The sequence below is a fragment of the Opisthocomus hoazin genome, chromosome 2, assembly GCF_030867145.1.
Source record: "Opisthocomus hoazin isolate bOpiHoa1 chromosome 2, bOpiHoa1.hap1, whole genome shotgun sequence".
NCBI classification, from domain to species: Eukaryota; Metazoa; Chordata; class Aves; order Opisthocomiformes; family Opisthocomidae; genus Opisthocomus; species Opisthocomus hoazin.
Genome location: NC_134415.1, coordinates 123,326,003 through 124,479,037, shown reverse-complemented (window position 1 = coordinate 124,479,037; position 1,153,035 = coordinate 123,326,003). Strand labels below are relative to the sequence as shown.

The 1,153,035-nt window shown below is 43.4% G+C and overlaps 12 protein-coding genes across 34 annotated transcripts; 7 read left to right on the top strand and 5 right to left on the bottom strand.

The window, feature by feature from the left end:
• Window positions 1–7,018: 7,018 nt before the first annotated feature.
• On the top strand, window positions 7,019–101,321 carry ITSN2 (intersectin 2). Of its 4 annotated transcripts, none has more exons than XM_075414932.1 (40): window positions 7,019–7,119; window positions 23,147–23,210; window positions 44,889–44,981; window positions 47,413–47,476; window positions 49,273–49,436; window positions 50,780–50,977; window positions 51,253–51,349; window positions 53,157–53,299; window positions 54,543–54,606; window positions 56,410–56,547; window positions 56,658–56,743; window positions 57,723–57,985; window positions 58,696–58,845; window positions 59,076–59,216; window positions 60,037–60,124; window positions 60,732–60,871; window positions 61,727–61,807; window positions 64,570–64,706; window positions 66,641–67,086; window positions 68,216–68,337; window positions 70,038–70,213; window positions 70,562–70,646; window positions 71,113–71,318; window positions 72,470–72,534; window positions 73,488–73,654; window positions 73,965–74,010; window positions 74,199–74,320; window positions 75,956–76,052; window positions 77,144–77,335; window positions 90,242–90,363; window positions 92,034–92,140; window positions 93,142–93,325; window positions 94,187–94,285; window positions 94,457–94,624; window positions 96,294–96,506; window positions 97,244–97,365; window positions 97,899–97,981; window positions 98,142–98,225; window positions 98,523–98,696; window positions 99,852–101,321. In XM_075414932.1, exons 2-40 carry the CDS (start codon window positions 23,180–23,182, stop codon window positions 100,007–100,009), a joined length of 5,316 nt encoding a protein of 1,771 aa, XP_075271047.1. In that variant the 5' UTR covers window positions 7,019–7,119; window positions 23,147–23,179; the 3' UTR covers window positions 100,010–101,321. The 4 variants fall into 4 exon arrangements, with proteins under 4 accessions (XP_075271047.1, XP_075271046.1, XP_075271048.1 ...); XM_075414931.1 differs by having other exon boundaries at window positions 70,502–70,646; XM_075414933.1 differs by lacking the exon at window positions 61,727–61,807 and having other exon boundaries at window positions 70,502–70,646.
• FAM228B (family with sequence similarity 228 member B) lies at window positions 101,312–115,009 on the bottom strand. Of its 2 annotated transcripts, none has more exons than XM_075414936.1 (10): window positions 114,934–115,009; window positions 113,559–113,666; window positions 112,154–112,195; window positions 111,356–111,460; window positions 109,825–109,899; window positions 109,026–109,223; window positions 105,146–105,223; window positions 104,210–104,297; window positions 103,965–104,109; window positions 101,312–102,437 (listed from the first exon to the last, which is right to left on the bottom strand). In XM_075414936.1, exons 4-10 carry the CDS (start codon window positions 111,446–111,448, stop codon window positions 102,311–102,313), a joined length of 804 nt encoding a protein of 267 aa, XP_075271051.1. In that variant the 5' UTR covers window positions 111,449–111,460; window positions 112,154–112,195; window positions 113,559–113,666; window positions 114,934–115,009; the 3' UTR covers window positions 101,312–102,310. The 2 variants fall into 2 exon arrangements, with proteins under 2 accessions (XP_075271051.1, XP_075271052.1); XM_075414937.1 differs by having other exon boundaries at window positions 102,311–102,441.
• Window positions 115,010–115,523: 514 nt separating this feature from the next.
• Window positions 115,524–132,970, top strand: TP53I3 (tumor protein p53 inducible protein 3). Its single transcript, XM_009937823.2, is given in 9 exon segments — window positions 115,524–115,564; window positions 116,689–116,812; window positions 118,379–118,516; window positions 119,735–119,840; window positions 125,629–125,771; window positions 127,357–127,624; window positions 128,842–129,054; window positions 130,601–130,797; window positions 132,695–132,970. Coding segments are annotated over 9 exon segments (1,398 nt in total). The 5' UTR covers window positions 115,524–115,544; the 3' UTR covers window positions 132,884–132,970.
• A 543-nt stretch (window positions 132,971–133,513) lies between these two features.
• On the top strand, window positions 133,514–139,398 carry SF3B6 (splicing factor 3b subunit 6). Its single transcript, XM_009937833.2, has 4 exons — window positions 133,514–133,672; window positions 133,971–134,089; window positions 137,252–137,390; window positions 137,865–139,398. The coding sequence occupies exons 1-4, from the start codon at window positions 133,643–133,645 to the stop codon at window positions 137,952–137,954; spliced, it is 378 nt and encodes a 125-aa protein (XP_009936135.2). The 5' UTR covers window positions 133,514–133,642; the 3' UTR covers window positions 137,955–139,398.
• Window positions 139,399–142,803: 3,405 nt separating this feature from the next.
• Window positions 142,804–191,294, bottom strand: FKBP1B (FKBP prolyl isomerase 1B). The gene is made up of 4 exons (XM_075414930.1): window positions 191,146–191,294; window positions 188,483–188,530; window positions 147,381–147,493; window positions 142,804–143,535 (listed from the first exon to the last, which is right to left on the bottom strand). Exons 1-4 carry the CDS (start codon window positions 191,252–191,254, stop codon window positions 143,407–143,409), a joined length of 399 nt encoding a protein of 132 aa, XP_075271045.1. The 5' UTR covers window positions 191,255–191,294; the 3' UTR covers window positions 142,804–143,406.
• Window positions 191,295–205,381: 14,087 nt separating this feature from the next.
• Window positions 205,382–220,576, top strand: LOC104332410 (WD repeat and coiled-coil-containing protein). Its single transcript, XM_009937820.2, has 3 exons — window positions 205,382–207,371; window positions 216,162–216,282; window positions 220,077–220,576. The coding sequence occupies exons 1-3, from the start codon at window positions 205,452–205,454 to the stop codon at window positions 220,241–220,243; spliced, it is 2,208 nt and encodes a 735-aa protein (XP_009936122.2). The 5' UTR covers window positions 205,382–205,451; the 3' UTR covers window positions 220,244–220,576.
• Window positions 220,577–232,909: 12,333 nt separating this feature from the next.
• Window positions 232,910–244,857, top strand: LOC104332409 (WD repeat and coiled-coil-containing protein). Of its 9 annotated transcripts, none has more exons than XM_075414920.1 (5): window positions 232,910–232,998; window positions 234,117–234,344; window positions 236,103–237,993; window positions 242,026–242,143; window positions 244,242–244,857. In XM_075414920.1, the coding sequence occupies exons 3-5, from the start codon at window positions 236,131–236,133 to the stop codon at window positions 244,511–244,513; spliced, it is 2,253 nt and encodes a 750-aa protein (XP_075271035.1). In that variant the 5' UTR covers window positions 232,910–232,998; window positions 234,117–234,344; window positions 236,103–236,130; the 3' UTR covers window positions 244,514–244,857. The 9 variants fall into 9 exon arrangements, with proteins under 9 accessions (XP_075271035.1, XP_075271038.1, XP_075271044.1 ...); XM_075414923.1 differs by having other exon boundaries at window positions 232,911–232,998; window positions 234,185–234,344; XM_075414926.1 differs by having other exon boundaries at window positions 232,924–232,998; window positions 234,182–234,344.
• A 7,179-nt stretch (window positions 244,858–252,036) lies between these two features.
• MFSD2B (MFSD2 lysolipid transporter B, sphingolipid) lies at window positions 252,037–292,688 on the bottom strand. Of its 2 annotated transcripts, XM_075414913.1 has the most exons (14): window positions 290,551–292,688; window positions 284,885–285,001; window positions 280,044–280,168; window positions 276,127–276,250; window positions 274,023–274,101; window positions 269,852–270,021; window positions 267,059–267,149; window positions 266,843–266,964; window positions 264,075–264,158; window positions 262,317–262,397; window positions 258,087–258,196; window positions 256,778–256,921; window positions 255,038–255,214; window positions 252,037–254,014 (listed from the first exon to the last, which is right to left on the bottom strand). In XM_075414913.1, the coding sequence occupies exons 1-14, from the start codon at window positions 290,596–290,598 to the stop codon at window positions 253,957–253,959; spliced, it is 1,530 nt and encodes a 509-aa protein (XP_075271028.1). In that variant the 5' UTR covers window positions 290,599–292,688; the 3' UTR covers window positions 252,037–253,956. The 2 variants fall into 2 exon arrangements, with proteins under 2 accessions (XP_075271028.1, XP_075271029.1); XM_075414914.1 differs by lacking the exons at window positions 280,044–280,168; window positions 290,551–292,688 and having other exon boundaries at window positions 284,885–284,955.
• A 342-nt stretch (window positions 292,689–293,030) lies between these two features.
• On the bottom strand, window positions 293,031–635,195 carry UBXN2A (UBX domain protein 2A). 5 transcript variants are annotated; one of them, XM_075414918.1, is made up of 8 exons: window positions 310,068–310,450; window positions 309,386–309,513; window positions 308,025–308,078; window positions 306,447–306,582; window positions 304,514–304,623; window positions 302,794–302,934; window positions 297,371–297,535; window positions 293,031–294,601 (listed from the first exon to the last, which is right to left on the bottom strand). In XM_075414918.1, exons 3-8 carry the CDS (start codon window positions 308,063–308,065, stop codon window positions 294,313–294,315), a joined length of 882 nt encoding a protein of 293 aa, XP_075271033.1. In that variant the 5' UTR covers window positions 308,066–308,078; window positions 309,386–309,513; window positions 310,068–310,450; the 3' UTR covers window positions 293,031–294,312. The 5 variants fall into 5 exon arrangements, with proteins under 5 accessions (XP_075271033.1, XP_075271034.1, XP_075271031.1 ...); XM_075414919.1 differs by lacking the exons at window positions 309,386–309,513; window positions 310,068–310,450 and adding an exon at window positions 635,191–635,195; XM_075414916.1 differs by lacking the exons at window positions 309,386–309,513; window positions 310,068–310,450 and adding an exon at window positions 310,969–311,061.
• Window positions 320,839–411,028, top strand: ATAD2B (ATPase family AAA domain containing 2B). 4 transcript variants are annotated; one of them, XR_012763268.1, is made up of 30 exons: window positions 320,839–321,275; window positions 336,232–336,386; window positions 338,755–338,801; window positions 339,845–339,998; window positions 342,319–342,421; window positions 342,927–343,035; window positions 344,362–344,478; window positions 345,842–345,917; window positions 347,813–347,911; window positions 349,092–349,203; window positions 349,970–350,085; window positions 350,830–351,004; window positions 351,805–351,893; window positions 352,908–353,067; window positions 354,030–354,120; window positions 359,736–360,047; window positions 363,807–363,939; window positions 365,865–366,051; window positions 366,703–366,888; window positions 367,524–367,659; window positions 367,969–368,165; window positions 370,704–370,863; window positions 374,503–374,625; window positions 385,427–385,552; window positions 398,225–398,920; window positions 400,560–400,687; window positions 401,778–401,906; window positions 403,263–403,388; window positions 406,926–406,970; window positions 411,011–411,028. XR_012763268.1 is itself a non-coding variant. In XM_075414909.1 (28 exons), the coding sequence occupies exons 1-28, from the start codon at window positions 321,117–321,119 to the stop codon at window positions 403,302–403,304; spliced, it is 4,302 nt and encodes a 1,433-aa protein (XP_075271024.1). In that variant the 5' UTR covers window positions 320,839–321,116; the 3' UTR covers window positions 403,305–406,778. The 4 variants fall into 4 exon arrangements, 2 of the variants coding, with proteins under 2 accessions (XP_075271024.1, XP_075271022.1); XR_012763269.1 differs by lacking the exons at window positions 406,926–406,970; window positions 411,011–411,028 and adding an exon at window positions 404,760–406,777; XM_075414909.1 differs by lacking the exons at window positions 406,926–406,970; window positions 411,011–411,028 and having other exon boundaries at window positions 367,969–368,150; window positions 403,263–406,778.
• On the top strand, window positions 470,043–530,602 carry LOC104332420 (ATPase family AAA domain containing 2B). The gene is made up of 28 exons (XM_075445178.1): window positions 470,043–470,078; window positions 470,450–470,604; window positions 472,988–473,034; window positions 474,078–474,231; window positions 476,552–476,654; window positions 477,160–477,265; window positions 478,592–478,708; window positions 480,072–480,147; window positions 482,047–482,145; window positions 483,324–483,435; window positions 484,202–484,317; window positions 485,062–485,236; window positions 486,036–486,124; window positions 487,138–487,297; window positions 488,262–488,352; window positions 493,980–494,291; window positions 498,051–498,183; window positions 500,117–500,303; window positions 500,955–501,140; window positions 501,777–501,907; window positions 502,217–502,418; window positions 504,957–505,116; window positions 508,752–508,874; window positions 513,032–513,169; window positions 525,834–526,217; window positions 527,857–527,984; window positions 529,075–529,203; window positions 530,561–530,602. Exons 1-28 carry the CDS (start codon window positions 470,043–470,045, stop codon window positions 530,600–530,602), a joined length of 3,891 nt encoding a protein of 1,296 aa, XP_075301293.1.
• Window positions 543,344–958,962, bottom strand: KLHL29 (kelch like family member 29). 3 transcript variants are annotated; one of them, XM_075414912.1, is made up of 15 exons: window positions 958,836–958,962; window positions 893,595–893,701; window positions 800,880–801,185; window positions 694,625–694,738; window positions 688,131–688,272; window positions 686,832–687,374; window positions 619,070–619,208; window positions 603,200–603,399; window positions 596,303–596,562; window positions 581,319–581,517; window positions 578,467–578,649; window positions 575,464–575,644; window positions 566,671–566,864; window positions 557,493–557,637; window positions 543,344–545,690 (listed from the first exon to the last, which is right to left on the bottom strand). In XM_075414912.1, the coding sequence occupies exons 3-15, from the start codon at window positions 801,138–801,140 to the stop codon at window positions 545,507–545,509; spliced, it is 2,745 nt and encodes a 914-aa protein (XP_075271027.1). In that variant the 5' UTR covers window positions 801,141–801,185; window positions 893,595–893,701; window positions 958,836–958,962; the 3' UTR covers window positions 543,344–545,506. The 3 variants fall into 3 exon arrangements, with proteins under 3 accessions (XP_075271027.1, XP_075271025.1, XP_075271026.1); XM_075414910.1 differs by lacking the exons at window positions 893,595–893,701; window positions 958,836–958,962 and adding an exon at window positions 886,661–886,747; XM_075414911.1 differs by lacking the exons at window positions 694,625–694,738; window positions 958,836–958,962 and having other exon boundaries at window positions 893,595–893,653.
• Window positions 958,963–1,153,035: the final 194,073 nt, after the last annotated feature.

The window sequence follows — 1,153,035 nt, the reverse complement described above, 5'->3', positions numbered from 1 at the left end:
ATTGGAGATACAGCACAATGTCGTCATTTGTAGCAGGTGGGGGAAAGAGTTTGTATTTGCTTCTGTTGCCTGCCATGGAAAAGTCCAGCAGAATGTCAGGCAGAGGAGGGCAGTAGCGCCTCAAACTGTCAGCGTTACATCTGGCAAGCAAGAGTCACCGTCAGGAAGAACTTCTGTGTTTCATCAACACAGAACTTTTGCGTAGATTTCCCTAAGCCGGCTTAAAACCAGAGTGATCCATTTGCCCTGTCAACGAATCCCCGATTCTATTAATGATGTTATTAATCATACATTTACTTTACTCTCTTACACTGTTTTGCCAGTCCTTATCCTAGTACTTACTTCCTCTATAGCAAGCCTGCATCTTTCCAGAAATCTGTGAATCTGGAAAACTTCCCTTTCACAGCAACTCACAAAACGTTCTGAAAGATCTGAGAAGATTTATTGCAACGTTTATTCTTCTATCATTCAACCTTGAAAAGCAACATGTAATTCCAGAGAACCTCACAAAATTGAGGTAAGAGGTACACCATGAGGTCCACTAGTTAGGATTAGTACTGGTCCCTAGATTCCAGTCTCCCCAGTTGCTGGCACCGGAACATACAATCCCCAAGGCCCCTCTATTTCCCACATTTGTTCCTCCCCAAATCCCTCCCTTTCTCCACCATTGGTTCCTCCCCTAAACATTCCATAACAAGTCCTGTGCAATCCTCAAACCTTCTTCCCCTGCATCCCACAATGTGCAGCACACTCCCAAGGCAGTGACCCCCCCCTAGTCCTGGGGAGCTGCTCCCCAGCTTCACCCAGAAGAGTTTCACACCTGGACACCAGCGCTGATGGCTCTGCCGGGACAGCCCTGGGAAAGGCCCAGACAAAGTGTTCACTCCTCTGGAGTCTGTAACTTGGGTTTTCTGCTGCAGTTGTGCCCCTGTGTTCCTCGGGGCTTGTGGAGACGGGTCTTTGATGGGCTGATGGCCCCTGTGAGGAGTAACAGGACTGGGTATTATCTGGTGTTCCCCAGCGTTGTCTGCCTATGGGCACGTACATGAGCTTTTATCACATAACTGATCAATATGTACCCAATGACATGTTCCTAGTAGCTAAAACTGAAAGCTTTGGGGAAAAAAAAAAATAATTTACAGCAAATGTAGTAGCGATACCAGCCTATTGGGGTTAGACTGGCTTCTTGGCTTGCATTAAAACATGACTGTAGAGAAACAAATGCATCTGAAATGGACTTGAAGCTCTGGCTTACCAAGGTATCATTTACTAATTACAGCATAAGAATTGCAAATTGCAACAAATAACCTTGCTTAATGCCACTAATATGTTATTGCCAGCACTTATGAAATTCATGTGTACTTGAATGTTTCTGAACGCCTGAATTGCAGCTGGGTTTTGCCAGTAAAAACTCTGTGTCTGCTCAGCAGTTGGCAAAACTTTATTTGCCGTAATTCAGTCTGCATGAGTCAGCGCTGCCTTCTTCACAACACATTCTGGCCTGTCTGGAAATTTGCTTTCTCTATGCTTACATAGATGTTCTATAAATCTCAGAATAATTTCAGGGTGGTTGGCCGAAGGAGCCTTTGCCACTCTTCAAAAAATACAGTCCAGCTCTCCACCTGCTACAAAATAATATCAGCGCTTGGCAGGGAACAAAGTTGGGACATGAATATTTTATTTTATACAGCTATTAAGTAGCAGAAAATCCTGCAAATGAATACAGTAGCATGTACCATTTGCCGTTTTAAGAACTGAGTGGGTTTCTGGTTTAGAATCCAAGCCAGCATCTCTAGAAGTATTGTTTTTGATGTTGTGTGTGCTTTGTGCCTTCTATACCTTTTTGATAAATTATTATTCAGAATCAACAGCAGAAAGGCACCACCCCTGTTGTGTTAGGTGTGGAAAGTAAATACTAACTTGCCCTTTTGTTTATCCCATTGCGTTTTAGGTTAAAATAAAGACCTAGGCTAAAGACAGTATCGAGCATTTGCTTAAAAGGAAGAAAACCATTGAACACTGATGTGAAAATGAAACCCGGCAGTGTCATTAAGCGAGGGCTCATTGCTTCTGTATTAGCTGAGGGGAAAACAAGGAGGCACCAGAAGAAATTTAGCATGAATAATAAGAGTTGAATCTAATAAAGGGGTCAGAGCTGTCACTCATCAGGTAGGTGTGGCTGTGTCTAAGTAGTTCCTTATAGCTGGGACAACAAGCTGGACTCTCCAGATGAGGAAATGCCTCTCATTAGCAAGAAAAATTAAACAGGACACCACACGAGGAACCTATGCAGATCACTATGCTGCAATTACTGCTCTTTGACCACGCAGAAATAGTTGTTGCTCCACATTCCTTGATCCCTCATCAGAAACTGTCCACGAAACATGGCGTATTCTTAGCAGTAACTGATTTCTGGTGTTCATTTGTGTTCTTGCTTAACTTTAAATGTTTTAAGCACACGCTTGCACAAACAGGTCTGTCAACAGGCTTAGACACTGCCTGGTCAGAAGGCTTGGACGGGGAGACTGAAACATTCACTTCTGGTGTGTCTTCCTGTAGCACAGCTGAGCAAATAAGCAGTATCATGGAGTAAACTAAGAGCAGGGAAGAAGTCGTATTACCTACCACCGTTCAGTTCTGGCTGAGGCACTTTGTTTGTGATCTCTTTTGCTATCAGTGGAGATCTTCCCTTATTACTCTAAAGATCACAAAATTGCTTGTAACAGGAAATTGAAGACAGATAATGATTAAAAAGTAAAGAATGTGAAAACTGAGTTGCTTTTAATATTTCTCCATCTTATCTTGTTAGCTTTTGCTGTTGTATGTTGGTTTTGGCTCCGATGTGACAAGGACTTGGATAACACAGTAATACTAGAGAATGAGACACTGCTTATAGTAAATCCTACTTCTTTTCTGCTTCTCCCACACATTTCATCTTAATTGGTCTCTTCTGGGTAGCTGCTGTGCTGCAACCCTGGCCCTATATCTGGAACAAGTCTCTATGCTATCATACCATCGGTTTCTTCTCCTTTCAGCTGTCTTTTCTATTACTCATCAGTTACTGTTAAGTAATTTCCCTTACCTTGATGGCTCTCTGAGACAAACAAATTCATTCCTGCAGTTTTAAGTTGCTTTGCCACTGTTTACTCCTTGCTAGAAGGCTACTAACTGCCACCAGAAAAGACTTTTATTTCACCTGGTACTTGGCATCAGCCCCCAAAACTGCATGTTGAAGCTTGCAAAAAGCACTCTCCCCAAACCCTGAGATGCCCAAAGACAGCATCTGCAACAGTGCCTTTAGAAACTCTGCCCTCATAAAAGTAGAGCGTTTTTCCTTTGAACATACTTTCAGCAGTAGTCAAACTCTGAATGGAAACAAATTTCATTCTAGCAAACCAGAGGACAAAATTCTTCATTTTAAAATAAAATGGTAATGCTAATTAAACCAAAACAATTAGACAAAGTAGATGTTATACCGGTTTGTGCCTCAGATGTCACTAAAAAGCCATCTCTGTTAGAGTCTTCTCAGGCTGGGTAAGCATTAGTTCAGCTTCGCTTCAAGGATGCCTTTTTAATAGCTCACACTAAACTTGGGATGTCTGCATGCTCCAGTTACAAGGAAGAGTGACTGAGGGGCTGCTGCGCTCAAATGTGTCTTCACAGCAGCCCGTGAGTCCTGCTCCTCTTCCTGCTAATTAATTAATCTAAGAGATATTTATTGTTCTGATCCCTCTGATTAGCTCTGGTTGTTTGTGGTAATGCAGATGAAACAGCATTCAGCTTGTCTAGAATAAGAACACATAAAGCTTTGATATGCTAATTACTTACACAAGGTTTTCTCTGAAGAGAGTCAGCTGAATTTTGCATTCTCTCCGACTTCTCCCTTCCCAGGCAAAAAAGCTCACAGTGTTGCAGGATTTCCTGGCCTCAGCTTTGTGTCAGAGGAGGTATTAGGCAACACCTGCAGTTATCTCAAAATCAGCTACATTGCTGCTTTTCTACGGGGATCTCGCGTAATGTTAATAACACTCCTGGCTCCTTCCCCTTCTGTCATATTTACAGAACGAAGAATCCCAACGTCCTTTACACGCTCCCTGCGTTGTGCACCTTGTCACCTCAAAGGCAACGGTTAAGCGCTATGTTTGGTTGTTGTTTTTTTAAAATAAGTTTAATAACTTGCCTTCAGGTGGCAGTATGTTTTCAGGCAAGATTAGAGAAGCAGTTCAGGAGGTTTTTTTTTTTCCTTGAAAAGACACATAGGTCAATGTCCAAGGCAGGATCAACTGTATTCATCACACTCCTCACAGATGTCTAACCTGTTCTTAGAGATTTGTGTTGACAGATTTTTGCCACTGCCCTTCCCAATACTTAACTACTGTAATCGGTAATCTGGTCTTTTTCTTCCTATAGGAAGAAACATGTTTATCTGGTTTATTGTTATCTTAATCCTCTCTACAACAGCCTTTATGAAGCTGTAGACTGCTGTCTGATGCAAGCAGCTCTCTTCAATCCAAAGCAGGCTGTAGGTGTTGCCTACACAACAGTCACGTTTAGAACTATGCCGCGTTGCTCTAATGTGCACTAAACAGATTAAAGGCTGCATTTTAAGAGATATTAGAAAGTAATTCAAATGAAAAATGTCAGATGAGAGACTTTTTAACTGGGCTCCAGAGGAGTCTGTTCTTGACCCAGGGCTGCTCTATTCACTCGGTACTGGAATTAAATGAAGCACGGCTTGTCAGATCTGCAGATGACTTCCAAACAGTTGAAGGCCACCAAGGCTGGTGGCCACCGAATGATTTAAATCACCAAGTCGGCAAGTGCCCCTTGAACAAGATGTGTTTTAGTCCACCTACGTGGCAAATATCTACGCATGAAAGACGATGTTGCTGGCTGTGCATAGGAATGAAAATACAGAGCGTGCTTTTGGGCTGGGAGGAAGGAAGGAAGGACAATACCATATCTTCGACAGCACCAAATCAGATGAGGGCTGAGAAGGTCATGAGGGGTAAACACATGATTGCAAGCTGCCAATGCAACTGTAACAGCAAGCGCAAACATTAGACGTCTCAGCAAAAATACTGAAGAGTAGTATGTGGCTAGGACCATTCCAGGGCACAATAACATGACTATTCTGGAATCACGATGAATGATAAAAGGTGTAACAAACGGGAAAGGCTCACTGAGGCCCAGAAGAATGAGTCAGCGGAAAAATCTGCTCCATATAAAGGTGATATCTAGTTATCTACAGAGCAAAAAACATAGCAGAAAGGCACTGTAAGCTCCCGTACATAGCAAGACCCTCTTGCTGAAGAAGGAAAATATTTAATGTTTAAAATTGATGGCATTTTCCCCAAGTCTCCTTTCTAGCGGATTCTTTGAATTTTTAAAAGATAAATCCCTGAAGCCCTGCGTATTTCAGCAGGCTGAGCAGTGCCTGGCACCAGCCTCCTCCCCGGAGCCGGTGACCTGGTGGGACACGCTTCCCGGCGCGGAGCAAGGCCGGCGCTCCCACAGGCACTGTCGCATCCCTACCGCGGATGCACAGCGTGGAAATATCAGCTGAATCTGGGAGTCCTGCCTGTGTGGAGTGATGAACCGGAGGCCTCAGCTTTTCAGGTTCCATGAGAAACTAACAGTCCAGATAATCATAGAATCATAGAATCATTAAGGTTGGAAAAGACCTCTAAGATCATCAAGTCCAACCATCAACCCAATACCACCAAGCCTACTAAACCATGTTGCGAAGTGCCACATCTACACGTTTTTTGAACACCTCCAGGGACGGTGACTCAACCACCTCCCTGGGCAGCCTGTTCCAATGTCTGACCACTCTTTCAGGAAAGAAATTTTTGCTGATATCCAGTCTGAACCTCCCCTGACGCAAGTTGAGGCCATTGCCTCTCGTCCTATCGCTAGTTACTTGGGAGAAGAGACTAACACCCGCCTCACTACAGAGCTTGGAGGCTGTTCTTGAGAAGACCTGGTGGTGTAGAAGCACTGTAGTACGTCAGAGTTAATAAACTTCTGATAAATTTATATTTCAGCATCATATTTTTTGAGCTGTGTGGCGACTGTCCCCAGCTTATTGCTGTCAGATTGGAGTTTGATCTGAGTATTTGCAGTGAGAGAAAATGTGAGCTTAGTAGGATTTTGTTTGATTAAACTCGATGTAAACTTTAAACTTTGTGTTATTCAACTGAATATTTTAATTGAATACAGTCAGTAGCTTTGATCGTTCTCATAGTCTTCCTAGTCTCATTGAACTGTATGAAGTTTCCTGGTGGGATATTTGGAGATTTGTGTTTGACTAACAAGGGTGTCTGAAAGTTCCCTTTCCCTTTTGACACCTCTGTCAGTTCACAGATGTCCCCTGATTGGTACTGCTAGATGAAAATAAATTACATTGAGAAATAACTCCATTTGAAATTGTGATTCAGATGAGGTGGTAAACTTTCATTACATTGAGACGTCTTCACCAGCCTCTCGGCCGTAAGACTGAGATGATGTTGGCTGCCCTTTTATTCTCAACACAGATACGCAGCTAGAAAACTAAAGGAAAAGTAGTTTGTGGGGCGGAAGGGGAGGCAGTGGTGGCAATCAACAGCGAGAACAACGTTACTGAGGAGGCGGTCGGTTTCCCGGCAGCTCGGGTCTCTGAACGCCGGCTCACGGCGGTGCGGGGACCCCCCTCGGACCGAGCCCACTCCCCGCGCCGGGTCCCCGGGTCGGTGCCGCAGCGGGGGCCGGGCGGTGGCGGCGGGCCCGCCCCTCCCGCCTCCGGACCCCGGCGGCACCGCGGCGGCAGCCTGGGCCGGACCCGGGGGGCTGCAGCCCGGGGCGAGGAGACCCTTCACGGAGCCTCCGGCCTCGCAGCCCAAGCACCGACACCCCCCTCGCTCGAGGCTGCCCGCCCGCCGCTCGGGACGTGGCGAGACCCCGCCAGCCCCGCGGCCGCGGAGCCGCTCGGCCCGCCGGCCCCGGCTCCCTCCCTCTTCCTTCCCGGGCGGCCCCCGCCCCCGCCGCCATGTTGTGGGGCTGACGCGCCGCCGCGGGAGGCGGAGGAGGCGGCCGCAGTAGCGGCCCGAGCGGAGCAGGCGCTGACGGGCAGCGCAACAGGTACAGGCGGCGGGGCGGCCTGCGGCTCCTCGGGCCCGGAGGAGCGGGGGGGCCCGGGCCCGACCCGCGGGGCGGCCGGGGGAGGGGAGGTGCGGGATAGGGGGGGCGGCTGTCAGCCCGGGGCCTCGCTGCGGGGAAGCGCCTGTCAGGCGGCCGGGCCGGGCAGCGGCTCCCCCGCGCTCCCGTCCCCCGCTCCGGCCTCGGTCCCTCCCGGGAGCGGGAGGAAGCACCGAAATGAGAGCCCCGGCGGGATGGGGTGACCCCGGCGGGCGAAGGGACACCGGCTTGCGGTGGCGGGAGTGGTTTTCTTGCTTGTAGCCGCTGTAAAAACCGAGAGTTGGGAGGAACGGAGCTGGCTCCTGCAGGTGAAGCGTGCGAGCTGGTTTCAGAGAATGTCCGGGGTTGGAAGGGACCTCTGTGGGCCATCCAGTCCAGCGTCGGGCGGTTGGCTGGCTCTGCTCCATCCCGGCTGCGTGCCGAGGTCTGGAGCCTGGCAGGAGATAGGACGAGGAGGAGAGACTTGGTTTGGTCCCCTGAGCGAGGAAATGGTGTTCTGAATACCTGTTTTTCATAGCAGTTAACACTTTGGCACCTGTCACGCAGCAGAGCTTGAAAGCAGATGGTGCTTTATATGGTGCCTGTGATCTTTATCGTACGCGCATAGCGGTTCACTTCAACACCAGTTGGAAATTCCCCATTTAAAGCGGTGGAATGAGAAGTGACCAGCTGCTAGCCCTGGTGTTCAGGCTGCCCTGGATGGGGCTGTGAGCACCCTGGTCTAGCGGAGGGTGTCCCTGCCCATGGCGGGGGGGTTGGAACGAGATGACCTTTAAGGCCCCTTCCAACCCAAACCATGGTTCTGTTGTACGCGTTGCTCTTTTCAGAGTGTGATGTTTTTTAAACTTGTTTTTGTTCGCGCTTGCCTGTGGCGGCAGCAGCTCCCACGCCTGTGTGTGCACAGGAAAGCATACAGAGCGTGCGGAGCAACACGGCTTCGCCACGGTGGGGGTAACATCAGAGTACACAAAGCGCAGCTGGCTTTCAAGAATTTTAAATGGTTCATCTGAAACGTGGTTGTAGTTCAAAGACTGTAGCTGTACCAAACATCTGTGGCCACTGATGCGATGGTGATGTTTGGAAGTAACGAGCCTTAGGAGCTAATTGGATGAATAGCTAGCTGGGCTTCATTCTTCTACTGAACTTTGGTCACTTTTGTTCTCTTATTTCCACTTTACCTTCCCTGTTTGGTTTGTCTGTATTCTTTTACTGACTAAGCTGGGAGGGGAATTCACACCACCGTACCTCTGGATGTTTAGAAAAACCTGAGTTCGGATGTTAGGCTCCGTATGATGTTGACAGAATTGCATGCGTCCCTGCAAACAGGGATTTCAGCTGCTCCACGCTTTCTGTTATACAGAAATTGTGGTCAGATGAGCATCTGAACTGATGTACCCAAATTAGATCAAGTGAATATGCTTCTCTTTTTAATTACTATCCTGAAGGAATTGCGTTTACTTTTTTTCTCTTCTGTCTGTACAAGATGTAGGGTATGGGATGTGTCCCTGACGGAGTCGTTAGCTGCCACTGCAGTATAAACAAGGAGTATGCTGCTGCAGCACTAACAGTCACAAAAACGCTGTACCTGTGGTTTCTTTCTGCTAATCGCCGTATGGGCTTGTCTGCCGTAGGTGGTGTTCTGCTGTCAGAGCTTTATGGCTGCTTATTTTTTTCACGATTCTTCTTGTGGGCAGAGTGAGATAGGTGAAGGCAGAAGTGACCCGTGGGTGATTTTGAAATGTGTTGTTGAGAAGGCTGTATTTATTGACATGCAGGTACTACAGTCATTCAGACCACAGCAGCTCTTACAGTAGGGTTTTTTACAAATATTTCTGTTGTGGTCTTTAATACCGAAAAGTGAATTAATTTCATGCCATAGCAAAGTAGCAGCTATGAAAAATGAAGCGAAGTTCTGTAGGTGATGTTAATTCCTCCCTGAGCTGCTCGTCTGGAGCTGGTGGGGAAAGTGGGACAGCATTTGAAAAGGGAAAGGTGATGTACATGCTTCGCTTGGGGCATTATCAGAAAGCTTCACACCCCTGGAGAGCAGGTGACGGTCAGGAAAAGACCTTGTGATTAGTTCCTGGAGAGCAGGGCAGTCCAGGTCACTAGTACCTGTTGCAAATTGAGACAGAGGTCTCTGGTCTGAGAGATAACCTGTTAATTAACAGTTTAAAAGTAAAGTCTCTGCTTTCACCTCAAAAGATGTAGTTTGATCAGCATGTAAAGTTTGTGAAAACAGCTTATCACGAGATTTTTTTCTAAAGTCCGGAGCTGTTCTCTTTGCCTTGTTAAAACTGGTTCAAAAGTTGGACGTATTTCCTTTCAAGTGAAAATAGGCCAGGAACGAACATTAGAAGTAAAGAACTCCAGTATCTCGGTTTTTAAAATAGCTTTTAACTGCTTCTATTTGCTTTTACTTACCTAAAATGTCATCATAGAATTATATCATTTTGAAGGCACTTCTGGCGATCATCTGGTCCAACCCTCACTAAAAGTCCGGCCAGCTCAGATCAGGTTGCTCGGAGCCATGTCTGGTTGTGTTTGGGCTGCCTCCAAGGATGGAGATCCCACAACCTCACTGGGCAGCCCTCTCCACTTTGGTATCCAAACTTGCTCAGAGTGCATCTCATCCCATTGCCCAGATCGTCAGTGAAGACACTGAACGGTTGTGGCCATGGTATCGGCCCCTGAGCAACATTGTTAGTTCCAACCAGGTAGATTTTGGACGACTCATCACTGCCCTTTGAGTCTAGTGGTTGGCTAGTTTTCCACCCAGTTTACAGCCAACCTGTTCAAACTGTAGTTTACCAGTTTTGCTCTAAGGACACTGTGGGAGACCTTGTTGAAAGCCTTTGTAAAGTCAAAACAGGCTGCTCTGCCCTCATGCACAGAGCCAGTCATCTCAATACAGAAAGCTATGAGACGTGTCAGGCATGGTTTGTCCTGGATAGATGCATGCTGGCAGTTTCCCATCGCCTTCTTGTTCTTTGAGCCTCTGTAGGTGGCTCCCAGTAGGATTTGCTCCATAAACTTTCCAGGGACTGAATTCAGACTTAGCAGACTTTTGTATTGTCGAACTGCCCATCTTGCCCTTTCAGAAGATGGGTGTGATGTTTGCCTTTTTCCAGTCATCAGGATCCTTGACCAGTCACCAAGACCTTCCAAGAATTGTAGAGCTTGGTCTTGTAGTGGTATCAGCCAGTGTTCCTGACAGCACTGCTGCTGTGATTTGTTCCACATATATGTATGCAGCTGCTATATTTCCTTGTTTTCAAGTTACTTTATTTTGACTTCTGAAAGCTGCTTTCAGTTCAGTGGAATGTCACATTGCTTGGCAAGGTGTATTAGATGAAAGGCTGGGAGGGTTGGGACTGTTCAGCCGGGAGAAGAGAAGGCTCTGAGGAGACCTTATTGTGGCCTTCCAGTACGTGAAGAGACCTACAAGAAAGCTGGAGACGTACTTCTTATAAGGACATGTCATGATAGGACAAGGTGTAGTGGCTTTAAATTGAAAGAGGGTAGATTTAGATTAGTCGTAAGAAATAAATTCTTTGCTGAGAGGCTGGTGAGGCCCTGGCCCAGGTTGCCCAGAGAAGCTGTGGCTGCCCCCTCCCTGGCAGTGTTCAAGGCCAGGCTGGATGGAGCTCTGAGCAACCTGGTCTGGTGGAAGGTGTCCCTGCTCATGGCAGGGGGTTGGAATGAGGTCATCTGTAAGGTCCCTTCACCCAAACTGTTCTGTGGTTCTATGATGCTATGGATTCTGCCGTGTTTTTAAGTTTTGGGGGGAAGGTTGACATAAACATCATCTTTTTGTGAAAAGAAAGTAAATACTGTGAAAGCAGTAGGTTGTTGACTTTGAATTTGCGGTGTTGCTTTTAGATGGGAGGGCTCATTTCACGTGGCTGAGTGATGTGGGAAAGTCAGTGACTTTTCTTTGCCTTTCTTGTCTTAGGCGATGATTGGTGATTATAAAGATAACAAAGATAACAGAAAGCTAATTAGAGAATTCTTTTTTATGACTGACTGACCTATTTCAAGTACTATCACTTGTCAGTAAAACACTTAAAGTATACTTTGAGGTTTAGAGGTTGACCCTAGGTGTAGGGTGAAATGGGGTAGTTACTGTATTCTTTTGGGTTTTAAAAACATGTTACCACCCTTAAACTCCACCTTTTAAAGCTGTTTTTTCCTTGTGTGCCCTGGTTGGTGACAGACAATGCAGCACAGTATTTTGCGGGGAAGCACTCTCATTAGAGTGCCTGGTTGGATTTTTGAAAGCGCTAGGCAGCTGTTTTAAGTGACCCTGATATTTTCAAATGCTTAGTTGCAAATGCTGCGGGTGCCTGAATCGCCTCTGGAAATCTGTTTTTGAATCCCGATCAGTACAGAACTGGGAGGCTTACCTCTACATGTGAGCTCCAGTTCTTTCCAGTGATGGACCAACGTGAGCTGAAATTGTAAGCCATCTGTGAGCATTGCCACTGGTGAAGCCTTATTTCCTGCGTCATTGGCTGTCTGAATCTAATCAGATGTAAGCTTGTGTTGAAGTTTTTCTCGTGGTCAGTATGTTCAGAAGCTCTTTCAGCCATGTGGATTCTCTGGTGTCTAATATTGGTGAGCAAACATACAGCAGTCTTTCTCAATAAAGGGGGACGCCAAATTTGGTAGTGTCTTCTCTGTCTGGTTGCCTGTTTTCATGAATCTTGTAGACAGTTAAGATCTTTGCAAAGTCCACCCTTCTGTTAAGTTTTGTTCATGTTGGATGATGGGTTTCATCAAAGTTCATGTCAACTACTCATGTCTCATACCCTTAGAAAGCGAAGCTAAGAATTTAAGCATGCTGAGTACTTGGTTACTAGCATGTAACTCCTTTCATTGCTTAACTTGTTTATCAGGATTTTATTTATTTTTTTTATCCTCAGCTTTATTTAAGGATAAGTCTTTCTCTTCACGAGACAGGTGAGTTTATTTCATGTGGAGTCTTTGACTCGTCTTACATCCACGCATACTTTGTGTTATTGCCCATTGTAAGATTATCCAGAGAGTGTAGTAACTTGTTTTTCTGGTACTGTTGTGCCATTAGCACAAAATGTTCAAAAGGTGAGGATTAAGTCACACAAAAATCATAAAGTAAAAGTGGAGCTGATGAGATTTCATTTTTCTTCACATTCAGAGTTTTTAAGCCTTTGTCAGTATAGGAACGCAGCCTGGCCCGATCGGTTACTTGGATTCTACAGTTAAAGTAATGGATTGAACATTAGTATATAGACGAGCACAATGTTGTGTAAGTCTTATTTTCAGAACACCACATGAAATTCAAATGATGTAACATGATGACAGTAGCAGCACAACACATTGGAATTACCTAATAGAGGACAATTACCTGAGAACTATTTTTAAATGTTTTTACAGTTACAGATAGCTGAAAAAACATGGTTGATCCAGATCAGTCACAGCTTCTTTGGAACAGCAATTCTGAGAGCAGCCAGTTTGACTTGAGACGTTTTGCTGCGGGATGTTGTTGCTTCAGCTTCAGGAGTAGCAGATAATAATTCTGAGTGAACAGTTCCAGTGAAAATTTTCAAGGCTGATGCAAGTGGAGCTTGTGAAATGCTGTAGCATGATATCTGCAGTTAGTGATTCAACAAAGTACACATGAAGTAAGGGAAGAACAGGAAATGGGAGTCACTCTGCTTTGTTTCTAAAAATACTACAATTGGAATGCGAAAAAATGACCTATTATGGCCATGCTAATAAATTTATCAAAAATCAGAGAAGATTTAAATAACACTTTTAGTCTTAACTTTCCAAGGTCGATAGTTGTACTAATCAAAACCTAAACCCCTTTTCCACGGCACTCTTAGTGTCGTCATGATGTTATGAGTTTCTTAAGGTAGAACAAGTGTCTTTAGAAAGATGTCCTTTTGCTCGTAGGGACTTTACACGACATTGAGACGTGTGTCTAACTCAGGGGATAACTGATTCCCCAAGTTCGTGAAATTCATTTGTAACGGTCAAAACATTATTACTGCATGCTGTAGAGCTCCGTGTTCAGGGTTAAGAGGCCAGACTTCATCTGGGTGCTTTGAAGGCCTGTTCTGGGCGCGGATGGGACTTGGGGCTGAGAGCAGGGTCCGAAGCAGCAGGCTGCAGCTGGGGTGGTGCAAGGTGTGGTGGCTGCCCTGCCTGGCTGCCTGGGACCCCTTGCACCTCCATCGCATCCGTGCTCTTCTGTCTTGCTTTGGGGAGCGCATTTTTACCTGTCCGTTACCCATCTGAAATAATGCTGTCTAGCTTATTCTTCTTGCTTTGACTGCCTGATGCTGAGCTTTGCTTTCTCTCCCACGGGGCTTCCCTGTTTTTTTGTTTCATCCAAGATAAACTACCTTTCTTTGCTTTGCAGGCCTCCTGTGGCCTGTCTCCTCTCCGCTTGTCATCTCATTCAATTTTGAGAAGTTAAGCCTGCTATGGTTTTGTGCACCTGCCCAGCTTTCACGAATAGTGAAAGGTTGTTCTCTGCCAAGCAGAGAAGACTGCCTGCTTACTCTGTGTCTTTTGTTTTATGCTTAGCTATAGCAGTCCATTAGATGTTCTGTATATTTCGCACCATTATCAGTGACTGAAAGCCAAGCAACCAGTTAAGTAGCAGCTCTTGCATCATAAGGAGAAGATAACATAAGAATTCTGCTGTCCGTTTTTTGCTCTCTTAGGAGGCAGATTTTGCTTGTGCTTCCGATGGCAGGGCACGAGGGGGCTCATCATTTCCTCTAAGGCGGCAAGATTTCAAATGGACAAGTTAATAAGTAACATGTCCTGAATATTTCCAGTCATGGTTGAAGTGAGAAAATAACGAAGAGAAATCTCATCAAAGATTTCTGTTTTGCCCAAGTCCCCATTGACATAAATTAGGAGTCGCAGTGTGGAGGTTGAGAACTGCAGGTTTCAAGGTGTGTGGCCCTCATGGAATAGCATCTTAGGGCTCTTGTACAATGCTTGCGAATAATTAGATGTGAGAACTGATGTGTCTTCAAACAGGATCAAGGAAAAACAGCATATGGAGTGGAGAGTCATGTAAATTAGAAAGTAGGAAGCGAAAAGAGTGTATTTTAAGTTACCGCCCATTCAGGAGCAAGTATATTTGCTCGGCTCTGGAAAGGTTATGAGATGCCGCCCGGAGTTCCTGCTTGAAGACAGAAGCTCAGAGCCTTTAAAAAAAATAAAATCTTATAAATAACCTACGCTCTGCTTTTTCTGCTTTTTTCTTTTTTTTCTTTCCCTTTTTGCTCAAAGCAAGCAGAGATGGTGATGCCTGTTTGTGTCTGGGATCAGGTCAGTAAATGTATTTTCCCAGGGTGGGGCAGAGCTGGGTTCAATTCCCATCTTTTCCTGAGGAAGTTCATGTACACGTCACCTGGGAGAAGGGCCAGGGATTTAAATAGTAAGCTTGCTGAAGTGGGATTCTCATTCCCTCCTTCGGAATTTCTTCTTTGCAAAGAAGAATCCAAGCTGGAGGGGCATAGACAGAGAGGGGCCTGTGGCTCTCTGGCTTCATGGTAGAGAATTTCGTGTAGGAGGTTGAAGTCTTGAGTTGATGTTACTGTTCCAAGTGCTGCACATGGGTTTCCTGAAACAGCTGTACAGTAAAAAGCAGGAAAGCCTTCTCCTAGGAGGAAGGGAAGATTGATTTCAATCTCCAGGGACAGGGGAGAGAGTTCAACTGGGTCTCGATGTTTTGAATTGGTGCTTTCACAGCTGAGCAACTGTGTGAGAAAGGGAGTAAACCCATCAATACTGACCACACAATTATGTTTTTTAAACAGAAACAGAGATTCTTGTGTTTTGCATGGCATCTGTTTTGCATGGTCTGTATATTTAGAAAGCCTGTTAGTCAGGCAAGGTGGGCAGAAGGGTATGTGTCAGAGAAAAAGTATTTTTTGTGCCTGTCTTAATCACTGTTTGGAAGCAGGTTGCTCTGTAACAGTGAGCAAGGAAGGGACTTCGTACCACAGGGTTAAGAAGTAAAATATTTAACACTTTTTTTTTTTTCTTGAAATGTCAAAATATTAACTAAGGCTTGCAGTGCTCTTATCCGCAGTAACAGAGGGGAGCAGGAAGAGCTAGCGATCTGCCAGCTGCATGGGATCGACTTCTCCTTTTTATTACTGCTGTCATGCATTTGTTATCGGAGCGGGTGGACTGTGCGAAGCTGGCCGTGGTACCTTTTGAAGAGGCCGTGTCAGTGTGTGTAACTCCACTGTATAAAGGAGATAAATTCTTGGCCTGCCAAGTTGTTGTGTTGTTTTTCTTTTTTTTAATTGGTAAACTTTTCTGCTGATGTGTCTTGAACAAAGACAAATTCTAGGCTGTGCTGGTTTATAAGGCTTTACGAATCCTTACTGGTTGCTGATTTTCTAGAGGATAATCCTAGAAAAGCACAGAACAACTACATGGGCTATGACACTGTCACTGTTTACTTTGCAAGTACTAATGAGTAGTCTTTGTGTGGTCCAGTTCTACAGGTGCTGCAAGGAGTAAATCGGTCAACTAGTACTGCAACCTGTGTCTTTGCTAATTGGTTCTTAAGCAAAAATCTGCAATGGATCTTCTTCCTGTCCTTGAGAAAGGCAGAAGGGTAGTAGTGTGTCCACACATGCTGCTGCTACGGTGTTTGCTTTCTTCCAGTTAAAATGGGTGGGACAGAGCCTGTTGCACCAGACCTTCATTTCTACTAGAACTATGTGGCTGTGGTTTTTCTGAGAAATATCTTGGGAAAAAAAAAAAATTCAAGTATAAATATTAACAAAGATTGCGATAAGGCTGTTCTTCATAATATGGCAATACGCCTGTGATGGAAAAGACGCTTTTACTTTGCCTTTTCTCCTGCAGTCTGCCCAGCTGTAATGCTTTCCGTGCTCCCAGCATGGTCATAAGGTCGCCCTTCCTCCTTGCAATCTCCTCATTTCTTTTCTCAACTTGTATCAGCTATACCGAACACCGAGAGAGGGAGCAGAAGCTGCAGTTCGGTTTGTGAAAACAAGTAGTGCTTTAAACGTTGGGACTAGTCGGATGGCTTGTTTGCAAGAACTTGCCCATTCTGCTATTTAAACATAATATCCAAGTTTTCCTGTTTTCACGTGGAATGGCAGCAGGGCTTAATGGTGTCTGCAGTGCTCACAGGGTTGTTTGATCCTGTCTTGTCAAAAATGTAGATTTCGCGCTGTGGCTGCCACGGTTTCATGTGACTGATAACCAAGATCACCAAGCACCTCTTCTAGAACATTTTGCAGAAACAAATCTTCTTCTGTGAGATATTCTGGTTGTGATGGCCATTTTTTTTTTTTTTTTTTTTGTCTATATCATCTGTTTGGGATAATGGTTATAATATTTTCTTGTTTGGGTTTTTTTTTCCCTCTTTAGTCAATGTTTTTATGTGACATTGGGTTTCTCTGTAATATTGTGTATAAAAGTCCTTTGGAAATTTACAGCTTTCACTGTGATTAATGATTAAAAGTTATCAGGGTCGTTCTAAAAAAAGTAAGTTTGGCCTGAAGTGAGAATATTTTGCAGAGGTTTCCCTTGGTAAATAAATGATGCACACCTGTGTCTTAAAGGTGCAAGGTGCTTTCACACATGACGACTAGAGTAACTTTATTTGGAATTTGTGAAAATAAACTGCTTTTGATTTTGATATGTGCATAATATCCAAGCCTTTGAGGTGTGCTGTGGAAACATAGAAGATAGAATACTTGTTGAGGGCAAGCTCCATTCTTTGGGAAGGACTGTTTCCACAGACCTTTGAAAAATGTGAGTAGACTTTTCCTCCTACCCTGAAAAATTCAATGAGGGTAAATTAAGTTGCAGTGCTACCTTTATTTTTCCTTATTTTCACCTCTTGGTACGACTTCCGAATCTGTCACCAGAGAAGCGTACGTATTTGGTGTAACGCTGGTGTCTGAGTGAAACGGGTATTTGTGAAAGGATAGAATGGGGTCCCAGTGCTGGCGCAGCCTGAAATCCTGCAGAAAACTGGTTGATGGTTCCTGGTCGCTGCTGTAAGGTCCTGATTTTCAGTATTGTTTGTGGGGGTTAATGTGTGAGGGTTTTGGTGCCCTTCAGGTCTAGTACTGTAAAACATGACAGGATCTGCCGATAGGCGTGGTAGTGAGATGACGGAGCTAAACCATGGTTTAATCGCATCATTGGTGTGACGTACCCTTAGTACAGATCTGTTGGGCAGTTCCCTCTTGGCTTTGGCCCTGTGGTTGGTGCAGCGACATGGCAATGCCTGGTGCGGACTTGTCAGGCTGGGTCAGCCCAGCCTTGGGGAACTCGGGAAATTTTCAGTTGTTGAGTCAGGTCTGGTCATTATTTTTGACAGTGCTGGAAAAGGAGTATCAAGCAGTGTCGTGTTAGAAATATCTGATCTTGGACTTCTTTTTCTGAGAGGACAGATACTACCATGAGCAGGGACACCTTCCACCAGACCAGGCTGCTCCAAGCCCCGTCCAGCCTGGCTTTGAACACTGCCAGAGAGGGGGCAGCCTGGGGTGGTGTCTCACCACCCTCATCACAGAAAATTATGTCCAACCTAAATCTATGTTCTTTCAGTTTAAAGCTGTTTCCCCTTGTCCTGTCACTGCAGGCCCTGGTAAAAAGCCTCTCCTTCTTTTAAGTCCCCTTCAGGTACTGAAGGCTGCAGTAAGGTCTCCCTGGAGCCTTCTCTCCTTCAGGCTGAACAGCCCCAGCTCTCCCAGCCTCTCCTCCCAGCAGAGGGGTACCAGCCCTCGGATCATTGCTGGGGCCTCCTCTGGCCCCGCTCCAAACGCTCCAGGGCTGTCCTGTGCTGAGGGCTCCAGAGCTGGACGCAGGACTCCCGGGGGGGTCTCATCAGAGCGGAGCAGAGGGGCAGAATCCCCTCCCTCACCCTGCTGCCCACACTGCTGGGGATGCAGCCCGGGGTACAGATGAATTGTCTTAAACATCAGTGAAGGTGGTTGCCTGTATACATAGCTATCAGTAACAGCGAGCTGGAGTTACCTCTGCTGATGAAAATGAACCAGGAACAAGTGGGCTCCATAGGTGCAGAGCTTTCATAAATAGGGAAGACCCTCACCAACCTAACGTGAGGGCTTTGACCTCGATACTTTTCAATTGAAATTGACTTTAAAATGTGGTGTACTTGAGGCTCTAGGGACATCAAGATGAGGGAGAGGGGCTTTACGTGTTTTATGTACGTGAAGCTGCCTGGGTTACTTCCCCCACTCGCATGGTCAGCAGTTTAGAGTTCAGAAAGCTCAATTTACATGACCCATTTCGGCAAAACCACAGGTGGCAAAGTCTGGCTTTGTCTATAGCTGTAAGTTGTGTAAAGTATTTTAAAAATACATCTTAAGATTCTGGGCTTGAAGAGTTAATCAGTTTATTATCAGACTTGTATTGTCTGGTAATTATCTGACTACTATTATGAGGCCTCACCTAGAGTACTGCGTGCGGTTTTGGGCCCCACAATGTAAGAAGGGTACGAAAATATCAGAGGGCAACAAAGGCGGTGAAAGGACTATAGGGCAAGGCTTGTGAGGAGCAGCTGAGGGTGCTAGGTTTGTTCGGCTTGGAGAAGGAGAGACCAAGGGTGACCTCATGGCTGTCTACAGCTTCCTCATCACGGGGAGCGGCGAGAGAGGTGCTTGTTTCTTCTCTCAGGTGATAGACCATGAGGAAATGGCTTAAAATTGCGTCAGGGGGGAGTTAAGATTCGATATTAGGAAAAAGCTCTCTGCTGAGAGGATGGTCGTGCACTGGAACAAGCTCCCCAGGGTCACGACCCGAAGCCAGTTGGTGTCCTTGAAGTGTCTGGAGCACACTCTTAGGTATGTGGTTCAGCTTCTGGGTTGTCCTGCGTGGGGTCTGCAGTTAGACTCGATCGTTCTCATGGGTCCCTTCCAACTTGGAATATTCTATGATTCTGTGAATCTATTGTAATTATGCTTTTAAAAAACCCTAAAAGCCACCTGAAAATAAGAGAATAAAATATGTTGGAGGAAAGATCAAACGTGTAGCATTTATTGAATAAGACTGTAAATCTAGAACAAGTCACACATGGGTGGAAATCTCTGTCAACGCAGAGCTCTGCTGAGCTTTGCTATGTTGATTCTGAGGATGTTCTCCAGCATCCCACTTCTGCATCATGGTTTCAGGTTCTCTTTTAGCCCTCCTTGACAGAACAGCTTTTGCAGAGAAACGTGCTGTAGAAATGTTTAACAACATTGGACGCATTTTTCGGGAAGGCTATATATAGATTTCAAGTGTCTCTTGGTAGGTTGCTGGTAAGGCCTAGGAAGGGATGCTGGAAGCAACCTAAAAATGCTCCAATTTGTTTTAGAATTCATGTCTTGGAATAGATCCATACTTCCTTTTTACATCTTTCTGCAGCTGATACCCACTGTCACCCTGAGAGATCATTTGGACTTGCCGATGATTCCATTTACTTTATATATATATATATGTATATGTGTGTGTGTGTGTATACACAAACGTAGGTATATATAATGTATATAGAAAATTATGGAATGTCAGGTGTCTTAACGACACTGGTCTGTAACGTGCTTCCAGCAGCAAAAGGAAGGCTAGGGACAACGTGGGGCCGCTGCTGAATGAGGCGGGTGTCCTGGTGACGGAGGATGCGGAGAAGGCAGAGCTAATGAATGCCTTCTTTGCTTCAGTCTTCAGTGCTAAGACTGGCCCTCAGGAATCCCAGGCCCCGGAGGTAAGAGAAGAAGCCTACAAAGAGGACGACTTTCCCTTGGTCGAGGAGGACTGTGTGAGGGATCGCTTAAGCGATCTGGATGTCCACAAATCCATGGGCCCCGATGGAATGCACCCACGAGTGCTGAGGGAGCTGGCGGATGTCATTGCTGAGCCACTCTCCATCATCTTTGAGAGGTCCTGGAGGACAGGAGAGGTGCCCGAGGACTGGAGAAAGGCCAATGTCACTCCAATCTTCAAAAAGGGCAAGAAGGAGGACCCAGGGAACTACAGGCCGGTCAGCCTCACCTCCATCCCGGGAAAGGTGATGGAGCAGCTTATCCTGGAGGCCATCATGAAGCAAGTGGAAGAAAAGAAGGTTATCAGGAGTAGTCAGCATGGATTCACCAAGGGGAAATCATGCCTGACCAATCTGATAGCTTTCTACGATGACATGACTGGCTGGGTAGATGAGGGGAGAGCTGTGGATGTTATCTACCTTGACTTCAGCAAGGCTTTCGACACAGTCTCCCATGATATCCTCCTAGGGAAGCTGAGGAAGTGTGGGCTGGATGAGTGGTCGGTGAAGTGGATAGAGAACTGGCTGAATGGCAGAACTCAGAGGGTTGTCATCAGCGGCGCTGAGTCTAGTTGGAGGCTGGTGACAAGTGGTGTCCCTCAGGGGTCAGTACTGGGCCCAGTCTTGTTTAACTTCTTCATCAACGACCTGGATGAAGAGTTAGAATGTACCCTCAGCAAGTTTGCTGACGACACCAAACTGGGAGGTGTGGTAGATACACCAGAAGGCTGTGCTGCCATTCAGCGTGACCTGGATAGGCTGGAGAGCTGGGCAGAGAGGAACCTGATGAGGTTCAACAAGGGCAAGTGCAGGGTCCTGCACCTGGGGAGGAACAACCTCATGCACCAGTACAGGCTTGGGGTGGACCTGCTGGAGAGCAGCTCTGCGGAGAGGGACCTGGGTGTCCTGGTGGACGACAGGTTAACTATGAGCCAGCAGTGTGCCCTGGCTGCCAAGAAGGCCAATGGGATCCTGGGGTGCATCAAGAAGAGTGTGGCCAGCAGGACAAGGGAGGTTCTCCTTCCCCTCTACACTGCCATAGTGAGGCCTCATCTGGAGTACTGCATCCAGTTCTGGGCTCCCCAGTTCAAGAAGGATGAAGAGCTACTGGAGAGAGTCCAGTGGAGGGCTACAAGGATGGTGAGGGGACTGGAGCATCTCCACTACGAGGAGAGGTTGAGGGAACTGGGCTTGTTCAGCCTGAAGAAGAGAAGGCTGCGAGGGGACCTTATAAATGCCTACAAATATCTGAAGGGTGGGTGTCAGGAGGATGGGGCCAAGCTCTTTTCAGTGGTGCCCAGTGACAGGACAAGGGGTAATGGGCACAAACTGAGGCACAGGAAGTTCCGTCTGAACATGAGGAGGAACTTCTTCTCTCTGAGGGTGACGGAGCACTGGAACAGGCTGCCCAGGGAGGTTGTGGAGTCTCCTTCTCTGGAGATATTCAAGACCCGCCTGGACAAGGTCCTGTGCAGCCTGCTGTGGGTGACCCTGCTTCGGCGGGGGGGTTGGACTAGATGACCCACAGAGGTCCCTTCCAACCCCTACTATTCTGTGATTCTGTGATTCTGTGATTCTGTGTCGGATTCTAAACAAGCAAACAAAAAGAAGCAAAATTGTTCATTCCTCACTGGGCAGTTATATGAGCAACAGCGAGCAAGACAGCTTCAGATAAAATACTGTTTTTCAGTCACTGGGAGGGGACCTGGTGCGCATGTGGCTATGAGGCTTGCAGATGACCCAGTGAGAATGAATAATTTGTGGCCTATTATAGTACCATGATTTTAGATCTTGTTTGTAGGATATATAAATAATAATGCAAATAATATATAAACATATAATAAATAAACAGATATCATAATAACAATGTAAAATATATAGAGATAGGATTGTTAACAACTGATACCAAACATTTTTATGTTTATTGCAGAAATGTGCAATAGATAGAAAAAACGCTGTCCTGTCCGCACATGAAAACAGAGTGCTTTCCAGTTGTGTGACTTTGGTGATGAGATGTGCAGGAGTTTCCTTGCAGGGGAGGGAGTGTGGGGGATGTACTATTTCTGTATGTAATATTAAAATCTGTGGTTGTTTTGAGAGGTGAAGGGTTTTTTTGGCGGGGGGAGAAGGTTTGGTGTCTGAAAAGGGAGTGACAGAGGGAGATGACATCTGAGATGCCATTTAAAAGAAAAATATAAAAATTTCATTTTTGTAGTTTCATTGTAGAGCACAGGATAATGATGTATAAATATCAGTATTTAACTAAAATCATGTCATCCAAAGCAAAAGCTTTCTGCGCTTAGTTCTATGTTTATAAAGCGGTGCTTATGCTTATCCCTGAGATAAGTATTAGTGAATATTTTGCAGTTCTAAAGAATTAATAACATTAATACAGATACTCTTGGAAGGATACATACTAGAAAAATGAAACAAGTCTTAGTACTCTGATATTTGTTATGAAGGTAAATTACATTGAGAGCCCTTTAAATGCTGCTTTTGAGTCTTTATGCAATAGCTCAACAGAAGGAATAATGTCATTGTGTTGGTTATGGAAAACTGGCTGACTACAAATTTTTATTAGGACAAGTCACTTATTCAGAATGTATCATGTAAGAGCATTTTCTTTGTAAATAGTGTATGGAGTAGTGGAATGGATGAATTTGAATAATAATTGTTCTTGCACTTCGCTCAGCAGAAGCATTCAGTAACAGAGCTGTGCATTGAAATTTTTTTTTATGATATGCATAAATATTTACCAGGGAGAGCTGGAAAAGGTCTCCTGGGACCCTGAGCCTGTCCCCCTGCCATGAGAGGGCTGTTCTCCACGCCATATGTTCCGATGTGTTGTCAACTGTTTGTCTACGTTATGCAGCAGTTGCTAAACAGTTGGTACTGGTTGCCTTTAAGAATGTGCCACTAGGTTCAGGACTGCACTGCATACCCTATAAAAAAAATAGAAAATAAAAAAATTCCCCCACCCCCTCCCAAATGTAAATTCAGCTTGTTCAGCAGCAGCCTGAAGCCTGGCATTGTTTGCTATCGGAAGTGTGAGCTGAAGAGGACAGACGTTCCCCCTGCTCAGCGGGAGCGCAGAGCTACGTTTTGCCCTTGTTGCATTATTAATGGCACAATGTTTTTATGTTGCAGATGGCTAAGAGCTAGCAAGGGATATTCAGGACCATGATGGCTCAGTTTCCCACAGCCATGAATGGTGAGTAGCTCAGTTCGGTTTGCATTTGTCTTTATTTTATTTAATTTTTTTTTTTTTTTTTAGATATGCTGATTTTAGTACCTGCAGCGGCGTTACGGTCAGTTTGCTGCAGATCGCTTCCTGCAGCCTAACTTGTACTGTACGACTGGGACAAATTCAGTGGAAGCATTACTGCAGTGCAATTCAAGTAGAGATAAGCCTGGGGCGTCTCGTAATCTCAGATGATTTAAAGGGCTGAGGAGTGGGTGACTTGTAGTGCGAATACTGTCTCACTTCAAGAGGGGAAAATGCTACGCAATAGTTGATTAAACGTGCATAGCTTTTCTGTTAGGTAATTCAGCACAAAACGTGTTTCATTATAATATATTATGCTATTTACTTTAAACCAAAACATTTGAATGTATTAAACAATTTTCTACATTGACTAAAACAATCAGTCTTTCACAAAAAAACATTAAGAATTTTCCTCTTGATTCTGTGCCCCTTCTACTGTAGAAACTTTTGGATTTCTTTCTTGGTGATTTCCTTTCAAAGACGTTTGAAACTTGAAAATTGTTTGTGCACATATGTGTGTGTTGGAGCTCTTTATTTCTAGAGCAAGCTTATTTGTGAAGACACAATTTGAAAATATCTCCTGAGAAATTTGGTGTGTACGTTGTGTTGTTTACAGAGCTGGACAAAATGAAAAGGCAAGTGTAGGAATAATGCTTCGCACTTCAGATATTCCAGATAGGGAGTATTTTTTCTGATAAAAATAGGAAAATAAATACAAGAAAAAGTATTTCTTATCCCATTTATCTGTGAAGGTTACTGCAGGCCTGGGAGGTCTTTATTTAACTAATTTAGAAAATTGTCACTGCTGAGATAAATTAGGTGAGTAAAGGGAAGTGGTTTTTTGCAGAACAACAACATTCAGATTTCAAATTAAACCTTTGTTTTACAGATCTGTTTCACATGCGCATAAACATTTTGTGGAAAAAATAATTGGTGTGATCAACACCTTTTTTTATGCAGTCAGCTGCAGTTTTATCCAGACTTTGTTTCACAGACTTAACAATGAAAGAGAAGTAAAAAGGAGTCAACATATTGTATATAATAGGAAAAAGCCTGAATACCAAATTTTTTTTTCCACTTCCTTGGACATAATGAAAAAACATTTTTTAATTGCCACATGCTTTTTGCTCCTCAATTTAAAATAAACAAACAGAAACTCTGTTCAGAAAGGATACAGATTTATGTTCTTGGCTGTCTCCATGGTTGTTTTATGCATAAACTATTTGGTGTCTTTTTGGTTTGGCTTTTTACTTCTTGGTTTGGTTGGAAGACTGCAAGTGGATTGACAGCACTGAGCACGTACATGACTTGATCTCACAAGTCTTAGTTTGGGAGAGCGCGCTTTTCTTTGATCTGAAATCGCTTGGGCAGTACTGTCCACTGCTCTCAAGAGGAACCATGCTCCAGGACGCAGCCTTTCCCCTCACAGTGTCGAAAAACAGAACATGAGTAAGAGAGATACCAGGCAATAGTTAATCTGTTGTTCCTCACAGAGTATCTGAATGACTGTGTGTAGTTTTGCAGTCATATTTCGTATCCAAATTTATAAAATTTCAAACAAGACAGGTGTGGGGGGAAAAAGAGTAGTTTTACTGTGATTTCTGGATAAATACCGAGCAACCTTTGCTGTTGAAATTGTTCTTCTCTAATCTGCGTTCCTCTTCCCTGCTACTCTCTATCACTGTTGTTTGCATTCAGAGAAAATCACCTGCGCTTACTACGCATTGCTCAGTGGAAACCTCTAATTACGTTGCTAGACTTTGGTAGTGACTTCAAGCATGAGATAAAGAGTGAGGTTATGCGTGAGGCAGCTAAACCATTAGGCATTGCTGCAGCCTGAGAGCGCTGGCTGCCTGCCACACATTTGTGTTAGCAGAGCGTTGACCCTTTCCTTTTGTATCCTACTAGGGGAGAGTGGTGTTTTTCTTCTGAGGAAAAAGCCTCTTATGCTTGTCAAGGTACAATATGCTTTGCTTTTAGTTCATTAGCAGTGTAAGGCATGAAGTGGTTTCTGTTTCAGGGTTATTTTTGGCATTCAGTGTGACAGAAAAGGGAGTGGATAGCACTGAGTGGACACATGTGCCAGTGTGTGATTGTAGGACACAGGGTGACAATGAGTTTGAGAACTGCAGGGTTCAAATAACGAAGCATGATACTCAGTCTCAAACAAATACAGGTAGGAGATGATACAACACTTTATTTACCAGCCGAAGCAGAGAAAGGGAAGTCTGCGCAGGACCGCAAGAAGGAAGGGTAATGGAGTCATGTGCTTGAGTTCCAGTTGAGAGACTCAACTTCACTGAAGGCACCTTGAGCTGTTACTCAGAATGTACCTCCACCAGATCAGGCTCCCAAGCCTGTCCAGCCTCAGCGTGCGGTTGATGGCCAAACTGGGGGTTATACTGGGAACTGGCATATTCTTTTTTAATTATGTGGCCACATGTAAACTTCAGCCTGTTGAGGCGTGTTGTGCTCTAGGAGCACGTGCTCGTGTCAGACCGCTTACCTTTCTTCTCTAAAGTCATGAAAGGACACAGTGAACAGAAAGGAGTTCCGTTCAGCTCTCCGTTTCTGTCCAAGGTGACCTGTGTGGATGTGTTACCAACAGGCTGGGCATTCAAAGAGGAGAAGCAGGACTCAATGAGTGCATGTTGATTTTTCTGGAACTCAGCACAGACCTGACATTTTCTACAAATTTATCTCCTGTGTAAAATATAAAGGTCGTGATGACATTTTATATGAACAGGCAAGGCTGAATAACATGTTTCTTCTTATGTAGAAAGGCTGCCAGTTACAAAATACACGTGCAGCACTAGGTGGATAACAGACATTTGTCTCTGTGGAGTCCAGTTCTATCAAAGAGCCACTCCAGGCAGATCCACCTCCCCAGTCTGCAAACGAGATCGAGGATTCTCTGCTGAGGAGTTTGTGTTACCCTGTAACTGTCTGAATATTGGTCATTATCTCTGTGAAAATGATAAAGCAAAACCACTTTCTGGTAGTTTATTCTCCTTACATACAGTTCTCTATCTGGACAAAGCTTTCTTGGGAATTCCGCCCAAGTCTTGCAAAAGCTTTTGGAGGTGGCATTTAGTTGCACTAAATAACAAATAACTTCAACGAGTATACTTCTAAAGAGGGAGTTAATACATTGACCACAAATGACAGTTAAAAGGATAAAGGCTTTAACAGGTTAAAATGCACTTCCACTTAATTTGTCTCTGTGATTTATCACAGAGCAGGAAGAAGTAGCCTTCACTGCCACGGGCTGCCTTCTTTACAGCTGGAGAGCAGTGGCAAGATGTTGCTGTTCTACTAACTCCCCTTCTTCTGTAAGCTAGATTGTTTTCTGGGTTTAATGTCCACACTGATGCTGGATCTTGGTTTGGGGCGATTTAATCTTGACGGTCTGGCTGGAACAAGGAAACCACTGTTTGCCGATCGGTATCTTTCACATTTGTTTCCTTAAGTGCTCTTGGAATTTTTGGGATGTGCTTTTTTTTGTTTATGTTTTTATTTGTCCTTCCTCTTCCCTCCTACCACCTGTTTCCTTTTGATACAATTTTTTTGTGATCCAGCAGGAAAATAAGTCAAATAAACCGAGGTGCAGAAAGTAATACTCATAACTCATTTTATATGCTTCTCAACCTTTGTAAGTTAAACTGAATTTTATGCTGCTGTAAATAGAATTGAATTTTGTGTCCCCGTACTTAAGTATGTTGGAGACTAGGACAGACATGAATGGGTTGAGTGAGGTCCTGGTTCCACCTGTGTTGAGTGTAAAACATTCACTGATGCTAAGTTCTGCTGCATCTTCTCCGTTAAAAAAAGTCTGTCTCAAGATCCATGATCTGATTTTTTTTCAATTAGGAGGAACCATAGTCATCACAGTTTAATTAAAAACTACTGGAATGTGACCTGACTCTTCACCTTGTGTGCACTCTAGGTACGGAAACTGTAGACTTGGGTATGAACAAGTGTAGATAAAGATACTAAGGTGAATTAGACCTTGCAAAAGAAAATATCAGAACTTGTTCTCCTATCTAAAAGAAGGAAAAGGAAAGAAACTGTAAGACAAGGACAAATATTTTCTGTATCCTTACTTATAAATTAATCCTTCCTCTCACTTTTCAGGAAGGACAGTGGTGTCAGTTGATACGGAGCAAAATTCATATGCTGAAGTCAGAGGGATGTATATCTTCCACTATCACACCCTCCAAAAAATTAGATTCCCAGTTGTGTGTGCTGTGTTGTCTGTTTTCTTTAATCCTAACAAGTCAGAAATAGCACTGTAGGATTGCAGAATACAAAGTGTCTTACGCATATTTAATTGTGAGGATAATGTGATTCACATGGAAGATGTAAGAGGAAATCTTGGAAGGCAGAAATAATTAGACATGGAGGTAGATGTTAAATGGAGTAAGTGGGATTAGGTTTTAACAAAGGGAGATTGTGCCTTATGCTTTCTTCAGTAAACGAATTTTGTAGAAAAAGTGTAACAGATCCCATGTGTGGACTTCATTAGGGAAATAACTGGCTAGAAGGGAGAGAAAATGCAAATATCAGACTAGGATGTTTTAATAGTGATATTCATCATGGATTTTTATCTCAAGACCAGTCTTACTTGTTATTATTTATGGCAACATCATGAGTAAAAAGCAAATGTATGCTGCTTAAATTGGTTGATGACACAAGCTTAGGAGTCATTTTCCAGCCAGAATTATACAGTATGAAGTGCATATCATTGGTTAAATTTCATCACATTTCTGTTGTGCTGTCTTCAAATAGCTTTTAGTCATACCATCATGGGCTAGAAGAATTTTTGCTGTGTGCTGGGAACCCAGCAGTTGGCTGTGACTAAGGAGGAGGACAACCGGATGTATCAGATGATCACATAATAATTATGTGATTTGAGGGAAAGGAAATGCATCCTAAAACATGATGGGTGAAATAAGGAGTACTTTGTGCTGTTGCGTAAGGTGAGACATCTTATAGGATATAGGGTAGAATTTGGGTTATCTGCTTAGGAGGGAAAAAACCCAAAAAGTGTAGTAGATGTAGAGTGAGGCTGCAGTGTTATCCAGGAGAAAGAAATTAAGTGTTGAGAAAGATTAAGGAGATTGGTGTTGTTATCCTACCAAATGAAGAGCTTACCTTTTTTTTTTATTATTATTATTTAATTGTATTTACAGTAAATAAATTTGCTCTTTTTTTTTCCTTATTAGGAAGATAAGCATTAAAGAGGGAAAAGAACTTTTCTTTATTTAACCTTGTGCGAGCATTGTACTTAGAGGTGAATCAGGTGTTGGTGCAGTTGGTCTGGGAATGGGAATGGTTCTGTCAGCAGTCACATTCTGGACCATGGTCAAGGGAAAAGTCTCATCGTCTCAAGGCAGAGCTCGCATTTTAGGAAGGAATGAATGTATTAAAGTTTCTTGGAGTAGCAACAGTCTGGACATGGTGACCTTGGAAGTCCCTTCCAATCCTATGCTCCTAAAATGTAAAAACTAAACTAAAAAAAAAAAAAAAGAAGATAACAACTTAGTGAAGATTATTGTTAGATCTTCATCCATTAACTTATTTTAAGCCTATAGCTGCTTTGTACTAAGATTTTACTTTGTTAGTAGCGTGTTAGCTTTTATAAGGTAAGATTACATTGGATGGGGAACCCAGGATGGTTTTTAACTGGAACAATAGTACTATAATGCAAGCTGCTTCATTAATTTTTGATGTCAGTGAGACTTCCTGTTGGTTTTTCTTCAAAGCATATAAAAACCTAAACAAAAAACCACAAATACTTCCCAAAAATGGTGCCAGAGGACTGAAGACTTAGCTGAAGGGACTCAGAAACATAAATCTGTCACATTGCTGAGCTTCAAAGGGCTTTGACTGTTAAAATTTTCATTTCCTTGAAGGGTTAACTCCAAAAGTTTAGGAAATGTACTACTCTGATAAACCACTTCATGTGGTTGTTACAATTTAGGGTTGGTGGGCATTTTATGAAGTGGTACCATCTTAACATCTACTAAATTCCACGTCATCTGTGATCATCGTGGCCACTTTGAACAGACCATAGATGATATTAATTGGTATTGGCAGAATGAGTTCAGGTTTAGCCCACTAATTACAATGGCATGAAGAAACATATTTTCAGGCATTGTGGTCTGTCAAACATATTTATATAATGCTGTGTTAATTCAATTAGGAATCTTCTATGTTCAGGCTTTTCAATATACTGCATCAGTTCTTTAGGACATCTGTTACTTTTCCTACAATGGAGCAGTCGCTTTAAATCATAATTGAGATAGCTAGAAGGGGTGAAACCCTGGAAAGCTGAAAGTATATCAGTGTTCATGGGACTAGCATTCTTTTGGGTACCTTCAGAGAAGATATTTTAATAACCTAAAAACATTTGTGGTTTAGTTGGATGTGAAGTTCTCTGTCTGTGAGTCTCAAGAACAAGTAAGATTAACTGAATATCAAGAGCTGTCTTAGTGCTCTTTATTGAAGTAATTTGTTAAGAAGTTGTATTTTTTTTAATAATGCTTGCTATATTTTAAAGCACGTACCAACATTTTCCCCTGCATTTCTTTTCGTGTTGAACTGTGATCTCTGCAGTGCAGTTTTTGTTTCTGTAGCAAACACGTATTTCCTGATAGTCGTGGTTTCGCTGTTAAACGAACTCTGCGCTTGTTACAGTGTGAGATGGTACTTGTGTAAGGGTGGAAAAGAGTACACTTGTATTTTCTTAAGAGCTACAGGTTATATTTGCTGTGCAACAAATGTCAGTACTTTCCTAACACTGTATTTCACAAGAAATCTTCAAGCTTGGGGGAAGAAAAATGCAAGTGCAAGTTAATGTGTAAACTGTTGCTGATATAGATGATGTGGGTTGGAAGGCCAGCAGAATTACTCCTTTTATTTCTCATGTTCTTTGTATTCAGAATGGATTACGAAATACACGGACAGTGCTTTTTAACCTAACCTGAAAAAGGTAACATCTACTCAGCTCACCTTTCTGGAAATTATACACTCTGCTTCTGCCAGGATTTGTTACACTCGACGCTCTGGAAAAACCTAGAATTAGGCATGGAGTAAGGATACCTGTGAAAAAGATGGCCAAAGAGAGAACGTGGCTCTTGTGTTAAGGGAGAGTAAATGGATTAGTGCTGTCTAGTTTAGTTTTGAGAAGAGACAGCTGGTTGAGCTATGACAGAAATCTGTAAAGGCATAACGGTAGAGAAAAAGCTAACAAGGGAAAGAATATTTGCTGTTTTTTCATAACTGAAAAGGAAAGCAATAGCTAGTGAAATTATTGAGCTTAAGGCAAGCAAAAGAAAGTGGGTTTGTTGTTTGGTGATTTGTTTCACATGATGAACAATGCGGTTCTGGGGCTCGCTGTCTCAGGATGCTTTGGAACCAAAAGTTCCGTGTACATGGAATCAAAACTTGGGCGAAAGATCTGTGCCATGGCTGTTAAATGCTCTTTTTTTTTAAATGCTCTTTTTTTTTTTTTTTGGTGTCTTTTTGGCTCAAGAAGTCTGCCAAATCACTGATTTCTGACAGTTGAGAAGATGTAACATCTAGGGAAGAACGCTGTTCCTAATTCTATTCCCCAAGTGGCCCTGCAGAGGCAGGATTAGGGACTGTGGTATAATCCAATACCAAAAGTATTATGTTCATAAATTAGACAATTTTTGACTTACTATATTTCAAATCAAACTCCCTGGTGTGCTAGGAAAATAATATTGTGTATATACTGGATATAGTTAGCAGGTTCTGCTAATTAGTATTTTAACATTATAAGGAGTACTGTTTAAGCAAACCCTCTTATTCTTGCTTTTGTTACCTTTGTGTTTTCTTCCAGTTTTCCCTATGTTTTCTTTCTGTCAGGACTAGAAATTACAAAGAGGAGGGTAAAAAGAATGATCAAAGATACCGAGCAGCTTCTGTATGAGGGATGATTACTTTGACTAGGATCTTTCAGTTTGGAAAAGAAACAGTGGGGATGGTGGGTACAGTAGATGTCACCTTCTCAAGGTCATTCACCACTAGTCTCTGATAACACAAGAATTAACCAGTATCTAATGAAAATACCATTGGCAGATATTAAACAAAGAGAGCGCTTTGCACAGTGTCAAGTAAACAGTGGAACCCGTAGGAAGCTGTGGATGCCAAAAGGTTGCCTGGATTCCTAAAGTGACTAGAGATAGGTGGATTCTCCTTCCATTAATGAGGTACCACCTCTGGTTCAGGAGCTACTCTGGGGGCTGAGCAGACATCCTGGGGAGGTACCACCACGAGCTTGCTTCAGCCTGTCACTCTGTGCCAAGAGCTCGGCTAGGTGACTGTTCGGTCTGAGCTGGCAGGGTCTTTACTGTGTTCTGTTTGATAAATTACCTCATAATTTAATTTTATTCCATGGATCATTCGGGAAATGCCTCTTCATTTTCCTTCTCTCCCACCCTTCCCACGTAATTTTTTTTAATTTGTCGTTTTAATTCGGTAATTCTCTTTTCCTCTTTCCTTTCAAGTCTGTATCCCAATTCTCTGTTGTAAATATAGCCCATCAGCCTCGGTCCCAGTCCCAGACTTCCTCCTCAAGTCTGAGAACCTAGAAATGTCATTTTTAGTCTAATGGCCAGATAATGATGAGAACTACAAAAATTAGTATAAAACATCTAATATTCCTTGAACAGAGTTCTGCTCTGATTTTATGTCAGTGTATGTTTTTGTAAGAGAATCATTTCCTTTACTCCACCTAATTTCAAGGTTAATTTTGCATCCTCTTGCTTCATGTTTTTCCTGCTTCGATTTCTTCTGATGGGGACAAATTCACTAGCTGCTGCAGATGGAAACTCACCTGAATCTTATTAGTGTTGCTGCATTCCACAGAGATTTGCTAGACAATAAATACACAAATTATCCTTTTGTAATGTTTTAATTAAGTTGTTGGGCTTTTTTGTGAATGCTGGTGAGCAGCTTAAGTGTAAAAAAAATCATTTTCAGAATTAGAAAAGTTTAGTCTAAAATCTGATGGGCTCTTCCTCAAACATGGTGACTAAAAACTTTTATTTTACTTGTTGAAGACTTTGCTACACAGGTTGACAGAAGGTTACTCAAAAAAGCTGCTGACTGTCCTAAACCGAAGGGTAAGCATGTGTTCCTTCTTCTGTGTCATGCTGGGAAGGAAAGCTATGGAGTCCGTCAGCTGGAAGTATCCTTACCTTAACAACAAATGGAGGCAGGTCTTGCAGCTGGTAGGGGAGAATTTGACAAAGTGTGCCTGTTTTATGCCTTGATAATATTGCTTACCTGAAATTTTCGTGCCTTCCGTTGGAAAGATTCTTGTTGATGTGACTTTTTTCTTCTCTCTCTTTTCCGTCTCTAAAATACATCCAAAAGTATGAATTGCAGGACTAGGGCAGTGACCGTGCCCCTGTTACTCAGCATTGGTGAGGCTGCACCTCGAACACTGTGTTCAGTTTTGGGCCCCTCACTACAAGAAGGACATTGAGGTGCTGGAGCGTGTCCAGAGAAGGGCAACGAAGCTGGTGAAGGGTCTGGAGAACAAGTCTAATGAGGAGTAGCTGAGGGAACTGGGTTTGTTTAGTCTAGAGAAGAGGAGTCTGAGGGGAGATCTTCTCGCTCTCTACAACTACCTGAAAAAAGAGGTTGTAGTGAGGTGGGTGAGGGTCTCTTTTTTCCCAAGTAACAAGTGATGGGACAAGTGGAAATGGCCTCAAGTTGCAGCAGAGTAGTTTAGATTGGGTATTAGGAGAAATTTCTTCACTGAAAGGGTTGTCAAGCATTGGAACAGGCTGCCCAGGGAAGTGGTGGAGTCGCCATCCTTGGAGGTGTTTAAAAGACATTTACATGCAGCACTGAGGCATGGTTTCGTGGTGGACTTGGCAGTGTTCGGTTTACAGTTGGACTCCATGATCTTAAAGGTCTTTTCCAAGCGAAGTGATGCTATGATTCTGGGCAAAGACATGGCTGTGTCATTGGACAGAAGAATGGGCTTGTTTCATGTGCTGCATGTTAGTATCTCAACAGCAACAGGTGATTTCAATGGCATTGTTTTTCCAGAATTAGGCAGAAAATATTTTTATGTTTATTGCTAATGTTGAATCTAGATATGGAGAAAGCTTAGGTTAAGCCAAGTTTGTGTGCCAACTTTTTTCTGTAAGAAAAGTTAAATTAGCTTTCTAGAATAAAATACGAGTTTACCAATATTATAGGTTCCAGTAATTCCACTTTTTGACAAGAAGTAGAAATCTTGTTTTCTTAAAACTTCAGAAAATACTGTTGAATGAGTTGTCACAAATTCTGCAGAAAACTAGTGGTGGCATGCTAATGTGTGGTTGAGACTACTGTCATATTTATACATATTTCCTAATGTATTTTTTTATATTAGTGGAGCTCTAACAAAACTTTAAAAAATTTTTTTTGTTTACACATCTTCAAGTAAAATTGCCGTAATTTGCTGTCTGTGTTGTGCTTTTTAATGTTTTGTTTGCTTGGTGTGTTCCTTATGTTTCAGTGGAGCTTGGCAATAATTTAATTTAATTAAAAAGAATCTTCTGAAATGATGAAACAATGAGCTACATAATTCTGTGATTTTTATAAAGTATGGAAATACTATCCTGTTATTATAAATTGATAGTTTAAGTGCTTTGGAATCATCAAGTTGCACTTTAAAATTCAGAAAACAAGTGTATCTTTACTGTTAGCATGGACTAGACTATTATGTATCTCTAAATTGTTTTAGGGATTAAACTTATTCTAAAAGCAAGGATTATGTTTCTGCGTTGAGATCATTGCATGGCACAGAAATTTTAATGTTCTTCCTTTACAGATAGATTTTGTGTATTGAAGGGGGGGGATGCCAATAACTGTGTCATCAGATAAAATACTGCATCGTATGGATTTCTGCTCCTGTTTCATAGGGCACGTGGTTAGTTTAAACAAGCCCAGTATTGTATTTTAGTGAACTGCTGAACCTACAGATTCCCAATACACCTAAATGTCTAGAAATCCTGTACCTAATGCAGAGAATGTGAGTTGTACCCTAAAATACGTGTCTGCTGTCGCTTTGTCCACATTTCTGTAAGCATGCTCTTCAATTAAGCAAGCATTTCTTGACCAAATCTGTGTAGCCCTGCACTTGCCTGATGCCATTTAAGAGCCTGTCTGGAGGTAACAGTTATTTTTAGATAGCACATCACAGACACTTGAAAATGTTTAAAAATTCTCACGGCTTCAGTGGGCACAATTCTTGTAATTTTAGTGAAAATACAAAATTGAAGGAGAAACATATTTCCCTCTGTTTAACGTGCTTTAGCTACAGGTGTTTCCTTTTAACTGTGTATACGTTAAAGAAGCTGCTGAAGTTGTTAAGCACAGACATATCCTTTTTCCTCTGGCAGTTGCCGCAGTGTTGCTTAATATGCTGAGAGCCTCCGTGAAGCATTTCTCGTAGACCAGGTGGTCGTGGGATTGTCTGCGTCGTGAAAGGAGGCTGCGTGTGGCTCCTGCCATGGCCCGAGAGCATGGGAGCTGCGAGTAGGAGATGCATTCCTCAAGGAAGAGCCGGTGGTGCTTTGGGGTGGACCCCAAGCCACTGCAGTAGTAGTTCATAACACGTTTCTACACCTAAATAAGAAGTGCTCATTATCAGTCAGCATTTTCTCCTACGTTTGATATAAAGAATCAACAACAAAGAAGAGAAGCAAATATTGAAAATAGCAATAACACTGATAAGGAATCTGGAGATTCAAATTAATGGTATAATGTTCTGTATGTTTTCAGACTCCTGGAGCGTTTACTTGCCACTGAGGAAAAAGTAGAAGTGTGATTCAGCATCTCAGTTTAGGAGCATTAAATCCAATCTGTAATAAATAATTCTATGGTAAACTTATCTACAAACACAGAGAGAGAAAGACTGGAATTACTAGATTTATCCCAATGTGTCTTGCACCAGACAACTCTCCCAAGGCTCCTAATGAGAGACAGTAATGCGCTTGCTGGTTGCATTACGGAAAACCCCTTGTTGTGCAGCTTGAGGCACGCTGCTGCATGTCTGCGTTGAAATTTCCCTGTCTTTAAACATGGGGATAAGCATTTATTTGGCGTCATTATGAAGCTTAACGCTGGTTTTTTGGATGGTTAGAAAGGTGGTGGTATAATCACTCATCCTCGTGATGTATGTGTACAAGGAATGCTCTTTCAGTTTAGGTTTATTATCTCTGTGGAGTTAATTTTAACTTTGTAGGTTGTAGAAGCATAGTTTTTATTAGAGAAAAACAAGCAACGCCTATAGTACTGCTCTTGGCACAACTACCATTTGCTTGCAGGTGGTACTAACTGGTGGCAGAGGTCTTAGCATTTTGAAGTCTATTCACTTTTCTTCTAGGATTGCGCTTTCTCTTCTCCCCTCTTTTTCAACTGCAGCTTACCATTTTAAGGAAAGAACAGCGTTTCCGTTGCTGATGTTGGCAGCCCATCAGAGCAAGTCCTTTGTTTTCTTCAGAAGATAATATGTCTGATGCAAATGCTGTGATCCTGCCATAAAAGACCCTCCTGCTCTCTCATAGAAAGTTGTCTTTTATTTAAAATGAGCTTAAAGGAACAGAAAATGTTGTTTAATCCCCAGCATGGTCTCTTGTTTCCAACACTATAAAATTGTGAGTGCTACCACATTGAATTACATATTGGTACCTGTTACGTGAAGGTGAGGTTGATATGCATTTTGTTATCTTTAGTGAAGTCTTGAAGGTACGTTTAATTAATGATGTGTAGTACCGGGTTCTTTATGGGAGTCCGTGTTGTTCTGTGTGGAGTTTCTGCATGGGTAGAATCCATGTGCGACTTTGAACTCTTCAATGTGCCGTAGAGCTGTGGAGTGGGCAAGTATAGGAGCTTTCTCAGTGGCTTTCTCCCAAGCTTTCTGAGCTGGTACAAGGAATCAGCTGAGACAGTTCTAGACCTCGAGTCCAGGTTTTCCCTGTTGGATCTCGAGAACATTTGCCAGTCCTGACATTTATCCACAGTCTTCTCTGAAAGTACCACCTTTCTCTGGAAAGAAAGATAGTTTTGACATCTGTCTTCCAAAAGTGTTACTAATATAGAAATGTGTTTTTTCATAAACAGAAGCAGCAAGTGAAGGCAATAGTTACTCTATACTAGGGAGAATCTTTGTGAGGAAAATCTCCAAGTTCACTATTTCTGGAGGTTTGATTCCTAAAGATTCAGCCTAGTCAAATATGGTGTTAGCTTCATCTAGGTGGGCCTTGCTTCATGTATAACGCTGTGGTGAGATTGCCAGGTAACCCCTTCTGAAGAACAACGATTTCATGAGATACTTTCTTGTCAGAGAGACTGTATTTTTTTCCACCTCCAGTATGATACAGACTATGGTTGGGGAAAAAACTATTTGTCTGATGAAAATTTCCAGGAAACTTAAGCTAAACCAGAAAAGTAGTAACATACTATTCATTGGCCGCTGCAAAGCCTGTCGTGAGAGCATGTAGTAGCAACTCACAACAATTTCCTCCATCCCATCAGTGGCAGGGAACACCATTGAAAGGGGCAGGAAAACTCACCTGGTTAACAGGTGGCTCAGGGACTGGTGCCATGGGTCAAATTTTGGCTTCTTTGACCATGGGGAGGTGTACACAGCACCGGGCCTGCTGGCAACAGGTGGAACTCAGCTATCTCAAAGGGGAAAAAGGATTTTTGGCCACGAGGTGGCGGGGCTCATTGAGAGGGCTTTAAACTAGGTTCGAAGGGGGAAGGGGATATTGCCCAGCTCACTAGGGATGAGCCCAGGCTTGGTGTGCCAGGGTCAGGGGTGAGATTGACAGCCCAGCTCAAGTGTGTCTATACCATCGCACGTGGCATGGGCAATAAACAGGAGGAGCTGGAAGCCATTATACAGCAGGATGGCTACGACTTGGTCGCCATCACAGAAAAGTGGTGGGACAACTCGCAGGAGTGTCATGCTGTCATGGATGGCTACAGACTCTTTAGGAAAGACAGACCACCAAGGAGAGGTGGGGGAGTTGGTCTGTATGTGAGGGAGAAACTGGAATGCATTGAGCTTGGCCTGGGGGCAAATGAGGAACAAGCTGAAAGCTTGTGGGTTAGAATTAAGGGACAGGCTCACATGGGTGACATTACGGTGGGTGTGTACTACAGGCCACCTGACCAGGAGGAGGAGGTTGATGAGGCCTTCTACAGGCAGCTGCAAGCAGCAGGCCCTGGTTCTCATGGGGGAGTTCAACCACCCTGACATCAGCTGGGAAGACCATACAGCTAGGCAGGCGCAATCCAGGAGGTTCCTACAGAGCATCGATGACAACTTTCTGATGCAAGTGGTGGAGGAACCAACAAGGAAAGGCGCTCTGCTGGACCTTGTATTAATAAACAAGGAGGGACTTGTGGAGGATGTGAAGGTCGGAGGTAGACTCGGCTGCAGTGACCATGAAATGGTTGAGTTCAGGATCCTGCATGGAGGAAGCAGGGCAATAAGCAGGATCAAAACCTTGGACCTCAGGAGGGCTAACTTTGGCCTCTTCAAGGAGCTACTGGGAGGAATCCCGTGGGCCAAGGCTCTCGAGGACAGGGGGGTCCAAGAGTGCTGGTCGCTCTTTAAACATCACTTCCTCCATGCTCAGGAGCGGTGCATTCCCCTGAGAAAGAAATTGAGCAAAGGAGGCAGGAGACCTGCATGGTTAAACAAGGAGCTTCTAGCAGAGATCAGGTGGAAGAGAAAGCTCTATGGAATGTGGAAAGAGGGGCAGGCCACTTGGGAAGAGTACAGGAATGTGGTCAGAGCATGCAGGGATGCCACGAGGAAGGCCAAAGCCCACCTGGAATTGAAGCTGGTAAGGGATGTCAAAAACAACAAGAAGGGCTTCTTCAACTACATCAGCAACAAAAGGAAGGCTAGGGACAATGTGGGGCCGCTGCTGAATGAGGCGGGTGTCCTGGTGACGGAGGATGCAGAGAAGGCACAGCTACTGAATGCCTTCTTTGCTTCAGTCTTCAGTGCTAAGACTGGCCCTCAGGAATCCCAGGCCCTGGAGGTAAGAGAGGAAGCCTACAGAGAGGACAACTTTCCCTTGGTCGAGGAGGACTGTGTGAGGGAACGCTTAAGCAATCTGGATGTCCACAAATCCATGGGCCCTGATGGAATGCACCCACGAGTGCTGAGGGAGCTGGCGGATGTCATTGCTGAGCCACTCTCCATCATCTTTGAGAGGTCCTGGAGGACAGGAGAGGTGCTCGAGGACTGGAGAAAGGCCAATATCACTCCAATCTTCAAAAAGGGCAAGAAGGAGGATCCAGGGAGCTACAGGCTGGTCAGCCTCACCTCCATCCCGGGAAAGGTGATGGAGCAGCTTATCCTGGAGGTCATCAGCAATCAAGTGAAGGAAAAGAAGGTTATCAGGAGTAGTCAGCATGGATTCACCAAGGGGAAATCATGCCTGACCAATCTGATAGCTTTCTACGATGACATGACTGGCTGGGTAGATGAGGGGAGAGCCGTGGATGTTGTCTACCTAGACTTCAGCAAGGCTTTCGACACGGCCTCCCATAACATCCTCCTAGGGAAGCTGAGGAAGTGTGGGCTGGATGAGTGGTCGGTGAGGTGGACTGAGAACTGGCTGAATGGCAGAACTCAGAGGGTTGTCATCAGCGGCGCTGAGTCTAGTTGGAGGCTGGTAACTAGTGGTGTTCCCCAGGGGTCAGTACTGGGCCCAGTCTTGTTTAACTTCTTCATCAACGACCTGGATGAAGAGTTAGAATGTACCCTTAGCAAGTTTGCTGAAGACACCAAACTGGGAGAGGTGGTAGATACACCGGAAGGCTGTGCTGCCATTCAGCATGACCTGGACAGGCTGGAGAGTTGGGCAGAGAGGAACCTGATGAGGTTCAACAAAGGCAAGTGCAGGGTCCTGCACCTGCGAACAACCCCATGCACCAGTACAGGCTTGGGGTGGACCTGCTGGAGAGCAGCTCTGCGGAGAGGGACCTGGGTGTCCTGGTGGACGACAGGTTAACCATGAGCCAGCAGTGTGCCCTGGCTGCCAAGAAGGCCAATGGGATCCTGGGGTGCATTAGGAGGAGTGTGGCCAGCAGGTCGAGGGAGGTTCTCCTTCCCCTCTACACTGCCATAGTGAGGCCTCATCTGGAGTACTGTGTCCAGTTCTGGGCTCCCCAGTTCAAGAAAGATGAGGAGCTACTGGAGAGAGTCCAGTGGAGGGCTACAAGGATGGTGAGGGGACTGGAACATCTCTCCTACAAGGAGAGGCTGAGGGAGCTGGGCTTGTTCAGCCTGAAGAAGAGAAGGCTGCGAGGGGACCTAATAAATGCTTATAAATATCTGAAGGGTGGGTGTCAGGAGGATGGGGCCAAGCTCTTTTCAGTAGTGCCCAGCGACAGGACAAGGGGCAATGGGCACAAACTGAGGCACAGGAAGTTCCGTCTGAACATGAGGAGGAACTTCTTCCCTCTGAGGGTGACAGAGCACTGGCACAGGCTGCCCAGGGAGGTTGTGGAGTCTCCTTCTCTGGAGACATTCAAGACCCGCCTGGACGAGGTCCTGTGCAGCCTACTGTAGGTGACTCTTTTTTGGCAGGGGGGTTGGACTAGATGACCCACAGAGGTCCCTTCCAACCCCTACCATTCTGTGATTCTGTGAACTGTATTTTGATTTCTAATGCTAAACTGATTTTTATATGTGTTGTAGTTGACTGCTGCTTGGTGCCAGCTCAGAATCTCTGGAGAGCCAAAGTTTCGCCATGGCTCCATCGAGGAGATACATGCCTCCTGCCCTGTCCTGTGATCAGAGAGGTGTCTGGGAAGAGGAGATGCCTGCAGTTTGGTTTTCTGATTCATGTGTGACTTACCATGAGTAAGAGCTGCAGCTGTGAGGAAGGAAGAGGAACAGCGATGGCTCTGGGCAGAATGAATTGTTCTCTTTGGCTGGATCTGGCTTGTGGGCAAGACATTTCGCAGCCCTGGGACTGAAGGCGTTTGTGCAGAAAAACCATTGAGCTAAGCCAGATAAATTTAGATGATGCGTCCTGGATGGCAGATGTTTCTGTCTGACTCTTCCTGCAGCCTTGTCCTTCCAAGAAAAGGAGTAGTCTTCCCTTTGTCACAGTTCAGCGTGCCCAAAACTTGGTTGTTTGTAAACCAGGCAGTGATGCCGAGTGGCCAGTATTGCTGCTGGTGGTAGCTTTGGGAAGCAGCCACAATATTTGTGAGGATTATAGGATGTTTTGATGGTGGTTGCACAGGAGAACTGTGTTTGAAACTTATTTTGTCTGTGGTAAGTCTTTATTGTGATGGTCTCAGTTGTACTGTAAGTAAACACGGCAATTACTTTGAAGAGTGGTTTTGTGATGTGCTTTGTGCAATTGCAGAGACCTTGTCATCCCCGTTGATCAAAGTTTAATTTCAGATAGACTGATGTGGTATTTTTGCCCGGTATTTGGAGGAATCTTAATTTAAATGAGGCTTTCTGTACATAGATTTTTCTTTTCTTATTTGTCACCAAATGGTAACACCATAAGAGTCATGAGTGTCTGGTTAAGCTAAAAAAAAGCGCTCGCAATCCTTTCACCTTCTCTCTTGTGCTATGCTCTCAGTTTTGTTTCTGTTGCATATTGGAGTAGGAGGTGGAAACAATAGTGAATCCTTTACATAAGAAGTGTTGGGTGGGGCTTGAATGCCCACACTGTGGATCCCTACCATAAGTATTGGGTGGTTTTAAATTTTTTTTATTTTAAACAAATGCTTTCATTGTCCAACGGTTATTAACCTGTATTCATAGAGCAATGACGTGTTCTACTTCAGGCTGAAAATGGCAGACACTCTCTCTTAAATTAAGTTAAAATTAGTTTTCTGGGACTTTGTTCAGTTATAGACAAGCACGAAAGATCTCACTACCAGATTGGCAGAGCTCTGCTGACTTGTAGGTGTGCTGTTCTCTAGTTCCTAATTCCTGCTAAAAAAAAAAAACCCACCAAACAAAAAACCCACGTTACTTTCTAGACTTAGCTTGTAAGGCATCACAGCTTTGGAAGGGCTTTGTTTGGATTATGCCTTGGTTCCCCTGCCCCTTTCCCCCATCTCATTTCTGGTTGGAATTTAGTACGTGTTTTCATTCAACCTTGTCAATTAAAAGGTGCTCCTTTGAAATATCTTAAATTCCAAGGTATTATTGGAGGTTGATAGGTGTTAAGGGGGATGTTGCTAAATTTGTGTGAACTAAATGTGCTTTCTTTGAATGTATATTTACAAAGTATGTGTATTTTAATATATTTACTTCTAAATAAAACAGTCGAATCATGTGAGAGGAGATCTGCTTTAGATTTAAGACTTACTACGTTACTTCCATGCCTACAAAAAAACCTCAGTGGTGAGAGTATCTTCATAGAATTAATCACCAGAAAAAGAGAGTTTCAGTCTCTGTCCTCAAGGATAGGGAAAATCTGAAATTCTTCTTATCTTTGAAAATAAATTATGAGCAGGTTGGCCTTTTCAGGATGTGTCTTCAGTCTGCCGAAACATTCACCCGATGTACCTTAGATAACACCTGTGTTTGTAGTTATCGCTTTGCTGTGACAGCAGCTGCTTGCACTGACTCGCTAGGACTATGCTAGAAGCACTTGTTGCTATAACAATGTGGGTTGTAGTCAAAGATTTTTTCTTTTAAGTGAAATTTATACTTCTAAGAAACCTGCCATTGAGATGGTTGCTAAAGAAATGCTTTTGCATGTTTAATCTAGGAATGAATAAACTATGCTAACAGCATAATTTTTACAGTAGAGTGTGCATCTAAAGGCCTTTTTTTTACTGCTGCACCAGTTATTTTTTTCTTTTATTTTTGGTAGGGTCAGCAGTGTGAAGTACATGGTGGTAAGAGTCAGCAAAGCTGGAGGTGGGGCGCAGCGAGCTCTGCGAGGATCCCCAGAGGATCGGGGCGATGGCAGCACTCCTGCGCGCGGCACCGCTGCCTGTCAGAGAAAAGCGATCGCAGCCCTCAGAGCAAAAGGGCGCGAAATATTTAGTGTGGAAGAAATAATGAGATTCTTGGGGAGTGTTAATGAAAGCAAAAAAGAGAATGAAGGGTGAATGGTGATCTTGAAAGACTTCTTGAATGAGATGTTAATCATCACACAGCTACAGGTGTGAATCTGGTGATTTGTTGAACAGCAAAATTTTAACACATTCGAGACGACGCCATGTAGAACTTCGAATTTTGTAGTTGGAGAGGATAACTTAACCAGATTGTATTCAGAGAGATCATAGAATCATAGAATGGTAAGGGTTGGAAGGGACCTTTCTGCTGAAATGCATTAGGAGAGTTTCAAGGTTGATTGCCATCTTCTTGCTTACTTTGTGACATGTAAATATGAAATTGTGCATTTCAGTACACGTTTAAACAGTCTGTCCCTTGCAATGTAAATTGGATTCCTGAGAGAGGCTGTGGTGGTGGCAGTAACTCCAGTCAAGGAATTGTTACTGTATTTCTAGCACTTTGCAGCCGCTGACCATGTGAATATGTTGTGGTGGTCTTAATCCTCCTGTTGTTGCCTATAAAAAGCTGAGGAGTGTTGTAGCTACCTCTTCAAAAGGTGATCAAGACATGGTATTTCATATAAGGAAAATGTGATGTTACTAATATTTTATTTTCCATAAATGGAAAAAAAAATGGGTCAGGTTTTCTGAAGTTGCTGCTGACAGTTTTAGGAGCACTTTTTAATCTTGTCCAGATAATTTCTGTAACGACTTTAATTTCTCATAAACGACATTACACACTTTCCATTTGTATCTTACAATTAACGTTTTAAAAACATTTAAGTGCCACTGTGATTTTTGCCACTGAGTGTAAGTTGCCCTCACTCGTGTGTTACAGCAATACTTACACTGCCCATCAACTTCTAGGCATCTGATTTAGATTTATTTAGATTTATTATCGGTATCTAATCTAGGTTTATTTAGACTCATTTAATCAGGAGAGAGAAGAGGGGGCTGAGTTCTCAAAGTGCGGTTTTGCATGCAGCCTGCAAGATGACCTCTTCATTGAGGCCACTCTAGAAAAAATTGGTGGACCCTGAAGAGAGGGAAGCAAAACTCCAAATTCAGGTGCCTAAAGGTTGTATCCTAAAGCCCTCCCACCTTTTTCGTCATTCATATCCCCAATGAGTTTGTTTTGGTTTGTTTTTTTAACTGTTCGTTTCCCGGTTAAGCAGCAGGGGTGAAGAATTCATTTTGTACGTATGTGAGGAGGATGATGGTCTGAAGAGGACCTTCTTAAGAGGAGACTTCAGGTCTTTTTGGAAAATGTGTTGGCAAATATAAATAAACACAGATGAGAGGTGATTAACATCGTTAATGCATCTGTATTGGCATGTATGTCAGCTTGCAGTCTGTTAGCTTTGTTATTACTCTGAAAAAGGGTGAAAAGAGCTGTTGAGATGTTGCAGGTTCAAAGCTTTGGCATTAGGTTTCTGTAGGAAAAGAGGAAGCATTTTATAGTAAGTTTCTTTCAAAGTGCTGTTGTTTTTAAAGGAACATGTTAATATCTTATTAGAAGAATTATTTAGTCCCTTGACTGGCTTCTAGTGAGCAATATAAATACTTGAAGAACAGATTAACAGTTCTTTGGAAGTGATAATGCTCAAAAGAATATGTCTTTAAAGGTGTGTTTTTTTTAAGTAATAACCTTTTAATGCTGTTTTGGGGATTTCCATTCAGAATTTTGGCTAATTCTTGCGTTCATTGATTTGAAAAATTAGGTATTTGTCACGAGCTTCCCAAATAAAACTTCCTCCTACTTAAAAAACAAACCCAGTTATTTCTGGCAAACTGCTTTTCCTGCGAAGGGCACGCACCCTGACCTTCATACCGCAGGCTGGAGTGTTTCTGAAAGTCACTCTGGTTCTGCCTGGTAGATCAGCACAGCTCTGTAAACGTAGTTATTCCCTGCAATTTCTCTTTGTTAGTTTGAGGCTGTAATATTGAGATTGGCGGTAAGCTGAAATAGTGTGCTGTTAAAAAAAAATAAACAACCCAGGATGTTACTCCTTTGTCAGACAAAACCAATGTATTTTTTTTTTAGCAGTCCCAATTTTGATTTTGAAGTATTGGCAAGACAAAGCATCACTTTATGTGACAGCTGTAGGGTGTTCACGCTCTGCATGAGAACCTGTAAGTGACACTGAGTCCCGTTTGTGTACCAGTGAACCGGAGGAATATTTGTTTGACGCAGGGTCTGGTGCGCGACGTGCATCCTGCCCCGGCTGCGAACAGTCGGCAGCGCCAGGGAACTGCTCTGCACCAGCTCTGGAGGACGACAGAGCTTGTTTGCCAGCTGGGCGTAAAGCGATCTAGCTGAGGAGCTGTCTCGGCTAGCGCTTGCACATCTGGGAAGCAGGTCTGTGTTTCATAACGTCCTTGCCAAACTGGTAGGAGCTGGGTGTGTCTAGATCTAATTTTGTCTCTTGAGAAGCTGAGCTTTTATTTTGCAAGTGACGTGCTTTATTTTTACAAGTCTTCAATCTGTTTGGTTGTTCAATGGTTTTTTTCTTTTTTTTTTTTTTTCAGGAGGTCCAAACATATGGGCCATCACCTCTGAAGAGCGGGCCAAGCATGACAAGCAGTTTGATAGCCTTAAACCCACAGGAGGCTTCGTTACGGGTTGGTCTGAAATTCTGCATTACACATTAATTTCTGTGTACACATAAGTATCTTTGTAAAATGGTTTGAAAGCTGCATCTTATTTCTAGCCCTTTGCTGTGTGACTGATAGCCGTGCTCTTCAGGCAGACAGCCATGGGTTATTACAGAATCACAGAATGGTAGGGGTTGGAAGGGACCTCTGTGGGTCATCTAGTCCAACCCCCCTGCCAAAGCAGGGTCACCTACAGCAGGCTGCACAGGACCTTGTCCAGGCGGGTCTTGAATATCTCCAGAGAAGGAGATAAACTGCCTGGGCAGCCTGTTCCAGAGCTCTGTCACCCTCAGAGGGAAGAAGTTCTTCCCCATGTTCAGACAGAACTTCCTCTGCTTCAGTTTGTGCCCATTGCCCCTTGTCCTGTCGCTGGGCACCACTGAAATGAGTCTGGCCCCATCCTCCTGACACTCACCCTTCAGATATTTACAGGCATTTATAAGGTCCCCTCTCAGCCTTCCCTTTTTCAGGCTGAACAAGCCCAGCTCCCTCAGCCTTTCCTCATAGGACAGATGCTCCAGTCCCCTCATCATCCTCGTAGCCCTCCGCTGGACTCTCTCCAGTAGCTCTTCATCTTTCTTGAACTGGGGAGCCCAGAACTGGACACAGTACTCCAGATGGGGCCTCACCTAGGGCAGAGTAGAGAGGGAGGAGAACCTCCCTCGACCTGCTGGCCACACTGTTCTTGATGCACCCCGGGATCCCATTAGCTTTCTTGGCAGCCAGGGCACACTGCTGGCTCATGGTTAACCTGTCGTCCACCAGGACACCCAGGTCCCTCTCCGCAGAGCTGCTCTCCAGCAGGTTCACCCCAGCCTGAACTGATGCATGGGGTTGTTCCTCCCCAGGTGCAGGACCCTGCACTTGCCCTTGTTGAATTTCATCAGGTTCCTCTGCACCCAACTCTCCAGCCTGTGCAGGTCTCACTAAACTTCTACAAGCTTTGGGCTAAAGTCTGGCACAGGAACGCTCTTCTGTTAACCCTGTCACATTTGCAGGCAGCAGTTAATTGCTGTCATTGTGTATAGTTTCAAAAACCAAAGAGTGTCAGGCTGCATGGGAGGCTGCCAAGGAGCACTTAGAGCAGCTATTGTGGCAAGGGACAGAAGTGGCTCTCCTCTGTCTGAACAGTGTTAGAGAATACTGTGCTGTTAGATAGCTTTGTTTGGGGGGAAGGAGGCAGGGAAAGAGATGCTGACAGCTTGTCCTTGTTAATGAGTGCTTGAAATTTATTAACCCTTGGGCCTTGAGCGAGACGTGGATAGGCTAATGGCATTTTGCAATTGCCTGCTGTCAGTTCCAGTTGCATTCAGCTGCTTCTCCTCTGGAACAATTGGGTCACGTTGCTGTGCACCTTAGAATTTGCAGTTTTTAAATTTGAGAGTCTGCTTGTGGCATCAAGAAAAGGCTCGATTTCATAGGCAAAGATGACTTAATTTAAGAATGCCCTGTTCTTTGTGTGTGGGTGGGCACTAAAGACCAGCCCTGATGGCTCCTACCTGCCTAACTTACCTTCTAGCACCCTAGCTGGTGACTCCATCACCCCTGCTTTCCCTCTTTCTGGTCTGAAAAGGGCTGAGGAGACAGTGGCAAGTTCTCTGTTTGGAACGTGCACATCTTCTGGCAAAGTGGTACGTGCCTCCTCCTTTGCCCAAACAACACGAGGAGGTTGGTGTTTGCTTTACCACCAGCTGAAAAGTCTGCAGTCCCAGGGACCACCTTCAGGCCACGTCTGGGCTCCTACCTGCATGTACGTCTGCAGGCTTTGTTATTTATTTGGCAAGTGCTTGAAATGAAAGGTTGTGTATGAATATAAGGGAAGAGAGAGCTGAAAGAATGACTTGAAGTCTTACCTTTAAGCATCTGCAATTCAGTGATAGGTAAGCATGAACACCACTGTTCGCGTTCTGTTACGCATCCGTTTAACAGCACCATCAGTACCAACTGATGTGGAACTTGGTGTGGAATCACACAACAACTCCTGTTCCCTTTCTGAAATGCTGAAAGAGTGGATGTTCGTTCTCTGATGGAACACAATATTATTTAGAACAGGATATTTTTCCAGTTTTTCTAGAGAGGCCATACTGGCTCAGGTCAGGTTGGATGGTGGAGAAGTAAAGAAATAGTACACTTACCTTTCCTGTAAAAGCAATTGGATCAGGACGAGATTTCCAGTCATTTTTACTTCTTTAAGTCTTGCATCTGTTAAACTCTTGGCAGCTGTTGATTTGTGGTCTGGTGAATCTCTTTACAGCTATTTGAAATCACTTCTCAGAGCAAAGATTCAGAATTATAGGATACGTGGGTATCTGACAATTGCTGTCACCGGGGAAGGAGTTAGGTGGTACAAAACTTATCTGTAGAGTAAAAGTCTGTCTGTCTTTCTTGTTTATCATAGGTGATCAAGCACGTACCTTTTTTTTGCAATCGGGTCTGCCAGCTTCAATTCTTGCTGAAATATGGTAAGCTATGCTTTATTATTTTTTTCTTCCCAAGGTGTGAGATGAGTAGTGTTCAAATGCTATCTTTGGTATGTTGTGTTGTCTCAAAGAGGCTTCAGCAGTCAAAGTAGGAGTGTTGTCTGAATCATTGTTTTATTAATTTTATTAAATTTAGAGGAAAGATTGAGTCTGTATGTGTACCAACACTTAATTAAAAAGCAATATATTTTAAAATCTTTCTTGTGATGTTATTTCAAACTGGATCATGTTGAACACAGCCTTTTGAAACTGTAGCAAGTGCTTGAAACAAAGTGATGAGAAATTGCAAGGCTTTTATGGAAGGAAGTGCCGGCTGGACTGCCACAAAGGTCATTGTTAAGCCTTGTCTTAATATTTTAACTAATAATATGGAAAAAGAGGTACAAAAATAATACTTTAAATAATAATATGGAAAAGAGATAAATAATGGGTTAATGAACTCCCAGGGATACCGAGTTGAATGATGTTTGAAATACTAGTAACCACTGAAAAATTGAAATAAGATTAAGCATGGGAAAAATTATATGCTGCTAAACTGGGAGTGGAAAATACACTGAAAGTAGAAAACAGGAAAAAATCTGAAGCCACAGAAAATGTTAGCAGAAGGTCAGTTATAATACTCTGTAAGATACCAACCTATGCTGTAACGCAGACACTGGAAAACGGTGCTGTTCTTTGCAGCATGTACGTGGTGGTTGCAACACTTCAAACAGACATTTTCTTCTTCGTAACTCCAGTCCTCACCAGAATACTGTGTTCGGCTTGGGGTGCTTGGTTGTTATCGAGATGTACACATGCTAAAAGACATGGAGCTGCAGCTCATCATAATTAAGAACAACTCACTTGTGAAAGAGTATTAAAGAAACTAACTGAATGCAAATTTAGTTTCATCTTCAGACATTTAAAGTGCATAGAAAAGGGTGGTAGGGCCGTGGGGGTTTTTGCTGAATAGTAACAGAATGAAGCTATGAAAGGGAAGTATAGGTTAATGTTTATTCTGTTGGGGTTTCTTCTCCTAATTTTATTTACATTCCTGTGCCTGGTCCTCACATGTTTAAATATTAACAAGATTTCAGATTTTCTGTCTCACCAGAAATTCTGTCTGTTTATATATGCACTGTTGCATATATTTCCTGTGGTATTTAAGTTTATTTGGAAAAGTGTCAAAGGAAGGCAGTGTGGATATCAGGCTTAAGAAAACCCATGCTGCTTGTGAATTAATGCAGTTTTCATAGTGGTATATAGTGCCTTTAGCAGGTTTCTGCATACTCCTGTTTCAGATTCTTGTATTAATTCTTTAAAATACCAGACATAAATTTAAAATGATTGGTCTGGCTAGTAGCATAGGAAGAGGCATAGCAGAGGCATATCTATAGCAAGAAGTGTGTCCGCTGAGCAGGAGACTACTGCTTTTCTGAGTGTCTTCCTGCTTTCCCAGGTGTTCGATATTAAATATACAGCAACTTTAAAATTGAACTCTGCAGAGAACGACCAAGTGGATTGTACTTAATGCAGGCAGACAAATGTTACGTTTGGAAGTCCAGGTTGGCTTTCAATACCTGTAGGTTGGCAAACTAGAAAAGTTACAATCTGCAAACTTCTGAGAGTTGGAATGTTGTCAAAAGTAGAAAATCTACAGATAGTTGCAATAAGGTTGTTCTTTTCTAGTAAAAAAGCAGTAAACAGATTTGATAAAAAGCGTCTCATTAAGTGAAAAAGTTTAAATTTGCATTTCTTCCTGGTAAGCGTTCTTAATTTAATTTTATTTTATTTTTAAGGACACTATCAGACCTGAACAAAGATGGAAAAATGGATCAGCAGGAATTCTCTATAGCCATGAAACTGATCAAGCTGAAATTGCAAGGACAGCACTTGCCTACGGTTCTCCCTCCTGTCATGAAACAAACTCCAGTATTTTCCCCACTAATGTCAGCTCGCTTTGGTACTTATGAGTATATAATTACTTAGTGTTCAGAGGTAAAAAAGCCACAGTTAATTGCAGCCAAATACAAGTATTCATCTGACCGTGACAGTTGATCAAATCAGTAAAAAAAACACAAGGGTGTACTGATTTAGGAAATTTGCAAAGTCATTTTCTTGACATTTTTGATAATTTCATTCTTTGAAGGCATGTAATAATAAAGAACCGTCTATTGAATTTTGACATGAGGTGCAAGAAGGCCATTCACCTCTGCCATCTGACTTGCAGGCTGTCATCTTGTGCTGAAGGTCTTTTTTATCTCCCTCCTACTCATTCACCTATTTATACTCGGGGTTTTTAAAGTTAAACTTGGTAAAGGTCGAAGTTTTTTTTAGAACACTTATTTAAATATTTTTTCAGAATTAATCAGGTTACCTGTTTTGGCTATATGATCAACTGAATATAATTATTTCAATTTTTATTTTTCCTTTTCTGACATGGTTTTGGGATTCAGTGCATGTCTGTTAGTTGTTGTTTTGTTGTCTTGTAGAACAAAATATGCATAATAACTTCAGCTGGATTACAAAATTAGTGCATAGTTCTGTGCTGAAATAAAATGTATGCATATATTAAATACATACATGTTTTAAAATATCTGCCTATTGGCAAATCTGGTGTGTTTGCATACAAGTATAGATAACTGTGGTTGGCAAGAAATTAATGCCTCTTAACCTTCCATGATACCATCTGCATACTGTTGTCCTCCACAAGATTCAGCCAGTAATTCAAGTGCCCTCATTAGCTTCAGGCAACTGCCTTGAAGAAGCCGTTTGCTAAGCATATGTCCCTAAGTATGGACTTCTCGCCCATCAAGGCTGACACTTGGAAGAGGCTTATTTCAGAAACTGTGTCAGCTTTTTCCCCGTAGAGGATAGTCACAACTGTGGAGTTGTGTTGTAGTTCTCTCTCGGGGCCAGATGGGGAAAGGCTCACTGAAGAACTAGTTACAGCTGCAATTATAGAAAACTAGATCTTACTCTTTTGTGAAATACTGGCTAAATCTACCTTGAGAATGAATTGCTTATAAGGATTTTTTTTTTTTTTAGAATCGTAGAATCATTAAGCTTGGAAAAGACCTCTAAGATCATCAAGTCCAATTCATGTTCTTCAGTATATTTTCCTCTGTGAGCTGTCTTGTCTAAACTTCAGGAAAAAAAAAGTAATGTTATACACGAGGATCTATTTTAGCTCATTGTATCTCTGGATGCATGTTGCTTTGTGTAGTTGCTGTCTAGCATAATGGAGCCGATTACTTGCTGGAGCCTCTGCAATATTAAATCATGATTTGTTGGATTTTGCTCTAGGAATGGGTAGTATGCCAAATCTGTCCATGCCAACGTCTATGTCTACGATCACACCATTAGCTCCCATGTCTCTGACCTCCATGACTTCCATTCCTCCTTTGGTTATCTCTGCTCCCCTGGTGCCTTCTGTCAGTACCTCCTCGTTGCCAAATGGAACATCCAGCCTTCTGCAGCCTTTGTCCATACCTTTCTCTTCAAGTAAGTACAGTACTGTCCAGTACTCGCTTTCAGAATTGCAAATCTTACTCTATGGCTAATTTCAGACAAGAATGCTAAAAATAAATTTAAAAATTTATTTTTTCCAAAGTTCGCCTTGGTCAAATTGGTTCTGACTAGTTAATCTTAACAAGGCAGCAATGATCAGCTTTTCTTACTTCAGTCAAAGCCTTGAGTGTTTATTGCAAAGTGTTACCGTATACCCAGTTGCTTTACAGTTTTTTATGGGTTTTTTTTTTCTTGTTTGTTTGTTTCAGCACTGCCTCATACTGGTTCTTTAGGTCCCATGGCAGGAGGGTTTGGTGGTAGTAGTATGCAGAAGGCACAGTCGCTAATCGATTTAGGATCTAGCAGGTATGAAAGTTAAGTTTAAAATGGTTGTATCTTAAACTTGAGTGGTATGCCTTCCAAAACTTACTAAGAATTTCTGTTTTCAAAGTATCTTCATGAAAAATTAGTCTCTCTCATATGACCTGCCAAGTCTGAAAATATGTGTGCAATAAATAATATTTTCAGGAAATGTGACTAAACTATCCAAAATAGGTGAGGAGTTCAAATGAGAGAAAGCAGTACCAAAAAGAAGGGACTGTACCTCATGAATAAGTAGAAGTAAAACTTGCCAAGTGGTTATAAAAGCAATGTTTGTGGATTGACGTGCTCATTCATTATAGAGGGCAACATGTAATTAGCAGGCTTGTAAGAGCAGTATTTGTTATAAATATTTATGTGTGGATTTGTTTTATGAATAATAGAAGGTTATGAATATCTGTAATCAGCTGCTCCGTTTCACTATTTCAGAGCTTTGCAATAGACAGAGTGAGGGACTAGGCTTGTCTGTCACAAATCACAGAATCACAGAATGGTAGGGGTTGGAAGGGACCTCTGTGGGTCACCTAGTCCAACCCCCCTGCCAAAGCAGGGTCTCCTACAGCAGGATGCACAGGACCTTGTCCAGGCGGGTCTTGGATGTCTCCAGAGAAGGAGACTCCACAACCTCCCTGGGCAGCCTGTTCCAGTGCTCCTCCAGGGAACGCTCTCCCAGATGCCAGTCCAGAGGGCATTTCAGCCCCAGCTCAGTTCCAGAAGGTCACTCGGAAGTGCTTGCACCTCTTCGCTGCTGACACAAGGCATCTAGGATGAACACCTGTCTGACTTTGGGCTCCTCATACAGACAGACACCTGATGCCAGCAGATGTTCGATAAGATGATTGTAGGCATGATGTGTGCCTGTAAGCATCTTTTTTTTTTTTTTTTTTTTAGTTGGAAAAAATGTCTTTTGCTGGTGTTGTAGTGTTGGAAAGTAGCTCTTCTTCAGTGTTACTGTTGACAGCATTTTCATCATCACGTTATCTAACTCCATGCAGAGGATGTCTATCCAGCATCATGCCCAAAAGGCTTTGTTTAGATCAACATTCTTTACTTTATTGCCTTGAATAACACTGCAAATAGTTTTTTGCTTGACAGAGTAGGGGATTACCTCAGTCAGGGCAGGCTGGATGCACTTGGTTCTGTCTGATCTTCAGAGATGGGACACTGTGAAAATGCTGGGAGTTGCAGGTAGAAGTTTGGTAGGTGTAACTAAAGACTCCATGAAGTGCTATTCTGCAGGAACAGAATGAGTTGGAAAAACTCCATTTGGCCTGTCATTGTCACTGATAAAAAGAATAGGTGGAGGTGGAATACACTGGCTTTAGCAGCTTTAGAAGCTGTTTTTGCTTGTGAGTTTAAGATAAATTTTTATACTCATGGTTATTCATTTGCATAGCTCTTAAAGTTACTTAGACACCTGCCCAACGCTTCACAGCCCTTGTAAATGTTCTTGTGAAAGTTGAGATGTTTTCCTGTGGTTGTAGTATTATTTTGCTGTAGTGAACCGACGAATTATGTGGCATAGTGCCTGTGATACCAAGAGAACAGGATCTCGAATTTAAGAGTTTCCTTTCAGATATGTGTCCCTACTTTTACAGTAAAATTCCGTATTAGTCATGAAAATACTTGTAGCAAGTTAGCAAGGGTACAACTTTGTGGAAGTTGTTTCTCGTTATCAGAAGGTGTTATGTATCTTCTGTTCCAATGCCTGTTTATTAAGCCAAGTAACTTAGAGTTCTTTCTTTATGTCTTTTTCTTTTTTTTCTTTTTTTTTTTTTAAATTGTATTACAGTTCCAATTCTTCCTCTAGTGCTTCACTAGTTGGGAATTCACCAAAGATTGCATCCTCAGACTGGGCAGTTCCTCAGGCCTCCAGATTAAAATACAGACAGAAATTTAACAGTCTTGATAAAAGTATGAGTGGATATTTATCAGGTGAGTATGGCATTTGATATGGAGTGGGAAAACTAGCAGTGTTTTTTTGCCTCTGGAACATCACATGCTGAGGGATGGAATCCCAGCTTGGGATTTGACTTCCATATGAAATAAAAGCTGAAGTTGTTGACATTCAGACCTATGCAGGAGAGAGTGGGTTTCAGCTACTGGTTCCAGTCAGCTGATAAGTGGAAATGGGCATCAGTTTACTGGCTTGGGCTCTGTGTTAGACCTGGAGTGGCCCAAGGAGGCACCAGTCTCCCCAGGTAGAAGGGGGAAACTACAGCAGCAGTCCAGGGGAAGAAGAGAAGAGTGGCAGTGGTGGAATCTACCTAGAAGAGCCTGAGAACCATAAGGCTGGGGGAGTTAGCTCCGTGAAGTCAGCGGTTACTTTGCAAGCATCACTCTTTGGACTGAGACTCTTTCTTACGACTTTGTAAAATGGGGGACATCTCACGATCATTTTTGTGCCATATGCTCTATATATTTGTAATTACTTAAACATTTGGGCTTTCTTTTTAAAGAAAGAAGCTTGGGAAAGACACTGCAGTACTGCAGCCACTGATTGGAATTTTTCAGAAGTAATTTAAGGGAGTCATTCCTTGTTGGCTTTCAGTGGCATTTGTGCTGTGCCATGGCATTGTGGTGGTATTGAAAGACTCCATGCAAAGTTTAATACAAGAGTAGAGTTTTGTGAAAGTTCTCATAAAACTGGATTGCTCGCTGTAATGCAGCAGGTGGAGTGCTGGCCAAGCAGTTAGTAGATAGTAAAGTCAGTATGTGTGTCTGTAGCTTACTGGATTTCTCATTTTGAATAGGCACTTACCAAGCCTCTGCCTCGGTTTCCTGCTGAAGGTTTTATTGACCTGTCTAGAAAGGTGTATGGTTCTTTGCTGTCAAAGGAAAGCTGACAGCTTTCCAGTGTGCTGGCTTGAGCTTTAGGTAGACAGTCAGCTGTGCTTTTGTAACAGCTCTGGGGATTACCATAAATATCCATTTTTCATGTCAGTTTTTCTGTTAGGTGCTCTGAGTGGAAAAATAAGTACACAAGCATATTTGCATCTTTATTGTGTTCAGGTTGTAATGCCTGTTGTTAAGCCTGGAAGTAATGCCAACTGCCAGCCACTCATGAAAATGTTTTAGATTTAATATTAAAATAAACATGCCCCAGTTCATGACCCATTTTTTGCTACATGTGAATCTTTGTTTTATTTTTATTAAAATCTTTTACACTTTCACTAAGGATTTCAAGCAAGGAATGCCCTTCTGCAATCAAACCTTTCACAGACTCAGTTGGCTACTATTTGGTAAGTTTAAGTACTGATTATTAATTCAATGTGTTTATGGTGTCAAGAGAGGCAATGTACTTTATTTAATAAGAAACGATGAAGGGACACCATAGATCTAAAATCATAAACTGAAATGAAGCTACTTCTTAAACTAATCTGTTCAGTATGTCAACATACCTTGACATAATATAATCAATTTTTTCACTCTTTGTTAAACTCTGTATAGTAGTACAGATATTAATTTCAGTTTTTGATTCAGTGATGCACTACTTTAGCTGAGATGAGGGCTTGTTTGTTTTAAAAGTAGGATTCTGAAATCAGACTGGGTTAGTTCTGAAACATGGAGAAAGATTAAAAATGGAGTAACCCTTCAGATTTTAAGAGTGGGGTTCCCATAAAGATATCTGCATGTTACATATTTGACTTGCCTATACTGGGGTGATGGAAATGGTTACAGTTGTCTGAAGGCTTGAATAATCTGCCTTTACCCTGCTAGATATGGTAGTCTGGATTACGCCTACAGGCGTTATACATAAAAATTACTGGCCCAGCAGAATTCACAATAGCTAGGTGCTTGACAGCTTTTTCTGAGTCCCCGTTCTTTATCCCAGGGCAGTCATTTGTTTGTCTCTAGCAGCAGCAACTTGAAATATTCCTCATGTTTGTTCAGCTTGTTTGGTTGCATGCTGTGAAGGTAACAAAGGGAGTGTTGGTTTGTGTTCCTCTGCTCTGGCGTCTGGGGAAATAAAGCAGGCATGTACTGAGTGGTTTTCTCCTGGGTGCCTAGCCTGAAGGTATCAGTAGCCAACGTGAGGAGGTCTGTGTACCCGTGTAGAGGATTAACAGCCCAAGTTTCAGTTTTGCTCAAAGTAAGAGCAAATTGGTAAATTACCAATATTTCTACTGGGGTATTGTATTCATGGTAATTACTGTAATAATGGTACAGTTATGTGTGAGTAATGCTGGTCTGTGAATATAATAAAAATCTCATTTCGTCATCTCCTGCTTTTGTTTTTCACTGTGGTATGTGTGGGGGTGATTGTTTTGTTTTGTTGTTTCCTTTTTGGTTTCAAAGGGTTATTTATCTACTTTTTTTTTCGACGAGCAGTTATTTTATTAAGCATTTCACTTAAGTGCAGTCCAAGGACACATTCCTGCAGTTGTATCTACATAGATATTTTTTTGAGAAAGGTTCCTGCTTTCTTGCCTACATCTCTGGAAACATTTCACTGTTCCCCCCTGCTCCCCCTTGGTTGTGTGGGAAGCATTTTGTAGGGTGATGATATGTTTGTGTGGTTTTCCTTCTCCTTAGAGGGGGTAGGTGATCCTTTTCCTACCCATTGCAAGGTACTCTGGGGCAGCTTACGTCTTCCCTGCACTGTCAAGGAGACACAAGGGGGAAAATGAATTCTATGCAAAGGTTTCTGTTGTAGAATTTGATGTAATTTTATACAGTATTTCCTTTTGCTTAAAAAAAAAAATTGAAGAAGTGATTTCTAGCATTTTGAGCTGGTTAAGAACAGTCGTGGATTCTCTTCCCAGCTTTTCTTTTGGTGATGCAGTAAATCAAGATATGCCTCTTAACCTTTCCTATCCATTTTGCTGTGTTTTATGAAAATATCTGAATAGCGGTGCATTAATAAACAAAATAATACCTCCTTTCATCAGCTATTCGTGTTGTTAATTGTAATGATTTTTACCAGAACATTTCACAGGAATTCTCTATTTTAGAAGTTATTTTTACAGTAAATTGTTTCATCTGTCATTTGTGGGTGGTTGTGTTGTATGCTTCTGATGATTGTTGCTGTTAAAACTGCGCAGGTCTCTAGCTGATATTGATGGAGATGGACAGCTGAAAGCTGATGAGTTTGTGTTAGCCATGCACCTAACTGATATGGCCAAAGCCGGACAACCTCTGCCACTAACTCTGCCCCTTGAACTGGTACCACCTTCTTTCAGGTACATCACTGAGGCAAATGAAACGTAACATATTTTCAATGGAAGTGTTTTAAACAAAGAAAATCACCCTGTTACTTCTCTAACAATGGTGGAGTTTGGTTTTCCTACAGGTGTGGAAAATACACTGAAAATATAAATGGAACTCTGCCATCTTACCAGCCTGTGCAAGAGGAGGAGCCACAGAAAAAACAGCCAGGTGAAATAGGGTTCACATTCTTAATGTATAGGGCTGTCTTTGGAGGACATTGAAACCTTTAGAAAGTGGAAGACATAATCAAATCCCTAGGGAGCTTCATTTCAGGAGCTAGATCCCTTATAACTTGGATGGAAGGAGCGTTGTTAAGTGGATGTAGTCAGCCTATTACATCTAATAGAATTGAGAAGGCAGAGATAGAGGCTATTTTCAGCTGTAGGAAAGGAAAAGTGTGCTGATTAATAATGTATTTAAAAAAGAGAAATCCTTCATAGCCAACGACTGCCATGCTACTGCAAATTTTTTTTCAGTTGAAAGTTTCTGACGTAACTTTGTTCTGGGTATTTTGAAAACAACTGGTTCCAATGTAGTTTAATCCTCTGAAAACTAGGTGCAGTTTGCACATAACATAGATTCTACTGTTGACTCCCTGATGTTACCAGCAAAAGTCTCTTACATGCACACTGCAAGACACAACTTGCCTCTCTTTCTGGAGAGGTGGTTGGTGAGAGCCTAAACCATTCCTTTGCATCTCTTTTTATCCTGTACTACAGTAATTGAGCTTGATCCTGTCTTGTTTTCTGCTGGTTTTACCTCCAAGAGCTCTTACAGGGAACACCCTTAAAAACTAAGCTCTCTGTGTTGATGTTTCTTGCACAGTGGAAAACCTTTTTAACAGAAGATAGTCTTCTCCTAGCTTATAAAAGCTGTTCTTTTATGTTTCCTCTAAAATTCTAGTAATTTTTGTGGTCAGTTTCAAATTACAACATTTTTTTGCAATTGGAATAGACTTAGGAAAATGTAAAGGTATTTTTGAAAAGAAAAATAATACTCTAACAAATGCAAGATGCTTATATCATCCATGACCCAACAACCTGAGCTTGCCAAAATGAAAGTACCTATCTTTAGTGGCATAACCATGGTATTTGTTTGAGAGCAGTGTTTTGCACAGGGCAGAAATAACTGCCTTTCCTTATTTTAGTGACATTTGAGGACAAAAGGAAAGCCAACTATGAGAGGGGAAATATGGAGCTGGAAAAACGCCGTCAGGTCCTGTTGGAACAGCAGCAGAGGGAGGCTGAACGTAAGGCTCAGAAAGAAAGAGAAGAACAAGAGCGAAGAGAGAGGGAACGTCAGGAACAGGAACGGAAAAAACAGCTCGAAATGGAAAGGCAGCTGGAGCGACAACGAGAGCTGGAAAGACAAAGGGAAGAAGAAAGGAGGAAAGAAATAGAAAGGCGGGAGGTTGTTTTCTTGAAATTATTTTTGAATTCTTTAAGGAACGTGTACATGCATACAGCGTCCACTTTACAGAGCATTCAGGATTTGAGCCCTGGCTTTGGTTCTGTCTCCTCACGTGGCCATTGGCAGGTTGTCATGGAGACAGAACATCATTTCTGTCTGAAAATGTTGTGTCTGTTATAAATGAATCAAGTGTTGGTATAGGCTGAAGATTTTCAGATGTTCCATACGTCACATGAGATTTTCTTGGACAGATTTCTTAGAGTTACGCAAAAATCTGTATACCAAACATAATTGTACTGCATTCTTAATTTATAATATTTTGACAATTGAACTTGAGTCAAATTTGCTTCTACTTTGGTGTTTCAGCACACACGTAAGACTTGCATTTTTTTTGTAGTTCTGTGAAATACTCAAAGGAGATCATGAGTAATAGCTGTCAGTGTGCTCATTTATGGGCAGTATTCTAAGCTAAACAGACTTCCTCTGAATTATGTAGCTTTTCTTCAGCCAGAGTTAGGAGCATGGCATGAAGAATCTTATAAGGATCACTTCCTCCATTCTTTGCTGCTGAAGTATATAAGAGCACTTTACAAAAGGCAGTATGTTGTGTTGCTGTTAATGCTATTTGGAAATAGAGCACATTGTATTAAATCGTGATCTCCAAGTTCTGCATCTCCGTTGTAATTTAAGGTAATGTGACTTTCCTGCAGGCAGCAAAGCAAGAACTTGAGCGCCAGCGACGACTGGAATGGGAGAGAATTCGTCGCCAAGAGCTTCTTAATCAACGTAACAGGGAACAAGAAGAAATTGTCAAGCTGACCTCCAAAAAGAAGAGCCTTAATCTTGAATTAGAAGCCCTAGTAAGACAGAAATTTCACTACACATCTTGAAATACAATATTTTTAAAGTGTGCCAATCTTAGAATCTACATTAATGGCCTACCAGGAGTTTGACCCTGCTTTGGATGAGCAATCTAAAGCAGATATTTTGGGTTGTTTTAAAGAATTGATCATGAACTCATTGCCCACAGATTTAGTGGAGAAGTGTTATTTGCTGTGTGTGGTATCATTTGTCTTTGCTTTCCTTCTAGACAGACAAACATCAGCAAATCTCAGGCAGATTGCAAGATATTCGCAGCAAAAAGCAAGTTCGGAAAACTGAGCTGGAGGCATTAGATAAGAAATATGACCAAGGAATTATGGAAGTCAAACAATTACAACAACAGCTGCAGGTATGTGACTTTCTGTTAAGCTTCTAGTTTTCCTCAACTTCTTATTCTGTGTTTCTATAATGCTGTTGATAATTCATACCCATAGGGAGGAATAGTGAGTCGGTTTGATTATAGCGGAGAGAGGAAATCGGCAAGGCCGTCAACACTGCATAAGTTTTTAGTTTTGTTTGTGGTGTTAAAGAAATGATTGCATGTACCACAACAAGCTGATAGTTGAATGAGGACAGTAGTCAAAACCTCAGCTGTTCTTATGTGAACTGATAATAGTGACTTCTCTTTAATTATGAATTCTTTTATGGCTCCAGACTCTGAGGACTGTTTTTCTGTATGCAGAGCAAGTTGGTCTTCAGGCTGAATTGCCCTGCTGCAATTTTTTGTTCTTTTCTGTCTTTGAATAGCAAGACATGAATTATTTCAAATCAGTTGACTACCATAAATCATCCTCTACTATATTTTTGTGTAATGCTCCTGCATGTCAGGGAAACTTTATTTCATGTTCCCAAGTGTCACAGAAATCTACTGTTTTATGTTAGGCTTGCGGCAGTCAACTGAAATGTTCTCACAATAATATTTAAGCTTTTGACATGTCTGTTAATTTTTTTTTTCCAGCTGCCTTAATGTTTTTGGGTCTAAAAACATTTGGTTTTAATAGTATTTGTATTGAGAGTATAGAAGTCATTTTTGTCTCTACCCCATCATGATAACTTGCATCCACGTTTCCTTAACTTGAGTTGAAGTTATGTTTGAAAATTTGCCCATTTTTACTTACTGTTTTATAAACAATATTAAAAATTTGTTATGTTCTCTTTAATGTCTACAGGAGTATCAGAACAAACTAATCTATTTAGTTCCTGAAAAGCAGTCGTTAAGTGAAAGAATTAAAAATGCTCAACTTGAAAACACTCAGAGTAAGTGCCTGCAAATGAATTCTCTTCAGTTTGTGTTGCTGGCTTTTTATCACTTGTATGAAAGGCTGAAGGGTACAGGGGTGTTAATCACACCTTCATTTTTATATCTTTTGAGTTAGTGCCATCTTAGCATTGTTAAATCTGCATTGCATTATTTCCTTCATGTTCTAAATAAGGGGCAAACAAACACATTTTTGCAAGAAAGCACAGATTTTGAAACTTTATTTGCACAGACTATACAGCCCAGACATACTGTTACATCTTGCGGTTTTTTGGTAGCATAAACTCAAGAGAGTTAATTTCTGTAAAATTTACATTGGTCTTTACATGAAATCACACTAGAAGTCCCTATCTAGAGAAGCTTGCAATTAATTGGTCTGATATGAAAACACAAAACTTGCAAATTATTCAGTATATATTACACATAATGCCTGTGTGTCTCAGTTGGGCGTTGGGGCCATTTCTTCTTTTGCTATATACAAGTAAAAAGGTAAATCAAGGAATTTTTGTGAGGAAAGAGGTTGGGAATGTGTGTGTGCTAGGAAAATAATAAAATAATTAGAGAAAACAGAAAACCTTACAAAATTGCTTATCTTCCCTTATGTAGGTACAGGAATCAGTTCAGTGCACAAGAAGTCCCTAGAAAAGGAAGAATTATGCCAAAGACTTAAGGAACAATTAGATGCCCTTGAGAAAGAAACTGCTTCAAAACTTGATGAAATGGATGCATTTAACAGTCAGCTTAAGGTACATGCATTAGCTAAATACTTTGTCTTGCAACAGTAAGGAGTATCTTTATTCCTCCGTGCAGTCAAAAAGATTGGTGACACTTCTACCAGGCTTCCAAAAAGCTTTCCCCGACTTCCAATGTCAGATGAATTACCAAACGTCTTGGAGTAAATAATGTAATAAAATTATACTTGAAACTGTTGCTAACGTACTAAAATACAAATCTTTTGCTAATCATTGCTTTGCATGAATCAACTTTTGCTCACTCTCAACTTTTGCTTTTTAGAATTCATACCGTACTGAGGTTATATTAGCTACAATTTTTTAATTGTGGACTGAACATTGAACTTCTGTTGAAAGAAATACAGGGTTTCATAGTACATTGTACAAGATCTGGTACCAGACTTGGATATTGTCCTAAAAGTAAGCATAGGCCACTCATTTGTGTAGAAGTTAAGAAATATTGTCGACTGGCCCTGAAGGCTTTTTTGTTTCAGAGGCAACTCTTGACTTGCCTAAAAATGCATGCAGCTCTCGGGCAGGGCAGCATGCATCCGCTTCCTTAACTTTATTTACCAGCTTCTTCCTGGCGGCACTGATGTGAACTTTGTTCTTAAGTAATGGATTTATGCTGGGCCAGCGTGATGAGGGCTCTGCACTCTCCAATAAAAAGAACACAAAGGAAAATTTGTAAACATTTAAGGAGTTTTGTTTCTTTTTAAAAATGGCTATATATAGCGTGCATTTCTAGTTACTTATTTCTTGCATGGCTTCTGTGTTCAGTGGCTGCATCTACCATTTAGTCTTCCCTAAAAGATGTTTTTTAAATGCAGTGCAAAGATTAATTGGCTTTTTATCTGCCTTATCTTACAGTGTGAGAATATGGATGATTCTGTTCTTCAGTGCCTTTTGTCTCTGCTAAGCTGTCTCAACAACCTCTTCCTCTTACTTAAGGTTATTTTCTAATCTTTGGCTCTTTTGGTTTTTAATTATTTCGCAGTTTTTCTCTGCTTACCCTTTCTGTTTGGATGTACAACTTGTATTAAATATATTTTCCTAAAAGAAAATCAATAAGCTCTCATTTTTTTTCTGCTAGCTTTTACATCCTCTTAAAGACTTAAAATTTCCTTACCTGCTTAGAAAGCCAAACTGCAAAATACTGATAGCTATTTTATTTCTTAACAGACTCAGTTGTTTTACCCAGATATTATTATTTTTAGGTACAATAACATCAACCAAAAAAAACCCCTGTCCTAAATGGAAACAGTGTCTTCTCCCACCTTTCTCTCTGTTGCTCTCTACCTGTCTCTCTATGCCTCTGTGCATACATCTTCAGCTGTGAGTCAGGTTAATGAATTCTCGTTCAAGTTTGAGAGTCTAGAAATAGCATCGGGCCCAGAATATGACACAGGACACGGCAAACACAATGCTATCAAGCCTCCAGATTAACCCACTACTAAAACCTACTTGCTGATTTTCCTCAACACTGCTTTTGTCTGCTGGGGTCAAAAATCTGACTTTAGGGGGTTTTTCTCCTCATAAATTATTCTCAGAATTACTTAACTGACCTTTGCATTTTGCTTAAGGGTTATTCTGTCCTTAAATAAAAAATAGAAGAGTTTTTGTAATGCGTTTTTGTTTCCATAGTGATCCTCAATTTCTATGCAAAATGAGAAGAAAAATTATTCTCAGCTGAGTATGTTTGGGGAAAAATAGTAGTCAATTGTTTCGTTTAGGTTGTTGCTACAGAGACTTTCACTGACACAGAAATCTTCTTGCCCTTTGCAGATAAATTGCACGGTATCTCTTAGGCAACATGATTAATGGTAGAAGTGCATATTGTAGTGGAACTAGATCATTCTTAATTGCTTTATTTGCATTTATGAGATTAGGTATGAAAAGTCAGGGTTTTGCTGAAAAGTCAGCTGCATTGCTCAGTTTGTATCAATAGGATTCCTAAGAAAAAATAATGTAGCGTCTTACAGGTGTTTTGTAACATGGTGAAGTACGATCTAAAGTAATTCTATTGTTGATTTTTTTTTAATATTAATTATCCCAAAGATTCATGCTAATTTTCTGCTGTGAAAAAGTTTGTTATCAGAGGGAGATGGAATAGGAATTGAAAGATGTGTTCGAAAGAAAAAGTAAAATTGTGAAGTTTACAAATACAGGAAAACTCCAGTCTGAGTTAGCATCTTTAGGCTATGGCTTCCAGCAGTGGTAAGCTTGCTGGATATTTTTATAAAGTTTTTCTGATTTATATATGGGAACGATCATTTGGACAGCACCGCAAAGGCAAACACCCTAGTGAAGGTACGCGTTCTCAGGTTTATGGTATTGTGTTGGCAGTCACAAGTGGTGTTCCCCAGGGCTCAGCTTTGGGTCCGGTCTTGTTTAACATCTTTATCCGTGATCCGGATGAGGGGATTGAGTGCTCCCTCAGTAAGTTTGCAGGTGACACCAAGCTGGGAAGGAGTGTTGATCTGCTTGAGGGTAGGAATGCTCTACAGAGGGATCTGGACAGGCTGGATCAATGGGCCGAGGCCAACTGTATGAGATTCAACAAGGGCAAATGCCCAGTCCTGCACTTGGGTCACAACAACCCCATGCAACGCTACAGGCTTGGGGAGGAATGGCTGGAAAGCTGCCTAGTGGAAAAGGACCTGGGGGTGTTGGTCAGCTGAACATGAGCCAGCAGTGTGCTCAGGTGGCCAAGAAGGCCAACGGCATCCTGCCTTATATCAGGAATGGTGTGGCCAGCAGGAGGAAGGAGGCAATCGTGCCCCTTTACTCGGCACTGGTGAGGCTGCACCTCGAGTACTGTGTTCAGTTTCGGGCCCCTCACTACAAGAAGGACATTGAGGTGCTGGAGCATGTCCAGAGAAGGGCAGCAAGGCTGGTGAGGGGTCTGGAGAACAAGTCTTACAAGGTGCGGCTGTGGGAGCTGAGGCTGTTTAGTCAGGAGAAGAGGAGGCTGAGGGGGGACGTTACTGCTCTCTACAACTACCTGAATGGAGGTTGTAGTGAGGCAGGTGTTGGTCTCTTCTCCCAGGTAATTAGCGATGGGACAAGAGGCAGTGGCCTCAAGTTACATCAAGGGAGGTTTATATTGGATATTAGGAAAAATTTCTTTACTGAAAGAGTGGTCAGACATTGGAACAGGCTGCCCAGGGAGGTGGTTGAGTCACCATTCCTGGGGGTGTTCAAATAACAGGTAGATGTGGCACTTTGGGACATGGTTTAGCAGACATGGTGGTGTTGGGTTGACAGTTGCACTTGACGATCTTAGAAGTCTTTTCCAACCTTTGATTCTATGATTCTTGCTGCTGAAGTCTGCCTCTTCGGCAAATATTTCTTATAGTTATTGAAAATATGCTTCATTGCCTTCTGTGTCCTTAGACAACGTTGTGTTTGAACGCTCCGTTTTGTATCTTCCCTTCTCCTCTGTTGTGGTTGCCATTTCCAGCAGGTGTATGACTGGAAGGGCTCTTTGAAAGCCAAAGTTCTGTCAAGGGCTTTGCAAACCTGCCAGCTACCTTTATGCTTCTATTTATTTGACTTTCTTTACAGTGACCTCCAAGGACTATTAATAACTTACTATTACTTTGTCCATTTTGTATTAAAACTTGATTCACAAAGCATTAAAACGCCTGGATGCTTTTCTTGAAAGATTGGCTTTATTCCTTTTGATGTACTTTGTTGTGTTTCCTCCTTAGGACCTGAGAGAAAGTTACAGCACTCAGCAGTTAGCCTTGGAGCAGCTCCACAGGATCAAACAGGACAAAATAAGAGAGGTAGAAAAAAGAAGAGCTGAACTTGCACACAAAAAGCGACTGGAAGATGAGGCTGCAAGGTACCATGTCTGTATCAGCGTTGCAGTTTTTACAACAAAATAATGCTGTGGTGACTTTTAAGACTGATTGTATTAAACAGAAGGCCTAATCAGTAAAAACACATCCTATTCAGTTGCCTTAGAGAAAACAGTTTGTATGGAGTGCCACTGATACAAGAGGGTTTGATTTTCTTCTTTCCAATCTGCTTTTACCTGCTTTTTAAAAAAAAACCACTTATCATTCAGTTTCCATGGATATATAAACGAAGTATTCACCTTTGCTGTTAAGATTTTTAGCTCCTGTAATAGATAATACTCACACATTGAAAATTACTCATACATGCTGCCTTGTTCTGCTGGCCTTGAAACATCTGACCTATTATCTTAAGAGGAACTCTGTCTGAGTAGTGAGTGCTTTTTTGTCACGTATATCCAGAGAGGTGTGAGACTGAAACTTTAGACAACAGGAAGGGCATTGACTCCTTAATTCCTGTGTTAATCTTAAAAGCTGGATGGGTAAGCAAGCTTTGAGTTTTAAATTTAGTTCCTGTTTTTAGGAGGAAAATGGGAAAACTCAAATATATGTTTGAGAGAATCATGCCTTCGTATATGGTGCTGGTTTTGCTCAGCCCAGCCTTGTATCAAGCACTCAGACTCTGACTGTCCTCAGGTCTTGGATTCTCGTGGTCTTGTTCCCCACTAGTTTTGTTTTCTCTTTTCGCTGATTAAGAAATCGTAGTTTCTAGGGTTTGATTCTGACTGTCTTAAGATGCTGCTCTGTTTTACCTCTCTCCAGACCCGCTGCTATCAACTGCCTATTTAGCAGCCCTGGAGTGAAACAGTGCCAGAGAGGGGGTGGGTGCATGCTCCGGCTGGGGAGTCCCCAGCTCTGGAGTTGCTTTGATGTGTTAGTTTTGACAATTCAGAGAATTGCTGTTTTGTCTTTTTGAGAGAGATTTTCTTTTTCAGTGATTCATATTTGCTTTGACTGTTTTTACGAAAGCAGAACTAGTGACCTTGTAGTGTGTGTGCTTCATGGTCTTAACTCATGGCAATGTTCTTCTGCAAGTGTGGTAGGAATTTCATAATGTATGTGACAGTCCCTTTATGAGAACCGTATGCTGTATGTATAATGATCTCCTGTTAATTTTTCTGTTGAATGTAGCTATCTGATAGAGTAACAGTATTACTGCATAGCTCCTACTAGATCCTGTCATATGCTTTAAAACACAATAAAATGACCAGCAGATCAGTGGACCTCCCACAGTGATTTGATGAAGCAGTCTGCTCCAGGCTTGGTTGCTCCTCAGCAACCTCTTCAGCAAGTGACCCAAAGGGATAGGTCCGCTCTTTTCAGAAGAACAGTCTCAACAGTGAAAATACAATGATTTTTAAGGCTGTTGAATTGGATAATAATTTCTTTGGAGAGATGAGGCACAGGATAAAATCTCAATCACATCAGAGAATACAGAGAATTCTGTCTGCTGAAGAGTGTGGCAGTGGTCAGGATAAGCCTATTGAATAGATTACAGCTGCTGAAGGCAAAAAAATAAAGCAGCAAAGATCAGTAGGCAAAGTCTATTTTTATATATGTAACAGAATGATATTTTGTTATTAATCTATTTGGAAGTCTTAGTTTCCAGTCATGAGATTTGGATACTGCCTTGGTGGACCGCTTAAAACCACCTTTGTTCAATGAACAGTTCATTCTTGTTCGTCAGGCTGTAGGTGAGCAGAAGTGCTCATGGAGTTATTTGTTATTTATAAGTGAAATGTAGTGGCATTGATGTTAAGACAAAGCGTGGTCTCCTGGGGAAGTGCTTATCGCCCTGAGAGGAGAGTGATCCATGTCATAGGCTCAGTTTCACTGACAAGTGCAGTCAGTTACTCTGAACACAATCTCACTCATTTTTGTATCAATGTTCTCCTACCTACCTCTCATTTATTTCTTTCAGGAAAGCAAAATGGGAGAAGGAGAACCAATGGCAGGAAAATATCCGAAGGGAAGAGGAAGAGAAAAAGAAGCGACTTGAGGAAGAACGAATGCAGGGAAAAGTTCAAGAAAAGCTGAAAGCTGAGGAAGCAGCTGCTCTGATGAGAGAGAGGGAAAATAAACAACAACTTCATGCAGCGGAGGAGAAAAATAGACAAGCCACGATCTTGAGGGAGACAGAACAGCAAAGGCAGAGGCAACTGGAGGAAGATAAAAGAAAGCAAGAACAAATTGCAAAAGAAGCGGAGGAGAGGCGTAAGCGGAACGAAGAAATAAAGAAGACAAAAGAATTGACCAACTCTGAAGAGGTAGAAAAACGCGTTTCCAAATTAAACATAAATGAGAAGTTTGCAGATCTGTTGAAACCAACAGAGGGTAAAAGTCTTAAGCCACCCTGGAAAAATGAAGGTAATCTTAGTCTGTTATATTTTTGCTTTAATGTTTCTTATTTTCCTGAGTGTAATTTGTTCTTTAAATGTATTATTGTTAATGTGATGCTATAGCAGGCTTATTATCTAAAATATTATTTTTTTAAAAAAAGCAAAGTTTCGTCTCTTAAGTTACAAATCATCCTATTAGCTTAGGTTACTTGTATCAGTTTTCAGCACCTATGACTCTGATGACAAATCTTCTAGTGATCGTGGCCAGCAAATCACAGATGCTGGAAACAGTAATATTTTAGCTTTTTCCTAAGGCCTGCACTTCCCATCATTAAAGCAGAATGCTGATATGGAGAAGTTTTATTCAGTGATGAGTGGATGGGCAGATAACACTCAGAGAAGTGATTTATTAACATTGAAATCTAATTTACTTCTGCCTTACTCAGTGCCTCTTATTAAAAAACAAATAACTGAATGACTAGACCTAACTCTAGTTGTGGGACTTTGAAAAATACTGGTTTAACAATATTTTTGCTAAAGGCAGTTTTGATTAGTTCCGTCCTTTATTAGTTCTTGTCAGTTTTTATTAGCCACTTCATCACTGCATTCAGCAAGAACCAAATTAGAACGGTGCTGAAAGGTATTTGCACACCTCGGCTCTACCTTGTAAAACATTCACTGTTAGCAACGTTAGTCACAGACTTGGAGAATGGAGATGCAAAGAAAATAGAAATCACGATATTTTGCTATTTTGTGTTGCTAAGTAAAATCTTCACATATTAACACAATTACAATTTTCCAAGCTGAAAAATACCACTGTTGTAACAATTAGTGTTCAGCAAGCCTGTATTAAAGCACTGGCTTAGCCAGAGCAATTTGACAAGGAAGGATGAGAAGATAAAAGTGTCATTTTTTCGCTTCAGAAAACAATGCACTTTATCGCCTGTGTTACATTTACAGTGGTTAGCATGTTCAACTCTTGCATTGTACGCATCCCATTGGCCTGCTGCAGCTGGAGATCTCCTTCAGTGCTTGTGTAGTGTCTGGGGCGAGAACTGTTCTTATGTTTGTACCTGTTGCTTAGAATGATGGGGCTCCAACTAGGTTCATGTCTTTCAGCTGTATCCAAATGGCAACCAGTTTTCTTATCCTTTCAGGCAATGCAGTTAGTGTCTCAGAGTCTAGGAATTCAGTTGCCTTGGTGAATTACAGAGCTTTATATCCATTTGAAGCAAGGAATCACGATGAGATGAGCTTTAATACCGGCGATATAATTCAGGTAAGATTTGCCATTCACTTAACTTGCAAAAATCAAACCCCTTCCCTGGCCTTGACATACACAAGGTCTTAAGCGTCAAAAGCATTATGTTGGTATATTTTAAGTCTTACTCAAAATTTAAATTGGACTGTTTTGGTTGTTTTTTTTTTTTTAAAGCGGTAAGATTAGGATTAGTTCAGCTAAAATCTTTCTTTGGATCTTACACATCCTAGATGTGTTGAGAATCTGTTTAAAATAACAACAGTGAATGCTAAGCATAAACTTTCTAAAATTAGTAGATCAGGAATGATACAGTTGTTGCAGTGCATTGTACATGTACAAGCTAGCCTCTAAGTGTCTGCCTGCAGTATGAGCTTAGTAAATAGAAGCATGAATTATTGATTGATGACATTTGAGTTAAAATAAAACTAGTTATTTAACAAGTAGATGTGAAAGGCTCTTATGAATTTTATTACAGTTTTCTAATGTACTGTTAACGTAGACTTTTGCCTCTTGTTGGCTGGTCCTTTATAAGTGCTCCCTCAGGCAGATAGCTGTAGTAGTTTATTTGGTGTTCATTCTTTGTAGCGCTTTTCTGGATTCAGCTGAATATGCTATCTATAATATTACAGCAGGACCATAAGATTGGAAATGTCTTCTGGTGTCTCAGTTGAAATCTGTGTTATTTCGTATAATTACATAACTTGTCAGCGTATATGTTTTTGAAAGCATGTGCGTTCAGGTGGACTTGTGAAAACAGATTTACAACTGTGGTAATACAATTAATATATATGTATCTAATAATATAAGTACGTATGGTTCCTCCTCATTCAGACTATAAGCGATATAAGTAGGTGATAAGGGAGAATTTACAAAGCCATGTGGTACAAAATATTAAAACACTAAAGTATTAGCCTTCAGTTTGACAGTGTTACATCATTTATTTGCATTTTCATACCAACAAAGCATGGAAGAGGGAACAAGAGAAGTAGGTTTTGTTTTGGCTTCCTTCTCAGATATAATTAACTGTGTCACTTAACTACTGATAACTTATTTTAGATATAGGCTAACAGCTGCCGCCTCCTTCTCCTCCTTTTGTACCCCAAACCTCAACTAAGCTAACTAGCTGATAGTATTTAGTGAGCTGCTAATTTTTAGCTAATTTTGACTAATTTGCAAATTTGTAGCATAATGGAGGCTTCAGTTTTGCTATGAATGATTAAGGATGCTCTATACTGAATCATATAGTAAATAACAGAATTTTTGGCCATGTTTTAGATGCAGTCAAATGACACAGTTAATTGTATCCGTAAGCAGAACTGCAGCAGTTAGTTTTTGTGCGCTGCTGAGCTCACCAGCTGCTACCTCTTGGCTGTGCGTTCAGCAACACACAACACAGTGCTCCGTAATTTTTGGGAAGCCAGAGTGGCTGCAGGTACAGTATGTGGTCCCCAGTGTGCAAGGTTGGGGCCCATTTAAAGGAGTAGTAATGTCTCTGAGGCCTGTCTCTACCTGTTTTTAAAACCAGTGCAATTGCATCATCACCCTGTTTCCTGAACAGGGCAAAATCAGCTCGGTTCTGAAAGGGAAGAGAATGAAAATGCTGGTCCTGGTGTGAGTGCTGCTCTCGCTGTTCAGTGCAGAGTGCTGGCAGGTGCCGACGCGCTGTTTGTTTCATGCTGCTAATTGTGTTGTCTTTGTATTTATCCTCCTGTCCATAGGTTGATGAAAAAACTGTGGGAGAGCCTGGTTGGCTTTATGGGAGTTTTCAAGGATATTTTGGTTGGTTTCCATGCAATTATGTAGAAAAAATACCAGAAGGAGAAAAATCTTTATCTCCGAAGAAGGCCTTACTTCCTCCTACAGTATCTTTATCAACTACCTCAGCTGCTTCAGAGTGAGTTTTTAGTTATGTTTGTGTTAAAATTGCTTTTTCTAAATTTAGGTAACACGCAGTTTGCTGTGTGGTTTCATTTGGTATTTCTTTTTTAAAATCTAAATGCAGAAAACTTATTGAAGAACCTATCTGAAAGTCTTAGGTTGGAAATTTTAAGTGCTTCATAGTCTGCTTCGCATTGTATAGAATATCTGTTTTATACGAGTTAAAAAAAAAAAGTTATTCTGCTTGAGGTACTTTTTAAATCAAAACTGTAATGTGTTAAATATGCTTGTGTTCAATTTGCAGACCACTTTCACCAAGTAAGTCTGCAGAAGAATCTGATTACCAAAACATACCTTTTTCTAGCCTGAATGTTAATACAGCGTGGCAACAGAAATCAGCTTTTACTCGCACTGTGTCCCCTGGATCTGTTTCACCCATTCATGGACAGGTATGTTGTGTGAGAGTGGAGAACTTGCTGTATTTTAGATTCATGTTAATGAAACTGATTTAAAGAAAAATCAAATCACAACGCGTCTTAACACTGGGTGGAGGATAAAGAAGCTAGTCTGAATGCTCCACTAGTGTGCACTGACATAATTCCATATGGTTTCAGGGACCAGTGAGCAAGAAGACTCATGCAGTATGTTCCATAATTCTAAAAACACTTTCACCTGTAACCAGACACACAAAATATTTCTAACAAATAAGAAACAGACTTGACAGATTGTTCCTCAGTCAACAGCTTGTATACATCAATGTAAAAAATATATATATATATTCAGCCATCACTTAGGAATGAAGTTGCTTAAACTTCACGAAAAGCTACATCAATGTTTGTTTGTTTGTTTGTTTTTAACGCTTGCACCAGTTTGGGGTAGTGTGGTCAATCAGCATCTCTACTTCTGTCTTAACAGGGGCAGCCTGTCGAGAACTTAAAAGCACAAGCACTTTGCTCTTGGACTGCAAAAAAAGATAACCACTTGAATTTTTCCAAAAATGATATCATTACTGTCCTGGAGCAGCAGGAAAACTGGTGGTTTGGGGAGGTACACGGAGGAAGGGGTTGGTTTCCAAAATCTTATGTCAAGCTCTTACCTGGGAGTGAAATCAAGAAAGAGGAGTAAGTGCAACTTTTATTTTTGTTTTACTCAACAGTTTACGAGAAGAGGTGGTTTAGAGTGCAAAATTCTTGCAGTGATTTAAAGTGTAGAATATAAATACCATTTACAATTTACACCATGCCATTTTAGGCTTTTATTATTTCATTCTGGCAAGGCAAGTAATCTTGGGCTCACTGCTGTGTAAATAGACAGTCTTCCGAGGCTCAGTGCTGCGAAAAATCAGTGTGTGATTATTCATTAGGTGCCAGGCGTTGTTTTGGTTCATTACGGAGTCAGCTCTCTTGCAGTGTAGTTGTGTTCTGCCTCTGAAGGTGCCAGTTTCTAAGTGACCTACAAAGAATTGTAAAGGTCGTAAGGCACATCTTGCATAAATCGTGCATTTTTCTTAATTTGAAAAGATCATAATGTCTGTTGTAATGCTGCAAGGTAACTGGTCAGGTAATAATTCAAAGTCTGATTACTGTTGGGGTGGCTGCACCATTGTCTGTGAATTGTTCTTTTCATGCATTATGATAAAAGTTCTTAGAAATTCTCTAGAATGAGAGAATTTAGACAAAATTTTTAATTTGTACTTCTTTTGGATAGCATAATTTGCAAATATATCATAGAATCTCAGAAGGGTTTGAGTTGGAAGGCAACTTTCAAAGATCATCTCATTCCAAGCCCCCTGCCATGAGCACGGACACCTTCCACCATTCCACCAGACCAGGTTGCTCGGAGCTCCATCCAGCCCGGCCTTGAACACTGCCAGGGAGGGGGCAGCCACAGCTTCTCTGGGCAACCTGGGCCAGGGCCTCACCACGCTCACAGTACAGAATTTCTTTCTTACATCTAATCTAAATCTGCCCTCTTTCAGTTTACAGCCATTACCCCTTGTCCTATCCCTGCATGCCCTTGTAAAAAGTCCCTCTCCAGTCTCTTCTCGTCTTTCATCACGTTACTTTTTTTTTTTCAGTGGTGTGCTCTTGGATGCCATTCATATCTTAAATTTCAGTCATACCTGTCACTATTTGACAGTCAGGGAAGGCTTTGCAATTAATTCAGAGGCTATACCAACTTTGAGATAACCAAAGTGAGCTTGGTCTCATCCAAATAGATTGTCCTTGATCAGCCTTTTTAGTTACCCAAGCTTTTTTTTTTCTTTCTGCAGACAGGAAGCTATTTATGCAGCTATAAACAAGAAGCCTAATACACAGTCTTACGCAGCAGGAGAGGGTAAGACAGCGAGAAACGTGCTACTTAGTGATACAGTCTGTTTCTGCTTAATGGCACATGAATGAACTTAAACATGTGAAGAGTTCAAACATGTGAAGCCTTTTAGTGCTTGCCCAAAAGATATAGTGCAGATGTTGAGTACTTTTATGAGAATTCCAAAACAAGAACTTAATGTAGAGTTTGCAACTAGTACAGGCTGAGCATAGTCCTGGGATTTGGGTGGGGGTGGTTTAAGATTTTTTCTTGAGCATGAATTTGTTTCTGAAAACATAAATATGTCTCATACCCATAAGCTGAGATATCTTCCTGCTGTTGTCTACTGTATTATGCTACACTGTAGGCATGAGAAGGGATTTTTGGTCTCCTGAGTGTGGATCATTCTCTTTTAGTCAGTAGGGAGTCGAGAAAACAAATATTACTGGAGAAAAATTTGTGGGAAGCACTTTCTAAGCCTTTTAATCTAGTGTATCTCCATGCTTCCCCAATTATATTTTAATTCCACTTGTATTTTTAATTTTTGCTGTGTTAGTCATATAAGAGTAGTTTTAATCGGGGTTAGGTGTGGAGCATCCACGCTCGCTGTGAAACAGAGACAGGGTGGAATACTTAATACAAGAGAGGAGTTTTCAAGCTGTGGTCTACAGGGCTCTGCTGATCTGCAGGATGATCATAGTTGGTTCTGACTCCTACTGTGCCAAATTCAGCTGTTTGTACACAGTGGTGTACTTGTAATTCAGAGTTGGAAGCTCATGCTGTGTGTGGTTACAATCAAGCCAGATGTGATTACGATCAAGCAAGTGGGTAGGTTGGTTCGCAAACTTGTGAAGACGTGACCCATGTTATGATCACACTGATGAGCGCTGATACCAAAGATACCTTTACTTGCATCTGACATGCTTTAATCCTCCTGTCTGAAACTATTGTCTCCTTCTTTGTATGTGCTGTTTGCACAGAGTATGTTGCGCTCTATTCGTATTCAAGCTCTGAGCCTGGTGACTTGACTTTCACGGAAGGTGAGGAGATCCTGGTGACCCAGAAGGAAGGGGAATGGTGGACCGGGAGCATTGATGGCAGAACTGGAATCTTCCCCTCCAATTATGTCAGACCAAAGGATCAAGAAGTGAGTTCTTATTCTGAGAATTAACGCATGATGCTTTCTCTCAATTTTATTGTGTTGCTGGTATTGATACCTAGCTCTTAGGTAGTGATTTTAAGCTGAGGTTAATGTGCTTGACAGAAAAGAAAAGCCTAGGTAGCTTCAGTCCTAAATCAGTGCTCTAGCCACGGTGTCACACCGTCTCTCTCCGTACAGGATGGTATTGTTAAATACAGGCTCAAAATTAACGTGCTTTCCTGTCCGCGTGCTTAAAGTTGATGTAAACTCTGCTGGTTTTGTTGCACATTGAGAGATGATTGTTCTGTCTTTGTAGGCTTCTAGTAATGCTGGCAAAACTGGAACAATAAATAAGAAACCTGGTAAGTGTGCGATAACTTTTTAACTTTTGGGACTGTTTCTTAAGTGACTATGAGCATTTAGGTTCATAGCAGTGTTTCCATGGTGGCTCATGTGCTTAGCTGCAAGATGTGTACTGGGATATTTCTGTGGGTCTACCTCTTACCATAATGAAAAAATAACAATTGCAATCAATATGCTCTCTTTTCAGAAATTGCTCAGGTTACTACTGCGTATGCTGCATCAGGAACCGAACAGCTTAGTCTTGCTCCAGGACAGCTAATACTTATTCTGAAGAAAAATGCTAGTGGATGGTGGCAAGGAGAGTTGCAGGTAATTAATTGAAGGAAAAATAATTGTGACCTTATGAACAGCAATGAGGTGATCTTTGGTTTGATTTGAAAAAACAGCTAAGTATAGTGTTCTGAAAGCTGGGTAGAAAGTTATTTTCGTCTTGTATAAACCATATTTGAGGGGAGGGAAATTAATACTTGGGTTGCTTTATTTCTGGGATTTTTGGGGTTTTTGTCACTGAAAAAAATTTAAAACTCTCAGTGAACATTTGTGTGGGAGGAGGAAGAGGGATGCTGATAGTTAATAAATTGGTTAGGATTTAATTGGTAAAACATAAACTGTAAAATTATTCTAATGAAAGAACAGAATTCTTGGAATTGGAAGCTAGTTTATTGTGAAGGTTGCTGTTCCCACTTTTCTCCTTTCCCCACCTAGTGATGAATTTCCAGTCCCAAGGTTTGAGGGTACTGTTACATTATGTTCTTCTGAAATCATAGTTGATTTTTTGACTTTAGGAGCCCCATGGACCTTGTCCATAATAGCCTCCATCTTTGCAACCAATGCAAAATGTTAAATCATTGATCTTATAATGTCTCTTTGTTGCCCTTTTTTATAGCTGAATTTTAGCTGAATCTGCAGCACTAGCCTGAATTTAAACATGTTACTTCCAATACTGAATGCTATTTCCAATATTGGGAGTGAACAGCACAGTAGACTCTTAATATGACTTAACTGGCCTTTCCTGAGGTATTCACTTTGGAGTGAATGCCCTTGTTAACACCCGCCTTCCTTCTGCAACAGAAGAACCTGGCTGATGCAAGAGAGGAGATCACAGTGAGCACGTTGAGAAATCGCTACACTGAGCTTCCGTGAATTAACAGCAATTCATAGTGTGTGCAAGAGAATAAATAAATACAGAAAGCAATGAATAGCTTGGAAGAAAAGTAGGCCCGGTGCTGGTTCAGGAAGAAGCTTCAAAGAATTAAAAAAAAAAAAAAAACGTGTAGGAAGGGAAACTAAGATACGTAATCATCGGTTCTGGCTAGTTTGAATTTCTTTTTTTGTTGTAATAGAGCTCGCTCTGCAGTTGCTGCTTTCAGGAATCTATGCTCACTTTTACATCATGACTTTTTTGTGCACTCTGAAGTATATTTGTTTCTTCAGTGTGTGCGCAGAGATAGTCTTTACCTGTGGGACTGAAAAAACAAAGACTAAGAAGTGAGGAAATTCGTTTCAAACTCTCACACGCTGTACTAGGTAGGAAGTGATACCAAATACTTAGGTCAGGATTTTCAAAAGCAGCTTATGGTAATTGGTACCTCTGTTCTGGGTATGTCATGAGAGACTCTTTCTAGGATGCGTAAGTGGAATGTTTGTAGAGCAAATTTTCATCCCTGCAATTAAATTGTGCACTGAAGTAATTAGCTGCACTTGAAAATTTTGGGTTAACACATTTGCCAGAACATATTAGGGTGCAGCTTTATATGAACTGGGTTGTTTTATCCTATAGCCAGATTTTTTCCTCTTGAGACCTGTTTAGTATTTAGTTGGTGTTTGGAAGCCTGACTGTTTGTCTTTCATAAGCAAAACTGTGTAATGTATTTGTTGCATGTTCTCCAGTCTATAGACTATTTAGTTCTTTAATTGTGTAATAACCATTTTAAACATTTACAGGCAAGAGGGAAAAAGAGACAGAAAGGATGGTTCCCTGCCAGCCATGTGAAATTACTGGGTCCGAGCAGTGAAAGAACCACATCTGCTGCTCCCTCAGGTGAAAAAAAATGGCTTTATATGTCATTTAGAGTGTTTTATGTAACCGTTTCAATTGTTCAGACACTACTCTGAGTTACATCACTAGCGTAATATTACGTTTAATGGCGTATCTGATTGTGGTGTCACTGTGGCAGGTAAAGTCCTAGTCAGAATCTGCGTCTTGTGACAGACTTGCCACTCAGCTCTTATCTCTGTCCAAGAAAGGTCAAATCGCACTTCTTCATATAGACGGTTCTTTGTAGGGTCCCTCCCTAGCATATACCATGCTCTACGTACCTGATGACAGAAAGTCTCAGTCATACAAAGACATTTATATTCGTAAATCTGTGAGGATCAGCAGTCCATCTTCTACGGCAAGAGCTTTTTAATTTTGCTGAATGCACTGAAGAGCCACACTCTTCTCATTTGGAAACTCCAAATGCTAGCAAAAATAGTACAGAAAACTGCCTATCATTGACAAACACCTTGGAATTACTTGCATTGCTCCTTGTAAGGAGGGGGACAGCAGTGAATTTCCACTAGGTTTTTCCGTTTGAGTGGCCAGGTACAAATGAGATTACTGCATAGAAAAGGAGCTTTTTTCGTTCTGCGTGCTTAAATTGTGCTGTTCTCCACAACTATGATTTGCCTATAGAACAGCTTCCTGGGTATTACTGGACAGAACTTCCCTTTGATGAAACTAGCTGCTCACAGTTAGCTAATGCACGTTTCGTCTGCCTTTGCCATGTTTTTCTCACAAGTATCAGCTATTAGAGAATCAAACTCACTCTCTTTCCCGAGCCAGTAAGAGAGAGAAGCATACTTGAATATCTTTTGAAATGTTTAGAAGGTCAATAGAGGCTATACTAACTTAATCAATTCACTATAGAAGTGCATAGATAAATCATGTGGAAATAAAGATTACTGCCTGGCCCAATTAAAAACAAAAGTAAAAGAGAAGTTCAACACCCAGGTAAGATCATGTAGCATTTTTCTTATGTGACAGTGTATGTGAAATTCTCGTGTCTTTCCTGTGGTTATGTAAAACATTCAAAAACAACTTTAATAGTTGTGTAACGGTGTTCTGCTACACTTGTTTTTTCTTCATAGTGTGTCAAGTGATAGCCATGTATGATTACATGGCAAACAATGAGGATGAGCTCAGTTTCTCCAAAGGGCAGCTGATTAACGTACTGAGCAAAGATGACGCTGACTGGTGGCAAGGAGAAATCAGTGGTGTGACAGGTCTCTTCCCCTCAAACTATGTGAAGATGACCACGGATTCTGATCCAAGTCAGCAGTGTAAGCAACTTTTTGTTTTTTTAATAATTTTGTTCCTTTATTTCGAAGGTGCATTGCTATTCTTCTGCTTTATGTTCAGAATTAGGAGTTCCAGGCATCAGTTGTATCTATTGGTACTTTAAATACCTTTCTTTAAATACTTTATAGTGCTAAGTACTTTAAATACTTTTCTATTTAACCTACAAACAACCAGCACATTACCAACCAGCCAGTGTGTAATAGTAAGAGTGCTAGGGTGAGCTACAAGGCTAGATTTGGTCAGTGTTCCCTTTCCACTGAAGGTGCTGATGTTTGATAACTGCCACTGGCTGAGGGTCAGTGCAGGCGTGGTCCGCTCCATTGGAGAACTTGCTCGAGTTCTATAAAATATGAAAAAATGTCTGCTGTAGTCACCTTTGACTTACATTTAAACTATTTGTTAGTTAAGTAAAAATAACTGTGGAGAGTGTAGGGGAAAGATTCTAACATTAGCAAGTGATCTGTCCTACAGTAAAGACACATGTCCTGGCTCCCAGCGATCCAGCTTGCTCTCATCCAATTCTGAGGAACAGAATCTGTATCAAAACACCCGTTAAGGTGAAAATTATCAGCAGCAGACTGAGAACTGAATGCTAGAATATACACCAATCTGACAATGAACATTTTCTCTGTCTTTTTTTGCACGTAAACACAGTAAAGGTTTCTAGTGTCTCCCCCCACAAGCACACCCTGTTTTTTTGGTACCACTCTCCAGAGAAAATTACCACCATTTGTACTTCCTCAGCTTTTCATCCTGGGGCACTGTGATTAAACCAACTTTTGTATCAACCCATGACATCGGTGGGCTTGGGAACATGTCTGAATGTAAAAGTTGCTCCTTCGACATAACAAGCCTTGTCCCTTCACTTACTGTTTTTTCCCTAGGCGTCATTTGTAGTTTTCTCAGGATAAAAAACATGCATCCAAGAGTCCAGCTGAGGTAGCCTATAGCTAGTGTGGAGGACCAGTTTGCACTTAAGATTTGATTAGCATAGTTGTGTTCTTACAGAAGATTTCACAAACTCCCTCTGACTGTTGTGGCTGTGATGTCAAAAACTTCTGCAACTTCCCATTCTTTGGATTAGGCATCTCTAAATTATTAAAATGATCCTTTGAAAGATTTTTTGTTGTTTAGAGACAAAAATCTCCATTTTGAACAAGTAGCATAGACTATATCCAGATGGGCTATAAAATTAAGATTCTGGCTGGATATTAAAACTTCCAGAATTTTCAAAAATGATAGCAGTATTAGTTTATCACACCAGGTGTGTTTCCGTTTGATGTTACATCGCTGAGTGTGGTAAGTGCAAGATGTTTACATACAGCACTAATTTTCAACAAAAGCAGTGCTAAGACTAGTTGTAATTGGAAGCATTTGATGTGATGTTTAAGTTTTTTACTTTGCTTGCTGATATGTCATTAGGCTGTCTTTTTCTCAGATTTTAATGTTGTGGAGTAAAAATATTTCCATTCACATCAAACTGTGGCTGTGTGAACAGGGTTTTCCTTTGAAAGTACATTGACAAAGGTCAGTCAGTGGCAGTCAGCAAAGAGCAGATGTGCACCAAGTCGTCTGTACTTAGTTGTTAAGATTTTCTCTAAGAAGTAGTCTGTTGTCTGTAAAGCAGATCTACTAGTGCTTAATTAAGAAAATCTGCCTGTTGATGAAATACACTGAATTTTTCTTTTTTTTTTTTTAATTATTTGAGTATTTCAAATAAGGTAGCTTGTACCTCAGTTTTGTGCTGGGATTTGCCAGTCTTTTGTGATATTAAAACATACGCATTTGGAAACTTCAGGAAAAATCCTGCTTAAAGTCCAGAGCCTGCTCAAAACCAGCATGGCTTGTTAGCTCAAGCACAGCATCGTGCAAATACCGTTACACAGATTTCAGCTGGGCTGCTTTCATACAGTGTGAAGTCTGAGCTAGCAGTAAGCTAGTGCTGTACCATTCTTCAGTAACCAGAGAAGTATTTAAATATGTACTGATGGAACTTTCAAACTTGTTTACATTTCCTTAAAATATTTTTTGCTCTTACCTCAATATAGTGCGGAAACTATCACTAGTACTGGTGAGAAATCACTAAGGGATTGTCCCACAGAAATGTTGATGTGGCCCTCTAGGAGCCAGCTTGGAGATATGACAGAATATAATTTTAAAAAATACATTGTATTTTAAAGAATTGTAAATCTGAGTATTGTAATGTTTCTGTTGAAGAATAGCAATTTCTCCAACTGTGTTTTCTAGATGGTCAAATGCAATGGTATTTGAAAGGGAGCAGGCAGATATGGTTTACTCAAATAAGTTTGCGACTTAAGAAAATTCTAGTTTTCCCTCAGATGTAAACGCTGTTATATGGACCACCTTTGTACCCAGAGTCTTTCCTGGGACTAACTGGTTACAGCTGTAATGGCAAACTTCCCTAGCAAAGAATGAACTTAGGTCAGCGAGTTGTTTCTTCTTGTAGGCTGCTGACGTCGCGCTCTGAACAGAGTAGGCTGTGTCGGCAAGATCGCTTTTCCTGTTGGTGCAGCTGCACGTCGTGGCACAGGGTCTCTGCAAGGAAAAAAAACAGTGAAGGGTGTCATAGGTCTGTCAACAGTCTCATAAATACAACTGAGTCCAGGTGATTGCAGAACACAAAATACTTGGGAGTCATGCTCTCAATGACCTTGGTGATGGCTAGACATGAGTAACACATTTTAATGACATTTTAATAGCCTTGTTTGCACAGAAGTCACCATAAAGAATAAATAAGATACACAGGAGGTTTCAAAATATACATAGCTATAGATTTAAAAGGGAATATGCATAATCTTCTGTTCTTTGTTGAGTGCTTGCTCAACTATTTAGGGTCAGATCTTTTGTGTGTCGCCAGTACCCATCTAAGCCACGTCTACCAGGTTTTCTTCTCGATCTTCCCAAGGGCTGCACTTACTGCTTCACAGTTCTTCCCGATGGCCTGGTCTGGAGATGGTTTTGTCATTTCAGCCAGTCTCCGTCTGCCTTAAACAGTTGATCGTAGAAACTTGTTCTCTCCTTATTTGTTGGCTTTTTCAGCAAGAGAGCTTTTTTTCATTTTGTTTTCTTATCGATGGGGTAAGAGCCTTGTGCTTATATTTTCTGTAGTTGAGATTTTCTCCCTTCACGTACCTCAGATGGAGGCAAGACCAGATACTATAGCTGTATCTGCATACTTGGTTGCTGGATGTCTCTTAGAGATCTGTTCATCTCTTGGAGGCATTCTTTCTGAGAGCTGGACAACTCAGGCAGGTGGACATAGCTATGCTCAGTGTGCAGAGGCTTCTAGTTCATCTGAGGTATTTCATCTTCCTTTGTGACACTGGTCTTTCATAGAGCTGAATGTTGTGCTAGTTGTACCAGGCATCTATGTTACTCCTTTGTGTACTTAGACGAGAGCTGCAGGTAGTCCCCATGGCCTGATCAGCACCTCCTTCCCCCATTTAAACCTGCCTGCTCTGCCTTCTGCAGTGGCAAAAGTTGGTTAGGCTGGGAACTGATCCTCTCTTCGCAGACTGTTCTTGACACGCATATGACAATGGTGTGAATTTCCTTAGGTACAGATTTGATGTTTGTAAAAATAAAACTAGATACACCTAATTTTTTTCCTCCCCAAACCTTACTTGTAGATGTGACACGTTAATGAGGCAAGCCCCATCCTTTTCACAACAGGGATCTGTATTTCCAGAAGTTTATCTCCGTGCACAAAAGATCATTAGTAATTCATGTCCACCACTGTCGAATGAATGAAGCTGACCAATTTTCAAGGGTGTTCACAGTGAAAAAACCAACTGCTGAACATGCTCGTGGCGGGTGCATTTCTGTGTCTGTATATGGACAACACATTTTTAAGTTCTCTAGTTATTGCCAAGTAGCTTCTCTTTAGGATTACGGAGTAAGAATTCGTGGTATCGGTGGCTTTGAGGTGTTGCATGTCGCAGGTCCACATTCATTTTTTAACACATGAAGATTAGTATTTTATTCTAAGATTCTACTCAGCAGCTGCGGAATTTTACCCCTTTTACCAAGGATCAAATACAGAATCAATCCCTTAGTGCACAGTGACGTAGTCATTTTGTGTTTCTAAAACTATTTGGTGAACATCAGTCAGGCTCAATAGAGCTTCCAAGGCTGAAACCCTTGGGTCTGGAACAGGCCCTGGCTTGCCCGCAGGCTGTGTGCAGCTGCAGCCCACCTTGTACATCTGCCTTTAACCTGGCTTTGCTGTGCCTCTGCTACACCCTGGAGACCGTGGTTTCTGAGGGGAATGTTGGGTGATGTGGTACTTCCTATTACAGGGACACGTATGTATTACTGGAGACGAGGTTTCATTTCCTTTCAGGCTTCGAACAGAGTTGAACAGGTTAATTTTTGTGTGCCAATGTTAATAACTTCCAGTGAGGCTTTTCTTGACAAGATTTTCTAATGTCTCGTTACAAATTTCCCGGGAGAAATCCTGGCTTTATTGACATCTCGGGGAATTTTGCCATTGCCTTAAAAAAAACTTCAGAGCTTGACCTTGTGTTGTGGAGTCTGCATAGCAGAAGTGTTCCTTAGGAAGAAACTTCTTTCTCCAAGTGAATCAGCTGCAAGTGTTTTTCAGAGTCGGTGGTGGCTGGTCACAAGTGCTTAAGACTGTGTGTGAGTTTATGAATATGAAATTGCAAGAGTAGCAGCTCATGATGTCTGTTTTCAGGAAGTTGAATGTTAGTTGTTCCTTTCTGACCTTTTTGGTGTTGTTCTGTCTTTGTCCGTAGAACTCATATGTTTCACTCTTCAAATTTATGTTCATTTTATCCTTCATTTTTTTTTTTGTTTTTTTTAGGACCCAATGTTGTCTTCCAGTGTGAAAGCACCTCAGAGACCCACTATCCAAGTTTGACTGTAGCGTGGAGGCAGGGTGACCAGCCCTGCTCACATATCTCTGACACAATCCTTTTGCTTCGTTTGAACGATAGATCCAGTCAAGAAATTAGGTTTTTGTGGGTTTTCTTACAATCTACAGTTACAGTTGATTTGTAAAAGCGGAAAGGATAGTGGGTCTTTGTGTGGCTTTCACTGCTGTTCATTCTTGTTTCCTTTAGTATTTTTCTTTGGTATTGATAATCGTAGATCATTGGCATGCATATCAAGTTATCGTTTGCATGGTGGGATTGCAGACACACAAAGACCCACTATTTGCACAGTTTATCTGAGCTGTTTTGAATGGGCAGTCGTGTTCTTTTAATGTTGTGATGTACATACTTTGCAGAATGAAAACGTTCGCTGGTTACTGTTCTAATGGACTTGATTTAATCTCATATATTGAGCTTTTAAAATGGGCGGCCTACAAGGCTCATCCAGAAAACAAACCCTACCTGTCTCTGCTGCTGATAGTCACTGTGATTGCAAACACACCGTGAGATCTAAGATTTAGATCAGGCGCAGTCCATCCAGCCTTTTAATACCCTTTTTAACTGGGGAAAGAACTTTTAACCGCAGAGTGGAGGATATTGTAATTTTTTTCTTCCTTCACAGCAGTACTATAGCAGGAATTCAGGTTGTTTTGGCTCAGTATGTCCTATCCCTAAACAACCTCCTTCCTTTAAATATTTTTTTCCGATAAGTCATATTTGCTTTCAGTTTTATCAAACAGCAATCATATACTAGTTACTGCAGTAAGTACTTACACAGCCTCTGTGCTGCTAGAGTCTTTCCCTGCCCCTTTTCTTCATTAAAGAGCTAGTGGTACTGAATAGTGTTTTTACCTGGCTGCAGTCTGCAGTGACTTGAGGAAAGTACTGTCTGAAAGCTGCTGCTCTGCTTTCTGTTAAATAAATGAGCAGCCTAATACACAGGTAACCTCGATAAGGAGACGTTGCCAGAAAACACTAACAGACACCGGGAGCTGAAGGCAGCGCGCTTGGGTTTAAAAAAGGAACGATGCTCCTCAGCTCAAAAGTGGTCCGTGAAGGTACAGTTCTGGCTCGTCAGCAGTGCGGTGCAGCGACGGCGCCCACGTTTTGTCAGCCTGGGGGGAGGGAGGGAGCAGGACATCGGGACTATAACCCTGATACTCCTTTAAATAAAAGGATTAGCTTAGTAGCAGACTGCTTGTTTGATTTAAGTAGTTCTGTGCTCTGGTAACAACAGGAGAGACCTAGTAGAGACAGCATTTAATTTAGTTGGTTTCCTGAACTTGGTTACGAAACAGCAAAAGTCACTTATGCAATCAGAAATGTTTACAAAACACTGTTTGTTTACTATATACATATATATATATATGAATGTTGTGAAGGTACTATCAGGAAAAGGTTGGTCCAGTTGCAGAGATTTAAAAGTCTTTCTCCAAAATTTCTATAGACAGAGTGAGATGTTATGTATTTAATGTACTTGATCAAATAATGTATATGTGTCCTTTAGTTCAGAGAGATGTCTTCTGTGCAATATGGACTACAGCAGCGTGCCTACATAAAACCACAAATGGATTTTTATTCTGGATGTATTTTGTCTAAACCAATATTTTGTTATAGAATGAAATTGTGTTATTGTAGGCAAATGATGTGCTAGATTATTCCTCGAGTATTCTAGCTGACTTGATTTCCTTATGAAACTACATTTTAAGTATTTCTACTAAAATATGCTAATCACCCTGAATTGCCTTCTCTGAATTTCTGACTTTGAAAGCCTGTTTAATCCAGGCTGAGGTGTGCTGTGCTACACCAGTGGCATCAAGCAGTCACTTACTGCAGTCGAATAATTAGGTGATCTTATAAATTATCCCCTTTCTAAAAGGCACTGTTAACCTGTGGGATTTGAGCCAAACAGAGTTCCCAATGTTCAGTGACAGTTTTCCTTGAGTGCCGAATTGCTACTAATTGTCTTCAAAAAAGTGGAAAACAGCTTCCCATCCTGCCTGGGATGTTCTAGGAAACAGTTACGTGGTGCTTTCCAAAGCCAGCTGGCATTCTACCCATTTTTTAGCTGATACAATTGGAGATTAGGGTAGCACTAGGTAAAGTTTCGCGTAAGTAGTGTGAAATACATGGGTGGCTATGTAGATATGAGCACTGATGATTATTGAAACAGCTGCCCCTCAGTTTGAGCTGAGGAGTATTGAAATGAAGCATTCGGGGCTTTCACGGTTACCTTTCCGGGTTTCAGTATTACCTGAGTACACTCTAAATTTTCTAGCTGTAAGAATGATAATAACACACCTTAATAATGCTGATTGAAAGAGATGTAGTCCCTGCCTTCAGTATTTCTCTCTACTGCAAAAGTCTGCCTAACGCAGCTCCAGCACAATCACCTGAGAGCCCTGCTCTCCGCCGCACACGGTGCGGAAAGAATCGTACACATACTTCAGATCATCCATAGGAAAGACTGTGCTGAGGATGTGTTTAAGGCAAGATTACTTTAAAATAATGTTCTGTATCACTGAAGAGGTGTAGCTAATAGAAGCCGGGGTTAAATCAGACTTTTTCTTTAGAAAATGTTACTTTTTCTCCGGTTGCATGCAATCCCTTGTTGGTAAAGGTGCATAGAGTTGGGTTCAGCTGCCATCCCAGCCAGCCAAGTAGAATTAGCATTGAAGCTTCATCCCTTATTTGGGTGAAAAATGTTGGCTTTGGAACCAAGGACAAGGTGGAAAATCAAATTACTTGTTGAGCTGATGGTCCCCAGTGAAGAGCTGAGAGTCTGCCTGTTGCTCAGAGCCGCACAGGTTATCAGTTAGAGCTGAAGCCAACCAGGAACGTAAAATACGGTGTCGCCTGCAGCGCAGCACTTGCTTCATGTTGTTTCCTGTGGGCCAGCAGAGAACAGGGGCCATGGTGTGGCCGGGGCTGAGAGTGTAAACGATGCTGTAAGTGCACAGGAACAGGTACTGAAACGCTTCTGAATTTGTGACTGTCTGGTTTGCACAATGGACTAACGACCTACGAAAGCGTAGTTTTACAAAAGCGTAGTTTGCAGAGTCGAGTTCCCCATCCAGCAGTCGGATCCGTGCAGGGAAGTCTTGTGCCCGGCTGCGGGGCTGGCGTGTGCGAGCAGGCAGCGGGCGTGAGGGGCTGGGGCGGCCAGCGCCGCGCTGTCGTAACGGCGGTGTCGGAAATGTTACAGTTAGGAGCGCAGAAGGCAGGAAGCTCCGACAGAAATGTTACACACTAATAACCGCAATGTCTCCTGCCATCACTGGATGTTTGCGCCATCGCGATGCTTTGTCAGATCGTACCCCTGTGTGATTTTCTGGAGCGGGGTTGAGAACACCTGTACATAAGTCTGCTCGTCGGAATGCCGACAAACCTTGGCCTGTAGCAGTGTCGGGAGCTGCTGCGGGGTCCTGCTGCTTCGATGTCATGAACCAATAAAACTGCTACGTCATGGTGTGCGCTGCCTTAAAAATCTCGTTTGTTGTTCTTCTCGAGCTAGAGTATTCATGTTTGGGGATGATTGTTGAGACATGCAAACGCAGGCTGTGCTTAGCATGAGGCAATTGCTCATCTTTGTTTTTGAACAAAGTTGTAAGATAACTATGCAAATGTGTTTTATTAAAGGGACGCATAAAAGGATCTAGTTTGTCTGTTGTGGTTTTTCTTGTCCATCTGGGGAGGATTTTTTCCCATCTGAATAGCTTGCTACGGGCATTATGTTACCTGGCTCTGTGACGGGGCGACTTACTTTTGCCTTTTTCCTCTTGAAAATTGAATCATAAATTTCTTCTGGTGTAGCACGGAGAGTATGCTGCATTTACTGATGAGGGGAGATTGGGTAAAAGTTCTTACTATGTTTCCCAGGGCTTGATGGAAACCAACCTTTCTACGGTGGTAAATGTCTTGGATTAGTTCCTTTCACGGGTTTCAGTAGGTGCAGAGGCTACCGGTGGCTGCAGGCAGTGCCAGGAGTGCACGGCAAGCGCGTTAGCCTGACGCGTGCCGGCAGAGGCTGGAAAATGGCTGTGGGCGATGTCTGGTGACACCATCGGGCTGTACCAAAGGGGCTGTTTTAACGCCCGCCCGTGGTACTTAAGGTGAGATGTCATCTTCTTGTGGTAGCCTGGGAAAATAGAGGCAGGCTAATGCAGGCAAAAAAACCCAACCCTTATCTGCCTTTTCCAGCCATATCAACTGGCTTGAGCTAAAAAAAAAAACAAACCCAAAATACTAAACACCCTCCCCAACCAAAAAACTCACCACCCAAAAAACCCCACCCACAACCCTAAACAAACTCAAGCTATTTCCTTACAAATGCGGTTCATATGGGGCAGCTCTACCCCGAAACAGTCTCCGCTGGTGACCCGACGCAGTGACGCCTCTGCTGTAGACAGATCCTGCAGGACCTGAGCTCATGTTGGAGGCTGAAGGTGTCCTTCCCGAGCTGTCGTTTTCACGTGTTCTGTCATTGCTTGTGGAGTTTGTTGGGGAAGGGGACGAAGCCCTCGGTGCCCAGGCAGATCTGGGTGAATTTGAAAGCCTTTTATCCATCTGCTTTTTACATCAGGTCTCTGGAACTGGCTTTTGAGTGAAGAATTTTAATGCACTCCACCTTTTTTAACAAAGAAAAAAATTGAAATTTTTTAAAATGATGCTAGGTCTCTAATCTCTCTTTCATTGGAGGATTTCTTTTCTTCAGAAAGTGTCACTCTTCCCCTTGAACGTACTCAAATCCAGAATATGTCAGTAATTGAAAAGGTTTTCTCCCCCAGCCGCCCATGTTTTTCAGACATTTGGATCTCCTGCAGAGTAGAACATCATCTAACTGTGAAACTCGGTAGTTTTTCGTGCAGAGTTAGTTATGTTAGTAGGAAGAAAGTATTTCTCTTTTGGGTATATTTGGAGAAGGAAGTATAATTTTAACCATAACCTCAGAGACTGGGATTGCCTGTTTATAAACCCTGCAGCTTGTTTTACCCTGCCCCTGCAAGACAGCCGCTTCCTCGCCTTGGAGAGCGGGATTTGTCACCGAAGGTACCACCGCTGCCGCAGGCATCGCTCTCCTGCGCTGCCCCGAGTTCAGCGGTACCGGGCAGCCACCGCTTGCGGTGCTGCTCTCGGGAGGGAGCCGGGCGGGCCATGTCCCGCGCTGTCCCTCCGAAGGCGAGGCAAACCTCGTACCTCGTCCGCAGAGGGAAGCGAGTCCCCGGCGTGGGCAGCTCGGATTCCCCTCTGCAGGCACTCCCAAAAAGCTCGCTGCTCTCGCTTAGCTGCGTGGGGAGCTTGGGATGACGCTTCGCCAGACAGAAGCCAAACCAACAGCATGCTGCTGCCAAAAAAAGGCAGTTTTACTGCTTCCACACACATTCCTGGCTGCTAAACTAGCAGAAAAGTACTGTTTTCTTTTTCCCCCCCCTCGGGATTCGTTTGCTGCCAGGGAGTGAAGCTGGGAGTCAGACGAGTGCCAGAACTGATGGGAGGGAAGGAGGGAACAGGAATGTGGGAGGAGGGCAGGCAGAGCAGCAGGTCCACGCTTTCCGTACCAGTGAGCCCATGGGCTGCTGTGGCCGCTTTGGAAAAACGCTGGCAAATGGGCTAGGTCGGTTGTCCTGTTCTCTGTCTCGTTCGCCTTTCTTCCCTTCAGATCCAAGCGCCTGGGCTCACCCTCTCAAATCAGGTGTGCGGACTGTGTACTGAGCTTCTGTGCCACTATCATCAGACCCATCAAAATCTGGGGTGTTTTCACTAGTCCTTATTTAAATATAAAATAGCACTCCCCCATTCATCCTAAAAGCTGGCAGTCCTAACAAGGTTAGTGCAGGAGCCAGTTAATTTAACTGCATTTTTGTATCTGATAATGAGCTTATAAACCAAATCTATTGTAGGTGCATAGAAGAAGGCCTCTTTTCCTTCCAGCGTTTGCTTCACCTTTAAGCAGGCGGTGTGAGACAGGCACAAATGGGAGCGCGTGGACGTTGTCGCAGCTGTGAGAGCAGCAAGCAGCAGCGGGAGCACCAGTCTGTCCCTGCTTCTGCTGCAGGGGTGCACCTTGTGGTAGAAAAGAACCACGTGGTCAGGGCTGAGACTTCCACATCTGGACAAATGAAATCCGGTTACTGTGCAAGCCCTCGATTATCCTCAAATTATCAAAATCTTAGGAAGCAGGCGGGCTTAAACTCGGTCCTGTGCAGGCTAAAGAATGACACTGGAATCCAGAGGTAGCACACATTGGCCACAGTCCATCTGGATGGACTGAGATACCAAACTTCATAGGAATCGCCTTCATCTGTAACTTTACTCCTTTTTCTCATCTAACTTTGGCCTGACTGTAGCTTTGGGAATAACTAAGGCCAGAAGCAGCATTCTGCATGATCAAAAAGCTGCAGTCCCTGATCTCTTCATAAAAAGGGGCATTTTTTCAAACCCTGGCAGAAAGCTTAAGCTTCCTTAGGGGTACAAAACAGAACTGAAAAGTCCTGATTTTAAATAAGCTATTGCCTTCACTGGTTTACTTATTTGTGTTGTTCGGAGGGTTTCCCTGTGAAAATACTTTGAGTGGTATCATCAGACTTCATTTGACGAGTGTTTGCTGCTGAAGGGTGCTGCTCCTGCAGAGCAGTTTGATGCCTGTCCGGCAGGAACCGCACAAGCCTATGAGGTTCCCATTAGCCCACTGGCACATCAAGCTTAGCCAAATGTTCAGTGTTTCTTGGGTTTTTTTTCCCCACAGATTTATTACTGACTCATTTTCATTTCATTATTTAGAGCGACCTTCACATAAACAGATCTGTACATGGGCACTGAATAAAGTCACTTTCTAGTGTCCTAGAGGTGTGAGGGTGACAAGGGAGACACAGCCCTTCGTGCTGTAGGTCACGCTGCCTGTCACCACCCCTGCCAGCTTTCAGAAGGTGTCGTTCCTCTAGAAACACCAGATCTAAGTGAGTCTCTGCAATGCCCTTTCTGCTGTCCTGAAAAATCCACAGTTCACGTTGTATTGCAACCTGATGCCGCCACATCAAGTGATAGATGTGTGTTCTCAGATGCTCTGTAATCGGCTTTTTTATTTCCCTGCTACTTTGCAGTACTCTGCTAGCAAGTGGCAGCTGACAGAGGGACAGAGTTTGACTTTCTGTGCTCTCCTTTACCCATCTAAACAGATTTACCACTTGGTTTTTCCCGGTTTTGATTCAGTTACTAAATATCGGACATCGTTGTCACGCTTACTAACACGTATACAGTAGCGAAAAAGCAGCGTGAAGCTGTAGGGTCTGCATGTGGTTACAGACAACTTGGGGTCTGTGTCATTGAATGTCTGCGTGGTCCTGTGCATGATTTTGATTATTCATACTTCAGGCATAAAAATGATTCAAGCTATTTCAGGCTCACCTTGCTTCTAAATGAGAAAAAAAGCTGTGCAACTGTAAAGTGACACAACTATAATATTATGCATTGCAAATGTACAAATTTGCACTGGTGGTCTGTATCATTAATTAATCACCAGGGCAGAGTACTTCAGAAATGGGGTAGAGATTAAAGGTGCGATGTCAGAAGTCAGACACGTTCTAGATGACTTCATCTCGCAAAAGACATTGCGTAAGGCGAGAGAAAATGACAGTTTTGAAGCAATACGACAGAAAGGGAGAAGAGATGAGAAAAATCATGAGACAAATGGAGTGGCATAAGTCAGGAGTTCTTTTTTGGCATCACAGCACCAGAACAAGGGATGTTTGAAGAAATAAAAAGATGACAGACTGAAAAAAGACAAAAAGCGGGGAGGGGGTCGCCTACTGCATCACTCCATCTTGAAACCCGTTGCTGCTGTGGACAGGGATTTTAAAGACAACCGACGTGTGTGTGTCTGCACTGCCAGCTGGTGTATGCTGATGCAGTTCTGTTAATTTGTCAGCTCTGATGGCCTGAGTGGGATCTGAGCGACTGGCTTGCTTCTTGTAGGGTGTGCGGACCTCCAAAGCCTTGACACTATGCAGCCGATGGAGAGGAAGAGGCAGGGCTACATTCACGAGCTCATTCAGACGGAGGAAAGGTACATGGATGACCTTCAGCTTGTCTTAGAGGTGAGATGTCTCGGGTGTGACAATGCATTTGGGAGAAAACCGCCTCTGTCCTACTGAATAACAGCAATAAAGGGATTCTTACGCACTGTGAAGTGCTGGAGGAAGAAGGTGAGGTTATGTGAGCACCTCCCTTTCTAGTGGTTGTCCACCAGGCAAAAACATCACATCGCGAAAGCCGTCATCTTACAAGGACCTTCCTGGTTCCCAAATCCTGTTCTTGAGTGTCTGGGCTCAGTGTGAAGCTGATGGGCTGGGCTGGGTTGTCCGGTAAAGCTGCACAGGCTCTCAGCAGAAGCTGTACGAGTACTGTAAAAGTTGATTGCCTGCCTTTGTCTCCGATTTTATTTCTGGAAGCAAGACTGGAGACCTGGGCACAGAGGAGCCTGATGAAGTTCAGCAAGGGCAAGTGCAGGGTCCTGCACCGGGGAGGAACAACCCCATGCACCAGTACAGGCTTGGGGCAGACCTGCTGGAGAGCAGCTCTGCGGAGAGGGACCTGGGTGTGCTGGTGGACGACAGGTTGACCATGAGCCAGCAGTGTGCCCTGGCTGCCAAGAAGGCCAATGGGATCCTGGGGTGCATTAGGAGGAGTGTGGCCAGCAGGTCGAGGGAGGTTCTCCTCCCCCTCTACTCTGCCCTAGTGAGGCCCCATCTGGAGTACTGCATCCAGTTCTGGGCTCCACAGTTCAGGAAAGATGAAGAGCTACTGGAGAGAGTCCAGTGGAGGGCTACGAGGATGGTCAGGGGACTGGAGCATCTCTCCTACGAGGAAAGGCTGAGGGAGCTGGGCTTGTTCAGCCTGGAGAAGAGAAGGCTGAGAGGGGACCTTATAAATGCTTACAAATATCTGCAGGGTGGGTGTCAGGAGGATGGGGCCAGGCTCTTTTCAGTGGTGCCCAGCAACAGGACAAGAGGCAGCGGGCACAAACTGCAGCAGAGAAAGTTCCAGCTGAACATGAGGAAGAACTATTTCACTCTGAGGGTTCTGAGGGTGACGGAGCACTGGAACAGGCTGCCCAGGGAGGTTGTGGAGTCTCCTTCTCTGGAGATATTCAAGACCCGCCTGGACAAGGTCCTGTGCAGCCTGCTGTAGGTGACCCTGCTTTGGCAGGGGGGGTAGGACTAGATGACCCACAGAGGTCCCTTCCAACCCCTGCTATTCTGTGATTCTGTGACCCCCTCACTAGGCAGCGCAGGAACTGGCCAGCATTGGGTGGTCTTGGGCATCTGACAACCTCTTGATGTAAAACCACTGCATGGTGAAGTGTTAAAGATGTTACACAGAGCGAGTTACACAGGCACGCAGCTACCCAGGGTCCCGGAGAGAAGCTGTCGTTCTGCGTGCAGGTTGGCTGCGAGCGCTCTGGGTGTGGGGACAGGGGCGATGCGTAGGTGTAATTTGTGTAGGGGTTGACTCCAAAATCATGGGAATGCTCTGCCTGCAGGTCCCAGCGCTCGGCCCCACTTCGCCAGTGGCGATGCTGGCGTCGGAGTGAGGTCCCACACTTAGGAAAAATAGCGACAGCTGTCACAAGCACTAGTAAGGGATTGCTTTAAACTTCTCCTGAGAAACTGGGCACAAAAATGCAAAGTTGATACTAGGCTAAACAAGAGGCTGAGCTGCTTTTGTCTGTGAAGAATTGCTCACCTTTCTGATCTTGCGTCTGCAGGTTTTCCTGAAGCCGATGGCTGATTCGGGCTACCTCACGGAAGGAGAAATGGGGCTGATCTTCGTTAACTGGAAGGAACTCATCATGTCAAATACAAAGCTACTGAAGTGAGTCCTTACGCACATTGTTACGTTTTCCTCTTCGTCTTCATTCTCTTGTTGCTCTCCCCGGGAAGTTTTCTGGTTTTAGGGTAAATGTTTCTGTCCTTGCTGATTGTTTCCTGTGCACGCGTGCACTCAGAGCGGCGGAGTGCATTCGGACTGCCTCCCAGAGAGGGAGCTGCTATGAGAGAGGGGCACAGACAGCAAGAACAGATGCACATTTGCTGTAATGCCTGAGACACGGAGCCTATGCAAAAGCGTGCGCACGGGAGGCCTTCTTCCCGGTTTTCTGCAAAGCAACCTTCTGTCCTCTAAAAATAAACTTTGGAGACACAAAGTGGCCAAGAACTCACTGAAATGGAATGCGGGCTGAATGTAGAGGTTGATGCCGACTGTCCCAGGAAGCTCGAGGGAGAGCCTGAGCCCCGCAGACCCCATCTGGCAGATCGCCGAGCTCGGTGCGTTGTGCCGGAGACTGCTGGGGGTCCTGCCTGGACCCCGCGCCGCCGGGCAGCGCCTGTGCTGTGGGAGGGAATTCACCTCACAGGCTCGTGTCCTGCCGGGGATGGGTGGTGTCAGGATCTTGATTTCGGCCTCGCAGACTGAGGGTCCTTTGGGACCTTATAAATGCCTATAAATATCTGCAGGGTGGATGTCAGGAGGATGGGGCCAGACTCTTTTCAGTGGTGCCCAGCGACAGGACAAGGGGCAATGGGCACAAACTGAAGCAGAGGAAGTTCCGTCTGAACATGAGGAAGAACTTCTTCCCTCTGAGGGTGACGGAGCACTGGAACAGGCTGCCCAGGGAGGTTGTGGAGTCTCCATCTCTGGAGATATTCAAGACCCACCTGGACAAGGTCCTGTGCAGCCTGCTGTAGGTGACCCTGCTTGGGCAGGGGGGATGGACTAGATGACCCACAGAGGTCCATTCCAACCCCGAACATTCTGCGATTCTGTGATTCTGTGTCTGGGCAGCAAAGTTGGACGGTGGTTTCTTTCCTCTCCAGAGCCTTGCGAGTGCGTAAGAAAACAGGAGGAGAAAAAATGCCAGTGCAGATGATTGGGGACATCTTAGCGGCAGAGCTCTCGCACATGCAGGCCTACATTCGGTTCTGCAGCTGCCAGCTCAACGGAGCTTCGTTGCTGCAGCAGAAAACTGACGAAGATGCCGATTTCAAAGACTACTTAAAGGTATCTTACTCAGTAGCTTTTGTGCCTTCTCCTTTCTTCCCTGGCAGGAGCCTGTCTGACCAGCCTCGACCAGATCCAAATAACCCAAAAGAGTAAAACCTTGCAAAAATAGCAAAGAGCCTTCCAGGATGTATTTATATGACGACCATGGTTAACACCATGTGTGCTTTTTATTTATATACCTGTCTTTAGCTGATTTATTACTCCATGTCCCGTTGCATTGCTCGTTACTTCAGTGTAACGCTAATCCCACAAAGCTACGGTGCCGGCGTCTGCACCTCCCCCAAAATTGATGCTGTCAGAAGGGGTAAGAGTGTGTGGCGTTGAAATAAATAAAGCTGTTGTTCTGAACGCGCTTGTAATGCAGCGGGGCGTGCAGCATCCCTGACTGGGGGGCTGCAGCCGGGGCCAGAGCTGGGCCCTGAGCGTCCCGGGCAGGCACGTGCGTGGCAGGCAGAAGTAGGGAATTGCTGCCGCGCTGCGGCTGTGCGGAAGCTTCAGGGCCGTGAAAGGAGAAATGCCAGAACTGTTGACACCAGGCGTTTGTTTCTTTCATTGCTTTGGGGTTTTTCTTCAACCTGAGTGGAGCCTGTAATGTCAGAGCACAAGCTGGCGTGGTTCTGAGTATGAGGATTCTGCACAGACGATGAGCCTGCGGCTTGTGCTGGCAAAGCGTCTGAGCACAATGGCAGCGCTGGCTTTCCTGTCTGTTCGAGATACAAGTATTGTTTCCTTGCCGAAAAGTCTAAGATTTCTTGGGACGCCTGGAAAAACGAGTCTGATCAGCCAGTTCTCAGTTCTCAGTGCGGTGAGGCAGCTGTTTCTTGATGAGTAATGTGATGTCTCTGGGTTGCGCCACAGAAACTGGCCTTGGACCCTCGCTGCAAAGGAATGCCCCTCTCCAGCTTCCTCCTGAAACCGATGCAAAGGATAACCCGCTACCCTCTGCTCATAAAGAGTGTGAGTACCCTGCGCGAGGTTTTGTAGGTGGATGCTCCTGAGTTTGATCTCGATAGCGAAATGAAAAAGACCCTTGTCCCTTTGTGGGGATTTCTCTGAGAGCACAGAGAAGTAGTACCTGGGCTTACCTCTGTTTTTATGTTGTTTTCTCCCCTTTTTGATCCGTACCAGATTCTCGAGAACACTCCAGAAAATCACCCCGATCACAGCAACCTCAGGCTTGCCTTGGAGCGTGCGGAGGAGCTGTGCTCTCAGGTTAACGAAGGGGTGCGTGAGAAAGAGAACTCGGACCGGCTGGAATGGATACAGTCCCACGTCCAGTGCGAAGGCCTTGCCGAGGTAGCCACACTGACACGCTGCACGGCGGAGACTTTTCCGAGCCATTTCAGAAAGGCCGGGGAGGGGAACTGGGGGTCCTCGCTCACAGCTGTTAGTGGAACACGATCCTCTGCCGAGCTCTTGGCAGAGACACTTTTATTAAACTCTGCTCACAGCCATAATGCGCTGAGCCCTGGTTTCTGAATGATTTTGGCAGTGGAGAAATCACAGTTGATCACCTTAAAACTGATACCATTTAAATGGTTAAATGAACTGAAATAACTTCCATCTCTGAAGTTCTGCTTGTGCTGCCGCTGGGCTAATCATAGAATCACAGGTTGGAGAAGACCTCTCAGATCATCAAGTCCAACCATCCACCCAACACTAAGTCGGGTGTTACTACCTGGAATTTCACTCAGTGTGTGTTTCCCAGGGTTTTCCTTCATGCACAGCACCCCACACTGCCAGATCCTCAAAGATATGTGGGGCTCAGGCTCCTGTACCTTTCAGGACAGCCTTCAAAATGAGGTGTTGTGACAGTTCTCCACTGGCTGTGTAGGGAGCCAGGGCTTGACAGGCCCAGAAGGTCTGTCCTAGTTCTGTCACCTAATCGCACCTGTAAGAGGTGACACAGGCTTTTCTTAAACACAGCTTCTGTGCAGCAGAAAAACAACCATGAGATACATGCCTTCATCCAGTCAGGCCCCTGTGTATGTTGTTGGTAAGGCTTAAAACTGCTTTAAGATGGGAGCAGTGCTGATACCATGGCAGATCACAGAACCATTAAGGTTGGAAAAGACCTCTAAGATAGTCAAGCCCAACCATCAACCCAACACCACCATGCCTGCTAAACCATGTCCCCAAGTGCCACATCTACACATTTTTTGAACCCCTCCAGGGATGGTGACTCCATCACTTCCCTGGGCAGCCTGTTCCAATGCTTTAAAACTCTTTCAATAAAAAAAATTTTCCTAATATCCCATCTAAACCTCCACTGATGCAACCTGAGGCCATTTCCTCTCAACCTATGACTAGTTACTCGGCAGAAGAGACCAACACCTGCCTCACTACAACCTCCTTCCAGGTAGTTGTAGAGAGCGAGAAGGTCTCCCCTCAGCCTCCTCTTCTCCAGACTAAACAGCCCCAGCTCCCACAGCTGCTCCTCATAAGATTTGTTCTCCAGACCCCTCACCAGCCTTGCTGCCCTTCTCTGGACACGCTCCAGCACCTCAATGTCCTTCTTGTAATGAGGGGCCCAAAACTGAACACAGTACTCCAGGTGCAGCCTCACCAGTGCTGAGTACAGGGGCACGATCACCTCCCTGCTCCTGTTGGCCACACTGTTCCTGATCCAAGCCAGGATGCCGTTGGCCTTCTTGGCCACCTGGGCACACTGCTGGCTGGTGGTCAGCCGGCTGTCGACCAACACCCCAAGGTCCTTTCCCGCCAGGCAGCTTTCCAGCCACTCCTCCCCAAGCCTGTAGCGTTGCATGGGGTCGTTGTGACTGAAGTGCAGGACCCGTCATAAAGCAGCATCATAAAACAGTTTCCCTTCTCTCTGTTTGTAACTAGATTCATTAAACAAAACAGAAGAGCATTTTGACCTGCGTGAGCGATGTCCACTGTGAAGAGGAGCAGGAACTGATGCCTGCATTAACGTGCTGCTACTAATGGGTTTTGTCTCTCCTAGCAACCGGTGTTCAACTCCCTCACAAACTGCTTGGGACCACGGAAGCTCCTCCACAGTGGCAAGCTGTACAAGGCCAAGAGCAGCAAGGAGCTGTACGGCTTCCTTTTCAATGACTTTCTTCTGCTCACCTACATGGTTAAACAGTTTGTCTCTTCCGGCTCCGATAAACTGTTCAACCCCAAATCCAACTCCCAGTTCAAAATGTACAAAATGGTGAGTGAATCCGAGCGCCGCGTGGTCACGTTGATGCGGTGGGCCCCGGCTTCTGATGAGGAATGCTTTTCTCCCTGCTGGGATTAGCTGGCTGGCCCCATCTGATCGTTTGCGGCCATACGGGCGCGTACTGGCAGCCAGCATGCGTGAATGCCGCTTGGCGTAGTCAAGGACAGGCTTCTCTGTCGTGGTTTAATAAACACTTTTGTCCACTTCAGGGTGGAAGGGCAGAAATAGCATTGTGCCTCAGCAGGAAAGTGGGATGTTCAGAAGCAGAAGGTTTGACTTCAGTTTGCACAAGCTCCTGCATCACAAGAAAATACTTGTCCTTCTTTAGGAAACAGTAAAAGGTGCAAAACCTGAGTCTGTGTGTCCACACAGGACGCGTTCTCAAGGTTTTGGAGTCAGGGAGAGAAGTTTAAGTATCTGGGCTGCTTTCTGGCAGGGAACCTGGGAGATTTCCAGGCTTCCCAAGCGCCACGCTGCAGCTCTGCTTACGCAGTCCTGCCCCTTCCACAAAGCTCTTCATTTAGGAAGACAGAATGGGGCGTATTGCCAGAGCGGTTTTTCTCTCAGTCCTTTCTCACATCCTTTATAAGGTGATCTGATTGTTTGTCCTGTGCCCTACGACTTTCATTCTCCCTACAGCAAAACAAGTATTTAGACCTCCTTATAGAGTTTCCGCTCATTGTCAGGGTGACGCTGCCATGGTGATGTTTGCTTTGCTTTGCTTTCAGCCTGTTTTCCTTAATGAAGTCTTAGTGAAGCTGCCCACAGACCCTTCAAGTGATGAGCCGGTTTTCCACATATCACACATCGACAGAGTTTACACACTTAAAACTGACAACATTAACGAGCGGTGAGTAGTGAAAATCTGAGCTTAAACTTGGCTGTAGGCTGTTTCCAGCAAGCAGACACGGGGGTCTCCGAGTTCAGGACCAGGGCTTAGCCTCTCGGTCAGGAAACAAACTCGTTTGACTCTCATTTGAATTACAAGTTTTCTCTGCTTTTGTTCTGCCTGCGCGGGAGCTCTTGCGGTGGAATCCAGTTACGTCTGCTGCTCCTCGATGTTCCAGTTGTATAGAAGGACAGTTTAGGGCTGCGAAGTCCGGCATCCCATAGGTTCTTCCCCAGTCCTGGTCAGTCTTCAACGTGACCCAGCAGTCTTTAATAAAACAGCGGCTCCACTTTTATTTACACTGATGTGGAAATGTAGCATAAGATTAAATCAAAAAACTTCCATCACTTGAGTCCTTGAACTAACTTGATTCATGACACCTCTGAAACCCAGCGGGGGTTAAAAAACGGCAAAAGAGATTGGGGCTGAGTCGCTGATCCTGAGGAATTTCCTGCCTCTGGTACGACCCTGACCATGGGGATTGCTCTTTGCAGCACTGCCTGGGTCCAGAAAATCAAAGCAGCATCAGAGCAGTACATCGAAACCGAGAAGAAGAAACGTGAAAAGGCTTATCAAGGTACGTGCTGAGCTCTCCTTCCCCCTCATCCACCTGGACACGTGGGCAGGGCCTTTTCCGGAGGATGCCTCCATGTCTGTGTGGGATCCCCCTCTTCGGGTCTGTTGCCAGTTCTGATGGTTGCGACCAATCTCCCTGTTTGTGACTTGTTTGTCCCCAGCTCGCTCACAGAAGACCTCAGGAATCGGACGCTTGATGGTGCACGTGATTGAAGCGACAGAGCTAAAGGCCTGTAAGCCCAATGGTAAGTGAAGGAAATCATGTCGAATCGCTTTTATTCCTGCAACGTTCGGAAAGGCTTGCTGAGAGGAGTTTGGTGATTTGCGAAACCTTGCGGATTCAGCTCCAGCTGCTGAGCGAATTGGCCATTGCTTAGTTTCAGCGGACCGAGCGAAGAGCCAGCTCTGTCCCGCTCCAGGATACGGGGCTTGCCTGACCCACGTCTTCTGGACGGCAGCGTCGGTGTGTGTCCGAGCAGCCCCCAGACGGGGAGGGAGGTTTGGGCGCCGCAGCGGTGTTTCACTGCTTGTTCCGTGCTTAGGGAAGAGCAACCCGTATTGTGAAATCAGCATGGGCTCTCAGAGCTACACTACGCGGACCCTGCAGGACACCTTGAACCCCAAATGGAACTTCAACTGCCAGTTCTTCATTAAGGATCTCTATCAGGATGTCCTCTGTATCACCATGTTTGACAGAGATCAGTTCTCACCCGACGGTAAGCGTGAACATTTGTTTTAGGAAAAGAAAGCGGTTTTGTGACTTGGGGCACACAGTTCCTCGCCAGCAGTTCCATGAGCCTGTAGGTATGATTGCTTCCTGAGAAACAACCTGTACAAACCGTGCCTCCTTGCTCGAGAGGTTCCGCAGCCCTCCAGTGCCAGCAGCTCGGGGCAGCCAGGTTTGATCCTGCTCTGGCTTTTGTATCAAGCACAGAGTTATTTTGTGAGAGTGGGGAGACGGGGAAGTTGAAAGCAGAAGTTCTGTCTCACTGTAAATGCCCGAAAACAAGGTGCTAGGTTGTATTTGCACAGCAGCAGCTTGAGAAGCTTTCTTTTTTTTTTTGCTTGGGAACTGAACGCGGTTTTGGCAGTCGCTAGCTTCTGGTACTCTTTAAAAGGTGAAGTGCTGTTTCAGGGCTCTGACACACAGCTGAGTGTCGCAGATCTGCGAGGTACGGCCTTGACCCGAGTGGCCCTGGGTGTGACTACAGCTCAGTCTCTTCTCCTGTGAGGTGACATGACTGTGCTACGCTTTTCTCCCCACTGGGCCGCTGAGCCTGTGGGTTTTTCAGTCCCTGGAGAACCTTTTAATGCACACACACAGCGTGTACACACAAAGGCGTTTGTGTAGGAAATGGCCACAAAGCAGGTGTATAATAGGACTGTAACCCTGCAAGTGGCAGTAATTGTTTAAGGTCATTGTTCTTGTGAAAAGAATGGTACATCAGCCTAATTAAAACCTGGCTGAGCCAAAATAGTTGAATTTTTTTTTTAATTGTCTTCATAGCACCGCAGCTGACTTGTAAACAGGTTCCATCATTTCACCCTGACCTTCCAGCTCTAAGACGGGTGAACATTTGAAATCGTGTTTCTGAACGGGAACTGTGTTTTTAAAGCCCTTAGATCAAACTGGGACATAAAGGCATGTTTTCCATCCTAATTCCATAGCATTTTTGTCTTTGGAAAAGACCCTTTTTTGTCACTGCTGGCTGATTTACACAGTGCTGAGGGCTAGTCCGACAGGAGGCTTGGGAGCAGTGCTCTGGACCCGAATATGTGCTACGCAGCATTGCCGCGTAACCTGACGCTTTCAGATTTCCCTAAGCTTAACGTCCTTGCTTAATGAAATTTCGTCGTCATTTGCCCAACAGATTTTTTGGGTCGCACTGAAGTTCCGGTAGCAAAAATCAGAACAGAACAAGAAAGCAAAGGCCCCACGACTAAACACTTACTGCTGCATGAAGTTCCGACAGGCGAAGTCTGGGTCCGTTTTGACCTGCAGCTCTTCGATCAGAAAACACTCCTCTGAGAACACTGTTTTTAATTTATGAAGGACAACTGACAGCCTGAACGTTGTTTTGTCAAAGATTCCTTGACCCCGCGCTGGCTGTTAAGCAAGAGTTCCTGCTGCTTCCTTATCTCCTCGTAGTTCCTGGTTGCGTTTAGTTCCTTCTAGCGTTCAAAGTTGTTGTTGATCTATGCAAACACAAATGTTACTGTATATACAGTACTATAGCTCAGTGCCTTTTTATTGTGTTGGAAGCTGGTGGGTTTGGATGCCAATGTTTCCATTTTCAGGGCCAGAAGAAGTATTAAGTAGAAATGTGGCATCAAGATGTATGTATATTTTACCACTTAGTCTAACGTATAGACTGAGGAATGGTTTAGCTCAGCACTAGAATCATTCCATTTCAAATCTGAAAAGTGATATCCACTGGAATCTTCCCGTCTCAGGATGATAGTTTTAAAGATTAAATGCTGAAGAAGCCTTAGCACTGGAGAAGTCTCCGATATATTGTGTGTTCTTTCAGAATCAAATGTAGTTCTTTACTTGACTTAGTTCTGCACTGAAATCAGTGACTGCTACTTGATTTTTCCTTTCTGCTTCAGTTTGATTCATTATTCTCTGCCAAGACAATGTGGTTGTGAAGAATAACTAGAAAAGAAATATTTTAAATACTGTGACCCACAATAATGTGGAAAAATACTCTTCAGCTTTTGTTTTTTTTCCTAAATGTAAGTTATTTGTGTATATTTCCTTGGTCTTGCAGACCTCCATGTGAATCTTGAAGCTTTGACATTGCCAACATGTATATAGAGAGTAAAATATAAGTTTATTAATGTAATTTGTCTACAGATGTTTATTGATGCATAGTGATTTTTAAAAAGTATATTTTATTGTACAAGGGAATGTGAAATAATGAGAACTTACAGGATTGTATTCAAGAAAAGTTTATTACAAGTTTAAAAGGTTTGCTCCAGGGGGGAACTGTTACCCCGACCCAAATCTGTAACATGAGACTGGCTGAAAGCAAAAACTTTCTCTGAGCGCCAAAATCAGGGACGGTTAAAAAAAAGGGTTTATTTATAAAGGATTTGATACGTTGTAACTATTTTACTGCCTCCTTAGACTGCTTTGTTGAAAAAGCACAGCATGCCATTCGGAGCAGCGCCTGCTCTTGTTTCCCGGGGGTGCAGCAGAACCTCCTGGCGCCTGACAGTTCCGCAGCCCGTTGCCATCTGCGCACGCTCCTGTCGCGGGGCTGAGTCAGCCTCTGCTACTTTTAACAGTTCTCTGTGGTTCAGTATTTCTAATCCGAAATAAAACTAAACCTTGGCAACTCTTGAGAGGTTGTGTCTGTACAGTGGGAGTTTGGAGCTGCTTGAACAAGCACGGAGAAAACGCCGTTTTCAGGCTCTGGCGGCAGAGCTGCTGTGCAGTCGCGCTAGCGGGGAGGCGGGGAGCACGCTGGAACACGAGAGTCACTGCTTTGCGGGGCGCTGACAGCGTTTGTCGCGCAGCACTGACCTTCTGAGAAGCACCAACACGTTTAACACAAGAACACTTCCCAGCTCCTCGTCCCTAGCCCTGTCCTGCCTTCTCAGAGCACGCAGTATGGATGGTCAGGTTTGATTTACTGCTTGGACACCGCCTCCAGGAGAGAGTCCTTGGAAACCTCAGTAGTAGCTTAATGTTACTTTGCAAATGATATTTTGCAAGACATTCTTTATGGGAGTTCTGATAAAGATTTGAACAAACATTACTGCCTTATCAGCACTTTCTAAGCCGCTCCTCTGCCTGCATCTCCTAACCACACACATAGCCAGGAGCACCTCCTCCTCCTTCAAAGAGAGGGTTTGTTCTTACAGCTCAAGGTGACCTCTTTCAGCTTCATGCACAGCTGCAACAGCTGTAACTAAAATTTGGCAAGCTTTGCCGTTCCCTCTGCCCACTGCTAATGCTCACGCTTCTGGCAAGACAAAATACGGCCGCCTCAGAGCTGCGGCTGTGGCCAGAGCTGGCAGTAACAAACAGATCCTGCACTGCACAGAAGAGGGGCCTAGCAGACATCTTTAACTTTTCTCACCAGTTCCATCTCCTTTAATACAAAAATTCTGTCACCCTGTAAACCAGAGAACATCAGCCCTGTCTTTTTAGGGCTGAGCTTAAGTTAAACCTCCTAAAATAGTAGGTTTGGGGTTGTAGAGCAGGAGCTGGAAAGAACAGGAGCAGCATCTCAAACAGTTCCTTGGCTGCTGGGTAACGGTACTTCACAACCACCCGTTTCAGACAAGGAGTTTATTGCAGTTTGCCAGAAGACCTGGCCTGTTACTGGCTGCGCTGGCAGAAGATGTAACACCTGGAGCACACGGTGCCTTCTGCTGGCTGGCTGCAGTCAGCCGGAGGACAGGTGACCCCAGCGGCTCTTGCCATCTTCGTGGTGGCTGATGACTTTCTGCCTTTAAACAGAAGTAAACAGCATCGCCAGTCCATGCAAGACAAAGGCTGCCCAGCCCAGCCCAGCTTCCTGCACGAGCTCCTTCCCACAGTGAGTCACTCCAGGAAATGTTTGTCTTTGTGACCAGGCTTCCTTCTAGACCATGCCATCACCCCCAGCTGCTCTGGACACGCTGGAGTAAAGCCCTGGGCCAGTAAGAGGCATAAAACTGCAGGGCAGGGGCTGGGAGGGGAGAGACTGGGCCTGGTTCAGGAGGCCACTGGGCTCCCAGTTCAGCCTGGATGTTTTTGTCACTGGGGAGCAGGAGAGCCCTTAGATGTTGTATACTGCAATGGCAGAACCAGAGAGCTTTCAAAAGGGGTGACACAGGGCACCGAAACTTTAAAAAAACAACAACATGATTTTAAAACCCCATCACTCTCCACTAATCCCAAGTGCTTCTCTACCAGGGCAGAACACTACAGATTCTGTAGTGTTCTCAGCTTCGGCAGCTGCATCAGTGCTCCAGTTCAGGTCACCATTCCTGAGCTCTACAGCACTTTGAGTCCAACCAGGCTGCATGCCAAAAAAAAAAAAACCAGTTACAAAGCTTAGCTATAGGATGCAACTTTCTGGAGCGGTGTGTAGCTCCCGCAGCGCAGGCTGCTTCTTTACAGACCAGCCTCATGCCTGGAGCCAGGACGCACACCCTAGCACAAGGGTCAAAGGACACGAGCTGAGCAAACCTGAGACAAGGCCAAGAGCTGGGACTGCTCAGCCCGCAGATGAGAAGGCTCAGGGGGGTCTCATCAGTGTGTACAAATACCTGAAGGGGGGTACAAAGAAGACGGAGCCAGACTGTTTTTGGTGGTGTCCCCTGACAGGACCAGAGGCCATGGGCACACAGTGAAACACAGGAGGTTCCCTCTGAACATCAGGAAACACTTTTCTACTGTGAAGGTGGCCGAGCACAGGCACAAGCTGCCCAGAGAGGTTGTGGAGTCTTCCTCCTTGGAGAAACTCAAAAGCCGTCTGGACAGAGTCCTGGGCAGCTGGCTCTAGGTGACCCTGCTTGAGTTGGAGGGTTGGACCAGATGACCTCCAGAGGTCCCTTCCAACCTCAACCAGTCTGTGACACAAGTATGACCTCATTCTGCTCCCAAAATCTAGAAATTAATAGCAAAAAAACCCAAACCAAGGATGAACATTGAATCTTTTCAGCTCTTCCAGTAAAGCACCCGGGAGATACTCCATGGCTCGACCTGTAGGGCTTGCTGCCAGGCTGCCTGCAGAAGATGCAGGAAAGTCCCCACCAAAAGCTGCTTTATTTCAAGGCTCAGCCTGAACATCAGCGCCCTACTTTAATACATCCTGCTGCCCACTCCATACCTGAAGGCTTTCCCTTCACCAACACTGCCTTCTCAGGAGAAATATGCAGCAAAGCAGACTGAAATGTTTTAGCAAACTCTGCTGAGCAGCCACGCAGGAGAGGCCTCACCCACTGTCGCTGCTGAGCTGCCTCTCAGTAAACACACGAGCTCTTACCTCCTCGTTCGGTGGGCCTCACTAGCTATGTAGGCATGCGGTATCTTCAGCCACTCAACCGCATCCATACGTTGCCGGCTCAAAGGAAGCTGTGGCAGTTCTGCTTTACGGAGTTTGTTCAGCTCTCTGGTGGAGAATGGTCTTCCTGGCAAGAAAGTACCAAGTGCTTCGTGTGAGCATCTCCCGTCGCAAGCAAGGATGCCTCCCCCCATATGAAACACCTCCAAGGGATACCAGTCCTTTACCTGTCTCACACTGCTTGATAATGCATGTCTCAGTAAACTTTCTTTGAATGCCTTTTAACAGAGGATCCTGTAAAGTTGGTATTGAAACCTGTGACAGAGACAGTTATTTCATGCTTACACACCAACACAAGCACTTTGTCAGTCATCTCACAGACCAAAGTCAGAGGTGAATGTCAAGGTACAGATCATCGGTTAGCAGGGAAGGAGCATCAACCTTATTCTTTATGAATAAAAACACAAGGCATGGACTTGAGCATCCTGAGAAACGCTGAGGATCGCAGCTCCTAAGGCAGGCCATAACTCATTCAACAACTCTGCCGCAAAATTAGACCACGGGCATGACCTCCTGGAGGCAGCTGATGAACCCCACATGGCACACTGCAAGGAAGTATCAGCTCAGGCCCCGCAGCTGCTGACGGCTCACAGTATCCAGAAGGGATGTAGAGAACTGCACTTCATGGATGTGTGTCTGAGTCCTACCTAACGCTTCTATTAGGTACCCCAGTCTTCGGTGCATTTGAGTGAGCTCCTGTAAAGATCATCTGATCTGTCAGATTATTTCCTTCTCCAGACCACACACTCTGCTTGCCTGGGAACTCGCCTCCCCTCCTTAGACAGGACACTTCCCACGCCACCACAAGGAATTTGAGATGAGGAAAATAAACCTCTCTCCTGCCATTACCTACTGTGCCTCCAAATCTGGGCTTACCATGGATCCAAACCATGCTCCCAGTGGAAACCATTTTCAAACACACTTGGGCTTAAATGCAGTAGGAGCTGGGACCCGTATTTGTTCAGTTAATACAACTAGAACGTGTTGCTTTACACCAGCCCCATAGCAGCATGTTAGGAACATGCTCAGCCTCGTCTCTAACCATTCACTGCCTGCTGGTCACAGGGTGCCTCGTAACCTCACGGCATAAATAGCCACCACACCTTCCAGCAGTCTGTACACATCTTCAGGAAGAACGGGTCGTACTCTGATGGGTCATAAGCTTCCAAAGCCACATAGCCCTGTGGGAGAAGGAAACAGATATTAGGAAAAAAAAGAAAAAAAAAAAAAAAGAAGTGACTGAGTCCCCACCAGCCGTAGCCCTAGGCAAGTTACTGGTCTGCGAGATGCAAGCTCCAAGTCTAGGTCGCGAGCACACTTTTCGATCTATTACCAGTAGTAAAGACCAGAACCATACCTGATGGTCCAGACCACAACTCCATCTCAGCAAGAATTCCGCCTTCAGCAAACCTCATATTCTGCAGTTCAAGTTCCCTGGGACCAGAGTTAGCTGGGAACAGCAAGCACCACCGCTTGGCGTTCACAATGACGTCAAGACCAAAGAACACCCCATCAAACAGGCTGTCAAGAAGCTGAACAGAGACCGAGGTTGACACCCTGATCAAGCCTGAAGCTGAGAAAGGGGAACTACAACCATTTGTCTCCAAATTACAACGCACTGTTTACAGTTGGTAAGCCAGGACTTACCTAAATTGCATCAAATAAAAGGTGTACAGACGACAAAACAAAACATAGAAGTAAAAAAAAAACCAAGACCAAACCAAAACACCAACAGAGGCCACAAGTGACAGTGTAAGAATAGTAAGAACAGGGCAAGCATATAAAATACTTCTCCCTACTACTCTCAGTCATTCTTCCAAAATCTTGCAAATGAAGTTTTTCAGCTTTCTTGTGCAGGTGATTCTCCAGGGATCCCAGGAAGAAAAGGAAGTATTCAGCCCATGGCCCTCTAGGTCTCAGCCCTACACAGTCCTTTTTGGCATCCTGTGGATGTGATTTCAAGTTGAGAGCTGGAAAAAACCATACTTTAATGTGAACAGTTCAAGAGTGCTGCAAGACGAGTCCAAACCCCCAAAAGTGGGATCTGCAGTAGGTTTAAGAGGAGACTGTGCTGAAGGTGCTCACATGGGTGAGCGAGCCAGGCCCCAAGGGCTGTTCCCAGACACTCAGCCAGCACCTGGGCAGCTCCACAGGGCTTCAGCAACATTGCTGCCTCTACAGGGGCCTCTGCTCCCCAGAATCATAGAATCATAGAATCACAGAATGGTTTGGGTTGGAAGGGACCTTAAAGATTATCTGGTTCCAACCCCCCTGCCATGAGCAGGGACATCTCCCACCACAGAATCACAGAATCACAGAATCACAGAATAGTAGGGGTTGGAAGGGACCTCTGTGGGTCATCTAGTCCAACCCCCCCGCCGAAGCAGGGTCACCTACAGCAGGCTGCACAGGACCTTGTCCAGGTGGGTCTTGAATATCTCCAGAGAAGGAGACTCCACAACCTCCCTGGGCAGCCTGTTCCAGTGCTCCGTCACCCTCAGAGGGAAGAAGTTCCTCCTCATGTTCAGACGGAACTTCCTGTGCCTCAGTTTGTGCCCATTACCCCTTGTCCTGTCACTGGGCACCACTGAAAAGAGCAACCAGATCAGGTTGCTCAGAGAGCAAGCAGTGGCCACACTCACCGTCTCCCGTTTCTGTCGCCGGAAAGCTTTGAGCCCTAACACATCTCAATGTGCAGAGTTTTAGTGCCACCCCTTGGTTTATTAATTACATATCACCCCATTACAACGTGTGCTGAGGCCTCAAGCGATTGTGCTTAGGTGCTGTGCAGCATGCCCGTGTCTGATCCCTCCAGGCAGTCGGTGTATTACCCTCACACATCCCTTAGCAGAACGCTAGTAACAGCCTGCTCTTAAAAATGAGTCGGAAGGATCTCTTCCTCTGCAGCATTTTGGCACACGATGCCTACAATATCCTGGACTACCAGAAGCTGAGTTGTGGCTAACACAGCAGCAACCCAGGCCGGGGAAACTTCCCCCTCCTTGCAGGCTGCAGCGTGGCACTTCTGATGGCGCTAGAAGAAAATCAGAGCTGCTGCCATCTTCATGCTATGATCAACCATCTCACCATGCGTCCCCTGGGACTGGGGGTAAGGAGGAGGTGAGAATGGGAGTGAAAAGGAGGGAGATCTAAGGCAAAAAAACCACATATGAGCAGGTCACCGGAACAATGGAAAGTCAAGGAAGGGAGGTAAAGGAGGAAAGCTCAGATGGCATGAAAAAGAAGGCAGAAAAATGAGCTGACAGAAAGATTGAGATGGAGGAACCTGGAAGGACAGTGAGGAGACAATGTTAGAGGCAAGGAGGAGAATGGAGGAAAGGGGGGGAAGGCAGCTTTGGAAAGCAAAGGACAGTAGAGAACTTGGAGGAACCATCAGAAGCAACACGGAGAGAGAGACACAGCACTGGGCAGTCTGACAGAAGAAAGAACAGCAAAACAGTGGGAGACGTGGGGATGGAATAAAAGAGTTGACTGGAAAGAGAGTGAGAGGAGAGCCTGGAGGAAGAATAGATGCGGAAAGGGTGCATGGACTGGTGACAAGAGACACAGGAAGGTGAGGAGATCTGAAGAGCAGGACAAGGAGAAGCATAATAGCAGGGAAGAGAGCAAGAGAAAATGGACAAAAAGAAGGCAGTGGGGAAAAAATGCACAGCCAGAGTCAGTATATTAACCAATCCACAGACTTAAGTTCTGCAAAAATTATCATATGCTGCCAATATTAATACAAATCTATGCAAATTAATTGTCCTGTTACTCTGAAGGGCTTCAGCCTGCTTTGCAGACATGCTGCTGATAACGCCGACACCACAGAGCAAGGAGAAAAGGTGGAGGCTGATCACTGGTGCCGTGCTTGTTCAGGGAGAGGGACACATCCCAGTCCACCAGCCATTGCTTTCGGAGGACACGCAGCAACGCCCTGACCTGACACAGAAGCTTGCAAGACGGACTGATGTCGACCCAGGTAAGTACAGTATGCCCAACGTATCCTAAATCCCAGGGCTTCTGGGATTTCTTTGTCATTACATGCAGTTTAAATGCATGGGTCTTTCACATCAGACCTTTGAAAAAGAGATCATTTGCTCTCATTAGAACAACACAGCTCCCATGACATTTTCATTTCTGGAAGGGAAGCTTGTTTAGTGTCTCACAACTCCACTGTGCAGTGGTTTCCACTGACAACAAAAGCCTGCCTATATACAATGCCATTCTATTTGTGGCAGATGATGTAACTGCTCTTATTGCTCTATACATCCATTCAGAGATGCAGAAAGTTGAGTCACGGGATCTGATACTCAACAGTGGTGTGAAATTCAGAGCAAAAATCAAGAAAATCAACAAGTATTTCCGACGGTGACTGCAATTTTTGAGTGCTGAAACACACGGAACTACAGAATCCACGAGTTAAGTCTGTATGCAGGTGAATAAACCTAAGAAAATTGTTTGTGTCTCCCTGTTCTCACCTTTTTTTCTTTTATAAAGTTTGATCAGTAGCATCCAAGGCCACAAAATCGTTTCATTCATGCTCTGCCAACACACTGCAGCACCGCTCTAGCTGAACTCCCGAGACGTGAGAGTGCGGTCCACTACGTGGTCACAGACTCAGCCTTTGGTTTCGGCTGACAGAGCTCCAGGTTTTCCCTCTAAATAGTCTGGCTCACAGAGGGAAACCCACCACGATATGGTGTCTGACCATATTCAGACCCCAGCACGTGCTTGCTGCACTGAACAGTTCTTTGTATCTGACTAAAAAATTCTTCGTGTCTGACGGCAAACTGTAATGAAAGCAGCTGTAATGGCGCATGTCACCATTACAAGAAGTCTTTGAGAAGAGTAAGTCACAGGTAAGGCATATCTGAACTCCAGGCTACTCAGCTGAACACCAAGTAACAGCTAAACCCCTGAGCTTGACCACAAGCCCTTTCATGAAACCCTCCCCATGACAGAAATTTACTTCTTTGATACCTTCTTTTTACAGTAGTTTAAATAGAGAGAGAGTTGTTCTTCTTTCCTTTTCCGTATTTCTTCGCTGGACTGGCTGTCCATTTTGTCCTCAATTTTCTGCAGCAGTGGCTCTGAAACCTCCTGAAGCCATTTCTTGTACAGCATCTCCTTCCTTCTCAGATTTAAGAAATCATTGTGCCTCAAATACCTGTCCACTTCCTAGGTAAGAAATGGAAAACAGAAACCATACAACCTATTGGCCAACCACTTAAAGAGTGCACAGCTGAAGCTATGCAGCTTGGCTGACCTGATCTGACCCGTGACTGCTGCAAGGGCCATTTTCCAGCTCTGGCATTCGGACTCTAACTTTTTAAGCCGTAGTGCAAGACTGGCAAAAAATCATTCACTTTCTCGCACCAGGTCTGTGAGCTGAAATCACCTCAGAGCTGGGGTCTGATAAACGCCAGACTCTGCAGGACAGGCAGCAGGAGAAGGACCTTCTCCCTGCAGCAGTGGCAATCCACCAGATCAGATCAGCCCTCCTGCCCTCTACGCAGAGGCCCGTCACCATCTAATCACACAGAACAAAAGCTAGGTGCAAACAAGGAGGCAAGGCACCGCAGACAGACGATTCCTAAGCTCCTGTTTGGGGTTACCACTTCAATCCTACACTGAGGAGCCCAGAAACTTGTGCTTCTAAATTCCTTTTTCCAAGAACACAAACAATTGACATTTTATCATGAATCACTGATGGAGAGAGAAAACATTGACGTGCAGGAAAGCACACAGCAAATGAGCGAAGAGACCCACCACTTCTTACCTTCACGAAGTAATTTTCTCTGTCCAAGATGCAATGAGCAGAAGAAATGATGTCTTGACTTTGATCGGGTGCTGCCTAACAAAACGTTGAAAAGCCACATGAAGTAACAGCAGGACTTACAGCAGGAGATAGAATTCCCTTCAAATTCAAAATAATTACTTGTGCTGTGATGAAAGGCGTGCTGTAGCATAACCCAGCTGGCAGAATAGCACAGGCAGGCAAATCCCTGCACGACTTGCCCAGAACAGTTAGGTTAAATGCAGCAACAGACGAGTGCTGGAAGAACTGGAACGTACACGTCCCACCGGACCAGACCGTACACCTCGGCCGCTCCTCACAGCGCCCGCACCACCACCTGCTCCTTGCCGCCGTTGCTCACACGCGCCCGTAAAGGCTGCAAGAGGCATCTCCCTGCACCTTCATTTTCAATACAGATACAGCCACACCTCACACATAGCAATCAAAAAATTAAAACCATGATGAGGCATTATGTCAAGGAATTCATGAAAGTATAAAAGGAAAAACAGAGGAAAACAGGTAAGAGGAAAGGTAATGAGAAACCCGCTCCAAAGCAGGAAACTGCCTCGCTGCTGCCTCTGCTCGTGAATTTGTCTGCATTTTAAATCTCAGCCACTGTTGTGACATCAGCCAATCTCTCCTCTAGCATCATCCTCATCTTACTCTTTCTGAATCACAGAATCACAGAATAGTAGGGGTTGGAAGGGACCTCTGTGGGTCATCTAGTCCAACCCCCCCGCCGAGCCATGATTTTAACGGTCTGGGCACACTTCTTTGAAGAAAGCTAGATATATGTAGATATATATAGATATGTTCTATCCTACCCACTCACAGTTTCAGCACCTCTTGCAATACCAGACCGCAGCTCACTGAGTCAGCAGCCCACTCATACACACATAAGACAGGCTGTGCTGAGTCAGCAGCCCACTCATGCACACGTAAGACAGGCTGTGCTGAGTCAGCAGCCCACTCATGCACACGTAAGACAGGCTGTGCTGAGTCAGCAGCCCACTCATGCACACGTAAGACAGGCTGTGCTGAGTCAGCAGCCCACTCATGCACACGTAAGACAGGCTGTGATGTCATTTCTGGATGTACGAACACTGCCGACCAGCACTAACTTTTGGGATTCCTCTGAAGATTCACACAGTACTTGGATGCTAGGCGGCCCCAGCCTACAACAAGCTGACAGGACGGACAGAGCACACACATCTCCCCGTAATGCCCATTTCTGAGCATGCCTAGGAGGGAGTGACAAAAGCACAGAGATGTTCCTGTGAAGCACGACTCATGAATTCAGGCATTTACTGGGGACAGCAGTCCTGGAGAGCTGGCAGACAGACCAGATCACTGTCCAGAACTTCAGGGGGTATTAGGTGGCCCCTTCCAAGACATGAGCTCAATTACAGCCAAATATCCTGGGATCCCCACTACAGGCAGTGGTTTCGTGTGTCCTGAACTTTGGTTCTTCACAGCAGAATCTACAGCTGAAGGAATGTTGAGAGTCACTCACCTGCCAAGGCCTTTGCGGATCACACTCTCTCACAGGTCTTGGACACGTAAATCTTAGTGGCCAGGGAGTCTCTGAGCTATTCACACTACGCATTGTTGGACTAGTCTGGGAGAAACATTAAAACATTCAAAACCATATACAACTACTGTATGAACAGCAAAAACCTAGTTTTCTTATAATTCCCACCAAACAATGAAACGAATCTCTAAAGGAATTCTAACTGCTGATACCAGCAGCATTTTCCTATCACAGCAAGTTAAACCAAGAGATGAATTATCAGGTTTATAGTCAGATAATCCCTCCCATAGTAACTGTCTGTCCTCATCTCCATGAGCAATGGATAGCACTTTTTGTTTCAAAGAACAAAGTGATTCACAAATTATTCCAGAATGCTTGTGAGCTTTGAAAAGATTTCAGAGTTATCAAATCCCTCCTCCCGTCTTCTACTTCTTTCCTTTGTGCCTTTTCCACTTACATAAAAGTCACTTTCAAATAACTGCTACATTCCACCGTAGGGATGGTTACATTTTAGTGGTTTTTAAAGTTAGCTCTACCAGAGGAAGCTTATGCCGAAGCACTAGCTCTGAGCTCCAGCCACTAAATTCCATCTCCTCTACTGTACGTGCACCGGTATATTTGGATCAATTTCTATGGGAGAGACAGTAAAACCAGAGAGGCAGAATGCCCATCACAGGAAGCCCCAGTTAAATCTCCATTTCTTTCAGATTCACCGGAGACCAGGAAACAATGTAGTCACAAAATTACTCCGGTAAGGAGTGGACCAAAAGAAAAGCTTACTTCTGCAGAGATTCTTCCACATTCTTCAGCTAGATCTTTCAGCTATGAAAACAAACAAAAAAAATCTGTTCTTCAATTATTTTTGGCAACGTCTAGTTAAATGAATCTGCAAAGAATCTTCGAAACGGGTATTCACAGAAGATTACATTTTTTTGCACAAGACAACTTTTAGAAGTTTACTCGGTCCGACGCAGCGCTCCAGTGATACGCCCTGACTCCCAGCTGACCTCTCTAGGCTGCAGATTCAAATCTCTTACCATTGGCTCAAGGTGAAGCCTTTAATCTACATCTTTATTTGTTTCATTTCCTATTCCCTGCTCTTGTGCACTGACAAGACAGATCTGTCTGGATATTCCTGCCTCCTCGCAGAAAAGCTTTCCTGTCCTTTCTGACTGAAAGTCCGAACCCACAGGAAAGCGTATGTTGGAAGGGACATCTGGAGGTCCCTGGTCCCACTGCCTGCTCGAAGAACAGCGAACCTCATAGACAAGCTTGCTCAAGGCCTTGCCCAGTCAAGTTTTGAAAATTTCCTTCCTCAAATTTGTAAGCTCATGTCCTTCTCTCCAACTGCTTCTATAAAAATCCCCACCTCTGCCATGTAATCCATGACAAACCAAAGTAAGGAAAAAAGCCAGTGTAATACACGTGGTATCAAGGACTTTCCTTCCCTCCTGCATAATTTTGCAAGATTTTTAGTCTTTCATCAGACTCAAGGAAAACGAAAAGATTCACAGTGGAATAGGTCACAACATCCCAATCCTCTACTGTATTTTTTTCAGCCCCTGTAAGGCAGCTTCCAAACCCAGAAATAAACACCAGCCTCAGCACTGTGGCAGGCTAGCGAGCATTTCCTCTAACGTGATTTCCTGCCTTCTCTCTACAGAGAGGAGGCAAAAGACACAGAGTAAAATAGGGGCTTACAATTAGGATGCTATGACATGATTTGGAAAGCAGGCACCCTGCCTCTCTCCACCTGGAAATGAACTTTTTTTTTTTGTCTACGTGTGCCCTGTGGCTTCTGCAGAGTGTTGTGCCAGCCATGGAGGCTGGTATTCCCCAAGAGAAGTTCCCTGCTCTGAAAATGATGCTGCCCTTTTCCAGAGAGCCCAAGTCTACTAAGCTCCAGTGAACACTGTAAAGCATACCCAACCTCACGGTCTCCAGGGAGCAGGGGAAGGATCCTCACAGTTTATTTTTCATCCTGCAATGACCGATTAAAGGAGGCTGTGCACTAATATTACCCACATGGATAAATAACAGCAAGCGCACACCAATTAGCACTGAAATAAATTCTGATATAAACAGGCAAACAGTGAGGACTGAAGAAAATCCAGATACTTGAGGTGCTACAAATGTTTATTAGACAAGTCAACACACGCTCCTATAAGCAATATATCCTACCCACCCACAAAGGTGCCACAGGCTCCTGCTTCAGGCCATCTGTTGCAGATCTCCTTCCACTCAAAGCAGTTTTGTTCCTCTGAGACAGGGATGCTGTAAATCACCAGACAAGCTGAAGATGAGGAAAATACATAATTTTATAGTTTCAAAGCTTACAAAACAACAAAAAAACCCCACTATCCTTCTTTCCACCTGTTTTCAGTAAGTAGTATAAAGACCCCATCTTCATCCATCTTAAAAAGAAAGACCGAGCCTTTCTGTGAGCACAAAGCGAAGATGTTTGCTCTCATCTCAGAGGATCGGGACCCCAGGAGAGACAAAACAGAGCAAACACAGAAAATCTATCATCTACTGTAGCAATCTACCTTAAAGAAATCACATGTGGTGAAGTCTCTAGCTGCAGATTTTTTTCCCCAATCTTAATAACTGAAGCTGCCACTGAATCTTAATCCTTTCTTTTTCCGTTTTTTGGACTCCTGCTGTGAGATGCCAACTCTCCACAGCTGGCAGAATCCACTTGTATGAGACACCAGCTGTTTTGCAGGTCTTACAACTAAAAGTTTAATCATGTGTCGGGACAGAAACACAGTAAATGATTTCCAAACACAGAACAGATACTACAGGATTTGAAGTTAATCTAACAGTGCTGTACGCAAATGCTAAACCCTGCGAGCAGACTGGCTGTTCTGTATTGGGACATTTGTTCTCTTACGATCAAACCTGAGAATAACCCTGCCTAAAATGCCTTGCTAGGTACACCTGCACCCTACTTTGCTGTCAGCAGTATCGCTTTCTATCAGTAATTTTTTTAAAGAGAGATTTCTCTTGCTTCATGAGTCCTGTTCAGTAAAGCAGAATGTTCTCCCCCAAACACCCATCTTCTAAAATTTAGAGTCTCTGCCCAAACACGGGTCCTTGCAGCAGCCACACGTGCCTCTGCACGCCTCAGTCCTCTCAAAAGCCGCTTTCTGACAAAAGCCACCCTTGGCCGTGCCCGCAGGCTGACGGGCCACCATCCCCTCAGCACACAGGGCTGTCGCCCTCTGCGAGCAGGGCTGGCTGCCTTTACTGGAGGCCTGGTCCCCTCCCATCCCCTCAGGCGTCGGGGCAGAGCATCAGGAGGGCACCGAGGGCGCTCAGGGCAGCTCTGAACAGGCCCTCCCAGTGTGGGAATGCCGGGGGCCCCTCACCGGCTCCAGCGCAACCCCAGGGGGAACATGGCGGCGACCCCTCGCCGGAGCCGTCGCGGCTTTGTCGCCCTTCCGTGTCCTTCCGCCAGAGAAAATAGTCCCTTCCCCATCACCCCCAGCCTCTGGGGAAAAGCAGCGGCCTCCCGTGGGGACAGCGACCCGCCTCCCCGCCGCAGGTCCAGCACCCACCCGCGGCCGTGCCGGGCAGAGCCGGGGCGAGGCGGGGCGGAGGCACGGCCGGATCTCTCCGCGCCCAGCGTCCATCGCTGCCATGGCAACCCGACCTTGGGCGGCCGGGCTTCCTGGTCTCGGGTAGACCTTCCCACCAATCAGAAAGGGAGCCCCTGGGTGAGTGAACCAATCAGGAGCGAGGACAGTCGGCCTCCAAGGCAGGTGAGCGGCAGCGCCGAGCCGAGCCCCGCGTCTTCCTCCATGCTTAAGGTAGAGGACGGGAGACTACAGCTCCCAGCGTGCCCGCGCAGGTCTCCCGGAGCGAGGCATGCCGGGAGTCGTAGTTCGGGCAGCGCAGCGGGGGACGCGCAGGCGCAGAGGGGCTCCCTGGGGCGCGGGTGGAGGCGGTGCCTCAGTGGGGCCGGCTGTGGCCGCCCGGGGGTTGCTCCTGCGGGCAGCGGGGCTGCTGCGGCTCACGAAGCCCCCGGCTGGGGGCAGGAAGCTGAGGGCAGCCCGGGGAAGGCTGTCGGCAGCGGCCGCGGCGTCCAGCCCCGCCGTGCCGAGCCCCGCGGCCTTCTGCCGGGCTCCGTGCGGGGCTGGGCGGCGGGGCAGCCGCCCCTGAGAGCGGGATGGCGCGCGTTCCCTCACGGTTCGTGGTTTAGCGACCCCCGAGCTGACCGCATTCTGTTCCCAGACCTCATGTAATGCTGACTTGAAAATCGTAGAATCATAGGTTGGAAAAGACCTCGAAGATCACCAAGTCCAGCCGCCACACTGGAGCACACATCTGGTGTGTGGCAGGGCTGTACGCCAGCGAGGAGAAAATCCCGCTCTTCTGCTAAGGAGCGATGAGCTGAGCCCGATGGCACCGGCAGAGCTGCCGGGCTGCCGTTCTTACCGGCACCCAGGAGCTGGCCAGGGCTGACGGGAGCACGATGCCTGCGGGCAGTGCTCTGGCGGTTTAACCGGCGTCTGGCTTCTCCCGTTGCCGCTTCCGCAGACCACACGAGGTACCACCACACGAGAGGAACGCGAGGTTTGCTGCCAGGCAGCACCCCAGGCCTGTCGCACCGACCTGCAGGCCTAACAGCAGCCGGGTTAGTGCTGACCATTTAAAAATAAAATCGTTTTTGTTTTGGGTCAAGCCTGGACCAGAAGCCAGCACCCCGTCCCCCTACCCCCACAACGATTTCTGTTCTGATCTGTTGGTTGTAGCAAGTTTTATCTGATTTCTTTGTGTTTTCACCCTGGATTATTTCCTCAGTGAGAGGAAAATTAAATGGCAGGGAAAAAAAGAACCCACAAATACTTACCCTATAAAAATGTAACGGGACTTTTACAGCCTTACTGATAAAGGTGGCTGCCTTCCTGCTGATCTGTTCTCCTGCTCTCTTGTTTTTAGGGTTTTTATTTTGTTATTTTGCTTATCTGAGACCTAGCGTTACTTCTACTGAAACTCCCTTAGCTGCTATAGAAATAATTATAAACACGGGCCTTTTCTGCGCTCCGTTCCCACCGTCAGCTCAGTGAAACTGTAAACATCAGGTGTTAGCAGCTCTGGGGCGGACGCCGTCTGAAAAATATGCAGGCAACTTCAGAAAAATGCAGTTACTTAGAAGAACTTAGCTGAAAGGAAAATTCACTAAAAGAGGATTGGTTCGGTTTTATCCAAACCCTGGACACTCCTAAACTCCACACGGAGGAAAATCTGGTTTCCAATGTAAAAGGGAAGGGGATCGAACACTTATACATCTATTTCTGTTTACAAAACAGGAGGAAAATGAACCAGCTGCAGGCTTTGCTGGATGACAGTCTCATCAGAACAAAGCACGTGGAAAACATGGCCATCATCGGCATAAAGGACGCAAAAGTCTGAGCATCAACCTTCGCCTTTAATGTAAGAGATCAAAGAGCGTCCTGGGAAGGGACAGCAGAGATAGAAACTCCAGGAATCCAGAGCACAAAGTATCAACCATGGCTGGGAGCAGCGCTCTGCTCCACTCAGTCCACTCGCTGCTTTCAGCCGCGGAGGCCGAGTGACGGGGGTACAGCCTCACTGCTGACCTGGTCGATTGCTGATTTCACATCTGTCATCTTTGGAAGAACGGTGCCGTTTAACTGGCATTTTCAAGGAGTGCTTTTGAACCAGTTTGTGCCCAGTGATTCCACCGGTAAAGCACCGAGACCTGCTGGCGTGGAATGTGCCGTGCCCAGACAATAACCCCAACCCAGAGGGGCCGTACCGGGTTGCCTATGGGGAGCCATCCTGGGCCGTTCTAATTTTGCAAACTGTGCCTGGGAGTTGTTTGGGAAGGTGCTTGCTGGCCCAGGCCACCTGGGCTGTTCTGACAGTACTCAAAACTGCTCCCTGGCACCTTAAATTTTCTGGTATAGATGTAGCTTATCTGTTTTCATTGCCCATCAGCTGATAAACAGCACAATAACAGCACTTCTGCTCACATCATATTATATGACAAAACTGATGTGCCCTCCCTGTAGCAGTCCGCGAGCTCTCTAGGAGCTCAGAAAGGCTCCCCACACCACAGTCACCCTTATGTCACTGGAAGGCACCGCTTCCTCTCCTAGGCCCCATGATACCAGCTCACAAGCACGTCCAGGCAGTTTTTCCAGGGGTACATACTGCCACCCGTGGCACGCTCAGAGCAACGTGTTCAGAAGACGAAGCTCTTGTTAAGATAGCCCTGTCCCTGGAGCGGATTCTCAGCAGAGAGAGTCATCAGTCCACTAGGTAATAGTGGCATTGTCGTTTGTATGCAAATGATCTTTAATTTAAACCACAGCTTTTGGAGATGCCAGTCTGCTGGCTGTTCCACAAGGCAGGTTATGTGCTGAGGTCCAGAGCAAAGTCCTTAGCCAGTGTAAACTGTCACCAGCTCCAGTGACCTGGAAGAATTTCAGGCCAGAGGGATCATTGGATCATCTCGTCTAGCCAGTTGAATATAAATCTGTGTCCCAGCACGCATACACTGAGCCCAAGAGCTCACTGACATGAATGGATTTGTGACTTGTGTGATCATCGCTGTGATGAACTGCTAAAAGTTGCACTTCCCTGTGGAAGATCAAGAATATTTGAAATGGGCATCCTTGGGTGAGCTCTGCGCAAGCCCAGGGAAGGCTGCGTCCTACCCTGTGTTGCCTTTAACAGAAGGGCCCACTCACCGCGGGGTGCATTGTCTACCTAGAGAAGTGTTGCTGAGTAATGGGACTACACAGATAGTTATCACAGAGTAAGCAGATTGTTTCAAACGAGCCTTTGAAAATACAGAGGACTCTACAGAAACCAGGTCTAGTTTCAAAGCCAAGCAGATTTTTTTGGTTGGTTGGTTGGGTTTTTTTACATCATAGTTTCAAGTGAACTATCAGACAGTGGGAGGGTGGAGAGCAGTTCATCACTGCAAAGAGGTGCATTTTTGGCCCATAACGCTGTGTTGTATTTACACAGGTGCCACCAGAGAATGCTGTAAACCTTATCTACGCTTTCTACAAGAACTTACTGCAAGTTAGAAGGGAAGGACTCTGCTTCAAGGGGAAGTACTATAAATGTGTCCGTGCGGATGAGCATTCCATCTATCTTCAAAATGTACGTTCACAAGCGCTGTGGCTGTCCTGAGACATCTGGAGACTTCCTACTTCCTTCCCTTGCTGCCTGGTTACATGAACACCGTAATGCAAGCAGAAAGCCTTCACATGCTCCTTCCTTCCTTCCTTCCTCCCTTTTCCTTCTTTCCTTCCTTCTCTCTCTCTCTTTTTTTCTCTCTTTCTCTTTTTCTTTCCATATCAGCTTCCCAGCAGGTGCAGAATACAAAAAAGTGTCAGCTGTGCAATACAGATTTAACAGATAATGCTATTCGTGTCCCTAACACCAGCTGCAGGGCTTGTTATGTTCTCCTTTGAATCATTTCATCTCCCTAAGCTGGGAAAAAAATTATTAAATTTTTTTTCTGGGTTGTTTTTTTGCCTCATTAATTAATTAACCAGGTAATAGAAGGGTCTGGCAAGCCCATAACCAGAATAAGGTAGCAGGAGCTGGTAACTGGGTTGGGGGAGAGAAGAGACATGGGTGAGCAGGACCTTGTTTGACAGTTTGCTCACCTTGTGGAGCTCCAGCCTCCATAATTTACCTGTGGAATTCAGAAACAGAAACTGCGGACACTGCTGCACGCAGCCATGCTCGAGATGGCACAATTCTGTTACTACTGCCGAGTCACATAATCTGAAGTAAATACATCCAGCTGGGTGTGATCGTGGTCTTCCCCTCCCCAGTAAATCCATCGTGAAATGAGCTAAGCAACTTGCAGAAGAGGCTGAGCAGCTCTCAGGTTCGGATCCTGTTTCAGAGAAATGCCGTGCTTTGCAATGTCTTTTTCCATTTCTTACTACAAATGAGTGAGGCAGAGTCTGCGAGACAGGGTTCTGTAAAACACTGGGCATGCTTCCATGTACGTACTAGTTATTTTATTTGCATTTATCAATGCTTTTGCATGTGACACAGCACTAGGATAACACTTCTTCAAAATGCGGTGCAATAATACATTTATCAATGGAAGTGACAATAGGCAATATAATAAAGCGTTTGACTGACTTGCTTTAATAGTCAGCAGCTTTCAGAACATGCACTGTCACTGTTTCTCTGTGTCCTGGCTTAGCCTTTATGACAGTATTTGCCTTTTTTTCTCCAAGAAAACAGGTATATTGGCAAAGAAAATGCTCGTAATTGGCCCAAATTGTAAGGCAGTCTGTATACCTGTGTATTTTTTTAGAACCTTGTAACCTTATACCAATTTTCCATCTTATCTAGCCAGATGGAGGCCTGATAGTTGTGAAGACAAAGACTTTTATCCTGGTTGCTACTTACAGAGTGGGCATGTATCCCACTGTGTGCGTGGAAGCTGTGGAGAAACTAGGTAAGAGAAATGCCTGCGTGCCAGCGTCTCACGGATTAGCTCTCCCCTTGCAAACAGCTTCAGAAATCAACCTGACAAAGTACCAAATCCTGAAAATCTGGGAAACTGAACACAGACGTGGCTGTGGCTCCACAGCTAAACCCTCTCCAGACATCACAGCCCACTGCGCTCCAGAGCCTCCACGGGTGTGAACAGGTTGCTGAACTCTCTTTCCTTGGCCGTTCTGACACACGTTTCCTGTTAGTTACCCTTCAACCAGACAGGACCTGTCAGTCACATTTTGTTGACCTCATGCACCTAATGCTGAGGTCTTAAGCACACTTCTGCAGAGCATCAGCTTTGATACTCTGCTTCACAGTCCGCTTCTTCAAAGACACGTGAGCTCTCTGAGGGTTTCACACTTTCTCTCTCTGCCTAGTCTCTAGGAGGAAGCTGGAGTCTCTTTTGCTGCATGGGAATCCTGAGACATCATGAAGCTAGTCTCCTTGTCTCACAGTAACAAAGCAGCTCTTCTCTAACAAAAGTGCCCGTTCCTTCCCCTCTCCCGCTCAAGCTGCCTTTGTGTGACTCCTGTTAAGTTCCTCTCTCTTGGGCTCAGGGTTTTAAAGACTTGGTGTTAACATCTAATTCTTTGTTCCCCATTCGTGAGTATTGCAAAACCCAGCCCGTCACAGACCAGCTGCGGAATCCTGATTGCATCTCACGTGTTTTCCCTTTGTGTGGAGGTGCTGGCAAGGATTAACCATGCTTCATTGTCCTTGGTCTGGGAGATAAATAACACGGAGATAAATAGCAGAGTTACACATCTTACATATGGCTGACTCCATATCAAGGATACAATCATTTTATCGTGTCATCCAAACGGATAAAATGCGCAAGAGCCGGTTCCCAGAATAGCCTTAATTTTCACCGTAGGGGTAGTTGTAAGGAATTTCTAAGTCGTTTCAAGGACATTTCAAATGTATATGTCCATCTCATTTCACTGAATAGGAATGAAATTGTAGGCCAACTATGCTCCTAGCTTTCATTCCTCACTTAGTTGCCTAAAAGTAAGTGGAATCAATTTGTGTTTTAGGGCATAAGCTGTTTAGGCTGGAATGAGCTATAAGAGGCTCAGTAAGAAGTTTTTCATCAGACCTTTCTCAAAAGGCTTTTACAATTCAAAAAGCATGATCAAGAACAGGATTTTTGAGGCTATAATGGAGGTTTTAAAACAAACTTGCCCGCTGGCCCCTCAGAAGCCTGGTTCTTGGCTGGTGGGTCTGCACTCGGTGCCAGGCTGGCAGAGACTCGCCTCCACTGCAGCCTCTCCGCTTCTTCACACTTCACAGCCCCTACACGTTGTTTAACCCAAACACATCTGGCTGCAGACAGGCCAGGAGAAGAGGGAAGTGGATTGCCCGTGTTTTTTGGATCTTTCCTATGTTCATTTCAGCCTCAAATATCAGAGCAACCCCAGGCTGCTTTATGTTATGCTCTGCTTTCTATTGTTCTTGTTAGTGTCTCCTAGCAGGTTGAGCACAAAACCATTGTATCAGCACTGCACTGCCTTGCTTTTCTTGTGCTCCAGACACGATGCTGCCTCATCCCTGTTGTATTTAGCATCTGTGATGGTTCTGTTAAAGATCGGGTATTATAGGTCTTTGTCACTGACATGTGTGGCCAGCACATTCATTTCAAATGATACAAATGCTGGGGGACATTTACGTGCTGGGCTATGAACTGAGGAGCAGAGAGATTTCCCATCCTGGTAACATTTGGCATAAGGTGAGGTCGAACAGCTTCCAGCAGTAACCTCAAGGACGTCCACTGGGTTAAGTCTACTGAGAGCATCAACAGGAGTTCTTAATCACTGGGTCAAAACAGGTATGAAATACTACCAAACCAGAACGGTCCTGCCAGGCAAGGAGTGCTTTCACGGGACTGTTTCCACCCAGGGCAGCAATTAGTGAGACTTACTAAATCTAAGAATTGGGACTTACATTTTAAGCTGACTTCAGACTAACTCTGTCGTAGTCTTTTTGTGCAGTAATACAAATGGAGCTGGAGCAGAACCAAAAGGTGCCGTTATGTTATTTATCCCCAAGCCAGTCGAGCTGGCTCAGTAATAAATTTAGGAGCTGTATCACAGCTGATGCCAGCTTCTTTGCTGCCACGGGAGGAAGGCAGAAAGTGTAAAGTTGGGAGATTACAAAAAATGCCAACACTTGCAAAATCCTGTAACAATTTGCACACAAGCTATTTGGTCTTGCAAATAGTCACATTGCCCGTGATCGGCCACTGTTCCTGAGTAAAGTCTGTGTTCCAGGGCCAGATTTGCAGCAGTTTTGACAATGTGCATTCTCTGGAGTTTATTCTAGCTGTGCTGGATTTTCCTTTGCAAAAAGAAAACAAAGTAGCTTTTCTTCGAATGTTACAACAGATTTCTGAAAGTGATATAAATTTAAAGTGCTCGGTGTTAATTTTTTAGAACAGATAATACCTCATGAATATAGGTATTAGTATTTTTAATTTTCAGCTAGAAATACTGCTGTCTTCTTTTCAGTACAGTATAGTCTGAGGTGGATTTGAACTTGGAAAAAAGCATCTCCGTTACAGCAATTCTGTATATGATTTTTATAATTCTTGATTTTTAAAATTTTTAAAATTTATTTCCTTGCATTATTACAGCAGACTACTTTGGAGAGAAAGGTAGCTGAATCAGCAGAAAACTTGAACTTCATCAACCTCAGAAGGACTGCTCAGGAGGAAATGTAGAATTTTGAAGCATTATCCAATTTAAGCAAGAAACGGCTGCTTTACAACATTCCCAGCTGCTGAGTTTCCTTCTGTTTTTTTCAAGAACACTTGAGGGCTCGCTGCTCATAAAAGCGCTACCCTATGCGTCTATCGTCTAAGTTTCTTAACTGAATTAAAAGTCATGTCTTCAAGATTTGGTTTAAGATGGTCTGCTTAATCTTTCTAATGTTCTTTTAGCCTGTTTCAGATAAAAAATATTAATCTCCCTAAGCAAAGTATGTTCTCTAATAGCATTAGAGCTGTGCGTAGCATCACAGACCCAAGGGACGAAGGGAGTTGCTACATTAGCGGATTTTCAGGTCGCCCTGTACGTCTTTGAATATAACAAATAAAACACATTTTTAATGTGTCAATTTGCATTGTTGTTGACTGCTATAGAAAGTTATTTTAAACTGTAGTGGATTGCAAAGTTCTGTGAGGACTGGGGAGGTGGGACAAAGTCACTACCAGGCTTGAATGGGTACTATAAGACATCAAAAAAGAGCAGTCTCAAGAGGACCAGGGTCCATGATCTTTTCATCTTGCATAAAGAAATAAGTGATTAGCAATTTGAGTCACGTGAGAACAAAATAATTTTTAGCTATGTTTGATTCTAAATTAGTTTAGTTTGAAAGAAGAGTTTAAAAGCCTGAATGCAAAAGTCTCAAAATTGATTGGGAAAAAAATCTACAGAAAAATCCCACACATGGACAGGCACACGATTTATCATTTTTAAACACTCTGAAGTCAGTTTTATTCCCTGACAACTCAGACACTCAAGAGCTGGTGACTGGGTCACGGACAGAGGCATGATCTGATCCTTCTCCCTCTGGGGGAAATGGTAAAGCACAACGAAGGGTTGTGATCAGGCGGCTAAAACATCAGGTAGAAACGCGCTGGGCTGATGGATGTGAACCAGTAAACTCTGAACGCTGCTGCCTTACAGGAGCAGAGCACACCAAAGCCTCCTCAGGACGATACGTGGCATAAGGACTCTCACAGCTCACACGCCCTTACTGCGATTTCTGTAAATCAGAGTTCAGAAATCAAACCATCAGTCCAGTGCTCTGCCCGAGAACACGCAAACGCACAGGGCCAGCAAATCGGCACAGCGAGGGCATTCGACCAAACCTCCCTGCGTGTGGGGGGAGCGGCGGATCTCCACCTCAGTGCCGAAGGGGAGAGAAGATTTCTGCCTCAATCCGTGCAACGAACCAGGTCCGTGGGTAGAAATAATGGTGAGATGTACTAATACTTCTGACTCTGCTCATGTCTTTCCCTCAGCAGTACAACACAGCCTCATCCTGTTCCACCCCTCGACTCGCTGGGGAATGACCGGTTGCAAGGGCAGAGCTGGGAGAGGAGGAACTGGGATCAGCCTCTGCTCCCGAGGACAGGCTGGGTTCGTCCCTGGTGCGGGGAACGTCCTCCCTGCTTCACAGCAAAAAGGTGAGTCACAAACTGTGCTGGGGAACTACATAACCTCTTTAAATTGTTGGTTTGGGCCACTGCTGGCAGATCTGACAGTTGAAAGTTGTTGCACTGGGTTGGAAACTTGGTTTTCAGTTCCTGCGGTTTTCTGTGCTTTTGAAAGCAATGTAGGTATTCAGACCCGCACTGCATTTTTTTGTTACATAGACAAGCATTTGTAAAAATGCAGGTTAGTGTTGCAAGAAGGACAAAAGCTTCTTTTGCATCTTATTTTTAATTGACTAAATTTGGACACAAGTAAGAGAGCAGAAGCATCTGTTACGGGGTGGGATCTGGTGGGCTTCCCATTAAAATTTTGTGCTAATAGAGACAAATTTTGTGGGACTGGATGAAATGGTCCAGCTGAAAACAGCATCCAGCCAGCCTCAGAAAGAAAAGCCTTACGTTACATTTTATACAAATAATCGGCAGTGTTTGTTCACCGTAAAATAGCCATAGAGCACCACCCCGTGGGGAGTTACATCCCTGGGGTTTCAGGGTGTTTATCATTCCACATCTGCAGTCCTACAGCAAATAAGCAAGTAGGCGCTTGGCTCTTCCCGTGCAGCTATCATACCGCCAGCGGTTCTTACCCAGGGCATGGTGCTCCGTCAGACAGTGCTGTTGACTTGAAGAGGCTCTGGCTTGCAGCCCACCCTGCGCACATCTTTGGGCAGCAGTGTGTGTTCAGCACAGCACCAGCTCTTGGGACGTAAGACAGTCGTTCCCATGGTGATTCTCTCTTCTTCTCATTTCCTTCCACCCAGCACCCAGCTGGCAGAGGGAAGACTGCTCCGGATTTGCTTTTGCCAGGCGGGAGGAGGCTTGACATCTGAGCCCATCTCGACAACTGCTGGTGCCAAAAGCGAGGAGCCCAGGAAGAGTGACTGAGGAGTTACCTGAAAGACTCCTGTGGCAGCGGGACCCTCAGCCAGAGCGCACCAGGCACACAGGAATCACCTGCTGAGGCAAGGGAGATAAGCAGGGGTTTTCAAACCCATCTGCCAGCTTTCATTCGCACTAAGTCACCATTGTGCCTTTGTCTGTCTTCAAGTTGCCATCTACGGGCTGAATCATAAGGCAGCACTTCACATAATCTTAGATGCGTCCAATAAAGGCTCTTTCTGCTGAGAGTTTTAAAATCCTATTTGTGTCTACTATTGTCCTGCTGAGCACTGAGGCCCTAATCATGAAGGAAGTCGAGAGCAAAGGATTTTATTTCCATTTGCACGCTACCTTTTACAGTTAAGGTGGGTGTGCGGTCAGTGCTGCTGGAGCCACGCGTGGCTGCGTGCAGGGTTAAGGCCTACGTCTCGATGCAAGGTAACCTGTGTGGTTTCTCAAATGGCTTTTGCAACGATATATTGTGTCCCAAAGTTAATCTATTTCATTGCATTATTATGACTCCTCAGCTTTCTCTGGCAGCCCTCCCCTCTCCTACCTTCTCACTGTGCCACAGTTTGCATTGTCTGTCTGCAGAGTGGAATTTGCAGAGCTGTGGTTACTGCATTCATGCTGGGTATTTTTTTTTTTCCCTCAGGGAAAATGTTGGCAGTCTATTTTGATTGCCCGGGAGGCCCAGAAAATCTCTATGTGAAAGAAGTGATGCAACCACACCCAGGAGAAGGAGAAGTTCTTGTGAAGGTCTCTGCCAGCGCTCTGAACAGGGCTGATTTACTCCAGGTATCATAGAATCACAGAACGGTTTGGGTTGGAAGGGACCTTATAGATCATCTCATTCCAACACCCTGCCATGAGCAGGGACCCCTTCCACCAGACCAGGTTGCTCAGAGCTCCATCCAGCCTGGCCTTGAACACTGCCAGGGAGGGGGCAGCCACAGCTTCTCTGGGCAACCTGGGCCAGGGCCTCACCACCCTCACGGTACAGAATTTCTTTCGTATATCTAATCTAAATCTACATCTACCTTCTTTCAGTGTGAAGCCATTACCTCTTGTCCTACCACTCCACATCCTTGTAAAAAGTCCCTCTCCAGCTCTCTTGTAGGCCCCTTCAGGTACTGAAGGCTTCTGTAAGGTCTCCCCGAAGCCTTCTCTTCCCCAGGCTGAACAGCCCCAGCTCTCCCAGCCTTTCCTCACAGCAGAGGGGTTCCAGCCCTCACATCATTGCTGGGGCCTCCTCTGGCCCCGCTCCAACAGCTCCAGGTCTGTCCTGTGCTGAGGGCTCCAGAGCTGGACACAGGACTGCCAGGGGGGTCTCACCAGAGCGGAGCAGAGGGGCAGAATCCCCTCCCTCACCCTGCTGCCCACGCTGCTGGGGATGCAGCCTGGGACGTGGTTGGCTTTCTGGGCTATAAGCGCACATTGGTGGCTCATGTCCAGCTTTACATCCCCCAGTACCCCCAAGTCCTTCTTGGCAGGGCTGCTCTCAATCCCTTTATCCCCCAGCCTGTGTTGATAGAAAGGGTTGCCCTGATGCATGTGTAGGACCCTGCACTTGGCCTTGCTGAACCCCATGAGGTTCACATGGGCCCACCTCTCAAGCTTGTCCAGGTCCCTCTGGATGGCATCCCGTCCCTCAGGCGTGGCGACTGCACCACTCAGCCTGATGTCATTGAAAATTTGCTGCAGGTATTTGCATGTTAAGCAGATTTAAGCACCTGAAAACACCACCAATTTTTCAAGCTCCTGTCTGAACTCTTGACAAGTCGAAAGAGTTAAAAGAGATTGGACCCGGTGAGCATTTGGATGGGAGAGTTCATAGGGCTGAAAGAAGAGATGTCTGTTGATTCAGCAGATTCATGTTTTTATCTGGGTCACTGCAATGCTGGGGTGGCATGGAAAGGCAGCTGCCTTTCCAGAAGATGTAAAACCAAAGCTCTGGTCTTTCTATCTGCTTAGACCATTCTCTGGGCATTTGAGATGAACATGAAATGTTCCACTGGCTCAGTTCCAGTGGGGGAAAATCACATTCAAATTATTAAGTCTGAGCTGCTTTAATTCGAGCTGAAAGCCATGTTCTGCAACTGGCGACCACAAGACCTCCCCAGCATGGATTGGCCTGGACAAAGGGGACATGAAACAAATGGTATTTGCACGGAGAGTTTTAAGAATGAAACATTCTTAGGGAACAAGAAGTGTTGCCAGAGGATAGAAGATCCTCAAATTACTGGAACATCTGCACAGTGCAAAATCAGGATTAAATAAATAGGAATTCAGGTTGGAGGCATGTGAGTAAAATATCGCAGGTCATTAACGCTCATTGATGTGTGGCTTTTCCTTCCCTGCCCTCTCTTTTCTTGTGTTTCAGAGGAGAGGGAAGTACCCTCCCCCCAAAGGAGCAAGTGATATTTTAGGCTTAGAAGCAGCTGGGAGCGTGGCTGGGCTCGGGCCTGGCTGCAAGGGCCCGTGGAAGATTGGCGATGCAGTGATGGCTCTGCTCTCCGGAGGCGGCCAGGCAGAGTACGTTACAGTACCCGAAGGTCACCTGATGCCAGTTCCCAAGGATATGACTTTTACTCAGGCTGCAGCCATTCCCGAAGCCTGGCTAACAGCCTTTCAGCTCCTGCATTTTGTAGGTGAGAGAGGTATATGCAAATCTATCCCACCAAAACTGTTAGTCTTCTTTCTGCTGTTAAATACTCTGTTTGTTGCCTCTGCCTGAATGCTGTTTCCTTTGAAGAACTTTTTCTCTGTGGCTCTGGTCACATCGGTCAGAATCCAGTACGCCAGACCCACATCCTGAAATCTTGACCACATCTCCCCAGTCACAACTTACTCTGCTGATTGCGTATTTACACAGAAGGATATGGAAAGATGGTCAGTTTTTCATTTCATCTGTATTTCTCAGCCTGAATGGCAACTTCCATTAAGCCTAAACCCTGAAGCAACTGACATGTTCTCCGAACAACTGAAAACGCATCCTGCTTCTAAAGATTTGACTTCCCTGCAGGCATGACCATATCATGAGCTTCCTCACTAACTGCCTGTGGATCTACCGTAGACAACATCTTGTACCTAGTTTCAACAGAGACATTAACTGTAGGTAAAATCCCCTCTGAGCTGATTTAAAACAGGCATGAGTTCACTCTTCATTTTGAAAACGTGCTACAGAGGTACTAACAGCAGCATTTGACAGGGTTTTCTCAGTTGACAAATAACCCTTCTACCCTCTTCAGCAGTAGCACCTAAAAGCTCCACTAAAGAACAGGGATTACAAACAAGTAACACCTCACTACAGGAAAGTTACTCGCTTTGATCGCTGCTGCTTCCTGGGGGGCTGTGGTTAGGACCACATCTCCAGGACTGCTTGGTGCCTCACTTCCAGTAGCAATCAGTGGAACACAAACGAATGTGCTAGGACAACTGGTAGACGGTAAAATGATAGGTAGAACTGGTCCCTAACGTTACCCAGCGCTTCTGGCACTTCTCGTTGTTGAGCGCCCAATTGCTCAGTATGAACACCCTCCGAGTGCGTTTTCTGTTCGTGGCAGTGGACGGTCCCGGTGTAAAAAGGCTGATGGCACTCACTGGAGCAGCTTGGTCACGGATGCCCAGAACTGCAGAGGGTCAAGCTAAAGTCATTCCTCTAAAATCAGTAAAATGGAATCCTGTCAGCACACTGCGAGCTATGTTAGTTCTGGATTTCTTTCTCTTATGAAGGATATGAAGATGTAAACAAAGCCCACTCAAGGGCATCTCTTTCAGCTTCCTCTTCAATAATTTTCATCCTGATCATGTTTTAATCCAAAGGTGATGCCAAAAGGGTAATAATTTCCCTTACGTCCTCTTTCAGGTAAAATACAGAAGGGCGAGAGAGTGCTGATCCACGCTGGAGCTAGCGGAGTGGGTATGGCAGCCATTCAGCTGGTGAGGCTGGCAAAAGCCGTTCCCATTGTGACAGCAGGAACTCCAGAGAAACTGAAAGCAGCAGCAAACGCTGGAGCAGCTGTGGGGTTCAACTATAAGAGTGAAGATTTTAGTGAAAAGGTCTTGGCGTTCACCCAAGGTAAGAAGCTCTATGCGAAAGTGATGGGAGTGGCTACGTCAGTGGACAAGTGAAGAGCTAGGGATGTCATCTGTCTGGGCTCCTGTAAGGCCTTTGACACGGTCCCCCATCACATCCTCTCTAAATTGGGGAGATATGGATTTGATGGGTGGGCTGCTCGGTGGCTGAGGAATTGGTTGGAAGGTCACATCCAGAGGGTGATGGTCAATGGCTTGATGTCCAGATGGAGATCGGTGACGAGTGGTGTCCCTCAGGGGTCTGTACTGGGACAAGTGCTGTTTAATATCTTCATCAATGACATACACAGCAGGACTGAGTGCATCCTCAGCAAGTCTGCAGATGACACCAAGCTGAGTGGTGCAGCTGACACACCAGAAGGATGGGATGCCACCCAGAGGGACCTGGGCAAGCTCAAGAAGTGGGGCCGTGTGAACCTCATGAGGTTCAACAAGGCCAAGTGCAGGGTCCTGCACCTGGGTCGGGGCAACCCCCGCTATCAATACAGGCTGGGGGATGAGGGGATTGAGAGCAGCCCTGCCAAGAAGGACTTAGGGGTACTGATGGATAAAAACCTCGAGATGAGCCACCAAAGTGTGCTCCAGGGAGACCTTATTGCAGCCTTTCAGCACTTACAGGGGGCTTATAAGAAAGATGGGCACAAACTTTTAGCAGGGCCTGTTGTGATAGGACAAGGGGCAATGGTTTTCAACTAAAAGAGGGTGGACTCAGACTGGAAAGAAGGAAAAAAACTTTCACAGTAAGGGTGCAGGAACACCGGTACAGGTTGCCCAGCGAAGCTGTGGATGCCCCCTCCCTGGAATCATTCAAGGCCAGATTGGACGGGGGTTTGAGCAACCCGGTCTAGTGGAAGATGTCCCTGCTCACTGCAGGGGGGTTGGGCTAGATGGCCTCTAAAGGTCCCTTCCAACCCAAAGCATTCTATGATTCTATGAAAGACGCTGTTACAGTTGAGGAGGAGTGTGTACCTCCTAATGTATATGGACACACACTCAATTTCAACTGTCACCTTAGCTGGTGAAGGAGCAGACCTAATGACGGTGTTAGCACAACCTCACATCGTGCTCAGCCCAAGAATCCGTCTTTCTGTAGTTTCATTGCTCTCTGTTTTCTGCATGGAGTCTCTTTGGCTTTGTGTTCATTTGGGGCATAAATACCATGCCTGTGTTATTATTGCCTCCAGAAGGAACTGTGAAACCAAATCCTCATACTTCTCTTTGGAAATGTTTGAATACAGGCACAAAACTTTGTTCTCTTGCTGTTAGAAAAAACTAGCTTTTCTCAGCATTTGGGATGGTTTATGACAGAGTCGGCATCTGGATATCTATAATGATTCTCTTTTTCCTACTGATTCTAGAATTCCTTACAAATCATAGTGCCAATTCCTAATTTCAGCAGAAATATTTAAATAAGAATTGCAGGATTGATTCTGTACCTATAAAGAACAAGGCTTTAGTTTTGCCTGAAATTATCTTACCTTTACTGTAGCTTGACTACATTCCTGAAATCTCTTCTGTTTCTACTTGAGGCTCTGGAGTAGATGTCATTTTAGATTGCGTTGGTGGCTCGTACTGGGAGAAGAATCTCAGCTGTCTGAGTACTGATGGCCGGTGGATTATTTACGGACTGCTGAGTGGAGGTGAAGTTCATGGAGATTTGTTTGCAAGGCTGCTTTCCAAAAGAGGGAGCATCCATACAAGTCTATTACGATCACGAGACAAGGAGGCAAGTAATGGCTGTCAACAGTGTACGCAGTTTGGTCTTAAAATCGACAATAGCTCTGAGAGCTTTCTTTTGATACCAGTGTCAAAGCAGGATCTAATGCGTTATTACAAAAAAAAAGCACCACCTGGAACCGTTACTACGTATTTTGGAAAACATTGCAAAATTAAGTTATATTTTCTCTTTTTCTATATTTATCTAACGCCTCTGTTTTAGAACTATTGATTCAGAGGAATGATACCCAGGACTTCTTAACATACTTCATGAGTACCAATAATTTCATTCTTTGGCCTAAGAAAAAACTAAACTGATCAGCCAACCTGATCAAACCAGGACCATGGGGGGAAAGAGAAAAACCTCAATTAGATCATTTTTCAAGGTAGAGACCGAGACCATTTGCATGCCCAGAAATTACCAAGGAAAAATTACTTTGTGTGGAAAATTTGCAGATATTACAGTAAAAGACAGCAGTGCAGAGCCCTAGGATAGATTCTGTCCATGGTCTAATACATAACATATTCAATAATTTTGACACTGTCTCCCATAACATCCTCCTAGGGAAGCGCAGGAAGTATGGGCTGGATGAGTGGTCGGTGAGGTGGATAGAGAACTGGCTGAATGGCAGAACTCAGAGGGTTGTCATCAGCGGCGCTGAGTCTAGTTGGAGGCTGGTAACTAGTGATGTCCCCCAGGGATCAGTACTGGGCCCAGTCTTGTTTAACTTCTTCATCAACGACCTGGATGAAGAGTTAGAATGTACCCTCAGCAAGTTTGCTGATGACACAAAACTGGGAGGTGTGGTGGATACACCAGCAGGCTGTGCTGCCATCCAGCGAGACCTGGACAGGCTGGAGAGTTGGGCAGAGAGGAACATGATGAAGTTCAACAAGGGCAAGTGCAGGGTCCTGCACCTGGGGAGGAACAACCCCATGCACCAGTACAGGCTTGGGGTGGACCTGCTGGAGAGCAGCTCTGCGGAGAGGGACCTGGGTGTCCTGGTGGACGACAGGTTGACCATGAGCCAGCAGTGTGCCCTGGCTGCCAAGAAAGCTAATGGGATCCTGGGATGCATGAGGAGGAGTGTGGCCAACAGGTCGAGGGAGGTTCTCCTTCCCCTCTGCTCTGCCTTGGTGAGGCCCCATCTGCAGCACTGTGTCCAGTTCTGGGCTCCCCAGTTCAAAAAAGATTAGGAGCTACTGGAGAGAGTCCAGCGGAGGGCTGCGAGGATGGTGGGGGGACTGGAGTGTCTCTCCTACAAGGAAGGGCTGAGGGAGCTGGGCTTGTTCAGCCTGAAGAAGAGAAGGCTGCGAGGGGACCTAATAAATGCCTATAAATATCTGAAGGGTGGGTGTCAGGAGGATGGGGCCAGATTCTTTTCAGTGGTGCCCAGCGACAGGACAAGGGGCAATGGGCACAAACTGAAGCCTGGGAAGTTCCACCTGAACATGAGGAAGAACTTCTTCACTCTGAGGGTGATGGAGCACTGGAACAGGCTGCCCAGGGAGGTTGTGGAGTCTCCTTCTCTGGAGATATTCAAGACCCACCTGGACAAGGTCCTGTGCAGCCTGCTGTAGGTGACCCTGCTTTGGCAGGGGGGTTGGACTAGATGACCCACAGAGATCCCTTCCAACACCCATCATTCTGTGATTCTGTGATTTTATCAGTTTGAGTTTAAATGGTTCTCCACTGAGCTTATATCATTGCACTGGAGTATTTAATTACATTAAAATAGAATTCTTCTTGTTTGTAATCTACACTTGTGAGATGTTGACATGTCCATCTCACTACGCGAGTGCCAGCGTTTCTCTGAGAACCGTGCATTTTCTACACTGTGCTTAGAGATAGCTCTGCTAATGAAATGCTCGAAATAATCTTCAAAACACTTTCACTTTTTCTTCAGTATAAAGAACGGCTGGTGAAAGCCTTCACAGAAGATGCGCTGCCGTATTTTTCCGGAGGAACCTCCCCTCATCTCCAACCAGTTGTCGACAGCGTTTACCCTCTGCACGAGATAGCAGCCGCACACAGGATGATGGAAGAAAACAAGAATATTGGCAAAATTGTCATCAAGATGCCTGCTTCATCTTAAGGATTAAGTCCTGCCGCTGTAGCTGCTTCAGGGGCAGAGTCGTCAGGGGTGCCTGACCGGCAGAGAATCTGCCATTGCTGCTCCCAAATCCACGGCATTTATTGTGGATGCCGCAGCGGAGGGCTAAAGCGCAGCCTGACAGGGCGCGCTGAATAAAAACGTTCGCGTTGCAGCTCTGGCACCGCGTCCGGAACGCGCAACCGCGACCCCGGTGGGCGGGAGACAGCTGCCGGGTACCGGCCGCCGGGTACCGGCCGCCGGGTACCGGCCGCCGGGCCCCGCTCCGAGGGCCTCTCCTGCCCGCCCTCCGGAGCGGCACCCCGGCCGCACGCCCTGAGGCCCCTTCACCTCACGGGAACCTCCCTCAGGCGCTGAGGCGGCGGCTGCGGGGCCCGCTCCCCGCCGGAGGCAGGCGGAGGGGCAGCCCCGGGCCGGGGGGACGTCGCCGGGCCGCGCTCCCCGCCGGGGGCAGGCGGAGGAGCAGCCCCGAGCCGAGCGGACACCACCAGGCCGCGCTCCCAGCCCGCGTAGCTGCAGCCCCGGAGGGAGGGCGTAGGCGGCTGAGGGGGCGGGGCGGGGCCGGGGGCGGGGCGGGGCAAAGGACGGGTCACGTGCCTCCCGGCCCGCGGGCGCTGGTGGCGCGGTGCAGGCTGGGATCGCATCCGGGTACCCCGCTGAGGCGAGCGGCGCGCGGCGGCCCGTCCCCGGGCCGCGTTTCTCTGGCAGGCCGCGGCCCCCTCGCTCCCCCCGACCGGCACCATGGCGATGCAAGCGGCCAAGCGAGCCAACGTGAGTGCCCTCCCCTGCCCCCTGCCCTCCCTGGCCCGCCTCAGCTCTGCCGGGGCGGTGAGGAGGGGTCCTCGGCCCGGGGCCTAGAGCAGGCCTTCCCGACCCCTTCCGCGTCCCCTCCCCCCCCAGGCAGGCCTCTGTTCGACGGAATCTGTGGTTGTGGAGGGTGGGGAAAGGAGCAGCGAAGCATCGGGGCTCCCTCAGTGATGTTAGCCCCGAGGTTTAGCACGCAGGCGGCTGCTTTTAAGGTTCGAAGTGAGCGCACTAGGTCTAACGTGCCGTGTTGTTTCTGCACCAGATCCGGCTGCCTCCAGAAGTCAACCGGATCCTGTACATTAGGAACCTGCCGTATAAGATCACAGCGGAGGAAATGTACGATATTTTTGGGAAATACGGACCTATTCGACAAATCAGAGTGTAAGTGTTTTAGTTTGCTTTGAAAAGTTAAGAATTTTATGTGCTTTAGTTGTATGTCAGAATTCATGTTGCAGTCAGTGGCAGCTGGATTTCATAGAATCATGGAATGGTTTGGGTTGGAAGGGACCTTAAAGATCATCTGGTTCCAACCCCCCTGCCATGAGCAGGGACATCTTCCACCAGACCAGGTTGCTCAGAGCTCCATCCAACCTGGCCTTGAACACTGCCAGGGAGGGGGCAGCCACAGCTTCTCTGGGCAGCCTGGGCCAGTGTTTCACCACCCTCATGGTGAAGAATTTCTTCCTAATGTCTAATCTAAATCTCACCTCATTTAGTTTAGAGCTGTTCACCCTTGTTCTATCACCACACACCCTTGTGAAAATTCCCTCTCCAACCTTCCCGTCGGCCCCTTCAGGCACTGGAAGGCTGCTCTAAGGCCACCCCGGAGCCTTCTCTTCTCCAGGCTGAACAGCCCCAACTCCCTCAGCCTGTCCTCGTAGCAGAGGTGCTCCAGCCCTCGGATCACCTTCGTGGCCCTGCTCTGGACCCACTCCAACACATCCATGTCCTTCTTATGTTGGGGGCTCCAGAGCTGGACGCAGGACTCCAGGTGGGGTCTCACGAGAGCAGAGTAAAGGGGCAGAATCCCCTCCCTCGACCTGCTGGCCACCTTCTCTTGATGCAGCCCAGGATACGGTTGGCTTTCTGGGCTGCAAGCGCACATGGCCGGCTCATGTTGAGCTTCTCATCCACCAGTACCCCCAAGTCCTCCTCAGGGCTGCTCTCGAGCACTCTCCGCCCAGCCTGTACTTGTGTTTGGGATTGCCCTGACCCATGTGATTTCACAGCTGAAAAAGTTAAGCGCACTCTAGCAGTACCCCTGCGTGCCAAAGGTGGATGTGATGATAATTTCTCTTATGTGTGAATTCGTTAGAAAATAGCATTGATAGTAGGCAGGGTGAGGAAGCTTAAATTTGATGTGAACTTACCTGAGTTGGAAAAAATGTGAAAGACTTACTCTCTTAAGTACATCTTAAATACAGCTAACCTTTTACCTTAACTAAAGGTAAAAATAACAAAGGCAAAAGTTGAATACAACCGGTTTTCATATTTAATGAGTATTAGATACTTAACTGATGGGAACACAGGGATGTTAACGATAGCTGCTGGGCCTGTCGACCAGAAACAACTACCAGCAGCAGCTCCCTGTGCGTCAGGTGCAGCTTGTCCCCGAGCCACGAAGGCCGGGGTAATGGCAGTCTGACTGTAATTTTGTTTTAAAATGCATCAAGCTTATACACGTCTACGGCAAATCTGAGGTTCTTGTCTTCGGTTATTTCAAATGTTGAAGACCCGAGCTCTGATGCTCGTCGTTATCCCGCGTACTGTCTGTGTGCTGTGGGTTAAACCGTAACATCATCTGGTTAGTGCTACGTTCTGCTCGGTTCCTAGCGGAAGGAGTTGGCTGAAGCTGGAATTCAGGAAGAGCTGCTGAGAGCGCAGTGAGGCAGGTGGAAGAACTGACACTCGTACAAAAGGGGTTTTTTTTCTGCCTTCTGAGAAGTATTTAGGAAGGGAAGGGAGAGGAAACAAAACTTGGTGTTTAATACTTAAAAATAAAATATTGTAAGTTACATTTTAGTAGATGTACAAATAGAAAGGAAATGTAGTTTATGTTTGACATGAGTGGTTTTATACTGGTTTTATCCAGATGTTGGCAAAAAAACCTGCAGCAACTTTGAGTTCTTGACCAGGTTGCTGATGGGGTGAGAGCAGGATGTATCCTTGTCGTTTATATCGCTTTCCATTTCCCCGTGCTCTGAGACTGGGGTGGGTAGTTAATCCGCAATATGTTTGATTGTTTTGCCTATGCAGGATGTAAATACATAAACAGTTAAAGAGACTGAACTTTACTGCCCCAAACAGAAGTGTTCATTCCAGAGCCGTAGTGATTAAAAATGATTGCTCAGTGTAGAGAATAACTATGGAATTGCTGTCAGTAAGCAAGCAAGGATGGGAAGGGTGTGCTGCTGGTGCTGCGTTGGGACATGCAGCTAGTGAGATCCTTCTCGCCCAGGGAAGGGCAGCGAAAGCGCTTGGGGAAGTGGCCAAAGGAATGAGGGAGAGCGCAAACTTACTGCTTGGCTACATAGGGAATTCTTCACTGATATGGATAAAGGAAAGCTAACATTTAAGGTTTCTGAAAGCGTAGGCTGGAGCAGCGTGACAGTGGGACATAAAGAATGAAGACATATTGGGGAGCTTTCCATCAGAGCGACGTGCTGGCGTGTGCGTTGCACAGGGAGCTGCAGGCAGCCTCCCCGCCAGCTGTGCAGAACGGCTGAGTCGCGTTGCTCTCCACAGCAATCCTAACGTGGTCACGAGGCAAGGCGTGACGTGGAACTCCCTGTGTAACGACTTCTGTGCTTTGTGCGGTTTTTACCCCATTGTCTTCTTCACTGTCATACGCATCCTGGTGTGGATACGTGTGATGTCGTTTGTCCTCCTCCTAGAATCAGGCACCTTAGAGAGGGTTCTTCTGATTAGTAAATTCACTAACTATCTCTTAGCTGAGCTCTTTTGGATTTGTAAGCTCTGTCATCTCTCCGGGCGAGTTAACGTTACGTGCCCAGAGGTGTCTCCTGTCCCTCAGGCAGAGGACATGGAACTGATGGTCTGACAGGCGATGGTTCTGTGTCTGAAGTGGTCTTGTGCCAGCGGGGCTGCTCTGGCTCTCTTAAATTGACTTTGTGATATGCCAAGAGCTGTATTCCATCTCGGGGAGCCATCTGATCCAGACAGCCATTAACTGACCTTGTAATATTAAATAAACCAAGCTAATTGCTGTAATAAAAACTTAGCAGCAATATGAGAGCCCCTGACAGCAACAGCTTCTAGCAGCTGTTGTGGAGAGGTGAGTTGCCCTTCAGGAGCATAATGCAGCACATGATGCTCTGTCCCGTTTTCCTGTTGTCTCTGACCGAACTGTGAGTGGAGATTGGTGTGGAAAGCAGGGATGTATTTTAATATCTAGAAAAAAATCACAGTAAATTGTTTTTTAGTGACATTGCATTAGTTAATCTAATCTCGGTCACTGCTGAAGACTAATAGAACTATTCCCTGTTCTTTTTGTTTAACGCTAACGCTGGTCCTGCTCTGCAGTGGCAACACGCCTGAAACTAGAGGAACGGCCTACGTGGTCTACGAAGACATCTTTGACGCCAAAAACGCCTGCGATCACCTGTCGGGATTCAACGTCTGCAACAGATACCTCGTCGTTTTGTACTACAACGCGAACAGGGTGCGTGCGCTTGCGGGTTTGTTAAGTACCTGTGAACGTAGCTAGCACAGAAAGAAATTCAGTTTGAAGAGACAGTTGCTTGGATATTTTTAAGAAATAAATCCAAACCGGTAGAGGGAATGGATTGGATAAATTGTTGGGATTTCATCTTTACTTGGCGATTTGTGTGCAAAAATGTACCTGTGGACCAAGGGTGTGAAAACCTGTGGTTCTGGTGAGCGTCCTTCGGGGAAGGGGCAGCAGGGCCCTTACTGCGGCACAGCTGCAGCGGGGTGTGAGGTCGCGTTTACAGGTAAAAGGTCTCCAGCCTTGGTGCTCCGCCCGTTGCTGGGTGTCGGGGGTGCTGAGTCGAGCGACGCTGGTGCGTGTGATGGTGATGCAGCTCCTCGCGGTGTTGGCTGCAGTGACTGGGAAATGACATGTCATGAGGGTTTTTTGGTTTTGTTCTCACGTCTCTTGTTTTCCTAATTACAGGCATTCCAAAAGATGGACACAAAGAAGAAAGAGGAGCAGCTTAAGCTTCTCAAGGAAAAGTATGGAATTAATACAGACCCACCAAAATAAACGGATCTTTGTGGAAAACTTTTCAAGCCCTGCTCTTGAGCTCAACTGTTTTCAAGCCCTGCCACTGACTTCTTAACCTAAGCATAGGAATTCTCAATGAAGTATAACTTTTTTTTTTTAATAAATTTTGATAAGCTGTAATTTGAATCTTTAGATCTTCACATTAGAATTAAATAAATGTGAGACTTTGGAAGATCTGCTTTAAGGTAATCGCCCTGAGTGGATGTGGCTTCTCCGTGTTGTAAGGGTGACCTGGTGAACGCTGCGTAGCCGCGGCCCTGCAGGCCCTTTCAGGACAGCACCAAGCAGCCCCGGTTTTTCGCACCTTCTCAAGTTCCGCCCGGTCTCCAGGGCAGACTTTAGGCATGGCCACTGGTGAAACCAGAGAGCTCGGGGGGCTCTGTACCAGCTGCCCCCGTGGAGGTGAACATCACGTGCTGCTTTCTGAAAATGGAGGGTTGCAGCCAGGTGCCCTGCCGCAGGGGTTTGGTACCTCGTCCCACCTGTATGTTGTACCCAGAGTATTGCACCTTTCTCCCACCAGGAATGTTTGAAGGAGCCGAATGCCGTTAGCGGTCGTGAGGCTACTTCTCCCTAGCAACAAAGCAAGCCCAGTTCCGCGTTTATAGCAAAGTTTCTTTTAGAAACTGTGGGAAACGAATGGCTTTTTAAAATGATCCAACTGCTTAGGTGACTTCAGTCAGAATGTCTTGTCCCTGGTGATGGAGACGAACCAGGTGAGCTGCAGTCGCATCGTCTTCCTCTAACAGTGTGTTGCTGCAGGGCTGGCTTACTGGTGCACCAGATCTTTGTTCCGTGTTCCAGCTGTGCGCCGAGGTTAGCGGGAGCGACAGGAGTACGCTTTGCGCCTTTTAATGTTTGGAGAGCACTCGAGCAAGATGAGACAGGAGAGGGTGGTGGCAGTTTTAGATGCCTGCGGTGCGACTGTGTTCTCCTCAGTGTCTGAACTGTGAGATGTTTCACCTATATAGATCTTTAGATGTAGCATCTGGTGGAGGAAAAACATGTAAATTTTTCTGGCTCTTTTTTTGAGCACTCACGCCCTATGAGTAAGAATTAGTGCGATACAGAGTGTGCCTAACCAGTACATTTTGGAAGTGGCAACAAATAACTTCACCCTCTGTTCTGAACCAGCTGGAAGTCAGGTGAGTGTCGGCAGTTATCTGTTTTGGGGGGATTTATTTGCTTCCGTGCAGTGTTTAACTCCCTGGCCAGGTAACTTCCAGCCAGTGCAGAAGGTGGGCACATGCAGACACACTTTGCCTGAGAATTTGTAATTTAAGGTCAGATTTTTTCAGTGCATTACGCTGCCATAAAGTGTTTCCATTTTCTTATCCTTTGTATTTTTGTTGAAATCTGTCACTTGAAGAGCCATGCTGTTCCTGTGTTCATTTAGTAAAAAAATAAATCTGTGTCTACACAATTTTGCTTTTTTTTCCCATGGAGGTTTGCTTTACGCCGAGCCCCTTCTGCAGGTGGCCTGTGCTGTTGGAAAGGAAGCCCCTCGGCAGCTGAGTGGAGGAACGTGTGGAGCGTGCGTGATCCCTTGGGCACGTTCAGCCCCTGAGCCAGGGGGAAGGGTGCCCGGCTGCAGGTACCCGTGTCCAGCTCTCGGGCGCAGGAGGCCCCGTGCGGTTGTTCCTCAGCTGGTGGGAGCATGAAGGGCGGCGGTGAGGCTTGGAGCCGGCTGTTTCGCCCCAGAGCAGCGGGGAGGGGGCTGCCGAGATGGTTCTGCTGTGATTTCAGCTTCGGGTGGGTGCTTGAAGCCCCACTCTGTCCCCTGGGGACGAGTCTGTCACAGATGGACGGTTGGGATACGAGCGAGAGCTGCGTTCAGTGTGCACAGTAGAAGCCTTGTCAGCTGGCAGCAGGAGGCTGTGCCGGCACCAAGGAGCCCTCCCCGAGCTCGGAACAGGCGCTGGGAGAGCTGGAGCCCGTTGGGCTGCGGCCGCGTCTCTGAAGGACAGAAACGTACAGCCCTGCCAGCCGGGCGCTCGCCAGCCCTGCGGCGCTTCCCCTGCCAGCTGCGGGGCGCGTACCTTAACTGCGCGGGCCGGCCTGGTCCCCAGGCGAGCGGTTCCGCCTGCACCCCACGTCGCGCCCTACGATCGATATGAACCTCGGTTTCTCAGGCAAAAACCAGCTTGCCTTAGAAATGTTGAAATGAACGAAATCCTGCTGGAGGGCTTGCCATACCCGCGGCTTTTTAAAGGTTACAGCCTGCCCCCCTATATATAGAGAGATATATATATATGCCATGTATATACATGGGCACACACACGTACGTGTGCCAAACACTGGGCTACCTGGGGCCATTTAGAAGGCCCCTTGCTGTAACAGGAATTGGAGGTGCTAGATTTACGCTTCTAGTGAATAATAATAAATACTGATAATAAAAGATCAAAGTGCTAATAATGGTGCCGTGTGCTGCCAGCCTTGTTTAAAATCATCTGCAAATACCGCGTTGCTTCTGTCAATAGCGGAGAGCACGGCGCTTGCACCGCAGTGTCTGCTTTGATGAGGATTTTATGCTGTTTGAAAAACACATTTAAGAAGCAATTCTTTAGGGTAATAAGATTAATAAAAATTCCTTCAATGAATGCTCAAGATCAGCAGCTTTTGATTTCTCTGAGAGCTCAGCTGCTGCTTTTCATTAAATATTCCATTTCATACTTTGTCTTCTAGTGCCTGTTCAGGGCTTTCAATGTCCCTGCACATGTAAAATGAAATAATAATTTGTGCCTGCAAGACAGAGGGGATGGAAATTGAATGCCCGGAGGACTGTTTTGATGAGGTCTGCTCAAGATTTTGTTTGAAATGTAATATCAAAGGACGGGGAAATGAGTTCAGTTATGTGAATGGCAGAGGGGGCAGCAACTGAGGCAGATGTTACCAGCCACATACTCCGCATCCGTGCTGGTTTTCGCGTGTCCTCACTTCCCATTCAGTTTCTCAGGAAGCAGGGCACGAAATTAAGCCTGGAAGGTCATTTTTTTTCCATCGATGCTGTTTAGAAATTAGTAACAAGAGCATATCTGAACACACAGGCAATGATGGTAAATTTTTTCCAGTCTATTATATGGTGGTAATAATTATATGTACTGTGTTGATCGATGATGCAATTAAATAAATTAACACATTTGCAGTCAAATAAAGAGCCGAAGATTATATTTCCTTGAAGACTTAATTTCCCTAAGTATCACAAAGCACAATTAGTTTTCCTTTCAGATTTTTTTTTAATGAAATTGGCACGAAAAATGTAATAATCTCTGCTTCCAGCAAAGATCTCTGCAGAGAAAGGGCGATGAGGGAGAGAGCTTCATCAACCGGCCATAATAAGGATTCTACAGACTTGGTGATGGCGGGGCTGAACTGCTGAGCGCCAAAGGGAGGTGCACGGCAGCTCCGCAGACAGCAACTGCCCAGGGAGGGTGGAGTCTCCTTTTCTGGAGATATTCAAGACCCGCCTGGACAAGGTCCTGTGCAGCCTGCTGTAGGTGACCCTGCTTCGGCAGGGGGGTTGGACTGGATGACCCACAGAGGTCCCTTCCAACCCCGAACATTCCGTGATTCTGTGATTCTAAGTGAGTGGGATCGGCTCTTCGCGCCCGGCTGCAACGCGTCTCTCGCTGATCACAAACCCAGCAGGAGCGGAAAGGCCCTAAATTTCCACCAAAAAATAAGGGCCTCAAAAGGCCTTTCGTTTTTTTACAGAGAGGGGAGCATGAAAAAATTTTACTCCACCAAGGCAAGTATCAGCCTGCAAGAGATGGGGTTTATGGGTTTATTAATGAACAAATTCAGATGCAGCTTTGTGGGTGAAATGAACACGTGGGGAAAGCAGAGCGCGGGCTGCAGCCGCTGGCCAGACTGCCAGTCTGGCTTTGCTGTGCTCCTGTTCGCTCTCCTCTCCCCGAGGTGCCACCGGGAGACACCCACGCTGCTTCGCCGTCGGTCTGCTCGTGCTAGGGGTGTGAGGACACAGATTCACGGGAGAAAACAGCACGACAACTGTCTGGAATGCTTCCATCAAAAGATCCGTTAGTTGAAAACTATGTGAACAGTTTAGTGTCCAGTTAAGTAAGAACACCATCACAACCCAGTGATGCTCTTTTTTTCCTCCAGCAAAGGGGAAAAGCAAGCCAAAAGGTGAGAAATCCAATTTAGGCAAAGCAAAATAACAGCACCGAGGCACCTTCGCTGCTCAGGTCCTGCTCCTAAAACCAGGTGCATGACAGTCTGCGCATCCGGCTGTCCCCAGGGGAGGAACCAGCATTTTCTGAATTCGTAGCACTACCGAACGAGATCAATACCGCCCGGTCTCGAGCGCCAGGAGCCCCACGCACAAAGGAAGTCTGCAGGTTGTGTGAGCACCGTCAGAAGACGCAGCCTAAAAAACCCCCGGGGTGTTCACCATCCCGCATCATCCGACAGTTCAGATTTGCTTCGTAAGGCAGAGGCGTGTAGTTTGGCTCTTCTCCAGCCTGTCTCATCTCCAGTAGGAATTTTTACGCTGGTTTTACGGTAATAAATGCACAGAACTGGAGCAGCGCTGCATGGCTCTGAGCAGCGTCGCTGCCCGTCCCTTCAGCAGCCACATTTTGGCCAGAGCTGAGAGGCCACGGGCAGGGGAGATGGAGAGTCAGGAAACCTCTCTGTCCCACCTCACCTGCATGTTCCTGGTACCTCAGAGATCTTCCACTGTGCCACCTACAACAGAAGCAGCGCAGGGAATTATGTGTATTTCGTATAAGAAGAGAAATAATCAGCAAAAAACGGGTTGATGATTGTTTGAAGAACTTCTTACACACCAGAAAGAATTCCAGCGGCCAGAGGAAAGCAGAAAAACAGGGAACAGAAACTGTAAAGTGTCAAGATTTTATTGTTTTATATATATATTTTTAATTCTTAAATGAGACGGTATTTTTTTAAAACAGCAGCAAGCAGAACGTACAAGTTGAGGAAAGTGGCAGCGCAGGTAACTCTGTTTGGCTAATGCCCGTTCATGTACAAGGCGTACACTGGATTTTTTTGTTTTTTGAGCACCTTTTGGTTTGTTTTCTTCTTGGTTTAAGTGTACAGTAAGGCAGTGGTTTTTCAATAAGGAATATATATATATTTATATCTATATATATTTTCAGTCGTCACTGTGTATTCTTCCTACATGCAAATTAAATAAAATGTACAACTTGAAAATGTTACAACAGTAGACATTTTTCCTAAAGCGAAGCTTCTAATAAAAGGCAAATATGGACACCACAAAGTTAAAAAAGAGAAGGAAGGCGTAAGAACCCGAACGGCAGGCGCTACTGACAGGACAGCTTGAGCAGGGAAGATTGGGATTCCAGTGGAGATTTCTCCCGCTGCCGGCAAGGCGAGGGGGACCAGATGGTTATTAACAGATGTCTCCAGCCAACGCCCTCGAGAAGATTCACTCCAGCCTGAGAAGCTCCACGTCAAAGAGGAGAGTGGCATTGGGAGGGATGACCCCAGGGTGGCCTGTGGCTCCGTAGGCCATCTCAGGTGTGCAGGTCAACTTTGCTCTTTGTCCTAAGCTCATCTGGGTTCAGGGTGTTGGAGAAAGAAAAAGAGAAGACAAAATCCACACTATGAGCAGGAAAACAAAGAAGAAATCACTACGTGGCAGACTTAGAGAATCGAGGAAAGCTGGGACCACCAGATTCATCTCTCAGGTTCAAGCGGAAGCTGCCACAAACCACTCAGACGCAGGTCTCCCAACCCCTCTGGCTTCTCGCAGCAGTTCAGCTTCTTTAGCCTGAAGAACAGAAGGCTGAGAGGGGACCTTATAAATGTTTATAAATATCTTAAGGGTGGGTGTCAGGAGGATGGGGTCCAGACTCTTTTCAGTGGTGCCCAGCAACAGGACAAGGGGCAACGGGCACAAACTGAAGCAGAGGAAGTTCCGTCTGAACATGAGGAAGAACTTCTTCCCTCTGAGGGTGACGGAGCCCTGGAACAGCCTGCCCAGGGAGGTTGTGGAGTCTCCTTCTCTGGAGATATTCAAGACCCACCTGGACAAGGTCCTGTGCAGCCTGCTGTAGGTGACCCTGCTTCGGCAGGAGGGTTGGACTAGATGACCCACAGAGGTCCCTTCCAACCCCTACCACTCTGGGATTCTGTGATTCTGTGATTGTGTCTGCTGAGCGCAGGGTACATGCAGCACCATCAGCGGGCGTTAGGAACAGGCTCTCAGCGTCAGGACCAAAGCATTGTATTTGTGAGCGATCAGCGCCGAAAGGCAGTCAGGTTCAGCTTCTGAGAAGCGGTCAAGCAACATTTTGCCTTCTTCAGCCACCACCAGGGAGGACTTCGAAACCACTGCTCCAGGGCTAATGCTGCAGGCACCCAAGTTCCCGCTGCCGGGCAGGTGCAGAGCGAACCGGACGCAGTCCTGCCTAGAAGAGGTACTCCTTGCCCTAAACTCGGCCCAAGCCCAAGGGCAGACGTCTCACCTCAGGCGCTGCTCATTCCAGCGGAGAGCCCTTGCCCCTGGGGTGGACGGAAATGCTGCCTTCTCCCGGTCCAGACTAGCTCTGGAGGAGACAGCGCTCAGCGAGTTTTCAAGATTCAAAACCCTGCTCTTCCAACAGAGTATTCTGGGGTGGAGCATTCTCAAACTGGTATTCACGCACCACGCGCTGCTGACTGACTATGCACCGGCCAAGGAACAATCCCTGCTTCGAAGCAGTGATTTTTACCTCAGACCTCTCTCCCGAGGGCGCGCACATCACTGGACTACAGATTACGCAGTATCTCCTGTTGAATTTTTTTCAGGTCCTACAAAATACGCCAAAGCTAGAGCTTTGATCGCTTTAGGTAGACAAAAACACGTGACTATGACTTCCCACATCCCAGGAGCGTTCATACGATGGGGCTGAGGGCACAAGCGCCGCTGACCTGCCCCGGTCCCCGCGGGGCTCTGCGTGGGGCAGGCTGGCTGCTGCTCGGACAGCTGGTCAGCCCTGCACGGGCTTTCGGCACGGGGCAGCCTTGCACCGTCAGAAGTCGAGCAGGGAAACGCAGACACTGCTGACATCTGGTGCTGTTCAATATATTTATCAATGACATGGACAGCGACATCAAGTGTACCCTCAGCAAGCTTGCAGATGACACCAAGCTGAGTGGTACAGTTGAGACACCAGAAGGACAGGATGCCATCCAGAGGGACCTGGACAAGCTGGAGAGGTGGGCCTGTGTGAACCTCATGAGGTTCAACATGGCCAAGTGCAAGGTCCTACACCTGGGTCGGGGTAATGCCCGCTATCAATACAGGCTGGGGGATGAAAGGATCGAGAGCAGCCCTGCTGAGAGGGACTTGGGGGTACTGATAGACGAAAGGCTGCACATGAGCCGGCAATGTGCGCTGGCAGCCCAGAGGGCCAACCGTGTCCTGGGCTGCATCAGGAGAAGCGTGGCCAGCAGGTCGAGAGAGGTGATTCTGCCCCTCTACTCTGCTCTGGTGAGACCTCACCTGGAGTCCTGCGTTCAGCTCTGGAGCCCTCAGCACAAGAAGGACATGGAACTGTTGGAGTGGGTCCAAAGGAGGGCTACAAAAATGATCCGAGGGCTGGAGCACCTCTCCTATGAGGACAGGCTGAGAGAGTTGGGCTTGTTCAGCCTGGAGAAGAGAAGGCTGCGGGGAGACCTGATTGCAGCCTTTCAGTACTTAAAGGGAGCCTATAGGAAAGATGGGGACAATCTTTTTAGCAGAGACAACAGTGACAGGACGAGGGGCAATGGTTTTAAACTAAAACGGGGTAGGTTTAGGCTGGATATAAGGAAGAAATTCTTTACAATGAGGGTGGTGAAACACTGGAACGGGTTGCCCAGAGAGGTAGTGGAGGCCCCATCCCTGGAAACATTCAAGACCAGGTTGGACAGGGCTCTGAGCAACCTGATAGTTAGCAGTGTCCCTGCTCGCTGCGGGGGGGTTGGACTAGATGACCTCTAGGAGTCGCTTCCAACCCAAAACTTTCTATGATTCTGTGATTCTATGATCTGACAGTTGCTAAAGCAAGGTCTGAAAAACCTGCTGGCTACACATAGTGAACTGCCTTTTTCCAAGTGCGTTGTGTCGGTCACGCTCCCCAAACCCCTCAAAACCCCGGGGTGGAAGGAGACAGCCTGAAGCTCGGCTCCAGACAGCGATCCACGAGGAGGAGCAAGAGGGCAGTGTGTTCCCATGCTGATGACTGGAACAGCTTTTGTCCACTTAATTAAGGGACAGGAGCCAGGGAGTGAGACCGGTCAAGGCAGGGATAAACTGATTCACCCAGCACTTGTTGCCACAGCTTTATCTGCACTGGCTTCTGGTGTCTACAGTGCACTGAGGTCCTGAGCTCCTCTTAGGCCTTACTGCAAAGCAAACAAGAGAGTCCAATTCAAATGCTTGAGAGGAAGGTGCGTATTTTTTAGAGAGTCTAGGATTCCTCCTTCTCTGGCTGGAGAAAAGGGAATGCTTGCAGTGCTTTCTCCATAGGGCTGGAAACCATTTTCTCTTCCAGCCCTGCCTGGAAAAGCACGGTTGCATCATTACTCAGTGGACCGTTTCTCATTTTGCATTCTCCCCCTCGCTCTGTTTAAGCGTAAGAAGTTGCTCCTGCTGTAGCTGTTCCTGTATTTGAGCAGTTTCCTCCTATGCTGGGCTCTAGGACCCCACAACAGCAAGTCACAAGGCGTTTGCACCCTGAACGCATTCGTGCTTGCACCTGAGCAGCCTGACCGCGCTCCTCTGGTAGCGGGCCCTCACAACACTGCAGCCACAAAGCAGGAGTTGGCAGGGAACTGCGTGGTGTGGCTCTGTCAGGGTTTTTACTGCGTTGGCACTCAAACTGTAATTAATGGGGACAGTTTCCTTTTTCTCAGCGTAGAGCTGGTCAGCGAATGTTAAGTTTAGTAGCTGGGAGCCTGAAGTCATGAAAATTTAACGGTGCCGTTTGGTACCTTATTCAGTAAGGGTCAAAATCTGCAGCGCGGTCACGGATGTCATCGAGAACGGCAGCTTGACTTTTATGGAGCAGCCGACTAGAGGCCTCTCCATAAAATGCTGCCGCCTGGAACATCTGAGAGGCCACTGCCATCTGTCTGTGGAGCTGCCCATGGGAAAGGGACGGGGCTTGTGGGGCACCCTGGCACCCAGGGACGGAACGTCCTCCCCCCTCCCAAACGCATGCTGTGTGGAAAGCCTCGAGAGCAGGGGGTGTCCCTGGACAGAGGGAGGAGAGCGACGGGACATGCCGAGCTCCAACGGACCACGCATTCAGCAAACCACTCTGCATCCCGCACCAAGATTTGCACTTGGTCTTGTCACCACTGCACCGGGCCGTGCTGGGCTTACCCCCCCCTCAGCCGGCCGGGAGCTCAGCCAGAATCTCCCCCTGGTACCTGCGTAACACCTTCTTCAAATCCTTTAATGACTTCTTGCCGGCCAATCTTGAACCTGAAAGGCTTGTTTCTGTCTCTGGAGGAATCAAACTTCTTCCCGTTCTGTAGCATTCCTGCCAAAACAAGACACACAGTTGCAATCTGAGCTACATCTATGTTTTAGTGCTGGGGGGGACGGAAGCAGTGAAAAATTAATGCCTTGGTCACATCAGCTGCTCATTTCCATTTCCCCTTTGAAGCCTCATCCAAAACGGATAAGGCAGGAGAGTCAAACACAGTGCTGCCATATCGTTACCTTGGCCTTCTAGTAATTTCGGCTCAAAAATTGAAATATATTCTTATTACTCTTGAAGCAATAGGTCATAACTCGTATCGTACCAAGTGTTGCACACACAGCAGAGCTGCTGCTCGCGCAGTGGAGCTTCCCAGCGAAGCAGGTAAAAGCAGGCAAGGAACAAGCGGAGAGCAGCGGAAGAGAGAATCCCAACACAGGCACCTGACGCAGGCCTGCTCCTACACACAGAAAAGCTCCCTAAAACAAGCCTACAGACAAAGAAACTAAATTTAAGATAGATTTGACTAGCGTTACGTCTCATTAAATACTTGCCATTTGTTTTAAGGTACCCTTTTAACAGCAGAACTAAGGGGAGCAGTCCTTGCGGAGCTCGTGTCGGGTGACCAGGAGGCTGTGCCACGCGTGGCCCAAGGCTCATTGCAGTCAACAGGCGCTTCCCACCCCCTTCAAAGGGTGGGGAGCTGCACCCAGGTCTGGGGACCCTTGAGCCAAATCTGCTGACAGTTAATCGTCTGCAAGGACAGAGCAGCTCCTTTGGTTCCTGGAAATTTATACCAGAATGACTAGAAGGAGTGTTTGGTACCTTGGGCTGTTTACCTTCCCCACCGGATTGACTCAGGGTTACGAGCATGGCGTGCGTTACACAGCCGTGGCCATGTATGTGGAACTTCTACACAACATCACAACTACACGTGTCTCCTCCCCACACAGAAAGAACAGAAAAGACTCTGCATTTGAAAATATGAACATAGCACGGACACTTGTATGAACGCTCTGCTACCCTCGATCTTTGTATTTTCGTTCAGCCACAAGAGACAGAGACGGGAACACCTTATTCATTCCATTTGATGGGCCCAACGCTGTTCCAACCCATATATTCTGAACACCTACTTAGCTTCTACAGGATAAACCTTCCCAGAGTGCTACATGATAAGGTATTCTCATTCTCTTTTCAAACAGTGAATAATTAGGGTAGCTTTCAACTTAAAAGTACCCAACAACAACTCTTTCAAAATGCTATACTCTGGATAGTGCAAGGTGGGGCTGATATTTGTGTATTAGAAGAAACCCTTCTTTGTAATGCCGTAGTGCCAGTGTTCTGGGCACATGCCATGACCCTCCTGGGCAAGGTGCTGTACAAAGAAAAGTTCATTAATAAGCAAATATCTGAGAAAGTTTCCGGTTGAAAACAACATTATCAAGCGCAGCTTTGACAGAAAATGCTGAGAAATACTGCCTTTAAGATCCAATATCAAAAACACAGTCTTACTAGTTTCTTTTCATTAAAGCAGTTATATTAATAGACCAGCTTGATGCACAAGTTTTATTTCTCAGTGAAAACCATCAGTTACTGTCCAAACAACAATAAAAAAAGGCCTATTTTACTTGCTTAAAAACTCCCTGTTATGAATCAAAGGTAAACGTAAAGAGACGTGCCAGCATGAAAAACAAAGACTAAAAGGGTAGGATTCGTCTTACCAACCTTTGTGCTTCTAAGATGTAGCCAGCTACTTCTGAGCTCATTACTCTGCTTCCCTCTACAATCAAGTCAGAGAAAAATGCACTTTCAGGGAGCAATTCATGGAACCAAATCTAGGGAGCTACATTAGGACATCATGAATTGCATCCGAGCAGTGCCTATTTCTTTGCAAGGAATACAAGGGAAGTCCAAATAACCAGCTCAGACAGAGATGTCTCCAAATTAATTTGTGGTTAAATCGGTGGTGATGGCGTTCCGGACGTGCAGTAATGAGTACACAGTATGTGGTCGTTCCAGTGGGGTTCTGCGTCTAAATATTTTACATCAATATTAAAACCAAGTGCCATACTAAGGCAAATTAGCTGTTGGCCAAGTCCAACATTCGTCAAAGCTGGTACTTCAGGGACGCGTGTGTGTGTGGATAAGGCCTTAGGAGGAACATTACGGAATAACCTGCCCATAAGATACATTTCATAGCCTCCACCGCTAGCGCTTCTCATATTCCTTACGTTTTTCACAGTATAATAGCGAAGTACTTTGTGTATGCTCCGATGCAAGCACATACACATATTGTGCAACTTATCAGCTCAGTGATGTCCCCGAGCCCCCTCTGCGCCGGCTGGGCAGTTGCTCCAACCGCCTGCACCAGGCTTTCTGGTTCCAGACAAACACGGGTTCGCCTGTAATGTAGAAAACCAGCCTGCATACAGCGGAGAGCAGGCAGGGAGAAGCAGCTCGGGGGGAACTCTCAGGCATATCACATAATCCTTTTTGAAGTATTTGATCTTAAATTTAAGTGGCACTCCTTCCTCACAGCAATTTTATTTCTAAATACATCATAAAACCTTACGATTCTGTGCAATGGAAAGAGACTATTACAGAATCTCAATATTTAACAGTTTTAATATTAGAAGTTAGTACTGTAATTACAGACTGCATGTTCAAAGCAGTATGCAAACATTAATTATTCTTTGCAGCAGCCCAAGGAGGTACAAGAAGATATTTGTTATAAAATAGCTTCGGTCAGGAAGTTCAGATTCAGATGCACAGTTCCAGAATACTTTAGTATGCTTTCACTTAATTTTGTAACTAAATTCTATTAAAATACTTAGCTTAAAGGTCTGATGGTTTACTAAATCCCACATATCAAACCGGTGGCAGAACCAGAATTAGCTCTCCAGAGATCCCGATAACAGCTACTGGACAATATTTCCCATTTAAAATAATGTTTCCATCTGCCCACAAGCGTGCTAGTCTAATATGTATCATATAAAAACTGACTCCCATTTCACCATCGAAAGCCTACAGAAGATGTGCCAGGCCTTGTAGAAGAAAACAGGCCACTTCTCCTATGTTTACAGCAAGCTTCTTTTTTCAGCAACGGCTGAAAATTCATCAGGTGATGAACAGAGAAATGTGACCTCCTCTGTCACCACCCCACCTTGCTGCTTTTGGAGGACAAACCAGGACTCAGAGGCAGATGTGCCCGTATCTGCCGAAGCTCTGGCAGGAGGGTGAATTTTTATATGACCGCCCTTTAAATGCACATCTAGTTTAGAAATGAGTCAGAGTCCCCATGTGCCCTGGAGACGTTCCGATCCGGATTTAGATCTGAACTTTAGATCTTTTTTATCTCTCTCTCTGAAAGTTAGAGTGGACTATTCAGGCTCCCGGGAGCTAAAACAGAGTAATGCTTTATCTTCTCTCTTGCTAATGCATCAATTGATTTTCTTTTTGTGAAAAAATTGATTTGGTTAATATTCTTCAACAAGGACGGATGCCGATCTTCGGCCTGCTAGCACCTTTATTTATCCAGCTAACAACAAGGAGGAAAAAAACCCACAATCTGGAGCTGAACGATGACATTGTTTTGCAAAGACAAAGCAATCAATAAGAGTTTGGACTGAGCAAGGACATCTGGATGCCTACAGTCTTACTTGTTACAATAACCTTACATTTGATTCTGAAAGGTAACAATCATTGTATTGAAGAAGTCATTAATTGTACAGTTATCAGAATACTGCACGGCTTTGAAAACACTCTGATCTACAAGGTGTCATAATTAATAACTACGTTTTAAAAATTAGGTGGCTGTAGAAAAGGAGATGTTTCAGATCATAGGTGCTGCTGTATCACTGAAGTTCAGCTCATTGAAGCTGAAGATCAAAGAGTAGACAAATCCCTTTGGTAAGGAACATGACTAGGGATCCATCAAAACGGCCAAAAATACGTCGTCATTTGGGCTAAACCAGCAGTGAAAACAGAACTTCAGTCTAGGTTTAACACAAGCTATTATTTCTTATTAAAACACAGGTGTGTCTGCACTATGCTTTTAATGTGCATTAACTAACTGAGGTCAGTCACCCTCAGCTAAGATCCCATCATTAAAGTCTGTTTCCTAAGGGGAGAGGGCTAACGGCACTGTCTGTACCTGCCTAGTAACTTTTGAATCTTGTAGCCAATTTCAGCCAGGTTTGACAGAGGAGGAGGGTTCAGACTGACACACAGATTCTATGCACTGAATGAAAAGAAGCCTGTGCAGGAGGAAGATCCTGTGAGTGCTTCTACCAGGAGACAGCCTTCATCTTTATTTGTTACCAGAGAACCCCTATTACTGAGGAGAGGCCAGGAACGGAAAGGCATGAATGCTGCAGCTGAACCACAGTCTAAGTTTCTTTTCACCAGAGGGTTGCTTCATCTGAGAACGATTCAGCTGGGAATTGAGCCAAGCACATCACACAAATCCACAGAGCCAGCCCAGCTACTCAGACACCGAACTTGCATCTATGGTCCCAATAAAACCATGTCCCAAACACCTCCCAAACCATTATCTATACAAAAGACAGTTGGAGAGAGAGAACACCGAAGGCCCTCCATAGACAGCCTGTCAAGCTTACATGCCTGAATCCGGAAAATTTAAGTGTAAAATTCCACTGCTAACATCAGCCACCTCAAAGGTAGAAACTGCACCTCAACCTGTCATCTAGGCTACTTCTACAGTTAATGGAGAAAGAGAGACATCTCCAAGAATGATTCATCCCACCTAGATTTAGGTGTTAGGACTGCAGTAACCTCCTTGAATTGTTTATCCTTCTCAGTCAACTAACTTTAAAAAGTTTAACAAGTTAACAACATTCATTTTAAACGCCAGACTGACAGCTTTTCACAGGGCCCTGCTGAAGAGGTGTTAGCTCACCCATCCATACCTAAATGAAGCAGACCAAATTGCAACCCAGGCTCCACTGGCTCCGGTGTTTACTGAATTATTTGTCTTTGCAGTGTCGACACATTCTGGGAATCAGAAGACGGGCTCCTAATCCAGGACAAATCCCTTGATTTCACTAGCTGCTCTCCTTTTATCCTGTACAATGGGATTCACTCACCTCGCAAGTATTAAGGGGATAAATTGAATAGGTGACTTTCAGAAAACAGCAACATTCATCCGTAAAGTATTGCATTACCTTATTTGTTCAAACTGTAGTTATCTACAGAACGTGAAAGCAATACATACACTTGAAGACAGCTATTTTCTGAACATATGTTGGCAGCAGAAAGCAGGACAGATATTCAGAAGGTGTTTCTAGGACACTATCCTCTTTCATCTTATGAAGACCAGAGGTTCTTCAGGACAGGGACTGTATTTTGATGCCCTTTAATGCAATCACCTTTCCAATTATGTCTTGTAATAAATCTGTGCCGTTATAAACTTGTCATTCAGTCTGGTTCCTAGGACTCTCGGTGGCAGCCCTTGCTGCAGTTAGCCTTGCTCTGGGTTAGGAATTTTTGATCTCAAGTGTGGTTTTTTTTCCTTAAAAGATATTGTTTCTAAGTCAAAATACGTCGCTAGTCTGTCAGGAGAATGTCACAAAGGCTGGAAATTCTAATTTTCCCCCCATTTACAACCTGTAACTATTACTAATACACACTTTTAGTCTGGAAAATGTATTACTGGGAAGTCTCTAGAAACTGTACAAACGCCTTTGTGTTAACATTGACACCTTTGCAGCGTACAGAGGAAGACAGCTCAGCAAAGCAGAGGAGTTCAGCACCATCGCACAGGAGTGGTGGAAGAAACACACCCATGCAGTCAGAAATCGCACCCCAGGTTGGTTTACACCAGCAGAATTCCACTGATTTCAGTGGGGTTATTCGCATTTTATGTTAAAGTAGATCACTTCTCTCCAGGACTCCGTTCCTGCAGACTGCGGTAAGGCAGGACAAGCCCTCTGCGTCCAGCAGCGTTCCGCCCGGCTCGTGGCTGAGTCTCATGGTAACGCGCCTGAAAAACTTGTGGTTTCCCATCGGGAACAACACCAGCTCCCGCACGCCGTAGTCTTAAATGGAGAGATCTGGGCAACACTTTTCTAGGCAAATACAGTCGATGCCTCGTGTTTCTGCTTCCCAGGGAAATGCCCAGAGGACCTAACATGCCTCAGGTCTCCAGCTCATTCCATCAGAATCCAGATCTGCGCCAGCCAGGCATCTCACGCCTCTTACATCTCCATTTGCTGTTTCATCAGTACCTCCGAACGCAGTTCACTTTTTTTCACCTTTTCATCCCAGCAGCAGCTCGCAGTAATCTGTAGCCATACCTGGCCATGAGCCTCCTCCCAAAGCACCACGCAGTAGGCAGCATACACCTCTGATTTACTTCATTTGACTTCCAAAGCAAACTCCTCCCCGGACAAATTTTATGTCTCATCAACTTAACTGATGAAAATTGTTTTCACCAGAAATGATGATTGTTTAATAGAAGTAAAGAAATGGAGGATGCTTTTGTTTCCTACACTATGTTTGAACAGTGGGCCATCTTACCGTGTCCTGTACAGTGACTTCGGCAACTGAACTGAGAAGGGAAGCGTGGCTTTTCACGGGAAAGGGTCAACAACAGAGGTTTAGTACCACTGTAAACACAAACTCAGGTCTTCCCTGCTAATATAAACAAAGCCTGATGAGGAAAAAAGGATTTGCTGGCTTAGACTGTATTTTTCTGACAGTTTACAGCCACTTAAGAAAAAATGATTAAACTTTTTAAAGGAATTTTCAGTCTGGAAGGATAACAGTGGAAGAGACTGGGAGGTGCATCTCTGCAGCATATCAGCCCTTTACCACCATTTTTTTGCTGCTTAAAAAGGCAACAGCAATGATTTGAATGTGCCATTTGTTGCCATGACAAACAATCGCTGACTCCAAGCACAGAAATGGGAAATGGATAGCGCTGGTGGTCACTGCTTAGTTCCTGTTACCGCAGCGCACTTCAGTAAAGGTTGATCTGGGCAACACAGGCAGCCTTGCTGCTTCATTTCCTTCATGTATTATAAACTCATATATCTTTAATGTGGAGTAAGAGCAACACAATCAATTATTTATTATGCAGCTGACAGCATGCAATGAAGACACAACAGACAACTATTCAATAATGCATTACCATGCACTATGTATCAGTGTTGCGTACAACTACAAGACAATATGCAAGAGCCTTGCACTTAGTTTGACTTCACAGCCAAGAGAATTACATGCAATTGTCTAGTTCACTCTACTGAAAGGCATTATTCTGTCCTAACGGCTTTATAGATTTGCATATTTTTAAAAGAGAAGAAAAAGTTGATTTACCCTCAAGGCAGATATGAGGCTCAATAAGCATATTCTACTTGAGTTGTAAGGAGACCGAAACAATTCCTCTGGTAACCTGTTGCCTTAAAATAGTCATTTTATTTTAGGGTTTGATTCTGTTACCATTACAAAGTGCACCTGTAAAATACACATGCTCTGTAGCATAAGGCAAATTTCATTTGAATAAGGATGGCAGAATCAGGTCAGTCTGGGTATGCTAAGGAGTAGGACAACAGATGTCTAAAGGAATTTTAGAGAGAATACATTACTACAGAAATACTTTGCATCTCTTGCATCTCTACCCCTAAATCTCTACCCTTCCTGTAGCACAGGTTCTGGAGGGAATGTTCCTGACTGGGCTCCGTCTTTCTGTCCCTGCTCTCTGGTACCAGCCACACAGCACACAGAGCAGTTCAAGAGCACGACTGTAATACAAAAAGACATTCTGCAAGATTTCCCACCCAAACACACGCAGCAGAACTTGGTAAAATAATTCTGGCCATCTAGAGCACCAAGATAACAGGATAATACAATTAATATCTTTTTTTTTTCTTGATTTCGTTCTCCATTTCAACCTATGCCACACTGCACACGTGTTTCCTCCTCTCCCCATTTTTGTTTGATGATTGCCTGTGCAGTGGTGGTATGGATTTGGTATTTTAGCCTGTAGCACATATTTGAGTGTGTAGATGACCTTCCTCTGGGAAGTTATGTGCTTCAGCAGGGGGTTCAACCTCACTGAAACAGGTGAACATGACAGCGAGCTGTCTTTCAGTGTACGGCACAAGAAGGGCCCAAGCTCGGTCACCAAAGCTTCTGAATACAGATCTGGATGCAGAGAGCATGGAAAAACACCACATAAAGCAGAAAAGGATCTTCAGACATTTCTTGGGAAAGCTCTGAGCATGGCTCCAAGATCACACGAGAGAGGGGTTTGGGGAGAAAAGAACCAGCTTGCTTACCAGTTAATTCCTCCTCTGCTGAGGGAAAGGGGATATTGAATGGTCTGCCAGAAGAAACACCTTCCCAGCCCAATATACCAATACCGCATCAGCAGCCCGGTGTGCTTTAATGACGAGCTGTTCCCACATTGGGCATCCTTTGATTTTCAGCTGTCTAGACTTCCAGTATGTGCATCCGTTTCCTTCTCAATAAAACCTGTGCTGAAATATTAATCAGTGCAACACTTCTGAGATCCTTGGCTTAAGCAAGCAACAGCCGAGTGACAAATCTACCCGTCTCTAGTAGGGCACTGGATTAAGAGGCTATGCATAGCCAAGAGACAATAAATTTGAGTATGAAAAAGTATATTCTTAATGTGTTACCACTTAACACCAAGCTGTTAAAACGGTAGGTTGGCCTTCGGGTCATTTGGAACTGAAAAATAACATTTCTCTCCACATCCCTTGTGAATGAATGCTCTTTCTCTCCCACGGCCCCTGTTTACCTGGTTCTTTATCATGTCCAGCTTTCTTAACACATAGCATGGCTACACCTCCTTCACAGAGGGGTGTTTTACTGAAACTCATCTCGACAAACACAGCAATCGTCCAACATCGTGCAAAGGACTTAGCAACTACTCCATTCTTAAATAAGAAGGAGAAAAAGAAAAACATTATTGGAAAAAGATACACACACAAGATGCAACCAGAGAAGAAAGCACAGTTTATAAAGATAGGTGTTGACTGAGCCATGTAAGAAGGCACACTCAATACGCCAAGATTACATCCACCCTAAATAAGTCAAATTCCATCATGATCTCACATGTACATAAAACATACATAATGCAGAAGTCGAATTCTTTTTATCCAGAGTATCTGGCTTTTTGATGCAGGCTGGTCAGACATCCCTGTAATATGTCTTATTTTAGAGCTGTGGTATAACCTTCCTCGTTGGCATTACACAATATCCCCTCCCTTCACAAGCATTTGGAGAATTCCTGGGGAATCGTCTCCTCCCGCCCGCAATTCCATGCCGGAAAATGAGACATGACTTCACTGGCACCCATTTGGGGCCACCACGGGACCTCACGTCAGCGTAACACACCCAGCTTCCAGGGTAAGCAGGTGAAACATGCTGCTGCTTCACTCCAGAAACGAATCCCTTGCTCAAGAGTGGAGAAGGGCGGGTATCTAGATGCCGCACTCTCTCCACTGACACGGAGGACAGACCATAGACTTCTAGGTAGCTAAAGACAGCTGAGATGATTAATTCCACCCAAACCAACTTCTAGGTAGCTAAAGACTATGATTAATTTCACCCACAACAACTTATCACAGTCAAGATTAGTGAAAAAATGCAGTTTAAAAATAAGTTCCTTTTGATTTGCATACCAAACGCCTTCCTGTGGGTTATGTTGCCTAAGGTCCTTTCGACTCGGTGACCACAGATCTACCTAGATCTCCCCAGTCACTCACTGTATAGTAATGCATACAGTAACCACGCTGTAGAAATAACAGAAGATAAAATACAATTCTAGTTCTTGAATGAACTCTGCAAAGGGTTTATTAACAAGTTATGTATCGGGTAACCCCCACTATGTTGTTGGAAGTTCAGCCTACCATTAAGATGGGATAAAGCCAGCATTTTGCTAAGCAGCCTTCATCATTTGCTGCAGTACTCCAGTGGTAGAATGTCATACTATTATACCATTGTTTTTCTAGGCTGTCTTTTTGTATTCTCACCAAAGGAACAAATCTTTCTACAGATGTATAGTTTGTTCTTTCCACCTACTAGGAACGCACCTGTTCTCACAAAAAAAGAGTATTTTTGCAGTATTATTTTTAATGGAAACAGCGTTTTACATGATCCAAGGCAGGCCCTAGCAGTGTCGTAAATATCACTCTGCCTGTAAACTCTGAGAGTATGTTCTAAAGTAATATTAGCTATGAAATTCTTCTTTTGCCACATCTGCTTCCCATTTCTGTTCATCATTTCTGGTGCTGCAGATTCTCATTGGTGTAAACTGATTGATATTAATGAAAGTACAAAAATATATGTAGCACTTTTAAGACCTGCATCACGGTAATTTAAAACTAAGTTGAATGATGCACTGGGGACTATTCTCCAGAGCAGAATCCTGCAAGAATATGGAATAGTGTAGATTTGTGATCAGAGCAAAAAGCTGAATGTCAAAAAGAATAGGTTCTGTCACCAGACAGCTGTGGAAGTATAACTCACCTTCATTTTATTCCCTGAGAAACAGTGACTGTAGTTTCACCAAGGTCAGAAAGAGAGTCACTAGCATATCCAGCAATAATATTATTAATTAATATACTTTGCCTTAGGTAACTTGAAAGGCTTCATTCAGTAAGCCTTTAAAGTGTCTTCAGAGCCACAGTGGAAAGGAGCTATTAACAGCGCAGTTTGCTATTATAAATAGGTCTTTTCCATCTCAAAGTTTTGATCTTGGTGATCTTATAAACAAACTATGGAAAAAGTGGCAGCTGTTATCTTGACAGATGGGTCTCAGGCATTGCTCTGCTGGACATTAGACAGTCGTCTCTCTGGAGAACAATAGGAATTTCCAAGTGCCTGTATCTATTTTCATCTACTTAACAAGACACTCATGTCTTGGACTAGTGAAGGGACAAAGCAAGCAGAATGCAAAATAAATGTTTTAGGGGAAACACCTCAGAGAAAGGGGTGAGAACCAGATGAGAATCGCTTATTAGTGACTTCCCCCTTGAGTTTTACTAAAGGGACAGACAGAAGAAGGGTAAGAAGCTTCTTACAGAGGCAATGGAGACAAACAGGCACTTCCAGAAGGTGAGATACAGAAAGCCTGTGCACTGAGTGAAGGGCATGATAAGTAGAAGGATGCACCTCAATTTTCAGCTCTTCCCAGAATTTAGGATCATCATCCATTTTGAATGTAGAGCTTTGAATCTGATTTTAAGGACATACACAAGCCTGAGAGGCGTTCATCCTTTTTAAAGGGTGCTTGGTAGAGACAGTGCTATTGCCCACCTTTTCTATCATAAACACTTCACCACGAGTTCAACTCTACCTCAAGCCTAAATTTAAGCCCATGTCCTTCCTTTTTCTGATGGTATTCTCACCTTAGAACAACCAAACACTCAATGGCATCACTCTCTGTGCTCCCACTCAAATCTGTACGGTAGCTGGAATGGAGAATGATGAAGTTAGAAGAAAACTAAGCGAGCAGTAATCAGGGAGGTCGGTGGGATGGACAGAGTCCTGGATGCCGATCCTTGCTCCCAGGAAGGATCAGCTGTGCCTGATGTTGTGTAGGGTTTGTCCCTGTGCTGTTTTGACAAAGTTCTCGTTGACTTCAGCAGGAGTCTGAGTATGGGCTGCACAGACCATAACGTTTTTCCAAAAGAAAAAGCACTTTCACACTCAGGACTGCTGCAAACAAAAGACATTGTAAATTAAGCCAGTTTAGATACCACACATAGAAATAATAGTTAGTCCACAGACACAGTGAAGATCAACATTGCCAAAAATACCTCAGTGGCACAACAGAGTGGAAAACAACCCAAGTTGGGAGTGGATCAAACAGTGAAGCATGACTTAAACAAATGTATTACTATACCAGCAACAAAAAGCCAGCAGATCTCAGACTCTACAGCAAAATGTGTAATATTATCATCTGTATGAGCGAAGACAAAGATGGTGAATACACTGCATAACTCACAGGAATTGCTGTAGACCAGACAGCTCTCTGTCACAGCTCACGCTATCTTTAATCATCCCAGTAAGTGTAACTGAAAAAGCAGCATCCTATATGAGCAACTTACTACATGAAGTCAGTAAAAATCTGTTTCTAACAATCAATCAAATGCGTAAAACATACACACCACGACCACGCTAACGCAAGATGTTTCTCTGCAGAAAAACAACGGACTGTTCTGTTCAATTTTATCCAAGATTCTAAAGAAAATACAATTCAGGGTTGAATGGAATGAGAGAGCGAAACATTTTGCTTTACAAAATGAAAAAAATATTGCCTTATGTCCATCTGAAATGTTTCATTCTACTGAGAATACATTGCTTCGCTTTCCAATACTAATATGAACTATTTAAATTCAGCCTTGATGAGGTCTAGGGAGTTCTTGAACACCACCACCTCTCCAATTATTTAACTCCAAGTATTTTTTAGTTACATCCAAGCTAAAAGACATAAAAGGAAAAGAGAACAGTTAAAATTCATAAGGAGTGTGCTGAAGGGGAGGCATATCGGACGAAATGCAAGTATCCAGACAACCAAACCTGACAAAAGAAAGGCAGAACTGACCTAAAATTTGGACCAAGGAAGCTTTATGTCAGAAGGATACAGTTATCTGGTCTAAAATAATCATTCACCAAGACATTCAGAGGTATTCTACATCACTTTTAAAAATAACTGAGTAGATCCTCACTGACCAGGTAACCAGGCTTACCCTGTAATCCATATTATGTCACATTATGGAATACGTACAAGCTCCATTCATTTAGGCTGCTGCTTCCTTTTTCCCATTTTGCACAGCAAAGAAAAAGGTTTGTGGGAGTTCATTCGTCTCCGTTTTCTGCACCATTTTAATGCTTAAACACGTATCCGCAGATTTACTGGCTGCCTGCATAGGGAGTTCCAGTGATCCCGCTCACAGGGGCAGCAATCACCCAGGCTACTGAGTCTTTGGAAATCATTCATTAGAATTGTAAGTATTTTGGCTGTTCATGCTATGGAACAGTTGTCGGGTAAAAAAGGAAATAAAATGGAAAATTACATAAAACCAATGAACATAAGTAATCTGAGTTTCAAATAATTAAATAAACCCTGCTGATTTGACTCAAAACTGCCATGGGTACAAATCTCTCCCCTGGGAAAACAACTTTACTGGTGACTTTCTCAAGACAAAGGATGCGGGGAATTTAAATTTCTCGGTATATCTAATCTGTGTCCTCTAATACAACTGAGTATCTGCCAGCTTCTGCCTGCTCCCGTGACCAAGGATCGCGAAAGACACAGCCAGGCACGCTTAAGCCGTAACTCTCTTTTAACAGGAACAAACCACATCAAAGCATGTTCTGCATCTCATTTCACAACTTGCGCTCTGCCCAGTCTGTGGGCTCAGGCAGGATCCTGGAGACACAGAGCACCAGACCTTGCATTCCTATTTTGTCTACTATAAACATCAACCTAGCACAGTAAGTATCACGGTGTAGTAAGACCACCATTTTCACCAAATCCACCTACCATTTTTGGCATTGTTTTATTGCTTTCAATTTAATGACCTGCCCTGAAGACATGACATTTGGATTCATAAGAAATCCCTTGTCATCAGTACTTGATCTTTACCTGCACATAATTCTAATGAAGACTTCTCCTGCATATCCATGATCTTGGCTAATGCTCCAAATAAACCTGTGCTTTACAGCTTGTGATGCACTCCCAGAGATGGCCTTCAAATTTTTGGAGACTTTCTTTGATACAGGAGTCTTTGCTGAGATCCTTCTTCAGCTGTATTTTCTTGTTGATAAGCTGAAAGGCCTTGCTGAGTGTTGGGTTTGCCTGGTTTCGCAGCAGTGGTTCCTCTCTCCTGTACACATGGTGGCATGATGAAGGTGTCCAGGCAGCACCCTCATCTCTGGCTTTTACTAAGCACCGGCTTCGCAACGATACCATGTCAGCTATCGCTCTGCTGCCTTGCGCAGCTACTTCAGGCTTCCATCACACCCCGTTGGTTGGGGAACACTCCATTTCTGCTACGAGCAAGTTCTTCAATTCTGAAAATGCTCAGTGGAGAACTTGACGTCAAGCAGGTTGTGGCATGTAATCACGACTTCTGTTTCTGTGTTCCTTCTGCCCCACCACACAGGTTTCACGACAGCAAGACCAGTATTCCCGGCAGGCTTGCAATATTAGCCTCTTCTCTGCCTCCAGTGAAGTGCCGTAAGTCACTAATGGACGGATATCTGACCCGATACAGAGAGCACCGGTGCCTGGACCACATCCTGAACACTTGGTGAAGGAGAGAGATCTGACGCTATCATTATTTGCTGGATCAAAAGTCTAAGGTAGCCATAACAATTCTGGTAGTTCAATTGTTGATCTGTGCACATTTCTGTAATTTTTGGGTGCTTTGCCTTTGTAAGTCAAAACATCACCTGCCTCGCTGGTGCACTGCGTGCCCTAGAGCTTACCTTCTAGCAAGAGGATTATACACTGCCTTCGGTCCTTACGGAACTGCACTTTTTTACTTACTGTTCGTGGCCTTCTTAGAGATGCGGTCACATGCCTCCAAGCCCAATCTGGTCGATATTTAGGAGGCAATTCTTCAGGCAAAAAAAACTGCCTATAAATTTTTGCACAGCTTGCAAATGAACCAGTGAGCCCTCCTGTGATCTGCCCTCAGAACTGAGGTGGCTTCCTTAATGTAAACAGCCCGTTCAGCAAAGGTCTGAGCATCTGACCCTGGAGATTAGACACCGGGCTCCTAGACAGCAAATCTCAAATTTATGTTTTGCTGAACAGCCTCAGATAGATGTCTTTCACCAGTGCTTTCCCAAGGGTTTAAAAGAAAGTAGTGCAAATTAAAAAAATAAGTGATTTATAAACCAGCTGCTTTTGGATTGCAACATTGCATTAAGCAGAGAAGTCATTTTTGGAGCAAGTATAACAGCCTGCTGCTGTTTCAGCATTATATTTTTTCTACTTCTGTTATACCAAATTATGTGCATAAAGGAGGCGCAGTGCACCTTGCAAGGAGCCAGGACTCAGACAGCGTTTAGTTGCATCTCTTTGAATGGAACTGCTTTATAGGACCATGAAACCTAAATATTGGTGCATTGCAGATTGTCATTTTTAGCTGCTGCAATACCACGTCTTGTTTTGGTGCCTACTGCCAGATGACATCATCTTGTAGCAACTTCTTCAGCGGAGCAGCCAAAGCTGCTTCTCCCAGGATATTGTTGACTAGAAATCCAGCAATAACATATTTTATTTATTTATTTGTTTTAGTCTTCCTGTTGCAAATAAGACTGGAAGGAAGGGAAGGAAGAGGAAATTATAGAATCATATCAGCAAGGAAGATCACAGATGGTCCTGGGCAAGGCAGTGATGCAGATACTGTTGTAGTACAGCCTAAAGGTGGATCATATCTACACCCAGCAAGCACATCCGCAATATCAATTCTTCAGATCTGGTGCACGCATGGACACGTACAATTCTACTTGCTCACATTAGCTTGAGCTCTGTGTCAGGTTCTCTAGCTAGTAATCGAGTAACGGCTAGAGGTGAAGCCCTACCAGTGAAAAAAATCAACAGAAAGGCCTTGTTTGCCGTGCTGCAAGGATGATTTCTGCTAGCAATGCTTCACAGGCTAAGACCATGACATCAGGCTGTCATGTAACACAGCCTGCAGGTCCAGGCTGCATCTCTGAATATATTTGTCTTGGCCTCCACGTCAAGGCTGAATTTTAGAGACACACTGTGCATGTTAAAATCAAATACCAAACTTCCTCCGGGCGAGCTCCAAGACCTGTGTTGATTCTTGGTATTGCTTAATAAAGAGGGGAGGCCAATTTAAACTACTGATCTTTGCCATTTTTTTCAGATGATCTAATGCTTTGCACAGCCGTAAAAATGATATGGATTTTCACACATGACAAGAAGCTGAGAGTAAGCATTTCTAGCTATGGCACAACATATGTTTTCATTCGGAGGCACACAGGCTTTGTCCCACTGACTGGGAGAACATCTGATCCCTAACTTGTTTAAAAGTCTGTAGAACCTTTCTTCTAGGCTGGTGCCCAGATATGATCTTTAATTCTGTCTTTGTGGCGACAGTGCTACCAGACTAAGTGCACCGGGGCCACGTCCCAGTTTGGTTGCTTATATCCCAGTCATTTAAGCTCTCAGAAGAGAACACAAATCAGCATCACCTGTATTTTTAAGGTTACAAGAACTTCTAAACCTCACTCCGATCTCATTCAAAGCAACTTCAACATCCCGCTTGCTCTGCTAAAGTGTTACAGAATGCAACGCAGGAGCACCACCTTGTTATCTGCTTCAGAAGCCTTCATGGAGATTAGGAAGCATTGCTCTCATCTCTCCCAGTTCTATGCCACCTTGCTATCAGGACACTAAAGGTCAGATTTTAAGCTGGGGTAAATCAGTCGAACCTCAAAAAGGTCAATAGAGCAATGCTAGCTTGTCCCAGCTGAGGAGAAATTCTCACCGAGCCATTCCAGAGATACGAGACTTGGGATACAGGGCTTTGCCCACCACACACTCTCCTATAACCATTTTCTACTCTCCTATGCACAGTTGCCCTAGCTCCCTAAATATTCTGTTCAATTTCTCGGCATCTTTTTTTTCCTCACTTGCTGAATGTAAAGACAAATTGCCTTCCTGGACGCAAGAAAATCAACGTGTTCTAATCCTTGCACCACAAAGGATTTCTAACAGGGAATTACTCTGCTGAACCCAGGGCTACTGAACCTTGGTGGGATCACAAAAGATACAGTGAGAATATTTACCCACAACTTCTTATTCTTTACAGTAATAAGCAGCACACCTGGATCCAAAGTCTTTCTTCATTTCTTGCATCAAGAGCCTTCTGAGAGGGTAGGAAGGAGAAATGACACAGCCTCTCTCAGCGTCCTTGCACAGACACTTTGAAAGGACCAGAATTCAACAGAGGTCTTTGTGGTTTAATTTGTGTGAAGGAAAAGAAAGACCTGTGTATGAGACACAAAAATAGTTACGTTTCGACGCTTTTCACTGCAAAGGCAGAACACCTGATGCTAGATGGTCCTATCAGTCAGGTGCTGCAAGAATAAAGGAGCACTTTGTACAAAATTCCCCACCACAGACATAAGAACTAGAGTGTGGGCTGAATACAGAACAGAATGAATACATTTCATTACCTTAAGATAATTATTGTATTTTTTGTTGGTGGTCTTCACACAAACGCAAAGCAAACTGAGCCAGGCTTACTTTGGCTGGTTTTGCTGCATTGGCGTGACTTTTTGCTAAAAATAGGCAAATCAAACTGGAGCTCCCTACTCAAGTTTGACCCTATATTAATAGAGATGTGCATGACCCCGAGACACTCCTGCATTGAACAGTCTGAGCCAGGGCAGTCTCCCTGACTCATCCAAATCGCTCTTCTCCTTTGGGGTGACTTGGAAGTAACAGTGGGATAGATGTCGCAGGAGGGCCAGCAAGCGATTCCTGTATCAACACCTTCATTTTTGGAAATTCGGTGTGCCTGCTACAGACAGCAAGGAGAAGGCAGGCAAAAAATAAATAAATCAGACTCTGGCTTGTATACAGAGCAAGCCATCCTTCCCCCTGCGTGGGGAAAGTGCCAAGGAACAAATTGGATAGTGTGTCCAAAAGGAAGAAAACCCCTCTCCCCTGCTGTTTACTTGCACCGCCACATGCCATGAAATGTGTACGCCTTGGGGGAGTGCCAGCCTACCCCCAGGGAATTCCGTCCCATCTTGAACGGAGTCATCACTTACTACTGCAAAAGAAGAATTAGCAGGGGCAGTAAGAGGCTAAGACGATCGGGTTTAACGTTCGCTGGCCCAAAGACAAATATGCAGGCAAAGGCTTAAGAGAACTTTCTTCTGATGCCTCCGTGCCAACAATAGATGCGGACAGGACAAATATTTACAGACCTAAAGAGGAGGGAGACTAAATGGGGGGGAGCCAGACTCTGCCCGAAGTGCTTATTATAACGATGAGCCCGTCGCGGCGTTACCGGCCCCGCAGCGACGGCTCCCCACAGCCGCAGACGGGACGGAATGACTCAACGGCGATGCCGCCAGCAAAAGATGGCTTTTCACACGTACTGTACCACGCCGTCCTCCCCTTCCCTGGGGGTGTATTAATAGCAGCGTCGTCACACTGTATGTACTACAGGGTAACCACCTCTCTCTGCAGCGAGCACAGGCAAGGCTGCCAGGAGGCCCAAACACATTCAAACACAGCAAACCCTCTTGGAGACCTGGAGGAGGTGTGGGCTCTTGTGCTCCATGCCCTGAACGCTCTCTTTCTCGCTGAGCATCTCTCTGAGGCCACCCCTCTCCATAAGCGTCTCTCCTCAACACCCAAATGTGTCCTAACATTACAGAGAAATGAGTTATTAAACCGATGATGTGGCTGAGAGATGTCTCGTGCTTTATTTACATTTGAAAACAGAAAATAAACATAATAGTGACACATACATGCGTATGTGACCATCTCCCTTCCTCCTCTGTTCTCTGTTGTTCACCTTCCTCAGCTGCCTGGGAATGAGAGTTTCTCTTAATCTGCTTTTGCAGTTAAACACAATGGAGCTCTTGAATGATGCCACGATACAAACGTAATCAAATTCTCTTTTCTCTGTTCCCGGAAACAATGATGATGCTATAAAAAAAAAAAAATAATGGTGGGAAGATCTATAGTAGGGAGGGAGCATTTGCGAGCAGAACTTTGACCAAAAGCACTTGCACTGCAAGCTACCAAAGGGTTGTTAAAATGGTCGTTTAGTTGGGATAACTAGCTAGCTCATTCCTTACTCTTCCAGAGCTGATCTTTTCACTCCACCCTTAAAACTGCCATAGATAAACTCGATCTGAAAATCTCCCCGGCTTTGCTTTCCTGGATATTTATGTCTGATGCCCAGGAACTGCCACTGGCTGACCACTGCAGGATAGATTGTTAGCAAAAAGGACCTTGAAATGAATAGCCACATCCTGTAGCATCTGATTACAGGGGTTTAATTGCATTATTTTCAACCATTTAAAAAGCAATTATTCCCTTTCATCCTACACACCCATGTTTACTAGAATAACAGAAAACAGAGTCAGAGATGCATGGAAAAATACAGAATTTTTCTGAAAAAACAGTTACGTAATACAGAGTTAAACACATCTGTTCACCATGATGTTAAATAATGAAGTCTCTTTGGTTTCTGAGCCACCTTGAGCTTTAAGACACGAGTCCTGAGGTCCAGCTCATGCCAGGGTTGCAAATGAGTAATTTTCTGTTTACCTTCTCTCCTAAGACAATAAAATCCATAATGCAACCCCACAAACCTCGCAAACTGCAGCAACATGCAGCCTCCAAGAGGCAGAGAAACATTCTTCCTACGCAGCACTAAGGAGACCCATCAAGCAACCACAACCCAGTGTCCTCCCAGATAAAACCCCGTTTGCCTTGTGTGACTCTCACGTTACACGGCAGAGTACCAGGAGGGTGCTCCTTGCGACTGCTCTACAGCGCCCGTTAAATTCTGTCCTCTCCCCCTGGCCTGCACATGTAAGAAACGGGACGGGCACATCCCGAGCATCTGCAGCAGCTCAATCACGCAGTGGACGTTCTTGTCATCAGGCTCTCGGTCTGCCCAAAGTCAGAGTCAGTCAGAGAAGCGATAACCTGCCCAGTGAGGCCAGTAGCAAGTTCTGTGGTCGGCTCCAGAGCCACGCTTCGATTTGCGAGTCGAGCCAACGCTCCGATACGCAGCCTGGATGCTGCCCCACAAGCGTTTTATGCGGCGCCGTCAGGCAGCGGCTCCCGAACGCAGCATGCGTGTGTGGCACCGCTACTGCCGAGCCAAACGTAAGCGTTCTCAGCCTAATCCTAAATCTTTTCATTCTTTTCCTCCTGTTTAGAGCTCTGTTTCTGTTCCCCAGTCAGCAATCTCCAAGCAGGAGCTGACCTGTCTGATCCCAGCCGGGGTCTGAGCCAAGATGGATTATCACCAGGGGAGAGCTACAAACTCACGGCTGGGGCATGGCGAGGTCATGGATGTTTCGTCCGCTGAAATTGCGCTCGCTCTCACTCTCTCTCTCCTTCACAGTCGTGTATCTTTGACCTAACTTTCCAGCTTAGAGAGCCGGCTACGCTCCGAGACCATGGGTATTTCCACCCTGCCTGCCGGGGTCATCCAAAGGCTGCCCGCCCTCCGGAGCGGACCTGCGCTACCTTCAGACAGCGAGACTACGAGCGCAGCCCCAGGCACAGCCCAAGGGACTCTATGTCCAAGACTGTCTGGCAGCTTCGTCTTCTGGCCGGCACCTTTGCACGCCCAGACGGGCAGCCTGCAGCCTGCCTGCGGGGCAAGCCCGTGACTGGGAGCGGTGGCTCACACAACCAGACGGGACGTGGACACGGCCTGCGGTGGTGGTCAAGAACGAGAACGTGCTTGTCTCCAACACAGCAGATCCTCCTGAGCTAGAGGGTGACCGCACCAGGTCTACCAAGCCTGTGAATCACACGCATATACATAATAAAAGGCAGCCAAAATCTTTATTAAATAAACTAAGAAGTACTTAAAATTGCAAGCCAAATGTGACCAATCTTCATTTAATGTGGCCAGAAATGTTTAATAGTCCCTTGTCTCCATGCCTCATAACACTGAAAGCCCAGTAAAAGCCAAGAAACACTTGGTGCCTGCTACAGAGCAGCACACAATCGTCTTTTAATTGCAAATAAATACAAAATGCAGTATGTATTAACCAGATTAAAAATGTCACGCCTACCAGGATAGAAGCATGTAATATCTGGTCTCACACACACTTTCCATCATACAAAAATATTGGCTGAAGATACAAGTTTCTCTCAATACCTCTGTAATACTCACATCATATGTATCAACACATTCATGCCAGAAAACACAACACTAGCCACAAATGGCACAATTTTTGCATGTAAAAACAGCATAAAGGGCAGATATTTGAAGATAAATAGGTGTCTAAGGATGCAGTCGTCATATCATCATGGACACTTCAAATGCATCTGGGCATCTAACTCCTTTGATTTCAACTAAATTATTTTAAAACCTCTTCAACTCTAAATATGTTCTTAAGTTTTCCTCGGACGTAAAGTGTAACTATCACAAACTTACAGTAATTACCATCACTCCAAAACCTAAACATCTCATTTTAAAAAGTTCTACTTCCTAAGCTACAATCCTGTGTGAAAACACGTATGACATTTATCGCTTAAAAACCCTCAGCTCTTAAAAGCAATGAAATGGACAGGCAAGAACATTGCAAAGTTTATCATGTCCACATAGTACAAAACACATATTTTTATTATCCGGTGTGAAGAGCACACACTGCATCACAGCACACAGCCGTAATTCTGGTCTGATGATATTGAAAGTATTGCCCTTCTCAACTTTGGTGCACAGATATGTTAAGAAAAACAGGGCAGTGGAAAATGCCAGTTAATATGTGTATTAATAAGACACATATCATTATTCATGCTTATATTTTGGTAGAGTATTCATAAATACTAATTCTGAGTCAGCTTTGACCTGGCAATTCCCACAGAACAGACTGAGGTCCTACTTGGCTGAACTCGCTCACAAGGCACATCCATCATTTTAATCTTAAATTAATTTCTGCCCTTGTCAACCTGCTATCTCATTATCTCACTATTCACTGACAGAAGAAATGATGAATCATGAACATTGGGGTACAGGGAACCAAACACACTCAATAAAATTAACCTCCTTATGTCAGTTGTGCGTAGCGTGACGAACCCCTCCAGCGGGACCTCTAGGGGTTCCTGGAACACAAAGAATAGCTGCACTGTACTGAAAATAATGATGAATATATACTTCAGGAATAACATTCATATCATGACTGGTGCACACCAAAATCAGGGCTACAGGTGGATTTGCATTTGAGAGTTACTGCTGTGTAACATCAACAGAGCAGAGAACTTTAATGTCTTTTACAAAGGTTTTGTTGTGTATTTGGTTAGATCACTAGGTCTAGAAACTACACAAAGTAGGTATCATTTTCTACCTAAATGGAACTAAACTATTACAAAATCAAGTTAAGAGTCTTACACCCAAACCATCTGCGGGACGAGGCCGTATTTTACCAAAACATGGGCTGTGAAGCTATCGATGCCTCTATTATTTCTTACGTCTACGACTCAGGCCTACGTTGGGGAAGACGTCATACATCGTCATGCACAGACCGCACCCCTTGCCGCCTGCGCTGCCCGAGGACGTGCCGCAGTCCCCGGTGGTGTGGCTCCATCCACCTCTGCCTCCACCTTCCCTTGTAGCCACACCAAGGGTCCTCCGGTGGCCTCGGGATCTGTCCCCAAGCCACCTCTAGTGTAGCAGGACTTCAAAACAAAGGTGAACTTCTGTGCTAGGTACACATCGTATTTTTAGATGGGATCATTTTATTTTACAGTCACTCTCCAGAGAATTTTTCCATGTGCTTTCCAGTGCAGCTATTTTTATTTTTACCATACACAGATCATAGAATCATAGAATGGTTTGGGTTGGAAGGGACCTTAAAGATCATCTGGTTCCAACCCCCTGCCATAAGCAGGGACACCTTCCACCAGACCAGGTTACTCAGAGCTCCATCCAACCTGGCCTTGAACACTGCCAGGGAGGGGGCAGCCACAGCTTCTCTGGGCAACCTGGGCCAGGGCCTCACCACCCTCATGGGGAAGAATTTCTTCCTAATATCTAATCTAAATCTCACCTCGTTTAGTTTAGAGCTGCTCGCCCTTGTCCTATCACTACACATCCTTGTGAAAAGTCCCTCTCCAAGATGTCCTTGAGGTACGCTGCAAGCACAAACTGTTTGCCAATGCAGGGTTTTCCTGTAACACGATACAGTTCTGATGCGCGCGCGACGTACAGAACCGCACAACCGTGCGCCCCGTGAGAGGGAGCACGCAGCAGAGCAACAGTCAAGCAGTGCTGCGGCAAAACAGGGCAGGGCTTCAAATGGCCAACATCAGCTCCTGAAAATGGCTGCTGCAGAAACTTGCTTTGCCTGTGCTAAATTAGTAAGGCAGGGTTTGCCAGAATCACAGAACCATTCAGGTTGGAAAAGACCTCCGAGATCATCAAGTCCAACTGTCACCCCAACACCACCATGCCTGTTAACCATGTCCTGAACTACCACATCTACACATTTTTTAAACACCTCCAGGGATGGGGACTCCACCACTTCCCTGGGCAGCCTGTTCCAATGCTTGACCGCTCTTCCAGTAAAGAAATTTTTCCTAATATCCAATCTAAACCTCCCCTGACGCAACTTGAGGCCATTACTCAGTCAAATAAAGTTTTTAGAGAAAAACAAAGTAGTGGAATGTCAGTTAAAGGAGATGCGATGACTGCAAGCGGATTTATACAAACAGCTTTTGTTACCCTGAACAGCAGGCTTGCTTGTCAATCTTTCTGAGCTGCAAATATTTCTGTGCATTGCAGATCATGATGGGGAGCCTCCCTTCTCATCAATACTGCTGTCTTCTGCTAGGGATTTCCAATACTTACCTATTTTTACAGAATGAGTCACTACAGCTATTTGGTCAGATTCACAGCACAGATCAAAGCTTTCTGCCCAGTAATCCCCGCATCAAAGACCTATCTTCAAGTCATATACCCATCTGTTTTAATGCAACTATTTTGTTTTTCATATACTATTAGCACTATCTAATAAAAATCATATCAACCAAAGCAGTGTAGAAACATAATTAAAGCCTCTGACTACATATGGAAAATGTCGTTGAGTGAAATGTGATACTACATTCCATAACTGATTATTTTGCTAATCATCTTTTAATATGCTCCAATTTCTTTTTAGAGAAGTGACCAATTCTAAGGATGCCCAATGCAAGCCAATAATCAGAACGCAAGGGGATATAAATAATTCCAGAGCTCTGCACCAGCTCATTTTTCACAATATGGAGCATCTCCTACAAACTGCTCTGACGTCGGTGAATTCCACCCATGGCAGAGCGTTTATTTGACCAGCACAAAACCAGAAAGTTGAAAAAGCAGATAACGTTTTGATTGACTCCATTTTGTAGTTTTCATCCATATTTATACAGGAAAACAGATCAAAGATATGGTCACACAAAAAAATAAAATGCAAAAGAAGAAAAATAATTGACATGATTAAACCTAGAGAAGTTCAGGTTCAAACGCTGGTATTTGGGGAGTCAGACCAAATCAGCAGCCCAGCCCTAAAAGCTACGAATCCAGGAAACATCTGCAGCCTCTGGGACTAATCTACATCAGCAAAAGACCACTGGACGAGAATGCAACCAAAGCTTCCAAAATACACGACAAACCTACCAATTAATGCACTTCTACGCCAGAAGTGATCCTTGCAATCTCTTCGTCTGACTTCCTACTTCAACACAGGCTGCAGGATTTTCACTAAATAATTCCTGTTTAAATGAGAGCTGATTTAAAGATATCTCGGGGCGATGAGCTGACTGCAACTATTGATTGGTGTTCACTTACATATCAGTATTTCCAGTTCACATGTATTCCTTATTTTAAGACGAACTTGTAAAATTTCACTTTCCAGCTATGATATCTTAATGTACAACCAGGGGATCAGGCCCAGCCAGCACGGGTTCTTGAAAGGCAGGTCCTGCTTGACCAGCCTGATCTCCTTCCATGACCAGGTGACCCGCCTAGTGGATGAAGGAAAGGCTGTGGACGTCATCCACCTGGACTTTTGTAAGGCCTTTGACACTGTTCCCCACAGTGAACACAGTTGAACTTATTCAAGTAAACTCATGAGCAGGAACAGAAACTGTAAAAATCCACACTAATCCACCCTAAATATATAAATGCCAATCCCATATTTAAGCTTATACAATATTCTGTTGTATGGGATACACACTATAGTTTTAACAATATTTGGTATGCTGATTTCATTTTTTTCCAAGTTGTCTCCCAAGCTCTTTGGCAAACAGCGGGTAGAAGATCATGCATGAGTTGTGGCTTCTCACTGTTAAAAGGTCCTGAGTATCTTCCTCACATGCAGGGGCAGTCATCGAGTCTGTCCTCGCTTGGCTCAGCCAAAAGAAGCATTTCTAAATCAGCAAAAACTGCTTCATAAGAAGCAGTAAAAGAAAGGTTCAGCAAAATAATTTCTCGAGTTTTAAATCCAACAGCCATGAATCTTTTTTTTGGGGTGGGGGGGGTGGTGGTGTGCAAGTAGGCAGATCATTTTGTTCAGCACTGGGACTATTTCAGGGTAAGGTGGGGGGTCTTTAAATACCTCACCCTGATAGGGCTTGTCATGTCCAAGTTGTTACCGTTCCTTGATCACGAACAAATGCAGTTCCAAAGAATCCTGCTCAATGACAGGTTTATGCAAGTCATGTTCAGAAGTTACCTTGTCTAGTGGCATTGATTTATTTTCTGATAAGAAGCTAATTATAAAGGCTTGAAATTTGCAACTGCTCAGTAGAAGGACAACAATACTTCCTTTAAACAAAGCCATGTACACTGCATTAATAAACACATTAATAACAATAATTCTTTCCCCATGTACAGACACCTTGTCTGCTTACTCAAGGTAAAATTCTTTTACTGTGAACCACAATCCCAGTCCAGAAATCGCTGCCTGCCCACCCACCCACTAAACAACTGTGAACCAAAAATATGCTTTAGTCCAGAGAGATCCAAGTAGGAAATTTTTTGTCTTTTTTGGGGGGGGAGGGAGGGGAGGTCAAACAAATTAATTCTGAGTCCCCACCACAGCAGCATTAAATAGACAAAGTAAGCTAAAAAGAGAAATTTGTCCCAGCACATTATTGCAGGAGAGATAGAGAGGGTGCTACGGGAGGGTCCCCAAACACTGCTGAGAAGTTTGACAGGTCAGAAATGAGCGACAGAAGTAAATATTCCCCCTTGTTCCCACAGGCAAGTCTTCTCTACAGCTGTCTCAGTGCCTTGGTTCGCCACGCCACTGCAAAACCCTGGACCTGCAGCAGTGCTGGATGACAAGTGTTGCTGTTGCTCTTCCCACCCCACCCCACATTTCCATCCTGATGGCCTGCTGTCCTTCACAGCCACTTCTTCCCTCCTTCCCCAACTTGTTTTTCATTCATGGTAGATTTTCAGCCCCAGTAACAGTGCAGCCACTGCCACATTTCTGTGTGCAGGAGGGAGCAGTGCAAAGGCAGGAGGGAACAGCTGGGGACATTCCTGCACCTGCTGTTTCAGCCCTACCTATTCACGTCGTAGCACCTTTGGTGCCTGCAAAAAGGAAGTTCTGCCACAGAACAAGCAACTTGTTCAAATGCGGGCTGCGCTCACGTGTTCTTTTGTACGTGTCAAAACTCTTCACTGCTTCATCCTCTGAGGATGCAATCAGAAAAGACATCTCATCCTTTCATGTCCTGCTCAAACGTGCTTAGAAGCTCCATGATGAATAACACTGAAAACTGTAATAAAACTCGCATGTGACTAAACAAACAGACTAGAAAATTTTGCTAAGAGTCTATTACAACTTGTTGAAGTATTGAAGAAAAATTGAAGGAAGAAGCGTGCTCCTACACGTAGTAAAGGGAGTGCGAGCAGGGTGCACTGGAAGGGCACGCTGGGGATCACCATTCACTCATTGACAGCGCTGCCGGACAACGTCCGGTTTCTCTCGGATGGCAGGCTCCGTGACAGCAAATTCAGAGAACACTTCACATTTGCCTGGCTTTTATCAGCTGACACCCTCTTGGCCTGTATTGTACATCAGCTTCTCAAGGGAAAAAGAAGAGCCAAGATAACTCTTGCCCTAGTCCCCCCCACTTTTTCAACACAGCTACTTGTCCACAAAACACACAGAGGTGTCCAACATCTAACGGGAGCTCTCCTTATCTCGCTGCCCTCTATAAACACAATGGCTAACCACATCCCTTACTGCCTAATACAGCTGTCATCATTTAAACGCTTTGTAGTCTGCAAACAGGCCAGTCCTACGGTGACAGACTGAATAACAGAAAGATTACAGGTTGTATAACTCCATTACTGTATGGAGGAATTTTGCAGTCAGTCAATATTTCTTCCCACGTTCGTGCAGGGAAAAATCCCAGCCCAAGATTTCATCGCTCTTCTTCTGCAGGGCAAACCATTAGTCAGCTCTCCATCACCTCGGGTGCCCGCGTTTATAGCTACGAGCTCTCTCAGGTCCAGCCTGCTTTGTCCGATATCATTTTCCCAAAGGTTTTAGAAACTTCTGCATCTGAAGAGGAGTTTTGGATGTGCCATGACAGCAAGTTTCAGGAAAGCACTTCAGGAATGGCTCTGCAGTTTCAGTGAATCAATGTGTTGCGAGCTTTAGTTACCTTATTGAAATAAAGTGCATCTTTACAATTAAATCCCCTGCTATTCTTTACAACAAGGAAGAATTGAGCCCTTCATCTGTTTACAATGCTTATCTAACCAATCAGATCAAGATTGGTTAAAGACTCACAGAAAACCTAATACAAACTACAGCATTTTGTGATTTTCCACCATTCATCTTAATTTAAACAGTTTGTTCTCAAACACTTCGGAGCTCTGGAAAAAAGAAACAGCTCTTCCAGAGAGCTGATACAGCCTAGTGGTAAATATAATAGATAAGGACTTTAAAGGCACGTGAATTTCTATCCCCAGCTTTATCAGAGGCTTGCTGTGTTCCCTGGAGAAATCACTCACCTTCTGAACTTCCCTGTCTTTTAAAGGGGAGTAAACAATGCTTTTCCTTTTCCAAGGGGATTTCTGAATGAAGGGTGCAGCACTTTAATCAGATTCAACTTTTTAAGTTGCCCACAGGGTATTAACGATGGCAGGTCTTCATGACTGTATCAGCCCTGCATTTGCATTGGACTCGTAAGCGTTTAAAACTCCTGCACTCCCAGCCAGGAATCTGAGTAAATGTTGAAGAGGAGATGAGCTGTATGAATGGCTTCACACAGAGCAAGTCTTAATGGCACTTGTAAGGACCATTTTTTAATGAGGCATTTCCATCCTGGTCCAATGCCCTTTCAACACCTCTTCTTATAGTTACAGGCTCTGGAAGTCCACAGTGTTCAGATATAAAAGGTCACAACTTTTGAGTTCCAGCCAGGAAAAGGCAGAATACGACCAAGTGAGCTCAGCCTACATCAGATGATAGCCCTCAGCTGTGCTGTGCAGAAGCGCTGCTGACTGACCGAGCGAAGAGCTCTGAACCTGTCCCTGCTATTAATTCAACTGAAGACAAGGTGCAAGTGACAGCAGGAGAAAATTCAAAACAGAGCATAAAATGGAAGGTATGGATGGGGCTGACTGTGCACTCCAGGCAGGGTGGGACAGACACAGCCGTAGCTTTTCCAGAGCTGTTGCCAGCTGGCCGCTGTGGGACACAGAGGGTGTGGGAGCTGGTCACACAGGCAGCGTGACACACGAGCATCTCCTGCTCTCGTCAGTGGAGAGAGACGCTTCCAGAGAGTGATCTAAAGCCCAAGCCAAGGTCAGGTGTTTCAGCATGGCACTGCAGAAGAGATGGCTCCTCTCCATGAATGACAGATGTCATCAAAGAAGACTTCTCTCCCGTGGCTGAAGTCAGTCTTTGTGATTACTGCTCCACTTTCTTCCAGAAAAAAAGGTGAACAGTATCTGAATGAATGAAGATTACATGTGATTCTGCTTTTACTCTGTAATTTAAGTGTGTGAGGATAGTGGTCAGGTACCAAGGTACTGCAGACTATGGTTGGATGTTCCTAATGTGGCTGCACGTGTTTAGTATGGTGACCGTCACGTAGTATCATTTTCAAGCAAGAAAGACAAGAAAGGGTTACAGCAGGGTCAGACAGAATAACTTCCTAATAAGAAAAAAATAATTTTGCCTTACAATGAAAACGGGCAGAAACCACCTAAGACTAATCCAGATCACAACTGAAGATAAGCCAGAGCTGCAGAATTCAGATTCACAACTTTAAACACTGCCACAAATTTCGGTTAATATACAATACTTTAGCTCAGACCAACATGACTAACCTGATGGCCTTCTACAATGGAAGGACTGCATGGGTGGAAAAAGGAAGAGCAACTGATGTCATCTGTCTTGACTTCTGGAAGGCCTTTGACACGGTCCCTCACAATATCCTGGTCGCTAAATTGGAGAGGTATGGATTCGATGGATGGACTGTTTGGTGGATAAGGAATTGGCTGAATCCAGATGGCCACATTCAAAGAGTTGCAGTCAACGGCTCAATGACCAAACGGAGATCTGTAACAAGTGGTGTCCCTCATGGTGCATATTGGAACCGGTACTGTTGAGTATCATTATTAATGACATAGACAGTGGATTCAGTGCACCCTCAGCAAGTCTGCAGTGTTGCAGTTGATTCTCTTGAGGGAAGGGATGCCATCCAGAGGGACCTTGACAGGCTTGAGGAGTGGACTCATGCGAACTCCATGAAGTTCAACAATGCCAAGTGCAAGGTCCTGCACCTGGGTCAAGGCAATCCCCAATATCAAAAGACTGGGAGACGAATGAATTGAGAGCAGCCCTGCCGAGAAGGACTTGGGGATACTGATGGATCAAAAATTGGACATGAGCTGACAATGTGTGCTTGCAGCCCAAAAAGCCAATTGTACTCTGGGTTGCATAAAAAGAAGCATGGCCAGGAGGTCGAGGGAGGCGATTATTCCCCTCTGCTCTGCTCTCATGAGACCCCCCACCTGGATGGAGTACTGCGTCCAGCTCTGGAGCCCTCAGCACAGGACAGACCTGGAGCTGTTGGAACGGGGCCAGAGGAGGCCACAAAAATGATCCAAGGGCTGGAACCCCTCTGCTGTGAGGAAAGGCTGAGAGAGTTGGGCCTTTTCAGCCTGGAGAAGAGAAGTCTCCAGGGAGACCTTATAGCAGCTTTTCAATACTTAAAGGGGGCTTATAAGAAAGATGGAGAGCAACATTTTAGCAAGGCCTGTAGTGACAGGACAAGAGGCAAGGGTTTTAAACTGTAAGATTAGATTGCACATAAGGAGAAATTCTTTACAATGAGGGTGGTGAGACACTGAAACAGGTTGCCCAGAGAAGCTGTGGATGCCCCATTATCATAACTGTTCCAAGGTCTGGCTGGACAGAGCTTGGAGCAACCTGATCTAGTGGAAGGTGTCCCTGTCCCTGGCAGGGGGGGTGGAAAGAGATTAACTTTAAAGGTCCCTTCCAACCCAAACCATTCTGTGATTCTATGATACAGAGTTGGCAGCTGGCCTATGGATTCAGTCTCAGATCCTCAACCTTCAACGTAAAATTTGTGGGAAAGGCTTTTCCACCAAAATTACCACCTTCACAACAACAAAATTTACTTTAATTCTTCAGGCTGAAAATTGTACATTCCAGTCTGGAAACGGCAGCACTTCATGGCTATGCCTCAGGAACTTGTTCACTGTGTGACTCATCTTCTATTTTATTTTATTTTATGTGCCCTAGAAATGGTTAGCTTTCACCACCCAGAGTACGAGGCCCTCCTCTCTTCCTGGAAATCCCTGCTTATAGCATAAACAGAAATCTATCCACAGAGGAGAACAAAAATACAAGTTCCCATAACTACAATCCCTATATAGTATTATAGTGTAATCTCCAAACAACCACTTGCTTGTTTTGTGGTTTGGCTTTGGGTTTTTTCTAACGCAGGTTAAAGAATTTCAGCAGAAAGCTACTACTTTTAATGCTGCAACAGCAGCAACTTCAATGGGTTTGGAAGTATCAACATAGCATTATCACTCTGGTCATTTAAAACTAGACAGAGTCAATGCGTCAAGGAGTGTACTGTTTGTAGCAATCACAGATTGGAAAATGAACTAATTAAGTGTCAGGTCTTATCCTCTGTCCAGGAGGAAATCACTCTTACGAAACCAAAAGTCTTCAATTTCTCACCAAGAACAAAATAAAGAAGACAATCTTGCTAAATCAAGGTAGTCACATCATTAAATGTCCAAAGAAAGTGATTTAGAGCAGCAAGAGACAGCTAACAACAAATAACTATGCAGGACTAAATGGAAAAGATCTGGAAGGGGAAACCAGACTTGGGGTACCATAAGCAGAGACAGAGGGAGAGCTACAAATCAAACGTGCCTCACAACCACTGCTACAATGCTGAGTTTTGGAAGACCCAGGATGCTGAATGGGAGATAAAGGACTACGCTGCCTGACTGCACGGATCGGCTGCTGTCCCAGCCACAAAGATCATAGAATCATGGAATGGTCTGGGTTGGAAGGGACCTCACAGATCATCCTGTTCCAACCCCGCTGCCATGAGCAGGGACACCTTCCACGAGACCAGGCTGCTCAGAGCTCCATCCAACCTGACCTTGAACACTGCCAGATCCACCGGCTCTGCCTGATGACACCACATCTACAACACCTAAGATCCCTCGCACTGAGTGATATGCAAGGGAGTACAAAATTCTGCAGCCAGCAGTCTTGTGAAAAAAAATTATGATTTACAATGCCCTTGAGTAACTAAAGCTAAATAAACCGTCTCAATTGAGAGACGTTGCTTTTGATATAAAGCCCCCTCGCACGGGTTCAGCAAGACTCAGCAGAACTCACTGTTCAGTCGCTCACCAGCGCCAAAAGACAGGCACTGCACGAGCTCCTTGGCAATGGTCTTCCCCAGCGATCTCCCACGCACATCACTGCAGCACTAGGACCAACCCACCGATCTCCCAAGACCACAAGCCTGCAGAGATCCCTGCCCACACAGCAACTGCTCGAGTGATACACCTGAAATGTGGCTGCGTGTGTCCACCGCAGAGAGACGACACTGCATGGTGTCTAATTAAGATAATATTACCCCTTCCACAAACCCTGCCTAGATGAGCTGCCTGACTTAGGAACCATATTAAGCTCTTCATCTAATCAATACAGAGAGAGGTGTATCCAAAGGATAACTATTTAGGTAGCCTTAGGTAACTAAACTCTCAATTTAGACTTCTTAATTAGGTAAATACAGTCATGTCAGTTCTATTTTGTCAATAAAGGCAGACAAACCTACCACTGGTGCCAGCTGACAGAGTTTCTCATTTAGCTGATGCAGTAACCATTTGTACATTTTACACTAACGAATACTATTTGCCGCACTAGGCAGCCCCAGTTCCAACAGTTGTTTCAGCAATTCTTTGATTTTTGGGGGCATAAATTATTAGAAAATATATACGTAGGAGCTGTAAGTAGGCAGAGTGGCTCACGGGGATCATCAAAAACAAGTGCAAAAAGGACCTAGCAAAAATATTTTGTTTGAAAACAGCAATGTAATTTTCTAAAAGATGGCACTGTTTTGGATCAGTTCTGAGCTTTCAGAAACTTGATGAACTGAGGCTATTAGTTCTCTGGTACTTTACATAATCCGCTTTGTGAACTTTTTTTAATATTTTGAAATCCACTTCTTCAAGGCTTTGGTGAGGTAGGAGTAGGAGGTTTAATTATTTGCTAGCAGTTTCATTTCTATGCGCAATAGGAAGGGAGCACGATGCTCCAATCCGTCCGTGAAAGGAAACCCCGCAGAGGTTAGCAGGAGCTCCAGAGCTGAAGCCAGCAGTCACCAAATCATTCAGTATGTTTCATGCTGACAGAGAAGTCTGTTAGGGGAGAAAGTGCCTGCGTACGTTATATTGAAGAAATCTCTTTATAATATCTTCTTTACTCTGCAAGAAACAAACTCATCTGGTTTCCTAAATGACTATAAGACAGTGTTTACAGGTGATCCTGAAGTCTTTCCTTCCTTTGCACAAAGACTATCAGCAGCTGTCCAAACAACACTCCAGTGCCACACTGGTCACCTTTAAGGGGAAAGACTTCCAATTCTCAGTCAAACCATCGCTTCTCAGCTGAGGTTGCCAATAAGAATGCTGCTGGATAATTTCAAGCTCCTTTTCCATCTCACGTACCCATACTAAAAAGCATCTAATACCACGAGTAATTTCAGTGAAAGCGATGGGCATAGCACACAGCAACGCAGCATTCAGTGCAAAGGAGGAGCAACTGGGAAACTCGAGGCTACAGTTTATTACACTGATCCTTTTCCATCAGACAACAATCTGGTATGTTCAATGTAAAGTAACTCAGCCGCTGAAGCTGCTACCTTTTTTCTTACAAATCGCTGAACCTTTTTCATTCATCAAATCATTTGTTCATGTCAATGGCCTCTTCTTACAGCGAGTCTCAAACATTAATTTCATGACAATTTTGAGAGGCACAGCCCCCTTTTCTGTCAGTTTTAAAAAATGAAAGAGCAAGTAATATACCTGAAATCAGTCACTAAGCTGGTAGCAAAATGCGTAGGAGAAATCCCTTCTCCTCAAACTTTTGCTTCTGGACTCTGATCACTATCAGGCTGAAGTCGCCACTAAAATATCTCCAGAGGTAACTGATCTACATTAAACAAGCAAAGATGACAATTTTACTCCTTTTACTGAGAGAGTTTTAAGACTTGAAAATTGTTTCTCAGCAGCAAAAGTCCATGTTCTTCACTGAGGAGTCAAAACTACTTTTTGCAGTTACGATTCACCAAAGAAAAAGGATGCTTGTAAGTGCTTGGCTGCCACCAAGATCTCTGCAGAGGTAAAAGGCTTTCATCCTTTCAAACCAGGGCAATTTGAAGAGATTACTTCACGTAAAAAAATGTAGAAAGTTGGCAGGCCCCAAAAGATGGGCAGACATCACACTCTCCTGGTATAATATGTCTTGGGAACATGCTCAATAAAACAATTAAGTTCTTTCTAGGTAAGCAAGATTTAGCTGGCTGTAATTCCAGGCTCAATTATAATGTTGGTTACAATACAGTTCTTATTAATGATAACTCTAATTGCGGTGTTCACTATCCTCTTCCAAACCCAGCTAGACAGCTTCGTGGAGACAAAGAATTTTGATTCAACCCTTTGCGTAGTTCAGTTTTCCTCTCAGATACACATGCACAGCTCCCACTGAAGTGGCACCGATATTTCTGAAAGCGGGACCAGAGAAATACCTTACTGCTGTGCGCACCTGGCACAAAGTGCTCTCACACAAAGCTAAGGTACATCCAGTCATGCAGACATTGAGGCTCATAGACAAATACACGACACTCTGCAAAGTTATTCTGAATTTATGTTAGTCTTTTTGAGAGTATGTCAGCACAGACAAATCTCTGGCTATTACAACATACGCTTAAGACTGGGTTGATTTTGAGCCAAGAAAAATAGGCTGATCTGTTCTTTTTGGCAAGAGTTATTTCAAAGGAATTGAATTATATTTGTATTGTATTAAATGTAAAATACTTATTTTAATCATGATAAATCAAGTATATTCTATAAATTATTGCCAATCTGCAGCTATGCAGTATGCTTTTGTTGTAAAAAGAAAAGGTAAACAAAAAACCAAAAGGCTTTCAACTTCACAGACACAACCACAACTCTCAACACTACATGACTGCCAAAGCTAAAGAAACAATATAAAGTAATTTTGGTAATATACGGGAAAAGAAGATGATATAAGTTTGTCCTCAGATCACTAGGAAAAGAACAATTAATCATTTGTTCTGCTTTAAATAAAGGCCTGCCTCCTAAAACGCACTGAATTTGTACAATTCAGCTGAAATAAATGGAGTAGTATTCATTTATTTCAACAGGGAATTTCACTTTAAGCATTAAAAAAAAAATCAGCTTCTCAGTATTGAAATATTGAAGTGGAGAGGGAGGTGGTGAGCTCTTCTCCCTGGGATCCAGTGATGGGATGCGTGGGAATGGCTCAAAGCTGCAGCGGGGGAGGTTCAAACTGGACATCAGGCAGCCTTTCTTTACCGAGAGGGTGGCCAGACACTGGCACAGGCTTCCTGGAGAAGTGGTCGATGCCCCAAGCCTGTCAGCGTTTAAGGGGCATTTGGACAATGCCCTTAATAACACGCTTTAACTTTTGGTCAGCCTGAAGTGGTCAGGCAGTTGGACTAGGTGATCATCACAGGTCCCTTCCAACCCAAATATTCTGTTTATTCTATTCTATTCTATTCAAAATACTAGATACATTCAAAATGTATTTAGTGCAATTGTGTGGCCAGTGCCCTGGCCTAAAAAGTCCATGGAAAATCTTCTCCAACAGAAGTCCAGTTTAGTAAGTAATTAATGACCTACTGTGGCTTTATAGTCTCACTCAAACAAGTCTGTTCCAGCACACTACAAATACTGACCATGATAGTTCCTTAAAAAGGCTGATTGTATTATTATCACAGATTTACAGGTGGTCAAGGAGAAAGATGAAGAGGTTAAGAATTCAGCTCTGCCACAAGCTACACGGGACAACACAAAAGAATGCCAGCCCCAAATGCCCTGGAGAAAAAAGCTGTCCTGGTGCTATTAAGAGCAGATTTGGGACCAGTATACACACAGCGTGTTTGAGGGCACACCATCACCCAGCGGGAGGGCCAGGAATGGGACTCAGCTGCCCGGAGCACAGGTTTTACCCCACAGTCTCCAGACAGAGCACTCCAGCCTCAACAGAAGTTTTGTTTAGGGGCATTTCTAACTGAAAGTCACTTTTTGTATCACCTTCATGAGTCTCTGAAAATTCTGCACTGCTAATTCATGTTGCCAGTCAACAAGTATAAAACACTGGAAACAAAAATGTGGAAAATGCCTCAATTTGGCTGACATGCTCCAGGACTAAGGACACTGTAATTTGTTTACCTGCATTACCATCAGTACTACAATGTAACCTGAAGACCCAATCAAGATTAGAACACCATTACTTTAGGCGTGAGGAAGGAGGCAGTTCATATCCCAAATTGCTTGCAATCTATCTACACAAGGCAGACAAAGTACAACTATCATTTTGCAGATGGAAAACAGAAGGAGTGAGCAGATTGCCAAAGGCTTTCAGAAGCTTGCTCAATGAAATCTCTGACAAAAACATGACACAAACCATTGCTGCTGGAAATACATTTTGGTGCCAATGCACTACCTTATCTATTACCCCATTACTCTAATATTGTGTCAGGTAAATTTTGAGACACAACACAGATGCTGGATGATAAGAAAAAATTATTATGCTTGTTATATTTTTTACCAAAGATACAACATATGGAAATTTGACCAGAGTCTTCCATCATACACTAAGATAGGGACTTGGTTTCTTGTGATAGCTCACAGTCCTCCTATCCAATCTTCTGCAATGATCTGGAGCGTTTATTTGCGCACTTAACTCAGGCTGTGCAAAGCTGAAAAATTAGCAAGTGATTAACACTACCAAAGTTAGGCACTAAGGTGTCTTATGTCATCAGAAAGGGCGATTAGAAAGGGCTGAGTGGTGCGGTCGCCATGCCTGAGGGACAGGATGCCACCCAGAGGGACCTGGACAAGCTCGAGAAGTGGGCCCGTCAGAACCTCATGAGGTTCAACAAGCCCAAGCGCAAGGTCCTGCATCTGGGTCAGGCGAACCCATACCATCACCACAGGCTAGGGGATGAAGGGATTGAAGGCAGCCCTGCCGAGAAAAGCTTGGGGGTACTGGTGGACAAGAAACTCAACATGACCTGGCAATACGTGCTTGCAGCCCAGAAAGCCAACCGCACCCCGGGCTGCATCCCCAGCAGCGTGGGCAGCAGGGTGAGGGAGGGGATTCTGCCCCTCTGCTCTGCCCTGGTGAGACACCCCCGGAGTCACAGAATCACAGAATCACAGAATGGTAGGGGTTGGAAGGGACCTCTGTGGGTCATCTAGTCCAACCCTCCCGCCGAAGCAGGGTCACCTACAGTAGGTTGTAGAGGACCTTGTCCAGGCGGGTCTTGAATATCTCCAGAGAAGGACACTCCACCACCTCCCTGGGCAGCCTGTTCCAGTGCTCCGTCACCCTCAGAGTGAAGAAGTTCTTCCTCATGTTCAGGCGGAACTTCCTGTGCTTCAGTTTGTGCCCATTGCCCCTTGTCCTGTCGCTGGGCACCACTGAAAAGAGCTTGGCCCCATCCTCCCGAGTCCTGTGTCCAGCTCTGGAGCCCTCAGCACAGGACAGACCTGGAGCTGTGGGAGCAGGGCCAGAGGAGGCCCCAGCAATGATCCGAGGGCTGGAACCCCTCTGCTGGGAGGAAAGGCTGGGGGAGCTGGGGCTGTTCAGTCTGGAGAAGAGAAGGCTCCAGGGAGACCTTACTATGGCCTTTCAATATGGAAAGCGGGCTTATGGGAAAGCTGGAGAGGGACTTCTTACAAGGGCATGTAGTGATAGGACAAGGTAATGGCTTTAAACTGAAAGTGGGTAGATTTAGACTGGATATAAGGAAGAAATTCTTTACAATGAAGGTGGTGAAACACTGGGACAGGTTGCCCAGAGAGGTGGTAGATGCCTCATCTCTGGAAACATTCAAGGTCAGGTTGGACGGGGCTCTGAGCAACCCAATCTAGCTGAAGACGTCCCTGCCCATTGCAGGGGGTTGGACTAGATGACCTTTAACGGTTCCTTCCAACTCAAACTCTTCTACGATTCTATGAGTTAGGTGATTCTGAAGCATGATCCAAAAATCCTGCTCTAATTGTAAAGCATCCAAGAACACTCCTTGGGGAAAAAAACAAACAAATAAACAAACAAAAAGCCTCACGATTTGTTTAAACTAGGAGGTTCCTTCTAAGCAGTTCTCTAGTGAGGCTGTACCTTAACTCCTGCTGCCACTGGAATTTAGGTCTGTCCATTAAGGCATCACAATGCATTTGGGAATCAGACCACAAAGTCTGCTCCTGAGATTATGCATCTAGTTGAACAAGGAGAGAAAGAGGCAAAGCTGCCACATGCAACAGCCCAATAGCTGGAGCGCTGACAGCAGAAGTGTAAAACTCCATCACAGTTCTCCTTCATCTTGAGGAGATTCCAGTTCTCACTTCCCACTTCTCTGGAACATGTAGGGTCATCAGATGAGAAACTACCCTGCCGAATTCCTGCCTTGGCTATGCGTGAGTCACCAGATCCTAGAGGATGAGCAGACACGACTGAAGTTCTGCCAGATATCTAGGGTATCAGTCTGTGGTCCTCTCTGGTCTTTTTCTGCATGCACTGCCAGGACAAGCCATGCAGACAGCTTGCTCCTAAAAACCTTTTTTCCCAAAGCTGCTTCAGAAGCAAGTTACAGGCCTTTCACTTCTGTAGTGCCATCACTCCCCATCACACGGTAAATGCACATCTGTGAGACTCCTGGAGAGGGAAGGCAAGATGGCAAAGTAAGACAAAATAGAGCCCATTGCCCACTCCTCGTTTGAATCTCCTGAAAAATTCACTCTGGCAGAAGCGAGCCCCATCTAGTCTCCTCCTCCTCGCTGGAAACTCTTGAGACATAAATAATTAGTGGACAGGCAATGGTTTTTCTATGGATGCACAAAAGCCCTAGCCCTTCAGGCAATCATGGAACCAACCACGTTTGTGCTAAGGAGCTGTATTGCTACATAGTGTGTGCATTGATATGAGAGCAGAAGGGCCACTGCAAGAACTTCCACGGCCTACCAAGCTGTCAAGACTCGGCACCACCATATGGGAAAATTATTGGCTTAAAAAACACAAAAGTACAAAATTCACCCCTGAAGAGAGGGACTGGAATACAAGACTTCAACACTCCTGCATGAGTGCCTAAACCAATTACTCACGCTCTTGCCTGCTCCTTTTCTTGCCCATGGCTCTTGCATTCTTCACTGCTGAATGTCCCAGGCTAAACTGGAGGGAGCAGGCAATTTCAGCTTTCTCCTCCCCAGACACATACTGGTTGCAATTAAGGATGTGGCAAATACACCTGTGACCCCCTCCTGTCGAAGCAGACAACGGAGCACAGGTTTGCCACATCTGAAACAACTGTTTGGTTACTATACATAAAGCAGGCTCCCACAGGCCGTGTTTTTGACTGAAGGCGGCCATCTCTGCTGTGCCTGATGCTGGGCTCAGAGCTGTGCTCAGAGCACTCCAGTGAGGTCAGGCTGTTCTGAGAATCTGAACGATGTTTAGATCGTGGTGGAGTCCAGTCAGCGCACGGTTCCCTTGCTTTCCAGACTACAATGCCTCCCTACGGGCAGCTGTGCCGGGCTCCAGAGGGACACGCGGGCGGAACACAGAGACAGCTTGCGAGCTTTACACACTCCCAATATTAAGCAGCTCTGGAAAGTGGGATTTCTGGATCATTTCCTTGCACCTAGGTGTCTCCCATTATAGGTTAGGTGACCAGAGAAATGTTCTGGATATCGCTGCAGACACCCCTGTAACTTAGCTACCCGCCTCCTAAAACAGGACTCACAGGAGTGTGGTGAGGATAAGCGTTACGTACAGTGAGGCCTAAGAAGATCATATAAATAAGACAGAGATAATTTCAAGATTAATCCTAGACACATCCGGAATCACATCGGTATAAAAAGAAGTTATACTGTATTCAGATAAAACAGTTTTAAACTAAAACTTGACATTTATATGTCGTCTTTCCCAAATGCTTTACAGACCACTGGAAAAACCACTTTATCCACTAACTGTGAGCTCCCTTTAAAAATACTACCACCAAAGACTGCTTAGACATTGCAACAGCACTGGAACTGAGACGATGAGCTTTTTCTGATATCTGTTCTAACCTGGGAGTTAGGGAGGTTGCATAGCACCAATAGCAAGACATAGAGAGGAAGGACCATTTACGCTGAAGATTGATTTAACGAGTTTTCATAAAGTCTTTTATGTCAAAGTCAGCTTCTGATAGCCTCATCTAAGATGGTATCTAATATCAGAGTATGCAGCATCTCGTTATCTTTCCACCTTTACCATTCACACTCTCTCTGAAGTTAGCCAGCAAAACTGTGCTTTGTGGGAGCCACCGGCCTCAATTTTTTTTGCCTATTTCAGTTCTGACATTTAGATTTATCTTGAACTAACGGGAGGTGGGAGGTGACAATTTTATTTCATAAAAACTTCTGAAGTTTGGACCTGAACAGAAACGTATCTTTTAGCATCTTCACAAAAATAGTTTCGAAACATCTATTTTCAGATCTAAGTTACAGCGGAATGTCTCTAAGAGCTGAGATTGGCATGGGAGATCCATGCGTTTAACTTCAAATTCAACCTCGAAATCCTCATCAGATCAAAATACTCTGAATATACAAATGTACGGGAGCTTAAACCCAGACATCCTACATCCCAAGCCAGCACCCTAACTGCTGTATAACGTTCTGAAGAGTGATATGACTGAAACTATACCAAAAAGCTTCTTGAAAATACAAATAGCTTTACTTCATTAGCTATATTTACTGGAAAATGTTCCCACCTTGCTTCAGCTGTAAGCTACAGAAGCAAGGACAAAACTGAAAGCAAGCAACAGTTACCAGCAAGAACTTTCCCGTAACACTGAATGCTGGAGGAAAACATTGCCTCGCAGATCTAGGCCCAGATCAGCAGCCGTCAATCCCCCACATCACCCACGTTTTGCCTTCTTAAGAAAAAGACCACACAAAATGGCAGCTCTTGATGTGAACGTCCCAGCTGGGGACTCGGACTGCAGAGATCTTGGAGTTCTTTTGACAATTTACATAACTATATGCAGAATACGATGTTACAAACTGATTTACAGGACATTTTCCCTCTGCGCAGAGGTGCAGCATAAACAGCTCCATTAACCAACTCATCACTTAAGGTTCCTACAAGTCCATAAAGCAAGTGTTAAATAGACCTCGTATTGATCTCTTCAGTCAGGAACGAATTTTACTGCCAATACTCAGACACACGCTTCTAAGATATATGCAATCATTAATTATCTGTATCGGGATCAGAGGCTGGAAAAATATGAACGCAGCATTTTCACTGTTTCACGCCTGATTTCGCTAGCAGTGTAAGGGCTTACAGAATCAGGTGTGCAGCTTCACCTGTTAACCCCTCACTGCTGAACGCTGCACTTGGCAAATCAAAAATACAACAAACACACTGGAAATGGCAAATCACTGTTGAACGCAAGGTGGTTGGTATTGAGAGAATATTCAGAACGTGCCTTACCTGTGTAGTGCACCACACATGTCTGACCCTTCTTCGGAAACGTCCGTCCTGTTAAAATTATAAAAGGTTATTCTTTTATTTTCTCTGATTAATCTGTGCAGCTAGGCAGGTTTATCTTTTAGGAAGAAAATGCCAGACTGAGATTTGTAATGACTACACTTTATCAAATCACCAACACGCAAGACAGGAATGGGTATGGTTTAAGGTAGAAGGCCCCAGCTTGGCTCCTATTTAGTTGTTAGACCAAATAATCTTTTCTTTACGTAATTTTCCCTACATATGTGGGCATTATATATGCATATACATTCTGCAAGTGCAAAAGAACTGTCAAAACTCCATGATTATAACCTTAAAATTTTCAGAATTTTTTTGTTACAATTTTTCAAATAAAGTCTTAGTTTGACATTGTGAAAAAATCCATTTGTATCCACATTTCTAATGCCTTCCACTCAAGACAGCTCTAGCAACCATGTCTTTAATTAGCCAAGAAGAGATTTAAAAAATTTTCACATACAAAGGCAGTTTAATTTTGTAGCATTGGGCAACAGTAAAGCAGCGATACACTGAGTTCTTGTAATAGCCTCCTACTGAAAGGAAAAGAAGGCTTAAATTATTTTCTTGCCACTGGAAAATGAAATTACCATTTCCATTTTACCTGTTCTAGGTACTGCCAAAGGCACTAAAACCAGAGAAAGATTTTCCAGGCTCATTTGGGTGCCAATGGCATATTAAAACAGCTAATCTCAATTTCTCAAGTAATGTTGGCCAGGGGAGGGCTTCTCAGAAGAGCTTAAAAGTATGAATGAGACCAATTATTAAGGAACATCCTTTCCAGAAAGCTAGAAACTGTGGATTCGGACAGAAACTGAGGCTCGTATCTTAGTTGGCTTTCTAGCCTCTTTAGTCTGATTTAACACGGTAACTTAGGCACTACAGGGTGCATCACAGGGTATAAAACATCAAGTAACACATAAGCTACGTACTTAGGGCTTACAAGCCATAACCACCACGAGAAGTAAATGGCAGGAGGACAGACCAACACGATGAACCGAGATTTATAACATGAAATCGAGAAGATGGTGCTTCCAAGCGGCATCCGAACAGCCCTGTTCAGCAGCTCGTACTGGGCTGCAGTATCTCCAGCTGCGGGCTGCACCGAGCGCGGCACAGCAGGCATCCAGTCAGGGCACCACTGTAACACCAAAGCGGGATTCACCTCGTTTGACTTTAGCCGTCTAAAACACAGGCAATAATCATACGCCAGTCTCCTGGGCTTCCCCTACTGACAGCCGAGAATCAGCAGTGCTCTGAGAGAAATCCAGCCCATCCAGCGAGAGGCAAGATGGACTACTCTCTGGAATTACTCTCTGGAGATGCCGACAGAAAAAACCTACAAGACTGCTTTAGACCAGCCATCCAACCTGAGAAAAGTGACGTGAGATATGATTCATTCTGTGATTCTGAGGTGAATCCTACCCTTGGTAAAACAGGTATTGCTCAAATGATGCACCATTATATAGAGACCTGAGAAAAGGGCTGTCAGACCTTACTGACACTTCTTCTGCTGTGTGAGCAGAACACCAGCAAAGTCCACCAAGCTCCATAAATTCACATCAAAGCTGAACTGAAAGCAGAGGCTCTCCAGACCACTGTCTAATGTGGTTTTAAGACAGTATTTAGACTCAGCTGGTTTTGATGCTGACTCGCAGCCAGGAGAGCTAACCCGTATCACCGTATCTGGAACAGCTCGCTGCTCACACACACAGCCTGGCCATTACTTAATCACCTCGTCACCGTGCTTCGGAGCTCAGTCGCGCCCTGCTCTCCGCCCTCAGCCCAGCGAGGCTGACGGAGCCCTGGCACAGGCTGCCCAGGGAGGCTGTGGAGTCTCCTTCTCTGGAGATATTCAAGACCCGCCTGGACAAGGTCCTGTGCAGCCTGCTGTAGGTGACCCTGCTTCGGCAGGGGGGTTGGACTAGATGACCCACAGAGGTCCCTTCCAACCCCGACCATTCCGTGATTCTGTGATTCTGAGGCTCCGACACCCCGACGGGCGCTGAGCTCCCGCACCGGTGCAGCCCAGGGGAGGACCCGATCCCCGCAGCTCGGGGGGAGCAGCCGGTCTCACAGCACGCACGCAGCACGGACGCCGGGCCGGGAAAGTTAAGCCGAGACCGACTCGAACAAATAATTTCGGGCTGTGTGTCGGCCAGCGGTGAATCCGCCCTGTTACGCGGACAGGTACGGCTGCAGGTCAGGAAAACCCCGCAGCCCGACCTCGGAGGGCGCAGCCCGCGCCCGGCACCTCAGCGCGGCAGGGGGGGGGCCGGCCCGGGGGTGCCGGCACCAGGTCCCGGCGGCCCCGGCCGCGCTGCGCCAGGAACCGGGCAAAGTTTGTGGCAGGGCCGTCCCCCCCCCCCCCCCCGCCCGGGGTTGCGCAGCTGCCGCAGAGCGAGCCCCGGCCCCCTCACCGCCCCCCGCCTGGGACCCCCTCTCCCGCCCGGCGGGGGCGGCCGTGCCTGCCTTCCCTTCCTTCCTCCCCTCCCGCGCCCCGCCGCCTCCCCGCGCTCCCTCCTCCGCCCGGCGGCGGGCACGGCGGCTCCCCACGGGTCGGGGCGCCGCTGGGAGCCGGGCGCCTCGATCCCCCCCCCCCCCCCCCGTACCGTCTCCCGGAGAGATGGTCTCGATCTCCACCCCCATGGCGGCCCCGGCTTGGCTCGGCTCGGCTCGGCTCAGCACCCCGCGGCGCGGCCGGACCCCCAGTGCAGGCATGCCCCGCCGCGGCCGGCTGACAGCGGCCTCCCCGGCTGCCCGTCAGCCGCCCGCAGCCAATGCGCGGCGGGGGCGGGGACGGGAGGGACGGCGCTGCCCGCCCCCGCCCGGAGCGGCTGTGGGGAGCCAGGCGGTGGCGGCGGGGCTGCGCGCCCTCCCGCACCGCGCCCGGGCCCTGGGGGGCCGCCTGCCCTCCCGCGGGCAGGGCTCGGCGCAGCGGCGGGCGCTTCCCCGGGGGCTCGCCGCCGTCCCCCCCCGCACGGCTGCCGCTGGGAACAGTCCTGTTTGCAGTTCGGCGTGTTCCGGATTAAAGAAATGAAAATGGAAGCTCAAAACCATCCCTTTTCCAGCTGAAAGAGCTGTATCCATCTGACCCCAACGCGCACTTCTCCGCCATCGCTTTTCATAGAATCATGGAATGGTTTGGGTCGGAAGGGACCTTAAAGATCATCCGGTTCCAACCCCCTGCCATGGGTGGGGACATCTTCCACCAGACCAGGTTGCTCAGAGCTCCATCCAACCTGGCCTTGAACACTGCCAGGGAGGGGACAGCCACAGCTTCTCTGGGCAACCTGGGCCAGGGCCTCACCACCCTCATGGGGAAGAATTTCTTCCTAATATCTAATCTAAATCTGCCCTCTTTTAGTTTAGAGCCGTTCCCCCTTGTCCTATCACTACCCACCCTTGTGAAAAGTCCCTCTCCATCCTTCCCGTCGGCCCCTTCAGGCTCTGGAAGGCTGCTCTAAGGTCACCCCTGAGCCTTCTCTTCTCCAGGCTGAACAGCCCCAACTCCCTCAGCCTGTCCTCGTAGCAGAGGTGCTCCAGCCCTCGGATCATCTTCGTGGCCCTGCTCTGGACCCACTCCAACATATCCATGTCCTTCTTATGTTGGGGGCTCCAGAGCTGGATGCAGTACTCCAGGTGGGGTCTCACGAGAGCGGAGTAAAGGGGCAGAATCCCCTCCCTCGACCTGCTGGCCACCTTCTCTTGATGCAGCCTGGGGTACGGTTGGCTTTCTGGGCTGCAAACGCAAATGGCCAGCTCATGTTGAGCTTCTCATCCACCAGTACCCCCAAGTCCTTCTCCTCAGGGCTGCTCTCAAGCCACTCTCCGCCCAGCCTGTACTTGTGTTTGGGGTTGCCCCGACCCACATGCAGGACCCTGCACTTGGCCTTGTTGAACTTCATGTGGTTCACGCGGGCCCACCTCTCCAGCCTGTCAAGGTTCCTAGTTCGGGGTTTTTATCTGTTACCCGCGAGCTTTGCTGCACTTATGTTTTATTGTGAGTTGGATACTCTGAAATAAAATACTGGGGCTGGCTGGATGAAGGTCCCCAAAAAGTGGGCAAGTGAGGAAAAAGCACAAGTTCACCCGAGTTCGGAAGCGGTTATGAGGACTGGATGGGGGTTCCTCCAGCCCGGCTCCCACCCCAGTTAGTTCTGTGTCTGCACACAGCATGTGTAGAATCAGCAGGCACTTCAGCTGATCAGAACAGGTCTGTAAAGTGCAAACACTGAAGAGGGATTTTTTTCAGTGCCAATCTCAGAATGTAATTTGATTTCTGATCAGTAGAAGGACACTAAAAATGCATTTGAGAAACAGGAAAATGGCAAGCAGGAGATAAGTGGCAGAGAGGGATTAAGAAAACACAAAACACTGCAAATTCCAGATGTGCCTCAGAGTCATCACAGAGCAGCAAGGACGGCACAGCCAAGGCTCAGCTGCAAGGGGAGTTACACAGTGACATTCTAGGCACACCGTGTGCTAGCAGGGCGCTTGACTTTGCAAGCAAGAGCTGCTTTCATCCAGGCTCCAGGCAGATGTCTGTGTCCTCTCAGGCAATGGGAACATCAGGAGGCGTAATGGATGAACAAAAGCAATTCAGACTTTGCTGGGTTTCCTTTAGCCTTTGTAAGTACATGCTTCCTCTGATCAGGGCTACACATCTCCCCGTGATAGTGGAAGAACAGCTGCTCCCGAGTCACGCCTTGAGACAGGAGGAGATCGGACTCAATCCCATAATAGATAAAGCTCAGAAGGGACCACAGAATATCTTCTCCAAGTGCCATCACAAATAAAAGGCCTTAAACACAGATCCCAGCATCCGCAGGCAGACTTAAAACCATAACAAGAAAGCAAAACCCACCAACAGCAAAATGCAGAAGCCACAAGAAGGGACTAGGAGGGACCAAGCAGTGATCCAGGTCTAAATTTACTCCATTTATAAGCATCCTATCCCATGGCCTCTTGACCTGTGCTGGGTCCCTAAGTGCAGACATTTAGCTTCTCCCAGGCATGAGATCCCCTACACTCGTATTGCCAAGCACATGGAAAGAAAGGTGAGACCAAGTTCCAAGACAGAAGAAAGGATCTGTAGAGGGTATCTCAAAATTGTTGGGTGAATGTTTTTTAAGAACATTGTCACCACAGATATGGAACAACAAATAATGTTGTTATTTTTCACCTTACTGTATTCACCCGAGGCATCGAGGTCCTCAAAGACACTGCTGTTAATACTGCACAGCACATGAAGATCTTGGAGGAGAAGACTGAAACAAGGAATGTCCTGTATCTTCAGGAAAACCTCTGAAATACAAGGGAAAGTGGTTTAGGACTGGCAGAGATTTGGAGCAGAGGCAAAGGGGACAAAGAGGCTAAGAGGGAAATTGCTAAAAGCAAACTATCAAAGCAGACCAGGAGACTGATGTTTTAAAGAATGCTATTTGAAAGCTATTGCACAACATCCACCTCCTCCTGCTCTGGGATCCAGCATGTCTGTATTAAGGATGAAATCCATTAGTCCCAGCTTTCAAGGCTCTGTAGAACTCACCTTCCTGAACAGAGGTTTACCACAAGCCCTTCCCACAGCACATCTTTCCATCCTGGCAACAAAAACAGCGGCCCGGAGAAGCAGGGTGTTCTCTGAACCCTCCTTCCCGAATGTTATGATGGAACCACATGACTCCAATGTCCAAGATTCCTTGGTGGTCACAAAGAGGACAAGTTGATCGCAGTCATTATGAGTTTTTGCAGAAACCCCAAACCTCAAAGTTTAGCAGCTGAACATCTCATTTTCTTTAGTTAAAACCCCTAAAGCCTGCACTGTTTACAAACTATTTATGTATTTCCACTTTTAAGAAGACAAACAATTTTCAGATTTTTAGGGTGTTTTAGTTTCGTTCATACTTTAATTCATAGTTCTTATATGTGAAATCCCATTCTTCACTGTTTTTTAAATCTACAAATCATGTGTAACAGATTCCATATGCACATGAAAAACACCCCTGGAAGGCCAGCGCACTAAATTGCCCATAAGCAGAAAGCACAAATTCTGCAAACGTATAAATTCGTGGAGGCCACCAAAAAACCCAGACAATACACATTTCCCTCATCAGCATCCATGGAGAAGAACTCAGCATTACTTTGAAATCGAGACCCTGTTCTATGAACAAATAGTGAAAGCAGACTAAAAATATTTTACAAATACCGACCTTTCCCTGCACTGAACCAACATGCACCATCAAGTAATTTTAATCCAAAAGTGTACAGGACATGCAAAACCAGCATCACACTGGAAGAAACCCAACCAAAATAAACACCAGCCTGCACAGCTCAGCAGCTCATGTCACTGCGAAGGTTCCTGTGCATCACTAGCCTTGATAAAAAAACCCGAGAGTCAGGCCAGAATCAGCGATTTCCCTCAAAGCACGTGCCCAGGGCAATTCTGAGAGCGCACCCGCACTGACGGCCATTTGATGAATGGATCAAAACACACCAAAAATCTCCACGTGCCTGTCATAGGAGGGCTGTCTTGCTCACCGCTGCTGGTTACCACAGGTCTACAGCACAGTCTCCTCCTCCCAACTGATGCTTGTTCCAAATGCCCCCAAACAGAATAAAGCTTCCCCCTGAAGCAATTATTCTGAATCCTCCTCTTCCTCTTGGAACTCATCATCCACATCTGTACCCGTAGTTTCCTCTTGCAGCTATAGCTATGAGTGCAGAACTGCAGCCAGAATTTTTCAGTAGCACTAAAACTGACTTGAAAGCTGCCACCTCCCTCTGGCACTCTCTTCTGCCTCACCGAGCTCTTCCCAACTCGCATATTCACTTATTTTCTGTCGCAGCGTTTACATGTGAGTCATTACAAAGGTCTTCATCCTGATCTTCAAAGCCTTTTACAGACAAGGTCACCTCAGGTATGCAGAGGGCAGAGCTCCAGCTCATCAGGATATTCACCACCAGCTGCTAGAGCCGTGAAATTGGTAGCTTACACTCAGGAATGGGGGCAAAAATTCCACAAGACCAGGACCTAACTAATGGAGCTCACTTCCCAAAGAGATTAATGCAATTTACCACTTCCAAAAAAAAAGTGGGTTTAGATTAATGTCTTCAGACGGACTCATGCTCTCACAAGCTTCTGTCTCCCCAGGACAAGACACTGACAGACTGGAGCAAGTCCAACCAGTCCAATGTGATTAGTGGCTGGCGAATGTGGAGAGGGTGAGAGAGCTAGGTTAGTTCAGCCTGCAGAAGACAAAGCTAAGGAAGGATCTCAGCTGCTGTCTACAACTACCTAATGGATGGTGCCAGACTCTTCTCAGAGATGCTCAACAAAAGGACAAGAGGCAACGGACGCAAGTCACAGCAAGGCAAACTCTGACTAAATATAGTGAAAAAAGTCTTCACAAGATGAGTTACCAAACAAAGACTTGAGGAACTTGATCAAACTTTAACATCAGCCCTGTTTCAAGCAAGCAGTTGGACCATCTGGCCTGCAAAGATCCCTTCCCCTAAATTGCTTTATGAATCTGTCATGTTTTTCCTGTAGAATGAAGACGAGAAGGAAATAAAGAAGCGGTAGTGAGGCTAACCACAGGTCTGAAATTGACTGCATGACCCTAAATCACTTTGGTTCTGTCTGCAATGATAATGCTCCAAAGTGGCTAATACATCTATGGGGCGCTGCACAACAGTATATGTACAAGCTAGCTAGCATCTTAGATGCAATATAAATATGAATTTGCAGCATCCATCCAGGCTAATTAGCACGCATGCAGATTGCTGCACTGATACTGCTTCACTGCCTACCGTTTTGAAGCCAGCTTGCTGAACTGAAGAGATGCTCTGAATTGCTCGGTGCCTCAGTATTTCACTTCTATAATGAGAATGATCATTCTGCTTTGTCTAGTTAGATTGCGAACAACTCAGGGGCAGAGGTTCTCTTTTATTATAAGTAAAGGTGACACCTCGGGGCCCAGAGCCTAAACTCAGTGTCATGCAGTGTGGTGTCACAAATAAAATTTCCAATAATAACAATACCGTGAGCAGACAGCCCAAGAGATTAAATTTTCTCTTCCATCCAATCTTTCATAGCAAAAAATGGATTGAAAAATGTAGGTAAGTCTGTCTTTCAAACTGAGCAAAACAGAACTGGAGTCACATCTAAACTAATTATTCCAGCTCTGTCATTTCCTTGCCATGGAAGTTACAGAAGGACTTTGAGAAACTTTGTACTTACAGTGCAACACATTTGCTGCTTTCTCCAGTAAAACTCTTTTGCCTATAGTTTTGGTATTTATTCTGCTTGGTGAAGAAATGTCACTGGCAAGGCATATTGGAAGCAGTTCAAAAAACAGGAGAAAACCAAACAAACCGCAAATATTAGCTACAAACTTCTGATTAGACTTTCAATGATATTGGAAAATGTGACTGTGGAAAAGAAATTAACTGGCATTCTCAATCCTCCAGATAAATGAATAAAGGGAGCTGGGTAATAGATTCAGAAAATTAAGGCTGTATTTGTTTTCCTTCATTCTGCATGTGCAATTACAACACTATTTAATGAGTTTCTAGAACCTCCCGACCAAAACGATCTGAAGCTACAACTAAAAGATCAGCAGGCAGAGAGGCGGGTTGTACACATACCAGGACAGCTTCCAGTAGGACAGCCCAGAAAGACTGCAAAATGTTGGGGGGTTTTTTGCATGATACTCCACGGACAGCTTTAACTCTAGATAAGTGTCAACAGATCGACAACAATCCCTAAAAATCTCAGGTTTTTGCATTCACCTCTAGGACATACACAAACACTAATCTTTCCAGTATTCAGCTCCTCAGCGGGGCTGACCCAGCCTTTGCCCTTCAGCTCTCTTTCAGAAAGGCAAGGCTGAGTCAGCCGTTCCAGGTTTTGCACCTACGGACTCAAGGTGGCTGAATCCCAGAGAACAGGTGTTTAGGTTTAAACTGACCCTCAAGTGGAAACATTTCTAATCCTTCCTACTAGTGAAGTAGGACAGTATTTTTATTTTTTCTGCTAAGTGAAGGCCTTATCTGAGACCTAACAGAAGGCCAAAACAGAACCGTTGCAGCCTTTCAGTAAAAATGTAGACATCACAGGGCGTTCCGTACAATTCCACCAAACGCTTAAACTACCTTAAGGGCTGTGGATTAAAATCATCATCCACTACAGCTCAGCCTCGCCAGACAGTTTAAAGGTGATCTATTTAAAAAAGCAGGTGGATAGCACTGCAACATTACTACTGTTTCATTTTCATGATTAGGTTTGTGTTAGAACACATTCACCAGTACATTTGTCTGTATTGTGGGGACAGAGGAAGGGAGATCCTGCTAAATCTCACTAGCCAGATCATTTCTAGGGAAGACCAAGTCAAAGGTGACTTGTTACAAGGGTTTCAAAATACAGCAACAGCAAAAGTAACCATGTAACCTGGGCATCAGAAGTGTTATCATCATACACACCCCGTACATGAAGCAAAATCAGATTCAGAGCGAGATCCCACAAACTTTCTCAATCAATGTTCTCAACCACAGCTTAACTGCTTGAATGGATATGAATCCACAATTCAGAAGCAATGAATTTTGATATATTATATGAAATTTGCTTTCCAGAGCACTTTCCAAAATAGATGTTCCAAAGTGTTTGACTCTGTCTACACTGTCAGCTAACCAGTTTCAATACAGGGCTACCTACAGCTCATACTGTCCTGAGTTACATTACAATAACAAATTATTTTCCCAGTGCAGACAGAGCTTAAGTGACCTTTACAAATTATCAAGCTGGGATAGAAATGTATCTGCTAATGTATATATTTGTTCTTCTTCAAGTCACTTTCAAATGAGTGTTCTATTTACCACTTAGCCATGCAAGAAGTTCCCAAGTGACCTGATTTGCTTGGTGCAAATGATAAAAATATCACTTCAAAAGTATAAATTTACCTCATCATAAGAGGTATCATAAGTAAAAAAGAAGGTACTAATAAGAGATATCTTCAAAAACAAATACATTTAATGCCTATGAAAGAAAAAGAGTGGCACATTTTGGGAGCTGAATGTTGACTTACAGATGGAAAGACCTATTAGATCATTCATTCCCTCTCTTTGCCAAGACAGGAATGTTTCCTAAAGAACATTTCATACTCTTCTGCCTAGTCTAATTTTAATAACATAAGTACTGGAGTTTCTGTCACTTTCCTTAAGATTCTATTCCACGCAGACACAGCTCAAGCTCAGGAAATATTCCTTTTTAAGAACACCATCTAAAACTTCTTGATTGCTTTATAAAGCAAGCAGAAGAGACTGGCATATACAGATGGGAGTATTAAGTCACAAAATAGTGGTCTGAGACAGAGAGGGTGTTCAGCGGTGGGAGGGACGTGGGATGTAGGAATCCTGTAGCTCTAGAAAGGGCTATCAGTGGGCTGATCACTGATAAAAGTGTTAGCTATAACACACGTGTGTGTAACGACTGCACAACCAGTCCTTGGCATTCATCTGTCCATAACCATGTTCTGTCCGAGTACTTCAGCCAGACTCATAAAGCAAGGTTCATTTATCTATTTTAGGTACTTTAGGATGGAATGAATCATGCCCTAAAAGTGTCTATTTCTCACCACTGACTTTTAAGTGAATCCGTAAGCAGGGTCAGACATAGACAACTATAGTGTGTATGTCTAGAGATATGATAGAGCTGAGGCTCAACTCAGTTGCCCCATGGGTACTACTTTCATGTAGGCAGTCAGGTGTATATACCTCAATGTAGAAACATAAATTTGTAAGATGAATCCCACCCCTATAATTAAACGTGAAATAAGCCTCATTCTCTGTGACCATGTTTGCATAACCACTCTTTATGTGCTTTCCTTCCTAATTCCTCATCTATATTTTGCTTTAGCATTGCAAAAGCCAGAAAAAACATTGAGCCCAACACTTTTTGCTGGGAACAAGAATGAAGTGGCCTTCTGGAAAGGTTTTATCCTCTTCTCCCTACGCCAATGAACCACAACATCCTCACTCTAAACCACAAAAGGGAAGGCTTGGGAGATGAACAAATGCTCTGCCAACTCTGCTCCCTCAAACTTGCTGGACTGCTGTGTTCGAATTGCATGATATCTGCCTTTCTGTTACAGAAGAGAGAGAGTTCCAAGAACCACAAACATCAACAGGGCTGTTGTCAACACTTCTGCAAGATTGATGGATGGCATCTGCGCTCAGGTTGGAATGATGTGACGGCAAAAAGCATCTCTGGTGGCTTCCCCGAGCTCCAGGGGATTTCAGGGAATTCAAAGAATGGCAGGTCACACGTCAGAGGACTGGCTGCAGTCAGTCGTGCGCTCACTCCATCTGGAAAGCTGCCATTTAGTAGAACACCACTGAGTGGGGAAGGGAGTATGCAGAGTTTGTGAACTTCTACAAGAAGCTGCACAACTTCTGTCTGTACTCCAGCAGTGTCTCCTCTGTCATATGTGTCCCCATACCAGATGTCTCTAGCAGATGATAGATCAAGCTAGCCTGTTACATTTGGCCCAGGCAGTCACTCCAGATGGGTAAGACCATGGCACTGCAAGTGTAAAAGAAATAGTCTTAGAAAGAAGCCGTGACTTTCCTGCCTGAATGGGCACAAACTGAGGCACAGGACGTTCCGTCTGAACATGAGGAAGAACTTTTTCCCTCTGAGGGTGACGGAGCCCTGGAACAGGCTGCCCAGGGAGGTTGTGGAGTCTCCTTCTCTGGAGATATTCAAGACCCACCTGGACAAGGTCCTGTGCAGCCTGCTGTAGGTGACCCTACTTCGGCAGGAGGGTTGGACTAGATGACCCACAGAGGTCCCTTCCAACCCCTACTATTCTGTGATTCTGTGATTCTGTGATAGCCTGCATGGAAAAGCTCAAGCTGTTATTTACATAATAATTTACACAAGTTTTGGGGTTTTTTTTTTAATTAACCAAAATTCTTAACAGTTTTCTTAAATATATTTCTTCAAAAAATACAATCTTCTGTGAGATCTTTTCCACCTTAGCTGACATACGTACAAAACCATGCTAGCTAGTGGGTTAAATCCCATTCCGAGAGTGGTAACAGCACAGACACATCACTGTCACAAGAATGCTGATTTACATAGTGTGATCAGTAGATCTGCTCTGACAGATTACGTACTTTGTATCTTTATTAACTGTGCATCATTTTTACATTCTGTTCCAGTTAGCTTGTGACAGATAACTATTTTTTAAATCAGATGTCACAGAAAAGAAATGTCAATGTGGAAAAATAAATACATTACTCAAGCTTCTTGAAAGTATTGAACTAAATGACACATCGACTTAAACTGGTAAAATCATGGTGAGTAGCTTTAAATAGGAATATTTTTGAAGTAAAAATATCACAAAGCATTAGACATTTTATAAAGTTGAGTTAAATTAGCATTAGAAAAATTATTACTCTTACGTTTTTATTACATATTGAGCTGGATCTGTCTTCCTCTGAAGTCACCAGGAATATTAACATCAATTTAATTAACTTCAAGCAAGATTTAGCCCGGAAAGAGTTATTCTGCCATGAATAAAGAAGAAAATGAAGTCTGAATCTCAGCTTTTCCAGCAAGGCACTGAACTCAGATCCACAGAGATATTTAGATACCAATCTCCCACTGGACAAGAAATAGCCAGGTAAATATATTTAGGCGCCTGGAACTCATTAGCTTTTATCCATATTGAACAAAAAATGTATTCACCATTTCCCCAGGCAGGTGAATAGTAAGTATGGGAATGTGAGAAAACAGCAACATAAAATCAGTATTATAAAAGAGGGTAACTCAACCCCTGCAACGATGAGGGCAGGATTAATTTTCCGTCATTCACTATGAACTACTGGAACTCACGGCTACTCACTAGAGGCCACGGGCAGCTCGGCGGGTGGCCAGCGGTGGACTTTGTACGCTATTTCTAAAAGCCATCTCCTCCAAAGCAACGCAGATCTGCTGGCTGGAATCACCGGGCAGGATAGAGCCAGCCAAGGTGCCACCAACTGAAACACCTTGTTTAAACCCTGGGTGACATTCCGACCTGAGTTATACCAAAGTTAATCAGAGGCACAGAGATTCTAACAGGATCAGAATCTGGCTCGGTGTCAGTGTGAAGACTGTGGTCACTCACTGGAGCATCTCAGATTACTAACAGATTACACTTCACATTGCTTTCTTGGGTCTCAAAGGAAAACTAGTATTGCCAGGAAAGTTTTCAATTACCAGCCTTTTTTTCGAGTGTGTGTTATATGGATCTGTGCGTGCCAAGGTGACACAGAAATATTATTTAAGATTTTTTTCCCAGAAAAATATGCTAACTGAATGAGGGGAACTTGTTTTTTCCTCTCTGTTTTTATCCCAGTTTAAAAAATATAAGGCTGTGCCAAACGAAAGTTCATCGTCTCTTTCATTCACCTTGTGCCTGCATCTGGAATTTGCTTTGATCCCAAATATAACTTGTTTAAATTCTGTAATCACGGCATAACTTAGGATTTTTTGGTATATGTTACAAGTCTTCCATAGTTTTACATCATTTTTAAAAGATACACTCTGAAAGGTAATCTTATCTCAAATTAGTTTTATTATATGTGGTATTTAAGAAGGTACTAGACGATTCTGTTCTCACAGAAGTTTCTTGCGCGTATTACCACAGAATGAACCATGGGAGGAAATTTTCCTTGAGATCCTCAAATGTTATCCCAAAAGGTGCTTGAGGTTCAAACTCAGTTGCTACAGAATAGACCCTGTGGTGTGCCCAAACCCTGCAGCTTTCAAGGAACATTGAGCCTCAGAGATTTTTAAAAAGGCCACAGCAAACTCGTCAAAGGTTTTGTGTCTCTCCATGAGTCTGGTTTGTCAGTGGGTCTCATCTCACATTCACTGAAGGTTTATCACGAACCTTCCTTGTAGTCAGAGATCTCTAAACCTCCTTTGCTTTAAATGAACTGCACAACTCCTTATCTGCTAAGCACCTTTATTGACTGGCTTCAGACTTGCTGGAAGAATTCTACTACAGGAGATGTAAAGATGTTATGTGACAGACAGCAGGAGGTGAACAAAGATCTTAACACCAGACAAATGAGAAATCAGCTGTGAGTATTTCTTGCCTCACTACCTCACCACCTCACTACCATGCCAGTGGGCCTTTGTGGACGTTGTCGTTTTTATATCTGAGTATCTCAGAGAATTAACTAGAAATAAATGTAAGTACCTCAGATGAAGTCCTATTTCCTCATGCTTTCAGAGACAGATGAAAGCTCACTGTGGCTCTGCTACAAATGTTTCTCCAGACCCCAGTGTTTGTGAGACGCCTTTAATTCCATAATTGAAGATGATTCTATTACTGGCAAATCTCATAGATTCAGCTTTGTATTGCCCTCTGATAATGTCACAGACACTGCTGAAGAGCAGATGTATGCTATAGGAGAGGAAGAAATGAAAAAAAACAGCAAAGAAAGTCCAGTCTTCCACACGAGTAGTCCATGATCTCAAGATGTCTGCACAGCTGGCAGAACACACATCATCCTTAGTGAAGCATCCTCTGAGCGTTTCAGTCACACTGAGGCAGAATTTTCTGCATCCAAAACACATTTTAGGTTGCTAGAATCCAGCTGCAACATAGTTTTGTTACGACATTTAAATCACCATTCAGAATGTAGATAAGATGGCTGAGCTAAAGAATAGCTTTATCAGTTTCAGTAAAATACATCCAGAAGACAACAAAGCAGCGAAGCAGCATTATTCTAAAGCAAAACAAAAATATCTTATACAGGCTCTGCAAATCTGTGGAGCTGCTGGGATTGTATTTTAATGTAATCTATTCATTCTAACTACTATGGGTAAGAAGCTACCACTAATATATGACACAATAATGCTGCTACCGCTTTGAGGAAGTAGAGAACAGTCAGAGCTCCTGCTGAAACAGGTATGGCAGTGTGGCTTCTTAAGCGTGGCCTGGGCATCTCTGTTAGCAATGGGCAAGGTAAAATCATTAAAAAACATGGTTTCACTGCAAGCACAGACAGGGAACAAAAATTTAGGACTTGCCTAAAAAGGGAACTTCTAACCTGCATATATGACTTTTTAACTTTTACCTACTTCAGTCATCACTGCTGGCTTGTCCTTGATGAATACAACAAAGTCTTGATTTTGAATGTAATCTTCATGACATAATCTACAAAAAACAGGTAGCTGTGAATATGATATGATTAGTTGAAAGAAATTTGGGAGTTCTTTTGTGGTACTCACCATCCTCAGTAAATACACCTGGAAAAAGGATACTAAAAAAATTCTTACAGCAGAGGTCCAACTGCCTTCAACAAGAGGTCTGTTTTTCCCAGGCAGCAGTATGAAAATATATAAGGTATAAAGCAGCCAAAGATGCAGAATATGTATAGTTAAGTTTACATCTTTAACCATAGTGATTTTTAACCTTATGATAATTTGTAAACCTCTGCCCAGTGCTAATTTATTCACATTATTATTTTATGTAAACAGCAGGAGACACAAGTTACATCAAAGCAGAAAGAAGATCCTAGCAAAGCAAGAACTACAAAAAGACGCTGGGGCGGGGATCCAGCTACGTGTATGTAAGCTTCTAATGCCATCTTAGACACTCTAGGACTATCTAGGGATCATCTCTTTGTTGCCAGCTGCCGCTCCAGAATGGCACTACTCTTCTGTAGGTCCTACGCCATATCTGTCAGCCTAGTCCGGCTGTCTCAGACATCCCAGGGCATTGAAAATAGTGATGGTTGCTTATATTTAAGTAGTGAAGCCCAGCCTGGCAATTTATGTCCAGCAATATGCAAGCTCTGTCCAAGCTAACCCCAGAAAAGGATGTGGTGAGGAGGGAAGAATGGAGACACCCCAGGCAGTCCATCTGAACCATCTCTGGTCTGGAAACAATACAGCCGAGCCAAACCGGCGTAGCCTCACACAGCCCCACTGCGTTACATGAGTTTATTGGTTGGGTCTTTGTCAACTCAAGGATCTTTCCATGACGTTATGTTACATATTGTAGAAACTGCAGAGTTTAGGGAAACAGGATAATTTTGGCTTCTTCTTTGCATTTTGGCTATACGATGAGAGAACAGTCCTCAGATACACGTGGCTGGGAAGACCAAGATAGAAATCAATATATATTTGTAGCCAGGAAATCTCTCAGAGTAAAATGAACACTAATCAGCTGTCTTTGCCTCCCAACTGTTTTGCTTTTTTTAAAATCTCACCTTCCTTCATTCTCTTGTAGCTACTAACAGAACAGAGCATGATTTCCTTTTTCTACTTTCCTTTCACAGCCATTTAGGATCTTGTATCTTTGAAAGATGCTGTCCATCAGAGATTGCAATCTGCCTTGTACAGTTCTCAGGTATGTTTAAATCTTCTTTTATCCTTCAAAGGCTGGCTGAAAGAAGTGTCAGGTCATTATTTCAGGCTGTAGCTTAATACTTAGGCTTAACAGTGTATGATCTCTCTCCAGCCTTCACCAAAGACCTTCATTCACTGAAGGTCAAGGTATTAGAGTGTTATTTTTAAATATGCTCCCAGCATTGAAGAGTTAAAAATAGACTTCTACAAAAACGTACAGTAATTGGTTAAACCTTGTTAGCCATCACATGAAGATGATAACTCCTCCCAGGAAAAGACATAGCAAAAGCAGCTTTGACATGGATTTATACTTAGAAGAGCAGCTGCAGGCTTACTGGGAAGGAGTTCACAATAGAGGCTCTTGGATTATTAGCAGAAAAAAACAATTTGATTCTGGAAAGGAAGGGAAGGAGATACAAGAAAAAATTTACCTCATTGTGATCTGCAAGCCAATACCATGGATTCTCTGCTTCGGAACAACTACCAGTAGACAGAAAGCTTTAAAAGATGGAGCTGGGAAAGGCAAAGCTGCTGAGAACTGGCCTCAATGCTTTATATCAAGCCATCCACCCCATGCATGGAATTGCCTGGACAGATGGGAAGCAAGTGATACTGACTGCTTTATACTATCACAACGGAGAACTAAAGTTTGGAGACTCAAGTGTTGTTGGTCAATTTGAACATGTTCATGGGCTTTACTGGGGCCCATGTTGCTCTACAAACGCCCCAGCTCTGCTCGCTGTTCAGCATAAAAAGCATGTAAGCGTTTGGCAGCTGGGCTACAGCACTGCAGAGAAGAACAAACCCTTGATTTCGCAGACTTGTGAAGTTGGTGAGCCATTTCCACTGCTTTCTCAGGGCTGTGTCTGGCATCCAAAGAAGGAGATCTTGGCTGTGCTTACAAAAAGAGATGCTTCAATCTTGCATGCTGTTCGTACTGACAATACTAGAGTTAAGGCAGATATCAAAAGCAGTGGGCTTATCCACTGTGCTTGCTGGACCAAGGATGGTAATCGTTTGGTAGTTGCTATAGGCAGTGCGCTGCATTCCTACATATGGGATGATGCTCAGAAAACTCTAAATACCTGCTCCTTTTGCCCAGTCTTTGATGTGGGAGGTTATATCTGTGCTATAGAAGCCACACTGGATTTCCAAATTGCTGTAGCCACTGAGCTTCCTTTAGATAATATCTGTGGTTTGAATGCAGGCATTGCATTTGATATGCCATCTGGTACAGAAACTGGTTCTTTAATTTCACAGTCTGCTCTGGTGCTTGGTGATGAGGAATACTCTATGGACCTCCGAAGAAAATCCACAGATTCAGACAGATCCGGTGTTGATTCAGTTGCTTCTTCTTCGTCAGGTCCTGTGGATTTAACCCACATCCTTGCAAACCGCCGTCGGTCTGATCCCAGTCCTCTTATTACTCTGAAACGCAAAGACTCTGCAGCAACAAATGGTCAAGATTCTTCCCACTTGATCTTGGTGACTTTTGAGAGGAAGGTAACCACCACCAGAAAAGTCACCATCCCAGGTATTCTGGTTCCTGATATAATGGCTTTTGACCTTAGAGCTCAGATTGTGGCCGTAGCCTCTAATACTTCTAACATTGTTTTGGTGTATTCAGTAACGTCTTCCTGCATGCCTCATATTCAACAAATCCAGCTGGAAAAAAATGAAAGACCAAAGGGCCTATGCTTTTTGACAGATAAACTCCTATTGATTCTGATTGGCAAGCAGAAGTTCCCTGAGCCTAATGTCATTCCATCTTCAAGTTCAGACAGGTATGTAATGCGTCTGATGATCAAAGAACTGATGCTGGAAGAAGATTCTTCAGCATTGCCTGAGACTAAACAGAATATGTCTTATAACTTTGAATCCTCTGTGAATATTCCTGGAAAAAGAAAGTTATTTGAAAATCTTGCCACAGAAGACCAACATCAAAGCAGGGAGCTGTTAATACCAAGAAGCACAGTTATTCAATCTCCTAGTGGCAGGAGAAGACTCATCCAAGAAGTAAAGAGCCCTAGTTATGAGCAGAGCTCTTCATCAAGTGTGAGTGACCTGGATGAAAAAAGGCTCCCTGGTGACCCCTCGGTGGCCTTGGAAACATTGGACGCTGAACCTACCAATCGTTCAGCATCCCTTCTTGGTTTTGGAACACCTACCAGGCTTTCCAGCAGACCAACTTCCCCAAAAGTGCAGTTCAGTGTGATCCAGGAAACATCAAGTTCTCCTAAAAACAACAACTTGCCAAGTGAAAGAGGAATGAGTCACATATCTAGAAATTTAGAGAGACTCTGTGGCAGCTTCAATGAGTTACAACTGAGTCTTTCTGAAATAATGGACATCGCTAAAAATGGGAGAAGGATATCTTTAGCCTATCCATGTTCACAGGAACCACCTGTCATTCATATCACTTACCAGGTAACTTTTTTGTCAGCTTAAAAATATTGTGATAGGACATTGAATTTTTAAACAATCTTGTATTTATGTAGCTTTAAATCAAGAGGATGCAGTTTAATTCTTATCAACACATGAGAAATGTAACCTGAGTTTGACATCAAACTTAATTTAAAATGGTATTGTAATTTGTCATTGAAATAGTAACTCAGGATGATGTGGTTAACTTAGAGGATACTTGACATGGGAGATCTGCCTCTGTTCTTTCTTCTTTGATTATGCACAACTGTGTTGGATACTAGCTGATTTTGTGTGCGTCTACCAAAGAGAGAGAACAGAGCCAAACAGTTGTTAACGTAAAAAAGGTTTGTATGTTAGTTTAGTGTACAGATGAGCCTATGAGTAGGGTGGTACAGTAGCCCACCAGAAACATAATAAATTCAAACCCAAGCTCAAATCCAAAGTTTGAAGATAGCTAGACTCCCGTGAAGGCTGAAACAAAGTATTGAATCTCAATTTAGGGAAAATTCAGGGGGGCATGACATGAAGTTGGCTTATTTTTACTTTACTTTCTCACCACTAATCTTCACAGAGCTGGACATACTCAATCTGTAAAAAATATTACCACTTCAAATATTCTGAAAAAAAAAATCTGTCAATATGCAATTATCATTTCATGAAATAAACAGACGGATGTCAAATCATCATGTTCTTATGCCACCCTTGTTTTGGCAAAATTCCTGCTGGCTTCTATAAGAATTTCAATTAACGAATGTAGGTTGGGTAATTATTTCTGCCCATTCTTCCTTTTATTATTAGCAGCAATATTAACATTATACTGATAATATTTTTGGTCATGCTCATGCCAGTGGTATTGCTGCTAAAACTGGTGTCCCTTTCAGGATGTAGATGCCAATTATGAATGCATTCTTACTTACTGCAACATAAGCAGCATTATGTCAAAGTAATTCCTGACATTGTGATGATGCTGAAGCCTGTACTTCTCAAACAAATTCGACTTCCTTTTACTGTAAAGGAATCCACGCAGACATCTAAGTACCCCTCCTTAAACACTCATTAAGGGAATGGTGACTCAATTCAAACATATTCATTAGCTTTTAGCAATCGTTTACTTGGCATTTAAGCAGATTCTAGCATATTAGGTACTCTGGATAAAAGCAAAGCTTTTGATCTGAATTAGTCAATAATTTAACTTGAATACATTATACAAATTCTGATGAAAAAAAGCAATGTCTATTTTAAATAATTTAGGATTTTATTTGCCAAGAAGAAAGCCCTTCTGTTCTTCAGAATGTTCAAATTAATTCTGATTTCTTAACATAAATCAACTTATTTATTTAGCAAGCAGCCCTATCTCCTGGATTCGATCGGATTAACCTTTCCAAAGAGAAGTTTTGCTTGCAACATGTAACATTAATCTAAGATCTCAAGTCACTGTGCACGTTTGCTTGCACAAGCAGTAAGAATTAATTACCTTGTTTTTTTCCTTGGAAGAAAAAAAAAAAAAATAGTGCTTCTAAAATACTGCTAGACTAACTACATTTAGAAAGAAAGACTGTCATTTATCTGAGCAGGTCAGTTTCTCATTGAGCCAGCAGAAAGCACAGCTAGTACCGCATTATAATGACTCAGAAAAAAGTGCCACTTAACGTCTTTCCAGCATACATAGCTTTTCTGGGTAAGTCTCACAACTAATGCCTTGCATAGTTCAGCCCCTCTCCTGAAACCTAACAGGATCACATTATGATGCCAAAAAATAATCAAAAATAGACTGATGGCAAAAAGCTCTCCAGACAGACAGGGAAATATTTGCTTCGTAGGCAGCTAATAATTTTCTCAGCAAATAGTTGTTTTGGTTAATTTGGATTCAAGACATCTGAACCTTGTTCCTCCTTCAGGAGTTGATTAGCGCTCTGTGAGCTCACAGACCAGCTGGGCTGTGGGTTCCAGACAGGCTCTGTGTTCACAGTGCAAAAAGTCAGGAAATAGCTTTATTGCCTTATGATATAAATATCAGCCTGTGGAAAACATTCTAAGCTTTAGGAGCACTGCAGTCCAGTCAATAATATGGCCATTATCTTTCAGCTTTTTCTGCCAAGTGCATGTCTTCTTAAGTGTTTGTATAATCCCCAGCACAGCAGCGGCTCAATCTTGATTGAGAAATCTGTTGTACTATAAAATATAATGATCGGTACTGCATAACCATATTTATGCATTAAAAACATAAAAGGAAGCTTAAAACATAATAGATAAAAATGTAGCAATAATTAACGGGCAGTTATGAACACTGTTGTGCAGAAGCATTATTGACATATTTATATATGTTTCCAGGTCTGCTTAGAAAACCATAATATCAACCAGAATGTGTCTTACTTAATAATTTATAATGTCTGCTCACTAAATAGTCTTCAAAACCTTTATTTATTCCATTAATGCTAGCCTACCTATAACTCCTCTGAAGTCACGTCCATGCAGTACCACCAGAATTTATATTCTTTGTAGCCCATAGCCATAAAAGAAAAACATGATCACTCACACTTTGGAAATGTCACTGCACTATCACTCGTGTAATAGCATTCAGCCACCAGAGGTGACTTGATCATTCAACCCTGAAAAGCAAATATTATTGCTCCTTCATCACATACAGACTTGCGATTCAGGACAGTGTGGGAGGGCGGGCAGACAGACGCAATAAGAAGCTATTATTTAAAAAGAAAAAAAAAAGAGAAGGGATGAGGATCAGTCACAGATTTGTTTCTGTTTCATTTTGCAAAAAGACACTTTTATCATCCTTTTCCCCCAGAAAAGAAACAGCTGCAGAATATTTAAACTAGACTCTTTCAAAAGCTAATTACAGTGGAAATAAAGCCAATCTGGATTTGAAATTAATGGCATTTAGGCAAACATCTCCAGAAGGAGTAAGATTCATCTTAATTTGAAGAATATCTTAAAACTCCTAGATTTTGCTCACAAGCGGTATTATGCCAAAAGTTTATAGCACTGAAAGCATATATCGTATAATTAAACAGGAAAGAAATATCTTTTCAGCAATTAGTCACCATGATTTCCTTTTCTTAGCGCTCACCAATAATTGTATACGAGTCAATTTGTACTTTTATAGCATCTTCAGACAGTTTACTATGGGAAACTTTATTGCCAAGGTCAGCTGTAAAATAAACAATTTTTTTACACAGAGCTGGGAGATGAATAGAAAGGATCCAAACATATGGCAATAAAGTTTTTCTGATAGAAATACATGAAGTAGAGATAAAGAAGGGGGGTATAAGGGTGGCACAGTAAAATGAGCAAAGACCAGGCTACAATGATCAGCTGCAGTAAGGCCATGAACCTTTCTGAAATCCAAAGGGCAATTTTGACTCAGGTTGAGCAACAGAAAGTAAGTCAGTCATGAAAATGATGGAAGAGCGAGGTGATATGACTGCTCCCTGGAGTAAGAAACTAGTCAGCCATCCTGAAGTTTAGAAGGAAGAGATTTAGGACGACTGTAAAAGAAAGACCTGCAGTAGTCAAGAGAAGGTGTGGTTAACGCATGGATAACATTTTGAGCAAAGCTTGAGCAATTTGTTAAGAACAAATTCTGACAACAATGTTCTGCAACTGATCAATAGCAGACAAGCAGGGTTTCCGGAGGAGGCACAGTACCTTTTACTAGAGCAGATGATTTGTTTGTTGGATACATGGACGCAAAAGAAAAGGATTATGTAATGTTAAAAATGAATACAAGCTTTCATATTGTGCAAAGAAAGTAAAGATCTGAGTTTAAAAAACCCCACACTCAGAACATAAAGGTCACGGAAGCACAAGCACGAAGACAAAGGGTGTATCTTAGATCGCAATATGCCTGGAACAGTAGTTGCAGAAGTATTAACAGGGAGCCAAGAGTAGAGAAATCCTAGCATTGTATCATTTGAAATGCTGATGTGCACTATAAATGCAAACTGCACAGGGATTTAAGCATCCCTCAGCACCTTAGATCTCTTCCAGCGTAAACACTTTACAGGCTTATGCTTCTCTGACAGGTTAATTAGGGTTGCAACTGGAACGTCGCACATAAGGGCAAGCAAAGATATTAAGATCTCCACCAAAATAAAATCAGGATCCACCAAAGTCAAACAGGAATCACAGCAACAGTAGAAATCATGACAGGAAAGGGGAGTAGTGCAGGCTAATTAATACTACCTGTGGCAATGCTGCACAAGGCTTAATGAGACACAGTACTTTGAATGCCAAAAATCATAGTTCTCATTCCTCTTCAGTGCTCTTCCTTAGCTATTTAACTCTCTTCTCATTGTCTTCTGGGCCAGAGCCCCGATGACTATTTAATTTACGAGTTTTTTCTCATTCCACAAGATAAATGTGGGGGCAAGTCAAAAGCAAGCTGACTAATGGGTACTAAGGTATCAAAAATGAAATTACCAATGACACAACATAAAGAGCTGAAAACAAGGGTTTAAGAAAATCAAAACAGAGTTCTAGACAACAACAGCATTATTCACCTTACAATGCAGAGATGTGACTGACTAACCTGATACCTTTCATTTATAAAAGAACAGATTATTAACACAAAGGATATGAAGAGTATTTAAACTACCTGTAATTCAGTACAGTACTTGAAATTGTGCCACAGCAGAAATTATTTGTTGAACAGCAGAGAATAGGGATTAATAGAAGAAATATAAGATGATTAAGGAATTAGCTGGAAGGAAGATAGTAAATGGTTATAGTAATATAAGAGAAAATGGAAGAAATTTACTAGTGGATTTTCTCATGATTGATCTTCAGGCTAATCTAGAAGTTTCCTTAATGATCTGATGAGCTATGCTAACAAAATCTGCATATGGCATAAAGTCAGTAGTATTTTCTATAGAGGATCAGGATACCGCACCTGTAATTCAATGACCTTAGCATCTAGAATTAAAAAAATGGATTGAACTAATACGAAGTGCACAGTGATATATTCTAGGATTAACAGAAGGAATTTCTTCTGTTAACTGGACATTCACTAGCTGGAAACAACCAAGGATGACAAAAGCTTGCACATGTTAAGCGCCCACATGATGACCATGAATTAAAAATGTAATAGTTTTCATGAAAGAACAGAGGCAGTCTGTGGGTACATCCGTGAGGTACGTCCAGTGAGTAATGCAATACTGGGCAACACAGCCGTGAGGCATCATGTAGAAAACCTTTTACATTTCTAGACACCCATGTGCAAGAAAGACACATTCAAACTGCAACCGATCACTAACCCAGTGTTAGTAAGACAATTCTGATTGGTAGCATATTCTTAGTTACCTGTTTCATCAGTCATTGAGTTTAAGTTCATGAATTCGCATCCAGGCAAGCGTAGGCAGTGCATTAGGAAACACAAGATAAATAGTGAAAAAGGTCAAGAGGCAGAACTAGCTGGCTGCTCACTGGGGTTCAAAAAAAGTGATAGACGTGTTTATTTGTTGTGCAGACATATGGTGTATAACATCTGATCCAGGAACCCTTTTTGCCTCAACAAATGATTTGCTTCTCGTATATATTTGCATTCCAAAACATGAGTTTTGAAAGCCAGTTTGGCAACGCTGTGATGGGCTGGCTGCTGCCCAGAAGACCCTTTATAGGCTACAAAATCTGGTCAAGGGGCAGGCTGACATGGATGAAGGAAAACAGTTCTTGAATTCATGATTTCTTTCTGTTGTTTCTTTTGTGGAGGGAGAGTTGGACTTGACATACTACAGGAAGTTGGCTAAAGAAACTGAATCTGAAAATATCCACTCACTTATGTGCAAAAATATTTGTTTCTTCTGTGATTAATATGTTCTTTGTTTACTAACAAACTTTGGTTTAGAATGAAACAACTGACTTTAAGGGATTTTAATCTGAGAATTGCAAGTCTTCTGGCTTCTCTTGGAGATAAACAGCAACATAGCAAAACCAGATACATATTTTGGGAAGAGGTGGATTAAATTTAGATTTGACTAAAAAATTGTCTTTCGGTTAAGGCATGAAAATGGGAAGTACTAAGGTGAGATTTTAGTTGTATTTCTAACTCTGTCACAAATTACTTCCATGACCTTGAGTAAATCTCTTAATCTTCCTGTATAATGGTATGATCATCTACAAAAAGGGAATACTAATGGTTACCTACCTCTCAGGAAGGCATGGGTTTAAATCAGTTAATCTGATATGACATGTGTGAGCATATTCCTCAAAGAGAAGGCATGTTATCATCACTTCAACTAAACGTTCAACAAAAAGCTTAAATAATTAGAAGATTAAAACAGAGAAAGATTCTCGACCTGACAGAATTTGCCAGCAGACAAAAATAAATGTAAAGATGATTAAGTTTATCATTATAAACAGAAGTACATGACAAAGACAGAGAGAATAGCTAATGTGAATGCTCACAAGTGATAAAAGACAACTCTGAAACTTAAGCTTTGAGGTGTGCACTTGAAAAAAAGCATGGTTTGGATAGAAAATAGATGCCATGCAGTTTTCTATCTACAAAAATATCTTGCATTTCTAATGGCTGTTTCAATAACTTGCAAGTCTAAGTAGGAAACATACTAGAATGAAGTCATCGTTAGTACATACTTCCATTCAACTGATTTCAAATAAACAGAGGCAGAGCTGGATTGTTCCCTGATTAATCTTAAATTGAAGTGTATCTACCTGAAAAAATGAACCACTTGGGTCAAGGCAATGTGCCTGTCTCGTTTACAGTCCACCTTTTTCTAGAATTCATTAACGGAAGTACAAGTCTGAATAAATTCTGCTATTTTGACCTGAATTCAGGAAAATGAAGTAGTTGTTAGATGTGCTAACCCACAATATGCAGCAATGAAAAGCTTTGCACAGATACCTGTACAGGCAAATAGCATCTATGCAAAGTAAATGCAAAGCACAGGCTCACTGCTGAACATTGAGCCCACTGAGTTTTAAGTGTATTTAGGTTCAATAGAATAGAGTATGATATAATTTGAAGAGACCTAAACATGATAAAGAAGTTCTGTTATGTAGTTATAGCTGTAATAAAAAGTTATGATAGGTTTATTACTAAGAAAATGATACTTCTTTGATGCATTGCTTAGGTATTTCCCTATTAATTACACAGCAACAAATTTCTGGCTGTTTTGACTGAGGAAAGAGATGAGAAGACCTTTGAAAGTTGGAAAGTTTACATTTTTAACAGATATTTTTACAGTTCTTACATCTTCAATCAATCATAATATGTAAATAAATAACAATCAGCCACAGGCTAGCTGCATATCCAACTTACAATAGAGCGGGGAAAAAATACTTCTGCAACAGTTGGACAGCATTCTGATTTACAGAATCCAATGTGGATGCATGACAGTGTACGTGCTACGTACAGAAAAATGAAAGTGGTTGATTTAGAAGGGTTGTTACACAGCAAAGAAAGCACATGTTCACTGAGAGAGTGACTGAGTCAAAAGACAGCACAATTAGAAACGAAGACAAGCATTAAAAGAGACATTTATTTAGTCAAAGGTTAGATTACCATGCACAGAAATAGAAGATGCAGTTGTGAATTCATTCAACTGGAAGTTTCATATTAGCAAGAAAGATTCAAGCATATGAAGTAGACACAGACAAGGCAGGACTAGAACAGGAGTTAGGATAGATGACATCTTTTCAACCCATTCTAAAATGTTAACTTGGATACCTGCTGAATGTACGGAACAGAAGGGTCTAGGAAATGGGATAAACAGGCTGTTTATTCAAATAAGTGAAATCTGCAGGCATTGCAAACATAAGGGATGCCAAAGGAAAAAAAAAAAAAGAACACATGGGAACTACACAGGTGGAAAGCATGGAGAGGAAAGCACAAAATTAAATTCACAGGACAAACTATAGCAAGATTATTTTGAAGAAAATGCCCAACTCACATATATTTTATAATGGTATTGAGTCACTGGAGAATTTTTAATGCTAAGATGACTTTTAAATGATAGCAGATAGGGAAATATAAATGCAAATATATATCCACTCCATAACCATATGAGCTCAACTGTTTTGTGGTCCTTGCACTTTGCAGTAATCAGAATGACAGAACACAGTGGTGTTGATTCGCAAAGCCAGCTAAACTTCATGAGCACAAATAAGCCACCTTTACACCCAAGTGTGGTCTTTTAGTGAACGCCAGACAAATTCCAGGGCTGTGAATCCATACACTCCCCCTCTCTCAAAGAAAGTCACAAGATTCACAAGCTACCTTGTTATGACAGCTTTTCAGAGAGACTGTTGCTATGTCCAGTCTCTCTGCAATTCTCTCTGTGCCAGAACTGAGGTTATTGCACTGGGGTGGAATAGCTGACCAATGACTGTCAAAACCACCCACGCGTACAGCTGAAACTGAGCAGAGTACTCATCTGCTCTGGTTGCATCTTGGACAACTTTATTCCAGGCATGATATATTCCCTTCCACTGAACTGACTCTTCAGGCAGAAAGGCCCAACGGACACATCTATGCATGACCTAATACATTATATATCCAGGGCTGATGCAGTTTTGAGCTGTATAACCACATGAAGCAAAAAGCAAAGAGGCGTACTCCTCTTCACATGGGACTAAGAGACTGCGCTTAGACTTGCACTACATGATGGTGTCATCTATAAATTGTAGCAAAGACAGACAAAGAAAAAGCAAAATGACAAAGAACTGAAAGGAGTAAGAGCGGAGGAATGGTTAAAAGAACTCAGGCACAATGTCTAAGCCTTTAACAAGATCTTTTCTTTCACATGCACGCATTTGAAGAAAAGTTTTTCGAATGGAGCAGTTACTGAAGAAACAAAAGATGTTCTCCTCTGTGATGGCAAGATCCCTTTGAATTTAGTCCAGCAGCTGTTTGATCTGCCCATAATTGAAATGAAACACGGTATGTTCTTTTTATTTCTGGTACCTGGTTTCACCTGAGATTTTTAGTGTAAAAGAGGCATTTGTGGTAGAACAATTACATCATACTGCAGTGAACTGAGATAGCTAACTTTTTTTGATAAGTATGTGTTTTACTTCCTCTGAAATACGGCAGTGTCTCTTGAAATCACTTAAATGCTAAATAACTGCAGAACTACTTATTACTAGAGTAACAGGCTGGATGCCTCTACAGTGGAAGGCTGAGAAAATAATCAGTACGCTGTTTTACCTGGAAATAGAAATGCTTCCTTGAGACCTTTTTGGTATATTTCTTTGCCCATCTTTACAAGCATGTGCCAGACCTCACACTAGAGAGTAAGCATGAAAAAAATTAATTTTCAGGATATGATATATATATGTATCATGTAGCATTTGGGATTATTTTAATGTAAGACAAACAATGAAGCTCAATGTTCTAATTTGCCAGTCTCACATTTCTACCACCCACCACTGATTAATTTGCAAGGACAGAAGCAGCAGACTGGTCTCAGAATTTCCTTGTCCCTGTCTGTTCATGTATGCTAGCTTCTCAGCAACACACAGACTGTTATTTTTTAGCCATTTCTCTATAACGCTTCTGATGGCTTCTCCCATCACAGTCGAAGTATATTATGATCTTACGCTACACCATAGTTGTCTGTAATTATGATGTCCTTGCATGGTTTCCACACTGAGAGATCCATAAATTACTCTCTGTCTTGCCCCTTGTCTTAGCCCCTGACAGGCTGAGACACATTGGCTTCATCAGTATACTCTGTCTTATGAGAAATGAATTCAACTGTTAGTGAAATAAAAAAGAAAAGGAAAGTAACAACATAAGCTACAGTTTTCTAAATAATGATGGTTACATACCAAACTGCTATATAATAGGCTTATTGATGAAAAAGAAACCAGGCCTGGGATGTTACTGGTGCTGGCATGAAGTACAAAAAAGAGATGTAAGACAAGCACCATTCTGCCATTCGTATTCTGCTTATCTCCTTGTTGTTGATGAGACCCAAGAATGAAGAAAAGGGGCTACAGATACACCACAGATCAGGGGACCTGCCTTTTTCCAAGACACGTTGGGCCATTTCAGCTTTCCCCTGGCTTCCAGCAGTTTCTGAGACTTGTTCCAGAAAATAAGGATATGTAGGTTTCATATTTTTTCAACAATCTCTGTCGACGGTACAGTGCAGTGGAGGCATATGTGAAAAAACTCCACCTGCTGCAGAGGCCTGAGCTATTTCCCGGCAGGCTTCTGCCCTTGCATGGCACAGAAGATGCTATTTTTAACCTGTACTTCCAGTCCTTGGTTTTGGAAACAAATGTCTATAACGAAAAAAGCAGTTTAGAATTCAGTATGAAAATAATAAATAATGGGCCTGAGGAAACTTATTTTCAGCTCTATAGAACAGTTGAATATTCAAAATTTAATTAGCAGAATACCCCTCCTCAGTTTCATGCATTAGACTTCAGAGATATCAAAATGACAACGTCTCAGAATCATCCTAACATGTCCCTCTTTCTGTTCAATGTGGTGCTTGGCGTTTCGGAAATTGAGTCTGCTTGTTGACAGCAAAAAGACCAACTGAAACAAGAATCTTTCTAAAACTCACCAAAATCTTGCAAAATTATCAGGTTTGGGGCAGAAGTAGTTATGTAGCTCTTTATTCAGTTCTGACCAGTACAGGTTTATATTCCTAATTATTTCCCTTGCCACAAGGCATGGATATTAAATACAATGTTTAAAAATATCACTCCTGTCCTTTAATACTGTATAATTAAAGGGGACGTAATGAAGAGCATGCTTGTATTGCAATGACAGCCTGGCATTTTTTTTACTATGAATAAACACACTGGAATATACTGGGAAAAAGAATTTCATGACTCTAGGCCAAATCCATAGCCACAGCAAGGCTATTAAGATCATCAGAGTTACTCAGGCAATGAACTTGGCCTCATCGTTTGCACTGTAAGCCCAGGACTGTAATACCATTACCTGCACTAAATATAGCCTGTCGAATAGTGCCCTGGCGTTGGCACACAGAAGTCATCATTGTAAGAACTGTGCATAGCAGAAGGGTACTACATTCTGCACAAGGGTTTTACACCATTTAAATATTTTGTGGGATATGCTTCAAATCCAGTGTTATCAATGACACAGAGAATTTCAAACATTTCAGTGGATGAAAATAAAAAGTCCCATGAGTTTGACAAAAGAGTATGCTTTATCAGTTTGACCAACAATCTAACTATCAATTTGGACAGCAGAATTTCAGCTTTCAGGCCCACAGCTTACAGAATCGGAAGTCTGTCCAGAATTAGAAAGAAAGTATTAAGAGTAGAAGATTAAAGATCCGTGGTTTGGAATGACAATCTTCTTATGATGTAACAGGTGACATGACAACATGTGAGAGTGTAGCAGCCTGGAAAAGTGCTTCGTTAATAGTACAAGGAGGGGAGATTTGCCTTGTCCAGGAACATGCTTTGTTGTGACTGATAAAAATTAAGCACGGTTCTTCTGGATTTTCTACACTTCCTTTTTTCACATTATTTTTCAAAACACAGTTGTACCTGCCAAAATTAAAAATTTAAACAACAGAACGTATCAGAGCTTTTTTCTACACTTCCTTTTTTCACATTATTTTTCAAAACACAGTTGTACCTGCCAAAATTAAAAATTTAAACAACAGAACGTATCAGAGCTTTCTTTACTTCATATCCCCCCAGCTAATGCCCCTGCTCAGTAATGACAGGATCATATGTTCCAAGAAAAACAAGGGCTCCCACAATGCTTTTCAGTTGCTTTTCAGTTTCATTTTCATAAAACGTCAAACTGAAATAAAGACAAATAGAGAATTCACTATTCTCTATAAGAACCACAATATCCAGTCCGAAAGGAAACAGATGAATCACTAGGGAAAAAAAATATGGTACATATAGTTTCATTTTCAAGCTGACTTGCAAAGGAAAGTAGAAGAAAAAAGGGAGGAAGTAAGTTTATTTTCTGCTTCTATGCAATACAGAAAGTGAACCTGAATGGTTTTGATGTCTTCTGTTTTTTAATCTTGCCTCTTTTTTTTTTTCAGAAAAAGAAGGAGTAAAAATGTCATTCAGATTTTGTTGATTCTCTTATCGAGAAGATTCGATAAGTAATTAAAGGCCAAGAAATTGTATCAGCTTTTGTAAATGATCTTTTGTAAATCATGATATCTTTTGTACATCATCTTCATTCCTTCCATTTGCTAGATGAATTTGCAAACATACTGAACAATCTTGGCTTGACAGTAAAGGAGATGGAAACCCCTACTTCCTTCTGGAACAAACAGAGCACAATCATCTTCCTTGACAACTTTTTCAGTTTTTATGATCTCTTCATCATTTGGGTAGAGCAGATGAGCAAAAAGGATAAGAAGAAGTAGATGTCACTGGAACAAAAGTCAGCACGGAAAGGCTGGCTGAGTTTTCAGAAAATGGAGATACTTACAGTTTATCAGAACTAGCAAAGATGCACCTTGTTTTTCAACTTAATTTAAATAAGGGACAAAATGCCTCCAACCTTTCAAGACCTTTCATCTAGCCCCCCTTTGCATTTACACCAAGGTGTGTTTAGCACGGATTGTCAGACCTTAATGTCATTAGCGTAATAAGGCTTTAGTGCACAAAAAGAAAGCCTGCTCTGCTCGTGTGCTGGCTGACTTTTTAAAACGTGCTTGTGCATTTTATGTAACCAGAGCAGGACACTCATTTTCTTTTTTATCTTGATTTTTGTAGGCTCTTCTTGGATTGTGCTTACTGCAGACAAGGACGGCTTTGTGCCATTAATATTCCAAGCAACAGAAGAGATAATCATAAGGGATGGAACTGACAGTTCAGAAGTCTGTGGAGGTCACTCCTACAAAAAAAACATTTCAATGCGACCACCGAGCAGAGTGACATAATTTCTGAACAAAGAACACTAATGACCTTCTTTTCTAATATAATACAGAGACATTCTGCAGAGTCAGAAACTGAGTGACCAGAAAGCTGTCTTCACTACTTTCAATGTATTTTAACTGTAAAATCTGTGGCATGGTTACACTATAGCTAAATCCTAGGGTTGGGTGGACCCTCATGATTTCTTCTGAAGGATCAGACCTAGAGTGAAGTTTACCACAACGGCTGTTACTCAGGGCTGCCAGCAGACTGGAGCAGAGAGACTAAGCTCTACTTTAATTGTGGTCAGGATGTTCTTGGAGGAAAAATATTATGCTAAAAATCATGCAGTAACAACAAATAGCTAATACAGGTGTACAGTCCACACAAAAGCTGAAGAAAATACAACTAAAGAGCGTTACATTCATTAAGGAAAACTGGGAAAGGGGAGAAAACAAAAAGCTTCAGGCTCTTTCGCTGTTCCAGTTGGATTCCATGGAAACCTGTAACGTTTTCAGAAATGCTTAACTTTTATATGAAATTTTTATAGTTCATTTACTAAAAAGGCTGCATCACTGTCTCATGTCAGTGTCTTACACAGCACGTAGATGTATACATGCACACAGAAGAGAAAGAATAAATCTTGCAAGGCAAATTAAGGATCAAAGACATCATTGAACATTAATTATATTTGGCTAAATGCAGGTGTCTACACCAAACTTGTCATTTAGACTCCTGTATGATCAGTCAAAAAAAGAAAAGCAGTTCTCCAGCAAATCACTTATGCCCTATCATAGACTTCTAAAACTGATGGTGCTGAACCATCTTTGTTAAGTAAGTAAGTGCCTATTCCTTTCAACTGACTGCAAAAGCAAGCTGGGGTGACTAGTTCAAATACAAACACTGTATTTGTAAACGATGTTTAGCCAGATGAACCTCACCCTCAGAGACAAGAGGCAACACAGACACATCTGAGGAGCAGGCAGACAGATTCATGGAAGTTAAACTGTTATGATTACAGTGACAGAAATAGGTATAAGGGAACAACTGAATGAACTCCCTAACTTTTCTTCCTGTAAATGCAAAGAGATGGGTAAAGTGTAATGAGGAGCATTTTGTTCTGCTGGATAGGCCCCAGCAGAAGCCATGGAAAGGAATGTCCGCTTCAGCCTGTACATTCAGGGAAACATAAAAGGGATGAGACTTATTTAAGCTACTATTAGGACTTCTTTTCCACACTGTACAATTTGGGTCTTATTAATACTCCTGGTGAGTCTCTTTTTGCTGCCTGGGAACCCTGGCAAGCCTGTTTACAGGGCACAGATATGCTAAAATCCAGTTGCAATACTTCTCCCCACACCAAGGCTGGCTCAGGAAGCTAGATCTATGGTCTGAAGGCACTTAATGAGTTTGGAGGTCTGGCATTAGTACCACTCCAGTGATGCAACCACAAATCTCATGAGGAACAGTTTCAATTCCTGAAAAAAGGAAACAGTTTCAATTCATTGAATTAAATAATGTCCTTCTTATGCAAGTATCCTCCCAGAGACAACTCAAGCATCATTCTAAATCACCTACAACCACAGGTAGGCAATGTAGCTGGGTGTATCTGTACTACCTTGTTCGCAAAGATCTTTAAGCAACCTCAAAGAGCATTATAGCTTGTAAAAAACCCCAAACAATACAAATAAATCTGACCTTTTAACTATTAAACGCATCTATTACTTTACAGCTACTTGGTTAAATGGATTGCCCGCTACTTTGCATTAAAATTGTATTCAAAAAGGTATTTGTATTATTACTTCTTTAAAAATCTGGGTTAAGTTGTGCTTTCCTCCACTGAAATCAGCCCAAATCATTGAAATCAAGTAAATAACACAGAGGTTCACAGACTTCGTATGGTGAGGGAAGACATTCTCAGATTTCTGAACGACACAGCACATTTTGAACCAGCAGATGTTTCTAATCCTGCAAATACACTTGAACAACATCCTAGTGTCTCACAACAGTATCTGGTATTTACAATACTTAGGCTATGGCCAAGTAAAATAAAACTTAAATCATAACTAACTAGAATGATGGGAGAACATATTTTAGAGGACTACTTAGGCTCAAGAAAAGGAAGAACTAAAAGAAAATTTTTCTCACAAATATTTTCTACGTGTGGTAGTTCTCAAACTTTGGTCCATTTGAAATGAGGCTAACGAAACAGAAAAAATGTGTTACCTGGAACAGACCTGCACTCTAAACTTAGGAATTTCAGGAAAAATGGGATTGAGCCCATCAGGTTAATAACACACCAAGACACTTTTGTTTGTACCATATACTTTCTTTGAGTTCATTATATACATTATTCATAAGGACTTCCTTGTTGCTAGAGAAATACTCACGTTCTACCTTTTGTCATCTTCATGCCTTAATGCTGTTGCAACAGCCAAAAGGGGAATTGAGAAGGTGAAAATCCTAACTAGCAGAGATCAGTGAGTATCTAGGCATCAAAGATGCCTCAGAACTTACAATTATCACTAGACATTTTGTTGTCAGCCTGTCACACTACCATTTTAATTTCTCATGTATTAATCTTCTCTAAAACAATCTGAATGTTGAGAAGATCAGGAGTGAAAGGAGCTTCTTTGAACAGCTCTCCAAGTTCAGTTTGGTTTGGTGGAGATAAAAAGAGGCAAATAAACTTTTAGATGATAAAACAATTCGTTTCAGGGAATAACTTGCTGTAAAAATCAAAAACTTTGTTCTGTGATGTTTAATGAACTTTTGGATTTGTTATACTTTGGTGACATTGTTTTCCCCTGCTGTATGATTGAAGGGTTATCGAATCTAAGTAGGAACTAAACTGCCTGAAGGTGCTATCATCACCCAGCACCATTAGTCTGGTAACAAATGAGGACCCCAGTTCATCTTGTTGGACACTTATCATTTTATAGGAAGGCTTAGGAAAACTATACTACATATCAATTGAAGTTGTAGAATGTTAAAGGATAGCACTGCACCTCCCATTTATGAACACACTATTACATACGTATGTTTGAAAATAAGTGTTTAAATCATATACATGCACTTAAAAATGGAAAACAACTGAATGAAGAAATATTTGTTTTCAGGTAATGATTTAGGAGTGCAGTGCAGTGCTGAACTATCTTATATAGTGTCTATCACAGGGCTGTAAAGTTAAAAATGAAAGTAATGAAAGCACTAGAAGAAGTGCTGTAGAGATTTATGCAAAGCAGAGGATAAATTTTCAGCTTTGGTTTGGATGGAGAACAGATGGAGAATCAGTGGAGAGATGTAAGATGACTGTTCTATTAAGCACAAGCTGTACAGCAGATCTTCGCACAAACAGTGATAAAGGCATGTGGAAAGACAGAGTTTGTACGAAACAAGTTGAGCAGACAGTAGGCTGTTAAAAGGAGGAAAGCATAGATTGAGAAGCATTAACTGCCTCCAGAAGTGCTATTTTATAGGGCCAAAACTGATCAGTTTAGAAAAAGGGGACTTGTTCAGATCACCTAAATTTCATAAAAGTGCTAACCCCCCTCTTTTAGGCTCCTTATTTCACCAGCGGAAAGGACAGGCTCCTCTGGAAGAATGATGAGAGTACTGGTGCTAGGTTCCTGTCCAGAGTCACCCTGTAGGAGCCTGTCTGCTGTAATTAAAACAGAGGAAAGCTAGGAAGACTGTGAGCTTAAATTAGCAGTCAAAGCAGGGTGACTACACTCAGTACGCCATACCGGTGGCGCTCAGAAGACTAAATGGTGTACCAGCTCCTCCAAAACATTTCCCCTGTGGGGACTAAACAACATACCAGAAAGTCTAAATTTCCATTTTAATTACTCTGCATCCTTATCCAGCACATTTATACTCATTCTGGTATATTTTTAGGAGTTGGTATATCTTTACTTAAAAGTACAACCTGCTTCAAAGTAAAGTTAAAACTTACATTTTCCATAACTGTGCTGCTAAGCATGCAGCAGTCTGCTTTACTCTTCATGCTTTCTTGTATTGACCCGCTCCTTGCGGAAATGCTACCAACAGAAGTTCTAAATGCCAGAGAGGCTGCTTCTTTTTTGTTTTTGAAAACAATTATGTGAGAACAACAATAAAACAATACAAAAATTAATTGCAACAAAATCCAAGTCAGCTGAAATTCTGCTGGCCAATCTATAATGCTGATTTTGCACAATGAATACTACTTTTATATTCTTTATAACAGCTAAAAAGCAAGGGATCGCTGCAGGAAGGGTATGAAGTAGGTCCTGCATGACCCTCAACTAGTTCTTCCTTTTTTTCCTCTACTAGTCCAGAATAGTACTACCTACACTCATGTGAAAAATCTTAACTAACATTTCTCTTTAATATATTTTCAACCACTGAAACAGTATAAATAGTATCATCAAGCCTAACTTCCTCTCCCTTGATTCTCATTTTTATCTGTGTTTTCTCAGCTTGGACAGTGAACATATTTTTAGCCATTTGTACTTTCAGGTTTTCCTATCTTAATAGAAACCCACAAGCATTGGACCATCTTTTCTGTTCAATATGTGGCTGAAGAGTCCTTCTCTCTAACCCCAGACAGTGCCAATTATTCTTAAGTAACTCCTGACAGACATTTATCTAACTTGTTCTTAAAAACCCCAACATATAGTACCAGATTGCAATTACGAAACAGTTCAGTCCTTTAGAGCTGCGCTCACCTGACCTAACCTTTAAGTATGTGAAGTCAGGTGAGGTAAATCCCAGGGGTTATGCAATCTCACACATGAAAGTATGAATTTATTTTTCCATTGTTCCATACAACAGAAATTAACTTATGCATTAGTGTTTTATATGTTAATAGTAATTTTATATGTCTTTGTGTTAATTAGTGAATATTATGGCTTGATTTTTCTAACAGACTGAGGCAATTTCACAATCTTTATGTTAAATGCAAACTCACTTTGCTGAGATTCAGTACTTCCTGCTGGTGCTATTATCCAACGGACAACTAGAGGACTGTTATTATCTCCCAGCTAATGACATTTGGGTACCTCTCACATGAGTTTCCAAAGTGCTGGGAGCAATCCAGCCTCTGCTTACAGGCAGCCAATACTGTCCTTGAACTTCACGCTTCCCTTTCCTCCGCTATTATTTGGCACATATGTGTGAACAGCCAGGTGTGATCAAAGGTTTGGAGGCATGTGGTGCCAAAGCTCAGTACTGGCACAGACAGACTTCCTGCACAGGAGGTGACATTCGCAGCGTTATACAGACTTGCCAGTTAAAACTGTTAGTACTCGACAACCTCTGTCCTTTGGCAAGGATCCATCCCACTTGTCAGCAGGCACCATGACATCTTAACAGCCAAGGGAATATGGAGCCAGGAGAGCAGGACATCTAAACACCACAGTGTAATACTTACAGACAAAAAACAACCAAAACTGCAAACAAATGCAAACCATTAGTTCACTTCAGAGACAAGTCACTTCCTTCAAATCAAATACACCTAATACATTTCAAAACTATAAAAGGCAGTACAGAAAGACACAGTCCACAAACATTATTTTAAAAATTAGTACAAAATTCACAATAACATACTAATTTCAGCAATCAAAAAAACCACTTTTGCCATGTAAGAAAAGTGCTAGTGTGCTAACTGCAATTCAGCTGTGGGACGCTGAGGTGAAGTTTCCCAAAGCGATGCTGGTGAAAGGCCTTCTCATTCTCTACTTGGACCCCTGTTCATTCATCCTGCAGTCGCTGGATGGAAGTGTAAGGACCCAGAAATTTATATGGCTAAAAAGACCTACCCAAACACTTTCAAAGTGGACCAGTTTCTCAGCTCAATCTCCAGCTTAGCGGCAGAGCTGTGCCAGCATAGTGGAGAAGGCATCACGATTCTTAAGTCACACCAATTAATTACTAACATGCCCATTGTTATCATATCTCATACCTTTATCAGTGAATTCTGTGTCTCTGTAATTATCAATAAATTCCTTCTTAAGATTTCAGTGCATTTTACACTAGGGCTGATTGCATTTCTTTACATTTTACCTACCATAGATAGCATAAACAACAATTAACGGACCAGTTAGAATTTGACTTGTAAGTATCATGCTAATTGTTGCCCATGTTATCCTTCTCTCAGAAACTTAGTTCACCTAAAAATAAGTCAAATGAGTAAAAAAAAAAAGTCAAAATACTGGTTCCATTGCAAATTACTGTCAAAATTTCCCTTGAACTTCAAACAAGTCACGATTTCACATTCAGTTTGTAAATATTCTTATGCTCACGTAACTTGTATGCAGCTGTCATCTCCGTTTCCATGTCTACCTTTCCTTATTAACATTTTATTTAGATATCAATAATATTGTTATCAACACAAAGTGTAGCTACACTGATCTTCATTGATAGACCGTTCTCTCAAAACACCTGTAACTGTTAACAGCATAAAGGAAAACTGTGCATGGTAACAGTGTGCCTGAAATGCAGAATTAGCCTAAGGAGTAGCAAAAATGAAAGTAGTGCTTGTGCGGATTAGTTATATAAAAGGAAAATAAGTAACGCAACAGTAGAAGTTCGAAGTGTCTAGGACTGAATTGTTTACTGCCACAAGAAGGGGTTCTCACAGCAAGATTTATAGAGAAGAAGGAGAAAATGTGGCTATATACGGTGGCACAAATAAAAGAGAACTCCAGGTGCCTACCAGAAAGATAAAGATTTGAACAATCTCTCTCGCGTGATACTGTAAAGTATCTGTAAGGAGGTGATTTGTGTATTATCTTGGCACTGGACTAACCACAGGTACAAGGATATGTAATTTAAATTAAGATATTATTTGTTCTGAAGACGTATTCCTGAAAACCCCCTTGGAAAGATTATTCCAAAGAAACACTGTCATATCAAAAATACTCATTTACAACATAATTGTTTTACCCAAATCAATTTTAAAACTGAAAGACTCTCAAAAGGCTATCTCATTTTTAATATACATGCTGTTACTTTGGTTTTGCATGTTATTTATGGTACACAACAAACTGTGGGACTAGTCAGGAGACTAATTTTTATTTCCTAGCACTTTTACAGCAGTGCAAGTACCTTAGTTTGACATACAGCTTTACGCTAGCAGACTGGAAGGTCCATTTTCCTGCCCCAAAACAGAGATTTTGACTGTTCGCAGTTTATGTCGTTTGTCTTTTGCAGCTCTGTGTTCAGTACTTGAAAACTGCTACGTCCATGAAGTCTCCCTTCCGTCTCCTTTTCTCTAAGCAATACCACTCCTTCAGTTTCTTTCACAGACATGCGCCCCGGACCTCTTGTTACTCTGCCCTATGTTAGCATGCAGCACCCCTCTTACACTGCAGCAGAACTAGTAGAATTTAGTTGAAGGCCGGTTTCAGACATAGAAAAAGTGCTGGTGTAGGTTTTTCACAGCGTGAACAACTGCAGGGGGTGACAAAACATTGCTGTATGAGTTTTCTACATTGCCCATGCCTTCTTCCCAGTGTAGATGACAATCAGCTGTTTGAAAACTAATTTAGACAACAGCCTGCATCTCCTTCGTCTCTACAACAACCAGCAAAGTGTTGGACCTGCTGAAGCCCAACCTGCTAAGGGGAGACGTGGAGTGGTAGCTGCTCCAGGAGATGAGGCGTGGTGGCTACTGCTGCAGAGAAAAGCAGTCATTCCCACTCACTTTGCCACTGCCCCAATCCCCAATATATTCGCTGATCCTCTCCATTCCTCAAAGCCTGGAGCCACAAGGAAGCCCCTTCAAGACCTTGCGCTACAGAGCACAGAATTCAGTTTTGCCTACGTTATGGAAACACTGTGACCCCTTCTGGCTTTACTCAGCCAAGGAGAACAGCCAAGATACTCGGGTGTCTCAGACACCATGGTCCTGGTCACACATCCCATGATGATGTCTGCCTTCTTGTAACAGCATGACATTGATTCCAGTCATATTACCTTTATCTTTATTACATATTTTATTATCTTTATTACTAATCACCTCTTAAGAAGAAACATTTTTAATCTAATAACAAAAAGCACATAAAACATCTGTACCTTTTAGCTACTGATCTTAGGCTTTACCACATCATATTTTAGGGGTCTAAATTATATGGCAGTAAATAATAAATTATATGACAGTACCTCATTAAGTTTTCCCATTAAGAAATATGATGATCAGATCAACTTGCTCATTCAGTAGTGTCCAGAAACTGGATTAAATATATTTTTTTAAAAAATTACACTTACGAAGTTAACAGGAAGTATCTTCAAATTATTCTTTTCCCTTATAACATTACATTCTTTGAATGTGTACATACTCAATAAGAGCGAAGAAAACAATCTAGAGTGCATAAATAATAACCCTACGGCATGCATCCCAAGCACATCCATTGCACCTTCCTTCCCTGACATTCTCTCCCCCTAACAGGTATTCATAACACTTCTTTCTCAGACTGTGCTATATTCTTATTAATGCTGTGTTTCAAACTAATTTGAAAAGCAGATGCCCAAATGATACAACAAATTAAATTACGAGAAGGTAAATCTGTTCGCAGAGCAGGGACTGGGAACAGATTTGTGAGACTGTTCAGTGTTTAAGGATAAGCCCGACTCAACATAAGCACATATTTTTTAAAGACAAAATGTGTGCTTTACATGAGCACAATCATAGGAAATTATTTCTATAATTTAAGCTTTTTAAAATACTTTTCCTTGCATAATTTCATTGTCCTACTTCTTACCTTGTATACATCTCCTAAGGGGCTCTGCGTCATTTATATCCCTGAAGTAACAGATGCCTCACATCTATCAGCAGTAAACAGCTTGAAAAGTCTGGAAAGAAAAACAGGAGATGTTTATTTGCATTACAGCTACTGAGAAACAACCGCTGTGGCTATGCGCGTCATGGCTGTGTGACTAGCCATGGCTAGTGGCCGCTGGCCAGGAAGCCTCCAGCAATTTTCATGTTGTTCTACATCGCAAAATAACCAGCCTGTGGTTATGCAAATAAGATACACACTGTTGGACATGGAAATAAACACCCGGGTGTAATAATAACTACCTACACACCATCCTGGCACTCTGGTAGGCTGAGACAATGCCATTTCAATCAAAATATTATACAACTGACCGTATTTTACAGATTTGCAAGTAACTACAAGTTTTGGTGATATTTTCAGTTCATTTATAGAACTCAGTTAGCATTTATACACAGAAGAGAATTTACATGACGAAAATAAAAGTCTTTAAAATACTTGCTTCTAGAATTATAGGCACAGGAAACAAAAATACACGTTTAATGTGAAAATATCTTCTGAGGCATTCTTAAACTGTGCTCTCTCCATCCGATAAAACAATTTTTAAATGCTTATTTCTGTATATTAATACGGACGGTCAATTTTAAGTTTACATGAAAAGAGAAAAATGTGAAATCATGACTGATAAACAAGATTTTCTGTGAGATTACAGGAATAAAACCATGCTAGGCAAACTGCTACTGTTTGCTAAAGCCCCCTGGTGGCTCCGGTTCACGGGCACAGAGTAAACACTACACGTCTGTCCCCAAAAGTTCTCGTATTTGTCGAAGGCTTGACAGCACTTTCAAACCGCATCACCATCAATCCTAAAAAAATCAGGCGTGTCATGAGTGCCGTGGAGGTGTACTTTTTGGTCACTCTTCTTTGTTACCCATAGGGAGGACAGGATTGCAAGCACAGGGTCCGTCTCACCCTCTGCGACGCGCAGGGCCAAGCTCCCCAGGCAGCCTCCGTGCCGGTGTCTGGTGTAACACAGTGCCGAGGGTGCAAGCAGTCCTGCGGAGAGAAGGGAGTGGAACTGGCAAACTGGAAAACAACCCTTACCAACCCACCTGGTGCCACACAGGCGCAGGCAAGAGAGAGCAGAAATTCCTAGTGCTGTTTTGTTTTTATATCCGTGCTGTGTGTCCTTCCTGGAGCTAAAAAAACAAGAGCAAACAGAATGACTGGCATCGCCACCGCTCAAGCGGGGCTCATCTCTGCGCACTTCACCGAGAGGCATAATGCACCGTGGCCCTAACCCTGAGAGTACACTAACATATGCTGTGAACATAAAAGTAGATTTCTACGGGAAAATTTTCAGATTTCCTTTTCAATTCTGGGCTAGTTTGGATTGTTCTCTCTGCAGTTGCACCCCGTCTGTTATTAATGACAGAGAAAAATGAAAATAGAGAGGAGAAACCAAAACCGCGTTTGTTCATTTTCTGATCAATTCTCAGACACCTGAGAGGGTTTGAGGAGCAACACAGAAAAGCTGGCGTTTGGCTCCACTGCTCATCTTTCTAAACTATAAATGTAACCCTGGAATTCTATTAATTATCTCAAATCTGGGTTTCATTTATTTATTTACTGCAACTCACAGCATCAAGTGCCTGAAGCTGGCAGAAAGACTTTCTCTTTTCAAAAATACAACAGTTCAAACGATTCTTATTCTCCACCTCCAACCATTCCTGCCTCTATCCTATGGCCACTTCTCACCTGAAGAAGCTTCCGAAGGAACCTGGAAACTAACTTCTGTCTATTTGAACGGCAGGAATTTCTCTTCCACAAACCTTTTCCAGTACAACCAAATAAAAGCACAGTTCTTATTGCCTGCAGTCTTCTCAAACACAGCAGCCGGCATCTTGCAGGTGCCCTGTCAGGCATCAACCTGTCAAACCATGTTGAGTTTTTTTGGATCGAGACAGGACATGGAATTTTACCTTATATCCCACAGATACATAGATATCCTCACCTATAGTGCATCACAGGCCACTGAATTTCATCTAAAATCCATGTATTGAGGTCAGAAATTTGTATGCAACTGAGGAAAAATGTGTATTTAAATAGTATGTCCCTGAAAGTCACCAAGTTTTAACTTCAAGATGCATGTAGGGGATCTGCTCTGTTGGTAGTTCATTCCAGTAGTCAATCAAACTCACAGCTCCATCTAACTTCTCTGAATTCATCCATGGCTCCTGTCAAACCTCCCTTCACTACAGAACTCTTCAGCTCTGTTTTTTTTTTCTCTGTAAAGGCACTCATGCCACATAGCCAAGTCACCACCTAGTGTTCTTCTTTTGCTAAGTTTGAGCTACTTGCCTATCTGACCTTCCAACAGAATCACAGAATCACAGAATGGTAGGGGTTGGAAGGAATCTCTGGGGATCATCTAGTCCAACCCACCTGCTGAAGCAGGGTCACCTACAGCAGGCTGCACAGGACCTCATCCAGGTGGGGTTTGAATATCTCCAGAGAAGGAGACTCCACAACCTCCCTGGGCAGCCTGTTCCAGGGCTCCGTCACCCTCAGAGGGAAGACGGAACTTCCTGTGCTTCAGTTTGTGCCCATTGCCCCTTGTCCTGTCACTGGGCACCACTGAAATGAGTCTGGCCCCATCCTCCTGACACCCACCCTGAAGGTATTTATAGGCATTTATAAGGTCGCCTCTCAGCCTTCTCTTCTTCAGGCTGAACAATCCCAGCTACCTCAGCCTCTCCTCATAGGGGAGATGCTCCAGTCCCCTCACCATCCTCGTAGCCCTCTGCTGGACTCTCTCCAGTAGCTCTTCATCTTTCTTGAACTGGGGAGCCCAGAACTGGACACAGTACTCCAGATGGGGCCTCACTAGGGCAGCGTAGAGGGGAAGGAGAACCTCCCTCGACCTGTTGGCCACACTCCTCCTCATGCACCCCAGGATCCCATTGGCTTTCTCGGCATCCAGGGCATGCTGCTGGCTCATGGTCAACCTGTTGTCCACTGGACACCCAGGTCCCTCTCTGCAGAGCTGCTCTCCAGCAGGTCCACCCCAAGCCTGTACTGGTGTACCATTTCAAGCATTTTTTCTCCACTCCTTGGACAGCTCTTTCAGGCACCTTTTCCAGTGTTCCAACATCCTTTCATGAGTATGGGTTTGAAAAACTGCACAACGATCGGGCTGCTCGGCAGCACCAAGCACTGCCACAGCGGCAGTTTTGCGATGTAATCAACTTCAGAAAGGCCTCAGAGAAGTTATGCCCGATGCGACAATTCAGGACCAGAGAAGCCAGGAGTAGTTCTTGATCATATTTATTTGCTTTCTTCACTTAAATGTGACCTCCCAAGGGAAACAAACAAAAGCCACAAAACAAGGCAGGCACGTATCTCATTTCGCATCTTTATCCTGCGCGGAAGGACCCACATAACCCTGCAACTTGCGAGCTTCGCCCTCGGGCCCGTGTCGATCGGCCGGGCCGCAGACGTCACCTCATCGGCCCCGGCAGCGCGGCCCGCCCGGCACCCCGCACGCCGCGGGACACCCCGCACCGGGGGGGGAACCCCGCGTCCTCCCGCCTGAGGCGCCCCCTCTCCCCTTCGCTCCCTTCTCAGGCCTCACCCAGAGCCGCCCGGGCGCCGCTCCCGACATCCACACCCCCGCCACCCCCCAGGCCGCGACCGGTGAGGCGCCCTCAGGAGACCGCCCGCCCGCGCGCCCGGCCCCGCCCCGCCCCGCCCCGCCGCCTCCTGGGAGCCGTAGTTCCCGCGCTCCGCCCCGTGTAGGCGCCGCCCGCCGGGGGACATAGAGCTCAGGCGTGCCCGGCTAGAGCGCCGCTGCTGAGCGTCCAAGCGGAGCGCCCGCTGCCCGCCCCCCGCGGCCGGGCGGTGCGGGGACGGGCCGGGAGGCGGGGCCGGTCACGGTCCCCGGCCGGGAGGTGCCCGCCACAGCCGCGCCGCGCCGCGCCGCACGGCCGTGGGGACCGGTCCGCCGGAGCCGAGCCGGGCGGGTGAGGGTGCTGGCCGTGGCGGGGAGGAGGAGGAGCGGGCGGGCCGCTGGGGGAGGTGTGGGGGATATCGGTGCGGGCGGGCCCGCGCAGGGAGCCGCGAGTCGCCGGTGCGGGCGGACGGGCGGGCGGCGGCGCGGGGGAAGCGGCGCGGGCGGGCGGCTTCGGGGCGCTCTCCCCTCCCTCGCTCCCTGCCGTGGCCACCCGGTGCCCCGCCGCGGCCCGGCTGCCGGGGGACCCGCCGCAGCGTCTCCTCGGCGCCCCGGAGGGGCTGGGGCCGGCCTGCCCGCGGGGCTGTGCCAGGGGCGCGACCCCGGCCCTGGGGCGGCTGGGCCTTCGCCGGGCCGAGGAGGGGGCGAGGCCGTGAGGCGAGGCCCAGGGCGCCGCGGCGGGGAGGAGTGAGGAGGCCCTCGGCGGGGCCTCGCCTGTGGGAGCAGCCGGACGACCCGGGAGGCTTCTGCTGAGGCACTCTGTCGTCTCCCTGCCATCGGTAGGTGTTGCCTGGCTTGGTGAGGCTGAGGTCGGTCACGGCGAAGTTCGGCGGGGAGCCGGGCAGGTGGTGGTGGAGAAGTTGGCCGGGAAGCATAGAATCACAGAATCACGGAATGGTCGGGGTTGGAAGGGACCTCTGTGGGTCATCTCGTCCAACCCCCTGCTGAAGCAGGGTCACCTACAACAGGCTGCACAGGACCTTGTCCAGGGGGGTCTTGGATATCTCCAGAGAAGAAGACTCCACAACCTCCCTGGGCAGCCTGTTCCAGGGCTCCGTCACCCTCAGAGGGAAGAAGCTCTTCCTCATGTTCAGACGGAACCTCCTCTGCTTCAGTTTGTGCCCGTTGCCCCTTGTCCTGTCGCTGGGCTCCACTGAAAAGAGCTTGGCCCCATCCTCCTGACACCCACCCTTGAGATATTTATAAGCATTTATTAGGTCCCCTAATCTCGAGTGCTCCCATGCTGCGAGGCAGGATGCAGGAAATGTACTTAATTGGCCCTTACAGATCACGAAATTCACAGAGTGTCATCCCCTCCTCTCCGAAGTAACCTGCCTCAGTGCTTAGCTATCATTTATAGTTAGAATTTTTCCTTAATAGCTGACCTAAATCTCCTGTGTTGAAACTAAGCTGATTATTACCGTGCACTACGCACGGCAGAGCTGGAGAACAATGGAGCGGTGTTCTCTCGTCAGCAGCCTGGTGGATGTTCGCAAGTTTCTGCTCACAGTCCTCACCGAACCGAGTGAACCCGCTGCTCCGCGAGCTCTGTTAAGCGTTTCCATCATCCTTGGGCTGTTAAACTCGGAACTAAGCGCAGTACTCCAGCGGAGACACCATTAGCTCTGAGGAAGTGGGGTAACTATCTCCTTTCTGTATGGCATCTCTCTTAAAAACATTCCAGAATGATACTGTCTTACTTGGCAGCATTCTCACGTTAATGAAATACTCAATTTTGATCCACTGTAAGCCAGATTTAATTTTTTTTTTTTTGCTATACTGATAGCCAGGCAGTTATTCTTGAAGAGGTATCCATGTTTTGTTTTAGTTTTTCTTTACTAAGTATAACATTTTGCACTTGTTATTAGTTTGAGAAGAAGTTACCTTGATTATCATAACTTTTTCTATTGAATTTTAGTCTTTGAAGTGCCCTCTTCCAGTCCCCTCCTTCCACGATAGGGGTCATCCACAAATTGTTAATTAAAACACTGAGTAGTGCCAGGCATTGCACATTGTGATAAACCCTTCGAGTTTGACAGTTTGACTTTCTCAAACACTTTCTTCTTGTTTTTCATGTTTTGTACTAAAGCCGTGACTCATTTTGTGCCATGGCTTTGCAGCTGAGCCAATTTGTATGGAGAATCTTGAGTGAGGAAACCATCAATTCCTTTGAATTGGCTTCTTTGCGCGGAGTAGAGATTGCTCGCAGCTCAAAAAGTGGAACTGTGTGTGTAATCCTGAACCCTTGCAAAGTGTCGGTGCTTGCATATGGCGTTTGGGTGTCCGAGCCTGCAGAGAGTGATGATCGCTGGTAGTTTCCCATTCTCCCTCTGAAAATACTTCTGCTCTGCAGAGAGAACAGAAAAGGCTTCTCTTGAGACATTAGGCAGATCATATTACCCATTTTTCAAATACAGTGGAATGAAGGTTTTCAGTGGTTTTATTTCCTACCTATAAAACAGTAAGTTCTACTTTGCAGGACACTATGAAAATAAGTACTCCTGAAGCACTATCCAAATGATAAAAATGTCCCCAGAATTACTGCAGATATTTTTAAAAAAGCATTTAAAAATGCACACGTATTTCTGTATGGATATTCAGGTATGTGTAAATACTGTTCTGCAGGCACGGTCAGCTGCCGACTGCTTTCCTCCCTTCTACCCAACAAGCAGTAGTGAGGACAAGGTGGTCTGCGAACTCTGACACTATTTAGGACAAGAAAAAAAAAAAATCACTGTGTTAGAGGATATGGAAGAGTTCATACGCTATCATAGTATGCCTTGTGCCTCAGGTAGATGGGTCTGTCCCTCTCCTGTGTTTGAAGTTCTTTAAAATTCTTTTCTCATGCCTTTCCTCAGAAAATTCTGCTCTAATCCTAACTTTCTTGGAAATTGCATTTGCTTTTTTAGAGAGCTTTCTGGAATAACTGTACAAATGCCTTGTTCTCACCCACTTAATACAGGATCAGATTTAGAGATAATGCATTAATGCTTGCTTATACTTGTAAGGGATTACCTTATCTGATCACAAATGGTCCATGAAGCTGAGAGTGAGAGGCGATATTTTGAAAATTTTTAATACTAAAGTCATTCGAAAATATTCTGAGAAGCAGCAACCTGTCTGTTAGAATGAAGGGACTGGTCTTGTGATGAAAATGCAGCAGACTAAGCCTGTGTAAACGGCAAAGTTTCTTTCTCTTAAAATTGCGATTCACTGTGGAAACACCTTAAACAAAAAAAATTCTAGGGTTGGGGATTAAGCGTGGATGAACATTGTGTGTGTATTGACTTCACTGGAAGGAAGAATCCAGCTTTGGCAGGGTCATAAGCTAAATAATCGTACAGGTATTGTCCTCTATCCTCTACAATAACTTTTTTTTTTTCCTTTTCATTCGAGTTTGTTTAGATGCCTCGCATTAAAAATCATGGAGCTAGGAAAGGCGAAACTTCTGAGAACTGGCCTTAATGCCTTGTACCAAGCAATTCACCCTGTGCATGGTATTGCCTGGACAGATGGGAAACAAGTGATACTGACTGCTTTACACCTGCAGAACGGGGAACCAAAATTTGGTGACTCGAGTGTTGTTGGTCAGTTTGAACACGTCCATGGACTGTACTGGGGCCCGTGTCCCCCTGATGCCCCGGCTCTGCTCGCTGTTCAGCACAAAAAGCATATCACCGTTTGGCAGCTCTGTTTTAATGTTACCGAAAGAAATAAGCTCTTAGTTTCTCAGATATGCGACGTCAGCGAGACGTTTCCAGTGCTCCCCCAAGGCTGCGTGTGGCACCCGAAGAAGGAGATCCTGGCCGTGCTGACGACGCGGGACGCCTCCGTCTTGCACTCGGTTCATCTCAACAACTCCAGGATTAAAGCGGACATTAAAGGCAGCGGGCTCATCCACTGCGCCTGCTGGACGAAGGAAGGCAGTCGCTTAGTAGTGGGAGTAGGCAGTGCCCTGCATTCTTACATTTGGGACGATGCTCAGAAAACACTCAATGCTTGTTCTTTTTGCCCAATTTTTGATGTGGGAGGCTACATCTGTGCTGTGGAAGCTACTCTGAATTTCCAAGTTGCTGTTGCCACTGAGCTTCCTCTCGACAAGATCTGTGGCTTAAACGCTGGTACTGCCTTTGAAGTTCCCGCGAGCATCGAAACAGAGTCCTTCCCCTCGCAGTCCAGCTTGTGCGGCGAGGAAGAGTACTCCATGGACGGCGGGAGAAAATCGCAGGACTCGGAGAAGTCCTTGTCGGTCGTTACGTCTCCTGTGGATCTAACTCACATACTTTCTAGCAAGCAGGGTGCCGATTCCAGTCCTCTTCTTCACCTGAGGCCCAAGGACTACCTGACGGGAAGCGGCCAAGATTCTTCGCATCTTATCTTGGTGACTTTTGAAAGAAAGGTTACCTCTACCAAAAAAGTTAGCATCCCGGGCATTCTGGTTCCTGATATAATGGCTTTTGACCCCAAAACTCAAACTGTATCGATTGCCTCCAATACTTGTAACATTATTTTAGTCTATTCACTGACCTCATCCAATTTACCCAATATTCAACAAATTCAGCTGGAGAAGAACGAGAAACCAAAGGGTTTGTGCTTCTTGACCAATAAATTGTTACTGATACTGGTTGGAAGACAAAAATTCACTGACCCTGCATTTCTTCCCTCCTCAAGATCAGACAAATACATGATCCGACTGATGATTAAGGAACTAATATTTGAAGTGGGTCCTTCAACATCTGCGTCAGTGAATGGGAGCTCCCATTTGAACCTTTCAAACATACCTCATGATCTCTGTACAGATGTTCACCCTCTCAGCCGGGGACTCTTGATACCGGATCATGCTGCCGTTCAGTCCCCTACCAGCAGAAGGAAGCTCATTGAGGAAATTAAGAGTCCTGTTTATGAACAAAGCTTCTTGTTGAACATGAGTGACCTCAAAGATAAAAAGATTTCCATGAATTTTCCTCCAGCTGTTGAGTCTCTCGATGCCGAACCAGTTAATCGGACTGTGGCACTGTCTGCCACGTCGCTGGCGTCTTCTAACAAGCCAACATCTCCAAAAAGGCAGGCAGATGCAGGTTCCAAAATACTAAATTCTTACAAGAATAACCTATTGAGTGAAAAGGAGGCAAGTTACTTTTCCAAAAACGTAGAAAAACTGTCTGGTCACTTCACAGAATTACAGCATCATCTCTGTGAGTTAACGGAGCTGCTACAATCTGGGAAGAGAAATCTTCCAGTGTACCCATCTTCTCAGGAACCCTCTTTTGTTAACATCACCTGCCAGGTAATTTTAACATTGGAAGCCTCAATGATAAAGTGGGTTTGTGGATGTGCGTTCTTTGTAGGGATTTAAAACACAAACTCTCGTCAGATTGTGTGCGGGAAGGATGGCGTCCTATGGATGTTTGGTACCTGCAAATTTGGTACATAGGAATGATCTCGCTGCGTGCAGGGGAATCCGGTAGGAGTCTTATTTAGACTTATTTAGGCTCTCCATAAGCCTGGCTTGGTTTTGGTGTCCTTCTTCCATACTCTTCCTCTGATATCATCTTGGTCCCTTTTTATGGTTCTATTAAAACTACGTATTTGTATTTTTCTCTGGTGGGAGATAGAATGAGGGAAATATTTCAGATAATTTTTTTATAACTAACGTATGTAAAAGTATTGCCTTTTCAGACGGATGCTGCAGTAGCGCTTTCATTCTTGCGCAGTTGTCTGTACCAGTGGTAAAACGAGAGCATTTCTGGAAAAAAAAGACCATTATCATGTAATGGTCAATAGGATTGGATTTCCGTCCTGTTCCTGTAGGTGGGACTAGCATGACAAGCCCCGTTACTCTGCAGGCTTTCCATGTTTTTAAAGTGATGAAGTGCTCGGGAGCGTGCAGCTCCCTGTCCCCAGCTTGCGCAGGGCCGAGCTCCTCGGCTCGGACCTGGCAGGCGTCCCTTCTCCTTCGGCACCAAGGCTGGTGGGACTCCAGAGAGCCCACGCGTGCAGTTCAGCTGCAGAATTAAAGGCTTGTATGGAGTTCTGGGAAGGTAATGTTTTTTGTACGTGACTTCTGAAGCTTTCTGTTGAGAAATTCAGGCAAGTGCAGGTTTCTGTGTGTGGGAATTGGGATCAATCTCCCGTCGTCCTGAAAGGGCAACTAAAATAATGGAGACTGAAACAAAGAAAGAAAAATGCTTTGGCTCTGAAACTGGAATGTAGCTAATTAGTATTGAGAGCACCATCTGAGAAGGAGAGAGACCCTTAGGGATGCAATAAATAATTCCATTAAAATAGCTTAAAAATGGATTTAAAATCAAATTTCATGTGAAAGACACTTTGCTTGGCTGAAAGAAGGCATTTCCAAGTCTAATGCTAGAAAGTGTAAGTTACCTGATTATCAAAACATGGCACAAATCTACTGGGTCTCTTCTAGAATTCAGATTAATAAGCCTTAGTCAGTATTCAAGGTCACTTAAATTGCTGCTTTCCTTTCAATAAGCTCTTATTTTTCAGCTTTATTATTGCAAAAAATTAGTATTGTCAACTTTCGTAGCTTTGAATTCTGAGGTCCTAGATCATATTCCCTCACTCTCTTCACTCTTTTCCGTTGTAAACATTTAATAATTGGTATAACGCTAGATTTTAAATCTTAATTATATGTGGGGCATTACTCTGAAAAGTGAGTTTCCCTCAGCAAGTCTGGTGTCTTGATGATCTAAGGTGTGTGTTTAGAAGCCTATTTTAATCTGGGGTACCACAAATTTTTGTTACGTTTTTATATTCAGCTCGCTTTTTACATACAGTTTGAAACTGAGTTACGTATCCGCTTGTCTTGGTGTTCCGAGAGCTGGGTTAGCTACGCTTGCATGGGGCTGCCTCACGAATTATAGTGCTACAATTTTACCTGCAGATTTTCAGAGAATCACAGAATGTTCGGGGTTGGAAGGGACCTCTGTGAGTCATCTAGTCCAACCGCCCTGCCCAAGCAGGGTCACCCACAGCAGGCTGCACAGGACCTTGTCCAGGCGGGTCTTGAATATCTCCAGAGAAGGAGACTCCACAACCTCCCTGGGCAGCCTGTTCCAGGGCTCCGTCACCCTCAGAGGGAAGAAGTTCTTCCTCATGTTCAGACGGAACTTCCTGTGCCTCAGTTTGTGCCCATTGCCCCTTGTCCTGTCGCTGGGCACCACTGAAAAGAGTCTGGCCCCGTCCTCCTGACACCCACCCTGAAGATATTTGTAGACATTTCTAAGGTCCCCTCTCAGCCTTCTCTTCTTCAGGCTGAACAATCCCAGCTCCCTCAGCCTCTCCTCGTAGGAGAGATGCTCCAGTCCCCTCACCATCCTCGTAGCCCTCCACTGGACTCTCTCCAGTAGCTCTTCATCTTTCTTGAATTGGGATGCCCAGAACTGGACAGAGTACTCCAGATGGGGCCTCACTAGGGCAGAGTAGAGGCCCCTTGACCTGCTGGCCACACTCTTATTAATGCACCCCAGGATGCCATTGGCCTTCTTGGCAGCCAGAGCACACTGCTGGCTCATGGTTAACCTGTCATCCACCAGCACACCCAGGTCCCTCTCCGCAGAGCTGCTCTCCAGCAGGTCCGCCCCAAGCCTGTACTGGTGCATGGGGTTGTTCCTCCCCAGGTGCAGGACCCTGCACTTGCCCTTGTTGAACCTCATCAGGTTCCTCTCTGCCCAACTTTCCAGCCTATCCAGGTCACGCTGAATGGCAGCACAGCCTGCTGGTGTATCCACCACACCTCCCAGTTTTGTGTCATCAGCAAACTTGCTGAGGGTACATTCTAACTCTTCATCCAGGTCGTTGATGAAGAAGTTAAACAAGACTGGGCCCAGTACTGAGCCCTGGGGGACACCACTAGTTACTGGCCTCCAACTAGACTCAGCGCCGCTGATGACAACCCTCTGAGTTCTGCCATTCAGCCAGTTCTCAACCCACCTCACTGACCACTCATCCAGCCCACACTTCCTGAGCTTCCCTAGGAGGATGTTATGGGAGACTGTGTCGAAAGCCTTGCTGAAGTCTAGGTAGACAACATCCACGGCTCTCCCTTCATCTACCCAGCCAGTCACGCCATTGTAGAAAGCTATCACATTGGTCAGACATGATTTCCCCTTGGTGAATCCATGCTGACTACTCCTGATAACCTTCTTTTCCTCCACTTGCTTGATGATGACCTCCAGGATGAGCTGCTCCATCACCTTTCCCAGGATGGAGGTGAGGCTGACCGGCCTATAGTTCCCTGGGTCCTCCTTCTTTCCTGTTTGAAGTCTGGAGTTACGATTGATCACTGATGGTTGTGGCAAGAAACACATGTGGCTTTTGAATGACAGGGGACGTTGGAAAGTTTGGCAGAAAACGCTGCGGTGTAACTTTAGCCAGAGTGCGTTACTGGATTCGGAAATCGTTAACAAGCGAGCAGGGATCCTCCCCTCGTGTGCTGAGCCCTGACCGTTTCTCTGCTGCCCCAGTTATGAGCTGTGTCTTACCAAGTGAGGAGGACACCCGAAATGTCCCAAATGCCCGGTGTCTTCGAGAGGGCAGAGTTTGTGGGTGCAGGGGGTGAAGAGCACGGGAGCATCTCCAGCCTCCCGTATGCCACACGCCCTCCCCAGGGACGGATGGGTCCGGCCGCAGCGTGGAAGAGGAGTTGGGGTTTGCTTGGTCGTGTTCTTGTCGTGACCCGGAGATGTTATCGAGGCTTCCCGGGGAAGAGACATGGTTGTGTGAATTTTATCCTGTGCAAGGGCGGAGTTTGTAGTTCTGATAACCACCAATCTTTCGCAGGTTTTAAAAACGCTTTGCTCTGCCCTGAGGCTGGGGGAAACTCTTTGAAGAGGCTTTTTGGATGTTAAGGCTTGGGGCAGTGGTGGTCAGAGGCGAGCCAGACGAGCCCGTCTGATCTGCTAGTGCGTTCCTCGTCCCAGCCATTCATGGCAGGAGGTCTCACCTCTTCTCAAGCTGTGCGTCAGGGAGGGGCGGGAAACCCGCGGCTTTACGGAGTCCCCAGGAGCGTGTCCCTCATGGGTGTGGATGGAGCTCGTGGCTGCTTCAGCAGCAGCGCGGTTGCCTCTCCCGTTCTGACGCGCGCTGAACTGGAACAGTCGCTTGCTGCCGTTGCTCACGGATCGTCGCTTTGAGAGCGGAGATGTTAAAGCGTAAATCTTGCAGAGGGGTGTGAGTGAGTGGGGCTGTGGCTCCCTGTACACCGTGCGTGTCTGTGGTCCTGCTCTGACAATGCCTGTTTGGCATCTCTGCTTAAACACGCGTCACGGCATCTAATGATTCTTTCTTGAATTTACAGAAGCAGCTTTCCAGAAGTGATTCGGATGAAAGACGCGCTGTTATTCTTTGCGGTGGTAAACTCCGACTGAGTATAGTCCAGCAGCTGTTCGGTCTCTCTCTTGTGGAGATGCAGCATGGTACGTTGTGATTGTCCAATACTGCAGACACTTCAGACACACTCGGCATAGCAGTAGCAATGTACATAATCCCGTCTGGAAGAGAAGCAAGGAATTAATAATGATTATTAATAAAAGTTTGCTCATTTGTTTTATAACATGAAGAGGCTTCTCTGGGCTTTTGCTGAGGAGAATCTTTACATTATAAAAAAACCAAAACAAACTTTTCTGTATTGATACCCCCTTATCAAGCAGCTAATTAGACAGGAAAATTACTGTCACCCAGTATTTTATTTATGTTTTCAGCTATTCTAAATAGAGAAGTCTTGAGTAAAGAGAAGGTTAGAGTTGACTGGTGGTTTTGGAATACGGTTTTCTGTATTTTGATCTGTAGTTCCAGCATCTGGTCTTCTTTAAGAAATCCTGTAGCTTCTTATAAACGCAAAAGCAGCTCTATAAGTGTTAGCAGTGCGTTTCACTTCAGTTTTTGCTTCGAAGAAAACCGCCTTTCTTATTGCCGCAATCCGCTCTGCGGTTCCCCGTTCATCCTGTGCACATCCCGTGTGTCGGTGCCAGTGCCAAGTCCAGGCGTCTTCCTTTCGGCAAAGGTGGAGAACACACCCTTGGGAGAGGATCTCTCGGTGCCGCCGAGGCTCTCTGTGCGGCGCTCCGGCTCCCTGCCCGCCATGTCTGCCGGCGGCCTGCGCACAGGTTACTGCGCAGCTCTCCCAACACCTTAAGGCTGCTGCCCAAGTTTTATTTTTCTCCAGGCAGTGGTTGGAATATGTTTAGTGTTCCAACACAGAGGTAAAACTGCAGCCACGGAATTCACCAGCAACTGAATCTTGAAGAGGTTCTCACCGTTCTCTTACGTTAGTTTTGTAGTTTTCCTGTTGCAGGATCAGGTACCTGCGCTGAAGCACAGCGACTGCCGTAATCATGTTGTGGCACAACCCAGAAAGGTGTGCTGCACCCAGTGGGACCGGTAGGCGGGTTTGTAGATACTGAGCTCTGGATTTTTCTGACTGGAATTTTAGTTTGAGCTGTAAGACCGGAGCAGCTCCTCTTTCTGGCGACAAAAATGTCCCCATTCCCTGCGTTAGTTTCAACTTCTCGTTTTTAGCTTAAAAATGTAAATTTAACAGAATTGGTTGCCTGGGACTGAGTAATCGTCGTGCGTGTGACTGTCCTTACAAGGTAAATTGTAAAAGCAAACAGTGTTACAGTGGGTTTCTGTAGTAATTTTACAAATGTTACTAGACAAGTGGGCAAAGTAGGAGTGGTATCTTCCAATTCCTGAATTGTATTGATTTTAAAGTTTGGTCCAAATGAGAGATTAAGCCAAAAGATTAAAGGGTTGCATGCTTGTAAGCTACGATCGTCTCACGGCCTCTCTTGTGACATGGAGTTCCGTAATGTGAATTTACAAACAGCTGGAGATGTTTCTCTGAGCTCCCTCACCCCCCACGAGCTCTGTTTTATTTCTTCATCCACTTAATGGGTACAAGTATGAAAATTTTGTGGTTTAGATGAATTGGTAGAAGGCAGTGTTTCGGATTCAGAAAACTATTTCAAACTGTAAAAATAACGCTAATGATGATGTGCAGTCAAATAGCAAACGGACCAGAGACGTAGGGTTGGTATGGTCTAGTACAGGGTTTCTTCCTTGCATTTATTGGAGTTCGTTACGTTGAAATGACACAACAAAAGCCGTTTCTAAATGGTTTTCATGTTATCAGTTTGTCATTTGATTTAGTAGATGTCTGCTTTTTACAATATCTGCACAGCTTAAGCACTGCGAAGTGGCTTATGAATACCTAATTAAAACCAAGCCTGGATGCTTGCGAATTCTGTTCAGAATTTCATTCCTCCCCCTTATTTGAAGCTGCATTTGCTGTACGCTCGTCTCCTAGTGGCAAAACTGGTCAGAAAGCTCTTCCACGTAGTTGTTAGCTCTCCTTTAATTTTGAGGTTATACAACCTGTATCTCCCCGTACTATTTTTTTCTAGAAAAACTGCAAATGTACGTAAGCTTTTAATTTTAGAAGAAATATGGTTTATACCTTTAACACTTAATTACAGGAAAACTTGTAAGCAGCCGCTTAACATCTCTTCGCAGGTTCATCTTGGATAGTTCTCACAGCGGACGGCGAGGGCTTTGTTCCGCTGACGTTTGCATCCGCGCAGGAGGTAGTCGTGAGAGACGCCAGCGCGAAGGGCTACAGCGCCCGTTCCTCCAAAACCTTGGACATCATCAGTTCTACAGAAGGGTGCAGGCCCGCTGCTTCTGAAAGTCTGGACATCACGAGTTCTTTGGAAGGCCTCAGAGACCGCTCCTCCAAGCCATTAGACGGCAGCAGTCCTTCAGAGCAGCCCAGCAGTAAAATGTAATTTCTGACAGTGATTTTTTTACTGTCTGTCTTACGATGGGAGGCTTCTGAATTTACGGTTTAGGACTGCAAATTCTAAACAACAGTCTGTCTCAAATCTCTGTTGGATTTCTGTAATTTTCTTGTTGCGTATCACTGTAAATTATTTATTTGATCCTTGGAAACATTAATGTTTTTTTATACTGAGCAGTGTTTTTTAACTATGTCTCTTGCAGTATAGACCAAGTCTTTGTATCAGTGGTTGAAAACACGCGTTCTTACAAGCTTCCAAGCTAAAGTTTCCATCTTGGTCTCTTATATGTTCGTGTTTTTAGATGACAGTAAACTTGCATAAATAAAAAAATCCTTGAAAACGCTGTGTTGTCCCTCATTTCCTCGCTTCTGTCCCAGCCTCAAATATTACCCTGTTGTTACCTAGAAATGGTGCCTGCAGAAGCAGGGGTGAGCTTGCCCTGGTGCCACTAAGGGGGTGAGCACAAGGTCAGGTACAGGGAGTGTGGGACAAAGTACGGTCACGTAGCACGTCCGTCGCGTGCAGAAGCAAGGCCCTTCTCCCCTCCTGCGCCCGCCGAGCCGGGCTGTGCCTCTGCGGGGGTCCGGGGAAGCGGCGGGGGCGTGGTGGTGGGCTGACAGCCGCCTGCTCGCTCCCCAGTGCAGCACTGGGGGAACAAGCAGAAGGGCAAACCCAGGAACAGCGCCGGGCTGGGAGAAAGGCGGTTCAACAGGTGGAACAGACGCTGTGGGTGCGAGGGAAGCGAGATGAGGAGCTGGGTCAGTGTTTCCCGCTGGCTGCTGGGGAAGCGGGGCTTCATCCCGTGAAATGGCTGCGTAGGAAGACGAGCACCATCGCTCTGGCTGTGTCCTCCCTCTGCTCCTTCCTTCTCCCAGTTTTCATTGCTGAGCATTGCATCCGATGGTCAGGAATGTCCCTGGGGGCAGCGGGGGTTGGCTGTCCTGCTGTGACCCTCCCAGCTGCTCCGGTACCCGCAGCCCGCTCGCTGCGGGGACGGAGCAGGGCGGAGGGAAAGCCCTGATGCTGCGCCGGTGCTGCTGGGTGACAGCCAGACCATCACTGGGCCACCAACGCTGTGCGGCCAAAGTGCTGGTGTGCCACCAACGCTGCGTGGCCAAACCACCAGTGTGCCACCAACGCTGTGTGGCAAAAGTGCCCGTGTGCTACCAACGCTGCACAGCCAAAGTGCCGGTGTGCCAGCAATGCTGCGCGGCCAAAGTGCCGGTGTGCCACCAGCGCTGCCATGGCCAAAGTGCCCGTGTGCCACCAGTGCTGCCATGGCCAAAGTGCCGGTGTGCCAGCAATGCTGCGCGGCCAAAGTGCCAGTGTGCCACCAGCGCTGCCATGGCCAAACCGCCGGTGTGCTACCAACGCTGCATGGCCAAAGCGTTGCTGTGCTACCAACGCTGCATGGCTGCAGATCCCTGCTGTGAGGAAAACTAACTCCACCCAGCCAGACCCAGTGCATCGTTACAGGTGTAAAATTGCTTTAGTGACATTTGAATAAACATTTTCTAGTTAATGCTTTCTAAACATCTCTGGTCTCCGTATTGAAGTTTTTCCCCACGGCCTTTGAAACGACACAGTGACTGTGAACAGCATTGCCTTCACTACTTTGCTGTAATTGCCACCAGTGATGGGTGCTGAAGGGAAGTCCAATCACCCGTCATCACCTTGAGAAGATCCAATTTAAAGGCTGACAGAGGTAAATGCTCTATGGGCTTTTGTAGTGAGAGAGAAAGAGAGAATGCAAAGGTGAAATTTAGAAAACAGCACGAGTTTATGTAGCATGGCTTGCAGCGCTGAAAAAAGACAGTAATCCAAGATTGCTGCCCATAAAATTAAAGCATGAAAACGTTAAGCAGTTTATCAGGCTTTCACAGTGGCACTTACTGCGTGAGAAGGAATCAAGTGACAAGATTATAGAATTGGAGCTGCTGTCTCAGAACTAATCTTTTTTTTTTTTTTTATTGTCTGTGTCTGTTTGGAAATTCAGCTACTGCCAAAAAAAATCATCTGTCCACAAAATACAATATTACAGATACAACATTAGCGAAAGCAGCAAAGAGCACTCAGCATTGTATGGTGCAACCGGAAGTTAACAGCTTTGAATGAACAGGGGAGGAGGAAAACGGGAAAAATAATTTGGTGGCTGTGGGCTTCATCGCGTACGTACCAAGCATCTGCTCTCAGCAACTGTCACGGTTCTATCAGGAGGTCATCCAAGATCACAGTTGCTCTACTGGAAAGTCACTGAACTGGGAGCCGCGGCACTGGGCGCACGTTTCAAGTGGGCTGGATGCCGGGGATGGTCCGTGTCTCTCCGAAGCCACCCACCGGTCCTCTTCCAGGCCAGTTCTTGTTTCCGCATCCCGCTAGCCCATGGAGGAGAGGGTTTTGGCCGAGCGCTCTTGGCTCTACAGGAAACTTCTGCTGCCTGCATGGCCCCTGCATTCGCCCTGCGTGGGTGCTTGAACAGCACGTGCGTCGGGTGCTGCTGCTGCACTTCGGTTATGCAGAGTGCAGCCAAGCAGTGTTGAAAATGACCTGCTTATTCCGGAATCAGTATCTATTTGTCTTGTTTCTAGATTGAAGGAAGACAGTTTCTCACTGAGCTAAGGTTAGTATGATTCTTAGGACCCTTCCAGCTGCCCAGGTGAGCATGGGGAGCTACAGCGAACAGGACATCACCGTGTCAGGTAGCTGGAGCTGCCACAGCGAGCGCAAGTCACCCACTAAAAGCTGGTAACAGTTTGGTCAAGGGATGGTGCTAGCTCTTCAAGGTCCGTTATGTGTGCGTGCACAAGTATCGTAGGATCGCAGAATGGTCGGAGTTGGAAGGGACCTCTATGGGTCATCTAGTCCAACCCCCCTGCCCAAGCAGGGTCACCTACAACAGGCTGCACAGGGGGGAGGAAAGGGAAGAAAGCCAAAGCCAGAAAACCCGGTGGCAACCACCACGTAGACCAGTAGATGACAAAACAACTCATCCAAAGATTCTTGGCTCTTCCATTCTGCAGAAGGCAAGAATAGACTGCCGAGTAAATGGCTTCTCACAACCAAGCATCAAAGACATATAAAAATCAAAGCTTTTTGAAGCCACAAACCTTGAAAAGCAAATATAGCTTCTGGTGCCGAAGTCCCACCGTGTGCCATTGCTTTATCCCCAGTGGGAGTGTTACACTTCAGGAGCACAGCAAATCCTTCATCCTCAGCTGCCAGCTGTGAGCTTCCCAAATGAAACGAGCGGAGAGGAAAAGCAGAGAGGCACAGGAGCAAGTTGGAAAGTCAGGGATTTTTTCCCTCCGTCCTATTTCTTCTGACATGGGCAGGTGCTGTGCTTCCTTTACCCCTGGCAGCTCCGTTTTTTTTGGGTGTGTGTAGTGGGATTCCAACCTCAGCTGGTGGTGGGAAGATCATCTTCCAGTGGCATTCTATGCCCAGCACAAAAAGGGTTTGATGGATTAAACCTGTCGCCAGTTTGACCCATGAGATCCAAGTCCATCTTTCCTGTTAGTCTTTATTTCTTCTCCAGGGACTTCTCCAGGGACATTTGGGGACCCTGAGCAACCACCCGAGCAGGGGCCACAGGCATAACAGTGTTCACCAAGTGCCACCACTGACTGCTCCAAAACTATGTCCAGCTTCATTTAACTTCTGAATTAACTCAACCTGCCCTGCAGGATGTCTCAGTCCTGGATTTATTGTACGGTTTCCTTTACTCAGGTCCACCCTGTAGCCAACCAGAGAGAACGCAGTGGGTCTGAAAAGAAAGGTGAAGGAAAGAAAGATTGAACTCTGGTTCCCTTTATCTCAGGTGAGTTCCTCGTGCATTACACCCTGCACTCGCCTACTACTTCTCATTTGGAGCGGGTCTATCAGGCACTTGCTAAGTGGCTTGTCACTGTCCACAGACACCAAGCCAGCAATCAGTAGCCTCAGCGCCAGGACCAAAATGCGTTCCCTTCTGTGCTGCGCCGCAGAGGAGGCGACATCTGAGCATGTTTTATAGCTGTGCCCTGTATCAAGCTCCTCATTATTTCAGTTTCACAGCCAGTATAATGAAGATACATCTGTCTTAGCTTTCATAGCATTGCTTCTGCTGACTGTCCAGTTCCTGGGAATCCTCCAGCACTGAAATTCCACCCTGTTTACTGTGGCCCATCATCATCTCTTGGGTCAAGCTGCTGTTTTTTCCATTGATCGGCTTTTGTATGAACACGGGCTCAGGCAGGGAAGCAGGGACGGACAAGCTGAGCATGAGAATATCTGGTAACCAGAAAGTGTCAACTGATTCTCTGAGTCTGCTCTGCTCTGCGTGTGGCATCTGGGTCTCCACATCCAACATCTTTCCACCTGGTCATTGGTGTCAATCCAAGAGCCCTTAGGAGAGAATCACAGGATGCCTTTAGGGAGCTTTCTGCTCTTATGGCTCTTCTTTCACCCCTACAAGTCACATCAGGAATTCTGGAGCTGCCCCTTCTCTCTGCCAGCACAGCTCAGCATAGCTGAGACTTTGCCAGGAGTCTGGAGGTGGCTCCAGTTTTGTGTCCATCCCACACCAATGTCAGCAGGTACCACTGCACACTGAGACCTGCAATCTGACGTGGCTGGCACTGGCAGAATGGCTGAAGCTGCTGGATGTGGCAAATGTGGAGACTCTTCTCGATGACGTTGAAGGTGACCAAAGGGCGAATTTGTTTTGGAAAAACAAGGGAAATAGTCCCTCATGGGCTGCAGGCAGTTTGGACAGAAACTTCTCAGCCCATGTAAATCCGGTTCCATCACCATGAGGACAAGCTGGTGGCCTGAGCGGGCCCTAGGCAGGTGAAAACATCCTCTGGGTAAAACAGAGATGAAAGTCCATGAGACTGAGAATGCTAAGGTGTGAAGGAAATCCTTTTGATCCTTTGCTGAATGTAGATGATGGCATATGTACATGCAGAGACGAGCTGGCAGGGGATGGGTACTGGGTCCCTGTAGTGTACCTCCATCGGTGGAGCTGAGCAAGTGACCATCAGTTCCACAGGGCCTGAGCGATCCTTCCTCATTCCCACACTTCTAAAGCAAAGATTCACGTTTCCCCACCACCCAACAGCACTGCTGCCCTCCGGTTAGGGTTAGACACTGCTGCTCTGTAAACGTCTCCGAAACGATAACGAGGACCCAACTTTTCTGCAGAGTGCCCTGGCTCTTCCTTCGTTGTTTCTTGAGCTCTGTGTCATGCCAGTTTGTGCCTTCAGAGACTGTAAATTCTCAGGTGCAACACAGCAAAAAGTCTCCTCCTCTGCCTCGGGGAGGGAGGCACATGCTGCTGCTCCGTCTTTCGAAGGAAGCTTCCCAGTGCGTTAGCATCTGCTTTACGCAGCCGATTGGGTGCTTAATGATGTGGAAGCGATCCGATTTCATACTTTAGGCCTGTAACATATACACATTTTTGTAACCATAATGCTCAGCACTCTTGCTAGTGTGTGAACCGTGGTCTTGCAGAGTGTTAAGGTGAAAAAAAGCGTTCCGCATGAGAAACTTCTGATCTCACAAATTGCAGGAAAACCAAACTCCCTCCCTCACCTGCCAGGTGTATGAATCCAGTTGATCTTTCTGTCAATCAGTCTCAATTTTTGTGAAGGGAAAGACTCTGTTGTAACACTTCAAGACTGTTTTTTACATCACTGTGACATGGAATTCATACAAGGTATGAGATTGACCAATATAGGCTAGCCTGCTACTGGCTGTACCCTGCTGCACGAGACTTTGAACTAACTTGCCTTCAAAGAGCTGGACAACAAATACCAGGTCTTAGGGGACCTGAATTTCCCTTAAGGAAAATCCTCCTCTCGAGGAGATCGATTTAATTTTGTGTTTTCTATCTACAGCCCAGAAAGGCAATTAGAAACGGAGATGAACAAGTGATATTTGGAAACAAGCTATGAACCCGGAAAAAGCAGGGTTTGGCTTTAGAACATTGTCCACTTCAACTGTTTTACTGGGAATGCAGAAGGCGAATAGAGACGAGAGGATGCAGCAGGGACTGAATGTAGCAGCAATTCCTATCAGGTGCAGGAGTGACTTAAGGAATTAGTACTCCAATCTACAGAGCCCAGTGACCTGATGCCGAAGGTCCCACCTTCAGGGATGCCCCAGGGACAGATGTCCGAGGTGGCATTCACCTCTTAAAGCCGGGGGCTCAGCACAAGCGAGCTAATCCCCCCACGCTGCGCAGGTCAGCAGGCTCAGGGGCAGATGCTGCGGCGAGGCGGGAGAGCCTGGTCAGCAGGAGACACGGCCAACGCAGTGAGGCGGGAGAGCATGGTCAGCAGGAGACATGGCTGACGGCCACCGCTGCCAGCTGCCCCTCCGTCGGTGCCCGGCGGGAGCGGCAGCTCCGTTCGCTGTGACCTGCGGCGAGGCTGACCGCCAGCGCTCGGGGAGGCCTTGTGACCCTGAAGGGTTTCAACATCATTTTCAGGCAGAAACTGCAAGGGGGGTGAAACTGGAAGAGCAGCCTGGTGACCAGCTCAGCTACTGACCGTACTAGCACAGAAGATTTGGGGTGCCGGCACCGTACATCAGCAGGGGCAAGGGATGGGCATGGTTTGCCTTACGGGGGGCTAACCCAGTCACACATAACTCCCTCCTCCTTTTCTTCCTCTCTTGTGTAATTCTCTGGTGTGTTGGAACTACTTGCATGCAGGGGAGGCACCCAGCTGGTTTAATCCGGTCTCCCGTACCCTCACGACTGTATTTGGGTATTGCTTGGTCAAGAGCCCCCGGGGACTGAACTGTTGCTGCCACTCAGGGCAAGGCAGGAGGTTTACATTAGATTAGCATTTAATCTGAATGGTTGTCGATATAAGAATCTGCTTCTTTCAGTCACGTGTTCTGAACATACATAAGGCATACACATCATCTAAAACTGACAAGGAGACATACAAAGTTCATTCATTTCACAGCACCAAGTGAGCCCTACAAAAAGAAAAATACAAAAAAATCTTACCCTGCACTTATTCTTCTATTAACTTACAAAAATACATTTGTTTTCTTAACAAAAGTACAACTCTGACAATCAAATAAAACAATGTGATTTTCAAAATACAAAAATAGTTTGCTACATATCGTCTATGGAAGCTTTCTATTTATTTTGGCACTTCCCATTATTGGTACCATATGCAAAGTGAGGACTGAGTACACCTCTGTTAGGCAAATATCACATTATCTCTCTGGGGAAGAGGAAAACGGTTTACAATCAGCCAGGTTTACCTTGCAAGAGACTGAATTCAGATTGGGTGTTGTGCAATTTAGAGGCAATTGCACAATAGGTCTAGAAACATCTTAAGCCACATCCAAATTGCTCTAGTCAACCACAGCCAGCAGTTTCGGCAACCCTTTTATCACCGGGCTGGGTATTCGGCTTGTGTGAACTGACACAGATCCACTGCCTTGTAGCTACAGATTTATAGCAGCTGAAAACAGAACCCATTAAAAAAAACATTAACAGCCTTTACTGGGACTTTTGGTTGTTTTTAAAGAAGACTGTTCAGAAATACTCAAATATTACAGAATAAATCAAAACCCCAAAACTGTTTTCTGTGAGGTTTTGGAGATAAGTGATATTGCTACAAAACTTACCCACTTCAAAGTCCAGTAAATCTGCTATTTCAAATTCAATCAGACTCAAAATTGTAAACAGGCTTATGGTTTTTATTGTTGTAAAAACATATGCCCCAGGCACACAAATCTTGATTTGTCCAAGAACCGAAACAAAAAACCCTTCAGCCTTAGACGTCAATTCAACAGAAGTCTTAAACATAGTTAACTCTTACCCACACACACTCAAAAGATATTCTTAAAAGCTCACTCAAGATAAAGCATTTTGCTGAATTAGGACAGTTTTTTAGGCCTCAGACTTCAAACTTGCCTGAAAAAGGTTTCAGTATTAAACTTAATGAGACGTTCTGTGGATGCACTGATTTTACTCCACAGTGTCTTTCAGTAAAAGCTTGCCCAGCTTCCAGTCCCAGCACTGAGGGTCACTTCCCAGATGGCCCTGAGCGAATAACTTGTGGGGACTGCCCCCAGGGACACCTACTGCAAGTGCTTCCAAGCAGCAGCAAGCCAGTCCTCCAAAGGCACTTGTAGTACAAAACGAAGGCACCCTCCCACATACTCATAGAGTGAGCCAGCAGGCGGTAAATTCATGTCTTGTCTTGCATTGCGCTAATTTCTTCAAGGCGAACAAGCCTTCAACTCTTGGGTTCATCACTCTCCCCTCCAGATCTACATGTCTTCAGAGGCCAGACATTTTAGCTTCAGCTGGGAACCAGCCTCTGGAGGTCTCTATCTCCACTGACTACAGAAGAAGCCCGGAAGGACCAGGTCTGAACTTCAGGGCTCCTGAAAGTGCCGGAGGTTAGGTGTGTCTTTCATCTACAAAATGTGCTCAGCAGTATGAATCTATAGTGAGGTTTCAGTTGATGCATCTAAAGCATGATGACATCCCTGACTGAAAAAACAAAATCACCATTTAAAAGTCAGGTGTAGTCTTAGTGTTATAAAACACTGCGTGCAAGCTGAGATTAACGGCCATGCCATGGTGTTTTGTGAGGCAGAGAGCCTACACCACATGAGAAATGGCTGAGTATCATGATGATAAAGGCCAAAACTTACAGAAATTTGAATGGCATAGTCTAATTTTTGGAAGGGTCTACTGATTTTGGGCATCTTGAGTGGAGATGTTGATTCTGAAAATGTTAAGTACTTCTTCTCTGACAAAGATCAGTCTAAAGGTTTCAGAAGCAAGGGACTCCAGAAATGGGAATTTTAAGATTCTGTTTCATATCAAATCTATAAAGTTAAATCACATCAACATTTCTTATAGAAAAACTCTATGTGAGAAAATCCTCAAAACATGTCTGCATCAGTGATTTGCTTCATACCTAAACAAAGTAAATCCTAGCTTTATATAGTATACTTCAGGATTCCCAAGTGCTTTCCAAACACACTAGTGTGCAATTTACTGGTAGACATTATGTTCAAAATCCACCCCAGCCTCCCAGGGTGAAATATATCACACGAGTTAAATTTTGAGTGATGCATCACAGTTACACTTTTTTCTCTTGACCTAGAAGTCCACAGAATCTCCTGCTGCAATGAGATCACAGCTTTCCGTTAATCACTGAAAAACAAACAAAACCCCCAAACCTTCAATAGCTCACATTCCTGAACATTCATAATGTCTTTTTTATCACAGTGCGTGGAGATAGATATCCATTTTGCACGGTGGCGTCCTCTCTTGATTCCATTACTGACTGTGTCAGAACCATCCTTTATCCTTTTCGATAAAATGTGAGCAGAGAAATGACCTGGAAGACTCTCACAGAGTTGTGCGTGGGATGTGAGACTGTATTTGGAAAGTCATTGTATCAGAGGCTTCAGACCAAGGTGCCCTCTTTGTGGTCATCCAGATTCTCTGTGCTTTGATGGCTCTTTCTGTTAAAAGCAGGACAAATGATACGTGAACAGACTTCTGGCTTCTGTTGCTGACTAATCAAGCCACAGCTTGGCAATTCGCAAGAAATGAGAACCAGCAGCAAGGTGTGGTTGTCATGGACAGTGACTAAAATACCTAAACAGAGGGACCAGTCCCATTTTAGATTGTTTAGCCTGTCCCCTCAGGTCTGCAGCGGCCACTCAAGAAAGCAGCTGGTGCACGAGAGGCCTGTGGCGTATCTGCCAACCCCACGCAGGTATCTGACATACCTTAGGGCAGCGAACTGGTCCCAGATACCCACGCTTAGGCCCTGGAATTGATCCCTTAGCATGGAAATCAGCTTCCAATTCCAGTAACTTGAGACAATAAAAGCAAGAGAGAGTAGCAACATATTTTGATATTTAATCCATCAATCTGCTAGGATCAACAGTTCTTACGTAATTCCTCAGCATTCCAAGGCTTTTTTTGACAGAGGTGGATGATTTTGAGCTAGACAAGATTTTCTTTGGAGGTGGAGAAAAGGGGAGGAAGGGAGAGCGTAGGATAAAAAGGGAAAGAACAGCTCAAAGCTGTCCTTTCTTTTTCTCCCACCATCTTTCCTGCCTACGCCTCTAAATAGTTTGGATGTTTCTTATATGTCATGAACACCAAGAATGCAGTCAAGAATCCCATTGTAACTATTCACATTTTCTCCAGAAATTTAACCCACGTAGAATATTCTTTGTCTCAGGCTTGAAACACTGTACCGCAACAGTGCTTTGTGCGCCACCCCAGAAACAAAGTAAAATATAGCAGCTGATATCTCTGATAAATCGTGCTCTAAGCAGGTCCTCCACACTACAAAAATAAGATACTGGAGCATGTAATGGTACCATTCAGTTAATAATTCAACTAACAGAGTGTTGCTTTGTTTTGTTGTAAGGAATATGGAGGCATATGTTGATAGCTAATAATTTTTTGCCCAGTATGACTAAGAACCACTGTGGCAATGTTACTGCTGTTTGCTGCCCGTTCAAACCTACCTTAATACTTCAAGTGCAAGCTTTGTTTCTTTCCGACTTTCTTCAGTGATTGGGTAGAAAAGAAGTATAAATAAACCTAGAAGGATGAGGATAGCAGGGACCGCTCCAATGAGGATTTTCAGGGTGAGGATCACATTGTCAGATTGTCTGCATATCCCTGGTTTGTATCCAGTAAACCTAAACAAATGGAAATAACAGGGACATGTGTACGTCCAAAGCTAAAAGGCAGTTGTTCATCTGAAGGCTCCCTTCCCTCCTCAATGCTGTTCAAGACTTTTTTCCCATTCGTCCTACACCTCTCTTTCTTCCTTCCCCCACTACATGTTTCAAATCTCATTTTTCACTCAGTTTCAGATAGCTGCATTACCTCTGTAATTTCTCACTATTATTATACAACATTTATAGTAGCTCTTCTCTTAGTAGTTAAATGTTGTATAATATTCCTTACAATCCCATGTAAGGAAGTTGATTTGTTAATGTGTTTCCTATTAATATTCAGCAAAGTATGTAGGTTCTGCTTTAAAAGTATGCAAGTAATCTGACCAATTTCAACAGCAATAATTACCTTCAATTTAAACATACACTTAAGCACTCTTCTCCAGATAGACAAATTTACTCAAGTGCTTAGAGTTGGGTACACACTTACAGTTCACTGGTTCAGGGCTTCCATGCAGTCCCACAACAGCTGATATACTCAAATTCCCATTCCTAATTTGTAGAATGAGTTTATTTTCTTCTGAATATGCACCTATGAAAACTACAGCTCATTTGGCACCATTTTGTCTTCTGTGTTCTCCCACAAACATCTGCCTTGGCAAATTGCTGGGAGCTAACTGGAATGCTATTGAAAAGGGGCTATTTGGGGAACAGCGATTTGTTTGCTGGTGTTAGCAGTAGGCATCTAAAATTCCTAAGCCCAAAATATTCAACGAAGCATTGCCTGTTATTTAGCAGTTTCAGCTGAAGGCCCTGAAGGAAAACATTCTGGTTACCAAAACCTAACGTGGAGCCAAGAGTTTGACAATATTTTGGACAAGTTCCCTTCTAAGTGTTTATTGCAGGCTTGTGTGCTGTAGCAGCTACAAGCAAAGGCCCTTTCTGCTAGGTCATGCACAAAAGCAGGGCAGGAGATGGCTGACCACCTTCTCAACCTGTCTAGTCAGAACAGACAAGGCAAAAGTGGAAGGAGAGCACAAAGCATCTTCCAAACTGACATGGTCTAGGTGATGGGCAGAGCTGTGGGAAAGACTCTATTCCTGACTCTGAGCAGTGCCCAGCTCCCTAAAACCACGCAGGAATCGGTGGTTCTTTTACACCGAACAGGCCTCTAGGCAATCCAATCCATGTAAAGACTTACAAGCTGGTATACACAGTCCAACCCAAATGCAACAAAGAGCGCACAAAGCACCTGTATCACTTGTGGAGGACCTTCATTTACTGAACTTTCATGTTTAGTTCTTTATTTATGTAAGCTACTAAAAATTACATGAGTAATTTGGAAAGAGGAAAATCTAAAGGGAAGTCAGGTCTTTCTGAACTGAAAGATGCTAGGGCAGGCAACTTAATGCTCTGTGGTCTGACCTAGCTGATAACAATCCTGCCTTCAGTGGTCAGCCATCTGCAGCTGCTGGCACTTTCAGGCTCAGGGCAAAAAGGCAATTAACTCCACAGGGTAAAGGCAGAGTAATCTCTGAATGCTTTCAGAGTAGATCCACTAAGTGGAAACCCAGTGTTACTTACTCTAGTCCTGCTGCAGAAATTCCTAAGCCAATTCCTGCGGATAACTTGGTAAAGAAAACATAAGAAGAATAGAAAATGGTTTCATGTCCTTTTCCATGAGGATTCTGCAGGCGAAAGTTATCAACAACATCAGGCAGCATTGACCTAGAGATGAGCAAGATAAAAGAAAAACTCAAGCCAAAATCTCTTATCGAAGTCCAAACTTACTGAAAGAGTACACCCCTCCTTTTTTAATATCTGTTTGATGTAGTCATGAACATGAAAGAATCCAGTTCAAAAAGTCCTCCTGCTGGACAGGATGGCAAAAATCCATGTAAGAAAAGCAAGGTCACATACTACAAAGTAGAAAACCACTGAAAAACTATCACACACTTGCTGGGAGGTGACAGAAATCTTTAGACTGACTGTCATTCTAATCAGAAGTTGTGATATTAAAAAAAAAGAACAACAAAAAAACATGTTTCTTAAGATTTCAAGGGACTCAATCTCAATAGTTTCACTCTGAAATAACTCTTTTGACAAGCTAACAAAATTTTCAGAAACCAACGAGGCCTATTCTCTCTAATTCAAAAAGACTGGATTTGGTAATGGGGAATCAGAACGGAAGCTGCTCAAATGTCAACTGTGAATTGACATTTTATTTCCAATGTATGTTGTGATTTACTGTTGGAAAAAAAGGGCTTCTCACCCTCTGTGCAGAAAAGCTTATGTAGTCTGACAGCTTATTTCAACCTATGTTTCCATGATCTCTTGGAGTTTTCAGGGCATTGTACTAATGAGTAAAGCAAAACCTCTCTCGGTCTTGCTTTCTGATCAGTTTGGGCTGAAGAATAATTATTCCCTCTGGAGAGGAAATGTCCTGTCTTGCTCATCCTTGAGTAGCTCCCCCCCCTATTTACAATTCCTTGAGGACTGCTCGAGCAGGGATACGTAGCTTGGCTTATGTTTCTTCTGCTACTTTCTTTAATTGCTCAGCATTAATTGATTTATTTAACTTCATCATTCCTGTAGTTTTGTTAGAAACCAAAACTAAGCAACTGATTTACTGTTATCACAAGTTCTATAGCCACTTAGATTATTGATTCATCTACATAACGTTACATACAAAGAGCAGCCACAGTTACAGCAGACATACTCTGTTAACAAGAGGGCAACCAAAGTCACATCATTGCAATTAGCTTCGGTTATAAAAGCAGAAAAAAATCATTGGAAGAAGTGACTCTTGCCAAATTCTGCCTCTTTCAGAGGCAAATTCCAAGCAGTAGTACATACATGTAATGTAGGCATGTACCCCTTCTCCACCTCCTACCATGGCAACAGAAGAGACGCTGCAATGCTCAGACCAGAGACGAAGGCCATGCAGTAAGCCAGGATCAGGTTTGGAATGGTCACCAGCATGACTGCAAAAGGAATCATCCACTGAGGAAGAAGAAAAATAGTACATCTAACTTACAGTATGCACTGCTCAATGGTATATAGATCGTTCCCTTCAAAATACAAAACTGTGTTACAAAACAGTTCACCTAACACTTCAGTGTTTTGGTGAAATGGCATTTCCAAAGAGCCCGAGGCAAACCTATCCAGAAGAATCAGATAAAAATAGGACAAGCAATGTTAGTGCCTTGTCTATGAGCAGTATTACTGTATATAGTAATAAATATATTACAATATAGTCAGTACTATAACTGCACTAGTAAATTAAAAAGTCCCAAGAGCCTATTTATCAGTCATGAGACCAACTGGCAGACCCTGGCCATGTTCACACTCCTGAACTTTCACAGTCTCCAAAAGAAGTGTGGCCATATAAATACTCTTTGTGAAGAGCCCTTAAGTGAGCTAGTTCCCAAACTGTGCCCAGATACTTCTTGGGAAATTGCTAATCAGCTTGTGCTAAGATTTTTCTTCCAATTTAGTAACAGAGGTGACCAAATACCAGTTTCTATTCTAGGCCAGTGGAACTGTTTGATACACTGTTGGAGACAAAGCCCTGAAATTTCATCACGCTGCATTTCAAGGGGAGAGGCAGGGGTTTAACACTCATTTTAAACTGTAAATATCTCATTTCACAGATCACTTGGAGTCTTGAACGAAGAAGAGTTTGCTTACACCTTCATTTCCAACAGTCACTTCAAAGCAATCTAGGTACTCGGCAGTAACTAAAACCAAGCAGGCAGTGTGCTTTACTCCCACTCAACATGGCCAGATACGCTCATGACATTGCACAAGTCACTAAGGCCACCCTCAAAACCAAACTGATTTGGGATGCTCAGGATTTGTTTTCTGGCAGTACTTAAAGCCACCAGATTTCCTCAACTTCAGCTTGAAGCAATGGGCTTACAGGATTGAAAATCCACTCTTTTAAATGCAGGTTGAATGCCTACAGCCCAGCTGTCCCGTACCCATCACATGCTCCATCTCCCACGCCTGCGAAGCATGGGCACAGCACATGTAGAATCCAGAACCAGGGGCTTATCTACAGGGCTTTTTAATGATGGGGGATTAGTTTAACATTAAGTGTTTCAATCCTCTATCCTCGCAGCTTGGGAGCTGAAGGTATGAGAAGAGCTTTCACAGAGAGTGATTCCCCTAAGCGCTGCTATTTACAGTTCTGTATGATAAGTGATTCTGGAGTCCTGGAGTCTAATCCATTATGTTTATGTTTTAAATGCATTTCCCATCTAAAGCATTTGCTCCTAACCTAAGGAGGTAGAAAATAACCTTTCCTGACTGCAAGTTCCCAGCACAGACAGATAATCCTTGCATTAACCCAACGTTGTGGCAAAATCATTATTTCACCACAAGAGAGCACTCCAGTAATACAAGATTTTATGTTGCCTATAAGCAATTTTATGACTGCCTTATGCTCCACATGGGGCACCCACTCAGAATCCAAAGCACTTAAACAAAATTCTAGATGGATAATAATAATCATTGTAACTGTAATTTTCTACTGAAAGAGCAACATAGTCTGCAGGACTGAGGCTACAATGCCCTAAGTCTTACCCATGCAATGGTAGTGCAGTGTTCCTGCTGCAACAAACTGCTAATGCATCTCCTGCTTTTCTCCTTGTAAAGCAAATATTCCATTATTGGCACTCTGCTCCCTTGTCACAGGGCTGCTGCCCTTCGAGTCAGAAACGATATCCTACCATTATCGCCTGTCTTCCATCCACTCCCCGACAGCACCATGGAAGGCGACCCTGCTGGGATGCTAAAGGTGGTACTCGCCTGTGCAGCAGCACATTACGACGGGCAAATCAGGAAAAGATGCAGCTGGGATGTGAGTGGAAATAAGGATGGGAGAGTGGAACAGGGGCTGCACTGCCAGGACTCGCCCAAGGGCATGCCTCCATGCTGCACAGTGCTGACAGGTGGCAAACAAACAATTGCATACGTGTGGGGAGGTGGAAAGATAGGGGGCATTTTTGGATTTGTTTTGATTTTTCACTTAATACTCCAAAATCCACAATGATAAGCTATTATTGGCTAGGATGGAAGCTAGAGTTGTGAGAGAGAGCAGCCTTCCACTTTTAGACATCTTGCCAAACCCACGAACCAACAAGCTGCCACACTTCTTAAAATTTCTCGTGACAGCTTCGCCTCCAGCCGCCAGCTGAGAGACTTACTGATTGCAAGTTCAGTGTTTGCCCTCTGAGGGCAGAGCAGACAATCTAAATGAACAAAGTGCGTGGAAGCAGAAGCAAATAAGCACAAGAGAGTAATTCCTAGTCTGTCCACCAGCCTGATCATGGGAAGAATGCTGTCAAGTATCCAGCTTGGCTATGACCATGTAGTTCCAGAAAGCCTAGACTTCAACATTCTAAGAAGTTCAGATACTTAGTCAGTACTTAGACTGTTGGTCATCTCTTGTGGAGGAATGAGTAAAAAGGGAGCAATATCAGTGGAAGGAAGCCAAGATTCTTGTTGCTATCTACCTACTTTACCTTCTATACTCTTTCATGGGTCTCTTCAACATAGAATCACTTTAACAGGAAAAATTAGTCTGGAGTAGCGTGATTTTTTTTTTCAGGAAACTGAATTTCAAATTACATCTTCACCTTGAAAGCTGAGTAAGATTTTGGAGAAAAAACCCTTGTTTTCTCCCTTGTCTCCTTCCCTTGCAGAAGAGCATTCCCTGGTGACAAACATAGGAGCCTTAAATGATGTGATTTTATTTCACAGTGACTGAGAACAGATTAGTTGTACAGATCACACAAGGTGGTAGTATAGGAAGCCAGACACAAAATCCATCACTGAGCACATACTGAGTCCCCTGAGAAAAGCATACAAGGTGAAATAGAGAGGTGGCTTTTTTTCAATCCAGCCCCCACTTAGACCATAATACAATCAAGTGACTCAACTGTAAAATTAAGTTAAACCATGTTTACAGAGGTGCTGACAGGCGTTCCAGTCACGTCAAACTAAATTTATAGAGCCAAGTTGGTTGAAGAAAGCATTTTCCACAGCCAAACAGACAGAGGAGGAGATTTCCTAAGGAGGAAATCTGCATTCCCTGGTCCAGTCAAAGGTCCAATACTGCTTCTGGCAATTCCCTTTGCTCAAGTGGAAAAAAAAAAAAATGAGGATGGGACTTGGATTCCAGATGCCTACTTCAAAACACATAACGATTCAGCATATTTGGAACTTGGGTTTTAAAGTTAACTTCTGATTCTTTGGAAGTCATTCCAACACACAGATTTTAATTCCAAAAATTATAACTGTTTAATTATATTCAACAATTGTCACCAGACCTAAACTTTTCAGCTTTGTTCAGATTTTGACATACAGCTTCAGGCCTCATGCTTTGTTGTGCACAAGGCAGACAATTTTTCTTTCCTCTTTCATAAGTAATTGAAGGTAAACAGGGGAAAAATGGGGAGGAACAGGCCTATACAATGACTCACTGAGGATGATGACAGAAAATTGGTGCTGTCTGCACTAAGTGAAGGACTTAAAATAACCTGTCAGAGACGAGGGCAGGCTCGCTGAGCTGGCTTTGCAGAGCTGTGTCAAAGTTAAACTAGTCTTCTTTTCTCAGGTAGGTCACCATTTCTTTACTTCACTAATAACTGTCCATCTCCATTCGGAGGGATGTGAGCATCCCTGCCTTCTTACATTTCTAGAGAAGGGTGCATAACAGACTTCTGTTTCCTCCTCAGTGACTGAATTACAAATGTGGTCAACTCAGCACCATATACAAAGACAAAACAAGCCTTGTACAATCTGTCAACCTGAGGCAACACAGATTTGAATTTATGAAACCTCATTGGGGTTCATTTCTGAGAGCAGTCAAATGCAGAGTTTGTGCAGATTCTTAAATAAACTGGGACCTCCCTTCAGCACCAGTCCATTTCTCAAAAGTTTCTCTTGGAAACTTGGAATCTGTCTGAAATTTGGTATACCAATTTAAAACAAACTCTGAAACTGAGCAAATTTCATGTAGCTTGAGGTTATAAGCAATCGAAAGAGCTCCTGAAGTGTCTCCAGTTGTCAAATGAAGTGAGCAAAAGCAGCTATTTTTCTCAAAGGAATTGCTTACCAAAATCCCACATGCTGCACACTTCTTGCCAAATCGCTGCAGAAACTTCTGCCAGAAGGGAATGCTCACAGCTGCTGACACCTACAATTGACAAAAAACCATATCTGTACTGTGTTTACTGCCACTGTTTTCTTCAGCTGTAGAACTCACAGACATCTTTTTGTCTAGTGCATTATGGTCTGAAAGGAAGGTGAACTTGCAGATTCCTGTTTCTCCTCATCCTTCGAGTGATTTTTTTTGTTTTGCTTTTTTTATTCAGTATTATGTATTACAAACAAAAGGTATCCATGAGAGGGTTTACCACAGTCAAATATCAGAAGGCAGTGTCTTAAAATTTCCTTTTCCTAATGTAAGCCACAGCAGTTAAAGCTACACAACACAGTCATTAAAGTTCAAGCATATTGCAGATAGTCATATTTGGTGCTAATGCCTTTTGCCTCATAATCTGAACCTGACAAATGAGAAGTGAATTACGCTCTACCCCATCATACAGGAAAAAAGCTGAAGCTCAAGATACACTTATCTAAGACATACTTAGAGTACATATCCCATACTACGTTTATTCTTAGGAACAACCTGTAAGAGAAGTAGTCACTTACAGCCAATATTACCATTTCATATACTGTGATACTCATCTGGTAGTAGCAACTACAGGCAACATAGTACCAATGCACTGAGGTATTGCTACTAATGACAGTTTTACAATTGACCTCAATTCAAATGTCATCTCATTGTTACAGTTATATTCCCCTCATTACTGACTTTAACTCTACTGTCTCTTGTCTCTCTTCTTGGTGTCCATTACTTGCAGAGCCTTAAGATACCCAACAGTCATCCCTTGCTGTCCAACATTCTGGTTTTAATCATTGCAAAAGATCTGTCCTATAATACGGGAAAGGAAGAGTCAAAAAGGAGTAGAAAGGGTGGGAGACTGGGACCAATAAGTGGAGATGAAGTTCCCCTAAGATGGTTCCACAAAATCTTTGTGCCAAATGGGTCAGAAATCAGCAACAGCTCCCCTGAAAACGACTGCTGCAGTATTCTACATGGTAGACAAATCCTCTATGAAGTATTTCAAAAGTGCAGTACATGCACATCCCAGTAATTATGCAACATTAAATGTTCTACTTGTGTTAAAAGGACTTTGGTCAGAAGGATGAAAGTGACAGTTTTCAACTAATACTACTTGTAATCATAAAGTAAATCATGCAATACAGGACTGGTGTGTAACTGAGTCAGAAGTATCAGCCAAGCAAGCAGAATTCTACCTCTGCGTGTCAAGGAAAAAAGGTTCTGTAAAAGAATCTTTTTATCACACTGCCAATTGCTCTAGAGAGGAATCTTCATATCTCTGGATATTTTAAATATTTATCCTTGCAAGCTGCCTAGCCCAGAAGGCTCATGTGTATGAATACACAAATCCAAGTTGTTTAATTTTCAGCATATCAGACTGGAGAAAGGGAAAAGGGAGCTAAAATTCCAGACCTCCTTTCTGGCAGCAGCTTTTTCCCTTTATAGGAGCAGAAGGTGACTTATAGGTAAAAGCAAAAAGCAATGAATTAAAAGTGCCAAAGCATTATTTTTTTTCAAGTACAGTAGGGAACACCAGCTTTATTTCAAATAGGCAATACAAAAGATGGTGTAGCTTCTTAATAGTTCTGTCTAGACAGAAAACTCTTCTTGTCTTCTGTTATTTTGTGACAAAACCTAGTGAGAACCAGCTATCAAATAAAAATATGGGAGAGAAGTGCAACTCACCAAGATGGTCACCACCAAATACTGGAAGTGATTGCGAAGATCAGCAGCATGAGTGCAGAATAAGACAAAGTTGCTCTGCTCCAGCTATTGAAGATATTTGGTGACCACCAAAAGAGAAAGGAAAATTAAAAATGTAAAAATGATGTCATGTACATGATTCTGTGAGATTATTACAAGATCTGCAGGCTATAAATGCAGTAACGAGCCCAATGGGGCCGCTACAGCCTGGCGTCCCTAACCCAGCTATGATCCCAGAAGACTGGCCTCTTTCTGTTCTTGATTTAAAGGACTGTTTTTTTAAAATTTTTTTACACTGTGATGATTGTGCTCATTTTGCATTTTCTGTGCTTTCAATTAACAACAGCAAACCCATGCAGCAATACCATTGGGTCGTTCTGCCACAGGGCATGATGAATAGCCCCACGATTTGCCAGGTAGTCGTGGATGCAGTGCTAAAAGAAGTGCGGCAATCTTTCAATCAGATCTGTGATACTACCCAAACATAGTTGGTGATTGATTTGTCAAGTGTATCATTTGGGAGTCTCATTCTTACCTTGTTTGCAACAATTTAAGGAAGTAATAACTCTCCTGCTATCATGAAGCAACATGCCAATAACATTGGGGCAAGCACGGGGCAAACCATGCACCTAATACAGCATAAAAATGACCAAAACAGGAGCTGCCTTATGAGAGGATTCTGTCTAAAGGCTTTATTCTCTACTTTGCAATCGCCTTGTGTTGTTGTCACAGCCACAGCTGCAGAGTACTGCAAGAAATTGCCCTTCCTTTTCCATAACAATGCCATAAATCTTTCACCAGAAGCTCTGACTCCGAAACAAGTTACTCTTCAGCTGCAATTATGCTTATGCCAACTTCCTGTAGTAAAGCAGCTAACTGCTGGTTTTGTATACAAGCTTGGCTATGGAACGTAGCTTTGGGTCAGATATCTCCGTAAGTCTCAGTACTCATTGGATGGGAGGATCTAGCTGCACTGTGGTGTGATGACAGATGAAGCCACTGCCACCATGCTTTTTCAGGACTCAGGGGGGTTCTGAACACCAGAATATGGTTCAGGCCCAGCTCCAGCAATTCTGCAGAAGTGGAATGACAGAGGAGGATTAATACCCATGCCACAGCAGTATGCTCAACTCTTGCTCCTTTGTGCACCTGTAGATTATAAGTAGCCATTCATCTATATACAAATTAGGATAAAAGTTATATCCCTGTTGGGTTGCCACCAAAGCCTTCCCTATCTTGTGTCCCAGTTTATGCCGCCTTCATTTTAGATGTAGAACATCACACTCTGGGATTATGGCCATGGCATTTTTACCTGCCTATTCCATAGCTCACCAGTAATCCACTCACTAAATTCCATGAAGTCAGTATCCCTCCCTTGAACAACAATAGTGAGGGTTGCTTATGCTGGCTGGACTGGAGCAATACAGCTTCCAGCTCCTGCCTCCCCTCACCTTCCCTTGAGCCTGTACAAATAGAAAAATAAAGAGGTATGGACTGACAGAAGATATTTTTCTCTCCAGGTGTTATCAGCAAGTAGTTGGCTGCCAACAACTGGATGTGTACTGTATCCTTACTGACTGAATGGATTCTGGAAGGATCTGGACCATAAGTGACCTCTCATCTTTCATCTTCTCCCTGTCTCTGCTGTTACTCACAGTGCCTGCAGCTCCCAGATGTAAGCAGAAATGCTTCTGCTATTGTTTCTCATCCTTAGGCCTTCCAGCAAGGACTGACAGATACTGTAAAGGACAGCCTACTAACTGTGCCCAAATCTAGGCCAACAGGAAACTTCGGTGCTTCTTTGGCAAACAGACTTTTAAGGAGCCCTTTCAAGGAACTTACTAATTCACCAGGATTGTTGGTGAACACAGCACTGGTCTCTTACATGCCCCGTGCTTGCCCTCTGTCCTGATAGTCACTTGATAAATGGCTTATGTGACCAAGAGCCTGTGGACAAAAATGTGAATATTATTTGCTTTTCAAAATAAAGCCAATTTCAACTGATATGTACAGGTTCACATTAGAATAACCCATGTACTGTGTTGAACATAACTCAAAAATGAAGCTTTCAAAAGACTGCTGGACTATGGGGAATAAGCGTTTCTTACTGAGTCGCTTTTTTTCTACCGCTTCTCTCTATGGGAGGACATATTGCATCTTTTTGCGAGAGCCACATTCAACTGCAGGTCCTCATTGGAAAATTAGCTCTGAGACAGGGAAGACCTCCTGCCTCTGAACATCTTACCCTGACCTAATGCCTTCCATCACAAAAGACTCCATAAGAACCAGTTCAGCCACTACCTGAGAACAGTCACCTACACAAAGGAAAGGGGCAATGGTTTAAAGGGCACATGGTGTAGAGAAGAAGAGAGAGAAGACAAAAAGCATCCTCTAAGCAACTGAAACCACAGGAGACTGTAGATGGATAATATATAATGACCCAATCTGGGTCACTAGGACTAGTTCTTCATCTTTTATAAAGAAAAAAAAAAAAAAGAAAGAAAAAGCATCTTTAAATGGTCAGGACTTGGGTTTTGCTTCTCATTTGAAAGAACCACCTCCAGCCGCTCAGGACCCCAGGCACCGAAAAAGGGCTCTGGCTTACTACTGATTTGTAGGGGAAGGCACCACCCCCCATATCACCACCTCCAGTCACCAGCCAAAGGTTATTTGCATTCTGGCTGCCGCAGACTCTCCCGTGCTGGGACTGGAATGAGGCCAGAGCGCAGACTTAAAGTCTCTGAAGTTACCTGAACTGCTGTCGAGATGAGAAGAAATGAAGCCGTAAGTTTCACATATGGACCATGCTTCATGGTGAGTCCAAGCCCCTTACAAAAAGGAATTGCTCTGTCTGAATTCAAGGCATAAGGATCTAAGAGGAGTAGAATACATAAAATAACAATCTTTTCCATAGATGAATGTGAAATAATGATTATTAAATCTAGGCATATTTAAATATATCTTACCATCTTTTTCCTTTACTCCAAGAAAAAGAATGACAATTCCAAGAAGATACACACCTCCTATGACCCCCGCTGCAATCATATAAACTTTTGCCTTTGTAAAGAAAAAAGACATATTTGAAATAGTGACAGGATGATGACACACCGTTATGAAAATTTCAGTCTCTTTCTGGTGAGTCATCCGCAAATGAAGAAATGCCCGTCTACATACAGCTAACTGTCTGTCTCTTACCTCTGAAAAATGTTCATTTCTGCAGTTCATTTATAAACACCACCTACTTTAGGATAAATCCAGGGCACATAAGTATATATTTCTTGCAAAAAAAAGAAGCTGTGAACAAAAGGGCTACTGTGTTGGCAACCTGAATGTTTTAAAAATTTGCTTATGGCAAGACTAGCTGCAGACATACACAGTCATCTATCAAAAACATGCAGCATCCACAGAGTGATTCTGATTTTTAGTAAATCCAGTTGATCTAGCTACACAGACTGCAATCTGTATCTTCATGCTGGGTAGGAAAGGCCTCAGTACTGATGTAAACATGATTACTATGGTTACTGCATTTACACACATTGATAATAAAAACTTCCTTTAGGCTCTAATGAATTGTAGAAATCACACTTTCATATCAATGTTTTGAGAATATGATGGTGCGCATGCTTGTTTTCCCGGTTACTTAGCAAAATACTCAAGCAAAGGCAGAACTTTTTTCTTCCTATTAGCCAGGGGAACAAAGCATTGAAGGATACCTCAAACACCATTAGATCACATTTATTGTTTCTAGCTCTGATTACACTGACTCTTGAAAAATTATTTAGCTTCAGTATTCTGTAATAAAACAGGACTCCATTATGAATTTTATATTTTGTGTCTGCTTATTTGTTAATTTGCTTGAAGCAATTGAATTAAATGCTTTCTTTCACAGGTCATAATTAAGCGTAACTTGATCTTAAACTATCAAGGATATTCATGGTAGACCAAATAAATTTTCTGACCACACACAAAACTTGTTAGCCCATCTATGAACTATATCAATATCCGTGCTTCATTTCCAGTAGGAAAGATCCACTCCTAAGCTTACAGTAGCAACTTCAGGAGAGCTTAGAAATAACCACTTCTTCCAATTCCTTTCTTAAATAATGAAGAAAATAGTATCAGTCTACCTGATACCTGAACCTGCCCATGGCAGGGGGGGTGGAACTAGATGACCTTTAAAGGTCCCTTCCAGCCCAAACTGTTCTACGATTCTATTAAAAACATGCCTTTAGCTTGTTGATTTTTCTGCTGCTGAAGAGGGGTAATAGGAGCTGTTCGACAGCAATAAGCAGAGCACAAATACGTATGTCCTGATTTGCACCAGGCACCTGAGATTAGACTCAGGTCAAGCAATCATCTTCATGGGGAATTTTACATATCAGTTAGCACATGCACTGACAGAGAAACAGATGAAATTATAAAAAGAAAGACTGAATCTAGCAATTGGTAAAATGGAACCGACAAACTGCTGATTTCACAAACAACAGAAAAAAAAGCTACACAAGGTAATTGATTCAGGGGCTGTTTAAAGACCATTGGAAACAACGGAAGACTATCAAATTGTGTTCACTGAGGTTTGGATCAGGTTTTAGGATTTCCTCCCAGATACAAAACATTCTCTGTTTCTCAAAAAATAGCAAACTGAAGCATGAAGAGATTAAATTACTTGTGCAGGATTACAGGAAAAATCTGCTGTGGAAAATGAAATAAATGAGCACGGATCTCTAGGTTCATTCCACACGCTAACCACTGAGCCCTGCTCCCACTAACTGCCTCTTACAAACCACTTACTTTCGACAGTGCTTTGCACCTTCACAAGAATACAGATTCCAAGTAGGAATTAATGTTTAGAGGAGATCCCTAGTGATAACTACTTTGAAAAGCAGTGCTGCTGAACTGAAAGATTCTGCTATAAACATCATTTTTTCATAGAATCATAGAATTATTTGGGTTGGAAGGGACCTTTAAAGTTCATTGAGTTCCAACCCCTCCGCCACGGGCCAGGACACCTTCCACCAGACCGGGTTGCTCAAAGCTCTGTCCAGCCTGACCTTGAACACTTCCAGCGATGGGGCATCCACAGCTTCTCTGGGAAACCTGTGCCAATGACTCACCACCCTCATCGTAAAAAGTTTCTTCTGTATATCTAACCCTCTTTCAGTTTAAAGCCACTGCCCCCTGTCACAGCAGGCCCTGATAAAAAGTCTTTTTCCATCTTTCTTATAAGCCCCCTTTATATATTGAAAGGCCGCAACAAGGTCTCCCCAGAGCCTTCTCTTCTCCAGGCTGAACAAATCCAACTCTCTCAGCCATTCTTCACAGGAGAGGTGTTCCAACCCTCCGACCATTTTTCTGGCCCTCCTCTGGACCCACTCTAACAGGTGCACGTCGTTTTTGTGCTGGGACCACAGAACTGCATGCAGTATTCCCGGTGGGGTAAAGTAAGCTTTTCTTACTGAGCTTCTATTTCAAGATGTAAATCAGACCCAGAGAAAACCGAGGATGGCCATATACCTCCTAGCTACTTTACAGTTCAGCATCTTCAGCAAAGCTCCTCAGGGTAATTCTGCTGTTGCACTGAGAAGTGGTTGCAAAGACAACAGACGGGAAGCCTTGTTTGCAACAAGGCCATTGTCTCAGCTCTGGCATTACTGGTTTCAAGGAAGTCATGTTCATGCTTATCTGGCTGGATGGTATTACAGACATAGCCTCCTCCACGTCTCCCTCCGAGATTTCCCTGTGCTCCCATGGACACTTACTTGATGAGACAAAGGATCTGAGGGGTCTGGAAAGCTGGGAGTGTCATGCCGAGAGTCACTTGTGTTTACTGGAGGATTTGAAATGCAGTGATGAGAGATATGAGCACTGGCCACAATCTGCCCCTGAAGTGCAGCTCCAATCAAGGTCCCAAGGATTTCCATGGTCATTCCTAAAGAAGGAAGCACAAACAGGCACCGAGGATGAGAACTCGATTCCCCCACTGTCTGCAAGCTTGCTCATTTGTCTCACTGAAGAGAAACCTCATCAAACCATTTTCTTTTACAGGGAATTAGCAGAAAAAGCAATACCAAGAACAGCAGAACCGGAAGGTCAGTAATAGTAATAGTTTCAAGGAAAGCGAGTTTTCTTGTTTATTTTCTGCTCAGCTTTAAGAAGTCTCCATGAAAAAGCCTCTTTTATACAAGCTGCATGATGGATGTGGCTGAGATGAAGAGCCACAAGGGGATAACACTGAAACGTTTCACAAGGGGACAACATAGAAAAGTTTCATCTTGGGGACCAGAGCGGAACTACAGTTTGAATGCTGAATGCCATGTTTCCAAAAGCAGGACTAGGAGCCGTAACATCAGACTTCGCATCTCAAATTTGACAGCAAATTGTGAAACATTTTTCAAGCCACTTATCTGATCAGACCTCTAAGTTCTCCAACTGTAAAATAAAATTATACATACCTCAGGCTGATGTTGGAAATAATACAGCTGCAAAGCTCTTGGGAACAGCAGATGCAGTTCTTAACTGCCTAAGACCACAATCAGGCAGAACTAGCTACGTCAGCCTCAGAGAATGATTCAGATCATGAACACTCCAAGTACCATCAGAACATATCTAAAGCAACAACCAAAGTCTCCATTTGGGAGAGCAAAGATATAACCATGGACATCCAGCTCATGCTTCCTGTACTCTAAATCAGCCAACAAGGTAGCTAGTTGTTACAGCTCCGTCGCAGACAAGTGGTGAGTAATCTGGGTTCTAGATCCTTCTCACCCTGAGGGATTTCAAGCATACCCCTCCTGTTTCCACGCAATATGGCCATACCCAGCAGCCCCATGGAAGAGAGGGAAACTGAATTCCTATCCTAGCTCCAGAGACTATTTATGCATTTTGCATAAAGATCCATAGGGTTGAATAAATGAACAGATTAAGAACAGGGACCAAGACTCTCTGTTTATGCTCTTCTCATTGACATAAACATCAGGCTTTTTTCCTACTTGTTCTCTCTCAGTGTTCCCAGGAGTCCCACATTTCTTTCTCAGAAGCACCATGGGGGATTTTGAAGGGCTGATTCCAGAGCAGGTTGTGTCCTGATGGTTATCATACTCTCCTGGGAAGTGACAGGCATTTTGAAAGCTCCTAGGTTCAGGTTTATTCAAGTTCCTTGCTCTGTAACAGCCTTCTTAGGTGACCTTGGACACATGCCTTTTTGTGTATCCCTATAAAAAAATAAAAGTACTTCTCCACCTAACAGGAGGGCAATGCACACAGACTGCGAGGTGTTCAGACAGTGCAGTAATGAGGGCTGTATGTAGCTATGGAAGATCAAGTAAGGAAAAGGAAAGAGAGGCTCACTAGGAGAGACTTGGAGCTTTTAAACCATTGCTAGTATGTTCCCAAACAAAAAATGCTTCTGAATGGAAAATCTGAGACTTCAAATAACATTAATTTAAACCAATGGGGGGGGGTAAAAAAAAAAAAAAAGAAATCTTCCCCAAACTTCACACCCAATCTTACTAGCAATGTTACAGTTCAGTCCATACAGACAAAAATGCTGGCAGATGGTGGAAATCCTAACCTCAACCTGACCTGAAGTGTTTGGCCACAAACTAGTCTCAGATGGGCCTTGTAGAGCTTCCAAACTGTTGACTACTCGGTGCAAAGGCAATGCACCTCTGTCACACCTTCCATTCAAACCACCACCTACACATTTATAACCTTTATCTAGGTCTCTATATCTGCATTTTACCAAGCACTTGCATAGAATTAAGCTCAGAATAATCATTATAGGCTATACAAATACAACAATTGTGAAACCTAATTTTCTAAGTAGCAGCAAGAGCTGAGAAACAGGCAGATATCAAAGTTCTTGTGTACTCAGACCTTGTAACCTATTACTTTCCAAAGCTGATCTTTCAGAAAGCAGACTGTCTTTGAAGTTATATTTTGCCCAGAATGCAGGTAGGATTTATGTTAAAGCAACTTTGGAATCCAGTATTTCTACCATGCATTTATAGTAAGGAGCAGGACAAAATTTCTAACAAGCAGTTCTGTTTGTCTCCAGTAGAGGGTAATGGATCCTCTGACCCCAGCCTACTTCATATTACACAGCTGGTTTATTTTAAACTGTTGAAGAAATGCCTGAACAACTGACTGCATCCAAGAAAGCCTGTCAACAAGAAGAATTCTCTATGAAACCCAGAGAGGCAAAAGTGTTTAAGTAAAACACTTGTTAAAAAAAGGGGGGGGGGGGGGGGGAGAGAAAGATTCTTGCATAATCATAACCACTACAAGAAAACTTGGCTCCAAACAAATATAATTTCAAAATGTATGAAAATACCAACATTTTAGAAGCCAAAACTATGGTTCATTCCACCACCTTAACTTGGCTTAGGAGAACAGCTGTACACTCAAAAGTTAAACCCTTTCTGAACAATAAAATGACACCATAGCTGTTTAACACCTCTCAGCCATGGAGTTCAACAGCTTTTATAAGCACAAATTTCACATGCCTATGAAGCCTTGCATAGGACTAGCAGATAGGAAAGCACATTTATTTGGATCACAGCCTCGGAAGACATAAAACCAGACAATAGAAAGCACTAGATACATGGATTTATTTAGAATTTAGGCCAGATGACTCAGAATACAGTCGGTGCCAAAGAATATAACACAACTGGAATCTCCTGCTGTTTAGTCTTGTCCTATGACTGCTAGCCCAGAACTTTTCTTGAGATAATTAATGATAATGCAACTTACAACTGTTCCATGTGGCCGGAAAGGGATTGGGCTGCTCCTGGGATATTGTATCTAGAATTTCTGACATGATTTTTTTAGCACATCTCACCATTTCATTGTGCTTCTATGGTCTAGTTTTCAACATATTGAAGCAACTATGTTGAGGGTTAGGAGGACTAATGGAACAGAAAAGGGCTTTTGCCAGGAAGAGAAAACAGAGGCAACAAAAAAATTACAACTTATTCCAAAGCAACACTGAAGGACAAATTACGACATACAAAAGTCTTTCATGTGATATTTGACTCTTTTCTCTTTATGTTGCTTAATGCTGGTGGCCATGAGAGACAGAAGTGGCATACTAAAGCAGGCGTGAGAACAGAGTTGAAGAGAGTAGGAAGGGAAGAAACTGTTCTTGCATTCAATTTATGATCTATACAGGAAATCTTAAAAAATATTTTCATTGCACTTTTTTGGTCTGATTGATTTGTTTCAAAGCAAAAACTTTGTCTGGTTTTGATTGTTGAATACCCAGAGACATGGCCCTTCAAGCCCTCGTTCTTTTAACTAGTACATTCAGATTGCTAGTTATATTACTCAAGATCTGTCCTCAAACTACCTGGTATATGTCAGAATTAAACACAGATTAAATAAAAAGAGAGATTTCAGTTGGTGTGAACATGCACACAAAATTACTCTCCTATTTTGGTGCAGTTAACTGTTTGGTTCTATGAGTTCTAAAATTTTTTTTCAGAGAAAAAAAGTTTGGGATTTGAATGTAAAGCAAATTCAAACTAAAAGAAAAAGAAAAAAAGGAAAAAGAAAATACTCAAAATTACTTTCAGAATTTATTTAATTGAATGTTAAAGATCAGCGCTTTTCTCCTACGAATCATCTTTAAATGAAATCATTCCTCACTCTGGCTTGCATAAGAGTGATTTTCATTATTTTCTCTGGCTAGCAATAAACCAAAAACAGTTTATAACTGATCAGACAATCTGAGACAATAAAACATTAATGTCTCCTATTTAGCTAGAAAAAAGGAAGCATTTACAAGACAAAATATTTTTCATTAGATATTAAAAAAATGCCATAAAAAGTCCAGTTTAGGGACACTAACCATTAGGAACTTCCTACAGATATAGAATGATTTTAAATAAAACTGAGCCCTAATCCACATGAGAAAGCCCAGATCACACTCACGGTACGCAGTTGCAGAATCTCTCTCCTTCTGGTCTGTGCTGAGAAACATGGTGAGGGCAGAATACGGTACTTGGAATAACTATGCAAAGAAAGAACATCACTTAGGAAATGCTAGAGAAAATGTGATATTCCTTTGATATCCAGGAAAATGGTTGAATGTGACCTTGGAATTTACTTATTTAGAACATTGTATTTTTTAGCACAAAGACCTGCTGTTCCTTTCTGATTTGTAAAGCATATGAAAGGAAAAAAGTATCTTCTGTAATACGAATAATAAATTATAAAGAGGTTTTACCTTAATGCTGTGCTCCTTCAGCTTCCTTGGGAAAACGTCCTTCATAGCTAGGCTATAAAGCATCTAGTCTCCTTTGCACTAAGAGACTATCATGTTCCTAACTTCAGCTAACAGGTAGCAAAGCCATAATGAAGACAATACAATTTTTCACTTTATTCAAGCCAAAAGACTGCATAAATCCCCCAAATATTTCAAATATCTGTCTCACTATGTAATTCCAGGAGATAATTGTAAAAACTACTTTGTGTTCTGCACCATTTTGCCACACGCTCCTTAATTTGAGTTAAGAATAGGTAGAAACACACAATTGCTACATCCATGCACTGACAAAAAGGTAGATGAGAAGTGTTGATTGTTTGTTTTTACAGCACTGTATCTAGCAGGCAATTGATACCTTGCTGTAAAATCTTGGTGGAAACAATGCACTGATAATATTTATTGCAATGATGGGTAAATGAGCCCCACTTTTACTGCAGGAGAGGCCTTACCTCCAGCTGTATTTCATTGAAAATAACTGCTGAATGTTAAAGGCTTGACTTTTTGGAGGGTCATGATGTGAGTGGGACCCTGTCCTCATAGTGTAGAACTAAAATAAAAATAACTTCTAAAATCTTGAAACAACATACAGGCCAAACTCTCAGACTATTGTGAAGTGGAAGTGGGACATGAACCTTCTTGAATAATCGAGCTCTGTGGTGTTTGCACCACCACAGAGATCTGTAGCCTGGCAAACTAGGTCTCGTGGTCTGCATCCTACCTACTCTGTTCGTACAAAATGCATTTCTGTTCCCCTCCATCACACATGGCAAGTGTACACATTTTCAAAGCTCTGCCATGGAAAACCTGTGTTTCTCCTTCGAAAGAGAGAGGGAAGAAAATTATTTTAAGCCATTACGGATGCCTTCTAGACCATCTTTCTCCAGAGGAAACAAAGGACCTAAGGAAATATTCCAGCTTAACACATGAATACAGAATTCCCAGGTCCAACAGATCTCTAAACAGGAGAAAAGCCAAAGACCAACAAGAAATATAAACAGTTTAAATGTCTAGGAAACGCTTTTTCAAAACGTGATCCAGTGAAATTCAATCAGCCAGAATACACCCTGCCAAATCGCAATGCAGCTGTCTCACTTCCACTCATAATCTGCTGTGTGATACTGCTTTGCACAGAAGGTACCTTGTTTCACCTTAATACAGGCAACAAGGCAAGATGGGGTGATGTGACCTCTACATGTACACTATGGAATCTATCAGAGAAGTTCTTTGGGAACCACTGAAATGATGGCTTCTGCACAAATATTGCAAGTTCTGAGCTGTATTAAGAAATTCATGTGCTCCAACTCTTCTATCCAGGCATAAATATCATGATGACTGCTATCAGTACTGTTTCAGCTCTGGTACCCTGACTTTTCATTGCCTTCTAGCTTGAAACAAAAGACCCAGAACTAGAGCCATAAACCTACTTGGTCTCCTGATCTGCTCCTGAAAACAGAACTTATGAGAGGTTAGATGTCTAACTGGAATTAGGAATCCAAATGTCTCTGTGGATCTATACGAGTTGAATATCTAAGGCACTGCCAATGAAAGTCACTGGAGGAAACCTGTCTGAATTAGCAGGTCGTCTGCCAGAGAAAGCATTGGTAGAAACCATCAGCAGAGAGTTTGATAAAAGCACATATTAAACTCACTAGAAGTTGAAATCAAATGCAAAGTTTTGTTAAATCTCCGTTTACTAGATCTGAATGCATTAACATAGACAGAAAACAAGCAAGCTACTGCTGAGAACATCGTGACCTGTAATCTACTTACTGTGGTCAGTGCTTGGAAAAGGCAGTAGAAAGTCAGGTACCATGCGACTCTTCCTGATACGAAAGGAGGCAGGTACCACATAAAAAAATAGGACACTACTGTGAAGGGTGTACATGCCAGCATCCTGCAAAGAAGATTTACACATGTCAACAATCTCAGTAGAATGATAGCAAAGCACCTGAAATTTTCCTGCTAATAATCAATATAGTGCAATTTATTTTATGTGCAGTTTTTCTAACTACAATAATGCCATGTTTTCAAGCATTAAACGTTAGCATCCAATAAATGCACAGATTCATATAAAATGTATACAAGTGCTTCCATAAAATGGAAAAAAAACAGCAAATCTGAAGGAAAAGAGCTTTACTTAAGTATATCCAACTCAGAACAAACAAAATCTCCTTGCACATGCACTGTATCGGTATACCTATATTGCCATTCCTTAGTACGTGTCTCAGGGTACAGCTTTATTAGAAAGAGCCACTGAAAACTAAGCCCTGTTGTCACACGTCTTTGCATACTTCAGCAATTTTTACATGAGCCTACTTATTACCAAGGACTCCGTCTTCCAATTTTAATGCCTTCAGTTTTCCTCTCAATTTAGCCTCTTCATTGCTGCTTCAAGAAAGTGCAAATAAGTGAATACACTTAAAAATGCTGAAAGCAGCATGAAAGATAGCAGACAGTCCACTGCAAAAGTTCCTACAGTCTGTATCTACTTGGGTATATGATAATTTGCTCCATTTAACTCCACAGCAAATCTCCTAATCACTTCAAACGCGAAACAATCATCTTGCAGTGAGGAAGGTGGCTTAAAAAAAAAAAGAACCACAGAAACTTAAATTCCAGACATTGCAATTAACCAGCAATTAATTACATTAGTATAAGAATTATTTCATGCAAACAACAGTTGTCAAACTTCATGATATGGAAGAAGTGGTCAGATGCTATTATTTCCTAAAAGTCTGAGCTTCAGCAGCATCAGGGCTCTCCTGTATTCTTGTAAATCAGACATTAAACAATGTAATTAGATGACCAAGTTCCCAACAGAAACTATCCAAACACGTAAAAGAGAAACAGATTAATCCCTTCACAGCAGCACTACTGACATTGGGGGTCAGCTGATTATTTTGCAATCGTGAACTGAAAACCTGGAATACAAAAGAGTAATGTGGGTAAATAGTTTAGTAAAACAATGGCTTTCCCACACTGCGCTCTGGGACTGACAGCGTCACTGGGAGCTGAGCATTTACAAGGAAAGTGCCAGGTTCTGGTATGCTCTGTGCCTCCATTCCCAGGCCACAGTTCATCCACAACTGGTCAGCGATGGAAAACACAAATAAGGGTGAAATCCTACCACATCTCAGGAACCTACCTTCCCCACCAGTCTTCCAGACTGGTGTCCAGACAGAGTCACCACAGTAAAATGTTCTCATAGTCAATTTTTCATTCAACTTTTCAGCCATAATCTTCTTAGTATTCTTCCCTTGTTCCCACCTCTTACCATATTTTCCTTTCCTCATTAATGTCAGGGAGATTTCAAAGCCTTGCTGAAGTTGGTGAATATCTGATGTCTACTGTTCTGTCCTTTGACAAAATATTTGACCAGGTTTGTGTATTTCAAGCCAACGTCTTCTTATGCCTTTTAAATACATTACATGAAAGAGCTCAATAGCATTTGATAACTTCTTATTATACTGAGTACAGTATTAAGTTATAGTTAAACTTTCTCCTTCTTTACCAATGTTCTTGCTTTGCTGGCAAGCTTTTCTGACCCAGCCTTAAGAAGTCGGAATAATTTCAAAATACTAAAGTCAGCTAAATGGAAGGCCCATTTTTTGCTTTGTACAAATATGGTCTGACCTCCAAAGTGTAGGAACAAAATTCCCATGAAAAAAAATTACCATTACCAAAAAAAACCAGACAAAAACCTTCTGGAAAGAAAGCAGCTGTTTGCTGAACACATATGAAAGGCTGGCTTAGATAAGCACTTTTCCTGTAAGAAGTGCAAGTTGTACAGTAGTTGGTTTACAGTGCAAAGGGCTGATAAGTTCATGCTTGTGCTAGGATTGGTGTTATAAATGCTTACAAATATCTGAAGGGTGGGTGTCAGGAGGATGGGGCCAAGCTCTTTTCAGTGGTGCCCAGTGACAGGACAAGGGGCAATGGGCACAAACTGAAGCAGAGGAAGTTCCGTCTGAACATGAGGAGGAACTTCTTCCCTCTGAGGGTGACGGAGCCCTGGCATAGGCTGCCCAGGGAGGTTGTGGAGTCTCCTTCTCTGGAGATATTCAAGACCCGCCTGGACAAGGTCCTGTGCAGCTTGCTGTAGGTGACCCTGCTTCAGCAGGGGGGTTGGACTAGATGACCCACAGAGGTCCCTTCCAACCCCTACTATTCTGTGATTCTGTGATTCTGTGTTATTCTAACATCAGTTTAACACCAAACACATGTATTTGCAGTGTTTTCAGAGAACTGGAAAAAACAAATGGCATCACAATGGCATTTCTATAAAAAGGTCATTAATTTCTTTTTTAATAACTTTGTTACTTGGTTAATTCAGTGCTCATTAAAAAGCACTCCATTTACCTGGCCACAAACCAAATCCTGACAAGAGAAACAGCAGCAAGCTCCTGTCTTCCTACAGGGCTTTGGACAAAAAGCTTAACTTTGACCTGAAGGCCCTGTTCCTGCTGGGGCCAAGAGCAGCTGATCTCAGCCTTCTTCCAACATGTACTTGCCTTCTATTCTGTGTCAGATGTAAGCTGCCCAGGGACAAGTTTCTGTAGCCCTAAAACCACATGACAGCAAGAGAACCACCAGCTAAAAAGCAGCTTATTTTCCATGAAAATTCAACTTCTTTGCTCAGGATACCACATTTTTGTTGTGAATCAGGTTTGAGGGTTCAATTAATCCAAAATATCTTACAATACATCCTTGTAAAGCATGGGATAGGGAGCCTTTCATTGCTGCTCTATTTCACAAACTACTCAGTCTTCTCTTGACTTCCGAAATCTAAAAAAATCCAACAAATAAATGCCCTATGGCATAGACGAACTTGGGTTCCTCTACTGTGGACCACTCCTTTCCAATTTTCTTGCTTCACACCTGTCAATTTCCTTCCTATACGAGTAACATTCATTTGTTTAACCTCTCCTTATAGCACAGGCACAAGCGTACTAGCTAGAGTTCCCTCAAGGGATAAGTATGTCATAGTGAAGTATCTGTCCATTTAGAAATGCTGATCAAAATCTTACAGCATCTCACTCCATTATAAAAGTCATGGTGATTTTTAACTAAGTATTCTGATTACAGGGATGTAGGAGAAGCAGGACCAGAATGTCTGCTTCAAGGAAGAACGCAACAGTGTCAGGGCAGTGCTGGCTGCTGGGCACTTCAATGCCACGGTGTCGCATCTGTCCCACAGGTATGCACACATCCTTTACTGAATGGAAAGGCCTAGAATGGAAGTTAATGGAGCTCCTGGAGGGCCGATGGGAGAAGTGAAGGCACACTAGGACATAAGCAGAAACAAGTTCCAACTTTGTGGAGGAGTGAAGCCGAACTAAAGGAATCTAGACAAAGATCAAAATTCAACAGTATCAAGAAAGATTTAGATCTGAGCTTCCAGTTTTGTTAATAACACTGTCTTGGCTTTCTTTGTTTGCGTCTCCAGTGGTAGAAAAACTCTTCTCTGTTTTCGTGGGTGAGGAAGTTAAAGGGAAATAGACAAGATGACAATTTTTCTTTTTGATTTTATATATGTAAAATGAATACAATCACTGTTGTCTGGGAAACAGTCAAAGAAAAATCAGAGTAATTCCATGAGATAACTGTATGATCACAACACACACACACACAGAGTATTCATATATATATGTATATATACGTAAACATATGTACACTTTTCTGCTTACCAAGGCATGAGCCGGCCAATTTTCGTCCATCTACTTTTGCTAATAAAAAAGCCAGCAACAGGATCAGTAACCGCACCTGAGGCTTTGCCAATGAACAGCACTAAAGAGGCATGAAGTGGAGTAATCTGAAAGTACAGACACAATACTGTAAACAAGAGCCATTGTTTCACAATACAATGAAACAGCATAAAGCAACTTTCCAGAAAGGACCTCAGTGTTTTAAAGAATAATGATCGTTCATTTACAAAACATGTCTGCTACCATCATAGAAATTGCTGTTGGTTAACTGTAGCAAACAAATGAGACATTGAGACAGGCACCATGCAAGAAGGGATTAGAGGGGGAAAGTGCAAGGAAGGAGAGATTATGGATGTGTTTAGAACTAGGAAAATGAGTCAGATAGTCAAATAGTAGGCTAAAGTCATTGTTTTAGTCATAAAACCTGACAGAGTCCCTCTGTAATTATTCCCTTACTTTGTTCCCTGCAAAGCCCCATTTCCCCATATCTTTACCTTGAGCTGATCAAGAAAAAAAGTAGAGGAAGCTGTTTACATACATTCATGATTTTTCGTCTCCTGAGATTACCAATAAGGCTGCCAACTGGTGGCATGTGGCTGCAGAGGAGGTTGTAGCACAGGGGACTTGTCAGAACTGAACTGTGATAACTGAACGGCATAAGGCACATCTGCTCAAAGCAAAGTTGCCAGCACATGTCCAACAAATCTCACTTGAAAAATGTTCACTGATTACACATGAACAAAATGGTCAAGTAGAAAAACCTATGAAGTTAACCCAGGAGGACCATACCTAAGTGCCTATATAGAAATGCAGTTTATCCCAGGCAATCTAGTTATTTTTCACTTATATCTGTGGAGCGCTTAGGATTTCGTATCACACAATGGTTTCAAAATGTTGGGGAAGAAAGAGACTGCTGAAACAGCCTATGGGGCTTAAACAGCGGCAGCAGACAAAACCCCTTCACCTATATTCTTCTTCATGCTATCAGTGCTCCAACGCAGCTGGAAGCCTGGTGAATGCAGCAGATACACCACCAGGCTTGAGCCAGTATGCTCCACTTCTCTGCAGAGCTTATTGCCTCCTTGACAGCATCACACAGCTTCCAGCTGGTGCAGGTCCCCTGCCTGCAGAATTTCCTGTCGGTGTTCCTTCAGAGGTGAAAGAAAGAAATAACCTCTGAGATGTCCTGGATGACCTTTGTAAAAGGCAGATACTATGCACTTTTGTAATCACACCGGTTAAATTTTAGCCGAAATTAGGTGAAATTGCAGGGGCAGCCAACATTCCTGACACCACCAGCTCCAAGACACATATTCCACCCTAGAAAACTTACAAACAGGGAAGGATTGGGAGTGGTAGTCTCCAGCAGGCCATGGCAGGGGCTCTCCAAGCATCCTATTGCTGTGCTGCAACACAAGGCGGGGATGGGCATGGGGCTGTGTCCCACAGCAGTTTGCTGACTTTCACCTCATCTGCCTTTGCTGGCCTGTGCCCTTCCACAGCCAGGGTGGCAAATAACCCACGAGCGCTGAGGAAGACTGGCCGTTGGGGCTGCACTGGAACTGCTCACAATTCACTACTGCTCCTCAAGAGGCAGGTCAGCCAAAACAAGAACAAAACAGCAGTCAGAAACATACAGGGGTTGAAACACCACAGCGATGAGGGACACAGAGCCAGAAAGCTTCAGATCAGGTGGGTTTTGCATTGGTATTTTGTTCAGACAACGTGAATAGACAGAAAGGAAGTTGGTACTGCATAAACAGAAGTGGAAGAAAGCCTTGAAGAAAATTAAAACCTCTCTTAAATTAGGAGCTGAGTCTGCATAGTCACCCTGTCTTCATCATTGGTAGGGGCTTATACATCCCTTGGCTGCATTTTCTTAGCTCCTAAATATAGACAGTGTCTGTGAACACCAATGCCAGACACTTCGCAGTGTTAATAAAACACAAGATAAAATACGCTCAATACATCCATCTCAAAAGGAATAAAGACCAGGATCCTGTTATCAGAGCTTTGGGTGTTTTCTAATAATCTGTGGTGGTTTGGAGTTACATTTATACATCTGTAGTTTATACAGGTAATTTAGGAGGAACATGGAATTCGAAAGTAAAAACTGTAAGCGACAGAAAGTGAATATAAATGTAATTGTCTTAGAAATGAGCCAAATTATGTACAAAAGATTTCACCTAGCAAGTTTCCCAGTCTCTCAAAGAGCTAAAACAGTTCTTCCCTCTAAGTGGGCAAGAATTAGATCCAGGCAGTGACTATAAAATGACATGCTTTCCCCTGAAAATGTGTGGAAAAATCCATGGGATTTCAGAGCTGTTTATCAGGCCTCGAAATAAATCCTGTCCCTGCAGGATTACTTCAGAGAACAAACTAAACCATCAAGAAACAAATAATTAAGCCCCTTAGTGAAGTAGTAAGTGTATCATTAGAAACATTAAGCAAAATTATTGGCTTTCAGTAGGAGCTTTTTAACAAAATAATAATAATTATGTCATTTATTTAGGCAGTGCCCAAAGATCCAAGAACAGGACCTCAGCTTTCTGGACACCATACACAAACAGATGAGGAAATAAACAGTCCCTTGCGTCAAGAATTTTCAATTTCTGCAATAAGCAGAGAGTGGGGAAATTACTGTATTTATAAGCACCCTGGGAAAATCGTATTAGTGTCTTTCTCATTCAGGTCATGCTTCATCATCTCTAACGGCTTGTGTTACCACCCTTGATGTAAGTGTGAAACAGCAGTAGTCAGAGCTGCACCCTCCCTGCTGCATCTCCATCACCTGTTGCATCTCCAGCTCCTCAGACTCCACACCATCCACTTGCCATCTTTGACGCTGATGTCCAAAACTGGCCCCTTTTCTAGATCTTGTGACTTTGATCTCATCAAGACACTCAAGATCTCAGTTTTACATGCCAGACTTATCATGTTGCCAATTTTATCAAGTCAGTCACACCTCAGCTTCTGATATCAGACTTCTGTTGGAAAACCATAAATCCAATCTTTTGGACATCTCCACTCCGCCAGTCATACTATCCTGTCCTTCTACATCTTAAACAGCAAATGGATAACAATATCTGATCCAGAATCTCCACTTGGAATCACAGAATGGTAGGGGTTGGAAGGGACCTCTGTGGGTCATCTAGTCCAACCCCCCTGCCGAAGCAGGGTCACCTACAGCAGGCTGCACAGGACCTTGTCCAGGCGGGTCTTGAATATCTCCAGAGGAGAATCCACAATCTCCCTGGGCAGCCTGTCCCAGTGCTCTGTCACCCTCAGAGGGAAGAAGTTCTTCCTCATGTTTAGATGGAACTTCCTGTACTTCAGTTTGTGCCCGTTGCTCCTTATCCTGTCGCTGGGCACCACTGAAAAGAGTCTGGCTTCATCCTCCTGACACCCATCCTGAAGATATTTGTAGGCATTTATAAGGTCCCCTCTCAGCCTTCTCTTCTTCAGGCTGAACAAGCCCAGCTCCCTCAGCCTTTCCTTGTAGGAGAGACGCTCCAGTCCCCTCATCATCCTCATAGCCCTCTGCTGGACTCTCTGCAGTAGCTCCTCATCTTTCTTGAACTGGGGAGCCCAGAACTGGACAGAGTACTCCAGATGGGGCCTCACTAGGGCAGAGTAGAGGGGGAGGAGAACCTCCCTCGACCTGCTGGCCACACTCTTCTTAATGCACCCCAGGATGCCATTGGCCTTCTTGGCAGCCAGGGCACACTGCTGGCTCATGGTTAACCTGTCGTCCACCAGCACTCCCAGGTCCCTCTCTGCAGAGCTGCTCTCCAGCAGGTCCTCCCCAAGCCTGTACCACTGCATGGGGCTGTTCCTCCCCAGGTGCAGGACCCTGCACTTGCGCTTGTGGAACTTCATCAGGTTCCTCTGCACCCAGCTCTCCAGCCTATCCAGGTCTCGCTGAATGGCAGCACAGCCTGCTGGTGTATCCACCACTCCTCCCAGTTTTGTGTCGTCAGCAGACTTGCTGAGGGTACACTCTTAACTCTTCATCCAGGTCACTGATGAATAAGTTGAATAAGACTCGTATAGTTTCAGCTACAGCTGTTCTCACAGTCCCTGCAATTTGGCCTCATCTCCCTAAAATCCTTTTTTCTATGCTATAATACTATATCTGTCCCACCTAGTTACCGCGCAGACATGCAAGACAATCCAAAACAGTAAAAAATGCTTATGGATTGATTTTCTTTGTTCCTCTGCTGTTCTGAAATGTAGCTGGAGCAGCTGAAAGTCAGATGAATGGGATGACTCCTACTGCTTTGTTTTACCAGGTCTGCTTCTGCACCAGAAAGCCACACACTGGAAGCAAAGAACCTTCAGGAAGGATAAGTCAGCTTTCTTTGCAAATAAATTATCCTAGATAAACCAAATAAAGCTTACGTGAAATTCTGTTGACTACTGGATGCAACTGCAGTGATTTTTAACTAAACCAAATGAAAAAAACTTCACAACCTCAACATGGTGCTATTAATGTTTCAGATGTCTCATATCTTACACTCTCCGACTCTTGACACAGAGAACTGCTTTTTCTTGTGTCTGTGTGTAACATCTACAGTGTCATGTTCTCGTAATGATGCCAAACTAAAAGCAGACAATGGCCACTTGAAGACATAAAGGATACTAGTGAAAAAAAAAAAAAATTCTAGAGAAGTTTATGTGAATTTCAGGATGCTGAACAGCTAGAGGCAACGATAACAAGACAATTTATTAGCTAATTCACCTTTTATCATTCCAGGGACATTGCTGATAACATCAGAGTTGAGGTAAGTCTACAATCTGTAAAGGTTTCTTGTGCTACTTACATGGGCTATATCTAGCAGGTAGATCTGCAGGAAGAAAGCAGCAGCACTCCCTGCCACTTGATTTGGGGCACCTCCTATTGCATAGCATATTTTGCTGCAAATGGAGAGCCTGTATTCCTGTCCAAGACAAAGCAGAACAAATATGAGAAACACAAGGTACACAACTTGAAAGCTACAGAGGTCATAAGGTTAAAGTCTAAAGTTAACACCAAATTCAGGTATTCGCTTCACAGGTATTCTGCTAATAAATCCATCTGCCCTCAACTCCATCATCAACAGGCATTTGGATGCTCATTGCTTTGATTTTTAATGGTTTTGTTCCTTAATTCAGCCCCTAAAAACAGATTACAGTGTTTCTGCAAGGGAATCTAGGCTTACAGATCTGCTTCTCGCAAGCTATTAAAAGGCAACAAGTTTACAAACAAGCAAGAAGCAGCAAAGAAGTGCACATACTGTTACACTATTTTCTGAGCTTAGTTTTGTCTTTGAATGTTTAATTCAGATTTTTTTAAAGGTCAAAAACTTTTTTACTTTTAAAAAAATCTTATATTAATCTTTCAGACCATAAAACTGACATATGCTCTCATACCACAGTAATTAGACAATGTTCATAGAAAGAAAGTTCCAGAGTCAAATGCAGACCAAATAGATCCCAAACATTTGTGCTCCACTCCTTCCTTACTTTGTCACAAAAATGCTGGTGTGACCCTGACAAAGTCACTTGACTTCATAGATCTTCCTTTCGACTTGACTTTTCTGCATCTTTTGTGAAAATTGGCATAATAGGACAAGTGATTTTGAAGCCCAAGTCACACTAAGCATGTTTAAAAACTTTTGCAGAATGGTGCTCTCTCATTTACCTTTTGGTGTTTGAAAATTACTGTAAACATCCAATAATATTCTCTAATAGAATTGCCAAATAAGAGCAAGATAAAAGTTTAAAATAAGGTTTCATAACAGTAATTAAAAGACAAAAAATGCACAGAGTCTAATAGAAATTCTCATGAAGGAGACTGTGTTTTCCAATAGTAGAAGTTCCAGAATACAGGCAAGCTTTTAAAAAATCTTCAGACTTAATTTCATGCCATGAAATGCAAAATACAGGAAGAAAATTATTCTTTGGTTAATCTTGTCTTCCTTTCAAAGGGAGAACATATCCAACCCGAATTCAAACTTTCAGTCTTTCGGTCCCTCTTTAAAGACTGCTGTCAGCAGGAACCAGGAAACACGAAGAGGAGCAGCAAAATTAATCCTGGATCTGCCCTCTCTCTGAACTGACTACACAAGCCATTAATTCTTACATTAGATTAGGACAGAGACATGGCAATGAGATCCATCACAATGATAACATTCTGATACATAACCTAATTTCTGAATATTTTAAAATTTACTTAGTACCATCACCTGTACAACCTAACAAAGTTTTGAAAAGTTTTAGACTTCTAGCCAGAGCCTTTCATCATTTAACCATGTTCCTTTGAACTGTTAGTGTGAACGAGAAAGCACGCGTATCAGGACTCGTTCCTTTTTGAGTTTCCACAGGGAAAGACAGGGTGGCATCCCGTAACTACACCCAAGCACAGTGGATGGTGTCAGGGGACGAGCTGCAAAACGGTATTGCCACAGCAGGCCTCACTTGTACTCCGTACCGGCAATTTTCTTTCCAGGAAAAAAAGAGAGTGGTAAACAGTCACAAGACAGACTGCATCAGAACAACGTACTATTTCATTTGGTAAGGGACTTTAAACACTACCAACAACTGTATACATATTTGCTGTACAAAGTAACTATCTATTTTTCATACATAAGTCCTGTTAAATGTGAGCTTAACTAGACTTGTGGAATCTGTAGAATTTTGTTGTACTCATAACAGTTCTCCTGAGCTTTGCTCCAGGGGCTGTGTACTTCTAAACTTCATCAGACTTTTATTTTTTAATCATTTCCTTTTCCTAGCCTCACATCCATGCTCCCAGAAATTAAATTATTTTAAAAGTTAATTTTCCTTTGATAACTTCCCTCCTGATCTCCAAGCATCGGCAAGATGACTTTCAGCCAAAATCAAGAGCCAAAAACCACTGCTACATAAATCCCATATTCCATTCCACCCCCAAAAGAAGCTGAGAAAAACTTTCAAATCCGTAATGCTGCTTTCCCACTTATTTTCCCTAGTAGCTGTCATAGAACCACAGAATGGTTTGGGCTGGAAGGGACATTTAAAGTTCATTGAGTTCCAACCCCCCTACCATGTGCAGGGACCCCTTCCACCAGACCAGGTTGCTCAGAGCTCCATCCAACCTGGCCTTGAACACTGCCAGGGAGGGGGCAGCCACAGATTCTCTGAGCAACCAGTTCCAGTGTCGCACCACCCTCGTCGTAAAAATATCTTCCTTATGTCCCTCTTTCACTTTAAAACCATTTCTCTTTGTCCTTTCAATAGCTAAGCCCATAATAACACAAAAAAGGTAAATGTCTCCATACAATATACATTATTCCAAAATATTTTTATAACTCAAAGAATGTTAAGTTCTCACAAACTAGTTTAATTAAAGTTGTGGTGGAGGAAACAGTCAACCAAGATCTAAACTTACAGGCTGTAGGCAGTAGTCCTACCTTTACATCAGTTTCATGGTTAGAAAATCTACAATCTTAATACGTTCACATTTTTTTAAAAAAGCCTCCCTGTGATTCCACACACCATCAGGATGCTGCCCAACTACTTTCTGAACCACACTCCCAGGTCACCTCAAAGCAAAGCTAATACTTTAGTTGCAGCAGTAGTTAAGCTTTCACCTGTGATTAAATTTCATTTATGAATGTGATTTTCAGAATAAAACAGCTGTCCGAGGGACACGGCATACAGGTGTCCTGTTCAGTCAGCCTCAAAACTGCAAGCAATCAGCAGTTCATGAACTTCCTGAAATGGAAGTTACATTCTGATGACTGTTTAATACCTGTTTTCCTTTCATTTTGTGTAATTACTTTTGGAACTCATTTGTATGTTAAAGCCATAGTACACCACAGCAGTTCTACATGCGAACGACAGGTACTGTGAAGCAAAATGCCACTGTGTCCATCGTAGACCTGCTGTCTGGTAATTTCATTGCGTGTCCCTGACTTTCTATCTACTGAGAAATAGTTATTCACACTCCACCTCCTGGTGTCTCTTTCCAAAAGCAGCAGCCCATAATCTATCTTGACTCTCTGTATTGATGTTGTATGGTAACCACCACGTTTTCTACCTCAGCATCCTATGAGACAGTGGTAAAATGCAGCTAGGTCTTTGCCCCAGCAAAGCTGAAACATTCCCTTCCTTGCAAATTCCCGGGCTTACAGTTAAGTGTAGAAAAAGATACAGGTGGCAGCTGTCCATTACGGGAACTAGAGGGGTAAGTCCCCCAGCCTTGCTTGGGACTACACGATGTTGCTAATAAATGACACTAGAAACCGTCTTGAGAAGGGCAGCATCGTACTGGTGCAGAGCAGCGTGACCAACGGCAGTGCGTTGACTATGAGCAGCTAGCAGGGGTTTTCTCTTAAGACTGAATTTCCCTGCTGCGTTGCTGCCTCAAGCAACAGAAATTGCTTGATTTCTGTGAAATCCAGTGAAAGCTTTTTCACCTGTGTAAGTTTGTCAGCTTAAAGTACTCAAAAAATTCACTAGAGATCTGAATGTGCAGGCAGCAGACAAATAAGGAACAAAATACAAAGTATTTACAATGAAAATTTTGTTTTGAGACCCCTATGGTGTAGTCGAATGTCAACACCAACATTGCTTCTACAGGCTTTAGAAGAAACAAGAGAGGAGGGGGTGGGAGGTAAGAGAAAGGAAGGTGAAATGAATTCATAATCTTTTTTTGTTCTCAGATTAACTTGACAATTTTGTACTTACACATGCCCCCGTCACATCAAAGTTAATTGTGTTTCAAGGTAAAGCAAGAAAGTGTAATAGCTGAGAGAGTTGGTTTTACTCCTTAAATAGAAGGGTAAGTTTAAACATTGTTACAGAAAAATTAATGCATCTCATACACTGTAGTTCCTTTACTTTTAATTCTCTTGTAAGTTAAAACCATCCTTTTTGTTGCTTGTAAATTTTCCCTTCCCCAATAGAACAGAAATTGGATATAATGCTTACAACAGGTCATCTTATTTCTGAAGAAAGTATTCAAGCACATGGAAAACAACTCTTCGCAACTGTGTGAAGATATCGCATGAACACTATGGGCATAGGGAGTAGCTGCATTTTGTCCTAAGCTATTCTTTATCAGTCGAGTCCAGAACCGAACCGACAAGTAATTTAAAAGCAGTAAGAAGACAGCGCAAAACCTGTGACTCAGAGATAAACGCTGGTCTAGGCTTATCTGAGAAACAATGAAAGTGTGGCTAATGAGGAGCAGCTTTTGAGTCAGCTTTTCCCTCAGCACAGAATTAATACCGGCTGAAGCCTCTGTTCTGTGAGCGACCACCCGACTGCCTCCAGCAGCGCCAGCATGGCAGCCACAGGTGCCGTGCCAGGTCACAGAACCATAGACTGGTTTGGGTCGGAAGGGACCTTAAAGATCATCGGGTTCCAACCCCCCTGCCATGAGCAGGGACATCTTCCACCAGATCAGGTTGCTCAGAGCCCCGTCCAACCTGGCCTTGAACACTGCCAGGGAGGGGGCATCCACAACTTCTCTGGGCAACCTGTGCCAGTGTTTCACCACCCTCATGGTGAAGAATTTCTTCCTAATATCTAATCTAAATCTGCCTTCTTTTAGTTTAAAGCTGTTGGTTCCTCAGACCAAGTCTCCTGAGAACTGTTTTCAGGTTCCTTGGTGACATCAGCGCACCCCCGAGTGGAAGCACCCCCAGGAGCAGGGCTCGGCTGTGGGCACCTGGAACGGGCACGCGAACCAGGCAGGACACGGCGGTGCTTTCCCAGGACCTTCTTCCAGCCGCCGGCAACTTAGAGCCGAGGGGCTCTGCGGGCGGAAGACAGCGCAGCTCTTTAAAATCTTTACATTTCTCCCGTGAATTCGCTCGGATCCTTTCTGAACAGCAAAATCCGAGCCAGAACAGCTGGCGCCCACAGCGTCCGACGAGCTCCGTGACTCGAATGTCCTCTGCCACACACTGCAAGGTTACCTCGGCCCCGTTTCGGAGCTGCCCCCTCAAGAGCCACGGAGCTGGGGGGGAGGGGGTGTCCTCACCCACCTCTCGTCAGCCTCCCCTCTCCTCCCTCTCCCAGCACCGAGCCTGAGAGGCGGCGTTCGGACACCCGCTCCCTCGCAAGGCTCACCCGGAGGCGAGGAGCTGACGGGGCGTCCTGCGGACAGCGAACCCCCCGCCCCCGATGCCTTGATCCGAAGGACGGGAGAGCAGCAAGCGAAGAGTTTGTCCCCGCCGCCGAAGCGCACAGTAAGGAGCGTGTGGGGCACTCGAGGGCAGACACGAGAGCCGCGCCGCGTCCCTCGGTGCGGGGGGAGCGGCGGTGGCGGGGGCTGCAGAGCCGCCTCAGGTGCCTCCCTCAGGCTGCGCCGGCAACGAAAATAAAACCACCAGCGCGGCGGAGCCGGAGCGCTCCGCCCGCCCGGGACCCCCGCCCCGCTCCCTCCCCGGCACCGCGGCTGAGCGAGGGGGCTCCTCCAGCCCCCGACGGCCGCCTCTCCCCCTCCCCAGCCCCTCACCTCCTCCTCCGCCGGGCGCTCCGGTGCCTCCTCCGCAGCCCCCGCCATGGCACAGCAGGCAGCCCACCCCCGTCCGACACCTGCGGGCCCGGGGCGGGGCGGCGGGGGGAAGGAGCGGGAGAGCGGGCGGCGGCCCCCGCCCTCCCGCAGCGCCCTGGCCGCCCCCCGGGCTTGCGAGGGGGGTTATTCCCCGGGAGAGGAGCCCTTCCCGCGGGCGGCAGGACCACCCGCTCACCCCCCGTCCCTCCATGCCACCTCCACCGCGGAGGGGAGCGGAGCGGTCCGTGAGGTAAATGCCCGGCTCCCCGGCGCTGGCAGCCCGCTGACCGGCCATTCGGAGCGGCCCCAGGCTCCGCAGCGCCCGCCCGGTCCACTCAGAGCCCGCCCTGTAGCGCCGAGGGACCGGGTGGGAGGCGGTGAAGGTCGCTGGGGCTGTTTTCACCCGAAATCTAACGACACCCGCTCTGCCCTTTCGCAGAGACGCGTGTGTGGGTTTATCACGGCACTGAGGCTGACTCCGTCCTCGGGGCAGCAGCAGCTCCCCCCAGGAGAATGGGCGTGCAACCGCGCTCCGCATCACAGGGCGGGGGGGGGGGTGGAAATAAGGCATTTTGAAGTATGAATCCTTTCAACAGTGAGAGAAGAGGGTTTAAACAAAGCAACAAGCACAGGAGGGCTCGGCGATCTGCTCGCCTTGGGAAGACGACGACCAATCTGTACACACGGGGCTTCACGGCTCCCAGTGCAGAGCTCTGCTGTTGACAGGGTCCCTCGGTGGGTACTGGATGGGCACTGCAAACCGCACCATCGGGTACTGACACGCAAATCCTGCGCAACCTCCTTTGACAAGAATAATTACAGCAAATCTGTAGATTTCTGAAAGAACAAGGCATTAAAAAATTTCCTTAAAAACTGACCTTCAACACAAAGCTGAAATCGTGGCCTCAACAGGCCTTGTTCAGAAGGCTCTGTAGCTTTTAGGCTCCAAGGGGTTCCTAAAGGCTGAGGCCAGATGGGCTTCAAAACAGACGCAGACTGCTCAGTCCCTTAGCCTCAATACATAATTTGTTCTAAAATACCAAGCTAGATACAAGGTATGCACGTAATAGTCATTCAACATTTAGGTTTGTTGTCTCTTCACACAACATCCTCGTAACACGATCGATCTTTGTTACCTGTATTTGCCTTTTTTTTTTTTTTTTTTACAAAGGAAAAAACTACAGAAAACATTTCCTTTCTTTGTTCTTTCCTAAGGCTATTTCAATTTTGCTGTAAATTATGTTAATGCACAGGCTTTACTCAAAACAGTAAAGGCTTGTGAAGAAACAATGAATAAGATAGTATTTGTGTTTCACAAACTCAAGCACTGATCAAGCTAGTTTTACTGTTGTTTGACCAATGCACAATAGCCATCTGCAGCGCTGAGCAAGAGATTAGGCTGTCCAGACACCACAGGTAGCTAATCAGTCTTTACAAATTGACCAAAACCAATTAGATTTAGGAGAGCCCTGTATTCATTCCAAAGATTTTCTCCAAATTAGGAAATGAGTTATCCAATCACATTTTGTTGCCTTTTTTTAAAGGCACTTCTAGTCTAACATGGGATTAGTGCAGTCAGCATTGCTCTTGACTTCTTAAAGATTTCCTCTCATTTCGTAATTAAGATAATGACACTTTCAAACTGCAAATACACTCCGAAGCACACCAAAGCTGTAGCCAGGAACAGCTGACTTCAGTAAAGCACAATATGTAGCCAGACAGAATCGAGCTATCCAGTCTTAAAATACTGGTAGCAGACATGAATCAGTGCTGAAATACCAGATACTTACTGCTCCTTTCCAAAAACATGACCTTTTGATAATAAGTAAAATAGATTTACCTACCCTAACATGATCCCCCCCTTCAATTTCAATCTTACAATGGTTATTTCTTTGAATTTTTGTGTTGCAAATGCAGCAATAGTATACTGTTACTTTGACATTTCATGCACCTTTTAGATAAGAACAATTAAGCTAACAATCAAGCATGTGTGGTTTTGTCTTAATGTAAGACTAAGTATTAGAAATTCAAAAGGACCAATCAATAAAATTCACTGTTAAGGAAGCTCTGCATCTGTAGGTGACTTGTCTCTTCAATTTTACTAGCGGACTTGCCTGCACGTTTCTTCCTACTCCTGGAGATCTGGCAGGCTTTTCATGTAGTAGAGGAGTCAGTGCAAGAGCAAAAAAGAAATTTAGTTGCATTATTTGCGACATAAACCTAAATGAGAAGTAACCCATCAACTTTTTAGTGCTGAAAACAGTTAACTGAATAGTTTTCAGAGATTTGCTTTCTGGATACATGGAATAGATGTGTGCAGTTGACTTCCATTTCACTCCCCTCAAACATACCAGGAAAGACGCTAAAGCAAAAGTTTTACAGCTCTAGGACTGAAGTAAACACATCCCTAGTTCAAAGTAACACACCATTTAGGTGGAATGTGAGTTACTAAATCATTTTCTATTTATAACAAAACCAGGAAATCACAAACCCATGTTTCATTTAACCACGCAAAAGTAGTACAAACCCAGCAATCATCCATTTGCATAGGCAGCACAAACTAGTCAGCACTCATTGAAGGCCTCAGGATAAGTCTTACCTAGAGATTCTAGTTCCATTCACAAACTCACATGCTCCTTAGCAAACACAGTACAAAATATTTAGTCTTTATGTTGATTTCTCCTTTAGCAAAACATGGAATAGTTGACTGCAAATTTTATGCCTCAAGTACATGAATAGCAAAATAAAAGATTTGTATGGAAACAGGGTGGGGGGGGAAAGAAACCTCCGTTTTCAAACAAGGATTTTCAACATCTTTGAAACTTGGCCACATGCAATTAGTGTCTCAATCAGCTGGCCAATTCAGGACAGAGGCAGATACATAGTACAAAAACAACTGTGTCCCTCTAAGCCACTATTCCTGTATGGTAAACTCCAGAAAAGCTGAAGTTTTCGCATGACAAGGGGCTAAAACTGGATCTCTATCCTAATCAGCTAGGTAGTTTAACATCACCCTATCTGTGAGACACCCATAGCAGCACAAGAGAGGCAGAAACCACTTCAACCACTGGTAATAACAATTCCTTCAGCGCTGCCTTTGAGGCATTTCATATGCAGTATGCACCAGACTACCTCACTTCTGTCTTCTCGCACATGCACCTACCACCATGTGAAGACTTGGTAGAACATTACACGGCAGATCTTGTGATGAAAGTTAAATCCTGAAGATGCCGATACTGAAGATTTTCAAGCTAGTTAAGAGTTCAAATGTGAGCTTCCCTGCAGCATGTGTTGCCTAAATGTTACTGAGACGAATGCAAACCTCACCAGCTTACACCAAAATGTTAGTGAAACCAAGCAGCTCAGTTTCACTCTAGTCCAAAGTGCAAAAATAAATAATATTTCTCTTAAAAGGTGCTATCAGTAGTAATTAAGTCTCAGAGGACTGTTCTGCCTAAATACACTCATTAAAGAACTAAGAAGCTTTCTACCTAAGGAAGTTCTAAGGATGACCTGTTGTACTGTTACCTCTGCTGCATTATACAGCCAGGCTCTGACCACCAAGTTCAGTTGAAATCCTTCTATTATAGCAGATGATAGCACAGCACACATTTTGCTCTCTAAGAGCACAGTACGTGAGGATGAGAGCACATCCAGATACTGCTGGTTACATTTTTGGTTTTGTCTAGTTGCACCTGTACGTAGTTTTTGGCCAGTTAAAGGCTAATTTGATCTTGTACTTTTGATAGCGTTTTTTTGCTCATTCTTCAGCTGTCCATTAGGTGTAGCAGCAGTTTTATAGTCATTGTCAGGTGCTTTTATCACTAAAAGTCTGAAAGGTTCAGTTGTTTTCCGAAGTCTCTGAACAACAACAGCGTTTTGCAACTTTGCTTCCTCTAGCGTGAGTGTCTCATCTCGCAGCTCTCGAAACGGCAGCGAAGTAGTCAGTATGAAGGGAACACTTCCCTCTGATCCTTGATACTTCGTTACGAAGTCTCTGACATCGCTTATTCTGAGAAAAAGAAAAGAAAACTCAGCATTAGAGCACTCCAATCCCAACAAAGACCATATGCAGAACAGACACCACAAGAAAAGAACAAGATGGAATATAGATGGGGTGGTATCCCAAAGTGCCTGATCCACTTGGGAGGCAAGGACAAAGGTTTGCATGCTCTGAGAAAAGTCCCAAGGGAAAAAGGATGAGTACCTTACTCTGGGCACTCCAGTGCTTCACTATGGCTCAGACGGTACTTACACAAGCCTCATGTTCCTTAACCAGCTGGTGGAGCTCTTACCCGAGGTTTCTGTGGCCAAGAGCAAGAATAAAGATGACCCTCCAGTGTGTGGTGCATGTAGCAGAACCGTAACAATACTAAAGAAAAAGGGTTTGCAAAAATTGTCTGGATAGCTTATGAGTTAATTAGGTCTAAATATAGTTTCTTTCCACCAAAGCAGGTGCAGCAGTGAATTTGTTACAGACTCAAGGCAGCAAGTGAGCAAGACAGAGGTTTTGTTGTGGAAGAATCAGGACTGACCAATTTAATTAGACAATTAAGATGACTGTATACATCTGTATCAGTAAAATAAACATAGTGTCAATGCCCATTCTCTGATCCTGAGGCTAACTGGTAGACTCCAGCCACTGACAAATTGTTAAACTCATTCTTCTTCTTCCACATGCACAGGGTAGCCCATGGGGTTTACTGCCTCTCGGGTAAGGTCCGTGACCTGCGCTAACATCTGAATCAAGCCTAGATATTGTTCAAGAAAGTGCTGGATGGCTTGGGGGAAAGCTGTCTTAACAGATTAGCAGCACAGATGACCAAATTTTCATGCCTTAGCCACATTTATTAAGACAGATATAGCCAGCATCTAACTGTTGCGCACACAGGCCTCAATTAAGAGACAGTGCTTAGTCTTAGCAGCCTCCAGCCTGAAAAACCTCAAGCAGCAATAAATTTCTGGTTGGACATTTACAGGTGTCCACATGCATTGTATCACTGTTCATTGGGTCTCAAGAGCAACTCAGGCAATCAGCCACCAGCTATCTGCTTTCGGATGAGCAGGTTCCTTCCCAGGCTCCACACATCATGCTCCAGAGTGACAATAACTTAGCAACTACTCAAGAATGCACACAACTCGCTTCAAGACATCACTGTGTGTGCTATTCCTACAGCACTGCTCTATGAGTTGCTTCACTCTCCTGTCTCCCTGATTCCCCATACTGCAGTATTACAATGCCCCCTGCACTTTTGCTCCAATGTTGTAACTTCAATCTTCCATCAGCAATCAAGGCATGTCTAAAGTAGTAGTTACTGTGGCATGTACACATTCTAACTGCAATAGGGTAAAAGTAACCAATTTACCGAGGCACTGCAATGTATATGATACAGGTTATTTACTTATAGTTTACTCAAGAAATAGTTGACACTTTTCTGCTTCTTCACTGAAAGGCGTGCTATACATGCAATCATAATACTTAAAGATATGTATTTTAAAAGTATTTCCCCTTATTCCTTATTAGCTCATACACACATACTGTATACAGCACAAACATGCTGGTTTTGTGGCAAGAGGATATGTTATGATGTAGTATTTATTGCAAACTACAAAAAAAAGCATCGCAGCAGTAAGGCTGCTGTTCTGCTTAATTCATGTCCCATCCTGCCCGTCCCCCAAGCACTTAGCAGCTGTTCAAACTGCTATTTACCACAAAGACAAAAAGCTTCTAAATATACTTAAATCCGTTAAACTCAGAATAATTATGATATTAAATCTTCCAGTGAAGTATTTATAATTAAAATAGCAATTGACCCTTCAGCAGTACATCACAACAGTATTTCAGTTCATAACTCAGGCCACTAACAATAATAAATTAGTACAAGAAAAAGTTACAGTTGTTAACCTTTAGCTGCGGAGTTTTTCTTCCAACCAGCCACAGATATACATAGTTTATCTTGACAGCAGCCTCAGTTGTATGAAATCTGTGATCACTTTAAGCTGCTTCACAGAGAAGCACAGGCAACATATCCTTTCCGTATTATGTGACTGTATAGTACTGGAGTAATTTCTCAAGTTACAAATTTGAGAAAAGTCTCCAAGGACGGTAGTTCTACAATTTAAACAGTTAACCCTACTTTCTCAAAGCTCCTGAATACACATGCCGTGCTGACACCTTCTGATGTTATCCCCATTTATAAGCCTCATTGGGAACTGGAAATTTTACTAATTAAACACATTGGATGCATTCTATTCTGTCCATGCCGACACGCCGCTGAAGAACCTCCCCTGCCTAGCACACTGACTCTGGCCCTCCCTAAATGTTCAGAAGGCTCCACTCTAAGTCACATCCGCCAGCTCCCAGGCGTGGTGCTGTCTATGTTCAATGACTAGCAGGCTTTTTTACTAAGCAATTTTCACCAGATGTAGTAATTTTGTGAGTGATCTGTCATCTTAAAAGCCGTTTCCTCTAGTAATGAGCAACACGCACCTTAACTTCCACTAACCCGCAAAGAACTCCTACAGCTTCCTCAGATTTTCTTTACACTTGGTTATATGCTGACTGTTAACATCAGTTCACATTCCTCTTTGGCTCCTCTCTTGCCAGCTAAAAGATTTCTCAAAAATTGGAAGGAGATTTTCTAGATAACATAGGACTGCTGTTCAGCTGTAAGTGAACTCAGGAGGTAGATTATTCACAGAACTTGGAGACTTCTGTGTACAGCCATAGGACAAATAGTTCAGACGTAAATACATATTACAGTGCTAAAATAAACCTTACCTGTGAGAAACATTGAATTTCTGAATTATCCTTTCTCCATCAGCTAACCAGATCTGGATGTTAGTGATAGGCTCCAAATCATTTAAGGGTACTAAAGGCAGGTGTCTTTTGTTGTCAGATCCTTGATGATCATCTCTTACTTTAGAGATTATCCTTGGAGTAGCACTGAAAAGAAAAGCCATAAGAGGTTATGCCTTCTGTGTACACATGTAAGCTTGAACATCTGCTTCTGGAGCTTTCTGCCATGTATCAGGGTGCACTGATGCCTTCTTTTTTTAACAAATATAGGAACACCGACATAAATGTCAGCTTTTTTTTTTTTTTTAACTGTATGCCAATACTTTCTCTTGAAGACTTCAACATTCTAAATAATTTCAGTTTGCTCATGTTAAACATTTTTACAAAATGGAAGGGAACATAAATATCAAAGGAATAAACACGAATACACAAGAGACAAAACAGTCTGAAGATTCTTCGTGTATTTTTTGTACTCTAATCACACAGGTGAAACTTTAAGGGGTTTGAGCATTGAATTTGCATACTCAATGTTAATTTTCACCGTAATGCGATTACAGTAATTCAATTTAACTGAATGTTGTTAGCCTTGATTTAGACCCCAGCATCATCCATTTCAGCTTAGAAGCATTACTCATCTATCAGAGAAATTGACTTCATGTGAAAATCCAGCCTGATGCACACAGCACTTGGATTTTATTTTTTTTTCTAAGGCCCTTTCAACAGCTGACCCTACCATAAGGGCAAAGATCCATAAAATAACTTGACAGAATATATGGACCTCAGTCCAAATGTGTGGTCTTAAGAAAAAAAAAAAAGTAGCTGCAAAAATTTTGATTCTGAAGAAATGTCTAGAGCTGAGCACTTCTTTCAGGACCAAGCTTGTTCAGCACGTACTGTTTCAGGCATTGTAAGGCCTGATCCAATGGGCACATCCTCAACTCGCGTGATTATAACCAGATGTTTGCCCACCAAACAATAGCGGCGATTTAAGGAATTACCATTTCTTCTCTGAGCTCAGCTGTGGTCACTGAATGCATGAACTTCATGGTGATTTGCTGAAAAGCTTTCTCTTTGCACAGAAAATTGCTGAGTTATTGTTTCTTGAGAGAGAAGTCAGTAACCAATGCCCATAGTGTAACAGTCATTTTAACCATACTACATCTCCTTCGTTGACAAACCCCATCCTTGCATCCTTATTTCTTGCACCTGTCTTTGTTTTAATAATAGATTGGCTGTGAGTTTTCCGCTTTATAATTAAACTAAGATGGCTAATGACTTTATATGTTCAGGCTAATAAAGTTAGAGTCTTGGCCTCAAGTCCTCAGTCCAAGGTATTACAAAAACTCTCATCATCCACTGCTCAGTTAAGTGCACTAACTTCTAGGCTATCAGCCAGCAGTTGTACTTTTTATTCCTTCCATTGAAACTCTCCAAAAAGAATGAGAATCAAGGAATCTCATTTCCAAGGGAGAGATAAGAGATGTTCACTGCAACTGGAGGCAGATGAGAGGCACAGAACTGACTGGTCTGCATTACACAGAAACCAGCTGGGGCACCAACTTGGCACCAACAAGATCCCAAGAGGCACATCTGTAAAACATTCTGGTACTCCAAGTACAAGTGATTTACTATCACCCACCTGCCTCTACCGATTTACTTATTGCACACCCAGCTTCTGTTGATGCTTGATCTCAATGTAAAATAAACCCTAATTGCCCTCCAGATCTAGGGAGGAAAAAAAAAAAAAAAACCTTGAGCACTAGCAAGATCATGTCAAACAGTCTCGGGAGCAGAGCAAAAAAAAAAAGTTCAAGTCATACTTCAGTGCAGCCATGACCAGCTCTCGCTGTCTGCTTGATCAGTGAGGTTCAGTTCCAAGCTCAGACACTGAAGTACAAGCACTCGTGTGTGAGCCAGCTGTCTCCAGTACAGTGGAAGCTGGAGAAGTCGTCAACCGTGCAGCTGCCAGGCATCTGGTTTAGCCTGGGCTGAACTACATTTTAGCCCATCAGCCACAGTTGTAGTTCAGACAACTGTCTCACATGGATACAGATTTTGATGTCATTCTCAAACTGACTCTTCCCTTACGGTTACATCTCAGGAATTTGTGGTAGGCACTGGAGAGGGCTCTTTCAATAGCAAGTATGTGTGAAACTGAAGCCAACACATTAAGCTAAGCTGCAAGAGAAAGTTAGCAGATCTATATTCACCACGGTTTAGAGCATTTCTACACTCGATAACTTTGCTCTTGTAGAACTGACAGATAAAGCCATCTAGTGGTGGGAGCTCCGACTAAAGCCACAAACCAAGAATCTAAGTCTCTTATGAGCCTGAGATCAAAGCATTATCACCTCTGTTAAATGCTTATTCCTTTTATAAGATTATCAAAAGAAGATGTAAACTAAAGATCAAAGAGACATAAAAGCCTCCTGTCAATTTCCTGAAAAGAAAAAGCCTAAGACTTAGGTATCATGCCTTACCCTGACTAACGTTAAGAAGCTCGACACAATGTTTTACCCTAGGGAGGTTACAGAGCAAGCCCACTTTGCTACAAGGGATTTCAGTCAATAGTTCCATTACCAAGCTCCTGAGGCAGTCTTTAAAATGCATTGATAAGCTTAATAGAAAAGTGTGGTTGAAAATCTTGTTATAGTCCCATACTACTAAATGCAGCTGAACAGTGGTAGATAAAACAGAATATACCCATTAGTTATATAAGTTCATAAGGTATATTGGACAAGTCTGGTAAGTCTCACTTGTTTCTCCTGTACAACAAAAAGGGAGAGGATCAAACTCATGGGAGCTATCTCAAAAAAACATACCATTTCCAGTTCCTCCTTTTTTCCCCTAACAAAGTTTTAATGAACCAGTCAGACCTATTCATAATGGTTCATCCACCACATAATCCACCCATCTGGGAACACTGGCAGAAAAATCTCTAGACTGTTAAAAAAACATTTATTTGATAAGCAAAAGTTTAGCTAGGTCTTAAGTTGAAGTAAACTGTTCATTCATTTGCCCCTCTCATTCAGCACACACATGCAACTGTGGAAAGGGAGTTCTATAACTTCAAACATGTTACAGGTCTCAGACAGCACTATTATTTCCCCATAAAGCTTTTCTGCTGAAGTAGCAGCATATGCATGCAACGGACATTTATTAACATCAGGAAGTGAGCACTAGTTTATGGAGTAAGAACACTTATGGCTTATGTTTCCAACATCAGCAAAAATGTCTACTCATCTTTAAAGAAAAGGCTCCGATAGCATAGCCCTGAACAGACTAGCAAGAGTAGGAGGGAAAAAGCGGCATTTTATGCAGTCTATAAAGAAAAAAAAAATTGCTGAGCAAGTTGTAGGATGTCTCAGTGCACAAGACCAGTCAACCGAAATTCACTAACATGTTTCCAGAACCTAACTCGCCTGTTGGGAAGCGAGATCATTACTCGCTGTAGGCATGACAGAGCACAACAAGCAACTGAACAACCTACGGTTTAGCACTGGTTCAGCAGCAGAAACCCAGCACACGAGATCTTTTTACTTTTGCTATATACAGGTCTATTTCTAGATAAAATAAGGTTAAGTTCTTGACCCTCATTTGCCCAGGATTTCAGTGCTACCAACAGCAAGTCTTGCAGCATATCATCCATCTCTCCAGTGAGAAGTTTCCCTATTGACTGTATCTACTCAAGCATGTTGCAAATGAATGGACTGTGCTACAGAAACAGACGAAACTGATAAAACATACTTGCTTCTGAAGCAGCCTGGAACCACCATTATCATTTACCATTATCAGTCTCCTACTCCACACATCATTGCCTCCTTCCCCTGCCTTATCTGTTGTGACCCAGGCCACGCTTTCCCTCAGCACAAGCACTGGCCTTAGCAGCAAGCCCTTTCCACTTCATCTGAACAAGGGGTTCACCCAAGGTTTCACCACAGTCTGCAGGTCACTACGCACTCCCACCTGTGAAGGCTTCCTGTAGGCCCCTGGTCACTGAATATGTTCTGTTCCCTTGGCTGAAGTCTGCTTTTATAGGCACCTAAGTCTCACACAACAGGGACATGTGAAGCAGATAATTTGGCTGGAGTAAGCAAAAGTCACAGGGATCAAATACATGAACTCCTGGCCCGCCCCTCTACAACAGCCTTCCAAAATACAGTACTGTTTGGTTATAAATCAAGTCCAGTTTTAGCATTGGCATTAGTGGCTGACACACTCCAACCACAGGGTCATGGAGAAAAGGAAAGAGGATCACTGTAACATGCTAAAATGTCTTACTGCAGGAAATGCATGATTAAATACTGAGGATTTTTAAGAGAACGCAAAATAACCTCTTACTTCTTCAGTTCCCCTTATGGGATTGTCATATTCCCCTCTTCTCACACAAAGTATTGCACATACAGCTTTAAAGATATTCTTTTCTCTTAAATCACAGAACAGAAGAGCGACAGCCTTTCAGCTGGAATCAGTTCTGCTAATCTTGAGACCCCGAACAAAGAAAGCCAACAGCATCCCATCTGTATTAACAGGAACACAGCCTTGTGGGAGACAGTTATCCCCCATGCAGCGCCCATTAGACACACCTAAACACTGCACTCAGATTTGGTACCCAAAATAAGACAAAGGTGTTGATAAACTGGGGCAAGTTCCATGGAAGGCTACCAAGACGCCCACAGGTTGGAGCGTTCGGCCTGTGAAGAAAGGGGCTTGTTCAGCCTGGAGAAGAGATGGTGCCGGGAGGGAACACCTAACAACAGCCTGCCAGCGTAGACAGAAGATCACCAGGAGGAGGGAGCCAGGCTCTTCATGGAGGACAAACTGAAACAACATACATTCAGATGATATAAATGAAAAATTTCTGTCCCATGAGGACAGTTCAGCACTGAAGCAGAATCACAGAATAGTAGGGCTTGGAAGGGACCTCTGTGGGTCATCTAGTCCAACCCTCCTGCCGAAGCAGGGTCACCTACAGCAAGCTGCACAGGACCTTGTCCAGGCGGGTCTTGAATATCTCCAGAGAAGGAGACTCCACAACCTCCCTGGGCAGCCTGTTCCAGTGCTCCGTCACCCCCAGAGGGAAGAAGTTCTTCCTCATGTTCAGACGGAACTTCCTGTGCCTCAGTTTGTGCCCGTTGACCCTTGTCCTGTCACTGGGCACCACTGAAAAGAGCTTGGCCCCATCCTCCTGACACCCACTCCACAGCTTCCACTCTTGCAAGACTTCAAGGCCCAGCTGGATAAAGGCCTGAGCAACCTTACCCGTCCCCACAGCTGACCTTGCTTTGAGCAGGAGCTTGGATTAGAGAACTCCATAGGTCACTTCCAACCTGAATTATGAGATCCTTTACCATAGATATAGTTTCCTTGAGCTGCTTTAACACAGATCATGTCAGACTACTCACCTTCCTAATCTGTAACCATGTCCAGAAAAGGGATGAAACATTGGCTTTTTTGATGACAAATACACTTTATCTTTTTTATCTTCCACTTTCACATCTACCTCCTCCTTATCAAAAACTTTTCGTAGCTCAAAAGGCAATTCCCTTAAGAAAAAAAAAACCCACGTCAGAAAAAGAACCAATATACTGTTTTCAGTATACAATATAGATTTATGATTAATACCTGTTCAATGTTTATCCTTTCAAGGATGATGCTTTTAAAAAAAAAACCACTTCACATTATTGATTAAGAGTTACATTACATGCATGACATAGAAACAATTTCAAGTTCCTGAACTGAAAATTAACTAGAAATCAAATAATAAAAAAGACATCATCGTGCAAGTTGTTGAATGATGTTCAAAGTCACCCAGCAGTTACCGCTCCAAAGCACATGATGCGTAGGAGGTTCAGTATTGCCATACGTTGCTGAAAAGGTTAAATTATTTTATCCTCAATGTAAAACCAGAAGAAAAAAAGATAACTGGCTTTTAAAGAGAAAGAACTGAGTTAAGACACAATGTGTTTAATTACAAAGAAACACGAATCTCAGCTTTTAAAAATTAGATCATCACTAATAGCTACACTCTTTAGTGCAGTAACATCACCTCGGTAAGGCTTTGTGTTGGGCAGAACACAGCAATGCCTCTGTCTATGAGCTCTGACGCAGATACTACATTTTCAGCTGGTGGAGCTCAGCTGCCATAGGGGCTGTACTAAGTACTTCTCTGCCATCAACGATTATGCAGGAACCATCTTGTAATTAGCATCTTCACAAGCAAATGATGGAAGAAAGGTGGCAAACTTTCGATGCATGCATGCAAAGGAAGCAAAGGGCTTTAAACAGTGCAGTTAATTGCTACTACAGCTAACACGGGTGACAGCCATAGAGAAGAAATATAGTATAAAACAGTATTTTTGATGGGCTAGCAAAGTATGGAAAAGACAAAAGTTACAATGGCTTAGTAATTTCATGTATTTGAAAAGGAGTTATTAAATTGTATTCTCCATAAAATTATACTCTCCACTTTTATGAGGCGAGGAAACAGACTACAAATTAAAGGCTTAAAATCACATTGCTTTGTATGGTCAACCTGCTCTTTTAAAGCAACACTGCAAGCACTAGTAGAAATCAGGATAGCATATTAATTTTTAACAGGGGGGTAAAAGCAAGATCGCTATATACACATGACTGAAATAGCAAGATTGTACTAGAAAAAATGTCTGAAATTTAAGACTGATCAGAATTTCTCAATGTTACATGGAGCAACTGTGCCCATTTAAGGCTTTTCATCAATAAAAAGAAAACAAAGACCATAAAACCAGAAACGCTCAACCACTTGTCCACTGAGTTCATTAGTCAAAGTACCATTTGATCAGTAGCTCTTACTGGGCACTCTGATTTATTCTTTATTTAATTCTACACCTGCTGTGCCCCCTACTAACACTGTGCTTTTATCTTTTTCATCAGCAACTGTAAGACCACTGCATCTGAAAGCTATATTAAACCTGTTGATGTTAAAGCAGCCATTAGCGCTGCAGGAACAGAGACAGGCAGTGGCCTACGCTCCTACAGGGATACTGCAGTGCAGCAAAGCCAAGTAGCTATGCAAAAAATCTAGAGCGTAAGCTAAGCGCTATTCAAAGCGCATTAACTGAGGCTGATTAAGAACACAAAACTTACCCTTTTTTAATGGAGTCCAAGAATTGCTGGTTTGCATCACCAGTGTAGCTCCTAAGTTCACCATCATTTACTGTAAACCCATTTTTCCAAAGTTTAATGATTACATCAACCTATAAAGTAAGAACATTTCTATTATAACACTGACATAAAACCAGCTTGGTATACCCACAGTACCCTATGACTGTAGATCATCCCCTGCATGGACTAAAAATACTGAGAGAAGGCTCACCATAATCTGCTTCGGCCCTGTGCCAACAGGCAGAGCAACTGCAAGGGGTAAGTGACATTTCTAAGTATCTTGTGTCAATCAGGGTTAGAAATAAACCTTCCCCCAATCATTTTGCTTTCCTAGGTCAAGAACACTCCTTCAATTCAGCAGGCAAAAAAAAAACCAAACCAAAAAAAACCCAGAAAGAACTGGAAGATCCCAGCCAGCTGCAACTCTTCAGGAGCTAATTTGAGAGCACACATGGCTGGTGCTGGAACACCAACTACCAGAATAGTCCAGCTGGGGTTTTATTAGGGTAAAGCCTTGTTCTGGTCATTCAGGAGGATTTTCTGAAAGTAAGGCATTGAGTGAATGCATGCAGAAGCCTTTCATTCAGCACACGCAGCAAGTACCAGAACAATTACTTTCAGACAGCCATACATTTATGTTTCCCTGGAATTCCTGGGTATATTTAAAACTTTGGTGTTAGAGGAATGAAAAAAATAAATTCTCAGTAATTCACTAACTTTGCCAGAGAACATCCACTACTTCAACTCACAGCCTTCACACTGTTCACTGAAATCTCTCTGACTTCAACATGGATCTATCTGGGATTGCATTTTCAAATTTACACATCATGCCATTTAAGGAAGCATCTGATCATCCAGGTGTTATCCCTGAAATAACATTGCCTTGACAGATACTCGGCCACACGTGAGGTATATGAAGCATCTACAAATGCAAAATTCACCTCAGCTGGAAATTAGTTTGAACTAGGCTTGATAGTACTTGGCAATTTTTTTTTTTTGTTTTGTTATTTTTGCAGGCTGACTTGTTAGGAGATGATTGCTACATAAACACACAGCATGTGCAGACTGCTGAATAAAATTCCTTCTCTTTTGCTTGGATAATCTGTCAAAAAAAGTATATAGCACTCAGCCAGATTAGATTTCTTTAAAAAGTCTTGTGTCTCATGGCACCAACGCATCTGGAAGGAGTTCTCATCATGGGAACATTCCTCCACAGTGAACCAGTTTAACACAGACTAATCATTCCACCCCAACTTCCCATTTAGACATTGACACAAGTACTGCCATGGAACATTGTTTCAGAACTGCAATTTAAGAAGGTATTGCTCCTGACACTCCTTTTCTCCCAGGCTCAGTTGGGGATCCATGAATATAATTCCCAGAAATGCCCACTCCAAAGTTCTCCTTGACGTCTTTATTCTACAGGACCTTTTCTCCAACCCCTTACCAGTCTTTGGTAACAGAAAAATATGAAAAGGACAGAATCCCTGAAATTCAAGCCCATGTTAAACATCCCACTACTACTACAAGTATATATATGAGAATAAAGGAAAAAAGCTTGGGCTATGCCACTGCACAAAAAGGGTGAAACTCTAAGCAACTTCTTATGTAATAGTAGTTGTCATTCCTGGCACCTCACAATCAGCTCACTCTCCGTACTAATAAAGCAGAAGTGCATTAGCCAATGCCAACACAAGTCCTAGAACAACACTAAAACCACTATAAAATAACAAGAGCCAGAAGCATAGGCCTGGTTGACTAAGAGATGGGAGACCATTCCTACTGCTGTCTGAATTCTGTGTGCATTTATTTACAGATGTACTGGATAAGACCGCTGGACTTCTTCCATTTGTTTTCCAGAGTACTCCTGGGGTGCTATTATGTTAAACATCAGTATTTCTTCTCCAACGCCTACCTCGTTCTTGACTGTAGTTGGGGGCACACATTTAGCGCCAGCCTTCTGAGCTTCTTCAAAAAGGTTATCTACCAAGTAGTCACAATTTTGTTCTGTACCATTCAAAATCTGATCTTTGGTTCCCGATTTACACACCCTGCAAAAAAGTCACAAGTAAAAATGATGCCTGAGCAAACAGATCAGAAGACAAGCAGTTACCCTAGAAGTTCACTATCAAGCGGTGTAGAAGGCATGCTCCCCTGCACTCAGCTTGCTGGGTTGTTACAAAACATCAGGTCAACTTTGTGTTGTGCCTTTTCTAGAAACTTCTTACAAATCTCTAACTGCTACTATTTGCACTTCAGAAGCTCAAGTTAAAGAACGTCAATAGAAAAGCTGAATTCATCTATACAGAGGCTTCTAAACTTGGTATTGGAGGAACAAATGCAAGTTAGGCGATTCACACTTCTAATTTGGACCATCAAACATTTAAGTGCACACCAGTGAAAGGCCTTCCTTGAAGCACTTCCATGACATCGGCTTGGGTGACTTCCTTCGCCGCAAGTTTTAGAAACGGCACACATGAAAAATGCTCCAGGATTTACTTCCCCAGCGTCGCTTGAACCTCCCCATTCCCAGCACCACCACAGAACCACCACTGCTGCCTCTGAACGTACATTAAAGAAACCCAAGAACAAGTGACCCAACACCATTTGAGTGCACTGAAGATACAACAGAAAACTTCAATACTGTGGAGACCGCCAGAGTATTCAAAAAGATGCATCAACCACATCTTTTTATAGACCATTGTATATATGACAGCTGTTTGGTTTTCACCAATCAAAATGCAGAAATATGCAACCTGAATCAATTACTACCTTTCAGTTTAGGTTCTTTGCATAGTAAGCCGATTATGCAGCTTTTGGTAAACATTGCATGAGTTACTCCTATTGGAGATTCAGAAAAGTCTACTTCAAGCAATTCAGGAAAAAAAAAAAAAATCCCAGCCCTTGAAAACCATCCAGTTTTACATAAAACTCTGCATTGAATACAAGAGCAGCAATGCTTACTTGAATGGTAATTAGACACATTTGCATAAAAAGGAATTGTTTGCTGTGCATCTGTGCAACACTAAGAATCCCTATAGATTAACATCTTTAAACAAAAGAAAAACTCTACAACATTAAAGAAGAAATTTCAAAAGTATGCTGTCCTCATTTTAGTTTTCTAATAGGAAGAAACTTGAAACATTAACCTAGGCATTCGCTATGCTTCACCTCGGAAGCATAACTGGAAAACAAAACACCTCAATATCAAATATAGAGGTGCACAGTGGGTTAGCAATTTGTAAGGCTGCCTTCCTATTTGAAGTAAAAATATTTATCAGCTTCTTCCATCTAGGAAACATTTCATGCATGTGGAAAATCTTTCAGCAAAACAATATACTTTCTAAAAAACTTCAGTATATGTGGAGCAGATGGATACAGAAAAAAGTTAAAATTTAAAAAATTAACATAAAGTTTGAAAAGTCATGACAGCACACACAAACAGCAATAGGAAAGGAAGAAGAAAAAGGGGGAGAGGGGAACTGGCACCTACCATTCTTTCTTCACAGTTTTAATATTGTCCATGTCTTTCATTCTGGTGCCGCTCCTAATTATGAAAAGAAGATGGTTAAAAAAACCCCAACAAACCAATCAGACAAAATGCCCCGCACGCTGTGCCTCCTTTTGAAGCTGAAACGCTCTTTAGTATAAAGTTTTTCCTGTGTTGACTGCACATTTAGCCAGAAATCTCAACCTCCCCCCCACCAAGTCTCCAGATGGTTCTTTGTTTTCCTGCGGTTTCTAATTCAATGACACATGAACCATGCATCGGTTTCAGACACTCAAAAGGAAGATTACTTTTTCATAAATGTACAAAATAAATTCCGTAATAATAAAGTGAATTGAAAATACACGCCCATACTTATGCTAAGCAAGGAAAATGCATCACATTCTTTTTCTGAGCGGCATGATTTAAACTCCCCTGATTCTTCACAACACTGAGACAGTTGCAGAAAAACTGCACTGCCACTGCAGGCGTTCTAATGACCTTCACTTGAACAGTGTGCATCATCCAAAGGTGCAAGATTTGCCAGGCTCCTCCTCCCTCTTCCTGCCATACCTCAACACGTTGGTGCAGCATCCCAGAAACTGCAAATTATCATCTCTGCTCTACCCTTTAGCTGGAAAGAAAATCCTGGATTTGCAGGTACTAAATATACTACAGGATTAGTCTGCTGAGTCAAAAGAAATGAAGAATGCCATACTGATCTCGTTACACTCCCTTCTGAGCTCTCTGAAAAAAGTCACAGGAAGTCATGAAAAGCCAGAGATCCCCCAAAACACCCTCAAAAAACCCAGTAAAATAACTCTAAAACTAGACAAGCCCCCAAAAGAACAGAAATTTTAAGTTGCAAGTGTGTTTGAAGAGTTATTCCTGAAGACTGCTGGGTGCAGGTCACACAGATGATGTTCTGCTCCTGGCAGGTTTGAGACCAAGTCATGATATTGTGCATAGCTTTTAGAGAGTGTCACACTACGCAGTGACTGCCATCGCACTCCTGAAAAAGTAGTATGCACAGCGAGACTAAAATAAACTTTAAATGGTCTTGACATCTAACAAAATGGAGAGGTTAGCAGGCAACACTATTCACTGCAGCACTAACAAAAAAAAAAAACCTCCAAATGTTCGGTTATTCAGCACTAATTCATGTTCCTGAGGAGGCTGGTATTGGTATTCTTTCGCCTGGAAAGTTAAATCCTTGTAAGACACTTTCTGCAGAAACACATACCAGCCTTTAGAAAACCCTCATAACGACTGAAAAGATTCAGTCCGTATGTCCATAACATGCTTTAAACTTTAAAAGTTTAACTGATGCTGTTATGCATTAGGTCCAAACATCATGCTTAGCGTACCTTTGATGTGTCACACGAGACGCGGCACACGCTTTCCCTCCCCCTCATGTTCTCCCAGAGCATTATATATATCAGCCAAGCCTTATGACCTTACACCTCTCCGCTGCACTTGGAACTTTGTACCTGCACTTTGAAAAAATGAACTTTCAGTATCAAATAAGTATAGTGAATTTAAGAGTACTTAAAAAAATACGATTTTTTCAAACTTCTCCTGAATATTTAACACACTTCAGCACAAAGCAATTTTTTGTTTTATGTTAACGTACTTATCTTCTAACCTTTCACTATTCAACACACTGCTCCCCAAAGCAACAAGAGCCACCTCCAGCCATCTGCTTTTGTTGATTCTCTGTGACTTGTCACCAGAGCTGCTAAAAAGACAGACGCGATGAAGCATCTCTTCAAAATAACTCTTTTGCTACATTAGGCTGGCCTCAAATACGTGTGAATAGTATTCAAAACTGGTCAGCTGCAAAAGTCGCTGCTCCTTCTAAAGTACACCAGCAACCACACTTCCAAGAAACGTTTGTGGGAATACAGCAAGGTGGAGAAACCAGCCTATGCAGCATGGTGGTGTTTATTATGACCAAAACGCCGTTAAGAGGTAGCGATCAGGCAAATGCTAGAGCCCTGCACCCCAAGCACTCCAGCTCGGCAAGCCCACCCAACGAACACGACCAACCTCTCCCGCCGGCTCCTGCCAGGCATCCCGAGATGTGACGTCAAAAAAGAGTTTCGGTACGCGTTTTTTGTGCCTGTGATAAGAAATATCACAGAACCGCACTACCACGCCTGGAAACTTAAAACTCAGGAAGAAGCCGAAGCTGCCAGCAGCCCACCACAGCTACGCCCGCTCACTGCGGCGTCTCCCAGCACGGACCAGTCGCTCCAGCCTCACGGGCTCTCCATCCCCGCTACCCGCTCCACCGGCCTCTCACCGCCAGGTCTGCGAAACGAGCAGCTCCCACCCACACCGCCACAGACACGGGAGTTTCGGCAGGTGTTGCTGCGCTCAGCGCTATCGAGCCCACACATCCAGTTACTGTAACCCACGAGAAACAAGACAGGAGCTGTCACCTCCCCTCCCCTCCCGGACACCGTGACCGAGCGCGGCAGCCGGACAAGCCGCGGATTAACGGCGGGACGGGCACCGAACCCAACGGCCCACCCGCGGCACACACGCTCAGGTAAACGTCCCAGCACGAACGCGTCCTCCCCGGCGCGCCGGGAGCGCTGCGCCTGCCGGGGAGAAACCGGAGCCGCCCCGGGCCGCCAGCACCTCAGCCCCCGCACCCAGGCGGGGCTCTGCCTCCCGCCAAAACGCGCCCGGCCCGGGCCGCGCGGTGTCTCCGGAGACGAGGAGACAACGGCGCGGCGGAGCGACGGCCCGCGGCGTCCGAGAAGGGGCCGGGTAGCGACATCCCCCCCCCCCCCCGCTCCGCCGGCGGCCCTCGGTCCCGTCCCGCGTGGCAGGCGGCGGCAGGGCTCAGCCCGGCCTCCCCCTTGGTGCGGCCGCGGGCCAAGCTCAAGCCCCGGTCGGAGCCGAGCGGGGCTGGGCGGAACGCGCTCCCGCGGCCACTCACCCGGCACCGGCCGCCCCGAACTCGTCACTGCCCCGCGCCCCGCCGCGCACGCGCCGCCGCCAACGGCCGGAGCACCCGGAGCCCCCGCCCGGAGCGGGCCAGGCGGGGAGGGGCGGGGCGGGGCGGCCGCAGGAGCTCCGCCCCCACCACCGGAGGGGCGGGGCCTCAGGCCGCCATGTCGCGGTGGGCGGGGCCATGTGCGCCCCGTCGGGAGTGGGGCGCGTGGGGAAGCGCAGGTTCCCCAGAGGCTGCCGTGCCGCGCCGGGCTTCCTCCCTCCGAGGGCAGCGGGAAAACGCCCGGGCAGGGGCCCGGTGCAGCGCCACGGCCCCCCGAGGGGCCGGTGAAGCTTCGTCCGCCCGGCCGGCGCGCCCACCGCGGCCGAGAGTGGGCCCGGGGGCTCGGCCCGGCCCGGCTGCTCCCGGCCCTTTGCCCGGCCCCGCGCTGAGCCCTTTGCAGACGGGGGATTCCTCATTAGGTGGGAAGGACTAATTAAAGGGAGAAGGACATGGGTGTGCTGGAGCGGGTCCAGAGGAGGCCACGAAGATGATCTGAGGGCTGGAGCACCTCTGCTACGAGGACAGGCTGAGGGAGTTGGGGCTGTTCAGCCTGGAGAAGAGAAGGCTCCGGGGTGACCTTAGAGCAGCTGCCAGTGCCTGAGGGGGCCTACAGGAAGGATGGAGAGGGACTTTTCACAAGGATGTGTAGTGATAGGACAAGGGGGAATGGCTCTAAACTAAAAGAGGGCAGATTTAGATTAGAGATTAGGAAGAAATTCTTCCCCATGAGGGTGGTGAGGCCCTGGCCCAGGTTGCCCAGAGAAGCTGTGGCTGCCCCCTCCCTGGCAGTGTTCAAGGCCAGGTTGGATGGAGCTCTGAGCAACCTGGTCTGGTGGAAGATGTCCCTGCTTATGGCAGGGGGGTTGGAACCCGATGATCTTTAACGTCCCTTCCAACCCAACCCATTCCATGATTCTATGATTCTATGATATTTGAAGAGGGGCTCTGCCGCGGCCGTGTGCCGAGGACAAAAGCGTGGCGCAGCGGCTGGAGGGCTGAGACCCCAAAGGGACCTTGGAGAGCGGAGAAGGGACGGACCCGTGGGGAGCCCGCCCACAGCACTTCCTGGAGCCTCCGGGCCCAGTGCCGAGCTGTGACTCTGCGCTGCCCTGGGACCCCCGTTCCTGGTGTTGGGAGCCACCCAAAGCGAACGCCCAGCCCAGCAAGTCTGCAGCTTGCCCCTGGGTGCTTTTCGATAAGGGATTCCCCCTCCCCCCCCCAGTTAGCGATGTGAACATCTAGAATTAACCTAAACTGAACAGCCCCAACTAGCTAATTCACATTAATTAATGGGCAATCCGCTGCAAACTTACAAGTGCGATCAAACGTAAATCTCAAGGCAAAGGTTCGTCGAATGTCGTCTTCGTGTGGGACCGGTTTCTGCAATCCTTTAATCGTAACAATTAAAATCATGGTCTCAAAAACATTAAAATAAGATGCTTAGTCACAGAGTTAGGTGAGTAAAAGAAGAAAAAATCTGACCCTCGACGGTTATAATTTCTTCCTCTTTGTTATGTACATCACAATGCACTAAACCTTTTGATGGCAGTTAAGATTAATTGTTAAGATGTAACTGGATGAGATCTAATTGCAGCTCCTGCCTATAAATCTTCAGGGAAAATAGTAAAGAAATTTACCTTAGTTTTGGTGTAAAATACATGGAGTCTTATGTTTCAAAATATAATTTCTGAGATTCCATTCATAGAATCCTAGAACCACAGAATGGTTTGGGTTGGAAGGGACCTTCAAGATCATCCAGTTCCAACCCCCCTGCCATGGTCAGGGACACCTTCCGCTAGACCAGGTTTCTCCCTAGTTTTCTTTAATGTTTTAAATAACTTTGAAATTTTTGGATAGAAGGCACTTGTTTGTTACAAGTCTTACTTCTTGATTCTATTAAGTGAAGTTTTTTTTTTTTAAAATATATACATAGATGACCTTTCACAAGAATATCACACCACTGTTGAAAAGTTTCAGGAATTTACAAAGCTCTAGGTGAAACTTCAGAAGGTTATTCTGCAGTGCTGGACTGTTTCATATTTTCTTTCAATGTTTTAAGTGCATTGGCTCCATTTCATTAAACACGGAAGTCCAGTAATATGCCTAACCCTTCCTTGGGGGCCCTTTCTGCAAAATTTTATAGACCCAAAGGTAAGCACAGAAGGAGGCAAGGTTGGACTTACCTGGGGTAAAGATGCAGGCTCCCCCACTGCAGTCACATATTGGTTTAGAAGATTAGATCCATTACTGGAAATCAGAGTACAGCTGGAGACACGCTGACCTACTACAACAGGAGTCGGCGTCCTAGTGAATTTAGTGGTTTCTTAAAAGCTCTTCTAAGTACAGCTGTTCTCCCTCGCGACTGAAACTACTGACAAAGCACAGGAGTAAGAAAAATCTTAAGGAAGATATTGCTGTGTCTTCAACTCCAGTATAATGTAAAAAATCAGCTTTTCTTAAAAGCTAGAAGTTTTCAAGTTCCGAGTGTTGTTGCAATCAAGACATTACTAAGCTCCTTTTAGACTCTGCGCATTTCGTACAGCTGATTCTCTGGCAAGAAACATTACACGAGACGAATAGGAGTAAATGGTCCTTTTCTTACTGTGTGGTGAATAGAAGCAAACAGCCCAGATGGAGATCGCTGAAAAAAACTCCCACGGGGTATTCATGAGATGAATGAAACCGTCTCCTGCCCTCTTTGTCAGCAGAGGTCAGATGCGCTGGTGTGGAAGATAGTGACAACCCCTGAACTTGTTCTGTAACGTAGGGCTGATCTCAGTGTTGACAAAGCAAAGCAGTGTTTTAGCTGTCACCACCCATCCCGTCAAGGTCACAGGAGAACCAGCACACAGTGTATCTAAAAACAAGCAGAAAATTAATTTCGAAGGAGTATCTTTAAACCATATATTTAACAAGGTTAACCCGTGCCAGAGGAAACCATCGGCTACCTATGATTAAACATCAACGCATCAGCTGTATTGATTGACTTTAACTCGAGATAGCAGCCGTTGCCTGAAGCCTTTTCTAAGCGCATGCGTACAGAGCTGGGGCAGAATGGGAAGGAAATGGGACTGGAAATAAAGGGAACAGAATCTGGTTATTCTGTACTTGGCAATTCCCTTGACAAAGACAGCACGTTCCTCTGCACGGTGTCCTCTTCCCACATAGTCCTTGCAGGGATGTTAAACCTTGTAGGCTGCTACACAGGGAGAAACAGCTTAAGGAACCGACGTTTCTGGAAAGTTAGCTGTGCAATGGAAAAGTGAGTCATTGTTTTACGGGAGGTGTTGGGTGAACCAGCATTCATGAAGAGGGTGTTAACCCCATGCAATGAGAGCAATATCCACGCATGCTGCTGGACTCCTCGACTGTAAATCCACAAGAAAAGTGAATATAGCTTCAATTTTAAAAGTAGCATGGAATGCATAAAACCATGAAAAATTCAAGACAGCCTGAGCAACTGTTTGTACCAGATAACACACATTTGGGAACAACATATGATGTGAATTCTCGAAACAAAGATACTCAAGTGAAATTAGAATGATGATATGGTAGTGTAGTTAGTGAGATAGTTCTTGGATATGTAACAAGAAAACGTTCTTCTAAACCTGGGGTTGTGTGTGAGGACTATGAGATTTATGAGAAAATAATGTTTCTGATGGAATTCCCATGTGACCTTTAATCCAGCCATTATGCATTCGTATGCTCCTAAATCTTATCTACAAATATGTTAATAAATGCCTATTTTTCTTGTAAGCATTTTAGGACAGAGTCTGATTTCTACTACAAAGCTATACATCACCCAGCATAGTAACAGGCTGGCGGTACTGCTTGCTTGTGATTAATGATCGTAAACACCAGAGTGAGATGATTTGCCACTTTTGTCCAAGATGGAAGCAATTTAGAGCCTGAATGATAGTGAAAAACAGACCCTGCAGATTCCTGGCTTACAATATCATCAGCCTGTGAGTTTCACACAATTATTAGTATTAGGAAAACTATCTACTGCAACCTTAGCTCAACGGGAAAAATGTTAGGGAAGCTCATGGCTAGATGTGATGGGAAGATAATTTTGAAATATTAGGAGGCAAGACTTACCACTCCCATTTAATGTCATCTAAGAAATCTACTCTTTGATCCCGCTTCAACTTGCAGTGATGTTATCTGTTGTAGTGCGGAAAATAATCTTCAGATAGCTGTGCTGATAACAGGACTGAACGTTAACTATTTAATTCTCAAACAAAATTGTTACACATTTTAAAATGATAATGGTAGTCTTTGAATAACGAGCCATCTTTAATGACATAGCAAAATGCTTGCAATGTGGAGTGACTCTATCACCTGGTGTATTCAAGTTCAAGCCAGTACCTACCCTGATTACTGGACACTGCTTGTTTGATGTTTCCAAACTTAATATCCTATTGGCATGTCTCTGTAACGGAAAATCTCAAAGTGGAAACCACACGATCTTCTTTTCCTAAGATCTCCTCAGGAAAGGAGCGGGTGTACCTGAGCAAGATCTCCTGTGAATCTTTTTTGTTTTGAGATTCAACGGAAACCAGGATGAGTTGACAGCATGACAGAGAGGAGCACACAAGAGCTTATACACAGAGTCCTGAAAAGATGATTCGATTTCCATTCTGTGGAATGTTATAGCTATTCAGAGACACTGCAGAGTAATCTCTGGTAAATTGCCTGTGATTGAAGCAAATGGTAACTCACTGAATAGAGCCCTCTGGTCCTTACTAGGCTGAAACTCTCTACAAAAGTTCTGAATAAGGGATGAAGGACTTTTGTTGTAACGCGTCCTAATTTCCTTGTAAAATAGCGACAGGTAGCAGCAAAATCTTCCATCTCCAAATATTTCTTGTGCCATTAAATACTACTCATGGAGCAAACAAGGCATTCTGTCCTGGGTCATTTTTCAGTGTCTTTTTACATCGCTAAGTCCCAATAAGATTTCATTCCACAAGTCTTGTTTAATGGAAGGGGATTCCTTTTCTCAAGTGCTTTTTCATGTTTTTCCAATTTCCCAGTGGCGTAGCTGCCACAGCAGATGCTGTGCCTTCTCCTTATACATATTTCAGATATCTTTATCTTCTTTTCTGAACAACTGGAGATAAAAGGGTGTTGAGCACTGCTGTAAGCTTCGGCATTTGTAATAAATTGGCTCCATTTGAAATACAGTCTTTCCCAACAGCATTTATTTTCGGAAGTATTTAAGATATCTGTCTGTAAGACCAAACTACAGTTCTTGAAGTTGAATCTTACTAAAAATGGGCTCTACAAAATTTTTACGGAACACTTAGTGAAGTTTGGCTCCAGTCATTCTCCCCTTCCTTTCTTCATTGCCTTTTGTCTTTCACTACTCAGAGTTTTTGTATTTTTCACAGTGATTTTCCTGCATGTAGAGCGCTGAAGAGGGGCAAAACAGGTTTTTAATTCTGTTCTTTCTTCATTTGACATTTGAAACAAACAACAGGTAGAAAAAATGGGAGCAAGTAAATTCTTGCATTAGTGTAATTACGCTGCATCCATTTCTCTGGCAGTCAGGTGAAGTCGCTGGTGACTGGAGGAAGGCAAACATTGTGCCCATTTTTAAAAAGGGGAGGAAGGAGGATCCCAGGAACCACCGACCTGTCAGCCTCACCTCTGTGCCTGGGAAGATCATGGAACAGATCCTCCTAGAAGCTCTGATAAGGCACACGGAGGACAGGGAGGTCATTTGAGACAGCCAGCATGGCTTCACCAAGGGCAAGTCCTGCCTGACCAACCTAGTGATCGAGTGATGGAGTGACGGCATCAGTGGACAAGGGAAGAGCTACGGATGTCGTATGTCTGGGCTTCTGTAAGGCCTTTGACACAGTCCCCCACCACATCCTTCTCTCTAAATTGGAGAGATATGGATTTGATGGATGGATTGTTCGGTGGATAAGGAATTTGTTGGATGGTCACATCCAGAGGGTAGTCATCAACAGCTTGATGTCTAGATGGACACCGGTGACAAGTGGTGTCCCTCAGGGGTCCATACTGGGACCAGTGCTGTTTAACATTTTCATCAATTACTTAAGTGAGATTGAGTGCACCCTCAGCAAGTCTGCAGATGACACCAAGCTGAGTGGTGCAGTTGACACACCAGAAGGACAGGATGCCATCCAGAGGGACCTGGACAAGCTCAAGAAGTGGGCCCGCGTGAACCTCGTGAGGTTCAGCAAGGCCAGGTGCAGGGTCCTGCATGCATCTGGGTCAGGGCAACCCCCACTGTCAGCACAGGTTGGGGGATGAGGGGCTTGAGAGCAGCCCTGCCTAGAAGGATTTGGGGGTACTGGGGGATGAAAAGCTTGACATGAGCCGACAATGTGCACTCACAGATCAGAAGGCCAACTCTATCCTGGGCTGCATCCCCAGCAGTGTGGGCAGCAGGGTGAGGGAGGTGATTCTGCCCCTCTACTCTGCTCTGCTGAGACCCCCCTGGGAGCCCTGCGTCCAGCTCTGGAGCCCTCAGCACAGGACAGACCTGGAGAGTCTGGAGCGGGGCCAGAGAAGGCCACAGCAATGATCCGAGGGCTGGAACCCCTCTGCTGGGAGGAGAGGCTGGGAGAGCTCGGGCTGTTCAGTCTGGAGAAGAGAAGGCTGCAGGGAGACCTTACTGCGGCCTTCCAGTACTTAAAGGGGGCTTATAATAAAGATGGGGACAAACTTTTTAGCAGGGCCTGTTGCGATAGGACAAGGGGTAACGGTTTTAAACTAAATTAGGGTAGATTTAGACTGGACACAAGAAAGAAATTCTTTACAATGAAGGTGGTGAAACACTGGCACAGGTTGCCCAGAGAGGTGGTCGATGCCCCATCCCTGGAAACATTCAAGGCCAGGTTGGACGGGGCTCTGAGCAACCTGGTCTAGTGGAAGACGTCCCTCCTCACTGCAGGGGGGTTGGGCTAGATGACCTCTAAAGGTCACTTCCAACCCAGAGCATTCTATGATTCCACAGCAATTCATCTTTCATTGATAAACCAGATTTAAATCTCTAAGTATGTGTGATATAAAATATTAATCCTATGTTAACATGTTCTCTGTATTACAAACAAAAATTCTGAACAAATCTAACAATTGTAATTTATGATTTATTTATTTATATTGTTAGTACTAAAAGTGGTGATGGAGCTCACACAGAAGCTATAAAGCCATAAACTGTTTGAGTCAAAATAACTGGCCACACCGTGTAAGAGGAACAAGACAACTAAGAAACTTGAAAATAAAACCATCTGTGAAAAACAATCTATGGAGTAAACATTGAAAATGAAGCATGCCTTTACATGTTCCCTGCTATGCTAACATAATGAGAATAAAGCACTAAAAATGTTGAAAGCAGTGAGCAGGGATTTTTAACTACATCAATCCCTCCACAAGAGTAGTCCCTCTGGCGCCATGAAGAGTACTTGCTTGAGTACGGCTCACAGGAACAAGATCAGGGCACTAAAAGAAAAAGGAAGAAAAAAGGACACCACTGTGGTAAAAATATTTAGTAAATATAAAGTAAATAGCTTTTAAGCTGTGGGTTTTCTGTTGTTTCAAAGAGGTCTGGATAGGCACCCAGGAAAATCAACCTGCTTGCATGACGACCAAGTGTGTTTTACTTTGTAAAAAGTCATCAGCGCTCACGAGAGGAGGAGTGCTGGTTTGGATCAGGCACGTTGCAAGCAGATGTTATGCAAGCTTCCCCAAGCCATCCTGCCAATGCCTTGCAATCCTGAGTTATGACGTCCGCTGTAACCGCTGCAGGCTGGGCCCTTTTTTGGGCCAGATTGATCCGTTGGTTCTCCCAGAATGGGGATGATGTTTTTGTGATGCATACAAAAACTTGAAGAAGATCAGTGTGTTGTATTTCATTTTCAGACCAACAGAATTTGGACACCATATCTGAGTCACATGGCCTATCAATAGCACAGGACAGAAATGGAAAAGTACATTATTTGTCATCAGATGATTGTGATAGTAGCTCTTAGCAAACATGTCTCCTGGTTCGTTCCCACAATTTGTAAGGGACAGTCTCTTGCAGTTTCCTTCTGTTCTTACTTGGAAGGATAAAAGGATGTGATCTCCAAACACCATTTTCAAAAACGGTTGTAGTTTCTAATTAAAATACTTCTTTAGCCCACAAGCGTATGAAATGGCGACATCCTTTCATAACCGTTAAACAAATTAATGAAGTAGCAAAGGATATGAAACATAACAGAACTAATCTCATGGAGCAGGACAACTCTACTTTTGAAAGACCCTGCAGATTCTTGAACAGGAGATGAAGTACTGTTGGTAACACAGATTAAAAGCTCTAAACAGAGAATGTCAGATGAGAAAAAGACCATAGTTCCCACTCTGAAACACGCTGTATTTTGGAATATCTCATAAAAATAAAAATTTGTCACCGTTCACAGTAAGAAAAGTTTGACTGCAAATCTAAATAGCCCATGTTCTTATTCTGTATCCTAATGTCATTGGTGCATGTTTCATATTTTTAAATACATGCTCTATCATACTTTTTCAGACTTTAATCTTGAAAAAAAAGACATGGGACTACACAGGTAAAGCAGAATAATAGTTTTTAAATTTATTGTTCTTCATTAAAACATTATTGCACTTTCCATCTTTGAACAATAAAAATACTTTGATAAAGCTTGCTTGAGCCCAACAGCCTGAGCCATGTGATCAGTAATTCTAATTATTATTCTAATTATTATTATAATTCTAATTATTATTCTTTTTTATTAAAGAAGCAGAAAGCACTTAACTTGCCCAGTGGTGCCAGACAAGTCAGTATGAAAGTTAAAAGGCTGAGACTTTGTCACCTACAGTTCTGCGCTCGTATTAGCTATATTTCTTTTACAAAGCTATTGGTTTTGGGGCTTACTGTGGTAAGTTCCACAAAGGGCAAGAAGTTATGGCGCGAGAGGAGCGATTCTTGCTGCACATCAGCGAGAAGGGACTGGATTCTGCTTCGTGAATAGTCTGAAAAGCATCTAGGCATTGAAGATACCGCAGTACATACTAGTCTTCTTCGCTGCAAAATTCTGTTATTGGATTTGCGATAGAGGAGGGAGGCGAGAGAAAAATCAGCTTTCCAACGACTGAGCAAGGAACACCAAACCCAAGCTGGGGCTACCGGCGACTGGCAGGGCAGGCGCAGCAAGGGCGGGCTCCCGACAGCCCGGCTGCCCCGCGGACTTCTCACCGGGCTGGGGAACAGGCTTCCACGGAGCACGGCGGGGATCCCACCCTCGGCGGATCGGTTCGCCTCCGCTGCCACGGCACGCACCCACCCGGGCCGGCACCTCGGGTCCCCCGGTCCCGGGGCCGAGCACCCTTTTCGGCTGCGACTGGTGCCACCGCTCACCCCCCGCCACCGCTTCGTCCCGGCCCTCGGCCTCCTGGCTCAGGCCTTCAGCAGGCGGCGCCGGGCCAGGCCCGGCCAGCGGCCCGCCGGCTCCTGGCAGGCTGCGGGAGGTCACGGCCCGGGCCCCGCCGCTCCCCGGGGCCCGACACCGCCGCGCAGCCCTCGCTGTCCCCGGAAACCGCCCCGCCTCGCTGCCCGGCCGGCGGTCGCCGTCCGCCCGCTCCCCGGGCCCGGCGGGGGAGCGCAGCCGCCGCCCCGCTCCCGGGGGACCCTCGGCAGGCAGCGCCGGGCCCATAGAGCGCGCCGACGCCGTGCTAGAACGTACACAGCGGGGGCCGCCTCGGCCTTGCGCGCGGCCACGGCTCTTCGCAGCGCCCCCTGGCGGCGGTCGCCGGCGTCGCGGCGGACCGAGCAGAGAAAGGGAGAAGGGGCAGTAATGGCGGCCAGTTAGTGCGAGACCCAGCCGAGGAGGCGGCGGCAGCGACCGGAGGAGCCGGCGCGGCCCCGTCTGCGGCTCCCGCCCGGCGGACCGGCTTCCCCAGAGGACTTTTTTCTCCTTCCTCCCCCTCCCCCCCCCCTCCCTCCCCTTCCCCTCCCTACCCGAGCCCCCGCCTGCCCGCCCTCCCTCCTCCCTCCGCGCCGGCGGCAGCGGCGGCGGCAGCGGCGGCGGCGGCCCCCCGTGTCCCCCCTCCCCGGGGCCATGGTGAACACCAGGAAGAGCTCCTTGCGCCCCCTGGGCAAAGCGGCGGCCGCTGCGGCCGGAGCCGGCAGCCATTTCATCTCGTCCCGGACCCGCTCTTCCAAAAGGGGCACCAAGGCAGATGCGGCCGGGCTGGAGGAGGCGGCGGCGGCGGCGCGGGTGAGGACCGGGGGGTTCGCGGGGGACGGGGCGAGGGGGGGGCCTTGGCCGGGGAGTCGCTGGGGACAGCGCCGCAGCTGCCGGGGGGGCGGGGGGGATGGCGGAGCCGGCTGTCGGCGTGAGGCACGGCGGAGGCGGCAGGCGGTCCGGGCTGAGGAGGCACCGGGGAGCCCGAGGGGGGGTGTGTGTGTGTGGGATGGGGGGGCGGCTGCGGAGACCCGCCCGCCGCGTCCTGCCTGTGTCCCCCGCTGGGCGGGCGGCGGGCGGTCTGCGGAGTGCCGGCGGTGCGGGGCCGGGGGTGCCGGCGGGGTGCCGGCGGTGCGGGGCCGGGGGTGCCGGCGGGGTGCCGGCGGTACGGGGCTGGGGGTGCCGGCGGTGCGGGGCCGGAGGTGCCGGCGGGGTGCCGGCGGTGGGGGCCGGGGGGGCCGGGGGTGCGGGGCCGGCGGTGCGGGGCCGGGGCGGCAGGGCCGGTGGCGGCGGCGGGGCCCGGCGCGGCGTGGGGCGCCCCCTGCGGCCGCGCGCGGCGCTGCGCCGGCTGCCAGACAAAAGTTGGGAGCTGCGCCCGCAGCAACTTCGCCGCCCGCCGGGTTGGGGTTATTTTCGTTTGTGTGTTTTTTTTTTTTTTTTTTTTTTTTTTCCGCCTTTTTCCCTGAATGACCTCGGTTCGACTTCCGCGGGAGAAAGCTGCCGTCCGAGGGAGGCCCCCCCAGGTGCCGGGACGCCCGGTTCTGGGGTGTGATTCTTGCCGTGAGGTCTGAGCTGGGTGCTCTCCCGCCGTGGCGTTGCTGGTCCGCGCTAACGGTTTGGGAAACTCATATTTGGCGAATTCTAATCGGGAGAAAGAATTCGGGAGCCTCTTTTTTTTTTTTTTTTTTCCCCATGTTGTCTCTAAACAGATTTATTGACTGCGTTTTAAAAATCAGAGGCAGGGCTTTTTTTCCCCCTTAACGACGCTTCTCGTATTGCTTTGAAGATGTAAACCGGTGGTTAGAGCTGCCTGCTCTGCATAATACGCGTTTCAAAAGCAATGTAAATATGGAAGTGAGAATTGGGGGTCACAGCGTTTGACAGCCGTGTGCCAGCCGCCCGTGCCCCAGCCTCTGCGGGGGAGGAAGTCGGTGGGAGAAGCAGAAGCACAGCAGAGGCAGATCAGGAGGAGGACGCCGGGAGTTGTCAGAAAACCTTTCGCACCATCCTTTCAGTTTTAAAGTACTAAAACAAAACCCGAAACCCCGACACAAACCAGCCACTGGCTAGATGTTCTGTACTTTCTGTGCTTCTCTAAGTTCTTTCATGCTTCGCAGTTCTTCCCTTCCCCCCGTCTTACTGTTCCACGTTGTCCCCTATTTCTTGCTTGTTTAACTTCATTAGACTCGTGGGGATGTAGCACCGTAGCTGTAAAAAGCTGTTCTGCTTGTTCTAGTATGCAGTTGCTATTTATTCATATCGTGGGTCTTGTGGTTTGTGAGGCAAAGTTTGGTGTAACCCTTACTGGCTGACTTGGCAGGGAGTTTACTGCTGCTAAAAAAAGTAGGTTGGGCTTTTTTTCCAAATATTTTTCAACTGTGAATAGTAATTTTATACTGCAAATCATTAAAATGTTTAAATTATGTTATTGTCGTGGTGTAAGGAGAGGAGATTCTTCAAAATACTGTCATAAAATCACTGAATACATCCCCAGATATTACCTATGCTTCTAAAAAAGCATTTTTTCTAAAGTTAAGTGTATATTTTATTGTATGGGAAGGGACGTGCTTCACTTCACAGCACATCTCATGCATTTGAGGTAGGATTTTTTTTTTTTAAGATTTGATTGCTAAAGAAGATCAGAAGTTATCCAGGAAGCATTTTGGGTGGTGCTCCCCCCGCCACTCAGTGAATTTTGTAATATATATCTATGTATATATGCCACTGTATTTTAAAGTTGTCTTTGTACAACTGTTTTTATCCTTTAAATGGAAGTATTTGTCAGCAACACAGCGTCTTTCTGAGCTCCTGAATCTTCTTGAAGTGGTGCCAGAGAAGGATTTCAGTGATTAGAACATGAATAAGTACAGCAGGAGGAAAACAAAGCCTTTGCTTTTGGAAGTGACTGACTGGTGGGAGACAGATAGCGAGGCTCTGTTTTGCGCAGAAAGTATACCAGGATCATTTTCATGCAGTTGTATGTATTTTTTTTCGAAGTTGACTGGAACAGTGTGTCCTTTTGAAATCTTTCGGGTGTCGTGTCAGGCAGCTGGCCTTACTACCAGCAGTTAATTGGGTTAATGGGCAGCTAGAGCTTGGAGCTGTGGCAGAGGTGGTATGCGTCTTGTTTGCGCTGCGTGACTTGATTTTCTTCCACGGAGGTTCTGACTTGGTCTCCCAGAGAAACGCTCTTCAGTGGCAATGCTTGTAATTACCTTTTGGAATGTATTTTGAAAGATCATCTATTTGTTCCTTATTAACAACAGCAACTGAGTTGGTAATCTAATGGCATCCTGTAAGACAGTGGTCGGAGCAGATGAGGGGTTGGGAGTTGCCTTCCACCTCTTTTATATCTGTTTCATTTTTGCTTCTTCACCTTTTTTTCTCTTGGCTTTTTTTGGTATACATAGGGGAGTTTTTTTGCGTAAATTTACAGGGCTAGGTTTAATCCCTCTTCTCCCAAGAGCTTGAGTTAAGTTTCTAGTCTTCTGGTTCAATGTTCTGTTGAGTTACATATTAATAGTGTCCATTTTTGTTTGAGCTGAATCTGGAAGCAACACGCGTTCTGTGGAAACACGCTGTAACAACCTGAATGCCTTTATCCTCTTCTCTGTATTCCCTCTGTAGTACTTGCTCATCTTGGAGAAAGCAATTACGTCAGTCTTTGACAAGTAAACTGTTTTGAATTATTGACTGGCGCCCACACGTTCAGTGACTGAGATGAATACATGTGTGTCCACTGACCAGAAGCCAGATTAAAATGAGCAAAATCCCTTACTAAATGGATCAAGGAGCCGAGAAGTTTATTCTCTGAAATGATGTCATAGCAGAGTGCACAGAGAGGGTATGGAGAGAAAGAACCGGGCTATGTTTTCTTCTTGTTTCCAGGATTGCTGTATGCACCATTTGATAGAGAGTGAAGCTATCCTTAAATAAATTTAAAGATAATACCTATCTTTATATAAGGTATAGGTATTTTTTTCTTTCTAGCATTAAAACTTGGGAAGTGTTCTGGCTTTATATTAAAGCATTCTGACAAGAAAAGTGGTATCAAAGCCTTCAGAAACACAGAATTGTAACACAAGGCGTATAAATCCTGTGGACTTCATTCACCCAGCGAAAGTGTTGAGGGCACTGTGGGAATAGCTGGTTAAATTTGTGCTCGAGATTTACTGATATCTGATGTTTTCAGATACTGAGTTGATTGTTGGTAACACTTATTTGCCAAGTGAAATGATTCTTCTCAGTCGTCTCAAAACACCAGTAAAAAATGTTGATCAAAAAACCTGATGAATTTATTGCAAAATAAACACACTGAAGTCATGTCAGCGTATTAGTTAGACATTTTAGAAATGTATACAAGATTAGCTTAATTTAATTAGCCAAGAAAGCATTAGCAGTGCCTTAAGAGCTACTTGAGGGCACTGTGATAATTGTAACACGCGATCCTAGCGGAAGGTAGCCCTGCCAGCATCGTTCAGCGTACGCGGCGGCGACCCAGAGCTCTCCCTTGTGCTTAACTGCCGATAGGAGCGAGCGCGGGCTGGAGCTCTGGCGTCGAGTGCTGTGGTGTGGGAAGGCACGAAGCTAAGCAGCATTTTTGTGCTCTGTAATACCAGTATATTGCAGTGTCTCATACTGTAATTTCTCAGTCTGTAACAATAAATATTTTTCCTGGTTTCTGGCTGGTAATGGCGGCTTTTGTAGCATAAGCTCATTGCTGCACTTTACTCCTTAAAAAGTTGTTAGTGGTCAGCTATTGAAAAGATAGAAAATGAAGTTTGAAAAATTATTATTATTTCTCTTGTAATACTAGATTTAAACATACCCCTTAGAGCTTTCTGAAAATTAAGTTTTCCTTAATGAAGGAGCCTGATTCAGATTAGCATATTTTATTTGTCATCTTTGCACAGTGTCTTACCGTGTTCTGGATGTTCTGTGATTTAGAACAAAATTGTGGAGTTTCCTTCCTATGCTGGGAAAGTTACCCTTGCTGGCCGCCCACATGTAAAGCTCTTCAGGGGAGAAAAGCTCCTCTCAGGTATCTATGTTTTTAAAGAAATGAATCGTCTTACTGTTAGAGTTTACAGTAACAGCAATAAAGGCGCTGAGGCTAACGCTTTTACCATTCTGTGAAATACATCCTGAAATGCAGAGTCTTGTCAAGCTATTCCAAACAATTTCAGTGAAAGGCTGTTGCCCAAGAAAGCTCGTCTTTTCAGTACGTAATAAAACGTCGGGTTCTTTCTGTTTTAGTGGTCTGCTGCTCTTTTGGGACTTAGCAGGAGAAAATCGGCGATCTAGACCGAATCGTGCAGCCTGCTCTTTGGTGGTGTGGTGTTAATACGTCCGTGAGCAGTGGGAAATTGAGCAATTGTTGGAAGCATCCTATGTCCAAGTTCCTGTCAAAGTACCATACGGTCAGCATCTGTAATCCTTCTGTGTTTCCAAAGGGGCGTCCTGAGTTTGAGTTCTTCCCGTGTATCTTGCGGGATCAGTCTGGGCCGGGATCAGCCGGCGGGATGCCTGCGGAGCGTCCGGGGAGGCCGCTGCCCATCGTTGCAGTCGCGCTGTTACGGGGCCTTGGAAAGAAGCAGTCGAAGGACTGATCAACTAAGGGGATGAGACCTCCGAAGGCTGCTCAGGAAAGGGTGTGGATGTTCGCTGTGCTGCATTGCTGCCTCGGAGTATCAGGCTCATCCCACACTCATATTAATAAAAGCTGCTCCTCCAGCTACTCAGTTTGAACTTAAAGCAGAAGGCTTAACCCATTGCTGTGAGAGATCCCGTGACAATTTTGCGAGAGTGGCATACAGCTGGGGGTTATGCAAGATAATTAGCTCAGGTAATTACATGCTGATCACCTCCATCCCCCTGCAGTTTCAGTTGGATGTGGTATGGTTTTGCACGTCCTGCCCTAGATTGTCGAGTGTTTGCTATACGGTGGAAAAGTTTTCATTCCAGTCAAATGACGCTTTAAACAATTTCTGTGAAAAACTTGACAAAACCCTGCTCAAACCAAAGCATCCACCAAGAAGGCATCAGTGAGCTGAGGCTTTCACTTATTTTATAGCTGTGACTGTTTTAAAGATTGCTGATCATTTATTAGATGTTTTAGCTCTAATGTATTACTTCGTGTGCGGGTGACATCACTCATGAACCCATTTACTGCAAAGAGAGCTGGTAATATTTTTTCAGCCTTTTTCATCCTTCTTTTATGTATTCTTCATGCTTTGCTGCTTTTTCTAAACAATTTTTCTGTCTCCGAGTTTACTTTTGAAATACTGTCTTTATTGGCTTTGATGGGACTTTCACAGTTTATTTTAACCATTAATTTTGCTTTAAATTGTTCAAGTGTTGTTTTGCATTTATACTTGCTTGGACTCTTTTCCTGAATAAATTTAATTTCTTCTTACTTGGTAGCTATTAAAACAGGCCCCTTTTCAACCAGTTGTAAGATGAATGTGTTATCTTCTGCAAGCTTCTTCATTTTGCACTGCTGAGTATGCGTGTGCTATAATAGCTTCAACTCCAGTTGAACTAAGTATAAAGGAGGTAGCTTTAGTACTTCTGCCAGAAATACAGAATTTACGAGCTTGTCCAGGTTCTGTAGTTTTTGTAGCCTGTTCTGAATTTGATGGTTTTATCTCTATGCTTCTCGTAGTGCATGTTAATGACCTAACTGATGTAAAGCTTTGGTGGAAAGTTTGTGTCCAGTTGCACTTGGAGAAGATGCTTCAGTTTGGGCGTTTTCATAATTTGGGAAATGGGCTTTTTGCTTTGCTTCATTTTAAATGGACGAGTAGTTGAGCTGAGTGATTTAAATAACCTGAAATGAAGAAGCTGTTCTTTCTGTACATGTGGAGGAGATGACTTGCAATGAAATTTGTTGCCGTGCTTCAGCAATCTCTCATTCCAAATACTTAGTAATTACCTTGTATTATTTTTCTGATTTATCTTTCAGACCTTGAATGTTATTTTTATATGATTTAAATTTCAATACATTAATCTTAAGATTTCATATTACAATTTTACACAATTTAAAGTTGTTTTTTTCTTTTGAAATACTAACTTTAAGTGCATTGCAGCTATAGGTACAGAAGTGTTGTTAATCCTGTGTTTTTTTTCACACAGAAGGCCACCTTTCCTGTAGCGTCCCTCGCTACAGACACTTCCTTGCTTCATTTACCAAGTCCAGTAACCTGGCCGTGTCCAAACCTTGGGGAACCCTCTTGTCCAAGGGTTCTGTCTGTTCTCCTACTTGCTATTCTCATTCAGAACAGTCTGCTTCTTTACTTAGCTTTATAGTGCTGGTTTATAGTACTACTCAAAGGAGGCCGTGTCCTCCAGGCTTGCTTTGAGATGGGGTTGCTTGGCAGAAACAAGATGGATTTTTGAGGACTAAGGGTAGGGAAAAAAGTTGTTACTTGAATGTTTTCATTTTTTCCACTTTTGAATTGTCATCATTCTGAAATGTTTACATAAATACAACTTTTGCTTTAAGAGTCTTTGTTCAGAGAATCTGGAAACTCAGGGAAATGGTTGATGTGGCTCTGACTAAAAATGTCTTGCGTTTAGTTTTCATTCAGTGTTAAATTAGGAAGATCGGTGGTTTTAAAAACTTCCGATGTGTAGGTCTCCTAGATAAACTTCTGAGTGAGGTGTGGACCCCCGTACAGGGAATAGAGACCTCTTCTCAGTAGAGTGGCTCTTCTGAAGGTGTGTGATCTCACGCGTGCTGCGAGCTGTTAATTGTGCAGCTGTGAAAATGAATAGACTTGCCCATACTGATGCTTGCCTGACCATTTGATCAGCTGGATCAGGGTCAGGTTACTGGTCCAGCTGAAGCTCACCCTCCTCCCCACCCTCCTGCTTCCCCTTGCCTCCCCTCCATCCCTCTGGTTTGATGAGCAGCTGAAAACTCACACCGTCACCCTAATTTTAGGGGAGGCATGAAGGGGGGAGGAACACTCGTGGTGCTTGGAGCGATGATGATGCGTGGAGGACAAACCTCAGCTTGCTCTTTGTGGGTTCTGCCATAGGCTGGCAGAGGCTGCTCTGTAGCTCACTTTCTCTTTCCTGAACCTACAAGTAGCCCAAGATTCCAAGAGTGTTTTGCATGTTGGATCAAAAGCCATTGAAAGAAACTCAACCTGTGTACGGACAGGTGCGTCTCTTTCTATCACAGACTGGGGGAATGGTTGCAAGTGTGAAAATACACATTAAACTGTTGTAGGTAGCGGTTTGTATTTTTAACTTGTAAACTTTTCACTTTTCTCGAAAGCTTTCACATTTGTGAAATAACCTGAATTCTAGAATTGAAGAGTTCTAGGAAATAAAATGGAAATCTATTGAAAAAATGAAGCAGATCTTCTCATGCAAAAAATGTGTTATTTTCACCTGAATGAGTTGGGAAAAATTTATTCTTCTGAAGAAGTCTAGATGATGGTATTCTGTATATTCTTAATGGCTATTATTGACGTAAGCATAGTTTAATGAAAAAAAAAAACCAAACAACCCAGCATCTGAATGTTAAAAGAATTTAGGTCACCCTGTAGTTGAGGCATTCTTTACTGTCATTATCACCAATGAAATGTAGCATTAAGAGTTGTGTATTTCTGTGATGATAATTTCTTGTTCATTCTGTAATTCTGTATTCCAAGGTCATCAAGCACTTGAGCATGAGTCTTGTTATTTTTTCTTTAACGTCTGTGGAGGGCCCATGTTTGGTAAATGACTGTGTGCAAACAAGTGGAAATTAGAGAACTGTGACCAGAAGATGAGTTCTTTTAAGCCAACTTTGTCTCTTTTTGAGCTATCCGTAAGGTTAACACCCAAAGTCCTTAGTGAAAATTGAAGTTCTTATTTAGGTCGTTAATGTGCTTTAATCCCCATCCATTTTTTCCCCAGCTTCTTGTCGTTTGAAGGTGGCGCGGGCAGGACGCTTCCCTGGGTTTGTAGGACACAAAGGTGGATGTTTAGTGTGCAGTGGCACCTGGTGTACCGACATAAACGCAGTCTGCTGCATGACACTGTGACCCGGAGCCGTCACGTTGCCGTCCTGCCCCGGACAAGCACGTCGGGTCTTTTCTCTCCCTGCCAAGCAGGCGGTCGGGCTGCCCCGAGGAGAGAGGCTGAGGGTGTTTGCTGGGAAAATGTGGGGTGGGGAGGAGAGGGGAGAGGAGCTCGCGAGGAGGTGTCGGTGCTGCAGAGGGTGGGTGGTGCGGTGTGTCATCCCGGGGTTGGGACATCGTGTAGACGCGTAATGCAAGGCGTGCTCTCTAGTTTCAGCATGCCAACGAGAGTGTTCCAGCGACTGAAAATTTGTACTGAGCAGAAGTTTTAGTCTTTTTTTTTTTTTTTTTAATGAAGATTCTGTAAAGCAAACTGGTGAAGTTAAAAAAAAAAAAAAAAAGAAGAAAAGAAAAAATAAAAGATGATTTGAAGGGATTTGCTAGATTCTGGTCAGATGACATTATTGCAGTTGTGGTAGAAAATGCGTTTGATCTAGTTAGTAGAACTTGGAACCAAATAAGAGCAAAACTAAAAATACCTCAAAGAGGCTGTGAAGTCTTTTGATTTTTTTAATTACTTAGTATGCCTAGCACAAAAAAATGTGTTAGGAAGGATACCTAGCTCTTACCTAACTTTCATCAACAGATCTTAAAGTAGATCTTGAACTTTAAGGCAATAAATATATGGAAGTTAATGTTCTAATGCATATTTTTTACCTTTGCAGAAACTGATACACAAGGGAGCAAGTGGCTTATCCAGAATCACTGGACAGACAGATAGTGTTTTTGGTGTATTTTACTGGTATGTTTGAAATGACGTTATAGTTTAAATGCAGAAAAAGCCAAGTTATTTGTTAACTGAGTAGTTATCTGAGGGCAAAGATGAGTGATCAGCTGTTAACTAATTGGTACACTGGGGACACAATTGCATTTTTTTGTGAAGACAAGTTATATTTTGGAAAGACAACTTTTATCTTTTTGTACCAGTGGGATAAAAACGTTTATTAAATGCATTAAATATCCCTGAGTATGTATTTTATTTCTTTTAACGGACAGCCCATTTCCATAAGAACTTTGCGTGAACTAGTAGGGGAAAAGGTAGATCAGATTTTTTCACAGGCACTTTTAAAGTACTAATTCAGATTATTAATATTCTGGGACATCTGGGAAGATGTGTTGTTATGCACAAGATACATTTTAAATTACATTAGAAGTAACTGGAGGACCTGGATCCAAGTTCTCCAGAGGTAGTAAAAGCAATATTGAGTGATGTCTGAAGTCATTGTTGTCTTTTCAGAGTGTCAGATGGAGAGGAAAAAATTACTTTTAAATATCAGAAGCTAAGAATTAACTACAGTTGGAAGCAGCGGTTTTTGAAAACCTGTAGCTGAAACAGATTTCGTGAAGATGTTTATTTCATGATTATTAAGACAAAAGTAATTTTCTGGGTGTTTTGTGCTTGTTCAGCGGGTCAAAGAAAAATTAAAATAGTTTATGCTTTTAACAAAATGCGGAGGAATAGGATCGATCAGTGGGAGATTGAATGTCAGTGTGTCGTATTTTCATGTCTTAGACATGGGACGAGGTCATAGAAAAGAGAAGAACATAGGTGCTGAAAGGTATAAAACACTAGGTTGAAAACTCTTGTGTCTTGATTTGTGAAGTCGTATGAGCAATCGTGCTCACTTTCTGGGTGTGGCAGAGAGTTAGTCAGAAGCAGGGTGTGACCCACCAAACCTACGGCAAGGAGAGCAAGTCTGACCATGGTGGAAAACTCAAATATTCATGTCTGCATACCTCTGTTTTGGTACAGCTGAACCTGTGGCAAACCAGATGGAATCTTTTTCAGAAATTGCGAGGCGTGGTTGTGGTTTGGACGTTAGGTCACCCCGTACTCAAAAACTCGATGAACTTGCGTTCACGTACTTGGAGATGACAGGGATGGAGATGGTTTGTGCTCATCCGTTATTACCCAGACTGCTGGATTATGGTTATCTTGGGATGTTCAAAGCAGCAGTGTAGTGAGGAGTACCTTGGATATTCTCTTGGTTAGGAAATTCATCTTACTTAAAAAAACAGAAGAAACAAAACCCCCCCTACCCTCTCCACTTCAGTATGCTAGAAATCGTCTTTGTATTGTAACTTGAACATTAATCAACTCTCGTGCTTTAGCTAGCTGGTCCTGGTGATATACCTGACGGCACGTCCTTGTTGGTGAGGACTCCCGTGGTATGTGTCCTTTAGCCATGCTGAAAGACTCTGTCACTTCTTTTCTAAGGGGATAGATTGAGAATGAAGAAGTCAGTTTTACTCATTGATTTCTAGTTTGTGTTCTTTCAAAACTAAAGATTTGTCTCTAAATGTTATAGTTTGGTACTACCAGACTTTTAGTTATTATTCTGAAATTTAGTGATGGGTATGGGAGACATTACAGATAATAATGTACATCAGTGTCTTTGTAGCTTGTTCATGAAAGCGTGTATTATAATAAACATTTTTGCCATCTTTCTCCTTTTCATACAAAGCATAGGGATAAGTATGCAGCTATATTTATTTTATGTTTTATTTACTTACTCATTTTAGATTTGGTTTCTAGATTTATCATGACCATCATTCAAGTGCTTTCAGTGAAGGTGTGTTACCAGAGTTTGCCCCACTGCCTCTGCCAGACTCTCGCTGTTGAGCCTTAGCTCGACAGCTGATTTGCAGCGTTCATTCGGCTGTCACATTCCATTTTGCTCTTGAATCCAAGGATAATGAAGACTATGTTTTGCAGTCTAGACTACGGATGGTGTCCTGCTAACTCCAGTTATTTCCTTCCTCATTATTAGTGATAGTGCTTTCTGGCAGAAGCTGTGCTGGGTTCTGGTTGTTCTGGGTCACAGCTGGGGTTTGTGGGTCTCTCGTTTCTGTTAGATCAATGCAGTTGCGTATTGATCATACGTAAACTCATCTGTTGATTCTTCTGTGCTCTGCTGTTTCTTTGTGACTTTGGTATGCTTTCAGGCAACTTCTGACATGATTAAGATTTTAGTAATTTGTATTCTCTGCGTTCTCTCAGCATGTGAGTGTGTCACATTAGGAGCTTTGAGTTCAGTGTGTTGGTTCCTACTTCTGCAACTGCATTATTCATTTCTTGTTTTTTAAGTTTGCTTGTATCATGCATTTCTCTTTCTACTCCCAGAACATTTTCACGATGGTACTGTTAAGTAATAAGTTTCTGGGTTGAAACTGAAGTACTATTTTTAATCATTAAAGATCTAAATGGTTTGAGACCCAGTTACTTGAGGGAGCAGGTTGAGTGCAGTGCAATAGTTAGACCTCTTTTGCTATAAATGGGAGGAAGCGGTGGATAGACTACTCTCTGTAAAAGCTTCACAAATTGAAATTAATTTCTTTTCTTGTTCTAGCATATCCCAGTTTGGCTAATCTCTTGAGTGTAGTGAAAGCTCCGTCTCCATATTTTAATGTAGGTAGGTGAAAGTTCTAGGTGTGATTTGATTCCCTAGAGCTTGAATTTTTAAGATTGTCTGTTAACTGGAAAATAGAGCTTGGATTCTTATTAATATGTTTAAAATTTCAGTGATTTTTTGTTATAGCAGCTTTGTCACTACTTCACGGTAAAACATTTTACATGTTTTTTGTGTCTTGTGCAGCAGGTGTCCTATCTTAAGTTAGCATTTGCGCTTTAGTATCTTTAAGTTAAGACTTGCTTTGTACTTGCCAAGTTACTGTGGAGACTTAATATGCAGACAAGTGAGGCTCCACTGAAAATAATATCCTAAACAAAGAATAACCAGAAATAATTGCCTTTGTTAAGTAAACTCCTGCATTGCCAGTCTGGTTCCTTAGGCAGCTGCTCTGATGGGATCGCACTGATGGTTAGCCTGCCCTTCCGGTTTTTGAAGCTGTTGGCCAGTATATGTTCGTTTGACAGTACCTGAGATCTCAAAGACACTCAGCTTCTACGAATTTTGTGAATATTAGTAAGTCAGTAGGAGAGGGAGACTTGCAGTAGCAGATTTTCTCTCCAAGGTAATAGCTAACGCATTGCTTTACCTGCCAGCTGACCGCTTGGTGTAAACTTAGCTGAGAAGTAACTGCATCGCTGTGTTGCCTTTGGCAAGTAAATAGCCAGAAGAAATGAGGAATACTAGCTAATTTTGAGACTTGGGACCAGAGGCAGGGAACTGGAGGAGAGGCAGAGAGGTGGTCACAGGAGACCTGGGAGGGGTTGGGGTTTTTGCATGGGAAGGGGTAGAGATGGCGTGTAGGAACCTATGCGTTATTAATTTCTCTGCTGACGAAACAGCTTTAATGTTAGCCCTCATAAAGCTATGTTACATGCTTGTTCCTCTTTCTTAGCTTCATTTTTTCTGTCTCGCCTAGCCGGTTTAAAACTGGTTCTGTGGCTTACCTTGAAACGCCGCTGCTCTCCTGCCCAGGGTAGCTCTTGCAACGTCAGCCAGTAGTGACTAAATGGCCTCAGCAAGGATGTATTTCTGTAAGACCACAAATAAACTTGTGGCTGATGAAAGCCAAAGGTCCATACACAAATGCTTACAGTATTCAGAAGCGAATGCGTACACTATAAAATTTTGTGAGAGGTTGGTATCTGGGAGCTGCAGAGTGTGGTGGAGACCAGCTGGGTGGCTGCCGGTGCGTGGCACAGCGCTGTGCGAGGTGCGGGTGCTGTGTGCCTCGGAACGGGGATAGTCACCTCTGCTGCCGCTGTCGCCCAGGCTCGGGCTTAGACCCCGAATTCTGCTTCATCTAATTTAAACCTTTAAGGATGATCTTCTAGTCTAGATATGATTTGGAGTTGTACTGATGTACTACCTGAAGAACAGAAATAATGAGGGAGAGAAAAGTGTGGGGTTTGTTTTGTTTTACTAGGGTTAAATGATTCCTGAGATTGAATCGTGGTATTGACCGCTTCCTTTCCCTGGATTTACCTTGACAGGCTAACAATTACCAAAGTTAAAACTATTTTTGAAATGAGATGTGAACATTAGCTGGCTAGCATTTCATACTAGTTTTTAGTATTTAGTATTTTTGATATTATCAAGAGTGTTTATAGGTATTTATATTCTAAATGAAAATCACATATTATAATCACATAGAACATATTCTAAATAAAAATCACATATAACATAAATAATCACATAGAACACACTGAGTAAATAAATACTATATCATAATAAATACTGTATTTATTAATTTATTAGTAGTATTATCAGTATTTAGTATTAGTTAATATTTGTTAAAAGATATATTGGGGGGCAAAACGTTAAGATGTGATGCAGGCAGCCTATGTCACTCGCAGCTTTCTGTTCCTGCAGCCAGTGGTCCCGTCCTCACCTTGTGTTTTTTTCTTGCATGATCTTTTGTACCTGTCTGATTGCTCACAGAAATGATTCAGCTCGCTAACCAGGCAGGCAGCTGAGCTAGCAGAAGGAAGGTGAGCTTTTGAAGGTGCAACAAGCTGATTTGGTTCATGGGTGGGTCGGAGGAGCATCAGGAGAAGCTAGAAGGTGGTTGGAGTGGTGCAGGGGAGTGTGTGGGCCAGCCCCCAGGTTGCTTCTGCTGAGCTGGGTGATCGGGCTGCACCCCTATGTTTGGATTTCTTCAGGCTTTGCCACTTTCTAAATACCGTGCTGCGATAGTCTGTCTTCCTCCCTTAGGAAAAAGCCTTTTTTTTTTTTTTTTTTCTTTTTTGTAATTTTCTTGAGTACTTGAGACATCATGATGTTGAATTACCTGGAGTACAAATCAGATTGTTGTTGTTAGTAAGCCTGATGAACAAATGGGACTTCCATGATCATCTCCTGCCTTAGAAGTAAAATTATCTTTTGTTCTTAGTTTAAATGCTTACTGACTATTCCTGGACCTTAATGCTCGGAAATTGGTTACTCTGTTGTTGCAAGAGAGGATATTTAGTTTTTTTCCATGAGCTAAAATTAGTGGTTTAGAGAATCTTGGTGGTGTTGTTTTTTTTGTTTTTTTTCTAGTTCACCTTAACAGAAGCAGATCCTCCAAAGTTTGCTGTCTGTCCACTTCTTATGTGCAGCTCTGAAGTAATCCCTTGCTGCTATCTTTGCGTTTCTGTCTACGCTACCTCTGATGAGCACAACAGAACCCCCCCCCCCCCGCCGCTGGTAGTGTTTAGGTGATTCGTAAAGGCGTCAAGACTAATGTTGGTAGTGTGTATAGTGCTGTTAATGAACACATTAGACAAAAAGTGTTGTACAACTGTAAAATCCACTTTCAGTTACTCCTAGCTGTATGTTTGACAGTCTGAAGAAGAGAACAAGGTATTGCAAAATTCTTAGAAGAAGGAAGAGCGTAATGTGGCTGTTTAAGCATTTTGAAGAAGAAGATAACGTCAGTAGAATAAATTCATGCTGAGTTTATAAGCATCTTTATTTTGCTTTTTTTTGTGTTTATTTGCACCTTAGTCCTTTTGCAAGTAGGTAAGAGTAGCAGTGTTGTGGGTGATAGACAAAATACTGTGGGTTAGAGAACCAGAATGCACGTTCGGAAATAAATGCAAAATATTATACAAAAGTTTAAATTTAAATATTTTCATAGTTTCCAGTAATGTTTTCAGAATAATCATTTTTAATATTTCACACAAGCTGTTTATGAAGAGTTTGGTAGAGACTTCCCTTTTACTAAACTTGTTTCCTTTTTTCTGTAAGGGTATATACAAATAAGCCAATTAAGTAGGATCTGATGCTTTTTTTCCTTTTCAGAAAGATGAAGGCAGTGATGCTAGTTTGAGTGATAGCCACATATCTCCTCCTGCCAAACGTACCTCAAAACATGCTGATCCTGTGTGCAAAGACAAATCGAAATCACGCAGTACTGGGCAGCGAGAGGAATGGAGCATCTCAACTGGACAGTCCAGGTAACTTGGTATCAAGAGAAAAAATGAAGTCTTACCAATTTTTGCTGTATTGTTAACCCACTTACGCAATTTCTGCAGTGGGCTGCGGCTCAGGCTCAAGAGAGTATTTTTGAAGTGTGTTATTTTCATACAGTTTTCTTTTAGTTGAAGACTCTGGGAACATGGGTTACATCAGTCCTCTCATCTCTGTGTTTCCTTTCTATTCAAATCTAAAAAAAATGGAAAGTAATTTTATTTGAGATGCAGTCTGAATTCTAGATTCTTGACACATCCAAATTTAGTGGCTTAATTGGTATTTTTATGTACTCAAGCTTTAAGAAGACATGGCATTTTAATTAGGAAATCAGTGTTATCCGCATCTTTAGGGAATGGATAATGGTCAAGTTTCTTTCCATTGCTGTTTTCAGCCTCACTTCCATGTTTGGTTATAAGGACTCAAGTAAATTACTATATTTTATTAAATATAACTGCAATCCTGCCACATTTTTATAACTCGAAAGAGTTTGAAGTTATTAATTTCATGTTATAACTGTGATTAATATTTTACAAAGCGTACTAGTGTTCATAAGGTGCTTCACGTGATTACACATAATTAGGAGATAGAGTAGACAGTACGTTCCTGGGCCATGAGCTTTTAGTTAATACGGATTCTTTTGTGGATATGTATTTCATATTTATGGACAGATCAAAATCGTTCTTACAACACTTTGTGTGCAAGAGTGGATTGTTGTCTGCTAGGAGGAAGCATATTTTAAAACCATGCAAATCTGAAAATACATCTCCTTTTTGTGTGTTTTTCCCTTTTAAAATAGAAGAAATTAATTATGGCGTATTATGTGCCATGTATTAAAACTCATGTACCTTCCGTTTCTTTCGTTTATAGGTGTAGACTTGTACTGTACCTGTTAGAAATGCCAAGAGATCAAAACAATATTGAATGTGGCTGGGAGAATTTAGATCACTATGTCAAATGAAATTTGGCCAGGATACTGAAACTCATGTTGTTACTTGTGTAGAACCCACGGCAACACCTGAGGGGTTTTTTTTGTGGTTTTCTGCCCAAATCCAAAGCACTGGGCCCAGAGGTGGTCTTGAGTCACTAAGACTTTTCCCAAAAGTCTTGTTGCTAAACCTTTATTATACTCAAATTTCACTTCTGCAGTTGTGGTTTCTAAAATAATTGAAATATCTGACCAGAAAAATGTTACTGGAAAGTTGGATGTGGACATGATTTTTGTGAAAGTGGTTTTCTGTGTTGCTACCCAATGCTTGCAAAAATCCTTCCGTTACCTTTGTTTTGTAGGGATTTGTTCCACATTTTTTATGATGAAAATAACAGCAAATCCCACATCTTCTGTGCCTCTGAGTTGAACTCTTTGTAGTCTGTTGAACTCTTGGTCACGTTCCAGCTCAGAATGCATTTGGTGTTATTAAGATTGCCCCTCCTATTTCTCTCTCCCATCAAATTCATTTTAGTTTTCTAGTTTGAGATCAGGTAGCCCCTCCCCATCCAGTACTGGTGTGCAGTATATACAATTCACTTGTCTGTAAAATACGTAGTGTTTCTGAGAGTGGAAGTGAGCTAAAAAAATACTTTTTTTCCTTTTGCCTGATTTATTTTGCTTTTTTTTTGCATAGAAATGTTGACAAATTACTTTTAACAGTCTGTGAGTGGTTGTAGAGTTTTTGTTCATTTGTACTCTACTCTAAATTATCTTTCAGTAAAATCTGGTCTAAGAATATTGTAAATTTTTTAAAAGATAAGAAGTGAATGAAGGAACAATTGCTTACGCAATAAAATTGCAGAAAACTCTGGAATATGTTTTTGTCTTAGACTATGAAGTAGTAGAGGTTGATTTTCCTGAGAGTTAATTTAAAAAGAAATTCAAGATATCAGATTAATAGAGGACGTAAAAATATTTCTTACTGATTTTAAGTACACCTAGCGTAAATTATTCCCATCCGTTAGAGTTTGTAATTGAAAGAAAATGTTCTTTTTCTGTGAATACAGAACAGCTCATTGTGCTTCTACTGGTTTATCCAAAGCGTTTGAACGATAACTGCCTTTGAAGATCTGTATCAAGATCCTGTTCTTAAAGTTAAGGGGAGAGTTAGTAGTAGGACATGGCATGAGGGAACATTGGAGGGATTAATAAAAGAGGTGTTTAGATAACTGGGGGGCTTCATGGAACTGATGTTTGGTGGTTCTGTCCTCATTCCAGTGTCGGGCAGGAAGCAGACCCTTCGAGGTTCTGAAGTCAGAATGTAGGGTAACATTCTATGTTGGAACTTCTGTTCTCAGTAGGTAACTTTGGCTTGGCTCGGGAGCCTTACCATGACTTGTGTGTCTAATGTGATTGTTTCCTAGGTTAACTTCTCAGCCTGCTGCTACGCTACCAAATGGACGTAGTTTATGTAAGTGTGTTACAGCGGACCCTTTTGTACCTACTTTTACATTTAACAATTTTACGTCACTGATTTTCAGTTGCATGTATTTTTGATAACTTTGCTGATTACTCTGATCATTTTGACCAGTAAAGTTACTGGTTTGGCTCAGTTTTCTGCTGTCAACATCTTGGATGCTCTCTGTGGACATGGGGAACATTCTTAGATGAAATTCCATTTCTCTTCTCAATTCAGACCTCTTGGCCATGATCTTGATGTTTTCCTTAATTCCCGAATTTAGTGTTGTGAACTGATTTTGGCCTTCCACTCCCAGCTGGTCTCTTTAATTTACTTACTCTCATTGCTCACTTAAAATTTGGCCTTCTGTGGTTCTTAACATTACTTAACTCTACTGTTGCTTTAGAGAGACCTGCCTTGTCTGCAGCTCCTGCTACCTTGAACAAATTTCCTATATGCTTCTGCAGTACAAACTTGCCATCTCATTGCATATCTTGGCTAAAACAACTTTGTTTTCATGTCCCTTTTTCGTCAATTCTGTCCCGTTCAGTTCTGTGTTGACTCGGTGTGTTAATCCATTAACCTTCTTTGGTATTTTTATTATTTATTGTGGTGCCTGAGGAACAATGAGGAGTAGGATCCCTTTTTGTCTGGCACTGTACAGAGCAGCTGATACTGATTTCACCAGCAAATCTATGTGTTGTATCTGACCCTTTCATACTCTATTTGAAAGAGACTAAGACTTGAAACAGTGGGTCAACTGTGCACTTTAGTATTGATGTTCACTTAAAAATGTTGAATGGGCATTTGAATGCCAAATTTTCATCATAAAATAAGATTAGCATATAACGAAACAAGCTTGAATCTGAAGAAATAGCTTGTAAAACAACTTTGATAGGCATATAAAAAGTGTATTTCTTCAGTGACTGTAAGGGTGCTTATACTGTGCTCCGTAACTTTTGGTTTATTGTCCTTGATAAGTATTCTCTTATTAATTCTTGTTTGTGAAAATGTTGTTTCCTGCATTTTGAAGTAGTAATACCAATTTCTCTTAGCTCTGAAAAGCCATCCCCTTCGAGGGGAAAAAAAGGGAGATGGGGACCATGCTTGCATAAACGGAGATATAGAAGTCAGAAAAAGTTGTCGGTCCAGGAAAAACAGATTTGAAACATTGAATCAGAGTTTATTGTTTGATCAGCTAGTAAACAGGTATGTGGGGATACTTCAGTTGTATTCACAAAGTGTCTTAATGATTTTTTTAAAAGTTAGAAAACCCTGTCTTCCAGTGCCGTCTGTGTGTTTTACTGTGGGAATGTATAAGCATTGAGGCAAGCTAGATGGTGGTTTGAGTTACAGGTGGGGTCCTGTGCTGTAACTGCCTGTGTTATCTATGCTCTAAATGCAAAGCAGCTTAACAGATTTTTCATCGAGGAGTAAGCTATTTTGTGTTTACACCTGGATAAATCTGTGTATGTTGGCGGTTATCGCAGAGTGGCTGACATGCTGTAAATCCACACCCTAGTTTGTTTCTTAGTAACCTGTTTATGTAGTGATACCCTAAATGTGATGTGAATTGGTGATTAGCAGCAATGCTTGGAAGCTTTCTAGATTTTACTTGTATGATTTTGATCATAAAATATCAGAAGTTTGTAGCGTTCTCTTTTTTTTTGTTTGTTTTTGTTTTTTACCATTTGTTAGTAATTCACATAGGGTGGGTGTCAATTTCTGACATTTACTGTGCAGACAACGTAGGTCAGAGAGGGAGGCACGGTCTGGTCTGAGCACAGGAATGGGAGCCAGAAATACTTTTCTTGAAATACTATTTCTGTGTGGCCTTGGGCAGGTCACTTAATATGTCTCAATTTTCCCACCTGTAAAACAGGTTTTAATAGTCACATCTGTGAGAGACTGCTTGCTCTAGTGCTTGGAAAATGATTTCAACATAAACATTTAATTGCCAAGTATGATCTTTGTTGTTAAATGTATTCTGTTGAATCTTTTATTAATCTAATTTTCTTTTTCAATTTACTCAGTAACTACTTGGTATCAGTTTACAAATTTATATTGAGTTACATTTATTTTTCTAGTTGCAGTTGAATCTCCCTCTCCTCATCAACAATAGGAAAAAGTCTACCATGAAGATTGTAATTTGATAAGATCATGGTACTGAAGTCTATATATGAACTTATACTGCTAACAGTGTGTCCCATAATCATTGGAAGTTTTTAAGAACAGGTTAGACAAATGTGTCAGGAATGATTTAGGTATCGTGTAGTTTGTTCTTGCCTGGCAGAGCAGGGGGACTTTTCTAGGTCCCCTCCAACCCTGTTTTCTTTGATAGTGAATGATAGCGTGGTTTTACTTGAAGTGGTTATGTCACACATCACGGATATTTTCGAAGAATTGTTTACAATTGAGACGGGCACTGATAATGAAATCTTGACTTTACTGACTTTTGTGACCAGAACTTTATGATTGACTTCTTTCTAGGCAGGATTTCACCCTTTAGATTTACTTCTAAACAGCTTGAAAGAATGGAAGCGAAAGTTTCTGCCTTCTTACAATTATTATACAATTATAATAGAATTTCAGTAATTGCCATAGAGAGCAGTAACTAGGTGTTCAGGACAGGTGGCCAAGCAGTTGATTTGGCCTGGTGAATACTCTATTGTTTTCTTCCTTAGCAATAATGTATCTTGACCAAGGTTATTCTTGTTTGGACAGCTGTTTACAAGTACTTCAGATACTGAAAATGTAGACTAATTAAATAGTCGATGAGAGACGGTAGAGTAGTGAGCTCAAATAAAGAATGATGAAATTCTAGGTGTTACTGATTTAACATGAAAAAAAAAATATCCTTTATATGTTAGTGTCTTTCTGAGGCCAGGGTAAGGAGCTGTAAAGTTTACGGGACGGAGGCATCGATTGCTTTCCCGGTATTATAGTTACATAGGTAAAAACCTTTACCTTCTTATTCTGTAAGCTTAATCTTAGATTATCTGAGACCTGATCCACCACAGAATCACAGAACGGTTTGGGTTGGAAGGGACATTAAAGATCACCTCATTCCACCCCCCCTGCCATGGGCAGGGACACCTTCCACTAGACCAGGTTGCTCAACATCTAAACAGTTACAAATTTATATGTTACAATTTACAATTTGAAAAAAAAATTAGGTGTTTTTTAAAACGCTACAGCCTAATTTGAACCTTGTATTTTAATAGCATCAGCATTTCTTCTTTTGTATACACTTTAGTTTATATTCTGTAGGTTCATCTTTCAGATTTCTTTATTATGGTTGTTCTTGTAATTAGTTGATATATTCAAGCAGCTATCCTAAAATTTTCGTATTTTAATTCATTTGTATGTTTAGTTGACTTGTAGACCTTGGAATAGCCATTACAGACCATAGAATTAGATTGTTGTAGAATTAGGTTGTTGGATGCTATGTGAAAAGTTCTGCATGTCTGCTATTGTAAGACTGATTTTTTTTTGTGTGTGTGTGTGTTAACAATTGCATATATTTTAGCACTGCTGAAGCTGTCCTACAGGAAATGGATAATATTAACATCAGGAGAAACAGGCGGTCTGGGGAAGTAGAACGGCTACGGATGTGGACAGACACAGAATTTGTAAGTGCAGAGTGTCTCAGATCTTGAATAAAAGTAGTATCGGGGGAAGCATTTGTCTGTAGCTCTGTCGAAAGGTTTTGGATCCTCTTCAGTGGATAACATGAAAAAAACTTGATAAACTCAATTTTGGAGCAGAACTCATGGATACATACTAAATCGTTTTCTTCATTGATGAATTGACTTCCCTGCTCTCCTGAGGTACTGTGGTGGTTCTCCTTTGCTTTGAAGCACTTTGGTAGTCTGAAAACAGGACCACAGACTGTCATCTGCCTTGTTCCCTAAAACCGCTTGACACTGGTGTTAACTGTGTATTAGATGAGCTAGGTACTGAGGGACTTTACCACCTGCTAAATGAGACTGCTTTTGTAGTCTGCCTGTGGAGGGCTGTGTTGGAAAAAGACTTGGGGGCTAGAAACTGTGTGGAATCTTACCTTCTGAGCTGTGGGCTAACACTGTGAATGACATGGGATGGTACTGATAGGAGCGCATGTGAATTTTATTCCAGGAAAACATGGATATGTATTCTCGAGTGAAAAGGAGGAGGAAACCACTGAGGAGGAATAGCTATGGGATTCAGAACCACCATGAAGTGTCCACAGAAGGGGAAGAAGAAGGTATGGGCTGTAAAGAATTCTAAGGGCTTGTCTGAGATACTTGTAAAACAAAGCTCTCCTCAGCTGTTGCTAGAAGATAACAATATATTGCACTAAAGAGAGTAATTTGGTTTGGGATCTGGATTTGGAGTTATTAAATAGACCAATTAACAAGACGATTGCAAATAAGTACACACCGAAGGATTCCTCGTCTTTAGAAGGAGGAGGAGTTTTAGGGATCCCTGCAAATAGTTTTCTTTAAACACAAGCAAGTTTATCTGAAAGTAGCAGAACAAACCCTAGTTTCTAAATGTTTATATACTACATTCCCTTACTCCTGTTTTCCATAACACCGAGTAATTGGAGCTTTCCTTATATTCCCTGTAACAATACTCTGGTGGAAGCCAGGATGTGGTGCGTGTAGTCTATGACTATACACGTGCTGACTGACTCGCTATTTCTCATATGCTGGATGGCAGTTACCAGAAAGAAGGTGTAATAGTCAGTTCTGCATCCTTCTGTGGGGAAGGTATTAATTAAAGTCTCTGTTTCCTATCCCTCCACTGAATTTTAGAAGGCTCGTAGACACACAAATGTATTTGAAGTTCTGCCTTCCTTTAAAAATTTGGATGAAACTGGCCGGTGGGTTCAAAAAGTATTGAGAAAGAAGGGATTATGGCTAGCTCTGACTCGATCAACAACATGCTTGGCTTCCTTAAGAAATCAGACTCAAAACTTCAGGGATCCATACAGGGTTCAGCATAGTGTGTCTCAATTTTGAGCTGAAACTGCTGTAGGAGGTATGGTCTGTCCCAGTTAATAAGAATGAAGTCTTAATTCTGAGATCCATAGGTGGAAATCCTGTTCATAGATGGACCTAGGTGGTACCTTTAGACATTATGTTTATTTGCTTTGTGTAAAAATTATATTGTGAATCATAAAGTCGTACTTATTTTCATGTTCTATCAAATATTTGATTTTTTTTCTGAGGCTCCTATGGGAAAAGACTGAGAAGAAAGGCATTATTCTTAATTTGAAGGATAATTATTGAAGGAAAAAGATAGTGGGTAGAAGTGGTATTTGAAGTACTTTACAATTAAAATTAATTTGACTACATTTATTTTTCTTTCTGTTGCTTTTCCAGAACCTTCTGTGGGAAACTAGAAGGAAGTTTGACAATGTGCTATAGATGTTTCTTGGTCTTCAAATTTCGAGTGATTTGCCAGTTAGTGTTAATTAATAGGAGGGGAATAATTCTCAGTGACCATTAAAATGTTAATTTTTAGGATGAAGATAGCTCTGGCATCAAGTAGAAGTAATTCTGAAAATATTTTCCTCCCCCAACAGAGTCTCAGGAAGAAGATGGAGACATGGAAGTAGAAGAGGCCGAGGGTGAAGAAAATGACCGGCCGTATAATCTCAGACAGAGAAAAACCGTTGAAAGATACCAGGCCCCTCCAATAGGTATGGAACTAGGCAATGCTGATGCGGTTCTGCTTTGCTGACCTCCAAGAATACCGTGGGTGTGGGAAGGGAAGAGTTGGATGACTGCTTCTCACCCCTGACAGAGTTCCCGTGCAGCATTAGTGACTTTCATCTTGCCTTTATTTTTGTTCACCATGTGAATATGACTGCTGAGGCACAATCTGTCGATTTGTTATTGGCTCAAGGTTGGAGGTGAACGGGGTTTAGATCAAGGAATAGTTGGCAGAAATTGAATTCAGGCAGCAATCTAGTAAGTCAGATAATTACATAGAAAGAATAGTTACTGTTATGCCTGATTCTCGAGTGGCAAGTCTAATTCATAACTGTAGATAAATTTCATAGCAGCAGTTACCATGTTCTGCCAAGATGAGAAATTTAGAATAGAGTAGTTCAGTTGGAAGGAACCTGCAGTGATCGTCTAGTCCAACTGCCTGACCACTTCAGGCTGACCGAAAGTTAAAGCGTGTTATTAAGGGCATTGTTCAAATGCCTCTTAAACACCGACAGGCTCGGGGCATCAACCATGTCTCTGCGAAGCCTGTGCCAGTGTTTGACCACCCTCTTGGTAAAGAAACGCTTCGTAGTGTCCAGTCTGAACCTTCCCTGGCACAACTTTGAACCATTTCGACACATCCTGTCACTGGATCCCAAGGAGAAGAGACCAGCACCTCGCTCTCCACTTCCCCTCCTTGGGAAGCTGTAGAGAGCAATGGGGTTGCCCTGCAGCCTCCTCTCCTCCAAACTAGGCAAGCCCAGAGTTCTCAGCCGCTCCTCACAGGACGTGCCCTCAGTGACCCATACAGGTTTCAGCGTAGTGTCGCTTGATTTTGAGCCTTTTAGTACTTCTGTTTGAAGTAATGTATGCTGTGCATGTTTGGGTTAGATTACAATGGTGTGTGTAGTGTGCTGCATCTTAAGGCCACTTGGAAATTAGGACTGTGCTAGTGGTTTATTTGTTACGAGAAATTTCAAGATGTCCCATATTACCAGCTGTGCAGAGGTTTCTGTATGGAATTTCAGGTCCTGCAAATAAAGTAAGATGCTAGTGCCCTGCATGAATTACATTTTGTTCCATAGTAGCCATAGCTGTGACGATTTGAGGAGGCTGAGGGTGGTATTCCCCCACCTATATCAAGCGAAGTATGGTGATAGTGAAATAAAATGTAAGAAGTTTGATTTCTCTCCACCCCCTCCCCCCAGTTCTTTTCTTTGTTTGATTTTTTGGAGAAACCAGTGATAACGTTATTGGTAAAGCAATAATCTAGCACTTCTGCACTGCATTTATATTAGTTTATTAATCTTTTGTAATTGATGTTGCAAACGTGTAACTTCTCTTACTCAGTGCCAGCTCATCAAAAAAAGAGGGAAAACACACTGTTTGATATTCACAGATCTCCTGCAAGAAGAAGCCATATCAGGTAAATGTCAGCCTTTTGGTATATATTTGTTTGCTTCCCCTCAGTACATTTCTATTAGCTTTTGATTTTCAAAACATTCTTGAGTGAGTCATACAGTTCCTTCACGCAAGTACGTGGGTCTTGAATTGTATCTTAGATTCAGACCCTGATCAGCATGCAAAAATTAACTTCATGGCAGTTCACAAAGCTTCTACTGGTCTTACAACGAACGGAATGGAAACAGGTGTGCTGCGAGTACTGGGAAGAGAGTTCCGCGTTGCACGCTGTTGCTTTCTCTGTAAGGGCATACATTTAGTGTTTAAATCCAGAGCAGCAGTGTAACAATTATCCCTGTTCTATTCTACAAAAATAAACATATCAAGGTAATGTTTTTGGTTTTCTTCCAGTTCAGATTTCGTGGAAGTAATACTAACAATTTAATGAAATATTTACTGAGCATGGTTTCTGACTCTTACCTTTTGTGTCAGAGAAGTCTGGAAGACACCAAGTTGTCTTGGAAACTGTCAGTTGGCTTTATCTAATCCAGTAGATGAGATCAGAGCTTAATACATTTCTAAAAAAATGAACTTGCTCAAAACTTCAAAAAGATAAATCTGTTCATGAACAGAATCCAGGTAAACAAGTGCTAGTCTCAGCTGAAATGCTTGTCGTCTTACTGCTCAATTTGATGACATAGTGAAAATATGAAAAGTAATAGCAGAATCGTATGATTCTACAGATAAGTTTATTTGTAATATAGATAAAAACATTTAGTTTGGGGTATTTTAAATAAAAAATAACATTTAAAAAAATAACAGTTAACTAACATTTTTTAGAAAAAATAATTTTTCTTTTTCCGTAAAGTGCATATGGCAATTTGTTGGGTAATGTCAGGACTTGTACTTGCTAGTGAGATTTAAAGAGTATAAAAGCTATTATCCCTTCAGTTTTAGCATGCTCATTGCTTCACTCTCATTTTATCCCTTCTTGTCAGGACACTGTCATAAAAATTCTTCCTAATTGTATGATACTCTCTTTGATATGTTTCTAAGTGTATCGAATTTTTGGTCATCAAACAGTAGAACTGATTGACCATGTTATCATTCTGTAAAAAACAGCTAGTCAGTGCATTGTGGTGTTCATACAAATGATGCAGCTCACTGTAGTCACTGAAAATACATTAAGTTTTACTAGTAGCCAACTTTTTTATGCCGAAAAAGTGCTGACTTTTTTCAAACTGGTATAAAACTAAACACCTTTTTGTACAGAGGATGTAATGTACATTCTCTAAATGTACATTCTCTGATATTTCTGAAATACTCAGTTTTCTGAAATACCATTATACCAAAATAAGAAATTGTTGATGCAGACTTTGAATAGTAGTTCTACTTAGATTCAGATCAGCAGTTAAATTACAGTACAGGTTTTTTGTGAAACTGTTCTGCTGTTCAAAATTAATGACCTCATAAAAAGAGACCATATGCCTTAGGAAGTATGGAATTTTTTCAGAGAATATGTATAGGGAAGCATGAAACTGAGTAAGGAGATCTGGATTACTCTGTTCTGTTGGAGGTGGCTGAAGGGATTGGAAACTTTCCTAAGTTGAGTTGCTGTCTGATGTACTGCAGTAGCTCAATGGTTGCACACTCGGTCACGCTGGCTGAGGTGGCATGGACAGGACCACATACCTTATGGGGATCTACGGTTTTAGTAATGCTGGTGTTGAAGTCGGATATCGCTGTGACAGTAAGAGATGTTGTTCCCCTCCCAGACTATTTTGATACTTAATAAAACTAAAACTTGCATGCCATCTTAAACCTGAACAGTACTGTACTTGCCATTTCAATTTTGGTTTTATAAAAAAAATGAAAACATGCTGTTCTGCTTTAAAAAGGACTATTTTGCCACTTCAACAGGAGAAAGAAGCATGCCATTCACAGCAGTGATACAGCCTCTTCAGATGAAGAACGTTTTGAAAGAAGAAAATCTAAAAGCGTGGCCAGAGCAAGAAATAGGTATCAAAACATCCTTCATCTTTAGGAGGGCTGGTTTTTTATTATTCAGCAGAAAACAAGCAGAACTATTCTATAATGTTCTGTCAGTTCTGCAAACATTTTTGATTCAACCTGTGATTACCTGCAGACACAGCGTAAGGAGATTGCTGGTTATATATTAACATAGATTTTGAAGTCTTATGAGTAGATAATTAACAATCATGATAAAAAGCTGGAAAGGTAAGAGTATCTATTTGATTCAGTTAGGTTATAAGACAAACAACTTCTGTTGGTTAAAATGCATTTTTATTCTTGGTGTTACTTGGTCCCAGGTAGTACTGGGCGTACAACTGAACTAGCTCTTACTCTGCTCTCTCCCTGTTGTGTAATAACATATACAGTCTACACACCCAACAGGTATTTTTTTGGCTTTAAGTTTTTTCACCAGTTATCTACAAGTGGAAGATCTACAAGGTGTATCAGTAAATAAACTTACTGCCACAGACACATTATTAGGAAAACTGAACAGAAAAAACTGTGTTTCCTCATCTTCATTTATCTGCCTCTTCCTGTCTGCCACACCATTCCTTTTTAAAACCTGAGGAATTCTAGAGATGTACGACTACCAAGTGTGATTCCAAGTGTAACCTGTCTTCCTCCCATTAACTGTGTATTTGACCTGACGTAATATCTGTGTAGGAGCTTACAGCTTCTTTGTATACACTAAGAAGCTGGAACAGGTGGATGTGAATCATGGCTGATCTGCCAGAAATGTTTTTATTACCTTTCTTTGGACTCTGATGAGCTATGGTGTTTAAAACTTGGTTTCCTTGTGCTGTTAATCCTTTTCTTACTGTGCTGAACTTATGCAGTTCACCACTGCCAGTGGAGAGTGTCCTGTTCTTTTGGTCAACATTATTTCTTCTGTATTTGATCAAAGTAGTATCTTCAGCCTAGTTCTTCCGATTGAAAGATGTATATGGAAGCATAAAATTATCTTTATATTTAAGGAACTTCCAGATATACAAGAATAATTACCACAGTAAAAAGGTTAGATTTGATTACCTTACAAATCCAGGAAGGTAATCTCTTTAGGTAGTAAAGGCATTTAATCTCTTGGTTCTTCCTGTTCCAGCAAAATGATCGAAGCAGAACAATATTTGGTGGTGTTTTGTTTTTTTTTTGTCTTGTTGTTGAACAGATGCCTGCCTTTAAACTTTAGAGCAGAAGACTTAGCTAGTGGAATCCTGCGAGAACGTGTGAAAGTTGGGGCAAGTTTGGCTGATGTAGATCCTATGCTTCTTGATAAATCGGTAGGTTTTGTTAAAACTTTGTATTTTCCTTCCCCCAATTATGCATAAGCAGAATTCATCACAGCCTCTCGTTAGATTTGAAGTAAATTCATAATAAACTCGCGGATCTCTTTTGATTCCCCCTCCCCCAGAGCTGTTGTCTATTTATTTCTTTGGGCTACAAAGCACTTGCTTGTGGCCTGTAGGTAATCAACAGGCTCCATACGTATTGTAAATAAGCCAAGATATCAGCTGCCTGATGATATTTCTTTGTTTACAGTCAGTTTGTGATTACTTGTAATAGTAGAAACTGGGGTATGGTGAGCAGTGCAGAAATCAGAGGTACTGACCACTCGGGTTGGTTAACTCGGTGCTAGCTATGGGGGTCTTGTGCCTATTCAAAAACAGCGATGCACATGAGCTTATGGTGCGTGTTGTGCAGAGGCTGCTGAATTATTACTAGGGCTGAACCAGTGTGTAGAAGTGCATGGAGTATATTCATGTTAACGCTGTTCTTGAGCTCGAAAATGCTCTCAGACTTAGGCTGGCTCTCTGTAGATGTCCAGGCATCCCTGGCACAGTTAACTTGCGAACCAGATAAACCTTACGCGGGCAGCCAAGAGTTGACTTTCTCAACCGTTTTTACACTTTCAAAATTCAGGGGACTTAGGATGATCAGTGCAATGTTGTTTGTAATTTGTTTTCAGAAATGTGATTTTATAAGTAAAGGTTCTTTTGTGGAAAACTGTTACAATATATGGTTTGTACGCTTTGTTTTTTTTCTAAGGTGCGTTTTGATAGCATAGGGGGATTGAGCCATCATATCCTTGCACTTAAGGAAATGGTAGTGTTTCCTCTTCTCTATCCAGAAATATTTGAAAAATTCAAAATTCAGCCACCAAGGTAGGTGCATTTACTCTTGTTGTATTTTTATTTTATTAAGCCCTAAAGAGTGCTTCACTTGAAAGCACATAGGGGATTGATTCTTTTGCTGAAGTGTTTACAGTTCAAGTAGACTTACATGTTTGCTACCCCAGTTGTCTATCAGAATGTAATAAGCGGAATGAAGAGTTACAAAAATCTAGTTTATTTTTCTTGTGGTACGAAGGTAAACTTTTTGATTTGGTCAAAGAAAGAATTCTCAAGTGTTCTTGCATTTTTTTTCATTATGTTATCAAAGATATTGCTAAATCAAGCTAAATGCTGATACTTCTTTTACAGAAGTAATCTCAATAACGTTATATTATGGTTTTAATGTTTATTAATTAGGCATCTTGGTGTGTGATTTAAATGGGTACACATACTCTAAGTAAACTGAAACATTTGGGGTATTTAAAGGAAATATGTCTCTCCAAAGAAGTAACAAAAACTGACTCAAGTATTACCTAAGATTTAATATTTGAGGAGGTATTTAGTGTAAAACAATCCTTTGGGAGCTTAATATGCCTTTGATTAATGTTCTTCACAAAGCAAAGTTTTACTGATTTGATAGCATAAAACAAACATAGATTTTGTGAAGTCATGGTGAATAATACTAGAACTTAGACTTTCTTCTCCAGGCTCCCTGTCTTCATTATAAAATTTGACTTGGAGTTTTTCAGGAGATGTAAAATAAGTTTGTGACTGTGTTGATCCATTTATCTTCAGGGGCTGTTTATTCTATGGTCCTCCTGGAACAGGTAAAACCTTGGTAGCTAGAGCTCTAGCTAATGAATGCAGTCAAGGAGAGAAAAAAGTGGCTTTCTTTATGAGGAAAGGAGCAGACTGTCTCAGTAAGTGGGTTGGTGAATCTGAACGTCAACTTCGACTTCTTTTTGATCAGGTTAGAAGAAAATACATATTTTTTGTATAATTTCTGTATGTTGTTTTTTTTGTGTTCTGGGCAGCCAAAAGTATTTGAAGTTGAAACTAAGTATCTCTAAGTTTCCATGGATTGAGCAGGATTTGTCCAAATTACCTACTGAGATGAAGAAATAGAGGAATGCTGAGAACAGCTTCTCTTGCTCTGAAAACAGAGGAAGAAGTCTCTCAACTTGTCCATTAATGAAGCAGACAAAATGGTTTGAGTAAAAACTGATAAAAATATTTAAATCAGCGAGTTTGCTTTTGGCTGGCGTGTTGAAGATACAAACTGTGTGGAGGAGGGTGCAGGATTGCATCTGCTGTGTGTTTATTTTAGTATCCTTATTTGGCTTGGGAAATGATGGACAGAAGAGAGCGTGCCATAAAGCAGTGACATGCAGTTGCTCAAACAAAAGCTCTTTTCAGACACAGATGTCTAAACAAACAGGTTGCGAGCAGAGAAGATACTGTTTTCTGTAACTGAGTGTAAGGTGTCTCCGTTTGTCTTGAATCGCCCCAACATGAGTAAAACTGATACACTGGTGCCATCTTGCTTATTCAAAGGAGAATGCGGTCTCATCTGCTTTATCAGCAACAGTACTGTAGTCGAAAATTCAGTTTTATTTTCAGTCTGTATACTTTGTAACAAAGATGTCTCAATAAATGTGTTAGTTTAGCATGTCAGTGCTTTGTAATAAAACCAAACTGTTTTCTGTGTTGATGGATAAATTACAAATTAACAGTGAGTTCAAATTTTTTTTTTTTTTTTGTGCTTACCAGGCATACTTGATGAGACCCTCTATAATCTTTTTTGATGAAATAGATGGTTTGGCTCCGGTTCGTTCCAGCAGACAAGATCAGATTCACAGGTAATATTTCTCGTATGAGTATCTTGGTGTATGCTACATTATCTTGGTGAACTCTTCAGTGTAATTTTACTCACTTCCCAAGAAAGGTTTTTACTTTTGGTTAAGCCCACTTACACTAGAAAGGACAGATTGTTGAGGTTTTTTGGTGTCAGAAGTCATCTTCTCAGTTGTTTGTACAGAGTGTAATTTGCTGGGAATCGGGTTGTAGTGGAGATTGCCCTTCAGCCACGTTATTAACTTCAGGATTTCCGCAGCCTTCCCTTTGGTTGCTGGTTTTGTACTGTAAACAAGATGGTCTGTCACCAGCCCCATAGAATAAACAGTTGAAAAAATTTTTATTCTAAATGATGAATTGTGGTGTTCTGTGAATGAACTGGACAGCCCTGCCCTTTTGATTCTGGATGATGTGCAAACTTACCTTGAGTTGCTGTTTTGTCATTTTTTAAAACTTTTTTTTGCAACAGTTTAGTGCTGGCTGAAATTTTTCCTGGCTGCCTTCAGTCTTGGTTTTGCTGCACTTTTTATGGCAGTGCACTCGTATCTTTCATTTTAGAGGTGGTGGCGTTTGTGTGTGCATCTCCCTCCGCTCAGCTGAGGAGAACAGGAGGGAGATTTTGGGGCCAGCAGACTCGGAGGTTGTGGGAACATGGGGCTTTGTCTAGGTGCACCTTTCTGCTGCCTGGCGCTGCAGTTGCTTTCAGCAGGACGATGCAGACACTCTTAATGGAAGAGAACTTTTCAGAGCTGCAGTAAATTGCTTCCTGAGCTCAAGTTCCCCCAGACTTTTAAAGGAGGAAGTTTGAGTTTGATGCAATCCTTACTGGAGTCATAATACGAAGTATAATACAAGATTATATTAAAAAGTGCCCTCATGCTTTGAGACTTGAAAGAGTTATGCAGCTGGTTTTTTAGACTTAAGCTTTTTTTTCTTTGAAATTATGAATGCTGCATTTGAAAACGTGAAAATTCTTGCAGTGTTCCCTATACATTCTTTTTTTGAAAATCCTCTTTTAGCTCTATAGTGTCTACTCTTCTTGCCCTCATGGATGGACTGGATAATAGAGGTGAAATAGTTGTAATTGGTGCTACAAACAGACTGGATTCCATAGATCCTGCACTCAGGAGACCTGGTCGCTTTGACAGGGAATTTCTTTTCAACTTGCCTGATCAAAAGGTAAAACTTACAATAGAGATTTATTAATAAGCATTTCCAGTGAATTAAACATTTCAATGCCTGACAACCAAGCTTGTGAAATAAAAATGTGTATTTTTACATGCAAGAATGTTTTAATTTTAGGAAGACATTTTTAGTAAAAACACACTGTGTACATAAAGTTGTGTTGAACTTCAAATCTTCAGAATATAGTTAAAACTAAACCAAGAGGTAAATTGTTCATAGTAAACTGAATTGCTTGACTGGAAACTGTGGTTTTGTATGGATATTTATAATGAGCCCTAACTATTGGGGTTTTGGAAGTTATGGCAAGAGAAAACGGCTTTATTGTCATGTAGACTGCTAAGCACATAAAAATTGTACATGCAAAGCCAGAGGTTGTTATACTGGCAACAGGAACATTTCAGTTTCTTGTTCTAGACTTCTATAAACTCGGCCCCAATATTTCATGAGTTTATACTTAAAATTAATTTTACTTTGCATGTTGATAGGTATATTTAGATTCTATAGAATTGTAAAATGGAATAGTTTTGGAATTCATGCGTGTATACTATGTTGCTCTGCAATAAATTTATTGGTGAGGCATTTGACAGTAGAAGCTGTTAATCGTAGGTGCAGCAATTAAACATTAAATTATAAAATTGTGATAATTCCTAATAGAACATGAGTTGTGATCAGTTCATGTATAATAATGTTGTTGATTAAACAGCGATTAGAATGTGTAACTGGTATACTGAAAAAATTACTGCTTACATATGAAATTAAAAAAGAAGGGAAGAACTTTGATCTTGAGCGACTGGAGTGCTAAGTTCTATTTTATGTGTCTCAGTGACATGTCAGAAACTGTTGAAATACAGGAATAAAAATATTTTTGTCTAAAATATTGTGACATGGATTTGGCTTGCAATTTTTGATCTCTTCTTCTTCTTTTTTTTTTCTTTTTCTTTTTTTTTTTAAATCAGGCACGAAAGCACATTTTACAGATTCATACCAGGGATTGGAACCCCAGGTTGTCAGATCCTTTCTTAGAAGAACTAGCTGAAAAATCTGTTGGTGAGTGTTAAGATGTTAGTACTTTTACTATAGATACTTTCTCTTCTGTGTAAAACTTGGAAGTATGTTAAATGTCTCAGGATACTTTAATTTTTACCTTCCTGAACTTCTGTGCTTTCAACAATGTTCTTTTTCTGTAATAACAAAATATGCTTCTGTCTTACTAAACCACAAACTGAGTAGCTAGTAGTCGTTTGAAAATACAGTCACATTTCCTTTCTGTAACATCACTGTCCTTATAGGATGCATACCCTCGAAGAGAAGCAAAATTAAGTGGGAGCTGGAATCTTTAGGTAGACTTCCCATTAAAAGAGTTTATTACAGAAGAGACAGCGACACTTGGGTTTTTCTCTGTCTACTTATGGAGGGGAGAAAAAAATCAGTACTTGGTTTTTCTGTGTGTGGTTTTTTGTTGGTGGTTTTTTTTTTTGTTTTTGTTTTTTTACTGACTGGCATGCTTTTCTCTGACAGAAATCCAGCAAACTAACAATCTTTTCTAAAGATGAACTTTTTTCCAGATTGCTAGCACAGAACAACCCCGAAGCGTAGCTATAGGCAGGGGGGGAAAAAGCACCACACCATGAGTACATTAAATATACCTTTGGAGCACCCAAAGACCTGCAGTACTGACTGGAGGATGGTTGTTCAAGATAAACCTGCTGCTTAAAAGCTAATCAGAAATAACCCCCAACATTTTGACAGTGAATTTAACAGAGGAATTAACCCTAAAACACGCACCACAATCTCTTCTCAACAATTTGTCATGCAAAGATACATCCTCTGTCAGTCATCTGCTTGGACAAGGGCTGAAGTTCTCAAAAAAAGGACAGTCTCAGTCTCAAGTGTCTGTGCATTGGAATCCATCATCAGAGAAATAAGAACATTAAATTGAGCATCGGTCCATTCAGTCGGCTACAGTACACCCGAATTACCCTCTTCATCCACAGGGACATCTATCCTCGAAGCAGCATCCCACCTCAACATCTTCTGGTGAGGAGAAACCATAACTATCCAGCAAACTCCAGTTTAAGCTTTTCTGGGTGTAAGACAGCATGTGCCAAACCCATTTCATGTCAATTCTGCTTGATTTGTGCAAAGATGTGGTGGTGCTGCTCAGTGGGAGAGAGGGGAATAGATGGGAGAAATCCCAGTTGTTTCTTCACCAGATTTTTGTATAGAGAACACAATTATGTATTTTAAAATTTCAGACTTTCAGACCATTGGGAAAGCCATTTGTAGGCTTGGCTGGAAGACGTTCTTTGTGCTCAGTAAAGCTTGTCAGTTCTGTGGAAAAGTCAGCTAACAAAAAGAAATTCCCTTTTCTGTTTTCTTTGGCTTTCCTACTGTCCAGCTCCTGTGCACTTGATAGTCTCCACTCTGTATCTTGGAGTTTAAATGTTTCCATACATCCAAGATTGAAACCTTTTGACTAGTACAAGGACTTTTTAAAACAGCTGAAGTGAGACTGGTTTATCTTCTTCATCTTGAGATTGCCTCATCATTTCTCTAAGCGAAACCTTCAGCAACTAATTATTTAAACAGACTTCCCACGTTCTTTGTGGCCGTGGCAAATCGGACTCATTGGCACGCGTGTCGCGTTGATCCGGTGTATGCTGGGCTGCTGTTCTCTTTCATGTGCGGGTTTGCTTTAAAAACCAACCTCGCCCCCGCTGAAACAACGCCCCTCTTCCCCAGGGAAGAGCTGCCTGGGCTCAGCAGCGTGGTTTATGCCTCTCTCCAGTTCAGCAAACTTGGCAACGCTTAACTACAGGCGTGTGATGGATCCTAAGGAAGCAAACTGCGGAAAGGCTACCAAAGTAAATGACTTTGGGGAAGCAGGTGTATGCGCAGCTCGGATCTTTTTCAGATCCGGGAGTGTAATTATAAAGAAATGAAAAGGGAAAAGGCCCAGGACTTGCAATAAGTAGGTTATTTCCTGAGGGTTGATTTTTCTCCTGGGTGTTACGGATTCCATACCCGTTAGGAGATTTCTGTATATCTGAGAATTAAAGAACCCACTTCACTGAATGGCCGTTGTGCGTGAGACACGGCGAGGCAGCTTGGGGAGAGCGTGGGATCGCTCAGAAGACCACACGTTGATGCCTTATTAGTACCTTCCGTAAACACAAGTAATTATTACGGTTTTTCCTCCTTACTGGAGATGGGCCCCAGTCAGCCTGAACGTTATAAATCTTTTCTTATCTCTTGTGCTTACTACGTTGTTCTGAATGATAACTTTCTGTAGGTAGAGAGACTGTTACCTATGAACTCAGTCTTGTAGGAAAGAAAACATATTAGCAACCAAAAAAAAGTGTGAATTCCTCCATCTGTCATCTTGCAGATTAATCTTTTTACGGTGTAATAAGGGTTATTTAAGTAATGCTAAATAGAATTGTAAAGAAGCAAACCATCACGCTCAAGATGCTCGTTAAAAACACTCTTATGCTGTCCTTATTGTTGCAGGACCATTTTGTGGCAAAATGGTTTATTGTTAGATTTTTCTTTCCCATCCCAATATAATGACGGTGGGGGAAGTTTTAGCATTAATATTCATGATTTTCACAATTTTTTAAAAAAGCATAGTAATTTTTCATTTCTGTCGTCATGCCGAGCGGTTTGCCAACTCCCCTTCCCTGCAGTCCCTTTTAGGAATTGTAGGGAGTTGCACTACATAAATTGGAAGAAGTGGTCAAGATCCATTCACCTAAACGTTTCGCCCAGTTCAGTAGCGGTTTGTTGTAGGTTTTTGGGCTGGATATTAGGGAGCAGAAATTTTAAAGAGGACAGAATTTCTGCACAGTAGAGGTGGAAGAGTGTGGCTTTACAATTTCAGTGATGAAGGTGCTTTCTTTGGAAACCTGCCTGGGAATCCACATGTGTGCTGTCCTGCCCTTTGGAAATGTTTTGCAGAGTGTGGTGGTGGTGGGTTACTTGACACGAATATGGGTTACTTGACACGAATATTTGTTTTCTGCTAAGGTGAGGTGTGCCAGTACAAACTGCCTGCTGAGTTGAACATCCTTTGTGAGATCCTTCGAAAGTGGAAGTAAATGCACCAAACCTTGGTTTTATATTATAGTGTCAATTAGGGCAAAAAGAAATTCAGGTTATTTACTGTTGGTATGATATATTTTGGTTTGCTTTGACAATACTTATGTTTTTGTTCCTTCAATCAGTGTGCATTTACTTCTTAGAAATAAAAAGCTCTTTAATGTTTCACAAGATACAGGATTTTTGTGATTTTCCTATCTCTGAAATGAATGTACAGTATGCACAAGAGAGTCCCTCAAAAAGAGACACCAATTATTAGTCTTCAAATGTAGTTGCTCCTGAGAAACGAAAAGTAGAAATGGAGACTAATTGTGTATCTGATCACCTGAGAATTTAATTTTAAAAATAGGCTACAGGCTATTATTTTCTAATTTTGCAATTCTTCGGTGATGTACAAGCGGTGATTAAAATGACTGTTAGAAAGTGATATTACAGCATTTATTAATAGAAAAATTGGAAAGTGTATAGCTCCTGAGCTGCTGGATCTTTTGTCACGAAAATACTAAACCAGTTTTTAAGGTGACAGGCATTTGGGGTGCTATATATCTCCAGCACATCTTTGATTTAAGCTTTGGTTTAGTGCCCCCTGAAATTTTTTGTTTAATCCAGTATGCTTGTTGGATGAGAAGTGGACCAATTTAAATGGGAACGTGATATTTGCTATTGAAAGGACAAAGCAGAATTTAGAGGAAAAGCCTTGGTTTTGATTTCTCTGATGCACTTGTAGCTACTGTGTAATGGGTTCACATGGTTGGTGGAGTGTGCCTGCATGGTTTTGATTTCATGAGGGGGGTTAGTTAAAAAAACCAAACCAACCAACTCCAAACCTTAGTGCTGAAAATAATTACTTGCCTATTGATTAAGATAGTGGATGTATTTGAACGTATTTAAAATTTCACACGTATTTATTTTCAAGGTAACTTGTGAATGTGAATAGCTACATATTTTTTAGATAGCAATCACAGTGTGTGCTCATCAAGTTTACACAATTATAGCTACTAACCTTTTTATAAAATTGGAAAGCTTAGTTCAAAAGTTGCAGAAGGAGTCCGATATTTATGGTGATCTTCCATCTGGTTTTGTATTTTTTTGTTTTTTAAAAACTATTTTCAAGTATATATGAGAAACTTGAGTGGAATTTGAACTCTCAGCTGATTTAATTCATCTTTATAGCTGAAAAGTTGTCATCTTTTATTATTATCCTCTGAATTTATGTATCTGAAAGATGGGGATGGATAATTGTCTTATCTTCCGTGTCAATTGCTTCCTTTTTTATTTTTCAACACTGTGTATGGAATCAGCTTTGTTCCTTGTTGGTGTATGGATATTGTAAAAATCCATGTGCCAGCAGCGCTGAAGGACCATCAGAGGGTGAAGAGAGAGCAGCGAGGCAGGCTTCAGCCTGGAGGCTTGGTGCTGCCGAAAGATCGACACAAAAATAGAGTAGAAAAAGTGCAAATGGTGTAAGACCTGGCAAGGAGGAGGAAGTCTGGTTTAAAAAAAAAACTGATTGAGAATATTTTAACTAAAGAATTGTTTAATTAGCTTCTGTAAACACTTTGTTGCAAACCCATGAACTTCTATGGGGCCATACCTCAGTGCAGCACGTTTTCGTGTGGTGACTATAATTCTCTAAAAGAGTTTTCCCCCTGGAATAATGTTTTACATGTTTTGAATGATGGAGCTATGGTGCTACAGAGTACAGTGGCGTATTAATGTATCTTGCTGAGAGATACGGAAAAAATTGAAACCTAATATCTAGCTCTGGGGAAAACCCCAAAACCATTAGTACTCCAAAAGACACAGAGGTATTCAATCTTGATTATCAGATGTGTGATTTTCAGTAATGATGATTAAGCAATTATAGGTAGCCACCTGTAGGTATTTATGAAGCTAGGCTAAATTAAAATTTGAGTGCTTTTTAATAGTTTTTCTACTCTTTTGGTTATATTAGTGAAATAATGAAACTCTAAAAAGGCTGAAACGTTTTTCGTGTAGTAAAAGTTCACATTTTTCTGAGAGTCCACAGTGTGCTTTTTTAACAAGAGATTTAATCTCTTCAGTATTCTACTCAGGTAACATTTTTCTTTATACTGCTCATTTTCTCAGTCTGTAAAGGTTTAAAGTCGGGGATGTTCGTTCAGTATAACAAAATTACTTTGCTATTAAAAAATATATTCACGTAGAGATATTAAAGTACAAAAGGAGGAGAGGGGCTGGCCTGTTAAAATGCACGCATACTTTAGACAATAGTAAGGAAAAAGAGCAATGACAGACCTGTAACCCTGGGCTGAAAATACATTCTGTATCGCACTATATAGTGGAAACATAGGTATTTTAACCTCAGTGTGGAGTTCATTTCTTACTATGTTTCAATATAGCTGTACATAATTTCTTGGTACACAACACTGTCACTGGGTTATGACCTAATACCTTTTGGCAGATGCTTTGTGGACCTTGACAATTAAGTATAACTGATTGTTTTTAGCTTTAGGCATGTTTGAAATCTATGTAGCACAGCAGTGCTATTTCATGGAAGATGTTTTTGTTGTTGTGTGCACTAGGGTACTGTGGAGCTGACATAAAAGCACTTTGCACTGAGGCTGCCTTGATTGCCCTGAGACGACGCTATCCCCAGATTTATATGAGCAGTCAGAAACTACAGCTTGATGTTTCTTCAGTAGTTCTCAGCGCACAGGATTTTTATCATGCAATGCAGAATATTGTGCCTGCTTCCCAACGTGCCGTGACATCGTCAGGACATGCATTATCTCCTGTGATCAGACCACTGTTGGAACGTACCTTCACTAACCTGCTGGAGGTTTTACACAGAGTGTTTCCTCATGCTGAATTTAGCCAGGGTGACAAAAGTGAAGGTATGTGGGTTGGGATTTTTTTGCAGATGCTGTTTGTTTGGAAAAATTTCAGCTGGCTTTCTTGTATTGCCAGCCTTAAACCCATTGTGTATTTGGTTCAGTGTTGTTAGTATATAAATACAATTCGCTTGAATGTTGCATAATTATTTTTGCTGATTCCAGGTTGCTGTGGAATTTAATAAACTGACCTATATAGACCAATATCCCATAGGTGTGAGTGCCACCTGAAGAAAGGAGAACCCTCAAGTAATTTGCAGTTTAAATACAAGAAATAATGGGGCATAATCAGATGGTGAAACAAGAGAAAACAGTGGGATAATGTTGCTCGGTGTGTTAGGACCTGGAATTGGTGCTCCTGTCCTTAGTGTCCATTAGCTGTCCCCAGTCCTTTGCGTGTTGGTGGTGCAGAAGCTGGCTGCAGAAGGGTGCTATGGGGAGCTCGCAGCTCAGCAGGCGAGGCCGTGGTTAGCCAGCGTGCCTGAGCCTGGATAATGGTCATCAGCAGGTTAAGGAGAAAGTCCTGAGGCTTCCCTCCCCTGGAACTGGCTGATGCATTCCTGATCCTCTGAGTTGGTTCTGCTGGCTTAGCAAGCGGAGAACTCTTTGCTGTGTTGTCAAGTTAGCTTTTTGCCAAATTAGGGAGTAAAAGCAACTCACGGAGGGGTCAGGTGTGAGCCAGAACCCTGCTGCAGTGGGAGCAGTGCGAGTGCATTGAGGAAGCAGGGAATAAGAAGGAATGCGACTGACTGTTTTGACTGGCCGTGAATCAAAAGGTTCTGGGTTTCTTTACCCAGCTGTTCTCCAAGACATACTTTAGTAGTTACTCTGGTCATTTCTTGGGAGTTAAATGTTGAACAAGATACCATGGTTTTGATACCTACTTATTCTGACATACTATTTTGTACTGTTTGTATCTGGGATCACCCTCACCCCCCAACTAAGTAAACAGTACTTGTGGTTGTGTGTGATGAACTTGAAAACAGCGCAGTCATAAAGCAAATCTGTGACGGCCGTGATTTTCTTTTTATTTCCCATTCCAGAGCGTGCTTTCAGGGTGCAGCCCAGGCAGCTCAAGCTGATCCTTGTGCTGGCTGCCGCCGTTCTCCAGCCCAGCTGTGCATTTTTGCTCTATCCCTTGCACTTACTTTAGTACATCAGGCCCTTTGTTAAAACATTTTAGCCAGCAAACTCATCCAAAAATGTTGTATTTTTGTCGGGTTAGTTTTCTGCTGACTGTGGGATAGCTGGAGGTTTTAACAAGCATCGGAGCTGGCACGAGATGGGGCCTGGGAGCATGTGATGGTGGGCAGGGGGATGAGAGCTGGCCTGCAGCTGCAATTAGATCCTGTTAGGCTCCCTCGATCGTACTAGGCTCTTGTAACCTAAGTTTAAGATGCTTAAGGCTCTCGGTACGCTGTTAACCTGTTGGTAAAGCCCAATTTGGAGATTGCCATTATTGTTGAAGAATTAAGTGTCCCTATCTTTGTTGTGAAGTTCTGTCTTAGAACATTTTCTATAGTTACATTCTCCACATTCCTATTAATTACTGCTCATTATTGCTAGCAAAGTGAGTATGGAAGCGTTCATTGAGTTAAATAGTAGATGATTCTGCTGTGGTGGCTACTTTTAAATGCTTGTAGATAATCGATTTTGAAGATACAAGAACTAAGATTTTGTTTGAAGTTTCCTCTGTAGCTTAGTTTCTCTTTTTACCCCCTGAAACCTAAGAAAATACTGCGTAATAAGCTTAATCTGTGTAAAAACCAGCAGAATCTGCTTTCACGTACAATGATTTTAAATGTAAATGTGGATTACACACTAGCACCAGTTTTTCTTGAATTCGGAGCCGAAGTATATGGCTGGTGCTTACTGGTGTGCTTAGAGTCTGCAAATCCAGTTTTCTGCATGTCTTTGCAGTTCACTAGTGGTTTCTGTCTCTCATAATTCAGTCAGTTCAGGCAAAAGATGTCACAGTGGCTTGATACTTGGGATTAAAAGATGGGCTGCCTTTTTCAATAATTCTATATTTTAGGAAGAGAAAGCTGTGTCCAGTGCACAAGCACAGGACTTGCCCTATGGTCTACATTTGGTATAGCAGAAATTCTGCCTGTTTAGGGACTGCGGTGAGCCAGGAGTTAGGAGGCCTGTGTCCAGTTGATTTGAAGGCCTCTGTCCTTGCCCAGAGCTAAATGTTCCAGCAGCTTCTGTCCTGCTTTTTCTTCCTGTGGACTAGTTGTTGGCCACTGGTTGGGGTCTGCAAGCCTTCTTCATCTTTGCCCCCTGAGGAACGAACAACTGTCAGGTGCGTGACTGCATTGTGCCTTGCCCCAGGGGATGTGGCACGTCCTCATCCCATACCAGCAGGGAATTATTCCTGCCCAGCCTACTTCGAGTCCAGTTTCTTGTATCACACAGCCATTTAAGGGAACCTTTCTTGTCTCTTAACAATTTTTCCTAGGACTGTATGTCTAGATGCACGGCCCTTGGATGACATCTCCATCCAACACTTAACGCTGCCTTGAAGTTGATTCCTTTGTTCCATGGTGGTGGTTTGATGAGTGCGGCAGGACCTGTGCCATGGCTCCGTGTAAACCAGACAAATCACGCAGTGGGACGTGTATTTGAGAATACCACTTAGATCTCTCTAATTCACGCTCTCATTTTGCAGCAGTGGCCAACCCAAGCTGCTGTCGGGCGGTTGCCCTGAGCAGCGGCATGCCACAGTGATGCGGGGCTGGGCTCGGAAGCGCTGCCTGTCCACTGCCGGCCATCTTGTTCTGCGGGAGACCTGGCCTCCGCGCTGCTCTTGCTGTACAGCTGAGCGGCTGGGACCGTTCTCATCCCATCACTACAGACTGGCTTCTCTTTGGGAGTGAGGAGGAGTGGCTTGCTTGGGTGACAGCAATGAAATTCTTTCCTGGGGCAACTAAAGATCTTGTAGCAGTTTGTTTCCCATTACCAAATCACAGCAGCCCACTCTTGATCTTGTTGCAGCGCTGGTAGCTAATTTAGCTGTGCCTGATTTTCAGTGGTCAATTGGTTGTTTTGGTTTCATGCCATATTGGTATTTTTTGCAGTTTTATCCCTGCAGCCTTTCTTTTAAATGTAATCAGTCTTTTAGCTTTTTGTTTCTGAAGGTCTGTGTAGAAAGTACTTCAGTGCGTTATGCTACTATATTAGCAAAGGAATTAGATTAAGGTATAGTACATGAATGAAGAATAAATTGAACTGATTTTGATAAAAAGTAATTTGATATTCTTTGACAGATTATCTGAGGGTGGACAACAATTCTTCATAAAGACACATTGTCTAGGTAGTTGTGCTGAGAACAATTTTGGAAGAAGTGTACCTGTGAAAATTTGGGCACTTAGAACAAATAAAGAAGTACGAAATTCTGTATAGTCTGCGGAATTACAGATTTTATAACTTTATCATTGAAGAATCTCTAACTGTGAAATAAAACCAGAAGAAGCATTTCATAACAAGTTAAATGTTTGTTGTATTTGTGCAGTTGTTCTGCTTGAAGGTTTAAAAAAAAATTGTAATTATGATTAGACTTCTACAATATTTAATTTGTGTTGGTTTTTTGTAGTAATAAGTACTTCTTATTCTGTGTTCTGAAGTTTAGATAGTTTTAACTCATTTTTTCCACATTTGAAAATGGGTTATAATTTACATGAAGAAAATTGTAATGTCTTTTCCTGTTTGTGTGTGTACTTAGAAGTGATAAGGTTCTAATTAATATATTTCTTGGAACAGATGTACCAAGTCTAATGTTAGATGATAGTGAAGATGAGAATGCTTCATCAATTTTTGAGACGAGCTGTCACTCAGGATCACCAAAGAAAAAGTCATCAGCTGCTATACGTAAACCCTACCTTCATTTTACAATGTGAGTGTTTTTCTAAATACATACGACCAGATAGGTAAAACCATGAAATTTTTACATCAGGAGAGGTATCAAAGGTGATCTTTTGCTTTGTGGTGGTTGTGGGGTTCTGTAACATAGAAGTGTATGGACCAGAGTTTTAGATATGAGAATAGTCTTAGGAGGGGCCACATCCTAGACACAGTAATCGGAAACATTTTGCAACAGACTGGTGTAGCTTAGAAGTAAGGATGTTAACAGCAATTCTTAGTTGTAACAAGCCATTTTGATTTGAAAGATTAAAAACTGCAAGAGAGGTATATAGGAATATTTTGGAGGGATTGTTTGCGTGTTCTTGGTCTGCAGTATTGTTGAGTTTCAGTGTGTGCAGCTGTTGAGGTGCATTATATAATGTACTCAGCATTTCTTACATCTTTTTGTCATTGTTTTTCATGGAAAGTTTTGGGAAAATGGGAATTTAGAAAGTGTGTGTGAAATTTCAGTAAGTCTTTCCTGTATGAATTGAACTGCCTACAGTAATTAGCAATGATAAACATTTCTTTGTTTTGTATTAAGAATAGCTTTAGACTACTTTATGTGGTGGGTTCTGCAAGGAGTTTGCTAAATAAAGAAAATGAGGTTAGGAAAACTGTTCAGTAGTAGTATTGTTTAGTAGAGCCATCTTGTGGAAAACTGCTAAAATTTTTGTGCGAAAGAGTGATGCCAGAACAACATTTATGGAAAATTAAGCTTAAAAATAAGGATTTAAGTTCAAATAGTTGGAGTTACATAGTCAAATATTTTAACACCAAATTTAAGCTTTTGTTGTGAGGGCAGGAGGGGGAACCCAAAACAAAAACAATGATATATATTTGTATGGATGTGTGTCTAAGTAAAATAATCTCAAAGAGTACGTTTATTTTTTAAAAGTATGTAAGCCTCCCTTAACCTGTCCTTCTGAGCATTTTTGATTGCTGTCTGTGCGTGTCAGCTCCAGCACCAGAACTGAAAAGCCAAAGGTCAGCAATGTTCAGAGCTGTTACAAAATATTTAACCCGAAGTAAAACCAGCCAGTCTTGTTTCACTGCCCAAGCTGGTTGATGTGCAGATAGAAATGCCTTAATGAGAGAAAATGCAAAATAATTTAAAAGCTTTCTTGCTTCATAACCAATTTTCTATAAATGGAAAAGACTTCTAATAGAAAAACCTAATGCTTCTCTCTTCATGTCTCACTTGTCCCCAGAACAGGGCAAAACCACCCAAAATGAACAAATAAACCCCCCAAAATCCTTGTGTAGACTCCTTAGGACTTCTTCTCAACAGCAAAAAACCCCAAGTTTACGTTTGCAATTTTTCATTTAAAGTCTTTCTTCTGTCTGGGAAGCTACTGAGTAAAGTGTATGAACATTCTAGAATAGAAGATGAAGAGTGATTTTATTCAATCCTACTTCAGGTCCTATTTCTTAAATAAACGAAGTATTGAAATGTTAGGTGATTCTTGGAAACCTTGGGTAGCACTTTAAGGGATGAAGGGATTGACCTGGAATTCCTGAGGCTACTAAGGAGATTCTTTGGTAGTTAGGAATGAATGAGACATGCTTAAGTAAATACCTTCACTGGAAGTCCATTAAGTCTTTTTATATGATCAAGGAATTGGTTTTAAATAAACTGATTATAATCAAAGTTTTCATGATTTTAATATGTGCACAGGTTTGCACAGGTGAGTCTGAGTTAAGTTATGAAATCAAAGAATAAAGAAAGCTTGAGTTACTGAGACTTGGAGTAGTGTTGAGGTGTACTACAGTTAGTTGAATCTTTCAAGGCTATTGTAGGAAACTATTACCCATTACTGAAGGTCTTTGGGATTCTAAGAAAATCTTGTTACAGATATCCATCCATTAATAACATCAGCATGGTAATTGTATTTTGTAACTGTTGTTTTGCTGCAGATCATCTTACCACCAGCCAGGCTCTCACAGACCAAGATTACTGCTATCTGGAGAGAGAGATTTGGGTCAGACTTCGCACCTTGCTCCAGCACTACTGCACGCTCTGGAAAAATTCTCTGTACACAGGCTAGATCTGCCAGCACTTTATTCAGTCAGTGCCAAAACGCCTGAAGAATCGTGTGCACAGGTGACATTTCAGAATCGCTTGTAATGAGTAAATGATGTAATTTTGGGACAGATCCGTTGCATCAAGATAAAAGCAGCTAACTGAAATGTAACTTAAAAGCCAGGTTTTCATAGGCTCCTTCTATTTTCATGTTTAAAAGGAAGGAATCTCTGGAGGGTGATCGAGAGATCTCTGCTGACTAGGGAGAGCAATTACATTTTTAACTTGCCCCCTCAGTCACACACCTAATGTCAAGTAAGCTTAATCTGGATATTCAGTTCCTGATTTCCATTTTATTAGTTTGTGTGTGAGCTGGTGTGCTGTGGTTCTAGGTTCACTCAGTTTTAATTGTTTTAGGTTTCAAAACAGTTTGTGGTGGATTTTGCATGGATTGCAAACAGGTGAATTTTCATCTTGACTGCTCAGTCTTAGCAAGGATTTAAAACATACATGACAAGTAGTTGTTTTGTAGTCTCCCACATAAAATAATAGAATGATACAGCTAACAGTTGCAAACACTTGTTTAGAAAGCCTTTGTCATTAGATAATTTTATTTTACCAGAACATTTTTATATAAAATACCACAAACGTGAGTCATTTCCTATGCCACAATAATTTTATTACTCCCAAGTGATAACAATTAGCTTAGATACCACTGTTTCTTTTAATTAGATCTTTCGTGAAGCTCGAAGAACAGTACCAAGTATTATTTACGTGCCTAATATTGGTGATTGGTGGGAAGCTGTCAGTGAAACTGTGAGAGCTACTTTTGTAACTTTGCTGCGAGATATACCATCTTTCTCCCGTATATTTCTACTGTCTACCTCTGAGTCCGTCTATAGTGAATTGCCTGAAGAGGTAAGTTGTTGTGGAAGGAGGTGTTGTTAGGGAGGCGTGTGCTCTGTATAATGTTTTGATCATGTAAAAATGTTCTGTTATGCACTGGTTTTCTAACTTAATTTAAAATACGTCAAACTGAAAATGCAATATTAATGAAATGTTTGCAGTTTTCTTTAATGAGGGATGTACATCCATATTACTGATTTTCATAATATCTGTGCTACTTTGGTGAGAAGACAAAATGGTTCATTTTGACAAATAACTCTGGTGTAATTAGATACAGATTTAGTCTAAAGGCCTGACCCTTAGCTCTACATCATCTGAGGTTCAGGAGGGGGGAGGGGAGTTCCTGTGTTTTTACTGAACATTTTCTTTGCTTTTTGTTATTTTTCTTTTCCCTCCTGCCTGTTCTCTTTTCACTGCAGAGATGGCCGTTGTTAGGATCACGGGATACTGCAAGTTTAGTTACTACAGAAAATTCAGTTTGAATTACAGTACTTGTTTTTCCTAGACTGTGTACTCAGCTTTGGGTGGAGTTTACTATCTTTTGTCCTGTGGCTAATTTTGAAAAGTTTGTGACCAGTGTTTTAATGCAGTCATTGATCATGTATTTTTGAGTGGGGGCTCAATTTTCATATGGCTTTTTTTTTTAGGTAAAATGTATTTTCAGAATCCAGTATGAAGAGATTTTTTATATTCAAAGACCAAGTGAAGAAGACAGATTGCGATTTTTCAAAGGGTTAATTCTTGATGAGGCAGCAAAGCCCCCACCAAGAAGGAAACAGGCTGGTAAACTAAGTTACAGTAAAACCAATAATAATGTGTTCTCAATGTTTTCTTTTGTGATATTTTCCTTTTTCAAAAGGTGTGGGTAAATGATAGTTAGTGTAATTAGCATTTGACAGGGCTAATCAGTGCCCAGAATAAATTTTGTGCATTACGGTTATCAATTTTGGAAATGGAGAGCTGTGGGGTTAAGGATGCAGTGATAGATCGATGAGGCAGATGAAATACATAATGAAATTTGGAGTGGCGTAATCCCAAGAGCTGCTGCGTTGTTAATATTTCCATGGTCTGACTTCTTGGTTTTTTCCCTAGCTCTTCGTGCTCTGGAAGTTCTTCCTCTTGCACTGCCGTGTCCTGCCCGTGAGCTGTCAGAAGCAGAAAAGGAGCGAATGGAGGACCAGGAGGAGAACACATTGAGAGAGCTGCGGTTGTTTCTCAGGGATGTTACCAAGAGGCTGGCCACAGACAAACGCTTTAACGTCTTCAGCAAACCGGTGGATATTGAAGAGGTCTTGTTTCAGTAATGTGCAAACGATGAAGTTGAAACTATTAGAAAGAGAATGTAAATTAAAAAAAGGAAACGGATAAGTTAGTAAGAAAAATAGGTGTGATCCATGATCTCTCCAAGCTAAAATGCTGATTTTTAGCTGGTGAGATAGTCACAGCCTCATCTGTGATGCAAGGACTTGGAGCATGTTCTTTGGCTGTACCAGTGACCTACTGAAAAACCTTGTGCATTCCTGTCAGTTTGATGACTGAAATCAGCATTTAAAAATGCCACTATTTCTGTCCCTACCAGTACTTCTGAAATATTTGAAACTAAGTATAATTCTTTAATGAAAGCTTTTACATTATAATCCTATAGGCATGCTAATATTGGGAAAGTGATCTGTGTTCTGTAATGTATTGAGCATTAATGGTATTGTTGAATAATTCCAGCAGTAATGCTTGTGGATGTCATTAATCACAGACAGTGGCACATTATAAGGCATTAACTGGTCGATTATGGAGTGTGCACACCGAACTGATGAGACAGTTCGATCGGCAAATCTATGTTCAGGTGCTGCTATGTGTATAGGATTGTGTTTGGCCTGACTTTGAGATCAGATGCTGGGGCACGGCAAGCTTTGCAAGCTTGCTAATTAAAAAAAAAAAAAGCTTAATTGCTTCTGAAGAGAAGCATCTCTTTTGGAAGACATTAAGAGATGAATATGGTGCATTAAAAGTACAGCACTGTAAAAAGCGGCTTTGCAGTGTAAATTCTGTGCAGGATGGAACAGGCATCTTGTGTGGACCCACGCAGTCCTCTCTTAATTTGAGCTTTCCATAGTGTTCTGTAGCTGACTGCTTTTGAAAGACTGACAAGAGCTCTTTAACGTGGCAACGTAGTGTGGCATGGTCTGAGCAGTAACTTTGAATTTTTTTTTTTTTTTTTTTTTAAATGAAACTGCTTGGGAGCCCCATTATTGTAGGAAATGCTTCATACTTGTAGTAAAGGCAGGTCCTTTCCCTGAAGGACGTGTGGTCTAAACTCACGTGAATAAGGGCGCGTAAAGAAGGAACAAATTACCTTTCTTGTTTTGTAGATGGAGAATTGAAATGTTATTTAAAGACTTGCCAAAACCATGCTAATTAATATATTCCAGCACTAGAAAATTAAATGTAATCTTTTTTGTCCCACCTGGTGCATTTAAGCACAGGACTATCCTTTCCTTTTCCAGAAGAGCCTGTCTGCTTGGCTTTCTGAGAAAATATGTTAAGATTGTTCCACTCCTACTTGTGTTGCAGAGAATGCTGCTACGTGATAAGTCAAGGATTTTCCTGACTTATTCAGCAGCAATATTTAGAGTTTCCAGTGAAGAATCCTTCTGAGGATGTGCTAACAATAAAAGGAAGCCCATGGCTTGGCTTTCCAGTCACCAAACCAATTATAATCACGGTTCCATAAATGGAGGCAAAAAGAGAATTTTTGCCATTTTAATTTTTCATCATAAATTTTGATGTGTATATTTAAGGAATTAGGTGTTAGACTGCTGTCCATTGAAGTAATGCATTAATGTTAGATGTTGTAATATATTTTTGTATGAATGACTACAGATACTTTATTAAAAAAAAAATTCTTACAGAGCGATTATGGCTTGATCTGAATATGTATTTAACTTTTCAGTATTTTGGCAGTCACCATCGTACGTGGGTGATGTCAAAAGAGAAAACGCAATACTGTTTCTGAGGCTGCCAGTATTTTTAATTGATTGTGATCTTAATCACATTGAAAAGTTCAAGCATAGGTTTTTTTTTTCCTTGAAGTAAATAACAAATTGATAGATTTTCTTTTTTTTGGTGAACTTTGTTACAGCAGCTGTCCTGATGGATTTAACTATCAGGATTGAGCCCTTTATGGTACCATTAATTACGTTAAATACTTTTCTGTGTACCCTAGTGGCTGCTGAATCTCCAGTTGTGAGTTAAGCTCATAGTAAGCTGTGAACTCTGACACAAAGCTTTCCCTGTAGACTGCCCTTCTGCACAGTCAGTCTGACGTCTTCAGTCAATAAAACCTGACTTTTTTTGTTGAACAAGTGATTGAAGGAACTATTCAATAGAAGGTATTTAAAAGCTGAGAAGCTGACTGTTCAGTTTAATGAGAGCTTTTACCTACAAGGTGAACAGAATTTAGCTTCCCTAGTTTTTTCTAGGGTTTTAAGCTGATTGTTTTTACCTTTATAATCCCAGATAGTCTTTATAACACTTAAAAAAAATTATAAATAAATCAGTCAAAATTAAACATACATTTAAAATGCATCAAAAATACTGTTAAATTGATTTTGAAAGAGAAATTAGTGAGCTACTGAAGAAAAAGTAGCTTTGGAAGTCTTATGTTTTTAGTGATATGTTTTCAACATAAATTTGTTTAGAATTGAAAATGTTTAGTTAATGTATTAGAGCTAAGCATGTGGAATGAATAAGAGTATAAAGATGCGAAACTGGCAGTGTTCAAAGGGAGTGCATAAGGTCCTGTGTCATTTCTGTATGCTGTTTGTTTGTAGGTTTCAGATTACCTTGAAGTTATCAAAGAGCCAATGGACCTATCAACAGTAATAACCAAAATTGATAAACACAACTACTTAACAGCCAAGGATTTCCTGACAGACATTGACCTGATCTGCAGCAATGCATTGGAGTACAACCCAGACAAAGATCCTGGAGGTGAGGACCTGCTTCGCTTTGGCCTACCTAAACCTGAAAGCTTGGCATTTAATCACATATCTGATTACTGTTCAGGCATTTAAATGAACCCCGTGCTATATGGTAATTAGGATAAGCAAGTCCTAAGGGTCTGTGCTTTTAGTATTTTGAGGCATGTGGTGCACTGGGGGACATTAGAAGAGCAGGAGAACTACAGCATTCAGAGTTATTTTCTAATAAATTAGGTTTTATAGTTCCCTTTCAAATTTGATAGCTCCTTTTCAGTGAATAGACTTTGTATATGCAGCAAAACCCCAACGTAATTTGGAGAGCTCTGTAGAGAATCCTGCAAGCAATCTGGCAGTGGCCTGCTTTTATTTCCATGTTGGCTTAGAACATGAAATTCACACGCAGAAACTAAGAACTGTGTATTTGGGGATAGAAATAAAATGTGATAAATCATCAGGCAAGGAAATCAGTTGCAGCTGATTAGGAGAGATTAGAAGGTATTGTCTTGACAAAGCGTGATGGGATGCTTTCAATTAAAATGGAATTTGTAGGTTGAAATGCATGTGAAAGTTGTTTAGACTCTAAGGAAAGAACATCTTGTGTGCTCTTTGCTAGGGCCGCCTCAGAGTGTACGTTGCCAAAAGAAAGCCTTTCTGTTGGCAGCTTCCAGAGTCATCAATAAAACAACAACAAAGCAGCACCCTTTTAATGGAATTATATTTAATATATGTGATACTTGGAAATCTGGGGCCATCTGCATATATAGTCCTGTGTGTTGAAAGGTTTTTCATTAATTCTTGTGAAATCTTTTCACCAGGTTAAAGCCTGTTTTTCTGTATTTTTCTTGCTTCTCAAATTTCTGATTTTGTGAGGAATTTGCAAATGTCCCATGCGTGGACTAGACACAGTGTAGTCTGGTCAAGTAGTTGCACTTGTTTTTCACATTTGCCTTTTGAACCCAGTGCTGGTTCGTATCTGTAGAAAATAAACTTCGTTTCTTCAATTTATGATGCACTTTATTTTACAACTAAAAAAAGACATTCTTAAAATCCAGCAAAAGGTTTTCTGTGTTCTGGATGACACCCTTTTGAGGACTTCTAATGTGTAATTGATGTGAACTAATCAAAGCCCGTGATGGACACTTGGGATTCCGAGTGTCTCTGAAGAGCCTGCTTAGAAGAGGAGGACTATGAGAGATACCTCCTGCATGTGACAGACGTACGTTTGTGACTGAATGATGGGCTTTGGGAAAAATTTGCTTTAATGTACACCTCTTGTTCTCATTTTTAGGCCATTTGGATCTGTGGGCTTGGTTGTTTAATTCTAGGAAATGTAGTCTGAGGAGGGTTTTTGCAGTTTTGGAGAAGGTGTTATGGGACTACAGACTTGCTAGGTCAGATCTGCTCAGGATCATAAGCAACACCAGTCACAGATTCACTGTTTCAGAAGTACAAAATAGCAAAGACAGCTTTGGGGAATATTTAGTGGCAGAAGTTTTCACTGAGTTTGTCCAAAGAGAAAGAGTTTTAAGAAGTATATTTAGGAAACCGAAATAGGGATATTTTGGTTTTCCTTGCCATCAGGACTGAGCTGGAAGAGACGGATCTGGCTGTTTCTAGGTTAGGTTTTGGACTGGAGTTTCTCATCATTGAGTAGGTAATGAAAGACAGTTCTGTCCTCTGCATTGTCAACAATTGAGGATGTATTGCTTGCTCTGCTGGCACGCAAGTTTTCTTGAGCTGTTGTATGAATACACTGCTGAAACAGCACATCAAGTCTGTTCTGAGCATTACGTACGTTCAGATGCATTGACTGAATATTAACCTATAAATGTTCACGTTCTTTAAAGCCGGGCATATATATGCTTGCCTCTGCTTCATGCTTCAGTTTGCAGAAGAATCATACTGTACCTGCTTCTGTCCTGTTGTTCAGTTGAAAAGCAATTGGAGTACCAGACTAGCTGGTTTTTTATATCCAGTACAGATTGTAAAAACTGGCTGCTTTGGGCATTTTTCCTGGTCCTTTGCTAGAAAATTTCAGATCGGTTATATAGTAAGACAGTGGGGTGGTTTTTTTTTCCTTTCCCTCCATTGTTTGACCAGGAAATGTTCTTAAAGGCATGGAAACATAACCATTGTGTGTTAGACATAATAGTATTTGCCTCTTTGAAGCACTATCTGTGGGAAACTCTTGCTCATCACAGGATTAGAGGAAAGTAGAAGCTCAGTCAAATACGCTTGATTTGGTTTTTCTTTTAATTTTTTTTCCTCTTTCTTTTGCGAGGGCATCTTAAACTTTGTTATCTGACCAACTTTTAAAAGTCTCATATTGCAAAATTACATCTGCAAAGAATGCAGAATCTTTTTTGTGATCATAAAACATAATGCCTCACAAATACATGTGGCTAAAAATGTCTAGGTTCCAGATTTAAGTGGCGGTAGATTTCTGCAGAAAATGTACATAGGGCTCACTTGAGCTACATACTGGATATTCTTTTTCACTCAGCAGTTTTGACAGCTGTAAAATGTGCTGTTTCTAGAATTATAAGCCTTGTTTAATAAATGTTCACTGATATTTGTAATTGTTGTCTTTAGTGATTATTAAAACAGATTAAATCCACTAATTGTATAATATGTTGTAGACATTAATGTTGATATTTGCTGTTGAAGTACCTCCATCAGCTGGAAAAAGTAATTCAGTATGGATGAATTGACAAATTAAACATGTTTGTACTAAAGACAAACAGTGAGTGTTGTAGGTTTCATTGAAAAGCAACATTTAGATGTCAGTTTTCTCCCCATATGGGCTTACTTATCAAGTTACAACTACTTTTTAAGTTTCAACAGTGTTGGAATAATTTATTTTGCGTGTTTCAAAGGTATGGGAATTGGTCTTCTCTGAAAAAATGTTTTTTAATGAGTCGCATTTAGGCTTCCTGTGTGGGCAATATTTTTTGTCCTGTTCTCTAAATAGAGATGAGAAAGTAGCGAACTTGAGGCTTGTTTCTTGACAGTTTTTCTCGATAGATTAAAATGAGAAATAGCTATTCAATATAAGCAATAATCTGTTGTATCTTAATTTTGAATTTTCTAGCAGTTGTTAAACAACAATTATGCAATAACTTAAGGTTAAAAAAAAAAAAAAAATCAAACAGGAGGAATATAAGCAAGCCAGGTCTACCTTACAGATGCAGGAGACATCCAGTGTGATTTTCCAGGCAGTGTAATTGTATGAATGTTCCTTGACCCCAGTGGGTAAATTCATTCCTGGACAAGTCTTCTGTTACCTTTGGGACGCTGCGCCGTAGCCCGTTACGCGGTGTAGATCTGCACTTGCTGAGTCTAGCAAGGGTCTAAGGGTTGCAAGTTCATTTAGGTGTGTTCACCATTCACTCTTTGCATTTGTTTATAAATGCCACTGTTGATTAAAGTAATAATTTGTACTCCTGAAAACTCCTGTATCTCTGTAGCTGGGTTGTGATTTTTGAGCATGCTACGGTGTTGATCCATCTACATTTTCATACATTTGTTATATTTCCCAGTTACTTCTGTCTGGATCAGTGTTGTAATATACAATACAGAACAACATAGAAATGGTACAAAATTGGAATAATTGTGGTAAAATTAACAAACGTGCTGTTCTGTTTTCCAGATAAAATCATTAGACATAGAGCTTGTACTTTGAAGGACACTGCTCATGCTATCATTGCTGCTGAACTGGATCCAGAATTTAATAAGATGTGTGAAGAAATAAAGGAAGCGAGAAGAAAAAGAGGTATGTTTAACTTCATTTGTCGTAACACAACATATATAGGAGAGAAAACAGGATTTCAAAATGTCCATATAAAAATTTAAGGTGAAATATGGAACGCATGTCAGACTCGAGCAGTTCGTGTTGAAAGGTGATTGAGCTTGAATCTTGGCTACTTTCTCCAACTATATGAGCTGTCTGATAAGGCACCATCCTTTTTAAAATTTTTAAAGTTCTGAAAATTGAAAAACTTTGAAAATCACTGAACTATAACATTAGAACAAAATTTGATGCTGACTTAGGGATTGCTGATTTTAATAATTCGAGCTTTACCTTGGCAAGTTGTTTCCTGCTTTGCCTCTTGCTTTGGTGAAAAACTGCGTTATTTGATTTTTAGGTTGAATTTGGCTGCTCTTAACTTATAGCTGCTGGTTCTTGAAATACTTCTGTCAGTAGACTGAATGCTCTTTATTAATAAATTTCTTTGAATAATGCCAGTATCTATAGGCTTTCTCTTCTTCAGGTTGAAATGGATACAGTTCCTTTTATTTTCCTATTCAGTCATGCATTTTTTTGTCTAATTCTCTACGAGCTTCCAACATATGTCTTGAATTGTGGATAAGAGAACCAGTTGTAATTCACTGTTGTTGTAAAATAGAACTAGTATAATGCCTTCATTTCTCCTCTGTACTTTTCTGTTAGAAGCATAAGAATATCCACAATTCTGGTCTCGGTGTCACACTGTGAGCTTGGCTCAGTTAATTATCCGTTATGAGTCCCCCATGATTGTTAAAAGTTATTGCTTCCAAGGTTAAAGTAGCTGTTTGTAAGAGCTCTTTGTTACAGAGAGTGACTGTGTAGCTTGTAGGTCCCTCCTTGTAAGTCTCCCAAGAGCTAACTGGAATGCTGCCCAAGTAACACATATTTCTGAGGGGAAAAGCTTCAGACCTGGCTGAAAGAGGTGGGTTTTCAGAAGCTGTAATGAAGGCTGATGGTATCATGCAGTGAACTTGTTGAATCAGCAAAAGAAGATATTGTTAGTGTCAGATGCTGGTTAGTGGACCTTCAGATACAGGTGGGTGACTAGCAGCACCAGCTGTTGGTGAGCGACAACAGCTCACATACAGCAATGGACAGGTTTCAAAGTGCGTTTTAGGTATTGGTGTGGAGACCGTTACAGTGTCACAGATTACGTGCAAGCCACATTTCAAAGATGCTCATGCTTTTGGACCACATTGTGGTGGTTTCAAGAGCAAACGAGCTCTGCAGTTGGTCCAGCTGCAGAGTGTGCAAGGCTAAGATCACTTACTGGATTGCTAAGGACAGAAGATTTGGAATGCATGGAAGAAGCTTTCTTAGATTAACTAGTTAAGAAAGAAGAAAAACATACCAAGCTCTTGAGGTCCAAGGAAAGCTTATGCTGTAAGGGAAGCACAAGAGATTGTCCTGGCCCTGGATCAGGAGTTGTGGCCTAGAACATCAAGAAGATGGCACTTCAGGCATGTAGTCTTGGCATCAGTTATTGTAATGGATGAAAGGGCTGTGAATGCTGACCAACCCCGCTGTTACTCCCATTTGGCTCTTGTCCTGGGTTTGGCCAGGACAGGGTTAATTTTCACCGGACTCCAGGAAGGGGCACAGCCGGGGGGTGGGGGCTGACCCCACCTGGCCAAACAGAGCCCGGTATTCCATACCATGTGACGTCACGCTGGGTTCCAGTGGGGGTGGCGGCGCGGCGGGGAGGCACTCGCGGCTTGGGGGGGCGCAGCGCTGGTCCTGTTTGGGGAGAGCGGCTGTCTGGGTCGTACGGTTCGTTGTTGTGTTTTCTCCTTATTTGTATCGTTGTTGTTCCTGTTTCCCTCTATTTGCTGTTCTGTTAAACTGCCCTTATCCCGACCCACCAGTTTCTGCCTGTTTCTTTTCATTCTCCTCCGCACGCCGGCGGGGGGGGCGGCCGCGTGGCGCTTTTGTTGCCGGCGGCAGCCGAAACCAGAGCATTAAATTGGCGCCCAGACGTGGGGCACGGATAACGGCAGGGCTGAGCAGCGGGTGTTAAAACTGCCTTCTTACGTTTTGTTAAATTTTGTTATACGTGTTTTTCTGTGTTAAATAGTCGCCGGTAAAAATGTTTCTGTCTTTGATCAGATGGCTGTGGTTTTTGAATCCTTATTTGCAGTATGTATTCAATGCCGTGCTGTTCATCATCGCTGGGAAAAAGATCAGGATGATAATTTTGCTGTACTGTACGATGTCGACTTATGACATGATAGCATCACTGTGTGTGAAATTAGGCTTGTATTTGCATGCGGCACTGCGGTCATTTCCGTACCTCGGATCCTATGTCTTAGAATTTGTGACTAATCAAACCCAGTCTGTGGGGAAAACCGAAGGGGATACCTTCCCCCACTCTTTCGCTCCCCCTCTCTCCTTCAGGCCAGTTCTAACGGCTTTTGATAATTTCGAGTACCCGTGGGATGCTCAGGGCAGCACTCTCCTTTTGTTATGCCTCCTGAATGGGTTTTGGTTTTTGTTTAGGGTTAAGCAAGTCGTTAAGAACATCGTGCAGAGACCTGCCCCGGGGCTGGATAGCTGTGAGTGGCTGGGTGTGTGGGACAGCATGGGCAAGTACCTAGGGCAGTGGGCACCTCCGGTGTTTTTTAAACTCACCCCTGAGGAAGTACAGGATCCGGACAAACTAGTAAAGTATCTGCAAAAAGTGTGCTGCCACCCTGGGAACTCCAGAGAGACACAGATCACCACAACGTGCTGGGGTCTGGCCCACGCCTACCGAGCCATGTTCAACACTGTTCAGTGCCTTAAGGGGGAAAGGGGGGGAAACGAAGCGGCAGGCACTGCAGCTGGCGCTGCCCCCCCAGCCGGCCCTGCAGCCCCTCCAGCCCAGCAGGCAGTCACAGCCCCCCCAGCCAGCACCACGGCTGCTTCAGCCACAGCTGCAGGGTCTGCCTCGGTTTCCCCGGCGGGCACAGCAGCTGCTCCAGCCCCAGCTCCAGCCACAGGCACAGTGACTGAGCCCAATGACCAACCTCTGCAGATAGCAGTCGGCCCCGTAAAACTAAAGAAAGACGCAAAGAGAGCAGATCGCTCCGGGAGGGATGATGATGAGCCAGGGTCATCGCGGGAGATAGAGACAGAGATCATCACCCGGTCCCTGTCCCTGGGCGAGCTGCAAGACATGCAGAAAGATTTCAGCCGCCACCCAGGCGAGCACATTGCCACCTGGCTGCTGCGGTGCTGGGATAATGGGGCCAGCAGCTTGGAGTTAGAGGGCAAGGAAGCCAAGCAGCTGGGATCCCTGGCCAGGGATGGGGGCATTGACAAGGCCATTGGGAAAAAGGAACAAATCCTCAGCCTCTGGAGGAGACTTCTGTCAGGCGTGAGGGAGAGGTACCCCTTCAGTGACGATTTTGTATGCTGTCCTGGCAAGTGGACCAATATGGAAAGGGGTATTCAGTACTTGAGGGAATTAGCTGTGCGGGAGCTGGTTTACTGTGACACAGACGATGAGCAGGTACCCACAGACCCAGATGAACTCCAGTGCTCACAATCCATGTGGAGGAAGTTTGTGCGGAGCGCACCCTCCTCATATGCCAACTCACTGGCAGTTGTAAACTGGAAAGGTAAAGACACACCAACAGTGGATGAGGTGGCAGTCAGACTCCGCCAATACGAGGAAAGTCTCTCTTCCTCCCTTGTCTCAGCTGTGGAGAAACTGGCCCGGGATGTCCGACAAATGAAAGAGAGTAGGTCCTACTCCCCACCTGTACGGGCCAGTGTCTCAGCTATTAGGGGCAGGCGTTTCCCTGCTCGGGAGAGGGAATACAGAGGCTATACACCACGGGGCACCCTGTGGTTCTACCTGCGTGACCACGGAGAGGACATGAGGAAGTGGGATGGAAAACCCACCTCAAGTCTAGAGGCACAAGTATGTGAGTTGCGAGGTAAAACAATCACAAAAGGGGACTCTGTTAGGAAAAGTGCCGCTCCAGTTTCCAGAAGCCAGCTCTCCAGACCAGGTAGACAGTTTGACCTTGATTCCAATCCTCTGGAGGGGACCTCCAAGTCATTTTTACAGCAGGTGAGCAGCAAATTCTCTGACGAGGATTAGAGGGGCCCTGCCTCCAGCCAGGTGGAGGAAAGGGACAACCGTGTCTATTGGACGGTGTGGATTCGGTGGCCTGGCACGTCAGATCCACAAGAGTATAAAGCTCTAGTGGACACTGGTGCACAGTGTACTTTAATGCCATCAGATTTCCAAGGGTCAGAGTCCATTTGCATTTCGGGAGTGACAGGGGGGTCCCAAGAGCTGAGTGTACTGGAGGCTGAAGTGAGCCTCACTGGGCAGGAGTGGCAGAAGCACCCCATTGTAACTGGCCCCGAGGCTCCGTGCATCCTTGGGATAGACTATCTTAGGAGAGGCTATTTCAAGGACCCAAAGGGGTATCGGTGGGCTTTTGGCATAGCTGCTGTGGAGACGGAAGAAATTAAACAGCTGTCCATTTTGCCTGGTCTCTCGGAGGATCCTTCCGTTGTGGGGTTGCTGAGGGTTGAAGAACAACAGGTGCCAATTGCGACCACAAGGGTGCGCCGGCGACAGTATCGTACCAACCGAGACTCCCTTCTCCCCATTCATCAGCTGATCCGCCAGCTGGAGAGTCAAGGAGTGATCACCAAAACTCGCTCACCCTTTAATAGTCCCATATGGCCAGTAAGAAAATCTACTGGAGAGTGGAGACTGACAATAGACTACCGTGGCCTGAATGAAGTCACACCACCGCTGAGTGCTGCCGTGCCAGACATGTTAGAACTTCAATATCAGCTGGAGTCAAAGGCAGCCAAGTGGTATGCTACAATTGACATCGCTAATGCATTCTTCTCCATCCCTTTGGCAGCAGAGTGCAGGCCACAGTTGGCTTTCACCTGGAGGGGCGTCCAGTACACCTGGAATCGACTGCCCCAAGGGTGGAAACACAGTCCCACCATTTGCCATGGACTAATCCAGACTGCACTGGAAAAAGGTGAAGCTCCAGAACATCTGCAGTACATCGACGACATCATTATATGGGGCGACACAGCGGAGGAGGTTTTCGAGAAAGGGGAGAAAATAGTTCAGATCCTTCTGAAAGCTGGTTTCTCCATTAAGCGAAGTAAAGTCAAGGGACCTGCGCAAGAGATCCAGTTTTTGGGAATAAAATGGCAGGATGGGCGCCGTCAAATCCCAATGGATGTCATCAACAAAATAGCAGCTATGTCTCCACCAACCAGCAAAAAGGAAGCACAGGCCTTCCTGGGTGTTGTGGGTTTTTGGAGGATGCACATCCCAAATTACAGCCAGATTGTAAGTCCTCTGTACCACGTGACCTGGAAGAAGAATGATTTTGAATGGGGCCCTGAGCAACGACAGGCATTTGAACAGATTAAACAGGAGATAGTTCATGCCGTAGCCCTTGGTCCAGTCCGGTCAGGGCAAGATGTTAAAAACGTGCTCTACACCGCAGCCGGGGAGAATGGCCCAACCTGGAGTCTCTGGCAGAAAGCACCAGGGGAGACTCGAGGTCGACCCCTGGGGTTTTGGAGCCGGGGATACAAAGGATCCGAGGCCCGCTGTACTCCCACTGAAAAAGAGATTCTGGCAGCATATGAAGGCATTCGAGCTGCTTCAGAAGTGGTTGGCACTGAAGCACAGCTCCTCCTAGCACCACGATTGCCGGTCCTGGGCTGGATGTTCAAAGAAAGTCCCCTCTACGCATCATGCCACCGATGCTACGTGGAGTAAGTGGGTCGCTCTGATCACCCAGTGCGCCCAAATGGGAAACCCCAGTCGCCCAGGAATTCTGGAGGTAATCATGGACTGGCCAGAAGGCAAAGATTTTGGAGCATCGCCAGAGGAGGAGGTGACACGTGCTGAAGAGGCCCCACTGTATAACCAGCTGCCAGAAGATAAGGAACAGTATGCCCTGTTCACGGATGGGTCCTGTCGCATTGTGGGGAAGCAGCGGAGGTGGAAGGCTGCTGTATGGAGCCCTACACGACAAGTCGCGGAAACTGCCGAGGGAGAAGGTGAGTCCAGCCAGTTTGCAGAGGTGAAAGCCATCCAGCTGGCTTTAGACATTGCCAGTCGAGAGAAGTGGCCAGTGCTCTATCTTTACACCGACTCTTGGATGGTGGCCAATGCCTTTTGGGGGTGGCTGCAGCAATGGAAGAAGAACAACTGGCAGCGCAGAGGCAAACCTATCTGGGCTGCCCCATTGTGGCAAGGTATTGCTGCCCGGCTGGGGCAGTTGGTTGTAAAAGTCCGTCACGTGGACGCCCACGTCCCTAAGAGTCGGGCCACTGAAGAACATCAAAACAACCACCAGGTAGATCAGGCTGCTAAGATTGAAGTGGCTCAGGTGGATCTGGACTGGCAACATAAGGGTGAACTGTTTATAGCTCGGTGGGCCCATGACACCTCGGGCCACCAAGGAAGAGACGCGACATACAGATGGGCTCGTGACCGAGGGGTGGACTTGACCATGGACACTATTGCACAGGTTATCCATGAATGTGAGACATGCGCTGCAATCAAGCAAGCCAAGCGGGTAAAGCCTCAGTGGTATGGAGGACGATGGCTAAAATATAAATATGGGGAGGCTTGGCAGATTGACTATATCACACTGCCACAGACCCTCCAAGGCAAGCGCTATGTGCTCACAATGGTGGAGGCCACCACCGGATGGCTGGAAACCTACCCTGTGCCCCATGCCACCGACCGGAATACCATCCTGGGCCTGGAAAAACAAGTCCTGTGGCGACATGGCACTCCCAAAAGAATCGAGTCGGACAACGGGACTCATTTTCGCAACAGCCTCATAGACACCTGGGCCAAAGAACACGGTATCGAGTGGGTGTATCATATCCCCTACCATGCACCAGCCTCGGGAAAGATCGAACGTTACAATGGGCTGCTAAAAACCACTTTGAGGGCAATGGGGGGTGGGACTTTCAAAAATTGGGATGTCCATTTAGCAAAGGCCACCTGGTTGGTTAACACCAGAGGGTCCACCAACCGGGCTGGTCCTGCCCAGTCAAAACCTCAGCGCCCCGTGGAAGGGGATAAAGTCCCCGTAGTGCACATGCGGAACATGTTAGGGAAGACGGTTTGGGTTAGTCCTGCCTCGGGCAAAGGCAAGCCCGTCCGCGGGATTGCTTTTGCTCAAGGACCTGGGTGTACCTGGTGGGTGATGCGGAAGGATGGGGAAGTCCGACGTGTACCTCATGGGGATTTAATTTTGGGCGAGAATAGTCCATAAATAAATTGTATAAAGTTAGTTGTTAAATAACCCTGTCACTGTCTGTTATCACTGTTATAATTGTTATATTTTGTACCAGTAGTAGCATAGTAAGAATTCTCCAGATTAAAGAAGGATGGACTTTTTCGATGAAAACCTAGCAGAGCACAGCAATGATGGAACTGGACCTGGTTTTCAACAACTGGCATCCAGCAACTTCATCAAGATCAACATCTCCTGCAGACTGTGGGCACGGGCCGCACCCGATACATCAGCTGTGAGCTCCGGATGCAGCAAGTGACCGCCCATCACCACACATCACCTCCCCTGCCACGGAAGACCATAATGACAGATGGAGCCCGAAGTCATGGATTAAATGAACTCAACGGACACTTTAGAGTGATGATCCATAGACTAAAGGAATGATATCTGGAGACAGGAGAAGTGGTGGTGATCAACTGGACAATGGGGGACCTGGGCATGACGTAGATGGTATGGAATAAGGGGTAGATAATGTCCTGGGTTTGGCCAGGACAGGGTTAATATTCACCGGACTCCAGGAAGGGGCACAGCCGGGGGGTGGGGGCTGACCCCACCTGGCCAAACAGAGCCCGGTATTCCATACCATGTGACGTCACGCTGGGTTCCGGTGGGGGGGGGCGGCGCAGCGGGAACGCACTCGCGGCTTGGGGGGGCGTGGGTGCCGGTCCTGTTTGGGGAGAGCGGCTGTCTGGGTCGTACGGTTCGTTGTTGTGTTTTCTCCTTATTTGTATCGTTGTTGTTCCTGTTTCCCTCTATTTGCTGTTCTGTTAAACTGCCCTTATCCCGACCCACCAGTTTCTGCCTGTTTCTTTTCATTCTCCTCCGCACGCCGGCGGGGGGAGGGGCGGCTGCGTGGCCCTTTCGTTGCCGGCGGCAGCCGAAACCAAAACAGTTCTACAGAATATGGTCAGCAAGACAGCATATCAGCACAATCACAGTGTACGTGCTGATCTCGACTTTGACATGTACCATGTTTCAGAACATTTTGGACAAGGGACGACAAAGACGTATGCTTGCATTTTCTTCTTTGGCTTGGATGTCCACAAGGTTATTAAGGGATTTCTGGTTGGACTGGTTACCAGAGGGTCAGGTATAGAAAAGATGCCCAGATCCTCCTTCTTCCCCTCTGCTTCATAAGAAGAGTATATTTGGGAATAGTGGAATGTTTCAATGAGGAAATACTTGAGGAAAACTGCATAAGCAGTGTAAACTATGCCTTTTGGTGTCCACAAGCTTTGTGCAACTGGTCACCTAGAAAAGCGAGGCTGGCAGCTTGTGCCAGATTGATTGCCTGGGTGGAGCTACCGGATGAAGTCGTGCTGAATCAGGCAGCTGGCCTTGTTGCCCGACCAGTGTTTGAGACAAAGCGGTGGGGAATTGAACCTTCAAGTACTTCGTTTTAATATCCACATGACATGTCCAAGCAAGGCCTTAAATGACTGTTGAGACTGAAGTCCTTAAATGAATGCTGAGACTGAAGTCGCAGGGAGTGTGCTTCATTGTTTGACGCACAGCAGGCTGCTTTTTTTTTAGCTCAGAGTACACTAAGCTTCTGTTTTCATCATCCCTCAGAAGTGCCAGACTGGCATGTTTATAGTCTGGTGGGGGAAAAACCCCAACATTCAGTGTCCAGTTTTCTCTGCATGTGTGCCTGGACTCGGCTGGATAAAGGATCCTGCCTTCAAGCCTTAGCAGAGTTAAAATTCTTACGCTGCCAACAGCACTCTTGTGAAAGAAGGGCAATAATGCAAAACGGGAGACTTTGGAAGAGACGTCCAGGTTTATTGTGCGAATCTACTGGCTGTTCTTGGCCTGAATATAAAACTTGTGTTGATACCTGCTCAGAAGAGGTCAAGGTAGTGTTGCAGTCACAGATGGAGTCAGAGCGGGTGGCTGTGGCCATCGGAAAGGAAATTTGTCTTCTGACAGAAAGAACATAGCCCATACTCGGTTGGGTCTCGGCCAGCATTGTCTTGGCTACATTTGGAAGGACTTCAACATTCAACATGAGATTGGGGTGGCACTGAGCAAGCTGATGTGCGTGAAGCTTGTAGTAAATTCTCTGGAAATGTTATCAAGTGTTTCTGTCTGGAATCGCAGAGGAGTTCGGAAGGCAAATGACAGGTGCTGTAGGCTTTTTAATCTTTACCCAGTCGAAAAGCCATTGATTTTCTGAATTGCGCCATGTATTAGCTCTTAACTTACTTCCAGGATACTGAAGTGGAGGATTAAGGCTAAAAAGCTCCATATCCGTTTTCTTCACAATTCTCTTGGCAAGTTATTTAGCAATCTTACATAGTTTTTAAAATGGAAGGTATTTTCTGTATCACTTTCTTTTTCCACAACTTTTTTGTTTTTTTGACAGTTCTGCCATTTTTACTCAGTACTGAGAGTGGTGACCAATTTCTAAGTGCTGCAGTGTAACAGAATGATGAACTGTGTAGTATCTAGAAGTTAAACTAGAATTTCTTGTTCTTGTATTACTGAAATGAGGTGGTGTTGTGGGACGACGGTAAATCTAAGGATAGCAAGTTCTAAGTTGATAAATTAAGAACAATATGTACTAGAGTATTGGAATTGGTAGCTTCTTGTTGAAACCAGCAGATAATTAGAAGTGGTGGATGTTTTTAGTAATAAAACATGTTTGATATGCAATTTAAAATATTTGTATTAAAAACTTATACTGTAACTATAAACTATTAGGTGAGAGTTCCTTTGTGAATTTTTAAATTTCTGCAGCTTTAGAGCTTCGTGTCAGCTCTTGATCACTTGGTTCTGGTTACTGCTGGATACATGGCATGACATTTTGAAGACTTTTCTAGTGGATGGATAGGATATTCTAGTTCACAAATATGGAACTTTAGAGATTAATTTATGTCTTTAAAATATGCTTAACCAATATGAAAGTTTGCATTTTTAGAATTTAATTTAAAAACCTATGAAATAGTAGAAGCTGTGAGATGAACTTATATTACAGAAGGCAAACCAGACCGTTTGTTAAAAGCTGAATTGCATTTTCTTAATCTAAGAGCTCATATTGACTCTGAAATGGATCCATTTTACAGAACATAAATCATGGTGACAGTACAAGGTTTTTATTCAGATACTCTTTCTGATATGGCATACAATGCCATTATGAATTACCACTTATTTTTAATCATCTGTTTAAAATCAGGAAAAATTGAAACTGTCAATAAGAATTTGCTTTATAGAGGAAATACGGATAGAAGAGTGCAATCTTTGGGGACCCAAGTGTGAGAGACAGTCATATTTTTCTAATCCATAAGAGCTGGCAGTTTTAAGACCATGCAAGCAGTAGGTTATTTTGTCAGTAGAAAACAAATATTCTTGATTCTAATCTTTATTTTGAATGTCCAGCTAAATATTAATTGATGTGTTCTTATTAGAGCATGGTATTCCACGTTTCTTTTTAAATTCAGTAATTTTATGCAGCGTGGTTTATTTAAATAGGTATGGTTATCTTCTGTATGCAGGCTTGTCAGTAACAGCAGAACAAATAAATCCTCATGGTTCCACTGTACGGAAAACAGAAGCTAGAGTTGAAGAGGCATTGTGGAACAAGCAGAAGCCCACGATGGCGGTGTGGCCCAACTCAGCGAGTAAGTGTGCATGTGACTACCTTGGGTGATAATTGTGCAAAATTAGAAGTACTTCCAATGGCAAAAATTACAAATATGTCTCTACTACTGTTTACTGATTATTTCCAGAAGTAATTTTAGGCGCGAAACACATGGAACTTTAGGAGATACCCTTTTTCTGGCTACATGAAATCTCTGCCCAAGAAGTTGTAAAGAAGCAGGATTTCTGGTTTTGTGATAAAGAACAACTGTTTTTCTAATGTAGTGAGAGTATTACATTTTTCTTGTAAAAGACTATTTTCATTATGAGACGACTCTGATCGAATGAGAGGATCACTTTTATCTGTTTGACCGTTCAGATTTGTTTACTCTGTGTGTTTATTCACAGGTGCATAGCTACACGCTGCTTCATACTCTCTCACATGCACTATAGTCACTCACTTCCCATCGTCAGTACGTACAGTATCATGCTGAAAGTTAGAAGAGATTACAAGTTGAACTGTATTTTCCTTTACGGCACCTGTATTTCAGTACTCACTTCCCATTATTGGAGGACGTTAAGATCCTCTCGCTGCAGCCTACTGGATTAGTCCAATTAAGTGATCAAAATCTCTAGAACTGTGAGGAGTGACTGTGGTGTAGGTAATGGAGGCGCTGATAATTGTTTTCAAGAGGTAAGTTGATTAGAACAGGTGAATACACAACAGGTATTTTTGTTACAAACAACAACTATAAGAGGAAGTGAGTATTTTATTATACACTGATAGTTGTACATGGCTTTCCTGCTGAAGATGTGAAATCCATTGTTAATATATTGTTAATAGCATTATCAATTATTGCTTAATAGGCAAACAGATAGATTGAAGCTGACAAAATTTCACTGGTCTGTGTGCTTTCCTTCGTGGTGCTTTTCCCTGATGCAAAGGAGTTTTCTAGGCATAGTGATAACTGCCCAGAGATGAACATTATTTATATATGAATGATAGTGTTGATGTCAAATAGTTTAATTAATTAGAGGCGTATGGTTTTATTTCCTGAAGGTGTAATTTCTTTCGTTAAAGGAATTAAAGTCAATCGTACAGAATTTTGGCTTGAATAAATTGTATAATAAATTGATGATGTGGATCCAAGCTGTTCTTTATCTGTTTGGCAGCTTGTGCGAAAACAGAGAGAGGAGGGGCAGGATTCTCAATTTCTTTGTAGTTTCCTATGAAATCCAAGATGGAGATTTTCACTCTGGCTGATCTGCAGCGCTCTTTCCTGGCTCTGCGTGCTGTGTGGCAGACGGTAGGGTTTATAGACCTCCAAGCTGGAGGTCTCTTGGGAAGACAGATAGCCATTACTGCTGACTTGTATTAAAAAAAAAAAGCTCTCGTACCTCTGGTCTCTTCTCCACCGAAGGCTGTGGATGCAGTGGCAGTTGTTTGGGAGGCTAGAGCCATTGACTGAAGGAAACCGCCAGTGTTTCTGTGTGTAAACAAGAAAGAAGTTTGTGTAAAGGCACCGTTCCTGTTAGTATTTTGGTGATTTAGGTTGGGAGGCAAGAGAATTTGAAGCTTAGTGGTGTCTGGACTATGATCAAAGGAAAAACTGTCTTCTAAGGTGGAGCCTGGGAAAGGTAACCGGTCAGGAAGGAGGTGATGCATCTGGAAATGAAGAGGGAGAACCGGGAACTGGCGAGCAATCTGACATCTGCAGAAGGGATTCGGGTCGTACGTGGGCATGCTGAAAGGCTGATGTGATAAGTTCAGTAGAGACTAGAAGCTGGGAAGAGAAACGCTCTTGAAAAGGGTGTTTGGAGGAAGGAGCTAGAGTAGGGAGAGAGCAGAACTGAGCAGGTTTTAGGGAGCTCGAGTAGCAGCAAATTACATGGTGGATTGTGATTGTACAAATGGAAGAAACAAGTTTAGAGACGGGATTCCTGAACAGAGATGATTTTAGAGGTAGAGTGGAAATGATTCAAGTATTTTAATTACACGGGATAAATACCGTACTTTCCAATTAACGCTTCTGAAAATATTCCATTTTTTCTGCTATTTGAACTTGAATTAATTTTTTGCCTTAAATTTAAGCAAAAAATCACCAATTACAACATTATTTTCCTGATTAAATTGATTTTTTTAGGAGCTTTGTTTACGGCATTTTAGAAAATAGCTGCGAAAAGGTCAATTCAGATGAAACACTTGAGAACTCCAAAGGAAATTACTGTCAATCATCTTCTCTAAAACTAGAGTGGACTACACTGGAACGAGTTGCCCAGAGAGGTAGTGGAGGCCCCATCCCTGGAAACATTCAAGACCAGGTTGGACAGGGCTCTGAGCAACCTGATCTAGTTAGTGGTGTCCCTGCTCGCTGCAGGGGGGTTGGACTAGATGACCTCTAGGGGTCCCTTCCAACCCAAAACTTTCTATAATTCTACAGACAGTGCAGCAGCCTTCCCCAGTTTAAAGCCCCGTTTACTGGTCAGAGCTAGAACAATAGAAAGTGAGAGTGAGTTTATCATGTGTTGGCTTGTTTTCTGAGGTTATGAATTTTGTATGAAACTTTATTTAGTGTTTTTAGTTACCTAGCATTTTGTGATCCAATTTTTCTAATGTATTTTAGATTTTTTTTTTTTTCTTGATCAGATGAGCATCAGAAATGAGGCACAAAATAGTTGTTCTGTTTGAAGGCATGGTGATACGCGTTCCTGAGTTGGATTTAATCTGAAACCTCCATTTCCCATGCCAGGTATACCTGTGGTGTATTTTGTGTATCACGGTATAGATGAGTTTTAAAAGTATTGCACTACTAGAAGTTGCTGAAAATCCATTTGGGAGAGTTCTGCCACAGATAATTTAAAATATTTCCATATTGACTGTGTATTTTGAGAGAAGTGCAAGTGTTCTGGTGGGAACTTAGAATGGGAATTAGGTCAAAAGCCTGGTGTAAGTAGTTGAATGAGCACAGAATCACAAAATTGCTGGGGTTTGGAAGGAAGCTCTGAAGAGCATCTAGTCTAACTCCCCTGCTCAGAACTGGTTGCTCAAGGCTGTGTCCAGCTGTGTTTTGAGTATCTCCAGGAATGGAGGCTCTGTGATGTGCCTGGAAAAGCTCTGCTACTGCTTGGCTACCCTCACAAGAATTTATTTTTCTTAATTTTGAATTGAATGTCTTGTATTTCAGTCTGTGCCCGTTACTCTTTGTCACTGGGCACCAATGAGAAGGGTCTGGTTTTGCCTTGGTATGTACGTGTGTGGAAGAGGAGACTACCAGCAATGTGCAGTCTGGTGTGTCTGGTAAATTAATCATTGCTAAGTGGTTTAGATACACGCTAGCCTGTAAAACATTAGCATCTCTTTAATTATTGGGATGCTGTGTAGTAAAACTTTGTCCTACTGCTCTTATTTTGCCAGTAGATGGAGTATGTTGCATATTATTTTACTGTCCTGCAGTTGCTTCCTTTAGTGTTCCATATAAATAAACTGTATCGGGAAGATTTGGTTTTACATTCTTATTTTTCAGTATTTAACAGTAATATATTGCAGTGATAGACTGCATATTTTATGTTTTCTTCATAGAGAAGATGTCTTTTATGCCATATGATAAATATGACAGCTGTGCAAATGGCATTTGGAGCAAATAAAAAATAAAATATGTTGTGTTATGTGAAGTATTAAAAATGTAAGTTCTATGTAAAAGTCGTTTTATGAAATATGAAGTAAACACACTGCTAACTGTTCCCCATAATTGGCATAGTGGTCTCTATAGAAAGAGCTGTAAGGAGATCAGGCAAGGATATAAAAGAACTGCTGCAGAAAATCTAGTTCCTAAATAAATAAATGTTCTGTGTGCTTTTTTATGGGTTTTTTTTGGTGTTTTTTTCATTTATACCACCCCAAATAACGAGCCGTGCTATCATATGAAACTGTGTGCTGCTGGTTTATAACGGAAAGGAGGTTTTGTGTTGGCAGGAGTATTTTTAGAAAGATTTTTAGAAAGAAATATTCTTTTGTTTATAATCTTTCTCAGAAACCATTTTATTCTCAGTCTTTGTCTGGTTTTCATCTGTTTAGTCTCTTTTCTTTAACCTTTCTGCTGCAGCGGTGTCAGTGATCACTGTACTTCGGGCATTCATACATCTGCAGTAATGCCTTAGCAAAGGATGTGGCAGACCAGAGGCCATCTGGTTTTTATTATTTTAACTATTTTCTTCCTTTTGGACCAGTGCTGAGTTTGGATTGAGAATTTAGATACTGGCATATTAACAGTCATCCAGATGCTAACAGTGAAATCTTAGTAGCTGATGATGTTTGGTCACAAATCCTACACTTGCTACTGTTTTGTTTTCTCCTCTTGCTCTCCAGAAGAGGGATTTGACTTGGATTAATTCTCGCTTGAGATAGAGGCAAGTACTGTAACTTGACAAACACCATTAAAAATTATTTTCTGTAATTTGAGGACGTCTTTACTGAGAACTGAGACGACTGTCGCTTTTTGTTTTGTTATCATTTTTTCCTAGGTAGTGTAGGAGTTAGCATTCTGGATGAGACTAGTTTGATCTCCTGTATCCGATGCTGGGTTCAACCAGATGCTTTAAAAGGAAGTTGCAAAGATCTGAGAAATAAAAATTATTTTTTTCATGCCTGATTTTGGGGGAAATACCATCTTAGCTGATTCTGATCTCGTTAACAGTTCTTTTAAAAGCCATAGGCTTTGTAATTCTTGTAATGTAAAATGCCATTTAGTGAATAGGCTTTGTAATTATTCTAATTTAAAATGCCATTTAGTGAATTTGTGAGTGTCCTAATAAAACCTGACCACTTGTTGTTTTTTGGGATCCCATCAAACTTTTGGACTCAGTGGTATCTAATGGTAAGGAAATTTGCTTTCATCACTATTAGATATCTGCCTCTTGAATTAATTGAGTGTCTCTTTGACAGAGGGCAAAGGTCCTACAATTTACCTGATCGGTGACTTTTTTTGTATTCTCTTGTTATTCATCTCCTTTCTAACTCAGTAATGCAAGATTGTTCAGCCTCTCTTAAGAAGGAGGTTTTCCTGAAAGCATTGTCACCACCTTTCTTGTAAACATGGCAAAAAGAGAGACTTTTTAGAAAAAGCTTTTTTTAATGAGTTCTTCTAAAATATTTTTGTGGTACACACAAGTGATGTAATAAAAGACAGTTTTCCAGGCCTTTTAAATATATCTTACTCCTTCCTCCTTTTTGAAAACTGCGGCAATGTTTGCTTTAAATTGTTTAAAGAGTTGGTGTAAAGTTTCTGTCTGCACAAGTTGCTGATTTTCTTGTAATTATTACCCATTTCTTAACTTCAGTTTTCTTTTTTTTTTTTTCTAATTTTGCTTCCTTGACAGAGAAGCCAACCAACAGCCACGAGCCCTTCAGATCAGTGATACAAATGAATGCTGTAAACTCTATTGAATGTAATTTTCCTTAGAGTGGGAGCCTCTTCTCTGCCTGCGAAGTTGCAGGAGAACCTTGTGTTTGTTCATGGCTCTCCTGCAGCGGGGAAGGTGTCATTCAGTAATCCTTAAGAGCCAGCTGAATGTACCAAAAATGTAAATAACTGGGATAGTTGCTATTGTACAAGGCCACTTAGCAGAGGGAAAAGGAGCAGATCGGTAGAGGTGGAAAGTCTAAACCTGATCTCCACAGGTGATATTAATCTGATTGTCTCTTCTCTTTCAACTTCATTTTTCTCTTTAATTTTCCTATGTGGCTGTCTTGTCATGTACTTTACTAACATACTTACTCTGGTTTCATGTAAATTACATTTTTAGCTTGGTTTCCTAAGAAAATTATACCGGTGCTCTCCATCCATCTCTTCTCCCCTAATAACTTCTAAATCATTTAGCTGGGTTCAGACAGATTTGACAGGCGTTGAGGGCTGAAAGATTAGATTACTGCAGGTTTTGGGAAAATTGGTAGCTGGATAAGTCTGCGCATCTGCTGAAGGAAAAGGCTACAGATTGAAAATGGTTGTTTTGTGTTCTGCCTGGCCTTGTTAGCTGATCAGTTCAGCGTTGTCTTGGCCACGCATGGCACGCACGCTTCGGGTATCTTGTATCCTGGCCAGCTGGGGATGGGGGGAACAGAAGATAATGGGAGAGTTTTGAGAGAAATACTGGGAAGAGCTTGAGTTGAGAGCATTAGAGGGGATGGTAGGGGGAAGTGGTTGACTAGGGGTAGAAAATGCTGGGGATACTGTAGCCAAGTTTCATTTTGTTTTGTTTTTTGAAAAATGCTTCATCTCCTCTTGTGGAGCTTGACTTCTCCTTGTTGAGTAGAAGTACCCAGGTTCTCCAAGTATTTGTTACAAACTGTTACATATGCTGCTGCTGAGCATATACATGTTAAGTTGTTACGTACTTTTTTTTAAATGTATTGGTCAGGTCTGTGCCTTGAGTGCTTTCCATCTCAGTGAAGAAAATGACATGTCTTTCAGGGGTTGGTTCCACAGTTGCTTCCAGCTGGTCAGATTGCAGGTTACTGCTAAAGGTGCTGTCTTGCCTGTTCCCTGGTTGCATATTCCCACCACCTCCCTGAGCCAGCACCGTCATTCATGCGTTGGAGAGCTCAGCTGAGGAACTGAAGATGTTGAAAACTAACCCGGGAAAAAACCCCGTAACATTTCAGATGGATTCAGTTCCCTTATCTGTTTTACTGCAGGAACAGTAGAGCCGGCACAAATGAGGCAGTGGAAATGCTATAGCTGGCTTTGGAGGGAGAAATGGCTTTGTCTGTTAGTGGAAACTGGCACCTCATTTCGCTTTTCAAGCCATTTTGGAACTGTGCTCTGTTCTTTCTTGCTGCTTATCTCTGACTGCAGTTTGGGACTTTGTGACTAAAAACTCCAGAGACTTTCAAGTGGACTATTCGATGCCCCTTGGTAAGGAGCGTGGAGCTACTGGAAGCAGCTAAATTAATGTGGCAGATACATAGATATACTGGATGCTGCATAGAACAGCGTACATTGCTGGTAATAAGTGCTTTCTCAAGGCTTTGAGTTACTTTACACACAAGACATCAGAAAGAAGTTTAGGGTTTTGATCATGGAAGAAAAACTTGAAACACATGCATTGCGTCAAGTGGTTCTTGATGATGCTGCAGATACAAAATCTAGATCCGTGGTGATCTTGCTTGCGGTGAGAATTTCCTTTGGATTTTAATCCCCAGGAATTCCTCATGAAATAAAGGTAACAACCCAGAATCTACTGTTTGATGGATGTGAGTTTTATCATTTAAGGACAGAGGAGTCACATTCTCTGATGGACTTTTTAGCAGTGCAGCTGCACGTAAGGGTCTTCTTTTCTGCGGCAGAGAGCGAACTGGTTAGCCTCCACTGTACTGCACTCAATATACTGTAGTAGTCAAAGTACAGAAATGTCAAGAGAAACGTATCTGCTTTGACTGCTACATCTTCTCGTTAGAGTTCCTCCACGTTAAGGCAAGCAGACTTGCTTGTTAATGGCTGACAGTCTTTGAATCTTCTGATTATATCTGCTTCCTTTTCCAACTGTTAACTCTTATTTCTATATAGCCTGCAGTTCTGTCACTGTACAGCTGGGTTTGTGGGACAGCAACAGCGTGTACCTCAACTGCCAAGCTTCTGTACTGTTCTCCCGTGTTTTTAAGATCTGTTTTCCTGAGATGGTACTAAACAGAAAGGTGACAGTTACCTCTAGATCTTGCAGAAGTACTTCAGGAAGGTGGGAAGGATTTAGATTTTTTGTTTGTATTGGTCTGGGTTTTTTTGACCGTCACTGTTCTTTAATATCGAAGAACTGTACCCTGCTCTGGACAGGGTTGGTGTGCACCGCTAGATAAGGGTACGTATTTCACCAGGAGATGTTGTTGTCACTCGGTGTATCTGACCTGAGAATCTTAAGGCAGAACCTGCCAGTGGGTGAGAATTTCTGGAAGTCTGCTACAGGTTTCATTTTACCTAACTTGTGCCTAGAGGAATAGTTCTTCTGAAGTAAGTACGGAATTTCTTCTTCAATCATGGGAGGCCACCTCTGGGGGAAATGCTGTCTGCCGTAACTGTAGGGATCTTTAGCCGAATCTTGAAGTGTCTCAACAGAGGAATGGAAGAATTGAGAAACCTCACTTACTGCTTAATAAAATGTAGAATAAATACATATTCAGTGATTAATTACATTGTATTATATCACACTTTTTAAAAATGCTGTCTGCATAGACTGCAGTGTAGGGAGAAAAAAAGAGTGGGGAGGGGTTTTTTTTTTTGATACCACCTTCATGTGAACCCAAGTGAAATGCTGTGTCAGACTCATGGTCAAACAGGTATTTATTTCCATTAAAAATTCTGAATAACAATTTACAAAAGAGTAAACCAGAAGGAAGCTAGAACTGAAGTGAGGATCCCCTTGGCAAATCTGCAGAGGTTATGTGAAGATTATAGGAGAGAGAGTTCAGCAGTGCAGAAGGCAAGTGAACGTATACATGTGTGAATAATTGGTATTATAATAGTTTGAGTTACAGAAAGTCAGTTCTGTAAAGCCGGATTGCTCTGACAATAGCATTTCTACTGCCTCTGGCACAAATGCTGCCAAAAGGCTGGGTATTAGTGGCTAGATTTCAGATGATTAGTTTTAAAATGAATAATTGAAAAGGTGTTAAGGCGTTAACTTGCAATTGTACATATTCTGTTCATTTTTTTAACAAAGTTAACTCGAAGTTTTTCTTTTGTAAATAGCTATCCCATTCTGTTACTTACTGAAAACTTTAATGTGTCATGAATCGTACTGACTATAAAATAAAAAGTGGGGGATTCTGCTCTTGCTAGTTTACAGTCTTATAAAATATCAGCATTAGGGTTAGAGGAGAAGGGACTCCAGGCTTGTTAGCAGCAATCCATTAACCCTTTAGTTCCTGCCTATTAGCCCGTTCGTTTTGCACCAGTTTTACGCTGTGGTATTGAACTGTCTCGCAGGATTCAGAGCCGAAGTTTACTTTACCCTGCCTCATAAGACAGTTTCTCAGGTCTCTGTTCTTCTCGCAATAGTGCTTTTTTCTTTCTAGTAAATATGAAGGGAATCAATCTAGGTGATGAAATCTGGTGTTGACTTTACATTTGGTCACACAGTTCCTTACTCCATGAAACACCCCTCCTACTTGTATCGCACCCTTGCCTTTACTGGGGGAAGCGGGGAGGACAGAAAGACAGACTGGTGGTGGTTTTTGTTTTTAAATGTTGTATTCCTTGCTCAGCTTTTCACTCGTCCTAGAGGCTTGGCTGTAAAAGCAAAATCCGTGTACTGATGTTATGGGTGCTAAGGATCTGGAACCAAAATGTCTTCTCATGTCCCAAAAGACGTTCCTTTGCACAGAGCAATGCAGCCTAGATGAGAACAAAAAGTTGTCGTTTTGAAGGGGCAGTTCAAACGTGGGGACTATAAGTCTACTTTCAATGTGATCAAGAACATAGGAACTGATGAATGGACTCAAAGGTCTATCAGGTGGGGGACTAAGAATCTCACTTAGGTCATGACAGTGATGTGGGCAGTTTTGTGTTAAATTCAGACAAGGGGTTTAGGTGGGTTTATGAAAGTCTGAGGAGACAAGGCTTCAGTGGCTGGGATGGAAGGGGTTGAAAGCAGGAAGGCTTTTATCTGAATGACAGGGGAAAAAAGTTGATTCTTAGAAGTGTACGGACGAAAAGAATCAGGATTTTTGAAGTGTTGGTCACTTGTTGGTTACAGGTCTGGGTGTCTCAGGTGATGATGGTACTGCCTTAAAACAAGAAGTGGTAAGAGTCTGGGAGTGGGAAAACTTCAGCATTAACTGAATTCTATCAACTAAACGTGGGTGAAAGGCAGAAGTAGCTAGATTATTGCTTTTGTCAGTGCAAATACTGTTAAATATTAGCAGGGCACGTTCTGCAGTATCTGGCGATGAAATGCTGGTCTTTCCTAAATCTCAGGGGCTCGCTGGAGGTATCTTTTTTTCCCCCCCCCCCTTAAATATGGTGACTTAACACCAGTTTTATAATAATAGCAATGTTTCAACCAAAGCTCTGTTTTGTGTGCATACTTCAGTGAGGTAGCTGAAAAATTTCCTGCATTTACTGGTTTTGATGCCACGTAAACCTCAGAACTCCTGGGAGGACATCTTCTGCGGCACTTTTTGTGGTTGCTTTGTCCTAATTAAAAACAGGAATCGAAGCTGACATGCGTAACATATGTTTGAATACTACTGCATGAGAGTGAGAGTTCAGCTGGACTGTTGACTGTTGTTTAGGAAGACTTGAAATTTAATGAAATTTGTAGTATCGGATTAATTTCATTTTACTTTAATGTGATTTCTCCCACATGTAAAAATTTCAGGAATGTACCTATTTGTTTAGGCAAATTATGGGTTCTCATCCTAGGTAAGACTCACAAGGTGGACAAAAGGGAAGCACTAGTGAAATGGGCATATTTAAAGCACAATTCATTGACATAATAAATGTCAAGTATGTTTGGCATTATATCTGACTCTTAAAACAAAGTCAGCCAAAACCAGTGTATCTTTAAAAATGTCAGCTTTCTTATTAATTTATATGCTTTAGGACATATTAAATTTCCTTTAAAAGACTTTTGCTCCCCATCTGTGTTTTATTTGCCCCTCTTTGGAATTGACCTGAGGCTAAACCCATTGACTAATAGGGGACTTTTTTGTCTGTAAGTTTACATCTCCCTGTTTAGTTTCAGATTTGCTGCTTCTGTTTTTAAGGAAAGATCTCTTGAACAATCTAGGGAAAGATTACATGAACTCCTGAAAATTTGTGTGAGCAGCTTGTAGTTTGTCATTAATAAAAAAGTGAAACTGACTGTCGAAAGTGCTATCAAATCTACAGAATAGCTGGAGAAAGGGGATTTTCCCCTCAAATCTTACAATTCTCAGTAAGGATTATTTGTAACTAGAAGTACACACTCCAAGTGAGACTATGGTTTTGTTGCAATGTGACTGTATCTTTAGGCAGGTTTGAAAAATAAAAGGTGAAGATTTATTCCTAATGTAGTGGTTAAACCACCTGCTTACATACGCCACTCATGGGGAGGAAATTCTGAAGTACAACTGTGCTGCTCTGAGCTTCTGTGATTTAATTCTCAGCGCTTGTGCCTGCACGGTGCTTGTATCTTTGAAGCAAGCTCTTTGTAACTCAGTGTGAAGTTGGCAGACAGAGATCTAGGACTTAATATCCCATAAAATTAAGCAACCTACAAATAGCAAGAACATTATGGAGGTGCTCAACATAGGAGTTGAAATGGAAGAAAGTCTGTTAATCTCTGGTAACTATTGGCTGTGATTTTCAATTATAATAACTTGGCTGCAACTTCAGCAGTTTTGAAGAAATACGAGCGGTCTGCATCGTTACTTGAATTTGAATGTAGAAGTTTCAGTTTTTCCCTATCGCTTCCTTGGTCTTCTGAGCTGTGTCTTGGTTAGTGCTCTTGAAAAGGACGTTGACAATAGTATTAAGTTTGAATTGTTTTCCTTCTGTATTTATTTGTCACATTGCAGATGTGCCCCAAGCATCTTTTAGATATGTGCCTTAGTTGTATCTCACTGCAAATAGGTTAGTAAAAAAAAAGCCCTTTCTGGAAAAATTATGTGATTTTTTTCAAAGGCACAGAAATTACAAATAAGAAAGAGGAAAAATGAAAAAGTAAGGATGCAGAAGTGATGAAGAAAGGTTCATACGCCCATGTTGCTTCAAGCTGAATTGCATAATGTGGGGGGAAGGCATTGGTGATGAGGCTAGTTTAAGGAGCTGTGGTTCCCCTTCTGCTCACAGACTGATTGCACAAATGCTGATGTTCGTGAGTTCTCACTGTAGATGGGGTTGCTAAAATAGTCTGGGTCTAAACCAAAACTCCTAATTTTTTAAAAACCACATTTTGTCAGTGCAGTGAACTTGAGTACAGAGGCAGGAATGAATGGAAGATTAAGGAGATTTAGCCCATATAAACTGTGAAGATGTCTTTGGATTGACAATGGACATAAAAGGAAAGGAGAGGTGCTGACTGGATATAGGGCAAGAAGCCTTTTCACCGTTACGGCAATGGTGCGTTGGTACGGGATGCCCACGAACGCCGTAGAGTCTGCATCTGCGGAGGTTTTCAGTACATGGCTGGATAAAGCCCTCAACAACCTGGTCTGCCTGATAGCTGACCCTGTTTTGAGTAGGAGGTTGGAATAGAGACTGCCTAATGACCCTTCCAGCCTGAATTATTCTGTGAATCCATGGATTGCGCTTCCGTTTGTTTCATTGTGCAACAGTTTTAAATCACTGAGGTTCTAAAAAGGGAGAATGAAAACAACTGCCTTTAGAGTCTGAATTACCCAAATGAGAATGAGTGTCTGGAGTTCTACATCATTGCTTAGCTCTTTTCCTTCAGTGTTTTACCAACAAATGAGTATATATAAAATATATTAAGTAGGAGAGGCTAGCAAGTTGTTCTTGTTTCCATAGTTTAGAGTATGAATTGTGTACGCGACTGAGTGTTCACTCCTCCTAGAGTCATTTGTAGCTGTCATTTGCTTACATTGACCTCAACGGTCAGCTTGCTTTTTTCTTGAAATGTGAAGACATTTGCCTCGCATACTACAGCATGTTCTGATGTCCTAGTCTGTTTACTGAGGGGTACCTGTGCATCTGAAAGTTTCTTTTTTCATTATAATTCAGTTCGAATGAGGAGAAAATCAAGACGGCGCTCACAGTGGGGCAAAGGCATTATTAAGAAGAGGAAAGTCAATAATTTAAAGAAAGATGACGATGATGCAAAGTTCGCTGATGATGAAAACCACGGAGAGGACAGTAAATTGCTGGAAAACGGAGAGCTAGAGATGAGCACTGACTGCATCGAGGAGAATGGGGAGGAAACAGGAGATCTCTCCATGACAAACGATGAATCCTCTTGTGATATTATGGATATAGATGCAGAGCAGAGGCTTAACAACGGGACATCGGGAAAGGACAACAATTTTGCATCCACAGAAGAAGAGAGTTCAAATGAATCTCTGTTAATAACCGACAGCATTACCCTGAGTGCTGAAAAGGAATTAAGGAAGGACTCTACATTGCGAGGGAACTGTGTGAATGGAGAGACATCTGTACACCGCTCAAAGGGTGTACCTGTTCCAGCATGTCATAACGGTAAAATGGAGTTGGTTGATGCTGTTTCACCCTGTGACAACAGCGATGGGTCTAGTAACAAGCAAAAACCTTCATCTGAAGATCAGCCAACGGAGAAAATGGAAGCTGCCAGTGAAAGTCAAGGGGCTGATCTAGTGAAAGCCGAGTTACCACACTGCAGCAATAATGAAAAAACACTACAGAGCACAGACATTGAAACTAAAGATGCTGAAGCAGATAAAGAAGGTATAGCTTCATTTCAATGTTCTTGTCCTTATCTTAGTGTCCAAGTTAATGTGTATATTTTTAATTGTAATATCTTATGTTACAATTATGATTATATGATAATGTTTTATGGACTGCTGTCTATTTATATGAAACTTTTAGTATACTTACAACGTTTAATTCCACATAGATAAATTAGAAGTTCACCCTTGACTTGCTGTAATGTTATCTTAGGCATGTATCTCCATGCTTACACTAATCTGTTTATTTTTGTAGGCTTTATGGGAAATCTTGTAAATACTGAGACAACATTCAAACAATAATTAAAGATTTAAAAAATACTATTAATGCAGATAAATATTTCATGTATGTTTTGGTCTGTGTATTCTATCTGGTCTATGTTTTGATCAATATGATATGTTTTGACTTGTTTTGTTAGAGATTTATGATAAAAGTATCATTGACACTGGAGGAAAGACCATAGAAATACAGAACGTATTCCTTCAAAAACATTTGCTCATAGCAAATGTTAAAGGAGTTTAACATGTAGCAAATGCCAGATAAACTGTTGTTTATCTGTTGGAGAAGGTATCTGGCTTTGGAGTTACAGTCAACAGAGGAACAGTGCAGCAAAAAGATAAGAGAAGGAGAAGGGAAACCCCGGTGGTGCACAGAAGAAGGGGCCACATCCTTTGAAGACAAGAGACATAGTTTCCTCAGGGAAGAGAAATAAAAGCCTTATGCATGATTGCCTTTTTAATTAGCTTTTCAGAATTATCTAAAAGAGTTGAAATCTTTACTTCAAAAGTTAGCACTGAGATTTACAAAGTAAATGAGCTTTAATGAGAGATCGGAATTATGAGAATATCACTATATACATATTGGCTGTGTTTGTACATACATATTTTCTCTAAGGGTAAGGAGAATAGTAGAAGAAAGGTCCTAAAAAATATCAGAAGAAGAGTACGATGTATGTTAAGAGCCTGTACAAAATTCAACCACTAAATTTAAAAATGTATAGGTTAAGAATGGTTATAATAACAAGAGGTCCTGAGAAAAAAAGGCATTTTAAATAGTTGAGGAGGAGAAAAACAGTGAGTGAGTGTAGGTAGAGAATCTGGAGATGTAAAAATATTTTTTTCTTCACAACAGGATTGGACAGAAGCTTTAATACAGAGGTGGAGGAAAACAGAAATGTGTCACAAAAACATGAAGTTTTGGGAGTAGAGCAGATGTTAGAATTACCATAATGATGAAGCCATTGCATGCTTTGGAGAGAGAAATCAGGATTTGATTCACTTAGGCAGAAAGAATTTTAGTGTTAGCTTAATATCTGAACTTCACTTAGAAGCTGTATGATTTGACGTTGCTAAGTAGAAATGAGACAGTGGAGAAACTCTTTCAGTGACATTCCATTTTCTGTTGGGACTGTGGAGTTCAGTTTTAAAGATGACCAGTTTCATGTGTTTTCTGAACTGTGGTTTGGTGCTCTTATGGATGTTCGGAATTCTGCGAAGCTGATGAATAATGTGCACCGCTACAATCGTGTTTGCTTGGTTCAAAAAAACCCAACAAACAAGCAAAATCAAACTGAAGTGAAGAAACCAGCTGTTCATTTTGAGAGACCCAACAGTGCTGTTAATTGTTTTTCAAATTACAGGTATATACAAAAGCAAGAAAATACGAAAAGTCGTGGGCTTTGACTGTTCCATAACAAGTTTGGAGCAGGGCCCAGAGGAACCATCGGATCCCTTACCCTCTGTAATTGTTGACCATGACAGACTAAAGGTAATGGAACTGCCAAATGAGTTGAACTGTTAATGAAACTGTCCATGAAAAATGCTGCCTTTTTGACTGCAGACAAATACAAAATCAGCAGTAACTTTTGAAAATTATGTGTTGGTCAGTGTGTTTTGGATGAAAAGTTAATAGAACTACTGAATCCTTACTGTCCCATCATTACTACCTTTACAAATCCAGTAATGGCACAGCAGTCCACTATTTTAATTGCAGTTTTTGCAGGTACTCTTATGTGTTAATTGGATGTGCCAGTTCTGAGGAACTGCTGGGTGCCTAGTAATTAGAAGTTAACATCATCTTTTCCTTCCCCTATACGTATACTTGGTGGAAGGAAGTGTTAGTGGATTGGAAAACAAATTGGGATTTGTGCTGATGTTTTGTCGTCATAGACTGAACCCCTGCTAGTTAATTTTCTTTCAGTTTTGTCTCTTTTTAAGCACAGTTACAATAAAATTTGCTGTTTTCTGTTGTAGAAAGCAGCTTCACCTATTATGAAATTTAGATCCCACTTGCTGTGGAGTACAGATGATAATCTCTTTGGAAACAATACAAGTGCTATGAGAGAAAAAAAATTCTTGAAGTTTACTGTCTGCTACTGTGTAAAATACACACTTCACTTTTTGTTTATAAGCAGTTTTACATGTGTTGTCCTCCCTTTCTGTTATTGTACCATTTTTCAATATATATGGAATTCCAAATGTGTTTCCATTTGGTGGTACCTACAATTTCAGGCCGATGCAAGTTCTTCAAAATATCTGCTTTAGCTATCAAGACAGTTTTTATGGTGTGCTTTGTCATACTGATTGACCAAGAATAGGATGAAGCATCATTCAGACAGAACAAACATTGCCCCAGCTATACTGAGTACAAAATATAAGACAAGGAGAAAAAAAAAAAGTGTGGGTATAAGCAGAGAAGTGGAGAGACACTGGGTCCTTTTGGATCTGCATGGAAGCAGGTGGCCTCACTGATAGCCAGGTGTGGTCCATTTCATTTGTGTGTCTCCCTCCAAAGTAGAGCTTGAGGAGATTGCATTTCTATAAAACCCTCTTAACTTTACCTTTCATTGTTCCAACAGAAACTGCTTGATCTGGTGGTTAAGAAAAGTGACAACTTGACTGTTGACCAACTTGAGGGATTGTATTCGCTCCTCAGTCGGTGCATCTACAGACATCGTAGAGACTATGACAAATCACAACTTATAGAGGTGGTTGTACAGTTTCTTTTATCCTTTATCAAGTTTTGTGAGACTAGTTTTTCGAGAACTAAGTCTATTGATTTATTGTTGTACTAGCAGGCAAAAGCTTTAGATAGATGTTGAGGAAGGTATCTATAAACAGAAAAAAGTTTAGTGTAGTAATGACTTAAAAACCAGAGGTTGTTTCTAGTCATACTTTCCTCAGAAAAGGATGAAGAATTTAACCTAAATGAATGGAGGAAAGGAGGAGAGAATTCAGCAGCATGGAGAAGCACATGCTAGCAGAGTAAAAATGGAGTAGAAGCAGTTTCCACTGCTTCCACTGTGGTGTGAATAACAGTGGGTGTAGTGGCCACTTCATAGGCCCATGGAGCCAGCACTGCTGTGGTTGCCATTACTGGCATTTGTGTAACTAGGCCAAAAAACAAATGAGGTACCTCTGCTCCATGCAGTTTGCTGACTGTGACTTTCATATAAGACCTTAAAATTCTGCAAACTTTCTGTAGAAGGGTGAGTATACCCTTGGGAAAGCCCAGTACAGCACGGTCGTCCTTTGCTTCTGAAGGGTTTGCTGTCAAAGGCCTGCTGTCTGCATCGAGAGCAAGTTGGTCGTTTGGCCATCGGCGTAGGCTGATTGTAACTTCGGACGTGCATTCCCTCCAACATTGTTTTTCTAGCTGTAGAGGGGTTTGGATCAGCTTGCTGATTTGACTGATAACCAAACCAGCTGACAAAAGGACAACGATTGCCAGTTTCCAGCTGGATCACTGAAAACACTACATGTTTGTCTCCGTGAACATTTTACAACAAAACCTGGCAAGGCCTTAACATGGGATATTGTAGAATTCCTGCAAAATACTTTCCCAACCATTTTCAGGCTATTCCTCTGCCATCTTCATCTAAAAACATGTTGAAAGTCTGTGCCAAATGTTAGGTAGATTAAGAAGATGTTAGGAGTATGCAGAAACTGGTCTTTACTTTGATTCTCCACACTGTGCAGGTTTGTTTACAGCTGGGTCACCAATAGCGTAAGTGTGCAGTAAGACTTGAAATCATGCAGTGTGCCGTTGCAATGCTTTCTTAATACATACTGAGTACATTAATTATATATGTGACCCTAATACACTTGGATTTTCTCATGGACCGTCATAGTGGAGCACTTTTTTGCATTAATACTTCTTTAATTAATTTCCCTTTTTACCATATTTTGCTAGCAGATAGCAGCTAATAAATGGAAATGTCTGTTTTCCTATTAATTATTTGTTCAAATTAAAAAAAAAAATAGCCCAGTAAATACAATTATGTAATGTAACTTTATTCCTGTGTCTGTATGTTGTTGTATAACTGATGCTCTGTCTCTTGCAGGAGATGGAAAGAACAGTCCATGTGTTTGAAACATTCCTGTGAACTCGTCAAGATGGGTGGGTTTATCCTCTCAAACTGCTCATGGGAGAGCAGTCCTCTGAGCCATTCAGTTTCCATTTGCACCAAGTACGTGCAGAGCCTTGGTCTTAAGTGCTCTCTCTTTTTCTTTCTGTTGAATTTGGTGCTATTGTCTCAGGTACCTGAAACCAACCAGCCTACAAGAACCAAACGGAACTTCATATAGTTGTATCTGATATAAATAAAGAATACAATGCCACAGCTTGGAGATTTTTGGTGCTACAGAAACTGTTCTCATTTCTGCTCTTGTTCACTCTACATGCATTATCTTTGGGGAAACTTCAGGCTAAGTGGAGACCAACACATACGAGAGAACTGGAAAGAGCAGATCTAAGTTGAATATTTTTAAACAGGCAAACTTTTTTTAATTTTTTTTTTCCAATTTTTCTCTTCTCTGGGGTAATGGACAAAAAAATCTGTTCTAAAGCAGGCAATGATGCATTGTGGTAGGAATCTTGAGTAACTGGATGTACAGTAATTTGAAGATGAGGCTCAGTAGAACTGCCTTTAATGTGCCTTTTAGTCAATTGAGAAAGATAAGGCTAATCATTTGGTTTGGATTATAGCAAATGGCAATGTTAGAAAGCTGTCTTCAGAATGAAGATCTCCAAAAGGATGATTTGTATTCTCTTCATTGGATGGCAACCAGTATTGTGGTTCTATAATGCCTGTCTTACTCTACAAAACTAAACTAAGACACACTGCAAAAGCCACACACTTTACCAAAATGGTGAAATTACTTTTTCATTGGTATATCTTTGTTTTAGAAACAAGTTACACAGCGAAACTCTTCTGTGTTGCTAAAAACGAAGCATTTTCCCACCATGTCCTTGTTTTCCATTTTGAATTCTTTAAGAAAACCAAGTTTAATACGGGCAGTTTTCTTTCTGAAGTTCCGTGTTTGTAATATATCTTGGACTGTGCAGTGCAGGTAAGAAGACACTGTAGTCTGTCAAAGTCCTGGAGCCCAAGCTTGCTTGAAAATAAAACTTAAACTAGGCTTCACAACTCGGTCCGTGCAAAACATTGATAATGTGGGGGTTTTGGAGGACAGCCTTTTGGATCGATCTGTTCGGACCGACATTCTCTGGGTCTGAATTGTGTAGTTCGAAACCTTTCCTTTCTGGAAACTGGAGAGGACGGTGTAGGCTGTTTCAAGAAAAACATGTTTTATCGCAAGTTCAGTATTAAAACATTACCTGGGCTGATTTATTTCAAACCTGTGTGGAAGGCGTTTTAGAGGAGTTGGCTGGTGTTACCGTCGTTAACCATTCATCGTGACTGTCCCTACGTAGCCGCGGAAGTGTCTTTCCAGAAATATGCAACACAGTGTGAGGAGTTTTTAATTCGAGAAAACAGTCTTGGACTACTGCAGAGATACTGAGCTACCTCAGCTTTTTGTATTTTATTTACCAACAGTGTTTACGGAGGACTGTAGTCACTCTGCTCCCATTTGCAAACGGAAGCTAAGGTACTTGTCTCCACCTCTGCAGCTAAGAGTAGTGTAGCGCTGCAGAGGAGCAAAACACGGGCCTTGGGCTACTGCAGTAATCCAAAGTGCTTTGTATATTGTGGTTAAACAGAATTCTGTCTTAGATCTTTTTCTCCCCCGAATGCTACTGTTTTTCTTCATAGCTAATGGCAGAAAAAGGTTTTAAGCGTTCATGTACATCTAGTTACACCTTCTAAATGCAACCCATGCAGAAACACTGTATTTTTTAGGTGGGAAAGTGCGATTAAAAACAACAAAAACAAGCAGAAAACACATGTTAAATGAGATTCTTTGATCTCAGATTTGATTATGGGATTTTTTTCCATGTTTCATTTAGTATTTATTAGCATCATACCTGTTTGAGATATTTTTGTGTCTGGTACATTAACAGCATTTTGTATTTTGATGGAAGTTGTTACAAACTTTAAGATTTGATTAAATAAAATGTAGCAGATTTTTTGTAGCAAGTTTCTGATAAAAGGGGTTTTTGCAAGTCTCAGGTTCTTGCTGCAGAATTTTTTAAAAATATTTATTCCAGTTTCACTTACTCAAAGAAGTTTTTGTTCAAGTAACAGCAGCACTTGTGGAAGATAAAACTGCATACATTTTTAAGAAGATGATAAATTTATATGAATTAAAACAGTTGAGAATTTTAGTCACCAGTGAGTGTGAAAAGCAAGTTTAAGCTAATGCCTGGCATTCAAAATGGTTCTAAAAGGTCAGGTTTCTAAAGGAAAATTTTTACTGTCAGTTGTTGGTTGGGAAAAATTGTAAGAGGCAGCTTACAATTGTGAGGAGCTGCCAAGTTGTTGTAGGAAAGAGTAGCTGATACCAGATGTTCCAGTGGACAGCTTACCGAAAATTATATACTTGCCTTCGTAGCCCAAATAACCACACTTCAGTTTTTGTTTTCCTTTACAGATGTCTGGTGGTTATAGAGTTAAAACAGCTGTTAATTTATCCATGTGGTCTAAACTCGTTTACTCTTTGTACGTTTTTAATTTTATTTTTTTTTTTGCCGCATAGCACTGGCAAGAGTTTGTACAAATTGACCTCTCTTCCTTGTTTCTTGTTGTGAAAATTGCAAATAAACTCCTGTGTGAGTCCTTGTGCTGGGGTCAGTGAGATGTGGATGGCCAGAAGGAAGGAGGTTTCTTTCTGGGGATCACAGAATTGCCCTTGGGTGGAGTTGATGGCTATGGAGTTAATTGTATTTGCAAGCTTGAATCTCACCTGTGATTAATTTTGTTGTTTTTGTTTTGTGTCCTCTGTATTTTTACTTGATTTCCTCATATGCCAATGTATTTATAGGATTACTGTTTTTTGTAATATCTTGTCTTCCTTTTTTTTTTTTTAATATTATTATTATTAAGTTGGTGGGTCAGCTCTGGTTTTACCTTCAGTCTCCTGAATGGCAGGTCCTGAAGCTGATAGTCATTTATTTTGTTTTTATTTTATTTTGTAATCGCAACGTAAGCTTGAATTTGGGCTTGTACTTGCATCTTTTGTATCTTGTACATTGGGTTATTTAGACATTGGGGAGTCCTGTTTGGTTTCATTAACGTGTGTCTACTTTGTGGATTAAGTAGACTTCCTTCATCAACTATGGTATATTTTGGATTCTATAGTTTTATTCAGAGCTGTGTTTAAAATGATGTTTTGCATTTTGACTTCATTTTTTGTTAGTTTGAAGTAAGTTATTTAATTTTTTTGAACTTCTGGAAATTTTGAACATTTTACTGTAATTTGTAATATAACTGCTGTGAAATACTTGAATAAAGATGACAAGAAAACACAGCTTTAGCTCCTTCAGAAACATATTTAAAAGAAACCCTGCCTTCTGGCTGATTTCAGCCTTTTCTTACCAGACCTCCTTGATTTCGCAGTTCAGATGTTTTACTCTGGGATCTTGCTGTTTGTTTATTTTGACCAGTTTAATCCCTAACTTTTGCTTTCAGTGTCTGTCCATTAAAGAAAAAAACTTCTATTACTAATTTTGAGTGACGAAGTGAAACTAGCATTGCACATTGGTGAGTGAATAAGGTAATTGTTATGAAGTTACGCTCTGTGCTTAGAAAATGTTGTGTGTTCAGTTGCAGGGTACCGCCCGGGACTGCTTACAGTACGGCAGCATCCAGGTAATGGCAGAGTTTCTCATGAGAGGTTTTTTAAAGAAACACTCTCTTTCCTTCCTATTTATCAAAGTTGTTCTTGCTTTTTTATTTTAAAGATGAACTCTGAATATATCTAGGAATTCCTTTAGTTCACCCCTCAAATAATTCATGCGTAGGAGAGGCGAGAGGCGATGCAAGTGACAAATCAACTCACATCTTGCTCGCTGGCCATTGATCTGGAGCTGACAAACTGTGTGTGATGTACACAGTGTGGAACAGAGTACGAGAAGCTGTTCTGCAGAGTTGTTATGGCCTCTCTTGAGGTGTAGGACGTACAACACACCTGCTCATGTCCCGCTGCTCCTTTCGGTGTGCCTGAAACTGTAGGGCCCCCGGGGGAAAGGCTAGTCGAAGAACGGGGGAGTAGTCACTTAGGTGGTGTCTGGCTCCCACTCCACTTCTGTGTGCTGCTTTGAAAGCACAATTAGATATGAAAGATAATATCTATTATTATATAAATACAATAATGAAGTTGCTCGGTGAGAGCCTAGGCTCATTCTGTGTCGGCATGGTCAGAAGTGTCGCTGTGATCTGAAGGGTCGCGCCGATGCCAGCACCACACTTAACACCGAGGGGTTTGCAGTCTGGGGACCAAGTAGGGTGTGAGGGCGTGTGGAGCTGTTCCGGTCCTGTCACCGAGTGGTGATGGCCGCATTAACAGCGAGAAGAGTTCCAGGCCTGATTCCTGACACTTGCTGTAAAAATAATCAGTCTGAAGGGACAAAACTGTGCTTTGCTTGGCCACTGACAGAAGGATTCTCGCAAAAATACTTGGTGAACTTTGAATGGTGCTTCAAAAGCATGAATTGGTGAGGGTAGCTGGGTCGCATCACGTGTTGTTAATAAAGCCATAGTAGAACCTTGTGTAACACTCAGGTTTGGCAGGTGTTCACTGCTAACACTGCTGCCTTCTGCTATTGGTTTCTGCCTTGAGTGGAGTTCTGAAATGCAGTTTCCCATATTTCCTTAAATTTGCAGTGCTGCACATCCTCTGTTTCCTCCTTTATGCCCCTCAGATTATTTATTTAAATAAATTAAAAATGAGATTCTTTTGGTCTGTATCTTGTGTAGGATTTAGATTTGGACTTGGCAGTGTATGGGGTTTTAAGCTAGCACCGCATGTGAATAAATTCTGCAAGCTAGATCAGTAAACTTATGAATGGATTAACGAAGCCAAACACTTCATGTTTTTCTCTCCTCCTTTCATGCATCACTTGTGATCACATAACTATGATGTAAAAATGAGGGATTATAAACTTTAACGCTAATTAATTCAGCCTCATTCAATTTCTAGATGAGTGATTATTTTACAGTGTGATCCTTTGCATAGGGAGTGTATTTCTGTTGAACCCACTGCCAGTAAATGGCTGTGACTACTACTAAATTCCATTTATTTTAGGAATGTGTTTGAGTTATGCTGTGCTGAGCCTTGCTGTAATAGTCAGGGAAATCCTTTTCCTTTAAAAATATTAGAAGCTGCCAAGATTTAAAGTGGATTCACTGCTTTGAGTGGAATGTTAGCATAAACCTGGCCATCTGCATGATGCAGGGAGGTTGTAGTGAGGCGGGTGTTGGTCTCTTCTCACAAGTAACTAGCAATAGGACGAGGGGCAATGGCCTCAGGTGGCATCAGGGAAGATTTAGACTGGATATTGGGAAAAATTTCTTCACTGAAAGAGTGATCAGGCATTGGAACAGGCTGCCCAGGGAAGTGGTGGATTCACCACCCCTGGAGGTGTTCACAAAACGTGTAGATGTGGCACTTCAGGACATGGTTTAGCAGGCATGGTGGTGTTGAGTGGATGGTTGGGCTTGATGATCTTAGAGGTCTTTTCCAACCTTAGTAATTCTGTGAAGGTTTGCTGATGCCTGGGTGCTGGTTTGGAATGAAGCTGCTCTCTAGTGCCAAATGCCAAAGGTATTGTCGAGTGACATTGTGTTAGAAGGCTCCTCAGGTTCGGTTCCTGGAGTGGGGCAGGTGGAGAGCAGAGGAGGGGGTTGCTGAGGCTCTGCGTTTGGGACAGCCGTGCTGCAGCCCTTGGGGCGCGATGTCTTCCCATCAAGGTTGGTTCGGCTGTGGTGGCCTCCTCTCTGTGGTTTGGTTGGTTTGCTTCTGCCTCACAGCAGTCGGGGATTTGGCAGAGTACGCGTGAGAAATGTGCGGGTCCCTGAGACTGGGTGGCTGCTGGGAGTGCTCACACCATTTGTCCTCCGTTTGTGTGCGGAGATGAATCACGTAGTGGTGAAATCCCCTTTGCGTCAGTGTGAGATTTGAATAGTGCTGTATCTCAGAGATGTTTGATTGTGTCTGTATGGAAGCAGGAGTCTGTAGAGGATGACCTGTCAGCTTTGGGACTGTGGATTGAGGGGAAGGAAAGGCTTGGGGAAATTTCAAAAGGGCTTCCTTTGAAATACTGCTTCAGCAGAGGAAGTAAAGTAGCAACCAAAGTATTCATCCTAGAAAATATGTTAGATTTGGACTAAATTAATTTGCTAAGAAATTGAGTCTTTCTGTTGTAAAGGGAAAGAAAATAATGTTTTAGTTAAAGAACTATTTCTCATCTCCAAAACAGTCGGTCTTGTGTTTTGTTGCTGACTTGGTTACACCTTGTAGAATCCCTTCTGTATGTGGAGGGTACCTGGAAGAGCAGTGGTACCTGATTTTGGTGATGGGCAAGGACAAATTGCCAATCTGTTTTAGGTTTCTAACGAATATAATTCTGAAAATGTCCACACGAAAGGTTCAGTGGGATAAAGGAAATACAATGGGAATAGTCACGTTGTATGTGACTATTAACATCAGTTTAGTAATAAACTACTGGTTTGTGTAGACATTTTAAGTGTCGGAAATCTAAGCATGTAAGACCACATTTTTGTGAGGCACTGGAGATGTAACTGGCCAGCAGGTCGAGGTAAGGGATTCTGCCCCTTTACTCCGCTCTCGTGAGACCCCACCTGGAGCACTGCATCCAGCTCTGGAGCCCCCAACATAAGAAGGACATGGATGTGTTGGATTGGGTCCTGAGCAGGGCCACGAAGGTGATCCGAGGGCTGGAGCACCTCTCCTGTGAGGACAGGCTGAGGGAGTTGGGGCTGTTCAACCTGGAGAAGAGAAGGCTCAGGGGTGACCTTAGAGCAGCCTGCCGGTGCCTGAAGGGGCCTACAGGAAGGATGGAGAGGGACTTTTCACAAGGGTGGGTAGTGATAGCACAATGGGAAATGGCTGTAAACTAAAAGAGGGCAGACTTAGATTAGATATTAGGAAGAAATTCTTCCCCATGAGGGTGGTGAGGCCCTGGCCCAGGCTGCCCAGAGAAGCTGTGGCTGCCCCCTCCCTGGCAGTGTTCAAGGCCAGGTTGGATGGAGCTCTGAGCAACCTGGGCTGGTGGAAGGTGTCCCTGCTCATGGCAGGGGGGTTGGAACCAGATGATCTTTAAGGTCCTTTCCAACCCTTACCATTCTATGGTAACTGGTTTAAAATTGACGTCTAGCCTTTATATCAGGGTTAGAGTGCTTCAGAGTCTTGCTCTAAAATTTAAAGCATGTCCAGAAGGCAGAAAGCCTGTTTTAAAATAGAAAGCTTCCTTTTCACAAGATTCAGAGGACAGCCATGCAGGCAGAAGCTGAGCATAAATTCTACGGTGTTAATCTTTTCAATACACGGGAATAAATTTTGGAAGTGGAAATGAGCTGACAGCTAATGACAGCTAATGATATTTAGCGATTTGCCACAAAAATTTGGGCTTATTCACAGAGAATAATGTCAGCGGAAAGCACTGGTTTGTTGACTGTGATGCTGTGGCACGTATGATGTGATCTCATGCTTGCGCAGGGCCTAACAGCTTCTGTGTGGCGTAACAGTCTTTGCAAGATTGGCATCTAGTCTTGATCTGCAGAGTTTGTACACCTGCCCTGCTCTCTGAGCTTCCCATCAAGTGGTTAAACTCGCTGATAGAAACACGTGCCTTATTCCTCACTTATTTTTGCCTGGCTTCTACTTCCAGGCATGCCTTTTTGTCTTCTCTTATGTTCCAGACTCTTCATACACAGATTTGCCTCCCCCCTCCCCCCCAAGATACTAATGCACTGCGGTAAGTAGCCTCTCAGTCTTCTTTTTGCTGAGCAGAATAAGCTCTTTGTGGCTTTCACTGCATTTTCTCCAGTCTTTAAGTCAATTTTGTGGCTCTTTTCTGTAGTAGGTCAATTTTTCAACATCTTCTAAAACATTTGTTCACAGAGGAAATTGATGTGATATTCCAGCATTGGTCCCACCAGTGCCATATACAGAGCTAAAAATCACCGATTCCTACTCACTGGTCCCCTTTTTACACATCCAAAGATCAATTTAGTCCTTTTATGCCATGAAATTGGGCTGGGAGCTCTTGTTGCTTGACTCTTCTCAGACTTGCAGCTTGTCACGGTGCCGTTCTCTGTCCTGAATGTCAGCCTTCCTCGTGCCCACCTCCCCGAGGTCCCGCTTAGCTGGATGAAAAGAAGTTCTGCAGTAGTGGTCCCAGCCACCCGGAGGAGCCAGCGCAGTTCTGATGCCTTGTTCGGTCCTCGTTACCTTCTGCTCTGCTAGTCTCCCTTTCACAGGTCTCTGACTGGTGATTTATGTCAATATTTTCCTTCAAGAACCTTGGAAGAGGAGGATTCCCCCATTAGAAATACTCTGATAACACCAAATTGATATTAGGTTCCATGAGACACATTCGCTGATTCATGTACCTCACTAGTTCAGAGGGCTCCCAAATGAAACCATTTGGGAGCCCTCTGAACTAGTGAGGTACATGAATTGTTTTTGATCTTAATGACTATAAATACAAACTACTTTCTGATTTGCTTTTGCCTTTTACACTGCTGCCTGGTCCTCCTATCCATCACCACTTTCGTCCCGCTGGATACTCTCCTTACCTTGGCAAGCATCTCCTGAGCTCCGCTTCTTCCCTGTCTTTAACATCAGTGTCCACTGATCGCCCCATCTTGTAAATACATCTATGGAGAATTTCAGAAAAATATATGCAAATCTATTTTTTGGACACTTCGCTTGAGTGCTTTCCCTCCACTCATTGTCTTTTGCTTTGCCACCCCTCCCCCTCCCAGTTATCACTCCATCTGTGTGTAAATCAGGTTCAACACTTGCAGTGCAAGCTTCTCTGCATCACAACAGTGCCGAGCTCAATGTTCAGCTTCATGGCATCATCTGGTGACTGCATGTCATCATGGTCTCTCTCAGCAGGATGCAGGACAAGATTAAGATCAGTAGCCTAGCTCATCTATACCCAACACGGCTTGGGCAGCAGTTACTACTCCTGTACTGACCACAGACCCAAGCACAATCTGCATGTGGTAGACCTCACCTGAGTGACCTCCGTCGAGCTGCATTTCCTTTGACCCCATGGACACCACGGCTGTATCCATAACAGCGAACCACGCAGAGCCAACTTCTGCAATGCAACTGGGAACCGTCTGGGCCATTTCCAGTTGGGTCAAGACAAACTTGTACTGGAGGACCATTTACACAACTGAGCACTACTGGGCGTCAGGGACCCTGACCGTGCCCGTTCACAGGCACTGCTTAACCTCATGGTACACAGGCAGCCCGTACCTGCTAACAGAGTGCCACTGCAATGGGGCTGATACAGTCTCTATGGGCAGTCTTTACTGTGAGATTGTTTCTTCCACCACAGGTACCCAATTGCAGCATCACTGGCATTTTCCAAAACGTTAACTCTCCAAATGTTAGCTGCTGTTACATTCTAAACATGCTCTAAATAATACCCATGTTTGCAGAAGTTCGGCTTCATTTACGGACTCTGAAAAGATGATGTGTGGACTTACAGCTGTCTGAAGCGACAGAAAACAAAACCTCGAAACAAACACATCCGTGGATTCTCGTTAGAGCCCCGACAAGTGAAAAGACTGGAGCGCCGGCACATCCGAGGTCAGGGGAGACACAAAGCAAACACCCGTGAGCACCGGGACCATTCAGACCCCTCAGAACAACCACCATGCCGAAGAAGCTAAAGGAGTTTTATTCTAAGCAGCTAAAGACTTATCGCAGTCAGCTCGACAACGTCTTCCTAAGCTGAAGCGACAGAAGGGCAGACAGTTTATGCAGTGTGCAACTGAAGACTAATTCCATGCCCCAAATTCCTCCCCGTAGCCATTTCAATACTTCAAGGGAGCTATTTTGCCAAAGGTATTATGAGAATATTTTTATTTCAATAAAATGGCTACCTTGCCGGAATTAATTCCGACAGATGTTTTAGCAATTACGAAATCACTTAACTAATTATCTCAAATACCTTTTTGGCCATCTCCACTATGATAAACACCTCAAACTAAATTACACTGAGTAAACTGCAGTGGGATTGTACAAAACCTTGGCTTTGGGAGAGACAGGATGGAAGTTAGTGCTTGGCACTTAATGTCATCAGCATTATAACGATTCAGCTAGAGTATATATAATTTTGTTGCTGACCTTACATTATTATATAATTAAGGTAATTTAAGTAATTACTTGCTAAAAAGACTAATTTTGTTCATCAACATAAAGACTCTCAAAGCACAGCAATATGAGGGAATTAGATTCCAATACAGCAGTTTGGGGAGAATTAGAACCTCCAGTGAATAAAGTGAAACCGGAGTAAGCAGCAAAACATTAGAAAGGACAGTAAAAGTTCACGAAACCTGGTTACTACTCTCTGTTCTGTCACAGGTGTCCCCTGAAACTCCCCAGTACTCTAAACATAGTAAGGATTTTTCTTGTCGTGTGCAAAGTATTCACGGTGAGAGTTCCAGTGATAAAATTTAATAAGTAAAGAAGCTAAAATTCTTTCCCAAGCCAGACAAGCAAAAATCTTTCCTTAGAGACGTCTGTAATCAGAGTGACTGTTCTGAAGGCAATTTTGCCTCTCCCCTTCGCAGTAAGATTATCCTAGTAGATCCTAACAAATTAACTGTCTAATTGGGTACACTGAGTATGCAGCAATCTCAGTTATTTCAAGCCATAAACTGACCTGTAAAAATAGCCCACCTCATTCCCGGCCCGTAACGTCATTTTAAACCGCCGAGTTCTTCCTCTGGAGACATGACTTATTCTAAACGATCGTATTCAACACCGGCGTCTTTTGCAAACATACCAAGAGCTAAAGGGAAGACTCTGATGTCAAAAGAATGTCACGTTTGAGAAACTCCAAGAAAAGTTGTTTGGATTACTCTCATTTCATTAGTTGTTTTAGAGGTGATAACCTGCTTGTTTATCTGTGTTCAGACACCGTTATAACTTTTTCTGTCTTTAAACTTTGTAAAAAAGAACTTCCCATATCAGAAGATAACTTCTCCAGCTTTAAATGAACAGGTTGTTCCTGATGCTATCTTGTATTGGATGATGGCATGTACCTGCTTTTATGACAGGAGGAAGATTCTGCTACAAGTAATGAGCACGTTGTTTGCTTAATAACTAAGGAACTGCTTGAGTATATAACTGAGAAGTTAATTATTTGGCAGGCCTATGAAACATGCTAATTAAAATTTTAAGGTAGTCATAAGGACCTACAGAAGTATTTAATAGAAGAAGCTATACTCGAAGAGACTATTTTAGTACTTCATGCAAGTGTGCCACATTAATAATACAAACTTTCAAAGTACTTTATCTATAAAGCCAGGAGACTTTGATATATACAACCTGTATTTTTAATGCAAGTGAAAGAACTTCCAAGCACTCTTAAGAACGTCAAGCTCAAGAATTTACGGGCCTGCAATGATATCGTGAAGAATACAGGTTTTCGAAACAAAATCTCGAAGGCATTGCAGAACCTGATGTATTAAGGATGGAAAACTACTGCCCAATTCAAAAACCTCCCTGCAAGCAGAGAAGCTCACCACTGACCATACATATAAGAGACAAAGCAAAAGCAGGATCCCCAAATTGCCCCCAAAGAATCCAACAGCATTTTGGAAACAAGCTGCCACCCAGATTCAAACATGAAGAAATGATGGCACCTGCAGAGGTTTACTTGTTACTGATGTTGCTGTTATTTGAACACTGAAATGTTGCTGTAACTTGAGTTTTATTAAAAGCTCATTGCATTAAACCCCCAACAGCTAGACAATGTAAGCCGACTATGGAAAGACTGAGTCTATGAGGGATTTAACTTGAATTTAAGATGCTTAATTTTCATTAAACTTTCTGTCTCAAATTGTTCTTTAAACAAACTGGAGGTTAAATGACATTGAGATCTTAAGTGAATACTTTCAGAGCTGCTTCATCAAGTAATTGAATCAAAGCTGTCCTCCAGTTACAAAGCTTCCTGGGATTTACTGTGTCTTCTTTCAAAACACTTTCAGTTTTGATAGGTCAAAAAAAAGAGTCACCTTTCTAAATAGAGTTGTCATTAGCACTAGCTGGATTATCTATGATAATTATCTATGCTCCACCTCAGGATTTAATACACTTGCCTCCATAATAAAAGTAGGTATGATTTGCATGGATGCTGCAGTATGCATCTTCCCCAGGCAATAACGGAACTAATGTGGAGTTTTGTTGCTTATTTTTTGACACAATTTTTTATATGAAGAAACTAAAATATGGATTTGTGATTAATAACTTCCATTTCCTTTGTTTGCTTACTTTTGTCAGGTTTTCCTCCAGGGTATGGTGAGAATCTTTACAGCATGACACTAACAGGACCGTCACGTCCCTGAAATTGCATCGCATAAACAATTACACGTAATTCAGTTCATGGTTTCCTCAGAGGCTTCCTCAAAGGCTACATTATTTGATTCCTGACTCATATTTTCTCCTTCATTATTTACCAACACCAAAAAGGATAAGAGGAGACTCCATCAAAGCCTAATGCTACACTACAATGGGAAAAACCTCATTCTTTAACATACTGGGCAAAGACTAATGGGAGATGTAGAAGGGTACCCTCAGATGGGAAATAAGGAGAAGGTTTTGACATTAGCTAACTGCTGGAATTTACTGTCAAGGAACAAGGCAGATTGCCCATCATGAATCAAACTAAGGATGAAGGGGATTTTCAAGCCATGTTCTTACTCCATCATAAAGCATGGGATCTGTTGCAGGATCACGGGGTGAACCTCTATGGCCTTTCAAAAGGTAATCACAGGCATCATCTGCAACTCTACGACTATATGGCCCAAAAAAATCTCTTATATGTTGACCAAAGTGGTTATGCAGAAATAAAATGTGTCACTTTTAAAAGAAAGGCTACAGAGATATTAACTGTTAAAAGGAAAGCAACAAACTACCAATAACCAGCATTGACTGACTTCAAGAGGGTTCATCTCCAAGTGCTTTTAACTGGAAAAAATGGTGGATGAGTTTGGCTTCAGGCTAATAAAGTACAGTGGAAAGCTGTGACAGGTCTGAGGAGTAAAAAGCCTGCAAAGCTGTATTTTAGCAATGGAATACTGAGGGATGAACTGCTGCTGTGGAAATGGGACCTTTTCCTATCACACCCAAATAATTATGTGAAATAGAGCTCTTTTTCCATAAGCTAGAGAAGAAAATGTATTTGTTTTTATTGTGTGCTTGCGAAATAGCACTCCTCATGCATTTTCCTGGGTATCAGCGTCCTCAGCTCAGGACCACGCAAACCTCCCAGAACCTGTCCAAAACTTCTAGCCCTTTCACGCACGAATGCAGAACTCCAGTCGTCTGAGAAATACAGCTAGGTCTTATGGCCCTGCGCTTCACGTCAGCCCTCTACAAACAATTTCATACCAGTAAACAATAGACAGTATTAAAGATAACAATGAAAAACTTCTGTAAACCCACAAGCCATCTAGGTTTTCAATGTGAGAGTATTAATGCGCTCATCATTCTTCGGAATTGAGCCACTTCTACAAGAAGTTCAGCAATGAAGTACAGTAAGCAGGATGAAATATTTTCAGTCATGAAATATCTCCATTGCACCTTACAACGTGGGAATCTGCTACATGAAAAATGTCATTTCTAGGGGTAAAGTTAAATAATGTGACAACATGAGAAAATGATTGTTGTAAAATATTTACTCCCATCCCTGAGCAAGGAAGCTCTTGCTGTCCTTGGTGGGGATAAATTTGATAACCACTGTAACAGGTCATGTGAACAAAAGGTGGATCATCATCTCCACCAGGGTGAAGAAGCAATCGTCATGACACACAGCCCGCATGTCTGCTGATGCTGATTTTTTCAGCTAAATCTGTGTTCTCCAATTGACTTGCAGCTTCCTTACTTCTGGAGCTACGAGCATCCTCTCTATGGCTTCAAGGCTGTTTCCTGAATTTGTCCTTTTTATAATATTAGTCTAGTAAGACTGGCATGAAATAAAACCCTGACAAGCAATCAAAGAAGAAGTTATTTTCTAAAGCGGTTTCTCTAGAGAATCGGGTCAAAAGCCCACTTCTAGCCTTGAACATTTGGAAGAAATGAAAGCAAGCTTTGTTTTAGAAGCTTAGATGTCTACACACAAAGTTGATAATTGTTTTCTCTTTTTTTTCTGTTTATCACTTTTGAAGAAATTCAGTCTGAGACCTGGGATGCATCAAAGAAAAATGTGTCTTTGGATGAGCTTTGTTTGATGGCAAGAGCTTTTCCTTATTAAGTCATCAAAACAGCCTGGAGTGAGAAGGCAGCAAAAGCCTTCTGGAAAAAGAGCACCGAGCATCACTGAGGACAATCACAGGGCACAGAAACTCGACAGCTTTTATGTTCTTTCTTTTCATGTGCACAGAGCTAGGGAGTGAGATGTCACATGTGTGAAGAGCCAAGGTGTCTGATCCAAAACTCATCAAGTCAATATAAACATGCCCTTTGACTTCAAATGAGCTTTCGATAAGCCCTCAAAGATTTTAGCACTAATGAGTCAGAGCTTTTCCAACATCACTTGGATAATCTTCCAGGTGGGGGTGGTGGAGGGCGATTTCAAAAGCAGATCTGAGCTCTGTGTATTGGTTGTGATCCATCAGAGAAGATGCTTTCTTTGGTCAGGCAGGGACTGTTTCTCTTGTACTCTCCATTCTGGTGCAAAGTCTTTTGCAGGAGTACCAGCACATATTCACCAACCAACCTTCTTGCTCCTGCAACAATCTAGGACACTGATGATGTGCTTCTGTGTTACCACATGGTTTATGGCTTCTGTTCCATTTCAGAAAAGGCACCTACCGCCTCTCTGGGCAACCTGTTCCAGTGTTTCACCACCCTCATTGTTCCTTATATCTAGTACAAATCCATCCTTGTTTAGTTTAAAACGTTACCCCTCATTCTGTTGCAACAGGTCCTGCTAAAAAGTTTGTCCCCATCTTGCTTATAAGTCCCCTGTAAGTATTGAAAGGCCACCATAAGGTCTCCCCGCAGCCTTCTCTTCCCCAGGCTGAACAGCCCCAGCTCTCCCAGCCTTTCCTCACAGCAGAGGGGTTCCAGCCCTCGGATCATTGCTGGGGCCTCCTCTGGCCCCGCTCCAACAGCTCCAGGTCTGTCCTGTGCTGAGGGCTCCAGAGCTGGACGCAGGACTCCCAGGGGGGTTCTCAGCAGAGCAGGGCAGAGGGGCAGAATCACCTCCCTCGACCTGCTGCCCACGCTGCTGGGGATGCAGCCCAGGGCACGTTTGGCTTTCTGGGCTATGAGCGCATATTGTCGGCTCATGTCCAGCTTTTCATCCACCAGTACTCCCAAGTCCTTCTCGGCAGGGCTGCTCTCAGTCCCTTCGAGCGTTGGACTAGATGACCCACAGAGGTCCCTTCCAACCCCTGCTATTCTGTGATTCTGTGATTCATCCCCCCAGCCTGTGTTGATAGTGAGGGTTGCCCTGACCCAGATGCAGGACCATGCACTTGGCCTTGTTGAACTCCACGATGTTCACATGGGCCCACTTCTTGAGCTTGTTCTGGTCCCTCTGGATGGCATCCCGTCCTTCAGGTGTGTCAGCTGCACCACTCAGCCTTGTGTCATCTGCAAACTTACTGAGGGTGCACTGGATGTCGCTGTCTAGGTCACTGATGAAGATATTAAACAGCACTGGTCCCAAGATGGACCCCTGAGCCACACCATTTGTCACTCATCTCCATCTGGACATTGAGCCGTTGACCACTATGCTCTGGATGCGACCTTCCAACCCAATTCCTCATCCACCGAGCAGCCCACCCATCAAATCCCTATCTCTCCAATTTAGAGAGAAGGATGTTGTGAGGGACTGTGTCGAAGGCTTTACAGAAGTCCATACAGATCACATCCATAGCTCTTCCCTTGTCCGCTGATGCAGTCACACCATCACAGAAAGTCACTAGGTTGGTCAGGCAGACTTGCCCTTGGTGAAGCCATGCTGGCTGTCTCGAATCACCTCCCTGTCCTCCATGTGCCTTAGCAGAGCTTCTAGGAGGATCTTTTCCATGATCTTCCCAGGCACAGAGGTGAGGCTGAAAGGTCGGTAGTTCCTGGGGTCCTCCTTCCTCCCCTCTTTAAAAATGGGCACAATGTTTCCCTCCCTCCAGCCACCAGGGACTGCATCTGACTGCTGTTACTTTTCAAATATCATGGAGAGTGGCTTGGCAACTCCATCAGCCAGTTCCCTCAGGACTCTGGGAGGCATTTCATCAGGTCCCACAGACTTATGTACATTGAGGTTCCTGTGGTGGTCCCGAACCTGATCTTCCCTGACAGTGGGAGGGCCTTTGCTCACCCAGTCCCTGTCTTGAGGTCCACCCACTGGAGAGGTGTGGGAAGAGCGGCTGCCAGTGAAGACTGAGGCAAAAATGTTGTTGAGCACCTCAGCCTTCTCCTTGTCCATTGCTACCAGTTTGCCAGTTGTCTTGTTCATCAGGGCAGGGTGGGGTACGCTTTCTTTGACCTTCCTCTTCTGGCTGACATACCTGTACAAGCCCTTCTTGTTATTCTTAGCATCCCTTGCCAAGTTCAGCTCCAGCTGTGCCTTGGCCTTCCTGACCCCCTCCCTACACAACCGGGCAGCATCCCTATGCTCTTCCCAGGATACCTGTCCCTGCTTCCACTGCCTGTGCAGTTCCTTCTTGCCCTTTAGTTTGACCAGCAGGTCTTGACTCAGCCATGCTGGTCTCTTCCCTCCCTTGCCTGACTTCTCACACCTGGGGACCAAGAGTTCTTGTGCTCTATGGAAAGCATCCTTAAAGATCTGCCAGCTCTGTTCTGCTCCCCCCGAGCCTGAGGACCATTTCCCAGGGGGGCCTACTGACTGACTCCTTGAAGAGCTGGAAGTTGGCTTCCCTAAAACTCAAGGTCTTTACTTTACTCTTCACCTGACCCTTATCCCTCAGGGCTGTGAACTCCACCAGTGTGGTACGTTCAGTTCCTACAGAAATCCAGTGTAGATTCAGATTTCATCCACCAGTATCTAAGAAATCTTTGCCTGATTGACTACTGAAGTTCCCTTTCCCTTGAAAGAGTTTTGGAGCTCGATTCTCAGCTCAGCCTCTGGAGAAAGGCAGAGGCAGGAGATGCAGGCTACCGGTGCGCCCTCCCCATGAAGCCCACATGGGCACAGTGTTACTGAGTTCTGTTCTTCACTCAAAGGTCTTATTTTTATTTTCTGATTTTGTTCTTGCTTTTGAGAGATAATCTCCATTATCACATTCTTTCCTGTTCAATGCTTTTTAATGCATGTATTATTTATCTTCGGAAGGTCCTTTATGCTCTTGTGTGAATTCCAATTGTTATGGCTTATTTTAATTTCCTTCAAAGCCCTTGGCCATTTTTCTGTTGGAGTATAGCTGGTTCCACTTAATAAAAGTTTTGCTATACAGATACATGAAGCTTCTGTGCCCTATCTTTGATTCTCTGAATGAACAAGACTACTCTATCTGATATATTTTATAGTTAAATTCAAAATAGGTGATGAAGCCTAAAGCATGGGCAAAGTCATGCTTAACTCTAGTACGTACAACAAACAAAAGAATTAGGGGTGTGTGTCCACAGAAAATCAAGCAACTTAATTTTCAATTTATTTTACTTTTGGCCAGTTTGGATGCTTATCTGTAACGGTTGTGAGGAACATATATCTATCATATGGCCATATATTTGGTCTAGATAAATCCTGCTACACTTGGAAACCTTCATCAGAGGCACAGTTAGCAATAACAGAATTACACAGCAAAAACGCTTTTCAAACTCATCTGAAGTCAACTCCAGAAGATTTGATCTCAGCTTTGCTTCTGAAGAATATTGTTGTCGCAGTGTTAAGATACTTTTCAAGCAAATGGTACTGTCTGACAATACCAATAGTAATTTCAAGTGTTTTCTCATGAGTAATTTCTTTTTCTGCAGTTTATCATATCAAAACAGTCTGAATAGAGAAAATAGCCATGACTTTTCTATTTAACCAAAACCTTGTTTTCTCTCATTTATTTGTTGCCTCTAATCACGACACAATAAAGCCAAGTATTTGGGAAAAGGCCCTTCCTTTCTTTGTGTGTAACGTCATTAGGGACTGTGTGATTCGGATTTCCATGTCTGAATAGAAATAATTAGAAAATACAATTCAAGTATTTTATGTCTGGAAAAGATGCTGGGATAAATTCTGCCTTTCTCTGTGTGAGGCGAGGAAAATGAAATTGAGTAAAGGGCTCAAACGCAGTTTAAAAAGTTGCATCGAAACTAGCACAAGGGGCAAGAAAATGGAAGCTTCCAGGATACGGCAGAAGACAAACCCAGAGAGGGTCCCCATCCGACGTGCTGTGAGGTCCATCTGCCTCCGCTGCTGTATGCCCGGCAGCAGGTATCTGCAAGCGGCTACCGGCTCTTCACGTGGTACCCATCCGAGCTCTACAAGGGACGAGCCACGTGAAGTACGGTGCCCACCCAGCTAATGCCATTAAGCCTTCCCAGAGGCACAGTTATTTTGGGAAGAACAGGGATTCATTTTGGCTTCCACGTGTGCTGCAAGCCTGAACAGTAGGGAGCTAAGTGAGGGGCTCTTGTTTATAAAAGCACACACAGGCCTGTGGGTTGTGTATTGCCAACGGCGAAGGTATTTCCTGTGGACAGTGGTGCAGTAGAATAAACAGGGTCACATTTGCTCACTTTTTAGGGTAAAAGTTATGATTTGAGACCTGAGCTTTTTACAGCCATATGCCTGCCTGCGCTTGAGGAAGCAGCCAGAAGGCAGATGCGTTGCTGTGGAGCATCTATTCCTTATCTAAATATCCTTAAGTTTGGAGCCTACATTTATGTTCTCCAAATCCACATCTAAAATATTGTACAGGTGCTTCAACCCAGAAAACTGAATACATATCCCTAGTTCGCCAACAGAGGCCAAATTCAATTCAGTGTGTTCTTTATGATCTTTGAACACCACAGTCGTCTTGCACAGGAGCAGAACAAGAAAAAGTATATCATACCTCAAATCCCTGAGATTTCATCAGAAAGAAAAAGATCACAGCACTACTGAGAGCAACTTAAGTGCCAAAGTCAGGTAGGAAAGATCTCTCTTTGGGAGCCTTCAAAGCAGCTGTTTCTCCCCAGTGACTTTGTAAGGAATTTATGCACTTACTTTACCGGGGCATCTTCACCAGGCACCTGAAATTTAGGTGCAAATTAGGCATCTACATTCCTACATACGATGCACTGGTGACTGGCTTGGAATAAAGAGACTTGCCAGGGATTAAATAAAACAGCCTGAAGGATGTATAAAATACATGCATATAAAAATATACAGATAATGAATGTTACGGCTATATAGACAGATTCCCAACACAAAACTGACAGCAGCGCAAATGCTCGCAGCAGCCAGAAATGTGAACGCTCAGAGACGGAATCAGGCTGGACCCTGCACACGGGGCTGGGTAACACCGAAGTCCTTCACAAAGCTCTCTGCTGTTTGTGAAGTCCAGAGAACAGAGCAGGGTTTGAAGCAGGGGACTCTACCCTGCTCTCTCCTGCTCAGCCCCAGCGCTGCTGATGTAGTAACATCTCCAAAGACAGATACTGGAGTAGGAAGGGAGGAACACGCCTCAAGGCTGCCGAAATGTTCCCAGTAATAGGTTAAAAATGTGAAGCATTTAAAGTGTCTGCTGTTCCTTTTGATATTCTCCAGGCAATTTCCTAAATCAGCTTCAAATTTCACTCATTTTCAGCTTTACAACAAGCAGAGCCACAAATGATTAAAAGAAACAACAACAAAAAATAACCACACGCCCAGATGGTAACTATTATCTGAGCCAGAAAATAGAGACAAATACATCCACTTAGGGCAAACTAACATATTGTATTATATCACTATGATGTACTGTAATGAGATATGATTTACATTAAAACTTGTTGTGAATTAGAGATTTAACTTATGGCCTTTCTCCACAAATTACAACAACAAACAAGAGCACGAAAATAAGCTCTAATAACGGCATGCAGCCCATCACCATTCACTGGGGTACTGCCAGACCATAGCCACGGAAAAAATACTCAAAAGGGCAAGTTTGTAACATTATTCTAGAAATACGATTTAAGTGAAAATCCTGAATCCCCGTGGCCAGCAAAGATTTTATGGCAATCTTCCCAAGAATTGGGGTGTTTTAGGTGAGATTTCGACTACAAAACACTCCGGAACAGTTAGGCAGATGGTGTGACCATGGCTTATTACGTTAAATGCAACGGTCTCACTTGTGCTCCCTCCATCTGTTTGCTCTGTCCACCTCTTGTCTTCTACTATAATCTTATAAGATACCTATTTTAGGGACTGTCTTCTACTACATGTGCTGAAGCATCCAGCACAAAAGCAGCCAGCACTTTCGGCTTTCCTTTGCTAATGTAACTGAGCTAAACAGATAAGCAGCTTGTCAGGAATGAGTTTGCCACGTTTATTCTCTGTAGCAAATTGCACTTCTAATTGGATCAGGTTCTCTTCCCTGCTTGCCGTCATCTGGTTTGTAACGTGGAGCACCTTTTAAGCACTGCAGAATCTCTTGCTGAGACAGCTGCATTTTGTGATGGATACTACGCAAACATACACATAAACACAACACATTTCAGTTCCCTAATTTATCTATCTGCTTCCTACAAGGATGCTAGGACCAAAAGCTGCTGAGAGGGAGGATGACATGGTGAGTGGATTCTGAAGATTCGAGGGTTCTTCTCTCTAGGTGACTTGCCACAGCCAGGCTCATCTGTATGCACCAATATTCTCTAAATAATAAAAAAAAAGGACAATGTTTCCTCTCCTGACGAATGTGCAGTCAACTCTGTCCACACGGTGCTTTAGCAGCTCTGCAAGAATGTAAAAAAGCGATCTAATTTTCTGTTTAACTTTGTCCAGAAACAATCACTGCGATCACAGAAGGCAACTTGTCCCTGCTGAATGCGTGCCTGCCAAAAGCTCGAGACTGGGGATGGTGAATACCCACTCCCACAGTTAAAAGAGCCCTACTCCTTACTGCTCTGCTGCAAAGAGAGAAAAAAATAAATCAAAAAAAAGGATGTTTGAGCCAGAATTGGTAAGCAATGACCAGTGCAGCACCTCCAGCAGTACTTGAGGCAAGGCTGATCTAGCTGCCTCGGGTACCAGCACACAGCCTGGATCCTCACCCCGCGGCGAGCCACAGACGACATCCACCCTGCCGCACCTCCGCTGGCTTCGTCACGGGCGACGGAGATCAAGGCTAGGACGGCGTCCTGACCTGTACGCGGTCGCAGCTCTGTTCACAGCACAGACTGACCTTTCCTTACTGACTGCAGAAACATGAATGACACATCTGTAAATGTTAGCCCTTTTTTTTTTTAAAAAAGAGGAATGTTATTATCTAGCCATTAACAACAGGATAGTAGGAGCCGAAAAAAAGTAAGACAAAATTTAGCTGCTCATGTCTCCTCAGCTTTGGGAGAAACTCTCACATCAGTAAGTCACCTTACCAAAGGTGGTCAGAAGAAAGCGATGTGCAGAGAAGGGAGCACAAAATCCCATTCGGGACGGGTGTATCTGATACCCAGGGTGGTGTGAGTGGGAAACAGCTGAGATGATAGCTCCGATTTTTTTTAAACTTCTGGAATTTGTGCTCACTGCCATAGGAAAACAGGGGAAACTACAATGACAGAGAGGTAACAGCATTACAAGAAATACTCCAGCAAGGAAATGTCAGAGAAAACAGTAACGGGAAGCAGAGTACGTCAAGGAGCGACGGCATATGACGTCACCACGGTTTATTCTGCGGCAAAGGAGAGATGGAGTTTTGTGATGCTCAGGGTCAGGCAGTAATGAGGTAGGAAGCGAAGCCACAGCAGTGACTCACAAGCAGGAGGTTACACTCTTCTATGAAAACTGGAACTTCTCATGAATTTCATTGTGCCAAATATGGTTTTAGCAATTACCCTGCAGGCTTATTTCTCCCTCATTTGCAACTGCCTAATATACTTTTAGCAACTGCAGCTATCTCTGAGTTAAAATAGGAAAACAGAGAAGGGAGAGATTTTTCTTGCTACTATTTTTAGCATTTCGTCCTTTTTGGATGAAATGAATCATATTGTTTACTACGGCCTTTCCTTTTAGTCCTCTGGCTTGTACTCCAGCTGGAAGTGGGCAGGATAACCAGCACTCTGCCCAGTTACCTCAGTTGGTCTTGAGAGACTACTTAACACCTGAAACGAGATGGCAAACATACGTAGGAAGCCAGAAAGACATGCCATGGGATTGCTGCTTCGCTGCTATGCTCAGAGGGGCAACCTGCTCCTCCGCAGAGCGCCGCAGACCCACCGGCTCTGCTGGTGTGGCACCTGCTGGCCCCAGTCGGAACGTGGGCACTTGCAACCACCCCACGCCATCAACCTCGTACCTGCTACCGGAATTCAGCACCACAAAAACCTTCTCAAATTAAGCTCTCACATAGCTTCAGCTGTGAGCTCCTACTTTCCCCCCATAACCTATGCAAGATGTTTCGGAAGAGTAGAGAGTGCTGTGCCACGACAAAGCTTAGGTACAGAACTCAACTTCCAGCTACACATGTGCTAGAAGTATCAGTGCCAAAGGGCTAAAGAAAAGCAAGGAGAAAGCAAAAAGATCAAAAAAAGAAACGCTAATGGTAACATGATATAAAAATATGAGATGTAACTGAGAAGAGCAAGCCGGATTTAACGCATGCTAGCCTTGTTGGTGCTGTATAAATGTCTTGTTCTGTTCCACTCTGGTGTTATTCCAGGGTCAAGCATATTCACTGTCCTTTATAATCAAGCTGTCAATATACAGTCTTGACGCTATACATTGATTTTCTGCCACAAAAAAGAGGAAGTTATCCCTTTGTGTTCAGCAGCATCGCTGCGACTTAATATTTCTTAGACCACAATATTTGGTATCACCACAAAAGACTAGGGCATCTTCCTGGCCCCACACATTTTATCTGCAGTTTTTCTACACCTAAGTTCTTTCCAAACATGTCGGCAATCTAATGTAGCAATTTATTTAGCAGCAATAAGAAATCTGTGAAGTTCCAGTTTGTACCAATAAACTAGTTAACAAAAGGGAAAAGGGCAAGAAAAGGCCCCTGAAATCCTCTTAAGAAAGATGCAGAAATGTAGGACTTTTCAATAAAAATCTGTTCACAGAATAAATGACAGCAACAATAACATTTAGCACTTCTACAGTTCTATCTCTCGAAATTACCCCAAAACTTCACAAAAGAACATCAGACTGAGCCTCAGAGTGGCTAAGGAAAGTGCAGAAGAGAGTTAAGTGACTTGCCCAAAACACCATACAACACAGCTAAGAAAATCTGCACTTTCAGTCCCATTTCTTGACGTTAAGCACATCCTTGTCTTGCCAATTTCCCTGTATCTTTTAGCCATGAGCAGGGATGATACAAGGGCTCTTCTACCTGAACTCCCAGCTACTTAAACTGAAAATGAAAGCCCATAACGCTTTTTCTAAGGAAGTTCAAATGTTAGGAAAAGCAGACTTGTCAGAGCAGTTCTACATGCATAAAAATCCCATCCTCATAACTGTCAGGTGTATTTCTCTATTCTCTGTTCTGGTAGCGTTTGTCAAGAAGTATGTCAGGAATTCTGGGGAGATGTATGGGGCAGGAGCGGAGGGCTGAGCTCGCACAATGCCCCTGCCCCTCCATCGCAGGATACCGATCTGGTAAGATGTGAGCCCTGCCTGCGAGGTATTATCCGAAAACGGAGTCAGTCGGAAGCGGGAAGGAGCTCTACCAGTCGCCTGACAGGCGGTGCCCGCAAACCGGCCGTGTCCCTGGCGTCCACGTCTCATCTGTTTTTAAACGTCTCCTAAGAAGACGATTCAAAACTCTGCCAAGTCACCAGAAAGATTGTCCCCCCAGCTGACTGACAAGCGAGGTCCCCTTTTGCATGTGTGCATTTGGGTGTATTTTCCCGTCCTAATTCCACCTGTATTTATAGAACTGCATTACACTGATGAACTGGGCCACCGACCGAAAGCAGCCTTGGTTTTCTGCAACCCCTTCACCTCCTCCCGGTGCATCGCCATCCCCACGCGCCGGCACCGTGCGTGCCCGCAAGGTGAGCAGGGGACAGCCTTGGCCCAGCCCAGCCCACGCAAAGCCCTGCCTTGGGCTGCCCTCTCAGCTCAACCACACTTCCCCCGATTGCTTAAGCAAATGTTATGTGTGAGCACATCAAAAACCTTGTTCAGATCCCAACATGGCACCCTCACCATTTCCTTCTCACCTGTCGGACAGTTTCTGACACCCTGCTACGTGCAAGCAAAATAAATTAGTCTTCTACTTGGACAACAAACACATTAACTTTAAATTACTTTCAGTGAAAGGTTTCTTCTCACGCTAAATATTTGCTTTTTTCAACTTTATTTGCTAGCCTGAAAGCTAACACCACCTCTTTCGGGAGCTGGTTGACTCACAGCCTTCTTCTAACAGGATCCTGCAGGTCTCTGGATACTTGTCATAGGTGGTTCCCACTTCCAAAATAGCCAGGGAAAACGTTTGAACGAGATCCACGGAGGAGTAAGATCCATCTGTTTGAACAAGATCCAGCAGAGCTGCTTCAAATGATTACAAGATATTTCAGAGACATTTAGCGGCCAATTTTATTTGGCTTGCAGCTAAACTTCAAGACCTACTTTTTAAACAGGAGGATTTCAGATCACAGATTCTTAGAATTTTGCTGAATTATGAAAAACACTGGGAAAAATGAAAAGCTGGAACTATATATATGTATATTTCCTTCGTAAAACAGGACCACACATTGGTAGCAAGGGATATGTGACCTCTCGGTCCTGTTCGTCAAATGATTACAAGATCTTTCAGAGACATTTAGTGGCCAATTTTATTTGGCCTGGAGCTAAACTTGAAGATTGGTACAGGAGGATGCTGCTCCCCAGGTGCCAGGGTACCCATGCCATCCTCCCTCGGCACGGCGCTCCTGCAGTTTTTTGGCCTAAGCTGCAGTTTTGATCGCGTTTCCATTAGGCATCACCGAGTGCGAGTACCCACGCATGCTGAGCGGCACATTAAAACTACTTTTTAATGTCTCACTATAAAACATGCTTTCAATATCAAACAAAACATTAAAGATCCATTATTTCTCCATACCAGCTAAAGACTTTTTAATGAGATTAATTACAAGAAAAGAAAAACGCATTTTTCAGAAGATCAGTTGAATAACACAACGCCTAATGTTTAGCAACTTTAAATAGTCTGTTAGATCTGATGTTATGCGAAAAACGCCTGCGAATATTTATAGTACTTCAAGTTGTTGAACTGGACACATTCTAAACCTGCCAGAAAGAAAACTGATGCTTTTTCTTTTATGTGCCTGGCAAAGCTCACTTTCTTTTCATATCTCTACAACTTTCACGTGCCTTTAAGAAATCTACCTGCACCTTGAATGGTAACTTCATTGATTCTGCAGAAATGCATAAATAAAATGCTCACCATGATCTATACATAAAATCAGAGATAAAGCAGAAGTTATCAGCATTAACCTCTCTTGTTCTGCTCACAGGAGACGGTGACAATCTTCCCACATAAAGGGCCAAATAGCACACAGGGGGAATTGAAGAAAGAAATTATTAGATACTGAAATTTAAAAGTGCTACATGCAGGCAGTGAAGAAAGAATACTTATGAATTTGTTTTTTAATCGCGTTTCAGGCAGGGAGAAAAGGGACCAAGCAGAGCAAGCGCTGGGGTGATGATGCTTCACTGGCTCGCTGGATCTCTTTGAGAACGTTACAGCCTTGTTTGACAAGGAAGGAGCAGCAACGATGGGGCCAAGCTCTTTTCAGTGGTGCCCAGTGACAGGACAAGGGGTAATGGCACAAACTGAGGCACAGGAAGTTCCGTCTGAACATGAGGAGGAACTTCTTCCCTCTGAGGGTGACGGAGCACTGGAACAGGCTGCCCAGGGAGGTTGTGGAGTCTCCTTCTCTGGAGATATTCAAGACCCGCCTGGACAAGGTCCTGTGCAGCCTGCTGTAGGTGACCCTGCTTCGGCGGGGGGGTTGGACTAGATGACCCACAGAGGTCCCTTCCAACCCCTACTATTCTGTGATTCTGTGATTCTGTGATTAGCTATCTGGATTTCTAACCCCCCCGACCTTGTTTCTCGCTAAAGGTTAATGTCTAGGAGTGGAAGAAACTTGACGCGCTTCTATAGCAGCCTAAAGGTAAAAGTCATAGGGCAGTCTCAAGTGGGCACTTCTCCAGCTAGAAAAAGCTGTTGCAGACCAGCGAAGGCATCAAGACTCACTTTTGCTGCTATTCTTATTCTTAATATAAACAATCTTCATTTGCATGAAGAGTTCTAATTTTGCCAGAGATGCTAACTGAGAGGCAAAGCAAATTATTAATGCTGAAGGACCGGGAGAAATCAAACATCTGAGCACAGGGAGCTTCATGTGAAGCAGCCGGAGACTCTGCCACAGTTCCTGGGAAAAAAGTTCCATGGAAAGCTGCCCTCACCCCACACCCCCAGCTAACCAGGAGTCATGGCTAACCCGGCCGCTCTCGCCGAGGGACAGTGCTGAAACGCAAGGCCTGCGAGGGGACAGACAATGCTGAAATGTGGAAGAGGACAGAAGGCACCGGCTTGGGTTCATCTCTGTGACCAAACATGTAGCTGCAGTCCAGAAAGCCAACCATACCATGGGCTGCATCAAGAGAAGCGTGGCCAGCAGGTCGAGAGAGGTGATTCTGCCCCTTTACTCTGCTCTCGTGAGACCCTACCTGGAGTCCTGCGTCCAGCTCTGGAGCCCCCAACATAAGAAGGACATGGATGTGTTGGAGTGGGTCCTGAGCAGGGCCACGAAGGTGATCCGAGGGCTGGAGCACCTCTGCTACGAGGACAGGCTGAGGGAGTTGGGGCTGTTCAGCCCGGAGAAGAGAAGGCTCCGGGGTGACCTTAGAGCAGCCTTCCAGTGCCTGAAGGGGCCTACAGGAAGGATGGAGAGGGACTTTTCACAAGGGTGTGTGGTGATAGGACAAGGGGGAATGGCTGTAAACTAAAAGAAGGCAGATTTAGATTAGATATTAGGAAGAATAACCCTTCCCCATGAGGGTGGTGAGGCCCTGGCCCAGGCTGCCCAGAGAAGCTGTGGCTGCCCCCTCCCTGGCAGTGTTCAAGGCCAGGTTGGATGGAGCTCTGAGCAACCTGGGCTGGTGGAAGGTGTCCCTGCCCATGGCAGGGGATTTGGAACCAGATGATCTTTAAGGTCCCTTCCAACCCAAAGCATTCCATGATTCTATGATTCTAAGAGCAGCGCAGCTGCCCAGGGGATGCTGCTTTCAGACCCTGCAACACAGCCCGAGGTGACGGGCCCACTGGGCTCTCCGGTATCAAGCCTGAGCCGTACAAATGCATTCATCAGCATATGCAACTGCTTCTCCTAAGTATTCCAAAAAAAGGATACATTTGGGCCACTTTTAATAGATCTTCAGTATTAGCCAAGAAAAAAAACACCAAAACATTCCCCCGTAACTTCACAATTTCACAGCCGAGATATTCAAGCCAAACGAGAAAAAGTCACAACGGCAACAACCGTCATTCTCTCGTTCCCCTTTCCAAATCACACAGTACCGCAGAACTTGCAATCAACTCACGAGAACTGGCAATCCTGAAGATATTTACAACCTCATGAATTACCTGATGTCTCGGAGATTTAAATCCCTGGGAGATGCACGTATTCCACAGGCTAAGGACATCACGGTGACCTTACCTTCAGAGAAAGGACAGTGCCAAGGTTGACAGGCCCCCAAATTAAAATCTAGTCCAAAAAAGACATTTTTCAAATGCCCTCCTGATTCTGAAAAATATCTATCAGCCTGCCAAAGCAAGAGCTGCAAGATTATTGAAGTGCCAACCACAATTTATGCCCGCGATACCGAGCTGGCCATCTCTCATGTTGCGTCCCGCCAAGGCGCTGGGTCGCCCGTCCTTCGGGGCCCCACATTTTATTCCCATCGAGGTCAGGTCTTCTCACTCCAAGGACTCTGCTGGCAGAGCTCTGTCCCTCACCACGCTTCCCCGCTCCTCGCTGCTTTCTTCTCCAAAAATACAGCGTAAGATCAAGCCAGGCGGGCTACTCCTGCCTGTTTTAATTTTCTTTCTTCATTAATGTCCCACTGCTCTGTTCTGGGGAGCTGCAAGAACATCTGCTACAAGAACAGACTTGTAGTAATTGCTACTTACTGTGTATGGTGGTGTGTGTATGTACAGCACGCTTGAGCTGTCTGGTGTACAGCAGAGCTGACGTGAAACGGGACAGATTAAGAGAAACCAACTTCAATAGATTTTTGAGAGGTGGGAAACGTGCACAATGTGAATGTGAAGGTGTGAGCAACGCTGCGGCAAGGACAGCCCAGGGCTGGCTGCGCGCGGGGCCGGCTCCAGGCTGTCCCAGGCACGAGAGGGATGGCAGCCCCGGCACGGCCAGCCGGGCGCAGGCTCCCACCGCCCAGCAGTCAGGGGGGAAGGGGAGCCACGCCATTCCCCCCCTGTGCAAAGCCTGCCTTTCTCTCCCCCACTTTTCTCCCACAGACTAATGCTTCATCTTGAGCGCATCAGACTCCTTCGTTTGATGCCAAAACCTCGTTCTTCCTTTACCTCTTCGTTTCGCCACCGCGGTGTCAGAAACCAACCCAGCGCTGTTTGGTCATCTATGAGCATTTAAAATGACAACGGGGATGCTTTTTTTCTAACTTACAGGCTAACAGATGGATCAATTATTCACCGAGCCCTAATTTTCAAGCCACCCACCGTACAAACTGCAGGCCAGGGCAGCGAGGGTTGGTTTTGCAGTGAGCTTCCGTGGCAGAGCAGGACTCCTCCCGGTCACGGTGCTCTGGTGGCTCTTCAGCAGAGCAGGGCTGCGACGCGCAGACACGCTCACGAGCACAGGCAAACCCGGAGCCCTCGGGGGGTGGCTGGTCGCCTCACAGCTCAGTTGCTGTTTTAACAGTGCAATGTCCCTCGGAGAGAGGAATTTTTCAGGTATCGAAATAGCCTGCTCTGTCAAGAACAGGGCCGAGAGGCAGAAAAGCAGGCTGGTGGAACAGGCATGCAGGCGTCTCTAGCAACACAGCTCTGCTACCCTAGGCTTACGGCATCCCCCCCTTTCAAACCCCCTCGGAGCCCTCTCTGCTCCCACACGCCCCTCCCCTCCAAATACAGACACCTTTATATTAACATCAGCAGACTCACAGATAGATGGACCAGGAGGCTGCCTGGTTCCACTGCGGCTTATGCTCTTCTCATACCGCGGTGGAGTCGCTCTGCTGATTTCCACAACGCCCCTCATTTCATTGCAGCAGCTACCTCAGCTCCTAAATTTCACTTTCTTTTACCTCCATCGGGCAAAACCCCTAGGATGCCTCGTGCAGCTCCAGCAGAGGCGAAGGCAGCAGCAGGGAGCCCAGCGGGAGGCGAGGAGGAAGCCAAACGTGCGTGGCCGGTGTGCCACCACGCTGCTCCGTGCCCAACCACTGCAAGGAGTCTTGGATGGGGCACAACACCATCTCCACCAGGAGGAATCCCACCCTTCCCAGGAAGATTCCCGACAGGACACCTGTAGCTCATTTTTAGCCCAATTTTGTGCAAGGGGGAGCTCTCACACACTGCAGAACGCAATCGCAAAAGCTTAATGGAAGCACAGCAAAAAAACTTACAATGCAGGGCAGAGAGCGAGGAGAGATGCTCCTCAGCTGCGAAAAGTTTGGGGTTACTTTCCAATTTTACTACAGGATGCAGCAGACGAACCCAGTGCTATTATTTATTGAGAAGTGTCCCATGTGCACGACAGGGCTTTGCACACAAATGAGACAGTGTCTGCTCCAAGCCGAGACACAAACAGTTTGACATCTGAATACACCGGAGACGTGCTCTCCGTGAAGTGGTGTGGATATTTTCAGAGATCGTTGCTGGAAGTCTTAAGGGAAACGGGGCATTTGCAGGCAGAAGGCGTTTCATAGAGAGAGATATCTCTGACTGAATACATAATGCAAAGGAGTTTCAACAGTAAACAGGACACAAAATGGGCAGGCAGGAGACATATTTGGGAAAAATATAAAAAATCAGTGTGAAATTGTTAAGAGAGGAAGTTAGGAAAGAAATTACTAAAAGTAACTATGAACAGACGGCAGAATTGAAGGAGAGACTGGAGAAGTCAGTAGGACAAGACCAAAGTGGTGACCAATGCTGACTATACAGCTCGATTCAGACCTTCTGTCATCCACAAGCCAAGGGCGTGATGGGTGAGCACCACCCCAAGACCTCCAGGACAACAGGCTGGTCGACTTTGCTATTCATGCAGCTGTAACTGCTATGGATGGGGTACTGCACGGGATCCCACCAAGAGCCCCAGTATAGTTTAGGAACCCCCTGGAGACCAGAAATGCGCCAGCACCATCTATATTTAAACGGAGAGTATGTGGAGGATGGCCTGAGAGCCCTCCACCGCCACTGGTCCTGCAGTGGATCTGCCCGCCTTGAGGCAGTTCGCCAGCGACCAGGAGCAGTTAGGGGTTGCAAAACTCTACAGTGCAACAGCCCCTGTCTTTAGCCTGGGTTTGGCTTCTTCAAACTTCAAGTGAGGACAGTGATGACAAAGGCATCTGTGCCTTTACTCTGGACCTTGCTGCCTTTCCACAAACAAGAGCCCTTTGCCAAATGCTGGCCATCCCATGTCCCAGGAGTGACGGAGTCCCACCAGCCCAAGCCTGTCTCTACGCCCAGCCCCTTCGGTGAACTGCATAAAGCAACCACAATTACAAGGACTCCAGGGAAGCTATTTAGGTTCACTCCCTCCTCCGGGGAAACAAGGTGCAAGAGGCCAAACACCAGTTTGTGGGTGTTCTCCACAACCCTGCTGGGCAGAAACAGGGCTGTTCTGGTGCCTTGCGTTGCACCACAGCCAAATGTGGAGCGGTGAGCTGGGCAGGGCAGCAAGCTCCACCTGGAAACGGCACAAGCAGCACCAACGAACCGTGTTACGAGTGACGGAGCCCTGGGTGCTGATGGGTTGGCATCACCCACGTGAGACAGACAGAAGGACAGTGTGCTGCTTCCTGGAGATCTGCATTCCAAAAGCAGAAGTTCGTGGGACAGCCACATCCCAGTACACTTCAAAATGTGTGTGCAACGATACACATTGCCCTGGCCAGAACCCAACTGCTGCAAAACACCCCGTCCCCGAAGAGTAACCCACAAAAACGAGGAGCCCCAGCACAGCCCTCCTGAGCCACGGATCCCCCCCAGCGACCCGCAGGGGACTGCTACAGCAGCACAGCCAGCGGGACCACCAGCCCCGACCCAGCAACACTACAGGGACATCGAGACGTGATTCCTGATGTCCACACTGGGATCAGGCTTGCTTACAGAGAGAGGAAAACCCCTTCCATTTCGGAATTATTGGGAGGGAAGCGTTGTGCGAGGCTAGGCCGTTTGCCCAAGGCCACAGAGGCCAGCAGCACGATGAGCTAGCAACGTGTCAGAAACCGCTTGCCAAGTGCTCGGCCTCAATCATAGAATCATAGGCTGGAAAAGACCTCCAAGACCATCAAGTCCAACCATCCACCCAACACCACCATTGCTACTAAACCATGTCCCGAAGTGCCACATCTACACGTTTTCCAAACATCTCCAGGGATGGGGACTCCACCACCTCCCTGGGCAGCCAGTTCCAGCTCCAGCCTATTCCAATATCTCCAGGTCAGACCATCCACTTCTTCCTGAAAGCAGCTACTTGTGCAACTACTTCTCTCCAGCAAACTCTTTGCCAAGTAACTCCCGGAACCAGGTGGATCCGACCGGCCCCGACGCGGTGCCAATGTGCAGCGAGGTGGGGACAGCCCCTGCCAGCCCCTACCCCCCACGCACGGTCAAAAGTCCGACCTCTCGAACACCATAAAACTGAAACTAAAGCACAGGAAAAGAGCACGGGAAATTCTTCCCTCGGCAATGAACTCCCTTGGAAATGCACGTAGTCTTAGCTCCCATCTGAATTTGGCCGGCGCGTTTATTAGCCATAATGCATACAAATGCACTTTGCTGGAGAAACGCCGCATAAACGATGAGCTCACCGGGCTGTAGGGGAATGGACTAAACTATTATCTCCATTAGCACGGTGCGCTCAGGCTCTCCCAGCTTCACCTCATCATCTCCAGGGCTCTGCAGGCTGCAGCCACGGGTGTGGGGCTTCAAGCTGATCAGCTGCTTCCAAGCTACCCTGAAGCAATACACGAAACCAAGGGTGAAAACCCTCACAAACCCACCTCCAGCTATCAGCCCATCTCAGTGAGTTTTGTACTGCAGGCTGCGCAGGGAACTCTTCCTTAGGGTTAAAAAAAAAAAAAAGTCCTTGTTCTTCCCTGTCTATGTTTCAGCAGCAAAGGCTGCACACCACAGAGGGACCTTTTGCTGCTTTGGCTGGGCTCTTCCTATGGGACAAAATCTTTGACTGATACAGGCAATTCCTAAACGTCGATACACGCTTTCAAACGCACGGCCCCCTTCAGTGTCAGTACAGGGAACTGACAGCACATCCGACACCAGTGAGTACGGATGCGCGAACACGTGTGCACACACAGAGTGATGGTGGAAACCTGATGGCATGAAGCTTTCAATAGATGTGCCACGGAAAAGAATAAATCAGTATTTGACACAGAGAGAAATTATTACAGGTCTTGTACCCTGCTCTATCAGGAAGACCTAAAACACATTGCAACCCAAGAGTGACTTTCCTCCTCCTGCTGGTACAGGCAGGAGGGGTTGTGTGGAGGAAGGCGAAGAGGGGAGGAAGGCTTCTGGGTCACCAAAAGGCAGGGAAGGTTTTTTTACCCTTTGGAGGGTGGGAGCAACCTGGGCATCACTGCTGTGTAAAGAAGCAGAAGGTAGCTCCTAGGCTGAGCGTGTTCTGCTTACACAGACTTTGTGACCAGTACTGAGTAAGAGTAGTGAAGCCAAGAAAAAGGGGAAAATAAGTGTAAAAGCGTATAAATTAAGAGCTCTTGGGCTAAAAATATCCATAGGGAGGAGAAAAAGAACAGAAAGAGTGTACAGGAAGACAAATGGATACAAGCAGGGTTTTATACATCATCTGACAAGCAGATCCAGCCACATCATTCAATACATCCAACAGGAACAGTCATCCAGCAGGAATGTGATTTTCTATGAGCCAGAAACATAACAAGCTTGAACCCTAAAGCATGCACATGTGCTAGCACGAGAATGGCTCGGGCAAGGCATTGCTCTTAAGAGGTCATGCAAAAGTCATCTGCATTTTTAATTCCACAGAAGAAAATGATCAATAACGGGACACGTCATTCTCTGTGCCTGGAACACATTAAACTGCCAAAAATGGCTGAGATGTCTTGGGAAGGGACCCCAGCACAGGTGGGCTCCTGCCATGAGCAGCAGCCTGTATGAAACCCATGCCATCTCCTCCCTTCATCAAAACAGTCCCTGAATACGAAGACTTGCACAGCCAGTACAGCAGTGATAAAACTGAACTTTTCCCACACTGCCACCTTTGTGCTTGCCCAAGAATGTTTATTTTTTAATACGGAATTTTTCAGACTCTCAAAAGATATGGTCCAAAAAATTGGAATCATTATGGCCAGCTGTAATAACCTCAGAGGCACCTCCAGTGTAGCAGCAGTTTGTTTTCCATTGAGCCCTAGTTCTTGGTGTACAACGACTAACGAAGAATATGACTTTCATTAGTTATTTCTACCTGCTTTGGTTGAGGAAAACTGTCGCTGAAGGTTCCAAACCCAGACGGTGAACACCCGAGGTTCAGTTTCAGGGCTTGTTTGTCGTATCACAACAAACAGTATCTTTGTTTTTAACCCTCTGCAGGTGTCAAAAGGATTTCTCATACTTTTTATCAATCTAAAATTTAGCAGACCTGTGCTGGGGGAAGAAGGGCTCCCAGTGCTGGCCGTAACACCAGAGTACCTATGGAAAGCAACGTTTACTCATTTGTGCTAAGAATTAATATATGGTTCACACATGAAATGCATATAGTTTAATGCGTCCTATAATCTGTTTCCCTCCGAGACAGACCATTTCTGCTCTAGTTGCCTATTTGGAATAGGGAGGGAAACAATTTTAAGGTTGGTCACACCTCACATAACTGAGACGAGACTATCACTTTAGAGAACTAATTTAAGGTAGTCTTTTGTCAAACACTTTAAAATTACCTCTGGGGCTAAGCACCCCCAAACCTAGAGTTAAAATGTAGCTTAAATAGACATAATGAAATGCAAAGTAGACTAGTTACGTACCAGAGTCCGGAGCTGCTCACAGGATGAACCAATGCCCACAGGATGCCCACAGCATGAACCAAAACCCACACGTGTGCTCGGCTACTACCAGCTACCACCAGCCCGACTGAAGCCAATGCCAAAGCTCCCTGATTTCACCTGGGTGAGTCCTGCCCTCAGTTTTTATTTAGCAGCAAGATTTCTGTACTTGCCAGAGACAGAAAGAAACAAAATAGGGAAGAGGAGCTCTCCTAAAACACACAGCACGGCTCATTCCTCATTTTATGGCTCTGCACCTGGAAGCACGGAACGTTCTTCTGAAGCCCAGCAAAAATCATCCATTCCCTCTCATTCTGGGGCTTATTTTGGGCTGGGGAAACACGGCCAAGGAGCTTGGCTGAACGAATACTGGTTTGGTTTCGGCTGCCGCCGGCAACAAAAGCGCCACGCGGCCGCCCCTCCCCCCGCCGGCGTGCGGAGGAGAAGGAAAAGAAAGAGGCAGAAACTGGTGGGTCGGGATAAGGGCAGTTTAACAGAACAGCACACAGAGGGAAACAGGAACAACAACGATACAAATAGGAGAAAACACAACAACGAACCGTATGACCCAGACAGCCGCTCTCCCGAAACAGGACCAGCGCCGCGCCCCCCCAAGCCGCGAGTGTGTTCCCGCCGCACCGCCCCCCCCACCGGAACCCAGCGTGACGTCACATGGTATGGAATACCGGGCTCTGTTTGGCCAGGTGGGGTCAGCCCCCACCCCCCGGCTGTGCCCCTTCCTGGAGTCCAGTGAAAATTAACCCTGTCCTGGCCAAACCCAGGACAAATACCTTCAAGCGTTTTCTGATCCTGCCACGGCGCTGCCTTCGCAGACTGCCAAATCCCTTCATGCATCATTTACGCATAATCCTTTCCGTTGCGAAGGGCGGCGAGCACTGCCTCGGCTACGCGCTGACCAGCTCCTGGCCCTCCATGATGACCTGGCCGTTAACTCGGAGCTGCTGCTTGGCTGGAGCCCTCTCCTCCACACTACATTTCACGCGGAGAGCAGAGAGGGCTGAGAGCTTTCACTCGGGTCTGCTCTTTCTTCTCTTTTTGTCATTACTAGCGCACAGGGTGGGAAGAAGGACCCACTTTTTGCTGGAGCGTGTCCAGAGAAGAGCAACAAGGCTGGTGAAGGGTCTGGAGAACAAGTCTTATGAGGAGCGGCTGAGGGAACTGGGGCAGTTTAGCCTGGAGAAGAGGAGGCTGAGGGGAGACCTTATTGCTCTTGACAACTAACTGAAAGGAGGTTGTAGAAAGGCAGGTGTTGGTCTCTTCTCCCAGGTAACTAGCGATAGGACGACAGGCAATGGCCTCAAGTTGCTCTGGAGGAAAGTCTAGATGAGATATTAGAAAAAATTTCTTTACTGAAAGAGTGGTCAGGCATTGGAACAGGCTGCCCAGGGAGGTGGTGGAGTCCCCATCCCTGGAGGTGCTCACAAAACGTGTAGATGTGGCACTTTGGGACATGGTTTAGCAGGCGTGGTGGTGTTGGGTGGACAGTTGGACTTGATGATCTTAGAAGTCTTTTCTGACCTTAATGATTCTACGATTCTATGTAGGACGGTGGGAATTCAGGTTCACAAGCCAGGCCGTCAGCAAGCGCATTCCCGCAACGCCGCAGGAGCATACGCAAGTGAAAATCAGACGGTGAGGGATTTTTACCCAGGGCAGCTCCTCCCAAGTACATCCACGGGCCTCCTGCACGGTTCTGCTTCGGCCTCTTTGAGCGAGCTGTCCGACAGCTGTGCTGGCTGGAGCACACCTGTACTTACAAGGCAAACCTAGCAGGACGGTAAAAGTCAGCATTGGAGGAGACAAAACAGGAGATCTCAGCCTGCTCTTGGGTAATTTCAGTAGTTTCCTCGGGCACCTAGTTGGCACGATGACTTCAAACTGTGCCCACCACTGCTAGCGCAAAGAATTAAGTACATAAACAACATTAGCTATAGTACTGTTCTAACGTACGTAACCTCTTACTAGGGAATTGGAAATTTAAGCTGATGTTTTCTTTCGCAGCAGAGATAGGATGCCAAGGCAACGGTTAGGTGGGGAAAGTTAGACGGGAAAAAGAAAAATTTTTCTCAGACACTTACTGCGGTGCCTACAATACTGTACAATAATAAGCTGAAAATACAGACTTTATTTCCCTTTGGAATTCAAATGCTTGTACATCAACAGGGCACCTCTAAAATCTAAGTAATAAGCATAGCTGCTCCGTAAGGACACTATTGAAACTCAAATTCCCTCAATACAATTTCAGATTGAGAGTGTGAGCTCGGGGAAGGAGAACTTTATTGCATTTCATAAGGCTCTCTTAAGCATTTTCTGAATTTAAAGCTAAACCCACAACCTCCAGTGGGAGAAAGTACCGCACTGTTCTCCTTTAAATCTGCATTCATTTATCTGATACACTGCCACCAGACAAAGTAAAAATGCTTTTATTACTTCTGCAGACCTTGAATGCAGAGTTCACGGAGGCTGAGAACAATGACGGTGCAATATGTATTTGTAACGCAACTTCAGATGTTCTGATTTGTTTGCTTCACTTTGCTACACCACGCACCAGCAAAACATGCACCAGCAAAGCTGATAAAACTTGTACATTTTCCCTTTCTTCTCGAGAGCCGATTACATCCGGCACACCTGGGCAAAAAGCATTTGCTAGGCGGCCGGCAGCGCCCGGGCTCAGGGCGATGCGCTGGCCATCAGGTGACGAGACACGCCAGCCAGCTGCACCAGCGAAACGGGGGCCCGCGCACGAGTAACTGAAGGGTTAATGTTTTTTCGTTGTCACTCGATGGGTGTCCTGTTTCTGTATCTTCTCAAAGTTTAAGCTTAAACAAGCTAGGAGTTCAAAGCAAACAAAGTCCCTAATCAAACAGCAGATGCCCTGCGAGGATTCTCTAACTAAGTATGACTGCATTTCATACCCCTACCTCCATTGCACTGAACCTCTTATTTGTTTATGGTATCCCTGGTTCAAATGGCAGAACCTCCAGATCCAATTTAAAATGCTGAAGAGGTCACTTCGAATTGTTGACTGAACCCGGATCAAACCATAAAAGAGACTTTGTAATGAAATAAATATTTGCTAATCAGATTATCTACCCAGAGCAACAATCTTTGTTGGTAGGCTGCCATTTATTACGCTTTCAATCAACCCCGCGGCTTCTAATAAGCTGCGTTTTCATGTTTTTCTTAATATAGAACTGCCTGTCATTCGGCCGCCGTGCTCTGGGAGAGACGCGATGCCCGGGGCAGGCGGTGGCTGCTGGTGATGCCGCGGGGCCGCTCGGCCGGCTCGGCTCGCCGATTGCTGGGCAGAAGCCGGCAGCAGCGGCGCGGCTCTGTGATGGGGTTCGGCAGCACCTCCAGGCTCGGCGCAGGTCGGGGCTCCGCACGGAAAACCGTCTCCACAAAAATTTGTTAGGCTGTTTTCGAGATGCAAAGAGGGGGGGGAAAACTCGACTGCTGTGGAGAGACTCCTTCTACCTGTGTGACGATGCAAGTGTTCTTATCCACACGTGGCAGGCATGGGCTGCTAATTAGGAAAATGAACAAGAAAAAAGGTTTCATGAGGTGCGCGGGTAACGATCCAGGTGCTGCTAAGTATAAAATATGCTGAGAAAAATGAGCCCTCGCAGAGTCTGAGGAGATGGATTATCAGAAACACACAGTCGCGCTGACAAAACATACACATCTGCTTTGCCAGTATAATTAAAATGCCTGCTCTCATGAAACCGGGAGGGGGATAAATAAGTGCTTGGCTGTGCATCTTTCTGATTATTGCTGTATGAAAATACCTAACGTTTAGTGTCGGTACCACATCCACAGTAAATGCATCCGTCCATTGCACGGCTGCTCGCTTGGGTTGGGAGATGCAAAATAAGCCAGCTGAAAATGTCTAGTCACAGGCCCGCTAGAAAAATATTCCCTACTGAAGTAAAGCCCTCCCTACGCAGATAACTTACTGTTTTATGCATCCATGATTAGCAGTTTCACCGAAACTTCCTGCGTTTGTAAACCTTAAATCTGGATTTTAATGCAAACCAGCCACAGACTCAGGAACGCTGGCTGAAGGCTGTAACTATGTCCTCAACTCACCGCCGCGTGCATAAAAAATCCTACAAGCTCATCAGCACTTAATCCGTCCCATCAAAAGTGCCACAGTACGTTGACAAAATTAGAAATACAAGTTTGTTATTTTAATGAGTCACTGGCATCTGCTGCTTATTCTTAGTTTTCAGCCGTTCTCCCTTGCTCTGACATCACGGCGCATGTGATTTTTATTTGGTTATCGCTCTTAGCACTGGCTCAGACCTTCATACTACTTTGACAGCATTTCTCCTCATTCATTATTTAACAATAACTTTTGCTTACCAAGCACATTTCAACACAACTAACTAAACTAAAAGCATGTCCTAACCCTCAATGAAGTCCAAATGCTTCTCCGGGGAGGCAGGTAAGTATCATCATCATCATTTTCTGGATGGGAGGGCAGATATTAAGCCCTTTGCCAAGGTCATGCAGCCTGATTGTGGTACAGGTTGGGAAAAAAACTGCTCTTGGGAGCTCTGTCTGTCTGTCCCCAGGTCTAAGGAACAACCTCAACCAGCTTAGGCTACTCCAGACCCACAGCAAACGCATGGGGAGAGAAAGCGAAGGCGTCAACAGGCTTGAAGAAGCAGGTCCCGTAGCGGGGTCGTCTTGCCCCCAAAGGCTGTGAGCCTCCACAGTCGGCTGCCGACGACTCCTCTTGTCAGATAACACTGAAACCAGGCAGTCCAGTGCCCTGCTCGGGAGCCCGAGGGTCTGGAGATATTAACAGGGGATTTTTTTTTTTTAAATCCTGCATTTCTCAGTCTCTTTTCAACTCCATGTTTTTAACAATGATGTTATTTAACACATGCCAGTATGAATAAGTTTATTCTTCCTTCTGATCTGCTCCTATAAAAGGAGCTTGTGTTACACAGACTGCCTATAATTCATTAAGTCAAATTCCCTTCCATCTGGAGGCTTATACAGTTGTTGAAAAGCTGTCACTATAACCTATTGTCACTGCAACTTTTTATGAACCAACCTACATTTTTATGTCAAAATTTATCTCAACAATTTTGCAGTACTTACTTTCAATTATTTCTGTATCATCAGCCTTTAGGTAATGCAGCATTCCAGATAATACACTGGGATAAACAACTCTCTCTGGCTCTGCTCACAGTGAAAATAAGTACAGTTCGGTATTTTAACAGGAGCTACAAAGCAGGAGACACAGCTTCACGTGCCCATCCCAGTGGACACACAACCAATGGCATTTATTGATTTCGCCCACCTCCAAACGAAACAATCATAAATAAATGCAATGGTCTACATTTGAAAGAGAGAATGGCTACAGAAAGGGAATTCTTCCCAACGGAAAAAATGAAATTTGGCTGTCCTCATATCGTTTTGCAAGAAACAGGCACATACGCATGCACATTCCACGGGGGAGTAAGGTCCCTTCCAACCCAAACCACTCTATGATTCCGCGTTCCAAAGGGCAGACACACGAAATGATGCGCAGAGGTAACGAGGCCGAAGACCAAGAGCAGGCACTTTGTCTCAAGCCACAATTTACAGAAAGACATGCCTCCCTCCCAGCATCCCACCCTCTGCCAGAACCACCGGCTACGTAAAAGGAGATTAAAAATCCAGCGTGCAAGGAGGCAGAACATCCCAAATTCTGGCCAATTTGGGAGGCAGCCTTACTGACTGAAATTCCAGCAGCCAGGACATGGCCCTAGTCCTAAAACTCTGTAATAAAGTCCTTCAGACCACCTTTTCCTGACCTTCCATAATGGCTTTACAACAGATTGTGGCATTGCCTATACTAGAGGGTTGTACTGGCATAAGTTGGGCCGATACGACCAGGACTAATTCTGCAGCAAAGAGAATGCCAGAATGCTAACACACAAATCAGAAACAACACAGAAATACAACTGATGGGTAGAAAAATGGGTTCTGGCAAGACGTTCTATCATAAAATTTGCCAAGGGTGTACCCATGTTTGCAGTATGGCTTTAAACCAGCATTACTACGTTTTTTAATTAAAAAAAAAATCATAACCTGAACTGGCATGGTTGGATCAGTACGATTTAAGTCTTGACTAAGCCCCTGAATTAAAATACTGTTTCAAAAGCGGGGCAAATATCAACATTTTTCAATAGCTCGGTGTTGTCCAACTGCAGTAGCTTAGAAGGCAGGACTGGAAAAGGAAGTGTCAGTTTTGGAAGCTACAAAGACCAACGCGTCTCCAGCATCGCACATCTGGCAACCTGCCACGCAGTCAAATAGAAGCGTAATGCATAACTGTCGAAGCAGTCTCGGGCCAGAACTCACGATTCTTAACTCATCTCACACTAAAGCCAGACTCTGTCTGAGCGAAATGACGGTGAGAAGCTGGGCTGAGTAGGAACAGTAGGGCTTGGCTCATGCAATGTATACATGTATACGTATGTTCTGTTGGTAGTTTGACTGCAGACCATACAAGTAATTTAAGGTTTTATTTCTTTGGTAGAAGCATGCATGTTTGGGTGGGGAACTGGAACAGATGGAGTAAAAGCAATCGCTGTCAGGTCTTATGTTCATACGACTATCTTTCTGAATATAGACAGACACCCTCCCCGTGTACCACATTTTCTCCTTGTAGCACCTACCAGCCTATGAGCTGTGGATCGAGGACGTGCTGTGTGAAGTCCTCCAGAGCAGAACGGCAGCAGGATGGCCTCGTGCCCCCGTATCTTAACTGAAAGGGAAGACGAGGACTGTGTAATCAAATTCTCTCTACCGACTGCTTGTAAAATGGTGGAATAGTTTGTAAGCAAAAGGCAAAAGCCCAGTGGCTCAAATCTTATTAAATTAGGCTGGACCAGCACTGCAGGGCCTCATTTAATCAGAAATGGGACCAGAAATTCCTTAAATCCATGGACCAGTGATAACAGCTTTGTGCTTACCATGGTATTGGCTGCGTGTTCAAAGGCCCTTCACTCTTTGCTGAGTCACACTTAATTGCCGTGTGTTGGGAAATACTTTACATGCTGAACCCAGAGTAGCGGTTTCAAGGACCCATTCAGCTACAAAACCCCCGAGTGGGACTGTATTTGTAACCACGCGGGCACCGGCAGCGTGCACGCACCCCGCTCTCGGCCTCGCGGCAGCTCCCATGCTGGGCAGACTCTCCCTCTCTCTTCTAACTCTCGGCACCAGACGGGCCACGGGTCTGCTTGGTTTTTGCACTGAAGAGAGCAGGCGCAGGGAAGAGAAAAATATCTCGATGGTCCTGAAAGTGCATCCTCCATGTTTCTGGTTTTAGGACCTGACTGCTCTCAATTACAGTCCGAGGAAGTTAAGCTTCTTCGCCTTTTAGCCACGTGGTAATCCAAAGCAGAGCACACTTGAAGTGGCACAAGCGGATTTTTCTCCCTCTGTCTTCATCCATGGACATCTCCAGCCAGGATATTATGAGCAGTCCTCTTACCTTCTTCTTGACATGCTGTAGCTTTCACGCTGTGGTCTCCTTTAGGGTCCAATTTTCTTAACTCAGACTAACAACAAAACTGAGAGGATGCCGACAGGAGGAAGCAAAACTAACACACTAGATCATCTATTTAATACCCTCCTGATGAGCTCACCAGGTCTGAAACAGCTGTGTTTTGTAACAGGTATAATCTCAATTTAAAAGCTACAAACTGTGCTCTCCATCAGAGCCATTCACGGTTCAGCCTGGCACCACGGACGGTGGAGCGGGTAGGGAGCACACGGACAGGAAGCCAACAGGAGAGAGGACACAGCGTGAGGATGTATAATTGCTCTCTGTTAATACAGGGGGTAGACACAAAACGAGGTGAGTTCAATAACAAATGGCCGGGACCTGTCAGTGAACACAGCAGCAGAAAAACGAAGTTCTGAAAGGGCTTCCTTGGACAGCGATGGGGATCAAAACTCCGGCCGGTCTTTAGGTAGTGCTTCATACATTTACAAATCTATTTCAACTTCTGTGATTCCATGCAATGTCAAGAGTTTAGATTCAAGGAGCAGAAAGATCCTTTCCAGGTCTACATCTTACGGGGGGAAACAATCTTGTCCTTTAAAACACTTTCAGATCAGATGGTGTAGACATATATGCAGGTCGATGACCAAGGAAGCAACCTCCTTTACATGGCTTAACACTCTTCAATGCCGCAGGAACCTCAGCTCGGATATAATACAGCTACAGGCTGGCATTACAGGGATATTTAGCCTTATTCCTCAAGTCTTCTCCTGCTAGCTCATCTCACCACAGAATTTTTGTATAGTTTAAAACAAGAAGAAATTACAAAAATCTTCTTTCAGTTAGGGTAACTGATGTTCTGTGACCGCAAAACCCACAGGTTTCTAAAGAATATGCAGACTTTTTTAGAAGTATAAGGGGAAAAAATACAGCACAGGAGTTACATGTGCTCTCGAGGGAAGGTCCTTTCTGGCAATTTAACTTCAAAAAACCGAAATCAAGACCTTAAAGGAATATGAGGAAACCATCACCCACAGCCTTCTCAATGGAACAACCTTATCTTCAAAAATATACCATTACTCGGCAATATCTGAAGGGGATATTCAAAGGAAATATAACAGAAAGATTTAAAAAAATACTTTCTTTTGCTTTAACGATGGGAAGATCAGAAACGGTGAGGATCTCTGGGATGACCTCTGAAGGGCAGGAGCTGAAGTGGGAACTTCTGTCGCTACCAAGTGAGAATCCTGTTCCTCTGACAGTTCGGACGGCCTGTAGAAAATGAAAGGTTGTTACGAAATGGATGCTCGCCTTTGGCACTACACTGAGTGGCTCCTCTGTGTGTCCTCTACAACTGCCAAGTGGAGCCACGGTCCTCACAGGGATGCTGGATCTTGGGAGGAGAAACAACTGATGAAAAGAAGGAGATGATTTAGCACAGCATTGGTTTCTTGTTGTGCCTGATGGCCAAACACCAGCTTCTGTCTGTTTTAAGATAGTACTAATTCCAGATTTTTTGTCCCTTGTATCCTGTCTTCAGTGGCTGCTGAAGGGTGAAGAAGTCCAGGGTCCTCTGCCAGTGGCTCTGTTAACATCTCTGTTAGACCAAGGTCTCTCGGAAGCCACAGTTCAGCCTCTGCTCCAACAACCAAATGTAATCTTGTCTTGTCTTTTGGCGAAGACTATGGGATAGGCTACGACGCAACTATTTTGGCTTCGCCAGCATCCCCTGTCCTTTGTCGCCCTGAGTTTCAACTTCATTCCGTGCAACCAACTACAATCCCCACTGCAATCAGGCAGCTAAAATCCACTGCCTCCAGCCAAGCAGATCATGAAGCACTAACTGCAGAAGGAGCCCAGAAGGCAAACCTTCTGCTTGAAACTGCTCATGATTAGGCATAACCCCGTCTCATTCGGATGCAAGGGAAAACGCTGTGAGGTTTAACGAGGAGACAGGAACGGAGTGACTTCCGGAGGCTGGCGACAGCTAGCTCTGTGTTGCACGTCGTTCAAAGAGACTGCTCCTTGCAATGCGTCTCCATCGACTGCCTGCTGCAGGAAGGCTGAGCTGGAGGAGCTGGTGTTTCCCTATAGACACCCAAATGGCCTAAAAGGAATAAACTTGTAGGATGGGACAGGATTGCTCCAAGTGGTTGCCAAGCAGAAAAGCTGCCCAGCAGAAACTTGTCTGAAATGGGAGCGTATCTGCGTTTTCAGAGAGGGCCCTTCCTTCTTCCCCTCTCACAAGAAGCTTTCCAGGAGAAATGTGTAATAAACGTGATTAACACTAATTTTTATTACTGCTGAGGAGGTTATAAAAAGAAATGCCTTCCACATGGGCTTATGAGCTAACCACTCTCCTTCTTGGTTGTGACTGAAACAGCTCAGATCTATCCATCTTCAGGGCAGACCATAAACCCCATCAATCTGTCAGGCAGTTTCCTCAGGCATCTCAAGCACGTTGCAACACGGTTAATTATTGCTGCTGAACAACTCTCCTCCCTTCTCCTGCTTGGACAGAATTTGTCATTGTTTTTGCTTTATTGTTGTTTTCTTTGCTACAGATTTTGCTTGGGATGCCTGCTGGGGTGCTTCAAACATTGAAGACATTTTTTAAAATGCTGAAAGGAAACTAATAATCATAAATAAATAATTCTTTAATTTCTCCAAGGATTTGTCCAGCAAAAAGAGAGAAATCGCTGAAGTAGTTCAAATGTACAAAATGAGACAGGAGGAAGAAAAATGCTTTCCCGAATCTCCCTTCAGGCTTTCTTTCAACAACCCATTGCAAGAAAACCAGAGAAAAGAGAAAGGAGAAGACTAATCTGATTTTTCATGTATACTGCGAAGGTGATCTACCCAAGTCAAAATCCACGCTTGCTGTCTGTGATGGAAAGCAAACCGAACCCCAGGATCCCTTTTGGCTTCAGCCTTTACACACTGGGTTTGCAGCCAAGGCACCCAGAGCACAAAGCCACTGTGGATCTGAGGGGGAAATCAAGCAACCAAGATACAGAGATGCTGCTCTCAAAGCCCTCTGACATAACGTGATAGGAAACATACATTATTATTACTGCATTTGACATAGTTATTCAACACAGGTTTCTTGTTTCCTAAATTCCGCATCCAGCACTTCAAACTTACAAAGAAAGAAAAAAAGCATGTTAGAAGTAAAAATAATCTCCTGCCAGGAAACTTCTACTACTGCCCATCACTCAGGTGGACATCTGTCTACTTCCCTGCTTGAGGACGAGCAAGGGTAGGACGTGGGTTAAGCTGAAGAGGCATTAAAGAGTCAGCGACATGAAACGAAAGCAGACTTCTCTTTGACAGCTGTAGGCTGTCATAATTTTTTTTAAAATGTGAATTAAGTTTTTGGTTAATGTCTCTCACATTCCATGTAATGTAGATTTTATGGCACTCAACTTCCAGTAACTAGGATTTTTTTACCCTTATAACAACTTGAGTTATGCTTGATATACATTAACCAGTACTTGTCATTCCAGTTTAATTTTTCCACATCAATCTTCTACCCATCTTTCTTACCCAAGTGACAGCGTAGGTATACAGTAAAACTGAAAGGGGAAGACCTTTGGAGTGACACAAAACACAAGCAAAACACAACCATGAGCAGACCTACAAAGCCCAAACTGAAATGAGAATTTAATTGAAGTTTTTGGAGTCGCATTAAATTCTTCTACACGGGACTAAGGTTATACACAGATGAGCACAAGCAATTGAGTTACTGTAAAATAACAAGTAATAACCAAGCTGCAGTAACGTATCTTGCGTTTTCTCCTAGTGTGCCCCTCTGGAGAAGCCAAAGGAGATTAAGCCACACGGGTACACTTGAGACTTCAGCTAACAGGTTTTTCTTTAGAAGCCAGGCAGGTTGTCAGCAGGCACACGGCCCCTTCCGGCAGCTGAGCTGGTGAAAACCACCTCACCACGCCATGGCAAGGCTGCTGCCCATGAGCGGGGTCCCCAGCTCTGCTCAGACTCCACGCAGCTTTACCTTCCCAGGAGAGCTGAACCAGGCCTGAGGACTGAATTGGGGAGGCTCTGCTGCTACCCAACTCCTTCTCCTAAAAAAGTTCACTTACCTGCAGTCTCTGTATTTCATTTGAACGTGCGTCCACGGCTTGAAAAACAGTGCAGTAGAGCATCCCTAATGAAGGACCTTCTTGTCACTGATGGGACTGGGACTATCACCTTTCTCCTTGGAGAATGATGGGTAACAAAAACCAGCCTGAGGTGAACCAAACAAGAACCCAAATAACTAAAATATGCCTTCCCTAATTCAGGAGCTACTTACTCATTCCGCTCAAGCTCTCCCTGCTCTACACTGCTCCGGTGACTTTTTCCATCTGTTCAGAGCCCAGATCTCACTGCTGAAAGACACCTTCACAGCTTTGGAGAGCACAATTAACTGTGAATGTCTCTCACTGAGATGGCTGTTTATGGTTGGTGTTGAACCATTCTTCATTTTTTTTACCAGGCAACGTACGTGGATGAAATTTCATAACGGTCAGTAGACTAGGGCCATCCCATAACCGAAATGTATCATCCTGCCTAAGAATTCTGCAGCAGTTACTCTAAAAACTCCTGAAAACATCAACTCTCTTGTCCTAAATGTGCACTCTTCATCATCTACGGGGCTCTCTTTTCTTATTGCTATGAACAACAAATTCTATAAAAATCTGAATTAATATTTCAAGCTTCCAGAAGGTTTGTCAAAATACACAGTAAAGTTGTTTACTATAAATCTGCAGTAGTTATCTGCAGTTTACATTATGTTTACACGTTTATAAAATGATATTATTTAAAAATGATTGTATTTAATTACTACATCTTATAAACACTGTCAGCAAATTAACTCCAGTTTTATTCTTCAAGTGCCACCAAGATTTTTTAAGTATTCTAAGTAGGTGCAATAAGACAAAGAATGTTTGAGGACATCGATCAAGCAGTAGGATTATCTAGGTAAGAACAATAACAAACAAGAAAGAGAAGAAGACGGGTGACGCTGACAATAGCAGCCAACTTACAACTTTTTGCATTTCCTGAAAAGTGAATCACCCGAAGCCGATGGTATAAAAAAGAACATTTCTGCCATTGTCTGAGGTAATTTTGCTGCAGCTTACAGAATTCACGTAAAAGAAATCTTTGTAGCTGAAAGTTGGAAAGAAAATGTACCCATTCACAGAATTAAGTGATTTGCTGAATTACTGTTTTTTTCCCAACATAATCTCAGTTTTCATTCACTACAGTGGATGACAGTGTTGTTACTGCAAAAAATCCTCTTCAAGAACCCTTTTAAAGATGACGGAACTTTTCCATAAGTGCACCTCTAATAAGACCACGAACAGCTGTATTTCATACAGTCGAGAAGCAGAGGCATTTTTCCTACCCCGTCACAGACACTCACAGGGGTCTCCGTGCTCACCCAAAGACAGGGGATCAAATCCTGACTTCTACCAAGCCACTTCAGCTGGGCTGGGACTGGACTCCTACAGGTAACGGCTGGGTTGTCTTACTCTGAACCACCACAATGAAAACGAGAATGTAACATACGAAGCCCTGAGAGTTTTCATAGAACCATTGAATGGTAAGGGTTGGAAGGGACCTTAAAGCTCACCTGGTTCCAACCCCCCCTGCCATCAGCAGGGACATCTTCCACCAGACCAGCTTGCTCAGAGCTCCATCCAACCTGGCCTTGAACACTGCCGGGGGGGGGGCATCCACAGCTTCTCTGGGCAACCTGGGCCAGGGCCTCACCACCCTCATGGGGAAGAATTTCTTCCTAATGTCTAATCTAAATCTGCCCTCTTTTAGTTTACAGCCATTCCCCCTTGTCCTATCACCACACACCCTTGTGAAAAACCCCTCTCCATCCTTCTTGCTGGCCCCTTCAGCTACTGGAAGGCTGCTCTTAAGGCCACCCCTGAGCCTTCTCTTCTCCGGGCTGAACAGCCCCAACTCCCTCAGCCTGTCCTTGTAGCAGAGGTGCTCCAGCCCTCGGATCATCTTCGTGGCCCTCCTCTGGACCCATTCCAACACATCCATGTTCTTCTTATGTTGGGGACTCCAGAGCTGGACTCAGGACTCCAGGCAGGGTCTCACGAGAGTGGAGTAAAGGGGCAGAATCCCCTCCCTTGACCTGCTGGCCACACTTCTCTTGATGCAGCCCAGGGTACGGGTGGCTTTCTGGGCTGCAAGCGCACATGGCTGGCTCATGGTGAGCTTCTCATCCACCAGTACCCCCAAGTCCTTCTCCTCAGGGCTGCTCTCGAGCCACTGTCCGTCCAGCCTGTACTTGTGTTTGGGATTGCCCCAACCCACGTGCGGGACCTTGCACTTGGCCTTGTTGAACTTCATGTGGTTCACCCAGGCCCGCCTCTCCAGCCTGTCAAGGTCCCTCTGAATGGCAACCCTTCCCTCCAGCGTGCCAGCCACACCACACAGCGTGGTGTCATCGGCAAACTTGCTGAGGGTGCACTCAGTCCCACTGTCCATGTCGCCGACAAAGATATCAAACAGCACTGGCCCCAGTACTGACCCATCCTAAAAAAATTTCAACCCATCCTAAACGATCCCAAATACTCACCGCCCAGTCTGATGTACTGCACCAGCCTGAGCAGCTCCCAGCAGAGCACTGACCAGTGACCCGTATCGGGCTCAGGCAGGCTGTACACCTCAAGCAAAAGATGCGTGTACACCGGTACATCTTCTATTGTGAGTGCAGGAGATGGTTCGGAGAGTTTATTTGATTTCCTACTTCTTTTTTTTGTTGTGCATGGATTCCTTGTGATTATATTTGTCGCTGTTCACGCTAAAAAATGCAAGCGAAAGAAATGCACTTTGCGCTGCAAGTAGGGTACTGAAGACATCGCCAGGGAGGTATCACCTTCCAGCTGTTGCCAGCAAATTGAGCCTTACTGATGAATTCGAAGAAATATCCTTCAGGGCCACCGCCAGCTTTTAACTCCACGCATGCACAGAGGTCTTGAGGCTCTGAGAAGACTCCCAAATGGGTGAGGACTAGGAATGTGTATTCAAATCTCACTCTTGCAGCACTAAATCCACACACGATGACCTTTAACTTTTCAGTAGCACTGAAGTGAAGGCGTATTATTGCTAAATAAATACGCAAGGCAAAAGTTCTCCGTGCATTTGCAGTAAACACCGTCTGCCCAATACTGCTCTTGCAAACACAGGATATCTTCTTTAGCTTCTTGTTTGTTTTGCATTCTATCAGACGAAGCCAAACACGCGTATACCCTTCCCAGAGGTTCACTAGATGCTATCTTACTTATGCAAGCGCTTTCGCAAAAAGGCCAGGCAAATTCCAGCGGAGCCGTGCTGATCACCGAGATTCTGGCACAAACCTAAAGCTTGAGGGGCATTTCTGTTTCTAACGCTTACGTGCACACTGCATTTTTGCAAAATAAAACGCAGCAGAGGGTGTAAGGACAGAAAGGAGCTTGTTGAAGTGCTGCTGCTTCTGTGAGCAAAAACCTAAATATTCACAGGGAAAGGAAAAAATCCAGAGTGAACTTGCATGAGACTCCTCCATCCCGGAGCTGGTGGGAACGTGTGGTGTACGGGCAGATGTAGCTGTTCATACAATTATTGTTAATTATTCTTATATTGCTAGGAAATGAACACTGCGTTCGCAGCTCCTCATGCATTGCTGGGCTCGCGCAGATTGGCTTCGCCGAGTCATACAACACGTTGAAGTTCTGAGGATCTCCTTCCACCAAACTGAGACAGACCGTAAGTGCCAAAGACGACAGCATCTCCTTAGCCATAAAACCAAGTTTCTTGCATGAGATTAGAGAGGTTCCCTAATGCAATTTTGGAATTAACAGTTAATATTCTGTATCTTTTTATACCTGACCTTAAAATACTCACATGTCTTTCAGTTACCATGGTGCTTTATGTAGATTACTTCACACAAGGCATCCTTAATTACAAATCATACTATGTAGCAGGCTGGGAAGCCAGAAATCATGTTGCCAATAAGCAAATAAACCTACAAGGGTATCTTACCAGAAAAAACCCACACCGCCCTCACGCACAACCAGCTTTGGTGGAGATTACCTACTTTGTAAGACGGCTCTACCGTTGGAAAGTGCCTGGTGGTGAGTGAGAACTTCAATATCTTTACTCAGAGTTTTTACAAGGTGGGGTAATGCACTGGACAGACTACTAGAATTACAAACTGCCTCGTCTTTTTGCCTATTTTCTTTCGGCAAGGAAAAAAAATGCTCCAATTTAATCCTCCACAGAAAAAAAAAAGGACTTAAATATCCACATAGAAGCACTGTTTATTTCTACAAATATTAGGAAAAAACATTTGCAGGTGTAAAACTGTACTCCTCAGTGGATACCAACTACTTCTCCAGTGTTTGTAGTGTTCAGGATTACAGAAGTTCTTCCTCGGATGTATATTTGCAAACATTTTTATTTGAATATGTCCGTGAGCAGTGGGAAATTGAGCAATTGTTGGAAGCATCCTATGTCCAAGTTCCTGTCAAAGTACCATACGGTCAGCATCTGTAATCCTTCTGTGTTTCCAAAGGGGCGTCCTGAGTTTGAGTTCTTCCCGTGTATCTTGCGGGATCAGTCTGGGCCGGGATCAGCCGGCGGGATGCCTGCGGAGCGTCCGGGGAGGCCGCTGCCCATCGTTGCAGTCGCGCTGTTACGGGGCCTTGGAAAGAAGCAGTCGAAGGACTGATCAACTAAGGGGATGAGACCTCCGAAGGCTGCTCAGGAAAGGGTGTGGATGTTCGCTGTGCTGCATTGCTGCCTCGGAGTATCAGGCTCATCCCACACTCATATTAATAAAAGCTGCTCCTCCAGCTACTCAGTTTGAACTTAAAGCAGAAGGCTTAACCCATTGCTGTGAGAGATCCCGTGACAATTTTGCGAGAGTGGCATACAGCTGGGGGTTATGCAAGATAATTAGCTCAGGTAATTACATGCTGATCACCTCCATCCCCCTGCAGTTTCAGTTGGATGTGGTATGGTTTTGCACGTCCTGCCCTAGATTGTCGAGTGTTTGCTATACGGTGGAAAAGTTTTCATTCCAGTCAAATGACGCTTTAAACAATTTCTGTGAAAAACTTGACAAAACCCTGCTCAAACCAAAGCATCCACCAAGAAGGCATCAGTGAGCTGAGGCTTTCACTTATTTTATAGCTGTGACTGTTTTAAAGATTGCTGATCATTTATTAGATGTTTTAGCTCTAATGTATTACTTCGTGTGCGGGTGACATCACTCATGAACCCATTTACTGCAAAGAGAGCTGGTAATATTTTTTCAGCCTTTTTCATCCTTCTTTTATGTATTCTTCATGCTTTGCTGCTTTTTCTAAACAATTTTTCTGTCTCCAAGTTTACTTTTGAAATACTGTCTTTATTGGCTTTGATGGGACTTTCACAGTTTATTTTAACCATTAATTTTGCTTTAAATTGTTCAAGCGTTGTTTTGCATTTATACTTGCTTGGACTCTTTTCCTGAATAAATTTAATTTCTTCTTACTTGGTAGCTATTAAAACAGGCCCATTTTCAACCAGTTGTAAGATGAATGTGTTATCTTCTGCAAGCTTCTTCATTTTGCACTGCTGAGTATGCGTGTGCTATAATAGCTTCAACTCCAGTTGAACTAAGTATAAAGGAGGTAGCTTTAGTACTTCTGCCAGAAATACAGAATTTATGAGCTTGTCCAGGTTCTGTAGTTTTTGTAGCCTGTTCTGAATTTGATGGTTTTATCTCTATGCTTCTTGTAGTGCATGTTAATGACCTAACTGATGTAAAGCTTTGGTGGAAAGTTTGTGTCCAGTTGCACTTGGAGAAGATGCTTCAGTTTGGGCGTTTTCATAATTTGGGAAATGGGCTTTTTGCTTTGCTTCATTTTAAATGGACGAGTAGTTGAGCTGAGTGATTTAAATAACCTGAAATGAAGAAGCTGTTCTTTCTGTACATGTGGAGGAGATGACTTGCAATGAAATTTGTTGCCGTGCTTCAGCAATCTCTCATTCCAAATACTTAGTAATTACCTTGTATTATTTTTCTGATTTATCTTTCAGACCTTGAATGTTATTTTTATATGATTTAAATTTCAATACATTAATCTTAAGATTTCATATTACAATTTTACACAATTTAAAGTTGTTTTTTCTTTTGAAATACTAACTTTAAGTGCATTGCAGCTATAGGTACAGAAGTGTTGTTAATCCTGTGTTTTTTTTCACACAGAAGGCCACCTTTCCTGTAGCGTCCCTCGCTACAGACACTTCCTTGCTTCATTTACCAAGTCCAGTAACCTGGCCGTGTCCAAACCTTGGGGAACCCTCTTGTCCAAGGGTTCTGTCTGTTCTCCTACTTGCTATTCTCATTCAGAACAGTCTGCTTCTTTACTTAGCTTTATAGTGCTGGTTTATAGTACTACTCAAAGGAGGCCGTGTCCTCCAGGCTTGCTTTGAGATGGGGTTGCTTGGCAGAAACAAGATGGATTTTTGAGGACTAAGGGTAGGGAAAAAAGTTGTTACTTGAATGTTTTCATTTTTTCCACTTTTGAATTGTCATCATTCTGAAATGTTTACATAAATACAACTTTTGCTTTAAGAGTCTTTGTTCAGAGAATCTGGAAACTCAGGGAAATGGTTGATGTGGCTCTGACTAAAAATGTCTTGCGTTTAGTTTTCATTCAGTGTTAAATTAGGAAGATCGGTGGTTTTAAAAACTTCCGATGTGTAGGTCTCCTAGATAAACTTCTGAGTGAGGTGTGGACCCCCGTACAGGGAATAGAGACCTCTTCTCAGTAGAGTGGCTCTTCTGAAGGTGTGTGATCTCACGCGTGCTGCGAGCTGTTAATTGTGCAGCTGTGAAAATGAATAGACTTGCCCATACTGATGCTTGCCTGACCATTTGATCAGCTGGATCAGGGTCAGGTTACTGGTCCAGCTGAAGCTCACCCTCCTCCCCACCCTCCTGCTTCCCCTTGCCTCCCCTCCATCCCTCTGGTTTGATGAGCAGCTGAAAACTCACACCGTCACCCTAATTTTAGGGGAGGCATGAAGGGGGGAGGAACACTCGTGGTGCTTGGAGCGATGATGATGCGTGGAGGACAAACCTCAGCTTGCTCTTTGTGGGTTCTGCCATAGGCTGGCAGAGGCTGCTCTGTAGCTCACTTTCTCTTTCCTGAACCTACAAGTAGCCCAAGATTCCAAGAGTGTTTTGCATGTTGGATCAAAAGCCATTGAAAGAAACTCAACCTGTGTACGGACAGGTGCGTCTCTTTCTATCACAGACTGGGGGAATGGTTGCAAGTGTGAAAATACACATTAAACTGTTGTAGGTAGCGGTTTGTATTTTTAACTTGTAAACTTTTCACTTTTCTCGAAAGCTTTCACATTTGTGAAATAACCTGAATTCTAGAATTGAAGAGTTCTAGGAAATAAAATGGAAATCTATTGAAAAAATGAAGCAGATCTTCTCATGCAAAAAATGTGTTATTTTCACCTGAATGAGTTGGGAAAAATTTATTCTTCTGAAGAAGTCTAGATGATGGTATTCTGTATATTCTTAATGGCTATTATTGACGTAAGCATAGTTTAATGAAAAAAAAAAACCAAACAACCCAGCATCTGAATGTTAAAAGAATTTAGGTCACCCTGTAGTTGAGGCATTCTTTACTGTCATTATCACCAATGAAATGTAGCATTAAGAGTTGTGTATTTCTGTGATGATAATTTCTTGTTCATTCTGTAATTCTGTATTCCAAGGTCATCAAGCACTTGAGCATGAGTCTTGTTATTTTTCCTTTAACGTCTGTGGAGGGCCCATGTTTGGTAAATGACTGTGTGCAAACAAGTGGAAATTAGAGAACTGTGACCAGAAGATGAGTTCTTTTAAGCCAACTTTGTCTCTTTTTGAGCTATCCGTAAGGTTAACACCCAAAGTCCTTAGTGAAAATTGAAGTTCTTATTTAGGTCGTTAATGTGCTTTAATCCCCATCCATTTTTTCCCCAGCTTCTTGTCGTTTGAAGGTGGCGCGGGCAGGACGCTTCCCTGGGTTTGTAGGACACAAAGGTGGATGTTTAGTGTGCAGTGGCACCTGGTGTACCGACATAAACGCAGTCTGCTGCATGACACTGTGACCCGGAGCCGTCACGTTGCCGTCCTGCCCCGGACAAGCACGTCGGGTCTTTTCTCTCCCTGCCAAGCAGGCGGTCGGGCTGCCCCGAGGAGAGAGGCTGAGGGTGTTTGCTGGGAAAATGTGGGGTGGGGAGGAGAGGGGAGAGGAGCTCGCGAGGAGGTGTCGGTGCTGCAGAGGGTGGGTGGTGCGGTGTGTCATCCCGGGGTTGGGACATCGTGTAGACGCGTAATGCAAGGCGTGCTCTCTAGTTTCAGCATGCCAACGAGAGTGTTCCAGCGACTGAAAATTTGTACTGAGCAGAAGTTTTAGTCTTTTTTTTTTTTTTTTTAATGAAGATTCTGTAAAGCAAACTGGTGAAGTTAAAAAAAAAAAAAAAAAGAAGAAAAGAAAAAATAAAAGATGATTTGAAGGGATTTGCTAGATTCTGGTCAGATGACATTATTGCAGTTGTGGTAGAAAATGCGTTTGATCTAGTTAGTAGAACTTGGAACCAAATAAGAGCAAAACTAAAAATACCTCAAAGAGGCTGTGAAGTCTTTTGATTTTTTTAATTACTTAGTATGCCTAGCACAAAAAAATGTGTTAGGAAGGATACTGTTTTGGTTTCGGCTGCCGCCGGCAACAAAAGCGCCACGCGGCCGCCCCTCCGAAGCCGCAAGTCAGTTCCCCCCGCGCCGCACCCCCCACCGGAACCCAGCGTGACGTCACATGGTATGGAATACCGGGCTCTGTTTGGCCAGGTGGGGTCAGCCCCCACCCCCCGGCTGTGCCCCTTCCTGGATTCCGGTGAAAATTAACCCTGTTCTGGCCAAACCCAGGACATTATCCACCCCTTATTCCATACCATCTACGTCATGCCCAGGTCCCCCATTGTCCAGTTGATCACCACCACTTCTCCTGTCTCCAGATATCATTCCCTTAGTCTATGGATCATCACTCTAAAGTGTCCGTTGAGTTCATTTAATCCATGACTTTGGGTTCCATCTGTCATTATGGTCTTCCGTGGCAGGGGAGGTGATGTGTGGTGATGGGCGGTCACTTGCTGCATCCGGAGCTCACGGCTGATGTATCTGGTGCGGCCCGTGCCCACAGTCTGCAGGAGATGTTGATCTTGATGAAGTTGCTGGATGCCAGTTGTTGAAAACCAGGTCCAGTTCCATCATTGCTGTGCTCTGCTAGGTTTTCATCGAAAAAGTCCATCCTTCTTTAATCTGGAGAATTCTTACTATGCTACTACTGGTACAAAATATAACAATTATAACAGTGATAACAGACAGTGACAGGGTTATTTAACAACTAACTTTATACAATTTATTTATGGACTATTCTCGCCCAAAATTAAATCCCCATGAGGTACACATCGGACTTCCCCGTCCTTCCGCATCACCCACCAGGTACACCCAGGTCCTTGAGCAAAAGCAATCCCGCGGACGGGCTTGCCTTTGCCCGAGGCAGGACTAACCCAAACCGTCTTCCCTAACATGTTCCGCATGTGCACTACGGGGACTTTATCCCCTTCCACGGGGCGCTGAGGTTTTGACTGGGCAGGACCAGCCCGGTTGGTGGACCCTCTGGTGTTAACCAACCAGGTGGCCTTTGCTAAATGGACATCCCAATTTTTGAAAGTCCCACCCCCCATTGCCCTCAAAGTGGTTTTTAGCAGCCCATTGTAACGTTCGATCTTTCCCGAGGCTGGTGCATGGTAGGGGATATGATACACCCACTCGATACCGTGTTCTTTGGCCCAGGTGTCTATGAGGCTGTTGCGAAAATGAGTCCCGTTGTCCGACTCGATTCTTTTGGGAGTGCCATGTCGCCACAGGACTTGTTTTTCCAGGCCCAGGATGGTATTCCGGGCAGTGGCATGGGGCACAGGGTAGGTTTCCAGCCATCCGGTGGTGGCCTCCACCATTGTGAGCACATAGCGCTTGCCTTGGAGGGTCTGTGGCAGTGTGATATAGTCAATCTGCCAAGCCTCCCCATATTTATATTTTAGCCATCGTCCTCCATACCACTGAGGCTTTACCCGCTTGGCTTGCTTGATTGCAGCGCATGTCTCACATTCATGGATAACCTGTGCGATGGTATCCATGGTCAAGTCCACCCCTCGGTCACGAGCCCATCTGTATGTCGTGTCTCTTCCTTGGTGGCCCGAGGTGTCATGGGCCCACCGAGCTATAAAGAGTTCACCATTATGTTGCCAATCCAGATCCACCTGAGCCACTTCAATCTTAGCAGCCTGATCTACCTGGTGGTTGTTTTGATGTTCTTCAGTGGCCCGACTCTTAGGGATGTGGGTGTCCACGTGACGGACTTTTACAACCAACTGCTCTAGCCAGGCAGCAATATCTTGCCACAATGGGGCAGCCCAGATAGGTTTGCCTCTGCGCTGCCAGTTGTTCTTCTTCCATTGCTGCAGCCACCCCCAAAAGGCATTGGCCACCATCCAAGAGTCGGTGTAAAGATAGAGCACTGGCCACTTCTCTCGACTGGCAATGTCTAAAGCTAGCTGGATGGCTTTCACCTCTGCAAACTGGCTGGACTCACCTTCTCCCTCGGCAGTTTCCGCGACTTGTCGTGTAGGGCTCCATACAGCAGCCTTCCACCTCCGCTGCTTCCCCACAATGCGACAGGACCCATCCGTGAACAGGGCATATTGTTTCTTATCTTCTGGCAGCTGGTTATACAGTGGGGCCTCTTCAGCACGTGTCACCTCCTCCTCTGGCGATGCTCCAAAATCTTTGCCTTCTGGCCAGTCCATGATTACCTCCAGAATTCCTGGGCGACTGGGGTTTCCCATTTGGGCGCACTGGGTGATCAGAGCGACCCACTTACTCCTCGTAGCATCGGTGGCATGATGCGTAGAGGGGACCCTCTCTTTGAACATCCAGCCCAGGACCGGCAATCGTGGTGCTAGGAGGAGCTGTGCTTCAGTGCCGACCACTTCTGAAGCAGCTCGAATGCCTTCATATGCTGCCAGAATCTCTTTTTCAGTGGGAGTACAGCGGGCCTCGGATCCTTTGTATCCCCGGCTCCAAAACCCCAGGGGTCGACCTCGAGTCTCCCCTGGTGCTTTCTGCCAGAGACTCCAGGTTGGGCCATTCTCCCCGGCTGCGGTGTAGAGCACGTTTTTAACATCTTGCCCTGACCGGACTGGACCAAGGGCTACGGCATGAACTATCTCCTGTTTAATCTGTTCAAATGCCTGTCTTTGCTCAGGGCCCCATTCAAAATCATTCTTCTTCCGGGTCACGTGGTACAGAGGACTTACAATCTGGCTGTAATTTGGGATGTGCATCCTCCAAAAACCCACAACACCCAGGAAGGCCTGTGCTTCTTTTTTGCTGGTTGGTGGAGACATAGCTGCTATTTTGTTGATGACATCCATTGGGATTTGACGGCGCCCATCCTGCCATTTTATTCCCAAAAACTGGATCTCTTGCGCAGGTCCCTTGACTTTACTTCGCTTAATGGCGAAACCAGCTTTCAGAAGGATCTGAACTATTTTCTCCCCTTTTTCGAAAACCTCCTCCGCTGTGTCGCCCCATATAATGATGTCGTCGATGTACTGCAGATGTTCTGGGGCTTCACCCTTTTCCAGTGCAGTCTGGATTAGTCCATGGCAAATGGTGGGACTGTGTTTCCACCCTTGGGGCAGTCGATTCCAGGTGTACTGGACGCCCCTCCAGGTGAAAGCCAACTGTGGCCTGCACTCTGCTGCCAAAGGGATGGAGAAGAATGCATTAGCGATGTCAATTGTAGCATACCACTTGGCTGCCTTTGACTCCAGCTGATATTGAAGTTCTAACATGTCTGGCACAGCAGCACTCAGCGGTGGTGTGACTTCATTCAGGCCACGGTAGTCTATTGTCAGTCTCCACTCTCCAGTAGATTTTCTTACTGGCCATATGGGACTATTAAAGGGTGAGCGAGTTTTGGTGATCACTCCTTGACTCTCCAGCTGGCGGATCAGCTGATGAATGGGGAGAAGGGAGTCTCGGTTAGTACGATACTGTCGCCGGTGCACCGTTGTGGTCACAATGGGTACCTGTTGTTCTTCAACCCTCAGCAACCCCACAACGGAAGGATCCTCCGAGAGACCAGGCAAAATGGACAGCTGTTTAATTTCTTCCGTCTCCACAGCAGCTATGCCAAAAGCCCACCGATACCCCTTTGGGTCCTTGAAATAGCCTCTCCTAAGATAGTCTATCCCAAGGATGCACGGAGCCTCGGGGCCAGTTACAATGGGGTGCTTCTGCCACTCCTGCCCAGTGAGGCTCACTTCAGCCTCCAGTACACTCAGCTCTTGGGACCCCCCTGTCACTCGGAAATGCAAATGGACTCTGATCCTTTGAACTCTGATGGCATTAAAGTACACTGTGCACCAGTGTCCACTAGAGCTTTATACTCTTGTGGATCTGACGTGCCAGGCCACCGAATCCACGCCGTCCAATAGACACGGTTGTCCCTTTCCTCCACCTGGCTGGAGGCAGGGCCCCTCTAATCCTCGTCAGAGAATTTGCTGCTCACCTGCTGTAAAAATGACTTGGAGGTCCCCTCCAGAGGATTGGAATCAAGGTCAAACTGTCTACCTGGTCTGGAGAGCTGGCTTCTGGAAACTGGAGCGGCACTTTTCCTAACAGAGTCCCCTTTTGTGATTGTTTTACCTCGCAACTCACGTACTTGTGCCTCTAGACTTGAGGTGGGTTTTCCATCCCACTTCCTCATGTCCTCTCCGTGGTCACGCAGGTAGAACCACAGGGTGCCCCGTGGTGTGTAGCCTCTGTATTCCCTCTCCTGAGCAGGGAAACGCCTGCCCCTAATAGCTGAGACACTGGCCCGTACAGGTGGGGAGTAGGACCTACTTTCTTTCATTTGTCGGACATCCCGGGCCAGTTTCTCCACAGCTGAGACAAGGGAGGAAGAGAGACTTTCCTCGTATTGGCGGAGTCTGACTGCCACCTCATCCACTGTTGGTGTGTCTTTACCTTTCCAGTTTACAACTGCCAGTGAGTTGGCATATGAGGAGGGTGCGCTCCGCACAAACTTCCTCCACATGGATTGTGAGCACTGGAGTTCATCTGGGTCTGTGGGTACCTGCTCATCGTCTGTGTCACAGTAAACCAGCTCCCGCACAGCTAATTCCCTCAAGTACTGAATACCCCTTTCCATATTGGTCCACTTGCCAGGACAGCATACAAAATCGTCACTGAAGGGGTACCTCTCCCTCACGCCTGACAGAAGTCTCCTCCAGAGGCTGAGGATTTGTTCCTTTTTCCCAATGGCCTTGTCAATGCCCCCATCCCTGGCCAGGGATCCCAGCTGCTTGGCTTCCTTGCCCTCTAACTCCAAGCTGCTGGCCCCATTATCCCAGCACCGCAGCAGCCAGGTGGCAATGTGCTCGCCTGGGTGGCGGCTGAAATCTTTCTGCATGTCTTGCAGCTCGCCCAGGGACAGGGACCGGGTGATGATCTCTGTCTCTATCTCCCGCGATGACCCTGGCTCATCATCATCCCTCCCGGAGCGATCTGCTCTCTTTGCGTCTTTCTTTAGTTTTACGGGGGCGACTGCTATCTGCAGAGGTTGGTCATTGGGCTCAGTCACTGTGCCTGTGGCTGGAGCTGGGGCTGGAGCAGCTGCTGTGCCCGCCGGGGAAACCGAGGCAGACCCTGCAGCTGTGGCTGAAGCAGCCGTGGTGCTGGCTGGGGGGGCTGTGACTGCCTGCTGGGCTGGAGGGGCTGCAGGGCCGGCTGGGGGGGCAGCGCCAGCTGCAGTGCCTGCCGCTTCGTTTCCCCCCCTTTCCCCCTTAAGGCACTGAACAGTGTTGAACATGGCTCGGTAGGCGTGGGCCAGACCCCAGCACGTTGTGGTGATCTGTGTCTCTCTGGAGTTCCCAGGGTGGCAGCACACTTTTTGCAGATACTTTACTAGTTTGTCCGGATCCTGTACTTCCTCAGGGGTGAGTTTAAAAAACACCGGAGGTGCCCACTGCCCTAGGTACTTGCCCATGCTGTCCCACACACCCAGCCACTCACAGCTATCCAGCCCCGGGGCAGGTCTCTGCACGATGTTCTTAACGACTTGCTTAACCCTAAACAAAAACCAAAACCCATTCAGGAGGCATAACAAAAGGAGAGTGCTGCCCTGAGCATCCCACGGGTACTCGAAATTATCAAAAGCCGTTAGAACTGGCCTGAAGGAGAGAGGGGGAGCGAAAGAGTGGGGGAAGGTATCCCCTTCGGTTTTCCCCACAGACTGGGTTTGATTAGTCACAAATTCTAAGACATAGGATCCGAGGTACGGAAATGATCGCAGAGCCGCATGCAAATACAAGCCTAATTTCATGCACATTGATGTTATCATGTCATAAGTCGATATTGTACAGTAGAGCAAAATTATCATCCTGATCTTTTTCCCAGCGATAATGAACAGGACGGCATTGAATACATACTGCAAATAAGGATTCAAAAACCACAGCCATCTGATCAAAGACAGAAACATTTTTACCATATTTAACACAGAAAAAATGCGTATAACAAAATTTAACAAAACGTAAGAAAACAGTTTTAACACCCGCTGCTCAGCCCTGCCGTTATCCGTGCCCCACGTCTGGGCGCCAAATTAAATGTTTTGGTTTCGGCTGCCGCCGGCAACAAAAGCGCCACGCGGCCGCCTCTCCGAAGCCGCGAGTCAGTTCCCCCCGCGCCGCACCCCCCACCGGAACCCAGCGTGACGTCACATGGTATGGAATACCGGGCTCTGTTTGGCCAGGTGGGGTCAGCCCCCACCCCCTGTCTGTGCCCCTTCCTGGATTCCGGTGAAAATTAACCCTGTTCTGGCCAAACCCAGGACAGATACCTAGCTCTTACCTAACTTTCATCAACAGATCTTAAAGTAGATCTTGAACTTTAAGGCAATAAATATATGGAAGGTAATGTTCTAATGCACATTTTTTACCTTTGCAGAAACTGATACACAAGGGAGCAAGTGGCTTATTCAGAATCACTGGACAGACAGATAGTGTTTTTGGTGTATTTTACTGGTATGTTTGAAATGACGTTATAGTTTAAATGCAGAAAAAGCCAAGTTATTTGTTAACTGAGTAGTTATCTGAGGGCAAAGATGAGTGATCAGCTGTTAACTAATTGGTACACTGGGGACACAATTGCATTTTTTTGTGAAGACAAGTTATATTTTGGAAAGACAACTTTTATCTTTTTGTACCAGTGGGATAAAAACGTTTATTAAATGCATTAAATATCCCTGAGTATGTATTTTATTTCTTTTAACGGACAGCCCATTTCCATAAGAACTTTGCGTGAACTAGTAGGGGAAAAGGTAGATCAGATTTTTTCACAGGCACTTTTAAAGTACTAATTCAGATTATTAATATTCTGGGACATCTGGAAAGATGTGTTGTTATGCACAAGATACATTTTAAATTACATTAGAAGTAACTGGAGGACCTGGATCCAAGTTCTCCAGAGGTAGTAAAAGCAATATTGAGTGATGTCTGAAGTCATTGTTGTCTTTTCAGAGTGTCAGATGGAGAGGAAAAAATTACTTTTAAATATCAGAAGCTAAGAATTAACTACAGTTGGAAGCAGCGGTTTTTGAAAACCTGTAGCTGAAACAGATTTCGTGAAGATGTTTATTTCATGATTATTAAGACAAAAGTAATTTTCTGGGTGTTTTGTACTTGTTCAGCGGGTCAAAGAAAAATTAAAATAGTTTATGCTTTTAACAAAATGCGGAGGAATAGGATCGATCAGTGGGAGATTGAATGTCAGTGTGTCGTATTTTCATGTCTTAGACATGGGACGAGGTCATAGAAAAGAGAAGAACATAGGTGCTGAAAGGTATAAAACACTAGGTTGAAAACTCTTGTGTCTTGATTTGTGAAGTCGTATGAGCAATCGTGCTCACTTTCTGGGTGTGGCAGAGAGTTAGTCAGAAGCAGGGTGTGACCCACCAAACCTACGGCAAGGAGAGCAAGTTTGACCATGGTGGAAAACTCAAATATTCATGTCTGCATACCTCTGTTTTGGTACAGCTGAACCTGTGGCAAACCAGATGGAATCTTTTTCAGAAATTGCGAGGCGTGGTTGTGGTTTGGACGTTAGGTCACCCCGTACTCAAAAACTCGATGAACTTGCGTTCACGTACTTGGAGATGACAGGGATGGAGATGGTTTGTGCTCATCCGTTATTACCCAGACTGCTGGATTATGGCTATCTTGGGATGTTCAAAGCAGCAGTGTAGTGAGGAGTACCTTGGATATTCTCTTGGTTAGGAAATTCATCTTACTTAAAAAAACAGAAGAAACAAAACCCCCCCTACCCTCTCCACTTCAGTATGCTAGAAATCGTCTTTGTATTGTAACTTGAACATTAATCAACTCTCGTGCTTTAGCTAGCTGGTCCTGGTGATATACCTGACGGCACGTCCTTGTTGGTGAGGACTCCCGTGGTATGTGTCCTTTAGCCATGCTGAAAGACTCTGTCACTTCTTTTCTAAGGGGATAGATTGAGAATGAAGAAGTCAGTTTTACTCATTGATTTCTAGTTTGTGTTCTTTCAAAACTAAAGATTTGTCTCTAAATGTTATAGTTTGGTACTACCAGACTTTTAGTTATTATTCTGAAATTTGGTGATGGGTATGGGAGACATTACAGATAATAATGTACATCAGTGTCTTTGTAGCTTGTTCATGAAAGCGTGTATTATAATAAACATTTTTGCCATCTTTCTCCTTTTCATACAAAGCATAGGGATAAGTATGCAGCTATATTTATTTTATGTTTTATTTACTTACTCATTTTAGATTTGGTTTCTAGATTTATCATGACCATCATTCAAGTGCTTTCAGTGAAGGTGTGTTACCAGAGTTTGCCCCACTGCCTCTGCCAGACTCTCGCTGTTGAGCCTTAGCTCGACAGCTGATTTGCAGCGTTCATTCGGCTGTCACATTCCATTTTGCTCTTGAATCCAAGGATAATGAAGACTATGTTTTGCAGTCTAGACTACGGATGGTGTCCTGCTAACTCCAGTTATTTCCTTCCTCATTATTAGTGATAGTGCTTTCTGGCAGAAGCTGTGCTGGGTTCTGGTTGTTCTGGGTCACAGCTGGGGTTTGTGGGTCTCTCGTTTCTGTTAGATCAATGCAGTTGCGTATTGATCATACGTAAACTCATCTGTTGATTCTTCTGTGCTCTGCTGTTTCTTTGTGACTTTGGTATGCTTTCAGGCAACTTCTGACATGATTAAGATTTTAGTAATTTGTATTCTCTGCGTTCTCTCAGCATGTGAGTGTGTCACATTAGGAGCTTTGAGTTCAGTGTGTTGGTTCCTACTTCTGCAACTGCATTATTCATTTCTTGTTTTTTAAGTTTGCTTGTATCATGCATTTCTCTTTCTACTCCCAGAACATTTTCACGATGGTACTGTTAAGTAATAAGTTTCTGGGTTGAAACTGAAGTACTATTTTTAATCATTAAAGATCTAAATGGTTTGAGACCCAGTTACTTGAGGGAGCAGGTTGAGTGCAGTGCAATAGTTAGACCTCTTTTGCTATAAATGGGAGGAAGCGGTGGATAGACTACTCTCTGTAAAAGCTTCACAAATTGAAATTAATTTCTTTTCTTGTTCTAGCATATCCCAGTTTGGCTAATCTCTTGAGTGTAGTGAAAGCTCCGTCTCCATATTTTAATGTAGGTAGGTGAAAGTTCTAGGTGTGATTTGATTCCCTAGAGCTTGAATTTTTAAGATTGTCTGTTAACTGGAAAATAGAGCTTGGATTCTTATTAATATGTTTAAAATTTCAGTGATTTTTTGTTATAGCAGCTTTGTCACTACTTCACGGTAAAACATTTTACATGTTTTTTGTGTCTTGTGCAGCAGGTGTCCTATCTTAAGTTAGCATTTGCGCTTTAGTATCTTTAAGTTAAGACTTGCTTTGTACTTGCCAAGTTACTGTGGAGACTTAATATGCAGACAAGTGAGGCTCCACTGAAAATAATATCCTAAACAAAGAATAACCAGAAATAATTGCCTTTGTTAAGTAAACTCCTGCATTGCCAGTCTGGTTCCTTAGGCAGCTGCTCTGATGGGATCGCACTGATGGTTAGCCTGCCCTTCCGGTTTTTGAAGCTGTTGGCCAGTATATGTTCGTTTGACAGTACCTGAGATCTCAAAGACACTCAGCTTCTACGAATTTTGTGAATATTAGTAAGTCAGTAGGAGAGGGAGACTTGCAGTAGCAGATTTTCTCTCCAAGGTAATAGCTAACGCATTGCTTTACCTGCCAGCTGACCGCTTGGTGTAAACTTAGCTGAGAAGTAACTGCATCGCTGTGTTGCCTTTGGCAAGTAAATAGCCAGAAGAAATGAGGAATACTAGCTAATTTTGAGACTTGGGACCAGAGGCAGGGAACTGGAGGAGAGGCAGAGAGGTGGTCACAGGAGACCTGGGAGGGGTTGGGGTTTTTGCATGGGAAGGGGTAGAGATGGCGTGTAGGAACCTATGCGTTATTAATTTCTCTGCTGACGAAACAGCTTTAATGTTAGCCCTCATAAAGCTATGTTACATGCTTGTTCCTCTTTCTTAGCTTCATTTTTTCTGTCTCGCCTAGCCGGTTTAAAACTGGTTCTGTGGCTTACCTTGAAACGCAGCTGCTCTCCTGCCCAGGGTAGCTCTTGCAACGTCAGCCAGTAGTGACTAAATGGCCTCAGCAAGGATGTATTTCTGTAAGACCACAAATAAACTTGTGGCTGATGAAAGCCAAAGGTCCATACACAAATGCTTACAGTATTCAGAAGCGAATGCGTACACTATAAAATTTTGTGAGAGGTTAGTATCTGGGAGCTGCAGAGTGTGGTGGAGACCAGCTGGGTGGCTGCCGGTGCGTGGCACAGCGCTGTGCGAGGTGCGGGTGCTGTGTGCCTCGGAACGGGGATAGTCACCTCTGCTGCCGCTGTCGCCCAGGCTCGGGCTTAGACCCCGAATTCTGCTTCATCTAATTTAAACCTTTAAGGATGATCTTCTAGTCTAGATATGATTTGGAGTTGTACTGATGTACTACCTGAAGAACAGAAATAATGAGGGAGACAAAAGTGTGGGGTTTGTTTTGTTTTACTAGGGTTAAATGATTCCTGAGATTGAATCGTGGTATTGACCGCTTCCTTTCCCTGGATTTACCTTGACAGGCTAACAATTACCAAAGTTAAAACTATTTTTGAAATGAGATGTGAACATTAGCTGGCTAGCATTTCATACTAGTTTTTAGTATTTAGTATTTTTGATATTATCAAGAGTGTTTATAGGTATTTATATTCTAAATGAAAATCACATATTATAATCACATAGAACATATTCTAAATAAAAATCACATATAACATTATAAATAATCACATGGAACACACTGAGTAAATAAATACTATATCATAATAAATACTGTATTTATTAATTTATTAGTAGTATTATCAGTATTTAGTATTAGTTAATATTTGTTAAAAGATATATTGGGGGACAAAACGTTAAGATGTGATGCAGGCAGCCTATGTCACTCGCAGCTTTCTGTTCCTGCAGCCAGTGGTCCCGTCCTCACCTTGTGTTTTTTTCTTGCATGATCTTTTGTACCTGTCTGATTGCTCACAGAAATGATTCAGCTCGCTAACCAGGCAGGCAGCTGAGCTAGCAGAAGGAAGGTGAGCTTTTGAAGGTGCAGCAAGCTGATTTGGTTCATGGGTGGGTCGGAGGAGCATCAGGAGAAGCTAGAAGGAGGTTGGAGTGGTGCAGGGGAGTGTGTGGGCCAGCCCCCAGGTTGCTTCTGCTGAGCTGGGTGATCGGGCTGCACCCCTATGTTTGGATTTCTTCAGGCTTTGCCACTTTCTAAATACCGTGCTGCGATAGTCTGTCTTCCTCCCTTAGGAAAAAGCCCTTTTTTTTTTTTTCTTTTTTGTAATTTTCTTGAGTACTTGAGACATCATGATGTTGAATTACCTGGAGTACAAATCAGATTGTTGTTGTTAGTAAGCCTGATGAACAAATGGGACTTCCATGATCATCTCCTGCCTTAGAAGTAAAATTATCTTTTGTTCTTAGTTTAAATGCTTACTGACTATTCCTGGACCTTAATGCTCGGAAATTGGTTACTCTGTTGTTGCAAGAGAGGATATTTAGTTTTTTTCCATGAGCTAAAATTAGTGGTTTAGAGAATCTTGGTGGTGTTGTTTTTTTTGTTTTTTTTCTAGTTCACCTTAACAGAAGCAGATCCTCCAAAGTTTGCTGTCTGTCCACTTCTTATGTGCAGCTCTGAAGTAATCCCTTGCTGCTATCTTTGCGTTTCTGTCTACGCTACCTCTGATGAGCACAACAGAACCCCCCCCCCCCCCCGCTGGTAGTGTTTAGGTGATTCGTAAAGGCGTCAAGACTAATGTTGGTAGTGTGTATAGTGCTGTTAATGAACACATTAGACAAAAAGTGTTGTACAACTGTAAAATCCACTTTCAGTTACTCCTAGCTGTATGTTTGACAGTCTGAAGAAGAGAACAAGGTATTGCAAAATTCTTAGAAGAAGGAAGAGCGTAATGTGGCTGTTTAAGCATTTTGAAGACGAAGATAACGTCAGTAGAATAAATTCATGCTGAGTTTATAAGCATCTTTATTTTGCTTTTTTTTGTGTTTATTTGCACCTTAGTCCTTTTGCAAGTAGGTAAGAGTAGCAGTGTTGTGGGTGATAGACAAAATACTGTGGGTTAGAGAACCAGAATGCACGTTCGGAAATAAATGCAAAATATTATACAAAAGTTTAAATTTAAATATTTTCATAGTTTCCAGTAATGTTTTCAGAATAATCATTTTTAATATTTCACACAAGCTGTTTATGAAGAGTTTGGTAGAGACTTCCCTTTTACTAAACTTGTTTCCTTTTTTCTGTAAGGGTATATACAAATAAGCCAATTAAGTAGGATCTGATGCTTTTTTTCCTTTTCAGAAAGATGAAGGCAGTGATGCTAGTTTGAGTGATAGCCACATATCTCCTCCTGCCAAACGTACCTCAAAACATGCTGATCCTGTGTGCAAAGACAAATCGAAATCACACAGTACTGGGCAGCGAGAGGAATGGAGCATCTCAACTGGACAGTCCAGGTAACTTGGTATCAAGAGAAAAAATGAAGTCTTACCAATTTTTGCTGTATTGTTAACCCACTTACGCAATTTCTGCAGTGGGCTGCGGCTCAGGCTCAAGAGAGTATTTTTGAAGTGTGTTATTTTCATACAGTTTTCTTTTAGTTGAAGACTCTGGGAACATGGGTTACATCAGTCCTCTCATCTCTGTGTTTCCTTTCTATTCAAATCTAAAAAAAATGGAAAGTAATTTTATTTGAGATGCAGTCTGAATTCTAGATTCTTGACACATCCAAATTTAGTGGCTTAATTGGTATTTTTATGTACTCAAGCTTTAAGAAGACATGGCATTTTAATTAGGAAATCAGTGTTATCCGCATCTTTAGGGAATGGATAATGGTCAAGTTTCTTTCCATTGCTGTTTTCAGCCTCACTTCCATGTTTGGTTATAAGGACTCAAGTAAATTACTATATTTTATTAAATATAACTGCAATCCTGCCACATTTTTATAACTCGAAAGAGTTTGAAGTTATTAATTTCATGTTATAACTGTGATTAATATTTTACAAAGCGTACTAGTGTTCATAAGGTGCTTCACGTGATTACACATAATTAGGAGATAGAGTAGACAGTACGTTCCTGGGCCATGAGCTTTTAGTTAATACGGATTCTTTTGTGGATATGTATTTCATATTTATGGACAGATCAAAATCGTTCTTACAACACTTTGTGTGCAAGAGTGGATTGTTGTCTGCTAGGAGGAAGCATATTTTAAAACTATGCAAATCTGAAAATACATCTCCTTTTTGTGTGTTTTTCCCTTTTAAAATAGAAGAAATTAATTATAGCGTATTATGTGCCATGTATTAAAACTCATGTACCTTCCGTTTCTTTCGTTTATAGGTGTAGACTTGTACTGTACCTGTTAGAAATGCCAAGAGATCAAAACAATATTGAATGTGGCTGGGAGAATTTAGATCACTATGTCAAATGAAATTTGGCCAGGATACTGAAACTCATGTTGTTACTTGTGTAGAACCCACGGCAACACCTGAGGGGTTTTTTTTGTGGTTTTCTGCCCAAATCCAAAGCACTGGGCCCAGAGGTGGTCTTGAGTCACTAAGACTTTTCCCAAAAGTCTTGTTGCTAAACCTTTATTATACTCAAATTTCACTTCTGCAGTTGTGGTTTCTAAAATAATTGAAATATCTGACCAGAAAAATGTTACTGGAAAGTTGGATGTGGACATGATTTTTGTGAAAGTGGTTTTCTGTGTTGCTACCCAATGCTTGCAAAAATCCTTCCGTTACCTTTGTTTTGTAGGGATTTGTTCCACATTTTTTATGATGAAAATAACAGCAAATCCCACATCTTCTGTGCCTCTGAGTTGAACTCTTTGTAGTCTGTTGAACTCTTGGTCACGTTCCAGCTCAGAATGCATTTGGTGTTATTAAGATTGCCCCTCCTATTTCTCTCTCCCATCAAATTCATTTTAGTTTTCTAGTTTGAGATCAGGTAGCCCCTCCCCATCCAGTACTGGTGTGCAGTATATACAATTCACTTGTCTGTAAAATACGTAGTGTTTCTGAGAGTGGAAGTGAGCTAAAAAAATACTTTTTTTCCTTTTGCCTGATTTATTTTGCTTTTTTTTTGCATAGAAATGTTGACAAATTACTTTTAACAGTCTGTGAGTGGTTGTAGAGTTTTTGTTCATTTGTACTCTACTCTAAATTATCTTTCAGTAAAATCTGGTCTAAGAATATTGTAAATTTTTTAAAAGATAAGAAGTGAATGAAGGAACAATTGCTTACGCAATAAAATTGCAGAAAACTCTGGAATATGTTTTTGTCTTAGACTATGAAGTAGTAGAGGTTGATTTTCCTGAGAGTTAATTTAAAAAGAAATTCAAAATATCAGATTAATAGAGGACGTAAAAATATTTCTTACTGATTTTAAGTACACCTAGCGTAAATTATTCCCATCCGTTAGAGTTTGTAATTGAAAGAAAATGTTCTTTTTCTGTGAATACAGAACAGCTCATTGTGCTTCTACTGGTTTATCCAAAGCGTTTGAACGATAACTGCCTTTGAAGATCTGTATCAAGATCCTGTTCTTAAAGTTAAGGGGAGAGTTAGTAGTAGGACATGGCATGAGGGAACATTGGAGGGATTAATAAAAGAGGTGTTTAGATAACTGGGGGGCTTCATGGAACTGATGTTTGGTGGTTCTCCTCATTCCAGTGTCGGGCAAGAAGCAGACCCTTCGGAGGTGCCGTGTCACAAAGGTTCTGAAGTCATAATGTAGGGTAACATTCTATGTTGGAACTTCTGTTCTCAGTAGGTAACTTTGGCTTGGCTAGGGAGCCTTACCATGACTTGTGTGTCTAATGTAATTGTTTCCTAGGTTAACTTCTCAGCCTGCTGCTACGCTACCAAATGGACGTAGTTTATGTAAGTGTGTTACAGCGGACCCTTTTGTACCTACTTTTACATTTAACAATTTTACGTCACTGATTTTCAGTTGCATGTATTTTTGGTAACTTTGCTGATTACTCTGATCATTTTGACCAGTAAAGTTACTGGTTTGGCTCAGTTTTCTGCTGTCAACATCTTGGATGCTCTCTGTGGACATGGGGAACATTCTTAGATGAAATTCCATTTCTCTTCTCAATTCAGACCTCTTGGCCATGATCTTGATGTTTTCCTTAATTCCCGAATTTAGTGTTGTGAACTGATTTTGGCCTTCCACTCCCAGCTGGTCTCTTTAATTTACTTACTCTCATTGCTCACTTAAAATTTGGCCTTCTGTGGTTCTTAACATTACTTAACTCTACTGTTGCTTTAGAGAGACCTGCCTTGTCTGCAGCTCCTGCTACCTTGAACAAATTTCCTGTATGCTTCTGCAGTGCAAACTTGCCATCTCATTGCATATCTTGGCTAAAACAACTTTGTTTTCATGTCCCTTTTTCGTCAATTCTGTCCCGTTCAGTTCTGTGTTGACTCGGTGTGTTAATCCATTAACCTTCTTTGGTATTTTTATTATTTATTGTGGTGCCTGAGGAACAATGAGGAGTAGGATCCCTTTTTGTCTGGCACTGTACAGAGCAGCTGATACTGATTTCACCAGCAAATCTATGTGTTGTATCTGACCCTTTCATACTCTATTTGAAAGAGACTAAGACTTGAAACAGTGGGTCAACTGTGCACTTTAGTATTGATGTTCACTTAAAAATGTTGAATGGGCATTTGAATGCCAAATTTTCATCATAAAATAAGATTAGCATATAACGAAACAAGCTTGAATCTGAAGAAATAGCTTGTAAAACAACTTTGATAGGCATATAAAAAGTGTATTTCTTCGGTGACTGTAAGGGTGCTTATACTGTGCTCCGTAACTTTTGGTTTATTGTCCTTGATAAGTATTCTCTTATTAATTCTTGTTTGTGAAAATGTTGTTTCCTGCATTTTGAAGTAGTAATACCAATTTCTCTTAGCTCTGAAAAGCCATCCCCTTCGAGGGGAAAAAAAGGGAGATGGGGACCATGCTTGCATAAATGGAGATATAGAAGTCAGAAAAAGTTGTCGGTCCAGGAAAAACAGATTTGAAACATTGAATCAGAGTTTATTGTTTGATCAGCTAGTAAACGGGTATGTGGGGATACTTCAGTTGTATTCACAAAGTGTCTTAATGATTTTTTTAAAAGTTAGAAAACCCTGTCTTCCAGTGCCGTCTGTGTGTTTTACTGTGGGAATGTATAAGCATTGAGGCAAGCTAGATGGTGGTTTGAGTTACAGGTGGGGTCCTGTGCTGTAACTGCCTGTGTTATCTATGCTCTAAATGCAAAGCAGCTTAACAGATTTTTCATCGAGGAGTAAGCTATTTTGTGTTTACACCTGGATAAATCTGTGTATGTTGGCGGTTATCGCAGAGTGGCTGACATGCTGTAAATCCACACCCTAGTTTGTTTCTTAGTAACCTGTTTATGTAGTGATACCCTAAATGTGATGTGAATTGGTGATTAGCAGCAATGCTTGGAAGCTTTCTAGATTTTACTTGTATGATTTTGATCATAAAATATCAGAAGTTTGTAGCGTTCTCTTTTTTTTTGTTTGTTTTTGTTTTTTACCATTTGTTAGTAATTCACATAGGGTGGGTGTCAATTTCTGACATTTACTGTGCAGACAACGTAGGTCAGAGAGGGAGGCACGGTCTGGTCTGAGCACAGGAATGGGAGCCAGAAATACTTTTCTTGAAATACTATTTCTGTGTGGCCTTGGGCAGGTCACTTAATATGTCTCAATTTTCCCACCTGTAAAACAGGTTTTAATAGTCACATCTGTGAGAGACTGCTTGCTCTAGTGCTTGGAAAATGATTTCAACATAAACATTTAATTGCCAAGTATGATCTTTGTTGTTAAATGTATTCTGTTGAATCTTTTATTAATCTAATTTTCTTTTTCAATTTACTCAGTAACTACTTGGTATCAGTTTACAAATTTATATTGAGTTACATTTATTTTTCCAGTTGCAGTTGAATCTCCCTCTCCTCATCAACAATAGGAAAAAGTCTACCATGAAGATTGTAGTTTGATAAGATCATGGTACTGAAGTCTATATATGAACTTATACTGCTAACAGTGTGTCCCATAATCATTGGAAGTTTTTAAGAACAGGTTAGACAAATGTGTCAGGAATGATTTAGGTATTGTGTAGTTTGTTCTTGCCTGGCAGAGCAGGGGGACTTTTCTAGGTCCCCTCCAACCCTGTTTTCTTTGATAGTGAATGATAGCGTGGTTTTACTTGAAGTGGTTATGTCACACATCACGGATATTTTCGAAGAATTGTTTACAATTGAGACGGGCACTGATAATGAAATCTTGACTTTACTGACTTTTGTGACCAGAACTTTATGATTGACTTCTTTCTAGGCAGGATTTCACCCTTTAGATTTACTTCTAAACAGCTTGAAAGAATGGAAGCGAAAGTTTCTGCCTTCTTACAATTATTATACAATTACAATAGAATTTCAGTAATTGCCATAGAGAGCAGTAACTAGGTGTTCAGGACAGGTGGCCAAGCAGTTGATTTGGCCTGGTGAATACTCTATTGTTTTCTTCCTTAGCAATAATGTATCTTGACCAAGGTTATTCTTGTTTGGACAGCTGTTTACAAGTACTTCAGATACTGAAAATGTAGACTAATTAAATAGTCGATGAGAGACGTTAGAGTAGTGAGCTCAAATAAAGAATGATGAAATTCTAGGTGTTACTGATTTAACATGAAAAAAAAAATATCCTTTATATGTTAGTGTCTTTCTGAGGCCAGGGTAAGGAGCTGTAAAGTTTACGGGACGGAGGCATCGATTGCTTTCCCGGTATTATAGTTACATAGGTAAAAACCTTTACCTTCTTATTCTGTAAGCTTAATCTTAGATTATCTGAGACCTGATCCACCATAGAATCACAGAACGGTTTGGGTTGGAAGGGACATTAAAGATCACCTCATTCCACCCCCCCTGCCATGGGCAGGGACACCTTCCACTAGACCAGGTTGCTCAACATCTAAACAGTTACAAATTTATATGTTACAATTTACAATTTGAAAAAAAAATTAGGTGTTTTTTAAAACGCTACAGCCTAATTTGAACCTTGTATTTTAATAGCATCAGCATTTCTTCTTTTGTATACACTTTAGTTTATATTCTGTAGGTTCATCTTTCAGATTTCTTTATTATGGTTGTTCTTGTAATTAGTTGATATATTCAAGCAGCTATCCTAAAATTTTCGTATTTTAATTCATTTGTATGTTTAGTTGACTTGTAGACCTTGGAATAGCCATTACAGACCATAGAATTAGATTGTTGTAGAATTAGGTTGTTGGATGCTATGTGAAAAGTTCTGCATGTCTGCTATTGTAAGACTGATTTTTTTTTGTGTGTGTGTGTGTTAACAATTGCATATATTTTAGCACTGCTGAAGCTGTCCTACAGGAAATGGATAATATTAACATCAGGAGAAACAGGCGGTCTGGGGAAGTAGAACGGCTACGGATGTGGACAGACACAGAATTTGTAAGTGCAGAGTGTCTCAGATCTTGAATAAAAGTAGTATCGGGGGAAGCATTTGTCTGTAGCTCTGTCGAAAGGTTTTGGATCCTCTTCAGTGGATAACATGAAAAAAACTTGATAAACTCAATTTTGGAGCAGAACTCATGGATACATACTAAATCGTTTTCTTCATTGATGAATTGACTTCCCTGCTCTCCTGAGGTACTGTGGTGGTTCTCCTTTGCTTTGAAGCACTTTGGTAGTCTGAAAACAGGACCACAGACTGTCATCTGCCTTGTTCCCTAAAACCGCTTGACACTGGTGTTAACTGTGTATTAGATGAGCTAGGTACTGAGGGACTTTACCACCTGCTAAATGAGACTGCTTTTGTAGTCTGCCTGTGGAGGGCTGTGTTGGAAAAAGACTTGGGGGCTAGAAACTGTGTGGAATCTTACCTTCTGAGCTGTGGGCTAACACTGTGAATGACATGGGATGGTACTGATAGGAGCGCATGTGAATTTTATTCCAGGAAAACATGGATATGTATTCTCGAGTGAAAAGGAGGAAACCACTGAGGAGAAAGAGCTATGGGATTCAGAACCACCATAAAGTGTCCACAGAAGGGGAAGAAGAAGGTATGGGCTGTAAAGAATTCTAAGGGCTTGTCTGAGATACTTGTAAAACAAAGCTCTCCTCAGCTGTTGCTAGAAGATAACAATATATTGCACTAAAGAGAGTAATTTGGTTTGGGATCTGGATTTGGAGTTATTAAATAGACCAATTAACAAGACGATTGCAAATAAGTACACACCGAAGGATTCCTCGTCTTTAGAAGGAGGAGGAGTTTTAGGGATCCCTGCAAATAGTTTTCTTTAAACACAAGCAAGTTTATCTGAAAGTAGCAGAACAAACCCTAGTTTCTAAATGTTTATATACTACATTCCCTTACTCCTGTTTTCCATAACACCGAGTAATTGGAGCTTTCCTTATATTCCCTGTAACAATACTCTGGTGGAAGCCAGGATGTGGTGCGTGTAGTCTATGACTATACACGTGCTGACTGACTCGCTATTTCTCATATGCTGGATGGCAGTTACCAGAAAGAAGGTGTAATAGTCAGTTCTGCATCCTTCTGTGGGGAAGGTATTAATTAAAGTCTCTGTTTCCTATCCCTCCACTGAATTTTAGAAGGCTCGTAGACACACAAATGTATTTGAAGTTCTGCCTTCCTTTAAAAATTTGGATGAAACTGGCCGGTGGGTTCAAAAAGTATTGAGAAAGAAGGGATTATGGCTAGCTCTGACTCGATCAACAACATGCTTGGCTTCCTTAAGAAATCAGACTCAAAACTTTAGGGATCCATACAGGGTTCAGCATAGTGTGTCTCAATTTTGAGCTGAAACTGCTGTAGGAGGTATGGTCTGTCCCAGTTAATAAGAATGAAGTCTTAATTCTGAGATCCATAGGTGGAAATCCTGTTCATCGATGGACCTAGGTGGTACCTTTAGACATTATGTTTATTTGCTTTGTGTAAAAATTATATTGTGAATCATAAAGTCGTACTTATTTTCATGTTCTATCAAATATTTGATTTTTTTTCTGAGGCTCCTATGGGAAAAGACTGAGAAGAAAGGCATTATTCTTAATTTGAAGGATAATTATTGAAGGAAAAAGATAGTGGGTAGAAGTGGTATTTGAAGTACTTTACAATTAAAATTAATTTGACTACATTTATTTTTCTTTCTGTTGCTTTTCCAGAACCTTCTGTGGGAAACTAGAAGGAAGTTTGACAATGTGCTATAGATGTTTCTTGGTCTTCAAATTTCGAGTGATTTGCCAGTTAGTGTTAATTAATAGGAGGGGAATAATTCTCAGTGACCATTAAAATGTTAATTTTTAGGATGAAGATAGCTCTGGCATCAAGTAGAAGTAATTCTGAAAATATTTTCCTCCCCCAACAGAGTCTCAGGAAGAAGATGGAGACATGGAAGTAGAAGAGGCCGAGGGTGAAGAAAATGACCGGCCGTATAATCTCAGACAGAGAAAAACCGTTGAAAGATACCAGGCCCCTCCAATAGGTATGGAACTAGGCAATGCTGATGCGGTTCTGCTTTGCTGACCTCCAAGAATACCGTGGGTGTGGGAAGGGAAGAGTTGGATGACTGCTTCTCACCCCTGACAGAGTTCCCGTGCAGCATTAGTGACTTTCATCTTGCCTTTATTTTTGTTCACCATGTGAATATGACTGCTGAGGCACAATCTGTCGATTTGTTATTGGCTCAAGGTTGGAGGTGAACGGGGTTTAGATCAAGGAATAGTTGGCAGAAATTGAATTCAGGCAGCAATCTAGTAAGTCAGATAATTACATAGAAAGAATAGTTACTGTTATGCCTGATTCTCGAGTGGCAAGTCTAATTCATAACTGTAGATAAATTTCATAGCAGCAGTTACCATGTTCTGCCAAGATGAGAAATTTAGAATAGAGTAGTTCAGTTGGAAGGAACCTGCAGTGATCGTCTAGTCCAACTGCCTGACCACTTCAGGCTGACCGAAAGTTAAAGCGTGTTATTAAGGGCATTGTTCAAATGCCTCTTAAACACCGACAGGCTCGGGGCATCAACCATGTCTCTGCGAAGCCTGTGCCAGTGTTTGACCACCCTCTTGGTAAAGAAACGCTTCGTAGTGTCCAGTCTGAACCTTCCCTGGCACAACTTTGAACCATTTCGACACATCCTGTCACTGGATCCCAAGGAGAAGAGACCAGCACCTCGCTCTCCACTTCCCCTCCTTGGGAAGCTGTAGAGAGCAATGGGGTTGCCCTGCAGCCTCCTCTCCTCCAAACTAGGCAAGCCCAGAGTTCTCAGCCGCTCCTCACAGGACGTGCCCTCAGTGACCCATACAGGTTTCAGCGTAGTGTCGCTTGATTTTGAGCCTTTTAGTACTTCTGTTTGAAGTAATGTATGCTGTGCATGTTTGGGTTAGATTACAATGGTGTGTGTAGTGTGCTGCATCTTAAGGCCACTTGGAAATTAGGACTGTGCTAGTGGTTTATTTGTTACGAGAAATTTCAAGATGTCCCATATTACCAGCTGTGCAGAGGTTTCTGTATGGAATTTCAGGTCCTGCAAATAAAGTAAGATGCTAGTGCCCTGCATGAATTACATTTTGTTCCATAGTAGCCATAGCTGTGACGATTTGAGGAGGCTGAGGGTGGTATTCCCCCACCTATATCAAGCGAAGTATGGTGATAGTGAAATAAAATGTAAGAAGTTTGATTTCTCTCCACCCCCTCCCCCCAGTTCTTTTCTTTGTTTGATTTTTTGGAGAAACCAGTGATAACGTTATTGGTAAAGCAATAATCTAGCACTTCTGCACTGCATTTATATTAGTTTATTAATCTTTTGTAATTGATGTTGCAAACGTGTAACTTCTCTTACTCAGTGCCAGCTCATCAAAAAAAGAGGGAAAACACACTGTTTGATATTCACAGATCTCCTGCAAGAAGAAGCCATATCAGGTAAATGTCAGCCTTTTGGTATATATTTGTTTGCTTCCCCTCAGTACATTTCTATTAGCTTTTGATTTTCAAAACATTCTTGAGTGAGTCATACAGTTCCTTCACGCAAGTACGTGGGTCTTGAATTGTATCTTAGATTCAGACCCTGATCAGCATGCAAAAATTAACTTCATGGCAGTTCACAAAGCTTCTACTGGTCTTACAACGAACGGAATGGAAACAGGTGTGCTGCGAGTACTGGGAAGAGAGTTCCGCGTTGCACGCTGTTGCTTTCTCTGTAAGGGCATACATTTAGTGTTTAAATCCAGAGCAGCAGTGTAACAATTATCCCTGTTCTATTCTACAAAAATAAACATATCAAGGTAATGTTTTTGGTTTTCTTCCAGTTCAGATTTCGTGGAAGTAATACTAACAATTTAATGAAATATTTACTGAGCATGGTTTCTGACTCTTACCTTTTGTGTCAGAGAAGTCTGGAAGACACCAAGTTGTCTTGGAAACTGTCAGTTGGCTTTATCTAATCCAGTAGATGAGATCAGAGCTTAATACATTTCTAAAAAAATGAACTTGCTCAAAACTTCAAAAAGATAAATCTGTTCATGAACAGAATCCAGGTAAACAAGTGCTAGTCTCAGCTGAAATGCTTGTCGTCTTACTGCTCAATTTGATGACATAGTGAAAATATGAAAAGTAATAGCAGAATCGTATGATTCTACAGATAAGTTTATTTGTAATATAGATAAAAACATTTAGTTTGGGGTATTTTAAATAAAAAATAACATTTAAAAAAATAACAGTTAACTAACATTTTTTAGTAAAAATAATTTTTCTTTTTCCGTAAAGTGCATATGGCAGTTTGTTGGGTAATGTCAGGACTTGTACTTGCTAGTGAGATTTAAAGAGTATAAAAGCTATTATCCCTTCAGTTTTAGAATGCTCATTGCTTCACTCTCATTTTATCCCTTCTTGTCAGGACACTGTCATAAAAATTCTTCCTAATTGTATGATACTCGCTTTGATATGTTTCTAAGTGTATCGAATTTTTGGTCATCAAACAGTAGAACTGATTGACCATGTTATCATTCTGTAAAAAACAGCTAGTCAGTGCATTGTGGTGTTCATACAAATGATGCAGCTCACTATAGTCACTGAAAATACATTAATTTTTACTAGTAGCCAACTTTTTTATGCCGAAAAAGTGCCGACTTTTTTCAAACTGGTATAAAACTAAACACCTTTTTGTACAGAGGATGTAATGTACATTCTCTAAATGTACATTCTCTGATATTTCTGAAATACTCAGTTTTCTGAAATACCATTATACCAAAATAAGAAATTGTTGATGCAGACTTTGAGTAGTAGTTCTACTTAGATTCAGATCAGCAGTTAAATTACAGTACAGGTTTTTTGTGAAACTGTTCTGCTGTTCAAAATTAATGACCTCATAAAAAGAGACCATATGCCTTAGAAAGTATGGAATTTTTTCAGAGAATATGTATAGGGAAGCATGAAACTGAGTAAGGAGATCTGGATTACTCTGTTCTGTTGGAGGTGGCTGAAGGGATTGGAAACTTTCCTAAGTTGAGTTGCTGTCTGATGTACTGCAGTAGCTCAATGGTTGCACACTCGGTCACGCTGGCTGAGGTGGCATGGACAGGACCACATACCTTATGGGGATCTACGGTTTTAGTAATGCTGGTGTTGAAGTCGGATATCGCTGTGACAGTAAGAGATGTTGTTCCCCTCCCAGACTATTTTGATACTTAATAAAACTAAAACTTTCATGCCATCTTAAACCTGAACAGTACTGTACTTGCCATTTCAATTTTGGTTTTATAAAAAAAATGAAAACATGCTGTTCTGCTTCAAAAAGGACTGTTTATTTTGCCACTTCAACAGGAGAAAGAAGCATGCCATTCACAGCAGTGATACAGCCTTTTCAGATGAAGAACGTTTTGAAAGAAGAAAATCTAAAAGCGTGGCCAGAGAAAGAAATAGGTATCAAAACATCCTTCATCTTTAGGAGGGTTGGTTTTTTATTATTCAGCAGAAAACAAGCAGAACTATTCTATAATGTTCTGTCAGTTCTGCAAACATTTTTGATTCAACCTGTGATTACCTGCAGACACAGTGTAAGGAGATTGCTGGTTATATATTAACATAGATTTTGAAGTCTTATGAGTAGATAATTAACAATCATGATAAAAAGCTGGAAAGGTAAGAGTATCTATTTGATTCAGTTAGGTTATAAGACAAACAACTTCTGTTGGTTAAAATGCATTTTTATTCTTGGTGTTACTTGGTCCCAGGTAGTACTGGGCGTACAACTGAACTAGCTCTTACTCTGCTCTCTCCCTGTTGTGTAATAACATATACAGTCTACACACCCAACAGGTATTTTTTTGGCTTTAAGTTTTTTCACCAGTTATCTACAAGTGGAAGATCTACAAGGTGTATCAGTAAATAAACTTACTGCCACAGACACATTATTAGGAAAACTGAACAGAAAAAACTGTGTTTCCTCATCTTCATTTATCTGCCTCTTCCTGTCTGCCACACCATTCCTTTTTAAAACCTGAGGAATTCTAGAGATGTACGACTATCAAGTGTGATTCCAAGTGTAACCTGTCTTCCTCCCATTAACTGTGTATTTGACCTGACGTAATATCTGTGTAGGAGCTTACAGCTTCTTTGTATACACTAAGAAGCTGGAACAGGTGGATGTGAATCATGGCTGATCTGCCAGAAATGTTTTTATTACCTTTCTTTGGACTCTGATGAGCTATAGTGTTTAAAACTTGGTTTCCTTGTGCTGTTAATCCTTTTCTTACTGTGCTGAACTTATGCAGTTCACCACTGCCAGTGGAGAGTGTCCTGTTCTTTTGGTCAACATTATTTCTTCTGTATTTGATCAAAGTAGTATCTTCAGCCTAGTTCTTCCAATTGAAAGATGTATATGGAAGCATAAAATTATCTTTATATTTAAGGAACTTCCAGATATACAAGAATAATTACCACAGTAAAAAGGTTAGATTTGATTACCTTACAAATCCAGGAAGGTAATCTCTTTAGGTAGTAAAGGCATTTAATCTCTTGGTTCTTCCTGTTCCAGCAAAATGATCAAAGCAGAACAATATTTGGTGATGTTTTATTTTTTTTGTCTTGTTGTTGAACAGATGCCTGCCTTTAAACTTTGGAGCAGAAGACTTAGCTAGTGGAATCCTGCAAGAACATGTGAAAGTTGGGGCAAGTTTGGCTGATGTAGATCCTATGCTTCTTGATAAATCGGTAGGTTTTGTTAAAACTTTGTATTTTCCTTCCCCCAATTATGCATAAGCAGAATTCATCACAGCCTCTCGTTAGATTTGAAGTAAATTCATAATAAACTCGCGGATCTCTTTTGATTCCCCCTCCCCCAGAGCTGTTGTCTATTTATTTCTTTGGGCTACAAAGCACTTGCTTGTGGCCTGTAGGTAATCAACAGGCTCCATACGTATTGTAAATAAGCCAAGATATCAGCTGCCTGATGATATTTCTTTGTTTACAGTCAGTTTGTGATTACTTGTAATAGTAGAAACTGGGGTATGGTGAGCAGTGCAGAAATCAGAGGTACTGACCACTCGGGTTGGTTAACTCGGTGCTAGCTATGGGGGTCTTGTGCCTATTCAAAAACAGCGATGCACATGAGCTTATGGTGCGTGTTGTGCAGAGGCTGCTGAATTATTACTAGGGCTGAACCAGTGTGTAGAAGTGCATGGAGTATATTCACGTTAACGCTGTTCTTGAGCTCGAAAATGCTCTCAGACTTAGGCTGGCTCTCTGTAGATGTCCAGGCATCCCTGGCACAGTTAACTTGCGAACCAGATAAACCTTACGCGGGCAGCCAAGAGTTGACTTTCTCAACCGTTTTTACACTTTCAAAATTCAGGGGACTTAGGATGATCAGTGCAATGTTGTTTGTAATTTGTTTTCAGAAATGTGATTTTATAAGTAAAGGTTCTTTTGTGGAAAACTGTTACAATATATGGTTTGTACGCTTTGTTTTTTTTCTAAGGTGCGTTTTGATAGCATAGGGGGATTGAGCCATCATATCCTTGCACTTAAGGAAATGGTAGTGTTTCCTCTTCTCTATCCAGAAATATTTGAAAAATTCAAAATTCAGCCACCAAGGTAGGTGCATTTACTCTTGTTGTATTTTTATTTTATTAAGCCCTAAAGAGTGCTTCACTTGAAAGCACATAGGAGATTGATTCTTTTGCTGAAGTGTTTACAGTTCAAGTAGACTTACATGTTTGCTACCCCAGTTGTCTATCAGAATGTAATAAGCGGAATGAAGAGTTACAAAAATCTAGTTTATTTTTCTTGTGGTACGAAGGTAAACTTTTTGATTTGGTCAAAGAAAGAATTCTCAAGTGTTCTTGCATTTTTTTTCATTATGTTATCAAAGATATTGCTAAATCAAGCTAAATGCTGATACTTCTTTTACAGAAGTAATCTCAATAACGTTATATTATGGTTTTAATGTTTATTAATTAGGCATCTTGGTGTGTGATTTAAATGGGTACACATACTCTAAGTAAACTGAAACATTTGGGGTATTTAAAGGAAATATGTCTCTCCAAAGAAGTAACAAAAACTGACTCAAGTATTACCTAAGATTTAATATTTGAGGAGGTATTTAGTGTAAAACAATCCTTTGGGAGCTTAATATGCCTTTGATTAATGTTCTTCACAAAGCAAAGTTTTACTGATTTGATAGCATAAAACAAACATAGATTTTGTGAAGTCATGGTGAATAATACTAGAACTTAGACTTTCTTCTCCAGGCTCCCTGTCTTCATTATAAAATTTGACTTGGAGTTTTTCAGGAGATGTAAAATAAGTTTGTGACTGTGTTGATCCATTTATCTTCAGGGGCTGTTTATTCTATGGTCCTCCTGGAACAGGTAAAACCTTGGTAGCTAGAGCTCTAGCTAATGAATGCAGTCAAGGAGAGAAAAAAGTGGCTTTCTTTATGAGGAAAGGAGCAGACTGTCTCAGTAAGTGGGTTGGTGAATCTGAACGTCAACTTCGACTTCTTTTTGATCAGGTTAGAAGAAAATACATATTTTTTGTATAATTTCTGTATGTTGTTTTTTTTGTGTTCTGGGCAGCCAAAAGTATTTGAAGTTGAAACTAAGTATCTCTAAGTTTCCATGGATTGAGCAGGATTTGTCCAAATTACCTACTGAGATGAAGAAATAGAGGAATGCTGAGAACAGCTTCTCTTGCTCTGAAAACAGAGGAAGAAGTCTCTCAACTTGTCCATTAATGAAGCAGACAAAATGGTTTGAGTAAAAACTGATAAAAATATTTAAATCAGCGAGTTTGCTTTTGGCTGGCGTGTTGAAGATACAAACTGTGTGGAGGAGGGTGCAGGATTGCATCTGCTGTGTGTTTATTTTAGTATCCTTATTTGGCTTGGGAAATGATGGACAGAAGAGAGCGTGCCATAAAGCAGTGACATGCAGTTGCTCAAACAAAAGCTCTTTTCAGACACAGATGTCTAAACAAACAGGTTGCGAGCAGAGAAGATACTGTTTTCTGTAACTGAGTGTAAGGTGTCTCCGTTTGTCTTGAATCGCCCCAACATGAGTAAAACTGATACACTGGTGCCATCTTGCTTATTCAAAGGAGAATGCGGTCTCATCTGCTTTATCAGCAACAGTACTGTAGTCGAAAATTCAGTTTTATTTTCAGTCTGTATACTTTGTAACAAAGATGTCTCAATAAATGTGTTAGTTTAGCATGTCAGTGCTTTGTAATAAAACCAAACTGTTTTCTGTGTTGATGGATAAATTACAAATTAACAGTGAGTTCAAATTTTTTTTTTTTTTTGTGCTTACCAGGCATACTTGATGAGACCCTCTATAATCTTTTTTGATGAAATAGATGGTTTGGCTCCGGTTCGTTCCAGCAGACAAGATCAGATTCACAGGTAATATTTCTCGTATGAGTATCTTGGTGTATGCTACATTATCTTGGTGAACTCTTCAGTGTAATTTTACTCACTTCCCAAGAAAGGTTTTTACTTTTGGTTAAGCCCACTTACACTAGAAAGGACAGATTGTTGAGGTTTTTTGGTGTCAGAAGTCATCTTCTCAGTTGTTTGTACAGAGTGTAATTTGCTGGGAATCGGGTTGTAGTGGAGATTGCCCTTCAGCCACGTTATTAACTTCAGGATTTCCGCAGCCTTCCCTTTGGTTGCTGGTTTTGTACTGTAAACAAGATGGTCTGTCACCAGCCCCATAGAATAAACAGTTGAAAAAATTTTTATTCTAAATGATGAATTGTGGTGTTCTGTGAATGAACTGGACAGCCCTGCCCTTTTGATTCTGGATGATGTGCAAACTTACCTTGAGTTGCTGTTTTGTCATTTTTTAAAACTTTTTTTTGCAACAGTTTAGTGCTGGCTGAAATTTTTCCTGGCTGCCTTCAGTCTTGGTTTTGCTGCACTTTTTATGGCAGTGCACTCGTATCTTTCATTTTAGAGGTGGTGGCGTTTGTGTGTGCATCTCCCTCCGCTCAGCTGAGGAGAACAGGAGGGAGATTTTGGGGCCAGCAGACTCGGAGGTTGTGGGAACATGGGGCTTTGTCTAGGTGCACCTTTCTGCTGCCTGGCGCTGCAGTTGCTTTCAGCAGGACGATGCAGACACTCTTAATGGAAGAGAACTTTTCAGAGCTGCAGTAAATTGCTTCCTGAGCTCAAGTTCCCCCAGACTTTTAAAGGAGGAAGTTTGAGTTTGATGCAATCCTTACTGGAGTCATAATACGAAGTATAATACAAGATTATATTAAAAAGTGCCCTCATGCTTTGAGACTTGAAAGAGTTATGCAGCTGGTTTTTTAGACTTAGCTTTTTTTTCTTTGAAATTATGAATGCTGCATTTGAAAACGTGAAAATTCTTGCAGTGTTCCCTATACATTCTTTTTTTGAAAATCCTCTTTTAGCTCTATGGTGTCTACTCTTCTTGCCCTCATGGATGGACTGGATAATAGAGGTGAAATAGTTGTAATTGGTGCTACAAACAGACTGGATTCCATAGATCCTGCACTCAGGAGACCTGGTCGCTTTGACAGGGAATTTCTTTTCAACTTGCCTGATCGAAAGGTAAAACTTACAATAGAGATTTATTAATAAGCATTTCCAGTGAATTAAACATTTCAATGCCTGACAACCAAGCTTGTGAAATAAAAATGTGTATTTTTACATGCAAGAATGTTTTAATTTTAGGAAGACATTTTTAGTAAAAACACACTGTGTACATAAAGTTGTGTTGAACTTCAAATCTTCAGAATATAGTTAAAACTAAACCAAGAGGTAAATTGTTCATAGTAAACTGAATTGCTTGACTGGAAACTGTGGTTTTGTATGGATATTTATAATGAGCCCTAACTATTGGGGTTTTGGAAGTTATGGCAAGAGAAAACGGCTTTATTGTCATGTAGACTGCTAAGCACATAAAAATTGTACATGCAAAGCCAGAGGTTGTTATACTGGCAACAGGAACATTTCAGTTTCTTGTTCTAGACTTCTATAAACTCGGCCCCAATGTTTCATGAGTTTATACTTAAAATTAATTTTACTTTGCATGTTGATAGGTATATTTAGATTCTATAGAATTGTAAAATGGAATAGTTTTGGAATTCATGCGTGTATACTATGTTGCTCTGCAATAAATTTATTGGTGAGGCATTTGACAGTAGAAGCTGTTAATCGTAGGTGCAGCAATTAAACATTAAATTATAAAATTGTGATAATTCCTAATAGAACATGAGTTGTGATCAGTTCATGTATAATAATGTTGTTGATTAAACAGCGATTAGAATGTGTAACGGGTATACTGAAAAAATTACTGCTTACATATGAAATTAAAAAAGAAGGGAAGAACTTTGATCTTGAGCGACTGGAGTGCTAAGTTCTATTTTATGTGTCTCAGTGACATGTCAAAAACTGTTGAAATACAGGAATAAAAAATATTTTTGTCTAAAATATTGTGACATGGATTTGGCTTGCAATTTTTGATCTCTTCTTCTTCTTTTTTTTTTCTTTTTCTTTTTTTTTTTTAAATCAGGCACGAAAGCACATTTTACAGATTCATACCAGGGATTGGAACCCCAGGTTGTCAGATCCTTTCTTAGAAGAACTAGCTGAAAAATCTGTTGGTGAGTGTTAAGATGTTAGTACTTTTACTATAGATACTTTCTCTTCTGTGTAAAACTTGGAAGTATGTTAAATGTCTCAGGATACTTTAATTTTTACCTTCCTGAACTTCTGTGCTTTCAACAATGTTCTTTTTCTGTAATAACAAAATATGCTTCTGTCTTACTAAACCACAAACTGAGTAGCTAGTAGTCGTTTGAAAATACAGTCACATTTCCTTTCTGTAACATCACTGTCCTTATAGGATGCATACCCTCGAAGAGAAGCAAAATTAAGTGGGAGCTGGAATCTTTAGGTAGACTTCCCATTAAAAGAGTTTATTACAGAAGAGACAGCGACACTTGGGTTTTTCTCTGTTTACTTATGGAGGGGAGAAAAAAATCAGTACTTGGTTTTTCTGTGTGTGGTTTTTTGTTGGTTTTTTTTTTTTTTTTTTTTTTTTTTTGTTTTTGTTTTTGTTTTTTTACTGACTGGCATGCTTTTCTCTGACAGAAATCCAGCAAACTAACAATCTTTTCTAAAGATGAACTTTTTTCCAGATTGCTAGCACAGAACAACCCCGAAGCGTAGCTATAGGCAGGGGGGGAAAAAGCACCACACCATGAGTACATTAAATATACCTTTGGAGCACCCAAAGACCTGCAGTACTGACTGGAGGATGGTTGTTCAAGATAAACCTGCTGCTTAAAAGCTAATCAGAAATAACCCCCAACATTTTGACAGTGAATTTAACAGAGGAATTAACCCTAAAACACGCACCACAATCTCTTCTCAACAATTTGTCATGCAAAGATACATCCTCTGTCAGTCATCTGCTTGGACAAGGGCTGAAGTTCTCAAAAAAAGGACAGTCTCAGTCTCAAGTGTCTGTGCATTGGAATCCATCATCAGAGAAATAAGAACATTAAATTGAGCATCGGTCCATTCAGTCGGCTACAGTACACCCGAATTACCCTCTTCATCCACAGGGACATCTATCCTCGAAGCAGCATCCCACCTCAACATCTTCTGGTGAGGAGAAACCATAACTATCCAGCAAACTCCAGTTTAAGCTTTTCTGGGTGTAAGACAGCATGTGCCAAACCCATTTCATGTCAATTCTGCTTGATTTGTGCAAAGATGTGGTGGTGCTGCTCAGTGGGAGAGAGGGGAATAGATGGGAGAAATCCCAGTTGTTTCTTCACCAGATTTTTGTATAGAGAACACAATTATGTATTTTAAAATTTCAGACTTTCAGACCATTGGGAAAGCCATTTGTAGGCTTGGCTGGAAGACGTTCTTTGTGCTCAGTAAAGCTTGTCAGTTCTGTGGAAAAGTCAGCTAACAAAAAGAAATTCCCTTTTCTGTTTTCTTTGGCTTTCCTACTGTCCAGCTCCTGTGCACTTGATAGTCTCCACTCTGTATCTTGGAGTTTAAATGTTTCCATACATCCAAGATTGAAACCTTTTGACTAGTACAAGGACTTTTTAAAACAGCTGAAGTGAGACTGGTTTATCTTCTTCATCTTGAGATTGCCTCATCATTTCTCTAAGCGAAACCTTCAGCAACTAATTATTTAAACAGACTTCCCACGTTCTTTGTGGCCGTGGCAAATCGGACTCATTGGCACGCGTGTCGCGTTGATCCGGTGTATGCTGGGCTGCTGTTCTCTTTCATGTGCGGGTTTGCTTTAAAAACCAACCTCGCCCCCGCTGAAACAACGCCCCTCTTCCCCAGGGAAGAGCTGCCTGGGCTCAGCAGCGTGGTTTATGCCTCTCTTCAGTTCAGCAAACTTGGCAACGCTTAACTACAGGCGTGTGATGGATCCTAAGGAAGCAAACTGCGGAAAGGCTACCAAAGTAAATGACTTTGGGGAAGCAGGTGTATGCGCAGCTCGGATCTTTTTCAGATCCGGGAGTGTAATTATAAAGAAATGAAAAGGGAAAAGGCCCAGGACTTGCAATAAGTAGGTTATTTCCTGAGGGTTGATTTTTCTCCTGGGTGTTACGGATTCCATACCCGTTAGGAGATTTCTGTATATCTGAGAATTAAAGAACCCACTTCACTGAATGGCCGTTGTGCGTGAGACACGGCGAGGCAGCTTGGGGAGAGCGTGGGATCGCTCAGAAGACCACACGTTGATGCCTTATTAGTACCTTCCGTAAACACAAGTAATTATTACGGTTTTTCCTCCTTACTGGAGATGGGCCCCAGTCAGCCTGAACTTTATAAATCTTTTCTTATCTCTTGTGCTTACTACGTTGTTCTGAATGATAACTTTCTGTAGGTAGAGAGACTGTTACCTATGAACTCAGTCTTGTAGGAAAGAAAACATACTAGCAACCAAAAAAAAGTGTGAATTCCTCCATCTGTCATCTTGCAGATTAATCTTTTTACGGTGTAATAAGGGTTATTTAAGTAATGCTAAATAGAATTGTAAAGAAGCAAACCATCACGCTCAAGATGCTCGTTAAAAACACTCTTATGCTGTCCTTATTGTTGCAGGACCATTTTGTGGCAAAATGGTTTATTGTTAGATTTTTCTTTCCCATCCCAATATAATGACGGTGGGGGAAGTTTTAGCATTAATATTCATGATTTTCACAATTTTTTAAAAAAGCATAGTAATTTTTCATTTCTGTCGTCATGCCGAGTGGTTTGCCAACTCCCCTTCCCTGCAGTCCCTTTTAGGAATTGTAGGGAGTTGCACTACATAAATTGGAAGAAGTGGTCAAGATCCATTCACCTAAACGTTTCGCCCAGTTCAGTAGCGGTTTGTTGTAGGTTTTTGGGCTGGATATTAGGGAGCAGAAATTTTAAAGAGGACAGAATTTCTGCACAGTAGAGGTGGAAGAGTGTGGCTTTACAATTTCAGTGATGAAGGTGCTTTCTTTGGAAACCTGCCTGGGAATCCACATGTGTGCTGTCCTGCCCTTTGGAAATGTTTTGCAGAGTGTGGTGGTGGTGGGTAGAACAAAATGGGTTACTTGACACGAATATTTGTTTTCTGCTAAGGTGAGGTGTGCCAGTACAAACTGCCTGCTGAGTTGAACATCCTTTGTGAGATCCTTCGAAAGTGGAAGTAAATGCACCAAACCTTGGTTTTATATTATAGTGTCAATTAGGGCAAAAAGAAATTCAGGTTATTTACTGTTGGTATGATATATTTTGGTTTGCTTTGACAATACTTATGTTTTTGTTCCTTCAATCAGTGTGCATTTACTTCTTAGAAATAAAAAGCTCTTTAATGTTTCACAAGATACAGGATTTTTGCGATTTTCCTATCGCTGAAATGAATGTACAGTATGCACAAGAGAGTCCCTCAAAAAGAGACACCAATTATTAGTCTTCAAATGTAGTTGCTCCTGAGAAACGAAAAGTAGAAATGGAGACTAATTGTGTATCTGATCACCTGAGAATTTAATTTTAAAAATAGGCTACAGGCTATTATTTTCTAATTTTGCAATTCTTCGGTGATGTACAAGCGGTGATTAAAATGACTGTTAGAAAGTGATATTACAGCATTTATTAATAGAAAAATTGGAAAGTGTATAGCTCCTGAGCTGCTGGATCTTTTGTCACGAAAATACTAAACCAGTTTTTAAGGTGACAGGCATTTGGGGTGCTATATATCTCCAGCACATCTTTGATTTAAGCTTTGGTTTAGTGCCCCCTGAAATTTTTTGTTTAATCCAGTATGCTTGTTGGATGAGAAGTGGACCAATTTAAATGGGAACGTGATATTTGCTATTGAAAGGACAAAGCAGAATTTAGAGGAAAAGCCTTGGTTTTGATTTCTCTGATGCACTTGTAGCTACTGTGTAATGGGTTCACATGGTTGGTGGAGTGTGCCTGCATGGTTTTGATTTCATGAGGGGGGTTAGTTAAAAAAACCAAACCAACCAACTCCAAACCTTAGTGCTGAAAATAATTACTTGCCTATTGATTAAGATAGTGGATGTATTTGAACGTATTTAAAATTTCACACGTATTTATTTTCAAGGTAACTTGTGAATGTGAATAGCTACATATTTTTTAGATAGCAATCACAGTGTGTGCTCATCAAGTTTACACAATTATAGCTACTAACCTTTTTATAAAATTGGAAAGCTTAGTTCAAAAGTTGCAGAAGGAGTCCGATATTTATGGTGATCTTCATCTGGTTTTTTATTTTTTTGTTTTTTAAAAACTATTTTCAAGTATATATGAGAAACTTGAGTGGAATTTGAACTCTCAGCTGATTTAATTCATCTTTATAGCTGAAAAGTTGTCATCTTTTATTATTATCCTCTGAATTTATGTATCTGAAAGATGGGGATGGATAATTGTCTTATCTTCCGTGTTAATTGCTTCCTTTTTTATTTTTCAACACTGTGTATGGAATCAGCTTTGTTCCTTGTTGGTGTATGGATATTGTAAAAATCCATGTGCCAGCAGCGCTGAAGGACCATCAGAGGGTGAAGAGAGAGCAGCGAGGCAGGCTTCAGCCTGGAGGCTTGGTGCTGCCGAAAGATCGACACAAAAATAGAGTAGAAAAAGTGCAAATGGTGTAAGACCTGGCAAGGAGGAGGAAGTCTGGTTTAAAAAAAAAACTGATTGAGAATATTTTAACTAAAGAATTGTTTAATTAGCTTCTGTAAACACTTTGTTGCAAACCCATGAACTTCTATGGGGCCATACCTCAGTGCAGCACGTTTTCATGTGGTGACTATAATTCTCTAAAAGAGTTTTCCCCCTGGAATAATGTTTTACATGTTTTGAATGATGGAGCTATGGTGCTACAGAGTACAGTGGCGTATTAATGTATCTTGCTGAGAGATATGGAAAAAATTGAAACCTAATATCTAGCTCTGGGGAAAACCCCAAAACCATTAGTACTCCAAAAGACACAGAGGTATTAAATCTTGATTATCAGATGTGTGATTTTCAGTAATGATGATTAAGCAATTATAGGTAGCCACCTGTAGGTATTTATGAAGCTAGGCTAAATTAAAATTTGAGTGCTTTTTAATAGTTTTTCTACTCTTTTGGTTATATTAGTGAAATAATGAAACTCTAAAAAGGCTGAAACGTTTTTCGTGTAGTAAAAGTTCACATTTTTCTGAGAGTCCACAGTGTGCTTTTTTAACAAGAGATTTAATCTCTTCAGTATTCTACTCAGGTAACATTTTTCTTTATACTGCTCATTTTCTCAGTCTGTAAAGGTTTAAAGTCGGGGATGTTCGTTCAGTATAACAAAATTACTTTGCTATTAAAAAATATATTCACGTAGAGATATTAAAGTACAAAAGGAGGAGAGGGGCTGGCCTGTTAAAATGCACGCATACTTTAGACAATAGTAAGGAAAAAGAGCAATGACAGACCTGTAACCCTGGGCTGAAAATACATTCTGTATCGCACTATATAGTGGAAACATAGGTATTTTAACCTCAGTGTGGAGTTCATTTCTTACTATGTTTCAATATAGCTGTACATAATTTCTTGGTACACAACACTGTCACTGGGTTATGACCTAATACCTTTTGGCAGATGCTTTGTGGACCTTGACAATTAAGTATAACTGATTGTTTTTAGCTTTAGGCATGTTTGAAATCTATGTAGCACAGCAGTGCTATTTCATGGAAGATGTTTTTGTTGTTGTGTGCACTAGGGTACTGTGGAGCTGACATAAAAGCAATTTGCACTGAGACTGCCTTGATTGCCCTGAGACGACGCTATCCCCAGATTTATACGAGCAGTCGGAAACTACAGCTTGATGTTTCTTCAGTAGTTCTCAGCGCACAGGATTTTTATCATGCAATGCGGAAGATTGTGCCTGCTTCCCAACGTGTCGTGACATCGTCAGGACATGCATTATCTCCTGTGATCAGACCACTGTTGGAACGTACCTTCACTAACCTGCTGGAGTTTTTACACGAATTGTTTCCTCATGCTGAATTTAGCCAGGGTGACAAAAGTGAAGGTATGTGGGTTGGGATTTTTTTGCAGATGCTGTTTGTTTGGAAAAATTTCAGCTGGCTTTCTTGTATTGCCAGCCTTAAACCCATTGTGTATTTGGTTCAGTGTTGTTAGTATATAAATACAATTCGCTTGAATGTTGCACAATTATTTTTGCTGATTCCAGGTTGCTGTGGAATTTAATAAACTGACCTATATAGACCAATATCCCATAGGTGTGAGTGCCACCTGAAGAAAGGAGAACCCTCAAGTAATTTGCAGTTTAAATACAAGAAAAAATGGGGCATAATCAGATGGTGAAACAAGAGAAAACAGTGGGATAATGTTGCTCGGTGTGTTAGGACCTGGAATTGGTGCTCCTGTCCTGAGTGTCCATTAGCTGTCCCCAGTCCTTTGCGTGTTGGTGGTGCAGAAGCTGGCTGCAGAAGGGTGCTATGGGGAGCTCGCAGCTCAGCAGGCGAGGCCGTGGTTAGCCAGCGTGCCTGAGCCTGGATAATGGTCATCAGCAGGTTAAGGAGAAAGTCCTGAGGCTTCCCTCCCCTGGAACTGGCTGATGCATTCCTGATCCTCTGAGTTGGTTCTGCTGGCTTAGCAAGCGGAGAACTCTTTGCTGTGTTGTCAAGTTAGCTTTTTGCCAAATTAGGGAGTAAAAGCAACTCACGGAGGGGTCAGGTGTGAGCCAGAACCCTGCTGCAGTGGGAGCAGTGCGAGTGCATTGAGGAAGCAGGGAATAAGAAGGAATGCGACTGACTGTTTTGACTGGCCGTGAATCAAAAGGTTCTGGGTTTCTTTACCCAGCTGTTCTCCAAGACATACTTTAGTAGTTACTCTGGTCATTTCTTGGGAGTTAAATGTTGAACAAGATACCATGGTTTTGATACCTACTTATTCTGACATACTATTTTGTACTGTTTGTATCTGGGATCACCCTCACCCCCCAACTAAGTAAACAGTACTTGTGGTTGTGTGTGATGAACTTGAAAACAGCGCAGTCATAAAGCAAATCTGTGACGGCCGTGATTTTCTTTTTATTTCCCATTCCAGAGCGTGCTTTCAGGGTGCAGCCCAGGCAGCTCAAGCTGATCCTTGTGCTGGCTGCCGCCGTTCTCCAGCCCAGCTGTGCATTTTTGCTCTATCCCTTGCACTTACTTTAGTACATCAGGCCCTTTGTTAAAACATTTTAGCCAGCAAACTCATCCAAAAATGTTGTATTTTTGTCGGGTTAGTTTTCTGCTGACTGTGGGATAGCTGGAGGTTTTAACAAGCATCGGAGCTGGCACGAGATGGGGCCTGGGAGCATGTGATGGTGGGCAGGGGGATGAGAGCTGGCCTGCAGCTGCAATTAGATCCTGTTAGGCTCCCTCGATCGTACTAGGCTCTTGTAACCTAAGTTTAAGATGCTTAAGGCTCTCGGTACGCTGTTAACCTGTTGGTAAAGCCCAATTTGGAGATTGCCATTATTGTTGAAGAATTAAGTGTCCCTATCTTTGTTGTGAAGTTCTGTCTTAGAACATTTTCTATAGTTACATTCTCCACATTCCTATTAATTACTGCTCATTATTGCTAGCAAAGTGAGTATGGAAGCGTTCATTGAGTTAAATAGTAGATGATTCTGCTGTGGTGGCTACTTTTAAATGCTTGTAGATAATCGATTTTGAAGATACAAGAACTAAGATTTTGTTTGAAGTTTCCTCTGTAGCTTAGTTTCTCTTTTTACCCCCTGAAACCTAAGAAAATACTGCGTAATAAGCTTAATCTGTGTAAAAACCAGCAGAATCTGCTTTCACGTACAATGATTTTAAATGTAAATGTGGATTACACACTAGCACCAGTTTTTCTTGAATTCGGAGCCGAAGTATATGGCTGGTGCTTACTGGTGTGCTTAGAGTCTGCAAATCCAGTTTTCTGCATGTCTTTGCAGTTCACTAGTGGTTTCTGTCTCTCATAATTCAGTCAGTTCAGGCAAAAGATGTCACAGTGGCTTGATACTTGGGATTAAAAGATGGGCTGCCTTTTTCAATAATTCTATATTTTAGGAAGAGAAAGCTGTGTCCAGTGCACAAGCACAGGACTTGCCCTATGGTCTACATTTGGTATAGCAGAAATTCTGCCTGTTTAGGGACTGCGGTGAGCCAGGAGTTAGGAGGCCTGTGTCCAGTTGATTTGAAGGCCTCTGTCCTTGCCCAGAGCTAAATGTTCCAGCAGCTTCTGTCCTGCTTTTTCTTCCTGTGGACTAGTTGTTGGCCACTGGTTGGGGTCTGCAAGCCTTCTTCATCTTTGCCCCCTGAGGAACGAACAACTGTCAGGTGCGTGACTGCATTGTGCCTTGCCCCAGGGGATGTGGCACGTCCTCATCCCATACCAGCAGGGAATTATTCCTGCCCAGCCTACTTCGAGTCCAGTTTCTTGTATCACACAGCCATTTAAGGGAACCTTTCTTGTCTCTTAACAATTTTTCCTAGGACTGTATGTCTAGATGCACGGCCCTTGGATGACATCTCCATCCAACACTTAACGCTGCCTTGAAGTTGATTCCTTTGTTCCGTGGTGGTGGTTTGATGAGTGCGGCAGGACCTGTGCCATGGCTCCGTGTAAACCAGACAAATCACGCAGTGGGACGTGTATTTGAGAATACCACTTAGATCTCTCTAATTCACGCTCTCATTTTGCAGCAGTGGCCAACCCAAGCTGCTGTCGGGCGGTTGCCCTGAGCAGCGGCATGCCACAGTGATGCGGGGCTGGGCTCGGAAGCGCTGCCTGTCCACTGCCGGCCATCTTGTTCTTCGGGAGACCCGGCCTCCGCGCTGCTCTTGCTGTACAGCTGAGCGGCTGGGACCGTTCTCATCCCATCACTACAGACTGGCTTCTCTTTGGGAGTGAGGAGGAGAGGCTTGCTTGGGTGACAGCAATGAAATTCTTTCCTGGGGCAACTAAAGATCTTGTAGCAGTTTGTTTCCCATTACCAAATCACAGCAGCCCACTCTTGATCTTGTTGCAGCGCTGGTAGCTAATTTAGCTGTGCCTGATTTTCAGTGGTCAATTGGTTGTTTTGGTTTCATGCCATATTGGTATTTTTTGCAGTTTTATCCCTGCAGCCTTTCTTTTAAATGTAATCAGTCTTTTAGCTTTTTGTTTCTGAAGGTCTGTGTAGAAAGTACTTCAGTGCGTTATGCTACTATATTAGCAAAGGAATTAGATTAAGGTATAGTACATGAATGAAGAATAAATTGAACTGATTTTGATAAAAAGTAATTTGATATTCTTTGACAGATTATCTGAGGGTGGACAACAATTCTTCATAAAGACACATTGTCTAGGTAGTTGTGCTGAGAACAATTTTGGAAGAAGTGTACCTGTGAAAATTTGGGCACTTAGAACAAATAAAGAAGTACGAAATTCTGTATAGTCTGCGGAATTACAGATTTTATAACTTTATCATTGAAGAATCTCTAACTGTGAAATAAAACCAGAAGAAGCATTTCATAACAAGTTAAATGTTTGTTGTATTTGTGCAGTTGTTCTGCTTGAAGGTTTAAAAAAAAATTGTAATTATGATTAGACTTCTACAATATTTAATTTGTGTTGGTTTTTTGTAGTAATAAGTACTTCTTATTCTGTGTTCTGAAGTTTAGATAGTTTTAACTCATTTTTTCCACATTTGAAAATGGGTTATAATTTACATGAAGAAAATTGTAATGTCTTTTCCTGTTTGTGTGTGTACTTAGAAGTGATAAGGTTCTAATTAATATATTTCTTGGAACAGATGTACCAAGTCTAATGTTAGATGATAGTGAAGATGAGAATGCTTCATCAATTTTTGAGACGAGTTGTCACTCAGGATCACCAAAGAAAAAGTCATCAGCTGCTATATGTAAACCCTACCTTCATTCTACAATGTGAGTGTTTTTCTAAATACATACGACCAGATAGGTAAAACCATGAAATTTTTACATCAGGAGAGGTATCAAAGGTGATCTTTTGCTTTGTGGTAGCCGTGGGGTTCTGTAATATAAACATAGAGGTGTATGGATCAGAGTTTTAGATGTGAGAATGGTCTTAGGAGGGGCCACATCCTAGACACAGTAATCGGAAACATTTTGCAACAGACTGGTGTAGCTTAGAAGTAAGGATGTTAACAGCAATTCTTAGTTGTAACAAGCCATTTTGATTTGAAAGATTAAAAACTGCAAAAGAGAGGTATATAGGAATATTTTGGAGGGATTGTTTGCGTGTTCTTGGTCTGCAGTATTGTTGAGTTTCAGTGTGTGCAGCTGTTGAGGTGCATTATATAATGTACTCAGCATTTCTTACATCTTTTTGTCATTGTTTTTCATGGAAAGTTTTGGGAAAATGGGAATTTAGAAAGTGTGTGTGAAATTTCAGTAAGTCTTTCCTGTATGAATTGAACTGCCTACAGTAATTAGCAATGATAAACATTTCTTTGTTTTGTATTAAGAATAGCTTTAGACTACTTTATGTGGTGGGTTCTGCAAGGAGTTTGCTAAATAAAGAAAATGAGGTTAGGAAAACTGTTCAGTAGTAGTACTGTTTAGTAGAGCCATCTTGTGGAAAACTGCTAAAATTTTTGTGCGAAAGAGTGATGCCAGAACAACATTTATGGAAAATTAAGCTTAAAAATAAGGATTTAAGTTCAAATAGTTGGAGTTACATAGTCAAATATTTTAACACCAAATTTAAGCTTTTGTTGTGAGGGCAGGAGGGGGAACCCAAAACAAAAACAATGATATATATTTGTATGGATGTGTGTCTAAGTAAAATAATCTCAAAGAGTACGTTTATTTTTTAAAAGTATGTAAGCCTCCCTTAACCTGTCCTTCTGAGCATTTTTGATTGCTGTCTGTGCGTGTCACCTCCAGCACCAGAACTGAAAAGCCAAAGGTCAGCAATGTTCATAGCTGTTACAAAATATTTAACCCGAAGTAAAACCAGCCAGTCTTGTTTCACTGCCCAAGCTGGTTAATGTGCAGATAGAAATGCCTTAATGAGAGAAAATGCAAAATAATTTAAAAGCTTTCTTGCTTCGTAACCAATTTTCTATAAATGGAAAAGACTTCTAATAGAAAAACCTAATGCTTCTCTCTTCATGTCTCACTTGTCCCCAGAACAGGGCAAAACCACCCAAAATGAACAAATAAACCCCCCAAAATCCTTGTGTAGACTCCTTAGGATTTCTTCTCAACAGCAAAAAAACCCAAGTTTACGTTTGCAATTTTTCATTTAAAGTCTTTCTTCTGTCTGGGAAGCTACTGAGTAAAGTGTATGAACATTCTAGAATAGAAGATGAAGAGTGATTTTATTCAATCCTACTTCAGGTCCTATTTCTTAAATAAACGAAGTATTGAAATGTTAGGTGATTCTTGGAAACCTTGGGTAGCACTTTAAGGGATGAAGGGATTGACCTGGAATTCCTGAGGCTACTAAGGAGATTCTTTGGTAGTTAGGAATGAATGAGACATGCTTAAGTAAATACCTTCACTGGAAGTCCATTAAGTCTTTTTATATGATCAAGGAATTGGTTTTAAATAAACTGATTATAATCAAAGTTTTCATGATTTTAATATGTGCACAGGTTTGCACAGGTGAGTCTGAGTTAAGTTATGAAATCAAAGAATAAAGAAAGCTTGAGTTACTGAGACTTGGAGTAGTGTTGAGGTATACTACAGTTAGTTGAATCTTTCAAGGCTATTGTAGGAAACTATTACCCATTACTGAAGGTCTTTGGGATTCTAAGAAAATCTTGTTACAGATATCCATCCATTAATAACATCAGCATGGTAATTGTATTTTGTAACTGTTGTTTTGCTGCAGATCATCTTACCACCAGCCAGGCTCTCACAGACCAAGATTACTGCTATCTGGAGAGAGAGATTTGGGTCAGACTTCGCACCTTGCTCCAGCACTACTGCACGCTCTGGAAAAATTCCCTGTACACAGGCTAGATCTGCCAGCACTTTATTCAGTCAGTGCCAAAACGCCTGAAGAATCGTGTGCACAGGTGACATTTCAGAATCGCTTGTAATGAGTAAATGATGTAATTTTGGGACAGATCCGTTGCATCAAGATAAAAGCAGCTAACTGAAATGTAACTTAAAAGCCAGGTTTTCATAGGCTCCTTCTATTTTCATGTTTAAAAGGAAGGAATCTCTGGAGGGTGATCGAGAGATCTCTGCTGACTAGGGAGAGCAATTACATTTTTAACTTGCCCCCTCAGTCACACACCTAATGTCAAGTAAGCTTAATCTGGATATTCAGTTCCTGATTTCCATTTTATTAGTTTGTGTGTGAGCTGGTGTGCTGTGGTTCTAGGTTCACTCAGTTTTAATTGTTTTAGGTTTCAAAACAGTTTGTGGTGGATTTTGCATGGATTGCAAACAGGTGAATTTTCATCTTGACTGCTCAGTCTTAGCAAGGATTTAAAACATACATGACAAGTAGTTGTTTTGTAGTCTCCCACATAAAATAATAGAATGATACAGCTAACAGTTGCAAACACTTGTTTAGAAAGCCTTTGTCATTAGATAATTTTATTTTACCAGAACATTTTTATATAAAATACCACAAACGTGAGTCATTTCCTATGCCACAATAATTTTATTACTCCCAAGTGATAACAATTAGCTTAGATACCACTGTTTCTTTTAATTAGGTCTTTCATGAAGCTCGAAGAACAGTACCAAGTATTATTTACGTGCCTAATATTGGTGATTGGTGGGAAGCTGTCAGTGAAACTGTGAGAGCTACTTTTGTAACTTTGCTGCGAGATATACCATCTTTCTCCCGTATATTTCTACTGTCTACCTCTGAGTCCGTCTATAGTGAATTGCCTGAAGAGGTAAGTTGTTGTGGAAGGAGGTGTTGTTAGGGAGGCGTGTGCTCTGTATAATGTTTTGATCATGTAAAAATGTTCTGTTATGCACTGGTTTTCTAACTTAATTTAAAATACGTCAAACTGAAAATGCAATATTAATGAAATGTTTGCAGTTTTCTTTAATGAGGGATGTACATCCATATTACTGATTTTCATAATATCTGTGCTACTTTGGTGAGAAGACAAAATGGTTCATTTTGACAAATAACTCTGGTGTAATTAGATACAGATTTAGTCTAAAGGCCTGACCTTTAGCTCTACATCATCTGAGGTTCAGGAGGGGGGAGGGGAGTTCCTGTGTTTTTACTGAACATTTTCTTTGCTTTTTGTTATTTTTCTTTTCCCTCCTGCCTGTTCTCTTTTCACTGCAGAGATGGCCGTTGTTAGGATCACGGGATACTGCAAGTTTAGTTACTACAGAAAATTCAGTTTGAATTACAGTACTTGTTTTTCCTAGACTGTGTACTCAGCTTTGGGTGGAGTTTACTATCTTTTGTCCTGTGGCTAATTTTGAAAAGTTTGTGACTAGTGTTTTAATGCAGTCATTGATCATGTATTTTTGAGTGGGGGCTCAATTTTCATATGGCTTTTTTTTTTTAGGTAAAATGTATTTTCAGAATCCAGTATGAAGAGATTTTTTATATTCAAAGACCAAGTGAAGAAGACAGATTGCGATTTTTCAAAGGGTTAATTCTTCATGAGGCAGCAAAGCCCCCACCAAGAAGGAAACAGGCTGGTAAACTAAGTTACAGTAAAACCAATAATAATGTGTTCTCAATGTTTTCTTTTGTGATATTTTCCTTTTTCAAAAGGTGTGGGTAAATGATAGTTAGTGTAATTAGCATTTGACAGGGCTAATCAGTGCCCAGAATAAATTTTGTGCATTACGGTTATCAATTTTGGAAATGGAGAGCTGGGGGGTTAAGGATGCAGTGATAGATCGATGAGGCAGATGAAATATATAATGAAATTTGGAGTGGCGTAATCCCAAGAGCTGCTGCGTTGTTAATATTTCCATGGTCTGACTTCTTGGTTTTTTCCCTGGCTCTTTGTGCTCTGGAAGTTCTTCCTCTTGCACTGCCATGTCCTGCCCGTGAGCTGTCAGAAGCAGAAAAGGAGCGAATGGAGGACCAGGAGGAGAACACATTGAGAGAGCTGCGGTTGTTTCTCAGGGATGTTACCAAGAGGCTGGCCACAGACAAACGCTTTAACGTCTTCAGCAAACCGGTGGATATTGAAAAGGTCTTGTTTCAGTAATGTGCAAACGATGAAGTTGAAACTATTAGAAAGAGAATGTAAATTAAAAAAAGGAAACGGATAAGTTAGTAAGAAAAATAGGTGTGATCCATGATCTCTCCAAGCTAAAATGCTGATTTTTAGCTGGTGAGATAGTCACAGCCTCATCTGTGATGCAAGGACTTGGAGCATGTTCTTTGGCTGTACCAGTGACCTACTGAAAAACCTTGTGCATTCCTGTCAGTTTGATGACTGAAATCAGCATTTAAAAATGCCACTATTTCTGTCCCTACCAGTACTTCTGAAATATTTGAAACTAAATATAATTCTTTAATGAAAGCTTTTACATTATAATCCTATAGGCATGCTAATATTGGGAAAGTGATCTGTGTTCTGTAATGTATTGAGCATTAATGGTATTGTTGAATAATTCCAGCAGTAATGCTTGTGGATGTCATTAATCACAGACAGTGGCACATTATAAGGCATTAACTGGTCGATTATGGAGTGTGCACACCGAACTGATGAGACAGTTCGATCGGCAAATCTATGTTCAGGTGCTGCTATGTGTATAGGATTGTGTTTGGCCTGACTTTGAGATCAGATGCTGGGGCACGGCAAGCTTTGCAAGCTTGCTAATTAAAAAAAAAAAAAAGCTTAATTGCTTCTGAAGAGAAGCATCTCTTTTGGAAGACATTAAGAGATGAATATGGTGCATTAAAAGTACAGCACTGTAAAAAGCAGCTTTGCAGTGTAAATTCTGTGCAGGATGGAACAGGCATCTTGTGTGGACCCACGCAGTCCTCTCTTAATTTGAGCTTTCCATAATGTTCTGTAGCTGACTGCTTTTGAAAGACTGACAAGAGCTCTTTAACGTGGCAACGTAGTGTGGCATGGTCTGAGCAGTAACTTTGAATTTTTTTTTTTTTTTTTTTTAAATGAAACTGCTTGGGAGCCCCATTATTGTAGGAAATGCTTCATACTTGTAGTAAAGGCAGGTCCTTTCCCTGAAGGACGTGTGGTCTAAACTCACATGAATAAGGGCGCGTAAAGAAGGAACAAATTACCTTTCTTGTTTTGTAGATGGAGAATTGAAATGTTATTTAAAGACTTGCCAAAACCATGCTAATTAATATATTCCAGCACTAGAAAATTAAATGTAATCCTTTTTGTCCCACCTGGTGCATTTAAGCACAGGACTATCCTTTCCTTTTCCAGAAGAGCCTGTCTGCTTGGCTTTCTGAGAAAATATGTTAAGATTGTTCCACTCCTACTTGTGTTGCAGAGAATGCTGCTACGTGATAAGTCAAGGATTTTCCTGACTTATTCAGCAGCAATGTTTAGAGTTTCGAGTGAAGAATCCTTCTGAGGATGTGCTAACAATAAAAGGAAGCCCATGGCTTGGCTTTCCAGTCACCAAACCAATTATAATCACGGTTCCATAAATGGAGGCAAAAAGAGAATTTTTGCCATTTTAATTTTTCATCATAAATTTTGATGTGTATATTTAAGGAATTAGGTGTTAGACTGCTGTCCATTGAAGTAATGCATTAATGTTAGATGTTGTAATATATTTTTGTATGAATGACTACAGATACTTTATTAAAAAAAAAATTCTTACAGAGCGATTATGGCTTGATCTGAATATGTATTTAACTTTTCAGTATTTTGGCAGTCACCATCGTACGTGGGTGATGTCAAAAGAGAAAACGCAATACTGTTTCTGAGGCTGCCAGTATTTTTAATTGATTGTGATCTTAATCACATTGAAAAGTTCAAGCATAGGTTTTTTTTTCCTTGAAGTAAATAACAAATTGATAGATTTTCTTTTTTTTGGTGAACTTTGTTACAGCAGCTGTCCTGATGGATTTAACTATCAGGATTGAGCCCTTTATGGTACCATTAATTACGTTAAATACTTTTCTGTGTACCCTAGTGGCTGCTGAATCTCCAGTTGTGAGTTAAGCTCATAGTAAGCTGTGAACTCTGACACAAAGCTTTCCCTGTAGACTGCCCTTCTGCACAGTCAGTCTGACGTCTTCAGTCAATAAAACCTGACTTTTTTTGTTGAACAAGTGATTGAAGGAACTATTCAATAGAAGGTATTTAAAAGCTGAGAAGCTGACTGTTCAGTTTAATGAGAGCTTTTACCTACAAGATGAACAGAATTTAGCTTCCCTAGTTTTTTCTAGGGTTTTAAGCTGATTGTTTTTACCTTTATAATCCCAGATAGTCTTTATAACACTTAAAAAAAAATTATAAATAAATCAGTCAAAATTAAACATACATTTAAAATGCATCAAAAATACTGTTAAATTGATTTTGAAAGAGAAATTAGTGAGCTACTGAAGAAAAAGTAGCTTTGGAAGTCTTATGTTTTTAGTGATATGTTTTCAACATAAATTTGTTTAGAATTGAAAATGTTTAGTTAATGTATTAGAGCTAAGCATGTGGAATGAATAAGAGTATAAAGATGCGAAACTGGCAGTGTTCAAAGGGAGTGCATAAGGTCCTGTGTCATTTCTGTATGCTGTTTGTTTGTAGGTTTCAGATTACCTTGAAGTTATCAAAGAGCCAATGGACCTATCAACAGTAATAACCAAAATTGATAAACACAACTACTTAACAGCCAAGGATTTCCTGACAGACATTGACCTGATCTGCAGCAATGCATTGGAGTACAACCCAGACAAAGATCCTGGAGGTGAGGACCTGCTTCGCTTTGGCCTACCTAAACCTGAAAGCTTGGCATTTAATCACATATCTGATTACTGTTCAGGCATTTAAATGAACCCCGTGCTATATGGTAATTAGGATAAGCAAGTCCTAAGGGTCTGTGCTTTTAGTATTTTGAGGCATGTGGTGCACTGGGGGACATTAGAAGAGCAGGAGAACTACAGCATTCAGAGTTATTTTCTAATAAATTAGGTTTTATAGTTCCCTTTCAAATTTGATAGCTCCTTTTCAGTGAATAGACTTTGTATATGCAGCAAAACCCCAACGTAATTTGGAGAGCTCTGTAGAGAATCCTGCAAGCAATCTGGCAGTGGCCTGCTTTTATTTCCATGTTGGCTTAGAACATGAAATTCACACGCAGAAACTAAGAACTGTGTATTTGGGGATAGAAATAAAATGTGATAAATCATCAGGCAAGGAAATCAGTTGCAGCTGATTAGGAGAGATTAGAAGGTATTGTCTTGACAAAGCGTGATGGGATGCTTTCAATTAAAATGGAATTTGTAGGTTGAAATGCATGTGAAAGTTGTTTAGACTCTAAGGAAAGAACATCTTGTGTGCTCTTTGCTAGGGCCGCCTCAGAGTGTACGTTGCCAAAAGAAAGCCTTTCTGTTGGCAGCTTCCAGAGTCATCAATAAAACAACAACAAAGCAGCACCCTTTTAATGGAATTATATTTAATATATGTGATACTTGGAAATCTGGGGCCATCTGCATATATAGTCCTGTGTGTTGAAAGGTTTTTCATTAATTCTTGTGAAATCTTTTCACCAGGTTAAAGCCTGTTTTTCTGTATTTTTCTTGCTTCTCAAATTTCTGATTTTGTGAGGAATTTGCAAATGTCCCATGCGTGGACTAGACACAGTGTAGTCTGGTCAAGTAGTTGCACTTGTTTTTCACATTTGCCTTTTGAACCCAGTGCTGGTTCATATCTGTAGAAAATAAACTTCGTTTCTTCAATTTATGATGCACTTTATTTTACAACTAAAAAAAGACATTCTTAAAATCCAGCAAAAGGTTTTCTGTGTTCTGGATGACACCCTTTTGAGGACTTCTAATGTGTAATTGATGTGAACTAATCAAAGCCCGTGATGGACACTTGGGATTCCGAGTGTCTCTGAAGAGCCTGCTTAGAAGAGGAGGACTATGAGAGATACCTCCTGCATGTGACAGACGTACGTTTGTGACTGAATGATGGGCTTTGGGAAAAATTTGCTTTAATGTACACCTCTTGTTCTCATTTTTAGGCCATTTGGATCTGTGGGCTTGGTTGTTTAATTCTAGGAAATGTAGTCTGAGGAGGGTTTTTGCAGTTTTGGAGAAGGTGTTATGGGACTACAGACTTGCTAGGTCAGATCTGCTCAGGATCATAAGCAACACCAGTCACAGATTCACTGTTTCAGAAGTACAAAATAGCAAAGACAGCTTTGGGGAACATTTAGTGGCAGAAGTTTTCACTGAGTTTGTCCAAAGAGAAAGAGTTTTAAGAAGTATATTTAGGAAACCGAAATAGGGATATTTTGGTTTTCCTTGCCATCAGGACTGAGCTGGAAGAGACGGATCTGGCTGTTTCTAGGTTAGGTTTTGGACTGGAGTTTCTCATCATTGAGTAGGTAATGAAAGACAGTTCTGTCCTCTGCATTGTCAACAATTGAGGATGTATTGCTTGCTCTGCTGGCACGCAAGTTTTCTTGAGCTGTTGTATGAATACACTGCTGAAACAGCACATCAAGTCTGTTCTGAGCATTACGTACGTTCAGATGCATTGACTGAATATTAACCTATAAATGTTCACGTTCTTTAAAGCCGGGCATATATATGCTTGCCTCTGCTTCATGCTTCAGTTTGCAGAAGAATCATACTGTACCTGCTTCTGTCCTGTTGTTCAGTTGAAAAGCAATTGGAGTACCAGACTAGCTGGTTTTTTATATCCAGTACAGATTGTAAAAACTGGCTGCTTTGGGCATTTTTCCTGGTCCTTTGCTAGAAAATTTCAGATCGGTTATATAGTAAGACAGTGGGGTGGTTTTTTTTCCTTTCCCTCCATTGTTTGACCAGGAAATGTTCTTAAAGGCATGGAAACATAACCATTGTGTGTTAGACATAATAGTATTTGCCTCTTTGAAGCACTATCTGTGGGAAACTCTTGCTCATCACAGGATTAGAGGAAAGTAGAAGCTCAGTCAAATACGCTTGATTTGGTTTTTCTTTTAATTTTTTTTCCTCTTTCTTTTGCGAGGGCATCTTAAACTTTGTTATCTGACCAACTTTTTAAAGTCTCATATTGCAAAATTACATCTGCAAAGAATGCAGAATATTTTTTGTGATCATAAAACATAATGCCTCACAAATACATGTGGCTAAAAATGTCTAGGTTCCAGATTTAAGTGGCGGTAGATTTCTGCAGAAAATGTACATAGGGCTCACTTGAGCTACATACTGGATATTCTTTTTCACTCAGCAGTTTTGACAGCTGTAAAATGTGCTGTTTCTAGAATTATAAGCCTTGTTTAATAAATGTTCACTGATATTTGTAATTGTTGTCTTTAGTGATTATTAAAACAGATTAAATCCACTAATTGTATAATATGTTGTAGACATTAATGTTGATATTTGCTGTTGAAGTACCTCCATCAGCTGGAAAAAGTAATTCAGTATGGATGAATTGACAAATTAAACATGTTTGTACTAAAGACAAACAGTGAGTGTTGTAGGTTTCATTGAAAAGCAACATTTAGATGTCAGTTTTCTCCCCATATGGGCTTACTTATCAAGTTACAACTACTTTTTAAGTTTCAACAGTGTTGGAATAATTTATTTTGCGTGTTTCAAAGGTATGGGAATTGGTCTTCTCTGAAAAAATGTTTTTTAATGAGTCGCATTTAGGCTTCCTGTGTGGGCAATATTTTTTGTCCTGTTCTCTAAATAGAGATGAGAAAGTAGCAAACTTGAGGCTTGTTTCTTGACAGTTTTTCTCGATAGATTAAAATGAGAAATAGCTATTCAATATAAGCAATAATCTGTTGTATCATAATTTTGAATTTTCTAGCAGTTGTTAAACAACAATTATGCAATAACTTAAGGTTAAAAAAAAAAAAATCAAACAGGAGGAATATAAGCAAGCCAGGTCTACCTTACAGATGCAGGAGACATCCAGTGTGATTTTCCAGGCAGTGTAATTGTATGAATGTTCCTTGACCCCAGTGGGTAAATTCATTCCTGGACAAGTCTCCTGTTACCTTTGGGACGCTGCGCCGTAGCCCGTTACGCAGTGTAGATCTGCACTTGCTGAGTCTAGCAAGGGTCTAAGGGTTGCAAGTTCATTTAGGTGTGTTCACCATTCACTCTTTGCATTTGTTTATAAATGCCACTGTTGATTAAAGTAATAATTTGTACTCCTGAAAACTCCTGTATCTCTGTAGCTGGGTTGTGATTTTTGAGCATGCTACGGTGTTGATCCATCTACATTTTCATACATTTGTTATATTTCCCAGTTACTTCTGTCTGGATCAGTGTTGTAATATACAATACAGAACAACATAGAAATGGTACAAAATTGGAATAATTGTGGTAAAATTAACAAACGTGCTGTTCTGTTTTCCAGATAAAATCATTAGACATAGAGCTTGTACTTTGAAGGACACTGCTCATGCTATCATTGCTGCTGAACTGGATCCAGAATTTAATAAGATGTGTGAAGAAATAAAGGAAGCGAGAAGAAAAAGAGGTATGTTTAACTTCATTTGTCGTAACACAACATATATAGGAGAGAAAACAGGATTTCAAAATGTCCATATAAAAATTTAAGGTGAAATATGGAATGCATGTCAGACTCGAGCAGTGCGTGTTGAAAGGTGATTGAGCTTGAATCTTGGCTACTTTCTCCAACTATATGAGCTGTCTGATAAGGCACCATCCTTTTTAAAATTTTTAAAGTTCTGAAAATTGAAAAACTTTGAAAATCACTGAACTATAACATTAGAACAAAATTTGATGCTGACTTAGGGATTACTGATTTTAATAATTCGAGCTTTACCTTGGCAAGTTGTTTCCTGCTTTGCCTCTTGCTTTGGTGAAAAACTGCGTTATTTGATTTTCAGGTTGAATTTGGCTGCTCTTAACTTATAGCTGCTGGTTCTTGAAATACTTCTGTCAGTAGACTGAATGCTCTTTATTAATAAATTTCTTTGAATAATGCCAGTATCTATAGGCTTTCTCTTCTTCAGGTTGAAATGGATACAGTTCCTTTTATTTTCCTATTCAGTCATGCATTTTTTTGTCTAATTCTCTACGAGCTTCCAACATATGTCTTGAATTGTGGATAAGAGAACCAGTTGTAATTCACTGTTGTTGTAAAATAGAACTAGTATAATGCCTTCATTTCTCCTCTGTACTTTTCTGTTAGAAGCATAAGAATATCCACAATTCTGGTCTCGGTGTCACACTGTGAGCTTGGCTCAGTTAATTATCCGTTATGAGTCCCCCATGATTGTTAAAAGTTATTGCTTCCGAGGTTAAAGTAGCTGTTTGTAAGAGCTCTTTGTTACAGAGAGTGACTGTGTAGCTTGTAGGTCCCTCCTTGTAAGTCTCCCAAGAGCTAACTGGAATGCTGCCCAAGTAACACATATTTCTGAGGGGAAAAGCTTCAGACCTGGCTGAAAGAGGTGGGTTTTCAGAAGCTGTAATGAAGGCTGATGGTATCATGCAGTGAACTTGTTGAATCAGCAAAAGAAGATATTGTTAGTGTCAGATGCTGGTTAGTGGACCTTCAGATACAGGTGGGTGACTAGCAGCACCAGCTGTTGGTGAGCGACAACAGCTCACATACAGCAATGGACAGGTTTCAAAGTGCGTTTTAGGTATTGGTGTGGAGACCGTTACAGTGTCACAGATTACGTGCAAGCCACATTTCAAAGATGCTCATGCTTTTGGACCACATTGTGGTGGTTTCAAGAACAAACGAGCTCTGCAGTTGGTCCAGCTGCAGAGTGTGCAAGGCTAAGATCACTTACTGGATTGCTAAGGACAGAAGATTTGGAATGCATGGAAGAAGCTTTCTTAGATTAACTAGTTAAGAAAGAAGAAAAACATACCAAGCTCTTGAGGTCCAAGGAAAGCTTATGCTGTAAGGGAAGCACAAGAGATTGTCCTGGCCCTGGATCAGGAGTTGTGGCCTAGAACATCAAGAAGATGGCACTTCAGGCATGTAGTCTTGGCATCAGTTATTGTAATGGATGAAAGGACTGTGAATGCTGACCAACCCCGCTGTTACTCCCATTTGGCTCTACAGAATATGGTCAGCAAGACAGCAGATCAGCACAATCACAGTGTACGTGCTGATCTCGACTTTGACATGTACCCTGTTTCAGAATATTTTGGACAAGGGACGACAAAGACGTATGCTTGCATTTTCTTCTTTGGCTTGGATGTCCACAAGGTTATTAAGGGATTTCTGGTTGGACTGGTTACCAGAGGGTCAGGTATAGAAAAGATGCCCAGATCCTCCTTCTTCCCCTCTGCTTCATAAGAAGAGTATATTTGGGAATAGTGGAATGTTTCAATGAGGAAATACTTGAGGAAAACTGCATAAGCAGTGTAAACTATGCCTTTTGGTGTCCACAAGCTTTGTGCAACTGGTCACCTAGAAAAGCGAGGCTGGCAGCTTGTGCCAGATTGATTGCCTGGGTGGAGCTACCGGATGAAGTCGTGCTGAATCAGGCAGCTGGCCTTGTTGCCCGACCAGTGTTTGAGACAAAGCGGTGGGGAATTGAACCTTCAAGTACTTCGTTTTAATATCCACATGACATGTCCAAGCAAGGCCTTAAATGACTGTTGAGACTGAAGTCCTTAAATGAATGCTGAGACTGAAGTCGCAGGGAGTGTGCTTCATTGTTTGACGCACAGCAGGCTGCTTTTTTTTTAGCTCAGAGTACACTAAGCTTCTGTTTTCATCATCCCTCAGAAGTGCCAGACTGGCATGTTTATAGTCTGGTGGGGGAAAAACCCCAACATTCAGTGTCCAGTTTTCTCTGCATGTGTGCCTGGACTCGGCTGGATAAAGGATCCTGCCTTCAAGCCTTAGCAGAGTTAAAATTCTTACGCTGCCAACAGCACTCTTGTGAAAGAAGGGCAATAATGCAAAACGGGAGACTTTGGAAGAGACGTCCAGGTTTATTGTGCGAATCTACTGGCTGTTCTTGACCTGAATATAAAATTTGTGTTGATACCTGCTCAGAAGAGGTCAAGGTAGTGTTGCAGTCACAGATGGAGTCAGAGCGGGTGGCTGTGGCCATCGGAAAGGAAATTTGTCTTCTGACAGAAAGAACATAGCCCATACTCGGTTGGGTCTCGGCCAGCATTGTCTTGGCTACATTTGGAAGGACTTCAACATTCAACATGAGATTGGGGTGGCACTGAGCAAGCTGATGTGCGTGAAGCTTGTAGTAAATTCTCTGGAAATGTTATCAAGTGTTTCTGTCTGGAATCGCAGAGGAGTTCGGAAGGCAAATGACAGGTGCTGTAGGCTTTTTAATCTTTACCCAGTCGAAAAGCCATTGATTTTCTGAATTGCGCCATGTATTAGCTCTTAACTTACTTCCAGGATACTGAAGTGGAGGATTAAGGCTAAAAAGCTCCATATCCGTTTTCTTCACAATTCTCTTGGCAAGTTATTTAGCAATCTTACATAGTTTTTAAAATGGAAGGTATTTTCTGTATCACTTTCTTTTTCCACAACTTTTTTGTTTTTTTGACAGTTCTGCCATTTTTACTCAGTACTGAGAGTGGTGACCAATTTCTAAGTGCTGCAGTGTAACAGAATGATGAACTGTGTAGTATCTAGAAGTTAAACTAGAATTTCTTGTTCTTGTATTACTGAAATGAGGTGGTGTTGTGGGACGACGGTAAATCTAAGGATAGCAAGTTCTAAGTTGATAAATTAAGAACAATATGTACTAGAGTATTGGAATTGGTAGCTTCTTGTTGAAACCAGCAGATAATTAGAAGTGGTGGATGTTTTTAGTAATAAAACATGTTTGATATGCAATTTAAAATATTTGTATTAAAAACTTATACTGTAACTATAAACTATTAGGTGAGAGTTCCTTTGTGAATTTTTAAATTTCTGCAGCTTTAGAGCTTCGTGTCAGCTCTTGATCACTTGGTTCTGGTTACTGCTGGATACATGGCATGACATTTTGAAGACTTTTCTAGTGGATGGATAGGATATTCTAGTTCACAAATATGGAACTTTAGAGATTAATTTATGTCTTTAAAATATGCTTAACCAATATGAAAGTTTGCATTTTTAGAATTTAATTTAAAAACCTATGAAATAGTAGAAGCTGTGAGATGAACTTATATTACAGAAGGCAAACCAGACCGTTTGTTAAAAGCTGAATTGCATTTTCTTAATCTAAGAGCTCATATTGACTCTGAAATGGATCCATTTTACAGAACATAAATCATGGTGACAGTACAAGGTTTTTATTCAGATACTCTTTCTGATATGGCATACAATGCCATTATGAATTACCACTTATTTTTAATCATCTGTTTAAAATCAGGAAAAATTGAAACTGTCAATAAGAATTTGCTTTATAGAGGAAATACGGATAGAAGAGTGCAATCTTTGGGGACCCAAGTGTGAGAGACAGTCATATTTTTCTAATCCATAAGAGCTGGCAGTTTTAAGACCATGCAAGCAGTAGGTTATTTTGTCAGTAGAAAACAAATATTCTTGATTCTAATCTTTATTTTGAATGTCCAGCTAAATATTAATTGATGTGTTCTTATTAGAGCATGGTATTCCACGTTTCTTTTTAAATTCAGTAATTTTATGCAGCGTGGTTTATTTAAATAGGTATGGTTATCTTCTGTATGCAGGCTTGTCAGTAACAGCAGAACAAATAAATCCTCATGGTTCCACTGTACGGAAAACAGAAGCTAGAGTTGAAGAGGCATTGTGGAACAAGCAGAAGCCCACGATGGCGGTGTGGCCCAACTCAGCGAGTAAGTGTGCATGTGACTACCTTGGGTGATAATTGTGCAAAATTAGAAGTACTTCCAATGGCAAAAATTACAAATATGTCTCTACTACTGTTTACTGATTATTTCCAGAAGTAATTTTAGGCGCGAAACACATGGAACTTTAGGAGATACCCTTTTTCTGGCTACATGAAATCTCTGCCCAAGAAGTTGTAAAGAAGCAGGATTTCTGGTTTTGTGATAAAGAACAACTGTTTTTCTAATGTAGTGAGAGTATTACATTTTTCTTGTAAAAGACTATTTTCATTATGAGACGACTCTGATCGAATGAGAGGATCACTTTTATCTGTTTGACCGTTCAGATTTGTTTACTCTGTGTGTTTATTCACAGGTGCATAGCTACACGCTGCTTCATACTCTCTCACATGCACTATAGTCACTCACTTCCCATCGTCAGTACGTACAGTATCATGCTGAAAGTTAGAAGAGATTACAAGTTGAACTGTATTTTCCTTTACGGCACCTGTATTTCAGTACTCACTTCCCATTATTGGAGGACGTTAAGATCCTCTCGCTGCAGCCTACTGGATTAGTCCAATTAAGTGATCAAAATCTCTAGAACTGTGAGGAGTGACTGTGGTGTAGGTAATGGAGGCGCTGATAATTGTTTTCAAGAGGTAAGTTGATTAGAACAGGTGAATACACAACAGGTATTTTTGTTACAAACAACAACTATAAGAGGAAGTGAGTATTTTATTATACACTGATAGTTGTACATGGCTTTCCTGCTGAAGATGTGAAATCCATTGTTAATATATTGTTAATAGCATTATCAATTATTGCTTAATAGGCAAACAGATAGATTGAAGCTGACAAAATTTCACTGGTCTGTGTGCTTTCCTTCGTGGTGCTTTTCCCTGATGCAAAGGAGTTTTCTAGGCATAGTGATAACTGCCCAGAGATGAACATTATTTATATATGAATGATAGTGTTGATGTCAAATAGTTTAATTAATTAGAGGCGTATGGTTTTATTTCCTGAAGGTGTAATTTCTTTCGTTAAAGGAATTAAAGTCAATCGTACAGAATTTTGGCTTGAATAAATTGTATAATAAATTGATGATGTGGATCCAAGCTGTTCTTTATCTGTTTGGCAGCTTGTGCGAAAACAGAGAGAGGAGGGGCAGGATTCTCAATTTCTTTGTAGTTTCCTATGAAATCCAAGATGGAGATTTTCACTCTGGCTGATCTGCAGCGCTCTTTCCTGGCTCTGCGTGCTGTGTGGCAGACGGTAGGGTTTATAGACCTCCAAGCTGGAGGTCTCTTGGGAAGACAGATAGCCATTACTGCTGACTTGTATTAAAAAAAAAAAGCTCTCGTACCTCTGGTCTCTTCTCCACCGAAGGCTGTGGATGCAGTGGCAGTTGTTTGGGAGGCTAGAGCCATTGACTGAAGGAAACCGCCAGTGTTTCTGTGTGTAAACAAGAAAGAAGTTTGTGTAAAGGCACCGTTCCTGTTAGTATTTTGGTGATTTAGGTTGGGAGGCAAGAGAATTTGAAGCTTAGTGGTGTCTGGACTATGATCAAAGGAAAAACTGTCTTCTAAGGTGGAGCCTGGGAAAGGTAACCGGTCAGGAAGGAGGTGATGCATCTGGAAATGAAGAGGGAGAACCGGGAACTGGCGAGCAATCTGACATCTGCAGAAGGGATTCGGGTCGTACGTGGGCATGCTGAAAGGCTGATGTGATAAGTTCAGTAGAGACTAGAAGCTGGGAAGAGAAACGCTCTTGAAAAGGGTGTTTGGAGGAAGGAGCTAGAGTAGGGAGAGAGCAGAACTGAGCAGGTTTTAGGGAGCTCGAGTAGCAGCAAATTACATGGTGGATTGTGATTGTACAAATGGAAGAAACAAGTTTAGAGACGGGATTCCTGAACAGAGATGATTTTAGAGGTAGAGTGGAAATGATTCAAGTATTTTAATTACACGGGATAAATACCGTACTTTCCAATTAACGCTTCTGAAAATATTCCATTTTTTCTGCTATTTGAACTTGAATTAATTTTTTGCCTTAAATTTAAGCAAAAAATCACCAATTACAACATTATTTTCCTGATTAAATTGATTTTTTTAGGAGCTTTGTTTACGGCATTTTAGAAAATAGCTGCGAAAAGGTCAATTCAGATGAAACACTTGAGAACTCCAAAGGAAATTACTGTCAATCATCTTCTCTAAAACTAGAGTGGACTACACTGGAACGAGTTGCCCAGAGAGGTAGTGGAGGCCCCATCCCTGGAAACATTCAAGACCAGGTTGGACAGGGCTCTGAGCAACCTGATCTAGTTAGTGGTGTCCCTGCTCGCTGCAGGGGGGTTGGACTAGATGACCTCTAGGGGTCCCTTCCAACCCAAAACTTTCTATAATTCTACAGACAGTGCAGCAGCCTTCCCCAGTTTAAAGCCCCGTTTACTGGTCAGAGCTAGAACAATAGAAAGTGAGAGTGAGTTTATCATGTGTTGGCTTGTTTTCTGAGGTTATGAATTTTGTATGAAACTTTATTTAGTGTTTTTAGTTACCTAGCATTTTGTGATCCAATTTTTCTAATGTATTTTAGATTTTTTTTTTTTTCTTGATCAGATGAGCATCAGAAATGAGGCACAAAATAGTTGTTCTGTTTGAAGGCATGGTGATACGCGTTCCTGAGTTGGATTTAATCTGAAACCTCCATTTCCCATGCCAGGTATACCTGTGGTGTATTTTGTGTATCACGGTATAGATGAGTTTTAAAAGTATTGCACTACTAGAAGTTGCTGAAAATCCATTTGGGAGAGTTCTGCCACAGATAATTTAAAATATTTCCATATTGACTGTGTATTTTGAGAGAAGTGCAAGTGTTCTGGTGGGAACTTAGAATGGGAATTAGGTCAAAAGCCTGGTGTAAGTAGTTGAATGAGCACAGAATCACAAAATTGCTGGGGTTTGGAAGGAAGCTCTGAAGAGCATCTAGTCTAACTCCCCTGCTCAGAACTGGTTGCTCAAGGCTGTGTCCAGCTGTGTTTTGAGTATCTCCAGGAATGGAGGCTCTGTGATGTGCCTGGAAAAGCTCTGCTACTGCTTGGCTACCCTCACAAGAATTTATTTTTCTTAATTTTGAATTGAATGTCTTGTATTTCAGTCTGTGCCCGTTACTCTTTGTCACTGGGCACCAATGAGAAGGGTCTGGTTTTGCCTTGGTATGTACGTGTGTGGAAGAGGAGACTACCAGCAATGTGCAGTCTGGTGTGTCTGGTAAATTAATCATTGCTAAGTGGTTTAGATACACGCTAGCCTGTAAAACATTAGCATCTCTTTAATTATTGGGATGCTGTGTAGTAAAACTTTGTCCTACTGCTCTTATTTTGCCAGTAGATGGAGTATGTTGCATATTATTTTACTGTCCTGCAGTTGCTTCCTTTAGTGTTCCATATAAATAAACTGTATCGGGAAGATTTGGTTTTACATTCTTATTTTTCAGTATTTAACAGTAATATATTGCAGTGATAGACTGCATATTTTATGTTTTCTTCATAGAGAAGATGTCTTTTATGCCATATGATAAATATGACAGCTGTGCAAATGGCATTTGGAGCAAATAAAAAATAAAATATGTTGTGTTATGTGAAGTATTAAAAATGTAAGTTCTATGTAAAAGTCGTTTTATGAAATATGAAGTAAACACACTGCTAACTGTTCCCCATAATTGGCATAGTGGTCTCTATAGAAAGAGTTGTAAGGAGATCAGGCAAGGATATAAAAGAACTGCTGCAGAAAATCTAGTTCCTAAATAAATAAATGTTCTGTGTGCTTTTTTATGGGTTTTTTTTGGTGTTTTTTTCATTTATACCACCCCAAATAACGAGCCGTGCTATCATATGAAACTGTGTGCTGCTGGTTTATAACGGAAAGGAGGTTTTGTGTTGGCAGGAGTATTTTTAGAAAGATTTTTAGAAAGAAATATTCTTTTGTTTATAATCTTTCTCAGAAACCATTTTATTCTCAGTCTTTGTCTGGTTTTCATCTGTTTAGTCTCTTTTCTTTAACCTTTCTGCTGCAGCGGTGTCAGTGATCACTGTACTTCGGGCATTCATACATCTGCAGTAATGCCTTAGCAAAGGATGTGGCAGACCAGAGGCCATCTGGTTTTTATTATTTTAACTATTTTCTTCCTTTTGGACCAGTGCTGAGTTTGGATTGAGAATTTAGATACTGGCATATTAACAGTCATCCAGATGCTAACAGTGAAATCTTAGTAGCTGATGATGTTTGGTCACAAATCCTACACTTGCTACTGTTTTGTTTTCTCCTCTTGCTCTCCAGAAGAGGGATTTGACTTGGATTAATTCTCGCTTGAGATAGAGGCAAGTACTGTAACTTGACAAACACCATTAAAAATTATTTTCTGTAATTTGAGGACGTCTTTACTGAGAACTGAGACGACTGTCGCTTTTTGTTTTGTTATCATTTTTTCCTAGGTAGTGTAGGAGTTAGCATTCTGGATGAGACTAGTTTGATCTCCTGTATCCGATGCTGGGTTCAACCAGATGCTTTAAAAGGAAGTTGCAAAGATCTGAGAAATAAAAATTATTTTTTTCATGCCTGATTTTGGGGGAAATACCATCTTAGCTGATTCTGATCTCGTTAACAGTTCTTTTAAAAGCCATAGGCTTTGTAATTCTTGTAATGTAAAATGCCATTTAGTGAATAGGCTTTGTAATTATTCTAATTTAAAATGCCATTTAGTGAATTTGTGAGTGTCCTAATAAAACCTGACCACTTGTTGTTTTTTGGGATCCCATCAAACTTTTGGACTCAGTGGTATCTAATGGTAAAGAAATTTGCTTTCATCACTATTAGATATCTGCCTCTTGAATTAATTGAGTGTCTCTTTGACAGAGGGCAAAGGTCCTACAATTTACCTGATCGGTGACTTTTTTTGTATTCTCTTGTTATTCATCTCCTTTCTAACTCAGTAATGCAAGATTGTTCAGCCTCTCTTAAGAAGGAGGTTTTCCTGAAAGCATTGTCACCACCTTTCTTGTAAACATGGCAAAAAGAGAGACTTTTTAGAAAAAGCTTTTTTTAATGAGTTCTTCTAAAATATTTTTGTGGTACACACAAGTGATGTAATAAAAGACAGTTTTCCAGGCCTTTTAAATATATCTTACTCCTTCCTCCTTTTTGAAAACTGCGGCAATGTTTGCTTTAAATTGTTTAAAGAGTTGGTGTAAAGTTTCTGTCTGCACAAGTTGCTGATTTTCTTGTAATTATTACCCATTTCTTAACTTCAGTTTTCTTTTTTTTTTTTTCTAATTTTGCTTCCTTGACAGAGAAGCCAACCAACAGCCACGAGCCCTTCAGATCAGTGATACAAATGAATGCTGTAAACTCTATTGAATGTAATTTTCCTTAGAGTGGGAGCCTCTTCTCTGCCTGCGAAGTTGCAGGAGAACCTTGTGTTTGTTCATGGCTCTCCTGCAGCGGGGAAGGTGTCATTCAGTAATCCTTAAGAGCCAGCTGAATGTACCAAAAATGTAAATAACTGGGATAGTTGCTATTGTACAAGGCCACTTAGCAGAGGGAAAAGGAGCAGATCGGTAGAGGTGGAAAGTCTAAACCTGATCTCCACAGGTGATATTAATCTGATTGTCTCTTCTCTTTCAACTTCATTTTTCTCTTTAATTTTCCTATGTGGCTGTCTTGTCATGTACTTTACTAACATACTTACTCTGGTTTCATGTAAATTACATTTTTAGCTTGGTTTCCTAAGAAAATTATACCGGTGCTCTCCATCCATCTCTTCTCCCCTAATAACTTCTAAATCATTTAGCTGGGTTCAGACAGATTTGACAGGCGTTGAGGGCTGAAAGATTAGATTACTGCAGGTTTTGGGAAAATTGGTAGCTGGATAAGTCTGCGCATCTGCTGAAGGAAAAGGCTACAGATTGAAAATGGTCGTTTTGTGTTCTGCCTGGCCTTGTTAGCTGATCAGTTCAGCGTTGTCTTGGCCACGCATGGCACGCACGCTTCGGGTATCTTGTATCCTGGCCAGCTGGGGACGGGGGGAACAGAAGATAATGGGAGAGTTTTGAGAGAAATACTGGGAAGAGCTTGAGTTGAGAGCATTAGAGGGGATGGTAGGGGGAAGTGGTTGACTAGGGGTAGAAAATGCTGGGGATACTGTAGCCAAGTTTCATTTTGTTTTGTTTTTTGAAAAATGCTTCATCTCCTCTTGTGGAGCTTGACTTCTCCTTGTTGAGTAGAAGTACCCAGGTTCTCCAAGTATTTGTTACAAACTGTTACATATGCTGCTGCTGAGCATATACATGTTAAGTTGTTACGTACTTTTTTTTAAATGTATTGGTCAGGTCTGTGCCTTGAGTGCTTTCCATCTCGGTGAAGAAAATGACATGTCTTTCAGGGGTTGGTTCCACAGTTGCTTCCAGCTGGTCAGATTGCAGGTTACTGCTAAAGGTGCTGTCTTGCCTGTTCCCTGGTTGCATATTCCCACCACCTCCCTGAGCCAGCACCGTCATTCATGCGTTGGAGAGCTCAGCTGAGGAACTGAAGATGTTGAAAACTAACCCGGGAAAAAACCCCGTAACATTTCAGATGGATTCAGTTCCCTTATCTGTTTTACTGCAGGAACAGTAGAGCCGGCACAAATGAGGCAGTGGAAATGCTATAGCTGGCTTTGGAGGGAGAAATGGCTTTGTCTGTTAGTGGAAACTGGCACCTCATTTCGCTTTTCAAGCCATTGTGGAACTGTGCTCTGTTCTTTCTTGCTGCTTATCTCTGACTGCAGTTTGGGACTTTGTGACTAAAAACTCCAGAGACTTTCAAGTGGACTATTCGATGCCCCTTGGTAAGGAGCGTGGAGCTACTGGAAGCAGCTAAATTAATGTGGCAGATACATAGATATACTGGATGCTGCATAGAACAGCGTACATTGCTGGTAATAAGTGCTTTCTCAAGGCTTTGAGTTACTTTACACACAAGACATCAGAAAGAAGTTTAGGGTTTTGATCATGGAAGAAAAACTTGAAACACGTGTGTTGCGTCAAGTGGTTCTTGATGATGCTGCAGATGCAAAATCTAGATCCGTGGTGATCTTGCTTGCGGTGAGAATTTCCTTTGGATTTTAATCCCCAGGAATTCCTCATGAAATAAAGGTAACAACCCAGAATCTACTGTTTGATGGATGTGAGTTTTATCATTTAAGGACAGAGGAGTCACATTCTCTGATGGACTTTTTAGCAGTGCAGCTGCACGTAAGGGTCTTCTTTTCTGCGGCAGAGAGCGAACTGGTTAGCCTCCACTGTACTGCACTCAATATACTGTAGTAGTCAAAGTACAGAAATGTCAAGAGAAACGTATCTGCTTTGACTGCTACATCTTCTCGTTAGAGTTCCTCCACGTTAAGGCAAGCAGACTTGCTTGTTAATGACTGACAGTCTTTGAATCTTCTGATTATATCTGCTTCCTTTTCCAACTGTTAACTCTTATTTCTATATAGCCTGCAGTTCTGTCACTGTACAGCTGAGTTTGTGGGACAGCAACAGCATGTACCTCAACTGCCAAGCTTCTGTACTGTTCTCCCGTGTTTTTAAGATCTGTTTTCCTGAGATGGTACTAAACAGAAAGGTGACAGTTACCTCTAGATCTTGCAGAAGTACTTCAGGAAGGTGGGAAGGATTTAGATTTTTTGTTTGTATTGGTCTGGGTTTTTTTGACCGTCACTGTTCTTTAATATCGAAGAACTGTACCCTGCTCTGGACAGGGTTGGTGTGCACCACTAGATAAGGGTACGTATTTCACCAGGAGATGTTGTTGTCACTCGGTGTATCTGACCTGAGAATCTTAAGGCAGAACCTGCCAGTGGGTGAGAATTTCTGGAAGTCTGCTACAGGTTTCATTTTACCTAACTTGTGCCTAGAGGAATAGTTCTTCTGAAGTAAGTACGGAATTTCTTCTTCAATCATGGGAGGCCACCTCTGGGGGAAATGCTGTCTGCCGTAACTGTAGGGATCTTTAGCCGAATCTTGAAGTGTCTCAACAGAGGAATGGAAGAATTGAGAAACCTCACTTACTGCTTAATAAAATGTAGAATAAATACATATTCAGTGATTAATTACATTGTATTATATCACACTTTTTAAAAATGCTGTCTGCATAGACTGCAGTGTAGGGAGAAAAAAAGAGTGGGGAGGGGTTTTTTTTTTTGATACCACCTTCATGTGAACCCAAGTGAAATGCTGTGTCAGACTCATGGTCAAACAGGTATTTATTTCCATTAAAAATTCTGAATAACAATTTACAAAAGAGTAAACCAGAAGGAAGCTAGAACTGAAGTGAGGATCCCCTTGGCAAATCTGCAGAGGTTATGTGAAGATTATAGGAGAGAGAGTTCAGCAGTGCAGAAGGCAAGTGAACGTATTCATGTGTGAATAATTGGTATTATAATAGTTTGAGTTACAGAAAGTCAGTTCTGTAAAGCCGGATTGCTCTGACAATAGCATTTCTACTGCCTCTGGCACAAATGCTGCCAAAAGGCTGGGTATTAGTGGCTAGATTTCAGATGATTAGTTTTAAAATGAATAATTGAAAAGGTGTTAAGGCGTTAACTTGCAATTGTACATATTCTGTTCATTTTTTTAACAAAGTTAACTCGAAGTTTTTCTTTTGTAAATAGCTATCCCATTCTGTTACTTACTGAAAACTTTAATGTGTCATGAATCGTACTGACTATAAAATAAAAAGTGGGGGATTCTGCTCTTGCTAGTTTACAGTCTTATAAAATATCAGCATTAGGGTTAGAGGAGAAGGGACTCCAGGCTTGTTAGCAGCAATCCATTAACCCTTTAGTTCCTGCCCATTAGCCCGTTCGTTTTGCACCAGTTTTACGCTGTGGTATTGAACTGTCTCGCAGGATTCAGAGCCGAAGTTTACTTTACCCTGCCTCATAAGACAGTTTCTCAGGTCTCTGTTCTTCTCGCAATAGTGCTTTTTTCTTTCTAGTAAATATGAAGGGAATCAATCTAGGTGATGAAATCTGGTGTTGACTTTACATTTGGTCACACAGTTCCTTACTCCATGAAACACCCCTCCTACTTGTATCGCACCCTTGCCTTTACTGGGGGAAGCGGGGAGGACAGAAAGACAGACTGGTGGTGGTTTTTGTTTTTAAATGTTGTATTCCTTGCTCAGCTTTTCACTCGTCCTAGAGGCTTGGCTGTAAAAGCAAAATCCGTGTACTGATGTTATGGGTGCTAAGGATCTGGAACCAAAATGTCTTCTCATGTCCCAAAAGACGTTCCTTTGCACAGAGCAATGCAGCCTAGATGAGAACAAAAAGTTGTCGTTTTGAAGGGGCAGTTCAAACGTGGGGACTATAAGTCTACTTTCAATGTGATCAAGAACATAGGAACTGATGAATGGACTCAAAGGTCTATCAGGTGGGGGACTAAGAATCTCACTTAGGTCATGACAGTGATGTGGGCAGTTTTGTGTTAAATTCAGACAAGGGGTTTAGGTGGGTTTATGAAAGTCTGAGGAGACAAGGCTTCAGTGGCTGGGATGGAAGGGGTTGAAAGCAGGAAGGCTTTTATCTGAATGACAGGGGAAAAAAGTTGATTCTTAGAAGTGTACGGACGAAAAGAATCAGGATTTTTGAAGTGTTGGTCACTTGTTGGTTACAGGTCTGGGTGTCTCAGGTGATGATGGTACTGCCTTAAAACAAGAAGTGGTAAGAGTCTGGGAGTGGGAAAACTTCAGCATTAACTGAATTCTATCAACTAAACGTGGGTGAAAGGCAGAAGTAGCTAGATTATTGCTTTTGTCAGTGCAAATACTGTTAAATATTAGCAGGGCACGTTCTGCAGTATCTGGCGATGAAATGCTGGTCTTTCCTAAATCTCAGGGGCTCGCTGGAGGTATCTTCCCCCCCCCCCCCCTTAAATATGGTGACTTAACACCAGTTTTATAATAATAGCAATGTTTCAACCAAAGCTCTGTTTTGTGTGCATACTTCAGTGAGGTAGCTGAAAAATTTCCTGCATTTACTGGTTTTGATGCCACGTAAACCTCAGAACTCCTGGGAGGACATCTTCTGCGGCACTTTTTGTGGTTGCTTTGTCCTAATTAAAAACAGGAATCGAAGCTGACATGCGTAACATATGTTTGAATACTACTGCATGAGAGTGAGAGTTCAGCTGGACTGTTGACTGTTGTTTAGGAAGACTTGAAATTTAATGAAATTTGTAGTATCGGATTAATTTCATTTTACTTTAATGTGATTTCTCCCACATGTAAAAATTTCAGGAATGTACCTATTTGTTTAGGCAAATTATGGGTTCTCATCCTAGGTAAGACTCACAAGGTGGACAAAAGGGAAGCACTAGTGAAATGGGCATATTTAAAGCACAATTCATTGACATAATAAATGTCAAGTATGTTTGACATTATATCTGACTCTTAAAGCAAAGTCAGCCAAAACCAGTGTATCTTTAAAAATGTCAGCTTTCTTATTAATTTATATGCTTTAGGACATATTAAATTTCCTTTAAAAGACTTTTGCTCCCCATCTGTGTTTTATTTGCCCCTCTTTGGAATTGACCTGAGGCTAAACCCATTGACTAATAGGGGACTTTTTTGTCTGTAAGTTTACATCTCCCTGTTTAGTTTCAGATTTGCTGCTTCTGTTTTTAAGGAAAGATCTCTTGAACAATCTAGGGAAAGATTACATGAACTCCTGAAAATTTGTGTGAGCAGCTTGTAGTTTGTCATTAATAAAAAAGTGAAACTGACTGTCGAAAGTGCTATCAAATCTACAGAATAGCTGGAGAAAGGGGATTTTCCCCTCAAATCTTACAATTCTCAGTAAGGATTATTTGTAACTAGAAGTACACACTCCAAGTGAGACTATGGTTTTGTTGCAATGTGACTGTATCTTTAGGCAGGTTTGAAAAATAAAAGGTGAAGATTTATTCCTAATGTAGTGGTTAAACCACCTGCTTACATACGCCACTCATGGGGAGGAAATTCTGAAGTACAACTGTGCTGCTCTGAGCTTCTGTGATTTAATTCTCAGCGCTTGTGCCTGCACGGTGCTTGTATCTTTGAAGCAAGCTCTTTGTAACTCAGTGTGAAGTTGGCAGACAGAGATCTAGGACTTAATATCCCATAAAATTAAGCAACCTACAAATAGCAAGAACATTATGGAGGTGCTCAACATAGGAGTTCATTTTGAAATGGAAGAAAGTCTGTTAATCTCTGGTAACTATTGGCTGTGATTTTCAATTATAATAACTTGGCTGCAACTTCAGCAGTTTTGAAGAAATACGAGCGGTCTGCATCGTTACTTGAATTTGAATGTAGAAGTTTCAGTTTTTCCCTATCGCTTCCTTGGTCTTCTGAGCTGTGTCTTGGTTAGTGCTCTTGAAAAGGACGTTGACAATAGTATTAAGTTTGAATTGTTTTCCTTCTGTATTTATTTGTCACATTGCAGATGTGCCCCAAGCATCTTTTAGATATGTGCCTTAGTTGTATCTCACTGCAAATAGGTTAGTAAAAAAAAAGCCCTTTCTGGAAAAATTATGTGATTTTTTTCAAAGGCACAGAAATTACAAATAAGAAAGAGGAAAAATGAAAAAGTAAGGATGCAGAAGTGATGAAGAAAGGTTCATACGCCCATGTTGCTTCAAGCTGAATTGCATAATGTCGGGGGAAGGCATTGGTGATGAGGCTAGTTTAAGGAGCTGTGGTTCCCCTTCTGCTCACAGACTGATTGCACAAATGCTGATGTTCGTGAGTTCTCACTGTAGATGGGGTTGCTAAAATAGTCTGGGTCTAAACCAAAACTCCTAATTTTTTAAAAACCACATTTTGTCAGTGCAGTGAACTTGAGTACAGAGGCAGGAATGAATGGAAGATTAAGGAGATTTAGCCCATATAAACTGTGAAGATGTCTTTGGATTGACAATGGACATAAAAGGAAAGGAGAGGTGCTGACTGGATATAGGGCAAGAAGCCTTTTCACCGTTACGGCAATGGTGCGTTGGTACGGGATGCCCACGAACGCCGTAGAGTCTGCATCTGCGGAGGTTTTCAGTACATGGCTGGATAAAGCCCTCAACAACCTGGTCTGCCTGATAGCTGACCCTGTTTTGAGTAGGAGGTTGGAATAGAGACTGCCTAATGACCCTTCCAGCCTGAATTATTCTGTGAATCCATGGATTGCGCTTCCGTTTGTTTCATTGTGCAACAGTTTTAAATCACTGAGGTTCTAAAAAGGGAGAATGAAAACAACTGCCTTTAGAGTCTGAATTACCCAAATGAGAATGAGTGTCTGGAGTTCTACATCATTGCTTAGCTCTTTTCCTTCAGTGTTTTACCAACAAATGAGTATATATAAAATATATTAAGTAGGAGAGGCTAGCAAGTTGTTCTTGTTTCCATAGTTTAGAGTATGAATTGTGTACGCGACTGAGTGTTCACTCCTCCTAAAGTCATTTGTAGCTGTCATTTGCTTACATTGACCTCAACGGTCAGCTTGCTTTTTTCTTGAAATGTGAAGACATTTGCCTCGCATACTACAGCATGTTCTGATGTCCTAGTCTGTTTACTGAGGGGTACCTGTGCATCTGAAAGTTTCTTTTTTCATTATAATTCAGTTCGAATGAAGAGAAAATCAAGACGGCGCTCACAGTGGGGCAAAGGCATTATTAAGAAGAGGAAAGTCAATAATTTAAAGAAAGATGACGATGATGCAAAGTTCGCTAATGATGAAAACCACGGAGAGGACAGTAAATTGCTGGAAAACGGAGAGCTAGAGATGAGCACTGACTGCATCGAGGAGAATGGGGAGGAAACAGGAGATGTCTCCATGACAAACGATGAATCCTCTTGTGATATTATGGATATAGATGCAGAGCAGAGGCTTAACAACGGGACATCGGGAAAGGACAACAATTTTGCATCCACAGAAGAAGAGAGTAATGAAAAAACACTACAGAGCACAGACATTGAAACTAAAGATGCTGAAGCAGATAAAGAAGGTATAGCTTCATTTCAATGTTCCTGTCCTTATCTTAGTGTCCAAGTTAATGTGTATATTTTTAATTGTAATATCTTATGTTACAATTATGATTATATGATAATGTTTTATGGACTGCTGTCTATTTATATGAAACTTTTAGTATACTTACAACGTTTAATTCCACATAGATAAATTAGAAGTTCACCCTTGACTTGCTGTAATGTTATCTTAGGCATGTATCTCCATGCTTACACTAATCTGTTTATTTTTGTAGGCTTTATGGGAAATCTTGTAAATACTGAGACAACATTCAAACAATAATTAAAGATTTAAAAAATACTATTAATGCAGATAAATATTTCATGTATGTTTTGGTCTGTGTATTCTATCTGGTCTATGTTTTGATCAATATGATATGTTTTGACTTGTTTTGTTAGAGATTTATGATAAAAGTATCATTGACACTGGAGGAAAGACCATAGAAATACAGAACGTATTCCTTCAAAAACATTTGCTCATAGCAAATGTTAAAGGAGTTTAACATGTAGCAAATGCCAGATAAACTGTTGTTTATCTGTTGGAGAAGGTATCTGGCTTTGGAGTTACAGTCAACAGAGGAACAGTGCAGCAAAAAGATAAGAGAAGGAGAAGGGAAACCCCGGTGGTGCACAGAAGAAGGGGCCACATCCTTTGAAGACAAGAGACATAGTTTCCTCAGGGAAGAGAAATAAAAGCCTTATGCATGATTGCCTTTTTAATTAGCTTTTCAGAATTATCTAAAAGAGTTGAAATCTTTACTTCAAAAGTTAGCACTGAGATTTACAAAGTAAATGAGCTTTAATGAGAGATCGGAATTATGAGAATATCACTATATACATATTGGCTGTGTTTGTACATACATATTTTCTCTAAGGGTAAGGAGAATAGTAGAAGAAAGGTCCTAAAAAATATCAGAAGAAGAGTACGATGTATGTTAAGAGCCTGTACAAAATTCAACCACTAAATTTAAAAATGTATAGGTTAAGAATGGTTATAATAACAAGAGGTCCTGAGAAAAAAAGGCATTTTAAATAGTTGAGGAGGAGAAAAACAGTGAGTGAGTGTAGGTAGAGAATCTGGAGATGTAAAAATATTTTTTTCTTCACAACAGGATTGGACAGAAGCTTTAATACAGAGGTGGAGGAAAACAGAAATGTGTCACAAAAACATGAAGTTTTGGGAGTAGAGCAGATGTTAGAATTACCATAATGATGAAGCCATTGCATGCTTTGGAGAGAGAAATCAGGATTTGATTCACTTAGGCAGAAAGAATTTTAGTGTTAGCTTAATATCTGAACTTCACTTAGAAGCTGTATGATTTGACGTTGCTAAGTAGAAATGAGACAGTGGAGAAACTCTTTCAGTGACATTCCATTTTCTGTTGGGACTGTGGAGTTCAGTTTTAAAGATGACCAGTTTCATGTGTTTTCTGAACTGTGGTTTGGTGCTCTTATGGATGTTCGGAATTCTGCGAAGCTGATGAATAATGTGCACCGCTACAATCGTGTTTGCTTGGTTCAAAAAAACCCAACAAACAAGCAAAATCAAACTGAAGTGAAGAAACCAGCTGTTCATTTTGAGAGACCCAACAGTGCTGTTAATTGTTTTTCAAATTACAGGTATATACAAAAGCAAGAAAATACGAAAAGTCGTGGGCTTTGACTGTTCCATAACAAGTTTGGAGCAGGGCCCAGAGGAACCATCGGATCCCTTACCCTCTGTAATTGTTGACCATGACAGACTAAAGGTAATGGAACTGCCAAAAGAGTTGAACTGTTAATGAAACTGTCCATGAAAAATGCTGCCTTTTTGACTGCAGACAAATACAAAATCAGCAGTAACTTTTGAAAATTATGTGTTGGTCAGTGTGTTTTGGATGAAAAGTTAATAGAACTACTGAATCCTTACTGTCCCATCATTACTACCTTTACAAATCCAGTAATGGCACAGCAGTCCACTATTTTAATTGCAGTTTTTGCAGGTACTCTTATGTGTTAATTGGATGTGCCAGTTCTGAGGAACTGCTGGGTGCCTAGTAATTAGAAGTTAACATCATCTTTTCCTTCCCCTATACGTATACTTGGTGGAAGGAAGTGTTAGTGGATTGGAAAACAAATTGGGATTTGTGCTGATGTTTTGTCGTCATAGACTGAACCCCTGCTAGTTAATTTTCTTTCAGTTTTGTCTCTTTTTAAGCACAGTTACAATAAAATTTGCTGTTTTCTGTTGTAGAAAGCAGCTTCACCTATTATGAAATTTAGATCCCACTTGCTGTGGAGTACAGATGATAATCTCTTTGGAAACAATACAAGTGCTATGAGAGAAAAAAAATTCTTGAAGTTTACTGTCTGCTACTGTGTAAAATACACACTTCACTTTTTGTTTATAAGCAGTTTTACATGTGTTGTCCTCCCTTTCTGTTATTGTACCATTTTTCAATATATATGGAATTCCAAATGTGTTTCCATTTGGTGGTACCTACAATTTCAGGCCGATGCAAGTTCTTCAAAATATCTGCTTTAGCTATCAAGACAGTTTTTATGGTGTGCTTTGTCATACTGATTGACCAAGAATAGGATGAAGCATCATTCAGACAGAACAAACGTTGCCCCAGCTATACTGAGTACAAAATACAAGACAGGGCGAAAAAAAAAAAGTGTGGGTATAAGCAGAGAAGTGGAGAGACACTGGGTCCTTTTGGATCTGCATGGAAGCAGGTGGCCTCACTGATAGCCAGGTGTGGTCCATTTCATTTGTGTGTCTCCCTCCAAAGTAGAGCTTGAGGAGATTGCATTTCTATAAAACCCTCTTAACTTTACCTTTCATTGTTCCAACAGAAACTGCTTGATCTGGTGGTTAAGAGAAGTGAGAACTTGACTGTTGAACAACTTCAGGCATTGTATTCGCTCCTCAGTCGGCGCATCTACAGACATCGTAGAGACTATGACAAATCACAACTTATAGAGGTGGTTGTACAGTTTCTTTTATTCTTTTTCAAGTTTTGTGAGACTAGTTTTTCGAGAACTAAGTCTATTGATTTGTTGTTGTACTAGCAGGCAAAAGCTTTAGATAGATGTTGAGGAAGGTATCTATAAACAGAAAAAAGTTTAGTGTAGTAATGACTTAAAAACCAGAGGTTGTTTCTAGTCATACTTTCCTCAGAAAAGGATGAAGAATTTAACCTAAATGAATGGAGGAAAGGAGGAGAGAATTCAGCAGCATGGAGAAGCACATGCTAGCAGAGTAAAAATGGAGTAGAAGCAGTTTCCACTGCTTCCACTGTGGTGTGAATAACAGTGGGTGTAGTGGCCACTTCATAGGCCCATGGAGCCAGCACTGCTGTGGTTGCCATTACTGGCATTTGTGTAACTAGGCCAAAAAACAAATGAGGTACCTCTGCTCCATGCAGTTTGCTGACTGTGACTTTCATATAAGACCTTAAAATTCTGCAAACTTTCTGTAGAAGGGTGAGTATACCCTTGGGAAAGCCCAGTACAGCACGGTCGTCCTTTGCTTCTGAAGGGTTTGCTGTCAAAGGCCTGCTGTCTGCATCGAGAGCAAGTTGGTCGTTTGGCCATCGGCGTAGGCTGATTGTAACTCCGGACGTGCATTCCCTCCAACATTGTTTTTCTAGCTGTAGAGGGGTTTGGATCAGCTTGCTGATTTGACTGATAACCAAACCAGCTGACAAAAGGACAACGATTGCCAGTTTCCAGCTGGATCACTGAAAACACTACATGTTTGTCTCCGTGAACATTTTACAACAAAACCTGGCAAGGCCTTAACATGGGATATTGTAGAATTCCTGCAAAATACTTTCCCAACCATTTTCAGGCTATTCCTCTGCCATCTTCATCTAAAAACATGTTGAAAGTCTGTGCCAAATGTTAGGTAGATTAAGAAGATGTTAGGAGTATGCAGAAACTGGTCTTTACTTTGATTCTCCACACTGTGCAGGTTTGTTTACAGCTGGGTCACCAATAGCGTAAGTGTGCAGTAAGACTTGAAATCATGCAGTGTGCCGTTGCAATGCTTTCTTAATACATACTGAGTACATTAATTATATATGTGACCCTAATACACTTGGATTTTCTCATGGACCGTCATAGTGGAGCACTTTTTTGCATTAATACTTCTTTAATTAATTTCCCTTTTTACCATATTTTGCTAGCAGATAGCAGCTAATAAACGGAAATGTCTGTTTTCCTATTAATTATTTGTTCAAATTTAAAAAAAAAAACAGCCCAGTAAATACAATTATGTAATGTAACTTTATTCCTGTGTCTGTATGTTGTTGTATAACTGATGCTCTGTCTCTTGCAGGAGATGGAAAGAACAGTCCATGTGTTTGAAACGTTCCTGTGAACTCGTCAAGATGGGTGGGTTTATCCTCTCAAACTGCTCATGGGAGAGCAGTCCTCTGAGCCATTCAGTTTCCATTTGCACCAAGTACGTGCAGAGCCTTGGTCTTAAGTGCTCTGTCTTTTTCTTTCTGTTGAATTTGGTGCTATTGTCTCAGGTACCTGAAACCAACCAGCCTACAAGAACCAAACGGAACTTCATATAGTTGTATCTGATATAAATAAAGAATACAATGCCACAGCTTGGAGATTTTTGGTGCTGCAGAAACTGTTCTCATTTCTGCTCTTGTTCACTCTACATGCATTATCTTTGGGGAAACTTCAGGCTAAGTGGAGACCAACACATACGAGAGAACTGGAAAGAGCAGATCTAAGTTGAATATTTTTAAACAGGCAAACTTTTTTTAATTTTTTTTTTTCCAATTTTTCTCTTCTCTGGGGTAATGGACAAAAAAATCTGTTCTAAAGCAGGCAATGATGCATTGTGGTAGGAATCTTGAGTAACTGGATGTACAGTAATTTGAAGATGAGGCTCAGTAGAACTGCCTTTAATGTGCCTTTTAGTCAATTGAGAAAGATAAGGCTAATCATTTGGTCTGGATTATAGCAAATGGCAATGTTAGAAAGCTGTCTTCAGAATGAAGATCTCCAAAAGGATGATTTGTATTCTCTTCATTGGATGGCAACCAGTATTGTGGTTCTATAATGCCTGTCTTACTCTACAAAACTAAACTAAGACACACTGCAAAAGCCACACACTTTACCAAAATGGTGAAATTACTTTTTCATTGGTATATCTTTGTTTTAGAAACAAGTTACACAGCGAAACTCTTCTGTGTTGCTAAAAACGAAGCATTTTCCCACCATGTCCTTGTTTTCCATTTTGAATTCTTTAAGAAAACCAAGTTTAATACGGGCAGTTTTCTTTCTGAAGTTCTGTGTTTGTAATATATCTTGGACTGTGCAGTGCAGGTAAGAAGACACTGTAGTCTGTCAAAGTCCTGGAGCCCAAGCTTGCTTGAAAATAAAACTTAAACTAGGCTTCACAACTCGGTCCGTGCAAAACATTGATAATGTGGGGGTTTTGGAGGACAGCCTTTTGGATCGATCTGTTCGGACCGACATTCTCTGGGTCTGAATTGTGTAGTTCGAAACCTTTCCTTTCTGGAAACTGGAGAGGACGGTGTAGGCTGTTTCAAGAAAAACATGTTTTATCGCAAGTTCAGTATTAAAACATTACCTGGGCTGATTTATTTCAAACCTGTGTGGAAGGCGTTTTAGAGGAGTTGGCTGGTGTTACCGTCGTTAACCATTCATCGTGACTGTCCCTACGTAGCCGCGGAAGTGTCTTTCCAGAAATATGCAACACAGTGTGAGGAGTTTTTAATTCGAGAAAACAGTCTTGGACTACTGCAGAGATACTGAGCTACCTCAGCTTTTTGTATTTTATTTACCAACAGTGTTTACGGAGGACTGTAGTCACTCTGCTCCCATTTGCAAACGGAAGCTAAGGTACTTGTCTCCACCTCTACAGCTAAGAGTAGTGTAGCGCTGCAGAGGAGCAAAACACGGGCCTTGGGCTACTGCAGTAATCCAAAGTGCTTTGTATATTGTGGTTAAACAGAATTCTGTCTTAGATCTTTTTCTCCCCCGAATGCTACTGTTTTTCTTCATAGCTAATGGCAGAAAAAGGTTTTAAGCGTTCATGTACATCTAGTTACACCTTCTGCAGGTGTAATGCAACCCATGCAGAAACACTGTATTTTTTAGGTGGGAAAGTGCGATTAAAAACAACAAAAACAAGCAGAAAACACATGTTAAATGAGATTCTTTGATCTCAGATTTGATTATGGGATTTTTTTCCATGTTTCATTTAGTATTTATTAGCATCATACCTGTTTGAGATATTTTTGTGTCTGGTACATTAACAGCATTTTGTATTTTGATGGAAGTTGTTACAAACTTTAAGATTTGATTAAATAAAATGTAGCAGATTTTTTGTAGCAAGTTTCTGATAAAAGGGGTTTTTGCAAGTCTCAGGTTCTTGCTGCAGAATTTTTTAAAAATATTTATTCCAGTTTCACTTACTCAAAGAAGTTTTTGTTCAAGTAACAGCAGCACTTGTGGAAGATAAAACTGCATACATTTTTAAGAAGATGATAAATTTATATGAATTAAAACAGTTGAGAATTTTAGTCACCAGTGAGTGTGAAAAGCAAGTTTAAGCTAATGCCTGGCATTCAAAATGGTTCTAAAAGGTCAGGTTTCTAAAGGAAAATTTTTACTGTCAGTTGTTGGTTGGGAAAAATTGTAAGAGGCAGCTTACAATTGTGAGGAGCTGCCAAGTTGTTGTAGGAAAGAGTAGCTGATACCAGATGTTCCAGTGGACAGCTTACCGAAAATTATATACTTGCCTTCGTAGCCCAAATAACCACACTTCAGTTTTTGTTTTCCTTTACAGATGTCTGGTGGTTATAGAGTTAAAACAGCTGTTAATTTATCCATGTGGTCTAAACTCGTTTACTCTTTGTACGTTTTTAATTTTATTTTTTTTTTGCCGCATAGCACTGGCAAGAGTTTGTACAAATTGACCTCTCTTCCTTGTTTCTTGTTGTGAAAATTGCAAATAAACTCCTGTGTGAGTCCTTGTGCTGGGGTCAGTGAGATGTGGATGGCCAGAAGGAAGGAGGTTTCTTTCTGGGGATCACAGAATTGCCCTTGGGTGGAGTTGATGGCTATGGAGTTAATTGTATTTGCAAGCTTGAATCTCACCTGTGATTAATTTTGTTGTTTTTGTTTTGTGTCCTCTGTATTTTTACTTGATTTCCTCATATGCCAATGTATTTATAGGATTACTGTTTTTTGTAATATCTTGTCTTCCTTTTTTTTTTTTTTAATATTATTATTATTAAGTTGGTGGGTCAGCTCTGGTTTTACCTTCAGTCTCCTGAATGGCAGGTCCTGAAGCTGATAGTCATTTATTTTGTTTTTATTTTATTTTGTAATCGCAACGTAAGCTTGAATTTGGGCTTGTACTTGCATCTTTTGTATCTTGTACATTGGGTTATTTAGACATTGGGGAGTCCTGTTTGGTTTCATTAACGTGTGTCTACTTTGTGGATTAAGTAGACTTCCTTCATCAACTATGGTATATTTTGGATTCTATAGTTTTATTCAGAGCTGTGTTTAAAATGATGTTTTGCATTTTGACTTCATTTTTTGTTAGTTTGAAGTTATTTAATTTTTTTGAACTTCTGGAAATTTTGAACATTTTACTGTAATTTGTAATATAACTGCTGTGAAATACTTGAATAAAGATGACAAGAAAACACAGCTTTAGCTCCTTCAGAAACATATTTAAAAGAAACCCTGCCTTCTGGCTGATTTCAGCCTTTTCTTACCAGACCTCCTTGATTTCGCAGTTCAGATGTTTTACTCTGGGATCTTGCTGTTTGTTTATTTTGACCAGTTTAATCCCTAACTTTTGCTTTCAGTGTCTGTCCATTAAAGAAAAAAACTTCTATTACTAATTTTGAGTGACGAAGTGAAACTAGCATTGCACATTGGTGAGTGAATAAGGTAATTGTTATGAAGTTACGCTCTGTGCTTAGAAAATGTTGTGTGTTCAGTTGCAGGGTACCGCCCGGGACTGCTTACAGTACGGCAGCATCCAGGTAATGGCAGAGTTTCTCATGAGAGGTTTTTTAAAGAAACACTCTCTTTCCTTCCTATTTATCAAAGTTGTTCTTGCTTTTTTATTTTAAAGATGAACTCTGAATATATCTAGGAATTCCTTTAGTTCACCCCTCAAATAATTCATGCGTAGGAGAGGCGAGAGGCGATGCAAGTGACAAATCAACTCACATCTTGCTCGCTGGCCATTGATCTGGAGCTGACAAACTGTGTGTGATGTACACAGTGTGGAACAGAGTACGAGAAGCTGTTCTGCAGAGTTGTTATGGCCTCTCTTGAGGTGTAGGACGTACAACACACCTGCTCATGTCCCGCTGCTCCTTTCGGTGTGCCTGAAACTGTAGGGCCCCCGGGGGAAAGGCTAGTCGAGGAACGGGGGAGTAGTCACTTAGGTGGTGTCTGGCTCCCACTCCACTTCTGTGTGCTGCTTTGAAAGCACAATTAGATATGAAAGATAATATCTATTATTATATAAATACAATAATGAAGTTGCTCGGTGAGAGCCTAGGCTCATTCTGTGTCGGCATGGTCAGAAGTGTCGCTGTGATCTGAAGGGTCGCGCCGATGCCAGCACCACACTTAACACCGAGGGGTTTGCAGTCTGGGGACCAAGCAGGGTGTGAGGGCGTGTGGAGCTGTTCCGGTCCTGTCACCGAGTGGTGATGGCCGCGTTAACAGCGAGAAGAGTTCCAGGCCTGATTCCTGACACTGGCTGTAAAAATAATCAGTCTGAAGGGACAAAACTGTGCTTTGCTTGGCCACTGACAGAAGGATTCTCGCAAAAATACTTGGTGAACTTTGAATGGTGCTTCAAAAGCATGAATTGGTGAGGATAGCTGGGTCGCATCACGTGTTGTTAATAAAGCCATAGTAGAACCTTGTGTAACACTCAGGTTTGGCAGGTGTTCACTGCTAACACTGCTGCCTTCTGCTATTGGTTTCTGCCTTGAGTGGAGTTCTGAAATGCAGTTTCCCATATTTCCTTAAATTTGCAGTGCTGCACATCCTCTGTTTCCTCCTTTATGCCCCTCAGATTATTTATTTAAATAAATTAAAAATGAGATTCTTTTGGTCTGTATCTTGTGTAGGATTTAGATTTGGACTTGGCAGTGTATGGGGTTTTAAGCTAGCACCGCATGTGAATAAATTCTGCAAGCTAGATCAGTAAACTTATGAATGGATTAACGAAGCCAAACACTTCATGGTTTTCTCTCCTCCTTTCATGCATCACTTGTGATCACATAACTATGATGTAAAAATGAGGGATTATAAACTTTAACGCTAATTAATTCAGCCTCATTCAATTTCTAGATGAGTGATTATTTTACAGTGTGATCCTTTGCATAGGGAGTGTATTTCTGTTGAACCCACTGCCAGTAAATGGCTGTGACTACTACTAAATTCCATTTATTTTAGGAATGTGTTTGAGTTATGCTGTGCTGAGCCTTGCTGTAATAGTCAGGGAAATCCTTTTCCTTTAAAAATATTAGAAGCTGCCAAGATTTAAAGTGGATTCACTGCTTTGAGTGGAATGTTAGCATAAACCTGGCCATCTGCATGATGCAGGGAGGTTGTAGTGAGGCGGGTGTTGGTCTCTTCTCACAAGTAACTAGCAATAGGACGAGGGGCAATGGCCTCAGGTGGCATCAGGGAAGATTTAGACTGGATATTGGGAAAAATTTCTTCACTGAAAGAGTGATCAGGCATTGGAACAGGCTGCCCAGGGAAGTGGTGGATTCACCACCCCTGGAGGTGTTCACAAAACGTGTAGATGTGGCACTTCAGGACATGGTTTAGCAGGCATGGTGGTGTTGAGTGGATGGTTGGGCTTGATGATCTTAGAGGTCTTTTCCAACCTTAGTAATTCTGTGAAGGTTTGCTGATGCCTGGGTGCTGGTTTGGAATGAAGCTGCTCTCTAGTGCCAAATGCCAAAGGTATTGTCGAGTGACATTGTGTTAGAAGGCTCCTCAGGTTCGGTTCCTGGAGTGGGGCAGGTGGAGAGCAGAGGAGGGGGTTGCTGAGGCTCTGCGTTTGGGACAGCCGTGCTGCAGCCCTTGGGGCGCGATGTCTTCCCATCAAGGTTGGTTCGGCTGTGGTGGCCTCCTCTCTGTGGTTTGGTTGGTTTGCTTCTGCCTCACAGCAGTCGGGGATTTGGCAGAGTACGCGTGAGAAATGTGCGGGTCCCTGAGACTGGGTGGCTGCTGGGAGTGCTCACACCATTTGTCCTCCGTTTGTGTGCGGAGATGAATCACGTAGTGGTGAAATCCCCTTTGCGTCAGTGTGAGATTTGAATAGTGCTGTATCTCAGAGATGTTTGATTGTGTCTGTATGGAAGCAGGAGTCTGTAGAGGATGACCTGTCAGCTTTGGGACTGTGGATTGAGGGGAAGGAAAGGCTTGGGGAAATTTCAAAAGGGCTTCCTTTGAAATACTGCTTCAGCAGAGGAAGTAAAGTAGCAACCAAAGTATTCATCCTAGAAAATATGTTAGATTTGGACTAAATTAATTTGCTAAGAAATTGAGTCTTTCTGTTGTAAAGGGAAAGAAAATAATGTTTTAGTTAAAGAACTATTTCTCATCTCCAAAACAGTCGGTCTTGTGTTTTGTTGCTGACTTGGTTACACCTTGTAGAATCCCTTCTGTATGTGGAGGGTACCTGGAAGAGCAGTGGTACCTGATTTTGGTGATGGGCAAGGACAAATTGCCAATCTGTTTTAGGTTTCTAACGAATATAATTCTGAAAATGTCCACACGAAAGGTTCAGTGGGATAAAGGAAATACAATGGGAATAGTCACGTTGTATGTGACTATTAACATCAGTTTAGTAATAAACTACTGGTTTGTGTAGACATTTTAAGTGTCGGAAATCTAAGCATGTAAGACCACATTTTTGTGAGGCACTGGAGATGTAACTGGCCAGCAGGTCGAGGTAAGGGATTCTGCCCCTTTACTCCGCTCTCGTGAGACCCCACCTGGAGCACTGCATCCAGCTCTGGAGCCCCCAACATAAGAAGGACATGGATGTGTTGGATTGGGTCCTGAGCAGGGCCACGAAGGTGATCCGAGGGCTGGAGCACCTCTCCTGTGAGGACAGGCTGAGGGAGTTGGGGCTGTTCAGCCTGGAGAAGAGAAGGCTCAGGGGTGACCTTAGAGCAGCCTGCCGGTGCCTGAAGGGGCCTACAGGAAGGATGGAGAGGGACTTTTCACAAGGGTGGGTAGTGATAGCACAATGGGAAATGGCTGTAAACTAAAAGAGGGCAGACTTAGATTAGATACTAGGAAGAAATTCTTCCCCATGAGGGTGGTGAGGCCCTGGCCCAGGCTGCCCAGAGAAGCTGTGGCTGCCCCCTCCCTGGCAGTGTTCAAGGCCAGGTTGGATGGAGCTCTGAGCAACCTGGGCTGGTGGAAGGTGTCCCTGCTCATGGCAGGGGGGTTGGAACCAGATGATCTTTAAGGTCCTTTCCAACCCTTACCATTCTATGGTAACTGGTTTAAAATTGACGTCTAGCCTTTATATCAGGGTTAGAGTGCTTCAGAGTCTTGCTCTAAAATTTAAAGCATGTCCAGAAGGCAGAAAGCCTGTTTTAAAATAGAAAGCTTCCTTTTCACAAGATTCAGAGGACAGCCATGCAGGCAGAAGCTGAGCATAAATTCTACGGTGTTAATCTTTTCAATACACGGGAATAAATTTTGGAAGTGGAAATGAGCTGACAGCTAATGACAGCTAATGATATTTAGCGATTTGCCACAAAAATTTGGGCTTATTCACAGAGAATAACGTCAGCGGAAAGCACTGGTTTGTTGACTGTGATGCTGTGGCACGTATGATGTGATCTCATGCTTGCGCAGGGCCTAACAACTTCTGTGTGGCGTAACAGTCTTTGCAAGATTGGCATCTAGTCTTGATCTGCAGAGTTTGTACACCTGCCCTGCTCTCTGAGCTTCCCATCAAGTGGTTAAACTCGCTGATAGAAACACATGCCTTATTCCTCACTTATTTTTGCCTGGCTTCTACTTCCAGGCATGCCTTTTTGTCTTCTCTTATGTTCCAGACTCTTCATACACAGATTTGCCTCCCCCTCCCCCCCAAGATACTAATGCACTGCGGTAAGTAGCCTCTCAGTCTTCTTTTTGCTGAGCAGAATAAGCTCTTTGTGGCTTTCACTGCATTTTCTCCAGTCTTTAAGTCAATTTTGTGGCTCTTTTCTGCAGTAGGTCAATTTTTCAACATCTTCTAAAACATTTGTTCACAGAGGAAATTGATGTGATATTCCAGCATTGGTCCCACCAGTGCCATATACAGAGCTAAAAATCACCGATTCCTACTCACTGGTCCCCTTTTTACACATCCAAAGATCAATTTAGTCCTTTTATGCCATGAAATTGGGCTGGGAGCTCTTGTTGCTTGACTCTTCTCAGACTTGCAGCTTGTCACGGTGCCGTTCTCTGTCCTGAATGTCAGCCTTCCTCGTGCCCACCTCCCCGAGGTCCCGCTTAGCTGGATGAAAAGAAGTTCTGCAGTAGTGGTCCCAGCCACCCAGAGGAGCCAGCGCAGTTCTGATGCCTTGTTCGGTCCTCGTTACCTTCTGCTCTGCTAGTCTCCCTTTCACAGGTCTCTGACTGGTGATTTATGTCAATATTTTCCTTCAAGAACCTTGGAAGAGGAGGATTCCCCCATTAGAAATACTCTGATAACACCAAATTGAGAATTACTCAAACAGATGAGATATTCCTCAATTAATCTGGCTATTCTTAGCCTGTTTAATATTTGCTGTCTCAATACTGTACAGTGAGAGAGTTGAAGTATTTTGTCACATGCTGTTGAAAATCTATTAGCTTATCAATCAAACATGTAATCCTGTCAGAGAACGAGATCAGGTTTGTGTGATACAGCCGATTTTCTAGAAAATCACCATATTTACTCTTATCTCTTTGATTCATGATCAGTTTAGTTAGATATCATCTTTCCATTTCTGCTGGGGATTGGTGTCAGGTGAATGCCCTGTAATTACCCGGTCATTTCACTCGCCCTTCTGATAACTGTCACAGGATCAGCACTCCTTCCCAAATACCCATGTGATATTAAAAATGAACGTCAGCAGGGCAGAGACTTCTGGTCGTTCTGGAGATGGCAGAGTGTTTGGTTACCTCCGGAGTTTGAAAACCCCCATCCCCTAGGGAAGGTCCTCTCCAGGCCGTATGCAGTCTGGGCGTCCTGATCCCCATAGGGGATAGCTCTTGCCAAACAGAAGACAGAAATGGGAGCCATTCCCAAGCGCTCCCCGCCATGTTTCCACTCCTCATTTTCCCAGGAAAGGCTGCGTGTGGCATTTGTCTGTTCCAGTACATAAACGGGCAGCTGGCAGAAAAGCTGGGCACAGATTGAAGCAGGTAGAATTGAACTCTGTGCCAACAAGGAACGGAGCACTGCATGCACTGGGCAGGAAAGTAAAGAACTTACTGAAAGATGATCTCTTTTAATGGAAACGGAGCGGCTGCAGAAATTCCAGTGGGTTTGGAAATGCAGCTCTGTGAGAGCTGGTAATTTTTACTGGGGTGGAGGGACAGTGTGGGTGGTAGAGTATAATGCTCGTTACGCTCTTGGTGTGCCACCTGCACTGCTTCCTTCACCGCTCCTTGCTCTGGTGCTGCCCACCAGCACGAGGACATCGTACGGCAAATGAGGGACTGATTTGTTTAAGTTCCCAAGAAGTGGAGAGGAATGGGTTCCTTTCTACCTGAGAGCACCATTATTTTCATGAACCTGTATTTTGTAATGAGGTGGGAAGGGAAGAGCAGACACTTACGTAGACGGGTCACCCATGACGTCAGTTAGGTGTCTGCTCTTCAGCTTCAAAAAAGTGGGAAAAGGTCAGCGATGCTGGTTAACGAAGAAAGCGTGTGCATTGCCTGCGGTGCGAGGCAGGACTCTGCACGGTCTTCAGCTTGGCATCGGTTGTCACCACAGTTCCTGGTTCCGTATTAATTTGCTTACAAGCTGCATGCTGAAGTTGCCTGTCAAGCTGTCGAAAAACCTGGGTTACCAGTCGTGTTCTCCAGACAGGTCGTGAAAGAGTTTGATGCCGTGGCCAGTGTGAATCTTGCCGTCTAAGATCTGGGATATGAACTCCGAAAGAAAAGAGAATGCTGGTCAGAAATAACAGATGATGAAATTAAAACCAGCAGGCAGCCTTTCAAACCTTCGCTGTGTAGACCACCGCTAGTGAAAAATTCAGAGGCAGATTTGGCTTGATGACAGCACCGGAGCGAGCTTCTCCCAGGTAGTAACCGAGCCAAAACATTCAATTCTGTGCGTAAAGCTGCTGCCGATTAAAGCAGAATTTGTTTACATGAAGACAATTGGAATTTGTGACTCTTCAAGAAATCCGCTAGCTAAACAGGAATTACTAAAAGTAGTGTGTGTTACCAAAAGAAAAAAACAGAAGTAAAAAAACCCAGCAAAGGGAGAGTTGTTTTTCAAGGTAGTTGCCGCTTTCCGTGTTGTTCCCAGTCTCCAGCAGCTGGAGCGCGTGCCGGTCTGCTTGTCACGCTTGCTCGGCTCAGCGAAGGAGCCCGTGATGGCAGCTCTTGCTCTCATGAATTCTAACCTCAGCAAGTGTTTAATATCCCTCAAACAGATTGGCTTTTCAGAGGTACAACGGTGTTTCTGTTCGGTAACGCTGTCCAGCTCGGTGCAATGAGTGATGGGAACGCTGTTCCCGAGACACGTCCGTCTGCTGCCCTCCAGACCATTTTCTGTCTGGCTTTTCCTGCTGTCTCCAGTTATCAACCCGGAACACCCGCTGACGGTGGGAACTCACCGCTGCCTCTCCAGCGTGAAAGCTGTGCTTCAGCTGAAAGCATGTTTCAGCTCCTGTGCTTGAGCCGACTTGACACAGGAAAGGCGGCGTTAAGGGGTGAGCTTAAGGGTCTCATTCAATAACTACCTGAAAGGAGGGTGTAGTGAGGTGGGTGTTGGTCTCTTCTCCCAGGTAACTAGCGATAGGACGAGAGGCAATGGCCTCAAGTTGCATCAGCGGGGGTTTAGATTGGATATTAGGAAAAATTTCTTCACTGGAAGAGTGATCGGCATTGGAACAGGCTGCCCAGGGCAGTGGTGGAGTCCCCATCCCTGGAGGTGTTCATAAAACGTGTAGATGTGGCACTCTGGGACATGGTTTAGCAGGCATGGTGGTGCTGGGTTGAGGTTTGGGCTTGATGATCTTAGAGGTCTTTTCCAACCTTAATGATTCTATGATTTAAAAAGCTTGTATTAACGTGGCAAGTTATAAAAACGTCAAAGTGGCTGCAGTGTCGGCGTCTTCGTGGGAGCCAGGCGCAGGGTGCAGCCTGCCAGGACTTGCCTGTGTCCGCTGTTTGTGGGCTTGTCCCCTGCTTGGACACGGTCAGCTCCTTCAGTTGGTGATGGGGAGACAGCATGGGTCGGAGACCTTGCCCTTGCACTTGAGAGAAAAGCCCTGGGACGGGTTCCAATGCTCGGAGACATTCCCCCGCGGGGCCGGGCGGGTGGGTGGGTGCAGTGCTCGGGGCGGGCGCTCGTGCAGGCAGGCAGAGGCGCGGGCTCCGGCTCCGCTCCCCGCTGAGCCCCGTGGCTGCAGAAGGTGGGTGCTCGTGCTGGCGTTCCGTTTGTCTGGACTCCACCAAGGGCAAGCTGGAGTGTAACGAACACTGTAATTAGTTTGCTCCAATTGCGCTGTGCTAAGCTCAGCCTTAACACCTAGCTGCGGTTAATTAAAAGAGGAGGTTGCTGGGGTTTGATTAGTGTGGTGTGTTTGTCACTAGATGGAACGTGGATGACTTGTCTAAATTGTCGGGAGTGGGTGGCTACCCGTACGCTGGGAACAGCCCCGTTTGGAGATGGCTCGCCTTCCCAGGTGAGCCAGGGAAGGGTCAAACCAGCGAGCAAAAGAGTTTTTATCGTTCCCAGGCTGCGGAGCCTGCCTGTCCCCTGAATTTCTTAAGGCTTTTAAGAAGAAAAATCTGCAAGCAGATATGTGTGCACGATTCATTTGGCAAAAGCGCTCAGCCAGCTTCCCAGAGGGGGAACTCAAATAATTCCCACATACAAGTCAAGCAAATAGCCCGTGTCTTGTTCACCCTGCCAAGCAGGACTGACTAGTGCTGAGTAAGAGATCTCTGCTGAGCGTCGAGGAAAAGGCTGGCAGCTCACCCTGCTTGGTCCGGATGACTGCGGCGTGGTTGTGTAACACTGAATCGCAAGGCTTGGAGGGGTCTTCACAGGCTGTGCAACCCCAGCCACTCAGCCTGGACTAAAATGTTTAAAAACCGCGGTTCACGCTCTGAAATACTTGCATAGACGTGCTCCGCAAGAACTGGAGACAATTTCAATCTGTGTTGGAGTCTCCTGTTAATGTGCAGAACAGATATTGCCTCCCAAGATCCAGCTGAAATGTTCCACTGCGGGGGTATTTCAGACCAATTGTAGTTGGCTCATCTTTGTTCCACATCCAGTTTTACGGCGACCAGCTGACGCCCTGACGAGGCATCAAAGGCACCAGGACGGTGGCACTGAAGTGCTCTCTGAACGATGTGTCCAGGGAGGCACAGAGCTCCCGCCCTGGGCGTGAAGGAATTTTGGCCACAGGACAAAAGTGGCTTTCACCCTTCAGACATCGCAGCAGCCATGCGGTACAAATCCTGACTTTCTTTTAGAACAAAACAAAAGGACGAAGCTGTTTATCAGTGGGTTTGTTCGAGATACTTTCCTAAACTGTCCTAAGCCCTTTTGTTCTTAATAGTACACGTGGGAAAACAGATGAAGAAGAAACAGTCTTGCTGAAAAAAATCCAAAATGACTTCTAAGAACTTTTCCAGAAAGGAGAACAGAAGTCCTTCGGAAGCTACCGAGCATTTAAATAGTAGCAATAGATTTTTGGCTTGGCAAGAGAAGCTAGCTGGATGGAATGAACGTGCTCTCAGCCATAGCTGGGATGAAACCTGGAGTCACCGTTCACGCAGTGTTGTTCCTTGTTCGGTCGTGACAAAATTAATCCAATCTGGATGCTGAATCTAGGTCTATAAATATATTTATTATAATATAACAAGAACTTAACAGTAAACATAAACTATATACAATACAGTTACAGATAACCCTGTTTTTAATATTATTCACAGAAAGAGCCAGTTTTGTTCCAGTGTGAGAAATAAAGAAATAAGCTAAACTGGAAATGTTGCATGTGTTTCGGTCTTGCTGACAGGTAGCACCTCCTTTGGAGGCAGACACACACCAACACGGAAATTCGTCCTGCCCCAGGCAGTTAGAAACTTGTGCTCCAATCTTTAGGTTCACACTTGCACCCTGTTTGACATAAATACTTTAAATGACATACTAGTATATAATTTTGTTGTGCTTATTATTTCGTTTTCTTTAAAGAATAAATAAAACAACTGCATAACAAAGGCTGGAACCTCACTGTCAAAATGAGATACTTGCGTCACCCTATAGCTTGACTCAGCTGACTTGAGCACTTTTTCTTTAAATACTGCAAGATACAAATTTTTTTTGAATTTTATAAACGATTATTAATAAAATAAGATGATTAGCGAACCATCTGCGTTGATTTCCCCGAAGCTGTAGGCAGACCTCCCTCCGTATAAAAAGGCTAGCGTATTTGGTATGAAATTCAGCTCGGTGTTGACTGTGAGATCTCACCCACGCCCTGTGTAGGACCCTCCTTCTGGGATTACCGGCATGGCATTTGGGATTTGAGTCTGCAAAGGCAAGTATGGCAACAGTTCTCCCTCTACTTGGAAAGAAATCAGACAATCCTTAGCTTGGGGTTGCTTCCTATTGGCAAATTTCAAGGTTCTTTCCCCTGCCCCCTCTACGTTACCCGGCCCATCTCCCATTTCATCCTTTTATGTATAAATTTATAAAGAATTTCCACATCACAATGCTCTCTGGATAGACAATATTTTAATATATATAAAAATATAACCCCTGTGCTGTGCATATACTTACAACTCTACATAGTAATCATTTTAAGTCTCTTATACTGGGCTTATGTCTACGCATTTTTCTACCACGGGATTTAAACTCGTGTGTTTAAAACCTGTAAATAAGAGAAGCATAAGGTTTCCACACCTATAGGGAAACTTGAAAAATAAAATAAAATAAAAAAACTTCTCAGACTTTACATAAAAGATAGTGGCGTATATCCCAACGTAAGGATTTTTGGTTGAGCGCCAAAGCTGAGCGCGTAGCCCCAGCATGCGGCATCTTCTCCGTTTGCTGAAAGCGTGGAAAGCCCCACGTGACGCTGGGCGTTTCGATGTGACCCCAACCAGAAGTGAAGCGCGGGGGTTTACCGGCAGACCGCCTCGGGAATCGAAGCCGTTTTCATTTCGCATCACGGGAATCGAGCACTGCCGAGTTCGCTCATCAGCAGAATCCGTGAGGAAAAGGTTCAGAAGCCCCCCCCGCCCTGTGGGCATGGCCACACGTGCCCACACAAGTACCCCCGCAGCAGAGACTCATCCAGCCCAACAGACCTTGTTTTCTTATTTTTCCTTCATCATTTTACACGGAATTTATTACCAATGGCTATTCTTCTTCTCCCCAGTCCCCACCTCACCCCCCCCTTCTGGGCTCTGCTCGAGAGAACTGGAGGATTCGTTTGATCTGATGGAAGACTGACATCAGCGTAAGCTATCTGTCACACAAGGTTTCTCTCAGTCATTGGTATTGAAAAGCATGTATTTGTTAAAAACAAATGTAGGAATCAAAGTGGTAAGGACACTTTGACCTTTCCAATAGATTGATGCCTAAAGTGTAATAGTAAAACTTATCTGCATGATTATTTTAAGAATCAAGCTTGAGCTCTAAAGTAAAATGCAGATTTTTTTTTTCCTCTCTTCCCCAGCTTAAAAAATATGTGAAATTCTATTGCACCTGGGCTGACCAAAAGCCAACGTCCAGAACAAGTGCCACTATAACATCTAGTGACACCCTTGTATTATTAAGTTACAATATCTTTACATAGCACGGAGCTCTCTGCTCCTTGTTCACCAAAAGGTGAGGATGATTTTTCTACATTCAATGTAGACACTATTCCAGACTTTCGAGCAGTAAGTTCACTGGCTGGCTTTGCTGCTTTTGTTCCTTAAGTAGTAGTATTCTTCTTGCCCGCTTTCAACAGGTACAAACAGTTCCCCGTCCATCTCCCGGGTGCCATCAGCCGCTCTGAATGTACTTCTTGATTACTACGCAGCCGTGTCGAAAAACAGGGCAGGGCATATTTGGTAGAAGTGTCCACGTGTTTGTTTTAGGGTCGTAGGCTTCCATGTTTCCCAGGGCAGGTCCTTCGCTGCTAACGATCCCGCCAGTGGCATAAATTTTTCCATCCAAAACCACAGCGCTGTATTTAAAAAAAAAAAAAAAGTTTTAGTTAGTCTTCTTAGCCAACAACTTTCTGTCCAGGCTTCAAACAGACTCAAGCTTTTGTAACAAGGGTGAACGACAAATACACCTTTTATTCTTATCTGTGCAAAACTGTGTGGGCACTTCTCTTCCCTCTCCCTTTCTCTTCCCCGAATTAATCCTTTTTGGGTTCCTGCCAGGTAGATAAATGTTGTCTCTAATTTAAACAACAGAAATTAGTCCCAGGGAGACGTTTCTCCAGCCCACATGTGGGACCTGCAGCAAACGTAGCAGGACGACGCGTCCCCGTGACACCATGCACGCGCAAAAGCCATCCGAGCAAGTTGGGGTCGCTGCCTCCTTGGGCGGTGGAAGATCAGCCCTGCCTTCAAGTTACTCCTCTAACTGTTGACGGGTGCTGCGAAGGGGGGAATAAAAACCCTCCCAGAAATGGTCTCTTGCCTCAGCCCCTTCCATGGCTGCCGAGCCTGGAGGTCCTGTGGAGTGGTCCTCCTTGTCCCCGCTGCGGGAACCCAGCCTGGGGGACACCCACTGGGTGGCTGGGGATGTGCGGCTGAGGGCTCGGCAGGGGCCCTGTATGCCGGCCTCTACAGAAAGCGAAAAACCTTACTGCTTTTTGAAAGGGAAAGTGTTTGACTTCAGCCATCTCTTGCAAATCAAGGACAACGAGGTCGGGCTAATCCCGTGGTCTGTAGGGTCTTGACAGGAGGGAAGGTGCACAGGTGTGAAAGGTGTTCGAAGGAAAAACTGCCCTTCGGCCTCGTCTCTTCCTCCTCCCTCCTTCTGCTTAACCCCTCGTCCTCTCCAGCAACCCTGCACGGGGCACGACACTCGGTTTGGGCTAACGCAGACGGACAGCGAGGGGCTGCGCCCCGTGTGTGTATTTGGGAAGGGCAGAAGGTTGATGGAGCCAGCAGGCAGCTGGGTGGGAACAGCCTACGCAAGGCTGCCGCGTTCCCATGCTGCCTTCCTGCTGCCCAGGGGAACCCCAAAGTGGGGGCGGCTTGGCTTTTCTCCTGCCGGGGACCCCGAGTTTGCCCCCCAACATCAAAAGGTGGTGGTAAGCTGGATAGGGTTGGCGGTGGCTTTTCTGGCCATCAGGGTCCCTTCTAAGAGGTCTTCTGGTGGTTGGGTCCCTTCCAAGAGCAGCCGGTGGATGGTTGTTTTGGGAAGGAAAATGGAGACTTGGAGAGTGTGACACAACAGAGGATGGCAGGGAGAAAAAGAGGGAGGGGAAGGCGAGAAATTAATTGCAGCCAAGAAGGCGGCCTAGATCTACAAAGCTGGAGAAGGGTAATAACTCTGTAGGCTTGGTAACAGCAAAGTCATTTCTTCTGGCTAATTTTGGAGCAGTGGGAAGAAGCAGGATGAAAAGTGATGAAGGCAGAAGACAGAGAGCGCTGGAAGACCCAGGATGAACTGAGAGTAAAATGGCACCAACAAAGCCATGGGTTTCTGAAGAACAGAGAACTCTGATGTCCTTGCGGAGAAGCAGAGCCTGAGGTTAAAAATAAACCCGCAATGACAACAGTGAGGACTCAAATAAGCCTCGTCCCTGGGTACCGTCAGGAAATAGGAAATAATGAGAATCTTGTCAAAATAACTGTTAATCTGAAAGGAGGAGGAAAGAGAGAGAGACTTGAAACACTTGATTAGAGCCTATCCACAAATCAGCAGGGCTGGATGATACATCGCCCAGGGTCCTAAGGGAGTTTGCTAATGAACTTACTGAACCACTGGTAATTATTTTTGAAACGTCAGGGAGAAATGGGGAAGAACTTGAGCAAAGCAAGCGCCATCCTGAAAGATGATGAGCCCACCTCCGATGGAGCTGGAGCTGGTGACGGGGAGCACTGCCTGGCAGGGACTCCTCCCAGGACCAGGGCCCCTACGGCCAGGACCAGCCAACCCCGCACATCAGACAAATGCGCAAATTAAACCACGGTTTAGGACTTGGGCAGGGTGGGAAGCCCATCTCTGTACTGGAGCAAGTTACTATTTGAAAGCAAGACAGGCTGGGAATTGCAGCTTGGAAAATACGGGATGAGGAGCGGGGGGAGGATGGTCCCACCCCACGCTGAAACAGCCCCGATGTGGTGGAGGGGCTGCTGGAACCAGCAGGACAAGAGTTTAGAAATGAGGCCATGGGGTAGTGGTTGCTGTTTGTGTTTCACTTTGTTTTCTTAATAGTGAAGCTGAAGCAGGTGGAAGCTTAATTTGAACTGGGATAGGGTTTGGGATGTGCTGGGCAGAAGAGGGTCCACTGTCAGAGATGGACTGCGGTACGGAGCAGCTTTGCTGCCTTGGTTCTCTAATGAAAGGCTGATCAGTCATTAAAACAGTACCCCTACACAAAGCTTGACCAAAAAAAAAAAGGAAATGGGTTAATTCAGTAATTTTATTGGGTGAAGTGGGAAAAACCAAACAAACTCCCAAAGAAAAGATTCCCAAGAAAGATCTGGCTGCAGAACTATAAATCATGGGCAATTAAAAGAACGGCCAGTGTGGTGCATGGAGCCCAGGGCCTGTTCCGTCAGTGTGGATAATCAAGGTCCACCGCCTGTTACTGGCCTCAGCTGAGATGTAGTTTACTGGTGTAGACACGCTGGAGTAGACGACAGCACCTCACGCCAGCACAGGAGAGGACCTCAGGGGCTGTCACCACGTACATATGGGGCCTGTCTCCTACTGCTCATTACCCAAGGAGACTGCTCTGCGTGGAGCTTCTGGTCTGGCTGGGCAGAAGTGGATGGCCAGAGGGAGGACTCCGTGCGGAGACCTTCCCATCTCCTCTGTCAGTGACCCCGGGAACAGGAGCCAACCAACCAGCAGCCCTTCCTAGCTGGCTGTGTGCTGCTCAGCTGAAGTCTGGCCCGGTATCCCCTTAGGCATCTCCTGTTAGGTCTGTAAACAGGGACGTGGGTTCTTCACAGATTCCTCTTAGTATCTGAGTCCCCCACATTTCTTCTAGCAAGTTCTCCTCTGGGGCACGTTTAGTGGCAGCTAGTCTAAGCCAGAGCTGCGGCCACTGTGGAGCGGTTCAGCAGCCAAGCACACCTTCCTGGACCGGTGCGTGTCCAGGTTCCTCCTCAGCCCACGCTCTGGGTGCAGGCTTACAGCGGGTGGGAAACACCGCTCTTCTCCAGCACTGGGGCTACGGCACTGAGAGAAATTCCTGCCCAGCGGCCGGGACCAGCAGCTCACCACTGTCACCTCCCGTCACGGTGCCAATGCGCCGGGGGAGAAAAGGATGCTGAGTTCCACCCTCTGAAAGACCGTACGAATTTTAAACAGTGATCAGAGCAGCTTCTGCCCCCTCCGCATGCAATTCCCACAGATGAGACCGGCACAAAGCTCAGCTTGTGAGTCCTGCCCGAGGAGAAGCCGAACAGTGAGCTACCCCTGCTACCCAGCAACAGGCAGCTCTCAGGACGCAGCGGGTACTTAGGCGTGCAGGGGGCTTTGGAGACAGTCAGGCATCTCGGGGGCTGAAGTGGCAGGTAGGCACTTCAGATCAATTAGGAATTTAGTCCTAGATTGCTGCTACTTTGCGATATTAGGACAATCACCGCTAATTTCTGGGACCTCAGGGAATGGGAAACTCAAGTGGGCTCTAAAACCTTGGGGAAAGTGAGAGGAAAGGAGTGTGCTCATTGCTCTCTCTTCATTACTGTGACAATATTTCGTTTCTCTCCTCCCTTCCATCCCACCAGCTGTAAAAACATCGTTACCAAGGCTGACGTACAAAGAAAGAAATAATTACAATAATTAGGATGCGAGTTTATTGCTTGGTGCCATTAATCCTGGGAGATAAAATGATTACAGGCTGTCAGAGCCCGGGAAGCAAGGAGGTTCCGCGCCGCAGAGCCCTGCTGCGGGGTCCGACCCCCCCGGCAGCTTCAGGGACGGTGACCCCCCAGCAAGGGGGCTGCCGGACCACCCCGTCTCTGCCGCAGCACGTGCGGGGTGGGGGAAACCGGCGCCAAAATGGAGGTCGCTTCACCCACTCCTTCCAGGAAAATGCGTTTCAGCATTTCGCAAATTACTGCCCGGCAGGCTAACGACCCTGCTTGCTACTCCCCAGCTAATTACTGCCATTTACTAGCGAGGCTTCACCTACAGCCCTGCGGCCGAGCCACCCGCAGTGCCAGGGCATCCCTGATTGCCCAAACCAGGAGCGGCGTCAGCGGATTACGCCGTGACTGTCCCCCAGCATGGCCACTGCTAGTCCCGTCCGTCTGCCGACCTCCACCAAGCTGTGAATCACGCTCATAAGAGAATCCCAACGCGGTGGAGGTTCTCCAAGGGCTGGTGGGGAACTGGCTGTCCACGGTTGGAGTGCTTGTGTAGCCTGAACACCCCATCAGTCTCTTCTCTGCCTGGCCACCTTGCAGTCCTTCCCCAGCTTGAGCAAACCGGCGGCAGAGGAGATCCCTCTCTGACAGCTGGCCATTAAAGGACTTGATGTGCAAAGCCAACTCCTAGAACAGCCCAGGCTGGGAGGGACCACAGAAGATCATCTGGTCCAACCTTTTGTAGGAAGGGGAGCCTCCATGAGATTACCTAGCACCCTGTCCAGTCCCATGTTGAAAACCTCCAGTGACGGGGTCTCCACCCTATCCCTGGGGAGGTTGTTCCAGTCAATGATTGATCTCACTGTAAACAATTTTGTTCTTATATTGAGATGAAACCTCTCCTGTTGCAACTTGTACCCATTGCCACTTGTCTTCTCCATGTGGCTCCTTGTGAAGAGGTACTCTCTGTCCTCCCGGTAGCCACCCTTTAAGCACTGGAATACTATGCGAGGTCCCGCCCTGAGCCTTCTCTTCTCCAGGGAGAAGAGACCTAACTCCTTCAGTTTTCCTTGCAGGGCAGGTTCTCCAGCCCTCTGGTCATCTTTGTGGCCCTCCTTTGGAACCTCTCCAGGCTGTCCATGTCTTTTTTGCATTCTGGGGACCAAAAATGAACACAGCACTCCAGGTGCAGCCTTGCTCTGTGGCTGAGCAGAGTGGGATGATCTCACTAGTAGATGATCTCTGCTAGTAACGTCCCTGCCGATGCAGCCCAGGATCTGATTTGCCTTTGTTGGCAATCCAATGATGTTGGATTGCTTTTTAATGAACTTTTTTAATCACGTGTGAGCAAACCTACGTGCGCTCCAGCTCAGGCGTGGGGCAGCAGGGCTGAGCACAAATGAGCTGGCGGTGCTTCCAGCTGGGGCCCTGCTCAGGCAGCTCAGCTGCCATGTGCCTGGGGGGCACCTTCCCACCAGGAGTGTCACGGACCCTCCGCTTTTCCCTCAAAAGCATCTTGCAGTGAAGGTCTCCTGACGGGCAGTAATTTGGAGCAACCCAAGGCGGAGGAGGTCAGCGCCTCTCTTCTGTAGTGTTTGAGAGCCAAGTGCCGGGGAGCTCCTGCTCCGGCCCTTCTCTCTCCCAGCTGTGATGGCTAGACATAGCACCAAGCAGTGGGACCACCAGCAAAGTTCGTTAATTTTGATTATTATTCTTCCAAAATTTCCTGCTTGGTCCTAAAGACCACATCAGCCTTATCAGGAAATGTTAAAAAAAGAGAAAAAAATCCCGTGTTGCAGTGTCTAGGGTTGTAAAAGAGATTTGAAACAGCTGAATTAGCATGTGGTTTTGATTCCCTGAAACTTAGTATCTTCTGAGTCCACAAATAAAGCTCCTCTCCCTCCTCACTCCTGCCTATGCATGCACACGTGCTCAATAATTTATTTGGAGCAGTTCCACAGCCGTTATTAAATATTATCAGTTAGATAGACACGGAATCTGCTTAGATGAAGAAAAAGAAAAAATCCCTGCATTTATTAGTGGATGAATTTCCTTCCCGCCCTAAGACTGCTGGAGGGCTTTGCTGGAGGAGGGACTGAGCGATGCTGCTCAGCTGGCTGGAGGCAGCGCCGGGATGAGGGAAGCCTGCGGGGTGCCAGCTTCGGCGGGAAGCGGCTCCGTGAGCTTCTGCTGAAATCAGGGACCTCTCGGCGAAACCTGCGCGGTGGTTTGTGGCGCCGGAGCGAAAGGCGTTGCCGCTGTCTCCCGTGGGTGCTGGTGCTCAGGGTGCCGGCCAGCGGCCACGTTGGCAGCCAGGTTGTCACGTTCGAGAGGGCTCGAGCCCGGGTGGCCGTGCTCTGCTGCTGGAGGTGTCATCTTTCCAACGAGATGGATAAACGAGGGTCCACATTAGTCACGGTCAATTAGGAGGATACCATGCCACTTCTTGGAGCGAGATTATTAGTGTGGGTGTTGTGGCCAAGCTCTAGTTACAGTCTCCTCTACTCTGTGAGCACTTTCCCTTGCTAATGATCCCAAACCATCATGTGCCATCATTACCTGCTGCTGAAAACCAGCAATGTTTTATTCCAAAGTCCGCTGCGCATCAGTGACGGCCCGAGTGCCCCGTCTGTATCAGCTCTGCTTTGATGCACACCAAAATCCTTCATGTCATCAACCGCTGCAGAAATTACTGCTGTTAGTCTGGTGCGGCAGCTCCCCTCTGCTGCCCGCGGAGCACAGGCCCAGCCCCACGGCTCCTTCCAGACACGCTGGAAGAGGTCAGCTTCCCCTTCTGCACCACAGACACGTCCAGCCGCAGGTGCTGCCTGCTGAACAGACCGGCCTTTACGTCTGCGGGCTTGGGAAGCGCCAGGCCATGAAGGAACCGTGCTCCGTAACAGCTTCAGGCGGGACTATCTGTCCAAACAAGCTGTGCTCTAACCCCTTCCAGTGCCTGAGTTACCATCAGCGTTGCGGTGAGCGGGGGGAGTCCGCGGCTGGAGCCGTGCATCAGCAATGCTTAGTAGTTGGGCACAGGAGTCACCATGCTTCGCTGTTCAAGACCAAGGGTTTATTTACAAAGAAGAGGGGAGGAAAAAAAAAAAAAAAGAACAAATCCACAAACCGACCCTGTTTTTGCGCTGTTCAGCCCGAGTCGAAGTTTTATTAAAGATTTCCATTCGGCAGAACCATCTAATAAATCTTACTGGTTAGCAGTCGGAGGAGGAGGAAGAAAATGCATTCCTGGTGTCTGCTGGGAATTGCTGGTACTAAATTAGCTGCTCTGGAATTACTGCTGGCACCACCACGCTGCCGCCGTTGCCCCGGGGAGGCTCTCTGAAGCACAAGCTGCTTGCACGCCGCCCGCATCCTAAGCCAGCGGAGCACCGAGTTTTCAGTCGTGCACAGAAGCCCATTCAGTGTTCTTTCTGCTCGTGGAAAAATTAAACCCTTGAAGAGCACTGCAGGAAGGGAGGGCTCTCTGGTGCTGGAGGGGAGGGATGTCTTTGCCAGTCTTTCTGGAGGGAGGCGTCCAGCTGGGCAGAGCAAGGTGCGATCCTCCTGGCCCCGCGTCCCCGCCGGCTGCTGTCGTCTGCCGCCGCCGCTCCACAGATCCCACAAAAGGACAGGGGCTGCCAGGCTGGGACGGGGTCCGTGCGGCAAACAGCGCACGCCTGCCTGATGCTTGGGAAACGACAAATACTCCCCTCACCCTCGCACAGCGCGTGGAAGATGCTGAAGACCTGCGTGTGAACTCTGGGTGAATTTTCAAATGCTTCAGGCTCTGTGCCCGTTTGGCACCACTCCTCAAAGGGTTAATGCTAGGTCAACACGAATTTCTTATTGACTTCCATCAGGCCAGGCTTAACTGCACATGATGCTCAATTTGCTGTTCTGTTGATTGTGAGCTAGAGACCGGAACCATTTATTTTTTGTTTTTCGTTAAAAGTAATTTAACTTGATATTAAAAGCATTTGGATGGACCTTTAATTTTGCACGCGTGAGGAATGTCACGCTCATCCCTCTTCCCCGTGCTCGAAGCCATCACGCTCCCTAGTCACTAACATGCAGAAACAGTGCAGACAAAAATAAAAGTGACGCGGGCAAGATTTTTCCCAGCGAATCCGGTATTGAGTGACTCCTGGTGAGAGGAGATCAATAGCACGCAGTTAATTTTTAAGTTGTTTATGTTGCTGCTTTTAAACCATGTTTTTTGTGATCCATGCTAATGAGCGGAATGAGGAATTTATAGATTCGTAGACTAAGGTAGGAAGGGATCTCTGTGCTTAGCTGATCTGAGCTTGTGTACACACAGGCCACGGACTTTTCCCCAGGCAGCATCTCTCTTGGAAACGTATCTAATCTCCTCTTAAAAACGCTGAGTGTCGGTGAGTTCGCCCCCTCCCTGGCTGGTTCGCTGTTTAATGATCCTTGCTGTTGGGAAAGAGCCTCACTTCAAGGCTGAGATGTGTAACTTGACTTTCTAGCCCTCGTAACCTGCTACGCCTTTGTCTGCGAGATTGAAAGCTTTTCCACTTGCTCCCAGAGATCAAGTCATCTCTCAGCCTTTCTTTGATAAACTCCTCAAATTTCACGTCAAAGATTTGATTTGCAACCTGGGGTCACTTTTGCAGCTTCCCTTTGAACTGCTGTTGATAATTCCACATGTTGATGCGTGGACCCCAGACCTGCATTCATCTCGCCAACGCCGTACGCAGCAGCGCTTGCTCTTCCCAGCTTCAGCTTGCTTTCTTTTCAGTGTTAGGGCTCATATTATATATCCAATATTGCACTGACCTTATAGGCACCGCTTCGCGATGAGAGCTCGTGTTGTGTAGCTCTGAGTGGCCTCCTTTATGTCCTCTTCTGAGTGCCTGACTTCCTAAGGGGAGCAGGGCTGCTATGATTGTGCTTCCTCCATGTATTACTTTGCATTTAAAATACCACTGCTAGCTTGAGACCATCTGAGACATGCAGATAACTGGCCAGAAGAGCTCCTTCGGTAATATTTCTTACCCACCGAGTGTTACGCCACCTGCAACCTTTACCAGGGGAGATTTTCTGTTACCTGGATTGTTGGTAGATATATTCAATAGCATTAAAGAAGAGTCAATGCTTGCTGCCGGTGGCCCTTGCTCAATGACATCTTCTCATTAACAATTATGTTTTGAGATCTGTCAGTGAAGCAGATTTAATCTCAAATGTGTGCCTTGTTAATTCCGTATAATACCAGCCAAATACCTTGGAGAAATTGCAGTATATTATAGCATCACAGTTGTCTTTAGCAGCCATGTGTGTTTTATTAAAAACCAAAACAAAGCACCCAATTTCCCCCCCAAAAAGCAAAAGACAACAGGTTCATTTAACAAGACCCGTTTTCCAGGAAAGCGCATTGATTGCTGTTCGTGATATTATTAGTATCTCGTTATTTGTTGATGAAATCCCAAATTCACCACTCTGGTATTTTGCAGAGGACTAATACCGGGCTAAGTGGTCTCACTTAGCCTGCTGTTGGTACTTTGCAAAATTAATTGCTGCACTAAAATTGCCCCTTTCACCTTTTCAAAATACAGAAGCACTTTGGCAGTGCCCTGACCCATCCTGAATTGTAAGAGTTATTAAAAATCTACATTAGTGGTTCAATCAGCTTCTCAGCGAAGTCTCTAAAGATGCCTGCGCCTAAGATGGCCGGGTGGCCTGATCTGAGAATTTGATTTCTGAGTTCACATCTTCCCTTGCTGGCAGCCGTGACCCCACAGCAGAGCACAGAACCAAACCTTCTCGCTCCCTTCCAAACACAGGCGACGAGGATCCACCCGATCGCTCTGTGCTGCACTTCCCTACCTCATCAGCCTCATCAGCAACAGTTTTAGAACTGCTTAAAATGGCAAATTAGATCCCAAAAGGTTAAAAGTGCCTTTCTTTTTCCTCCTATTAGCCCTTAGTACTTCACTGGTTCCCTCGGCCTCCAGTAGCAGCAGCCAGCTTTTAACCTCTTTGTTTACTGCTAACCTCCCATTTTCCCTATTTCCATACACACTGGTCCACTTAGTTTTTGTCATAGGTTTTGCAATCCCTTTTGGCTGAAATATTTTCCCCATCAAATTTAAGAAGCTTTGAAATTGTGCCTTTTTTTGGCATCCAGTTGGGATGTACTGAGCTGTTCCTTTTTTTGGCGCCTATCCCACTATAAATGTAGGTTTCCAGTCCACTGTGGCTTTAGGCTTTGGGGGAAAAAAAAATCATTTAGAAGTCTGAAGTTACTTTTCACTGGCGGGTGTCATATTCTACTCAAGCAAAGCCAGTTTACACAGGGTGCCTAAGCAGCAGCTAGTGTTTAGGTCACCGGTTTACCCTCCGTGGTCCATCACAAGGTCTCCCACTGGATTCCCTTCTGCAGGGTGCAGAGCAAAGCATCCCTTCACGTTAGAAACCCTGGGAAGTTCTGAGGCGAGACGCTCAGCCAACAGCCCCTGGTTGAAATCACCCATGCAATTTCTCGTGTAGTGTGTTCCAGATAATCAACAGATTTTTGTTGTGTTGTACAAAACCAGGATGTTCACAGAGCAGTTCACCCCTCTCTATGGGAAGATACAGGAATGTATCAAAAGTCTGAGTCCCTTGCGTTCCATTTTACTGCGTAGGGCTCTAATCCTAAGCTGCACTGTACCCTTCATTTCTGGTTTTCAGGAGAAAAATATCATTAGCAGCTGCCTGAGCACTGCGGGCTCCTCCTCGTCCTGCTTCTCCTGGAAGAGCAGAGGGACGAGGAAGCCTTGACCTGAGCGCAGGACGCGCATGGCCGCAGCCGCCCGGGATGGAGTCGGCTGCTTGACCCCTTCAGTGACAACAAAAGCAGCTTCCACAGCCAAGAGAGGGCACTCCTTCAATTAACAAAACATAGGGGAAAAAAGGAGAAAACCAGAAAAAAACAGCACAAGGAGAGAAACTGAGCATGCTTTCTGAAAAAGGAATTTTCTCGTCTGCACCAAAGTGAAAGGTTAAATGCAACAAGTTAAAACACAGAGGTGTTTTTCCAACCATAGGATGGGTGCTAAGGACACCCCTAGGGCAAGGAGCAGAGCTGCTGGCTGAAGGTTTGGGAGATGCGGGTCCGTTGTGGGCCCCATGGCTGCTGCCCCATGGCTGCTATTCCTCCCACCCTGGCTGGTGTTTCGCTCCAGTGCTCACCCAGCACAACCCCTCTGTCCCGGTTTTGCTCAGTGCCTCCAGACGCTGCTGCATCGGGCACTGGTAACAAACCCTCACCCAGCACACGTGGCCGTGTTCGTGGCCCAGCGATGGCTTTTCTCCGTGAAACCAATAGCTCGGCCAGTCCCCAGCGCAGGGAACGGCTCTGCGAGGGGCTGGCGGTGAATAACGCCCGAAACAAGCCCGTCCTTCTGTAACAGCCATGTAATACGTTTTAAACGGCCTTTAAGTTCTGCCAGTACCCACAGTGGGTGCCAAGTTTTATTTTTGTCAGCCAATTTGGGAAGTTCGTTAAACCTGTGACCGGCACCGGGGAAGAGAGCCCAAAAAGCAATCAAAAGCACGTAATTAATAAATAATAATTAATATCAGTTGTGTGGTGCTTACTCACTGCTTTTTTTTCTTTCAAGGATCTTTTAGCTAGTTAGCAAAACCTGTTCCCCATTATGGTCGTCTCTGCTAGCGTGGATATTTCTCATCCTGGCAAACTGAGGAACCCAGCATTGCTGCAGCCTGCAGGAGGAGCCCACCACACGTCCCTCCCCGCGACCCACCGCACCTGAACGCGGAGACACACGAACCATAGCAGGGTGCTGGGTGTGCGCTTCGGGAAATGCTGTGTCCCTGAACACGTGCAGAAAGCGATGAGGAAACCCCCAGATGCGACACACCTCCTTTCCCCTCTCCCCTTCCCTGTTAGGTAGTATGAACTTACTTAACAGCTGAAAACGTTAAGGCACCGATAATTCAGTTGTCATGGTTTTTCTCACCTGCAGAACTGCCTGGAGTGGTTCATGTTGGGACCTGCTTTAATATTGCCTTTCTCGGGGTCATAGATGGTCGTTGCTCGTGCATAAGCGCCTCCAAGAATAAAGATGAACCCATTGAGAGTGACTGCAGGAGCGTATTTGTTATCTGTCAATGGAAAGCAACACTGAGATCAGTTTTAGGCTCAGGTTTGGAGGCTGGTTTTTTATTTATACATTCCTCTCATTTATAAATAAGTCACGTTTCTCTAAATCTCCAAGGCTAAGGAAAGAAAAATGAGGAAACCTTTCCTGGTTTTGTTCTTCTCTCTCCAAGTTCTCAAGGGCACTTTAGAAGTTCATCAGTCCTTCATCCCCCAGTACGCGCCTCCCTCTAAACTGGTAATGTACAATTATCCTCTGCCGAAGCCAAATGGAGTCACCGTGAAAGCTCCACTCTTACATATGAAATTAAGACGTCAAGTTGTTTCAGAATTTTGAATTGCTGCAAATTCTAACTCAGATGCTTCTCCTGCCTGTGCAGCAGCTCAGTACAGAAGAAACCCACAGCGCCGAGACCCGCTTAATAATATCCAGTAGTTGATTCTCTTTTGTATTCTGCTTTTGCCTATGGGAAGGTCACCCATATAATCCAGATTTTTCTGAGACCCGACTTTTTTTCCCCCTTCATCTGTCTCCTAAATTCACCTGCATTTTTTTTTTCAGATGTGTGAAGTACCTCCAAGCAGTACCGTACTGTAACAACAAACTGTGTGAGGCTGGGGTTTGACATTAAGCAAGTCCCTTCTCCTAAGTCACATTCAATCAGAGCTTCCAAGAATGCTTTAAAACTCTTGTCTTTGCTGCGGCATTATTAGAAATACTGGTAAAACTAACCATCAGTTATCGAATAAAATAATTCTAATTTAATTAGTTGACTTGTCCCGTATGCTGCTAGCACGCCATATGCACATTATTAAATACGAGCCAGTTGGGCTGAAATTTCTCATGATGGTGTCTGTCTTGATGTGATACAGTTTTTTTAATCAGCATTTCAGTGAAACCAATAAGCAGTGTCTGGGAACAAAAGATGGGAAAATACATTGCTTTATTCCTGTTAAAATAAGCTTCACAACCAGTTCTCTAAGAAGCAGGAGCCCTCTGGGGCGTGAAGCAGATGCTTACCTGGGTGGTTACCTGGGTGTCAGGGGATACTTTTATACAAATTATCCATATGTAGCTGTATGTTAAATCATCTCAAAAACCTGCATTTTTATAGGCTCAGAAAAGGGTTTCTCAGTGGAGAATCACCCTGGACACAGTCCTGCCGGTGTCAGCCCCCGCAACCCTCCTCCCGAGCACAGGCAGTCGGGGCAGCGCGCTGGAGAGGAGGTGCGGCATCGCCTTTACTGTGCTCTTACATCTCTGCTAACGGCCTCTACGTAACGCTGCAGGGGTCTGCGAGTTCCTCCCACACCTGTAACTCCAGGACTGTGTCCTTTTACGAACACAGAAAGAGGTGGGCTTAAAGCATCCCTGGCAGCTTTACTTTTGGCATTTGCTTACCTCTCGCATGGCTGGCGTGGTAACCCTGAGGCTCTTGTAAAACCACCTTATTCCATTACATATTTAGCGAGAAACTGAATTTGACAGAAGTTAAGCAAAAGCTGATTAACATCTCCAGAAGAGGGGCGATTTCCTTAACCGGGGTTTGGACTGGTTAAACTAGTAGGAAAACACTTGTTTTGTGGCGTCTGGTCCTGTTCCAGCCTGGCCATGGGGTGGTCTGGCTCAGCTCATCTCACCCCATGTCACTGCGTGCCTGGGGGACGCACAACGACGCAGCACCCGGCATGAAGACAGCCAAAACATGTTATGGGTTAAAGCCGGGCTCCTGTAATGCTGAGTATCTACAGGCGTATGTCAAAAAACCACGGATGTATTAGGAAAATGTCACTGATCCTTGGGAACAGATGGGAAGAAACTAATTCATCCAGAAAATAGAACAAGGAGTATTCAGTTTCTTCTTGGTGCCACTAAGCCACTGTAATTCATCAGAAAGACTTATCTGTCCTAACAACCCGTCTCGCATCCCTTTCCAAATCAGACTTGCATATGTGACATTTTTTCCAGTTAAGACACTCATCAGAAATGTTCCATATTTAATTATCACATCTTCCTGGGTTTTTTTTCTTCGACTAGCACTATTTTGCAGGAGAACGAAACGCTTGCATAAAAAAACCCTCAGCTCCCAAATCTCACGGGGAAATTATCTGGGGCTCCCTAAAGGCAGAAGCAGCAACTTCTCAGGAGACTGCATCACTGACTTCACATTCCTTTTTGTTAGAGAGGGAAACCCCTTGGTTATTTTTACAGTGACTTTTTTTTTTCCCTTCTTCTTTTCAAATAGACAGACAGTCTGATATTCTTTTCCTTTCTTTCAGAAAGAAAGGCAACCGTGTTTGATTCTCATCAATTTTTCAATACATCACCTATCTGTTGTCTTTTTACTGCTTTTGGCTTTAGCTACAATTTCATGAATTGGTATAAAGTAAGCCTGAGACAGAAACAGAGGAATCTCTGCTGTTTCTTTCAGGAAAGGAGAAGTTCACAGCAAACAGCCTCCTGATCCTGATGAAGATATGGCAGGAAGACACGAGGGATGCCCCTCCAGAGACAGGCAGAGAGAAAACAGTGGGGTTTGTTTTTGTTTTGTTACCATGGAGGCAGAAATTGTTGATGGATACAGGGAGCTTGGAAAATTCAAGCCATTATTCCTGCTACCTAGGTGTGGACGACCACCTCCAGCCTTTAACCCTGCTTCATCCCAAGTGATACCCACACTCTTCCCTTGTTGTTGTCCTTTCCAGGGCTTGGTAACCTCCTGCAAACACTCAGGAGACTCCAGCTTCTGTCACTGCTGGAAGTCCTTAACATACTCATAGGCATGCTCATTAGGCTCCGGGAGCCCAATTTTCCAAAAACCATGTTCTGGTTGGGCTTTTTGGTCAATGTTGCTGGGCATGAACATGAGCTCCTGTGGGTCAGAGGCTCACTGTGGGATACAGCGGGGACGCTAGTTATTTCAAAAGCCTGCTGGAGGGAAGGGAAGGGAGAGGAAGCATGGAAGCAGAGAAACAGCCTCCTTTCCCCTCCAAAAGTCAAGTGCTGGGGCTGTATCTGAAGAGCGGGTGTCAGGAGGATGGGGCCAGACTCTTTTCAGTGGTGCCCAGTGACAGGACAAGGGGCAATGGGCACAAACTAAAGCATAGGAAGTTCCGTCTGAACATGAGGAAGAACTTCTTCAGCCTGAGGGTGACGGAGCACTGGAACAGGCTGCCCAGGGAGGTTGTGGAGTCTCCTTCTCTGGAGATATTCAAGACCCGCCTGGACAAGGTCCTGTGCAGCCTGCTGTAGGTGACCCTGCTTCGGCAGGGGGGATGGACTAGATGACCCACAGAGGTCCCTTCCAACCCCTAACATTCTGTGATTCTGTGATTCTGTGATCGTTCTCCTTTTGCTGTTGCTATAGGACAATATGCGAGTATTTCTATTCTAGCGACAGGTCATTGTGGGCAGGGGTATGCACTCAACAGCAGTCCTTGCACCAGAGGTGTACTTCACATGCAGCTGGCAATTCACCCTACTGGTGTTCTCCTCTCCGAGTAATGGCAGTGTGCTGCCTGTGGTGTGTTTCACGGCTCTCGTATCTCTCGGTACGTTATATGGTCAAGCAGCACAGTTCTGCTCTCCCTTCTGTGATTGCCTAAAGATCTTATGTTGCCTTCCAGTAAAGCACTTGGTCAGAGCCATGGCACTAAAATGAATGGCAGCAGTACTTCATATGGAAATGGGCTAGTAAAACCAAGCTAGTCAAGCATTTTTATCAGGAGGAAGAAGTGCGGGCATGCCTCCAGTCCCGACAAAACACCAACCGCAAGGTCTCCTTGCAGGCGCAGCTGGCTGGTGTAGGGGCTTGATGCACATGATGAAGCAGATTGGAGAAAGGAGACTAGTTAATAAAAACTAAATCTATTTTAATAACAAGTGCCTCTTCGCTCCCTGAATACTATGCAGACAAGCTCAAGAATGGCATAGTCATGGATAAGATAACGTCCCTTGGCCGCCAGCAGACTGCGGTCTGATCCTTAACATAGCTTGTGAGGCCCAAAGTGCAGATACTGCAATTAACAGCAGGGTCTCGGATGTCAGCCCTTCTGGCACGGTGCTCTCCTGCTAGCTGACTTCTATAACTACACAACCAGCCCCACGGTTTCCCCAGTGATCTTTGAGCAAACCCTCCTCAGAGACCCCAGAGTTGAGCATCTTCAGTTGTGTGTGTGTGTGGCACGGATCACTCGTGCCATCATCGGGCAGTTTCAGCATCACATTTATGGACAAAATGTTGATGAACCAAAGAGAGATGGGTAAAGCATGGCCACGCAGATTAAGTGGAGGTAGGAAGTGAAGGGGAGGAAATCTGATAAAAGGCAAACACAGAAATATTGACTTTCCTGGGCAGAGGGCAGAGTAAGTATGTGTAGGGGGAAGACATCAAGGAGTGGAAAAAATCATTCTGAATGGAGGATATGGCATATACAGAGGAGAAACAGGTGAGACAAGGGAAGTAAAATTCAAGCTTACTAGTGGGAAAAACACTGAGAACTTCATGGGAAGAAAAATACGTCAAAGGATGAGACGAAACACACATTGCTTTGAGACTTCTAGGTGAGAGCCGGCCAATCCCACACACAGGTACCAAACTATTGGTCTTGGGGAGCGGGACGGGCCAAGACACACATCTGATTTCTCTTGTAAAGTCCAAAAATAAATTCATGGGAATGATTATGCTTTTTAACCCAAATAGGCCATGGGACAGCGCAGTAAAAATGTACAGATGCTGCTAATGCTCTTTTCCAGATATTTCTTGCATTCTTAGCTCTGTGATTGTCCCACTTTGGTCGGACATATCACTGCAGGTGTAAACAGTATGGTGAGGAACTATATACTTGGATTAGAAACCAGAAATGCTCATCGATCTTTGACCTCTGTGTTCCCATAGTTCTCACCAGGTTTTAAAATTTAGTAGTGGTGATGGTTAAACTGCTAAGAAAGCCAATGGGATCCTGGGGTGCATCAAGAAGAGTGTGGTCAGCAGGACGAGGGAGGTTCTCCTTCCCCTCTACACTGCCCTAGTGAGGCCTCATCTAGAGTACTGTGTCCAGTTCTGGGCTCCCCTGTTCAAGAAAGATGAAGAGCTACTGGAGAGAGTCCAGCAGAGGGCTACGAGGATGATGAGGGGACTGGAACATCTCCCCTACGAGGAGAGGTTGAGGGAACTGGGCTTGTTCAGCCTGAAGAAGAGAAGGCTGAGAGGGGACCTTAGAAATGCTTACAAATATCTGAAGGGTGGGTGTCAGGAGGATGGGGCCAAGCTCTTTTCAGTGGTGCCCAGTGACAGGACAAGGGGCAATGGGCACAAACTGAAGCAGAGGAAGTTCCGCCTGAACATGAGGAAGAACTTCTTCAGCCTGAGGGTGACGGAGCACTGGAACAGGCTGCCCAGGGAGGTTGTGGAGTCTCCTTCTCTGGAGGTATTCAAGACCCGCCTGGACAAGGTCCTGTGCAGCTTGCTGTAGGTGACCCTGCTTGGGCAGGAGGGTTGGACTAGATGACCCACAGAGGTCCCTTCCAACCCCTACTATTCTGTGATTCTGTGATTCTGTGAAACTCTGGTTTTCTTACAATCCAGAAACATTAATCAAGAGTTGTAATTCCACCGGTACAGACACTAACTGTTCAGGGTATCAAAAAGGTATATTTTAGTGCCCTGGCATGAAGGCACTGAGTGAACTAAAACGCAGTGACAAGGTAATTAGGCTTACTTGCAATCACTGACTTCAGCACATCGATGGCCATCTTGTTAAATAAGAGAAACCTCAGGAAGCTGGGCATGAAATACATTTTTAGCAGAGCTATATAGGACAGCCTGACAAGAAATGGAAAGGCAGGTGCTGCAAGTATGTAGCCTGGGTTCATTTACTGTTGCAGAACTTCGGCTCAGCAGCAGCAGACTTCTCACAGCTCAAAACACAGGAAGGGGATGTGCAAGGTGGTTTATCAAGAACACGTACTGTGAAAGCCCTGGGAAGCTCCATTACCCCAGCAGCATCAAGCTGTGAGCTGCGCTGCTGCAGGAACATCAGCTGGCTCCAAAGGCTGGGAGGACAGAGGTGAGGCAAAGGATGAGGCACTGAGAAGGACCTTCTTGTCTCCAAACATGGATGTGTGTAATCAACACCTGCCCAAAGGCTACCAAAGCATCCATGTGCAACATGTTAGTGAGCCTAGTGTCATCTCCACTGCACGCAGGTATCCACGTCCCCACACCTCCTGGCAGGTGAACGCTAAAGAATAAATGGTGGGAGTGAATTCACTGCTTATTCTTAGAAGAAATCCACGCAGAAGAAAGCAGGGGCTGAGCTGCATGGACGTGCTATTGGTACCCACTCCCTACCTCCTCTGCCAGACAGGGTGGCAGTATCCAGCCTGCTTCACCTCCCTTCGGAGCAGACACAGAATGACCCTCCTCCTTGCCACGGTTGATGCCAGTGTTGCCTTGGGTTAGCCTGGCACACGATGCCTTGGAAAAGATGGACCTGTTGGGTTCAAATGCGGGCCATGCTGTGTTCAACTCACTATCGTAAAATACCACAGTGACTTGAAACAGGTACTACTGGTCTCAAAATCTCCAGAGGCTTTGGCTCCTTTCAATATCTGCATCTGCTGTTGCATATCTGAGCATGCCTGAGGTGTGTTTAAACAATCCACTGTCCTGTCTGAGGTCAAACAGGTTTTACTGATCTCTGGGGTGACCTTCACCAACTCCACTTGCCGTCAGATGTCTCAGCTGACTTAGCTCAGAGGGACATCTTAAGAATTCACACATCAACACCCAAAAAGGCTCAGAGGCTGTCAATGGTACCCCAGCAGTGATCACATCAGGGTTTATCTCTGTTCCATTTTGTAAAAAGCACCCCAAGACTCTTTCTACTCCCTCTTTGTTTTAGATAAAAGTTGACTGTACTGCACTTGGTGTAGCATCCAGTTCTTGAGGGATACTTTACAAATACAGGTGATGCTACGGCTCTTGTAGAGCTGGAGAAATTAAACTATATTTCCCGTATTCCCAGTGCCTGTTAGTGAAGATCAGGCATCACATCACTTTGGTTTCCCAGATATTCTCCACCGGGGTGCAATTTTTCAGGCTCTGTGTTATTTTACTTTATTTGCAAATAAATTGACGTTATACATTTCACAACAAAGACACACACACATTTCATCATTTATTTTATTCTTCAGCTTAACTAATTAACTTTGCTTGCACCAAAACATAAATATTGTCTTTTAACTTCACCAGTGTCTTTCATGTATTTTTACTGGGGAATGACAGTGCACGTCCATTAGAACGGTGCGTAACAAACCCAGCTCCGGATGGTTTGGGTGATTTTTTCCAAGCTCCTGTGGCACTTGTACTGTTTTGGTAAGGAAAAGGACTCTCTCTCTGCAAAATGCATTCATTTCTGCAGTACGCTGTGAGCACGGGAAAACCTCACGCTGTCAGTGGGTTCAGTGAACAGCAGCTGCGGCAGCCATGTGATGGAAACAGCCAGGCGGGCGGGTTGTTTGCACTGCTGTACGACATAAACATGCCCGCTGCCGGTTAACGCCCTCCCGCTGGGCGCTTCATGCTGCATCATATGCGTGTCGTGTCACGTTAGGCTGGACACAAACAGCAGCGAGGCAGTCGGGAAGCAGCAGCCCTGGCCACACGGAGGGCGCTACAGCCGTGGCCCTGCCAGCTCCTCCTGCCCTGACCTACTAGGGAACCCCAAGCAGAGAGCCATAATACTTGTAACAAGATATAATAAGAAGAATAGCTTATTTTAGCTTTCTGAATATGCTTAAGCCTTACCTGAATACCTTATAACTGTACTTCTGTACTTTATTACTTGCTACTCCTATTGCTCTATGAGGCTCAACACTGAGACTGTGATTTTTGTGAAATGAAGCACATCATGTCACGCAACTAAGAGGTTTAGAATGGTGAGACACTGGAACGTATTGCCCAGAGAGGTAGTGGAGGCCCCATCCCCGGAAACACTCAAGGTCAGGTTGGACGGAGCTCTGAGCAACCTGATCCAGTTGAAGATGTCCCTGCTCATTGCGGGGGTGTTGGACTAGGTGGCCTTTAAAGGTCCCTTCCAACCCAAAGCATTCTATGATTCTATGATTGTATGATTCTAGCATGCAAAGGCAAGCCACCCCAATGCAACTTGTCTGTGATGACTGTATGAGCGCTGTTTCTTTGGCCACCTGAGTACAGCCAGACCGCAGGCTGCCCACAGCCACCCAGCGCAGAGCAGGTGGCCCAGGTCGGCTGTCACCCTGCAGTAACAACCTCACGACGCTGAACTCTAAACCTCATTTCCAAAAGCAGCCTAAACACTCAGGGTGGAAATCGCCATGGAAAGCAAATAAGCTGCAATCTTCCGAGCACTGCCCTAATATTGGAAGGAAGCCTGCACCTCTGATGTTCCCTCACACACTGGCAAGTTCGGCCTCTTGTCTTGCTCTTTATTCTGTACAATGTTGGGTGAGCTTGAGGGCATCATAAACTAATAAACACAGTTTCTGTAATCTACATGTCTCGAGATTTCAGCCCCTGAAGCACATAAGCCTTTGGACCCCACTGACAAATGCCAGTTAAGAATGACCACCACTTCCCGCAGGACAGGCGACATTTTGGCAAACCCATGAGTAATAATCCATTAACTGAGCAGTGTTGTAAAACCGCATGGAGCAACACATGATGCCAGGATAAAGTTTCACTGCACTTCGTGATTTTTTGGATCTGAAATTACTAGTTGTCCATATTTAATAACTGCTTTCCTTTCTCCTCTACTTTGAACTCGTCACTTCTAGCCGATAACTAGCTCTATTAATGAGTGACAATTGCCTTCAGTAAAGATCCAGATAATTGCCTCTCTGGTATAATATACCATGCATTCCTGCCAATCTGTTGTAAACATATCTCCCGTCACCCCTCAACTCATTTGCTTTCCGCAGAGGCATTAAAAGACCCGTTGCACAGAGATTTCTGTTGTCATAAGGGTTTGATCTGACATGACGCATCCCTTACCGATCATCGGAGACTCTATAAAACTCCACGAATTAGTCTGAGGGATGTACGACTGCAAGACCCCCGCAGCTCGCCCGGCTTCGTTCACCCCACCGAAGACGTAGATCTTCCCACCGCAAACGGTCGCAGCGGCCGAATGGACGGCCTTTGGCAGAGGAGCGATGGTCTCCCACTGGTTGGTGATCGTATCGTACCTAGAACGACAGCAACCAGAGTGAGCTGAGATGCCGCAGCGCTGGGCAGGATAGACAGGCAGAGCAAGCAGGCTGGAATATAACGAAAGGCAGTTTGACAAGCAGAAGAAAAGCAGAGGTGGAAATGTATTTTCTAATATCCTACAAATTCAGCCACTTGATAAACAGTGTAATTAATGCCTTTTCTGAGCTTTTAAAACATTGAGCAAAGCCCAGAGAAAGCTGGTTCTATTTTCTGTATATGCCTCTCAAATCTCATTATAGTCCAAGGTAAAGAAACTCGGGACATCTTTGTGGAGATGTCTTCCACTAATTAATTTCTATTAATGAGTATACAATGAGATTATTCTTGCAAATCAGTGCACTGATATCCAATAGCAACCACAGGCAGGCAACTGTTAATATAGTTCAGTTGTTCAGCTTGTGGAACACATCTCACCTGCAACATAATGCAACATGATAGCTCGTTTTACTCTAGTTAAGTGACCAGCGACGCACATTTTGTGCCAGAATAAGTTGCTTCCATTTAATTTTCATTGTGCAAACCAAACTACTGTGCTTCATTGCAAGTTAATGCTGGAATAAGATTTCACCACTGCATCTATATTTGAAATGAAGAAAACAGAAAAGAGTATGCATGAAAGTGCTAAATTAGTTTTAAGGTCATCAATATCTGATTTAATTAAGCCATTGACCATAAGGGATGTGCAGTTAATAATCCACGGATGAAGATTCATTTTAGACAATGTCACAAGTACAGACGACAATTTTTTTTAAAGATAATGTGCCAGGGATCCAAATAGCTGCTCTAAAATGAGTCTTGGAGACAGTGGAAAATAATCTGATTTTTTAGGCTTCCATATTTCCATGTAATGGCACATTCAGTCAAATACGAGTTTCCTACTTAGTGATTATTCGGAATTGTTGACTGCAAGAACAGAAGCCCTCATCACCCATTCAGGGCTTTTGCTCTTAATATTAGTCGTATGCAATATGCAGACATGAAATGAATCCATGGCCATGAATCCATCTGTAAGAAAACATCTAGTGACAGGGGAATTCTTCCTTTGCAGTACGTCCCTCAAACTCTCACTGCCCAGACTCAGGGAAAATAAAAGGGACAAGAGATATAAATGGTGGAAACAGCACAAAATAACGTGCTTAATGAAAATGCATTAATGAGTTTCCAAGTAATATAACTGAAAGTAGTTAACACACTCATAAAAATGAAGAAAAAGCAAGAGGGAGGCAAATTTTAACTAAAAAAAAAGGAAAGTCCCTTATAATGAGCATGGAGAACTGCCTTGTACAATGCTCTAAATTAGTTAGTGAGAAATTAAATTCATCTACGGCAAAGTGATCAAAGGGGAGAAATATAATGAGATTAAGCAACATGGTGCTGGGAGCATTGAAGGGGACACACCTATATTGGGCTGAACCTTACTGTTTGGTACCAAGCCCGCGTGCCGTCGCATGTTGGACTGCACACGCAGGTCCTCCAGGTAAGGCACCGCAGGCTGCATCGCCTGCATCTGCCCACAGCGCTCGGGGCAGCACTCATGCCCATCCTAGCAGACAGGCAAAAATGTTGCGTAGTCTCACATGCTGCTTTTGGGTCATACTTTACTAAATGTAGTAATTTGGGGCTTGGTAATTTAATTGTTAATGTCTTATTGTATAATAAAAGCTGGTTACGAAATTGGTTAGAATTGGTTAGAAACTGGGCAAAGAAATAGAGCTGAGAAGAAATGATCTAATGTGCCTTTCTAGCTCCTCAGCTTCTAAGATAAAAATTATACCTGTTGCCCGACACTTATTGTCTCAGACTGTCCACCATGACCCAGCACCAGGAGGGTTTGTGGCCAGTCGAGGTGGTCTGAGACAGGACAGCGAGCAGCCGTGCTGCCTCCCCGGCGCTGGCAGAAGTACCCGGCTGACCACAGTTCCCAAGACTGATGCGTTCCTGCCAATGACTTTCTGATCGTCCTAATAAGTTTTTGGGAACTTTGGGAGAAGTTACATCCTTCACGTATGCTGCGGGCTGGGTGTGGTTGAGGACCATGTCTATAGGGTACTGGAGAAAGGTTCAAATTGCAAAAGCAATTGTCATCCTTCTGGATGAATTTCACTATTGGGATCTCAGGTCCCCTAGACCCCCTTTATCACCCACTTTCACTGCTCTCCATTTACACTCTCCAACAACAGAACTGATCTTTCTTTCTCCTATCCTCCTTCATCTGCCACCAGGAAACAAAAAATGACCAGTTTCACTTCATCTGCTGAAATCCACAGGCTGCAAATCTACTGGATATAGGTGCAAGTGGGGCAGCTTAAAAAAACCACTCTTGTCTTGAGGGTTATTTGTTTTAAAAAATCAGTGAATCATAAAGCAGGTGGAAGCCAACACATGCCCACCTAACACAGGCATCTAACGTGGGTTTCACACAGGCTGCTCAGTGAAGCAATCCTCTTAGGTGCCTAACTTACCCCTGGGGCCGAAGGGGAGAAATTGGTGCCTTCAAGGCTTCCTGATTATCTGTTCAAGTCCCTCCATCCCCTGCGAATTTATTCCTCCAGTTCATTCCCTCCTTGCAAAACTGTCCACCTGATTTCTAGTCTCCATTTCGCTTCAGCTCCCACTCACCAGAAAGTAAGGGGTGTTTTTTCTGTTGAATTATAAAGCTGTCTGCTGTCAAATCTCTCTCTTTCACATAAGGACTTGCAGAAAATAATAGTCACCTCCCTCTTCACCTTCTATGGGATAAGTAAGTAGTCTAAGCTTCTTAAGTCTCCCACTGCAAGGCAGGTTTCCATCATTTTGGTCTATCTCAAGTCAGCTCTTAATGTGTTCACACAAGGATTTGCACCAAATTAACTAACTTGGTTCAAAAATGAGTAAAGCTGAATCTTTGTCACCTTCCAGGACAGGAGATAACGACACCTGCTTCACCTCTCGTCCCTAGGGCCTCTCTCCATGTGTCGCGTCATCTCCAGCGTTCCCATCACTCCACCACCACTAGTGCTGGTGGGGCTCCTTGGCTGCCTTCAACACTGGCTCTGCTCAGGGGCCAGCAGGGAGGGAACTGATTTAAAGAATAATCACTTTGATCTCTTTCCATTAGTCAAGCTTTGCATTTGATTCCCCTGTCTGAAGCCGGAGATGGAGACTTAATGGGAGCTGGCTTTGAGCCAAGCAAGGGTTTTTCTTCCCTCTCCTCCACCGCTCCTTCCAGTCCCAGTGTGTCCATGACTGTCCTTGGCTATGGGCCTACCAAGCCCATCCAATTGCTGAACTTGAAACTTCAAGGACATCTCCTTTCACATGGTTTTGCAGCCCTTGCCTGCTACGGACCTACGTGTGGTTTTACACGGATGCCCCCGAGCAGTCCCTGCAACCCCGTGCCCACAGCCCTGCTGCGCTCCAGCCATCAGGCTTTCCATGTGAATGCGTCCCTTCACGTTCACCAAGCACCATCGTCTCACCTGACCCTTGTGCAGTCACCGTCCTCTGGTTTACATGCCCATGATACAGCAAATGATCTGAACCCAGCAGAAAATACAGCCCAGGCTTGAAGAGAGCACCGGCAGAAATAACCCGGCTGGTTTTCACCACTCTCCACTCTTTGGATTTCCTCCGTGGGCCTGATCCGCCTCTAGCTTCACTCACTTTGTTCAACGCCTCCTTTCACGTTCTTTCCCTACCACCTCAACACTAACAGCAGAAACCCCTTCATTTCAAGCTGTGCCATTTGCTTCTCTGCCTTCTTGACTTTTGATCTTTTCAGCACCTGAAAACAGTATTTTTTTTCCTCTCAGTCTCTTAATTTATCTTCTTCTAGGTTCAACAGCCTTATGGGTATCTTAATTTAGTCACATTATAAAATCCTTACATCGCAGTCAGTCACTTACAGACATACACCCTCCAGTTTCTTATACATTATTTAATTCTGTTTGCAGGAAAGCTGCTGTTTAAAATAAAGCTGTGTAGTGTCATATTGATCTGCTCTTCAGATGATTCACATGTTGTTTAAAATCACATTAATGGATTACTATTTTTTGCCTTTTTTATTTTCTTCTGACTATTCTGAGGGGCTTAAGCAACTATCCTTGGACAAGGCTATACATTTAATTTTCTTAAGATGCCAATAAAACAGTAGGTTCTGAAGCAGTTTCTAAAGCTTATAAAGCTTATTCTTTACATTGAATTTTTTTAGACTGTCTTCCAAGTACACACTGCCAGCTGAAGTAATCTCCCAATTTTAGACAATCCTATTGTAAAAGTGCTGTTAGGTCAAGGGGATTCATCTTCTTCTGTCCTTCAAACAGATAATAACCACAAAGCACCCACATTTCCACACTTTTAGTCACATACATTGTCTTGTCAGCCTACGCAGTCTTCTTGGCTCTCAAATTACATATATTACAGGGCCCATCCATTATCTAAAAACCGAGTTCGTGGATCCACTTCATTTCGCCGCCTCCCAACTCAACTCATGTCTCAGAAGAAGACAGAAAGTGTAATACCCTCTCGCCTAACACCTAATGACTCGCTCCCTGTCACGCAGAATCTTGCCAGAGGGGCTTGATGGAGAACTGCAGCCGCGCCATTATTTCCCTAAACACTCATTCCAAAAACATAACTCTCCCTGAACCTACACCCATGTACAGCCACAAAAATGGACTTATAACTCAGACCCTCTGGCACATGCATATTGTTTTAAGATGAGTAATGAATGACTCCTACTTGTGTGTTTGTGATAGTCCCATAATATTATCCATCGAGTCGGAATTTTTACTGCCTCCTTATAGACAAATGGCAAATAAAGGGTAAAAAATCTCAGCCCTGTCGAAGTTTATGGGAAAACACCCACTGATTTAAGTGGCACCAGAATTTCTGGTTGAGGCTGCACCCATCAGCATCAATGATACAACCAAAAGTACAGAGGGAGGAGTGCAGGTGCTGATGCCATAAATCAGTAGGAGTCTGATGGTCCCCACTCACTTTAATGCTTTCCAGTGGTGCAGCAGATGTATTAGGTGAAGTCAGGTGGTAACAAGTACAGCTAAGATGGTCTCACATCTGTTTTTTAAAAAGAAATGCAATAAAAACATCTTTGTAAGATTTTATTCATTTAGGATGAAATATTCAAGAAAAACAGGTGGAGAACAAGAAGGAAACTGTGAGAAAACATTATTTTCTCCATCTTCAAAGACCTTCTGTGGTGACACCCTGTAGCCTCCATGCTCTGGGGCTGCTAACTGGTGAGGTCAGGGTAGGTCACTCTGGACCACAGACATGCCCTCCACAAAAATCTGTCGAAACCTGGGCATGGTCACACTTGAGGTAACTGAGCAAGCAGAAACCCAGATGTGGTTTGGAAAGACAAGTGGTATGTGCATGAGGGGAGGTGGCAGATGGCCACGAGGCCATGGCACAAGGGTGTCCAGCACCTTGCCCTTCACACTGGTGGCCCATCCCAGGACTGCATCGTGTGTCAGGCCTGGATGAGCCCCCATACCTCCATTTGGGTTGGTAACAGGGCTATAATCTCTGATGCCTCCTTTGGGGTGAAAACCAAACCAAAATCCAAGAGCGTGTGATGCTGAAATTCAACACTGAGGGAACAGTGTTAACCTCAGAGGAAAACGTAGTTTTTGGCATCACCTGAGTTGGAGCATATGAGCATGCAACTTTATGAATGATTTTGATACAGTGCTTTTGTAAGAACTGCTGCAACGACAGGGCGGTTTCCCCTCTTCCAAAGGGGAAACTTGTAGAGCTTGTAGCTCTTGAGGGGGTTGGAAAGAAAGAGAGGACAAAGTCAAGAAGTGAACAGTAACTGCACATATGATTGCAGACAAGTGAGCAATTAAAGTGCCTTTACTTGGCATTTTAATGTTTTTTTTTCAAGTTGCAACCCAAATTCAGAAAGCCTCATTGCTTGCAAAAGTGGATACAGTGATTTAAAATCCTGAAGACTCACACAAATTGGCTACCTGGTCCAAAAGGGAAATGCTTTTGTCTGAGAAGGCCTGACTTTGCTCTGTACAGCTACGAGGGGCAGCTTTTTCTCACCTGCGTTTCTAACAGCAGACCCTGAAATGTCCTTTCTGAAACGCACAGCTCTGGCCATGCCATGCTTTGCTTCTGGCATCCTCCCTGTCAGTTTAATACAAAGAATAAAAACCCAAATATCCCCAAACCTCTCTCTTTTCTTAGCATAATGCAAAGTTGCCATGTTGCACTTTTTCCATGGCTGCATCTCACAAGTCACTTCATAGACAATAGCAGATTAATTATAACCACGGGTTTAGCAAATCCCCATGGCCAAGACATCCTTATTGTGGTCGAAACAGTGTGCACTGAAATGATAGGGAGGAAATCAGCTCCTTTCCCACATGAAAGTCTCTTGATGGGCTTGCTAGAACTGCAAACCAGCACGGCCGCTCTCGCAGAGCCACGCAGAGCACGCCGACTTTGCAGGCTGTAACGTCATCTGTGGCGAGGGCTTGGGTGACCGAGGTGAGATGGAAGGGGAGGGGGAGACTCTGCTTGATTTGGAGTTCATTCAACCGACTAATGTTTTGGATACTTTGTTAAAGACAGAGCATGAGAATCAGAGCAGAGGAAGAAATGAGACTCTGGGAAAAATTACAAGAGATCATTCCATCAATGACATCTACCAAGACACCCATCCGCAATAGCATTATTTCCATGTTCCTCTTTATCAAGAGATGGAATGAAAGACTGCATCTCTTTCCTGGGCTTGCTCCCTCCCACATTCACAAAAACATCTGTGTTAGTTAAAAATTTACTGACTTAAAATACAGGACAAATAATACCTTTGGAAATCAGAAATAAATATGCATAAAACCGTGAGATTTCCTTCACAGCAAATCCCAGGAGCAGTGCCCACCTTAAACTCAGAGTCAGGAGGGAAGTAACGCTCACGCGTCGCGTTCCCTGCTGTGATTTACCACTCACCTTGCCCTGCCTGCACTTCCCTGACTTGCTGAGAGCATCGTCCCCAACGTCAGCCCTTCAGCCCGCGACCAGGCTGCGGGGGGAGGCTACCTGCAGCCCTCGTCCCACCGCACACGTCCTTTCCTTCTGCCACATCCTTGTCTCCTAGGCAAAATAGTGCCAGATTTGTGAACACAGAGGAACAGAGACCTAGATGTGAATTGCGATCACTCAGCACCAGACAGGATCTCCCCGGCCATGCACACGCTCCCCGAACTGCTCTGTCCGACGCACTGAGCTAGGCAGAAATCCTTCGGGAAAAAGCAGTGATCGCATGATTAAAGATTGCACCAAAAAGTACCTCTGCAGAAGGAAACTTTATTTTTGGCATTTCTGAGTTTCCTGAGTGTTTGACTTTGAAACATTAATAAACTTCTAATACAGGTTTTCATATTCAGTATCTACTTAAATGAAGAAATAAACACCTGCTGCATAAATGGAACATAAATGTTGCAATACCAAAAATCCAGAAATAATAGACTGAAAGCATCTTTAATCCTAACCTTCTGAAAAATGTTCCTTTTTTTTTCCCAATCTTTCTTGACGACCTATCCCTTTTTGGCTTGCCTGACAAGGCAACTTTTAGTGGGAACTGCTTGCTTCAAAACGTTGCTGAAGAAGTATTCAAATTCAGCACTTAAAACTGAAAAAAAAACCCCTCATATTTTTGGTTGCCAGATTCACTAAGGAAAAACATTTCACAAAAAATGTATCATTAATCTATTGTCACAATGCATTTTTCAGTGTTTGGGTAAGGCTAGGGCTGTACTGATCTTTTTGGAATGGAATATTCTTACATACTGTATTTCAAAGCAGTTTCTATTTTTTAATGAAAATGTTCATATGCATATAAAATTTCTGGTTTTGTTGACTGCTATGATTGAGATGAAATTAGTTGGTTTTGGAATTCTACTTTGCAAAATGTTTCTCTTGTGCTTTTGTTCCTTCCAATTTTTTTTAAGTTCCATGTAAGGAAAGGGAAACTTTTGTATCTGGAGTCTTCTTGAAAAGAGAAGTTTCCTTTCTCTCCCATCTCTTTTGGGCCCCTCTCGGCCAGGAACTTCAAACTGTTTCCATTTTTTGGTTTGTCCCAGCCCCAGGCCAAGACCACCAAAGGGAGGACCTTCCTTCCAGGCTCTGCAGGTCAAGGCTGAGGTGCTCTACCAGGAGAGCACATGTGAGAAACTTACTTTGCTGTTGCCTTTTTTTTTTTTAAAAAAAAAGGATTATTGTGGTCTGCAAAGACTTTCATCTGTATTAAATTCAAAGGAAGTTTATTACTTCATTGTATAATCTGTGTAAGGTGTCCAAAGAAGCTTAATTCCTCTCTTCCCTCCCCCGAGCATACCCACAAACAAACTGGCAGCTTTCGCCTTTGGTTTGGAAACAATGCTTTCCACTGAAGCTCTAAAAAGAAATCTAATCCTGCATAGTTTCCTCCGTTCTTAGCTGTTATAAAAGCTTATTTTAACACATGCAGCCCATTCGATGTGTCCTTTAAAAGGGAAATGGTCCTTTAGCACAGCATGAAGAAAAAGCTCCAGCAAACAGCATGGTTTGGGTTGGTTTTTTTACCTTTCCACATGGTCAACATTGCCTGCCACACCGACTCCTCCGATGGTATAAATTTTCCCATCGTACACCAGACTGTTATGTCGACACCTCGGGACTGTCATGCGGGACACGAGGTTCCAGTTATCGAGCAAGGACATGTAACACCAGACATCAGCGAGCGTGACACCCGACTCCATGCCGCCTGGCACCGACGGGCGGGTGGGGGAGAGAAAAGGGGAGAATTACGTGAGATCCTGGAACGGCAGCAGCTTTGCACACAGCAATCAAAGCCAGTTACAAAGTAAAAACTCTTCAAATGACATTTGACTAATTAAAATAAATCACCCTCAATACTGAGCATCTGTTCCGATGATGCATATCTGTGTCATTTACTCATGCGCCCCAAAGGCTGTTTTTTTTTAATAAGATGACATGCAGAAATCAAGATGTCAGACTACGAGGGACATATACATAAGGGGATAGACCCTTTTCAGTTCTCATAAATAACTTCCAGTCTATTAAATTACTGCAAGACTTACAAGAAGGTATCAGGAGGCAGAGCCTATCTTGGCTTGCGAGACACAGGCCAGTCTGGCATCTGAAATGCTTAATATAGTGATGGATGGAAGCAACACGTACACGGTTCAGAATAAAGTCAGTGCTTGCACTGTAGGCTTAATGCCTGATTTTCAGGGACAAATTTCATACTTATTTTCATTTGCTGATAAAGGAAAGAACCAGCTGTACCACTCTTGTGAAATAGTTCAAGATGCTCCAGTGAAATATTGATATTGGTCATTTTTTAACTTCTGGCTGAAGCTTCCAAGGTAGCCACTTAGTGGGTGTCTTACTGTCCCCATTTTGAAGAACAAAGAGGTGAAATGATTTAGCTGAGACCACACTAGGAGTCAGTGGGTGAGCCAGGGAAAGAAACCAGACTCAGTTCTGTGGTTTAATGAGAAAACCAGGCTTCCTCCTTGGTGTTTTGCTCTCCAGACCTATGCTATGCAGTGTGGGGTCCAGCACTCGGAGCTTGCAGGAGTTCATTCCCACGTCTGTTGATTCCCCTTCTCTGTGTCTTGTAAGTTTGAGCAAAGCAAAATCTCCACCGACACTCAGCTAGGTTTCCAGCCACGTAGGACTTCCAGCTGTCCTAGTGTAGCCACTGAATACCATCAGCTCCCCCAGATTCAAGGGTAAGAGCTAAAATAAGTTTTGAAATTAGGATTCAACAGCTTTTGTTAGCAGGGATGGCACAGAATAAAATGGCTCTACGTATTGGGAAGTAGCTCAGCTAAGAATAACTAAAAGTCAACATCTCACAAAAGCCTCCACAGAAGCCCTTCACTCCAGCAGTAAAATGAGCACGGGCAAAAAAACATCAGGAAACAATTTCCAATCAATCCTTAGGGCCTCTATGCAGTATTAATGGAATTTAACACCACAGGCAGCAATTTACTGCAGAAACTGCAGTGAAGGAACTCGGCAAGGGAAAGACAACAGCTGTAATCCCTTACTGGTACTGCTGGTGCACCCGTGCTCCCAGCTGCGCCCTCAGCTCACGCACATCCGCACCTCCCTGCCCAGGCTCCTCTTGTTATCATCAAACCTCCATGCAGTTGCCATCAGAATGTCTGGCATTGCCTGCTGGGAATTGCTTTTCCCCCTCCAGCCAAGCAGAGGTACCACCAGACTGTGGCAACCCCGACGCTGTGATGCTACGGCCCAGTGCCGACAGCTACTTCGGGAGTTAAAGCCTTTTACGGAGCGTGGTCTCAGTTTCATCGAAACTAAGAAGATTACAGGGCTAGTGACTACTGTCAAAAGAGAGGGCTCAACAACAAGTACAAAACGTGAATGCTTCTGTAAGCAAATACTGTAAGTGTAGGTCACATATTCAGCAGTTCAGCCTGTCTGTCTCAAATTCCATAACCCACCATTTAGACTCAACTACAGCCAGTATTTTAAATTGTGTTTCTATGGCAGTGAAACCTCTTTGCATGCTTGATGGTTGTCAGACCTATTTTCTTCACGTCGCAACCACAAAATAATGCTATTGACTGCTTTGAGAGCACGTTAATGCCGCAGAGAAATGGAGAATGATAAAAGCAGGGAAATCCCTCTCTCCCAACCTCCTCCCACTTGCCTTCTTTTCTTTCCCAGGAGCAGCTGGGGAAAACTCTGGCATGTCCTTCTTTGTCTGGGCTGCCTGTGTTGTAAGGAGGAAACTTTTCTCCCAGCCCAGTAAATCTGGGGGATGAATGGATTGAGAGCAGCCCTGTGGAGAAGGACTGGGGGACACTGGTGGATGAAAAATGGGAAATGAGCTGGCAATGTGCGTTCGCAGCCCAGAAGGCCAGCTGTAGGCCTTCTACATGCAACATGCCTTCTGGATGCAACTAGGCTGCACCCCCAGCAGCGTGGGCACAGGGTGAGGGAGGGGATTCTGCCCCTCTGCTCTGCTCTGGTGAGACCCGCCCCGGGAGTCCTGCGTCTAGCTCTGGAGCCCTCAGCACAGGACAGACCTGGAGCTGTGGGAGCGGGGCCAGAGGAGGCCACAGCAATGATCTGAGGGCTGGAACCCCTCTGCTGGAAGGAGAGGCTGGGAGAGCTGGGGCTGTTCAGCCTGGAGATGAGAAGGCTGCAGGGAGACCTTATGGTGGCCTTTCAATATAGAAAGGGGACTTGCTTATAAACGGTACGCAGAGAGATGTTTTACCAAGGCCTGTAGTGGTAGGACAAGGGGCAACGGTTTTAAACTTACAGAAGGGAGATTTAGGCTGGGCATAAGGAATAAACTTTTTACAGTGAAGGTGGTGAGACCCTGGAACCGGTTGCCCAGAGAAGCTGTGGCTGCCCCCTCCCTGGCAGTGTTCAAGGCCAGGTTGGATGGGGCTTGGAGCAGCCTGGTCTGGTGGACGAGGTCCCTGCCCATGGCAGGGGCTTGGACTGGATGATTTTTAAAGGTCCCTTCCAACCCAAACCATTGTGTGATTCTGTGTTTCTATGAAATCTGCTGCTTACCTGAGAGATAGATGTTGTCCCCCGCGCTGACCACGCTGAAAAACTCTCGATCATAGAAGGGCAGGCTGGCCAACGGGTACCACTTGTTGTTTTGAGGATTTAAGCAAGTGACCGCTGTTAAAGCTCGTTGATTCATGCCAATCATCTGACGACCCCCAACTAAGACTATTACCTCAGCTACACCTAGGATTTAAGTAAGAAAAATAGTATTATAAAAAAGTGACATCTCTCAACCAGGCAGAAGCCTATCAAAAAATACTCGGCAGTCAGAGTAACTTTAATGTATCATATAAAAATCTGTTTTAGACTGTACAATCAAACCAGCAAGGGTGAGAAAAAAGGGAGTGCGGGTGGTGGGGGGAGCGGTGGGTGAAGAATGACGCTGTGAACGTGCTTGGGAGAAGCTGGGAGGGAGCACGCCGTCTGGGCAAAATCTTGGGGGGAAAGAAATCAAAAGGCCTTTCCACATAAAGATGCCCATTAACTTCAACAGTCTTTGGATGAGACCTGCATGTACCAAATCCCTGTTCCACTGCAGACAATGGGAATTTTGTCAAGGTTTGTGATAGCTTTGGAACTTGGCCTTCATCCAGGAAAGTATGCTGGGACTTTAACCTGCAAAAAGTGTTCTTGCACTAAAAGCTAATATATGGAGGAGAATTAGGCTATGGATACGGTTCTTCATCCTCCGTATGCTCTATTAACAGACCATTTTCTGGTGGGGTTTATTTGTGCTTTTCCCAGAGAAGACAAGTTTTCCAGATGTAGATAACGCACTCAAGCCATGGATCAGCGTCTTTGTGTACTAGGTGCTAGGAAACACGATGGAGATAGCCCCTGCCCTAATACAGTCGTTCACTGAGATTTGCCTGTGCTTGAACAGCTCCCCTGTGCCCACGACCCGCAGGGTGTACAGCAAGCCAAATTCTCTGCTCGTGGAAACGGACAAAACTTTTGCAACCCACATCTCCGAGTTTCTATTTCCACTTTACAGCCAGAGCTGAGACAAATCTGATCTGAGCGCTACTTCAGACTCCTCCCCGCAGTGACGGGTCGCAGTTTAACTCTGGGATGTTTTCTGGCTCCAACCCCACAAGGCATGTGCTGGGGATAGTTTGGATTTAGCATTTAGCAGAAGCGTTAAAAAACTTTCTGCAGCAATTGTAAGTGCAACTTCTTGCCAGGGGAGGTAGGCTCAGAAGCAGGACCACGAGGCCACGAACTGGAAGGAACTGCCATTTCGGGAGCTGCGCGACCCCTTGCCGTGATGTGTTACGGTGCCCAGCCCAGAGACAAGGGTGCACTGGCGGGGGGGGGGGGGTCAGAAGCGCAGAACTGAGATTGCCAGCAAGAGAGATTAGGAGCTGCAGCGGAGAGAAACGTGTCTTCAGAATAGTGGCTGATCGTCATTCTTCATTAGCGTTCTCAAAAAATACATTTGTGTCATTCAAGCAAGGTTACTCTCTTAAAAGTTATTAAGTTAAAGCGCTGTACAGTTTTAAATAAATATTTCTCAGTAACAAGAGATCATCATTTTTGCACCACACCAGAAAATCTAATCACCTGTGCAAGACACAACTTGATTATAATCAATGACCTCGAGAGGGCATGTGACATGCCGCAGCGAGTCCACAAAGGGTGTTTAGAGATCCTTTGTGCCTACATGAATGCCGTTGATATGCAAAATAACATGATTCTATATAATTAGACTCTGACCTAAAAAACTATAATCACCCTCTCTTACCCCGAGAGAATCACTTTTCCCTCATCAACAAGCTTCTGGAAATGGTTCATATTACACCTACAATTTTATATACATAAAATAAGCACTTTTCAAAAATCCCTTCAAACATCACACCATTAGTCGTTTTCAGTGAAAGACTTTTTAGGGTGGATTGTTATTGAAAGTCCTCTACACTTCATCCTTCTGAAAGGTGCCTTGATGAGGCAGTCTCCAGAAGCGGCAAGTGCCGTGGTTCGATACGTCATCTCCGCGCCACATTAGCATTAGTGGCAGCGACAGAAAGTTTTGCCTGGCTTTGTGACTGTGCTTACGGGAGGCAGAAGTACGGGCAGCATCTTAAAACAATTCACCTGTTTCCTCTGACTCCTTCTCGGCTGCAGCGTCCCTACAGGGTATTTCTACCACTCTCTGTTCAACAAATCTTTAGGATATTTCTCGCACAACCGTGATGCAGCCTCTGCTGGAGAGTTACACGCTTGTGTTTTTTTAATGTATTTTTCCAAAAAGGGAAATGCACGCGTTCCTCAGGTGAGAAACTTCTTGAAGTGGCATGGTTCTCTGTAGCTGCTGGGTTTTTAAAAGGGAATACATCACATGTGATCCATTTGTTAGGGAGGCAGCAAACAGCCTGAACCGGTACCGTAAGACTCGTGGCATGAAAATAATATATTTATATAGGGCTGCCGAAGCGAAGTTGTTTTATGAATGTTAATCACCTGCTCCCTGCAGGAGCCTGAATGGCAAAGAAGAAAATTTTTCACCTATTTTTGCAGCTAGAGAAACTGAGGCACGGAGGGCAAGGGGCTCACTTTCAGGACAACAGGGGCATCTCACAGCCTCTGTCAAAACCAGTAACTGTTCAGAATTTGGCTCCTTAAAATCTAGTTTCAGGAGCATACATCTCCACACCCATGGTTGGCCACTGGGAGAGGCTCCTAAATGCTCGAGCAAAGCAGAAACGGAAAATCGAGCTTGAAACATCACGAGGCTTCAAGCAGGAGCCCAGCGAAGGAGCCGAGGTCTGTGTTGCATCCCAGGGCATGTCCTGGCTGTGCCCAGGAACCGCCAGACCAGGGAACTGGTGTCGTTGAAGGAAGTTTTGCTTTACCTGCAGAGAGCCTGGGCCGGGTCCTCGGCGTCTGCATCTCTTGTCGGGCGTGCGGCAGCATGTGATAACGTTTGGCTTCATTCACTAGATCCCGGCAAGCCTCCGAAGACTTTATCAACTCCTCGTTGTCGACAACGTTTAGGAGATAGCTGGGATGGATGAAGGGGAGGCGCACCACTGCCAGCAGCTCTGCGGCATACTGTGGGGGGAGAGAAAGAATACGAACACGCTGCAGCCTTCGTGTCGGAGTTCAGACGCTCGGCATCTCCACCTCCTCCCCTGCAAACCATCCCCGGTCACCCAGCCTGGACCGATGCTTGCCATGGACGCTGCACACAGGCCCTGCCTAGCGATCAGGTGGGGGACAGAGACAACGCAGCCCTCAGCGCTGCCCATCCCAGGGTGGTTTGGGTTCCAGGGGACTGAAAACCATCTTCAAATGGTGGCAACTCTTGTTACATAGCACTGTATGGAGGGATTTTTGAAATAAAAGCTCATTCTGAACCCGGGCTGCATGTAACACCTTGTGCACCGGAGACATGGTGCAAGCTTTTGAGTTTTCTGAATTAACCTTGAAATGTGAGCGTGGTTGCTGCACTGCAAAAAAACCCGAAACAAGTCTTTCCTGGCACTACAAATGTGAAACAAAAGTTGGTAAACAGGGTGAATTTCAACAACTGCTGTGGCAGAGAGTGAATAGTATCAGCCGATTTGCTAAAAATCTTTTAATTAGTAGGGTTTATTTGTTGGTGAAACAAATCATGTAGCCGCGGATGTTGGGGAAGTCAGACTCCAGAGGGTGCTATACAAATACTGACAGCAAGTTTCATCTTCTAAATAAACACATTAAACCTCGGAGGGCAAAGGACACCCAAGCAAATGAAGCTGTCTGTCACTGAAGACGGCTTAAAGGAGAACAAAACTCCAAGAGAGAAAACTGCAATCGAAAAATGAAGAGTCCGTCCCCAGATTATTCTTTTTATATATAATTGGTTGTATCACAACACGGCACAAGAATACAGTAAAAAGCAGAGTAATAGGAAAACGTGGTTCTTGAGAAGGAAAGCACACAAACAGGATGCAAACTAAGGGTGCACAGCAAGAAAAGATACTCATCTGTTGTCATAAATATTCATATAGCGGCAGCATCCAAAGATCCCAACCGGGACTGAGGCCAGGATGCAAATAACTGCTCCCGAGGTCCGTGCGACCGGTCCCGAGGAACGCCAGGTGCCTGCGGCATCTGCCGGCCTGCAGACGCCTCCGCTCCTTCCAGAAGCTGCTTGGCTCTCGCTGGCTTTTTCAGCAGCGTGCCCGTCCCTGCGGCGCGTGAGAGCCGGGGCACAGCAGGAGCAGTGACGGGGCAGGGGCACAGCCAGATGGGAGGGCAGGGATGTGGGGGTTCATGGGCTGGCCAGGGGGGTGAGGACGCGGCGGCACCCGGGAGTGCTTCCAGGGCTTCCCCTTTCCCCACCCAAATCGAAGAAGCAGGCTTCATTTAGGAGGAAAACGTAGGATTCCTCCTCCCCACAACCTGGTGCAAGCTCAGTCAAAGCGAGGATGCGGCTAGCCGCGGGGAGACCACCACGATCTCAGGCTGGCTCCCAGCCCTCCTCAACACTGGGGTCAGCAATTTGAGTTACAGCCTACAGAGTTTCGGTCTGGTCACCCTGCAGTTGTTTGGGGATGAAAAAGAGAAGTGATGCAAAAGGCACAGAAAACTAACAGCACTCATTTTCTGGGAGAAAATCCCATGTGAGCGGCGAGTCCGCAGCTCCTCGCTATTACCTGCGGCGCAGCACAGGGCTCAGTATGGCTTGAGATCACTTCATCAGCCTCCAAACCAGAAAAGAAGACACTCCTCTCTTTTCCCTTGTGGAATCCATTTCTAAGGTGCTTTCTAGGAGGCAAAACGGCTGCTCCCCTTCCCTAGAGTCACAAATGTCAGGCACTTGGCTGCACGTACCTTAATGTCATTAAACGGTACCTTGCAGGAGAGGGAGCAGTGGACATATGGCAGTGGGTGGCAAAGCTCTGATTTCAGGAAGTGCTTTTTTTAAGAAGGTTGGGGGCGTTTAACCTTAACACGGGAGCCAAGATGAAACGTGGCATCAGGACACGGGAATAATGAGGATGGTGGGTGTACCAGGGACGAGTCAGACAACCCCGGGGAGGGGGGAGGTTAATCCCCACTACAGGCTGTTCAGGAAGCACAAGTCACTAAAGGGCAGTTTAAATAAAGCTGTAAAATACATGGAGTGCATGGCAGAGCCAGCACCTTCCCTTGGGGTGGTGGGACATGCCAGCTCTGCCCCTGACACTCCTGGGGCAGGTATGTGCTGGAAGCATCCCCACCACGAACCGAGGCGAAGCACAGGGGTAAACAGTTGTGCCGCTAAATTAGGATGTGGGGTTTGACGGGCACCAGGATGTCCCGAAGCCGAGTGTGAATCAGCACTGGGAAGCGAGCTCCCCTCCGGCACGGACGGACAATTCCCACAGGCCCGGTGGAGTGACCGCCTCCATCTCCCACCTTTCCCAGAATAACCGGGGCAGTGCCGCTGCCTGAGCACGGCGAGCTCTCCCTCTCGCTCGCCCACCTTGCTTTAATTAGAGAAGTGGGAAAATGTGATTCTGGTTCTCTCCTGGATTCGCCCCTCCTCGCTTTCTCTCCTCTTTTGTCTGAGCTCGTGGCTTATTTTGAAGAGGAATAATAATTAGAACATGCTGCTCCCCTTCGTCAGCTTGAGAGTTAATGTCACATATCAAAATCGATGTCACTCTTCACACCTATTCTCCCCTTTGCTCTAACAGCGAGAAAAAGCTGGCTCTGTGTGTGTGTGTGTGTGTGTGCACAACTGCGCGCAGTCGCGACGCGGGCTCGTCGCTGATGGCGTTAAGGGTACATATAATCGCAGTGTTTTTCACCAAGGGATGTGAAGAGTACGCACCATCGCAGCATCTCGAGAAGACAGGAGAGGCTTTTATAAACCAACGGCTTTTCGCTCCAGCTCTTTTAAGGACTATAGTCAAGGGTGAATTTCATTTAGCCTTGCTGATTTAAGAAAATTCAAGTGATTCAGGCAATCAGCAACCTTTTTCTTTTGGATTCTCCCTTATGAAGGCTTCCTAGCTCTGTTAGCTATGATTGTACTAAATATCCTGTTACTATTATCCTTTTCATTTAAGACTGGAATAAGCACCGTAAAGCATTTCAGCCTCTTACCATCTGTTATTTGCTCTCCATTCTCTCTTGTCTTTCCGTTGTTCCTTATATAGCCATGAAATATTGACTGCACCTACTGATGTCACTGGTTTTTATTAAAACAGCAGAAAACCTGTGCGGGGCACATTGCCAAATTCGGCAGACAACAACCGCAGGTCCCTGGAGCTGCAGTTTACGCCTGTAACTCCGGGGGCATTTCCTTCTCGCTACTCGGCTGTGGGCACTGGCTGGACAAGTAGAAATATTTCTCGGGTCTTTGCTGGGAATCACTTATGACTGCTCTACGACTGCCAGGGTGAAGCAGAGAATATTAATGCCCTTTCTGGCCTAAAACTGGGAGTTGCTCAACTCATAGGCATGGGAGACCATGCCTCAGCTTCTTGAATATGGACATAATTAAGCAAAAATCTAATGAATTTATTGCTTAAAATGCTAGGGAAGTTTTTGAGGACCATCAGGACTGGTTTCTCAGGTGATGTGAACCTCATCAGAGTTCTCGCTGGATGAAGGTAGCTGCTCGGGTTTTGCACTGGCAGAGGATCTAGTCCACAACCTGATGATGCTGCCGGATGCCCCTGTGGTGCTGTGTGCAGCCGGCGTGATCCCGCAGGAGCCAGGGCTCTGCCACCTCCGGAGAAAAGGCTGCTTGGGTAGTTACTACGGACACAGCAGAGCAGAGACTTTTGGGAGATGCTATCTGGCCTGCTTCAAGGCACCTATTTCACTCATACTGATTGCAGTGGCTGAGCTGAAAGCAGGGCCCTCAACCAGCCTGCAATCACAAGTGTGTTTCATAACAAACAGGGAAAGAACGATCTGAGGAGATCTTATCTTTCCTTAATTACCTGAACATTTCAGGGGAGAGATCCAGCTCTAGATTCAGACACCTAAATAGGTACATACAAGCAAGTATTTACTTGTCAGATAGACATGTGTAAACTCACGTTATAATTAACAGAGATTTAGTCAACACACAACAGAGTCCACAGAGCAATCTGAGCTGAGAGGCTGCATCACGCACCAGGGGAAGCAGAGAATATCAATGTCCCCTTCTGGCTTAAAACCACGAGCCATCAGCTCCTGGGACAGGGAGTGCGTTCCTCAGACCATGCCACATGGAGACATCTGCAACCAGATGTCAACCCAAACCGGAGGGTGATTAATTCTCCCCTCTGGTTGCAATTTTTGTGTCCGTTTGCCCTGGGTGCTGTGCTTGGAAGGTCACGATCACACTATAAGGGAGCTTAAATGTTACTGAGTCAGCGTTGATGGAGGAATATATGATCAACATGATCTGCTATACCTTGAAGTTGACCCCTTCAAGTCTTTCCCTGATAATCTGTTCATACACAAATTTTAGCCTGGAGAAGAGAAGACTCTGGGGAGACCTTATTGTGGCCCTTCAGCTTTTGTAAGAAAGATGGGGACAAACTTTTTAATAGGACCTGTAGCTACAGGACAAGGGGTAATGGTTTTCAGCTAAAAGAGGGTGGACTTAGACTGGATACAAGGAAGAAATTTTTCACAATGAGGGTGCGGGAACACCAGTACAGGTTGCCCAGCGAAGCTGTGGATGCCCCATCCCTGGAAACATTCAAGGCCAGGTTGGATGAGGCTTTGAGAAACCTGGTCTGGTGGAAGATGTCCCTGCTCATGGCAGGGGGGTTAGGCTAGATGGCCTTTAAAGGTCCCTTCCCACCCAAACTGTTCCCTGACTCTATGGTAAGTTACTCCCATCTCAGCAGGCAGGCCAGAGCTTCAGCAAACTGGATTACAAAACAGGTGAATGTGGGTTTTGTTCCTGGCTGGTAGTTTCAGTGAGGACGTTTACTTTGCTAAACTTTTTATGGCATTTTTTCTGGGACTAATTATATTGGTATTATAAACACTTGATTGCAAGCGGGCTTTGTTCTGGTACCTTCCAACTCAGTTACAAAACCCTCTTCAGTATCACATTAAAAACAACCTTTTTGTTCTCAAATCTCTAATCCAATAAAATCCTCACAGGTATTCTCTGAAAGGACTCTCAGTGTGCTCCTGCACAGACTTGGACTATGACAGTATACAGTTTATTTTAAAAGGAAATATGTTTACTGCTACAGAGTAAAATTGCCTGCTCCTTAAATGTTTCACTGGAAGCTCTCAAGATTCTTAACATTTTTGAAGTAATACCCAGAGAGGTTAAAATAATGTTTCCCTTATGCCTTATAACTCATCTGTCTCTCTAGTTTACCGTTCATCCTACAAAGGACCCTTTGTGCTATCTGCCCAAAGAAACAGCCTTCAGCTAGAAATACAAACACAGAAGTTAGATTACCCACATTACGAGAGGGTTTTGCTCCAACAAACTGCTGTTTCAGCTCTTTATGCGCAATTCCAAGAGAATTTTTAAAAACATTATGAAGTAGGAGTATATTAGATTCATCTGAGAGCGATGAAGGAGATTTACGCTGTCTCCCATAAACCTTGGGTTCAGACTCACGACGAGTCTTGCACCAGCCCGATCTGAGAGCTCCAGCAAGAACCTCCCTGGAGGGAGGAAGCCATGAGGGACAGATCTGAAGCAGCACCAGTTCCCCACTGCATAAAACTCCTTCAAATGAGAAGAGGGCATTCTAATTATAACCACTACCTGCAACCCCCAAAGCAGCGGCCAGGCAATGAACCTCCCTCCGGGCTGTGCTGACGGTAACGGCTGGGGACGCTGTGTGGTGGAGAGCACCAGTGTGGTGACACGAGTGGTCACAGAATCACAGAATCACAGAATGGCACAGGTTAGAAGGGACCTCTGTGGGTCATCTAGTCCAACCTTTCCTGCCGAAGCAGGGTCACCTACAGCAGGCTGCACAGGACCTCCCCACAACCACCTCCAGCCCAGCCCAGGCTTCCCCAGCAGGTTACCCAATCTGATACTCAAAATGTTGCTGGCTCCAAGTTTCCAAGCACAAGCCCAGCAGGGAACTGGCTGGTCTGAGGAAGCCAAAGCTGTCGGTGCACTGCTTTGCCATACTCAGAAATGTGCCTTTTTTGGCTAGATTTTCACAGCACTGTCCTGCTACGTGGTAACGAAGGTACTTGCTTGGATACATCTAACCCCTGGGTATTACAAAGCTGCACTGTGTTTCCAGTAATCTCCTGCACATTCCTACACCCAAGGTCGCATCCAAGCCCAGCCTAAGCTCTCTGGTGTGCTCGGCATTTATTAATCACCCACACTGACTTCTTGGAATTGCAATGCTGCCTTCAGATTAAACCGAAAGGCTTGGGAGCCTGTCAGCCGACAGCCTCCTGACATCGTGAGATGAACACGTGGCAGAAAATCTGGCACGGGGTTCACCCGGTGGCTTGGTGGCGGGATGCCACGTCTGTAAATCTCACGCCCAGCAAGAAGGAAAGGGCAGCCCCTCTGTCTTCTGAAATAAGGTTTCAACGTGACATCTTTATGGCAGCACAGCTGACTAAACACTGTAACGTCGTCAGTGCCGCGTAAAGCGAACGGCCGTCCTCTCCTCTGAATGGTTTGCAAAGCAGCACACCGGTAGGTACTTCTAGCAGTAATAGCATGAGAGGTTTATTAAATATGCAGGAAGATACATCATCGATCCATCATACTTGGAACTGACCTGATACTAAGGCTTAAGAAACTTCCACTCTTACCACGCAATCTCAGTCTTGCTGACTAAACTCTACCAAATAAACCCCCCAAACTCCCCCAGAGGTTACCTCAGCGGCGGGTGGCGTTGCTTTGGTTTATGGGCAATCACCTCTTCAAAGCCCCGTATGCACAGAGATGCACTGCCAAAGCATGTGCCAACAACCAAACAGCTGAAGCTCACAAGATGCTCCACCAAACCAAGTTAACTCCTGATACATCCATCCCTACAACCCACCAACGCGCGAGTCCGTGTGCAATAATCCTCTGAAATGCTTCTTGCCTATGGTGTGAAATGACTTTGGTTCTGAAGGCCCATCCTGTGTGCTGGGGCCACGTGCGACAGAACGCAACGCACGTGAGCACGTGTGAGGAGCTGCTGGTGGACACGTGTCTTTGTCAGGCCCTTGCTTCAGCAACAGCAGAGAAATATTTTGCAAAAAATAGGAAAAATCTATTGGAAAAGCTACAAATTAAGAGACCGAGAGGACTAGGAGACAAGGGAGCTCCTCAAACCAATTTAAACTCCTGAGAAATAATTTAGCAGGTTTTCAGTCAAGTGTATCCCTTGAAAAAAAAGTAGAAGTTTAGTACGGGGGGAATTTAAGGAACTGCTAATGTCACCTGCATCCTCTTTTTTTTTAAATTTAATGCCTTTTCTTCCTCCAGTATATAGCTAGGGGCATGTTCCTGCACGGAGTCTGTTCCTGCTGCTGCCTTTTCTTCTCCCTCTGTAAGCGCGCACGGGCTCTGAGAGTGTCTGCGAAAGCCTCATTTAAATCGGAGCTCTTTGAGCAGCGCGTCCTTGGGAAATCACAGGGGTTACCGCTCATCCCTGGCGTTTTTCACTTTCAGAGAAATCGGAGCTTCTTGCACTTTCATTATGGCATCTTTTTGAATTTGTCTGCTCGTCTCACAAATGGATTTCAAAGCATCAGGGTAGTCTGGGCTTTTCAAAGAGACCTAATTGAACTGCAATAGAGTGTTCGTGCCTAATTCACTTAGGCTCCCTTGGAAGCTTCTTTTTCATACTTACTGCAGCACTGCTTTCCTGAAGCTTAATGCCCTTAAGTACATTGATTGATCAATTAATTTCCTATTATGATGAACATAAGTAAGTTGTACACGCTGGTATTGGGTATCTGCATCTGAACACGTCATTGCCTCCCTGCTGCCACAGAGAAGAGCGGGGATTGTGCGTCTTCCCTGTCAGATTTTCCATTTTCTGGGAGCAAGCCACTCTTCTTGGGGACCTTATAAATGCTTAAAATATCTGCAGGGTGGGTGTCAGGAGGATGGGGCCAGACTCTTTTCGGTGGTGCCCAGCGACAGGACAAGGGGCAATGGGCACAAACTGAAGCACAGGAAGTTCCATCTGAATGTGAGGAAGAACTTCTTCCCTCTGAGGGTGACGGAACCCTGGCACAGGCTGCTCAGGGAGGTTGTGGAGTCTCCTTCTCTGGAGATATTCAAGACCCGCCTGGACAAGGTTCTGTGCAGCCTGCTGTAGGAGACCCTGCTTTGGCAGGCGGGTTGGACTGGATGACCCACAGAGGTCCCTTCCAATACCTACCATTCTGTGATTCTGCGAAATTTGGAGACTCTTCAAAAAGTGCCTGAGAAATTACACTGCCATCTCCACAGCCACCTCAACAGCCTAACCACAGACCAGGGCTCTTCCATCTGCTCTCTGATGGTTACCAACACCTTCCCCTCTGTAGGATGTTGCCTCTGGACTGCTGTTCTCTGGTACTGCCAGAATAACAGCTCATGGGCATTTGAATTTTTTTTGAGGTAAATCCTTTTCTCCTCCTCTCCATCACCTTTCCTTACCCTCACTGCCAGAGACTGGGCTCTCACATGGGCTTTGTGTCTGCTCAGACTAATTTGCCAAGTCTCAAATTCCTCCCAGTGGTGCTTACTGTTTTTACACCCCTTGCATCCTTCCAGGCAACTCCTCTCCTTGGGGCTTCAAACGCTTGTAGACATTTATCCCTCTTCAGCTGTCATTTGGCTAAGTCATGCATATTCACATCTTTTAATCTTTATTTTTTCCTCACATCAGTTCCTTCAGAGTTTTAATCATTTGTGTTGCTCTCCTCTAAATTACCTCCAATTTGTCTACGCATCTCTGGTTCTCAGGCACCATGAAGATGCTGCTTCGACAAATCTGCCTCTGAGGACACAAGTTCATAGCAGGCTTGTTAACTGCCTTTATGGTTGAGACATTCCATTTTGCTGCTGGACACCATGATTTTAAACAGGGTTTGAAAATAGAGCACACAATTACATCCTCGCAGAGTGCAACAGCTTCTTGTCCCTCCTCAGGGTGGGACGGAAGCTCCATGTAACTGGGATTCTTGTTTTCCCAGGCTTTCTGTCATTAATAAACATGTCTATCTTTTTCATGTCAGAGAAAACAGACGCAACATTGGACTTGGAGCAGAAGGTGGGAAAGTTTCCAATGAGCTTTGGTACATCCGTGCTCTGGGCAGGCAGCAAATTGCTGCACACGCAGCAACTTCACACCTTCCCTATCCCGTGCTGATGCTGGGCACGACTGCAGCTCTGCGCAGCTCCGGCAGTCGCTAGTACCAGCGGAAGACAGGTCTCGTTCTCCACCGGATCCTCCCAGCAGTCCATGTGGGAAGCATCACTTCTCTCCAGCTTGTAGTGCAAGAAATGGGGGCAGAAAGGTGAAACAACCTGCCCAAGGCCATGCACAGAGATGGGAGATGTCAGAGATGAGATCAGGTCAAGCCTGCTTAGGGCCTGGCAGAAATCTTTGCTAGTTCGGACGGCTCAGACCGTGCGGGTTTCCACACAATAAAGCCTCCATTATACAATATATTTTTTGCATGAGTTCAACGGGCTTGTAATAAGCTTATCAAGGGGATAACTGTTAGGATAAACCCTACAATCTTGTCCATCAGTCAGGAAGTGAAATAAATAAAAACCCCAGCAAATTCAGCTTTTCCAAACATGTCAGTCGGCTGCAGGCTTTCCACTCAGTGACAAGCAATCAAGAGGGCTCCCACAACCAGCGCTCCACGTCTGCTGGCACAGGGAATCACTGCCTAGCCCAGACCTCACATCACAGGCTGCTTCTTTTGGTTAGACCTATTTTATGCGACTGCATTACAGGCAGCATTAAAATGGCTGCACAAACATTACCACACGAGCCAGCGCGCTGCTCCGATGCACTGGACACAGTTATTTACCAAATCCTAGCTTAACACGTATGTGATTCTCTGAACTGCCTCTTTGTCTTTTGTAGATGGATTAGTAACCTTTACAGCACTGTTACTCCCTCTTTGTTACAAGGTTCAGGTACCGGTTTTTGTAATGCCACAGGGCACCTTTGTAAGCCCCGTAGGACTCTGTATGGGCACAATCTGCAGAACTGTAAGTCAGCCAGAGCACAGCTTTTCAACTTGCCTTGAAACAAATCCTGGTTCCTCCCCTGTCACTGCCCTCCAGCCTGGTGGAGACAGAATGAAAAAAAGTAGAAACAATCAGATAGCTGAAGAAGAGCTTTTAGAGCGGTGGAGAAGAGCAGGAAGATAGCAAACTCCATGCTCTTCCAGGAGAACTGGAGGCTCCGTTGAATATCTCCTTCCCAGAGCCTCCCAGAAAGGGATCCAGATGGGAGGGGAGGCAGTGATGGGTAAGCTGTCATAAGAGAGTGGCACAAGGAGCTGCAGTGTGGGGAACACACGTGGTGAGATTTGCTGTCCCCAGGCGTAAGCTTGCAGTCCCAAGTGACAGAAAGCCATTGAAACACATGGGGTGTTGGAGGGCTGCAGCTGTCCTTGGTGCAGAGGGTGCCAATGCAGAGAGAAGGCTCCTTCTCCACGCTCCTCTGCGGGGATGTCTCTGCTGAGCCAGCCCCTGCCAGGCTCTGCCAGGGAAGACAGACATGCGGGAGAGCCGAAGAGCACAGACCTCTCCCTGTTTGGGCCAGACATCCCCTTCTGGGAGAATCACCAATTCAGTTCTTGGAGAGAGCTGCCAAAGAGGCAGGCAGAATCACAGAATGGTAGGGGTTGGAAGGGACCTCTGTGGGTCATCTAGTCCAACCCCCCTGCCAAAGCAGGGTCACCTACAGCAGGCTGCACAGCACCGCGTCCAGGCGGGTCTTGAATATCTCCAGAGAAGGAGACTCCACAACCTCCCTGGGAAGCCTGTGCCAGGGCTCCGTCACCCTCAGAGGGAAGAAGTTCTTCCTCATCTTCAGATGGAACTTCCTCTACTTCAGTTTGTGCCCATTGCCCCTTGTCCTGCCGCTGGGCACCACCGAAAAGAGTCTGGCCCCATCCTCCTGACACCCGCTCTTCAGATATTTGTAGGCATTTCTAAGGTCCCCTCTCAGCGTTCTCCAGGCTGAACAAGCCCAGCTCCCTCAGCCTTTCCTAGTAGGAGAGATGCTCCAGTCCCCTCATCATCCTCGTAGCCCTCCGCTGGACTCTGTCCAGTAGCTCCTCATCTTTCTTGAACTGATGGTCTCAGCCAAAGGGTAGTGGTCAATGGCTCAATGTCCGGATGGGGACCAGTGACGAGTGGAGTCCCTCAGGGGTCTGTACTGGGACCGGTGCTGTTCAATATATTTATCAATGACATGGACAGCGACATTGAGTGTACCCTCAGCAAGCTTGCAGATAACACCAAGCCGAGTGGTATGGTCGAGACACCAGAAGGACGGGATGCCATCCAGAGGGACCTGGACAAGCTGGAGAGGTGGGCCTGTGTGAACCTCATGAGGTTCAACAAGGCCAAGTGCAAGGTCCTACACCTGGGTCGGGGTAATGCCCGCTATCAATAGAGGCTGGGGGATGAAAGGATCGAGAGCAGCCCTGCTGAGAGGGACTTGGGGGTACTGATAGACGAAAGGCTGGACATGAGCCGGCAATGTGCGCTGGCAGCCCAGAGGGCCAACCGTGTCCTGGGCTGCATCAGGAGAAGCGTGGCCAGCAGGTCGAGAGAGGTGATTCTTCCCCTCTACTCTGCTCTGGTGACACCTCACCTGGAGTCCTGCGTTCAGCTCTGGAGCCCTCAGCACAAGAAGGACATGGAACTGTTGGAGCGGGTCCAAAGGAAGGCTACAAAAATGATCCGAGGGCTGGAGCACCTCTCCTATGAGGACAGGCTGAGAGAGTTGGGCTTGTTCAGCCTGGAGAAGAGAAGGCTGCGGGGAGACCTGATTGCAGCCTTTCAGTACTTAAAGGGAGCCTATAGGAAAGATGGGGACAATCTTTTTAGTAGAGACAACAGTGACAGGATGAGGGGTGGGTAATGGTTTTAAACTAAAACAGGGTAGGTTTAGGCTGGATATAAGGAAGAAATTCTTTACAATGAGGGTTGTGAAACACTGGAACGGGTTGCCCAGAGAGGTAGTGGAGGCCCCATCCCTGGAAACATTCAAGACCAGGTTGGACAGGGCTCTGAGCAACCTGATCTTGTTAGCGGTGTCCCTGCTCGCTGCGGTGGGGTTGGACTAGATGACCTCTAGGGGTCCCTTCCGACCCAAAACTTTCTATGATTCTATGATTCTATGAACTGGGGAGCCCAGAAAAATGAACTGGGGAACCCAGGCATGTTGATCACCTGCCATTGGAGCTACTGAAAATAAAAATGTGACAATAGAGCCTGGCCTGTCAGGCAAAGGGAGACAGGGAGAGAGGAGATACAAAGAAAGTGCGGGTCCTGGAAATCCAGGCCCCTGAAAGATTTAACTGCCAGGACTGCCTTTAGGAGAGAGAAATAAAACCAGTCCGGTCACCTGAGGAGCGTAGCAGAGTAGGAGTGATGTATTGGAGGTGTTGTAATGCATGGCTAAAACCTCTCCAGCAACCCTGCCGACAGACCCTACCGGCTGGGCGCAGAAGCAACAACCCTGTTGCTGCGCTGGTGTCCTCCACGTGCTGGTTCCCCACCCCAAAGAGTCTAAAGAAAGCTGGGCGAACCCGTCTCACCAAGATGTGAATAAAATCAAGACATCCACGCAGAGCTCGTGCAAGAAGGTCCATCCCGCATTCGGTAGCGCCACGGTCACCCAGCTCTGCAAAGCTCTGAGCAGCCTGTGCATCTCATGGGAGCTTGGGCAGCTCCTGGAACGGTGCGCCCTGCCGCACACCAAGCACAAATTTTCACTCATCATCTTTATCAGAAATAAGATTACTTAGGTCTATCTTCCTTCCTATCCACCGTCAGACCTATTTGTTCCTGGGGTCTGAAAATGCAGAAGTCATTATTGTAAAGATGGTACTTTTCATGGTAAGTATGAGTTCCTACTTTTAGAAAATAAGTACCTATTTAACTAAGAGCTTCATAATAGATCAAGCAGTGCACAGGGTACAAAAAAAGTGAGAGCTACAATCCAAAGAAACTAGTTTCATGGGAGGATTGCGCATGAAAATAGTTATCTGCTTGGTATCTTTAATATTAATTTATTCATGACCCTCATCTCTGGACAAATACAAATTAAAAATTAAAAGCCCTTGTAAAGTAATGCACAGAATCACAGAATCACAGAATCACAGAATAGTAGGGGTTGGAAGGGACCTCTGTGGGTCATCTAGTCCAACCCCCAAAACAAAACCAAAGCACCACAGAGAAATTTGGAGGAGCAAATAAAATGGCCATCGTAAACTACAAAGGCACTGCGGAAAAAGGGCAGAGGGGGAGGCGAGTTGGAAATAAAAAAAACCCAGAAAACCAACCCAACCACAACACAAAAGGAAGAGAGGAGGAGATGGTGGTGGTGGCAGCAGTAGGGGGGGAGGGGGGGCAAGAAAAACCACCACACAAAAAAACTGAATTCATAACATCACCACAGCAGCGCGCAGAAGGAAATATTTAAACCAGCAATTTTGCAAATGTAACCCGGGCCGCTCAGTGCGTGACACCTTGACACGCCAGCAAGAGCAAAAAAGGGGCAAAAAAAGCAAGAGCAAAAAAAGCGCAGGCAGGAAGGCTTGGCCTGGCATGGAGCACCCGACCATCCTTAACAACCCTCACCCAGAAGCCTGGGGAGGCTGGGAATTGCGACTTCTCCCGCTTTCCAGGTGAGGGACAGAGGTGCAGGTGCCCTGGAGCACATCCAGTGATGTGTTTAATACCCCACCGCACATTCAGGTGCTTCAGTTCCCATTTAAATCAACAAAGTGCAGCCTTTCGTCATGTGGGACAGCATCCACAATGTGCAGCCAAGCGATTCCCTGAGTCCCAGCCTGGTCCACAAGCAACTGTCCTCCTTAAACTACCCAGAACTGTGACTGGGTATCAGCAGCAGTTGGCCTTGCCAGGATGGGCGAGCAACTTTGGCCTCCAAAGGAGCGGAAAGGGGAAAAACAACCTTCTCTTCTGGGGCCTGTGGGGAGAACTGGCCTTCACATGGAGAGGTCTGGGGTTCAGACCACCACAAATCACCACACACGTAGGCTGACTTGCAAGAGCTGCACCGAAATATCACCCGGGACACCCTCTGGTCCCAGGGACAAGCGTCAGCCTCCAAACAGTCACTGCTTCTAGCATTCACCTGGAGACAGTGCTGAGCAAAGCAATGCACTCGGTTTCTTGAGTCAGGAGCAGGCTGCGTAGCTCAGATGGTTGAAGAGAGGCTAACTCTAATAAATATATAATACCCAAGGGGTTATCTCAGCAGCCAATAAAGACAGAATAAAGAATCTTTTTTTTTTTATGTACTGAAATTACACTCATTCAGTATGTGGCATCAAAAGAAATACAGATTTTCTGACAGATTCTTATTTCCCACTGTTTCTAAAATGCATCCCCTTCTTAAAGCAGCATCTCACATAATTCTAATCCTTCCTGATTTATCTCCGACCAAGCCTGCAGCTAGCAACTCGAGGCCCTAGCTTTGTACCATGCGTGTCACAAATGAGATTTTGATTCTAAATGATCAGATACGGGGATGAGAGTTTGAAATCACATACATTTTGTGCGTAGCCTCCGCTCCCTTTCTCTTTTTTCTTCTGAACTGCCCATCCCATCTCCTACGCACCCTCATGTTTAAAATTGCACGGGGACGATTTCTATTTTACAAGAGGCACTCACGGGATCGGAGGCTGCTGAGATTATTTTTACCTGAGCTCTGATTGCAGCGTCCTTCTTAATCCACTTTATCACTGTTTCATACACCAGCTCCTCGGCTTTGGTGTTCAGGCTGTCATTGGACATGTAGGAAATGAAGTCATCTTTCGAGATATTAAGGATCTCTTCTTGGTTTGCCACCTCTGGGAAAATCTGCAGGGCGTACGCTTTGGCCATGTTGTACAGTTCAGTGCACTGCATGGCTTCAGCCATGGCTAATATCCCTAAGCAGTTGCTAGCAGTCAGCTGTTTCTCTGAAAGGAGCAAACAAACAAACAAAAAAGCAAGTAAGAATTATTAAAAGCAAGATTCACATTGTTACCAAGATCATGAAAAAAACAAAGTGCCACAGACAAACCTCCAACCCTAATTAACTTCAAGGAGTTAACTGGAAGCAGCACCTTGGGTTACTTTAGGATTGGGGTTTAAAGGACAAAATCAAAGTCCGTCCAACAGCTGAGCTGGGGACGGGGAGAGAAGGGCACTTTCTGCCTTTGCTTTTCAGGCAAGCCTTCCCCGGGCACTGGGGAAACCCACGGCACGGTGCCTGGGGCTTCCCGAGGGACGGGAGCCCAGCCAAGAGCCTGCTGCTCTTCCTGCCGCCTACCATGGTGCTCTGAGAGGCAGCAACGATGTAACCGCCGGTGCAGACGCCAATAAATGCAAACAGCACTCAGGACTTTTCTGAGGATGCTGCAGTCTCTTTATGATAATTTTTGCCCTGTTCAGCTACTAAGCTACTTCAAATAAAAAAAAAAAATCCCCCCCCCCTTTTTTTTTTCAAAGGAACTTTGTTGTTGCTGAATGTGATGACATCCCTTATGCAAAACACAGATTATACCAACGCCTTCTGTTAAATGTTGTGTAGTGGGTTTCAAAGAAAATCATGCACAGAGGAGACAGCATTATCTCCTACCCAGCAAACAGAAGTAACAGCGCAGTGTGTAGCTTTGCATTAAACTGTACCACACCATACATTTGACTGTACTTTTCTTTTTCAGCTATTCTGAAGAAAAACCCACTAATTTCAGACATTTATAAGAGAAACTCTCTTATTCCTCTCAGCTTTTGTTAACCAAGCTACTATTAACAGGCAGAATATATTCTTTTAAGATATAGGACCAAGGAAAAAAAAAATGAAATAAGAGACACCGACTGCACTAGATCACAAAAGCCAGGGTAGCAGTGGCAGGCGCTGCGCTGTCAGAGGAGCAGTACATCACATTTGGGCAGTGTCATATCCGAGCGCACTATTTCAGAGCACTGGACAGGAATGTGCAGTCGCCCCGCATCTCTTCAGACCAAACTCCCGTCAGATTGCTTCTGCTGGAAATGCTCACGGATTTTTCCTCACACCCAGCTTCTGCCTTCATCAGACTTTAAACCTGACCACTATCTATACATGGCTTTTATTAAAATGAGATTATGACCTCTTTTTTTTTTTTCTTTTTTAACCTGGCACGAGATCAGGAGTTGTGTGGTTTTTCTCCCCCCCCCCCCCCCCAACTCTTTTTATTTTCTTTTACAAATCCAGAAATCTTGAAACTAGGTTATCTCTTTTTGCATCAGCTGATTGTACTGACTCCAAGGAACCCATTTCCTCAAGCAGACTGGAGCAGCCGCACTGTTTGCTGTCAGTAGATTTTGTCACTCAAAGGCTGCCCAGAGACAGGCTGCAAACTGATAGCTATGAAGCACAAAGCTCCGAAAATTTCTTCTTTTCTAAAAAAAAAAAAAAAGAACCAAAAACCTTGGTTCTGTCTGCTGGCACAGTTTCACGTATAGACATGGCCAGGGGTAAAATAACCATCTAACAGAGCCCCAAACTCTCATCGTCGCTTGACAAACTCTCAAGTCAAAGACAAATGTGATACTGCTCCACCTTATCCTCGTAAGATTTATAATAAAGGTAATAATTGAGTTTGACTCATTAAGCAGCCGTTAACACACGATGGAAAAGACTTGCAAGATCGAGTCTTTGCCTTCAAGGGACTGGGTCTGTCTCTATCAGGAGAGATTCCCATACCATCCCCAGCTGAGCCTGAGGCATGGGGCAGAAAAAGTACTGGTCACGACTGGTTTCCTCCAAGCTGGACAGGTTTTTCTACCTCTAACAATGCTGAGTGACTGATGCAGCCTGGTACACTGGTGTCCAAGCAGTTCCACTTTGTCCCTTCGAGCTTCGCTCTTTCCTCCTCCCCGCAAAACTGCTCGGTGGCTGACCCAAATGACGTTATCCCCGTCCGATTCGGCAAGTACGATACGGGGTCGTGGGGAGATGCAGACTGCGGTATGCTCAGGAGGCTGCTGATGCTCTTCATCACTTTTGATGTGACGAGCACCACAGCAAGGCGGGCACAGTGATGTCTTTGTAAGATGAGGGCTGGCATGGGAACTAGAGGGATTCATCACAGGTGAGCAAGGTCAGGGTAACAGCTATAGGAGGTACAGAAAATCTCCATCCTGTGAACAGAAAAAACACACCCTCCACGTTTCACCTCTGACTCAAAATTTGGGGATAAGATTGATCTCTCTTGACTCCAGCTGTCTGTGGTGCAACTGAGCAATCACATCCTTGTGCACCCATAAATAAACAATTCCAAGAAGCAATCTGGTAATATTCTGGATTAATCTGGTAACATTTTGGATAATCACTTCAGGATAAGCAGAACCGTGCCTTACCAATGCCTGTTACTCTTCACTGACTATCAAGGGAGCCTACATGACTACTTAGATACAGCCTTCTGCTGCATAACATAGCCCACCCCAGGGACTGTTTGCAGTCTGTGGCCACTTCTGGATGCCGACAGGACAGAGACAACCAAGGACCAGTTCTACTCCATCTGCTCACGAGCCGTTTTCCTTCGGGTGATGACACGTTTACAGTAATTGCTGGTTTTGCCACAGTGACACTGGACTTGTAACAACACATTTTTGTGGAGTTTCACCTTGAGCCCATTCAGAACACGACTGCTGACTGCTAAGTTATTCCCAGCATTCAAGGACAGTTCATAACAGACTTATGAGCAACCTTTAAGGATATCAGATGTAATCTAGTAGGTTCTGACTGGTTCGAGACGGTGCTGGAGAGTGTATTTGTTGCTACGTATGTCACAATATTGCAGATCAGCAGCCAGTATTCTCCACTTGTGTTAGATGTGATTTTGGAATGGGATCATGAGATAATCAGCCAGGCAGACTGCTAAGATCGCACTTCTGGGAGTGGTGCGACTTGAGATAAAGTCAGAGATAGATGATATGTAGGGAGGATTGCTCAGCGAGATGGCGGTAACAGTACGATGGAAGCTCGGCGGTTGATGTAAGCCCCCTCTGTGTGCATTAGGTACTGTATTTTCACTTAGAGATGCCTTCTACATGATGACTTGGATATCACTAAAATTAACATAAAACGTGCATTTCCTCATCATATTCTGTGTACATTCTGATGGAGATCTTATTCCTCGGTATTCCTACTAGTGTCAAAAGCATGTGAAGGTGGGAGATAGGCGGAAGACTTCCGGACACATTCATTGTCCAAAAGACTTCACTTTCCCTGTGAGAGTGTTCCTCATTTCTCTTATCTCCAGATATGGTTGATGCTTCTCCAGTGCTGGGCAGTGTGGCTCTCCATCTGGCTCCAAATTCTCCACCTTGGATGAACAAAAAATTAGCCATAATACTTTCTCTCAAATTCATAAGCACCATCAAGGCCTCTTCTTCCCCCAGGTGCATACGCCTGTCACGCAGGTCTCATCACTGGTCTGTTGTTCAGCTTTTTCCATAGCACCCTCTCATACTCTTTGCAAGCTTTGTTTTTGTGTCCTTTGCCCAGGAGACTAAGACAATTCAGAGCTTGGAGCTCCTGCTCTCTCCTGTTCTTCTCCATGAATCTAACACGTTCCACCAACTTCCTTTGACTTCAAGGAGAATACTTATATTTTATCAGCAGCAGTTTGAAGTAGAAGCTCAGAATTTGTTCCCTCCTGTGATGGGGATCCTACAATCACAGACTCAAACCATGATATTGACGAATCTCCTGAAACCCGATCTGAGCCATGACTGTGATGATAGTATAAAACAAATATGAAGAAAAAAGACGAACAAAAAACCCCCTCAAGTCTTCAGCCATATGGATGGAGGAACTACCTTTGATGTCCTGACCAGTTTGCAAACATTAGCCCAGTTATCATATGGTGCCTGCACGAACTTGTCAGCATCGTTGCATCAGCCGGCACAAAACTGTTGTCATTTCTCATGGTCTAGACAAAAGCAGAGGAGACAGCATGTGGGGGAGCGAGAGAACATGGCTATAATTAGCCCAGTGAAGCTGGTTAAGAAACCTCCCGTTGAAATAATACAATTTTCCAGATCTATTTGCAGCATCTTTCCACCAGAAAGTGTAAGTGGATTTGGGGTGCCTCTGCCCACCGCTGTGGAGAGGCCCAGGAGAGAGACACAAGACCTGCCTGGGCATCACCCAGTCAGGAGCCCGCTGGAGCTTCACGGCTGAAAGAGGATGACCTGAATTTCCACCGAGATGATACTGTGCTGAACAGACCTATTAATTCGGGACTTTTACTTCTTTGGGCCTCTTTGGACTTCCCTCCACTTCTCTCGCTATTTAGACATAGCCACTGAGGGGAAAGAATCACTGTTCATACTGGTGAATCCTCCAGAAACTCTGGAAAAAGACCCTGATTTTTATCATATTTTTGCTTTGTGGGGAGCAGAGGTGGCTGGGGTGAAAAGAAAAAAACACAGTCACGGAGAAGAAAAAAATGCCCTTCCCTAAACTTTTTAGACGGCAAATGCTCGACTATCTGTGTAGAGCAATCCAGCCACAGCTATAAATAAAAATAAGCAATTACACTCCATGAATTCTTCAAATGAGAATACAAAATTCCAGCGACTCTCCATGTATCACTGAATTTATAACCAACTTTACTATTTCATACCATAACATGGTTCACTGAATTCAAATATTAACTACTGGAAAAGAGAAATCTCACACTGATTTAGTGAAACAAATGTATTTTAGTTTTGTGGCTGAATCTTACGAGAGAGCACAACTTAAACATCTGTTCCTGGAAAGGCCGTACGATCTGATCACCTTCCAAGGTGACAAAGGGAAGCTGGGGGAAAGCAGTGCCAGAGCCAGAGCCCTCACTCAAGGTGCACAGCCAGCTCACTGGGATTGCACAGCACAGATTTCATTTCCCCATTACTCACCCATCTGAGAACAGACTTTTAAACAAGTGACATATAAAAAGCCGGAAAGAAGAGAAGAATAAAATAGCACAGTTCTTTACAGATGCCTGCGTTGTACCAGTCTTGTCACATCACTTGTCTTGCCAGCAGGTCAGCTTAGCAGTGAAAATTAACTCAGCAGTAAACTGGACTCATATGAGTTTGTTTGTTTTATTTTTTTGAATGAGTGCAGTATTTTCTAAACTCTCATCCTGCACACTCTGTAATCCTCACTGTCAATTTTCAACGAGAACTGCCCAAGAAGAAGCTATAGTTCATGTGGGTTGAAAATATATTTGGGGTCCAGAGAGAATGAGATCTCCCACACCAGGCTGAGAGAGCCTGAACAGAAATCAGATGTCCAAAAACGATATTTGGCACTTGGACATGGGAAGTAAGTCATATCAGATCAAACTCACACTTATGAGTTAATGTTAACACTTAATGTTTGTGTTAATAATTTCTAAATTATTACTGTCTCATTAGCTGATACTCTAGCTGTGTTACTGAAGGAGTGGCATGTGACACAGGCAGGAACTTGACCTCCAGTTCTGGCTCCTCTTCTGTCATGACAGAAATGGGTCCGGATGGTTCCAGTTCAGACCAGTAAAGCTTAGTTACCTGAGCTGGTCACCTTGGACTGTTTTGAAGTAGTCTATCCCGGAAAGTATACAGAAAATGAAGGAGCAGGATGACAAGGTACTCTGAACAAGAAGAATTTACTTTACTGTGAGGGAGGTGAGGCCCTGGCCCAGGTTGCCCAGAGAAGCTGTGGCTGCCCCCTCCCTGGCAGTGTTCAAGGCCAGGCTGGACAGGGCTTTGAGCAACCTGGTCTGGTGGAAGGGGTCCCTGCTCATGGCAGGGGGGTTAGACTGGATGATCTACAAGGTCCCTTCCAACCCAAACCATTCTGTAATTCTGTGATCTGTGTGGCCATGAGAGGACGGACAGAGGCACTGGTGATGATGCTGATCTGAACATCCCCCTTGGGGCCAACACTCCTCCTGCACACAGGGCATACCAGCTACATAGGATGGCACGGCAATCTTTCATTCCCATCCACCATTTGTGATGACACATATCCATCAGGCCGTAACTCTATATGGAAGGGCAAACCCTGAGAACATTCAACCTGGAGTAGTTCAGCCAGATCTTCTTTATAAGAACTTTGGACATGTGAAAGGTTTTCTCACGGATGCAAGAAAATTGGATCCTGACTCCTCTGTGGGAGTCCACCACCAACTCTTTCAGTGCTTGACCAGTCTGGTCTGGTGTAGAACTCAACATTTGCTGTTGCAGTTATGAGCAACCTGTGTGTTACAGCCTGGTATCTGTGCAGCGATCAACCTCTGGGAAACAAAACGTCATCACGATATCAAGTGTGAACCAAGCTTCAAGAAAAACGTCTATCTAAGATGTGAAAGCAGTTGCCACTCAAACAACAGGCTACACTTCTTCAGATCATTTTCCACTGGCCACCGTGTCAGCATTTCAAATTCAAATCTCAACCCAAATAAATACTGTTTTTTAATTTTATCGTATTGAATCTTGGGTTTCCTAATTATCTTTTAAGTGTTGTTAGAAGGAAGGCTTAGAAACATTAATTTGAGACCTTAAAACCTCACTAGATGGAGTGACTCTTACCTAGAAATGAAACGCAGACTTTGCAGAAAGTATGAAACTGGAACTTGCTGGCGGCTTCCAGTAGGGTTTTTGCATTGGCTGAATCTATGATCAAAGAACCTGTGTAAACAAACTCCAGGAGTAATTCCAGCACATCCGCAGTGAGGTTGGACATGGCCAATTCCAGCTTCTCCCCGCTTCTGCCACTGTCTCGTGGTGACCTGGTAACAGCAGACAATTACATTACGGACATTACACCATCCCCATTTTTCTGGCATTTATTGATTAGTGAGGGCTAGAAAATCACTTTGCACCTCATTATATTTCTCCATTATTTTTGTTTACGGAACTGAAGAATACGAATTTTAAAATAACTGAACTTAAAAACTTTAACTGGATCTGAAAGAGAAGAGTCTTAAAGCAAGTCTTACGAAAAATCAGTTTATTGCTACTGTGCATTTTCATGCAAAAACAGTTGCAAAAGACAAGAAAGGAAAAGAAAGGAAAGAAAAGAAAAGAAAGAAAAGAAACATGAATGAGCCAACATTAATGAAAATGAGGAACAGGATTAGCTTTCAAAGGGAAACAATACATTTTAACATCTTGGTTAACATCTCATCTTCTGTGTATAATGTAACTGTTAAGGAAAAAACACTCTCCAATTTCAGGAGAAAAGGTCATCTGCTTTTTCAGGAATCCAGTACTGGAACAATTTTAAATGTCATGTGCATTTAAGGATACGTTTAAAGACCTTTTCATAAAAAATAACAATAATAAATACTAATTTCTGTTTAGTTTGAACTTCTCAGTATGTTGTATTGAAGTCTAGCTCTGACAGATAAGATATGCATATACAGATGGTCATATAAAATATATATATATATATGCTTATTCTAAAAATCTATTGTTCCCTTTTAGGCACTAAAAAAAGGAAGCCCTTCATGGCAATTGCTTTGAAAACTGAATACAAGACAAGGTAGACAGACAAAATGGTTAGAGCAAAGAAGGGAGAAGGGGGAAAACAACAACCAGCTCTGCCACAGGAAGCCAGCAGCCATCCTCTGGGAGTTTCATGACTGTGGCCTACGGTTTTTCCTGCATGAAGTGCTGAACAATTTGGGGATCAAAGTATCTCCTGCATTTGAAGTGTGGATTAGTGCTTGTGAAATTATTGGACAAAAAGAAAATTATACTGAATTAAAGTAAGGGCCCAGTTCTTAATGCATGGTTGGCTGATGTGTCTGCAACACTAAAGACAGGTTACACCTGAAAGACAAAAGTGATAATAAATTTGGGAACATCAAGGAGGGGAGGGGAAATCTGTTGGAGTAAGAAAATAAACTCTTTTAATGGTTAGGACCATCCAGCACCTTCTCAACGAAACATGAACTTCTGCTAGTCACTGGACAGTCAACGTCTGCTTGCTCCAATTCTGCTGGAGTACTTGCAAAAGCCATTGCACAATTGACACAAAACCGGCATACGATGCTGCGTGACTTACACGGACTGGCCAAAGCATCACTATTGACAGGCAATGCCAGCTTTAAGCACGAGCACGACCACTACCAACCTCTTGGATTCACAAAGCTGCCTAGAAAGGCGATGGTCAGACCTCTACTACCATAATGGAGGAAAAGCAAACAAAATAAGAGGTTCAGTTTTATTCTCTCATAAAACAACACGACACCCCACTCCAGCCATCCCAGTAACCCCTAAAATCATTTAGGGAAATCCTTAAAAATTGTGGTGGATGCTTTGTCACTGGTCTTCCGTTGACTAGCCCTGTTCAAGTCAAGGGCACAGCTTTAATCTACATGAATCTTGGCAGGATCAAAGCTTTAAAGAGATTTCATTTTTCTGCTGAAAATATTTAGATGGTGTCCATTATCACAGTGGAGAAGTAGCTAGCAGTCCTTCATTCCATATGCTTCTCTGAGGTAGTGAACAACGGTTACTCCCATTCACAAAAGGAAACCGAGGCAAAAGGAGACAAATACCCTTGCCTATGAACATACAGAAAGTCAGGGGCAAAGCAAGGAACTAAACCCCATTTTTTAATTCCAAATATTGGACTATCCTTTTGCATTGGAATACAGGTGGGTTAGATCCTATTCCACAAGCAAATGGCTAAGAATACATAGTGATCACGGTACCTGTGGTACCCTTACGCACATAGATGTGTATGCCACCCTGGGTCCTTATCCTTTATCACACCACAATATTCCTTCTAAACTCTTGTATATGGATTCCATTTTGCACTCAAGGCAGAAAACCCCAGGTGTCAAAACAGAAGAGTTGCCATTCCCTAGATCCTCAAGAGGATGTCACAAAATGTTAAAATTTTTTTTCTTCCTCACACTCACATACCAATAACATTCCCCATCTCTGATTTATCGCCAGTGGTGCACACATCCGGTGCTGCACCCTGGGCTATCAAAATGCCTCCTGGTACCGATGTAATTCTTGCTGAATTGTTTCCAGAAGCGGCTTGTACCTGACAGTGAGTTCATATTCACGTAGGCCGATTAATAAGGACATCGCCTAAAATTTAAGTGAGATTTGGAGGTACCCAGCGAGTGACAGAATCACGCTCTTTGCACTGTGGGAAGCCCCGCCGTAAGCAATTATATTTTTAATGCCACTAATTGCACCGTGCTGGCGATGGCTGCAGGAACGGCTGTGCGGGACCCATCGGGAATCGCGTGCTCTCTCCCAGAGGAGAGACGAGGAGGCACAAAGGAAAGGATGACGTGACACCAATGTCAGCATAGACACATACCCACGTTAGCAACAACTGCAAGCTGCTATTTTTCAGAATAAGTACGTAATAATCTCTTTTACTTTGTAATACACCAAGCAATAAACTGCTGCTGCAATTGATTAAACGCCAAAGAAAAGCTAAGGTGTTTAATCAATCACTAGAGCCACTTACGGCAAGTATAATACAAAGCTACAGAGATTATTGATATTACACAATGAGCCAGAAATGGGGAAGAAAATCATTCCCATTCCTTCCTCTGCGACGCCTCGAATGTGTTGTGCTGCTTTGTCTGTGCTTTCTAAGCAATGAGCACTTTGGCTTCACATTCAGCTGGACCAAATACCGAGCGCAGGCTTGGTTCAGCCTGCAAAGGGAAAGCAGAGCTACCCTGGCGTCCTTGCTGGGATCGGGCTTGGTACGGGCTGGAGAATGGACGGGGAATTGGTTGAAGCAGGTCCTAATGGATCAAAAATGAGTTTTTGAAGGAACAGTAGAAAATAATGTGGGGAAACAGACTGATGCGAATGCAGTGGGAAATGCAGAGATTCCATAAATTTCTTCTCTGAAACAATTTTGGTGAATCAGATTGTGGAATCCCCCTCCAAGCCTGCCTAAAGCTCAGGCAGCTTTCTGTGTTCCTTGTTCTCACACGTATTAAAGTATCAATATGCTCTGTGCTGTTGTACTTCATCTATTTGGGACGTAGCCTTCTCTCAGCTACTCTGGAGGAACTGCTGTGAAGTGGCTGAAGCTGTATTACAAGGACAGAATTTAGTCCTGTAAACGCAAATGCAGTGGACTGGGGAAAATCTGTACAAATGTCTACAGCTATGCCCCAAATAGCTGATCCAGTATCGCATCAGGAGCAGTTCTGTCAGTGGCATCGGTAGGTGCAAACGTTCAGAAAAGTCTGCTCCCAGAAAAGCAGTGACTTCATGCCTTGAGAGCTGGGAAAAGATACAGCTCTACCCGGTGTACTCACTCCTGGTCCCCCACTCCCGGCACAAAGACGGGGCATTTTGGGGCTGCACAGCCTGCCTGCTTTGAATTTCAGTCTCACTCGGAGCCAGGCGGTGTACACTTATCGTCTGCGGACATCATTAAATGTGGCACATTCTGCTATTTGCCCTGCGAACTCTAAAGTTTAAACAGAATGATGTCATTTTATTGGCCTTGTAATCATTGCTCATATTATAAAGGTCACACATTTCACATTGTGGCAGAAAATCGATAGTTCTCCCAGCAGCCTCTGGGGGAAAAAGTTTTGCTTCTGAAGAATAATATATAACAAACAATTTTAGTCCTTACTTTATCATGGCTGTAATCTTGGAGAATAGCTACAGTAAAAATCTGGCAAAGGCTGATATATAAACTCATTAAAATTAGGAAGTGATTTAGAACAAGACTTTTAAAAGATTTATCTGGAGCTAAACAGCAAAGAGGTTTGTTTAGGTCTACATTTAAACAAGAGCTCTTTAACAGCTTAATTTGATGGTAGCTGTTGGGGAATTCTTTCAGATTTACAGACCGTGTGGTTCTCCAGCAAGGCGACGGACCTCAGCAACGTGCGGCCAGGGCTGAACCTGCAGATAAGCACGAAGCGCAGATGCACTCTGCACGGGTAAGGGGGAGGCACTGAAAAATATTCTGTATTCTCTGGAATAATGAAGTCTAACAAAATAAAACCAAGGCCTTTGAACATATTCCGGCTACTTATTCTTCAACTTAATTACTTCAACTAGAGAAGACAAAGGCACAGGGAACCTTTTAAACCAAAAGATGGCTTGACTACGCTCTCAAATAACAAATCAAAATCGGTGTCCCTTTCTGTTAACTAACATATAGAAAAGAGCTCAGGCATTTCAATACTGCTAGCAGGAAAAATAACCCTAAAACCTCATCTTCAAGATTAGGAGTGGATCTGAGAAAAGAAAAAAGTGGAGAACTTTACATTTTTTGTATTCATTTGTCCTTGAAAATGATTTTCCTGCTTGTAATACGCACAGACAAGAATCAGCACTAGCGTTTTCATGCTTAATAGCGATGCAACCGAGTTTTCTGCTTCTTGAGTTATAAATATATCTACTCATTTTCCCTGCATTATTCCTATCAACACGTTCACATAACAGAACTTCTGTGTGATTCAGTTCAAAACATTTAATAGAGGGATGCCTTGATTTGCAAAGCCGCATTTTGAGTCTGGCTAAAGTAGCTGTGTAAGTGAAACCCCGCTAGCGCATCAATTTGTCAATTTATGGACAACGCTACCGCCTCTAATTCAGGCTTCTCTCCCGGGTTGGATATGCTGCCTTTACCCAGCTCGCAACATTATTTTGACTGACTAATGGTTTGGCTGCAGCCTCACTCAATTTTAGATCAAACACAAAAAGCTACCTATACCCGGTACAGATGCCAGCCAACTCTCTGTTTACAAGCTATAGTCACAAAGTCAAAACAAATTCTGGATGTTCAAAATGGAGCCATCTGCACGGAATAAACACGAAAAATGTGAAACATTTTATGTAAATGTACATTACTGCCTAGGAACAGTTGGTTCAGCTTCCTCCCAGGCTGCCTGGGTGGGAACAGGAGGACTGACAGAGTTTGTGACACCTATTTACATGTGAAGCCATATGACTCACTGTGCTGGAGACTCAAAGGTATGACGTACATTTAAGCTCTGTGCTCCAAAAGGGCACTGAAACAAACGATTTATCTTTTAAAATAAAGACACATTCAGAATTATCATTTGTGATCTGTCCCTGGACACGTGGGACTTGGTGTGTGTCTTTTTCCTTCTGCCTCTCCAAGGCCCATCGCTTCTGCTTGTGAACAGAGAGCCTACCACCATCACCTGCTTCTCTCAACAGGAGACAACGGCAAAGAGCCAGCTCCACAATACAACCTCAATTTTGCTTATATTAAACTCAGAATTTATTTTTAAGAAATAGGAAAACAAACTGATTCTGGCACTGTAGTAAAAAAAAAAAAAAATTGCTCTCTTTGAATATCTTAAGGGTCGGTGGGTGTCAGGAGGATGGCGCCAGACTCTTTTCAGTGGTGCCCAGCGACAGGACAAGGGGCAATGGGCACAAACTGAACGGGAAGTTCCATCTGAACATGAGGAAGAACTTGTTCCCTCTGAGGGTGATGGAGCACTGGAACAGGCTGCCCAAAGGGGTTGTGGGGTCTCTTTCTCTGGAGATATTCAAAACCCGGTTGGACAAGGTCCTGTGCAACCTGCTGTAGGTGACCCTGCTTCGGCAGGGCCAACCAACCCCTACCACTCTGTGATTCTGTGATCTACTGCTCAGGATCTCATACAGCTCTGGAATCTGAGTATCGTCCACTAAAAGTACGTGTCTGAGCTAAGGGGAGGCTACACGCCTGCCAGCACACCGGCGGGACCTCCAGCCCCCCCGGGGCTGCGGCGTCTGAAACCTGTGTCTGGGGCTGCTCCCTGCCTGCATGGACCAGAGCAGTGGCCTGTCCCACCGGTGGGCCAGCTGCCTGCTGGCCCCTTCACCCCGCGCCCGCCTGGGATCTGCCCCGTCAGCTCGACACTCTGATCCCGCTGGCTTGCTTTCATCATTAGGAACATAAATGTTTACCCTACATTAATTGTGTTCCCATTCCATTAGAACAAAATATTTGCTACCAAGATAGCTAGGGCAAAAAAAAAAGAAAAAAATCAAATTAAATTGCTGTGTTCCCTGGACAGTGTTTTGGTCCCAGAAAACAGGAAATCCAAGATTTTAAAGTAAGATGAAGCACTTAAATGAAGAGAAGCTACTTCTTTTTTATCTGTGTCAAATTATTTTGATTACCAAAGAAAGGACTCCAGACTGGGACAGGCAGCTTCTCATGAGGCTTAAAAGTCTGTTAGCTATGTGCTCATTAAAAAGTCCTGTTCAAGTCTATACAATTTAGACTGAACATCTTGTTTACTGTGGAACATAATCCTTAAAGCGCTGAAACTCCAGGCAAAGAAGAGAGTGCAATGTTGCTGCATCTTAACTGTCCACTATTTGACTTTTCATCATCTTCAGAGCTATTAATGGTTCAAAACCCACATGTCTATTTATCTTTGGAGAAGCAACAAAGAAACTTTGCTATCTTATAGCCAACCTTCAGTTACAAACAGAACAGACATGGCACTCCACACAGAAAGTCGTATTTCACACTGAAGAGCTTGATTTATCATAATTACACGTTCAGATATAAAAGAGATATAAAAGCATACATGCCCAAACGCACCACCACACATTTCCATGACACACGCACCAAGATGCATGTGCATACTGAGGTAACAGGTTATTTACTGAGTTATTCAAGTTTATGCAGCTGCAAGGTAATCAATCATGTAAATGATGACAGGAAGGGACATTTATAGAGCAACGTCATTGCAGTATGTATGTCATAAGGCACTGAATGTTCTATTAAATAGGATTTTAAAAAAAATAAATTACACCCTAGCATTGCTTCTCCTTTGGAATTATTTTATCAGCTCAAAATGCATTAACTTGCAAATCTCTGCCTTCGTTAAACTATCTTGCAGATAAATATTATGTTTGAGCCTCAGCCACTATCCATCTGTCTCAGGAGAGAGGAAAACATATACTGCAATGGGGCTATTGTATGATTACGATAAAGAACTAGTAAAATCACAAGATTAAATAAATTACATTGTTTAAACATAGGCTTGCAAATTTGTCATGAAAATTTACCTGACCAACAAATCCATTTGCTCACTTTTTACCATGATGTTGATACAAATGGCGTTCCTTGTTCCAGGCAAACAAAATTTGGCAAGACTAGTGTAACTTATTAGGGTCAAACGCTGCCAGTTTGCACCTGCTCTATCAGAAGAAAATCAGGAAAATTAATGGCTGTGAGCTCGAGCGTGCACTAGCAGCTCCTCTTAATTCACCATCACAGAAACGATCATTACAGACCAAGATGAGCAACAGGATTAACAGCCAATGCTTTTGTTCACGGACAACATGGCAGAATAAAATAAAACAAACAAAAGAGCCACGTCTCCTATATACCCTTAATGCTATTCACCAACGGAACGCAATCTAATTGCTCGGTCAAGACAGTTTCTAAAGGCGCGGGATCAGCGGCAGCCTGCAACGCTATAGTGTCGGAGACCGCAGTCGGAGGCACAAATCTGCCTCCCTGCTGAGATTTAAGAAAGAAGATGACGAGTTTGAAGCTGCTGGCTTAAACGACTAGCAAGTGAGTGAAGAAGTGAATAGCAAGTGCCCTTGGAAGAACAGCATTCCATGACCTAGACTTATTCTGGGGACTGAGAATAAACCGAATCTCACAAGGTACTAGTGGAGAAGTAAAAAATCTGGGCCAACTTATTAACAGCGTGGGATCTAACTTGCTTGCAAGTATCTCTGGCAGCCTAATTCAGCAAATATGTAGCAAAATCGCCTGGGGTGAGAGCTACTATTTGTTAAAGGTAAATAAAAGATGTGAGCAGGTTTTGGTGGCTTATATGGGAAGGAAGACTAAAAATAAAATTACAGAATAAAAAATTTATTCTCATCAAACTTAAAGCTCACCCCCTTAACCAACTCCTATCTGATTTGTTTTAATGATATTTATTACACCATCAAAAACCAGCTTAGCAGAGAGCTGGCATTATGCAGCTAATAAATTTGTTTCTTAGGAATGTGGTGAAATTTATACAAGTAATTATCTAGGTAAGTCTATCCAAGGCTTTCTCATCATTGCAATGTCTAGAGGGAAAACAATAATAACATAATGATAACCACAATTATTATTTATTACTACCACTATGATTATGGTAGTGCCCAAAGATCCCAATCAGCATTTCAGTAATTGGAATTAATTCTGTCAGGCACTGGTTCTTTCTCCCTCAGCTACAGGGTGTTTCTAGAGCTTTTCTACAGCCAGCCTGTGCTCTGGACATCAATGAAAGGCAATATATCGCCTCACCTATGGCCACAGCGTATGCGGGAAAGGGCAGGTAGCTCTTCCCACCCCATCAATCCCTGCCCGCACCTCCCCGCAGAATGGCTTGCAGTATTTCAGCCACCGAAGCTTAGCGTTACGCAAGCAAAAAAACGATGGGATGGTGATCTGATATGATCATAACCCGGTCATATTAATTCAAATTCATTATCCCAATCCAGCAGCCGCTAATCTTTGATAATTTAAATGAAAGGAAGTGAACTGCTGATCCCTGGAGCTACCTGCGAGCACGCTGGAATCGGAGATTTGATTACGCTCGTTTTAGGGCAAGGCTCGCTTTTGGAAGCGGCCCAGAAATGACAGCTTTCAAGTACATGGCTCAGCTTCTACGCCGTGGAAGTTTTTTTCGTTGTCTTTCACCCATTTATCTTGAACTGCACCTTGTTAGATAGCTGTTCCCTTTCACCCCTAAACTTCAGCAGAGTCAAGCCCAGACAGGGCTGTGAGATGGAAGTAAATACAGGCAGGTCACCCGCGCCGGCGTCTTGCGAGCGGCTGTATGACAGCCGCATGGCTCGCAGACAGGGCTAGCCACAGCAAGAGAGGTGATTAGTCTGTCATTCCATGGGTAAGATTTGTAGTTGTGTCTAGAAATTATGTGAGCGAGAAGCCAAAACTACAGTAAATAGAGACGCTGTCAATGAGGGAGAGGAGCGAGAGGTTAAGTGATTCTGCTCGGTGCCTCTGCAAGCTGCAGCCATTGCGAGGCAGAAGCTTAACTTCTGCACTGCACCTTGAGGTGTGGAAAGGAGCCCTTCTCCCCTCCTCGCCATGGCTTCTCTTCGGAGCAGGGCACATCGATTTGTCCCTCGTTTCAAGGCCAGCATCCAGCCCGAGCCGCTCGCCCTGCTAACCCACGGCCACGCTCCCCAGGCTGGGACCAGCTGGGCTGTGACGCCTGCTACGTGTTTCGTGGCGGTTCCTCGCTCAGCCCGGCAGCCCAGCAACACCGCTGACTATTTGTAAGCTGCAGTTCACTTCTGCAGAAGACCATATATTTTTGCTTGATGAAAACACGTTTTTCAAGGCCTGGCAGCTGCAAGCAGTGAAACCCGGCAGGCAGCTCCGAGGGGTGGGCGGCTGCTCGGCCAGGCGAAGCGCAGGCTCACAGAAAGGGGCCACCGAAAGCAGAAAGTCCTTTCCCGTGCCAGGATTTTCCGCCCCACACACAGCAATTATCAGCCCCTCGTTAAAGAGAAAAATGTCATCCACAGCATAATTTGCACCTGCACTCTGGCAGTAAAGGGTGAAGAATATTTTCTACTCCCATGAATGCCCCATTCTCATGGACTCCTTTAAGTGGTTTGCAGAGCTCACTGGCGCTGTACGTCTAGGCATAACACACCTCCCCTGGCACCTGAAACAAACAGCGTGTTTTTAACACCCTATTTCTCTGTTTTCAAAGAAACGTTACAATTTGTTTCCACATTCATTCTGTTCTACAATGGAGCTGTAGCATGCAGATGTAGAAATGCTGCTTGCTCCACTCCCGGAGTTAAAAGCAAGGTTTTAATAAGCAGGAAAACACAAAGGGGTCACCAAGAGAAGATTTTTCTTTCATCTGCTATTTCTCATTTTGGGCTTTTTACAACGTAAACACAAACCAGACAGTCTGTTTTCCAGACACCTAAATGCTTTTGCAGTTTTGTCAGACTGCTTCAGATGGATAGCGGCAAGTTTCTCTGTCTCGCATCCAAATGCTGTCTTTCCACACGAAGGTGTAAAATGCAGAATGACATCTCTGTCTTCGGTGGAGGTGTAAAGCAAAAGGAATTCGGTGTTCTCACCCTAAATGCTTTACTTCTCTCTGCCCTGCCTTCAAGCCAGAAGAAAGTATATACAACCCTATTTTAGAAAAAAAAAAAAAAGACATAAAAAATCCAAACACTTGCAAAAAGAGGCGAGGTATCATGGAAAAACAATTTGGCCATGAAGTCACTGGCTCTGCTCCTTAGGAAAAGACAGATGAACATAGCGTTGCCAGATCACACTGCATCAGAAATGCCTGCTTCTTGTGACCGAATCTCTTCATGTGTGTGACTTACTGCTCTGTGCTAGCGGAATTAGGCAACCAGGATGACTTCAAGATGAGGAAGCATCATTAAAATCAAACCTTGAAAAGATAAAGCTTGTAGGACAGCATCTGTGTATCTTCAGTAACTGACCACAGAGAAATAAAACTAAAGTCTGCTTATAAAAGTCAGCATTTCAGCCAAGAAGACACTTCTGTGTCAAGTGTTTCCTATTATTAATGTCATATTTGGTAGAGATTCCAGCACTTTGAGTCAGATTAAGAAGAGGAAAGCAACAAATTAAAATGTTCCGGTGAAACTCTCTCTGTTACGGAAACTCCAGACATTCCATTTATCCAGCAGCTGTATTTGTCTATCCCAAACGCAGCTGAAAAAAATGATGCCTCTTCACGGGATTTTCCGTTCCTTCCTTCCAGAACACACACATCTTCCACCATTTCTTCTAGGGCACATACAAAGACACTGAACTCATTTCTCTCCTCCCCCATACCAAGGAGCTGTAGCTGCAAGATTGGCTTAAATAAGAAAATCTGTGCTCTGCAAGAGGGGCGTTTTAGATGACAGGGTTTTGATGGATCCTGATCTGCTTCTTTTTTTCTGTGTACATATATAAGCACATGTGCATGACGTTCAGACCAACGCTAGTTTCCGGAAGGAATCATTCATGTACTTTTAGCCCGCTACAATTCAGGTGTCTAATCAAAGCTAGGTGACTGGCCTTTCTCTGTGGGCAATGAAAAACGAGCACTTTCAGAAGGCAATTCACACTATTTATCATAAGGTGGGATGAATCGCTCCACGGACATTCCCGTCTTCCCTCATGACTGCCGAAGCAGCCTAGATAACCAGCTTAGGCTGGACCCCCGACGGAAGCACTGTAACACCCATCTTAACTTTACAGTCTAAACAGATCACCTCAGCTCTCTTTATTAACAGTAAAGAGGGATGGCCTCCTCCTCCATCTCTTATCTGAGACACCTATTTCATGGTAAGAGGACTTGCCTCCTGGAGAGGTCTGTCAGACTGTAGCAGTAGTCTAGAAGGCAAGGTTGGACTAAGTCTGCCTTAGATATCAACTTTGGCCCTAAGTGTTGGTTGACCGACAGCAAGAGATGTCTCACTGCTCCAGAGGAATCTCCTACCTGCCTGCACATAGGTACCTGAATTAGAAGAAAAGGCTCCTTCGGAAGCCTTCAAGGGGTTTCTCTTCATTGCCTGTACCATCAGTTAGGTGCCTGGTGTGGGAAGGCTGATTTCTTAAGTATCTAAAATATAGGTGCAAACTAGAGGCCAAAATCAGGCAGACTGGAAGCAACTGCGCTTCGCGGTGCACTCAAAATACATAAAACTGTATTTAGAGGACAGCTCCCTATTCCAGCTGCTCTTTTTCATCCATTTTCTCCTGAAGTCCTATACTGCAGTGATCTTGCATGGGTCACAATCTGAAGAAGCTGACTAACCACATGATCTCCCTAAGCGCAGATAAAAGTATCAACTCCTCTACATGCTCTGTGCCTCAAGGAGCAAGCAGCAAGGCCAAGTACTCACCCCATACCCATCACAAAGTAGGCTCGAATATTCACCAGAAAAAACAATATACTTTAAAGGGGATTTTATGAAGAGAAATTAAGGAAACCTTGCACTCTCTAAATATGTTTAATACTGTGTAAAATTGTGAGGTTGTTAGCCATAGCCCTACAGCACTTCTTGCAGTATGTCCTACTGTGGGACCAGCCTTGGGCATGCATCCATCTCCACACATCCCCGCACCTCTCTTTCCTCTCTTCTTGGGTACAGTGAAACGAAACAGACGTCAGGAACATTTCACACCCGCTGTTCCTAACACACCTAATCCTTTTCAGATGATTTTGCACTGAAAAGGAATCGGAGTGGTTTTTAAGACCAGCTGCTGCTGGGAGGGAGATGAACGTGGAGCCCTGGCTTAGGCTCGAGTGCTGCGCAGCTCCTGACTGGCACTGTTTAAGCCCTTTCCATGGCACCGAGCTTCGGCTCAGGACTGGACTAACCCAACCTCAAAAGGGCCGTGCTCACATATTTAGAAGGGAAATCACACAGAAGAAGAACTCTTCTGGATGAGGACCAGAATGCTCAGCACACTGCAGGATTAACCATTTTCTGAGAAACTGAGGGTGTCTCAAAGTGTGCTCTCATTACCAAATTTGCTTCATAAATCATAAATAACTTTAGAATTCTTTTGATCAATCAAACCTGGTTATCATCTTTTCACAACAGTGCACTAAACCAAACATATTTTTTCCCCTGCTATGACTAATTCTTATCAAATAGCCTTGCTCAATATGGGCAGTAACTCTAGTTCTATTATATTTTTTGTCTACATTTTGCTTTTTTTGAGGAGAGTATAATTGATCCTCTTTGCTTTTGAACATTTCACTTCTATTCTTTCGAGACACTACTTGCTATTCTATCATCAGATACCAACTCTAACACACAGTGGAATCAACGGCAGAACACGAGGTTAACAATAACTAGCCTGTGGCGAATAAAGCCGAAGTAAATACTCTGAAATATATTGTTTTTCTGCATGTTTATATAGATGCACATAGCATCTTCATCAATAGATCATCTTCTCATTGACATTTCTGGTGACCTATTGGTGCCTTTGGCTGGAATGGCATTAGAGTTTAACCCTCGCATGCACTGAATGAAATGGCCTTTACATTATACTTAACATAAAGAGAACTCCTTTATTCTTCAAGAAAACTGCCATTACTTGTTTCGATTTCTATAATAATACAAAGACAAAAATCACGTAAAGCTTTAAGAACCGCCTCAAAGTAGATGCTAACAGGAGGGGATTCTAGATGCGATGTATTAGAAACATACTGACTTTGTGAACTACAATGATTTTGTATTATTAAGGGCATGATCCTAAAAAATACTGAGTACCTCCTGCAACATGAGTCCTTGACTTTCATTGACTTCATGGGGTTTCTAAAAGGACTAGGCTTTCCACTGCAAGTATCCTCTAAAAAAGCAAGTCTTTAGAAATTCTGCCCCATAGTCCTGAGTTTATTGTCTCATAAAGACACATTTGTTCAGTCTACAGGTGAATATTTATTTTTCTCACCTGACAGTTTTGCAAACTCAACTAGACATCAAGCTGGCTTTTTCCCTATTCAAGCATCATCATCAGTAATAAAGGTGTTTTTGCCTTGGCTACACCTGTGCAACTCCATTAGCCTTCATCAAGGTTACACGTGTGCAACCGAGGATATATCTGGATGACAACTGGGATGGAGAGACCTGACTGTGGGCACAAATCGACCCCTGGAATATATATTGCTGCTGCTGATGTGAAAGAAGGCAAAAAGTGGTGAGGTTGGCAAATGGGCTAAACCTCACTATTTTCTTGTATTGCACGTGAGCCTGTGTGAGCAGCCAAAAGACAATAAATGCTGAAATCTAGGGTTTTGCTTTCATAGTCTTTTCAGAGCATTTAAAAAGGATTTTTTTTTCTGTTTGTTTAAAACGAGTTCATATCAGAGCAGCGTTCAGTCTAAAGTATATCTCGATATGATAACTAAATAATAAAGCAGGAACATTCCTGAGTGTGCTTCTAAAATAGATGCTGCCTGGTGACTTCTGCACACAAACAGATGTCTTCACAGCAAAATCCAAATGACAGTCTTTGGCCAGTCAGTTACTGGATTTCTGTAAGCTGATTGTAAGATTTTTCTTTCCCTCCAGACTCTACTCCTTATCACCCTAAAAAGCATATACTGTAGCCTTAACAATTAAATGATAATGAGCAGACAGAAGAGAAAGGACAGGAGAGATCTGGCATAGCTACAGCTAGCAATCATTAGATTTACAGAGGGGAAAAGACATGCTTCCTAGGCCAACGTATTTTTTATGAATAATTGATAAGGCAGTCAGCACAGTTATATCATAGAATTGTAATATATATATCCATAATTATAAAACCAGCTTTGTGCAAAAGGACATTATACACTGAAAGGAGATACCAGCCAATATGACATCCTGAAATAAAATACAGTCACTATTGTGTTAGTTGGCAAAATTTAAATACAGGATTTGAAGCAAGCAAAATGTTCTTTAATCCCATTTTTTAGCACAGTCCAGGCTCAGTCTGCTCAGGAAAATACTGCAAGGCAAAATCAGCAGCTGCATTAATTTGCTGATGATTGAGAGAAAAATGAAAGTTATCCTCATGGTTTTTCCCCCCCTACTTGCTACTCTAACTTACTAATAATAAGAGAGTACCAATTTATTCCCATGTGAGTATATGAAGCATACAAATTGAAAAATCAATGTAATGGAAAAAAAAGATTATCATGCACTGTTTAGAGTCAATCAGCTAGAAACAGAGGGGGGAAAATGCAAAAGCGGAGACACGATGTTTAGAAAATGTACATATTGTACCTACCCTAAGCTAGAACGTTTGTAGGAAAAAACTACCCTTAGCCTAACATGCAGACTGAGCTATATTTTGACCAGAAAACCATCTTGTTTCTAATCTTTTCTAGTGAAATTAATCAGTTCTCTTCTCTTCTTTAAAAGTCCCCAAATAATAAAAATATCAATCCCTTTGCCCACAAAAGCCACACAAAAGCACGTCACAAAGATTTTAGGGTGAAGGGATCACGATACTCAAAATGCTTTCTTAGCACGACATCTCAGCATCGTTCACCAGAACGCTGATGGCTTATCGTAGCCTGAAGGACAGACTTCTGTCGTATGTGACAGAGTCCCTTGAAAACACTAACAGCAACAGTTTTTGGTTGCAGTCCGAATCACCATTAGCTGTTGAGTTTAAAAATTAGATCTCTTAGTGGTGGAACACTTTCTTCGGCCAAAACCGGCCTCTACTGATCAGAAATAATTACACTGTACGAGTCAGATGTGTAACAAATGGGTCTGAGGCTCAGTTTGGAAATACATTCAGAGGAGGTGGAAAGAATGGCTACTGGCTCTGTGACAGGAGATTCAATCTTCATAAACCTGCAAGAGAGGGGAGGAAAAAAAAGCGACACAAATGCGCCCTACAAAAGAACAGAGCAGATCACAGCTGGAAGGAAGGCAAACCTTTTAATCAGGTCCTTGAAATACAAGCTGCAGGAAGCTAGAACATTTTGGTGGACTTCAAACTCTTTGCCTTCAACAATAATTTTCAGGTCTGTAAACTCTTTCGCTCTGCGTTGCTGGTTCAACTCCTTCAACATTTCTGCAGAACAGAGAAGACAGACAGTGCCAGGGTTCCCATTAAGAGTTTTTTTTTTTTTTACTTTTTATTTTTCATTTTTTTTTTTGTAAAGAAGTAGAGAAACAGGAAACAACTGATAATTTTGTTGGTAAGACTGACTCAACACAGACAGAAGTTACGAACATAACATATTAAAAAAAGAAAAAGAAAAAAGCAGGAACCAGAAGGTCTAAACAACTGAAATATATATACACAAAAAAAGCAAAAACGATCCTAAATTTGGAAGGATTAAAAATGAAAACAAAATATTTCAGCATCAGCAAATCAGAAACACAGAGAATGCATTATCACAGAAAAGTTAAAATAATTTGTTATAATAAAAATCAAGAGCTAATGAATTTCTATCCAAATGCAAATAAGTTTTGAACATACTAGAATAATATTAGTAAAAATATGGTATTATGATGCAATATGAACTGGATATGGGTCAAAATAATAAAACCACAAAACCTGCAAAAATAACTATCCTCAACATAGTAAAACTGTGTTAAGCCTCTCAGTTAACAGAATAAAATAGTACTTCTAAATAATACATAAATTACAGTGCATAAAAATTAGCCATATTATCAATGCATCTTGCAATATACCTCAGCTACATAGACTACAATTGTGTATTTTTCAGAATTAGCTTAAAAGCATCCTTATGATAAAAAAATAATCTCACGCAGAGAATAAATTACTGCCTTTTACAGCAATTCCCATTTTTTGCACTCCAAGGATTTTTACCATCACAGCATTTTTATTTTTTAGCCTTCAATGGCTTCATTTACAGCAACAATCAACTTTCACACATCACGAAAGAATCGTAATGATTAAAATAACCTATGAAAGTGTTTCCATCCTGCAACAAAGCACCTACCTTGCGTGATGCCTCCTTTTACAAAGCCTATTGGTACTAACAGAGCAAAATAATAGCGTGCCACGTCTTCACGTGCGGATGTGAACTACTAAGCAACCTACGTGTTTGATATGCTTGGCTGGACTCTTGAGGGTCAGACTTCCCTCCAACTTTGCAGACCGAAGTGGCTATCACGAGAAGTAATACACTTTTCACCTGGGCAATAGTCTGGCGGTTCAGAAGCCAGTGATCAAAATGATAAAAGATGATAAAAGGGCCGATTTTAAATACTAAAGGATTTTGTGTTTATTTTATGTTTGCAATAGGTCAAGGTTCTCGTTTTCTCTGTGTAGCACCCTTAACACATTGGTCTTCAGACAGATCTGTAAATCACCCCCAGTTCTTTACGTGGAGTCCCTCCTCACACAAAGTCAAAGGACCTGCAGAGAGCGTAACTATGACTGCATTTAAAGCCTCTGTCAGGCTCGGGCACCGGGCTGCTGTAGCATCGCCACAGAGCCTTATGGTGCAATGAAGACCCAGATAATCTTTGTGCTCTCCTGCTTCCCCAGCAAAACTCAACAGGGATCATTTCAGCGAAGCACCCGTGGTTAAACAACACAGAAGCATGCAAATACACGACTGTGGCACGAAAAGAAACTGAAGTTCTCCCACGCCCCAACATCCGTGGTGCACATTTTTCAGTCCTAAGTAAATAAATGTCACCTTGCACATTTATGTCTATTTAATGGAAACACAGCAGTGTCTGAAAGGCTAATTATTCTGTGCTGAAATGGGTCAGTGCTCTCCAGAGAGTAAGCAGATCATTAGAGAGGGCACAGAAATAACAGCAGGCTTCTGTCAGATCTATAATAGGGGAAAATAAACCACTCTGTCCAGTGGGTGCTATAGCAGGGACTATTTTTAAGGAATTCATCTGAGCTAAAGCACAGGGACACATCTTGAGCAAAACTTGCAACGGGATCCGAATCTTCACCCTTCTGCAGGCAAGTCTCCAGCCCTCGCTGGAGGTGCGCTGCCTAAAGTCGGACTCGACCATGAACGCTTCAGGCCTCAGCTAAAGACCAAGCTTTGGACACATGGGGTGGTTTATCTCATTCAGGGTTAAGGTGACTCCAGTCTGTGGTTTCACAGGAACTGCACCAGGCGCTTTCTCAGTTGCATATTTTTGGAGGCAATTGCGAAGGAAGCATTTTTCCATCCCTTTTCACATATGAACGACTTTTTTTCCCTGTCTTGTCCATTTTCCCATTTTCACTTAAAGCAACTACATTTTCTTCCTGACCAATTTTCTATCATTTCGTGCCTTAAAGACAGTTACTTTTCCCTCTAAACTTTCTGATACTCTCTTATCCCCTACTCAATTTCACTTTTGTTTTCTGTCATTCCGCTTTTCAAATTCACTCAATTACTGTCCTCCACCCACATTTGCACTTTTGCTGCGTTCCTATTCAAGACCCTTTTCTCTGCGGCTTTGCAGTTTTCCTTGCATAAGCCTTTCAAGAGCAGGGCTCTAACCAAGACTAAGTCATACAAGTTTAAGATTACACTTACAGAAGGGGTCAATCTCCATCTCACCTCATTCCACTTCCTCCTTTTAAAGCTCATGATCAATTATTCTTAGCATTCAAAGAGCACAACCACACGAATAGCAACCGCACAGATGGATCCTGCACTCCAGGAGAGGAGAGGAATAGAAACAGAGTTTAGTCACCCTCTGCATGGGCTGGAGGGTTTTGGAGGTGGGCTCAGGCTAAGCAGGATAGCAGACACCATCCGTGAACTCATGATTGCTGAATAGCAAGACACAAAGTTCAGCTGCTGCAGCGCTGGATGCTGTGCTCTCTGTGCCTTCTCCGGCACTGTGAGAGTTGGGCTGAGCATCTAAGTCCCCAGACAGCCCCCCCTCCAGGTAATGAGCTGATTGCTTGGAATTTACTGAGCACCCTTTAATTACATCCAGTCCTGCAGTTCCTGGGCACAGTTTTTATCTATGCTCTTTACACCCTTCGGTGTGCTTTTTACCCCATGCATTCATTACAGGATGCAAACCAGAAAACACAGGTCTGGAGCAGTGGCGCAATTTGGCTCATAAAAAACCAGAAAATCATTCCTAATCAGAAACTGAAGCTCCACTTTTTCCTATAGGCATTCGGAGGCCATAATTCCCTTCTTGTCCCCCTGACTTGTTATAGGGCTCTCCACCAAGAGCTGACTACGAACAGTCCCCACCGAGAGCTGACTATGAACAGTCCTGTATTTTGTAGCTTGGTTTCTGAACTAAAAAGAGAAGAGGCGGGTGGCGAGGAGAAGGAAGTCAGGAGACTGCATTGATTCATCGATCTTCCTCGCTGAGGCTCCTTTGTATTACTAAATAACTAGCAGGCATTAGTATTGGACACAAGGTTATATCAGAACGGGCCCTCGTTCTCAGAGTATCTGTAATGCTCACACTGTGCTTAGCCAGGCATTAATGATTTATGAGGACTCAGGATGAGTTGCAAAACAAATTTTTTCACCAGGTAATAATGCCTGCCGATGAGTTGTAAAAGGAGAGACAACACAGTGCAGTCCTGGCAGTGAAAAATTATCTCCGCTGTCTCCTGCTAGTCCCTCTTCTGGGCTCCTCCTCATTTTCAGCGTTTCCTCCAACAAATGGAATTTCCTGAAACCTTCAGAAACGGATGTGTTGGGAATTTCCTAGTGGTTATTTATTCCTCTGGTTTCTTTGTTCTTGCAGAGCGTTTTTTTTTGTTTGTTATTTTCCTTGTTTTATTGTTTTTTTAAAGAGATCTAGGTAAAAACGAAGCGCAAGGACAGTGCAGGTGCAAGGCTCTGGCAGGGCGGGCGCCGACGTTCCCTCTCTCGAATCGCAGCAAACGCTCTCGCATCCACAGCGCGAGGGATTTTCCATCCTGCCCCAGGTGCGCACACGCGCTGGGACTGCAGAAACCAAGCCAGTCCTTTCTGGCTTCTTCATCACTCCCGATGTTACACCATTCTCAGTCAAAGACTGTTTGAATGTTTTCATCTGAAAGAAGTACAGAACAGACACCCCCCTGTTCTTCCATAATTACAGGAGCCACGTAATGGTTGAACCTAAAGGGGACTTGACCTGAAACCTGCAACTGAACATCTCTACGGAGCTTGTGAAAGGGACCGCTTTCTGTCGTGCCATTATCAGCCTTCGTATCATTGCCTGGGGGCATTTAAACATAATTATATTGAGAGTCCCAGAGACAATATGGGCCAGAAGGTGTAAGTGAATTTCCTCAGGTCAGGAAAAGACCCAGGAAGAACTCAGAAGCTTTGATTCCTGGTCCCCAGCTCCACCCATCAAACTACATTTTATCCCTCTTAATTAATGGACAAATTACAAATTAAAGAGCCCGTAAGCCTTGGATCAAATGTAGGACCAAGAACAACTGTGTAATTGTGCAGCTCAAATAAAGGCAAATTACATAGTGAATCTTTTTTTTTTTTTTTAATTACTTACAATCAGAAATAAAAATGAACTAGGAACTTATTCCCCAAGTTTATTTATTCTGTATTTTAAGCACAGTGGAGACTGGATATCCAGTCAAAGATCCTCTCTAATGCACATCCCTGTGGCAAAATGGAAGCTCTCAGATTATTTTTCACTTATAATAAAAACTCTTTACTTAAATTCTAGTAGATAAGGTTTTAAAACGGGGCAGCAAGAGCTTAAATATAATGAGCTGTGAAATATGGAAGAACACTTTTTGCAAACAATGTGTTGAAAAATTTTCTAGGAAAACCTAACCTATTACAAAACTGCAAAGGGTAACTGATGAAACATCACAAATTATTCTTGTCAAGAACATGCAAGAGACCAGTGCTTGCCCAGAGAGCCCCACGCTTTCATGATTGGGACAGAAAACCTGGGAAAGCCAAGAAAAGTTACCCGAACGAAAATCCAATTACTTTCTTGCCTTAATAAGTAAGCAGATTAATTAATTCCCCAGGTTATGCTCTAGTTATGTAAAACAAACATTTTAACCATTAAGTGCCAGCACTGCACACGCTTTCTCATTTTGATAGACAGCGGTAGAGTGCGTGTAGCTACAACGAGTTAAATTATGAAGCAAAAGACCTAGCAGTCGAACAGGAGCTACAAGTGACGGGAAAGTGTGTACCATGGTGAACCCATCCTACCACAGAAGAATTCCTGATTTTCACTGATTTTGACAAGTCTCTCTTCCTCCTCACTGCTACGCCCACAGACACACAGAGAACCCCAAAGCCCGGAGAATTCCACCAGAAACTGTTCCATCGACCCTCGCGCTGTTGATACACAGCTTGAAGCAGCTGCACAGAGAGACAACAACAAAATGGCGATCTGGCTCATTAGGCCAGCCTGATGAAGTTCTGCAGACACACTTGGCATTGCAGTGCCTGATGCTGTGTTCCACTCCCCTGGGGCATCTTGACACTGCAGACCAGCTACCACTGAACAGCATCCCTTAGGGTTGCCCGTGATCGTCGGGCAGGGGGTCAGTGATTTCCCAGTTGAGAAATGCACCACCAGCTACAGCAGCTTCCCTGCAGCGGGAAGACAAGTACACACTTCTGGAGAACAGCTTCTGACCTGGGACTGAGGAGAAGAAAAAGGTCCCTTCTTCTCTTTTGGCCTGAGATGAAATAGTAATGGAGAAAATGGGGAAAGAGCCAAGGCTTGTGGGAGTTATTAACACATGAGGATGCCTCAGATACTGCCCTGTGATCTTCAGTTTCCTTCCTGGACCCTAAAAACCAAACATTCAGGTCTCTGGACTGCCGCTGCAGTCAAACAGAGACAGAAGCACATCTCACACACAACCCAGCCCGTTCTGTGTGCTCAGCCAGGTAGGATGCACTACCATGGGTGTCTCTCCCCGGGAATTACCAAGGGAGGTTAGATAATTAGTTGAGACCAGACGTTCTTTTTTTTTTTGCACGAAAGGTGAGAATTAATCTGTTGCAGATAAATACTTTCACCATTTTTCCTACTGGATCTCTATTCCAGCTGAACTTCTTTGCTGAGAGCAGAACGAGAAGGGGACATAACAAAGCCGGGACTTGCCCACATGAGCGTCCTTTCCCAGTGAGATCGGGGAGGCAGACAGCTGGTGAAACACTCTGGCTCTGTACTGTGAAGTGCCAAGGCTGCTAATGGCTTGGGACGGAGGTGCAAAATACTGCTGCTGTGTCCAGCTCTCCTCTCCCAATCTGTATTGCTCATGTAGTTTCCACAGGATGCCACCCTGCTCCAAAGGCACCTGAAAATGCTTGACTGCTTGTGTCCATCTCCTGAACATTCTGCTTTCATAAGCCCTTAAGCCAGATAAAATGAACTAAGAAAAGCTCAACAGTGACTGCAGGAGCACTACAGCCCCAAAGCACAGGCTCAGTGACGCTGTGCCCTATGGAGTCTCTGCTACCCAGCTTCCCTCCCTAGCGACGATGGAGCATATGCTGATGGAGAGGTATCACTGCTGGCACAGCTACACCAACCCCTGAACAAAAGGCAACTAGAGTCGTCTTCTGCTGGGTTTTGTCAGCACAGCAATGTGAAATGCAAGGTGTGAAGCTGTCATACTCCAAGCTGACACAGCTATGGCAGTAGGACTTCGTAGTGCAGACCAACCTGGCTAGATCTTAGTCTTGTTAACACTGTTACACACCTGTGCTGCTAAAGAAAACAGTAACAGATGCCGGAGAGGGGGAAAATATTTTTAAATCCCATACTGAATGACACATATGTGGCTGTATACAGTAATTCTACTCACAGGATTGTTTGCAATGAGATGCCCCACTGCGCAAAATAATTTTTCATTGTTCACACAAACCCTTCTCACCTTATTATGATGCGAACGGGTCAACAAAGCCAGCTGCAGTGACTACTCACTTGAGGAAGACAACTACAATGCTATGTGTAAATGGAGCCTTTCTAAATACATTAAAAACTGAGGGAAGTCACAGTATCGTATTTTGAAATCAATTTTCAGGACATTGTCATCACTAGAACTCACATTAGGAGATACCTCAAAGCTGCCTTCACACATTACAGAGTTGATATTTCCCTGTGTTAGGCTGTAGAACTATTTCAGCATACTCTCTGACTACATTCTGAGATTAACCACACCCCTAATTTCTAGAAAATCTACTTTAAATGCAAGTTTGAAAAGATTCTGGCACCACAGCAATGCATAAAAATAATGAGAAGGGAGTTTGGGGACTAGAATGCCTTTGCTGCTTTGATTTATAAGGTAAAGTCTGCTGCAGTATCCATACCTGCTAATTTACAATCATACAGGGTTACAAATGCACAGTGAGCGCATGTGACTGGCTTTGAAAATGAACTGCATTTACATTACATATATGGATGCACAGAAAGAATGAGAAAAAATACGGGGACTGTCTGATCTCTTCATTTTTCCAACACGGGCTGTGATCCATGCAAGGACAAGCAGCAAGACCGAGGGATCCAGCATAAAAATAGCCCCCGACAGGTTGAGATAAAGATGCAGCTTCCTATATCAGGATCTGTTTTTTTATTTTTTTTTTTTCTTTAGGATTTACCCCTGATTAAATATAAAGTTGGCTGCAGCCTGTTCTATATTGGCCAAGGCAAACAAACCCCAGGGGATACCAGCAAATTGCCAGCCTGGCCCCCTGTTCCATATATAACATCCCACTATTTCAGTTACCACTGTAACTTGATTTCCAGGCAGACAATAATTTTCTCTGGAGACAAAATGAGAGAGAGAGACAGGCAGAAAGAGAAGGAAAAGAAAAAAATCTGTGAGCACTAGAAACACAGAATAACCCAGATTCAAAGAGAAATTTAGTTCTGATTGTTTTATTTACCAGCAGGCAGCCCTGAATATCAATACACACTTAAGGGAAGGCTAAAATATTTATTACTATGTGATCTGGGACGGGTTCAGTATTATCCTAATTGCTTGTAGCAGAAGACTAGCAGATAGCTTTTAGACCTTTTTTGATCTCTTTATGTAGTGCAAGGCATTAGCTAAACGTTTCCTAGTTTTGAAAGCTTTGAACAAGAAGCACCCATCTGTGAAACTGATGGTGTAATCAACAGGCTCCCCGACATGTCAGCAACAGTCAAACGCTGACCAGTTTTGGTGGTGCAAGAACAGAAGCTGCGAATTGTGTATTAACAGCAATCAGTCACAGGCGCGCGCGCACGTACAGCTGGCAAACAGAACGCTTGCTTTCCACAACAAGAAAAGACAGGTTTCTGAAAATAAAGCACTGATGCATCCAGGACAAACTTCATGTCTTATAGTAAAAAAAAACCAACAAAACAAACCCTGACTGTAAGGTGTTAACACCTGACTACCAAGGACTTCAAAGCACTTAACGTACAGTAATTAGCAAGGAGGAGGGGGTTCCTCTGCCCATTTTAAGCAAAGGCAGTGCTGCCCAGTTTCAACAGGGGCAGGACTTCATTTTTTTCTTAAAATGTACTTGAGTGTAATCACACAATTCTTTGAAATAAATCCATCTTTACTGACCAGTGGTAATGCATCTATTTTCTAACATGCGTATACTGCAGTGTATGATGCCTAATGAAAGCTAACAAAGCCAGCTGAAATCTTTGGCATTGAAATCCCACCCTTTCAGAAGGCATTATACATTATCTAAAAATAATAAAGTACTACATGTAAGTATTTAGGCCTATACACTCAGTGGATGGCTTAGTACCGGGCATATGTTCCACACAGGGCTAAACGCATGTGACAGCATCTCTTGGTCCAGTGGACATCTCATATGATAGAGAACTGTTCTGTTAGCACAGACCGTGTCTCCGCAATGAGGCCCAGTGGTTCATTACACTATCAGAAAAGACAAGTGTAATCAAATAATGTAAAATAAAAGAACGAAAACACTGGCAGTCAGCTCTAGGACCTCCCTCGGGGTATTCCGCAACCCAACAACTCTTCTTCAGCAACTGGTTCCTTGCTCTGCAGCTTCAGCCCTCGTCGCTGGCTGCACTCACGACCACTCGTGGGTACAGAGAAATACCAATAACAAAGACAAGGCTGTTAACTTCCCTCATAATCATAAATGACCACAGGTTTGGAAAAAATTATAAATAAGCTATTCTTGGGCCCCATGAGCAGGGGCATGATTGCAGAGACATCTGAAGGCAGAAAAACTGGCAGTGGTAGCAGGGGAAGGTGGGAGGAAGGAGCAGGAATGAGTGGCTGGGGAGGCAGCTCCGTCTCGGAGAAACTGCCCTCTCACTTCTGTGTGGTTTTTAGCTTTAGAAACATGGTCTCCTAGGTTAAAAAAGCCATAATTTGTGTCAGATTTTCTTTGAACATCTCCCTCCTTACAACATTTTCAAATCTCTAGATTATACCTGTCCTAAAGATGTGACTTTATATTCTTTTTTCCTTCTTTTATAAGTACTGTAAAGTTTTCACAGTTCAACAGTGTTGTAGCTGTTTAAAAAATGTTTTGTAAAATGTCCTCCTCACTTCTGCCTAACATGTTTCCCCTTAATAGGGTAAACCTTGATTTTTAAATCTTGGTTTTTAAACAGACTTTTTGGAAGGTATTGTTGTTAATATTCTATATTTTTGTATACATCCTAGCAAAGTCACTTGCTAGTATCCATGCTGTGTGAATAGTGAGATTGTACTGTACAGCAAGGCAATACGAGCTGTGACTGCCTGATAATGTCAGAAATCATTTAACTGCAAATGTTGTTTATACTCAGAGAGGAACAAGTTATCAGGAGTGCTTAAGTAGCTGCCTTACCAAACCCAGAATAAAAAGAAAAAAAGAAAACACTTTTAAGCAGTCTGTCGAGATTAAAGGACAAAGATTTATTTAATGAGTAGTAAAATTTATGGGCTCTCTAAGAATTAAGCAAGCTTATAAAGACTATTTGGAGAGCTGAATGGCTTTCACATAATGAAGATGGTTGATAAGACTTGGCTAAAACATTTCAAATACAAACGAAAACAAAAGGACAGCTCAGAAAACACGGTGATTAAGTCAAAATTTCAACTGCGAAGGCAATATACAAATTTCACAATCATTTCCTAATCTGAAAAAGCTACTAAGACCAACCCGCAAAGGTGCTGAACCTATGACAGGATGACAACAGGCAATTCTGAATCTAGACAAGCATGAAAGAAGCATGTTTTTCTCCTTCTGTGTAGTTATGGAAACAGAGAGATATAAAACCCCTCCTAACCGAACAAGGGCTTTTTTCCTCTCTCTGCTCCCATTCGCAACTTTACAGCTGTCACCACAAGTCATCCCGCTCGCTCCGGCGAGCCAGCAGGCATCTGAGGCGAGGAGAGAACAAAAGCGGCTGCAGTACAGCTTCAGCTCAAATGACAGCCTCACCAGGGCTCCCGCCTGCACCGGGAAGGCAAAGTTGTAAAGTTTTACGAAAGAATTGAAGTAAATTTCTTTTCTAGAGGTCTTAGCGGGAAACCAAAGATCTATTTTAATTTCAGATACTAGCAGCTTCTCTCGCTAATGACCGAAATATCTAGACCAATAGCTCCCCAACGGTAGTTTGCAGGATGACAGGGGTCCATAAAGCCACTTGCACTCTTTCTAAAAAGCCATGAACAGAGTGAAACATGAACCGTTTCCAGTTTTGAATCCGAGCTTTAAAGACAGTGAAATGTAAGAAACATCGAGGGCCAACAGGTATCTTTGAAAGCCGTTGTTGCAACCATGCAGTTCTGGAGAGGGGACACGCTACAGGTTGAAGTAAACCAAAAATAGCAGGATCTAGTTTCGATAGCAGATTCTTGATGGGAATTGATGTGTCCGTCTCACAATGAAAATCAGAAACGCGCTGACGCAGATGATGTCAAAACTTTCTTTGGTACACTGCACTTAGGGAAAGTCACATTAATATTCTCATTGATCTCTTTCTTGGGCTCAAACTAGAATATAATCTAGGGTGCCAAATTTAAAATGGAAATAGTTGCCCATCCATGAGATACTTTACTGATCTGCGACACACGAAAACAGGGCTTACTACTAATTTGGAGAAGAGAGCTGCCTTTGAGGTCCTCTCAAAGGGCAGATGCTTTTTTGCAGCCTTAAATTCAGTGATGAGATCTCCAAAAAGGAACAAAGAGATCTGGAAATGAAATAACCACTGTTTATCGTCTGCGGTCTTTTTCAATTTTATCTTGCATTCTTCAGGAACAAAACAGTCGGTGATTATTTACTTTGTCTTCAATGATATTTTGCCCTGTGACACAGAGGAGAACCTGGTGTCTCTAACTAGTGTGAGCAGTGTGTCTGAACTGGTTTCAGGAGAGATAATTATTATAATTTCGTTTATTATTTCTCATTTCTCTAGACCATTAATTTTCATGTATCATATACATATTTATGAAAATTGCAGTACTTTCAATTAACTATATGGTATTAGCCGTTTATACGTACAAATAAACAGCCCTGGGAACAAACTCATTAAAAATCTATGGCTAAACTTCAAAGGCTGTGGGATTTCACCTCTCGTGTGCTCGCCCTCTCCCCGCTCTGGCAGCAGAAGGCTAACATGGATCTAAAAAGAACAAAGCTCTACCTGTGCGAAAGCTGCCCTTTACGTTTCACAGCAAATGTCAATATTTCAAAATTTGGTTTGGTCTTCCCAAATATCTGTGACCCTTTCTATGGACCGAAGATTTCACACATAGGGTTTTAAAAATAAAAACTATTCTTCATTTTGTCTTTCATTTGTATGTACATTTTTACATTGCAGAAGAAAACGTCATTAACAGTGCCAATACAACACAACTGTTATGTCTCACTGCACTGAGATCTTTAGGTTAGTTTGGAAGCATTTTTCTAGGTCATTATTTTTAATTAATACAACGAATTAGTATATTTTTATTCAAAATGATTGTTTTAATCATAACACAAATATGAAACATTGACCTAGAAAATAAGATGTTTCTCTGGTACTAAAGAGCAACAACATAATTAAAAGTACGACATTCAAAAATGAAAATAGAGCATTTGACCATTTTACATCTTAATGAACTATCATATCTACTTGCTATTTAAATTTTATTAAACTGGATAACTAATACAAAACATATTTTGAAATAACATCATCTCTCGTAACAAATTCTGGAAATACGTACCTTGTTAATGGCGGCTAAATGACTTTTCTAATTAGTGTGATTTGGAAAAAACTCTGCTTGAAATGGTGTCTTACAGCAAAAAAGAGTCTCAAGGACAATTTATTTCAGTGAAGACACCGCCAGTACTACACCAGGCAGGAGCTATTTATCTCTAAGCAGAGCTTGCTTCAACTCTGCTATGGCTGAGCAGTACCAAGAGAGTTAAACTGCTCCGAAGCCCTGTGAACTCACACCAGTTTACCAGTTGTAACCAGCACACCGGTTTAACTGGGAACAGAATTTGGTTCCCACTACTGTACTGTAAAATCCATCATTGTACAGACATGTTCTTGCAATACTGTCAAAGGAGCATTGTTTCTTCATTGCCTGACACTTTTTAATGTTAATTTTCTAGTCAGCTTAATTTCTGTCTTTGGTTTTGTTCAGTTCTCCTTTTTTCCTTTCACTGTTACATCTTTATTCTTCAACTCCCTCTTGTACACTGGCGAATTCCTCCTAGCAGTACTTTTTAAAGGTAGCAATATATCATTGAAGAACGTGATTAAGATAATTCAGTGCATTCCTGAGGACATTAAATTGCTAGGCTGAAGTGTAATTTGGGGAGGCTGCAACTTTTTTAAAAAAATACATCATGCTGTAAGTGCAACATAAAACTGAAGATGAAGCAGCAGCTCTGGGGTCCTTATCTGCAAGAACTCTAAGAAATCAAAAAAAAAAAACCAACCCAGAAGATTTGGATTAACTTTTGTAAAATGCCCAAGTAACTTTCAAGCCTGGGACTTAAAAGCTCTTGAAAATTCAACCTATCTGTAATTCATCGTGGTGAAAAACAACGATTTCTCCTGAAATAATAGGGTCAAACTGCTTCTGACTAATCTAAGTAATGTCAAAGGTTAAAAAGATAGAGCTGGCAGGAAAGTACCTAGTCTGTAAAACAGCCATTCATTGGAGATTTAAATCTCTGCTTGTTCTGCTGGGAATGGTCTGTAATGACAACTTCACACAGAAGTAAGACACCACCTTTTGTAGGGGACGATACAATTCGTGTCTTAATCACAGAAATTTTGCATCATTTTAAGACCACTTTAATACTGGTTTAAGTAAAAGAAGTCAGAGTTCAGAAGTGGAAGTGCAAACTGTAGCTACTCTTATTTTTTTTCCCTGTAGTTGATGGACCCAAAAAGCAGCCCAAGCCAGTTCTTTCCTGGTCTTCAGTACTCAACCTACAAATGAGAAAAATGAATATAACTCTTCAAAAACAACTGTGGCGTATCGCATAGGGCGTCTAGAAGGGAAAAACACATTCAATAAATGACTCGGACTATACTTGAAGAACAATCCTTTTCAAGTCCTTTTTGAAAACAAAAAGAGACTATGGTTGCTGTACACTCACACATTTGGTGGTGCACCAAAACAATGCCTTCCCGATGCCAAAAATTAGAAAGCCACAAAGATTTCCAGTATGTTGAACTTAAAAGTCACTTTTGTTTCTCTTGGTAATACGTAACAAGCCAGCTGCTGTAGATTTGTATGGAATCTGCTGACAAACAAGGCTGCTGATTAAGTTTTTGGGTTATTTTCTTTTTTTCTTGGAACAAGAAGGACAAGTAGACTTACAGGCAACATTCAGAGGAGTGAAGCTAGGAGTAAACCTGGTGAAAAGACATATTGCAGCAAGATAACCATACATAAAGTAAGACTGTAAAGCAAGTTAAAAAAAAAATTAAGAAAGGACCTGGAGTTTCCAGAGAATGTGCCAACCCATAGAAAATGGAAGGCTTGTTCTTAAGTGCCAAAGGTAGAGGTCAAGACCGTAACAAAAATCTGGTACTATCAACTGTGCAAAGCAGGGTTGTTTCAGGACTGTGCCAGTTCCAGAAACAGCCTGCAAATGATCAAAGAGGGGGTTTTATACTGTGAAAAACACATACTGCCTCACATGTGCATACTAAAAGCGATCCAGGAACACTAACAGCCGTTATGCTGGAGTTAAATCCTCAAAGACCAGGCTAACTCTAAAACAATCAAAGTATAAAAGATTCTAAAAAGTTACACAACTTCCTAAGTGACAGGTATGAAGAGAGAAACCCTCTGCTACATTGGACCTTCCTCAAAGAGACTTTTTTCCTCCCATGAAAGGAGATTTATAACTATGCAGCTGTGGCAGATGTTAGTATATGAATATTTATATATCCAGAGGATATTTTGGTCTACCTCACCAGGCATTTTAATATTTGAATAGATTAATCAAAGCACTGAGTTCATGAAGCAAACTGCCCCCTCACCTCCGCATAGACGAATGTCATTCGTATTTTGAATTACGTGATGCTCCTCATGTACTCAGCCCCAAAGCTCACGCCTGCATTGCCTCGTTGGGTACCTCCACCCTCCACACCACTGAAGGGAGTGCAGGGGAGCAGTGCTGGGTTTCGAAAGGACCGGGGCACTATGGCAAACCGGCACAACACACCGCAGTGATGTGTGGGCATCGCTAGCTCAGGACCAAACGCAGGCTGGTCTGATGGTGCTGTGCTTGAACTCACATCTTGTCCCTCTAGGAAAGCCTTCCAGCTGTCCCAGTGGCTCACACTCCCAGGTAGCCTGCGCTTGGACCTGTGACAACAAAGTCCTCCCAGCACAGTACAGCACGGTCTGTCTCATCAGCTTATGTCTCCTTTAGTTCAGACCCCTCTAAATAACCTTTCTGGCATCTAACGCAAAGAACCACACACGTTGTGAAGCACTGGCCATGATGGCTTGGTGGAACAGCAATAAACCTTTAATGCACACTTTCATGGAACGATGGAAAATTTATAGAGTTTGTGTGAATCGTAGTAACACAACAAAACTTTTTTCACCAGAACTGAACTAAGTTGTTTTTTCAGAAAAGCGTTATGTAGACATACACACACGAAAGGCGCTGACATTACTGCGGGAGGAATCTAAATGGCATTAAAGCAGACTACACTTCAAACTGCTTTTCATGCCTTCAAAACCAGCAAAGGAGAACAATGTACTGTACGTGCCTATTCATTTCTACTAGACTGGAAAGTAACAGCACTCTTGCCTTGTTTTCAATTTCAAGTTGAAGTATTTATTTTGTATACCTATTTTCAAGTTTATAATTTCACATGCACGACATACACGCACTGGCAATATGTATTGCTAACTCACTCTTATTTCCCAGTATTAATGGTATTGCATGCAGATCAATGTTTTTAATAGGAAGAATCACAGCTGCCCTTGAGTGATGGAAAAATAACTGAGCTATCTTTATTAAAATCTTTGTTGTTTTTTTTTTTTTTAATGAGAAGTGGGACATTCTTGGAAAATCTACAAAATATTTAAGGAAAGCATCTGAGTGGGTTGATTTTTCTCAAGGCTGGGGAATGCTAGGAAGATCTTTGATGTGTCGGCTTTGACAGTTTTTCAGTCCACCTCTGTTAGCACTGCAGCAGACGGCTGAGGCTGCGACTGCTTTCCTTGCGCTCACTGGTCCCTCAGGTAGAGGACAGGAGAGCACTCCTCAAAATACTGCTTATTAAAACTGAAGTGGGAGAGCCACACTTGCATACTTTTACACAGGGCACACATTCTGGACTGAAATTAATCAAATTTACATTTAGCTGCGTAAAAGGCATTTAGCCTTAACTTCACTACCCAGGCTCCTTCTGCAGACAGAGACAGGCACCTCCAGAGGGAGAAAAGAGTCTTCTCGCTTCCTTGGACATCTGTTTCAGCACAGCTGGGTTTCCCCCAGGAATGTCCATCTCTCTCTATTAAGTACAAAGGAAGGCTGGCTGATTAGCTTTGATTAGCCATCCATGTTTTTCAACTCCTTTGATCCAGCCGGGTTGACTCTCATCCACTGAAAGGCAGAGATTGCCGAGGGCTGCCCGCATCGCTCCCGGCGGGTGGGGAGCACCCGGCACCGGAGCCGCTGGCACGAAGGACACCATGCATATGCTGGCAGATGAGTAGGAGAAAAAGAAGTCTCCTGGTCTGGGGAAAATCCGCACATGACTTTTTTTCTCTATTTGGGAAGTCACCAGGAGGAATCAAGAGGCTTCTGAAGCTGTTAAAGCTCTGAAAGAAAAAGCACGTGGACTGAATGCAAAGAGGGAAAGGGGAATTCAGATGGAAAGAGAAGGAAGTTCAGGGTTTACTTCTGACAACCAGGATGTTTGTCTGGACATAACTGAGGTGGAAAACAACCCAAAGGCTGGATGACTGCTTTTGAATAGTAGCTACATAAAAGCAGATCTTAACTGGCGCTGTTTTGTTCCTGGCCTATTCTAGTGGAACTTTCACTGCAAAATCGCCATTCAGAGCCTAGGAATATTTGTCATCCAAAATCATGCTGAAGAAGTAAGGGTAATAATTCGTATATCCAGAGAGACTGAGGAACCACAGAAGCATATCAAAGAGAGGAGAAAGAGAGCCAGATATGCGTAGGAGGCAATTTGTTTATTTCAAAGCATTCAGGAAAGCTTGTCTTTAATCTGAACTACTACCACCAAAAAATAACAATTCGAATGAGCAACGAACGAAGGGCAACTTCAGACTTTGATCTCTTTATGTGTTTACGCCACCCCACTGCTCGATGGCTTCACCACCCCCTGCCACACGCTGCTGGCTGATTTTCTTCGGAGTTGCTACCTGTCCCTGGTGGCATCCTCAGGCGCGGCCGGGCTGAGCTCCTCGCTGCGCTGCTATCCCAGAGCCTCGAGGACAGCCACGGGGCAGCCTCCACCGCCTCGGCGACGCTGAAGCCAACACACGATGTGTTCGCTCGGGCTCTGGAAATCCAAACACGCCCTCCGTGAGTTTGATCGGAGAAGCAGCGCGGCTCCGTTCGCCTCAGGAACCAGGCATCCATCACTCGAAACGCTAAGAGCCAGGCTGGGACGTAGCGCTCCAGCTTTACCCTGCAACCTGCATCTCCCAGCTGACAAGGAAATGCTTCGCTGCTGCGCTGCCAGGACGTGATTTTCTTTCCACCCAGCAACAGGCACGAAGGCATCTGAAATCCCACTGTAACCCTGACAGGCGCTCTGAAGCCTTTCAAGGCCAGCAGAAAGAAAAGACAGAGAGGGAGTGAAAGAAAGACAGCAAGAGTCTGCAAGGATGGGGAAACTACACTGAATTAGAGTTAATTAAACCCAAGCTTTGACATTGTTTAAATAACAGGATGCTACACCTAGCCCTGGAACGCCTGCACGAGCTGTCATTTAATTTAAAAGAGCACAATAGCTAAATGTCAGTCTCCAGGCAGATCTTTTGCATCTTTCTGATACTGTATTAAAAAAGTTATTATAAAGCAAAAGTTCAGGGTTTTATTCAGAGTTTGATAATAGCCTTCTCAAACTTCACATCGCAAACACTCGATATGGCACTTGTTCTTGTGAAACCAGGAGGAGAATTATCCTGGATAGCTCTAGGAAGCCAAAAGCGCAAAATCTCCAAATCTCCTAAGCTAAGTCTCAGTCTGCTCTGAAGATGAGAACAGGAAAGCATTTTCCTAGCAAGACAAATAATCTAATAGCAAAATGCCCCTATAATAAAATCAGTTTATAAAAAAGATTAGACCCCTCCCCCCATCTGTAAAACATTTGATCAACACTTAGCGAATATTGTATTGCAAGTTTTTAAAGAATAGTGCCAGTACTTGGTGGTGCTATGTTCAGCTTTTCATTTCAACGTGCTTTATGCAGGTTCTCATTAATTCTCCCACATCCTATTCAGTGATGGTTGCGGATCTCTTTTCAACTGCAAGTTTTCAAAAATGTTTTCTCAGCTTGAATTTATTTGAATTAGCATTTCTAATCAAAATCAAAACAATCAGAAATTAAGTACCACATTTTAACATAAACGGTGATAAAGAAATCTTTCATATTTTAAGCTACTTTCTTGAAAATAGTGCATCTTCAACGAAATTCAGCTACTATTCCTTCAGCTATTCAACATGTAAAATTTTGCTACATTCATATTTGGTTTTGGTATTTAATCTCACATTACTCACACGACAATCAAAAACAGAAACATGCAAAATGACCAAAATGGTCAAATTAGTGCAGAGGAGTTGTATGGAAGAAAAATACAGCAAGCTAAGATTTAGTCTCTCTGTAGTGATCTTGATGCCTTATAGTATATTAAGAATAGTATTCAGGGTTCCTGATGACCAACTTGACACATCCATTTGAATATATTTTTGACAAAATAATTAAAATAAAGTAAGGTCAAAGAGGTAATCCATGCTAGAAGTAGCAGTTTAGAAGAGTTGCTAATTTAGAAGCTCCTCGCTCTCAAAAAGCAAAAAACAATCTTATTTTTCACTAGTCAGCTGGCAATAGCACACTGGTGGGTGCCCGTCCAGATATGAAATCAGAGGATGGTAGCTGAGCTTCAAGTGATGGCGGTGTAGATAACAGAAATAAGATACTTGGGCTCAGCCAAAATGGAGAAGCAGAAAGGTAATCGCCAAGGACGAGATTAAAGCTCGGGACTTGGGTGGACAGAAGCTTTGGGGTGTGCATCAGCACTGCCTGACAGTGGAGCACCCAAAAACGCACTGGGGATCACCCTCGTGAGGCTGCAGCTCCCTGGACATCAACGCTGCGGCTCTCAGTCCCCAGTCCCGGCCCACATCAAACTCCACGGTGGTCTGGAGTGTGGCATCAACCCTGTTCCGGGTCCAGAGGAGCCGTCTGGAGGACACCTTCCCTAAGGATGGTGAATAATTGATTTCTGGCTGAGTGCTGGAGCCTGAAAGCTACATTCAAACATATGGCAGACTGAAAGTCGGACTTCTGTAGGGGTTGGTTATGAAATTGTTGAAATACTAGCAGACATCAGCCAAATGAGGTGGACCTGTAGACTGCCTGGCTGTAACACAGGGTGAACCTCTCCCTTCCAGAACGCGTTTCTGTGTAGGGATAAGCCTCGCTTCTTCTGGAGGCTGTCAAACACTCCATAAATGATCGGCTGAAATACAGAGTGCTCTTTGTGGGAGAATGTGACATCGAACTCTCTTAGCAGTTCTCCCTCTCCCGCGCACCTGAAAGAATTTCAGTGTCGTACTACAATGTGATGGGGTCGCCGAGACACAACATTACCCACACTGCGAACCGCGGAGCCGAGCAAAAGGTGCCAGGAAATCAAATATTGTGATACAGGACAAATGGCATTTCTAAAGACAACAAATAACTCTTTATTTCAATCTGGTGGAAGCAAAAGCAGAAAGGGACAACACACTGTGAAAAATGCAGGAAATGAGAAAAGCCTGGGCTATTAATAGTTTCAGTACAAATTAAAACAGCATAGAGAGAAATATTCCTTTTTTTTCCCTCTGTTGGGCTCTACTGCCCTACTAAAAATCTTCTCTCCTTCAGCAGTAACCTTCATGGACCCTACCACGGGTCTAGATTTGCGTGCGTGCCTCTCTCTTGCTGAGAAATCTGTCCTTCCTAATTACTTCTAGAGCAGTGACAAAAACCGTGTTGATCCGACCAGACAAATTCTGGTAAGTAAAACATTCAGACCTGTAACTATGAACATGCCGACTGCTGAGAGACGGGGATGATAACAGCACTGTTGATAACAATGAAAGGGACACTGGGAAGGATGAGAACTTAATTTTTGGCCACGTTCCATTTAAAGCAACTACAAAAGACATCTAAAAGAGATGTCAGAGGCAGAGACTCTGACACTCTGACAAGACATTTAAGAGCAGACGTCAAAGAGGCAAGGGGCTGCTTACAGAGCTTGCACTGCCCGGCTGAAGGGATACAATCTTCCTTCTGCGCTGTCTCCCCAGAGACTGCATACAGGTATCACAACAGGTGATGTATTTATTTATTTATTTTAATTGGGAAGGCAAGACAGTCTTCAAGGATCTTGATATACAATATATTTTCACTGCAAAAACTCATGTTAGGAAGTGTGTTGCCATGAGAAGCAAGCGGTCGTTCCCTTAGAATCATAGAATCATAGAATCATAGGTTGGAAAAGACCTCGAAGATCATCAAGTCCAACCATCTGCCCAACAACACCATTCCTACTAAAACATATCCTGAAGTGCCACATCTACACATTTTCTGAACACCTCCAGGGATGGGAACTCCACCACCTCCCCTGGGCAGCCTGTTCCAATGTCTGACCACTCTTTCAGTAAAGAAATTTTTCCTAACACATAATCTAAACCTCCCCTGACGCAACTTGAGGCCATTGCCTCTTGTCCTATCGCTAGTTGCTTGGGAGAAGAGACCAACACCCACCTCACTACAACCTCCTTTCAGGTAGTTGTAGAAAGCAATAATGTTTCCCCTCAGCCTCCTCTTCTCCAGACTAAACAGCCCCAGTTCCTTCAGTCGCTCCTTGTAAGACTTGTTCTCTAGAACCCTCACCAGCCCTTGTCTTGAGAGAAACAGTCTGTGGTTTACAGTGGGCAGTTACGCTAGTGGAAGTGTTTCAGTGCTTTACTATTTATGCTTTAAATAAAAAAGATGAATTTCTATCTCTTTACATCTTTGAACAGCGGGTCACCTGTGCTTGGTCTGTTCTCTGCAGTCCGTTGTAGCATTGTACGATACATGCTCAAATACAGGTGCTTCTGTAATAGCCTTGAAGATTTCCTTCCTTCGTTCTTCTTTCCTCTTCAGAGGCGTCATGGCTGTTGTCACTTGAATATTGACAGCATTTTAGATGACTCCTCATTCTAATTGATCAATATCGTGCCTCTTCTATTTAAAAACAAATGCATGAGTACCACCATCCTGTTTGAGTGGGCTTGCTGCTCTTCCAGGTCACCGTGTGGCTGCTTGGGTTTTAATTAGTCCCCTGTTCTCTATCAGTCTTGACCAGTCTGGGATAATTTTGAAAAGATCTTGGTCTTTATCGATCAGGAGAGTGAGACCAGAGCACAGACATGAGGGAAAAGCATTAGAGAGGCTGTTCGTGAACCTCACTGCACCGCAAGCAGCCCTCCTCGCCAAGAGACTCAGGAAGGGCTTGACTGTAACAGAGACTAAGTCAGAGGACTATCAGCAATTTCTGGTTTTGCTCCTCAGAGTTAAACACTTTGTAGTGACTGGTGACTTTCTGTACATTCAACTAATACTCGTTTAGAAGATTTTGAACATTTCTTTCCTCCAGTTGTTGTGGAGTCAGGTTTGTCTGTTCCTGGAATGAAACTGATGCTTTTAAAAAGTCCAGGTTCAGCACTTTCTGCCCAGGAGATGCTCGTATAACCTCACGTCAGCGTCTGTGTGCAGGCTGGACTGATAAGCACCAGTATCAGAAGCAGGGCCAAAGACAAGGGAAGCAAATATACCTTCTGGAGGATGAGCAGCGAGTGACACAGAGCCGCATCTTCCCCATGGCTCTATTTAGGGGAACTTCCCTTCCAACACAGAGCCTTCGTGTGCCCTTCTTGTACCTAAGGCAGGAACTCCCTACTCTTTCCCCATCTCTAAAAGGGTCTTTCTGTATAATTTCTGTTTCAGCTTGTCCTAGAGAGTTTCTACCACCTTCGTCCTTCACCAAGATCCTTCCAGGCAAACTGTTGATGCCTGCTGGACTCCTCTGCAATGACAGTTTTGCCAGGAAGAACAAGTTTCTTAGAAAAGCCAAGGAAAGGGCTCCTCCTCTCTGTTCTCTGATTGCCAGAGGTCTGCCAGATGTGGAAACCCTATGATTCCCATTCAACTTGCTTTAACAGAGTTCTCCAAGTAGTATGCACGTACTACGTACAGCACACAATTTTTAAATCAGAAAACTGCCTTTATTTTCAAATGCCATCTACGAGTTAAAAATATGCACCCATACAGCAGAGATTCTGTTACTGCCCAGACGTATGGGCAGCGCACTGGGGAGCATCATATCACAAAGAACACTTTTTGTGGTTTTTCTTTTCAGTAATTCTGCAGTTGCAACACAGAAGTCAGTATTTCAGAAAATGCAAATGCTGCTGAATTAGTGATTCTGTGGCACTTAAACCCCCCTTGAGAAGCATAACTGAGAGAACCCCCCTGGATTTTCAGTGACCGTGTTTTATAGTAAATGAGCGATAAAAGATGCACTGCTTGGATTCATGTCTTTGCTAGTAATTTCCAATAGATATGAAGAGAATGAAACGTTTAAACTCAGGGATGGGGGATTAAAGGATATCCATGATGAATGAGCTGTAGAGCTGAAGAGAATTTGTTGTACATCCTGACCAATATAGCAGTGAAAGTAATCAATCCATTACCTCTCTGCTGAGAGAAATGGCAGAGAGATAAGAGGATAATGAATGCCAGGCACAATACTGATAAGGAAGACACTTAAAATGACCAGCCAGAATATATTCCATAGTTAATAGTGCTGACAAAAACAGTGACAAAGTAATAATTTATTCATGGAATAAGAGCCATTCCTGTGAAAATCAAGGTAGCATTTTAAATTAAGGCAACCATTGAAATCAGAGTAGCCTTATTAAACAGTAGCCATTAATGAAGTATTGTAGAAAAGAATACTTTTAAGGGCTCATTTTGCCATTAACATATGGGCTAAATTACAAAATCCTGTTACTTACATACGCAGCTATTTTTTTTTTTTCCTCTGCCAAGCCCTGCTGGCTTTTTCCTTAACCCTTTTCTTTAATGCAATAAAAATTCATCTGAAGCTCTGCATATTCACAGGCAGCCTGAATGGATAATGCTTTTGCCCAGTGCTGCCATGCCCCCTATCCCACAATCTTTAAGGAGGTTGACCTAGATTTTGAGTCCAATAATAACACTGAGTACTGGCAAGACTGAAATTTAAATACATTTGATGATTCAAAATGTAACACTTAGGAAACCACACCTATTTAAACACTGCAGGTAATAAAAACTGTTTGTTTTTCTCTCTCTGTGCCTGAAGATTGTGCTGTATGAGCATACTGTGCAACATGAAGTCTTGGAGACATATAAGGAACAGCAGCAACTGTGCTGAACGAAATAAAATCTGCATTTGCTCCAAATAGCTAAGGTTACAACTAAAAACCAGGCTGCTCGATCCTGATTCTCTTGTCAGATTTCATGATACCTTTTCTTAAATGCTTATACTGTTTCTAAGAATTTTTGTGGTCATTACCGCTTGGAGACTCAACCTGCTGTGGTCAAGCATACTGGTTTTCCTGGTACACAAACAAGCTATCTAACCACCTAACCTTCTGACCCAAAACTCTATCATTAAAACTTTAAAACTTCTATCTGCAACAAAATTATCTTACATTTATTCAAAGAATCTCTTTCTCATATTGCATTCCTGGTGCCAGACAGAGATGGGTTTAGAGGGTTTATCACTTCCCACATACAAGAATTCTCTCCCTGCATATCCATGACAGATACATAGCCATACTGTCAGATTTGTAATCTCATCTTAGACAAAATTAAAACACAATTTTCAAGGACTTAACCATATTTTGAGAATTCTATTTTTATAGAAAAGCAATTTTATGTATCCATTATGGTTAGGAAACTACCTATGCTAATAAATGTGCCCACCCCAAACACTAACCGGGCAATTACATCTTTCCTCCTTCTTTATAATAAGGATGGTGAAAGCTTTTCCTAAGTTTAAAAGCATTAGTTGCTTAGGTCCTCGACTAGAAAGTGTTTGAGGGAGAAAACAGTCACAAAATTAGGTAAATGTCTTTTTGACGGGCAGCACAAAAATGCTTAGGGGACAGGGAAAATAGGTCTTTGCTGTACATATACAGTATCTTCTTTTGCAACCGAGCTCACCGAGCAGGCGGCTGCGAGACAGAGGAAACAGGCTTCAGATCCCCGAGCTGCGTGTATTAACCCACAGTCACCGAGAGCAAAAAGGGGGCTCGCTCGGTACTCTGAGCACAAACCAGACTTTTATTCAATTCCATCTGAGCTCACGCAGAGATAGTGACAGTTTTCTCAAAAGGGAACACAACTCGCCTTCTCAGCTCCTGAGCGCCCGTAACGAGCCGCTCTAATCGCCTTAGAGTGGCTCAAAATAACTGGGCAAAGGAAATACTGCTGAAAAGAATGCTGAAGTAACCCCTGTTTCATGTCGAAACTATGCTGTTTTGTCGTGTTCTGTTTGGGGTTTTCCAGGTGCAATTCTGGCACATTCCTGTGGGTAGATATAGAATTTTGAGAGACCTGATAATTCTCTTAGGCTCCCAATACCCTGACTGATCCCTTGTCCCTATGGCTACAGAGCCTTCAAAAACCTGAGTATTTGGTCCATGTGTACCCTTAATACTAGGGATTCAGAAAGCAGATGATACACCCTTCCAGCCTTCCCCTCCCTCCCTCCCTCCCTCCTTCTTGCCTGCCTTTTCCTCTTTTTTCAGGAATCCTGTACCACTTTTGGAGGTCTTGTCCTTTCTTTCAATGACTGGAGTCGGCAGCGGTGGGTTTTGTGGATTCCCAGGGGGAACACTGTCAGGTTTCCCTGCATTGTGGGAATGCTGCCCATTGGTTCTAAAGAAGCTGCAACCCAACATTGTGATGACCGCCACAAGGAGATTCTGTCAGGAGCCCATGGCGACCACCCTCATAATATAGAGACTTGGACTAAACCATGTATTTGAGGATTATTTTAATTCACGAGAAATGAAATCACTTCTCTAAGTGAACGAGGTCTTTTCTGGTTTACTTTGAACATAAGGTTTGGTACGACTGGGAAGGACAATGATTAAAACACTCAGTGCTCACCAACGCCAATCCAACTAAAAATGGTTTCCAGCTTACAAAGCAAGACGAGGAATATGAGGAATAAATTAAATGAATAAAATTAAAACGTCAGCAGAGAAAGTAACTAATCTCCATCAAGTCTCTTATGTAATCCAGACCCTTTCGCTGCTGTTATTATTCAAAACCCTTAGGGAACTAAGGATCTAGGTCATCTGCAGGATAAAGAGTGTACTATCCAGGAATCAATATTCACAGTAGTAAATTAAATTATAGCCCTCTCCATGCAAAGAGTTTTTTTATTACAAGGAGTGTTGACAATTTAAACTCAACAGGAAAAAAAGAATCTAAGCTATCAGATAATTTTTTCACTATGGCCTCTCCCTATATACCATGCTGTCACTTAAACTGCCAATAATTCTTTAACTTTCCGGGAAATAAGATACTGTGCTTTCCCAGTAAGCATATGGCTACTATAATGACAGGCTTAGATAAGTCACTGCATCTGTTGGAAGGACCATTTCAATTAATACTGACAAAGTTATACTATCATTAACACTAAAGAAACATCAGCACCACCGATAAGGCATTTGAGGAGTCCTACAACATGCCATTGCCATTTGCAATGTGATTTTTAACCACAGCGGTGTGATAACAGAATTTCTAATGCCTCATACATATTAGAGAAGTTGATTTACAGGTACAGTGGCAAACGAGCCTTGCAGCTTTGAGAGCTGCCATTAGCTGTAGTCTTGGTGTAGTCTCCCACTGTTTCTTCCATGTGTTTTTGGTGGTCAAAGTGTATTACCTACAACCAACACCCCAATTTAAGGCACTGCCCAGATACAAAAGTCAATTCTTATGGTAGTTTTCAACCTAATTGCAGCTGATAGCAGATGACTGGGAAGTGAAGGCAATTGTATAGTGTTTATCTCAGCAGTCACATTTCTGTTTTTAAACCTCCACAGAAAAGCTTCTCATTTCATGGTACATTATGAATCTCATTCATTGCATTAACTGATGAGGAAGGCAGACTGGTTTGATTGATTGCTTAAACTGGCAGAGCTCAACTCATCTTGCCTGCAACACTCCGGGGCATCCACGTGCTGCTCCCTGCACGGCGCCGGGTGCCGGCACAACCCCTGCAGCCTCCCTTGGTCCAAGGCAAAGGGAAGTGCCCCAAGGAGCAGGCACACAGCTTCCACTCTCCACCTCTAACAACAAGCTGTTTCCTTGTCTAGCACTGGCCACGACTTTTTTGACTCCATTTCTCTTTGTAATCTGGTGAGAAAAAATGAAACGTGTAGATGAAGGAGGAATGCTGTTAAAGAAATGCAGCACTATTCATGTAGGAGAATCAGCTGAGTCCTTTTTTCAGATGTATACAATCCCACACAAAGGACTCTGTAAAGCCACGTAACAACGCTACCTTGGAAACTTTAGAAACCTGAAATTCAGAAATCTGTGCAAGTTAAACGTTAAGATCAGAATTAAGGAATGAGAGAAAGAATTGCTTCATTTTTAGCTCAACAGTCATGCAAGGTTCAAATAGATCCAAACGCCGAAGACACAGTTTGCTCGTTTGTTACAGAACACCCCAGGCTCAGCTTGCACAGAAAATTAGGAAGGTTTTCCCTAATTGTTTCCCGAGTGTACAGATGACAACACATAACTACAATTAATATATTCTTCTGCTTAACTTGGGAGGTGGAAGGCATTACTGTGAACCAGTGCTTCTCTTGCCAAATGAACCAGCAGATGCAGCAGGCCCAAGAGATGCTGAACCTTCTGATCCCAAAGACAGCCAAGTTGTCACGATGCTTCAGCAGCATCAGACGCCTTTGAGGAACACGAAAGCGCCAGGCACTGCACACCGACACGTGAAACGGGTTTTCACGGGCCGCTCCAGGTGAAGGCGCTTGGGTAAAACCCCACGCACCTGTCCTTCCAAGTGCGCGCGACGTTTCGCTGAGGGGAAGGGACCTCCCGAGATGATCATCTCGCTCCTGTTTCTGCAGCGCTCCTCCGCCACTCACAGCCAGGCGAGTGCCGAAATCACAGGACCCACCACCATGACTGTCAGAACAAAGAGCTTCTGTCAAGTGCCTCTGCTGAGCATAATTAAAGTGGCACCAAAAAAAAAAAAATCATATTCAGGAACGTGGAGAAAGGAGGGAGCAGATGGATGGAAGTAGGAGCTGGTGGTTCACTTCTGGCTGCTTCTCCTCAGCAGTCAGATTGCGGCAATAACAATGGGCTCCCTCTCCTGATCCTGTCCCAGCCTGATGACTAACCACCCCTTTTTGTCACCGCAGCCTCCCGGTGACTGAGATCTGCTCCGGATATAAATGAACTGTTCCTTAATTATAGCGAAAAAAACCACCAAAGCTGCTGCATTCTGTAGCACTCTGCATTCACCCACTTGCTCACAGCAATACGAAAAAACAGCAAAAATAAAAAGCTATCAGACATTAACCCACCTGGCCCAGGAAACACACATTTAAAAGACCATTATAAAGGACTGTTCTTACGTTTGAGCACGCAGCACAATGTATTGCCAGAAGACAACCGATGGACAAAGCTGAAGAGCAGCCAGATCTGACCAGAATCCAAATCCTACTCCCGTTTTATCCTCTCTTTATCAACCCAAATCACACTCCCTCCAGCTCCTCTCCCTCCCCGTCTCTACACACGCTGAGTTCACAAAAAATTTCTTTTAGCTGTTAATGAAAGCTTATAGCCTGCAATATACCGTTGAGCTGCCCTGATTCTATCTAATACACATTTTATTATTTCAGGATTAATAACAAGAACAACCGACAACACTACAATAACTTACACGGCACCTTAATTTGAAGATTGCAAAGGATATTACAAAAGACTGAATAAGTATTAATATGTCTTTGTCCCCAGCTAGCAGAAAACACTGATACACACACAAACAACGTTCATTTGGGATCTGAACAAAGCATCCTCAGCTCTGAGCAGGGAGGGTGTCCGCACGCCTGCTCCTATGCGTAACTTTCGACGCTGACGCGCACGGGCGCCCCGTGACAGGGGTCAGAGTGCCATGCAGCAGCTCAGCGAGCTCCACGCCAGTCCTGAATGGACGTCCCGGCTGTGGCACAGCCCCGGGAGCCACAGCCAGGCTCGCGCTCACCGCCTTCGCTCCCCTTTCCATGTCTTTTGTGTATGTTACGGATTACGGCGTGGAAACCCATGCTGTATTGTGGCTTTACAGTTAAGAGTTAACTCCATGGCATTCACTTATTCTTCTGTGGTTTCGATTTTATCAGAAAGGTCTGATTGCTTATCAGTGCTGATGCCATACGAATTACATCAAGATGAAGAATTTACATGAAAATAAGTCATCAGCACGTCGTGCTGAGTTCCATATGACTTCAGAAAGAATGATAACCTTTCTATAGAATATAAAATTCTTTCTTTAAAATATCTTTACGGCATTCTACAGGAGGGATGAAAACCCTCCCCCTTTCTCCTTCCACTCCCCTACCACAAAAATCCAGAAAAGGATGTTACTATCTATTACATTAGGTACCCAGATTAGTTTACCAAAGGATACACATATACTTTTAAAATAATCTCATAATTCTTATAATCCTATTGGACCACAATAATTTATAATTTTATAGGTCTTCTCTATATGATTTTACATGTAATTTTAAATGCACAGATACTTGCAAGCTACGATTACCATTTTGAGTATACAGATTGCAATATAATAGTATATGCTTAGCTCATAATATGGCTGAACTGCAGTTTCGCTCGCTGTGTATAAAAGAGAAACGTAACTTCTGTTCAGAATTTGAGTGCAATGTTGAAATGATCCAATATCAAATTGTACACATGCATCCAAATAGACAGCTTCATTATTTTCACATTGAATTTCTTCAAGCTCTAACAGCATCTCTATGACGTTTAAGCCCAGGTAATTTCTGAATATTTGGAAACAGTCTCCCAGTATGATGATACTCAAACGTGCTTAATTGTGTGCTTTGCAGCCCACTTTAAGTGAGCATTTAAAGTTATTGCTAATGATGGCTACTCTTTGCTAAAGCTTCCCATCAGCAGATCTCGCTCCAATTTCCAAAGGCAGGCAGCACCATAAAGCACAGACTCCAGGCCCACTGGCTGCTCTACAGGACACATTAAATATGCACATAAATCACTGCAGGATTAAGGTCCAAGTCACTTTGGAGTTCCTGACTAAAAGCTTTCCTTTCTGTAATAAAGTAACACTCAGCTCATCGAAAATGAACCCCAAACCAGACAAACCACATTTGGAAAAAAATTCAGCTGGTGTAAACCAGTTGTACCACAGCATGATAACTCTAAAATGGCCATAGAGAACACAGCCAATTTTAAAATGCACCACTGGAAAGCAAGCAAGCACCCGCTCTTCCAGTCCAAAGCCCTGAAGGGATGTACTTTTTTGGTGAAACAATTATAAATAACTGAAAAAAAAAGGGATTTGGTATGAAAATGCCTCCCACACAGCCATCTCCACAGCGCTGCTAATGTGTGGCAGTAACACTTTCTGTGAGTGATTATGTATTTCAGCTTTCGCATACCCGCTGACTGCAGTCATTTACTTAGATTAATTTAAACGTAGTTACAAATAAACATTTGAAAAACATAGGTAAAAAGTAATTTTATTTTATTTTTCAATTTTATGTTTTAAGAAGCATCTCTTCACTCCTTCCTGCTCCTCCCCTGCAGAGACACATCTCCCTCTCCCCAGTTTTCAAAGACGAGCCTTCTCACTTTATTACTCTTCATCTGAACCTGGGAGATAATAGGGCAAATTTGACAAAACCTGTGCAGGAGATGAACACTCATTCATTTATTAGTGAGTCTCACCGGGCACTATTAAACTTGTAATAAAAAAGTTATCGAAAGGAAGAGAACAAACCTACTGAATTAGAAACCCAGACACTGGCGACGTCTTCAGCTTTTTCAGGAAGTCCCAACAGGTGGTTAATGGGGAGCACTGCTCCCAGCTACAGGGAATCAAGGAGTTAACACTTAAGGCTGACAGGGAGAACAAATTATGATCCCAGTGTACAACATTACTTGCTCAGTATTGCTGCCAAGGGGCAGCAAAGGCTGGGGACCAGTGCACCAATCTTACTGCATAATTATAATCTTACCTTTCAACCCATTCCCGGGAAATCCTGAAGCTCCACACAAAGCGTAGGTGACTACAGCAATCCGGAGATAAGCAACACTGCCTTTGGGAGTCCCATTTCCCTAGCCCAGAGGTGATTACGCAGGATAATTGGAGATGGTTAGTGGAGGTGTATGCATCTCCGGTAAATTCCTGATATGGTACTTTGTAGCCCGCATTTTCAATTTATGGGATAAGTGCGTGAAATACTGAGCCTGGGTACCTGGGGAGATTTTATGAATTTAAATAAACAAAATATACTTCGGAAAGCAAGTTTGAGAATAGTTTTCATATTCAATAATAAATTACTTTTCAAATGTTCGTGCATGTTATGATTAATGCTATTAGTTGTTAATTAGCTAAATAAATATGATTGACTGTGTGAATTTCTCAACTTCCCTATCTGTTGCTTAGATAAAGCGTTACGTAGTGAACGCTTTATTACATACATAAAACTGTCTTATGTTATAATGCATAAGTACATATTGATGTTACATTTCCTTGCTGTGATATATGCATTAAGTCCCAGGCCACTTTGAAAAGAAACTACAGATCTTAATAATTTATGTTCCAAGTTTTAGCCAGGATTATCAATGGTAGCTTTTGAGCTTTTTCTTTTAGTAACATAATATATCATAGTAAAAATGCACAGACAAGCGATGTGTCAGTTTGATTTTTTCCACCTGATTCAGCAACCCAAAATTCAGACACAGCAGTTTAAGCAGAGTTGCACACTGAAGAATTTAAGTCTAAGCATTTAATCTGTTCTTTCCATAAATTTCTGCTGCTTGTGCTATTATAATGATGTTACCAGAGGAAGTTTATTTATATCACAGATTTTCAGCATCAGCACATTCAGAATACAACAGCAATCACTCATTCAATAGCTAACAGCAGTGTAATAATATCATCACTAACACTCTAAATATCAAAAGAACATTTAGAGAAAAGACAATGGAAAATGAAGTAACTTTGAACCATCGGTAACACAGAATTCACTAAACCCAAAATGTATCCTTTAAATAAGCGTACATGCAAGCCAGCGCAGAAATAAATACCAATTATGCACTGCTATTCTGCAGCAACAGGTTGCATATAATTAAACAATAATAAATAAGGGGATCTTTATGGGCCCATTAATAGGAACATGCACTCTAGAGAGCAGCATTTTAAGTTCTTAAGCCTTGTGCATCCCAAAACACCTAAAGAGATTTTGTTCATGAGCAAACTATAGCCAGCAGGACCGTAAAGCAGCAGGGGCAAACCTGACACCGCTCTGTCTAGACGATGCACAACAGGATCACCGTATGCAAACATGGAATGCCAAGACCGATGGTGACAGATATGAACCAGTCCCTTTTTTTTTGAGACGATGCACCATGACTTCTTTTTTAACAGGCTCAGATCTACCATGAAAGCTGTTCTCCCTGCTGTTCCTAATGTATATTGTAAAGAGCTAGCGAGAACAGCACTTTACGGAGTCACTTGTCATTCTCTCTTCCCTCCCCTGCCTGCTTCCCCACTATTTAGATAATAATGGATCTGGTTAAAATCATAAAGTCCAAGAACAAACTGCAGAAGGTTAAGAAGGCTAGACCTATAAAAGCACAGATAAAGACTTCTATTGAAAATGATGTTAACAAAGCGATACTCTCAGAAGGTGAAGAAGAGGTCAATCCTGTGTGTACCTGTGTTTTTTTAAAAAAGTAAACTATTTCTCCTTATTTTTGCAGTGTGGGTGGGTGTGAATGTGTGTGTGTGTGGGAAGTGCAGCTGCAGAAAATGAATAGGTGAGCACTGGGAAGGGGAAAGGCAATGCAAGTCAGAATAAAGTTTGCTCGAGCAACAGGAGACATGAGCACCGAGCTTGGAATAGGCTCCTACGGGGCTTCAATCAAAACGGCAGCGCAGATGAGGACCACTGCATACGGCCAAAATGCTGCCTGGCTCAAGGAGCAAAATCACGATGATGTTACTCTTCCAAGGGGACAGGCAGCTCAAAGGTACTGATGTGTGCATTCACCATGGACACGGAGGTGTCTCAGCGGTGATGCAGCTTGTGTCTACGTACACATCTCCTAGAGCTACTTGTGAGCCCCTGCTAAACATGAAGAAGAGTTTTCCAGATGGGACTGGAAGGAGAACTATGTGGTGCTCTTACAGATGCTTATGGGCTTACTTCCCCAGTGTAAGGAGCAGCACGGGAAAAGGAAGTGCTGGGTTGAAAAGGAAGGAGATGGTCTCCTAAGCAGATATGGTGTCTCAGGTAGGATGTCTGAGCACAGCAGCTTCTCCAGGAGTTAACAGTAGCGACTAAATATTGTTAGACAGGAAAGGCACAGACTTTTAAGGACCACTAATGTGAATGCAGGTAACATATTTGATGAAGTGGAATAAACGAAGGCAACAGAGAGACTCATAAAGTTGGGCAATCTGAAGACAGTCTACAGTCGTTCCAGTAGCATCCTTGAAAGCTCTGAAAGGAACAGGCCTGGTCACGTCAAAGCCAAAGAAAACGAAGCTCTGGTGGCTGAGAGATGAGATGAAGAGAGATGGGAACAGAGCTTAGGCTATGAGAATGACCTGGTAAGCCTGCATCATGGAAAAGCAGAAAAAGCTGCAAGACTTGTGCAACTCAACCTGGCTGTGAGGAGGGAGACATACATGTTGACCGCCATACATGAAGAGGGCAGGTGAGAGGATACTGTGGCTCACAGCAACTGAGTAAAGGAGGTAGCAAATCACTGGTTTTGAGTAAAAGGATCTTGAGCTGATGGTAAGACACCTGCAGAGTTACAGGCTGAGATCTGAGTAGGATGTAAGGGCTGGGATCCAGTGTAAATGGTGTAAATGTCTCTAGTTGGGCCAGTCATGTGTGGCTCTCTCAAAAGACCGTGGTGATGTAGTCAACAGAGCCAGCGGAGTCACACGCATGATTCACATTTTGAGGATCAGACTAATTGCCCCAGACTCCCTTAATGTTTTTGTCCAGATCTCCACTGACTGGAAAAAGAGCCCATGACAACAACTTCAAATGTCAACATCTACCCTGTAGATTGCCTGAAGTAAGGTGAGATGAACCTTATTTCAGGAAACAGGTCTGGAGCCCAGGGGCGATCTGAAAATCATTAGACTAGACATGTCTCTCAACACAGTTTTTCAATCCTGCTGCAAAGTGCAGCTCCCTTCTTGGGAATCTGGGGAGCAAGTGGATATTTACACATGGGCTGATTATTGTAGAGGGTAAAGGTGATAATGTAGAATGTTAGAACGTGTGGTTCAATACCTTACATGTTGTATCTGCTTGAATAATACGAATAAATCAGCCTGGCCTGGCCCAGGTATTTAAAACTATAGAACAAAATAAATAAATATAATTGTGGACAGAGAAAGCAAACTGCCTGGAAGGTACAGGCACAGTCACATTGAAAAATGCCACCTCATAAAGGCAGTAATCTCTCTCAGACAGATCTTCATTATAGCTAATCACTATTTTGCCAAAGGCACTTACAGCAACATATTTCTAGGGGAAGGAACAGGAAGGCAGCGGGGAAAAGGAAGAAATTTCTCAAGCCCCTGCCCTCTCACCCCAAAATTGCAACGCAATGCGAAAGTCAAATATTTCACTTCAGCTGGAAAATTCTAAGAAAGAGTTCAAATGGAATATTGTAGCAGGTGAAATTGAAAACGGGGCAGATAAGTGGTTGCAAGGCATATACTCCCCTCTGGCACTTTTTAATCAGGAATACAGGACTCTTACGTGGAGGCAATATCACATACTTACACTGGATTATATGGTCCAAGTAATAACCTTGCATTGGTAATAAATTAATTTTTTTCCTATAAAAGTTGGTTTCATTTTAACACAGATATCTCCGCTGAGGGGTATGGTTGGATATTTCCACATCAGCACACAAGCTTAATGCAAAATGAACAACTGTGCTCTCCCCCTCCCTCCTGATGAAGCAAAGATAGTGCAAGACAAAGCCTGGTTAATAAACCAGTTGTAAACAATCAGACAAGACAGGCAATGCACTGAGCTGTGAATTGCCTTCGTACAAACTAGGGATTGCAAGGTAGATACGGTGTGAGAGCCATCTTAGAACCAAGATAAAAGAGACAATAAAAAGAAAAAGATAGAGGACAGCCAACAGACAGAAAGCAGCAGGAATATAATTTCCTTTAAAAATAATTGCATTCAATTTATGCTTTTACCTTACACTCCCAGTATTAAGTAATCTAATCAGATGCATATGGTTTTATTCTCCAAGGTACACACGAAACATGCAATAAACCCCCCGTAAAACACGACCTGTGGTGACTCACTGCAGATTTAAGAGGATACATCTATTTTTTTCTCCTCTTGTTCCATTTAGCAAAGGCCTTTTGCAGCCTTGTGGCCTCCTTACACATCCCACCTCCCATGTAAATCTCTCCCCTTGGTTTTAAATGTATTTTGGCTTACTTGCTCCTGTAGTCTTCTTTCTGTTTTAGGGGCACTGGAGGTGAATATTTCTCTGTTCTTTAGGCAAGAAAGTCTAGCTGGAGGACCTCCACCCACGGCTGTGAAGTAGCCACCCTTTCTGAATCTTCATTTTGCACGGCTTCCTATGACCAGCTATTGACGACACTGAAAATCCCCTCTGATTCTCCCCTAATTCAGTCTTTATGTGGGAGAACACACAGACGTTCGCAAGGGACTAGCAGCATCTGTAAAACTTTCTTCCTCTTCGCTTTGACAGTCTGAGCAGGACAGTTTCTTCAGCAACAACAATAAAATTCCAAGCTACTGTTTTCCAGCAAGAAAGCCAGACAGATATTTTGTGCAATTGATTTAGAAACAGAGTTTGAAAGTAGCCAGGAAAAGACTGATACTGTGTGGAATAAAGGCAACGGCAGTGTGGATTTACTTGTTTATATATCCAGGTTGCGTATTCTATATCATTAGCAGAATCTGAGCCTTAAAAAAAGTTTTAACTATAAATGACTATTCAGCAGAAAGTATGCAGGTTGTATTTCACAAATTGATTTACAGTTGTTCTTTGACTGCTACGCAACTGTTCAACAAGCTTTGTACCAGACCCGTATTAAGAGCTAGGACCTGAAATCAGCCCAAGTATAACGCCATCACGCAGAGACGTGACATCTTGATCTCATTTCCAGATGATCTATTCCAGAAGGCAACGGCTGAGGTAACCTCCAGTGTGCCACTTCTCTACCTTCGAAACCTTCACCAGAAACATTTCCCCTAATTCCAGCTGTTATGCCCACACATAAAAGAAAGGTTTCGTTTATACCTGCAGAACACAAATCAAGCAGGGCATCACAGATCACTACAAATGTCTTAACTCACCCCTATGACCAAGTGGAAAGCCGGGGCATTTTTCAGGGAACTCATAAAATCTGATTTTTCCACCTGGATGTACAGTCCCCTCCTTGTGTTGCTTTGCAATTCTCCTTATAAGAAGCCCCATGTGTTTGTTTTATTTATTGATTTGGGTTATTTATTAACTTCTGCAAGACTCCAGGCACCCCAACATTATTAATTATATAGACATATCTCATGTTACATTAATTATACAATATATAAATTTAAGTAACTCTTGACAGCCTCAAAGTTGTCAGTCCTACAGGATCTCAGCCAGTCACTTAGGAGCCTGTTTCACCTTCAAGGAATGATAGCCTTAGCCTTTCCACCAAATCTTCCTCGAACACGTACTGAGAATATCACCAAGAAGTTCAGATAAAAGGGCAGGAGAGGGATTTCCAGACTCCTCCGCTAGTGAGGCTAAAAAGGGAGACGGCACTGCCGCCACAGCCATGCACGGTAATCAGCAGGATCAGGATGCCCAGACGTACACTGACGCACAGCTGGGTCCCCGGACGGCCCGTGGAAAGGCCCACTGGCTGGAGTGACCGCTGCTTCCCCGCAACCGTTCACCTCCGAATTCCTGCCATCTTGTCTCACAGCTCCAGAAGATCCCTTGGCACCCCCAGTTAAACCAAGCCCTGTGTTTTTCGCCTTTGCTGTTGGCTGCGCAGCTTCCCCATTCGCTTCTCCTGTGAGGGTTGTCCTGGGGCTACAGCTTCCTTGTAACATCTGTTTTCTACAAAACAGGTATTTATTGTCCAACAGCTCTAAAGAGGGCATCAAAATTTAGGTCCTCTCCCACACTCACAGATGATGTAGCAGGGCACGATGGATCTCTGCCTTATCTTCTAGCTCCATGATTGCCCTGCAGAACAGCCTAACTCCAACAGAATGTGTCCACACCAAGGCTACTGAGGCTGGCTGCTCCCCTGAGAGGTGGAGACACAAGTCTGTGGCCCTCACACAGAGGAAGGAACTGAGTCTGGGTTTCCTTTCCCTCAGGCAAGCTCTCTACCCAACAGGCTGTTCTTTCTGGCCATCCTCCCTCTACCTTGAATTAAAGGTGTGAATCCAAATTTCCAAAAGGAACCAGGTCTTCGAGAGAGGTGGGATTTTAGATCATCCTGGTTTTGGCTGGGATGGAGTTAATTTTCTTCCCAGTAGCTGCCACGTTTTGGATTTAGTATGAAAAGAATGTTCATAATACACTGATGTTTTCAGTCGTTGCTAAGAAATCAAGGACTTTTTTTCAGTGTCCCACATTCAGCTAAGGAGCAGGTGTGCAGGAGGTGGGAAGGAGCACAGCCAGGCAGCTAGCCAGAGCTGGCCACTGGAAATATTCCAAATCATACATGTAATGCTCTGTATACAAATGAGGGTTGGCTGGGGGGCAGGAACTTTTATCATAAATTCCAACTTTTTAACATGAGTTTGAACTTCTCTGTGACTTCAGTCTTTTCCGTGAGTTTGACCCTTTTCCGTGGGTTCTGCAAAATCTGTGAGTTCCCCGAGTGCCATGATTGCTACTCAGGGACTGGCTGCGCAATCGGTCATTGGGTGGTGAGTAAGATTGTGTTGTGTGTTACTTATTTTGCACATTCATTATTATTATTACTACTACTATTATTATTATTCCTACCTTTGTTGCCTTATTAAACTGCCTTTATCTCAATCCATGAGTATTACTTTTTGTCCTTTCTCCTCCCTGTCCCACTGAGGTGGGGAGCAAGTGAGCGGCTGTGTGGCCCTAGCTGCCAGCTGCCAGGTTAAACCACGACACAGATGCATCAGTCATAGCATCCTAGAATCATAGGTTGGAAAAGACCTTGAAGATCATCAAGTCCAACCGTCCACCCAACACCACCATTCCTACTAAACCATATCCCGAAGTGTCACAGCTACGTGTTTTTTAAAAACCTCCAGGGATCGGGACTCCACCACCTCCCCTGGCAGCCTGTTCCAATGCCTGACCACTCTTTCAGTAAAGAAATTTTTCCTAATATCCAGTCTAAACCTCCCCTGATGCCACTTGAGGCCATTGCCTCTCGTCTTATCACTAGTTACCTGGAAGAAGAGACCAACACCCGCCTCACTACAACCTCCTTTCAGATAGTTGTAGAGAGCGATGATGTCTCCCCTCAGCCTCCTCTTCTCCACACTAAACAGCCTCAGCTCCCTCAGTTGCTCCTTGTTCTCCAGACCCTTCACCAGTTTTGTTGCTCTTTTCTGGACACGCTCCAGCACCTGAATGTCCTTCTTGTAGTGAGGGGCCCAAAACTGAACACAGTACTCGAGGTGCAGCCTCACCAGTGCCGAGTACAGGGCACGATCACCTCCCTGCTCCTGCTGGCCACACTGTTCCTAACACAAGCCAGGATGCTGATGGCCTTCTTGGCCACCTGGGCACACTGCTGGCTCATGTTCAGCCAGCTGTCGACCAACACCCCAAGGTCCTTGTCTCCTGCGCAGCTTTCCAGCCACTCCTCCCCAAGCCTGTAGTGTTGCATGGGGTTGCTGTGACCCAAGTGCAGGACCTGGCACTTGGCCTTGGTGAATGCCAGTGTTTTAGTTCTTCCCTATAACCCGTCCTACGCACGATGCCCTTCTGTGTCAGCTGCTCCTCGCGGTCTCTGTTCTTAAAGCCCAGCTCAGAACTGCTAAATCCAGCCCGGAGCCCAGAGCCCGACTGGTGCATTGGCGCGCTAATGCCTAAGCCCCTCTAGGGACAGGGGACAGACAATGGCTGGGGTAAAAGAAAATAAAAGCAAGCGGAGTGGATAGCAGTGCCAGGGCTGGCGGGCAGCGATGAGACAGACTGTGGCTGGTAGGAAGCCGCAGCAGCTCAAAGAGACTGCAGTAGTGTCATGGTGAAAGGGAGGGGAAGGCTCCAGGGATTCAGGGGACAAAGGAATGGGCAGAGGGGTCCACTTCAATATCTAGACCATGCAGAGGTACTATCATCTCTTTTTTGCTGCTGTATACTCAGTGGCTTTCTCAGGGTGTGTATTTTCATTCCAGGCTGCCTGACAAAAGATCATCTGAGAGGTGAAGATTTTATTTTCTCTGAGTAAAAATGCACTTTCTAGAAAACAACTCCATTCACATGCCCTTGTAAGGATTTTAATCTCTGTAATGAGAAAATGTGGGGGAAATACAGTGCAATAGTGTTATTATTTTAAATGTAATAAGTGAATTTTGTCTTTAATATGCAGAATCTCCAAGCTTTTTCTTCTACGCTGTTTTACCCACACACGATTAAATCCTCTGCACCCTCAACAACAGCAACAGCGAAAGTTAGAGGAACCAGAGAAAAGGGTCTGCTTAACGAAGGCATGGACACGATGATGTAGGTTCGCAAGTGTGGCTACCACGATACTCAGCTGCCGGAAAACACAGAATGGCCAATGTCTCCTTTCTAGCTCCATTCCGGGGGGTAAGAGAAAGGCGATCACTGAATACCTGACAGAGAGCTCTCTGCAAAGCAGACTGCGGTAAAGGGTCTGGAATTCCTGAGCAGTTCATAATTCAGTTCTTATGTTAAACAAAAGGAGACAGCCAAGAGATAACGAATGGGAAACCCCACGGGGAGAGCAGACGTGCTGTGGACATGACTGGCCACTTGGTACTCCTGTTGCCCTCCAGTAACAGAAGGCTGAATTCATAGTTTTGAATTTCTGAGTAAATATTGGTACTTGCAGAGGTTAAACAAGATGCTGCACTAGAACCTGCCAAGCCTTTATTTATACCTAGCCAGGGGACAGGGTAGGCAGTTACAGGATGAGCAGACATTGTCGTCTTTTAATCCAATCACAGAGAAACCACCACAGGAATGGAAAGGAGTGCAGCAGGGAGGCTTGTGCGACTGGTCCTCGTTCTCTACACTGAAGGTTTTTTATGTATTGTGGTTTTAGGATAAGAATATAGGCACCTGATAAAGACATAATACACTACCATCACAGACCAGCAGAAACTGTGGTATCAGACCTCAGAGAAAACATTTTCGGAGTCAGGATAACAAGAACTCATTCCACATTCAGGACCACTCAAATTAGTGCAAGCTCCAGACAAGTGCAGTACGATCCTGATGGGCAATTTGCAAAGGCAGCTTGAATCATTTGGTCAGTGAAATCATGAAGTGCCACCTACTTCAAGTCCCTAAGCCTCCATAAACACACGTCCCCTGCAGAACTCTCAGATGCCAAGTTCAACGCCTGCTGAGCTATTCAGGGTTCGATGCAGGACTGTGCTGGTGCATGTCTCTGTCCTAGACGGGGGAAAAAAGAGCATATGTGGGAACACTGGGCAGGAGAAATTGAAACCCCGTTGGTAAATCACCATTAGGGGTTGAGATCTACATGAGTATGTGCATTAGCATGTGTTACTCTCATTTCAGAAGAGAGGAGCAGACTGCCGAGACCAAGTGCTGCGATTCACAGCCGTGTAACAGATCTGCTCTGTGAACCTTAGCCAGTCATCACCACGTTGTGTCTTGGCCTCCTTGTCTGAAGGGTAGGGGAATGAGCGGGAAGGGACCTGTTCCACCCAGTGAGCGTGTTGGGGCCATGCACAGTGTCAGCCCTGTCAAACCGCTTGCCACCTAAACATCTGATGGCCCATACAACAGCAAAGTATTTCCTCTGCTGATACTACTTCCAGTAGCTGCATTGCTCTAAGCAGCTTCCTCAGCTGAGATTTCTCTGAACCCTTGCAACTAATTGTATTTTATGCTTATTAGTCAACAAGACAGCTGCCTCACTCAGTTACATCAGCATAATGCAGGGGCCAGCAACATCTGGCCACCGGACATCGACCCAAGAAAAGCAAGTAAGTCTGTGGGCGGGCAAGGATGGTTTCCTTGGGAGGGAGTCTCATGGCTGCATTTTCCAGTTTTCAGGAAGACCCAGCTCTAATAGAACAAGTGAGGCCTTCCTAATGCTCCTGAGAGCATTTCTTCAGTGGAGGCAATGTAGATGCCTCTCTTCTCTACTCATTAGGTATTTAATGAAATTGGGAGAAGAATTACAGTCTTTGAGAACAGGAACCTCTTGCAAAATTTGGCTTATATAGGCTAATCAAATTAAAAAATAGCAGAACAATGGTGAGACCCACTGATACCAAAATACTATGATCATATCAGCTTCAGACCCTTACAGAAGTTTTGGAAATCTATTTCAGTTCTCAAGACAAGCTGAACTGACTCTGAATCAAAGTGAACATGCTGAAGTGACAATAATGTGGAAAACCTTCATAAAAAAATAAACCAAATCCTCCCTATTCGCAGAGAAACCCTACCTACCTTTTCAGCTACCTTGCATAAAAAGCAAACAAAGAGAAAATCCTGTTATTCTCATCCTTCTGCCATATGGATTTCTTTCTACTTTGAAATTATGAAATATTAATAGAAGGAGATTTCAAATGAAAACAATGAGCAATATAAGCTTAGGAGAGGTCTTACAAGTGCCTCCTGAAGAATTTCTTCCATTTTTTTCTACAAATCAGATCTAACTACTGTACAAGAGACTACGGTAAGGCAGACAGCACAGGGCGCAGTTTCAGTTTAGCTATTTTTACTGTCCTTTACGATTTTATGTGTAACATAGGTCGATGAAGAAGAAAGTTTGTTTAAAGAGATGGGAGAAAAACCCTACAGTATCCTCTAAAGATCTCACTTCCGCAGGGCTGGGAGTTAATTGGGTCACATCATAGTGTGAAAACAGGGTCAAAAGAATCAGTGGACAATTCTGCATATGCGAGTGACCCTGTAGGTCCTCAGTCATCTGTCACATGCATTACTATCAAGTTTACGTACATAATTGCTTTAAATCATGCATGCGTTTTTGTGCACATCTGTTCCTGAGACTCATATCCATTTACACCTTGCTTCCTCCAGCTAAACAAAAATAAAATGTTTGTGCCTGTAGTTTTTCTCTCCGCCTCTCACAGCTGTAAATGGTCTCACCTGCACAATTAGGTAGGACTTTAAGAGTTCGAAGCCTTATAACGTCTTTAGCAATTAAAACGCTCCCTTTGTTTCAATAACCATAAATAATTTGGCAGAGAGACAGTAGATATTTATTCACTCGGCTGAATGCCCAGTGTTATATGATGAGTTGCTGTCACTTCTTTGTGATCTGCTTATATCCCACTGGCATTTTTGAGCCTCTGGTATCCCGACACAGTGGGGCCCTCCAGAAACCTGCCCCCATTAGTCTATTCCTGGTGACTTTTATTGCAACCTTTGAACAAACAACGACATGGAAACTGTAATCTGAGAGCTATCCATTCCATATGTCTTTGTAGGAGGTGGCACAATGGGCTCTACCAAAGTAAGAACGATGGTATGGAAGGAGAAAGAGCAGGAGAAAGAGAAGGAGAAGGCAGTGGAGGAGCAGAAGGAGCCGACTGTCAGAACCATCCAACTTGATTCAGGAAATATCCTGGCACTCCCTCTGCTGCTGTGCTTCAGGAACCTTCTTCAGGCTGGGGGAATTTTCTTATCCCAGGCCCTACAACAGGCATCCAGGACTGGTAACTTTTGAGATATCTGCCTATAGAAGCTTTTCATCCACAGCAATGAGGCAAACCAAGGCAGCAGCAGAACGGTCTCTCTGTGACAGTGTATTTGTATTTCTAAGAATCTGACGGGCTAAAACGGATGGAGACGTATTGTATTTCACCATTTACCTGTGCTTTTCCAGTCACTGCATTACTATAATAAACACTAATACCACTGCTGATACACATCCATTTTCTCTTAAGTCCTTAGCATGTTGGTTCATGAGAGTAAACCTCTCCATGTTTTAAATGCTTTTAGGTTTGCCTTCTTGTACTGGAGCATCCTCAGATGGCCCAGCCTTCTCAAAAGTTCTCTGTAATTTTCCCAGTTGGAAATGGCTGTTTATTTTAGACTAATGGCTGTCTTGAAAGCTTACTGAATGGGGAAGCAAGCTGTCTGGGCACACACACACACTACACTTAGTTATTCACAGAGTATATTTTGATTGCAGAACTTTTTACATTTTGTGTTCATTAAAGAAGCTTTGCTTCTGTTTTTTTCCCTTTTACCAATAGCCAAATCTGTAAAAAATGAAACTATTTTCTAATAATATCTAACTGCTACAGAAGCACCAATGAATTTGCTTCTAAAAGAGAAGTCTTGATCCATCATAACGTTAGAATGTTCTTAATATTAACAAGGAAAAACTGTTCTTATGAAACCTTTCATTTGTCTGATATGAGGTGGAAGACTATCACCCTGACACTAAAGAAAAGTGAAGATGTTATTCAGGGAAATTTTTAGAGTTAAGATAAAGAAATGATAATAATTACTTTTTGGTTCAAATGAAAAGTCAAGTTAACCATAGGAAGGGAAATAGCAGGAGCTGTCAGAAACTGCTAATATTCTGAAGTTTAGGGATAATCCTCTAATGACCCTTGTAAGTATAAAGGTAATAAAAAAAAGAAACGTTAATACAAAACAAAAATGAGAGTTAACCCAGAGATTCAAAGGAATAGTCACTAAAGGGGTTCAGAATCTATACTGAGAAATTCCAAGAGATGCCGGATCTTCCTTTCAGATGTAGAAAGATCTAAAGGTCTTTAAGGCTGTATGATAAAACCTCTTTGTGAAGATGAAAGAAATGTACTTTATATTACATTTTGGTTTGTACATGTATCATCATGGGCCATGCTGCGAAGCTGAGAGCCCTCTGAAACCCCACCACACTTTCAAATGATTGCTTCAAGTTTTAATGAACTGGGTGGACTTTCAAAATTTGTTTATTATCCATTTGCCTCAAATAACTTGGGACTAACAAATCACAACCCAAGCTTGCAGACTTTTTATCTATCACCAGCACTAGCCCAGGGGAAGCAAGGGAATGTCTTTGAACAAGGATTGATAAGATGTCTATTGACTGAGGATAAAGCTGAGCCATGCTGCGAAAGCAAAGCAGTTCATGGTGATTTTGTACAGCTAATGTCTGATTGGCGAAAAGGCGCTTCTGAAACATTCTAAAATTAAATCTGTCTCAGTGGCATAAATGGATGCAAAGTACCATTAAACACAAGATCCAGGCAAAGCAATGTACCCTCATAAGGGTTTCTACACAAGAAAGCACAGAGCAAATACACGAATGCTTCGCCTTAGGTCAAAATTATTCAGCCTCCAAGCCCTGGATTTTGATGATAAGTAATGTGACAAGATTGGACTGGGATCACCAAGTTGTTTTCACTCAACACTTCTGCTCTTGAGTACTCATGTACTTTACTGTTACAAAGCTCTGGGAAGCTGAGTGTTTACTTCATTGAATATACCACTTTCCAGACACATAAGTGTTGCCATCTACATACTTAAATTTTATTTTCACTGGTGCCAGAAAACACAAAGAGGCCAAGTGTTATTTTTGCTTTCAGGATATGATCAGCAGAAGAAGACAAAAACAAATTGAAAAAGCGTGGCATTCGGGAGATGATCTGTAGCTAGCACACACACGACTTCCTGACTTCAGGCTGTCAGTAACCCATTAACTAAGAGAAAAATGAGTCTGACGCAGACATGAGACAGGCCTAACTTCAGGGATTGCCACATTTAAAATTGTAACTTATTTAATTTCTGGGAACAAAGAAAGCCCAAAGAAACAAAGCCCTGAGAGTGGTCATCAATGTACTCATGCTGAAAATGGGTGTTGAGGACTAAAAGAGACATTTTAACATCTTTTCAAAGATAAAATAATGCATCAAAGACTTTTAAAAAAGTCTAATATAAATTATGCTGGAAAAATCAAATGAGATGTTAAGATGTATCCGTATTTTCTTGTAGAAAACATGCCCCAAATCTGTTTTCTCTAATGACTTCCTCGGGGCTGGTGCCGCAGCACTGTCAGCAGCCCTAGCGCTGGGGAAGGAGGGAAAGACGAAGCACAGGCTGTGCCTGCTTTTTTCCTGATGTGGGCACTGAAGAGCATGCTGCACTGGACAAGGCTACCTGGAACTCCGGTCCCCTCAGCTCAGGGGGGAAATCTTGCTGTCTACTCCACACCTACTCCCGTATCCGGCTTGGAATTCACTAAAAGGATGTTGAGAAGGAGAACGAAAAACAGATTCAGCCATTTGCCAGTTTTAAAGATAAAAAATAAAATAAATGAGACAGGTAGGAGTAAGCAAGCCAAGTCAGTCCCCATTCTGGCCTTTTATTGCTAGGTTTATTGCCTTGGTGTTTCATGAAATGCTTTTGAAAGTGGTGTACTTTAAAGTATAGCAAAATAAAAATGCTAATCAATAATGTCTCTATAGGAGAAACTACCTTATGCCAATTAAAGTGCCTTAGAGAAAAAAAGACTTCTAAAAACCAATTTTATATCTTACAGTGGGTTTTGAGGTGGGAGAGGGGCCAAAATCCAATTCCCCTAAGGGAAGATTAGCCAAACACGATTTAACAGCAAGGTCTGCATGTAAAAGGATGCGGCTAATATGCCTGTCTAGCTGCCATGTTGTAAGCCAAGCTAACGGCATTATAGAATCTATTAGGGTGTCACACACAAATGTTACGGTTTGATCAATTCCCTCTGCTGGCAGTGGCTTTTTCGGTTTTGAAAGCAGGGGGAAAAAATGTCCTTACATGAAATAACATGCCATTGCAATGTTTGACTGCCTATTTCTGTTGCACTTAAAACTACAGAGGAGGAATGTTTGGAGAATTCTGGCTACTAAAATGAACTACAAAATCCACTATTTCATACTATGTGAAAATACAATATATTTTGCAAGCACAGTGGCAGTTTCTTAGATGCCTCATAAAAACGAAGCCATGAGACAGCGTCTATGACGAACAGCCCGTAACCAACACTCTGATAAGGATGCAACAAGTGAGGGTTGTATAAAAACTGGCTTCAGTTTATGGAAAAGAGAAGAACTAGAAAAAGCGGATGGGTAAAGCACATGAAATTGTGTACAGTACAAAGTCTGTAAAAAAAAAAAAAGTCTGCCATGCCTCCCTCTAGCGGTTAATTCACAGAAACGATGGCGGTCAATGGACGCTCATTTATCTAATTTGGGCAAAGAGCCAGGATTCGAAGTGAAAAGTTCAGCTTCTCTACTGGCAGATGATATTACAGAGGATGTTGCCCATCTGATGCCGTCCGTATGTGGGCTGAAGGAACAGCATGCTGTCGTTCCTAGTCCTAATGAATCAGGAAGGTTTGATGGAAAGCACTACAGAAGCCCTATGAAGTAAGGGGGAATAAGAAGAATTTGTGATGGAACAAAAGATAAACCATTTAAAGAGTACAGGAGAAAAGCAAAAAAACCCTCCCAATGAAGCAACCTGCAAAAACAGGAGGGAAGACTGTGCATTTACTTGGAACTCATGAATAGTGGTTTGTAAGCATGGGCTCCCTGAGGATACATCTGTACTAGTAATTTCAACATCGGCAGGGAATACCCTTCTGCACCAGAACTCAATTGTCTCTGCTACTAAGTTTGTTGTCACTCACATGGTTTCGGTCTGGGTCAAGTAATGTTCTCCCAACAGGACAGGGACCTAGCCCGGCAGATTGCTCACGCACAGGCACCCTCTCTTGATGAGTAGGTCCGTTTAACAAGAAGGATGCAGGCTGTTCTGTGCCAGCTGGCTCTCTGTACCAGGGACCATCTCATACACACTTAATTTATTAGCGTAGATGTGGTCTGAGGGGCTTAATTCACCCAACATATCCAGATAGTACTGACTTAGGCATCAAACATACCAGCTTCTCATATGGGAACATCTAGGATGTCTACTGGGCTTGCACACGAGAAGAAAGTGTCTATTAGATTTGCGCTCTGGACAGGAGACCCGAGAAAAAAATATTCCCAGCATTTTTTTCATCTCTAAGAACCTCATTTGCCAACAGAGAGCAAATGGGTCCTGGAGGGCAAACTGTGCACAATTCCGACAGCAGCCAAAGTGAAACTTTCAAAGAAGAGATTTAAAGTAGCTCTGTGACTAGTTGAAAGTTATGCTTTTCCCTACCTAATTATAATTTTAAGGAACTGTTCAAAAATTTAGACTCACAGAACCACAGGATAATTTAGGTTGGAAGGGACCTCTGAACTGTTCAAATAACTTCTAACAGAAATACCGAAGCCCAAACCTTGCACTTTGGAAGAAGAACTTCAAATCCAAAATAACCATAAACCACCTCTTCCCCTTAACTGTGGATAAGATGAATGAGAAAACAGAGACCTGCAAGGCAGACTGCAAGAAGCACCAGGCTTATAACTCAGCATCCGAATGTCAGACCCCTATCCCAAGCCAGTTGCTTGCAATCAACAGACAAGATGGCCAGCCCTCTAGCGATGCGTCTTTCTCCACTGATGACAGATGGAGACCGGCTGGTGAGCTGTTCAAGAGCTAACAGCATACGTGGTAAAGCTACAACCAGGACTTAGACAGAGATTCAAGACCCTAATCACAATTATTGCTGCTACAGCTGAAGGAGTGGAAGTCTCACGTAACAGTGCTGGTCCTGGCTCTGCAAATGCTTTTGACGAGATACGGCAATTTAGGCAGGATATAGTCCCACCGACTTCAGTGAAAAGCACTGTTCCTGGCTGCAAGACCAGGGAGGCACTCATAATTCACAGAATGCTTGATGCAGCGCCCTTTTGTTTTTTCTTTTCTTGTTCTGAATGTTACCTGTAAAGTACTTGTATGTACCTAAAAATAATGTAACAACAGTACAACGGAGCAGCTGTGTGAAATAAACCAAGGTAACTTGCAGGCAAGGTGTAAAAGTTCATAGAGGCTGCAAATCTGATGGACCTGCTAGGGATTATTATATTGAAGTTTGTCTGAGTGGCTTCATAAAGAAGCTCCTGAAATACTCTGGTTTACTAAAATCCTTGTTCCTTCTCTTATACCTGGATCGATATATAAAACTGTAATTTAACTCTTTCTGATGTTGTTCATGCGGTCTCTGAGATGATTACGCTGAAGAAAATGGAAACTGTTACAAATATCGGAGTCAGAAGCCAGCTGTTCTACAGTTATGCAGGCCAGCATCCAAGCTACCGAAAAAACTATGTATTTTTAAAAAGTCTTATCTAAAGCAAACTTGGGAGAAAAATAGCAAAAATCCATTCTGACCAACTGGGAAGTATTTTACACATTCTGGAAATCAAGCTGATGAATCAAGCTTGCAAAAGCAAACAAACCTTAGCCGGGTTTATTTAGGCTTCCAAGCAAACAGACACATGCAGGCGCATCTTTGGAGGAACAACAAACCAGAGATTACTACTATTTGCATATGGCAGTGCCTTGAGGTTCAGTCAAGGATCAGACGCCCACTGTGGGAACTGCTGTCAGGACACGCGGTAGGAAGGTGGCCATTTCCTCCCAACATTTGTGATTTATTGGCCCAAACTTGCAGCAGATGCTGAGGCTGTGAACGGAGAGCGTGATGCCTGCTCAGCACTGCCCGTTCCTGGGCCTGGGTTACGCTCAACAGCAAGGTCAAGGCATAGTGAATGAGGTAAAGTGAGATGGTTGCTGTGTATTAAGAGGAGGAATCTTTACGTCCATCTAACTGTTGTCCTTGAAACTGCGAGGAACACCCTCCTCTTGAGCTCTGGATGCTACCTTGATGGTATGGCCGAAGGCAGTTAGTGAACCCCTGTATGGATGGTTAGAGACAGCAGGGATCTGTGCGTGTTGTGATGTCCCTGTCACCTGCAGATCTTCTGTGTTAAACCAAACCCCAAGCCACCTCTAGGATCATGCTCACTATTCTGTTTCATACTTGGTCTCTTTTCCTCTCTTTCCCAGCCTCCTTTTTTGCCTCCTGTCTAATTGATTCCAAGCTTGACCAGCTCTGGAATTAATTTAACCGCATGATATCATCACCACGACAGGCTTAGCCAGCTTGAGCTGCTGCAGCGCAGTGTGAAGGAGAAGGGGTGTGAGGAGAGGCGAGCATGCTGGCCAGATGTCCTCCCAGAATGGAGCGGGAAGCCAGCGCCAGAGGCTGTGCCATACCTGCGTGCCGTGAGCCTCTCTACTGCAGATGCATGCAGCATGTGAATAAAGGAAAACAGGAGTTTCTCTCTTCCTCCCTGTTCTTTCCTCTTGCCTTCTTTTGTTGTGTTTGTCTGAAGAACAGGAATACTCTTCCAATCTGTAGCTGAGCCTCCTCAACTTCACATTGTTCTCTTTCTCCGCAAGGATGTCTGGCACCACCTGAAAGGTGGTTAAGCAAAGGGTTTTGCTTTTTTGTTCTTTTATAACAGTCCTCCAGCTAAAGCAAAAGGAACACTCAGACTCTTCACATAAAAGGGCCATGTAAATGCCTGGGTGAAATTAAAGTACTGCAGATTATCAGAATGAAAAATATTATCTTTCAGGTTGTCCTTCCTTTTGCTTTACTTGCTGATCTCGGTAGAAGATTAGAGAAGGTTGAATGTCCTTTTCAAACTCCATCTGTCATAAAGCTGCACTGCTTCATTTTTAAGCTTTTCACAGCATTTTCGCTATTAAAAGTGCTACAAAGAATCAAGTCAAATTAAGGACAACACATCTCAGCAACTATACATGACTCGCAGCGAGAGGCAGGGCCCTCACATGCCACTCCAAAACATTCCAGAAGTGACACTCATTAATACGGTCACTGCCAACCCAGGGTCTGGCATTAGCTGAGGCTGATGCAGCGTGCAACTGTGGGTGCAGCCACGGTCAAGAGAGAAAACAGAGCGTGTAAAAGCCTCTGATCCCTGATCACCCCAGGGCCCTTTTCACCAAGAAGGATTTTCATTGCGGCTGGATTCCCGTCTCCCTCTTTCCCTTTCCAGCTGGATGTGGTATTCTCCAGTTCCTATATTTAACCACTGCTGCCCGGCAGCTGCTGCCTTGCCCCCAGGAGCCGGTCAGCTGCGCGAATTCTAAGAAAAGTGTTTCGAGCCCAACAGGTGCTGGATCTCGCCGACTTGCATCCTTCGGTGCCAAATGGCTGCAGGCTGCTACCCAGCTCTCTCGTACAGGCACTTGCAGAGCTACTTTGATTTACAATTCTCTCAAGCCAGCTTCTGTTTAGGTAGGCAACTCAGCAAAACTGAACAAATGCCCAGGTATGCAAGGAGAAAACTCTGAGGACGTGAGCTGCTGGTGAGGCTCTTGAGCTTTCTTCCCCTCTTCCCTTGGCACAGTACAGCTATGACTTTCCGTCTTTCATTACAGGTCATAAATTTCAGAGGGGAAGTATTCTATGGCCCCTGGTATGTACTGGCACGTAAGGCAACTAAGTGATCCTTGCATGCTCCCAAACTACGTGTTTCACACACAGTTACCTGCGATTGCAGAAGATTGGACACAATGACCCGGGAGGCCCCTTCTAGCCTTGCATTTCTAGAACTCGCTGCAATCCAAACAAATAAATAGGAACAATAACTCCACAATCATAGAATCATAGAATCATAGAAAGTTTTGGGTTGGAAGGGACCCCTAGAGGTCATCTAGTCCAACCCCAATCTTGCAGCTTCCTCCAAAAGAAAAAAGATCTGGTTCGTGTACCCTCCCTCTGCTATTCTTTCTGTTTTGACTGGATCCCTATTTATAGACCAATGCATTTTAATATACATACAGCCTTTTAATGCAGACTTCTGTCCTTCAGCCAATTTCCAGCATCTGCGTGATGTTTCTCACCGTGCCACCAGCTGCTTCCTCAGCTGCTTAAAGCATACATATTTGGGGCCACCATGGCTATGGTCCTCCCGGCCATTTCCAGGCAGGCAGTGGCTCTGAGTATCTGCTGGTTTCTGAGATGCTACATAAGGATGAAAAGAAAGCGTGTTTGTACCTAAGGGTCATTTGTATGAAGGTCAGTGAATCAGCATGTGTGGTTCAGAAGAAACTGAGGCCAGACAGGCAGTTTCACAAGGGACTCCTGGAAACCAAGAAAGGGAAAAGGAATTTCAAGTAAGATGAAATATTTTCTCCATTATTAAATAAGTTAACAATAAAGCATAGCCTTAGGAAGGCACATGCATTTGGAGCAGGCAAGAATCTCAGCGCAAATCAGTGAAGGTTCATTGCTTTCATTACATCGCTGATGGTTTACACCAACTGAAGAGCTGCCCACTGTGCATAATTTCTCTGGACCAGGGTGAAAAATCCATTAGGTTACATGCTCTTTTAATTGCTAATGAAACTGCAATCAAGACTACTTCCAACCAGATTTTAAGATTATCTGGTTCCTTTTAAAAATCAGCAAGGAGCTAGACTCTCTTCTAACACCACTGAGGCAAGATTTTATAGCACCAGTAGGTTAGTCGCAACAGATACTACACTGACAGCCACAGCAAAGATTTAGCACAGGAGAAATGCTAATAGGTCTATAATTCTTTGAGGTAAAAGTCTACCATCATTTAATAAGAAGGTGATGTTATTGTACATACTGACTGCAGCTCCTTCTGCATTGCTATAGATAGCCACTGTACTTAAAGTGGACATTAATGCTAATTTACAATGAAATGCTGGCTGAGTTACGTATCACATCCCCATGAGACTATAATGAACTCCCCATAATTAATGTCATTAATCATGGGCCTAGCGCAGGGGGCACATATCATGCATTTCATGTCAAAGGTTCTTATTAATAAACATTTCCATTTTCCCAGCTGATGAGAGCTAACAGCCTGCCAGAACTCTTCCTATCATTCAAACCTGTCCCAGCTTTATAGCCCGTAATAGAGCTCAGCTCCGCGCAGGTATCTCTTCTCTCAGCCACGGGGTGGTCAGCACTTTGCAGGAGTCACTAGGCAACCTGCATGACGTATCAAAGCCCTGTTTTCACCGAAACGATTCTACAATAAGCCTGCATGGGGTCAGCAGGGCCTGAGAAGCAACCCCTACAACCCCACATGGTGAGACATGAAACACCGACGATCTGACACAAATGCTGTAGAAAAAGGAAGTTCAAAATTGAGGTTCTACTTTGATTGTAACTCTCACTTACACGCATGGGTCTGTGCAGTAAGTCAGCAGCCCAAAATTATCGTATCATCATGGCTATGCTCATTTCTGAGATCCAGTTTTGCCGCAACAGACAACTGTTAAGCTGCTACTATCAAAATCTTTCAATGCCAAGAACTGAACAAACTCCAGATCCTTTTTTCCCAGCTGCCTGCAGTTTCCATCAGAGGTCAACAGTGTTTTTCATGTAAAACTTTTTGAACTTTGCCTTTCCCTTGGCTTCCTCTTTTTACTTTTTAATGGTGATACGATGTTAAACAATAGAAATGTCACTAAATTCCCTGTTCTTTTATGAAAAATCATAGTAACCTCTGCTGCTGCTAGCTCTACGCTCCACACCATTGACAAGATCATGGTTTCATTAATGTGTACTTTGGGACCCTACACTTACGCACCCATGGCACGGCTCCTCTGGAGTTGCTGTGATTTGTGTCAATGCCTGCCTGAGGAGCTGGGAATCTGTGGAGTCTGGAACCGCTCTCTGCATCAAGACTTTTCCTTTTATCAATATTTTCTTTCCAGTAAAAGTTATTAATAGATTTTGATAGTAGCAGCTTAAAAGTTATCTGTTGCAGCAAAACTGGATTCTTTAATTCTAAAATTCCAACACAATTCCTAGCCTGGACACAATTATACCAGCTTACATGTGTGACCATACTGTCACACTTAGTTTTTCTTTACTCCTTACAGAAAAAGCTATTCTAAGCATCTTTATAACAGTGCAATTGTATCTACACTGAGAAGCTGTGCTCTTCTCACTGCACAAACATAATTAATCCATAACTTCTACAAGGCAAGTCCTAACAGACTCTCTAAGCACTTGAACGCCAGGGATGGAAGGAATCCATTTTTTCCAGTGCACAGACTGTGAAAGATCACCCAAGCTCTTACCTGAGCTGCACTAAGAAAACAAACAAACAAACAATTTCATTTCTGAGCCCTTTTTTGTGCCTGTCATCCATCTTTAAGATCCCACTTTTTCAGCACCTGAGAAAGGCTGTCCGGCTCTGCTTCCCAGTCACGGTTTTAAATGCAGAGGGACCTGCTGCCGAGAAACAGGAGAGCTCCGCTCTCACGCCTGCTCTACCTGAGGAATCTGCGCTGGCTGTTGACTGCTGGGACTCCTGCACCGGCGCTGAAAGTGATCTGGCAGGCTAAAAAGGCAGAGCTCCAGTGCAGCCATGACCAAGAAAGTGCAGTCAGTCAGGCTCAGGCTTCGTCTTGGGCATGCGTTCTCTCACGGCGTTGGGAACGGCAGCAACCCAACGCGTGGCGAGCCGAACTGCCTCTGTGAGGACCCACCGCCGACAACCGCTGCCACCCTCCTGCAGCGCAAACCTCCCGGCCAGCACTTGTTCACTCGCTCGCCTGTGCTGCTGACCGAGGCAGTTTGCTTGCAAAGTTTTGGGGTGATTTGCAGCATTTCAAGCCTTCAAACTGGCCATCTTCTCTAGTCCATCATCCTTCTGAAAAGGCAAATTAAAGAATAACATAAAAACTGCCAGTATGTACACAGAGTTCTCTAACCTGTCCTGCATCTCCCAGAACGCCTCACTGAAATGAAAACCTACTTATAAGAAAAAAAAAAAAGAAATCCAAATGTTGGCAAAGGAAAGTGTGAGAAAAGGGAGGGCAAGAGGGAAGTGGGTGAAGACAAGTTGTCTCTTAAAAAGTACAACCGTTATTCCCTTTTCCTTCCTTCCTTTATCCTGTCCTGTGGGCATGTGGGCTAATTACCATGACTTGTACATGCCTGCCATCGTATTACACAGGATTTATTACACACAACTCTTTGTTGAGAATTCTGCCTGTGTGGGAAGCAGCTGAACAAAAAGAAAAAAAAAAAAAGACGAAAATCGCAACTTTCAAAGTCTAACTTTTCCTGCTTTACCAGGAGCCAGCACCAGCTGTACAAGTCAATGAAAATTAACCTTCCCCTCTACCCCTTGGATATCCAGTAAACGCAGATTTGATCCGGATGTTCTGATTTCCACGCAGCTAAAATGCAATCAAATGCTTGATTTTGGGGGATAGATTTGCTTAAATTGTATTAATTCACAAGGATAAACACAATTAGTAGAGCTCATTAGCTTGCAAAATGTAATTTATTTTCTTGAATATACCCATTTCCTTGGATGAAGAGCTCCATTAGCTTTATTATATTTGCAAAGCTTATATAAAAATCCAAACCATGGCAACAAAGAGAAAATTGTTACTATACAGTCACAGCAGTCACTTTTCCATGTTAAATAAGTTTGGCATTTATTTATATTTAAATGAGAATATCTGCCACTATCAAGACCAGGATATGGGGCAAGTACTTACACAGAATATAATTAAAACTAATTCAAGCAACAAATGTGGCCTGAAATTAAAATACCCCTCCAACTTGTTTGACTGAAAAATGATCCAACGTTCTCCCTCAAAACCTCTATTTATAATCGCTTAATTATCATAACCAGCAATAGTAAAGGGACTCTAGCCGTTTACAGCCTCATAAGACGGGTCTGCATTCAGGCACGTCTGGTTTCCTTAGTGCTGTGCTTTAATTTAGCTGTAATGTACAGGTCAGAGAGTGGAGAAAATGAATACATGGCAAAGTACCTGTCATTACTTGTATCGTATCACTGAGGTATTCTACATGCACAATATGAAAGCGGCCAGCGCAATTTTCATACTGTTATCATTTTTGATATTACACTGTCTAAAAGCAGTGACACACAAAAGAAATGCTTTTATCATTTTCAATGCGGGGATGATACTAATTACATCATCTGTCATCATTATACAGCTAAACAAAACTTTTCTTTCATAGAAAACTGCCATTTAGCAAATTAACGGGTAATGACCCATAATATACAGAAGACTGAAATTTGGGAATTACATTCACATTAGTTTGTTTTCTGCTTTCACTTCAATTTCATTCCCCGATACGCCACGAAAAGGAAGAAAGATGGAGAATCTCTCCAACTATCTAATTTGCCAACAGCCCTACCGTCCTTTTGGACATTGGTGCAGGATCATCTCTGTCCGTATCAACGCCTAGTTTGGTTCTACTTAATGATACAGACTGTCTGCCAAGCCAGTAAAAGCCAGATGTTAGTATACTGAAGCACAAAAAACCTGCTGCTGGGGCCAGATTGTCAAAATTAGACATGAAACAATGAGCCCACATTTGCTTGCAAATAACGGATGAACGCTTGGAAACCAGGTACGGGAACGTGTGTTGCCTCCCAAAGCCTGACTAGGTCACATGAGATGAAGGCAGGTAGGAGGTACCGGAGGTGTTCCAGCAAGGAACCGAGCAGTGGTGCTGACGCGTGAAAGGCCAGGTAGGGTGAAGACCCGTCCAAGGGGGGGCATGGCTTTGTGCCTGGCGGAACGCTGCAATGAGCTGTATTGTAGAAACATTACAGTGCCACTATCAAAAGAGACGTCTGTAGGGATTGCAAGAGGCAAAACCCATTGCAGATGAGCCCTTAGCTCAAAACCTCGTGCTTTTGGGAAAGAAGAATAAAGACTTCAGTTTTCATTGTATCTGGTCCTGCTATGTTCCTCCACACAGATGCAGAAATAAAATGTAGGATAGCAGCTGGATAACAGTACAGATTTCAGGTGTGATGCACTGACAACCAAGACAATCCATCTAAATCCAGAAAAGCACATTTTAGCCAGATCTTTGCTCAGTCTGAACCTCTGTAGCCCAGATCAGGTACTTCCTTTCATCACGCACAGACTGCACGGTGAGGAAAATTAAAAATAAAAAGGGAAATTGCAGGGTGATTGAAGAATAAAAACAATGGCAAAGATCAGTGAATTTGCTAATAACAGGCCACCTCAGACAATGTTCCAGTCATCAGTAGGTGCTTCAGATACCCAGTAAGAGACACTGAGCGTTTGGCCTTCAATTCCCATCGACCACATCGGGGTGTTTAGGACTTTTTTCTGGCCCATAAAATGATTTCCTGACTTCACTGAAATTCTGAACTGAATGTATCTGTAAAGAAAGGAGGAGTTCTCAGTTCCAATTTATCATTGTTAAAGTGGATTAAAGGATTTTTTATTAGTAACACTTAGAGCTCACTTGTTCTTGTACCTGGAGACTTCTACCAGAGGAAACCTTCCCCTGCAGACAGCCTGGCCAAATCAACAGCTGAAAATGAGCGTGTGATGAGCACATTACACAGGCTGATGAGGACCACGACGAGCTGGGAATTAAGTGAGGAAACCTTTGAGAAAAGACCAAGCAGTGGTGGAAACAGCGTACACAGCACTCTTCTTTCTGAGTCACTGCTGAACCAAAGAGCTGAAGTGCCCTGCGGGACACTGCACTACTGTAAGTGATGTCTCCTGAACGAGGTATGTAAGACCCTCTCTTCACCTTAACCCTCCTAGCAGGCCTTAATATATTAAACAGTATAAGATAGCATTGGATATTATGTGAGATAAGAGTGTAAGCAGCAGTTTAACACACCATGAATCAAAGTTGTTGACAATACATGCTGAAATCAGCTTTAGTTATGCTAATGATGCCTGGTAAAACACTGGAAGTATGACACTCAGAAGCAGCTTTCCATGGGCTGAGGAGGAAAGCCAGCTTGATCAGAAACAGGGACTAGAGGCGTTTGCTCACCCTAGATCAACACGTTTCAGTGTTAATAGGGAAATACTGTATTAATTTTAAGCAATCCTAAACCAGTAATATCAAAATACCCTTTTAATATGACAGTAAAATAATACAAGAGTTGTATTTTGTTATACTGTACTTCTGACAGTGCAGTTCACCCTGAGGGCTTCATCTGTTGAGACTCTTGATCCTATTCCTGAAACTTAGGATGGGATTCAGGTTATGATAAGATACTTACATCCAAGTGCATTCACATTTGTTAGGTGTCTAAGCTCCTATAACATCTATGGAAAGCAAATCAGTGCAGTCAACAGAGCCAAGAGTGATTCAGCTGGGCAACCACAGGAGCTCAGCACAGTCTCTGCCACGCTGGTCCCTGACACCTCTGGCATGTCCTGGGACAGCCAAGACCCCTACAAATAGCCAGCACCTACGCAAGGGCTGTGCCCTGCCTGTACCAAGAGACCCCGTAAGTTGTACTATGTACAACTGGTCTAGATGAAGATGTCCCTGCTCATTTCAGGGGGTTGGGGTAGATGACCTCCAAAGGTCTCTCCCAACCTAAAGCATTCCATGATTCTACTGTGGCCCTAGAATAAACACAGCCCTAGCTGCCCATGTTGGAACGACTGAGTGACATGCTTACTTTCTAAATTTGGGTAAGTCAGGGATGAAAACTTACCTAACAGACTTGACTGCTGGTTAAGGTTCTTTAAAATAAGACTTCAGTTTTGAATATAAATGATATTTCTTTCTCATTCACTAACTGCATAATAACATTCAAAGATTTCATCATGTTGTTTCCTTATTACGACGTCTTGTTTTACATGTTTTGTTGTGCATTTAGGATTTTAAGCAAAAGTCTCTTTGTCTGTTATTGGGAGGTAGGCTCAAGGTTCAAGGTAGGTTCCTTGAACTCTCCTGGTTCTGAGTTCACGGCTGATTGATAGACAGCTACCAACCCAGCCAAACATTATCTCATTTTTCTTCCCTCCAAACTTGAAATATTAATTTCAGTGTCTTGGCATAGTTCCAGACTATGTAATTATAATCTCGATCCAGACTGGGTAATTATAATTTATATCCTTAAAACCCCCTCTCTTACTTCATTTGGATGCAACACGGCTACCCCTTTTTGTCAGAAACACACAGTGTGGTTCCGCTCTGCGCCAGGGCTGGCTCCCTCTGCCTTAAGCTACCCTAAAAGCCCAACATTGCTCCTGGTGCGTTCAAAGGGGTAGGAACCAGCCAACGTCACTAACTCAATAATTGCAAAAGGACTTTGTATTTCTGAAATAAGCTCCTTCTCTTAACTATTAAAACATATTTTGATATTTAGTATTTATCTTCTAAGTATGTCAACACATTATTTCCAGACAATTCTATAGATCTTCAGTATACAAATACCCCTTCTCTACTTTCTTTAAAACACAGAAGGAAATACCAAATCTTACTGAAATACCGAATCTAGCGCTCCAACATCGAAGAAGCCAGACAAAAATATATGCTAAAATAATTTCCTGGCTTTAGTAAAATTCTTCACTGAGTTTACCCTGAAAGCCAAAAAGTGTTCTCAGCATTGCTTTATCTCTATGAAAGTGAACCAAAGCATCCCTGACTGATAACAAGTAGATTCACTGCACGTGGTTTGCCTATATTGCAGTTTTGAGAGAAAGAAAAAAAAAAAGTAAAGTAATGATGGCTTACCCAAACACGTAAGGGTCGCTTCCAGGGAAGAGCTGTGGAACTCATTTAAGTTTTCACAGAAGAAAATCTTACTGGTGTGAGGCTTTAACAGATTGACTGTTCTTGTAATGGACTCAATTTCTGCTCATGAGCAGATTTGACTGTCCTTGAATAGCTGGTCCTTGGACAGGATATCAATTTGCTTTTACCACTCTAGCAAGTAAAATACATGAAGAACTGTGTTATTCTGAAGCTGAAGGAACATAAGCCCCTGTTCTTGCTACATTTATACAAATGAAAGACAGATTCCTGTATTTGTCCAGAGTGCAAGGATTCTCTGCATACTGATGGTTCCATATCTGCATCTGTCTAAACCTGAAATCCCTTGACTGACTCCTGCTGGAGGTACCTGCTGTCCATCTAGCGAAGGTTATTCTGAAATGCTCCTGAAAAGTGCTTTTCTGTTTGGATGCTCAATACGGCTTCCAAATCAGAGCTCTAACCATCCTACAGGAGCATAAAAAAAGCCTTGAAGAAATGCACTGTTCATAAAACAGCACGGTTTGGCCATGATAGGAACATATCTAGCAGAAAAACATCTAAACCCCAGCAAATTCAGCCATCTAGAAAATTCACATCTGTGACAAAGTCCGCACAGCATGCAGGAAAAGGCCAAGAGCAGAATCTCCTATTTCCTAGGTTACAGGCAATAGGAATCTACTAGCACTGCTCCTCCATCTGTTTTCCACAGGATGGTAGTGTTTTGTGCAAAATGATCCTTGTTTTAAAGAACCTTCCACAGCTTGGGGATGCGAGGAACATCTCCCTCTTCATTCACAAGGAAAAGGTCACGCAGAGGACCTGGGCTTGACGTTGGATTTAGATCCTCTATAAATCAGTCAGACTGAACAGGAGTGTCAGTCCACATTTCTCCTAAGAACTCTTCCATTTTAGCCTATTTTGCCTTTTTCATACCACCTTCCTCACCCTCACCCACATACTTCAGTGTGCAGATTGGCGGACAAAATGCATTTTGTCTTCCGCTGAAAAATCAGTGGAAACACGAATAAAAACATAATGTTCTCTTTAATTCTACACTTTTGGGGTTTTTTGATATTGCTGCAATGCCAACAAGCATTGTGCAAAATCTAAGGTACAAAGTCTTTCGGTTAACCCTCCAATCTGTTTTAGCTCCTTGGAAAGTATTACACACTCCTACTTGACTAAGTATCTTGGCATCTTGTCTAGTCAAATGCTTCTGACTTCATTGTCAGTACACACAGGTGTACGTATGTATTACTGTCTATACTCGTGGTATCTTGAGCCTCCTAATTCTGTCAGCAGCCCAAGGATTTTTCCAGTACAGCAGTAAATACATACAACACTACACGCTGTAATTTCTGAATCTAATGAGACAAAACTTCATGCGGCTTTCACTTGCACACCTGGAGGATGGAAGTTTTGTCTATGAGTAATCATTCCTAGTGATGATTTCATCACCTTATGATACTTTCCGCAATAGCCTGGGAATCTGATGTAATGCATTGTAAATATTAAGAACTATACACAAATATCGTGTTACCCTTACTTGGTACAACTAGAAACCTGAATATAAGCATAACACAAACCAGACTGAATGCAAGAAGCTTAACCATCCTACTGCGTGGAAAGAACTTCGCAGCACATCTTTGTGACAATGTACAGGAACACAACACATAGAAACAAGTATGTTCACTGCTGGGAAGAATTTGCTTGCATGCCCCATTCAAATTGTTGCCCAAATTATTTCCTACTTAAACAATGAAAGAAAAACTAAAGAAAAGCAAGCATTACCACAAATGCCTGTGAACTTACAAACCACACATCGTTCCTCTCCTCATAGTACATATCCTGTGAACATGGAAGACATCTGAAATGAGCAGATTTGTGGGATGTTACACCAAAACTAGTTTCCTGACAGTTACTCTTGCTTTTGCTTCAGCCAAAGTCCTTGTATCTTTGGTCTTACAAAATGTGCACATCAGTTCTTTAAAGACAGTTAATTTTTTAAAAAATTGTGCCCATAAAAACTCTTTGAAAATGCAAAGTGTTGCATAATCCCATGTTATTATTGTTATTGACTGCAGCTCAAAGCCCAGCCTCACTGTGGGATAGCAGAGCTTATCATCAGCAATCTTGAGGCACAGTAGGATAAAAAAAGTCGCTATTTGGAAATTTTGGTATTTCACAAATATGTTTAGACTTTTTTAATCTAACATGGGACAGAATCATTCTCATTCTGAATGCAATCAGACAGAAATGATTCTTCTTCATTCAGAGTTCAGGCACTGCTCCATGGAGGACTGTCGATGACAAAAAAAAGCATTTCCAATTTCTTGCAGGGAAACCAAAACCCATTTGCAATTTAATAAATCCACTTGTCTGGAGATCTTTGGAGATCACAGAACAGCGCATCTTGAGAACACTGAAGTGTATGCACAAATGCATGGTCTGGCACCTGATGGACCCAACCTGTTCAGTTTGGACTGAGTGTGAAGTCCCCATTCTTTGCTGACTCTGTAGTAGCTATAACTTCACTGTCCATTTTTAAAGTCATGACAGCAAAAGAAGTGGAATTATCCTGCTGTGAGGATAAGAAATCTCAGTGGGAAATTCAAGGAAAAGCCTAACTTGTAGAGACAACTGAACGTTCAGGAAAGGTAGCTCTAAGGTGGCTCCAGGCTTATTCCTGTTGCATCCAAAGGGTTGGATGCAGACAAGGGTTGCATCCAAATACGTGTCAGGAGTTGAACAAGACAGAGGACCAAGGGAAGACAAGGTTAGAGAAGTCAGAAATTAAACACAAGGAGTTCTGAAAGGAGAACAGAGAGCCTGCAAGTGTTTTGGACAATTAACAACTTTCAGAACATCTAAAAGCAGTTCCAGCTCTCTGCAAGGGATTTTTGGAACAGCGTTTGGACGTATGCATAGGTAGCCTGCCTGGAAATTTGGGCTCTATCCACAAAAAGTTGCCACTTATATACTCTGTGCCAAAAGGCAGCCTAGATTTTGGTTATCATCCAGGCCCTGAGAAGTTTTGCACTTTGTGAGTATAGTGTTGTGTGGGCAGGAGAGAAAATCGTAATTCAACAGAACTTGGCCGCCCCTCAGACTTATTTGAATGCATTTAGTGGCCACTGTCACAGACAAAACCAGATTTGTTAAGAAAACACATTCTAGGCAAACCATGTCTTAGACTTCAGGGTGGGAAGAAACTCAAGACGTCTTAGACGTCTTCAAATGTGTCACTGTCTAATTACCTAAGTAGATCTGCAAGTGATGACATAATAGCACATAACAGAGTACAATCAAAGTTGTTCAGCTCTGCACTTTCAAGAACAAGTGAACTACAGTTGCAAATCTGGTGCTTATTTAAAAAAACAGGTATTAAAAAAGGCAGCATGGAGCAGACGACTTTTAAGAGCAGTTTCAGGGAGTTCTGATACACTTTTGCAACTCCATACTTTTTTACAATAACCCTCATAAAATGTTGGTAGTGGTGACAGGCTCCTGCTCCAGCTGAAACCTGGAAATCTCAAGTCACTCACATACTGAGAGCTGTCAATCAAAAGAGAATTCAACGACCTTCTTTCTGCTGTACGTTTAGTACGGCAATGTTCTAGGACTATTACAAGTCCTCTTTGATTCTTCAGTGCACTAAATCACTGTCTGTCATGACCTGACCGATAGTGGCATTAAAAGACAGGGCAGGAATTACTGAAAATACTCCACCTGGAACACAAAAGGTGAAATGTATTTCAGTCTCGCTCAAGTGATGGCTTAGATATCCTCATCAACTTTGCAATTACTTAAGATTATTCTAATGACCGAAGGCTGTAATTAATCTTGAAAAACATTTGATTTTAGAGGACTTGTTCAAGCAGTCTGCTTTAAGCTCATTACTGTGCGTGAACACGCTAAATCAGGAGCCAGCAGTGGGCCCTTGCAGCAAAGGCGGCAAATGGTATCCTGGGCTGCATCAGGCAAAGCACTGCCAGCAGGTTGAGGGAGGTGGTCCTCCCCCCCTACTCAAGCACTGGTGAGACCACACCTGGAGCGCTGGGTCCAGTTCTGGGGTCCTCAGTGTAAGAAAGAGAGACATGGACCTACTGGAGTGTCCAGCAAAGGACCATGAAGACGACGAATGGACTGGTGCATCCCCGCTATGAGGAAAGGCTGACAGAGCTGGGACTGTTCAGCCTGGAGAAGAGAAGGCTCAGGGGGATCTCATCAGTGTATATAAATACCTGAGGGGAGGGTGCAAAGAGGACGGAGCCAGGCTCTTTTCAGTGGTGCTCAGTGACAGGACCAGTGGCCATGGCCACAAACTGAAACACAGGAGGTTCCCTCTGAATATCAAGAAACACGTTCTTACTGCGAGGGTGACTGACCACATGCCCAGAGATGTTGTGGAGTCTCCATCTTTAGAGATATTCAGAAGTCATCTGGACAGGTAGGTAGCCCAGCTTGAGCAGGGGAGCAGGGGAGTCAGAACAAGACGACCTCCAGAGGTCTCTTCCAACCTCAACCATCCTGTGATTCTGTGAACTCTTATGTGTCGTTACAAAGTTGAGCTACAAACGATCACTAGTCATCTGTATCTTGGCACCATTTAGGCTGCCCCAGAAAATCAAGACCATCTTATGGAACACGCAGTAAGAAGCATGTACATGGTAACAGACTTCCATGCCAACCTAACTCTCCAACAAGAAAAAGGAAATAGAATGCACTATTATTTCTATTGCAGACTTCCTTCCCCACAACTTTATGCATACATATTCATATATATATATGTATATGCTTGTACACACATGCACTGAAATTTTATGTGTAATTTTATATCTATAATTTTGTCAAATCTATTTATCTATCTACCTATTTGTATCTATGGATACAAAAATAAGGGAGATTTTCCTGTGGATACACAGGCCATGTATTCTGGTACAAGGCAGACAACTGAAAACAGGATTTCTAGAGCCTTCATCACACAATATCCTTTAATTAACATTATTAGCATTGCAAATGCTAGTTTGCACTTTGAATTTAAACACCTGCCCGCCCCCCAGCATTCAGGTCTAGAACTAGGGACGTTCACGGAATTGCAGGTCAAGCCGAAATCCCTTTGAAAATTCAACCTTTTGTGAAGAAAAAGTTGATGGTTATTGACAAAATGTTGTAGTCTGCCTTGTTACTATTCATGCTTAAGGAAAGTAAATATTGTCTGAGGTCTAATGAGAATTCCAATGCAATAAAGTCAAGTGTGAAAGGTGCAATCAATAAGTGATGATGCAACGGTAGTCGTCTGTAGCTTTGCTATTGTTTAGTTCATGGTATTTGTTGATGCTTGAAAATGAAGTGTTAAGAAATTAGTGTTACAAGGATTAACATTCAGATTTTATTTCTGATATTGTTACGTTTCTGCAGTCATTACATTCTGAACACTAATTAGCATCTGATTTCTTCTTCCACTAGTTAAGGACTGCAAACCAAAGAATTATAGAACAAAAATACTATGGAAATAAACATCAGTATTATCCATGAACACCCACAAATTCAAACCCATGATGTCCATGGCTAATTTTACACTGCAGAAGCGTAATTTTACACTAATTTGACACTGCACTAAAGAACTAGGTTTTCCTCATTATTTATGTTAGCACCTATGCTTCAAAGTGCATCGAGTTTATAAGGAAAGTGTCCTTTCAAATACATGAAGATCCCGGAGTCCAAGCTGGAACGTTTATGTCCTACATATGGCAGGGCTATCCACCAAGGGTTCAATTTTGGATTTACATCCAATTTTTTGGCTGTAAAGAAGCACACTGCCCTATGCAAAAGTCAAGGGCTAAATCTCAGTCCCTCAATTATTTCTGCAGGGAAACCAATCTCTTCTAGTCCTTCATCAGACTGATTAATGTCTCTCTGTTTGGGCTCAACTGGATTGGCAGGCCGATAGATGTTGGTCTCTGTTACCGTGCCATGGCATGGGACACTGGCACCTTGTGTCAGAAACTGAAGGGACAATTTCTGTCCCTCTCACTTCTCTGCAGGCACGTTGTGCATGCAACAACTCGTGCTGGCACATCGTTCAGCCTGAAGATAGTGAAATTATGTTTGAATACTATTTGCAACTTTATTTTTCGAAGAAGAAGCTACATAAAAATTTGGCTGTGCGAACTTCAGTGGAACTTCACTGAATATGTTCACAATGAACACTGTCATGGTTCTGAATATTCTGCTTTATTAATTCCCTTGGCACTTAATCTTCAGATTACAGAGCAAGACTTGGGACATGGATCGGAAAAAAGGCTGATTCTGTTCTAAAATATTAGGTTACACATTTGTGTTAAGGTGACTTGGCTTCTGCAGTCAGCTAGGAGCATTTGGCATAAATCCTATCCAAAGGGCAATTACAGGCCAAACCAGACACCTCTCCAATCTGCCACTGATTGCGTATGGGGAAAGACCCCATGCATTTCATAAGGCAGCTCCACAGTTCCGCACACACTGCTAAAAGCAATCATCACCCTGAAACGTTATTTATATCTCTCATACTGTGACTGCTTCATAAATTCACTAAGTAAATGGATCATGTAGCCAAACTTAACACGTGTATTTAACATATTACAGAAGCAATAAAAAACCCCTCCACAGAATATAACCCATCCAGACCAAGAAGATTTTCTAACCCATGCAAAAATTATTCTCTTACAAGTAGTTTCAATGGAATTACGTGGGAACTAGCTGTGACACTCTAAAGAGAACGACTTCTCTGTTTTATTTGACAGTTCTTGTTATCAAAATGTATTTTTTGCAGAGCCACAGAAATGACTTGACTCTTTCAGTCACGTAAGCGAGATCTCTTGACCTATTGCAAATGAGATGGCACACTAGCAGTGCCTTTGACTTTTGGCAGCTTATTTGTTTACTTCTGTTTAGAAACAGCCAAGTAAGAAACCTAGTTCTGCATGAATACAGTATCATATGGCCCAAACATTTACACAGCCAAATGAAAGATAACCATAGGAAATAAAACATGACGTTTCAAATCAGCTCCCTAATAAAGTCTAAAAATATAAGAAACTCTATCATACCAACCAACAAGCACTGGTCTTTCATTTAAGGGATAGCTGGGTAATTATTCAAACCTGTGCAAGACTGGATTGTCAAGTGAAATAATAATAGAGAGTATCTCAGGATAATGAGATAGATCTTCAGGCCATTAGCAGTGGCTCTTATTATAACACTGGCCAAGGTTCCCCAAGAAAGAGAATATTTAAATGAAACTTGTATAGAACTAGTTTGAGCTTGTATATTTGAACAGCTCAGTACTGTCTCATAATTTCCATTCCTTCCCAGAAAGGTGCCTACCATCTAAGACTGTGAAATCAGTCTGACTTTAGAGAGTGAAATCCCTGCGGGCAGAAATTAAAACAAAAAATAATTTGAAAATTGAGCCACATTGAAAGCCATGCAGTTTATATTAAGAATCTTCTCCTAGCAAGGTTTTAGGTCTCTTTAGGCACCCAGTTGTCTTCTCTTTCCTGATTCTTTCTCTCTCATTCAAAACAACCAAACCTAACATGTATGTTGTCTGACTTGAGGTTCGACAAGAAGAATTATAGCTCTAGATGTCAGGGTTTTTAAGACTGGAAATGGAGGAAGAGATGATGCTTTCTCTATAAAATAGGTCCTGCTTATGAGACATTCATATATATGCATGCTTTGTTATCTTACCCTTGTTTGTTTTTAACCACTACAGGAACAAGAATAACTCAATAGCTGATGGTCGTAAATAGAAAAGCTAGCTAATCCCTGGGAAAACAGTTGTTTAATTTACAAATTATATGCTACAGTATGGCTACTGTGTCAGCAGTTGTCACGGATTAGAAATATTGCTTGTTTTATTGCTCTCCTTACGAGCCTCTCCTAGGTAGAAGGGTTTCCAAATACCAGACCAGAGGTAGGTCTGGCATGCCTGGCACACGGAATTCTCCTCCTCACCTTAACGAACACCTCCTCGGCCGACTGCGCTCAGCGGCGCTCGGACAGTTAGACTACACTAGGGTTTGCAGCAGTTTAAGGAAGAATGCTGACTAAGACTTTGCAAATCAAATATTAAAAGACTGATTAAATATTTTATGACCTTTTTACTTAGGCTCTGATTTGAAGTTTTCTTCATCTGCTAGCCAGAGATATGCTGAAGGTTAATTGACAGAGGAAGAGTAAATAACAGCTGATGCCACTGGCCCTAAGTATGCAAGGCATTTCAGCGTATTCCTAACCTCAAGCGTGCCGTCACTGATGTGCTCATTTGTCTCACTAGGTTAGTGTCACTAGGGCTCGGATATGTGATCAAATTACTGCAGTGAAAGTGGTTTAAGCTTATGCATTTTCCCTTGTATTGTATATTTGCACATGTCTCCAATGACACCAAGTAATCCTTTAAATTGTATTAATTTGATCCTGTATCCGAGTACCCAGTGCAGTAAATTGGGATAGGTGGCTACGAGAAGTGGAGAGGATGCCTTTTAGAAGAGAAATCGCTTCCACGGAGAAGAAAGACATCCAGCAGAACCACTACAGCTCAGTCTACCAGGATCAGAGTATAAGCCTCTCCCTTTCTCCTTCTACAAAATCAACGTTGGCAACTTATAAACTGGACCTGACAAATCGCGTTTATGGATTTTGATTTTTTTTTTAAAGGGAAAGAATTAACAAAACTCTTATAAAGTAATTGTTAGTCAATTTTTGGCTACCTGACTGGGCCATTATTGCTTAAAGCCCATTTAGATCTTAAAGAAAAATTCAGTAGCTCACCATCCAGCCAGTGTTCTCATCATATTTGGAGCTTGGAGCTGAAAATTAAAAAGCAGTCCAAATTCTTAGCTTTAGAAAAGTACTGCTAGGCTTGTGCCTGAACTCGTCTTTTTCAAGAGACGTTTGGTAAAGATTTGCACATACCAAAGCACAATTTACGTAATGAGCAGGAAGAGTTATTGGACTAATCATTTTTAATAGAGATTCCTTGTCTTTAATACAGAGCTACACAACAGAACTTAATAGCTTGTGGCAAGTAAATAATTTACACATGGATTGTGTCTGAATACAAATGTATACATAAAATATCACAGACTTAATGAAGCCTTTGGGGTGTTTTTTTTAAAATCAATTTAATTGATTTTGCTGATAGGTCTGCATTTATATTTTTGTAAGCTACATTTCACTTTACCTGCACATGCGGCACAGCCGTGATTTTTAAGGGAGGCAGGGAAAACTCTGCAAATGAAATTAGAAACGAAGTACACAGAGAGTCGGTAATTTTGAAGTGTCTAGGGTAAGACACTTGGAAATAACACTCCAAAGTGACCCAACGGTGTGGCTCATTTAGAAACTACTTATCAGAAAAGGTCAACCCCTCATGGCTGTTCCGGGGGTTTTGCAGCATCTGAGCCCAACGAAGCTGGTAATGAAGAGCTTTCCCCTCAACGCTGAATGTTTTGGGTTGTTCGGCGTCAGTCAGGAGGGTTTCGTGCACTTGGCTTGGGCTCCTACTCAAGGGGGAAGAAGACCAGGGTTGAGGAAGAAGCTCAATGTCGTGACTAATACACAACTGAAGCTGGGAGGGAAGTGGTCGGATGGAAACACGGGCACGTCTATCAAAGGGAGAGGCATGGCATGATGGCTGCTTCACCTTCAGCAGCACCGGCTTAGCTGACGGGCCCGAAAGCTGTTTTTCCCTACAAAATACGCCCACAGCTCATCCTCCCTCTTTCGAACATGCTGCTTTTTGTCATCGTTAACTCATAACAGCTACGCATCAAAGAAAAGAGCGGAAACAGATGCCGGAGCTGGGCCGGCGGGCCCGAGGAGAGAGACGGGGAGGCCCAGGGCTCCGCCGCCATCCCCGGCCCCGCCGCCCGCCCTGCCCGCGCGCCCCGCGCCGGCCCGCCTTACCTTTGGGGTGCCAGGGGTCCGTGAACTCGTACTTCCCCACGCCGATCGTCCGCAGCATCTGCACCCCGTTGGTGTTGTCCGGGCCGCCCGCCGCGCTGGGGGGCAGCGGGCCGGCCGCCTGCCCGTTGGTGGCGGGCGCGCTGCTGGGCAGGGCGGCCGAGGGCAGGGCTGGTGGCGGCGGCGGCAGCATGGGGCAGGCCAGGTGGCCGTTGCCCACCGCCCCAGGGCCCGGGTGGGCCACCGGCCCCACGCCGCTCATGGATGACATGCTGAGGGGTTGGCTGTTGGTGTACAAGGGCTGGCTCTGGAGGTTGACCACCATGTTGCTGAGGGGCTGGGAGGGCTGCGGTTGGAGCTGGTAGTGGGCCGGCATCAGCGGGAGCTGGGGGGTGACGTGCGGAGGGAGGGAGGGCGTGACGCCGATGACGGGGGCCTGGACGTTGGCGGCCGGGCTGAAGGTGGGCGGCTGCGTCATGCCGTAGGAGTGCGCAATGAGGGCGGGCTGGCTGCCTGCCGCCACCGTGGTCACCCAGGGCGCTGCACCTACGGCACGAAGGAAGGGCGGCAATGGCAGCGGGCTTGGCGCGGAGGAGACCAGAACACAAATAAACACCCCCAGCCCTCCCCTCCTGCACCCGCCTCCACGACCGGATCGCGCCGACGCGCCCTGCTCCTTCACGGTATCTGCAGCGGTCCAGGCCCTGGAACCGTTCCCAACCGGTAAGTGCATAAAATTGCTACGGCGATGTGAGCGCAATTGTTCAAATACTCCTCAGGTGACATGCGGCACGTTTGCGTTTTTATGTATTTTGTGCTTTACGCAGCTTAAGCGCGCGCTTCCAAGAAAATTAACCTCTTTCCCCACCGTGCTTTCATGGGTCCCTGACAAACACTCTGTGTGTATAATAATGGTGCTCCAGCCACTACAAAGGGATTGTAATTAGGCGTCTGGCGTAGAAGCACAATGTATGATATGTGTCTGGAAGCTGCAAATCATTTCAGGTAGTTCTGGACATAAAAGAGGTCTTAAAGTATTAGAGAGTGCCTTTTCCTCTAGCGAAGGCAGAGAAGGAGAAAAAAAAAACCACTCTAATGAACTTGCAGGCATCTTAATACATTTACACTAGCCCCAGCACAGAAGAAACTTGAGGGGTCTTTACAATGAGAGAAAAACCCTGCTAAAGAATAAAGAAAGGGCTCACAATGACGTCTAATTTATGGAGGTAAATGGAGATAGTGCATTGAATTTGCTCTGAACGATTTTCCCTTGTAGAATGACAAATAAGATTAGAAACATACCTGGGTTTTCACTCTCCCTCATCTGTTTAGATGGAGGCTCATCAGTGTCCCAGGGCGTGGACTGATTGATGGGTGTCTGTCCCCACCTGACGCTCGTTGCAAGTCCTTGAGGCTGATTTTCAGTCTTGGAAATGCAAGGTGTCTGCCAGAGAGAGAGAAAAATACAGAATAAAAATGTTTAGACTGTTGGAAATAATTACTGTTCCTCATAGCTAGTAGCTTGCTTGTTTGTTACGGTCCAAGAAGATATCCTCAAATCTGTAAATATCATTCTCCTCCAGGCTTGCATGACAACTCTGTGTGGAAAATACAATATATCTGAAAAAAATACTGCTGGAAATTTAATAGATCCACTTTAAAAAAAAAATCCACAACAGACTAGCGTTTTCAGAAATAAGTTGCTTCTTTTGCCTTGAAAATAGAAAAACCCACCCAGATACAGTAACATCCATTCAGTCACAGCTTACATAAAATGGGACAATCTTCTGTCTGCTCAATCTCTTCCAGTAATAGTGAGTTTTGTTTAGCAGAAGGCAGAACAAGAGAGACTTATTTACAACCATAGGACAAATTACTGTAGAACAGTAAAGAGAAGTCTTAGTATTTACTGTCTGTCAACCCTTAAAATTGAATGCCAATAAAAAAAGGCAGCATAACAGTCACTGGCCGCTAAAGTGGGTATGTTGGCAGCTCTTCAGAGATGTTAAAATGACTGTAAAGTGGAGGAAGGACTGCGGCTGAATAATCATCAAAGGGGATATGATCTGAAAGAGATTTCTTGATAAAGAAACTATAACACGGATTTAAATGCTAAGCCAGGCCCCTCCTCCAGTTTTGGGGATCTTCCCAAACAACCATGCCTTTGCTGAGAAAAGGCCTGTAGAAAACAAGGGTGCTCCAACAGGTCTCGTTTATTTAACTCTGCAGCACATTTCACTGCAGGAAGATTAAAAGTTTGGTTTGGTTTGGTTTATTTTTACCGGTGTCAGACCCTCTAAACCAAGAAAACGGAACCAGCTGCCTGTTGCTGAATGAGTATTGAGGACTGAAGCCATAAAGAACAGGAGACCAGTCTGAGTGATCGCTTGTTTGCCTTACATCTGGGAAGTAATTTAGCTCAGAGACGCGGGTACAGCGGCTCCATAAATGCCCTGGGTCACGCAGTACCAATGAAATCTCTGCCAAGGCCAGCAGCTTTTCTCCCCATCACTAGTACCTCAATCACCCCATGAAAAGGAGTCATTAGCAGACCCATTTATGCCCTCTGCAAATACATCCACATCTTTCTCAAGCCCATCAGTCATTCCTCGTGCCTTAAAATCCATTGGAGGTGCCTGCTTCCTCCTGTGCTCCCTTCTCCCCCACTAACACCCCCGCTAGCTCTTCTGCCCTGCTCCAATGCTCCCTCTCCTTCATCCAAGGGCCTCCGATGTCTCCTCTCACCCACTCCCTTTCCCACCTCAGTTTTATCTTCCTTGGGCTCAAGGCATGCCTTGACGGAGGACAGGGGTTTTGCTGTGCTGCTCTCTTTGCTCCCAGAAGCCACAATGGGAATATCTTCCCCACTAGAAATGCTGTACTTCGTTAAATGCAGATGTTCAAATGGAAATGTGATTCTCAATGTATTTTTTCCTATGGAATCTTGAAGTCAGAATTTTCCGCCTGTGTCCAAATCGTCATTATCACAGAATCATAGGATTATAGAAAGGTCTGGGTTGGAAGAGACCTTAAAGACCATCTAGTTCCAACTCCGCATTTTTTTTTCAAAATGCATAAATTTATTCTTTTCCATGGTTTTGAGGGTCTTTTGTTGTTTTTGCTGTTTTGTTTTTTGGTGGTGTTTTTTTTTTTTTTTTTGTAATTTAACTGCCCCAGATTTTTTTCTATTCTATTGGCACCAAGGACAATAAGCGGGTTTTAGATTTACATTTCCTTCTGCCTCCACCATTTCAACTACTTCTACAACTTTTGCAATTGAAATAAAAATGAGAGTCAGGAAAGGGAAAAAAAGAGGACATGCAGACAAGCAAGAGCTTTAAGATTCACTCTCTTGTATTCATGGCAAAGAAAGGGCAGGAGGGGCAGAAATAAATCTCAGTTTTGACATGCTTTCTATTTATAAATTGTCCTGAGAAAAGGCTGAATCTGAATACCTTTAGCTTTTACATTGTACAAGGTCTCTGACACAGGAGGATGTAACGCTGCTGGTGGTTTACCAGTCCATGTTAGCAGTATCCCTTTATATCTAGCTAAACTGTTTAACAGTGGCCAAAGCACTCTGCAGCAGAAAAAGAAAGAAGAAAAAAGCACCACCAGCGTTCTCTGCCTATAAATCAGCTAAGATGCTTCCCCCAGAAACACTATTATTTATCCCAAAGCAAAGCTTTAAAAAACAGTAAATGCGATATAGAGAAATGGGCATTTTTATGAATCATCAAAGACAGACAGGAGGATTCACAACTCAGATCATGCCCTGCACGTTCCACATGTGGCATCTGCGTGTTGCATTTCTTTGTTGTATGAACTGGGTCTTATGAGAGGGTCTGAAATACATACTTCTCATTATTGCGTGGCATTGTCAAGATGTGCAGCATCTTGCTTAACTTTGTTACATCCCCAAGCTGCTTTAAAACAGTGTCAGTCTAAAATAAGCAAAAAATATTCCTGTACCTTAAATAATACAGAACCACACACATGCTATAATTTTAAAAGAACCCATATGCTCTGCACAGAACGGGTAAGAAAGGGAGTACGTGACACAGCTCTCCTAAATCCTACAAAACGTCGGTTGCCTGTTTTGCAGTTTCAAGCTTGCTTCCCAAAAAACTAGAGCACCAGATCAGACACATTTGAAACTGTTGGAGTTGGCACCCAAATCTAGATCTAAATTGCATACTTCAAGTATTAACAAAGAGGAAGGAGGTTTGCAGGTTTGCTGTCAAAAAATACTTCTCCTCCGCTTCCACAAAATGCTAGTTTTTTTCCAGATTTTTTTTTTTTCATAAATATGCTCACAAACCCTGATTCTTAGAGTAGATTTAAAGGCATGAGTCCAGCACATTGCTTTCAAACTCTACTCCTGAGCTTGTATTTATTTGATCAGAAAGAGCTAGAGATTAGTTGGAATGAAATCACAACACACATTCACGAAACCCAGTTTAGACAATAATGGTGGTGGAAACAGAAAAACAGGTTAATGAAATTTTTTTTTGTATATATACTTCTGGTCTCTGATCTAATTTCTGCATTATTTCTCTTAATACATGAAGGGTTACATTACAAGTGTTACATGTCTCTGATCTGATTGCAGCAATTACCGATTTGCGTATCTGGAAAGCAAAATTATTTCCAGCGTTATCGAACAAAGGAACTTTCTGTCCATGCGCTCAGGCACATGACAGCACTCTATTTGATGCTTTTAATGTACAACACAAATGACCAAAAAATGGCCTGTATTATGCTAGTTGTGCAGGGGGAAGAGATGTGTTCCATTAGTGATCCGCAGACTTCACAGAAACTAATTGTACTATGTTACACTTTTATCTTTAGCTTTCATGTCAGATGCTTGTTTGAATTAAACACGAAACACATGAAAAAAGGAAATGCATTACAAAATCTACTGGGTATACATTTTACAATACTGCCAAATGTCTATTTACATGAAAAGACAAGAAAGTTTCTAACAGGTCTGTTGAAGCCTGGCTAGTCAACAGCAGCGCTGGCTATTTAACTGCCTGAAATCCACGGCAGACTACAAAGATTACTCAAGCATCGTCAGCATCTTTGTAGCACCCCTAAAATGTTCAATCTGTGCTCTTTGTCACGGACGGAGTACCCCAAATCCAAATCTGAGGATTTTTTCCCCTTGTTGTTTGAAATAGCCATCAAGAATAAATAAAATTTTCAGTTGAAGCTTGCGTTTCACCTCATGCCTGCAACTTTGAACTCCAGCAGGGAGCAATCTCCCAGTTTTAAGGAAATTAACTGCAATACAGATGTACAGGCAGAACGGAGCAAGATGGAACAATTTCAGAATTACATGAGACTAACACAGACAAGTTGCCAGGTTGTCGATTTTTTGTAGCTCAAACAGTCATAAACCATGGCCCACAGGCAACAGTAATTGGTGTACAGCTGGTCCACCGAACCTTACTAAATTAAAACATTAAAACCCTTCAGATTCATGGGGCTTTGCAGAATATCCACGAGAAAGTTCGTGAGTTCACGGCAATCAGCTGGTGTGAAAGATTGGGAATTAGTGATTTGGTCTATACTGCATCAGTTTGTGCAGTTACTATTCAGTGTTCAGGAGGCATAGCTACAACTAAGTCTGACTCAAGGTTCAAAGATTTACAAATCTTTGATGAAATAAGACCTAAACTTTTACTAAGACCTTTTTTACATTAACGGAAACCTAAAGCCTTCTGCACCACTACCAGCATTATTGAGTATAATAGTGGAATTAAAAAAAACACAACGCGACAACAACCAAAATTCAACAACAAAAATTCCAATAGAATTTTCCCCAGGCTCACCCCAACCGAACGCTTCCTGGGAGGTCCTTATAAACTCATCCGAGCATTTTCCCCAAAGGCTTATGAAACTGCTGACACAGATCCTGCTACGGCTCAGAGTGCCATGACCTAGTCAAACAGTTTCATGAGCAAAAAAGAACTAGTCGGGATAGAGGGATACTATTTGTGGTTCCCAGCGACCAAAATTATTTTACTAAGGCCTTCATTTAAAGTGATGGATGAGAAGTAGCGATTCTCTGTTTCAATTACCCAAGAGAGATTGGGAATGGCAGCTTAATGCTAAGATAATGTATCCAATATGCAACCCACTCTGTTTTCTCTCCCCATTGAAAATAAAAAGGCTGAGACACACGTGTGCATAGAGGCAAACTTTCCCTCGCATGGATTCAGGTTTTATGGCCTGACATAGGTAAAAGTAACTTCAATTTAATGAGGGAATTCCTTTTAAGGCCGTTAGCTATGCCTCGCTCTAACAAGTAATGACTGGTGGCCCTGGTTGGGTTTCAAGCCTGAACGTGTCTTGTGCTCTAAAAAGCTCAGTGTTCTCTGCACCAAAGTGTTTATGGCCTAATTTGTAGTTCATGCTGCTAAATATTGCATGAAACAGGTATTATTTGTGTGCACGAGGCATGCACGTAGAGTCAGAACCACACAGGGATTGATCTTCCTCTGGGATAAATTCCTGCACCGTATTGGACAGAATCCCAAGCATATTTCTGAGTCTAGAAGCTCTTAAGAATGGATGCAGAGCTTTTAAAGACGCAACGATGACAGGAATATCTCCCTAGCACCAGTCATTGGGCTGGGCTACAGAAATTAAACTGTTGCTTTAAGAGAGGGCTGTACTGTAATGTATTAAAAACCTAAGAGATATGGACAGGCCAGCGTGCAAGAGGAACAGAGCAGGCTGTCCTGCAGTAAAACCTCATTCAAGAACCTGCTCATGGGTGGAGAGAAGAACTCATCTACCTTACAGTTCCCATCACCAGGCAATTCTGCGATAACACAGCATTGTTTTTCTCTTTCCAAAGCTAATGGTGAGAGCACTAAGAAAGAGAATAATACAGTTAACTCATTGGAAAAATGTTGCCACCCTGCATAAAAGATGAAAGAAGTCGTAGTTCCCTCTCTACTGGAAAGAATAATACAATATTGGCATCTTAAACACCATCCTGCGACGAGCCACCAGCCAGTGTGAGCTCTGGAGCACTGAGGCACAGCCTCCAGGCGAGACACACGGCTTAGCAGCGGGGTACAGTCTGCATCCACTCCTGGTTTTCAGAGGATATAAAGACACCCCCCACCTTGAGGTTAATGACCCCAGCCTGGAGAAACCGGTGAGTGCCGTGGGGCCCACACTGCAGACGGGCACAGCACAGCTGCCTTTACCCAGCCCCGATCCCAACTCCATGCGTAGTGGGGCTTCTCACCACCCAGACTGTGAGCTGCCACAGAGGGAGCTGTGTAAGCATGTCTGCCTTCTTCCTCCCACCAACATCAACCCCAGCCTTCCCGCACTGAGCCCCTCTGCCATCCCATTCGCATTTGTGCCTGGGTTACCCTCCTGAACAAGGCAGTCAGTCCAACGCCCACGCTCTGACAATGCAACGGAAGATAACTCCATACTGGGAATGGGTCAACCGCTACTGTCTCATTAACCCTTTCCCAAGGCTCCCTGTATGCACTGGCTGCAGGTCTGGGGAGGAAAAAGGAGGAATGACGTTATGGAAAAGGGGGGAGAAAGATGGGATAGAAGGTTGCGATAGAAGGTTGCGTATCTCTTTCTTTCTGGTGGCTACACTGCCCAGGACAACCCCTGCTCTCACACGAGCACTCCAGTTAGGTGCTCAGCATTAGGTGGGAATGAATGCAGGACCATGGAATGACAAAAACCGCTTCTTAAATGGCACTTTGTATTCTGTCTTGGCAAATTTCACCAGCAGAGGCTCAGGTACTCACCCAGCTGCCTTCGTTTCTCAGCGAGAACATCAGGGAACGGAGCTGGGGTATCGAACCAAGGTCCCGGCTGCGACACTTGCTGCTCCAGGACACCAGGGACATCAGCGCACGACACTGGGTTCGAGCACAGAAGCCCCACTTTAGCCTGAGCAGAACCTCCTCAGCTAACACGGTCGGCATGCAGATCAACCCCAAATCAGAGCAAAGCTACGAACGCAAAACCGTCTCACAACGGAGGAAAACGCGCAACATCAGGAACAACGCGGCAGCGCGTACCACAGAGAACATGCACTACGCAATGCAAGAGGGCTCTCAGAGATGCTGCAGCCATCCCACGGTGGAGGCAGATAAATCCAGTTCCTCATAAGTGCTCTTTGTCAGAGGGCAAAAGGAAATATGGGCAATAATGGAATAAGTGCTTGTCAGACCAGAATCCCAAGGGTGCACAAAGGATGTAACCCTTGCCTACTGGCAAAGCTACTCCAGAATGACCTAATGGCACTCTGCTGGAAAACTAAACATTTATCTTGAATGCAAATGCTGGCCATTGATAGGCTTAGAAGTTGCTCCATATGGCATTTTTGTCCCAAATTTCCCATGGATTTTTTTAATTATCCAAAAAGGACCCTGAATTTCATTCTGGATCAGAGCTTAAAGCATTAGAAGTAAAGAGAGGAATACTTATAAAGCAACAGCTGTATCACTTTAGGCTGCAGCCCCTGCATGAAGTTACTAAAAGTTCCCTTTTGTTGTATTGGATGCCGACATTTTACATTCAAGCCCTCTGAATTCAGTGTTTCAATTGTAGTACACACTCCGTGGCAGCAAAGTGCATGTTCTCTGCCTACACAGCAGACACATAAAAAGAAAAGCAAAAGAAAAAGAAAACCAAGATAAGCCTGTGAGTGCTGAACAGTGCTGCACGATATTACTGATTTATTAACTTGGCTTGATCAATAAGGCTATCACCAAGGGCACATTTAGTTTGCACATAAATTTCACTTTCTAACAAGCACTTCTGTGTGCTCACTTTAGTTTCCATAATCTGATCCAGGTCTCAGGAAGCTTTCTTTAAGGGAGAACAGAGAATTCTTTTTCTAAAAAAAGGATCAAAGTATACCCGGTCAACTCTCAAACAAAAGGACACTCAGTACTGTAGAAACAGCATGCTTACCTTTCACAACAAAAAGCAAAATAAGCTATAGGTCCGGATTTCTCACCGCCTTGAGTTCATCAACATCAATTGAGCTATTAAATTGTGGCTGAATTTGGCTCACAGCAATTTAAAAATTTCAACTTTCTTTGAGAGTCTTCCATCAGTAAGATGCTAATTTAATGCATAATTTAAACTCCACTGTCCTTTAACTCAGCGTTTGTAAATAATTAAAAAAGAACTAAAAATCCTTTTACGTTTATAAAGCTGCCCCCCTTTTTCTACTACCAAACAACAAAGACTTTCCAATCAAGAATTTATTTATTCTTTAAATCTGAAAGTAAAAGCTGTATAAAAGATGAGGAGGAACTGATTTACAAGATAAAACAATTAGCTCTGGGATATGTACATTAAGACTAATAAATTTCACATCATATTTTAAGGGAGTGGAGGAGGAATCCCAGATATATTAGACTTTATTCAAATTCTATTGAAATGTTCAATTAAGAGCATCTTATGAAGGTAAGTTATGCAGTCACTAAAATTAAGATGTGAAAAACAGGATTAGAGAGCTGCATCTCTCAAAGAGGCTATACACTTTAATAATCCATCCCTTTTGCTACACACAAAACAACATCTAAAATCTGGCTATCCCTCTAATTGCTCCGGTCTTGCTAAAAATTTGGGTTGTGCAGGAGAAACACAAATATATTCCACATTAAAAACACTAATATACTGCCTTGCCTTTTAATCCAAAATCACATATCTCAATGGTTCTTATTAAAATCTCGTTTTTCTGTGCAGACAGATGAAAATGCATTTAAAGACTCAAACAAGTCTGTGCAAAAACAGCTCGAACCCACCAGTCTCCCAGTTGGTTCTTCAAAGAAGCTAAACATTCACCAAGCTGTTCTGACCAGACGTGACTGGCAGATCCTTTTTGGGAATGAGGTCTCAAGATGCAACCCTGCTTCCATTCAGATTCATAGCTTTAATAACACCAGAAGTACAGCACAGGATCAGGCAGTTGGGCAGACATTTAATTTGATTTACAATAGAGTGCTAATATATGGTTTTTCTGGAAACACAGTCACCGTTTTCTCCAATTTTTCCGCTCTGTAGGTTTTACATCAAAGCATTCCTGCTCATTTTGTCTCTGTATCTCTGCGCTACCCGTAGGAAGCTGCCCAGTTCTCCTGTCTTCCTTCGGCAGAACTGATTCGTAGACTAGCATGAACGCTTCAGCTGCCTCAGCCATCATCCTTCTAAAAGATTTATGGCAAACACATCGCATACTAAGCCATAAATCTCGCAAATGGCTATTAGACATACTTTGCTGTCCACAGCCACACAATTTAAAGTAAAACAGATAATGGTACAGCTGTGGCTAGCACTACTAGTAGGCCTGCCAGAACTGTGCTACGTGGCCACCCATTTTTTCCAGGCACCTCACTCCCATTTTTGGGGTGTGAATCTGATGATCCTTCAATATTACTCTGTTTGTGGCAACTCGTGATGCTAAATAGTGCTTCATCATCCAAAGATAAATGGGTATCGTTAAGCTGAAGCTCTACTTCTATTTCCTTCAGCAACAAACTGCTTTACCTTCCTTTACTTTTTATTCCTTTAAATTCTTCTAGGTGTCCATTTTGGGCCATTGGACTCATTAAGAAGAGGAAACCTAGCAAGAGTAAGGAGCTTGGCAAAAGACTTTGTGCTTTTGAAAATCCTGTTATATATCTTTTAAAGAAAATTTATGCTACTAAAACCCATAAAACCTCTTACTGTCTTTGCTCTTGGGAAGATAACACAAACTAAACCACCTCTAAAAATAATCTCCGACTCACGAAACTTCAGGATGACAGGGAGAGAGGGAGGGGTTACTGTGAGCCCTAAGTAACGCAGGTCAGCTCTGTAAGCCATGGAGGGAAGGACAAGCTAAAATTAAATGACCTTTGGTAGGGACACCACACCTACAACAGCGAGTTGTGATTTGACCTTCCTAATTCTTGTCCTCCGCTGTTGCTGGTCATCGTCCATCAGAAGCTACTACTTCTGCTAGGACGGGTGCAGGGCAGTGCCCTCGGAACCCCCCAGGGAGACCAGCCTGGGGTCTCTGCAGATAGCACCCCTTAAGAGGCAGCGTGTCCCTCACTGAACTGGCTGTGGCTTTCAGGAGAGGCGGAGGGAGTTTTAGCTGTGCAACCATCGCCTCCAGAAGGTAAAAAGAGCTTTGGTTTGCTGTAATAAAGCTTCAATTAGAACACAAATCTATAAATATCTAACAGTGCAGATCAAAATGGCCAACTCTGGTCACAAGTATCGAGCAGAGTGAGAGGAGACTCAAAACAGGTCCAAACACTTACTTTTAAAAAGAAATTAAAAATAAGATACCTCCCACACAACAGGTAGAGAGCAAAAAAATCTTTGTTGCAAATCCAAAATCTCCTTTCCCACCCATAGCATAGGTTTTGGAGTAACCGTTCCCTTCAGACAAGCACTGACTGTACACCAGACTATCCAGACCTTACTAGAACAAAGCACAGAGCCTTGTCTTGTTTCTTTTACATTTATTGACGATTCTGCGCCAAATCCAAACACAGATCACATGCTGACTCCCTTGAAATTACTGAGTCATTAAGAAAGACGACTCATTAAGCAAGACCCTCCACCCAACGTCTACCCAACACCCCTGCCTCAGAAAGGGTCACGGAGTTTGTGAGATTAAGATGCTTTGAGACGAGATATAAAGTTGGACCAGATGATTATTGTAGGTCCCTTCCAACTGAACTACTCCTATTCTATTCTATTCTATTCTATTCTATTCTATTCTATTCTATTCTATTCTATTCTATTCTATTCTATTCTATTCTATTTCTATTCTATTCTATTTCTATTCTATTCTATCCTATTCTAAATAGACAATTAAATACACATATGTATATATACAAACATATATGTCTCTACCCTTTTACTACTGAAATGTGGATCCTATTTCAATGTTCATCTCTGCTCCCTTCTAAGGGAAGTCCAAACTCCACGTACCGAGGAAGAAAAACAAGAGCTAAAAGCTAACAGACCAGCTGAGGATCTGCTTTTCCAATGCTGCATTTGATTAATTATGTGATTTATTTTCAATGACTGGCTCAATCAATCCCGATCAAATTAACAAAGACAATGATCAGAAATACCAGACTAAAACACAATAGAAATGATTTGGTTCCAGGGGATCCAATCAAATGAAACACGATTAAATTAACCAGTGATCGGATTAAGCAGAAGTTGCTGTGTAAAGTCAGAAACATCTCAGTACTTCGGGACATTTGCTGTGTCTGTAAGCCGCCATTTCCAGCTCTTCCTAGAGCTCTCCATAAACTTTAATTATTATTATTAGTATTAGTATTACCATTACTAGCATTAGTAGTATTACTATTACTATTACTGTTACTTCACAGTACCACAATACCTGGGGCTCTGCCACAGTAGGCATCCTCTAAAGAAAAAATGCACTCCCCCTCCTCCCCCCCCGCAGTCTGTAGCTGAAGGAGTTTAGTCTGTGTGCACGACACAGAGATCAAAAAGGTGACAGAATACCAGGATACAATCAAAAAGACAGAAAAACCCATTTAATTCTACAACGTTAGCGAAGCACAGAGATGAAAAAGCTACTGTTCAGCAAGGAGCGTTAATGAAAGTTGCCAGTGATACAGCTGGAAATGTAGTTCTTACCTAAAAATCAAAGTAAATACAAGTATCACAGGAAAAGTACTTCCATCTGCTGCGTACTGACCTAAACCTTGAGCAGCCAACAAGGTCCTACAGCACTGAACAGAGATGTACCTTCAAATGACTTGAGCTCAGCCTGGTTCAGCTGGACCCATTAGTAACCAGCTGTAAAGGGGCTTTGTGCCCAGAGCTAGGCAGAAGAAAGGCTGGGGACATCAGAAGCCAGCTCACTGGGAAGTAATGGGAAAACATAAATGCTGAGAGTTAGAGAGTGAAACCAAACTCAATTCCTGCCCCTTTTTTCCACCAAGAGAATCGTTAAAAAGATAAAGTTGAAGGATGTGGAGAGGTATCCCCTACGGAGTTAATGAAGCTGCTTTGGGATGCGGGCAGGCAGCCCTGCTTGTGAATCCTGGCCCCACATGCTATACTGGGATGCTGAGGGACACTGGACTGGTGGACGTGCCACTCGTGTGGACACACGCCTCAGAAACACAAGACAGAGGAAAGCTACACAGCCACCAGTCACGCTCTGCACATCAGGGGCTACAGCAGAGGGGTTTTCCCAGCTTTCCAAAAAAAAGAGTGTGCCCATAACCTGAACAAAGGCCAAAGTGTATGCAAGCAGGTCAGATCCAAACCAGCTGTCCCACCCATCTCCCCTCTCTGATAGCAGCATTCAGGAGTCGTACGGGAAGACTCCTTCCCTATCACTTGGCACAGTACCACTTCAATGTGTAGGTATGCACTGCCCAGGAACTGTGAGCAGACACCATGTCGCCCTGCAATGGGGAATCTGTCACCTGACAGCTTTAGTCACTGGTGATCACCCCAGGACTTCTCACGCATGCAGGGAACAGAGCAAGCGCAGTGTTTTGGCAAGCGACAGCTGACCTCTGGACTGTGGGTTGCTCTTTGTCCCAAACGAAACCGCTGGAGACCTCAGGCTAACCCCTGCTGGTCAGCACGCTCGAGGCGAACCCCAGGATCTGGTTTGTACGGCCATGGCCACGTGCCCCGTCCTTGCAGCTCACCCTTTGCACCACAGATCCTGGCAGGGAAGGACTGTCCTTGTGAGCCTGAATGTTTGATGAGCTGCTTTGCTTACTGAGCTTGAGAAAGTACCTAAGAGAAACATGCCCCTCTCTCTTCCCACAAATTATAGACTTAATATTTTATCTTTGTTTTCAGCTACCACGGTGAGTATATTTTAAAACACCAGCTCTTTCCAGCCAAAAGACATCTGGCATTATGATTAAGCACGCGTTGTTTTTTCTCTTCTGTCCCCTTAAAGAGTATCTTGTTTGTCTGTGCGGGCTTTTTCTTGTGTTCTGCCTTGCCACATTTTTTTCAGTCTCATTGTAATTTTTTTCATGAGTATTCTCAGTTTCATTTTCTTACTTTATTTTCCCCATGTCTCTGTCTCGCTCCTCACCCTTTCTATCACGCTCTCTCCTAAGTGAAATGAGAACCCAATTATACTTCTGTTAGAACTGAACTTTCAAATCCATCATGTGCTAGTGGGCTCAAAATTAGGCAAATAAATTCCCTCAACCCTACAAATTAAATTGAGTCTTTGCATATGTTCTTTTAAGAGCACAAAGATGTCAAGTATTCACCCAGCTGTCACTAAATATGATGAGCAGGCACTTTGCATTCATATAGATTTTCTAAGTAGTTTGTCAGGTTTAACAGAAATGCTAATGGATCCAAAAGTAAATTCTAATCTATCCGAAATATCTGGTTATTATTTGTATTACAGTAAGACTTAGAATTGTCAGTTGAGGTTCAGGGTACAATCTCAATGCATTTCGCACACAAAGACAATGATATTTTGCACTTTCTCAAATTTTATCTCATAATTGTAACCAACACTCTCCTCACAGGTATACTCAACTTCATTTATGAATAAAAGTACCATCAGCTTGTAAGCATCATTGCCTAACGTGTCCGCTATTGAACCCCAGGTCTTACATTTGCTAAAGCCAGCAACTGCCTCCCAGGTGGAGACTTTGAAGGAAAAAAGCTATCATCACAAAGGTCAGACTTTGCTCACGCTTCATTTCGGTCCAAGCTCGTGATGGAAGTGGGGCTGAGCAAGATCAGCCTCAGCGTGGGGACAGGACCTTGCGCAGAGCTGCCGATGCTGCGGGTGGGACATCAGAGAGCAGACCCGCAACTGGTCTGCGCAGGGCCAGCACGTCCCGCACACGCAGGGTTCGCTGCCCCAGCACTAAACTCCTGCACAGTGTTCCTCACGCGGTCAATCCAGTGCATTCAGGGAACCTGGGGGGTGATGGACATATCCTGGAGAGCTGTTCTCTGTGCACTACCCTGGCTGTTTGTCTAAAAACCTATCCGGGCACCCCTTAAAGCAGGAGGGCAGCAGATCCCAGCTGTCAGTGAGAACCCACTGCCAAAATCAATACTGTTGGCAAGCTTGCTTCATGGATATTTACGATCAAAGAGTGCATTTTCCAAGAATGTGTTGTCAGTCCCATTGTCTTGGCCCAATTTCATCTCCACTAATTACATTTCTGCCTCCCTAATATTCCCCTGACGCTTCAAGGAGACGTGGGAGCCATCTCATCACATCCCACCTTGCTCCCGGCACCCCGGCCACGTTCAGCACCAAACCAGGCACAAGTCAGCAACGGACACAGCTTTCTCTGCACTTATTGCATACAGCAGTTACTACCTAAACAGCTTTGTGATTCTTAAAGTGGTGAAAAGTGTTAAGATATTTTTGTTGCTGTTATTTAAAAAATGTTTTATCTGCCTTTGGAACTAGTCATCTTGAGAGATCTTTTAATTTCCTTCTCTTTCAGGAGTAAATTTGTACACTGAAATTATTTACCAAAGGTTGAGCTAGGCAGGTCTCAGTTTGTATTTTTTTTATTTCACTAATAAAAGTAAAATAATCTATAAAATGTGATTGGCTACAGCTTTTCAATATCCAGCTTCAGGGAGTTCAAGCCCTTTTGGATCTAGCCAGGAGAGCTAACTAAAAATCTGCCTGTCTCAGTGGAACAAAACTCCTGTTTACAGTTGTACAGGGCATGAAATGGGAGGTTTTAAACTTGTGACATTTCCACGTCTGGAAAAGCTGTCACATGCCCAGCACAGCATCCAGCCTCGAGCTGTAAGCCCAGGGGCGTTAGTAGCATTAGCCCAACTGTAAGAGCACCAGAGGGAAAGAATAGTGTCACTACAACACTTCAACCCCCTCCCGAAATCTTTCCTACATTCAGAACACAGAAGTTTCCCCGATGGGAAGGAACTCGTATTTCCAGCTGTACATGCTTGCAATCTTGCTTCTCACAAACTTCTCGGTAGCGCTCAACTGACCAACTCCTGCCCGTTGGAAATCCTGGAGCACATTATTTTGGGGGAGATCTCTGAATGCACAAAGTGAGAGAATGCACTGCTTTTGAAATTTTTTAAATTATTATTTTAGTTTTAAAGACCAAGCAACTGTTGGAAGCTGCTCTGAGCCAGAACCCGGTAGAATTAATCCTGCAAATGTGGTTTTGTGGGCAAAGGAAGACGTGCTAGAAACAAGTCATCGTTGGCCGCCCTCAGCCGCATTCCCTGCACTCCTCCCACTTCCCAAAGGGACCATTTGGAGTGTTTAAACAACTGCAATTTTAAATAGACACTGTTAAGCACATTTTGTATTAAAATGTAAAGAGAATGCCAAAGAAAACAAGCCCAGCAATGAAAATGAACCAGAAAAGTATGCATATGATAAGATATGTGCGTATGAATGCATTCTGCAGCATTTGCATGTGTCAGAAGGAGTGGAAAGGAGGTGAGCAGAAGATGAGAAAATATGAGATGAAGCACAAAGTGACAGAAAAAAGCAGCACTTCAGGAAGAAAGAAGCAGGCAGGGAAGAGACTGTCTTGCAGATAAGCAAAGACTCTGTGTACAACACGGGAGGAATTTCTAAATGCTGAGCTTTTACCTACTACCATCAATGGGGTTATTATAACTAACTTGGTAAGATCTAAGGGCAGCAGTTAAACGATGTAATACAGGTACCTAATTTAGGTGTCATGCCTACTTCTCTCCACCAGCTCTGTTAGAAGCCGGAGTCTGGCAGCCCTGGATAACAAGTGGTCTGAATTACTCCTCGCTCTCCGGAAGGTAGGAGCCATTGTAAACTCTGCCTATGCCCCCGTGCGCACTGCAGCAGAACCAGAGTGAAAGAGGAAAAAAAATATACGACAAAGAACCTCATCCAGCTATATTACAAGCAGAAGAAAGAAATTCAGGAACTCTATGAAGAGAATGATGACCTAAACCAAAGAAGACGGGATACTGGAAGTTAAATTATCTGTGCAGAAAATGGAATGTAAAAAGATTCCAAAGAAAATACAGTCGATGTAGCTGCAGCCTGGTGCATCTAAAGGGAAAAAAGCCAATCACCTCCCTCAAAAAACCCAACCTAAACTAAACTAAAGGGAGTGCATAGGAAGGAAAGAGATTTTTTGGAGTTTCTAGCTCCTAATTTAATCTTAATCCACTCTGACATTTATCCTCATGGATAATTCAGTATACAAATTTAGGGCAGAAAAAAGAATCCATAAAAATAATAAGGTAAGAGCTACTTGCAAGGACAGTATCAGTAAAAATTGCCCTTGGGTAAAAATAGTTCCTACTGCTTGTGTCCCACGCAGCTTCAGGCGATGCACCAAGATCCCAGGAACTACTTTTTTTTCCCTTGTGCAATCATTTGTGGCTCTCATTCAGCCTCTGATTATGCTAATTGTATTTGATGGAATTTATATGTGTTCTCCTTCGCTCTCGTCTCATCTGAACATACACAAGATGCATTCTTAATTTTTAACTCTTCAAAAAACATAACGTAACTTTGTCCCCAAGGTTGTGTAAAAGTCAACCTTATTACTAGTTCTAAACAGCAAATATACAGCCTTTATTACTAGCAAAACAAATAACCCTTTCTATATTAATATTTTGCAACAAAGCTTTTAGTTAGTGTGAGAGGAATGTCATAATGTTGGAGTCTGCATAACACAATCAGACCATGTCACCTAGACACAATTTCTTCTGCATTAAATTAAATCCACCATCGTAGGAAGTGCAACTTTAATAAAAAGATACAGTCAAGTTGGCTAGATCAAAAGCCTACATCATTTTGAGACAGACACTCTAAACAGGAGAGACGGTGAGCTGCTGTAAAACCATACCCAAGGGTAAGCAATAAAACCCAGGACTTAAATGCCTGAACAAATGTCTTTTTCCTTTTTTCCCTTTTAAAAGTGTTCTTGACCAAGTAACTAGACATCAAAACTCACTTGATTTTGGTGAGACAGAATCAGGTGACCTTGACTGTCTTTGAGGCCCCCAAATGCAGTGGTGACTGGGTTATTTCATACTTCATGGAGATCCTCTGAACCTCTAAATTCTCTTACTGGCAGCTAAAGAGAAATGTAATTGCAAGAGTAGAGCACTTGCTTCCCCTCCTACATCAAAACAAGACTGGCTTTTCATTCTTTATTTAAGTGACTTCTGGTGGGAACCACCCAACGGGAAGTCCCGTGCCTGGCAGTTCTGCTTGCCACGGTGACAGCCTCCCGTGGTTTGCGTCCCCTTCACAGCACCTCGCAGCAGGGACCATCCAAGCTGAACTCCATGGCTGGCAATGCCTTCTAGGGCCAAATTTTAAAGAGTATTCAGGTGTCTTAACAACACTGGTAGGCACCAAAGGGATTTCCAGAACTGCTGAGGCAAGGAGGGCACTTCATTTCTGCCAAAGTCCAGAGAGGTGGACTTAGGTTGGCCAAACCTGCAAGCCTCAAAATCCAGAGGCACCTAAAGGCTTCTGAAAGCCAGACTTCAGACGCCTTGGTCACCTCCAAGAACGGGATGCGGGCAGGTTTGGAGACCTGAGCTGTGATCTGCATTGGTGAGTGTCTGCAGAAACGAGGAAGGACAACCAGGCTGGACACCCCACCTCCTGACACCGGGCTCTGAGACCCTGGCCACCGCCTCTACCCATCCCGCAGCGACGCTATGCGTGGTGCCAGCCCGCGCGGCAGCACCAGGGCCGGACCCTGACCAGCCCCTCCTGTCCGCAGCGAAACCGAACTCTCCCAAAAGCACCTGAAACAGCTTAGGAAGGTGGAAGGTGCACATGCAAGGGAGAGGGACACTGCCCATTTGTGTAAGGGATAGAAAGCCCCTTCTTTGGTCACACAGGTCCTGTTCAGATGCACAACAGCATCCCTTCTGAAAGGCGAGAGTTTCTCAGCAAAGAGCTGAGGAGGAAAAGCAGACCAGGCTGCCCAGTCGTGTGCCGTTGCAGCTGGAGGGGGTTCTGGCACGTTCCCTTTCACCGCCTAGCCCCGACACACACATACGCATGCGTGCTTCGGTGGTGACATCTGAAGAGGCAACAGCGAGCCACGACCCTGCACTCACTGCTACTCACACAACAGCTTTCTCCAAACATTTCTGATTTTTTCCAGGCATCTGAACCGCCTGCGCAAATTGTTGGTGTAAATATTAAATCTGGAAGCTGAGATCTCTGCCACCCAGGGGCAGCCAGCCCTTCTGAGATGGGCTCTTTGAGCCGTCTGCCAGGAGCGTGAGCTCTCTGCGTGTCAGCGCAGGCGAGAAGATGCTGCCTGCCGGGCGAATCGCTCGGCGGGGGAATTGGCTCTCTTCCTCAGGCTCTGCTTCTTCGTTCTCCACCCCTGCGCGATGAACTGACTGCAAACCGCTCCTCTTTCAAGGGTGGCTGCACGTCACTGCTAAAATGTATATCATTTATTTGGAGATCAGTCTAAAAGTAACTATTTAAAAAAAAAAAAGAGGGGAAAAAAAGATTCTTCAAAGTTCTTGGCATCCCTGACATACTCTTAACACACAATACCACAGGAGTTACAAAGCATAAATCATCCATAGGAACAGAAACACTTCTCTCTACCTTGTGTCTGCTACTACCTAAACTCTTTGTAATTCTTCAGGCACAGTTGGTACATACATGCAAATTTTAATTAAGGGAAAACTTGGCTGAATACTAGATAAAATTATTTGTGGTACAGTATATTTGAAAAGCAATGCATCATTCTAATAGATTATTCAATGGATATTTGCCACCTTCTATAGAAGTGTTTAGGTAATGCAAAAAAAAGATTAATTGAATAATTTATTTGATGGACAACAGCATTATTCATCAAATACATTATTCAACTAATAGTATTCAACCAGTACTAATTAAAAGCAAAGAAGCGATTGCTTTCAAGTACGACTCATTTGGATCCCAGTTTTGGCTCCATTAAGAACCCAGGCTTCGCAAGGGAACATCTCAATGCGAGCGTAGATGGTGCAGATATTCTTCGTGCCAAAGGAGCCATCTCCTGCATTACAGAGTCCTTGACCAAATATGTATCTGCGTGACTGTGGTAGGATTTGCACCTCTTAATGAACTGCTTGCCTGTGCTGCAGCTGCATTTGAGCATCCTTGACCGTGGAGGTATTTTAGCACATGGAACAGATTAAATGAGTGCATTGAAATTGTAACCTTCAGGGTGGATCCAACTTGCTCACTGCTCTAACAATACTCTTACTTAGGATCTTCCAGATATGAGAAAGGAATAATCTGGCACCTCTGCTACTTGGTTTCCCCAGTGTTTTGCAAACCCTGTTCCACCCCGTGACTAACACCCGTCATGACCTGATAAAGGTACAGCTGTTTCCTCACCCAGCCTGGTGACACGCCATGCCCGTGTCCCACCACGCTGCAGGACCAGCGAGCACTAGAAGCATCCCTTAGCCAAGTTGTCGTGCCATCAGGCATGCACCCAGCAGAGGCTACGCAGCCTGTGCCCTGCGAACGGGACCCCTCTGGGACAAGCCAGAGGAATCACCTGAGCTTCAGACACAGCAGCTTCTTACGCTACATTAGCACAAACATTTTAGTATTTTTTATTTAGCCGGGAATAATGAAGGAGATCAGGCTTTAAGAGCAAAAGGCTGACAACAGAGGAGTCCAGTCCATTGCGGGAAAAGGCAAAGACCATTTCTGCAGTACCAATCCTAGCAGCACACAAGAGTGGAGCCATGCTCATTGTCAGACAGTGGGTCCCCCCCCACAGATGGGAAAACCACCATCGGAATGAAACCAGCTTCATGATCGTGGCAGAAGGAACATTTAACACAGCCTGCAGATGACAAAGAACAAATACCATGCTAGGACTTCATAGACATAATAAACCCTTGTTAAGTTCCTGCCAACCATACTGTGGAAAAGGCAGCCGTAACGGTTCGCAAATAAGGACCCTCTTAAAGTTTAGTAAGCCTTTAAAAATATTTTACTATTTAACCAAAAATGTCTCCCCTGTTTCGAGGGGGTTCTAGGATACTTGCCAGGGAATAAAGTTCAAAACAGTTAAAGAAGAGTTTGGATCACATGACTAAGTATTAACTGAAACTCTTTTGCTAGCTTAATTTACGTTGCTATTTTAAGGAGAGTTTCTTTTAATGATTCAAGACACATTTCCACTCTAATCCCCTACTCCCGTTTGGAAGGAAACAGATGAATGCGATGAAATGCAATGCAGATGATAAATTCATGCCACTCGAAAAGTGGCAAATGACATTTACTGGTCTCTCAGTTCCCATTTCATGATTGATATAGAACTATAAACAAGAAAATAAGTACTGTTAAAAATCTTTCTATACAGTGGCAAGTAGGGTTTTAATGGTGGTTTGCCTGTGCTTATTAACAAGCCATGGCAGTTGCTGCACACTGATCAGTAACCGCATAAGAGCTCAGCCTACTGTAGAAGTCTTGAGTCTATGTACTTTCAATTTTAGAGCATAACCATCATACGCTCCACAAACCAATGAAATTTCTAATAATACAAACCAATGATGTGTTAAATTGAGACACTTCTGGCTTGAATGCCAAAAACTTCACTGTGATTTAAAGGATCCGTGCTTACCTTTCTCTATCAATTTACTGTTAATTTGCTGCTATTGGAGCAATTTACAAAAAGCAAAAAAAAAGGTCATATTTTATTTAATTTCTAATACCAATCCTGGTCATTTCAAACACACACTCAAATGCCACTTATTGTACAAAATGTAATATAGTAATTCAAAAGGAGTAAGAGATGGCATGAGAAGTGCTCCGGGGGAGCAGGCAAAAGGAAATCAGTCTCCAAAATATCTGCGTTTAGAAAGAGGTGGCAATCCTCACTACTCCCCTTAGAAGAGGCAGCAGAGACATTAACAAAATTCTAGGTCATAAATGTTTGCCTATTTCAACTGTACCAAACATTACATATTTTGTTTCTTATTTATTACATGGTTTTGCTGCCGTGCTGGTTATCATCCTTACAGCAGCCTTCCAGTACCTGAAGGGGCCTACAAGAGAGCTGGAGAAGGACTTTTTACAAGGGCATGGAGCGACAGGACAAGGGGTACTGGCCTTAAACTGGAAAAGGGTAGACTTAGATTAGCTGTGAGAAAGAAATTGTTCACTGTGAGGTTTGTGAGGCCCTGGCCCAGGTTGCCCAGAGAAGCTGTGGCTGCCCCCTCCCTGGCAGTGTTCAAGGCGAGGTTGGATGGAGCTCTGAGCAACCTGGGCTGGTGGAAGATGTCCCTGCCCATGGCAGGGTGTTGGAACGAGATGATCTTTAAGGACCTTTCCAACCCAAACCGTTCTGTGATTCTATGATCATATTGTAGCTTTACAGATAATCTGTATCACACAACATGACAATGTCCTACAAATGTGGGTTTTCCTAAATGTGCCTTCCACCCTGTTTCACCCCAACCCCTCAAGACAGCACCTAACCATTTATTTACGACCCTGTTTGCACTCTCTACCAAAATCAGACACACAGCAAGTTTTTTTTTTTTTCCCTCAGTATCCTGTTCCGACTTTCTACTCAGACAGAAAGATAAATTGTAATGACCTTGCATGAATCATGCTGACGTCACGCAGCCTAGTCCGTGGAATAATGATGAGAGCACTGTTCGATCTCTGTCTCCAGGGGCTCTCTAACAGTCCCTTCAAATCTTTGCCACATCTTTCCCCTCTCCAGCAGGTTTCTGGGGCAAATGGAAAGTCACAGCTTGAAAGAGAATGGAAACTGCTCAGGGTGAATTCAGGCACCTGTTATAAAGAATATTTAAAACTGGCTTTCAGATTATACTATTGCTTAGCCGGGTTAGAGGTGGCCTTCAGCAAACCAGGATAGACCAAAACCACTGCAGTTCTTTTTGCAGCAGTTACACTGCTAAGCAATTCGAGAAATTTCAGGCCTTGCTACTACACAACAGCGGAGCACAGCTCAGGTCAAACTGGTCCCTAGTATAAACTTAGTGAAACACAGCAGCTCTACCAAGTATAGATCCGCTCCTCAGAGTTCAAGTACAAGGTTAGAAATTGTTAAGTTAATTGTCCAGCACCAGGACCTGCAGCAAAAGCAGCTGCAACAATTAAATGTTAACCTCACATACCAGGGGAAAGCAGGAAAGATACCCTGCCCAGCAGTACCTCCTGCTGACCTTCAGTTGGCTGGATAACATCATGCTGAGACTACCTTGTTCTGCGCCACATTCAGTGCACAGTGGAGAGAAAGGTTAACCAGACAAAGATCTCAGACCTCATTTGTGAGCAGAAGGTGCTAACCACTCAGGTCGCCTTATGGACACGGTATTTAACAGCCTGCCCTGGAATGCTCTTTGCTCCATCTATCCTTGGTCCAACACCCATCCCCTGCACTGCTGGAAACCCCCTTAAAGCAGCACAGTTTACCTCAAGAAGGTAACTACAGGCACTACGACCCCCAACTCAAGGGGAGCACAGAAGACAGCCTGCGCTGTCAGCAGGTCAGTGTTAAGAGGGTAACATTGAAATGATGAGCAGGACGACTGGAGCTGTTTTTAAACCATTTCTGACCTGTGGTTTATAAAATTAAAGCATAATTTAAGCCAGAAGGGCCATCTAGAGGCCATCTCGTCCTTCCCCCTGCTCAAAGTAGGGCCAGCTTCAAGGTTAGAGCAGGTTGCCCAGCACTGTGCCCAGGGGAGTCTGGAATATCTCCAAGGATGAAGAAGCTACACCTTCTCTAGGCAGCTTGCTCCAATATTTGACCACTTCATTTCGTTCTTAATATCTAATTGGAATTCCCCTTGCTGCAGCTTGAGTCTGTTGCCTCTCTCCTTCTGCTGTGCTCCTCTGAGAACAGCCTGGCTTTGCCTGCTCTCTACCCGGCCACAGGCAGCAGTACACAGCAAGAAGAGCTTTCTCTTACACAGGCTGAACAAAATCCAGCTCTCTGAGCTTTTCCTCCAATGCCACGTACTCTACCTCCCTAAACAACTTAGTGGCCCTTCACTGGACTCCCTCTGGTATGGCCATATGTTTCCTGTACAGGACTATCCAAAACTAGACACCAGTGAGGAAGCATCACTTTGCTGGACCTGCTGGCTGCACTCCCACTAATGCATACAGCCAGAACACCGTTCACTTCCATTTCCAGAGCAGCACACTGATGGCTTGACATTCAGTTTGTCCTCAGGTCCTTTCCTGCAGAGCTGACCCCTGAGGAACCCCCAGAAACCAGTCACTGGCTTCATACCACGATCACAACCCTTCGAGACTAGCAGTCCATTCGATTTTCTACCCACCTTACCATACTCCTATGCAAAATAGATCTGCAGTTTGGAAACAGAGCTCCACCTTGCATCCAAGGGTACTATGGGAGACTGTCAAAAGCCTTGCTTAGTTCAAAGTGAACAACTTTCACTGCTCTCCTTGTCTGGTCCCACGGACTTGTACATGTCCAGGTGACTAAGTGATCCCTAAGCCAATCTTCTTCTACTGTGGGTAGTACTTTAATCCCCCAAACTCTGCCACTAGAAAGGGAGCCAGGGAGACCTGAGAGCAGATCACCCTTGGATGACAATGCTAGCTGCTCTGCTACGCATGCTCCAAGAGTACGTCCTTGTGTGACAGTTTCTTGGGGAAAATGTAAGATCACGTTGGGCCTGATGAGCTCCCTGATTACTAAAGACATAAAACCTGTCTATAGAGATCAAAAATATTGTTGTTTATATTTAAAGAAAAGCACCACCATCCGCTGCCTGCTGAAGAGAAATAAGCACCATGGGATACACACGACCTCAGTTCTTGAAGCAAATCTCTTGAGGACAAGGTAAATTGGTGAAAGCTGTTTGTCACTTAGTTGTGCCTACGCCATGGGAAACGTGGGCCCTGAGGCATGAAGATCCCACATGCTTTTCATCAATACCGTGCCGTTCCTTTGGCAACAGCAAGGCCCATCCCAGTGGGACACTTGGGGAAGGTCGGCTCAGGACCAAGTGGATGCAGTGGGGGAAATCTGAGTAGGAAAAAATACATAACAGGCTCTTAAAACTGAGGTAATTTGTGGCTGTGAATGTCATGGATGAGTTGTGTTTTAGCCAAGCTTACGTGATTTTTCATGAGTTTCAGATGTTCCACAATTTCTGAAGGCTCCCCTGCTCCTTTCAAGAGGAGACACAATTCAGTTCTCTGTGCTGTTTGCTCTTGTGCTTATGCACACCAACCTGTATGTACACACAGAAATGAGCCTCGACAGAACTATGCTTCTCTGCAGCACGCATTCCTTCGTTCTCGTTGACAAACCTGCAATTACCGAAGCATCCATTTCTGAGCAGTTTCTCATCATTTAACACAACGATTGTGCTACCTGTATTGCATTTGTCAACCGCCAAATCTTTTTTTGGTAATACAAAGAAACAGAGGAAAAGCCAAAAACAGTCACCTCCTGAAAAATCTTATCGTACCTACTATCTTCTTATTTGTCTGATTCTTATTGAACACTGACAAATAACTTTGACGTCTTATAGACAGGGAGGTGATGTCGACTGCCTGCTGTAAACCACGATGCAACAGGTTTAACTTCACGCTCTGCCTCCAGATAAACGCTGAGATTTTTCACAAGGTTCAGCTTTTGAGATGTCAATGTTTGTGTTTTGACACACATCACTACAGATGAAAGTTTAGTCACAGATGTGCAAACTCCTAAATGGTTTTAATTATGTTATAAACTACAAAATTCACCACGACAAAAGCTTATTATAAAAATAATATCAATGGAAATGCCGAGGAACAAACTGGTGGTTGCAATACGATTCAACATTTCTTTCGATTTTTTAAAAAACTTAAAACTTCTTTTCATTCCCAAGAAACTTTTCATCCATCGCATACCCCAAAAAATTTCAAAGTGACTTTGAAATAAGATCAGTCACACATATAAAAAAAAATAAAATCTTAACGTTCTTTGAAAGAGGAAAGAAAAGTCCTTATTTCCAATCTCTTTTTTTGTATTATCTTTTTTCTGCCCCCTCTAAAGAAAGCTACCAAGGAACATGGGTGTCTTGCTCGACAGTGATGCCTGTGATGTAGAGAGAGAGAGAGAAAACATCCAGCCCTTAAGCAAAAATGCCCTGATATTTCTCTGAATGCCTTTCACACTGCTTCCATCAAACACATTTCCTCCATTGGAACCAGTAAGTTGCCTTACGACAGGTCTTGCTCCCTGCACACAACCGTCCCGCTGCCCTGGCATCCCTCCGCTCTTCCCACCCCGTTTCTGTAACAGGCTATGAAAGGGAGGCTGGGGACGCTTGGTTATGTGTGTGGGGGTCTGTTCGCTGCTCTGACTTGTTTGAGAAAGGTTCCATGAGACATATTCTCTGATTAAACCATTTTGGAAGCCCTCTGAACTAGTGAGGTACATGAATTGTTTTTGATCTTAATGACTATAAATACAAACTACTTTCTGATTTGCTTTCGCCTTTTACACTGCTGCCTGGTCCTCCTATCCATCACCACTTTCGTCCCGCTGGATACTCTCCTTACCTTGGCAAGCATCTCCTGAGCTCTGCTTCTTCCCTGTCTTTAACATCAGTGTCCACTGATCGCCCCATCTTGTAAATACATCTATGGAGAATTTCAGAAAAATATATGCAAATCTATTTTTTGGACACTTCGCTTGAGTGCTTTCCCTCCACTCATTGTCTTTTGCTTTGCCACCCCTCCCCCTCCCAGTTATCACTCCATCTGTGTGTAAATCAGGTTCAACACTTGCAGTGCAAGCTTCTCTGCATCACAACAGTGCCGAGCTCAATGTTCAGCTTCATGGCATCATCTGGTGACTGCATGTCATCATGGTCTCTCTCAGCAGGATGCAGGACAAGATTAAGATCAGTAGCCTAGCTCATCTATACCCAACACGGCTTGGGCAGCAGTTACTACTCCTGTACTGACCACAGACCCAAGCACAATCTGCATGTGGTAGACCTCACCTGAGTGACCTCCGTCGAGCTGCATTTCCTTTGACCCCATGGACACCACGGCTGTATCCATAACAGCGAACCACGCAGAGCCAACTTCTGCAATGCAACTGGGAACCGTCTGGGCCATTTCCAGTTGGGTCAAGACAAACTTGTACTGGAGGACCATTTACACAACTGAGCACTACTGGGCGTCAGGGACCCTGACCGTGCCCGTTCACAGGCACTGCTTAACCTCATGGTACACAGGCAGCCCGTACCTGCTAACAGAGTGCCACTGCAATGGGGCTGATACAGTCTCTATGGGCAGTCTTTACTGTGAGATTGTTTCTTCCACCACAGGTACCCAATTGCAGCATCACTGGCATTTTCCAAAACGTTAACTCTCCAAATGTTAGCTGCTGTTACATTCTAAACATGCTCTAAATAATACCCATGTTTGCAGAAGTTCGGCTTCATTTACGGACTCTGAAAAGATGATGTGTGGACTTACAGCTGTCTGAAGCGACAGAAAACAAAACCTCGAAACAAACACATCCGTGGATTCTCGTTAGAGCCCCGACAAGTGAAAAGACTGGAGCGCCGGCACATCCGAGGTCAGGGGAGACACAAAGCAAACACCCGTGAGCACCGGGACCATTCAGACCCCTCAGAACAACCACCATGCCGAAGAAGCTAAAGGAGTTTTATTCTAAGCAGCTAAAGACTTATCGCAGTCAGCTCGACAACGTCTTCCTAAGCTGAAGCGACAGAAGGGCAGACAGTTTATGCAGTGTGCAACTGAAGACTAATTCCATGCCCCAAATTCCTCCCCGTAGCCATTTCAATACTTCAAGGGAGCTATTTTGCCAAAGGTATTATGAGAATATTTTTATTTCAATAAAATGGCTACCTTGCCGGAATTAATTCCGACAGATGTTTTAGCAATTACGAAATCACTTAACTAATTATCTCAAATACCTTTTTGGCCATCTCCACTATGATAAACACCTCAAACTAAATTACACTGAGTAAACTGCAGTGGGATTGTACAAAACCTTGGCTTTGGGAGAGACAGGATGGAAGTTAGTGCTTGGCACTTAATGTCATCAGCATTATAACGATTCAGCTAGAGTATATATAATTTTGTTGCTGACCTTACATTATTATATAATTAAGGTAATTTAAGTAATTACTTGCTAAAAAGACTAATTTTGTTCATCAACATAAAGACTCTCAAAGCACAGCAATATGAGGGAATTAGATTCCAATACAGCAGTTTGGGGAGAATTAGAACCTCCAGTGAATAAAGTGAAACCGGAGTAAGCAGCAAAACATTAGAAAGGACAGTAAAAGTTCATGAAACCTGGTTACTACTCTCTGTTCTGTCACAGGTGTCCCCTGAAACTCCCCAGTACTCTAAACATAGTAAGGATTTTTCTTGTCGTGTGCAAAGTATTCACGGTGAGAATTCCAGTGATAAAATTTAATAAGTAAAGAAGCTAAAATTCTTTCCCAAGCCAGACAAGCAAAAATCTTTCCTTAGAGACGTCTGTAATCAGAGTGACTGTTCTGAAGGCAATTTTGCCTCTCCCCTTCGCAGTAAGATTATCCTAGTAGATCCTAACAAATTAACTGTCTAATTGGGTACACTGAGTATGCAGCAATCTCAGTTATTTCAAGCCATAAACTGACCTGTAAAAATAGCCCACCTCATTCCCGGCCCGTAACGTCATTTTAAACCGCCGAGTTCTTCCTCTGGAGACATGACTTATTCTAAACGATCGTATTCAACACCGGCGTCTTTTGCAAACATACCAAGAGCTAAAGGGAAGACTCTGATGTCAAAAGAATGTCACGTTTGAGAAACTCCAAGAAAAGTTGTTTGGATTACTCTCATTTCATTAGTTGTTTTAGAGGTGATAACCTGCTTGTTTATCTGTGTTCAGACACCGTTATAACTTTTTCTGTCTTTAAACTTTGTAAAAAAGAACTTCCCATATCAGAAGATAACTTCTCCAGCTTTAAATGAACAGGTTGTTCCTGATGCTGTCTTGTATTGGATGATGGCATGTACCTGCTTTTATGACAGGAGGAAGATTCTGCTACAAGTAATGAGCATGTTGTTTGCTTAATAACTAAGGAACTGCTTGAGTATATAACTGAGAAGTTAATTATTTGGCAGGCCTATGAAACATGCTAATTAAAATTTTAAGGTAGTCATAAGGACCTACAGAAGTATTTAATAGAAGAAGCTATACTCGAAGAGACTATTTTAGTACTTCATGCAAGTGTGCCACATTAATAATACAAACTTTCAAAGTACTTTATCTATAAAGCCAGGAGACTTTGATATATACAACCTATATTTTTAATGCAAGTGAAAGAACTTCCAAGCACTCTTAAGAACGTCAAGCTCAAGAATTTATGGGCCTGCAATGATATCGTGAAGAATACAGGTTTTCAAAACAAAATCTCGAAGGCATTGCAGAACCTGATGTATTAAGGATGGAAAACTACTGCCCAATTCAAAAACCTCCCTGCAAGCAGAGAAGCTCACCACTGACCATATATATAAGAGACAAAGCAAACGCAGGATCCCCAAATTGCCCCCAAAGAATCCAACAGCATTTTGGAAACAAGCTGCCACCCAGATTCAAACATGAAGAAATGATGGCACCTGCAGAGGTTTACTTGTTACTGATGTTGCTGTTATTTGAACACTGAAATGTTGCTGTAACTTGAGTTTTATTAAAAGCTCACTGCATTAAACCCCCAACAGCTAGACAATGTAAGCCGACTATGGAAAGACTGAGTCTATGAGGGATTTAACTTGAATTTAAGATGCTTAATTTTCATTAAACTTTCTGTCTCAAATTGTTCTTTAAACAAACTGGAGGTTAAATGACATTGAGATCTTAAGTGAATACTTTCAGAGCTGCTTCATCAAGTAATTGAATCAAAGCTGTCCTCCAGTTACAAAGCTTCCTGGGATTTACTGTGTCTTCTTTCAAAACACTTTCAGTTTTGATAGGTCAAAAAAAAGAGTCACCTTTCTAAATAGAGTTGTCATTAGCACTAGCTGGATTATCTATGATAATTATCTATGCTCCACCTCAGGATTTAACACACTTGCCTCCATAATAAAAGTAGGTATGATTTGCATGGATGCTGCAGTATGCATCTTCCCCAGGCAATAACGGAACTAATGTGGAGTTTTGTTGCTTATTTTTTGACACAATTTTTTATATGAAGAAACTAAAATATGGATTTGTGATTAATAACTTCCATTTCCTTTGTTTGCTTACTTTTGTCAGGTTTTCCTCCAGGGTATGGTGAGAATCTTTACAGCATGACACTAACAGGACCGTCACGTCCCTGAAATTGCATCGCATAAACAATTACACGTAATTCAGTTCATGGTTTCCTCAGAGGCTTCCTCAAAGGCTACATTATTTGATTCCTGACTCATATTTTCTCCTTCATTATTTACCAACACCAAAAAGGATAAGAGGAGACTCCATCAAAGCCTAATGCTACACTACAATGGGAAAAACCTCATTCTTTAACATACTGGGCAAAGACTAATGGGAGATGTAGAAGGGTACCCTCAGATGGGAAATAAGGAGAAGGTTTTGACATTAGCTAACTGCTGGAATTTACTGTCAAGGAACAAGGCAGATTGCCCATCATGAATCAAACTAAGGATGAAGGGGATTTTCAAGCCATGTTCTTACTCCATCATAAAGCATGGGATCTGTTGCAGGATCACGGGGTGAACCTCTATGGCCTTTCAAAAGGTAATCACAGGCATCATCTGCAACTCTACGACTATATGGCCCAAAAAAATCTCTTATATGTTGACCAAAGTGGTTATGCAGAAATAAAATGTGTCACTTTTAAAAGAAAGGCTACAGAGATATTAACTGTTAAAAGGAAAGCAACAAACTACCAATAACCAGCATTGACTGGCTTCAAGAGGGTTCATCTCCAAGTGCTTTTAACTGGAAAAAATGGTGGATGAGTTTGGCTTCAGGCTAATAAAGTACAGTGGAAAGCTGTGACAGGTCTGAGGAGTAAAAAGCCTGCAAAGCTGTATTTTAGCAATGGAATACTGAGGGATGAACTGCTGCTGTGGAAATGGGACCTTTTCCTATCACACCCAAATAATTATGTGAAATAGAGCTCTTTTTCCATAAGCTAGAGAAGAAAATGTATTTGTTTTTATTGTGTGCTTGCGAAATAGCACTCCTCGTGCATTTTCCTGGGTATCAGCGTCATCAGCTCAGGACCACGCAAACCTCCCAGAACCTGTCCAAAACTTCTAGCCCTTTCACGCACGAATGCAGAACTCCAGTCGTCTGAGAAATACAGCTAGGTCTTACGGCCCTGCGCTTCACGTCAGCCCTCTACAATTTCATACCAGTAAACAATAGACAGTATTAAAGATAACAATGAAAAACTTCTGTAAACCTACAAGCCATCTAGGTTTTCAATGTGAGAGTATTAATGCACTCATCATTCTTCGGAATTGAGCCACTTCTACAAGAAGTTCAGCAATGAAGTACAGTAAGCAGGATGAAATATTTTCAGTCATGAAATATCTCCATTGCACCTTACAACGTGGGAATCTGCTACATGAAAAATGTCATTTCTAGGGGTAAAGTTAAATAATGTGACAACATGAGAAAATGATTGTTGTAAAATATTTACTCCCATCCCTGAGCAAGGAAGCTCTTGCTGTCCTTGGTGGGGATAAATTTGATAACCACTGTAACAGGTCATGTGAACAAAAGGTGGATCATCATCTCCACCAGGGTGAAGAAGCAATCGTCATGACACACAGCCAGCATGTCTGCTGATGCTGATTTTTTCAGCTAAATCTGTGTTCTCCAATTGACTTGCAGCTTCCTTACTTCTGGAGCTACGAGCATCCTCTCTATGGCTTCAAGGCTGTTTCCTGAATTTGTCCTTTTTATAATATTAGTCTAGTAAGACTGGCATGAAATAAAACCCTGACAAGCAATCAAAGAAGAAGTTATTTTCTAAAGCGGTTTCTCTAGAGAATCGGGTCAAAAGCCCACTTCTAGCCTTGAACATTTGGAAGAAATGAAAGCAAGCTTTGTTTTAGAAGCTTAGATGTCTACACACAAAGTTGATAATTGTTTTCTCTTTTTTTCTGTTTATCACTTTTGAAGAAAGTCAGTCTGAGACCTGGGATGCATCAAAGAAAAATGTGTCTTTGGATGAGCTTTGTTTGATGGCAAGAGCTTTTCCTTATTAAGTCATCAAAACAGCCTGGAGTGAGAAGGCAGCAAAAGCCTTCTGGAAAAAGAGCACCGAGCATCACTGAGGACAATCACAGGGCACAGAAACTCGACAGCTTTTATGTTCTTTCTTTTCATGTGCACAGAGCTAGGGAGTGAGATGTCACATGTGTGAAGAGCCAAGGTGTCTGATCCAAAACTCATCAAGTCAATATAAACATGCCCTTTGACTTCAAATGAGCTTTCGATAAGCCCTCAAAGATTTTAGCACTAATGAGTCAGAGCTTTTCCAACATCACTTGGATAATCTTCCAGGTGGGGGTGGTGGAGGGAGGTTTCAAAAGCAGATCTGAGCTCTGTGTATTGGTTGTGATCCATCAGAGAAGATGCTTTCTTTGGTCAGGCAGGGACTGTTTCTCTTGTACTCTCCATTCTGGTGCAAAGTCTTTTGCAGGAGTACCAGCACATATTCACCAACCAACCTTCTTGCTCCTGCAACAATCTAGGACACTGATGATGTGCTTCTGTGTTACCACATGGTTTATGGCTTCTGTTCCATTTCAGAAAAGGCACCTACCGCCTCTCTGGGCAACCTGTTCCAGTGTTTCACCACCCTCATTGTTCCTTATATCTAGTACAAATCCATCCTTGTTTAGTTTAAAACGTTACCCCTCATTCTGTTGCAACAGGTCCTGCTAAAAAGTTTGTCCCCATCTTGCTTATAAGTCCCCTGTAAGTATTGAAAGGCCACCATAAGGTCTCCCCGCAGCCTTCTCTTCCCCAGGCTGAACAGCCCCAGCTCTCCCAGCCTTTCCTCACAGCAGAGGGGTTCCAGCCCTCGGATCATTGCTGGGGCCTCCTCTGGCCCCGCTCCAACAGCTCCAGGTCTGTCCTGTGCTGAGGGCTCCAGAGCTGGACGCAGGACTCCCAGGGGGGTTCTCAGCAGAGCAGGGCAGAGGGGCAGAATCACCTCCCTCGACCTGCTGCCCACGCTGCTGGGGATGCAGCCCAGGGCACGTTTGGCTTTCTGGGCTATGAGCGCATATTGTCGGCTCATGTCCAGCTTTTCATCCACCAGTACTCCCAAGTCCTTCTCGGCAGGGCTGCTCTCAGTCCCTTCGAGCGTTGGACTAGATGACCCACAGAGGTCCCTTCCAACCCCTGCTATTCTGTTATTCTGTGATTCATCCCCCCAGCCTGTGTTGATAGTGAGGGTTGCCCTGACCCAGATGCAGGACCATGCACTTGGCCTTGTTGAACTCCACGATGTTCACATGGGCCCACTTCTTGAGCTTGTTCTGGTCCCTCTGGATGGCATCCCGTCCTTCAGGTGTGTCAGCTGCACCACTCAGCCTTGTGTCATCTGCAAACTTACTGAGGGTGCACTGGATGTCGCTGTCTAGGTCACTGATAAAGATATTAAACAGCACTGGTCCCAAGATGGACCCCTGAGCCACACCATTTGTCACTCATCTCCATCTGGACATTGAGCCGTTGACCACTATGCTCTGGATGCGACCTTCCAACCAATTCCTCATCCACCGAGCAGCCCACCCATCAAATCCCTATCTCTCCAATTTAGAGAGAAGGATGTTGTGAGGGACTGTGTCGAAGGCTTTACAGAAGTCCATACAGATCACATCCATAGCTCTTCCCTTGTCCGCTGATGCAGTCACACCATCACAGAAAGTCACTAGGTTGGTCAGGCAGACTTGCCCTTGGTGAAGCCATGTTGGCTGTCTCGAATCACCTCCCTGTCCTCCATGTGCCTTAGCAGAGCTTCTAGGAGGATCTTTTCCATGATCTTCCCAGGCACAGAGGTGAGGCTGAAAGGTCGGTAGTTCCTGGGGTCCTCCTTCCTCCCCTCTTTAAAAATGGGCACAATGTTTCCCTCCCTCCAGCCACCAGGGACTGCATCTGACTGCTGTTACTTTTCAAATATCATGGAGAGTGGCTTGGCAACTCCATCAGCCAGTTCCCTCAGGACTCTGGGAGGCATTTCATCAGGTCCCACAGACTTATGTACATTGAGGTTCCTGTGGTGGTCCCGAACCTGATCTTCCCTGACAGTGGGAGGGCCTTTGCTCACCCAGTCCCTGTCTTGAGGTCCACCCACTGGAGAGGTGTGGGAAGAGCGGCTGCCAGTGAAGACTGAGGCAAAAATGTTGTTGAGCACCTCAGCCTTCTCCTTGTCCATTGCTACCAGTTTGCCAGTTGTCTTGTTCATCAGGGCAGGGCGGGGTATGCTTTCTTTGACCTTCCTCTTCTGGCTGACATACCTGTACAAGCCCTTCTTGTTATTCTTAGCATCCCTTGCCAAGTTCAGCTCCAGCTGTGCCTTGGCCTTCCTGACCCCCTCCCTACACAACCGGGCAGCATCCCTATGCTCTTCCCAGGATACCTGTCCCTGCTTCCACTGCCTGTGCAGTTCCTTCTTGCCCTTTAGTTTGACCAGCAGGTCTTGACTCAGCCATGCTGGTCTCTTCCCTCCCTTGCCTGACTTCTCACACCTGGGGACCAAGAGTTCTTGTGCTCTATGGAAAGCATCCTTAAAGATCTGCCAGCTCTGTTCTGCTCCCCCCGAGCCTGAGGACCATTTCCCAGGGGGGCCTACTGACTGACTCCTTGAAGAGCTGGAAGTTGGCTTCCCTAAAACTCAAGGTCTTTACTTTACTCTTCACCTGACCCTTATCCCTCAGGGCTGTGAACTCCACCAGTGTGGTACGTTCAGTTCCTACAGAAATCCAGTGTAGATTCAGATTTCATCCACCAGTATCTAAGAAATCTTTGCCTGATTGACTACTGAAGTTCCCTTTCCCTTGAAAGAGTTTTGGAGCTCGATTCTCAGCTCAGCCTCTGGAGAAAGGCAGAGGCAGGAGATGCAGGCTACCGGTGCGCCCTCCCCATGAAGCCCACATGGGCACAGTGTTACTGAGTTCTGTTCTTCACTCAAAGGTCTTATTTTTATTTTCTGATTTTGTTCTTGCTTTTGAGAGATAATCTCCATTATCACATTCTTTCCTGTTCAATGCTTTTTAATGCATGTATTATTTATCTTCGGAAGGTCCTTTATGCTCTTGTGTGAATTCCAATTGTTATGGCTTATTTTAATTTCCTTCAAAGCCCTTGGCCATTTTTCTGTTGGAGTATAGCTGGTTCCACTTAATAAAAGTTTTGCTATACAGATACATGAAGCTTCTGTGCCCTATCTTTGATTCTCTGAATGAACAAGACTACTCTATCTGATATATTTTATACAGTTAAATTCAAAAGAGATGATGCCTAAAGCATGGGCAAAGTCATGCTTAACTCTAGTATGTACAACAAACAAAAGAATTAGGGGTGTGTGTCCACAGAAAATCAAGCAACTTAATTTTCAATTTATTTTACTTTTGGCCAGTTTGGATGCTTATCTGTAACGGTTGTGAGGAACATATATCTATCATATGGCCATATATTTGGTCTAGATAAATCCTGCTACACTTGGAAACCTTCATCAGAGGCACAGTTAGCAATAACAGAATTACACAGCAAAAACGCTTTTCAAACTCATCTGAAGTCAACTCCAGAAGATTTGATCTCAGCTTTGCTTCTGAAGAATATTGTTGTCGCAGTGTTAAGATACTTTTCAAGCAAATGGTACTGTCTGACAATACCAATAGTAATTTCAAGTGTTTTCTCATGAGTAATTTCTTTTTCTGCAGTTTATCATATCAAAACAGTCTGAATAGAGAAAATAGCCATGACTTTTCTATTTAACCAAAACCTTGTTTTCTCTCATTTATTTGTTGCCTCTAATCACGACACAATAAAGCCAAGTATTTGGGAAAAGGCCCTTCCTTTCATTGTGTGTAACGTCATTAGGGACTGTGTGATTCGGATTTCCATGTCTGAATAGAAATAATTAGAAAATACAATTCAAGTATTTTATGTCTGGAAAAGATGCTGGGATAAATTCTGCCTTTCTCTGTGTGAGGCGAGGAAAATGAAATTGAGTAAAGGGCTCAAACGCAGTTTAAAAAGTTGCATCGAAACTAGCACAAGGGGCAAGAAAATGGAAGCTTCCAGGATACGGCAGAAGACAAACCCAGAGAGGGTCCCCATCCGACGTGCTGTGAGGTCCATCTGCCTCCGCTGCTGTATGCCCGGCAGCAGGTATCTGCAAGCGGCTACCGGCTCTTCACGTGGTACCCATCCGAGCTCTACAAGGGACGAGCCACGTGAAGTACGGTGCCCACCCAGCTAATGCCATTAAGCCTTCCCAGAGGCACAGTTATTTTGGGAAGAACAGGGATTCATTTTGGCTTCCACGTGTGCTGCAAGCCTGAACAGTAGGGAGCTAAGTGAGGGGCTCTTGTTTATAAAAGCACACACAGGCCTGTGGGTTGTGTATTGCCAACGGCGAAGGTATTTCCTGTGGACAGTGGTGCAGTAGAATAAACAGGGTCACATTTGCTCACTTTTTAGGGTAAAAGTTATGATTTGAGACCTGAGCTTTTTACAGCCATATGCCTGCCTGCGCTTGAGGAAGCAGCCAGAAGGCAGATGCGTTGCTGTGGAGCATCTATTCCTTATCTAAATATCCTTAAGTTTGGAGCCTACATTTATGTTCTCCAAATCCACATCTAAAATATTGTACAGGTGCTTCAACCCAGAAAACTGAATACATATCCCTAGTTCGCCAACAGAGGCCAAATTCAATTCAGTGTGTTCTTTATGATCTTTGAACACCACAGTCGTCTTGCACAGGAGCAGAACAAGAAAAAGTATATCATACCTCAAATCCCTGAGATTTCATCAGAAAGAAAAAGATCACAGCACTACTGAGAGCAACTTAAGTGCCAAAGTCAGGTAGGAAAGATCTCTCTTTGGGAGCCTTCAAAGCAGCTGTTTCTCCCCAGTGACTTTGTAAGGAATTTATGCACTTACTTTACCGGGGCATCTTCACCAGGCACCTGAAATTTAGGTGCAAATTAGGCATCTACATTCCTACATACGATGCACTGGTGACTGGCTTGGAATAAAGAGACTTGCCAGGGATTAAATAAAACAGCCTGAAGGATGTATAAAATACATGCATATAAAAATATACAGATAATGAATGTTACGGCTATATAGACAGATTCCCAACACAAAACTGACAGCAGCGCAAATGCTCGCAGCAGCCAGAAATGTGAACGCTCAGAGACGGAATCAGGCTGGACGTGTCTCTCTCCACCCTGCACACGGGGCTGGGTAACACCGAAGTCCTTCACAAAGCTCTCTGCTGTTTGTGAAGTCCAGAGAACAGAGCAGGGTTTGAAGCAGGGGACTCTACCCTGCTCTCTCCTGCTCAGCCCCAGCGCTGCTGATGTAGTAACATCTCCAAAGACAGATACTGGAGTAGGAAGGGAGGAACACGCCTCAAGGCTGCCGAAATGTTCCCAGTAATAGGTTAAAAATGTGAAGCATTTAAAGTGTCTGCTGTTCCTTTTGATATTCTCCAGGCGATTTCCTAAATCAGCTTCAAATTTCACTCATTTTCAGCTTTACAACAAGCAGAGCCACAAATGATTAAAAGAAACAACAACAACAAAAAATTACCACACGCCCAGATGGTAACTATTATCTGAGCCAGAAAATAGAGACAAATACATCCACTTAGGGCAAACTAACATATTGTATTATATCACTATGATGTACTGTAATGAGATATGATTTACATTAAAACTTGTTGTGAATTAGAGATTTAACTTATGGCCTTTCTCCACAAATTACAACAACAAACAAGAGCACGAAAATAAGCTCTAATAACGGCATGCAGCCCATCACCATTCACTGGGGTACTGCCAGACCAAAGCCACGGAAAAAATACTCAAAAGGGCAAGTTTGTAACATTATTCTAGAAATACGATTTAAGTGAAAATCCTGAATCCCCGTGGCCAGCAAAGATTTTATGGCAATCTTCCCAAGAATTGGGGTGTTTTAGGTGAGATTTCGACTACAAAACACTCCGGAACAGTTAGGCAGATGGTGTGACCATGGTTTATTACGTTAAATGCAACGGTCTCACTTGTGCTCCCTCCATCTGTTTGCTCTGTCCACCTCTTGTCTTCTACTATAATCTTATAAGATACCTATTTTAGGGACTGTCTTCTACTACATGTGCTGAAGCATCCAGCACAAAAGCAGCCAGCACTTTCGGCTTTCCTTTGCTAATGTAACTGAGCTAAACAGATAAGCAACTTGTCAGGAATGAGCTTGCCACGTTTATTCTCTGTAGCAAATTGCACTTCTAATTGGATCAGGTTCTCTTCCCTGCTTGCCGTCATCTGGTTTGTAACGTGGAGCACCTTTTAAGCACTGCAGAATCTCTTGCTGAGACAGCTGCATTTTGTGATGGATACTACGCAAACATACACATAAACACAACACATTTCAGTTCCCTAATTTATCTATCTGCTTCCTACAAGGATGCTAGGACCAAAAGCTGCTGAGAGGGAGGATGACATGGTGAGTGGATTCTGAAGATTCGAGGGTTCTTCTCTCTAGGTGACTTGCCACAGCCAGGCTCATCTGTATGCACCAATATTCTCTAAATAATAAAAAAAAAGGACAATGTTTCCTCTCCTGACGAATGTGCAGTCAACTCTGTCCACACGGTGCTTTAGCAGCTCTGCAAGAATGTAAAAAAGCGATCTAATTTTCTGTTTAACTTTGTCCAGAAACAATCACTGCGATCACAGAAGGCAACTTGTCCCTGCTGAATGCGTGCCTGCCAAAAGCTCGAGACTGGGGATGGTGAATACCCACTCCCACAGTTAAAAGAGCCCTACTCCTTACTGCTCTGCTGCAAAGAGAGAAAAAAATAAATCAAAAAAAAGGATGTTTGAGCCAGAATTGGTAAGCAATGACCAGTGCAGCACCTCCAGCAGTACTTGAGGCAAGGCTGATCTAGCTGCCTCGGGTACCAGCACACAGCCTGGATCCTCACCCCGCGGCGAGCCACAGACGACATCCACCCTGCCGCACCTCCGCTGGCTTCGTCACGGGCGACGGAGATCAAGGCTAGGACGGCGTCCTGACCTGTACGCGGTCGCAGCTCTGTTCACAGCACAGACTGACCTTTCCTTACTGACTGCAGAAACATGAATGACACATCTGTAAATGTTAGCCCTTTTTTTTTTTAAAAAAGAGGAATGTTATTATCTAGCCATTAACAACAGGATAGTAGGAGCCGAAAAAAAGTAAGACAAAATTTAGCTGCTCATGTCTCCTCAGCTTTGGGAGAAACTCTCACATCAGTAAGTCACCTTACCAAAGGTGGTCAGAAGAAAGCGATGTGCAGAGAAGGGAGCACAAAATCCCATTCGGGACGGGTGTATCTGATACCCAGGGTGGTGTGAGTGGGAAACAGCTGAGATGATAGCTCCGATTTTTTTTAAACTTCTGGAATTTGTGCTCACTGCCATAGGAAAACAGGGGAAACTACAATGACAGAGAGGTAACAGCATTACAAGAAATACTCCAGCAAGGAAATGTCAGAGAAAACAGTAACGGGAAGCAGAGTACGTCAAGGAGCGACGGCATATGACGTCACCACGGTTTATTCTGCGGCAAAGGAGAGATGGAGTTTTGTGATGCTCAGGGTCAGGCAGTAATGAGGTAGGAAGCGAAGCCACAGCAGTGACTCACAAGCAGGAGGTTACACTCTTCTATGAAAACTGGAACTTCTCATGAATTTCATTGTGCCAAATATGGTTTTAGCAATTACCCTGCAGGCTTATTTCTCCCTCATTTGCAACTGCCTAATATACTTTTAGCAACTGCAGCTATCTCTGAGTTAAAATAGGAAAACAGAGAAGGGAGAGATTTTTCTTGCTACTATTTTTAGCATTTCGTCCTTTTTGGATGAAATGAATCATATTGTTTACTACGGCCTTTCCTTTTAGTCCTCTGGCTTGTACTCCAGCTGGAAGTGGGCAGGATAACCAGCACTCTGCCCAGTTACCTCAGTTGGTCTTGAGAGACTACTTAACACCTGAAACGAGATGGCAAACATACGTAGGAAGCCAGAAAGACATGCCATGGGATTGCTGCTTCGCTGCTATGCTCAGAGGGGCAACCTGCTCCTCCGCAGAGCGCCGCAGACCCACCGGCTCTGCTGGTGTGGCACCTGCTGGCCCCAGTCGGAACGTGGGCACTTGCAACCACCCCACGCCATCAACCTCGTACCTGCTACCGGAATTCAGCACCACAAAAACCTTCTCAAATTAAGCTCTCACATAGCTTCAGCTGTGAGCTCCTACTTTCCCCCCATAACCTATGCAAGATGTTTCGGAAGAGTAGAGAGTGCTGTGCCACGACAAAGCTTAGGTACAGAACTCAACTTCCAGCTACACATGTGCTAGAAGTATCAGTGCCAAAGGGCTAAAGAAAAGCAAGGAGAAAGCAAAAAGATCAAAAAAAGAAACGCTAATGGTAACATGATATAAAAATATGAGATGTAACTGAGAAGAGCAAGCCGGATTTAACGCATGCTAGCCTTGTTGGTGCTGTATAAATGTCTTGTTCTGTTCCACTCTGGTGTTATTCCAGGGTCAAGCATATTCACTGTCCTTTATAATCAAGCTGTCAATATACAGTCTTGACGCTATACATTGATTTTCTGCCACAAAAAAGAGGAAGTTATCCCTTTGTGTTCAGCAGCATCGCTGCGACTTAATATTTCTTAGACCACAATATTTGGTATCACCACAAAAGACTAGGGCATCTTCCTGGCCCCACACATTTTATCTGCAGTTTTTCTACACCTAAGTTCTTTCCAAACATGTCGGCAATCTAATGTAGCAATTTATTTAGCAGCAATAAGAAATCTGTGAAGTTCCAGTTTGTACCAATAAACTAGTTAACAAAAGGGAAAAGGGCAAGAAAAGGCCCCTGAAATCCTCTTAAGAAAGATGCAGAAATGTAGGACTTTTCAATAAAAATCTGTTCACAGAATAAATGACAGCAACAATAACATTTAGCACTTCTACAGTTCTATCTCTCGAAATTACCCCAAAACTTCACAAAAGAACATCAGACTGAGCCTCAGAGTGGCTAAGGAAAGTGCAGAAGAGAGTTAAGTGACTTGCCCAAAACACCATACAACACAGCTAAGAAAATCTGCACTTTCAGTCCCATTTCTTGACGTTAAGCACATCCTTGTCTTGCCAATTTCCCTGTATCTTTTAGCCATGAGCAGGGATGATACAAGGGCTCTTCTACCTGAACTCCCAGCTACTTAAACTGAAAATGAAAGCCCATAACGCTTTTTCTAAGGAAGTTCAAATGTTAGGAAAAGCAGACTTGTCAGAGCAGTTCTACATGCATAAAAATCCCATCCTCATAACTGTCAGGTGTATTTCTCTATTCTCTGTTCTGGTAGCGTTTGTCAAGAAGTATGTCAGGAATTCTGGGGAGATGTATGGGGCAGGAGCGGAGGGCTGAGCTCGCACAATGCCCCTGCCCCTCCATCGCAGGATACCGATCTGGTAAGATGTGAGCCCTGCCTGCGAGGTATTATCCGAAAACGGAGTCAGTCGGAAGCGGGAAGGAGCTCTACCAGTCGCCTGACAGGCGGTGCCCGCAAACCGGCCGTGTCCCTGGCGTCCACGTCTCATCTGTTTTTAAACGTCTCCTAAGAAGACGATTCAAAACTCTGCCAAGTCACCAGAAAGATTGTCCCCCCAGCTGACTGACAAGCGAGGTCCCCTTTTGCATGTGTGCATTTGGGTGTATTTTCCCGTCCTAATTCCACCTGTATTTATAGAACTGCATTACACTGATGAACTGGGCCACCGACCGAAAGCAGCCTTGGTTTTCTGCAACCCCTTCACCTCCTCCCGGCGCATCGCCATCCCCACGCGCCGGCACCGTGCGTGCCCGCAAGGTGAGCAGGGGACAGCCTTGGCCCAGCCCAGCCCACGCAAAGCCCTGCCTTGGGCTGCCCTCTCAGCTCAACCACACTTCCCCCGATTGCTTAAGCAAATGTTATGTGTGAGCACATCAAAAACCTTGTTCAGATCCCAACATGGCACCCTCACCATTTCCTTCTCACCTGTCGGACAGTTTCTGACACCCTGCTACGTGCAAGCAAAATAAATTAGTCTTCTACTTGGACAACAAACACATTAACTTTAAATTACTTTCAGTGAAAGGTTTCTTCTCACGCTAAATATTTGCTTTTTTCAACTTTATTTGCTAGCCTGAAAGCTAACACCACCTCTTTCGGGAGCTGGTTGACTCACAGCCTTCTTCTAACAGGATCCTGCAGGTCTCTGGATACTTGTCATAGGTGGTTCCCACTTCCAAAATAGCCAGGGAAAACGTTTGAACGAGATCCACGGAGGAGTAAGATCCATCTGTTTGAACAAGATCCAGCAGAGCTGCTTCAAATGATTACAAGATATTTCAGAGACATTTAGCGGCCAATTTTATTTGGCTTGCAGCTAAACTTCAAGACCTACTTTTTAAACAGGAGGATTTCAGATCACAGATTCTTAGAATTTTGCTGAATTATGAAAAACACTGGGAAAAATGAAAAGCTGGAACTATATATATGTATATTTCCTTCGTAAAACAGGACCACACATTGGTAGCACGGGATATGTGACCTCTCGGTCCTGTTCGTCAAATGATTACAAGATCTTTCAGAGACATTTAGTGGCCAATTTTATTTGGCCTGGAGCTAAACTTGAAGATTGGTACAGGAGGATGCTGCTCCCCAGGTGCCAGGGTACCCATGCCATCCTCCCTCGGCACGGCGCTCCTGCAGTTTTTTGGCCTAAGCTGCAGTTTTGATCGCGTTTCCATTAGGCATCACCGAGTGCGAGTACCCACGCATGCTGAGCGGCACATTAAAACTACTTTTTAATGTCTCACTATAAAACATGCTTTCAATATCAAACAAAACATTAAAGATCCATTATTTCTCCATACCAGCTAAAGACTTTTTAATGAGATTAATTACAAGAAAAGAAAAACGCATTTTTCAGAAGATCAGTTGAATAACACAACGCCTAATGTTTAGCAACTTTAAATAGTCTGTTAGATCTGATGTTATGCGAAAAACGCCTGCGAATATTTATAGTACTTCAAGTTGTTGAACTGGACACATTCTAAACCTGCCAGAAAGAAAACTGATGCTTTTTCTCTTATGTGCCTGGCAAAGCTCACTTTCTTTTCATATCTCTACAACTTTCACGTGCCTTTAAGAAATCTACCTGCACCTTGAATGGTAACTTCATTGATTCTGCAGAAATGCATAAATAAAATGCTCACCATGATCTATACATAAAATCAGAGATAAAGCAGAAGTTATCAGCATTAACCTCTCTTGTTCTGCTCACAGGAGACGGTGACAATCTTCCCGCACAAAGGGCCAAATAGCACACAGGGGGAAGTGAAGAAAGAAATTATTAGATACTGAAATTTAAAAGTGCTACATGCAGGCAGTGAAGAAAGAATACTTATGAATTTGTTTTTTAATCGCGTTTCAGGCAGGGAGAAAAGGGACCAAGCAGAGCAAGCGCTGGGGTGATGATGCTTCACTGGCTCGCTGGATCTCTTCGAGAACGTTACAGCCTTGTTTGACAAGGAAGGAGCAGCAACGATTAGCTATCTGGATTTCTAACCCCCCCGACCTTGTTTCTCGCTAAAGGTTAATGTCTAGGAGTGGAAGAAACTTGACGCGCTTCTATAGCAGCCTAAAGGTAAAAGTCATAGGGCAGTCTCAAGTGGGCACTTCTCCAGCTAGAAAAAGCTGTTGCAGACCAGCGAAGGCATCAAGACTCACTTTTGCTGCTATTCTTATTCTTAATATAAACAATCTTCATTTGCATGAAGAGTTCTAATTTTGCCAGAGATGCTAACTGAGAGGCAAAGCAAATTATTAATGCTGAAGGACCGGGAGAAATCAAACATCTGAGCACAGGGAGCTTCATGTGAAGCAGCCGGAGACTCTGCCACAGTTCCTGGGAAAAAAGTTCCTTGGAAAGCTGCCCTCACCCCACACCCCCAGCTAACCAGGAGTCATGGCTAACCCGGCCGCTCTCGCCGAGGGACAGTGCTGAAACGCAAGGCCTGCGAGGGGACAGACAATGCTGAAATGTGGAAGAGGACAGAAGGCACCGGCTTGGGTTCATCTCTGTGACCAAACATGTAGCTGCAGTCCAGAAAGCCAACCATACCATGGGCTGCATCAAGAGAAGCGTGGCCAGCAGGTCGAGAGAGGTGATTCTGCCCCTTTACTCTGCTCTCGTGAGACCCTACCTGGAGTCCTGCGTCCAGCTCTGGAGCCCCCAACATAAGAAGGACATGGATGTGTTGGAGTGGGTCCTGAGCAGGGCCACGAAGGTGATCCGAGGGCTGGAGCACCTCTGCTACGAGGACAGGCTGAGGGAGTTGGGGCTGTTCAGCCTGGAGAAGAGAAGGCTCCGGGGTGGCCTTAGAGCAGCCTTCCAGTGCCTGAAGGGGCCTACAGGAAGGATGGAGAGGGACTTTTCACAAGGGTGTGTGGTGATAGGACAAGGGGGAATGGCTGTAAACTAAAAGAAGGCAGATTTAGATTAGATATTAGGAAGAATAACCCTTCCCCATGAGGGTGGTGAGGCCCTGGCACAGGTCGCCCAGAGAAGCTGTGGCTGCCCCCTCCCTGGCAGTGTTCAAGGCCAGATTGGATGGAGCTCTGAGCAACCTGGGCTGGTGGAAGGTGTCCCTGCCCATGGCAGGGGAGTTGGAACCAGATGATCTTTAAGGTCCCTTCCAACCCAAAGCATTCCATGATTCTACGATTCTAAGAGCAGCGCAGCTGCCCAGGGGATGCTGCTTTCAGACCCTGCAACATAGCCCGAGGTGACGGGCTCACTGGGCTCTCCGGTATCAAGCCTGAGCCGTACAAATGCATTCATCAGCATATGCAACTGCTTCTCCTAAGTATTCCAAAAAAAGGATACATTTGGGACACTTTTAATAGATCTTCAGTATTAGCCAAGAAAAAAAACACCAAAACATTTCCCCGTAACTTCACAATTTCACAGCCAAGATATTCAAGCCAAACGAGAAAAAGTCACAACGGCAACAACCGTCATTCTCTCGTTCCCCTTTCCAAATCACACAGTACCGCAGAACTTGCAATCAACTCACGAGAACTGGCAATCCTGAAGATATTTACAACCTCATGAATTACCTGATGTCTCGGAGATTTAAATCCCTGGGAGACGCACATATTCCACAGGCTAAGGACGTCACGGTGACCTTACCTTCAGAGAAAGGACAGTGCCAAGGTTGACAGGCCCCCAAATTAAAATCTAGTCCAAAAAAGACATTTTTCAAATGCCCTCCTGATTCTGAAAAATATCTATCAGCCTGCCAAAGCAAGAGCTGCAAGATTATTGAAGTGCCAACCACAATTTATGCCCGCGATACCGAGCTGGCCATCTCTCATGTTGCGTCCCGCCAAGGCGCTGGGTCGCCCGTCCTTCGGGGCCCCACATTTTATTCCCATCGAGGTCAGGTCTTCTCACTCCAAGGACTCTGCTGGCAGAGCCCTGTCCCTCACCACGCTTCCCCGCTCCTCGCTGCTTTCTTCTCCAAAAATACAGCGTAAGATCAAGCCAGGCGGGCTACTCCTGCCTGTTTTAATTTTCTTTCTTCATTAATGTCCCACTGCTCTGTTCTGGGGAGCTGCAAGAACATCTGCTACAAGAACAGACTTGTAGTAATTGCTACTTACTGTGTATGGTGGTGTGTGTATGTACAGCACGCTTGAGCTGTCTGGTGCACAGCAGAGCTGACGTGAAACGGGACAGATTAAGAGAAACCAACTTCAATAGATTTTTGAGAGGTGGGAAACGTGCACAATGTGAATGTGAAGGTGTGAGCAACGCTGCGGCAAGGACAGCCCAGGGCTGGCTGCGCGCGGGGCCGGCTCCAGGCTGTCCCAGGCACGAGAGGGATGGCAGCCCCAGCACGGCCAGCCGGGCGCAGGCTCCCACCGCCCAGCAGTCAGGGGGGAAGGGGAGCCACGCCATTCCCCCCCTGTGCAAAGCCTGCCTTTCTCTCCCCCACTTTTCTCCCACAGACTAATGCTTCATCTTGAGCGCATCAGACTCCTTCGTTTGATGCCAAAACCTCGTTCTTCCTTTACCTCTTCGTTTCGCCACCGCGGTGTCAGAAACCAACCCAGCGCTGTTTGGTCATCTATGAGCATTTAAAATGACAACGGGGATGCTTTTTTTCTAACTTACAGGCTAACAGACGGATCAATTATTCACCAAGCCCTAATTTTCAAGCCACCCACCGTACAAACCGCAGGCCAGGGCAGCGAGGGTTGGTTTTGCAGTGAGCTTCCGTGGCAGAGCAGGACTCCTCCCGGTCGCGGTGCTCTGGTGGCTCTTCAGCAGAGCAGGGCTGCGACGCGCAGACACGCTCACGAGCACAGGCAAACCCGGAGCCCTCGGGGGGTGGCTGGTCACCTCACAGCTCAGTTGCTGTTTTAACGGTGCAATGTCCCTTGGAGAGAGGAATTTTTCAGGTATCGAAATAGCCTGCTCTGTCAAGAAGAACAGGGCCGAGAGGCAGAAAAGCAGGCTGGTGGAACAGGCATGCAGGCGTCTCTAGCAACACAGCTCTGCTACCCTAGGCTTACGGCATCCCCCCTTTCAAACCCCCTCGGAGCCCTCTCTGCTCCCACACGCCCCTCCCCTCCAAATACAGACAGCTTTACATTAACATCAGCAGACTCACAGATAGATGGACCAGGAGGCTGCCTGGTTCCACTGCGGCTTATGCTCTTCTCATATCGCGGTGGAGTCGCTCTGCTGATTTCCACAACGCCCCTCATTTCATTGCAGCAGCTACCTCAGCTCCTAAATTTCACTTTCTTTTACCTCCATCGGGCAAAACCCCTAGGATGCCTCGTGCAGCTCCAGCAGAGGCGAAGGCAGCAGCAGGGAGCCCAGCGGGAGGCGAGGAGGAAGCCAACCGCGCGTGGCCGGTGTGCCACCACGCTGCTCCGTGCCCAACCACTGCAAGGAGTCTTGGATGGGGCACAATGCCATCTCCACCAGGAGGAATCCCACCCTTCCCAGGAAGATTCCCCACAGGACACCTGTAGCTCATTTTTAGCCCAATTTTGTGCAAGGGGGAGCTCTCACACACTGGAGAACGCAATCGCAAAAGCTTAATGGAAGCACAGCAAAAAAACTTACAATGCAGGGCAGAGAGCGAGGAGAGATGCTCCTCAGCTGCGAAAAGTTTGGGGTTACTTTCCAATTTTACTACAGGATGCAGCAGACGAACCCAGTGCTATTATTTATTGAGAAGTGTCCCATGTGCACGGCAGGGCTTTGCACACAAATGAGACAGTGTCTGCTCCAAGCCGAGACACAAACAGTTTGACATCTGAATACACCGGAGACGTGCTCTCCGTGAAGTGGTGTGGATATTTTCAGAGATCATCGCTGGAAGTCTTAAGGGAAACGGGGCGTTTGCAGGCAGAAGGCGTTTCATAGAGAGAGATATCTCTGACTGAATACATAATGCAAAGGAGTTTCAACAGTAAACAGGACACAAAATGGGCAGGCAGGAGACATATTTGGGAAAAATGTAAAAAATCAGTGTGAAATTGTTAAGAGAGGAAGTTAGGAAAGAAATTACTAAAAGTAACTATGAACAGACGGCAGAATTGAAGGAGAGACTGGAGAAGTCAGTAGGACAAGACCAAAGTGGTGGCCAATGCTGACTATACAGCTCGATTCAGACCTTCTGTCATCCACAAGCCAAGGGCGTGATGGGTGAGCACCACCCCAAGACCTCCAGGACAACAGGCTGGTCGACTTTGCTATTCATGCAGCTGTAACTGCTATGGATGGGGTACTGCACGGGATCCCACCAAGAGCCCCAGTATAGTTTAGGAACCCCCTGGAGACCAGAAATGCGCCAGCACCATCTATATTTAAACGGAGAGTATGTGGAGGATGGCCTGAGAGCCCTCCACCGCCACTGGTCCTGCAGTGGATCTGCCCGCCTTGAGGCAGTTCGCCAGCGACCAGGAGCAGTTAGGGGTTGCAAAACTCTACAGTGCAACAGCCCCTGTCTTTAGCCCGGGTTTGGCTTCTTCAAACTTCAAGTGAGGACAGTGATGACAAAGGCATCTGTGCCTTTACTCTGGACCTTGCTGCCTTTCCACAAACAAGAGCCCTTTGCCAAATGCTGGCCATCCCATGTCCCAGGAGTGACGGAGTCCCACCAGCCCAAGCCTGTCTCTACGCCCAGCCCCTTCGGTGAACTGCATAAAGCAACCACAATTACAAGGACTCCAGGGAAGCTATTTAGGTTCACTCCCTCCTCCGGGGAAACAAGGTGCAAGAGGCCAAACACCAGTTTGTGGGTGTTCTCCACAACCCTGCTGGGCAGAAACAGGGCTGTTCTGGTGCCTTGCGTTGCACCACAGCCAAATGTGGAGCGGTGAGCTGGGCAGGGCAGCAAGCTCCACCTGGAAACGGCACAAGCAGCACCAACGAACCGTGTTACGAGTGACGGAGCCCTGGGTGCTGATGGGTTGGCATCACCCACGTGAGACAGACAGAAGGACAGTGTGCTGCTTCCTGGAGATCTGCATTCCAAAAGCAGAAGTTCGTGGGACAGCCACATCCCAGTACACTTCAAAATGTGTGTGCAACGATACACATTGCCCTGGCCAGAACCCAACTGCTGCAAAACACCCCGTCCCCGAAGAGTAACCCACAAAAACGAGGAGCCCCAGCACAGCCCTCCTGAGCCACGGATCCCCCCCAGCGACCCGCAGGGGACTGCTACAGCAGCACAGCCAGCGGGACCACCAGCCCCGACCCAGCAACACTACAGGGACATCGAGACGTGATTCCTGATGTCCACACTGGGATCAGGCTTGCTTACAGAGAGAGGAAAACCCCTTCCATTTCGGAATTATTGGGAGGGAAGCGTTGTGCGAGGCTAGGCCGTTTGCCCAAGGCCACAGAGGCCAGCAGCACGATGAGCTAGCAACGTGTCAGAAACCGCTTGCCAAGTGCTCGGCCTCAATCATAGAATCATAGGCTGGAAAAGACCTCCAAGACCATCAAGTCCAACCATCCACCCAACACCACCATTGCTACTAAACCATGTCCCGAAGTGCCACATCTACACGTTTTCCAAACATCTCCAGGGATGGGGACTCCACCACCTCCCTGGGCAGCCAGTTCCAGCTCCAGCCTATTCCAATGCCTCCAGGTCAGACCATCCACTTCTTCCTGAAAGCAGCTACTTGTGCAATTACTTCTCTCCAGCAAACTCTTTGCCAAGTAACTCCCGGAACCAGGTGGATCCGACCGGCCCCGACGCGGTGCCAATGTGCAGCGAGGTGGGGACAGCCCCTGCCAGCCCCTACCCCCCACGCACGGTCAACAGTCCGACCTCTCGAACACCACAAAACTGAAACTAAAGCACAGGAAAAGAGCACGGGAAATTCTTCCCTCGGCAATGAACTCCCTTGGAAATGCACGTAGTCTTAGCTCCCATCTGAATTTGGCCGGCGCGTTTATTAGCCATAATGCATACAAATGCACTTTGCTGGAGAAACGCCGCATAAACGATGAGCTCACTGGGCTGTAGGGGAATGGACTAAACTATTATCTCCATTAGCACGGTGCGCTCAGGCTCTCCCAGCTTCACCTCATCATCTCCAGGGTTCTGCAGGCTGCAGCCACGGGTGTGGGGCTTCAAGCTGATCAGCTGCTTCCAAGCTACCCTGAAGCAATACACGAAACCAAGGGTGAAAACCCTCACAAACCCACCTCCAGCTATCAGCCCATCTCAGTGAGTTTTGTACTGCAGGCTGCGCAGGGAACTCTTCCTTAGGGTTAAAAAAAAAAAAAAGTCCTTGTTCTTCCCTGTCTATGTTTCAGCAGCAAAGGCTGCACACCACAGAGGGACCTTTTGCTGCTTTGGCTGGGCTCTTCCTATGGGACAAAATCTTTGACTGATACAGGCAATTCCTAAACGTCGATACACGCTTTCAAACGCACGGTCCCCTTCAGTGTCAGTACAGGGAACTGACAGCACATCCGACACCAGTGAGTACGGATGCGCGAACACGTGTGCACACACAGAGTGATGGTGGAAACCTGATGGCATGAAGCTTTCAATAGATGTGCCACGGAAAAGAATAAATCAGTATTTGACACAGAGAGAAATTATTACAGGTCTTGTACCCTGCTCTATCAGGAAGACCTAAAACACATTGCAACCCAAGAGTGACTTTCCTCCTCCTGCTGGTACAGGCAGGAGGGGTTGTGTGGAGGAAGGCGAAGAGGGGAGGAAGGCTTCTGGGTCACCAAAAGGCAGGGAAGGTTTTTTTACCCTTTGGAGGGTGGGAGCAACCTGGGCATCACTGCTGTGTAAAGAAGCAGAAGGTAGCTCCTAGGCTGAGCGTGTTCTGCTTACACAGACTTTGTGACCAGTACTGAGTAAGAGTAGTGAAGCCAAGAAAAAGGGGAAAATAAGTGTAAAAGCGTATAAATTAAGAGCTCTTGGGCTAAAAATATCCATAGGGAGGAGAAAAAGAACAGAAAGAGTGTACAGGAAGACAAATGGATACAAGCAGGGTTTTATACGTCATCTGACAAGCAGATCCAGCCACATCATTCAATACATCCAACAGGAACAGTCATCCAGCAGGAATGGGATTTTCTATGAGCCAGAAACATAACAAGCTTGAACCCTAAAGCATGCACATGTGCTAGCACGAGAATGGCTCGGGCAAGGCATTGCTCTTAAGAGGTCATATAAAAGTCATCTGCATTTTTAACTCCACAGAAGAAAATGATCAATAACGGGACACGTCATTCTCTGTGCCTGGAACACATTAAACTGCCAAAAGGGCTGAGATGTCTCGGGGAGGGACCCCAGCACGGGTTGGCTCCTGCCGCGAGCAGTAGCCTGTATGAAACCCATGCCATCTCCTCCCTTCATCAAAACAGTCCCTGAATACGAAGACTTGCACAGCCAGTACAGCAGTGATAAAACTGAACTTTTCCCACACTGCCACCTTCGTGCTTGCCCAAGAATGTTTATTTTTTAATATGGAATTTTTCAGACTCTCAAAAGATATGGTCCAAAAAATTGGAATCATTATGGCCAGCTGTAATAACCTCAGAGGCACCTCCAGTGTAGCAGCAGTTTGTTTTCCATTGAGCCCTAGTTCTTGGTGTACAACGACTAACGAAGAATATGACTTTCATTAGTTATTTCTACCTGCTTTGGTTGAGGAAAACTGTCGCTGAAGGTTCAAAACCCAGACGGTGAACACCCGAGGTTCAGTTTCAGGGCTTGTTTGTCGTATCACAACAAACAGTATCTTTGTTTTTAACCCTCTGCAGGTGTCAAAAGGATTTCTCATACTTTTTATCAATCTAAAATTTAGCAGACCTGTGCTGGGGGAAGAAGGGCTCCCAGTGCTGGCCGTAACACCAGAGTACCTATGGAAAGCAACGTTTACTCATTTGTGCTAAGAATTAATATATGGTTCACACATGAAATGCATATAGTTTAATGCGTCCTATAATCTGTTTCCCTCCGAGACAGACCATTTCTGCTCTAGTTGCCTATTTGGAATAGGGAGGGAAACAATTTTAAGGTTGGTCACACCTCACATAACTGAGACGAGACTATCACTTTAGAGAACTAATTTAAGGTAGTCTTTTGTCAAACACTTTAAAATTACCTCTGGGGCTAAGCACCCCCAAACCTAGAGTTAAAATGTAGCTTAAATAGACATAATGAAATGCAAAGTAGACTAGTTACGTACCAGAGTCCGGAGCTGCTCACAGGATGAACCAATGCCCACAGGATGCCCACAGCATGAACCAAAACCCACACGTGTGCTCGGCTACTACCAGCTACCACCAGCCCGACTGAAGCCAATGCCAAAGCTCCCTGATTTCACCTGGGTGAGTCCTGCCCTCAGTTTTTATTTAGCAGCAAGATTTCTGTACTTGCCAGAGACAGAAAGAAACAAAATAGGGAAGAGGAGCTCTCCTAAAACACACAGCACGGCTCATTCCTCATTTTATGGCTCTGCACCTGGAAGCATGGAAAGTTCTTCTGAAGCCCAGCAAAAATCATCCATTCCCTCTCATTCTGGGGCTTATTTTGGGCTGGGGAAACACGGCCAAGGAGCTTGGCTGAACGAATACCTTCAAGCGTTTTCTGATCCTGCCACGGCGCTGCCTTCGCAGACTGCCAAATCCCTTCATGCATCATTTACGCATAATCCTTTCCGTTGCGAAGGGCGGCGAGCACTGCCTCAGCTACGCGCTGACCAGCTCCTGGCCCTCCATGATGACCTGGCCGTTAACTAGGAGCTGCTGCTTGGCTGGAGCCCTCTCCTCCACACTACATTTCACGCGGAGAGCAGAGAGGGCTGAGAGCTTTCACTCGGGTCTGCTCTTTCTTCTCTTTTTGTCATTACTAGCGCACGGGGTGGGAAGAAGGACCCACTTTTTGCTGGAGCGTGTCCAGAGAAGAGCAACAAGGCTGGTGAAGGGTCTGGAGAACAAGTCTTATGAGGAGCGGCTGAGGGAACTGGGGCAGTTTAGCCTGGAGAAGGGGAGGCTGAGGGGAGACCTTATTGCTCTCGACAACTAACTGAAAGGAGGTTGTAGTGAGGTGGGTGTTGGTCTCTTCTCCCAGGTAACTAGCGATAGGACGACAGGCAATGGCCTCAAGTTGCTCTGGAGGAAAGTCTAGATGAGATATTAGAAAAAATTTCTTTACTGAAAGAGTGGTCAGGCATTGGAACAGGCTGCCCAGGGAGGTGGTGGAGTCCCCATCCCTGGAGGTGCTCACAAAACGTGTAGATGTGGCACTTTGGGACATGGTTTAGCAGACATGGTGGTGTTGGGTGGACGGTTGGACTTGATGATCTTAGAAGTCTTTTCTGACCTTAATGATTCTATGATTCTATGTAGGACGGTGGGAATTCAGGTTCACAAGCCAGGCCGTCAGCAAGCGCATTCCCGCAACGCCGCAGGAGCATACGCAAGTGAAAATCAGACGGTGAGGGATTTTTACCCAGGGCAGCTCCTCCCAAGTACATCCACGGGCCTCCTGCACGGTTCTGCTTCGGCCTCTTTGAGCGAGCTGTCCGACAGCTGTGCTGGCTGGAGCACACCTGTACTTACAAGGCAAACCTAGCAGGACGGTAAAAGTCAGCATTGGAGGAGACAAAACAGGAGATCTCAGCCTGCTCTTGGGTAATTTCAGTAGTTTCCTCGGGCACCTAGTTGGCACGATGACTTCAAACTGTGCCCACCACTGCTAGCGCAAAGAATTAAGTACATAAACAACATTAGCTATAGTACTGTTCTAACGTACGTAACCTCTTACTAGGGAATTGGAAATTTAAGCTGATGTTTTCTTTCGCAGCAGAGATAGGATGCCAAGGCAACGGTTAGGTGGGGAAAGTTAGACGGGAAAAAGAAAAATTTTTCTCAGACACTTACTGCGGTGCCTACAATACTGTACAATAATAAGCTGAAAATACAGACTTTATTTCCCTTTGGAATTCAAATGCTTGTACATCAACAGGGCACCTCTAATATCTAAGTAATAAGCATAGCTGCTCCGTAAGGACACTATTGAAACTCAAATTCCCTCAATACAATTTCAGATTGAGAGTGTGAGCTCGGGGAAGGAGAACTTTATTACATTTCATAAGGCTCTCTTAAGCATTTTCTGAATTTAAAGCTAAACCCACAACCTCCAGTGGGAGAAAGTACCGCACTGTTCTCCTTTAAATCTGCATTCATTTATCTGATACACTGCCACCAGACAAAGTAAAAATGCTTTTATTACTTCTGCAGACCTTGAATGCAGAGTTCACGGAGGCTGAGAACAATGACGGTGCAATATGTATTTGTAACGCAACTTCAGATGTTCTGATTTGTTTGCTTCACTTTGCTACACCACGCACCAGCAAAACATGCACCAGCAAAGCTGATAAAACTTGTACATTTTCCCTTTCTTCTCGAGAGCCGATTACATCCGGCACACCTGGGCAAAAAGCATTTGCTAGGCGGCCGGCAGCGCCCGGGCTCAGGGCGATGCGCTGGCCATCAGGTGACGAGACACGCCAGCCAGCTGCACCAGCGAAACGGGGGCCCGCGCACGAGTAACTGAAGGGTTAATGTTTTTTCGTTGTCACTCGATGGGTGTCCTGTTTCTGTATCTTCTCAAAGTTTAAGCTTAAACAAGCTAGGAGTTCAAAGCAAACAAAGTCCCTAATCAAACAGCAGATGCCCTGCGAGGATTCTCTAACTAAGTATGACTGCATTTCATACCCCTACCTCCATTGCACTGAACCTCTTATTTGTTTATGGTATCCCTGGTTCAAATGGCAGAACCTACAGATCCAATTTAAAATGCTGAAGAGGTCACTTCGAATTGTTGACTGAACCCGGATCAAACCATAAAAGAGACTTTGTAATGAAATAAATATTTGCTAATCAGATTATCTACCCAGAGCAACAATCTTTGTTGGTAGGCTGCCATTTATTACGCTTTCAATCAACCCCGCGGCTTCTAATAAGCTGCGTTTTCATGTTTTTCTTAATATAGAACTGCCTGTCATTCGGCCGCCGTGCTCTGGGAGAGACGCGATGCCCGGGGCAGGCGGCGGCTGCCGGTGATGCCGCGGGGCCGCTCGGCCGGCTCGGCTCGCCGATTGCTGGGCAGAAGCCGGCAGCAGCGGCGCGGCTCTGTGATGGGGTTCGGCAGCACCTCCAGGCTCGGCGCAGGTCGGGGCTCCGCACGGAAAACCGTCTCCACAAAAATTTGTTAGGCTGTTTTCGAGATGCAAAGAGGGGGGGGAAAACTCGACTGCTGTGGAGAGACTCCTTCTACCTGTGTGACGATGCAAGTGTTCTTATCCACACGTGGCAGGCATGGGCTGCTAATTAGGCAAATGAACAAGAAAAAAGGTTTCATGAGGTGCGCGGGTAACGATCCAGGTGCTGCTAAGTATAAAATATGCTGAGAAAAATGAGCCCTCGCAGAGTCTGAGGAGATGGATTATCAGAAACACACAGTCGCGCTGACAAAACATACACATCTGCTTTGCCAGTATAATTAAAATGCCTGCTCTCATGAAACCGGGAGGGGGATAAATAAGTGCTTGGCTGTGCATCTTTCTGATTATTGCTGTATGAAAATACCTAACGTTTAGTGTCGGTACCACATCCACAGTAAATGCATCCGTCCATTGCACGGCTGCTCGCTTGGGTTGGGAGATGCAAAATAAGCCAGCTGAAAATGTCTAGTCACAGGCCCGCTAGAAAAATATTCCCTACTGAAGTAAAGCCCTCCCTACGCAGATAACTTACTGTTTTATGCATCCATGATTAGCAGTTTCACCGAAACTTCCTGCGTTTGTAAACCTTAAATCTGGATTTTAATGCAAACCAGCCACAGACTCAGGAACGCTGGCTGAAGGCTGTAACTATGTCCTCAACTCACCGCCGCGTGCATAAAAAATCCTACAAGCTCATCAGCACTTAATCCGTCCCATCAAAAGTGCCACAGTACGTTGACAAAATTAGAAATACAAGTTTGTTATTTTAATGAGTCACTGGCATCTGCTGCTTATTCTTAGTTTTCAGCCGTTCTCCCTTGCTCTGACATCACGGCGCATGTGATTTTTATTTGGTTACCGCTCTTAGCACTGGCTCAGACCTTCATACTACTTTGACAGCATTTCTCCTCATTCATTATTTAACAATAACTTTTGCTTACCAAGCACATTTCAACACAACTAACTAAACTAAAAGCATGTCCTAACCCTCAATGAAGTCCAAATGCTTCTCCGGGGAGGCAGGTAAGTATCATCATTATCATTTTCTGGATGGGAGGGCAGATATTAAGCCCTTTGCCAAGGTCATGCAGCCTGACTGTGGTACAGGTTGGGAAAAAAACTGCTCTTGGGAGCTCTGTCTGTCTGTCCCCAGGTCTAAGGAACAACCTCAACCAGCTTAGGCTACTCCAGACCCACAGCAAATGCATGGGGAGAGAAGGCGAAGGCGTCAACAGGCTTGAAGAAGCAGGTCCCGTAGCGGGGTCGTCTTGCCCCCAAAGGCTGTGAGCCTCCACAGTCGGCTGCCGACGACTCCTCTTGTCAGATAACACTGAAACCAGGCAGTCCAGTGCCCTGCTCGGGAGCCCGAGGGTCTGGAGATATTAACAGGGGATTTTTTTTTTTAAATCCTGCATTTCTCAGTCTCTTTTCAACTCCATGTTTTTAACAATGATGTTATTTAACACATGCCAGTATGAATAAGTTTATTCTTCCTTCTGATCTGCTCCTATAAAAGGAGCTTGTGTTACACAGACTGCCTATAATTCATTAAGCCAAATTCCCTTCCATCTGGAGGCTTATACAGTTGTTGAAAAGCTGTCACTATAACCTATTGTCACTGCAACTTTTTATGAACCAACCTACATTTTTATGTCAAAATTTATCTCAACAATTTTGCAGTACTTACTTTCAATTATTTCTGTATCATCAGCCTTTAGGTAATGCAGCATTCCAGATAATACACTGGGATAAACAACTCTCTCTGGCTCTGCTCACAGTGAAAATAAGTACAGTTCGGTATTTTAACAGGAGCTACAAAGCAGGAGACACAGCTTCACGTGCCCATCCCAGTGGACACACAACCAATGGCATTTATTGATTTCGCCCACCTCCAAACGAAACAATCATAAATAAATGCAATGGTCTACATTTGAAAGAGAGAATGGCTACAGAAAGGGAATTCTTCCCAACGGAAAAAATGAAATTTGGCTGTCCTCATATCGTTTTGCAAGAAACAGGCACATACGCATGCACATTCCACGGGGGAGTTGGAACTAGAGGATCTTTAAGGTCCCTTCCCACCCAAACCACTCTATGATTCCGCGTTCCAAAGGGCAGACACACGAAATGATGCGCAGAGGTAACGAGGCCGAAGACCAAGAGCAGGCACTTTGTCTCAAGCCACAATTTACAGAAAGACATGCCTCCCTCCCAGCATCCCACCCTCTGCCAGAACCACCGGCTACGTAAAAGGAGATTAAAAATCCAGCGTGCAAGGAGGCAGAACATCCCAAATTCTGGCCAATTTGGGAGGCAGCCTTACTGACTGAAATTCCAGCAGCCAGGACATGGCCCTAGTCCTAAAACTCTGTAATAAAGTCCTTCAGACCACCTTTTCCTGACCTTCCATAATGGCTTTACAACAGATTGTGGCATTGCCTATACTAGAGGGTTGTACTGGCATAAGTTGGGCCGATACGACCAGGACTAATTCTGCAGCAAAGAGAATGCCAGAATGCTAACACACAAATCAGAAACAACACAGAAATACAACTGATGGGTAGAAAAATGGGTTCTGGCAAGACGTTCTATCATAAAATTTGCCAAGGGTGTACCCATGTTTGCAGTATGGCTTTAAACCAGCATTACTACGTTTTTTAATTAAAAAAAAAATCATAACCTGAACTGGCATGGTTGGATCAGTACGATTTAAGTCTTGACTAAGCCCCTGAATTAAAATACTGTTTCAAAAGCGGGGCAAATATCAACATTTTTCAATAGCTCGGTGTTGTCCAACTGCAGTAGCTCAGAAGGCAGGACTGGAAAAGGAAGTGTCAGTTTTGGAAGCTACAAAGACCAACGCGTCTCCAGCATCGCACATCTGGCAACCTGCCACGCAGTCAAATAGAAGCGTAATGCATAACTGTCGAAGCAGTCTCGGGCCGGAACTCACGATTCTTAACTCATCTCACACTAAAGCCAGACTCTGTCTGAGCGAAATGACGGTGAGAAGCTGGGCTGAGTAGGAACAGTAGGGCTTGGCTCATGCAATGTATACATGTATACGTATGTTCTGTTGGTAGTTTGACTGCAGACCATACAAGTAATTTAAGGTTTTATTTCTTTGGTAGAAGCATGCATGTTTGGGTGGGGAACTGGAACAGATGGAGTAAAAGCAATTGCTGTCAGGTCTTATGTTCATACGACTATCTTTCTGAATATAGACAGACACCCTCCCCGTGTACCACATTTTCTCCTTGTAGCACCTACCAGCCTATGAGCTGTGGATCGAGGACGTGCTGTGTGAAGTCCTCCAGAGCAGAACGGCAGCAGGATGGCCTCGTGCCCCCGTATCTTAACTGAAAGGGAAGACGAGGACTGTGTAATCAAATTCTCTCTACCGACTGCTTGTAAAATGGTGGAATAGTTTGTAAGCAAAAGGCAAAAGCCCAGTGGCTCAAATCTTATTAAATTAGGCTGGACCAGCACTGCAGGGCCTCATTTAATCAGAAATGGGACCAGAAATTCCTTAAATCCATGGACCAGTGATAACAGCTTTGTGCTTACCATGGTATTGGCTGCGTGTTCAAAGGCCCTTCACTCTTTGCTGAGTCACACTTAATTGCCGTGTGTTGGGAAATACTTTACATGCTGAACACAGAGCAGCGGTTTCAAGGACCCATTCAGCTACAAAACCCCCGAGTGGGACTGTATTTGTAACCACGTGGGCACCGGCAGCGTGCACGCACCCCGCTCTCGGCCTCGCGGCAGCTCCCATGCTGGGCAGACTCTCCCTCTCTCTTCTAACTCTCGGCACCAGACGGGCCACGGGTCTGCTTGGTTTTTGCACTGAAGAGAGCAGGCGCAGGGAAGAGAAAAATATCTCGATGGTCCTGAAAGTGCATCCTCCATGTTTCTGGTTTTAGGACCTGACTGCTCTCAATTACAGTTCGAGGAAGTTAAGCTTCTTCGCCTTTTAGCCACGTGGTAATCCAAAGCAGAGCACACTTGAAGTGGCACAAGCGGATTTTTCTCCCTCTGTCTTCATCCATGGACATCTCCAGCCAGGATATTATGAGCAGTCCTCTTACCTTCTTCTTGACATGCTGTAGCTTTCACGCTGTGGTCTCCTTTAGGGTCCAATTTTCTTAACTCAGACTAACAACAAAACTGAGAGGATGCCGACAGGAGGAAGCAAAACTAACACACTAGATCATCTATTTAATACCCTCCTGATGAGCTCACCAGGTCTGAAACAGCTGTGTTTTGTAACAGGTATAATCTCAATTTAAAAGCTACAAACTGTGCTCTCCATCAGAGCCATTCACGGTTCAGCCTGGCACCACGGACGGTGGAGCGGGTAGGGAGCACACGGACAGGAAGCCAACAGGAGAGAGGACACAGCGTGAGGATGTATAATTGCTCTCTGTTAATACAGGGGGTAGACACAAAACGAGGTGAGTTCAATAACAAATGGCCGGGACCTGTCAGTGAACACAGCAGCAGAAAAACGAAGTTCTGAAAGGGCTTCCTTGGACAGCGATGGGGATCAAAACTCCGGCCGGTCTTTAGGTAGTGCTTCATACATTTACAAATCTATTTCAACTTCTGTGATTCCATGCAATGTCAAGAGTTTAGATTCAAGGAGCAGAAAGATCCTTTCCAGGTCTACATCTTACGGGGGGAAACAATCTTGTCCTTTAAAACACTTTCAGATCAGATGGTGTAGACATATATGCAGGTCGATGACCAAGGAAGCAACCTCCTTTACATGGCTTAACACTCTTCAATGCCGCAGGAACCTCAGCTCGGATATAATACAGCTACAGGCTGGCATTACAGGGATATTTAGCCTTATTCCTCAAGTCTTCTCCTGCTAGCTCATCTCACCACAGAATTTTTGTATAGTTTAAAACAAGAAGAAATTACAAAAATCTTCTTTCAGTTAGGGTAACTGATGTTCTGTGACCGCAAAACCCACAGGTTTCTAAAGAATATGCAGACTTTTTTAGAAGTATAAGGGGAAAAAATACAGCGCAGGAGTTACATGTGCTCTCGAGGGAAGGTCCTTTCTGGCAATTTAACTTCAAAAAACCGAAATCAAGACCTTAAAGGAGTATGAGGAAACCATCACCCACAGCCTTCTCAATGGAACAACATCTTCAAAAATATACCACTACTCGGCAATATCTGAAGGGGATATTCAAAGGAAATATAACAGAAAGATTTAAAAAAAAATTTTCTTTTGCTTTAACGATGGGAAGATCAGAAACGGTGAGGATCTCTGGGATGACCTCTGAAGGGCAGGAGCTGAAGTGGGAACTTCTGTCGCTACCAAGTGAGAATCCTGTTCCTCTGACAGTTCGGACGGCCTGTAGAAAATGAAAGGTTGTTACGAAATGGATGCTCGCCTTTGGCACTACACTGAGTGGCTCCTCTGTGTGTCCTCTACAACTGCCAAGTGGAGCCACGGTCCTCACAGGGATGCTGGATCTTGGGAGGAGAAACAACTGATGAAATGAAGGAGATGATTTAGCACAGCATTGGTTTCTTGTTGTGCCTGATGGCCAAACACCAGCTTCTGTCTGTTTTAAGATAGTACTAATTCCAGATTTTTTGTCCCTTGTATCCTGTCTTCAGTGGCTGCTGAAGGGTGAAGAAGTCCAGGGTCCTCTGCCAGTGGCTCTGTTAACATCTCTGTTAGACCAAGGTCTCTCGGAAGCCACAGTTCAGCCTCTGCTCCAACAACCAAATGTAATCTTGTCTTGTCTTTTGGCGAAGACTATGGGATAGGCTACGACGCAACTATTTTGGCTTCGCCAGCATCCCCTGTCCTTTGTCGCCCTGAGTTTCAACTTCATTCCGTGCAACCAACTACAATCCCCACTGCAATCAGGCAGCTAAAATCCACTGCCTCCAGCCAAGCAGATCATGAAGCACTAACTGCAGAAGGAGCCCAGAAGGCAAACCTTCTGCTTGAAACTGCTCATGATTAGGCATAACCCCGTCTCATTCGGATGCAAGGGAAAACGCTGTGAGGTTTAACGAGGAGACAGGAACGGAGTGACTTCCGGAGGCTGGCGACAGCTAGCTCTGTGTTGCACGTCGTTCAAAGAGACTGCTCCTTGCAATGCGTCTCCATCGACTGCCTGCTGCAGGAAGGCTGAGCTGGAGGAGCTGGTGTTTCCCTATAGACACCCAAATGGCCTAAAAGGAATAAACTTGTAGGATGGGACAGGATTGCTCCAAGTGGTTGCCAAGCAGAAAAGCTGCCCAGCAGAAACTTGTCTGAAATGGGAGCGTATCTGCGTTTTCAGAGAGGGCCCTTCCTTCTTCCCCTCTCACAAGAAGCTTTCCAGGAGAAATGTGTAATAAACGTGATTAACACTAATTTTTATTACTGCTGAGGAGGTTATAAAAAGAAATGCCTTCCACATGGGCTTATGAGCTAACCACTCTCCTTCTTGGTTGTGACTGAAACAGCTCAGATCTATCCATCTTCAGGGCAGACCATAAACCCCATCAATCTGTCAGGCAGTTTCCTCAGGCATCTCAAGCACGTTGCAACACGGTTAATTATTGCTGCTGAACAACTCTCCTCCCTTCTCCTGCTTGGACAGAATTTGTCATTGTTTTTGCTTTATTGTTGTTTTCTTTGCTACAGATTTTGCTTGGGATGCCTGCTGGGGTGCTTCAAACGTTGAAGACATTTTTTAAAATGCTGAAAGGAAACTAATAATCATAAATAAATAATTCTTTAATTTCTCCAAGGAGTTGTCCAGCAAAAAGAGAGAAATCGCTGAAGTAGTTCAAATGTACAAAATGAGACAGGAGGAAGAAAAATGCTTTCCCGAATCTCCCTTCAGGCTTTCTTTCAACAACCCATTGCAAGAAAACCAGAGAAAAGAGAAAGGAGAAGACTAATCTGATTTTTCATGTATACTGCGAAGGTGATCTACCCAAGTCAAAATCCACACTTGCTGTCTGTGATGGAAAGCAAACCGAACCCCAGGATCCCTTTTGGCTTCAGCCTTTACACACTGGGTTTGCAGCCAAGGCACCCAGAGCACAAAGCCACTGTGGATCTGAGGGGGAAATCAAGCAACCAAGATACAGAGATGCTGCTCTCAAAGCCCTCTGACATAACGTGATAGGAAACATACATTATTATTACTGCATTTGACATAGTTATTCAACACAGGTTTCTTGTTTCCTAAATTCCGCATCCAGCACTTCAAACTTACAAAGAAAGAAAAAAAGCATGTTAGAAGTAAAAATAATCTCCTGCCAGGAAACTTCTACTACTGCCCATCACTCAGGTGGACATCTGTCTACTTCCCTGCTTGAGGACGAGCAAGGGTAGGACGTGGGTTAAGCTGAAGAGGCATTAAAGAGTCAGCGACATGAAACGAAAGCAGACTTCTCTTTGACAGCTGTAGGCTGTCATAATTTTTTTTAAAATGTGAATTAAGTTTTTGGTTAATGTCTCTCACATTCCATGTAATGTAGATTTTATGGCACTCAACTTCCAGTAACTAGGATTTTTTTACCCTTATAACAACTTGAGTTATGCTTGATACACATTAACCAGTCCTTGTCATTCCAGTTTAATTTTTCCACATCAATCTTCTACCCATCTTTTTACCCAAGTGACAGCGTAGGTATACAGTAAAACTGAAAGGGGAAGACCTTTGGAGTGACACAAAACACAAGCAAAACACAACCATGAGCAGACCTACAAAGCCCAAACTGAAATGAGAATTTAATTGAAGTTTTTGGAGTCGCATTAAATTCTTCTACACGGGACTAAGGTTATACACAGATGAGCACAAGCAATTGAGTTACTGTAAAATAACAAGTAATAACCAAGCTGCAGTAACGTATCTTGCGTTTTCTCCTAGTGTGCCCCTCTGGAGAAGCCAAAGGAGATTAAGCCACACGGGTACACTTGAGACTTCAGCTAACAGGTTTTTCTTTAGAAGCCAGGCAGGTTGTCAGCAGGCACACGGCCCCCTCCCGCAGCTGAGCTGGTGAAAACCACCTCACCACGCCATGGCAAGGCTGCTGCCCATGAGCGGGGTCCCCAGCTCTGCTCAGACTCCACGCAGCTTTACCTTCCCAGGAGAGCTGAACCAGGCCTGAGGACTGAATTGGGGAGGCTCTGCTGCTACCCAACTCCTTCTCCTAAAAAAGTTCACTTACCTGCAGTCTCTGTATTTCATTTGAACGTGCGTCCACGGCTTGAAAAACAGTGCAGTAGAGCATCCCTAATGAAGGACCTTCTTGTCACTGATGGGACTGGGACTATCACCTTTCTCCTTGGAGAATGATGGGTAACAAAAACCAGCCTGAGGTGAACCAAACAAGAACCCAAATAACTAAAATATGCCTTCCCTAATTCAGGAGCTACTTACTCATTCCGCTCAAGCTCTCCCTGCTCTACACTGCTCCGGTGACTTTTTCCATCTGTTCAGAGCCCAGATCTCACTGCTGAAAGACACCTTCACAGCTTTGGAGAGCACAATTAACTGTGAATGTCTCTCACTGAGATGGCTGTTTATGGTTGGTGTTGAACCATTCTTCATTTTTTTTACCAGGCAACGTACGTGGATGAAATTTCATAACGGTCAGTAGACTAGGGCCATCCCATAACCGAAATGTATCATCCTGCCTAAGAATTCTGCAGCAGTTACTCTAAAAACTCCTGAAAACATCAACTCTCTTGTCCTAAATGTGCACTCTTCATCATCTACGGGGCTCTCTTTTCTTATTGCTATGAACAACAAATTCTATAAAAATCTGAATTAATATTTCAAGCTTCCAGAAGGTTTGTCAAAATACACAGTAAAGTTGTTTACTATAAATCTGCAGTAGTTATCTGCAGTTTACATTATGTTTACACGTTTATAAAATGATATTATTTAAAAATGATTGTATTTAATGACTACATCTTATAAACACTGTCAGCAAATTAACTCCAGTTTTATTCTTCAAGTGCCACCAAGATTTTTTAAGTATTCTAAGTAGGTGCAATAAGACAAAGAATGTTTGAGGACATCGATCAAGCAGTAGGATTATCTAGGTAAGAACAATAACAAACAAGAAAGAGAAGAAGACGGGTGACGCTGACAATAGCAGCCAACTTACAACTTTTTGCATTTCCTGAAAAGTGAATCACCCGAAGCCGATGGTATAAAAAAGAACATTTCTGCCATTGTCTGAGGTAATTTTGCTGCAGCTTACAGAATTCACGTAAAAGAAATCTTTGTAGCTGAAAGTTGGAAAGAAAATGCACCCATTCACAGAATTAAGTGATTTGCTGAATTACTGTTTTTTTCCCAACATAATCTCAGTTTTCATTCACTACAGCGGATGACAGTGTTGTTACTGCAAAAAATCCTCTTCAAGAACCCTTTTAAAGATGACGGAACTTTTCCATAAGTGCACCTCTAATAAGACCACGAACAGCTGTATTTCATACAGTCGAGAAGCAGAGGCATTTTTCCTACCCCGTCACAGACACTCACAGGGGTCTCCGTGCTCACCCAAAGACAGGGGATCAAATCCTGACTTCTACCAAGCCACTTCAGCTGGGCTGGGACTGGACTCCTACAGGTAACGGCTGGGTTGTCTTACTCTGAACCACCACAATGAAAACGAGAATGTAACATACGAAGCCCTGAGAGTTTTCATAGAACCATTGAATGGTAAGGGTTGGAAGGGACCTTAAAGCTCACCTGGTTCCAACCCCCCCTGCCATCAGCAGGGACATCTTCCACCAGACCAGCTTGCTCAGAGCTCCATCCAACCTGGCCTTGAACACTGACGGGGGGGGGCATCCACAGCTTCTCTGGGCAACCTGGGCCAGGGCCTCACCACCCTCATGGGGAAGAACTTCTTCCTAATATCTAACCTAAATCTGCCCTCTTTTAGTTTACAGCCATTCCCCCTTGTCCTATCACTACACACCCTTGTGAAAAGCCCCTCTCCATCCTTCTTGTTGGCCTCTTCAGGTACTGGAAGGCTGCTCTAAGACCACCCCGGAGCCTTTTCTTCTCCAGGCTGAACAGCCCCAACTCCCTCAGCCTGTCCTCGTAGCAGAGGTGCTCCAGCCCTCGGATCATCTTCGTGGCCCTCCTCTGGACCCACTCCAACAAATCCATGTCCTTCTTATGTTGGGGGCTCCAGAGCTGGACGCAGGACTCCAGGTGGGGTCTCACGAGAGCGGAGTAAAGGGGCAGAATCCCATCCCTTGACCTGCTGGCCACACTTCTCTTGATGCAGCCCAGGGTACGGGTGGCTTTCTGGGCTGCAAGCGCACATGGCTGGCTCATGTTGAGCTTCTCATCCACCAGTACCCCCAAGTCCTTCTCCTCAGGGCTGCTCTCGAGCCACTCTCCGTCCAGCCTGTAGTTGTGTTTGGGATTGCCCCAACCCACGTGCGGGACCCTGCACTTGGCCTTGTTGAACTTCATGTGGTTCACCCAGGCCCGCCTCTCCAGCCTGTCAAGGTCCCTCTGAATGGCAACCCTTCCCTCCAGCGTGCCAGCCACACCACACAGCGTGGTGTCATCGGCAAACTTGCTGAGGGTGCACTCAGTCCCACTGTCCATGTCGCCGACAAAGATATCAAACAGCACCGGCCCCAGTACTGACCCATCCTAAAAAAATTTCAACCCATCCTAAATGATCCCAAATACTCACTGCCCAGTCTGATGTACTGCACCAGCCTGAGCAGCTCCCAGCAGAGCACTGACCAGTGACCCGTATCGGGCTCAGGCAGGCTGTACACCTCAAGTAAAAGATGCATGTACACCGGTACATCTTCTATTGTGAGTGCGGGAGATGCTTCAGACAGTTTACTTGATTTCCTACTTCTATTTTTTCTTGTGCATGGATTCCTTGTGATTATATTTGTCGCTGTTCACGCTAAAAAATGCAAGCGAAAGAAATGCACTTTGCGCTGCAAGTAGGGTACTGAAGACATCGCCAGGGAGGTATCACCTTCCAGCTGTTGCCAGCAAATTGAGCCTTACTGATGAATTCGAAGAAATATCCTTCAGGGCCACCGCCAGCTTTTAACTCCACGCATGCACAGAGGTCTTGAGGCTCTGAGAAGACTCCCAAATGGGTGAGGACTAGGAATGTGTATTCAAATCTCACTCTTGCAGCACTAAATCCACACACGATGACCTTTAACTTTTCAGTAGCACTGAAGTGAAGGCGTATTATTGCTAAATAAATACGCAAGGCAAAAGTTCTCCGTGCATTTGCAGTAAACACCGTCTGCCCAATACTGCTCTTGCAAACACAGGATATCTTCTTTAGCTTCTTGTTTGTTTTGCATTCTATCAGACGAAGCCAAACACGCGTATACCCTTCCCAGAGGTTCACTAGATGCTATCTTACTTATGCAAGCGCTTTCGCAAAAAGGCCAGGCAAATTCCAGCGGAGCCGTGCTGATCACCGAGATTCTGGCACAAACCTAAAGCTTGAGGGGCATTTCTGTTTCTAACGCTTACGTGCACACTGCATTTTTGCAAAATAAAACGCAGCAGAGGGTGTAAGGACAGAAAGGAGCTTGTTGAAGTGCTGCTGCTTCTGTGAGCAAAAACCTAAATATTCACAGGAAAAGGAAAAAATCCAGAGTGAACTTGCATGAGACTCCTCCATCCCGGAGCTGGTGGGAACGTGTGGTGTACGGGCAGATGTAGCTGTTCATACAATTATTGTTAATTATTCATATATTGCTAGGAAATGAACACTGCGTTCGCAGCTCCTCATGCATTGCTGGGCTCGCGCAGATTGGCTTCGCCGAGTCATACAACACGTTTAAGTTCTGAGGATCTCCTTCCACCAAACTGAGACAGACCGTAAGTGCCAAAGACGACAGCATCTCCTTAGCCATAAAACCAAGTTTCTTGCATGAGATTAGAGAGGTTCCCTAATGCAATTTTGGAATTAACAGTTAATATTCTGTATCTTTTTATACCTGACCTTAAAATACTCACATGTCTTTCAGTTACCATGGTGCTTTATGTAGATTACTTCACACAAGGCATCCTTAATTACAAATCATACTATGTAGCAGGCTGGGAAGCCAGAAATCACGTTGCCAATAAGCAAATAAACCTACAAGGGTATCTTACCAGAAAAAACCCACACCGCCCTCACGCACAACCAGCTTTGGTGGAGATTACCTACTTTGTAAGACGGCTCTACCGTTGGAAAGTGCCTGGTGGTGAGTGAGAACTTCAATATCTTTACTCAGAGTTTTTACAAGGTGGGGTAATGCACTGGACAGACTACTAGAATTACAAACTGCCTCGTCTTTTTGCCTATTTTCTTTTGGCAAGGAAAAAAAAAATGCTCCAATTTAATCCTCCACAGAAAAAAAAGACTCAAATATCCACATAGAAGCACTTCTTGTTTCTACAAATATTAGGAAAAAACATTTGCAGGTGTAAAACTGTACTCCTCAGTGGATACCAACTACTTCTCCAGTGTTTGTAGTGTTCAGGATTACAGAAGTTCTTCCTCGGATGCATATTTGCAAACATTTTTATTTGAATACAGACCTTCTATACTATAACTGCCTGTTTACGTTTGCATGAATGCGAAGCTGTTTTATGCGCGTTTTCGTTTGATGCTGTGACCAATTTCTACTCTGAGGCACCACCTGAGCATAGCACGTCGTGTTAACTGGGAGAGCAAGACAAGAGTTGGCTCTGCAAGGACCAGTAAGGAAAAAGGATATTAATTTATTGAGTAAATACTTGAGCTGAAATTTGGAAAATTCAGAAATCTTATTTTCAGAGATGCATGCTTTAATTCTAGGGATCAGAAGTGGGTTTTGACGTGAGTTAGCCCCAGCAGAACTAGAAGCACAGCTCTGAGAATGACCTGATCAAAGAAAAGGTTAGAAGTTTTCCAGTGTAACCACGATAGCAATCCCAGCCCCGCTGCCGATCCGCTCTCCGAATTCCTGTTCAGGAGCAGAAGAAGCTGGTGAAACTGAACCGGAGACCCACAGAGTGAGAGGAAGGCGGCACGGGCTGGCATCGGAACGCAACTGCCGCCTTGACGGGGGACTTCGGAGCAGCAGCGGGCTCCGAACCGGGGCAGTGCCCAGCAGCTGCCTCCCCACAGCTTTCGCAGCTCCGCTCCCTCCAAGCAAATCCTCTGCAGCACCAACTCGTCGGGAACAGAAGACCCGACGGCGCTACCGGGACAGCAAGCCCAGCTCTTCTGCAGCTCTGCAACAGCATCCAGGCCTCAGCATCGCTGGCGAGCAGGCACTGGCCAAGGCTCTTCTGCTCAGTCTGGGTTTTCTTTGCTTCCTCTTTTTTTCCCCACTTTTTTTACAGCTTTATAATCTCCAATAAACCATCTACTTTTAATTCTTTTTTCACTGCTTTTATAATGGAATACTGGAATATATCTGCAATTTAACAAGGCTTTTGTTATTCTCTGTCAAACCCCAGGTTGCATAGACCATTAATTCTCAAAATGAGAAAAAGAGCAGGACCTATTCAAAATATCAGATTATTAGTATTAGTGTATTGACTCTCTCAAAGGCTTCTTTCTGTGCTTCCCTTCAAAAACTTTCCTCAGCTTCCTTAAGTTATCTTATCCTTACATGTACACAATTTGTTTTTAAAAAAAAGGCCTCCAATGAAATTTAATCTGGATTAAAACAAAGCTGATTTACCAAATATTGACCCAATGGAAAAAACAAAGTGAAATTTCTGTAGTCATTCTTCAGACTAAATTAATAACAGCGAGTATTCTGAGGTGGCATTAACCGCTGATTTTGGAAATAAGATACTTTGATCTCATACAAGTTAATTTAGACTCTGCTTAAGGTATAATCTGTATTGGAGAATTTTTAATAAAGAGATGTACAGTGTCTCCAGTGAAGAAACAGCAATGCAACAACCTTTCGATCTTCCACTCCAAATCCCTTTTCCTTCCTTTTTTAATAACAAAAAGCCACAGTTCAACCTGTGATCAATTTGCTGTCCTTCACCAGTGAGTCCCCAGAAGGATAAACAGAAATGTGAGTGACAGACAGCACGAATCGCATCTTTTAATTATGACCAGCAGAGGTAATTATTGACATTTAGCTGACCACATCTCCTACCTCCTGACCACAAGTGCGCAGAGCTGCAACGTGAGCGGCACAGTTACATGGCACTCTGCAGCAGAGCAGCTCCTAACATCTCGCACCACTGTCCTCGCAGAGAGGACATTACCTGGAGTCTCAGATCAGCAGTGAAAAAACAGTTTCCAAGAGAAAATTCAGTTTACACGTCAGTTCTTCCACGTCCACTCATGATGAGGAGCAACCCACCCCCTCCAGCACTCCCGTTCATTTCCCGAGGGATTAATGCCACTATTGGAAGGTTACTCCAGCTGCAAGGGCTACCCTTTGGTGCAAGGACGGAGCTGACACATCCTGCTAAAAGGAGTATTTTTAAAGAAGCAGAGCACCATGCTATCTCTTGGGGTGGCGGAGACACAAAAGGACAGAGTACCAGACCAAAAGGCAGCAATGTTCATGCTAAGGGATGGAGATTATTCTGGCAAGCTGCATGAAAAGAAAAGTGGATGCTATCAAGACTACTGACGTTTCGGCAACGGAAACATTTTTGTGATCCGCCCTTCTGACATACACACATGGGTAACCTTGGTCTGATAGAAGCGGGTGGTTGAAGTGGAGAATGAGAACATCACCTGGGATAAATGTGAAACGGACTCTCCCGGAGCACGGCTGAAAGCTTCGTTTCTGCTGTGAATTATTGTTTTGATTTACATGGAAGAGCAGCAGTAAATCTTCATAAAATTAAAAACAATACTTTATTAAAAACACGGAACAAAAATGCAGAAGTTCAGTTGCTAGCAGCTATCCAGAATTACACGAGTAGCACCAAAATAATTAAAACTACTTGCGTTTCAAAAATAATAAATACATGTCATGACCCTAAGCAGCAAAACAACATTAAATTCCATTTGGTATGTAAATTCACTCGAATGATAACAAGTCACATATCTCAAAAAAGAAAAGAAAAAAGAAAAGAAAAAGAGAGAAAGAGGAAAATATTTACTACATAAATTATGAAAGGAAAATCAAAGAATATAAAAACCTCAGTTGCGTCTACTCATTATTTTGCTTTAATTTCATCTAACTTTGTGAAAAGCCCCATGGGCTAGGGACATTAATTTCTTGCTTTCGCTGTTTTACTAATTCCTAATGGAGAATTACAAAAGAATTTCAATCACATGAATTGGAATCATGGGAAAGAATAGGAGAGAAAATTGAAGAAAACTGCAGGATACCCAGAAAGCTAAAAATAAATTATATTCCAAACGCCTTTCGCAAAAGAGGCCCATGCCACAACCACAATCTGAGCTGATTTCAGCACCAGCGAGACAGAGAGAAAATAATCTTGAGGAACCTAAAAGCAACAAATCTCTAGGACCAGATGGAAGTTATCCCAGGGTATTAGGGAAGATCAAGCAAGAAACTTTCGGGCTACTGGCAGACATCATGGAAAGGCTGATAAGTTCCAGATGGAATACAGAAATCAGTAAATACGGCACCAGATTACGGAGTGATATGAAATAACATTTTAGTGTGAAATTAGCAATAAATACTGTTTGCAACATGGCCGCATATCACAATTTTGACATAATTTGACAAGTCGCAATATAAGACACAGTGTCAGGAGCTATCAAAGCAAAACAAAACGAATCTCCCAGGTGGTTTGCTGGGAGAAAAGCAGTTGTTTTGCTCAGGGTTTTCACACAGTGGCTCCTGGTTTCCTCCTGCCCAGGCTGGCAGTGTATTAAAGTATTACTGCTGTTAATCTGGCTCGGGGTCCAAGTGGGAGCCCAGGCCAGCGCTGCAGGAGGTCGCCCGGCTCCAGCGACCTTACCTCCTAAATGGGCGAGATGGATGATCCCCATGAGGAGGTGTCAGTGCCAGAAGTCACACAACATTTTCAAGGTCACAGAGCTAGTTTGAGGAAAAGAACTCCTATTTTCACAGTCCAGGCCTTTGCCATTAGATTACTATACCCAAGTGTCACTCCCTGTCTGTGCATTCAGTGAGAGTCCTTGAAATTCCTCCGTCTTCGTAACTATATCTCACTTCTCCTGGCATTCTTTCCACCTTAGCAACTTCTAGTTCTGAATTAGATCACATGGAAGGAAGACGGTACACTAAATAATACTCCCAGTCTTCCCCTCCCTTCCTTCCTTGCAAAACAAGCCATTTCCCAAAATCCACTGACTTCCCTTTCTCCTGCTGGCTTCCTCATCTCTTCCTCTGCTAATCACCTGCCGTGGGCCCTGGTACCATGAGGGTGTCACTGCTTCCATCCCTCCTCCCATCAAGGACCAACTCTTAAACAACATAGCGTGTCCACCGATCTCAAAGGCACATTTGCTTAATTCTTTGAAGCCTGTAACAAAACCGATTTGAAGCTGAGGGACATTTATTTAGAAGGAGTGCAAGCACTCGGGTAAATGATCAAGATACACAGAAATTTCATGTACTCTAGTATCCAAAATTGGGAAACTTTGGCTTGGATTCATTCTCTAAGCATCTGAAGGAGGTGTCTCAGGCACGTCGTTCCCCAAGCTCTCTCCACGGTCAGAGACGAGACGAGTCAGACCTTCACTGGTCACCCTGCCCTGATGGTATGGGGACCACCCTAAATGGCTCAGGTTAGATGGGATGCACCTGGTCTCTGGAGGCATACTGTGAAATTCACACCACAATATCATATGAGTCACAAATAACAGCATAAAAAACAAACTCGAAGCAATTATTCACTGCCATGATAACAATGGGGTATAGGTGTTTCATCCTGACCCTCAACCCTAGTCTGAGAGTGATGCCACATATATATACATTAAAAAAATTACGGACTGAGGTGCTTGCCAGCAGAAAGAGGGACAATGGAGAAGAGTCACAAAGTTTTTGCGAAACCAAGTTTGACAGAAATGTAGAGCAATGCACTGTGGTCTCTGAAGTAGGAAACACATCTCAAAAATAAATGGAATTGAACTTGACCACAAGAAGGACTTTGAAAATGCCCTGGAGTAATAGTGGAATTCACTCTTGAAAACACGACAGCAATGTTAGGGAAGAGTCAAACAGCAGAGTGACTGGGAGGCAGAGGGTTTAGGCACCAATGTCAGAGAAAATAAAAGCCGAAAAACTAGTCCATCACAAAAAGGCATGCTCAGAGTCATGCTACGGGCTGCGTTTAAAATGCAAGCAGAAATACAGAGTTCAGGCCAACACTCCTGCTCTAAAATTAGATGGAAGTCACATTATTCAGCTTAGCAATTTTGGGACAGAAGAAGGTAAAACATATTACCCTAACGAAGCGAGCTGCGTAGCGGTAACACTGACAGACACAGTATCTGTATGACCTAGCAGGTCCCCTCCATCTCTTTCTCTTTTAACGAGAGCCACTGTATCACACACCACTACAATATCAAGATATACAATATTATCCTGTCCTCGGTCTGCTAAGTCCTCGACTTGCTTTCAGTCTCTCCCCACTCCAAACAAATATTTTAACGGAAGTTAAGGTACGAGAAAGAACAAAGCGCTTCCAGGATTAAAGAACAGAATCTATGAAAATCACTCCAAGAAGCTTCATTCATGTAGCTGAGGAAATAAATGGGAAAAAAAGTCTACTTAATTAAAGAAGTCTCCAGTCCCAGTCCAGAACCACTGGAAGGCACTGGCAGCTGACATAAAAGGAATATAAAAAGAACAGTATAAGGAAGGCACTGGCAGACAACATATAGCTAATACTTAAGGATCAATCAACCTGATGATTAACAGAACTGTGGTTCTCAGAAAATATCTTTTTCAGTGATGGCGAATTACAGAAACGATGACCGACTGAAAGGAAAATGCAAGGTTGGGCCGTTGCAACCCCTTCCTCTCTCTTTCCATAGGAAATGTAGGGAAAGTTACAATTTACGTGTTCACCTGCAGCAAGAAATCTGCGTTTGACGGAAAAGAAGAAAACAACTCCATAGCTATCAGGAGGTTCTGAACAAGCGCAATGTCCATGCTGGAAATAACACTTACAGCTTCAAGATCTACCATAGCTACTTTCCAGGCTTTTTAGCAGCATTGATAAAAAAATCACATGCAGCCAGCCCATATTGAGCTGCTAAAACGCTCTAAGTTCGTGACTCCATTAGAAACTCTGCAAGTACTGCGTAATGACTAATGTATTGCGTACTGATAATGTGTTCGGTGCCTCCTGTCAGAGCCTCATAAATATTTACTCAGCTACAACAGCCACTCTGAGCTTGGTTATACTATGCAATATAAACTTGCCTTTTCTCAATGTCATGTTTATTCTTGGGATATATATACTTATTTTCCACGTGCTAAACTCCAAGATTTTCTTCACACTTCTCAATTAATATATTTTATTAATTGCAGTTTTCTCAGGAGCCTGTAAATCTGACAGCTGAGCATCCTTATTTATTTTCCTTCAATGACCTCTGTGTAAGACTTGCTTAGTTTTCTCTCTGTCAGGCACCTTGGGATCCATATTTCAAGCTGGAGACTTTTTTTCTTCTTATCTCTAGTTATTATTATTTGTTTGTTTGTATTACAGTGGCATCTTACAATCCCAGCTGGGGCTACACATGCCAGGAATACATAAGAAAGAGCACCTGCCTCAGGAGAGAGTCTCTAGCTCAAAAAAATTACAGAAACACTACGTGACGGGAAGAAGATGGCAGAGAGAGAGACGCAAAGAGGTGCTGTGACTTGCCTAATGTGATCCATAGATAACAGCTGCCTGGACCCCATCCTATCGCTTATACACTGCACGATGAACCATCGACAGCAGCAGGAAAAATAATTAACTTTTTGAATTTTTTTGAAGCACAAGAGAGAAAGAAACGCAGCTTGGCTGTTCTACAGCATGAAGTCCTGCAAGATCAACTCAAGAAGCTTGGTATTATCAGTCTGGACTAATGCATGAGCAGAAATAATCACAATGTCTTTAGTTTACGGGTGATAACAGTCCTTGGTATTACATATTCCTGTACTACGCCAGTGTTAGGTCTTTTGTCTCCAAGAAATACGACTCTTATCATGAGCCTTACCCTACATTGCTCTCAGAGTCAAGCTGGGGTTTTTGCATTGTCTTCTGAAACATCACAAAATTATCTCTAGGAAATACTTGTTTGAGGCAGCACAAGAAGAGCAACAAGGATGGTGAAGAGTCTAGAGAATAAGTTTTATGAGGAGCGGCTGAGGGAACTGGGGCTGTTTAGTCTGGAGGAGGCTGAGGGAAGACCTTCTTGCTCTCTACAACTACCTGAAAGGAGGTTGTAGTGAGGTGGGTGTTCGCCTCTTCTCCCAAGTAACTAGCGATAGGACGAGAGGCAATGGCCTCAAGTTGCGTCACGGGAGGCTTAGATTTGATATTAGGAAAAAATCCTTTACCAAAAGAGTGGTCAGACATTGGAACAGGCTGCCCAAGGAGGTGGTGGAGTCACCACCCCTGGAGGTGTTTAAAAAATGTGTAGATGTGGCACTTCAGGACACGGTTTAGCAGGCATGGTGGTGTTGGGTTGATGATCTTAGATCTTTTGGATCTAAGACCTCTGAGATCTAAAAGACCTCTGAATGTCTTTTCCAACTTTAATGATTCTATGTTTCTATAAGAACAAATGGACCACTGGAATGGAACTAAAGATAATGCTGTGTTCCCTAACCTATTAGGTGACTACATGGTTATACAGGGTGAAGAATAAAAAAGAACAGCTTAAGAATAGTACATCAGCAGCCTGAACTCTGGAACAGATATTAAAAAACTAATTAAGAGATGGGGGCTGTAACATGTATCCTGTTCTATTCCATGCAGTATTTTGCTGGAGCTGCCATTGCTTTCCAGCGTAGAGTGGCACTAAAATCGCAGGGAATTCTGCCAGAACTGCTGCTCAACCCCTGCTCACCTTCAGGGCCTCCACGTCATCGGGCAACAAGGACCAGAGCAGGCACCTTTGCAGTCACTACACACCTGGAACGATCCACAGTGACAGCAGCTATTGCCAGCTGGAGACCAGCAGACTCAACACTCTTGGGACGTGGTACCGCAGTCGTGGCTACAGCGAGCTAAAATTCTGGTTGTTGTGCACACCCCCGGCAACACCAACCAACCATCACAGGGATGGTCCAACACATCTTCTCCGTGTCTCTTATTTTACTTTCCTAGCAAACTGGACTTTTAATGCAAGGTCTGTCTAAGCTGTTCCAGAAGCTTGGTCCTGAATGCCTGAAAGATCGTGCCAAGGTGTTGAATGAAGATGGCAGTCAACGCTCAGCTCTTCAGGTGAAGGCAACATGCCATGGCCAGGGAGCTGCGGAGGGGGATCCTGCCCCACTCCAGGGCAGAAAATGCATTGCTACTCACTCCAGAGCATGCTCCATGGGGAGGGCAGATTTCTTTGACCTTGTCTTCACCAACAACAATGATACCAAAGCAAACCAAACACAAGGAAACAAACAAAACCTGTAATATTGCATTGTAGATGCTTCCCAACACACTAATCCACAGCAGACGCTGCCATGTGACCTGCACAGGAGGGAAAAGAGCAACTCACACAAGGACTAAGTGACACAGGACTTTGAATCTCTATTCTAAAACTATGTTCTCAAAGATGTCGATATGGAGATAAATTATAACCATGTGGGTTACGAATACATATTTATAACACTAGAAACAAATTTTATTTGCTTAACCTCAAAATACAGCACGTCCCGGTCTCCAGTGTAGCTATGATTTCTTAACAGTGTTCTGAACAACCTGCCAGCTTTCTTCAAACACGCTTTTGCAATTCATTTAGCATCAGGCAAGAGGAGAAAAGTATTTTACACAAACTGTGATTTTTTATAATGGTCTTTTTTCACAGAGAGGGCCAGAGGGGAGCTTTTGAAACTATCCAACCTGACCTCTTGCATAATAGAAGCCACAGAACTTCCCTGAATTGATTATTGTTTGATCTATAGCGTATCTTGTAAAGAAGCATCTAATCTTCACATAAAAATCAACAGTGATGGAGATTCAGTGCAAAAATCCCTTGCTATATTGACCTCTTGGTCAATTGCCCTCACTGTTGAAAATTAAGGCTTAATTTCCGAATTTATCTGCATTTGTCAAGCTTCAATTTCTCAACACTTTGTTTGGCAGATGTATGACTTTTGTTTCACAAGGATAACGAGCATTGTTTATAATAAACAAGGCAGGCAGAAAAACTCATCTTCCTTCCAAAAACAATGTCAGCAACGATTAAAAATGAATATGTGCCAAACAGCTGACTCACTCCCACACTTCAGTCAGAGCTGGTGCTACCAATTGCCTCCCTGATATTTAATGTCCAATGATTTGCTGCATCAAACCGAAGACACGGTTCCACCTCAGTTAGGATGCCTTTAACTCCGCTAACTCGATTCTGGCAGCAGCCCGGCCGTTACAGATCAGGCTGATGGAGAAGGGAGGAAGGGGTCAGCTGTCTCAGACCAGACGGACTCCATGCCCCGCGTGGTCTCAGAGCACTGCACAGCAAACAGCAATAACCCAGGCGGCTTTCTACAGCCCAGCTCCCACCGGGCTACAGAACCCACCTGAGCAGACGGCAAACGCTCCAGAACTCGGCAGCGGTTGCGGTACTGACATAAATTTTCTTCACCATGAGGGTGGTGAGGCCCCGGCACAGGCTGCCCAGAGAAGCTGTGGCTGCCCCCTCCCTGGCAGTGTTCAAGGCCAAGTTGGATGGAGCTCTGAGCAACCTGGGCTGGTGGAAGATGTCCCTGGTCATGGCAGGGGGGTTGGAACCAGATGATCTTTAAGGTCCCTTCCAATCCAAACCATTCTGTGATTCTATGATACCCACAAGCAGACGGGAAACCTCGCTCCCTGCGCTCGGGGCCTGCTAACTTTCTACTCCAGCTACAGAAGACAAAGGTTCTTCAGTCACAGGATGCAAGACCCAACTCGCCTCACCATGGCGGTTCTCCTACACGTGAAGACAGGAATACCAAGTGGAATTGGTCCAGCAAGGCTCACTGGGTGCATTTCCATTATCCTTGGAAAAATTCTTAACAGTTACCAATTTGGTACCTAAATAGCAACACCCAGTACGACAATTAACAAGCCACAGAGGAGAACAAAGCCTTGATCTAAGCCAAATAACTCCTTAGTCCACTGCCCTAAAAGTCTCAAAATCAAGTCTGCCTTTACCTGGTGCTTACCTTTCAGGGATAACCGCTCTTCTCTGCCCAGTTCAGAGTAATTCTTCCTCTATCGCTTTTATGCAACACCTTTTTGTCGGGTTGGGGTTTTTTCTTAGTTGCAAATCTATTTTATTTTCCAGGATTAAAAGGCGAATTGGAAGGCTTTTTTACCTGCCCTGACCAGAGTTCAAGTTTCTTTATTTCCCCAGAAACTACCGATGAATCACTAACACCTGAAAACAAAGCCCGACCTGGATTCTCGGCGCAGCCTCAGGCGTCCGTGATTCATCGACCCCTGCGCAAGACCTGTCACAACATTCAAGTCAGTACTTCACAAACGCAGAAAATGCTGTTTAAATATTTCACTTTAAAACACACTTGCAAAGTTCAAGGCCGCACAAATACGCTGCCAACAATGTGGAATGTTAAAGTATTATTTTTTAAAAAAATGTTATTTATTGATGTGATTTCAGCGCATTGCTAAGGCGCTGGCTGGCTGGTTTCAGCCAAGCTATTTCTCTGCGTGGATGTGCTGGTTTATAAATCGCTCGCTCATCGTGAATCCTGCTGGATACCAGAGGAATCCTATTTAAGTTTCTAGTAAGCAATTTGCTTGGTTTACTAAATTTTCCAGTCACGCGTCCATGCGAAAGCCGCTTTTGCTTCCCACTCAAATTCTCCTTTCCACCCGCTCTTTGTCTTTGCCACACGCGCAGTCATCGTGCGGCCACGGTGATGGCCTGCCTCCGCAGCGAGGGTCTGTCCGACACCCAGCGGAGGATGTGGCTCCCTCTCGAAGGTGACCTGCCCATCGCATCGCCACATTTTGGCCTGGCTGTCAAGAAAGCCAATGGGATCCTGGGATGCATCAAGAAGAGTGCGGCCAGCAGGTCGAGGGAGGTTCTCCTTCCCCTCTACACTGCCCTAGGGAGGCCCCATCTGCAGTACTGTGTCCAGTTCTGGGCTCCCCACTTCAAGAAAGATGAAGAGCTACTGGAGAGAGTCCAGCGGAGGGCTACAAGGATGGTGAGGGGACTGGAACATCTCTGCTACGAGGAAAGGCTGAGGGAGCTGGGTTTGTTCAGCCTGAAGAAGAGAAGGCTGCGAGCGGACCTAATATATACTTACAAATATCTGAAGGGTGGGTGTCAGGAGGATGGGGCCAAGCTCTTTTCAGTAGTGCCCAGCGACAGGACAAGGGGCAATGGGCACAAACTGAGGCACAGGAAGTTCCGTCTGAACATGAGGAAGAACTTCTTCCCTCTGAGGGTGACGGAGCCCTGGAACAGGCTGCCTAGGGAGGTTGTGGAGTCTCCTTCTCTGGAGATATTCAAGACCCGCCTGGACAAGGTCCTGTGCAGCCTACTGTAGGTGACCCTGCTTCGGCAGGAGGGTTGGACTAGATGACCCACAGAGGTCCCTTCCAACCCCTACCATTCTGTGATTCTCTGTGATTTTTTCATCCGTTTTAGGCCACGCCAGCCAAACACCCCAGCAGAGAATCAAGTGGGAGGGGAGAGGCTTGTCGACAGGACAAGGGGCAATGGGCACAAACTGAAGCATGGGAAGTTCCATCTGAACATGAGGAAGAACTTCTTCACTCTGAGGGTGACGGAGCACTGGAACAGGCTGCCCAGGGAGGTTGTGGAGTCTCCTTCTCTGGAGATATTCAAGACCCGCCTGGACAAGGTCCTCTGCAGCCTGCTGCAGGTGACTCTGCTTCTGCAGGAGGGTTGGACTAGATGACCCACAGAGGTCCCTTCCAACCCCAACCATTCTGTGATTCTGTGAAGAGGTTTCGGGTCCCTCTCTCCACCGGCGTTTGCTTCGCCTGGCTCTGGCTGGCTGGAGACCATGAGGTGAAGGCTTGGAGGTACGCCACGGCCAAACTTTAACTTTACTACTTAAGTTTTCTCCTCATGCTGTGTGTTTCAGTGCTGACAGTTAACTTGCATTCAAAACAACCCTCTGCAACAGAGCTGTCAGCCAGAGATGTATCCGAGCCACACAGACCCTTTAAAATTCTTCCCCGGCTGAAGGGACATAAGTCAGCCAGGAGAGACCCTTACCTCGGGGTTAGGAGTCTGAGGGGTATACGCAGCCTAACCTTCTTTTATTCCTTTTTTACTCCACACCCCCCCTGCCAGTGTTACTACGCAGAAAAAATTGAAAGCAAGGAAAATGAGGTCACAGCGGGCAAAGGAAAGGGAGAGCTCTGATGGTGTTCCTGCAGGAAGGCTCTGCGCTGAGCCCACCAACCTCAGCCAGAGGAAGGCTCTGCACCGAGCCCACTAGCTTCACCTGGAGGAAGGCTCTGCGCTGAGCCCACCACCTTCACCCAGAGGAAGGGTCTGCCCTGAGCCCACCACCCTCACCCAGAGGAAGGATCTGCCCTGAGCCCACCACCCTCAACCTGAGGAACGCTCTGCGCAGAGCCCACCACCGTCACCCAAATGCTGGTGGCCAGCCATAAGCCTGGTGACAGTGCCTCCTCAAAGGCTTCTGTTTCACCACACGGGGACATTTTCAGTCCTGTTCGTGCAGCCCATCTCTGCAGCGAGCCTTCAGCCGGGCTTCACAGGCGTAGCCCAGAAGTCAGAGACTCACAAAAGGGACCTTTTTCGAGAAAGCAGCTCAGAACCTGAGTGCAAAGTGTTCGGGCAGGTTTTTTTTCTGTATGCTGGAAAACACACCAACAACATCTACTACAAATCACGCTGGCCACATTAATAATTAAATACAGGTTTTTCACTCTCCAGTTTTACCTAGCTTTTGTGAAAACAGTTTGACAAAATAACTCTTTTTGAACAATCAACAGCAACAATATTAACCCAGCAAGCTCTAAATAAAAGAAGGAAGGGAAGACTATTGAGCTTTCTCTGACACACGCACACACAAGCCACTTGGGAAAGACAAGCTAAGACAAAAACAGATTATATATATTTCTCTATAAGAATACTACCGCATTAAAAAATAGAGAATAAAATCCAGGGAAACAACAGGGATGCCTCCAGCTACCTTCATGCCAGCTCTTCTCTTGTCCCCACACAACAGGTGCCCTCCTGCGCGTCCTGTAACCGTCTCCGACGTCCCGTCCCAGCCACCTCAGCCGGCACTTTCATACAAAACGGTCCTGACAGACACTGTAGGCATTTGCCGAATGCAACGAGAGGCTCTTTGTGGCGTCTGATCTACTTAGATCAGGGCCCTGTGCTCTGGTTATTACTTCATGTTGTCTCATCTATGCTTCCTGAAGGGATAAAGCCAAACAAGCACCCCCGCGCCCTCAGGAAAACAAATTCTTGCATCATTGTTAAGCTTAAAAAGAGAAAACTCCCACAGCAAATTGTTGAGGGTGCTTTTGCCTGCGTGCTTTTGAACAGTCCTTTCTTCATCAAAAGGCAGGGTGATAATAACTGGGTCTGATTTTTAATAATTACGACTCTTTGATTTATTTCAGATGTGTATTTGATAGTTCACTGAAGAGCTGACCTGGTCTCACATCAAACCCCACTCAGCGCCCTACAAATCTGACCTGAATGAAACCAATTCCCCTGGATTTTCCCGCTAATGTTACATTAATTTACCAAGCTGAGTTCTAAGAATAACAGAAAATTTCCAAACATGAAATATCATTTTATTCCCTGGTCACCAATTACATTCCAGAGCACTGCTGCCGTACACAGCACGGACCGCACAGCACAACAGGAGCTCCGCCAGCAAACTGCAATATTCACGAGACGGAGGGCTGTGCGAGACCGTTAGCACGAACTGCCTCCCATTTAGCACTCCATTGGGCTGTACCGGCGGCAACGTCGCCGGTTCCGGATGACTCTTCCAGGCATCAGCAAAGAAGGGGAGATGGCAAGAAACCCGCCGCGTGCAGGCGCAGGGCACGCGGAGCAGCCCGAGGAACACCCAGCAGCCATCTCCTCCTCTTGGTACACGCAGCCCCGCATCGCCTCAAACACTGGCGCGACCTGGGAGAATAACCAGCTCCCCACCCAAACACCCACAAAGATGGATCGGAGGTGACAAACGCTCGGTGATGGCATCGTATCGGCGTTTTGAAGACTGCAGTGGCACACGAAAACCACGTCAGCAGGAAACGCTGGGGGAAAAGCAAACGCCTATAAAAAGCCACATTCTGCTGCAGACATAACGGAGGAAAAATAAAACAGCTGAACTGCTGGCTTTCCCAGTTGGCAGGTATTTTAGAATCTAAATGGCCCTGAAAACTTACTGCAGTATAAAATTGCTGTAATTTAAAAGACTTCTAATTAAAACGCTATAACATTAACTTTTGGTCCTCTCCCAACCCCCCACTTCTTCTCCTTAAATATTTGCCTCAACTGTACAATAAAAATGAAATAAAAAAGTGTATCTAATCACTGAAGGAACTACATCAGACTGAAGATTTAGAAAGAATAAAGCAAAAAATGTTAGAAAATACACACAGGTTTAGACTTAAGTCTAACGACATGTACAGCAACCCGAAGCCTTAATTTTCCATGAAATCTGCTATGCAATTTCTTTTTTGCTCATTCCAGCTAGATCGCCATTCGGATTTGATCCCAGGCGTTGCACAGGAAAACCAGCCATCAGCTCACCCAGTTCACGCTGATGGTGCAGGATTGTCCCCCTGATGTGGTTTCTGTAGCGATATCCCATCTATTTACGCGGCCAAGAGTAACAGGGCTTCCTCCACATCGCTCAGCAATACGGCGAGGCTCGCTATCAGCAGCTGTCCCCCTGGCTTAGTCCGCAGCTGTTCTCTTCTCAATTTTTGTTTAAGCCCTCCAAACCCCGTCGCCCGCTGGGGGCAATCCCTGCTGCCGCTCCGTGAAGGACAGCCATGCCCGCGGTCGATGGCTGGTAGACAGGACACACGGGTGCCTCGCTGCGTGGCCCACTGAGCCCGACAACTCGCTGCCTCGCTGCAAAAAGGCTTCACAATTTAGCACAAAATAAATGAATGTTGGTAGAGGTTCAGCTGCCTACACTTTGGTGTCCAGTGCTGATTTAAATGCCCGCGGTAACTCAGACATCTGCACCAGCCTGGATGATACAACACAGGTCCTACAGAAGACCTACACCCTCATGAAGCTGAAGGACTGGTGGCGTACCCCATTGCATCTGTAGTAACTTCTTTTTAAAGAAATTGAGTCTCATCCTTTCTATCTGAGGCCCAAATGTTTATTTTCAGGGAAAACCTCAGCAGGCTATCCGCTGAATACACACCATAGACCTTCACCGAGGTCTGTGACGATACAGCCCACGACTGACATCAGCCACATTTACAGGTTGGAGACTCGCCATAGTTGTACACTGCTTCCTTTCAGATGATTCACGGGGTTATTCCCCTGTTCACACTTATTCAAAGACACTCGTGTTGCAATGCACTTTCTGACCTGTCCAGGCACATTTCCATTTATTAATGCAGCTGTGTTACCAGCTTTGCAGTGTCACCACTCTCAACACTGCGCAAGCCCTGCTGCTTGGGAAAATATGTGACTGGCCTCCGCATAAACAGTGCAGAAAGAAGTTCATTTACTTTCCTTAGTGCTCCGTCCGCCTCGGTCCTGCACCAAATTTCTTGTGTAGTCCTGGTCTTTTTAGCATGAGAAACCACAGGAAACTGCATGGAGTAGTATTACCAGAACGATGTACAAACTGCTGAATGTTGTCATTTAATGTTGCATTTAGATGGGAGTTTCTGGAGGTTAGATACTAAAGTCTGCATCCAGAATCACTGAAAACCAGATTTAGGTTCCTAAATAAACAGTACTCTCAGCATGCACCCGTCTCAGTCTCATAACGTAAAAGGCATCTAGAGTGGGATGCAACAAACTGTAGATTTCTACAGTGCATAGACATCTCTGCATCTCAGCAAGTCACCCGGGGCTTCCACTGAGCTACAGATGCGTACATCACACTACCCCAACCCCTGTCTGTACAGTGTATTTACTTCAGTCACTTTCAGCTGCAGGAAAAGTCTTTTGGTGAGCCACAGACTGTAGCCACTTGCTTGGAGAATTTTCCGTTTATGAAATACTGTCCGTGTCCCTAAACCATTTCAGCTGCTGCATCTGCTCCAGACAGAAACACCAAGGCATCTGTACTAAGTGATTCTGTTACAAGTTTGAGTTTTTTCCTATTGCACCAGAATTTTATTGCCTGACACTCTGTTGTCTACGGGTTGTTTTGCCAATCTACATGTTCATCTCCTTCTAGAACCGGTCTGCCAGTGGCCTCCATTGACAGCAATGGAACTATTAAGAACTGCAAGGACACAGTAAAAAACCCAAAGTCAGGACTTCACTTTCACGCTGTTCTTTAAAACGCAAATCGAAAGTCAATGAGAAATTACAGCCCAGTTAATTTCTTACAATCAAAAAGTAAATAACGTATACTGATTAATCAATTCATATTGTGGAAGCGGTGACAGCGGAAGGATAGAGGGCTGAATAATTCAGCTGCACCTGTAAGGTAACTTTTAAACCACCACATTGCAGGGCTTTTAAAAAAGACTTAAAGAGTTATTTCCCGTGCACAGGAAGATGGACCCAGAAATAGATCTTCTAAACTTAACATCCAGTTAAAGATATCCTCAAAAAAACCCTCTACGTCCAAATAAATGCAACAAAGATCCAAATGGATATTATGTAAAAAATGGGTCAAAAAGTCAAAGCTCACAGCTCTCCACCCCAAACAAGCAGAAACTGAAGGCCAAAAATATTTCTCATCCTGTGGCTTCACAGCAGCAGCAGCACCATCAACTGTTGTCCAGTCTCCCCTTCATTCATATCCGATCCCCAGCAGCCCGCACTCACCTGCCCCGGGCCCCGACCGGATACCCTGCGGCAGTGGGCACCCACCTCTGGGAACTGCAGACCTCCCCCAGAAAACATCCCGATGTTGGTTTCCAGGCCCCTTTAGGCGCTATTGATACTGCTGCAGACTTTGAGACTGGAAACCAGAGCTTTAAATATTCACTGCTGAAAACGTGCAGGACTGGGAACTGGAGAACACTTGTTTCTATGGATTCATCTTATGGGGATGCACACACACACAGAGGATTTCTTCACCATTTTTCATAGAATCATAGAATCATTAAGGTTGGAAAAGTCCTCTAACATCATCAAGTCCAACCGTCACCCTAACACCACCATGCCTGTTAAACCACGTCCCAAAATGCCACATCTGCACGTTTTGTGAACACCTCCAGGGATGGGGACTCCACCACTTCCCTGGGCAGCCTGTTCCAATGATTTACGACTCTTCCAGTAAAGCAATTTTTCCTAATATCGAATCTAAAACCCCCCTGATGCAACTTGAGGCCATTGCCTCTCGTCCTGTCGCTAGTTACTTGGGAGAAGAGACCAACACCCACCTCACTACAACCTCCTTTCAGGCTCTCCGTCATGCTTTCGTGGTCCAAGAAGAACCCAGGGACTCTGTGTCAAGTATTCAGACTTGATGGGCCGTATATATGACCTTATGTCTCACAAAAGCCAGCAAATTCTATTCAGCATTCTATGATTCTATGAAATTCAGCAGAAAACTCCCCAAAGGCAAGAACCTCGTTAAGTACCTGCAACCCAACAGGAAAGCTGGGGTAAGGAGGGAGTCTCAAATCCTCCTGCACGTCACTCAGGGTCGTCTGGCTCTGCAGCCCGACGGTGGGATGGGGAGGTAAGAGGCAGCTTCGTATCCCTGCTCTTAGAATACTGAGTATTACTCAGAAATGTTAAAGTGTTATAAAATAGTCTTGGAGAGTAAGTCTGAATCTCCTCAAACTGGGGAGGCAACTGAAATAGGTCTTCTATTTCACAGACTAGTGGCCTGATACTGTGGTTATTCTAGAAAATTAAAGGATTTTTTTGGTACCGTTTCAGACACATGACAATCTGGGGCTTGCCTGCTGCACTGGGAACTTCTCTCATTCTTACAAGAGCGGCCTGGCTTATATCTACAGGGAAACGCTCCTCTCGAGAGCCCAGCAACTCGTGATGCCAGCTCTCTTACAAACCCTCGCTATTCAGATTGAGATAAACCCACCTCCCAGGCTTACAGGTTCCCCGACGCACGCCGCTGTAATTGGATTTTTCCCCTCCAAAGGACACACGCATCCTGGATTCGCCAGCTTCAGACGGACTGACTTGTAAGAAGAGACTGACTTGAGAGTGAAAGCATCACAGGAATGTTGTTGCAAGACCGGGAGAGTTATTCGATTATGTGCAAAGTCAGAATGATCTTGAAAAAGAAAACACCACTAGCCCACTAAAATTAAACACGTAACTACAGCAAGATCCTTTCTTAACTACAACGTTACAAAGTTATGTTTTGGATCAGCTTGAGGGACTGAGAAGCAACTCTGTCCCCAATGCTCTTACCTTGACTGCACTGTCCATAGCATCTGAACCCCAAAATTGCCCTGCAGCTCTGAACCCTCACCCCAGGACTGTGTGTCTGGGGACTACTTTTTTCCCCTTCTCTTGTTTTAATGAAAAATAATTGTTTCCTTTTTTCCCCCTGTTCTTTTAAACAGCAGGATTGCACCTGCTGGGCTTGCATTCCTTTTGTCGAACACAGGATGTATCCTTTGCTGCTTCCTTGGACCTTGGCTTCTTTCTTTCCCTCTTAAATATGAGCAGAGCATCCACTGCCAGGCCTTGAAGGGAAAAGCTTCTCCAGAGAGCGCACACCTGACCCCAGCGCGGAGCTGAGGAACCTGCCATTTGGAATGCGTGATCCAAAAGCCCCCGTTCCCCGCAGTTTTTGACAGTTTTACGATCTCCTGGTGCTACAGTGTTTTCTAAAAAAAGAAAGCTGCCACTGACCTCACATCTTGTATTCAGATTTCCTTAAATCCTCTTTTTTTTGTAAGGCATACTCTCAGAAATGCCATTCGGTGGACTGAGGTAAAGGAGTTCTTGGTTTCCACGTCCCAGAGAGGTTTAGCCGTAAGCCAGGGACAGTTCTGGCCCATACAGACACACAGCTGAGGATGCTGGGGTATTCTGGACTGTCAAAATTAAGGCACCTATGGAGACTGTAGGTACCCCTGGGGTCAGACAGCAGCGATTTTTAGGTATACAGCTCTGGATTTTGGTGTCTGAATTTTGCTTTACTCTGCCTCCTCTTGCGAGCACCCCGTGTTATGGCTGACCCGAAGTGACGTGGCTCGAAGTGATTCATGGAGGCCATCTCTAGTTTCATTTAAAAAACAAAAAAATTTTCTAACCCTGATTGCTACGGGCAATCATGTGAAATGCAATCTGCCCATACTCCAAACCCTCAGCAGTCATAAAGGAAACCAAGGCAACCCCGAATTTATTACTTTATAAAAGTCGTTCGATTCTGGGGATTGTGTCGTGACATCTGAACATCTGGAGGTGGCAACTCTACAAGTCACTAATGATAACAGGATGAAAAATGTGATAAAATAGATAAGCAACATGTACCACCACAGGGCAGATGCTTGAGTGTTTTCTAACTATATAAACATTTCATTGTTACGAGACTAAATGAGATTATTTATGACTTTGAAGTCCATATTTCTAACGCTGTCACGATACACCCACCTAGAAGTGTCTCAGAAGTTTGGACCTGAGAAATATCAGGCCAAACAGAGAGAGGTGCAAGGTGAAACCCCAAAGCTGAACGAAGCATTGTGAACCCCAAACTATGCTACTCTGTACGGACTCCCATGCCCCGCTCACCGGCAGCTCAGCAGCATCAGCAGCCTTCGGTGATGTGACAGCGACTAACATCTGCCACGCAGTTTGTTTTCACATCCCTCTCCTCCCGTGCCCAAGTTTTACAGAGACACCTACAAGGGCTTACACATTGCTAGACACAAGGAGTGCTCTCCCTGGTGCCCTCATGTTGAATGATCCTAAAATACTCGGTGCAGCCTGATTAATTGCTACATTATGTTAACCACCAAGTGTAATCCTTGTTACCATGTCATTGCTATTTAGACAAAATGAGCGATATGATTAAAGGAAAGACTTCAAAGCTACAAAGGCAGGAAAAAACCTGGGCAGAAAGCAGTATTATAAAAATAAAAATGGTGGAACAAAAGAAAGAAAACAAATGTGGACATTTAGCAACACAATCCAGCTGAGGACCTGACATTTGCAGTAGACCTGATAAAAAACATGGTAAAGCCGTAAGTAGGATTAACACAGCAAGCGTCTTTCTCTAACCACAGTTTTAGATCCCAAACAGCGTTGCAGCTACAGGAGTTTCATTTTCAGTCATTTTCCCCACAAAGACTTTCACGTCACATCATTCAACAGTTCTGCGTTAGAAGAACTGTGCTCTAATGCATGCACTGAAATCTCGAGGAGTAAGAGGGAGAGGTTTAAAATCAAGAGCCCTCCTGGAGAAAAAAATTATTAATTGTTTTCCCCCAATTTCTGAAACTAAGAGAATGTCCTTTGAAAGAATCAGCTAAATATTTATGGTAACTGCAAATTAAATCCTTGGAGTGAAGACCTACTCAAGCCAAAACCTTTTAAGAGGATATCGGAAGACACTGCAGTACCCAAGTGGAAGATTGTGGTCCTTCAGTCATTTAAAACTGCAGTTTTTATCTGGTGTTCTAGTTCTTCTAGATTCACCGCCTAAGGCTGGAAGAACTCATAGGATCATTTGGGATGATTTGATTTCTTGATACCATCAAACTGCTCCTTCCAGTCACTCAATAGTGTTTGCAAGATTTACATGTTCTCCACTTCAGCTGTTTTTCCATTTGTCAGAACCTACGCAAACATCTTCCAGCCTTCCTTCAGCAAACTGAATAGACTGAAACGTATTTTACGGCTTATTCTCCAAGCCTGGGTAATTTTTATGGTCCTCCTTAAGACTTGCTTTAGTATTTTATCATCTTCTTCAATCATGGCCATTAGAACTGGGCAAAGTATTTAAGAACCAGTCTTACTAATAGAACAGACTTCAATCAAAATACTTCATGACTTTTGTTTGATATTTCTCCTGTTACACAACCAAGGTCTTTGCTGGCTCTGTTAATTACTCTATTACACTGACAGCAAATTTGGAGGTGGTTATGTAGGAAACTCTGATTTCGTTTCCCTAGGGCTTTAAGAGATAAGTCCTGGTGGTTTCAGCCGTGGGGCTTAAGATGTTGCTGGCTCCAGATCCATCTCATGGGGCAGCAGAACAGCAGGTGCATCCAAGCTTCAACTGCAGCAGTTGAGCATTTGAGCTTTATGCAGAAAGATGGGTTCCTGCTCATAAACCAAACCAACAACATGGGCAACCTCATCCTGCAGTCCTTGCTATAAAGGAATCTGTGGCAAAGGAGTAGATAGCCGAGGCAGTCATGTTTAGAAACGGTGTCATTGCATCTTCCACAGTTTGCCTTTAGAAACTCCTCCCAAAGTCTCTAAAGCCTAGAATAATGGGTCTGAAAACAGAATCATCCTAGAGGCACATCACAGTGTCTTGGTTTCTTGCTGTCCTATTTTGTGTCTTCCCAGACTACGAAGCATTCCAGATCACTTTCTTTATTTTCCCTGACTCCCTTGAGTCAGCTGTAATGTTTTCTAACAATGCTGATATACTACAATTTCATAACATTTGGTAGAATTTAAATCAATTTACCTTCATGCTGATTATTACAATTTGTTCTTTCATTGCTCTAGGAATTTTAAAACATTGGGCTCATGGCCCGGCTGTTCAGGGTGCAAGTAGATGTAGCCTTGGAGTACCTCGTAATCTTTAATATGTTTATCCACAAAAATACCTCCTCGATGTGGATGCTTTCTCCTCTTTTACAGTTACTGAAACAAAACACTGAAGTCTAAATCCACGGCTGTTCACACCTAAATGCTACAGAAATCAGGAGGCAAAAGATATTCAGACACCTGGATGATTTGCCCAAGACCAAGACCTCTGTGAAGAACACAGTCAAGAGCTAAACCCAGACCCCTCAGATCTCCCACCAGTTCCCTCACCCCTCCACTACTGGCACCATTTAGGGTCTTCCACTGCCACGTAACGGAGATGGAAAATGCTTACCTGCCTTCATAACCATAGAGGTTAGACAGCTACAATAGGGACGGCACCTGCTGCAAGTGTTATTCAGCATGGGGGTCCATCAGAGGACGGACACTGGAAAGATGCACAAGCTGTGGCTTGTTGCAGCTGAGTTCCCCCCCTTCGTGATTCAAAGCCAGCCCAAGGGTCTTGCTTATTTTTACCCCTTCTCAGCTTGAAAACAGTGCCCCATCTCCTCAACAGCCTCAAAACGTCATTGTTCTTTGTATTCGTTTTTCAGCTCCCCACGGCCTCTGCAAATACTCCATCATGTGCCTTTATAGTCTTCCCACATAACTGAAAATGAGCAATTTGATCAGAGATGGTAAACTGCTTTATTTGTGTGGATTTACCTCCAAATCTTGAGGTTGAGTGCTGTCTCTGCAGAGAAAATAATTTTCAGCAACAGCAAACTCCAGTGTGATAATGTCACCGACAATCCAGAAAGAAATTTTCTGACACTTCTCTGTTCATGAGAAAGAGCAAATACCTTGTTTATGACTAAGCTATGTGTAATGGGCCAAGCACTTCCTACTAGTGTCACAAATGAGAAAAATTTGCATTAATGAAGAAGAGCAAAAGGAAAAGCAAAATAAAAAAGGGAAATAACTGTATGCAGTGAAACATTGGGCAAAGTTTCTGCCACTCGAACGATTCAGTATAAGCAAGACGTGACTTTTTTCCCTCAGCAGGTGGATAATAATAATACTACTATTTACAATATCAATAGCCATTTGCAGAACATATATTTTTTTCACATTTAGATCTTTAACTGCTTATATAGCTTCTTCTGACACAGATGGATAAAATGATACAGAACGTGAGGACGGGGTTTGTTTCAACGTCAGATACCCAAAACCCATCTACGGGCTCCCTCCGTAGCCAACGGGAACAGAAAAGCACGCCAAAGGAGAGCTTCAACCCACCTCTTCTGGGATGAGATAAAACATCTTCTGGAGAGTGCTAATCCTCCACGCTGAATAAAACGGGAGGCTACAAGCTAGCTTTAAATAGATGCCTAACACTTCGATGGATAAAGAGCCACAAGGTGAATCAAAGCTTCAATGATTCATCAGAAGCTGTCAAGCGAAACAGCATCAGGCTGCAGGTTTCCCTGAACTTCTCCTTGTGCCTCATCTGCTAGACCTTGCCTGTTCCCAGGAGCGCAATGGAGAGCTTCCAGGTACCCAGCACCGTTGGAGGTGAAAATAAATGGAAAGGCATGAAAATGTATGAGAAGCAAAAAAAAAAAAAGTGCATTATATGAGACAAATCTGTACAGCAGGCACAAAAAATACAGCCTTCCACATGTAGGAAAGAAACAAAAGATGAGCCAGTTCATTTATATCTCATCTGTTTCATTTTTAGTGCTTAAGTAATAAAACAAAATAAAAAAGATCAATGAGACAATTTGAGATTTTCTGTTTTCAGACAAGAAATTTCATTAAAAAGAAACAGCTTTTCCTGTTTTCTTTTTTTTATTAGGAAGAGCGCAAATACAGTCGGAAGACTTGATGAGTCAGGAGAAAACTCAGTAGAGAGAAGGAACGTTTTTTCAGGAGCAGAAGAGAGGACGCAGATGTGCAGAACGGCCCAATGAGCAGCAGAAAGATTGCTGTCTTCAGGAAGATCACTTTTTCAAGGGAAATACTGCCAAGCCTGCTCTTTCATTCCTACCATGAGACACAGTCCACGAATTCAGTCCTTCAGATGACTGACGTAGCCTCTCGGCCAGGCCTTCAGGGCTTGGTCTGCATGACACTCTCAGCGTCTCAGCTTGGTCAGGGACTGACAAGCTCTGCTTCGGTAGCAGTGAACAGCACGGAGCACTGCTGCTTTGCTACCGGCCTGACATCATTTTATTTCCCCATATAAGGACAAATCCAAGACTAACTGCCAACTTGCACTTTTTCACACACTTTTCTTGAACCATCTCCATTTAGTTTTACACAAGCCTTGTCCAAAGCTAGGTTCCAAGGTCCATAACAGTACCTAAATATTCAGATAGATTAGTCTCTAAAATTACGCGACCATGGCCCTGACCTACATCAAGCAGAAGCTTGCTTTTTCCTCAAGTCAGTTTTTCAAAACACTCATGTTTGTGCCAACTCACTCCTCTGACTCTTTCAAAAGACCTTCCAGGATGGAAACACCCCAAAATGGTCTGAATATCGGCAAGAGCTGGACTTCTGCCTAAGCAGGAGTTTCAAAGGCATCCATGTTCAAATAGCTCATAAGAGCTGTTCAAGGAATCCAGCAGAGACAGAATAAAGAAAAGTAAATAATATTAGTCCCACATCTGTAGGAGGTGGAAGGGTAAAAAAAAATTAGTGGGAGTCCTGAAGCTAAGAGTAGCCCAGGAGTCCTCAAGGCCAGTCACTAGCCAGCTTCCCTGAATCTTGTTGCTCCAACATTGTGTTGTGCTGCAAATGCCATTGATTTTTCATTTTCTTCCTCTGAAACCCCAAACCTGTAATATTAAATAAGATTGAGGGAATTTCATTTTGTATCCAGAATACGCTACACAGACAGCAACCCACTATTGTCTGTCCTACCCCATTAACTTTATTAAAAAATGCAACAGAGCTGATTTCTGAAAAAGCAATCTATCAGTCTGCGGTACAAATATGGTAGCAGCTGAAAGTTATTTTATTTGAATTTAGGTGTTCCTCGGCCCAGATGTACCATCACACTTTTTAAGCTTGTCAAGACCGATAAAAACACAGGTCACAAGCGTACGATAGGTATAATTGCCTCACTCTTCCTTATCTCCCCTTTAACCAAAATGTGTAAGCTCGTATTGCATTTCTCTACAGAAGAAGATAATTATTACTGTCACTGTCACATTTGTTTCTCGGTCTTGATAACAAATGAATTGAACCTGGCATCTGACCAAAGATCCTTCAGTTACCCTGTCAATGCTAATTCATGATACAACGCATGTTGCATAGATTGGTGTAGGGAAGCAGGGATGGATCCATACTGTATGAAGTTCAGAATTTGTTTAACACGGAAGACTTTGGCCCCTAGTTACACCACACGCTGCAACAGAGCAGGGATGTCTCCAGATGGGGGGGGCAAGAATTCAGAGGACAGGATTCCCTGGACATTAACAGATAACATATCAGCAAATCCCCAAACTCAGCTGATAGAATTTGCCATCCCACTATTTGACCTCTTTACGCTTAAAGTCCAACAGGTAGGTTTTAGATTTGCAAAAGCAGCCAGATTTCTAGAGCAGATTGAACTGTTTTACGACTTACTGTGGTTACAACAGTTAAAATAGACTAGTGATTCAAGAAGGAATTCTCTCTTTACTCAGCCTGATGCAAATTTATTGAAAACACTGGGAGTCTTTCCTAAAAACTGTGCAGCTTCACATACAAACTACCCAGATAAGATATCACATCTCGTGTATCAATATTCTGTCCAGTATATGACAAGTCCTAGTTTACTGAACAATTATATCTAAGCTTTTGGCAGTGGCAAACTTTGTAAACAGCTGTAAACTTTACTGACAACGTAGAACCAAATAAAGGTTTGCCTAAGAACTCCAATTCACAGCTCGATGCCAAATTAGCATAAGTGAAATATGAGTATTTAATATAATAAAACATGAGCCGCAAGCATCTAGCCCATCCCAGGAAAAATGTGAAACCAGAAGGTATTTTAATGAAAAACTGGAAGCAAATACCACAATCTAATGTTTAAAAGCCATGAAAGTTAATTTTAGTTTGAAAGGAAATCATTTTTCAAAGTTCTGCACTCTGTTTAAAAACAGATTGAGCAAGTTTATTAAATTAGCAGACCACTGCATTTATGAAATCCATAAGTCAGATCAATGGTGCACAGTCAGCTCTAGAAAGTAATTGCTGGCTTCTCTCAAAACGGACAGTCCAAAAACTTCCAAGGACTAGTTTTTCCCTCCATTATTTATAATGAGCAAAACATGGTGCAATAGATTGTAATTCATAATGCCTTTTTAATGTTTTTATAGTACAACATTTGGAGTCACTTCTAATCTCTGTGGATGACAGGTTGTCATTATTGAATTTCCATTAATATGAATTATGGGTTCAATATATTTTACCCAATATTTTCTACCCCAGGACTAACATGATTCTACAATAAAAAATCACAAGGTCAGCATTTTTTTCAGAAATGGGAATCACTAACAGCCATCAGAGATCAGTCTTGCTACAACACTACGCCTCTGACCTTGACCTTGCACTCATCTGACTCTACGGAACCACCAGCCACAATTCACACGCACATTTACGGTTGTTAAAATGCCGGTATTTAGGTAAGTGCCTAACTACGGCTTCCAAGCAGCAAGTCCAGGCTTGGTCAGCAGGCTCTCCCTCCTCTGCCCAGCTGGAAATTACGTGGTCATTCAGGCCAGGTAATGCAAGACAAAGGGACACGAGCTGAGTCCTGTCCCTCTCGCGCACATGTCCAGGTACTGATGTGTGGCTGAAGAACTCCTTCTCCCTAACGAGAGCAGCTCTTCAGGACCAGGCAGACTCCAGCACACTTCGGCTCCTTTCGCTTTGCTCACCAGCAGCTACCTGCAATGGGTATCTCCCCATAGGAAAGTCTCCGACCATTGAAACCATTAAAAGCATACTAAACAGTCGGCAGGAAAACAGCCATCCTGAGGTCAACGGGGCTACGCGCGTGCTTGGAGGTGAGCAGACACTTCGTGCTTTACCAGATGGTTAAAGCAATCCCCAAGCCGCTGGCTGCGGGGAGCACGTACCGGGGAAGTATACGTACAGCGTACTTGCAATGTAAATCTCCTGCTGGAGGCAGAATATCGAGCTGTGCAAACACGTAGTCTACTCTGCTATGACTGTTCTTAGCTTTTACGGAACGAGCTAGGATTAGCAGCACAAACCACACTTTAACATTACCACTAATAACAGAAAAGTATGGCAGCTGCTTCAGAAGAAGTCTTTTTTAACGGTGGCCAATGAACTTTGTAGAGACCTTGCTGTGCCAGGGCAGCAAGGCAATACAGCGCTTCTCTTTGATTTTCAAAAGACATGTAGCAAAAAAAATCTATTAAATGGAACAAAGAACTTCTCAGATGCCAGGAATGGCATGGTCCCTGCCCTGAGGAGCTCACAGCCAAAAATGACAAGAAAACAACGTGTGAAGAAAATAGCACAAGCAGCAAGTAAGGAGATGACAGGTAATGACGTTGAGTAATACCATGTGTGTTGCTGTAGACACACTCCAAACAGGTATTTGGCCAAGTCTGCTCCTACACACAGATGCATTCAGAAATACTCACAGCCCAGCCACCATCAGAGGATTAGTTTTTGCTAGCATCGTGGTGGTAAATAGTTCTTTAGGAGAAATCCATGTACGCAGAGGACAAAGGGCTTGCAAGCAATCTCTGGAAGCACACGCCAGGCATAGAGGATAAATAAAACATTTAACAGAAAAGCAAACAAAAAGGTAATCAAAACCGGAGTCCTTGGGATAACAGATGGCAGGATTGGGGACACAAAAAGATACATGGGTGGAAGCTGAGCAGGGGGTTGTTTGAACGCTTCTGACATTTCTTTAAATGTCAGCTCGTAATTATGACGTCTCCACCACCACCCTGTAGGTACACAGGCACTTCTCGCAGAGGCCTCGCAGCTCACCGAGAGCTGCACTTTAGCATTTGGAGCTCTCTGTCACGCTCCCACCTTTTATTCTGGTGAGAATGATCAAGCAAACACCAAACTCCCACCAAACGCCTACTACTTGAGTTTTAATTTCAAGGTTTCCTCGCTGTTCAGTTAAACCTCTGGGTGTATTACACAGATTTACATGAAGTGCTACACACTGCGAAGCACCGTGAGATAAGTGGGAGAAAGGGCAATATTTAAAGAACTTCGGAGAACCCTGTGCATACAGCGTACTCTATAATAAACACTCCGCCAGAGAGGGAAAAGCATGGCATAATCTTTTGCATGAGTTTACATGTGTAAAACCTATGTTAATAAAAATCAATCCTTGTTCACTATTTGAACACAAATCCCATTAATAATTCCATTAAGCTACCACTTCCGTTCATTATTTTACCCGTTTGCACTTCGCTCTATTCACTGTCAACATCTGCTGCTTTCCCTGACAAAGAGGGCGAACGAGGCCACGCAGCCGCGTCTCTGCTCAACGCCGTACCCTGGGCTTGCTGGCGAGCGGTGCTGATCTAAAGGGCACTGCAACCCTCTCCTACCCGGAGACGGAACGCATTGCCTTCCAACAGATCCCGCCTCCGTCCCATGACTTCACATCTAACAGCCAGCCCCGAATTCAAATTACCTAATTATCAGCGCTACTCAGCACGCTTGTTCAATACTTTACTAAGCTGATACTTTAAAGAGGAAAGGGCTGGGGGGGGGGGGGGGGGGGGAAAGGAGGACTGACACACAGATAGCAATGACAGCAAAGATAACAAGCAATGCAAGTTTATGTTTTGAAAGTAAAAGCTTGGGGTGGTGGGGAACAGACCTAGAGAAAAAGGAAAACTCGCCCCAAAATCCAGCCCCGCAACACACCACTTTGATCATGTTCAACATTCAGGGAGGCAACAGATAACATAATCACAATGCACAGCAGGGTCCTCGGCGAAGAACGGGCACACGACTCTTAAAAGGTTATTACAGCAAATTTAAGCAAACCAATTGCACAGAGAGCGGAGAGCAGCTAAACAGAGGTTTTCAGGACTTCTGTTCTGATCACCGAGGCTCATTCCAACTGGCTCAATTTGATCTGACAATCAAAAAGTCAAATGATATGAAGAAAGATATTTCCTCCAGCAAATTGAAAAAGGTGGAGTGGGAGCTTATTTAGATTCGCTTACTGCAACTGCATTTCTTCCTTTCTTTCTTTCTTTCTCCAAGCAGCCCAGCCCTTGTAAAAGGGCTTCAGCAGCGGCACGCGCAGTTGCACGTTGCTCCATCTCTGTACTTTTATTCCGTCCAGGAACGCTCACCTCCAAAGGAAAAGCGAACAGCCAGGGCACTGAACACAATGAAGCAGAAACACAAAGGGAAAAGGGCTGAGAAACAGAAGCTCATTTCCAAGAGCACCGAAAGACGACCCAGTGCCAACAGCGGCACATTCGACTGAACCTGACTGCGAAACACCCCACTATTAACCCCTAAGCTGTTCAACAAACAGACGAGTAAACTCTTCCTCTGCAAAGGTACAGTAGATTTGGCAGATTTTATGGTTGACAGGATGAAGAAAGCGAGTCACCAGAGCTCTTCAAGAAATAACACCACAGGCGAGATGCACCAGGCTTTGTTTCTACAGCCTCTTCCGAGGGGAAGTATCCCAAATATAACACACACTCATGGATTTATGTCCAGGTGCCGTCGTGAATGGACCAATGGACATATCCTGTGATAAATACTTCAGATAAAATATCTGGCACTGAAAAGTCTCCAAACTTGTCAGCACTGACTGAAAATCCAGGCCAAATAAATCCACCCCACATGGAGATACACGCATTAACTGTGCTGCTTTGACTCTGTTTGGACAGGCTGTGGCAAGAAGGTGCGTGTGGCCGGTGAGAGCCACCTGTAGGACCACTAATTTCAGTTCATTTGATGACTAAAATGCTGAAGGTTAAGCAAAACCTCAGGTCTCTCTTCTTGCAGCTCTAGAAGGATGCACCAACAAGGCAGTCTGGAGCTCTGCGCTCACGGAATCAAGCAACTTCTGTTGATAAAAGGCATTCATAACTTATCTCCCAAAAAATCAAAATGCATACATAACTGTACTTCAGACAGCTGGAAATGGAAGCATGCAGATGAGAACAGGGCAGGACAAAAAGATATAACCGTACTCTTGGAACTGCCCAGTCCTGGCAACTATCACGGGTTTATTGGGACTTCATTGGCAGAAAGCAGTAATATTTTCTATTCAATGCTGTGGTGAGAAAGCAAGAGAACAGACAGTCCACTAAGTGAAAAATCAATTGTGCAGGTAGCGAGAGGTGTTTCTACTTCAACGCTTAATGGCTAACATGATCTTTCATACCAGCTGTATGCCAACATCCATCCGATACCTAACACAATCTCTTATTTTCAGATCCAACAGAAAAGATAAAAATCATTCCCTGGCTCCAGGAACATCTGCAGAACACGTTCTTCATTCCGATACAGGAACTGAACTCGACAGCAATTGGTGGCCCACGTGCAAAACCATGACAAAGATTTCTGAAAAACTGCTGGAACAACTCCCTGGAAGATACACTTCTAGACTCCCTCCAATACATATTTCTATTAATAACGGGAAAGTGGGTTCACAAACCCCTTCAGTTGCTGTGACAATTACAACAGGGACATGCCACGCCACCTTCACGCACAGCTACATCGTCTGAAAGAACAGACAAAGTGGAGATGTGCTCGCGCTCCTTATTGCTCAGATACAACAGTCAAACACGAAACCGTAGACTCGAACACACAGCCATCCCAGTAACTAGAAAACTAAACAGGGCCATGACCTGTTACATGGCTCTGAGGCCAAGTGATCTGGCCTGGTCACATTCACAGGATTATATACCTTTACCCTCCAGACCAAGGTGGCTATATCCAAACTGCCAACGGGGACGGCTCCTGGCCCTCGCTAATCCCCATGCTGTGCCTGGGAATTGTTTATGACAGCGCTAGCTGGCCCCGGCGGAACGCAAGGCAGAGCCTGTGCTAACAGTTTAATGGTATAGATGGTCAGGTTCCAGCTCTTGGGCCCGTGCCCTGGCACCGCTTAATCTACCAGTGTAGCCCCAGCCAAACACAGTTGTACTGTGAGCACAGCTGGCTGGAAAACAGACACAAAAAAAGAAATACGAGTATTTGACCAAATTTTAAATCTCTACGCGTTTTCATGATTCCCTTCCTTATTCTTTTGGGTTTTTTTCCTCAGTTTTATTTTCCAAACAGCCTTATTTCCACGGAGGTGTTCTATTTGCCAAAACAACAGAAGGTCAAAATAGTTGCGGTAAGCACCGCGTGTGTTTCATTTCTTAGTCATGATTCAGTGGTGGTTGCCAGCAAGCCACGGCGCTTCCAGCAAGTGTCAGAAGAGTTTAAATCAAGTGTCTGATGGAAAATGGGGGAGAAGGACAAAGCTGTTGAGGGTGAAGTAAAAAGGTGAAAAGATAAATGAATGAAAGCTTGGACTGGTTCATAAACTTTGCAGCATTGTTTAAATTTTCTTTAATCTTCTAGTTCAAAGAGTTAGATGCAAAAAGGCGCGCTGCTCAACAGCTGCTGCAATTGCCTTATCTCTCTGGTTTCGAACCACCTTTTTTTGTTCCACATCAAAAGAATGACCCAAAAGGTCTTTGCTGCAGAGCAAACGCTCTTCCTTGCCGATGGGTCACAAGGCAAGGTAAGCAAGACTGGCTTTGCAGACTTCTTGCCAAGGTCAAGGCAACTTCCACAACTACCTTTGCGTGGCAGGTGCCACCTCTCTCTTCTCTGAAGGAAATCTTTGTAGAGTCTAACTTGACTTTTCTCAAAGACTCCTCTTGCCACAGCTGTTTGCAGGCTTTCACTACCAGAAAATAATGAGACTGGTTTCATTGGAAGCGACTCTTGGAAGCCATCGGGTACATCCCCTGCTCAGAGCAGGCTAACGCTGCACTGGGCAGCTTGGGGCTTTGTCCACTCAAGTCTTGGATAACTTCAGGGTATGCAACAACATCTCTGGGCACCTGTGCCAGTGTCGGGCTGCTCTCAGTGTGACCAATTCTTTCTTTCTTTCTAACCAGGATCTCCCTTGCTGACTTCTGTGTGCACTGCCCTTTGTCTTTCCATTTTTCACCCCTGAGAAGATGTCTTCTCCATCAGCACCCACTAGAAAGCTGAAGTGAGGAATCACATCCCCCTCAGCCTTCTCTTCTCCAGGCTGTGCAAAACCAGCCCTCAGCCTCTCCTCCTCCACCACAGGCTCTGCTGCAGCATTGCACAGGACTATCACCCAGCACAACACGACAAGCAGCGCGGCCCACAGGGACCAGAGGAGGAACACAAAGTCTACTGGTCAGCTTGGGTCTGTCTGGATGAATTTCTAGGTGTCTTGTTCTACTCTTTTGTATCTGGTTGCTTTAAAAGGGTCCTCTCTCTCTCCGCTCGATTTGTCACCCCAAAGAGCATGCTCCAGTCTTTACTGAGCACTGACACCGAACTTCTACAGTCCCTTTACAAAGCCACCAGTGACGGAAACAATGGCAACTTGCAGGAAAACTCAGCAATTATCTACATAACGTGAAGATGGATCTATTGAAAGACTTGAAATGGCTGTACAGTCCATAGCTTAGACAATACCTAAAAAACCTTGAAATAGCATTATCCTGCACTGCTCTAGAGCTAAACATTATTGTAAGGCAGTTCATATTTTGAAGAAGGCTGAGAGAACAAGGTGAATGGCAGCTTTGTATGTGGCGAACAAAGTATCTGTGATCCCTATCTTCAAAAACTGTATACACGTGTATGTCTTCATCAAAGCAGCACATCTGAGACAATTATGCATGCGCATGATGATCCTAAAAGCCATCAATTCTACGCATCAGAAACTTTTGTCACAGGAAAACTACCAGAAGAATTACTGCAAGCAGTGGAAAAAATGTTTATGAAATGTAGTTTAAAACTTCATGACCAAGAATGGAATTAATATACTCAAATTCTCCTCTGTAATTCAGCTTGAAGAACCTTGAAAAGATAAATGCTAGACCTTTAAAAGCAGGGATGATAAAGATAATTAATGGAAGCTTAGGAAGATAATAATGTCTGAAATCCATGTGGGGTATAACCATTGCTCAGCTTTTGAGGAAAAAGAAGATAAATTATTCAGTCTTACTCCATCCCAGCATGAAGCAGAAATTCTAAAGGAAATCAGCTGTTCAAAAACAAAACTGCGATGACTATGCCAAGATAGGACTTAGGCTCAGAAGACCTAAAATAAATCCAAAGTTCTAGTATTTATTGGCCAATGAGGATTCTGGGTATTGCTTTAAAGCAAACTGACAACACCTCTGCCTTGTGAAGTATATTTAAGTGATGATTCAACTCTAGACTGATGTCGGGACCATATCATAGAATGCTTTTGGTTGGGAGGGACCTTTGCACATCACTTGGTCCACTCCTGCTCAAAACAAGGAATTTTGATGTCGGATCATTGTGCCCTGGTCATGTCCAGCTGAGCTTGCAGTGTCCCCCAGGGTGGAGGATTCTGCAGTTGCTCTGGGCCTTTGCTCCGGTTTTGGACCCTGCATTGAGAATATTTTTTTTTTCCATATATGTAATCAGAATTTCTTATGCTACAATTTGTGCTCATTGCTGCTTTTCCTCTCACAGGGCACTTCTGAGAAGAATCTGGCTCTCTTCTTTCTATGGTCCCTATTAGACAGGCGTAAAGAGGAATCAAACTCCCCCTGAGCCTTCCCTTCCCCACACCCAACAGACCCAGCTCTGAGCTTCTTGCGAGTCTTGTGCTCCAGTCCCTAAATCATCTTGGTGGCTCCCCACTGCACTCGCTCCAGCAGGTCAATGTCTGTCTTATGCTTGGGAGCCCAGAAATGGACATGGTACATAAGATGTAGTCTCAGAAGCGAGAGACAGAGCACTCTGCCTGAACCGTTGGCTAGTCTTTTGCTGATACACCCCAACATCTGGCTGACTTTCATTGTCACTGCTACTCATTTGCAACTTGGTCCTGCAGGTCCTTTTGTGTAAAGCTGCTCTTTACCCACTTGTTGCTCAGCTTGTAGTGGTGCATGGGATTACTGAATCCCAGGTGCAAGGCTTTCCATTTGCCTTCACTGAGCTTCACCAGGTTACCAGCAGGCCGTTTTTCCAGCTCGTCTTGGTCCTTTTGAACGGTAGCACTGCCCTCTAGCATATTTATTGCTCTTCTCAATTTGTTATTTGTGTATTCATCACAATGCCCAGGTTATTAACAAAGATATCCCATGTTATCAGCCCCAATACTGACCACTCATCCCACTGCTGGTGGGACTCTGAACTGTTGCCATCTCCTCTTCCTGAGCCTGGTAGTCCTGCCACTTTTCCATCTATGTTGCAGTGAATCCATGCAGTGCATATTCCTCCACATTACACAAAAAGATACCATGGGCGACTGCCCAAACCCTACTAAAGTTAAGTAAATAAAAGCCCCAGGGCCACCCTTGTCCGTCAAGCCAGTCTTTCCATCATAGAAGGCCACCAGGTTGGTCAGGTATGATTTATCCTTGGCTGCTCCAGTCACCTTCTGGTCCTTTGTGTACCTGGAAATACCTTCAAACAAGATTTGCTATACAATCCTCCTAGACATTCAGGTTGGGATGACCAGGTCACAGTTCCCTAGATCCCTCTTCTTGCCCTCTTTGAAGACTGCCATGGCCATTGTCTTCTCTTGTCATCAGGAACCTTCCTTGATCACCATGGCCTTTAAAGGATGATAGCAAGTGACTTCAAAATGTCATCAGTTCATCTGTCTCCCTCGCAATCCTTTGATGTATCCTGCCTGGTCGAATGGACTTGTGTGTGTCCAGTTGACTCGGATGGTCATAAGTCCATTCCTCATCCTCTATCTCTGTCCTCATAAGAGAAGTCTCATAATTGCCAGCCTTTGTTCTTGTGGGGGACTTCAACTTACTAGATGTCTGCTGCAAATACAATACAGTGGAGATGAAACAGTCCAGGAGGTTCCTGGACTGTGTGGAAGATAACTTCCTGACACAACTGGTGAGTGAGCCAACTACGGAAGTAATCCCACTGGGCCTGATGTTTGCAAACAGAGAAGGACTTGTGGGTTATGTGATGGCTGGAGTCTGTCTTGGGCACAGTGATCACAAAACAGTAAGAGTTTTCGATTCTTGGAGAAGTAAGGAGGGGTGTCAGCAGAACTGCCACCTTGGACTTCTGGAGGGCAGACTTTGGCATGTTTTGGAAACTGGTTGACAGAGTCCCTTGGGAGGCAGTCCTGAAGGGCAAAGGATTCCAGGAAGGCTGGACATCCTTCAGTGGCCATCTCCATGTGCCGAAAGATGAGCCAGCATGGAAGAAGACCGACCTGGCTGAACAGAGAACTTTGGCTGGAACTCAGGAAACAAAGGAGAGTTTACGACCTTTGGAAGAAAGGCAACTCAGGAAGACTGCAAGGATGTCATGAGGTTATGCACAGAGCAAATCAGAAGGGGCAAAGTCCAACTAGAACTTAATCTGGCTACTGCCGTAAAAGACAACAAAAAATGTTTCTATAAATATAATCACAACAAAGGAGGACTAAGGAGAATCTCCATCCTTTATTGAATGTAGGAGGAAACACACTGAATAAGGCTGAGGAGAGGGCTGAGGTGCTTCATGCCTTCTTTGCTTCAGTCTTTAATAGTAGGACCAGTTATTCTTGAGGTACCCAGCCCCTCCTGAGCTGGAAGACAGGGACAGAATGAATAATAATCCATATCGAGCACACCCTCAGGGTTGGAATATGAAGCCAAGTTGGGCAGGAGTGTCAATCTGCTCGAGGGTAGAAGGACTCTACAGAGTGATCTGGACAGGCTGGATCGATGGGCCGAGGCCAACTGTATGAGGTTCAACAAGACTAAGTGCACAGTCCTGCACTTGGGTCACACCACCACCATGAAAAGCTACAGGCTTGGGGAGGAGTGGCTGGAAAGCTGCCCAGCAGAAAAGGACCTGGGGGTGTTGGTCAACAGCCAGCTGAACATGAGCCGGCAGTGTGCCCAGACGGCCAAGAACGCCAACGGCATCCTGGCTTGTGTCAGGAATAGTGTGGCCAGCAGGAGCAGGGAGGTGATCGTGCCCCTGTACTCAGCCCTGGTGAGGCCGCACCTGGAGTACTGTGTTCAGTTTTGACCTCTCACTACCAGAAGGACATTGAGGTGTTGGAGCGTGTCCAGAGAAGGGCAACGAGACTGGTGAGGGGTCTAGAGAACAAGTCTTATGAGAAGCGGCTGAGGGAGCTGGGGCTGTTTAGTCTGGAGAAGAGAGGGCTGAGGGGAGAACTTATCGCTCTCCACAAATACCTGAAAGGAGGTTGTGGCGAGGTGGCTGTTAGTCTCTTCTCCCAGGTAATCAGCAATTGCACAAGAGGAAATGGTCTCAAGTTGTGCCAGGGGAGGTTTACATTGGATATTAGGAAAGATTTCTTCACCAAAAGGGTTATCAAGCACTGGAACAGGCTGCCCAGGGAGGTGACTGGGTCTCCACTCCTGGAGGTTTTTAAAAGACACATAGATGTGATGCTCAGGGACACGGTTTAGTGGTGGACTTGGCAGTGCTAGGTTTACAGTTGGACTCGATGATCTTAAAGGTCTTTTCCAACCTAAATGACTCCATGATTCTGTGAACATCAGGAAACACTTTTCTGCTGTGAAGATGACAGAGCACTGGCACAGGTTGCCCAGGGAGGTTGTGGAGTCTCCACCCCTGGAGATATTCAAAAGCTGCCTGGACACAGTCCCGGACAACTGGCTCTAGCTGGCCCTGCTTCAACCAGATGACCTCCAGAAGTCCCTTCCAACTTCAAGCACTCTGTGTTTCTGTGATTCTCCCTGTTCCCACACACCTCCTTTGTTCATTTGAGCTCGCTCAGGATTTCCATGTTCAGGCAAGATGGCCTCCAGCCATGCCTGCTTGGCTCTGCCACTGGCTGAGCAACTCCTGTGCACCAGGAGCCTGTCACTGATGAACTACTGGATCCTTCTGCAGGGTCTTGTTCAACACAGCTCCTCTTACAAAGACTGGCCCTTCTGAAAAAGAATATGGATTTGCAGGGAAATACGTGAACAAGTTATGCTCAGCATCGCTCTTTGGGAGCATTCCACTTGCTGGCTGACAAATGTACCTTGATGCGTTACTTCAGTGGTTTTGAACGCACGGACTTTGTATAACACTTTATGTTCCTCTAGGATAAAAGGGTAACTTTAATTATACATAATATTATAATATAAACAGTATATAATCTTAAACATTCAAATAACACAGCCAAAAAAGCTTCTCTTTCTTGACATGTTTTTGCAACAACTTAGCAGTAGTAAATATTATTCACATACTTCTCAGTGCTTTGTTTCAGGATTACCATAAAAGACCTGGGATCATAAACAGCAAGAAATAATGCTATGATATGAAGAATTTATTACTAGTTATTATTCATTATTTATACAGTGGGTGCATATCGCTTTACACACAAACACCACTTCACAGACAGCAGAACTTCTACAAGCTTTGTTTTCCAAAGCAAACCAGTTTGGTGATGCTAAGCTGTAGTGGGTAACAATCGCATGTATTTCAGCTCGAGAGGAGCAGAGAACAACCGAAAACAGAAGCGGCAGACTGACTTTTGGGAGCATTCAGATTAGTCGGTTCCTCCAAACCACAGTAAAATGTGCATTTGGCTTGCTGAAAAGTGCCCGTTTCATACAAGGACAGCGTGTCACAGCAGTTGATCAATGCCTGGACATTCAGTAATGCCTCAAATTCCAAGAAGCAACCCAACAAAATAACTTGGGTACCTGCAAGTTTATCCTTTCCTCCATGCTAGTTTGAAAAGTAATGGCTGATTATAAATCTTTGTCAGAGCTGCTTCTAGAGAGTGAAACTGGAATCAGAAAAAAGTGAGCGGAATTCCTTTCGCGGTCTCCCCTCCAGTGTTCTTGCAGGCACTGACAATAAGCCTATGTCTTGCCCACTCACAAGACAGTGAGTCACCATATTTCCATTTATGCAGAAAATATCTGCACTTGCATGGCTCAGGAGGGCTGGAGAGCATCGCTGACGCAGCACGACTCCTGGCATTGCTGCTGCGGCATCGACGGAGCCACCCTCCGTCCAAACAGCCTGCGTTTCGTGCCACCGAGCCACAAGCTCCTCGTGCTCCACTTCAAGGTCTGGGCACTCCCTCCACAGGATTTTCAGGACTGCAGACAGGGTGGTGGTGCTGCTTTCATGCCAGTCTGGAGCGTCAGCTCTGGCTGACTGGAGGCTCCAGCGTCCGCAGGTGCAGCGTCCAGCAGCACCAGGAGCCAGCGAGCAGAGTTTGCCGCACTGTTCATCACTCCCAGGGCCAAACTTATTTCTGTGTTGATCAGCTTCACAGACAACCGTCGTATCAAGCAGGAACTCAAGGCCCACAGAAATCACAGGGAGAGGTGAAGCTTGGCTCACTTCTATTTGTTTCTTTCTTTTTATTTATTTGGTTCATTTGTTTTGCAAGAAACTTCTAAATTGAAAACTGCAAATCAATCAGCAATTTGAAGAAACCGATGCCATCAAGAAAACCTTATCTGTTTGGCAAACAATTTATTTTCCTTCTGATATCCATTAAAATCACGTTTTTTAAAAATGACCACTGTTTTCCTGTTACTTATAAGAAAAATTGTGGCATGGAGACGTCCCACCCTACCCGCTTCTGCAGCCTCCTACAAACTGTTTGTATCGGGCTGCTCTGCACCCAGCATAAACCTGAATCCACTCCTCCCTTCGTGGTTCCTCTGACATCACCCTCTTCATGCAAGGCCAAAATCAGAAAACATCTAATTAAGAAAGGATCAGCTTTCTCATAAATAATTTCCAAGGCCTACGTGGCGAAGTTAGGCACTGATCTAAAAAATACTGGGAAACCACCAAGTGATTCCTTATAAAATTCTTTTTGAAGCTACATTTGATGGTGAGAATAGCAATATGTTCCTAAACGACAGCAACCAACCTTAGGACTTTACGCACCTACTACTCAGATAACCCGCCGTCCTCTAGCAGTACTGCTCCTCGAAAATACAACCTCTAGTAACCAACACCAAATCGTAGGCAAGGAAGCTCCCAGGTAGGCTCTTCCAGACTGGCAGGAGGCTGGGACAAGTCTTCTAATGAAACACCCCTGCCTACTGAACGGTAGAAGAATACATTCTGCTGCATTTTTAATAGATAATCTGCAACTAGTACACATGAAAACGAAGTAACGATGAGAAAGAAGAAAATAAAAAGAATTCTAAATAATTTCCAAGAATCAAGCACTTAACTCCTGGCCAAGATATTTTGCTTAGATTACTGTTATTACTGATACTTACCCCTTTTGGAAGTCAAGATACTTTTTGATCAAAGTGCCAAAGCCCAGAAATACTCCTTCTTCTTTATCCAAAGCTGTCATGGTTGTGACCTTGTAAGTACTTGGCTATGTCAATTGGTGCTTCAAAACTACTGCCTTTCATCTTCAGATGGAACCAGGCCTAGACACTGGCCAGACGTCTCAGCTCTTTCAGCAGATGATAAACACACTGCGAGTCAAAAAATCCAAACAGCTTTTTATGACTTTACAGATTAATTAGCATGCCAGGGTTTTCAGCCCAATTTCAGTCCAATAAAGTATCTGCAAAAGTTGACAAACTAAAACCACATTTTGTACGTTCCAATTTCTACACTATTAAAAGTATGTAAAAATACATCTGAGAAAAAACACTAAAATAAGATGGTAAGAGGAAGTGACAGATCATCTGCACCATCTCAGCCCTCTCTGGGGCCACAGATCATTAAGAACAGCCTTCCGCAGAGGAGCCTGAACAACGCCCAAGGCATCTCTCCAATTTGCTCAAAGGCAAGAGCTGGTTCCTCTACTTCAAGGCCTCCAACACGTCCGTTTTGGAACCCACCACTGATCTCACTTTGCTCTCGTGTGCCTTGGTGGCACAATTACCTCCCAGGAGTTGTAAATGTTTCATAGCAGCTTAATACGATTACTTCAGCAGAAGTCATTCCTGAGTTCAATTTACAGATATTTTTGGTCAATTTGCAACTAGCAAAACGAAAAAAAGTCTCCTTGGAGTCAACGATGAAATCTGTGCTTCCTCCTCTCATTCCTGGTACAAGCTCTGTCCATTCCTCAAAAGCAACTCTCAAAATGATTTGAGGACGCCACGAGGACACTATAATGATATTTTTTTGTGGTGTGCTCTGCCGGTTTCTCCCTAGCTGGGCTGGAGCGACGACACGTCACTGCCATTGCCGTACACTTTGGCTGTCGTTCCTCGCTCGCAGACTCCTCACAGAGGAACGGCATGGAAGCTGCACTCCAGTTAAACGGTGGGTCACCCCAAAAGGTACACTCTGCAAAGCTTATTGAACTTCCAAACCCAGAGAATCAGGAGAATGTGAGCTGGGTGCCAGGGAAAACCTCTCCTAGTATTTTGTTACAAACCATCAAGCGGTCTATACTGCTCTGATTTCCTACACACTCCTGTAGTATTCTGCCCTAATTAGAACTTCACACACACCACAAGTCTCTGCATAAGTGGGAACGCGCTTGTATCTCATATACCAATGAAATTGGACGCTACTCTATTTTGCAAATTTATCCCTAGGTAAAAATGCGCTCCTGGGAAAAAATCCGTTGCAGTATTTGACATCCAGCCACCATCACAGCGATTTGCCAAAAGAATCAGGAGGATCTGTAACACGGCTTTTGCCGTTATTGCGCTTGGGCTGGACTGCTACGTCGTGTCCAGATCAAAGAATTGACAGGCTACGATCCGAACTGGTGACAAACATATGCCAGCCATCAATACACAGCCTCAGGGGAGCGGAAGAGTAGCTTTGCGTGGAGAAGCTGGAAGAGCAAATCCCATATACTTCATCACTGCATGTTTTGACTGTTTTCTAGCAACTGTTGTATTCCAATATTTATAATCTCGCTCTTTATGCAAGCCTCTTATGTTTTATAATAAAAAGAGTACATAAATTTCAGTTACCGTTGCTGAGCAAATTGTTGTATGTAATTAGTCATGTACAACATAAGGCGTAACTTGAAAAACAATTCGTGTTTATTTTTCCTCTGCTTAATCAATATTTTAAATATTTGCGGAAGCCATACACCAGCTTAGCAAATCTCCACCTCAGAAGTGAGAGAAAGCGAGCAGACAACACAAATTCCGCAATGCACAGTAATTCATCGGCATAGGGCACTCTGCTGTTGAGGGAACTAAATTGGTTTGGACCTTAAAGAAAAGAAGCACAGAACATTTCACTTCTGCGCCGTTCCACTTTATTCCTTTTTGCACGCATTCCTCAGCCATACTGACTTGTTTTTCCCTTAGCATATGAATTTTCTTCCCTCCCCACGCAATTTTTTAATTCTATTTAGTCGCAGTGATGCAGGCGGACAAAGACAGGGGGGCGATTCTTTTCCCCTGCAACCCTTGCCCGCCTTCCCAGAGAGGTCAGCAAACGCTTTCCCGTCTCCGTCTCCTCTCCCCCATCGTGACGGGTGGCTAACCACAGTGGGAGCACAACTGCCCGGCACCAACATGCGAGTCTCCAGTGCTGCAGGAGTACTGTCAGTGCAGGCGGCCAGGGTCACATCGCAGTCACGCTGTTTAAAGACTTAGAACTATACAGTTCTCCCTGAGCTCACCCAGAGAGTATCGTAGCAAACTGAAGCCTGGCATTTTTATAAAATTTGTCATAGGTTTAACCTTGAGAATAACAAATCATGAAGTGTGTGGGGGCTTAAGAATCAATTTATGTTCCAAGCAAAGGGTTTTTCAAATTAAGGTTGAAAAAAAAAAAAAGAGATCTTGCCTGTGTTGCACAGATTCTGTTGATGTATCAATCTTTTCAGGCATTTAAAAATAATATAGAGATGATAAAAGTAAATGTTCTATAACCAAAAAATCTCTTGGTAATAAAATTTCAAATTACAGCCCATGACAACACTTCTAAATTGAAGCTGTGATACAGGAGCTTTGATGGAGAAAATTGTACAAGTAACTCGCAGAGTAATTCGGAAAAGCAACAAAGAATGAAGGTGCTGCTGAGATGAACAGAAAACATAGTTGGAACGGTGCGCAGCATCCTTAAATGAATTTTAGACTGCTTTGTTGCCAATATCTTAAGCAGTGCTGCAGTCTTATATGGATTTCTTTGATAGCTTCCTTCTACCAACAAATAACCTCGCTGCAGGAAAAAACTCCCCAAACCCCACCGCACACAGACAGACCCAAACCTGAGCTCAATCATCATCCACGACTGGGCTCAGAGTGTGACAAATTGATCTGAACACAGCAGTTTAAGGACAGGAACTGCGCTCTCCTATCAACCACTTCAGGCATGCAAGGGGCTGAGGAAACATCTCCAGCGACAGACCGGCCCAGTCCAACTGCGCTGGCTCTGGGTGCCGGTCTGTAGCCCAGCGCTTTGGACACAGCACCGGGGAAGAAAAGCCAAATTGAGTAAAAGAGCTGGGACTCAGACCACAGTGGCACAGAATAGGCAGAAAACCCAATCATCACTACGTCCGAGTGCCTCAGTTTCCCCGTCGGTATACCGGGAGTGCAACATTAAACTATTTCTCACAGGTTGTTGAGGTTTAAATGGTTTTTCTGACGACTTGATGATGAAACAGAATCACAGGATCACAGAATGTTAGGGGTTGGAAGGGACCTCTGTGGTCATCTAGTCCAACCCCCCTGCCCAAGCAGGGTCACCTACAGCAGGCTGCACAGGACCTTGTCCAGGTGGGTCTTGAATATCTCCAGAGAAGGAGACTCCACAACCTCCCTGGGCAGCCTGTTCCAGGGCTCCGTCACCCTCAGAGGGAAGAAGTTCTTCCTCATGTTCAGATGGAACTTCCTATGCCTCAGTTTGTGCCCATTGCCCCTTGTCCTGTCGCTGGGCACCACTGAAAAGAGTCTGGCCCCATCCTCCTGACACCCGCCCAAAAGATATTTATGGGCATTTCTAAGGTCCCCTCTCAGCCTTCTCTTCTCCAGGCTGAACAAGCCCAGCTCCCTCAGCCTCTCCTCGTAGGAGAGATGCTCCAGTCCCCTCATCATCCTGTAGCCCTCCGCTGGACTCTCTCCAGTAGCTCCTCACCTTTCTTGAACTGCGGAGCCCAGAACTGGTTATAGCAGCGCAAAGTAGCATCATTATTTTCTTCGGCAAAAAATAAAGCTCAGGAAAATGCAGCTTTTTTGTTTAAATAACTCAGACCAAACATCCGTAACCACTTCAATGTGGCAGATCCACTAAGTGTGATTTGTACCAAAGCATCTGTGGTAAGAAGGTTACAGGTAAGCTTTGAGAATAAATTTCAAAGGTCTGCAAAGTATAATTAGTTCTAAAGTTCTCCTACACATTAATAATTAGTAATAAAACCCTTCTAAAGCCCTCCACAGAAGGATGTAAAAATCTCTTCCAGAAGCATAAAACCACAGACCAAACCCATCCCCCTCATAGTTGGTGTTATATATCTTAAACTTCCCTCTAAAGATGGTTTCACCTCTCTCCAACAGTTAATTTGATAATTTTTTTCTCTCCCTTCCAATGCTTTTTCCGTTCATATCACATAACTCGGGGTGAAGTCTTTAATCTTACATAAATTTACATAATAATTTAAAGACCAAATGGTTCAGCCAGATTAGATAGTCCAGTGGTCCTTAAAACCATTTATCTCTGAATTCCCTGACCAACTCCATCACCCACACAGCAAGCCCCACTGTCCAGTTACATGTCAGCGAGAAAAAGAAGTTTCTTCCTCCATTTTGCATTTGTCACTTCAGGATCCAGTCAATGGGGAGCTGAAGGACAGGAATATGACCGGTGTCCGCCAATACAGGTATCCAGAAGACAGATCCTGTCAAACAGACTTCATTTCAGCCTCTGACAAGATTCTGACTCTGATAACACGTAATGGAGGACGATAGCATGTATATGTATTTTTAATGACTATTGACTTAGCACTTTAGCTAAGCAGTCTGGCACAACCGTTAGCTGTGCAGACATGGGAACAGAGGACGGCAGCAGTTTTATCGCCATGCAAAGGAATGGTGAAAGGATCCCTCTGGTTTGGGTACCTAGATTTTCACAGGCAAATGAAGAACGGAGGGAATGCACAAGATACACAGTTCTCTGGAGGCTACTAAACCTGGCAAACAGCAGGAAACCCGAGGAACCAAGGACCACAAGTTTCAAGATAGACTAAACGGTTTATACAAAAAACGAATCAAACTTTCAACTGGGAGGATAATTAATGAGTAGGAACACAAAACCAAGGGAGATGGACGACGGCTGACCCCTGTGCTCTGAGATCTTGAACCCAGCTCAGGAAGATATGCTAAAGAGAAAACTGGTACCTGGATGACACAGAGTCCTTTCTGTCCTCAGCCTGGAGGAACACTGATGGCTGTACTCATATCCTTGGACAATGAGACAAGGAGAATCAGGTTCTCAATCTTCTCACTTTGTAACACCATGATTACTTTTTTTATTCCACATCTCACCTCCTGTCTGGGGCACCCCCCTGCCACGGAGTTTAGGACATCTGCCATAACGCTGGGGAAGGTTCAGGCTGCAGGGGAGCAGCTAAGCGATCAAATATCCCGCTTCTGACCACAAAACAGAACTGAGAAATTCAGCTTCAGATGCCACCTGTCCCCCATGAGCTGGCACCCCACAAACACGCTCACAAAAAGGCTGCAGAGGGTAGGCTGTGAACCCTGCACAGCTCAAAGCAACTCGGCACGTTCCTGTTTTTCAAAACAAACCACGCGACCGCGTTATTCATCTGCCTTGATTTGCTCATTATACGGATTTAATTTTTTATGCCTAACCATTAGCTGAATTCTACAAGGGAAAGGCACTGGCTGGTCACCCTGCTAACCACAAGCGTAAATCTGCTGCGTGTGAAGGAGAGAGACAGAGCATGAGTATGTACGAGCACCCGATGTTTCCTTCTGACACCGTTCCACATCATTAGTTGGAAGCTTGCTAGGCACCATACCCTTACATCTCTGTTCATCCTACCTACCCCACTTCTCTGTTAACATTTTTTCCTCTTTAGTACGTGCAGTTTTGACTTTTTAGAGCTGTTTCAGCTGATCCCCAGAAGAGGCTGGGGCAAAGACTGTAGGCATTTTTACACATTTATTTTATGGGAGATTACACAGCTGATTAACAGTTCTCGGAATACAAAATGTCCCATGTTACCTCCATTCTTGCCTATTTATTGCTTTTGATCTATTCATGCCAAAACATTCTTACTAATGAAAGTCATCAGAAAATTATCTAATAAGGTAATTTAGAAGACAGTTCGCATTGAGCATATGATCAAAAGGCATTTAACTTGCTGTTCCTGCCTCCTCTTCCCCAGTAAACACATGGTTTACTGGCACTGCTATGCTTCTAAATGGCTTTGAACATCTGGGAGAAGGGCTGATCAGCTCCAGACAATCGTCGGATTCTAAGCAGACCCAGGAACAAAGGTCATGATAAATGAAATGACTGCTTTGGCTCCAAAATTGCCTCAATCTTCTCCAGACAAAGCATGATTGAAATGCTTCTATCTGTGGATAGCATCTGGAGAACTCTAAATATGTTTTGATCAGAATCCGATTGGCTTCTTTCAAATGAAAATAATTTGAAGATGCCATGGAAAATTTTTAAAACCAATCACACTGTAAACTTCGGCCTAATGTTTCCTTCTGCAGCATTGACCTTGTTTTTCTACAGTGTGAAAAAAAATCAATATAATAATGGTACTGCAGTAAAAATTCAGCTAGCTCTTGGCTTACTTTAAATAACTTTATTGTCTCCTTTCCCCCGTCTACGTCTGCCGTATTTGGCACTTGCAGTTATTAAAATGAAACCAAGTTGAAAGAAAATGTTAAATATCATAAAAAGAAAACCAGCAGTGCTTCTGGCTCACTTTGCTAATGCTGTGGTCACCTTTACAATTTGCCAGGATTTTCTATTCCCCAGCTGTTCTACCTGAATTTGCACGCACAAAGAACCCCCAACTTTCTACTGGAATAACAACTTGTACTTTGCAGATTTAAAAGAGCTAAATGTTTAAAAAAAAACCCAAAGAAAAGTCACCCTCTTCCCTCCAATTATACATCAGAACAAAAAAGCCCAGTGGTTTACTAGTGATTTCAATTCTTTGCTGCTTAACGTTTTCTTACTCCTGAGTGTGAACGTCTGCACAAACGAGCGAGCCTGGTTACGGCCGCCCCACTGCTAGGCTCCAGTCTGCGCTCTGAAGGAGGCTTTGCAAACCCTACTGAAAGGACCCACTGGAGAGAAGTAAAAGCACCATTCAGCCAAAATTAAGCCCTTTGGTCACTTTCCACTCCCTCTGGACAAAAAACGCGTTCACTCGTGGTCAACCAGAGCTCTGCCTTGGTCATCAGACAAGAAGAGCATTCCCAAAAGCAGAAGTGGGAACCGTGCGCTGCCAGGAAAGCAACAGAAAGCCCCAACGCAGTCAGTGCCGAAAGCGTTCGCTCTGCTTGGGCCTCTCCGGAGCATGGGAACCCTCAGTCCTGGAGCAAGAAAGACCTACTCTACCGTATGCACAACACAAAAGAATAAAAAAGACCTAGACCGTCTGTAGAAATTTTCTTCTTCCTCCTCTTGGCTGTACCACGAACACAGAATTTGCAAAGGCACACAGGAAGCTCCAACATCCCTTCAACACATCAACCCTGGGGCGGGGAGGGGGGAAAAAAGCTAAATTCTTACTTTGGTAGCTGAAGCCGGAGACGAGTTGGCCACCAGGCTGGTGATCACGTCGCTGCTGACGGTGGTGCAAGCGGCGGTGGCCGGGGTGGGGAGCCGGGAGGGGACGATGGGCAGAGGCAGCAGCCCCGGGCGGGTGCTGCTGGTGGTGCTGGCGGCGCTGCCGCAGTTGGTGCTGCCGACGTGGTTGCCGTTGGAGCTCCAGTCCCGGCGATCCCACCCGGCCCGGTAATCTCTTTCAAACCGGCTGTGGTGCCGTGACATCTCGATGGAGGGCAGCTTCTTCTCAAAGGGGACTCGAGAGCTTGCCTGCAAGATTGCAACCAAAGAGGCATTAAGAATAAGGTCCCAGGGCAGTGACTGTGCTCTGTCATCATCAGGAAAAGGCCCTGCCATGCCTCCTCTGCTGTAGGAGAGCACTGCTTCTCCCCTTCTCCCAGCTAAACATCAGGAGGAAGAGAGCAGTGTTGTCGTAAATGTTAATCTAGAACACAAATGAGAGAGGCTGGACAACTACAGCCATGCAGTGGAGAGACCAGTCCCTCAGACCTGAGGAAATGCCATCTGCCCAAACTCTCCAGCTGAGTAACATGCAACAGAACACAAATCATGACAAGCCGAGTTGGAAGAAAATCATTGTTCCAATCTTCTGATGGCAGGAAAATGCTTCCAACAGCTCCATCGACAGTTTTCTCAGTAGCCTTCAGATCATTTCTGTACCTCTTATCTGCACCTGATGGGTGACCAAATATTAACCCTATAGTTCAGGGGGAGAAAAAAATCTACCTGCTAAGTCTATCCACTACTTCTGTACTTTCAAAGTCAAATACTGCTTTACGCGGTCCCATCCCTTCCTTTTTGCTTGACCTCCTCACTGGAAGCTCCTACAGAACACTTCGCCCTGTGACGCCTGTGCTCTCCGCAGCGTGGCTGCTCTCCAGAGCAGGCCAACATGTCCTGTCTCCTCTAGCTTCTGGCTAGACTTAGAAACTTAATATACCTAAGATGATCAAATGACCAAGTCGCTTTGTGCGATCACCCCGTCCTTATCATTACTCACCTCCTCAGTCTTCATTATCCGTAGATTTTATCTGCCAGGAGCAAGGCGTCTGAACACAACGCTGGGAGTTGAGACTCCCAACATCTAATCCTAGTTCTGATAATTAGATGTCACGTAGCCTAGAGCAGTTACTTAAGTCTTCCTGCCAAGGTCTCCTAACCTGCAGAACGGTGGCAATAATTCTATTTTCCCAGCAGACTTCAGAGTAAGTGAAAGTTTACAGCATTTCGAATTGAAGAACAGTATAAATAAATGCTAAGTATATTTATTCCCATAAATAAATAATGAGTATCTAGGTCACTGCAGCATCTGATTTATTTTATTTGCATCACACGATCCAGTAAGTTCTTTGTAATAATAACATCAGGTCAGTTGCAGCAATTTTTTTTTTACGAGTTCTTAGGTACAAAAATGGACAATAGAAATATCTGCTTCTAACAGCTGAGAAAGGAGCTGGAACTAAACTCACCTAAAAACTTGCAGGTAAGAAACTACTTCAGAGAGGTACTACTTAGTAGTAGTTCAGAAACGGCGCACCTACCATCAATGTTAGGAGTTAGTCACCTGGTAGAAATAAAAAAGAAAAAGGCAAAAAAAACCCCTACTATTATAACTAAATAATTAAAGGTTCACCTGGCTCACCAGAGAGCTACTAGCTTGAGACGAAGAAAACTCTTCCTCAGTTAAATATTCAGTAATATAAATGTGTCTAAAAAACCCCCCAAAATCCCTCCCCCAATCAGTATTTTCAAGAAAAGGCTGAAGCACGTCTGCCAAGAAGCTGCGTTTGCGATGGTCACACTGCTCCTCTGCCGGAGTGAGCACCTCCAGCGAGAGCACGTCTTGAGGACCACACAGCGATGTCGTAGATGCTGACCACAAAATTAACATTCCTCTTCATCCAACAGAGCCAGCTGTTTTTTCTAAGGTAGGATGTGATGCAAGGTTTGACTTGAGGGAACAAGTTGCCCAGTGAAGTTGTGGCTGCCCCCTCCCTGGCAGTGTTCAAGGCCAGGTTGGATGGAGCTCTGAGCAACCTGGGCTGGTGGAAGGGGTCCCTACCCATGGCAGGGGGGTTGGAACCAGATGATCTTTAAGGTCCCTTCCGATCCAAACCATTTTATGATTCTATGATTGGAGGGTTGAGGATTCTCCGACATTTACTTAAATCCTTCTTTCTTGTATTTCTGTGGCCATCTGATACTTTAAATCAGAAAGCTCATTTCACGTTTTCCAGAGGACCATGTGGAAACGACAGCTACACACTGAACATGGCAAGAACAAGTGCGATGAGAGATGCTGTAGTGACAACATAAACTTTTTGTTTTAGTAGAGGTGAAGAAAGTAAGTTTCTCCTCTAGCAGCAACTATCTCTGAATAAAATCATTATGTAAAGAGAACATCTTTAACGGTTAGAAATGCCACAGGTACAAAGCCCCTTCCTGTTGTTTTACAAACCTTTTGCAATACCAGGCAAAAAGTGAGACTGGAAACTGCAAGCTACAATTTCAAAATATCCTTTATTATTCCTTGCTTTTGGAAAAATTTCCTTTTAATTCCGCATGGTCTCCGCCACTGCGTGAAGCTCTATTCTTGCCCGTTTGGATGGTGGCTGTCAAGCGAATGCCCTTCTCCTTCCGAGCTCGAGGATCTCCATTAGCTGTATTAGTGTACTTCTTGACAAGGCAACTCGAGCGAACCAAATCCCACAGCCCCCACCCACCCCCACACTTGAGTATATCTGACATTTAATTCAGCGGAGAGCAGAGGCACACGTGCACGTAAGTCAATAGCTAGCAGGTTCTGCCATGCGATCCAAGACACCATGCCCCCAGCAATTCTACTATCAGATGAGACTGACAGGCAATTACGTCAATAACAAGCAGGAAAAAAGCCTCTGACTAAGCCACGCGTTATGAAGTTTACTTAAAACCCACCACCCTCTCCACCAGCAAATTCACTTTGTCCAGCTACCGTATTTCACAGTATTTCCAATAAAAATTAAAAGCCAGGGCTGAACATCGCGGTTTCTTCTCTGCACTGCATTAAATATACACTGCTTGTTTCAACACGTCAGTTTTGGCTGGGTACAAAGATATCTGACAGCAACAAGACGTGCAGAAAAACCGGAGGGGATAACTATCTAATAAATGAGTATTCAACTGCTAGTGCTTGCTATTAATTGTTTAAAATTAGAAACAATATAAAATGTTCTCATAAATAGCTGCTGGGTGAGGTAAGAAACAGTTTGTGAACAGGCTAGCTAATTTTTAAACGTATTTTTGGATCCAGAGTTTATGCTTTGTCTAGACTATTTTTGTCAAGGATCACAATTATAATAGTAATGTTTAAACATATTTTGTACTCGGAAGAAAAACTTCTCCAACCAAGCGTGCCCTGAGCCAAGCATAATCAGCGCGTTCCTCTGCACTGGGCTTGGCACAAACCACCTCGAGACATGGCAGGGACGGAGGCCAGCGGAAACCCCACGTGAACAGCACGGAGGGCAGCGGTCGCTGTAGCCAAAGATGTACAGGCATCTTCATCCTAACCCAGTCGTCACCGGTTCCAAAATACCCAATTTTAGGTGAAAATTTTCCAGAAATTGATTTCTTTTTGGATTTTTTTTTTTAAATGACAAAAAAAACTCTTTCTGCTGGCGAGACGGGGAGAAGGAGGAAGATCAATACCTAACACCTACAAATACCAGTATCAATAGCTACAAACAATTCGTATGCCTCCCCTTTCTAAGGGAAGTTCTCCTCAGCATCCATAGGCAGGCATTTTGCTCTTCAATAGCTTTAGGTCCCTCTAAACAGCACCAGGGAACTGAAAGCAGGTTTTTAACCGTGTTTTTCAGACTGGGGGAACTCCCAGTGCTGCCCGCCCTGAAGTCACCGCCCCAGCGAAGCCTTGGCTAACTACACACCTATTCACCTCCGTTTTGGGGCCGATATCTCAGCTAGCACGAAGCTCCCCGGTCAGTCCTCAAGCAGATAAGCTTAAAGCTATCTCAGATACGTCCACCCTACAGCCGAGCCATAAAGCCGCAGTGCAGACGTAGCCGGCAATAGCAGGAACATATGATTTGTGTCTCTTGGAACAGAAGTCCATGAGGCAGCATACTGCACGCGGTTCCTGCTGAAAATCACTCCGTACAGCTAATTCAGCTGACATACTATCTCGTGGAGGTGGTAAAGTCAATGAGACAGGCCTTCCCCACTCTCTACTCAAGATGTAATCACTGGAGTAGCCGGGTGTCTTTAATCTCAACTAGAAAGGAAACGTGTGTTCCTGTTTGTCACATAGAATCAAAGGATTTTATTGTGCAGCCAAAAGGAACAAAAATTCTCTTACAGGGAAAAAAACCCACCTTGGAGAGGAGAGGAGAGGAGAGGAGAGGAGAGGAGAGGAGAGCAGAGCAGAGCAGAGCAGAGCAGAGCAGAGCAGAGCAGAGCAGAGCAGAGCAGAGAAGAGAAGAGAAGAGAAGAGAAGAGAAGAGAAGAGAAGAGAAGAGAAGAGAAGAGAAGAGAAGAGAAGAGAAGAGAAGAGAAGAGAAGAGAAGAGAAGAGAAGCCCATAGCTGTTACTGGGTGAACTGATGAATTCAAAGCAAAAGGAGATCAAATTGGTATTAAGAGCAAGCTGTGGAAATAGCTAAAGAGGAGAGATCGAGCAACCAGAGGAAAATAAAAATCCCATGACAAATCTGAAATGAGATTTCATGATATGGCAAAGCAAACCAAATGCCTGTCTGGGTCCCCAAAGACTGCATCACTCTGTATGTGCTGAAAAAATCATGCCAGAACACAGACAGCCCTCTCGGTTTCCAAGAAGGGTTATGCAAAGTACTCTGGAGCCAGGCTAAGGATTACACACGCACCCATCCCGTTCCTCCATCATTTACTTTCACAGCAAGATGGGCTTGGGAGGGTGGAAGAGGGAAGAGCAACGGACCACCGAAACAACACTGAAAGCTCTCCTGAGGAACGTGCCGAGCATCCCTCCTAGCCCTCCACGGCCAAAATACGCACTGCAGCAGGTGAGAAAGACCATAAAAAGAACTGGCTTTAAACCTAACACTCTTGAGGGAAAGTAAAATGTGAGAATACCCCTGCCAGAGAAAATAACTTCTTCTCTGACCAGGAGTTTTAGAAATGTCTCCTACGAACAGCTTGCTCAACAACAAAATTTGAGAAAGTCTTTCTGCCAAAACGTGAGCGTCTCCGGGACTTAAATGTAGGGCACCTACACGGATGATGACCTCCAGCCTCCAAAGCTCCCCAAAACGCTCTGGCCATTTGGAAATCCTCCTACCTTCTTAGTTTAAAACCACCTTCCTCCTGGTACTCATTTTTCACCCCGTCTCTTACGCAAGCGCGTTTGTGCCTTGTTTCCGCAGCTTCCACGCACATACACAGAGGCAAGGAAAAGACCAGAGGCGCTGGAGATAGCGGCGTGCTAACTACCGGCCTCTCACCAGGTTCAAAGAGATCATTGCTGCAGATTTATTAAACCTAAGTGATTAACATTTCATTTTACACTTGACACATTTAAACACAGCCCTTCTTCCCCCAAGCCCAAAACACTCACTGTTCTGCAGAAAAAATGTTTCCTATTCATGTGGCTCTAAATGACAGTCCGGCTCGAGCCTTCGAGCAGCTTTTTCCCTGCTCTCCACGCTTATCTAGTCAAGGGCTCCTTAAAATGCCTGTCCTCACAGATATAAATACAAGGAAAAACAGGCTTTCAGCCAGTCTGAAGCTAGAGAATCAGATTTCTTAGACTATTAGTCAACTTCATTAAGTGACTTCAAAAATAAAGGTCAAGCTTTTAATTTAAATTTTTCCTGGGTAAGCATTTGTTTCTAAATTTACCTTTTAAATAATAACATTAGAGAAATATGATAGGCAAGAGAGGTTGGGAGACAGCAACGGAAGGAGATACACGGTCATTAGGGAAATGGAAGAAAAGAAGAAAGACAGAATCTGAAACATTAAAACGAGCAGCTGAAGAGCCTTACGTGTTTTCAGACTGGATGGACGGACACACAGATAAGATAGCCTATTAGAGAGCTTCAAAAGCAGTTAAGTGCATGTACAGTCTAAGTATTTCATGAGAACCACACAAAAAAAAGAGATGAAGAAGAAGAGAGAGATTTGCTGTAATCAGATCTAGCATGAAGAACTGCAGCTGATAAAGAAGAAGATGTCTAAGTACCTAAGCTTGAATGATTTCAGAAACGCGCTGCAGGGAAAATGTTACTGGCTGCCGTTTTATCAGAGCACACCGACACAACCACCTCTTCCCGAGGTGCAGGACTGAAGGCATAATTTATGCGTATGGCACCAAACCCACACTGGAATATCTCAGTGTCACCACAGATTTTGGATATAACTCAATAGTAAGGTCATACATGCACACATGCTACACATATGTAAACGTGTCTTTTAAGAAAATTTTGCAGATCAAACAAGGTGCCAGCACACCCGGCAGCTTCAGGAGCTACTCTGCACTTCAGAAGTGTGACAAACCAAATGCTTTATTCGAGCTCAACATTATTTATAACCTACAAAGACTTTCTTAGACACATATGGAATCCCTGTTATAAGCCTACACGGATCTGACTAATCCATTGTCACAATTTTTATTTAACTTCTTTTTTTCCATTTGGGTGACTTCGTTGAAAGACTTCTTTGTTAGACGAAGGCAGTAGGAATCCAATCAAGAGATTCTGTAAAGCTGAACTACAAGCAGCTGTGTAGAAAGATAAGACCCAGAAATATTTGAGGGGCAAGGAAACAACTTTATTATCAAGCAAGGTCTACTTTTGTAAACCCCTGATTTAGTCTTGTAAACAGCTGTAAAGCTCTTGTAAAATCCAAGACAAGGCAGGGAGACTTGAGCTGCTTTGCTACAACCAGATCTTAAAAAAAAAGAAAAAAAGAAAAAAAAAAGAAAAGAAAAAAAAGCCGAAATCCTAACCCTGTAAGTGATAAAGGAGCAGTAGATTTAAGAGATTATATAGGATTCAATTGTCCAAATATTTTCTGGAGGAGGCAATGCTTAGGGGCATATGAAAAAGAAAAATTCAGAGCAGCAACACAACAGTGTCTTCTCAGGATAGACTTCACTATGCAAAAACCACAAACGAGACTTTTGCTTCTCGAAATACTGTAGAGAAGTGTGTACACACATTATTTCTGAGTACTTAAGATGGATAAGGAAATCTTCTCTTTAGATAAGTAAAAAGATAAAGTAGACCACCGAACCACAAAAAAAAAACCAGCCACAATGAGAGTGAACTGACAGCTTACCACTCTGCTTTCTTTCTATCCTAGTTGGGACAATATGGTGTTCCTAAATAAGGGGTTAACAAAATATCTGTATGTGTATGTTTTATCACTAAGCTTCATGGAAATTTATCTTCAGTATGATCATTTCCTATATTCTGTCATTTGCTTTCAAATGCTAATTCATAGAATCATAAAGGTTGGAAAAGACCTCTAAGATCGTCAAGTCCTACTGTCAACCCAACACCACCATGCCTGCTAAACCATGTCCCAAAGTGGCACATGTACACGTTTTCTGAACACCTCCAGGGGTGGTGACTCCACCACCTCCCTGGGCAGCCTGTTCCAATGGCTGACCACACTTTCAGGAAAGAAACTTTTCCTAATGTCCAGTCTAAACCTCCGCTGACGCAACTTGAGGCCATTGCCTCTCGTCCTGTCGCTAGTTACTTGGGAGAAGAGACCAACACCCGCCTCACTACAACCTCCTTTCGGGTAGTTGTAGAGAGCAATAAGGTCTCCCCTCAGCCTCCTCTTCTCCAGACTAAACAGCCCCAGTTCCCTCAGCTGCTCCTCATAAGACCTAAGGAATAAATTACTTTACAACCTGAGCAGAGTAGATACCACATCCTGCAATTCACTGATCATGAGCCTCGGTAGAGCGAGAAAAATTCCCGGAGGTCCAGCTGTGTCTGTGGTCCTGCTGCTCACACTGCTGGAACAGAAGATGAAGACCAGTCCCATCTTGAACCCTGCTGCATGCCAAATCTGGACACACACACGAAGTTACAGGGTTTATATCGGGCGTGGGGGTTTTCTTCTGGGGAAGCCCCCTATCATCCAAGCATCTGGGGCTATCTGAAAGGCCTTGATCCACTTCCTCAGATGCACTTATTGCCAGTTATATATTGATAGAAAATATGTCAAAATATAGTGGTTTGGGGCAGGTATCTGGGGAAACTTCCAAACTCCATTCTTCTCTTTTCAGGCTTTTACACGAAAGATCTCCCACTTGATCTGGTTCTCCCCCTTGGCTCATTGCAAACACCCCCCGAAAGCTCAGAGCAGAAATCAACCCTCACCACCCTCCACTCACAAAAATCAATTCTAGCTGCCATTTGCTGCAGATTCTCGGGCTTTCCAAGGTCCTTCTGCAGCAACAAGACTGGAATTTTGCATGGCAGTTTCCTAAATGAAAATCACAGAACCACAGAATCGCAGAACGAGGCCATCTAGCCCAATCCCCCTGCAGTGAGCAGGGACATCTTCAACTAGACCAGGTTGCTCAGAGCCCCGTCCAACCTGGCCTTGAATGTTTCCAGGGATGGGGCATCAACCACCTCTCTGGGCAACGTGTGCCAGTGATTCACCACTCTCATGGTAAAAAATGTCTTCCTTATAGCTAGTGTAAGTCTACCCTCCCTTAGTGCAAAGCCACTACTCCTTATCCTATGGCAACCAGCCCTGCTGAAAAATCCACCAGAGCTTTACACACAGGCGTTACAACTTCCTTGGCTGTCTCTACAGGGATGCGAGCAGCCGGTGCTGCCTGGAACCCAGCCTTGCTAAAAACAGGGAGAGAGGAAAACATCGTGTTCCTCTGCAACACTCCTGCTCGCAAAACACTGCCCAAAACATTGACTTCCCTAATTAAATTATCTCATTAGCACGAAAAGCAAACAAAAGACAACCAAACGCCAGAAGCTGCCATGTTAAAGGCCAGCTCGCGGAGGGTTTGTGCAGAAAGGTTCCCATAGCCGAGCCGGTGGCCAGCACCCCGACGCCCAGCACCGGGTCTGGCTGGCTGTCGGCTGGTGGCCGGGGTCCAAGGGCACCTGTGAGGAGAGGCAGAGGGGGGAAGGCAGGGACACGACCAGAGTTGTTCTGGTGAAACGGGCCATCTTCTCCCAACGCATTAAGTGGTTGCCAGCACCTGACATACCTAATCTCGCCTAAGACTTCATACTTAATAAAGCAGAAATGGAGAATAAGCCACTGTCAGTGTTGCCAAATGTCACAAATTAAATCTCACAAAATTTAATTAACGGGATCTTGGCTCTTTGGGGGCTGGTTTCTTGGGTGGGAGGAGGAGGAGGGGACTAGGTCTTCAAACTACATTTGGAAAAGGCAGGAGAAAATCCCTTTGATTTACTGCCATGCTCAGTTTTCCTTGCAGAAGACTGATCAATCAGTCTAAGCTATTGGAGCAGAAAGCCCTCTGCCAAGGAAAGGGTTAAGTGCAGCACATTTTACAGCAAAAGCTCTCCGAATTACCCGTATTGCTGCAAAACCACATAATAAAGAAACCATACTTTGAATTTCCCTCTTAAGAGGATATTTTTGGGACACCCTACCCCTGTTGTTGTTCAGACTTAAAAAGCTTCAGCTAGCACCAAAAGAAGGAGTAAATTTTCTCTGCCAGGACTGATGCCCTCTGACCAGAGTTTCCTGACGTTTTGTTAAAAGGAGACATATATCACTCCCCCAAATCCAGACCACACGTACACTTACAGCATGGAACAGTCACTAAGCATCTGATACATAAAAAGCGCTTATGAGATGCAAAACACCTCAGAAAAAAACATGAAATGTTAAATGGACTACAGAGACTACACAAGCTCCCTAGCCCAAGGGGAATAACTGCAGGTTTTCCAATTTCTGCTCCTCTAAACGCAGGACTTGCGCTCACCTCCACTCACGTATCCTCCCTCAGCAGCTCCCTCGCTCTCCGTTTAGGGAGCCACGCAGATTCTGGTCACGCTTTGGGGGGACGTGAAGGGCCTGGAGAGGTTCTCTGCATATTGCCATGAGACATTTGTTTGGTTTGTGGCACCGGTACCAGCAGCACCAGTACATCAGTACCAACCTCCCTTTTCCTGGCTGGAAATGTTCTGGAAATACTCTGGAAATACTGTAATGTGCTCACCTGGCAGACACTCAGGGCTTTCAAATCTGAACGTTCCCCTCTTGGTGCACGGCACCGAAGCTGGCCAGAGCCCACGTTACCTGTCCGTTGGCCGTCACGGCTCATCACCTCTGCGTGGCCTAACCACGCTCCATAAAATGGACTGATTTTATTTTCAGCTGGTTCAATAGAGTAAGTATCACTTACAACCACTTGCTATTTTTGTTTTGTTTTGAAAGGCGATGCTTCACGAGTTAGAGGGACAGTGCCACCATCCTAACGAACAGACACCACGCCCAGCATCCAAGTGAGCTGCTTCTCAGTCTGCTCCTCCGCCTCTTAGAGCTATTCCTGTCGTCGCTTCTTCCACCACCCTCACTTCAAATCGCCACCAGCGACTCGTGCCTTATCTCTGCAACTGTCGGATGAAGACTGTTTGCTGCATGCAGTAAATCAGCAACCTACCTTTTCTAGGCCAGAGGTCTGAAGCTTTTAATTAGCTGCTTTAGCAATAACATGATCGAATCAGAACCAGCTCGTTTCTCAAAAGCACGAACCACTCACCATAACCCTCTCAAGATACGCTGGGTGATAACAAGGCTTTAAAAATTACAGAGAGAGATCAAATCATGTTTGGTAAGCACCTGCTTAAATATGGAATTAAGAACACCAAGAACCCAGTTAAGAATACAACTTTAAACCTCCTAGCTTTGCAAGCACCAGCCAAAACGTTTGCATTTTACCCTGAATAGCAATCATTCATTTTCGTTCAACCAAACCTGTCAAAAACTCTCTATGCAGTCTTGTAGCGAGATTCTTCTCTACATGCCAAATGTCTGTACAGCAAACATCTGGCCCCACTTCTGTTCCCCGGGCGTGCCAAAGCCTACGTCCATAGGTTGTTTTCTTCTTGTGACTTTTATTTTTTTTTCCTCTCTGCTGCGCCTCAGGTCGTTTTTCTTAAAATGAAATCATTAAAACAGGCAGAGAGAGCAGAGGAAGGAGGAGCAAGAAGGAGAGCTGTAGCACCTGAGTAATCTTCCAGTGGGACTAATTTTGCTAAGTATTTGTGCTACTGCTACCAGTCAATCACTACAAGTATTATTGAGAAACTAAAAAATAAAAATAAAAATGAAGCCGCATTTAGCAAAGAACATTGGCGTCGAAGGAAGGGAGAACGCACACGCTCTTCTGTACACGAGAAGCTCCGTTTACTCCAGCATCCTCCGTATCAGCATAAAATGTATTAACGTAAAAAAAAAAACAACTTGCTGCTCCCTTCTTTTGCATTCACTTTACATCTGTACTTCTCCGAGGCAACAGATCCGAGTGGTGCATTGCCTTCCCCTCGGGCCGAGCGTAAGGAACCGGCCGGTGTCAGCCCCGGCTGCGGCGTCGCAGCTCTGCTCCCGAGCGATCGATCTGCCAGGCCCACGGCGTCACGCCGGCTCGGCAGCCCCCTTCACATGCCTCGGTCCTGATCGGTCAATTATTGCAAATCAAGCAGAATTAAAGCGTTCTTTTTGCGAGGGGGGATGATATCCACCAGTGACTGAAGTGAAACTAATAAACTAATTTCCCTTTACTGCCTTGGGCAAAACAGGAGAAATTGAAGTCTATGCAAGGCAGATTGCAGCTGGTTCATCAGTCTGTTGCCCAAACGCGCTTGCAATTTACTATCTTTAAATTCAATTTTTGTCCACAGGACGATTTTGGGAACAGAACACAAGAAAAAGAAAACAGCAAAACAAAAAGGCAGCAGCGAGGGTGCAGGACTCTGTCAGCCCAGGCTGCCCGGCGCGAGCTGCCCGAGGGAGGGGAATGGCACGCTCCCGTTCCTGAAACACAGCCTGCTCCTCCTGCCAGTAGCGAATCTATCCAGTAGATGTCAACACCAGCAAAAAATATGTGTAAAGCCAACCTTAACAGCAACAGCAGTCACTTCCACTTCCAGAAGCGCATCAGACGATCATTCGATATTTGGAAGCATCGCAGACTTGTTCTCTACCGTCCCATCCCTGCATCTTCCAGTACGGATCCAGCCTGGCCCATCTGTCCGTAAACATATGTGGAGCAAAATAATTTCTTCTTTTGCTTTTAGAATAAATTTGCCCAGTTTGCTGGAAAATGGAAAAATTGCTTATGAGCATGTGATTACTTTCAGATAATATCGGAGGAAATTTTTCAGAGGAGGAGCGGGGAGAATGGTGGGCAAAATACTACGTGGTGCAAAGCAACTACTACAAGCAAAATCTTCATGGTTACTAGATATAACGGGAAGAGGCCTGTTCCCTTCTGCCCTTCTGCTGCACGGTTAAGCAATGCAATAATTTCATGGATTTTGCTCTTTCCTCAAGAAGGTTCTCAGCCTACAACAGTACCCTGAGATTCCCACGCCGACCCCGGGTCAACAGATACTTGTTGTTCCTGTAAGGTTTTTTTTCTTTTTTTTGCAATACACCAAGGACAGCCTGTTGTAAGCCTTTTAGTGTTATTATCACTCAAAAGACTGAATTTGCTGACAAGTTTTAACCATGCAAAAAAAACAAGGCCATTGCTGTTGACACGTTTAAATCTACTATTAAGATCTGACTGTTTGAACAGCTTGTGTGTAGAATCTGAAGTACAGATTTCTGTTTTCTTTTTGTTTATTTTTAGATAAACCTTGTGTTTCTACTCTGCAATGTTTGCATTTGGCTGCTGAGCGTGCAGTAATCGCATACATTAGACGCGCTGCTCAGAGACGCTTTGCATCGCAGCCCATCAGGTTTTTTTGGATAGATGGAGAGAGAAGGGAAAGAACAGATCATTCTCCTGATTGATTAATCCTTCCTCACATTGCCATTTCCCCATAAACACGAGGAGGAAAAGCAAAAGTGTGTTGTGACATCTAATAGCAAGACGTCGAAGCAAATGATTTTATTACTGCTACAAAACTTACTAAGGAGTTTGTTTTCACAGACATCTAAAAAATGGCAAGGAGACACACACGAATATATTCCAGAGACTCCTCACTTCGAGCAGAGTTATTCCTCACGTGTAAATCTTACTGAGAAGCATATATCCTACATAACAGCAGCGATGTAGCTGCAGCTTATCTAACCCGTCTGGCCAGAAATTCAGGCCGAGAATGCAAAAACAGTGGCCAAAAGCTGTGACTGTGAATTACCATCGTTTAAGCAGTTCTTGGGCATCAACAGAAGCGGGCACGGGAAGATCACTCAAAGGTACTGTGCTCCCAAAACCACAGCTCTAAATCACAGAATCACAGAATCCTAGAATCATTAAAGTTGGAAAAGACCTCCAAGATCATCAAGTCCAACCGTCCACCCAACACCACCATGCCTACTAAACCATGTCCTGAAGTGCCACATCTACACGTTTTCTGAACACCTCCAGGGGTGGTGACTCCACCACCTCCCTGGGCAGCCTGTTCCAATGCCTGACCACTCTTTCTGTGAAGAAATTTTTCCTAATGTCCAATCTAAACCTCCCCTGACGCAACTTGAGGCCACTGCCTCTCATCTTCTTGCTAGTTACTTGGGAGAAGACACCAACACCTGCCTCACTGCAACCTCCTTTCAGGTAGTTGTAGAGAGCAGTGAGGTCCCCCCTCAGCCTCCTCTTCTCCAGACTAAACAGCCCCAGTTCCCTCAGCCGTTCCTAGTAAGACTTCTTCTCTGCTGGAGAAAGGCATCGAACACAAAACCGAGCCTGGTGCAACGCGAGATGGCAGCAGCCCACCTCGTCTCGGGAGGCCACGTCCCGCTCCCCAGCTCTGGGTGCAGGCGCGTACTACCCAAGATGGAGCCATAAATAGATTGGAGATGACACACGTATCTGACGAGGCACACCGGAGTTTCGCAGCCTTCTGTGAGCAATTCTTTTAATTACCGTCAACATTTTCTCTAAATCCCCATCTCAAAGAAGCAGTGGAAACTTTTGATTTGCTGCGACACCTTGATTGCCACGTGGATGAGTCACTGCACCACTCCTCTTAGTCTTACCAATTTACAGATTTTTAAGGGCCAAAAGCACAGGAGGCTGTTACGACTGCTCTGCTCTAACTCTGTGAACAGCGCAGCCCTCCCACCTCATCCAGCAACATGCCCGTCTGACAGAAGCAGGGACTAGGTAAGCTTCACATAAAATTATAATAGATGTCTTTGCTTGCCCACAAACACCTGAACTGCTCCCTCTCAAAAAAAGAAAGCAAAAAAAAAGAAAAGCAAAATTACTGATTATTGCAATGGACGAACATGCCTGTCCTCACCAGCATCCTTCTTCCTTGCAGTTTATCTGCCCCGTGGTCGGCCTCCATGGAAAGCTCTCAAGAACCAGCAAAACCACTGCACAGGCAGCGAGGAACAAGGGAAAAGTGTGGGGAACAGCCTGGCCCCCAGCGAGGTCGGAGGGGGAGAAGGTGCTCCGGGTGCTGGAGCAGAGAGTGCCCTGCAGCCTGCAAAGAGAACCTCAGCGGAAGCAGATGTCCACGCTGCAGCCCATGGAGGACCTCATGGTCTTCTCCTCGTGGAGAGAAGCCCATGCTGGAGCAGGCTCCTGGCAGGAGCTGCGGTCTGTGGGGGACCCATGCTGGAGCATGCTTATCCTGAAGGACTGTATCCCATGGGAGGGACCTGTGTTGGAGCACACTTATCCTGAAGGACTGCAGCCCAAGGGACGGACGCTCTCTGGAGCTCTCTGGACTGTATCCCATGGGAGGGATCCACGCTGAAGCAGGGAAGAAGCATGAGGAGGAGGGAGCAGCAGAGAAGAGCTGATATGGACTGACTGCAGCTTCCATTCCCTATGCTCCCATTGGGGACGGAGGGGGTGGAGGAGTTGAGAATGAAGGAGTGAAGTTGATAGGACAAGGAGTAATGGCTTTAAAATAAGGGAGGGTAGATTAGACTAGATATAAAGAACAAATTTTTTACCATGAGGGTGGTGAAACACTGGCACGGGTTGCTCAGAGAGGCAGTGGAGGCCCCATCCCTGGGAACATTCAAGGCCAGGTTGGACAGGGCTCTGAGGAACCTGGTCTGGTTAAAGTTATCCCTACTCACTGCAGGGGGGTTGGGCTAGATGGTCTCTAAAGGTCCCTTCCAACCCAAATGATTCTATGATTCTATGATCCTAAATTGAGCCTGGGAAGAGAGGGGGGCTGAGGGAAGTTGTTCAAACTTTTCTCTTTGTTTCTCACCATCCAACTCTTCTTTAATTAGCAATAATTTCCCCTGACTCAAGTCTGTCTTGCTGGTGATGGTACCTCATAAGAGATCTCCCTGTCCCTGCCTTGACCCAGAAGCTTTTCACCTTATTTTCTCTCCCCACCTTGTGGAGGAGGGGGACTGGGAGAACGGCTGAGTGGAGGTCTGGACACGGCCAGCCCACCACAGTGAGCAAAGTTCTGCAGCAAAAAAGAAGGCATTTTTTTTGTCTTTCAGAATCTCCCAAGGCAGCTCAGACACACATTCTCTCTAGTAGTAGGGAGGAGGGACAGAAAGGACTGAGTATTTCTGTATCTGCAATATTTCAGTCTCTTTATGAAAGACACCATGGGGAAGACCTCCTACGTTATTATGAAGGCTGGGTTTTTGCTTTGTTACGTGCTTTGAAGGCATGTGCTTTATTCCCAGTTTCTTAGACAATTTTGCTCCATGCATTGTATCGTTATGGTTTTACCTATCCACTCATAAAATTTTCTAAGCCGACATAAGTGTACGAGCTACTTGGAATGATCTTCACAGATGGAGTGCTCTACCAATTGCCTTCCTGAATAAAGTGCACATCCATTGTATTTCCTTGAACTTCTGGGTAAGTAATAACCTCCACTGAGGATGGATTAGACATACACATCGAAATAACGTCTGTCTGTATCTAAACGTCTTCTTTCCCAGCATTCACATAACGGCCCCATTACGTGCTTGATTACTGCGGCCAGGCTAAAAAAGATTCATTTGTTTAGAAGTTTCCTTTCTTTTTTTCTTTACTAGCAGAAAAGTCCAACTTTTCATAAAACTTTTTTTTAAAAGTCCAACTATTTACTGAGTCCTATGATTTTCCGAAGGTCATTTTCAACGGTCCCAAAGACTGCCTCTGCTAACTCTTTAGGGACAGACTCTCCAGTGCATTTCATTCAAAATTCTCCATCCACAGTTTTGCAAGGTGCCCTTTCTTCTCCCGCTTTGGTCTTCATTCCCAAAGTTACAATTTCTAGCAAAATTTTCCTACACAAGGTTATCTAGTTCCTCATATTTTAATACAATGATAAGCATTTATGTGGAACTCTTTGTCTTCAAAGCACTTTACAAACATTAAATATTTAATGCTCATGGCATCCTTCTTACTCTCAACCCCGTTTTACAGGTAGGGAAACAGACTCACAGGTTAAGTGATTTTGTTTCAAGTCACATCACAAGTTACTGATGGATGTGAGACCAGAAAATATGAACTCAGGTTTTTATACTCAAAAATAGACCAGTCTTGTTCTTTCACTTAAATAATAAAACTAATAATGAAACGCCTTGCACTTGTTCAGGGAGAAATCATCCATCTCTTCAGAGGCTCTAAATACAACCTCCCTCAAAAAAAAAACACAGGAAAAGCACCCCAAAATGAGCCAGGAGGGCAGCTCCCAGCTCTGTAACCCAGATTCTGCCTCTCCAGTGTTCTAGAGATGTTCTAGAGATGTTCTATATATGTTCACACATATATATTCTCAACCACTACCTCAACCGAGCGCAGAGACCTTCCAGCCAGAGCAGAATTTGCAATTTAAAACCCGAAGTGCGTTCCAAAATGGCATCACTAAAGGGCTTTAGTATTTGATAAGAAGATTACAGTATATTCAATTGCACACAGCAAAAGCCTTTTAAAATAAAGCACAGGAATAGCGACGCCAGGCATTTGCAACAAGATAACAAGGAGCTAATCGGCCAGCGGAAAAGGTGCGCCCTGCTGCAGCGAGCGCTCAGGAGCCAGTCAGCTTTCGGAACTCAAATAATAAGTGGGGTTTTTTTTTAGCTTTAACATTTTTCATAATCCAAGCGGGAGGTCTAAACACAGGCTGTATGCAACATTAACTGTATTTCCCTTTAACAGGCTTCTATGGGAACAAATGCTCGGTGTCAGGCTGGTACTACGCATCCATTTAATTGAGCTGAGAGAACTCTCCTGCCCCCGAAGAAAGCTCGGCTCTTCTCTCCATGGATGCGACTACAGAGCTAGCAGACAGTATCTGACCCTCACTCATTATTTATACAACCACCTAATTATCTCCCAGAGACTCCCCGTTTTGTAGGAGTTTCTGGCTGGAAACGCCATCCATCGGCTGAACGGAAAGGCAAACCCAGCCCTGGACGCCGTGACAGTGAGTGGGGTACCCACCGGCAGCCGCGCCGGAGCATCCCTCGCTACGACACACGGGAAGCAGCGCAAGAGCCTGTGGCACCGCTCGCAAGAGACGTGCTCCCGGCATCCCACCCGGGTCTGATTAGGGCTTCTCCTGGGAAATGCACACATGCAAGATCCACAGTACGGAAACGCACCTAGAGTTTAACAGAAACATAGAATCACTAAGGTTGGGAAAGACCTCTAAGGTCATCAAGTCCAACTGTCAACCCAACACCACCACGCCTGCTAAACCATGTCTTGAAGTGCCACATCTACATGTTTTTTGAACACCTCCAGGGATAATGGCATGGGTAGGAGCCAAAGATAAACAAAAAATATATCTGCATATTGCACAATTTCCTCCTCTGTGCTACTGGGTTCTGCCTTACTACTTACACTGCTCCAAGGCCACCGCATCCAAACACCGCTGATACCTGTTTAACTGTGACAAAATCTTCTGAGGTCAAGAACTGCTGTTATCCCTCCTCTCCAGCTGATGAACTAAAGATGGAGAGAATACAGACCAAAACTAGATGAAGCCCTCACGTAGCTAAAGCGGAGCTCAGACCCTACATCCAATTTCAACACGTACAAAACCCCTCCAGGCTTATGTACCTCAGAGTCTGCAGGAAGCCACATTTTTGCTAATAAAGCTATTTCAGTGCCCAACGTCCTGCTGTTTCATAAGCCAAAGGGAACATCATCCAGGCAGATATCACGGCAGGAACATTGGAAATGCCCAAATGAGGCAACCACGGCCCAAACCCCGGGATGTCATGCCATGAGCCCCTCCAACACACACGGACGCTCCGAGCTGAGCACTGAAGGGAGGTAATACAGCATGACTCCTCCTGCTGAGGGATTTGGTTTCCAGCCTCGGCTGCCTATAAAGCACAGGGCATTAAAGATATCCGCTGGGCTCAGAGGTTTCCATGCCAGGAGCTGGATGCCGATGCACCCGCCACGGCTACGTTCAGCACAGCTTTGGGGCTGGAGCTCTCTTTTAGGTGGTACTGCCTGTTTTTAACTTCAGCTTTAGCCTGAAGGCAAGGAGTGGGTATAATCCTCCGCTCTCCCGAGCTGTCCCGCGTGACTCTGGGCTCAGCTCAGCACTGGAGTTCACCGGAGAGAGAGAGGAAAACCAACCAGGGACGTGCCAACTTAGCATCAAGCCCCTACCACTCTGCTAACAGAGCTTTTGGGACGGCTTGGCCAAACCCCATGTCCCAGCCAAAGCCCGTGAGTGAGGGCACTGGTGTTTCCACCGCACAAAGCACATGCTTCTGCCTTCCCAGTCAGGTGAAGGCTTTTATTTTTTTTTTCCCCTTGCCATTTTATTTTTAAGATTATAGTATTTACACAGGCGCTGGTAAAATATTTTGTAGCACTGCCATAAAACAGCAGAGTGGAGGCAACACACATGTACTATGAAAGCTATGTCATTATACTACGTAGCTTTTCTGTTATAAATTACATTGACCAGCTAAAGTACAGGTTACAGTAAAGTCTACACAAGTCATGTTGTGTCAGTAATGTGCATATGGAAGAAAAAAGAAACAATTTCCCCGTGGATTTTAATACGCTTAGCAAAATGGTCAAGATTAAATTCCTTGGGGAGGGGGAGCCAAACCCTATTCATGAAGTCACTGTGTTTTTCAGATGAGAAGTACGACTATGCAGTTGTCACAACTCTGGAAATATCAAATAACACTAATTAAAGCCCTTTTTTCGGGAATGTATGAAACACAGCTTGCTGTTACTGTCTGTTTTTCGATCTTGAACCACTGGTTCTCTGCAGCAGCCCAGAAAACCAGAGTGTGCCATCTGCTTGCCGTACGAGGTGCCCATCCCTCCACCCTTCCAATGTCACAGCTCGGGGGCAGCTCGGGGCTCCTTGCCCTGGCAGCAGTGGGGTCTCAGGGGGACGGGGAAGGCTCGGGAAGCTCAGTGAAGGAGGTCCCGAGTTAGCCTGGAGGAGGGTGGGGAGGGAGAAGGGGCAACGACAGACGCAGTCTAAACCTGGGACTCTGCGGCGTGGAGGAAGTCCCCTTGTAGCCTTTCCCAGTTTTCTCCCCCAGCGCTGACCATTCCTACAATCAACTTCTTTCCTCCATCCTTACCACATCTCCATTCTGCCTCCTGTTTCTCCTCACCACCTCCCCTCCCACCCTGCTCCCCTGTGCAAGTCCCTTTCCCTCTCTGCTTCATGTCAAAGTGAGAATTTACCCAAGACCTCCCCCTGCCCCTAAACAAGACTGACCCAAACAGGCGGCTTGCAAAACTTTTTTTCCTCTGTTTGGCAGCTCTCACCTTTTTAACCTTTCTTTTTCCACCTTAAAATCCCTAAATGAAATCACTGAGAGAGCAGGAGTGACCTGACTCACCGACAGTTTGGAAAGGTGAAGCCGTTAACAAGAAACAACAGACTCATATCCCATTCTCAGATTCTCAGACCTAGAGAGGAGAAAACAGCGGTGAAGAAGTAGGTTGGAATTTATTGTTGCTGAAAGGGAAGTGGCAAACTTTGAATTTATTAAGCTTCTAAACACAGTTTCATCCAAAAAAAAGGGGGGGCGTAAGTTCCCTTCTAAACAGGATATTTAGCAGAAACCTTTAAGAGAACCAACCACCTCTTTCTCTCCCAGCTCAGCTATCCACTGCTAACCCCTTGCAGGAGACTTTTGGTTTGGACAATTAATTTTATTAGCTTAGGAGGGAAAATTTCAGTGGCCAGCAGGAAAACCTGCCAATCAACCAACTATTTCTATTTGCGATGGAATTCATGGGGCTAAACCCCACGGTGCAGTTTGTCCCAGGAGCATCCCTGCCACATCCCAGTGCCTGCGTGCAAAAGTTGGGCCAACCACAGAGGTTATGTTCTTGTAAGTAAAAGCAATAGAATCAACAGAATCATTTAAAGGACGGGATACATGAATTCTTTTCTGCACTGCCCCTGCATACCCGCTGCTGGCAACACGACAACATACAAGCACTGAACGTCGTGCTTAGTAGCTGCAGAGCTCCAAGACAGATTGTCATTTTGCTCATTCTTCCCGGGCCAAAATGTGCTTTCCCAGAAAAAAATAAATAAATCCCCTCCTCCCAAAACAAACCCACCCCCCTTCCCCCCCCGCAGCCGCCCTCACATTTCGAGAAGGATCGGAGCCGCAGCCCCCTCGGTGGAGGCAAAGGAGGGACCGCATCCTCGGCAGGTTTCCGCTGGAGCCAGACAGGCTCTCGCTGAGCCAGCTTTTTGCCAGCTCATGGCGAGTTTGGAACAGGGCGGCGAAAGCCTCCCACCCAACTGACTTCAAGGGGCAGGCGGCGCGGCGCACGGAGCACCGGGGCGATCGGCGGCCGGCAGCCCGCTTTGCTAAGCAGGTGGGCCGCGCTCAGAGCCAGATCCCGGCTGAGGATCCTTCCTCCGGCACAAGGCGCCGCGACACGGCTTGGCCTGTTCTCCCCTCCCCGCGCCTGTGCTTACCGCGGCTGCTCATTTTGACGGTTGGCAAGGGGGATGTTTAATAAAGCAGGCCATTCCCTAGTTACAAACATGGTATATCAGCGTTTGGTGTATGCACACATATGGTACGAAATAGAACGCTGTTAAAAGTCAAAGCAGCTCCTGCCAGAAATTTTTGATGGCAGCGCTGTAAAAAAAAAAAAAGCGTTGAGGCGCGATGCAGTTCTCCAGTTTCCGATACCGGGGCGGGGGGAAAAGGTGAGAGACAGCACGGTGGGTTTAGATCTGAAGTTAAAAGAGGATCGTAAGAGTGAAGACAAAGGAGCAATATCCAGATCTGAAAATTCCCCATCCCCAGTTCAAGGTGTAAGCTTTGTTTCGGCTTCTGCTGTTCCACAAATGGAGCCAAAGAGGTTCTTGATCCAGCTTTTTACCTCCCGCAGTGCTCAGCCACTGGATTGTTCACATCTCCGCTCTGCTTTAGTCCTGTCTCTAATTAAGGTAGTTTATTTTTTCAAACATGCTACCTGAGACCTGCTGATGTTGCTTCAGGTCATGCAGCCGTGCTTCAAACTGCTTTCTAATATACCTAATAGTGCCACAGCGATACGTTCGGCTTATTACTGTTACAGAAGCAGTGGGGTCATGGTATTCTCTGCAAAATACTTCTGTAATGGAGTGGATTAATTTAATGAATGCCATTTACTGCAGCAGAAGTGACAATGATTTGATGTTTTGTTACAATTAAGACTCATTAGCCAGTGACTTTTTTCTTAGTTGCCTGACACCATAATAGATGTAACACATATCAGATACAAAAGTTCTGAACTTCTTTCTACTCATTTTTAATAAACATGAAGGAAGCGAGAATGAAAGTCTCAGCATTCGGCTCCTTAAAGCTGGCCTGTGTGAGGGATGTCACACACGTCTCCCCACACAAACGACGGGGCGAATACAAAACTGCGCCGGGGAGGTGCAGACTGGGTATTAGGAAAAATGTCTTTACTGAAAGAGTGGTCAGGCATTGGAACAGGCTGCCCAGGGCGGTGGTGGAGTCCCCATCCCTGGAGGTGTTCACAAAACGAGTAGATGTGGCACTTCAGGACATGGTTTAGCAGACATGGTGGTGTTGGGTGGACAGTTGGACTTGACGATCTTAGAGCACTTTTCCAACCTTTATGATTCTAGGATTTCTATGGTTTTGCACACAGCTGCTGGGAAACAACTGCACGATGCGTAGTGTTTAGACTTTCAACCAAACGACTCAAAGTTTAATCCAAGACATCCCATCACCTGCCAAAGACACACAAAGGCTGTTGAGAATGCAAGCAGAGCCAGGTCTTGATGCCTCGCTTATCACAAGATGCCAGAGCTCCACCAAAGACGGGAATTCCTGCACCCGAGAACCTGATTGTGCAGGGACCAGCACGCCCGACCATGAGACTGATGGGAAACTCAAACCCTGTTTCAGTAACGATCCCTTCTTTCTCAACCAGCGTTTGCATGCTGAGGAACGAACCCCCCACGCTTCTACCAATGCAAACTTTCTTGTTCCTTGGGAACACAACAACTCCTTTGCTTTTCACAAATCTTGAAGAGCAGCATGCTGAACACTCAGAAACTGAGACAAAATCCCCTACTAAACAAAACATACTCCACCAAGAAAAAAAACGATATTGGTCAAACCAATGTCACTAGACTCCAGGTTAAGTTTTCAGACTACAAGAAGTCAAAAGCCAAACCAACGTTTTAGCGAATGCAGCATTCCCCAGCGTTGTTGGGGCCACAAGATCACACCCAGCTGTAACAACCTGCAAACGAACACGTCTTATTCAGTGAAGCAGCTGCCCGACTGATTTAATTGTCCAAGTCAATAGCATTTAAAATCTGGATTGCACAAATGGTATACACCTTAAAAAACCCCAACACTCCACAGAGATCCCCCAGATCCCCAGGAAGACCAACAAATGCAAAAGACGTCATTTAAAAAAATAAATTTAGGATTACTAGAAGTAAAAAAAAACCTTAAACATACAAATTATAAACTATTCCTTTAATATTTGGCAATGATACTTCTAAAAAATGTTTTCTGAATCACTGGTACCTTTTCTTTAATCAAAGATAGGAAACCTAAGGCTTTTAGCTTTTAGTTAAACCTAACTCATTATCTGGTCACACTAAGGCGCTGTATAGAAAATAATTCCAGAATGCAAGCTTGTGAGTGAAAACAACTCCGCAACAGTAAAATGAACACCCCCAACAACAAGTGCGAAAGAAACACGAAAAGTGACTTGTTTGCCTTTGAAATCTAGAACAAGAACCCACCAAATATATAAAAATAGGGAAATACTGAAAAAAATCAACACCGTTATCTTACTGTTCTTGAGCAAATTCAGCACCATTCGCTTCCACTCTGTCTGGGATGCACACACGTGCACTTGCCAAGACGAACATAAAGCCACACTGTGTTGTCAACATCTCCAGCCCATGCTGCCGATGACTTCTTCTTGATCAGCAGATCAAGTCATGGCAGTCTGAAGATGTACGCAGAGAGCAAACAGGAGGCGAGAGGGAGGGGGTGACTCAGCAGGCAGGACTGGAAGTCCGAGACCCAGATGTCTGATGGCAAAAAACCATCGTGGAGGGAAGTTTTTTGAAGCTTCGCCACTCTTAGGCTTCTCCAACTCTTCTGACCGCGTCTTTGGTAGGAAAGGCTCCCCCTAAAACTCCTTGTAGAACCTGCTGTTTGCACACCACTGACTGCAATCTGAAAATGAGCCATCCACGCAAATTCCCAGTCCGCTCCCACCTACACGCAATCTCTGCTAACTCTCCCGTGCAGATGCAAACCTGAGCAGTAATGTGCTAATGAATGGAATACAAAATCTGTTTTTCCCTTCTATTGTAGAATGAGGATAAAAATCACACTCCCTTATCCCATGCCAGAAGAGTTATAACCCCATGAAAATCACTTGAGTTAAAGATAAGCTGGGAGCTTCAACTTTATATTCATTTTTATCAAATCCTTGAAACTGCTTCACAGGGTTTATTTTAATAGGTATTTCTCCTAACAATAATAACCCCCCTTATCTGTACTGAAGAAGAGAAAAAAAGCCGATTGCATCATAAATCTTAGTCATACCAGCTAATAATCTTCAAAATCATCCTTTTAACATGGATGACACCTGTTAAGCCAAAGCACTTTTTTCCTGCCGGTTTAGGCATACGTCTCATCCCAGCTCCCGTTACGAAAATGGAAGGTTTTCAATAAATGGCGTGGGCAGCTGCAGGACCAGAAAATCCTTCAAGGGTCTCTGGAGCCGAGTGGTAAGCATGGCACCCCTTATCTATAATTAGGGAAAGGGGAATAAAATCTCTGAAATACTATGTTTAACCCCCCAGCCCCTCACTGCAGGGCTTTGTCCCTGGGTGTTTCTAATAAAAGAGTTTCAAGCATCAGCTGCAATGTAATTTTGTTTATTAAAAGCAAAAGAGTTATGGCAATGACTATGTCAAACCTGAACTACAAAAAGGACCATGTATTTGCAATCTTTTTACAGAAGGCACACTGATAAACATCATTTATTTCACAATTGCCTGTGATACGCCATACAATGTACCTTTATGCATGTTTAAAGCAATTTTATTCCAAGAGATGCACATCTGATTTCAGTGGAGGGTATGTTTTCCGAGATGCATTAAGGTCTAACTAAATTTATTTTTTAAAAGAAGAAGAAGAGTAACTTATTACAACAATGCAAACTATTATTGTCATAACAATGTAAAGTACCCATGGATTTAATACTGCAAATGCTCTATTCATCACAATCTCATTTGGCAATAGTGTCATTTCACAGTATTTTATTATATAAACATTTCTCCAAGAGTGATGCCATCTCACAGAAGAGGTGCAAAACCCAGGGCACTTTCACTCCAAAGTATCTTAAATGTAGTTCTTCATCAAATTCCTTGAAAATAAATACAGTCACTCCACAAGCATTTCATTCTTCTTCCAAATATCGTAAGGATGCAAACCTTTCAGCTCTATGGCATGGAATAGGGCAAAAAAATAGAGTAAATTATACTCTAATTATAAACTAAGAAACTGAGGCAGGGAGTGACCTACCCAAAGTCACAACCTACATCATGAACAGAGCAACAGCAAGAGTTTGAGATGCTGACGCGGGTCTGTGCTCCAGCCATCGGGCCACACCACATCTCTTAGATGGCTCTTGGACAGTACCAGCTTTATTCCCATTAAGTATTTCTAATTAATCCATTAGCACAGCAGACTAACACCAAATTCTTATGAGGTGATACGTGACATCATTACCAAAACTTTCAGCATTCTGATGGTTCTGTGTGAATTGACTTTCTCCCGGGCCACCCTGCGAGACAGTGGGTGAGATTACAGAGCAGAGGCTAGATGCAACACCCATCCATCCCCTTGGGAACCACCACGGATGCTCAGCTCCCGCTACGTCCTAACTACAAGTCACTCCAACCAACAGAAGAGTCTGAACACGAGGGAGCAGGCTGGGAGCAATTCCTCAGCGCAAGCAGGCGGGCGGTAATTTTCCATCACACATCTACCCTTCTCACGGAACACAGAAGCCCGGTATCGCTCAGGTGTAAAACAAGCAGTGCCGTTTGTCACAAGACTTATTTCAGATCATCCAAAAGCATTTTCCACCAGCAGGGAGAAAAAGTGGATCAAGACCTACTGACAGCAAAACGAACGTCAACACTGGAGTTTGCAAGCATGAACTCCTCGGTACCTTCTAAGCGCACCTTCGGAAAATCTTGGGGTTTAATAGCTTAGGGACCACGAACTACAGCACCTGAAGTATTAAACTGTATGCTCTCACCGCCCTTCTTCCAGCCTTAAACCTCGCAGCGGCACATGCCTCGCAGCTCGGGCGCCAACACTCTCTCCCGCAGACCCCCCCCACTCCCAAGGCCACAGCTCCCCTGAAGTCTCACCTCCGGGGACCCGCACCCCTCGCCCCCACCTTGGCCTCCACTTCTCGCCCTCTCACCGGCTGCACTCGTCTTCACTGGTCGCCCGCACTGCCCTTCTCCACGTGTCCCTCGTTCAAATCTCTCTGCCATCACGGAGCCTAGCAACGGTAATCTGCCACTCATTTATCATATTTCAAGCTCAGATATACAAATCCGCTTCCCTTTGTCCGTCTGGATCGCTGCGATTCCGTTTTATGGTCTCGATTCCTCTTTTCTGGTCCTCTGCTTACGGGCTGTTGTTTATTACGATTTGCCTATCTGGCAGTGAATCTCTCTGAAGCCGGAGTCCTTGCCGCTGCCTTCCTCCGTTCCGCGGGCGGCCGGGCGCTCTGTCAGGGCCTGATAAACCATTTGTCATTCAGGCGGCGGATAACGCGGCTGCACACGTGTCCATTTTAAGCAGCATATACTAAAGCACTGAGAATAAAAGCGTTAAAATAGCACTGAAGGATTTATAAATATGTGCGGGCTTTTTCTCTCCACCAGAAACACTGAAGGCAGGAGCTACAACTGCTGGGCCAGGCTTGAAAAGGTATTTAAAACTCATAGCTCCTTGCTATTTCAGCAAGGGCTTCAAGGACCCTGGGCTCCTGCAGAAACCCCCTTTTGAGTTCTCCAGCTGGACAAGAAGAATAAAAAAGACAGAGCTGAAAGTCGGGGTTTCACTTCTCTGTCTGAGCTTTTTTACAAATGCTACAGAAAGCTAAAGCTTCTTTTTCCCATCCACACTACCAGAGGTTGGTTTAATGAAATGCTTTGGAGAGGACAAGCGTTCAGGACTGAGCACGACTATGACAGCTTCTGCCTCTATGCCCAGGCAGCAGCAAGGGTGACAGCAGCAGCTACCTGCAGGTTAAACAGGAATTTCCCTCTCCACACACATAAGTCAGCTGTTCTCCACATTCGTTGGACTTCACACTGTGTGTCGCGGCACCGTCTGAGGAATTGCTGGTACTTTCACACCATCTTACCTGCCGTCTGAGGTGGCCAATATTTATATATTAAAATCTCACAACACGAGAGAGATTTCATAGAGAAGATCATAGAATCATTAAGGTTGGACAAGACCTCTAAGATCATCAAGTCCAACTGTCAACCCAACACCACCATGCCTGCTAAACCATGTCCCAAAGTGCCACATCTACACATTTTTTAAACACCTCCAGGGATGGGGATTCCACCACCTCCCTGGGCAGCCTGTTCCAATGTCTGACCACTCTTTGAGTAAACAATTTTTTCCTAATGTCCAATCTAAACCCTCCCTGATGCCACCTGAGGCCATTGCCTCTCGTCCTATCGCTAGTTACTTGGGAGAAGGGACTAACATCCGCCCCACTACAGCCTCCTTTCAGGTAGTTGTAGAGAGCATTAAGGTCTCCCCAGAGCCTCCTCTTCTCCAGACTAAACAGCCCCAGCTCCCTCAGCCGCTTCTCACAAGACTTGTTCTCTAGACCCCTCACCAGTCTCGTTGCCCTTCTCTGGACACGCTCCAACACCTCAATGTCCTTCTGGTAGTGAGGGGCCCAAAACTAAACACAGTACTCCAGGTGCGGCCTCACCAGGGCTGAGTACAGGGGCACGATCACCTCCCTGCTCCTGCTGGCCACACTATTCCTGACACAAGCCAGGATGCCGTTGGCCTTCTTGGCCATCTGGGCACACTGCTGGCTCATGTTCAGCCAGCTGTCAATCAACACCCCAAGGTCCTTTTCCTCCATGCAGCTTGTCAGCTGCTCTTCCCCAAGCCTGTAGTTTTGCATAGGCATGAGCTTCAAGAGCTCCTTGCTTTTATTCCTGTTGTGCAGGAGAGTTAAGTCTCCTTCTGGACATTTCTGAGGTGCCAAAAACTGGAACGTTCCAAAACACTTTCTGAAGACCTTCCCAGCAGCTCGGCCCGGGAGGAGCTGGAGCTGAACTGTCCTCCCCCCTCGGCTGTCCCCAGCAGCCAGCCCAGCTAAGGGGTTTTAAGATACTTTCAAGATCAAAACCAATCAAACAAAAAGCCCAAACCAGAGGCAGCTAAAGGAAGTGGCGTGCTTTAAACCAGAGTTTTAACTCGAGTAGCCTGGTCCCTTTTTCACAGGGGTGTTGGGATGGCTATGGGTAAACACTGCCATAAACCAGGATACAGCTGGACAGAACAAGGAGCTTCATTTTCAGGGACTTCAGGAGGTTCGTGGTGAGCAGAGGCTGCTCAAGACCTCCGGGGAGGAAAAAAAAAAATCAAACCAACTGCGTTCACATGTTACGAAGTTCTCTTTGACTTTACCACCTCCAGGCAGAAAACGTCCCAGAGCAGAGGCTGTGGGGAAGGCACTGCTGGAGGTCTGGAAGAAAGGGAGGCCAGCACAAGCACAGGGTCTGCAGACGATTTACACTGGCCGCTTTAATCTTCACCAAGCAAGAGTTCGGGATTTCATCAGAACGAAGTATGCAATAAATTAATGTAATTTTTAATTTATTTTTTAATAACTTTTGCCTTTGCTTTTTCCTTTTTTCTTGTGACAATCTGAGAAAAGTGACAGGAGGTCCAAGAGTGGTTTTATGCGCTTCCAACGATTTACCTGTGGGAGTAAAACTGCCAAGGTCTCAGACAGGTTTATCAGTTAACATGTTAGAACTAGTACAGAAAAAAAATATTTGAAAATAAACAATCTCCCATCCTTATTACCGCCATACAAACTTACTTGGACATTCAAACTTCAAAACCAAATTGGTCACATTTTTTTGCTTGGAAAGTGGATTTTTGCTACCTCAATATAGGCTATATTTATTCTGAAATTAAGGCCATCTGTACATAAACTTGCCCAACAACAATTAAACTCATTTTTTGAAGTCTATTTTTATTACTTTAGTGACAATACTTACATATCAGCTTTTAGTTTTGTAACTAATTAAAAATGAAAAATTTACCTTCTCAAAAGTTCTTTCCTTACAGTAACTTGCATTTACAACAGGCATCCAGTTATGAGTTTCTAGTATGGGTTAGCTACCTGCTTCTGCCATGGAAAGACACTAAAAATATCTGCTTTAAGCAAAAATACAACCTTCCCTCAAACGACTCTTATTTGTCTTGTCACAGGATCGTTAAATTATCCAGTTACTTTGTATCCGTGACATTCCCATATATTACAGCCTACATCAGTGGCACCCAGAGCTTTGGATGGCCACTCTCGTTGACATTTATATGAGACTGAAAGCTAAACAATAAAGCAAATGAAGAAGCAAAAATACAACCTATATCTCACTTTATCCTTCTTGCCGGTTTCACCGGACAACTGGAGTATAAAAACCCATTTGATTAAGTTTCTTTGAAATCTGAAGATGAATTCTAGTAATTTTTCAAAGTGAGCCTGGCGGTTTCCACAATATATTTTTTTGTCTATAGGAGGTCGTGGAAGAAGAGCGTTCGACTTGGTCTGTGGAACCTGGATGCAGCTTTGGCTACTACAACCTTACTTCTCTCTCCGTATCACACCGGTGCATCTCATGGTTCCTCCCCTAAGTGCACTAAAAAGGAGTCCTCCTGCTACCCCTGCCCTGTGTCAGTTCTATGTATTTTGTCCGAATGCTGTGATACTGCCATTTCTGATCTGCTGAAAGCGTTTTTTAGTTTCTTCTCTTCAAAGTAATTTCATCCTGATTTCTCAGTTAGTACTCACGAAAACTACGGTAGGAGAGAAAGGCTGGGGAACAGGTCTAATCTATGCACATCAATTTTTAAATAGCTTTTTTATGTTCCCTGAGATGAAAACGTATGCAGCTTGGCTCATTTCGGAAAGTCACAACATCCCACAAAGCCTCCTTTCCCACCGCAGACACAGCTCCGTGCCTCAGGCTGTCTCGCTGGACATCTCAAACCTTACCAAGGTCAAGTGCTGCAAGGAGGGAGCCTGGTGACCTCTTCAAACGCCTGCCACAGGGACTATTTTCCCCAACTGTGTGCCCTCTCCCTTCTCCACTGCATCGGTGTGTGCATCCCTGCAGAGCAGCTTGCAACAAGGGCAAACAAAGCAAATCTCTCCGTCCTTTCAAAATACTTGGTGCCACACACGCAGACGGGACCGTTTGAGAGGGTGTGCTCCAACTCCTGCTTACCTACCGAACAGCTACCTTGCTGCATCTCATCTCATGGGCAACCCTCTGCCACCACCCAGCCCATCCTTCCTGCCTCACGCTCTGCACGCAGGATACTCAGAACAAGCCCGAATGCTGGTTTTACTCTGCTATGCACAACATCTAACACAAGGAGATGTTAGTCTCCGACCCTGGCTTGGGGGATGTTCTGTAGGATTAAGTGAAGAAACAATACAGTCCATTATTCAGTTGTTTACTTCTAATAAAGAAATATTAAACAAGAGCAGGTGATGCCTTTCTCTGACCCTTTTGTAGAACATTGTTACCTTTTTCTCTGGACTCAGCATCCATTCTGGCAGTTGGGAGTTTTGGCTACTCCAATCCCATCAGAAGCTGACTGAATCATAGAATCACAGAACAGAATCAGGAAATCACAAAACAGAATCATAGAATCACAGAATCATAGAATCATAAAGGTTGGAAAAGACCTCTAAGATCATCAACTCCAACCATCCACCCAACACCACCATGCCTGCTAAACCATGTCCTGAAGCACCACATCTACACGTTTCTTGAACACCTCCAAGGATGGTGACTCCACCCTGGGCAGCCTGTTCCAACACCTGACCACTCTTTCAGTAAAGAAATTTTTCCTACTGTCCAGTCTAAAACACAGTGCTCTCTGCTGCTCACCTAAATTTATCTTTCTGCCGCTCCACGGCATTGAACAGCTGATTCATTCTACCTCAGGAGCCCTTGTGTGTCTGTATGGGTGGAGTGACTCACCTACAGAGTTTCCATAATGTGCCGGGATCTCCCCTGGGAAAAGCAACCAGTGAGGAGCCAGAGAGCTGGTGGAGCGCAGTGCTGCCCACCACAGCTCTCCACGCCGGGGCACAGAAAGGCAAGACATTCGCAAGGTGACAGCGTGGGGCTCAGAGGGGTCAGCCGTGCTTTGGGGAAGAAGACAAAGAGCTGACGTGACACTGAACCCCTGTGCCACCAGCTTTTATCAGAACCAAAAGTCAAAGATGACTACAACTGCTGGTTTCTTCAACAAAAGGTGACTTTTATCCCATTGTAAAGATAAGTATGTATATTCATCTCTGTTTGGCCAACCAATGGCAGTGAAATCACCTACGCTGTAGCTTTATCCAAACAACATCAATGGCTTGACTTCTAATGGTTAAACAACCATCTGCGAGGGGACCTAATAGATGCTTATAAATATCTGAAGGGTGGGTGTCAGGAGGATGGGGCCAAGCTCTTTTCAGTGGTGCCCAGCGACAGGACAAGGGGCAATGGGCACAAACTGAAGCACAGGAAGTTCCGTCTGAACATGAGGAAGAACTTCTTCCCTCTGAGGGTGACGGAGCACTGGAACAGGCTGCCCAGGGAGTTTGTGGATTCTCCTTCTCTGGAGATATTCAAGACCCACCTGGACAAGGTCCTGTGCAGCCTGCTGTAGGTGACCCTGCTTGGGCAGGGGGGTTGGACTGGATGACCCACAGAGGTCCCTTCCAACCCCCACCATTCTGTGATTCTGTGATCTGGTAAGGAGAAGCTGGAAACCCCAACCTGTACCACAGCATAGAGCAGCCATGAGGCCAGCATCATCCCACCTTCAACGAGCCAGGCTAAAGCACAGGAGAATAAAGATAAAACTTGTAAAACATTCTGAAGTACAGAGACTATCTGCTATGTGCTAAATTCAGTTCTGTCATCTTTAGTTTTCCTTGGTATGAAAACAACCCCTCAGCAACGTGCTCCAAACCAGAACCAAACTCCCACTGTTTCTGAGGCTTCCTACGGTGTCTGCTCCACGGTGAGTAATTGCAAATCAGAAGTAACTTCTTGCACTGCTAAGTGCTGAAAGTATCTAAGCGGTGTAGGCTTCTTGTCTAAACAAGGATTTTATAGTTCCTGCCTTTGAAACACCGTAAAAAATTTTTAAAAAGTGGAGCAGAAACTCACACAAAGCGAATCGCAACTTGTCTGTCTCAGTACTATACTGTGGCATCCAAAATAAACTCAGGTTGACTAAATACATATAATATTAAGTTCTTCTCTTTAAAATACTCCAGGATGTGTACACACAGATTATTAAAAGTACGCATGATTCTGGGATAATGACTGATCAGCTGTTTTATTTCTGCATTTCACCCTGCCTGGAAAGTACACTGGTCTGCTCCAATTCTGTTCAGAAGTGGTCTCAGTTTGTCTCTTATGCAATGGCACAGCTCTACAGTCATTAATTTTTTTAATATTTAATGTAGCTGAAGTGTCAGAATATGGAAGAGGTTTCCAAGCTGAAACAACAATTGTAAATATTTTGCTAAAGGAAAGTGGAGGAAAGCTCTCCCTCAGTCAGAGAAGGCTTTTCTTCAGTATATGGAAAAACGGTTGAAATCCAAACAAAATATCTTCCATTAGGACAATTTTTCCACTTCGCTAAAAATTTGTTTTCAAAGCACGAATGCGAAGACAAACCTTCAGTGATTAAACCTGAATTTGGAGGCCAAAAACCTGAACAACACTGCTTTAATACTCCAGTACAGACATGTGTTTGCCCTCCCCGCCCAAGGAAGGAAGCCTCTGCAGGATCACACGCGAGGGCATTGCTGCGGCGGGAGCAAAGCAGAGTTTCTCCAGCCACAGCTCACACTATCTGTGAAGAAGAGGAGGATCACTGCGATTCATGACGCATTCCACAGACGCTGGGAGGGAATTACACCAAAGATCACAGCATCTTTTGCAGGACCTGAACTCTGTACGTCTGGATCTAGAAAAGCTTGAATTGCTGCCACCTCACTGGAACGACCTTTGCCACGTGGCAGCAGCTGTTAAACTCCCAACCCTTTATTCGATTAAGCCTTAAGAGGCACAGAATCACGCACAATGCAGAACTGCTGGGGCTGGAAGGCACCTCTGAAGACAGATTTACCCAGCCCCAGAGCTCAGAAACAGGTCACTCACAGCGCCATGTCCAGTCAGGCTTTGAGTAGCTCCAAGGACAGAGTCTCCACCAATGTTCTGGGTAACCTGTTCCAGCATTTGTCACTCCTCACCATAAAAAAGTTTTCTTTTATGTTTAAATGGAATTTCTGACATTTCAGTTTGTGCCTGGTGCCTCTTGTCCTGTCACTGAGCATCACAGAGAGGACTTTGACGCTGTCCTCCTTACTCCTCCCCTCACTTACCCACCTTGCTAAGATCCCTCCTGAGCCTTCTCTTCTCCAGGCTGAACAGTCCCAGCTCTCTCAGTCTCTCCTCATGCAAGACATGCTCTAGCCCCTTAGCCATTTCCGTGGGCTTTTGCTGGACTGCCTCTGGAAAGTCCACATCTCCCTTGTACTGGGGAGCTGAGAACCAGACCCAACATCCCAGCTGGGTCTCAGCAGGGCTGAGTAGAGGGGAAGGATCAACCTCCCTCAAGCTGTCGGCAATGCTCTTCCCAATGTCAGCTTGTTGTCCACCAGGACCCCCGGTCATTCCCTGCAGAGCTGCCTTCCAGCCCCAGCCCGGATGGGTGGGGGGATCATTTCTCTCCCTGGGGCACATCACTGGTTTTCAGTTCACCACACTGTCTATTTGTCTAGCCCGTACTTCATCAGCCTGTCTCTGAGGATGCCAAAACCATGCCCAGAACCATACCAACACTTGGGTGGTGGTAGGACAGTAGTTAAGTCCGGGTCCTGGCGTCCATCAGTTTACTGTATGGATGTAGCTCCTGATGGGCAGACATGGCTCTGCTGTACCTCACAGCGGGAATCATCCAAAATTAACTTTTCACTGGCCAAAAGCAAGCTGCCAGTAATCTGGATCTGAAATTAGAATTAGAGAGTTTCCTTTATGTTGAGTACATACGAACTGCTGAGATTGGCCGCACTGCTCGCCAACATGAAGGGCTGATCCAGTTGCCTAAACACAGGCATTTAGCACCATTTGAGAAGCCCCAGGGTACAGGAGACATCTCCACAGAGCAGGCAAGGCAAATCTGACAACAGACTTCCAGGAAACCCCCACCCATCTGGTGTGGCAAGCTGGAGGCATGACAGCAGACCCTGAGGCATCTAAAATGGCACTAGATGCCAGTGCTGAGCCAACTGAATTGAGACCCAAGCATTCAGATTCAGAAACTTTATTCATTTGTTTATTTCAAATGCTCTTACGCTTGTAATACTTGCAGGGTGACACTTTCAGGTTCGACTCCATGACCACACGGCTACAAACCAATAATCCCAGCTTTCACCAACACATTTTAGCACCAAGTCACAGGAATCCAGAAGAGTGAACAACAGCAACAACAAATACACCAAATACTGACACTCCGTTAAGCATCCCAAGCTGGGTCCTCCAACACGTTCTGCATAAACATGTTGACTAAAGTTTATCACCGCTATATTTCCCTTTAATCAGCTTTCTGCAGACTGCCTTCGGAGCAAGCGCCGCGGGTTACCGGCAGGCCGAGCAGCCCACACTGCGAATATCTGTGCACTGTGATTTTTTTCACTCCTTCCCTTCAGGAGCAAACATCATGGAAACCTGTAACACGATTAGGGTGCTACACGCCCGCTAAGTAATATCTATAAGCTTCACGACCTCGCCTTCAAGTTAATACACAGTTCTACATTTAGAAACCATGGGTCTACCTTTGCTTTCTGCATTTTTAAGTCAAAGCAATTTCTCTGATCTAATGGGCAATACGGTTGTGTAAAAAAGGAGAGCTGAGAGGGCAGAGGAGGACAGAGGATGGGCTGTAACCTGCAAGACACGAGCTGCAGGAACCTCTGAAACTGGCACTGCCCTTCAGAAAATGCAATGCAGAATTACCCCTTTTGTGGGTCTTGAGAGACGCATCTTATCTGGGTTTGACTTAGAAAGCAGGCTTCTTAGGGAAGGGCTCTGCCTTCCTCTGCGAAACACACACTAAATGCGTTGCTCCCAAATTACAGTACTTGCTTCTCAGTTGGAAGAAAAGGCTTCTTTTTAACTATGCTCCCGCCTGGAGAAATTTTCCCCTCCCCCCGTGCTTTCTTTTTAACATAAACATTACTGGAAATTATTGCCATACAGACGAACAACTATTAATTAAAAGCGAGGAAGATTTATTGCACCAGCCAGCACTGCTGTAACGGATCAGATAGCGAGCGGGATACAGAGCCCGCCGTGCTGCAGTCAGCTGCCTCCTGCCTCCCAGATCCCAGCCCCGTCGGTCGCACAGGCGGCGGTGGGATTTTGCACCCCATCACGATTCGGTTCCTGTATATACCTGTAACGTAAGATCATGATTTTTGAAGAGGAGTCACATAAAAACCCAGTCTTGCAAGGAGGCTGCAAGAAAATATATCCCAGCTGACACCGGAGCTTTCTTCTGTCCTTGTGTTAACTCTCGCACTGTGAGTCTGCAGGCATCAGCAGCGGGGCCCGCGGTTTCATCACCGGGGTTTCCCAGCAGCGTTATCCACCCCGCGCTGCCGAGCCAAGAAAGATTTTGCTCTGAGCTCAGGTGACAGATGCTCCTAGCCCAAAAGCATGGGGCTTCGGAGCTGCAGCCCCGCTGCTGCCGAGAATTTGAAAATAGCTCTGTGCACAGCTAATGAGAACGCGGATGGCACCGGTTGGTGAGATTTTTTATGACATTGTTTCTGCAAAAGTACTGCAAGATCTATCAAGAGGTTTTGAGCAGCTCCAGCGCCCACAAACATACAGGAGTGCTGGCACATAAAACCAGTCCTCCCTTGGCAAGAGGCAGCAAGTGCCTCGCGGGGAGGAACGCCGTGCCCCCTGGCAAGATCTGCGCACGAAACCTCGGAAACAAGCACCAAACTCCGTCTACGCAGAACACAACCAAGATCCCCAGATTAGGTATTTATTAATCAACCAAACAGGAATTCAGATGATGTCAGATTTCTGATTACATCTCGTGTACAGAAGCAATAAGCCACATGGACAAAATCAATTTCCGACATTAACAAAATGAACGATTTTGGTCATTAGCAGCAGCTACTTCTTCAAGATAGATATTAAGAACTGAACCGAGACCAAACTCATTACCCAAATGACTGCCTACCAACCATGACATGGCAACAGCCTGTTGTTGATTCAATTCAGATTTGGGGCTAACGATTTGAGGGTAAAGAGGTATCAATCTCACGATGAGTTCATTGAGCCATCCTTGGACAGTCGTGGGGGGGAGGGAGCCCTGTTTCTATTTCTAATAAAGAACAACAGAAGACATGTTCCACAGCTGATTTGTTACCTGCCCTTTTTTCCCTGACGAACACCAAGTGCCGGGAAGCCAGGACCTGTTTCCAACCTGTGTGCTCACACACTTACTGTGGTTACAACTCCGCAGCTCCTTTTCCAAGTGTACGAAAATGTCTGCACATATGCGAGGCAAAGAGTTATTAATTCTTCACAGCTTCAGCTTCGCGATTTTAAAGCTCACACCAGCTTCAAGCTTGGGCATGCTGATGGCAAATGAGAGTTACATTTCTAATTATCTTCTTCCTTACCAAAATATATAAAATTTACAGATTCAGGGCTATGTATGCACAAAAAAGATACTGCTATTAAGCGACAGGAAGGCTGTGCTGGAATACCCCTAGGCAAACGAAACAATTCCTTTTGCATCCCCCTCTCCTCCTTCCAAAGACCTTCCCATTTATAGCCTGTCACTTACAGACACACTTCCAGCATTTAAAAATACTCCTCATGTTTGTGGAACCATTTTCCAGAACAAAACGCTATCATTCATCAGGAGCAGAGCTGTTTGCAGTGCGAACAATTCGCTTTCGTTAAGTACCATATGGCCGCCCGTAGGAAAATGCCAACATGTTTCAACTCTACAGCTGGGCCACGGTTCCTTTATTCATCGTGCAGATGGTTGTAATTGACACCACTACTAAAACAGGTCTCGAGCACTTCTGTAGGATCATTAGAGTAATTAGTTATTAAATACAGTTACCATTTTTAGAAAGAAGGTTTTAAGGCTTGGCATGTAAAATGCAATATTTTGCTATAATGAAATAGACAGGCTAAATGTTACAGGGAGGGGTAAAGCTTCTGTGATCCTTTTTAGTATTTTATCAGAGAGGCTGTGGAAATTGCTAGAGCAAAGCGAAGCACACAAAATTATTTGCTAAGGAAATCAGCTGAACCCAGGAGTATTCTTAAATAACCTCCTAGCACAACTGCATGCTAAAACTTCTGCAGCAAACAAATCCAAACTTCCAGGGGAGGAAAAGTGAAACTGCACCTACCACCAAATTTCAAGGCTGAACCCAACGTTAACATTTTTGTTAAGTACAGAAAAGATGACTACCGCTCCCATATTCTCGATACTCCAACAGACATACTGTCAGGGTTAAAATCTGAACGTGTGGTTTATTTTACTGCAGTTGCAGGGTCCAATTAATACATCTAATCACACGGGTCCTGCTCAGCTCTGTGAATTTTAGCTAAGCAGTAGGTTCACAGCTTGAGCTGTGTAGCGGGATAAACTGGCTAAAGCACCTTTTACTCACAGACCAGCAAAGAAAACCCCTCGTAAGAATAACAGGGTTTGCCTTTGATTAAAAAAAAGTTTGGGTAAAGCCTTACGATAAAGCTCAGTGTGAAATGCTACCGCTAGAGTCACAAAGTCACAGCTGAAAACTCACAACTCCAGCAAGGAGACCTTTGGCCTTAAAATCAGAACAAGACACGGCTTCTGAGGGCTGATCTTCAGAGATGAGAGGAGTCAGAACAAGTATATCTGGACAGCAAAACTATTACCGGAAATTGTAGTAGCTTCTACTCCAACAAAACCTCAAGTTTTTCACTACCAGCTGAGTACTCAGTGTTCCAGGCTCTATTTTAAACATTCATTGCAGGCGTAAATCTGGAGGATTTACCAGACGTAAAACAGTGTTCTCTTTCATGGCCGATGAAGATAACCTAGAATTGAGGTACCCAACTGTGGTCTAGAAGAGACACTGAGAAACAACACTGACGAATAACGGAGGTATAAACCTCCTCTGAACAGAACTGGGTTAGAAACCAGAAAACGACTTCTAATTACGAGAAAGGAGAAGAGGGGAACAGCCTTCCACGAGCAGCTTTAAGCTCAAGGGTTTCACAGAGGGGAGCACGGTATGTTTATGACACAGCCGTATCTCTCAGCCAGGACTGGGAGACTTGGGAGCTCTCCTTGGGTTGCATGTTCCCGTGCACTTCACTTCTCCAATTAGATTTGGTTAAAAGACACTGCATGCAACTTTCATAATGAATATCAGAAAGCCTTTACGTAGCACAGGAGACATTAAAGCCATTTACAAAGAAAAATAGATGCCATTAAAGTGAAGTTATTTATCTCAGGTGGCTGCTGTTGTGTGCTTACAGCTGAATCGGGTTTTGCGGCTCTTTTTCCGATGAGCTGCCGAGCAGAGATGCTGAACGCTACGGTCAGGCTGCCGGCAATGATCCCGGGAACAGCAGCACTAACCCCAGCTACCCTGGCCAAATCTCCCTTCAGAGGCCAACCTTCGGCCCACCTCCGTTCCCCGCGGAGCTCCAATCGGAGGTGGTGTTTCTGCGTGGCTTGTCGTGCCGGGTGGCTGGGTGCTGCTCCCGGGACCACCGCGCTGCTCCTCAAGGGCACCTCCGAGTCTCCTCCTGCGTCGGGCTGCTCCGCCAAACGACTGCCACCGACACCACTTACACAGTTCATGCAAACCCTTCTCAAAGTTCTACACCCACTTATTAAAAACTGCTAACTTTCTGTGTCTTTGCGTAAGAAGGGCTTTTAAATGTAGATTTTCAGCTTTGCATATTAAACTTTGCCAGCAAGTCTCAATTCCCCAAGCAGAAAATGATGGCAGGATTTTTAGCAGAAACACTAATTCTCACATGCAGGAGTTGAATTGCCTCATCTAAGAAGTATCAGTTCTGGGTATGCTACTATTTACTCGGAAGTTACTATGTGTTTTTCAAAGTTTCTAGCAACTTTCTATCAGATCGATCTCAGGAGCTTATACGGTTACGATAATCAATATTAAACAGAGCTGTCATGAAGGGAGAATTCAAACACCCTTTCTTCCTTTAAAAGAGGCTAGGGATATCAATACACCATCACTAGGAAGGGGTTATCATGAATTACCAACTAAACATTAGATTTCTATGCAATGTTGCAGTTATGTAGTTACATAAAATCCTTCAGTGTATGGGAAAAGAGCAGAGAATTAGTCAAGCCAGTCTTGTTGGCTCTGTTTAAAAACAGAGAAATTAAATCAAAATATTCCCTAAATAACATCTGCACAGAAATCTTGCCTTATAAATGCACGACTTAGGAAATGCAATCTGTCTTATTTAGAAGAAGGTCTGGTGGAAGATGTTCCTGCTCACGGCAGGGGGGTTGGAAGCAGAAAATCTTTAAGGTCCCTTCCAACCCAAACCGTTCCATGATTCTATGAAGGTGAACAGGGGAGTTGATCGCCGCCTCTAAAGGCAGGTCTTTAATCTATCAGCAAATTCAATGGGAAGACAAAACTACAATTAAAACCAAGACAGAAATGGTTAATACGCATCAAACACCGGCTGGTTTCATGTGGTAATTAATCACCAGGAAAAAAATGTAACGATGGCGTGGATTTTTGATCGCTCCAAATTTGTAAACCAGACAAGTTCATGTCCTAGAAGATCTGCTCTAGCTCAGACAGAAATTAACGGTTTGAGGCAGAGACTACCAGGAAAGTACATTAGACTTCCTAATCATTACGAAGTTGATTAGGTTTGCACTTTGGGATTTGGATCAGGCCCTCAAAAACAGATTGTGAGGCATCTTGTTATTGGCATTTTTGGGGTTGGTTTTTCTTTTTGGTCATTATCATTCCTGTCAGGAAGTTAATGCAGCAACTGGTTAAAACACCACTTTCAAATCCTCTTTCTCATTTCCAGCCTGAACTTTACTCACGATACATTTACACCCATTTGCGTAGTGCTAACGCAAACTTAACTCAGACGGCGCACAACCAGCCGAGCTAGAGAGACAGAGCAAGCCAGGCTGCAGGCAGGAATGCGAACGGTTCATTAGCGGACGGAGCTCCACCAGCAGCGCCCGGCCGCAGCGCCCAGAGAGCCCTGCCCAGCCCGGCGTTCCCAGGCCTTGCAGCCTGAAAACCTCATGGAGAGTTTCAACACCTCTCTGCTCTCCTAAATGTATGTCCACCCCACCGGGCACCAAGCAGCGGGGCGTACTCACCTCTGCATCGTCAGGTTGTTGAGGTGTAACCGACCACCAGACCACCAGCAGAATGGCACACGGACCATGGAGAAGGGGATTAGAAGGGGAAGGGAAAAGATCACGTCTCAAGCAAGCGCGTTAGTACAGAAAATAATCGGGAAGGAGCCCAAATTCAGACCCTTGTTACCTGAAGATCCAGGCTTAATATTCTGACATTATTCATTCCAAATTCAAGGTCTAATTGACTCCCAGGCGATGCGACCTTCTTAGCGATTTATGGAGTGAACAAGGCTTGAGATCAGCAGGGAAATGAAAGAGTTAACACAAAAAAAGCCAACTAAAAAAAAAAAATACATAGTACCATTATGGCCCCTTTATAATGTCAGAAGGAAGTTGTTAGGCTGTCATTCCACAGATGTTCATCCACACGTATACAAGAACACAAACAAATCTCACGGGATCCCTAACTTCATGTGTGGCATACATAAACGTTAAAATTCTTCCATCATCACACAGTTCCCCTTCCTCCTGCTGCGATAACAACACGGGGAATAAAAGCACGTCACTTCCAAAAAAAAGGATTAATGGAGCTCAGGAAACATGGAGAAGCCTATGAGAAAGCTCACAGAAAAGCACAGCCATCCTGGAAACGCACAAGAAAAACCACGCTGAAATTACAGATGCAAAAAATACCAGCTTATATTGGGTACAGCAATTATTCTTAAATACTACAGGTCTACAGATTCACATCTGTTCTGCTGGATTTTTCTTTGTCTTTAAAAGAAGACAATAGTAACAATTTTACTACGTCATTATATTCTTCCCCTTCAACAAATGTTGATTTTTTTTAATTGCAGGTAAAAAGACAAAGCTCAGCCATTTAGGCAAAACAGCTTAGAATTCATTTCCTATTTTAAAACACCAGCAAACAGTAACAAGCTTCTCTGCAAAAGTTTCCGGAGACCAACATCTCTTTGTCCTCACTGCGATACCGCAAAGATCACCAGAGAAAGAAAATGCTTCACATTGTACTTAGGACACAAGTGGTGGAATTAAGGAGAATTCCTCATCAGGGAAACTTTGGAAGGATTTTTTTGTCCTTTTTAACGTAGGAAATTAGGGAGGACAGTCGTAAATCACAGCTCCAAATTCAGCCCTTTCAAGCTGTGTGGTTGCTCATGAGAGCAGACTGCAAGCGTAAGTCCTCAAATGACTTCAGCTACCCTGTTGTAAAAAATCTCAATTTCTAGATAGCAAACGATGCTCTCGTCAGTGAAAGAAAAGCTGCGGCTGGGAAAAAATCTCCCTGTAGGAAGGTTCAAAGAGAAGACCGTAACAACAGTTGACTGGAAAATGAGAAATGTATTTTGGTGAAGAAAAATCTCCATTGCCTGGGATCAAAAAACAGCTGAACCCCAAACCCAGCTTCTTCTTCGCTTCACATATTCTCAGTGTGTCGCTGCACGTCGTTTTGATCTGGTACAAATGTTGCACTGTCTGTCCGTTCGAGTTTCTCAACTTCAGATCCTGTAGCAGCCAGGGTTGTACGAATAATTGGGTTTCGGAGAAAAACTGGTGGCTGACTAAAATAAAACATAAAATATAAAGCAAAAAAATGTTTTCTTTTTTATAAGAAAATGTTTGGTTTGGGCTCAGTTGTAGTAAAAATAGAGATGCTCCTGGACAACTGCCACCCCTCTTGGGGCGGGTCCTTCCCAGTTTTCAGTTCCGGGCACGTCTCTGCCCCGTACAAAGCCAGGAGGAACAGTCAGCGGCACCGCCGATGGCCCCGAGCCCGCGGCAGCGCAGCCTCTCGCTCTCTGCGATCCGATAAACGCAGAAACAGCGCACGGGGAGTGGAACAGCTTTCCCGGCAGAGACCGACAGCAGCTGCCCGCTGCTCTGCCAAGAGGCGTGAAATCTCCCTTCACGTCCCGTCGCAGACCCACACAGAGCAGCTTTGCAGAGAGGGACCTGGGTGTCCGGTGTATGACGAGTTGACCATGAGGCAGCAGTGCGCCCTGGTTGCCAAGAAGGCCATTGGGATCCTGGGGTGCGTTAAGAAGACTGTGGCCAGCAGGTCGAGGGAGATTCTCCTCCCCCTCTACTCTGCCCTAGGGCGGCCCCATCTGCAGTACTGTGTCCAGTTCTGGGCTCCCCACTTCAAGAAAGATGAGGAACTACTGGAGAGAGTCCAGCGGAGGGCTACAAGGATGATGAAGGGACTGGAGCGTCTCTCCTACAAGGAAAGGCTGAGGGAGCTGGGCTTGTTCAGCCTGGAGAAGAGAAGGCTGCGAGGGGACCTAATAAATGCCTATAAATATCTGAAGGGTGGGTGTCAGGAGGATGGGGCCAGATTCTTTTCAGTGGTGCCCAGCGACAGGACAAGGGGCAATGGGCACAAACTGAAGCACAGGAAGTTCCATCTGAACATGAGGAAGAACTTCTTCCCTCTGAGGGTGACGGAGCACTGGAACAGGCTGCCCAGGGAGGTTGTGGAGTCTCCTTCTCTGGAGATATTCAAAAGCCGCCTGGACAAGGTCCTGTGCAGCCTGCTGTAGGTGACCCTGCTTGGGCAGGGGGCTTGGACTAGATGACCCACAGAGGTCCCTTCCAACCCCTAACATTCTGTGATTCTGTAATCACCTTCATTGGGCTGGGATTTCTTTTTATGAATGGCACGGAAACTGCCTTTTTGTCAGCGATTTTGTGCAACCCCCAGTGCTGACCATACCCCCACCAATTTCTAGAGGTGTAAGGCCAGGTAAGGGGGCATCAGCATGCGCTGCAGCATGGAAGTCAAATTTGTAACCTCCTTCCTTGCAGCAAGAGCATGGAGATGTGAGCTCAGCATACCCTCACAGCAGGAGGAAAAGCTGAACATCCAACCAACCCAAAAACCTCTAACAAAAGCTAGTAAAGCCTGGAGAAACTCTGATGTGGGGCTGGTGATGTTGTCCACGTTTCTGTCGAAGGGAAAACGACAGTCTTGTAGATCAAGATGCTCAGCGTCACAGCGGGACCAGAGGAGCTGTACTTGGTGAGAGCTTGGACTACCGAGGAGCAAAACCTTTCACAGCGGCTTGTAACGCAGACCAACAACAGTGCTTGTTTTCATGTCTTGCGACAGAATAAAAAAACCTACTGGTCCACGTCAAACCTCCAAAATTAGTGAAAAGGAAAAAAACGTCCACCCTGACAAAGGGGATTGGAAACCGCAGTCCTGCAATATCGCCTAAAGCTATTTGGAAGTTGCAGTTGTAACTAATCGATGACTGCACAGAACTTTCTCCTTAATAGGAAGGATGAGCTTGAGAGAGCTAAAAATAACGCTCAGATATTTTAAATCTGAATTTTCACTTTAAAAGGCCATTACTGGAAGTCAGCACCACATAGACCAGAGAAAAATCTTCATAAGGTCTAACAACTTGATGAGTCTTCTAACGAATGACCAAGTCCACTGTTTGCTAGAAATTAAATCTTCTTCTTAATGTTTGGCTTTTCTTGAAGCAGTGGAGATAAGACTGAAAATAACAATAATAAAAAAAAGGCAGAGCAAAAAGTATCTGGGAAACATGAGTAAGAGAAAAACTACTGGGTAGTCCACTGCTTTTAATTCACACTGAAGTATTTATAGATGCTAAGGGTCACTGGTAGTCTCACTAGTAAACAACAGCAGCTGGTTGAAATTGTACCTCTAGAATTTCATTCATTTTACTGCTGACAGATAAACTCAGTGAATCAATGCCAACATAATACCGTGTCTGCACAGAAACATGAAAAAAACCCCAGTTTAAAAAAATCCAACTCTCAGGAATTACAAAGGGAAAAAGCCATTAAGAGCAGATCTGACCCCATCCACATCACCTGGATTTTACTCCCTCTATATTGAAAGGGTTTTTCGCAGCCAGTTTTCTGCCTTGCAGTTGTTTCGGGTTTTTTTTAAAGCAGCTACAAAAATGTATGTTTCTGCTTGTATATTCTGTACAAGAATAAAACCACCAATACTGCTGACCATTCCCTCCCTGCTTACTCACTGGTATCTCCTTATAACCTGTGCTGATGACTTCATCGTCTCCCTCACACCCGAATTAGCAGCGCAATGTTATCTGATAGGGAATCTCACGTTTCATTATTTAATGGGTTTGTGTTCATCATCCACTACAACCCCTCGCTGTAAGGCCCCAACAGCAGTGACAGAGTCCCTTCCGGAAGCACCCAGACCCCCAACGCGGCAAAAAAACACCCTGTAACGCACAGCTGAAGCACAAATATGTGAGTAAACAAGTAGCAAGACCAGTGGCTGCCATCCCTGCTGTGCACACAGCTAAAGCACGTGAAGACATGGGATGCCTTACTCTGACATGGATGCTCATGGGGTTTTCTAAAAATGACCTGCAGCTTCAAGCACTTTTTTCAGATACAGGTGAAAAAATAAACATTGGAGGTGAAAAATAAACATTTCTCCAATGTAATTTTATTGGTAGAGTTGGTTTTTTAATAGGTGTGTGTGCATATGACACAAGTAAAACTAAAAATAAATAAAAATAGTTCTTTCCACAGCTTGAATCAGTTATTAAAAAGCAGAAGCCTCCTTTGTGCGGCTGTATCACCACCTCCGTGAGAAGCAGCAGTGTGACTCTGACCACCACTCCGATCCTCGCTCAGCTCAGGGAAACCCGAGCCGGCAACTTGGCATCGCCTGAGCTCGTCACAAGAGGTTTTCCTCTGGAAGCAGCTTCCCCACGTCAAATCCTGGCGCTTCATGGCAGGACAGCGTCTATCTATCTGTATGATGCTTAGCTAATGGATACCTCTCCTTCACAGGACAAAAAACAAAAAGATGCTTCTGTGTATGTGAATAAACAGTACGCGAATAAAGGCCAGGCTACAGATATGGTTTGCAGTCTTCAATCCGTGAAGTCTCGCAGAGCACTGAAAATGTTTCCTGGGATGCCCAGACCAAGCCATCCCACAGCCACCCCGTCCCACGAGTCTCAGGCGGCCGCAGACATGGTCTGGCAGGAGGCAGAGCACTGCCGCAGAGCTCGGCACTAGGAAAACCTCACGAGCAAGCGGCACAGCAGCACGGTGCCACGCGTGCCCCGGCTGCTCTGACCTCTGCATCGCTCCCCAGCAGTGAGAGGAGCAACAATGCCCTGGCTTAAATATAGACATCAGCTTCTGGAAAAGCCTGGCATCGCTTTCCCATCCTCTCACGCGAGACACTTGGTGTGGAAAATTTTTTCCAGCTTTGTCTTTACCCTGCCCTTCCCCAAGCTTACACCTAGAGACATGAACTCCAGGTGCGACTGCCCACAAACCCACACTGTGCTCTGCCAAGGCAAGTGGGCACAAATCAATTGGTTTTACAGGCGCACAGCCGGGCTGGTGCATGGGACAGAACTGCTGGCTCCGCACCATTCAGGCCACCCCTTCAGCCTTTCTCTCGGGTAAATCTGGCAGGGGGACTGCAGGAGGGGAACAACAATGGTGCTGCCGGGCTCCCCGCAGCTGCAGCACAGCAACCCTCCCTGTGCCACCCAGTAGGTGACAGTGGGGACAGCAACGGGCCACCCCACAGCACCCACACCTCCTTCACTGCAGTAAGCCCGCTGTGTAGACACCAAGAGTGAGAACCGCTCTGGCTTGCACCAGGCAAGCCCTGGGGCTTCCCTCCATTCCCACGCAGCAAGCACCCCGTAACAGCAGGCCCCGGGCACAGGCAGCGAGCACCGTGCTTAGAGGCTGCGCAGCCATGCTGCAGCCGTATGGTGACCGGTCCCCACCAAACAGCTGGCAGGACCCGACGGGCGCGGAGAGAGCCAGCGTCACGCTGCGGATTATCCCCCGGCTCGCAGGATTTCAGGGCGCGAGACCACACTCTGTTTGCTGTCACTGAGCTGCTCCTGAGCTGGCCTGAGGTCAGAGCGTGCACTGGCTTCTCAGCTATCCCGGCGGCAAGTGGCAACCGGTACAGAGCAAGCACCAGCTCTGCACGGCTGATACCCAGCACAGCGTCCTCCCAAAGCATCAACTAAATTAAGAGACCAAGGGCAGAAGCCGAAAAACCACTCCTGGGTAGCCAGGAGTGAGCACTGAAACTGAGCGAGCGCTGAGCAAGCACCACCTGGCCCAAACATTGCACCAGCTACCTTTTACAATTATAGAATCATTAAGGTTGGAAAAGATCTCTAAGATCATCAAGCCCAACCCTCAACCCACCACCACCATGCCTGCTAAACCATGTCCCAGAGTGCCACATCTGCATGTTTTGTTAAATCCCTCCAGGGACAGTGACTCCACCACCACCCTGGGCAGCCTGTTCCAATGCCTGACCACTTTTTCAGTAAAGAAATTTCTCCTAATATCCAATCTAAACCTCCCCTGACGCAACTTGAGGCCACTGCCTCTCATCCTATTGCTAGTTACTTGGGGGTAGAGACCAACACCCACCTCACTACAGCCACCGTTCAGGTAGTTGTAGAAAGCGTCATGCACATAAAAGCATACATATAAAATAAATAAATTAACAGGATTCTCATTTTTTCCTTTCTCCCCCTCCTCTATGTGAAAAGAAGCCCCAGGTCAGGGACCAGCACTGCCCACACAGAAGCGCGAAATGCAGGGCATTAGGTCACTCACAGAAAATGTGGCATAGACGTATTTTTAAGAGAATGTGCCATTTGTTGATCACATAGACCTGCTGAAGGCACAGGTTTGCTGTACAGTGACTCAAATACAGTTCGTGAGGTTTTGGTATGTGTTTGGGGTTTGCTGCTTGTGCTCCCCACCACGGGGTGTTGAGCTTGACTCTGCAATTTCACCTTAATAGCTTGATTGAGGTATAAGAAGAACAACCTAGGATTCTCTTTATATATTCTCTCCCTGTGACGCAAGACGAAACCAACATTAGCATGTTTCATGCTATGAAAATATAGCTGACTTGGCACGATGCTTTTCACAGAATCAGAGATTGGTTTGTGTTGGAAGGGACCTTCAAAGATCACCCAGTCCAACCCCCCTGCCATGGGCGGGGACACCTTCCACTAGCTCAGCATGCTCAAAGTCCCGTCCAACCTGACCATGAACACTTTCACAGAATCACAGAATGGTCTGGGTTGGAATGGACCTTATAGCTCATCTCATTCCAACCCCCCCGTCATGGGCAGGGACACCTTCCACTAGACCAGGTTGCTCAAAGCCCCATCCAAGCTGGCCTTCAACACTTCCAGGGAGGGGGCATCCACAGTTTCTCTGTGAAACCTGTGACAGTAGCTCACCATCCTTGTACTGAAGAATCTGTTTCTCATACCTAATCTGAATCTGCCCTCTTTTAGTTTAGAGCCATTACCCCTTGTCTTATCCCTACACGTTCTAGTAAAACGTCCCTCTCCAGCTTTCTTGTAGACCCCCTTCAGTTACTGGAAGGCTGCTGTAAGGTCTCCCCGGAGCCTTCTCTTCTCCAGGCTGAATGGTCCCAGCTCTCTCAGCCTTTCCTCATTTTTGTGGCCTCCTCTGGACCCGCTCCAACCTCCTCCTATGAAGAACCTGCTTTCCTCATAGCAATGGTCCTGCATTGGACCTGATGCAGCTTTACGGGTCAGACAGGCATATTAGACGGGATGGCATACAAAAGCAAGATTATCTCAGATCATCTCAGATCAGGGTTAATCAAGAGTAAAAATTTCTCAATTGCAAGACTCCCTCCTTTTTCCTGTCTTTTAGAGAAGCAAAGTTCGAGTGCAATTCTTCTTTTTCACGCTTTTCAAACACGTCATCGGTTGCACCCTGCTCTACAGCTGCCTCTGGACCACAGGAGAGCACATCGCGTCCCCATGGGTCCCCAGTGGGCCTCCAGGACCAGCGTCCCCGTTCTTTCGCACGGAAAACACAGCACACGAGGGATGGTGAACATGGCGGCAAGCGACTTCCAGGACAGGCACCGTATGTGAGAGCTGAGAAATGCTACTAAATCCTGCAAAACAGACAGCGCCCATCGAAGCCACCGGTGTGCTGGCAGCAGACTGGGGACTGTCGCTCGGAGAACCAACGCCGACAGTGGCACCCTTCACCTAGAAGAAGCCACTTCTGGTGTTAAACAGGGTTTTCTAATTGGATTTCCCCTTGTACAACACTTCCATTTGTGGAAAAATTCAGGTATTTTCTACTTTGCAATTCTATTACATTCACAATTCTGCCATAAGGACATTACTTATTCATTTGCTTATTTATTTACAAGGGATAGCATGTGCTGGAAGCTCTCTGGCCTGTGCCCTCCCTCTGGAGAAACACCCATCACCGTCTCCGGTGTGCTTTTCCTGGCTAGGGCTGAAAAGCTGTAATTCATCCTTACTTTTCTTGACCTTTCTGCCACTTCACTGCCTCTGATATTTTCCCCCTCCCTTGCTTTGCTTCCCCTCCTCGGGCTGCTTTTTCCGCACCTCCTCAAAGAGAGAAGATGAGCAGGGGAGGCTCAGGGACCGCAGGGGACCCGGAGTAGCTCCCGGGCAGCCACCACAGATCGAGTGTGGGCTCAGTGCTTCCAGACGATGACAGGGGGGATGGCTGTAGCCACACAGATGGGGTACGGGATGGCTCACGCGTACGCAGGTCCCGGTCCGTCTGCACGGCCACCAGGTGTGTGCTTCAACTTACGCTTGGGAGGACCTGAGCTCAAGGACTCTCATTATTTATTTCCCACTGCGCCTAACCTCAGCAAGGCGAGTGCTGACTTCTCCTGTTTACAAGGGAAAAGAGACAACAGAAATACAAATGGCCACTTGTGGGATGCTTCAAAGCTACCAGACTCGGCTTTTATATGGAAAATACAGCAAAGACGACAGGTCGAAAGAGGATGGTAAGCGGAAGGCAGCAAAATCAGGAGCAGGGGAAGCTGAAGAGAAAAAAATCAGCTAGGAGATAGTGGTAGAGAGCAAAGCATGCACTACAGCTGGGTGAAACACCCTTCGAATCTGTCAGCACAGCAGGCAAGTCCATGAATTTGAGAGAGGTTATCAGGGATCGCTGGAACGCAGGACTAGATGCGAGAAGAAGGCGAATTTGTTGTTAAAAGTAGCCACCAAGAACGTGAAAAGCAGGAAACCAGTGGGGGATCTGCAGTTTGTGCCTCCTGGCTTCATGGTAACCGGGCAGTAGATGAAAAAGGGGAAAATCACGGTTGAGGATGACTGTGAAGGGGGAGTTACGTCATGCAGAAAGGAGAAAAATGCACCAGGATGGTTCAGTCACATAATATCCAGGGAAGAAATCTACAGCATAGAATAAAACCATGATCAGAGGAGGCCATCAGAAAAGAAAGAGTGCTAAAACACCCGGGTGCAAGAAGTGGCCTTTTTCAAACAAGAGAAAACTCCTTCGGGTTTGAAGGTCAGGTCAAGGCCAAAGAGTAAAACCAGAAGACAACAGGGCAGAAACGGCATCGCAAAAATCAGCAGAAAGTCACGAGGGGAAGTGGTGTCAATGGACAAAGTTACAGGAAGAGGAGAGGGAAGAGGAACCAAGCGTGGTGCTGAGGCGGCGGAGAACCAGGACGCCCAATGCTGGCAGCGGTACGAGCTTCTGCAGAGAGGCAGAGCCAGAGGTCGGCAGACGCTCGCCGACATCTGCAGGCAGCACAAGCCTCAGCCTCTGCCGGAGAAGTGTTTCGTTGTTCCGGAAGAGAGAATTTCTTCTGCTGCCTGATATTATTTCCTTCCCTTCTGAATACAGAACAGAAGCACTTTTAAATAGGATTTAAACCGAGCGGTAGAAAGTGTTAATATTTATATAACTAAGTGGCCTTAAGCCAATGGAAAAACTATACACCGAAAAATGCGTGATTATCTGATATTTGATAAAGATATTAGAGGTAACCAAGTTTTAAAATGACTTCATGTCATTAAATAACGATCCTTTCAAACTCAATGAAGAGCAGACACTAGCTGAGGGCGTTAATTAGCACAGCCTTCTCTGAAGTACAAAAACCCGCCGTGGTCCTCCTTCCAGAATTGGCCGCGGGTCCTCACAGACGAACCTGCACACAGCCCGCACCTCCGGTGACAACTGGCAAGCTCACAGCAAAACCCAGCCAGGCTTGCTGGAAACTGGACAAGCAGCGAGCCTACTTTTGGTTCTCGTGCTAGACCGTGTTTCCCAAAATGCCTGTATTGTCCAAGCACCTCGAGGCAGAGGCCAGGAGCTAGAGCAAACGGCTACAGCAGCAACGCGAGCTTGCAAGTCTATGGGAACAAGACGAAAAATATCTGTCTTCCTTAGCTTCTGGGAAAATAAAAAAGCTAAATACAGCAAAGGAAAAGAAAGAATGAGGCTGTACATACAAGAATACGTGAAAAAATATAAAAATATATAAATATATTAATATTAAACCCCCTTTTTTCTTCATATTTTGTTAGTAAGGTATTTTTTTCTGAATAATAGATGTGATTTGGATCCAAAGGTTCTCAGCCCACCCCTGGATATCCCTCTTCGCCTACTGAGTAAACTCCATGCATACGCTGACTAAAATGTTTCGCAGGAGGAGAAGCACGAAGTGCTTTGCACCGGGGCTGCAGCTCCAGGTCAGAACCCCTGGCTCTGGCACCGTGGCTCCCTGTCACACCGCTCCGCTCTGCCAGCAGCTGAGTATAACGCACTGAAATCCTAATCTCCAAAGCGCCGTGTGCCCGCGCTCCGGGGATCAGCGTTTCAGTGGATTTCACGTTGCTGCTGCCATTGCGCACAAGAGCGGCACAGCAGGGGAGAAGCAACCCCATCCGCAGCGACGGCCGAGGAGGGGTGGCGGGCAGGAGCATGGTAATGCAACACAAAGGGGTGGGAAAAATAAAAGGAAGAAATAAGGGGAAAAAAGGACTATCGTGCATGATTAGCATGCTTGGGTCCTCTCCTTCCCAGCTAAGCTAACAGCAGGATGCCTCCAGCCACGATAAATCCATCGTTTTCTGAGCGAGGATTTGAGTGACCTGCAGAATTTTTTCTATTTCTTTCCCTGAAAAGGGGAAAGATTCGGAAATCTCCGCTACAGCTCTCCTGCGCGTTTGAGTAGCCATGAATATTTTAAGATTATTTCCCTCCCGTCTCTACCATGTGCTTTAAAATCCAAAACAAAACGGTACTGCAGAGGGTGGAAGAGTTGAAACCTGACCCAGCACTATCAAAGCGCGGGCTGCACCGTCCCCTAGACACAGTCTGGCACGGAGCGCACTGGGACACCAGCACTCGACTGGCCGAGCAGAGCACTCCCAAGTTCAAGGTACAATGGTCACAGTTAAAGGACGGAAACAACTTCTCAAAAAAAAAAAAAATCAAACAAATGCTACAACCAAACACTCAGAAGGTCAACAGGATCCAAAACAACTGGGCAGTAATTTTAATAATGCAGAGTTCATGGCATGTTAACGATTGATAACTGCTCGGGGCAAAGACTCGCTGCCATCCATCAGAAGAGCTGCGTAATTTAAGAAGGCGTTTTGGCCTGTTGACTTTGACAGCACCTTCATGTCTTTGCTAAACCGGGAAAGGCAATCACCGAAATCTACTTCAGGGTACCGGTGTCAGGCTGGAGTACCGTTACATAGGATTAGTGTTACACACTGATAATGCTCTTTGGAGTGAAAGCTGATTGACCTTTGCCCCGTAAGAGCGCTGAGACAGTCTAGTGGTCTGCTAACCCACACGGGTTTGCCCATGGTTATTCCATTACGAACGGGCAGAGAGCAGCTCAGCCTCCTGAGCCTCTTCTGCAAACTCCTCCTCATCCTCACTTACCTGTCACGCAGGTACGGCGATACTCATCATGCTCACCCCGTGTTACAGGTTTGCAGGGCAAGGTTTTGGTAGCGGGGGGGCTGTAGGGGTGGCTTCTGTGAGAAGCTGCAAGAAGCTTCCCCCATATCTGACAAAGCCAGTGCCAGCCGACTCTAAGACGGACCCACCACTGGCCGAGGCCAAGCCAATCAGTGACGGTATAAGCGCCTCTGGATAACAGTTAAGAAAAGGAAGAAAAAACAACTCTGGAAGAGAAACAGCAGTGAGGAGAGAGGAGTGAGACTATGTGAGAGAAACAGCTCTGCAGACACCAAGGTCAGTGAAGAAGGAGGGGGGGAGAAGGTGCTCAAACTGTTGGAGCAGAGAGCCTTCCCTTGCAGCTCGTGATGATGGACCATGGTGAGGCAGGTTGTACTCCTGCAGTCCACGGAGGTCCATGGGAGAGCAGATCTCCACCTGCAGCCTGCGGAAAGGACCCCACGCTGGAGCAGGTGGATGCCTGAAGGAAGCCGTGACATTGTGGGGAGCCCACGCTAGAGCAGACTCCTGCCAGGACCTGCAGACCCGTGGAGAGAGAAGTCCATGCTGGAGGAGGTTTGCTGGCAGGGCTTGTGACCCCGTGGGGGACTCACGCTGGAGCGGCCTGTTCCTGAAGGACTGCACCTCGTGGGAAGGACCCACGCTGGGGCAGTTCACTAAGAGCTGCAGCTCGTGGGAAGGACCCACGTTGGAGAAGTTTGCGGAGAACTGTCTCCTGTGAGAGGGACCTTTACACTGGAGCAGGGGCAGAGTGTGAGGAGTCCTCCCCTGAGGAGGAAGGAGCAGCAGAGACAATGTGTGATTAACTGACCGTGATCCCCATTTCCCATTCCCCTGCTCTGCTCACTGGGAGGAGGTAGAGAAATGGGATTGAAGCTGAGCCCAGGAAGCAGGGAGGGGTGGAGGGAAGATGTTTTAAGATCTGGATTTATTTCTCACTATCCTACTCAGATTTGATTGGTGATGAATTAAACTCCCTTTTCTCCCCAAGCTCAGTTTGTTTTGTCCGTGACAGTAACTGGTGAGTGATCTCTCCCTGTCCTTATCTCGACCCTCGAGCCTGTCATCATACTACTTCTCCCCTGTCCAGCTGAGGACGGGGAGTGATAGAGCGGTTTTGGTGGGCACCTGGCATTTATCCAGGCTAAACCAAAACACCCCAGAAGCCATTTAGTCACTGATTTGGAAGATGCTGTGTAAATTCTGTACCAGCCGATGTCCCTTTCTCAGTAAGGCTGCAGAAGGGGAAGCTTACAATACCTTTCATATTTGATGTTCCGACAGACGTGCTCTTGCAGATTTAGTGGCTGTGGTTTAACACATTATTGCTCTGGCCTTCTGCAAAGGTTACTGTTCTCCGATCCACCGCGGCCATGTGGGATGTGCGTCTCTGCCTCAGCAGCCACAGCAACTGCTAGCAAAGGTGGGCTTGCACTAACATATCGACTACACAGCACCGGCACCGAGACACCAGTATGGTAGCTGTGTCAAGCGCAGTAATTATTCCAGAGACGCATGGTAAAAACATCTGAAAACCTCTGCAGAAGGGTCCACCAAATTCCAGCTGCTAGGTGGGAAGCAAAAATTTCTAGGGCAAAGCTGGTTTACGGAGTCCCTACCTCTCCCCAACCTCTAGTGTCTTGTTCTCATCCTTGCACGTCACCATCTTGTCCCTTGGTTACAGCTGCTGCAGCCATAGAATCATGGAATGGGTTGGGTTGGAAAAGACCTTAAAGATCATCTGGTTCCAACCCCCCTGCCATGAGCAGGGACACCTTCCACCAGACCAGGTTGCTGAGAGCTTCATCCAACCTGGCCTTGAACACTGCCAGGGAGGGGGCAGCCACAGCTTCTCTGGGCAACCTGGGCCAGGGCCTCACCACCCTCATGGGGAAGAATTTCTTCCTAATATATAATCTAAATCTGCCCTCTTTTAGTTTACAGCCGTTCCCATCTGTCGGGTCATCCTGAAAAGCGGTGAATGGAGGCAGGTAGGAAAAACCCCACCACTTGTCCCCTCCTCCCTATGCCAAAGGATTATTTTTAGCCCAGCCCAGATGATAATCTGGTTCATGGCATGTCTCTCGAACTACAGCGTCAGCACAACTGAACTGAACAGGCAGCCTGAAAAGGCTGCAAGGAGGACGAATACACAGAAAAAAGGGTGAAGTCTTTAAACCATCGCTGCTGCCGAGGCTTTTGGACTGCAAAATCGTAGCTGGATTGGTACCCCTAAACGGCCAAATAATCCATTACCCAATAATAATCTGAAGACTCCAATCCAGAATTCCAAAATTTCCTCAGGTCCTGGTGCTCTTCATTCCATGTGGATGTTTTTGAGATCAAGACTACAGCCAGTGGTGGAGACAGCAAGCACAAGCCCAGACGAGCCTAGAGGGAAAGAATTAGCCAGCAGCCTAATGCTGAAGGAGATGGATTTGCATTTGAAGGTGCTGACACATGGTATCAATGTCACTCCTTCCTTGCACCCCCCTCCCTTCCTCCCAAAGTCACTGGAAAACAAAACACAAAAAAATTCGAAGAAGAGACAAAGTTAAAAGTGGAACCAAACTAAGCCAAAAGTAAATAAAAATGTTTTACCTGACTCCCCTGGGCACGGAACAGCAGGCCTCGCAATAATGAGAGTGAGGAATGAAATTTTAAAATGAATGCAAGTGGGAGAAACTGCAGAGAAAATTGAGACAGAGTTTCACTGTTATTTATCCCAGACAAAGCGTACACGCTCAGCTCTGAGCAATCCGCGGCACGGGAACGGCACCGGGATGGAGCTCCGACACAACTAATCTTCCCTTTCTATTCCCTTCTGTGCTTTTGAGGAGGAAAGGGGAGAGAAAGCAATTTAGTGTAGCGATGCAACTTGTTTACTTCTCTGTACCCGCTCAGATATGTCAGCTGAAATACATTTTGGGAGGTGCAAGAGAAAGGGAAGGAAGGAGAGAGGGAACCACAGGAGTGGAAAGAAGACAGAATTGTAAGACCAGCCTCCCAGTTTTCCCACTGCCCATCCATCTGGCCAAGAGCACGCCACCAAAATGACACGGGTTACCCAAGGCTCACCGCGCTTGAACCGTTTTAAGCTGTAGCTCATTTATCACACTGGAAATGCTCAAATGAGCAGCTTAGATGGCAGATCTAACGGGGCAGCATCTGCGCGGTCCGATTTACCAGCACGAAAAGCCAGCCCGCTCCACCGCCGGGGACATGCTCAAGCCATTGGGTAGCTCAGCTCACGGCATGGCTGTGCACGCCGGCATCCTCACCCTCTGCGGCTGGGGATACGGAGGGAGGCTTCGGGTCACCCTCCCCTCCCAGCTCAGATCCCTGTGACTGCAACGGGAATAAGGGGATGGAGAAGACGGAGGAGGGGAACTCTAGGGGAACGCTTGTTAGCAAATACTGGCCCATCCCTCCTGCCATTCTCCAGAGCTTTTTCCTTGCACCTGATGAAACCTAACTGGTATCACAAAGCAAGAGATATTCTCTTAGGTTAAGAAAACAACACTACTTACCGAGTCGCCAACTTCTGACTGCTTTATAACCCCCTCATTAGAGCTGATACATCAACATTTACATGACAGGTCCCTTTCTATTATAAGCCAACTATTCTTAAAATACATTAAAAACCGTCACCTACACACTCTGTAGCTGTTTGTAGTTTGCCTAACGCTTCAAAATGCATTAAAATCACACATAAAAGTTATAGTAGCCTAACGCTCAGGAAATAAGAGTCTTTTACAGGTTTAATTCAACCACTAATGGGTTTTCTCCCAAGTTAGGAAACATTTATATATTGCTGATTTACTGCAGGTGTAGTAACTGAATTTGGACTTACACATACCAGCTGCAAGCAAATCAAGGAAAAGGCTTCATAAATCAGTTTAAGGCACTGTAGGCTTCATAGTGCTCGGACTGAGACAGAATTTCCCCACACAAGCACACAAAACAAATGGGAGTTTATAATTTTCTCTGTCACAGCTCATAACTTTTAAAGGTTAGAAATCAAAGCACCACCGCAGCGGAATTTCATACATTTGAATGGGATGGACATAAGGCATCCCAGAAAATGATTTATACCATCCCCTCTTCGCACAACGAAGGAATGAAGAATGCAACGGTTGTGACAAAGGCATTGACTAATTGCGTTCTTCGGCAAATACCTTCCCTTGAAATTTCTCTGGATAGATCAAGATTCTTGACTTTCTCTTTGTTTTACTGAGACGGTTCTGCAGCAACTGCTCCGCCTTTTTAAATGAATCTTCCAACGCACGCTGCATTTTGCAGGTTTTTTGTAAACAAGTTGCACTGGCTCGGAGTCAGACATTGTAAGGCAAGAAGCCACAGTGACTTTGTTCAAGAAATATGAGGTGGCAGAGATCCAGTACGCCCAGCACTCAAGGTGAAAGAGCAGCATGGAGAAAGATTCACAAATTAATTGTCAATTATGGAAGACTGCCGGAGTGAATACTAGATGCATGCACGGGATAATTTACCCCGGCACCTGCACGACTGAGCTGTGGATAGTGATGAAGCAATTACTCTATTTTTAAAAATAATGAGATACGATCGTCGGAAAAGGACACAAAAAAAAGAAGAGCAAGTTTTAAGTGTTGCCATACACGTAAATTCAGCACATTTAAGCATTGAAGACCCAAACGGACGATGGTCCTCTGGAAGAAGGGGGGTCAGAGTACCTGACTGAAGGAAGCTGCCTGTAGGGAAGGCAAGGAAGGGAAATGAATTGCTCATACAGTTATCCCACTGCGTGCGGGCAACCACAAAGACACTGTCATAGCCATATCTGTGATATGGGCATCTCATGTGGCAGAAGGTAGAACCTACCGAGAACTCATTTCCCACACCGTGCCGCAGGAAAGTCAGCAGGTGGTGAGGACCTCCACCTTCTCTGCTGCAGGATTTTCTGACAAAGAGCCTGGGAGTGCTCCACACTCAGTTACCAGCAGTTCCTCGGACACGCTGCACAAACTCTGGATCTCTGCTGAACAAACACCAGCGAACCACTTCTTGGCTTTCAAGACTCCAGGATGACACAGCAAAGTCACTTCTCCATCCGCGTTCTCCGTGTGCCTCCTTGGTCCTAGCTCCCATTGGCATGCCATGGCAGTGCAGGAAGAACTGGAGATTAGAGTCAGCGCAGCAGCTGCTCCTCCTGGCGCTTTGAATAGAGGGAAAACAGGTTTTGCCCAATGCATGGGGAGTGATATCATCAAGTTAGCAAGCCAAGAACAGAAGGGATACATCAGAAAGGAAATGGGAACAAGAGCTTCCCCTTACAAAGCAAACAGTCACGCTCTTTTAGAGCAAAATCTTTGCCTAAAAAGCTCTCACAAAGTACCTCATGGGAGGTTCAGACCATTTTCAAGTGCTGGAAGAAAAACAGTCCTGGGGTTAGAGCGGTAACCTGGATCTGGGGAGACCCACTTCAGTTCTTTGCTCTGCCAAGCGTTCTTGCATGACCTTAGGCAAAAGCGCTGAAGCTGTAGTTAGCGGATACCTTGGCTTCAAAAGCGAAGCCGGCCTAAGAAGTTCTTGCCTTCCCCCTGCCTGCCATTTGCTGCCTCCACACTCGCCTGCCCTGAGAGCCCACAGGCTGGAAACTGAATTACTGAACAGAAAGGCATTAAAAGCCAGTGTTTTGCTGTGTTGGAGGGAGGAGGTTAATTTTGCATTAGACCGCTTAAAGGATCCACAATCAATCTGCTCCAGCAGCAGAACTGCAGGAGAAGCGGGGAAGCTGGGGAAGCCCACGGTGGCACAGGGGCTGGAATAAGCAACCAAGGGGAAGGCTGCGAAGCCAACCTGCTGTCCAAGCCAGGTGGAAGAACCTCCTCATGGTGCCAGACCTGCTTGGACAGTGTCAGCCGCTGCCGTTTGAGATGGATGAGGCTTCTCCTCCCAGCCGCCTCTCCAGCCCCCTTTGCAGGGATGGCTGCCCTCCTAGCACGGGCGGCAGAAGGGAACGTAAGTCAGAGCTTCACCTGCTGCTGTTCAGAGGTAGAAAAAGCCAGGAACTTGCTTCAGCCAGCCCCGCCACCCAACGCAACACGCTGTTTAACCTCCTCCCTCAAGCCCGGACTAGCAGGCGTTATCCGCTCGCTGGGGACGGCAGCACTGCTCACACACCCAGGCTGCGGCGAGGAGAAATGGAGTAACGGCACCGAGTCACCCCAGGTAAACGGAGGCCACGGGGAGGCCGACGACAGAAAGCAGCAGCCACTCTCATTTTGGTAAGCTCCCATTTCAAAAGCTGACATGCAAATCTCTGCTTACCCTACATAATATGAACATTCTCCTCCAAACCCTGGTTCCTGATTAACTCAGTACATCACTTGCCAGCGCGATCTGAATGAGCCTGTGAGCCCAATTAGCAGCAGATGCAGCACGAACGCTCCTCACCTGCTGTGCTTACCAGTCTTCAGATCGGGAAGGGAAGGGAATATATCAAAGGCTTGCGGAGGGAAGGAAGCTTAGAAAAGGGCTCAGAAAGGATGAGGGAAGAGATGTCTGCAACTGTTCCTCAGGCAAGGAAGCAGAGCCCTATACAAAAGGGAAACCATATGGGCCTAGGGAAAACACTGCTACAGATCAGGAAAAACATCCAAAGGGCTGCTCCAGCATCCTGGGAGCACGGCGCAGGGGTTAGCCAGGGGTCCTGACCAGGCTCCGGGGACCTCCCGGCCCTGTCCAAACCCCAGGCAGATCTGCCACACGCAGAGCTCCTCTCCACGTGCTTCGGTGCATCAGCACGGGCATCTAACTCACCCCACCTTTTCCATGAGTTTTCCCTGACCCGCCTGTGTTTCTTTAGTGCCTCCAGCAACAAATAAGGAGCCTCTCAACCCCACAGCTGCAGTAACTAATACAACACAGACAGGTGCCAGGTAACTCTTCTGAACTCCCAAACTCCAAACCTGCCTCCAGGTTTTACCTCTGAGCCTCCATGCCAATGAACTGCTCTTACCCATCAAATCATGTCAGCTTCTGTATTTCAACTGTTGGCACTGTTTTTTAACAATAAGAAAAAAGAACATCACGTGCCAGTTCAGCTTTCTAGTGAGAGAAGAGCCTGCCTTTGGGAGGAGGTCCTAAAATAAGGGTTAGGTAGATCAACATGAATCCCTGAAGCTTTGAGATGTTGAGAAAAGTGGACTTAATGCCACGTTTAACGCTGTAATTTTCTACCAACCAGCTGAAGGCAGCTGCATACTGCGCGTGCTGGATGCTTGCATCTCATTCCAAGAGGCCTAAATCTCTCCGAGTGTTGGCCAAGGAGAGTCTGGGCATGCCACATAAACCGGCAGCCAATACAGCAGTAACTTCTACACATCCATCTATTCCAAACTTCAGCTGTCCCAGCAGTAAAAGGATAGTGGATTTTTTTTTTTTTAGAATAGTAAACATGTCTCTCTTACCTGTATAGCAGTCACATCTTTGGTGAACCTCTTTTGTTGCTATCTTCTAGATAGTCATTGTGGCTGTAGGATATAGATGTAACAGAAATCCTTTGAAAGAGCAGTCCTGCTCAAGGTGTAGCCAAACAGGCCATCTAGGATTCCAGGACCATTTCTGTACATTTTTACTGGTGTTTAAATAGTAAATTAGTGGGCTCCAGTGACTGCTGACCAGCCCCCACATGCCGCCGGCACATCACCCATCGGCTCAACAGCAGTCTCCATGGAGAGACATCACCCAGTCTGAGCCAACTGGACTGTGCAACACAGAAGAATTTCCTGCAGTTTCCGACAGTAGTTTCTATAAAAAGTCCTTCAGTCTCTAAAATATGTCACAGACGGCCAACATTTCCAAACACCGCTCCTGACAGAAACACAATTAAGTAGATGGTTTTGTTTTCTACAGACACATTCCCTTATCTTTCAAATGGGAATGATAACGCATTTTCAGAAAGAGGAAATTAATGTCTCTTTCACTGGGCTTTACAACTGTATTTGCTTTTTACACATTTACTCCTCATCTACAGCATGACAGACTACTGCTACAGGTTGACACAGAGAGCTGCCAGTGGTGGCCACGCCAGCATGGTGAGACACTCAAAACTACATCCAAATTCCACCCTTGCAGGTCAGGTACACAGAACACAGGCAGAAACACAGATGCAAAAGACCCGGAGCAAGCAAACAGTGGAAGAGCTTTCTTAGCCAATGTGACTAAGAAGTCTCTAAATTATTTTTCTAAGCTAGACTTTCAAAGCAGAAGGAAGACTGAAATAATGCAAGAATTCTGATTTAAACTGAGAAGTGAAGGAAAAGTCTGTCCTCAACACTGAAAATAAAGGAGAAGAGCTGAGGTAGCAGCCTGCTCTTTAGTTCTCTAGAGGACAAATAATAAAGCAGTGTACAGCAGGTCCAGCCTCAGGTCTACCATGGGACCTCTGATCAACTCCTGGTTATTACAGAAGCCTCAAGACCTGCTAATGCCCATGACGGCTCCTCCTCTTTGCCAGGGCCACACTGTACTCTGGCTTTTACACTTCATGTTCTTCCAGAGTATTGGGATACACTTAGCAGCTCATGATACAGAGCGAGGGACACGGAGCAGACATCTGGGGGCATCCCTGGAACACATCTGTAAGACAGCTGCTGCCTGCCCTTGTAGAGAACTGAATCTACACGGTGCCCTGTGATCTTGACACACCTGTCATGTACCTGAGAAGTCTGCCATGTTTTCAATCCTATCCACCAAGTAGCATTTCATTTTTATGGCATGACAAGATGCATAAGCATCTGTGACGTGAATTCCCTCCAGTTGAGCAGATATCACCACTGTGCCATGCATCCATCCTAGACCATTAGTTCTAGCTGGAAGAGGAGGAGCTGCAGTTTCAAAAGACAGAAGCAGGCTAGCAATCCTTGGTAAGAGTCCAAACCAACCTGCTCTTGGACATCCTGGTACATTCTGCCTGACCCAGCATCACGATTACACTTACTCAATACAGTTTGTGTTACTACGAGGCATGTGTGAGTCTGAGGAACAAATACTGGAAAAACTGATTTCACAGATCTGGCATTCGAATTGGGTCAAATATGCTCCTACGTAAACATTCTATATGACAGTGAACATTCAGATTTAAGTTCCATAAAAACATCTAAGAAAAGCAATCACAATGGTCCAAAGCTTGTAGCATGATGAAGTAGCCTGGGTTAAAAGGAATTTGGGTCATGAAACTCTGAGGAGGAAAAATTTCTTTCACAGGACCTACCCTCCCCTGCTTTTGACTCAAAAATAGAGAAGTGCTTTCGGTGTGCTCCCAAAATGGTCTTTTCAAAACCGATCCTCCCCTTCCCTCCCCCGCTTTTGCAGAGGGTAAAGGTGCTGCCCTCACGACTGTGCAGCACGCACCCGCGCCGAGGCTAGTTCCTACCTAGGCAGACACACGTATCCCGACCTCCCCAGCACAGATAAGGCTTTAACAGACGAAAATCACAGATCAAATCCCTATTCCGGGGAGTAGCCTCGTACCTTGTGTTACAGGGATTGCAACATGCAGTCATTGCTGATGACATTTCTCCTGGTCAACGGCAGGCAGCTCTCATTGAGCCAGCATCCCCAAGTCTCATGGCTTCACTTCGCTGTGTATAGGTGGCACGAAGGCGGATGACTGGCGCAGAACGGTGACTGCCGCCCAGCCTTGGCCAGCACCACCAGGACACAAAATCAGCACAGGCAACAGCTAGGCTCACTTCATACCCAACCAAAGCCCCGGTGGGGTGGATCACGCTCGCCTGTTCTTGACTCTTGGGACTGCTGAGAGGAGTGGGTTGTCAAGCGCGCTGAAAGCATGAAGTGTGACATCCACCATTTGACAAAATCAAAACGTGTAAATAATACATGCATATTCTTCTATCCCCAGAGAAAAAGTCAGTGTATTATAAACTGTAAATAAATAATAAAGACACGAAGCCCAGAGCACCCAAAAATATACAGGGGAATATATCCGAGCTGCGACTCTACAGCTGCAGCCTGGGATTTTGTACCTAATTTGGGGTGTTCTGTTCTGCATTCCTCATGTGGGGGAAAAGGAGAAAAAAAAAAAAAAAAAAGGAATGAGCTCTGAAGAGGACTGACAGAACATGGAAAAAAAATGAACTGTGAGATCCATTTGCACTTGGCTTGTTGCTTGTTTTTTTTAATCAGAGGGGGAAAAAGACCCAATTACTGTGCTGAAATGAAAGATTCATTCCAGATAGTCATTGACACTTGTCAGACTGCACTTTATAGTTTTCCTTCATGACCACCAGTACAATAAGCTCCCAGTGTTTGACTTTCAATGCAAACATTTCAAAACATCAAGTACATGAAAACACTCTGTACAGAGTATCCTCGTGATAGTCCCTAAATGTCCTCCAATGTTATTCAAAGAATGAGAAAAATATTTGTTCCAAGATATGTAAAAAAGTGGAAAATTTGATATGATGTTACTTCAGATTAAAACCAAGCAATTTCATTTTATGCTTTACATGCTCTCCAATCCCACTAAGTATAATTATAGACGTCTGTCTACTCACAAATCTCTCTGTACAAAGGAAAAAGGAATACAATTTTTAGTTGTCCAAATTACAAGAGACTGTAATACACAAAAGCAATAAACACAGGTTCTGCCAGCAATCAGATAACACTTATCGTAAACAATAGCTTTTGCGATTTATTTGAAACAGGTTCAGCTGCTACAACTTCAGATTCAGTTATTTTTGTTTTCGTGTTGGATTTCCAGCAGGTGGTGAGGACACGATGGAAGTGTTTAACCACCAGAGATTTCGAACAGGGACTAGTATTGCATCGCATACGAAATATACCAGAGATTTATCCTGCAAAATCAGTTTTCCATCTCCCAGTAGCCTCCACTAGTTTGCAGAGGCTACTTCTGAAACGTCCTTCTTCTTGGCTCTCAGCTCTCCCAGCACCACGTACAGCTTGACGCCACCTAAAAGGTGACCCACGCTCAGATGTCACTCCAAACCTCACCAGTTCTGCGTGCTGCTTTCTTATGCAAGTGGGAAACTGAACAATGCACTGAAGTAAATGTTAATGGCAGATCCCAGCCCGGAAAGACGGACTAAGTTTCCTGCAGCAGTATTCAGAGGAGTGCGATTTATTGTAGCTCTGGGAGCCAGGGAAGGAGCCCTCAGCAGTCTTAACGTCCTGCTTTGAGCAAATACCGCACCGTGAAAATGCCGCACAACACCGCTGTGAGTATTGGATCACAACAGCGATCCCTGCACGTGTTTGGGTAACTTAATGTATCTGCAGTGAGGATGCGGACTTAGTCAGCATCTTAAAGCCTGGGTGGGAGTGGGTAGAACCCTCCACAGATCCTACCTCTAGAGAGATGCCATGGATCCACCTTGCTCCATGCAGCCGGGTTCTTACCCATCTCCTCGCTCCCGGCATCCCCAAAGGCTGAGCTCATTCATGTGGGACGTAGAAAAATGCTTTATAGACTCTCATCAAATGAATTACTGTTTTCTGTCGCATTTTCCCAGTCTCAGGGAGATCACATCCAACAGGTTCATTGATAATTTCCATGAAGTCAAGGAATGTTTTAACATTAACATCACTGGCCAAGGATTCGACACTGCTGAAGCCACGAAAAAAAATTTGCTGCAGTCTAGCGTTATCTCTCTCCCTCCAGGTATACATCACTTTGAGTCGCAAGATACTTAAGGTTTGTACTTTGTTTATTTTCCTAAAGCAGATTAGCAAGAAAATGGAAGGTTAACAGAACATTAAGGTTGAGAATTTAAATGAACTAGTTAGGAAAAACAAGGCTGTAATTCTCATAACCACTCTACGTCAACCATCTTGCACATACTCAGAATTCATTGCTGTTGTAGAGGCTGGGAAATTTATGTTGCAGTATACCTGTAATACGACAGCGCATTTATCGCAGGAACTTTTAATTTCCTAACTTGTACATTAAATTCCCAATATAGTTTTGCGCTAAGTCTCTTCTGTTGGTGGTGGGGTTTTTTAAACTCTCATTTCCCATGCTTTAAAAATAAATGAATGAAACAGTGTTTGAATACTCAAATAAATGCAGATGACTTTTGCCAATTTCTACACACAATTTACAGACTAAATATATCAATCTACCTCACACCTATACCTTTAGAATCAATTACTGAAATAACCATATTTAGTGTGCAGAATCCAACAGCACATGTCATTGGAGCCTTGCACATTAAAAGTTTAGAGAAATCTTATGTACATGTGACTAGAATTTCAACAACCTACAGAATTAGTTCAAACAGCTCAGAAAAAGCACAACATAGTCAAGGTTCGGGGTGGGAGAAGGGGACTTCGAAGTCTTAAAAACTCCTCCCAGAGTGAACTGGTTTGTGCTGTGCTAGCCTTCCGCCCCACTCCTCCAAAAACCCCCCCTCAAACCACGACCGACACAACTCCATCGGACAACTTTTTTCTGTAACTGAGTTAATAACAGCCTGTGGGCCAAGCACAGAGCAACGGCTGTCCTAGCCCAGATGCCACCTACGCGTGCCTGAGAAGCGCTTGGTGCCTTCATCGGCCGTACCTTTGACTGGAGTTTTCCCACCCGACGTGAACAGAGTCCCTTCCTGACTGATGCACTTCGCAAGGAATCTCTCCCCTGACTAAAATTCTTCACCCTCCTGCAAATGGCCAGCAAAATTCAGTTAAAAATACTCCTTTTTCTACCAACTCAGTAAGCGACCTTTCTTCAGCACGACGTCAAATGCACTTACTTAGCACGAACCTCTTCTACCTCGACTTGCGCGAGCAAGGGGAGAGCAAGCACCGTGGCTGTCCCGGCCAAGGCCGCCCTCAGGTTAACGCCAGTGCAGCCCGAGCTGGCAGTCCTACACATGCATTTCTTACATTCACATTTGTTTTAGGGAGAGAAAGACGCATTGAAAGAGGGATCCAGGACAAGCAAAAGACCTCTTAGCTGATGTAACCCAACAACCACATCCAAAGCTTTGTCCTTCCAAAATTGGGACTGAGGCACAAACCTGCTTAAAACTATTCTTCTTCTGCCCATACTTTGCAAGCTGGTGAAAAGAGCAAGAGAAAGATGACCGCCTCGCCTCTTGCAAGGACATCATTCAGAAATGGAGGCTAGCAAATGACACAGACATTTTTGTTTTTGCAGCCTCGAGATGCAGAGCAGATCCCAAATGCCGCTTCACATCGCCACATTCATTCACAGTTCAGCCCATCTTCAACAGAGGCCGAGGCTTCGGAACGGCCGCTGCGGCTCATTCCAGCAGATGTATCGTGCTTTCCCAGACCAAAGTTTAAAAATCCAAAAATAGCTACAGCAAATGTGCTTGGTACGGACGCTGAGGAAGGGCAATCTGGGTCGTCTTCTCCTCGCGAAACTATGCTGAAGTCTGGCCAGACTCCAGCAACGCACATTTCTCTGCAGATGGCTAGAGCAACATTTAACAGTAGGAACCACAGAAGACTTTCACTTCTGATTATGTATATTACGGTTTTTATTGACTTTTTTTTTTTAAATGAGCATTTGCTTCCCCCCTCCCCCCCTTCTTTTTAAACCCATTTAAAGGTAGTCATCATATGCTTAGATTTTCCCCCTCCAGCATTTATTTAGCTTTAAGCTACCTCAGGCCAAAATTATTTTATCTGTTCAATATATTACAGTCCGGCACACTGCAGAGCAGACTGAATTACTGCCAGAGTACTATGTAAATCAAACCCACATGTTAAGTAAAACAGTCATGCAATGCCTGTCCACAGTCATTCAGCTATAGGTGTCACTCCCACGTTTACCATATGAATAGCTGAAGATTCCCTCAAAGCGACAGAATCTTCATTCTCCCCCCCAGATCCAAATGTATGCATTGAGGAAACACTTCAAACATCAATATCTTTTTCTCCTCAGGCACACTTCTTGTCTGTAATTAGTTTCCATTGGTCAAGTGGTTTTCCTTCTATAAAACATTACTATAGCCTGGTATAAGTGATGCTCTGTGATTCATCCTGCACTGTCTAATATGATTTTTTCCCCCCCTTAACCCAAAATAAGAAGGAATGGAGAGAAAAATGGGGGGGGGGGGGGGGAAGATTGCCTGCAATCATATTGTTACACTGTGCACAGTTTATGGCTGGCACACATCCAGTTTGCGGCTGCGATAAGAAATGTGTAATCCTATTATACGGAGAGGAGTCAGAATGTAGAAATAGGTCCTGGAAATAGGAACTTCTCCTGTAAGATTATTCTTTTTGCCATAATAGTTCTGCAAATAGGTCTAGACAGTAGCTCTTTGCTATTCTCCCCACTGCTAAGAGAAAGCCAACTGTCAAAACAATTCACCACACATGAGCTGGGATTTTTACAGGAGACAAAAACAAGTGATGCTGTATGTTCACACACAAGAGTAGCGTTAATTAGACCGACGGCTACGAGTCCTGGCAGCCTGGCACGCGAAGAGCGTATCGTGTCGCATAGAGAGATCCTGGGTTGCCCCGACGCTGCCACGTTCCGTGAGGTTGTCAAATGCTGCACACTAGGCAGTTTTTAAGAAACATTAACTGCTTACCGGCAAAGGCTGGCTCTTGTGGCATTCTGCATTGCTGTTTCCTTAATAAGACAATACAGAAATCATTTCCCAAGCACAGGGTTATTGGGCTGCTAAAAGCACGTTCTTGCAGTGAAAGTAGAAAACCAAATACCACCTACCATGTAAATCAGCATCCCTGTGGAGTTAAATTCCTGGATAATTCCAACCCAATTATCTATTTTTCTCATTTCCTTCATATGACAATACTGCATGACTCTGGTTATGACTCAAAAAAGTGGCTATGCGTTCCCCGACTTCCCCCATGTGCCTAAGTGCTTTTGACTTCAGCGAGGTAAGTTAAAACGCAGGACGGCGCGCCCTCGACAGAGAGTCCTTTTCTGCACAGGGACCCCTGCGGCAGGGAGGTGATGAGAACCCTGCCAGAAGCGGCTGCACTCCCCAGCGAACCAGGTCGCCGCTGAACCTTACCCCTGTCTGACCAAAAAAGAAGTTCCTCAGAGGGAAGGGCTTTTGCAGTGCAAAATATCAAGAAAGAAGGGCTTTTCCCAGGAAGAAGAATAAACGAAACAACTCACCTGCAAGTGTGTCAAGCAGGAATAAAGGACACGGTCATACAGTTGCAAGGTAAATATAAGCCCCACAAATTCGCTCCAGCCGCAGCAGGGTTACACTGGCTTATTACAGACGCCATCAGACTGCGGCTGGAGTATCATCAGCTTGTGAACAACCTGGTTTGGGATGTTCGGAGACACCAAGCTAGACTGGGTATATTTGCATGACACTGTAATTACTTCTGCGACTGCAACACAGACCTACTCCGTAAGTACCAGCAAATGACTTCAGTGTCCTGCCTTCCGACTTGCTGCAGCAGCAGAGCTCGCAGGTAGGAAATGTAATTCTCTTCAGGGCAGAAAAAGGAATTGGCGATGAGAAAGGAAGAAAAAAGACAAAATAAACAGTTGTCTTCAAATCAAGATACTCTGCATTTACAGGTGTACAGAGACAGGAGGATACGTGTGTGTAAACCAGAATGTAAGCATACTACATAACTAAGGTGTGCTTTTTTTTAACCTGAAGTAGTACTCTGCCATTAAGATCACTGAATTCTGGATTTTCCTAACCACTCTCTGATCCAAGCATCGGGCCATGCGGAGACTTGAGGGCAGCCTCAGGTCGGACTGGATGAGGTGCCTTCCAACCTCCATGGTTCTGTGAGTCTGTGATAATTAAATAATATTTATTTCTTGCAAAAAAGGTTGAATGTCACAAATTCTAAGTGTAAAATAACAGTGGGGGAATCAGATCAAAATGATTCTGCTGAGTTAAAGTGGGCAGGAACACATGTATTGCAATCCAATTAGCAGAGAAGCTTCTCCACATGTTGTTAAAGTGCCTTTTGCACCGAACTACCTTCACCTGACCTGACAAGCAGTGAATTATCTGCTGTAGCTGGACTCTGTTGCCGATTAATTAAAAGAAAACAGCAGAAGAAAGAGATGGAAGCGAACTGCGCAAAAACTGCATAATTTTCCTATTAATACGAACCTAGCATGTTAATAAGAACCCAGCAGTTTGCAAAATCCTCCAAACAACAGCAAAGTGATGAGTAATTCAAAGTAGCAAAAGACAACAAAAGCAATCAGAAATCAGCCCCTAAAAAAAAAAAATAATAATAATCATGAGACTTGTTAAAAAAACAACACGGATTCTCTGTTTCTCTTGTTGGTTGGGTTTCATCCCAGCTCCTTCTCACTGCAGTTAGTGTTGTCATTACAGAAAGCAGCAGAAGACCCTGTTGTGTGTGCATGCAGACACAAATCCCCAACAATTATTCTGCGAACAAAAGCAACAACATAGCTGCACCATGTGCAGCAGGGCAGACCATTTCATCAAAACAGCCTTGGTGGAAAAAAAAAAAAAAATTCGTAATCACTCTCTGAGGGTCACTCAAGGTTTCCTGCAAGAAACACATGCCTTAATCCAAGGGCCTCTTTGGAGTCCGTTCAGGAAGACGAAAAGGCCAACTAGCAGATCTGGGAAGGACCAACAGGCTGACCTGGACAGGCTGGAAAGTTGGGCAGAGAGGAACCTGATGAGGTTCAACAAAGGCAAATGCAGGGTCCTGCACCTGCGGAGGAACAACCTCATGCACCAGTACAGGCTTGGGGCGGACCTGCTGGAGAGCAGCTCTGCGGAGAGGGACCTGGGTGTCCTGGTGGACGACAGGTTAACCATGAGCCAGCAGTGTGCCCTGGCTGCCAAGAAGGCGAATGGCATCCTGGGATGCATTAGGAGGATTGTGGCCATCAGGTTGAGAGAGGTTCTCCTTCCCCTCTACACTGCCCTGGTGAGGCCCAATCTGGAGTACTCTGTCCAGTTCTGGGGTCCCCACTTCAAGAAAGATGAAGAGCTACTGGAGAGAGTCCAGCAGAGGGCTACAAGGATGGTGAGGGGACTGGAGCATCTCTCCTACGAGGAGAGGCTGAGGGAGATGGGCTTGTTTAGGCTGAAGAAGAGAAGGCTGAGAAGCGGACCTAATAAATGCTTATAAAAATCTGAAGGGTGGGTGTCAGGAGGATGGGGCCAGGCTCTTTTCAGTGGTGCCCAGTGACACGACAAGGGGCAACGGGCACAAACTGAGGCACAGGAAGTTCTGTCTGAACATGAGGAAGAACTTCTTCCCTCTGAGGGTGACGGAGCACTGGCACAGGCTGCCCAGGGAGGTTGTGGAATCTTCTTCTCTGGAGATATTCAAGACCCGCCTGGATGCGGTCCTGTGCAGCCTACTGTAGGTGACCCTGCTTCGGCAGGGGGGTTGGACTAGATGACCCACAGCGGTCCCTTCCAACCCCTACGATTCTGTGATTCCGTGATTCTGCTGACTCGCACGGTTGAGGTCCAGCGTGATGGCAGCACGGCGACGCTGCCCTTCTTGCTTTTCAGCACTGGGCGCCCGTGGTGTGAGTGATCCCCCCCAACGGGTACAGCCCACACACGCTCCCCAGCTCAGCTTGGGAGGAGAGCAACAGCACTGCAGCCTGGTGAAGTCTTCCCCACCGCCTCCAAATGTCGTGTTTTAGACCCAAGCTGTCCTCTCCATATTCATGCAACACCATCTCCAGCCCACAAGCCGGGTGCTGCCATGCAGCCAGCACTAAAATAAAGGTGGGTTGCTTCCAGCTAATCTGGGTCCTATAGCTCCCTTGGACTTTCTCTTTTCTTTGAATGATCTGCTGGAGACCGTTACGTAGCTTCAAGAGACACGGTCACAGTGACAGGGAAGAAGCTGTCACCTCAGGGGGAACATACAGTAGTAGTTTTGGATGGGAACCACCATATTTTGCTGGTATTTTCTTTAAAACGCTCCCATTCTTGCTTGGGACACGCAAGCATGATTAAGAGCCATCCCCTGACTTCTGCTGGTTCCTGCGCTGAAACCACATCGCTGTTTTTTGATATCTGGCTCCAGTGTGAGTAACTGACATCATTATCAGCTCGGAGCTACAGACAAAATGGAATCCCCTTTTTTGCAAAACCCTTCAGCTCAGATAAATCATATTGCCCCTCTGATCTATGTTTCACATAAGAAAATGCACATGGACAAAAACAAACCAGCAGCTGGGGCTTCAGCGTAGTCCACTTCTGAGGAAAGCTCCTTCCACATCACCTCCACCGTCTCCTGACAAAGAAGCAGGCAGATCACTAGAAAATTTTGCCTGAAGATTTCTTGACAACTCAGAATGGGTTCCTGGTACCTGCAACAATGCTCAACCCGCGTGGGAGCAAATACTCCCCTCGTACAAATGCGGCTGATGACAACACAACATACATTTGCCACACGTGGTTTAAGTAAACGGTCTTTTCTAACTTTTAGTCCATACAAAAGGCTACAAAAAAAAGCTGTTTACATAAGCACAGGCCATTCAACAGGTCATGTTGCACCAGGAAAGCCTGAAGAAAGGCAAAAAGGAATTACGTAGTTTGACAGTACGCGTGACTTTTCCCTCTTCTGCAATTTGTTCCCTATTTTATCTCATATTCTGTAAGCATGTATTTTGATCTTTGTTTTAACTGACCAGAAAAGAAAAAGGAAAGGAGGAAATAAAAGCATGAAATAAGTAAAGGGTACTGTACTAAATGCTAGGACAGACAGGTAGTTACTGGTGGATGGAAGAGATAAAAGTTGTACTGATCTACGAACAAAGAACATGCATGAGCTAGGAAAAATTAAAGATGACCAAAAGGCAGTCAGTAATTAACAGCAGATTTCCCACTGACCTGTTCTGATCTCAGCAATTATGGTAGTAACAACCAACTTTATTTATTCATTTTATATATATGTGGGGGAAAAAAAGAAGATTAAAAAAAGGCAGAGAAATACAGGAAAAATCTCCAGATGAAAGCACTTTTTTTTCAAGTTCTATTTCCTCTGAGAAACAGTAGAAACAGAGGTAGCCTATTAAAAAGTCTACTCCTGTTCAAATTGCCAATTTAAAGACTTTGGTACAAAAAACCTGAAGTCAGAAGAAATGCCTCGCCCCCTGCGAGCCCGGCAATTCCTCTCCCCATCAGTCTCCAAAGCAAACAGCGTACCGCAGGCGTCTGCCCAAAAGAATGCATCAGCTGCCTTAAAGTCCCAACGCAGTTCTCATACGGTTCATTGTTTGAGCTAATTTAATTAAAAGAGGGGCCAGATGATTATCATCCTGGCAAAAGGAAACTGTATAGAGACAATGCAATGGCAGATTGCCAAGATTATTGTATCTCCTGTCTTAACCAAAAACACAGCTAGAGGAAGAGGATGAGACAAGTCCACTTTGCCAACCATCAGAAAAGCTTCTGTCCATCTCCCAGCCATTCCCCCAGGCTCCGGTGCTGCCCACCCCGCCAGCCTTCCACTCTCAATCGTGTGCTGTGAACATGACCACCACTAGTTGAAGTTTAAAATTTACCATCGCAGTACGCTACAAGGACAACTTCGTCATCCCTCCGGGCAATGAAGGTGGCATTATTTATGGTCCAAACAGCGGTCTGAGGCTCAGGTGATCTGGGCTCCACTCCCAACACCATCACACGATTTCTCAGGGAAATGTAGGGCTTGCCTCCATCTATTAGGCCAAGGTCATATCAAGTTGATAAGGACTGTATAAATATCTAAGTAGAATAAAGTGATTCAATTTTAAGGAATATATAAATAACTCAGGGCTTGGAGCTCAGCTGTCTACAGAGCTCCACTCAAATCAGAAGCAGCAAGCCTTCTATGGAAACCTTTCTGAAAACCACTCTTGGATTAGCAATATTCCTTAAAACTCTATAGGGACATAAATCAGTGCTGCTGATCTGCACACTCTTACAGTTAGAAATCTAGTAATATTAAACTGAATTTCATTGGCTGAGAATAAATATTTCCATGAGCAGGCATTTCTAAATTAGGGACGCTTTTGTTTTTTTAATGACTGGAAGATATTTTTGCATGCAATTTCAATTCTGATCTACATACTCACGACTGAAAGTTTTTCTGTTAATCTTGTGCAAGAATATAAAAAGCAAAGCAATAAACAAACAAATTCAGTCTCTGCCCAGCAGACGAACATTTTTAATAGAAAAGGAAAAAAAATAAGAAAACAGGTCAAAGGATTGGACCAAGGTCAAAAAAGCAAGCCTGTGGAAAAGCTAGGAGTAAGGTCAAGCCCATGACTTCACCTGTGGATTTCAGAGTCTGAGGCCAACGGCTGATCTGACAGACCTCCTCTTGTCTCCGGGGTACAGAGACAAGACACATAGATGCATCCAAACGCACAGTCCAACCTCAGAAATACACAAATCTTCCTAAACTGCAGTGAAGACACTCTGGTTTAATGTTAGAGGAGAAAAACGTTCCAGTGACTAAGAAATCCAGCCATCACAGGTGAGATGGGGCTCAAACCTCTCCCTTCTCCAGCAGCCTCTGAGACACCACACAAACGACGGGACATCAGGGAGCCAAACAGATTTCGGTCAGGCAGCCTCTGATCAGTCTTTGTCTCAGCTACATCTCTGGAACAGGGATAACAGTCCACTTCCCCCAGACTGGGTTTTGCTGGAGGTACACTGAGCAAGCCTAATGTGATTCTTTTGGAGGACAACGACTCTAAATGCTGACAGAGATTAAAATACTCCTGCATGGTTGTGGCCAAATTAAGTCAGAAGGAATGCATTTTAAAGCTAAACCAGAAATACAGTCCTCTCAGAGCGGTGCACTCATCCTCTCCACTCACTTCCAGTCTAGAAGAACACAGCAAGTAGAAGAGAGACCGTGAAGCACCAGAAGCAGCCCATCGGTCACCAGCAGCTCCGGCCGCCCCGCTCCCATCTGCAGGGCTTTCTGCACCAGTGCACACACCCCGAGCCGCTGCTCCACCACTGAGCGATTACGGGCGACGGGAGCTGAGCCTCCCGCAGACGTGCTCGTTCCCGAGCACAGCTTTCATATCGCAAGAAGTTTGAGAGCTTCCCAGCTCAGACGACTCTTCGACACGGTGTAATAAAAACCCACCCACGCAGCCCAGGATCTGCCCGCAGCCAGCAGTAATTAAAATTAATCACTCACAATTATTTTCATGGGCATGTTCAAAAAGAGACACTGCCAGCTCGCTGAATCCTCAAAGTTGACAGACCTTGAAATAGGCTGTGGTCAGGTACAGCGCGTTCCTGGGTTTCAAGCAGTTCAAAACATGCTTTGCATATCGATTCACCACCCCACCGATGGTCAGAGCTGCGTCGGTCCTGCAAACATCCAAGCTGGCATCAGTGAGCGGGACTGGTAAGGCAAGAAATTTTTTTCCAATCAGTATTACTCTGTCTCTAATTATTGCTGCCCTGCAGGGATTCAGGGTCGTATCAGTGTTAAATTTCATATTCCTGAATCTTAGCGTCTTCTGAGTTTGAGGTTCTTCTCTTTTCCACACATTTGTATTAAGTTTTTAATCACTATCTTCTTCCCTTTCAGCTTCACTGGTCACTGCTTATGCTATTTTGAGTACGGTGAAGAGGTTTCTAAGGTACAGAGTAGCTTGAAGGTTATCAGTTTCCAAGCTTCAAAAACTACTGAAGAAATTACATTTACAGAGGTAAAAGAATGAATAAAATTCGATGTAAGGGATTAGGACTGTCAGTTTCTGGAACACTGTTTACTTATACAAGCAGTTTTTATAGGAGTGAACATCTACTATTCATGATAGCAGCCTTGATCAAATTCTGTCCCTTTGAAACTTATCATAAAATGTAAAAGCACATCTTATGTATATAAATCCAAAATTCATAGGAAGTATGTAAGACCAAGACTGCAACCATCACAGAGAGAAAGCAATCTCACACCTAACAGACTGCAGATCTCCAGGTATCAACCTGCGTACCGCTCCTTCCCATCAACTGGAATATTGGTTTTTACAATAAGTACTGGGAAAAGAAGTTTTCACGAACAGATCTTCTGAAGGGGGAGCACGGTAATGGGATCATCTGCCTTGCACCACGTGTGCTGTGTGGTTGGAGCTCAAAACTGGAACCAAAAGCAAGCGACACTGGAAAATCCAACTTCTTACATTACTCAACTCTCGGTATGGCTTTCAGTCAGAAGACTTCAAAGGAGCAGATACTCCTTGCTGAAATGGAGAAATGCCTGATAAACATGTTTTCCTTTTTATCTTTACAGTCTAGAGTGATTTTTCTATGGGGTATGTGGGTATGATGCTGTGAGGAAACAGGAGCACTGACTGGAGAGGGACCAGCTGTAAAGGCAGGGTCCAGGAAATTGCTCTCTTTAGGAAATTCAGCCAGAGACAAGGACGTAAACAGCACAAAACAACTGCAGCACTCCAGTGCAGAAGTCTCCACGGCCGCCAGCGACACAGCAGCAAGTCTGGAAATGTCACCCCAGAGTTCTTTGCGTTTTATGCAGGGTACCAATTTTTTTTTTTTCCCCCTACACTGTGTATTTACCCCACACTTATATGGTTCACCCCAATTTTTAACCATCAGTTTCCTAATTCACAACATATATCTTCATTAAGCCAGTTTCTCACTGAAGATGGCAGTAAAGGCATGAGGACCCTAAAATCTAGGGCTTCCCCTTCCCCAGCCTCTCCTTTCCGCACCATGAGCCCAGCGCCTGCAGCCAGGCATCCCGAGATGTAATTTTAGACCCAGGATGAATACTGCCAGCTCCCAGATCAGCTCTCGCTTCATCCCCTCCCTCCACAGCCGTGAGCGCTCGCAGCTCAGAGGAGCGGCGGGGATCGGTGTCTCCCGCCGAGCTGCCAGGGAGGGCCCAGCCTGCGCCCCAGCTTTCCCCCCAGGCATCTGACCGCAGAGCCCAATCCTGACTTGGCACACCTTGTATGGTTTTCGCCTTCCCGTTCTAAGTTACAAAGTTCTCTGGAGGAAAGGCCTCAAGAGTGTGTAGTGAAGAAGTATTTCAAAAGGGTGGCCGCCCTATTTCATCACACATTATGGCCCCTTCTCCCTCTGGAAAGCCAAGTCTAACTTATCACAGCTGAAACATCTTACAAGCTTGTACAGACTCACCAGGGACCTTCGCACATGGGAAAAAAAATTAAAAAAAATCCAAACCAACCCAAAACTCAAAACAGAAGGAGAGGTAGAGGGAGCAGGAACTGTTCAAAGCGGGATGAGGAGCCCCAAAACCACCCTGGGAACCCAGAAACGGCCCGCGTAGGCAGGGCAGGGTGGGTGCAGCTCCCCGACCCCTCCCGGCTGCTCAACACAAAACGAAGGCAGCCCAAACGACCGGGCATCGACGACGCCTTCCCCAAGCAGAGAGGCAGAGCAGCTCGCTCTGAGCAGAGACGAAAGCCCAGCTTTTTCTTCTAACCACCAGTCTTAGTGGTAATGGATTAAAGCAGTTTAATTAACTATACATTTAATAAGGTCAGCAGGGCACAGACAGTTCTGTTTTGATTGTTTTGTACCACATACAGCTATGCATTTTTGCCTGTTTTAAATACGAAAGTAGCATCTTTTTTGCCAGAGCTGACATGGTCTAAGGACATAAGCAGGGCAAGGAGCATAGGGAGGTGAAGTACCACCTTTCATTAGTCCACTGACAGAGAAAATAGATTTCAGCCACCAAAATCTGCAGACATAAAATCTTCCCAAAGCAAACACCATTGCTCTTTAAATACATAAACACATAAATACACATGTATATATACACACATACATAAAAACTTCCTACCTTGCTTTAAAATCTGAAAGTGTTTTTCAAGCTGGCACTGCCAGTAATGAATACAGCTCGTCTTTTCTCTGGTTGGGCAAAGAAAATCACAGCTGAGAAAAACAGGCCGTGGAAAGACCCCAGCAGCAGAAGACACAGTTAGCTATCACCTACTGTGATTATGGAAAGTGTGACTTCTTATCCTCCACCTTGCTCCTCTGCCATTCTTTTCATCATTCGTTAAAAATGATTTTAGGATTTAGGGAAACAGGGTCACTTGGGGGATCGTATGCTCCTGCCTAAAGCCTTCTCTGCCTCTCCCTTAGAGGAAAAAAATTAAAAAAATAAAAATCAGGCAGCAACAAGAGAGAAGTAAGTTTGCAGTTGCTCAGCGTTCCCTTTCCCCCTTTCCTAATGCAAATTCAGCGCAGTTCCTGTAGAGGCTGTAAACACCCACACAACTTTCCAGGTGGGGAAAAAAACCCACGCCATCTCGCACAGTAAATATATAAGAGCAATTTCTTCACTCTTTCTTTGCTAAGTAGCTGGATGTAGAATCTGTTGCTGCCTCACGGACAAACACGCAGAGCCTTCCGGCGAAAAGAAAAGTGTTTTGGGGAACTGCGAGGATTTGATGGCTGTCTTCTCTTTCCTCGTACACTGAACAGTCTGCATAACCTAACAGCATTAGCTTACTAACAGATATATTAATAGGTGTGGGGGGAGGGAAGGGGAGGGCGGAAAAAAGCCACTAAAACATATTCCACCTACACATCTTGCTACTAATCATAAACTCAGGTAGAAAGCAAATTACTTCTCCTGGACCAGGAAAAAAAAAAAAAAGACTAAAAGAAAAAGAGAGAAGAGGTAAAAGTACCTATTTTCATCTTCTGGAAATCATCACATATTAAAAAAATAACCTTCTACTAATCGCTGCATTTATCAATCCATGACAAGGAAAGAGAAAGTAAAAAAAACACAACTCAAGAACTGCCACAACATCTTACAGTTAGTAATTTCAGAGTGATAAATATAACGCTGGCCTCAGACTGCTAGAAGGATTAGATTTAGCTGCAAAACAAGAAGTGCGGGTAACAGTTGCTGTTGGGTCTGGTGTTAGGATTAGAAAGCACTGCTAATCACAAGAAATGTAAAAAGATTAAAGAGGTGATGGTTGCCAGTCAGGTTTTTAAAAGCATGTAAGTGCTGGAATTCATTTTGGGATCAAAATTCCTCAAGAAAAAAAAAAAAGAAGAAAAAGAGAAAATAAAACAAAAGAAAAAAGGAGAAAAAAAAAAAAAAGAGGACAGATCATAAATGCAGCAGACCGTTTCACTTGCACTGTCCAGAACCCATTCCCAAGGATTAGGAGAGTTAAAAGGAGTGGAAAAGTGAAATGTATGCCGTGGCTTACGCTGAAGGGTCCTAAGAGGGCTTCAGTGAGGAGCAGCAGGCGTTTGTACCCCGGTATTTACAAATTAACTACTGCCATTTAAAACCCATTAGAATAGTGGGTTTGGATATTCTGCTTACCAAAAACCTGCCTGAACACAGTGGCATCGGAGCTTTTAAAGCCGCTGTAACAGAAAGGATGGTGGCATCTAGTATCTGCAGCCTTTCAGCAGGAATAATAAGATGTCACCTTCATTTCCTGGTTTATTTCCAGCTGGTTTAGATTCACCTGTACAATCTATCTACGTTCTTCGTTATCAAGGACAAGTAAAGCTCCCCATACAACACACTCCATCTGGAGTCTGTAAAAGAATCCTCCCCAGGAAGAAAAAAAGAAAAAAAAAAAATCAGCTTCCACAAGCCTCAAAATAAATACTATCTTTTAAAAACCAAATCTGAATTTTGGATGGAAAATTTTACTAAAAAGGCATTTTAAGCTGCGCAGCCCACAGGCTCATGTGGCCAGATTCCCTAGCTCGCCCACGACAGAGCGCCCTCCATCAGCAACAACTGCAAAGTTCATCGCTGTCGCCCTCGGCCACCGCCACCCCAAACCGCCCAGTCTGCAGCACACCATCTCAAGGAGAATGCCCACCGGTCTCCCTGCAAGCCTGACGGACAGTCAACAGTTGTGTAGCGGGGAGGCCACCCAAAGCTTGCCCCTCTGCCACAGCGTCCCCAAATTATCCAGTGGTTCAGAGTAAAACTCCAGTGCCACCATGAGATCTCATAAGCATTCGCCCTGCTCAGCTGCATCTCCTCCCGGACCTCAAACGTTGATTCAGACCAACTTCTTTTCACTCATTAATTTCCATTCTGTAAATCGGGACCTCGCTAGCCAAGGGGTTGGGGAGCGGTGTGGAATAAGACCGCCTCATCACTTTGTAGCACGCCTTTCAGCCAAGTGCTCCTGGGGCATCTGTCTGCATTTTCAGATTCTGTAAGACTACTTTTCCTTTCTGTTCCCTGAAAATGAACATTTCTTCCAGATGCCTGTAGCAGAAGCAGAAATAACCACCTTCCAAGAGTTATAAAACAGTCGTATTAAATAATAGAGGTGAAAGCACTATGTATGGCTTCTACAGAAGTCTTTTCAGTAGAACAGATAAATTTATTCACTGCATTATGGAACAGTTTGAGAAAACAAGATCATACAATGTACACTGCCTCTATTTAAATTGTTTCATTTCTATTCATGAGTGCTCTGATTAGATACACCGAAAATATCATCAGTAAGAAATAAATAATTCTGCCAAATTAATAGTTGTTGATTTCTTTTACCTGAAAACGCACGCAGCATCTCATTCACACCAGATAAAGCTGCTATAATTTGGATGCATCGATCTTGTTGGTTCAAGTCTACACAGCACACTAAGACAGGTATGCATCTACAGTTTCTTAATACTAAACACCTTCTTTCAAAATGATAAGTTTTTTAGCAAGTTAAGATGGGCTAGTGTATGCTTTGCTTGGCAAGGTTCAGTAGCCAGCTAGGGCTTTTTTTCCTGTAGCTGTTTTCCCCACATAGTGGGTTGAGACAAATAAATTGCGTTAAACGTAGAAAATGGTTTAGAAATGGTCTTTTAGGGAATACAGGTAAACTTTCTATATCAGACAAAATTCATCTCAAGCTCAGCAAATACTCCTTAATTAATAACACCTCTCCGCCTCAGCACGGAAGGGGCCAGAAGAAACCACCACTAACATGGTTAGGTGATGGGAGCTACTACCCAGCCCCAAACCAAGGGCCCTCCGGCCCCTCCCTCCCTGCAAAGTATTTTGCTGGAGAAATGTCGGCAGGGGTGGATTTGTGCAAATAGAGCAGAGGAAGGTATTATGTAGCAGAAAGATCAGACTAATATTTTTTTGGTGGGGGGAAAAAAAAAAAAGAGACTAAACCATAAAGCTAATATACGTTTTCGACACTGCAGAATGATGAATGCAGCACCTCTGCCCAGCTTCCGAGCAGCTGAGAAAAAGCCTTCTGCGTTTCTGAAAAATTCATCCAGTTTGTCTCGACAATGAATTCTTCTTCTAAAAATCAAACGTAATTGCTGCAACATTTCAGAAAATCTAAATGCACAGCTGAGTATCTTAAGAGCACCCTGTTTGCAAAGCAGCCAAGTGATACACCTCAGAGAGCTACTGTTAGCTACTGCAGGGAAGATAAATCAGGAAAATGCTGAGTTGAGGTGCAATCTGACGGTTATTAGCAGAACAGGAGTAATTTGATGAAGAAAAAAAATCTGACAAAATCTCAGTTCACAGCAACAGATTTTGGAAGCCTATTTGCACATAAATTGGAAAAAACAATTCTTGTATTAGAAACTGATGAAGATGAAACAATATACCCTAAATCCTAACATATCTGAAATTATTTTCTTTGATTCAAAGCTGATAATCCTGTAACAGGCACTAACTAAACAGGGGCTTACCGGACTTGCTCTGCATGTTGAAGAGACTGCACAGCCAGATCCTGATCGAGGGCCATTCAACTATCAGAATAACCAGATTTACTGCTACACGCACCTTTGTTTTTGCCATTTGAAAGCATCTACAGCACGCAGAACATTCGGCTGTGTTTTAAGCATTAGCGGCATAAATATCCCCTTGTGTACCGTATACTTCACCACTTCTGGCTTCCCATAAATCAAGCGTACAACCAATCATCTTTTTTATGTTGGACGTTAATGGCAACTCTATTATTCAAATCCAGGCTGTGCAGACTTGCCTTTCCCGGGGATGTAAAGCAGCTCACGAGCAGGCTTACGATCGAGCAAGGGAAGATTCAAATCAAGCTGTGATCTTCCCACTACAACCCCACCGCCGTCAGAGATGCGATATTCTGCATCTTTCAATTTATCTAATCTGTGCAAAAGGCTTTTCAAAAAAAAAAGCTCCTATAAGCAGGGGAGATAAAAAAATTAGAAAGCCTTTTCCAGTCTTCAAGAACTGCCTCTTTGTGTCCCTGCAAACATTCAGCACAAATGTTTTCGCTTACGTACGCGTAAGCGGAGATGCTGTTCTTTACTGCGTTACAATTAGACGCACAGATTAAGAGACATCTTTCGTGTCATTATATCAAACTCTTCTACAAACGCACAAAGGGATTTTATAGCTTGTCGCCTTTTCTGCTTACCACTGAGTTTTCACACTCAGCGCAGAATGCAGTAAAAGTGAAAGATACCTTCCCTGTGTTTACAGTGCCCACCAAGAACCATTTCAAAACCAAATAAAGCAACTTAGCTATGATTTAAGCAGCACAAACTGTTCTCCCATGGGGTTTTTTTTTCCTCTCCCCTTCCCCTTCTTTCAGTTCATGAGGATAAGGAACACGAAAACTAAATGGATTTACGTTTAAATAATTCATCTTTTCAGGCACATCAAACCAAGTACTAAAGTTCATCCACGGGGCTGGCCAAATTTAGCTGATTCCAGTGGTATTTTAAATAGCATTCTGGAGAGGGAGTCACAAAAGGTTGCGAGGAAATGCTGAACAGCTGTGTTGATAGAGTGGTTTTGAAACAACATGTGTTGCAACTCTACCTATTCTTACCGAAGACAGCTGACAGGGAGGCACTCCCAGCCGCCCCAAACTGCCGCTGCATTTCGGAGACTCCCGCCCGCACAAGAGATGCTTTGTGAGCAGGGTGAGCTCTGGCACGTCCCGAGAAAATGAAAAGAATTACAAAGGCTGAGCACTGTTTTCCTGCCAAGCGGTAGGAAAACACGCGGCAACATAAAGCATCTTGGTGCCACCGCCACAATTTTGGTTTTTTCGATAATGGGACAGCCTACGTGGCACCAGGCTTGCTGGCATCAGATGGGAGTCACCTCCCTCAGAGGGGGAAGAGAGAGGGTCTTTGCTCACAAGCCAGGGGAGCTCACTGCCAGAGCTTTACACTAGACTCGGAGAGGGAGGGGGACGGCATCAGGCTTGCCCATGACCAGCAGTGGGATGACACGCCAAGGTCAGAGGGACGGGGTGCTAGCAAGGGCCCTCAGCACGCTGCTCAGAGACGTGCTGGCTACACCGCAGCACGCTTGAAGCCTGACAGAGACAAGCCAGGGGCTCCCGAGGTAACAGGGGCCAACAGAGAAACACCAGTGAAATACCTCAGAGGAACTAAGGGCTGCTCCTCCAGCAAGGGGACACGGCCAACAGCCTAGCTTAAGAGCCTCTACACCAATGCACTCAGCGTGGGCAAAAAGAGGAGGAACTGGAAGCCACCATGCTGCTAGAAAGCTATGACCTAGTGGCCCTTACTGAAACTTGGTGGGATGAATCTCACGACTGGAGTGCAGCCATCGATGGCCACAGGATGTTCAGAAGGGACAGGCGGGGAAAGAGGGGTGGAGGCATTGCCCTCCACATCAATAAATGCATAGAGCATAAAGAGCTGTCTCTGAGGAGTAGCCACAAACAGGTTGAAAGCTTACAGGTAAGAATCAGAGACCGAGGCAACAAAAGGAACCTTGCAGTTGGTGCCTGATCCAGGCGAGCCTACTGACAAAGCCTTCTCCCTCCAGCTCCAGGAGGCTTCGCACTCGCAGGCTCTCGTCCTGCTGGAGGACTTCAACCACCCCAACATCTGCTGGAAGAGTAGCACAGCGAGAGCAGGCCATCCAGGAGATTCCTAGAATGCATCGAGGACAACTTTTTAAGCCAGGTAAATTGACACCCCTACCTGAGGGGATGCAATACGTTGCCTGTTGGTCACCAATGCAAGCGAGCTCACCATTGGCATCAGAATTGGAGGCAGCCTTGGCAGCAGTGATCACGCACTGGTGGAGCTCACAGTCCTGAGGGATAAGGGTCAGGTGAAGAGTAAAGTAAAGACCTTGAGTTTTAGGGAAGCCAACTTCCAGCTCTTCAAGGAGTCAGTCAGTAGGCCCCCCTGGGAAACGGTCATCAGGGACAGGGGAGCAGAACAGAGCTGGCAGACCTTTAAGGATGTATTCCACAGAGCACAAGAACTCTTGGTCCCCAGGTGTGAGAAGTCAGGCAAGGGAGGGAAGAGACCAGCATGGCTGAGTCAAGACCTGCTGGTCAAACTAAAGGGCAAGAAGGAAAGGCACAGGCAGTGGAAGCAGGGACAGGTATCCTGGGAAGAGCATAGGGATGCTGCCCGGTTGTGTAGGGAGGGGGTCAGGAAGGCCAAGGCACAGCTGGAGCTGGACTTGGCAAGGGATGCTAAGAATAACAAGAAGGGCTTGTACAGGTATATCAGCCAGAAGAGGAAGGTCAAAGAAAGCGTACCCCACCCTGCCCTGATGAACAAGACAACTGGCAAACTGGTAGCAATGGACAAGGAGAAGGCTGAGGTGCTCAACAACATTTTTGCCTCAGTCTTCACTGGCAGCCGCTCTTCCCACACCTCTCGAGTGCGTGGACCTCAAGACAGGGACTGGGTGAGCAAAGGCCCTCCCACTGTCAGGGAAGATCACGTTTGGGACCACCTGAGGAACCTGAACATACATAAGCCTATGGGACCTGATGAAGTCCATCCCAGAGTTTTGAGGGAACTGGCTGATGGAGTTGCCAAGGCACTCTCCACGACATTTGAAAGGTCATGGCAATCAAACAAATTCCCTGACTGGAGGAAGGCAAACACTGTGCCCATTTTTAAAGGGGATAGGAAGGAGGACCCCAGGAACTACCGACCTGTCAGCCTCACCTCTGTGCTCGGGAAGATCATGGAACATATCCTCCTATAAGCTCTGCTAAGGCACATGGAGGACAGGGAGGTGATTTGAGACAACCAGCATGGCTTCACCAAAGGCAAGTTCTGCCTGACCAACCTAGCGGCCATTTACAATGGAGTGACTAGATCAGTGGACAAGGGAAGAGGTATAGGATGTCATCTGTCTTGGCTTCTGTAAGGCCTTCGACATCGTCCCTCACAACATCCTTCTCTCTAAATTAGAGAAATACAGATTTGATGGGTGGACTGTTCGGTGGCTAAGGAACTGCTTGGATGGTCGCATCCAGAGGGTAGTGGTCAATGACTCAATGTCCAGATAGATGCCAGTGACAAGTAGTATCCCTCAGGGGTCCTTACTGGGACCAGGGCTGTTTAATATCTTCGTGACTGACCTACACAGCAAGACTGAGTGCACCCTCAGCAAGTTTGCAGAGGACACCAAGCTGAGTGGTGCAACTGACACACCAGAAGGACAGGATACCACGCAGGGGGACCTGGACAAGCTCAAGAAGTGGGCCCGTGTGAACATCATGAGGTTCAACAAGGCCAAGTGCATGGTCCCACATCTGGGTCGGAGCAACCCTCGCTATCAATACGGGCTGGGGGATGAAGGGATTGAGAACAGCCCTGCTGAGAAGGACTTGGGGGTACTGGTGGAAGAAAAGCTGGACATGAGCCACCAACAGGCTCTCGCAGCCCAGGCGGCCAGCCATATCCTGGGCTGCATCAAGAGAAGAGTAGCCTGGAGGTCGAGGGAGGGGATTCTGCCCCTCTGCTCTGGTGAGTCCCCATTGGGAATCCAGCGTCCAGCTCCAGAGCACTCAGCACAGGACAGACCTGGAGCTGTTGGAGCAGGGCCACAGGAGGACACAGCAATGATCCGAGGGCTGGAGCACCTCTGCTGTGAGGAAAGGCAGAGAGAGTCAGGGCAGTTCAGCCTGGGGAAGAGAAGGCTGTGGGGAGATCTTACTGCAGCCTTCCAGTACTTAAAGGGGGCTTATAAGAAAGATAAGGACAAACTTTACATCAGGGCCTGTCACGATAGGACAAGGGATAATGGTTTTAAACTAACAGGGGAGATTTAGACTGGATGCGAGGAAGAAATTTTTTTACAGTGAGGGTAGTGAGGCAGTGGCAGAGGTTGCCCAGAAAAGTGGTCGATGCTCCACCCCTGGAACCATTCAAGGTTAGGTTGGATGGGGCTCTGAGCAAGCTGATGCATTTAAAGATGTCCCTGCTCACTGCAGGGGGGTTGGACTGGATGATCTTTAAAGGTCCCTTCCAAGACAAAACATTCTATGATTCTGTGATCTCTAGGAGGGCAAGTCGCACAGGGTACATATCTGCACTAGCCGAGTTGATCCTATCAGCCAAGCTGTCTTAAACTGAGGTCCCATGGGGACTGGGAAGTGAAGCGAGGGTAGTAACTGTCCTCCTCTTTCAGCAACGAAGGAAAAGAGAGAGGTTTTTTGTATGCTTTTTTTTTTTAGCATCTTAAGTACAAACTATGGATTTACTCTTGCAGGAAGTGTAACAATATTCCTCTGTAATCCTCACTACACTTGCACTTAAAGCCATGTTTATTGTGGTAAATAACCCATACCAAATTCTTGCAGCTACAGCAGATGGGAGGGAGTCTAGTTTGTTTTGTTTTTTACTCTCCTAAAAGCCAGAACCTAAATATTTCAATTCTTAATATTAACTGTTTGCTTTAATAACACAAGTGGTCTCTCCTGCACATGGCAATAAACGCGTTAGAAGAGCCTGCAAAAGGGGACCAGGGAAATAGGTCTTCCACACAACTAGGATCTGTTCCCCTGATTTACACCAACAATTTCTCATTGTCATCACTAAATTAGAAAAAGCAGCAAAGAAATATAATGAAATTTCAGTATATAACAACAATTGACAACAATTTTAGCAACACTGCTTTGCCTGTGTAGGAAATGGATGGTTGAAGGGAAGAAGTCATTTTGCCATGTGGGAACCTTGAGCAGGTTAGTAACCCACTACTGTACCAGAGATGAATTTTTACAGTCAGGTTTATATCTTCAGATTCACTGAAGTGGAGATTTATTGCAACAAAAACAGAGAAAACCACTGGAGGGTTGTGTTGGAAGCGGAGCAGGACAAAAGGAAAACAAACAAAGAAAATACAATATTCTTGGATCTGCAGTGCAGCTCTGACCGATTCATTCCAAATGAGTTTGTGTTTCCAGTCTAAATTTATATGGCTCATAATACTACACCCTAAATCACACAGAAGTAAGATCTGGTGAAGAGTTAAGTTTCGCAGAATGCGTTTTGGATGAATTTCATCAGAAATAGCTCGAAATGCCTTTAAGAAGTATCATCTTAATGACATGCTTACTCTTGAGGGGAAATTTTGAGCCCTTCAGCAGAAAGCAATCTCACTGCAAGCAGGATCTCAATGGCTTTGAGCTACTGTTTATGCAGTGGCAGCCCTCTTTAAATCAAACGTGTTTACAAGTGTACTTGTTCCAAGTTGCCTGTGCTGGGCATCCCATTGCAAATTTATGTCCTCACGCTTTGCAGAGTAACCATGTCCACGTACCCATGTAGGCTGCCTGTGACCAACACGGACTCTTCCACTTGGCTAAATTTTCTCATCTAATGCAGGAAGTTAAGTGCCTCCTAGTCCTTGTGTGCGGAAGCTGCTCTGAAACAAAATGCGCAACAGTTTGTCTATAACACATGCATAAAACACATGTATGATGAGAAAATGTGTGTTAATTGATTCTGAAAAAGAACCACCACAACAGTCCACCATAGCAAAATGCTTACAGTAATGCCTACTGAATTACTCGTTCTGACCTCTGGTGATGCAGAAAACAGCATTTCATTCCTTCATAAAACAAAAAAAAAAATTGCTGTAACCTTTTTTTTTTAAAAAAAAAAAAGTTTAACACTGAAATTGTTCTTGCTCTAGCCCCGCTGACAGCGTTGGCTGTAGAGAAGAAGCTCGCTTGCAGAGGAAGCGGAATCTAAAAACAAAGTTGCTCTGACCTTAACAATAATCCTGTTTGCATATTACAGTACATTTTCCTACTGTAACAAGGCAAAGTCCCTTGTGTTCCGGTCAGAAAAAGTCATCTTCCAGTAAAAGCATACTGTGATCAATAACATTTTCTTAATATATTATATTATCTCTCACTGAAACACTTTTTCACTTGGCATTTCAGGCTGCCGAGTAGGGGAAATTCATGACAAAACTCAAGATGGTAAATGAGATACTGCAAATTAATTCCATCCAAGAGCAATCTTTTCGTTCGTGAACAATTTGACAAGGCTGTGTCGTCTGACTTCAGCAGAAGCTTTCTCAGCTTTCAAATATACATGAAACAGAAGAATCTGCTTCACCACCACACCAATCTTCACTTTAGCCTGCATAATTTTGTGTTGAAATACATTATAGTTTCAACAGCCAACTTTGAGACCAGAATTGGTGGGGCATACTTTAAATATTAGTTTAGAAAATAGACTCAGAAGTCTGCAGTATCAATTGCGAAATCCTATTTTCCAGGCACAGCCCAGAGCACAGCAGAGCACAGGAATCCCACACTTTTGAAGTGGTTTTGCCACCGAGTCGCCCACGATCTGACCCCGAAGAGGTCCGAGCGATGGAAATGCCAGCTGAAGGATCTCAGTTTGGTACCGGCAAAGTTCAGAGTGAGCTTTGTCACAATGGGCATTACAGTGAAGTACTCCATCCACGTGTCTGAAATTACTTTTGCTACGGCAAGTAGCAGCTTTATTCCCCGCCTGGAGGTAATGTCCTGCTGCAGGCTGAAGCGGTGACCCAGCGGCACGCAGCCGGGAGCAGAGCCCAGGCGCCTCGCCTTCCACGCAAAAGCCCATCATCATTTTTAGCAACAGCAGCTGTAGATCCAGCTGCATTACTGAGAGTAATTGGTGTTCAGCATGGTCCAGAAAGGCATGATCCTGCAAAAAGGCGGAATGCATGCAGATATTGTCAGTAGGATTACTCACCCGCACCCGATCTCAGCAAGATTAGGTGCAGAATCACTGCTGTATTAATATTTCAGCATAAGGAATAAGGGCCATGCAGTTGTTGAATATTTATGTTGCAGCAATGCTCTCTGTATGAATTCTCTAGCAGGAACATGTAAAGGCTGTACCCATACCCTGAAGAGTTTACCATCCAACACCCAATTAAAGAGATACTTTAGTATGTACCTGTTTTAAGCTCACAGGGCAGGCTCATTGACTAATTGTATTCCTACAGTGAAAGATGTCCTCAGTTTCTTTATCAAGACTCGTGTTGAAAACAACATAAAAGAAGTGGGAGAAAACAGATGAAAATTTAATTTACATCTGCAAATCCCAACATCTCATAAGATCAGAAACATGTAAAGGGCCAAACAACTCATCTACATAAGAAGTCATTCATAAAAGATAAATATCTTTTTTAATCGTAGAGGAAATGCATGCCGGGGAGATGCACAGCTGATGGAATAAATCCAAGCAGCAGCAGATACATTTGTGAAGAGAGAATGGGCAAAAATAAGATTGGTTCCACTGATAAGCAGGAACACTGATGACATTATAAGCAAACTGGATGGAAAGGTCAAAATAATCAAGGTTTTGAAGGACAGGACCAAGTTTGTGGGTTTTCTGGCTGGTGGGGTTTTTTTTTTGAAAAACAAAATAAATTAGGCAGCAAGTCTTCATGTAAATGAGCACTTATAAAACAGCCTTTCTAGGTGAATAATTTATTTTACGATTAATAAAATCTGCAATCTGAGTAACAACATTCTGATGACTTTTTGCCATTTGCAATTATCACTCATCCCGGCACCAAAACCTCATTATTATTAAAGCTGAAAAAAAAGAATACTTAACTGCTTTTATGAAAGGACTTAATTTTTAAAAGAATTCCAAGTTTCTAAGCCTTGTTTCTACTTCCAGATCTTGCATGTGAAAAATGAGGCCAACCTAGCAACCCTTGTGTAGGTCTCCTTCAATTTCCAACACATAATTTGGATAAAAGCATCTAATTTGTATGGTAACACAACACATTACAAAAGCATACTGCTTTGGTTTAAAAGCAGCCTACCAAGCGTATGGAGTTAGCGTAACCCCGTATAACTACAAGCATGTAGTTTATACTATAAACACAGTTTTTTTCTTCCTTTTTTATAGCAGTTTTCTCCCAAGGAACTAAAAGCATTTAACAGTTACCGTAGGACTTGCAGCACCCCTGTGAATAACAGTATAGAGTCCCCATTTTAACGGCATGGAAGCTGAGGTACAATTATTACAAAGGCTGCTACAGCAGAGAGAGGAACAGGAACCGTATCCAACTCCAAGCTCTGAGTAAATTCAGGCCTACCTGACATGTATTATCCACAGACAGAAAGGAACATACATATTTTTGTGTGGGCACCTACGGAGATGCTAATACAAGCATTGCCTGTGTCTCACTCCACCCTTGATGTAGTGATCCTTTCCCTGGTGTAACAGCACAGCACAATCAGTGCCCTGTTAAAAACCCTCAACAGTTTGTTAGACTCAAACGCACAAAAAATACTGCCTGATGCGTAGCTGCTCGACAAACATTGGTCCGAGCTCTTCATCAACACAGATCTCCAGTTTGTCGCGACTCAGTGGATGGCTGAAGGTCTGGAGCACGTGATGACCCAGACTCTTCCCTGGGCATGCAGTGAGAGAGGCAACAGGCGCAAGCTGGAAGAAGGGAAAATCTGGTAAGATGCAAGGAAAAAAAAATTCAGAGCGGGTGTTTAACCAGCAGATGGGCTGCCCAGGGAGGACGCAGAGCCCCTGTCCTCGGGGGTATTAAAGGACTCGCCTGGAGACGGGCACGGCCCTGAACAACCTGCTCTGCCTCTGCAGTTGGCCTGCTTTGAGCAGGAGACTGGACAAGATGACCTCCCAAGGTCTTTCCCAAACTGAATTATTCTACGAATATCATACCGGAGACAAGTGAGGTTATCCCTTTGTTTCCCTGCTGCATCCCAAAGCTTATCACAAATTCATACAAAAAGTGTAACCCCAGACTTCTGTGAGTAACTTTCTGCTTCACTCAGCTTGCTCCTTCTCCTGAAAAGGATGAAAATGAACGCACCAAACACTTTGCTTTCACCCACCTAAAAACTACAAAAATGAAAAGCAAAACGCAATCATTCTGTTCCAGCTTCTACACGCACGCAGCCGTTCGAGGTCTAGCTTTGAGTTTACACCCTTTCCTGACCCTCTCCTGCCAGGCAATACTCCAAAACGCAATCCGTCTGCCACGCGGAGACACCCACGCTTATTAAAATAACTGCACCGCAGCAACAGCTCTCCGCTTCATTTCAAATTCCTCCCTCCCCCCGCGCTTTCATAAAGAGGTGCTGCATATGGTGAAAACTAATTCAGTCTGAACCAGAAAAAAACTGGGGTTAAGTACTTCCTCAGCTGGAACACAAAAACTGCAACCACACGTGACTGTCACCATATACAAGGCTACAGTCAACAAGCATAAATACTCTTTATATCCTTCAGAAAATCTAAGCAAGTTAAAAGGCCTTTCAAGGGGAACAGCTGAGCTAGGAATACCCACAACCGGTGAAGACAGACAAATGCGTAACTCCCATGCGCAGCCCATTCCTAGAAGGCAAAGTCCGTCCTGGAATTCAAGCCCCTTTCAAACAACTTCTCACAAGTAACAGCAGCCTTGAAGAGGAAGCCTAGATGCAGCTGGCTTCTCATTTCCAAATTATTTTTTTTTTTCCCCTTTTGTTACAACTAGATCACAGCCCTGGCAGCAGAAACACCCGCAGGCATGCCATAACCTACCAGAGTAACTTTGCAATGGTTTGATATCCAGCCTAAGACTATCCTCAGCATTTCATGTTGATGTGACTAGGCGATGCTGCAACTTATCACAAGCCAGATTTGCTAGACATTCCCTACCAGAGAAAGCGAATTAAACTGTCACTCATCTCTGTATGAGTTGCTCTGATATAACTACTTCTTCATGAGCTGGACAACATTTCTCTGAATTAAAAACAAAACACTTTATTGCAAGTTAAAGTCTTCTTCCTCCTTCCTGTACATTTTCTTTTCCTTTCCACTTCTCTTACTTATTTTCTGCTCAGCTATTTTTCCCCCTGACTCTGTATGTTTAACCCTCTCTGCTCCACTTGCCCCCTCAACGCTTCCTTTTCCTCCCCTCCTTTGTAGATATAATCCGAGGAACTTGCACATGAGCTCCAGCCACCCTGGCCAAACAATTAATCATGATCTGAGCACTGAACTAGTGATGCCCTCTTGGTCCTTCCCTAGGGCCACTTACAAGTGAACCAGCCAGCAAAGCTTGCGGGAGCATAGGAACACGTCTCCCTTCCCCAAGGAGCATCTGATCAGCGTGTCAAGCTAAGGCTCAGACCGTATTCCTGAGCATCCCTCCCCTGGCCTCTCTCCCAACATACACGCTCTATTAAAGTATAGGAAAAACAGATATACTATTCATCACGAGGGCTACTAAAAGAAATAAGATTTGGAGGATGTTTGATTTAACTACAATTACAGTTATTGGCATCTGCAATTTGCAGCATTACACACACATGCAGGGACAAGCATAAAGAAGGAATATAACATAAAAGCCTTATTCATAATTCAGACTCAATTTCCAGCAACAGTTTCATATATGTATTATTATATTCACTATTTATGACTCTGTACTGGCAGCACAGAAAAAGGATTAAATACCCCCTCCCATGCACACTTGTACACACCCAAGCATACACACAATTTCCTGTTTTACTGTGATCATACTAATGATAGGAATTGAAAAAGATTTTTACATTATCAAAGCTACACTGAGAGCTTTAAGCTCAGGGAAATACACCTATTTCCAAGAGCAAAAGACTTGGAAACGGCCTTTCACTGTTTCCAAAGTGTAGATCAAACTCACTTATGGGAAAAGGCTGCCAGAAACATTACGATCAAGGTGCACTGGGGATTCTGAGATGTTCAACAGGGAATCCTGTGAAGGAACAGCAGACACTGGAAGGACTGCACAACAGTGTGTGAGAAAGATTAAAGAGATTAAAAATATGGAAAAAAAAAATAGGACCTGGTGGTCTTGGCAGGCAGCAAGGAGAACTTGAGCCAGCAACGTGCCCTTGCAATAAAGGCTAAGTGCATCCATCCTGGGCTGCGTTAGCCAGAGCACAGCCAGCAGGTCCAGGGAAGCGATCCTTCCCCTTCACGCAGGGTTTGTGAGCCCTCCAGAACAAGGCAGCTTTGACATACTGGAGCAAGTCCAGTGGAGGATATTGGTGGCTGGAACACAGGCTGAGCTCCTACAGACCTCACTGTGTTTTCCAGTTCGCCAAAGGGAAGGTGCAGAGAAGACACATTGAGCCTATTCTTGGAAGGGTGCAGAGATACGGCAAGCAGAAAGCAGCTGCAACAATGAAAATTCAGATTACAGATGAGGAAAACATCTTCCCTGAGGTGGTGAAACACGCAACAAGGCCCAGACAAAGTTTTAGAGGCTTCATCCTTGGAGTCATTCAAAACCCAGCTGGACGCAGCCCTGTGCGACCTGCTTTAGGAGACCTTGCTCTCAGCAGGTGGTTGGACCAGATGATCTCCACAGGTGCCTTCCAGCCTGAATTATCTCACAAATCTACATATCTGGTTGGGAGAAGCCAGAAAGCTGGTCAAAGGAGTCCAAGAAAGATACCACACAGTACCAAGGGCCAGGATTAGCTCCATGAAGAAAAAAAACCAGAGAAGACTGCAAAAAGAAGCTAACAAAGGGGTGAGGCAAGAAATATAGCAGGTTAAAAGAGAAGGTGGAGGCAGAGGAAGAGGCAAAAAAAAGAAAAACCGAATCTGTATCCACTAAATTACACTTTCCTCCACTAGCTGGGAGGTGAAAAATCCCACAAGAGTGATTTAACAATTAAGTATTTAAGTTTCTTCTGATGTGCATAGTAGAATTGGGTAAAAGAGGGAATCAGTTCTTTCTTTCCCCTCCTCCTGCCCCCAAGAAACCAACTAACCTTTAAGCTCCCTTTTCCAAATATTTATACTTCATCTTGCAGACTTCACAGATATTTATAACTACGTACATTATGAAGAATGTTTCATTTGTAATATAAAAATACATGCACATTTAGAACTCAAAATGTTCACTATACCCAAAGAAGAGTCTGATAGCTTTTTATAACTCTAGAAGATACAGGCCTACGAATCTGTACACATACAAACACTGCTACCTCTTGGATCTACACCACCAAATTCAAATACTCCTGATCGGGTTTACAGCATTAACATTCATCCTCCTACATTATTCTTCTACTGTAACACAGATGCTCTGTTGCACATACTCTGATAGGGACTTGCTGCAGTTGCTGAAAGAGAAAGCGCAGCCCAAACTGCCTTCATGTAAGCAAATAAGAGACCACGAAAGAAAAACAAACCACAAAAAGAACAGGCATCTGCACACTTACCCTGTGATATCCAGAATCCGTATCAAACTCAGCCTCAGGTGTAACAGTCAGTAAACAGGACAGCAAACCCTCGCATTTAGCAGGAGGTTTCTGGGAAGCCAGATTACCTAGAAAGAGTTGAAAAGAGTTGTTTTAATACAGGCAGATGAAGTCACCTACACTTCATAAGAGCAGGCTTCTAATGAGCCACAGCACAAGAAAAAACAAACAGCTGCACAATAAGAGATGTTACACACCACCATGATCGGCATGAAGAATTTAATCCCCTGAAGGTGACAGAAATCTGTTACAAATCATGGAGACTTAGATGCTGGTAGATACTTAGGGTTTAGCGAAGAACATCTAATACCCGAGATAACATGGTGTTAACCCTCTAATCAAGGATGCAGAGGAGACCAGAAAGAACACGATATTTTGCTTAATTAGTTGCTATCAAAGAGACGATGAGTTCAAGCACTTGCAAAACAAGGCAATCCAAGATTATTTAAAAGTTTAACAGCATTCTAGAGTCTTTGGTGACATAGGGTTTGCCCATGAAAAAAATAATCCCTAGAGATAAATTTAAAGAAATTATCTCATTTTAATGCTCAGAGTAAAATGACTATTCATTAAAGCGAAGCCGTTTTATACCCATGTTCTCCATCTCAGATGTAATATATATGGAAGTAATCTTTCTGACCAGAAATGGCATGGGATCCTGCAAGAATGAACTGCTGTCATTACCAGCAAATCAATACAATGTGTTTTTTTAAGTGGATATAACAGTACCTATTGATCTCATGTTTTTAGCACTGGAGTTTCAGTTTCTACAAAGAAGATTCTTGCAATGACAAGAGAGCTGCATACAAAGTAACTGAGTTGATGCAAACCAATTTGAAGTTTACAGTGCACCTTCCTTAATGCAATCAGGGTTTCCCTCCCACTACCTCAGCTTAAGCTTTTTTCATTTTATAGAAACTTTATTTTGTGTAATCATAATAATTTTGAGGTGGTAGACTAACACTTCACTAATCCTACCCGCAAGCTGTAGAAAGTTTACTATGCAAAACATCTCCTTGGAATATATCTCCCTATCCTGCTGGCGTGTTACTGCAGAACAACGGGATGACTTTTGCTATGTTTAAATAGCCTGACCAAATAATTTCTCTTGTGAAAGCCCAAAACTGGCTCAGTGCTGAAGAGCTTGCAATCCAAAGAGGTGCTGTGAAGTTGAGGATGGTAAAGGAACAGTGAACAGAAGCACATGGAAGAACTAAATAACTTATCCGAGGTCACTTGGTGGATCAGTCAAGTAACGAGCTCCATCAGGTCATGCTCTACTCCAAGAGAATTTTAGTAAACTGGTAAATTCTTACTGTATTTCTGCAGATGAGGCATATAGCCACTTTGGCTTGACGAGCTGATCAAATGGCTCATCCTGCAATGAATCATCTGTAATGAGAGCTGGCTGGAAGGCAAGATGTGCCACCACACAGAGGAAGAAAAAAAAAAAAAGATCAGACCACTATTAAAAAAAAAAAAAAAGAGTTTAAAGGGATGGGATTGGGGCCAGCTGACATCCCAAAAGTAACCTCATAACACAAACAGACAAAACACAATTTTCAGTCCTCACTTCATTCAAAAAAAACAGAGCCCTGCTCCACTACTAGCCAGCTGCAGGTCAGTTTCTCGAAAATGTGAAGCAAGATAAGACAAGGAAGAAGCACATGCAAGGCCTGGGGAAAGTGCGGATATAGAAACATCTTGTCCACATTATCCTCCATCACTCCTGTCCTCTGTCATACAGAGCTCCATCCTCCTCCTCAGCCTGCTTTGTTTACAGGGGTAGACACATTTTGAATTAAGTCTTTTCAAATAGCTGGTCTACTACTTTATCCATTTAACGCTTCTTGAACGCGCTGTTGAGACATTTCAACTGAGTATTTCTGACTTGCACGACATGACTAAAGAATTTAGCATGGACTGCCTGAAAAAGCTCAAACAAAAACAGGATCTTTTTTTGTTTTGCTTTTTGTTTGTCAGAAAGAGCACTGTTTTCATTAAGCAGTTTATGGAAAGGAAAGAAAAACTCTAGGGAGTCATTTCTCCTTTACATAGTGACTCATCGCATCGTAGTTACCCCATCATCTCATCTCCTAGGGCAACACCAGGCCAGAGCTGCACAGGAAGATTTCCTTAGGGAAACATCCACTTTTCAAAGCCATCTCAGGACTCTTGTTCCAGGACCTTGCAAAACAGAAGAAGAGCCTTTGATAGTAACAGAAAATAAAACGGGTTTCTGATAGGGAAGAAGCCCGAGAGGCCAATGAGAGTTTTACATGAAGGAAACTTTTTTCTTTCCCACCTCAATAACGAAAGGCATGAAGAATATTTACAAAGTGTGTTGTTGACTCCAGACGGCAGTGCCATAGGGAAAGGCAAAACAGACCTCACAGCTGGAGACAGGACATCTGAAGAAAATAGGATCACAAGAAAATAAAGGAACAACAGAAGAAATAAACCATCACCATGAAAATGGTACACAAAGACAGGCTTAAGTTCAGAACCCGTTTTCTTGTTTCTGGATGTGCAGTCCCAAAAAAGTGTCAAAATTATTACTCGGGGCAACACAAAGACACGATTAATGGTCTTTACTATTTGATGTACTGCAATTTACATTACTTACTAGCATTTAGGTGCGTTTTTCTTCCCTCACTTTAGAAAGTCTTGGCCGTTTATAGGAAAGGCTTTTAATCTCACCAAAACTTTACTGCAATTGCCATCAAGGGGAAACGTGGAGACCAACGCCAGCCAGGCAGTTCTGAACCACTAAAATAAAATACTGAAACTGGAAGAGGCAGAAGCACAGCAAAGAGCTTTAAACACCAAAGCCAAGAGCTGCCATCTCTCATCAGTGGACTATCTGTAAGCGTAAAGCCTCAACTCCCTGCATCAACACTTAGGAAGTTGAAGGTACCTAACAGAAGCCTGTAGCAGCAGCCCCGTCTCTCCTTTGGGAGCCTAACAACCTCAAGACAGACAGCTCGTATATCCTATATTGTACCTAAGCTTCTAAATTAAACGACTTGAAGCAACCTGATGGAAACCAAGCATCTCCTTTAGATATTGCATCGTTGCAGCAAGCTTCATGAAGTGGGCATCTTCTTCAGCATAAAGCCAGCAGCAGGCCAGACAAAACACAGTATAGTAAGTATAAGCCCTCATCAGCACAGGCATCTTCACAAAGGGACAGAATAATCAGAAGTGTCTTTGGCTCAAAAGACCTGGTCAATGAGAAGCAGGTCTGGATCTTTTGGGGAAAGCAGCTATACCAGCTGGAGTCCCCCCAACTTCAGCAGCTCTGGGTTGGACAAAGCAGAGTTACCCTGCACCAGCAAACAAGCAGATATGGTGACAGCACAAGCAGCTGACGGAAAGCTCAATATGCTTCAGCTTTAAGTAAATAGGAAAAGGGGTCTCCAACAGACAAGCAAGGACGAGGGGGAGAATGATTTCATATGATGTCCAGTCAAACCCACAGTTTTCTTATGCAGCAGGACACCGTTTCAGAGCTTCTCTGTTAAAGATGAAGTATCCAAGGTTAACACAGCAGATTAGCTCATCAACCAAGAGATGCCCAGGGTGTAAAAAGCATATGCAGATTTAAACAGCATCCTCCTTATCTAAATTAAGGTGAAGAGCAGGCAGCAACAGCTGGCAACTCAACACTGCAATGAGACACGGTTCCAGAGCTCCCCTGAAGTGGAGATCACCCAAGGGCCTGCAGCAGAGGCACACAACATGGACCTCAGGGAAGATGCAAGGCATCAGACAGCACCTGCCCACAGCATCTCGCTTGTAGTTGAAAAAAAGGTATTTGGAAAGGAAGAAGGATAAAGCCAAGGACATGGAGACAGTTATCGTAGGTTAATTAATCAGAAAAAGTTTAACACAAAAATATTCTGTGAAAGCCTGCCCTCGCAGACAAGCTATAAATCAACTGTGAAGCACGAAGGGCTTTAAGATTGCCCTTTACAAGCTGCTCTGCACTGCAGACACGACCTCTCCCATGTCAGGTACCACAGCTTGGGGCAGGGGCTGAAGTAAGGGAACAAAACACTCGGAGGCACAGCTGGAGCACGCTTTCTTTGCAAATAAACAAGGCAAGGAAAAGCAAATCAGGAAAAAAAGAGACTCCAATATAAGGAATAAACACTGACTAGGCACGCTAAGTAGATGTTTCATAAGCAGTAAAAGAAGGGTGCTCACAGGCAAGGTATCTTGCCAATCAAAATCAGTCGCTCTGCAAACAGCCGAGCTTCGCAGAACCGGGAAGCCGTACGGACACGGGAGCTGGGTACAGACTGACGCACCCAAAGCTCAGTGCTGCGCAGGTTCGGGAGTACTGCTGTGCCGCCCCAGTTATCCTCAGTGTATCTTGACTGGGGCTATCCCAGCTCTACAACGAAAATCTCTGTAACGCCTGGTGTGACCTGATGTCCTAACACTGCCTGAAACCAAGCAAGGGGGATGAGAAGGTAGCGATTACAGGGCACAGGAGAAACTAGAGCCAAGCATTGCAGACCGGGATAGAAAAAATGCAACACAGGGCTGGAACTGAAGGCTGCATTCATTTTCACAGCCCCACTTGATGGGAAAGAGTGACTGCTCTGCATGGTGATGCCCACAGAACACTATTGTGTATGTTGACCCTAATTTATGATTTCTTACAGAATTTACAGATCTCTCTTCCTGAAGTGACAACCAGTCAATTGCTAATTTGCAGACTGAAACGCTCCAAGGTCTGCAGACCCCAGAACAGTTGCAAGCCAAAAGATTCTGAAATGCTTAGGATAAAACCCAGCAATGCTGCTGGTCTTCGTCAAGGTCCAAAATAATTTAAGCAACAACCACTGAGACTAAGGAGTCACCCAAGCAACATGCCCAGAGAAGAGGATGTCTGCACATGCCTGAATTGCAATTTATTTTATATAAATCTTTTAACATCAACACATGAGAGCATCACTAACAACTCTGGGTTCGAAATTATAATTGCTGGATTCCTAAGACTACTTGATATGTTTTAGTCCTAATGTTTCTCACAATCACACTCCTCTCTCTGAAAGCAGGCTGGGAACTATTAAAATCTCTTCATCAAAGATTTAGACAGGCTGACAGTAACCCTGAGGTTATTCTGTGTAATACTTTGGGAAAAGTCCCCCGCACTCCAGTGCTGCCCTGTGCTTCAAAGAGTTAAGCTGGGGAAAGGGAAAATAATTTCAGCTCCGTACACCTCTGTTCCGTTACGTCAACGAATTAACTCCTCCTATGACATTACGTAGCTTTTGAGAAAACATTTGTGGTTTAGAACTGACTGTTCAGTTTGCATTCCTGCATGGATAATCACTTCTTTAAAAGGAAGTACACATCAATAATATTCATGGGGAGCTTTATAAAAGCTTGGCAAACATTTCTGACAAAACAAAAAACTCAAACAGAAGGATTACTCATGAAATGCTACATCAACAACTCTTTTGACAGGCATCTGGATTATGCTGCTCTTTAAAAGGGAAAAACAAAGACGTCACTTCAAAGTTTAAATGGAAACAGTGAAATGTGCCATTAAAAATATCAGATCATAAACACAGCTATTTTTGCAAACTCAAATGCAATGAGCAATTATGACAAAGTTTGGCAAGGTAATTTACAGACGCTTTTTTTCAAGGTATACTTTTAAAACACTGCAAGATGTACAGAGATCACAGATTAGGAGTGAGTTTATAGACCTCAAAGATCAGACATCCAGCATTAATGGTCTATCCAGTCTCCTCTTTCTCTTTAAACAGCCTTTAGTTGATGCTCTAAATTAAGTTCATGCATACACACCTGCCCAACTGAACAAAACTCCAGAAGAAAATACAGACAGACACTTCCTCAAGGAATGTATTTCACCATCCTGCCCCTAAACCATGTTAAACAGAACTGCATTATCCAGACAACGTTAATCTCTGTGTTATTCTTTAGCAGGACTCATGACCAGATGACTGCAATGATATAAATAGGAATCTCTTACTCATTCTAATTTTATTTAACTTTTATTTCCCAGGAGAAGCTCAAGGAAAGCTACCGAGATGTGTGGAGTTCAAAAGAGATACGCAAAATACTCACACACAAAAAGACACTGCTGAAAAGACCGCTTATTCAAACGAATGCAGAGTTCTAACAGATCTGCCACGTTCAGTTCAAAATTGTTCATCCAAATAGCGAGGTTTCTTTGAAGACAAATACATACAGTCTAGTAAAAGGGGTAGCTTTCCTTAAAGCGGAGTCAGCTTCTTCACAATTCATTGAAGTCCACCGGCTTTGCTCGAGATTCAACGAAGGTAACAGGCAAGTACACATGTTGAAAGGTCTTTTATTTCTTTACTGAAGCAAAGACTAGCAAAGATACCTTCTGCTGAAACAGGTTGAAGGCATCAGGACTAAAAGGCTGAAAAGTTCTAGGACAGCTTGACTAACATCTTCCCAACTCCACTGCTTCACCAAAGCAGCTGGAGAGACTAGTGTTCAAAGCACTGAAGCATTTGAGGCTGAAAAGACCTCAACTGCTTTGACATCACGAGCCAACTTTCTGCAGTTTAAGGTCTTTTCCAAATTTTTGTCAAAAAAGCCAACAAAAAAAAAGCAGAAAGAGAAAAAACCTGCTGGTTTTCCATTTGCAGATGGTTTTTAACAGGAAGTCTTCTTACTCTTCTAGTCAGACTCTCCGGGACTGCCATGGAGTCAGGTAACAACCAGCTGCAGGTGACATGAGGGCAGCCACATCGTGCCTTCTGTAGTGCGGGAGGAATGCCATCGGGCAGCTGGAGAGCAGCAGGACAGGAACAAGCTGCCGCAAAAGAGCCAGGGCAGTGGCAAAGTAAGTACCTAGCTCTTCAGAGTCTTCCATGTCCCTCCTTGTCTTACGTGAAGCCTTGCACAACACAAAGACAGGCCAGAGAACTGCACTTGGTTCACGATGCAGCAGCAATAGCAGGGATGAGGGGGAAAAAACCTAACAGCTCATCCTGTTGGGTCCGACGCTGCAAACCGGGAAGGGAGTGCACAGTATCATTAGCTCCGAAAGAACAGTCTGTGCTTGAAAGGGCAAAAGCAACCGTTTCTCTTACGATCTGAACTAACACTGCCAAGAGAAGGCAAGATCTTTATGCAATGTTTAGGTGCAAAGTAGTCGGAAAGGTAAAAATACACCCAAGGTGATAACGCTGCTACAGCATGATACAGCGAGCAACATACTGCATCGCATAAAAGGTTTTCAAAGCTCTAAGTGTCCACCTAAAGAAGTTACCCCTTTGGGTACAGAGGGACTGACAGAAGTCACCTCTGATTCCTCAGTTTCCATTTTCTCTCAGACTCATTTTGGACTGACAAGTTGACCACAGCAGGGGAGACCCTATTCTATTCACGGGGACCAACACATTGTTCACTCACTAGATAATACTAGTGGTCCCTTTTTGGCCTTAGTCCGATTCTGTTGCACATTATAAGGCACAGAACTCAATTTCTTGTCTTGTGCAGGAAGAAGAATAAAAATCCTGTCACGATTACCAAATTTCTAGTGATGCCTTGGGGGTGTTGGTGAAAGGTTTTAGTGATCAATTATTCCTGCTGTGAATATCTATTTGTTTTTTCTATTATGAATTCTCTTGGCTTTCATTTCTGGACAACAAATCTTGCTATATTTTTGTCCAACAGACTGAAGACTCTTCCTTCCTTAAAATTTCCCATGTAGAAAAGCTAATTAATTCTTTCCTTCTCTTGGATTAGTGTAACAAATGATTGCAAGAAATCCCAGTGGCTTAAAAGCATGTCTTCCCATCCCTTTGCCACCATCATCACTCTTCTACCATCTCTCCCCATCTCATCAACCTCCTTGAGGTGCAGACCGACCTGAAGAGAATATTCTGGGAGCAGTATGGTCAGACCCAAATTTAGCACAGCCTCCCTGAAGTTCTCCTCTGGATGTAAGCAGAGATTGCTGACACAGGCAACATAATGTCTTTGTCCTACAAGCTCACGTTCCCCTGCCGCTGACTTGGGGTGGAACAATAGCACCCTCCTCCTCTCCACTGCCTTCAGGGGGAGCCTGGGACAACTAGTTTAGAGTAGAACACCAAATTGTGAATGGCTGAAGTTTGGCAAGCTCAATTCCCATACCCCACATGCCAAATCAAATTATTTTGCCCTAGTTTCTTAATCAAAATGGTGTCACCAAGTCAATTGCTTTGTAGAAGACAAATATCAAACTTACCATCACATTATAAACACTTAATAGATATCAAGTTTGCTTGACAGGATCTATTTTTTATAAGCTCATGTTCATTGGCATTAATTGTATTTCTCTTACTCAATGCTTTATCAGCTGTCCCATTCATTATACCCCAGATCAATATTAGAATGACAACACTCAGAAGGTCACACCTTTGAGGCACAGATCTTGGCCACTTTTCCAAAGCAATGAACCCAATGAACCAAACTGTCAGAGCTGACTGCCACTATCGCACTGGCACAACGGAGCTCATCATCTCCTCTCTCCACCTCCCAATTATAACACACATCTGTAGCTTAATTTGTCATCCCCAAAGAACCAGCAGAATAAACAGATCAGTTACAAAAGATCCCCTTTAGAGGAAAGGGAAGAAAGCAAGCGAAGAGAGAAGAGGAAGCGTGGGAGGTAAGCAGGTTATAGTCAAACTTTTGATTCCATGAGAATAATTAGAAAAAGAAGCAATTCCTTCACAGTGAGAGTTTGCTCTCCTGATGTAAATTGTTGATTTTAGCACATATGACCATCACAGAATTCATTCAATTGCGTGAGGAGATCATGCTGTTAAAATTGAGCTGCTAGATTTAATTTAAGAATTAGGTTATACAAAAGCATAGGGTTTAGGCTCTTTACATATGGTGCTGAGAAACTTTCATCAGTGGGTAGTCTGAGAGCTAACCTTCCCCAAGAGGAGTCAGCACTGCTTGCAATCATCTAGATGCCTACATACGAGATAGGGGGAGGGAAAGCATTTTCCTAGAGGATTCGTATTTTCCTGGTAATCGCGTATTTTAAGTTGCACACTTGGTGGGTGGCACATCAGTGCTACTTCCAGTACCTCCCAATCAGCAAGCTTCCTCAGTAAGCTTGGTGGACAGTCTCCACGCAACTGCTTCAAATGAGGCATCACAGCAAGTCGTTTCACATCATTAGGTTACCACCACCTTCATGATGCTTTGACCGTATCTGGAGAGACATGACTATTTCAGGTGAAGAACTGCAGTGCTTCCCTCGACACACTTGTTCACAGCTCTGACTAAAGCACATGCAAGTTCTGCAGCTACACCAACAGCAGAGAGCTTGCTTGTGTCCTACAAACCAGCAGTCAGGAAGGTATTCATTTTTAAGAAGTCAGATAGCACCCATGGAGAAGACTACTGCTATTTGTCTTACAGCCCCAGGCAGTGTCCTGCAGCCTGTCATCAAAGGCTTTGAATAAGGCTATCACACACCCATCTCCTGACACGGTGAACATGCCGGTAACAGAGAGCATGCGCCGCACTCATGCTCCAGCCCCAGGGACGCTGCTGTTTAGCCGCAGTTTTCTCCTCACCGCCTAACAGTGATGTCAGGACTGGTACAAAGGCCTTCTCCACAGCTCCAGCTCTCTGATGGGGTCAGGACTCCAGATGCAAGCTCTTCAACTCATGTAACACCTCCATTCAAATTCTCCTCACTCACTGTCTTCTCTTATGGTCCTCATTTGTCATATGCATAACTTGGAGACTCTCAAAACCCTGACTGCCTTCATGCACTTAGTTCAGACAACTGCCTGGTCCTACACCACTTTGACAAGCTACAGAACCTGAATGCTGTGCTACAAGTACATGCTGTCGAGGCAAAGGTCCATCAAAATTGTTTTGCCATGCTGCATGGCCTCTGCAACCACTCAGATTCAGGAGATGTGCAAGGCCCATGCAAAATAATTAGGCTTTGTTACAGTCCAGGACAAACTAAATGAAAATGTCCATGCTTCAAAGATTTCAAACATGTTGGTCTCTCATGACCCACCAAATGGGGAAATCAAGTTACCAGTATAAAAGAAAATGCTTATTGTCTCATGTTTAACCAGTTCTTCCTTCCTTTGCACCAAATCCGACTGGGTGTGTCACCACATTAGTTACTAACTTCTGACTACATTACTGCAATTCTCACGGAAACGTGGGCATGACCCAATGGGAAAAAGTCAATTTGATATCTCATGCATGGAGGTTACAGCTTGACACCGGGCCCTCACCGAGGTGCAGGTAACATGAGCACCCCCTCACCTTCAGAGAAGGGCAGTCTTGTTCCAATTTCCAGAACTGTGGCTGAAAAAATGGCCATTTTAATCAAACCATCAGTGACAGCGCAGGATCTTAATCTATAGCTGAGTCTATACGGGTCTCTGTTCAGGACTTAACACACAGCTCACCTGTTTCTCTGGACTCTTTCTCCCAAACTACAATAGACAGCCCCAGAATTAATCTTTATGATTGCAAGAGTAACTTCTCGCCATGAGAACAGGGTGGCCATGGGTTATTAATGAGGGCCCTCATCAAGTGCACATTCAGTCCAAATCGTTTGCTAAAAAGTTATCCTCCTATAGGCTATATAAATACATAATACATCTGCATTAACCTGTGTGACACTTGAAGCAGCCTTTCCAGCAATCTGCCCTACTTTATCTCCAAAGTAGACTCTTACACCTCATTCGAGTGAGTGAGCACACATTTTAAATAATGATGAGATACTCCAATTTTCACATTTTCATGGATGCAGTGTTAAATTTATTTGTAATAGGATCATCTATTATCTGTCAGTACTGAGCAAACCAGGTGAGAAAAATAAGGTTAGTAGTAGATTATCTAGAATTTTGATGAAAATTAGCACAAGGTAAATGGAGTTGTTGAAAACAAAAAATGTTGTTTGTTGATTGCTTAATACAGCCTGCTTTGACTTAAGTTATTTCTAATATGAGATCAGAACTTCTTGGCTTTTTTTGTTCAAAAAAGCTTTCCTCCACCCATACCATTTTATGAAATACTTAATCCACTGAAGCATTTTTCTTACCGTAGACCTGCTTACTTACACCAGTGCCTCAGAGGAAGAAGAGGAGATAGTGTTACCAACTCATGAGAAGGGTGTTGAAGCTGGGAGTTTCACCCACGTGAACCTGACTTTATGGCTTCTATGCAGGCAGATATGCTATCCTTTATCCAGCTGCCCCACAGGTTACAGGCAGAGCTGGAAGGCTGGAATCTCTCCTTGTTCATCTTCTCATCTCTAGGCTAGAAACCGATGTGAACAAAACCCAGTAAGACTTACTGCCCCAAGGTTTTCCTACCTTCTAAAGCAGAGAAGCCATTCCTTCTTTGAAACAAGAAAAATCAGCATATATTTGTGTGCACATCTGGGGATTAGCAACACAGTCAGATTACAGACCACTACAGTGCTCAATACAGCAGCATCTTCTAAAAGCAGACAGCAGAAACACCTGGTGGTAAGGATGGCACCTCCCCATAGCTCACTTGGTCTATTATCCCTTCTTCACTTCCCCAAGCATTCAGGTGTGAGTTTACTTCTTAAAGGCAATCCAGCTCAGGTCTGTGGCAAGAGGACACATTATTAACCCCTGCTGCCTGTTTTGATACCACAGCACAAGGCTTCTGCAGTAGATGCCTTCAGCACCACTGCTGAAGGATGTACTGGAATAGCTGCTACGTGCCAACATGTTAACTGAGGAACTGACATTTGCTTCGCCAGATCCACCCAAAGCTTGCGCTGGCCAAAGGACATCAGCAGAAAGCGGATGGGGAATCAACACTGGGGGGAGGACAGGTCTTCTGCTAAGTTACAAGTGGAGACAGTGGAAACAGTATCTAAATATACCCACACGGTCTTATCTTTGGTTTGCTTACAATATATTGAAGGATGGGGGAAAAAATGTAACCGAAAAGAACTAGATAGCAAATGGAAACATTCTAGATGTCCGCTAAATGGACATACTCTTACCAGAGAGTAAAATGTTTTTTTCCCCCATAAGAAAGCATAAACAAATCCATACTAAGTTCATATTAAAATAAATATTTCTGTTATATGGGATTAAAACGCAAGAATTTCAAATTTAATTTAAAACATGAAGTATTAAAACTTAGGTTTAATATAAAGGTGTAAGCCAACTAAGGTTTAAAGAAAATGTTGAATGATATCCGTGAATTCTCTTCAAGGTATTAGTAAAAAGACACCTGCAAATTATACAAAAAATATCCATGGAAGATCTCCTTGCCATCTAAGGTCAATTCAAGCATGTTTATGTGTTTAAACACTGTAAAGCTCAAGTATATAGCTATATTATTACTTTTATGACTGCTTAAGTGCTAGAATTTCTCTTCCTTCTGTAACCTTTGCCAAGAAGTCAGATTTTTCAGCCTTGGCTGTCCAGAACTACATTTTTTGTTTGTTTGCTTCAACACAGCCTGCAGTTACTCAGGAAGTATTTTCTTTACTGGGACCAATTCCCTGAAAACAAAACCAAGAAAAGTTAATTTCTCAGTCACAGGCTGGAAAAAGAGAACGAAGTGGAAGAGAAAGATATCATAGCTTAATATTATAGCTTTGTAGGCATGGGGCCATATAATAACAAGTTTAGGTCCCTAGAAGTACACACAAGCTTTTTTGGAAAATCTCATTACAGCACTTAAGTGTGTGGACACCAGAAGTTTGTGTATATATAATTCTCTACATACACACACGTTATGGGTTAGGTAGTGACCAAAAGAGGAGATTAGTATCCAACACACAGTTTTGGCAAGCTTACACCCATGGTACCAACGCTTTAAAGGCCACTTCTTTGTGGATTCTTCTCTACTCAGCCTGAAAGCTTTCAAGACTGTTGCATTTTCATAGGTACCAGAACTGTGCTAGTCGGAGTAGCGAGGTTACAATCTGGCTCTGCAATCCAGAAACTAAACAAAGCAGCACCCAGACACTGCTAAGGATCCACCTTATTTTGCTCTGCATAGAACACCAAACCACCTCATAAAAAGAGGCAGCGTAAGATACTGCCTGTAGGTAGGACGCACGAGAAACCAGGGAGCACTACAGTCTCTCATCCCTCCCAGGCGTATCCCAGAAGCAGGGACCAGACCCTGGCCTGTGGTCCAGTGAAGCATAACCATCAGCTCTGCCTCCTTCTGCATCTCTCCCGTCTCTACTCAAAACAAGGAGCTCCGCTGATCGTAGGTGTTCAGAAAAATACCCAAAGTGCGGCTTGCCATCAATTAATTAATCTGTTAAAAATTTAATAAAGCTACAATATTTATTACTTCAAGAATACAAAGCTTTAAAACCTAATAGTGTGCAGAGATAAGAGTATATTATTATGACTAGTAGACAGTAGTATAAATTTAAGATATTTAGTGGCAAGTCATAACATTTCAATTATTACTAACAGAAGATTATTATGGAAATAAGCTATATGTAATACAGAACACTAATAAATCAATTACTTCAATGGGTATTCCTTGTTTTAAACCCTAAATAATTTAAATCCTAAAGACGGCAGTCATTTTGATTTGGAGCATTTTACCCTGACATACACTTCAAGTAAAAATGGGGTAAAAATGGAAAGATGTAATAAATCACCTCTAAAATAACTGGGTATAATGGAGTAAAAATGGAAAGATGCAGTAAATCACTTCTAAAAATCACAGTGTATAGCAGGACAGAGTAAGAAGGAAGCTGTGCTAGAGATGAGAAACACTTCAAGTCACCATCAAGGCAAAGCAGAAAAAGTTGTACAGGATGTCAGCGAGCAGCAGCGTCACGCTAAGAGGCACAGGGGCACCTTAATCAGTGGAGCAAGGGCAGGAGGGAGAGATGCTTCTGGATGAGCTGGCACTGGAGCTCAAGTGGCCTGTGGTAAATTCTTGGGGTTCATCACCCTCTTAACGACCCACCTGAAAGGAACAAAATGTGCTTTTGCTCAGTGCACACCACAACTGACAGGTGAAAAGAGGTAGGCAGCTTTATTTTGAAGGTTTACATGAACGCTTAATGGACCGGAAAAAAAACCCTTAGTGGAGTTCTGCATTATTCAGTCACTTCTCTAATTATAAAGTGACTTCAAGCACCACTATTGTTGCAGACAGTCCTTTCCTATTAGGGCCCATTGTTTAAGAAGCCGTGTGTGAGTTCCAAGAACCCCCGCACGCCAAAGCGAGCATCTCCTAAGTGTCACTTCTACCCAACCGTCTCTCCTCCAGCAGGTAACACGCACATTATCTACACTGACCTCTCCTTAATTTATAATACCTCCATGCCATAAACCAATTATCAGCATTTGACACAAGCGGCACTTGCTAGTTTGAAAAGCAATTAAAATTTAGGAGCTGTCTCTTGCAACACAAAAGCATTCACAGAAGTAGCACTAGAGAAAAGTTGCGGCACGCAAGCCATCAGTCTAATTCTGCCTCTATCAATCACACTAGGTCTCACTGAACAGCGAGGCACAGGCAAGCAAACAGCAATGTTTACGAGGTGCAGCTGGTGGTACTTACGTTAACAGCAAAAGCAGCATCAGTTAAATTAACATTCTTCATTCTTTCATTGCTCATTATGGTTTGACAGACATACCCGCAGTCCACATAAATGACTTCGAGCAAGCGAGCTGTCTAGCATCCTGCCATGAAACAAGACCACCTAATGGGAGCAGCCACTGTAATTAAAACTCTGGAAACCAAGATTTATACCAGTTCAAGGATGCAGTGGTGGGTATTATGACCTACTTTACGTTTATTAAAGGAATCATGAAAGCCCATGCCATTGCTCAAGTGAGAAATAAGAGCCTACCGTTTGCGATGTTTGTCCAATAAAAGGGACTCGAGCGTTCTTTTGATCTAGGAATCGCTTGTATTGTTTCAGGTTCGGAGATGCAGGGGGAGAGGAATGAAAAAGATATTATTTAAGTATTAATTAATCAGCTTCCCCAGGAGAACGCTATCCCTAAGTCTTATTCATTCAAGTCCACAAGATTCTCTTTGATGGAGAATTGCAGCAACTGGTTCTGCTTAAAAATTTACAGCAACATTTAATCTCTTGGATCAAGAAAAGTTAATTTCATCAGTTCAGGGCTGTACTTAATGGAACTGTAAGTGTCAGAGAGGAATACAGTACCTAAAAGGGGGTAAAAAAAACTCACAAGTATTTTATGAAAGCGTCTCCAAAGCCCCAGAATTAGGCTTGACCAAGTAAGAGAATCTGTTTAGACTGGAACTCAAGTGCACTAAGGAAGAATTAACATTAACATCAAAAAGAGTATGTTTAAAAAAGCCCAAAAGCCTGTAGTTATACACCACCTTTAAAGCACTATGTGAGCAAGTCTTAATACTCTCAGTTATAAAGCACAGATTAGATCAGGAAAGGCGACTCGGCGTTGGCAGGAGGTGGGAACCCCCGAGGAACACGCCTTTCGGCGGCACGGTGCCCCGCTCCCCGCCGGGCACGCGGCACCGCGAGGCACACCAGCAGCAGGGCTCGCCGAAGACGGGATGTCGGGCGGGCAGGAGTACAGTGTCAACCCGGGAAATGCTGTGGAAAGGAACCAATCTTAAAATCTGGCTCTCTGCAGGGAGGTAAAGCCCTCCCTTCACTTCCCAGGCACTATCTCCAGTGCTCTTTGCTTCATCTCTCTTCCCCTCTGCTACAAGCAATAAAAAGGGGGAGCTTTTTTTACCTCTTCCTCTTAAGCAGTTCAGAACCATCATTCCCCTTCCCTTTACGGGCTCCACAGTCAAAGCACCTGCCTTACAGATGCCTGTGGTGCAGTCCCCTCCATGGTCTGAGATTTGATGTCCACCAGGTTCTCAAGGCAGGGCTTCAGCCCAAGCTGCTGTAACGGGCAACTTCACAGAGCCGGTACTGGGAGAGGAACAAAAGCCCTCCTCAAACCCAAAACCCCACATCTGTGGTGGTCAGCTGCTCTCTCTCCTGTGAAATGCCCCCACTTATTGCACAACGTACAGGTTCAGGAAGCAAGTTAATTAACTAAGGGCATATCTACTCTTCTGTGAGGACCCCATCGCTCCCACCTGCCGCCCCAGCAGCCTGGGGGCTTGCTGCTCCTCACCCAGAAGACCCAGAAACCACCAGTTTCCTGGCACTGAGGGCTGAGCAGAAGCCCCTTGGGAACTAGTTAGCACTGATCTTGTTTTCTTCCTTCGTACTGCCAAATGGCTGGGCAAGGGCTCTGCCTGCCCTGAGGGAGCACGCGGAGCATCTCCCCGGCACCTCCGCCCAGGAACCACACTCCCAGCCTGCCAGGGTCACAGCCCAAATAAAACTAAAAGGCAAGTTAATTCACCAAGCAAAGCTCTTTTTCTCCAGGAAGTTTAGCAGGTGCTAGGAAGTTTCTTGCAATACTCACCTGAGGACTGCAAACGAAAACAGATCCAGAGCTCCTCGCCCCCACTCCTTTCACTGAAATCCCAGCATTGAGGGCTTTGCTACAAGGGGCTGTAAGTTCTGCTTGTCCCACAATGAAATGACAGGAATATCTATCGAGGAATACCATTTGGGATACACATGGAGAGTAACTGCTGGAAAATACTGAAGTCTGTGTTAGCTTTCCTATACACTTCATCCATAATATAATACGGGTAATTCTGTTCGAAGGACGTTGGCTATCACAGAAAGCTATGAAGAAACAAAGCTCTCCACTTCTTTTATTGTTTTGTTGGGGTTTTTTTCAGAGAAATAGTTGAGAACAACTTAACCCGAACAACTGATATAGTACAACTCCTCTTGTATATTCTTCAGCCAGAACAGATACACTCTGCTTCCTAAAAACCTGTTTACTCAAAACAGTACTGGAACACGGAGATGCCACTTCTTTTCGATGGGACAGCTAAACACGGAGTCAGAGATGTAAACACCGGAGATTCAAGTTTTCTGCAGGTAACGTTGAAACTTCGGGGCTCATGTGCCAGAAAATCATTCTGTTTTTTTCCTCCCTATATCAGTGTGTAGTATTCAAGTCTCCTCGAAAACACTGCCTTGCTGGCATCTCAGAAGCTCACGGAAATACTACCACAGACAAGAATCTCATATAAAGTCAATATGGTTTCTATTAGTAAAATTAAGATAATCCAAACCGATTGGTGGGGTGGGTGGTATAGAACAAGTAGAACATGCCAAGTCGTTAAATCACCTCATTGTTTCTAGTGCTTTAGGACCTGATCCAAAGTTCACAAACATAAAACACCCTTTTCATTGACTGTAAGAAATGTTGGATTCAGCTTAAAAAGTCGTTTTTTGTCTGCAGAGGAGCTGCTGGGAAGGATCTCAGCAACCACTTCATGGATATTCACAGAGTTGATTTAATAACTCAAGCTCTAATCAAGCAGTTAACTGATTAAGACTACAGAGATCCTCCATCAAGCAACTTTATTTCTTACAAGAGATCCTCATACCTACAGTGGCAACTCGGCTTCTGCCTTCCATTCCTTACAGCTGTAAATCCTTCCTGTTTAACAGGGGTTGAAAATCTCTGCATTTAAAACTTTTCCAGGTTACTCAGTTTAGTGAAAAGCAAGCCCAACAAAACACATTAAAGCTTCTCACAGAGCCGCAGTACTAGGTATCTACGTACAGAACACGAATCAGCTATTCAAACTGAACCCTTACAACCTACGAGACAAAGCTTACGTGCAAAGCAGCACGTGCTCCTTTTTTTTTTTTTTGAAACCAGGTGCAAGCTTGTGAAAACGTGGCATCTTGTTGCTAATAGTGATCACCAACTGGGATTTGATAAAAGGACAACTAAGCTTAGCCTACTTCAGAAAGGGACTCATTAAAAAACAGGAGGAGAAAGAAAAAGCACTCAACGTAACACACAACAAGAGATTATCCCTTGCAGCACAGTCTCCACCTGCTATTACATGCGGCAGCAGTAACACATAACACTGCTCAAGATCCCAAGGAAAGCTGGAGTCGCATGCCTGTACTTTTTTCCACGTCACAAAATGAAGATGACATTCAAGTAACATTCATGTTGCATTCAGAAGACACGCTTTATTTCTTTTTTATAAATTATGCGTGTGCTGTTCAATATATAGCCAGAGACACAGGAAGAAGGCCAAGGAACCTACACATGGTAGTGGACAGAAGATTACAGGTCAACATGCCGTACTACACGACAAGTCAAGTGTAATTTTGAACTTCCTATAAAGACAGATTTCACTACTGCAACAGAAAGGAGTATTTCCCTACCATGCACACAAAGCTGGATCTCAAAAAAAAAATATAAATAAAGTAGCACAATTTTATCACTGCAACTCTCAGAAGTACACACCTTCTGCGTAAAAGGCCTGAGCACAACTAGGAACGGCAAAGCATCCACCTTGTTAAGCAGAGAAAGATATCACTTAAAATTTAGCATTATCTGGGCCAGTGGTCTCTCCCTTAGGATCTGCATGTGGACAAGGCAGAACACAGCTGAAAACATCATGGGAACCTTGCAAGCTACACCAAGAGTTGCAATTTTCTCCAGGATAGGCTAAGCCAAAACAGGCAGGTCTAGAAGGGTAACAATGACACGAAAAGCAAGTCATTTGCTGTGCTACAGACCCATTGGCCTCCCAGTTACACTTGATGAGCAAACTGGAGGAACCCAAGTAGGGCAGCTAAGTCAATAAGCCAAACAAGGCTCCCACTACAACAAACCGAATGCTAAATGAGTGTCTCAAAAATTGAGCCTTTAGAGAAATTCTCTGGATACCAAGGCTCTGACAAGCAGCTCTGCCCATGGACACAACAGGAGCAGCTGAAGATGGCTACTACACTCTGCCACTTGTCATCGTAACCTGCCAAGTAATGGTTCCAACTCTATGGCACTTTGCGAGCCTCTCCTTGCCTGGGTTAGTCAAACCCCCTTCGGTGACTTCTCAGGCTAGGCTGGCTGATGGAACTGGATACCAGAGTGCTCCCATCTCCCCTTCTACCAGCAGCACAGCTCCAGGCAGCTGGGGAAGGCGTGGAAGCGTGGCAGTAACATATTCCAAATGCAACAGCGATTTCCAAAATGAACGATTCTCTACCAGCTACAATTATGGCTCTCCGGGATACTAGAAATCAGCAAGGTCAAAAGCTATACAAGTAACAGAGAAAACAGATGAGCGTGTTCTCAAAATCCACAGCTTATGTCAATGTTGAGGAGTGGGTTAAGAGATATAACTAAATATATGAATTCATCATAGACATTATGAACCAAGACAGGAAAGTGGTTCTCCCTCCCTGCAGAAAGAACAACATTAAATTAGGATTTCTAACGCTGAAAAACTGCTGAAGGACTGGGAGCCAATTAACAGCCAATTTCTGCAAGCTGCATTTCAAATGTGATATAGGAAAATGACAATTATAGGATACTGCACACCAGACAACTGTGCTGCTGAACTCGCAGCTTGCTACAAACTGTGATAGTGTCCTCAGCCATGACATCTGCTTACATCGGAGAGTCCCAGCAGCAACCAGAGAGAAGAATGAAACTGGTAAGCACGCTTGCAAATAAATAAATAAACAAAAATAATAATAAAAAGAGTCAGGATGGCAGAAGACTGACAGAACTGCTCTGGGGTTTCTTGTTGGTAGAATATTCATTCCCCTAGTAAGCTATCTACCCACAGATCAGATTAAAAACCTGTCTACTGGAATGAAAACGTAGCTCAACTTATCCAGGATATTAAAGTGTGTAGTGCAGCTGACATCTGATCTGATCGCTTTTCATGCAAAGCAAGAACAAAAAACAAACTTTAAAAAGGCGAAACAAAAAAGTACCGAGAAAAATCCACGTTGGAGGACTAAACATGATTACAGTGGCAATTTTAGATCAATATCAATAAAAGATTTTATGGACTGTAAGATGCGTATCCAACACAATTCACAATTGACATGTTACAGGCCAACCGCTTCCCACAACGCAAGGTAATTCTGGAGATGCAGACAGAGGCAGGGGATATTCCCTGTAAGAAAGACAATACAACACATTTAACTTCTCACACACATCTCAAGACATAAGCAACTGACATTAGGAATAAAATGAAAAGGAAAAAACAGTCTGAATATAGGAATTACACAGTTAATGATATTGAACAAGTAGCTTTTGAAAGAAGCTAAAGTCAAATAGTTTAAGTTCAGCGGCCTGGCCCAGAAAGCTGCTATCACCTACGAAGTAAAAACCTGCACCGAAAGAGTGCAAAGGGAGGCTATCCCCAAACTCTGGAGAGGTGCTGAGCAGGCCAATGTTATTTAAAAACACTGGCGTTAACAGCGAAATTAAACAGTCATGGCTAAGCTGCTTAACATTTCACACCACAGACAATGGCATCAAAGATACAATAACAGCAGCTTAGGGGAAAGCTGCCAGTGAAAGCTAACGTGGAGAAAATGTCGAAACTCTGGGATAAAGAGATGACTGATGAAAAAATACCCAAATTCTTCCAGACCTGGAAAAGCACACAGAGGAAAAACAGGAAAATTAAGTTATACTCAAAATATCAGATAAAGATGATGTAGAGACATTATGCTCCCCTCCAACAGTAAATGAGAAGTTTCCTCCAACATCATTTTTACTATGGAAAAAGGCGGTACCAATCCTACAGTTAACCCCTAGTCCTCCCACTCAAAGTCTAACAGTCTATCAAATGGAAAATGCTCTCCCAGTCCTGTTTCCTTAACTGTAGGGGGAGGATAAACCCCCAGTGATGCCCTCACAGACCTTCAGTGCTTTCAGTAACACGGAACAAAAGTAAAACATCACCATCTGCACCCATCCTGCACCGTTAGACTACACCGAAATTTGAGAAAGCCATCTTAAAACAGTTACAGTGCCAAAGCAAGAAAACAGACAAAAAACCCCGAACACCTTCTCCCACCAGCAAGGCACTACTGCCACAGACCCCACTCCACAATGCACGAGGAATTACTGCAGAGTAACACAGGGAGTGAGGTCATGGCACTGGTTGCCCAGAGAAGCTGTGGCTGCCCCCTCCCTGGCAGTGTTCAAGGCCAGGTTGGATGGAGCTCTGAGCAACCTGGTCTGGTGGAAGGTGTCCCCGCCCATGGCAGGGGGCTGGAAGGAGATGATTTGTAAGATCCCTTCCAACCCAAACCAGTCTATGATTCTGATTAGAAGAATACAGTTTGCTGAAAAACACATCTTCTCCAAGTAGTAACTAAGCCAATGTACAAGTACAGACTGCAGTGTGCAGGGGAAGCGATCCCATCCAGCATTAACCAGAAAACCAGTTAATTTTAACTTTCAGTCTTTGTTTAATATTAACTGGCTTAATAAAACCCCTCAAGACTCAACAGTCCCGAGTCAAATGTTTTGTAAGAAGGGAGCAGAATACAAAGACACAAACAAGCCACCCAACTTACAAAGAAGCAGCAAACCCTTGGAGCATGGTCAGGACACACGCTGGCATGATCTGGTCACAGGAGGAGGGGTAAGGGAAACGACTTGAAAGTTATTCTGAGCTTACCGTCTGGCAATGAAAACAAAATCTGAAACTGCAGCTGGACACTTCAATACCTCCAAAACAAACCCTCTGGGAAGGACCAAGTATTAAAATAACTGAAGTCAGCAAATAAACAAGAGTCATCAGAACCGAGGTTTCCCAGGAAAAGATGAAAGTATTTCAAATCTGTCATACGGATGAGGCCACACCATCTGCCAACGTCTGCATGGGTAGTTAAGCCACCAGAGAAAAATGCAGAAAAGGCTGAAAAAAAAAATAACCTTGTGGTATTTGAGAAGTGACCATTATTTGGCAAATAAGTGAGACTAGATCACATCAAATACTGCTGGCCGTGACGGCACAGGGAAGAAACAGGCTCAGACAACCCAGAAAGTACGGCATTAGATTCAGACCAGAAGGTTGTATCTGGAGCTTCTGGTACGCGGTAGGTTTCTGGTTCCCTCCTCCATGCATTTAAGTTGCTCCTTTCGGGCAAGCATTGCCTTCAGGAGCTTGAGCAGTGTCTAGGACCACTGGACCCACAATGTTGGCTGCAGTTCCTACTTGCCCTTCTGATATACATCAAAATATTCGCTCTGCAAAATATAAAGCCAGCAGGATCCAGTATCTATGGCTTGCGTTCACACTGGGGGAGAGACTAAGAGCACATACTTTCTAAACTAACTTATTTTGGGCTGTCAACCACAGGGAAAACAAAGGGCATTCTTTTGCTTCCAGAAGTTTCAGTTCACGATTTGTGAGCAGATACCAGATCAAATTTAACAACTCCCACCTTTGGTCTGATGCAACCCTCGGCATTTCTAAGGCTTGTTCTACTTCTTACCAGGACATCTCTGCCAAAATATAATTTTGTTTTCATATTAACGTAAGAGTATCTTTCTTTTTAGAAAATATCCCGGGTCATTTCCTAACTAAATGGAAGATGCTGAGATTGGATAGCATCTGTCATCACTGAGCTACACCAAGCGGTGAATGAGAAGGGCAGACGGCTCGGTGAAATTAGAGTGTGCTACATTAAAAGAAAGGCAGTTGTAAGGAAGCGTGAGCTCTCACACCTTGCAGATATCAGTTACGCATTTTTTTTTTTTTAGGATAAGAGACCAAAAGCAAAACACTTTTCTGTTTTAACCCACACCACACCCTTCCCATTTTTTCCCCCCCTCTTCATTTTTCCTGCGCCATCGTTATAACCGGGACAGCTGGGGCTGGGCCACAGGCAGGTGCAGCCCGCACTCCCGCAGAGCCCGGCAGCTCACACACTGCTCGACGCTCATCGCTTCTTACTCAGCAGCATCACTGACAGGACTCCGTCTCTAGCCTATGATTATTTGTTACTAGTGAAAGTTATTTTCAAAAGGACAGGTAAAGAGCAGACCCAAGTGTTGTCTGATAAAATGATTACTTATAAAAATGGATCAAAAGTTGAAAAAATCGTTACCCGTGACAACACAGTGGCCCATTTCTACAATTTATATAAGCCCGTCCAAAGATTTCCCTCTGAGCATCTCATTAAATCTAGGCTCAAAAGATAAAATTGAGTGCATTTATATATTTCAGCTGCTGAATGCTGTCAGGATTTGAAGATAAACTACTTCTTCCAGACAATTTAGATTTTATATTATTTGTTGGCTTCACCAAAGATGAAAGACTGTTGTTTTAAATCATCGCTTCATACAATCTGGTTTGCATACATTTATCAGTGCCATTTACAATCCCATCAGAGTTTAGAGCGTGGCAACAGAAAGGTAAGCAAGCCACAACCAGGTACCTACCCGGTGACACCCGAGCTCGATTTTCACACCATCTTCTTCCTCCATTCTTTTCCCAGTTAGATCATTTGGGGGAAGGGAGAATTTTGTTTTAGAGTTGCCCACCCATGTGCTTTACTGAGGGTATGCTACAGCCCATTTATTTTTCACAGAATCACAGAATGTTCGGGGTTGGAAGGGACCCCTGTGGGTCATCTCATCCAACCCCCCTGCCGAAGCAGGGTCACCTACAGCAGGCTGCACAGGACCGCGTCCAGGCAGGTCTTGAGTATCTCCAGAGAAGGAGACTCCACAGCCTCCCTGGGCAGCCTGTGCCAGGGCTCCGTCACCCTCAGAGGGAAGAAGTTCTTCCTCGAGTTCAGCTGGAACTTCCCAGGCTTCAGTTTGTGCCCGTTGCCCCTTGTCCTGTCGCTGGGCACCACTGGAAAGAGCCTGGCCCCGTCCTCCTGACACCCACCCCTAAGATATTTACGGGCATCTCTAAGGTCCCCTATCAGCCTTCTCTTTTCCAGGCTAAACAAGTCCAGCTCCCTCAGCTTTTCCTCACATGAGAGATGCTCCAGTCCCCTCATCATCTTCGTAGCCCTTTGCTGAACTCTTTCCAGTAGCTTTCTTTTTCAGCCCCATAAGCTCTTACTTCACAGCACTCCCAGAAGATACCAAAAAAGATACTATACACAGAGCTCAGCACCTTCTCCTACAAAACAGCACTTCAGCTCAAAATCAACCCATCAACGTAACACTTGGACACATTTGAATTGGAAGTGACAGGCAAATTTAATTGCTTTTCCAAGGACTTCAAGCCTGCCTCACCCACTCCATGCGTCCAATCAAACTCCCAGCTACCGAGGTTGTCCAGGGACCTCCATGCTGAAGCACAGGTGCTTGAAGACAGGCCAGATGAAAGCAAGCCACAAAGGTACCAGAACCTTCTTCGTTCTGCCCCTCCAAAGGAAAAAGCAGTGAGAACGCAGACTTAATACTGTCTCAACGACCCCTCTGTATTGACACTAGTGTGAAATGACGACAACATGAGAAGAAACGGGAAGAAAAATCTCTCTGCTTCCCACCTCCCACATCACGTTTTGCCCAACAGTGACCACCCACAGGGAAACATCACTTCACTAGCACACCATCCTCGTACCTGTTGCCTACAACTCCCAGAGACAAATCAAAGCATCAACGTGGAGGATGCAGAGGCTACATATTTATGAGTGGCCTGAAATGTGGGCTAGTGGCCAAAGTCCCTGCAACTGTCCACTTCTCAGGAGCATACATACCTGGGGCTGGATTCAGGCAAAACTGCTCAAGGAGCTCCTTTGCACCCATCCTTTCAGTTACACCTGCATTACCTTCTCTGCCTGGCCAGCTGCAAGGTCCCCTCTGCACCAGTGGCCTCAGATATCCCGGAGCACACGCAGCCCCCTTGGCTGGGGACGATGTGGCAACACAGCCCTGCAAGTGCTTCTTCTGGCCTGACTTCACCTTCCCTGAGCTGGCATAGTCACACCACCTCGGAGGAGGTATCTCCGGGCCCTTGAAAAGCAATACTAGTAGCTCCAGGTTGCAGATGAGCACGTCCCCATGAGCCATAGCCTAATGTTTGATAGTTTGTGGTGGAGTAGAGATTGACTTCTTAATTTGACCAGGTGCCACCGTGGGACTCCCTGTACTCAACCAAACCCTTATCTAGGCCAGTTTTTAATGTTCTCTTTTGATACTACACAACTTCAGTGTAAATAAAAAAAATATACTTATTCATTCTTACCAATTTCTGTCAAGCCATTCCCAGGCTTTCATAAAACTCTTTTCAGCTATAAGAAAAAAATATTATATTCAGTAAGGTTTTTATGTCCACAGGTCTTGAATTTTTATTTATCCTTGCAGATCTCTCAGCGTTACGATGTGGGTATGCCTGGGTGACGTATGCAGCTCTTGAGGCCCAAAGATTTTGGCTGTCTGCTGAAGAACTACAGAGCCTCTTCTGATGAACAAAAGAACTATTATTTTTCCCTCTCTAGTTTATTCCATGTAAAAAAGAAAATGTTACAGCTTTAATCTTCCCACATTTACTTTTCTTGGATGGTCCTCTTTGATAGAAAACCTCACTGGTTCATCCACGCAACCTAATGTGGCACTACACTGCATTGCATATAGGTTTAATTAATAGCTTAGCTGAGCTACTTGATGTTTAATACTGCGACAGGTGACTATTTTCTTTCTTTCATAACTGTTGCTATGATATTTGCAGTATATTTGAAGTAAGCCTCCAACAGCCTATTTCATATGACCTCAATATTATCCTTTCTCTATAAAATTCTAGGAACTGGCTCACTGAAAATAGCTGGAGGAAAGAACAGTTTCCCCATTTCCAAAAAGGAAAAAAGTCCAGACATTAAATTACAGAGAGTCTGTCTTTGAAAAGAGTTTTCAAAAATCTGTTAAAAAAAAAAATTAACCCATTATTTTCTTCAGTGTAACATATTCATTTCAACTGGTGCTTCTGCTGAGAAGTTGCTCTCTCCCCATCATATATATCTCACTATAAACGTATTTTAAACTAGCATTACTTGAATCGGAAAGATCAGTAGAAGTTTACCAGCCCTAAAACAATGTTTGTCTAAAACACCACCGAAGAATGATAGACCTTAAGAGCTCCAGTGATTTCGCTGCAATATACTTACGCATAGAAACCAATCCTAGAGGAAAAAAACATACACAGCACCCAACCAGACTCACTGTACATTGACTGCCTATGTTTCCACTCATACTCCAGGTCAGACAGATGTGGTGTCCAGACCCAGCAGGACCACACTCAGCCACAACAAGAAGAAACCTGAAGAAACAACAAAAAACATCTGGACAAAGTTAAATTATGAAATTAAAGCCACGGTTTGCAGGGCATCCCTGCTGACCTTGCAGATGAGAAGGAGAAGTTGAATCAAGAAGCGGCAAACATCACCCAAGAGAAACAACCTCCTGCTCTTCTTGGGTATTTAGATTTTAGTCAGCACTCTGCACTTATTTTGACGTTAAAATCATTTAGGACCAACTACTGTCATAGGTCTAGCTGTAACACGCAACTGGCACTGCCTGCTCTAAAACAGCCAGTCAAAATAGCAGAGATGGAAGCAGGTGGAGAAAAAAGCAACAGACCCTACCAAAAGAAATGGCAACAAGCATTCTGCATGTGATGTATCATTTCTTAATTCCCATTTAATTTTGTCTTGCTGACAAAAAGCAAAGAAAAAAGGGAGAAAAAAAGAAATGACACTGCAGGAGGGATGAGAGAAGGTCTGAAACTCATGGTAACAAATGAGAGCCACCAAAGTACGTTGTGTGAGGAGACAACTAAAGGACTCCAGAGCAGCACCCTCTCCTCTGCGCGCAGCCTCCAGGCAATGTGTCCATCTGCTCCGTCACCCCTTGTTGGGACAGTCCACTCTCAGGCTATTCCTCTGTCTATAACCTACACACTTTTCTAGTGGACAGTCTGCCTCATGTGGTTCTTGGTCCTCTTCTCTCTAAGGCACAGGGCTCCCAGGTGCTTTGGAAAAAAAAAGGACATCACTGCAGCATCCTTGCAACAAGTGCTTCCCCTGGGACCATCCTAGGGTAGGATTTAATGCCATGCAGTCCTTCCCACAGTTTCCTCTGGAAGGGATTACAAACTTACCCATTTCAAAGCTTTAAAGGCAGACAGACAGAAAAACTAAATGAATTCTCAGAGGCAACACTGTATTAAGACTCATGAGCTAACATCTCAGCTATGTGCTCATTCCATTAAAATGCAGAGTCCTGTTTAATACCAAAACTAGCCTCAGGCAGAGATTTATGGTCAGCATCACCGGAGGTGGATTATGGAGCAAGCCCCACACACTTATTCCCACTTAATTCCATTATCCCCCTCCACAGACATTACACCTGGGGCTTCCGTTTGTTGAAATAACATTGTAAGTCTATAGGAAGGGCAGTGTATGTTACTTTAGTTCTGAAGGAAGAGTTGAACATCTCACAACTCATTACTAAGACTCCAACTTCATGTCCCACCCCCAAAAACTAGGTTTGGTTGCTTGCCAAATGGATATCCTAAGGTAGAAATACAAGAAGTCAGCACCTGAAGTCATGAAGAACCCTGCCTGATCACCCACTTTGGAGAGACAGCACCTCCTCCACGTGCTTCCCAACAAGCAAACCCATCATTTCATAAGTGGGTCTCGTGCAGTCAGTTTTGCAAGGACTTTTTCCAAAGAGTCCCATTAAATTCATGTCGGTCATTCCAGAACCCTGCAGCAGCTGCGCACACGAGCTTCGCCACATCTCCAACAGTGTTTCTCTACACCAAATGACCACAGAGACTACTTCTCACACTTTTGAGAATCATTGCAAGTCCCCAGATGGTCGTATAACCAAACGTTTTTCAAAAAACCCCGTAGCAGAATGGGTAGACAGTTAGAAATGCCATGCTCACAGCAACACTGTTAGGTTTTAGCAGCTGTGCAGGTCCCAAACAACACCTCTTGACTGTCTGAAGCTTTGCTCACAAGTGTTCCCTGCCACGTCTTCAGGTGCTTTTCTGCAACCTGTAGAATACCATTAGCGTAGGCTAAAGTTAAAAAATAAAACCATTCATAATTGCTACGTCTGAATACCGGTAATTTCACGGAACTGTATTTAAGTAAGATGATGGAATCTAGCAAAACAGCATCCTTTAAGAAAAATACTAATTACAAAAAAGTTTTCCTTTAATTTATTTTTTATACAGAGCATTTATTGTAAAAATACTGTAAAAATCTACCAACCATCACAGCTTGAGAAGGTGCTTTCTTCTCCAGTTGAAATTTTGGCTTTCAGAGCCTCTGTTTATGCTTCCATTTTGACAAGTTCTACAGGATTATTTTATTTCCCCAGTTACCACAGCAGTGAAATTATTCCAAGGTAAGAAAAAATTTCCTATGCTTTGGCTGAAGAAAAAGTCCTTCAACTTGCCCATGACATTTTAATGGAAGAACAACATGATTTCTAAATAACTACTTAAAAATGGAGAGTTACAAACTAAACCCCATGTATCAAGGAGGTGGAGATGGGGCAAGAAAGAGGCACTGAGAACAGAGGTAAACACAACAATAAATACATATTTAAGGCTGTGGTCCCTTTGCTAGCTATCTGCAGACCCTTAAAATTACAAGCTAGGGGCTCAACTTCTTTAGTTACCTTGAAAATCTCAGCTCGATGACATCCTTTCCTTGTCCTGAAGTTATGTCCTACTTAAAAACTACTTGTTTTGCCCCAGAGACATCTGTATTTCAGATTTCTGGCTAATGACCACAGGGACCGGGTTGTGTTGTATGACCTCCATTTGTAGCTTACAAAGTGCTTTGGGCTTGTTTAGAAAAGGCGGAAAAAATAAAAGGAGGAAGGGGCTCTGATTGCTACGCCTAAGTTTTCAAAATTCCAATATTTAATTGGATGGCTGAATTTATTTTTTTCTTTGCTTCTTTAGGGAGAAGGCTTTATGGCACAAAATGGCCTGAATTCACAGAGAACTCGTTCCACAGCCTTATCAGTTTAAGGTCATTTTCACAAAATGGAATATTCCATACAGAAAAAAGTAGGGTTTTAGCTTTTTTCTGTTTATCTTTCCCATACTCCAGCTCTAAGTAGACCCAAAACAAAATTTCCTTTGACTGGGTGTGGATGAAAAGGAGAACAGGAGGTAAAAAAAGACTTTAAGAGGCCTTGTGATATTCCAGATTTACTGTCTTCCTGTGCTTCTCTCTCAAGTCCCAGTTTACAAATCAAAGATGCTCTCCCAACATTCCCACCTGCTAACCCTGCAATACACACCTGAGCCATTCCAGGCTGTTTTCTCCTTGTGTTTCTCCTTGCCCATCACCACCAGTAACACCAGTGTTACTGGTTAACACCATGCACAGGGACACCTGCACATCCCCACCGTCCGGGACAGGCTCGCACAGCTGTCAGAGAGGCAGAATTTGGCAAAGCAGCTGATCATTCCGATTGCAGCAGCTGTCGGCCCCCCCTCGATCAAGGCCGTGCTAGCTCTGCAAAACCAACCAGGGCAAAAGCATCCATCAGGAGGGAAGCAAAGAAAATAAGGAAAACTGACCCTGAAATACAGGCCAGAAACAGACCTGCTGAGCAAGACGTCACCTTTTTACAGTCACTTCTCTGACAGCAGTTAGGGTAATATTCGTCTTCCACTTTCTAGAAACCAGTATTTTTTTTTGTTTTCTTCTACACAACTTCAGCTTCTGGTTTCCAAGTTACAGGCTAAGCAATTTTTCCAAGGGCTTTCAATTTTTATTTTGCACCTAACACATATGCTTATGTTATGTTTTCTGCAGATGACTCGGACTTTGAAACGCATAGATTCATTCTGTACAGATTTATCTAAGTTTAACAGCACTTCATGTACAGCAAAACTTACTTTATCTTAAGAGTCCTCCTTAGGTCAGAAGGTAAAATTCTGCTTCGATAGAAGTAAATAACAGTACACTTAAAGCTCTTTCTGCCTTTAAAGCAGTAACTGAATTTAGTTACGGAAAGGTATGTATCAAAAATCCAGATCAAGAATATATTTCATTATCAAATAAATAAACACTATTCATTTTGCACAACTGCTCAAACTGAAATACACAGAAAGGAATAAAAACTCACAACCACCACCACCAGTTTCACACCGCTTACAAAAACATTATTAGCTTTGCAGTATAAATTATTTAATTTCTCCCATCCCTCAGATTCTTGATTAAGTCACTGCAGCAGAACAAGTCACCATGCGTCAGCAAGGCAGAGCACCCAGCTGTATTCTCTTAGGTTGCAGGGAATAAGGTAAGTCTTCATCTGCTTTCTCCCAAGCTTCACTCCCTTGAACACGCTGCAAGCAAGGGGCTTGCACAGCAAACTGCTGCAGGCCAGGTGATGCTCCGACCTGGCCTTCGTAACAGCCAGGATCACCTGGACTTTGTCAGGACCAGCCGATGTCCATGGCGTCTGAGCCACACTCCTCTGCACGTTCCAGAAGTTCCATGTCCTGTTTCCAAACAGCCGGGGAGGGAACAGGGCTCTGATTCTGCAGGACTGGGTTGTCTCTGCCTCCTCTACTAAGGTGTGGGGGATCCTGGGCACAGCCTCCCTGCAGAGCCCAGAAATACTGCCTTAATACTTCAAATCAAAAGATGAGCTGATGTGCTCATATATCTGGCGGTGCTGATCTATAAATCAAAGCACCGTAACAGTTCCTATCATCCAAACATCTTCCAGCATTTCCTTCCCCACAAATCCGTATTTTTAAGGCAAATCAGATCAAATATTTCTCCAGACATTACGTTCTATGCTTGTATTTTAAGACACGTTGCTCTTTCGACTCTGTGGTCAGGATGGGAAATGGAAGTAACTAGCACATCATCTCCTGAAACCAAAGGACTCGGAGAGACAGGCCCACACGTTGTAGAGACACCACACTGCCAAAATACAAACACTTACAAGTTACTGTGTTTGGCTTCCTCATTAGTTAAATTGATCGTGTTTCCCACAGTAAGTAGAGAGAGAGAGGGGAGAAGCTGGATGCAGTGGCCCTATTAGGCTGTCATACTGGCGTGTAACAACATAATGTGGTAACATCTTTTTTGAAGACAAAACACTGATGTTAATTCACACTGCAGACAGAGGCATAAGCCAGAGAAAGTATTTATGCGCACCCTCTCTCCTCTTGCATTCACAGCTGAAGCGCTGGAAACCGATACGTTTGTTTAAAACGAAACGTCAAGCTTTTACCCAGCAGAGAGCACCGGGGAGGCTCGCTGGAAGCAAGCGGCAGCACAAAAGCTGCCAGAGCCAAAAATTTCAGGCTGAATTAGCAACGAATGCAGTAGCAGCCTGACACCCAGTGCGACCACAAACCGACGCCAACGTGGTTTTCTCTGAACCCATCTAAGCACATACAAGAAGATTACGGCTGGCAAAGAACCCCTACCAGCACAAGCCATCCAAAAGCTGGACCCTCAGTCTTGGAACAAAGGGTGGGATCCGTCTCACCCATATTCATTGTCAGAGAATCCTAGAACGGTTTACATCGCAAGGGACCTTTGAAGATCACCTACTCCAACCCCCCTGTCATGGGCAGGGACCCCTTCCACCAGACCAGGTTGCTCAGAGCCCTGTCCAGCCTGGCCTTGAACACTGCCAGGGAGGGGGCAGCCACAGCTGCTCTGGGCAAGGGCCTCACCACCCTCAGTGTATAAATTTCTTATGTCCAATCTAAATCTGATCCCTTTTAAAGCCTTTATCCTTTGTCCTGTCACTACAGGCCTTGGTAAAAAGCCTCTCTCCATCTTTCTTGTAAGCTTCCTTTAAGCACTGAAAGGCCACAAAAAGGTCTCCCTGCAGCCTTCTCTTCCCCAGGCTGAACAGCCCCAGCTCTCCCAGCCTTTCCTCCCAGCAGAGGGGTTCCAGCCCTCACATCATTGCTGTGTCCTCCTCTGGCCCTACTCCAACAGCTCCAGGTCTGTCCTGTGCTGGGGGCTCCAGAGCTGGACGCAGCACCCCCAAGGGGGTCTCAGCAGAGCTGAGCAGAGGGGCAGAATCCCCTCCCTCACCCTGCTGCCTACGCTGCTTTTAATGCAGCCCAGGGTACGGTTGGCTTTCTAGACTGTGGGCACTCATTGCTGGCTCATGTCCAATATTTCATCTACCAGTATCCATTACTCAGTCTGTGCTGATACTGGCGACTGCCCCGACTCAAGTGCAGGACCTTGCATTTGGCCTCGCTGAACTTCAGGAGGTTAACAACCAGGCAACAAATCATAAGCACAAGCCACCCACCAGAGCAGCTCTTGCTTAAGCTCAGTGCCTACGATACTCAGAACGGGCACCATGCTCAGAGGGCAATCTATTTCTTTCTCCTGACTGTGCAGGCACCCTGGGGCAAGGAGCTTAAACTTAGATGTCTGAAGTAAGGGGAGACGACCCTCACTGCCATGAATGCAAGCAGCTTTTATTTTAAGAAAGGCAATCAATGCTAGAATGTGCTTGAGTCACCCTCTCAATCTGCCATGGCCACCTCTCAAATTCTCTTCCAGACCTCCAGCATTACTACAGACCTCCCCCAGCCTGCCTGTGCTTCCTACCACAAGACGTTACTACTACACTGTGCATTGTCATGACCATCACTTGCTTTTCCAGGACAGACCACCTGCAGCTGGTGCTGTAATGCCAGAAGAAAACAAAATTGTGTGTGTTTCTTGGGTTTTTTGGGGTGGGTTTTTTGGTATTTTTATTTGAGATCTGTCAGCTACAAAACTGTAAGCATCATTTACATACAGTGTTTACTTGAGGCATCAGAACAAGGGAGCAGGAGCAGGCTCTCACCGATGCACAATATTGAAGAACATTACTTCCCACTAGCGATACTTCCCCAGTTTCATTTCTGGTAGAGGTTTAACTTCTTTGCCCACTGGAGATACATGTGCTTTCCCCAGGCAGGTCTCTATGATCTAGGCTGCAGTTAGCGCAACGAGCAGTGCAAAAGACTCCGTTCCAGAATAATAGTGAGACCAACCAGGATGACTAAGTACGTCTGCAAGACTTCACTTATGCAGAAATCAGCTACTGAGGAATATATTCCAGGTACCTTTATCTCTCCAGGTCTAGTACCAGGGTGGTTTGCTCTCCAAAGCCAGGTATGACATACAGGCTCACTCCTCCTGCTGGGTGGGTTTTGGTCAGCGTAAGCCAAACAGGAGCTTGGGCAGGGAGGTGGTGGAGTCCCCATCCCTGGAGGTGTTTAAAAAAACATGTAGCTGTGGCACTTCAGGATATGGTGTAGTAGGAATGGTGGTGTTGGGTGGATGGTTGGACCTCACGATCTTAGAGGCGGTTTTCAACCTATGATTCTAAGAAAGGGAGAAGTGCTGGGGAGCAGATGTTAAATTTCAACTTAAGTATTGAGAAATCAATGCAAAAAAGAAAACAGTAAGGGTTCTCATTGAGAATTTGTACAGAACAAGCCTGAAAAATGGTTAAAATCTAGTCAGAGCATCCTGGACAGCCACTGGGACTGCCCACAGGGAGTGCACCTGAACTAATTCTGCGTAGCATCGTGCACTAGCAGTACCCGTTTTGGAAGCAGCACAGCATACCCATACTCATATATCCTATTTATTCACAACCAAAACCACCGACACAACCGTGCCACTCCTTATGCCACTATTTCACCCCACCGGCCAGCAGTTTGCTGTCGCAATCCTGGATCTTTACAGGTATTTCCGATCATTTCTTTAGGCTTTACACTCTTGGGGGGTGGGGGGCTGGGAAGATGAGGGAATAAATCTGCAACCTAAATTGCGACTCAGTGAAGAGGACACTCCAGCTTGGATTGCTGTTACCACTCAGGAAGCTCCATGGCAGGTGGAGCTGTCATTAATCACACACAGTGACAAGCTGCTACTCTCAATCACGCTTTCTGACCAAATTCTGCACTAATCAGGAGCTTCAGAGCAGGCTGGCTGTTCAGCAAGGTTAAAAATGCAGATGATATTTTCCTTAAGCTTCCTAGTGCTCAGTAACAGAAACACAGACAAAGAAAACGCCCAAACAACCCACCACCACGCTGATAAACACCCTACATCTGAAAAGGAGCAGCCACACTGCATGCTTTCAGTTGGACGGCTTTCCACCACACACATGAATCTCTGAAATGGACTGAAATTTGTCTTGCAGTTTTAAGGGTATAATATTCAACAATCCCCTTTCAAAACTGTACTACGAACAATACAGCTGCACTTATATAATACGTTTGCTTAAAAACACCTCAAAAAAAAATGCCACATTCTTATAAATCAAACTTGTAACAAAAACATTTTTGGTTAAGTCAGTATAAAGAGATGTTTATCTGCTATTTCAAAGTAATCAGGTATGTCAGCAATCACGCTTAACACAATGCACAAATACATAGCTAGCAAGTTAACTGTCAGAAGGTATTTATTTACCTCAGGAGAGGGAGAACACGCTAGTCTCTGCTGTTCTCAGTCGAGGACCACACTTTAGCTGACGAGATGCATATACCGCCAGGAGCTGCCCTGTTCAGCTTTCCCAAAGGTGGTTCACAGCAGCTCAGAGCCTACAGTTTTGGATAGATCAATACCTAGGTTTCAAAGAATAGCTAAAGTCAAAAGAAAAAAAGAAAATCAAGATACATTAGCTTGTGGCAAGCCAATGCAGCGCGTACTCAGATGGAGTTGCTCGGGAGATGCTTGCTTTGCTACCTGGGCAAACCAATTGCCTGCATCTCCCCGAAGACGGGGACAAGCTGAGCCTTCAGAAAAAACAAGACTTCATTAACTAAACATGCTGAAAAACAAACTGGAAAGGCAACATGGACATGAATGTCCTGACACCACTGCTGCTGAAACCACCTTGGAGGCAGGGACAACACTTCAGGTGTTAACTCTCCCTTTTGCAGTTCTTCTCTCTGCTGCTCGTTTTGGGCCCATCCCTGACGCAGATCAGAAGGACCCCAACCTCTCAGAAATGCTGCTCTCCCTACCCATCCATCTGAAGTACATCACACCACCTCCCAGCCTCTGACACCCACACAACTCAGGCAGGAAGGACAGAAAACTTCAAGCTTAAATAATTTTTCTGCTCATTAATTCTCTGAGGAAGCACAGTTCAGCCAGAGACAAGTTTTAGAACAGACACTGCCAAGGTTTCAGCTATTTATTATCTCTAATTTAACTGAAAAGGCAGAAATTGAGTGACTTAAGATTCATTAACAGCCTCCTTATAAAATTTAATTTTGGCTACTTACTTCTGTATAGGGAACATAAAGTAACATAATTAAAGCAGATGATTGCACTGATTGTAAAAGGCTGCCTGCTCCGTTTTCACTGATCACCCCATCTCGAGCCACACTAACGAGTTGTAGGTTAAAACCCTCTGCAAGATCTTCAGTGACCACTCACCGACTCTCCTTTCCAAGTAATTAAATTAAAGCCCTCCTCCGGTCTATTATGCCTGGAGGGGGGAAAAGGCGAAACAAAACCACCACAGACAGTAATGACGTGAGGACAGGACTTGAGATCATTTACCTGACCAGCTAGTTACTGTCAGCTAACGCGGCATACAGAGGACTGTGGGGAAAATGAAACCCTCCAGTACTGAAAGCGCCAGCACTTTGAGACAAGGAGGAGAGAAAAAAAAAGCGAAAGGACTGCTACTTCATTTAACACAACACTCACCCATTTGGTTTGCAAACCAGTTCCTGGTCACGTCCTGCTGCTTTTGCTCCTTATTTCAAGCTACCAAAATACATTTAGACAACTACTCGGCACGCTTGTTGCTCATACATCCTCAATAACTACAGACACACATTCACGGATGGAAGGTGAACAGGACAACAGGACTGCAAAAGTCTACACCACGCACCAGCATGGAAAAACAAACCACAGAAACTCCAGGTAGGGAGGAAGACATTGCAGAAAAGCAGCAAGTGTACAGCACACACCAAACCAGACAGCAAGAGAGACACAAGGAAATAAACAACTTTGGAAATTCAGTTCAGCTGCAAAAAATTTTTTTTTTTTTTTTTGACAGCAGCTGACCATGGTCTCTGGTCCCATGAACAGAGGTCATTCAGTTCCTGAGACCCAGACAGCTTTTTATTCACGCAAGTCTTGCTGCTGTAAGACTTGGTAGGGCTGTGTTCTCCAAACTGGAGGAGCTTCAGAGACCTGCTGGGGGAGGAGATGCCAGGGGAGCAGGAGCCACCCTGGATGTGACCTCTCGGGGAGACGAACAGACCCGTTCGCACACACTGCATACACAGCTCTTCCACAAGGGATTTACACCCTACAAGTGTGTACTGCTAACCCATGTTTTCAGAAAACCTCAATTCTATTAAAGACGTTTGGCTTGTCCTTCCACTGGCAGGGAAGTTTGCTACAGATTGTTTCTGAAAACACGGAAAAGGGACAGACATCAACGAAGTCAATGGTACTACAGCCAGGACAGTAACAGTGACATTGCTGAAATGCCCGAGGGAGCTCCTAAGACAACAGGATACCAAGAGATGCCGTAAAAGATGGAGGACCAAAATGTCTTCACTCACTTTGTGACAAAGCCTCCTTTGGCCTTCTGTAAGCGGCTCCTGGGATCATCTACAACACAACACTACGGCAGGTTGCTACGTGAAGTCTCTGAAATATGTACAGGCTTCGTTCCACTTTGCAGAACTCCAATTAGTGTCCAATCAATAAGTTTATTTGCCTGCCTAAAAGTATGATCCAACCTCTGTTTTACGCGGGCAGCATTTTTAATCAGGCAGGCTGAGGCAGGTACTCTTTCTGGAAGGTAAAATTGTTCTTGGAAGCTTTCCATCAAGAGACAGCAGAAACTCCACCACTAACTCTTAATTAAGTGCTCTATTGCTTTGGGTTTGTTTTTAATTATTTTTCTTTGTAGATAAGTCATTAATAATTGAGTATCTGCTTGCCTGAGTCATGACACTGTGAACGTACTGTGAAGAAGAAAACCAGTGGCAGTCGTCTGTCCGAGCAGCAGTCAGTAGAGCTATTAGAAGTGGTCTAGAAAGCATCTGTTCCTCCAAACTAATTTTAATAATTTTTGGAGGGTGGGGGGAAACTAAGCAGCATAGAGAGGCTTGTGCTCTGAAAGCAAACTCATCTCGTCCAGCAACGCACACTGCCGCAACTGCATATTTATTTTCGCCTCTATACAACAACAGGCATCCACAAACTGCCGAGAAACCAGACATCCTCTGAAGGTAGGTGGGCAAACAGTGACATCCCCATGTCAGCCGTCTGAGAATGACCCCCAGAGGCACGTACTACTGCTGCGTGAAGTGCAGCTTTCTTGTGTTGCACCACCTTCCTCGCCGTCTAGATCAAAAAATCTCTGATTAGGATCTAAGCATCTATGCAAGAAAAACGTATCTTCTCTTTAATAACCTACTTGCAGATTTTAGTCTGTGCAGGACTGTTACGTCCAGGGCTTGATCACAAAATCGCTGTGCAACAGAAAAAGTGTGACATGCTCTCCTTGTACGAGACAAAGTGAATTTTGGGTACCGCTGCTTTTTAAAATCAATATTATTTTGTAAGTAAACAGTGTCCCTCTCCAACAGAGGAAAAACCCCATTTTCAGATCACCTCCTCTGGCCAGCCCTACTAAGCTGTTGACCCTAATGAGTTTAAAAAGCCTCCTGGAGACAGGCCTGCAGGGCTGGGCAAGGCAGAGGGAAGAGAAAGGAGGATGCTTCAGTCACTTCTCACAGGCTGTATCATCTGACACATTGCTACTCAAAATGCTATCTATTCAACACTGTATGCAGCTAATCTAATCTAAAGCAGCACGGCGAGCACTGCTGTGCCATGGAAGTGTTTAACAATGCAAACATGATTAGCCACATAGGTGGAGATTTACATGCAATTGTTTCGCAAGAGAGATTTAACAGTGCCACAGTGACAACATGGCCTCCCTCTTCAGACCTATCTTATCAACACTCACTTCAGACCAGGCTTAAATCTCACCAGCTGCAATTTTCTTCCCCCTCTTCCTAAGGTGTAGGCTCATCTTGCACCAATTATGGCAATTTAATGAAGAGAAGAAAAAAATTATCAATAAAAGACTCTGCTGTTTGTTATGCTTTTGGCCAGTCAAATCGCACTAAAAGATCTGTAGACAATATTAAGAAGCTATAAAGTACACATACACCAAGAACAAAAATATTTTTGCCACATAACATTAGACATGAACTGAAAAAACAAACAGCAACCCACAACTCAAAAACCTCAGACTTAGAAATGAAGCAAATATGCTTAATAAAACACTCAAGGCTCCAATTCAGGAGTATCCCAGAAGTAAGCGAGAAGTGAAAGATTTCCTTTCAAAAAGTTTGACCATGGTAAGGCAAAACCCAAGCATTTACATAGTCAGAAATACGAAGAGAGTTACAGTGTTCCTCTGCCAGCATTTCGGGACATGCCCACCACCTGTTAGCTCTCTTAAGTTTTCTCAAATTACTTTTGTAAATAGTGCCGGAGGGGTTGGGTGGCATTTGGCTTAGCCCACCTCAGACCAGCTAAGGCAATAATGTCAGCCAACCGAATACGATGTAATGCCAGCATTAAGCCTTTTGGCATACCCACTGTGAACGAGGTATTTCCAGAAGTATGAGCAGCTTTATACAAGGTGAATGCATGCGTATTTAAGGGCTGTTCCTAAGGTCCAGCCGGCCTCTGTCCTGAGGGCTTACTAAATACGCCAGCATCCAGATCTCAATCGCCACGGAACAGGCTGTGCGTCCTAAAATGCAAGCGTCCCTGCAGCTAGGAGTAGCGTTGCACTGCAAACCGACTTAAAAATATTAAATAAAAAAGATTAAAAGTTCTCAAAGAGGATTTAAATACAGGCAGCAAGTCAGCACTTCACTTCCTACAATCCCTTCCAAGAGAGATTAGGGCACAAGGACTCACTACCTTGAAAGTAAAATAGCTACAAAGAATGTTGATTTTCTTTCTTAGAACAGTGGCCGCAGAAGATAAGAGGCACTAGTACTTATGTTTTAAAACCGAATATGGGAAGTATTTAAGAGATACTGTCAGTGCAAGTATTAAAGTGATACTGTCAACTTCACATCTAGATATTCAAAGTAAATCTGAAAGACTCCAAACTGGAGTCTGGGTCTTTATCATTAATTTTGTGAGCCTTCAGTAAATATATACGCCCATATACATCCATAAATACATGTCTGTGTATATATACACATACAAGCTGGTATCGATGATGCCTGCAATATAAAACTAAGTCCTGAAGCAGACTGACATTGCTGGGGCTTGAGTCTCAACCCAAACAAATAAGCCTTTCTCCTGAGTTTCAACAGAAATAAATCTCAAAAACATCAGCGCCTTCTGCTTTATTTTTGTTGCTTATAAAGAACTGGGCATAAATAAGAAGTAGCCTAACCTCTTACAGGTTAAATGAGACATTTGTCTAAGATAGGAGGCAATAGCAGTCCCTGAACATCCAGTGCGAATACTTTAAAATACTTGCAGAGTTCTGCCATCCTAGCATTAACGCCGAAGTGGTGCGTGCAAGCTGCCTCTGCTTTTATCACCCCAAATCCTCCGCCGAGACCTCCGCCATTCGAACGGCCCCGTTCACTACCCTTTTCTGCTTACAGACTCACTGGAAGGCAGCTTTAGGACAAAAGTGACCTAAAACATCCCTCCTGTTTCTTCCGTCTGTACTTCCATGACAGCCCAGCGCCAGCTCCTCTGCCCCCAGCCTGCAAACAGCAGCGGCAAAACTCCGACTCCTTCTCTCGCTTACACCACAAATAAAATAAATAAAGCAGGAATTACGTGTTCCCTCTGCCACCAGACTAAGCCTGCAGCAAAGAAGTTCTAAGATACCTTAATCCTTCTGGCTGCCTTCCGTCACGCTGTGCCTCCTTGATGCTCACAGCTCTCCCGTATTACTCTGTAATAATGCCAGCTGGCCTCTCTTAGCCAGCCTTTTTAAAAAAAAAAATTAAAAAATAAAAAACAACTCACAAATTTAAAAAGGCAAAAAAACAACCCCCTGAATATAATACTTCATTCATGGGTTGGTTCATACCAAGTTGTGACTTGTATAATTAATCATAATTCAAGCAGGCATAGCATACGAACAATTATTTAAACATTTAAAAACAAAGTGGGTTGCTGGCTCTTTACAGTGCTGACGTCTTTAACACCCAAACCAAATCCTTTTACCGTTGTGTTTAAAACAAAGGCACACATTTTTCTGCGAGATCTCCTTTTGCTGCACTCTCCATCCTTCTGCAGGAAAAGGGCTATTTTCAGTACTAGAAAGTAATGGGACAGACAATTAGAGAAGTTGTATTACTGGGTGGAAAAAATACTTCCAGTCACATACCCGGTTGATGACAATCCCCTTATGCCATTCAATAAAAATTTTCACATCAAATAACGGGGTGGGAAAGTTGTTAAATATTTCCCTTCTCCCCACCATGCAACTTCATGAACGGACAGACTTATTTTTAGCTGATTTTCTTCTAATACCGACAGCTCTTCAGATATATCTCTTCATGGTTAAACTACAATTACTCCAGCTTCTTTGCTAGCACTGGCAACCATCTATTTAGGCATTCTGTCACCATGGGAAGGGCAGATCTCTATTCTTTGCATCACAGAGCCTTCTGGAGCAAGTACGTTTATTTTATATTGAATAGGGCACAATCACGTAGAAATAAAAAAGCTGTGGGAGGGGGTAGAGAGTAGAGAGGGAAGAACACGCCACACGCTCCTGCAGATAAACTCAAAGCACACAGCAAGATTTAAAGGATCATGGAAAAGTGCCTACTTGATATTCCTGGTGCAGAGGTTGAAAGCACAATTTCAGAAGTCCAAAGCACTCTGCCCAATTCCACAGGGTCTAATAATTTCCTCAAAATCAGTTTGGTCTCAGTTTTGTTTTTTTATTTACACAAAGTCACCTGAAAAAAAAATGTAGAGACTAGGTCAAGATAGGAACTGATGTGCTCCTAGTGAATGGGTTTTCAGACTCCCAACTCCAATGGCATCTATCAGAATAATCCCAATAGAACATACTTTCAAAAATGTCCCTCTTCAATGTTTAAGTATCCAATGATAGGGACAAAAGTAAGAGGCTGGCTGAGTCCAAATGTTGCCAAAAGGCTGATGATACACTGCACACCCTAGAAGGGTCCCACCTCTGCCCCTTCCACTTACTGACTGGACCAAGACTGATAGCCTCAATGTTCTCGCAGCACAACCTGAGAACTTCATATTTAACTGCTCCTCGTCATCTCAAGGACCTGAGCTCAGGACTCCTTACGAACTGTATTCGGTACAAAGGTATATAATTTGAATCTCTGCATTTTACCGGTTGGCAGTGCACCTGACAGCTCAGCATTCAGACATCCAGCACCACGTAACCAAAGACGCTTCACAAGCCTGGCTTAGCCGACCTGGCAATGAGACACACAGTTAAGTGCTGGCCATCAATCACAGCAAAATAAAAATACTCACATGGAAATAATGCAAGAAACCTTCTCTTACGCAGTAATACTAACCTTAACACAGCTCCTGGCATTGCTGATAAGCCTTGCTAAATGAGCTGTATTTCCAGCATGCCTGAAAAAATTCTCAACCAGAGACCAGCAGGGCCAAACAAGTTCCAGTCTGGAATCAACCCAGATGACTCCCCATGACAAAGGGAAAAAATCCATCTCTGGAGCCTTCAGTGATCACAGAGTGACTTGAGATATGACATCATCTCGAGCTCAGTTAGACACAGATGACGCCTCCAGAGAGTTATGACAGCCCACTGCTCCTCGTGCTCTAACCCCAAGTTACTAAACAATCTGCTTTACCACAAGTTCTAAAATTAGCCTGCATCTCTTCTAAAACCACGGGAAGCACCTCAGCGTTTTAGAGTGAGGTTGGAATAGCTGTCTTTCATTCAGGGTGTTTGTAACCCTCCAGGCCTGCCAGCAGTACATAGTTAATGGAGCACTGGAGACCAAGCGTAACCAACTTCTCTAATCTGGTTTTGCTTATTGTATTTCTCTGGATAAAGAAACTTCTTTAAAAAAACAGAGATATTGCTAAACATACACATCAACCATATTCTCAACATAAGTAAAAGAGTTTGAGGACAAAATTTAGAACAAATTTATTGGCAACATGTTTCAGAAACTTAAAGTATGCACGAAAGCACCAACTCTGCACCAAGCTCACCAGGCCAATATAAAGGAACAAACCTCTGGCCACAAACTTGGTGAACATCCATGCCAAGCATAGGAGACACTGACTAACCAGTACTTCACAAAGAGAAGAGTAAGCTCTTTACCTGCTACCTAAGATGAAGGAATAACATACAGGTACAAGAAAAAAATGGCTTCCTCCTTGGCATCCTGGGTGCTAGAAACACCGAGGAGCTTCTGCTACATCACATCACCAGGGTTTCCGTCCCATTACGATCTTTTTCGCAGCTTAAAAAACCCTCTGAGGCTCTCGGCTCGGTATCACTGTAACTGACCTCGTTTGTGTCCTGCTTGGTGAAGCAAGAAAAGATAAGAGTGACATGATTCGTGTTTTACTGTTATCCAAAAAACCTCACTGAGATAGCTAGGAAGACACAGATGTGGAACTGCGAAGTGCTAACATCTGATTAAAACACAGTTCAACGAGTTCTGTCGTTTCTTTCCTGTACCTCTTACTCGTATAAAATTCACCAGCCAAGAGAGAACCCTCCTTGCTACAGATGGGGGAAGAACCCCACCCCGCACAATCATTCTCCAAGAATTCATGCATTTGCCAAAACATCTCCTCAGCCACCTCCACACACATGCAGAAGCCTCCTCTGCTGCAGGGATTCGGCTTGTGACTGTGACACAAACCAGTGCTTCATTCCCGACGTCGGTAGCATGGAAATGCTTCAGACGCAGCCGTTAGCTCTCCCAACGGCAACAGGAGAATTTCTGCTACAGTCCGTTTTCACTAATGCTATTCACAGCCTCACAGACAGCAAAGGAGCTGGCAAGACTCACCCCCGTTTCATTTTGTACCTTCTGGGAAAGCTGTGAGCAACAGCGGAGGCAGCTGCAGCTCCAAGGGGTGGACGGCGAGGACAGCCGAGCTGCACCGCTCACCTCCCAGCAGAACGGGGAGAGGCGAAGGGCAGACCGCGGCCCGGGGTTGGCAGCACAAAAGGGTCTGCAACACCGCTGACATTTCCCCAGAAAAAAAAAAAAAAAAAAAAAAAAATCAAACTGAATCACAGAGCAACTGGGCTGTGACTGACAACACAACAGCAAGTTTGCTGCCGTCCTGGCAGGTTGCAGGCAGCTGGCTCTCCCCTGTCATGAAGGAAAGCTTAAATTATGCCTTTAAATTCAGATCAAGTCAACCAGTGCTTTCGAGCACTGGTCCCAGTCCCAACAATTCTTGTTTCCTTTTCTTTCTCTATTCTCAAATTTGCCAATAAGTATCACAATAGAATCTAATTAATGCTCACTAATGAGCGGGAGACCAATTGCTAATCCAGAAGAATTTGGTTATGTGCAAGTAAGCAAACAAGTTAATGTACCATAAACTGTGTTTTGTTCATTTACTTTGACAACTGTAGTTTGCTTTTAATTATGATCCTTCCTAGCAGACTAGTTTGCCTGTCTATTTTGCAGAAGTACCGAACTCTCTCATGCTACCATGTTTTTTTGCAATGCTTTATTTAAAAAAAAAAAAACCCAAACCAACTGATATAACAAAACACTGGCTGCTCTCTGTCACTAGAAACAGCAACAAAGTAGTAAAAGACCTCAAGTAACTTGCTTGATGCATGATCCACATTTTCTGCTCGTGAACCTCCTTGTAGGGAAGGATCCACCAGTGGTACCTCACAGTGCTGGAGAAGTTTTCATTTCAGACATGCTTCCCACGGGACTAACAGCTCTTTGTAGAACAGATTTGGTATCTACCCATGTTGCTGATTTTCTTTTCAAGCTAAAGATCATAGACTGGTCTGGGTTTGAAGGGACCTTATAGTTCATCTAGTTCCAAGACCCCTGCCACAGGCAGGGACACCTTCCACTAGACCAGATAAAGATGACCAGCTGGATTCAACAGGCCATCCTTTTCTACATCACATCTGCAAACTAAAACATTTCAATGTTTTTCTCTGCCTTAAGTGAGAGATTTGACCAGTTCAAGTCTTTAAACAGTTCAACCAATCTCTCCATCAGTGGGGGCTCCCCTATTACTGCCCTGCATGCCACCACTGCTCACAATATTGCCTAACTGCTGAACTTGCCAGAAGGGGCATAAGCCCATAACACATGCAGCCATCTGTGAAAACACCCAGTACTTTCTTTTGTAAGTGCATAATGTGCTTTTTTTGACTGTCAAACATGTTTTTAAAGGACACTTTCTTACAGTGCTGAACTACTGATTTGTTTTGTTGCTTCTTTCTAAACAAGCAGCAAGCAAAGAGTTGACTGTGATCACAAGCTTTTACAGGACAGTGCAAATCCTGACTCTTCTCGTGTTCAAAGCACAAATGTTTGCCTCTTTGGTGAGATGTAGGTGGAAGCTTGCATAGACCAATTATTAAAAACAGACATTGCGTGCACTTTGCCAGGATTATTTTCCAGGCAGCAGGTAACCATAGGGGAAATCCCTCCCCAATTCCTAGGTTTGGTTCCCATGCTAAGAAAAGATTGTGGTCTGGACTTCGGAGCTATCAAACAACCACATAACTTGGCACACGCAGCTTTGCTAGCTGGGTGAGATGTCGGTGCCAGATGAAAGAAGTAGGTCACTTGAAGAAAGCTGCTCTCTCAGTCTAGCTCTCAAGTGGCAGTCAAATACCAAAGCCAGCAGACTCCTCCTTCCTAAAGCAATGGCTACTGAGAGCCAAACAGGGAAATAGGTACTCATGACCTCTTGATCCTCAGGTCAGAACAAGTCCCACCAGACCACAGCGGGGTTGGCTTGGTTATAGAAAAAAGGTGGCAGCTCATCCAGTTTGTTCAGAATCCCCATGTTCCTCCAATGGGTTGAATAACTGTTTTCTGCCACAATCACCATTCAAAGCTTAAAGACTTGTCCGACCTGCATGCACCATGACAGACGGGAAGAAATGCCATCAAGGCAAGAACTAAGAGATAAGGCCATTAAAGTAAGTAATAACTAAAAAAGGGAGGCAATTGCCAACACATTGTCAGGCTAGAAGGTCAACCTCTATGAAAACGCAACTGGAAGATACAGGAACGCAACTGGAAGATAGTTGGACAGTAATTTCCTTCTCAGATGCTTTTCAAATATGGAAATAATCTGAATAACTCAAAGGCTTGAGCACGAAACAGCTTTCGGCCACAAGATTAGTACAAGCAACCTTTTCAGTTGCTACCACCTGCTTTCTGGAAGGTTTTCAGAATTGCATAAGCAAAACTGCAGCCTATCTAACTGGAAGCCACCTATTCCAAGCAGAAGGGAACCATTTTGCTCTTCGTAATTGCTCTCCTTTTCCCCATCAGCCAAGTTCTTCTGCATGGAGGGAATATCTCCACTCGGCCCATTCATGGCTGCATCCCTCTATCAGCAGCTGGCAGCCACGGGTGCTAGGAAAGGACTGGTACACCATTAACGCAGCAGCATCGTAGCTGCCTGGCAGCTGTCACAGCAGATTATCCTCTCAATTCTCCTTTAAGCTCAACAAGAAAAGCTCTATCACCTCCTTCCTGCACATCCCACTTTCCTTCCAGGGATGTTTCCCTTCTAGACAGTGCTTCAGATTTCCAACACCCTACTCGTTCTGATACTTGCTGCTTATACCACTCATCTCTGCAGCCGCATGACCCGCTGCTGCTCTGATCCCAGCCTGAGCCCCAGCTCTGTGCTCTGAGGATATCCTCCTGTCAAAGAGTTTCAGTCCCACCCCACACCTCTGGCTTCCCCAAGCTACTAAGAGCTATCTGACCGCTGTTGTCGGTGTCTGGGCAATTGGACGCACAGAACAGTGTAGAAAGCTCTTCCCACCTCAGGACTCACCGTTTTTACAAGCAAAAAGCCCACCAGCAGGCATCAGAGTAATCCAGCAGCAACAGGGTGAGGACTATCCATCAAGATCGGCTCGCGTGTAGGGCCGTGATCTGTCAGAAGGCTATCAGCTCCATTTGTTGCTGTGCCACTGCAAAGGCTTACAGCACAGCGCTGGGGCCAGAGGTATCACTTTGCACTGTGCCGCAGATCAGTTACCCACGTTCTTCCAGGTGATCAGAACATTGCTGCCTCCTGCTACCCAGCCTTACAAGAGGCATCTCATTTAAGGAAGCACACAGTTAGGAGTAGCTGCCCCAATGTAATTACTCACATTCCACAAAAATCAGCACAGATAACCCAACCATTTAGGACCCTGCAGCTTTAATCTACACCAACATCCCATAATCCCCAAGCCAAAGCCACATGCATTTCCCTTCAGCACGACAACCCTCTGCCCTTGCTTAAGCCACTCGCACCACCTACAGAACCTCAACCTCCAGCCTCCAAGGAGGCTGCTGCAAGGCACAGCCAGCTTTTTGGGTTTTCTCCCAGGTTTGCTCACATGAACTCTCCTGCGTTGATTCCCAGGCAGCTCCAAGGCAATCCCCGTCACAGCCTCCTTTGCCAGGCTCAGAAAAACCTTTGCCTCGGTCTCAGCTTTGAAATCCTATCTTTGTCTGCTAGAGGTCCGGTCTCTTCTTTTTTTGCTACTGCTTTTCATACCGTGTTCACCAGCTCCCTGGCAAGGTCTCCAGAGCTGTCAGCCATCACAGAGGCACACTGGAGCAGGGCAAGGGTCTTGCTAAGGAGCCTACAGTGTTCCATAGCCCAGCGTACAACTGAAATGAAGAACAGGTATTTCACAAAGCAAAGTGGCAAGATTTGAGTGCTGAAAGCCACAGGCACTGCTCTGGCAGCATATGACAAAGAAGATGTCTCAAGCTTTTTGAGGTGAAGGACTTTGCCTTTGGAGGAAAAAAACATTACCATCTTGTCTCCATCTATTCTATGAGGACTAGGATGGGAAGTCATACCTTTACAGGATCAACCCAGTTCTTCACAGCTGGGCAGACGTGGTTTCCTTATCACCACTACAGCCTGCCTGAAGCACAGGCAAAGCTTCACCTCCCCGCTGCAGCCAAGAGCCACCAACCCACCCCTGAGGGCAGGTCACCTTCGAGACCGCCCAGGCACAGACAAACAGTGCCGGCCTACAGGACAGATTACTGGAGTCTAGAGAGAAATGTGCTATTTGCAGTTTTGCCACCGGAACTGGGAATACATTTGATCCGAGAGCCTCAGGCAAATCCGTTCTCCTCTCTCGGCAAAGTCTGACACACACGAGTGAGAGGCACTGCAGAAACGCAGAGTCACTGAGCAGAATGGCAAGACAGGACCAAACAGACACAGTCGCCTAAGATTTTCCGAAGATGGTTCCTTACTCATTCTCACATTGTTTCAGGAGCACTGACAAGCCTTAACTGCGATGAAGGTCCAATGGTTGCCAACTGAGTATTTTCTTTAATCACATTTGATGCTGTTCTTAAAGCAGTCTGCCAGCTTCTGAAGTCATTTGATTATATACAAGTATTACTTCACAGCAAACAAGCAAGGGATACATTTTTATTTGTTTGTTTCAGTGTTCATAAGTGATATTTTCTTCAAATTTGCAGCGTGAAGTAAATTCACAGTACTTATATTTGGTTCTAATTTTCATGAAAATTGAATAAAACCAGAAAAATGCCAGCCACCCAAATCCTTCCTACCCCCCAGTAATTAAATTCCCATGAAGTGAAAAAACCCAAACCTTGCTAGTCAGCCAACTTTGTTTAGGATGTATTTCATAAATCAGCCATGTTCAGCTTAAATCAGCACAAATGAACAGCGAAACAGAAGCCTTGCGGCAACTGTTCCGACACCTGAGAACTGACAGCCAGAAGCTGAAGCCACATTTGTCGAGGGGAGGGAGGTTGGGCTTGAGGGTTTTCTGATCAAGTTTTTGAAAGAAATTCAACTTGACTCGTAAAGGCAGCATGGGAGAACAAGTGGGGATGTGACACCCAAGCAGACAAGGGCATTGCTCAGTTGGGGGAACCCAATGCACACCGGTGTGCTGCGGTGTAGACCTGGAGGACTGAAACCCTAGACTGTCAGCACTGAAGATACTACTGCTCCAGCCTGAGCCAACAGGTATCTCAGGGGCTGTATAGCTTGTCAGCCAGGGAGCACGATGTACACCAAGTCTTACTGCTCATCCTTCCGCTCCTCTTCATGTTCTATTCATTAGAGTAAAAAAAGAAAAAAAAAAAAAAGAGAAAAGTTAATGTCTAATCCCAAGAACAGTAAGGGAACAGCTAAACTTTAGCAAATCACCATCTCCTACTGATGTAAGGCTTGGTGAAGAAAATAAAACCTATGAAACTGCAGGACCCTTGATAAAATACACATTCTTGACATACACAAGAAGTCAGCATCCATCCACAAATTTCTTGATATTAGCTTAGTTCTCAAGATAAATTCCCAAAAATGTCTTAATCCGCAGGACTGCTCAGAACAGCCATGGATCTTAGCCAAAGGGAAACCCCCGTCCTTAAAAACCACCCACGATAGCCTGTATTGAAATAAGAAGAGAAGTTGAGTCATTTCATCTCAGGGAGAGCAAGCTAGACTTAAGTATTTCAGCTAAATTCATCCGGGCACCATTGTGGAGAGATCATGGAAAATCCTGGAATGACTGCTCAGTGAGACAGGGAAAACAATACCAAAAAGCCTTCAGTGTGTTAGCTTGAGCAGTAATGCAGTTTTGAAGTGGCACTATCAAATCAATAGTATTGCTTCCTTGCGCTCTGTGCTAGACACCCAAATCCAGGGGAAATACTGCAGACTCAGAGAGGGCTCAGAGGACCATAACAACAATATTTTGGATGTGGAGACACTTATTTGAAGGCAGACTGAAGACTGAATAGCAGACTTGAGAGACAAAATAAAAATGTAAAATCGTGACTAGCAGAGAGAAGTCATAACTTCAGTTTCTCTCCTCTTGGTCTCATAACAAAGGGGAATTCAATAAAAGCTACAAGTTATAGAACAGATAAAAACAAGATAGTCTCACAAATGTCTAGCCAGACTACAGAGCTTGAAGCCAGAAGCAGCTGTCAAGGCCAAAAAAGCAAGAATCCCCCCTAAAGCAATCAGACACATTTATACGGTCAAGAACATCCAGAGCTTTTAAGAGTCCACAATAAAAACTCTTGGTACAAGGTATTTAACTTCTGGAATAACCTCTGACAGGTAAACAAAGACAAAGATAATTACAACTGCCCAAACCAAAGCACCATGTCTCCTTTTCTAAATGGTTGGCCAAGGGAACTGCTGGAAATGTGTACTCTATCAGATGGACCAGAAGTCTGGCAGCTCCATGGTCAGCCTGTTTTTAAGCTTCATTTGGACACAATACATTAGCCCTTGAATACAGTGTTTTTCAGGAAAAAATTCACTAAATTACATGAACATTCTTAAAAAGGAGTGTCACATGAGCTTATATTCAGATATGGAAAAACATTATCGTATTTCCCCATGTTCCTTCTGAGGGCACAACAGAACCATAAGAGCCACGAGATGAACAAGCTCTTCCTTCCCCAACGCGTATCAATTCACCACCTTAGCTGCTCAAGAGGACACCAAAAATTGCAGTGTCAAAAACTCTGTCCTCAAAACACATCCAGTTCTCCAGAAGCAGAATTTACTTGCCGTTTCCTAAAATTACATTTTATTTTAGCAGTCTTAAACACAGCCAAATTCCTACAGTATTAGTAATAACAAACAGTACGTGTGATCAGCACCACGTAGAGTTACTTTCAGTGCAGGAGAAGCTACAAACCAACTGATGTAAAAAGTTCTTGGGATATTTGTTTTAATTCTGGGTGTTTCTTATTAGCTACTTGGCTTAACACACCAAATACCCAACCACACAGTCGATCTCTTTCCAAGTGATCAAACACGCTGATAATCACTTCTTAACCTACCTGCTAGCAGAAGCCCCCAGCAGAAGTAAACCTTGGTGGAGACGCAGAATGGACACGCTCAGGTAACAATTCCTCCTAAGAGGCTTTCGTGTTATTTTGGGTTTTGTTGTTGATTTGTTTTTTTTAAATGCTAAGGATAGACTCCAACACTATCAGGCCACTTCCTAAGCTCCCGACCGGACAAAGCCATCGGCTGGCATGGGGCCTTCGGCAGCCGAGCGGGAGCTCTGAGGAGAGGAGAAGCACACTGCCAAGCCGAGCCCTCGGGCAGGGGAGAGGTTCGACCCCTTCCCCGCAACCCACACTGCTTCCTTTCGGGCAGGACATGGGTTTCAGTCAAGCACAGGGGGCCACCAGCTCTGCCATTTATTTTTGGTGATCAGTATGGTGATGGACAGCATGGATATGGCTGCATGGGAAAAGACCCCTTCTCCTCGCACCACCCTCTCTGGAGGAAGCTCACCTTCTGCACCATCAGCAGGCTCTTCTGCTAACTAATAAGAACACCAGCCAGATGAAGAGTTGGAAACAGCTGGTTTTGTGCTTATGTCAAAATTAAACCATGTGGATTTTCCTCTGTTCCGTTCAAAGCTAGATGTCCTGAAGGGATCCAAGTTTCCTCCCTGCCCCCAGGCACAGGTGGCCAACTCCTCTGAGGACGGGGGGACAGACTGCCTCAAAGCGCAAGACCAATAACACAACCGTGAACTTTTGTGCTTTATTTTGGACTTCACAAAACGGAAAGACAGCCTTTCTCTCTTCCAGCAAGGCAGTCACCTGGCTCCAACGCAACCACTTCTCCCCCCTCCCCCAGACATGGCTAAAAATCCATGTTTGACACCAGACTGAGCGAAGCAGCCAAGTTAGCAAATTGTGACAAGCAGTCATTTTCGACATGAAAGGCTTCTGCTGAAGCACATCAACCTACTAATTCAGATACTGGATAATCAGCATGTTTATAAGATTTCAGTCTGGTACAGACGACTTCTGTCAAAAAACGCTGTTGGCTACACGGTCCTCCTGACTGAGCAAACAACTCCCAGAACTTTGTCACAGACCTACATGCCAAAAATAAATATATTGAAATTCAGTATGCTTTTGGACATACTCTGGCAGCCAAGGAATTGTTTCTGATACAATAGAAATAGTGCTAATAAGTTAACACCAAGATACAGACAGCAGCCAGGTCAAATCCTTAAGTCACTCTGTAGGAAACCTAGATACGAGCTTGTTTTAGCTCAGAATTACACTGAGACCTCATATGGTCCTTGCTAATGAAATGAGAGGAAGCAGTAGTGTCTATTCCCAGTGTAACAGCAGGGAAACCAGATTGCAAGGTTCTTCTGCTAATATGAGTTACTATAGTGTTGTGGGAACTTTGCACTGTTGCAATAATTGCAGATTTAACAGGCTTTTTCATCCTTCTCACCTTCAAACCCTCTCTCCCTCAGAACAGCTTAGTGCTGCCATCTACTTTTTTTATCCTAACAGGTTTTTGGTTGGGGTTTATTTTTTTACCCTAACAAAGTTTAACTCATCCACTATGACAACACAGGCTCACTCAAGTCTCTACGGTTGGGTCCCCAAATTTATACTTAGTCCAGTTCATCACCACAAAGTTAAAAGCACAGGAAACAAAATACAGGACCAGATCCAAACTCCTTTTTACGCTAATTTACAGTTGGGACCTCAAATATGAATGAAGAAAAAACCCAACTCCCTCAACTCATAACCACAAGGTATCTTTTAAAAACCCTTGCAGGTAATTAAGCTACTAAACTCCGAGATGACAAGGTGGCCAGGACACAGGTCTTATCAAATCATCAGGATGGTTCTGGAAAGCAAGTCTATCCAGCTAAAAAAAGTTATTCGAAGTTTCAGTCCCAGAGGATTAATAAAATTCTTATAAGTCGTTTATTTGCACAGACACTAACACCACTGGAAAAAAAAAAAAAAAGTATTTCCTGGCTAAAGGATCCATCATCCGAATAAAGCAGCTGAAAAACATTCTGGCATTTTACTGGGAGACTGCCTGCCGCTGATCAGGCAGGAGCTCGTTGTGATTAATTCTCCACCACACTTCTTCATCTCAAACATTTTTTAAGGCATAAGCAATTGCTTCCACACAATTCCCCAACTACCTTCCGTTGAGAGTCTTAACCCTGTTTGAGGGAGAAGGAAAAGCCGCTCAGACCGCGGCGCTGCTCCCACTCTGGTTTATCCATGGAGGAGAAGTTGCCAGGACTAAAGGCAGGCCACAGCACCTTCTGCCTCCCCACCAACGCCCCGCAAGCAAGATCCATCCATCCTCACTGCAAGTATCTCCCCAGACGCTGTGCCCCAGAGAGCTGCGCTGCTGGCTTACGCCTTTGCTTCCCCTCGTCCTAAACCAGGTCACCCTAACTTCTCCGGATCAGGGCCCGGTCTTCAAACAAATCAAAGCTCCTCTGCTCTTCTTTTGGGGTAGGGTGGTGGGATGTCCGTAGGTCTCTGCCTGCTTTGCCCTACCAAGGTACAGCTTTTTGACCTAAAAAGTCTGGAGAACACCAGGAGAGAAAAAAAAAAAAGAAAAGAAATCTGCTTTTCATCATTATCCATCCTCATGACAGCAGCTACTTTTGGAAAGCAACAGACACGCTCCGAATAATTCCCTTCATCCCGATGACCACAAACACAACACGCAGCATGGGGTCCTAACCACAGGTCCCAGAGCTGCACTTCTGATGGGTATCCAAATCTCTGCTCCACTCACAGTGTTCCCCACACACAAAGAGAGGGTCCCACCCAGGGAGGAAGGCTTTCACCACCACCCTGCCTATGTGTCATGTCGCAGCAGCGGCTGTTCCGATCCCTGCCCAGGTTGGCAGGTCGGTCTCCCTCGCTCATATGACCTCAGGCCTCTGCTGAGGCTGCAAACCAGTCACCGGGGCTCTGGCGGAGGGAATATATTTGTCCACAGGGAGCTGAAGGGAATTAATCACATTATGTGTGCCGCACCAGGCTGACGAAGGTCACACATCCGAACTGGGGCAGCCCAGCCTTCAGCACAGATGTCAACTTTACAAGGGAGCACCCTGAAAAGGCAAGAGGAGATATTTTCAGCAGTGGTTTTTTTTTTTTTCTCCTTCCTGCAGAGGCTTTATTTCGTAACGGAGGACGGATGGGAGAAAATAAAACACAAAACAAAATCAAAACAAGGTTTTTAAAATAAAAACTCATTTCCGAGCTGTCATTCTTGGGTTTTGCATATCATGCCTTAGCATTAACTGCTGCCAAACACAAGACGTCAGGTCCATCTGGCAGATGTACGCTTCTCCGGTTGCCAAGTGTTTCCTTAAGATGCAGGGGCTTCGCTACTCAGTATATTCGCAAATTCCAGCCTCCTAAATGAGTAGGGCTCCTGAACAGCAGCCTCTGCCTCCGAGTGCCCTGGAAAGGGGGTAGCAGAGGTACGCTGCAACCATCCAGAGGATCCGCTGCGTGCATTTGGCCTGGAGGCCACCTTCCTGGTAACCGATGGCTAAACCAGCTGTGGAAGAGCCTTAAAGAATTCCTTTTTCTCCAGATTATCCCCAAGTAAAATTAAAAATTATTTAGGAAGCAGAGGGGAAACCCAGCCATTCAAACTGACATCATTACTTATTTACATATAAATACAGCCAGGAAATAAGCATATGTATTTATACATAAACAGAAGAGCTATCCGTACAATGTTTCATACGCTGCTCTTCCATCCAATATTTACTACTTTATTCGTGACTTCAGAAACAACTTTCTCCCCAAGAAATTGGTGATAAAATGCCCTCTGGTGGGCGTGACTGTGGACCTCCACAGCAACAGCCACCTCCGGAACAGTTCGGAGCCCTCGCGATGCTCCTGGGATTAGTATTTTTAATGGAGTAAGACAAAGCACGTACTTGCTTTCCAGAAGAAGGCAGATACACCCCTGACTAGCGAGCCCATCTTTTACTGCTAAGCAGCTCCAGATTAGAATATGAGCTACAAGTTAAAAAAAATCCCATTAAAGCACTCCATAATTCCTAAAAGGTTAAATGAATATTAAAATAATTTTATGATACTTCTTCCTCCTCAGAAACAAGTAATTAAGAGAAACAGAAAAGGAAACTGGCATTAAGTTTTGCCCTGCCTCAGCATAACAGAATCTTTGTAGACTGAAATGGAGAAAGGAGGGGTGGAGAAGAGCAGCATTTTCAGAGCTTATGAATCATTTTTGTCCTGTTAGAGCACAAGGCGCAGCTAGGAAGCAGTCCCTAATTGTACGGGCGAAAAATAACAGCCCTTGTCCCAGAAGAGTTCACTGCCTAAACAGAAAAGGCAAGGATGGAAAACCCCCTCAGAAATAAACTGAAATTAACAGGATGAGTTTCATCCTTCAGACACTCAATAACTGTGGGTGGTGCTCTCATTAATCTGAAATGAGATTAATCTAAAAGAGAACTGAAGGCTTATGATACAGTGAAAGAGGTAACTCAGCAACTTGGGGGCAGAGTGCATGTGCAGCTACTATGAAAATGTATGTGTGTAAAACAGACTGCACAGACAAACTGGGAGAGCCACCGGGCAGACTGGACTGTGCAAGTCTGATCCTAACGCGGCCAAGAGAAGCAGTGGTCACACACAGAACTGAAGCTGACCCCACACAGTTTCTAGGGGTTTGGTTTTTTGTGTGTGTGTGTCCGTTGTCCCCCCCCACGAGTCGCAGCTGAACAAGGAGAAGCAGAATAACACACTCATCACATGGAGAGAAATGGAAGAGCTCCACTGCTCTCCCACATTCCTTGGGAAGTCTTTCTGCTTCCATTTCATATGGGATGTGGCACTTTCTCTGTTCACAAGGATGGTTAGAAGTTTGTTCCCAGCTCCCACAGTACAATTTTCAGCTCACTGTTGCTTTATGCTAAGAATATTTGTGAGTTTGATCTATACGTGGAATGTGAAACATTTATGTCTTTTTAAAGCTATTTCTGGGCAGCAAGACTTTGCTCATGAAGTTGTTCTTGGGTACAAACAATGGCATGACTTAACACTCCCCCTCTTTTCTACCCTCAGAAAGAAAAACACAACTGTCAAAACTCCCCTGGTCTACCTGCAATCCGCCCTTCGTGCAAGCAGCACACCCCTGCTGCGTGCAGAGCTCCGTCCCTCTCCAGCTGCAGCCAGGTCACACACCAGTCCGTAAGCCTGCGCCCGGCTTGGCCAGCCCAGGGCTGTCCGCTCACAGAGCAGAAACTTTTAGTTTCAGGTTCAAGATCCCCCGATTATTGCTCTCTGCCAACAGCCCACCCAGAGACTCCCAGTTACAATCTCCTCCGAAGGCAGAGGCTGGGGGTCTCACAGAGCGATGCCGTCCCTCGGCAGGGCACCGCGTAAGCTCTATCACCGCATCGCTGCCGTCCTTCTCGCAAGCATCTCCAGACACCATGTTGATTGCAGCTACCGTGAAACATATGTCTCTTGTTAGGCACAGCAAGCCAAGTTTAAAGGGTGTATTTGTGCACGTAATCATTACACACACAATGCCCATGCTCCTAAATTTCTGTCCCAAATTAAAAGTAACAGATTATCTAGGTAAGATTAGTACCAACATTTCTTGGATTTTATCCTAACAATTAGCCTTTTCTCCAAAGCAGCTTTGCTGTTAGACTACCAATTGCAGGTGTAAGGTGCAGTATTTCCCCCACTTCCCGTCCCCTTAAAAAAATATAAAAAATATTTATAATGCATAAAAATAAAATACATGCCACTATGCCTGACAAGCACAAAGAAAAACACACTTTTCTTTGGATTTTTGTTTTTATCTTTCAAGTTTCTAATCAAGAAGATGGCCCAAGGCTGTACAGTTCTGCTTGCTGTTAAATTCACAATCTTTATATACTAAAATAAAGTTTCTGTACATTTTGTTTTCAGGGTAAAACTATCCTTTTCAGTAAACTTCGAAATGGCCACAGTAAAATTCAAGAGGTCACAGGTCTACTCAAAACCAAGAACTGCTATATTCAAATTTTACAAGATAATATTTAGACAGGAGAAGACTTATAATCTGCTGTCATATGCAATGTCATTTTAGTCAGCACCTTGAGGAAATCTGAGCCTGTCCATGTTTTCCTAGGGATGAATAACTGCACGGTAAACAGCGTAGCCTGAAAACAGGAGGAAGGAAATGGTTAACCAGGACTTCCACTCAGATTACCTGCAGAAAAGTCTAACCAGCCCACTGGCTTCTTCACCACCACCTCAAGCAGTAGATGCCCGAGCTCAAGCTGCACCTGCATCTCCATCTTTTTAATAAGAGTTCAAGCTTCTCAACCCGACTCAAGTGGGTGTCATTCTTGATCTCCAGCCCAGACCACCTTAGCTCCACCATGAGAGCACTGCCACTGCATGAAGTTCTTTACTTAAAGCAGCCAGCACAGCACAGGGTTTGTTTGTTTTTATTTCACTTGCATTATTCTTGAAATACAATACTTCAATAACTTAGCTGTTGCAACCACAAGAATTGTCTAAGAACAGTTTTTAGAAGGCTTGAAGGATGCTGCTGTGAACCGTTCAAGTGTGATATTGAAACAGTGAGTTTAAGAAAAACTTGCTGCAATTTCTCTTTTAGCAAGAGTATCCCCTCCCCACACACACAAATGGGTTTTCAAATATTTTATCTGAGACCGAAGAAAAACAAACAAGCTGAAATAACAAGTATTATGGTAGCAAGTGAACCACAATTCTCCTCTGTCTTCAGCAGTATTTCTGTATCTGAGCACTGCTTTTAAAGTCAGTCCTGTGTTTCAGAGACTTCAGGCAAGCTTTTTTGGTTTTTTAATTCCTACACTATTTCTATGCTCTATTTTTTCCTCCTATAAGTAACAACCCAAATATCAGCCACAACTTCCCATTGCCATTTAGTGCAGAGATAAGGTTTTGATGTTGCAGAACTAGAACAGCCCAGAAGTTTAATCACAGAATTACACACTTCTCTTCCAAAAAGAAAAGTGTACTAGAAAATAGGCTTTACTTTGGGGATTTGATAATCTTAAAGAACAGGCAGAAAATTTATCTGCGTTTTTCTGAGTACCAAGTGTAGCTTCATTTAACTCCACAGATTTAGACCAAGGATAGATTTGGCCCATTTTACATAACACAGAACTGTGAGGGGAAAGAAGAAAAAAGGTATTGAAACACCTGGACCTCACAAACCAGAGACCAGATAATACACTCATGCCTCAATCAGGCACACCACTCTTTCACACTCGCTGTCATCTACTGAGATTTACAGGCTCTTTCTTTGACCTTAAGACCTTCACAGTTGAATTTCACAAGTGATTTGTTCCTCAGGGTACAGAAGCACCACACAATATCAGATACATATTGGAACATGTCAGCTCCCCAGGTGTTAACTAGATCAGGATTTGGTCCACAGTTCAGCAGCTCTTGTGACAATTCACACATCAAGATCAACTGAGAGGATCCGCAGAAGGTCCTACACAGTCACATCCCATGCTCTGACGTGCTATAGGCAGCTTTCAATCCAATCTCCTTACGTTTGTTTGCAGTCTCAAGACTCAGACTTCAGAAAGTAAGAGCATAGTTTTTACTTTCAGACTCTTACAAATAACATAAGGAATAAAACGTTGGCACCGACAGCAAGTGTCTCACGACTTCCGAATTTGAGATCGGGCACTCCATCCAGCCTGCAGAAAATCCAGACTAGCATCAGTGTAAATGAGCTAAGAGTTAACTCACAGAAGATCAAAACCAACTATCATTTATGTCTATGCAACATTGATTTCTGTTAACTACATGTCTGTAACCAAGAGCAACATTTGATCTGAAGCCTAGTACCTTGATGTCCAGCTAATGTAGAACAGAAGCTAAGAGGTAGCTACAAACATTTGACTGATGTTGCCTGCAAGCAGGGCACTGCAGAAGGCTGTAGCAGGAACTCATATTGACAGAATTAAGATGGGGCATGGCAAACCTCACTGTTAGAAGTAATTGCACAAATATTTGGAGTGTTCTTCAGAAAAAAAAAAAAAGAGATGACATGGGGGAAAGGCAATACAAAGCCACAGACCAAAAAATAAACTACTACATGCAAATACATGCAAGCTTCTCCAAAGTTAATTCTCCTCTTAATGGAATATTGATTGGTATGCTCAACGTTTAGAAGTGTGAAATAATGGGGGGAAAAAAGGAAAGGAAGACACACCTACAGCAGTGAGGTTTGTTTACATAATGTATACTTTTCTCATATGATCAACAAAGAATAGCATAATAAAGAGGGCAGCACAGTATATTTACCATTTTGCCTTGCATGGTATCAGCAAATCTGTCAGAGATGACCTGGAAGTGTTAACCACACTATTTTTTCAAGCTTCTCCTAAAGAAGCAAAGTACAGCATTTTTCATAATCTCTCAACATGCAATATCCTTACCCTATCTGGTATTTCTCTGCTTCAAGTAGGACAGACCACAGAGTGTCTGTGGTAGTATCCATGCTTTTCAGATGTGATCTATCAAGATGTCTGTGACATTGAGGGGGGAAGGTTCATGATGGAGAACAGCTGGATAAGCTTTGTTGCATGCAAACAAGAAGGGAGGATGAGGCAGAAGAAAGTTACATCTGTCAAGCAGTTCTGATTTATGTGGCTCTCCCACTTCTTAAACAGAACTTTAAAATATAACCAGCATCATACAACCAAGCAGCCTACCTTCCAGAAATTGCTTTCTACTCCAGGGATTACTACCACCTGTACAGTTTTAGAGAAAAGAGTTTCTTCTCTCCTTTTCCCTCTGTCATTCACTGAGTCCTTCTGATATCTCCCTTACAGCCTCCAACACATTTTACTAAAACAAGCCATTCAAAGAAAGGCAGAATAGGAAAAAACCCAACCCAAACCAGGAGAATCAACTTGCATTGCCACCGGAGTTCCTAGCCTTGACACTCCAAGCAACAGCATCACGCTCAACAGCTCTGCTGACCCATTCACAGCGTACACGTCAATGCATTTGAAATAGTTCCTACACTTTAAATACACATGTATTTTTATGCTCTGCCCCTCGTTCCAAAACATTAGAAATTTCATGGACAACTCACAGTTTCTCCCCTCCCTTGCTCCTTCCCAAATTTCACGGAGGGGTAAGGAGTAAGCTCAAAAAGATACTGCCTAAGTCTAGTTATCTTGTAGCATTTCATACAGTTTCAAAAGCATTTTCCAGACATTTATATACCCGACAACATTTTGTAATATGAAGTGTTCCAATTTGGCATTTTTCCACTCTTGGCAAGCAAGAGACAATGAAAATCAAGAGAAAGTTAAAAATGAAGTTTTTTGAAGGATACAATATGTTAGGAATCATTTTATGAATTCAGGTGTTGAACAAGCTACAAGCCAACCAAAATTTGCAATACATATATATTTCAAAGCACAGGTAAACACAGCTGCATCCACTTTAAAGTTACTCCATATCCTATGATCCTTACGATGAACTTTCTGAACTCTTCTGCCTCTCTTCTCTTGATCTGTGGATTACCTGTGGCTGGAAAAACTAACGGCATTTAAATTCTTCTCCCTCTAATTAAGGGCAACAGCATGCTTAAGCCTCAGACTGAGCGGAGAAACTTTTCTTTGAGTAGTTACAGCATGCTGTGATCTGCAAATCCACCAGCACTGCTTTCGCAGGCTGAAAAACAAAATCCTGCAACAAGGTCTGACAAAGCATATCTCAGAGCAGAATTATCTGATTTAAATATTAATTACTCATCAGCACAGACTTTAAGAAGTGTCTGAAGCAAAAGCTCTTAAATCACACTTTAAATCCAAGATTTCTACTGCCCACGTTGTTATGCAGATCATGGCTGTGGAATAGGGTTTTCTTGTTTGGTTTTTTTTTGTTTTGTTTTTGTTTTTTAAAAAAGATTGAAGACTGACTGACTCTCTCTCTCTCATGGTTCAGAAATAAAGAGATGTACGAACAGAGTCCAGTTCAACAAATTAGGCACATTCTGAGTTTGACAGATCTGCTGCAGGACACTACCACTGCCTCAGCTACCTCTGCATGAACTTGAGAGATTCTGCACAGCATCTCTCAACTACGTTGAGAGTCCAAGCCCACTCGTAGCGCGTGCACGCCTAACAGTTTTCAGTTAACAGCAACGTAGCAGATGACTTGTATCAGCGGCAGATTTGCTTACAGACTGCTGCACTGAATGACTTCCAGAACATGCCCCTAGAAATAATCTGGTTTTCTCAATCAAATTGTGGATTTATGTGGAGTTTAGTCCTAGAACTGGAGACAAATCCAAGAACTGTACATTCTTGTCTTCCAGTAAGCCAAACCAAACCTGAACAGAAGTCCCAGCATTTAATATCACATGTCATAGAGCATATTGTAATGGATGGCAGGGAATTAAAAAAACAAAACCACTAAACACTGCAAAAGGAATGTTGAATTCATTTCAGTCTGGTTTTGTCTGTAGTTCAAGCACACGCTTCAGTGAACCAGTGCTGCTATTGCAAGCCAGCACTGTAAGTCACCTGAAGTTTAAAGACTACCAAAAAACTATGTGTTTTTCTGACATTAATGCCAACGTCAGCAAAAAAGCCAAGTTGAGGATATCTGAAAACCTAGACCTAAGCATCACTGATGAAAAAAAGCAGCACATAAAAATTAAGGAAAATGGTCTCATGTTCCAGATCTTCTAATCCACACCATAAAATTATTTCTGGAAGACTGTGCCTAGCAATTCAGTTACTGTTATTTATCAGATGGTCAAGACAGCACAGAGGTGACCAGCTGCACGACAACCGCAGCAGCCAGGTTTCCCGGGGCAGCTCCTGCACCAGGGCTGCTCGGCACTGGTTTAACCCTAACAGCTGAACAGCACGCAGTCACCACCTGTGAAGAGCGCTGACTTTTAAAAATCTGATAGAGACACATTCCCATAAGAGATTTCTAATCCATTTCCTTTTAATCTCTTTCTTTATAGCTGGGGAAGAGTTCTTTGTACTTCTGGAAACAAAGGAAACGTAGCAGTGACAGAAGCATGTCAGAGCTGTTTACGTTCCATCCAGCCTCACGCTTGGAGCTGCTGTTGGCAGGTGACTTCTTGAGAAGACCATGTTCAGCCTTTGCATACGAGCTCCATCTTCCTACAAGTAACTTTTATAAAGGAGTTAACTGCATAGAGGGATGCTAAAACTCTTCCCCACACAGGGTAAGCTAACACAAAACCAGAAAGGAAATTTAAAATAAAGTGACAAAGGGTTAACACAATTTCAAGCATCCACCAGCATATTCAAGGCAACATTACCTAATTTGTATCTCTATGGGCTTTAGGATACAGGTATTTATACAGTATTTCTTCTGTAGAGATAAGAGTACCTTAAGCAAGTCATTAGACACATAGATAAACCAGAGCCTCCAATGATACTGTGTCATATTTAAGGTTACTGCATCAGCACACTGTGAGGCCAAATATTGCAAAATGGAAGATCTGGAGGAAAAAAAACAAAAGCCGAAGGACCAAATAAGTCGCTAACCCACGCTGAGATTTTAGCTTGCTAAAAGCCTCGATTACAGCACGAAGGATTAATGATCTGAAAACGATGTAGACCTCTGTGGTGCACTATGAAGCTGATGCTCTGCAGACGGAGCAGCCTCAGGATCGAGCCCTCAGGTGTCTGGCCTCCCTGGGTCCGCAGCCCACAGCAGCAAACCCAAGTAGATCGGTGATGTTCGCGGACAAGTCACAGCAACAGCCTTTGCAATGCTATGCTCAACCTAAAGTTAAAGAAAGAATGCTGAATAAATTAACAAAAATACTAAGGAGACCCCAAAATTTCAAAGTGCAGCAAAAACCCTTCCAGATCAGTTTCAATATTAAAAAAAAGACATTCCACAAGAGGGATATAATGGAAGGGACGAGGGTTAAGCAAGACAGGACAGACTGCAATTGCCTTCTCTGCTTACAGATCTCTACTTTCCCCCCCGTGAAGCTGTGAGTTTCCACCACAGCACACAGAGGCCCTACACACAGAAGAAAGGGAAGAAAAAAAAAAATATTATTTCCTCCACCCTTGATTTTATGTTTTGTTTTCTGTGCTTCAGAAGAACTGGGTCCACATGTTTTTAAAAGTAAATTAAAAGGTCAGGAAAGCAAGCAGGCATGGACAAGACTGAATTGCAGATGAGCACGGAGAAGCAGAGTAAGAGCACTGGGATGAGCATCACCACCCGCAAACAGTTAAGGCCCCCGATTCTGGTGGTCGTCAGCACAGCGCTGAACTGGAGCAACTCCAGCGGAAACACCAGATCACAACCCGGGAGAAGGAGGACACACGGGAGCGAAGCAGTATCGCCAGCGAGACGAGCGCAGCAAACCTGGGGATAATGAATTCACCTCACAAACAGGCACTCAAAGCAATCGCACCAGATACGGCGCACAGCAAACCCCCAAATCCTGCCGAATTTCTAGCTCTCCCCTCGTTGAGAAGATTTCCAGTCAACGCACACACCATATACTTTTGATTACCGTTCGAAGAAGAGCAGCCACCCTGGCAGCACGCTAATCTAGAAGAGACATAGGTGCTTACTTTCTTCCCACACGGTTTCTGCTTCAAAAAACCAGATGAACAAGAAAGGGTTTGCTCCAGCACACCACCACTTTTTGTTTCGTTTCAGAGAGGCTCCGACAAAATCTAATCCACTATGCTGTGTATCTAATATATTGGGTGCTTGAAGTATGACCACCGCTCATTAGAAATGCAATTAGAGAGTGACAAAACTAGATTTCCCCCTCCCCAGCATGCAGATGAAAACCAGTAACCCTGCCTCTATTTGTAACCATGACAACTATAGAATATTTTATTTCAGTTAATGTAATTCACACCGAACATTTGCTCACAGGTTTTGTTGTTGTTAAGGGAAAGGTTGACACACCGTGCACACATTTCACGAGCTACTGGAGACAACAACTACAGGGAAGTCGGGCAGTTGCTGAGATCGAGAACCCGGTACGTATTTCAGAGTTCATTTAAGACCCTCTGCAGGAAGCTAAACGAACATGAACAAAAATTCATCCAAACTACGTGTTGCCGGTCATTACTTGCAAGAAAATTACTTGGTATGACTGGATGTTTTCCGACTTTTTAACCAAACCCCCACAACACTCTCGTATTTTGGAATAGGCAGTAACTCACAAGCCAAACTAATTTTCAATTAAAATACCATGGGCATTATTCAGTTTCTATTAGAAAAAATCAAAATAGATGTTATGGAAAAAGATACCTATATGAAACGAGGCAAGGAAAGTCACAGTTTACATGTGCTGGTTGAGTCTTCTTCTGGATGGGTCACTAAATTATTTGCATAGATCCCATATTTCATCTTAAATTGAAGACAACTTCCATAAATACACACAATGAGGACAGGTTATAAGAACAAAAAAACCCCTGCACATTATTCAGAGAAGATTAAACAACCTCCTGAGCATAACTAAAGTTTGACACAGATAAATGTCACTGTAAAATATGGCTGTACTTTATTTTTCTCCACATGGGGAAAAAAAAATATAAAGCCATTAACAGTTGAAACAAGAATATAACAATAATTAAAGACACTCTGTTGCTTTGTTTTGGAGGCAAAAAAAAAATAAAGAGAATAAAGCTTGCTGGAATACTACTCTTTCTCTCACACAGATCTTCATATCTATCAAGGAGGATTTAAAGTTTCAGCAGATCACTAATTATAAGAGACAGTAATGCTGTTATCTGCAGTCACCTTAAAGGTACCGGAGTTTGGTTTTTAAGTACCTCAAAACTGACCTCGAAAGGATAGTCTGATAAACACGGTTAAATCGGTGCCAGAGATCCACACGCGCCTACGCGTACACACACACACACTCGCTCAGCTGTTTTAAAGAAATATCAGGGAAAGTTTCCTCATTTACCAGAAATGTGCTCTATAGAATCTCCTGCTAAAACAAATAAGCCTGCAGCAAACACGCATGTCTTTTTTTTTTTATTGATGGAAAAGTGATTAAAGCTCCCTTAATCTAGTTACCAGAAGAGTGTATTTTTTCCCCCAATAATTTTCATATACAATAAACAAAAGATGAGCAGCCAACAGCCAACTACATGACCAGGGCTCCGTCATTTTGGGGGGGGGGGGTAGATTTACCTCCAGTATTCTAGGAGTATTTTCTGTTTAATAGATGAAGCCAGAGGAGAGGAAATTAAATAACCTCGGAGACTACGAGCAGCCACTATTTCACGAAGTGCACGAAAAACACCACCACCCATCCCCGCAATTCCCTTCCTCCAGACCCTTCTCCACCCGCCGGGGAGGCGAAGGGACCGAACCCGAAACCCCGCATCCCCGCACGACAAGGACAGCTCAGCCACAGCCCCCACAAGGGCAAAAAAAAAAAAAAAAAAAAAAAAAAAGGAAAACACCCCTAAAAGTAGCTTTTCCCTCCCTGCCACCCGAGGCGAGACCTCCCGACAGCGGGCACCCAGGGGACGCCTCCGCGCCCCCCACGACCTCGGCTCCCGGAGAAGTTAAAAGAAAACAACCCGGGGAAGGGGGAAAAAAAAAAAAACCACAAAAACCCCAGAAAATGAAGCATCGGCAGCCAGCCCCGGGAGCAGCCGAACAGACCCGGGCGCAGGGAACGCGCGCAGAGCGCCCCTTAAAAATTATACATATATATATATATATTTAAGCAATATTGTGCCGAGAAGTTCCTCGTACGCATCACGCGTGGGGAGGGGGAGAGGATGAGGATGGAGGGGGGGATGGCAGCGCATTCCAGGCGGAGGGGGCCGGGGGCGGCATTTGGGGCGGGGGGAGGCTGCCCGCCGGGTGGGCAGGGGGCCCCGGCGGGACAGCTGCCCACGGGAGGGCCGGGGGCCCGCGGCCGCCCCGGCGTTTGGGGGGGGGGGGGGGGGGGGAGTTGCGCGGCCGAGCCCGCTCCCGCCGCGGCTGAAGTTGCGGCTTCGCGGCGGGCGCGGGGACCCCCACGCCAACACGACACACCTAAAAAAAAACCCAAACCCTGGGGAAAAAAATAAAAGCAATAAACCGATGGTAACGGCACGCCGAAGCCCCCCCGCCCTCCCCCCGGCGGCAGGAGGCACGCAGGAAGTTTTCAATGCGGGCGGCGAGCGCAGGCGCAGGGCACGGCGAGGAGCTCCGCGGGCGCGCAGCCGCCGCGCCGCTTACCTCCCTCCGCGGGGGCGCGGGCGGCCCTGGGCCGGCGGCGCGGGTGCGCGGCCGCGTCCTCAGGCGGCGGGAGGATGCGCGGCGGCGGGAGGAGGAGGAGGCGGTTTGTGCATTGCAGCCTCCGCCGCTAACGCAGAGCCCCGCGCGGCTGCGGGCGCCGGGAGCCGCGCTGGAGGCCGGGCAGGAGAGCGCGGCACGGCGGCTGGGGGGGCTGCTGCAGAGCCGCGACCATGCTCCCGTCTGGCCGCCGTCCCCTCACCTACTGCCCGCTTTAGCCGGGAAGGGAGGCGGCCTGGGCGCCGGGGCGAGGGGCGGGCCGGGCCAATCGCCGCCGCGGCGGGAGGCGGGAGAGCGGGGATCGCCCCGCCCCGCGCGCCGCGGCCGCCCCGCCCCGCCCCCGCGGGAGGCAGCCCCGGCCCTGCCGCCCCCCCCCCCCCCCCCCCCCCCGCTCCCTGGGAGCCCTCCGTCGGGGGGGGCGGGGGGGGCAGCGGAAAGTCACCGGCTGCCCGCCGAGTACCGCGTAGTTGGAAAGAAAAACCACCCCAAGTCGTTATTAAATCCCCTCTCCTCGGGGCGCGACCCGGAGCCCGCGGGTGGGTCCGTACCAGCCTTTACCCCACCCTCCCAACCCTTCCCCTGGGTGATTTTTAATATCCAGCATACTCGGAGCCCCCGCAGCTTCCACGCGTGGAAACCCGCACCCGTCTCCCCGGGCTGGGCAGCCTTATGGCTGCGCTTCCCGATGGGTGCGCGCTGCGGTGCCAAGCGTGGGGCATTCGTCTTCCACCTTTCCTGCGAGCAGGAGAAGAAGCTCCATCAAATTCTTTTCTCCTTACTTTGCCAGTTAGGAACAAAAAAAAAAACCCAACGCCCCACCCGCGTCGCGGGGAGGTGCGGGGCCCAACGCGGCGCGGACGCGGTGGTGGTGCCAAGCGGCACGGGCAGCACGCGTCCCGCAGAAACGGGCGAATGTGCGGATGTGTTGGAACAGGGGGACGTGCCGCCCGGCGCAGCGTCAGAAGCACGATTTCATCTTCTCCCTTCGCAGCCCCGCGAACGAGCGCAAAGACGTTCTCGCAGCGGGGCGAAGCGTCCCTCAAACCGGCCGCCACCATTAATGTTCGAAGGCTCTGAGCGGAGCGTGGCCTCGCTCTGCAGCAGGGAGCCTCCGCGCGTTTCTGTCCTTAACGCATCGCGGGTTGACGTCGAAACCCCCGATCCCGTACGTCGCCGCCCGAGTGCGAGGGTCGGAAGTTCAGAACAGTTTAAATCTGAATTATTTAGCGAGCGCACACACGACACGCTCTTCCCATTCCCTCCTCCCCCCCTTTAGCTTTCTCCCTTCCGAGCACGCGAGCCCCGTCCAGCGTTATTTGCCCCGGCGCGGTGTTGTTTGCCCAGCGCAGACAGCTGACCCGCCATGCGACGAAGTCTCAATGGGACTGTTGACCTGACAAGTAGCATGTCAGTCTCCCGGTGGCATTTGAATGTTCTCACAGCCAACGCTTCGAGACGGGAGAGAGCATAAAGCAGAGATTCTTCGGAATCCTTAATTAGAGGCAGTGATTTGGAGTGCTGGGTCCTGCCGCTGTCCTCCGGTGCCTGGTACTTTGTTTCGTGACCTTGAGGTTAAGGATACCAACCAGCCCTGTTTATTTTTAATAAAATCTTACAGTTATATGAGACAGTTCCCGGTTTTATTTATTTTTAGCGTAAGTGCTTCCATCTTATCTGCCTCACAGGTTTATAGTGAGGATTTAGCTAATATTTGGAGAGCACTTTGAAGCTGTGAGGCTCTATAGGTCTATTACGCTGGACATTTTCTGGGTTTTTCATTTCGGGAAGGTACTTTCATAGTCTTTCACTTCAGGAAGATAAAGTTCAAATCTTGACCTTAGTTTTCCCTTCAAGTTTTGTTAAACACCTGATTTACAAATGCTGGCATAGGGTCAGATTCTGATTTCACTTACAGGTAATAAATTGAAAAGAATTTCTTGATCCTCAGTGACTTTGTTCTAGATCTAAATCAGTTTAACTCAGAATATGAGCCACAATTTTAGTGAAGAATAAGCATATGATTACATCAAATACAATAATCTACATTAATTTCCTTGCTTGGATTTTCTTATTTTAGTAACTTCAGTAATTTAAGCAGGAAGTTCTTCATTTTATTAATCTTTTTTTAATTCCTTTTTTCTTCCTGCTGTGTTTCTGAGCAAAAGGCATCTACAGGTGGGCTTTGTAGAGAGGGGCCGGTGGCTGAGAACTGATTTGGGGGCATCCTGCTTATGATTCCGTGGGGTCACAGCGTGCAAGAAGTTGTTTAAAAATTAAGGCTAATATCTGGGTCTGGAGAAATTCCTCTGTGCTTGGCACGCTGTTCCTGGCACTGGGAACAAAGCGCTGCCACTCGCATCCTTTCCCAGCATCGGGGAAATCCTGTCCTCCCCTCTGGTGGGTGTTATAAGGGAGGCAAACCTACCTTCAAGTAACAGCACTGAAAATAAGGATCCTTACAATGCTCGTGAAACAAAAGATCTATTTACAGAAAAGCAAATACTCTGCGGTGAGGGTTTTATTTAGATGGGTGGGTGGGTTTTTTTTTTAATAGAATCTGTTATGGGGTTGTACTTGACAGGCTGCGGATTGTTAGTGAGAATCCCGCTTTTGGATTAGGCAGCTGATAGCCTGCAAGACTTTGGTGGCTGGTAAAGCTTGCTCCACTGAAAGGAGAGATTTCCTCTTTTAGCAATAGATCATTACGTTACAAGGCATGTATTAGAATGAGAATAATACAACTTCCCCGGTCTTTGCTGATCATATCAAAACTAATGGCATCTTGAATTGTCAGAGCATCAAGTCCATCTTCTGATAAAATATTAGAAGACACACAGATCTATTCATCTTCTTGGAGATACCATTTTAGGCTGCAAAATATTTGATGGCAATGCCATTAGATTAGCTGTGGGCATATTGCAGGGAGCAACGCAGTAATTGGCTACCAGGGTTTTGCAAAGGGCTTCCCATAAATATTCCCCGTTTTGTGGGAAACCTTTTCTCCTAGGTTTGGATGCGTTTCAGGGAGTGAAATTCTTATTTATGATAAGAGATTTAAAATACAATTCTTTAGATTGTCACTGAAACGTTCTTACTTTTTGATGCAGCTTCAGCCATTTCAAAGGTAGTGAGATTTCAACTCCAAAATTTTTGTACGAAATTTTTCTAAGACATAGCCAAAGACGAACGCCTGCTATCCAGACTTTAACCGCAAGGTTTGACTCCTGCTTTCAGCTAATGAAGACCTCCTTAATTACAGGTTTACAACTTGGATACTAATGTCAATGTGTTAATTTTCTGCTGTCTGAAAATGGTAATAGATATGGTGGAATATCTAGAAAATACCGTCATAGGTATTTTGTATATTTCCAGGGTTTAAGGGTTCTGAAAAAGTCATTGGAGACCAGAAAGATGTCTTAGGGCTTTTTTCGATCGTGTATTTTTATTTATGTGAAGTGTAAAGACTTTTTGCTGGTACTTTTAGCATTCATCTGTACATATCTGTTACAATTATCCTTAGTGTTTAACCGAAAGATAATCCCCGAAGGAAGCAGGAAACAGCATTTAAAGCAATTTTTAGATGTACAGCTTGAGTTAATTGCCAAAATATAAATTTAAGATGGATTAAACCTGCTAACCTGTGGAATTTAGTGAAAAACAACATTGACTTCTGTGGACACACCATGTTTAATGAACTACCTCCTTTCCTGAGCAAACCCCCTCTCTTCTGCTGAGTGACCAAAGCTGGCAGCAGCGGTGGGAAGGCAGAGCTGGCAAGTCCAACGCCCTGGCACTGGGCACTGCTTATTTTAGTGAGATGAGAAAGGTATGTGATCATCTCCTTGATATCAGACCATTCTTCCCATATTTTTTCACAAGGGGATAACATTCTAACTCCCAGACTTGACATATGCCTGATTTTCTCAGGCATTTAGCTTTTTCATCTGACCACAAACTGTTTGCAGATACTTGCATGGCTCTGCGGGGAAAGGTTATGAAGTCATTTGCTTGGAACAAGCAAAATAAAGATTTGTGTGATTTTAGGTGTCTGAGCCGAAACTTCCTTGTCCCTGACTTGTCAAGGGAATGAGAAGAGTCTCATCCTCTACGAGCAAGCAGTATATTGAGTTGATTTCTCTTAGCCATGACAGAACTATTTGCTAATATTTCCCCCAGAAGACAGAAGTGGGTTCTGCTGGAGTCGTGATTTTGATTTCTGATGGGCAGTAATAAAAGTAAGGTCTATTTCATTATATTGGCAGAGTCTAGAGCTCTGTCTTGAATTATGTGAAGATCTCTGACGGTTCAGGATAGCAGGAAAGTCAGGCTTTTGTTGGGACTTTTTGAAAGTTTTTGAAGCTTTTGTGTAACAACTTCATTTCCAAGTCACCTCTAGTCCCACTCAACCACACGGAGAGGCAGCTTCATTGCCACCAAAGTCATTGCATCGGTTGCTTGAGTTTTGTCAAAGTAACCCCACTACGGTAGTTTATGGGGAGTGGGGTGAGGGTGAGGGGTGTAAGAGGCATTGGTCTTTCAGGGTGATTTTGGAGGGAGTTGCATTGTTTGATTTGTTTGTCTAAAACAGTAACAATATGTTTCCACCTATTCCTCATAATTATACAGAGAAAACTAAAATACATGCCATTTTGATCTGAATGTCTGTATTAAATTAGTTTGACTCCTATTTTCTGCCATCTGTGGCATAAGTAGAACAGAGAGTGAGAACAAAAAATATAAATGACTCAGTCACATTTCCTTTAGGAGACACATCGTGCCCCCCATTCTTGTGAAATAATTCATTTCAGCTCTGAGTGACAACTGTGTTGTGACACCCTGAGCATGGAGAGGAGATGCTGCCATTGTGTCATTTAATAGAGGGGCCCAAAGTTATGCTGTAATATTTCGGTTAAACAGCTACACATCATTTTTCTGTATATTTAGATGGCCTCCAAAACAATCTCAAGCACACTGCTGGGATGTAATTCAGCTTAATTAAATACTGAATTTTCCTGTAAATGTTAAGTACCTTGTAAGCCAGACTGTGGAAAGAATCAGAAGCAGGTTCACAGAGAGGAAACTGAGACAAGTAGGTGCTGCAGAAGCCTCGCTTAAGACTTAGTCGCCACCTCAGCTATTTGCCACTGACTCTATAAGGAACCGTATGTAGGCTCTGGAGCGAGATGGAGGCAGTGCCACAGCCCACCACAGTCTTTGCTTTCCTCTGTGCAGACTGACCAGAGCAGGTCTCTTCAGACCTGCAGAACCCTCAACAGAGGGAAGCTGATGATACCTGGGGCTTCCCTAAGGATTGATCTGAGGTACAACCAGGTGTGCCAGCAAACCTTGGAGCCTGGAGGCACTCAGAGGTCTCACGTACCCATGGGCATCTATTTTAAAAGGGCTGATTTACCCCAAAGTTTACCTATGAGGTAGGTGCTTCAGGCGTGCAGACTGTCCCTCCAGCATCTTGCAGGTGTTAGGAAGTTCATCATCACAACACCCTGTGAAGACGGCAGCATCATTGCTCTAACTACAACAAGAATTTTTCCTCCTGTATACTCGATGCCTGGTAGAAGTCAGGTTGAAAATGGCGGTGGTGCTCCCAGTTTTGCTTTGGTTAATACTTTGCAAAGACTCTGAATGTTACATAAAGCTCTTTTTTAATGGATTGCTCGAGGAATCGAGTTTTGACTAAAGGCCAAATGTTTTTATCGCTGATCAAAGAAATGAGACACAATCAGGTTTACGCATGGCACAGGTTAACAGTGAACAAATGGAAGAATAAGTGATAAAGGGGCAAATTATTATTGCTGAGTGACCTGAAGTGCTTAATGAAGAGGTCAATATAAAAAAAAAACCACCAAAGTTTGAATATTAGCTAGGTGCAAGGCAATGTAATAAAGAATGAAGACAAGAGGCTACACAGGGCAGGAGACTCTCTTTTGGAAAGCAAGGACTTTGAAAAAGATTTAGGATTCTTTTTGGATAAGCACCTCAAAATGAAATCTCACTGTAACTCTGTGGCTAAAAGGCCAATGCAATCCGGAGGTGTAAAAAAGAGTAATATCAAGCAGATAAGAGGATTTGATGTTGCCTGCGTGCACAACAGCGGCAAGACTACTGTTAGGAACTGTGTCCAGGTTTGGCGTTCACAGTTCAAAAGCAATGTGGAAATACTAAGGCAAGTTCAAAGGAAAGGTATGAAAAAGGATTCAGAAAACAAGCGTGACAACACAAGGCATAAGCAGCTCAACTTATTTAGCTCATCAGGGAAGACGCTGAGAAGTGACTTCATCACCGCAGGTAGGTACTGACCCATGGAAAAGATATCCAAGAGTGAGCAGCCACTTTATCTACCTGACAAAGGCATTACAGGACCCAGTGGTTGCAAGCTTAAGTTAGGCAAATCCAGCCTGAAAAGAAGACACGATTTCCTAGCCCGGAGAGCCCACAATAATAAAACTCTTTGCCCTGTAAAAGCTGTCACAGGTAGGGATGTTTAAGAGGACGTTACACACGTCGTTTTAAATACATGCTTTCACCTGCTTTGTGGAAAAATCTGTACATCTTTCTGTGCATGTGTGAGTGGGAGCTCTGTCAGGAGGTTGGTGGCAGTTCCTTGTCTCACAGTCTGAGAACCTGTTACTCCTCCTGTTATGTCGTCCGTCGTGAGGCTCTGGGGACCGGCACTGCCGGTGTTGCTCTCGGTATCCTCCTAACACTTGCAGTTTGGAAAGAGAATAATTATTATGAAATAATCATTCTCTTGTTTTGTGGCTTCAGTGAGGTCTTGCAGACTGTCAGGAAGGATTTGTTTTTTCTCTTCGATGAAATTGGCCACATATATCTTGGTTATTTGAGAGTTGTTTCATTTTTCTGCATTCTCCCGGAGCATCAGAGATGAACGGGTGGCCTTGGATGGCTTTTCGCCAGTGTTCCGCAATGGTGCAGACCCAGTCTTCCCCGATCATAGGTGCCTGGGTGCTGCATTTTGCTTTCATATTTCTGGTCGTACTAGTTCTAACAGTCAAATTGGTTAGGACTTTTGCCTCGTGTCAGGTTGACAGGGGTCTTGAAGGTTGCATAGCTTCTCCACTACATCAGGCACAGTATGCACACTAGGCTCACCTAATGTTTCTCACTTAGTCCATTTGTTCTTTTGCAGAGGTCTTGAACATTAGTGACAAGTTCTTTTCCTTTTATACACAAATCTCCTCTCCCAAGGACTAAACTGTTGTGATTTAATTTTTGTATTTTAAATAGAGATAAAACATATTGCTTTGCAATGTATAGGAGATCAGGCTCTCAGCTCTGTTGTTAAATTCTGTGAAACTTTCTATAAACGGTTTGTGTAGTCAATAAGGATATGATTAACAATATCATGATGAATATTCTGCACAAAATTTTGGCATTTGGAAATTCAGAGGCTTTTGTATCCAAAAGGAGTGATGTGATGGTCTATCTGCCTTCTTTCATTGAACAGTCTATAGAAGTTACCCTGGTAATTCTTGCATGGAGCATAAATCTTACGGATGAGCTAATGAGGACATTTACAAACAAATGCAAACACCCCAATCTTGATTCTTTTACAGTATTTCCTGGAGAATCTACTGCATTCCTTTCTCGGTTATTTAAAGTAATAATTAGCCAGGTTGATTTTCATAATGTTCTCTAGGACTAATAACAGCCTCGTGAGCGTCGACTAAAATCCTGGCACTGGCCAAGCTGTGTGAGGGTTTGGTTATGAATAAAGCTATTCAGTTATATCCCTTGTGTGGAGCACGGGTTAGTAAGCTGGGGCACGCATGCAGCTACATACATGTAAATAGTGAGAACAGTGCCAGGGATGTAGAATTCCTCAGCATTTAGGAGAGAAAAACACTGGTGAGAGGAATTTTTTTTTCCTGCCCATCCCTTTTGAAGCTTTGTTTCATGGTAGCCAGAGGGAGAAAAAACACATTATGTGAGTAAATTGGCTGGAGAATGTAACCAGGGCCCCAGTAAACACTCAGAATGAAAACCCATATGAGTGTGTATTCAAGCAAGTGTGCGCAAAGATGGTGTTTTCTTTGAGCACTCTCATGGAGGAAAATGCTGTTCTGTAACTAAATAACCGGGAAGAAGTCCAGGTTTGCCTGAACTGTCTTGTGTTTAGATTTTCACTGAGGTTCCCTGATTTCCCCCTTTCATTCCCATTCCCCTCTGTCCCAGCGTAATTTGCGTGGTGGTACCTGATACTCTGAATAATTCAGGTGAAATCTGAGATCCCTGATGACAAACACCAATTTTCAAATGATCAGACTCAGCCTGTATGATTTTGGAGTGATAGAGTTGGGATATTTTAAATTCTGTTCTGTCAAGGAATGATTAGGATATTAATTTGGGCCATATTAGTACATCTCCCCTGTGCTAAGGGGAGGATAGGCCCCCTTTCATGTTTAATCTAAGGAGGGATTGATGACTGGCGAGGTTGTCTCACATAGGGATGTCTGCCACCGAAATAAATGATGAGCTCAGTGAGTGCAAATGTTTAGGCTGCACTCTCTAAATGTGGATTCCTTCTGTGCCGAAGGCAATGAAAGCCCTTAGGTGGCGGCTCTGTAGATTTTTCTCATTGTTGGCAAAAATGAGTGTTTTTTTTTTTATTTGTTAGCCCAAGGCTTCTTTCTTGAAGTTCCTACCGATTGTTGATGCTGAGTCCACGTTTCAGCCAAGTCATGTTCAAGAAGCAGAAAACTGACCTCAGAGATGACATAACCACTGGAGGCGGAGGAAGACGGCAGCATCGCCACTGTCTGACAGTGAAAGAAAAGGGCACCTTTCCCCAGAGTCTGCCAGCAACTTCTACTTGATGTGTGAGTTTAGTACGTCTGTGTTAGATGAACAGTAAAGTACCTTTGAATTAGAACAGACTAGAAAAGTTGCTTAATGTGCTTTTTTTACTGTATTTCTTTTAACCCACCACTGCAAAATTCCTCCTACCTGTAACAAGTAATTTAATTTGGAAAGGCAAATAAGAGCTCATTAGCTGATGCACTGCTACGAAGTAAGTGAGGAGACTTCATGCCTAGGGACAGACTTTTACAACCGTTTTGAAATGGCACAATACAATGCAATAAATCCCAAAGCCTTTTCAGCGAGGAAGTGGAGAATACCCTCCTCCCATTACTTGGATGCAAGTTTTCTTCATCTTAAAACCCTTTGTATTTGAATATTGGGGAAATGACTGTATTCCAGGGGATTACACACAATGAAGTTCAGCATGTGAGTGTTCCCAACTAGTCCTATCTGTTGTGTTTCCCATTATGTTCCCTGCGTATTGTGGCTGGACAGAATCGCTGTATCTGAGAGTGCGCCATCATAGTCCTCAAAGAAGAGGCAGTATTATTTCTGCAAAGTACATTTCCTTGTATCTTGTGCTATGCCTGGGTATTTTGGGAGATGGTAAGTTTCCTTCTGTCTCAGAAAGATGGTTTGTTACTAGTCTCACTGTTTTAGAGAGAGTGTTTAATATAGAACTGTCTTTTTACTTCTCTAATAAAGTGATTTTCTACAAGGACTTTGCCTTTTCTGTTCCTTATCTTAATGATTTTCAGAAGTCATCTTAACGATTTTTGTGATCACCCACCTTAGTTTCTGGCAATGTGTGCATGCAGATGTAAAGCAGAGAGCCCTCCACATTAGTTGGTAACCACAGTTCAGGGCTTTTAGTATTTTACAGTATCAGGCATCATCTTATGGCTAAAAATTTTCAGTGCTGAAAGGATAGATCTGGAAGATATTCAGAGGCTCAGAAATCATATTAGTGTCTTTTGAAAGTTGCGTTTAATTTAAGTTTTGATTTAGTAACACATAAGATATGCAAACTACAGTGAGTTATCACTCATTGACGGTGGCTGAAATTCTTGCCGTTTCCACCTTCAGTGGCTGTTTTATGGGTACCCCAGAACCATGTGAGTGAAGCAGATTTATGACTTGTGAAACAAATATTACCGCGGAGCACATCAGTCACTCGGCGCAGCTTGGAACGTGTTTTCTCCCAGTTGGGAAACCAGGCAGGTATCATCGTGGGGGTGACTGCTTGCAGGTGTTGTTCCTTTGGCTTGAATGGAGAGTTTTGTGTGTGAGCAGGTGTTTGCTGGCTGGAGCCCAAGGAGGAACCTCTGGGAACCCTTTATTTCACATAGTACCGGGGCTGTGGGCTTGCAGACCCTCACTCAACGTTAAGAAATAACCATAATAACCTCTCATATTCCTGGAAACTGAGTGTGTTTGGCTGCTCTGTCAGGCGTCATGATTGGCAGGGTTTCCAGGTGTGTGACAGCATCACCTCTGGACTTAAGGCCAGCACAGGCAAATAGCAGGTGCCGGCTTCAAAACAGCCCGAGGGAGTTGTTCTGCTCATGATTTGTGCTGGACAACTTCTCCGTACAGGACATGTACAAAACTGAGCGCTCTGAATGCCAAAAGTTTATGTAGGTCCAGAAAGGACTTGGATGAATTTCCGAAGGAAAAACGTCTATGCAGAGCTGCTGAACGTGGAGGCACCAGCACCAGCACCGGTTTAAGAGATCCCTTTGCTGTAATTAGCTGGAGTTGGGAAAGGTGTGCTGGCGAGGTGTCACCACATAATCTCCCTGGTTTACATTCTTCCCTAGACATTCTCCCCTGGCACGTGCCAGGTAGGATACAGTTGGACTTCTGGTTTTAGAGGGTAATTGTAGACTTGGGAAAAGCTTTCCGTGGTTGGATTCTTCTGGGGAAAACATAACTCCAACCAAGTGGTGGATGCTCCCTCCCTGGCAGTGTTCAAGGCCAGGTTGGATGGGGCTTTGAGCAACCTGGTCTGGTGGAAAGTGTCTCTGCCCACGGCAGGTCTATAAAGTCCCTTCCAACCTGAAGCATTCCATGGTTCTATGATTCTGTACCCTTTCCACCAGCACCCCGCAAGGACGGCGCTGGCTGCCCAGAGGTGCAGGCGAGGCAGCAGGTCTGCACGGCAGGCACATGGGATGCAGACACTGCGGCAACACAACTTAGTGACTGGGAGTTGTTTCCAGCTGGGATGCTTTGCAGCTCTACGAAAAGCAGTTTCATAGAGACAACTTGTTTTTCTGGGCAAGGACTATGACCACCCCTAAAGACATCTCATGATGTAGGAGAGATGGCCCCGCCAGAAAGAAGTGCTGAAATGATCTTCCAAATCCACTCTAGGACAAGGTGTGACTTTCCTAGAGGTTTTGAAGCATAGGAAACTGAGGCTTATTTCCACCTAAAAAAGGCTGCCAGAAAAGCCAATGGGGAACACATTGAGTCTTATCCTCACTTTAAGGTCAAACCCTCACTGTACTTTTAACTACAGAAAAAATTCCTCCAGTTTATTTCCCTTCCTATAGGAAACTCCACATATGAATAATCTGCCTGAATTACTGTGGAAATGCAGCTAGGGACATATTAGAACAACTGCTTTGAATGTGATTTGATTTGAGATACACAGTCATTTCAGTTTAAAAAGACAACTTCAACAGAGTTGGCAAAGAAAAAAAGAAAATCACCTACTTTGTCCTGCATCTAAATCTTATTTCCATTCATTTCCACTCCTCCATGGCTCGTTCCCTTGCACCTTGGCATCACACAATTCCCAAATAATCCCCACTGCTTTCAAAAACTGTTTAAAAACGGGAATGCTTGACTCGCTATTGAATTGTGGACTCACAATTTGAGGCCAAATCTGCACGCCTTAACAGAGATAAATTTATATTGACCCTAGGCTCTTCGATGGCATATGGCAAATGTCACCTGAGTTATTAACAGCAAAACAGAATAATGGGCTCCGTTTAGTATTTGAGGAAGCCTTTACCAATGAATTGGAGGAGATTTCTTCCTAATCGCAGATACCGATTAGTTTATATTCCGATCCACACAGTTTGCTAACCTTTATGATTTTTATACTAGCTGGAATGAGTGCAGAAGCTGTTATTCAGCCTGGAAATGGCTAATCTTTTTAGAAATTTAAGATTAGAAATGTACGTTAAGAATGTGGAATTTAAATGTAATCCTCTGTTCACTCGGCAGTGCAGACTGTTTCAAGGTGTTTGTTACTACACTGAAAACATTTTTGTCTCTCTTGGAAATGGCATTTGTATTTCCTATTCCTGTGCACCAATGACTGTTTTAAAGAGCAGTATCTTATTAGGCACTAGGGATAAAAGCTAATCCCTGCATCCTGGGGACTGGGACTCCTTTGTGTCAGAAACCCGCAGCCAGAAACACACATGTGCTTCACTTGACTTCCAGGAGTAATCCCTTGGTCTTCAGCTACTCATGTGGAGTTAGGCATGTGGGTTAGCGTGTCTGGGACTGGAGTCCCAAAACTAATCGCTTCCAGACTCTGCATTTCTCAGGGTAGCGGCGCTGATAAAGCCGAGGTGGTAACGGCGATGGTCTCTCGGACATGAAGCAGAGGGAAGAGGAAACATTTTGACATCAGGGGCAGTGAAAACTGCTGTGGTATCTTGTCCTTGTGATTCACATTCATTATTTATCATGAGTCCAAACCAAACAGGCTCATCGTTGTCTTTCTTTTTAGCACAGCCCTTCCCTCCCTGCCCGGTGTCAGGGGCTGCTGTCCTGCAAACTGCATGAGCTGCGACCCTGAGCTGGTCAGTCATCCACCCAAACCTTCGTTTTCTTTTCCAGCTGGTGTCAAGCCGGACACATTTCCATAAAACGGGGCTGCTCCTCTCTAGAAAAAAAAGAAAAAAACTCATACATTAAATGATGCCAAATCCTAAACGTCCAGCGTGCTTTCTGCCGGCTCATGGTTGTATTTTGATATGTACTGCTAAAAATGCTTTTCAGATCAGTGCCTTTCAGTGCAGAATATTCCAATGGTGGTTTCACACCACCCATGCCTGCACGAGAGGACAGTGAGAAGGCCGGCTGTGAAATGTGCGATCGATTTGAGCGCAGACAGGGGACACCACAGACCTGTATCGGGACCCTGAGCTCTAAGTGGTCTTCTGAGCACAGGCGGTGGGACGGTGGTTGCGATGGAGGAATGCCATGCATGTTCAGAGTGTGTGTGTTGCCCTCCCAGCAGCGTCCCGCATGTCCATGCTGTCTGCGTGAGGGAGGCGGCAGCAGCAGGAGCCTGCAAGTTCACAGCTTACATGGAGTAAAAAGACGTATCTCCCCTTAGAGCAGCTTTATGAACCAGCCTGTCTACCCCTGTTATACTCTAATTACTCGTCGGTAGCTAGATCAATCGCTGCTCTTTGTGAACAGTCTCCGTGCCTCTAAAACACCACGTACGGTGCAGTTGTAGGATGGCAAAACATCTGCCTGGCGATTTAATGTGGCGCACACAAATCGCTCAGAGGCACATTCTGCTTTGTCTTTTACCAATTCAAATGACCTTTGTTTTTCAGGAACGTGGCACTTCTGCTAGCAGCGTGTCAGGATTTACAGCACAAGCCCACAGCGCCCGTGCCGGGGTGCCTTGGAAGGATGCTGTCCTGCGCGTGTTTCCCGGGGCGTGCGAGGGGTTAACCCCAGAGGACAGAGCCCATGCGTTGCCCAGGTCCTTTCCTTTCATTTGCAGAACCCTGCAGTGGATGGGAATTCCTCTTGTGGAGCCGCTCTGTGAGCAGGGCAGCAGGGATCCCTTAGGTAAGTTATGTCTTTGCAGGTGATTATACATATCGTGTAATTGCTGCGATATGCAGAGTATTTTCCCTATCACCGTTCTTTGAACCCACCATGCACCTGACCCTACCATGTGAGGCAGAAAGAGACTTGTTCTTACTCGAAACAGCAGGATGTGAAATGCTTCTGTGATCTCCTTTCCATAACGGACAAATGTCCTGCATAGAGTTTCAGCAGCTTGTGATTCCTTCAAAGTAGTCTACTGGGGGGAAAAAACCAGAAAGACCTGCTGGAGATGCTGAATTACAAAATATTTTAAAACTGGAGAATTAATTAAAATGAGTGCTTAAAAAAATTTAGAGATGTCTGGATGCTTTCAAGCTTTTTCTGTTGGATTCCAGAGAATCCAGAGGGAATAATTTGGTGGAAAATCATATTCACTGAACGACCAAATGTTGGGTCACAACATTCAAGCAAAGCCAGGTGTAATCCGCACCAAAATGTGGCCTGATCCAAATTACCTGAACAACCTAGTCTACCTAAACTGTACTACTGCTTTCAATAAAAGTTTTTACTGCTAGGCAATTCTGTTAGGTGCAAATATTTCTTTTTTGAGTAAGAATAATAGCAGAAGGGTTTCAGAGTTACGCAGGTATTGAAGTTTCTAATTAAATAATTTATATCTAAATCAAAGATGACAAATCCAATAACTGTAATGGTATATAATGCTGCTGAAAGGTGTTTTAAATATATACATCTATAAACCTTCATAGCAGGATTTCTAGCCCAGCTTTCTTCTGTACTCTACTAAATACTTCTCTTTCTTATATGTCTTCTCCCATCTTATGTCTGTCACAGAGCTCTGGGCTGAGAGGCAGGCACTGGGATCCTCCCTACAGACATGGGCAATAAAACGACTAATATCCAACCTTTATTTTTTTTTTTTTTTTTAAGGCTCCAAATCACAGGAATGTGAAACTTGGAGGTCTGGTAACTGGCGAATAAGTGGGCAGAAGCAATGTGTATGCCCTCAAAGATTATATATTTTAAAATACTTTCCTGGCTCTGTTGGTAGTTTAGAATTTAAACTACTCACACATTTGCGGTTGAAAACAATTTTTGACAGAAAAAATGTATTTAGAAATAAATAAGAAAGTGTCTGCATTTGTCAAAAAACTTACATCTTTTGCAGTTTTCAGCATTGACTGACTTGGGAAATTTTCCAGTCCCTTTCCTTGAGAACATTGTTTTGATGAAGATTCTATAAAAATCGAAAGTATATACTAAAAGACAGAGGTTTTCTTTTCCTTTGGTATTTTTCATCTACTGCAATATATAGTACATCTCGGTGCCTTTGAAGTCAATGGGAGCCTTTTCATTGATTTTAATGGCAGCCGGATCAGACGTTTAGTGAAAAGCAGTGTACAAAGGCACGGTGCTAACTTCAGACTGGAAACAGGTCCTTTGAGGGGGGTAGCACCTAATGGCAGCCCGGGCTTTGCTGCGGGAGGATGATGCCTGGCGTGGAACTGTTTGTTTCCCGTTTCAGCGCTGGGCTATATGCAACCAACCTTTTGCTGCCTAGACCCTGCTTATTTGGGATAGCAGATAGAAAAGGCTATTTTTTGGAGCAGCTTGAGAGGGATTCTTGAAATAAAGTAGATGCAGGAGACTAGTAGGGTTACGATGAGGGCGGCTGTATGGGGAAAGGCTGCCTATAATTGAGAAAGCTTTACCACATTTGATTCTTCTTTCAATGTGGTGTGTTTTGATAAGCAGTATGAGAATTTTTAAAGTCAATAACTTGGTTTATAAACTTCAGCTCAGCTGGACTTAATCCTGCAGCTAGCAAATCCACAAACCAAGTAGCCCAGCTGTGTCCTCATTTGTTAAGATCTTAAACCCAAGAAGATGTCTGGGATGCTGAATATTTTTTTTTTTTCTTACACATTTATAAAAAGCCTAATAAAAGCAGATAGGAATAAGAAGTGCAGCAAACCCGGCTCTTTCAGTAGCGAAAAGAGGGAGGGGAAAGAGATGCATTTAAATTATCTTTGGGCTGGCCCAAATTTGGGACCTGCGTCTGTAAACCTTATCTCTGCCTCAGGGAAAATACTTACAGCAACCAGGCTGATTCAAGGAAGCACATAAGCACATGCCTAAGGCTTCTTGTCTCAGGTATATTTTCCTAAACAGGGGTGCTTTACTGATTTGAAGCCTGTGCCACACCATTGTATATTGTAGAATGAGAGCCTCACCCTGTTATTCCTGAGCAAAATCTTTGGGGATAAATCCCAGGGCTTGCATGGTTCTCTGTTAAACGAAACAGTGCAAATTTAAGCATGCACACAGCCCATAACGGGGCTGGGGTTGTAATGAAGAAATCTTTCTCTTCGCAGGAGCGAAAAAATATCAATAATTTAAAATACTTTATATTGCTGTCTATACTGTTAATGAATATTATATATTATTTTATAAATTATATTAATAAAGGCAATACTCACTAAAGAAAGAGCCTCAACATGGGCCTGTTTAAGAAAGTCATATATAGCGCAGCTATGACTTTTTTTAAAAAGCCATCCATTATTTGTAACACCTTTTAAAACTGTTTATTGCTTTATATTTAGCAATCACTGGTATTTCCTTCTCTCCTTCTGTTTCCAGCTGAGCTTGATTTTAGTATGGCTTTTTTTGTTTACTTCAGCACAGATGGCGAGATGTATAAGGAGAGCTTATATATAGAGCCTACTCTTGTTCCCCGTGAAATCCATATGAATTTTGGCCACTGACTACAATGAGTGCAGAAGTGGGCCTGGCATAAGAGATTGCAGTGTTGGATTGTTTTGCTTGTAAGAGAGAGACTGAATGCAGATATTTATGATTACAGAGAACATAAATAAAACCGGAGCAGCCATTTCTTTTTTTTTTTACCCACTGTTTTCCCAAAGGGAAGAGAAAAATAAGTGTGCTTCACTGAAGTAGGTTGCATATAAATTTTAAGTCAATAGAAGGAAATATTTCCTCACACTGCAGTGTAAGACAGGCTGTTAAGATCACTGCTGCTGTAGGTCATAGACCCAAAGCAGTTTTCAAAAGTATTCAATAATTTTGGGGCTCGTGGTCACAAATAGTCAGATCTCAGACTGAAGAGCACTGAATAATTCCTGTGGCAGGAGTACAGTGCTTTTTCGCTTTCAGGAGGAACATCACACACTTCTTCTTCATGAACCTAGGATGGAACCTGGCTCCCAGACCGGTCACACATTCTCTTCCTCTCCACGGGATAACAATTTCATGCCCAGAAGTTGCCAGAGCAGGTCAGAGCACTACTAGCATAGCACTAGCACAATCTGCTCTGAAAGAAGCAGCGAAACACCATAAACCAGGCAGTTGTGTTAGCACCGTTGTGATGGCTTGGGCAATCTGCCTACAGATGATTAAGGGTTTCTGTCTGAAGCTGCGAAGATGACCCCATGAACTTCTCCAGTAGACAAGGCGATTAGCTGTTTGCTGACTCCTGCAGACTAGGGACGATAATAATTAGGCATTAATGATAGCTACCCAGGTGCAGATGGGAATTTCGTGAGCTGAAACTCTTCAAAGGCAAGGCGAAAACTACAATCCTGGCCAAGCTCTTGGAATATGCTGCTGGAGTGGATCAACAAGAGCTGTGCAGAGCCTTGATGAAAATGCGTTTTGGTCACCTTGGCCAATAATCTCATCTGGCCAATGTGGCCAATAATCTCTTTTGGCCAACTTGACCAAAGGTTGGCTGAAACAGCTCAGTTAGGCAGTCATTTCTTGTCTCCTCCAGCTCATGCAAAGCGCTGTGGGTTAGGACATATTCATACGAGGGTGAGGCAGGCAGAGGTGCCCAGACAAGGCTGATGGAGGGTGATGGAGCAAGCTGGAGATAACAGCTCCTTCAGCCAGCAGGTACCAGTGTGCTAGAAGAGGACGTTTTGATCTTGTTGGAGAATCCTGTACAAATCCCTGTACTCATTACGTGCTGCCTCATGGCCTTCAAACACCAGGCTGTGAACCCAGAGCATCGACGTGGCTGGCATTTGTCAGAAATTGTGCTTTTCATTGTCTGCATGTGGAGAATTGCTGGAGCAAGAGTTGGGGCCAACAATTTTGTTAACTTCTGGTAAGGTGAGCAAGGGAGAAGAGCAGAGTGGGTGCGCTTACCCCGTGAGTCGTTGTCTGTGCAGTTGGCCACTTTACATATCCCATCAAAAAGGCCAGTGGGTTTATAAAAAAGAGAGAGAGAAATGGAGATTACAGCACACTGTTGGTCAGATTATAGCTATTTATTCAAGTAGGTCAGATTCCGCGACTTATCTACTTATCGGTGTCTCTCAAAAAATCAAGCGTAGCTTTAAAAGTTACAGTATTTATGCTAATGTAAAAGTCACTGGAAGATCACTGGCTTTTATTTCACCACCTCACAGCAATGACAATCTCCACAAAAGCCTGCTGCCTCAACAAGTCCTCCCAGTATCTTGTTACCCCATTCTCGGTACTGCCACAAGTGATGCTCAGATAGCTCTCCCGGGAGGACTTGCTGAAGTCCGTGTTCGCACAGGAGTCTGCACACAGGGAGCTCATTGTAGGGCTGGGGTCTGAAGCCTCATTATATTCAAAAAAATCCAAGGTGTTACGCTATCAAATGTCACCAGAATGAGACTCAGCTGCGTTTCCCAGGGTAAGTGAGCACATTTGCTTTAATATTGCGGTGTTCACATTTAGATTTTCTTTCTGCAGTTTATTCACTTATTTTCTAATTCAGAAAATGCACTAATTTGCAGGTTTGCCCGTTACTGGTATAAATTAGGGTGCTTTTACTGTATAGTAAAATTAAAAACCACAGACTAGCAATAATATCAGTACTGCAAAACACCCTCCTTAATTAAGCAATAGGACATGAAAGGCTGTATATTTCTGAGTGATTATAGCACACCTCATGTTGTTTTATAAGGCATGAAATCTAATGCAGAGTGACCACCCGAGAATTGTGGTAATTGCCCTAAAAACACTGCCTGGAGTGCTTGGTTGCTATTGTGAAATGCAATCAAGATGTAAAAATAAGGATTAGAGAGAGACCCGTGCATGAAAAAAAAACCTTTTAAATATGGCTGTTGCCCTCCATGATAGCCTCTGATTCCAGCTGTGTCTTGTGCAAAGTTTTAAAGAGTGTAACTGAATGGTGAAAGTGAAATTAAAGATTTGTAAACTCATTGTAAACAGCATTTTCTTGACACCAAAAATGTTTAAGGGAATTAAACCCCCTTATAGACAGGATCTCACATGCTCGCCTGAATTCTTTAGGTTTATGTTTAGCTTCTTACAGACCCTACTTGTTTTCAGGTTTTCACTAGGATTTTTTGGCATTTAGTTAATCACTTCCACATAAACAATAATTAAATGGCCATCACCTTGGAAACTGCCTGCAACATTAATCTTGAACTGAAATATAGAGTCTGTTATGGCCAACAAAACAATTAACCCAATTTGTTCAGACTGTTAATACAAAAGGTAATACATTAAAAAATCAAACCTTAGTAGAGGCAACATAAACCACATTTTGCAAGCGGTTGTGTTCTCTGCTAACCTGGGGAGCACTCCGGTTTTGTGTGTTGATGTGCATAAAGTAACGGGTAAAACCGGGTTCTGCCGGGCTGTTCAGTTGCAATAAGAATGTATGGAGTCCTGTGTGGCTGTGGTGGGTACCACAGGGTGTTTGAAGCAGACTAGAAGTTAGGAAAAATAGTGATTACAGCCTGCTACGGACTGAATAACAACTTACAGCCTGCTACGGACTGAATAACAACTTTTGATATGTCCTAGTAGCATCCTGTGGTGATGCAACCAAGGGTGAATACAGGTAAATGTAGTTTACCCCCTTCTAACTTGGGCAATATTGAGTTTATACCAAATGGGTAAGGGTATCTATTTTTTATTTATTACTACACTACTGGAACGATGCCATTTGTGTTCCTTCCAACAACTCCACAAAACACATGTCAGATTAAATGGAAGCTTTAAACCACCCTTCGGGAGAGAGAAGGAAAAAAAGAGAGGGTGACAGGCAGCCATAAATACCTTTGCTGGAAACTTTAAATCCGACCTTTTTTCTTTTTTTTTTCTTTCTCCATTTTCGTTTTGAATTTTCTTTAATTGAAACCTCTGTGGCAATTCTAGCCTTCATTGAACATTGAAATGCCAATAGAGCTGCTCTATAATGGAGGGCTGTGTAGCAAGACTGTACAATAATATCCTGGTGCAATATAACAGTAGGTAGCTGGGGAATGTAATCGATTTCCAGAAGAACTGGAATGACCCTCCTCACAGACACGCAGCGCTCGGAAGCTCACCGACTCCAGCTCCGATCAGTTCTGGTTCGCTTCCTCCCTTAGGAGGAGGATGTTTAATCTTATCAAGAGCCAGTATGAAGCTTTTTTCCCTCCCTTTTTGCTTTAAATCGTGTGTGCACCAATATGTTGACACCTTCATTTACCTGCCATGCTTTACCCAGACACCTTTATTAGGATATATTTATGTAAAATTGCAAATGTCAGTACTGGTGTTCTGTCTTTATGGGACAGTGATTGTGGTCTAACACCAGATGCCATCAGTTGGAAGAGGGGAGAATGAAGCAAGTACTGAAACGGGGAATGATTCCGTTTAAGAGAATCCAGGATTTCTGCCGGAGACATCCTGCATTTCTGTACAAAGGAGTTCTGATTGGCAGAGCTGTGCTTCCACTAGAAAAGATCCTTAATTGTGCATTAACATGTAACCTTACTATGTGAGTCCAACAGCTATGAAATGGTCTCACTTGTTTTTTAATGCTTCTTCCAATTTTTAAGAACTTTCCTTCTTTCCTTCTGAAACGCACTTGCTGCAGGAGACGCACACGAATATTTACAGTTCTGAAATGAAATTCTTCTTCTGTGTATGTATCCGCATGCAGAAGCGGGATCTGAAGAAAGTTAAGGGACTGTGCTCGTGTTGTTTTTTGATTTCTTGATCCATCCTTGTCCTGAAAAGGTCTTCTGAGGGGTAGCAGAAAATTGGGCTTGATGTTCAGAAAAACATGACAGACCTTAAGATGTAGTTGAAATAGTTCTTATTTGAATTATAGGAAGCAACGCAAAATATCATAGCACAGTCAACATTCTTGCCTTGTAAGTGCTCGTTGTTTCATAGCAGATACAGCACCATCTCTCTCCAAATGAGCGGCTTCTTTATGAAACAGCATTCCAGATTTAGCAAAGATTGTACACTCGCCTTTCTGTTTCATAAACACGATCTTCAGGTTTTGAAAACTTCCCTTTGCAGGCAGAAGCACTATCAGTTCCCTTTTCTAAACAATTAAACGTATTTGCATTTCAGACGAAGCTGTCAGACGAGTCAAACCCTCCCCGTTTGATCCTTCTTTCGCTGCTCGCCTGCACTGAACACGGGGTTTATTGCTTGCCTCTCTTTCTAATTTTCCTCGTTGGGTGTCGCAGCCACCGTGGCCTGCCTCAGCTCCGCGCCCTCCGCTGCTGGTACACCCCGCGGTGTTCGTGTCGCGGGATATGGCACCGCTTTTGTATGAAGCCCAGTTCAGTCAAAGACTTCACATTCAAAAGCGTGATGACACAAAACTGGGAGGAGTGGTGGATACACCGGCAGCCTGTGCTGCCATCCAGTGAGACCTGGACAGGCTGGAGAGCTGAGCAGAGAGGAACCTGATGAAGTTCAACAAGGGCAAGTGCAGGGTCCTGCACCTGGGGAGGAACAACCCCATGCACCAGTACAGGCTTGGGGTGGACCTGCTGGAGAGCAGCTCTGTGGAGAGGGACCTGGGTGTGCTGGTGGATGACAAATGGACCACGAGCCAGCAGTGTGCCCTGGCTGCCAAGAAAGCCAATGGGATCCTGGGGTGCATCAAGAAGAGTGTGGCCAGCAGGTCGAGGGAGGTTCTCCTTCCCCTCTACTCTGCCCTAGTGAGGCCCCATCTGCAGTACTGTGTGCAGTTCTGGGCTCCCCAGTTCAGGAAAGATGAGGAGCTACTGGAGAGAGTCCAGCTACGAGGATGATGAGGGGACTGGAGCGTCTCTCCTATGAGGAAAGGCTGAGGGAGCTGGGCTTGTTCAGCTTGAAGAAGAGAAGGCTGAGAGGGGACCTTATAAATGCTTAGAAGTATCTGAAGGGTGGGTGTCAGGAATCACAGAATCACAGAATGGTAGGGGTTGGAAGGGACCTCTGTGGGCCATCTAGTTCAACCCTCTGGGCCCAGACTCTTTTCAGTGGTGCCCAGTGACAGGACAAGGGGCAATGGGCACAAACTAAAGCATAGGAAGTTCCGTCTGAACATGAGGAAGAACTTCTTCCCTCTGAGGGTGACGGAGCCCTGGAACAGGCTGCCCAGGGAGGTTGTGGATTCTCCTTCTCTGGAGATATTCAAGACCCGCCTGGATGCGGTCCTGTGCAGCTTGCTGTAGGTGACCCTGCTTGGGCAGGGGGGTTGGACTGGATGACCCACAGAGGTCCCTTCCAACCCCACCATTCTGTGATTCTGTGAGTGCTGAGCAGCCGGCGGGAGCGCCGCGTGCCTGGATGGAGCTGCGTCAGAGAGGCCCGGCGGCCCTACAGAAACACCAACATTCGCTTATCAGGATCTCTTGTTTTGCAGTTTTGGTGCCGTTTTGGAGCGCGCCGGTTGAAGCAGGGTCAGGCAGCCCTGCTCGGCACCCCTGCCCCGACGCGCTCGCGGTACCGGCGGGCCGTGGCTCCGCGCGCCCGGCTTTCAGTTCAGAGCTTTGGCCGCCAGGGGGCGGTGCGCGCACTGCCCGCCTGCCCGCCGCCGCCGCGCGCTGCCTGCCAGCCCGGCGGGCGGCCTCGTCGCCGTTCCCCGCTCAGCAGGTTCCGCGGCGGGATGGGGGGGGCGATGGCGCTCCTCGAAGGGCGCCGATCGGCCCGGAGCCCCTTCCACCTCGCCCTGCTCCTCGCCCCGCGCCGGGGACGCCACGCCGCGGTTTTCTGCCGCCGAATACAGGAGCTCGCGGGGCTCAGGGCCCTTCGCGAACCCAGCCTCCCCCCCCGCCGCTTCCCCGGGCGCCTGCCTCCGCCCTCCGCCGCCTGCCTTCTCCTGAGCGGGGAGGGAGAGTTGTACCGACCCTGAACATCCCAAGTCCTTCTGAAACAAAACGTTGTGCTGCACACACGGCTCGCCTGAATCACGAGAAGGAGACGATGAATGATGCCCGAGCGGTGTTTATCGTGTCGCTGACAGAGCCGCCGGTGAACAGGGTGCGCTTCAAAAACCGCCTTGACTAGAAGGGAATTAAAAATGTGCAAATCGCCCTGTGTTTGGGGAAACGGGGGGGACAGGGGACCTGCCGGGGAAGGCTGGGGAGCGTTTTAAGAATCTGGTTGCGAACGGCTGTTAGAGTTGCAGATACACATTTAGTGGCTTTAATTCAGTCTTCAGTCTCCCAGGACTCGTGGGGCAGTCAATAAGGTGCTGCGTGTTTATCTGCAGAGTTCAACCCGAGCGCTGAGGTTTTGCCGCTCCTGCGTAGAAAGGTCCCGGTCCTGCCCCTGCCCCATCGTAGCTGGACATCCAGGGTTACGCAGACCTCGACGGACGTCGCTGTGTGGGGCATTGCCAACGATCTTTGTGTTACAAAACAACAGTTTCGGTCCCGAATGTCAGTATTGTCCGAATCTTCCTTTCCTTCTGCAGGTGGCCAACACTCTGTTCCCTGGCTTTTCTGTCTTCTCCATCCAGAGATGGTCTTGTGGGCATAAAGCCTGTGAAGGCTTTTGGAAATGAACACCGTTATGCAAATTGTTGCTAGAAACAGAGCGCAGACCTATGCATTGTAGATTCAGACTGAGCTCTCCCTGAGATCAGCTGTAACGCTTGTCTAAATAACAGAACGGTTTGCAGAATCAGACAGGTATGCTGCATTTATTTATAGAAGGTTTTGGAGACCAAAAGGTGAATTTTGGCATACCAAACTGTCAGCACAACAGCAGCTGAACCCTATTCTGTCAGTCGCAAAGTCTTGTTGGATTCGAATGGTTTCTTTTTAGCGTCCTCCAGTCCCTCCTCATCCTGCTGGAGCCCCCATTTTAGCTGCCTGCTAGGATGTGAAAAAACAGGTAAGAAGAGTCTTAGCCGCATCGGGTGGAAAGGATATCAAAAGTGTTTGACGTTATTAAACTAAGCAGCCTTAGACATCATGTGGCATCAAAGCACCTGAAGGAATTAAGTTTTGCAACAAAATAAGGTTAATAAAAGAAATGTTTGAGGTAGGGCATACAAAAGGATAGAGGTTATACTAGTTAGAGGCACCTGTAATCTTGTAGCAGTGTGCTCGGAGGAAAGGACTGGCTTTCATATTTCTTCAGCTGCAGTAATCAAAAAAGCAGAGCATCAGTCAGTCTTGTACTGATGCAGTCTAGCTTCAGTAGCCTGAAAAACATCCTTGTGTCCTGAAGGTGTTGCCCAGTAACTTCTTGTGAAACCATGTTTGCCTAAAGCAATGAAGGGAATGGTGTTGTTTGGGGAAATGCAAAGGTTTGGAGGAAAAAACCTAGAAAAACTGTGTTTCTGGCCCCATTAATTTAAATCTTACCTCTTCCCTAAGTTACAAGAAGCCCAGAAGGCCAACTGTATCCTGGGCTGCATCAAGAGAAGGTGGCCAGCAGGTCGAGGGAGGGGATTCTGCCCCTCTACTCCACTCTGGTGAGACCCCACCTGGAGTACTGCATCCAGCTCTGGAGCCCCCAACATAAGAAGGACATGGATGTGTTGGAGTGGGTCCTGAGCAGGGCCATGAAGGTGATCCGAGGGCTGGAGCACCTCTCCTATGAGGACAGGCTGAGGGAGTTGGGGCTGTTCAGCCTGGAGAAGAGAAGGCTCCGGGGTGACCTTAGAGCAGCCTTCCAGTACCTGAAGGGGCCTACAGGAAGGATGGAGAGGGGCTTTTCACAAGGGTGTGTAGTGATAGGACAAGGGGGAATGGCTGTAAACTAAAAGAGGGCAGATTTAGATTAGATATTAGGAAGAAATTCTTCACCATGAGGGTGGTGAAACACTGGAACAGGCTGTCCAGAGAAGTTGTGGCTGCCCTCTCCCTGGCAGTGTTCAAGGCAAGGTTGGATGGGGCTCTGAGCAACCTGGTCTGGTGGAAGATGTCCCTGCTCATGGCAGGGAGGTTGGAATTAGATGATCTTTAAGGTCTCTTCCAACCCAAACCATTCTATGATTCTATGATGCTAATTTCATCTGGATAGAAAGAGCTGTCATGGAACAGGGTGTCCTGTTCAGGGTACAGGCTCTGTAAGAATAAAGACCAGGGCTGTGCTGGCCAGAGAGTGTCTGAAGCATGGGTGTGCATTGGGCTAGGGTTTTCCAAAGCAACCAGTGATTGCTCACCCACCTCTAAAACGGGTTTACAAAGGGCAGTTCCTGAATATGGCCTGGAACAGATTGCTCAGCAAAAATATTCAAGTCGGTTTTAGGACATTGTGGCTGCATGTAGGAAACCTCCTGTGAGAGTGGAGTAGGTCTGCATTTAGGAGACTTGTTGGATATGTTGCCATTTACAGTAGTTGATACAGCTGATTACCATGGTTACCACACAGAAGCATTATGCACCTTGTTTGTAATTTTGGTTGCACGCTTAGAGAAAGAGAGAGGGAGGGATAAAAAGCACATTTGAGAAGTGTAGCCTGTACTTAACTCATAGGGGTCTTGTAAGGTTGAATTAGCTAATATTTTCTGCTTTGCTCTGGAGATGTTAAAACTACTTATGTTTTATTACTGTTATTTTTTTATTATTATTTGGACAAATCTTGCCAGGTTTAAGAAGTCATGTTTCTTAAATAGCTTAACCTTTTAGACCTGTAGGAAGAATTTTATATTCTGGGAAAACGTTTGCTCCTAAGGAGATGAGAAGATAGATGATCTAGTAATTACGGTGCTGAGCTGTACTTTAAAAGATCTCAGTTAAATTCCTGGCTGTGAGAAATCCTTCCTCGTAAGTCACTTTGACTAACTAGTACTCAGTTTACCCTTAGTGAAGCATAATACTTTCCTTTCTCATCTGGTCTACTTAAATTGTAAGTTCAGAGACCAGAGACTGCTCTCGGCTACCTGTTTGCATCTAGCGTGGCTGTAATAAGGAGCTGGTGCTACTGTGGCTTATGTTTCCTTGAACAACCGTGTCAGCCATTAACAATTTAAGGATGGGATAACTATTTTGCTTGAGTTGTTTAGGTGTCTTCAGTGGACAGTGAAAAAGGTGAAGGAGATATCATTGTAAATTAGCTACTTTTTCTGACTTTAGCTGTACAAACATTCATAGGCAATGGACTGCAGTTTTATTACAGAGTCATGGGAGCTATTTTACTCTGGTGCCTTTAAATTAACCAAGGTGTTAACTAGGGTAGTAAAGATAATGGCTCTTTTAGGCTTACTGAAGCTCCACGCAGACTGGGAAGCCAGATCTTCTACTTGCAAAGGCTCGTGTAGTGACACTGTCATCATTTTACGTCAGCTGGACGGCTGGCTCAGTATCCTGGTATTAGAGGGTAGATTCCCACTTTAAAACCTTAATCAAAGTGGAGAAGGGATGTCTCAATTACTCTGATTCATCTTGAAACTGAGAATCAGGAGATTAATGAAAACTTTAGTAGATGTGAATGGGAAGATAGGTAGAGAAATAAGCTTTTTTTCAATCCCTTTTGTGACAGAGTTACGTTAGAGGGCCATGACCTTTTATGCTATCTTGGAGCTGCTGGGCAGGATTGATATAAAACCTCAGGAATATAGTCTGTCCAAATTCCAGAGGGCTTATGCTGAGCTCTCAAAAGTAAAATATAGGCAGAATATGAGCCAGCAGCTCAGGGTGCAAATTTTAGGCACACAGAATAAACTGGAAAGCATGTGAACTCCCTCTGCCATGCAGAATGGCTAAAAATATTGCAGAAATCCAAGCTAAATGCTGGAGGCCTTTTTTTCTTTTTCCTCCTAAGCAGATCTCTGGTAATAATAATTTCTCTGCCACCAGAGAGCTACTGTAAGAATGTGCTCTAAGAGCTGATGGGATGGGCTAGTTGAATATATTATTTCCTAGAACATTTTAAAAAATATGTTTTTATTTTGTTTTGTTGAAGTGATGTTAAAGTAACAAGTGCTTTGTGTCTCTTTGGTATGTAACCTTGCCTCCAGGCTGTGCTGACCAGGTCTCCAGAACAAAAAAGATTAATATATCCATGTGATCCCTCTAAAAAGCACAAATGTATTATCCCTGATGCAAATTATTGCAAAGAAGAAAATGGTTTTTTCTCATGTTGGTAGGTATGACAATATATATCGCACTCCTAGTAAGAGTTTCTAAACCAGCTAGCTCTATGAAAAGGTGAGAGGCATGAATAATTAGGTCTAGGCAATGAAGAAGTATTTAAAAGCATTTGTCTTAGAGCTGCATCACAAGAGAAGCGACATGCCAGTTTTAATTTGTCAGTAAACTGGACAGCTGGATGCAAAGGAGTCACTCTCACAGAACATGGATATTCCGGCTGCCTTTCCCTCCATACATGCGATGAAATTTCTTTTCTTCTTTTCTTTCTGCTACAGATGCATCTGAGTCTTTGTTTCAATTACATTATTTAAAATTAATTGCACTTTTGAAGTGCGGTAGACACGAAGCAGAGGATATTCTGCAAATCCTGTGAATGAAGATATTAAGAAAGTATTCTGCATAAATATGCCCAGACTTACACTGAGGAGGAAAAGATATCTGATCAGAGGGTTTTCTTGGACTGAAAGAAGTAGTCCAGACCTCTGAGCAGCAGAGTGGTGACTGAGCGCTTGGCTTCGATGTCTTAAGTTGTATCTCAGGAAAAAGGTGACAGAAGGTACTGTAGATTTGATAGCAGAGAAAGGCTGCTCCAGGTCGCATCACCTCTTGTTTTAACTGGAGACTGGTTCTTCTCATTTGCCATTCAAAACTGTGGTTTATAAGAAGTGTCAGGACCCCTTGGGCCAGCAGAGCAGTGAAAAGGCCGGCTGTCTCAGCTTGGGACGGCTGCACTGAGTCCACCAGTGCTCTTCTCTGGCAGCCTGGCTTGCCTTGGCCATCAGCTCTTTGGCCGGCTGTGCAGTCGACACCTCGGACAGCAGAGGGGTGGAGGCAATTCCAGCTAGCGCTGGGTACCTACAGTATATTGCCTGTGCTTTAGTCCAGACTATTTCACACTCAGGGCCCTTTTCTAAACACTGAATTCGGTGGACTCTTTCAAAACTTCATGGGTGATAGCCCTGGACGTAGAAAGTCTTCATGACTTGCTGAGTATTGCCTGTGAGGAATGATTGAAGCCATCTACTCACAAGCCCACTAATCCCCTGCCACGTCTCTGAGACGGGACATCAGAATTCCTCCAATGACTGTATCAAATGCCATGCTCAAGTCCTGCACGAGGAGTTATTTTTCAGAATTCCGATAAAGGGAAATGTAGGTTATTATGAGAAATGGATATAAATTTAATAACAAGGTCTGATATAAGCAGGAAGGCTTTTTACATTGTCTGTTCTACTAAGATTACGGACAGCCTCTATAATGTGATGTGCCAGCAAAGCAGAAAAATGTTTTATGCTATTACAGCCTGGTGCTGGGAGTGTGGATCTTCCCTTTTCAGTGATTCAAGTGTAGTGGAAAGAGATTTGTGAGCAAATAGCAGAAACGAACAAACAAACATAAATTCAATAGCTGAGAAAATCTTTGGAGTACTATGACTGTTTTCCCAGAAAAGCTAGTAAAGTGTGTCAAAGCGAATGCTCCAAAAACCTGACTGTTCTTTTAGAGTTAAATCGGAATTTTTTTGATTTAAACAGAAAGCTCTATAGGTAGGACATAGCCTCTTAACATAGGGCTTGAGCAGTTTGCTACCCAATGCTTTGCAGCCTTGAGGAGGATATTCACAGCAAGAGGAACAGATGCTTTTGGAGGGTTTGTACAATTGGGTGTTTTGAGGAAGAACTGCTGTTGAAATCAGAAGAAACAGCACTCCTTTTGTGAAAAGGCTGATTTACATTTAAGTCAGTAAGCATTGCATTGACGATTGCTACAGAACACAGATGTAGTGGCTATGCTGAGTGTAGAATTAATTAGCAAAAGCTTTCAAGGTTATGAGGTTTCGGTCCAATGTTTCTGGTTTGAATACAATGCTTTCTACAGCAGAACGCAGCTGGGTTAAATGCAGGAATGAATCAACCTCAAGAACATCACAAAAAATGATGACCAGGTTTCAAGCAAAGAGATCAGCTGGGAGACACTTGATAAATACACAGAGAGCCTTCCCTTGCTGTTGTACAGTGAATTGTTTTTTGTTACTGCCTGAATGAAACAATGGCAGAACATTATGCACTTTCATAGCAGGGGAACATCCCAAGGTATCTCAAAAGAACATGAAGACAGCAAGGTGAAGTACCCACCACTCAGAGCTGGCAGTGCTGTTTCTTCAATTGGTTGTCTTTGATTATGTCATGTTCTCTTTCAGCAGGACCCATTTTTTGGAGTGTGCGAGAAAGGACACAGCTCAATGAATCTAGCAGTCTGGTCCATACGTTTATCCTCAGTGCTCAGGGTAAGGTCCCCATCTCATTTACTGAACACTAGTCAAATCTTGTTTTGAACAGAATGTTTTTCCTGCCTTGTAGAGGGATGCTTGTCATGAAGGTGTCCAAGTGTCTGATATGTGATGACAATTTTACTCTTTCCATGTCCAAGTGAGCACAGGATGTGATATTAAGAGTATTTCATATAAGAAGGATACAGACATAGAGAAGTGAAGTGATTTGTCTGAGTCCACGTGGGAAGTCTGCAGCAAAGTTGTAAAAAAGACCACCACGGCTGTGCTTGCATTAGCCAGTAGTGGGGCACTGTAGAAAGGGGGTTGTGATGCTGAGAGGAGTGGCGCTGAAGACCTGACATCCACACTAGTGTTGTTCTGGAGGTTTTACTTTGGACTGGGTCTACTCTTATCCAGGGAAATGAACTCCTCTTGGCAGCTGGAGTGCACCTGGAGCACATCCTTTGGTTTGATGTAACCCCCAGAGTCCAGTTTGCCTACTCTGAGACCACTTGTGTTATGAGCCCACAGGTTATGGTCAGATTTACTTCTAGCACACAGTCCCGACTGGAGCTAAAGTACTGCTGTAGAAACACCCTCCATCTCCTTCCACGCTCAGTTCCTCTACAGTATTTAAGGTGAGTCCCAGGAGGCACTTCCTACAGTGTCTCTGACATCACGTGTAAAACCAGGCAATTAACTGCAGATTATTGATACTGTCCTTGACTCACTTTTCTCATTTAAAACCTTCCTCTCAGTGAGCTCGCTGCCTCACATGGCTTCAGCTATCTGCTTTGCATCAATGACTTACAAATCTACCTGTTCTTTCCTGACCTTCCTGCCTCCATCAAGTCCAGCAGCTTGTCGTGTTTCTCTCTGAAATTTCCCTCTGAATGTCTTGCCCTCCATTTAAACTTCACATGGCAAAAACATCATAGCTCAGTGAGCTGCTTGAAGTCATTACAGCAGGAGCCCAGACAGCCATTAAATATAATAAAATTGTACATATGTCTTAGGTTAGTGGTAGAAAGAAAAATGTTTCAGCTAATTGAGCTAATTTTTTATTAGGTATTTTATTTCAGTAATGTATTAAATAAGCGTACTTAAGTAACTGTACTTCAAGTGTTTAATAAATGATAGAACAAAGTTTATCAGCTATAACGTTTAGTTCAGCTTTTGAAATAAATTTCTTGGGCATCACAAAAGGCAGACATCCATTCTCATACTTGTGGATCCCTCTGTCATGTTTGACATTGTTGGCCACAAGCTATATTTTCTTGTCTCAGGGAGGCTGTGAGCCCCAGGGTAATGGGCTTAAATGGTGGGAGACCTGCTTCGAGGCGTAGTTGCAGCAGGCACTGATAGGAAACAGTGCTGCTGTCAGCAGACCTCTCAGTGATACGATCCCACACAGATTCCCGTCTCTCGATAGTGTTATTCAGTATATGAGTCAGTGGGATTTAGATATCTCTGAATCTGGGATCGGGGATGGCTAATCCTCACCCCTGCAATGCTGACCAAGACTGTGTTGCCATAAAAAGGCTGCTCATACCACTTCACCAGAGGGCAGGGTCGTTAAATGACTCAAGTGGAGTTATGTATCTTGATGCTGTCAACAGTAAGAGACATGTCTGGGTCAACAACAGCTGTTCTGTGACTCACAATGAGTCTGTAATGGAGATCAGGAAGGAGGAAAGGACCCAGGAGAGGTAGTACTATGTCCTGGGGCAGCAGCTATACACAGCTACCCAACAGTCCTGCTTCCTTGGGGAACGCCACCAGAATCTCCCCAAACCACCTCCCTTACTGCCTGTGCTGGGAGCTGTGCAGAAGATGTTGTGTCTGAGGAGTTAGTGATCCTGAAGAGTTGCTGGATAAAATGTGCCCAGACCCTGGCAACGTGGATGATAAAAACTGAAGTTGAGGTTTCACTTCACCTCATGAGGGCAGCACGGGGTGCTGCTCCCCACCAGTCCCCAGGAGACTCACCTTGCCCAGCCATCCTGGGCAATGCGTGTCTCTGGGTACTTCTGTTTGTCAGTCCCACAGCTTACTGGTCTTTTCCTCAGCAGGGGAATGTCTGCTGCGATTAGTAAGGAGAAGAGTGGAAAAAATCTCTGATGTGGCAGAAGTCCCCCTTGATTGATTTCCAGATCACAAAAGATAACCAGCTGCCAAGCCTCGGGAACACTCCAAGTAAGCATTCACATAAGCAGACACCACACGTTTGACAGATGTTAGTCACATTGCTTAATGCTCCACTGAATGCTACAGATGTGAGCATGGTGTAAGAACCTACAGCGGAAAGAAGGGGACATAAAAAAGCACCAAATGACAATTTCCCTTAAGAGATTGTTTCCACACTTCCTTGTCTAGATTCTCAATGCAGATTCTGTTGTATAATTAATAGCATATCACCTTTATTCCCATACCAGTCTTATGCCTTACAGGCTGTCATCTGAAAACACAGGCGTAGATTTTGTGCTGTGCCAGATTTCAGCTAGCAAAAGGTTATGGGAGAAATGTTAAGAGTCAGTTGTAGAATTTTAATTGCAGATTATTAACCTATACATATATATATAGGCATAGGTTAAGTTGACCCATGGTACTCTCTAACATTTGCCTGCTAGAGACACCCGAAGTGCTTTCCCTAAGCTACAGGTGGGAAGGTGGAGGATAGAAGGAGCAGCATGTATCGACTTTGGTTAGTAGAGTTACATGGCAAGAAGGCTCAGCCGCAGGAACAGGATCTTAACCGGTATTCAGTCCTGGCATTTCTTTGAAGCTCCACACCACAAGTTATAGTCCTAAAGTCATAAGAAATAATGTCTTTCCTGAAACCAGCTCTTTGCTTTCTCCATTTGTGCTTGCCAGACTTCAAGACGTGCGTGAGCTGTGAACCCCATCATGCAGGACAGCGCTTTCAGCTGTTGGTATCCAGCTGTCTGCTGCAACCTTTTCCTTATGAGCTCAGAATGAGGGCTGTAACAACATAGCGTGAGATGTCTGGAAGAAGGGTGGCTGATGCTCAGAAGATTAAGAGGTTAGGGGACGTGAGTTCGGTTGTACGGGTATTCCTCAGGGCTGAACTTATCCCTAAATTTTTTACTTCGTACCATCATTACAAGGCACTGTGAAATCTCACCGTTAAATATTTTGCTCTGTCATCTGTGTTACATAAAGCTCTGGAATAAAATCTTGAACAATTTAGCTCTCTTGTGTGTACAGAGCAGTAAACAGATACAAATTCTAAAGGAAAAGGAGAAAAAAATGCCCTCGAGAAAAGTATGAATGAGCTTGAAAAGGGCAAATAAAATAGCGGAGACATTTATATTGGTCTCTCCTACTGCTCGGAACAAAACAATTATGAGATAAGAGAGGCAAGAATGGGAGGAAATTCTTTCATTTTTCACATTGGAAGTCCGAAGGATCCGATCGCCTGTTTATGAAGAGCAATCAAGAAGATACATGAACTTGGTAAAGATGTTGTTACAAATATATCAGCCTGTTTGAAAAGGCCAGGAGTTTGGGGTTTTGGGGGATTTTTTGGTTTTTGATAGTGTTTTTGCTTTTTATATAGAGCTATCAGCTAAATTTTTAAGGTTTTTTTTTTTTTGGTCAAAAGAACAATAACTGACAATAATGGTTTGTTATAACTAGCAGAGAGGACTAATGCTTTTATTTAGGATTTAGAAACGGTGTGAACAAGAGGCATATGGGAACCTGAATTTGATGAACATTATATAAGCAAATATAACATTGGCTAGCTTTTAAACAAAGTTAAAAGCAACTATTCCTTGTTCCTAATTTGAAGCTTTAAAACCAGAATGCATTTGCCTGATACAGTGATGCTAAAAATGGTGGCTGATGTTAGGAAGGGAGATTTATCATGTTTTTTGCTTTCTGGTCTGGAATATGTATTCTTTTGAAATGGTGCAGGGAAGCCCATCTTTCTGCCAGTTAAGGGATGATGTGCACAGCATTATGGCACTTAAAAAGCAATAAAATTAATGTACGTATATTTTTTCCCTAGAATTTTCCCTCTTGTATATAGAAAACAAAATACTGTATTCCAATAGATAAATGTGAATTTATTACCAGCCTAGTAGTGAATGCATTATCCTGTGGATGAAAATCCAGATTTAGGAACAACTGTAAGGTCTCTGCAGCCCTTCCACTGTCCCCCCTACTAAGAAACTTTTTTTCTTAGCAAAATCTAGCAGTCTGAGTGATGTATGTGCTGCAAGAACTTTTACTAGTGCTGTATTTGCCTATCATAATTAGACATCAAAAAACGTTTAGACCAGAAATATCTCCAAGTCAAGAAATCAAAAATTAAGTAATTCCATAATCTTTTAAAATTATTATTGGTGTAATAACTCCTTCTGGGGATTAACTACAGTAGGAAAGCCTGTGATTAAGGTTGCTCAGCCCTTATCATTGTTGAATTCTGTTTTCAGTGGTTTATAACTTTGCCAGACTGTAATAATTTGGATTAAAACTTTCCCAAAACGTGAAAAGCATCTGTGTTTAGCTGAATATTTTAGGAAGCTTTCAAACGAAATGAGTCAGCACTTTTAAAAACTGGGTCAGGGAAAATATGTTTTTCTGCCAATATTAAAACAGAAATCTTACAGTTGTTTTATTAACAAGTTTTTGCCTGTTCTGCTTTTAACTGTTATTTCAGGCAAGGGCTTGAAATTTGGCAGATATATTGCCTGTGCGTCAGGGAAGTGTTGTCTTGGCACACAGCTACCTCCATTTAGCCAAGCTGTAGTCTCTGAAACACCTTTATATGCTTTCTTTGCCACTGGAGGGTTATTCTAGGTCCTAAGGGTTTCAGATCCAGTGAGGACCCTGAGAAGGTGAGGCGAGCTGGGGACTGCTGCAGCGCTTGTGGCTGGGATGTGAAGCACAGCAGGAGGAGGAAAATGGATGTGGCCTTAGTGGTTGGGATCTGGAGCTCAGAGGTGGGTCTGCAGTTTGGAAGTGGAGGAGAAAAGTAGAAAAATCCTGGTAAAGACCTGGGGGGAAGATGTGTGGACAGTACCTGGAATCAGTAGAGGAGCACAGGGTCAGGTATTTGTACAAGGACAGGCTGTTGTCACACCTGTATTAGTAAGACAGTGTCAGGGCACATATCCCAGCACTGGAGTACTATAGTTTATTTTGTTACATTTGCTAGCGCAGGCCCTGGTGCAGTTTTAGACTGCGTAAATCATCACACTCCCAAACGATGCTCAGGCATGGTCCCAGTGTTAGCGAGTGTCAGGGACTATCTGCAAGAGGCAGTTTGCATGTAGGCCCCCTGTTTTGGGGTGATGGCAAAGGCTAGCTGTTTTGAAATGAACCATCCCATTCCATCTGGCTCTAGTTATAAATCACATGGGAAAAATACCCATTTATTCCCCCCATCCACACCCAGAGGGTGAGAAACAGTGGCTACTGTCAGCTAGTCTCTTACCTCTGCTGAGAGGCTCTATGGAGCAGTCCTAGGCGTTTCTGTAAATGCTGGGAGAGAGGCCAGGAGGCAATGTGATGCTACGCTACTTTACAGTTCTTTTAAAGACTCAAGTTCATAAATTCTTCAGAAGTTACATATAAAAAAAAAACCCACAGCAAAAGAATACTTGGCTGCAAAAGGGAGGTGATGTGGCACAAGAGAATGGAAGAGGCCGTGCCATGCCAGACTGTTCGGTATGGCTCTGACTCTCCTCCCTCAGCAGTTAAGTCAGGGCTGCCCTAGGACAGCATAGTTAGGCCATGCTCGCGGTTTTGCAAGCTGCAACCTCAGGAAACATCCCACTAGGGAGTGTCGGCCACTGGTTCTTCACTCTGAGAGCAGACCTGGGCCCAGCAGCCCCCTGGGCTGCACAATTTTTGTTGGGATTGCTGGCGTGGGCTCACAGCCTCCCGGCAGGGTTTACTTCAGGCTCTGAGTGAATGGACTACAAAATGGGTGGCCAGTAAGAGAGTGGGTTGGTACTCGGATACCAACTGACTTGGCATCTTCCTCTGCAAAGCCCTTCCCCAGGCTTGACTACAAATGATCACGTACGTACACGTAAACAACATGCTTGGGAAGTGTCCCAAAGAGTCGCTGCCCTAGGAGTCTCTTGGCTCACTGTATTGTTGAATTTCCAAGTCTGAGGAGAGATACTATGTTTAAAATTCTTTGAGCAGTCCAAATGGTTGTTCAGCTAGTTTAAGGGGAACTAGCTTTAAGTTCCAAAGAGGTGGTGGCCCAGGGTGGATAGGGTGGTGTGAATCAGTACTTTGTAAACCTTTGTAACTACAAGGTGCTTGCACATAGAAGCTTGTGAAGCCAGAGAAGGACTTTAGCTTTGCTTAAGGGCAAATTAGCTGTTTCTTTTCCTTTATAAAAATCCTGGCACATATTCCAGTCCAGTCCAGGGATAACCTGTTCCTGGTATGCCCAAAGACAGAGCCTTTTCCGCTTCGCTGTGTAGGTCTATGCAGATGGTTTATGACAAAATTTGTTATGGTCCCCAAAAACAGAGTAAAATCCAATGAAAGCTGACACAGGAGATGAAACAAGGAGGCAGGAGCAGAGAGTCTTGACCTCGTTGCTTGCAGTGATGGGTGGAACTGAAATGGTTTGCATAGCAGGTCTACGCTCCAAGAAGAAAGACCTGATCTTTCCTATGCTTTCCTTAAGTGTTTGTGAGCAAGCTAACATTGTTGTGGATAAGGGCAAAATATAAGCAAAGCAAAGGAAATGCTTTGATTTCCTATGATGATTGTATAGGTCTTCTTATTTCCAACAAAATAGAAGAACGTCAAAATAGATAGAGAAAGGTTTGTGTATTATTAGTACATGTGTGCTAGAAGTGCTAGTGTTGCCTTGGGTTGAACATACCTACAGGTGGGGCTTACCTCTCCTCTGACAAAGCAGGGGCAACAATGTCATTCCCATCTGTTGTTTTATCTATTTGGATTTGATTTTCAGTTTTAAATTATTAACTCAGATATTGGCTGCTTGGTGTGTGTGCGCATGCGTATGCATGTGTGAACACATCTATCTTTTGCATCAAACCAGAAATCAGAAAACGATTGTATTACTTATGATTAACGTACAGTAGCAATATTTTTTAAAGTGTTGTTGCGCATAGAAAGGACTACAATGCCGAAAGTGACAGCAGAGGAATTAATGCTTTCTCCAGGCCTTTTCCCTCAGAAATGATTGACAAAGTAATTTTCTTCTTGTACTTTAATAAAAGTGTATACGTTATACACACCAATAAATCCTCACTGGGCCTATTGCACATCATATGACTTATCTTGTCACAGCACCTAATATCCAAACAATAAATTAAAAGGTGTGCTTTATATGCAGATTTGCATATGAGGATGTTTTCCAGTCCCTAGACTAGATTGTCTTACGAACACTACAACACACAAGAACAAGAAACAAGTTGGCTAGGGTTTGTGACTAATAAATTCTGCCTGGTGGAACAAACCACATCTGTATGACTTACAATAGTGTGCTTTATAAGTAACATTTGTTTTACAGGTTGAAATTGTATTGAGAGATGAAATACTGACAAATATTGAAGCGTTGCCTTTCACACAAGATACTCTGCACACATGCGGATGTATTAGCTATATATATATGCACACAATATGTTTGATTCCTATTCATACCACTTGGTAATGTAAAGGGACCTTTCTATAAATGAAGATCTCAATTATTTTTCATTTCCAAGTAAGGAATTTAAGGGGAGGTGGAGATTTGAAAATTTGCTTGCATCCTAGTGATACCTGCTGGGCTTTTGAAAAGCTTTGACTAGATCTGAATGCATGATTTCTACGAAAGCTTCTGGTCTAAAGGCACAGAGATGGCTATGGATTTTCATCAATAAGGGCTATCAACCTGGTTTGTCCTAAACGAGACTGTTTAATAGTATGGAGGCAAAAAAGGGGCATTTGTCTTTATTTCCACTGTCATAAATCATACTGATTCATAGCATCTAGTGCAACATGTGCAGCATTCCTCCCATTTTCCTGTGTGGGGTGACCCATGCATTGTAGAGAGCAACTTTGTTGGAGGAGCGACCTCCCAATGGGCAAGTGGAGGTGATGGATTAGGTCAGGGTTCTGCATCTCCAGTGTGCTTGGGTATTGCAAGTGCCTGAGGGGAAACAAACTGTTCAAAATAATGGAGCTGAGATGGTTGTGCTGGAAGGAAACAGGGAAAAGATTGTGGCCTTTGAAGCACAGTTCGTTTCTCATTCTGCTCCTGGGCAGTGAATCATCCTGCTGTCCCCTCCTCTGAGCTCCTGGCGAAGCCACAGTTTAGCCCTTTGTGAGTCTATGAATAGAATTACTCACTTTATTGCACTCATGTCGGTCAGGGGAGCTTGTCTGAAAATGAATAAATTTTTGTCCAGGTTTTTAGCATATATGGGATATTGTTATGGAAGTATGCACACATCTGATATTGGAGAGTGTCTTGACTTGGCTGAGGGAACTGAAATTGTATAGCACCTAGAAGCCCAGCTAGCACACCCGCCTCCGTATACATCAATAATCACTCTGGAAGGCAGGCCACGACAAATTAGTCTTCTTCTTCTTTCCCCTTTAGTTAATAGACTCTGCTAGTTCAGACTCAAAATATGTTTAAATTTCTGTGCCTTTCAGTTGTTTTAGGCTGGTAAGATATGTTCTGGGTCTAAACATTTTATTTTGACTATTGCTTTCACAGGAACAACGTTAGGCTCTAAACACTTCAGTGCAGGAAGACCCAGAAATAATTAGTGAAAATTAATAGCTCTAACCTGGGCTCTTAGTTGCCCAACATGTAGTTTTTTCATCAAAACTGCAACAAATACAGGCTGAGCCCGAGTGATGAATGTGAGACCTCACCTTTCATGGAGCATGAATCAGCATTGCTTGAGCTCCATTTTCGCAGCGCCAGCAAAGGGAACTGTGGCCAACTAGTACACCTGCTCCATAGACTAGTGCAAGGGAATATGTGATGCTCATGTTCAAAGAAGAAAATAAACAAATGAGGACATTTTGCTTTATGTGCCATTAAAGAGAAGAAGAAAGGAAAAGGAAAAATGTTGACAAAACACAGTCTTTTTGCAAGCATTTTAAAGGGTGGTGGTGTTTCTACCTAACTTTAGACACCAATTTTTGCAGTTTAGGTTAGGAGATGAGTATCATAAGCCTCGCTTGCTGGTCAGTAGAGAGTTAGAAACTCAGTCAAATAGTGAATCAACACAGCAGCTGGTTTGAGATGTTCTTCAGAAGAGCCAGTCTTTCTCCAGCATTAATAGTGAGAGGCTCGGATGACCAGCCTTCTAGCTTGGGCACCTCCAGCAAAGTGTCTGACTTCATATCAGATGAATATCACCAAAGACTCCAAGTGTTTAAGGCCAAGCTTAAAGAGGAGCTACAAACCCACGTTTCTCATTTGTAATGACAGCCGCTGGATCACAGAACAGTAATCCCTGTCAGATCACGCAGACGCTAATTTATGATGTATTATCTTCAACATGTAATTGAGAGTAGTGAATAGAGTTAAGTGTGTTGCTAACTGCAGCGTGTCCCTTCCTTTTTGCACCATTGACTTCAACAAGCAGTCAGCACTTCACAGGCTGTTACATGGTGGTGAAATCTCATTCCATTGCGCTTGGCAAGGATAATGTATTTTTGTTTATCATGGGAGCATTACAGAATTTATGATGTCTTTTACTCTTCATTTTCTTGCTTTTAAGATTTCATATTTTTAGCCCAGTTTCTTAAGGAAACAAGGCTTACACCATCGTGCTCTCTGTGAGCTCCCTCTTTATAACTTCTGAACCTGGATGCCAATTTCAGCTCTATTTGACAGAGGAGTAAAGGTTTCAAAAATACTACTTTTCCACAAGTTTTGTGAAAATCAACAACTAGGTAGATGAGAGAACATATCATTGCTCCAGCTGAAGTCATGTCAAGGACAGTTCAACCCTTATTTATTCTGGCTGGCAATGGCCACCTAGCCAGTCCCCGTGCAGCGGTCGGTCAGCATCAAGTAATGCTGAGCAAACCGCAGCCCATGTCAACTTTCACCCGTTTAGCAAGCAAAGTGGAGAATGAGGGTCTGGAATTGGCTTTGGGAAGTTGAGAGGGATTTTGTGCCGTCGGGAATGGTGAGGAGTTGTAATAGTGGTAGTGGTACATTTCAGAAGACAGGGAGGAACTGCAAATATTCTGATGGGAGGGATTTTGGAAATGAGACACAATGAAATTCTTTATTCACCAGACAACTTCTTCTCTTTATGTGTTTTGTTTTCTGTAATTAACTGAAGATATAACACATATCCTCCTGGCTTAAAAATGGGGCTAGGAAGGACAACCACTGAAATAGAATGAGAAGCAAACACACCTCTGTGTTTGTAAAACAAGAAAAAAAGTGTGAAAGAGTGCACTGCAAATAAATTCATACAATGATACAATGATCTACTGGTCTATCATCTTTTCTTTACCCCTAGATGGAATTAATTAGAAAATGATCCATATGGAAAATATTTCCTATTAGGTTTTGCTTATTCTTTAGCCTCCAGTAATGATCTTCAATAAATTTTCTAACAGTGACATGTTAGGATCAGAGCAACAGCAGCACAGAGTCTGTTAAATTATTAGTCTGTTCCAGTATCCAGTCTCCAGAAGTCATCATAATGAGATACATCTAGGGAGGGTGCAACTAATCTCCTAATGAATAACTGTAACAATTAGACCTTTGGGGAGATTTCTTCTTAACCCCAAACAGTCAGTGATATGCTTGTGCCCTGCAGCGAGAGGGCTTATGTCCATAATGAATCTATTTTTCAGTCATTTAGCTATGGACAGTCTTATTAATAATATAAATGTAATAACTCAATGTTGGGGTTAAAAAAAAGAAAAGGAGAAGAATGTGTATGAAAGAAACTGTTACTGCTCAGTGAGCACAACGATGGAAAAATTGGAGTTTGCAGATGTGACAAAAACACCAGTGTCTAATAAAATTGCTTTTATTAGCTTAATTTGCCACATATAGCACAAATATTTAACTTGAATTAGGCATGAATTAGTAAAAAATATGTGCTGTATCATTTAAAGTGCTATACTTGAATAAAATAATGTATATCTTTTCATATGCAGTCCTTGAAGTCACACTACATACATCTTTAATTTCTTCGATTAAGAAAAAAAAGAACAAATGGAGTTAGATTTTAATTATTCATAGTTCATTTGAGAAAAATCTTTGTAAATGAGAGGAAGGAGAGTTGTGCTATCTATCACAACGCAAAAAAGAATAGATAGAAAATCCACTCTGAACTATTTGACAATAGGCTTCTGCCTTCATTAGGTACTGCAGCCTGATGTGTAAAGAAAGAAGCTTTATAGAAAAAGCTATTTAGGAGGCCACACCATGGAAACCGCCACCCAAAAAACGGAACTGCTAGTAGACCTGTAACCACAGTGCACATTTGACAGAGCGCTACTGAGGGATGTATCTACAGGCATGTCCTTGAAGCTTATTTATTAAAAGATAGGAATATAAGGAAGTGCCATACTGGATCAGACTTATGGTCCATTCAGGCAGTCCTTGTCTTTGGCAAGGGCCAAAGCCAGCTGAGTCAATACACATGCGGGAAAGTTGTAGCTGTGCCCAAGGAAATCCATAATCACCAGAGTTTGACTTAAACCTTGGAATATTTATTCCTTCCAGCATACTTTCTTATGTTGTTGTTAAAAGGAGAGATATTTTTGTTGTCAATGAGAAAGCAAGTTCCTCTTTGGGTTTTAGTAGACTATTGATCTCAAGACTGCTTTGCTGCGGTGAGTTCCACAGTCTTATCATGTACTGGATGAAAAATTATTACTTTCTATCAGCTTTAAATTGATTATCTTTCATTTTCATTGAATGTCTCCTTGGCAAAGGAGAACAGAGCCAGCAATCTACCTTTTTGAGCAATTCATTATTTTATACAGTTTAATGTAGGCTTTCTAGGTCTTCTGATTTGCAAAATCAACAATCCCAGTCTTTTCATTCTGATTTTACGTAAGAGACCTCTGTGCTCTTACTGATTTTCAAGCTGTCTCTGAACATGTAATTTTTAATAACTTTTTTGAGATGACAGAGTCTGATTTGGATACAATACTATAATGGCACATCATTATCTCATATACTGGCATTCTGATTTTTCTTGTTATTAAATTGCATTTGCTTGTTTAATTGCCATTGCAGTCTTTGTTACATGGCCACAATTGTGACTGACCTCTTTCCTAACATGGTTTAAAGCAGTGTGTGTTGTATGTGTAATTACGTTTCTTTCAGTTTGATGCATATTACTTTGCATTTTTTAGAGGTGAACTTTATTTACTGTTGTGTTCATTAAGCTGAGATCTATATAGGTTAAGCTTCTTTGAGAATCCTTGAAATGGTTCCCAGTCCTCAGTTATGTAAATAATGTATTGTCATCTGCGAATTGAGATGCTTCACTATTCATCTTCCTGTTCCAGGTGTTAATAGGTATGTTAAATAATGCTGGTGACAGTGTAAAATCTCAAGGCATCTGCTGTTAAATTTTTAACTCTGCTATTAATTCTGACTTTGTTTTCTGTCTCTTAGCCACTTCTTAGTTCACACTGATACTTTGCCTCTGTGTGACTTTCTAAGTTCAGTAGTAACATGTTGGTAGCAATTCTGTCAAAAACTTTGTCTAATCAGAGGAACCTTTTCTCCTTTACCTGCTAATTTATTGACACGTTCAAAGAATATTAATAGACTAGTGAGGCATGGTTTCTCTTTGCATAAGTTATGCTAATTAGACATAGTCTTATCATGATTTATCAGGTAGCCTCTTATTCTATATGTAAAGATTACTTAAAAAACAAATTATCAGTTAAAGATATAACACTCCCCAGTGTATAAACCAAGCCTTTTCTAAAGCATAGGGGCAGTGTCTGCAATCCAACAAAACTGTAACAGAGTAGCTGCCTGGAAGAGAGATTGTATATTTTGCTATCAGCTCAGCGATTTTATTCTTAAAACCCTTTGAAGACTTGAACTATATGCTCTTTTGTCCAGAAAGTCAATCAGTGCAAAGAGAGAATCAGTACGAGAAGGAGTTTACAACACTGGTTCCCAAAAAGAAAAATGTAGCTACAATAAAGCTGAGGCCTTGAGCAGAGCTCAAGAGAATAAAATCTATTCCCGATGAGGTAAATGTGATCATTTCTATGATACATCCTGTGCATCAGCCACCTTAAGAAACCGCAATTGTAGCAGCTCCTGTGGGAGCACCTGGGAGTGAGAGCTCGTGCAAAATGCACAAGTCCACTTAGCAACCAATGCCTTGAGCCGAGAGCACATACATCGCTGCCCTGCAGGCTGCCAACTCTGCCTACTGTCCTCTGCAGAGAATTTGGAATGCTGGTGGTAACAGCAGACCACGAACCTCTTTTCTTGGGAGACTATTTTCCCCTCGCCTTCCCTGAACCGGGGCAACCGAGGTTAGCAAGGAAGTTCCATCTGGACTTCACCATCTGAGATGCGAGGGAGCATCCTGCTGCCTGGTTTTTGTCAGAAATGCTCTGATCTCCTGTTTGGCTCGGATTTCTTAATCTGTTTGGCCTTCTCCTTTGGTCTTTGTCCTGGAGAGGCCAAAGAGCTAAATTTGTAGTTGCTGTGAATGGTATTTCTGAGGAATGTTTTAAGATGGCCTACTGGACTCAGATATTTGGTCTAATTAAAAAAAATTTTTGTTGAATTACTTTTTAATCTTTCTTTCTGTGTTTTAATTAATGTATATGGTGCCTAGAGCAAAGGAGGCCAGGCCCTTCCAATTAAATTGAAATTAATAGTAATAAAAAAATACAGAAGAAGACAGGAAATAAATCAGAAGCATAAGGATCGAAATATATCACATTCTTCTTGGATTTCTCTTACCATATGTAGGAGTGCTAAGTCCGTGCCCAACTTAAAATATATTCTGGAATTCTGTCAATTTGCTACTAATGGAAAACTGCAGAACACCCCAACTCTCTGGTGGTCCTATGGCCACAGTAAACTAGGTAATTGTGACTTTCCCCAGCAGACCTAGCCACTGGAAGGAAGATACAGCTGCGTTTTAGATTTGCCACATCGTGTTTATTTCCTTGGAGTTTTGTTTTGTTTCCTTGATGACTTTTTTTGACACAAATTATGCTGTTTTCAGTCCAAAGGCCACTCTCACATGTCTGAGAAGAGCCTCTCTGACAAGAGTGGATCATCTTGTATGAAGAAGAACATCTATTACAAAAACACTTACTTGTCATATTGTATCCTAAATGCTACTGAAGCAACAGTTGTTCCTATTTTGAAGAGAGAAGACTTGAAGTAAAATAGTGGGACAAAAGATTATATAAAAATAGAAAACCTTCTGTGTGAAGTGTGTGTGCCAGGGGATTATGGCTCCCTTTTACACAAACTTTGACTTGCACAGACATGCAAACACACAAATGATCACTCACAGTGTCATAGGCTACCAGCAATGGGATGCTGAAAAAGACACCACCAAAAATTAGTCACATCACAAAAAACAACATAAGGTTTGCAGAACAACATATTGTGAAAACTGTTTTGCGGTAAAGTAAATTGTAAGTCTGCATGCCCCAAAGTCAAAGGAAATGTTAATTTTTAAATCAGTGCAATAGAAGTTTTGAACATCTTAAGTAAAAGACGGTGGTGATAGAAGTTAAAAACCAGGAACTTATTGAAAAAATGTTCATATCTCGCTGCCTGAAATGATCACATAAATCTGTTTTTAGGAATATGGACGTAACTTGTTTTTCAGATTTGCTGAAAATATTACACACAGTGAAGTGTGTTTGTATTCCCACAAAGGTACAGCAGATATGTGTCCTGGGAGACTATATTCTTTGGTGAGGAACATAAATCTCTAATTACTGACACTCAAAGCAATGTTCCTCCAGATTATTACACTGAGCCCTGCATGTACTGGAGCCTGAGAGGCTGAAGTTGGAGAATGCCTGGAGCAGAGGCAGGTGGAGTAGGAGTTGTTTGCAGATTCTCCATCCTCTAGCTGATATTGCAGCTATTGGTATTAGATTTGTGTAACTCCATCACAGATTAAGAAAATATAGTACAAAGAGAATAACAAAATTGTGGTCTCTTTTATACATTATCTGTGTGCACGCCTCTGAATTTCTTCTTCTGCCTTACTTGTGTCCTCTTTCTTTCTTCACAGGCTTCTTAAACTCCTTTCATGCTGTCTTAGCAATACAAACATGAGATTTTCTGGTTTTGTAGCTCTTGTCATTTAGAGCATCCTTCCTGTATCTCTTTGTCTTCTTGTTGCTTCATCTAATTGGAAAAACATGTATTTTCTCCAGGCTCAGAAAAGCCTATTGTTCAGCCACCCAGGACAACTTAACAACCGGCCTGGACAAATGTAATTTAATTACTTCTTCCTCACTGGCTAAGGTGCTGACCTGCATTTAAAGATCTTGGGTGTTCTCCAACCTCATGCTGAAAAGAAAACTAGCTTCCACCTCAGTTTCTTTCAAGTGCTGCCTAACAGCAGGAAAAGAAAGGATGGCTTTGTTCAACCAACCATTTTCTCAGCTTCTGCCTCTGTCTTGTTCACCAAGTGCGTCTCCTTAGAAAAATAATGACGGTGCTGACATATGTCGCAGAAGAACCAGGAAAGCTACAGTTCTTTGCCAGGCAGCAAATTTACAGATATTTTATTTGGGAAAATCACATGAAAATAACACACCTAGCTTTTAATTGATCTTTAATTCTCTTTCAAAATGCCGTTTATTTTTGCAGCTTCATTTAGCTCCAAAATAGGATTTAAAACATTAGTTCCTTCTCACCCTCTCCACCAGTGGTGACTGTTCAGGGACCTTGCCTAGAGTTTCAAGATGTAGTGGGAAGAAATCAATGACCATATTTCCTTGTCCCTGTGAGATCCACTAAGGACCCAGAAGTAGTCCCCTTCCAACTCCTGGCCTCTCTGCAACCCAGGCAACAGTTACAGGGTACTCATTCCAAAATGTGGACTCAGTTTGACAGTTAGTTGAGTAAAATCTATTCCTGAAATGAGAAACCACTTTATCTCTGGTAACCACTTTATTTCCAGAAGCTGCAAGACAACTTGTCTGGTCAATTGTCTTCAAGATGGGAAGAGGGTATTTGGAAAACAAAATTCTGGTTCCCTGATTCACCCACCCAGGAGAGAAATTATATCTAAAAGAAAAAAATAACTTGAAGATTGCAGGGTCTACCTTGGCCTTTTCAGAGGAGAAATGGCATTCACTGTCAGTAATGTCCTCTGTAGCCATGGTCAGCCCCTTGGGCTTTTTCAACCCCACAGCTCGTGCAGACAATGCTTGAACTGGCACAATCTGTAGCTATTGTGAGTAAGCTATCTTATATTAGGATCAGATCTGGCTGTAATTTAAGAGCTCAGATCTGTCTCTCAGCCTGGATTCATAGGTGCATTTAAAATCAACCTTATTGAAATCAGTGGCATTTAGACTTCCAAATGACTTAGTCTCTCTGGCTAGCTCCAGGCAGTCAGAGAAAAGTGCTCTGCAGTGCACCCCGTGATCCTGGTCCTCTACCCTGCGGCATTCAGGATCTAGGTGGGGGTATGCCAGAGCCCCTTCCAGCCTCCAGGCTGGGATTTTCTTTACGGGGAGGATGCAGGGGGGAGGGGCACTGGCAGCGGGACCGTGCAGTACACTTCCCAAGCTGCCAGGCTCCCCCAGTTCAGATGCAGGTCTCACAGACTGCTGTAAAAGGGGGATGCTAACACTGCTTTCTCAGTCTCACAGCTGTATGGGGAGGAAAAATCCATTAAAGTTTGTGATATGCTGATATACTGTGGTTCTGGGAGCCACAGAAGTACCTAAGATAGACAGCTAATTGTTACAATTTTGGCAGTACATCCCATGATGAGGCACACTGTGAGCTCTGTGAAAACTCTGCTTTTAGTAGATGATTTACTAAAGCTATTCAAAATATACAACTTTATGGTTTGGGGCATTCCAGAAGCCTAGAGGCCCAAATTGAGAGTGAGAGCCTGTTGAGCTTCATGCTGTCCAAAATGATATTAAGAGATGTACACACACTGCCCTGATGAGCTGAATATATTAGCTGAGAGCTGAGGATGTTTTGTCATCGCAGTTTTATTGATGACTGAGATTCAGGAATATGAAGCCGAACTCCCAAGGTCACACAGCAAGACTCAGCACAGCTAGGACCTGAATCCACTGCCATGCCAGATCTGTGGTCAGGCACAAGACTATCCTCCCAATACTGTGTTTTGTTTTTTTTTTTAAATGCAAATAGATAAGTGCTGAATTCCAATTGCTCCCAGCTGTTGTCAGAAGTATGCATAATTGATTATTGTTTTTTCACTGAGTTTTACTGGTTCTTTTGCTTGGAGTATCTGTAGTGTGTGATGTGTTAAAAAGTTTTAGAGGAGCCTGTAGTCATGCCCCGGTGACTTGATGAAGTGGCTACATCTATATGGCAAACTAAACAGCGCTAAGGCCTTTGGCTCTGGATATGGCAAGGTAGTACTGGTTCTCTAAAACAGGGTAGCTGCATTTGACCTGCCTACTGGGAAGGGACCATAGCCCATGCTAACTCCTAAACAGTGTCTGCAAATCTTTTTCAGGAGGAAGCTAGTTAGCTTTGGGCAAAAGCATGCCACACAGTGTTCAAACCGTTTAATGCAACAGACAATTGGGCTCCAGGGTTGTGCCCCAGCACTGTTGAATTTAGAAGTACAAATGTAGCCAATGGAGTGAGTTTGGGTATCTTGAATGTAGATTTTTTTACATCCTACATGTATGCCATATTCAGACAGCTCCTGTTGGACTTCTGTATTTCAGATCAAGATAATGGCTGAAGGAGTCAATGCTGAGATTCATCTGTATTCTCCAGGTGTCTTTGGAAAGCCAGCCCAATCCCTAGGACAAAAAAACAATCTAAAGTGAAAGTATATGAGATAATTTTAGACCTTCGGCACTATGATTGCTTCAAGGGGTGCAAAGTTGTAATGTAAAACTACGTTCTCTTGTGCTCACACACGGGCATAGATGCATGCAGAGAAAACATGTAACAGATATAACAAGCAGCCTAGCACTAGTCGGTAAAAAATGTCACATTTCATAGCTTTCACATAATAGCCATCTTTTCTGAAACTGAAATACAACATCCAAATGTCAGCCTACTCTGGGAATCTTCAAATTCCTTTCTGATTTTTTTATATGTTATCGTTCACTGTATTGCATTTTTCATTTCCACTTGCTGTGATATCATGGCATTTGCTTTTGTTCTGGCCAAGAGGCCAAGAAGCTCAATTCAGTGTCAGGTGTCTCATTGGTCCATGGATTTGCCACTGAGACACCGTGGATGATTGATTAGCAAGTGTCCCACCTTACATGCCATAGGAACCCATAACCCCCACTAGGAACTCATTCTCCACCTGGTTTGGGGCCAGGAGTATGCATCTGTCCTCATGCTGATGTCTTCTGGCTCTGTGACCCAAAGCCTTAGTGCATCTTAGTACATCTGGGGTTTTTTGGGTTGGTCTGGGTTTATTTTTTCTCTTGAAATTTTAATGTCAGGGGACGTTATTTAGTCTATTTCTTTCACAGATGAAAGAAGTGAGCTCCTTATTTATTTTTATGAGAAGGGATGTAGCTTTTTCATCTGCAGTTTTTTAGCTGTGACTAGTACCTGTATACATAAAGTGGCACGGCACTCCCCTTCTTCTACCCTTCATAATGGAAAAGTAAATGCTTATTCTTTCTTTCCACCTGATGCATGCCTCCAAAATACTATAAAGATATGAACCCGATGGAGTTTCTAAATTATAAAGCATGAGTTCTTTTATATTACCGTGAATAACAACTGGAAATCTAGTTCTTTATAATAAGTTATTTATTCTCCATTTTGAGGTTTTATCCACACCCCAGGAGGTGGCCATGTATATTTCAACAGGTGCTGCATCAAGATTGCTATGATACTCTCAAACCATATTAGATTGTATCCAGTGGAAAGAAATGAATTTGAGAGCAAGACTTACAGGCTGATGAAAAAAGAAAATCTTTTCTCTTGTTGAATGCAGAATTTTCTATTAGGTTCATAGCTGTTATCAGCATCAGCCTCATGTAAATACATATTTATGATCTAATATGCAGTGCTGACAGTATGTCTGGGAGAACAAGTATCTATGTAGTGTACTCTGGCCAGAAAATTTACAGAAGCTTTCCAAATCTTCTGAAATATGTGAACAATAGAGTTCAAAAGGGACAAAGGTGGTGAGCAGAAGGAGACATTGCGGTAGGATCACCACATGCCATGGTTATTTGCTTGCTTTTAAGGAGAAGTAAGTACACCTGTTTCTGATTCAGGACAGATGGAGGCAAGGAAAAAAAAATAGTATATGATCTTAAGCGGAGAGAGGGTGTGTGATGCTGGAGACAATTTTTTTTCTAGATTGAGTGGCTCTTGATTTCCAGCAAATGCAGTCCCTCTAAATCATAACACTAGGAAAGAGGAAGTATGTTATTCTGAAACAGCCTCTAACGAGATGTGTGCTGAAGTTTCTGTGTATGGCTCATATAAGCCACATTACTAAAGTACACAAACAACTTCATAATCTTCAATGCTCTTTTCCTTTCAAACCTGGGAAGAGCTTTTGTCCTCCCAGCAGTTTTAAACTTTTATCCAGAAAGGACATAGCAAAGTCTGTTTCTGACTCTGCTGGGACTGGGCATGTGCACAAGGAAATTTATTGCAGTAGAATTGTAGAAAGGACTATTGCAAAATGAGATTGGTGGGACCTTTCAGTCCTCCCACCAGTACAGTACAGTTTTCTGTTCTTTCTGCTTTTATAGTTAGGTTCTTTTTATACATACATTTATCCACATACATATAAAATATGAAATATATAATCTAATTTTGATTTTAGTTTGGTAAGTGCAGATGGCTCTGTTTCACAACAGCTAAGATCACAAGAATGATAATAGCAAAAGCCTTATGTCTCTGTCTGTTTGACAGTACAGCAACTACTGTTTCTAGAGACCATTTCCTCCAGCTGCCTACTTCTTTCTCAACAAATTCCTCAAACTGTATTGGGCAGTTGGGGCAGACTTCAAGATTAAGAATCTAAGTATGCACCTGTAGGCAGATGCCTGTAGGTACTAGGCCAACATCTATAATTAGAGGAGAGGTAATCAATGCAGTCAGTACATCCTATAGAGCCATTCAGATGGCCAGCAGCTAAAAGAACGATTCAGTTGTCCGCGCAGTCATCCAGGGACATCTGAAATGGTCTAGGGTATTGTACCTGCATAGGAAGACTATGAGACTGCTTTGGGTCCTGTGCCAGCCCAATTAGGATATCCTATATGACATTAGATGCCGATATATATGCCTGCTCAGCTGCCTAAACATAGGTATCTGGTGTCATCTCAGGTGTGGTGGGTTACCCTGAACTCCTCCTTTCTGTTACTAGTCTTATGGTGTGAGGGTCCTGACCAACTTAGATGAGGTTTCTGGGACTGCAAGAAATGGTCTGAGACGTCTCTGCTATAAGGAGCAGCAGCAGCAGCAGCTCCGCTCTGTAGTCTTGGAAGCTGTACTTAAGTAGTCCCTGGTTGACCTGTGTTGACCTATATGACCATGAGCAGCCATGCCTGTGTCTGGCCATGTAATCTGTTGATTCACTCCCTGTCCTGCATCTACCTCATCACTGTGGTCTTGTCTGGCAATCTGAGCTCTTGATTAACCCTGGTTACCATCTCAGGACCTGCTATGCTAACCTTGCTGGGGTACCATGGGGCTGCCCCTTTGCTGGTGAGGTCTTTGCCCTACCTGTCCTGCTGTCATTCTTGCTCCCCTTGACTTGACAGCATCAGTCCTTGCTGCTCCCTGGTGCTTGTGATGTACTGAATCCCTGGGACATCTCAGACAACAAGGTGTTTAGACAACTGAAGTGGAACTCTGCCTACTTTAGGGTGTATTAAATCACTCTCTAGGTGCCATTGTCTGTGCTGACTAAAGAGAAATTTGCGTGCCTTTCTGAAGCTGCAGCTGGAAGTATCAAACCCTAGGGCATCTTAAATGGAGGGGTAACTAGTTATGGGCAACTGAGAGAGTTTACAGTGCTGACTGACTAGGAGTGGCTGAAGATATTCCAGGTTGTCTATAAAAGTGGGCAGGCAAGACCAAATGTGGGGAATGACTGAAAGGTGACAAACAGCAGAAGCTGAGAAGCGCACTCTCTCAGAGTAAACTGAGTGAACATTTTTGAGAGGCCTTTAAAATTAGATACAGTCTTTTCTTCTCTTGCAACAAATCTAGGAGATATGCTGAAACTTTACATAAATTACCGGCAGAATCAATTTTGTCTCTGGGTCAAGGAATCTTTTTCCCTACTCATCTGAAATGTGCAAGGTAATAAAATATAGGATTAATGTGTCTTAATGAAACTTCAGGCATACATATTTATGCATAGATTTTAGCATAATGATACACAAAAGAAAATTTCCAGTGAAACAATAAAAAAATATCAGCTAAACTTTGCATTGTTTTACTTTCCATTTCTCTTTTCTTTTGCTTTTGTTCTGTAACTCGGGGCACTTATCCAGCAATTATTTAAGCCTCATGCCTATTAATATCATCGGGGCTACTCACATGAATAAAATTAAGTACATACCTAGTGCTCTTCAGGACTGATTCTTCTATAGCCAGAATCCCAATATGCATGAATATTTGTTTCAATTCTGAGCATCTGCTCTACTTGGCCACAGTATCACCCACAGTATTTGTGGGAAAGGGATTTCCTTTGATAAAACACTTGAGGAAAAGAAATAGTTTTTGAAGGGCTGAGAATCCATTTTGGTTTTGACGGCTAAACGGGTTTCCCAAACATCTTTTGAATGGCCGTACACATGGAGTTTGCTTGGTTAAGAACAGTGGACTCGGTGCAACTTAAAACGTGGGGCAAGCATGTTTGAGGCAGTAATGTACATCTGCCATACTGTGCATTGCAGCCTCCCCAGACATCACTACAAAAGAGATCGAAGGGAGGCTTTAAAACACGTCGTGTGTTCCTGAATACTAACCCTATAGGAAAGTGACAAGGTGATGACGTGGAAATCCCACTGTCCTTTGTAGGGTTGGAAACCCATCACTACCCTCTTCTCTTTCCCTGCTAGGAATTGTGGAGACCTCCAAAATGCTATTCTGTTATGGGTCCTAAAGATCCTGTCCTGCTTTATACCCCTATACCCCGTGTCCTGCTGGGAGTTTTGTGAACCCTCCTGTGCCTTTTTGGATGCTAGAAAGGTATGAAGACGAAGAAGCCACAAAAGGAGTCCACTGTGCAATGTACAAAACCCCACCAAAATCAAGAGGGACCACCGAACAGAAAAATATAGACACAATTTCTACATAGATCTGTCTTGTAAAGCAGCAAAGGGAGAGTGAGGAAAGCAGAGGATATGAACTGGAGGTGGGCACTTGTGACAAACAGTGCCATGGACAGGTTAAAATCAAAGCCAAATTCGATTAGGGCTTGGAAATTCCCCATTCCTCATTTATGTAAATACCCAGATCCACGTGCAAAGAGAAAGATATCTGCTGTTCACCAGTGGTTATTTTTTGTTGGCCTAATTAAATTTTTTAAAAAAGTTCAAGTTATCCAGTTAGGAAACAGTGTCAAGTGACGTAAGTACCCTTCAAGTCCTGTGAGAAAAGAAATGCAAATAGCAAAGGAGCTAAATCAGCTTCCCTCCATCTTGGGGAAGTTTTTTCACAGAGATGACTTTGAGAATATTTGCCAGTAATGGATAAGTCCGTAGGAATCAGGGCTCATTTGCCTGCTGTTAGGAGCGATGCTTGTAAAACACAAGTGTCACTAAATCGTAAGGATTCTGTTCTCAGCTTGTGGGCAAAGCTGCCTCCCGTGCACTCTGCAAGGTCATAAAACTGCAAAAGACTGTTCGTGTCTAGTCTGACCTCCATCACACAGACAGGCCATAGAATTTTATTCAGCAGTTTCTGCTTTTAGTCCATAACATCACAAGTAAGTGGAGTATAGTGGCCTCTTGTTAGTTTTAGTTTGACCACAGAGGTCAATAAGCTGCCTGAGGCTGAGGAAGATCTGTCAGGGAGGAACTAGTTAGAGGTATGGATTAAATGTACTTAATCTCTTTCGTAGCAAGGGAATGATTAGACTGAGGTCTATTCCAGCTGCTGGCTTCTTTAATGTAGAGCCACAGTTATAATTTAATTTAGAGACGCATATCAAATCTCAGCACTTCATTTCAAGACCAAGAATGGGACCAAGTCTTTGCTTGGATTCTATTTGTTTTAATGATAGATTGAGGTTTCTGAATATCAAATCTGCCTGAGCTACTTCTGACTCTTCTGGAAGAGATGACAAGGGAAGAGACAATGGCAACAAACAGGTAGCTAGAGTTTATCCAAAACAGAACACGTCTATAAGGATGAGTACACTCTAGCTCTTCTAGCAAGGTGCAAGCTGGGTGTACCTGGGAGCTGGTGCTGTACCTGAACTTGTATATCCTTGGGGCTTTAGGGTCAGCTGTGTACTGCAGCAACAAAACTGGGTACAACGCTTGCATATGGGGTGTGTCTTCCAAGCCACAGGGCCAAATTCTGTTCTATAAAACTCCTTTAGTCCCGCATATTTAACTGATGTTGCTGCTGCAGGCTTACAGTGCTTTAATCTAAATTAAAAATTTGATTAAAAGTCTATGATTAGAGGTGGAAAATGCTGACATTTGTCTCTAAGCCTGGACCACTCAATTTAACTGTGCAAAGTTCTGTCCAGGCATGTTTGACATTATGCATGAATTTCAGCTATTAGTGCTGTGGAGTTAGGATAAGTCTTAAAGAAGGAAGCATAAAGCTTTTTTCTGCTTGCTCAACACAGTTCATAGGCGTCTTCTGACACATAAGCAAGTGTACCTTGAAGTTAATAATGATGAGGGGATTGAGACCTGAATCCCTAGGCTTCTCAGGTGAACGATTTACTGGATGAGTCCAAGAGATAGTTCTGAAAACCAGTGAAAGGTTTTTCAGGTGTGTTGCTTTGCATTTTATCCAAAGCTCTTTTCACAAGGCAGGAAGGTACTGTGATAGACTTAGCTGTGCTGTTACACTAAGGCTGTCAGGATTTAAGCATCACTATAATGTATCATGAGGAACGCTGTACCACTTGCATTGGAAATGTGTCAAAGCTCTTTCTTTCCCTCTCTTTTTTCTCTCTTCAGCTGCAAAAGACAGGAGCATTTGTAAGCCATGAAGCACAAAAGGCAAAACAAAAGCATTTTTACTACTATAATTGAGAATTTGGAAGAGGGGAGTTAAGTGCTTGTACCTAATTGTACTGCAATTACCCTGTTTAATCCAACAACAGGCTTCTTTTAAGCCTCATCACTATATCTGTGTAGAAGAATCACATTTCACCACTTACGAAAGAACATGTCACTTTGGAAATTAAGCACAATAAAGCTTCTCATTTCCTCTGCCACATTTTTCCATACATCTGGGATCATCAGAAAGATAAAGACAGACAATGCAGGATGTGGCCTCATTAATGAGATTGTACCGGGAATGAAAGGGACTCAATGTCTACAGTATTTACAAACAAGTAAGACACAAGTTATTAGTGTCTGATTGCTTACCTTACCTTCATTGCTCATATGTTCTTTGCTACTGTTGGAAGCAAACTCTTCATCATCTTTAATGTGCTTCTCTTCTTAAAACCTAGGCAGAGTGAGATGCTTCTATCCCTGTTTTATGGATGGAGAAATGAAGTTCAAAAAGGTTGTGTCTGGTCTTTTGAGGATATTACCTTCTATTTAAATCAGCAGGAACAAGGTGCCGGTGTTGCTCCAAGGATCTGAGCAACTTACCCAGGGTCATGTGCAAACTGTCAGGAGGTGACCTGCATTCCAAACAAGTCCTTCAGTCACTGGTCTGACCCTCCCAGGTGTTGCTTATACAAGTGCTGGTTTTGTTTGCACTCTCTGTCTGAACACCACAGCCCTCCTTAGTCCTTTTTGTGTTACATCTGTTTAGGAGTACCTGATATGTATGTCCTTTCATCCCTTGCTTCTGCATGTGAAGAACACGAGCATATCTGTGTTTCATGGTTTGCCTGATGCCCTAGTCATGTGCTAGCACGCTCTTCCCCTGTGCTGTGCAACATCCTCACGCACCCCCTGACAGCTGCTATAAAGGATGCTGTAATACTTTGCTATTTGTATCATGATGCAGGCTGCTGTCTGTCCGTTGTTTCTAATGGTTCAAATTATTCTGGCCTCTCAACACCATGGAGCAACTTGAGGTATACATAGGGTTTTCTGCTACTCCACTTGAGTGGTTTAAACCTTTCCTGTCTGCCTGTGCTCAGTTTTTCTTGTTAGACAATGCTCTGTTTTAGCCTGATGAGATAAACTGTGGTGTTTCTCAGTACTGTACGCTGGCTCCTACCCTCTTTAGCATTTATGTGCTGGGATCCCACTTGCCTCTGTTATAAAAGTTTGATATAGCCAAAGTGCTCCTCCCAGCTCAGAAGGCAGTTAGGTCCTTTATGCTTTTGCTATGCTAGCATATCCAGGCAGTGTCATCTTTACACCTCTTCGATGTATGCTGGACATTTGAGGCTGCACATTTAAAAACTGGCTCAAGCTCAGCTTCCATAAAATGAGGATTCTACTAACTGACAAAAAAACAAACTCCCAGCCTGCTGGTTATATCTGCATTTTGATGGTAACTCCGTTAATCACTTTAATGATAATACAGAACCTTGCATTTTTATAATGTCTTGTTTCCCAAAGGATACTAAAGCACTTTGCAAACTCAGTCTAATCTAATCTATGTCTTCCCCCAAAGCTGAACTGCAGATTCCTTTGGAGTGGAAAGACATGGCAGTTGAAGAACATAGAACAATGTTACTGAAGAATTTGGGGTGGAAACTGTATACAAGCAGAAAGAATTACCATATACCCATTGCTATCTTTTGATGGGAAGTGGGGTGCAAAGCCACTCGGAGAAACAGCTCATATTTGGTCACTATTGATGCTGACAACACAGTCACTGGTGCAGGGGTAAGAAAGAGGACAGAGTAGCCTGGGGGGAGGAGAGGTGACTGGGAGGCAAAGCTGATACCATGAAGCAATAGGCGGCAGAGGCTAATCCTGCAAAGTACCAAATATAGCCAGTTTTCTGCAGTGATGCTTGGCTATGGTAAGATGCACTGTTCTAAAGTAATTTGGAATAATTTATTGAGACATTATTCTCCAGCTTACAAACAAAGTCCATTTTTGTTCAAATTGACTCCAATCCAGTAATTTCCCTCTTTCCTGGGGGAAATGTAAACTGCTGTCATTTTATCTTCTTGCCTCTGATCCTTTCCACTGCCAGATACTAACCATACTCAGACTGTATGTGTCTAACTTCAGTTCTTTCAATATGCTGTGTTTTTACAAAGATGACCCGTATTTCAGAATTTGGGTAAACAATTATCTCCTGTTCATGGGAGAGTGATAAAGGCACAACATGGTTGCACAGAATTTCACCCTGTAGTTTGCAAACAGTTTATTTCCCACCACTGTTCCTTGGCACTCAGGTAAGTGGGTTATTGCACATTAGCTCATAATATCTGTACCTTATGCCTATCACATAAAAGGGGTTAATGCATCAGTGAAAGATGCACCAAACATATGTTTAGAATGTCATTTAATGTATCTAGTTATCTGCCCAAGAAAGTATCAACAAACAAGACAGGTAGTCACTATTCATCTTAATTATTTTAATAACGTATCCAATATTCAGGAATAGTCTGACTGCACTGTCCTGTATTTATTTTATTACTGACATTGACACAGATCTTTAAAGTTGTGTGATTAATTAATGCTTTTACCAATAACTTCAGCATGTCTACTGCTGGGAAGGGAAGTTATGACACTGGGTTTTCAATCACTTTTAGCTTCTGGGATATTCTCATTAAGGAAGAATCCGTGGTCTGAGCCCTAGAAACCCCTTGGCATCTTTCATTGAGCCACAAAATGGGCAATTCTAGTATAGGAGCAGGAGGTCCGGATGCTTCCCTCCCTCTTAATGTTGGCTGTAAGTTCTGGAGTCCATGAAGATGTGGGGCTGCTAAACAGGTTACAAGGAGCCCTGAACAGTCCATGCAGTCATGTCACTATTTTAGATTGCACTTGAGATCGTTCACATCCCCATTCATCTCCCTTCACTCCAGATAGTGTAAAAGATACCATCTTCGCTTTTTCTCTGTCATAAGGTAACATAGCATACAGTCTGCAGCCCATTCACAGTGCATTTTAGTGACAATTATCTAATTTTACCTTTTCGGACACACTCTTGGTTCCTCCTTTGATGCTCTCTGTTGGCTGTGTATGCTGGTAAATACACCCGACACCATTTTGTGATCTGGCAGCCAGGTAGCACAGAACAGACCAAGGCTGCACTATCAAACTTTCTAACCACTCAAAATAAGGTCCCTGTGTCCAAACAGCCTGCCAAGAGTGATTTCTGGATCATGCTAATGCCTTCACTTTGCCTAGAAGTTACAAGAGCTTGTTAGCCCAAGCCAAAACCATGCCAGCAACTAGTGTAACAATTTAGAAGTATAGATTTAGTAGCAGAGGTAATTATTGTAGACATAGTCATTAAGTACATCAAGACAATGATCAAGTTTTATTAGTATAAATCACTCCATTGCCTCAAACACAGTTTATAACAAAGAACTTGGATCAGAATCATCTTCTCTGTATTGCAAAGGAGGTGAAATATGCGGGAAACAAAACTTCAGTTGCTTAAGGATAGTTTGGTTCAAAATATGATATTAGCAAATCAGGAAAAAGTACAGAGGGCAGTGGGAAATGTCAGGGGGCATGTGGTCCTTCTTACCGCCACCCAAGTAAGACTATGGGTAAAATTAATTTCTAGTACAGGCTGAGCCAAACTGAAAGGATTATCAGTGAAATTAGTTTTTGGAAAGAGGGGTTATTTTGGATTAAAGTCTTGTTTTATCTGAAATGCCGCGCTTTGTGAGATGGCATAGATAAATGCTTTCAGTCTGGACACGTCCTTCAATGCTGGTTGATAGCCCCACAGGATGAGAAAGTAAAGTATCAATACAGAACAGAAAATGGCACTCATTACTTTGTAATTAATGACAAGTGAGATAGGGTAGCAAATGGAAGTGTGGGAGTGCTCAAGGGAATTCTTCTACATCTCTTCCAAAAATATCGTTTAAGTCTTTATGTTTCTGAAATATAGTGAAGCAATTGCATTGGTTAAATCACCAAATTTACTGTGATTTTGATGATTCATCACTGGCTATATTGAAAGAATTACCAGAAACTGTGATTAAAATTTGTTCCCATTGCGCTTGGTCTTGTATGTAGCAAAAGGCAAGGTCAGCAGAAGGGGAAGAGAGAACACTTATTTCCCAGTTTTACTGATGCACAGGGGGACTTACGTGGTTTTTCCAAGGTCAGGCTGGAAGTCTGTGGAAGTGTTTGAGAGAGACTTTGTCTCTGGGGTCTAATTCAGTCCTTTACCTGTAAGACCATCGTTCTTTCCTACACTAACGGTTGAACATCATAACCTGTGTTTTCAGTGTCGCACTAAGAAACACTGACCCAGTTAAGTGAGAAAAAAAGGTGCCTCAGAATGATTGAAGCTGAGCATTATCTTTGTCTCGATCAAGGACGAAATGTAAATCTTCACTGAAGGTGTGAATTCATAGCAACAAACACTGACGGTGAGAAAAGCATTCAGGAGATAAATGGAATTTATCTGACAGTGCAAGTTCAAACTAAAATCTAAAGTAATGCAGTGAACAATGTTTAACAAGATTTCAGTGACTCCTGGTGCCTTTATAATCTGCCTAGCCTTTTGAAAATGTTTCCTTTATAAATGTTTATCCCAGCTGTCTAGAGAGATTAAGAGCTTTTCTCCTTGAGTGCCATGTTCGCCAACAGTCCAGGATTTATTTGCATTGGCAGTTCCTCTGGCATCAAAGGTGTGGTCATTGCTCCAAACTGTCATCTTCAAGGGGTCATCCAGCTACTTCCCATGGGAACAGTCATGTCTTACCTCTTCATTTTGGGAGAGCGAAGTCTTAAAGCCCATGAAAGCATGCACTTGGCCAGTGGTCAGTCAGGCCTGTTGCCCTTTACAGTTTGTTCATACATTGTACATGAATCTTGCAGCCTGCAAGAGGTGTGTTAATGCCACCTGAGATGCCTACAGCATCCATGGCTACTGCACAGGCTGGCAGATGTGATGCAATCTACAGGAAACCTGTGTCCTTCTGGAGTGGCAGGTGGACCCTGGGGAGGACACTTGACAGTGCCTCTAATAGCATAAGATGTTTATGTTTGAGTGGCCCAGGGGCTAGGCATTTAAATGTCTGATCAGACTTCACTGACTGCACTGAGTAGCAGCTTGATTCAGTTATCTAACCAGGACAGATAATGACATTTTGAGAGACCATATTATGCCCTGCCTGGTTGCCAGCTGCTTCTGAAAAATAGGGTTCTTGTGGGTCATATGCAAAACAGAATCAATTTTGGAATTTTCTTTTTACAAACTAACGTGGTGGGACTCCAAAGTGGGATGTAAACACAGAATTTCAGCACCTGCACAGGACACTGGAATTGAATAAGTATCTCCAATATTCAGTCTCAGCTTATTCTCTATTGTCCGCCCCTACTGTGGCTGGAAAGCTATTATTCAAGAATAAAATACTGTACAGCAAAGTTGCATGTAATCACTGGAAGATCATAAAATCATAGAACGGTTTGGGTTGGAAGGGACCTTTTAAAAATCATCTAGTTCACCCTACCCTGCCATGGGCAGGGACATCTTCCACTAGACCAGTTTGCGCGAAGCCCTGGCCAACCTGGCCTTGAACACTTCCAGTGATGGGACTTCCACAACTTCTCTGGGCATCTTGTTCCAGTGTCTCACCACCCTCATCATAAAAAATTTCTTCCTTATATCCAATCCAAATTTACTGTCTTGATACTGTTGGGGATAAGAAGCTTGCTTGTCCGTCATAGCCAGAAGCTAGGACCAACTCTTGCCTGGATGGATCTCTTTCTGAAGTATTTCCTTTGTTTGGGCACAGCTTACTGGGCTGGGTGCTGGATGTGCAGGTTAAAATGCTGTACAGTATCATAAGTGGGATGTCGGACTAGGTTACTGCAACCATCTGCTCTAGCTTAGATAGTTCTTCAAGGGCAGAACTGATGCTAATATCAAGGTTTTTAGCATTGCAGGATGAAAGCTGCCATTGAAATACAAAATGAAATCATCAGGATTTTAGTCATGTGCTTATGTGAAGACAGACACTGTTAAATATTGAGGAATGATGTTACCAAGGTGGACAGGAAGATTACCCATAAATATCATAAAAAAAATTGAGTTTTAGCTCCCAACAACACTAGTTAAATAAAGACTTTTTGACAATGCCAACAACTTGGTAACTTGGAGCATAAATTGATTTATGGCCTGTATAGGAAGGGAATTCACTGGGGCAGGTTATTGCATTGAAACTATTAAAAGATTTCTTACTCTTCCTCCAAAACAGGTGATGCTGTTTACTGTCATTGGGGATCCAGGTTTAGATGGTCCTCTGACTAGATCAGGAGAGCAATTATTCTATCAAATATTCAAGAAGGAGAAATTTTCTTTAGGCTTTGGACAGAATTCACTTCTGTCTCTGAGTAATGATTAAGTTGAAAATATACTTTTTCTATGTTATGAGTTAGATCTTGTCTGGTGCCTTCAGAAATAAACCACTGTTGTACTGATCAATTCTATCTTGCCAATGGAATTCATAGGGTTCATGTTTTCTGAATACTCTACCTGGTAAATTACTACTCTTACACTCAGTTCAAACTCAGTTTCATTCCTTGAAGGTTTCAGTAATCATATGGCTAGGTAATAGCTGAGATGAAGTTTCCTTTATATCTGAAATTGTATAATTGAACTTTTGAACTGAAGTCCACTCACCACTTTCTAGCCATACTCCTTGGTGACTGAGATATTTTTCTTTAGTTTGATGATAGCTGATTACTAAAGCCTTGTTTTCTTCTTTACTTTCAATGCACCACAATGTGTATCTGTTTGTGATTTTACCTCAATCAAAGAAATCTGTTGTCAATGGTACTACTCCTTGCATTTATAACCCACCTTTCACTGCAGGCTTTCTAAGCACTGCAGAAGCACTAAGCTCCATAAGAGGTCTGTAATGAAGATATAAGCAATTTTAAGCTCTGGGGCAGAGACCGCAATTTTCCATATCTTACCAAAGCACAACGGGGTGCTGAGCTGGTTGGCCTCTAGGCAATATTGCTATATGAGAAACAATAATGTGCCAACATATTATAGATGACGAAACAAAGGTACTAAGAGCCACCACAGAAATTTTCAGAATCTGTACTTTCACAAATCCTAAAGATTAAGAACAACATATATAAGGAGAAGAAGCAGCATTTGGCTTATATAGGCACACTTTCTCTACCACAGTAGTAAAGTATGTTAAAACCGGACACTGTTAGTGTGAGACATTATCTGACTTTTAAAACATCTTTGCAGTGTTATCATATGTGTTATCTTATTTTTATTTTAATTCATCAGTGTCCCTTACCTGTCATTAGGAAGATCAGATACCCTTGGAAACCGAATAATGTATTTGTGATAGGTACATTATATTAAAAGGCACGTTTTGGTTTCCAGTTGTGTTAGACATTGTACGGAAGAAATGTTTTTTTACCTAGATAGGCCATCAAGAAGACTACTTACACATGCAAGTTCAGATCCCCAGGCCGGGAGCAGAGGGAAGGCTGCCTGACTCACAGTCCAGTGCCTAGCCCGGTCCATGCAATTATTCATGCGGGCCAATATCAGGGAAGCATCCTCATGCTGCTTTGCAAGTGCATTTCATTCTGAAGGCAGAAGAAACACATGGATCACTGGGATTTTGGGGTTGGGATTCAGGTGTAATTTCTGGTTGAGGGGCCTAGTGCTAATAAATAATGTACTTTTTTGTTGGTTACAAAAATCTTTTGAGCTTATTTGTTTCAGACTTCTCAAAAGAAGCCTTCAGCTATTGCATGGTTTGCTTGGTTTTTCTCCTGGGCTGTACCTGACATAGCACACTGATCACAGAAGGCAGCTGAAAAACGCTGATGCTTTCAGCTGCTGCTCAGGATATGTTTTTTAATATTGCCTGAGTACCATACATCCAAAAATTGTTCTTTACAACGCAGCAATTATGAAAATGCCTCACCAACAAAGGTTTAGAATATACATATGGGAGCATGATCACATTGGCCAGGTCACCTGTGAAGTTAAGGAAGCTATTACAGTTACAGGACAGATAGATTACTGGAAGTAACCCCCTTATATTAGTAATTGTATTCACAGAGCTCTTAGCTATAAATATGCAGTAACGGAACATCAGGGCTAAGGAAGACATAGGTGTCTGCAGAGGGAAAAACCATACTCTACAGTGGGAAACTTCTTCAAATTCAACAGCAAAAGCATTGGCTCATCAACAAGAGGTTGCAAATTAAGCTAGCAATGTTTCCCCTGGTTTGTTATTGGGATCTACAGCTGTCTTGATCCACCACCTTTAGGTGGATACAGTCATCTTAGACTATGTGGGACTCAGTGAGAAAGGTGAGCTTTAACCAGCCTGCTCTGAGTTATTCATTCGATGATGATAGGTCAGAGACAGGCATTTTCTTTTGCTTCTTCACATTTACTTGAGCCAGACAGAGACCATGGAATTGTCTAAATGAAGAGGAACTCTGCTGATTTCCCAGTGATGCTAGCTTTGAATTTGTACAGGTGCACTTAAAATTGTTTCCTGGCTTCCTGCTGGCTTTGGGGAACAGCAGATGATAAGGGTTGAAAAAACAAACAAACAAAAAATAAGGCAAACCAAAACCCAAACAAAACCCTCTCCCACTACCTAAGGAATGCAGAAGATGACTTTTTATTAGCCTTTTTAGGCCTCTGACAGATTTTCGGGTAGTATTTCAAACATCATCTCATAAGGACATGGAAAGGCCTGTAAAGCCCCATTGTAGGGACCTACTTCGGCTGCTCAAGTCATTCAACAAGTCTCCCAGGGCTTTCTGTATGGTCAGTGGAGAGAAACAGGCTGCAGAGCATGACTGAACACATTCTCAGTCTCTTCTGGGAGAAGGACATTCTAAGGTTCTGGTCTTTGTGTCATTTGTTTGTGTGTAGCACAATAAAAAAAAGAGCTTCATTCCACTTGGAGTCCTTACATACTTCTGTAGAAGAAGGAGTAGCTAATCCCAGTGATCCAGTGCAAACCATGTGAGCACTCACATTAAAATACTTGGGTGGGCAAATAAACTGGGGTGTCTTACTAAATTTTCAGAAATTGACTTTGTGGTCTGTGCAGAGCACAGCCAGTAGGAGATACTGGTCTGTTGAAGCATCATTCTGACACTCCAACAGCTTAAAAAAAACCTCCTTTCCTTTCTCATTATTATTAAATAGCACACTTTCCTCCCTTGATCAGGGAATAGCCCTCTACATCTGACTCCATCACCTTTTCGACTTCTGCACTATTGAAGGGCAGAACGGCAAGTTAACTGTCTGTATTGGGAATTTTTCTTGCGATTCATTGTGTCCATATTCTGTTCTTTTATGAATATAAATGCCACAAAATATCTGGGTCAATGATGTCTAAAGTTCTTTTTCTCGCATCTTTAATTGACTAAACTTAAAACAGGCCCTTTTGTGAACTTCTTTAGGCTGTATTGACAGCAAATTCTTTTAAAGAATATGTCGGGGAAACTTGCTTTCAGGAGTGAAATAATCCTATGTCTTATATGTTTCTCAAACCCTTTTACTGGAATGGGGCTTGAAATGCACTCACACTGCTCAGTGTTTGGATGCTTGGATCTGTACTCCACTTGTTCCTCCTTGTCTATATTTTCTAACTTTTGTAAGAAGAACAATTTTATGCCCTCTCTCTGGTGCCATTTGAATTCATTTATAGACTGCTAGGATTTCACAGAGATTTACAATACTAATTAATTAACTCTCACATTTCCCTTGGGTTGTAGGTAAAGATTATTATCCCCATCTTACAGGGGTCACCAGTGTTCTCCTCTTGTTCAACCTTGTGTAAATCAGCAGTACCTCCACTAAAATCAATAGTGTTATCCTGCAGTAGAATTGATATGAGTCAGGGAGGAATCCAGTTCAGAAAATGTATAACCTGAGCTTAACCGTGCTTAGATGTGTGTTTCCTTCCGTGGGACTTTGAGAGATGAATAGGGGTGTGGGTTTCATGAGGAATTGCTTGGAGGTGGGATCTACTGAAGTATGGAAGAGCCCATATGGTTGAGGCCTGAGGGACAGCCAGCTCCTGCAGCATTCCTGGATGGAGGCACTCTCACAATCATGCTCAGCAGGGAGATGCTCCAACCAACCCTCTGCACACAGCTTGGGTACTTGCAGGCTCTCAGAAGGGGCCAGGAGCTGGGATAGGAGACCCACAAACTCTCTGATGAATGCAGAGAGACAGAAGAGAGGCTGGCAGAGGGACTTTGTAGAAGCCTGGTCGCCTTCCAGCATTTCAGTGCTGTGCGTGCAGATGAGATCTGAGTGTGATCAGCCGGTGCCTACCCACACTGATGGAGTGATTCACAGCCAGTGCAAATACAGCTTTGAGAACAGCTGCTGTCCTTACAATTCATAAAAGAGTACTTTGGCAGGCTCTGTCCTGGGGTGAGAAGCACCTTCTCTGTGCCCGCAAGAAACAGCAGTGTTGCCAAGGCATGTTTCTGAAGGCTTTGTTAGTTTGGGAACAGACTGGTCAGTACTTTTCAGGTCTAAGTCCAAAATGTCTTCTCCAAGGTGAGACAGCAGAACAAGAAATACAGGCTCCTGTATGTCTGCTCTTACTTCTGAATTCCTTCTCCAGCTAAGTCTTTCATTTAATGAATTTGGTCTTGAACTGTGCATGGTGATGGTTTGTTTCTGATCTGTCCATAGCAGCTGGATTTATGGTGGCTCCACAGGCACCTCTTGATCTGTCTCTCCCAATGGAATTGTCTATCAGCACATTTTATGAGCTTCTTGATTTAGAATATGTATTATGAACTTTGGGAGCACTCTCTGGACAATGACTTGTTTATGGTGCTCACGTCATTCTTAGTTCAGACTGTTTATTAGCCCAAGTCTCCCTATCACTATATTACTTTGGAATAATATAGATCTTTATCTTCTGTGTCCTTTGATTTTTCTATCCATGCAGGAGACATAGCAACTCTCCAAGTTTTGACAATTGTCTCATTAAGATATTTTGCACTTTTCTTTACTAAATCTTGCAAGTATAATAAAGCAATTCCTTCAATTTACATGCTGGACATGCATCTGGACACTTTATCTACTCCTTCCATTAAATTACTGTTGCTTTTGCCAGATTATATTGGTGCTATCTCTGACTGCTTGAAAGATAAGACTAGCAAATAAGATTAAAAATAAACACAATTATTTTTAAAAGCATTTTGTGCATACATATTTTTTGAAATCTTGGTACAATTAAGCCCTCTTTTTCCTTGAAGAATTCCATCTAGGGCATATTATCTTTATTGTTTGAACTTCACTGAGGGCCTTTCTTGCAATTGGTGGTCTCATGTGGCAAGGTGCTGTGTGAAGAAAGGAGAAAAGACATGCCTTGAATAGGCAAAGGATGTGTTTTTATCCCGATTTTACAGGTAGGAAATCGAGGTAGGGATGTTCTCCAGATTTCCAGGGGACCAGAGCAAGATAATAGGGATTAATTGTGTTCTCCTGAATCCCAGTCTAGTACCTCAACCATTTGACCCAGCTCCCTCTGAAAAAATGGTGCTCATGAAATCCCAACAGCCTTGTTGACCAGTCCAGCAGTTCCAGGACACTGCAGTGGGGAATGGGAGGTAAGGGCTTCTGTGGGCCTTGTGCATGGTACGTCCTTGCAGTTGGTATAGCAGATGCTGCCACTTGTTTTACTGATGCATTCTCCCTACCACTGTAGTTTCCTCACGGTCTCCTCTTTGGCCTTTGTCAGTCAGCCTCACTGGATGTCTCCCTGTGCCACCTGCAGCCCATGGTGGTTTTCTCCACCTGTAGTGATGGAATGGTGCAGCCTCAGCAATGATTCACCGTGCAGGGAACTGCCTCCCAGACGAGCCTGGCTGGATCTTGCCGTGCAGTCAAAGACACAGCTATCCCCATAGCAAAGGCAGCACAGGACATTCATGTCCTCGCCTCGAATGTGACAGTTCGCAGCCCCATTGAGGCAAAGGTTGTTTTGGTCTAAGATGCCATCACAAACTGCAGTAGCAGGCTGTCATCAGACATGCGTGCTGTTTTGCTGGTGCAGCTCTGGCAGTGCTGGCAGGGGATGTACATTCCTCCATCCCTTAACAGCACGATTTAGCACAGCTCATTGCCCAAGCCCACAGTCAGGAACCCAAGTGAGGGCTGAGAAGGCACAGAGAGGCTGGTGAGGGCTGGAGGAGAGATTACAGATTCCACAGTCCTTTAGAACGCAAGGTTCTCTGGTACACGTCTGCTTGTACAAATACTGAACAGCGTGTGCTAGTCATACACCAGTTTAGACAATTCCTTTTTCCTTACCTGCATGTCAGTCACAGTTTGAACTGTGGATTTTTTTTTCCTCTTCTGTTTTATCCCATTCTGTTCTTTTCTCTTCTATGACGACTGTGCTCCAGCCCCGAAAGAACTGCTATGCTGCAAGATCCATATAATACTGGGCTAACGTCAAATTAGAAATCAGTTTTGTGAAATGTCCTTCCTTATTTTTTTGTTTCACATTGTTGTTCTCCCTGATCTCCTTGTAGCTCATTAATTCACCAACTGCCTTTCTCACTGCTTGTCCACATACTCTGTGGTTTTCCTTGCAATCTTTCCTTCTTACTTCCTTGTAGAGGAAACCTCTTACAGTCCTTACCCCACTGTTGCTTTGCGGTCGTGTACTTCTGTAGTGCTATAAATATCTCTGAAAGGAATCTCAATTCTCTATGATTATTTCCTAATTAACATTCCTAGTATCTTTGCTCATCGCTTATATTTTGATCTCTTTTTAAGAAGGCTCCTGTATCTCTTGCCTTAATCTCTCATTGCTTACCCCTCTACTTTCTTCTGTTCTTACTATTTTTGCTTACAGTTCGCTCTGTCTGAGGAGAAACGAAGATAAGGAGGCACCAGTCACTGCTGCGCAGCCTGAGGGAGGAATGGCAGCAGGGGTGCGGGAGGGATCATGCTGAAATGTGCCATTCCAATGGGAAAAAGCTGTTCTCAAGGTAGCAGGAGCAATGCAAGTACCTGCTCTTCAGGGGCAGTAGCTGTAGTCTTTCTGTAAGCGAATCTGCATCACTAGGACACTCTGAGTATCCCATAGCTTGTCAGGTTGGAGAAAGCTTGGTTTCTTACGGTATCTTCCCCACTGACCCTCTCTTTTCTTAATTTTCCAATGTCTGCATCTCCCTTACTGCTCCCACTTGCGCATGCCAACAGAGCTGTTTTCCTGTACAGTAAAAAACTCAGGCAAAGATGGGAGGAAGGGAGGGGAGATGATATTCTCCAAAATTCAGAGGTTTAAATGATGATTCTTCTGGGCTGGCCAAAATATTTTTGGACAGTGCCCAGCACCATGGTGTCATAATCTGTCATTTTGGCTCCTGCACAGTAGGTCTGTGGCTCACTGTGTCTAACTTTTATGTGTCTGAAAACTGGCCAGTGAAGTATGACCTAGTCATCCTAGGCTTCCTTAGTAGCCAAAAGAGAAAGGACAAGGCAAGTCCTCTTATCTGCTTTAGAAACGTGTCTTCCCTTGGAGAGAGGGAGGTAAATCACTGTCTAGGTCCTCCCTGCTTTTTTCATTTGATGGCTATGACTTTTGTGACTTCTTTGGTGATCATCTCAGATGTAGACTTTTTAAAATCTGTAATGTGCAAGGTAGGGCCTGCTCCAGAATAGCAACAATAACAACAAACATCATGATGTTATGTTAGTGATTGGAATAAATCTTTTGAAACTAGAAAGAACAGCCCCTCAAGAAAAATAATAGGAATCACGTCAAAAAACCAGACCAAACCAAAACAACCTAAACATGGAGCAGAATCAGTGGGGAACACTAGTGAGGTGTAAATGGTCATGGTTTGACTCAGCAGGATTGCCTTAGGAGGTAAAAGGTGCTGTTTTGGGTAAGTCGTTCAGCTGACGAGGCTGCTGGGTGCATTATTCATGGTGCATCCTGTGTGGTTCGTGAAAAGCTAGGCCAATATTACGTACTATGAGATAACGGAACTGGTATGTAATTGAAAATTTTTATGATATTTACTAAATATGGCAGAATCGAGAGAAGGTTTTATGATGCATATTAAGCTGTCTAGTAAAAAGAACAGCACTGCTAAAGCTGTAGTTAAATTAGCTTCTACTTTGAAAAAAAAGCAAGCAAGAACGAGAAGACAGGAACAAGTCAGGCTCCTAACAGGGTGCCTGTAACATCACCCTGCCCAAGTGCTGACAGCTTTGCTGACAGAGGGCAAGGAAAAGCCCATTTTCAGTAGGAAAGTGATGGCCATTAGTCCTGCTCTTTTGTTAAAAGGGTGTAAACCTTGGAAGCTGTATTCCTGTTAGACAGCAACCAAGTAACTTGTCTGGAAATAAAGACCAGAAGGAAGAGAAATCAAGCAATGAATCTTACAAGAAGATGAAAATTTGAGGGGAGATTTGAGCAGGGGCAGCTTAGAAGAAATCTCAAGTTGTATTTATGCTTCATTTCTTAGAAAAAATAATATCTATACTAGTTATCCCAAAAATGCAAGAGCCTCGAGGCTAACTGTCCTCTGAGACCTACAACTCTGAGATGTCCTCTGAGACCACATCCACACTGTTCCTGGGCTCTGGAAACTCTCTCATCCCCAGAATAGGATAGCTGGCTGCACAGAACCCGGGTTGTTTGGGGAGCAGTAGCTGGACGTGCCGGGGGCCTCACAAACAATTTAACAACACAGAAAGTCCAGCTGTAGCTTGCATGCACGGTACAGTTGCAAAGTGTAGCAAAAGTGATCCCACTCAAATGCTTGCATTGTGCTAGAAAAGCAAATCCAAGCACAGAATCACAGAATCACAGAATCACAGAATCACAGAATGTTAGGGGTTGGAAGGGACCCCTGTGGGTCATCTAGTCCAACCCCCCTGCCAAAGCAGGGTCACCTACGGCAGGCTGCACAGGACCTTGTCCAGGCGGGTCTTGAATATCTGCAGAGAAGGAGACTCCACAGCCTCCCTGGGCAGCCTGTGCCAGGGCTCTGTCACCCTCAGAGGGAAGAAGATCTTCCTCACGTTCAGACGGAACTTCCTGTGCTTCAGTTTGTGCCCATTGCCCCTTGTCCTGTCACTGGGCACCACTGAAAAGAGCTTGGCCCCATCCTCCTGACACCCACCCTTCAGCATTTATGAGGTCCCCTCGCAGCCTTCTCTTCTTCAGGCTGAACAAGCCCAGCTTCCTCAGCCTTTCCTCATAGGAGAGATGCTCCAGTCCCCTCATCATCCTCGTAGCCCTCCGCTGGACTCTCTCCAGTAGCTCCTCATCTTTCTTGAAGTGGGGAGCCCAGAACTGGACAGAGTACTCCAGATGGGGCCTCACTAGGGCAGAGTAGAGGGGAAGGAGAACCTCCCTCGACCTGATGGCCACACTCCTCCTAATGCATCCCAGGATCCCATTGGCTTTCTTGGCAGCCAGGGCACACTGCTGGCTCATAGTCAACCTGTCATCCACCAGACACCCAGGTCCCTGTCCGCAGAACTGCACTCCAGCAGGTCCGCCCCAAGCCTGTACTGGTGCATGGGGTTGTTCCTCCCCAGATGCAGGACCCTGCACTTGGCCTTGTTGAACTTCATCAGGTTCCTCAGTGCCCAACTCTCTAGCCAGTCCAGGTCACGCTGAATGGCAGCACAGTCTGCCGGTGTATCTACCATTCGTCCCAGTTTGGTGTCATCAGCAAACTTGCTGAGGGTACACTCTAACTGTTCATCTAGGTCATTGATGAAGAAGTTAAACAAGGCTGGGCCCAGTACTGACCCCTGAGGGACACCATTAGTTACAGGCCTCCAACTAGACTCAGCGCCGCTGACGACAACCCTCTGAGTTCTGCCATTCAGCCAGTTCTCAATCCACTTCACCGACCACTCATCCAGCCCACACTTCCTGAGCTTCCCTGTGAGGATGTTATGGGAGACTGTGTCAAAAGCCTTGCTGAAGTCGAGGTAGACAACATCCATGGCTCTCCCCTCATCTACCCAGCCAGTCATGCCATCGTATAAAGCCATCAGATTGGTCAAGCATGATTTCCCCTTGGGGAATCCATGCTGACTACTCCTGATAACCTTCTTTTCCTCCACTTGCTTGATGAAGACGTCTAGAATGAGTTGCTCTATCATCTTTTCCGGGATGGAGGTGAGGCTGACGAGCCTGTAGTTCCCTGGGTCCTCCTTCCTGCCCTTTTTGAAGATTGGAGTGACATTGGCCTTTCTCCAGTCCTCGGGCACCTCTCCTGTCCTCCAGGACCTCTCAAAGATGATGGAGAATGGCTCAGCAATGACATCCGCCAGCTCCCTCAGCACTCATGCATTCCATCGGGGCCCATGGATTTGTGGACATTCAGATCACTTAAGCGATCCCTCACACAGTCCTCCTCGACCAAGGGAAAGTCATCCTCTCTGTAGGCTTCCTCTCTTACCTCCAGGGCCTGGGATTCCTGAGGGCCTGCCTTGGCACTGAAGACTGAAACAAAGAAGGCATTCAGTAACTCTGCCTTCTCTGCATCCTCTGTCACCAGGACACCCACCTCATTCAGCAATGACCCCACATTTTCCCTAGTCTTCCGTTTGCTACTTATGTGCTTGAAGAAGCCCTTCTTGTTGTTTCTGACATCCCTTGCCAGCTTCAATTCCAGGTGGGCCTTGGCCTTCCTCGTTGCACCTCTGCATGCTCTGGCGACATTCCTGTACTCCTCCCAAGTGGCCTGCCCCTCTTTCCACATTCCATGGACTTTTCTCTTCCACCTGAGCTCCGCTAGAAGCTCCTTGTTTAACCATGCAGGTCTCCTGCCTCCTTTGCTAGATTTCTTTCTCAGGGGGATGCATTGCTCCTGAGCATGGAGGAAGTGGTGTTTAAACAGCGACCAGCACTCTCGGACCCCCCTGCCTTCGAGAGCCCTGGCCCACGGGATTCCTCCCAGTAGCTCCTTGAAGAGGCCAAAATTAGCTCCCTTGAAGCCCAAGGTTTTGATCCTACTTATCGCTCTGCTTCCTCCACGCAGGATCCTGAACTCGACAATTTCATGGTCACTGCAGCCGAGTCTGCTTCCAGCCTTCACCTCCTCCACCAGTCCCTCCTTGTTTGTTAGTACAAGGTCCAGCAGAGCGCCTTTCCTTGTTGGTTCCTCCACCACTTGCATCTGAAAGTTATGACCGATGCTGCGTAAGAACCTGCTGGATTGCACATGCCTAGCTATATGGTCTTCCCAGCTGATGTCAGCGTGGTTGAAGTCCCCCATGAGAACCAGGGCCTGTGACTGTGAGGCTGCTTGCAGCTGCCTGTAGAAGGCCTCATCAATTTCCTCCTCCTGGTCAGGTGGCCTGTAGTACACACCCACAGTAACATCACCCATATGAGGCTGTCCCTTAATTCTAACCCATAAACTCTCAATTCATTCTTCATCTGCCCCCAGGCCAAGCTCAATGCATTCCAGTTTCTCCCTCACATACAGACTAACTCCACCACCTCTCCTTGTTGACCTGTGTTTCCTAAAGAGTCTGTAGCCATCCATGACAGCATGCCAGTCATGCGAGTTGTCCCACCACGTTTCTGTGATGGCGACCAAGTCGTAGCCATCCTGCTGTATAATGGCTCCCAGCTCCTCCTGTTTATTGCCCATGCCACGTGCTTTGGTGTAGACGCACTTGAGTTGGGCTGTCAATCTCACCCCTGACCCTGGCATGCCACACCTGGGCTCATCCCTAGTGAGCTGGGCAATGTCTTCCTTGAAGTACCAAATTCCAATACATAGTGGTGTTTGAGCAACTCTTGGGACATCTGAAGCCCATAATGTCTTTAAGAAAGGCAAGAATGGACCCTGTAAAGCGGAAGGATCGGTGAGGCCGATTCTGACAGGTCCTGCCTTGGAACAGATTTCTGATTATCAAACCGGGGACCACCCTGGAGGAAATAAGCAGAGGTTTCAGATAACCAGAAGCCATCATACAGTTCTAGACAAATCCCAAATTTGTCTGTGTGAAGGGGGCAAAGAGTAACCTGGGAAGGATAGTAGGGAAGAGCCAGAGTCACGCTGAGAAATGTTTGTACCAAGGACCTAGGGGAAAAAGAAAAAGAGAAAAGAAAAAGAAAAAGAAAAAGAAAAAGAAAAAGAAAAAGAAAAAGAAAAAGAAAAAAAGAAAAAGAAAAATTGGTGTCGTGGGCAGAGTCTAGAAAAGTACTTGGAAGGGTGAGCAGCAGAGTTGTTCAGGGAAATGGTATGTTGTGCACTAGCTTTGGAAAAAAAACACAACCCAAAATATGAGTGTATAAATGGTAAGTGATTCACCATCATTTTTCTTCTCAAGGGATCAGCCCATATGCCCTGAAATGTGAACTGCTTGGATACAAAGAAATATTCCCGATTCTCTTGACGCAAAACCTTGACAGAATCTGGTTCTTTCTGTTCCTGGCATGATCAAAAGGAGAAATGAATGGAACAGTGTGGCAACAGATAATTAATGATATCACAGGTCTTGGTAATCGTTTTTCTTGTCATGCTTAGAGAACATACCACCTAAAATTCATGTCTTGCATCATCCTCACAGAAAATATGACTGCTGCACTCGCTAGATGCTCCCCTGAGTTTCATCTGGTGTGATCACACCCTGGTCTCAGCAAAACCACCTGAGCTTTACGAAGCAGTGGATGCTGGATGTGCATGGAGAAGCAAAAGTTTCTGCCTTTACAGCAAACATCCCCACTGGTCCCAGAGCGGAGTGTTTTGCAGACTTTGTCAGTGAAGAGACGGACCGGAGGAGAAGAGAGGAGATGCACAACTGTGTGTTAGACACATGATATAGGAGCACATACCTGTCAGGCTGGGGCTGTTTAGTTAAATTCATGCCCTTTTAATTTTGCCTGATGCAATAAATCTGCACCTCTTTGCAAATGCAGCAGACAGGCCACAAGCAGAGCTGCTGGCCTGGTGAGATGAATGTACAGAAACCTCAGGGGCTGCTCCCAACTCTACCTCCCCACGATCTTCTAAGTCTGCTTGAATATTGCTCTTCTACCAGAATCCCAGGCCCATGAGGATTGAAATCTCAATTCATTACTTTATGGTGTCATGTACACTGTTGCATACGGAGTTCAATATGGGTGAAAATGGCTATGTTTACCCCTTTCAAATTAAGTATCACATATGTAAATGAGCACACATGAGAGAAACCTGTACGGTGGGAAATTCAGCCTCAGCGCTGCATGTCATAAAGCAGATTTAGTAATAATAATAAAAGAAAAATTGATCTACTTGTGTTGCAAGATTTAGTGGTTTATGTATGTGCAGAGATTTAAGGATATAAATGTTGAACATTGTTGTTATTTAACAATGAATTCCAACAGGTTTAATAAAACATTTGCTTGTCAGTTTATGACAAAACTGCTTGTAATAATGTGCAGTGAAAAGACTTGCATTTCAGGGATATATAAATTTTAGTGTTGTTACATTTGGAAAATTCAACACAAACCTGTCTTTAAAATCCCTGCATTTTCAGTCTGGCCCCTGTTCTCAGTGAGGATGAATGTCTCTGACAAATGTGAAGAAATCATGAGAAAAGAAATCATAAGAAAGACACAAAAAGAGAAGCTCCCTAACACGCTGCAGAAGATGAACTGGCTCGGCACATTACTTTGCCTGTGCTTTCTATGAGCACAGGTGTATAAGGAAATATGTTCACTTTTATCTACATTCAATATGAAATAAAAAAGAATTTGTTTTTGAGTTACCTGAATGAAAAATGCGTCTTTCACTGTTAAAGGACAAACATATTTCCCTACTATAGTGTAACTCAAATACAATTCATCTCCCTGCCTGCCCCCCAGTATTTCACTCTTGTGCTCCATCAAAGGAATAAAAAAATGGAGCCCTATAGTAATGTTTTTTAAAAAGTTATGAAGGATAAAAATAGAGGTCTGCAGAGTATTAGCTTTATGGTTAAGGCATTGGTGTGAGAATTGGGAAATTTGTCTTCAGTTCTGAGCTCTGCCACCTCAGGCAAGTGAATCAGTCTCTCTTTGCCTCAGTTCCTCCTCAGGATCCCTCTTTGCTCACTCTTTGGATATCTTCTGTATTTAGGCTGAGGCCAGGGTATTTCTTTTTACTAGACATTTGTATACTCAGGAGTTATGGCTGTCTTCTGGGTACTACTTTAATATGCCTCGAATTTTTACTAATTGTGATAATAATAATAAAGGAAGAAGTCTACTGCAAACATTCATTCAGGGCTGCCATTCATGCTGCTGTTTCCTTGGCAGAGGAACCCTCCACCTGAAAGTAACTGGGAGTTGATGACAGCCTCTAGTTTTGTTGACATGTCAGGAAAGTTTACCTCAAGCTTCTGAAATGCACAGCTTAAAACTTCTTAAACCAGGTGCATGCAATTTTTGCAGATGTGGGCTTTTGCAGGTGTCGCAAGCCTTGTGGCTCTTTACAGACTACAGTGAAATCAGAAGTGCTCTGCAATGAGCCCCACACCTGCTTAAAAGGACTAAGAAATGGCAAGGTCTGTCATAATTCTACTCTAGGAAGAACTCCAAGAATGGATAGCATGGCTTTTGGGATATATTTTTCCTCTGACTCCCAAAGCGTGTTTTGATCTTACAGTAGCTCTCTGTAGTTTTGCGACAAAAAAGTAACTTCTTCACTTTTCCATGCCTCGTTATCCTTTATAAAAATTAAATCAATAGAAATCTGAGTAATTTATTAAATAAAAAAATTATTCAAATCTTCTTTAATAAAGCACAAGTCTAGTCCTGACGGGAATGGAGAGTATTCTCTTGACTTCAATGATGTTAAACATTACTATAAGAGAATTTGTCAAGTGTCTGAAAGGTGAATATATCCATGTCATTGTTACAAATGAAGTTGTAGGAAAAAGATCCTACATGACACCAAACTTTGTTTACTGTAAAAACTGAATTTTCAATTCTGAATTAATACATAACGGTTGCACCATCTTTTAAAGTATTTCATAGAATCATAAAATGTTTTGGATTGGAAGGGACCTTTAGAGGTCATCTAGTCCAACTCCCCTGCAGTGAGCAGGGACAGCTTCAACTAGACCAGGTTGCTCAGAGTGCTGTCCAACCTGGCCTTGAATGTTGCCAGGGATGGAGCCTCCACTACATTTCTGGGCAAACCGTGCCAGTGTTTCACCACCCCGATGGTAAAAAATTTCTTCCTTCTATGTCCTTCTTATGTTGCGGCCTCCAGAGCTGGATCCAGGACTGCAGGTGGGGTCTCATGAGAGTGGAGTAAAGGGGCAGAATTACCTCCCTCGACCTGCTGGCCATGCTTCTCTTGATGCAGACCAGGATACAGTTGCCCTTCTGGCCTGCAAGCACACACTGTTGGCTCATATCAAGCTTTTCATCCCCCAGTACCCCCAAGTCCTTCTCGGCAGGGCTGCTCTCAAGCCCCTCACCCCCCTGCCTGTGTTAGTACTGAGGGTTGCCCTGACCCAGATGCAGGACCATGCACTTGGTCTTGTTGAACCTCATGATGTTCACATGGGCCCACTTCTTGAGCTTGTCCAGGTCCCTCTGGATGGCATCCCGTCCTTCTGGTGTGTCAGCTGCTCCACTCAGCTTGGTGTCATCTGCAAACTTACTAAGGGTGCACTCGATCTCACTGTCTAAGTCATTGATGAAAATGTTAAACAGCACCGGTCCCGGTATGGACCCCTGAGGGATACTACTTGTCACTGGCATCTATCTGGACATTGAGTCATTGACCACTACCCTTTGGCTGCGACCTTCCAAACAATTCCTTAGCCACAAAACAGTCCACCCATCAAATCCATATCTCTCCAATTTAGAGAGAAGGACGTTGTGAGGAACCATGTCGAAGGCTTAACAGAAGTCCAGATAGATCACATCCATAGCTCTTGCCTTGTCCACTGATCTAGTCACGCCATCACAGAAAGCCACTAGGTTGGTCAGGCAGGACTTGCCTTTGGTGAAGCCATGCTGCCTGTCTCGAATCACGTCCCTGTCCTCCATGTGCCTTAGCAGAGCTTCTAGGAGGATCTGTTCCATGATCTTCCTAGGCACAGAGGTGAGGCTGACAGGTCGGTAGTTCCTGGGGTCCTCCTTCCTCCCCTTTTTAAAAATCGGCACAATGTTTGCCTTCCTCTAGTCACCAGGGAATTTGCTTGATTGCCATGACCTTTCAAATACCATGGAGAGTGCCTTGGCAACTCCATCAGCCAATTCCCTCAGGACTCTGGGATGCATCTCATCAAGTCGCATAGGCTTATGTATGTTCAGGTTCCTCAGGTGGTCCCGAACCTGGTCTATCATTACAGTGGGATGGGCTTTGCCCCTCTGGTCCCCAGCTTGCAGTCCTTCAACTGGGGAGGGGCGAGGAGAGAGGTTTCCAGTGAAGACTGAGGCAAATATGTTATGGATTACCTCAGTCTTCTCCTCATCTGTTGATATGAGGTTGCCATTCTTGTTCATCGGGGGGATACTCTTTCTTTAACCTTCCTTTTCTGGCTGACATATTTGTAGAAGCCAAGATTTCCACTAGATCTCCTTTGTCAAAGCAGCCACAACCTATCTGCCTGTGTTGCTCATGCAGTTCCTTATCCCAACTGTGGTCTTTCTATTAGCACAGGTATTTCTAAAATAATTTTGAATTGGCCTTCATGCCGCTCCTCATCCTGTACTTGATGAGTTTTCAAATATGGTCATACTTTTTCCCATTACTTTCCTCATGGTAATGGAAGCTCCACAGAAATACACCCAAAATTATTGCATCACCTGAAATATCCCCTTTAAAAAAATCTTTTCTGTGATGCCCTCAAATAAGGGGATGGTGGTTTGGTCATGTGTTCACTAACTCCATTCCTGTTTATAATAACTCACTTTTGCCTCATCATTTCCCGGTGTCCTTCTGTCAGAACACCCCCATCTGCTGTCTCCTATTTTATATTCTGATTATAACCTCTTTAACATAGGAACCATTGTTTTCTCTGTTCTTTTAAATTATCCAGTACGATTTTGTTCTTGTCTGTGACTAAGACTCAAGTATGGTAGAAAGAAAATATAGTTATTAAGATGGTTTAAATTTAAAAATAAAATCGTGGTTAGGTGGGTACCTATTTTGAGTGTGTTTCAAATTTGGCTTAGGATCAAAAAGGTTATTATTACAAGTGAACTTAATGTGAGTATATTGAAAAAGTCTCTAAAAACCTTTTATTTAGAAGACCTGTAGTCTGATAGAAATATCCAGGTAACTAAGGTGGCCTTGCAAGTCTTGGGCTGAGTCACCAACATCCCTAAAATTGTTGATATTACTTCTGTCTTTTCTCTCCAGCATTTCTCTAATTCCATTATTTAAGTGGTTATTTGGAGAGCTTTTATTCTAGGTATTTGTTTTTTTTCTTCCACCAGCTGTTTTGTTCACAAGCAAGAAGTTGACTAAGTATAAATAGCTAGTGCCATATGAGATACCCAGGATATCAGTACTCCTCTCCAGCTGATGGTTTGGAAGAGTGCAGGTCTCCCATAAGTCTTAGTCTTAACTAACCTGAAATACCTCATCTAGGTCTAAGTGTCTCAGCAATTGAGCCATGCTCTCAGTGGTCCAGCGGCTCCGTTAATGACTTGTGGTTGCAGTCAGGTTCATGTAATCCTATGAAATATCAGCCTTTTTGTTCTTCTGGCAGAGTCTGCACTCCATGCTACAAGATGAAGCCATGAAAATCTTCCTTATTGCAATTATCAGTGTTCAAGAAGCGTTTGGACAATGCTCTTAGACATACAGTTTAGCCCCCGGGAATCAGGAGCTGGACTCAACGATCCACATAGGTCTCTTCCAACTCAGGGTATTCCATGATTCTATGATTGTTTATTACTAGCTGAGATATCTGCTCCCAACAGTTCCCAACTGTCCCACCTGGTTACACCTTCCCTCGTATGGTCTTAGTGCCAGCATCAAATATCCATCCACTGATTATGTGAGCTGGAGCTCTACAAATGCTTTACAAATGCTTTACATCTTCTGTACTCCCTGATGACTTCAATTTTCAAAAAATTTGTACCCTCCTAACCATGCTGTGTGAGAAGCTTCATTCTGAGCAGCTGTGATGGGGCTCTCAGCTGGCTGTCATAAGCCAGTTGTTTCCTGCCATGAGGGGGAATTGCCATCAGAGTTGTTACGAAATTTTCCTCATTTTCCATATGACAATTCTGCCTCCCATCTTGAAAACAGGTGTGTGCTTATTCCTCATATCTTCAAACCCAGGTGTTTTATTTTCTTTGAAATATTTAGTCAAGGGACATTGTTTCCTGAACACAAGAACTTCAGTACTTTTCTACTCCTTTATTTTCTGTGTTAGCCTGGCAGCATCTGATTCTGCAAGCAGACCTCAGCATACAGTGAGCTGCTTCCTCACCAGCCTGTCTCATTTCTTACAAAGGGGTGTCCAGGATATTTAGATTAACTCATCTGCAGGGATTATTTCCACAGATTCCAATTCAGCAAAGAGTGGAGGTGAAATAGAACCCAAATTTCTTGAAAAGTTGTTTTCCTACTCATTTTTCATGTTACTCCTAATAATGGTTGGTATTCCTATAACATCTATGATTGATTGGACTACTAACTATTTTATGAACACTAAACCTCTCACAAACCAGATGGGATTATCTACTGTATTATTTATAGGAAACTCGTGGTAAAGATATAAGCAATTGAACCAAGACCACATGGGAAATACATGATGGAACTAAGACAATTGTTGAAATCCCCTTTTATCATTTCTGGATTAAGGTATTTTTTTCCTTCCTTTCTTAATAGCTGTTTCTGGGTTCTTGGTCACCAGTACTTCAGGATTTAGTCCTCATAGGTGGAGTTTGAGAGAGTATTTAAAATTTAATCTCAACCTAATTTTCTCAATTTCACATGTGTTTGATTCATGATTCTTATTGGATGAACAAGCAATTAAACATACTGTATTTAAGGAAAAGAAGGAGTACAGGATCTGTATGTGCCCTGACTACCCAAAACCTTTAAAAAAAGGAAAGTTGGGGGTTGCGAGTAGGCTTGGAATTTTATGCTCCTTAGCATGGAGTGTGTGATCTAAGCAACTGCCTCATGGTATCCCTCTGAAAGAACTAGCGAAGTTCAGCTATTTATAGTCTGAAATAAAACACACCTTTACTAACTGTCAGTTGCGGTAAATGGACTTTCGTAAGCACAGGGATATGAAAGAAGATCCATTTTGAAACATTTATTATTCTCAACATAATAAATAACCTTTTAGAGATATATGTGCATTTAATTTCCATTCTTAATACAGATAAATCTCAGGGCTAAACTCTGTTCTTGTCTTTAGTTCCTTTTACTGTGATTTTTCTAATAATGGACATGAGTTACTAAAGCAACATAAACCATCCCATGAATAACCCTCAAAATACTTTTGTGTTTTGTGATTTTCTGTAATTCTTCTTTGCCAAGCCAGAACTTGGTAGGACACCTGAAAAAGCTGAACAGTGAATCTTTAATAGTTTGGGCTCAATTGTCCCCTGCTAAGTCCTCTGATAATACACAGCCTTTCAAAGAGACGTCAAGGTGGTGAAACACTGGCATTTAATATAATAATCTATTTGATCCAATTTGGTTTCATTTTATCTGGCTGCTGTTGCACAAACAGGGTATGTGACAAAAGAGAATCAAAACCATTAATGCTTGTTTTTTAACTAACCTAGTCACAGGATTATCACATTTGGAAAAAAAAATATTATGGATTTTATGTACCCCAAATTTGGCAAGACATGGCAGAAAAATGGTGAGTGACTGACCTCAGCGTTAGCTTGAAAGAAGACCTGAGAATCAGACTGCATTAGAGCAATACAGTTGAGGGCTTACTGGAGGGTACACACGGCTAGCAGCAGCGCGGCTCTTGCTGGGTCCCCACTGCAAACACTATACAGTATGACCTTTTGTTACGAGTCTGCCTGACAATTTATGGCAATAAAATCAAAAAGGGGTGCAGGAAGAGGCAGGAGACCAGCTTTTAATCTGCTAGGCTTGGACTGCAGAAAGAATAGTACATTGACAGAAAATTCTCTGGATTTGGACAGGAGGAGGTGACAGGTACAGGAGTCTGTGTACGCGCGTGCTGGGGTGTGTGTGCTTGCCCAGTTTTAAGGTATTATCATTCTGAGGAAAGGGGCAATATTTTAGTAGGCTTTGGTACTTCTGGAACTTAATTCAATCTGAAATTGTCTTTTAGACACACTTTTTGCCTGAGAGTTGAAATTTCCCTTTTATCTTCTCTAGTTTATGTAAATTATGAACATTACTTTTAAGACATATACATTGGTGTTTATGAGAGCACCAAGATTTTTCTCACAAACCAGCCAAAACCATCTTATATAAATTCTGTGCTGTAGATTGGCTACTACAATTGCTAGATCAAAATTATTTTTGGAGGTGATAGCTAACACAGCAGCCAAAGACCTTTTTCTGTTCTGTTTTTTTCCTTAGCAGTTATAATACTTAATAGAGGAAGTCAACATGTTCCTACCACTGCAGAAAATGGATTACTGAAAAAATTCACAGCTATGGCATGTTTAGGGAAGTGAGCTTAGAAGCATTAGTCCTTGTAGTTTTTCTTTCAGTCTTTTTTTCTTTTTTTATTTAAATAAAACTCTTCAAACTCCTACAATACCATGTAATTGTAAAATAGAGTCTGATCCTGCAGAACGTTTTAGATGGAATTCATTTCATCTGAGTTTAGCTGTCCGGTGAGTCATCTACAGTCAACAGAAAATTGGTGGGTGGTTCATTTCAGAAGATAGGTGTCTAGGATAAACAAGATGGATTAGATTCTGGAGGTGCGCTGGGGTGCATCTGACCCGCACGGGTTTCCCTCCAGGGGAAGCCAGAGGATGGAGGGGGAAATTCCTAAGTTTCAGTGAGGGCATGGCTGTGGCCAGCACCCAGCCTTGAGACAGTGAAGATCTTGTGGGTCCTACAGTTTAGGTACAGCTGCTGTGTCTTCCTTATCCACAGAGGCAGCATACATAGAGTTGATTGAGCGACTAAATGTCTGAAAGCTGAAGCTGGCTGTGATGGGTATGTTTTACTAACCTGCAGCAGCAGTGGGGTGTAAACGCCGATTCCTTCCCTGGTCTGGTGGTTCTTACCTTGCAGTTTATTGCATGTTCCTAGTGCAAGGCAGAGGAGCTCCATGTGGGGTCTTTTCAGTGAATGACCTTGTATGCTTAGCCTCATCCCGTATGATGGGAGCATGTGTGTGTTTATGTCTGCCTGTTCTACGTACTGCATTTGCGTGTGTGTTTGTGTGTAGAGGCAAGTAAATATATCCTTGGCAAACAAAGAGGACAGAGATATTTGGCAATGATTTAATTAGCTCCAAACATACCTTCAGGGAAAGAGAAATATGAAGGCTTTACAAGTCTTCATATGAATATAAGAAATTTCTAGGGTTAAGCATGGGAAAGACAAAAATATCCTCTTAAGTGGGGCCAAATATCTGCAGCTTGACAGCATGCTCAGGGCAGTCTAAATAATGGTAATTGAATGGCCAAGAGCTTTGGGTAGGCCTGTAGGGAAATACAAATTCTGTGGCAGGAAAGTAGTCTTGCTTTTAATATTTTCCCCCTCCCATTAATAGCCCTTTCCTTCATAGCTGCCGCATTGTAATTTGACAGCCCCACAGCATCTGGAGATTAGGCTGGTTGTTGGATTGTGGAGTAGATCACCAGACCTCTGGTAATAAAATTGTATTAACTTCCTACCTGTGTGTTGTGCCTGGATTTACTACTACAAGACAATACACCTATCAAGCTATTAAGGCCTTCTTTGGTCCTACCTTCATGGCAGTACAGACAAAACAAGATTTACCTGTACCTCAGCCTACTCCCTCCTCATTGTTTCTCCTGATGAAAGTAAAAAGACTTCAGCTTTTTCTTTGCAAAAGAGAAGGTCTCAGCATGCCTCTAGCTGTAGCTCTGAGAGTTCCTTCAAGCTACCGTGAGGCCTTTCACAACATATGTTTGGAAAAAAATTAAATAACCCCAGGAGATGTTTTTTTCTTTCTCCTTCAAGTAGGCATGGGGCTAAGCTTGCTTTGTGTCAATGACATTGCAAAGCAGTTTGTACTTCATAAAACTAATAGTTAATGTAGATGCTAGTGGTAGGAGACTGCTTTTGCAAACACGGCGTTCAAACAATGCGTCCTGCTGAACACAGGCTTTAACAATAGAGCGCTTGGATGGCCAGCTGTCTGTCAAATCTCTCTCTCTGCATGCTGTAATAAACTCATTCTCTTTGGTGACAGGCCAGGGAAGTTAGGGTTGTGCTCTGCATCTGTACCTGGCCTGAGTTGCAGTGGGACTGTTTCTTAAAAGAAGTGCTTTTTCTAAGTCTCAAGCTGTGTTAGAAGGAGAGCAGGGTACTTAAAATCCTTACGAAATTGAAAAAGGTGCCATACCTTTTTTTGGAGGGATTAGAGCTGTAGCTTTACCCAGTCTTCGTGCGATTTTACTTTTAGCTTTCGTCACGGCCCACTGGTCTGATTTCACTTGAACGTCCCAGTCAGTAAACAGGATGCTTGCAAAATTTGGCATCAGCGTGCAAGTCGGAATTTTTTTTCCAGTTCTTGCTTTCAACAGCTTGCCTGGACCATTGTCATAAGGACTCTCCCTGTTATTCAGTTCTGGGGAAAAAAGGTACTCAGGAATGTCTGCTTTTATTTCAGAATGCAGGGTTGTTTCATACGGGTTTAGCAGCCGTCCAAAGCAGCTGCTTTACATGGTGTGCAGATAAAACCTAGCTACCTTTTCTTTTCAGCTTTGTAACAGGCTACTTTAGAAACCAATTAAAAGGTGTGTTTAAATGCACACCTATAATTATCAAAATGCACCCATAGTCGTCAACTAAAATAATCAGTGAGTATGGAGAGATAGTAGTGGACTGAGGAAACCCAGCATGAATCCGCCAAGATACAGGAATGTTTTTGGGCTCTCAGTTGCTCTCTCTTCCTACAGGGGCAAGTGGGGAGCAGAAGCAGGTAGTAGCCCCAGTCTGGCACCTCTCAGCCAGATGCTCTTCTCTTGGGCTAATACAAAAGGTGGTCTAATTGCCAGCTGGGAGTTTGTCACACCCGTGTGCATGCCAATAAGCTGGCATTGTGTTTCACACAGCTGGAGTTGCCCAAAGCATATTTGAGAGCATGGTCAGTCAAAACCTTCCACCTGTATTGCCGGGGGCTGGCACCTGGTGAATTCAGCACGGGCAGGATGCTGATCTAGTAACCTCTGCTCGGAAGCGGTGCAGTGTGGGAGGAGGCTGCAGCACATAACGCTGCCTGAGCGTCAGCCTCAGCCCTGTTTGGGAGAGGCCGTCTGCATCTGGCAAGGCGCCCCATTGGTGTATTTTATGCTCAGCGCTGTAATGATGCACAGTCATTACATCAATCATACATTTTATACCAATGACCTTAATAAACAACTGCTGTACGTATTGTGTCTCCCATAAATACATTTCTATAATTTTAGTGGAGACCTTCACACTTAAATGGTATAACATTTTTTACAGTTAATCAGTGAGCATAAACAACCAATGCAGTAGTGTGTACGTGAAATGAATACAAAGCTCAGTCTCACATGTGAAAAAAAATTCCCCCCCAATTTAGTAATTCAAAACTCTCCAGATATAATAATCAAAATGCCAGTTATGTTCCTACCTGCCACATCCTCAAGTGCTTCCCTTGCTACATTTCCTCAGTATGTTGCATAGACATGACAGAAAATTGATCTAGGCAACCATTTATCGATTTACTTTCTGGTATGAAAAATTGTGTATTAACCTGAACTGAACTGGTTCATCGTTCCCTTCATTCTCGCTCTGACATTCTAGAGAGAGGAAAGCCCTCTCCTGGGAAAAAGAGATCCCTGAAGTACCATGATACGTCATTTATTTGTCATTCTTTATCCTGAATTTCTGTTGTTTGGGTGAAAATGCTGACCAGTGTGAAGCCTGATTATGGAGTGGTGGGAATTTCAGGACAGTTAAGGCTTGATTACAGTCTGAATGATGGAAAGGCTGTAGGGCGACTACAGTCCAGACATGGGAGAAGCCACATGGAAGAATGTCTTCTATGCTCCAAAACAGGACAGAAATCTTAGTTGGAACATACAATTTGTTACACATCAGGAGCTACAGCTGTAAGACATGATTCTTTAAGGAATTAGGCTTTATTAGTTTTAGTGTTCATAACATTAATAACTAACATTAAAGACAATTGTTAATCATTAAATTATATTATTAAATAATAAATAATGTCATGAAATGGTGTTTCTTGGAAGATATAGATTCTGTAACCTGAGGGAACAATTTGTCGAAGTCACACATGTGGATTAAAATGGGGAAAAGTTGAATTAAATTGGGTTTTGACCATTTTTTTGAGATGACCCTTTAATTGAAAATAGCATTTGAGCGATTAACCTTAGAAGCATGGAAGATTTAATTGATGTAAAACCCACATAGCATCAAACTTCATGGTACATTTTTGGCTGCTCTTTGTGCTCCCAACTACAGTCAACCTATATTAAAGCAGTCTATGACAGACTTTAATGGTTCTGAGAACAGTTCAGACCTTGGACATTCTAAGATGATGGAAAGCAGCCAGGGAGGTGTGTTGAGAAACACAATGAAGGTCCTCGTTGACACAGGACACCCCTTGGGTGGTGCAGGTGAGATCACCAACTCTAAGCCACCTTGTAACCTCAGTGGAGAAGCATGTGTTGCAAGAGAAGGTGGAGCGTGTAGCTTTGCCTCTTTGGACAGTGTGACCTAAAAGAGATTTTGTCATGTTTTAAATGTACAGCTGGTGCCCTTTCAATAGACTTTGGGCTTGGGGGAGAGAAAAATACATGAGTCATTGTTGTGCATTTTTCTCCTTAGCAGTGTGGAATGTAGGCAACTGCATCACTCTCAAACCCACCACCTTACTCTTCGGTACTCTGCTGGTAGGTATCCAAGACAGAACTTCCTCTGTGGTTTTCCCTGAAGAATAATGAGTTTCACAGATATGAAATCAGAATGGATGAGTCTTTCTGTTTTATCACTACGGGTGCTTAAAATAAATCAGTCTCTAAAAGGTAGAGGAAAACAAAAGCTTGATTCTCATCTGATGTAAATTGTCGCAACCCCATGGAAATAAATGGAGCTCTGCCAAGCTCTACAAAAGGACAATATTGTCTAAGCTCTATGCATATTCCAATCTGCTTGCACGTGTACAAAGAAAGGGGAAAAGAACACTTACACATCCTTTAAAAGAAGCGCTATTTAAAAATATTAAAGGAACCTCATGAAACCAGGGGAACTGTAAATCTAGGTTAGTTTATAACCGCAGAACATTAATTTCCTTAAAGTATTAGGGATTTCTTACTGGAACTATTATTCTCTACATGGCACATAATATAATTATGTATATTATAGTAATTATTATTAGCTATTATGCTGTGCATAGTATTATAATAACTTCCAAAAGGAAAAGACTTTCAAGCAATGGATCTGGAAACAGAGGCACTGAGCTGGCATAACCACCCCAAGAACACAGAGCAGATCGTTGACAGAGGTGGGAGTAGGAAGGTGTCCCCTGGCTGCTGGGCTAGTGATGCTTCATACAGAAGTGTTGCTGTAATAATAATAATAAATAGAGGTTGGATATATGCCTTTGGCTCTGAGAGAGGATTGTTGTCCTTTGGAAAGGTGAACATCACCTTTAGTACAGTAACTTTTTTCAGGAGGCAAAAGTATGTAATTAAGTGATTGTCAAGTGTGTTTTAAGTTTAACAAAACTCGCATCATATTTTATTTCCCTTTTACATTCTGTACAGTAATTGTGTAAAGTGCATGATTTACTGTGGCAGCATTATTCAAACTTAATTACAGTGTTAAGAAGCAACCAGAACTTGAAAGAAAATAGCTACACTGCTGTGGGGATCCACATGGCAGCTCTGTTTTTAAAAACCTATTTTTCTTTTGTATAGAAAATAAATTGTGTAGAAAACTTTTTGGCTCCTGAAATCACATTTAAGATAAACTTTCAGTATGATTCTTAAAGGATTGAAACAGCTACTTTGTCAAGGGATTTTAGATCTTTCTTTCTTTATATCCATCTTGTGATTCATCCCTATATATACACCAGATGTTGTCCGGTCCTTAGGGGTATATTCTCTTATACGTAGGGCTGAATCCTAAGAAGGAAATAAAAGGATTTAAAATATTGTTATATAACAATAGCAAGATGTCTCTGGTGGATCAATATGTCTGCTACCCAGAATACATAGTAGAGACCATTCATTCAAAGTACCACTTTCAGATCAGCGAGGGAGATAGCCAAGGAGTTTTTACCCACAATTTTTTCTCTTTTAATAAATGAATTAACTGTTTATTTATGGTATTTTAGGAGTCATTCTCCTTAGACTTACAAAGTATGCAATCCCCAGTAAATGATAGATCCTACGCTCCTCTTTATATTCTGCAGAATGAACATTAAAGGGAAGACCAAGACATGGTTCTTGCTCCAGACCCAGAACGGAATTTTCAGTCTTTAACGTCTTTGGTGCTTAAAATCAATGAAGCATCAGCAAACTTTGAATTTTTGTGGAAATGGGAGGTTCGTTGCGATTGCAAAAGACCATTAATTTCCCAGATATACTGAGCAATGCAAGAAGACACTTATGGCTGAGGTAAAGTATAGGCTGCAGAGCCATAGTATTTGCAGACACTGATCCTAAAGAAGTCAGGACCTTTGTTGCATCTTTCAGATTACCATCTGCAGGTGTCATATTTATTAATTCTTTAATGACACAGAGGTGTAGATGACTTCCTTAATGAAGCCTGTGTTGATAATTAGTGGCAATGAGATCTTGGTAGCAGGATATAGTTACTAGTGCTTCCTCTTCATTTCATTTTTTTGGGATCTAGCGTGCTGGAAAAGTATTTTGGGGTGACTATCATTTTTGCCCCTTATGATATTAAGTGAGGGTAGGGAATGTATTCAGCTGAACCCAGCTTCAGGGCAGTGTGCTTTAGATCGGACTGACACATTTAAGAAAATGGGAAGTGCTACATCTGAACTTAATGTGTCTAATATTAAGGCTAAGTACCTTCATATGATTTCTCATTTCAGGACCAGCTTTCACTTTTGAGCTGTCCCTGCTCAATCTGATAAGGGATAGCTTTCTGCTTTGGGCTGTGCTTGTAAGTTATAGTTATTCTCATCTTCTCTGGAGAATGATGACAATATGGAAATTGATCAAATCCCAGTTTAGGTCAGAGTCATATATCTGCGAAAGGCCATAAATTCGCTTTTTGATCTGGGCTGTGTTCATCTCCCATAGTTTTCTACTTGCCTGTTTCTGTGAACAGACGAAAAATCCATACTAGTGCGTATACAGTGCATTACATGCATTTTCTTGATATAATTAGTTGAGTCTCTTTTGGCTTGAGAGAACTTTTTCCCTTGAACAAAATTGATTTTTTAAGTTATCTGATTTGTATTTAATAGTGTATTCAAATCTTTTCCTCCAGAATCCATAGACCATCTTGCCTGACCTACATCAACAAAGAATTTCTCAGAATACATTAATCAAATACAGTTTCCCTGAATTTGTGCATTTTTCTCCTTCATTTCAAAAATGAATGACATTTGGTCTATTTTTCCATTCGGCTGAAAGTCGAGTTCTCAATTTCTCAGTTAGCTTAAAAGCTGGAAGTGCAGCATAATAGCATTATATAGGGAGAAGTTCAATATGCATACACTGATGTGTACCTCTTATGTGTGTATGCATCATCACACCTGTAGTCTAATTATGGTGGTAACACAAACATTAAAATGAAACCCATAGGTGTTTTCTCACAGAACTGAAGGTCATTTTTTATACTTGGCAAAGACATTTATATTCCAAAATCCACAAGGGAATCTCCACTGCCAGGATTCAGCAACCACAGGCTCCTGCTGACGCTTCAAAATACTTCATTTAAAATAAAGGTTAATGCTTTTTTTTTCCAGCAAATAATATTTTTTTTTCCCGGCAGTGCTCATGTAAAATGCATAGGACTCAGATCCTCAGCTGCTGGTGCCTGGAAAAGTGTCACTGCGTTCAGAGGAGCTGGATGTGTATGCAATTGTTTGAAAATCAGTCTGTTGTGGAGACAGTGATGGCAATTGCCACATGAGCATCGCAGCAGGGCTTCCATTCCAGGCCACTGTTTTTGATGACTCTTTCCCATGGTGTTCCCAAAATGTAGTTGGGATTCCAGTCCCTTACCTTTAGCTGTCCAAAGCCTAGGAGCTGAGACTGAGCTGGTTGTCTGGCTTACATGTCGAGTCACTGAGGAGAAGCAGGGACTTTCAGAGGGTGGAGGACAAGCAGACATTTGACAGAAGTGAGATGAACTGCCTTCCGGCATCGCTGGTCCCCCTCATTTGGCTGTTGAGGAACCCAGACAAGTAGTTTGACAAGGACCTCCAAATCTTTAGGCAACTCAAGTGGGATGAACCCTATTCTCTGCATCATCCTCATTTATCTTCTAGCATTAACAGATACAATATTTGCATGTAAGAAGCATTTTCATGTAAAGAGGAGTCAATTAGGATTAAAAATCCATTTGTTGTCCTCACAGAATAAAGCTCTTCAGCCTCATAGTTTTAATCTACATGCTAAAGACCCTATTCCTCTGATCCCCTCAGGTTATCTGCTCCAACAGTGTAATGGTTTTAGCTGGGGTAGAGTTAAATTTCTTCACAGTAGCTGGTATGGGGCTATGTTTTGAATTTGTACTGAAAACAGTGTTGATAATACAGCGATGTTTTCATTATTGCTGAGCAGTGCTTACACAGAGACAAGGCTTTTTCTGCTTCTCACACCGCCTGACCAGTGAGTAGCCTGAGGGTGCACAAGAAGCCTGGAGGGGACACAGCTGAGACCAATGACCCCAACTGACCAAAGGGATATTCCATACCATATGATGCCATGCTCAGAAATAAAACTGGGGGATGGGGCAGCGTGGTGGTAGAGGTTGGTCAGAGCTGCCATTGCCTGGAGACTGGCTGGGAATCGGTTGGTGGTGAGCAACTGGGTTTGTTTTGCATCACTTTTTTTCTTGTTTTTGTTTAAAAAATATAAGGTGTTTGTTTTTTTGCTTTTTTGTTTGTAGTTATGAAACTGTATTTATCTCAACCCATGTGTTTTCACACTTCTACCCTTTTGATTCTCTCCACCATCCCACTGGGTGTGGGAGTGAGTGAGTGTCTGTGTGGTGCTTAACTGCCTAGCACGGTTAAACCACAACAAGCAACAAACTCATCTCCTTCTTCTTTGTATTCCTCAGACAGATCAAGAGATTCCAGAGCCGGAGTCTTACTAAAGCGTTTTAAGAGTAAGTGGCTGAAAGCGCAAGAAACCTTTGGGCCCTATGCGCACATTCATAAAAGCCTCCACACAAGTATTCTGAATTTCAGGAGCACTGTGTAATTGGTACTGTCATGAACTGGATGTTGAGTTGTTGGCAAAGCTGTATTGGCTTCATAGTGGTACATACCAGCTGGTCTGTGCTGGAGGACGTGTGGACCTCTGTGGAAGTAACACTGGACAGGCAATCCCAAGAGAAGCTGAAGACCTCTTTCCATTAGCTGCTGGCATGTTCTTCAGAGTGGCTTAGAAGACAATAACTTCTGAACCAAGAAGGGCAGAGAGGGAACATTTTTTAAGCTTCTTCAAAGAAAGAGATTGCAGTGCCTCCTCTTTTCATCCTTGAAGCGCAGAGAAGGCACCAAACTCTCTGCATCCACATTGTGCTCCTGTAAAAGGGGACACAGAGTATATCCTAGATCATCTGCAGAGAAAAGCTAAAGGCGAATGAAGCTGACAGCCTGATTCACTTAATATGCAAGGTAATTCAGCAGGTGTTGAATTCATTTGAATACATACGATGCAGTGTAGACACCTGCTGCAACTGCACCTTGCATCCTTGTTACATGAGTGATTTCTCCCAGTGAGAGCCAAGAACATGCTTCAAACCCCTCTGCTTTGAAGTAGCAGTGACATGATGTTCCAGTATGCAAGTGTTGCTTGTGGAGGAAATATCTTAACATATTTAAAATGCTTTGATGAGTAAAAGAGAAGCTTAGAGTATTATCACTGTCACCTGCAGGGCTGACATTTACATTCCAGGTGATGGGTTTCCATTCCTTGTCATGGGGTGCATGTGCAGGATTCAGGATTAACTCAGTTTACACTTGACTTCTTTGTGTCAGACAAGGTTATCAAGCTGGTTTCTATTTCTTCTGGCTTTTTGTCTCTGTTTATTATTAGGTGACACTGGAGAAGGCAGATAACTTTGAGATGCCATTTGTATTGCTTGTTTGTCATTCATTCGTTTTGAGGTGGAGATATGGCACTTCTGTTTTATATCCGAAACAGAGGTTCAGAGGAGACAACCTGGCTGCCTGAGAGCATCCATCATCCACTAGACGAGACAGTGCAGTCAGTTAGTAGAGAAGAGCATTATGTGGCATATACCTCCTCTTCATGAATCTTCAAGAAAAGAAGAGTGAGCTGCAAAGCAGGATGTGCCAAGTATAATTGGTTCACTTTTCTTGGAAATGATACCACAAAAAACACTCCTCCATTTTTAGAGTTGAAGTTAGAATATCTGAAACATTTGGTTATCAGTGTAGGCCTTCTCTCAAAAAGGAAAATTTCATTTACATTGTGACATCTATCTAGTTTTTCTGCCAGAATGAAGTCTATATATATTTAGAGTCTTGAAGAAATCTTTTTCAAGAAAATTTTGGGTTAAGTTTTTCAACAACTCAATACTTGCTTTATGTCCAGAACTCTGATATCTAAATCACAGTTAGAAAAAGTATTTCTGATATAGTTGTCAGAGGTAGTTACAGTGAAGACACCTCTCATCATTGACTATATAGGAAGGCTGGAAAATTAGCTACATAAGTTGCTCAGATATTTAAATTAATTTGGAAATTATGTTGCCATTCAAACCCAAGTTCAAATGTGCACACAGTAAACTGCAGAAGTCTCTTTTGTTCTTTTATGCAGTAGTACGAGAATATTGGGGTGGTGCAGATATACTTAATTCCTGTTGTTGCTGGTAAATTAATTTACCATTAAATAAAATACTTTTCTTACTATTACTTATGGAAGATACTGTGGCTTTATATCTATTATTTCAGACATGGAAATATTCCACAATTATCAAAGCTTTACTAGCTATCATTTCTCCTACAATTCATCTGGAAGATATTTCAAGAAGTCATGGTGGAGGGGAATAACTCTTGTCTTTACAGTTTGTGGCTGTTGGGTTTATGTGAGAAAGATGTCTTTTGTAGTCCCTGTTACAAATAGGTAATAACAGGGAAATTTAGGGATGGATTCATTTTGAGTTCTTGATCCTTAGACAGGCAACTTTTGTGCCAAAAGGGGGGTGTCAGCTGACAGGAGACTGGGAAGATGAGAAACAAAATAGTAAAGGGCAGTTGAGGATAATGAGAAAAACACATCTCTCCAGCTGACTTCTGCTCTATCTTCCTTTCCTTCTCAGGTTGGGATGAGATAATGAGAAACCCATCCTTTGAAATCTGGACCCTCTGCTGCATTAAGAAAAGTGTCATGGGAGGAAATATGGCTAATAAAACCACTGAAAGATGTGTTTTTCTTTGAGTCACTTGGTTCTTGGCACTCTGAAATATGTTCTTCTTTTTCTTTTTTTTTCCTTGAGGGATGGTGGCTTGTAGGATTGCTGTGTTCAGGAAAGTATGACTGAGCCAACCAATGGGGCTGCAGAAAGACAAAATGGTTTTGTATATTCATCCAACTTTGGAAACCCAGCCGTGTTGTAACTGAAGTGAGAGGCAGCTTAGTCTGATGGATGAAGCGTGCAGCAGAGCTTCTGGGGTCTAATTAGAGCTGGGGGCAGACTGCAATTGGGCAACTGTCATCCTGTGTTGTGTTTTTTTTTTTTTCTCTTAGTGGATTTTGCATTATTTTCATTATTTATAATTTATAATATGGATGAATAAAAGGTCTTGGTCAGAACTGGAATTCCACTGTACCTAGCACTAATTAGATGTGTGTGCCTGTGTGTATGTATGTAGGCACGTGCACATATGGAAGCACCCCTGAGTGGAGGAGCCTGGATCTAAAAGACACAACAATAACTGAAAGGTAGGGAAGCAGGGAAATGACGTGGGAATTAATTATCAGGCACTGATTAACACACTTCCTTAGTTGTATCCTGTTTGGTTGTTTGTATTGATATATCTACAACCAGATGGTGATGTTTAAACATTTGTTTGGTATTTAAAAATGTTCCACAATGTTTTGCACAGACAAATGTTGATACCACTCGCTCTGGGTGCATTCAGTAAACAGGGATTCTATGGTGACTGACTTAGATGTAGAAGACAAACTTTCAGTACCTCATCCCAGTGAAATGAATCTTGGCCTGAAAGTAGAGCCCTGTTCCTGTTCCTGGGTTGCCTAGAATTTGCTCCACAGGGATCCAACTCTCACCTGGACCCCTTCTGCTGCTACCAACAGCTGATGTTTTGAAGAGTTGTGTTAGGCTGGATGACTGATGTAGGTTGGAGCTTATCCTAAGAGACTAACAAAGGTTTCCACAGCAAGGCTATAGAATATTGAGGATTTAAGCACATTCAGTTCAAAAGCGTTTAAGTCCCTAGCTAGTACTCTAAGGACTAGAACTGGCTACTTTGTGTGTGCAGTAGATATGGTCATGTTACAGAATCACAGAATCACAGAATAGTAGGGGTTGGAAGGGACCTCTGTGGGTCATCTAGTCCAACCCCCCCGCCGAAGCAGGGTCACCTACAGCAGGCTGCACAGGACCTTGTCCAGGCGGGTCTTGAATATCTCCAGAGAAGGAGACTCCACAACCTCCCTGGGCAGCCTGTTCCAGTGCTCCGTCACCCTCAGAGAGAAGAAGTTCCTCCTCATGTTCAGACGGAACTTCCTGTGCCTCAGTTTGTGCCCATTACCCCTTGTCCTGTCACTGGGCACCACTGAAAAGAGCTTGGCCCCATCCTCCTGACACCCACCCTTCAGATATTTGTAGGCATTTATAAGGTCCCCTCGCAGCCTTCTCTTCTTCAGGCTGAACAAGCCCAGTTCCCTCAACCTCTCCTCGTAGTGGAGATGCTCCAGTCCCCTCACCATCCTTGTAGCCCTCCGCTGGACTCTCTCCAGTAGCTCTTCATCCTTCTTGAACTGGGGAGCCCAGAACTGGACACAGTACTCCAGATGAGGCCTCACCAGGGCAGTGTAGAGGGGAAGGAGAACCTCCCTTGTCCTGCTGGCCACACTCTTCTTGATGCACCCCAGGATCCCATTGGCCTTCTTGGCAGCCAGGGCACACTGCTGGCTCATAGTTAACCTGTCGTCCACCAGGACACCCAGGTCCCTCTCCGCAGAGCTGCTCTCCAGCAGGTCCACCCCAAGCCTGTACTGGTGCATGAGGTTGTTCCTCCCCAGGTGCAGGACCCTGCACTTGCCCTTGTTGAACCTCATCAGGTTCCTCAGTGCCCAGCTCTCCAGCCTATCCAGGTCACGCTGAATGGCAGCACAGCCTTCTGGTGTATCTACCACACCTCCCAGTTTGGTGTCGTCAGCAAACTTGCTGAGGGTACATTCTAACTCTTCATCCAGGTCGTTGATGAAGAAGTTAAACAAGACTGGGCCCAGCACTGACCCCTGAGGGACACCACTTGTCACCAGCCTCCAACTAGACTCAGCGCCGCTGATGACAACCCTCTGAGTTCTGCCATTCAGCCAGTTCTCTATCCACTTCACCGACCACTCATCCAGCCCACACTTCCTCAGCTTCCCCAGGAGGATATCATGGGAGACTGTGTCGAAAGCCTTGCTGAAGTCAAGGTAGATAACATCTGAATCAGACTTATTTCCTGCACTGGGTAGTGTGACACCATCTATACTTGGACGGCCAGCACTAACTCCTGCTCGCCTCAGGGAAGAAGCAACTGAGAAATGGGAAGGGATTTTTTTTTCTTGGCCTGCCTTTGGGTATTGCACAGGGCAAGGTTTAGGTTGATACAGGTTGTTCTTACAGCAGTGGAAGGGGTGTAATCTGCTGAGACATGTCTTTAGTACAAACATTCATTGTCCTGTTTATGGACAACAAAGCAAGAGAAGTCATACAAGATGGGCCTAGCCAGTCCTACAGGGCTGAAGTTCCAGCAAGAGTGTCTGCAAACTTGAAACTGGGGGCTTAAAAATGGGAGCTTGAAGATGAATGAATATATGAAGTGTTTTATTGCAATACACCGTATTAGAAAAGGGCAAAAAGTGCTGTAGAAACAAATGCACAGCATCATATAAACCCAGAGAGGTACTTCAGAAAAAGCAACGCTTTACCGAGACATTATTGCTAGAATAACATCCTTCCCCCGGCTTTAGAGTGCCAAACCTGATTTCTGTTTCCCAGGATAGAACACCACTGGGTGAGCCTGGGATGTCCCAGAGAATTGTTTTACACCATCATATTAAGCCATGTCTCATTGATATTCTTTACTGAATTGTCACGTGGAGAGTTGAATCTGAGTTCATTTGTCTTAGCTTAAGGACAGTTTCAACTCTGGAGATTTATAGGGCTTTATCCAAATTTATTGCAACTTATTTTCTGCAATGCTAGTGCACTGACATTGGATCACATGGACACAGTAATCTTTCACCTGCCTGAACAGTTGCAAATCTGAAAATCCAGTTTCCTTCTACTTCTCAGCTCTGTTTAGTGTATGTGGATAACAGTAGCTGCTCCCTTTCTACATGCTTTGAGCCATTTTCTAATTCTGTTGCGCTCCACGTTGACCACAGTATGGCACGTGGCATACGTCCTCACCACGTAATAAAACTGTGGTCCGAAATCGGGTTACTAAAAACAGTGCTTCTGCAGTGAACTTTTGCTGTGGCTGCCTGCTGATGTTATATTACTGGTTTTTTTGATATATGGTGGCTACAGAAGTATCTGGTGGTACTATGCCCTATGCAAGGTGAAAGGTTAGAGAATATGATCATGACAATGAGTAGGAACTACCGTGTGGGGCAGTGCCACGTTGTTACAGAGTAAAGCTATGGTTGCTATTCTGAAACAGCACTGAAAAAGATGAATAATTCTTCTGTCTCAAATGGGCTGGAAACATGTTAGGAACAAATGCCGGAGGATCTGGGTTAACGTTTGGAAACTGCATACATGTCTGGAGGGTGGTTTAAGCAGTTCTATTTTTGCTTTGAAAGGGAGCAGGAGCACTCTCAGTCCACTCTCAGCTGACAGGATTGCCACTGTTGAGGGGGGGGCAATGAATACTAAGTCTTAGTAGATTATTAAATGGCTCTAGTTATGTCACAAGCACTTGTTTGAATATGGCAGAAAGCTGAACTGAAGTAATTTAGATGCTTTTGAAAACTTGTTTCTGTGGCTTCAGGTTTTAGGGCAGCTTCCCTGGGGTGATTTAGCCTTCAGAGAGGATGAAGATATTTCAGATAGATACTGATTTAGAGTTTGCCATAGGTAGGCTGTTATCGTCTCGCCTTATGATACAGTGTTGGGTACAAATTAGGAAGTTTGCTGGTAGTCAGTCATCAGCTGTGGATTACAGCAGCATTAGATCTCAAAGAATGATCTCTGCACCTCAGTAAGTTCTGCAGAATTTACAAAAATGGTGCTGTCAGCTGAAGACGCAGGTAGGGCTTTGTCTTATGTTTCTGTGTGCTGTGTACTACTTAGCTTTCCTTTAAAAAAATTCAGGCATGAAAAGTGTGTTGAGATTACAGAAACAACTGGGTATTTCAGGTGGGCAGAAAACAGAGCTGGTCTACTCCCTTTGAGTGAACGTCAAAACCAGCGGGTCGGCAGTGGGTGTGAGCAGGGACAAGCAAATCCATCATCTCACTAAGTGAGAGACATTCATTACGAGTTTAATTGAACCCAGTGATTTTTCTACCTACAAGCTGATGGCTTTCAAGCCATTTAGTTTTCTTTGAAAATAGTTGTTCTGGTGGTAATACAGCTGGTGGATGTGTATCATAGTTATATCATAGATGTATCACTTGTCTAATCTTAGTTTGTGGGCATTATCTTTCATGTGGCTGGACTTCATGATGGAATAAAGAGTCTTTCTAACTATCTTTGTCTTGCTGTTTTATTTGTAGTGACTGAGGTATTAGAAAACAAGAAGCTTACATGCATTTTTTTGTGAGCAGTCATCCAAAATGGGGTGAAGAATGTATTTCCAGTGAATTAATTTCTCTTGCATTCCTACTAGGTACAAGCTGTTGACTCTACTCCTTCTCAGGTATAAAGGTAAGATACTTGAATGGCACTGTGAAATATATTTTTAATCATACGAGCACAAAGCACCTGAATTAGCTCTTGCTGACATTGCTTTAAATTAGAAGGATCTCTGTTAAAGTCATTAAAGCCTATGATGATTCGGGTTAAAACCTCAAATATAGTAAAACTAGGCTAAAGTCAAAATAGAACAGACTTATGTAATTCCAGACATAATGGTTCCACTGACTTTCCCAAGTTGTGAAATATGCTACTGTCTGAAGTTTTTCTATCAAAAGGTATCAACACCATATATTTTCTGTAACACATTTATTTTTAGAGGTCCATAGCCTTTTTCATTTCTTTGACATAGTGGAAAATCTTGAAGTCTGGATCAATCTGTCTTAAAATGAGGGCACTGAGCCCAGTCCTAAACTCTCTTTTATTAGGCCAAATACTCCTCCTTTTTCTCTTAAAGTACAAATTTACTTACCTGGTTTTACAACCATTCATCCATCCATGTACTAATAAAACCCTCATCAGTGCAGAATTTCGGGTCTTCATTGAACATTTCTACTAGTCTTTAAAAGACAAGAACTTTAGTAACCCCATTTACTGTAATTTCAGTGCTGTAACTGAACTACCTTCTGCTCAATGTTTTCTGCAGAAATCTGATCACATCTGGATAAGGGTAATTTAACAAGTAATTTCTCCCACCTTTGCCTCCCCTACTTATCTGAGACTGTTAAACACTCCGTTTTGTTCTCTCTCTTAGTACTTTGTGACTCTGTGGCTGTAATGGCAAATCATGTTATACTTCACCTTCTCCTTTGGTGCAGCTTTGTGAAGGTTTGCATTCTTCAGAGCTCCTTGTTTTGGTCTTTCATAGTGCCATATGACTGAACATGAAAATGCTAAGCCAAAAGAGTGTCTTAAAATTGTCCTGATGGTGAATTTCTGCCCATCTGCTTTGAAATACATGCTAATGATGAATGCCAGTTTGCCTAGAACTGCTGTGCCTAGGGCTTTTTTACTAATGTATTTTTATCTATAGTAAGTTAACATTGATATAAAGATGGAACAATAGATGCAGAGATAACAGTAATTAGTAATTATTTTTATTCCTATGTAAAGCCACAGAAAGGAAACATGGTGCTTTCTTACCATATAAAAGGTGGATTTTTGCTTTCTTTGCAAGAAGATGAAAACTTTGACCAATATTTTCAGAGCTGCGTGGATTGTCTAATGGTGCAGTCAAGGACGGTGAGTGGTTTTTTTACTGATGTTCCCTTGTCTTTTTGAAAATACCAATGGATTCTTAGCTGTATTTTTAATAGACTATCTGCCTCTCCAGATAAAGCCCCAGGCACCTAATCCAGTACTCACTGAAGAAATCAGTGCAAAGATTGACCAAATGGGATTCAACTGCCTGAACACAGGTGTGTTTTTAGATAACCAAGGATATCTTACCTGGCCTCTAGCTGTTTCTCTGCCACATATTCCTGTTGGTCCTAAAAGGCTCTGCCTGTGTTCCTGTGGCATTTCTGTCACCATGCCAGAATGCCTCAGGTACCCTAGGGCGTCTGTGAATAGGCACCTGAATTACTTACAGAGTTTGCTCTGAATTGCCCTGTGGCAATTTCTCAAAGCCAGGATCAGATTCTAAGGTGTTTGAGGAATTTTTGCATTGACTTTCGTGGAGGAGGAGATCCACAGTTAGGATGAAAAGCACAGTTCTTGATCCTTCAGAATGACAGTGTAGGTTAAATGTGTGGGTATCTCTGTGGTCACAGTGACTACATACTGTACTCTGGGTGAAAATTTTATGCAAGGAATTGCTGACATTTTGATCATAAATATGAAATAATATAAAGGAGAGCTAAATCCTCCACTTTGGACTGAAGAAAATACCAGGCTACATGTATGTAGATCTGAGGGTAGAAGTTAGCTCTGATGTGCCATTCTTTGCTGCTGAGCAGACAGTGAAAACAGCCATATGACTCATAATTTCAAGGCAGAGACTCATCTGCTACTAACCAGATCTCCACTCTAACATCACAGTACAGAACAGCCTCTTAAACGTAAGGGAAATCCGCCCTCTGGCATGAATGGCCTCTGCAATTTAGGCCCTTTATTTCAATACCTTTCCCTGTAGGTTGCTCTATACACAGGGCATAAAGGTCTTTTTGAAAACTGTCTACAATCTAAGGAGCCATTTAGGCTTTGGTCCCAGGGGCCTGGAGATTTTTCCAGCCTCAAATCTCTTACAATGTTGCTGCCTGTTCTATGAGAGAAGGCAAACCAGTGCTAACACGCTGCCCCAGTGGGACAAAGCAAAGGTCACCACTGGGCATCTGCCTCTTCCCTTGAACAATCCAGTTTTGGGTTGCCTGCAATGCACGCTTGTGAGGGTGAAGCATGCACTGCTATCCAGTGCTGGGGGGAGGTTGTTTCACATGCACAGTGACACCGGTCTTGCGTGCTGTTGATGCTCAAGAACTGTAATTAAGTCCTTCAAATGCAACTGTTCCAGGAAAACAACTCTTTAGAAATATCACAGAGCTCAAAGTTTATCCTGCCTGCCTTTTTTCTGCTAGGTACCAGCTCTGCATATTCTGCTCAAGTTTTCAGAGCAAAGCTGATTTCTTCGTTTCCTGAGCATCATCAAAAGCAGTAACAGCTTTGGAGGATGCATTATACAATAACAACACACTGCACTCAGCACTGCCTTAAATGTTACACAGTCATTTACGCCTGCGAGAAAAGTGGCTGCAAACTAGCTGTAAAACTCTCCTCTGACCTATGTATATCAGCGGGGAATTCTGACTTGGGAGCTTTTATAGACAGTTTTTGTGGAGTGGAGGAAAAGTGCAAGGCAGTTGAATGTCTGACTGCTCTTCCTCCATGGTGTTAGTTTCACATTTAATCATGCAACTCTGTTGTCTTGAAAGCACGAGGAACTCTGCAAGCAAATGTATTGATAATGCACAAGTACAAGTGGATTCATTCACATTCTTCTTACTGTGCTGGCTGTGCAAAGCTAAAAGGAGTGAAAAGCAGCAACTTGTTTTTGCCGACAAGTAAATGGATAATCCCTGAATGCACTAGGAAAGCTGTCCATTGAGGAAGAAAGAAACATGTTTGCAGGCTCTGTTTCTATGCCTCAGTTCGTTCTTCCTAGCAGGTCACTCTCAATTACCAGGTGATCTGTTAAACCTGTCACTGTACACAAATCTGCTGCCACCCTCCTTGAGGATGAGGATTTTTGAAATAGTCAACTGTAGACACTATTTTATCTGAATGGTTGGGGGGATGATATTTTTTGTTCTGTGTGTGTGTTTTTTGTAATTTGCTTGTTTGGCTTTTTTTTCCTTAAAGTACCCCAAAAGCCCAAATAAAGGGAAGTTAAACTATGGGAGAAAAGAGCCTTAAAACTGCATGCCTTTGCTTTCCTAAATAATTTTCTAGCTCATTTTTAGAAGCAAGACTCGATTAAAGTCGAATGTAGTATACAGCCCTTACCTTGCAGAAGAAAATGCAGATCACTCATCCTTTCTACTCTTAGTTCTTGCAGCTGCTGTAATACTATAGATAGAAAAAGATCTATATTCATCTGTGTATATCGCATTAAGTATTTCAGCATCAGGGACAGCCTAATACAGATAGGAAATCATTTACATATACACTCCTTTCCAGCCAAGCACCTTAAAAGAACTCACTAAACATGAATTCAGCTTCACAACTTTCTGGTGAGTGAGGGAAAGGTGGTTATCCTGATTTCATGTGTGGGATAAATAAGGATCATAGAAGATGTGAAGCTTGCTAAGTCCACAGAGGAAGTCTTGTGGAAACGAGGGGGGAATGCAGATGATTGGGCTCCCTGTCCTCTTCGTTAAACATAAAACAACAATTCTGCCCAGAGGCATGACTCTTAATAGATACTCTGAGGTTGGTATTGAAGTGAATATAAATCATAGTTATGTTGTGAAGAAGGTTGATATGACTAGATTGGTCAACAGTTGTTTCATATCTCAGTAGACAAAAAACCCAGAAAACTTGACAATGTGTTAAGGACTTGTGGCTGCTCTGTGTAGTTACGTGACGTGACTTTTAGGCTCATCTTCTTTAGCGTGTTTCCAAGTGCTTTTGACAACACAAGTTGTGCTCCCTTATGATCTGCATTGCCTTGACAAAGCTGGGGAGGATTTCCTGTTGGTGTAAGCCAGAATAGCTCCAGTAAGATTAGCTTGAATAGAGGGATGTCAGTGTGCATGGTGTTTGTAGGATATTTTCAGCATATTTTATCATCCCACGTTTTGTTTCCAGATGTCAAAAAATGATGTTAGATTTCTAAATATTTTTTTCAGAAAGCAGTTTCATTCCTGTATTTTCTTTGAGACTATTTTTAAAGAAAATTGGCAGCCTGATTGCAAATTCATTAAAAAAGAGGAAAAGAGAAAGGGAATGTGTTCTTTTAACAAGTTAGAGGGCAAAGAGTCTCCAGAATAATACACAACTTATTGCTTACTGTGATATAATTCATTGGACCACCTGCTGCCCAAGGACATCTGCTAAGCTGTAGAGTTGAACTAATTCTGATCATGCAAGAGAGAGATTGGACTGTGCACTTTCCTCCAGTGACTGGAAAATGGTTACCAAGTGGGGGGGAATTGGCATATGGGATCTGTTTCTACTGTGCTGCTTGACTAGGTACTGATAATTCAGCAATCTGACAAGACATGGCTTGGGAGAACAGCACAGTCATCTTAGATTATCTCTTTTAGCCTAAAATGCAACAAGAGGATATATAAGAAGTTGTAACTGAAGTGAAAATAAAATAAAATAAATAAAAGCATAAATGATATCACTCTCCTAAAATGAAAAGCTCTCATCTTTTCATTGTATTTAATTTGTGAAGCGTGAGATGTGAAATCTGGAACTGCCAAGTTAGTTCAGGAAAGAAGTGGAAAAAGGAATTGAAAATTCCAGAAACTTTTTTTTCTTGTAGTATAAAATGACATTTTAAAAAAACAGCAACAACCAAAGCCTCATTTTGTGTGATGTGCAGGCATTGCTGGGACTGGAACTGGGATGTGAATGATTTTGATTCATTGTGCTCTGGGTACTGTGGAGCCCTGTAAGAACACTATGGAGGAGAGTGCAAAAGCTAGGGCAGTATTTTCCTAGCTGACAAATCAAACTTTGAAAAGACGAACTGTTCTTTACAGCACAAGGGTCATTCATTTATACTGAGTGATCATTGCAGAGGCAGGAGACAGCTGGTGGCAAAGGGAAATAATCAACCTATTCCTTTAACAACTGGCTGCTGTGTGTTTAGTTTGGCATGCATAGATATACATGTAAGTATACACTGCAGTATTTTAATATGTATGTATGTCTCTGTGTGTCTCTGCTTATTACTGTCATCTTGTGAAATCAGTCCTTTCATGAAATAATTAAATGTTTCAGGCATTTTTGCCAGCTGACTGGCATTACAGGTGTTCTGGATGATATGCCTGTTTCACTTGGTTTTATAAACTGACAGAAGGTGAATCCTGGCATTATCCATGTGCTTTCACACTGTGGTTATGTGGCAAATAATGTCTCTAGCCACTTCTTACGATTCAGGGAATTAATAAACAACAGCAGTGATACAAAGCAAAAGAGCAGTCATGTGTTTTTCAGCCCTTTGGAAATTCCCTAGCTGTGGGACAACATGTCCTTCTGTTGACTCTCCTTCTGGGAACTTTCTTGCACTCAAGATTTCCCTGGGTAGGTTGTCTCCTTTTAATAGCTGTATTCTTCATAGGTTATTTCTTTCAATTTGTTCATTGGACTGTGAAGGAGAAACTGTTGTTCTCTGGGTGGGAGTCTCTTCTGTTTTGCTCCCACATGGCATCAAAATCATGCTTATATTCAGAGGTGCTTCAGGAGATTAGTGGGTTCGCTTTCAGTTTCAGATAATCAGGACACATTAGGATTCTGAAATTCCAGGAAGGGTTTGTGCTTGAGTGACCCAAGACTTCTGCTGCTCTGGTATTGGCTGTGGTGTCCTGGTGACGGAGGATGCGGAGAAGGCAGAGCTACTGAACGCCTTCTTTGCTTCAGTCTTCAGTGCTAAGACTGGCCCTCAGGAATCCCAGGCCCCGGAGGTAAGAGAAGAAGCCTACAAAGAGGACGACTTTCCCTTGGTCGAGGAGGACTGTGTGAGGGATCGCTTAAGCGATCTGGATGTCCACAAATCCATGGGCCCCGATGGAATGCACCCACGAGTGCTGAGGGAGCTGGCGGATGTCATTGCTGAGCCACTCTCCATCATCTTTGAGAGGTCCTGGAGGACAGGAGAGGTGCCCGAGGACTGGAGAAAGGCCAATGTCACTCCAATCTTCAAAAAGGGCAAGAAGGAGGACCCAGGGAACTACAGGCTCGTCAGCCTCACCTCCATCCCGGGAAAGGTGATGGAGCAGCTTATCCTGGAGGCCATCGTCAAACAAGTGGAGGAAAAGAAGGTTATCAGGAGTAGTCAGCATGGATTCACCAAGGGGAAATCATGCCTGACCAATCTGATAGCTTTCTACGATGACATGACTGGCTGGGTGGATGAAGGGAGAGCCGTGGATGTTGTTTACCTTGACTTCAGCAAGGCTTTCGACACAGTCTCCCATGATATCCTCCTAGGGAAGCTGAGGAAGTGTGGGCTGGATGAGTGGTCGGTGAAGTGGATTGAGAACTGGCTGAATGGCAGAACTCAGAGGGTTGTCATCAGCGGCGCTGAGTCTAGTTGGAGGCTGGTAACAAGTGGTGTCCCCCAGGGGTCAGTACTGGGCCCAGTCTTGTTTAACTTCTTCATCAACGACCTGGATGAAGAGTTAGAATGTACCCTCAGCAAGTTTGCTGATGACACCAAACTGGGAGGTGTGGTAGATACACCGGAAGGCTGTGCTGCCATTCAGCATGACCTGGATAGGCTGGAAAGCTGGGCAGAGAGGAACCTGATGAGGTTCAACAAAGCCAAATGCAGGGTGCTGCACCTGGGGAGGAACAACCTCATGCACCAGTACAGGCTTGGGGTAGACCTGCTGGAGAGCAGCTCTGCGGAGAGGGACCTGGGTGTCCTGGTGGACGACAGGTTAACCATGAGCCAGCAGTGTGCCCTGGCTGCCAAGAAAGCCAATGGAATCCTGGGGTGCATCAAGAAGAGTGCGGCCAGCAGGTCGAGGGAGGTTCTCCTTCCCCTCTACACTGCCCTGGTGAGGCCTCATCTAGAATACTGTGTCCAGTTCTGGGCTCCCCTGTTCAAGAAAGATGAGGAGCTACTGGAGAGAGTCCAGCGGAGGGCTACGAGGATGATGAGGGGACTGGAGCATCTCCCCTAGAGGAGAGGTTGAGGGAACTGGGCTTGTTCAGCCTGAAGAAGAGAAGGCTGCGAGGGGACCTTAGAAATGCCTACAAATATCTGAAGGGTGGGTGTCAGGAGGATGGGGCCAAGCTCTTTTCAGTGGTGCCCAGTGACAGGACAAGGGGCAATGGGCACAAACTGAAGCACAGGAAGTTCCATCTGAACGTGAGGAAGAACTTCTTCCCTCTGAGGGTGACGGAGCACTGGAACAGGCTGCCCAGGGAGGTTGTGGAGTCTCCTTCTCTGGAGATATTCAAGACCCGCCTGGATGCGGTCCTGTGCAGCTTGCTGTAGGTGACCCTGCTTCGGCAGGGGGTTTGGACTAGATGACCCACAGAGGTCCCTTCCAACCCCTACTATTCTGTGATTCTGTGATTCTGTGATTCTGTGATTCTGTGATTCTGTGATTCTGTGATTCTGTGGTGGAGCAGGGTGCTAGGAATTGCTCCAAAGTCAGCAATTTGGGAGATAGTAAGATTTACCTGGAGGAGTACATCTCACTCTCTCCCTTCCAGGCATGTAGCAGGGTTTCAGGGCACATATGGAGCTGCTCTTATGACTCTATTTCTTGTCCATAATCAGTTAAAAAACCTCATTATTAAAAGAGTCAGAAGGCCAGAAACCCTCAGCAATCCTCACTGCTGCTGGTAGACCTGTCACTGGATCTGCGACTTTTCCTTCTACTCCCACTGCAAACAGATCTTTCCTCAGTTTGGCAGGCAGTGGGTACTGTACCATAACAGGGGCACTCTTCAGAGTTTTTGCAGCCGGGATTGCTCCCCTGAACCATGGTCTCCACGTGATGATGCTCATTGATGGAGTCCAGCACACCATCTGTTGCTCTCACAGGTTGTTCATTCACGCATTTCTGACATGGGGCCTTTCATAAAATCATAGAATCATGGAATAATTAAGGTTGGAAAAGACCTCTAAGATCATCAAGTCCAACCGTCAACTCAACACCACCATGCCTACTAAACCATGCCCTGAAGTGCCACATCTACACATTTTTTGAACACTGCCAGGGATGGGGACTCCACCACTTCCCTGGACAGCGTGTTCCAATGCCTGACCACTCTTCCAGTAAAGGATTTTTTCCTAATATCTAAACTGAACCTCCCCTGATGCAACTTGAGGCCATTGCCTCTTGTCCTATTGCTAGTTACCTGGGAGAAGAGACCAACACCCGCCTCACTACAACCTCCTTTCAGGTAGATGTAGAGAGCAATAATGTCCCCTCTCAGCCTCCTCTTCTCCAAACTAGGCAACCCCAGCTCCCTCAGTCACTCCTCATAAGACTTGTTGTCTAGACCCCTCACCAGTCTCGTTGCCCTTCTCTGGAAACCCTCCAGCACCTCAATGTCTTTCTTGTAGTGAGGGGCCCAAAGCTGAACAGAGTACTCAAGGTGCGGCCTCACCAGTGCTGAGTACAGGGGCATGGTCTCTTCCCTACTCCTGCTGGCCACACTACTGATACAAATTTTGCAAATACCAATTTTCCTTGGCAGGTAAGCGTGGGTCGTAAATCCTAGTACTAGCAAGGGTTGAACAGTCAGATTATCACTGAAGCGGGAATGCCTTCAGCAAATCTCTAGAGCAGCAGTAAGGGTGGAGGCTGGCTGCAATGAGCTACGCAAACGAGGGCACTAGCAGGAGACCACCCTGGTCCTAGGTTAACTACTGTGAGTAGCACTTGTTTCATGCATATAGACAGGACTCAGATTTCCTCCCAAGGCTGTAGGGATCCCAACATTACACCACTGGAAAAGATTCTGACGTCTCATTTGATAGAAAGGATCAGCAGACTAAAAGGGTGAATGCTGAATAGTGAACACAGAGAGGAACAAAAAAGTGTGAATGCTGAATAGTGAACACAGAAAGGAACAAGAAATAAATGATATGAAAAATTTACTTTCTCTTTGGTATTGTCTAGCCATGCACACATTCAGCTCCCACCCTCCTTCCCTTCCTCTCTGAGCTCCTGTAATCTGTTTTAGGGTGTGTTTTTGTAAGCATTTCTCTTGTAAAATGGAAAAAAAAATAATTCACTTTCTGAAATAGTCTCAGTTTTGAAAATAATGTTAGGTCTGTGATGTGTATTGCTACGTAGCTCTAGGTACAAATATGAGTATACGGTTTCAAAAAAAGTGTAGTAGAAACATTGCTTCAATTCTCCCATGATCCAAGAGAAACTAGGCTTAGGCATTTCCCACAGTATCTGTCTATGATATCTAGTAATTTTCTGAAATAACTGAAAATTTTAATCACATCTGGGACTGAAGAAGTCATTTCATGAAATCACTGAATATTTTAGACATTTTGTAAAATGACTAATTTACTGTACAGCTACAACATGCACACATGCAGATTTATCAAGCAAAGAAGGGTGATCGATGGTTTCAGTCCTATGACTACTCTGTTTTCTTCTCCCCAGCCTGCTATGGTATCGGTGGCCAGGAATACTCCTCAGTGCGGTACCTTACGGGAGTTTTCTCTGGTTCTTAGAACTACAAAAATCTTCCACCGTTTGTGAGTCCTGGGATAAGTGTCTTTGTCATGTATCCCCTAATATGAGGGCTGGGGTCCACATGTTTTTTGCAGCTTGCTGTTTGTGTGGAGCACAAACATGTACCTCATTTTTACTTCCTATTTGTGTCAGACCTACTTCTGTGCCTCTTCTTTGCAGCTATTTCAGCAGAATGTGCTACATATTATTGGTGAATAAAAGTATAGAGATTAATATATTGAAACAAATGAAAAGATTGTGGAATTTGCATGTAGCTCAGTAAGCATTGTTTCAAAATATGCTTTCTCAAGGGGTGACATGCCCACAGAAAATCGGAAGACTTGACAACTTGGGCGTATTTCACTATAAACTAATCCATCATAGCCCAGGGAGAGATATGCTTAGGTCCATGCTTTTATTTGACAGATTTCAAACGTGTAGGTTAGGGAAATTAATATTTTGACATATCCATGTATCAAAGTTCTTCTTGGATTTTAGTTTACTTCAAATATTTTATCATGGATCCTACAATATTGGGGGAATCCAGTTAATTTGTCAAGAATTATTTTGCAGACGGACTTCTTTTACCTTAGTCTTGTTCTAGTGCTGGATATCCCTCTATTGCAAACTACAGACAGATAATGTAAGTTTGTTGTATGGACTTAGTAAATCTTTTGGTCGTATTGATTTTTGCATGAATTTGAAATACAAGCTCAATGTATATCTAGTCCAAATGGGACAAGTCATGATTCTGCTTAATGTACTGCAGAAAGGAAGAAGGCACCACAGTGGGCAGCATCTAGAAAAGATAATGTATTCCAGGTAATCAATTCATGCTTCATTGGCTCTTTCCAGCCAGCTAATGAATAAAGGTGCCTGTTTGCAAGCTTTTCTCTGAAGTTGATTAATTATCTCCACAAAATTTACTTTATTCATGTAGTGACCATCTGAGGTTAAACAAATCCCTAAGTGTTCAATGTACTTGTAGTCCATTAAGAAGAGATCTAATATCCATCCATCCACCCACCCACCCATCCACCCATTTCTGAAAAGTTCTGGTATTAATATTGGCAATATTTGGACTAGAAGTAATTAATTTTGTATTACAAGGTGAGATGAAACTGAGGAAAAAACAGAAAAAAAATCACTAAAATAGGGTAAGATAAGATCAGTTAGATAGGAACTAATAATCTCTGCATTGTTACATTGGTGTCTGACTCCTGATTCAACACTGTAACTCCCTGAGGCCAGATCTCCAAAGTCATGTAGGTTTGTGAGTGGTATTGATTTCAGTGGAAGTAGGAAAATCTTAATATCTTTCTGGATGGGAAGTTTGGACCTTAAATTATTGTGAGTAGGGACAATCCTTCCTTTGTTTGGTATAAAAACGGAGTCCAGATCCATCCACTCATTGCAGGCTGTTTATGATAGCTGGCCTCCTGGTCACCCTTGCCTTTTTTTCAGGAGAACGGGTGCTGTAAAATCTTAATATCTTGGAAAGAAGATGAACACAGAAGACTATAATCAGACTAAAACACTCTTCCCAAATCAAAATTACTAAAAAACCTGGTCCATTTAACCCAAATATCTTCCTGACCTCCATTCATGAAAATAGAGTTTACTGTACATTGTGGCCAAAGGAGTGTATTGGTATTATTCCTAGCTAAGTCCTATCTATAATTTATCCTTTTTAGTCATGATGCATGCAGAAAATTTAAAGGACAAACTGTGGTAAAGGACTTGCAGTCTTTAAAAGCCTCAGGCATTTTTGAAGACTTCTACCAGTTATTGATTTAGCTGCCGAAATTTTTGCTATGGCTTTTGTATCTGGACAGTCCTTATTACATGCAGGTCTTATAGACCTTTCTTGTGTAAATTATCAGTTAAAGTTTCAGCATCTTTTGAAGTCTGAAAGAATCTTGCGGATAGGGTGTGTGAGCTTAAATGGACCTAGCTGAGTAAAACTCCAGAGAAGAACTCCTGAGTCTTATTTTATTTTAATTTAATTGATGTAGGCATTAAAAGAATACATCCTTTGGCTAGATCTGCAAAGATGCTCAGCCTGAACACACAAATCTCACTGCAATTTCAGGAATACAAATCTAAAATCCTGTATAAGTTCCTCCGTCTTTTAGGACTTGTCCCACTATGAGGACCCTTTTACTTGATAAGGACGTTTCCAGGAAGGGAACTATAGCCTAATGAAGGAGGAGCAGAAGTCTGTTTGTACTACTGTCTCTGTGTTTCCACAAAGGGAGGCAGGGAACACACCTAGGTCAGTAAAAATTGCCTGATGAAAATGCTTGTGTTCCTCAGTTGGCTATGACACTGCTGTGTTAGCACAGATACTTCAGGTTAAATTAGGCAAGATGCATCTGTTTATCCAGTATACAGAGACCAGATTCCTCCAATCTAACCTTTGACAAATCTTTAGGAACCCTAGCAGACCACCTAAGGTCTTGGTATAGTCAATGGAAAGGCCGATCCCACCCATCAGAGGTTCAAATTGCACTTTTAAGCTGCTGTGGACTACAGAGGGATCCTGGGGGGAATGTCTCAGCTGAGCATCAAAAGTTTGGAAGGATGAATCTGGCCTGAATGACGATTTGTGTAATCAGCTAACGGCTAACACATCTGTCTAGAGAGGTAGTTAAATCCCCACCTAAGCCAACAACAATGCAAAATTGAAATGATCAGACTCCTGAAAGAAGGCAATCCTTATTATAATGTTATTAAAATTTGTTTTGATAACTTAGTTCTATGCTAACACGTCTTACATTGATGGCTCACATGTACACGATAGAAAGATAGAGTGTCTGAGAATGTGACTCTTCGTGGGACTCAGCTTGCGTGTATACATTGTCATTAAAAGTCACAATCTGCACTGTGGTAATGGTGAGTTTCTGGGCAGGTAAGGGAGTGGAGGTGGGTGTAAAATTCCTGCTCTGTACCATGTACAGCCATACAAAAAGGTAATGAACTAATCATAACTTAAAATATTCTAAGTTTTGGAATATGTCTTCCAGATGCTAATATATTAATAGAAATTGAGAATTTGCCTCTCCTGGTAAAATCCAAAGACAATGTTCAGGTCTTGTTGAAATTACCAGTCATATTCTCAGTGAATTACGATTTTGTACTATGGGATTTCCAAATGCTCAGCACCACTCACCTTATGGCCTTCAGCCTTTGCATTGAGTTGTCATAATACTAGACTAAGGCCTACTCTCCCAAACATATTCATTGTGTCTTTTAAGTGAGAGGAGTTTTTAAATTAAAGTATTTTCCTTTGAATTTGAAATAATGGTCATTGATTTTTCTTCTGTTAGGCTTTGACAAAGAAAAATCAGTACACAAAGTTTGTGTACCATTAACTATAAGTGAAGGGCTAGTTGACCTCAGGTGAGCCATTGATGAGGGTGAGGCTAATGGGAAAAAAATTGATCTCTTCGTAATTTGTCAAGTGAAGTGTGATTAGCTAAAAAATCTCATTATCAACCCTGTTCTTGGGAATAATAAAAAATATCTGTTAAGTCAATTTTATTAAGCTCTTCCTAGGTAGAACAGAAGTATCAGTTGTCAGTCACTATATAACCAATGTTGCTGGCATATAGATGTCACACAAAGTGATTGGTGATGTTATTCTCAGGTTTCTAGCAAATGAATAAGTAAATCCATTTTCTCAAAATAAAGAGATGTAATTTAATGGAGGATATTAAGAATTGCTCTTCAAGGGAGACTTATGAATTTATTTGGTAACTCACATGTTCTTTGGCCTCTTCAGAAAGTACAATGGGCTTTTACTTTCATTTTTGGCCATAAAACATTTATCACAGGACTCATTAAAAAATCCTATTAAATTACGTTTCTGTGAGTTTTGTTCCTCATGCACTTGGGAAAAGTGTGAAATGTCTTTTCAGTTGAAGGCATTTTTCATTTATATGTGTAATACTTTCTTGCCCAGGGAAACAAATTCTGTCTCCATAGGGTGCCTAACTCAGCATGGAAGCATGATCTCTGTGTAACCCTGGCATCTAGGTCATCACTGAAGAGTGTGCCTTGGCTATCAAGTGCAAAAGACAGAACCTCTGTGGCTTGAGCTAAAGGACTAAGCCTCCTGGAGGCAGCTATAGCAAAAATATTCTCTGTGGATCAAACAGAAACAAATAACAACTCTTGAATGGAGGATAACGTACAGAAATATGGCAGAATAGGATGGTTGGAGGCTGAGTTCAAGGACATGTAGCCTGGCCCTATTTATTATTTCTTTGCCAGCTAAGTAAGCCCTGTCAAGCACAAACCTAAGCACTACGCTTGGTCCTCCATGCAGTTACATGGTCCCTGGTCTCCCACTTTTGGCCTGGACCAGCTATTGCTTTTGCTAACAATTATGTGGTCACAGATTTTAGAACAAGGCAAACAATATTCCCCTCATAGTATGGGTTTTGCTGTAGTGTTTTGGGAAGCAAGAGAGTTCAATGGCATGGGGATGGCCAGACCTGATTAGATGGCCTCCAGGAGCTGTTTTAGTTTAGTGTAGTACTAACATATACAGCCACTTCAACAGAACTATTGTTGTCTGTATCACTCAGGGTAGGACTTCACCTACAGGTCTGAATTCTCATCCTAACTCAGCTGCTGCTTTTTGGCTTTGGCCAGATCACTTCAACTCTCAGTTGACTTCCTCTGCAAATTTCTGATAGCTGAAGCTAGTGTATTTCACAGGTGTATGTGAAATATATACATACATATGTATATACACACACACATGCGTAAAGGTATATATAATTAGATATGACACTTGGAATACACTGTCATTGTACATACATGCTTAGTGTAATTATTGTTTTCTCCAGTTATTTATTTCAAGCAATAACTCTCTTCTGTGTTACACAGAGATGTGCCCATGGAGCAGATCTGAACACCATTCATGCTTACCTGGCTTGACCTGTTCTCAGGAAGCAATTCATTGTACAATTTAGTCTTTTAATTCTTGTCTTTGAAGATGCTAAAGTACATTTTTTTATTAATTGATAATATTTAGTGAAGGTGTCATGTAAGCATACATGAGCCTATAGATTTACGTCTGAACTGTTCAAGCCATAGATAGCTTTAAAAGTTTGACTCGCTTTTACTTGGATAGTCTGGTCACTTATGTCACATGGCTTGACTTCTACTTTGTATGAATGAACTAAAAAGGAAGCAGAAAGTGTCATTTGGGGCACAGGGAGGTTTGCAGTAAAATGTGTTCTATATGTATTTTACAAGTATTCATGTTACTCTCACTGTGCCAATATTATTCTAAATAACATCTGGAAAGCAAATAAAATCTTGTTAAGCTAAACCAGTGATTATTCAAAATAACTTTCACAAATACCCTTTTTTCACTGCTCTAATGAGTGGGGTGAAATCGTGAGAATTCCTGCAGATAAGATGGTATCGTTTGTTGTTCTGTTCACAAAGTGTCCTCCAGTATTCCCTAAGGGGAATGGTAAAGTTGCTTAAACTCTCTCAAATGGCAATAAAGGGGATCACACTTTTAAAACATAGCCTAGGGAAATGCAACAGCACATAAATTCCTTTGGAAATTGCTTGTCGGGTTCATTTGGAATGCTAAAAGCCAGAATGTGCTTCCAGCTAATAATTATTTCTGAGTGGGAGGGTTGTCTGTGCTCTGGGGAAAAACAAAAGATTTGAGTGCAAGTAGTGAATTTGTTTCTGCAATGCTTTGCGAAACAGAAAATTTAATGATTTTTTTTACCCCCACTCACACTTTCAAAGTCTGCCGCAGAACTGGTTGAAATCACAGGGGACCTTACTGTTGAATTGGCAGGCTACTGGATCTGGCCCATAGTTTCCTCACAGTCAACAACAGAAAAAACGGTTTGATTTTTCCGTAAGAAAGGTGTTGCGACCTCTTATGACCAGCTGTTGAAGTATTGTGTCTATGCAAATCCCGTTAGGAAGCGATGCTACGTGATTCTCAAAATGCAAGACCTATTGACCTGGTATTAAAAGCAAAACAAAATAACTACGCATGATCTGTAAGTAATAAATGCAGCTAAATCCTTCCCTAATGGGGACTGATTCTCTTTTGGTGCCCAGTGAATTCAGCAGACAGTCACAGTGATTTCACAGAGCTTTGGCAGATGGAATTCGTCAGTCTAAATGTGGGTGTCTGCATCTGAGCTATAGCTCACCACGGCTTTATAGTCAGGGCAGGGGGGGGAAGGAGCTTGTTTTTATGGCTGGGGAGAAAGCACCTTGTTTTAAGCTGCAGTTCATCTCATCCTAATGTAGATGTTTGAAAGAAATTTTCTGAGTTCTGTTCTAAAACTACCCGTTTGTCTCCATCGACTATAAATGGAGCCAGAGTGACCAGCTGAGATGGAGATGAATCCCCCTCTCGCTGAGTGAAAACGTCAGCATCTGCTGTTTATACAAACTGCTCTTTGCCTGAGTTATGGTGTAACCCCACCAGCTTGGGACTCGTCTCCTCTCTCAGCGCTTGCACAAAGTGCCTCTCAGTGCCCCTGCAGCATATATAACGCAAACTAATGCAAATGGACAATTTTCTTCTGTCAAAATAGTGCCATTCTAAGGTAAATGATGCTTGGATCACACAGAAGTATTTGCAAACTTAAGTTCAGCTGAACAACTAAAGCAATTTTTGAAACAGTGAAAATATTTCAACACTGAAAAAACTCTGGGATTTTCTTTTTTCAAAGTGACATTTCAGCTGGAAATGTAGCAAACTTCGATCATTTAAATTTACTTAAAATCAAAGAGTAAAGCACCAACCCAACCCAAAGGGTATACGTTATCTGAAATACATTTTTTTAGGTTTTTTTTCAAGCATTATGTTTTTATGACATGACCTTTTGTATTTCATGGGGTTTTTTTTACTTTATTTTACTCCGAAAACAAAAAAAAACAGATCTTCTATTTCCTCAGTGCACAGTGATGTGTGTTAGACCCTAACAGGTTGCTTTTTCCAAAGTTCAGGTACTTGTCAAGCCTATGATGTGTTATCTGTATCTCTGTATTTCAACACTTGTGTGGTCTTTGCCTAGGGGCAGGTTTTCATCAAACTTTCTTGAACTGCTCTAGCGAGTGACTACAGCCACAGACAGCTTTTAACATTACTGTCCTCAGCAGGCTGGTGTGGAGCTGGGACAAACCTACATAAGTCAATGAGTTATCTGAACTTGAACTTGTGTAGCAGTTCGGGGTATAAAGCACGGGGATTTGCAAATACCCCCTTGGTTCAAGCAGGGACATGAAATGACAGTGTATCCACTGCTGTTAACAGAGTCATACGCTGGTAACGCTTTTCAGTGTTCACTTAGTGACAGCACAATTTAGCCTTTTCAACTACCTGTGGCAGAGCCTCTCCCTGATCACAGCATGGGCAGTAAGGGGAGGGTCCTTATTTTGGGGAAAGGATGCGATCTCACCTGTTTGCCTTCTGTTCAGCAGTGCTCTGAGGTGCATGAAACGACTCTAATGTATCCACTTCAGCAAACCTCCTAGGGAAGCCCATACACCCTTGAAGTTGAGGATTCTTGGTGGTTTTTTTTTCTTTTTTTTTTTCCTCCTTTTTTTTTTTTTTTCCCCTCTCATTTCCTTTCTAGAAATGGATTGTTCCTCTGGTGGGCTGAGAACAGCCATTGACTGCATTCCTGTACTGTTGAAAAATTACTGTCAGAAGTGTTTGCTGACATCTAATCAAGACAGAGATGATGGATTTCTTAAAAACAGTACTTCTGATACGTGTCAGGTTGCTTTGCTTGGTCAGTTGTCGTCACCTCAGCTCTAAAGAATTTTAATTACCGTTGCTGTTATGAACACATTCCCTTATGGAAATATAATTTTCTTATATTTGAATTAATTCGGGTGAGTGCAGTTTACCTGCTCCTTAGAGTGGCTTGTCTCATGGTTTGAAATCAGAACTATCCAAACTTTCGGAATTTGTGAGCAGACGCTACTGGTGGGACTCCCCTGTGTGCCAGTCATTTTCCTCCCCAGAACGATGTGTGCACACAGACAGGTTGTGGGCACACAGCTGTGCATGAGGAGGCTGGATCCAGCCTCAGGAGTGGGCAACTGGGCGACTCCAATTCAGCCAAAAGGGAAGAATCTCTTACTGACTTGTCATCATTGCTCATAGACAGACCCCAGTGGACCTCGGGGTGCCTGCTTCATGTTAGAAATTTTGGAGCGTAAGTTTCGCTGAAAATACATGAAATTCAATCTCCTGTTTGAATCGCTGCTGAAAATGGGAATTTAATCTACAAGTTCTCTTTAGCATTTCTAAACATTTTTCGAAAGTTACTCCAGTCACAGATACATTTGGAGTAAACCAGAGTTGTGTCCCGGGGGGAGTTACATCAGGTTGTATTGGTGGAAAGCAAGGGTGCTTTGATTTAAGCATTTGGATATTATCCTAACACTTCAAGCCATCTGGCAATAGTGTTTATCTGGACCCAGAAAGAATGAAAACTTGCCTGATACTGGAAAGTGATTTTTCATTCTAAATGCCTTTCTCTCTTCCACGGCTGTCTCAGATTTGAGTTAAGTGAAGCTGCCCTCAAAGGATGTTTTTCCAACAACTTCATGTTCTTTATCTGTAGAAGCTGCAGTACCGTTTTGGTTCTTAAACCAATGACAATAAGGGACTGATTAATTTCTCTTCTATCATCCTCTACATTACGCCTTCTATAATGCTCCTATTACCATGATCAGTATTTTCATCTCAGGGGACAGATGAATTTCTGATATTTATGACTATTTACTCTGCATGGCTATTTTTTCAGAGCACAGAGAACTGCATTTCCTGTTTATTCACCTTCTCATACCTTCAAAGCTGTAAGCCATGTTCTATCAACCATAAATGCACTTTATTCCTTGGAGTACATGCTCTGAATTTACAACAGTTTGGTAGAGAAAAGTCTTTTGAGACATTAATTTTGTAATTCAGTTTATTCTACTTGAATTATGAGCCAAGTAATAAATCTACATTATTTATCTGCACTGGTGATTCCCAGATAATTGTGCAGGTTATTCTTTGAGGAAACTGTCTTTGACATTGTTCCTGTTAAAAGACATTACAAAGTTTTTCCTTTCCCTGTTTGCAGGGCTGATGTTGTTTGAGAGGTCTTGTTCAGCCTTTCAAGTGTACCTATTCCTACAGTGACTTCAAGGTTCTCTAAGTGACTTTTCCATATACAAGCAGTGTGCACCTTCTCAAGATGGATTGAAATGACATTGGAGGTTTGGCCTTTTGAGACCTGACCCTTCTGCAGAATGGAGGAACACCATAAACATTTGTTTACTGGTGAATAGACACGCACATAATAGCAGATATTAATACAAAGACTTAGAACTTTATGCAGTTTTTGCATCGGTCTCCATGGAGAAGATTAAACATGATCTGATGGCTGGCAAATTAATGTAGTAGCTCAGGGGAAGAAGTTGTGTGGGAACGGAAAAGGACAGTTTAGAGACCACTCAAGTTAGATGTTTTCAGATCAGTTGTTCTTGACAAAATCCTCCTCATAAGACCTAATGAAGTGGCTGTAACAACATTTGACCTCTGAGAACTGCTGGAGGATGGGTGAATTATAAGCCAGTCAAATGATCATCCATTACCATAAAGGTGCTGGTGCAATGAATAAAGCTAGGAATTGCAGCCTTCCAGTAGTTGAAGGGACTTACAAGAAAGCTGGAGAGGGCCTTTTTACAAGGGCAAGGAGTGATAGGACAAGGGGTAGCTAAAAGAGGGTAGATTTACATTAGATATAAGAAAGAAATTCTTTACTATGAGGCTTGTGAGGCACTGGAACAGGTTTCCCAGAGAAGCTGTGGATGCCCCATCCCTGGAAACATTCAAGGTCAGGTTGGATGGGTCTCTGAGCAACCTGATCTAGTGGAAGGGGTTTGGAACCCTCCCATGGCAGGGGGTTGGAACTGGATGATCTGTAAGATCCCTTCCAACCCAAACCATTCTATGATTCTATGAATCTAAGATGTAACAACGTGACAAGCACCAGGTCAGTATAGCTTGAGAAGATCAAATTATGTCTGACTAGACTGGTTTATGCCTATAATTGGAAAAAAAACCAGTGACCAAGACAGGATAAGGTGTCACATTGCTTGACTTTCATAAAATACTGACCTTGTCTAGTAGGACATTCTTATTAACAAACTGGGTTAGTAAAGCTATCATAAGGGGAGTGCAAAACTTCTGGGGAAAAAAAAATTATTAAGGGATTAAGGGTGCATTATCAAAGTGAAAGAAGGAGTGCTTGCTGTGGGGATTCTCCTGACTTGGAGTGTATGGAATAGTTTCAGTAATCACCTTAGCAGATGGAAGAGGGAGTACAGCTGTAATATCAGCAGACAATACCAAGCTGGAAGGGGGCTGCAAGCTCTCAGGAGGAAGAATCTGAAAGACTGAAAACAACATTAAAAAAGATTCACAGTTTCTTGACAAGCTGAAGAAAAGATATGGGGGAAAAATAGGAGGCAACTCAGTGAGGAGAGGTGCAGAACACTACCCTGAGGAATAATTGATTGCATACATATAAGAAAGAGAGTGCTCTTGGCAAAGCAGAAGTTAAACAGACACCACTGAATCACTAACTGAATGTGAGTGAAGAATCACATGCTGTGAAAAATAAACCACATACTAGGGTATAGGGCAGAAGTGCTGTAAGTTTTACTCCTTCTGCTTTACTCAGCATTCATAAGACCTTGTCCTGTTCCCAGTTTTGGGCAGTGCACTGTAACAGATGGGCCAACTGGAGGGAGTCCAGCAGAGAGAGTGCAGATAATCCACAGATGTAGACAACATGACCTTTAAGGTGAGATTGGAGGAATTTGTTTTGCCTAAAGATGAGAAGACTGAGAAGGACATGGTAACAGTGCTGTAAAGGTTTGCCAGCAAAAGGAAAGAAATAATCTGTTCCCTGTGTCCACAGACGTGACACAAAATAGCAGCTTAAAATGCAGCAGGGGTTATTTAGGTAAGACATAAGAGAAAAGCATGTCGCTGTAATGACAGAACAAGTCTCTGTCTGGAATGATTTAGATGTAGCAGATCCTGACTTTGGGCCAGTGCTGGATAAGGTAAAATTCTCAGCCAGAGATATGTTCCTTTCTGGTGAAAGTGTTACCGCAGCAAATGAGGCATGTAGCACCTTGCTGTCCCAGAAGTCACACACTTGAAATGAGGCACAGAATAAAATGTGAGCTAACAAAGTTGAAAGGCACTAGACCAGTTGACGGCAAAGTTCCCTTCAAAGCCCTCTTTCTCTGACTTCAGAGCATGTCTTTAAATAACTTATTTGGGGATATCTCAGAAAGTGCCACCTAAAATAAATTCAGGACCACTTCAGGTCGTAGACTACACAGACGTACTTTGTTTTTTGGATGCAAATTCTCTTTTGCTGAGAAAATGAGAGGCTGGACTAGAATATTTGTTGCTTCCCTCACCTTTAGGCTGCATTAATTAGGCTCTTATATGCATTCTGGAAACTAATTTTACTAACCAGATTCAGACTCCGATGATTAAACTCTGAGAATTTTGAGATTTTTCTTTTCAGACTGTGATTATAGGTATGTTGTTTCTAAGTCTCGTATTTTTCAGAAGTCATGGAGTGTCTACTGTTCAAAACCCTCCCACTTTGCACACAACTATTTGAGCCCAAGGATGAGAATTGTAATCCCCAGATTTTTTTGTGAAAGGCTAATTTAGGTTGTCTGCAAGAAAAGTTTAGAGAGAATGTCGAGTAATATAATGTTATTGTTAGCTTATAGCTATTATGATGATATCAAACTTCTGTGCTTAATGCAAATGTTTGGTACTTTTCTCAGCTTTTGTTTAAAGAAAATTAATTCAATTAGTCTTCTAAATGCATTGATTTCTGTAGGGTTGTGTTGGAGGTGTGCATAAACTACAGCAAATACTTTAAGGCTGCATATAGTGAAGAAAGAACAAACCACCTTCTGCTGTTTGCTAAAACATTACTTTATGCTAGGCAGTGTCAGTGACCATAATGATTGATGGATGATTCTCCCTTATGAAAATAGAACAAATTTTATCGAATAATTCTTTGTAAATATTTTTGCATAGGGGCAGAATTCTATACACACAAGAGGAGTGTAATAAAACTGCTCTTGGAAATGCACAGAAATCCAAAGCTAATTCTGATAACAAGCAAGAATCTGGCTTAGAAGAGATCAGGTAACAGTGACGTATTAGCAAGCCAAGTATTTTCTTTAAATTCATGTTGTCTTCTTCTTTCACATGTCCCCATTCCTCTCCTGTCTCCCAGACATGGCCTAGGTTATATAAAGTTCATGTGAAAAAGAACTTGAATGTATACTCATATAAATCAAACTGAATAGATTTTCTAATGCTTTAAATAAATTGCTGGTAATCTCTTTGTAGTCACTCATGTTGGTTTAACAAGGGCGTGTAACTGTTCAGCTTGTTCCTACATCTGTTTCAGCAATTTAGGGAGAACATCTTCTCGTACTGTATGTGAAAGTCATTTCCTATAAACAGAACGAGCCTTGAGCTCTCTATTAAGGGACGTTCATTTGGAGAAGGAAGGAGATAAGACATAATGGCTATTAGCTTGTTTCATGGTGTTTTGATGAGGAGTGTTTCATTTCCAAGGTCGTAACTCAGAGAAGCGTTAACACAGCCTGGGAAGACTCACTTAGATTTTACTCGCTAGACTGCTCGCTTTCTCCCCGTTAAAATCAGATCTTTTCCTCCTCAGCCATCAGAAGCAGCATCTATACAATTAAGGGTAAGTTTTTCAGAAAATGCCACTGGTCCTAGCTGGTGTTGTACCTTCCCAGTTGGTTCTCCAAAGTGTGATAGCCCATGTCCTCCCTGAAACCTGTAAGCTGTAACTCCACTATATACTTATTCGCTGCTTAGAAATTGATTTTTTGACAATGTTCCCACTGTGGCGTACACGTTACTTTCATTAAGCTAGCAGGCAGAATGAGCAAGTAAAATGGGCTTGTGCTAATATGGGCAATATGGAGCTAGCTTTAATTGAAAAACCTGTTACAGTGAGAGCAGATTATATTACATTTCTGTACGGGAAAAGATCGCTCTTCTATTTTCTCTGTCTCTACTCCTATACAGCTGTATGTCATGAAAAAACATCTGTCCAACAGGCAAGTGATTATTAACTGCACTTTAAAGAACTTCCCTAATAAATAATGTATTTACAGTTGGCACATCTAAAGTCCTAAATCTTTTTGATTGTATATTGTCTTTTGAATGCTGCAAAGCAGAGTGGTAGCACTAACCGTAGCCCAAAAAGTCCATCTTCTGCCTGCTTCTCCGTGCTGTAATCGTTATTGGTACAAACATACTGCATCAACTGCAAAACAGCAGAATTAATTCTCCCCAAAATTAGATGTTGGTGCAAATCCTGGGGATGCAAAAGGAACAAGGAGAGGTAGCTCCTAACAGTGCTGGCATGAGATCATCTCCTTGTGTGCTCTCTGAGCAACTAGACCCAAAGACGATGGTAGGATACCTGAGTTTTACTAGGTTGTTGAGATGCTTTAAGAGAAACTAAATTTCAGATCAAGTTGCAATAACTATGTAAGAAGAAAAATACTCGCAGGCACAGTTCTAAATAGTATCATCTGCTTTCCTGGAGAAATCTATTTTTTTTATGCTCAGCCCATTTCCCATTTTTCTCACGACAAAGATATAATGCAGACTCCAATAACTTGATGGCTTTCCCTTAACAGCCATCTCAGGACACAGATGATTTTGTGCATCTCCAGAATTTTAGCGCACAGGTTAGTGAATTTGTTACAATATTCAGCAGTAGAATAACTAACAATGCCCCCATTGAAATGGTGGTAGTTAGGTTTCAGTCTTAACATTCTTTTGGAAAGTAAGGGAAAAACCATATCCTTAGAGCTGTAATTTCAGGTGTTTATCTTTGAAATGTCCCATGTTTCACTCTCTCATGTTTCCACGGTCAGGACGATTACTAGCTTCATAATAATAAAAAAGTAAGCTGAAACTCTTGTGTGGCAATGTATAGCAAAGCATGGCTAATTTTGTGGATGGGGCTTAGCATAGCATAACTCAGGCTGGGAACAGATGTGCTTTTCTCAGCCCAGCTCTGCTTATGAGGAGATTACTGTGCATCAGTGCTGACTTGCTCTGATTTTCTAGCAGAACTGATTGTGTGAGTGCTTCTTCTCCCATTTCAGTTACACCGAGTCATATTAGCTTTAGTAATGGGAATAGCGCATGGCTAACCCAGTTTATTTTGATCAAAATGGGTGAAGAAATCACAGGAATTGACTTGTGGAAACTGTGACTTTTGCTCAGAGGGCAGCTAAGGAAGAGAGGCGCAAGATAGCCAGTGGACAAGCCTGTTTCCAGGGTGTCCATCTGCATATGCCTTCTGAAAAATTTCACACATGGTAATGAGAGAGCAACCTTTCTGCCTTTCCTGGATGAGTGACACTGTCTGAAGCATGAACAAGCAGTAAAGTTGAAGTGAAATGTAGCTTATGCTTGAAGCCTGAGGACAGACGAAGAGCATCCATCTTTCCAGTAACACGCACTGTGCATGGGCATAGTGCTGAGTGAACCATTTCATTTTAAGATTTGAATACTTCAGACCAAATATCGAGATTATTCTAATTGCTAAAATTGGGATATTGAAAAGCTTTAAATGAAAAGAGAAGAAAAATCTTTAAAAATGACGTGATAAAAAAATTATTAATGTAGCAAGTGAAACTGCTGAAACTATGGACAAAAAGGAGGGTTACTCAAGCCGGAAGACACATACAATATTACATAGAATCTTCCTAGAGTCAGGATCCTAATAGGACTGGCCGAGTCACAGTATCCTCAGTAGCTCCCTGTAGTACCAATATACAGGGAAGTTTGGCTGCACGCGCTGGATATTTGTTTGGTAAGTGTGGTGCAGTGAAATGAGGTGGTTAGAGAAAGAGTCCACACCATCAATTCTTGAAGTAGGGATGACAGATGAATACTTTATTTAAAGCACTACACTTCACAGAATCACAGAATCACAGAATGTTAGGGGTTGGAAGGGACATCTGTGGGTCATATAGTCCAACCCCCCTGCCAAAGCAGGGTCCCCTATGCTATTTCCTGACACTTGAGAAATAGACCAACAGCACATAGAACCATAGAATGCTTTGCATTGGAAGGGACCTTTAAAGGTCATCTAGCCCAACCCCCCTGCAGTGTGTACATGATCTACTTCACAGACAGTTTTGGATAATAAGACAATAATTCCAGACCAGAGTTTTTCAATGAGCAGTAAATCTGCTGAAAAATCATGTCTGTGAGAAACTGAAATACTCAGATAACCAGATAGAATTCCTTGGTTGCCTTTAGCTAAAAAGGATGGAGAAAATGAAACCTGGTGAAATGTTTCGTCTTGGTGTCTTGAAATAGAATATCTCTTTGTGGAAAGGACATTTTTTTTTCCCCCTACATTTTTTAAAGTGTTGTGTGACAAGAGCTATAGAATTTAAACTCAAGTTCATCATATAAGCGTGGTACAGCTCGGCATCAGGTCTGTCTCTATGTGCAACCCAGTGCACTTTAGACATGGGTTCCCCAGGTGTCCCAGGAACTCTTCATCTACCTGTGTAGATAAGATAATAGACTCATCTGAATCAGTGGAGAGACGTGAGACAAGGTAAACTTAACCCCTAGCCTGCTTCACCACAAAGCATTTGATTAACTGGTACATGAACTCTCCAGGTGGTAATTTCTGCCTGTCCTGAAGCTTTTCCCCTGCAGCTCCTACCATGCCTGCACCAATCCCTATGCTCAAATGTGTTGATTATCATTGAGGGTGGAGAATGTGGCCATCCCTGAGACTTCCCGAGGTGATTTCTGCCACAGAATTGATAAAATTGTACATAGATATTTTTAAACAGTCAGTACAAACTCCTTCAGAGGGTGCAGAAATAGTCAGGTAGGACAGGCTTTTGTAGTTAGGAGACGTTTTCTGTGTAGTTTAAGGCAGGACCACAGGCTGGGTGGGTATAAGAATTTGATATAAGAACAGAGGTTTTGGGTGTGTCACTCTGAACAGTGGAAGATGCCATTGCAAGGATCCTTGAAAGTGTCCTATCACCATCCAGGTAATAAGTACCTATTATTCTGTTTGAGATGTTTGGTTCCCCATGTGAGCGTTACCCTGTGTAAAAGATCCCAGGGGGGTAGGAATCTTTTTAAGATTCTGTCTCTGAATGCCCAGTGGTTGCTGGTTTATAAATCAATTAACCAAATAATAGAAAAAAAAGGTTTAAAAAGTTTAGTTACTGGAGACAAGGTATTTTGGTCGTAGTCAAATGGATTTTCCTTCATTTTGTTAATTTCACCTCCTTCCCAACTCTCCTGGTTTCAGCTGGGATAGAGTTAATTTTCCTCTCAGTAGCTGCTGTGTTTTAGATTTAGTAGGAGAAGAAAGTTGATAACACTGATGTTTTCTGTTCTTGCTATGAAATAAAGGACTTTTTCCAGTTTCTCACATTCAGCTAATAAGCAGGTGTGCAGGAGCTGGGAGGGAGCATAGTCAGACAGATAGCCAAGCTGGCCAATGGAATTATTCCATACCATGGACGTCATTCCCAGTTTATGAATGGGGGTTGGCCAGCAGGAAGGAAGCTTTTGGCTCTTCTCTTTTCCAGGAGTTCAAATCCGCTCTTGTCTGGAAGTTCGAACTTTTCCAGGAGTTCATTTTTTTGGGGGAGATTTGCAAAATTCACAAAATTTTGTGGGTTTGGCATTCCGTGATTGCTGCTTAGGGACTGGCTGCTAATTGGTTGTCAGGTGGTGAGAAAAAATGTATTGTATATAGTTCGTTTTGCATATTCAGTATACTGTTGTAACTATCATTATCATTATTAGGGTTAGCTTTAATATTTCCTTTGTTGCCGTATTAAACTGTCTTTATCCCAACCTATGAGTTTTCCATTTTGTCCGTTTCTCCTCCCCATCCCACTGGGGGGGGAAGGAAAGGGGTGACCAAGCAACAGCCAGGTCAAACTAGGACACCAAAACCCGAAGAAATAATTGCAGGACTCCAAATAAAACGAAATCCCAGTCATACGGGATTTTTTTACACTAGGAGCTAGTTCCCTATATCCTGTTTCTGCTGTTTGCGCTCTTCATTGACAAATCCCTCCCTTTCAGGTCTGTCCATTAAGTATCTGATCTTAAATGGAAGCAGCTCTACATGCATAGCTGGACGTGTTATTGTAGTTTTAGTGCCTTTATGTGCAGTGTCCTTCTATTTACTAAAGGATGAGTAGCTACATCCACATTGCTCTTATAGCAGGTCAAGGGCTTCCTCCAGGAAGCCATCTACTCACAAGACAGGTATTCATAAACATCATGCTCTTCCAGGCCTTGTGACTCACCATTAACCCATCCTAATCACAGCAATTTCAGCACTTGAAAAAATAACTTCCAGATGTGACCATTCCACTGTGAGTTCGTTCTACTCGTCTAGTATATTATATTTAATAAAGTTGTATAATAAAAGATAACCAGCCATTGATTACATTATATTTGGTTATATTGAGCACTGGAGAGGAAGAATCCATTCTGTGGGATGCAGCAGAGGAAATGTGAGAAAAAAGCAGCGGAGATTCGTAGGTACCTTCCAAAAACTGGACAGGCTCAGCCTAGCTTCTCTGGGCTCCAGCACCTTGATTTCCCAATGGTATAAACTCTAGGCAAGGTGACTACTTGTGTTGTGCTGACTTCTGCTTTGTGCTGTCTACGAAGACAAATCTGTCTTCTCTTGCAGGACCTCCCTCACGAGCCTTTGTTGCCAGTGTCACCTATATAAGCAGGCAGGGAACTGACAGTCAGACACTGCGCAAATGGGAGCTTTAGTCTGACGCAGTTAAGTTACTCCTAGCAGTTTAGTAATTATGAGGAGAAAAAGCATGCTACCACATACAGCAAAACATTTCAGTCCCACAGAGTCAACAAACAGAAAAAACCCAAATAGCCTTTTTTAGCTCATGGTGATCTGGATCAGGTACTTCTATATTTAAGTTTCTGTGTTTTGGCCCAATTTAGATTGCTTAAAATTCATGTAAGCATGGGAGGAGAAGACATCAATAAGACCAGGAATATTGAGAGGCCTCTTCAGCCTTTAAAATAAGCCTCCAAACTAACAAAGTACTGAGGCAACAGAATAAACCCTACTTTAAGGCCATAACTCACTCTGCTCCATCCAGTTCAGACTCCCATCCAGACTGAAGGGACTTGTCTTGAAGGAGCTGCTGAGGCTGTCTCCTGCAGGATGATGTAGTTACACACAGATACATGTGACCATCTTCCCCCTCTACCTCATCCCATGAAGAAGGTAAGGGAAAGGCAAGCTTTTGCCCTAAAACAATGTAGGCCAACCCCAAAGTCAGGTCACCTCCCAAGAATTTCTTTTGTCGCTTGCTTTGTTTTCACTTACGCTTCCTCAGAATGCTGCTGAGAAGAAAGTGAGAAAACAACTCATGGTTTACGTGGAGTAATTAAAGCTGCTGTCCCACTTCTATCTGCACACAGTATTCCCCATGCCCTGTGTCATACTGTGAGGACAAATTGCTTCTTGTTTGCACTTCCTACTCCAAACCTAGCTGTTTATCAGTGACTGAGGTTATCTGCACATTGTTTTCTACTTACATTTATGCAAATTAAAGCCAATGAGAAGCTTGAATAATACTGAGTGTAGACTATAATCTGCATGTGAAGTTTGTCATGTGTCCTGGGATCTTTGGATGAAAGGCTCTCTATATGCCTCATAGTTATTAGTTTTTCCTGCATCATTTGTCAAGATAAATACATGGCTGTTGTTTAGCACAATGTACTGGAAACTTCTGACTTGCAAATTAATCTGAAACATAGAACCATATAAAAACTTTTTATGCATCTAGCATTGATGATTTAATTTCTGCTCTTGATAAACAGTCAAAAAGGAAAGTTAGCAATACATATACACAAGTTGAAGGAACACATGTAATGAATTAAAAATAGATGCCTTCAGTTAGACCCCAATTGTCACTATGAAGCAGTGACTATGATGGGAAATTAAATTAGAGTAACACAGCCAACACAAAAAGCTTCTATTCTACTGATAAAAATAAAAGCACAGGACCTTTCAGAATTCAAAGGCATATTCAGCCATAAAAAATATTGTAGAAATCTAATTCTAGTACTTTTCATGGAGCTCAGCATGTAATGTCTGCTCACACGTAAAGATACCCATGAGGAGGGAAAACAGGAGGAGATGCTTTATGTTTATGCATTGGGCTGTCTCTGTGGAAGAAAATTGAAGAAGTAAAGAGGTTGATTAAACTTAAGCTGTGTTTAGGAATTATGCACAGATCAGAAATGAAGGCTGAAGATTCAGGATCCTTCTGCTATCAGAGATGATATTTTAAATAATTTTTACATATTCCATTTTACATGGAAGTGTCACATAGTAATACATCACACTGTCATGCAGTATTATGCCGTTTTCAGGAGGTCCACATGAGATAATATGGAAGGAAATCTGAAACACATTATTGTGAGGGATGGGACTCTAGGCTCTGTGAAATAAAGCGGTTTTTCTTTCTGGGAATTTCTGTCAACTGTTTGCTGTATTCTTCACTCCGTCTCCCTGTGAACAAAGTCTGAATAAACTGGGAAACAACTGTTCTTCTCTCCAGTGCTGCCTGTCTCAACCACCACAGAGCTTCTCCACTCTTTTGCTAGCCTTTGTTCCTGACCATACAAGGCAGCTTGGGCAGCTGCAGTCCAATGCAAGCTGGTTCTGGAGCCTAAGAAGTGCTAGAAAAAAAAAGATTAAAAGGTGTCCCCTTGTACATTGCCAGCCACTACAATAAGGTGGCTGGTGTCTATATGATCTGATCTCTGCATTGGTTGAGGAGTACATGTGGTCCCTGTGCAGAGGTGTTTGTTTTGCCTATAGATCCTAACATGAAGCAGAAGCAATTCCCCAGGGCAACCCTTAGAGCTATGCCCAGTAAGCTCTAGTTGGAGACCTGCCCCTTAGTGCTTGGTTAGCATTTTCTGGTTAAGATATTTGGGGAGAATTCACAGAACATCTATTGAGTCTTTACTGGGCTGTGTAAGTCTGGGAACACTCATCATCAGTCCTCATGGTCGAACACTGCAATTAGCACACCAGGCCCACACCAATACTGAATGTGACCTTAGAGTTCACTGTTTAATTTCTACTGTTCCCTCCCTCCCTCTCAGTGGTTTAATTTCATAAATGTTCTTACTGATGGGGTCTGTAGATAGTCTCATAATTCTGCAGACTCTGTTTCTCTTTTTAAACAAATATTGGCCCTTAACTCTAAGTAATGCCCTTGAGGTGACATGTTTGTCAATATAAGCCATTAGAATTTGGTGAGGTTGAAAGTTCAGAAAGTGATGAGAAGATCTTTTGTGTATGTGTTTCTAAGAGAAGGATTTTGCCTGAAAAGCTGAACAAGTAAGAGAAGGTGAAAGCTAGAGCAGAGACATGTTCCTTTGGCAAGCCTCCTTCCAAGCAGGCTCACAACAAACCTGCCAAGCCCCATTCCCTAAGACAGAGGCTCACTACTTAACCTCACCAAGGTACTCTGGGATCTAAGCATCTGTCTCACTGATTCCCATGCTCCCATAACTTCAATGTTATCAGGGTGTAATTCTTGTTGTCTGGGTCTCTATAAATCTGTGGAATAGGCAGTAAATTTTGCAGGCGACTGCTCTGAATTAACTTTAGCTATTTGAAACCAAATTGTCTATTGTAACCTAGCAGTCAGTGAGGAGAATCTCCTCTAGATGATGATTCATCTTGTCTTAAAATATGTGCCTCAGATAAGGAAAGATGATCCTCAAGGTGCAGGTCTGCCTTCAGTGAACATACAAGAAACTTCGATAACTAGTTTTAAGCAGATCTCTTTCTTTTTAGATGACTGAAATGAAGAGATATGATTCACACAGTCACTTCCCATAACTGTCCATTCAAAGTTCTGCATTTTTGACATGGAGGGAGCACCAGACGATGAGAAAGGTGCTTATTCCTCCATTCTTTACCTTTCCACAGAGTGCTAATGAGGTAGGGGTAATATCTACAAATGGCAGTTGAATATAGTGGTAGCTGGAGTGAGATAAGAACACTCACTTTTCATATCCAGCCAAAGATACATCAGCTGGTAGGAACAGAAACAATTTATATTCCTTAGACAAAAAATATTCTGTTAAAAACACTTCTGAAAGATATTTATATGAAACTTCTCCCTGACAGAACTGTAGTCAAAAATCTATTTATCTTTTCCTAAGAGAGGTATCTAAGATAGGGCAGATGAATCACCTTCTGGAGGTGCCTGTCTCTGAAGACTTCTATTCAGACATTCTTCTTTGTCTGTGTTGGGTGAGGTAAAGCTCTGGCAAGTGCTGCTTTTAACCCCAGTAACGAAAGTGGCTGGAGACAAACTAGAAAGAAGAGAGTGAAAAAGGTACTTTGTTACAGGTGATATGAAAATGCTAGAATAAACCTAGAAATAATTAAAAAAATAAATGCTACAGCCTGGGAAAATATTCAAGAAGAGGTCATAGGTTTTCAGCTTCCTGAAGAGATAAAGCTTACTATTCTGGGAAATCTAACATTAGTAAGAGATTTAAATACCAAAAGAAAGGTGTCCTTGAAGAACTCCAGAAAAAAAAAATAATCTAGAAATGGAACACTTTAGATCTGATTCTGATTTACACTAAAAATATTTTTACCCCATTTACAGTGTGAACTAGCCTTGCAGTGGGTGTTCTTCCTCCTAGTTCCCACTGATTATCAAAACGGTGTCAATTAGTTTTTTTTGAGACTGTGCTTTCCTACTTAGACTCATAGAATCATGGAATCATAGAATGGTAGGGCTTGGAAGGGACCTTAAAAATCATGTAATTCCAACCCCCCTACGATAAGCAGGGACATCTTCCACCAGACCAGGTTGCTCAGAGCTCCATCCAACCCGGACTTGAACATTTCCAGGGAGGGGGCATACACAACTTCTCTGGGCAACCTGTGCCAGTTTTTCAGCACCCTCATGGTGAAGAATTTCTTCCTAATATCTAATCTAAATCTGCCCTCTTTTAGTTTAGAGCTGTTCGCCCTTGTCCTATCACTACACACCCTTGTGAAAAGGTTCCCAAATAAGAGGCTGGCTTGGAACTACGAATGAACAAGTAACTATGAAGAGAATGTCAAGACCCACAAGAGCTCAAAAACATTCAGTAAATTACAGTTGTCTTTTGTTATTACATACAAACAAAGCATTTATCAGACTAGAATGTAGTATATTCTGTTCAACGGAAGCTGTCGTAATGTGAGTGTTCCACAAACAGAAATGAATGATTGCAGGTTCCAAACATTTTCATAATTATCTTTTTATAATATAACATTCAACAATATCCAGGAAAATGTTTCAGTTCTGTGAATTTCTAGCTCATGCAGCCTCAGAAACCATAAAGAAATAAAGTGACTTCGTATAAGGAATTAACACAGTTCAGCACTGATTTATTACCTCCTATTTTTAACCTTGTTTCCTAAGAAATCAATGCGTATGTGATCATGTTGTGTATGTGTATAGATATTAAATTGGGCTTACTGGCCAATTTCAACTACATTTGTGTGGAAAGAAATCTCAAAGATAGTAAGGGTAAGAGTAATCTCCCATAACTTTGGAGCCCAAAGCTTGTCTACTCTCTGAAAAGCTGAAGTGTGGAAGTCTAGCACATAACTTCCTGAAAACTGTATGCGAAGAAGAAGGTGGCATCCATTCTGGGATGAGGGCTGTAATATGGCCTCAGCTCTTAATGGCCAGGTGGGAACCATTATGGATGCTCCATTTTCAGAAAAGCTTCAATCAGACTTGATAGCTTGTTAGAAATTAAAGAATATAAATGGAGGTGATGCATTGGCTGAAAAGTCAACTTATGCACATGATCAGTGGTTATGTATAGTAGGGATGGTCTAAACGTGGCAAAATACAAACATTGAGACTTTCCCTATTTTCTGTGAGGATTCTCTAATGTATAATGAGACCTGAACTCATACTACATCCCTTCACTTAGTGGCATGTTGTGGTTTCAGATCAAATGCCAGTGTGGAGAGTAAATGGATTTGGATACCAAACACTTTAATCACAGATATATGAAGTTTTAATAAATACACAACTTCCCTGTAATGTGGGAGAGGTGGTGTGGTTCAGGAGAAACGTCGGAGAGGTTAGTGTAGTGGTTCCACCTGGGCTATGCAGGATCCAGGGGCATGGTTGCAGGTGTCCTGGGATCTCTTACGTTCCCCGACTCCTCCTGGAGTTGGAGAAACAGTTCTGAATCCTCATGCCAGGTCATGGGACCACTCAGAGTCTCTCCGGTTCCATGGGTCCCCCTCCAATATTCTTTCTTTGGCTGGAGAATACCTCTCTGATGACTGGTCTGTTCAAATTGCACTGATATTTTCTGATTTGCTAAAAGCAAATGGCTGATTTCGCTGTTGTTAGTGCTCACAGCCTGCTTGGTCTGAATATAGTTGCACTGCTTGAATATCAACAGATTGCTTGCATGGTTTGGTATCTGTTTCCTTGAGTGCACTAAAGCCATTCAAGGTTCATTCTGTTCCATGGAGTAAGACTTTGGTGATATTTCACCTAATTCTACTTAAGCGAAAGCTTGGTTAAACTTTGTCTAGTGGTACTACTACAAAAATTTTGTTAAAGTGCTGTCCTAATGCCTATGCTACCTAGGCCTAACTCCAGCTAACTGCTACATGACGTCACACTGATTTTTTCTTCCGCTCCTGTACTCATCTGACCAACTTGCTTTCTTGCGGCCCTGCTTGCTTCTCATTCTCAGCCCTTGAGTGTCAGGCTTCATTACCCCTGGTAGTCAGTGGAATATTTGCCCAAGTAAGGCAATTTATAAAGTAAAATCTGACAATTTTTCCGTAGGAGATTGGAGGGAAGAGAAGCTGAACTTTCCACTAATAAACATTTCTTGCAGATTTCTATACAAAAAAATTTGCAACGTGGCTCTACAGGAAAATACAGAAGTAGTCTTGGTAATGCTTTTAAATGGTCTTTAATCATACTTGAAAGAGTTTTTCTCAAAGGCACTTGACTAAACTTCACGACATTTTGACTCAAAAAATTATATTATGTGGTAGTATTAAGGGTGCACAGGAGCTCAGTTAAACTCTGTCTCACTGAAATCTAACAATGCAGTAGCTCTTAGGAAGATATTAATGAGATGACTTGTTTTCACTAAGATTACCCCAAAATACAACCTTTTGCTAGAAGGCTATTTAAATTTATTTATTCATTATGTAGGCTATGATATTAAATGTGTGATAGATTGGTAGGATAACAAAATAACAAGCATTTCTAAGGCAAAACTAGATGGCTTTCTGAAACATACATTTAGCTCTAGCTTTTGGAAGAAGTTCTTTGGCCTGGGTGAGTGACAGCTGGGAGAAGGGTTTGCATTCCCTGATCACGCTTTTCTTGTAAGCCTGTGTAGAACTGTATTAAGCCAATGATTACAATCAAAGCTAATGGTTTTTGGACTTTACGTGATTATCTATAAGAGTCAAGGAGGAATTTTTCCTCTGCTGCCAAGTTTTTAGTTTTTTTTCTTTTCTTTTTCCCCCCCCTCAGAAGTAACTGAAATAAGCAGCAGCTGGATATTGGATAGGTCACTGATTAGGTGCAGAGAATTCTCACAGGTGTCTGAGTGGTTTATTTTCTCACACACTTAGAGTCATATTTGTTTTGAGATATGTAGTTGAGGAGGAATTTCATCGTAGATTATTCTGGAAGGGCCTTTTGCTTTTCGCTTTCTTCTTCAGCTGCTGCTATGTCTCTTTAGCTGACAGACAATCAGTTGTCTTCTTTCATATGGACCTTGGACACCCCGATCTCTATACTGTCATACCTTTCACGTTTTTGAGGACTGAAACATTCATTACAATTCAATATGTAGATACCGAGATGAAATATAATTTTCTCTGATAGTCCTGAAACCAGATTAGGTGACCTAATGGTTCTCTTTGACTTTGCTTTCTGCGAAACCACAGACTATTCAGAATGGCTGCATATTGGGAGTGGATAAATTTCATGAATGCTCAAATTTAGTGGGGAACAATGGTTAATCAGATCTACTGATCTGCAGAAAAGCAGTCCAAATACTTCAAAATCTTGCTATTAAACAAGACTGTGACTGAATTATACAAAATGTTGTAAATGAAGAAATTTCCTTTGACTTCAGTGAATTTTGGACCAGCTCCCAGGTCTTAAAATCACACAGCGCTATTGGATTATCACAATCTTTCAAATAGGTAAAGTTGTTTAATGATGCCATGTTTGTTCCACGTTACAGTTTCTGCTAGAGAACTAGTCTGGAAGAGAAAACCAATTAGAAAAGCTTCTTACTTGATGTCACCTCAAGGTCTTGTTTATTTCTACTGCAATTCTTGATTTCTAAGTTAGTTAGCAGAGTCAAAATATCCAACAACAGTGTGTTTCCAATAGTGTAGTGGGTTCTAGCATTTGGTATTCCATTTCATTCAAGGTACACTAAATTCTTCAGTCACTCAATTTTTATATTTTTTTTTAACAAAAAAGATTTCAGCTACACATCTTCAAAACATTACTGGAGTAATTTTCCAAATGAATAAATTGTCTTTTCTTTCTCATTGAACCTCAAATCTGAATTTATCTGTTTGTGCAGTTTCCTGCTCTTTGTTTCATTGACCCTCTTTCACCTATCATACTCACCATACTTATTTGACTTATTTGCCAGTGAGAACTCATCTTCTTTTTCTCAACCATAATTACTTCATTGAGCATTAAAGTGAAAAGGCCACTTTCCTCTTGTTGTTCATCTTTTCCAGATGTCAAGTTATTTACAAAGCCTTTAAATTAGTAATGTTATGATGAGAATTTTGGTAAATTATATGTGAGAGAATAAGGCCCATCACAATCTTGAATTCTCATTTGTCCTGAAATATTTTTTCCCTCTCCGTTTCCTAAGCATTGCGGTAGCAGTTTATTATCGTTTCAAAGTGTTCTGCCTATGACATTCTGCTTAATGATAACAGGAGATGTGACCCAAACAATGGTACATTTTTCTGACAAGCTACTAGAATTTCAAGTGTTTTGATCTCTGTCTTTTTTAAAGGCATGAAGCTAAAACAATATGAATATGGTTGCAAAATCTATTGCTCTTAACAGGACTTAAATCTTTTATTCCTTCCAATAATTAACAAAAATGGCTTCTTTGAAGATACTTCTCCAAGAAGTCTCTTAAATTTACTCAGTTGAATCAATTTTATATATTTACCTTTACTCAGTAAAATAAAGCCCTGAATTTTGATCTCATATCTGTTAATTTTGGATGATCATTGCTGTCAGTCACAAAGCTAAAAAGCTATTGAAAAACCAGATTTAGGTGATTTTAGACTGTTATTTTAGATGCTAGATTTATTTCACTTAATTTTAAGCATGTACTTGACATACCTGTCTTATGCCTCTGACTGCTAAGGAGAGTAGCTGACACCTCAGGTATGATTCAGATCTCAGGGGAGCCAAATTGCTTTCTGCAGAAGTCTCTATACTGACCTTAAAGGAAACATACAGCAAAAAGTATCCCACCTCCCCAGCTCTGTGTATGCCTTCATCTAGGTGGGATTAGTTTGGGCCTATGTGTACAACATAGCAAAAGTCCTTACCTAGCGGCTCGTATGCCTCTACTACTGATTGATTACGAGATTGCTTTCTGTAAAGCTTTCTGTGAAGCTTCCTTTTTGCCCTTCTTTTCCCAAATATCTCTGTGTGTCTGACATGACCAAGTAGCTGTATGACCTGACACAGTGGTGTTGTGAAAACAGTTCCTCCAACTTCCTTTTTCCCAGCTTGTTACCATTTACACTGTTATCCTGCTTCAGAAGTTACAGATTTATAACTAACTGAGTAAATTTATTTCTTATTTACTGTTAATCTGGGATTAAGAGAAAGATCCTAGGATTTTTCATTGGAAAACTTAATTCACTCATGTGAGTAATCATGTCCAGAGCACTGAAGAAGACAAAAAAAAATCAAGTTTCAGTTAAAAAAAATAAATCTTATTTTCATTTAGCTTGTTTATTTAGCTTATTCATATAAAATTCAGCTAGAACCCGCTAAATCAAAATTACTTAGTTTTCCAGTAGTTTCAATTACTGTCCCAGGACCACAAGAGGTTTTTAGTAGAGCCTGTACACATAAATTAAGCCTTAAATTCCAGATCATATAATGCTGAAAGAAACCTGTTATACTATAAGCATTAGGTACGGTCACTGAATTTTGTGAAATCAAACATGGCTATGTTGTGCTTGTGCATAACATACAACATATCTGTTCTTGGCATTTCTTTGATGACCAAAGAAGTACTCACCACTGTAAGACTTTGTAACCTGGCATTGGGTGACTTCCAGGCACAACTGGAAAAATCAGTACATGAATTGTAATGATTATCATGAGTGCCATTGTTTTCTTTCGAAACTGTAGAATCACAGAATACTTTTTACAGAAACACAAGCAGAAGCTTTAAATAGTTGTGGCCAAAGATCTTGGTAGTCTAGAAGCAGTGCATTAGCTTACAGAACCTTGGAAGTATCCTGCAGCATTTTGTGTGTGCATTCTTCGTTTCTACAGGAGTGGGAATGCACAGTCCCTTTACAATGCACAGTCACTTACGAAAGGAATACTTATTTTCTGTAATAATACTATAGTGTTTATTTGTTATATTCTACAATGAACTGTATTTAGCAATTTTAGTCAACAGTGTAGTAGCAGATAGAATAAGCAAAGAGAATGATTTTGAAATTTCTACATAAATCTCTAAAAGCAAAAGAATCTGAACGTTAAGGATGAAACATATCCAATGCAGAGTCTTTACCAAACTGCACTGGAGTTAACATTTCTCTAGGGTATGAGTTCTCATACTGCATCTCATGACAGAAGGTCAGACTGAAAGCATACCCCAACAACGTGCATTACACGAATCATAGTGCAGCACCTGCATCATTGTGGTCTGATTTTCAGACGAATGTGCTAACCCATTGCCACTTTTTAAAATTTTCACAATTTTCTTCCCATCTGTTCCCCTGCTGTTTTTCCACTGTGTTATCCACTCTGCAACGTTCCTTGGAGCAGTGTTCCTCTGATGTTCCAATGTTCCATCACAGTCACCAGCACACATTAGGATGTGTTAAACCAGCAAAAAAACATCAGGCAGCACAGATGCTGAATTTTCCTGATATGCCTGGAATGTTACACAGCAATGAGAGACTTGGAAAGTTGCTTCCATAAATCAGTTTTGGTAACTAAAGCACATGGCTTTGATATTTTTTTTGGGGGACTGGTTTCTTTACTTAGCATCTAGCTGCGCTATGCAATCACTTGTTCCAAGGAAATCAATTAGTGCAATCAGCCTGGATTTTCTTTGTTCTGAAGATGGATGTTTTTCTGAGACTGAGGAATTAAACATAAGGAAAAGGTGTCCTGTTTTATATGAAAGCTATGGTGAATCAAATCATGGAATGTCTTTTCATTGCAAATTAAAATTTCTGTAACTTAAAGTCAAACAAAATGTAACAAAAATTTTAATATCTTTTTTACCAAAAAGTATCCAACAATGGTGATTTGGAAAGGTGACTGATACAATAGATAAATGTTTATTGCAAAAGTCCAGAGTATTTTCAAGTTCGTAAAGAAAAATTATATAATTTTTCCTGATTGAAAAAGTAGGGGCTCCTAAAAATGTCCTTACAGTTGAATGAGTACAGGAGAGGGTCACATTGCCACGCTGAACAGAATACAAAGTTCCACACCAGCATTTTTCCCTACTCAGCTACTTAATAACACACCTCAAATACAGGGTTTGAAAACTCAGTCCTAAACTCTTAAAAAAATGTTAGGATATATTGCTCTATTTCAATGGTTAACTTTTTGTGTTAAATTAACATAATTTAATCTTGGAGGCACTGTAGTCAAGTGAAAAGCTTTAACCTCCACATAGTACTGATTTCATACCTTATAATAAAAGTTTAAGAGGAAATTGTAAGCTTTTATGCCAGAAATAGAAAATTGGCAGGTCTGTGGTATTGACTTGGAATTGGCACTTCAGATTTTTAATCTACAGCTTACGTCTTGTTTAATTTATACATTAGTATGATGTTTGAGTGCCTTGCCACCACCAAGGGTTGGTAACATTATACCTAAATTCAGAAATGGAAAAAAAAACATTCTCACGCTTGCAGACTGATTGCTTTCATTAGGGTTAATTAGTTTCCTCAGCACTTGCAAAGAGAATTGGAGCTGATGTTTAACTGGTTGAGTGGCTTGCACCAATAGTGAAAGAGGACAGTAAACAGAGAGGTGCAGCAACTGCTTAAAATGGAAATATTTAATTCTCTTGTGGTAATAGAATAAAGCTCAACATGTTATCAATTTTGGGGAAAAAAACAGAGTATTCTCTTCCAGAATACTTGTGCCATCTGCTTGGGAGTCTCTGTGATGCTTTTAGGTTGTATTCTGAAGCAGAGACTGAAAAGACTAAGTGGTCAGATGTTTGCAGGGGGAGTTATGGTACAAAATTATTTTATAACTTTTGAATATACGAGCTCTTATGACTTATATCCATGTCTGTTTATGTTATGTTGGTAATAAGACATATCCGTATTCTCTTGAAATACCTGAGGCTGAAGCCCATATTCTACATATGGAGTGTGAGTATGGTGAGTATGTTTATGGACGTAGACCTAGTCAAAAGGAGTGACAGTACTGTAACTAAAAAAATCCTTTAAAGGTTAAAATTGTATAATGTAGAAATCGAAATTACTCTTCTCTAGCTTTTTCTAAATAGTTCAAAAGAGTAAAGACTTCTCTTCCCCATTTTCCCAATGGCACCAGAATGAAAACCATTTTGAGCAGTCAGTGAGAAGAGCTAGCTCTCACAGACATTTGAGATGTTTTTTTATGTCTTGTTGGCTGAATCTGGGCTACGAAACATAATAGGGCATGAAGATGTGAGAAGTGCCAGTCAGCATGTCCTTACCACTGCTTCCCTTGAGTGCAAGTGAACACTGGGTGCAAAGTTTTATTTTAAATCCCATTACCTAAACTGGTGCTGAAACTTTTGAAGACAGAAGCTGTTATCCTCATCTAGACGTGGCCTCAGCTGCAGCTATTAATTCTATTCAAGTCAGAAGTAACTCAAGCTTGTTATGATCTGATATTTTATGAAATGTTTGAGATTAGCCTGATGATTAGCAGAAAGGCCTCATAACAGAAAAAAAAAAAAGTAATTGCAGCTCGTCTGGAGAACATATTATGCCTCCATCCTTGTAAATTGTTCTTTTATGTCAATATTAGAGTATTTTTGTGGAGACCTCGGTGGAATCTTTCACTGCTGCTGCCTGTGATTTACTTTTTTTTTACATGCATGGAAACAGTGTTCAAGGGCAGTCAATCTGGCATCGTTTTATAAACAAGCATTATAAACACAGAGAAAAGGGATAGGTCATTTTATACCAAATTTAGCTGCTCATTTAGGGAGATAAAAAAATGAAATAAGGGCTGTATCCATTAAAGTCCTACTCTGTTGTCTCAATCGTTTGGGAAAAAAAAAGTACAAGAAAGCCATTGACTTTGCTGTTTCCTTTGGGAGAAGTACAGATGTGGAAGAATAATTTTTAACACCTAAGTGAGGCAGCTTATGAACTGTGTCTAAGTTCGTTCAAAGCCCTCCAAAATATGGAGTACATTTCCATCCAATTCATATAATAACTCAGGCTCTGATTCAAGATAGCTTTTAAAAATGCAAGTAGTTCCTCATCTGTTTAAAATTATAGTTGTGCTACGCAATGTATTTCTCTGGGGTCTTATTTCAGATTTTAATTTCTCATAATTTTTGTATATATATTTATACAAAGCACTAGCTTTATTTCAGCATGTTACAATTTTCTCTATGGAAGTTTTATTTTTGAAAGATGTGATGGCAAAAGGCAATGACAGCATAAGATTTTTCTCACCTTGGTCTACCAGCTGGATTTATCCCTGTCTTTGAAGGGCTGCCAATCACTGCAAGAGACTAATGTGGACAAATATGGTCTCCCAGTTTGTTAAATTTTGCCCTGTTTACTGAGGTTGTGGATAATATTAGTAAATAATGCCTTTTTTTTCATGGTGATTTTGAAAGCTGCATGTTTCCACTGTGTACAGGACACTAAAATGTAACAGTGTCAAAAAAGCCAACTTTGTGTCCGTTCTTGCTTGTGGGCTTAACTTCAGAGTCTCTGGTGGTCTCAATGGTGAAAAATATATGCACTACATTTTTACCCTACTTTCTGCCTCTGCTGTAGAAATTGTGTGTGGTATAATTTATTATGGAGAAAGATTGTAAATCTGAAAAATTCCCAAACTTTTGATACAATTCCTCCACCCAGCCTCAAACAGGAATGACTGCAATAAAATATAAAAAATTTATTCAGTATAAAAAAAAAATCTCTGTAAATTTTAGAATAAAAGAAAAGTAGTCAGCCCCAGCCATTGACAGGTACAGGCTGGACAATCATTACCTTGCTTTAGAGCTGTGCCCTTCACAGAGGTCTGAAAGCCAAGAACAATGGAAAAGACACAGTCAAACCCATGGCCATCATCATCATTTTAATACTAACACAGGCAAAGGAATTCAGATTTCAAACTCTTCCATCCAGAAAACCAAACTGTCAGCACTTCATCCAATCTAGTAAGAAAACACCAAGAATCTGGTAGATGACTGCAGTCTACATTTCCTGCAGACAGGGTTGGGGAAGGACGTTTCACAGGGCTGACACTATGGAAATCATAAGAGGCCCACAGGAATGTGTGTGGAGGCAAAATCCTCTGACATTCACACAAACCCAAGCAATCAGGCAGCACTGAATTATTTCTCTGGAAATAGAATATTATCCATTTATGAATTCCAGATGGGAAGGGACAGCTGTTGTGCTGATGACACCATTCCCCTTGACACTGGAGGATGGAAAGGAAAAACTGAGACCCACATGTAAAGTATGTCAACCGTGATGACAACACTGGGCCAAAGAATGTAGGGATGTTGGGCAACATGATCTACAAAATCACTAAGACAAGTGTCCTGGGTTCGGCCAGGACAGGGTTAGTTTTCTCCGGAATCCAGGAAGGGATACAGTCGGGTGGGCTGACCCCACCTGGCCAAACAGAGCCGGGTATTCCATACCATGTGCCGTCATGCTGGGTTCTGGTGGGGGGGAGCTGGGGGGTGGGAACGCTCTCGTGGCTCAGGAGTTCGCGGTGGCGGTCGTGGAGGGCAGCTCTCTGGGTCGTGAGGTTTGTGTTGTGTTTTCTCCTTATCTGTATTGTTGTTGTTCCTGTTCCCTCTGTTTGCTGTTCTGTTAAACTGCCCTTATCCCGACCCAGCAGTTTCTGCCTGTTTCTTTCCATTCTCCTCCGCACCCCGGTGGCGGGAGGGGCGGCCGCGTGGCGCTTTTGTTGCTGGCCACAGCCAAACCAGAACACTAAGTAAGGTCAAGTACACACTGAGATGAAGGGGTATCCATGGGACAGTAGTTTAGAAGGTAGTCTGCAAAATGCTCTGTCATACTTTGTGCATTAAATACAGAAACAAAACGTTAGGAATCATTCAGTTACTGGGAGATTTTATATAACAGGAAGATTATTCGTGATTTTCAAGATTTTAAAAAAGTCAAAAGTCAGTCTTCTGCTTCTGTAAATTTTAAGAACCTCATCAGGCCTTTTTTAGATGACTTCCTAGTTCCTCAATCTCTAATTTTGTAGTGTTTTTTTTTCTTTTTTTTGTTGTTGCTGTTGTTGTGTATGTTTGGTTTGGTAACCTGTTGAAGAAAAAAAAAAATCTTAGGACTGAAGAAAGGGAGACATTTTCACAGGCACAAGGGGATTATGGAAACTTAATAACTCTTAATAGTAAAAGGTAAAAGATATAGACAAAGATTTTGGTATTGGGATGATCTATTCACTAAAAATGAAATGGGATTATATATGACATCCTTTTCCAAAGCTAAAACATTCTGAAGATCATGGGCATAGTGGAATGTAGGAAAGATTAATAGTTCTTGCAGTTCAATTATGAGAACTTTAGCAAGGTTCTAATTACCAAGGAAATTCTCCAAATAGTAAAAAACTCTTGAATAACATGTCATTTTATAGTTGTATTTCGATGTCCATTTCCCAAAGACAAGAATTGGTGCAAGTGATGATTCAAAGCAAAATGCATTTCTACTGAATAAGAAATGGAAGAAAGACAGGGAGAAGAGAAAACTTGGAGAAGATTGCTTTGCTGAATGAATTTTGACTTTGTCACTAAACTTATGTGAGTGGCAATATCTTTAGAGATAAAACAGTATATGAAGGTACCATCTGCAGGAACTGGGAGGTTGGCGGATGTCTCTTGTTGAGCTGCAGGCATCAAAAGTGAGGCTGACAGCCCTAGACACTGAATTTTAAGAAATATTTCCCTCCTGCAGGCACAGACAAATGGTCTTTTGCAAATGCTGTATTGCAGGGAGGCACCTCAGAATTTCAGGCAAATCCCTGAGTTTCTTTCTTTTCTCCCTTCTCAAATCTTCCTATTAGCCTTTGGTTAACTCTCTCCACAGCTCACATGCTACTGTTTTTTAAGCCTGGAATTGGCTGTGATTTCTTATGCTATTATCACACTATTAGAGAAGCAGTCAGAAAGATGCTGTGACAGTTTTGTCTTTCATCTTCAGTTTATGGCCACTCTAAAGCACAAACAAGAATTTCTGTCTTTTTAACAAACATTTCAAGGAATAAATACTGTGACCATTACATACAATACCCTGAATAAAGGGCACTAATCTTTAGACACTTTCAAAGATAGATTACCGAAGACTTTCTTTGTAAACACATGTAAGTATTGTAAGCAGCCTACAATATTATTTTAAAACAGAAGGTTGTGCTTGCTTATGCCCACACTAATCTGTAAAGTCTACCAGGACTCTTCTGTCAAACACTTAATGAGAATTCCCTCAGCTGGAGTACTTCCAGGTGGCAGATCACACAGTTTCTTACAAAGGCCCTAGTCTTATCCAGTCATCACACCCATCTCACAAACTCTGTAAAACTGCTGGTAAAGATCCTTTGTCAGCTTGCCATGGACCTCTCAATACTTTTCACATAACACTGATCCACTGTGCAGCTCTGAACTGAGGTTCTCACCCACCAGCGCTTCTTGTTCTCTTAAGCCTGCTAACAACATGGCACCGGGTGATGAGATCTCATCTCAGGGCTATGACGGATGGTTCCAGACAAAACTATGCTGAACTACTCTTAATACACTGTCAAGATGGTTGTACTGTTGGTACTGTTGGTGCGCCAGCTTAGCTCACTATATAGATGCTGCCTTCTGGAAGTGAGTTATGTCAAGCTCTTATCAAGCCGTAGCACAGGAGATGTGCTGACAAGCCATAGTAGTGTCACAAGTTGCTGATGGCAAGTCATTGTGATTTGTAGCAAGATATGTAAATATACCGTCTGGTATATCTGTGTTATTGCCACAGGAGACATCTATGACAGTACCAAAGTATTCAAGAGGGAAGATGATTCTTGTAATCAGAAAAGGAAAGATTCCTTCCTTCTTTAGGAATGATTTGTATCATACCAATATTGTGATCATGTTATCTCCATGTGTCCTGGGTTCAGCCAGGACAGGGTTAATTTTCACCAGAAACCAGGAAGGGGCACAGCCGGGTGGGCTGACCCCACCTGGCCAAACAGAGCCGGGTATTCCATACTATGTGCTGTCATGCTGGGTTCCAGTGGGGGGGGCAGCGCGGCAGGGACTCACTCGCGGCTTGGGAGCGCGCGGCGCCGGTCCTGTCCGGGAGAACGGCTCTGTGGGTCGTGCGGTTCGTGTCGTGTTTTCTCCTTATCTGTATCGTTGCTGTTCCTGTTCCCTCTGTTTGCTGTTCTGTTAAACTGCCCTTATCCCGACCCACCAGTTTCTGCCTGTTTCTTTCCATTCTCCTCTGCATCCTGGCAGTGGGAGGGGCGGCAGCGTGGCGCTTTTGTTGTCGGCTGCAGCCAAAACCAGAACACCATGCCTCACAGTTCTGATATCTGACTCCTAAGACAAGCTTCCACTGTCTTCCTTCCACATTTAATTGATGGAGATGGAATGAAAGCACTCACCACTCTTTCTGGTGCTGTCCACTGCCTATCCTCTACTGCCATGATGCTGTGGTCCTGCTGTGATCATACTGTGATAATCACATTTCTCCTACATGTGCCCTTAGATGACTCCGGATCATCTAATCCTGCTTGTTTGTCTGTTTTGACATTGGTATGGAGAGCATTGTTGAGTGTTACCTGTTTTGCACTTCACAATTTATTTGCAAGACAATGAAGGATTTGGAGATCTCTTGTTCAGACCCCTTCCACAACATACTACCCAAGGACACACACCAACCACTTTGTCATATCCTAGGCCTGTGCTGGTAAGGAGACATCATACGTGAATGCTATACATCATACTTTTCGCTACCCTTGCAGGTTCATGCTTCAGCTGCTGCTCCTGCCAATGAACAAAGGATAGAAGAATAGACTTCAGTGCCACTGATTTCAGACTAAAGGTGAAATAGAAATGTTCACCAGCTCCCACAGTTGACTCGCACTTCCCCTTCTTCACGACGCCTCATATCCCAGAGCCAGATCCCAGTGCTCCAGCCTGTATTCTCTTTATGATATCTCCCACATATATGACATTTTCCCGTAAGAATCTTTTTTTTTCTAGGATGTAAAAGTTATCAGACTTCGATATTCTCACCTTGCCAGACCTACACTGAAGGAAAAAAAGGACTAACAGAGCTGTAGGCCCTCCCAGTATACTGAGCTATAGGCCCTCCTAGTATGCTGAGCCCCAAAACCAGATGCACACTACTAAGCACATCAATATTTTTCTGTTGCTGAGTGTGAGAACTCTTTACTGACAGCACCTGCAAGCAAACTACTTCGAGTACTGAGGCAGGTTATTTAGATTAAGGGTAAGGCCTGAAATCTAGGGTATACCTAAGAGCACCCCAGCGACTGTCTGCTACATGAAGAGACTACTAACCAAGACAGAGTTTGAACAGGAGCACTTACAGGGCAGCTGTTCTTAGGAGACCCAGACCAAGTGATTCTTAAATCACAGTTAAGAAAATATTTTCATACAGGATGTGCTTGTTTCCTGGGGCCATCTGGAATCCCTCAGAACCTGCTGAGATTAAACACATCCTCTTTAGACAGTGGTTTGTGTCAGGTTTCTTGGGGTAATTGACAGAGAACATAAATACAGTTCTCCTTTGGCTGTTAAAATCGTCCTGGTTGAAGCACTCATTAGAGGATGGGATTGGGGATCTGCCTCTGCCTTTTGAGGCCTCTGCCCTGCTTAGCCATGTGATGAGTCTAGGCATGCTGGGGAAAGGCATTAGCTAATGTTCTGGTTGGGCTGGTGGCATGGCCATGGTCACCTGAGAAGTATCATGATATCCCTGTAGGCAGAAGCCATTTTTTTTTCCTTCCTTCCTTCCTTCCTTCCTTCCTTCCTTCCTTCCTTCCTTCCTTCCTTCCTTCCTTCCTTCCTTCCTTCCTTCCTTCCTTCCTTCCTTCCTTCCTTCCTTCCTTCCTTCCTTCCTTCCTTCCTTCCTTCCTTCCTTCCTGCCTGCCTGCCTTCCTGCCTTCCTGCCTGCCTTCCTTCCTTCCTGCCTGCCTGCCTGCCTGCCTGCCTTCCTGCCTTCCTGCCTTCCTGCCTTCCTACCTGCCTTCCTGCCTTCCTGCCTGCCTGCCTGCCTGCCTTCCTGCCTTCCTGCCTGCCTTCCTTCCTTCCTTCCTGCCTTCCTTCCTTCCTCCCTCCCTCCCTCCCTCCCTTCCTTCCTCCCTCCCTTCCTCCCTTCCTCCCTTCCTCCCTTCCTTCCTTCTCTTTCCTTTCCCTCCATCTTCTGAGACAGAAGGTGTTATCATGCCTCAGGTGATGACTTCTGAAACAATTTCTGAGGCAGGAGTGTTTTACTTCCTCCTCACTTGCCTCAGATTGCCATTGCTGACTTTCCTATAGGCTTCCTTCAGAATTTTTAACCTTAGTCTTGCACAGTTTTCTAGTCTTCCTATAATTTGTCAGGAAGCAATCTACCTCTGTAGACTGTGCAGATTTTGGAAAACATTGCAAATAGTCCAGTTGCATGTGATTTCCATCTACAAAGATAAATACACAGCGGTTCTCTGGGGTCCAGGTCTTTGCTAGAGTGGTGCCATCATATTACAAATGTGAAAGGCTATCAAAGTACAGGTGTGAAAGATCTTTGTACTATTTGTCTAATGGAAATTCTGAAGAGGGCCTCTGTGAATGAGGGAAATTTGGCTCATGCTGCAGGGCTGATTCACAGCTCTTCAGACAGGGAAGCTTCTGGGTGACATCTTGGCTGAGTGAGGGAACACTCTGGAGAGAACCATGAGGGCTGGGTGCCTCAGAAATATTGTTCCTTGGTTGGCGAGAGCACTCCCTCTCATGCCACGCTGACAGGCATTCGAAGCAAAATACAATGTGGGCAACAAAAAATGAAACAAAATGTAGCTCATATCAACTGGTGATCCTCATAGAAAGCTTTTACTCTGTGACTGCTTTATGGCTACTGTTGAGGTTGGCAGTAAGATTTCCCTTGACAGCTACAGACCTGAAAAGCAAGACCAGCTCAGGGTTTGCAGAAGCCTGATCCGGAGCCACATCATAAGAGTAAAAATAAAAATTGTTACCAGCTGATTAAAGGGAATCTATGCCCCTGTCTTGACTCTGGATTTTCTTTTTCTTGATTCCAGATTGCTATCTCTTTAATCCTAGAACACTTTTCATCTTGTCCTTGGGCTGATGCAGACATTGGTTTCTTTGGTCCTGACATTGTATCTGACTCAGACCACATCCTTTGCATTTTTCTACCTTCAGGTCCATAACCCTTGCTGTGACTGAACAAACAGAATGTAGTGAGAGCAAAGGCCTTATGATTTAGAAAACATTTTTCTATAGCAAAAGTCATATGGGTATTTGAGCTCAAATCTTTCAGCTTACAAAGACCCTACAAATACAAAGCCACCTTTTCCCCATGCGTCTTGCAGGCTCCCACACTGCTTAAAATGCATCTATGAATTAAAATTTCCCATATAAGTCCAGTTTAAAAACCCAATAAACAATCTGGTAACTACTGCACCCTATATCTGAGTCTTTATAATTGAGTTGCACTGCACGCTGCAGACATACCTTGGCAGAGTACTATTTGCAAAATTCATGATTTTCTGCCAGTGCATAGTTTCTTCTTTTAGATTAATCAGAGTCAAATATATCAGTATAGATCCAGGGTGTTCCACAAATACAGACATGATGAGATTCATCAAGAAATTAAACACAAAGGGGAAAAAAATTGGATACAAAGGTTCTTTACTTTTTTGAAAGACTTAATAATTTGAAGTAGGTCTTTTTCTGCTCGTGGTTTACTGGTTAGATTGTTGAAAGCAGTGAAAATGAAGTTGTAGTTCTCTAAGCACTCTTCATATTTTGCTTTGAACTCATATTTCACACTAATATAAATTCCACAGGTTCTGCATCTCCTTGTGCATATCTTGCTTACTAAAACAATGAATTCTCCTTGAGTACAAGATCTGCGTAACATTTTCATGGTCAATTGCTTTTGGTATTATTAGGACAAAGATGTCTTAGTGGTGCAGTATGGTAGTAGTCACTGAAAAATGCACTACTTCTCCTTGTCATCATGCTTTTCCTAGCCATTCTGTCTCGAGATGAAAAGGAGAAAAAGCAGCTAAGTTGTGTTCCAGTTCGTTCTCTCAATTTCTCCTCTTTTTGACAAAGATGAGGAATAAATTAATAAAGGAATGCAGTGGTGAAAGGCAGGGGTAAACCAGTGAAAGAAGCATTTGTAACACAGGCCTGTAATACTGTAGGATGTTCATCCTTAGTACAGTGTCCCTTAGAGATTCTAGATGGACTCGGCTGGAAATAAAGATTAGGAGAAGGTGAAGGAAGGATGCTTGCTCTGTAAGGTCTGTCTGGGGAAGTACTTTATTCTTGTGGCTAGGGTCTCTCTGGTAATGTGCTCCAAAGTGCTCTGTTTTCTGTCAAACCTAGATCAAATCACTGTAGTGAGGCTGTGGGTTCACCACTCTGCCTGCACCATCCTGAATCACTTTTATGGTGGATGCTATATGACACATTACACAAAGTAAAAAGCTTTTAAAAATGTGTTTTAGGTAGCGTGGGCTGGGATGAGTTGGCTGGAGCCAGAATAAAAATATTTCTTGCCAGAAATATGTGATACAAATGGGAGGAGTGTGACACCCAGGAAGTCTTTTAATAACAAAGAGGGCAGCCACTGTAGACAAGCCATTGATTCTTCATTTGTTTTGCACTAAATCAAGACTACTTAGGCTAGCATATTAAGAGAGACAGAAGCACACCTACAAGCAGAGTCAGGGTTGCTATAAACACAAGATTCTGAGATTCTGTATGTCAGCTGAGATACTCTAGTGCTGTTATCTAGATATCATGTTGTTAAGAATGGGTTAGAATTTATTTTATATATATAACTATGTTGTACAGCACTTGCAGCTTCTCGTTTCTGACTTCTGCTACTACCCACTGATATTTACCTTAAACCTAAATGCATGCATCTTCCATGTGTTTCCTTGCGAAGACTGCCTAGCAGTGAAACACATCAATCACGATTCAGGTGCCTTGCTCCCACAAAGGCTTTGGATCAGTATGGGATGCATGTGCCCCAAAGGACATGCTTAGAGCAGGGAGTTTGCAGAATGAGGCTGCCTTCCAAGTCCCATAAGATAGACTAAGATGAGGTATTAGACTATACTTGAGGCTGCAGGTAGCAAGCATAGGTCTATGAACTAGAGGAGAGATGCTTCCTGTGTGAAGTCCAGATGTCCAGAAAGGTAAGTCCAGTGACTGCAAGCTGCTGTACTTAGGCCTTCTGCTGTTTTCTATATATTCAATCACATAGTAGTCCTTTGGTTATCTGCATTTTGTCATGTGTCTGTCCAGCATTCCGTGATTAGTTAATTCCTTCATTTAAACATTGAAGCATTTAGCACTCAAAGCTAATCATTGTTGGCTTCCTCTGTTCAGGTCATACATGAGGCCATATAACTTTGAATTCTGTGTTTGGATATTTCTCAGCTAACATTTTCTTCTTCGTGAGACACATTTTCTGCGGGTGATGTAAGTGAGGTCCCAGTATCCCTTGCTGCATAGCCTGCTTAGTTATACATGCAACTAAGCAGTTTTTCAGATTGTGTGGGTGCACTTCACCCAGTTATTACTTATAGCACATTTAGATCACAGTGAAGGCAGCTAGACTGCTTGCTTTTCAAACCTGCATAGTATTACCTCGTCTGCACACAGGATATAGGCACCCAAATCTATTGAAATGTGATGGGATTAAGAACCATGACTTTTTTAGACTCTTTTGAAAATCCAGGCCATAACTGAGCCATAAGCTGTGAATAACTGGAAGTGTCACTTTCAGATGCAGCAATCTGAATTTTTTTGTTGGCGCTGATATAAAAGTGGCCTTATCTTTCAAAGACACTGAGCTCTGATTAGCCACACACAGAAGTTAATGAAAATCTTCACCTATTATAAATATTATTATTGTTCTTGTGCTTTTATTCCACACTGCATTATTCTAATCACCATATAAACACACACAAAAGATAGATCCCTCCCTAGACAGCTTATAATGCCAGTAGCTTTGCCTGTGCAAGTCTGAAAAAGTTACTTGTGGATAAAGTTTACAAATGTAATTTTGTGCACTGAAATGATGAACAATTTTTGTAGGGCTACTGAGAAAACGTTCTAAAGCAATATTGAGGTCTCCCTATGAAAGAAACCTGAAACAAAACAGATTTTTATGCAGATTATTTTTAGGCAGATTGTTATAAATAATGCAAACTTCTTCAATATGGATATAATGCACATAGAAAGCTCATTTGCCTTGTGCATTGCTTAGGCCAGTTATCACAAATGCATAAAATGTAAACATGATGTATTATTATAATTTGGTTAGGATGAACAGTGAGGATTTTATGTCCTATTAGTTTTTTTTATATGCAACACTTTTACTGAAGTTGATTTAGCCAGCCTCCTATGATGCTTGTGTGGTTCCTGAGAGACTGAAAATGAGTGGATGTCCAGAGTAACAGCACAAGTGTTTATATTATGCTGACATTGTGGTGTGTTAAGCCACAGATGGAACCAAATGATTAATTACATCACAAAAATTCCCCAGGCATCTAATTATTAGGCTGGATTGGCTTGAACCGTATTAGTTAGACCTGCAGCTAGATTTCAAAACACCTCTATGTTTAGAGTAGTTTCAGTGCTGGCTTTACATTCATATTAATTTCTTCACTCTCAGCTTTTGGTATCTGCCAGAATATACACCTAATGCTCTGGTTTTGTGCAGGAGTCTCTCCACACTACTGGAATATGGTTGTATTTTTGCCATCTGCTAGACTAGTACCCTTATTCCCTGAATTTTAGGTCTGCCAAAAGGAGTCAGGAGGGGCTGTACGGCTACACCAAATGCACTAATGCACAGTTAGAAGGGAAGAGGATGCTTCACCTACTTTCTACCCAGTTCAAGAAAGATTCCTGCCTGCTTGAGCACCCCTAAGCATGGGACAGCTTTGCATAATCCCAAAAGTTTATGCTTACTTTATACATTCATTCAAGCCCTCTACTAACTTTTTGGAACTTCTTTCTCATCCATCCCATAGTTGAAATATCAGATTTTGTCCTTTACTGGCATCCCTACTATCCCTACAACCTTCAGCTGTATGAGAGAGAATCAGAGATTTATAGAGCCAGATCCTACTTCCAGGTGGTGGCTTTTCCTGAAGATGTGGAGAATTGCAGATGTATACCAGTGAGTGTACTTATATCATTCAAGTGATGTAAGAAAAGCACTGATGTAGGAAGCTTTACATGACATAGATTTAGTGTATGCTTCAAAGGGCAAGGGAACATCTCGTTTTTGGACACCAGCTAAATGTCTTTGGATTTGTTCTCAGTTTTCATCTGTAAAATGTAAATTAAAGATCTTCTGTATTTCAGAGTGGTACTCTAAGGAGAAGAACTTTAAGAAACACAAACAGTATGCTACAATGGTCACAGAGTTAAAGCAGGAGACTGGAATGGGAATCCAATATTCCCTGTTATTGATGCAGAAGGAAGTGACAGCAGATTTGCATGAGATGGATAAGAATTTGTGCCTAAAGTGAAGGAAAGCTGCAAAAACTTCAACAGCTGTCAGATGCTGCTCAATAAATCTGCAGCTGAGCTTCTTTGGTGTGATATGGACCATGTACCTGTTGATTCCTTATGTGAAGATGCGGAATACTGCTGTTGCTCTGTAGCATCTTCCTACTTTGATGCCTGGAAAATGATATCGCTTCAATAGGACCTTAGGATGGAAACCTGCAATTCCATATTCCCTTCACTAGTAGGATTTCGCCCTCTAACCAATTTATAGGTACTTCAACTTATGATATGCAGTCTGGAGAGCATCTTCCTGCCCAAAAAAATTGCAGAGATTTGTACATATTATGATTACTAAGAGCTGTTCTGTGCATTGTCACTTTCTACATTTCAGCTATCAGGGAAACTGAGGGACAAATTTCAGATATTGTCACTGATGCTAAAAGTCCTATCATACTTACCTTATGCCACCAGAGGTCCTATTTAAATCATCGTACATACTTAGAGAAAAAGATATTGACACAAGAAAGCTGATAAGAACCGAGTTGTTGGGAAAAATGTATTAAAATAATCGCAAGCTGCACGTTAATGGATGAGCAGTGCACATATATGTTTTTTTGTAGCTCTACCTCTATGTATTCAATAAAAGATTAATTGCTGTTAGTAGAAGAGCAGAATTTAATTGGTCTAATTGTGTAACACAGAATACCAAATCCTCTGCTTGCGCTCTGCTGGAAATGAGACTACAACTGCTATTGACTTGAACTGGGCCAGAATTTCAGCTGTAATACTTTTTTTTTTTTTTTTAATGGATATAAATTGGTCACTTCTGACATCAGTTGGCACAGAGGGTCTTTCTTGGTTAAAATGTAAATTTTATTGAGTGGAATAATAATAGAAATGAGACCTTTGTCTCTTGAAATGAAAGCACTTGTAAAGCTGAAGCTGCCAGCTTTGTATATTACAGCCTGAGGAGATAATATACTGAATCATTCATTTCCTTTTCCTATTCTTTTTGCTTTCTTCAAAAGCACGTTCTGTTTCAAGTAATTTCAGTCCAATAATGAATGTAACACTGACTCACCATCATACAAGATCTGCTTTGGGATATACTTTATCGGTCTTTGTTTCTGTGCAGTCAGAATACTGAGAAAAATGGGAAAAAGTAACATACCATGTGTTGAGTTTATGCTTATTCTTAATGCTTTTAAATTATTTGGCCTTTGATGAGAAGCCCACCTGTGTATGCCTAGATCACTCTAATTTTGTCTTCTGTCCCTCACTACCTGAAAGAAGCTTTCTAATAGTAAGGCTGCACAAGAAGAAATAGTTCGATTTTTTTGTTCAGATGATTTTTGCCATGATAATAGAGGTCTGTCTTGGCTTCAATACTACATTTTCATTAATAAACTGCATGATGGACTAGAATGTTTGCTTGCTCAATCTTCAGATGATGTTGTGCTGTTGGTATGTTACAGGATAGGCTTTCCAGTGAAAATGGTACTGGAACCCTTGGACATAGTGCTGAAAAATGGATCTTGTTGAATAAATGCAAAGTGCTGCACGTAGGAAAAAATAGTTACACAAAACGATATGTATACTGTCTGGGATGAAGTGCTTCTTGGTAATGGATCTGCATAAAAGGAAAAGGATTGAGGGCTTAAGGTGCATTTTTAGATTATTTTATGTTCTGAAAAAGATGTGCAAGATGAAATACACTTTACAAACAATGTGACATAATTCCTCGACTCTACTCAAGCCTATTAAACTTCACATAAGAGACTGTGTCCAATTTGAAGACTAAAATTCAGACAAGAGTTGGGCCAACAGGACACATTACTAGAGGGATCAGAAGCCTGCAGACATGACCAAGGCAAAAAGAAGAGATGACTATTGTGGGTTTTGTCTTCCAACATGCAGAGTGAAGGATCTAGTAACTCCTTCAAATGCAGAGAGAGATGCTGAAGAGAGTAGTCCGCGTGTAGAGCCTAGGGAAATATAATGAACTTAAATTTCATGAAGGACAATTCAACTTAGAAAGCAAGGCTTCCCACTAATAAGGAGAAGCAATGAACAGATTACCGTGTGGCATTTCCAGCATGGTTGATAGAACAATTTAAAAATGCGTCAGCCAGGAATGTCATAGTACTAATGGATCATGTCTAGGGAAAGGAGACGAATTATGTGATCTGTTCAGATTCCTTCTAGTCCCTTCAATCTAAGACTTCAGGTTTAGCTATAGGCAATAAACTGTGAAACAATCTTATTTCATTAGTACAGCTTTAAAATTTTCTGTTTACAATATGAATCTGCTCAGACTGCTATGATACTATGAATGAGTTTAACAAGAACATTTATTGGAGAAGACTTTTCCATTTAAGAAATACATTTCATATACTGGAAAACATTCAATAATGCTAAATGAAGATTATGGTTGCCGAACTCAAATTTGCATGAAACATTAGTTCTCCAGATTTTGTGGTGCCTTTGAACCATTGTTGTTGAAAATTCTTATAAGCTCAGCAGACTTTTTAAAGTAACTGTGACTCGATTCTCTAATGGGCCCAGTGCTTGAGAGAAAATGGGCTTTAGATTTTTTTTTTGAGACTGAACAGTCATTTTATTGAAACTGCCAATAAAAGAAAGTAGTTGATACAGAATTATGTGAAATGACATAGTGAAGGGCTTTCTGTGAAATTTTTACAAAATGAAAGTAGCGTATTTTAGTCTGTTGAAGCTAATCATAAACTGAATTTCAGCTTATTTGGCACACAAAAACTACATCTTGACCTTGCAGGGGAGATGTACCAGACAGATCTCGTGAACGCTAAAAGGATCTGAATTGACTATGGATCTTTTAAGAAACAAAATAATACCGCTGATTTTAAGGAAATGCAACATCTGAGTAAAATTATATAATTCTGAACTAAAACACACAGGTGGTTACAAGGGAATTTATTTTACTTTAGAATTCAACAGTTTCCTTTGTACATTGTTTCTAAATGTTCACTTGAGAGAGAACCTTGAATATACCTGTGCCTATGCAGGACATTTCTTAGTTACAGGAGAACTCCAAAAAGCAATAATATAAAGAATATTGTAATACTTTGCTTTTTGTTTTCAGTTTCATTTTGTAGAAGAATTAGGAATTCTTAGCTTTTGTTAAATCTCTAGGTTTCCACAATGTGAAATCTGAAGAAGGAATTCACATGGTTATGGGACTCACGGCAGTACAGATCTCAACATAAAGCCTTGATTACCTGTACTGGGGAATACTGAGTAGAGGTACAGAGTTTACACTTAGTTTGGCTGTCTGGTTTAGGCATAGTGTAGGCATGTCTGCAAAGCAAGGCCAGATTTCAGCACAGAATGTCCCACAGTGGTTTACATCTTAAAACAACAGGGCAGAGCTAATGCAGATCATGAAGACAAATTCAGTGGTGAAGTCAGCGTAGTTTCTTATAGGCGGATAAGGACCAGTTTATTGTGTAATCTACTACTGTACAATATGTAATCCAGTTTGGTGGACATTCTGTGCTTGGAAAGGAAAGAGCAATACTGGAAGTCAGGATTAATTTGCATGTGTATAACTGATTAGAAATTTCCTATCTTATCACTATGTTTTGAGAACAACAGATGTGCTTTACTGACATGATTACTAAATGCACTTATACTGTTCTCAGAAGCTGGGAAGAACTGATGAGGAATATATAGACAAAATAATGACTTTCAAATCAAATTCTTATGTAATGATCCATATATTCTGACTTTAATAAATGTTTGATACATGTAAAACTCCTACAGAGGTTGATTTGGATGTGAGGGTCTACATGTATTTTGCACTACTGGATCTGCACAAAGTGGATGTCTCCTGTTTTTTAAAGCAAGCGAAATATATAGAGGAACATAGTTCAGTTATCACAGGTAAGAGCAAAAACTGGGAATGATACCTGCATGAATGATTTGGAAGAAATCTTGACAAGCTGTGGATTAAAATTTTCCCTTGGATTTAAAAAAGGTGAATACTGTGGTTTGACTTGTGAGCATTTTTTGTTCATTTCAGAGCATGCTTACATGCAAAAATGTGTCCCATTTTGACTCATACTTGTCACATGGTTTGTTTTTATAAAAACATTTCCAGTTTACATGCACAGCTGATGTGAAATAGCAGCCACCAGCAGATTTAGAAAGCCAACTAAATTTGCCCTGGAGTGTTATTGAGAGTAATACAAGAACCCCATGAAAAGTTACAGCCTTATAAAATATAGTGGCATTTATCTTATTCCATATTTATGAGCTGTAGTGTCAATACAGCAGTATGATGAAGTTGAAATGGTACAAACGTTCTCAGGGTTTGACCCTGCCGACACTGACTCAATATTGTACTAGCAATTTTAATCATGTAGTTGTGTATGTGTGCGGTTGGATATTTAATCCTTATTTCATGTTCTTGTTAGTCACTAGGTAAAAGCAAAGACACATTTGAAGGGAAGAAATTTAGCAGGCATAGTTTTAGTCCAATGGTGTACTGCATTGGAAAGTTTGAGGAAAATTGGTTCAGCTATTTTTGAGTTAGCCAAGTGTTTTTCAGCTGTTAAGAAAATTGTTTCAGCTATTTCATGCTTGGGTAACTCAGTTTTGTTTAAAAACCTCAGACCTGGTGTGCATGTAGTTTGAAGTACAAATGTGTATTCTGCTTTGTGAGAAGGAAGTTACCTTTGAAATACTTGAGGTAATAATCATAAAACATTCAGGAAGAAGGCATTATTCTCTCGTATCTTCCTCAGGAAAAGGACTGCAGCATGTCTGCTCCCTTCAAGCTTTGCCTATCTATATGAAGGTTGCTTACAGCTTCACAGGAGTCTACCAATATTTCTTGTGAGTAAATGCAGGTCAGTGGAGGATGGATTTCAAACAGGGGGCTGAATTTTTTTATTTGAGCTGATTTGATATGCTGTGAGAGGTTAAGTGTTGTTGGACCTGATCTATTCATGCACCTGATACCACAATGCATGTGGAACTGCACTGACTTTTGAACATTAAGTCTGTTCTTAAAGGCCTCAAACAGGCCTCAAATCTTCCATATTGATTGAAAAACCACAATGCCATATAGTTCAGTACAGAATGCCTTTTTTTTTTTTTACAGTGTCACTTTCTTTCTGGAAGGGCTTTCTCTTAATTAAAGATAATTTTTCATTTTTTTCTGGGCTTGGATACTTCTTCTGAAATGTAGTGTGTTCACACTATGTGTCAGGTTTTTTTTCTTACCCAAATACATTTATACATTAAGTATTTTTTATTGATAGTGTATTTAAGAGTATATTTTTTAGTTTATACATTTTTATTGGCAGCTACTACCCTGCAAAACAATTACGTTATGGGCTAAAAATGTGCATGCTGTGCTAAGCCAGAGGTTACTTTGCTCAGAATGTATGCAGAAGGTTTGATAGCATTCTTTTGCTTTCCTGGGCTATGCATGCAAATCAATTTAGGTATTCTAGCAGTGGAACTACTTACTGAAATCCTCTTCTTAGAAAGAAAGTTAAAGGGAAACAATACATTTGTGCAAGGAGAAGGTCAGCTTTAATCCTCACTACTCAAGAAATACATTTAGGTTTATCATAGAAGTGTCTCCACACAGAAAAAAAAAATTATAAGAGGAGGCTGAATGTATTTTTTATTTTTCCCTATTGCTTACCCAGCCTTTGGGTATTTAAATTCATGGAATTTCTTCAGCCCGATATGATTTGTCTGTTGAGAAACTCTTAGTGGAGCCTTCCCTTGAACCCGTATACATCCAACTAACATATTATGGGGAATTTCAGAAGTCTCATCTGCTATTGGAATAACCATGTCTGTTTTTTGGCCTTGAACAAGTTTCCAGCTGGTTTCATCGGATGATTCCCAGCTCTTCAGATGGCAATTTCTTACTGGTAGACTGGTAGGTAGTTCCAATCTACCATCCCAAGACACGACTTTGTAAACGTACAAGAAGAAATTACTATTCTTGAAAACTACATTGTGAGTTAAAAATTGGTAAGTAGTTGACTTCACAAAATGGAACTTTTTGTAACTATAGATGCAGAAACTTCATCGCTTGCATTTTGTGAGTATGGTGGGTGATACTGTAATGCCATACTCTGCTAAATGTGTCTGGGCAAACAAAAAGGCTTGTAGTAGCTGTAGGAGGTGAAACTTTAATGTTTGAGTTTTGTGCACATAAAACCTCATTTAGACCCAGCTGTACAGTTATACTCAACTTAATAAAGCACTTCTTTGTACCATGTATAACTTCAGTGAAACTTTGTATGTGACAAAGTGCCTACTACCTTGGGTCTGTTTTCTGCATTGCACTGTTCACGCTGTTAATCTAACAATTCTTTACCAGTATCCCACATTTCCCAACAGGATATGGAACAAAGCCAAGGTTTTGGAAATTTTGGGTAGATATTTGTATCATCTTTGATGGCACTGCATTTCATCTATCTATCTCAGGCACCTGATTTAAGTGACCAGTGTCTTTGAGTTTTTGTTCAATGGAGAAGGATCTGCTCCCTTTCCAGACAGCATGTTGCACAAGCAGTCAAGCTATGAGCTCTAGAGTGTTACACTAAGAAGCATATATTTTCAGTTGACTATTTTGGAGGCAAGGGTGGCTATCCACACATAAAATAAGTGGTGTGAAAACCTGCTGTTATTTAATAAAAATCTAGAGGAGTAATGCAGATTTATGGCTTGAGGTTAGGGGCCCTGCAGCTTCCTGTCCTGAGCAAAAGACAGGTCTACGACCAACACCAGGAGGGCATGCCCGTGGATTCATGGATTAACAGCACCTGTTGAATCCTCATACTTGATTCAAAAAACTGGCCCTTCACTTGCTCAGAAGAGATGAAACTTTTCATGTGGGCTGCCCATGGAAGACAAATTTGACTCCCCTGTACAGAGAACGAACGACGGTTGACATAAGTATCTATCTGAACAGGTCATTCTCATTCTGCTGCACAGGAAGACATCTGCCTTTTTATTTTCGCTTCTGAATATCTCAAACTGAGCTCCTTGACTCACTCTGGAGAATACGGGAGTCCTTGAGCAGCCTTGTAATTTAAATGGGAGTAATCATAAAGGACTCATAGGATCATACTAATGAGTGGGAGTAACGGGTATCAGACTGGCCTTAATCAGTATTGGGAAAGCTGGGAAAAGAAAAATAGCAATAAAAACATTCAGTCTGAGAATAAACAATGTATAGCTTGTTACAGCATTTTTGAATCAGCCATGCGCACTCTCTAGTCAGAAACCTATCAAAATGCACAGTGTGGAGGGTTTTTTTTTTTCATCTCCCCACAGTGTAGTCTATATACAGCCAATCTGTGTGGTTATGGACAGCTGAGAAAATTTAGTGCAATTTCAGCTTCAATGCTCAAATTGTTTTTTTATAGGCCAAGTAGTTTAAAACAGCTTTACCTCTGGTCCCAGGTGTTGCTGAGGCAGCAAAGTCTCTGTGAGCCCCCACAAATCAGCAGGGAAAACTGCTGAAGCAAGAAAAATCTTTAATTGTGCAACCAAAAATACTAACAAAAAAGTCAAACAAGCAGCATTTTTTCCCAATTAAGTGTTTCTGTGTTCGCATCAAGTAACACATCTGAGCGTTTTTGAAACTTTTCGGTGTTACCTGGCTCTTAGGATGGTTATCTTGGTCCCACGTTGCGAAGAACCATTATCTGCTTATTTGAAGTAACATTGTGGTGAATGTGGGACAGAGTGTGAAATTCCATATGAAAGACATTTAAAATGTCAATTAAATACTTCAAATTTGTGTGACCACTGAACAGGGCAGTAAACCAAGACCATTTTTCTGATACATGGATGTCCAGATCATAACTCGTCATCACAAGTTGTAATTGGATTCAGTGAATGTGGAATTACTAGTAAAATTAAGGTTTTACATCTAAAAATTAAAGTTTATATGAAAAATGTAGCATTGTTCACCCACTGAGGAAAAGCATAAAATCAAAAGGAGCTCTGAGGTTGGGACACAGCTGCAGCAGGCATGCGAGGAATCCACTAACACAGCAACTCCCTGCAACATACCATAGAGGATGGAGCAGGGTGAAGACTCCGTGGCCCTGCTCCGTGATGATAAAGCAGGAAGAGATGGTTCTCTAGAACTGATAAGCAGCCCATCTGGCCCCCTGAGCCAACAGGTTTTCGAAACCTTGCCAAAGTGCTATCCTTTTGTGAACTTTGCTTGTTTTAATATCATTTTAGTAGCAAAACACACCTCCATCCCGAAGGCTACCCGCCTCCGAGGTGCGACCACTCCTCTTCGAGTCTGTGTCCTTGGTTTTTTGTAAACTATAACTTTAAACATGAAGCGAGAGAATTTTACACCAATCATGATAAAAGGTATGTATGACTACAGTCACTCAAACTCCACCTTAAATGTAGAAAGGATATAAAAATAACCAGGGAAATGGGGGATTTTCGGAGAAGAAGATAACACCGTAAGCGAGTCAAGGGAAACTCCACCTCAGACTGCCTCTGACAACCAGGATTGGCCAACGGGCTGAGCCTTGCTTCTCCCCGCCTTGGGACGCCTTGGGTGAGACCTAGACTAAGCGCTTTTCTCCGGAATCTTAGCAATCTCTCTAGAGAGTTACTCCCTAATGTTTATAGCCAGGCTGTATTATTTATAACCTTTTCACATGTTTTATACTTAATAACATTATATTTGCACGTGCTTTCTTGTAGACAGTCACTATCACCGGCAATTCAAAAAACCTATACACCATTTGCACAAATGAAACTGCACTGTTTAAGTAGCCAGTTGTCACAGTTTCTCACTGAACACGACCGAACCCTAGAGCGCGACCGTGCCAGTTCATGAGCACGACTGGATTGAAGGTGCAGACTCCTATTAGTGTATCCAGAATTGTGGTAGTTTAATATACATATTAAATGTGTCTGGACTGGTAGTGGTAAGTTGGGTATCACTCAGAATTTAAACCTAGCCACACCTAGCCGCCCACTCCAGTGAGGAGAGTTAGAAAGCAAGGGGGTTTACTTTCTGCCAAAGTCCTCCATCCCTTATAAGGCAACAGTGAAGAGGCCCGAAATGAGTAAGGAAACTGAATGATGGTGGCAGTTCAATAAAGGGTCCGTACAGGGTGAAGAGTTGGAGCATAGGTGAGTCAGAGAGAAGGATGTGTCACAAGTGCTGTCTCTTCATAAGTTATTTTAGCAAGAATGGGGAAAGTCCAGTTTCTGTGACTTTTAATCTAGCAGTTCATATGAACAATAAATCCACCTCTCCCATCTCCAAGAAGATTTTACAGGAAAATCTAAGCAATGTTTTGTTTTCTTATCACATCCCACAGTCTTTCCTGGCAAATGCTTGATACCGCCATGAGATAAAGCAGTACCACATCCATTTCTTTACTTTTCCCAGGGCAGTAAGAATCCAGCCCAAGCTGGCAGAAGAAATCGGGACATTCTGGTGTTGGCCAGCACTGCTGGTCCAGTTCTACAAGACAGCACTTTGGACATTGATGTTCATTGTATGATAATTATCAGCAGGATATCATGCTGGAGATGGTCACCTGCACCAGAGACTCTAGATCAGGACTGGAGATAAGGAACTGGCTAGAAATGTGTTCCTTGATCTTAAAAACCTTGCCTCTTAACCATGCAGCAGGAAAAGAAACAAACACCCTATGTCCTCCTCCTTCCCCTCCACCCCTCAATCCTTCTGCCCAAGTAGAGGCACATGAGAAAAAGCTGTAACTAGCTTCACCTTTCCTGGTTGCCTTGGATCATTCTTAATTTCTACAGGAAGTAGTAATGTACAGGTTTGACAGCCCTAAAGAGGATTCTGCCAGCAAGTAGACCTTCAAGAAGATGTAACACTGGTTTGGAAATGTTACCCACTAAACCTGTTTCAGACAAAATACAGCAATATAATAAGCAGCAGGGTGAACAAAACTAATCGTAGTAAGGTCATATAAATGAATTAGTGCACTCCCTGATGGCGTAGAAACTCTTGCAAGTCTAGTAAAGAAAATTAATTAATAGAGTATTTAATTTATAAGAAGTATTTTTGAGTAAGACTATATTTCTGAAGGTGGTGAAAGTGCTTTTAAAATACTTTGATATATTGATTAGTAGAGTCAATTTGTCACCCGCACATTGTTATTTAATATTGTTGGCTGTCTCAGTTAATGTGTTTCCTGAATATGAACATTTAATCATCTTGTATAGTGATCATTATGTTATTTTAAGCTTAATATATTGCTCAGACCCCTCAAACCTTTCATAAAGGTGTTTTAGTTATGTAAATATAACAAAAATAAACTACTGTCTAGCTGCTACTCAATCTTGGTATCGCTGTAAGTGGACTTCTGGTAGGCATTTTAGAAGAAATGGGTAATTCTTCAGAGAGGAAGAGAGTTTCTGGGCAGCCAGAAGGGGACATCTGTCAATATCAAACAGTGTGGAAAGAGAAAGGAACTATCTGGTGATGGGATGACCAAGTCTTGGCTGTTCCAAGAGGTTTTTGTAGTTAAATCAGCTAGTTCACTTTCTGTATATGAGAATAAGGGAGGTTTTTAAAGGTAAAATGAAGTGTTGGCATACAGTCAAATAGTTACAAATGGGCCATGAATACATTTGAGCTGGAAATTAAAGGCTTTTTTACCATCTGAAGAGAGTTTTTATTAAGATTGATTAAGAGTTTTGAGCGGTTTCAAGATGGATCTTGCTCATTTTGTTGGCTTGGACAGCACGAGACCAGACTTGATGATCTTGGTTGTCCTTTCAATTCTATCTTGTGTTTGAAAGATTCACATCTGAAGTACTTATATGCGATTCCACACAAATGGCCAATAGTGTTAAAAAAATGAAGAGAGAACATGAGATCTACAAAGAGATTAAACTTTCAACTCGTTTACCAAAATAGAACACAGAAGATGGGATTAAACTCCCACAGTTTTAGATATCCACATCTAGCTAGTCTCCCAGTGATGCCTGAACTATCTTCTCACAGTCACTGGTGAGAAATAGGCAATTTCAGGGTCTCATTTAACTAACCTATTTTAGATATCCACTTTCGGAAGACAGTAATCATGTCCTAGAAATGGCTATTTTTCTCCATTTGCTATAAAAGTAGCTTTGGATAACTGCTCAAGTTTTCATTTTGTAGAACTCTCAACAGTGATCAGACAGAACTTATCCAGAATAATTCTGCCAGTAAGATTTGGTTCTACGTTCTAGCATTATGATGGATTTTTCTTATTTCAATTCATTAAACAAGTACTGATAAATATTAAATTAAGAATTCAGTGTAAGTGAAGAAAAAAAAATGGTATTTAAGGAGGCATTGTGCTTATTCAGACTAAAGCTGTGACTTAGATAGCTTCAAATAATTTCTTGCCTTTTCAGATGCTTTATGTCATTGCAAGAGAAAAAACCATCTTTTTGGTTATATATATTTAAAAAAGACATAGATCAACAAAGCAGTGAATGATTCTTTAAAGTTCATAGAAAAATTCTGTTGCCAGGCAGTAAATACTCTGCAACATTGTTCAAAACACATCAGCCCATGTCCTCCTATCAAAGGTTCATCTCTGCAAGCTCAGCTGATGACTGAACACGTGGTGATGCAATAATGGATCAGATGGGTCAACAAGATGAGGATTTACTTGAAAAGCAAAAGTATGAAGAACTGGAGGTCAAAATTGCTTCTTATATGAGTCTGCTAAAAAATCACTTCAGAAATGATAATTCATCTATCAAGCATTCATCAGCCACTCAGCTCAATGGAAAAATCTAAACTGATTGTATGTCAGGTGGAAAAGGTATAAATGAAGACAGAACAGAAATATCTGGGTATTTCAAAATTCTGAATAGAAATCCTACTAAAAAATAATAAAGACTTTAAAAACCACCTTTTGTTGCCAAGAAATTATTTCAGCATGCTGAGGTCTTCAGTCTGTTGCAGGGACACAAAAAATAGCTGCTTAAATTCTTAATTCATGAAGAGATTCAGTATAGGGGTGGAACTTTCTTATTCCATGCTGAACAGAAAGATCAATTTCTCTGGTTCCAGATGGGAGATGCTGTTATAGGTTCTTCCTTATTTGTCTTGGTATCTGTATTGATTACATTTTCTATTCTATACATGCTCGATACACTATACACTGCTGTGAGAAGCAGAAATTACCCTTTGTTATTTCCTTAGTATTTGCTGACATTCTGCAATTACAGCATAATATTGTAAGATTTTTGCATTCCTCAGGGGATCAGCTGAATTCTCCTGGTTCTCAGGAAGTACTGGAAATGGATTATTTAGATTTCAGACATGTATTCCTTGGGGGACCATTGAAGTTGTCTGCTTCTCAACAGTTTTTCTGGCAGATTGAAGGGGACTAGTATGAAAAAAAAGCCCCCAAGCTTTGGAGACTGCTGCTTGAAATAGCAGCAGCAGTAGCTTATAGGACTGGCTTCCTATCATACCTCACATTTTGGAAAGACTTTTGACATTCAGGCCAATTCAGTGAGCAGATTAACTGAGAAGTGTTTGGTACAAACTTCTGTATTTCGTACACAGTAGTTACCTGTTAAACTTCAGTTTAGACTGTGGAAGAGGTAGCAGGGAGAAATGTTACATCAGTCTAGACAGGATTTTATGTCAGTGAAGATGGTGAAGCATCTGGTTTTTGATATGGTATTTTGTTTAATTTAGATAGTCATCTTCAGACTCACAGTTGTTTTTTTATGGAGTCCCAGTGAGAAAAGCAACATCTTTCATTTTCACCTAGAGCATCACTACTGTTCATACTCCACACTTCTGTTCTGACTCGTAACATCTATCTGCCCCTCCACCTCTGTGGTATGGTTTTCCTGTTCTGTTAACCCTTCTTGCGTTGTTCCTATCTACTATCTGTCTTGTCAGTTGTCTGTCCTTTGTTCTTGTTGACACAAGAACAGATTTCACGTCCTCCTTCTTCTCTGACTCCTCACTCCAACGACTTCTTCCCACTGGCCTCTTCCCTCTGCCTCACTCACCTATCTCCCTCCCTTCCTTCAGGAATATTTGCTCCACCGCAGCTAACATCACAATCTGTCACAACCTCATCCTGGTTACCTCTCTTTGATCTTTGGACCTCATACAGATCTGTAACCCTTCAAACACAATGCTTCTAAAACTGCTCTTTTGCAGGAAATTTTCCTTCTCTCATGATTGCTGTCTTGACAAACTCTGTAGGAATTGGGGATTTTCAGGTGCACAGAACTGGAATTGATCTATCATGGTGAGCTCTGTACCTTGCTATCATAGGGACCCGTAGCAAGTGATCACTTCACAAACTGATTGATTTTACAAGTCATTCAATCATCATCAGAAAATATTAATGGAAATGAGTTGGAGGGGAGCACAGTAAGACTGTGACTGCAGAACAGTGTGGTCTCACATTTCTAAGTCTGGCATTTGCGTTTAGCATGACTCTGGGAACTGCTGTTGAGTATCTGTTCAATAAATTAGATTTTATTCATAATAGATGCATTAGAATTATTCGTAAGGATCAGATACCTGGTAAACAAGTATATTTCCTTTATTGAAACCATAATCTGCTTGTTCTTACTTACAATTCAGAAATATTGAAAGAAACAATGAAAATCTGTAAGATGCATGAGGCAAGTACATTCTTTTTCTGGTTTTACAGTACTTTTCCCGGTGATGTCCTGGTGTGTGACAGCAACACTCATAATAAGCGTTAATAACAATTAGCTGCTATTTTTGTGGACAATGAGCTTACTTTTTGTGATCTGTTTTTAATGATGAGTTAAAATTGCAACACTTGCTACTGTTGCCCAATCTGTGAAAAAATTATTTAACTCGTATGAAGAAATTAGTTGATTAAATTTTTTTGAAAAGTGCTGTCAAATATGTTCCAGGCATGGACCCTTTGAAAGACAAGCAGCTTCTTAATAGGAAATTCTGTTGCTAGGAGACCATAACCATAAAGTTTCAGGATAAAGTAATTTTTATTTTAAATAAGAAATGTTGATTAATGAACATGCTTTACAGGCAAAGAACAAAGCTATCGCAGCTATCTCTATTATATCAAAGACCAGTTGAAGCATTCAAAGGATATTTTAAGCAGGAAGTATAAAAAGGAGGTCTTCAAAGGAAGTCTAGCCGAAGTTAGAGAACCAAGGAGTCCAGAGCACACTGGTATAACAAAAGTGCCAAAGTATCTGTAGGGGATATTAAATCTTACATTTGAAGTTTTAAACTTACCTCTATCAGCTATGAAAATTAGATTTACTTTGGGAAAGAGAGATTGTCTCATCTGTATTTTCCAAACAAAAAGGTTTGAATGAGATGATCTCTTCAGATTTCCTCTGGTCCTGAGCATCTGGGATTTTGCAGATTTCTGAAACTTCTGGTGCTGCTCATCAGATAAGGGTAAATATTGGGCTAGAGGGTCCTTCGCTTCGATCCACTGTGGAAATTCCTAGGTGTGTCAGCAATAACTACCTGCGTACAAACTTGGAAATGTTTAGAAAGCACATAAATAATTCCAGTCTCATAAAGTATTAGCTGATGGTAACTGAGAGTCCAGTATCGATCATCTTAGTTTCACAGAGTAGCACCTTAACTCACAAAATGACTACTGAAGTCTAAGAAGACTTCTTTTGGAAAAACAGCACAAATACAGGCATTAAAATCTGGCCCTATTGGCTCAATATTTATCTAATTGTTTAATCCCACAGGTCTTGATCCAGTTTACAACTGCTGAAAATTGACTCAAGAGTAGAATAATTAATAAGTTCGTAATAGTATCAAAGAGCAAGATATCTTTAAAATGGCTATTTCTGCAAGGAAATAAAATTGTTTTCTGAGAACTAGCAACATGAAATAAAATGCAGACCTCTTCAAAGGGAGTTGCATCACTTTCAGCTGGACAACTTTGTGACTGCTTTCTGTAGAAGTCCACCCAGGAAATCTTCAGAAAAGGATATTCTTAGCAGGTAAACTTTGGTTTCTTGAACTAGTGAAAGCGCCTGGTTAGGTAGAGGATATCCCAGAACAGAAGCAGAGGAAGAGAAGACAGGTGTTATTAGGAATACTTTAGATATTGCCACTTGTGCAAAGAACAGGACATGACAACTTGACTAGGAACACCCTGAAACACCAGAAAGAAAATATTATGACTATCATACATGCTCAATAGCTTTTTTTGATAAGGATTTCTCGGGAGGCATCTCCTTGCCTCTTCACACCTAGTCATCCTCTATCAGCTGAGTCAGTCACGGTACGAACTTACAAGTGAAGAAGTGAAAGGCAGCTGTAGGACTGGAGCATCTCCCTGACACAGGCTGAGATGGGCCTGCTGAGAAGGACAGGGCTTGGAAATGTTTTGCTGAAAGCTGAGGACTGATCCCCTGTTAATCGCAAACCTGTGCTATATTGCTTGTTTGCAGTTAGGATAGGAAAGACCAGAAATGTTACAATTCTCCTCAAACTTTGAGGGGGACAAGGGATACGTGCTGCACATTACTGTCACCTTTGGCTCAGAAGGGAATATGTGTACATTTCTGCTGAAGTATAGCATATGTGTTGTTTGGAAGGCTTGCATCTGAATATACATAACATCAGCAAGATGTGGAAGTCTCATGGATAGCAAATTTACTGTTTGATGGTGTTTGTTTAATGTACAGATACTGTTTACTGTGTTTCAGACTAGTTACTAAGTTTTAGGGATGCCTCAAATATTTGTTTTACTGAAACTAATGCGTTCTTTTCTCAGAATTATTAACATGTCCTTATCAGAAATTTGCATGAACTAATCCTTTATAATGCTTTGAAAATTCCTGAGTATATGAAAGTCTGTCTTGTGACACTACAAAGAGTTAATCTCAAATGCCAGACTACAAAGAGTAAAACAGAATTTACGTATCTCTGAGTACATAATGCCTACATCCTGTTATATTTGTATTTCAAAACTTTTGGGCTTTGGTTTCTGGAAACCAGTGACAAAATTATGCTGTTCACCAAGCGAAAACAAAAAATGAGATACAGGATTTTATCTCTACTCTGTGAAAAAAAAATGGTGCAAGAAGTATAATTCTTGCTCTGACAGAGAGACCTTGGCACTTTACACAAGAACAGGATCATGTTGTTGCACAGCAGATCTTTCAAAAAGGACAACTACACATCCAAACCCTTATTAGCCCTGCATAAAAGAAGCTTAGCAACTTCAACCATTTGTTTCCCACAAGGTGAAAAACACCCAAGCAGGTTGGAAATGAGAGCTAAATCAGATTGCTGACTGATAAGGATTCTTCCCAAGGCTAATAACAAAGGCTTACCACAGGCAAGCAGCGGATTAAGCATTTTAAGCCTCTATCGGCTAGCGCCAAGGAATCTGGCGTGGTAATTCTGCAGTCTAGCTGTTTGGGTAGCTCTCAACAATAGTGATGAAGAAAACACACAGACCTGAAAGGTATATGAGGTATTTTCTTCTGCGAGGTTTGATCTCTGCGGAAGTGGCTGCTCAGGATGGAGATGAAATCCACTGGTTAAAGTAGTAGAGAAAAACTTGATGAGCACGAGAGGATGAGGAGGAGAGGCACAGTCCGAGAGCATGGCTTTGCCAAAGTAAGAATGGGGACAGCTGTTTCCCTTCACTAGTGCTTGGCTGTACCATGTGTTTAGCTCCTGTTTGAGGGGTTAATGTATCCCTACATAAACTACCTTTGAAAAAGATCTGTGCTGAGTGTTTGAAAGCTAATCACTTACTTTATAGCTGCACGTTACCTGCTGTGCATTGGCTGCGTTGCTCTGGGCTCTGTCAGGCAGCTGTTTGTGTGGTAAAGCAGAATGCATTCTATAAAACTTGTTTTTCACAAAATATTCGAAAGAAATGGAATTTTCAATGGACTTACATGGTACACTCTCATTTTGGCTTCATTATTTAAAAGACATTTTGCATGACTTGAAGCTTCTATGTGACAGCACTTTTCAAATCCAGTTACACTGAGTAGAAATAATCTACAATGAAGGTGATACAAAAATGATTGATTGTGACTAGCTTATCTTTTAAAAGAACCAAGTATTTTGATAGCCAATGAAAGAGGAAAAAAGGCAGTTATTGGCCCTGTTCTTTTCTGCATGACCTCTGTCTGAAGACCATCACCTTCATTCTAATAGTCTGATTTGTGTTTCAAGTAAATTATTCAATAATTTCAAGCAGAGAAAGCTTTCTATCTCTTTTGGAGTGTGACTTCTTTTTTCCACCCAACTGGGTTGCAACTAAATGCTTCACTGTGCTCCAAACCAACTTCGCAATTTACTTCTGAATCTCTAATGCTCTCACCACACATAATGGCTTTCGGTGGCAGTAGAGGTGGTCCTGCAACTCACACAGTCTTCTGGTTCCTTTTTTAAGTCAGTGGCAGATAAAAAGGAGGAGAGTAAAAAGTTATTCAGAGGTGAGAGAAGGGCAGTGTAGATTAAGAAATAAAATGCTCACAAAGCAAATCCTACAGCCCCACTTAACTGAAAAGTTAAAATATCTCGGCTTCCATTTGTAAGTCCCAAAATATAGCCTTTTGTGTCGGCTTTATTTTTTGCTTCTACGGACTTGTGCTAAGCTTGCAAGTCTGGCAAGCTGCTAGAAAGCTCTGAAAATATGTGAGCTCTACTCACCTTGTGGATTTTCCAAGATATCCACAACTTGCAGTTTTATTCTGCATATAAACCTTAAGTGCAATGGGGCTGAAATTGGTGTCTTAGACCTTTCAGATTTTCCTGTGTCGAGGAACACAATAAAGGAGATACCTGTCTGTGTTGGTACCCGCTTTGTCTCCTGTCTGTCACTTGTAAAGTAGTAATGGTGGAATACTGCCTTTCTCTTGAGAAATTCTCTGGGCTCCTTCCCTGTGGGAAATAGCACTGTATTGTGATGCAGATTTTCTGCCAGATCTCACAAATCCCTCACTGTGGGGATTTCTCTTTTCAGCTGTCTATCCACCTGTCTGTAGAGCACTCAAATTCAATACAGAAGGCTTATCACTTCCTTTTTAGAACTATAAGAACCAACATCACAGCCTGCAAAAACCCACCTGGTGAGCAAGATCTCATTTATTCAATTTCTGAATCTCACTGAGGACTGCTCTAAAGAGGAAGAGCCTCTGATAAGTTATTTGCTGTTTCCTTTAAAATATGCCTTCCTCAGCCGAGTTTCAAGAGACTCCTGCTTCTATGCGCTGGCAGATAGAAAGTAATTATATTTGTTGTTAAATGGATAACTGTGATGTCCAATATTTGATTAGTACCACCTGTCTAACTGGATATGTGCATGACTGCAACCGTAAATTATGTCAGTGCCTTTCAGACATAAAGAAGGGAAAACCAGGCATAGCTGTAAGGGAGAAAGACAAATTCATAGGCTGGCTCTGGACTGAAAGGCAGATTCACACTGTTCAAATTCACACCTGACCAGAGCACCAGAAAGTTGCCATCCATTGGATGCACCAAAGTTTCCCATCTTTGATGTGTGCTTTGTACTAGGTTTCACCCTGACAGTGAAGCCATGAACGTATATGCACAGATTTGGTTCATCAGTGCTCCTGAACCCATGTTTCAGGCAGAACCAAAAGCTACTGTTGAGATCACAGAATCACAGAATCACAGAATAGTAGGGGTTGGAAGGGACCTCTGTGGGTCATCTAGTCCAACCCTCCTGCCAAAGCAGGGTCACCTACAGCAGGCTGCACAGGACCGTGTCCAGACGGGTCTTGAATATCTCCAGAGAAGGAGACTCCACAACCTCCCTGGGCAGCCTGTTCCAGTGCTCCGTCACCCTCAGAGGGAAGAAGTTCTTCCTCATGTTCAGACGGAACTTCCTGTGCCTCAGTTTGTGCCCATTGCCCCTTGTCCTGTCACTGGGCACCACTGAAAAGAGCTTGGCCCCATCCTCCTGACACCCACCCTTCAGATATTTGTAGGCATTTATAAGGTCCCCTCGCAGCCTTCTCTTCTTCAGGCTGAACAAGCCCAGTTCCCTCAACCTCTCCTCCTAGGGGAGATGCTCCAGTCCCCTCACCATCCTCGTAGCCCTCCGCTGGACTCTCTCCAGTAGCTCTTCATCTTTCTTGAACTGGGGAGCCCAGAACTGGACACAGTACTCCAGATGAGGCCTCACCAGGGCAGTGTAGAGGGGAAGGAGATCCTCCCTCGTCCTGCTGGCCACACTCTTCTTGATGCACCCCAGGATCCCATTGGCTTTCTTGGCAGCCAGGGCACACTGCTGGCTCATGGTTAACCTGTCGTCCACCAGGACACCCAGGTCCCTCTCCGCAGAGCTGCTCTCCAGCAGGTTCACCCCAAGCCTGTACTGGTGCATGAGGTTGTTCCTCCCCAGGTGCAGGACCCTGCACTTGCCTTTGTTGAACCTCATCAGGTTCCTCTCTGCCCAGCTTTCCAGCCTATCCAGGTCACGCTGAATGGCAGCACAGCCTTCTGGTGTATCTACCACACCTCCCATTTGGTGTCATCAGCAAACTTGCTGAGGGTACATTCTAACTCTTCATCCAGGTCGTTGATGAAGAAGTTAAACAAGACTGAGCCCAGTACTGACCCCTGGGGGACACCACTTGTCACCAACCTCCAACTAGACTCAGCGCCGCTGATGACAACCCTCTGAGTTCTGCCGTTCAGCCAGTTCTCTATCCACTTCACCGACCACTCATCCAGCCCACACTTCCTCAGCTTCCCTAGGAGGATATCATGGGAGACCGTGTCGAAAGCCTTGCTGAAGTCAAGGTAGACAACATCCACGGCTCTCCCTTTGTCTACCCAGCCAGTCATGTCATCGTAGAAAGCTATCAGATTGGTCAGGCATGATTTCCCCTTGGTGAATCCATGCTGACTACTCCTGATAACCTCCTTTTCTTCCACTTGCTTCATGATGGCCTCCAGGATAAGCTGCTCCATCACCTTCCCCGGGATGGAGGTGAGGCTGACCAGCCTGTAGTTCCCTGGGTCCTCCTTCTTGCCCTTTTTGAAGATTGGAGTGACATTGGCCTTTCTCCAGTCCTCGGGCACCTCTCCTGTCCTCCAGGACCTCTCAAAGATGATGGAGAGTGGCTCAGCAATGACATCCGCCAGCTCCCTCAGCACTCGTGGGTGCATTCCATCGGGGCCCATGGATTTGTGGACATCCAGATCACTTAAGCGATCCCTCACACAGTCCTCCTCGACCAAGGGAAAGTCGTCCTCTTTGTAGGCTTCTTCTCTTACCTCCGGGGCCTGGGATTCCTGAGGGCCAGTCTTAGCACTGAAGACTGAAGCAAAGAAGGCATTCAGTAGCTCTGCCTTCTCTGTATCCTCCGTCACCAGGACACCCGCCTCATTCAGCAGCGGCCCCACGTTGTCCCTAGCCTTCCTTTTGCTGCTGATGTAGTTGAAGAAGCCCTTCTTGTTGTTTTTGACATCCCTTGCCAGCTTCAATTCCAGGTGAGCCTTGGCCTTCCTCGTCGCATCCCTGCATGCTCTCACCACGTTTCTGTACTCTTCCCAAGTGGCCTGCCCCTCTTTCCACATTCCATAGACCTTTCTCTTCTGCCTGATCTCCGCTAGAAGCTCCTTGTTTAACCATGCAGGTCTCCTGCCTCCTTTGCTAAATTTCTTTCTCAGGGGGATGCATTGCTCCTGTGCATGGAAGAAGTGTTGTTTAAAGAGATGTACATTGGACTCACAGTACAAGAAGCCCTACATCACTCAGCTTGTGTAAATTGGCTCACACTCATCCAGGATGTATCTCATCGTACATCAATATGTTCTTATGGATGTTCCACTGACAGCAGATCAGAATTGAGAGTTAGGCCACTGAGTTTGTCACTCTTGGGTCATTTTATTTTTTCTTTGTAGTACTTTCCTGCCTGGTTTTTGCAGAGTTACAAGAATAAACTTGTATAGTTGTGAAAACAAAACTACAAGAGCCCGAGTGTTGCAAGGCATTGCAACAATATGACAGTAACGATACAGGCAGTTCCGTTAAATCCAGCTGAAAATACACCAATAAATGAATGCATTTTTATTCTTTCATACCCAGGGAATAGATTAATACTTGTTAGGATAATCTTCATTTCCGACTGAGAGAAAAGGCATAGACACAAGTGCTGATCTGAACACAAAATGGCTGATTGTTAAAGAACAAAGAAAATTTTACTAATAGCTAATAACAAGATATATACTTCATAGTGTAATTATCCCAGTTGCAGTTTGACCTAGATGCTAAAGATAGACACAAGAATGTCGATGACTTCTTTGCAGACCCCAAATGACCAGGATTTAGACCTTCTGATTCACCAGGTGAGGAACGATGTGAAGGTCCCATAGTATGACAGGGCCCTGCTTCAGCTGAGACCTGGGAAGTTTCCTGGTAAATTATTGTCATTTGCTAATACCTGTGCAACACCCAGGCAGAGTCTACTGTGGGGATGTTTCAGCTCCGCTTGGTGCATACTGCAGTTTAACAAGAAAAGTGATCTGTCAGCAGTAATAACACTGTCATAAATCTGGCAGTCTTCAGCCTTGTTTTCTATATTCTGGCTTCCTAATTTTGCCAAATCATTACTTATAACACCTAGAAAAGTACTAATATACTATGTTATTATAGATGGGTCTCTGTTTAAATAGGCCTAGATAATATGAGAGCAGTGTTTTAATTCTGATTAGGGCCTGAATCCATTTCACAGGCGTTTCAGGAACTTAAGCAAGGTTGTTTATTTCAGAAACAGTATATTTTTTGCTCAACTTCATTTCCTTTCCCCTTTCCAGTGAAGAATTTTAAGGAGCCTTTTTATTTTTTTTTAAAATCTTTTTCCATGATCTCTCCTACTGTGTTAAAAACACTTGCAGAGAAGTTGTGACTGAATTTTGGATATGAGAACTAAGAGGGTAGTGCTGAAGGAGACACTATTGTTTTAATTGTAATGTCTTCGTTCTAGCATTGTGGTCTAGCTTCACTTTCACATTGAAGACTGTTAGAAAACTCTGAACTTTGACAGTTTATACTATCTGCCGTGGTCAAGTCTTTTCTAATGGTGAGGGGAGATAACTGTTTAGCCACTTGACCTTCCTGGCAATGGTCTGGTAGAAGATTATAATAATCTTTCAGCCTCCAACAGTGATAAGCTAGTATCCAGGTAGTGTTTTGCACTGTAACGTTTCTGAATGATCTGTGACTAAAATTTAGCTGGGAGAGAAACTAAAATATTTCTAGTATAAAACATGTATACAGCTGAAATGAGTATGTAATAATAATTTATTTTCAAAACAGAGGGGCTCTTTTCTGTTAACTGCTCTAGAATCAGAGAATAGTTGACACTGGAAAAGACCACTGGAGGTAAGTCCCTCAGACAGGTTAATCTTATTTGCCCACACAAGTGCAGAATTGAAGTATTCAGCTCTGAACTCAAAATAACTACCTATTATTTGTATTTAGCAAATGTTTTCATACCTATTTCTTCACTTACTACTGCACAAGTGCTTCAGAAAGTTTGGGGTTTTTTTTAATGTGTGTGTGTGTGTGTGTGTGTGTGTGCATGTGTTGGGAACTAAAGTATGTCCATGCACTGCAACTTTGTGATAGAGTGAATATTATTTTGGAGGGAATAAAGAGCTACTTCCACTTAAAAATATCTTCATTTATTCTTAAATCCTGCTTAGTTGTAATACTTTTCTAGTGTGCCAACTGGTGCCCCTCTGCTGAAATGTTAATTATGAATTTATTCCACAAAAATAAGAACCTCAGACTATGAATATTATGATGAATTTGAATACATACAAGACTCCATCATGAATAAAGCAGCCTTGTGAATAAGATTTTCTCCATGAATGACATGCTGTAATACTTGGCTTTAATTTGCTTGAGTTAAAATATAATTAAGGCAGTGTACAAAGTTATGATCTCTCTCTCTCTTTCATGAACTTAAATTTTGACCGAATTAATTTTTTCTGATTTTAAATAAACATATTAATAAATGGATACATGTACAGCCTGATTCAAAGCTTTCTGAAACCTTAAAGATTTCTGTGAATTGCAGTGAGGTCTGGAGGAGTGTAGTTGCCATAATCCTGGAAGATACAGAACCTCTGGAAGACTGCCGTAAATCCAGAGACCATTGTCTGTAGTGACAGTCCATTTTAGATAATTTGAACAGTTCAGACACTCTAAACATTATTTAGCAGGCAACCTGCACCTTTCATACCTATTCTGTCTCTTCTCTCTTACATTTGTAAGTCTAACAAATCATATTCGATACCTTATTCTTGAAATTCTTGTGCCCTCACAGACAGTGTTAGAAACTGTGGTGTTTTAGTTTGGCCCAGATAAATGCCAGGTGCCCACCAAAACTGCTCTATCACTCCCCGTCCTCAGCTGGGCAGGGGAGAGGAAATATGATGAAAGGCTCGAGAGTCGAGACAAGGACAGGGAGAGATCACTCACCAATTACTGTCACGGTCAAAACAGACTGAACTTGGGGAGAAAAGGGAGCTTAATTTATCACCAATCAATTCAGAGTAGGATAGTGAGAAATAAATCCAGATCTTAAAACACCTTCCCCCCACCCATCCCTTCTTCCCGGGCTCAGCTTCACTCCCATTTCTCTACCTCCTCCCCCTCCTCCTGAGTGGCACAAGGGGTCAGGGAATGGGGGTTGCAGTCATTTCATCGGTTCATCACACCTTGCCTCTGCTTCTCCTTCCTCATCAGGGGGAGGACTCTTCACACTCTTCCCCTGCTCCAGCATGAAGGTCCCTTTCACGGGAGATAGTTCTCCACAAACTTCTCCAACAGAAGTCCTTCCCACAGGCTGCAGCTCTTCATGAACTGCTCCAGCATGGGTCCTTCCCACAGGGTGCAGTCCTTCAGGAACAGGCTGCTCCAGCGTGGGTCCCCCATGGGGTCACAAGCCCTGTCAGCAAACCTCCTCTGGCATGGGCTCCTCTCTCCACAGGTCCACAGGTCCTGGCTGGAGCCTGCTCCAATGTGGGCTCCCCACGGGGTCATGGCTTCTTTCAGGCATCCACCTGCTCTGGCGTGGGGTCCCTTCCACAGGCTACAGGTGGAGATCTGCTCCACCATGGACCTCCATGGGCTGCAGAGGGACAACCTGCCTCACCATGGTTCATCATCACGAGCTGCAAGGGAAGACTCTCTCCTCTGGCCTCTCGAGCACCTCCTCCCTCCTCCTTCTTCACTGACCTTGGTGTCTGCAGAGTTGTTTCTTTTACATTGTCTCACTCCTCTCTCTTCACTGATGTTTCACCACAGTTTTTTTCTTCCTCTTCTTAAATCTCTTATCACAGAGGCGCTACCACTGTTGCTCACTGTCTTGGCCTTGGCCAGCGGTGGGTCCGTCTTGGAGCCGTCTGGCATTGGCTTTATCAGACATGGGGAAGCTTCTCACAGCTTCTCATGGAAGCCACACCTACAGCCCCCCCACTACCAAAACCTTGCCACGCAAACCCATAACACTCGGAAAGGGCTGAAGCTTGGAATCCTGGACAGAATTGGAAACGGTTTCTTGGTCTTCAGATGTGACCCCCCCTGACATTAAGGACACAGTGTCATATATTTACTTTCATAAATGTTTCAAACAGTATATTAATAGTTGTTAGACTTTTTATCATTGGTGCTTTACTTGGAAGATGATTTCAGGATTGACCTTGTTTTGTGTCTTACTGCATTAACAGGCAGTTTTTGACTGTTTATTACTGTGTAAACACTCTCTTTGAGTTTAAATAGTTCTTTGCTCTCCCATATCTGTACCTTGCTTTATGTATAGGCACCATTCACATCCTTTTGGGTTACAAGGTGAAGTCTTCTCTTGTCTGATAAGCTCTCCCTACCCTACATTATCCTGGTAATCTTTCTCTATGCCTATTCCAATTTTGTATCTTCCCTTAAAATAAATGACCAGGACTGTACACGCTGTTATAAATTAAGTCTCATCAGGGCTTAGTATAGTGGGATTAATGCTTTTCTATCTCAGCTGGAAACACCTTGACTGATGTATTGCAGGATGGCATTTGAGTTTTTCCACGCTTGCCATCACTTACTAGCTTATAGTCATCCTGTGATCAGCTTGTACACCTGTGTCTCTCTCTTCCCAGACACTTCTAACTGATGAGTTCCTATCCAATAGCAGAAATTCTCATTCATAGTCCCCAATGACCTTCCTCTTTATATTATTAATTTAATTTAATTTAATTAGGCTTACTCCCATCCTCAGGGCCATGCAGTTCTTTTTGTGAAATACCCTAATCCTCTTCAGTATTGACAATGCCTTTTAGCTTTTCATCTTAAGAATATTTTTTTTTTACTGAACTTTCCTTATAAAAAAAAATTTTAAAAATGGTCGAAGGCCAACCATTTGTTACCTCTCATCAGACTAGATTTTTCCATTTCAATACATCTCTACTAGCCAGTTCTCTGCTCACCTCATGATTACAGTATTAATTCCGATTTTCCTAACCATCATTAATGCTTCTTCATATGACATGGTATTTACTGTAATTGTCACATTTACATAAGTTTTTTACTGAACTCCAAATGTATGAAAACTGATGCCTCTTCTTTGTTTAGGTCACCTAAACAAAGTAGCATAGGTGACCTAGCTGGATCCTGGCTGGATCTTTGCTGAACACAGCTTGCATACTATCTTGTTTTCTTACAGGTTTAGTTATGCTAGGCTTGAAAATGCATATTACATGCTTGCATGGTTCTGAGATGGAGTTGGATGCCCTGTTCTCAAAACTTGGTGGTCCTAGATCTGGTGTTGTGTATGGATCAAATACATTTATTATGGAACTTAGGTGTCATATGCCAGTGCTTTCAGAGCTTTTCTGGGTTCAAAGTAATCCAGCACACAAAAAAAACAATTAGTTCAATACTTCTCTTGAGATACTAAAGTAAAAATAAGGGCCTGAAAAGAAGCGTTACTATAAGACCTAAAGCATTTTTGAAATAAAGGACAAAAATAAAACTGAAAAATGTATTCTATACTGCAACAGCTATAATTAATTTCTCAGAGCATTGGTACTGATGACTGTACATAAAAGCTTATTCTTTGGAGCAATCTATGTACGCTTTTTGAGAAAAGCTGGGCGTCCTTTATCACAGAACATTGGACAGGATTGGACCAATAACAAATAAAGCATAATTTCACTAAGAGCAATTGTTTCTGTCATGCTCCTTAACCATTGGTTAAATTCAACATTTTTCTTGCACGGAAACTGTTTTCCTAGTGGAAAATACCCAGAAAGGTTGATATCATAAAGGAAAGAATTGAACATTAAATCACTTCAGCATGATAAAACTAGGTCAGAATTGTGTCTTTAATGTGTTTAATTTCAGACAGCTTTCCAAATTAAAGATGATCATACATTCTCACAGTGTTATTATTCCTGACTGTCCTGGAATATACAGTGTCTCTTTGACAGTTGTATAGCTGAAATTCATTGTTATTGGTTCTATTTTTTAATTTGCAAATGCAATTTTAAAACCCTTGAAAAATGATAGAGCAAATTTCAATACCTGAAGAAACAATAGGACATGGAATGGCAAATACTTTGCAATAAATCAGACTGCATAGACAGAGGGGAAAAAAAAGACTCATTGGCATTAATTCATCTTTCTCTTTTCTTCCTTTCTTTTTTTTTTTTTATTTTTCAAAAAAGGCCTCAATTACAATATAAACTGAATAAGGAAGTAAAAGGTTGGTTCAGAAGCTGGGTTATCAATATAATACAGAAAGCAACAGTAAAAGCTAATAGATGAAGTGTATATGACCTTCACGTCGGATTAGTGACCAGTGTAGTATATTAGCAAAATACTGTGCATTGTACTCAGTAACACAATAAGATATTTTTCTTATTATAATACAAAAGACACTAATGTATTACAAATGTTCATTCTAGCCTGCCTTATCAGGGATTTTCATGTTGTATTTCTAGCCTGGTCTCCTGCTTATTGGTCTGGTTTGCATAATGGTATAAGAGTAAAATGGAGTACACTTTTGAAATGAGAAGGACTAAGGCAATGAAGGAGGAATAAGGAAATGAAAACAAAACATGGAGGAAAGGGAAATGGGAAAAAATGAGAGAAAGGGCACAGAAAGTGAGACAGGCTATGTCAAAGTAGGAAAGGAATCTGGAACACATTAGAAAAGGAAGAAACAAAGAAGGAGAATTATTAATGACAAAATGTAAGCTTGTCAGTTCTTATGTCCAAATTCAATGTTAAGATCCAATTTTCAGTTCTGACTGAGCTGATTTCAGCTCAGATATTCATGTGTTAAAAGTGCATGAGGATGGCCTTTCATCATAGTTTCAGCAATTTGCTTCTGGGAAATGTACTTAGAGAAGGAAACTAAACCTGGTGTATCATTAAGTATTGGAATTCAGATTCAAATGCTGACAAGTTGGATTTTGCTAACAGGGAGTTTAAGACATAATGGAAAACATGCGATGTTTTGCTTATGCTTTTGCCTGTTTAGAGAAGAGAGCATTTATACATTGATATTACATATATATTAATGCAGCCTGACTATTTCAGTGATCACTTGGGATAACTCTATTCTCACAGAGCAGTACTTTCAACAGTTTAGTGTCCCTCAGAAACTAACCAAATACTTCTAGATGGCACTACTTTGTCTTCAGGTATCCTTAGATTGTTCTTAGTTTACATGTGCTATCTAAAAAAGAGAAATAAACTCTGTATATTTTTCATCTATGTTTAGATGGAATGAAAACTGTTTCCGAGTAGTTATTCTGCTGCATTATGTTCTTATCCCCCTGATAATTGTGGACATGGAATCAGTTGATGGTAGCACTTAATTTTGAGGATTGGGTCTTTAAATCACAGCATTATTCATAAAATCATAGCATACATGGCTGCACAGAAAAATGGCCAAATAGCTAAACAAATGAACCATCAGAAACATGCTAATCTGTCAATGTATGCAAAACCAAAAGCCTTCTCATGGGCATACATGCTTTGGCAAGAGCAATGTAGACAACGTATTTGAAGGCTTTAGCATGTATGTTCTTTTAAAATTTCCACTATATGCAAGACAGGGATTGATTGGGTTATAAATGTGCTTGTGATATGGAAGAAAATTAATGCTAGCTAATCAAAAAGGAAAAAAAAATATTGTTATTGAAATGTTAAAACTCGTCTGTTCGCTTCTTTTCACAACTGCTTCTTCCTACCTTGCTTGCAATCTCTCTCCCTTTTATAAATGCCAAACACAGATTTCCAGTTGTGTCTAGAATCCAAGACCTATGGTACCAACATCGCATCAAAAGCTCACTGAGGTTTTCCAGTCGTTTCACAGAAAAAAACCCCTTACCTAGGTGCTTGAAAAGGAGCTTTATTAATAAGTAGCAATGGCATTTTGCTACTTGTGGCAACTACAGAAGAGCACACTACGTGGAACATTCTATGCACTTATGTTAAACCGGTCAGAATTTGGAACCAGCAAATTTTCAGTTGATACAGGGAAGTCAGTGCCCCACTCCTCCTCTTTAAAAGTGTTCAGTTCAATACTAGAAAGTGTACATATTGTCTTGGTAGTCTGTTTCAACTGAATATCAAGCCATCTGCTCTTTAATCAGCCCTGACGGATGTTTATCTTGTTTGTCCCAGTGATGGTGAGTTGCAGGCTGCCTTCAATAATGTAATAAAGTATATAATACTTGTTTCAGTTACAGAGTCCTTCCTAATATCTTATGCGCCTTGCTGCTATTTAAGTCAATTAATTCTTGTCCTATTTCTAGTGGACATAGAAATCAGCTGATTAATTTATTTTTTGAACCGTCTGTTTACATAGTGTAAATACATAGACTTGCCATGTCTACCTTCAGCAGTCTCTGCTTTGTGTTAACCAAGTTTCAGGCTTGCTTCAACAATCTTGCTTTCTAGCTTTGATTTTTTTTTTAAATATTTTTTTCTTTTTTCAACTTTTTTTTTTTTTCTCACTTCTAGACCTTCTCTGTGAAACTGGGTGCAGGATTGCAACATTTGTCTCTGGCAAATGAATATAAAGGAAGCAGCACATAATACGCCTTATGTGTGATACCTCTGGTTTCCAGCTCAGTCTGATTGCTTTCTTTGGGCAGGATACGTGTCAAAACAGTGCAGTTTTGTGTGGAGAACCCAAGTTAGGTCTGAATATGCTACTTCTGACACTGGAGCTGCACAAAGATGCTAATGGCATTGGCACTGTGCTCTGCATGCACTAATTAACCCTGCACTAGCACACCAAAACTGCTGCTGTTTTGTTCACAGTTCACAGGAACATCTCCACATGACACTGCTTTAAGTGGTATGGAAACATTTGCAAAGTACCTTGCACACTTGGGGAGAGCTGGGTAGAGCAAGAAATATCCTGAAAAGTATAGATACTTATTTTTGTAACTTGAAGAATAAATAAAACTTTGTGTATTTAGAATAATGAATAGTCACTTATTACTGATTACACACACTGTCTTTCCTCCCCTACCACTTTCTTAATGAATGTGTTACCAGAGGGTATATTACTTAGCAGTTTGAAAAATCACTATTTTCCTAATGAGTTCTACTCATTTCACAGTAGTCCTAAAATTGGGCAGATACTGGGTTTGGTCATTATACTTGTCGATTATCCTGGCTAGAGCTTTCAAAAGAACCTAAATGCTGTCTGAGAGTCAATAACAAATAGATACCTAACTCTTTTAAGAACATTTGACACTTTTACTCAGAGTATATTTTATTCAGAGACCAGTTCAATCATAGTTTTCATTTCTGCAAATGAAGTACTTTCAATGGAAAAAAAGGTCATCCCTGAAATTTATGCTGTTACTTATAGACCTAGTTTTAGACATAACTTTTTCTCCTGAATAATGAAGTCTGAAGTGGAGTTCACAGACTTGTTGAAACTCCTCCACAAAAGACTGTTTGCATATTGAATATTTCTTTTGTTTCTATTTTTAAATGCTTAGTTTCTGCAGAATATTTTACTTCAGTTTTGGTCAGTTACTGGTTACTTATTTAGCAAAGGGTGTCAACTTTCTGGGTGTCCCTCTTGTGCACGAAACTATCTTTGAGTAGAGATGGAGCTTGGTGTTTCCTAGTGAGGGAAACATTACCCACTTTGTACATTTCCACCTCTGCATTTCATCCTCAGACGTGGACAAACCTGGTCACAAGAAACTGAGCCAGGATCTCCCTGAAGTGTCTGTGATTTTCAATTTTAGGAATTAAAAAAAAAAAAAAGAAAGAAAGAAGAGAGGGAAGTGGCTATTTCAAGGTAATTGTTTTATGTTTTATGTCCTTTACAGTAACAGCATTTTTTTCCTGTGGTGTTTGACAAAGCATCTGCCAATGCTGAGCGAGGGCTGCAAACAACATTTCCTGCTGCCTGAAGCAGCCTTTGCTTCTGGTGAGGTGAGAGCACAGTTCAGAGTCATCTGTTACACGAATGGGAAGATACACACACTTCAGGAGGAAAGGAGATGAAGAGGGTTTTCTTTCCACTTCAGTAATTCACAGCAGGCATTATAGATTTATTTCGCCTTCTCATGTTGCTTTCATTTTGTTGGATTGTATCAAGGCATTGCAGATGCTACAAATAGGGATGTACTATCTAACTTTAGGAATAGGAAAAAGACCAGTGGTAGTTACCTCATTCAGACCAACATTTTCCATTGCAGTATTTACTTCCCAGTTGGAAGAAACTGTAGAGACACTACATCACTGAATAGCAAGTAAGTTTAAATGTAACCTCTCAGGACTGTAAAAATCCGTTGGTAGATCTCAAGAAAACCTACAAGGCTCCATATAAATCCTTCTGGTTGAACACGTAAAACTTCTGCCAGCGGTCTTACACTTGTCTACTACCATTTTGTCTTTCGTTCACTCAATTTCCTGCCTGTTCCTTGTCCCTATGAATAAGATCATATGTTTCTGACCACATCTGCAAAATCCCTTCACTGCTCACTTTCAAGTACCCTCTTAAAACTAAGACTGGGAAAAAGATGGGTTTTCCCCCTTCTGCTTCCCCTCCCAATCTCCTTCCTCTTGTTCAGCTCTTGCTGCCCCTTCCTCTGCCTCCCTTCATACTGCAATAACCCTTTGTCTCTTACATCCTCTAGAGAGTGGACTGGAGACAGCTGAGGAAACAGAATGGAAGTCCAGTGGTAGAAAATGGTTTGGAAGTTAGGAAAGGATACAAAACCAGGAAGAAACTTGAGAGCAGAGGAGAAAGATGCACAGGAAATTTGTGGTAAATGTTTGTTTAATCAGTCGGACAAAATTTTCCCAGGTAATGGACTATTGACAAACTCATCAACTCTTCATTGTTTTTTATTCACTATTTTTGTGCTACAGTGACAAAGAATTCCTGTTCCTTGGCTGGATGCCTCATGGTTTCTTAAGCAAGGATATAAAAAAGAACAAGTTTCAAATATCATCCTATGCACTGGCAGGTTTTGAGTTACCTCCTGCTTTAGCAGCTAGATCAGTGTGAAAACCTAGCCAAAGCTGCTTCTATTCCAGCAAGTGCCTGTAGGGCTGCTCTCTCACTGGATGGCCAGCTGGCTTACTTTGACGACGTTTGTGTTGTTGTATTCTCTTCGCCTCCAACACAGGGTGTTGACATCCACCTTGTCTGTTGGAACTGATTTCCAAACTCAGCTAACTGCCAGACCACATCTACAAATTTGTGAGGGTTTGGCTAGTTGGCACAAGCCACAAATGTCCCAGGGACTGTTCAAGCAATTTAACAGTCTGTATGATTAAATTCCAGGAATGTTCCATACCACTGATTAATTTATTAGTGTAGATCTAGTTTAATACTACTTTTCTTCTAGGATAAACAAGGAATTCTTTGCTATTAAAGGCCTGGAATATAAAACCCTACAGATGTCACATCATGACGTAATTCTGTGTAAATTTTTTGAAAAGTGAATACTTTAAGACTGTAGAGCTAGAACTTCGCCCTTTCCAATTGTCACAATGATGAAACTTGGATGTACCTGGAATATTCACCCAGGCAATATACGCTCCTCTTAAGATTTGTTTTGTTTCTCAAAGGACAGTATTCTCTGAAAATTAAAAACTGAAGGAATTGTTTAACATTTGTAGGGGCAGCCTGAGCTACCTGTAACTGGAGCATTTAAGTTTAGTGACTCCATAGAGAGGTAACAATAATTTTGAGCAGTGAGCTGCTTAGCGTAGGTCTACATGCATGATCGCGGAGACTGGATGCTATAAAGCTGAGTTAGCCCACTGCCCCACTGGGGTGTTCTAGATTGGGCAGAGCTAACATGTCCAGATTGCTTCCTGAGTCTCATCTAACACATGAAATCCTACTGCAGGTGTCCCTGCAAGGCACTTGTGCTCTGTCTGGAGCAGGTCACATCTCTTGAAGAAAATATTCTTGTCTCTACGCCAGTTTGCTAGATTTTTCTGTGCTTCTGACAGTGACAAGGGGAAAGAAAAGCATGAGCTTGTAGAACTGATTAGTGGTCGTGCTTGGAAAAACCCACTACTATTTACAACTCCGTCAAGAATGAGACTAGCAAGTAATAATGAAATCAAACCAGCATCAGGAAGTGTGGTGGATTCTGGTCCATCATCTTATTTTGAATATCTGAAAGTTATTTGTTCCTTACACAGAGCTTATTTTGGGATAGTAGAACTCCAGCTTCTAAATAACAGGTAACTACGCAATTTTTGATGGCGGGATGGATGGGATTTAAAATATATTTTCCGGTTCCATTTTCGTCAGTCCTACAGTTATTGACAATTTTCTTATTTCAGGGTGGAGGTCCTCATTTCTCGGAGCGCAGGATCCTAAATTGTTTTACCTTGAAGATTTAGCTGATAGCTATGATACCTTTCCATATGCAGGTACAACTTCATTATGAATCATCTACCTATGGCTGGGTCAGCATTATAGAGGCCTCAGCTCTCATTAGTGTATGACAGTAGACGTGAGACACTGACACTAGAAAGACAGAGCTATTCTAACCAAAAATACTCTGCCTCCCTTTGCTGCCTTCCTTGCTCGTTGCCAGCTCTATTATTTCTGCTCTCTCTTTTTGTGTGCTTAAATTTCCCTTCTGTGCATTTTTAATCTTTCCTGTATTACCTTGTTTTCCATTTGGCATAAGTATACTCTGGTTATTTCTTGCACATTGTTTGTATACCTCTGGAGAAATAACAATACTGTAATTAATTAAAGTAATGGCTTTTTAAGTACATGAGAAACAAACCATATGATCCTGCTCATTCTTGCCATAAGTATTGGAACAACTTGCAGTCACACGTTAGCAACTAGACTCCTGTAAAAATTCTGCATGGAAATATATACAGTGGCCTCTTAGACACTATTCCCTATGCTTCTGCATGGTTTTGAGAAAATTTATGTAAGCCTAGACAGATAATTTGATATGGATGACCTGCTTGTTGGCTTGTTTCTTCAGCTCCACACACAATGCACAGTACTTTGCAACAAAATTATATTTAGATGAGTTTTAGCCTCTTTTTGTTAAGGACTCCTGTCCAGCCATATGTTAGACTATCGAGACTGCAGCGAGCTGGTGAGTGAAGATTCAGATTCAGATTTTTATGGACGCCAAATTATTTTAAAATATTAACAGAAGCATAACCTAATTTATCTGAGGGCTGTGGAAAAGGAGGAGAGAAATTACTTGTTTCTGGGAATCTCAAAAGATGCTTGGTACAAACTATTTGAACGCAGGGTGACTGAGATTTCGGTGGTGTGTCCACAAAAAAAGGACAGAAAGTGGAAGGAAAAGCTGCATGACATGGGTCATTTGGGATTGAATCAAGGATCCTACATTTGAGTAATTCTATTTATGTGAATACTGTTATGAAGAAAATGCTCATTTTCTCCCATTTTTATCTTTTGATCTTTCAGTCCTTCCTCTTTGTTTCTTCTTTTTTACCTTTTTTTGGTCCTCTTCTTTTTTTTTCTTTCTTTTCCATTACCTCTGTTTTTGTTCTTTTATACCTTTCTCTCCTTTGCACTCTCTTCATCCTGAAGCACCCCATAAGCATCCGGCTGAGGTACTGCCAATGAAAATGTCAGCACACTATACTCTGTCCCCAGTTATGCTTTTACCTTCAACAAGGGAGCTCATAAAAATGAAGAAGTATGTCTGATGCCTCAAAGTCTTGGAAGTTCACCTCTTCCTAGAGAAAACAGAGAAGAGAGTACTTTGTGACTCTCTTTTGGGATGGCTAGCAATATCCAGCAGCCATTGGGCTCTGATGTCTCTGGAAGCAAGCTGTGTGCCAGAACAAAAGACTGAGACCTGAGCTTTTAACTCATATACTTGTCCTATGCACAGTAATTATTATTGATGAGGTGCTTAAATTACCTGTGCACCAGTCAATGTAAGAATGTAAAAGGAGAAAGGCTTACTCAAATTTATTGGTGACAACAATTACTAACAGTAGAGAATACAGAAGGAGGAAGACTCTTGTAGATTGGATCCTGATTAATGGAAAAGAATTAGTTGGGAAAAGGAAAGTGGAAGGCAACTGGGGTGACCAAAATCATTAAATACTAAATTCTTGATTTACAGGAGTACAAGGGGGGAGAGTAATAAAATAAGGATTTTCAGGAGAGAAATCTTCAATTGACTGTTCAGAAGGGTCTGCTGGAAAGCAAGTGTAATAAAAAAGTGGTCTGGAAGTATTTTAATGAAATAATTATCTCACCATGAGCAGCATCACTGAAGGGTAGAGATAGGGACTTAGAAAAATGGTGATGTTTTTCAGAACATGAACATTTAGCAGGCATCATACAGAAAAAGAAAATGCTCAGGTTCTAGGAACAAATGCAACAGCACAATGCAGGTAGGAACAAAATCAGAAAGTTTAGGACACAGGCAGGGGAAAATAACCAAGCACATTCTTTAAATATGTTGATAATAAAATGATAATATAGAATAATTCAGTGGGAAAAGTTTAACTTGCTAGAGTAAAGCAACTATTACTCTGAGCTTGGTAAATGGGAATGTTGTGTCCAAGCTGTAATCTTCTCCTCAGGGCTGATAAGCTTTCGACAGGACACCACTCTTCGGGCAAGATGTGGATCTATTAAAGAATATCCAGAAGAAAGAAATGAAAATTTTAAAATAAGCCTGCAAGCTTGGAAAAAATGGGTTTGCCTTATCTTGAAAAGACTGATAGGGGCTAAAGAGATGATCTGAAAACAACCTTCCAATACATAAAAGGTAGCTGCAAAGATTAAATGAAATAAACAGTTCTGTGAGTCCACAGTAAGTAGAATAAGAAATAGTGAACTTGAATTGCAGCAACAGTCCTTAGGAGGGCACGTCCTCTCTTCAAGGACAAGCTGAAGTGGGTGGATATTATCCACGAAGATCATGGACTCTCCACAGCAATGGAGGATTTAGAATGATACATTCCGATTTTCAGGCTCAAGGTTACAAGTTTTTCCTTGACAACTGGAGAACTGAGGAGTTCAGAAGCTTGCAAAGGCAGCTAATTGCAGGTGTTTAGACAAAGCTCTCTCCTGTGTGAGACTTGCATACTCATGGAACTTCATTCATGGAAATGTTGGAATGAGTTAGAAGCAGATTAATTTTGTACTAACCACTGTAAAGATGCCAAAATAAGAATTTTTACTGGAATTGAAGTGTATTGTTTAATGCCCCAGCATTTGGGTTGATAGTAATGTCAGTGCTCAAAATGTCTGTGGTTTTTTTCCTTTAGGATTGGGCTGTTCCACTGTATAGTTTGTCTCATTGACTACAACTACACTGCTAAAGAAAACCTATGGGAAACTGTGACCCTCAGACCTACTGACTTGGTCTGCCTCATGTCCGCACTGAGAAAAATCTCTTCCTATCAGAAAAAAAAAGTTTGATGTGTTCAATCTGTCTGTTAGGAATCATTTGTGGTCTGTGCTGTTCCCCAGACTGTGCACGGAAGTTTTCTGTGAGTGTTATTTGGCATGGGCCAAAACCATGGGGAGATGTGAGATACCTGTCAAGAATCACGGGAGGACAGGTATAGGGCAGTGCTTCAACTCAAATTCTGAATGTCCCTCGTTTACTTGTATAGAAACAGCCAAAAGGACCACTTTATACAAAGTAGTACATCCATTGTGAGTTAGGGCTTGTCTGATTCAAATACCGAATTTTGAAGCAGTGAATACTGCATTAAATATACTCTCCCCACAAATGTCTGCAAACAGTTTGGCACATAGCACAGACCAGGGCTAATCCTGACAAGCAGTTGAACACGATGACTCCGCTTTTTTGGGGTAAAGGTAGACTTTACTGATTATCATAATGTTTTTTCTTATAGACAGAGGAATCAGGAGATTGTATGAGAGACTCCGATGTAATTTTAAAGTACAGTATGTTTATAACCCTGCTCCTTGTAAAGGACTTATGAAGGAGGGAAGAGAGCCCTGTTTACTAAGTTGCAGAGAACCAGAGAACATAATTTTAAAGCCTATCTCATCATTTTCATGGCTTGACTCACAATTTTAAAGAGCTTATGGTTGGAAACATTTCAAGATTTGTGAAATCTTTTCAGCTAAATATTATTATGTCTTTAATATATAAAGCAAAATCCTTACCCAGCAAATAAATACACTTCCTGCTGAATCTGACAGAAGATCCTGGCTGCAATCTCCTCGAGAATTTGGCTCTGGCTTCTGATAGAAAATATGGACCTGGTCATGATTCAGGAATTTCAAAAACCCAGTACTTAGTGGGATGCCTGACTAAAATTGAACCACCTTACTTTTCTGTGATGATACTCATCTCATGTAACACACCTCATGTATATTTTTTTCTTACTGTTACGTCTAGGAAAGTTAGGCAGAAATCTTTTTGCAGAGGTACCAGGGGCTGTATGAAATGCACAGACTGACTGAGGTCCAGAGAAGGTCACACTGCAGGACTGTAACAATGTCCAGCCATTTGAAGGAATTTGGCCCTGTTGCAGGGGCTGAATTTATATATATATATATGAGAACACACATATATACACATATATATATACATATATAAAAGCTATCTTAACATTCACCTGAAGAGGTCTTCTGACCAAACACTGAAAATAACAAGATAATCTACCTTTTTTTTTTACCTTTTTATTAGACAGCTAACAGTTAAGGACAGGACTGTCTTGTTCAACACTCATTAAACAGCTCACAGCAGACTGCAGCCCAATTGCCACTGGCATTTGGACACTACTATGATGGTGACGATGCTGATTTTCATGGTTATTAACATTAGTAGAGTTACTAGTGGTTATATGAATTAATAGTTTCTGTAATCACAAGATTCCAACATCATCTGTGCCAATGAATGAATCAGGGTTCTTCAAGTAATAATGAAATGCTAAAATAAAAGTAATTTTTGGAAAAATTAAGGCCAAGCAGAAAACAAAACTGGTGTTGGATAGGTGTTGCAAAGTCACATTCTGAACTGAAATCCTAATTTTTATTGAAATAATGTATTGCTCCAGAGGTGTGATCCATCTGATGTCTCAAAAGTTTAATACAATGTCACTTTTGTAACTAGAACCACAGTTCACGTTTGAAAAGCAGTCAGAGTTGGCACTTTTACTACATACCTGCAAACATCGCTAAAGTTAATACAACCTCCCCTAGTTATTTTTCCCCTACTAGACTGTCTGCCTATCTCCTGCTTTTTTTAAAGGTACGGTATATAATCAGCTAGCTTATTAAGGGGCTTAACAAGGTGAAAAATACTCAGTCACTCCCCTTGTTTACAATGCCTTCGACATCCTGTAAAATAACAACATGGTGCCTGTCCTCATCTCCTGTGCTGATTAGATCTATTAGAGATTAGTTGAGGCAAATTCTGCTAATAAAATGCTGTTCTGAATTAATTTTTCTGCCCTCAATTTTCTTTTAAGCAGACGAGTTTGTGTTTCCACAATGGGTCCTTCCTTCTGCCTTTCTCTTTAGTTGAGTATGATATATAATCACCTTCTCCAATTGGATTATGAGCTGCCTTGTTCATGCTAATTTACTTAATTTATTCATCCTCCTTGCTCATTCTAATGATTTTTCACATGCTTCCTCTTGCGTACCGACAAATGCCACAATGATAAAACAGCGTGGTAAGCCCTATGTAAACATATCACCAGATCCCCGTGTCCCTTTTGTCTCCAGATGCCTGTTGCAATTTTGGTTGTTGTGCAGCCCTGACACTAAGTAATGTTTTGAAGGAAGCAAATTCAGGCAAGTCTGACAACCACCATCTTCCCTGACAAGAGCAGAGCCGGAGACTACCAGGCATTGTTTATACTAATAAATTAAAGATGCCTGGGACTGTTCTTGGGTGCAGAAGCCAAATGGGTGGAAGTGCTGTTAAACTCGCTCTCCCTCAGAAACAGCAGGGTTTGCATCTGGACTGCACATCTGGAATGCTTCCTCCTGTTTCTACCAGGCTCCGTTCAGGAGGCTGTTTGCTGTCCTGAGCCAAAACCTCCATCAGGGACCAGCCTGGCAATTTCACTCTCTGGTCAGCTGGGTTTCCGTGCGCCGGAGGGCTCCCTGGCACTTTCAGTGTACCAGGTCAGACAGAGCCTGGGGGTGCTGCTCTCAGAGAGCTACTCAAAATATAAACCTGCTTTCTTTGACTCAAAACAATTTTTCACATGGTTCACCATAGCAAGTCTTTCTGAAAATCCATAAATATTCACAAATATTTGCCAACCAGGCCTCCGTAACCATGAGTTTTAATTAGCTTGCATCTCCCTTGCTTGGACATCATTGAATGATTCTGTCAGAAGTGCTGAGCCATAAAGTTGACTTGAAAAAAAAGAAGGCTTTTGTTTGTTGAAACTTGAATGTTATTTTCCTGAGTCTATTGTGCCTGAACCTTTTTTTTGTTTATTTGTGTTAGAATCACCAAACTGTTGAGGTAGTATATTATTAGATCAATAGATGAGAGAGGAGACCTGATAAGAACATATTATTGTGACATGTTTAGAGGTTTAGATTAGATATTATGAAAAATTTCTTTACTGAAAGAATGGTCAGGCATTGGAACAGGCTGCCCAGGGTGGTGGTGGAGTCACCATCCCTGGAGGTGTTCAAAAAATGTGCAGATGTGGCACTTTGGGATATGGTTTAGTAGGAATGGTGGTGTTGGGTGGATGGTTGGACTTCACGATCTTAGAGATCTTTTTCAACCTATGGTTCTATGACTCTGTGGTGTATTGGAGAACAGTAATACTGACACAGGTTTAATGACAGTGCGATAAAGAAGACAGAGAGGAAAGTTAAGTACATACTGGGTGTTCATGCGTAATAGAGTAGGAAAGCATTGTCTACTGTACTTTTTCTATACCAGTAAATTGCCTTTGGATAAAAATACCTTGCTTAGTTACTCTAGAGAAATACTGATGAAAAACTAATACTCACGGAACAACGCTTGCGTGAAAGCACGGTCAGCTAGGCTTTTCCGAGTCTTTGCTGATGTTTTTGCTCATTATTATCAAAAGTAGCTGAGGAGCAAATGGTTGGGAAATGGTGAAGAAAAGGAAAGCAGATTCTTTCTCCAGAAATGTCCATTGGCTTATGAGTGAGGCTGCAGCATTTCAGGGCTGGAACAAGTTGGAAAACACACTGATTCTTCTGCCATAATTTAAAGCCACTTGCTAATGAGGGAAAAATGGGGGAGTGACACAGCATTTCTGGCTTCTGAGCTGCAACCCTTTCTCTAGCACAAAGATGCAGGCTGGAACAGCGAATCTGGTTCCATGTTTGAGACAAAACTTAATGCAACGTCCCCAGTACTTAGTCTTGGTAGATGTTAACACAACATACAGATAACAGGGGATTAGGATTTGTGGACAGTGTGCTTAATATCTACAGAGATGGGCAACATAGCTGTTTCTAGTGAGGGTTATTGTTATGCAACTTAGTTTATGATCTGCATCTATTTAAAAGATTGAGAAAGTTTTATTTGGATGTGAATCTTGATGTTGTCTTCTATTTGCCTCAAAACTGGGCTGCAGGAAGGAGCTCCTTGGGCACAGAATGCAGAAGAACCTGAAAATTTAAATGGAAACAGAATACATTGGACAATATCAATCCACGTTTCTTACATTGTATGGCACCTCATTTCTTCATACATTCTGGCTAGTTTTAGTGTGGAATATAAATGATATAAATGGGTGCATAAGTAAATCTAAAAAATAGCATAGGGTTTGTAACCATGAGGTGGGTAGCAGTCCAGAAGGTGTCCCAGTACAACTGCTGGGTACAAAAACTGTCAGATAAAACTTACCAAAAGGAGTTCATCACTACAGTTACTTCAGACACGCAGGGACGAGACCTACTGAACCTGAGATGACCTTCCTGGACCATGTTCCCAGGCTTTGGTTTTGGTGTATACATGCTTTCAAAGGACATTCATAGGTGTTTTTCCTTCTCTTTCATTGCCTTACCTCCACAACTTTCATTTGTGTAAATTCTTAGGCACATTTCTTTTCTGTCGAAAGTAAAACATTTCTAGGAGAAGGTAAGTTCTTCCAGGATGTAGTACATTCTTTTGGTCCTGAAGGAGCTGTGAATAAGAGGTCTGCTCCTCTGCTTAGGATGCTGGAGAGCTAGGAGAAAATACATCCTGCCTGTTCATGATTTACCTGAAAACCACAAGTAACCCCACAGAGTGGAAATACCGCTTTCTTATCCCCATGGGCCACTGTGAAAGATAAGTACACTGAAGTCTTTAAATCACTCAGATAAAGCATAGGCGTACACAAGTCTTTGATTTCTGAAAATTTCTCTACAAGTGGGGCAAGACCAGAGAGGGAAAAGAGACGATCTCAGTGAATAGCAGGGGCTCAGCAGGTGCTTAATTTTTCTGTTGTTGCTGTTGAAATTATTCTGTGGAAGAATGCTTCAGCAAGTTGCCAATTTCTATTTCTGATTTCCCCCAAAGACATTCTTGTACAAGGTGGTTTACCTTCCCCTCCCTCTCTGGCTACCTCTGGCATTTCCTCCACAGCATCTGAACATCATCTGTATGCACTTAATGACCAGATGTTCTCCGTCTCGCCATTTCTCCAAAACTAGGCTGGAGTGAAAAAAAAAAAAAAGGGGGACTCAAACTAAATCATCCAGGGATTATACTAACAGAAAATGATGCTCTTGGTATGGAAACTATTAAAGAAAACCTGATTTTGTCTTTATATACTAGGGTTCATTAACTTTCTCTCTGGTACAGCTAATGACCTGAACAGAAGCTGTGGTTCATTAGTGATCTTTCTCTCTCTGCCTGGCAGTTGAACAGAAAAAAGAAAGAGCTGGAAGGAAAGGTAGAAACTCTAAGTGAGACAGAACAGCATTACATGTTTCCAGGCTAGCGGAAGTAAATTTTCTTCCCTTCCTGTCCTTGTAATAGGAATGATATGATATTTATAGCTAAACTCATCCTTTATGCCAGAGTGGGTTTAGTCACCAAAAGAGGAGCAAAAGCATTTTGTTTACCTTCTCTTTATCAAATTCTTGTTCTGGGACTGCCAGGATTTGCTTTGTTCTCTGGAGCTTGTAGCATCGTAAGGTTTGTCCTGCCTTATGCATGACAGCTCCATGGGGTCAATTTGGCAGCAGGGAGTAGCTGCAGGGAGGTTCAGGAATACCCTGCGCTGAGCTGCTTTGCAGGCATCCAGCTCCTGCAGGAAACGCCTCGATGGTTTGCGTTGGTGCAGCCATCATCAAGCTGCCTTTGGCAATAAGGTTCATTCAGCAGGATAAGGAAAGTGTGGACAGTACTGTCGCCTGTATATCTGGCTCAGGGGTGGTGCTATGCAAACCAAAGCAGGCTCAGGGAGCCATTAAAGGGTGTTTCTGTTTCCTTGTATGGAAAAATCTGCACTTTTTCTGTATTAGTTGTGAAAGCCTCCTTTGTGGTGCTGTGATTGTCAAGGAAATCTGTTCCTCTTCAGCATGCCATTCTTACAGAACAAGAAAAGGTCTTTAAATTCTATTGAGTTATTATTCCATTCAGAGGGGGGAGAGAGAAGCAGGGTGAAGAAGAGAAAGAAACATTATTACAACATCAAAATATTACATAACTTACAAATAATACACTAAAACATTCAGCCACTCAAATTTTCAAGGCTGTGTATTTTTTCTAAACATCACAGTACTTATTTTTTGATGTCATAATAAAATCGAATACCTCTCATCGCCTCTCGTTTTTAATCTCATCTTTCCCAGGAAAAGATGTGCAGTTTACTGTGACTTTAAAATGAACATTATCAAATGTAGCATGTGAATTCCAGGCAAGTAGCCAGCAAATTACCTGCCACTGAAGGTCGTTTTCTCTTCCTCCCTACTTTTTTGGTACATAATGCAACACTAAAATGTATATCTTGCCTGTTTTTAAAGGAATTATTCTTACTGATTATCAAATGGAGAGAAGTGGTATGTGAAATAACTAATATTTACAGATGGTTATTGAAATGTCAGACCTGTAAATGTAAGCTGGGTGGTTTTGTTTGGGTAGTTAATGTTATCAGAAAGCTTCAGGTGAACAAAAGGATGAATGAATGAATAAGTGGACAGAGAGCCAGTGATGGAGATTTTTCTACTTGAAAAGCCATCCTGAGTCATACATAATGTTACCCTATAACCATCAAAATGAGACATGGAACGGACATGTCAGACAAAGCAGTCTGTTCCTTTTCTAGTGCAGGCCTGTTGCCTCAATTATATTACTTTGTCCAATCTAGTTCTAAGTACTGGAAGCAGTAGATCATCCCCATGGGAGGCTGTGTCACACTCTAGTAGTTCTCAGTATTGAATTTTCTGTGATATTCAGCTTAATTTTCCCTTTGTTTAATTTCTTGCTGTTGCTCCTACTTACATCTGTATACTCAAGCTTTTATTTTTTTAACTTTTTTTCCCCCTGAACATGCATAATAACATGTTCAGTGATATCTTACAAGCCTTTTGGGATTCAGAGGTCCTGTGAGGTTGCCCACAAAACAAGCATCATGGCGCCTAAGGATGAGGTGACCAGTTTCAGCTGCTGGGTGAGTTAGGTCCCTGGCACCCATGTGCACCTAAGGTATGGATTAGCCTTTAAGGGACCATGTCAAAACATATGGGGCATGAGTTCTCCCTTACAGCTAACCAAAAGTAGAAACTAGCCTGCAAGCTATGTCTGAGCTTATCCAATTCCTGTCTCATCCTTGTTCAAAATGCAGATGACACAACTGTCATCTGCTGCTTGTAATTTAGAGGTTAGGCAGCCTACATGGAAAATAGGATTAAGAATGGTGCCACAAAGCTTTGATGCAGTTCAAACTATTAGTCTGTTTTGGATTATGTTTCCTGTCTGGAGTATCACTCCCTGTTGTGGACTGCTTCTTTTTTTGGGTCACATGTTACAGGAGTGGCTCAGACAGCTGCAAAAAACTGATGCTCAGTGCGTTACACTTCTTACATACAACGGTGTTAGCCTGGATGGCTGGGCTGGGATCTTTCTGGAAGTCAAAGACATGAGGCACTTTCTGTGGCTGTACACCTGCATCTGACCTTGCTGTAAGAAGGGGCTCACAGTGCTGGATCAGATGAATTCAGGAAAAAACGTCCATGATAATCTTCCACAACTGGCCTTTAGAACTGTAGTATTATTTAGTTTGAAAGGGACTGCTGTAAATTCCGTGGTCTCACCTACGTGCTTAAAGTAGGGCCAGCTTATATCACGTTGCTCAGTGCTGCGTCCAGCTGAGTTTTGACTGTCTACAAAGATGAGGATTTTGCAGCCTCTCTGGGAGACCTGTTCCAGTGTTTGACCCTGTCATGGTGAAAAAATTAATGTATAATCAGATTTTCCTTTGCTGCAACTTGTGCCTTTGCATATCTTTGTTGAATTTCTAAGGCTGTTTGTCTGTTTATCCAGGCCTCATAAAAATAAAGCCCTTTTATAGTATCACTTAAGGGGATTTTATGTTTACTTTATTGCTTTCTGACAGAAAGTGTTGTCTTCGGTCAGCAGTAATACTATCATCACCTGTAACGCAAGTGGAAATTTGGGAGCCCTGGCACTGAAGATCTGAAGTCCTGATATAACCTCATCATCTCGTTTCCTTTCTGTAAAAGGTGTTGGTGCTCTCACTGGAGTGCTGACCTGGCACAAACACGTACAACCTCCCGTCCTCAACTTTGATTGCATTATTATAGAAACGTTTCAGGCATTGGAGCTTCTCCATGTGTATATTAAAAGCAGCAGTAATTGTCTTGTTTTTCACTCACCAAGGACCCAGGAAAATACAATGGGAAAAAAATCAGCAGGGAGAAGGTCCAGAAAAGCCTCCACTTTGAAGGTGAACCTCTGTGTGCATCTTCCTGTCAGCATGATGATCCTTGCCGTTGTCCGCAGCTCCTTGAAGGCCCATCAATCTGAGAACAAGGTGCCCTACTTTCATTGACCTTTCTCATATATCTTGTGACCTGCATATACTGTGTATGCCCGAGTTGCTTCAAAGAGCTGTTAGACTGCGGCTCTCCTTCTGGTGCCTTACAGCAATAAGTTCGTTATAAGCCTGAGTGGTAATTCCTGGTTCCAGAAGCCAGTTACACAAATGCCTTGCTTATTGGTGAAAATGACACACATTCATAATTGAAAAGCAGGAACAGTTTGAATATTGTCCTGTATCTCTGCTACTGCAGTACTATTCATAAATAATAATAATAGGGACTGGGCTGGAGGACTGAAGGTGAGAGGGAGCCTTTTGGAAAGAGCTCTAATAAGGAGGATAAAAATGAAATGTTGTAGTGTTGTATAATGTTATAATTGGCCAGTACAATTACATTTTGTTTACCTTATGGTAAAGCAATTTATTTTCACAGGTACACTTTGAGCATCATAAATGTTAGATGTACTGCAGAAGAGATCCTTACTACACTGGTGTATTTCCCTTGGACCCCTGTGATCTCGGGAAGAGTAGGATTACATGCAAACGACTCTTGATGGGTTATGTGGCATTGATTTGTAAAGGGGGCTGCTCTTTGATTTTCTGAGCATAATTACGGAATCTCACTGTTTTATTTCTCTGTTATTGATGGCTGAAGGGCTTTCATAGCAGTGAATTTCATCTCAGGAGAACTGTGATATCTACCTTTCTAAATTGTGGTGACATGTTGCCATTGTCATTTGTACTAATGGCTGATATGGGTGGTGAGGAATCACCGCGTGAATAAGAAGAGAAGTGCATCTTCATTTTATTGATGAAAGCTGAAAAGGAGCCCTTCTAGCTCTAGATTTCTAGCTCTGGAGACTGAGGAACTTCAGGGTTGTTTAGCTCAAGTGGTGGAAATTAAGGCAACCCTATATTGTCCTAGAAAATATATTCACTAGAGGAAGGCTGATGTTAGTCTGTTAGTCATCAGAGTCAATTAATACTAGTATAATGTGGACAACTATCCATAGCATTCAGAGATGTATTTGGTCTCGAAATCTTCCATCCAGATTTGGACGAAGTCAAGAATTGAAGTATGA

Excerpts from the sequence above, each read along its gene's own strand:
- MFSD2B (XM_075414913.1), bottom strand. The coding sequence starts at position 290,598 with ATGGCGGGGGCTGCGGAGGAGGCACCGGAGCGCCCGGCGGAGGAGGAG. Across the intron at positions 285,002-290,550 it reads AGCGCCCGGCGGAGGAGGAG|GAATACAGGCTCTCCATTTG; the intron begins GTGAGGGGCTGG and ends TGTCTTGGACAG. Across the intron at positions 262,398-264,074 it reads ATTTGGTGGTGACCATCTTG|GTGTCAGCAGCTGTGAGCAT; the intron begins GTGAGTTGCACT and ends TGTCAATTGTAG.
- KLHL29 (XM_075414912.1), bottom strand. The coding sequence starts at position 801,140 with ATGTCACGGCACCACAGCCGGTTTGAAAGAGATTACCGGGCCGGGTGG. Across the intron at positions 687,375-688,130 it reads GAGGGAGAGTGAAAACCCAG|GTGCAGCGCCCTGGGTGACC; the intron begins GTATGTTTCTAA and ends TTCGTGCCGTAG. Across the intron at positions 581,518-596,302 it reads ACGCTGCAATCAGAGCTCAG|TATGCCGCAGAGCTGCTGGC; the intron begins GTAAAAATAATC and ends CTCCCCCCACAG.
- FKBP1B (XM_075414930.1), bottom strand. The coding sequence starts at position 191,254 with ATGCCTGCACTGGGGGTCCGGCCGCGCCGCGGGGTGCTGAGCCGAGCC. Across the intron at positions 147,494-188,482 it reads ATGTGTGGTGCACTACACAG|GAATGCTACAGAACGGGAAG; the intron begins GTAAGGCACGTT and ends TTGTTTTGGCAG. Across the intron at positions 143,536-147,380 it reads TTGAAGAAGGTGTTACGCAG|ATGAGCTTAGGACAAAGAGC; the intron begins GTACCAGGGGGA and ends CCCTGAACCCAG.
- ITSN2 (XM_075414931.1), top strand. The coding sequence starts at position 23,180 with ATGATGGCTCAGTTTCCCACAGCCATGAATG. Across the intron at positions 44,982-47,412 it reads CACAGGAGGCTTCGTTACGG|GTGATCAAGCACGTACCTTT; the intron begins GTTGGTCTGAAA and ends TGTTTATCATAG. Across the intron at positions 94,286-94,456 it reads ACCCTCTGCTCATAAAGAGT|ATTCTCGAGAACACTCCAGA; the intron begins GTGAGTACCCTG and ends GATCCGTACCAG.
- ATAD2B (XM_075414907.1), top strand. The coding sequence starts at position 321,117 with ATGGTGAACACCAGGAAGAGCTCCTTGCGCCCCCTGGGCAAAGCGGCG. Across the intron at positions 336,387-338,754 it reads ATCTCAACTGGACAGTCCAG|GTTAACTTCTCAGCCTGCTG; the intron begins GTAACTTGGTAT and ends ATTGTTTCCTAG. Across the intron at positions 363,940-365,864 it reads CCCTACCTTCATTTTACAAT|ATCATCTTACCACCAGCCAG; the intron begins GTGAGTGTTTTT and ends GTTTTGCTGCAG.
- FAM228B (XM_075414936.1), bottom strand. The coding sequence starts at position 111,448 with ATGCGTAGTGTGAATAGCTCAGAGACTCCCTGGCCACTAAGATTTACG. Across the intron at positions 104,110-104,209 it reads TATCAAGCAGTGTGAGACAG|GAAGACCATTCTCCACCAGA; the intron begins GTAAAGGACTGG and ends CTTTCTTGCCAG. Across the intron at positions 102,438-103,964 it reads GAGGCCCACCGAACGAGGAG|AAAGTCATCAGCCACCACGA; the intron begins GTAAGAGCTCGT and ends GTTTAAAGGCAG.
- LOC104332409 (XM_075414920.1), top strand. The coding sequence starts at position 236,131 with ATGGAGCTAGGAAAGGCGAAACTTCTGAGAACTGGCCTTAATGCCTTG. Across the intron at positions 237,994-242,025 it reads TTGTTAACATCACCTGCCAG|AAGCAGCTTTCCAGAAGTGA; the intron begins GTAATTTTAACA and ends TTGAATTTACAG. Across the intron at positions 242,144-244,241 it reads TCTTGTGGAGATGCAGCATG|GTTCATCTTGGATAGTTCTC; the intron begins GTACGTTGTGAT and ends ATCTCTTCGCAG.
- SF3B6 (XM_009937833.2), top strand. The coding sequence starts at position 133,643 with ATGGCGATGCAAGCGGCCAAGCGAGCCAAC. Across the intron at positions 134,090-137,251 it reads CCTATTCGACAAATCAGAGT|TGGCAACACGCCTGAAACTA; the intron begins GTAAGTGTTTTA and ends CCTGCTCTGCAG. Across the intron at positions 137,391-137,864 it reads TGTACTACAACGCGAACAGG|GCATTCCAAAAGATGGACAC; the intron begins GTGCGTGCGCTT and ends TCCTAATTACAG.
- UBXN2A (XM_075414915.1), bottom strand. The coding sequence starts at position 310,093 with ATGCCTGGCAGGAGCCGGCGGGAGAG. Across the intron at positions 308,079-310,067 it reads GGCAGGAGCCGGCGGGAGAG|GAGCGGCACCAGAATGAAAG; the intron begins GTTGGTCGTGTT and ends TTTCATAATTAG. Across the intron at positions 297,536-302,793 it reads CATGGTTACAGATTAGGAAG|TGCTACTCCAAGGATAATCT; the intron begins GTGAGTAGTCTG and ends TTTTCTTTTCAG.
- LOC104332420 (XM_075445178.1), top strand. The coding sequence starts at position 470,043 with ATGTGGCTGTTTAAGCATTTTGAAGACGAAGATAAC. Across the intron at positions 476,655-477,159 it reads TGTGGACAGACACAGAATTT|GAAAACATGGATATGTATTC; the intron begins GTAAGTGCAGAG and ends ATTTTATTCCAG. Across the intron at positions 494,292-498,050 it reads CCAGGGTGACAAAAGTGAAG|ATGTACCAAGTCTAATGTTA; the intron begins GTATGTGGGTTG and ends TTCTTGGAACAG.
- LOC104332410 (XM_009937820.2), top strand. The coding sequence starts at position 205,452 with ATGGAGCTGGGAAAGGCAAAGCTGCTGAGAACTGGCCTCAATGCTTTA. Across the intron at positions 207,372-216,161 it reads TCATTCATATCACTTACCAG|AAAAGTTTTTCGAATGGAGC; the intron begins GTAACTTTTTTG and ends ACGCATTTGAAG. Across the intron at positions 216,283-220,076 it reads CATAATTGAAATGAAACACG|GCTCTTCTTGGATTGTGCTT; the intron begins GTATGTTCTTTT and ends TGATTTTTGTAG.